At 49.1% G+C, this 1,146,502-nt stretch overlaps 14 protein-coding genes, 4 long non-coding RNA genes and 1 other non-coding gene across 46 annotated transcripts in view; 8 read left to right on the top strand and 11 right to left on the bottom strand.

The window, feature by feature from the left end:
• The first annotated feature begins 37,083 nt into the window (after positions 1–37,083).
• UNC5B (unc-5 netrin receptor B) lies at positions 37,084–125,047 on the top strand. Of its 4 annotated transcripts, XM_049697278.1 has the most exons (18): positions 37,267–37,894; positions 102,431–102,655; positions 107,085–107,228; positions 107,694–107,797; positions 109,107–109,287; positions 110,023–110,190; positions 110,968–111,132; positions 111,344–111,376; positions 113,328–113,522; positions 113,867–114,256; positions 114,886–114,973; positions 115,858–116,026; positions 116,140–116,373; positions 118,450–118,599; positions 119,161–119,325; positions 120,376–120,557; positions 121,432–123,483; positions 123,531–125,047. In XM_049697278.1, the coding sequence occupies exons 1-17, from the start codon at positions 37,816–37,818 to the stop codon at positions 121,595–121,597; spliced, it is 2,838 nt and encodes a 945-aa protein (XP_049553235.1). In that variant the 5' UTR covers positions 37,267–37,815; the 3' UTR covers positions 121,598–123,483; positions 123,531–125,047. The 4 variants fall into 4 exon arrangements, with proteins under 4 accessions (XP_004273210.1, XP_049553236.1, XP_033290059.1 ...); XM_004273162.4 differs by having other exon boundaries at positions 37,084–37,894; positions 121,432–125,047; XM_033434168.2 differs by having other exon boundaries at positions 37,253–37,894; positions 113,867–114,109; positions 121,432–125,047.
• A 15,577-nt stretch (positions 125,048–140,624) lies between these two features.
• SLC29A3 (solute carrier family 29 member 3) lies at positions 140,625–182,369 on the top strand. Of its 3 annotated transcripts, XM_033434166.2 has the most exons (6): positions 140,647–140,726; positions 143,894–144,192; positions 164,361–164,443; positions 171,400–171,626; positions 175,831–175,993; positions 179,987–182,369. In XM_033434166.2, coding segments are annotated over exons 1-6 (1,425 nt in total). In that variant the 5' UTR covers positions 140,647–140,725; the 3' UTR covers positions 180,639–182,369. The 3 variants fall into 3 exon arrangements, with proteins under 3 accessions (XP_049553262.1, XP_033290057.1, XP_033290058.1); XM_049697305.1 differs by lacking the exon at positions 164,361–164,443 and having other exon boundaries at positions 140,625–140,691; XM_033434167.2 differs by lacking the exon at positions 164,361–164,443 and having other exon boundaries at positions 140,653–140,726.
• Positions 182,370–182,509: 140 nt separating this feature from the next.
• LOC125960983 (cadherin-23-like) lies at positions 182,510–542,755 on the top strand. Its single transcript, XM_049696875.1, has 28 exons — positions 182,510–195,881; positions 198,002–198,184; positions 248,329–248,400; positions 254,766–254,843; positions 314,177–314,319; positions 315,005–315,052; positions 315,158–315,250; positions 367,258–367,452; positions 371,074–371,202; positions 379,758–379,836; positions 416,982–417,094; positions 418,800–418,988; positions 444,107–444,256; positions 444,746–444,904; positions 481,407–481,471; positions 511,453–511,690; positions 513,090–513,195; positions 514,785–514,912; positions 519,324–519,396; positions 521,295–521,411; positions 525,525–525,637; positions 527,056–527,163; positions 533,373–533,562; positions 533,846–533,991; positions 536,393–536,612; positions 538,359–538,511; positions 540,559–540,672; positions 542,451–542,755. The coding sequence occupies exons 3-28, from the start codon at positions 248,334–248,336 to the stop codon at positions 542,753–542,755; spliced, it is 3,519 nt and encodes a 1,172-aa protein (XP_049552832.1). The 5' UTR covers positions 182,510–195,881; positions 198,002–198,184; positions 248,329–248,333.
• On the bottom strand, positions 323,768–330,306 carry LOC117202562 (uncharacterized). Its single transcript, XR_004485019.2, has 3 exons — positions 329,989–330,306; positions 329,595–329,682; positions 323,768–324,636 (listed from the first exon to the last, which is right to left on the bottom strand). It is a non-coding gene; the product is annotated as an uncharacterized LOC117202562 (long non-coding RNA).
• C14H10orf105 (chromosome 14 C10orf105 homolog) lies at positions 541,779–551,732 on the bottom strand. 4 transcript variants are annotated; one of them, XM_049697327.1, is made up of 3 exons: positions 548,958–549,654; positions 547,312–548,425; positions 541,779–546,195 (listed from the first exon to the last, which is right to left on the bottom strand). In XM_049697327.1, exon 3 carries the CDS (start codon positions 546,188–546,190, stop codon positions 545,819–545,821), a length of 372 nt encoding a protein of 123 aa, XP_049553284.1. In that variant the 5' UTR covers positions 546,191–546,195; positions 547,312–548,425; positions 548,958–549,654; the 3' UTR covers positions 541,779–545,818. The 4 variants fall into 4 exon arrangements, with proteins under 4 accessions (XP_049553284.1, XP_049553283.1, XP_049553285.1 ...); XM_049697326.1 differs by having other exon boundaries at positions 547,159–548,425; XM_049697328.1 differs by lacking the exons at positions 547,312–548,425; positions 548,958–549,654 and adding an exon at positions 551,633–551,732.
• A 40-nt stretch (positions 551,733–551,772) lies between these two features.
• Positions 551,773–750,291, top strand: LOC101273634 (cadherin-23). The gene is made up of 42 exons (XM_049697264.1): positions 551,773–552,075; positions 553,042–553,190; positions 557,435–557,570; positions 559,107–559,495; positions 560,336–560,437; positions 564,594–564,743; positions 566,069–566,197; positions 567,142–567,270; positions 568,415–568,642; positions 605,660–605,881; positions 606,174–606,293; positions 606,954–607,134; positions 612,387–612,520; positions 613,071–613,280; positions 613,832–613,939; positions 615,335–615,437; positions 616,723–616,848; positions 617,560–617,763; positions 619,272–619,730; positions 623,234–623,350; positions 624,590–624,814; positions 625,358–625,527; positions 625,751–625,888; positions 626,881–627,000; positions 628,558–628,735; positions 628,885–629,096; positions 631,093–631,284; positions 631,455–631,568; positions 632,315–632,444; positions 632,546–632,797; positions 632,877–633,038; positions 634,346–634,602; positions 634,951–635,048; positions 635,468–635,588; positions 635,671–635,750; positions 635,896–635,936; positions 636,086–636,146; positions 636,629–636,758; positions 636,944–637,066; positions 637,498–637,602; positions 638,456–639,700; positions 750,279–750,291. The coding sequence occupies exons 1-41, from the start codon at positions 551,814–551,816 to the stop codon at positions 638,780–638,782; spliced, it is 6,894 nt and encodes a 2,297-aa protein (XP_049553221.1). The 5' UTR covers positions 551,773–551,813; the 3' UTR covers positions 638,783–639,700; positions 750,279–750,291.
• Positions 576,772–601,970, bottom strand: VSIR (V-set immunoregulatory receptor). Its single transcript, XM_004273160.4, has 7 exons — positions 601,556–601,970; positions 590,408–590,833; positions 589,616–589,672; positions 583,191–583,298; positions 579,709–579,736; positions 578,229–578,425; positions 576,772–578,046 (listed from the first exon to the last, which is right to left on the bottom strand). The coding sequence occupies exons 1-7, from the start codon at positions 601,635–601,637 to the stop codon at positions 578,009–578,011; spliced, it is 936 nt and encodes a 311-aa protein (XP_004273208.1). The 5' UTR covers positions 601,638–601,970; the 3' UTR covers positions 576,772–578,008.
• PSAP (prosaposin) lies at positions 639,750–673,938 on the bottom strand. 2 transcript variants are annotated; one of them, XM_033434164.2, is made up of 14 exons: positions 673,781–673,938; positions 654,484–654,617; positions 652,582–652,656; positions 651,870–651,995; positions 650,720–650,920; positions 650,164–650,307; positions 648,797–648,853; positions 644,901–645,029; positions 643,360–643,455; positions 642,845–643,031; positions 642,602–642,759; positions 642,175–642,255; positions 641,778–641,885; positions 639,750–640,837 (listed from the first exon to the last, which is right to left on the bottom strand). In XM_033434164.2, the coding sequence occupies exons 1-14, from the start codon at positions 673,818–673,820 to the stop codon at positions 640,802–640,804; spliced, it is 1,572 nt and encodes a 523-aa protein (XP_033290055.1). In that variant the 5' UTR covers positions 673,821–673,938; the 3' UTR covers positions 639,750–640,801. The 2 variants fall into 2 exon arrangements, with proteins under 2 accessions (XP_033290055.1, XP_004273201.1); XM_004273153.4 differs by having other exon boundaries at positions 644,901–645,032; positions 673,781–673,937.
• On the bottom strand, positions 720,102–727,540 carry LOC117202561 (uncharacterized). The gene is made up of 2 exons (XR_007471435.1): positions 727,433–727,540; positions 720,102–726,216 (listed from the first exon to the last, which is right to left on the bottom strand). It is a non-coding gene; the product is annotated as an uncharacterized LOC117202561 (long non-coding RNA).
• On the top strand, positions 726,579–767,919 carry CHST3 (carbohydrate sulfotransferase 3). 3 transcript variants are annotated; one of them, XM_033434157.2, is made up of 3 exons: positions 726,579–727,212; positions 760,114–760,335; positions 761,717–767,919. In XM_033434157.2, the coding sequence occupies exons 2-3, from the start codon at positions 760,178–760,180 to the stop codon at positions 762,996–762,998; spliced, it is 1,440 nt and encodes a 479-aa protein (XP_033290048.1). In that variant the 5' UTR covers positions 726,579–727,212; positions 760,114–760,177; the 3' UTR covers positions 762,999–767,919. The 3 variants fall into 3 exon arrangements, with proteins under 3 accessions (XP_033290048.1, XP_033290049.1, XP_004273199.1); XM_033434158.2 differs by lacking the exon at positions 726,579–727,212 and adding an exon at positions 727,734–731,341 and having other exon boundaries at positions 760,081–760,335; XM_004273151.3 differs by lacking the exon at positions 726,579–727,212 and adding an exon at positions 727,734–731,341.
• A 41,534-nt stretch (positions 767,920–809,453) lies between these two features.
• SPOCK2 (SPARC (osteonectin), cwcv and kazal like domains proteoglycan 2) lies at positions 809,454–835,322 on the bottom strand. Its single transcript, XM_004273149.3, has 11 exons — positions 834,276–835,322; positions 821,960–821,968; positions 821,530–821,575; positions 821,157–821,271; positions 819,547–819,661; positions 817,795–817,909; positions 817,293–817,412; positions 816,576–816,794; positions 815,040–815,102; positions 813,429–813,566; positions 809,454–813,333 (listed from the first exon to the last, which is right to left on the bottom strand). Exons 1-11 carry the CDS (start codon positions 834,462–834,464, stop codon positions 813,191–813,193), a joined length of 1,272 nt encoding a protein of 423 aa, XP_004273197.1. The 5' UTR covers positions 834,465–835,322; the 3' UTR covers positions 809,454–813,190.
• A 6,710-nt stretch (positions 835,323–842,032) lies between these two features.
• Positions 842,033–940,632, bottom strand: ASCC1 (activating signal cointegrator 1 complex subunit 1). The gene is made up of 11 exons (XM_033434153.2): positions 940,448–940,632; positions 938,246–938,390; positions 936,940–937,039; positions 932,942–933,039; positions 927,581–927,759; positions 892,810–892,946; positions 885,801–885,920; positions 874,334–874,458; positions 868,543–868,628; positions 843,249–843,407; positions 842,033–842,172 (listed from the first exon to the last, which is right to left on the bottom strand). Exons 2-10 carry the CDS (start codon positions 938,355–938,357, stop codon positions 843,291–843,293), a joined length of 1,074 nt encoding a protein of 357 aa, XP_033290044.1. The 5' UTR covers positions 938,358–938,390; positions 940,448–940,632; the 3' UTR covers positions 842,033–842,172; positions 843,249–843,290.
• TRNAE-CUC (transfer RNA glutamic acid (anticodon CUC)) lies at positions 872,200–872,272 on the bottom strand. Its single transcript has one exon. It is a non-coding gene; the product is annotated as a tRNA-Glu (tRNA).
• ANAPC16 (anaphase promoting complex subunit 16) lies at positions 940,019–951,302 on the top strand. The gene is made up of 4 exons (XM_004273147.4): positions 940,019–940,149; positions 943,236–943,404; positions 948,828–948,902; positions 949,632–951,302. Exons 2-4 carry the CDS (start codon positions 943,263–943,265, stop codon positions 949,745–949,747), a joined length of 333 nt encoding a protein of 110 aa, XP_004273195.1. The 5' UTR covers positions 940,019–940,149; positions 943,236–943,262; the 3' UTR covers positions 949,748–951,302.
• On the bottom strand, positions 945,547–1,018,195 carry LOC125961112 (uncharacterized). Its single transcript, XR_007471429.1, has 9 exons — positions 1,013,842–1,018,195; positions 1,007,236–1,007,329; positions 1,004,170–1,004,359; positions 1,003,211–1,003,475; positions 982,312–982,434; positions 973,524–973,553; positions 961,885–961,988; positions 959,932–960,106; positions 945,547–946,206 (listed from the first exon to the last, which is right to left on the bottom strand). It is a non-coding gene; the product is annotated as an uncharacterized LOC125961112 (long non-coding RNA).
• Positions 976,378–978,269, top strand: DDIT4 (DNA damage inducible transcript 4). 2 transcript variants are annotated; one of them, XM_004273146.4, is made up of 3 exons: positions 976,378–976,538; positions 976,663–976,918; positions 977,191–978,269. In XM_004273146.4, exons 2-3 carry the CDS (start codon positions 976,723–976,725, stop codon positions 977,682–977,684), a joined length of 690 nt encoding a protein of 229 aa, XP_004273194.1. In that variant the 5' UTR covers positions 976,378–976,538; positions 976,663–976,722; the 3' UTR covers positions 977,685–978,269. The 2 variants fall into 2 exon arrangements, with proteins under 2 accessions (XP_004273194.1, XP_033290047.1); XM_033434156.2 differs by lacking the exon at positions 976,378–976,538 and having other exon boundaries at positions 976,545–976,918.
• A 3,097-nt stretch (positions 1,018,196–1,021,292) lies between the features above and the next one.
• Positions 1,021,293–1,041,414, bottom strand: DNAJB12 (DnaJ heat shock protein family (Hsp40) member B12). 13 transcript variants are annotated; one of them, XM_012534210.3, is made up of 9 exons: positions 1,041,023–1,041,414; positions 1,032,983–1,033,163; positions 1,031,629–1,031,774; positions 1,029,245–1,029,430; positions 1,029,046–1,029,125; positions 1,026,756–1,026,865; positions 1,025,094–1,025,266; positions 1,024,339–1,024,436; positions 1,021,293–1,023,162 (listed from the first exon to the last, which is right to left on the bottom strand). In XM_012534210.3, the coding sequence occupies exons 1-9, from the start codon at positions 1,041,153–1,041,155 to the stop codon at positions 1,023,133–1,023,135; spliced, it is 1,137 nt and encodes a 378-aa protein (XP_012389664.1). In that variant the 5' UTR covers positions 1,041,156–1,041,414; the 3' UTR covers positions 1,021,293–1,023,132. The 13 variants fall into 13 exon arrangements, 8 of the variants coding, with proteins under 8 accessions (XP_012389664.1, XP_033290037.1, XP_049553266.1 ...); XM_033434146.2 differs by having other exon boundaries at positions 1,021,293–1,022,043; positions 1,041,023–1,041,234; XM_049697309.1 differs by having other exon boundaries at positions 1,021,293–1,022,043; positions 1,024,292–1,024,436; positions 1,041,023–1,041,233.
• LOC117202559 (uncharacterized) lies at positions 1,041,225–1,057,289 on the top strand. 2 transcript variants are annotated; one of them, XR_004485007.2, is made up of 3 exons: positions 1,041,225–1,043,074; positions 1,047,891–1,048,055; positions 1,054,194–1,057,289. It is a non-coding gene; the product is annotated as an uncharacterized LOC117202559 (long non-coding RNA). The 2 variants fall into 2 exon arrangements; XR_007471436.1 differs by lacking the exon at positions 1,041,225–1,043,074 and having other exon boundaries at positions 1,047,014–1,048,055.
• Positions 1,051,151–1,146,502, bottom strand: part of MICU1 (mitochondrial calcium uptake 1) — a 200,544-nt gene continuing 105,192 nt past the window's right edge. For 2 of the 3 annotated variants that reach the window (XM_004273143.4, XM_033434145.2), the window contains 6 exons: positions 1,132,601–1,132,683; positions 1,126,874–1,127,071; positions 1,100,719–1,100,856; positions 1,088,762–1,088,870; positions 1,057,972–1,058,061; positions 1,051,151–1,052,138 (listed from right to left, as the gene is read on the bottom strand). In XM_004273143.4, coding sequence (XP_004273191.1) covers positions 1,051,978–1,052,138; positions 1,057,972–1,058,061; positions 1,088,762–1,088,870; positions 1,100,719–1,100,856; positions 1,126,874–1,127,071; positions 1,132,601–1,132,683 — 779 coding nt within the window. In that variant the 3' untranslated portion in view covers positions 1,051,151–1,051,977. The remainder of the gene's footprint in view (positions 1,052,139–1,057,971; positions 1,058,062–1,088,761; positions 1,088,871–1,100,718; positions 1,100,857–1,126,873; positions 1,127,072–1,132,600; positions 1,132,684–1,146,502) is intronic. The other variant, XM_049697304.1, reaches the window with a different exon arrangement.

Below are 1,146,502 nucleotides of genomic sequence, written 5' to 3' on the forward strand. Positions count from 1 at the left end.
CTATAAACATTGGGGCACATATATCATTTTGAATTTGTGCTTTTGTTGTTTTTTTCCCCATCGGATATATAACCAGGAGTGGGATTGCTGGACCATATGGTAGTTCTATTTTCAGTTTTTTGAGGAACCTCCATACTGTTTTCCACAGTGGCTGCACCAGTTTACATTCCCACCAGCAGTGCACAAGGGTAACTTTTTCTCCACACCCTCTCCAGCATTCGTTATTTGTGTCCTTTTCGATGATAGCCATTTTGACAGGCATGAGGTGATATGTCATTGTAGTGTTTTAAAAAGAGCAATTTAAATAACCAGAGTCCTTCAGAGTGATTCATTTGACTCCCAGGCCCACTCAGCCTCGGGCCCTGAGACTCAGCCAGCAGGGCCCCTCCCCAGGCAGGCAGCCAGCCCCAGGGCAGCCCAGCTGCCTGTCCTGCCTGACTCTAGCTCCTGGTCTGGGTGAGTCATTTGAGCCCTAGCTCCAGGGACTGGCTGTCTCCAGATAAAAGCCTGGTCCCCAGGATGGGCTCACGGTGACTGTACAGCCAGGGAGCAAGCCAGCAGCCCCACCAGAAGTGCCCTCTCCCGTAAGGCCTCAGTCTCCTCCAGCCCTCCCCAACCCTACTGTTTCCCCACTGTCAATCCTACTGCTGAAGGTCTGGGAACCACAGTCTCACCTCAGATTTCTTTTTTCTTCTCTTTTCCTTTTCTTTTTTAAAAATTGTGCTTTTAAACCAGTATGTCCCATCGAACAACCTAGTAGCATGCAGTGCAGGTCACCTTATTTTAAAGACCACCATGTTCCTCTCCCCAACCAAGATACCAGAGAAATGGAAGAGTAATTAAGAAGTTTGGCTCCTCTTCCTATTTTCTTTTATACACAAATGCTTACTGAGTCCCTAATGTGAGCCAGGTGCCAAGTGCTTCCACATATGCCACTGGCCTGAATTCTCACAACAGTCCTCCCAAGGGTTGGGGAGGAGCTGGGCAGGGGGAGGAAACCCCGGCTCTGAGAGTCGCAGAGCTGGCAGATCCAGGATGCCAGTCCAGATTGACTACCCCCAGAGCTGTGCTCTTCCCGTGCAGTCTGACAGCTCTGCCACTATTAGGGCTAAGCTGCACGCTGGCCTCAACATCCCCCTCTGGACAATGGGTATGGTGTGCTCTGCTCTGTCCCACTCCAGGCAACATGGGGAGCCACATGACAGAAACCTCAAACTACGTGGGGGCAGAAAAATGTGGTGAGAGATTGAGATTTGCAACTGGACACACTTAGGTTTGAGTTAGGGTTCTCACATTCACTATCTTTCACTGTGTGACCTTGGGTAAATTGCTTACCTTCTCTGGGCCACACGGTTTTTTGCTTTTTTTTTTTTTAATCTCTCCTAAATGGGGATCATGCTACCTCACAGGGTTGTTGTGAGGCTTTGGCACGATAGTGAAATAAGTTCAGCAGGGAGAGGGCCCACCCCTGTTGTTAGTGTTATCAGCAGCGATTTGCCAGAGACAGAATTCAGCTGTAGAGAGGTTGGCTTACACCCTACTTGGAGGGCCTAATTCCCAAAGACCAAAGAGGCCCCATACCCAAGTGGTCTTACCTGTAAGGGACTTCCAAAGAGTGATCCAAGGGCTGTGGCCTGCAGACCCTGGTGAAGCCTGGGGGTGTGTGGTGTCACCCCCTCCTCTAGTCCTGGGGGCACCCCCAAGCCCTTTCCTCCCCCACCCCACACTGCCGGTCCTGTGACATCTGCTTAAAGGCAAGCCTCTAGACTCTGGCCACCCCACCTGGAAGTTTGGAACATTTCCACACTAGCCTTAGAGCTGGAAGGGCCTCATCAACCATCCAGCCTGGCATTCTTTTATACAGAGGGGAGACAAGGCTCAGAGAAGAAAAGTCATGCAATCCACGCAAGAGGTGGGGCCAGACCCAGGCTCCCTGACTCCCAGTCTCCCAGTCCGAAGCTCCTTCAGTTGCTCTGAACTGGCTGGAATTATTCTTTTGGTAGAAAAACACAGAGAATGCAACCAGTTTGTAGCCCAAACTAGTAGCTGGGACTAGATTTGGTCCACTCATGAATTTACTTTGCCGGTACCCCTCCTTTCAAATTTTCAACTCACATTTAAAACTCAGGAGATTTTTCATGAAAATCCATATTCCCACTCTTCCTTGATAGGTAAGTGAACATGGTAACCCATGAGCCCACGCGGCATTGTCTGCTGTTGCCAAGTAGTAGACACCTATTTTAGACAGGACGTGCATCTCCAATTCTCCAGAGTCCCCGCCACTCCCTACAGCCTCACACCCAGCCAGCTGCATGCACTGTACATGACCTGCCTGTCCCCTCCAGGAAACACTCTGAGGGCAGGGTCTGTGTATTTCTGTCTCACCCCGTTCCTATCCAGTCCCTGAAGTGTCTGGACCAGGTGCTGCCTCCATGGCAATAATGACCACTTGAGGCATTCATCCCCTCAGTCTTGGCTTGGAAAGAGCTTTCCCAGATTTCCAAGGTGATATCATACCTGCTTCCCAAACCACTGTGAAGTGTGATGGGGAGAAGTGGGGAGAGAGGGTATTAGCAGCCTTATTTTACAGGTGAGAAAAGTGATTAGCAAGTGAGATTGTGGGATTAGAACTAAATAAACTGGTAGCTGCCCATAGGGGTGGGCTGTGGGGTGCTTCCTGCCTATTTGAGTATTAGAACTGAGAGGTAGGTCCTGCCTGGGATGAATGGAGGGGTGGGAGGCTGAGGCCTGGACTGACCACAGGACTTAGAACAGGCAGCTCTGGGAGGTGGACAGAGCTGGCCTCCCAACCTGACACCCCCTTTCCTCTCCTCCTTGGCCAGCCCGGCTCTTCTCATGAGCCCCTGGGGGTCCTGTTGGGGGAGGAACAGTGAGCAGCCTGAGGGCCAGGACCCAGCCCTGCGTACATTAGGAGAAACACAATTGTGCAGAGAGCTGTAGAACATTATTGCCTGTGCATTATTGATAGTTATCGTAGCCTGCAAGCCATAAATTATTGACAGGACCGAGAGCATGGAGAGGGGCGGGGGCTGTGGCCTGGGCCAAGGGGAGAGGGCTGGGTGTGCAGGATGCAGGGACCAGGGAGAGGTGCAGCGGATTTGGGCAGGAGGACGCAAGTGGGAAGAAGGGTACACCTATGCTCACCCGCAGGCAGGAGAGTGATACCAGTGTTTCTTTCTCTCGCTCCTCAATCTTTCCTTGAGATCCCCTTCCAAGGGCCATCATTTCTTCCCTCCTGCCCCTTCCTCCTCCTGCCCTCTGACCCAGAAGAGGACCTGGTGGACTGGTTGACATTCAAAAGAGCCGTCAAGGACAACTCAAGTGCTGAACACCCAAGTGCTGGGGACACTGTCCCGAGACAGGGCAAGCTAGGGGACGGACATTTGGGTGGGGTGGACCCAGCAGTCCTGGGTAAGTTTGAGAAAACTGTCAGCCATCCAAGTGGAGGTGGGGAGGATGTTTGTTATCCAGACAATGGCTAACACTTGGTGGGCGCACTCTGTGTGCCAAGAACTTCAGGCATGTTCACATTGTCCTCACAGCAGTGCAAGGGGAGAACTAGAGGGCAGCTAAGGCACTTGTCCAAGGTCACACAGCTAGTTTCATGGCAGAACCAGGATTCAAGCCCAGGTAGTTAGGCCCCAAACCTGGGCTCTTACCCATCACACTGGGTATGAGAGTGCCTGTCCCTGAATGGGGAGATTAGGAGGGGTTTTATTTGCTTTTTGCATTTATCTCTCTTTTCCAAATTTTCTACAATGAATATGCATTGCTTTTGTAATCAGAAAAAAACACACACAATAAATTACTTTTGTAATAGCATTTCTCCTCCTCCCAGGTCCCTAGATGCCTCTAACCTATCCCCCCCTTATCAGCCCCAGAGCCATCCTCCAAGCTGGAGGGAGCAGGAGTGAGCAGACGGCTGACCCCACACATACATCCTCCTGCAGGTGCTGCCCCCGCCATCTATCTCGTCTGCGTCCAGAGCTGTGACCACAGGCACTGGTGTGGGGCTCCCTCCAGCCTCTATGCTCAGCCTGGAGGCTTCTCCTTTGGCCCCTCAGGGGCTGGGGGTCAACGGCAAACCACCCCCACCGCAGCTCTATCTGCCCATAGCAGCTGGGCGGGCAGCTGGGCCGAGGGCCAGGCCAGCAGTGTGAAAGGGACCCTTCGTAAGCCATTTCCAGCCCTGCCTGTGCCCCCCGGAACACTGTCTCCACCTCTTGATAGCAGGTTCCCCTGGACTAATTAGGCTCCTAGGCTGGGCTTGCAGGGACACTGCTTTACTTTCATCCTCACGGCTTCAGGTAAGAGCTTCTCCAATGCCTCACCACTGCTGGCTCTCCCCTGCAAAGCCTGGGTGGGTCCAGGAGGGAGTCAGAGCCCATGATATGGGCAGAGTCTCAGGAGGAAGGCTGGGACGGCCGCCATTCTGCACATCCTGCCTGCCCACCTCCCCAGCAGTGCGCAGAAGGCGCTGCACCATCCACACCCCCACTCAGGTCCCCAGCGCCCCTGGGACTTACAATATCCATTCACAGGGCTGGTGGCAGGGAAACCAAGTACAGCCAAGAGATGCCCATTCCTGTTTTGCGAGGTCAGTTGGCCTAGGTGGTCTTAAAGCATTGGTTGTTTTTTTAATTTATGTTATTGGAGTATAGTTGATTTACGATGGTGTGTTTTTGTTTTGTTTTGTTTTTTGCGGTACGCGGGCCTCTCACTGCTGCGGCCTCTCCCGTTGCGGAGCACCGGCTCCGGACGCGCAAGCTCAGCGGCCATGGTTCACGGGCCCAGCCGCTCCGTGGCATGCGGGATCCTCCCGGATCGGGGCACGAACCCGCGTCCCCTGCATCGGCAGGCGGACTCTCAACCACTGCGCCACCAGGGAAGCCCCTACAATGGTGTTTTTAAAATAAATTTATTTATTTAATTTATTTATTTGGCTGCTTTGGGTCTTCGTTGCGGTGTGTGGGCTTCTCACTGTGGTGACTTCTCTTGTTGCAGAGCATGGGCTCTAGGCACACAGGCTCAGGAGTTGTGGCACATGGGCTCAGTAGTTGTGGCACACGGGCTCAGTAGTTGTGGCACATGGGCTTAGTTGCTCCGCAGCATGTGGGATCTTCCCAAACCAGGGCTCGAACCCATGTCCCCTGCAATGGCAGGCAAATTTTTAACCACTGTGCCACCAGGGAAGCCCCTACAATGTTGTGTTAATTTCTACTGTATAGCAAAATGATTCCGTTATACATATATATATTCTTTTTTTTTTTTTTTTTTTGTGGTACGCGGGTCTCTCACTGTTGTGGCCTCTCCTGTTGTGGAGCACAGACTCCAGATGCACAGGCCCAACGGCCATGGCTCATGGGCCCAGCCGCTCCACGGCATGTGGGATCTTCCCAGACTGGGGCACGAACCCATGTCCCCTGTATCAGCAGGTGGACTCTCAACCACTGCGCCACCAGGGAAGCCCTACATTCTTTTTCATATTCTTTTCCATTACGGTTTATCACAGAATATTGAATATGGTTCCCTGTGCTATACAGTGGGACCTTGTTTTTTTATCCATTCTATGTATAATAGTTTGCATCTGCTAATCCCAAACTCCCAGTCCTTCCCTCCCCCACCTCCCCTTCCCCTTGGCAACCGGAAGTCTGTTCTCTCTGTCTGTAAGTCTGTTTCTGTTTCATAAATAAGTTCATTTGTGTCATATTTTAGATTCCACATATAAGTAATATCATATGGTATTTGTCTTTCTCTTTCTGACTTACTTAGTATGATAATCTCTAGGTCCATCCATGTTGCTACAAATGGCATTATTTCATTCTTTTCTGTGGCTGAGTAGTATTCCATGGTATATATGTACCACATCTTCTTTATCCATTCCTTTGTTGATGGACGTTTAGGTTGCTTCCATGTCTTGGCTATAGTGAATAGCCCTGCTATGAACATTGGGATGCATGTCTTTTCAAATTATGGTTTTGTCTGAATATATGCCCTGGAGTGGGATTGCAGGATGATATGGCAACTCTATTTTTAGTTTTTTAAGGAACCTCCATACTGTTCTCCACAGTGGCTGCACCAATTTACATTCCCACCAACAGTGTAGGAGGGTTCCCTTTTCTCCACACCCTCTCCAGCATTTGTTATTTGTAGACTTTTAAAAAATTTTTATTTTATATTATAGTTGATTTACAATGTTGTGTTAGTTTCAGGTGTACAGCAAAGTGATTTATCGATACCTATACATAAATCCATTCTTTTTCAGATTATTTTTCCCATATAGGTTATTACAGAATATTGAGTAGAGTTCCCTGTGCTACACAGTAGGTTGCTGTTGACCATTTATTTCATATACAGTGGTGTGTATCTGTCAATCCCAAACTCCCAGTTTATCCCTCCCCCCCACACACACATTTTTCCTTGGGTAACCATAAGTTTGTTTTCAAAGTCTGTGAGTCTGTTTCTATTTTGTAAATAAGTTCATTTTATCATTTTTTTTTAGATTCCACATATAAGTGATATCATATGATATTTGTCTTTCTCTGCCTGACTTACTTCACCTAGTATGGTAATTTCTAGGTCCATCCATGTTGTTGTAAATGGCATTATTTCATTCTTTTTTATGGCTGAGTAATTCTCCCTTGTATATATGTACCACATCTTCTTTATCCATTCATCTGTCGATAGACATCTAGGTTGCTTCCATGTCTTGGCTATTGTAAATAGTGCTGCTATGTAGATTGGGGTGCATGTATCTTTTCAAATTATGGTTTTTTCCAAATATATACCCAGGAGTGGGATTGCTGGATCATATGGTACTTTTATTTTTAGTTCTTTAAGGAGTCTCCATGCTGTTCTCCATAATGGTTGTACGAATTTACATTCCCACCAGCACTGTAGTAGGGTTCCCTTTTCTCTACACCCTCTCCAGCATTTACTGTTTGTAGACTTTTTGATGTTGGCCATTCTGACCTGTGTGAAGTGATACCTCATTGTAGTTTTGATTTGCATTTCTCTGATAATTAGTGATGTTGAACATCTTTTCATGTGCTTTTTGGCCATCTATATGTCTTCTTTGGAGAAGCGTTTCTTATGTACACACACACACACACACACACACACACACACACACACACCTGAAAACAACTCTGTTGATGGACGGACAACTGGCCGACCAAATTATGATGCATCCATTCTACAAAACACCACGTAAACATTGAAAAGAGTGATGGAGATCTTTGTACGTTGACCTCCAATAACATCACTGTGACCATGTTAAGGGGAAAGGAAGTTGCACCCCAGTATAAAGCATATACCCATTTTTGTTTTTAAAATAGTTACTTTAATCATGCTGATATAAACTGACACATCGTATAATCTTAGGACTTAATTGAGACACGTACCCGGAGACTGTTAACAGAGGTTAGGAGGCTGGTTGTCTGCAGTGACTGGATAAGGGCAGCCAGGAGGTAACGAACACATCTTGTTTTACATAGTCCAAAAATAGAAGTGATAATATATGGGTTATTTTTTCCTACCATGATAGATACAACTTTAAAAAGAACTAAGCATGTTGGGCCCATTCAAGCCTCCAGATTCTAGCAAAAACTAGCAATCCTGTGGCTGTAGAATAAGTACCCCAGTGTTCCTGCGTCAGAGCAGGGTCCCTCTCCAGGGTCAGGCATACCCTTGGTAACTGATGGCCAGCAGTCACCATGGCCAAGTGACTCTGGGCTTCTTTGCAGAACTGGCCTTGGCTCTGGGAAGATCCAATGGTTTATTCAACCATTACGTCAGGCACTTCCTATGTGCCCAGCTCCCTCCCTGGATCCTTCTATCATATTTCCACCCTGTGCCCTAAAGGATCCAGCTGACAAGAGGGACCTCTGACCTAATCATAGGGAACTAAGTCTGTGTGTTCTTTCAACTCATCAAGGCCCTGAGATGTGCCAGGCATTACGCTAGGTGCCTCCACTTCCCTATCTTGACATGGTTGTGTAACTATTGTCTGGGAAGAAGGATGGGGCAGAGAAGAGAACAGCCAGGGATGGGGTAGACCTTCCAGTTTGGAAATGCATATGTAACAAAACGACTGATTTTGTAAACCAACTGTAGAAAGTTAGATTCGAAGAAATCTTGGCTGGCAGGTGCCATTCGAGACAGAGGGCGAGTATAAGTGCTTCCTTGAAAGGGTTGGAGACCCCAACCCATAGAATGTTTGGAGCTTGCAGGACACCATCCAAGCTTATCAGCCAGAATGGGGCAAAAGGTCTCCCAAGGGGAAGAAACTAAGGGGCAGAGAGAGTTGGTCCTTTTTTGGATGGGTGTTGACAGGGGAAGAGCTGGTGGTGATATGGGGGCCCATATGATGTAAGGGGGCCTCAGATGCCCTCTGGATTGAACGTGACATCTACAGGAATAGGGCCAGGGGATGGCTGAGCAAAGCCTTGGGTGTTAATGGGGGCAGCCGCAGGTTCGTGCTGGATTTGGTGAGCCCACCCTGCTGTCCCCTCAGAGGTCACTGTCTGCAAAGAAGGAGGAGATCCCATTGGGCAGAGGGAAAAACTGAGGATCAGAGAGCCCGGGGGCCCACTTAGAATCAAGACAGGGGCTGCCCTGGGGTAACTACCTCTCCCTCTCTGGGTGAGCCTCAGTGTTCCCTGTGACCCCCTTCCCCAACATGAACTGTCCCTCTCCCTGTTCCCGAGTTCAGCCTTCTGAAGAAAGGGAGCAAGGCGGTGTGGGCCCTCTCCCTCCCACAGGCAAGGCCTGGAAAGTCTCAGAGAAGGGAGTCAGTGAGGGCACAGAGCATCCGGGCTGTAGCCACCTCCCTGCAGGCCTGGGCCAGCTCCAGGAGGATGAGGGAGAACAGGCGTGGGAAGAGAGCTGGGAAAGGGGAAGGGCAAGTCTCCGTCCCAGCTCTGCTGCCAGCTTTCCACAGGGTGACAGACGGCCCTCACAGGCTACGGGAATAGGAAAGGACAGGCCACAGTGAGAGTCAGGGTGAGGGTGCTCATCCCTGACACCCCCTGCAGGTGGGTGTGGACAAGGTGGAGTCTGGGGAAGGGGTGGGGCTTAGAGGTGTGCACAGGAGGAGAGGACCCCTGTGTGAAGGACAGAAAGGCGGGTAACCAGGTGTGTTCAGGAGAGGCTGGAGGGAAGGGGAGCATGAGCGTGAGGCTGGGGGAAAATTCAAGAGGTAGCCTGTATCTCTGCTGTCCAGTGTGGTAGCCACTGGCCACCAGTGCCTGCTGAGCACTTGAAGTGTGGCTGGAGTGACTAAGAAAGTGAAATTTCAGTTTTGCTTTTTAAATTTTAATTCATTTAAAAAGTTTTAATTTTAATTCATTTAAATTTAAAATTTTAATTTTAAAACTGGTACTTGAGGGACTTTCCTGGCTGTCCAGTGGTTAAGACTCTGAGCTTCCACTGCAGGGTGCACGGGTTTGATCCCTGGTCAGGGAACTAAGATCCCACATGCCGCATGGTGCGGCCAAAAAAAAAAAACCCCAAAAAACTGATACTTGGTTCACCTACTGGAAAACTTTAGTATGTTTAGAACAAAATGGATACTTTTCTGCTGTAAATTTTATGAAATGTAAATACTGATAAGTATTTCTTTATATATTTATTTATTTATTTTGGCTGCGTTGGGTCTTCGTTGCTGTGCACGGGCTTTCTCTAGTTGTGGCGAGCGGGGGCTACTCTTCACTGTGGTGCGCGGGCTTCTCATTGCAGTGGCTTCTCTAGTTGCGGAGGACGGGCTCTAGGCATGCGGGCTTCAGTAGTTGTGGCTCACAGGCTCTAGAGCACAGGCTCAGTAGTTGTGGCGCTCTGGCTTATTTGCTCCGTGGCATGTGGGATCTTCCCAGACCAGGGATCGAACCCATGTCCCCTGCATTGGCAGGTGGATCCTTAATCCCTCTGCTACCAGGGAGGTCCTGATCGAGTGTTTCTGATGAAAATCTAGCACCCAAATTAGAGGAGCTTTAAGCATCAAATACACACCAGATTTTGAAGACTTAGTATTTTTAAAAAAAGAATGTAATAACTATTAATAAATTTTATATTGATTACAGGGTTACATATTGAAATATTTGGGGCATATTCAGTTAAATATAGTATATCAAAATTAATTCCACTTTTTTTTTTTTTTACTTTTTTAATGTAGCCACTAGAAAATTTTTAATTACATATGTGACTTGAGTTATATTTCAACTAGACAGAGCTGAAGGTCTTGAATCCTGGCCTAAATTTAGCTTTAGAATATGCATTATCCATTAGGTGGCTCAGGTGGCCCTGGGAAGCCTTCCTTGCTGCCCAAGAGTGAGCAGGGCCCCTCTGTGTGCTTCCAGTGCACCCGTGTTCATCTTAACATAAAAAAATCACCATGATTCTAAGGCTTTATAAGTGTATTTTATTCAAGATGCACCAACCCTGAGCTGTCAGCAGGCACGGGCCCAGAGTGTCCTGAATTCAGCCAGGCGTGAAAAGCAGGCATCACCAACCCCTCCTGCCTCCCTGCCCACAGCCTAATGGCAGAACAGACAGGCCCAGGGCAGGCATTGTCAGCCCAGGCCTCTGCAGGCTTCCTGTGTCTGGGTGCTGGCAGAGGGCTCCCAGAGGGAGCACATCGTGACACACGTCAGACCTGTCAGCTCTATGATCCCCGTTGCTGCCTTGCATTATCTGGGCTTGGGCCACCAGCAAGCAGGGCCCTCCTCGGCTCCCAGGTCTGTCAGAAACTCCCTAGCGGGAAGGGAGAGGAGGCTAGGGCCATCTCCTCCCCAGGCCAAGGGAGGAACCAGATCAGCTGGCCTGGCCTGTTACTTTTCTCTCTCTCCTTAGTTTCTCTGGAACTTTTTCATAGGGCAGGTTTCACCCAGTCCTTGAAATCACCTTTGACCTGGTATTCGTCATAGGGAGAGAATTTGAGGCCAAGATTCTGGCCAAGGCAGTTTCTAGGGGCTGCTGTGCTAGACTGGAATTGCTGTGCTGCCTGGGGAGGGTCACTTTGCTTCTCTGTGCTTGTTTGCCCAAGTGGGAAGACTCTCCTGAAATTCCCTCTGATGTCCCACTCCTGACATCCACCAAACCTTTCTGGAGGGAAAGAAAGCTAGGATGAGTCCGGTGTGTGCAGGCATGCAGAGATAGGAGATCCAGTCACAGACCCAATACCTGAAAAGAAGTGGCTGCCCCTATGGAGAACTGGGTTTGCAAGTCAGGTTGTTAAGTGAAGGCTGCAAACATCGTGCTTCCCATTTCTCTTTAAAGACTCCTCTCTCTCTGAACATTTAGAACACCTGCCTCTCTATACAGGAATAGGCCCATTTTGTTCATTTATTCAGTCAACAAACATCAGTCTAATATCTCTTATGAAAAATGCCTGGCACAATGCCAAGAGCCCACTAAAATGTAGTAGTATTATTATAATCATCTTCCTCTTCTTCTTCTATGCCAGGTGCTGAGCATGCTTTTCCCCGTAGACGGTGTTCTTCCCGGGGGACTATCACCTACTGAATATTCCCTCCCTGGACCAAACCATCCCAGGGATGATGCAGATGATGGCTGTACAATCTCATGAAGGGGTCATCCACTGCCTCCTCCATCTTTCCAAAATCTCTACCCACTCATTACCCTGGTTTCCAAACTGTTTTCTTTTAGTACTTAAACCCTTTCTTTAAACAGACCCCAATGTGTAAACCAGCTACACTGAAGGAGGTGGGGTGGGGTTGTAGACTACTCCTACTCAGCCTCCCCTCCCTCCCAATCCCACTCTGTGGCAGCCTCTTAGATACCTATGCAGAACTCTGGCACTCCCTGGAACACAGATTAAAAATCACCAAGGTGGAGAAAAGACTGGGAGTCAGAAGAATTGGGCAATATAGCACAGGTGATTGTCTTGCCATGTGACTTCAGGCAAGTTACTACCCTCTCTGGGCTTCAGGTCCATTTTAGCTGAAAGAGAAGGGTGGGATGGGTGAGTCTGAAAAGATGGCCACAACCCTACGTGGGGAGAAGGGGGAGGGTTACCATGAGCATAGGTGAGGCAGTGCCTCACCCATCCTGAAACAGGCAACCTGGAAGCAGCCACATCTCTTCAGGTGGCAGTCCCCCTCTGCAGTGAGTCATTGCACACCAGGAAGGTTTTGAGATCCTGCAAAGACATGGCCCCAAAATATGTCACCTCTAGCCTTTCACAATGTCTAAAATTCCACCATTAGCACTGCATCCCTTTGTATCGCCAGTACTTTATGTTCCACTCAGGTGGTGTGAAAATACAGGGAGCTATGTGTGAGAGACAGAAACAGCTCATCAGATAAGACCTTGGGGAAAATGAGCTGGCCTCTGGCAGAGTTGGGCTTGGGATGACAGTCAAGGAGGTCAGCCCAAGAACCAAAGATCAACTTCACAAACGCCATCATTTTCACTAGCAGATACTCGGGCAGACAATCTTGAGATTTTAACCATCCTCAGGACCAACCCAGCTCAGCCAAGCTTCCCTGCAGACTCATCTCCCACCCAGCCCCATTCTTGCCTCCCAACCCAGCCACCATGCCGTGCTGATTTAACTCCATCAGCAGCCACTGTCTGAGCACCCAGTGTGTGCCAGGCAATGTTCTCTGTGCCAGGGATTCAGCCGTGAGAGGACAGACCAGGCCCTGCCCTCAGACGAAGACACACAGTAAACAAAACAGTCCCCAGCAGATTGTGCAAGTGGTATGATCTGGTTTATGCTTTAAAGGATCACTGGCTGCTGGATGGAGAAGGGATTTTTAAGGAGACAGGAATGGAGCCATTTGCCCAGGAAGCTGGAAAAGGACCTCATAACCATCTTGTCCAACTGGGGAAACTGGGACCCAGAGCGGGAAGTGGCAGCAGTGTGGTGTAGTGAAGCCAATCTAGGCTGACTGGTCTCATCGTAAACCCCAGCCTTGACATTATTGTGGAGTTCCTCAGCCTCTCTGAGCCTCACCTCCCACATCTGGTAGTGCGGCCCCCATCCTGCCTCGTAAGGACCTATGAGTGAGGATAAGATGACTTGTGCAAAGAGCCCAGAGCATAGTAGGTGCTCAGTAAACAGTCATTATTATTGCCATCATCATCAGAGTGACCTGCCCCAGGTCACACAGGAAGCAAGCAGACAAGCCAAGACTGGACCCCAGGCAGTGCAAAGAGGAAGGCCTTGGAGTGACCGCTGAGCCTGATTCCCGACATTCCCCTCTTGAGCCGGCTTTTTCCCAGTGACTGTGAGCTTCAGTGTCTTCATAAAGCACAGGGCTGGAAGCAAATTTCTTGTGGGGGCAGGGCTGCAAGAATCCCAAGGGACCTCATGTTGCAGAGTCCAGGAGCACAGGAGGGACTCAAGACTTGTTTGCCTCCCTGTGGGTGCAGATCCCCCCTTTGGAGAGTGGGGGCAGAGGTGGTTTCTGGAAGGCGAGAGCAGGATGGAACTGGGGGAGCAGGGGCAAAAGGAGGAGGGTCGGGGGAACCAGTAGCTCCTTCTCTGGGTGGGGCAGGGGCAGTGGCAGCTCCAGAGCCCCAACTAGGAGGGATTCAGGGAAGAAACTCAGATACTGAGGGAGCACAGAGAGGGGCATAGGGGACACAATTCGCTGTATATTAGGGTCAATAAAGTAACACTTTCTAGGGCTTCCCTGGTGGCGTAGTGGTTGAGAGTCCGCCTGCCGATGCAGGGGACACGGGTTTGTGCCCCCGTCCGGGAAGATCCCACATGCCGCGGAGCGGCTGGGCCCGTGAGCCATGGCTGCTGAGCCTGCGCGTCCAGAGCCTGTGCTCTGCAGCAGGAGAGGCCACAACAGTGAGAGGCCCGCGTACTGCAAAAAAAAAAAAAAAAAAAAAAAAAAGTAACACTTTCTAAAGGGGCTTGTCTAGTTTCCTAGGGCTGCAGCAACAAAGTGCCACAAACTGGATGGCTTAAAACAGTATACATTTATTATCTCACAGTTCTGGACGCTCGAGGTCTGAAATGAGGTGTCAGCAGGGCTGTGCTCCCTCTGAGATTGGGCAGAATCCCTCCTCGCCGCTTCTTAGCTTCCTGGTCGGCAGTCCTTGGAGCTTCTTGGCTTGCAACTGCACCGCTCCAATCCTCCGTCTTCACGTGGCCTTCTCCCTGAGTGTCTTCATATCACCTTCCTTCTGTGCGCGTCTCTGTCCAAATGTCCCTTTCTTGTAAGGACACCAGTCATACTGGATTAGGGCCCACCCATATCAAGCAATATTATTTTGGGTGATGGCTTGAGGAAGGACAGATAGCATCATGAGGGGACTAAAACCCCTACCAGGCCCTTTTTGTTGTTGCCGCTGGTAAGAGACAGAGCTAAAGTAGCCCCTCCAGGAGAGGTGAGTGCTCTGACCTCAGACTGGAATAACTAACGCTGAAAAGGAGGGACTGGGTGTCAGGCACTGTACTAACACCACATAGCTCATCTCATTTCCTCCTCCCAGTCACCCCATGAGGGCTCTTTCCTAGGAAGGAATCATGCCCATTTCCCAGGTAGGAAACTGAGGTTGAGACAAGCGAGGGGTCGTTTTCAAACGCACACAACTGTCAAGGACAGGAGCTCCAATCCCAGTCCAAGCAGTCTGTCTCCACTGCCTTTGGGTTTCACCAGGAAGCTACGTTGCCTCTAAGAGAGAGAATCACATGGTGCTATGCCTTCCTCTAGCCGTTGAATTCCAAGGTCCTGTCAGAATGAAATCCAAAGGTAAACCAAAAGGCCATCTGAAACTGCAGCCAAACCCTTTCCCAGCTCAGTAGCAAGACTGAAAAGCTGCTCACTGCACTTGAGGTTGCGGATAGAGCTAATCATAGGTGACCTGATCTAATTAAAGCTGAAGCCCAACACCAGTCAACTCAACCCAGGAAGAATCTTATTGATCTGCTCCTCACCACAGACAGACGAAAGTGTTTATACTCCCTGTGAAAGACATAAGCAAAGAAAGCAAAATTACATCTCAGTCCTCATATTTTTTCTAGATAGTATTCATTAAAAAAATTTTATACATATGAGGAAGTAAGAAAATATGCAGCGGTGTGCTGGAGCTAGCTCTGCTCATGAGAACCAAATGTGCACATCTTTTTATAAGTCTGTGTTCGGTTATGCTATTGGTCTGTTGGTAACTTGAACTCAGCTTGAGTGGGAATATTCACACAATGGAAATTGGCAAACACTACAAATCAGGGCCGCTGCTGCTGCTGCTGCTTTTTCTTTCCCTTTCCCCTCTCCTCTTCTTCCTCCTCTTCCTCCTTCTTCAGAGAGCTGGTTGTTAAACATTTATAACATATCACTGCAAATATGACCCATAACCAAGGAAAAAACGGTCACTAGAAGCAGATCCATAGATGACCTAGTTATTAGCATAAGCAGAATGGGATGTTAAAAAGAACTGTTATAGATGAACCAGTTTGCAAGGCAGAAATAGAGACACAGATGTAGAGAACAAACGTATGGACACCAAGGGGGGAAAGCGGGGCGTGGGGGGTGTTGTTGTGATGAATTGGGAGATTGGGATTGACATGTATACACTAATATGTATAAAATAGATAACTAATAAGAACCTGCTGTATAGCACAGGGAACTCTACTTCACTTTGCTGTACAGTAGAAACTAACACAACATTGTAAAACAACTATACCCCATTAAAAAAATATTAGAGGCTATGTACAGGAAAAGATGTGCATAACGGGTGAATAGATGGAGTATTTCAGGAAAGAAATAGTAACTCTAAAACTAAACAAATAATAGAAAAGAAAAAATATTATATGAAATAAAGAATTCACTTATGGACTTAGACATTGCAAAACAAGGGGTAAGTGAAACTTGAAGCTAGGTCAAGACAATTTTCCAAACAAGAGCAGAGAAATAAAATTAATATAAAAATAATTAATGGAGCATCAGTGACCTGTGGGATAATATTAAGCTGTCTGACATGTATTTGGAGTCCCAGAAGGAAAGGATAGATAATGGGCCAAAAAAATTTTTTTAAGAACTAATGATTAAATGATGAGAAATATTAACTCACAGGTCCAAGATGCTCAATGAATCCTAAGCAGAATAAGCAAACAAACAAAACAAAAAAACAAGCAAAAAAACTCACACAACCTAGACATATCATAGTCAAATTGATGAAAGTTAAAAATGAAAAGTACAGTAATTTTATAACATGTCTACAAATTCTTTGATACCCTTCCCTTCAAGAGGTTATACCTAATTTCTCGCCCCTTGAGTGTAAGCTGGACTTAGTGCCTCCCTTCTAACAAAGAATATGGCAGAAAGGATAGTGTGTCTGTCAAGACTAGGTCATAAGAGGTGGTGCTCACTCTTGGATCACTCACCCTGGGGGAAGTCAGATGCCATGCTCTGAGGACCAGAGCATGACCCTTGGAGAGGTCCACATGTTTAGGAACTGGGGCCTCCTGCCAACAAGCAGCAAGGAACCGGCTCCTGATGGTGCCATGTGAGTGAAGCATCCTGGAAGTATAGCCTATGATCTCAGTCAAACCTTTAAATGACTGTAACTATAGCCTTGACTGCAATCTCATGAAAGATCTGAAGCAAAAAAACATGAAGTTGCTCCCAAATTCCTGGCCCACAGAAATTATGAAATAATTAATGTTCAGTGTTGTAAAACACTAAGTTTTAGGGTAATTTGTTACATAGCAATAAATAACTAATGCAAAAAGAAAATCTTAAAGCAGATAGAGAAAAATGACACAGTATATTCAGAGGAACAGTAAGAACATTGACTTCTAAAAAGAAACAATGAAAGCTAGAGGATAATGGAAGAAGATTTTTACCATGGTTGAAAAGAAAAGCTTGTCAACCTATAAGCCTCTATTCAGCAAAAATAATCCTCAAAAATTACAACAAAATAATGCATTTTTCAGATAAATAAAATCTTAAAGAATTTATAGTCATTATATGCACATTAAAGAAATAATAAGGATACTCTTCAGGTTAATGGAAATAATGGTAGAAGGAAAGGCATTTGTATAAGAAATACATCTATAAAAAGAAAGTTGTGAATAAATATAAAATACTCGTTTTCTTTTTTTAATTAAAGAAATTAAGTCTGTAAATTCTATAAATTTATAAATTCATAAATTCTTTCTTAAGAGAGAATTGTAAATTCTGCTCTTAGGATGAAGTAACAGGGGTTGCATATACCCTCCCATGTGAAATAACAATAAAAAAGACAAAATACATGAAACATGGCTTTCAAGACACTGGACATGAAAATAATGAAAGACAGTGATTCTTGAAATATGGGAAACAAATGAGGTATACCCAATGATTTCCCCCAGCTTACTGCATTGAAAAAATTTCTAGGCTACAGTGCAAGGAAGGGGATTTCAGGCAGAGCCTGGAAGATACCCTAAGTTGAGGACACAGAGCTGAGAGTCCAGGGAGATTGACTCATCTAGAATTCACAAGACAGAGCACTAAAAAGGAGAAGATGGTACAGAGAAAGAATTCCAGAGATCTGCAGAGATTGCCCCTTGAGTATTCAGTAGAGTACTGATCAGAAAATTCATTTGAGGAAACTACCTGAGGCCAGGGTTGGAACCAACCAACATGATTTGAAGGAACAGTGCCTAAATTTCACACAGGGCTGAGATCAGCAAAAAGACAAGTGTGCTCACTGTCACCACTCTAATTCAACATAGTATTGGAAGTCCTAACCAGAGCAATAAGGAAGAAAGGGAGAAAGAGAGAGAAAGAGAGAAAGAAAGGGCATCCAAATCAGAAAGGAAGAAATAAAATTGTCTTTGTTTGCAGATAAATATGATCTTATATACAGAAAATCCTAAAGACTCCACCAAAAAAACTGTTAAAAGTAAACAATGAATTCAGTAAAACTGCAGGTTATAAAATCAACATACAGAAAACAGTTGCATTTCTATACACAATGAAATATCTGAAAAAGAACTAAAGAAAACAATCCCATTCAAAATAGCACCAAAATCAATAAAATACTTAGGAATAAACTTAACCATGGAGTTAAAATCTGTACACTGGAAACTACAAGACTTTGATGAAAGAAATTTAACAAGACACAAACAAATGGAAAGCTTTCCCGTGTTCATGGTTTGGAAGAATTAATATTGTTAAAATGCACATCTATATATTTAATGCAATCCCTATCAAAATTCCAATAACATTTTTTCATAGAAATAAGGAAGAGCAATCTAAAATTTGTATGAAATCACAAAAGACCCCAAATAGCCAAAGCAATCCCGAGAAAGAACAAAGCTGGAGGCATCACATTTCCTGATTTCAAAGAACACTACAAACCTCTAGCAATCAAAACAGTATAGGACAGACATAAAAATAGACACATAGACCAATGGAACAGAATCCCAGAGACCAGAAATAAATCCTCACATATATGGTAAACTAATATCTGAAAAGGGAACCAAGGATACTCAATGGGGAAAGGACAGTCTCTTCAATAAATGGTGTTGGGAAAACTAGATAACTGCATGCCGAAGAATAAAATTAGACCTCTATTTATACCACTCACAAAAATTAACTCAAAATGAATTAAGACTTATACATAAGAACCCAAACTGTAAAACTCCTAGAAGGAAACACAGGGGAAGAGCTCCTCGACATTGGTCTTGGCAATGATTTTTATGATATGAGACCAAAAGCACAAGCAACAAAAGCAAAAATTAGTAAGTGAGACTACATTAAATACATCAAACTAAAAAGCTTCTGCACAGCAAAAGAAACAATCAAGAAAATGAAAAGGCAACCTATGAAATGGGAGAAAATATTTGCAAATCATATATCTGACAAGGCGTTAATATCCAAAATTTTAAAAGAACTCATACCACTCAATAGCAAAAAAAAAAAAAAGCCAATTTTAAAATGGGCAGAGGAACTGAATAGACAGTTTTCTTTTTTTTTTTTTTTTAATTTATTTATTATTTATTTATATATCTTTGGCCGCTTTGGGTCTTCGTTGCTGCGTGCGGGCTTTCTCTAGTTGCGGCGAGCGGGGGCTACTCTTCGTTGTGGTGAGCGGGCTTCTCATTGCAGTGGCTTCTCTTGCTGCAGAGCACGGGCTCTAGGCGCGTGGGCTTCAGTAGTTGCAGCACTCGGGCTCAGTAGTTGTGGCTCACGGGCTCTAGATAGAGCGCAGGCTCAGTAGTTGTGGCGCACAGGCTTAGCTGCTCCGCGGCATGTGGGATCTTCCTGGACCAGGGCTCAAACCCGTGTCCCCTGCATCGGCAGGCGGATTCTTAACCACTGCGCCACCAGGGAAGTCCTAGACAGTTTTCTAAAGAAGACGTACAAATGGCCAATAGGTACATAAAAAGGTTTTCAGCATCACTAATTACCAAGGAAATGCAAATCAAAATCGCAATGAGCTATCACCCCACACCTGTTAGAATGGCTGTTACCAAAAAGTCAAGTTAACAAGTGCTGGTAATGATGTGGATCAAAGGGAACGCTTGTGCATATGTATAATGTAATATTATTCAGTCTTGAGAAAAAAAAGGAAATCCTGCCATTTGTGACAATGTGGATGAGTCTTAAGGGTATTATGCTAAGTGAAATAAGTCAGACAAAGACAAATATTGTATGACCTCACTTATATGTGGAAATTTAAAAAGCCAAACTCACAGAAACAAAGGAGAGTGGTGGTTGCTAGGGGCTGCAGGGGTGGAGGGAATGGAGAAATGTTGGTCAAAGGGTACAATCTTCCAATTATAAGATGAATAAATTCTGGGGATCCGATGTACAGCATGGTGATTACAGTTAATGATACAGTATTATATAATTGAAAATTGCTAAGTAGCTCTTAAATGTCCTCACTACAAAATGAAATGGTAATTATGTGACACAATGGAGATGGTAATCATTTTGTAATATATAAGCGTATCAAATCAATATGTTGTACACCTTAAACTTATACAATGTCATATGTCAATTATATCTCAATAAAGCTTGGGGGAAAAAACATTATACAGGTTCTAGCCAGTACAATTAGGCAAGAAGAAATAAAAGGCAACCAAATCGGCAAGCAATAAACAAAACTGTTTATTTGCAGACAACATGATGGTCTATGTAAAAAAATCTGATCAATCTGCAAAAAATCTAGAAGATTTAATGAGTTTAGCAAGGTTGCAGGATGTAAGGTCAATATATTTAAAAATCAGTTGTACTTCTATATATTGGCAATGAACAATTGTAAATTGAAATTTTAAAAAATATCACTTATAATAGTATTAAAAAATAGTATAAAAATATAAAATACTCAGAGATAAATCTGATAAAATATGTGAACACCTGAACATTGAAAACTGCAAAATAATGCCAAGAGAAATTAAAGAAAGGCTAATATTGTTAAGATATAAATCCTCCCAAAATTTGTGTGTATATTCAATGCAATTCTAATCAAAATCCCAGCAGGGTTTTTAGTTGAAATTCACAAGCTGATTCTAAAATTTATATGGAAATCCAAAGGAGTTAGAATAGTCAAAACTACTTTGAAAAAGACGAACAAAGTTGAAGAGCTAACACTACCTGATTTCAAGACTTACTATAAAGCTAGGGCAATCAAAACAGTGTGGTATTGATATAAAGCCAGACAAATAGATTAATGGAACAGAATAAAGAATCCAGAAATAAACCCACACATAGATGGATAACTGATATTTTACTAAAGTACAAAGGCAAATCAAGGGACATGAGTTAGTCTATTCAACAAATGCTGCTAGAAAAACTGGATGTCCATATGCAAAAAAAATGGAGTTGGATCCCTACCTTGTACCACGTACAAAAAAGTAACTCAAAGTGAATCATAGACCTAAATGTAAAACCTAAAACTATAAAATTTCTAGAAGAAAACATAGAGAAAATTCTTCATAAAAAAAAAGAGATATTTCTCAGATACACGACCGAAAACAATCCATAAATGAACAAATTGATAAACTGGATTTCATCAAGATGAAAAACTTCCAGTCTTTAAAAGGCACTATTAAGAGACTGAAAAGTCAAGCCACAGACTGGGGGAAAATATTTTTTAAAGTTTATATCTGATAAAGGACTTAATACCCAGAATATCAAATCTCAATAATAAAAGAAATAACCAACTGAAAAATGGACAAAAGACTTAAACAGATGCTTCATCAAAGAAGATGATACAAAAAGTACATGTAAAGATGCTCAACGTCGTTAGTCATTAGGGAAATACAAATTAAAACCACAATGACATATTACTACATACCTATTAGAATGGCTGAAATTCAAAAGACTGACCATGCCAATCGTTGGCAAGAATGTGGAGGACCACCATGCACTACTGGTGGGAATGTAAAATGGTGCAACCACTTTGGAAAACTAACAGTTTGTCGGTATCTTAAAGGTTTAAATATACACCAATGGTATAATCCAGGTATTCTATTCCTAGATATTTACCCAAGAGAAATGAAAGCATATATCCATATGAAGACTTGGACACAAATGTTCATGGCAGTTTTATTTGTAATAGCCCCAAACTGGAAACAACCCAAGTGCCCATCAACCGATGATTGGATAAATAAATTGTGGCAAATCCATACAACATATTCCTACTCAGCAATAAAAAGGAATAAGCTATTGATATACTCAACAACATGGATGAATCTCAAAATAAGTGCGCGGAATGAAAGAAAACAGACAAAAGAAGAGTACATATTGTATGATTCCATGTTTATAAAACTGTAGAAACTTCACACTAACGTGTAGTGGCAGAAAGTAGATCAGTGTTTGCTTGGCAGGGATGGAGAGGACAGGGTGGGGTGGGTGGAAGAGATTACAGAGTCACAAGAGAAAGCTTTTAGGAGTGATGGATATGGTCACAACCTTGATTGTAGTGAAGGTTTTACATATATATCTCCAAAATGAATGTTTTTACATGTTAAATATGTGCAGTTTTAAAAATGAAGTTTATTACATGTCAATTATATTTCAATAAAGCTGTCTAAATTTTTTAAAGTGTATGGTACGGTCCATATGTACAATGAATCTAAGTTCATATTGATTTATTTGATAGATTTGTTTGCCTTTTTTCTTACTGCTCAAATGTAACCATCTTTTTAATTATCAGTTTTGTACTGTAATATGTAAAACAAGTTTTTCTTAACATATAAGAAAAAATTGTTGTTGCTATATTAATATCAGACAGCAGCCTTCAAAACAAAAACTATTACCAGCAATAAAGAGAGAGATTGCATCATGATAAATGGTCAATTCATCAAGAAGACATGATGCTACTAAATGTTTATGTTCTTAATAATGGAGCTTCAAGACACACGAAGCAAATATTCACAAAATTGAAGAAGTAGAGAATCTTCCAACAGTAGTCTTTCAGCATTTGATAGAATAAGTAGATTAAAAATTTTCTAAGGATAGATTGGAACAAAACTATCAATTTGTTAGTCGTTTTCAACTAACAAACTACCTAATTGACATTTGTAGAATATTACAGTTAACAATTACAGAATGCACATTATTTATGTGTATTTATTATTTACAAATGCACACAGCATATTCATCAAGATAGACCATATATGTTCATCCAGAAAACAAATTCTAATAGATTGTAAAGGATTGAAATCATGAAAAGTTTGCTCTGTGCCCACACTTGAGTAAATTAATTATCAATGACAAAAAGGTATCTGGAAAACACAACATATTTGGAAATTAAACAGCACATTTATAAATAATTCATGGGTCAAAGAATAATCCCATAGGAAATTAGACAGTTTTTTTAACTAAATGAAATTGATTTGAGATCCTTTTCTCTTTTCCAGTGCAAGAATTCAGTGTTATAAATTTCCCTCTCACCACTGTTTAAGCTGCATTTCAGAAAATTTGATATATTGTGTTTTCATTATCACCCAATTCTAAGCATTTTTAAAATTTCTTTTGAAACTTCCTGATTGACCCACATATTATGTAATTATTTAATTTCCAAGTGTTAGGAGATTTTCCTGTTTTTTTGGTTTTGTTATTGATTTCCAGTTTGATTCCATTGTGGTCAGAGTACAGACATTTTATGATTTCAATTCTCTTAATTGAGATTAATTTTATAGTCTAGGGTATGGTATATTTTTGTGACTTTTCCGTGAACACTTGAAAGAATGTGTATTTTACTGTTTGGGATAGGTCATTTTATGAATATCAGATCCTATTGGCTGAATGGCATTGCTCTGTCTCTCCATAACCTTGTCGATTTTCTGTCTAATAGTTCCACCAGTTGTTGCAAAAGGGATGTTCAAGTGTCCAACTATAATTGCAGATTTGTCTATTTTTATTTCTCCTTTCAGTTTTATCAGTTTTTGCTTCATATATTTTGAAGTTCTGTTGTTTGGTTCATACACATTTAGGATTTCTATGTTTTCTTGACATTTCGTCTCTTTTATCAATATTTAATGTCCCTCTTTGTCCATGGTAATTTTCTCTACTCTGACGTCTACTTTATCTGGTATTAATATAGCCACTCCTGCTTTCTTAAAATTAGTGTTTGCATGGCATATTCCACCTCACTTTTTACTTTCAATCTACCTGTATTGCTGTATGTGAAATTAGTTTCTTGTATAGTCATTTTTTATCCACTATGCTAATGTCTGTCTTTTAATTGATTTATTTAGATTATTTTTATTTAAAGTAATTATTGATATGGTTTAAGTCTGCCATTTTATTATTTGTTTATTCTGTTTCTCATTCCTTTGTTTCCTTTTTTTTTTTTTGCCTTCTTGGAGGTTACTTGAACAAACTAAATGAAATTAAAAACAAAACATATCAAAATTTATGAAATGCAACTAAAGTGCTACTAAAAAGAAAATACAATTTTATTTTATTATTATTTTTTAACATATTTATTGGAGTATAATTGCTTTACAATGGTGTGTTAGTTTCTGCTTTACAACAAAATGAATCAGTTATATATATACATATGTTCCCATATCTCTTCCCTCTTGCGTCTCCCTCCCTCCCACTCTCCCTATCCAACCCCTCCAGGCGGTCACAAAGCACCGAACTAATCTCCCTGTGCTATGCGGCTGCTTCCCACTAGCTATCTACCTTACGTTTGGTAGTGATTATATGTCCATGCCCCTCTCTCGCTTTGTCACAGCTTACCCTTCCCCCCCCCCATATCCTCAAGTCCGTTCTCTAGTAGGTCTGTGTCTTTATTCCCGTCTTACCGCTAGGTTCTTCATGGCATTTTTTTTCTTAAATTCCATATATATGTGTTAGCATATGGTATTTGTCTTTCTCTTTCTGACTTACTTCACTCTGTATGACAGACTCTAGGTCTATCCACCCCATTACAAATAGCTCAATTTCATTTCTTTTTATGGCTGAGTAATATTGCATTGTATATATGTGCCACATCTTCTTTATCCATTCATCTGATGATGGACACTTAGGTTGTTTCCATCTCCGGGCTATTGTAAATAGAGCTGCAATGAACATTTTGGTACGTGACTCTTTTTGAATTATGTTTTTCTCAGGGTATATGACCAGTAGTGGGATTGCTGGGTCATATGGTAGTTCTATTTGTAGTTTTTTAAGGAACTTCCATACTGTTCTCCACAGTGGCTGTATCAATTTACATTCCCACCAACAGTGCAAGAGGGTTCCCTTTTCTCCACACCCTCTCCAGCATTTATTGTTTCTAGATTTTTTTTTTTTTTTTTTTTTTCGGTACTTGGGCCTCTCACTGTTGTGGCCTCTCCCATTGTGGAGCACGGGCTCCGGACGCGCAGGCTCAGCGGCCATGGTTCACGGGCCCAGCTGCTCCGCGGCATGTGGGATCTTCCCGGACCGGGGCACGAACCTGTGTCCCCTGCATCGGCAGGCGGACTCTCAACCACTGCGCCACCAGGGAAGCCCTAGATTTTTTGATGATGGCCATTCTGACTGGTGTGAGATGATATCTCATTGTAGTTTTGATTTGCATTTCTCTAATGATTAGTGATGTTGAGCATTCTTTCATGTGTTTGTTGGCAGTCTGTATATCTTCTTTGGAGAAATGTCTATTTAGGTCTTCTGCCCATTTTTGGATTGGGTTGTTTGTTTTTTTCTTATTAAGCTGCATGAGCTGCTTATAAATTTTGGAGATTAATCCTTTGTCAGTTGCTTCATTTGCAAATAAGAAAATACAGTTTTAAATGCTTATGTTAGATAGGAATAAAGACTTAACATCAATGATCCAAGCATCTACATTAAGAAGTAAGAAAAAGAAGAGCAAGTTAACTCCATACTAAGTAGAAGGAAAGAATTAATAAAGAGTGGAAAACAATGTAGAAAATGGAGAGATAATAGAAAAATTCATCAAAGATGAATTTGGTTGTTTGAAAGATTGATAAAATTGATAAACCCTTAGCTGGATTAAATAAAAGGAGAGAGAGAGCAAGAGGGAACTCAAATTACCAATATCAGAAGCAAAAGAAGGGCTATTACTATAAGTTCCACAAACATATTAAAACCATATACAAATAAATATCACAACTTAGACAAAATGGATAAATCCCATCAAAGTACAACTTCCCAAAACTGGCCCAAGAAAAAATAGAAAATATTAAAAGCCCTAAGTGTGTTAAAGAATTTATAATTAAAACCTTCCAACAAAGAAAACATTAGTCCCAAGCGACTTCACTTGTAAATTCCATCAAATATGTAAGAAAGAAATAATACCAATTTTACACAAACTCTTTTCAAAACTGGAAAACGAGATAGCATTCCCTACTCATTTTGTGATATCAGCAGAAATCTACATCTAAACCTCACAAAAATATTACAAAAATTAAAGTTATAAACTAATATCCCTCATGAACATCATTGCAAGCATCCTTAACGAAACATTAGCAAATCAAATCCAGAAATATATAAAAAAGATATCATGACTAAGTATTGTTTGTTTCAAGAATAAAGGCTACGGCTTCCCTGGTGGCACAGTGGTTGAGAGTCCGCCTGCCGATGCAGGGTACACAGGTTCGTGCCCCGGTCCGGGAAGATCCCACATGCCGCGGAGCGGCTGGGCCCGTGAGCCATGGCCGCTGAGCCTGCGCGTCCGGAGCCTGTGCTCCGCAACGGGAGAGGCCACAGCAGTGAGAGGCCCGCGTACCGCAAAAAAAAAAGAATAAAGGCTAGTTTCACACTTGAAAATAAATCAACATAATTCACCACATTAAGAGAAAAAGAAGAAAAAAAGTATGATCATCTCCATAGATGCAGAAAAAGCATTTGATGAAATCCAATACCCACTCATGATATTAAAAAAAAAAAAACCCACCTCAGCGAAGTAGGAATAGAAGGGAGTTTCCTCAATATGATAACATAACTATGAAAATCTGACTGTTAACATTATACTTAAGGGTGAAATATGAATGCTTTCCCCCTAAGATCCAGAAAATGGGAAGGTCCATCTCACCACTTCCGTTCAACTTTGTACTGTAGATTTTAGCCAGTATAATAAGGCAAGAGAAATAAATACACTTCATAACAATTGGAAAGGAATGAGTAAAATGTTTTTTATTCATAGATAATATGTTTGTGTATGTATAGAATCCAAAGGAATTGAGAATAAACCAACTAGTACTGAGTGAATTTAGTAAGTCACAAGGTCAGTATACAAAGTCAATGATATTTTTATCCAAACAATTAGAAAATGAGCTAAAAATATTTTAATTGCACAAAAACCTATAAGATGTATAGAAAGACATTTAATAAACATGTACAAAGCCTCTACACTGAAAACTACAAAACAGTGCTGAAAGAAATTAAGAAAATGGAGAGGTATGCCTCTTTGTGGGTTGGAAAAAATATCAAGACATCAGTTCTCCCTAAATTGATCTATATATTTTGTATGGAAATTTAACAAGATGATTCTAAAGGAAATGGAAATGCTAATGATCTAGAAGAGCCAAAATCATATTGAAAAAAATGAACAGGGGTAGAGGGCTTAAAAATTAACTATAAACCTATAGTAATAAAGATGGCGTGGTATTGGGGTAAAGATAGACAAATAGATTAATGAAACAGAATAGAGGATCCAGAAATAGATCTACACTTAACACAGTCCATTGATTTTGATAAAGGGGGCAAAACAATTCAGTGAGAAATGGAAAGTCTTTTCAAAAAGATGGTGCTAGAAAACTGGATAATCATATGGGAAAGAAATGAACCTCTACCTCACATTATACATTTTTAAAAATTGGAGACTAAATAAAAAGGCTAATTACTATAAAACTTCTGGAAGGAAACAGACTGTCTTTATGACAGAAAATGCAGTAACCATAAAAGAAAAAAAGTATAGAAATGTCTTGATCAATGTAAAACATTGGCTCTTTGAAACACGCTTAACAAAATGAAAAAGCAAACTATAGACTGGGAAAAAGTATTCACAACATATGTCTGACAAAGGATGTGTATTGAGAATGTTTACGGAACTCCTACAAATCAATAATAAAAAGACAAACATCTCCATAAAAATTGGGCAATAGGTTTGAACAGATCCTTCATGAAGGAAGATGTACAAATAGTTAATAAGCATATGAAAAAGTGATTAGCACCACTAGTCATCAGGGAAGTGCCAATTACAACTAAACTGAAATACCACTTCACACCCACTGGCTAACACCAAGAAGACAGACATTATCAAATGTTGGTGAGGAACAACTGGAATGCTCATCCTTTGAAGGTAGGAATATAAAATGTTATAATAACTTCGGAAAACAACTTTGGCAGTTTTGTATAAAATTAAACATATACTTACCTGATGATCCAACAGTTTCACTCCTATACATTTCCTGCTGAAAAATGAAAACGTATGTCCACAAAAAAAAAAATTGCTAAAAAATATTTTCAGCAGCTTTATTCATACTAGACTAAAATGGGTAACAATCCAAATGTCCAACATAAGTGAAGGGATAAACAAATTACCCAGTGTTCAAATAATTAATCCTCCCAACAATCTCGGGGAATGAACTTCCACTTTACCACAACAACACAGCACCCTGGAATGAACCTCAGCCATTAAGCTGTGAGAAAGAAGCCAGACACAGAAGACTACGTGTTATTTGATTCCATGTATGAGGCATTCAAGAATAAGCAAAACTAGTCTCTAGTGTTAGAAATCAGACCAGTGGTTGCCCCTGCAGGGTGAGGACTGACTGGGAAGGAACAGGAGGGAATTTTCTAAGATGATGGAACTATTCGAATCTTGATTGGGATCATGGTCACTAGGTGTTTTCCCTTACCAAATGTCATGGAATTTTATGCTTAAGACCTATGCATTTTGCTGTATGTAAATTACACCTCAATCAAATTTTTTTCAAAGAGAGAGAGAAGAGGACGCACTGGGCAGGAACATGGGTGTGCTAGTTCTTTAACTTCCTTTCCTCAAACTTGACCTTCTTCACCATTGGGCTTTCCTGGTTCCAGCAGATGACGCCAACCAGGTGACAGCAGTCTTAAGTCCCGATTTCTGCACATCTTTGGGTGATGATGCTCTGGGTAGCAGCCACTGGAATTTTTAATAGCGCTCTTAATTTGGAACTGAAGTTTCACTTGTTTAAAAATCTCTCACCTGGGCTTCCCTGGTGGCACAGTGGTTAAGAATCCCTGCCAATGCAGGGGACACGGGTTCGAGCCCTGGTCCGGGAAGATCCCACATGCCACAGAGCAGCTAAGCCCGTGTGCCACAACTACTGAGCCTGCGCTCTAGAGCCCGCGAGCCACAACTACTGAGCCTGCATGCCACAGCTACTGAAGCTCGCATGCCTAGAGCCTGTGCTCCACAACAAGGAAGCCACTGCAATGAGAAGCCCGTGCGCCGCAATGAAGAGTAGCCCCCACTCGTCGCACCTAGAAAAAGCCTATGCACAGCAACAAAGACCCAATGCAGACAAAAATAAATAAAATAAATACATTTATTTAAAAAAATCTCTCACCATACAACTTAACCAAACTACTTGAAAGAAAAGGTAAAACTCTCAAGAAACTTAGCCATATTAAGATAGAATATGTATATCTATGTAGGCATTCACACTGACAGCCTCAAGTCCTGCTTAAAAGATGCCAGCATGATAGAATCATCACATATGTACACTAATATGTATAAAGTAGATAACTAATGAGAACCTGCTGTATAGCACAGAGAACTCTACTCAGTGCTCTGTGGTGACCAAAATAGGAAGGAAATCCAAAAAAGAGGGGATATATGTATACACATAGCTGATTTACTTCACTGTACAGCAGAAACTAACACAACATTGTAGAGCAACTATACCCCAATTTAAAAAAATGATAAAGAGACATCAGGAACAGCAGCTCTAGAAGCAAACAATGAAAGCTAAATAGGTCCATCTTCGTAGTTCAGAGTGGAGTCGATTTTACAGCAAAGATGCAGAACAAAGAGAACCGGATGAGTTGATGGCTGATACTGCAAGAAAGACAGAGGATCAGAGGACCTGACAAGGAATGCTCCCGATAAGGAAAGGTTTTCACTACTCTTCCCCTTATACACACCCTCTCCTATGGGGTTTCTTTCCTTTGCTTCTTCCTCCAATTAAGATCTTTCTTGCTGATGCATCCCAGGGGACAGAGTTCACAACTCAAGGACCTCTTCTTCCTCCTGGTCCTGTGGAAAGCTTGTATGCTCAACCTCAAGAATCCTTTTCACTGTAGGGTTTCTTTGGTGTGTATCCTGAAAACAATAGTGAGTTATCTTCAGTGTTGACTTAGGCTTCAAAAGAACCTGCTCCTAAAAGTCCACAACCACAAAAGAAATGCAGGAATTTTGCCTCTCTTCCAAATTAATTTTGAATTCTCTCTCTGTCTTAGTTTAAGGAACTGGTGTAACTAAAGTGGTCATACTTTTGCCCAAAAGAAAGCTTTACAGAATTATAATTATCAAGATAGTGTTTTGTAAATAAAGTTGATTTAAGTATTAATCTCAGTGAGTGAATTATTTACATTATCTTGTAGTCTCTGGATAGTTTAAATATTGTGTTTAATTTGATTAACCATCCTTATTATATGAACATTACTGGAAATGTCACATGAGCAATTCTGAAATTAGACATATTTGGGTTTTTTTTATTTTTTTAATTTTTATTGAAGTATAGTCGATTTACAATGTTGTGTTAATTTCTTCTCTACAGCAAAGTGATTCAGTTATACATATATACACTCTTTTTCATATTCTTTTCCATTATGGTTTATCACAGGATATTGAATATAGTTCCCTATGCTATATATAGTAGGATCTTGTTTATCCATCCTATATATAATAGTTTGCATCTGCTAATCCAAACTCCCAATCCTCCCCTCCCCTAACGCCCTCCCCCTTGGCAACCACAAGTCTGTTCTCTATGTCTATGAGTCTGTTTCTGTTTTGTAGATATGTTCATTAGTGTCGTATTTTAGATTCCACATATAAGTGATATCATGTGGCATTTATCTTTCTCTTGACTTACATCACTTAATATAATAATCTCTAAGTCCATCCATGTTCCTGCAAATGGCATTATTTCATTCTTTTTTATGGCTGCATACTATCCATTGTATATATATATATATTCCACATCTTCTTTATCCATTCATCTGTCAATGGACATTTAAGTTGTTTCCATGTCTTGGCTATTGTGAATAGTGCTGCTATGAACATAAGGGTGCACGTATCTTTTTGAATTATAGTTTTGTCTGGATATATGCCCAGGAGTGGGATTGCTGGATCATATGGCAACTCTGTTTTTAGTTTTTTAAAGGAACCTCCATACTGTTTTCCATAGTGGCTGCACCAATTTACATGGTTACCAACAGTGTAGGAGGGTTCCCTTTTCTCCACACCCTCTCCAGCATTTGTTATTTGTAGACTTTTTGATGATGGCCGTTCTGACTGGTGTGAGGTGATACCTCATTGTAGTTTTGATTTGCATTTCTCTGATAATTAGCAATGTTAAGCACCTTTTCATGTGCCTATTGGCCATCTGTATGTGAAATTAGACATATTTGAAATGGCAAAAGGCATTTCTATATGCCAAGGGCTGTATTCTATAGTTTTAAAACAAATGTGAAGTGCCTTGATGTTTTTATTAGGCAAAGTAACTTGATGTTTACCTGAATACATTTAAATTGGAATGTTTATAACAACAGAGTATGAGAAAGTTTAAAAGGTCCATCTTGCTATTTTATAGTCTCCCTATTAGATTGTCCCCTCTCCTCTTCCTCTTCCCTCTACATCAATAATTTCCCACTGAATTCCAGAGAGGATCTGGAAGAGGCTGGTAGTGTGGACTGGTCATAAGAATGTGGGTTTAAAGCTCAGAGTCAGTACTTACCAGCTGACCTTAGGCATGTCCCTTTCCCTCTCCAAGCCCCAGTTTCCATTTTAATGGGCCCATGATTAACGCCTACCTCCAAGAAAAATGGAAACGAACAAAGGGAAATCACATTGTTATGATTAAAAAAAAAAACAACTACACCCAGGGGATTTGTTGGATGTGCAGGCTCTGGAACAAGGCTGCCTGGGTTTGAACCTGGCCTCTGTCTCACTAAGAGGGAATAATCATAGCATCAATCCCACTGGTTACCACAGACTGAAGGAGCTAATTCATGCAGAGCCCTTGGCACAGTATCTGGCTTGCTGCAATTGCTTTAGTATACGTTAGCTGGCTTTGTTATTTTTCAAGACAGCGACCACTGCTGTAATCACTGGTCAGTGCTGCGGTCACAGCTGTGTGCTGGGAAGTCCATAGGCACCTCTGACTCACCACGTGAGGACCTGGAGCCGCTACCCCCAATCACACCATCCACATTCCTGACCCTAGGCCTTCCTCACAAATGTTCTCTCTGCCTGGAATGCAGTCTTCTTTCATGTTTACAGTTTCCTTCTCACCCCTCCGTCTAGCCCCCAGCGCTTCCCCTTCAGAGCACTAAGTAAGCCCCCTCCACCAATGCAGGCAGGACCAAGCCATGGTGGCCACAGTCTGCAGCCTGTTCCAGCTCTGGCTTCACCTGCCTTTTCTGTGCCCCGTAACCCACAAGCAGAACCTACTGCATAATTTATGGGACCCGGTGTGAAATTATTTTGAACAGGGCTCCTTGTTCAAAAATTATTAAGAACTTTAAGATAGACAAATCCCAACTGAGGGGTATTCTACAAAATACCTGATGAATAATACTCAAAACTGTCGAGATCAAAAAACAAAGAAAGTCTAAGAAACTGTCACAGCCAAGAGAAGCCCTTAGTGTCCTGACTACTATGTGTAATGTGGGATCCTGGAACAGAAAAAGGACATTAGGTAAAAACTAAGGAAATCTAAATGAATTTTAGTTCATAATAATATTTCAATATTGGTCCATTAATTGTAGCAAATCCACCATACTAATGTAAGTTATTAATAATAAGGGAAACTTATATAAGGGGTGAGGAACATATGGGAACTTTCTGTACTATGTAATTTTTTCATAAATCTAAGACAGCTCTAAAATTAAATTTTTTTAAAAAATTAACAACAGCAAAGAATTTTGAGAACACAACAGCAGAGTAAATTGTCCAAGACAGAGCCAGGATTTGAACCCGGATCTGCCTGACCCCAGAGCTTTGGTGAATGACTGCTTACACTGCTTGAATTCCCAGGAGAAGGCCCTCCCCTGGAGGTAAGAGAAAAGATGTGTATGGAATGGGGGAGGAGGTGGAGGGTTGTCACATTATTTAGTAGAGAGGTTAAGAGCCCAATCTTGATGACTCAGGCCACATAGTATGTGATTCCATTTATATGAAATTCCCAGAATAGGCAAATCCGTAGAGACAGAAAGTAGATTTCCTGGTTGCCAGGGGCAGGGGGAGGGGAGGGGAGAATGGGGAGTGACTGCTTAATGGTATGTGGTTTTTTTGGGGGGTGATGAAATGTTATTGAATTAGATAGTAGTGATGGTTGCACAACCATGTGAAGATACTAAAAAACACTACATTGTACACTTTAAAATAGTTAAAGTTGTAAATTTTATGTTATCTCGATTTAAAAAGAAAAAAAGAACAAGCTTGAGATCTATTCTGCCTGGATTTGAATCTCCAGGGTACCCTTTACTAGCAGTATGCGACCTTGGGCAAGCTACCTCTTCTCTGCCTCAGTTCCCTCATCTGGTAAATGGGGTAGTAACAGTAGCCATCTCATAAGGTTGTTGTCAGCAAGGTCCAGGCGTTTGGGGTCCATCCTGGCCTTGATGGGTCAGGGGAGGGATTATGTACTCATCCCCAAACCTTCCCACCCAAGATCTTGCAAACCGAGTGGTCTGAGAGCCCCCTCCCCTGTCAACCTGAAGTGGAGACCCACTCCTGGGAGGCCCCAAGGTGGAAGCCGGAGCGAATCTCCCTTCCAGACCCGCTGCTTTGGGATGCAGGCTGAAGCGGCCGCGGAAGAGGTGTGCGCTGCAGCGCGTCGCCTAGTGGCACCTTCGAGCATACCAGTACCGGCCGCAGGGTGAAGCGCCAGCCAAAGGCTCCAGCCACGCCTGCAGGGCACCCTGACAGCTGCTCCTTATTATAAAATAAGTGGCTTGTACTCAGCCAGATTAGGGCATTCTGTATATTCTTTTCAATCCCGCGAGCTAGTTATTTTTCCCATTTTATAACTGATGGAACTGATGCTTGGAAAGGCTCAGCAGCCAGCCCAAGTTCTCCCAGCAGGTAAGAGCAGCCCCACGTCTGGTTTTCCACCAGCTCAGCTCCAGATTCCAGAACTCTGTCTCCGACGCTCACTTGTGATTTGGGATAAATGAGGGTAGCCCATGGAAGCACTACAGCCCCCGCTAAGTGTCAGATCTAGCTCTGAGACTGATTTCAAAGCTGCTATGTTGCACAAAGGCTGCCCCACTTCCAGCCTCAGGCCCCATAAACCCCCTAGGAAATGGAGGGGAGGTGGGAGGCTCCTTCCAGGGCTCATTTGGCAAGGCTGTAGGCCTTTTAACCAGTAACCCCTCTTTCCCCAGCCTCACTGATGCGTCCACTCAACCAATATTTATGTATGCTTACTATGCGCGGGACAGTCTGAGGTGCTGGATATATCATGGTGAGCAAGAAGGGGGAGGCCTGGCCTCCACGCAGCTCACTGCCTCATCCTCATTCATTCATCTACTTATTTATTTTTAATTAATTTATGTTTTGGCTGTGCAACGCGGCATGTGAGATCTTAGTTCCCTGACCAGGGATGGAACCAACACCCCCTGCATCGGACCACCAGGGAAGTCCCTCATTCTCTTTCTTAACTCACAGCAGAACCTCTTTGCTGTGAGTCTGATGGCACTGGGTTTGGGAACACCCTGGTAAGTCTTAATCCAGCTACTCCAGTGTGTCATCCCAGGGCCAGGGCCTTGCCCATTCTTCACCCATACTGGGGAAAGGTGTGGGCTCAGGGCAGTCTGACTCCCTCTGAAGTCCTTTCCCTGGCCCCAGCTGAGGGCCAGCACTTGGAGATGCCCAGGCTGGGAAGCAGCCACACCCGCAGTGGTTGCTTAGCTGCAGGTGACTGGGGAAGGGGTGTTCCGGACACTGGAACACTGGAACAGCAGGGGATCGGGTGCAGGGGAGTTATGGAAGGACCCTAATGTGGTAAGTCCCCTACCCCGGTAGGGGAGCCCTGGAGGGAAAGCAGGGTCTAGGGCCTCCCATGGGCATATTTCTACGCTGGGGCTTGGGGGAAATGGGACGAGGGCCAGCAGAAGACAGGGAAATGGCCACTCTCCTTTTGCCTACACATCGCCCCTGTCCCCCTTCTCTCCAGTTAGGAATTAAAGTCATGAAACCTGACATTAGGACTAGAAGGGCCTGCCTGGTGCAGTTACTGTCTGAACAGCAAAGTTCTGAGCACTGGAACTTTTTCGAAAAATCTCCAATAACCCACCGTCCTTCTGGTTAAGGGAGAGAATGAGACAGAGAGAGTGAGCGCGCCTGCCCTGTGGTCCCTGCCTGCCGAGGTTCTACTGAGGTCCCTGCTGAGTTATCCAGCATAAAGCCCTTGACCTTGTGCCTGTGCCAGGTGTTGACAGTCAGATTCTGGGCCTCAGATGTGTCCCTATATGTGTTGCCTGGTGAAAGTTAAGCATCTAAGTATCTGTTTGTCTTTAGCGTCATCTGCCCAAGAGTGTATTTGTGCTTTTGGATGTGCGTGCCTGTGTGTGTGTTCATGTCTGTGATGAGGTGTATATGTGTGCTTTTTAAAATCCTGTGTCTTAACTATGTGGGTGTCTCTGCAGTTGGGTGCCCCTGTAATGTTTCTGGGAGGGTCATTTTGCACCTGTATATGTTTGTTGTATGTTTGCTTGTGTGTACCTTTGTAGGTGTGCCTGTAACTGTCTAGGGCTGCGTGTGCATATGTGTGCTTGTACTTCTGTGGCTGGGTGGGGCTGGCTGGGTGTGATGCGCTGTTGACTCCCTCACCCACTGCCCTTGCCTGGGCCAAGCTAAAAATAACCCACTTACCTTTGTCCACGGGGACCTTTCTCAATTGGCCTAAGTTCTTCCCAGGGAGTCCCACTCACCCATATCCACCCTCCTGGTCCTGGGTGCCTGGCCAGGGAGGTCTAAGGAGGTGGATTGACCACATGCACACTCCCCCACATGTTCCAGACCCCAGCCTGTGGGGGGAGTGTGTGTGGAGGGGTTCCTGGGCAGTCCTGCCGTTCTCTCTTCTCTGGGGAAACAGCTGGGGCAGGCCCTTGTTGCTTCTCTACCCCCTCCAGCAACCCTTCCAACCTGCAGTTCTGGCCCCCAAGTCCTTTCTCCTCCAGTCTAGGAAGCGCCCCTGGGGACACTGACCCTATTCCAGCCTACCCACCTACTGACCCCTGGGCCTGGACCAGAGAGAGGCTGGACCTCTCTCTGCCTTCCTTTACCCCTTCCTGAGGCAGCCACTGCCTCTGTATTTGAGGAATGATTCCAGATCCCAGTTCTGGAAAAATCCCAAGTAGTGAACAGATCAGTAGTGAACAGATCAGTGGGGAGGAGGCATTCCTGCTGGCTGCCAGTCATTTCTCACCTGCCAGCCCCAGAAGACGTGTAAGTGTCGAGGATCCCCAGCTCAGAGGGTTTCTTTCCAATCCTCTCTCTCCTGCCCTTTTCACTCACCCACTCATTCACTCAAAGCTGTGTGATCTTGGGCAAATGACTTTACATCTCTGTGCCTCAGTTTCTTCATCCATAAAAGGGGGATACAAATGGTACTTACCTCAGAGAGTTGTGAGGACTAACTGAAGTGATGCATATAAAGTGTTTAAAAGTGCTTAACCCCATGCCTGGCACATACAAGGACCCTGCCAGTGTTAGCTGATCCACCCCTTCTAATGTCACTGGGTTTCAATCTCAAGATATCGCCCACCGCCCAACCTCCACCTGACTCCACATGCCCTTTGGCTCACCCTTGGGTGGTCAGGATTTTCCACCAGGAATCAGATTGGCTGAGAGGGGAGATCTTGGAAAGAGAGATTACTGACATTTGTGCTACAGTTTCTATATATATATTTAAAAATCAGTTCTACATTCCCTTATAAAATTGTTATTATCATTTTTCTCCATTTTGGAGATGATGATGAAGGAAGCATCAGAATGGTTAAGTAACTTGTTCAGGGTCACACAGCAGGTAAGGAGCAGAGCCCAAATTTACGCCCACCCGAGCCAAAAATGGCTTCCCTATGCCCCATTGTCACTTGCGGAGGGTGGGGGTGGGGTGGGGGAGTAACATCCTAGGCCCTGGGTGCTACAGGAGGTTCAGAGGGGTCTAGTCAAACAGTTCTGCCCAAGGTCGTACCCACAAGTAGGGCCAAACAGGATGATCCAAGTCCACATAGCTGTAAGCCCCTGCTTAACACGGACTTGAGTGTTTGAGATTTCCTCATTGAAGGAGCTTTTTTGGTAAAGACCCCCCCCCCCCGCCGCCCCCTGTAGAAGGCGTAGATTCTACGTAGTACAAACCAGGGAGCCAAAAACGACAGAGTCCTGAGTTTAATCAGAGGAGAAAGCTGACACAGCCAAGTCAGAGGAAAGCGCCAAGATACATTTCTTTAGTTTCTGGAAACAAAAATTGGGCAGACTCCGCTTCCAGCTACGATCTAGCGGCCGGGATTTCCAACGCTCCGGGCCCAGAGTTTCGCGCGGACCCCCCCTGAAGGGCCCCCAGCTCCGCCAAAGCCGCGCCCAAGGGGCCGTCGTTACCCCCTAGAAAGGCCCTCCGCCGGCTCCGCCTTTGCCCGCCCAGGCCCCGCCCCGGCCGCGCGCTGTCCTGCTCTGCTCGCGGACTCACTTGGGCGAGCGAGCGGCAGCGCTCGGCCTTGTGGCAGGCGGCGGAGGCCGGCGAGGGCGCCGGAGCCGCGGGTAGCGGCGGGGCGCAGGGAGGCGCGCACGGGGCCTCGGACTGTGCGGCGTTGGCCGCTGCGGGCGCCGCTGAGCGCTCTTACCCTCAGTCGCGCAACTTCGAAGCCAGGACGCGGGAGCCAACGGAGCGCTCGAGCCCCGGAGCCTGAGGAGCGCAGAGAGGGGCACGCCGGAGCCTGGCCGGAGAGCGGGCGCCGGGTACCCATAGCGTTCCGAGCGCCGGGCAGCCCTCTGCGAAGCGTGGCTGCCTCTGCCCCCACGGAGGGCACGGGCTGGCGCGGCCGGGCGCCGGGGAGGACGGCGAGGAGGAGGCGGCGGCGGCGGAGACGGCGGCGGCGAGGCTGGGGCCAGGGAGAGAGCCCTGGGGGAGAGGCGCCCGAGCCGGGCCGCGGGAGCATGTGGGCCCGGAGCGGAGCGCGGGGCGCGCTACTGCTGACACTCCTGCTCTGCTGGGACCTGAGGCTGAGCCAAGCAGGTAGGGAGCGTTCGGGCATGGGGGAGGGGAGCGAGGGGACACTGCCGCCTCACTCTGCTCTGAAGTTGAGGTGGTCTATCGCTCCGTCAGTACGCACAGGGAAAGCGGTAAGGGCGCCCAAGTTAAAAGGTAGATTTCTCTGCCCCAGCAAAGTGGGCGATGGCGCAGCTATCTCGCGGGGCGGGGCGGGGCGGGGGTGTTGCTCAGGCTCTCCAGCTCCCGCCTGGAAGGGAGAGATCGCTTCTTTTCCCTGGAACGGTGTCCAAGTCGGGGTGTGCGCCTCCCGGAGTACCGGCCTCCGGGGGACCCCTGGCTTCGCGCGCGCCTGGCAGCGGCGCCAAAAAACCACAGTCGCTGCACAGGCCAGGTGTGCGCTCGCTTGCTGCTCGCCGGCAACTTCCTAGTCCAGGTCCCGGCTCGCCCAGACTCCAAGCGTGGCACAGACCCGAATCCGCAGATGAGAAGGAGGGAGCGAGAAACCTGGGGAACACGGGGAGCGCGGGTCCGCTCCGCCAGCCAGATGAGGCCAGCTTGTAGGGTTTTGTTATCGAAGGGAATAGGGCTGTCTTGCACGTACAGCTTTCCTCGAGATCTTGGGATCCGCAGGCCTGGAAGAATTTTTTTCTGGGTGTTGGTGTTGTGTGTTGTGGGGAGGAGTACGTAGTGATCCTGACGAGTTTCCTTTTAAATGAGTCACTGACAGTCTCCCCGTCTGGGAAGCCGACAAGGTGCGCTCTCCACGCTTCTACTCCAGACCCAGCAAGATGCCTTAAGGGAGTCGCTGGGCTCCTAAAATAAAGTCCCTATTCCCCCTCTCCCGCCGTGGCTGTGTACACGTCTCGCTGGTCTGTAGCTGGGCCGGGCGTAGCTGACTGGGCTGCGTCTTTCTGGGGAGCGGGTGGACACACGGGAGCCAATCCATCTCTCTCTCTCTCTCTCTCTCTCTCTCTCTCTCCCTCCTCCCTCTCTCCTCTCTCTCTCTCTCTCTCTCTCTCTCTCTCTCTCTCTCTCCTCTCTCTCTCTCTCTCTCTCTCTCTTCTCTCTCTCTCTCTCTCTCTTTTCTCTCTCTCTCTCTCTCTCTCTCTCTCTCTCTCTCTCTCCCCCCCCTCCCTCCCCCCCTCCGTCTCTCTCACTCTCTCCCCCCAGAAACCAAGCACCGGGCTTCCGAGGTTGGGTGGGCGTGGGCCGCATCCTGCATTGACTCCGAAAACTGGTGCACAAAGTGGACAGATGACGCAGCCCTCCCCCCTCTACCTTCCGCTTGGATGTTGACGTCCGCCGCCCTCCTCCCCGCCCTCCGCCCCGAACGTCCCACGCCCGCCTCCCCCACTGATAGTCAGCTATTCCTCACTCTGGAATTACTGATTCCCATGGCCCAGGAGTGAGGGCTTGATTTTAGCGCGTACCCCACTTATTTTTGGCCAGCCTTGTGTTGTAAAGTTACGACACAATCATTTGATCCACGTTAATTATGATTTGGGTAGACTCTGGTATTTAAAGCAGTGTTTTGAAGTTGGAAGGTAATGATGGGGGAGGAAGCAGGCTGCTGAGTGACCAACTTTGTTTTAAAGAGTGCAGTTGGGTGTGGGAGGTGCTGGGTTGGGGTGTTGGTTTCTGGTTTGGGGGTGTATGAGGGGAGGTGATTGGAGGGTTGGGTGAAGTCTCTGTAAATGGCATATGGGCAGGATTGGGTCTTGGGAAGCTGTGTTTGGACCGGCAGGGCAAGGGTATCAGGAATAAATACTGGGGTTACTGAGGGTGGGGAGCTGGGGAGGCAGGAGAAAGACAAGACTGGTTGGCCTAGAGTTCTCCAGAGCTGCAGAGTAGGCTCTGCTGGGGAGGCTGGGGGTGGCCTGCCTTGCCTGCTTAACAAAGCCTCTGGCCTCCACCTTCCCCAGAAGAAACGCCAGGCCCAAGGCTTTGATGGATTTGAGCACGATTGGTGCCCAGCCAGAAATGGGTGGCTAATACCGGGCTTTGATTTCTCACTAGCGAGCAGAACTGGCCTTGGAATTGTGCTCATTACTTAGCGCAGCAGGGGTTGCCTGTCCACCAGCCTGGAGAGGGGCCAACTGGTGGGGTCAGCCTGCTGCCTTCCCTTTGCCCTCAGAAACCTGCCTTCAGGAGAGAGAACATGCCCCTTCCTCCTACACAGCCCTTGTACTCTAATGCCACAGGCACAGAACATTTTTCAGAATGTTCTTTAGGTCTTCCCAGTGATTCCTCATGAGGTCCACTGCACAGATGGGGAAAATGAAGTCTAGGATGTTGCCTTTCCTCAAATCTTGCCTTCACGTGACCGCAGATTGCAGATTTGTATCCAGGGCTCCTGTCCAATATCGGGCTGATTCAGGCCACTTTGGACTCCTCCTTTTGGTCCCAGCCATGGGAGGGGGAAGCTCCTTCTTGGGCGTGTCCAAGCTCTCCTCAAGGGGCAGGCACCTCTCTCTCCTTTCCCCTACCCCCATTCCCAGTGAATATGGGAATGAGTTCCCTTTCCAGCACTGAGTTTTTTTTTTAAGCCATAAAGTTTGATGGTGGAGAAATCAAACTTGGAACCATAAACCCGAGACTCTTAGAGGATTTCAGCAAGTGACTGGCCAGGAGAGGCCACTTCAAAAGCCCAGGCTGACTTTGGGAATCTCCTCCCACCCCCCCACCCCTCAGCCTTTCCTGGAGCTTTTTTTTTTCCCCCGGTACGAGGGCCTCTCACTGTTGTAGCCTCTCCCGTTGCGGAACACAGGCTCCGGACGTGCAGGCCCAGCGACCATGGCTCACGGGCCCAGCCACTCCGTGGCATGTGGGATCTTCCCGGACCAGGGCACGAACCTGTGTCCCCTGCATCGGCAGGCAGACTCTCAACCACTGCGCCACCAGGGAAGCCCTTTCCTGGAGCTTTTAATGAGCCTTTCCTTGGCCTCTGGCTGGGATGGTTGAGAAGGAACCAAGGTGTCATGATAGCACTTCTTTTTAAGGTGCAATTAAAATTGGAGTTTTCCTAATGTCTCTGCTGTGTGTGTGTGTGTGTGTGTGTGTGTGTGTGTGTGTGTGTGTGTGTATGTATGTGTGGTGGTGGCCTGTCCTTGTCTTCCTCTACTCTGTACCAAATGCCCATTTCACTTAAACAAATGAAAAATGAAGAGCGTCCTACTGGGTTTTCTCATTAAAGTGAAAGTACCACTGCAGGGGAGGAGTTTTGTATGTAATTTCTCTCCCCACCCCACAGACTGGGAATTCCATAGGATCCCAGACAATTCCTGTCTCTTCCAATCCACTTGTTTAACTGCTGAAGCTTTGGGACGGGCCCTGACTTGCCCAGGACTGCACTGGGACTCAAGGATAGAGCTGACATTTGAACTCAGGCCTCATAAACCTCATTCTAGTTGTGGCTCCTTTATTCCACCTGGGCTGCAGACTGGCCGCATGGGTCTGGGATTGAGATTCAGAAATCAAGGCCCAGCTAAGGCAGGCAGCTAATGATGAAGTAGGTTTGGTAGCTGAGTTAGACTGGGACTTGCTGGGGGTTGGTGGAAAGAAATTGGGAGCAGGGACCTGGGAGAGGTGGAACAGGGCTGGACCAAAGATCAAGGGGAGACCCTGAGACCAGGCAAGTGCCCAGGGGTAGCCTTCCAACACTGATCCTCTCAGAAAAAGCCCCCACCTGCCCCAGGTGAGATAAATCACAAGCCAGCCTCAGAGCTCTGTACCTATTTGTATAGTTGGGGGCAAAACAGGTTTTTACTTTTTTATTTTGAAACTTTGGGGGCTCATCTCCTGCACTCACTTTGTTGTTGAGTTTCTCCTGGACTGAGGTACTATGACCTGTTCCTGGCTGCCAGACCACGTCGTCAGGTCTGCCTACCACTTCCCCTTCCCTTTTACCAGCAATGGCTTCTAGGGAGGGTCTGGGCTGCCTGGGGCTTCGAGGATGAGGCTGGAGGGGAGGCGGATCTCTCACATTCCAAGCGCTTGGTTGGTGGTTCTCATTGGCCCATCCTGGAGCCTCCTCCCGGGCCTGCTGGCCAAACATATGGTCATTTGAACCTTATCGCTGGGGTTGGAGTAACAAGGAGGCACCTTGGAGCACCCTGAGGCCTGGAGGAAAGGGAGGAGAGACAGGGGTCCTAGGTTGGAGTTTAGGGGTTGGCTTCGTGGGGCTGGGGCGTAGAGAGAGACTGCTGCCTAGGCAGGCTGGCACCCAGGGGCAGAGAGGAGGAAGCTGGCCGCTGAGGCCAGAGCTGGTGACTCTGGCCTCTTCCTCCTCCTCTTCGTCCTCCCCGGTTTTCTAAACAGCTTCCACAAACGGAATCATTAAAGCTGTGAAGGCAAAATGAAACCAAATAAGTGTGTTCTGTGCTTTTCTGTTTCTTTCCTTTTATTAAAGGAAAATTTAGAATACCGTAATTAGAATAATATGAGGAAGGGCAGTTTCAGAAGGGTGGAGGGAATGTGTGCCCTCCATCCTTTTGATTTGCTTCTGAAGTTGGGCCTGGGCCGCCACCTCCTGCCCCCCTTGGGCCCGCACCCGGCCTGGAGCCCGGGGAGTTTCTCCCCCACCCGACCTAGTGCATTTTGGCAAGCCGGGGCCAGGTGAGACCCCGTCCTCTGTGCCAGCCGCTGCCCCCCACGACCCCGCAGGGCAGGCAAGCCCTGGCGAGGCCCGACCACCAGTACCCCGTGGCGCCCCTTTCTCTCCTAAGCTGCGAGGCTAATGGCAGCGAAAACATTTGCTGAAGTGCTGGCATAAATCAGCTGCCTCCCCGCTCCCCCCACCCTACCCCTTTTGTTTCCTCTTCCTTCTCTCCCAAAGCCCTGGGTTGCTGGAAGCTTCCGAATTTACCCTTGCGGACACAGCAGCCCGGTTAGCATCTCCGCCTGGTGGGCTGATTCAGCGCGCGTACCTGGGGGTTGTGCACACCTTGGCACCGCCCGCTCCCCCTTCCCTTCCTATCCTGAGCCACCCTGATCCCCCTCGGCCCCCTGGCCAGTCCCCTCCACCCTGTCCCCTGCTGAGCTATATCAGTCTTCGGGAGTCCACACCTCTCAAGGCATGGTTGGTTAGGGAGTGAGCTCGCAGCAGAGCCTCCCTCCTTCTCACCTCCCAGAGCAGGCTGCCCCCAGTGCCTCACAACTTCCCCGCCGCTGGGCGGCTCTTTTCTCGAGGAAGACAGGATGTGGGTGTGAGAGCGTGCATGGAGGAGTGAGTGGGGTGAGAATGTGTGTGGAGGAGGTGGGCGGGGCCGGGAGTGTGCAGTGGGAGGTGAGGGTAGGTGTGGTGCTGCATTGGGTGCTGGGCATGGAGGTGAAGTGTGCAGGAGGAATGAGTGTGTGTGCTGAGTTGTGCCTTTTGCATATGGGATGTGTGGTGTAGGTGGCTGTGTGTGTGTTTGGGTGGGGGAGGTATGCAGTGTACATATGGGTGCAGCTGTGGTGTGTTTGTGTGTAAACAGGAATGTGTTGTGTGGGGAGGTGAGTCACCGCCAGGCTTGGGAAGCTCCTCTCTTGTATTCTTAGGGATGCCTGTTTGAGGTGGGACCCAGGTGAGCACGATTTGGTCCATTTGGGCTGAATGCCGGGTTGTGGAGTTGGAAGGGAGGAAGCTGGCTTCCCCCACTGAGGGCAGGTGGGACAGACTGGCCACAGACAAGCCCTAAAGCCAGTCCAGGAGCTTCAGGGCCTACCCCCAGGAGGACAGGGGTCCGAGTCCTGGGGTCTCCTGCAGTCAGCTCCCAGCTTCCCTAGAACAGTGACAGGGCCTGTGGTTTGAAGATCTGCTCTGATCTGGGTCCGGTTCACGCTTCACCCTCCAGGGGCAGTGGGGTGTCCACTGGAATTTGCCAGAGAAGAGGCAAGCAGAGCTTGGGTGAGTGGCATCCCTCATGGAGAGCAACGTGGGCAGGCACGGCTGGGCCTGGGACTCTCGTGGATGCAATTAAGAGGACAGATGCACACACAGACACATACATGAGCCCTGGACTCCTCTGTTCCTCATTTCCATGGTCACAAAGGGCTCCCCTGCTTTCCCAGTTCCCCTGCCTTCCTTAACTCTAGGATAAGGTGTGCTGTTGTGGACCAGAGAGACCTATAGGAAAATCACAGCTCCACCGGTATACATATTGCTTTACAGATTATAAAACCCTCATACGTAAGACCTCAGTTTGTCCTTGTAAGAACCCCACTGGGGAGGTGGGTGCCACTTAGGAAGCCCACCTCAGACCTGGGTCAGAGCCAGAGCAGCCCTGGCCCCAGCCCTCAAGGTGGTCACTGTGTGGGAGGGATGCTGATTTCCACTCCAAAAAATGGTAAATGACATTCCAAGAGCCCCTGTATGTAGCAAATGAGAGCAACGACACTACAGCTGACCTTTGAATAGCTCGGAGTTAGGGGCGCTGACTCCCCAGCAGTTAAAAATCCTCTGTCTGCTATCTCAGCCTCAAAAATAAAGGAATTGATAAGCGACTCACCCAAAGGCAGGAAGCTGAAATGGTTTGGATAGAATCAGGACTCAAACACTAGTTCTTTTGATTCCACATATTGTAATCTCTAATTGAACATAAACTCATCCCCACAATTAACTTAAAGATCTGTAAAATGAAAATACAGCTACTATGTTTATTGAAAAAAATCTGCCTATAAGTGGACCCACACAGTTCAAGCCCGTATTGTTCAAGGGTCAACTGTCTATTCAGGGAAGAGAGCCTTGGGGCTTCCTGGAGGAGGTGATGTGAGCCAGACCTTGACTCTCATTTTTGGGTCTTTCTAAGAGCATTTCTGAAGAGGAGACAAGATGGGGGTGGGGTGAAGAAGGCCCGAGACTTCTCCCACTCTTGAGAAGTTGGCCCTGTCAGCATCTGCAAGGCCTCTATCCTGCGTGGACACCAATCCTTGGTGAGCCAACCTTCGGCCATATTTCCATCCTGCCCTTCCCAGGCCCAACTGAAGGGGTGTGCCTTGGGGGACCCGCCCCTCTCAGCTACCTCTTGCACTGGAGATGAAAAGATTTCTTATTCTTTGATTTGCTCTCTGTGGTTCTTGAAGATGGAGTGCGCCCAGAAAATGCTTTTTAAGAAATGGTAGGGATTATGTTGGGGATGGAAGCATGGGGAGGTATACTTCTTTGCCTCCTGCCAGGCCCCCATCAGAGAACACAGAGTGGGCAAGAAGGGAAGCACAGAGTCCTCAGCCCAGCTACTTCCATGAGCCCGTTGGAGGGGGCAAGCTCACTTCTCGTCACCTCCAGGAAGCCCCAGCCCCTCTGCCTACCCCTTCTCACAGAGGCCCCTCCCCAGGGCCTCAGCTGTGGGTACATGGTATGGCCAACTGGGATTCTGAGGAGTTTAGCATAGCCCCCCAGCATTGCCACTTACTAACTCTGTGGCCTTGGGCAGTTCACGTAACTGTGCTCTGCCTCAGTTTCCTCATCTGTAAAATGGGCATGGTAATAATAATATTGTCCTCAGGGTTATTTGAGGATCACATGACCTGATATATTATAAAGTACAGGGCCTGGCACACAGAGCTCAGGGAGCACTCAGGCAAAGCCTCCTCAGGAGAGAGCCGTGCAATGCCAGAGACGTTCTCCTCCAGGGGAGTGGGGGGAGGAGAAAGCAGGGAGGCTCAGGGCCTGGAGGCCCAGCAGCTCCTGGCCTGCGAGTTAGGGGACTCTGGTTTTTGCTCTTTCTCTGCTGTGTGACCTTAGGCAAGTGGCTTTCCTTCTCTGGGTCCCATCTGTAAATTTGGGATGGGGGAAAGGTGGAAGGATGATCCTTAGGGGCTCTGGGGTTTTTGTCTGGTTCCATGTGAATAGGCCCCAGCAACCAACAAGAGACAGAGGTAACCATGGCCCAGAACCACTGTGTTTACAGAGGCCCCTCCAGAAAGTCAATATATCGACTAGAATGCCCTTGTGAGCATTATGCGGCCCTGGGTCTCTCTCCAAAGCTATAAATCACCCTCTGGGACCTCGGTCCCTTTTTCTTGTTTCATGATCATCTCCTGCCTCACAGACTCAGAGCCCCAGATGCCAAGCAGGGCCCGGGAGGCAGAGAAGGACCCCATCGCCAAAGGCATCCTGGGCATGTGAGCAGAGAGGCACTTGCTGCCCGACCCTGCCACTGCCACAAGGCTCAAGGGGGCCCTCTGGAGGGTGTGGCAGGAACACACTGTCCAGACCTGGCCATCCCATCCACTGTTTCATTTCTCAGGAGTGGAGGGTGGCTGAGCGCGGGGGTGGGGAATGAGGACTCCTGTCACCACATTGGGTGTTGGAACACACCGAGCCCTAAAACTTGGTGCACATGGACATTCATTCAGTCTGAGCATTTGCTGGGCTCTGGGGTCAGGGGTGGGCAAAGTACCTGCCTGACCCTTGAATTGATTTGTGTCTCTTCTTGAGGCATAAGCCACGTGCCAGACCTGTGATGCTGGGGTGCAACAGGAGTGTGTGATGGGGCAACAGAGAGGAGCCCTTCTGAGGACGAGCCAAGATGTGTGTACTGGGAGGGGTCTGGCATGGTGCTTAGAGGGCGGGCTGTGCAGTCAGACTACTTGGGTCCAAATCCTGGCTATTCCAGCATCTGGCTATGTGTCCTAGAGCAAGTTGTCTACCGTCTCTGAGCTTCAGTTTCTTCATTTGTAAAGGGGGAGTGGTAATAGCACCAATCTCATCAGATCCTTGTGGGGATGAATGAGATAATGTATGCAAATGCTTTGCACATTCTAAGTCGCTCAGTAAAACTCACTGTCCTCCTTCTCCTCCTCCTCGTTGTTATTGGTGCCATGTATTGGGTGATAACAACAGGAAATCCTTCAGCTGTTGAGAGAAGCTCCTGTGGGCCTGGGTGGTTGGTCAGGGAAGGCTTCCTGGAGGAGGGGAGGATGGTGCTTGACTGGCTTTGGAAGGATGAGCAGAGCTTGGGTGAACAGAAAGGGCCTTCTTGGTAGGGGGTGTGTATGTGAAGGTGTGGGGCGGGAATGTCTGACACATCCCCCAGGAGACCGATTCTGAATTCAGCCACCTGATCATCTGGTAAAACAAGACTTCTGGAGCCAGGGGTCCCTTCTTAGTCGGAAGAGCCAAGGCTTTGGAATTAAAAGGATTTGACTCTTACTGAGTGCCTGGGCCAGGTGGCTCAACCTCTGTGTACCCCAGCGTCCCCATCTGTGGGGTGGGGATGACCCCGCTGACTTCACTGGATGGTGATGTGATGTGAGATAAACATGCAGTCCTGGCACAGAGTAGGTTCCATTGATTCCCCTTGGCCTCCCTCCTACCTGCCTTTCCCTGCCCCCAGTCTGGCTGCCCCCTTGGCTGGGCCTGGGCCCTGCTTCTCTCCCTGTACCTCTCTGGGCAGGAAAGCAGGGGGACAGAGAGTTCCTGGTGGCAGTTTCCTTGTCGACCAGAGAGCCAGGGAGAGGGGCAAGAAGAAGGAGGCTGCCTTTTCTGGTCCCTGATGCCCACCTGGGCCTGGTGGATATCAGGAGGCATCCCTAGGGTCTGGGAGGAACGTCTTCTGCTGGGATCACCCAGGAGGCTGTAACCCCCAGAGGCCCTGACTGGTCTCTGGAGGCATTACTGGCGTCAGGAGACAGAGCCGAAGGCAAGCAGCTCTGTAATGCAATCAGAGGTGCCCGCCTGCCCACCCATGGAGGATGCAGAGCTTATAAGAAGTTGACCGGGATTCCAGGAATGTTGTTCCTGGCTCCCCTCCTCCATCCCACCTTTGGTCATTCTGTGAAAAAGCAGGACAGAGACTCAGAGACAGAGGGGTGACCTGGGGTGGGGTGGGGTATGTCTTATGGGGCAGGTTCCCACCCTTCTGTTTCCTGTCACCCAAGCCAGGGCCCTGGGGACAAGGAGGCAGGGTCAGCGGGTGGAGACAGGATGGAGTTGAAACAACTGGATGACAGGAGAGCAACTGTGACACTAGGTGCCTAGGGAGCCTGGGTCTGCTCGGTCTGATTTTGCTCACTCGCATGTCCCTGGCACCCAGCACAGTTCCTGGAACACAAAGATGATAAGCACTTGTAGAACAGACGAATGAGGATCCCCGCGAGCCGTCCTCACCCAGGAGCTTGCTGTGACTCACTCCCTGCCACGCTTTGGACTTGCTACTGTAGATGCGCAACCAAAGAATTAGAAGATTCTCGTTGCTTTGCTTACAGCCCCACCCCTCCCCCGCTCTGCCTGCCTCTCTCCCTTCATTCTCTCCTGCTTTCCATCTTTGATCACTTACTATGCACAGGGTATCATGGATGTCAGAGCCAAGTCTTCAGTGGTCAGAGCCCCTAGGTAGCAAAGAATTTACTCACTAAATCCAGTGGAACCACGAAGAATTAATCGAGGACTGCCGTCAAGTGCCCTCTGCCCCTTTGTGTGGAGAAAGCAGACTGGCAGACATTTGCTGGGTTGGTAAACTTTGTACTCACCTGCATGGTGGCCTTCACAAGCCATAGCTGGCTGGTCCAGGCCCTTTAAAGATGTTTGTTTCCTGGGAATTCCCTGGGGGTCCAGTGGTTAGGACTCTGTGCTCTCACTGCTGAGGGCTCTGGTTCGATCCCTGGTTACGGAACTAAAATCCCACAGGCGACACGGCCAAAGAAACAAACACAAACAGACAAACAAAAAAAGATGTTTGTTTCCTATTTGCAGTCTCAAGCCCATTGATCACTCCCCTCCACCTTGTCTTCTAGTGGCTCAAGAGAAAGTCCGTTGCAGGGACACTGGCCCTGGGGCCTGGGAGCAGGTGTGGGCTGAGACAGTACATCTGAAGGTTCATGGGCAGGGTCTGACTGGAGGCCTCAGCCCTCCAGAGCAACTGCCAGCAGCGTCTTGGCAGGAGCTGGTTTTGATACAGGGGAGCAGTTTTGGCTGCAGAGTCTGGCTAAGCCAGGCTCCCCTTGGCACTGCGTCCAGTGTTAACATTCAGGGAGCATCCCTGGGAGATTAAACACCCCCAGGCCCTTAGCCGAGGCAGCAGTAGTCCTGGGCCCATTGCCACGCTCACAGCTGGGCACCCACCGGCCCTTGCCAGGAGCCCCTAACACAGGTTCATCTGGAACTCCTGCCTGGCAGCCCGAGATAGCCGGAGCTGATGGACACAGCAACCCCTGCTGCAAATGTGAGGCCCCACATTTTCCTGCTGGTTCGTCCCACTCTGTACAGACACACACATACAGAAAGAGTCCTAAGCTGAGGAGTGGGAAACCCGGATTCTAATCCTGGCCAGCAGCTAATCTGCTGTGTGGCATTGAGCTAGTCCCTTTCCCTCTCTGGGCTTCAGTGTCCTCATCTGTCCAGTGGAAGAGGGTCTGCCCTAGAATCAGTAAATTGGGTTCAAGTCCTGGCTCCGACACTAGCTGTAATTCCCCTAGCCTGCATCGCCTCACTGTGAAATGAGGGTCCTGATTGGTTGTTGGGGAGATGAAAACGAGATGAGGCATGATCAGTAAAGGTCAGCCCCCTTTTCTTTCTACCTGGGAGGAAATCAATCTGCAAATCGCTGGTTACACCCCTCCTTTCTTTCCAATATTCCCCTCTTGACATAGGGAGTATTAGACATAAAGTTCAGGATGGCCCACAGGGTGACTTGGTGAGCCGCCTGAGGGGAAGCCTGCGTTGTCATAGCATTTGGAAAGAGCACTGGACGAGGAGTCTGGAATCTTCAGCCCTAAGGTCAACTGTGTCCGTACAGAGTGGGATGCACCAGCAGGAAAATGTAGGGCCAGATCTGTCTTTGTGTGACAGGCAAATCACTCACCCTCTCTGAGCCTCAGTTTACCCATCAGCAAAAGGAATAAAAGAAGCTGAATGCTAGGTAGGGCCCAGGGAGAAAATGCCTGGACAGGTGCTTTGGAAACTTCTCCAAACCCCAGGGGCCACTGATCTGAGGTGGAAGGAGGCCGGCACAGCAGGCTCTGTTCCCCCAGGGGCTGTGCAGAGAGCTGTTCGCTGTGGGGCAGGCAGGAGAGGGCCTGCGTTTCCACTTCCCTGGCTGGAACCTCCCGCTGGTGGGTGGGCCCTGGCTTCTCCCCGTGGCCTAGATGGCCATGGCTATTGAGGTAGATGACAAGAGTTTGGGTCGCTTCCCATCCCTCTCTGCTCCACACCCCAGAGTAGGGGAGGCCGGGGTGCCACGTCAGGGAAGGTTAGTGTCAGTGCTGGGTTTGAGGTGTCCAGCCAGCACGCCATCTGCCATGCCCACCAGAAGTTACATAATCCCTCGGCCGGCTGCCTGTTCTTAGAAAACAGGACAGTCAGGACCAGCAGGGAGTGGAGGTTAGGGTTTTCTTCCCTCTGCTTTGTTCCCTCACAGCCCAGCACCTCCCTGGACCCGTCTTCGTTCTCCTGGTTGTTCCCACACTGTCTGGAGCCTGAGACATAAATGCTGGGACCGATCAAGGCTGAGATTGGAAGGGGACGTGGCAGGCCTTGAGGGCTGCTTGCTGCCTGGCCTTGGGGCAGCCACATGGTCGGCAGCCCTCACAGCCCATCACAGGCTACCTCTGCTACCTCGGGCAGGCTGGGCTGAGGAGGGAAGCTCAGGGTTCTGGGAAGTAGGGGCAGGCCCTCCCCCCAGTTCCTACAGAGGTGTTCCCCTTCCAACACCTTATCAAATAATAAGCATTTTTAATATATCCAAATAACAGCTAAATAATGCTGCCTGTGTAGTACTAAGGCCTTTGGAATCACTGAGACCCAAGATACAGCCCTGTCTCTTTTTTTTTTGCGGTACGCGGGCCTCTCACTGTTGTGGCCTCTCCCGTTGCAGAGCACGGGCTCCGGACGCGCAGGCTCAGTGGCCATGGCTCATGGGCCCAGCCGCTCCGCGGCACGTGGGATCTTCCTGGACTGGGGCACGAACCCGCATCGCCTGCATTGGCAGGCGGACTCCCAACCACTGCGCCACTAGGGAAGCCCAACCCTGTCTCTTTTATTTGCTAGCTGTGTGATGTTGGCCAGGCTACTTCACCGTTGTTAATCTCAGTTTCCTCATCTGTGAAATGGGGATGATAAAGCCTGCTTCACATAGGTATCTTGAGGATTGAATCAGACAATGATGCGTACAGAGGACAGAGAAATTGTTCAGTAAATCGTAGCTGTCATCATTGGTATCCAATTCCATCCCCCCTGTTTTTGAAGAAAATAATATATAATGACTAAATCTTATTTATTCTATTTTTTAAATTAATTAATTTATTTTTGGCTGCATTGGGATCTTTGTTGCTGCACGCGGGCTTTCTCTAGTCGCGGCAAGGGGGGGCTACTCTTCGTTGCGGTGTGGGCTTCTCATTGTGGTGGCTTCTCATGCTGCGGAGCACAGGCTCTAGGCACGCGGGCTTCAGTAGTTGTGGCACGTGGGCTCAGTAGTTGTAGTTCATGGGCTCTAGAGCACAGGCTCAGTAGTTATGGCGCACAGGCTTAGTTGTTCCGCGGCACGTGGGATCTTCCCGGACCAGGGCTGAAGCCCATGTCCCCTGCATTAGCAGGCAGATTCTTAACCATTATACCACCAGGGAAGTCCCCTTATTTATTCTAGAAAAGAAAGGTTGGTTCAAAATTAATCTATTAATATTAATAGCGTGTGCCAAATTAATATCATATACCATATTAATGAATCTAAAGAAACAAAATCATATTATATCTATAAATGCTGAAAAAAACCTTGGACAAAATTCAACACCTATTCATGATATAAACATTCAAGGAAATGGGGATTAAGGGAACCTTTTAAGTATAATAAAATACACACGGGCGCACACACACACACACACACACATATATTTATTTATTTATTTATATATATATATATATATATATATATACACATCCTAGTTCTAAAGCCAGTATCTTATTTAATGAGGAAACGCTAAAGACACTTCCATTAAAATCAGTAATAAAGCACGGACGCTCACCATCTCTTTTACCATCCAACACTGTGCTGGAAGTATTATCCAATGTAATTTAACAAGATAGATCAATTAGAGGCACAAGAATGGGTAAAGAAGAAGTAAAACTATCCCTACCAGATATTAAAACATACTATAACGCCTCTATAATTAAAATAATGTGGAGCTGGTGCCTGAATTGGCAGATAGGCCCCTCAAAGAAAAGAGAAAGCCCAGAATTAGACCCAAATGCATGTGGAAATGTGGTATATGCAAGGGTGGTATCCCAGATCACTGGGATAAAGATAGACTTTTAAATAAATGGTGCTGGACATTGCGTCCCTCTCATCTGCTTCTTAGAATACAGCTACCCTTAGTTATAACTTGTTGATTAGCCAATCACAAAAGCGTTGGGAACAAGGTATTGCCCACTCTGTATTCTGCATGATATTAAAATAAATAACACTAGAAAACTCAAAAAAAAAAAAAAAAGGTGCTGGGACAACTGAGTAGCCATTTAGAAAATGATAAACTTTGATCCATATTTCACACCAAACAGAAAAATAAACTTTAAATGGATTAGGGATCTAAATGTAAACAGTCATACCATACAGGTAGTACTAGATGGAAACTCAGGTGAATTTCTCTTTAATTTTGGGACAGGGAAAGGCATTCTAACTGTGGCTCAAAATCCAGGATGATAAAATTAAAAATTGATAAATTTTATTACATAAAATTAAAAAAAAATTTACAGTAGAGCACCCTAAGGAAAGTCAAAGGACAAAATATTTGACAAACTAAGAGAAAATGTTCATAACATATGCTACAGACGAAAGACTAATATCCCTAATACATAATGCAGTCTAAAATATTGAGGGACAGAGGACCCAAAAATCTGATTAAAAAGTGGGAAAAAGACATGAACAGACAATTCACAAAATAAGATGTAACAGTGACCCTCAAACACATGAAAAAAATGTTACAACTCACTCATAATTAGAAAGACGCAAATTAAAACAACTCTGAGATACCACTTCTTACGTACAAGCCTGGAAAAAATTAAAAATTGTGACCACACATTCCATTGGGGAGGCTATGTGAAACAGGCACTTCCAGACACTGCTGGAGGAGATGCAAATTGGTAGAATCCTTTGGAGAACTGATATGGCAATACTTAACAAAACTGCATGTACACTTTATTTTCTGGCCCAACAATCCTACTTCTGGAAATCTACCCTTAAGATATACCTTTATCAGTACAAAAATGCTTATGTGCATGGTGAGTCATTACAGCGTTATTTGTAATGGCAAAATATTTGAAACAACCAACACCCCAGTAGAGGAGCTGAATAAACTATGGTACAACCACCCACTCGAGTACTATGCAGCTCTAAAAAAATGATGCTAGAACTCTTCAAGAACTGATATGGAGAGATTCCTAGGACCTACTGACAAGTAAAAGAAGCAAACCACGAAGTAGTATCTATAGGCTGCAACCTTTCATGTAAGAAAGAAATGGATGTAAGACCAGGCCAGACCCAGACCTCTCTTCTTATTCTTTTTTCATGGCCTCTTGAATACATTCTGCTTCCTCATCAGACGCCCCTTCCCACTCTGCTTATAGATCCAAGCAGTGAGCCCTGTGTGGGGAGACAGATTCTCTGTGCTGCCCCCGAGGAAGATGGAGAGGAGAGGGACAGGACCCCAAGTGCCATCCCTGCCCTGGCTTAAATTGTAACTCCTGGCTTCGTGTGGTCCTACAGCCCTCTGGGCCTTGCTTTCCTCTTCTGTCAAATGGGGGATAATGATTCCTACACCACTGGTCACACAGACAAAAGGTGGGACCAACATCATAATTAGTTCATGTGTGCAAAGGGCGTTGCATGAGTGGAATATGTTATTTATTATTTACTTACAGGCTCTGCACGTTGCTCCTTGGGACTCAGATGGGTCTTGGATCCTCTTTTCCAGTCCCTTGGAACACACACATGCGTGCACACACATATAAACACACACACACACACACTCCATTCTATACAGAACTGTGGAAGATGCTGAGGTGGTTGCTTTATTTGCTGTTTCCTTTACCTGTGAGGTTCCCATCCACATACACTCCGTCTGCCCGCCAGGTGTGTTTCAGGCGCTCTGAGCCCCTGGCCTCCCTCCCGCTCTGGGCCTTCTCTCGTGCCCACATTGGCCAGTTCGAACACATTGTGTCATTTAGGCTTTGTAATGACTCTGGGAGGAAGGTCCTAGCAGAGGAGCAAAATGGGGCTCAGGGAAAGTGAAGTGACCCCCGCCCCCCGCCAGCCTCCCAGCTTTTGGGTCAGAGTCTAGTCTAGGTCTAACCCTAGCCTCTGGACTCCAAATTCAGTGCTCTTTCCAGGAGCCCACTGTGCATCCACTCTCCAGGGCCGGAATCAGGGCTTATCCGCTGTGTGCCTCCCTGGGTGTCCCCGTGAGTGCTAGCTGCTTGGTGATAACTGGTGGAGTGATTGGGTGGTGAGTGAACAGAACTCGGAGCTGCTTTGTAAAGTACAGAATCCCCCACTGATGTGATTCTGGCCTCAATAAAGCACTGTGGATCGTTGGGCAGAACTGGGCTCTTCCCACAGGCTGGTCCCAGCCAGCATGACCAGCCGGCCCCTCTCTCCACGGCCTGTGCCATTTTAGGGATTGGTCCAAGAGGGTGTGTGTTCATGTGGGCGCCTGGGGAGGAGCATTAGCAGCTGCAGGGGGTTGTCTGCAGCCCTCAGGCCCCTGCAGGTCCAGTGGTCTGGGGGGAAGGGGCCGAGCCAGACCTGAGTCTCCACAGAGCAGGAGGGGCCTTGGGCAGGCGGTGGAGGGCATAATTGCCGGAAGGTCAAGCTCCGAGCCCTGAGAACTCTGCTTGCCAGTCAGTAAGTCGTTTATTACACCCTTGACGGCATCCTCCTCTGCCCCACCCTGGGTCCTTGCAGCTTGCAGAAGGAAGGGCAGGGCCAGCTGAGGGTCTGGACTCTTGAGGGAGAGAGGCCACCGGGAGCCTGAAGTAAGCCAACCTCTCCGCCTCCCCATCACAGCCCACTGGACCAGACCGATTGCCCAAGCCCCCAGGGGCCCTGCTCACTGATGAAAAGAGCTGGTTACACAGACGTTCCCAGGTGCTTGGGCATCTCCATCACACTGCCCTGGACTTCCTCTCCAAGGCTCCTTCCAGGGAATTGTAGTGCTTGCCAGGGAGGGTGCAGTCCTTAGAAGGCAGGTAGCGACAAAGCAAGTCCAGAGATGATGTGGGCACCCCCTCCCTCTGCCTCAGAAGCCTGGCAGACCTTATAAAGGGGCACATGAGGGCCCAGCGTCCTCTTTGGTTGAGCAAGAGCTGGTCGTGAGAATCAGCCGCGTGCTGTCTTTGGCTCCCCCACCCACCATGCGTCCAGCTGGTGCCCATCGCTCGCAGGTGTGGAGTACTTCACGCAAAAAGCACCTTCACACGTGAAGCTGAGCTTCTTAGCAACCACAGGACATCGTCCGGGTGAGTGCTTGCACCACCACCACCCCGGCCCCTGCTTACAGCTGGGGGGACAGGGGCAGAGGGAGGGGGTTGACTTACCCACATCATCTCTGGACTTGCTTTGTCGCTGCCGGATTTTCCCCACTTACCGGCCCCTCTCCACTCTTAACGTGGCTGAGAAAGATTAAGAAGATCATCCTTCCAGGGCACCCTGTCTTACCTACAGGTTTTACCCAGGAAACTCAGAGGGAGATTGAGAGGAGCTATTGGGGCTTTAGCTGTGGTTGGTCCGAGAGGGCAGCGGGTACAGCTGTACAGGGAACAGGAGCTCTCCTCGCTCTGTGGCCCTGCTAGGGAAGGTGCTGACGCAGCCCCTGGCCTCGCCCTCCTGTCCACACCACATTCACGGTGGAAATAAGGGCTGAGCAGGAACAAGCAGTGGCCTCGTTCAGTGGTCTGTCCGCAGAGTGACCTGATGACCCAGCGTGCCTCTCCTGGGCAGGGATGTTCCAGAGACAGGCAGCCACCTTCTCTGCCCACCCTGCCCTCCCCTCGACGTCCGTCCTCTGACCCTGAGTGCCTGGGCCACCCGCCCCCTCCCCGGAATATGCCATACCCTTCCCTTGTATGCTCACCAGGGGTGGGCAGCGGGGACCAGCCTTCCACATGGGGAAATTCCAGCTCCCACTAAGTTCCAAATTCCATGGCCTTATCGCGCACCATTTTCTCTGACCTTTGATGGGCTTCCCAGTGTAGGAGGAAGGACCTCCCCACCCTCAGAGAGACAATGGGGGGAGGCCCCACTTTCCCACCACCCAAGCCCCCTGGGTGTATCGTGGCCTTGTACCTGGAACACACAGGTTGTTGATACAGAGAGAAAGAGCAGCAGGGACTTTGGGGGAAGGGTGGACATTGGGCCTGACAGTGACACATGGTGGAGTCGTGGTCCCGTTGAACCCTTTCAGAACGGAGATGCCACACCACAGTAAATCACTGCCTCTTGCTGAGCCTCAGTTTCCCCATGTGTTAACTGAGGAAGCTGGACCAGGGAACTCTGAGGTCCCTGACAGATGTACATTTTCTAAAATCCCTTTATTCCAGCCACCTGTTGAATTTCCTGAGAGCCAGAGAGGGCAATTGTGACACCCCTGGCCTCTCCTCAGCATTTCCTGTGTAGCCAGGACCTGTAAACAGGGGTTTTGATGAGAGTGTGGGTCTGCAGCTGACAGGAGGCTGCAGCTTCCACGTCAGTAAACATGCCTCTGCACGGGGTGCTCTCACCATGGACCTTGGCGTGGCCTGCTCCTTCCTGTATCTGGGTCCCAGCTTGGACGACCCTTGCTCGGAGAGCCCCTCCCCAATCCCCCTGCCTCGTTTAGCTTATTACCGTTGGGAATTATGATTTGTGTATGGACTTACATGCTTGCTGGCTTATCGTCGGTCCCCCCTCTAGCATGTCCACTCCACGAGGACGGGGCCACGTCACTCAGTACTGTACCCCCAGGTCCGGGACAGCGCCCAGCACAGACTGGGCCCTCGATGTCCAGGTGCTCCGTGAACAGATAACCAGGCTTGTACTTAAGAATCTCCTAGAGTTTGTTTTTGGTTTTTTGGTTTTTTTCTAAATTCACGTGCCTGGCCTTTGCCCCTAGCGGCTCTGGTGTAGGAGTCTGCGCATATGAATCTTGGCAGAGCACCCCAGGTGACTCAGAGGCACACCGCTTGTTACAAAGAACAGGGCTTGCTGGTTCCTAGCCTTGGCTGATCCGTGGGACCACCTCTGCCCGGTTCCCGCACAGAGACTCTAACTTCACTGGGCTTAGGGTCTGGCCTGGCCATTGGGAGCTTTCAAAGTGGCTCAAGTGGTTCTGTCGTGCTGCTAATGGAGAGGCCCCAGGATCCAATCATCACCAAGTCCTCTCTGGTCCAAAGGTCTGCCATTCTTGCAAAGCCCTGCAAAGTTAAACCACTGTTTCTTCCAAACCTCCAACGGGGGTCAGCTCCTTGCCCTACCCTTCTGCACAGATAAAGAAAGTGACACCCTGCTTGACCCTCGTAGGTGAGTTGGGAGCGTTTCCCAGGGCCCCATAGCCCCTCTCCAGTGACTTCCCAGGAGCGACTGGTGGCTCTCTGCTCTCTCCAACCTCCTTTTCCCGGCAAGACGGCCGAGCTGTGTTGGAACCTGTCTCCTCCTCTCCCCTGATAGTACACAGTTTTAAATAAGATCTTCATTTACCAGAAGTTCACACCACAGCTTATGTGTTATATGAGAAGCCGCAGTCTTGTGTTGGTGGGGGAAATGCTCTGGGATGCGATCAGGGGGCTGGAGGAGAAGCGACGGCAGAGCGGGTGCAGGAGGAAGGAGGAACCTGGGGAATCCGAGCTGGCGCCTGCCCTGGCCCTGGCAGTGCCATGCTCCTCTGAGCTCTGCATGGTGGCTGGGGGGAGGTGCTACCACTCTGCAAGCTGACCTCACAGCTGCTAGAAGGCTGGGAGCTGGGGGGTGGGGAGGGAATGTGATGTCCACGCCAGCTCTGCCAACTGGTGCCCGCAGTGCTGTTCCGGGTCATTTATGCATCTTCAGTTGGTTAAGCGGGTGCTGTGGCTGTTGACGTGTCAGCTGCCTCCCGCCTTGCCTTGGAGGCTGGGATTAGGAAGGGATTTGGTGGCCGCGGACACACACCTCTCCTCCCCCATGGCCATCCTGCTTCACTTCTTCCCAGCCCAGCCTGTGCAGCATCTAAATCAATAAACAAATTCCAGTTGTACAGCACTTTACCATTTCCAGGTTTTTTTCCATGCAATCCTCCCAGCCACTCTGTGAGGTGGGTGTGATCACCTTGCTTGTACAGAGGAAGAAACTGAGGCCGGGGGTGGGGGGGTTGAGTACCTCGTAAAAGACTCCTGTGGCAAAGCTGGCCTTGTGCCAGGATTCCTCTCCGCTCTACCTGCACCTGGCGGGGGACTGGAGGGCAAGGCGCTGTCCCATCTCGCCATGTGGTCTGTGGTATTTTTACTGCAGGAGTGTTTGTTCTGGGGGCCTGAAAGCCGAGAGATCAGGGATCAGGTACCAGAGTGCCCTGTGACCTTGAGCAAGGCTGCTTCTCCCTCTGGGCCTCAGTTTCCCGAAAGGTGAACCAAAAGAATTGGATTAGATAGTCTTTTGGGAAGGTGCTGCCCTGCAGCTCTTCTTTGCAGGTGTTCAAGTGCCCTGGCAGGGAAGAGATGTGGGGAGAGGGTCCTGCGGTGGCCCCGGCATGGGGTCCGTGGTACAAGGCCAATGTGCTTGTAATAAATATTGAGCTGACAGATGCTAAGCCGCATCCCCAGCCTCTGAATAAATAAAAAGTTGCCCAGAATAACAGCCCGGAAAACGCTGGGGCTCCAGCCAGCTCTTACCTTCGCCCCGCCACTGGCCACGCCTCTGTGCTTCCTCCTCCCATCCCCCTCCCCATCCCCTGTCCATCATTCACTCCAGCTCCAAAGGCGGGTGCTGTCCCAGACTGGCTTTAATTCACAGACTGCCCCCAAACCCACATCCCCCCGCCCCCAGCTGCCACAGCAGCTAATGAGAACCAGGCCCTGCCGATGACAGCTGGGGGACAAGCCAGCCAGGCCCTCACGGGGCTGGGGACGGGTGGGGCACAGGGGAGCATGCCTTTAATGCCCAGTGCCTGCCAGAAGCCTTTCTTTGTGGACACTCCCTGGCATTTTTGGCTTCTACCCTGGGAGATGAACTAGCCGAAATCCACAGGAAGCTGCCCCACTCTCACTGCTCCTGGCTGAGGCCACCAGGAAATTAGGACCAGGGTGCACATAGGCGGCCCCAGGGTGTTCCCAGATACACGGCTCACACTTAGTTTGATGTTTCTCTGATATGTGTATGAGTACGTGTTTCCTGGCCCCCAGCTGCTGGGTCAAGTGTAAAGTCACAGAATGTTAGCGTGAAAGAGACATCTCCCTCCTTTTACAGAGGAGGAAACCGAGGCCCCAGGGTGGGGATTGGGGGGTGAGGACACCTGCCCAGGGTCACATAGCCAGACAAGTGACAGAGCCTGGATTTGAACCCACATCTAGGGCCTGTGCCCTTAACCCCCACTGACATTGCCCTTCTCCAGGGGCCTTCGTTAGGGCCTCACAAAGATGGCGCCTCATCCTTGGGGTTTAGCCCAGCCCCAGAGGAGAGCGTCCAGGCCAGGGGATCGTGGCTCCTTGATCCTGCTTTTGGTTTATGGACCACCCTGGGAAAACATTGCGCCATCAGAAAACCTGCTTTCTGCTTCGTGAGAGGGACCACTGCCCGTGGGGAGCCAATGCCGAGAAGCAGAGCCCCCCGCAGACTTCTTTTGGGCTCCCACGCTGTGTGAGCACCGGCAGGGAAGCCTCCTGGGTGGGGAGCACCAGGCAGAGCACAGCCCCCCTTTGCACGGCCCTTGCTGGTTTGCACAGACGCCTCTGTGGAGGATCCCAGTAGTGCAGTGCAAGAGGCAGCGGGGGTTTTAATCCCCATTCGACACGTGAGAGCGCTGAGGCATGGCCGGTCAGGAACTTGGCCGGAGTCTTGTGGCCCAGCCAGTTTGGGGCCACAGGGTCCGGGGACTCACCTCAACCCACCTCCCTGGTTCTCTTGGGGAGGTTCCAGGGCCAGTCTGAACAAGTAGGGCCTGAGAGCTGGGCTGGAGAGGGGAAGATTTGGTGTCTAGACCCCCTCCTGGGCAAGGCCAGATTCCCTTTGGTTCTCAGGCTCTGCTGGCCCAGAGCAGACCATGCCGGCCCCCTCCCTCCCCAGTGCCCAGGGCGGGTCCGCCCTCCCCCTCCCCGGCTGCAGCTGCAGGGCCTCCTCTGCTGCAGGACTCCTGCCCTGCTGCTGCTGCCTCTGACATTCCGCCCCAGAAGATAAGGATCCTGTCTGGCGCCTGAGTGCTTTTTTTCCTCCTACTTTCCGAATCTGTTCCCTGATTATCTGCAGACAACCCCTCAGTAGGGGGGCCACCTGGGAGGGGGCTCAGAGCACAGAGAAAGGCGTGGGGGAGGGGGACCAGGAGGCATGTAGCCACCCACCTGGGGTCTTGATGGCCATTTACTAAGCCCCCACTGCAGCCTGAGCCCCCAGCTCAGCAAAGAGCTGAGGACTGGTTTCCCTGGGTGGACTGACCCACTTCAGTGGGAAGAAGAGGTATGTGGGCTGGGGGCTGGGATGGGGACAGAGGGTGGGGTCAATTCCGTGGTCAGCGTTCCTCAGCACTGGGCCTGGACAATGCCCAGAGGGAATGTGGTGGAGGCTGCCGCCAGCCAGACGGCCACATCCTGTGGGAGATGCTGGCCCTTCCCAGGCCAGACAGGGGCTGAGGACACTTAGGGACAGGGGAGGGAGGGTGCTGGAGGGCTCCCAGCCTCCAGCTCTTGGGGACTGGTCTCAGAGAACGGCCAGGGCTCGCATGGCCTCCTGGCCTCAGCCTGAAAAGGAGGGGCATCCCCGTCCCCTGGGCCTAGGACTAGGCACCATCAGAGAAGCCCAGCCTTAACAGGCCCGGGCTCCCCCTGGAGTGCATCTGGTCACATTCAGGCAGCGTACAGACAAGGAGACCCGTTCAGAGTGAGAAGGGATCATGCCCACCTCACCCCCCTGGCAGGTCAGATGCTCTTCCGTCTTCCAGGGGTCAGGAGTTTGCATCATGGGCTCCACTTACTGGGAGTTGGGAGTCCACGCCTTACCACCAACATACTGTGTGATCTTGGGCAAGTTTCTTTCCCTCTCTGGGCCTTACATTCTTCAGCTGTACATTGGGCGGTGGGGGGGAGGGCAGCCTGTGTGAATGAGGACACACAGCCTTCCCTCAGTGGGGGTGGGAGGTGACAGCAGAGACCCAAGCCCACAGATACCACCTCTCCAAACCTTGCCAGACCTCCCAGGGTTGTTGTGAAGATTAAATGAGATGTAGGAAGTGATACCCTGGCTTGGAGTCGGCGCTCCATGAATACAAATATGTCCAGCTGTTAGCAGCACAGGCTGGGGACCCCAGGACTGGCAAAGCTGCCGCAGGAGCCTGGGCCATGGGGTGTCAGGAGGCTGAGGGGCCAGCCCTCTCTCTCCATGAGTATTTGCTTGTGCAGGCTTTGGAAAAGGCCCTACACCTTCCCTGCCCCCCAAACTCTGCTCACCGTCCCCTCCCCCACACCCCTGAAACCATTTGGGGGAAGGGAAGCGATGCAAGATCATTTTTTATGGCTTCCTGGCCCCGGAGCCAGAGGGCTGAGGATGGGGTGGTGTGGGCTGGATTCCTCAGCCTCCCCCTCAGAGCCTTCAGCTCGTAAATATGAAGCCGAAGCCGGGGCTGGGAGGAGCTGGCCGTTAAGCTGTCAGCAGAGCGCCCACTTAGAAAGTCGTAAAGTGTTTCTCGGAGCTCCTCGGAGCTGGGCCCAGGGCTCTCCCACCCCACCCGGATGGACAGCGGCCTCCTCTCCCATGTCTGCTGGGCTCCCTCTGCCTGAGCCCCCATTTAAACCCACCAGCCACTCGTGCTTCCTCCCCATTCCCACCACTAGCTGTCCTTGGTTTCTCCTCTGTACAAAGGAAGTATGGGGGGATGGATGGGAGGCTTAGGCTCAGGGGCCCCTGGAGCTCTTTGAAGGCCAGTGGAGATTTCAAGAGGCTGTAGAGGGATCTGCTCCTGTATTTCTCCTCCTGAGAACATTGAAGCCCCCATTATTTCTAATTCCCTTCTCTGTGCCTAGCCTAAGGGGACCCAGAACCTGCCCAAGGAGCTCTCAAAATTGCGGTTAAGGAGAGAGCTCACGTTTTCTGTAGCTCAGAGGAAGAGGGGTCTCCGTGGCTGGCATAGAGGAAGGCTTCCTGGAGGAAGCAGGAATGTAGGGAATGTAGGGGCAAATGGGCTTGCCGGGGGGTGGAGCACCGCTCAGAGCCCAGGGTGGGTATGGAGTGGCAGAGGCCAAGTAGCCAGGACCTGAACTTTGGGGCTGTGAGAGCCATGGAGCTTTGTGGACACATCCCCCGAGGACCCTCTGTCTCTTGGTCACCTAGACTCGTGCTTATGTGGACAGGCTCTGGCAACAGACTAGGTTCAAATGCCACCTTACCCACTCCTTAGCTATGTGTCCTGGCACAAGTTAGCTTATCTGAGACTCATCTTCAACCTCGAAATGGAATTAATAGCAATCCACCCCATAACGTCCATTGTCATAAAATTTAAATGAGAGCATGTGGAGGGGGAATATTGCTCAGTGGTCAGGGGTCTTTGGAGTCTGGTAGCCTGGATCCCAAACTCAGTTCTACCTCTTAACCAACCGTGTGACCCTGGGTAGTTATTTCACCTCTCAAGGCCCCAGTTCTCCCGTCTGTAAAACGGGGGTAAGAGTAGTGAAGATTCCATGTGAGCTGCTACCATGTGCAGCGCGTACACAGTGGCTGGTACAGAGTAGACGTAGGGTCAAGTGTGCGTTGGGAGCCCCTGCCTCCGTCCTCACTCAGCCTGCTGCCTCTGTAGGTTTGGGAAGGGACAGCTTTATTGAGAGCAGGAATGATCTTTACCAGGGCTCCTTAAGTCCTTTTTTATGTCTTAAGAAACATTTAATGCTTACCCTAAGGCAAGTAAAAACAGTAAAACACCAGCCAGTCCATTTTCCTTGTTCATGGAGAGGGAGTTGGGAGAGGAGGGGTGGTAACCTGAGCTGGGAAGGCTGGGGAAGGTGGGGAGAGGCCCCTGTCGGGCAGGTAATTGGGGATGGAGGGGCCTCCTCTGTCTTCCCACAGGGGGGTGGGAGAGACGTGGCTTCCACTGTGTCGCCTCATTAACTTCACCACAAATAGCCCAACTGCCTGTAACTCCCTCAGGCAGAAATCAGGGACGTTCAGAAACTAAATAAATAGGAGTGTGATCATTAAATATAAGACAGGGCTGGTGGCCCCCGCCCCAGGGGGAAAGCTTGCTTCCTGTTGGAAACACCAATCTCCATTTGGAGTCCTGGGAAGGGACTGCTCAGGGAGCCCAGGGGTAGACTGTCCTGGAGGGTTCTGACTGCTACCGAAGGGGGCGGACACCCTCCACACAGGCTTGGTCCCTGCCCAGGGAGCAGGGAGGCAGAACCGTTGGGGGATCACTTCTGCAGAGTTGCTGTTGTCTTCCGGTGACCCCAAGCTTTGCAGCTCCACTCACTCTTGTCCTGAGTCCTCCCCACCTGCCTCGACCTTGCCAGCACGTGAGGCCCCGGCTCCATGCACCTCCCCTCCCCATGGCATCTGCAGTCTCCCACTGGGCCTCCTCCAGCTCAGACTTGGAAACTGAAGCCTGGTAACTTATTTCCCTGCCCTTGAGCCACCCTAGATGGTCGATGGTGGGGGAGAGGGTGGGTTCAGGTTTGAGTGGCCTGTCCTCCAGCCACCCCAAACCCACACTCTCTACTCCTGGGGTGCCTGTGACCCAGAAGATGCTGACTTACCAGCTCCTCTCACCTCGCAGACACCTAGCAGTCTGGGGTTCACACAGCAGCGATGACTTTGGGGGTAGTAGGGTGGGTTTTAGCAGCAGCCTGGGAAGGGGAACCATCTTCCATAATCTAGGGTCAACAGAGACTCCCTCCCCCAGGAAAGCCTAGTCAAGGGGAAGGGGCGCTGAAGTGGCAGCAGGTGTAGGGAATGAATGAGACTGACAGTAGCCATCTCATCAGTGGGGTGGGTGGCCCAAGGGAAGGCAGGCTGTGGGTCCCTATCCTGCCGAGCAGTTAGGAGCTCCCCCCATCCCCCGTGAGTCACCCGGATGCCCGATCACTTCACCTGCACCCCATTTCCTCCCATCACCCCTGTTGCTACCGCCTAGGAGCCTGGAAGGGTCTATTGAGGATCCCAGAGAAGTATCTGGCTCAGGGCTGGTAAATTGTTACTGCTCGGAAGTGTATGCTGTGCCTCTCCTGATGCTAATACTAGTATTTGGTGCTAAGCTGGACTCCACCTCCACCCCACCCCACCCCGTTCTCTGTTCATCAGTGCAAGGGCAGGGCTCCCCAGGTGGGCGGTGGGCAGCAGGCTCCTGGGCCGTGAGTGATAGCGAGTGCCGGAGGGCTCCTGGGTGAGCCTGAAGCCCAGATTTCTCAGGTCGGCTTCACAGGGTTCTCTCCTGTTTCTGCAGGTACACCCTGTACATAGAAACCACCAGCCCTGCCCTATGGGAGCTGCTCGCTCCAAGGGGGAGACTGGCCTCCGGCTCCTGAAGAAATAAATAGGTGTCCTATGTGGGGTGCTTGGAGGTGGGAACGGAGGGGCTCTTGGGGCTTCAGACAGGGCGAGAGGGTGGCATGTTAGATGCTGCCCCTGCTGAGCCTGCCTCCCTGCCCCCACCTCCTCCCCCATGGTCTCTCCTCTTCCCCCAGAAGCTCTGCCCCCCAAAGAGCCCCAGAGCTTGTAAGCCATACTTCTCACATGTCAACCTCTGCTCCTCACCCCGAGTGGCACTGTCACTCTCCTGCCGGCGGCCTGCTCCATTTGGGGATGACTTGAACGGAACAAGCCTAAATCTGCCTCCTCTGGCTTCCACTGGCTGGAAGCGGGCCAGCCACTTGCCACTAAGGAAACAACAATTCCTCTACTGACGTAACCTCCCGAGTCTTAATTTCACCTTCCCCGAGGACCCCAGTAACCTCTGAAAGGAACGAAGGCTCTCAGGGCCTGGGCAGTGCCCACAAGAACCAGTGTCCCAGATGTGGAGGTGACGGTGATGCGTGTGGCCTGCCTCTGCTAGGCTCCAGCGTGGGCACAGGGCCAGCAGGGTTGGCGTGGGCGGCGAGGTTTGGAAGGTCCGGTCTCCATCCGTTGTCCTGCATTCTCTTCCCTCAGGGTCCAGCCTTGCAAGGGGCCCACGCAGTCGCTTCCTGTTAGGGTCACAGCTAAGCACAGGCCAGCAGCAATGATTTCCTCCCTGCCTGGTGGACGCCTGTCTCCTCTCTGACCGAGATAGAGACCCAGCCCCTCCTGTCCCCCCCATCCATCCTCTACTACTCCTCCAGGGGCAGGGGAAAGCAGAAGGTATATGTGATGTTTCTGGCCGCTCTTCTAGCCCGAGGACACCTGTGGCTGAGGAAACTGAAGGAGGTTCCTTTGCCAGCCCTTAGAAGTTAAGAGGAGGCCACTAGCTCCTCGGTAGCAGTCCCCAAGGGCTAAAGAAGACTTTGGCGGGAATTCCTGCCTGGAGGGGAGCTCAGGATGGCCTGCTTCGCTTCTTTTCACTTAACAGCCTGGGAGTCCAGGACTCTATGATGTTTTTGCTTCAGGGCTTGTTGCTTCTAAGAGTCTGTCATCTTGGTAGCTTCCATGTATGGCAGGGACAGCTCTGTGCTCTCTGTTTATTTTGATTCCATTACTCCTGAAAGCCTCCGTAGGTGGAAACCCTATCTCCATCTTCCAGAGAAGCCAAGAACCTAGCTGGGGTCTCACACTCTGGTGGCACACCTGCAGACCCCACGCCCGTAATCGTAGCGCTACCACCGTTGTCTCTGTGATGCCTGGCTGCCTTCTACAGCTCTTAGAGCCTGTATCTTAAGGCTCTGGGGAGAGGTTGCCCAGGCAACCCTGAGAAGCCTAAGGGCTCACAGATGCCCAAGGGGCCCCCTAGACAGACTAATAACCGCATGGGTGCAGCAAGAGCTCCCCACGCATGTCCTCGCCATTGCCTGGGCTCGTTGCAAAGACGTTTGAAGGGTTCCTCAAACACTCCACGTCTGTACTGCAGCTCAGCCCTCTGAAGTCAGAGGACCTGCGTCATGGAACCTGGTGGCTGACCATGTCCAAGGTTAGTGCGGGCCCCAGTGGCCCTGGTCTGCTCAGGGAATGAGCCAGAGGCCACAGTGAGCACGTGAGCCCTAGAGCCAAGAGCTGCCCTTGGGAATGGCCTTGCTGTCCTTCCCCACCCCTGCCGCCCCCTGCTGAGCACTGCACAGGTAGCCCCACATTATCTGGGTAGGCAGAGGTCTGGGAGGAAGGGGAAATGTGCTTATCGGGCATATCTAGCTTTGTCCCTGGGAGCATGGGCTGGACTTGAACAATAACAGTAGTAACTGGGCCCAAGACAGGCCCGTCTTCTTCTTGGCCTGGCACCTCCCCAGGAGATCTCTATCTTTAAATCATAGGCTGTCAGAGCTGGAAGGAGCCTCCCATTACCATTGCCCAAGGCCAGGCCCAGAGCCTCTAAGTGCCGCCCAAGGACACAAGATCATCATGGTGCTCCCGGGCCTGTTACAGTGGGTTAAGGCCAGGTTAATCTTAATAATAAACTTCTAGCCATGAGGCTAATCACAGCCCAAGCCACTGCCCTGTTATCCTGTACATCACCTCCGATGAGGTTACAACCCAGAGAGGATGTGGGGTTGACCTGGAGTCCCAGAGCGAGGAGGTGAGGATTGCCCCAGAGTCCCTGGCACTAGTGAAATGCTCACACATGGCCTAGTGCTCCTAGAGGCTGCAGAGAAGCCCACCTTGTTGATCTGCTCTGCTGAGGCCTCAAGCACTTCTTCCCGGGCTAACTGCAGCCAGCGCCCGCCGGCCTCCATAGAATAGAGTGGGGAGGGGTGGGGTTCAGGGGGCCACTTTGCTTTCAGCCCTCCCTGTCTCCCTTCCTGTGTAGGCTCCCTGACTGCGTGCCAGGCCCTGTGCTTGGTGCTCACACACAAGAGCTCACCTGATCCTGCCGCAGGCGAGATGATCGCCTTTTGTGCTGCTGAGGGAGCAGAGGCTCTGGGTGCCCCACACGACAAGGCCAGAGAGTAGTGAGATCAATGGCGAGGTGCTGTGAGGGCCCCCAGTCTAGTGCAGCCAGAAGAGGAAGCCCGCTGAGGGAGAGGGGACACTGCCCTGGGCTCCTGAGGGGCGGCAGCATCTTCATCTGGTTCCTGCAGCATCCAGTCAGGACTCCCCTCTTCTGCCTGGGGGGCTGGGGGTGAGCGCAGAGGAGCTACTGTCTGCCTGGCCAGCCCTCTGAGAGTGACAGACACCGTGTGTGGGCACCAACCTTCCAGGAGGAGTGCTTTGCAGCTGGGATGTGGTGAGGCCGTTATCTCCTGTGAGACCTGACTTCCCCCCCGGCGGAGGGTGGGAGCTCCAACCTGCAGGCCAAGGGTGCCCACTGACCCCTCATGCCGTGTAGACCCCTGGATCTGAGCTCTTAGGGGCTCCCAGAATCTCACACACGCACACATACACGCATAGGAGGCACCTCGGTGAGGCCTGGGGGAGGGGGAGCGAACCATGTGTGCCACCGCTCTGTCCTGGGCTTGGCCCTGCCAGCAGCAGAGCAGCAGGTGGGATCCTGTCCAGGATGGTAGCACTGCTCCATGTGGCTGTTGAGCGCTGGAATTACAGCTGTGCAACTAAGGAACTGGATTTTTCATTTTAATTAATTCAAGATTCAACAGCCACATGTGGCAACTGTCTTAGGTAGCACAGCTCTGAAGGTCCTGGGACGATGCCATCCATCATGTGTCCAGCACCACAGTAGGCACTCAGCCAGGGCTAGTCCCCTTCCCTGCTCTCCCGAGGGGCTCCTCACAGAGCACCCCTCCAGGCTGCCCGACCTGAATGGCGAAGGCAAGAGGACCAGAGAGTCCAGTGTGGGCTGGAAGGATCTCTGCTTGTCTCAAAGCCTTCTGCAACACAGAGGAAAATAATGACTATGGCAATGTTGATCACACACAGTGGCAACTTATGTGCCTTGTAATAACAATTGTTGAGTGCTAATCAGTTACCTGTCACTGTGTGAAGAGCCTGACATTCATGCTCCTTAACCCTTGCAGCTAAGAGTTGCTCTCCTCAGTTCGTAGTTGAGGACACTGAGGCCCAGAGAGGTGAAGCAACTTGCCCAGGGTCACACAGCTAGTGTGACCAGGATCTGCACCTGGGTGTGTCTGTCTCCAGAGTCCGTGCCCTTTTCACAACTCCATGGTTATTTACTGTCCACCTATTCTGCTGTGGCCAGTATTAGGCCAGGCATCTTTGGAGACACAAAATTGCATAGGCAGGGTCCCCACCTTCCAAGTCTCCTTCATACGTCACTCCCTGAACAGAAATGGTAAAGGGGGCCCCAGTGCCCCATCAGCAGGAGTCTCTGAGCCCCAGCCTTCACAGGGTGCGGCAGGTCTGTCCCTGCAGCCTGGCTTCCCGCCCTGGGACCACTCAGGCACTATGACTACACCCTAAACCTGGATGCTGAGGTTTGAATCATAATCTCTTAAAATGACACCCAGCTCCCGGCAGTTTTCTGGCTCGCAATAAATATCAGCTGGATGGATGTTCTCTAGTGTTCTCTCTCCGGTGAGCCAGGCAGGAGAATAACATCTCTCATTTTTCAGAGGAAACTGAGACCTGGAGGAGCCTCGAGACTCACCCTTGGTCACACCACTGCTCAGGGCAGAGCAGGGTGGCCCCCCATTCTCCTGATGCCTGCTCCAGGGCTCCCTCTGCCTCCCGCAGCTGCTTTTCTAGGATAACCAGGGAGCAGGTGGAAGGAAAACACTCAGCTTGCATACTCAGAGGGGCAAGTCATAAATATAATAGCATCCAAGAAGGGGAGGAGGGGAGGCGGATGCTGAGAGCAAGGATGTCCGCTTCCGAGAACCTGTGTTCTCAGCCCCGCTGTGAGCAAGGGTCCTGGCAGTCACTGGGACTGCCCCGTGTGCGCGTGTGCACGTGCGTGTGTGCGTGCATGTGTGTGCTCCACGTTGGCCGGCAGGCGCGGGGCCTGCTGCCGTGTCAGCATGCGTCTGTGGGTGACCACGGCACACAGACAGTCTCCAGCTCCCTCTGGCCCTCCCCAACCCGCTTCCCTCTTCTCCGGCAGCCAGATGTCTCCCAGATGTTTCTCACTTCCTGCATGGCTCCGGGCAGTGTGTGTGTGTATTTATTTTGGACAGCCCACTAAATAATAACCATTTTAAGAAAAGCTTTCCATAACCCCGTTCCCATGAGGAGTCAGAGTTCAGGAAATAATCCCAACTCTATTCACTATTGTCCCCAGGCTCTCTTCTTTCTGACCTCTACTCCCCCCCACCCTCAGGGACCACTTTTGAAAAGATTTCTTTTTATTCTGCATGACGTGTCCTCTCTCTGTGATGCTGGCTCTCTGGGAAGCTGGGGCTGTGTGTTTTTGAAGAGTGGGGTGAAGCTGGAGCAGAGCAGGGAGCCCATTAGAGCTCTGCTACTCAAAGTGTGGTTCCCGGACCAGCATCCCCTGGGAGCTTGTTAGAAAAGTAAAGTCTCAGCCCTACCCCAGGCCTTCTTCATCAGAGTCTGCATTTCCACAAGGTCTCAGCTGATTCATACCTACTTCAAGTTTTAGAAGTGCTGATCTGGGCCCAGGTCTGCCTCGTTCATGAGGAATGGGGGCTGAGTCTGAGGGTGGAGGGCCCTGCCGTCAGGCCTTCCTTAGCAGAACTGAGGTCGGGTCTGGTGGTACAGACTAAGAGGCTCTGAGCTCCCAGAGGTTGGAGCCTGGGTGGGCCGAAGGAAGAAGCAGCTCAGCGAGCCCCTGGTGGTGGGAGCCAAGGAGGTAGATTCGTCCCCCGAATGTCATCCCAGCCCTGGCAGCCAGGAGGGCAGCAGGCTAAGGGCTGCTCAGGCCTGGCCACACATCATGGTAAAGTGGTTTCCAGCCAGCCCAGCCCTCTGCTTCTTGGGCTCTGTTAGTCCCTGCTCTGTACCCAGGTGACCTGGGCTCTCAGATGGGGTGCCACAGAGTTTGTGTTCTTCTGTCCCTGTGTGACCCGGCTTGTGGTCCTGCCTTCTGTGAAAACAGAGCAAATAAGGTCGGCTCTGCTCGCCTCATGGGGACCTGAGTAGGCTGGGGCTGTGACTTCGCCATAAACTGTCAGACCCGACACCTGCCCCGCGTTTCTGTCTTCCCTCCACTCCTTCTCTCATTGAGGGTTTGCGGAAGGTGTGGCACGCCTGGCTCAGGGTCGACCCAGGAGATGCCCGGAGAGGCCTGAGACCCAGGCTTGGGCTTGACCACCAGCTTAACCAGGGAAATAAGACTCCCACCTTTGGAAGGTTAGGGAAAAATCAGACCCCAGTGCAGGAGACCACCGGCGAGCAGAGGCTGCCTCTGGAGCAAGGATAGAGCTGACAGGAGTTCCTTTGTGTGTAAGGTGGGGAGGGGGGTGCTACAGGCTTGGAGGAGAGAGATTCTGAGGAGAGTGAGGGAACGTGGAGGGGTCCCAGCAAGGTGGAGACCCCAGGGGAAGGGGATCCCAGAGGGCTCCTTCCAGAGAAATGGCTTTGTGGATCTCCAAGGCTGGGAAGGCAAGGTCCTCATGGGGTGGGGGTCAGGATGGTAGAGGAGTCCTCCCTGAGGGAAGCGGGGACCAGACAGGGAATGCCCTTGTGTGCACTCTGAGCTCCTTCACTACAGAAGGTGACCAAGTCACATGTCAGAGTAGGTACACATTAAATAATTCTTCATAAGAAACAGTAGATTTGGGCTTCCCTGGTGGCGCGGTGGTTGAGAGTCCTCCTGCCGATGCAGGGGACGCGGGTTCGTGCCCCAGTCTGGGAAGATCCCACATGCCGCGGAGCGGCTGGGCCCGTGAGGCATGGCTGCTGAGCCTGCGCGTCCAGAGCGTGTGCTCCGCAACAGGAGAGGCCACAACAGTGAGAGGCCTGTGTACCACAAAAAAAAAAAAGAAACAGTAGATGAGTGATTAGGTGAGTGACAGGATGGAGAGAGGGAAGGGAGAGAGAGAGGAAGGAAGGAAGGAAGGGAGGGAGGGAGGAAGGAAGGGAGGAAAGAAGAATATAACCATCCTAGCATACTGCATTTGTCAAAACCCTTTCACATCCACCATGCTTTTGATCCCACTTGCCCTCTGAGGGAGGAAAAGCCACAGTATTTCTCCATAGACAGGATCTGTAAGACCAGGACCCAGACCCAGGGAGCAGCTGACCAGCAGCGGGCAGCCTCCCGTGAAGAGCGCCTCTTTCCTCACGCTCCCCGCAGTGGGGCGGGCTTGGCACCGACGTATCCACACTCCCCTGCCTATTCCCTCTGCGATCAGGGACCCGCCCTGCAGGCTGTCCAGGGGCCGTCCGATCATGCTTGGAGCATGCCGATGCCAGCCTTTCCCCAGGCGCCAACGCAAACCCAGTGAAAACGTCGATGGCCCTGACTGTCCACCAAAGGCATGTCCAGGCCCAGCAGGGCTGTCCAGGAAGCTTGTCACTGAACATTTATTGAGCACCAGCTGTTTGGCGGTGGTTCCTTGAGACAGTAAAGACAGGAAAGGTGTGTTCCTGCTGCAAAGGTGCACACGGTATCTGGAAACGGAGAGGTCTCACAGAGGCGGCAGCAGCTCAGGCTGTGGCGTGAACATCCCGGGCACTTTGGAAAGGCTTCCAGGGCAGGTGCCATTGGAGCTGGGCCTGAGGCAGGGTGCGGGCCCATGGAGAAGGCGCTGTCCCATGTGGCCAGCCTGTCCAGTGATTCCCTACCACCCCGACCAGGTACCGTGCTGGAGAGAAGAAGAGAGGGGGGTGCATTAACAGGTCTGGCTTGTTTCTCTTTCGCCCACTGAGGGCTCCGCTCTTAGACGAGCTGCCTGGTGTTGCCGACGCTGTCAGCTGGGGGCCTCGCCCTCTGTGCGCCTCCTAGACCCGACCTCTGCACTTCTAACCTGATGCTCACTCCCCAGACCAGCGGACCTGTTTCAGGGACCTGAGCCTGGGCCTCTCCTCTGCACCCCTGGCTCCCAGGCCCTGGATAGTGTGAGCAATACCTATATTCCCCTAACTGGAGCCAGTGCAAGGTTGGGAGTTCTGTGCCACAGGGACATGGCAAACCAGGCAGCAGGTTCCATAGACATCAGACAGAGGGCCTGAGGAAAGACATGCTTCCTTTGGTTTGCCCTGGGGTCTGATGCCAGGGGAAGTAAGGCTCTCTAGTGATTTGGGGACCGACTTGTATCTGGGAGACCCCTCTCGAGACCTCAGGGAATGGAAGAGGGGACAGGGAACACCCCACATGCTACTGGCTAGCTATGAGCACCCTCCTTCTATGTGCCTTTATCTTCCTCTGTGAGATGAGGGATGGACTCAGTGGCCCCCGCCCCGAGCCCCTCTTCCAGGGCTGCCTTGCCATGTGTGTGATGTCTCAGGGATAAAGATGCCCTTCACACTGGGGACCTGTCCAAGGGCCCTGGGCCCTTGGACCAGCTCGCATTCTCCTGATGGCAGAGCCTTTGAGAAGCAGAAGACAGGCTCCCCTGGCCACCCTCCCTGGGCAGGCAGCCTTACTTCTTGCCTCAGCAGTGCTTACCCAAGCAGGAATGCCCTGGGAGGCTGCAGCTGGAGGGGAGGAAGGAAGAGAGGGAGGCAGACTGTACAGACGGAGCCCAGGGTGAGGATTCCTGGAGCAGGAGGGCCCCCCTAACCTGGGCTCCACCTGGGGCTGGCGCATCCTCACCCCCAGCCAGGGGGGATGAACCGGTGGAGGCCCACCCTTCCCTTCTTCCCCTGAATTGGCACTTTTTCCTCTGGGTGTTAAACTCAGCTCTTCCTCCCTTTTTCTCCCATTCCTGACTGCCTGTTAAATAATTTAAATATTTGGGCCTAAAGGGCTTCAATTATGCTTTAATTTACATTAGTAATTTATGTATTAGGCAGAATGGATACACAGTGAGTGTAACAGCCCCCAGTAGACTGGCTAGTATCTGCTGTACTCGCTGTTCTTAAGACTCTCATCATTTTCCTTTGCAGCCCAGGGTCTTTGTTTTAAAAGTGGCTCCTGTACATGCACATTTACACAGACCTGTGCACATGTTCCTGTGTGCACACTGACCTCACAGTGAACATGGACGTGCACCCTCTTACACGCACGCACGTGCATTGAGGCAGAGGGCACACACACACGCACACGCACAAGCACACACACAAAGATATAAAACACATGCCTCGTTGACCTACCTTCTCCACTCACACCTGTATATTCTTCCTTATTCCTCCAGGCAGCGGTGTACACATAGGCCTGTATGTGCATCGGTCGGCCAGGTGGTCCCAAACATAGCTCCTTCTGGCAAAGAGGCTGGGGGGCCCCAGATGGTGTTCAGGTGGGCCATTCTGGGTGCTGGTTTTCTGTCCCTCCTTGTGTAGCCCCACACGGGCGCCTGAGTGACCCCAGGGTGGGACGCACACATGAGAACACGATCTCGGCCATGTCTCCAGCCTGCTCACATGCCAAGGGCTGGCACCAGCTCCGAAGGCCTCCTGGGTGTCTGCGGCGTGCTACCCACCTGGCCTTGGCACCAGAGCCTTGCAGCCTGGGCACCAGCAGCCTGAGCTCTTGCTCCAACACAGCCAGGCTGCCAAGGGGAGCCCATTCGGGGTTGCCAGCTCCTGTCTTCCCTCGAGTCCTGGCCCAGTTGCCCCAGCGCCAGCTTGCAAGGGCTGGGGGCTTCCCAGGAAGTGGGGACAGTAGTGACAGAGAGTGATGTTCCGATGTGTGAGCGTGTGTTTCCGAGCTCAGTGGCAGCTGAGATGGGCCCTTAGCCCTGTGGGAAGGCATCTTATAGCTCTGTGCTGAGACCATGCTCTCCAGCAAGGCTCTTAGGATCCAGAGCTGTCCTTGAGGGTGGCTTCCCAGCTGTCATTCCTAACTCCAGGAGAGCCCCCTGGCATGGTTCCTGGCCCCTCCCTCACATCACCCCTCATGCCTCCCCCATGGCCCCCAAAGCACAAGGTGGCTAAGGAGGCAAGCAGCCCAGTGGGCATTGCAGACATATGGTTGCTGGGATAGCCCATCACAGGCAAAAACCAAGGCCACAGGACAGAATACTTAGGCCTCTAGAAAGGTCCCTTGTAGGATGCTGGCCACATATGCCGGTGTCTGGGGCCTTTTGGAGCCCAGATTTCTTGCTTCCCACTCTGGTACCCAGGCTGTGGCCTTGCTGCTTTGGATGGGGTAGGAAAGTGGTTCCTTCGCCAAGCACATGCCCAGGCCCAGGAGAGCCAGGCGGAAAATGTGTGAGCCACAGGTGCCCATCTCCCTGCCCCCTCAGGGGTCTGCCATGGCACAAGTACCTACCACTCCTGAGCAGGGCAGGGCCACTGGGAGCCCGTGGTACACCCCACTGGGTCCAGGCTTCCTGGTTGCTGAAGGCCTTTTACCCTGTGGCGGCCCCAGGCCCTGCTCCTCAGGATGCCTTTAATCAGGGGGCGGTGCCAATGGGGCAGATTTCAGAGCCCCTTTTACCTGGTCTCCAGGGATGACCCTGACCCTCCAGCTCTAGTGCTGGATCCAAACAGGACGCCTCTGCCTTGGTTAGCATGTTCTTGGGTCCTCCTGGGAATCCCTGCCATGGCCCCTCCCCAGCCCCAGCCTCTCTCTCTTCCTTATTTGTCTGGTCTTGCTGGGTGTTTGGGTGCTTCCTCAAGTCCCAGTTTAATTCCTTCCTCTCCCAAGAAGTCTTCCCTGATAACCCCAGCTTCCCCAGGCCTGTATAGCCTGTTTCTCAAAATCTAGGGCAGCAGTGGCAAAAGAAACCCACAAAAAACAAACAAAAAGAAAAAAAACAGTTCATCTTAGGTGGCTGTTTTTAAAGCCCGAGGGTGACCGTGTGGTATGTTATGTTGAGAAGAATTCTAGGGCCACATCATCTGCTGTGGGCACGGGATTGGAATGTGGTAGCACTGATGCCAGGTATTTGCAATCACTGATCCAGGGCAAATCCCAAAGTTTTGTTATTACTCTCTAGTGCTTTCATGAAGGGTATCCCCCTTCTGACTCCCAGCACCCCAATATAGATTATAACTTTTCATGTGAGCAGAATCTGTTTCCCATAGATTCTAACATAAGTCCAGATACATGTAGAAACTGAAGAGGGGAATACTTACATCATTCTAGAGGTGGAAGGAACTCTAGAGACCATCAAGTTCAGGGTTGGCAAATAGGTTTCCTCTTGCCTACCAACTCTGAACAAGCAATAATGATTTCCAGGAGCTGTGTTGGTTCTGAGACTAAGATCAGGCTCCATCAGAAAGAGTGCCACAATTGATTAGTGATGCCTGTCATGGGCTTAGCCACGACAGCAATCATACCGCAGTATTGTTATCTCTGTTTTATTTCAGTCTTCCAAATATATTGATGTGGAAACTAGGACCCAGGGAGAGGTAATCTGTCAGAGGTCATTCCATTGCTTGGTTGAATGATTAGAGAATCCTGGCTCCTGCTAAGGGAGACAAGGTAAGGAAGGCAGGAGCTTTTCCAACACGTGCTCATAAATTTCCACTTGTGCTTACATACTTGCACTCTCTGGAAACACATATACTCACATACACACATACTCCCAAACATATACACATACACACACGTACATAAACCCATACAGACACACACACTCTCTGCCTTCTCACCTGGCAAGCCTCATCCTTTCTCAGCTGGTGAGCGGGACACAGAGACAGCTCAAGGAAGCCTGGACAGATACACCGATGATGTGTCTGTCTAAGGCCGAGCCCTACAGCTGCAGTCTTCATAAGTCTTCATGCAGTTTTTAAACTTTTAAACTTTTACCTTTTCCCCTTTAATATTGTGGGTGGTTGGTGTGGTAGAAACACTCTGTAAATGGCATTTAAAGACAAATTGGATTTTCTCCTGGCAACTGCCCTGGACTTCAGACTCACAGGCCACAGAGCCCTTCCCCATGGGCGAGAGCGATTTTCCATTTGCCCTTCAACGGGAAATGAGAATCCATCATGTGCCGGTACATGGCAAGGGTGGCCTGCACTTTAATAAGTTTGCTTTTAAATACTGTGTCTCCAGATTGTTTCGCTTGTGCCTGCAAAGTGATGGAAGTTGCAGAGTGTACACGGTCCCTACATCAGCTCCATCCCCATCTGAACCCCCTGCCCCACAGTCAGTCCCGAGCAGATAAAGGAATGAATGAACCAAGAAATAACTCCTGTCCTGGGAGAGTCTCACAGCTGCAGAGTGGTACACAGGCAGGGAAGAAATGGGGATTATTTATTTTTCTTTAAGTTTTGCTTTTCTTTTCTGAAAAAATCCACAGGCTGGGGATGTATATTTCAAGCCAGCCATTTCATTTGCTCTCATATTGACCTCACTTTTCTGGCACTTTGCATCTTTAAGTATACCAGGTGTGCCAGTTTTATAAGTAAACAAAGTGAGATGTAATGCTTTTTTTTTTTCCTCCCTTAATAAAAAGGTAACTTGAGATCTGGGTTAAAATAATTATCGTATAACTTACAGTATTTTCCCAGTGTCTGTACTCTCTGTCTTCAGTGGTGTCTGAATCTTGAGTTTCATTTCTCTGGGTCTAGTTCCTTCAGGGTTGTGCATTCACTGTGCTGTGTGACTGTAGGCTGGTCTGTTGCCCTCTCTGGGCCTCAGTTTTTTCATCCATCAGATGGGATGACTTAGGGCCAGGGCAGCAGACATGGTGATAGAGCTACAGAGGTGTAGCTACAGAGATGTAGCTACCAGGCTACAGCAGGCGGCTCCCTTTGTGGCTCTGTATCAGGGCGGGGCAAGGTTTGACCAGCAGGTCAGGGGGCCCAGCATCAGTCCCAGAGTGCTGATAACAGCAGCCTCATGCCTGCAGCCTCACCCACTTCTGGTTACCGAGTGCATTCATGTCTCTCATCCCTTTCTAATCTCACAATCACCCTGTGAAGGTAGGACTTGTATCACGTTGTACGAAAGAGGAAACCAAGGCTGCAAGAGGTTGCTAATAATAAAACCCACTAGCAGTTTTCCAGCTCTTATTATGTGCCAGACACTGTGCTGAGCTTGCATTAAATTGCCTCCATTTAGTCCTCAGAACAAAGCAAGGGGTGGGCGCATCTTTCCCATTTTGCAGTGGAGGAAACAGGCTCAGAGTGGTGAAGGACCTGCCCAAGGCTGGACCCCTTCATGGGGACTTGCCTCAGTAGACAGCACCTGTGGGTGCTAGAGGCATTAAAGTACACCCAGAGCGGGGAGGAAATGGCTGAGAGCTCCGGAGACAACCAGGGCCTGAGTTAGACCCTCGCAATCTATTCTGCCAAGGGAGTAGAGTGCAGGCAGGGAAGGGGGTGGGGGTCAGGGGAGCAGAGAGGGTTTTCCTGGAGAAGTCAAAGGGTGGGAGGAGGGCAGGGCCTGAGCGCCAGGGCCCCAGGGTCCAAGGGCAGCCCACCCTGTCCCTCTTAGCTCTTTGGCTCTTCGAAGCTCAGAGCCCTAACTCCTCCCCCTCCCCCAGCCATCCCCTCATCAACGGTGGGCTCTGGGCCTGTGCCCTCTGCTCCCCACACTTGCTCACTGTAGACCCCAGCCTTAGGGGACCCCCAAAGGCTGAGTACCAGAAAGGCCACACCCCCACCCCAGTACGACCATCCTGGGCACCCCACCGCACAAGGCGCAGGTGCCGGAATAGACAGTTTCATGAGCTTTGGCGTCCTGCCCTCCCCGCAACACTGTGCCCCAGAGATCCTGACGCGAGGAGAAGCAATGGCGGAGCTTCCCAGGAACGAGGGTTTTTTCACCACCTCCTTTTCCATTGCCCAGGAAATACCTGCAGCAGGTGGTCAGGCTCTCAAGGAAGGCCAGGGTGGCAGATGTCGGGAGTGACACTGTTTTGGTCCAGGCTACAGTGGTGGCGGTAGTGGCGGTGGTGGTGGTGGTGGTGGTGGTGTGTGTGCGCACGCGCCCGTGTGCAGCAAGTCCTCTCAATCCCTGGATAGCCAGGGGCTTTGCCTCCCTCTTCCTGGGGCCCTGCCAAGCTCCCTGGCACTTGGTTCAATGCATTTCCAGGGTGTCAGAGCTGTTGCGTTCCCAAGGCTGCCAAGTGGGGGAGGGCCAGGGGAGCTGGGCAGGGCCATATGAGCACTCTCCCTTCCTGGGGACCCATCAGCCTGGGGATGGTCCGGGGGCGGCCCAGGAGGCCAGAGCATTGGCTCAGGGATGTCTTTCAGGAGGTGTTCAGAGAGGACCTGTCCTAGGTAGGGGTCCCTACCTGGGAGGGGGAGGTCCCAGGGACCTCCTGCTTGCTCCATGTGTGTCTTTACTGCCCACCATGCCATGTCAACTTACAGACCTGCAGTGCCATCCCCAGTTCAACATATGGGAGACTGATGCCTAGAGAGGACAGGATTTGCTCAAGGTCACATTGAGTCAGTAGTAGTGTTGGGACTAGACTCCAGGGTTTCTGACTCTTGGTTCAATGCTCTTTCCACTATAGCAGGTGGTTATGCAAATTAATGTAAATCATATGCAAATGTCCATGGCTCTCTGCACCTAGCATGGGGGGTACATTTCCTAGGGGGGCTGATGGGGATCTCCTCCCTTCACAGACTATCAGATTTGATAAGGCCCATGGAGATCATCTTACCCGCCCCAAGGCCTGGGTCCCAGCGGGCTGTGGTGTTGGGGGAGGAGTGTAAGTCGGCTCTGAACTGTGGGTGCCTGGCATTCACCGGCTGTGAGGCTGACAACACCAGGAAACAGCCAGAGGAAGCCTCCAGGATGGGCCCCCAGAGTCTACAAGACGCCGTGGGCTCAGCACAGGGAAGTTTTCTCACGCATCCTGGGAAGGCAGCTCGCTCTCCCCAGACGCCCTGGGTCTCCATCAATAAGCTGGCCTGAATGGAGAGGCCGGGTTGGGGGAGAAGATTTATTTCCTGGCTTTGGAACCAGCCATTCTCCCTGCCCCCCACCTTCTTCCTGGCCAGAGAACAACGGGACATCCCCAGAGAGGCCTTCTTGGGCCGACAGGTGCACAGAGCAGGGTAGATGGCCACTGGCCTCCACAAGCTCCCAGCCCCAAGGCTATTAGGCGTTTGATGAGCCTAGACTGTTCGATCTACTTCCAGAACTGCAGCCTGAAGGTCACTTGCCCTGAGGCTCTTTGAAAGAACACCAGGCTCTGGCCCTCTCCCCAGTACCTCTGGGTCTGAGAAGCATTTGTTTGTTTGTTTATAAAGGCCAAATAATGTTACCGTATCGCCCCAAATAATGGAAAACAAAGATCTGAAAAATAATCAGCCCTTATCCCACCACCCAGACCCAACTACTGCTTACATCTTAGTATGTTTCCTTTTAGGCTCAGGCCCAGGTTTGTTTCATGGTGTAATCCAAGTTAATGCTTCCCTTCACACTGTGGTCTCCTTACTTAACATGGTTACATGGACCTTTCTCTTGCGATTACATAGACTTCATACACAGCACTATTGATACTTGAGAATCATCCACACTCGGGATATACTTTAATTTATTCAACCCATTCCTCCCCCTCTATTTACCCTGGTAAATAACGCCACAGTGAACATCTCCACGCACACAGCTTGGTTGAGCTCCTCGGGAGAGCATCCCAGAAGTAGAATTCTAGGTGAGAAGACATGCCCTCCTTGACACATGTGTCTGTATTGTGGGTTTGGAGCAAAGTTATTCTCAATTCATCCTAAGTCCCGGCAGATATGCATGGGCATGGGAGGTGGTAGCAAGTGTTTCCCAGACAGTGCAGGCTTGCAGACTTCACCAGGTGCCCCTAATTATGGGGGCAGGGAATGTGAATTGGAGACAGAAGGAGCTCAGGGCTCCTGCTTCCAGAGTCCCTAGGGGCCCGCAGGGACCTGTCTCCCGGAGGGGGCCACTCCTTGTTGGTAATTAGCGCCATCCATCTGCAGGGAGATCTGCAGCGAGTGGAAGCCCTTTAAAGCAATTTGCTCTTTTAATATCACCCCTGTGATCTCATTTAATTTTCTCAACCAAACTTTGTTTACTGAGGATGCCAAAGACTCCTGTGCTCTCCTAGCGCAGTCTGAGTTCTCACCCTTTCCAAACGGTGGGTCTGACTCCAGCAGCTCTGCTGAGAATTGTTTTGCCTCTGGCAGTTTGGATTCCAAGCAGAAGAGCTGTCCCTGTCCAGCTTCAAAAGGGAAGAGTATAGTGTAAGAGATGTGGCTTTAAAGGTATGCAGACAGGCCACCATGGCTCCCAATTCTGAGCCCACACAAGGGGAAGGCAAGTGATTATTTACTAGTTATACTCTGTGGCATTTTGTGTATATGTCGGCAGGTCCCAGGTAATCCTCCCATGAACTCTGTCGGGTTGGTGTATGACCACCCCATTTTACAGACCAGGAAACTGAGGCTCTGGGTCACGATGACTTGCCAAGGAAGGTCCCTACCATGTCCCCTTCCTTGAGTGATCACCAGGTGACACTGTAGGGACCTGGGGTGCTGCTATCACAATGTAATACACCAGAGGTTATGGGGTAAGTGGCTGTGTGCCTGCCATACGTTTGTGCCACTGCCCCTCACAGAGCCACTCCGGGCCTGGCCCCAACTCCTCTAGGAAGGGAGACTCAGCTGAGCCAGCAGAGCTTCCAGGCTGTCAGCAACAAGGCTGGGAGAGACAGAGCCACTCCGTGATTTATGGCCACCTCATCCCCCAGTGCCCTACCCAGGCCGTTGTACGTACTGACTAATGGAAGCCCAGCACAGAGGGAAATAATTCTGCCAGGAGCAGGTTCCAGTGACAGGGCAAGCACCATGGCCATGGGGTGAGGACTGGATAGGGAACAGAGGGAACTGAGGCAGAGGCCAGAGACAGAGGCACATTGAAGGCTCTGAGAAAACAGATGGAGCCAGTCAGGGACTCAGGGGTGCAGAGGGTGGTACCGCCTGGCAGCCCAGTCCCTGAACCAGCTTCTCCAGGGCCCCAGTGGGGAGCCGAGAGGCGAGCCAGGAGCCCAAGGTCCCAGGTGCCCACCAGCACACCAATCTGAACATTTGGTAGGGTTTTTTTTTTTCCCTATCTATCTATTTATTTATTTTTGGCTGTGTTGGGTCTTCGTTGCTGCGTGCAGGCTTTCTCTAGTTGCGGTGAGCAGGGCTGCTCTTCTTTGTGGTGCACGGGCTTTTCATTGTGGTGGCTTCTCTTGTTGCGGAGCACAGGCTCTAGCTGTGTGGGCTTCAGTAGTTGTGGCACGTGGGCTCAGTAGTTGTGGCTCGCAGACTCTAGAGTGCAGGCTCAGTAGTTGTGGTGCATGGGCTTAGCTGCTCCGCAGCATGTGGGATCTTCTCGGACCAGGGCTCAAACCCATGTCCCCTGCGTTGGCAGGCAGGTTCTTAACCACTGCACCACCAGGGAAGTCCCATTTGGTAGGTTTTGATATTCACAGAACCTCAGAACTTCTCACCTAACCCCTCAATGACAGATGGGCAAGCAGGGGCCCAGAGAGAGTCAGGGACTTGTCCAAGGTCACACAGCAGTCAATTACTGAGCTGAGACAAGAGCCCAGGTTCCCTGCCTCCTGGGGATGTCACAAGAACACTCCAGCCAGTGTGGAGCCTATTGGGGTGGAAAGGAAGACCACGAAGAAGGCAGAGAGGTTGAGGCAAAGCAGAGAATGTGGAGTTGGTGGTTGGGGGGCAGTGAGGGTCCAGGGAGAAGGAAGGGCACGGGCATTAAGGAGGTCTACTAAGAAGGAGGATTGAGACAGCCCCAGGAGTGGGAGGGGAAGGGGGTGTCTAGTGTCCTCTATCCTGGCAGGGGCAGGTTAAGGAGGGACCCTGGAAGAACACACCGTGATGGAGCCCTCTGTTAATTAGCAGGTGCTCCCTGAGGTTCTCTGCCTAGCACTGAGGGACGAGCAGTGGGAGAGGCACCCGAAGATCTCGCCTTGTTCTTCTCCACTGGCGTCTGCCAGCCGGTGTGCCTGGCCTCACGGTGGGAAGAGAAAAGCCCTGGGGTTGAACCCCAGCTTTGCCACCAACTCAGCCACCAGTTCACCAGGCCCACCATTCACCTCTCTTGAGCCTCTGTTTCCTTATCTGTTGAATGGGATCATTCTGCCCAAAGAGAAAGTGAATCGGGCAATTTGGGCTGAGAGGAAGTCTAAGTGGAGAGGAGGCGCTGGCCTCAGGTCAGGGGTCTAAGGACCCCCGGTGCCCCTTTTGGACCCTTCTCCACTCCGGGCTCACCCAGACCAGTCACATAGGTAGCTAGTGCCTCTGTGATGGGTCCCATCTGTGAAATGGGCAGAATCAGGCCACGTCCCCGGGCTCCCGGCTCCCTGCCAGTCCCTGGCAGGAAGGCATCCCCAGCTGGGCGGTGAGCTCCCGCCTCCTCATGCCCGGTGCTGCACAGAGGGGCCACGTGGGTTTGGAAGGTGTTGCCCCTGGCTGGGGGCCCAGCAGCCACCTGGGGCCTGACAACCAGGGCAGAGGAAACAACCCGCACATGTTGCAGGGCGGAGATGAGGCTTGGTCCCCTCCCTGGAACCAGGGTGGGCTGTTGCCAGGTCACCTGGCCGCCGCGGCTTCCACAGACACCTAGCAAGCCTGCTACACACCAGGCCTGTGCCGAAGCCTCTCACACATGTGACCCGTCGGAGGTAAGTGAGGTCCTGATGCCCACTTTACAGACAAGAAAACAGAGGCCCAGGGACTTGAAGCAACATGTCCAAGAACAGCACTGCTTTACTGGGGAATTGTCATTGTACTAAGTATTCCACACATAGTCCCACTCATTCTTCCCAGTTATCCTCTAGGCTAGGGGCTGATACAGGTGAAGAAACCAAGGCCCGAAGAGGTAAAGCCTCGCGCCTAAAATCCCACAGCTGTTGATGCTGAGTCTCTCCTGGGTGCATGGGGCTCTTTCCACCGAGAGCGAGGGCCTCACCCTCCTGATGCCTCAGCTCCAGCCAGGGCTCCCCGGTTCTGGGTCTAGGCTGGAGGAATCTGTGCATTGCCTCATGCTGGCCTCTGGCTGCCAGCAGGGCCGGGGTGCAGCCCTCGTGGTCTCAACCACTTTTGCTTCTAGAGTGTCCAGAGGCCACCCCACGTCCCTCCAAACCAGCCCTGCGGCCCCTCCAGGATACCTGGCCTCTCACTGAGCTGTGTGGAGGGGGTGGCTTCCCTTGTGCCTTTCCCAGAACCCTCCACTCCCGCCAAGCCAAGAGCAGCGGGATAAGCCATGTACTTGAAGAGTGTCATTTCAGAGGAAGAAGTACTTCCAAAGAGAGGAGGGGACTTGTCCAAGGTCACACGGCTGGGGGCATTCCAGGGAACCTTGCTGGAGTTCCCTCAGAGAAAGGGCAGGAGGAACCAAGGATGGGCTTTGCCCAGCCGGCTACCACCCATGCCCGTCTGCCCCCAGGGTCCCCTGGGTCCCCACCCCAACATTGCCTTTTCTCTTGGGGTTGATGCCCAGCAGAGGATTCACCTAATAGGTAAAGGCTTCTTCCCCAGAGAACTAAGCATCCCCAGCCCGCCTTTGTCCTCCCTGCCCAGGGGCCCTCCAGTCACCGCCCTGTCCAAGAGGCAGCTGGCAGGTAACCAAGAATAGGCTGAACCTCAGGGCAGGCGGCCGCCTGGGGCCACGTGAGCCAGATGTCACCAGATTCACACGAGTGAGCTGGGTTAGAAATGGGCCAGCCTCGCCTCGCGGACAGGGTGGAAGAAGGGGAAGTGTAGTTGTTCATCAGAAAAATCACAATGACTAATCTTAGACTTGGACAGCCCTTTAGAGGTCATAAAACACTTTCACATCTTTAAGAAGAATGCACTGTTCACCCACCTGAATATTAAGAAACTGAGGCCCAGAGAGATGAATTTAGTATATGGGCAGCTCTTCAACCCTAACCAAGTCTGGCATGAGTTTTCTGAGCAGCCCAGCCAGGCCCTGTGCCGATTACTTTCACATTTGTGACTCTGTTTACCTGAACAACAGGCCTGGGAGATTCACATGGGTCTCCCCATTTTATAGAGAAGGAACTCAGGTCACAGAGAAAACCTGTGGGCACAGAGCCTCAGCCACCCCCAAACTCAGCCAGGTCAGTGGGCCTGGGTCCTCTGCCCCACTCCTGCCATTTAGGGGCAGACAGCCCCGGGCAGCTCCAAGGCTGCCCATCTGAGACGTGGGAGAACCCTGTCTGCTGGGGAGAGCGCCTGGTACAACAGTATGGTTTGGGTTTAAGCCAGAGCCTCTAGGAGACAAGCAGACCTTTGTCATTGTCCCTACTGATGGACAGAGGTAGGGGCTCACAGGGTCAGGGGTGGAGTCTCCGGTGCCCAGTCCCTTTCGTGGCCAAGCATAGGGTGGCCACTGCTCCTGCCTCCCGCCTGAGGATGGCTTCTCCAGTTTTGCCAACCGTCTTCAGCACCCTTGTTTCCATGCCTGAGAGCCACACCTCAGCTCAAGCAACCACACATGAGACATCCAGTGTTCCTTTCTAGGGGCCCCACCACGGGGGCAGCGAACAGGGCTGTTCAGGGACCTCCCCTCCCCACAGTCCCAGGGAGGAGGTGGTAGTAGGTGGAGGCTGGAGAGGAAGGCTGGGCCTGGTAGTTCAGAGGCCTCTGACGGCTCCGGGTGTGGCCTGGAATCCCGCTGGCTGGCCTCCCTGGTCCCTAATTAAAGTGTCCTTTTGAAAATGCCCTCCGGTCCAGGCCTGGCACTGCTGGGTGAGGCAGAGGCACCTCCCAGAAAGCTCAGCGGCTCTCACAGCTTCCCTGCAGGGCCTCTGAGCTCAGCACCTTTGGTCATCCTGGTGAGGCTAGGGGTGGGGGATGGGGGGGTCACGAGAAGGTGAGGACCTCAGGGTTGTGCCTGTCCTGTCATGGTCACCGTCCTCCCACACCCACCTCTTTCCAACACCCCTTGCTGAAGGCAGAAGGCCGTCCTTGTTTAAGAGGCTGGAGAGCCTGGATCAAAGGCGCTATTGAAGAGGCTTGTCAGAGTGGGGGACGCCAGGGGCAGAAGATATGGGGGGGAGGAGGGGGAGAGGTAACAAGGAGACTTGAGTCACTACAGGCCAATTGTGGTGAGTGGGCAGCGGGTGGCTGGAGCCAGCTTTTTGGGCTGGGAGGAGAGCCCAGCCAAGGGGGCATGTGGGCAGGTCAGGGCCACGTGGAGAGGTTTCCGCTGCTGCGTCTGGGGCATCTCCACCAGTGAGCAAGCCTGTTCCCCCACAGTCCCTTATGAAAGCCACCTTCTGGTCAGAGCAGCAGATCAGCCAGCTGGGTGAGTACTGCAGGGCCTGGAGGGAGCCTTAAGGGAGTCTTTCCCACACAGGGAGCCCGGAGTTGACAAGGCTGGGCTGAGGATGCAGTGGGAAGTGGCAGGTTGGCATCCACAGAGGATGGGTCATTAAGGAAAGAGTCACCCCATTACTGGGGCAAGTCACCCCAGCTCTCTGGGCTCCATTTTCCCCTCGAGTAACTGAGGGTGAGTGGGAACTAATCAGATCAGGGATGGTGGAATTCTCTTCATTGCTTTGGCTGTGTGGTCCTGGGCTGAGAAGGAATCTGAGGCCCTGTCCAGGCCTGCCATGATTGATGATCAATTAGTGATGTCTGTCACAGCCTTGGGATGGGCCAGTCTGCTGTGTATTTGCCCCTGAACTAGATTTTCTCTATAGCCCTTACATACTAACATCCTGAGATTCTGAGACCAACAAGGTCACCCACATCCTAGCTCTGCCTCTGGATCCTGAGACACCAGTGGAAATCAGAGTCTCTATTTCTCCAACTCTAAAAGGGAGAGGACTCAGCTAGACCTCTCAAATGATGTGCAAAACTCATCATTCTCAGGACTCACTGAGCCCTTCCTTGTGCCCCACCCCATGCCCAGTGCAGTGAGGGGGGCTCAAGATGAAATGTACCTACCCTCTAGAACCTTCTCCCTGTGTGGGCCTGGCTCAAGCCCTGGGTCTGCCTCTTACCGGCTGTGTGATTTGGGGCAAGTTAGTTAAGCACCGAACCTTGGTTAGTAACACAGGGGTGATGTTGGCTGTGCCCGTGAAATACGACTGTGTGGGGAGCCATTAGCCTGGCCTGGCAGAGAGCTCAGCCCCAAGATGGGGCGAGGATGAACACATTGCAAGAGCAGCCTCAGCTGGTTTCTTTGCTCATTCCCAACCTCGGCTTTGGAAGGGCATTTTTGATGAGGGTGGGGCTGGGAGAGGTGCAAGGACAGTTTCAAAGCAACACAGGCCAGACTTCGGGTTCTCCTCGGCTTTCCACTCTTCCGAAACCACAGCTCCAGCCTGAGCTGGCTTCTCTGTCAACTCCCCGGTCCCCCCCTGTAACCAGCCCCATAAAAAGGGAGCGGGGCAGGAGGGAGTCCGGCTGCAGACTTTGTAATTTGGCTTGGGGGCGGCTCCTGTTCGCTTTAACCAGGCGGTAATTACGGCTGGCACCCAACACCCCTCATTACTGGAGCCTGGAAGGAGGACTCTTAATTATAGCATGCTGGGTCCTGGCTGGGGCAGTGGGGGGCCAGGCAGAGCTGGGGGCTGCAAGGCCAGCAAACAGCCCTCGGGGGTGCGGCCACCCTGGGCCGTGGGTGCCTTCCCCAAGGCGCCTCATTTCTCTTGCTTCCAGAGCCTTCCATGGGAAGGGTGGGGCATAGGTCGAATCGGGGCTCCTCCCTCAGGGAGAGGAGGAACCAGAGGAGCCCAGAAGGTTCATTCATTCATGCGAGAAGCGTCTATTGAACATCTGCTGTGTGCCAAGCTGGCACTGGGGGTCAGCAGTGGGCATACACGTGTCATCCAGCCAGGGGTGGTGTCCAGGCAGAAAGTGCCGGTTAGGCCATCGTGCTGCTGAAAACGGCTGAATAGGTCGACTGTTCTGAGCCTTGAGTGCCCCCAGCCACTCCCCCGGGACCCCCGGTCTCCCCTGGCACAGCAGAGCTCCAGGACCCTGCCCCAGGGCCCACACAGGTGGTTAAATGTTGTATCTGCCCCTGGGACTCCAGAATCTGGTGGGGACTTGGCTTTAAATAAGGAAATACACCATGAGTACCTAACTAAGAAAAGGTGCTGAGGGCAATAAGGAAAAGCAATACCGGAGGAAGAGCCAGGGCCCCGGTATAGTTGGGAGGGTGCAGTCAGGGCCGGGCTCCCTGAGGAGGTGACATTCAAGGTGAGACCTGAGGACGGAGGGATTCAGCCAGGTGAGGGGTGTGGGGGAAGGGCAGGTGTCTCCACTGGAGGCCAAGAGAATGGGAGGCCTGCAGTCTGGGGTCTCACTCTCTGAGGTGTCCCCATGCTGGGTGGAAGCTTAGACAGCGGTGGGATTTCTCCTGCACCTGGTGCCAAGAGCACTGGGCTGTGCTTAGGTCGGTCACACCCTCTCTGCGCCTTGGCTTCGCCATCTGTCCACAGGAGGCCCCTTCAGGCCACAAGCCCTCCTTCTCTGTCCCCACCCCTGACGAGCAGCAAGTCCTGTTTCAGCGCCACATTTTGAGATGCGCTGACTATGAAGCTAGGGGCCCTGTAGCCAGGGCGGGGGAAGGAGCCTGGGAGCTCCAGGCTGTCCCCACGAGTTATTAAGAGTCACCCGGAAGCAGACACAAAGGGAATTGTCCTGAGCTGGAGTCAGCCCCTAGCCCCCCGGCCGAGAACAATCGGGGAGGAAAACCTAGGCCATTTGTCCTGCACACAGTGCGGCAGTGACGGCAGCTGGGAAAATGCCGAGTATTTCTCAGCTAAAATTAGCCACCTACTGAACCTTTACATCAAGGGCGCCCTGAAGCCTCCATTGTTTTGAACTGGGGATCCTGGGGGTGGGGGGGATGGGGGCAGGGAGTCTCAGGAGAAACAAGTGACCGTCCCCTCTCCCAGGACCTGGACCAGCCAATGCCAAGCCAACACTCGCACCTCAAGGGTGCCCAATAAGGAGGAGCAAGCAGGGGATAGATGGACAGACACAGAGGGCAGGGGTCAGCCCGCCCAAGGTCACTGAGTGTGGGTGGCTGACACAGCCTCTGGTTCCCTACTGGAGACATTCTCCCTTCACGGGTGACACTGAACAGAACCCTGGGCTAAGCTTAGGGGTTTAGAAGGAAGCACAGGAAACATAAGTAAGAAAATAACTCTTCATCCTTTCCAGAGGAAGCAGCCAGAGCGGGCTTCGCTCTTTGCTCGTGGTAGACAGTTTCTACCACTGGAGTCGCAAACCCGGCTCAGAATCTTCCCTCTGCTGCTCAGCGACTGTGTGACTTGGGCCAGTTACTTATCCCCTGAGCGACTGTAGGTAAACAGTGGAGGTGGATAGACATTGTTGGAAAGATAATATAGATGAAGTAGATAGTAACAATGGTAATAATAAAAAAAAAGTAATGCAGCTTATACTCAATAAGCCCTTTTGATGTGCCAGGCACTGCTCTAAACAACTTGTGTGTATAGTGTGTTTCCTAGAAATATTATTACTCCCGTTTTGCGGATAAAGGAAACTGAGGCCCAGAGAGGCTAAGTAATTTGCAAGAACACAGGTGCAGGTGATGGGTATCATGGTCTTGATTACCACACACCAGGGGCCTGATTCAAGCTAAAGCAAGCGGCACCAATGCTGCCATGTAGTTCCTCTAGTTCCTCTTGAAAGGCCTCCAGCTGAATCATAGAAGTGCTCAGGGAAAGGAGCATTAAGCACCATTATGTGTGCTAAGTGTTTTATATTTCTGTTGGGAGGCACGGGAGTGTCGAGCAGTAGACCAGCGGCAGCACCTGAGAACTTGTTAGACGTGTACGTTCTCAAGCCCCGCCACAGACCTGCTAAGTGGAAACTTCTGGGTGGAGGCAGAGGTTTTACCAAGCCTCCAGCTAATCCCGGGACATGCTGCAGTTTCAGAACCACTGGCATAGAGGTTAATGAGTATGGTCTTCGAGTCAGGGAGATCCAGATTGAAGTGCTGACAACCCTGTTCTGTGACCTTAGGCAAGTTACTTAACCTCTCTGTTTCTCAGTTTCCTTACCTGCAAATTGGGGATCAGAATAAGAGTACCTGCCTCGAAGGTTGTTGGGAGGATTCAGGTAGGCGATGTACTCCTAGAGACCTGCGCAGTGCCTGGGAGTGGGTTGGCCTATAAACAGTAGCTGTGGTTGGCTAAAGGGAAAGATGGGTCTTTGTGGCCAGGGAAGCACGCGAATCCCAGCTGGAGTGCAGCTCCCCATCCAGTGCAACCAAGTAGGACTGAGGGCCCAGTTAGGAAAGGTAACCCCTCTCTCCCAGGCTGAGGAGTTGGGCACGGCTGAGATGGACCTCTCCTCCCCACCTGGCTGGTTCCTGTCTTTTTGCCTTGAGTGTCAACCAAAAAGACACATGAACTATGTGAGGCTGTTTCCTCCCCCACCCTTTCTCAGGGAAAGAGCAAAGGCATCACCAGGGAAAGCAGATTTGAGAATTACAGTCTGGAGACAGGGCAATCCCCAGGCCCTGGGCTCGTGGGGCGGGGAGCCCTCTACTGCAGGTGGTCTTGCAGTTTCCAGGAGTGGGTCCTGGCTCTGGTCCTTGTCACCTGTGTGTTTTTGATGATTCCTTGGAGGCCTCTGGGGAGGTGTGTGCTGCTCTCCATGCCTTTCTCCCGAGGGGGGGCTCCTGAGGCCAGGCAAGGCAGAGTGCAGAGCTGACAGCCCCACCTCCCTTACCCAGCCTCTGGGAGCCCCAGGTTCCTGGCAAGAACCTCTCCCCAAGTGTCCCCAGGTCCCCCGAGATATCCACATGCTTTAGTGTCACGTCACACTTTCACACCTCCGGCCCCAACTCTGTGAGGTGGCCTACAGATGCTGTGCCCATTTGATGGGTCAACAAGCTTGAGGCCCCAGGAAGTGAGCTGGTGGCCAGCCCAGGACTATTCTGCTGTTTTCTTTCCACAGAACCACGCCTCCATCCTTTCTCTTTTCCTCTCTCAGACTTCCTTATCCACCTTGAGACATCCCTGGAAGACAGTGACAAGTTGAGTGCCTGTTATGTCCAGGCTCAGAGACATGGGACCAGTCCCCTGAAGTGGCACAGTGGCAGAGCTGGGGTTGACCCAGGTCCTACTTACTTCTGAGCTGTGCTCTTATTCATGCTTTTTTTCTGGCTCTTTCCTCCCCTCTGCCCTCACTGGGGCCCAGTCACCACCCCCCGAGAGAAGAGCCCTTTCGTGGCGCACACGGCCGTGACCTCACACCCTTCCTCTGGCTCTGAAGGCCGAGGTGAGCAGGCCTAGCCCTGAGCCAAGGAGGCCCAGCAATTACATCAGCAGGTGCAAACAAGCAGCCAGGGGCCGGGCCCGGCATCCCATGGGGCTGGGGGTGGAGCTCCATCCGCCCCACTCAAGTCTGTTTCATTCCCTTCTTCCAGCTTGCATCAGCCTTTTGCAGCTCCGTGTCATCACAGAGTGGGCTGGGCAGCAGCTGGAAGGCCGGGGCAGGGTGGGAATTGGGGAGTGGGGCACCTGGCCGGCACCTCAAACCCGGAGGGAGACCCTGGAGCTGTTGGTCAAGATGTCAGCCAGCGCCCCTGCCAGCCCAGCGAAAGTACGCCTACTGTTTCTCACTGCGAAAAGCAATAATAAAAATTAGCAAATGCACAGGGCAGCCCAGCTGGCAAAACAGTTTCACACTTCTGACCTTGATGTTCCCAGCAACCCTGGAGGATGAAGCAAATCAAAGTGGCCCCATTTCCCAGAAGGGAAGATTGAGGTCCAGGGGGAAGTGGCTTACCTAAGGTCACCTCATGAGCCAGTGGCAGCACCAGTGTGCTTCAGCCTAAGAAATACGAGGGATTTTAGGAGGCTGAAGAATGAGAAATCCCTACAGTCGTCAAGGCAGAAGTAGTCAAAGCCTACTTCCTGGAGGAGGTGGCCTGACTCCTTGATGGAGAAGGAGGGAGCTGCAGACAAAGCTGTAGATTTATTTCTGCACCGATGGTGGCTCAGCAGGCAGAAGGACCATCACATGGCTGTGGGGCTAGGCTGGAAGCAGACTGAGCATGAGTCTGGGAGTCAGGCTGTCTGGGTCCTTAGCCTTGAGTCTTTGTTGGGAGCTTCTTGTTGGTGGAACTGAAGCTTGGTTGTTGCTCTCCAGATCCTGCTATAGGCACGATCAAGGGGAAGCACTCAGGAAATGTTTGATGAATGAATGAAGGAATGGGGGTGAGTCCCTGCCCTGTCTCCCTCAAGGTGCACCTGTGCGGCCACCTGGGCCAGTGCCACCTGTCTCCCCACGTCTCCACCCTGATAGCTCAGCTGCTCACCCAAGCTCAGGGCTAGGGTCTTCCCCACTGTTGGAACCAGAGAGAGGCAAGGGCAAGAGCATTGGTCTGAGTGCCCGGATGCCCACATTCCAGTCCTAGCTTTGCTTCCAACCCTCTGTGTGACCTGAGACCAGTTACCCCCTACCTCTGGTCTGCAGGGTATTCCTGGGAGCCTAGTCTGCAAGGTCTGCCTTCCCTGGGGCCCATGGAGCCTTAGGGCTGGTGCCGGCCTTGTGGAAGAGGCAGCGCTGGGTGTGGAGGAAGGCCAGAGACGGATGTCACCTTCTTCCCTTGCCTCCAGGGCCCCAAGCAGGAACCCAAGTGGGTTCCAGGTTCAGAAAAGTACAAGAGACCCCCAAAGAGCCCCTCTCACCCCCCGCCATTGCCAGGTGCTCTCACGTTTCTCTTTCTCTGTCCTTCTTGCTGTGACTCTCCACCTCTCTGTTCACCTCTCCCAGTTTGTCCCATGCCCCATTTCATAGGTTGACAAAGGCCAGAGTCCGGGCACCCCTCTTCCTTTCTCCCTGTTGTGATTCTCTTTATGCCAATGTGATGCCAAGATACCAGGGGTGCTGCAGCCACTGACTGGCTGTTTGCACGGGAACAAGGCATTGCTCCTCTCTGGCTTCAGGATCCCCCTCTGGAAGTGAAGGGCTTGGACTTAGTTCTAAGGGCCCCGCCGCCCAGGGTCTGAGCCACCTCCTGGTGCCTGCCAGGGGGCCCACACCAGCACTGGGGTGGGGTCTGGCCAGGTGTGGTGACGGGGCTGACGGCAGTTCGCGACGATGGCACAGGTTTTCCACTTTGCAATGTGTTGGCAGCCAGCTCCCCTTTGTGAGGAGGGGTGGCTCAACCGTAGAGCATGACGCTGGGAAGGCAGGGGAAGTTTATGCCTCGGGGCTCTCAAAGAACAGCCCTGACCCTGAACTTTCCAGGGCGGCCTGGGGACACCTCACCTGGAAGGGCAGCGGGGACGTAACCCGTCAGGCAGCCCCTGGGCCAGAGGCTGTACCCATGGGCATTTTGACTTTTCTGGGAGACAGGGATAGGACACCGGCATCTTTCTGCTCTGCGCCCAGATATGCAAAGAGATCCTGATGTCATTGCCTAGCGGCTCCCACACCAGCTCTGCACCCTGCGGCTCCTCCAACAACCCGGAATGCCATGCAGGAGCAGTCAGCCCAGCTGGCGTGTGCCCCTCTGGCGTGTGTGACTGTGAGAGAGGGAGAGGGAGATGCCTGGTGCACTTCACTGTGGTTTAAAAGTCCTCAGTTAACAGCCTTGAAAGAAAGCATAGGATACACAGACTGTGTCTGGCAAGACCCAGTAAGTAACAAAATATGTGCACATCTAAAAAATGTCCAGTGTTAATTCTGGTCACCTGGGGGTGGGAATGGGTGATTTTTATCGTCATCCTCATTTTTTCCTAAATTGTAATCAGAAGAGGTCAAGAAAAAACGTAGTTTCACTAGAAAGAAAAGGAGGATTTTTTTTTTTTTTTTTTTTTTTGCGGTACGTGGGCCTCTCACTGTTGTGGCCTCTCTCGTTGCGGAGCACAGGCTCCAGACGCGCAGGCTCAGCGGCCATGGCTCACGGGCCCAGCCGCTCCGCAGCATGTGGGATCCTCCTGGACCGGGGCACGAACCTGCGTCCCCTGCATCGGCAGGCGGACTCTCAACCACTGCGCCACCAGGGAAGCCCGAAAAGGAGGATTTTTAAAATAAAGTCCTCACTCCCCCTGGAGTCTAGAGGCCAGTTTCTTTTACTGGCTCTGCTGCTCAGGTGCTTTGTGATCTAAGGCTAGCCCACCCCTTCTCTGGTCTCCATCCTAGAGGACAGTAATTAGATGGTCCCTGAGGTTCCATCAGTTGGTGGCATCCTACAGGATGGGGTTTCCAAAGCGACTGGTTCCCATGGCCCAGGTCAGCCCAACCTATGCCCACCTCCTCTGGCTGCTCCCTCCCACCCCCACCTGCCACCCCAGGTGTTTCCAGAGAGGCTGGGCAGCACAGATGGAGAAAGTCTTGTGTCCTCAGTGGGCCCAGCTAAATGAGCAAACAGGATTTCCAGGCTCTCAAGGAGCTTGCCTTCCAGAGAGTAGACCTGTCCAGACAGACATCAAACAATCAAGTACATGGAGATGGTAATTCCAGAGAGAGATGAACACTGTCAAGAAAAACAAACAAACCAGGACAATGTGAAGATAGCATCAAGGATGGTGAATTTACACTGGGTGGTCAGGGAGGGCCTCACGGGGGAGGTGGCACTGGTATTTGAGCTGAGATCTCAGTGACAGAGAGTCAGCCCAGGAATATCAGTAGACGGGCGGGGAGGGGTGTATTTCAGAAGGAGAGAGCAGCGAAGGCCCTGATGTGAGAATAAACCAGGCATGTACAAGGGGAGGAAACACACCTGGGTGGCCTGGAGCCTCTGAAGTCTGGGGGTTCGGTGGTGGCTCGGACTTCATTCCGGGTGAAAATGGAAGCCATTGGAGGGTGTGAGCAGGGGAGTGATTTTTTTGTATTTTACAAGATCGCCCCAGCTGTTGTGAGGAGAGTGCATTTGAGGGGGCAAGAGGGGAAGAAGGGAGCACAGTAAGGGGGTTCTGGGCCGGGCGCCGTGGGCTTGGAGACGGTAGGAGGTGGTGGTGGGCAGTCGCGGAGTAGTTTGAAGCACATCTTGAAGGTTTACCTGGCAGCATCCGGGTTCGTCAGCATCACGGGTTGGATGCAGGGGAGGGAAAGGGGGGTCTCCCCATGTGGGGACCTAAGCTATTGGGTGTTTGGTGGAGTCTGATATTGCAACTCAAGCTCACCCCATCCCAACTCTGGATGGGGGAGAGATGACCAAATAAAATAGCAGGTCCCCCACAGGCCAGAGTCACTGCCATTGCCTTAAAGTTGACATCAGCAGCCCTAAGAAAGGAGCCACTGTCCCAGCCTGGTTGGGGCTCTCTGGGTGTCCAGGGGGGTTGGTTGTGGATTGTGACCTTGAGCAGCGCTTGGGTGGGTCTGCTGGTGTGAGCATGTGTGTCTGAGTGTGACGTCTTAGGGGCTGCACCAGGCTACCAGCGGGCCCTTCCCAGGCTAGGATGAATCTCTGTTGGGCTGGGGCATCCCATACAAGTCCAAGACTTGTCCGGCCCACAGAGGAAGGGGGGCCAAGTGCTGGCATCAGGAAGCTGAGACCCTCTTCCCCTTCAGCAATCTAGCGAACTCTGGAGAGACTTCATTTGTTCATCTGCAAAATGGGCAAAACAATAGCGGCCGCCTGCCGGTCCCTCGGGGCATCATGGGCCAAAGGAGGCCCTGTGCTTTGACGGGAGGAGCTTTGTTTCTTGGTAGCTGAGAGCCTGAGCATGTCTTTTCACTTCTCTGAGCCCCAGGTTCCTCATCTGTGAAGTGGAACGCCTGCTTCACAGGATTTTTATATTGTCTGTGATGTTTATTATCACATTGTGTGCTGGATAAATGGTTATTATCTGGAGGGTGATGGATGAGAGAGTTTTGCGTTCCTTGTGTAAGAGAAGAAGGGGAAGCAGAATGCCCCCTCCTCAGGGCCCAGACCTCCAGGCACAGTGACTAGGACTTGGAAGGGGAACTAAAAGTTGGCCCTAGAGGGACCGAGGCCCAGGCCGAGGGAACCCAGTGGCCAGAGGAAGGGTCTGAAGGGGGGGTCTGGGCCCGTGGGAATATAGCTTCCCCAAGTACCACTGAGAGTCTGCGGATAGACCAATGACCCGGGAGCCGTAGTGTCCTCTCTCTGTTTTGTAAGCAGTGTGGCCCTAGAAAATGGAGCCCGGGCTTCATGCCAGGGCTCTGCACCTGCCCTGGGGCCTTGTCCCCAGCCTCACATCAGATCCTTCACTTGTCCCAAGTCCTTCCGGGGGAAAGATTTCTCAGCGCCAGCCAGACACCCCTTCAGGATGCAGGCTCCTGCCCCAGCTGGCCATCTTGGTGAGGCTGCTTCCTGTGGCCAGCAGAGGAAGTGACGTCATGGGCATGGGCAGGTCTGCAGAGGGTATGGGAAAAGGGCTGTGCAAGGGGCCTCCTTTGTTAGGAAGGAGGCCCCCCAAGCCCACCAGCCCCCATTTGTCATCAGTAACGGCCATTGTAACCACCTCTGAGGGGGCCCCAGCCTGAACTCCACAGCCGCCAGAAGCCAGGGCCAGATGGAAGAAGGGCTTTGTGTCCAGGGAGGGGTCCTTCCATGTGGGGTTTGTGTGTTTTTAAAACATAATAATAAGCGGGCTCCTCTCCCCGCTCTCTCCCCACTCCCCACTGAGCACATCCACCTCACGGTGAATGGAAGAGATTTTCCATGCAGTGGGAGGTCAAGTCTGGCGAGAATTAGCCGGTGTCCAGGGGCTAGACTGTGATTACGGATGATAAATGTGCCCAGCGTGGGGCGTTTCTCTCTCCCTCACCTCCCGCCTGCCCCCCATCCTCCCCTCCCAGGCCTGCTCCTCAGTGTGGCACCGCCTTGCACCAGCCAGCCCTGCTCAGCTACAGATGCCCACCCCCTGCAGTTGAGCCCGGGGTGGGGGGTGTCCCAGGCCTGGCCTTGTCACCCACCTGGGGACAGAAACCAAGGGACAGGGGTATCGAGGCCTTCTCTACTAGACCACTGCAGCCTCTGAGGTCTCTCTGCCCTAGTAGCCAGGGGTGGACCTGGCTGAGATGGGTGGTAGTGAGTTTCCATCCCAGGCATGGGAAAATAACAGAGCCCAAGCTTTTACCCATAGCCACGCCATGCTGTGCTGTCTCCCGCCTCAGCCGTGAACCAGAAATGGGGCTCTGGTCCAGCTCGGCTGTTAGTTTGCTGTGTGGTGTTGCACTGGTCACTTCCCCTCTCTGAGCCGGTAGAACAGGCCTCTGCACTCGACTTGCTGTGCTTCTGGCCTACAGGGGCTCAGGTGTCTATAGGCCGAGGAGGCTGCCAGTGCGGGCTTTCAGGACTCCCCACACACGGCTCAGCCGGAGAAGCTTTGCCCCTCCCTGGGGCATGGGCTCTACCCAGTTAACAGAGCACATTTGCATCTGTTTTCTCAGCTGACCTTCACAACAACACCTCAAAACTGACAGGGCAGTACCTATTAGCCCCTTTTTCATAGATAGGGAAACTGAGGCCCTCTCAAGGTCTCAGTGGCAGAGTGAGGATTTGAGTTTGAACTGGTCTGCTGGCTCTCAGGCCAGCCCATTCCACCATGCGCCAGTCCAGTCTGGACCCAGGCTCAGGGTCACCATAAGGGAAGCACAACCCCTCTGGCCTCCCCTAGCAACCAGTGACAGTCTCCCATCCAGGGATGTCTGAGCACTGTAGTTTTAGTCTCCCCCTCCTCTCAGGGGTAGTTCTGGGAAATATGGTTTCTTTACCTTTGTCCTGAACCCACTTCCTTCATCTCCAAGGCCCCTGGCTTCTGCTTATTCTAGTGGCTTAGATTCTGGTACGTCTTAAATAAGCCCGTGGCCTTGACTTCCACCCCATCAGGACCTCCCACCTGCCAGGTGTGTCTCCACACTAGGCTCTGCCCAGCCCCAGCCCCTGGGAAGGAGCGTGTGGCCTGGCACGGGTCCTGCTGTCGGGTGGCGACCGGGCTCAGACTCCTGGCTCTGTCTTGCAAGCTCCACTCCCGTCCCAGGGGACGGGTACCCTGTCCTGGACCCCATGGGGGACACCAAGAACCATGTGGTGTGCTCCCTGCTTTCTAGAAGCAGCCACCCACAACTGCCAAGGAGCCTTCGAGCTGCCAGAAGCAGGGAGGCGCCAGCAGACCCCCACCCTGATCACCTCCCCTCCCCACATTTTAAGCGGATTGTGAGCAAAATGGAACTTGCCCATGAGGAAGCCAGGTGGTGAGGAGATGCCAAACGGTGTCTTGTGAATATTTGAGAGAAAGGCTAGACGGCCAGGAGGGCATGCCGCAACCTTCAGAGGCTGGGACGCTGTCGTGGGGAAGAGGAAGCACACTGTTTTGTGTAACCTCAGAGGCTGAAATTACAGCGATGGCTGGAGCCTCCGACAGCAAATTTCAGCAGAAAGTAAGGAAAGCTTTTCTGTTAGATCTGTCTAAAGAAGAGCCTGGCTGGGAAAGGCAGTGGTGAGCTCCCTATCCCTGGGGGTATGTGAGTCAAGGTTGGATACGGAGTTGATGGGCGGGGGGATGTCGTACGAGATGGCCCTTGCAGTGACCTTTATCCCTGTGATTCAGTGCATCCAAGTGAGCCCCGCGGACAAGACACCCCATACAGGCAGGAATAGGTAAATGAGAAGCGAGGGTTTGAATGGTGCCCACCAGAGAGACTCTAGTGGTCATTTTCATCCGAGGCCGGGGTGGGTGGGCTGCGGCATGGTTGGCAGAGCCCAACAGTAAATAGTTCCTCCTCCGCCCTCCCAGCCTCCCCCCAACGCTGTGCATTAGGATCCCAGTAGGTGCTGGGTCTTTGCACCAGGAATAACGCTGGCAAGAAAGGTGACCCCACTTTAAGCAAATTCGCTTCGTGCAGAAAAACTTTACCCAACAGCGCCCTGTCCTACATTAACAGATTCCCCATCAGGCATCTTCAAATCTCAAAGTGTGAGAACCATAGTGGGGCTCAAGAGATTGACTCTACCAACTTCCCGATTTGACAGATGGAGGCCCCGAGGCCTGAGAGGAAGGCCACACAGCAGTGCCAGTCCCCAGCTGGGGTGAAAACCCAGGGCTCCTGACTTCAGTGGTTCTCTTCCTATGTTTGACCATCTTTGGTTACATCTGTGCAGGGATGTGTTCTCTTTCATACCTTCATTTTGGATTAGCTAGGCCATTCGTGTATGCAGCTGTAAAGGCAGGATGCATTTTTGCAACTATAGGTTCAAATGAATTCTGCCATTGGAAAACCACACTTTATGTGGGCCATTTTCCCACCAGGGGGAAATTCATATCTGGCCTGGCGGTGGCAAAGACTCCTCCTCCTGGGGGACCTCTTCCTCGGTGTTTTATTCTCCTCTGTGAAGATGGGGCAGTGTGGAGAGCAGTAGTGAAGCCAGGGAGACAGGTGACCGAGGGATACGGCTCCGAGCCTGGCTTCCTCCCGCTGATCAGGTGACCTCAGGCAAGTCCCTTGATGCCCCATGTCTTCATCTGTAACATGGGAAGATAATGCTCACCTTGGGGGTTGTGAGGAGTAAATTAGATGAACTATTTGAAACATCTGGCAAATAATTCCCAGTTCAGAAGTCAGATTCAGGTGTCTACCTGTCTGGAGGCGCTCCCCAGCTCTGCTACATACTAGCTTTATAGCTCTGTATCAGCTACTTAAACTCTCTTGGTCTCAGTTTTCTCATCTGTAGTATGAGGTTAATAATAGTACCTAACTTATAGAGATGTGGTTCCCAAACTGTGTGCCCAGGCACCCTAGAATGCTACAGGGGGTGCTGTGGGATATTTTTAATCTCCATGGAAACACAGCAATACTGGACAGCTGCCAGATACCACAACAACTACTAGCTCAAGATAGCTTACAATTTCAGCGTCACACACACTTCTTTCCTTTAGATGTCCCCATACCTTTGCAAAGCTGGGAATTTGGCATTTGGGAGTACTCTGAGACAAACTGTGAGGGCAGCAATGTCCCCTATGATTCCAAGACATCCCCATTATAAGTCATTGTGGCTATATAGGAATGGAATACAAATATTACCTTTCTTTCAATTTACGTGTATTATTTTTTCCAATGGATACTAAGTTGTTAGGATATACACACACACACCCACAAACACGTAAGCTGGTTGGATCTAACTACTTAATAAACAAAACCACTAGGAATTTCTTTTGGCCGTGGGATAAAATTACTGGGTAAAAATTACCAAGACATTAAAGACCAAAAAAGTTTGGGAACCTCTGTCAAGGATTGCCGCAGGGCTCCGTGAGTTAATATAAAATAACCCTCTGAAGGCCTCTGGCAGAGGGAGCACCCGGGAACCCCCAACTTCATGATTCTTCCTCCTCCAAGCTGGAGAGGGAAGGCTCAGGTGTCCCCCCTCCAGGACACCTGAAGAACCTTCCTCAGCCGCTAAGGCCCAAGCCAGGGCCAAGGAGGAGGGGACATGTCCACTGGTCAGGACAGGGGCCCGACTCAGTCACTACCCAGGCCCTGGCAGCACCTCCCACACACCTTTAATTTGTGTTCACTGAGCACCTACTGTGTGCCGGCCAGCACGTAGTCCATGGTGGTCCCTGTGGGGAGGAATCTCAGATCGGCTCTTGCTGCTGCTTCCTTGTTTCCTGCAGGACGTCTGAGGGATGGGGATGTGGGCAAGCGGGCAGTGGCTGCGTAGAGAGCCACCCAGCACTGTCCTGAATGACAGGGAGGCAGTGATGAGGATGCCCAGCCATCCTCTTGCCAAGACCAGGGCTGAGTCTTCGTGCCAGGGCTGAGAGGAGGGGTGGGGTGGCAGGGTGGGGCACGGGGCCGCCAGACTCAGGCCTGCTGCCCTAATGGATGTCTAATGTTGACTTTCCTCAGTCGAGTCTCCGCCTGCTTTGTAAATGAGCCACATTAGGGTCATGAAACAAAGTCATAAATGCAGCCCGCAGTGCCACAGAGAGCCAAGGCGGCCGTCACCCGGAGGCTGTGTGGTTAGAAGGTAGGGCAAGCCTGCAGCTGCATCCGTGGCTTCCCATATACCTGCTCTCATGGCCACCATCCCCAGAGGGGGGTCCAGTCTCCCTGTTTCACAGATGAGGTACCTGAGGCCAGTCAGGACTGGTTCAGACCCTGGGGTGTCTGAGTCTGAAGCCTGAGCCCTGCCCTACACTCCTGAGGCCTGAGACTGAAGCAGGGATGCTGGTGGCGGGAGGTGGGCCTGGAGTCCTCTTGGCTGCACCCAGCTCTCCCTAGAACCGCCCGCCTGGCGGGAGGGTCACAGTGAGCAGCTCTCAGGCCACCGGGAGACCCATGTCCAGCTCCCTGGGCACTGTGTCATCTCGCCATCAACTGCCCACATTCCCAGACCCTAGGGGCTGCCAGTTTACCTACAGAGAAGGTGTCTCCCTGTCTGGCAGAGGAAAGCAGGTGTTTGGGAGCCCTGGCCTGGCCTCGGGAATCCTCGGTGCTTTTCTTAGTTTAGATGCCCACTAACCAGGTGACCTTGCGTCAGTTTGATGGATTTCAATTTCCCAAGCTTTGAAACACAAAAAACAGTCCTGGCCTTGCTGGCCCTTTGATGAGAGAGCCCCCATAATTGCAGACACCCAGCCAGTGTCAGGGTCTATTAGGAATCTCAGGTATGGGGACACCCACAGTGTTATGGAGCTGCTCCAAAGATAGGCAGTGTGGAGCCCCGGGCAACACTGAAGTCTGGTTTCTTGGGTTCAAACCTTGGTTCTGCCTCTGGCCAGCTGTGTGACCTTGGGCAAGTTGCTTAACTGCTCTGAGCCTCAGCTTCCCCATCAGTAAACTGGGGACCAATATAATATACCTTACAAAGTTGTTGCAAGAATTAGGTAAGTTAACTATGTAAATGGAAACATAGCAGTTAATTCCAGGGAAGCATTAGTTGCTATTTTGATGCAGCAGTTTGTACCTAGGCTCCTCCTAGGCACTCATGCATGTTTATCTCATATGATCCTCAAAAGATCCCAGAGAGAGGAGGAGTGCTCACTTCCCTTCCCTCTTCAGAGACAAAGTAACGAGGTTGGAGTTAAGGGCTCTCCATGGGTCACAGGGAACATGCTGGATTCATCCTTTTTCTTGCTGGCTTCCCCTTGGGTCCCCCAGGTCACACACACATACCCCACCCACAGCCCAGAGCTTGGAGCCAGTGACAGCCCATGCATTTTCTCAGCGCCTCCGACTTAGCAGAAGCTGTGATCCACAAGGAGATGACACTGATAAAGCATGTTAGGCACATTTTGTTCATTCTGCTCTTGAAGAACCATGTGTCCCTTTGGCCCCTCTGCCCAAAGGGGGACTCCCCATACCTGAGATTCCCGTGGCCTCCTGGGGCCCCAGCTCCACTTGCTGGACTGGAGCTCTGGGACAGTGACAGGACTGCGCAGGCTGGCGAGGGGCTGGGCAGACACATGCACCCCTGCAGCTTAATTCGGTATTTCCTCGGGAGCAGTTAGCAGAGGAGGACAAGCCCCCTGCCGCTTGTCCCCAGCCTCCTGATTGTTTGGGGCTTGGCATTGGAAAGTCAATTTTCCTACGTGGATTGTAAACCAGTAGCCTGGCCCAGCCTGGTTTCCCTCCCTCCCCACACTGGTGGTGGCCAGGCCCCTCTCCCTTCCTGTTTGTCTCACCTCCCGAGGTGCTGTTCTTTCCAGGGAGCCGGCCGGTTTCCATCTGGCCCCTTTGCGGGAGGAGATGGCCGCCTGCACAGCCTCACTGCCTTCCCAGCCTCCCGAGTGCCCTCATCCATAGGGCCGAGGGTGTGGATTTGGCTGAAGTGGGAAATGCTAAGGGGGTGGAGCAGAGCCACAGACCAGAGGAAGGGAGGGTCTGGGGGGAGGCTACAGGGAAGGTGGTCTCCCCTGCATGCTGCTGCCTGCCGTGGGCTTCCTGGAGGAGGCAGCACTCTGGGAACAAGCACCAGGGAGCCCAGGCCTGCTGCTGCCACCCCACCTCAGCCCACCCTCGCCCCTGTGGGCCCTGACTTGTCTCCCTGCTTCCATCAGCCTGGCTGGCTGGGGCTGCACAGGGCAGCTGTGGCTTCGGGGCAGAGCCGGCCTGGTTTGAGCTCCAGCCTCAGGCCCATTTCCAGCTCTTCACATACTGTGGCATCGCCGTGGGAAACTGGAGGGAGGCCGGGGAGGGCCGGTGGGGAGAGCTGGAGAGGGGTGTCCTTGCCCTGACGGGTCACCTCACCTCCCTGGGCCACCCTGACTCCTCCATCTGTAAAAAATTAGAATCACACAGCATCACAGGGCTGGGACTGGCTCCAAAACACAGCCTCTTAAAAGCAGGTCACAGTGGGGAAACCGAGGCCACAGGAGTGTCAGACCTCGCCCAGGCCACAGAGGGCGGCCCAGCAGGTCTCCTCCAGCTGCCTAGCCCTCCTCCTCCCCTGGCCTCCTCTCTCTGCCACGGCCCCCAGGGGATGGAGGGGACCCGGGCCTCCCAGCCTGTGGCCTCACGGAGCCCTCCCCCCCTCCATCCTCTGCAGGCACTGATTCTGGCAGCGAGGTGCTCCCAGACTCCTTCCCGTCGGCGCCGGCAGAGCCGCTGCCCCACTTCCTGCGGGAGCCGCAGGACGCCTACATCGTGAAGAACAAGCCGGTGGAGCTGCGCTGCCGTGCCTTCCCCGCCACGCAGATCTACTTCAAGTGCAACGGCGAGTGGGTCAGCCAGAACGACCACGTCACGCAGGAGAGCCTGGACGAGGCCACCGGTGAGCCCACCCCACTTGCCGGGCACCCCCAGGTCACCCCAGGCCCAGACGGTCCTGGGCCTGGCTCCACCCTGGCTCTGTGTGAGACCTCATACAGCCACGGCAACCCCGGGCCTCCCTCTGAGGTTCACCCTGGACCAGTATTTCCCCAAGGCTTGGCCGCTTGCCCTGTCTGACTGGGTGACCAGGTGAAACAGCACCAAATCCCTTGCTGAGAGGGAGCTCCCTTTTCCAGTTACCTTCCATCCTCTGTTTACATCAAAGAGCAGGTCCTGTCGGGGACAAGGTTCTTCCCCGCTCCCCCAGCACCTGCTGTGCTCCCTGTTTAAGGAAGAGGAGCCGGCTCTGTCTTGCAGCCCTGCCCCAACACCCAACCAGAATTCTAGACCATCGCTAGTTTCACAGGTCCTCTGTGTTGGTGAGAAATGATACCGTTTTTGTTCACAATAATGATGCAACGCTTCCTTCATAGAAATCAGTTGGCTTCAGTTTTTTAAAAGGCCTGTAATATTAAGTAAATAATCATAGAGGTGGTGCTAGGATGCAGCCCAAGTCCTGCAGGAGAGGAGAGTGGCAGAAGCGTGGGAAACTAGGAGGAAGCGTGGGATGTGTGCAGGACCCTGGGCACCCCCCACCCCAGGCAGGAGGCAGAGCCTGGGGCTCCTCACATCTCCCAGAGCCCAGCCCCTGTTTACAGTACAGGAGCTTCGGGGGTGGAAATCCTTTCCCCGACTCAGGCCAAGAAGGGGGGCCACCCACTGCGGGTCACCTGCGGACGGCCGGCTTTGGGCAGCCCCAACCAACCCCAGGCTCGGGGTGGCTCCTTTGCCCCAGGGCCTGCCTTGGCTTTGATTTCATTTTTACCATCTCTTCCCTGACCTTTTCTTTCTCCTCCTTTTTCAGCCCTCTCTTCTTTCCTTCTGTCTCTCCTGCTTCTCCCTTCTCATCCCCGTCTCCTTTTGTCTCCTTTTGTGTCTTTTTTCCCTTATGTTTCTCTCTCTCTGCCTCAGTCTCATACTTGTGTCTCTCCCCTGACATACTCTCTTTCACTGTCTCTCCTTCTTTCTTCCTCCTTCAACTTCTATTTTTCTGTGAAAAGCTGACAGATTTCAGAACCACTCAGGCTTAAAATCATACCCCAGAATGTACTTAATGTCATTCAACGCTGTACCCTAAAAATTGGTTAAAATGGTAAGTTGTAGGTTATGTATATTTTACCAAAAATGTTAAAGAATTCCAAGAATTTTAAAAGTTAGAGTTGGAGTCTCATTCTCACTCAAAATCTAAAAATAAAAAAATGATTTTTTAAAAAAATTATTTATTTATTTATTTTTGGCTGCATCGGGTCTTGGATGCAGTGTGCGGGCCCTTCGTTGCCGTGCGCGGGCTTCTCTCTGGTTGTGGTGCACGGGCTTAGTTGCACCGTAGCATGTGGGATCTCAGTTCCCTGACCAGGGATCAAACCTGCGTCCCCTGCATTGCAAGACAGATTCTTAACCACTGGACCACCAGAGAAGTCCCAAGAAAAGGATTTTTTATCTGATTTTTTTTTTTTCTTTTTTTTGGCCACACCGCACAGCTTGTGGGATCTTAGTTCCCCAACCAGGGATTGAACCTGCGCCCTCGGCAGTGAAAGCATGAAGTCCTAACCACTGGACCACCAGGGAATTCTCCAAAAAAGAAACTTTTAAAAGGAAAAAAAGCCCATATCCCAGCTGCCCCCATGCTCTGGCTTTGTGACCCTGAGGAAGTCACTCAACCTCTCTGAGCCCCAGTTTCTCTCGTGGTAAACTGGGATATTAACAGGTCTTGGTGAGGATGGAACAAGGTGGTACCTGTACAGCGTTGAGCACAGTGCCAGGACCCAGCAGGTGCTCAATAAACACCTGTTTCCTCCATCTTCTTTCTGGGTTTTTGTTGGCTTCTTTCCTCTTGAAACCTATTCTTACTTCTCTGTCCCCCTGAGCCCCTCTGGCCCTGCAGAGCAAGGGGACAGTGTATCCTGCTAGGGCCCCTCACAGACTCTGTGATTATTAGTAACAGGGTGGCTCTTACTCCCCTGCTACCAGACACACAAGTCCTGCCAGCCCTAGAAATCAAGACACTGTTGTCCCCATTAGCTACAAAGAATGGACAGTGGTCCAGCAGGCCACACCCTTGGCAGCAGTGTGGCTGGTTCCTCCTTCTCTCCACCCCTAGCCCTCCCTGGCACTCTCTGAAGCCTTGAAAACAGGCTGGGGGCCAAAACAGGTGGGATGAGCCTACCTACTAGCTCATGCCAGGTCAAGGCAGGCAGCCCAACTCTGGGTGTCCTGGTCCAGGCACTGCCTGCCACTGGCCATCATGCTGAGGGGGACACCTAGTCTGGGACCCAAGTCTGGGGGACCAAAGGCCCCTGTCCTCTTTGCCTGCTGGTGACCATTGCCACGGTGTCAAGCCCTGCTGGGTGGTAGTTTATCTGTCCAGCTGTTGGGTGCTCCTGAAACATTCTGGATGGATGACCCCCTAGAGAGGGGCCACTCCTCCAGGCTCCCAGCCTGGTGAATAAAGGCCAGGGCCCCACTCTCCTGCCCCGGGCCACGCAGCATCGCTTGTAGAGCAAGCAGTCCAGGCAGCCACTGGCAGCAGGCAGGGCCCCTGTCCCCCAAGAAGCCTCTTCCCTCCTGGTGTTCCACCCACAGCAAACACCAGCCCCCTCCAATTTAGATCCCTGGCCATCAGGAGGGGTTCCTCACTGTCTGGGCTCCCAGTGCAAGGGCCCCCCTCCCTCAGGATGCAGGAGAGTTAAGGCAGTGATTTCACTGGGAGAGGTCCAGAGAGCTGTCATTCATTACTGGGCAGAGCTCTAACTGGGGCAGGACGCCAGACAGCTGATCTCAGCTCTGCTGGCAACTTGCTCTGGGACTTTGGGCCTGCCACCTACCCTCTCCAAGCCTCAGTTTCTCCAGATGAAAAAGGAAGGGGCTGGATGAGATCCAGATGAGCTGCCAGCTTAGATTTGTGTCCAGCCTGGGCTGGGTGCTGTAATCGCCGTGATTCATTTAGAATTTACCCTGAGTGTTTTACTCTGATGAGGGAACCGAGGCTCAAAGAGGCTACGTAACTTAGCGAAGGTCACACAGTTGGGGAGTGAAGGTAGGGCCAGAATTCAAACCTGTCAAGAAGCAGTCCAGCCCTCCACCTAACCACCATGCCACAGGACTACAATGTGTACACTCAACAGTCCCACCTTTGAGGGGCTTATCAGAACCCACAAGCAACCATGAGAAGATGAGCTCAGATACATGATGGCGAGGGGGAATAGCTTTAGGAATTCCGAGACCAAGGGGGTAGTCAGGGAGGGCTTCCTGGTGGAGGAGGCCTTACAGTTCTCCCACAAGCTTTGGGGAGGAGCTTCGGATGGGTGCCCTCATCCAGGAGGGTTCATCCCTTTCCTGAATGTAGAGGGTTTTGTCAAGGGAGGATTGGCAAAGACTGAGTGATTCCTTCTCTGTGGGCTGGTGGATCCAGTCATTCAGGGAGGCCCTTGGGCCCTAGCAGGGAATCATTGAGAGGTTAGGGGTTCCCAGGAAAAGGGGCCTTCCCTCAACTCCAACCCCACAGGCTCCTGAGCCATGACCAGAGAGAGGCCACATGCTTGCCTCATATTTGTTGAGCCCATTGTCTGTGCCAGGCCCTGGGCCACAGCAGTGAACAGGGCAAAGCACCACCTCATTCTCCTGCAGGAGATACAGTTAACACATGAACACGTCAATAAATAATACAGTTCCAGGTAATGGTCAGTGCCACGAGGGAATCAGGCCTGGTGGGGAATGATAACTGCATAGACCAATGTCCAGTGCAGTGGTGGGAGTGCTGAGCGGTACTTTGACAGCTGGTGGGGGTGGGCCAGCATCAGGGGGCTTCCCTTTGAAGTGAGGCCCAGCCCAAAGCTGACAGTGACTGGGAGTTCACTGGACACAGAAAGGACAGAAGAGAGTTCCAGGCAGGGGGCTGGATGTGCAAAGGCCCTGTGGCTAGAGAGGCCAGGAAAACATGAGGGCCTGGAAGACACCCAGTGAGGCTGCAGTGGGTAGATCGTGCAGGGCCTGGAGGCCACGTGGAAGGTCTGGGTCTTTACACTGGGATGACTGGAGACATAGCAGGGGAATGACATGCCATTTGTGCCTTTTGAAGAGCTATCTGCAGGGTGGAAAGTCGATTGGATGGGGGCAGCGGGCTTGGGTTAGCCACTGAGTTTCCAGGTGAGCTGCAGTGGTGGCTTGGGCCAGGCTCGAGGCAGATGAGATGAGAAAAATGGAAATGTGAGGCACTTGGGAGAGGAGCCCACAGGACTCAGCGGGTTGGAAAGGAGAGATACTATGGTCCCATGTCTGGTGTCTTCTGTCCTCAGACCTGCCCCCTGATGGCGTCTCTCTCCTCCTCCCAGGCCTGCAGGTGCGAGAGGTGCAGATCGAGGTGTTGCGGCAGCAGGTGGAGGAGCTGTTTGGGCTGGAAGATTACTGGTGCCAGTGCGTGGCCTGGAGCTCTGCGGGCACCACCAAGAGTCGCCGGGCCTATGTCCGCATTGCATGTATGCCACCCTGACACCCTCACCCCATTCTCCTGAGCCCTTTCCCCTTCCCTGTGGATCCTGGAGAGAGAATTTCACACACAGACATCAGGGCACAGGGATGCCAGCTCAGAAGGCTCCATGACCCAGAACCTGTGACACCTTTGGCCCCAGGATTTCTAACGGCCCTTTTTTGCCTACTTTTATATAAGGAAGCTGCCAGCTTCCTCACCATCCCCGGCCACCATGTGCATAGGATCCCAGAGTCAGGGAGGGAAGCTTGTTCCCCCGAGTCCACCTGGTGAGGCCCCCATCTTGGAGAAGAAGTTCTCCAGGTAAAGGCCGGGTGTCCCGGTGAACATTCCCTTGGTGTGCACTGCCACCTAGTGGCTAGAATGGGGCCCTTCAGGATCCAGCTCTGCCTGACTGGCCTCCTCCCTGCACCGCCTGACTGTGCCTTGGAACACTTTTCCTTCCTTCTCCCAGACCTGCGCAAGAACTTCGATCAGGAGCCCCTGGGCAAGGAAGTGCCCCTGGACCATGAAGTTCTCCTGCAATGCCGCCCACCAGAGGGGGTGCCTGTGGCTGAGGTGAGTGGGGATATGGGGAACTTTTGGCATGGCAGAGGCCAGCCAGGCATGCTATTTACCACCAGCCACAATGCCTCAGCCTTCCAGAGCCCTCGCGTTTCACAGATGGGGATATCAAGGCTAGAGACAGAGAAGGGAACTGCAACCTCTGTAGAACTCGGCGCATGCCAGACCCCACAGGATGGGGCAGAGCTGGGGCAGGAACCCCCAGGGCTCCTTGGGTTGACCCCAGGCTCAGTCTCCTGCAAGAGAAGTGGCCACATACACCATTTTCCCCCACCCCACCCAGAACCCAAGGCCCCAGCTTTAGTGGATCATGATACGTGCACCTGAGCACAAACTCAGCCCACAAGCTGATCACCCCTTCCTGCACCACATGGCCTGGGCACCCCTGGGTGATGCCCACCTGTCCTCTTACTGCCCTGCTTGTGTTCCAGGCCTGCTTCCTCTCTCCCACTGCCCGCACTCATGGTCCTCTAGTCAGAGCAGGGCATGGGGAAACATCTCAGCTTTGTTGCCAGGGACCTCAGTAGAACAGGACTGGGGAAGATGGAACTCTGGGCTTCCAGCTCAGAACCTTTGCTCTAATCACTTAGCTTCCCCCCAGCCCCGGCCCCCATCTGGAAATGAGCTCAGACAGACACCTTCTGTAATAGCTACCCCTCGTGGCTGCCATATGTGCCAGGCACTCGGCACGCTGGTCCTCGTAGCAACCCTTCAAGGTGGATATTGTCATCCCATCTTATGGCTGGGAACACAGCACTGGGACAGGTGAAGCGGTCACCCAGGGTGACCCAGCTAGTGAGTGGCAGAGCTGGCATCTGCACACCCAGGTCTGTCAGACCAGGGACCATGTTTTTAATCACCTGCCAGGCCTCTCACCCTGGCTCAGGGAGTTGGTTTGCGGAGTTAATGATGAAGACATGTTCTTATTTAGTACCAGTACTTACCGTGAGCCAGGCATGGCCTCCACACTTTCCATATACTGATTCATCTCATCCTCACAGTAGTCCTATGGGTAGTGCTATTAAATATCATGTTACAGTTGATGAAATTGAGGCCAAGTGGAAGTCCCTTCCCAAGGCCACTCAGCTGGTGGGTGGTCATCTTAACCACTGTGTTCCGTAGTGTCCAGCACAGTGCCTGGCCCGTGGAGGCCCTGCCCCCTGTGTCACCACCATGGGTGGACATGGCTAGAACTGCAGTCCTGTTTATGGTCAGGCCTCCCTTCCCCCCAAGAGAGGGCCCACTCCCGGGGGTGCAGGGGATCGGGCCCTGGGCCCTCACAGCTGCAACCGTGCCCCTGCAGGTGGAATGGCTCAAGAACGAGGACGTCATCGACCCCACCCAGGACACCAACTTCCTGCTCACCATCGACCACAACCTCATCATCCGTCAGGCTCGCCTGTCAGATACGGCCAACTACACCTGCGTGGCCAAGAATATCGTGGCCAAGCGCCGCAGCACCACCGCCACCATCATTGTCTACGGTGCGGCCCAGAGTGGGCTGGGTGGGGGTGCGGGGGAGGACACGGCCGAGGGGACCCCGTATAGTCTGGGGCTATACGGCTGACCCTTCCCTACCCGGAAGCCAGCAGGACCTTGGTGAACGGGTGGGGAGGAAGAGGAGGCCCAGAGAGGGGAGGTGCCTTCACAAGGTCACACAGCAAAGCTAGTGGTGAAGTCAGGAGCACTTGCCCCTTCTGAGGCCCTTTGCTTATCCCTGAAGGGGAAAACCCAGTTCTCTGAGAGTCAGGGCTAAGGCAGGGCCCAGTCGGTATCCCCATCCCCGAGCCTGTTGTTCTAGCAGTTAGGGACTACTGCTCAGGCCGGTCATCTGTTCCTTGCTGTCCCCTTGGGTGGGAGGGCCAGAGCCATGGCTGCAATGAGTGTCGTAGAAAGAGCCCTGTACTGGGTTCCAGTTCCAAGCTCCCCATTACTCACGGGGAGACCTTGTGTAAGTGTCAGCCCTCTCTGGACCTTTGTTTGCCATTGTACAATGGGGCGGGGAATAGACAGTGACCTCCTGGGTTGCCTCTGGTGCTGACAGATGCAGCCCAGGTCTGCCCGCTGGTATCTGAGTCCACAGCCCTGGAGGCAGGAGGGGTCCAACTAGGAAGGGCCAGGCCTCAGCAGAGGCGCCTCATCATGGCTGGAGGGTGGGGCTTGGAGGCCCCATGGGGCGAAGAGCCATGCCAACCTGCTGACAACTGCTACCCCTGCAGTGAACGGCGGCTGGTCCAGCTGGGCCGAGTGGTCACCCTGCTCCAACCGCTGTGGCCGCGGCTGGCAGAAGCGCACACGGACCTGCACCAACCCCGCCCCACTCAATGGAGGTGCCTTCTGTGAGGGCCAGGCCTTCCAGAAGACTGCCTGCACCACCGTGTGCCCAGGTGAGGCCACCGGCCAGGTGGCAGTCCACCCATGCCCAGCCCCATGCCAGCCCCAGCCCTGCCTTCTGTGCTCTGGTGTCTGCCAGTCAGAACAGCCCATCTCTCCCCGTTGGGGTGGGTGAGGACAGAAGGTGCTTGTCCCGGGCCCCCCAGCTGGCTCACCAGGCTGGACTGGATGCTACACCCGCTGACCTCCTGTTCTGCCCTGGGCTGCGGGAGACACAGAGGCAGAGGCTCTGAGCTGCAGTCTGAGGGGTGGGCGGTCTGCTCTCCAGGCCGAGGGTTGTCAGCGCCAGCCCCCAGGCCGGGGCCCCAGAGGCTCCTGGGGTCAGAGAGCCTGTGCTCCTGCCCTCGACTGCTAGACACACCTGGCCGCTGACCCTGCAGTCCTCTCTTTCTTCTGTGTTACTCTGTGGCCCTTCGGTTGGTCTGTGTTCTCTCTTTGGTGACATGTTTGTGTGACTGATGTGGTGTTTTTCACCCTGAGTTTGTGCCTCTGTGTGTACACTTGTGCCCTGGGTTGTATCTGCGTCAGTGACCTTATGTGTCTATTTGGGCTGTCTTCGCCCACCTGGTGCTCCCGTCTCTGCGCTGGCATGAGGCGTGGATTTCTCTGGATGGCATGCGTGTGTCTTGGGTTCCTCTTTCCCTGCTGCACTGTGTGTGTGTGTGTGTGTGTGTGTGTGTGTGCGCGCACTGCTGTGTTGTGCACACATAGCCGTGTGTGCATTCTGTGCATGTGTGTGTCCCCATGCACCACGTGCTGTGTCCCCACAGTCGATGGCGCGTGGACAGAGTGGAGCAAGTGGTCGGCCTGTAGCACCGAGTGTGCGCACTGGCGCAGCCGCGAATGCATGGCGCCCCCTCCCCAGAACGGAGGCCGGGACTGCAGCGGGACCCTGCTTGACTCCAAGAATTGCACCGACGGGCTGTGCGTGCAGAGTGAGTCCTTGGAAGGCAGGGCCCAGGGTGGGGGCTCTGGAGCCAGATACGGGCCCCCGGCCCCCACCTCCCAGCCTGCAGTGGAGCAGCCCCTCGGGGCCCCTGCCCACCTGCTACTCTGTCATCTCATCCATGCATCTCCCCGTCACCTCCTCTACCACCCTTTCCCTGCCGTCTGTGTCATTGTCTTTCCCTTTATTTCCCTCAACAGATAAGAAAACTCTAAGTGACCCCAAAAGCCACCGTAAGTCCCATTTCATGGCTGTTCTCTTTCCTCTGGGGGGATCCCTGGTTTTCCTCAGTTGGCTTTTCCAGGGGGTGGGGTGCAGGGCAAGGTGAGGGGCAGGGAGAGCTGAAGGTGCCCACTACCAGCCCTCCACGGGGTTCCCAGCACCTGACGCTGCATGTGGCATGGTCTTCATCACAGTCAGACAGGCAGACCCTCAGCTGACAGAAAGGCCCTAGGATGCCATCCTGACCCCTCCCGTTATAGGAGGAGAAACTGATTCTCAGAGAGAAGGGACATACCCAAGGATCCAGCCAGGATTCGAACCTAAGTATTTGGCCAGAGCTGGTGCTCCGAGCCCCACCCCTTGGTTGTCCTCTGTGGGAGGCCGCCAGCAAGCAGGCCCACACCTGCCCCTCACTGTGCCCCCAGCAGCTGACTGAAGCCTCCTAGGTCCTTGGGATGCCCGCTGCTCTGCGTCAGACCCTAGGGGCTCATCATTCATCCCCCAGGGGCTATGCTCCACTGTGGTAAAGCTGCTTGGGCAGATTGGCGTGTGGTAATTAAACCACAAATTCCAAATAATTCTGGAATTATCAAGTCAGTAATGAGGCCTTCAGTGCAACTCACAGGGGGGCCAGACTGGTGACTGATATTGTAAATCACCAGGCAAGTGACCCCCACGATTAGTGACGATGTCATGAGGCGAAGCCCCCAGAGAGGTGGGAGCCCAGCCCTGGGGACCTTCTCGGGCAGCTCTCCTGGGGAGCCCAAGGATGAGGAGAGATGGGGGTCCAGAAGGTGGTAGAAGCAGGCAAAAATGAGGGCTGAGAGCCCTGCCCTACCTTGCTGAAGCTCAGGTCCCACCAGGAAGGAAAGCGGGCCTTCCTCTCCGAGGGTCCCTGGGGAGGGGAGGGAGTGGACAGGGGCTTCCCGGAGCTCCCAAAGGAAACAAGGGGGAAGGGCAGCCGTCTTGGCTAGGCTGTGCTGTCCAGTGTGGTAGCCACTAGCCACGTGTGGCTTGAAAATTGTATTTATCTTAGCTGAAAATAAATACATTTAAAAACTCATTTCCTCAGTCAAGCCAGCCGCATTTTAGTAGTTTAATAACCACCTGTGGCTAGTGGCTGTCATGGGGGACAGTGCAGACACGGGATGGGCCATCCATCACCATGGAAAGTTCTGTTGGGCAGCCCTGCTTTGGACCCTGCCTCTTGACCCCGACACTTCCTCGCCTAGCTATGTGGAGTTACTTCTAGCTGAGCAGCAGCCTGCCCTGCCCCTCACCCAGAGCTGGACCTCCTCCAGCCCAGCAGCCTGTCTGGGGGCAGGGAGTGTCGACATGGGTTGCCTCCCTGAGCCCCTTCCTTCCCTTCCACCTGCTCCCCTCCTCTCCATCCCATTGCCACGCATCTCATTCCCCTCGTCCTGTTTCCCCTCCATCCCTCCCTCCCCACCCCCGCCCACCTCCTGCCCTCAGCACAAAATGGAAGGTGAGCTCAGAGCGGCTACTTGCAGAGATTTCTGGGAATCAGGGCCTTGGGTCCTATAGAGATTGCTGCAGGCTGCTAGTAAGGCGCTAGGTCTTAATCCCAGCTCTGAGAGGACACTTAGTGGTCCTGTGACTCTGAGCCGCAGGCGCCTTGTCACCTCCTGGGCAGAGAGCAATGAGTTAACTCTCGGGAGCGTTAACTCCAGGAGTCCCTTTGCCTCTCCATGCCACACGGGGAGGGAAGCAGGGCAGGGAGGCAGGGACATTTAGACCATTTTACTTATAGAGACTGATGCTCAGATAGGTTCAAGCCTTGCTTGAGGTCACCAGCCTGTCTGGCAGGGCTCAGATTAGAACCTAGCACAACACCACTCTGTCCCAGGCCCTGCCTCTCCCCGGGGACCAAGGGAATCTCTGGCTCCCTCAGGGCCAGCGCCTCTGCCCCCTGGCCCTCACTCAGCCCTCCTGTCCCCGCAGTTCTGGAGTCCTCGGGGGATGTGGCGCTGTACGCAGGCCTTGTGGTGTCCATCTTCGTGGTGGTGACCGTCCTTGTGGTGGTAGGGGTGGTCGTGTACCGCCGCAACTGCCGGGACTTCGACACCGACATCACCGACTCGTCCGCCGCCCTCACTGGCGGCTTCCACCCAGTCAACTTTAAGACTGCGAGGCCCAGTAAGGACCTGGGAACGCCTGGGGTGGCGGGTGCAGGCAGGGTTCCCAGGGGGTGTGACAGCCAGCCAGACCAGCCAGACCAGAGCAGAGGCTCCTGACTCCCTCAAGAGGTTTTCCTAGAGTTTTCTCTAAAGATCACTGGATGAGTTTGGTTACAGAGATGCAGGAAAGAAGAAGTAACCTAGGTGGTGAGTCCCTAAGCTTCCTACCGCAGGTGGCAATGGAACCTTTCAGAGCTGGACGTTTGGGTAGGATTTTGTAAAGGAAGGCGTCCCAGCAGGTGCAGACAGTGGGACAGGGCCAGCGAGGCACGGCTGGTCTGACTGCAGCCCCCGGCCCTGCAGACAACCCGCAGCTCCTGCACCCATCTGTGCCTCCGGACCTCACTGCCAGTGCGGGCATCTACCGCGGACCCATGTACGCCCTGCAGGACTCGGTCGACAAGATCCCAATGACCAACTCGCCCCTGCTGGACTCCCTGCCCAACCTCAAGATCAAGGTCTACAACTCTAGCACCACCAGCTCTGGGCCAGGCCTGGCAGACGGGGCTGAGCTGCTGGGAGTCCTGCCACCCGGCACGTACCCTGGTGATTTTGCCCGGGATGCCCACTTCCTGCACCTGCGCAGTGCCAGCCTCGGCTCCCAGCAGCTCCTGGGCATGCCCCGTGACCCGGGGAGCAGTGTCAGCGGCACCTTTGGCTGCCTGGGCGGGAGGCTCAGCATCCCTGACACAGGTGGGTCCCTGCTCTGCTCACCCATCAGTCTGGCCTCAGCATGTCCCCTCTAGACAGTCTCAACACTCACCCAGCAGAAGATAGGGCTTCCCTGGTCCCATTTCACAGATTGGGAAAGTGAGGCCCAAGGGGAAGAAGTGATTATAAAATAGAAGACCTGGAGTCCAGGCCTGCCTCTGCCTCACAAGGGCAGGGGAACTCTCTAAACCTCAGTTTCACCATCTGGTGAGTGGGAAAGTATACCCCGATATAGTCAACAAACCTACAGAGTGCTGTTGAAAAGGCAGGGCTGCCCAGCTCAGGTTGCAGAGCCAGCAGTTGACAGTTTCCCAGCATCATACACTGAGCTAGGCTGGGACTGGCACTGCACCTTCAGACTCCAGGTCTTTGCCCCATCGCTACACCCGATCGCAATGCCAGTGGCCCCTGTGCTGCTTGACAGCCCCTCTGCAGTCAGTGACCTGGCCTTTCCCTGCACCCCGTCCCCTCTCCCCACTCCTTGCTGGTGACCACCAGGAGCTCAGATGTCTTTCTCTCCCTGCTCCAAGATGGGGGCCAACCCCCCATCCCCTGTTCTAAGCTCCTGGACTCCCTCCAGCCCCTCCCTACTGACCTCCCTCTCCCCCTAGGGGTCAGCCTGCTGGTGCCCAATGGAGCCATTCCCCAGGGCAAGTTCTACGAGATATACCTCCTCATCAACAAGGCAGAAAACACCCTGTGAGTATAGAGACCCCAGCCCCAGCCCAGCTGCCCCCTCCTCAGCCTCTCTCTCCCTGCTGCTTGCCCACCTTGGGCTCAAATGTCACCATCTCCCCTTCTAAGTCCGATCCTAAGGCCAGAGGTAGTTCTCCAAGGAAGACATTGCTAGATCTTATTATGTTCACATTTAAACCATGCAAAACCAGCACAACAAATCATAAAACTTAAAGCCAGTTGACCAGCTGGCTACAATATGACAAAGGGCTACTATCCTCACTATGTAAAGAGGTTTGGGAGATCAATAAGAAAAACTGAACATCTCAGTACAAAAATGGACAAAGGATATGAACAAGTGATTCACACACTTTCTCTTATACACACACACACACACACACACACACACACACACACACACATACACACATAGCGGCCAATAGGTTATGAGAAAATGTTTGACCTAATTTGTAGTCAAAGAAACAGTTATTCAGACAGCCATAAGATACTGGAAGTTTTTTTGCTTCATCAGCTTGCAAAGCTATTTTCAGATGTCATAATACCTTCATACTGGTGAGAGAATGGGAACACAGCCCTCCCAAGCTGCGTCGGTGGGAGCGTGGATGGGTGCCAGCTTTCCAGAGGGCACTTTAGCAGCACCTATCCACAACATCCCTGGAGTGCAGAACCTTTGAAAATGGGAGCAAAGATCTGGCTATGAGAATATTGCGGAGTAATAGCAAAAATTTAGAAACGATCTCAAGGCCAGTGCCATTCTTCCTTAACCCGTGGCCTCTGGGAGCCCCCAGGGCGCAGTCCTGCCTTCTCCCATCCCAGGAGCTGGGGCAGAGCCCGGAGGCCAGCACCGCTCCCTCACTGCCTCCCTCCTGCCCTCCATCCCACCCCAGCCCGCTTTCAGAAGGGACCCAGACAGTATTGAGCCCTTCGGTGACCTGCGGGCCCACGGGCCTCCTGCTGTGCCGCCCCGTCATCCTCACAGTGCCACACTGCGCTGAAGTCAGTGCCGGTGACTGGATCTTCCAGCTCAAGACCCAGGCCCACCAGGGCCACTGGGAGGTGAGGAGCCAAGGCCGGGGGGCCGGGGGGCCGGGTCCCCTAACCCAACCTGCCTGGACCCCCTCCAGGGCCTTGGCTGGTACAGCCACCTCACCTCCACTGTCACCCTGCAGGAGGTGGTCACCCTGGATGAGGAGACCCTTAACACCCCCTGCTACTGCCAGCTGGAGGCCAGGTCCTGCCACATCCTGTTGGACCAGCTGGGCACCTACGTCTTCACGGGTGAGTCGTACTCTCGCTTGGCAGTCAAGCGGCTCCAGCTGGCCATCTTCGCCCCCGCCCTCTGCACCTCTCTGGAGTACAGCCTCAGGGTCTACTGCCTGGAGGACACGCCCGTAGCACTGAAGGTAAGGCCAGGCCCTGGGTACCCACACGGGCCTGCACGCTGCGGGTACCTCGCCCACAGCCGGCCAGCTGCATGGTACCTTCCAGTATCCCCCTCCCCAGGATCATGGTACCTGCCAGGCACCCTCTGCCACCATCAGCCTCATTCAGTCATTCAGTTGTTCCTCAAACATTGAAATCGCATCAGATCCTCGAGATACAGAGATGAGTTGGGCACAGTTCTGCGCTCACCAAGCTGCGGGCTAGAGGTGGGAGACAGACCAGGGGATCACTGATGCGGGGCTAAGGGAACATCGGCCTAGGAGCGGCTGGCAGGTCCTGGTTGTTGGGGAGGGGGTCTGAGAAGGCTTCACAGCAGGGCTGACCTTAGACCTAAGCTCCAAGGGACAGGTGGGTGTTCCAGGCAGAGAAGGAAGAAGCACATTCCAGGAGACAGAGCAGCTTATGCAGAGGCAGGTGTGTTGTTCTGTGTGCCAAAGCGTGCAGGGGTGTGAGAGGTGGGGCTGGAGAGACAGGCAGGGCTCAGCCTCCCAACAGCCTTAGGGTCATGGCAAGGAATTTGGAACCTATCCAGTGGGCGGGGGCAGAGACCCGGTGGACACCTGTTCATGGGTGCTATTTTGAAAGCTACGCAGTGGGGATGGGTAGACAAGAAGCAGGGAGACCAATTGGGAGGCTGCAGCTGGACCCTGGACAACAGACAGTGACAACAGCTGGAGAGGGGCCTGGAGTCTGTTTAGTCAGTAGAATGGACAGAAACAGTGACTGATGGGAGGAACAGGGGGAGGGGGAGGGGGAGGGGGTGGCGGCTGACAGCCAAGCTCCTAGCGTGTGCAAAAGAACGGACAGTGCCCTTAAGCGAGGGGGGTGCATGGCAGATGAGAAGGGGTTCGGGGCAGGAAGAGAGAGAAGGTGAAGGGACCGGATTTCAGCACCTAGAACCTGATGACGGCAGGTGTTAGTACCACCCTGTCCCTCCAGCCTCTAAGACCCTGTCCATTCTCTGCCCAGCCCTCCCACCAGTTCCCAGGATCTCAGTCTCATCCTGACAAACAGTGGAAGAGCACAGAGCCTTGGCCCTATTTAAACCCCTTTTCCTTCTCCATCCTTCCATCCCCTGCTGCTATGAAGCCTTCTCCTTTCCTGTAGCTCCAGGCCTCCTGCAGCCCACGATCTGTGGGCCTTTCTATCTCCTCTGCCTCTCAGTCTCATGTGACTTGTCTCAGACTCCAAGTTGCCGACTGATGCAACACAGGCTAAAAGGCCTTGTGGGAGAGTGAGTGTCTTCTGCTGGGACCAGGCTGACCTGAACTTGCAGGAGGCCCATCATAGCTAGAGGCTCCTGGGAAATGCTCTTGAAGCGTGGATCCCTTGGTATTAGGGCATTGGCTAACATCTAGTTATAGTCAGAGAATGGATTGGAGATCAAGAGGGAAGTTGCCACATATTGGCTTGATGGCGTTCTTTATTTATTCAATCCCCATCCATCCGTCTGTCCATCCATTCATCCATTCACCCATCCATCCATTCACCCATCTATCCATGCATCCATCCATCCACCCAGCTTTCTGCCCATCTGTCTGTATATTCATTTAGTCCATAATCTGTCTGTCCATCCAGCCATCACTCATCCACGCATCTATCTTTTCTTCCATCTGTTCTGTTTCTATACCCATCCATTTGTATATTCATCTGCACAACATTTTGTCTGTCTGTCTCTGTTGATCTATCCATCCATTTGTCAACCCATCTCTTTATCCATCTACTTAACCATCCATCCATCAGTCCATCTATTCAGTCATCTGTAAATCCATTCATCCATCCACCTGTCCCACCATCTGCCCATTCATCCATCTGTTTTTCCCTCCATCCATTCATTCATGCATCTCTCCACACAGTAAGTCTTCTATGAGCACTTACCAAGTCCCAGCCCTGTGGCTCAGATGGTTCCCTGCCTTCAATGTTACAGCCTAGTTCCCTCTGCCCATGTGTGTCCCCAAGCCCCAAACTTGCAGAAGGAAAGGGCCCTTTGGCCAAATGTGATGGGCTCCCCCTTCTCATTGCTCCCTGGCCCACAGGAGGTGCTGGAGCTGGAGCGGACCCTGGGTGGCTACCTAGTGGAGGAGCCAAAACCCCTGCTGTTTAAGGACAGTTACCATAACCTGCGCCTCTCCCTCCACGACCTGCCCCACGCCCACTGGAGGAGCAAGCTGCTGGCCAAGTACCAGGTGAGGGCTGGGCCGCAGGAGGGGGAGGGATGGAGCTGGGGAGGGGCGCACCTGGGGGGCTTCCCAGAGAAGACCAACTCCCCTCCCTGCCTCCTCCCTCGGTCCTGTAGCCTTGGTCCCCACTCCCACCCCTGTGTCTCTCTTTGTCTCCCTCCCCCTGCCACCCCTGTCACATACTCCCACACACAAATGTCTGTACCCATCATCTTTAAAGAGACCTTACCACCTCTAAGAGCGTTCATGGCTGGCAGATTGTCCAAACTAATCTCTGATGGTCACATCCCTCTGCCCGCGCCCATCTGTATGACACCATTGAGTCCACAAGGCTTCCCAGACCCAGACACATGCACCCACACAGTCACATATTCAGACTCGTGCCTTCTCACCCATATACTCCCTTTCTCAACTGAAGGGCCCTTGCCCAGTTCTTCTTCCTCTGCCCACCCGGATGGAGAGGTCCCAGCCCTCCCTGAGGCTGGCCCCCTTACCTGCCTCCGCCTCCATTCCCCGAGGGCAGGGCAGGCTGGCCTCGCCTCCCTGACCCTGCCCCTCCTCCCCCAGGAGATCCCCTTCTATCACATTTGGAGTGGCAGCCAGAAGGCCCTGCACTGCACCTTCACCCTGGAGAGGCATAGCCTGGCCTCCACGGAGCTCACCTGCAAGATCTGCGTGCGACAGGTGGAGGGAGAGGGCCAGATATTCCAGCTGCACACCACGCTGGCAGAGGTGAGGACCGAAGCGCGGATGCCCCACGGGGCTGGGCGCTGCAGCGTGCAGACCCCAGGCTCCTCCTCATCTGGGGGAAAGGCCACCTCCCACAGAGCTGTGCCCCTCACCTCCCAAGTCTGAGCTGGGACTGGGTCACTCTTTGCTAACAGCTGTGACTTACTGAGTGCCGAGCCTGGGCTTGGCCTGTACCAAAACTCACCAAATCTGTACAACCACCAGGGAGACAGATACGAGGATCCTCACCTGGAGATGAGAAAGAAGGTTTTAGGGAGAGCCGGTATCAGGACCTTGTATCCAGCCAACGCTTGGCCCAGGCCTGTGGCTCTCCACCACTATAATCCGGATTGAGGTTTATAAAACCTAGGCCACCCAGGAACAGTGCGAGGCCCTCCTTGCAGTGCAGTGTAAAGAGCACTGGATATAGTCTAGACCAGCGGTCCCCAACCGTTTTGGCACCAGGGACCAGTTTCATGGAAGACAGGTTTTCCACGGACGGACGGGGGTTGGTGCAGGGGATGGTTAAGGCGGTAACGCGAGCGATAGGGAATGGCCGATGAAGCTTCGCTCGCCCGACCCCGCCACTCACCTCCTGCTGTGCGGCCCAGTTCCTAACAGACTGCGGACCGGCTGGGGACCCCTGGTCTAGACCTGGCTCTACCACTAACATGGCATGTGACCATGGATTAGTCACTTCTCCTTTCCAGACTTCATTTGCGTTTGTGTAAAAGGAGGTCCCCGTGGATTAGGCTGGGGCTGAGGCCCTCGTGGCTTTGTAGTGACGAGGTGGCACCAGCACTGGCCCAGGCAGTGCATTAGCGTGTGCACCCCGAGGGCGGAGACGGGGTGTACAGCCCTGGCCCTGGAGAGCTGACCTTCCAGGGGAGGAGCCCTTTGACTGAGCCGCTGGAGCCTGCCCAGAGGTGGGGGAGCGGCCGGAGCCTCCAAGAGCTCACAGTCCCCAGGCAGGAAGGCTAGAGGGGCAGATGCCCAGTGAGCCGTGCACAGGGGGCCCTCTGCCCCTCTCACCCGTGCCCCCTGCTCTTCCAGACGCCTGCCGGCTCCCTGGACGCCCTCTGCTCCGCCCCCAGCAGTGCAGTCACCACCCAGCTGGGACCCTACGCCTTCAAGATCCCCGTTTCCATCCGCCAGAAGATATGCAACAGCCTGGACGCCCCTAACTCGCGCGGCAATGACTGGCGGTTGTTGGCGCAGAAGCTCTCCATGGACCGGTGAGTGTCGGGACAGCCCGCCCGGCCTGGACCAGAGCCGCCCCCCTCCCTCTGTCCCCATGGGGCAGGTGGGGCAGGCAGCCTGACGGACCAGGAGCGGATCCGCCATTTGCGGTAGACCAGGAGCTCAGGCTTGGGTGTGCTAAGTCTGAGAAGCTGGTTCCTTCAGGAGCGTCGTGCTCGGAGTGCTGGCCCTTGAGAATCAGGTAAAGCCAGGATACCAGCCAAGCGTGATCACCGTCAGCAGTCCTGTGTCCAGGACAGAGCAGGTGTTTTGGAAATGCTTGCTGGGTGACAGAATGCATCCTGGTGTCAGAACTCTTCTGGAGAACTTAAAGTGCTGGATAAATATAATGGCATTTAGTCATCATTATTGTTATGGTACACTTACTGAGAAACCATTTAATACACCTGCGTCGAGCAGGTGCCACGTAGAAGACATCTTACTCAGAATGGGTGGGATCTGTAAGGATGCCAAAGCCTTTGTTCCTGATTTCAGGGCAGTGCATGGGGCGGGTGAGAGCAGGCAGACAACGAATGTGGGATGGAGAGAGAGAATGGAGGGCTAGGTTTGGACAGCCTCCCCTGGGGCCAGTGTCTTTCAGTGATAGTAATAACGATGCTGATGACTGATGATGAGCAGGACAGTTTCCATTTTAGAGATGAGACTGGGGCTCAGAGAGGAGCAGTGACTTGCCCAGGGCCACACAGCCTGCAAGCAGAGGGGCTGGGAATTCAGACCCAGGATTGTGGGAGCCCGGAGCCCACCATCCCGGTGCTCCTGGGATGTACCCTCAGTGCTCCCTCCACCCCAGGCTCCTGGGAGGGGCTGAGCATTTTGGGAGCCCAGTGTCCTTCTCCTTCCCTCCATCAGGTACCTGAACTACTTTGCCACAAAAGCGAGCCCCACGGGTGTGATCCTCGACCTCTGGGAAGCTCTGCAGCAGGACGACGGGGACCTCAACAGCCTGGCGAGTGCCTTGGAGGAGATGGGCAAGAGCGAGATGCTGGTGGCCATGGCCACCGACGGGGACTGCTGAGCTGCCCCAAACCCTCAGGCTGTTAGGGACCAGCAGGCGGCTGGCACAGGCAGACCCAGGGCAACCTCCTGTGGGGCAGTTGGGCCTCCTCTGCTCCCGAGCTCACAGCCAGAATCGCCCTTCCTCCTCCTCCTCCCCTTGCCCCCCCGACCCAGACCACGACCAGCCTTAGGAAATCCATGGACGTTGTTGTTGGGAGGACCCAGCGGTCCTTCTCCACCTCCTGCTGTCTCTCCTGACCTCAGACCGCTGTGCAGGAACCGGGGTGGGGATGGGGCCTCTGGAGGCAGCTAGGGGAGCAAGGAGGTGGCCCTCCCACCCTGTGCCCCAGGGTCTCTGGGGTGCATCTGTTTTAGTTGTGCTCTTCATTTTCTTCCTCAGCTATTGGTTTCTCCCTCCTCCCTAAGCCCCTTTCTCCTTTCACACTGTTTTCCTCTTTGAAGAGTCAAGTACAGTTCAGACAAACTGCTTTCTCCTGTCCACAAGCAAAAAGGAAGAGGAAAGAAAGAAGGAAAGAAAGAAAGCTTCAGACTGCTAGTAAGGCTCAAACAAAGAAGAAAAACACCAAAACCACAAGGGAAAAGAAAACCCAGTTTCTTAGGAAACGCAAATGATTTATTATCCAGATATTTGGATAAGTCCTTTTTAAGAAAAAAAAAGAAAAACAAAATGAAAAAACAACACAAAAAAAATAGAAAACACTTTTCTTGAGTATGGGTGAGTGTGGGCATGCTCGTGGTTCTGGCCAGGAGCGTGTGTGTGTGTGTGTGTGTGTGTGTGTGTGTGTGTGTGAGAATCAGGGAGAGAGAGACTGAATAGGGAACACTTTGCTGCTAATGATTTTATCTTAGACTGAATTCTTACAAGGCCTCAGCTTCCACAGTTCTACAGGGTCAGATGAGGTTTGAGCTGTGGTCCCATGTTTCTTTCTAAAATCTTAAGCAGATGCTGAATCAGTAAAGCCAAGGAGCCCTGAGATCTGGCTTGGGATGGGGTCCTGCCTCCCTCTCACAGCCCCAGGCAGGTGCTCCAAGTCTCATCTGGGCTCCCAGGAATCCAGATGAAGAGGCCCTGGGATGGAAAGTGTGGGCGGGCCAGCCCAGCTGTGAGCCAGGGAGAATTTCCAGTACTGTGGTCTGGTGGCTTCTGGAGAGGGGCCATGGCCCAGAAGCGGGACCCTAACAGAGAGAGAGAAGTCAGGGATGAGAATCCCCCATGGACAGGACACATCTCTCTCCCGCATCCCAGGGTGGGGCCAGCCAGGACACGCCCACCCAGCAGCCTCTGGACCAGGTGGGCTGGAGCAGGTGGGTGTTCTCTTAATGCCCGGGATCTGCCCTTTCCCAAGCTTGGTTACTTCTGTAAAACAGAAGGGGTGGATAAGAGGGCCTCTCCAGCTGCAGAAGCCTGAGCTTCTGGGGTCAGTGTGGCTTTGAGGAACATGTTAGCAGCCGTCCCTGCGGGTGGCGTGGGAGGCTGGGAGGTGGCTGCTCGGCTGTGCTTTACACACTGGCCCGGGGTGGAGGAGGCAGGGTGGAGGGCTATTTTCCCAGCTCTGATCTCCACAGGCACCCCCTGTCACCCTCCCTCCACAGTCTGACAGAGTCTGAAGGAAGCTTTGACAGGCAGCATTCCAGGGTGGAGGGCCTGGCACCCCCTCTCCAGCCTGTTCCAGGATGTTCCAAGGGGCCATCAGGGTCCCTTTTTGGCCATCTGGTGATGGCTGGAACCAGAATCTTGAGCTGGCACAGAGGCCACATCAAAGGCTTCTCCTCCTTGGCACCCGAGCCAAAGCAAGTGCCACCTCTGGGCATTGACCCCAGGGCTTTGCCCCAGCAGGTCCATGAGCATCCTGGCCTTTATGACCCCAGGGCTTGCCCCAGCAGGTCCATGAGCATCCTGGCCTTTATGACCCCAGGGCTTGCCCGAGCAGGTCCATGAGCATCCTGGCCTTTAAAGGTCTGGTCTCCTGGGAGGAAGGCAGGTTTGGGGGCTGTAGTCCCAACCAATGTCCCCAGCCTGGCTTTCCTGCCATGCACCAGGGAGCTTATGGGGATAGTGGGATTCTTACCACCCACCAGCCCCCCGGGCAATGGGTTGGCTGTGGGCAGTCAAGGGCCTGCTGGGTTTGAGAGAGAGGGTTCCTTTTTATCAGGGCTGCTGAAGGGGCCAGGCCTGCATCGGGCTTGGGCCCCTGAGGCTGAGACCATGGCTCTTCATTACCCCAGTGCCTGTGTGGACGTGGCCTCAGACAAAGGCAGTGAGCCTTCCCTGCCAAAGGTGCCTGTCCACTACAGGCTCAGCATCCTGGCTCGCTCCTAGTCTGAACTGTGTGGGCCTGTGTGGTAGCTCGAGGGCAGCCTGGAGTCAGCGTTCAAGCTCCAGCTTTGCCATTAAACCTCTGTGTGACTTCAGGCATATGACTGCCTTCTTGGGGCCTCTGTTCCTTTTTCTACCAAGGCCCCACAGCTGCTGTCTGAGGACTTTGGGGCTCTGATACGTCACTCTAGTCTCCTGATGGGAACGCTAGTGGGTAGAAGTTGACGGTGGTCGGCCATGTCCCGCCTCCGTGCCCCACCCTCAGAAGCGAGCTGCTTCCTCAGTGCCCAGGACGGGAGCTCTTGGTGGGTGAGGCCGGGCCAGCCCCCCAGGTGCCATTTCTAATCGGATTCCCAGAAATTGTGTACCAGGGCCTGGAGCACGGAACCAATTGGCTGAAGCCTCCTGGGAGGGTTCAAGCTGTCCAGCTTTATAAGAAAAGCCTGGAAAGGATTTGCTGGCTCCATCAATCTGCCACGGCTGCTGTGACTACGTCTGCAGACTGCCCGCCTCAGGGTGCGATGGACGTTCCTCCGCTTATTCGAGCCTGAGAGGCAGCCCCACACAGCCGAGTACCTTGAGAACTGCAGATTAAGTGCCACTGCAGGAATGCAGGGCCCTCGCGCGCTGTTGACGTCTCTCTCATCTCTGTGGTGTGTTTGCGCGTGTGTGCGTGTGGCGGGGGGGGCTTTTATCCGCGGGCACATTAGCGTGCCTCTCCGGGAACGTGACCCCACCTGTGTGTACATGTGTGCCCTCCTTGCGTCCAGGCTGGGCCATCTGGAGGTTGGTGTGCCTGGTTTTGCCCTCTCTGAGTCCACAGGGTCAGTCGGTGTATCTTCTATGTGCCTCTCCCTCGGCCTTCCCTCGCAGTGCCCTGGGCTCCAGGGGGATCCTCCCCACTCCTGGAAGATCCAGGACCCTCTGGTCCCTTTTCGCCAGCAACCAGGCAGCTGAGCCAGGTCCCTTAGCAGGCCCTCTGAGGAGAGGTGACCAAGAGCCTGGGTGCAGGGAGCAGCTGTCCTGTGGGCCAGGGGCTGGACCACTCGCCTGGGCCATGGACATGGTTCTATGCTCGGGGCTGCAGGGCTGCAGGGATGGCCCCAATCCCACCTCTGTTTATTCTGTAAACTACAACCTGTAAATAACATTTAGCATTCCTATTGTAACAAAATTAATTTTTATGAAATAAATTATATTTCCTAGTCTAATAAAAAATTCAGGTTGTATTCTGTCTTTTTTCTTTTTTTTTAGATTTTTTTGGTATGGATGGACTTCTTTTTTTTAATGTCTTTATTGAAGTATAATTGCTTTACAATGTTGTGTTAGTTGATGCTGTATAACAAAGAGAATCAGCTATATGTATATATACGTCCCCATTTCTCCTCCCTCTTGTGTCTTCCTCCCTCCCACCCTCCCTATCCCACCCCCCTAGGTGGACACAAAGCACCAAGCTGATCTCCCTGTGCTATGTGGCTGCTTCCCACTAGCTATCTATTTTACATTCGGTAGTGTATATATGTCCACGCCACTCTCTCACTTTGTCCCAGCTTACCTTTCCCCCTCCCTGTGTCCTCAAGTCCATTCTCTACATCTACGTCTTTATTCCTGTCCTGCCCCTAGGTTCTTCATAACCTTTTTTTTTTTTTACATTCCATATATATGTGTTAGCATATGGTATTTGTCTTTCTCTTTCTGACTTACTTCACTCTGTATGACAGTCTCTCGGTCCATCCACCTCACTACAAATAACTCAATTTCGTTTCTTTTTATGGCTGAGTAATATTCCATTGTATATATGTGCCACATCTTCTTTATCCATTCATCTGTTGATGGACACTTAGGTTGCTTCCATGTCCTGGCTATTTTATTTTATTTATTTATTTATTTTTCTGGCTATTTTAAATAGAGCTGCAATGAACATTGTGGTACATTACTCTTTTTTTAAAATAAATTTATTTATTTATTTATTTATTTATTTATTTATTTATTTTTGGCTGCGTTGGGTCTTCATTGCTGTGCACGGGCCCTCTCTGGTTGCGGCAAGCGGGGGCCACTCTTTGCTGCGGTGAGCAGGCTTTTCACTGCGGTGGCCTCTCCTGTTGCAGAGCGCGGGCTCTAGGCACACGGGCCTCAGCAGTTGCAGCACGTGGGCTCAGTAGTTGCAGCTCATGGGCTCCGGAGCACAGGATCAGGAGCTGTGGCGCACGGGCCTAGTTGCTCTGCAGCATGTAGGATCCTCCCGGACCAGGACTCAGACCCGTGTCCTCTGCATTGGGAGGCGGATTCTTAACCACTGCACCACCAGGGAAGTCCCACATGAATCTTTTTGAATTATGGTTTTCTAAGGGTATAAGCCCAGTAGTGGGATTGCTGGGTCTATGGTAGTTCTATTTTTAGTTTTTTAAGGAAACTCCATACTGTTCTCCCTAGTGGCTGTATCAATTTAACTTCCCACCAACAGGGCAAGAGGGTTCCCTTTACTCTACACACTCTCCAGCATTTATTGTTTGTAGATTTTTTGATGATGGCCATTCTGTCCCACGTGAGGTGATACCTCATTGTAGTTTTGATTTGCATTTCTCTAATGATTAGTGATGTTGAACATCCTTTCATGTGTTTGTTGGCAATCTGTATATCTTCTTTGGAGAAATGTCTATTTAGGTCTTCTGCCCATTTCTGGATTGGGTTGTTTGTTTTCTTGATATTAAGCTGCATGAGCTGCTTGTACCTTTTGGAGATTAATCCTTTGTCAGTTGCTTCATTGGCAAATATTTTCTCCCATTCTGAGGGTTGTCTTTTCATCTTATTTATGGTTTCCTTTGATGTACAAAAGCTTTTAAGTTTCATTAGGTCCCATTTGTTTATTTTTGTTTTTATTTCCATTTCTCTAGGAGGTGGGTCAAAAAGGATCTTGCTGTGATGTATGTCATAAAGTGTTCTGCCTGTGTTTTCCTGTAGGAGTCTTATAGTGTCTGGCCTTACATTTAGGTCTTTAATCCATTTTGAGTTTATTTTTGTGGTGTTAGGGAGTGTTCTAATTTCATTCTTTTACATGTAGCTGTCCAGTTTTCCCAGCACCACTTATTGAAGAGGCTGTCTTTTCTCTATTGTATATTCTTGCCTCCTTTATCAAAGATAAGGTGACCATACGTGCATGGGTTTATCTCTGGGCTTTCTGTCCTGTTCCATTAATCTATATTTCTGTTTTTGTGCCAGTACCATACTGTCTTGATTACTGTAGCTTTGTAGTATAGTCTGAATTCAGGGAGCCTGATTCCTCCAGCTCCATTTTTCTTTCTCAAGATTGCTTTAGCTATTCAGGGTCTTTTGTGTTTCCATACAAATTGTGAAATTTTTTGTTCTAGTTCTGTGAAAAATGCCATTGGTAGTTTGATAGGGATTGCATTGAATCTGTAGATTGCTTTGGGTAGTATAGTCATTTTTACAGTGTTGATTCTTCCAATCCAAGAACATGGTATATCTCTCCATCTGTTTGTATCATCTTTAATTTCTTTCAGCAGTGTCTCATAGTTTTCTGCATACAGGTCTTTTTCTCCTTAGGTAGGTTTATTCCTAGGTATTTTATTCTTTTTGTTGCTGTGGTAAACGGGAGTGTTTCCTTAATTTCTCTTTCAGATTTTTCATCATTAGTGTACAGGAATGCAAGAGATTTCTGTGCTTTAATTTTGTATCCTGCAACCTTACCAACTTCATTGATTAGTTCTAGTAGTTTCCTGGTAGCATCTTTAGGATTCTCTACGTATAGTATCATGTCATCTGCAAACAGTGACAGTTTTACTTCTTTTCTGTTTTGGATTCCTTTTATTTCTTTTTCTCTCTGATTGCTGTGGCTAAAACTTCCAAAACTATGTTGAATAATAGTGGTGAGAGTGGGCAACCTTGTTCTTGTTCCTGATCTTAGAGAAAATGGTTACAGTTTTTCACCAGTGAGAATGATGTTGGCTGTGGGTTTGTCATATACGGCCTTTATTATGTTGAGGCAAGTTCCCTCTATGCCTACTTTCTGGAGGGTTTTTGTCATAAATCAGTGTTGAATTTTGTTGAAAGCTTTTTCTGCATCATATGGTTTTTATCCTTCAATTTGTTAATATGGTGTATCACATTGATTGATTTGCGTAATTGAAGAATCTTGCATTCTGGGGATAAACCCCACTTGACCATGGTGTATGATCCTTTTAATGTGCTGTTGGATTCTGTTTGCTAGTATTTTGTTGAGGATTTTTGCATCTATGTTCATCAGTGACATTGGCCTGTAGTTTTATTTTTTTGTGACATCTTTGTCTGGCTTTGGTATCAGGGTGATGGTGGCCTCATAGAATGAATTTGGGAGTGTTCCTCCCTCTGCTATATTTGGAAGAGTTTGAGGAGGATAGGTGTTAGCTCTTCTCTAAATGTTTGATAGAATTCACCTGTGAAGCCATCTGGTCCTGGCCTTTTGTTTGTTGGAAGATTTTTAATCACATTTTCAATTTCAGTGCTTGTGATTTGTCTGTTTATATTTTCTGTTTCTTCCTGGTTCAGTCTTGGAAGGGTGTGCTTTTTTAAGAATTTGTCCATTTCTTCCAGGTTATCCATTTTATTGGCATATAGTTGTTTGTAGTAATCTCTCATGATCCTTTGTATTTCTGCAGTGTCAGTTGTTACTTCTTCTTTTTCATTTCTAATTCTGTTGATTTTGAGTCTTCTCCCTCTTTTGCTTGATGAGTCTGGCTAATGGTTTATCAATTTTGTTTATCTTCTCAAAGAACCAGCTGTTAGTTTCATTGATCTTTGCTGTTGTTTCCATCATTTCTTTTTCATTTATTTCTGATCTGATCTTTATGATTTCTTTCCTTCTGCTAACTTTGGGTTTTTCTTGTTCTTCTTTCTCTAATTGCTTTAGGTGTAAGGTTAGGTTGTTTATTTGAGATACTTCTTGTTTCTTGAAGTAGGATTGTATTGCTATAAACTTCCCTCTTAGAACTGCTTTTGCTGCATCCCATAGGTTTTGGGTTGTCGTGTTTTCATTGTCATTTGTTTCTAGGTGTTTTTTGATTTCCTCTTTGATTTCTTCAGTGATCTCTTGGGTTATTTAGTAGTGTATTGTTTAGCCTCCCTGTGTTTGTATTTTTTACAGATTTTTTCCTGTAATTGATATCTAGTCTCATAGCATGTGATCAGAAAAGATATTTGATACGATTTCAATTTTCTTAAATTTACCAAGACTTGGCTTGTGACCCAAGATGTGGTCTATCATAGAGAATGTTCCATGAGCACTTGAGAAGAAAGTGTATTCTGTTGTTTTTGGATGGAATGTCCTATAAATATCAATTAAGTCCATCTTATTTAATGTATCATTTAAAGCTTGTGTTTCCTTATTTATTTTCATTTTGGATGGTCTGTCCATTGGTGTAAGTGGGGTGTTAAAGTCCCCTACTATGATTGTGTTACTGTCGATTTCCCCTTTTATGGCTGTTAGCCTTTGCCTTATGTATTGAGGTGCTCCTATGTTGGGTGCATAAATATTTACAATTGTTATATCTTCTTCTTGGATTGATCCCTTGATCATTATGTAGTGTCCTTCTTTGTCTCCTGTAATAGTCTTTACTTTAAAGTCTATTTTGTCTGATATGAGAATTGCAACTCCAGCTTTCTTTTGATTTCCATTTGCATGGAATATCTTTTTCCATCCCCTTACTTTCAGTCTATATGTGTCCCTAGGTCTGAAGTGGTCTCTTGTAGACAACATATATATGAGTCTTGTTTTTGTATCCATTCAGCCAGTCTATGTCTTTTGGTGGGAGCATTTAATCCATTTACATTTAAGGTAATTATTGATGTGTATGTTCCTATTACCATTTTCTTAATTGTTTTGGGTTTGTTTTTGTAGGTCTTTTCCTTCTCTTGTGTTTCCTGCCTAGAGAAGTTCCTTTAGCATTTGTTGTAAAGTTTGTTTGGTGTTGCTGAATTCTCTTAACGTTTGCTTGTCTGTAAATGTTTTAATTTCTCTGTCGAATCTGGTTGAGATCCTTGCTGGGTAGAGTAATCTTCGTTGTAGGTTTTTCCCTTTCATCACTTTAAATGTGTCCTGCCTCTCCCTTCTGGCTTGCAGAGTTTCTGCTGAAAGATCAGCTGTTAACCTTATGGGGATGCCCTTGTATGTTATTTGTTGTTTTTCCCTTGCTGTTTTTAATATTTTTTCTTTGTATTTAATTTTTTTTTTTTTTTTTTTGCAGTACGCAGGCCTCTCAGTGTTGTGGCCTCTCCCATTGCGGAGCACAGGCTCCGGACGCGCAGGCTCAGCGGCCATGGCTCATGGGCCCAGCCGCTCCGCGGCATGTGGGATCTTCCCAGACCAGGGCATGAACCCGTGTCCCCTGCATCGGCAGGCGGACTCTCAACCACTGCACCACCAGGGAAGCCCTGTATTTAATTTTTGATAGTTTGATTAATATGTGTTTTGGAGTGTTTCTCTTTGGGTTTATCCTGTATGGGACTCTCTGCGCTTCCTGGACTTGATTGACTATTTCCTTTCCCATTGTGGTTTTGATTTGCATTTCTCTAATGATTAGTGATGTTGAGCATCCTCTCATGTGTTTGTTGGCAATCTGTATATCTTTGGAGAAATGTCCATTTAGTGGTTTGGAAAATTTTTAAAGTCTTTATTGAATTTGTTGCAATATTGCTTCTGTTTTATGTTTTGGCTTTTTGGCCTTGAGGCATGTGGGCTCTTAGCTCCCTGGCCAGGAATTGAACCCGCACCCACTGCATTGGTAGGCGAAGTCTTACCCACTGGACTGCCAGGGAACTCCCATCAGCTGTCTTCTTGAATGTTTTTCTGTCAGCAATTGGGAATGACCTTCCTGCTTTTCTCAAAATTCCACAAGTTAGGGGCCAGGAGGTCATTGCCAGAGCTCTCTGAGCTCCTGGAAATGATCAAGTTCAACTGCCTAATTTTACAGAAGGGAAAACTGGCCCAGAGAGGGATAAGAACTTCCCCATGGTCACACAGCAAGTCAGAGCCCATGCTACCTCTGGATCCCAGTCCCTGCTCCTCAGCCAGTGCTCTCAGTGTGTAAGCATTCATGGGACGTGTTCAGGAGTCGGTCATTTGAGCCTGTCATGGGCTAGGTGATGGGTGGGAGGAACAACAGATGTGAAGCCCTCAGCGTCCCTGTCTGCCTCTGAGAAGTTCAGAAGGGTGTTTCCCAGCTGGGGCTGAGGCTGAGGTCAGTTGAGAGCACTCACCTGAGACATAAGAAAATCATGCCAGCAGAAAGGGAATGATGGGAGGGCTGGGATTGTGTGACTTTAGACCCAAGGCTGTCTTGCATGGTTGGGCTTAATCACTGGACAAGAATGCCATATCTAAGGGGGAGGGTGGTGCTATTCCTACACAGATTGTACGTTTATGTATTTACTATGAGATATTTCCAGCAGATGGCAGTAAAAGGTCTTGTTCTAATAACATCAACACATTGGTTTTAATTTTCCTATAGATGGAAATGTCTTTATTTATTTACTTATTTATTTATTATTTATTTTTGGCTGCATTGGGTCTTCATTGCTGCCCATGGGCTTTCTCTAGTTGCAGTGAGCGGGGGCTACTGTTTGTTGCGGTGTGCGGGCTTCTCCTTGTGGTGGATTCTCTTGTTGCAGAACACGGGCTCTAGGCATGCAGGCTTCAGTAGTTGTAGCACACAGGTTCAGTAGTTGTGGCTCATGAGCTCTAGAGCACAGGCTCAGTAGTTGTGGCACTCGGGCTTAGTTGTTCTACAGCATGTGGGATCTTCCCGGACCAGGGCTCAAACCCATGTCCCTTGCATTGGCAGGTGGATTCTTAACCACTGAGCCACCAGGCAAGTCCTGGAAATGTTTTGAGGGGATTTTTTTTTTCTAATTTGCACAAAGGTGTCATACGGCTGGCAGTGGCCCTGGTCCCCTCTACCCTGTAGACCTCAGGTCTCCCTGTGTGAGTTGAGTCTGGTCCCAGCCTTGTCCAGCATTCATTGCCTGCTCTGTGGGTACATTTTGTGATCTCTAAAGTTTGGGGTAAGAGCACCCTCTGGCTTCTTAGTAGAGAGTCACAGCACATTAAAGGCTCTGAGAAGGCCTGCGTGAAGAAGCTGGTCTCATAATCCAGGGCGTCCCACATGTATTTGGCCATGGGACCCTTTTTTATTTTTAAAATTTTTATTGGAGTATAGTTGATTTACAATGTTGTGTTAGTTTCAGGTGTCCAGCAAAGTGAATCAGTTATACCTATGCATATAGCCACTCTTTTTTAGATTCTTTACCATATAGGCCATTACAGATTATTGAGTAGAATTCCCTGAGCTATACAGTAGGTCCTTATTAGTTATCTATTATGGGATCCTTTTCTAAACTTTTCATGCCCTGAAGGGCCCTGCCAGCTCTGACTTCCAGGGACCTGTGGCTCTAGGGTGTATGCCAAGGATGGCCTGGCTGTCCCACTGTGGGTAGGGAGCACCTGTGGGCTGGGTCCTCTGCAAGTTTATGGCCTAGTGGGGGAGGCGGGAGAGGCAAGGCACATACACATACATGCACACAGACCCACCACTAAGATTGTCATCATTTTCTGGGGACCCAGAGTACCTGGAGCCATCACATTTCATGAGTGTGTGTGTGTGTGTGTGTGTGTGTGTGTGTGTGTGTGTGTCTGTATGTAGGAAAGGAAAGGGGTAATAGCCTGAGGTGGGGCAGCAGCCCAGGGAGGGGGTGGGCAAGGTCAGGTAGAGGGAAGTTATTTCGTACAGGTAGCCCCCATAGGCAGGTAGATTATCTAGGGTACCCCCAGGAGTCAAGGGTACCCATTTAAAACTCCTCACCCTCTGCCCACCACCTAAGCAGGAGGGCCTTGTTTGCCACCTGCTCCTTGGTGGGGTGCAAAGAGTTCCAGCCTGGGAAGCAGGAGACCTGGGCTCTAGTCCTGATGCTGTGGGGGTCACTATCCCTCGCCAAGCCTCAGTTTCCCCATCCATAAAATGGAGGCCTTTGACCTGCTGCTCTGTAAGTTTTCTCTGGCTGCTGTAGTGCTGTAATTTGAGGCTGGGGGTCCTCGTTCTAGGCAGGGGTGTGACAGCCCCACGCATTGGGCCCTCCTCTGTCACTGTCCCAGGGTGGATGATGGAAAACCAGGAGCAGGCAGAAGATGGGCTAGTTCCACCCCTGTGACCGGGTAGCTGCCCAGTGAGATGCCCTAGAGCAGAGCAGTGAGGTGACAAGGCTGCCACACATGCCAGCCAGCCTGGCACAGCCTGCAATCTTCAGGCCACCCTCTGTTGCCCCTGAAGGGTTGCTGGGTGTGGACGGGCCACGGGCTGCCCCTTCCTCCACTAGGGGCCAGAAGGAGAAAAACTCTATTCCAACCCCAGCCAACGCCTTGAGATCAGACTCAGGAAGACCTAATCCACTGCCGTTTAGCAAATTTTCGAAATTTTGCCCATTTTAATTCAAAATGTGATAATGCTTATGGTTTAAAAATTAAAGTACAAAAGAATAGGGGAAAAGTAGATCCTCTTCCGCCTGTCTCACCCCCTCCCCTCCCGCCCTACCCAGTCCCCAGTCCTCCCCCATGGATGCAATTGCTACTTTTCTTATATATCGCCTCAGGAAGATCTATGCATATACAAACATACATTTGTTCATGTAAATATTTAAATAGAATGAGTCTGATTCAGGAGTCTCAAGCCCTTAAGGTATAAACATGAAATAGTTTTATTTTTCCAATAACTGCTCAGATACTCATTTTGTTGACACCATCTTTCCCCACGGATAGCAGCCTCCCTTAATGATGTCTCCATGGAGGTCCCTAACTTTTCTCTCCCTTGCTGTTGTTAAGACAGATTCATTTTTGTTGCTAAGGCTCCACCCATCCATCTTGGAACTCCAACCTCATCTTTAACGAAGGCCCTGCTAGCGCCCTCTACAGGCCACTGGGGGCTGCGCTGCCTGTTCTCCACGCCTCCCCCTTGACCTCCTCTTGCACCCCCATTCACTGCCTCAGCCAACAACTCCCTGCTCCCAACAGCGGGATGCCTTTCGCCCTCCCGACCTCCTCCCTCGTCACGTCATCAGAAAAGCTGCCCTCTAGCAAGCTGTCGCCTGCACCAGGTACAAGCATCTCACACCAAGGCCCTGGCCTTCTCTGAACTGGGGTCTTGGAGAGTTTAAGGACTGTTCTCAACAGGTTGCCGTTTCTAACCATAATCCCTGCCCTGGATCAACATTGCAGGGATAGGAGGCGCTTGAGATTAGGAACCGCCAGGCCCTGATATTTCAAAACACAAACTGGTGGGGCAGGGAGCGGCCCCCATGCTGCTGCCCATCTCACTCGGCACAGTGCCCGTCACTGCTGGGTGCCAGGTCCGGGCAGCACACACTGCTCTCGGAGCCACGGCCTAGGGGGAGACGGGGAAACCAATGGGCAAGGGGACCACGGAAGCTCAGAGAGGCTCCAACTAAGCCTGGGGCCACAAAGACTTTCTGGAACTAAGATGTTTTAGAATGCTGGGGCTGGTTTCCCTCAGACAGTTTTGCAATTACGCGTTTTGTGGAAGATGCTTTTAGGCAAAAGTCAGCAACAATTTTCTTTCATGAAACTTCTTACAAAGAGAAGACGCTGTTGTCCTTTCAGCAGCTGGTGGGCCAGATATGAAGGCTGCTGTCTGCCTGAGGTGCCGAAGTGGCCTCAGGGCCCTATGTGGGTGCGTGTATGAGTGTGAGGGGTGTGTGCTGGTGTCCTCTTAATGACCCTAACCTGGGAGATGGGGGGGGGGGTGCAGGGACAGGGGTGGCACCAGCAAGTCTGCGCTATTCCAGCAGCCCCCGAGGGGCTGGCCCAGCCTAGGCCTCCCTGTGGGGAATTTGAATCTGCCCATTCCAGTTCCTCGGCCTAAGAAGCTTCCTCAAGGAGAGGGTCTGGATAACTGGAAATTCAGTCAATATTTATTGATCTAATCCATAGACCTGCACAGCACAGGGAGTGCAGCGGGAAGTGAAGACCTGGACTCAGCCCTCAAGCCGCTCGGCAGAATAAAAAGTGAATTCTCGCAGTGGGTACACCAGGACCGAGCAGCAGCCAGCCTGAGAGGGACACCAACGGAGCGCGAGGGAGCTCGAGGAAGGGAGGGGTCCCCCCGCTGGCCCGCCTTGAAAGGTGTGGAATCTAGGCAGGTGGAGATGGGGTGGAGTGCTGGATGCAAGGGACCGCCAGGTGGCAGGGATGGCGTGATGACAAGTACGGAGGTGAGAAAGCCCATAGTGGAGCAAAGGGCTCCTGGAGTCAGAGAAGGGGCAGGGTCAGTCTGGGAAGGACAGAGGGGCCGTGCTGACCCACCTGCCACAGGGGCATGGCTCCCCATAAGGCCACCCACTCGAGGTTCACCCACGGATCTGCTCCCTGAGGCCAGGGGTCAAAAAGAAACGTCTGCAGGATCCATGCTGCTCGGTCACGTGAACAAGAGAAGCAGCCTTATTAACACGTCACGAAGAGGTGTGCCCTCTCGGCTGTTTCTTGAAACACAGGCTGTCTCAGCATATACTGCCCACTTTCCACTGTTGTTAGCAGACGGGTCTCAAGGAAACAGGAGGGTAAGTGTTCTGTTAAATGGCCTCTCTCATTTGGCCTCAGCGCAACAGGGAGGTGATAGGGGAAAGTGGCGACTGTGGCTCACCCGAGACCCCACAGCCCACCCAGAAGGGAGGCCCTCACTACTGGCTCAAACGGTGGCTGCCAGGCAGGAGCGAGTACCCAGGGCTGCTCCAAGCTCCTGCTCTTAGAAACCAGAAACCAGGATTAGGATTTGTATGGGAAATCACTCCATTTGTAATTTTGGGCTCAAATTTCTTTAAATACTGGGTAGGCCAAACAAGGCCCACCCAGTCTGTGACCTGCTAGGTAGTGGGAGCTGCGGAGGGGTTTTGAAGCAGAGGAGGGTCAGGCTCAGAACTGCTCTGGTTCAGGGCTCTGCTGCCTAGGACAGGGTCCCGAGCCCCTGGCCCTCTCTGCAGACTGCCAAGAGGCCCCTGTCTGGGCGTTGCTTTCCCCGAGCTGCATCAGAAGGACAGTGGCACCTGCCCCAGCCCCCCTCCTGCATCCCTCCATGGGATGGCAGCCTCGGCTCGTCCTTTTCCCAGAAGCCTCTCCTCTGCCTGATGAAACCCAGGGCAGGGCTAAGCTGCCAGCCCTCAGGTCCCAGCGATTCCCCTATGACCAGGAGCTCAGGGACAGATGCCCTGCACTCACACTGGTAAATGCTGTGATAACCCAAGGGGGTTACACTGGGCAGGGCAGCCCCTGAGAACTGCAGGGGCTCGTTGGGATCCATTTCACAGACTTCTAGGATGGCAGAGGTGGGGGTCCTTGGCCATTATCTAATCCACCCTCACCTGATGCCAGAATTCCCTTCACAATGGCCCACACATGGGCTTGACCAATCTCTGCTTGAATACTTGCAGAGTTAGGGAACTCATCATGTATTAACAGTAATAATAACAGCTGACATTTGAGTGCTTACTTGTTTTCACTATAGGGGCTGATTTTAGGAACCAACAGGAATAAGTCTAAGGCTTCTAGTCCCTGAAAGCTTATCAAATATTTGAAAACAGCTCTCATGGTCCACCCTGGAGCCATTTCTCCCCCATCCACTACTGCAAAGGTCACAGGTTCCAGCTCGTGTCACTAGTAATGTCCCATTTCTTAATCCGGGTGCTGGTGGCATGGATGCATCCATTGTGTAATCATTCATAAACTCTACACTTATGATTTGTACACTAGGCTATATGTAGGTTATACTTGCATCAGAAAACGTCAAACAAGAAAACAAAAGAAACAGTGGAAAGAATGCATTAGGGAGTGTGAGGTTGAAGGTGTAAGAAAGAGAAGGATCGATGGATCCTGAAAGGCTCCCGAGCTGGTGGGAGGGCGGGGGTTGGGATCTGGAGCCGGAGGGGGAGCAGACCCAGGACAGAGAGGGCAACTTTCCTGTTGTAAGTGGAAAGATAGACAGAAAAGCAGGAGCAGATGGGAGCATATTCGGTGCTGAGAAATGAGGAAGGTCCTCCCTGGTGGCTTCTGTTTTCTCTGCCAAGTAGGAGGCAGGAGGCAAGGCCATCTCAGGATGGGGTGTGTCCAGGTGTTTGAGGTGAGTGGAGAAGGAAGGTGGCAACCCTTCCTGCGGAGAGCAGGAACGAAGATGTGTCATGGGACTGCTGGTATCCTGGAAGCCCATCCCAGGTTGGTGACATGAATTTAGAGTGGAGCCACTGGCCTGCTGGGGACTTTGTCCAGCAAGGCTCTTCCGCTCAGGTGTAGGTGGGTTCACCTGGGGTTTGACCGGCAGTGCCACTGGGAGACGAGGGGCATGGGAGTTGAGGGTATTGCCAAGATGTTACCGAAATGATGGACCATGGGATCTAAGCTGGCTCTGGCTGGAAGGAAAATGCCCAATGCAGGGAGGGGAGACAGATGGGGTTGGGGGCTGGAGCCTCCAGGAGGTCCAGAACATTCCCCAGAGGGAGCAGTTGAGCAAAGCAGAGGAGAGGTGGTTTGAGCCAGAGAGGTGGTAAGGACTTGAACCAGTGATGTGGGAGCAGAGAGTTATGGGTCAGCAGTTATGGACGATTCCTTATCTCTCAGGAGCCACGTGCCCTGCTTGGGGGCCCAGGAAACCCTAGAAAGCAGGAAATGCACGGAGCCAGCCCAGCCTGGGAGCATGGCAGTGACGGGGAAAGGCCACGAGATGGCAGCACCAGCCTGATGAAGCCTCAGCCTCCCCCGGTGGCCTTCCTGCTGCGCAGGCTCTTCTTATTGCTTAATCGCCTGCAGGTTTTAAGGCTTTGGGTGAAATGAGGAGTTTATGTGAGCCTTCCCCCGTCCCCACTCCCAACCTCCTTTCATGGAACCCCTGACTGAGTTCTGGAGGCAGAAAGGCGTTGTTTTGAATCTTGGCTCTGTCGCTTATCAGCTGCGTGACTCCAAACAAGGTACTAACCTCTCAGTAGCCCGGGTTCTTCATACGTAAAAAGAGGCTAACCAGAGTACCGACCTCACGGGGTTGTGTGTTAGGCTCAAGGAGATGGTCGCTGGGGGGAGGGGGAGGGCAGCCAGAGCTTTTTGAGAGCAGTTGTTACTAATTGCAGGGCCCCCCTCTGGGCCTCATAGAAGGCTGTTAGGTTGGGATGATCAGACGAGGGAACCCAGACTTGTCTTCCTAGGGATGCCTAAACGGCATCCAAGCCCAGGGCCATCTGGCTCCAGTTCTGTCCACCACACCAGGTGGCATCCCCAGCCAGTCCATAGCATCGCATCCCAGCTCCTTGGGGCCAGGAGCAAGTCCCTTTGTAATAGTGAGATGGCTTCTGTACAGCACCCAGAACTTGCAGGGTATTTCCAAGCCTAGGAGTGACAGGATGCTTTCTCATAGCGCCGAGTTGTAAAGTATCAACCCAGTGGAGAGCACCTTGGATGTTTTGAGTTTTCCTTCCTTCCTTCTCCTTTCTTCCTCCCTCCCTTCTCTTCCCCGGCCCTCCTTCTTCTCCTTCTCCTTCTTCTCCCTCACCTCCTCCTTTCTCTCCCCCCTTCTTTTTCTTCTTCACGTGCATTTCAGAACAATGAGGATGCCCAGTGGCTGTGCAGCAGTGTACTGTTTACAAATATTTCCCTGACATGCTCTGGCAATGCCTGCAAGCAGGCATCAACTCCGCCCACTTGCAATGCCTCTATGCCTCATCCCCACCCCAGACACAGAGGAGAGGGCCCTCCAGGCAGAAAAGTGTTGCTACTCCATTCCTAGGCCTTATCAGAAGAGGCCTCCACAGCCAGCCCACAACAACATCGGGCCAAGGGAGCGGATCCCACCAATCACTGGGGCCTGCCCACTTGCCCAGCCGTTCCCATCCCCTCCCTGGTCCTGGAATCGGTCTGCTCTCAGAGTTGGCTGCAGCTGCAGGGTTTCCTGTATCCTCTGCCCTTGGCTGCCTGTCCCCCCAGGGAGAGCACAAGTTCCTCCAAAGCAAGACCCCAGCCCTTGGCACCTTTGGGTCTTTGCACTGTTTTTACTCTCAACACTTCTGACAACAAATGTGGTGGGTTTCTTTTTTCTGATATACATACCAACAACAAATTGTCCAACTCTCTGGAAACCAGCTAGGTGTCCTACAATTCAATTCAATTCTGACACCAACTCCATGGAGCCTCAGACCCCACAGGTTGAGGGCTCAGTCCCACAAGGTTGCCCCCACTTCAGACTCCAGTCACAAGTATGGGGTACCCAGGGTGCCCAATCTGCTGTCCAACTTGGTGACAAAATTGAGGGTTCCCACACATCCCCTTCACTTTCAATAATTTGCTAGAACGGCCTATAGCACTCAGGAAAACAGTTAACTTACTATCACTGGTTTATTATAAAGGATACAAATGAACAGGGTACCAGGTCCAGAGCTTCTGTCCCCATGCAGTTGGGGTGTGCCACCCTCCCTGCAGGCGGATGTGTTTGCCAACCCAGCAGCTCTCTGAACCCCCATCATTTAGGGGTTTTTCTGGAGGTTCATCATGTAGGAATGATTAATTAACTCATTGGTCATGGGTGATTATGTCATCTCCAGCCCCACTCCCCTCCCTGGAGGGGGGGCGTGGAGCTGAACGTTCCAAGCCTCTAATCCCTGGGTGGGCTCCTCTGGTGCCACCAGCCCTCATCCGGAAGCTATCTGGAGCCCACCAAGCCCACCTCATTAGCATAAATTCAGGTAAGGTTGAAAGGGGCTCATTATGAACAACAAAAGACTCTCCCATCACTCAGCAAATTCTATGGGTTTTAGACAGTCGAGTCCAGAACAAGGGAACAGACCAAATATATATTCCTGATTCTAACACAATATCATGGGACCCCATTGCAGGGCAGGGCACAGAGTAGGTCTGCTTAATGAAGGAAGTACAGTGTTCTGTGAGCCTCACCATGAAACAAGGCTGCCACCTCCCCCGGTCCCGAGAGCAGCCAGCACTGAGCTCACCCCTGTGGGGTCAGGGGCATCTCCGCAGGGGTTTTAGACCCAGACAGAGCTGGTGTTACATCCCAGCTCCATCTGGGGTTCCCACAAGCCCAGATTTCTCAGGTCCCTCCATAATAGGGGCACAAGGCGACGCCGGCCCCTCAGGGCATGTGGATGTCAGGGGCACAGCAGAGAGAGGGTAGGATAAAGGTGGCTGCCTTGGCCTGTAATTTAGACAGGAAGGTCTGGCGGCTGGTGGGAGGGCCTCGTGGGGCCGGGGTGGTCCTGAGGACTGCGTGCTGCCGGCCCAACTACGCCCCTGCCTCAGCCAGACAACGAGCCTCTGGAAGGTGTTGGCACACAGGAGGGTCCCTCAGGCGGCGCGGGGGTGGGGTGCGGGGAACAGCAGGGGATCAGGGAGGAGCGGGTGAGACTGCAGGAGTCTGGGGCAGGTGGAGAGCTTTTCCGGGTTCTGGGGAGCAGGGCTCTGGGAAATGATGGGGTCGGGCTCCACGGTGGAGAAGCAGCTGCGGCAGCACCGAGAGCCGGCTCACGGAGCGCTCGCACGCCCGCCTGCGCAGGGCACCTGGCGGCCCGGCGCCTCACTCTCTCCACCTGTGAAGTGGGGCAGCAGCGCAGGGAGCGCCGGAAGGAGAAAGGTTTGCAAACCGGGAAGCGCCGGCGGTGGTGGGCGGGGCGGCGCCTGGAGGCGGAGTCCGGCCTGCGGCCCAGCAGAGCCGCGAGTCGTCGTAGTGGCCGAGGTAAGCAGAGAGGCGGCGGCGACGCGGCGGCGACAGTAAGTGCGGGCCGGCTGTCGGGCGCGGGTCTGGCCCCCGCCCAGCTCTTCAGGCCCTCGGTCGCCCACTGGGCTCGCGCAGTCGGCGGCCTCCCGCCGCGGCCCTCCTGGGGGGCTCCGCGGGAGCCTCAGGACCCCGGCCTCTGTCTTGGCGCCTCTCGCTGTGGCCCCCTCCCCAGCGTCCCTCCCCTTCCTCTCCGCTCTCTCCTCCTCCCCCTACTTTCCTCTCACTTTGCCTCTTTCTGGGTCTCTATCTTCTTTCTCCCCCAGATTCTCCGCCCTCCTCCCCATGGATTTCCTGAGACTGGACCTCACCGCCTGGATATGGGGGGCCTGGGTGTGGACAGGTCAGCCCAGAGTATCCAGAAGGTGGCTGACTGTCCAAACTGGGAAGCCTGAGGCTGGGGGTGTCCACAACCCCAAGGCAGATTCTGCCATGGCCTGTGGGTGGCCCCGTGAGTTTCCCAGCAGTGCTTTCCCGTAGGTTAGCTTCACCAGCCCCCCTGCCCCCATTTCATAGGTGAGGAAATAGAGACACAGAGGCGAGATTGCCAGAGTCAGTAAGAAACTTCCTGGAAACGAGCACCCAGACCTGGAGGATGGCCTGCAATGACTCCAGGCCCCGCGAGTTTCTGCTGCTTCGTGCAGCGGCTGCCCCTTGCCGCAGGTCACCCAGGACGGGAGCAGTGCTGAGCCCAACCAGCTCCCGCAGGTGCCTGAGGAACACACTCCAGGCCACAGCCAGCCCGCCAGCCGAGGCTCTTCCTTACCTTTCTTTTTAATCCAAAAGGCAGCAGCTCGTTTTCATCAAGAGTAATAAGACTTTGCTCACTCCAGTGCCTTGGCCTGTGACCTGGGCGAGAGGCAATTCCAGGCTCCTTCAGAAGCTTTGTCAAGGCTGAATGGTCCTGGACAAATAGCTACCTGGAGCTGAGAATGGACGCTGGCAGAGTGGCCTGGGTGACCGAGCTGGTGGCCCCTGCACCCACACTTGGAGCTGGAGCATCTGGAAGGAGCCACTTGGCCTTTGTCTGTTGTCCTACGTGGGTCATAATTTTTACATTTTAAACACTAATTTAGAAATGGGGTGTGTGTGTGTGTGTGTGTGCGCGCGCACGCATGTGCATGTGTGGCCACACTGTCTGGTTAGTGCTGAGCTCCCTGTGAGCAAAGCTGGGAAAGGGCTCTGCTCAACCAGGGGAGTTTAAAATAGACTTGCTGACTCGGATGCTCTGGGTATCCGGCATCCTCCTGCCTGCTGCAGGGTATAAGCTGCCCCAGCAGGGGAAAACATCCTGGCTGCCCCCATTCATTCCATTCATTCCAGAGTCCATTCATTCAGCAAACACTGATGAGGGTGCCCTGCAGTGCTGCCTTCACCCTGCTCACAACTCACTGGCCAGGAGCCAGCAGACGAGGGTGCACGTTGCCAGCCACCTGCCTCCCAGGGACGCCATGGAGTCCACATGGGCTCAGACTGCTTGGCTATGTAACCTTACTCTTACTGTGTGACTTTGGGCAAATTGCTCAACCTCTTTGAGGCTCACTCTTCACCTGTGAAATGGGTCTTAGAGTACTACCTACTATACTGGGCTGTGGTCAGCCTCAAGTGCTAGGTACAGACCTTGACATGCATGAGTACTGGATTTAATTTTAACTATCGGGAATTCTTACTGTTTGAATGTGGGACAAATCAAGTGACTTAAGTCCTCATCCTTTGCTTCTGAAAAAAAGGAGACAATAATTTCTGTCCTGCCTAATTCCGGGAAATGTTGTGAGGCTCTCCCGAAATAGTAGCAGAGCCTGATAAGGCTCTGTACCTCTGTGACACAGTGTTCCCATCTCACCTGGCCTGGCTTGATGCTCTGAGTTAAGGCTCAGACGCCTACGTGAGCCGAGATGCATTGATTTGTTTATTGCAGAAGGGACTACAGAGTATCCCATCCTCAGCTTTATGGAAATATTTCCCATTTTTCAAGCTGCTGTCATGGCCTGTGTGCTATATAGGGCATAGAAGCAGGCGTGCTACCTTGCAGCCAGACTCCGCAGCCAGCCGGCCAGGTGACAAGGCGAGGATGGCAGGGAAGATGCTGACGTTTGTCAGCATTGCCAGCCAGTCGCAGTTTACAAAAACCATTGGAAAAAGGCTTCCCTGGGTTTGCAGATGGGGATGGGGAAGGTGAGGCTCAGAGCATGGTGACTTGCCCAAGGCCATCTACACAATTGTTACTGGCAACCTGGAATCTTCGATTTGTCTTAGCTGCTACCACAAATGGGGAGTTGCTGTCTCGTGGTGGGATGTGATGAACAGAGGTGGGGACCCAGGCCGGAGCTGCAGGCTCAGGCTTGGCCATTGGCCTGGTTTGTGACCCGTTCTTTGGACCTCGGTTTCCCCACAAATGAAATGAGAGAGTGGACTATTAGATGTTTCAAACCAGCTTCTGGGGGCAGCGCTAGACACCATGAGGTTGTTTGTTGTTGTTAATATTATTTAATTTGAATGCTTTTATTTATAATCTTATTTTTGAACAGATAATACATTCACAAAGTTCAGAATTCGAGAGGCGCAGAAGAGTATGCAGTGAGGTCCCCACCCTCCCCATCCCTAGCCTCCCACCTCAGAGGCAACCACTGTTTGAAATTTTTTGTGTCCTTCCAGAGGATATACGTACATATGTGTGTATTTTCTCCTTCCCATCTACCCCATCCCTGCTTTTTTGCACCAATAGTACCATATTCTGCACACTTTTCCTGCTCCTTACTTTTCTCACATAAAGTTGAAGAGTTTAGAGAGCACTGTGTGCTCATCAGAGGTCCTAATTCCTTTTGTTATGGCTGCTTAGAAAGTTCGATGCCTTGAGACCAGATTTGCCCTTGCAGATTGATTGCCACAGGCCCCACCATGCCGCATTGCCTTACTCCCAGCTGCCCCACAATTATTTGCTACTCTGTTGCCCTTGTATGGACTGGGTGGGGGGAACCTGAGGTCACTTACAGTGTGACATCTTATCCTTCTCCCTAATCTTTAAACCTGAAGCTCTCGAACCACGCCTTGGTGACCCTGTAGACCTCAGAGTGGGGACATAGTCAGCTCTGTAGGATGGGTGAGTCCCGGCCTCAGCTTCTGATCACCTGCCCCATCTCTGCTTCTCTCTCTGCTCCAACAGTGGCCATCGTCTCAGAGGATGACTTTCATCAAAGCTCCAACTCCACCTACAGAACTGCAAGCAGCTCTCTCCGAGCTGACCAAGAAGCACTGCTTGAGAAGCTGCTGGACCGCCCGCCGCCCGGCCTGCAGAGGCCCAAGGACCGCTTCAGTGGTACCTACATCATCTTCTTCAGCTTGGGCATCGGTGGCCTGCTGCCATGGAACTTCTTCGTCACAGCCCAGGAGTACTGGATATTCAAACTCAGCAACTGTTCCAGCCCAGCCACAGTGGAGGAGTCTAAGGGCTCGGACATCCTGGTAAGGCGTGTTCCTCCTGGGAGGCGGTGAAGGGCGACTTCATTTGGGTGCACCCTTCCAGGGAGGCTTGCAGCGTCCTAAGAGTATGGATGCAAATTGGGAAGCTGTGTGGAGTATAGTACGTAGATGGAATTCACTTCAGCCCTAAAACATGCTCTGTGTTGTATATGAGGCCTCATGCTTCAGGTGGCAGGGGAAGATGGAAATGGATAAGACACAGCCCCAGCCTTCACATTGCTTAGTATTTAACTTGGGGAGGAGATGCAAATGATGATTCTGTGCCGTGTGGTATGGTAACCAAGAATTCAGAGTCCATGCCTCCAGGAGTTTGAAAGAGTGGATATAATAGTGCTAAGTTCAGCTGTGAGTTGCAGAAAATTCCATAAGAGCAGTGGCTACCACAAGATAGAAGGTCATTTTTCTCTCATGTGCAAGTCTGGAGGGGGCCAGCCCAATGCTAGGGTGATGTTCCATGTTTGCAGGAACCTAGTTACTCCACCATGTGTAGCTTCCATGTTCAAGATCACTTCATAGTCTAAAATGGCTGTTGGAATTCTAGCCATTACTTCAAGTAGGAAGAGGAAAAGGACAGTTATAAGAACATAAACACTCTGGGAAGTAAAACACATTGCTTTTGCTCATATCGCATTGGTCAGTCGTGTGACCACAAGCACTGCAAAGGAGGCTGGGAAGTGTAGTCTTTAAGTGTTGTCTTTATCCCGAGAACCATGTACCCAGCCCAGATAGGAGTTTGTGTAGTTATGGAAGATGGGGAATTGAAGACTGGGCGTAAGTAGTCTTGTTATTAGGGGAGAGATCTCTGCAACTTAGAAGAATGGGGAGGAGACATTCCAGGTGGAAGGAAAACTCTGAGCTATGGCAGGTTGGGAGGAAAGTTCAGATGTCTATTAGGAACAGAGAAGCATCTGTTTTTGCTATATGTGGGGTGCATATAAGAGAGAAATAAGGCTTGAGATAATTTCCTGGGCCTTGAAGGCTTTGCTTGGGCCTTGAATGTCAAGGTGAGGAGTCTCAGTTTGGTTGGCAGGTGGCATCAAGCCCTCTCTCTCCACCTGGGGCTGCTCATTTTGTGGGGTGACTTTTCCCATGGGCAGGGAGAGTGTTAAAGAAAAAATTATTCTGCCACTTGTTAAAGTGGTAAGGAAACCTTTACTCAAGACTGTTGCAGTAAGGGAGAGAGATTGGGCTCAGCTCCAAATACTGCAAGGACAAATGGGGATTTATAGCTAAGGAGCAAAGTGAGGGGGTCAGTGGTTGGAACATTACTAAGAGGAATCATCAGGGTAGAGGGATTTTTTTTTTCTCATAAATTAAGGTTTCATTATAATTTGGTTTAGTATAAAAATTGTCACTAACCTTACTTGGAAAGTAGCCATAGCATTTGAGAATTATTTCTTTTTTTAATGTTGAAGTATAGTTAATTTACAATGAAGGGTAGGGGGATTCTTGCTAAAGGCAGGCCCATGACATAGACACCAAGGGTGGGGGATGAAGAACTTGATCAGATCTCGAGGGTGATAAGATATCAAGGGTGGGGGGATTCTCCATAAACTGACTTTGAAGGATTCTTGCTAAGACTGAGCTGGCAGGTGGAGATAGGATGGGGGCTAAGGTCCAGGTTTAGTGGAGAAGAGGGTTCAGTGTGGTTACTCTTTGTCAGGAGCCTCAGTTTACGCAGCTGATCTAGGGCAAGGTCTGCTCTCTCTTGAAAGCTCATGGATGGGGGAAGCAGGGTGCTCTAAAGGCATCCCAGGCTGGGGGTTGCCAGCTGCCCCTCTCCTCCAGGGGTGCCCCAGGGGACAAGAAGAGGATACCCTAGCAGACCCTAGCCATACCCATCAACTGGCCTAGGAGTTGGCTCGCCACCCCTTTTCTGAGAGCACCTTTGAACTCCCTGACCTAACCCCACGGAACTTTCAATGAGTCTGACGCATTGACTGAGGCGTCCCTATCGTCTGTCTGGAAGGGCTCTACCATGGCTATGCAGTGGAATCACCCAGGGAGCTTTTTAAAACTTCCAGTCTGGGCCCTACCCCAGAGATTCTGATTGAATAAGGCCGAGGTGAGGTGTGGACATGGGCATTTTAAGACTTCACACTCCCTCCTCCAGCCCCAGCCCCTTGGTTCTGACACCCTGTGAGGGCCTCTCCCTGTTAACTGAGGAATTCACACATGCCTCCAGAGGCCAGAGCAGTGCGTATAAACTCATTTCTGCAGTGAAGGGCTGTCACGGAACCTAGTATAGTAATTTAGAGCGTCCTACTCAAGGCGTGGTCTTGGGACCAGGCATCACTGGGAGTGTGTTAGTGATGCAGAGTCTCAGGCCCCCAGACCGACTGAGTCAGGAGCTGCCAACACGCCGCCCTGGTGACTGGCAGGCATGGTAGAGTTTGGGCAGCACTGGCTAGGGCAGGGCTTTTGGAAACAGACTGCATGGGTTCAAACCCTGCCTCTGTTCTTAGCTCCCTGGCCTCTCGGTGCTGCCTCACCTTGCAGGCATATAACAGGAGGATGATACACCCACCAACTTCTTAGGGTTGTTGTGAGGGTTAAGTAAACTCATAGGCATGCAAAGCACTTAGAGCAGGGCCTGGCACCACTACTGCGAGTTCTGTATAAACATTATGATCATTATTATCCTTCGAGGAATGGGGCCACACTGTGAGCTGCAGGTGGCCCTGCTGTATTTCCAGACGTCTGGCTTAGCCGGGGTGCTTTATGATCCACTCTCATTTACCAGTGACTCAAGCGTCCCAGCTTTTTGCCAGCCTCCGTAAATCAGCCAGCTCACTTGGGCTTCATCCAGAAGATCCCTGTCTGTCTGGGCCAGCACCCGGCCTTGGGTGGCCCCCAGGGCTACATTCCATGTGCGCCTGTCCTGCCTCCTCTTCTGCCCGCTGCCCTGGCCCCAGCAGCAGGCTGCCCAGGACAGGCGAGGATGTGCGGTCCAGTCCCTGGGAGTGGCCCTCGCCCAGCGGAGGTGTGCCGTGAGTGGCTCTTGCTGCGAGGCAGTCCCTTCCCAGCTGCAGGCACTTAGCATTCCAGGCCCTGCTGCTATGCTTTATTGCCTCTTTCCAAGTGCTGGCAGGTGCAGATGTAGTACCTGCGGCTGCCCGGAGCTCCTTGCTCTTGGCATCGGAGATGAGAGACCTGTCACCCCTCGATTCATGGGCCAGGTTTGGGAAGCAAGCATGCTGGGGTGTTTCTGCATTTTGTGCGCCATTTTTCTTTGCCTACTTCCTCATTCCTGCCACCCGCCTCCCCAGTTCTTTCCCCCTCTCTTCCTGATTTCCCTGCGAGAGGCGGCTGGTCTGTGCTGTCACCTGAGGGCTACTCTGGGGGGAGCGAGCGGGGGAGAGTCAAATGGGTCTGTCTCCAGCCACCACCTGCAGCTCAATTAGCTGTGGGCCTGGATGTTGGTTGTTCTCCGTACTTCCTTTTTATATTTCCCAGGGACGGATACCATTGGGTGGGGAATTTGACTCCGTAGGGGTGTTTGCACAGACCCCCTCCCCGGTTATGTCACTTTCAAGGTCACCCCCCTTCTCAGGATCATTTTCTTCTGCCTGGAACACCCTTGGGGTGGTTTAGAAAGCATTCTCAGGCTCGCCTGCCCCCTTGTCTCTGTTCTCTGGAATAAGAACTTTGAATAAACTCACCACAAGACTGTGGGCCCAGAGCCAAAAAAATGGGAGCATAAAAGAGGAAGAACTGATAGGAAAAGATGGTGCTTTGGGGAGCCGCCTTCTGAGCCTGACTCTGGGCCACCATGCTGGCAAGGGTGCCAAACACACTGTCTCTCATTAACCCTGTTTCTGGGGGGTTTTTTCAGGCAAAAAGCCAGAGGCTCAGAGAGGTTCGATAGCCTGCCCCTAATCACATAGCTAGGAAGGGCTGTAAACAGTTTTACGGAGAATTTAGGTGGATAGATGACTGCAGAATTTGTCCTGCTCGGAGGGTAGTGCAGAGGGGACTGTCCTGGAGACAGAGGCCACCCCACACCCTGATGTGGCCAAACCGTATTATCTTTCTTCCTGTGGAGAGCCTGACCCTGGTCTGGCCTCCTTTTCCCCCCTGGAAGCCCAGGTGCCTTAGCTGTACCCCTGGATTCTGGACCCAGCTTCCAAGCTGTCAGCATCCCTGATCCCTTCCCCACACCACCTCTACCACATCCCCCTGCCCCCCACCCCAGTCCTCCCCTGGCTCTGGGGTTCGTAAACCATCCCTGATCCTGTGGGGGGCCTCCTTGGCCTCTCCTGCAAGCCTGTAGCGCTGCCGCTGGGCCCGGGACTATAAGGCGGACACACACCCCCTTTCTGCCCCAGAGAAGGTGGTGATGACACCTTCTCCCGGTCCTCCCCTGCCACGAGGCCTCCACGGCTCCTGCCCACGCATTCTTCCCATTCGCCTTGGCCTGCCCAGGGCTCCTCTCTGAGGGGGCTGCGGGACATGGCCAGGTCGTGGGTGGGACCCACAGTCCAACTTGGTGTCAGCGGGGCCAGCACCCACGCCTGGCCATCTGTTGCCATCCTGTCCATCCCCTGACCAGAGGCGCTCCAGGGGCTCAGACCAGGGAGTGGGGCAGGAGGTAGGTGTGTCTGTTACTCCTGGGAACCTCCCCTGCCTCCACCCTTCTGAACTACGGGCTCCTCATCTGGGTCCCCAGAGCCTGGCGTACTTCCCCATCAGGTCCTCACCCCACAACTCATGGTATTGAGGACTTATTGTGGGGTAGCAACACTCTCAGCACTTTGCCTGCATTAACTAATTTAACCCCCAGCACCCTGTGAGGTAGGAACTGCTATTATCCATGGTGACAGTACCCTTTTCAAAGGTGAGAATGCCTCCCCCGCCAAACCGTTTGCTCTTTTGGAATAGTGAATACAGTTCTCTTACTCTGTATCCCTGTGCCCCCAGCATAGAGTTGCACATGATAAGTATTTGTTGCTTTAGTTATTATATGGCTGGGGAAGGAAGCCCCATCACCCCAATCCAGGATAGGGAGGGCGTGGCTTTACAAGGGAGCAGAAGATCTGGGGGTCACAGTGGCCACCACCAAAGGAGTTCTGACGTTTCAGGTGGGCTAGCAGAGACACGAAGTGGGCTTCCTGCATAGGGAAGGGATCCAGGTTGATCTGGTTCAGAAGGTCTCTGAGCATCTTCTCATTTATGGCACCTTTGTCCTGGCCCAACCCCTCAGCCCCTCAAAGAAGCAGGATAGCATGACTTGGGAGCTATTCTTACGACTAAGGGCAGACATCCCAATTCAAGGAGAAGGGCTAAAAGCAACCAGGATGAACTAGTTTTGAGAAAGACAGATTATCAGAGGTCTTGGTAACGACCTGTTGATTTTACAAAGTCCCCGCCACACAGCCTGTACCTGCCGCCATTGGACCCACCATCTTACTTCATCTGCAGGATGACCTGGTGAGTTAGGTGCTGTAGCCCCAGTTTTCAGATGGAGAAACTGAGCCTCACAGATCTGGAGACACTGACCCAAGGTCACTGACTAGCAAGTGACAGAACTGGGCTGTGGACCAGTCTGGAGGTCAGCGGAGCCTGTGCTGGTAACCGGCGTACTCTGGCCTCTCCATCTCCCCTAGCGTCCTCCGCTCTGGCTGTACGGTAGAATCACCCGGAGAGTTGTGAAAACCTACCCGCCTGCCCCACCCACCTGATTCTGGTGACATTGAAGGAGGGGCCTGGGCAGAAGCATTCTTAAGCTCTGGGAAGAAGCATTCTTAAGCCTTAAGGTGAGGCTAACATGCAGCCCCATGATCCAAGAGAAAGGTTAGCAGGTGGGGGTGATGAATAGCTGTCCTCTGCCTCTACCAGAGCATCCATTGAATGGGCTTAGGCTACATCATGAGAGACTTAGGTGAGCCCTCTAGAAGGACTTCCTGCAGTGCAAGTGGTCAAAGCTGGCAGTGGAGGGGAGAATGAGAGCAGGCTCTCTACTGCAAGTCTGAGGAATGGTTTTCCTTAACCTGGTCTTCAGAGAGTGTGGGGTGCATTCTGGGACCCTTACAAACGGAGATGGTGATGCCAAAAGCTCAGCCTTTTTTGCACCGGTGCCGAATCAAATCTCAGAGACAGAGTTTTGGGTAATGTAGAAAAGAAGAGCTTTATTGTTTTGCCAGGCAAAGGGGGACACAGCGGGCTCCTGCCCTGAAAAGCTGTGTGTCCCAACCTGGAGGATTTGGTGAGGAGTTTTATAGCAATGATTCAAGGGTGGGGTTGCTGATAAGATCAGGGTGTGTGCAGGGCCTGCAGTCCCCTAATCCGGTCTCAGGTACGCAGGCCTCTCACTGTTGTGGCCTCTCCCGTTGCAGAGCACAGGCTCTGGACGCGCAGGCTCAGCGGCCATGGCCCACGGACCCAGCCGCTCCGTGGCATGTGGGATCCTCCCAGACCGGGGCACGAACCCGTGTCCCCTGCATCGGCAGGCAGACTCTCAACCACTGCGCCACCAGGGAAGCCCTCAGGTAATCTTCTTGATGAGCTTCTCTGGTATGAAGAATGCTGACATATTCCATTTGTTGGGTTTTAATTCTATAAAGAGCTTAAAGACACTGTTATGTGTATCCCTTGAGGGCCCTGCCCCGAGGCTGCACTATTGTTTCTTGGCTGCTCCTCCCTTGTCTTTGCATCCCCTCCCTTCCCTGATTAGCAACTTTTCCAATCTGCCCTTTGGAACTCAGGGAAGGTGTGGAGGCTGGAGTCTGTTCCCTACAAAAAAGGGGGTACAGAAGGGCTTCTGTGCCCAGGAGCCCCATAGGGTCCTGCTCTGTTTGACTGGATGGAGGGTCTGGTGCTCGCTTGACCTAAATGCTTTGGGCTTAATTCCTCAATGTGACTCTGCTGTCCCCTGATGCCTGACAGCCTGGAAAGAGACTTCAGCCCTTCCTCTGGGCACACGCTCAGTGTGAGCTGAGGGGTTCCATAGCCACCTTCCTCTTCCTCCTTGTTTGCCAGCCTCCTGAAAAAGGAGCAGTAGGGCCGACTGGGCACCGAAGTGATGTCCTAGCACCTAGGGTAGCACAGGCCAGAGCAAGTGAAGCCGTGAGAACGGAGGACAGGGAAATGGAGACAGTCCCGGCCTCTGCTCTCCTGGGCTGCTGTCACTGCCAGGACCAGCCAGTACCCTCTCTGTGCTGGATCAGGGAGTGGACTGTGACCTGCTCCTGGAATTTTAAGAGCCCTGCGTAGTTGATTTTGTAAAAGCTCTGTACCTGGGAGGAAGCTGGGTCTGTCTGTCTCGTGGGACTGCAGGGTAGCTGGGAGCAGCCCAGAGGGTGACAGAAAGACTTCCTTCAGCCCCAGCCCTAGCGGTGCCCTCCCCTGCTGTGTGGCTTGGGGCCAGGCTCCGTGGCCCCTGGGTGCTCTGAGCACAGACCCACCATGGGGAGTCCGCAGCATGTACAGAGCGCCCCAGATGTCGCCGGGAGGGAAGCCTGGTATTTACTGCGCATCTCCTACACGGTAGCTGTGGTGTGAGGGATGGGCCGAATCCTCCTAACGTTCACCACCTTGACCAAACCCTCGCCCTGTGCCAGCACTGTACTGAGGGCTCTGATTTGCTTATTAATTCCACGATATTTATTAAGCAACCTACTGTGTGCCAGAAGCTTTCTTTTCCTTATCTCTTTTGCTCCTTACTACAGCCCTCAGGGATAGGTATTATTATACCCATTTTACAGAGAAGGGAACCAAAGCTCAGAAAATACAGGTTATTTGTTCCCAGGCACAGAGTCAGTGACTCAGGCCGGGCCGTCTGAACCCACATCGTCCATGCCCTTAACCCTGGGCTCCATATCAGCCTCTCCAGATGTTTTCAGGCGACACCTTTCATCTGGCAGGACGCACATGTCTGTAATGGAAGCAGCAGTTTCACGAAGCAGCATCTACACTTAAAACAATCTCTGATTGTAGTTTTCAAGGAGGAGCAAGTGATCATCCGTGCTGATCTTATAAATGGCTTATAAGCCAGCCAGGCTGAGGAGGATGGAGAGCTTGCCTTTGGATTTAACCTCGTGTGGGCCCTTGGTGGCCTTGGGGAGCAGCGACATGGGGGTAGGGGCAGAAGCTGGACCCGAGGCCGTGAGGGAGAGGATGGGGGAGGGACTGGAGAGACCGCAAACCTGGGAAATACCTCTAGGAGTTTTGCTTTGCAACTCTTTCCTTCTGGAGGATTGGAGCGGGAGTTACAGGGGATGTGTGGTCAAGAGGGTACGGATTTTCTGGGTTTGTTTTTCTTTTTTTTTTTTTTTTCTTGGCGGTACGCGGGCCTCTCACTGCTGTGGCCTCTCCCGTTGCGGAGCACAGGCTCCGGACGCGCAGGCTCAGCGGCCACGGCTCACGGGCCTAGCCGCTCCGCGGCATGTGGGATCTTCCCGGACCGGGGCACGAACCCGTGTCCCCTGCATCGGCAGGCGGACTCTCAACCACTGTGCCACCAGGGAAGTCCGGTTTGTTGTATTTTTAACACAGGAGAAATAGCAGGTAGTTTGTGTGCTCATGTGAATGGTCCAGTGGAGAGGGGACCGTGGGTGCTGAGGACGAGGAAGAAACATAGCTGAGTGCAGTCTGCGAGCAGACAGGGCCTGGGCTCGGGGCACAGTGGAGGGGGTCCTGGAAAAGCACGCAGATGATTCATCCTGAGGAACAGGAAAGAAGGCAGTAAAAGTGAAAATGAAATAAAATTCTGGTTGTGACCCATTAAGTGGATTTCATATCCTTTATGAACAGGATTGCAACCTGTCATTTGAAAAGCCCTGCTCCACCCATTTGCCTGTCACCTCACATCCAGCCATAAGGATGCATTTTGCCCACAGAGGAGGAAAGTGAAGCAATAAGTGACTTGCTGATGCCACAGGGCTATGAAGACAAGAGTGGGGGCCGTAACCCAGGGGTATCTATGAGTCTGTATCAGGTTTCCTGGGGCACTTGGCAGACACCCAGATTCCCAGACTCCGCTTTGCTGGCTCCTCCTCCCTGGGGTGGGCCTGGGCACTGTTGCCAGGTGCTCCTGACATGGCCAGCTGGCAGGGTAGCAGGTATCCAGGTCTCCTCTGTCCACATGCTGTTCCTTGAGAAGCACCATTCTGGTGTAGATGGATCGTGACGCTCCTGCAGTCCACTCCTAGTGCAACTCAGACCTCTCCGAATGGAAAAGGTGCCTAGATTCCATTTGGCAATCTACTTCTTAAGAGCAGAATTCTGAAGAATAGTGCTAAGTGAGGGAAACACCCTTCCTTACACCATGAAAGCATTTTAAGGCAGGATTTTGCCTGAGCCCTGTCATCCCAGGAAAGGAGAAGTTGGGGGCAGTCTGGGGGTCAGGCAGGTTAGGATGGGGCTATAGGCTTCCTGAGCAGGGCATGGGTGAGTGGCCACCAGGCAGAGAGGGCAGGTCCCTCCTCCCAGCTGCCCAGTGGCCTGGGCTAGCATGGATGGCTGCTCTAAACCATTTTTAAAAATTAGAACCAAAGTGAGTCATTTTTTTTTAATTCCCTTGTCCACCCTCTGATTCTAACTGCAGACCCAGCCAGCATGCTATTCCCAGTAAATACACCTGTGATGGCTTTTTCTTCTGTTTTTAGCTCTTGCTGTGTCCTGCAGAGGGAGAGAAAAAGCCCGACCTGAAACGCTGTCAGTCATGCCTTCAGTGGCCTCGACTTCTCTTTTTATTTTCTCCCTGTGTGCTCAGGGCCCCTGTCCACAGCTGCGCCCTGCTCCCTGGCCCTCCCAGGCTCTCGATCGCTCCCCCTCTGCCTTCGGTTTTACTTCTTCCTGCACACATCCTTAGAATCTAGAGGTGATTTCCTCGACAAATTAGAACGCAGCCTGGGCCTTACGTGCTCGATTGTCTCGAGTACCTGGAGAGCAGAACCAAACTGTAGTCTTGGCCGAGCGCCTTCATTACAGGGCCATCTTCTGGAAGGGATCCGTGATGGCAGCAGCGACCTGGGAGGCCCTCTTGGGAGTCCCATGTGTGTGCACACACACGCACGCACGCATGCATCTGAGGCCTGTAGCAGCCTGTGGTTTCTGCCCACATGAACCCCCAAAGAAAAACAGCCTCCCTGTAGAGGAGAGGGCATGTTGGGTGAGGAAGTGCAGCTGGGTCTGCTCAGGACTGCCTCTTCCTGGTTGTTCTCCTGGGTTTCCTTCTGCAGAGAGCAGCTGGAGCACCGCCAGGCCACCTCATTTTTTTTTGTTTTTGTTTTGGTTTTTTGTCTACCGCTTCCTCTTTAGGCACATGCCACAGGGCCTGGTCCCTGTCCCTAGCCATCAGCCCTGGGTTGCTGATGTGTGTCAGCCCTCAGGGGGCTGCAGAAGCTGAGGGGAGGTGGGGAATTTCCTTGGAAGGCCTCTTCCTCCTTGCCCTGGCCACATGATCAGGCTGCAGAAGAGGAAGGACAGGCTGGCCGAGCGTCAGCAGGGACCGAGCCCTGAATCAGCTCTCACCCCGCAGAGGTTGTGTGTGGACTTACAGGCTCCCTGTTTCTCGGACCTTTCCCTCTACCTGTTTCTGAGCCATCTCCCTGCCTACTAAGGTTCCAGCCTGAGGGTGCGTAGGGGGCACATAAGATGCAGATCCAAGGCCTGCTTGCCCCTCAGGGACCTGGCGAAGGTGGGGTGGAAGGTTGACGGAAGTGATGTTGTCATTTTCCTTGCTCACCCTGCGTGGTGGAAAAACCTGGGGCTCAGGAGAGCTGGATTGTTTCTGACTCTTTGTCAAATTTGCGGGGCAACTTAGGGCTCCATTACCTTGTTTAAGAAACTAGATCGAGGCTGGCAAACTTTTTCTAAAGGGCCAGAGGGTAAATGCTTTAGGTTTTGCGGGCCACAGGATCCCTGTTTAACAGGTGCTCAGCTCTGCCCTTGTAGAGTGAAAGCCACTGTGGATAATTTGTAAACAAAGGGGTGCAGCTATTGTCCAGTATGTACAAAAAAAGAGCGTGGGCAGATTTGTCCCCAGGCCAGCCTTTTGCCAGGACTAGCCGCTCCCTTGTGGTTCTCCCCCTACGAGCGTTGTGAGATCCGTTATAGAGGTGCCTACCTGGCTTAATTTCTCTTCATAACACTTATCGCTGCCTGACATATTGTCTGTTTGTTTATGCATTAGCCCGCTGTCTGCTTGACCAGAGCATCAGTTCCACGAAAGCAGGAACTTGGACTGAATCCCCTGTGAATAGCTATGGGGCTCAATAAGTATGAGCAGAGTGATGAGTTAATCAGTAAGCATTCGCAGAGGGCCAGTCACGTGTCAGGGCTGGACTGCTGGCCGGGAGGGGCACGGGAGGAAGACTGTCGTCCCAGGATTAGACGCCGTGGTCCCATATTCAGGGGGGTGGAATCTCACTGTGGGGTCATTATTTTACCCGCACGCCCAGACTACACCGGAGCAGACTTCCTTCCCTGCCCCTGCCCAGTCGAGTTGCTCAAGCCTGAAACTGAGGCGTTACCTTTGTTTCCCTCTGTCTTTCCACCCCCACCTTCAGCCCATCAGCAAGTCTTGTCAATTCTACCTCTGAAACGTCTCAATCCCTCCAGTTCTCCTCTCCACGGTCTCAGCCTCGCTGGCCCCCAGGGCGCCCCCTTCAGTCGATTCTCCATGGAGGCTGCAGAAGCGGTCTCTTGAAGACAAAACAGAGAAGCTGTCCACTGCGCCAAGTAAGGGGACAGAGGACTGGGTCTGAGCTATGTGACTTTGGGCAAGTACCCGACCTCTCTGAGCCTCAGCGTCCTCCTCTGCAACATAGAGGGAGCAAAGACGTGATGAACACGCGGAATGGCACTGTGTGGTGGGGGCTTGGTGAATGGGTGCTGGTACCACGTTTCTCAGCTGTTCAGAATCCCACATCCAAACTCCAACCCCAGCCTGGACGCCCAGGCCCTGCGCATGCCCCCAGCCTGGTCCCCTCCTCTCTCCCTCACTCCCAGGATTCCGAAATCACCCTGGTTTTTCAGTTGCTTGAACACACTAAGCTCCTTCATGCTGCAGCAGGACCGTGCTCCCCCTCTACCCCCTACAAAGACTCTGGGAAGAATCTCGCCTCCTCCAGGTCCCAGGGGCTCCCAGCGAGCCTTGGCTCCCCTTGGCCTGCGGCAGCACAGCTCCAGTCTCGGCCTCTGCGTTCACTGGGCGCCCTCGCTGTGTGTCTGTCTCTGTGCGCTCTCCTCCTTGTAAGGACACTGGTCCTTGGACTTAGGGCTCACTCTGATCCAGTGTGACGTCGTCTTAACTAATTATATCCGCACAGACCCTATTTCCAAATCAGGTCGCATTTGAGATTCTGTGTTGACGTGAATTTGGGGGGGACACAGTTCAGCCCTTATAGTGGGTGGCATGTGGTGACAGGAGCCTGAGGGCTCAGACCAGGTGGTGGTTATGGGTGGGCTGCAAAGAGGACCCCTTGAAGGAGTCTTTCCCCAGAGCCACCCAGGAGCGGGTAAGGCGTTCACAGTGAGGGCAGAGGCTGCATTTTTAGGGAGTTTGGAGTGAAAGGATGGAGGGGCCTGGTGGCCAAAGACTGTGAAGTCAAAGAGGTTTTTTTCTTAGCCCAAGGGAGACCTGAGTGAGCCTCTTAGGCAGAAGAGTAGGAGGGAGCAGCAGTGAGGGAGAGAGAGAGGAAATGCGGGTGGGGAAGGTGCGGATTCGTGGTGGAGGAAGAGCACCTTCTTGCCCTGGAAAGCTTTACACAGAGGGGAGGGAGGTCAGGGGAGCTCATTCCAGAAAACCTCAGGAACTTTGCTTATCTTCTGGCAGGAGTTCCAAAGGAGGTGTGAAAGAAGATCACAGGCTGAGGAGGGCTTCCAAGCTACTGAAGAGCAAGATTTATAGTGGCCCCGGGGAGTCTGGGCCTGGAGAAGGCCTGAGAGTCCATGCTCAGGCCAAGCATCGGGGCTGATGTTAGAACAGCATGCAAAGGTCTCATGGGGCCTTCTCTCCTTGGAGTGGCTGGGTCATCTTTCCAGGCCTTACCTGTCTGGCTCTGACCCCAGCTTTGCTGTGCCCTTGGGCCCCTGGCTACCCCGTCACACCTCGGTGGATCTGGGCTCCTGTTTCCCTCACCTCTCTGAGCCCTGGAACAGGCATTGCCCCTCCCTGCTCATCCAGGCCCCCAGCCACAAACCCCTTAGTTTTCTGAGGCCGGTGCCCCAAACGGGGCCTCAGAAGCCACAGACAGGACGCCACCTGCACCCCTCGCGGGGACACCGGCCCTCTGCTCACTTCTTGGCCTGCCCAGAAGTGACTGTGACCAGTGCCAGGGTGGAGGCGCTTCCCCTGCAGCATCCCAGGCACAGAACTCAGCTCTGGGCTGTCCGAAGGCAGCAAGTTTGCAATGGCAAAAGCTATTCTTGGCTCCAGCCTGCTCGCTGCTGCTAATTTCATGCTCCTGTGATCCAGGTAACGCTTTGCTGCCTCGAGCTGCCACTCCCCAGGCTTGAGCCGCTTTTTCTCGCCCCGCAGGAGCCCAGCTGCCTCTGCTGTGCTCTTGAGGTGGGGGCCACGCAAAGCTGCCTCTCAGAAGCCGCTGGGCAGCCGGCCCCAAGCTAGGTGGCCGTGACTCGTGACTAATTTGCTGCACTTATTTCAAAGTGCGCAAATGGCATTCGGGGCAGAGGAAGCTTACCCAGGGCCTGCCAGAGATAAACGGGCTCATTTCTGGGCCTCCCTGCCTGAAGAAACCTCCTTCCCTGGACTCTGAGCTCAGAATTAAATTCTTCCAGAAGAGATGCTTAGCACGGAGGCTCTCAGCGTGGAGGAGAGGAAATGCTCCCCGACGTAAAATGCGCCTCACATCTGGCCAGCTGGCTCTGCTGGGTTTTTAGATTGTGTTTGAAGAGCATCTCTCCCCCTTCCTGGTGTTCACAAGCTAGGCTAGAGGGTCACGGACGGAAATGGTTTCTGCCTCTCCACTGCAAGTGGATCAATGCCCTGTGTCGCAGCTACAGGGCTGCTCCACACCGACCTGGCGCCTGGGGGCCACTGGCACCTAGCGCCCCCCGGCGGGCTCTGTCCACACTCTGGGTTTTGATCCCCGCCCCCACCCATCCTGGGGCGTTCTGCTGGGGTTTGCATGGTCAGGAGAGAAGCTGGAAGCCTGCCCAGTGCTTCCCAACTACAATGTCCTCCTTCACATGGCCTGTGCTTATCAGCAGCGTGTCCATCCATTTCGGTGGCTGACAGTAGTGAGGGCTTTTCTCTCAATCTTTATTTTTTTGTGTGTGATTTTTACTGCTACTCCGATCTACAGGCCTGAGGAAATGCACAAGGGAATGGACGGTGGGGTTTAAGGAAAAGAGAGAGTTAACAGGCAGAGGGGAGAACTCAAGCCCCATCATTTCTGGCTGGGGCAGAGGGAAGACGCCACCCTGATGGACCCTTTGATCCCGCGGGCTGGTCCCAGCTCACTGCTGGGAAGGCATGTGGGCTGCCAGTCCCGGCCTCTGGGGCAGCCAGTGACATGCTGTAATCCCAGTGACGGTGTTTGGGTTTGTGTGACTGTGAGGCAGGCGGCCTCAGCTACAGTGGCTCTTACGTTTGTGGAGCGATGATAACGATCTCCCCATCCCACCCCTGCCCTGCATCAGAAAATCCTGCCACCAGCACTCTCCAAGTGTGCAACTCTGTGCAATTCATCCACCTCTGTTAACCTCAAGCTTCTTGTCTGTGAAATGGGAGTAATCCCAGTTCTGACTTGCTCTTACACGCTGAGTTAAGAGCAAATGGACTGGGGTCTGTGCAGGCCACATGTGAGCAGTTTTGTTCAAATGTCAATAACCTGGTACTGTGCAGGGCTTCTGTGTCCATTAGATTACCTGACAAGTGCCAAAGAGGACCTTTGATGTTACCTTTGCCAGACGCCGAGCCCTAGGTAATTGCAGAGTGCAGGGGAGATACTGGAGGGCAGGGGGGTTAGACTAGACATTCAAGGAGCAGAAGTTTCCCTCTTTGTTCCTCAGAGCTGGGCTCGCCTCACATTGAGTTGGAGAATTCCGAATGGTGGGGCCGCGCTCTCTCCTCAGCACCCCGAGGGGCAGGGGCAGGTGCTGGGGCTGCATTCCTGCCTCCCTGCCCTGTGTTTGGATTGAATGGATCACAGGGTGCCTTTCTGTCTCAGTGCAGTAGATTCCTGTGGGTGCTGAGGAAAGCCTCAGGGTGGTCTGTTCTGACAAGTGAGCTGGGGTTAGAGTCCTGAGTGGCAAAGAAGCACCCATCCCTGCCTTTGCATGTGCTCTTCCCGCCTCTTGGAATGCCATTTCTCTCTCCACCAGCAACACCTCCCCGTATCTGTCTGGCAAGCTTCCCCCCATCTTTCAGGCTACAGTCCAAGATGGCCTCCTATGGGAAGCCCCCCCCCCCAACTCCCTCCTTCCCTCCCCTCCCCTCCCTTGTATCCATTGTTCTACAGCTGTAGGATTGCACCAGACTACGTGCTGCCTAAGGGCATCAGGCACCCTTTCCTGTCTATTTTATACGCCAAACCACCAGCATGATGTTGGGCACACAGTGAACAGAGGAGTGGGTAGAACAGGAAGGGATGCTGATCTGGATGGACAGTGGCCACTCAGCCAGGCTGAGGGCTGTGGGATTACCAGCCTCTGGGTCTCCCGCCTCCTGGGGCAGGCAGACCTGCTTGGGGACCTTTCATCATCTCATAAAGTCCTGCCCTGCTACACCCACCCACCTTCCAGCCCTGCCTTCTTCCTGAATCAGATACGGTCTCCCACCTGCAATCATGTCAGGCCCAAACTGACCCCCATGAGCTGTGTAAGCAGGGCTGCCGTGCTGCACAGCTCTGCGGAGCTCCATTCATGTCGCCGTCCACGTGACTGGTCCCCCTGGGGTTGTGCACAGCACAGCCTCCACTGTCACAGGAGGGGGCCCAGTGCCATTGCCCTCCTCCACTCCTCCGAGACCGGAGTCCTTGGTGTCCTTGGGTTTACCTCTGGAGGTAGAGGCTGCAGACTTGTTGCAAGGTGCCTGGTGGGATAAATAACAGCAGAGCCTTCTGAGGGAACTCTCAGGAATCGGTCCCAAGTGGAGGTGAACCATGGTGTGAATTATCCCCAAGCATTGCATGACGTAAAATCAGCCTGTGGGATGGAGACTTCAGATTTCTTCGGAGGGGGCAGCACTGTTACCATTCTGACCGCAATGCGTTTGAACCAGTATTCCGACGTCTTCACACTTCCTTGAGTAAACTGGGAGAAGGTAACCTCAACAGGCCTTGGAAGCAAATGAGACGAACCCAGGAAGTGAGTACCAGCTGCAAGTCTGCAATGTGTGGGATCGAGAATTGAACATAGGGCCTTTGCTGTTGGATGTTTTCAGAAAGGAGCCTGAGGCAGCACCTTACCTGTGATACTCTGTGGGGAGTGCAGTCCTAGGGAAGTAAGAGTGAGGGAAAGGGGAGTGAGGCAGGGATGGAAGAGAGTAGATACAGGCTGTGGTATCACTGCGCTGGCCACAGCTTTGCAGCTAAACACAGCTGCTTGCTCAGGCACACGGGATGCCTCCCGAGGAGCTGCGTGGAGCCGCCGCATTTTAGAACACGTGTGGTGGAGGGGGTGAGGAAGGAAAGACGAGCAACGTGTCTCTAGTCTCCTTCCCATCTCCTCTCAATGGTTGAAGCCTACCTTGTGGGTGGGGCTTTGCCTCCCCCACCCTTCAGAGAGGGTCACCCGGCCCCTCCCAGAGCCACCCAGGGAGCAAGAGCCTCTGCGAGCACAGCCCAAGCAGTACGCAGGCTCAGGGGTCTCTCCTTGGCAGCTGGCCCCCCTGCTGGTGGCGGCAGTGGCTTTATGACCACGTGGGACCAAGTAGCAAGGCAAATGGCCTAAGGGGCGGGTGAGGCGAGCAGATCTGGGGTGGCACGTAAACTAAGTCCAGTTTCTTGAAATCAGTGCATGCTGCTTGCAAAAATGATCCTCATTTTAGCCAAGGATTTGGAGAGGAAGGGCTAGGGGGACTGATGTGGTCGGCAAGCATAACCTTCGTTCCCCTCGTGGGCAGGCACGTCGGTCCTCATGTCTGGCAAGAAGTTGAATAAAATCATGGTCAGCTCTCTCTGCCTTCATCAAGGAACTGAATTTAAATTGCAACAGGAAGGCTGCGATATTCAGAAAAAACCCATTACTAGGAACTCAGCTATCCCAAACCCTCACTAAATAGGAATCTACTGCTGCAGAACAGAATACTACCAACTTAGCAGCTTACAACAACACATGTTTCTTATCTCACAGTATCTGTAGGCCAGGAGTCTGGGTACAGCCTAACCCAGTCTTCTGCTCAGGGTCTCACATGGCTGCAGTAAGGGGTTAGCCAAGGCTGCAGTCTCACTGGAGGCTCAGCTGGAGAAGGATCACTTCCAGGCTTACTTGGGTTGTTGGCAGAACTCAGTTCCTTGTGGTTGTAAGACTGAGAGCTTCAGTTTCTTGCTGGGTATTGGCCAGAAACCACTCTCAGCGACTAGGGGCCACCTGCAGTCATTGCCACGTGGGTTTCCTTAGCCTGGCCCCCTGCCTTCTCCAAGCCATCAAGGGAGGAAAAAAAGAGTCCAGCAAGATGGGTACCACCATCTCATGTAACATAATCCCATCCACATAATTGTGTATACCTGTCACCTTTGCCATGTTCTGTCAGTTAGAAGCAAGTCTAGGCAGGTCCCAGCCACACTCAGCAGAGGGGATGATACAAGGGCATGAACACAGGAGGCTGGGATCATGGGGGCCACCCTAAGAGCCTGCCCACCACACCTCATTTTGCTAGAACTCTGCTTATAAGCAAAAGCAGCAAATAAGTAAAAACCACCACATGTTTGTATCAGGAATTAAGTTTAAAAAAAAAAAAGCTCTGTGGGATGTGCTGAGTCCACCTGTGTCACTAACCACAGCTCCCGTATCTGAACCAGTAGAAAGATGACCCAGGGTCAAGTCCATTCTTCCCCTGCCTCCGCGCCCCACCCTGCCCCCCGACCACGTGCCCTTTGTAAAGCAGAGAAATGGGCTCAATCAACAGAAGGGGGGTCCTAGCCTTACCCAGTTGTCAATATTTAAAAAGCTTTTCCAACATTAAAAGGAACTTCTTCTGCTTAAATATCAACAAACCAGAACATTCAATTACCTAGAAAATCCCCATTCCTAAAATGTTCAAGCAACCTGAGCCTGCTTGAAAAAACAAAGACAGAGCTTCTGCATCCCGCGTGATGACCGTTTATAGAGTTGCCACAAAATGAACAGCCACTGAAGGAAGGCTGTCATGAGGAGCTCAGATTTGGGGCAGTCCTGGCCCCCACCTGCAGCTGTCTCTTCCTTGGAGCCCTTTTCCTTTGCTTCCAGCCACCCATCGCCTGCCTGGCCTCACCTACGCCCAGCCACTATGTCAAGGAGTAATTGACTGAGTGCCTCGGACCAGTCCAGGCTCCACTGAACCCATCAGGCTAGGACAATGCGGTGGCCCCTCAAAGGAGGAAGGCTATTTCTAAGGCTCATGGTTGATGGACCACAGTAGCTGTGATTATCATTTTAATTACAAGGCCATCACAATCTTACATTCAGGGTGTGGATATCAGAGACCACAAAGCACTCTGCAGCCTTAAAAACAGACTGTGGGAACGGTCTGTGCTTCAGACTAGAAGTGGCCCATTACGACATCTTTCTTTCTTGGCCTCCACATTGCAGTCAGACTCTCCCAGAAAGGAAAGATCTTACCCTCCCTTTTAAGGTCTGGCGCAAATCCCACCTCCTCTGGGATCTTTTCCCAAAACCATATTCATTGCCATTCTCTCCAGGACTCAGCCCCCTCGTCCTACTTCCCTACCCAGAACTCCCTTAGAACTCACTGCTCCTACCACTGATTTGACAACAACCCCCACAGAATTCTGACAGCTCTTCCTGCGGTGTTTTGAGACATTAAAAAACCTCACACTCTATCCTACACTCCCAATGGGACACCCCGTTCTTAACAGGGAAGAAGCATGTCTTAAACTCTGCAGAGATCCTACAATTGCCCGAGCTGTTTGCACATTGGCAAGATTTTCGCACACATTGTTCTTGGTACTTGGCACATTTGTACTCAAAATAGTTCCCCAGTTAAGTTCAGTTTTGTAAACTTTCCAGAGTACTCACAGCTCTTTTATTTTTTAGGGTAAAGAATATCATTCGTATAAAGCCCTTGTACTTGCACACGGTATGCTGAATACATGGAAGCTGTTTTCACGGCTTAGAAACCATTGTCACGACTGACCTGGGGTTCACGGTTTGACATAAAAGGACCAAAGCCAAGATGTATCAGCCTTTCCAGTGTTTTGGCTTTTTGTTCGACACGTATATTGAGGGATGAGGTACACTCAGTAAAATCTACCCTAGTGAGTGGACAATTCCCTGAGCTTTGAAAAATGCATAAAGTTGCCACTCAGCTTCTTCAGCTGAAAGTTGCAGCACATTATAATCAGGAATCTTCGTCTTTTCTGTGGTCTCATGCACTCTTTGTCTATAATACTGTTGAGCTACTTCCAGGAAAATGCCCTTTTTCCTCATCTTGGCCAGACTAAGAGCCACTTCCCAAAGTGGCTTTGACCTTGGGTAGCAGCTCTATTGAAGGAGCAAATCCAGAGTCGGAACAGTTTCTCTGCAAGGATCAGGGCCCCATGTATTTCTAACAGGCCTCACTTGGTTGCGAGAATGTGAGAATGGGGATGAGTCATAACAAAACCCATCTGGATATCTCTGAAATCTGACAGTGGGCTAAGACGACTGATAGGATAAAATTTTTCTTTAAACATACATGCATACAAGTCCTGTCTCCATTGCCTCAGACGTGGGTGGAACAGGTAGGATGGGTGGGAGCATGGGCTGCAGAGCGTTAGTGCAGGGACAAAGTCCTACCCTTCCTTATGTCCCCAGCACTTAGCATAGCTCATTGATGGTATCTGTTGTGTGACCGAGTGAGTGGTCTTAGGTTAGAGATGGGGCAAGACCATGCCATCTCGGGGTGGACTTACCCATCACTCGTAGGTGTCTAGACAGTGGGGAGAAGACCCACCAAGAGGGGCCCTGTCCATGCTCTCAGGTGGGGCCCCTCCCCTCCATCCTGAGTGACCTCAGCGGACTCCTCACTTCTGTGATTGCAGAACTACTTTGAGAGCTACCTGGCCGTTGCCTCCACCGTACCCTCCGTGCTGTGCCTCCTGGTGAATTTCCTGCTTGTCAACAGGTAGGCCACTTTCCTCCCTCTCCCAGGCCCCTGACCTTCACCTCCAGCCTCATCCGCTCCCCTTTGGTCCACAGTTGCTTCTCCTGCTGGCTTACATGTGTCCACTAAAGTAGGAAGCAGGCAGTTCAGACTCCTCCATGAAGACTGAGAGTCAGATCGGTTACCTGGGGCCCTGCCTATGGAATGCCCAGTCAGGGAGCCACACGCTGCCACATGGGGTCAGAGCTGACTGTCAACAGCTGCCTGGGCCGCAGGGACACCACAGATGGTGGGTGGGGCCCGGGGAGCAAGGTTTGTGGAGGCTGGTCTTCCAAGCCTTTCTGAGAGCCGTCGAAAGGTAAGAGCCTGGGGACTTCCCTGGTGGTCCAATGGTTAGGACTCTGTGCTTCCAACGCAGGGGCCACGGATTCGATCCCCGGTCTATCAGGGAACTAAGATCCCACATGCCACGTGGAGTGGTCAAAAAAAAAAAAAAAAAAATCAGAGCTAGAAGTTAAGAGGCTGGCACCCCACCACCCTGGCTCTCACTATATGGGAACGGGTCACTCAGTGCTCAGTGCCAAGCTGGTAACAGCAGCTCATGAGTCGGCCGCCTATGGGGGTGGTCAGTGGGCGACTTCTGGCACAGCATTTGTGAAGGGTGGGGTGCACTGTGGAAGAAGGAATGATTTAGGAGATAGCCCGTGGCCCTTTGACCCCACTGGGTGACTGGTACCATCCGTTTTCCATTTAGGTTTACAGGGGTAACAGCCTGAGCTACTTTGCCTGCATTTCCCCTAAGCTATCATTAGCTGGTAAAGGTAGCTACGTTGTGATTCAGAAACTTGGGCATCTCTTGGGCACGGCCTACTGAAGCCTTAGGTCGCTGGTGGCAAGTCTGTTTTACCCAACTCTGCTCAGTTTGTAGTGACTGCCTGGATCTCTGCTTGAACGGGATTCTACGGCAGGTCTGACCTCAGGGCGTGTGCTGTGATTACTGATGTCTGTTCTGAGTCCAGGAGGAGAGCGGGCAGCGCGTGTGCCTCAGGTGTGCTAAGCCTGAATAGACCAGTCTTTCCAAGCATATTGTGTTGTGGGGTTATCCCAATGTTCTGTTGTTGCAGAACAATGATCCCAGAGCATGGTGGCTGAGAACACTACCACCGTCTCTCACGGTCCTGGGAGGCAGCAGGCTCAGCCGGCAGCTCTGGTTGGCCCTCTCTCATGCCGCTGTAGACGCTGGGGCCTCCGCGGGGCACCTCTTTCTCTGTCTGTCTCTGTCCCTCCCCTCGGTCTCTCGCAGGTAGCAGGACTTTTCATGTTGTGGCTGAAGAGCAGGCGCTCCAAGAGAGCAAGGCAGAAGCTGCATGGTTTTGGTAACCTAGTCTCTGCAGTCACATACTGTCCCTTCTGCCCACTCAGTTTTAAGGGACCAGGGACCGTACCTTTCAATGGAAGGAATGTCAAAGAATTTTGCACGCCTCTTAAAACCAAAGTGAAGGCTGGACGAGCAAGAGGGAGGATGGTCTGAGACGGCCTGGGGGCCGAAAGCCAGCTGGCCCCTAACCTGCCTGCTCTTGCCTGTCCCTGGCACACGGGGCTACGGTCAGCGTCCTGGCAGGAGGAACGCAGCCTCCAGAGATCACGCCCAGAAGGAGGCAGGGGATGGAGTTATGAGCAGGGTAGAGCTGGGTCCCTGGCAGTGACTCAGAAGAGAAGGCATGAGGAAAGGAAGGGCATGCAAGAAGAGGACGACAAGGAAGAAGTGATGGAGCCATGGCGGTGGGCAGTCCCTCGGCCTCTCACCGCCCTGTCTCCTTTCCAGGCCCCTATCATGATCCTCTGTCCAAAGTGGAGGTCAGGAGATGTGCGCAGGACCACAGTGCCAGGAAGGGCTGGCCTGAGCTGGCGTCTTACCTGGCACTGCCCCCTCTGTGGTCGTGAGGTCCAGCAGGCCGGAAGCCAGCCGGGACCGGGGATCAGCGGCAGCGGGGAAGGCCCAGCCTCAGGGCCCTGGGCGAATAATCTCTGATCATCGCAGTTAACATTCCCAGCACTCTTAGCCCTCGGAGGCATTATCTCCTTTACTCTGCAGTGGCCAAGAGCAGCACATTTATTCCCCTGTTATACAGATGGGCCAACAGGCTGACAGGTGACCTGCCCAAGGTCATGTGGCCATTAAGAGGTTGGAGGCAGGATTGGAACTGGGACCCTTCTCCCCCCACATCTGTGCCTGGAACCTCTGGGCCCCCTGCTGCCTAGTTCTCCAGCTTCGCGGGGCCCCTCCCTGCAGCCAGAGCCGCATCTCAGGCCTTATAAGTGGGAGCCCATTTCTGCCCTGGCTTCAGGCTACTGGAGGGAAACAGGTGGTGAAGAAGGTCTGGGTCTGTCTGCAGTAGGCACTGCCCTCTCGAGGATGGCTGGGAGCTGGCTCTGAGGGCTCAGTGTTACAGGGCGTCCTCCAGAAGGGTCCTGCCCACGCCAGGGCCTGCCTGTGCCCTTTCCCGGCTCCAGGAGAGGGGTGAGGGCCATGTGGAAAATGCTCCCAGCCTCTGTCTGTTTCTGGACTGTGGGAAGATGGTTTGGAGCTAAGCTGTTTTCTATTTAATGTGCGAGATTGAAATGTCCCCTTTTCTCCCCTCCTGGAGAACCCTGGCTTATCTAAGCGGCTCATCCACAATCGCCAGGTGTTTTATTATGTTAAATCTGTAGCGTCATAAATACTTATGAGGAGGATTTACATTTTGGAGACTTAGGAAGAAATCAGTCCCCTGGGGTCCTGAGCCCTCGTGAGCAAGGGAGGGAAGCTGGCAGCCTGGGTACATCTGGCAGCCCTCTCCAAGAATCTCATATCAGTATGACCTGTCCCAGGGCTGGAGCTGTCACTTCAGACGTCCCCTGTGCCAGAGCAGAGCCACCACGCCTAGGGCAGCACTTGTCTAGACTTTCCCTAAAATCCCAACAGTGTAACCACCCCCCGGGCCGCTGTCCAGGTGGAAGAAGCAGAGAGTAAGGCAGTGTGCCCTGTTAGTGGATGTGGGGTGGACTTGCACGGGCACGTTTTATAAAGCTTTACAAGCATTGACAATAGCCCCAGGCAAGATCCCTGAGGGCTTGGAGCCCCTGCAGGGAAGCTCCCGCTGAGAATGGGTTCTGCAGCTGGCAACTAGCTGGCGAGGAGGAGACCTGTGCAGGTGAGGGATGTGAGGGGGGGTGGGGGGCAGAGGCAGAGCTGGGAGCTGCATTGCTTTTGTGATGCACTTGGTGTTTACCTCCTCCTCTCTCACTCTGCCCTCCTCTCCCTGCCCTGGGGGTGCCTGGGTAAGAAGTCCCCCAGCTCTCTCCTAAGCAACTTTCCTGTTCAGGCAACTACTTAACCTTGTTTTGACAGGCACAGAGAGCTTCTGGGGTGCCAGCAGCATTCCTGGGGGGGACCTTTCCTGCGTTGCATCTGGGAGGAGGTGGTTGGAGACAGAGGCCATTCCCAAGGCTGGCTGGGATCGCTGCTGCTGTTTCCAGCTGTCTCCCTGCCATGCTGAGGGGGTCAAAAAGCAGAGCGTGAAGGGGAGCTTGAGGCCCAGCGTGCACTGCTGGGACCCCTTAGTTATCAATCTGTGCATCCAGCAGGTGTTTACCAGGTGCCTGCCAGGCCCTATGCCAGCCCTGGGGGTGAGAACGAGACGGGGCCCTGTCCCTGTGCTGCTTCTTACGTCTCCTAGTCTGTCCTTCGCCTTCTTCTTGCCCCAAGGAACTGCTAAAACTTTGGGGCATTAGTCCCCAGCCTTTCTCTCCACTTGAATTTTTTCAGATTTAGAAGCATAAACTGGAAGAAACCTGAACTTTTTCTTGTCCCACCTCTTCTTTTTCAAGGAAACTGAGGCCCAGAAAGGTTGAATATTTGCCTGGGGTCACACAGTGAATTGGTGGCAGAGTTGGCAGGGTTTCTGTCTCTGGACTCAGGCTCTGTGCCCCTGTGGCTCTTATCTTTGGGGTGGGTGGGGAAGCTGCAGCTCCTGGGAGAGAGTTGGGCGGGGGAGCGGGGGGCTCTGTGTGACAGGGTTGAGTGTGTAGCATCACCCTGAGCATCAGAGTAAGGCCTGACCACCAGCCTTCAGGGCACCTGGTGTGCATTTAAAATAGATACTCAGGGGCCCCTGGGGTCCAGGTGCTCACCTGACTGCCCACCAGCTCCTGCCCAGGCCAAGTCCCCTGCAGACCCTGGGAAGATGTGTCTTGATGTGGAGTTTCTCAGAAACAGACCCTGGACCAAGGATTCAAGTGAAGGTAGTTTATTTGAGGGGCCACAGTAGGAGAAGGGGGGAGACTGGGAAGGGATGGCAGCCAATAAAGGAAGCCTTATCAAGCCAGCTCCCATAGAAGGTGACCGAGCTTCGGCTGCTCAGAGCTCTGGCAGCCAGTGTGGAACACACCTGAGGGGGTGGGAGCTGGGGTATTTATCCACCCACTTCCCCATCACTGGCTGAAGGCTGTTCTTGGGAGGTGTTAATCAATCACCTGTCACTTGCAACCTGCTTCCTGGTAAGAGGGGAGGGCAGGAGGGCAGGGCACCCATTGCTCAGAGGTGGAGTCTCTATGTCGCTCCCCAACTGGAAACCCTGATGTGCCTCTGCGTGTTGGTTGGCACTCTTGGTAACAAAGGAAAGAGACACAAAAAGGATTTTCTCATTCTTTCCTCAGAAAATTAAAGTCAGAGCTGCCTCCATTCCTGGATCTAGGGGAGTATAAACGTCCTTCTCATCCGCCGGCCCTGAGCTCTGTGTGTGCCTGCTTGGCTTCATCTCAGATGTGGCCTCTCCCCATGCAGCTGGCCAGATAGGGACCAGCAGCCCCCGACACAGTCCTGGCAGAGACCCAGCTTCTCTCTGCCTTTGAGTCCCAGCGATGACTGACTGGCCCTGCCTAGGTCACATGCTAACCCCTAACCCAATCCAGTGGCCAGAGGTATGGGTGGGACACCCTGATCACCCCAGACCAGGTCGTGTGCCCTCATTTGTGGATGGGTTGGTGTGGACAGTTTGACCGTCCACCTCCGCAGGACAACTTGGCATGGAAGGAGTGCTCTTGGTGGGACGGATGCTGGCAGACAAAGCCTGCATGCCCACTCCACGCCCCACTCTGAGGAGCAAGTCTTGGCACTTATCAGTTGGACCAGGCCCTCCGGGGTGGGGCTCCATGTCTGTCTGGTATCCTCTGCTCTCAGTGTCACCTGCAGCCAGAGTCCATTTTAATTCCCTGAGTGTGCTACGCTCTCCCTCACAAGATATGTGCACTCACATCCAGACGTCCCTTACGCTCCAGCTTAGGTATCACCTCCAAAAAACCTATGAGATGCTCAGAGTGGGTGTCGTGCCCCTCAGACGTGCCCAGGATGCCCTATGGCCCTGCTGATGGAGCACTTTGCACACTGGAGCAAAATGCCTGTCCCTCGTCTGTCCTGTGTCCCGGGCATCCAGCCCAGCGCTGGACACACAGTAGTTGGCCAGTGTTATCTGTGGAATGAACACACCAGAGAGGACGCGCCTTAGCAAGACAGCCATGGGCTGGGGCTCAACAGACCTGGGTCCTCATCCCAGCTCCTCACACCACAACCTTGAACTGTCCCTTCACTACCTCGGGCTTCCTTCTGCCCCTGACACAGCCCAGGCAGCACCTGCTCTCCCTTCAGCCAAGGATAGGAAGGAAACTCAAATTCGCCTGGGGCCACAAAAGCGTCTTGAAAAAATCCGTTCTTGCTTTTCATGCTCATCATTTCACACCTCTTTATGTATGTATATATTTTTTTCTACCTTTCATGTCTTTCTTTTTTTATCCAAAAGAAATTTGTATATAACTAATCTGGATTTTCTCCCAGCCGCCACCCACTGGTTAGCAGGAAAATTAACTAAACATCCAATCTGGTTTAAAGCTTAGTCTAATCTGATGATTTAAACAGCCTCTTTAGATGATGTTCTCTCTCCCTGCAATAAAAATGCAGTTTCACAGAGAGCTAGGCTTCCCTGCTTCTCCCTGCAGGACGGTGTCTGGGCAGGTTGGAGGCTGGGAGAGGCGTAAGGCTTACATGCAGGAGTGGGGTTGGATGGGGGTAGCTGGCTCTAGCTTGGCGTCAGCTGAGCTGACAACTGAGACCATCACAGGAGCCTCCTTCTGCCCTGGCCACCTGTTCTGGGCCACCTATATTCCCTTCATTCCCAGGGAGGCAGTAGAGTGTCGTTCTGAGAGCACAGGTGGGAGCAGCTGACTGACCTTGGGCAAGTTGCTTAGCCTCTGTGACCTCGGTTTCCTTATCTGTATATGTGGGGTAGGTAAGAATACCTGTTTTGTGGAGCTGGTGTGAGAATTCAACAAGTTAGCATTTAGAAACCACTTAGAAGAGTACCTAGCACAAATGAAGTACTATCTCAGTGTTGGCTTTGATGACGACAGTGATGGTGATGATTTTCTTCTCTTTTCCCTTCTCTCCCTGCCACTGCTAAGTTTTGGGGGAAGGAATCCCAGTGGGTGGTTGTTCTGTTTAAGCACTAGACAAAGCCAGCGGGAGCTCATCCCCGTGGCAGGAGGAATGGGGGTCTTGCCTCAAGAGCCCTCATCTCCTGTCCTTGAACCTCACAGCAAGATGAAAAGAAGCAGCGTCTGAGAACATTTGCCCTGAGCCGGGTACTGCTGCCTGACTCTATACACTCCCCGCCAGAGATCTTCACAACCACACCTTCAGGTAGATTGATTCTCCTTTCATTTGTACAGATGCAGAAGCTGAAACCAGAATGATAGAGTCACTAATCCAAGTCCACACAGGACTGTGAGCCAGGAAGGCAGGATTCAGACCCAGGCCTCCTGACTGCAGAGTGCACGGTCCCAGCTACTGAGCATACCTGCTTCCCTTAAGAATGTTCACCAACCCCAGCCTGGCATGGGAGGCCCGAGGGGGTCTCTAACCGCTTCTGGTATCCTCGCCTTAGGGTTCCGATTCATGTCCGCGTGCTGGCCTCGCTGACTGTCATGCTGGCCATCTTCGTGGTGATGACCGTGCTGGTGAAGGTGGACACCTCCTCCTGGACTCACAGCTTCTTCGCCGTCACTATCGTCTGCATGGCGATCCTCAGCGGCACCTCCACCATCTTCAATAGCAGCGTCTTCGGCATGACTGGTTCCTTCCCCATGAGGAATTCCCAGGCACTGATATCAGGTGAGAGCTGGGGTCCAGACAGCTGAGCAGGTCAGTCTACTTGGGGGTTATTGGAAGGAGCCAGAGGTGAGCATGTGGTAGCCCTTCCAGAAAAAGAAATGAGTGTTAGTTGTGCTTCCATGATCTATTATTGTGTAACAAAGCACCCGAAAACTTCTTAGTGCCTTAGAACAATAAGGATCATTTCTTTGGCCCGTGTATCTGCAGTTTGGGTAGAAGTTCGCAGGGACAGCTTTCCTCCTCTGCTCCACGTGGCATCAGCCAGGATAGCTCGCCTGGAGCTGGAGGATCCACTTTCAGGATGGTGTGCTCACCCAGCTGGTGTGGTGGTGCTGGCTGTTAGCCGGAAGCTCAGCTGGGGCTGGGGCTGGGGCCAGGGTTTCTCTCCATGTGGTCCTCACCACGGCTGCCTGGGCTTCCCCATAGCATGGCCTCTGGGTTGCAAGAACAAGCATCCCAAGAGGCCCAGGCAGAAGCATTATTTCCTTTTATGACTTAGCCTTGAAAGACATTTGGGGCACTTCCACTATAGCCATAAGCCTACCTGGATTCATGGGGAGAAAACACAGACCCACATATCTCAGTGGGTGAGTATGAAAATCATACTGTAATGGGAGGGGAGACATAGTTGCAGCTCCTTTTGGAAAATACAGTCTGCCTACCAAGTGCGTTTCCTGAACCAGCGTTCCTTTCTTTCCCTGTCTCCTCTCCTCCTTTCCCTTCTCCTGTCCCCTTTCCTTCTCGTTATTTTTCCTTTCCCTTACCTTTTCCCCCTTCTTTTCTCCATCTTTTCTCCCCTCTATCTGTATTTCCTTCCTCTGTAATTTTGTAGAAGACCTACTATGTGCCAGGGATTCAAAGATGAACAAGACTCAGCCTCCCAGGAGCTGATAGCCTAGTAATAAACTTCTCTGTTACCCTGAACTTTGGCATTTTACGGGGCTGCTGACATGACTTGGGCGGACCCCTTTAACTAAAATTTTGATCCTAACCTAAGCCTGTTGCCTAGACCTTAGCAGTTCTGTTCTCTCACCCAAATGTCTCAACAAGATAAAAAGGAGCTGGGTCAGGAAGAATCTGTGCTTTCCCAGGAGACCACCATCCCTTAAAGCAAGATTGGGAGCTCAGCTGCTCTGTTCAGTGTCTCTGCATGTCCATGTTGTGTGAAGGGGTGCAGTAAGCATTTGCCCACTTGAGAAGCATTTTGCGAAGAATCTACTCTGTGCCCATTAATTGATAATGCCAAGTAGTATGTGACAGGGATGACAAATACCTGGACAAGTGTATATCTCCTGTCTGTTCCCACACCAGTGCCAGACATCACTAATCGATCTGTATCTTTCCTCCTAAGCGTCTAAATCCTTCTCAACATAGCACTGGAGACACTTACTGTCAACAGATCAGAGTTCAGATTTGAGCTCAAATCTGTTTGCCATTTTTGAAAGATCAGGCTTCTGGCTGTATCCTCAGAGAAACCCTTGGGCGTAAAGTAAAATAAAAGTGGACCCATCGCTAAGTTTCCTGAGTACAATCAATATGCCCCTAGCAGTGCTTCAAGAAGGGGATGCCTAAGCTGAGGGAAGTGGCCACTGAACACTGGATTTAATCCCTTCAGTCATCCTGGTCTCTTGTCCCCTCATCTCCCTCCATCCTGCTAGAGGATTTTTCAATATAACAACCTTGCTGGCTCTCTCTCCAGGAGCCAGTGACCAAACACACCGATATGTTGGCAAGGCGCCCTTCAGGTTCATCTGGCCACCTGCGAACCTTCCAGAGAAGGAGACTCTCCCGTGCATTTTTAAGAAAGTCCATTTTTGAAAAAGTAGAGAAATCTAGTACTCACACTTCAGTATTAATTACGCTGGGCCCTAAGCCGTTGTCACCACTGTGTGCAGTTCCCAGTGGGCACCCATCACCCTGGAAGATGTGAGGTGTCCCGATCTTCCAGAGGCCTCAGTGCCACTCACCAGCCCCCGTTGTTTTTCGTCCAGAGGAGCCCATCTGTGAATTCTGTGTGTGTTGGCATCTGAGGAACAATTCATTTGTTTTGTACTGGTGTTTTTTTAAGTCCCTCGTTTGCATGTATTTCCATAACTGATGAGATAGAAGTAGGGAGTCATGAAGGATGAGCTCCCGGAGGCCTGGTTTGTTGTTGATGATAATATTATAAATCTCTACAAGTTGGGAAGAGAGAGAGGAAAATCAACAGGCAGCGATGTTAAGATCTCTTCCTCAGGGCAGCTAGGGAATGTCTTATGGAGTTTAACTCCAGTTCTTACAAATCACCCAGGTGGGGATTACCGCTTCTCAGAAGTTGGCACCCTCTTGGCAAAGAGTTTACCCTGTTGTTGCTGTTTTGATGTAGGAAGGACAGAAATAACCAAACACCTAATTGGGAATCTGAGAGGATTTCTATGGCACGTCTCAGTACCAGACCCTGTCCCGCTTTACATGTAATGATCCTCTTAATCTTTGTAACAGCCCTAAGAGGTGGGTTTTAACATCCCCATTTTACAGATAAGGAAACGGAGGCACAGAGAAGTTAAGTGACTTGCTGAAGGTCACACATGTAGAAGCGGTAGAGCCAGGGTTGGACTCGGATGTTTTGATTCTAGAGTCTGTGCTAGAATTGAAACATCGCTATGCTAACTTGCATTTCCTTGCCCTCCTCTCAGATCCCAGCCTCTGGCCCCCCCAGGCTAATAGAACTCATATTGAGGAGGTTGGGGAGAAAAAGAGCCACAGAGGTGTCAGTCAGAGTGTGGGTAAGGCAGCGAGGATGGGCATCGTGGTGGACGAGGGCCCAGCTGTCCCTCTCCCACCTCTGCTCTGTGCAGCAATGGGCAGTGAAGTGGTGCCTGGTCAGACCTGCCAAGTAATGACAAAGCAGCTCGTGCCCACATGGGCCAGTTGGCTGTTTGCAGTCAGTGGCCCTCTTGCCTCCTTGAGACTCAGTATCCTGATCCTCTAACGCAGGCAAATCCATCCGTGCAGCCAGGCAGTCCTGTATTCACAGGCACTTACTGTGTTGATCCTATTGGACGCGTCCATTGTTTTTTCCATTCACTGTTTCCATTTCCATCCCACTGTAGTCTCATGGGAGGGACAGGACAAGTGTGAGTCCCATCTTCCAGGCAAATAAACAGGCTGAGAGGAGTAATGATCTGCTCACATGTGACCATGTATAAGCTCTGACTCGTGGCCAGCACCAGTTGACCACCCACGGTTGTGAGGGTTCAACAGAGAAGTAAGACACATGGCCTGCCTCCCAGAAGTGACTGTGTGATTGTGGTGAAGAAGGGGGCTGACATTTGTAGAAAGCCTGCTGTGTGCTGGGCTCTTTCTAAACATCATCTGATTCAGTCCTTGCTCTGCAAGGCAGGTGTCATTGTCCCCATTTTACAGATGAGCAAACTCTGGTCCCAAGAAGTCATGTTGCCCCCAGGTCACAGCGAGCAAGTGGCAGAGTCAAGGGTCAGATGTACATCTGCTTGGCTCCTGGACCCATGGGTCCCCTCGGCTGGGTTGTGCCGCCTCTTCTGTTAGGCAGCAGAGAAAGATGTGGTGGCACGTGGTCACCTGGGCCACGAGCCGAAGCCCTCGGCAGGAGAGCACATTCCAGGAGAGCACTGGTGGGGCAGTTGGGTGCATGCGAGTGTGTGTATGAGTTTGAGGTAGCATGGTGTGTGAGTATATAGGAGTGTGTTACTGAGTGTGTGTGTGTGTGTGACAGTGCGGTTTGTGACTGTGTGTCGGTGTGTGTGTGTGTGAGAGCTTGTAGCCTATGTGTGTGTATGTGATTGTGTGTGTGTTAGTGAGCGTGCATGCGTGTTCACATGTGTATGGTGCACAGCTGCCGGGGGGTACAAGATAAGCTCCATGAGCTCCTGGGTGACTTTCTAACCGGTAAGGACTCCCCAGATCGGCTGGCCTCGCTCGAGGCAGCGGGGAGCCTGTGCTCGGACAGGCCGGAGCCTCTTCCATGCCCCTTGGAGAAGAGCTGGGCTGGGGATACCCTCGCAGAGTCAGAAAGCTCACGGCTGCAGGACCCTCCGGGTCTGCCAAGGCCTCGCCGTACTGTGAGAACAGCAACATTCTTCTCAGCAGGGACAGCGTGGAGCTGGAGTGGAGCGCAGGCAGGCGCGAGAGGCAGGGAGGACGGGCCCGCCCTGACCATCCGTGGGGGGTCCCACGCTCTCTGCAGGAGGAGCCATGGGGGGCACCCTCAGTGCCGTGGCCTCGCTGGTGGACCTGGCGGGGGCCAGTGACGTGACGGACAGCACCCTGGCCTTCTTCCTGACGGCGGACGTCTTCCTGGCGCTCTGCATCGGGCTCTACCTGCTGCTGCCGCGGCTGGACTACGCCAGGTGAGGCCCGCGCTAGCTCTCTGCGGCATCCTTCTCTCATGTATGCTTATACCTTTATCCTGTCTGCTTGAGTTCTTCTATCCTCTAGCTAGAGCCCATGTTCGTTTCCTGGTTTACTGCCTGTCTCCCCGCTGGAGTGTGACCTCCCCTGAGGGCAGAAATAGAGTGGGTTTTGCTCTCTGCTGTATCCCGTGCCTCGAGCTGTGCCTGGCTCGTAGTTGTTGCTCAGTAAATTGGCTGGGCCGTTGGACATGAGAAGTTGGCTTTGCGTAGCAACCCCAAGCAGCTGAGCCCCGGAGTCTGCGTGTTTTCCGTCAGAGAGGGCAGGTGGCGGAAGTGGGACCTGAGGAAGGACAATGATGAAGAGTAGCTCCTTGGGCTGCGCACCTCCCCTGCTCCTGCTCTGTGCTCAGCCCGGCCTCACGGGGCTTCTTAAAGCTCACACACCCGCTTCTCATGGGGGGCAGCACTGTGACTTATCGTAATTGTGCCCGTTCACACATGAGAAAACCAGGCTCAGAGAGGCTGAATTACTTGCCCGAGTCCCACAGCCCGTCGGCAGCAAAACCTGCACTGGAGCCCAACTCCAAACCTCTGATTCTAACCCCCGGCTCTCGGGGCCTCTCGACCCTGCAGGACCGCTTTCCTCGCCTTAGTCTCTCTCGCTCTCTCTCTCCTTCCTCCTTTTCCTTTTTTGCTTCCTGCTACTCTTTAAAAAATGACCCGTGACTTTTTCTTGCTTTTTATTCTTTTCAATGCATTTTCATAACCATTGTCGTATTTGATATAGGAATGGCAGGAATTATATTCCCCATTATATAGGTGACTAGACGGAGACAGAGAAGGCCAGGTGCTTGGCCTGTGGTCCCACAGCGTGCGAGCCACAGAGCTGGGCGAGAGCGGGGGTCCTGGCTCTGCCGGATCCACGGGAACCGATTTGGTGTGGGGGGCACTGAGCTAAGCAGTCCATTTTTTCCCCTTAGGATATATGACAGCCTTGTGCAGTTTTTACTGTATTTTCCCATTTTACCAATGAGGAAACTGAGGCTTTGGAGAGTTAACAGACATGCCCAGGTTTCTTACCTGGTGAGTCGTAGGTGGGCATTGGAACCTGGAGCCGTTTCCCGGCTGCACCATTGCCACTGCATCCTGCTGCACCCCTGGCTTGTGACGGCGAGGTCCTTCCTCACCACTGACTCCTCCTGTCCCTGTGAGAGTCGCCTCGTTAATCTCCAGAGCCCCCTGCCTTCACCAGAATCCTGAATCTGCCGGGGCAGGTTGCTCTCCCCAGTTAGAGGATTGTTGTAACTTCAGCTGGCCTCCGTGGCCTCAGGAGGATAAAAGGGGACTGAGTGATGACACCATGTACCCCAGGTGGCTACAGACCTGAGTCTGCCCACCCCCTCCCTGCCCCTTCAGGGCTGTCATCAAAAGTTACCCAGCTGTGCTCCACGATGATGCCCCTGTGATTCCTGGGGTCTGTCTGGCTCGCTGTCCCCCCAGCCCCTCATATGCTGCCTGACACCTTGTTGCTGCTGACTAAATTATTTTGAGTCGATGAACAGAAGGCAGGAGGTTCGCACTACTCCTGCTGTTTCCCTGTGTCCTGTTTCAGGGAGCCTCGCGTGGGCTGTTTACACCGGGGTGGCCAACCTTCCTTGTTTGCCTGGGACTGAAGTCCCAGGGGTTCCCAGAACTGGGAGCTTTCAGTGCTAAAACCAGGATAGTCTCGGGCAAACCAGGACAGGTGGTCACCCTAGTTTTCAGTCTCACTTAAGCAAGCCAAAATCCTTTCCAGCTGAGCACGTGAGACAAGAGAACAACCCAGGGCTATGCCAGCCCATGGAAGTTTCTATTTCTTTGCATATTAACACTTGGGTCAAGGCTTCTGGGTTTACAGAAACCCATCTGAGGATGGAGCTTTAGAGCTGTGCTCCCAGGGCTGCTCAAACTAAATCTTACTTAAAAGGGAGCCCATAGGCACTGCACCCAGGAGGGCTGGGCTAGGCTGCCCCATCCCACTCAGGAGGAACTGAGCCTCACGCAGTGGTGGAAGCTGCTGACTGCGGTAGGGTGAGATGGGGCAGTTAGATTTGGACGAACTTATGAAGAAGAACTTTGACCAGAAGAACTTGGTGGGCAGCTGCCTCAGAGCAGACTAAGGCAAGGACTTGATGCTGAGTAGAAGCAGAAGTAAGAATAGTCCTTTCTCTAAATAGTGATTGGGAAACAAGACAAGGTTTAAGACCGAAGTGCTCAGCTCAGCATTACATGGAAAAGTGATTCTGGGGAGGAGTCCTCCCACTGACTCGCTTACGGACAGTATGTAGGCTCTTAGGATGGGAAGGCTGGCAGGGATCTCAGAAACTACAGCTACAGAGCCCCTCCATTTTACAGAGGAGGAAACTGAGGCCCCGAGAGGGGAGTACCTGGCCTGAGGTCACAGTGGGGAGGCAGAAGTAGTGCTGAAACCAGAACCCAGCTATCACCAACCTGCTGTTCTCCCCGGCACCACACCAGTTCTTCTGTTTGAGATATATTAATACAATCAGCCCATGTCTCCTGGTTTTTAGGCACCCAAGGCCCAGAGAGGTTGAGTGACTCAGGAAAGGTCACACAGCAATGCAAAGAGACCCAAGCCTTTTCTACTCTGGTCAGAGTAGCAGAAATTGAAAAAATTGATCATATTCAGTGTTGAGTATATGCGGGAAAAGATACTTTTATAGGCTTATCAGTTCTTTCAACAATTATGTTTTGAAGGGTTATTGTGTGCCCAGAGATTTAGCTGGGAACAGCCAAATGTGTCTTTGCCCCAGAGAGCTGTCATCTACTGAAGGAGACAGATGATAAACCAGTAAACCAACACAATGATTATAAATTGTGGTCAGTTCTTTTTAGAGAAACAGGTGCTCTCATGGAGATTGAAGGGTTAGGTTACTTTAGTTAGGGTAGGTAGGTGGTACAAAGCAGAGATAAATTGGTTCTCCCTATCTGGAGAGCAGTTTATCAATATCTATCAAAATTTTAAAGATACAAACCTTGTGATCCAGCAGTTCTTCTTCTAGAAATTTGCTCTACCGAAATACTAGTATATATGTGCAAGGATTTATGTATAGGGACATTCATTGCACCATTATTTGTAGCAGAGAAAAACTAGAGCTAACCTAAATGTCCAGCATTAGGGGAGCAGTTAAATTGTCTATCCATACAGTGAAATACTCTGCAGCAACAGAGACAGAGCCGTCTGTCCCTGTGTGAAGGGATGGCCAAAAGATACTCTTCTTTAGGCAATTGTGTGTATACATTTATGTATAATGGTTATGCATGTAGACAGTTATATAATGTATTTATATTATGTTAGTTATACTGTTGCAAAAAGTTTTACAATATGTATAGTTTGATCCCACTTTTGCTTAAGAAACATAGCTCTGTGTGTGTGGTGTTTGCATGTGCATGGAACAATATACACCAGACTTTTAATGATCTGTATCTCTAAGGAGTGAGACCAGAGGTGGGAGGTGAGAGTTCTTGTTCTACTGTATCATTCCTCTTATGTATTATTTGGGTTTATTGCATCAAGCATGTGTTACTTTTATAATTTAAGATTTTAAATTACTTTTACATTTGAAGAATAAATGCTACTTTAGCTCCACCTCTCCCCACCCCCAAAATCAAACAAAAATAAGTGAGTGAAGACTGGATCCCAGGCCCACCATGCAGTGGTCAGTGCTGGTTTCCTCTCTCCCTGCTCATGGCACGGCCAGCACCACAGAACAATGGACTGGAGTCCAGCCTTACAGGGAGCTCCAGGACAGGAAGGCTGGGGATTGTGCAGGTCTCCCTCTGGCCACCCCGCAGCACACGTGTCATCTGAGGGCATCCTGGGGCTTAGGCTTTACATGCTGGACCTAAAGACCGTCCCCGGCCTTGTCTCTGAAAATCCCGAGTGACCCTGCTTTCCAGCCCCTCTTACCACTAGCCTCTCTCCTGCAGGTACTATATGAGGCCTGTCTGGCCGGCTGTGTTTTCTGGTGAAGAGCAGCTGCCCCAGGACCCCCCCAATCCTCCTTTGGTGGCCCCTGGATCCAGCGACTCCCAGACACCACCCCTCCGCCCCATCTTGAAGAAGACTGCCGGCCTGGGCTTCTGCATCATCTACCTCCTCTTCATCACCAGCCTCGTCTTCCCCGCCATCCTCAGCAACATTGAGTCCCTCAGCAAGGGCTCGGGCTCGCCGTGGAGCACCAAGTTCTTTGTCCCCCTCACCGCCTTCCTCCTGTACAACTTTGCTGACCTGTGCGGCCGGCAGATCACAGCCTGGATCCAGGTGCCAGGGCCCAGGAGCAAGGTGCTCCCCGGGCTTGTGCTCCTCCGGACCTGTCTCGTCCCCCTCTTTGTGTTCTGCAACTACCAGCCCCGCATCCACCTGCACACGGTGGTCTTCCAGTCTGACGTGTACCCGGTGCTCTTCACCTCTCTGCTGGGGCTCAGCAACGGCTACCTCAGCACCCTGGCTCTCATCTATGGGCCCAAGATCGTGCCCCGGGAGCTGGCCGAGGCCACTGGGGTGGTGATGTCCTTTTACGTGTGCTTGGGCCTGGTGCTTGGCTCAGCGTGCTCTGCCCTGCTCGTGCACCTCATCTAGGAGGGGCGATGGCTAGACCTTGGTGCTGTGCGATGCCTGGGAGCCTCAGCAAGATGGGCAGGAAGTGCCAGGAGGGCCCAGGCGGCGAGCAGGAAGGGCTGGGGTTGGGCTCTGCAGAGCACAGATCACACCCGGGCCTCGTTGCTGCCAGGGAGCTGGGACCAGTGCTGTCGCTGGGACCAGGTAGACATTCCAGATACTTTGACAGATGTCCTGAGACGTTTTGAGGACCAAAGACACCTGAATAAGACACAGTTACAAGTTACACAGAAAGCTCCTGGCCGATGGTTGCTTTCTGCCTGTTGTTATTCCCTCTTGGGGAAGGTGTTGCCAGTGTTCGGCTCTTGAGTTGTTACAGGGTGAGTGCCAAGACCGTCTACAGGCCCTTTGCCTTCTCCCAGCCTTGCTCCTTCCAGCTGATGGCAAGATGCGAGACTCCTTAGCCCTCCCTACCCGGAGGAGGTCCCCCTGGTGTGGCCAGTCCTCAGGCCTAAGACCCAAGCCTGTGCAGACCTCCACTTTCCACCAACCAGACTGGGAACCCCGGGAAGACAGGCCTTCCAGGAGCCCTTCCTTCCCTGGACATGGGCTCCAGAGGGCCTCCCTGCTGTACCCAGGACCAAGCATGTCAGGCCTGGATTTCAAACAGGGATGCTTAAAGTGGTCTATGGCCTGGGTCAGGGCAGGGTTTAGTGTCCATGTTTACAGTATGTCAAGGCCATTGGTTCAAGGGCCTAATAAATACCTGGGTATTTAATGAAAGCCTTATTGGTGGCTGTTTTAGGGTCTTGGCAGGAAACAGCATACTCAAATTGAGTAATTTAAGGATATTTGAAGAGTGGGTGTAGGAACCCTAAGGGGTTATGCATTATATCCCAGAAGTACTGGGCTGGCCAAAAAGTGCTTTCGGGTTTCTCCGTAAGACGTTGGCCAACCCAATAGTAAGGCTGCTCTACCCCAGGCCTGAAGGGAGGGACACGTCCAGCCTGCTGTGACCCACAGGAGGCGTGTTCCCTCCTCCCGTCCATCTCCTCTGCGCCCCTGTGGACTGAGTCACAGCCAAGGAGCAGGCGGAAGATGGAGACTGGACTGGAGGGGCAGAGGGTGTCCAGAGGGGGCCAGTAGCCCCTTCACCTTCCTAGGTTGGTTTATTATGAACATCAGCTGAGCTCTGAAGCTTAGTCAACAGAATTAGGTGTTGCTTTGTCCTGGTTTTTTCTGGACACAGTCGCATATTTTGTAGCTGTTGTTTCAAAAGGCAACCCCTCAGGTTCTGAGGCCTGCACACACTTGTGATTGCCTGACATGAGTAGTAATTTATATTTTTTCAGGTTCCTTGAAGGCTCCCGCAAGGCTGTTCCTTGAGGGAGCAGGCTGACATGGGAATCCGAGAGAGGAAGGAACTAGATCAGACCAGGAGTTTTCTCAAGAGCTGTGCAGGAAGCACAGAGCTTGCCCCGAGAAGCGGCAAAACCCTGAGAGCCGTGAATCAACCGCTCCTGCTCTGAAGCGCGCCGGATCCGCGATGTCCCGTGGACAGCTGATAGAGCTGGAAGCAGCCGGTAATCCACCCAGTGTCAGCAGCTGATGCTCCCCACCGACTCGGCTGGTACACGCTCCCTCTCTTTGGCCAGAGAGTTGAAAAGGACACCCTTGAAAGGTTTTCTGAAACTTGATACTTGGAAAAAAAAATTTATTTTAAAAATAAATTCTCCCCTCCCCTTGCAGGAAGTTGAAATCTCCCCCTTGGTTTTTTTCCACTGACTTCAATGCTGTTGATCACTTGGGGCGTCTGTCTGGGCGGTGAGGTGACGCATCTCAACCTCAGGTATCTTATCAATGGGGAGCATGTCTGTTTTAAGGTACAACAGCGGTTTGAGCTCAGGGGTAGGGACCGCCCTGGAGCTAACAGAGGAGGAGGGCTGGGGGCCTCGCATGCTCTGTTGAAGGGGGGTAGCTTTCCTGTTAGTCAGTTGATTTGGAATCAGCGTGGAGTGAATGGGGAAGAGGGTGGCCAGCGTGATGATGCAGTGTTGAGGGGAGCTGAGGAGATGACGGGCTCGCAGTGCCAGCTGTGCTGCCGCGGCCGCTGCCGGAAGAGGGGCCGGCTGCTTGGCTGGTGGGAGGGTTATCCGGGCTTTTGCCCACTTTTCTTTGTTGCTCACTTTAGTGGGCATTTTGCAAAGGATCATTCCTTCTCAGGAAGGAAGGTAAATAAAAATACATCTCCAAGTAGAGGGGCAGACAGTGGAGTTCAGTCACCCTTGTCGCCCATTTATTGTAATAGCAGCTCATGGGGCTTGTCTGCTCTGGGTCTCAAGTCTCATGTGACCCCAGGAGGCTTGTGGAACTAGCTCACGTGTTTTGGGGCGTGAACAAAACTTGCTAAAGAGAAGGGGATTTTTCAGTGAAAGAGGTGGAGGAGAATCCCTGAGAGGTTGCCTTTGTCTGGTAGTACTCTGATTTAATCCCAAGTGGCAGCTTTTAGTGCATGCCCTTGTGTATTTCCATGCCATACACGTCTTCATTTTCCTCCTTTCATTCAACAAAGACAGCTAGAGGCAGCCAATTGACTCTTTAACTAGTGGGTTCCTACATGCATGGGGACACGAGGAGGCTTGAGCCAGGTGTGGGTATTATTAGCAAAGCCCATTCATTCTGCTGTCTTCAGCCCAGTGCTCCTGAGAACACTCGGGACCCTCTAATCAGCTTTGACGTTATGTGAGAGGGGGTCCTGGCTTCTGAGACCATGGCATGCTTTACTACAGAACTTCAGATAGAAGAGAGAAAGCCAAAAGTCAGTTGAAAAATTTTATTCTACTGGAGGTTAAATTTAAAGCCCATGCTCATCTTTTTTTTTTTAATTGAATTATAGTTGATTTACAATGTGTTAATTACTGCTGTATAGCAAAGTGATTCAGTTATACATATATATATTCATTTTTTATATTCTTTTCTATTATGGTTTATCATAGAATATTGAATATAGTTCTCTGTGCTAGACAGTAGGACCTTGTTGTTTATCCATTCTAGATATAAAAGCTTACATCTGCTCACCCCAACCTCCCACTCCATCCCTCCCCCAACTGCTTCCCCTTGGCAACCACCAGTCTATTCTCAACGTCCATGGTTCTGTTTCTGTTTCATAGATAGGTTCATTTTTTTGTTTGTTTGTTTTTGTTTTTTGCGGTACGTGGGCCTCTCACCATTGCGGCCTCTCCCGTTGCGGAGCACAGGCTCCGGATGCGCAGGCCCAGTGGCCATGGCTCACGGGCTCAGCCGCTCCACGGCACGTGGGATCCTCCCAGACCGGGACACGAACCCGTGTCCCCTGCATCGGAAGGCGGACCCTCAACCACTGCGCCACCAGGGAAGCCCATAGATAGGTTCATTTGTGTCATACTTTAGATTCCACATATAAGTGATATCATATGGTATTTGTCTTTCTCTTTCTGACTTACTTCACTTAGTATGATAATCTCTAGTTGTACCCATGTTGCTACAAATGGCATTATTTTGTGCTTTTTTATGACTGAGTAGTATTCCATTGTATATATGTACAACATCCTCTTTTTTCTTTTTTATAAATCTATTTATTTTTGGCTGAGTTGGGTCTTCGTTGCTGCATGCAGTCTTTCTCTAGTTGGCGGTGAGCGGGGCTACTCTTCGTTGCGGTGCATGGGCTTCTCATTGCAGTGGCCTCTCTTGTTGTGCAGTATGGGCTCTAGGCGTGTGGGCTTCAGTAGTTGTGGCGCATGGGCTCTAGAGCGCAGGCTCAGTAGTTGTGGCGCACGGGCTTAGTTGCTCCGCAGCATGTGGGATCTTCCCAGACCAGGGCTCAAACCCGTGTCCCCTGCACTGGCAGGCGGATTCTTAACCACTGCGCCACCAGGGAAGTCCAGTACCACATCTTCTTTATCCATTCATCTGTCAACGGACATTTAGGTTGTTTCCGTGTCTTAGCTATTGTGAATAGTGCTGCTATGAACATAGTGGTGCATGTATCTTTTTGGATTATAGTTTTGTCTGGATATATGCCCAGGAGTGGGATTGCTGGATCATATGGTAGTTCTATTTTTAGTTTTCTGCGGAACCTCCATATTGTTTCCCACAGTGGCTGCACCAACTTACATTCCCACCAACAGTGTAGGAGGGTTTCTTTTTCTCCACACCCTTTCCAGCATTTGTGACTTGTAGACTTTTTAATGATGGCCATTCTGACTGGTGTGGGTGGTACCTCATTGTAGTTGTGATTTGCATTTCTCTGATAATTAGCCATGTTGAGCATCTTTTCATGTGCCTATTAAGCCCAAGCTCATCTTGACCCTGTGTGCTTTCTGAATGAAAGTATCTAGTTTCTACTTTACCAACATCACTTCCTTGGTGGCAGCTTTGTCAGTCGGTTATGCCTGCGGTCTGAGTCACTGCTGCTCTCCACCCGTTGGCTGGGGTCAGCCCAATTTCCAATCCGGCTTTGACCCAGGCAGAATCCCACAAGGAATTTCAGCCCCACGAGCCGGCGGAGGCAGGGACTAGCCACCTGGCCACAGACCCAGGGTACTGGGCAGCCTTTCCATCAGCTGCTCAGACTCCTGGCCCACTGCTCCCTGTGCCAGATGCTTTATCTGCATTATTCCCCCATCTGTAGCTGAACACAGTGAGGCTCAGAGAGGTTAAGTAACTTACCCAAGATCACTCAGCTACTAAGTGCCCTAGACAAGAAACCTAGGTCTTCCTGAACTCAGAGGTCCTCACCCACCCTGCCCTCATATTCCCATATTGAACCTTCATCTTCTCCTTGGTTCTGTCACCCCTGTTTCTCACTCACGGATTGCTGGAGTGTTCTTCTGAGTAGATACAGTGCCCAGAACCCTGGCCTAGTTGATCTGACTACTGCAGCTGGCCAGACCCCATACTGGACTGGGCCCCCATGGATGCAGACCCTGGGCCACGTCAGGCTCACCACTCTGACCACTCCTTGTCAGGCACGGCATCTTGGGCTGCTTCCAGGCCTGCTCTGTCCAGTCCATTTCAATCCCCAGCCCCTGCCCTCCTGGTCCCATGTCCCCATCTCCCCCATGCCAGCCCCTGGTGCTGAGGTCACCCCAGCGTGACTGCTGCTGATGGACCCACCAGGCACTGGTTGTGTGAGTTATGAAGCCACCCTGAGCCAGTTTCCTCATCTGCAAAGTGGGTGATAAGTCCAGGAGTTGTGACTACCCGCGGTGCCAATGAACTACCCCAGGCAAACCTCATGGCCAGGCAGAGCTGCATCAGCTCACAGCGTTTGTAACAAGGTGACTCGAGGGCACAGTGCAAACCCTCTGCTCCCGCCCAGGAGCTGGCCATGCGGGAGCTAGAAAGGCAGCATCAGCCTGAGAGGACAACCTCAACGTCAGGCTGCTGTGGGCTTGACTCCAAAGGAGAGCAATGATGACGGCCGTGCTCTGTGCCCCACAGGAGTCCAGTCAGCTGACCCTGTGCACCCCACTGAGAACAGTTCCTGCCCTTGACTGCAAGTTAAAGGGAGATCGGGGTCTGCAGCTTGGGATGGGGGAGTCAGTCATAGCTTCTGATGCCCGGCAGAGGCTGGGATTCTGGTTCTGCCGCCTCCTAGCTGGGTCACATTGGCCCAGTCTCGCTGACACCTTCTCACATCTAAAATGAAAAGTCTCTCAAGGCTGTTGGAAGGATTAAATATGCCCCAGTATTGTAGGTCAGAGTACCTAGCATATAGCAGATCCTCAACAAATGTGTTTTCTTCACAGTCTTTGCTGCTGCCTGGACAGTCTGTTGCGATGCCCAACGCCTCCCCCATGGCGGGCACCCTGTACCCAGTGCTCAGTGCCCACCCTTTTTCTGGTCCGCAGGCCCAGCATTTGTCTGGGCTAGCACCTCCAATTCTGATGCCTGCTGTTTGATGCCCAGGCCCCTGCCTGGGTCATGCCTGACCTGGGGCAGGCAGTGTGCACGAGGCAGAAAGCTGGAAATCCAAGACCGCAGACCAAGCTCTGCCCCTCGCTCTGATCTCTGGGCAAAAGCCACTTCACTTTTTTCTAAGCCTCAGCTGGAAAAAATAGACACCCCAACACTTACCCTGCCTTCCTCGTGGACATGTGGCCAGGTACCCAGATGCCCTTTAGAAAGGGCCATCTGGTTGTGTCCAAAATGGTTCCGAGAGTCTGCGCCCTGGAGCCAGGACTGTCTAGGTTTGAGCCCGCACCACTTCCTAGCTGCACGACCACGGGAAAGTTCAACCTGACTCTGTTCTCTCAAAGACAACGGCGGTGATTGTAGTCCCGGCCTCGCGTCTGGTGGTTGTATACACTGGATGGTAACCAGGAATGCGTATAAAACATTTAGAGTTGAGCCTGGTGCATAATCAGTGTTAATCACCTCCTCCTAGAAGGCTGTGTCTTCAGACCTTTCCTGTTTACCTGACGCTACACTGTCAGTACTAACCCACTGCCCTCGTTTCTCTTCCTCACTGGATGCTGGGCTGGCCTCCGCATCCCAGCTCCTGGCCCGTCCCCTGCACCAAGTGCTGCCCATAGTTGGGGCCAATAGTCTGCTTGGAGGAGCTTCCCCAGGAATGTGGCTTTATGGTGCTGCTCACCCAGTGATGTTTTTAATAAGGGAAAAAGAAGAGAAAGGGAAGGGAGGAAGGGAGGAGGAAGGAAGAGAAAGGAGGAGAGGAGGATGGGCTTGGAGTCTGGGGTCTGCTCTAGGCTGCAGGCAGGTTTGGGAATGAGAGTAAGAGGGCATCATTTACGTCTCTTAAGTGCAGAGTTCTGGGGAGATTCCAGCTGTGTCCACTGGCTCTGTCTGGAAAGTACAGATGCTCTTTTCCTTTTCTCGTCGCCTGCTTGTTTCCCCTGCCCACCTTTTTGGTGGAGGCAGCTGGAAAGGCATTTCTCGCCCATGGGATGACACTCTGCTTTGTTATCCCCAGGCGGGGTGTGGTGCCTTTAACCTTGGAAGAGCACTCGTCGGATAAGGTGTTTCTCTGCTGGGCGATGTCACAGACCACGGGTCTAAGGGAGACTCTGTGAGGCACTGGCCTGGCTGAGAGCCTCTGAGCAGGCCTGGCTTCTGTAGCAGGGCAGGGCACGGCCTGCATCACAGTAAAGGAGGTGCTGATTACTGAGCACCCACAATGGCTAGGCTGTGCCATGTATAAGAACCCTGCCAGGTGGGGCTGGCATCCCATTTCACAGAGAGGGAAACTGGGACTCGGAGGGGTTAAGTCGGCGAGAGGCTGAATTGGAATTCAGACCAGGGCGGTGAGGCTCTGAAGCCTGTCTCCTCTCCTCTCCTCTCCGCTGCCTTAGAAGATTGAGAGGGCACTGCCAATTTAAATGGTTTGCAGACCTGAGGAGCCCCGGGCCACATGCTGGGTGGGCGGAATGGGGTTCCAGGAGGCTGGATTAAGCTGTCCAGTGTGAGTGACAACAGGCACCCAGCCTGCCCTCCGTGCCTCTCTGGGATTTGGTGCGGAGTCACTGGTCTTCAGTAACCAAGGCTACAGTCTTCATGGGCGCTTGAACCACGAGCTCACCAAGCTGAAGGCAAGGTTTACAGAGGTGTGATAGAGGCAGGAGCCTCACTGTGTGGACCTGACATGTCAGACGCCTTGCGTGTATCCGCTCCAGGGTACCAAGGAACCAGGGGGCCCATCTTCCCAGACACAGAGCAAAGTGTGACGTCCTGGGATCACCACACCTCCTATCCCTGACTTAAACACACACCCAGAGCTGGGAGGGGCCCTGCGGTCACCGAGTCCACACCCTGCCTCTTGGCAGGGCGATACTTGGGTTGCTCTAGACCGGCTGGCACCAGGCCTGTGCTGCCCTGCAGATTCTTCCAGATGGAGTCCCGGAGCCCCAAGGAGATTGAGCTCTTATTTTGGAAACAGCCTCATGTTCCCAGCACACCTCTCACACACTTCACTCTGGACAGAAGAAGGACATGGGATCTTTTCCCCAGTAGTCTCACCCGACAGCATCCATCCCTGCTGCTCTGGCCCCAGTCCTGCTCTCTGGAGTTTAATGAGGGTGGAACATCTAATGCGCCTGGACTTCTAAGTCCTTCCTACTTCCTTCTAAGACTCTTACCCAGGTCTTGACTGGAGACCTCTGGATGGAATGCGAGGCTCACGGAACCCTGAGATCATATTCGGAAGTTGGCGTGCTTGCCGTGGACCAAGGAGCCATAGCTTCCATCAGTTGTCAAAGGGGCCATGTTCCAAGGCTTCAGAGCCCTGGGTGCCTGGCTACAATGACCTGTCCCATCCGATGGTGTCCCTGTACTGGGCACAGTGCTGAAGGGCAGGACTCTGGAGCCAGGCTGCCTGACTTTGAATCATGACTCTATCTCTTACTGGTGATTTTGGGCAGGTTTCGTAACCTCTCTCAGTTTCCTTATCTATAAAACAGGGTACCTGCCCTCATGGGGTTGTTGTGAAGATTAAATGAGTTAATCCACATAAAGTTCTTCATCTGTGCTAAAGTATTACTTCTCCCCATCACCCTGTGAAGTCAAGTCAAGGGTGATCCTCACCCCTCTTCTGTTGAAGAACAGTGGAGACTGTAACTGAGGAACAGAGCCTCTGCCTGCAAATGCAGCAGGTCCCGCCGGCTAGCCAGTGAGGTCACTGCAGAGAGGAAGTTGGCCTGTGACGCTCTCAGGGGTGGGAGGGCTCCGTTTAGGGAAGCTGGGAAATAAACTGGATCTGCCAACAGTTTCAGTCACAGGACACAGGAGGCTGGAGGGGGCTTTAGGTATGAGTCAGAAGCCACACAGCCGAATGGGCCTGACACCCTGGCCTGTGAGCAGCTCCATGATGGCCTCCTTGAGGCCACCCTATCTAATCTGATTTCCAGAAAAACAAGAGCTACCGTTTATCCAGCACTATGAGGCAAGCATGTTAACACGTGATCTTAATCCATTCAATCCCACTATGAGGAAGTAGTATTATCCCCAATTTATTGGTGCCAAAACTAAGATTCAGACATAGCTGCTAAGTGGCAGAACTGCGATTCAAAGCCAGGTCTGTCTGACTCCAGGACTCCAGCTCCTAAAGATTTTGACAGCAGCAATTCGCATCAGAATCACCAGAGCACTTGAGAGACTGCAGACTGCTGCACCCACCTGCAGGGATTCCCATTTCACAGGTCTGGGGTGGGGCACGAGAAGGCGCATTTTTTAACAAATTCCCAGGCGGTGCTGATGCTGCCGGTCTAGGAACCCCACTTGGAGAACCAAAGGTGCTGGACCACCAGAGACGGATGAGGGGCTGTCAGGAGCTGATGACCTGGCCTGAGCAAAGAGAGAGCAAGGGCTCCGTCTGCTCCCGTTCCAGTCGGGGGCTCAGGACTGGAAGGTCTTTAAAGTGGCAAACGCATTGTGGATGCTCGCACATCGTTCCTTAAGCTGATCACGGATGGGGCAGAGACTGTTTAAGTGCCAAGCTCATCTTCTCCACCAGCCCCCAAGGCTGGCGCCCCGTGGCTTTACTCCTCAGTTGCATCTTTCCCACCTGCTCCCTTCACCATCAGTATTCAGGAGGGAGGAGGGAGTGAGAAAGGGTAGGGCCTGAGGGCTGAGTCAGCCCCTGCCCACTGCTTGGAGTTGCAAGTCCGGGTGGGGGGGGTGCAGGGCCGCCTCCTGCTAGGGGTGCGGTCACGCCTCCTACCTGTTCTCGGGCACCCATTAGCTGCTGAGGTGGTATTAACTGTTTTTCATTTTGCTGAGTCTTTGCTGAGACTCAAAAAGGGAAATGAGCCATTACCAGACAGCAGCCCTTTTTGAAACAGAAACTGAATTGACTGCATTTTCTAATAACATTTTGTGAGCTAAGAACGCAGAAGTCTGGCCTTGCTTTATCAAAGTCGTCTTTCAGAAGTAGTTGTCTCTGGCTCGCCTTCTGCTCACACAGTTCTGTGAGAAGGGGTGGGAAGGGTCATATGCCCAAATGTGCCAGCCTGTTAGTGCCACACCAGCTGGTATTTAATGGCTGATCCATAGCCTCTTGTGAGGATGTCAGGAAATCCCCCTTTCCTTGCTTTTTGCTGCTCCAGACCTTTGGGCTCTGCCCTGACGGGTAAGGACTAACCAGCTCAATTCTTGAAATAGAGAGCCAGTGTGCAGAGCTCACAATCAGGGGACTTTGGGCAAGTCACTAACCTCCCTGAGCCTTAGTGTGCTTACCTGCAAAATGGGGATATTAATCTTGCATATCTCAAAATCCTGATCGGGGCAGAGTGCCCTGTAAACTGCAAAGGGTATACAAGATATTAGCTCTTGTTGTTATTATTAAACTACCTGTAGGTCCATTTGTAACCCCATTCCATGGGGCAAGGAATCTGCAGATCTAAGGGGACATGACAGCCTGGAGGTCACACCTCTTCCCCCTTCTGGACCATCCTCTGGGTACCCAGGATCCCTTGCCTAAATGGGCTCAAACTGCAACCAGGACCTGGGCAGGCTCTTTCCTAGGTCCATCCCCCCAAGGGCAGACTGCTCGAGGAACTTCTAGATTCAAGGGATGGCTGTGTGCAAGTGGTACTGAGTTGGGACATATGGGTTGGGGTAGCCACATTGTGCCTAGGAGACTTCTCCAGGTGTGGGACAGAGCCATCACATTCCAGAGTCAGAGAATTCCAGATTCAAACCTTCTGGGTTGTTATAACAGTGTATGTGTCAAGGTAGGAGGGAGAATATATTGTATTTAAGTTTGCTACCTGATTTATAACTAACGTATTGAGACACATGGTATATGGGCCTCCATTGGTAGTCTTGCCCCGGGCCCACAGATGTTCCTTTTTATTACTAGAAGTTTGAATTCCACTTCCTTTGAGCCAGGTCAACCTCTTATTTTCTTCATTGAGTCTATCCTCCTATTTCCTCTTCTCTGTCTTTCTAAATATTCAAAGCCGTGCCTTATTAGAAATGTAGCCAGGACTAGTAGAAATTCGTCGAGATTCCAGGGGCTCCCTTTCTTCTCTTCCTTAAACCATTTCTCACCCCCTAGAGACACACAGGACAGACCATGGGCAGGAACATGAGTCCCCTCGTCGATGGCTGGCCTCCTTTTTGTCTCCTAAGCAGTATCTAGACAGTGGGTGTCTGTACCACTTCAGGGTATGAAGATAGAGCTCCATGCCGCTGCCACTATGGTAACCCCTAAACCATGGGGACTAGACGATTCTAAAAAAAGCCATGGGCTCCATCCTGGGGGGTGGGGGAGGCCCAAGAAGCCTAGAATTTTGTACAAGGAGCAACTATAGGAAGAGGGGTCCTGCCTGGTCCTCCTGCATCTCCATCCTGGAAGGGTGCAGGTCCTCAGGTGACAGAAGGGGCGAAAGTTGGTTGCTGAGAGGTAGCAGCCGACAACTGCACGCCATGAGTTGAGGCCCCATCAGGTTCCCCTACCTCTTCCTTGGCTTGCTGTTGCTGGTGTCATTATCCACATTTTGCTCCATATAAAACCCTTTCCCAATGTCCCCTTTCCTATTCAGATACCCTTTGGCAATGCAGAGACTCTGATGCGGAAGTAGTTGGTTGCTCTGACAGGAAGAGTTGCTCTTTCCCCCTTGCCCTCTGTGGTCCTGGGAAGATGCAGACAGTAGTCAGACAGCCTTTGGTACACATCAACTTCTGCTGAACGGCTGTTTATCTCACCTGTGCCTGAGATGGCTATATGTAGAGGAGGAAGGGCGAGGGGAGACAAGGCTTGCAGTGGACCCGCTAGGGGCTATCTCCCGCTCCCCACCTGCCCCACAGACCCTGAGAGAATCAGCCCAAATGCTGGCTATTAGACAACTCCAGGACTCCACTGTTTTTCCAAGTGTTGAGAGTGAACTATTGGTACTGTGCTGGGTGAATTTAGGTGCCATCCAGCAGAGCATTCAACAACACAGAATCTCAGCACGGGGAAGTTCTTCCCTTTTCAGTTCTTTCAATCCTAATTATCCATAGGAGGAACTTTCAGTTTAATTTGTGAGTATCTTCAACACCTCGCTAAAACTTGCTCTTCTTCCTTTTTTTTTTGCGGTATGCGGGCCTCTCACTGTTGTGGCCTCTCCCGTTGCGGAGCACAGGCTCCGGACACGCAGGCTCAGCGGCCATGGCTCACGGGCCCAGCCGCTCCACGGCACGTGGGATCCTCCCGCACCGGGGCACGAACCCGTGTCCCCTGCATCGGCAGGCGGGCTCTCAACCACTGCGCCACCAGGGAAGCCCTCTTCTTCCTTTTTAACAAAATGAGATCAGGCCTCAGTTCAAGGTCTTGCCCACTAGAATTGAGAACAATGGTTTGTTTTTATTTGTATTTCTACTTAGAGCTTCGTACCTTCTATTTATGACAGGTGATTATTGGTTTGCTAGTGAAGTAAAGATACACAGTTTGCTTTTTAAAGAAAATTTAAGTAAAGCAGCTGAGTTAACGAGTATCAAATTTAAAAGATACAGGTATTATTTGGATATGGCAAACATCATTCAGTTTTATTATTTTAAAGGCAGGGAAATTGAGACCCAGGCAGGAGTCCCCAGAACCCAGGATGGGTAAGTGTCTCTAACATTTAGGAAGGACACAGACATCTATCTTCCCTGAAAACCATAGACTGTGTTCTGCTTGAAGGTCACAGGCTAGGTAAGGCCCCCTTCTAAGTTCAGGCTCGCATTAACTCCTTTTGTGGGTGGTGTTTTCACTACTTCCATTTTAGCCAATAAAAGTGAGAACTTCTGAAGTTACTGATTGTCCCTTTGAAACTCAGGGCACAAACCTGGCTATTTTTGGAGACAAAGGGCTTCATCCCTGTAGCTAGCAGTGACTGGTAGGGAGGAGAGGAATGAGATAAAAATAGAAGTGGAGAGAAGTGTTAGGTAGAAAGTAAAAGACACAGCAGCTTCAGCATTTTTAAGGACCTGAAACTCTGGAGTGGGGCAGCTACATCTCCCAGACTGTCCCTGTCCTAAGTGGACAAAGCAATATGTCTCTGACAAAGCTCTGGCCAAAGTCACCCTTTCATGCCAATATGACTGTTATTACTTGTTACCATGACTGTGATGATTTGACCACTAACCTTGCTTGAGCACTTATTAGGTGTCTGGCACTTGGCTAAGATGTGACATCCATCCTCACAAGAAGCCTTTAAGTTAAAACCTTGGCCTCTGGAGCTGCACTCTGGGTTGGAAAACTGGCCTCTTGGAGCTGTGTGACTTAAGGCAAATTAAATCTCTCTCTGAGCCTCAATTTCCTCATCTCTCTAAAATAGGCATAGTAATATACCTATCTCTCAGGATCAGAATGGTTCTATAATAGTATGCTTATCAAGGGTAGAAAGTAAGCAGTTATTAACAATGTCACATTATTAATCACTATTGATACTAGCACCAGGAAGACAAAGCTTCTGATAGTCATTCTACCCAAGGTCACAGAGCTGAACCAGGTTGGCTAAATTGGTGGGATAAGTCCAGGAGTGTTTGGGCCTCCGGGCTTCAGGGCCCAGAGCTGGGGTGGCATGGCAGGGGCTACTGGACAGGGGCCCAAGCCGCCCGGTGGGTGCTCCAAGCGGCCTCCAGGACCCAGACCCATTTTCTGAGGCTCGGACTGGCCGGAGACTCAAACTGCTGTTACCTGCCAGGCGGGATGCGGCGGATCCTCAGCCCCACGAGGCCGTCTCGCCTAGCGACAAGTAGGGATGACCGGCCAGCTGCTCTCACCTCGGCTGGGAACCGATCCCATGCCAACCCTTGAAGCACAGGCCCAAGCGCGCCTTCCGGGAGCCGCGGGGCACACCGGGAGCCGGTCCGCGCAGCCAATCCCCGCGCGGGGCGGTGGGGGGGGGGGGGGCAGGCGGCAGTTGCCCGGCAACGGTGGGGGCGCCCAGGCGAGGGCGCGAGGCCTGTAAGGCTGGGCGAGCAAGTGTGGAAGCCGGAGAGGTAGGTGACCTGCAGATCCCAGAGGAGTCTGCTTTTCCAGTCCCCAGTTCCTTCCCTCCTACCTGGACTTGAAGGAAAGAGATTATCAAGACAAATGATAAGAAGCAAGAATAAACCATGGGAACTAATAAAAAGATATTCATATTGATTGATCACGTACTGTGGGCCTGGCTCTTTACCGGGATTATTTCATTTGATCCTCATTTGATCTTGCAGGGAAAGTACGATTCCTGGCCTCATTTTGTAAACGATTAACCGGAGGTTTAGACAGATTAGGCACCTTGCCCAAAGTAACTCAGCTAGAGGGTAGCAAAGCTGGAATTTGAACCGGGTGGTCCTGAACCCAGGTGGTCTGTGTTCTTACTGAGTCAAGCAGTGGACACCCATTTCAATTCAGCAACAGAAGCTGCTATAGGCCTACCTGCAGGGGCCAATCCAGGCTTTCTGGGTCCTGAAGCTTAGACAATTGGGGGGCCCTCTTTAGGAAAAAGAATAACAAATTGCAAATATAAAATCAGGTAGAAAAGAAACTTGTTTAGAATGTAAACAAAACACTGGATAATTTTACAAAAACACCTGACCATGTGAATGTGTTGCTAGGGCCCTACACAAAGGCATCCCTGGCCCTTAGCTCCCACTGAAGTCCTTTATTCAGACGTCAAACTACCTTGCAGGCTTCTCTGCCCTTTCCCCGACTACCCTGCATCCCAGCCACAGGCCCTCCCTTGGCTGGGCCCTGGCAATGGGGTTTAGTAGGGCTTTTCTGGCTGTGGCAGCAAGCTTGGCCTGCCCAGTGAGCAAGCTGAAGTGCTAGAGAGTTAACGCCCTTGGTTGGAAGCAGCCCTCAAACACCGATGGACCCAGAACTGGTAACCGTTGGCAGTCAAGTAGGATCACGCTAAGAAATCTTTTATACCAGTGGTTCTTAGGGTGTGGCCCTGCAGCGCTTAACCTGTTAGAAATGCACACTCTCAGATCCTACCCTACACCTACTGAATCAGAAACTCTGGGTGGTGGGGCCCAGCAGTTGGTGTTTCAACAAGCCCTCCTGGAGAGCCTGATGCACGCTCAAGTTTGAGAGCCACTGTTCTACCACACTGTTTCCCAGAGTTCCCTGTGGCCTGGAGCTCCCGTGTCTACAATGGTAACCTGCTCAATAATACACCTTTTTTTTTGTCTCCTTCCTTTGCTTGTCTCATTTCCTCACTCTTCAACTGGGGCTTCCTAGGATCATCTCCAATAAACTACCTGCACTTGAACCCTTGTCTCAGGTCTGCTTCTAGAGGAACACCAGCGCAGGTGAGAACAGGAGGAGGTGTCACTGCCCAGTGAGGCGGAGGATGGTGGCTGGCACCCACTGGATGGAGGCTGAATGTTCTGCTAAATGCTTTGCTTTCATTGTCTCATTCCCCACCCCACCCCTCCATGAGGAAATTGGGGTCGGAGGATTTAAGTGGCTTTGAACCCAAGGATTTGAACCCAGTTCTGCTTGAGTCCCAACGGTGAGCTCCTTACCCACAAGGGTAGAGGGCCAGCCCACATTATGTTCACCTGTCACTGCTGCTCTTCTCAGGGCAGTCAGGAGTTCAATTTTGTCACGAGACCTGCTACAGTCTCCGACCTTTGGGCACAGCCAGAGTGCCCACCGTGGGACGCTGAGATGATGCGTGCACTGGCCTCACGGAGGGCACAGCTGGAGAGGCTCCCTCACTCCAGTGCTGAGGTCCCTTGGGTCCAAGGCTGGTCCCTACGCCTTCCAGCCCGCTGCTGTGCCCAAGCATGTGCCCTTAACTCAGAGCTGGAGGCTTTTCTGTCACAGATACTGACATCTGGCCAGCTCTGCAGCTGAGGGTCCTACTTGTGGGGGCGGTGGGGAAGGGTGTGTGCAGACCCTTGAACTCTGCATCCTCTGATGTTAGAGGCCCTAGGCCGCTTGGTTCTGCACATTTCCAGGAAACTACAGCTCTCACTCCCATGTCACCTGCCCTAGCCCTCTAGGCTTGTACCCTCAAGAGGAATGGCCTTGCCTTCTCTAGGCCCACAGCACCTGAGGTCCCAGCTGTCTTTCTTGTTAACAGTTTCTCTCCACTCCCTCTACCTGTGATCCAGGAATGATGGCTGTGTTAACAGGTGTGGGGTAGATGGGGTAGATGGGGAGATGCCGATGAGAGCACAGAGTCTTTGGCTCTGCTGCTGACTTTGGGCGAGTCTTTTTTTAACTCCCTTTTTCAGCCTTGTTTTTCTCATCTGTAAAGTGGGGAGCCCACCTCCCCTCCCTCGAGGTTGTTCTAATGACGCTCACAGGAGATAGCAATGCACACATATGACACAGGCATGAGCAGTGTTGGGTGCAGTCTGCACCTGGGGCCTCCTGTTCCTTCCATCACAACGAGGAGGGACCTGGGGGCTGGTCTTGTGTTCTCCAGGACCCTGGTCTGCCAGAAGGCTGCCGGTGATGCCCAAAAGGTAGAGCTCTCCCCAGGACACTGCCAGCCCTCCCTTCAGGGTGGAAGAGACAGAAAGTCTTACCTGGGCAATCACTAGCTTGAGGATGTCTCAATGCCTCACCCTGCCAAAAACAGACACCTGGCTCTCCAGTTGAAATCAGGTCCCTCTATAATAATTTCTCACCACATATTTGATTTTCCTTTGTGGCAGTTATCATGAATTATAATTATTTATCTGCCTATTTTTAGACTTTAAAAAAAATTTATTTTATTTAATTTTTGGCTGCATTGGGTCTTCGTTGCTGCGTGCAGGCTTTCTCTAGTTGCGGTGAGCAAGAGATACTCTTGGTTGCGGTGCACGGGCTTCTCATTGTTGTGGCTTCTCTTGTTGCAGAGCACAGGCTCTAGGTGCACAGGCTTCAGTAGTTGTGGCACACGGGCTCAGTAGTTGTGGCTTGTGGGCTCTAGAGCACAGGCTCAGTAGTTGTGGCACACAGGCTTAGTTGCTCTGCGGCATGTGGGATCTTCCTGGACCAGGGTTCAAACCTGTGTCCCTTGTGTTGGCAGGCGGATTCTTAACCACTGCGCCACCAGGGAAGCCCTAGACTTTTTTTAAAATGGAAAATTGTGAACAATTACGAACGAAAGCGGAATAGTACATAGACCTCATGAACCCATCACCCGGCTTCAACAATTGCCAACTCGGTGCCGGTCTTTTTTTTACCTCTACCCGCACTCACTCCCCCTCCCTGTATTAATCTGAGGCATCATATCATTTCATCTATAAATATTTTGGTAGGTATCTCTGAATGATTAGGGCTCTTTTATGAAATATAACCACAATGCCATTATTACACTTAAAACGATGAGCAACAATTTCTTGCTATGTGATTATTGTTGAATGTTTGTGTCCCTCCACCAGGCTGGGGGCTTCATGAGAGCTTTCTCTCTTGTTCTTGGCTGTATCCATAGTGCCTGAGAGCTAGCAGACTCTTAGTATTTGTCGGATGGATGGATGGATGGATGGATGGACGGACGGGAGAAAGGCAAAGGACGCTGGGGACCCACCTTGTTTTCTGTGGATGCGGCTTCATCCCTTCAACACTGCGGTGTGATCGCTGCCTGGGAGGCCCACAGTCACATACTCCCTCTGACGTGAGCAACACCGTAAAACTCTCAGTTTCTTTCCCTCTCAACCTGCCTTCGGCTTAATCGGGCAGCAAGGCACTAATCCTCTCCTCATGGCTGCAGCCCGCTCCCCCTGTGCAGCTAATTCCACCTTCCGACTTAATTATCATCCTTAGTGCTTTCACTAAGGGGCTTTGCATCTTCAGAGCCCCACTCAGGCATTAGCTGATTACTGTAATCTGCCTGACTCCCAAGGCATCAGCCAGGATGGCACGGGAAGCACAGGGCTTCCTTTATTCTCTTGGAGTCTCAGTTTCCTCATCTGCAAAATTGGGTGAGTGGACCTAACTGGCATTGGTGTGGGGAGTAAGGAAAATGAAGTAAATAAGGTGCCTGTTCCCTGACTCAGAGGCACTCAGGAATGATGATCATTTCCCAGCATAATTCAAGGAATAACTCTCACTGGAGAGCCAAACAGATCTGGATTTGAATCCAGCTTTTGCCGCTTAAAGGGAAAATTTTCTGAGCCTCAATTTTCCCATCCTTACAATGGGGATGATGGTGCCAACCTTTCAGTTTGCTAAAAAGGATGAAAAGACATGATATGTGTCTGTGAGGCACTGGGCAGAGTGCTGGGCACCTAGTAAATGCTAAATAAGTGCTGGTGGTTACTTCTCTTCCCAGAAGGAGGTGGAGGCAGGGGAAGGAGAGGGAGGCTGTGGTGCCCCTGGGCAGGTACGGATCACATCTTTTCTCCTCTGTTCCCTAAGGTGTATAGTCAAAGGAGGATGCCTGTTGCACTCACCATTGTATCCCCAGCCCTTTGCCTAGCTGTGTGCTTAGTAATGAATAAGTGAATGAATTTGGTGAGGTGGGGATGTGAATAGCACATCTGAACAGGACTGGATAGTTTCTAGAGGACTCAAGATCTTTATCACACGACCAGAGAAGGTAAGCAGGCCAAGGATTATACCCACATGTTACAGATGAAGAAACTGAGGCTCAGGGAGATCAACACTGGGTCTGTAAGTGTTAACAGCTGGGGTTAATTCCACGCCAGTGTGGCTCTTTCAGGAAGAGTGTGCCAAGCATTGGCCTCAGGAAGAGTTGGGCCTCTGTCTTAGGTGGAGTTACAGGTCTTTCCAAGATTTTCTAAAGCTGCAGGGATTCTGCCTGCTATGGCTTCTTCCTCCCACTGCGCCTGGTACGGCCTGTATCCCAGTGCACTTGTTTTTTTTTTAATTTTCTGGTTGTCTTCATTAGATAAGTTTTTTCCCTCTTTTTCTTTTTTTAATTGAGACATAATTGACATCCAAGTGCACTTGTTTTTAATTACTGACAGTTTCAGCTTCAGGGCTGCCACAAAGCCCTGAAGGCTACACACTGTGCAACTCCAGGGGATGGATGCCGTTCGCCAGGACAGCAATGAATCACCAAGAGGTAAATCCCACTGTGAAGCCAGAGGTGGCCTTAGGAGGAGGTGGGGGACCCTCCCCGTGTACTGGCTGGACTTTGGTCAGGAACTCTGCTCCAGGAACCAGGGCTTCTGGGAACTCCCTGGTCTGTGCTTGTAGGCAGGGTCAACGTTTGGAGTGTGGACATCCAGGGGCTGATCTCCACCCTTCTTAGAGATAAGGGTAGGAAAGCCCTGGACCCCGAACCCCAGCTTTAAAACTTGAGGTAGTTTAGGAAAGGGAGAAAGACTCAACCCAGTACTGGATATACTATATGACATATATAAGTAATAACTTAATCTTGATAATAAAACTCTTTGAATAGGCATCATCTACCCATTTTACAGATGACTTAACTGGACACATAGAAGTTAATTAACTTGCCCAAAGGGTCACACAGCAAGGAAGTGCAGAGCTGGGATTCAAACTCCAGGCCCCGCTATGTTACCTCTGGTTGTAACCTGCATTTTACAAGGGAGGTAGCTGAGGCCCAAAGAGCGGCAGTGACTTACCCAGGGTCACACAGCCAGCTAGTGACTGAGTAGATACTGAACCCAAGAATCTGGACTCTCAGTCCCAAAACAAGCCCATAAGGGTGCCTGGCCCATCAATTAATATATATATATTTTTTTAATGAATTTATTTATTTAATTTTGGCTGCGTTGGGTCTTCGTTGTTGCACGTGGGGTGGGCTTTCTCTAGTTGCGGGGAGCGGGGGGCTACTCTTTGTTGCCTTGCGTGGGCTTCTCATTACGGTGGCTTCTCTTGTTGCAGAGCACGGGCTCTAGGCGCACAGGCTTCAGTAGTTGTGACTCGTGGGCTCTAGAGCACAGGCTCAGTAGTTGTGGCGCACAGGTTTAGTGCCCCACAGCATGTGGGATCTTCCCAGACCAGGGCTCGAACCCGTGCCCCCTGCATTGGCAGGCGGATTCCTAACCACTGCGCCACCAGGGAAGCCCTCAATTAATATTTTTGATAAAAACAAGTCTAGGGAGAGACCTAGGATGCCTGGGACAGGAATGCTGGGGGATGGGGCGTGTGTGGAGCAGATGGTGAAGGACAAGCACCAAGCTCCCGCGCTTTTGGCTCCGGTCTCTAAAAAGAGAGCCTGTGTTCCCTCCATTTCAGGACTGCGAGAGGGGTCCCGTAGAGTGAGAGGTGCTGCACCAAACTCGGCCTCTAGGTGGCGCCCGTACCGCAGATCTGGATTCCCTTGGAGCGCCGGGCCCTAGGGAACTGGTCTGTCCCTGGGGGCTGGTCTGTCCCCAGAGTTTTCACTACGCCCTGGGCAACAGCTCCCTTTACCCTTCTCCAGGCTACTTCTGTCCTGGCTTTGGCAGTGCAGGGCCCAGACTGGGAGCTCATGCCTCAACTCAGTCCTCACTTACAAGCCCTCTGCAGGGCCCTGGGTGAGAACCTTCAGAGGGACTTGCGGTCATCCAGATGCTTCCGTTCTGCCGGACCTTGGGCAGTTTGCTCAACCTCCTTGAGCCTCACTTTCCTCATCTGTAGAGTGGAAGTGGGTTTTATGGCAAGATATTGAGAGGATCAGGTGGAACATTTTATAAAATGCCCAGCCCCTTGCAGGTGCTCAGCAGATGGGAACTTAAGGATTGTTCCGTGGACGGTGGCTGCCTGCTGTTACTTCTGCCTGGCCGCTATTTCTTCTTTGTCTTTCTCAGCTCGCAATGCCAGTCCATCGTACCACACCTTACCTGTCACCATCAGCCTCTTAACCCGGCCCTTGTGGACCTGGTACCTCCTCGGAGACGATGTAGAATGGCAATTAAGCAGAAAGCTCTGAAGTCTTGCTAGCTGGGTTCACCTCCTTGATTCCAGCACCTCCTGTGTGGCTTCGGTCCAGTTCCTTAGCTTCAGTGCTGCAGCTTCTTGGTGCTCATCCACTACACGTTCCAGGGTCCCTGTAGTTAGGTTGGAGCCATGTGACTAACTAGTTCCCGCTGGAGAAATGGAATCAGGAGTGATGTGCGTGTCACTCTAGGAAAGGTGGTTAAGAGCCTGTGGACCTCCTCCGTCCCTGTCTTGCCCTGTCACGGTGGCCTGTGTTTGGCCACAGGGGTATGTGTTTGTGTTGCAATGCCCCACAGGGATATTGTGTTAGAGTATAGCTCTAAGATGGAAGCGCCCTGAGTCCCCAAGTCACCCTCAGAGGAAAGCCATCCCACCAGCCTTACACGGTATGTGAGCAAGAAGTAACTTTTTATTGCCACTGAGATTTCAGAATTTGTTTGTACTACAACATGGCCCAGTTTAACTTCACTGATACAGCCTTCCTTTGCCTCAGTTTTCTCATCAGTGAAATGGAGACAATAATAGTGCCATTCTCATAGAGTCGTTGTGAGGATTAAGTGAGATTGTGGGTGTAACCCCCTTAAGATGTAAAATTTTCGTTTTTATTACTTCTTAGGAAGGTACGGAAAAGCACGAAATGACTTTAGATTCTCAGAGCAGGAGGAACCCTGGGAGGACCTTGAACTCACTCCTCATGGTTAGATGAGGAGACAGAGGCTCGGGGGAGAAATACCTTGTTCAAGGCAGAACCATTACCATTCAGGCAGAACACGGCAGAGTCAGGGCTGAATCCTGGGTCTTCGGATCTCTGTTTGGAACTCCTCCAGATACACCTTGGTCTCTGCTCTCTGGGCGCTTGTGATTTTATTGGAAACAAGACAGACAGACATAAGACAAAACGATCACTGAAGGTTCCATACGGGAGTTGTCCAGAGAGAGAGGGTCCTGAGGATTAGAGGACTTCCTGGCCGTCCAGGAGGTGGGCAGGGAAGGCTTCTGGGAGATGGCGGGGCTTGGAAAATGGGCTTCAGCAGAGAGCAGGGAGGGCAGTGGGCAATGGCAGGAGAGAGGACAGGGTGAGCCTAGGCCAGGGGATGGGGAGGTCTGAAGAGCAGAGTGAGTGGCCCATAGAACAGATGAGTCAAAGCGTCGTCTGTTTAACCAGTCTCCTGTTGAGGAGACGTAACTCCCCCAAATGCTCCCCTTCCCCCCGTTATAAAGGGTGCTGCACTAATCAGCCTTGTACCCACCTCTGTGTATTTTGCCAGCTGAGGTAGAGGCTATGTCGGGAAGAGAGGTTGGGATGACGCCCAAAGGTATGCTGGGCCTGATTTCTTAGGGTGAGAGGCTTGGGGGCTTTGAATGCCACCCTGATGCTTCCCCTTAATTCTTCATGTCAGGCGACATGAAAATGGGAACAAGCTCTTTTCTGGGGTAGTTTGACTGCAATAGGGTCCAGAGGTGGGAGGCGGGGCCAGCTGCCTCCCTCTTTACAGGACATTGGGTTTTCTGGTGTGTGACTAATGGGGCCGGGGTTGGGGCTCAGACCTTGGGGACGGCAGCTCTTGCTTATTGTCCCCCCAGTCCAGGCTGTGGACGTGCCCAGGGGCGTTGCCTTCTCTCTGCCCCACAGTCTGCAGCCAGGGCGGGTTCTGTGGGTGGCACACAGGGCCCACTTTGGAAGGGCCCAACCCCGTTTGAAGCTCTGTCACCACCCTTCCATGGAATGCATGCTGGCAGATTAACAAGAGAGGCAGCCCCTCTGTGTACCCATGTGGAAAGAGCTCCAGGATATATTTTTAAGAGCAAAAAATCAAGTTATAGAACAATATGTGAAGTGTGACTCTATTTATAAACAACAAATATTTCTTAAAATCACACACACACACATGCAACCTTATTATTCAGTTTTCCCCCCTACTGACTGGTTATCTCCATCCATTTACGATTCTTCTAGGGTTAGCCTAGAGATAGAGCAGGCATCCTTGACTTACTAACGTTTACCACACATCACATTTTCACCCGTGTCCCAGACAATGCAAGGGCCTTAGAACATTCTGATTCCATTTACCCCCTTCCTGACTCATGTGCTATTGTGTATTTTAATTTTCTCTCGTATTTTAAACATTAGTTGTATTGTTTCATACAACCAAGATTCATTTGTATTTATCCATATTTCCCTTTCTGTTGCCCTTCTTTCCTTCCCGAATATCCAAGCTTCCATCTGGGACCACTTTCCTTCTGCCTGGAGCCTCCCCTTTATATTTATTTTTATATTTGAACCATTCATATGGTTCAAAATTCAAAAGAAGAGAGTGTTCTATGATAGATGTCTCTCTCTCCCACCCCTGCCCCCAGCCCCAAACTATATATTTGCATGTGTATATAGAACATTACTTGGAAGGATACACACCAAATTGAGAGGGTTGGCTTGTCTGTGTGGTCTGAAACGTCTGCGAGGATAATGTATTCCTGTCTCCTGTGTGCAAAGGAAAGTCAGGACCCGGGACAGGCAGCCAGGAGACCCAGTCTTTTCTGACTGACAGCGTCTCACTGTGTCTCTCAGTGCGCACAGCCTCTCTGCATTATCTGGGTCCTCTTTTGATCCTTGCCCCAGCCCTTTGGGCCAGGAGGGGCAAGGTTCCCCATTTCCAGGACAGCTAATGCCCATGGCTCCTGGGTACCATTTTATATTCATCAACTCATTCAGTTCTCACAACAACTGTACTAGCATTGTCACCATTTTACAGATGAGCAAACTGAGGCAAAGAGAAGTTCAAGAACTTCTCTGCCACAGAGCCAGGATTCAGACTAAACCCAAACAGCCCAACTCCAGAGCCCAAGCTATTACTAACTCCATTTTACTGATGAGGAAATGGAGGCCCCAGAAGGTTGAGCCATATGCTCTAATTCACACAGTCAGTAGCTGCAGAGCAAGAACTCATATCTGTGGTCTGGGGGTCGATACCCATACCCCACCCCCCAAGACCAGCGGTTTTCCTCTGCACATGAGAATCACCCAGGGAGCTTTCAAAAACATCTATGTGTAGATGTTAGCCCAGACCAGTCAAATCCGAATCTCTGATCCTATGTTTACATCCCCGACCCTCCTCCCAGGAGCTTCTAAAGTGTAGCCAGGGTTGAGAACCGCTTCCCCGGGCCCACAGGTACGCAGGGCTTGGGACCTCACTGCTTGGGTTTAGTTTCATTCAGACTTTGCCCCCAGTGACCTTGGGCAACCTGCTTTTACATTTCTGTTCTGGCTCTGTTTCCTCATCTGTCAGATTGGATCATTACAGTGTCTTGTTCATTGGAGGACTGAGTGAGAAAATCCATGCAAAGCACTTGGAACAGAGTCTGGAAAAAAATCATTTTAAACTGATGGCATTACTATTACTATTATTATTATTACTATCTGTGTAGCTTTGTAGAGAGCCTGCCCGTCTCCCCTCAGGCTCTCCGCCTGTGAAGGCACCTTGAGGTGTGAACTGCCTGGTCTTGAAAGGCGTCCTCTAGCTGCAGGGTGCTCGTGTCAGTGTTAGCTGGCTGGATGTCGAGGCTTTGGCACTCTGAGAAGCCCAGCCCTGCCCATTGTGTGCAGAGGCTGCAGCAAGCACATGCCTGAAGAACCAGGGACCTGCTTCTGTGCGCTGAGTCCAGGCTCTGATTATGGTGTTGATGCTACTCATAGGCAGGACATGCTATGCTGGGCTGTGCGGAGAGAAATCGCCCATGGTGGGGAGTGGCGGACAGGGCTCCAGCTGCCCCAGAGAAAGACAGAGGGCCCTGGGTGGAGGGCCCCTCCGAGAGGCAGGGCGGGGGACCCTGGCAGAGCAGGGGGCCCCGTGCCCACTTCCTACCAGTGCCCAGAGCACATGGTGCCAGTCCATGCCACCAAGTGCCATTCGCACCAATGCATAATTCATGCGCCCATGTGCCAATCTGTGCCAGCTTTAATTAGCTCCTAACTTTTTGTCATTCATTTTGCTGTGAATACCTTATAAATAAATGATGGGAGAGGGGAGCAGGGAGTGGGGCAGGAGCGTGAGGGGAGGAGCCTGGCTCCTTAGGCCTCATGGAGGAGAGAGGAACTTTCTGTAGAGGGGGCTAGCGAAGCCATGCCCGCGGGGGTTCCCTGGGGGCCCCCGACTCTGCAGATGTGTGGCCCCAGCCCACCCTGTTCGCCTTCCAGCCTCGCTCATTCACAAGCTGCATCCAGCCGCCACAGCTGTGCCAAGCTCTGAGGGCCCACAAACTAAACTCAGGAGCACACATGCTTGCTTTATGGTGGCAGGCGCTGCCCCAGGAGAGGGGAGCGGGCAGATGCAGACAGGAAGTAACACAGGGCTCCGCACCAGCTCAGGGCTGGGAATAGAGGGGGAGTAGGAAACGGCCGAAGTGGGAAAGGGATGCTGTTATGGAGGGTGCCCAGAGGAGAGGCATTTATGTGCGCTAAAAATAATAATCGACGCTCACGGGGAGGAGAGACTTGTTTGTGAGTGTTGTTTTATTTTCACAGTTTATAAAGCACTTGAGTGTGTGTTTTTCTCTTTCGACCTGAACGGCAACCTTGGGAGGGATTCAGGGAGGCTGGGGGCTATGCGCCCATTGACTGCTGAGGAAACTGAGGCCCAGACAAGTCGGCTAAGACCCAGGTCCACTGCATTCTATCTCCCGAGCCTTGCATTACACCCCCCTGCCTCGCCTCCATTCCTGGAGAAGAAAGGAGGGGTGGAAAGCTCCCCAGTGGGGCTGGGGTGCCGAGGGGCCGAGGGGGAAGCCAATCCAGTCCCAGGTGGTTTAATAGGATGGACAGATTGAAAAGAGCAGATCTGGATTCCCTCCCCCTCCTTTCCTCCTGTCCTTTCTCATTGAGAGTGCCAGTGGGTCAGCAGATTATTTGGTATTTTAGGGATACAGAGACAGCGAAGGGGAGATGCCCATTCCTCCAAGATGCCGGCCCAGGGCCACTGTGGGACAGTGCAGTCTGTTCCTCTCCATCCTTTAGTTCATCATGCTTTTCAGTATTATCATGCATCATACTGGACATCTTCGCCTCCAAGGCCATCTCCCTCCACCACCAGCTTCATTTGCTCAGTGATCCCCAGGCCCAGGTGTGGCATACCAGGCCCTTCATGGTCCGGCCCTTACCCCTCTCCTGAGACTCCTCTCTCACCTCTCCCAGCACACCTTGGTCCAGCCCTACTGCCCCACTACCTGAGCCTCTAAAGTGTGTGATGCCCCTGTGACTTTGTACACACACAGCCCCCTCTACCACAGATGCCCTTGCTGGCCTTATCTGGCCAGGATCACTCATCTTCCAAGGCTCTGCTTTTGTGGTCCCTCCCCTTGGAAGTCTTCCCCAGTCTCCTTGGTTAGGGTGGACTGTACCCTTCTTGGGGGTCCCTCTGTCACTGCTGAACCTGGTCCTGGCCTCAAGAATGGCAGCGTCTTATGCCTATATCTGTCATTCCAACTGGACTGTAGCTTCTCTGAGGACCAGAATAATGTCATATGCTTCTCTGTGTTCTTAGCACCCAGTCCAGAGCCTGGAACACTATGGACCCTCCAGGAAACCTCGCTAGATGAATGAACAAAGACATGGTCCCCATCTTTGAGGATCCTAAAATCAAATGTGTGTCTGAGCTAAAGATGAACTTGAACCCACTACAGAGATGTGGCCACTTCTGGAAATACCTGGACAAGGTCATTCCAGTATGGAAGGAGCCAGTATATCAATTCTTTCTTTTCCTTCTTTCCTTCCTCCCCTCCCTTCTTTCCTTCCCTCTCTCTTTCTTACCCTTCCTTCCTCCCTCCCTCCCTCCCTCCCTCCCTCCCTCCCTCCCTCCCTCCCTCCCTCCCTTCCTTCCTTCCTTCCTTCCTTCCTTCCTTCCTTCCTTCCTTCCTTCCTTCCTTCCCTTCTTTCTTAAATCTTGGGAAAGGGGGGATGGAGGTACTCTGGCAATGCTGACCCCATGTTGTACTGTAATCCCCTACAACTGACAGGAGAATCCTCATATGGTCCATACCAGGCAGGGTTCTCATGGTTGCCAGCACCAGAAATAAGCTCTGGCTAATTGATTCAGAAAATGACTTTACTAGTTAGATAAGGCGGAGTGCTTGCAGAATCAAACAGAGGCTGCAGGACAGGCCCAGAAAACAGACAGGAACCAAAGGAGGCAGGTGGCCAAGAATGCAGCTGAGAATGAAGCCCAGGTGCTGTCGGTCACGGTGTGGTACTTTCCATAACTTCTAAACTATTTCTAAACTTTGTGATTCTCTTCAAGGTTCAAAGTTGAGAGGGGAGCTTCTGATTGGCTGGCCGGGGCCTTGTGCTCTGCCCTGCGGCCAGGAGGTGAGATGATGGCGGACCTTCCTTTTTAGTTGTTACAGTTAAAGCAGGGCCTGGTCCTTCCTCAGGGGGGAGCTCCCCTCAGCAGGACAGGGGTTTGCATGATGCTGGGCCCTGGGCAGGTAGCATGTCTATGGTTCTTTACGGTTGTCAAAGTGCTCTCACACTGCCCCAGGAGGAAGCCTGGGCAGATGCCATGACCTCAGTTACAGAAATGGAAACCAGAGCTCAGAGAGGCTGAGCGACTTGTCCAAAGCCACATAAAGTGGTAAGAGGTGCCCCAAAGGTCTGGGGGGAGAGGCAAAGGTTTCCTAAGGAAAGGCAGGTGGGGAGAACTCTGAGCTGTTGGTGGACAACCCTGACATAGTTTGAGAGATGGAAACCCCAGCCAGGAAGAACTTGATTTACATGTCTGTCTCCCTCTTGGACTGGGACTGCCTCAAAGACAGGGCTGCCTGGTATTCACAGTTGTGTCCCTAGTGTGCGGTACTGGCTTGTTCCCCTCAGATCCATTCCCTGCTCTCCTCTGCTGTGCTTCGAATCATAGCAGGGCTGACCCCACATCCCACCTGAGTCTGCAGCTTCCGGCTGGGGCTGGCCAAAGGGAGGCACTGGGGGGAGGCCAGAGGGCTGGGGGAAGGGAGAAATCAGGGTATCTCTTCTTCACACTTGACCTTAAGCAGTGTCTCTGGCAGTAGCTGTGTCTCCGGCTCCCACCAGCCAGGTCCACTGTGGTCCCATCTTCCGCTGCGTGACCCTGATCCTGGTGACTCTGCTTCCTCCCTTCATCCCTCCAGCCTGGGGGGCTAGCAAGTTTCTGCTGTTGCTGAACTCTGGGTTACCTCACCATCCCCCATTTGAATTCTCAGCTCTTCCATCACTGTGCAACCAAATTTGCTTTGAATCCCGTCACACTCAGAGCAGTTCTGTGGGCTGGCTGCACTCGGATAGACACCCAGGTTCCTAGCACGGTGTTTGGCACAGAGTGGGCACTTGACAAATGCTTGTGGAATAAAAGTGGCGGCCAATGAGGTTCTGTGAACAGAAGTATGATGCCCACATTGGAGGAGGTGATGGTCTCCCTGAATTCAGTGCTGTTTTGTTCATGTGTAAAATGACTACAGACAGGCTGAGGAGTCACCGTTTAAGACAGAAGGTGGCAAACCAGAAAGAAAGAAGGTTTGGGGATTGGAGAAACTTTGAAAAGCACCTCCTCTAGTACTTTCATTTTGTGAATGAGGAGCAGGAAGCAAAGAGAGGTCGTGTCTACCCAAAACCAGATAGAGAACAGTCTAATATTCAGAACCCAGATCTCCCAACTCCTGGCTCCATCACCCTGTCTTAAACTGTGACCCCCTGAGACCTGTCAGACCGCATCTCCGGCTCTGCCCTTTGTCCTCAAGCCCCAGACTCATGTGTCTAATGGCCTACCTGACATCTGCATTCAGTCATCTCACACTCGACACATCCCGGGGCAGGGGGGTTTTTGCTCCTTTCCCCGTGGTGGTCCTCTTCCCTTTTGCTCCGCATCTCAGGAAACAGCACCCTGTCCATCTACTTCCACAAGCCAGAAACCTGGGGTCTCCTTGACACCACTCTCTGTCTCACCCTATAATCACTTCCTCTCCTAGTCCTGTAGATTTTTACCTCCTGAATATCCCTTCTTTCCACTTCAGCACTACCACCCCAGGCCAGGACTCCGACACCTGGACAGCTGCAGTAGCCCACAGAGATGTGAGCTCCAAGAGGGCGGGGATATGTGCACACACACTTGTGTGTGTGTTTTGTTCACTGATGTGTCCCACGTGTCAAGATTCACAGGGGCTAGCAACTTTTTTGTAAAGGGCCAGATAGTAAATATTTTAGGTTTTGCGGGCTGTGGAGTCTCTCTGCTGCAACTCCTTAACTCTGCAGTTGTACTGTGACAGGAGCCATAGCCTGGTGGGCATGTCTGTGTTCCACTAAAGCTTTCTGTACAAAAATGGGGGGCAAGATGGATTTGGCCTGAAAGCTGCAGTTTGCTGTTCCTGGTTGAGAAGTTCCTGCCACACAGTAGATAAGTAAATATTTCTAATTGAAGAACTATGCTCTTATCATCTATTACCTGCCAATCAATTCCCCATTTTCCCAACTACGAATCAGATCATGACACTTCCACTCCTCCACCTCCATCCCAACCATCTGCTTCAAAGCCTCCACTCTTAGGATAGAGATCAAATCCTGATTAAGGCCAACATGCCCTGCACAGTCTGGCCCTTTCTCCCACTGTGGCTTTGCACTCACCGTCCTCCTCACCCTTCCAGTGCTCCGGCCTCTCTGGCCTTCCTTCACTTCCTTATGTATGCCAGTTCCTTCCTACCACAGGGCCTTTGCACATGCTGTTTCTTCCGCCTAAAATCAACTCTCTCTCCATCGCTTATCCTTCAGATCTCAGCTCAGTGTTACCTCCTCCAGGAAATCTTCCCTGATCCCCTAGGCCAGGTGCCATTAAAACACTCCTTTTCCTAGCATTGATTCTGACTCTAATTTTCCCTGTTTATGTGTTCCATTGACTGTCTGTTTTCCCCATTAGAGGAGCTCTGCAAGGTACAACGACCAAGCCTATTTTTTTTCTCCATCACATCCCCAGAACCTATTTCCATTAGCTAGCACATAGTAGCAGTAATGAATGTATGGTAAAGAACAGGGGCTTTGGAATCAGGCAGATTCTAGATTTGGTACCTGACTCTACCACATGGGTAAACTCACTCACCTCCCTAAAGCCCATTTTATTGTTGTAAAGCCAGGCTAATGACAGGACCTACCAGAAAGGCTATGTTGAGGACAGAATGAACTGAGGCGGGAAGTCTCAGCCCAGAGCCTGGATCTAGGCGGCTGTTGTCAATATGCTGACAGTATGGCAACAGTGACAGATCCAGACATCCCATCACATGAGAAATAGTGAAAAGAATTCAGAATGTTTAGCCCTGGGAAGTAAAGACTAAGGCCAGGGGATGACCCTCTTCAACTATGCGAATATGGACTCTTCCTGACTCCAGCTGTCTGGAAAAGTCAAGAAATCTCCATCCCTACACAGGTGCAGAAAGAAGCTGGGAGACCATTATACAGGTATGCAGCAGAAGGCTCTCCTGCCTGGATGGGGGTGCTCAGGTGACATCAAGGGTCTCTTCCAATCCGGGGTCCTCATTTGTAAGCAACTGGGGGCATTTTGAGCTCGACTGACGGGAGACGGCGCAGATTGGAGAGCATGAGTGGGGTGGGCGAAGGCAGCTAGTTGAGCCAAGCGCAGGTAAGTGGCCCCAAGGGCTAGACGGACAGGCCGCTCAGTGCGGCTCTGGGAGCAGAGAGGGGGCGCTTAAAGCCAACAGATGGCGCAGGCTCACCTAGGCCAGGCGCCCGCTCGCTCGTTCTAGCTTCCCGGGAGCGTTTCCCCGTTCCGCCGGAGACGCGGGGCTGGCGGGAGGCGGGCCAGGCCCCTACCCCTCTTCGGGACAGGGAGGCCCTGCGGAGCACGGCTCCAGCACGCACCTGGGGCCGCTTCCTCCTGCTTCCTCCTTGCCTGATTGGGGGATTCGTCGAGTTGCCACAGCAGCCGGTGCCATGACATCGGCAGAGGGCAGCTTCGCCAGTACTGAAATATACACGCCCTGAGCGCCTGGCCGGGCTTCGCAACGCTTCCGGGGGTCCGAGCGGGGCCAAGGGGGGCGGGTTCAGGGATCCTGGCGCCCATGGTGAAGGAGGGTGGGCGACGAGGCGCGGCCGGGCGGGCGGGGACTGGGCTAGGCGGGAGGTGAGGGAGGGAGCGTCAGGAGGCGGGGTCTGGGTGGCGGGGGCCGAGCAGGGCGGAGGAAGCGAGGGAAAGTTGATCGCGGAGTTGAGCTGCGGAGACGGCTCGGGAGAGAGGGACGCGGGCTGCGGGAGCGATGCTTGGTGAGAAGACGCGTCCGACGGCTACCGGGCGCTGAGCCGGGCGGGGCGGGGCGGGGCGGGGCAGCCCGTCCCTGGGCATGGATCGCAGGGGTGCCGAGCCTCGGGACGATTGGGGTGCGCGTCGCCTGAGCCCGCTGCGCGCCTGAAGTTGCGGCCCGCAAGCGGCCAACAGCGAGCAGACGGCCCAAGGGGACGCCGGAGCGGCCAGCACGCCGCGGATGAGCCTTCGCGCCGGCAGCGAGACGCGGCGGTGGTCAGCACCCGAGCGGGCGGCCTGCGGGGGCCGATCCAGCGCAGAGCAGAGCCCAAGGCGCGGCGCGGCGCCGCTCCGCACACGCACACGGTACCAAGAGCCGCGCATCGCCCCTTCCCTCCCCGCTTCCCTCTCCTTCTCCACGCCGTTCACCCGCCACGCGGTGGGAAAGTTGGAGCCGTGGGGTTGCGACCGCAGGCGCTGAACCACTTGTTCTTGGCGCGGCCATCGCCCGTGGCGGGCGCCCGGGACCTCCTTCCATCCCGGGCCCCTAGCCAGCATTCTGCGTCCCGCTCCGAGCCCGCGGTCGGACGCGCGGCAACTTTGATTCCTGGGAACTCGTATTTCCTCCGCGTTGGCCTTGGGAGGAAAGGCACTCCACTCCCCACCCCGGGTCCTGGACCCGCGAACATTCGAGCGCTTTGCTTTCCGCCCCTCAGAGAGGGTCTGGGTCTAGGGTGGGGAGAATTTCGGGGGCAAAGAGGGCGTTGGGATCCGATCCCCTCTCCTTCTGCGCCCTGGGTCCCCTTTTGGACAGTGGAGACGGGGTGGGGCATACCCCCACCGCGGGCTAGGCATCGGTACTGGAGGGACCTAAAGTCACGTAGCTCTCCCCTCCCCTCGTCGCCTCTCAGTGCCCGCGAGAGACCTCAGAGGACTCCTGCAACCTCCCCACTCCGGTCCGGCTATGGGAAGAGGCGCCCTTCGCGGAGCAGGGAGTCTTGTGCGGCTCGCCCTTTACCTCCCCAATCCCCGTGCAGGCCCGCCACGGGCCATGCTGGTTGTCCCCAGGGACTTGCGCTCAGGGGCGCAGCCCGTGCCTTCCCTGCAGGTCAGCCCGGGACGCGTGCAGAGCCCGTGCGTTCCAAGGTGGTGGCGGCACCAGCCGGCGGGCACTCAGTGCCTTGCTTTCCCGGACCGGACACCCAGAGCGGCTGCCTCCGTGCCTCGGGCGGAGATCCTGTGCCCTAGCCGCCGGCCACCGCCCTACTGCGACTCCAGCCCAGAGCCCTTGCACCGTCAGCGGCCCACTGGGGGCAAATTAGCCTTTCCTGGGTATAGCACGCCTCACCCTCCCCAGTAATTCGGAAAGCAGCGCCTGCTTCTTTTCCATACTTTGCCCTCTCAGACCAGAGCAGGCGTTGACCCTTACCTTTCAGCCACTTAGCAAGTACCCCCACCCCAATGTGGATTTTGAAATAAGCTGGAGACGCCCAGGAGAACTCTTGTGTGTCTGTGTGTGTGTGTGTGTGTGTGTGTGTGTGTGGCGTGTTGGGTGGAGTCTGACTGTTGCATAGGGGAGAATTAGGCTGCATGGGGTGGGGTGGGCTTGAAGAGCTGGCTGGTGCCAGGTGAGAGGTGCTGATGAGTCAGCCCGTGGTGGGGGAGAGTGGACTTGGAGTTAATGTTTGGTTCATGGTGCGAGGGTAGGTGCACTGCAGTCAGCACCTATGAGTGTGGTCAGCACCTCTGAGCCTGGGGAACCAGATGTCACTCTGCTGCAGAGGGGGCTGGGAGAGGCCCCTTAGCTGGGGGAACTGGGATGCTTGGTGGTGTCTGGGGAAGGTGGGAAGGCAGAGTGCCTGAAAGGCAGAGAGGGAGAGTACCCCATGGGCTGGAAAGGTGGCACTACAGAAGTGACTGGTGTGACAGGGAGGCTCTGCTCTGGGTGGTGGAGAGCTAAGAGGGTGTGGGAGGCCCAGAGATGACATCCTGGCCTCATCTGGGCTGGGGCCCCATACACATGTCTCTCTCCGCCTTCCTGACCCCCCAAACAGCTGAGCTTCTCACATCTGCTTACCAAAAGGCTTGATTTGAAGGTTATGATGGTGGATGGTCCTGGTTGCCTCCAACATAGCTCCTCCACCCAGCAAGGGACCTTACCTGCAAATTCACCATTTGAGGTTCATTTTCTCGAGCTTAGTATTTTAAAGGGTGCCTTTCTGAAGTCCTAATTTAAAATGCACATACTTCTGGGAGGTGAAGGTCTAGTAGAGCCTTGCTACCCTGAGTGTGGCCTGTGGACGTGCGGCAGCAGCATCACCTGGGAGCTTGTTAGAAAGACAGTTGCACTCCACTCCTGACCTCTTGAATCAGAATCTATGTTTGACAAGATCCTTGAGTGATTTGTTTTCTCAGTAAAGTTTAAGAAGCCCTGGTCCATAGTACCTTCTCGGGAATGAGCATTTCACAGCCCCTTGGTGCAGAAAGCGTGTCGAAAGGGCAGTGGATAAGAATGTAGGTTTAAGAATGAGACTGGAAGTTCTTTTCCTGGAGATTTATGGTAGGGTTGGGTTCACAGTCCACTGCTGGCTCCTTGTGGGTATTCCCTTCTAATGCCAGGAGGGTATCTGTGTTTTAGGGATCTTTAGACAGATTCAAGTAGCAGCTCAGCTTTCCGTGCAATTGAAACATTACCACGTGTGAGGCATATGGGCAGTAGGAAGTGGGCAGAGGGGGTAGGGTTGTGGAAGCCGGATAAGCTGCTCTGCCTCTAGGAGGCCTGGGGCTGGGTAGATGTTGTCCCTTAAGGGGAAAGAATTAAGTAACTGTCCTCCACTTCATCTGTCCCTCCCAAATGGGTGGAATGACCCACAGATCACACCTCTTCGCGGCCCTCAGGACTTACGCAGAGGGAGCTGCGGAAATGCTAATTTGGGGTAGCCCGCAGAGGAGATGATAACAACCGAGCTCCACTCGTAGCCCTCCTCCACCAGCCCAGGCTGGACATCCCATTTCTGATGCCCTGGTGCCATGGGGGGTCCCTAGCTCCAAGGAGGAAGGATGATGCCAAGGCACCGTGGCAAGGCACGACTCCTGGTCCTATGGAGGAACAATGGTGACCCTGAAGCCATCAGGGCTGGCCTCATAGTGGAGATCTGAAGGACTGCAGAGGAATTTGGATCAGAGCCTTGGTGAGGCCAGTGGTATCACAGGTGAAAAGTCATGGCATGACTCATGCACCCCAGCCCTGCCAGAAGAGGACTGCCCTTCCTCTGCTGGCCTCTTGGCCAGGGGCAGAGCGGCAAGGCGGAGCCGTGGGAGGGCACGGATCAGCATGGCCATGGGCCTAACAGACAGCATGCTCATGTGAAAGATTCCTTCATTGGTGAGTTCAAAAACAACTAGGTCAATAAAAGTCCTACTGTTTCCTAGGACCCTCAGGTTTAAAAAAAAATGCAGTTTTACAATGTAAATGTGGTTTCTTTTTAAGTTAATTTAATTGCCTTTGTTCATTTCTTTTGATTTTGAGCCTTGCTTTGAGTTTTCCTTGGCCCTGGGCAGTCTTGTTTGTCCATTTAATAGGTGAGCAAGGTCATTCATTGAGTTGGACCCTGCCGCATGGGTTATTTCAGGATGGGATTATCTTGCCTCCAGTGGAAAAGAAGTGGGGACGGGATCGGGCCCTTCTGTGGTCTAGCCTCCTGCACCTGTGTGGGTGATACCATCAGGCCTTCACGGACCCTGGCATGGGGGTGGGGTGCCTCTCCAGCTGGGCCTCCCTCCCTGACTGCCCTTCCGTCGCACTTTTCACTACTCTGCAGTGGTCTGGCCCCTCACTAGACAGTGAGCTGCTTCAGCACAAGCTGTATCTTCTTCCTCCTTGTATCCCCAGGGACTGGTGCTTAATCACCGTCCATTGACTAAATGGCTATTACATTGGCATTTGGTGTGCCTATAACCAGTTTCAACTATTCACGTTGGTTCCTTTCAAGACTGGGTAGCTAAAGCCCATCTTCCTGTATTCTGGTGTCTAGGCAAATGCCCTTGGAGTAGAGATCTCAAACTCACATGCCCAGAGGGGCTAGGAAGCTGACCAAAGACTAAAGCAGCGCCAAATATAAGACAATAGGGCGCGGTGGGGACCGCGGAGAACGGCAGAGCACAGGCCCCAAGTAAAAGGCACAGCTGTAGTCAAAACCCACCTATACGGCAGAAGTCAAAATGATGGTTACTCCACGGCGTGATGACTGGGGCTCAAGGGGTGCTTCTGCAGTGCTGGAAATTTCCATACCTCGATCTGCATATCTACAATAGTGGTGAGTGATCATTTATGCAGAAGAGTCAATTCAGAAGAATTAGAGCATTTATGGAGATAAATAAAACCATATTTATTTTGGTTCAATAGGAAAATAGCCTTATTGAATTGCATAAGGCAGAAAATGCATATTCTTACCAACTTTATTGACTAGAAGGGTGTCAGTGAGAAACTTGGCATATTTAAGAAGTAGCCACATGGAGATGGCTTTCTAGCCTTTCACTGTGAAACCTAATCTGGTTCTGTCTCGGGCAGTGGGACAGTGGGACGGGCTGCGGCTGCTGCTCCCTGCTGGGTGTGGATTTGGGTCTCGGCGTTCGTGCTCTTGGGGCTCTGTGTTACCTCGTTAGTGAAAGTCCGTGTGGCTCAGTGTATGGCCGGGAGATCGGGACTCTTAGACATCTGTCCTCAGCCCCTCGGGCCTCAGGCGGTGACACGGAGAGTGACACAGCAGGCTCGGGCTTAGCGTTCGTATTTTTGATCTTTCCTTTGCATGGTCTAAAACCTCACGCAAGAGTCGGTTATTATTATGATCGTAAGCCTGTTCCCTTCATGATTTTTGTGAGGGCTTGGAGGCAGACAGAGCTGGAGTTGAATGCTAGCTCTTGTACTCCTGAGCGCTGAAGCCTTGCCCAGGCCTTAGTTTTCTCAGTGGTTAAATGGGAATAATTTCCAATTATATCGTAGGCTTGCTCTCCGCAGTAATCAGAAGAAAACGCTACAGAAGCCTTTTGTGCAGGGCCTGGCACACGGTACACGTGCAGAATGTAAGAGCTTTTATTATTATCCCTTTAGATTCAGTCACACGTTAGGCATATTGTATTCAAGCAAAGAAGTGAAACCTCCCCTTATTTTGAGAGCTGGACAATCTATAGGTTCATAAATTGAATTCTGCCTAAAGATGTGTGTGTGTGTGTGTGTGTGTGTGTGTGTGGTTGTGGTCTTTCATTTTGCATTACACATTTAAAGAAAAAAACATCATTTTCATAATAAAAATCTAGATATTGACATTGCTGGCTGGAACCGGCAACATTGGGTCTGTGTTCCCAACTGGCAGTGATCCGTTGGGGCTGAGTTGCAGCCGCCCCTTTTATTTATTTGTGTTTTATTTAAAATTTTTTTGATTGAGGATTACATACATACAATAAGGTAAACAGCTGTTAAATGAAAGTGGTGGATTTTTGCATATGTGTGCACGTGTGTAACCCCAGCTGGAGCGGATGCATCCCTGGTGCCTTGGCAGGGCTACCCAGGCCCCCTCCTGCTCCAGAAGTAACCACTATTCTGACTTCGCTCTGACTTGTGTCACACATGTGAGTTTTGCCGGTGAGCTTACAACCTTCAGTTCTCCACAGTCTCCACCGTTCCCTGTCGTCTCACATTTGACCCTGCTTTACTCATTTGCACTGAATCTTGGCCCCTTTAGCCATTTGAGTTTGTGACCCGCCAAGGGCTGGAAGGGTCCTTAGAGACTAGCTGGATGTACCATGTTACAGCTGTGGAAACTGAGACTCACAGTTGGGGAGTGGGCTTATTCCAGACCCTCTCCCTGGGTGAGGTGGGCCTGGGTGGTGGCCAATCAAGGGCAGAGCCTGGCTTCTCCCACCCCAGCAAGAGGCCAGGCAGACCCCCATCTCTTGGAGCCCAGCAGCCCAGGGCCTGACCCTGCAATCAGTCACCCAGAGCCTCCCACAGGCTGATCAGCCTAAGAGGGAGGGAGTCTGTCCTGGAGATGCATCTTCCCCAAGGCAGGCTGTTAGCAGCACTGCCTTCCTCTTTAAAGGCCATGCTCCATTTGGAGAGGACCTGCAATGCCATTTGTGACAAGGGCCCTGTGTACCACCTTGATTGTGTCTGTTTCTGAAAGAAGACTGTAATTTGGGAGCCAGTGAAATCAAGGGAGGGAAGTAGAAGAGAGAGCAAGAGAGAGAGAGGGAGGGAAGAGAGAGAAAACAAAAGGGGTGGCTGGGACCATGTCTGGGTCTTCATTTGTAGCACTGGTCCCGTCCCCAAGAAATGCTGGCTTCCCTGGGACTCAGGTCAGGGTGGGCTGGGTCCCTCCAAGGACCACCCTTTAGCTCTGCCCCTCTTTTCTTCTGCTCTTTGCCAACAGAGCTAAAAGCCTCGTCATCCTGCCCCAGGCTTACCCAGGGCTTCACTCTCCAGCCCTCTGCATCCCTTCTCTGGCTCTGACCTGCCTTTGCCCTAGGAGGAGGCTGATTTTGCCCTTTTCTCCTGGGGCCAAGAGAGCTGATATTATCTCCCGGGAGCAGTGGTGACAGATCTCTAAGCCAGGCCTCTCTCTGCCCCTTCTACAGACGCCTGAAGCTTTGTCTTAGGAGAGGCATGGGTGGACTGCCACAGGAAAACCAGCACATACTGGTTAGTGGGGCAGGAGGTCCTTCCAAACCCATCCTCCTTGTGTTTTAGGGTCCCACATCCACTGCTGGTGAGACCTTTCATTCAGGCATTCAGTCAACCAATACAGAGCATCACCTGTGTACCAGGCTCTGCCTAGTAGGTGGGGATTCATGATGAGTGTCTAGAGAAGTGCTGTCCAGTAGAAATATAATGCAGGCCACAGATGCAAGTCACGTATGTAGATTTAAATTTTCTGGTAGCCACTTTAAAAAACTTAAAAGAAATAGGTGAAATGACTTAAAAAATTTTTTATTATTTTTTTAATACAGCAGGTTCTTATTAGTTATCTATTTTATACATATTAGTGTATGTATGTCAGTCCCAATCTCCCAGTTCATCCCACCAGCCCCCCCACTGCTTTCCCCCCTTGGTGTCCATACGTTTGTTCTCTACAGCTGTGTCTCTATTTCTGCCTTGCAAGCTGGTTCGTCTGTACCACTTTTCTAGATTCCACATATATGTGTTAATATACGATATTCGTTTTTCTGACTTGCTTCACTCTGTATGACAGTCTCTAGGTCCATCCACGTCTCTGCAACTGACCCAATTTCATTCCTTTTTATGGCTGAGTAATATTCCATTGTATATATGTACCACATCTTCTTTATCCATTTGTCTGTCGATGAAGAAATAGGTGAAATGATTTTTGATAATCTGTTTTATTTAACCCATTATATCCAAAATATTATCATTTAACATATAATCAATGTAACAAACTATTAATGAGACATTTACATACTTAAAAAAATTAAGTCTTTGGAATTTGGTGTGTGTTTGGCATTTACAGCACATCTCAATTTGGACTTGGCACATTTCAAGTGTTCGATGGCCACGTGTGGCTGGTGGCTACTGTATTGAACTGGGGGAGACAGATAATAAATACACACTCAAGACAATTACAGATGGTCAGGAATGCTACAGAGGAAACAGAGAGGGTAATTGACATGCTAAAGGTGGACGATAGGGTGGTCTGGGAAGGCCTCTTGGAGGATGGGAAGATGTGGTCCATCTCCATGGACCTGAGCCCTGGCAGGGCTAGGGAGAGGAGTGGAAAGTGGGGAAGGGCCCATGTGTCCACAGGCAGCCCCCCCAGTTACTGAGCATGGGATGAAATATCCCCTTCTCCATAGAAGACCCCAGTGGAGGGGGCCCGGAATGGATAACAGTATTTTAGAAAAGCACCTTATCTGTGGGGTGTGCGTGCGTGCGTGTTTGTGTGTGTGTTTCCCCCATCTTTTCTGCACACTGTCTGTGAGAAGGATAAGGATTAAGTTCATCTTCCTGTTGCTTTTTTTTTTTTTTTTTTTTTTTTTGGTACGTGGGACTCTCACTGTTGTGGCCTCTCCCGTTGCGGAGCACAGGCTCCAGACGCGCAGGCTCAGCGGCCATGGCTCACGGGCCCAGCCGCTCCGCGGCATGTGGGATCCTCCCGGACCAGGGCACGAACCCATGTCCCCGGCATCGGCAGCTGGACTCTCAACCACTGCGCCACCAGGGAAGCCCCGGAAATCCAGATTTTAAAGTACAAAATTTTATTTTAAATGTTAGCAACCAATTGAAGTGAAAACACTGTGAAGCCATGCATTCATCGATCAAATATTTACTGAGCCCCTACTGTGTGCCAAGCACTGTTCTAGGCCTCTGGGGTCAGTCAGTGGCTCCTGTGCTTGTGTAATGTATATTGTCAGGAAAGCCCCTCAGCAAGCTGCATGTGGCCCATGGATGACCAGTTTATGTGTGACCTTTGCCATAGAGTATCAGGGCTGACAATAATAACAGGAAGCATTTATTAAGCACTTACTGTGTGCCAGGCCTTGGGCTTAGCACTCCATATAAAATCCCTCATTTAGTCCTGACAACAACTCTATGAGATAAGGACTTCTGTTACTTGTATTTTAAAGCTGAGAAATCAGGCACAGAGAGGTTAAGCAGTTTACTCAGAGTCACAGAGCTAGCAGGTGGCGCGGTGGGATTTGAGCCAAGGCAGTCTGAGTCCTTAATCCTCACTCTGTTCTTCTCTCAGTACTGCACTTAGAGAAGGCCAGAGCCAGATCCCTGACTAGACAGATAGAAACTGAGTCCAGAAAGGACAACTGACCCCCATTGGGTCTGTGCGGAGACAGTGACAGGGCCGGGCTTTCAATCCAGGCCTGTCAGGTATGTTTATTGCTGTGTGGACTTCACGTGTGATTGATCCTGGGTTGGGGTTGGACATTCAGGTGCCTACAGCTCCCACACGCTTAAGAGCAGGGCTGGGCAATGATTTAACATCCATGGGAGTAAATGAGGGGGGGCAGCTCACGAGCTTAGAGGCTACAGGTCATCTACCCGGATCAGGTTGCCCCATCTGGGAAGGCCATGTACTTCATTGCTCTCTGCACTTGCCCGGACTGGAGACCCCAGCTCTTCCACCTGTAAAACCAGGGGGTCGAATGCAATGACTCCTGTCATTTAATCTCTGCCTCACACCTTTCCCCCTACTATTGACCAGGCTGGCTGGCTAGCTGCCCTCAGTATTTCTGGCCAAGCATTAATCCTAAACTGACCTTGGTCTGGACTCTGGGTCCTTTCCTGAGTGACTGGAGGACCCTGGACTCATCTTGTGGTTTCCTCGTGTTGGTGTACCAGTGTGGTAACCTCACGGTGAGGCAGGGGAATATGTGTGAATGCTGAAGAAAGATGCCCCTGGCCGGCATGTGAAGACTGCAGTGACAGTCCTTGCATTGACTCAAGTGCTTTCATCCTCTGAGCCACAGTTTCCTCATCTGTGAAGTAGAAGGAAAAACCGTTCTGGCCAATCCATTGATTCAGGAGGTAGGGGCTCTCATGAGATATAGGAAAGTGCTTGGCTAAATGAATTGTGATAAATAGACATTGCAGTAAATAAATCAATATTTATGAGTCATCACTATGTATTAATGACTTGAACTATGCAGGATTTACAAGAGATATGCAGATAGATATTTAAATAACATGAACATCTCTAAATCCAACAGCAGTGTCTTTGAATGGCTTGATGGCTTCTGCCCACTCTAGCAACTTGACACCCATCTTTGGGGGAAAGTGTACAAGTCAACAAATCAAGGGACTGCTGTTTTCAGGACACTGTGCAAGGCACACTAAGGTATAGAAAGAGACAAGCCCAAGAACTTTCACGGCTATTCAGAGTACCATACTTGGGCCAGTCAATTTGGGTGTGTGTGTGTGTGTGTATGAGAGAGAGGGCAGTGGGAGAGAGAGAGAGAGAGAGGGAGCACACGAGCCCTGTAGCCGGTCCCCTTTGGGGATTTCAGCATCTCGTGCGTCCCTGACACAGCTAAGGTTTTCCTTCTATGCTCTTCCTCACTGAACCCAAAGCTCTCCCTTCACCTGAGGTGCCGTGTAGAGTGTGAAGTGAAGTGCTGGGGGCTGAGTTAGCACTGGGACGGCTGCATCCTGGGAAGGAGACAGGAAGGCCATGGGGTGTACAGAGTGGGGGTAGACCTACCGGGCTGGCTGACCTGCCAAGCCGAGCCTGAGGGCTGTTGGAAACTGGAGCTCAGGCCGGAATAAGGGAGCCCATGAATAATACAGCGGGAGGGAGGCTGTTAACTAGGTGACCTCGTTGCACCTGCGTGTTTCACAGCTTCCTGGGGAGCTGCTGCGGGGTGGGGGGTGGGGCAGGTGTTGGCGAGGGCAGAGGGGAGAGTGAAAGGCCGCATGGTGACACAGCTCCTTCGTTTTCCTTCCCGCTCTCCTTTCAACTGTCCGGCTCAGAAGTTCTTTGTACTAACAGCTCTATCTCATTCTTTGTACTAACAGCTCTATCTCCTTCTGGCTTTGACCCAGATGGCCTTGACCGTGTGCGCATGCGTGAGCGTGTGCGTGCGCGAGTGTGTGCGTGCGCACATTCACACACAGGTGCGCTGGAGCCGGTAACTGGGATGTTCCTGAGCAAAAGCTGAGCGTGAGGCTGGGCCTTCTCCCGTGCCCTGCCCCCCAGGCCTGATTTCTGGGTCTGTTTGCTAAACTGGGCATCAGGCCTGTCTCTGGCCCCCCGGCGCTGATGTGCTGTGTCATCTTTGCCAAGGTGGCCCCCTCTCTGGGCCACTTCTGGCCGCCACGGACAATGCAGGCTTCTGGGCCAGGACTGTGTGGTGTCCCAAGATTTGGGCCTCTGACGAGGGGAGCACCGTTTGATGTAAGTTAGGGGTAGGTAACCCTGACTTTCTCTTCTAATGCTCTGGGGGTCTGTCATGTTTAGTGTTTGTCACTGGGTCCTGTTTACAGCCACCCAGACTTGGCACAAAGGAGCCGCCCTAGCTCCCATACCTCCCAGTGAAGCAAAGAAAGCCTCTGGGCAGAGATGGGGGCCTTTTTAGGACAGAGCGGAGGGAGATGAGCTTAAATTGCAGCAGGAGAGCAGAAAGGCAGACCCACGGAGAAACTGGTTGAGCAGTGTGTCAGGTGAGCAGCGGAGAAAGGTGAGATGCTGCAGTCCATTCCCAGAGGAGGCTGACTTTACCTGGCTTTACCTTCCAAGGAGCTGTTTCCAGACCCCTGGCCTGGGACTGGGAGGCAGAGGACCCCTGGCCAGTGCCTGGGACAGGACCAGGAGCCCTGGCCTCCACCTCCTCCTTTATCCTGAGTGTTGTCAGCAGGGGCCTGACCCCTGAGGAGGTCCCAGACCCTCCTCCCCAGGTCTGGGAAGGGACTTTTCCCCAAAGCCACACTCTGGCTTTAGCCTGCTTCCTCAGGCTTAGGGAGCCCAGGCCCAGTGCCTGCTACCCTCTTAGAACTGGGCTTTCAAGAGGTTGTACACCTCCATACACACACACCTCTCTGCACAGACTCGTAGACACATTTGCCTGTCTGGACGAGATGGGGAACACCTCCTCCTTGGGCCTGGTCTGGGTGTATGTGGCCAGGGCTACAGGCACCAGGTTTCATCTGTGGGCCTATTCCTCAACAAGGAGAGTATTTCTATCTCTGAGCCAAACTACCCAGGTTCAAATCCTAGCTCTTCCAATGATTAGCTGTGTTACCTTTGGCACTTTAATTAGTCATGCTGTTCTTTAGTTTTCTCATCTAGAAAATCAGGGTAATAATAGTACCTACCTCAAAGTGTTATTGGGAGGATTAAATGAGTTATTGCCTGTAAAATGCTTAGAAGAAGTGCCTGCCATATAGTCAATGCTCAAGAAATGCTGCTATGCTGCTGTTCTCCTCAGCTGTTAGTTATTATGCTGCTGTTCTCCTCAGCTGTTAGTTATTATGCTGCTGTTATTCTCAGCTCCTGCGTTCTGGAGGCTCACAGTCTTGCAGGCTGCCTGAGGGTGCCAGGAGTAACTATTATGCCTGTGATAAAGGCTATGTATCTAGAGGTTCAAAGGAGGTAGGGGTGGGGTCTGGGTTGGTGGGGAGCAGTCTTGGAAGGCTTCATGGAGGAAGAGGCGCCCTTGTTCAGAGGCTATGGCTTCTCTCTGTGCCCACTGGCACTGTGCTCCCATGGTAGAAGGGCAAGAAGAGAGGCAGGGTGGTGCAGTGGTTAGTAGCATTGATGCTGGTCCCAAGTCAACTGGAACTTTTTTAGTCAGCTTTGTAATTGCAGTATAACACATATGGAAAAGTGTACAAGTAATCCATGTACAGCTTGAATTATCACAAAGTGACCACTGCCCTATAACTGCCACCCAAACCAAGAAAAAATAAATTACCAGAAGCCATCTCTCTGTCATTAGTCAAAGGTAACTTCTATCCTGACTCCTAATAGCATGCATTCATTTTGCCTATTTTGAACTTCATAGAAATTCAGTCATACCGTATTTTCTCTTGGCAATGTTTTCTTCTATTCAACTCATTTGTGAGATTCATCACATTTGTTTGTTCTCATTACCGTATAGGTTTCCATTGTGTGAATATACCACAGTTTACCCATACTATTGTTGATGGACAATTGGATTGCTTCTAGTTTTTGGCTATTATGGAAAAGGCTGTTCGTAACATTTGTCATGTGTTTTGTGGTGTACATATATGTGTATGCAATTCGGTTGGGTATATTTGTTCTTTTTACCAATACAAGCTTTATAGTGTAATTACTAGTTTATATATGTAGTCTTGATATCTAGTAGTATAAATTCTCTAGCTGTATTCTTCTTCAACACTTTTGTTTACTTTTGGCTCTTTGCATTTCCATATGAATTTAGAATCAACTTTTGAAATTCCACAAAAACTCTGCTGAGATTTGATCGGGACTGCATCACCAATATGTAGATCAATTTGAGAAAAATTGACATCTTTATAATACTGAGTTTCTGATCCACGAACGAAATATACTCCTCCATTTTCCTAGGTCTTAATAAATTTCTTTCAAGGATGCTTTTTAGTTGTCTGTGTAGAGGTCTTACACTTCTTTCATTAGATTGATTTCTATGTGTTTTATGTTTTCTGGTACAATTGTAAGTGATACTTGAAGGTTTTTATTTTCATTTCTAATTAATTGTTTCTGGCATATAGAAGTACCATTGATTTTTAAAATATTGACCTGTATCCAACAATCTTTGTTAAATCTACTTATTGAATCTGATAGTTTATCTATAGAATCCTTGATTTTTTTCACATGCACAATCATGTATTCAATAAATAATAACGATTTTATATCTTCTTTTCCAGTATTGATATCTTTTTTCTTGTCTTATTGGAATGGCTAGGCCTTCCAGCATAATATTGCATTGAAGTGGTGGTAGTGGGCATCCTTATTTTGATTCTGGTATCGAGAAAGCTTTCAATATTTCATCATTACGTACAGCGTTTGCTGTAGGTTTTTTGTAGATGTCATTGATCATATTAGGGAAATTTTCTTCCATTACTTTTTTCAAAACTATGGGAAAATATACATAACATAAAATTTACCATTTTAGCCACTTTAAGTGTACATTTCATTGGCATTAATAACATTCAGAATGTTGTGCAACCACTACCACTATCCATTTCCAAACTTTTAATCATCTCGAACAGAAACTCTGTAAACTCTATACCCATTGAACAATAACTCCCCATTTTCTCTCCCTCCAGCCCCTGGTAACTTCTATTTTCTGTCTCTATGAATGTGCCTGTTTCTAGGTATCTTGTACAAGTGGAATCATATAATATTTATCATTTTGTGTCTGGCTTATTTCACTTAGCATGTTTTCAGGGTTCATTCATGTTTAGCATGTCTCGGAACTTCATTCCTTTTTAAGGTTGAATAATAATTAAATTACATGCATATACCGTACCTCATTTATCTGTGCATCCATTGATGTCATTTGGATTGCTTCCACTTTCTGGCTATTGTGAATAATGCTGCTAAGAACATCAGTATACAAATATCTGTTTGAGTCCCTGCTCTCAGCTCTTTTGAGTATATATTTAGGAGTGAAATTATCATACGGTAATTCTACATTTAGTTTTTTGAGGAACCGTCGTACTGTTTTCCACAGAAGTTGCTTGATTGTACATGCCCACAAGCAATGCACGAGTTACAATTTTCTCCACATCTTCACCAACGCTTTTTATTTTTGTTACTATTAATATTTTTATAATAGCCATTCTAATGGGTATAAAGTGGTGTCCCATTGTGGTTTTTTTTTTTTTTTTTTTGTGGTATGTGGGCCTCTCACTGTTGTGGCCTTTCCCGTTTGCGGAGCACAGGCTCCGGATGCACAGGCTCAGTGGCCATGGCTCACGGGCCCAGCCACTCCGTGGCATGTGGGATCTTCCCGGACCAGGGCACGAACCGTGTCCCCTGCATCGGCAGGAGGACTCTCAACCACTGCACCACCAGGGAAGCCTCCCATTGTGCTTTGATTTGCATTTCTCTAATGGCTATTGATGAGTATCTTTCCATGTGCTTAATTGGCCATTCGAACATCTTCTATGGAGAAATGTCTGTTCAAGTCCTTTGCAAAGCTATTTTTGAATTGGGTTGCTTATGTTTTTTGTTGTTGAGTTGTAAGCGTTCTTTATATGTCTGGACACTAATCCCTTATCAGAATAGAAATATTTTCTCTCATTCTATAGGTTGCCATTTCATTCTGTTGATAGTGTACTTTGATGTATACAAGTGTTTAATTTTGATGAAATCCAATTTACCTTTTTTATTATTGTTGTTGCCTATGCTTTTGGTGTCATGGCCAAGAAATCATTGCCAATTCCATCTCATGAAGATTTTCCCCTAAGAAGTTTATAGTTTTAGTTCTTACATTTAGGTCTTTGATCCATTTTTAGTTAATTTTTGTATGTAATGTAAGGTAAGAGTCCAACTTTTGCATGTGGATATTCAGTTTTCCCAGGACCATTTGTTGAAAAAGAGTGTCCTTCCTGCATTGAATGATCTTGGCACCCTTGTTGAAAATATTTTAACCATATATGCAGTGGTTTATTTCTGTGCTCTCTGTTCTACTTCATTGGTCTATATTCATGCCCTTACATCAGTATTGCACTTACTGTGATTAATGTAACTTGGTAGCAAATTTTGAAATCAGGAAGTATGAATTCTCCAACTTTGTTATTTTTCAAGATTGTTTTGGTTATTTGGGGTCCCTTGAAATTGCATATAAATCTTAGGATGGGTTTTTCTATTTCTGCAGAAAACACCATTAGCATTTTGATGAGGTTACATTAAATCTGTAGATTGCTTTGGGTAGTATTTTATCTTAACAATATTAAGTATAGTATTTTAACAATATTAAGTCTTCCGATCCATGAACATGGGATGTCTTCCCACTTATTTATGTCTTCTTTAATTTCTTTCAGCAACGTTTTATAGTTTTCAGTGCACAAGTCATTTGCTTCCTTGGTTAAGTTTATTCTTGAGTATTTTATTCTTTTAGATGCTGTTGTAAATGGAACTGTTTTCTTAATTTTGTCTTCAGGTTATTCATTGCTAGTGCATAGAAATGCAACTTATTTGCATGAGTTGATTTTGTATCCTGTAACCTTGCTGAATTTATTTATTGGCTCCAACAATTTTTATTTTTATGATTTTATTTTTTCCAACAATTTTTAAATTGAATCTTTAGAGTTTTCTATATATGATCATATCATCTGTGAGTGAGATAATTTTACTTCTTCCTTTCAAAATTGGAATTGGGAATTTATTGCCCAATGACTCTGGCTAGCACTTTCAATGCTGTTTTGAATGGTAGTGGTAATAGCAGGTATCCTTGTTTTGTTCCAGATCTTAAGAATGTCTTTAGCCAGTGAGTATGATGTTAGCTGTGGGTTTTTCATACATGGCCTCTTTTCTTCTGTTTTGCTAAGAGTTTTTTTTTTTTTATCATAAATGTGTATGGAACTTTATCAAATGTATTTTTGCATCTATTTGAAATGATCATGTACTTTTTCTTCTTTCTCCTGTTAATGTGCTGAATTACATGAATTGATTTTCAAAAGTTAACCAACTTTGCATTCCTGGGATAAATCCAGCTTTGTCTTCATGCATTATTCTTTTCATAATCCCTTGGATGCTATTGGACTAGCTATAACAGCTCTCCCTTGACTATATTTTGCATGTGAATTGTTAATATTCTTTAAAATACTTTTTTCATCTGTGTTCATCAAAGAGATTGACCTATGATTTGCCTTTCTTCTGATATCCTTGTCAGATTATAGTATCAAGTTATGCTGGCCTCATATAAATTAGGAACTGTTCCTTCTTTTTCTGTTTCTCTAGGAGTTTGGATAAGATTTGTATTATGTTTTTCCTTAAATGGTTAGGAAAATTAAATAGAGAAGCCACATGAGCCTATATTTCTTAGTAGGAAGGTTTTTGATAACAATTTCAATATCCCTAGAGAAATAGGACTATTTATATTTCTGTGTTTTGTGTGTCCGTTTTGGTAAGTGGTATTTTTTGAGGACTTTATTTTATATAAATTTTTATATGAATTGATATAAAGATATTCATAATATCTCCTTCATTATTGTCTTGTAGTCTCTATACTTTGTAGAATCTGCAGTGGTACTTTCTATTCATTCATGATACTGGTAATATATGCCTTCTCTCTCATTTTTTTCATTGTCTTGCTGATCACTGGATTTGTTACTTTTGTTAGTCTTTTCAGAGAACCAACTTTTAATTCACTGATTTTTGCTTATTTAATTTTGTTTTCTATTTCATTAAGTTCTGTTTTTGTTAGTAAATTTAAAAATTTCCTTCTACTTTTGCGTTTAATTTACTTCTTGAAACACTTTCTCAAGAAAGATATAGATGATTGTTTTATAGAGTTTCTTCTTTTTTAAAATCTGAATTTAAGGCTATAAAATTTCCTCTAAGCACAAAAGTTGTATGTCAAAAATTTTGATGTTGTATTTTCATTATTTTAAGGCTCAAACTATTTTCTAATTTCTGTTGCACTTTCTTCTTTGATTTACATTTTTTTAGAAGGACATTTGCTTCATTTCCAAACATTTGGAGATTTCCTCATTTTTTTAATGGTTGTTTTTGAGCTTAATCTGCTATGATCAAAGAACATACTCTGAGTGACTCCAATTCCTTGAAATGTTTTGAAAGTTACTTTATGGCCCAGAATGGTGGATTTTGGTAAATTATCCATTGCCTCACAGGAAGAATGTTTATTCTGTAGATGTACACAGTGTTCATTTTGTCAGTGAGGTCAGATATGTAAGTCAGGTTGATTAGATGTTGGTATCCTTACTGATTTTTCTGCTTTTTCTATTTGTTTTTGCGAAAGGTGTGTTGAAGTCTTCCATTATGACTGTAGATTTGTCTATTTCTCTTTCTAGTTTTCCCCAAAAGTCCCCATAGGACAAGGGCACTGGAGGGCCACCTAGATGTAAAAAGCCATTTGAAGTTTTGTGTGGTTTTTAATGCTCCTCCTTTCCCCCCAGTTTTATCATACAGATTTTCAAGCACATAGAAAGGTTGAAAGACCTATACAGTGAACACCATGTACCCCCCACTGTGATCCTACAGTTTACATTTTGTTGCATTTCATTTATCATATATGCATCCATCAAACCCTTTCTTTGGGGCTGTATTTCAAAGTTAGTGGTGTAACATTGGCTCACTTCACCCCTAAACCCTTCATCATGTGTATTATTAAATGGTCAACTTGCCTAATTTTAAAATCAAAAGTGGGGACCTGAAACTTAGTTCAGGCACAAGGACAGCTCTTTAAGAGAAGGTGGGCCAAGTAGGGGAGAAGATGTCACCAGAAGGGTTTTCACCTGGAAGACTTAGGATGGTGATGGTGAGGCCGAGGGTCCCTCGCACCTGCCAGGCTGCAGGGGTGGGGTCTGGCTTGGCCTCTGTTGAATGCTTCGCATCTAGCAGTTCAGGCTTGTGTTCAGGATAGGTCTGTTGAGCGAATGAGTGGGGTGCTTCAAAGGGCAGAAGTTGACTGTGTGATTCTGGAGGCTATAAGCCCAAATAAAGAGTGGAAGTTCCTAGAAGGCAGCTTGGGGTCCATTACAAGAGAAAATTTGTCTTTCTTTCTTTTTCTTTTGTTTCTTTTCTTGTCTTGTCTTGTCTTTATTTATTTTTGGCTGCATTGGGTCTTTCTTGCTGCACACGGGCTTTCTCTAGTTGTGGCCAGCGGGGGCTACTCTTCGTTGAGCTGTGTGGGCTTCTCATTGTGGTGGCTTCTCTTGTTGTGGAACACAGGCTCTAGGTGCGCGGGCTCAGTAGTTGTGGTACGTGGGCTCAGTAGCTGTGGCTCGTGGGCTCTAGAGCACAGGCTCAGTAGTTGTGGTGCATGGGCTTAGTTGCTCCATGGCACGTGGGATCTTCCCGCACCAGGGCTCAGACCTGTGTCCCCTGCATTGGCAGGCGGATTCTTGACCACTGCGCCACCAGGGAAGTCCTCTTTTTCTTTTTTGAAATACCAAATTATCTTTTGTTTCTACAACTTTATTTTCAGGTAGGTCATATAGTGTACATAGAAAATTCAAAAGGCCCCAAATGGAATACAGTGAAGTCTCTCTTTCCTCCCTCTCTCCGCCAGCCACCCAGGTTTCCCTCCCAGAGGCTGTAGGTTTTCTGGTTTCTTGGTGTCCTCTCAAGTAGTCTCTGCACACACGTAATGATGATGATGTTGGTGACACTACTAATAACACTTACTGAGAGCTTATTATATGTGAGCTTGTATTCCAAGTTTTTTTACATACATTACTTCATTTGATCTTCGTAGCAACCCTATGAAGTAGGTACTATTATTACCTCCATTTCAGAGATGCGGGAAACTGAGGCCCAGAGAAGTTGAGCAGCTCAGGAAAGTTCATCCACCCAGGATGTGAATCCAGCCGGTCTGGCTGCTCTCGTGACCTCTTGTTCTATTCCTTTCAGTGTTTCTCGTAACCAACTGCATCGAAAGCTCCCTCCAGTGGCCTGGCAGTGGTGCATTTAACAGTGCACCAGCCTGGGTGAGATGGTGGTGAGCTCCCTGTCCCTGGAGGACATTCAACCAGATGACCCCAAAGGCTTCTCCACAAATAGCCTTGTTAGTTCCCCCCCCCCCAGCTTTAGTTTCTGCTGCTCTGCTGCCTGCAGGGTCAGTCTTCTCTCCTGTCTGTAGGGCTCTCAGGTCTGTATCCTGTTCCCTAGAACCCAAAAGGGGAGCCCTCTGAGCATCTCATAAGGAAGGATGAGGTCTGGGCAGGTGTGGCCGCTCCCTGTTTGCAGGAGGCAGTGCCGAGGCACAGAGTGGGCAGCGGGTGCTACTCAGCCACAAAGCAAGGCTGAGTCCGCCAGGCATGGTCCTCCACACTCCTTTTCAGGTCCATGCCTGTCTCCCTGTGTTTAACCTGGCTTCTGTCCCCCTTCCCACCCCCCACCCCAGGCCTGAGGAGAACCTGTTTGCCTGGAGAGGTGGGTGGGGGCATGTGGGAAAGAGCTGAGTAAAATTCTTCGCTAGGAACAAATCTCATTTTCAAGAAAGTCTTGACAAAATGAGGCATTAAATTACAATATTTTGAAGAGCGTCGTAATTCTATTGCAGACAGCGCTTCATCATGGAATCTGAAAGCTGGGAAAATACAAAACTCATTAGATTAAAATAAACCACCTACTGCTCTAGAGAAAAGCTTATTTATCAATATCAATTTACTTATGATTACTCTGGCCTGCAATTTGTTATTTTTAAGAATTATGATTTGTGTATTGCTCATAGAGATGTGAAATATTTTTTCTTAAATTGAGTGTTTTAAAAAAGATGTCCTTAGTAAAGGTTAGAAAGCGGTTACTGAGGATGAGGAATGGGGGAGGGTCAGGAGATAAATTAAAAGAGGCTGGGGTGGAAGATGGTGAGGAAGTGGGTGTGTGAGGAGCTGAATGGAAGCAGATGTGGACAGAGTGAACCCGAAGCCACCTGAAGCCTTTGGGTCTTTAAAAGAGGGTTTTATTTTTATTCATTAAGAGGAAGGACATCCTAATTTACCAAGCTGTCCAAAAGATGGAATGTATCCTATGTAGGTAGTGAGCTTTCTGTCACTGGAGGCATACAAGCTCAGGTTCAAAGTCTAGAAGGGAGGATGCTGTAGAATATAGCTATTGGACGAAGAGCCAACTGTAGTTCTCTCCAATCCTGGTGTTCAGTGATTCTCTGAATCTCACACACGAGGTCTGGAGGGTAGGACAGTGTGGGGCAGTCTTGCACCATGTAGAAGAGAAAGCACTGGATTGGGGCGGGAGAGTCAAAAACCTCCATCTTGAATTCACTGGCTCCCGTGCTCCTGGCTCCAGGCTAGCCCTTGCTCTGTGGTGCTCTGGAAAGGTCTCTGTTCCCGGAGCCAGAGCCTCCTGGGTTCGAATCCTGCTGTCATTACTTTCTGCTGTGAGATCCCAGTCAAGTTGTGGATTCTCCTTCAGCCCCAGTTTCTTCATCTGCAGGATGGGTCAGTAAGGCCCCCTCAGAGGTAGTGGTAAGGATCTGTGACACTTTATAAGAAGTCTAGCACTTGGTACGCATGCTCACCATGTGTTAATACCCATCCCGCCTCCCTCCTGGGCCTCATTTCCTTATCTGCAAAGTGGACTGTCTGCTGGGAATCTCTGGGTTTCTTCTGGTTCTAGTTTTCTGCCCCAGGTGTTCAGTGTTCCTTGTGTGAGGAAGGAAGGTGGTTGGGGTGAGGGGCAAGCCCCAGCAGCTCCTGGCACCTCAGACCTCCTTCATGGCCTCCTGCACTGATGTGGGTGGTTTTCCTGGTCAAAGGACCTGCTGTCAGTCCCCATGTGCTTGTTCTACCTTGGGAAACTGGATCCCCATTTCATAGATGGGAAAGTGGAGGCCCAGAGAGGAGAGGGGTAGTATGCGCGTCTGCTTCCCCCACAGCCCTGGGTCCCCTAGTCTTAAGACTGCCTTTCCTGGGCAGCTCCATGGGTTGGGGGGAGCAAAGGGGAAAGCCTTCAGAATTTTAGGGTGTGTTTGGCATGAGGCACGCCCACTCTAGTCTCTCTTTGGGAGAAGCAGTTGTGCTCTGGTCCTCTACTTTCTCTCCTTCACTCCCTCCCTCCCTTCCCTTTATTCTTGTATATTTTCAATACCTAATATTGAACACTTCCTATGCTGTGACAACAGAATACCCAAGGTGAATAAGTAAGGGTCCTGATTCTAGGGGATTTCAGAGGCCAGTGAAGGAGACAGATGTATACACACACACAGACACACACACACACACACACACACACACACACACACACAGTACGGCATGCTAGAATGGAGTAGTCTGTCTGTCAGGGGCACAGTAGAGTGGAGGAAGTCGTGCCGAAGCCTAGCTGGTGAAATCAGAGAACACTTCCCGGAGGAGGTGATGGCCAAGCTACCTGTAAAAGGATGAGAGAGAACTTGCTGTGGATTTTGTGCCCCTACAGAGCTGGGGCTCAGTGACAACCAAATGGCTAACCATGCCCTGCAGCTGGGGCTGGGCTTGAAATCACTCCCTGCCCCAGGCTCGGGGCAAGTCCTTTGCCTCCAGAGAAGGAGGGCAAAGCAGGAAGGCCCTCCTTGGCTGGGTCCTGGTGAGAAGCACATCTGGTCAGAGGTTAGCAATGGACAGGCAGAGGGATAGCTAGCCAGCAGCTCTGGCGGGCCGGTCTGGCCTCTGCAGGTGGGTCTGTTTGCTGGGAGTGGGATGGGAAGGCAGGGAGGGCGGTGGCGGGAGGTGACAGCTCTGGGGCTCACCTAAACAGATTCCTAGTTGAGTCAGTTGAACCGAGGTCCAAAGACTTCAGGGTTTTGGGGTCATGCCTCTTAACCCCCCTGAGATTCAGTCTCACCATCTGGGAAAGCGGGTGCCATTGCCACCTGCAAGGCGCTGTGAGAGCCAGGTGACCTATAAGGCAGCAGTAAGCTGGGCAGGCATCACGGGTGGTGCTCTCTGTCTTGTCTGAGACCACATGGCGCTGGCTCCCTGGTGGCTTGCGATCCCCGTGAGGGGCGAGGCGGGGCTGTGATGAGCGTGACGACAGTGACATGCCCTACACCTAATGGGCATTACTACTAGTGTTGTTAGTGTTTTGTGAATTAGGCAGAAGAGACAGGGACTGCGGATGGAGCAGAGCATGAGGGCATTTGAATCGATGGAACGCTCACCATGGGCGAGGCGCGCTTGAGGGCGCTCATTGAATCCTCATAACATCCGCCGAGGAGGTGCTATTCTCTCGGTTTGAACAGAGGGGAAACTGAGGCTGAGCAGGGACTTGAACACAGATGTCTCCCTCCAATCTCCGGAAGCTCCCCGTGTGGAATTGTCCCTTTCTCCCCACCACATAGTGAGATAGCCCGGCGGGACCCTGGTTCCTCACTGAGCTCTTGGTCAAGCATCTAAAACTTCTTCCCCACCAAGGCCCCTCTGGGCTCTTCTTTCTTCCTTCGGGAGCTGCGATAATAGTAAGCATAAAAAGTATCGAACAGCACCTTGCACAATTATGTGGGGAGGAAGCAGCTGTCACAGACAATCTGGGAAAGATTTATCACTTAACTTCCAGAGAAAACTATCGGCTTCCTGTAGAGAGCGAGCCCAGGCCTTATCCCCCTCCTCCCCGTTCCCTGGGGTGGGGACATGCAGCTCCCCCCCTCCCCCCCGCCTACCACCACCACTACCACGGGGATCCCATTGCCCCCACGTGGACCTGGCTGAGAGCGGCTTTCCTGCACCACAGCCACAGGCTGTTCAAGCTGGAAGGGGGCGCATCCGTATCCCTGTCCTGGAATGTTGACTGTGCACCTACTCTGCGCAGGCTTGGGCTGGCTGGGGAGGAGCCCTCAGCATGGTTAGAACAGAAACGAGAACTCGCATGCCTGTGTCAAGTGCTTTAAAGCAGCGTGAGCAGGGATCCCAGACAGAGAATGGGGGGCGGCTTCTGCCTGGGAGGCTGGAAGGGCGTCAAGGGAGACTCCTCAGGGAAGGTGACATTTCAGCCTCTTTCTGACAGGTGAGTCCCCACATGGCCAGGTGGGAGGGAGGGCCGTCGGGCATGGGGACCTGCCCAGGCAAAGGCCTGAGCTGTGACCTCCTAAGTGGCATCTTGCAGGCCAGGATACTGAAGCTTGGAGAGACCCGATGCCTTGCCTGGGGGTTACCACACGATTCACGGCTACCCCGTGATTGAAAATTCCTGTTTGCACCTAAGGAGAAGCAGGAGGAGAGGCTCAGTGCTGAACGGGTGTCCCTGAGAGACTGGAGAGGTCGCAGAGGGGGTCCTGGAGGGGGTGGGGTGGAAGGCAGGCGAGGGAACCAGTCTGGCTAACATCACAGTGGGCGAGAGGGAGAGAGAGAAAGAAAGAATATGAATGGGCTCCCAGTCGTTAAGCCCCGGGCTTGGGGATGAGGCAGAGGCCTTTCCTAGGAGTGTGGCTGGCCGGGAGCCTGCCCTGCCCATCTGCCGGGACAACGCCTGCCCTGGCCTGGGCTCTCGAGCTCCTGTGTGGGTGAGACCGCAGCAGGAAGTGGGCACCTTCGTGCTCTCTCTGTCGCCTTCATGCCCTGCGGTCCCCCGGGGACCTGTGCCAGGAGGCGGCCTAGACTCTGCCGCTGACCCCTTGGCTTGTTCTCAGCGTCCAGCTGATCCTCTCGGTGCTGCTTCCTCGTCTGTGAAATGGCCTAGCATCTGCCTGTCTGGATGTGCAGTCACATTCGCGGAGAGACTTTGCAGAGCTAAAATCAGCAGAGATGTCCTCCTGGAAGCGGCTTAGAGCCGGGGGCTGTGCCTCAGGATGCAGCACGGAACTTGCTGGGTGACGGCTGCCCAGCATTCCAGACTCTTTGGGGCAGGTTTTGGGGTGCAGGGGCCGAGAGTCGAAAGGGCAGAAGGAGAGAATGAGGTGGAGACTTGGAATATATGTGGACCCCTCCATCTGTCTGGTAAGAAAGGGACATACAAAAGGGTGACCTGGCTTCCCTCTCATCCCCAGGTCTTGGGGACGCTAGTGAACCAGCCGGTAGAGATTGAACTTGGTCCCACTCACAGTTCCCTTGAGTGCCTGCCTGGCCAATGAGCAAACGACCTTGACTTGTCTGTGGGTGGGGCGGGGCAGGGCGGGGCTGTGGTCAGCATCTGAGAGGCAGAGAATAGCAGAGTCGGGAAAACGGCGTCCACCTTGCGCGTTACAGAGGCGAGCGGGGACTTTCCAAAGGCTACCCAGCAAGTGGTTGCAGGGACAGGCTCAGGACCTGGGGTCTCCATTTCCATCGCTGGCTCTCAGGCTGAAGGGCTGAAGACAAGGGAGGCAGCCTCTGTGGCAGTCAGTTTCCGTATTTGTAACATGGGCTGCTCCTGGCCCACGCTGGCTCACCACTGGGCATGGACTTCAGGTGTGGCAAGATGGGACTAGGTGAGGCCAAGTGGCCTCCCTGGTTGGGGGTGGGAGGCAGCACCCAGAGAGGCAAGCAGAAGGGTCAGCACCCTGGTTGAACTGGCAGGTTAACTGGCTTAAATCTGATACACCTCAGCTTCTACACTAGCTTGCTTTCTGCCTTTTTAAATTTATTTTTTTATTCTTTAAACAGCTTTATTGAGGTATAATTCACATATGATACTATTTACCCACTTAGAGTGTACAGTTCAGTGGTTATTAGTACATTCACGGAAAAGTGCAACCTTTGCCACAGTCTATTTTGGAACATTTTCATCCTCTTCGAAAGAAACCATACCTTTTACCTATCACCCCCATATCTTTCCATCACGTCAACCCTGAGCAACCACTAATCTATTTGCTGTCTCTATAGATTTGCCTTTTCTGGCTGGACATTTCATATAGATAGACTCATATAACACGTGGTCTTCTTTTGTGACTGGCTTCCTTGTCTTAGCATGTTTTTAAGGTTCATCCATGTTGTATCAGTACTTCATTAATTTTTATGCATGAATAATATCCCGTTGCATGGATACACCACGTTTTGTTTATCCATTTGTCCATTGATGGACATTTGGTTTGACCTTTTTTTTTTTTTTTTTGGTTTGACCTTTTGACTATTAAAAATAATAACGCTCGAACGTTCATATGCAAGTTTCTGTGTGGACATAGGTCTTCATGTCTCTTAGCTGTGTACCTAGAATGGTATTGCTGGGTCTTATGCTAACTGTTTAATAGTTTGAGGAGCAGCCAGACTATTTTAAAGTGGCTGTACCATTTTACCTTCCCATCAGCAATGAAGGAGGGTTCAGTTTCTCCACATCCTCTCGAACGCTGCTATTATCTTTTTGATTATAGCTAAACTAGTGAGTATGAAGGGATATCTCATTATGGTTTTGATTTGCATTTCCCTGATGACCAGTGACATCGAGCATCTTTTCGTTGCCTTATTGGCCATGTCTACATCTTCCTTGGAGAAATGTCTATTCAGATCCTTTGCCCATTTTTAAATTGAGTTATTCATCTTTTTACTGTTGAGTTGTAAGAGTTCTTTATATATTCTAGATAAGTCCCTTGTTAGATGTATGATTTGCAAATATTTTCTCCCATTCTGTGGGTTGTCTTTTCGTTCTCTTGGTAGTGTCCTTTGAAGTATACATATTTTTAATTTTGATGAAAGCCAACTTGTCTGTTTTTTCTTTTGTTGCTTATGCTTTTGGTCTCATATCTAAGAAACCATTGCCTAATCCAAGGTCATGAAGATTTATACCTATTTTTCTTCTAAGAGTTTTAGCTCTTTCGTATAGGTTTTTGATTTTGAGTTAATTTTTGTAGATGGAGTGAGGTAGGGTCCAATGTCATTCTTTTGCATGGGACTATCTAGTTGTCCCAGTACCGTTTGTTGAAAAGACTGCTTTTTCCCAGTTAAATGGACTTGGCATCCTTGTTGAAAATCAGCTGACCGTAGACACATGGTTTTATTTCTGGACTGCCAATTCTATTCCATCGATCTGTATGTCTCTCTCTATGCTGGAACCATGCTGTCTTGACTACTAGTTTTTAAATGGGATATTTGCTACTTTGTTTAGATACTGTTAGTACCCCAACGCAGATAGCTTAGAAAATACAGAAAAACATTAAGGATAAAAAAAAATCACCTGTTATCTCACTGAGGAAGATAAAATAAAGATGCAAATGTGTTGCTAGATGTTTTCCATACAGATATATATATATATAATATATAATTTATTTTTTCCAACATAGTAACACACTATGAATAGTCTTGTAGCTTATGTTTTCTGTTTAACAGTTTGCCATGAACATTTTTCCTTGTCAATAAACGTTCTCTGAAAACATGATTTTCCGTGGCTGCCTCGTAGTCAGCTACATGAAAGTGCCCTAATTTACTCATGTAAACTTCTGTCATTGATTATTGTCTGGCCTGTTTTTACCAGTAGAAACAGTGCTACTGAAAACATCCTCAAAAAAAACCCTCTGTGCCATGCTTCTGACGATGTCCTTAGGGAAATTCTGGTGGGTGGAACTGGAAAAAAACCTGGAGTTTTATTGTGCCAAATGGCCTCCCAGAACTCTGTACCATTCCCACTAGAGGAGATTTTCACAAAAACTGCCACGTGGAATACAGTCTGACTCAAAAGCTGTTTAGGAGTTGTTTATGTACTTTAAATATTAATCCTTTCTCAGATATGTGATTTGCAAGTATCTTCTGCAGGTTTGCCTTTTACTCTGTAGATAGTGTCCTTTGATGTACAAAAGTTTTTCATTTTGATGAAGTCCAATATATCTCTCTTTTCTTGCCTGTGCTTTTGGTGTTATAGCTAAATCCAATGGCATGAAGATTTCCCTCTCTGTTTTTGTCTCTGGTTATATATATTTCATAGTGCTGGTATCAGTCACTCATTGCCTCAGTAAAGCTGCATAACAAACCACTACAACAATCATTTGCTCTCACTCATGTGTCTGTGGGCCGACGGGGGAGGGTCCGCAAATCTAGGCGAGGCGTGACTGAGCTTGATTCTGGGCCCTGTGTGGGTTCAGTCTTCTCACTCTATCTGGGGCATGTTCCTCTCAGCTGAAAGGCAGGAGCTCAAGGGGCAAAAGCCCCTCTGCACAAGGATCATGCTTCTGCTGGTGTGGAGCTTGGCCAGAGCATCCATTGGTCAGAGCAAGTCCCATGGTCAAGCCCAGCATCAAGGGTGGGACAGCACCCTCTGCCTACCATGAGACCCCAGCATGGGTGTAGATGCTCAATCCTATGCAGAGTGAAGGGTTGGGACTAATAATTCGATCACCCACAGTGATGACCGGGGGTGGGAATGAACTTGGCAGGTTTGAGGCTGAGAAATGGCTAGTGTGCCTGAAATACGGTGACGGAAGGGGTAAGGAGGAAAGTACCACTTACGGATGCATGAAAGATCTTTGTTAACTGAATTAATCAAAAGAATGTGTCAATGGAAGTGAATTTCCTGAGATGGGAAAAGCAAGGATGGGAACCTATTCAGAGAAGAAATTGGATCGCTGTTGGTTAAGTTAAATGTTAGAGACACACCAAGAGGAGATGTTAAGTTGGCAGATGGCTGTATGGGGTAAAGTAGACTCTGCTTGCAAGGAGCTGAGGGTCTTCTTGCAGAAGGAGGATGTGTGAAAGTCTAACTAACCCTTGCAGCTGGGATAGCTGTCTCCAAAAATGTATGAAGGACAAGGGGAGCTGAGGATCCCACTGCCGGCAGAGATCCAGGAAAGCTTCATGGAAGAAGTGGCATTAGAGCTGTGCCCTGAAGCGGGGGCTGGACATGCAAGGTGGGGCCAGGTGGTCTTCCAGATGGAGAGAATAGCCTGGTCGAGGCACAGAGGGAGAACACAGAGTGTGGTGACTGACAGTGACCCCTTGAGGGAGAGGGTGCAAATTTCAGCAACGTACCAGAGCTGGGCCAGGGTCTGTTGGCTGTTACCATGCTGGTGAGTCGGGAGATAGGAGAAAGGTGAGCTTGATCAACTCTCTTCTTCCTCCCCACCCTGATGGGACTGGGGATCTGAGGATCAGGAGCCTCAGCTGCCTTTTCTGGAACTCAGAAGTAGAGTGAGTGCCCAGTGCTGGTGACAGTATTGGGAAACTGGCCCTTTCCTAATTGTTGGAGGAAGTGCAACTTCGGGCACCCTCTTTGGAGAGCAGTTTGTCAACAGCTATAAAAATATGAAAATCTCCCACTTCACACGGTGTATAGACATGGGAACAAGGATATTCATTGTGGCTTCATTCGTTAATGCGAAACGTTTAAAACAAACTAAATGTCCATCAGCAGAGGTTAATTATGGTCCCCCTGTATAGAACACTCCACAGCTACTGAAAAGAGCAAGGCAGCTCTGTGTGTACTGATAGAGCCATCTTCAGGATACACTGCCATGAGAAACACCTAGGAGTAGCATAGCATGAATACCACTTGATTTTTTTTTAAGAGGAGGAGAGACCTATATGCTGTATCCTTACGTGTACCTATGGTACTTCAGGAATTCCTGATTGCCTCTGGGCACGTGTGGGCTGGGGTAGAAAGGAGACTCACTTCCTGCGCTACATCCTGCTGTACAATTATTTACCCTGTCTGTGTATGACCTCCAAAAAGGACAGAATAAAATATAGTTCCTACTGAATGATTTTTTAAAAAGTATAGGTTGAGGGGACTCAAGACACCTAGCCTCCTGTGGAGGACGCTGGACCACCTGACACGCCACCGTGGGGGTCTCAGGCTGTGCCCCTCGCAGCCCTGCTTGGCTCACCTCCCCCCGCCGCCACCGGTTCACTCAGTGGGAGCTTTGGGGAGGGACCCAGGGAAGGGCACAAGAATATAATGGCCACAGGGTGGTCTTTTCCCTCCTTCCAAGTAGGGTCCCTGTAAGTGACCTTCCATCCTAGCAGCCTCCCCAGACAGTGGCCTGGATGGTGTGGGCTTTGAAGTGTGGCCATCCGTGGCCCTAACGGTGTGCCTGCAGACGTCTCCTTGCACGCACAAACATCTCTGTGTGTAGTGGTGGTGAATAATCCCCAAATTGTCTTTGGTTTCTGCAGTGTATTTCTGTATTTCTATTCAAAGTTGAGTGCGTCTGATTTTATGGGAATTCATAACAGTTCAAACGAAATCGTGGCACCCTGCTGTGAAAATCTCTCAATCCTGAGAAGCTGAAATGCTCAGGTGTCCCCTCCTGCCCTTTCCCTCCCCCTCTGCTCTGTCCCCCTTCCTGTCCCTTTGCCTGCTGGGATGGAAAGCACTGCCTGTTGGCATGCTGAGTGCACCCTCTGCCCCTGCGTCTCCTGACTGGGCTGCGGGGAGAGGTGGGCGACGGGGAGAGGTGGGCGACGGTGACAGGAGGGCTTGCGCAGGAGCTGAGCCCAGAGTGGGCTGGTTTCCCGGAAGAGGAGAGAGTGCTTTGCTCCGACGAGCATGCTTTCTAGTCTGTCCAGGAAGCCAGGCTGTGATGGGCTGCATCTCGGGTTTGGTGCAAAGGCATTTGATGAAACCCCTGCGGATCGGCAGGGGTTTGAGAGGAACCTGGCTCCCTCCAGCCTGGGGAAAGGGGGGACAGGAAGGAGGGGCCCTCCAAGGTTGGGCCAGGGGCCCCCCTGCTGCAGTTCAGAGCCAGTTTGCAGGTGTGAGAGAGCGGATGAGTACATTAGGGCACTCGTTTTACTTTTAAATTTCAGGACCTCCCCCTGACCCCCGACCCGGGGAGACAAGCGCCCTCAGGAGAGGGCCAAGCTTCAGACCTGGGCCTGGTCTCCAAGGCCTGGGCTTTAGCCACTCAGTTGCTAATGCGTCTCCGTGGGCGGAGCAGGGGGATGTCGTCCCGTGATGGGCCTCATCAGACCTCCTCCCCGCGGTGTGGGAAGGTAGCCTGGCTGGGCTGGCAGGGCAGAGAGGCAGGGCCTCAGAACTGGGACTCACTTCCCGGGAGGGAGTGAACTCCTGTCTCTAGAAGGGTCTGAACAGCTTCAGAGGGGTACGGTTAGCCTGAGGATCCGCCCAGCTCCGAGGGTCTCCTGTGGCCTTCAGACCTAGGACCGCGGGCCTCAGGGAAGTTCAGCAGAGCATAGGAAGGAACTTTCTAATCAGAGTTGTCTGTCTGTTCACAGGCTGCTGGCAACGTTTTGGTAGGGTGGACACTAGCTAGGTCTCTGACTGTTAAAACATTGAGTGTTTATTATAGAAAATGAGGAAAATGAAAATCGTGTGTAGAAGAATATAAAGTCAGCCATAAACTCACCAGATGAAACCACTGTTTCACATAACAGTCCTGTACGTGTGCCCCCCCACACACACACTCACACATGTACACAGCCGTACACAGTCCTCTGAGCGCTTCCTGTGGACATCCCACAACTGAACCAGTCCCCCTTGGCTGTCTGGGCTGTTCTGTTGTCATGAATAACGCAGCAGCGAATGTTCTGTGGCTGTGTCCATGCTCGGCCGTGATGATTTCCTCAGCTAAAGTTCTGGGAGTGGAATCGCTGGGCCACGAGGGTGTACACACCTTCAGGCTCTTCATACAGATTTCAAATATTGACTGATTCTCAGCCAAGTTGCCTCAGCTTGAGGGTGCGGGAGCCCTGGTGATCATGTCCCTCTGGTGGCTTCAGGTGCCGATGACGCCCGCATTCACATCTCTAGCCCCACCTCAGGCCTGAACCCTAGCTGAGGGTATCCTCCTGCCCCATCCAGCATTGCTACTTGGCTGTCAGCAGCCATTCCAAACTCACCGTGCCCCAACCTGAGCTTCAGATCTTGCCCCTCAGCTGGTCCCACCCGCAGCCTTCCCCTGTCCTGGTTAATCGCATCTCCATCCTTCCAGGTGCTTGGGCCAAAACCCTGTGCTCAGTTCTTTCTAGCACAGCTATATCCTCTCCAGCAAGAAACCCTCTCAGCTGTACTCTGAAAATGCCCGGAGTCTGCCAGATCTCACACCCGCTACCCCTACCCTGCCGGAGCCCCTGGCATCTGTGGCTCGCATCACTGCGGTAGCCTCCACAACTGTCTGCCTGTATCTGCCCTTGCCTCCTACTGTGAGTCCTCAACTCCACAGCCAGAGTTCTCCTTTAAACCTTGAGTCACTCTCATCCCTCTTGGCTGTCTGAAGACCACGACTCCCAGTTTACTCATGTCCGTGGTTTACAAGGTGCCCATGGTGGTCCCATTGTTCTCTGCCCTCATCTCTTACAACTCTCCCCACTGTGCACGCCGCTTCAGCCACACTGGCGTCCTCGCCGCTCCTCAGGCATGCTAGCACGTCTTGCCCCAGGGCCTTTGCAAAGGCTGTTGCCTCTGTCCAGAAGGCCTTTCTCCCAGATAACCACACAGCTCATTCTCTTGCCTCCTCATGTGTTGGTTCATACATCACCTTCAGTGGTACTCAGACCTCTTGCCGCGCTCCTTCCTTCCTTCCTTAGCACTTACCATCCCGAACACACTGTAGAACTTGTTCACCGACTCTCTGTGTTGGGCTCGCTTAGGCGTGCCAGCTCCCCACCCCCGCCAGGTCATCAGCCTGTTCTCTTCTCTAGGCCGCTGTCTAGCGCACTGCCTGGCCCACAGCCGGTGATGTCGGGGCAGACATGTGCAATGGGGCCACACCTCTCCGTGTAGCTCATAAGCTCTCTCAGGTGTAGGTGGCGGCTTTGATTTTATTTGGGGAGGAGGTGATTCCTATGTGGCGGTGAGTCCCGGGATGCTGTAAGTGCGCCACCGGCCAGAGCCTCCCCTGCTGGCCCTCAGCCCAGGCCTCCATGAGCAGCAGGTCGTTATGGGCTGATGACAGGACAAGGTGAAGGCCAGTGTGGGCAGGGCTGCTGCCTTGAATCTGGGAAATTCTGTAGTCTGCTCCCTCCAGGGACAAAGGTGTGAACCTCTAGGGGATGGTGCTGGGGAGGCGTGGGGGGTGCGGAGGGAGGACTTGGTCACCGCTGATGGTGCGTGCACTGTCTTATTGGTACTGGTTCCAGGGGCAGTGCCTGTCAGACGTCAGCGTGGAAGGGCAGACTGAACAGGAGCCTGCTCGGCAGCCCTAGTTGTGCCTCTTCTCCTGGCGCACGCACTTGGCCCTGCTGCTGGCTCCTGTATACCGTGGCTGTGGAGCATGTCGTATTCTCACCCAGGTCTGGCTTAACAGCCTCTGAGTAGATGCAGGGTCCTGCCCAGGGCCTTCCCACCAGGCCCTCAGTGTGGGCCTGCCCTGGGGCACATGTCTGAGCTCAGCAAGGGTTGGGGCTGAGGCTGGGAGACCTTGGGCTTGAGCACTTACTGGCTGTGTGACCTTGGGCAAGTTGTTTAACCTCTCCAAGCCCCAGCATGTAGCACACACTACACGCCACGGTGGCTGGCGTGTACTGTGTGCTCAGTAAGTGTTAGCAGTATGCATCCCTGAACTCTGTGCAGCTCACATCTCAGCTCCCCTAGAAGGCTCAGGAGTTCTCTCTTTGCATGGGCCTGGGCAGTGACAGGCACAGTTGCTTTTTGATATCTCACATGCACTACCAGCCTTTCTCATGACCCTGTATCCCTCCCACAGTGCCTGGTTCAGGGCTTGGCATGAAAACGGATGTGGAAATTGGCAGCCTGAGGGCTTTGGGTCCTGGCTTTGGGTATGTTTGAGAGATTTCTGGAAAGCTTCCTGTGAGAATGGGTTTTGGGACAGCCGGCTCTAACCCTGCTTGTACCTCTGGGACTTATACCAGGCCGGACAGGAAGCCCAGCACAGAAGGGTGTGTGTCTATGTTTCCTGGTCCAGTGGGGACAGGTGAGGGTCAGTGGGAGCTCAGGCTGAATCCTGAGGGCGGCACAGCCTTGCATGGTAGAGAAGGCCATGGAGCTCTGCTGGCCAGGAGATGGGAAGGCCTGGAGGCTGGGAGAACAGCTGTTTCACAGGGCGGAGCGAGGTCAGGCAATGCCGGGGGACCGTGCCACTCGCTGCAGCCCCGGCACCTAGGAAATGCCGGCAGGCAAAGGCAGCATGTATCGCAACACCTGACGTGGAGGTTGGGGCCCACGGGCCTCTTCCCATTGCCACTAGCCTCTGTTCTCTCTGGACCTTGCTTTCCTCCTCTTGGCCAGAGGGACCAGAGGAAGAATAAGATCTGGGATCTCCGGGAAAACCCAGTACTAGGATGGACCCACTTGGTCCTGCCCACTCTGCTTCACTCTTTGGAGCCTGTGTCCCCTCGACCTAGTGTCTGTGCCACCTTGCCCCAAGGCAAGGATGGAGAGCCAGGATGGAACAAAGATCGTCCCTGCTGTTGGATGCTCCAGAGGTGGCCTCTGCCAATGCCGTCAAATGAGGGCTGTATTCGGCTGCCCTTGACTGACAGAAGGCGGGCACTGAGGCAGTGTGAGTGCCTCTGAAGGGGAAACAGACATTTAAGGAGAATGGATGGGGACAGTGCGCCCAGCAGCGTCGAGCCTGAGCCAGCTCGTGGAAAGTGAGATGCATCATGCACTCGTGTGTGTTGTGCACACACGCTCACTTTGTGTCACATTCATCCTGTGTCTATTGTGTTGTGTACTGTCCTCCTTGAGGGAGGGGCCACGCCTTCCCCTTTCATAGATTGGGAAAGGGGGTGGGCAGGGTGGGGGTGGACAGCAGCATGGTGTGATGGAAATAGCGTGGGACTCAGGTCCAATCCTAGGTGACCTCTCTGAGCCTTAATTTCCTCATCTGTAAAATGGGGACAAGAATAACCACATTTTAGAGATATTTGGGAAGCTTGAATAAAGTCATACCTGTGAAAATCCCAGGCTTGTGGGAGTTGCCTAGTAAGTGTTCATTTTCTTCCTTCCTTTCTTCCGCTGCAGACTTCCTGCAACACCCAGCAGAACGGTGTGCACTCCCAGCTATTTGTGGACGATCTTCTTAGCAGATGTTGTTTAATTCTCATAACAGCTGGTTTCCAAAGGCAGAGGGCTGGAGATTTTTTATAAAAGACACTCACTCACTATGAGATGTCAGAGTGTCACTTAATTGCTCTGTGCCTCGGTTTCTCCTCTTGTAAATCAGGGATAATGCTTGTGGTGCTGGCTAGCTTCATTGCAACATACGGTAGGCTAACGCAAGATAACAGATGGAAAGTGGTTTGAACAGTTAGAAAAAGGCGTCATGCTCAACCTCACTGGTAGTTAGGGAAATGCAAATTAAAACAACAAGGCCATTCCATTTCTCATGCTTCCAATTGGAAGCCATTTAAAAGAGGGATCACTTCCAGGTGGGCGCAGAGGCCCTCTCATACACTTCTGGATGGAGTGGGAATTGCCACAGTCTTTACAGAAGGTAATATGACAGTGGCGAAGAAAAGTTTACATACGTGCTCTGTGTTGTATTTAATTGGCCCATTAATGCCGCTGTTGGAGAACCAAGATTGAGAGCAAAGTCCCAACACAGTTACATGCAGAGAGATGTCCACGGTGACATTGCCTGTGTGGCAAGAACCTGTAAACACTCACATACCCAACAATAGGGGATGTTTGTCTCCATGATGAAACGTCCATACCATGAACTGTTATCTAGCTCTGAAAATGGAGGAAGTGGATGTGGCAGTGTTGACCTGGAGGGCTGTCTGTGAATTATTATGACATGAGAAAAGTGAGTTTCCTTTGTGTAGAGGGTAACTTCATCATCCTAAGGAGAAACAGCAACCACACCACTCGTACGCCTTTGTAACGTGAACATATCTGCTTGGGTGTGGAGAAGGGCCTCATAGGGTGCACGCCAGGCCCAAGCTGCCCACTCTGGCCATCAGAGAGGTCATGTTTGGCTCACGAAAATGGAATTATTTGCCAACATTTAAAAATTGAATTCATAGTAAAAACCAAACTTCCAGCTTTTCATTGAGAAAAATCAGAAGCTCTGGGCACACTGCACCCACATTCCCTCTTGGCTGAAATACATCAGCAGCTGCTGCCTTTGGACAGAGTGTTGGCCTCCAAATGGCCATCATTCCCACCACTGGGGTCTCCTCATTTGTATGCCCTGCCTGCCCCTGTGATAGGCTGCTGACCTCTGGAAACACAAAGGGGTGGAAATACAGGGATATGATGGGCATTTGTCTTTATTATGTGACAACATCTTAGAATCTTTTATTTCCCACATCACTGTTTCATAGTTGGTAATTAGAACATTTTAAGTACAGTATTCAAGGAAAACACGAGGGCACCGCGGGCCATTGTGTGTGGTGTGGGACAGGATCCATCCTCCACTTGGCACCCGGCTGGGAGGGGGAGTTGGCTCCAGGTCCGGAACCGAGAGATCTGAGCCCTGGGCCCTTTCTGAAGCCCTTGCCCCGAGGTCTTGCAGGGATGTGAAGTCTCTCCACAAAACCCTTTTCTTCAACTCCCTTCTCCTCCCCAAGGCTTTCCTGATCATTTAACGATGAGGGAGGTGGCATGTCAACTTGGGTCCAGATGCTGACCCCACCACTCACTAGTTGGCGGTCTCTGAGCAAATTGTTCAACGGCTCTTGGCCTTCAGACCTCACCTTGTGAACCGGGGAGGATAACGCCTCCCAGGCGAGGTGCACAGTAGGTGCTCCCTGAAGGGGGACGTGTGGACCCTTGGCTAGGCCGTGGGGATGCGGAGGTGAGTGGGCCGTGAGCTGAGACACAGAGGTGAGACAGCGGAAGGCAGGGATCCCCAGCTGAGGAGTGTGGGCCCTTCCCGATGTCACTGCTGGTCTCCAGGGAGACCTGCTCCGGAGCCGCTGCGGGGCGTAAGAAGGAACCAGAGGGCCGTGACCCTGCTGTAATGGGACCGGGCAGGCCACGGCCACGATGGGAGGGAGCAGCCCTCCCGCCGCCCACCCGCTACCCCTGCCCCACTACACTTAGAGATGAGAGCTTGCTTTGCTAAGCCTCTGGCAGCTGGACCCCAGCTCTCTCTAGAGCTTAGCTAGAGACAGAAGTCCGGCGGCAGCTTTCCACAGACTTGCTGGGGGCCCTGGTCAGGTTACCTCCCTTCTCTGTGCCTCTTTGGACACCATGGCCTGGGGGCTGCTTTCATATCCCAGGTTATGAGATGATGCTGCAGATATAAAAACAGGAAAAGACATGTTCATTGGGCACTTCAGCTGGGGGGGGTGGCAGCACCCACCTCCTAACTCTGTCCCCACTAAACCAGGTTCCACCGCCCTCGGGGTATGCTGTCCTGGAGGACAGAGGCAGCAGCCCCTCCCTCTGCCCACTGAGCCCCGCATGTGTCACAAACCTGTCCCTGTGCCCCCTGAGCCCTGCCCACAAGCCGTGCAGTCGGCCTCCACGAGGGCACAGAGGGGACTGTTGCCCATGCCCTCAGCCCAGTCGTGCCACACCACTCTCAGCACTGGACGATGACAGAACCCCAGGGTACAGATGCTCTCTTCTTCCCCATGTGCCCCCCCCTCCGCCCCCCGGTCTGCACCGATTCTCTCTCCTCCCTTCTCAGGCCCAATTCTCCCGGAGCTGCAGGGCTGAGGCAGCGCTGCACAGCCTGCAAGAGCAGGCGCTCCAATAGGATGTTTCTCACCCTCCCCTCCTTTTGTCCCCAGGAGCCATGAGGTGCCACGTCGCTTCCAGCTGCCTCGTGGTCTGGCTGTCTGTGCTGATCTCTGGATGCTGCGGTAAGTTCAGTCCTCCGCCTTCTCTCCCCACAGCGAGCATGGGAGGCCGGGCTGGACGGTGTGTGGTTGGCGTTTGTGCTCTGGGACTCTCAAGACCCTGCCTTGCCGTGTGTGTGACTGGGCACTCACTTCCCTTTCTGGGCCTCAGCTGCTTCTGCAGCCCTCACAGGGCTGAAAATACCAGCCACCTCCAGGGCCTGGGACACATAAGGGAAGGGGAGGAGACTTGAGAAATACTTGAGCTCTAAGGGGAGGCATCTATGGCCGTGAACTGTCCTTCTTCTGGGATGTGGGGACTGGCCCCAGTTCTAGTCCGTTTCACAGTTGTCTTTTGAGCACCTACTGTGTGACACTGTGTGCCCTACTGTGTCCAATTCTGGGGGTATGGAAGAAATGACATTCTCGGGCGCTCAGGGGCTCACCAGGGAGGAAGACACAGATAGGATTGCTCTAAGCAGGGTGGATAAAGTGGTAATAAAGGATGTACAGAGCTCCAGAGAAGCCCATCAGAAGAAAAGATTAATTGAACTTGCGGGCACGGGAGAGACCCAGCCAGAAGGGAGACGTTTCATCTGGGCTCTGAAGACTGAGAAGTCGTTTTAAAGGGGGGAGAGGGAAGAAGGGAATCCTGGAGGAGGGAATAGTTTGAGCGAGGGTGCGGCCGCCAGGAGTCTTCCTTCTCCGCAGGGCGGGCAGCCCTCCTTCCCCCGGCCTTGCAGCAGCCAGGTCAGTGCCAGCTTTAGTGCCCACGGAGGAGGCCAGGAAAGGCCTGGCCATTTGCCTCTCCTGGACACCGGGAGCAAAGCAGCTCTGGTGTGCACGAAGGAAGGCCAGGACAGCAGGCACAGCTGGCTCGGTGTCCCGCGGGACCAGGGTGTCCTCAGGGAAGAGCTATGGGCAGGGCGTGCCTGGCGACACAGGCAAACATACTCCTGAGGGGCGTCAGCTCCTTCTCTCACTCCAGGGAGCCGGGAGCCTCTGGAGGAGACCAGAGCTTCATGCTTGGTGGAGTGCTGCTGGCATCCTGCTGCCCGAGAGTCCCCTGGCTTCCCTGCTGGGAGGGATCTCTGCTGGGATGCCCCTGTGACGGGGAGCTCACTCCCATCCAAGCAGCGCAGCCTCAAAGACTCTCAGGGGCAGAGCCACGAGGGGTCTCAGACCCTCTTTCCACCCCTGGGCCAGCTGCTGCTCCAGGTGTCAAGTTTCTCCTTTGTAAAGCCCCATTCGGGGAGGGCTCAGTGAGGGGCACCCGAGACCCTCAGCTCTGACCCTCTGGGTTTGCTTGTTGGTGTCCTCAGACTCCTCAGGGACTCTGTGACCTTGGACACCCGTGCCCTCCCCCGCTCTCCCCATTAAAAAGAAATATAACAGGTGCTAACAGCTTGGCTGCCTTCGTAGAAGAGGCGCAGTCTCCCCTTGAGCTCTCTAGACACAGGCGGCTCACGCATCCAAATTGCAGCAGCCATTATAACAGTGATGCCGTGCACAGGACACCTCTGGCAGGGAGGCAGGGTGAGAGGGCAGCGAGGGCTCTTTGTCTTCATCTTGAGGCTGGGAAACGGTGGCCAGAGAGGTAGAGCGATTTGCCCAGGCCGCACAGCAGCGAGTGGCAGGGCGTACAAGGCCTCACCTGGTCGCCGCGCTGTGCTCCCTGTCCTGTGCACCTTCCCTGTCATGAGTTGAGGGCGGGGTCTAGGGCTGTGCCCAACATGGACCTCAGCGAGAACCACTGTGCCTTCAGAGGCCTGGGCAGGTGGGGCTGGGCTGGGGTTGGGCCTTCCTGGTTCCAGTCCAGGCTCTGCCACTTTCCAGTGTCCTTCAAGCCCTAAGAGGAATCCCCTGCCCCACCCCACGGTTCTGAGTGAAGGCTGTGCTTCCTGGTCTGGTGGATGCCTTGTCCTTCCCACATCACGTGCCTGGACGGCTCCGCTCCTCCACGTCTGCCCAGCTTTGCTTCCTTCCGGGATCTTTCCCTTCCTCGCCGCGTGTGGAAGGCGTGTCATCCAGCACCGCAGCTCGAATCTGCCTTCTGTGTGAGCCTCCCCCTCTCCCTTCTCCCCTCAGGCCTGTGGTGGTTAAAAGCTTGATTCTTGGGCTTCCCTGGTGGCGCAGTGGTTGAGAGTCCGCCTGCCGATGCAGGGGACGTGGGTTCGTGCCCCAGTCCGGGAAGATCCCACATGCCGCGGAGCGGCTAGGCCCGTGAGCCGTGGCCGCTGAGCCTGTGCGTCCGCAGCCTGTGCCCCGCAATGGGAGAGGCCACAGCAGTGTTGAAATAAATACTTAAAGCTGGTGGACCCGCATCTACTTTGTAGGGAAGGATAGTGTGAGTGGGCCAGGGATGCAGGGAGAAGGCATCCAGGGCAGAACAAACAGTGGGTGCCAAAGCAGGGAATGAGCATGTGTGGGGCGGGGACAGAGGGGCGCATCGTGGGCGCGGGCATCTGGACTCTCGTTCCTTCACAGAAGTCGCCCGTTGTCCCCTCCCCTCGCACGGGCACTCACGTTCCCACTTGGCCGGAGGCCTCAAAGCTCCTGAGGCAGCAGTTTGCCTCTGGAGGACACAGCCTTCATGCCTTAAAAGTGTCTTTTAAGGGAACAGGTGACCTGTGGGCACCCCCCTTTCCCACCCTCCCATCACCCTCCCAGTCCCCACTGGCAGCCCAAGGCCACTGGGCTTCCTAGGGTGGGAGCCTGTCCCCAGATCACGGTCCTGCTTGGTATGTGGCAGGCGACGTACGTCCCCGAGGCTCTGCCCAGCCACCCGTGCGGAGCTCTCAGTGCCTGGTTATTGGCAGGTCCTGTAAAACAAAATTTGAAAACGAACGATGCTGCTGCAGGTGACGTTTTTTCTGGCTGGTTTCCCTCCCATTGCCCCAGCCTGAGCCCATGCCGAATTCCCTGGTCGCCCCTGAGCCTTCTACCCTGGCTCAGCTGCTTTCTGTAAGGGAGCCCAAAGCCCCCAGCAGGGATCCAAAGCCTCCGCCTCTGGCTGAGCAGGCAGCACTGTCATTGATACCAATATTAATAATAGCTACCATTTATCGAGTGCTTGCTGTGTGCGCGAGCATGGCGCTAAGTGCTTTATGTATGTAATCTCATTTAATACTCAACACAGCCAAGAAGTAAGTCCTGTTGTTATCGTTATTTTACACCTGAGTAAACTGAGGCATGGGGAGGTCATATGACTAGAAAGAGGCACAGGGAGACTACAAACAAAGGTGAAGCCCTTGACCACTGGCCTCTGAGCCTTTCTGAGGCTCTTGAGTGTGTGAGGAGCCCCAGGTTCCTCATGTGAGAGGGTGGAAGTGTGTGGGCGAGTGCATATGTGTAGTTGTGGTGGTCAGGGAGGGCTTCCTGGAAGAAGGGACATCTAAGGCAAAACTTGAAGGATAAATAGGAATTTGGCAAGTGAAGGCAAAAGGGCCAGCAGTCCTGGCCAGGAGGGGAGAGAGAGGTTACAGTGCTTGCAGAACCAGAAATGACATCAGCTTGGGTGCCTGAGCAGAGGGGGTGGGGGTGGAGATTCCATTAGTTCTGCCTGCTCCCCACTAGGAGGTCTCCAGCAATGAGGGAAGTACTAGCCTCTGTGTTCTTGAGCCTGGCCCAAGCTCTGAGGGAGCCAGGTCAGCAGAAATGAGGGAGGGGAGGGCTGCAGCCCACCCATGTTCAGGGCCCCTGGAAGACCCAGCAGGAGCTGCTTACGAGTGTGCTGCACGATGTCGGCCCCATGTGAGACTGACCAACCCCCCCATCCCTGGTTGGTAGGGGCAGAGGGGGAAGTGCCCTCGTTTGCCTCCTTCTGGGGTGTCTTCCAATACCAACAACCAGTTCTCCAACTCTCCAGACACCAACTGTGTGTCCAACAATTCCGTTCAATTCTGATGCTGTCTACCCAGAGTTAGAGCCAGATTCCACAGATTTAAGCGTTCAGCTCTGCTCTAGACGCCAGTGGTGAGTCCCAGACCACCTGTACTTCTGACCAACTGGCTATAAATCAGGGCTTCCTACTACCCTTTCTCAGGTTCAGTTAGCTAGAATGACTCACAGAACTCAGGGAAATACTTTACTTACATTTACTGGTTGAATATAAAGGATACAACTCAGGAACAGCCAGATGGAAGAGATGCACAGGGCAAGCTATGGGGGGGTGGGGTCGGGTGGAGCGTCCATGCCTCTCCAGGTGTGCCGTCCTCCCAGCACACGGATGTGTTCACCAGCTTGGGAGCTCATCAAATATTGGAAATCTCCAGCTCCCCTCCCCTCCCTAGAGGTTGGAGGTGGGCTGAAAGTTCCCCGTCTTATCACTTGGTCTTTCCGGTGATCGGCCCCTTCCTGAGGCTCTCTGTAGAGGCCCCACTCTAAGTCTCCTCACCGGGAAAAGGGAGCCCTCCTACCCTGCTGGTGGGAATGTGAATTGGTGCAGCTACTACAAAGAACAGTATGGAGGTTCCTTAAAAAACTAAAAATAGAGTTACCATATGATCCAGCAATCCCACTCCTGGGCATATATCCAGAGAAAACTCTAATTTGAAAAGATACATGCACCCCAGTGTTCATAGCAGCACTGTTTACAATAACCAAGACATGGAAGCAACGTAAATGTCTATCAACATATGAAGGCGTAAAGAAGATGTGGCATGTATACGCAATGGGATACTACTCAGCCATAAAAAAGAATGAAATAATGCCATTTGCAGCTACATGGATGGACCTAGAGATTATCATACTAAGTGAAGTAAGTCAAACAGAGAAAGACAGATACCAATGGTATTGCTTATATGTGGAATCTAAAATATGACACAAATGAACTTATTTACAAAACGGAAACAGACTCATGGACATAGAAAACAAACTTATGGTTACCAAAGGGGAAGGGAGGGGCTGGGGAATTAGGAGTCTGGGATTAGCAGATACAAACTACTATATATAAAATAAACAAGGTCCTACTGTAGAGCACAGGGAGCTATGTTTACTATCTTTTAATAAACTATATATAGTGGAAAAGAATATGAAAAATAATATATTTATATGTATGTATAACCGAATCACTTTGCTGTACACCAGTAATTAACACAATATTATAAATTAACTATACTTCAATAAAAATGTTTTTAAAAATTTAAAGATAAAAAATAAATCACCTCATTGGCATAAACGTGGGTGTGGTCAAGGGGGCTCCTTATGGATATAACAAAAGACACTCCTGTCACTCTGGAAATTGCACGGAGTTTTGAAGCTCTGTGCCGGGAACTGGGGGCAGAGACCAGATATATTTCATATTATACCATACTACTGAAGGCCTCTGGGGGGTTGCTCAGGGGACAGAGGAAGCCAGCCTTGGGGAGGCTTTGTGGGAGGGACTTGTGATATGGGGGACTCTTCATAGATATGAAATGCCTCAGCCCATGACGGTATCACGCTGTCCCCTTCCAGAGCCAGCCCCCAACCCGAGGCTGTCACAGAGTGGTACAGGGTTACCTGCACAGGCTTCCAGGTCTGGGTTCCAGTATGGCCCATGCCACACTTACCAGCTGTGTGACCCTGGGCAAGTTACTAGTTACCCCCTCAAAGCCTCATTTTCCTCAGTAGTAACATGCAGACGTGACAGCACATGTTGGACCATGAGGATTGGTGGAGATGGTGTAAGCGGCTGGTACGGAGGCGGCTTCCATAGATGGCAGCTATTATCATTGTTGTTGTTGTTATTATTGTTGTTATGAATCACATGGCATCAGCTGGCCACTCCTTCACACAACAAATAGCTGCTGAGGGCCTTCTAAGTGCCAAGTCCTGTTCTGGGCACCAGGGTTGCAGCACTTAACACAGCAGACAGCCCTTGTCCTTGCCAAGCTCCCAGTCTATCTACAGCTGGGAGGCCCAGGAGACATACAATGTGAGCCACATGTGTGGTCTTAAATTTTCTAAGAGGCGCATTAGAACAGAAACAGGTGAAACTCATTTTAATAATGTATTTGACTTAATCCAGTAGAGCTACAATCTTATCATTTCCACGTCATCAATATAAAAGACGAATGAGCTATTTCACACCCACTTTTTCGTACAACATCTTCAAAATCCTGTGTGTATTTTACACGTCAGCACATCCTAGCATGGACCAGGTCTCAATAGCCACACGTGGCTCGTGGCCTCGCTGAGCGAACGACCTGACAGCCTTCTGCCTGCCTACTGGCGTTACTCCCCATAGGCCTCGAGGCAGAACAGCGAGCTGCCAAGGTCCTGGAAAGGTGTCTTCAGCACTGGATGCAGGTTCAGTGCCCACTGGAGCCCCTACTCTGTGCCCCTTGCAGAACGCATGGAGCTGGCACGAGGGTACTTGACTGATGCTCTTGTCCTCTAACTTCCAGGCCAGGTGAACCGACTGCCCTTCTTCATCAACCACTTCTTTGAAACATACCTGCTGATCAGCGAGGATACGCCTGTGGGTGAGTTGGCGCAAGGGCTGGTGGGCAGGCTGGGTGGCATGAGGTGGGCTCCTTTCCCACAAGTGAAAGGGATCTTACAGATTGAGCTGATCTTCCCCCTGTTATTGGAAACTCTTCCATGGGGTCCCGGATGGGTGTTTGTGTGGCCTCTGCTTGGTTGCCTCCAGGGATGGGACACTCATTACTTCCTGTGGTGGCCTATTCCAAAAGAGAGTTCTCAGTGTCAAAGAGTTTATCACATTGAGCCCAAGTTGCTTGACTTTCACACTAATTTTGTCCTACAAAATGCCTCGTTCCTCTTCCTTGTGAAAATTTGAAGATGAAAGCTCTCGTAGAGTTTGTTTTGTAGCCTTTTGTACTTTTCCGTGATTACTGAGTTTTCTGCACTGAGTATGCCTGTTTTTTTGTCATTAGAAAAAAAAATTATCTAGGAAGTGATCATGAGCATCCTGGTACCCGCTTCTCACCACCCGCCCCCAGCTTGAGTCACCTCATCACCCAGGCCTATCCTCACAAGCCCCTCCCGAGGGCCTGGCTCCTACATCTGCAGCTGGAGGTCGGCACGCATAGCCCCATGGCCTTAGCTCAGCTCTAGGGACCCTGAAGCTTCTCAGGAAATGGGGTTGAATTGATCAAACCCATCTTGCAGCTGTGCTGACGGGAAGGCACTAGTTCTTGTGAGCATGGAGGAGAACAGCGCCAGGAGGTGCCACTCACCTCCACCAGCACTCCCTCTTGTGTCCTCTCATTCTCGTCCGTGTCATTTTAGAGAAAGTGCTTGTAATCTGGGGCTTCCTACATTTAGGTCTGCCTGCTTCGTGGGTATCAGGGTGGGGCTGTGGGCCAGAAGCAGCGTGCACCAGCAGCCAGCACGGTGCGTCTTTCTGGAGCATCACTTACGCATGAAAATGAAGCAGGATGGCTTGGAGAGGGGAGGGCTGTGAAGATACTTAACTAGTAGGTCATTTCAAGCACTCTTTCATATGTGTAAGACCAAACATAGATGCAAAATTCTTCAAAGAAAATCTCTGCTTGAAGAGGGGAGCCTTAGTGGGCCCCAGACTCTCCCCTGCTGTTTGCAGGGGCGCATGAGAAGCCCCCTGCAGAGGTCTTTCCTTCCACTCTTCCTTCTTGTGTGGGTAGGTGCTGGGCACAGCGGGTATTCTGACTATTGTGGGGATTGGCCCCATGGCCCAGTGACACCGTCTAGGGCTGTGGGGACCCACTGTGTAGAAAGTGGCCACTCTTTTGATGATTAGCAGCCCCATGCATCAGCATCGTGAGGCTGGATTTGGGGACTGGTGTTTGGGCATCTGGGTGTTTGAAGTGTCCAGGAAAGAGGCAGATTGCCTCTCTGGAATGTCCTTCCAGAGGCTTAGCTCACCTTCTGAGGGGTGGAGAGGATGGCCGGCAGTCCCTTGGGGACCCTGCTGAGCCAGTTCCTCCCTTCTGAGTTGGGTCAGGGGGTGGTGTTTGTGGCTGGCTCCTCCGCAGGCCCAGACCTGGTGTGCGGCTGGCGCGGAGGCAGCAGAGAGGTGCCCAGTGCCTGTGGATCCATAAAAGATGAATGTTAGCAGCGTTTATCACCACTAGGGGTTCTGCTCTTTCCAGTTCATTCATCAGTTTATCAGATACAGATGGGGTGCCCCCTGTGCCAGGCCTGGGTGCCGTGGATTCAGAGAGGAACGCGACCGAGGAATGAAGAAGTCAGCGTCGCGGGTGATAGAGGCCAGGTTGGCTGTCTGGTTAAGCCCCAGTTGGGACTGAAGGGGGCCGAGTCGTGCCTCTGGGGGCAGGGCAGAGCAGGAGGAAGCAGGAGGGCTTAGGGGGAGGTGGTGGTGGCTCTTGAGCAGAGTCCTGAACGGGTCCTTCCCATTGCTTCACACACTATTTCCTGTGGCTGATTTTTATAAGCGTCTGTGTGAACGTCATCCTCCTGGAGATTCCTTTGTGGTGGAGGCAGTATATCTGGGACAGGCAGGCCCCTGAGGCAGAGGTGTGGCCAGCCACTCACTGAGCCGGGCTGCTGGCGGGGAGAGGCGAAGGCCCCCTCAGGTGAGCAGCGCCAGCCCCGTCACCCCATCTGTGGCCCTGCGTTGCCCTGCTCCGCCCTGAGTGCCTGTGCTGCAGAGAGGGTGACGGGTTGGGAGGGGTGGCTATTGCTCGGCCAGTGCTGGCGGTGATACACCCTGGGCTGGACGCCCCCAGCGAGCCCTCCAGCAGGCCTTGCTCCAGGTACCTTTGGCTCTGGTTCTTGATTGTCTTTTGCAAACGCAGGCATCAACTGGCCTCCAGGAGTAACTCCCAGGACTCAGCCCCATTATGGCTGTGTTTGGCAGTCACAGAGCGGGGCGGACGGGGAGGTGCATCTGATGCGGTGGGGATTGATCCCTGGCTCTGGGAGGCCGCAGGAATGAGAGAGGGTTCAGTGAGCTGGAAGACAGCTCTGCTCATCTGTCTGGGCAGGGGCCAGTGCTGAGCTGGACCACACCCTCCTGCCCTCCTCCCTTCCCTTTGTATCAGGGTGGGGCAGCACAGCTCTGCCCTGAAAGTCATGAGCCCAGTTTCTGTTCCTTGCTGTGTGGCGTTGGGCACAGTGCCTCCCCTCTCTGGGCCTCTATCTCCCCCTCTCACCAGTGAGAGGGCATTGGAAAGCTGGGCCCAGTGGCCTTGAGCTGGGGCAGTCCTGCTAGCCCAGGGTGTCACATCTCTGGGCCCTCAGATAACACAGCCCTGGAAACCTCCACTGAGTGCTGTCACCTACTTGCCCTGGGCCATTCAGAGGATGCATATGGACTGACGTGGACAAAGCAGGGTGCAGACCTCTGACCAGCAGTGGCCAGGGTGAGGGTAAGGGTGGAAACAGCTTGGCAAGGAGACTGGCCCTTTGCCTGCCATGTGGAATGGGGTGGCCTAGAGACTTGACTTTGAGGCTTGCCTCTCACTAACCCTTTGCTCTCTGAATCTCAGTGCTCCAACCTGTAAAATGGGATGGAATAGTCTCCTTTCTGGATTGTTGGGCTGTATACATACACTATAGTTAACTCCAAAGCTTCCACACCTAGAATGCTTTGTTGTTACACAAAAGAGAACTTATGTGTGTCCCAGGGATGGCTGGTTGGACTGTCCTGCTAGCCACGGGCTTGCAAGGGGGACAGACAAACACATAGGTGAGCTGGGTCCAGTGGGGTGGTTGGTGCCAGTGGCTAGAGCCAGAGACCAAACTAGTCTGAAAATGTCAGCTTACCAGAGGAGTAGGTCAGAGCTGTGGGCAGACCAAACTTCCAGCTCTGGGACAGATTATCCGGCTTCTGCTTGGACCCCCAATGAAGGGGAACTCATGATCTTACCAGGCTGCTCATTTCTGTGCTGTGGGGACAGTTCTGGGAATGAAAACGTCTTCCTAATGTTACTATGAAATCTGTCCCTGCAACTACACCTAACATAACATATGATATACTATATATATATATATTATATTATTATACTAACAATGTTTACTGAGTGCTTGAGGCAGTGTCCTAAGTGTTTTAATTCGTTTTTAAGTTCCTTTTAAGAATGGAAGGTAGAGTTTGATTACAGGCTCTATCAGAATGTAGTTTCTGTGAGTGTGCTCTCCTGGGTTAGAGATTGGGACTTTCATTCACCCCAAACCTTCTGAGCCTTCCCATTTTTCATGCTCTTGCCTCAGTTTCCGACCGCGGGCCAGCGGCCACGTGCTGGGGAGCGCAATGGGAGGGTACGGCCCAGCCATCTGAAATCCCGTGCGGAGGCTGCATGTTCCATCTCTGTCTCCTCCTATCTCAGCTTCCAGTTCCCTCTGCCTGATGTTCTTTTTGTAGACCACCTCCCAGCTGGAAAAGACAGCAGCCAAATTAAGTCATTAAGTAGCTCTGCCTTCCCCTTCCAGGCCCCCCTTGTCCCTGTTCGTCTTCTGCAGACGTGGACTGGCAGCAGAGCCCGGCCTGGGCGGGGCAGAGCAGGAGCACAGTGGAGACGTGATGCCTGGTCAGACTGGTTGGCATAGCCCACACCTCGGCCCTGGCTGTCGGCAGCGAATGGCCTCATGGCACCTTTAGGATGAGGGACAGGGGGCAAGGATGCTGTCTCCGATCGCCCTCCCCAATCCACTCCAAACACTCCACCAATATTGCTCGTGTCGGGACCACCGACCACCTCCCTGTGGCTAAAGCTGACCGTTAATCCTCAGGCCTTGTGGCCTTTCAGCAGTTATCTTTATTTCCTCCGGGACATCACCTCTGGCTGTGCTTTCTCAGTCTCCTTTGCCTGTTCCTCTACTTCTCCAGGGCCTCTTGGCACAGAGGGCCCCGGGGCCCGGCTCCTCTGTCTCTCCTCTATGCTCTCACTCCCGTGCCATGCCTAGTCTGGCAGCTCTGAGTACTACCTGTGTGCTGACAGCCCTGAGGCTTCTACCTTCTGCCTGGGCCTCCGCGCACCAGAGATTCTAGGCTCATATACCACCTCTGCATCCATTTCCACGTGGATGTCTAAAAGGCTCTCAACCTCAGTCTAAAGCCACACTCCCAATCTTCCCTGCAAACTCCTGCTTCCCTGCAGCCTTTCCCATCTCAGTTAGTTGCAACTCCAGCCTTCCAGTTGCTCAGACCAGCAACTTGGGGTCTTCCCTGACTCTTCCCTTCCCCCCCACCTCATATCCAGTTCATCAGGAAATCCTTTTGGCTTGATCTTCAAAATATTTCCAGAATCTTCTCACTTCTCACCGCTTCACCTCCTACCACCAAAGGCCAAGTCTGCATTATCCCAACAGCTTCCCGATGGTCTCTGTGGTCCCCCTGCTCCCTTTGCCCTGCTGCAGGCTTTCTCACCCTCCCAGCCAAGTGGTCGTTTTCAACCTGAGACAGAGCCTGTCACAAGGTCAGCTCAAGTCCCTTCACCCACCTGGAATGAAAACCGTGCTCTTAAATGGCATCGAGGCTGTTTGCAGTCCAGGCCCTGCTACCACTCAGACTTCACCTCCTTCCCCACACCCCCAGCTCGCTCCACTCCAGCCACACCGGTCACCCTGTAGTTCCTCGAGCAGGAAAGGCGAGTTCCTACCTCTTGCTCCTTTTTCCTGGAACGTGGTGAACCTCCGTTGGTCAGTCAAGTCAGTTCACATGCTGCCGCCTCTGTGTGGCCTTCCTGGCTTTCTCCAGGTGGGGTTCAAGGGCTGCTTCCTTTGCTTTCTCCTTCTCTATTAGTCCCAGTCGCAGTGCTGTTATTACTCAGCTGCTCATCTGTCTCCCCTGTTGCCCTGTGAATGCTTCCAGGTGCCTGGGCCATCTCTATGTCCCCTGCCCACCCCCCCACCCCGTGCCTGGCTCATGCCTGGGGCTTGAGGTGCCTTGGGGGAGGAGTGAAGTCTGGAGTTCGTGAGTGCGGGGGGAACCTTCCAGGGCAGGGGCTGGGGCTGACTCCATGCCTGCTCGCCATCCTTCTGGAGTCTCAGGCCAGGCGCCCCCCTCCCCAGGGTGTCAGGAGCGAGGTGTTGGTGATGACAGGGACGGCTGCCCAGGGAGAGCGCCCAGGAGAGCATGTCTCCCGTCACCGCAGCTGCCTGCCCACCCCAGGCTGTAAGTGGCATATTTGCTGCGGACCCTCGGGGCACCGAGCCCTGGCTGGCCTCCAGCGAGGGACACAAGCAGCAGCATGAGACCTGGCTTGGAGGCACCGGGCTGACTTAGGAGTTCTGAGGGGGTGGAGGGCACCTAGTCCGTCTACCTTGGCTGCCACCCCAGTCCTCACTCATCAGGTCCTGGAGGGGGACAGTGTCCCTTGGGGCTGCGTCCCAAGGTCACTCCTCCTATCCCAATTCTAAATACCGCCAGTCCAAAGCCTGCCAAGCGCCTAGAGAAAGGAGTGAGAGCTCTTTATCGTGGCCTGTCACCTACCACTCCTCACCTGCTCACCATCACGGGGACCGCTCAGCACCCCGACACCTCAGCTCTGTCTCGCCGCCACACCCTCACCCGCGCTGTCCCTTCGGCAGGGAGTGCCCTTTCCCCTTCCCTACCTGGTGAATCCCTACTCATCTTTCGAGGTGTAGCTCAGATGTCACCTGCCCTGGGAGGTGCCGTAGCCTCCGCCATCCCGCACCCTCTGTTTGCTTTGAATTCACCTCTATGAAAGCTCTGAGCAAGTCCTATCATGGTTATTTGTGTGTAACTCCCCATCGGCTGTTCATTTTTACTTATTATCTTAATTAATATCAATGTTACAATTAATTATCATTTTGGTATTTATGTGTAATATAAGGTTGTAGAACGATACTATTAGCTAGCGTTTGTTGACTGCCAGCCTCCGACCAGAGCCTCACAGTGAATCCCAGAGAAGTGGCGTCATGTCCACTGTGCAGCCCAGCAAGCTGAGCCTCCTGGCACGTGTCCTCTGCGCCAAGCACAGTGCTTGGTACAAAGTGGGCCTCAACAATCGCTGGTCGGATGAGTAGAGGGATGAAGGAAGAATGAAAGGCTGAGTGGATGTTCAATGTCTTGCCGATTCCCCTCCCCTTGGTCCTGGTCCCTCTGTGTGTCGCCAAGGTGGTTGCTCATGGAGCCGACTTCCCCAGGCAGACCCTCCCAGACCTCCAAAGCGTCTTGAGCCTCAGTTCAGGTGATAATGCCGCACTAATCACCTACATGGCTAAATTAGTCTCGTCAGGAGCCATTAAGGCAGGAGCTCGGCACTCATTAGGATGCATCAGGCCCAGGCAGCGCCTGGCACCACTGCCAGACGGCGCTGATTAATTTCTCTGCAAATTCCATCAATGCCCAGCTGTTTCGTCTGGACCCAGCGAGAGCAATTTTCAGGTGGGCTGACCCGCATCGGCGGTCTCGGTAGATGGAGGAGCTGTGTGCCTGCAAGCACGCAGACAACTCGCCGCAGGGGCAGGCCCCACTGGGCGCAGCGTGGGAGATGCGGGGATGCTGACATGAATGGCGGGGGCGTGGGCAGCACACGCTCAGGGATGGCATGACGTCCAGGCATGAGGCTGTGGAGCAGATATGAAGAGGGGCAGGTTAGAGGGGAATCTGGGAGGGGGTTGGGTCTTTCCTGGACCATTCTCTGTACCTGCTGTCCCCCGGGAGGGGCTATTTATCCTACCCTGTATCCCTCTTCCCTTGTCTCAATAAGGGGAAGAAATCATCTCTCAGGAGAGGATGGAGAACCAGAGGATGAGAATGAGTTTTTCCTTAACCGGAGTGTTCCTTAGGACCGCCACAGGGAAGAGGGGGTCATTGTCCCACAAAGCAGCTCCCTGGCAAGGGCCGGTGGCAAAACTACAGGAATTGAAGGGTTAGAGGGACGTGGATATGAGGAGTCCAGTGGGGGTGGTTCCCAAACATCATCTGGGTGTGTGCTCTGAGCATGGTTTGGGCTTTTCCGCCTGCCACCTGTACAGAGGCAGTGTAGCTCAGTAACTGATAACAACACAGACAAAATTAGAGTGCCTGAGACAATAACAAGTGCTAAGGAGAAATAACCGTCTGTGGTTGAAGTTAAAGTCAGAGGTACACAGTGGTAACAGCCTGTATTCCTCACCTTCACTTTTACCCCCCACCCAAGGATCCTCAGTGGGCCTGCAATGAACAGCTAGGGCCTCCTATAGGACAATTTGATGATCGCTAGTCAAACACTCCCACTTTACAGATGGGGAAACTGAGGCCCAAGTGGGGAGCTTGCACAAGGGCCTCAGAGAGTTACTGTTGGATTCCTGCCCTAACTTCTCACACCATCTGCAAAAGATATTCAAGAGGGCTCTGCCCATGCAGGTATGGGGTTCCTCTGGGCCTAGGGAAGGAGGGGCGTCCTCCTGGATTGGTTGGCTGTGAGCTTGGGACTTGATGTTTACGGAAAGGGCTCCAGGTGCCTCAGAGCTGCCACAATCTGGGGTTGGAGTGCTTAGGGAGGGGAAGTGAGGGTAGCCCAGAGGCTTCCTAAAGCTGTCAGTACTGGGTGAGGTTTTGGAGGTAGGAGGTGATCTAGTATCTGTCCAGGTGATCAGATGCTGGGAGCAGCCGGTCTGGGACCCCGGCTTCCTGGTGACCTCACAGAGCAGGGATTTTACTCTTCCTTCTGGGAGGTGGGGGATGACACAGGACTTCTGGAAGGGCCTGGATGCCTCTGTGCCCTCCTTCCTTTCTGCCTTTCTCCAGGTCAGCATCGGCCCTCAAAGGGGGTTATAGGACAGATTAGTACCCTTTGGGGGGATGCTGGGCTGTAGCCTCTCCAAGAGGCCCCTGCCTGGCACACTTGGGGCCTGTGGCAGCCCCAGCCGTGGACCACTCGATACATGGGTGGGGGTGGGACGGGCGTTTTGGATGCAGCCGTAATATCACTAATGATAACGATGACGTGCCACATGTCGTGCAGGCAGGCATTAATGGGCTGCACTGCACACGTGTGCCAGGCTGCGCCTGGAGGCAGTGTAGGGGCACACACATTAAAGACAACTGGGAAAATGGCAACTATATTTACACACTTACTCTGTGTCTAGGTAAGCTCTTCATACACATGGCTTCACTGAATCCTTGTAGCAGACCGAGAAAGGGGGCTTTATAATCCTCACTTTACAGATGAGAAGGCAGAGGCTCAGAGAGAGTGAGTAATTTGCACAGGGTCACACAGCTTCTATAGGATAGAAATGGGCCCGAGCCCAGTGCTGCCTGACCCCAAAGCCTGTGCAACTTAACCACGACTTTGGGATTCTGTGTGTGGGTCATTGCTTTTAAGGAGCCCCGGTTTGGAGTGGAGAAGAGGATGTATGGTAAATGCCCAGACCACCCCCAGGCAAGTGGGAGGGGTGAGCTCCAGGGCGCTGCTAATGTTCAGGCAAGGAAGGACTTCGTTCTGGGCCTGGCGAGGGGCAGGTTCCTAGCAGAGGCGTCGTTGAGTGACTGGGTTTATACGCAGAAGCCACGGGAACAGCATTTCAGAAGGCCGTGGACCAGGCCCACCAGCAGTGGGGTAAGCAGCTTGTGTTGTGTCTTGGATGGCAGAAATAGGTTGTTGGAGTTAAAAGTAAAAATAATAGTAGTAATCATTTAGTAGTTGTGGTTTACTACTTAGGTTACCTGAGTGATCTCATTGAATCCTTACAGTGATGATGGGAAGTCTGCTCCATCACGGTCCCCACGTTACAGGCTCAGAGAGATCAGTCAAGCTGCCCAAGCTCCCACGGGATTTGAATCCCAGGAATTCAGTCTTCAACATCCACACCCTTACTACCCCACTCCACCACCCCTCGGGATTTTTGAGGGCCTTTCCTCAATCTGTCACCCAGGAAAGGGTCTCAGTGACCAAGGGTGCACACCAGCGAGGAGCTGGATGGAGGGGAGAGTGGCCAGCACAGCTTGGTCTGGGAGCACAGGCCCTGGACTCAGGCAGGAGCCTAGGTCCCAGGACTGACTCTGCTCCCATGCAGCTGTGTGAGCTCGGGCAAGCCGATTTCCCTGTTTGGGCCTTGCTTCCCCAGTTATTCCGAATATGCTGGTGCTTGCTGGACGTACTGTGCAGAGTTGGAAATATTGCTGAGAAATGACTGGGGAAATAGATGAGAGTGTGAGATTAACCAGGTTGCTTGCTCCTGGGCCCACGGCCTTTTCCAGTGATCAGCAGTTAAGGAGGTGGGGGCTTCAGCCAGCTGTGCTGTGGCCAGGCGGCAGGCACCCCCTTTCGTGGGGCTGGGGGGCTGGCAGATGAGCCTGGCTCAGCTGTGTCATTGGGCGAGGATGTGCTGAGCTTGCAGCCAGCCAGGAACACTTGGGCTCTCTGGGAACCAGCCGAAGGTGTGATTTACAAGAGCTGAAAATCCTCCAGCTGGCTGGGGAGACGGTGGCAGGCAGAGCCGACTTTGAACTTGTCATCACTCCCCTCACCCTGACTGTTTACACAGCTCAGGGGACCTGTGAGCCTGACTGTCCAACGACAGCTCAGTCCGGAATAGGAGATCAAGTCTCGGTGTCAGCCCTGGACTTGGGTTTGGACACAGGAAAGTTGTCCTTTGGTGTAAGGATCTCCCTGACAGTCCCCTCATCTGGGTGCCACCCCCTTCCTCCTCTCCCCCATCTGGGCACAGGGCACAAAGCACTGGCAGGGGAGGCACGAGGCCTGGGTTCTAATCCCAGCCGTACCTCTTGTTAACTCCGTAACCACAGGCAAGTCCCTTAGCCTCTCTGAGCCTCTTTTTTCCTCCTCTGGAAATGGGGCTGATCACACTTGCCCAGCTGACTTCACAGGGAGCTTTAAGAAAGAGCTTTGAAAATGGAATTGCCATGTAAATGGCAGACTTTGTTTCTATCGACGTATTTGTCTTGAAGGGCCGCCTCTTCCAAGAAGCCCTGCATTGCATCTTGAACAAGTGTGGACTGTTATCACCGGCTATTTAAATCTCTCTATGCCTCAGTTTCCTTGGTTGGAAAATGGGGGTGATGGTCACACAGTGTATACTCATAGGCTTAAATAAGTTAATTAACTTTGGACATTAAGAAATGTGGTTGGCACTAATATATGCTAACCATTTTTGTTGCCATTGACTAGTGCTTTTTCCAACTAGGAGAGAAGTAGCTTGGGGACAAGAACGATACCCTTAAGTGGCCAAAGCCCACTGTGCCCAACACATAAATATTTGGTGTGGTTTACGTGTTACTCTTCCAAGGGCATTTTCGCGTTGCAGGTGGGAGAGGCCCAGAGGTCCCGGGTCCCACCTCCCAGCCTGACCGGGCATGCACTCGGCACAGCTGTCTGCCAACAGGTAGTGCAGGCATGGGGTGGGCCCTTGCGGCGGTGGGTGCTCCCCGCCTCATCGGCTAGTGAGCACACCTTCCTGCTCATGGGCTGTCTGCCTCCTCCCGGTGCTCCGTCGGTCCCCCTGTGCCCAGCGTTCCCTGCAGTCAGCCTGGCCCTCTTCACATGACGCTGTCCAGGGTCTGAAGACAGAAGCCTGCCCCTGAATGTGCTCTGCTTTACTCTGGAGGTCCCGGCTCCTGTAGTCAGCCGTCAGACTCAGGACAGACTTTCCCACCTGCTCCCTCCCACTCACCCTCCTGTGTGCCACGGGCTGTGTCCAAGGGTTCTGCACGCCTTGCTCCCTGTGAAGGAGGTGGATATTCAGTGCATTTTACAGATGAGGAAACTGAGGCTTAGAGGGATTGCCACCTGCCCAAGGGATTGCCACCTGCCCAAGTCATTAAGTGAGGGAGGGATTGCCACCTGCCCAGGTCATTAAGTGAGCCGGATCCAAGCCCAGGTCTTTCTCCTCCACAACCAGAACTCTACCCTCTTTGCAGGTGAGTGGATCAGGGTAAGCAAAGAGGAGAACCTTCTAGCCCTGGGCTAGAGCACAGGCCTCCCCCACCATCTGTGGTCTCTCTTCAGCTTCCTCACTCTGCCCTCATACTACAGTGGATGGAGGGGATGAGAGCCTCACACTCTGGTCCCCTCTGGCCCCTTCCCTTGAGTGAGGGAGGGGGTCTTCCTTGGCCACCTCTCTGTGTCCCCACATCCTGATATCACGGCGCTGCCCATGGACCCTCCTCTCCTGGGCTCTCGTGGCAGCAGGAGTGTGTGCGGCGGCAGCCTTAGCGCTTCCTAGGATTGATTTGGCCTTTGAAAGGATAATTCAAGATGAATATGCTGGCGTCCAAGTGGAGTGAGACGGAGGGATTATTGAGTGTTGAAGCTGCTTCGCTGCATCAGCTGCTTTATGAGCTCTCCAGAGAGCCCTGTGCCAGGGACAACTCAGCCCTGACGGGCAGGGAGGCAGCGTTTTGGTGAGCAGTGCCGGTGGGGCCCGGGCACCCCACTGGCCCCACCTGGGTGCCAAGAAGCGGCTTCCAGCTTCACTGCAATGCAGGTCATTGTCCCTCCCCCTTTGTTCATCCTGTGCTGCCCCAGGATGTGGGGTGAGGACAGTGGCACCCGCCTGCTGGTTCCGCTGCGGCCTCTGGCTCCAGGCTGCCTGGGACAGTGCAGGTAGAGTGGAGGTGAGTGGACCAGAGCCTGTGGACAAATCTCATTGATTTCTGGCAGACTGTTACCCCTGGGGGCAGCCCAGTCCCATTGCCAGGGACACTGTCTCTGCAGGCTGGCAGATGCCCTGGCAGATCAACACGGATCCGTAGTTGGGGACTCAGTGAACTACTGGGGACGTGCTTGGGGTTAACACACAAGGGCATGAGGTTTGGGGAGCAAAGCTCCCTGTGGGGCCCTTACAGCTCAACTCACCGCCCATCACCCCAGGCGTTTGTCCGGATCAGCCACCCTGGCAGCCCCTCGGTGTTCTAGGGGACCGGCTAGGGTGAAGCCAGGGTATGGACTGGGCTGTGAGCTCTTTGAGGGCAGGGACCGTGTCTTAAAGCTTGTTAGTGGGGTCACTGGAATGTGCAGGAGGCTGGCAATGAGCACCGATGGTCTTCTTCCTCAGTGTCCCCTGTGGAGCCTGACACAGGGAATGATGGCACGTGGGTGGCACTCGTTCTGTGTGTAATGACTTAAGTGTCTATCCCAGCCCAAGAGCACATTCATCCCTGGGCTGTGACACCCTTAGGTTGGGAAAGCCTTTTCTGAGGAAGAGGCGTCCAGGAGAGGAAGTGACAGGAAGACTCGCTGAACACACGAGGAGCAGCTGGGGGACAGGTGGTGGGCGCTTCCCCGCGGCAGGGGTCCAGAGGGATAATTAACAGTTCTTGCTCTGGGGATGGGGCTATTCTGGCAACAGCATTCTGTCTCTTTTAACACAGTCCCTATCTCTTCCTCAGTCCTCCCTCTTCTCTGTGCCCAGTCACAAGATGGGACTCGCAGTGTGATGGCAGCGTCTTGGGACAGAAACGATTTACAGTCCCTGTGTCGGGGTCCCATGCATCTGACCCTCAAGACAGCCCATAGGGCCACTTCTGCCCCTGCTTTATAGATGAGGAAGAGTCTGTGACTTGTCCAAAGTGGAAGGACCCATTAAACGTTAGCACCAAGCTTTGAACTGGATGGTCTGGCCCCCAGCTGGGGCTTATGGCTGCAGTGCCTGGCTCCATCCCCACTCTTTGCCCTTGAGTAAACCGCAGCTCTTCAGACCTCAGCTTCCCCATTTTGTAAGCTGAGGCTATCAGGCTCCTCCCATTTGCATTCTTTCCCTCCCACTAGTAGTTCAAACCCCCCTGAGGGACTTGTTACAACACAGGTTGCTAGCCACACACTCTGAGTTTCTGATTCAGTAGGTCTGGCTTGGGGCCCAACAATTTGCATTTCCAACAGGTTCTTAGGTGATGCTGCAGCAGGTCTGGGGACCACACTTTGCGACCGCTCCCCTCGCTGTGTTGCTTCCCAGCCTCTGGAATTGGCTCTGGAGTCTATTGTGAGTCCTCCGTCATCCAGGCCAGCTCAGGCCCACAGCCCTGGTGGCGGCTGCCCTGTGAGCCTCGTGTTGGGCTCTCTGGACCCGCCTCTTGCCTGCCTGACCGTCTTGCAGGTCCCCTGCCTGAGACACCGCCAGTGTGCTCTACACCTCAGCTGTGGCTCATCAACGGATAACAGATGTGTGAATTAGGAGGGGGTCTGCAGGGGAGGGGAGGCACAGCAGAGCCGAGATGCCCACAATGCTGAGATGCCCTCAGCCCCCGCCTTTTGTGTTTACACAGAGTGGCCGCACAGCAGTGACATAATTACTCCTGAAGGCCTTCATTAAAAGCTCTGGAGCAATTTACAGTCAATTAAGGAGAAAGGAACTGCTTCCTCCTTAGGTGCCCCCCACTACCACCTGCTTGGGTCGGCGTCCTGCCCAAGGAGACGTGGATCTGGTTCAGGGGCAGGGTGTGTTTCAGGGTCTGTGCAGGGAGGGGGGGGGTGGCTTCTGAAGCCAGTGAACCTGCTGTCCTACAGTCTAGCCATCCATCACCAGCTCCTGGCTGAGCGCTCCCAGCATAGTGTGAGAGGCCCTGAGCTGTGGAGGAGGGAGCTCCGAGGCTTGGCTCTGCCTCCACACATGCTGAGGCCTCAGGCAGACCCTTCAGCCCTGGGAACCTCAGTTTTCTCGTCTATAAAATGGGGCTGGTCCCGTGCACTTGGCAGAGCTATTGTGATCGTTGAATGAAATAATGTGGTGAGCACAGGGCCTGGCCCCCACCGGAGCACAGTGGCAGGGATGGTCATTCCTGTCCCACTCGGGGACCTGCCCCTGCTTGCACAGGTGCTTTCAAAAAGCAAAAGGCTGTTCAGATGTTGACAGTCTGAGGTCCCCCTGAGCCTGGCTCAGTTCCTGTCGTCACTCTCTGGACACAGGAAACCAGAAGACGCAGGTGGGGCGTGGACCTGTGGCACCTGCCCTTCTGGGGGAGACCCCTGAACTTAGAAAGCCTCGGATCCAAGGGGCGAACGCTTCTTCTTTTGCCTAAAGACCAACTTAGGAAAATTAAAATGTTTACCGGCTGCATTTCACTCCATCTAAAATAAAAATAGCTTCATCGAGGGCCATGGGTGAAGGCGGGGGAGGAGAATGAATATTTTTACAACTTAGAATACCTACTTTATTGACTAGAAACATGTCAATGTGAAAAGTGGTACTGCTTTTTGGCTCCAAAAATATAAATATATCTGAGTCTATTGGAGAAGTGGCAATAATGAGGCTGCATTCTGAACTTAGACCGCGGGCTGCACTGAGGAGACAGGCTTCCTGGGAGGCCGGGCGATTGTCCCTGCTCCAGCCTGTTGCCCTCATTTGGTGAGATGACATACGGGCTGTGACATAGGATGTATGACCTATGCCCAGCACCAAGCTTGGCACGCCATCAAGCTGCTTAATCCCAGCCTGCGCACACCCGGTCGGCAAGAAGTGTTGTCTTTTCCTTCCCAGTTATTTTCTGTGCAGTTGATGCCATTAGAAGAATAATGAGGGCTGAGGACAGGGTCACCCTCCCTCCTTCCCTCCCTTCCCCATTCCTCAGCCTCTCTTCTGGGCTCTGGGAGAGATGGGTGAGTAGTGGGGAAGGCAGGATGGACAGTGGAGGAGGTCAGTGTTCTCTTACTGGCGGGCTCTTTTGCCAGAGTTTTCTTGTCCATAAATCAGGATGTTGACTCTCTCGTGACAAAGCTTCAGTAGTTGTAAAGTCCCCAGGGTGTCTGAGAGCCAGGCTCCTTGAGGTCAAGGCGTCTTCGTGCTAGAACTGCTCCGTTTCGTTGAAGTTTTTCTGCTGGAGTTCCTCATTTTCTGCCCCTTCGTTTCGGCCGGGGCGGTGTCCTGCCGTCAACAGGTCAAACCCCAAGCCTGCTGGGGTTTCTTACATTGGCCGCTTTCTTATGAGGAAAGTGTAGATGCCGTCCACCCACTACCCTATCTTTGGAGGACTTGTTAGAATATTTAATTTCACCAACACATGTAGTACTTATTCTGTGTCAGTAATTGCTGTAAGGTCCTTTAAATCCTTATAGCAACCCTGTGAGGGAGGGTTACTATCATTTCTATTTTATAGATGGGGAAACTGAGGCAGACAGTTGCAATGACTTGCCCAAGATCATATAGCTGGTAGGTCGGGGGTGGAGCTGGGATTTGAACTTGGGTGGTCCCGCCCTAGCAACTGACCTCTTAACCAGTGTGTTCTGCTACCTCCGAAGAATAGTAATGACAGTAGTAGTAACAGCTGTTATTTATTGAGTACCTACGAGACACTTTGTACACATTATCGCATCAAATCTTTATGAAGACCTGTCAGGTGGGTATTTATGTCTCTCTGTGGCAGATAAGGAAACTGAAGCTTGGAGAAAGCAGTTAAAGCGCCATGCTCCCAGGATTAGTAAACAGTGGAGTCAAGACTGAAACCCGGGGCAGCCTCTTTGTGAATCTCTGACTGCAGGGTTTTAGAAGATTGTCAAATGGTCATTCTCCCAGTCCGTCCTGCCGCATCTCCTGTATGCTCTGGCTCCAGAGAAGAGAATCTTCCAAGACCCACCAGTGATCTGTGATGAGGACTCGTCTCACCCAGAAGCAATTCCACCCAGCCCCACTGTGCCAGAGCCTGGGCAAACGGTTCACCTTCACCCTTCTGGGTGATGTTAAATGAGAAATAGGGGTCAGGGATGGAGGGAGCAGAGGGGGATGCTAGTGCAGGACAGCAGGACCTCTCGTGGACCACTGATTGCTGACCCTGGTCATGTGTCGCATGTGCCCCTCCCTGGCAGCAGCTAGATGTCCTGACTAGTTAAACTGAAAACTAACGATAGGAAAGTAAAGTTGAACACTGCCGAGTTCAGACCTCCTTCTCTCCTGTCCTTCTGACCAAGTGCCATAGAGTTAATAAAAGCTGTCATTTATGGAGGGCCAACTAGGGGCCGAGACTTTATATGCGATATCTCATTCAATCCTCACAACAACCTAGGATGAGGATGGCATACTCATATCTCCATTCCTGTCAGTATGAAATACTTGAAGCACACGGAAAAGTATAACGCTGCATTGTCCGAAACGTAGCAGCCACTTGCCACACGTGGCTATTTAAATGTACATTAATTACAATGAAATAAAAATATAGAACTCAGTTTCTCTTTCACCCTGGCCATGTTTCAAGTGTTCAGTAGTTGCACTGTGGAGTGGCTGCTGTCTGGGACAGCACAGATAATGTTTCCATTTTCCCTGCACATTGGGTTGGACGACGCTGGTACAGAGTATCTTTGTTCTTCAAATGCGCACCTGAACCTCAGCACCCTGCCCATAGCCGCTCAGCTGGGGACAGGTGGCTCCCCGAGAAAACACCTGGGCTCTTCACCAGTGTTCTCCGTGCCTGGCCCTGAGGACAAAGAACCTGCTCTCCAGGTGGCAGCTAGAACGCTTCAGGGACAAAGAGGCAGCGTGACCTACTCGAGGTCGAGAGGCTGGAGTCGATGGACTAATAGAAGCCGGGGGCTCTAAATCATCGAGTGCCACCCAGCTCCCCAGACCCCAGCCGGGCCAGCTCAGAGCCAGGGCCCTGGGGGCCAGAGGCAGCCCTGCTGGTTATGAATTTTTACAGCTGTTTACCTGACATTGTTCCATCCAGGAATGAAATAACTCTCCCCACGGCCGCTATGAATTCTTGGCTTCCCTGGGAAAAAAAGCAGCCCCTGTGATTGGAACACTGTCTGCAGTCCTGTCAGGTAGCCGGCAGTGAATGACAGGTGAGAGAAAGCAAATGGTGAAAGCCATTACCCTCTTACTTCAGTGGACTCGGGGAAATAGTCATAAATTAGTGCTCCGTGCTGAACGAGGGGAGAGGGAAAAACACAGGAAAAAAAAAAAAAAAAAAACTCCTCACTGAGAAAGTCGTGATTTTCCTCCCGAGGGTGGGGGGAATAGGATGTTCAGCTTGTAACGTCTCAGAAGAGCCTGCTCGGCCTCCTGGCCTTGGCCCACTGACGAGACAGAGTACGGGGGCACGTACACGCACACGCACACACACACACACACCCACGGGCTCACACTCCACCTTGGAGGCTGCTCTCTATTATGAAGTCCGAATCTAGGGAAGAGCAGAAGGGCAGCCGGGGGGCCCTTGTGGGGCTGCACGCACTCTGACATTGTTATTACTTAAAGGACGTTGACTCTTTTTCCTTTGTGGGGGGATGGTAGGAGGAGGGGTGAGGAGGGGCTGGCACAAGGCAGAATGGCTGAGCGAGCCCCTTGGGAGACCCGAGAGAGGATCCCCGGGGTCGGGGTTGCTGGGAGCAGCCATCTAATTCCAGAGAGTTAGGCTGACAAGCCTAAGTGTGAAGTCGACTGAGAACACTTTGTGGGCGGATAACGTACACCAGTGGCTCTTAGACTTCAGCGTGCCTCAGAATCCTCTGGAAGCCTTGATAAAACAAACTGCTGGGCCCTGGTCCCAGGGTTTCTGATTCAGCAGGTCTGGGGTAGGGCCGAGAATTTGTATTTCTCACCTGCTTCCAGGTGACGTTGATGCTGCTGGTCTGCGGAGCACACTTGGAGGACCATTGATGCATGCCTTCAACAGAGTCCTTTCATGAGTCCCCGGTACCCTGCCCCACAATGTCTCCCGAGCACCCACCGGGTGCTGGAGCGGCTCAGCAGGTCCAGTGGCCCTGGCCTCCTATGGCTTCCATTGGGGTGGGAGGGTCAGACACTTCTCAGCTGACCATGACCACCCAGGCTGGACATGGGTAGTAATGAGGGGCAAGCTGAGAGGGATGGGGTGAGCACGGGAGAGAGTCACTCCCTAGGGAAATGTCCTGACATTGCAGTCAGACAGACCCCCAGATCTCTGCGGGACATCTCTGTGAATGCCCCTGGTGCACTGGAACCAGGGTCCTCGCTGGTCTTTCCTAAGGATTCAAGGAGCGAATGCGTGTCAGGGGTTCAGTGTGCAGCACAGGCACTTGGATGAACACTGTTGGGTCAGGTCTCCGGCAGGAGGGGGGATGACAGGGGTCTTGGTGGATGCTGGGCAGAGCCTCACCAGGCAGAAATGCAGAGGAAAGGCAAAGACTCAGAGGCAGGGGCTGCTTGGGGCCTGTTGCAGGGCCCAGTGACCTCTCACTGCCCCGTTGCAGGCAAGCTCCACCTGGGCTGTCAGTCGACCGTCAGGCAGCAGTGGCCACTCCTCCTTGGGGCCTCTGGACTTGTTTCCATGTCACCTGTTTCTCATGAAGCACCTTGGGTTCAGCCATTAGTTCTGTATTCATCCTTCCACCTCCCCAGAAGGGCTGCCCTGGACGGATGGACCGTGAGTCCATCATCCTGGTCCCCCTGCTCCCAGCTCAGAGTTGGACCCGATTATTAAGCTCTCTGCTGTATCCTCACATGTGTCACTTATTCTTTACCTTTTTTTGTCTCCTCCTTCTCCTCTGCCACTGCTCCCCTTTCTTCTCCAGATGTCCTTGCCTTCCCCTGGACCTTGTCTCCCTGGCCCCCAGGACCTTTCAGTGGCACCAGGGGAAAGGGGGTCTGTTGTGGTCCAGACAGGTGCTGTGCTGTAAGAACAATGTCCTCCACATCCAGAGGCATTCATCCCGCCCCGCAGACAGGCCAGGCCCAAGGCAGAGGTCTCACTTCCTCCTCCCTCCTCCCTCCTCCCTCCTCCCTCCTCCCTCCTCCCTCCTCCCTCCTCCCTCCTCCCTCCTCCCTCCTCCCTCCTCCCTCCTCCATCCTTTATCCAACAAATGTCATGAGCAGAGCTCTGTCCTTGGCACTAAGGGAGTTTTAAGTTTGTAGTTAATAGTAAAAGGAGTTTTCAGTCTAGTGGGAGCCACTGCCAACCACCTCCATACAAAGATTTAAATAGCCCCAGAGCTCAGTGACCAAGAGGGTCTGTCAGGAGAGTCTATGATGAGGTCCAAAATAAATGGCAGCTACAATGAAGACATCCAGAGAGAGGGCTCATCACTGACACAGAGTAAAAATAACGATCATGATAAGAAACAGTTCTTGAGTACCTACTATGGGATGGCACTCTTCTTTTTTTTTATTTTATTGGAGTATAATTGCTTTACAATGGTGTGTTAGTTTCTGCTTTATAACAAAGTGAATCAGCTATACATATATCCCCATATCTCTTCCCTCTTGCATCTCCCTCCCTCCCACCGTCCCTAAGGATGGCACTCTTCTGAGACATTATGTCTGTTAACCTGTTCATTCTCACAACTCCCCGTGTACAAGCCAGGAGACTGAAGCGCAGTGACATACGCCCCTGTCCACGGTTGCCGAGGCGGGAGGTCGGGCTGGCACATGGTTAGCATTCACTGAGTGTTGTCCTAATGAACGAACAGGGAGGTATTTAGGACAGGTTTCTCCAGGGGGAGGTGGAAGGTCAGCCTTGCTGCCCCTCTCCCTCCAGGGCCACCCAGTCCACCCTGCAGCTAGAGCTATCATTTTAAAGCATAGATCAGCATGACCCTTCTCCGTTTACCACCCTCCCTGGGTTTTCCCTCTAGTTGGACTAAACCGAGACTGCTTCCTTGGCCTGCAGAGCTCTATGGCCTGGCCCCTGCCTTCTTCCGACTTCCTTTCCTATCACCCTCCTCCTGGCTCACTCTGTTCCAGCCACATGACTTGCCTTTGGTCTTTGAATAAGCCAAGCATGTTCCCAACTCAGGGCCTTTGCACTTACTGTTCCCTCTGCCTGAGACACTCTTCCCTGAGTCTTTGCAGATAGTTTGCAAAACTGGGACCTCCTCATCACTCATTTCTCTGGGAGGCCTTTCCTGACCACCCTCTCTAACGTAGCCCAGCCCCTTCTCCAGCCCCTCATTCTCCCATCACCCGGCTTTGTTTACTTCTTAACACTTCACATCTGAAAGTCTCCATTGCTTCTGTGTTTATTGTCTATCTCCTACCCTCCCCACCTACACATCTGGCTCCATGAGAGTGGCGACTTTGTCTTTCAGTGCTGTGTCTGGTGCCTAGCTGAGGGCTTGGCACACAATGAACCTTCAGTAGATATGGAATGAATGAATGAATGAATGAATGAATGTCAGAGTAGATACATCTTTAGGTTGGAGAAGAAAGGACAGCATTTGAGTGGACGGATACTATAAGCAGAGTCAGAGAGTGGTTTTGTGTGCCCAGGGGAGAGTGGGTCAGGTGGTCTGGCTTTAGGGGAGGGCTTGAGGAAGGGAGTCATGGCAGAAAACATGGTATGAAAAGACAGGATCCCAGGCTTCCCTGGTGGCGCAGTGGTTAAGAATCCTCCTGCCAAGGCAGGGGACACGGGTTCAAGCCCTGGTCAGGTAATATCCCACATGCCGTGGAGCAACTAAGCCCATGCACCACGACTACTGAGCCTGTGCTCTAGAGCCCGCAAGCCTCAACTACTGAAGCCCGCGAGCCACAACTACTGAAGCCTGAGAGCCACAGCTACTGAAGCCTGCACGCCTGGAGCCCGTGCTCGGCGACAAGAGAAGCCACCACAGTGAGAAGCACGTGAACCACAACCAAGGGTAGCCCCCGCTCGCTGCAACTAGAGAACGCCCGCATGCAGCAACGAAGACCCAATGCAGCCAAAAATAAATAAAATAAAATTAATTAATAAAAAAAAAAAAAGAAAGAAAAGACAGGATCCCAGGGTGGGGGCCCTGAGGCCGAATCCTCATGACCTGGACTTGAGCCTAGGTGATGGTAAGCCGTAGCCAGTCTCGAGCATGGTAGATGCAGGGTCTTTGAAGCATTGCTCTCATGGGGTCACTCTTCAGTTCAAAAACCTTCAGTGGCTCCCACTTTCCACACATCCATCCCAGGCTCCTTGGTCTACCAGACCAGGCCATCTGTGGTTAGCTTCACTACCCTTCCAGCCAGTGTGGATACTTGACTTCCCTGGAGAGATCTGTGCTGCATTCCCCACACCTTCTCTGGACTGTTGTGTTGCACAACTCCAGGGACGTCGTTTGTGCACTTGGCTGGATGGCATTGCCCTGCACTTTTCAGCTCTGCCTTCTGCCCAGCTCTGTCATCCCTGCCATGTCCCCCTCTGCGAAATCCTCTCTGCTCCACAGCTGGCCATAGTTTCTGTCACCTCTGGCTTCCGGGAACTCTCCATTTGTATGATTCCCACCCCCTCCCTGTTTAAGATGATTTGGGCCCCTCTTACCTGGAACACTGGTTCTGTAGCACACAAGCCTCCCATACAGTCACCCCACACTTCTGTAGGAGCTGGAGGGAGGGTGGGGTGGGGCAGATAACATGCTCACACCCTCCACTGCCCACCTCCCCCAGAACTCCTCCCACACACAGCCTTCACCGGTGTCCCCCTCTGCCTTTAGGACGCTGTCACCCCTCACTCAGGTGCTCAGGACTTGTCTTTCTCCTAGGCTCCTTCTCTGTGGGCCCGAGGATGGCTCAGCAGACCCCTGGCCCCCCCAGCAGCCCCAAAGCAGGGCTCACGTCCCTTCCATCCTAAACCACAGCCCTTTTGGACCCTGAAGCTCCCTCCACCAACTTTCCTTTCTTTTCCATTCAAGTTTCTTTTAAAAAACAAACTTGTCTACAGCAGTACTGAGGTATAATTGACATACGAAAAACGACAACATTTAAAGTGTATAATTGAAAAAAAAAGTGCATAATGGATTCATTTTGAGATATGTGTATACTGTACCCTTGAAACCATTACCACAGTCAGGATACTGAACTTATCCGTCACCCCCGAAAAGTTTTCTTGTGCCCCTTTGTAATCCTTCCTCCTACCCATCCCACCTTCCCTCCCCAGATAACCACTGATCTACTTTCTGTCTCTGTTTTTTCCAGAACTTTATGTAAATGGAATAATACTGTACGAACTCCTTTTGTCTGTCTGCCTTCACTCAGCATAATTATTTTGAGATCCACTTCATATTGTTGCTGTGTAACAGTTCATCCCTCTTCGTTGTTGAGTTGTATTCCAAAGACAGGCCACAATTTCTTTATTCATTCACCTATTGATGGACGTTTGGCTTGTCTCCAGTGTTTGGCCATTCCAAATAGGACTGCCATGAAACTCACGTACTTTGTATGGACATACTCTTTCATTTGTCTTGGGAAAATATCTAGGAGTGGGATTGCTGAGTCCTATGTGTATGTTTAACCTCCTAAGAAACTGCTGGACTGTTTTACAAAGTGGTTGTACCATTTCACATTCCTACTCAGCCGCTCCACTCGCCACACTCGCCAGCGCTTGGCACGGGGGGGGTCTATTTTTTTTTTTAATTATGGAAATTATATATATATATATGGCATAAAATTTACCATTTCAACTATTTTTAAGTGAACAGTTTGGTGGCATTAATTATATTCCCAATGTTGTGCAACCATCACCATTCTTTCCAGAACATTTTCATTGTCCCACACAGAAATTCTGTACCCATTAAGCAATAACTCCATTCTTCCCTCCTCCAAACTCTGGTAACTCGATAATGAGAGGTATTTTTAATTTTAGTCATTCTGGTAGGTGTGTGTGGCGTCTCATTGTGGTTTTAATTTGCATTTCCCTAATGACTAATGATGTTGAGCATCTTTTCATGTGCCCATTTGCCATCCTTATATCTGCTCTGGTGAAGCGGCTAGTCAAATCATTTGACCATTGTTGAAAAGCAAGTTGTTTTCTTGTTATTGAATTTTGAGAGCTCTTTATATATTCTGGATAGGAGTCCTTTATTAGTTGGATGATTTGCCAGTATTTTCACTCAGTCTGTGGCTTGTCCACTCTTTTTAAGCAGTGTCTTTTGAAGAACAAAAGTTTTAAATATATGCAACCAGGCTTCTTGACGGGTGGTCTACACTCACTCACTGGCTCTCTCTTGACCTCGGTCTCCTGTTTACTCCTGACCCTCCTGCCTGGCTCCGGCCCCGACATTGCACTGACACACTTCACACTAAGGCCAGCTGGTGGGGCAGTTTTCGGACCTCACCTCCCAGACTCCCTGCTGTATTTGACCTTGCAGCTCCTGTGACCTGACTCACTGTCCCCTAGGTGCCCTCCTACTCCTTTCCTGCCTCTGTGACTGCTCCTTGGTTTCCTTCTCCCACTGAGCAGTGCTTCCCAGGAAATGCCCTCTGCCCCCTTTACATGCTCCCCATGATGGGATCTCCCCCTCCATTCGTCCCCTGACCACCCCAAGCCAGTTATGCCCAGGTCACTGTCCCCCGCCCAGCCCCCTCCCTAGCTCAGGACACACGGCCCCAGCTGTGCCCTGGCAGGTGCACCAGGAGGGCCAGAGGCACCTGTGCTGTCATGTGCCCCATGCCTTGCTGTTTCCTGCCTTAGTGCCTGGTTTGTACACTTCCTGCTGCCTCAGATGCCCTTCTTCAGTTTCCTTTCCTCTTTCCTTTCCTTCAGCCATCTCACACCATCTCTATTCCAGGAAGCCTTCCTGGAATTCCTTCCTCAGGGGTCTGTCCTCTGGCCTCTCATGGCCTGTGATACGGCCTTGCACCTATCACATTACGTGGAAATGATCTGTTTATGTGTTTATTTCCTTCACTGGGTGGTAATTGCTTTGAGGGCCAATATGACTTCCAATCCGTGTTCATATGCCCTACACCTGCAGGTGTGCCCGGAATGGATTTGGTGCTCAGTAAATGGTGGGTAATGAAATTTCAGGACTAGACCCTGGGTCAGTCCTGAGCTTATTTATCCTCAGATCCATTCTTGGCCTCTTCAGCTCTGCCCTCAATCAGAGGGAGCTGACACTGTAGGCTGCATTTCCTGGGTCCGCGGGCTTCCATCTGGGCTTAGCCCCGGCAGTAGACTGGACAGCGGGAGGAAGGGTGTCCACTGCTTGGGTGCTGGCTCCAGCTCCCACCAGGTGACCATGGCCCCTCGGCTTTGGAAACAGCTCTTCCCCCTTGTCCCTGCCGTGCAGAGCTGGCAGTGGTGGCTTCCTGGTGCTGCTGGTCACTGGGCCATCCCCGCTTGGCCTCTCAACTCCTCCGTCCATCACCTGTGTGACTGATTCCCTGCACTGGATCCCCTCTCTGCTCCACACTGACAGCGCTTCTCTCTTCTTAGTTGGACCCTCTCAGACTGTCAGGAATGTGAGGGCAGGGGCCCCTCTACTGGTACCAAGGACCAGCCTGGGATCATTGGTCCCAGGAAATTACGGTAAATGGCAGGCATGCAGGCCCAGGCCCCAGCTTACTCTGCCCTCAGCCTTTGGCCCTGAAAGTCCTGCCAGGTACTCCACAGCTAAGCGGGGCCTGCGTCCTTGCACTGGCGTCACCGAGGGAGCGGCTGAGCGGTGGGTTGAGCAGGCGGGCAGCTCCAGCCCCTCCCGTGCTCTTGGCCTGGCCCCTTCATCGATTAAGCCTGCTGAGTGGTAAAAGCGGAAGTGGCCCCAGGTGGTGGGGTAATAGAACCTTTAATTGTGTTCAAATGAGATTAACTTCTTATCTGACAGCTTGACATCTTTATTGTAATTAATGCCCGAATAATGCATTGTTATTTTTATAAACTCCATGGTGGCAAACACTTTCCCTTTATTTGGATTAAAACTAGATGTACCTGTTACTTCCCCTCATTACCCCAGGCGGGACTCAGCTGGGGAGCAGGGACTGGGGTGAAGGGAAGCCACATCTGCCTAGTCACCTCCCAAGGGGCATGAGGGACGAGGCCCAGAGCTGGTCACTTGGCAACAACGTAGCCAGGGCCTGGGTGAGCCGAGGCCTCCAGAGTTCCAGTCACTGCCTGAGAAGAAGGGGTGCTTCTGGGTGCCCCCCCTTGCCAGACGGGCAGCATTCTGGGATATAGCGTGTGGATTCTGTCCTGGGCAGTTTCAAGAGCAATAGACCCAAATTGAAATTCAGGTTCTCTGTAGTACCAAATAGATCGAGAAAGAAGTAAAAGGTAAATTAATGTAAACACTCCGGAAGAACTAAGAGCTCCCCCTGCTTATTCATTTGTTCATTTGTAAGTAAGTGTTGATCACCTGCTATGTGCCAGATACAGTGTTAAATGCTGGGTGAGCTATGCTGTAGTGGCCTCCAGGTTCCCTCTTTGGGGGATGGGGTCGAGGGGAGGGGTAGGATATAACAGAGGCCATGAGCATGGCTCTGGAGTCAGACTGCCTGGGTCCAAATCCTGCTACCCATTTATCCCAGGGCAAGTTACTCAACTTCCCTGAGCCTCAGTCTTCCTCTTCTGTAAAATGGAGCTAATGAAAGTATTTACTTCCTGGGATTTGGGGAGCATTAAATACGTGTGAAAACATTTAATACACAGCCTGGAGCACGTAATAGCCAAACAATATTAAAGGTAGTTATGGGTATTATAGGTGCTAGCTGTCACTGGGACTGGTCTGCCCAGGGATCCCACAGTATCTGTGGTGTGGGGTTAGGTCCCTGCAGAAGGACTGCTGGAGGGTCACATGAACCCTAGGAGGGAAGGCTCATGGCCCTGCCCCCAGGGCTGAGAGCTGCTGAGGGACAGTGCCCCAGAGAGCCTTGTGCTGCCTCCCCAGTGACCCGTTGCCCACTCCCAGACACCCTGTCGCCTCCACTTACCCACTCGTTAGCCCTGCTGACAAGGTCGATAATGCTTCCGCCTTGAAGAGCTGGCACCAATGTCTTTATCAAAGCCAATATTAATTTTCACTAATTAGTAACTGCCGCTAATGAGCGTCACAGCTAATTTAGCTCATCCATAACCCGGGAACGGCGCCACTCATGTGCCAGGCTCCGGAGTTCAGGATGCTGGCACCCGCTGCCTCCTCCAGCCCCTCGCCGCAGTGCTGGGGCGCCAGCTGCCAGTACAGCCTGCACTGCCAAGCCGACCCAGCCAGTTCATTCTGCTGATGAGGGCCCAGTGGTCCCCATCTCCAGGGAATCCCCCAGTGGGGCCAATAGACAAGGCCCTCAGGGGTAGATCAGAGTGTGTGCCCACCACCTCCCAGTCTGGGAGGCTTCCTATTAGGAAGGCTCTGGCTCCATTCTAATGCTTCTGCCACCTCCTCCAGGAAGCCTTCAGAGACTACCTCAACCCGTTGAGTCCTTTCTCCACTTGGAGAGCCTTGCCCTCACTGGAGAAACACTGGCAGTGAATTAAGGCTTGTCAATGACAGTGTTTGCCAGATTGCCTTTTCCTGGGAGACAGTAGAGCCTGGTGGTCAGAGCGTGGGCCCCAGATTCTGACAACTAGCAGCCATGAGACCTGTGCCTCAGTTTCCTCTTCAATATTATATTATATATTATATTATTATAATATTATATTATTCAATATTATATTTCCTCTACAATATGATATTATTATGGGAAGAATAACATTACTCCTAGGGTCACTGTGGGGGTGAGATGAACCGTTGCGTTAGCTGCGATCATTGCTCTTAACTTTCCCAGTGTAGTTCAAGGATCCACATGCTTAAATCTTGCCTCTTCTTTATGCATCCTTTTGCCGCTCTCTGTGCCCAGTACCGGGCTTTCCTCAGAGCAAGCAGTGGGGCAAGAGCCCTGGCTGACAGGCTAAGCCCCCAGTGCGGTGCCAGTAGTTGTTGAATGAATGAATGGACTTGGATACATACATCTCCTGTCTGAGCCTTAGTTTCCCCATCTGTAAAATGGGGCCATCAGCCTGGTCAGTCTCTAAGGGCCCTCTCAGCTCTTCTGTTCTGTGATCCTTGGAGGCTCTGGGTGAATATTTGGTGAATGGATAGATGTTGACCTCTGGCCCTCACTAGGAAGACTGGAGCGGTGATTTATTTCCCTTCCAGGCCCCTCAGGCCAGCTCCCATTTCTCAGATGGGGCTCGAGATCAGGGGCTGGTCTGAGCTGTGCAGCCGTGGAGCAGGGCCACTGTGCCTGGGCCAGGCATAACTCTGTCTTCCCCTCACCACCCCCAAGCCATCACTTCCAGGGAGCCAGAGAGGTGCTTTACCTGGCTTGGCTGTCGTGCATACGCAGTGCAATCCCCAGGAGCTGCCCGGGAGCATCCTCTGCCCCTCCGTCCTCCCCTGGCCTCCGTGGCACCTCACAGCCACTATGTGTGAACACATTTGAGGATCATGGCGGGGGAGGGAGGGTGGGAAGGAAGGGAGTGTGGGGGCAATGGGCTCAGACCCTCGTTTGGAGAAATTCCATTCCTGCTTCCTTCCCTCAGATTCCTTCTGTGCAGCCTGAACTCTTGCTTGGGAGGGGGAGGGCCCAGGATGGCGGGTGAGGACATCTTTTTTGCACTTATCACCTCGGAAAAGCGACCTTCAGGCTGAGCCAACTTTGGGGGAAGTGCCTTCAGCTGTGACCAATTTGACTATAAATCTTGGTATTAATGCCTGGTTCCCAAGGTCTGTCATTCTCTATGCCCGCAAGACAAGCGAAAACAGTGCATGGCCCATCTGTCACCTGAGGGGTCCCCAGCTCCTGCTGGCTTTGCCTGGGGAGGGTGGTGGCTGGGGGTAGGGGTACGAAGGGGAGGGGGAAGGTGGGGACCATCTGGCCAGTGCCTGGCGGTGGGGGATGAGCCAGCAGCCTGGAGTGCAGGACCTGAGGGGTAGAGGCTGGAAGCTCAGGGTGATTCCATGTCTGGGTTCCAGAAGCCTGGAGGAGAGCGGGAGGAATGTGTTTGGAGCCTGGTTTAGCATCTCAGATGGTTGAGATGATTTCCGGGCTTACAGACCTATGGTGGTTCGTTTGATGGGAGCTGAGTATAGCTGTATACAGACAGCAGCGCACATGGCAGGTAACTGTGTGAGAGGCTCGGAAGGGGGGAAGATGTGTCCCCAGCTCCAATTTGCTCTTCTGGGTTCTCTGCAGAGATTCGGGGCGGGAACAGACACTTCATGGCCAGATGGAAAACTACTGACCTGGCTGAGGGGACAGAGGTGGTGTTGGGAGGGAACATGGGGCAGCTTAGAGAAGGTTTGTCTGCTAGGCTTCGTCCCCTTTGTGCCTGTTTTAAAATACATATTTTCACTTTCATGAAAATATAACACATAGAAGAGTGAACAGAACCTGAACATACAAGTTAAAGAAATATTATAAAGCAAATACCTGTGTGATGTCACCCCGAGCTGGACCTTTATAGCACCCCCTTCCTGCGCCTGCTTGGCCTGTTCCCTCTTCCTCAGGAGTGGGGACACCCCTTCTTCAGGGATGCTTCAGAGTGAGAACACTCTCTAAAAGAGCCGGGGAAGAGCTTTGACAGAGAGGGGCCCTGGGAATGTCGGGGCTGCTTTACTCTTGACCTTGAATGACAGCCTCCATGCAGCACCCCATTTGGCCAGCCTCTCCCACTTTTCCCTCCACTCTCCCAAGGCCCCCCTCCTACCTCTCTGACCATCCCTTCTTCCCTTCCTCCCTGTTCCTCTTTGAATGTTGGCATTCCTACCTGAGGTATTCCTCAGGCACCTGGAAGGCAGGTCTAAACCAGAATTTGTCTCCTGCCTATCTTCCAAAATTCAGTTAGTGGGACCAGTTGCCCGAGCCAGAAATCTATAAGTCAACCTTCCTGTCCCTAAGCTGATTTACTAAGTAAGTCACTAGGTCTTGCTGTTTTTACTTCTGAAATCTCTCTCACACTGCCTGTCCTTTTCTTTCTATGCTGGGCTCTTGTCATCTCTGCTTAGTGCAGGATTGGTAAATTCCTAGCACTCCGACCACATTTCTCTTACCCTGTGCCCATGCCAGACATCATTAGTCAATCGTTGGACTTTTCCCCTTCTCAACACAGTACCCCAACAGCCACTAGCAATCTATAAGAATTGGTGCATGAGATGAAATTGATTTGCTATCCATGGCCTGGGTTTCATAATAATTTCCCAACTGGTCTCCTTGCTTTCAGTGTCTCCCCACACAAATCTATCTTCTAAACTACTGCCACAAAACCTTTTTATTATTTTTATTGAGGTATAGTTGACTTACAATATTATATTAGTTTCAAATGTACAACATAGCAATTCAAAGTTTTTAAAGTTATTATAAAATATTGGTTATATTCCCTGTGCTGTACAACATATACTTGTAGTTTATTTATTTTGTACATAGTAGTTTGTACCTCTTAATCCCCTACCCTTATCTTGCCCCTTACCCCTTCCCTCTCCCCACTGGTAACCACTAGTTTGTCCTCAGTATCTGTGAGTCTTTTTCTGTTTTGTTATATTCATTCATTTGTTTTGTTTTTTAGAATCCACTTGTAAGTATTAAGATATAGTATTCGTCTTTCTCTGTCTGACTTACTTCACTAAGCATAATATACCCTCCAGATCCGTCCATGTTTTTGCAAATGGCAAAATTTCATTCTTTTTTTGTGACTGACTAGCAGTCCATTGTATATATATACCACATCTTCTTTATCCATTCATCTGTTGATGGGCATTTAGGTTGCTTCCATATCTTGGCTATTGTAAATCAGGCTGCTGTGAACATTGGGGTGCACGTGACTTTTTGAATTAGTGTTTTCATTTTCTTCAGATATATACCCAGAAGTGGAATTGCTGGATCATATGGTTGTTCTATTTTTAGTTTTTTGAGGAACCACCATACTGTTTTCTATAGTGGCTGCACCAATTTACATCTCCACCAACAGTGTACAAAAGTCCCCTTTTCTCCACATCCTCGCCAACATTTGTTATGTATGGTATTTTGGATAATAGCCATCTGACAGGTGTGAGGTGATCTGAGCTCGTTGTGGTTTTAATTTGCATTTCTCTGATGATTAGTGATGTTGAGCATGATTTCATGTTCCTGTTGCCATCTGTATGTATTCTTAAAGTGCCTATTCAGGTCTTTTTTTTTTTTTTGCGGTACGCGGGCCTCTCACTGTTGTGGCCTCTCCCGTTGCAGAGCACAGGCTCCGGATGCGCAGGCTCAGCGGCCATGGCTCACGGGCCCAGCCGCTCCGCGGCATGTGGGATCTTCCGAGACCGGGGCACGAACCCGTGTCCCCTGCATCGGCAGGCGGACTCTCGACAATTGTGCCACCAGGGAAACCCTGCCCATTTTTAATTTGTTTGTTTTTTTTGATATTGAGTTGTATGAGCCATTTATATATTTTGGATATTAACCCCTTATCAGTCATATCGTTTGAAAATATTTTCTCTCATTCAGTAGTTGTCTTTTCATTTCGGTGATGGTTTCCCTTGCTGTGCAAAAGCTTTTAAGTTTAAATAGGTCCCATTTGTTTATTTTTGCTTTAGTTTCTTTTGCCTTAGGAGACAGATCCAAAAAACTATTGCTATGATTTATGTCATAGAGTGTTCTGCCTATATTTTCTTCTAGGAGCTTTATTGTGTTGTGTCTTACATTTAGGTCTTTAATCCATTTTGAGTTTATTTTTGTATATGGTGTGAGAAAATGTTCTAATTTCATTCTTTTACATGTAGCTGTTCAGTACCACTTATTGAAGAGACTGTCTTTCCCGCATTGTATATTCTTGCCTCCTTTGCTGTAGATTAATTGACCATAAGTGTGTGAGTTTATTTCTGGGTTCTCTATTCTGTACCGTTGATCTATGTGTCTCTTTTGGTGCCAGTACCATACTGTTTTGATTATTGTAGCATAGTTGAAATCAGAGAGTGTGATACCTCCAGCTCTGTTCTTCTTTTTCAAGGTTGCTTTGGCTATTCAGGGTCTTTTGTGTTTCCATACACATTCTAGAGTTATTTGTTCTAGTTCTGTGGAAAATGCCATTGGAATTTTGATAGGGATTGAATCAACTCTGTAGATTGCCTTGGGTAGTATGTTCATTTTAATAATATTAATTCTTCCAATCCATGAACACAGCATATCTTTCTATCTGTGTGTGTTGTCTTCAATTTCTTTCTTCAGTGTCTTACAGTTTCTCAAGTACAGGTCTTTTAACTCCATAGTTAGATTTATTCCTAGGTATTTTATTCTTTCTGATGCAATGGTAAATGAGATTATTTTCTTAATTTTTCTTTCTGATAGTTCATTGTTAGTATATAGTAATGCAACAGATTTCTGTATATTAATTTTGTATCCTGCAACTTTACCAAATTCATTGATAATCTCTAGTAGTTTTTGGGTGGCATTGTTAGAATTTTCTACGTATTGTATCATGTCATCTGCAAACAGTGACAATTTTACTTCTTCCTTTCCAATTTGGATTCTTTTTTATTTCTTTTTCTTGTCTAATTGCTGTGGCTAGGACTGCCAATACTATGTTGAATAAAAGTGGTGAAAGTGGGCATCCTTATCTTGTTCCTGATCTTAGAGGAGATGCTTTGAGCTTTTCACCATTGAATATGATGTTAGCTGTGGGGTTACCATATATGGCCTTTATTATGTTGAGGTATGTTCCCTCTATACCCACTTTGTGGAGAGTATACAGCCAGAGTATACTTGTGCATGAGTGTGTGAGTGTGTATCCGTGAGGGCTGGAGAGACACTGGACACACACAGCTGAGATCACGTGCTTATCGGTATCATCTTAGGGGCTTATTAACACAACAGGTTTCCTTCTCATTCACACAATATGCAAATTGGATGATGGGGTACCTGGCCCCCACACGGTGATTCAGTGATGCAGCCGGCTTCGATCTTGTGGCCATGCTGCTGTCTCTGCATGTGGCCTCTATGGTTCTCTACGGCAAGGAAGGAAGGGTGAGGACTCGCCCTGCTCCTCCATGCCTCGGCCAGGAGGTGACACACAACACTGCCTCTTTATCCCGTTGGACAGACCTGACATGTGGCCCCACCCAGGTGCCAGGGAAACGAGGGGATGCACGAGAATGTCGGGGAATAGTAAATACGTGCCTGCCGCAGGTGGCCAAGAGGACACGGGGGTTCATTCGGCAGTGTGTTTGCCCGCGTCTGTGTATTGTCATTGTTCTCTAGTCCTCCCATGTCATTTCTGTGGTAGTGTGTTTGACTGACATTTACAAAATCCTACCGTGTGCCAGACTGTGTGCCGGGTTGAGTGTCTTACTCAGTGATGAGTAAGACATGATGCTGCCCTCCTGGGTCTGACATGTTAGCCAGACCCCCTCCCAGATGAGGTGAGACTGTGACAGTCTCTGCAGGCCTATCTGGGCGGGCAGTTAGGGACAGCGCCCTGGCGAGGGGAGTCTCAGCTGAGGCTTGAGGATCAGCCTGGATGTATCCAGACCAAGAGCAGGAGGGAGGAGGGTGGTCCCAGTGGGGAGAGCAGCAGGAGCAAAGGTACGGGGGCAGGAGGGAGCTTTCGCCCCACCAGGCATGCTAGCAGGAAGCCCAGGCATGCTAGCAGGAAGCCACTGTTGCGTTTGATGAGGGAAAGGTTGGGGTTGGGGTGCTGAGTGGAGACGAGGTGGGAGGAACCGGGATGAGTGCAGGAAGAGCAGGTAGAAGGCAGTCGTGGTCCCCGCTCGCACAGGGAGAAGTACATGGATGGGGGGACATCTGGGCGTTAGGCTCAGCAGCACTTGCTCATGGGCTGGTTGTGGGATGACATGTGAGGGAGGTCGTGCTCTCAGGGCTGGCCTTCCAGTTCTGGCTTTTGGAGCTAGAGAGTTAATGATGCTTTCCAGGGACCCTCCCCCCAAAGGAAGATCGAGGTTCAGTTTTAGCCTTTGGGTATCCAAGTGGGCACGTCAAGATGGCTTCGTGAAAAACTGGGGGCTTACGTGAAACAGGACTATGGCAGGCAGCTGCCCACTGACGGCCACCCTTGGGAGTCAGGAAACAGGGAAGGAAGGGGTGTGTGTTTGGTGGTCAGAAGGCCCCACAGCCCCAGGAAGGGAGCAGGGATTGTGAGAGTGTCTGAATGGTGCCGCTTCTCAGAGCCACAATAGATAAACCAGGATCGCTGGGTCCCTGAGGGCCCGAGGCCAGGCTCTGACCTGCCACGTCCGTCTGCTTGGGTGTAAGTTAGCAAAGAGTTCAGTCAGTACCGGCCTCTGTCTGAAAATGGACAGTTAGGGCTCGGGAGGAAAGCTGTATGAAACTGGAACCTGGGGAATCCCTGGAGAGGGCCAGTAGGAGGGAAGGACTTCTTGGGTTTGCGATGCCATCCTGAGCCGAGCTCCAGAGACCAAGGCTTTCCTTCCTTCTCTGAGCCGAGTCTTGGGAGGTGGCTGTGGCAGGGACTTCTGGGGCAGCCCTGGGTCTGGCTCTGCGTGGGGGTCCTCTTGCCTGCATGGGGTGAACGAGTTCCCATCAGTCCACAGCAGGGTAAGGATGCTCTCCCAGATGGGGAGGAGTTGGATGCTGCGGGCCTGGCCTGCATCTCAACCATTTCAGGGCAGCTTAGTTCTTAAGTGGTGCCAGGAGAGCCTGGACTGCCCTTCCCTGCAAGGGACAGGGGGTCAGGGGCTGGCTCGAGTCCCCACCCCACTACCCACCCTCCCCAGAGGATCGGGAGCTTGATGGAAGCCTTTTGCGATGGGGGCAGCCAAGTCCTGGCTGTCCCGGTTCTGTGCATTCCCCACCCACAAGGCCTCATCCCCAGCAGCTTCCAGGTGGGAGGGGCCCTTCCCTCGCTCTCTCCCTCCCCTCCCCTCCCCTCCCCCCTCCCCATGCATTTCTTTATCTCCTCTAGTATTGAACCTCCAAAGTACAGTTCCCTGACTTCAAGAACCTCAGATCGAGAATCCCTTGTAGGTCTACCTCCTCCCCACCCACCCCTACCCCTACCCCTACCCCAGGAGAGAAACCTCTCTCTCTTCTCTCAATCACAGGACTGCTTTCAAATTGATGCCTGAAGTTTCTGGCCCCTTGGAAAGCTTCTCTCCCCTATGCCAGGGCAGACAACTGAGGCTGGGGAGGTGAACAGACCCCACAGGGAAGGAAGAGGCTGCCCCCTCCACTACAGGAGGACACCTGTGGGAGGGGGCTCCATTGCTTAGGACCACACTGGCCGGGCCACACTGCTGGGCAGGCGGAGGGTCCAGGTATCATGGATACCTGCGCGTGAGTGAGGGCTTAGGCCTTTATAGGAATTAGCTGATTTAATCCTTCCAGCAGGCTGTGTGGTGTGGTGGTTATCACGCCCATTCAACAGGTGAGGACACTGAGGCTTAGAGAGTTTAAGTTGCAGTCGTGGGACTGAGTGAAGCAAAAAGCCCTCTGTTGGTGTATCTGCTCACTTACACATATCGCCTGTGTAAGCTGGTTGTTTATTTCAGATTTCTTCCAGAAGGAACTGGGAGCTTAACAGGAAAAGCCCAGTGTGACTGGAGACTCGCGGGGATAAAATATCACAGTGGATCTGGGGGAAGCCAAGGGATTAGGTGGTTTCAGGTGCCCGAGTTGAGCAGATTACAACATCTGGGGCGTTGGCATTTGGCCCTAAGTGTCCTGACAGTTAAATCCAAAAGGGAGCCGTGCTGAAGTGTTTCCAGGCAACAGAGTATGCGCCCATTAATCTATAGAGGCAGTTCTTCTCCCTGGAAGCAAATCTCAAACAGGAATTGATCATGTGGGTCTTAGTACAAATGACGTTGATGGGTACAGTCAGTCCGTGGTGTCTTCCGCAGAGGTTTTGCAGAAGATCTGAAATGCTGCTCACCTGTCCCGGCGTTGACTGTGGAGGAAGGCGGGGGCCTAACGATAAATCACAACACAGCGGAGGCTCAGATTCCACGTGGGGCTGGGCCGGGCCTTGCTTTCTGTGATGCTCCCTTGATAAGGGCTAGTCCTTGCGACTCAGCCACCCATCTGGTATAACCGTGCACTGCTCAGGCTCTGAAATCACACCTGCCACGGGTGACCTTCAACATGCTTCCTAACTTTTCCAGCATGGGACACGCCAAGCAGAGCAGACACTGACCTGCCGTGGGGCTGGAGCAGGTCCCACAGACCCTCCAGTGGGGACGATTGAGCTTTGGGGGGAGAGGCCAAGGAAGCGGGGTGGCGAGGGTCTGGGGCAGCCTCACTTTCTTAATTGGCATGTGGGGTTTCAATGTTTTAACAACCAGTGTGGCTGTCCGGGAGCATCCCAGCTGGGGCTCAGCCCTGCCTCTCCTTTTGTTCCTTTCTGTGCTCTATCCCCAACCATCCTTCACAGACTCGGGTACCCATCAACTCTCTCCTTCATTCTGTCACCTTTCTCCTGGCCCTCACTCACGTGCAAGCTTGCTTCAATAATTGCAGTCATGGGAAGGAGAACACCCCATCCTTTCCTGGCCTTCTCTGTCCTCAGGGCTTAGCCCTTTATAGGAATTAGCTGATTTAATCCTCCCATCAGGCTGTGTGGTGCAGTGGTTATCACGCCCATTCGACAGGTGAGGACACTGAGGCTTAGAGAGTTTAAGTTGTAGTCGTGGGACTGAGTGAAGCAAAAAGCCCCCTGTTGGTGTATCTGCTCACTTACACATATCGCCTGTATCTCCACGTTCATGCTCTTGCACACACGCACGCACACATGCATGCACACGCCCTCTCAAACGCACATTTTTACATCTTCGCTGCCTGAGCTCCCAGAGGAGGTACTGGCTCTTGTCCTCCAGCCGTCTTGCTCCTGTCGAAGTCCCGGTTCTGGGACCCTCTGGTTCCCCACGCCTCCCACAACCGTGGGGTGCGGCTGTGGTTTCCCTGGGGACTGTGCCTGCAAGTGGGGGCCGAGGGCCGGTGGCACAGCGGTCCCATTACTCACAGGTGGGAGGATGTGAGACAGTCGGGCCGCTCTTAAATGTCTCTCCACATCGTCCTCATTAATAACTGTAATGCCAGCATCACTCGCTCTTAAATAGCCTCATTTATCAGCAAGCAATTTGCTGTGGCGAGGTGGCAGGGACGCAGATAAGCAGACGGGGCCGGGGTGCTGGCAAGACACCTGCCAAGTATCTTCCTCTCTCCTCCTCCATCTCCACGGCAGTGGGCAGGAAACTCAGTGAAAGGACTATTCCGGCCTGGAGAGAGGTTCTCAGGCTCACCTCTTTTTCCAAACACAGAGAACTTGGCCAGCGCGGGGCAGGCGTGGCTACTGGCAACACCCTGTCTTCTCTGGGCCCCAGAGCTTGAATGGCGCTCACAGGGAATCCTCTGTCCTAGAGGCACATGTATATCTGTGCCTGACAGCCCAATCAGCTGAGAGAAGGACTGCGAGTCAGGGGGTCACAGTGGGCCCTGCTGTGCCATCTCCAGGCAGTGACCTTGGGGGTGCCGTTTGACTGCCCAGGGTGTCATCTGTAAACCTTAGCAGTGATGATAGGCATCCTTGTCTTGTTTCTGGCCTTAAAGTATAATGCCTGCTGTAGGTTTTTGGTTTACAGATTCTATAGAGTTGAGGAAGTTCCCTTCTATGCCTAGTTTGCTGGGGTTTTATTACAAATAGGTGTTGATTTTAATCATATGCATGGATAGACTCTCCCTCTGTAAAATGGACACCTTGTAGCCATCGTGGGGATTGAATGAATAATTTACACAAAAATTCTTGTGCACTCTAAAGAGCTATATTACTTAGGAGTGTATCTGGCTGCAAGTTACAGAAAATTGGCTGACAGGGGTATAAACTAATAGGGCTTGTGTTTTCCTTATAAGGAGACCTAAACGTCGGCAGCTGCTGCAGTTGGTCGGCTAGTGGATGAATGACACCATCAGAAACGCAGGCTCTTTCTGTCTTTCACCACCCTTCCTGTGGTGACCTTTTGTCCTCAGGCTGCCACATCTACAGGCATCACCTCTGCCTCTACATTCCAGGAAGGAGCAGGGAAGGAGCCAGAGCCTTTTCCTTTGACATGTCTTTGCCAAGACCTTCCCACTTGCTCCCAGGCAGACCTCCCCTTAGATCTCACTGGCCAGAATCAGCCAGGGAAAGTGAGGCTGTTTGATGGCTTTAGCTCAGTCCTGATTCTGAGGCCAGGAATGGCTCTACCTCTCTGGAGTCAAGGGTACTCCACTGGCTGCGTGAAAAAATTGAAGTTGTGTGGGCAGAGAAGCCTGTGTGGACAGAGAAGGTTGTGTGTATGGAGTGGCCATGGTTTCTGGGCAGGCACACTGGCCTGTTTTCCCTTGGGTGGTGAGGACTGGTTTGGAACCCATTGCTCTAGGCTGATCTCCAGGTGACCCTGCGTCCTGCTTGCCCAGCATGCTTGGATTCTATGACAAAGCCAGGAGTAAGCAGGAGGCATGGTCTGGACTTTTCATGCTGGGATACGTGGACCCAACTGACACACAAAAAGCCACAGATAAATCGGACTTATCTTCCTGGAGTACTGATTTTATTTGACAGTGGAATGGAGAAAGAAAAATTTTGTATTAAAATAAACATGAATATATTACAGAGTAGAATGCAGAATTTATAGATTTTTAAGACGAACCCGCTGGACTCTAAGCTCCTTGAAGACAGGAGCCATGTCTGTCCTGTTCAGTGTTATGTAGGCTCTCAGTACAGCTTTATTGAGGGAATAAATGAGTGAACTAAGATGTAAACAAATAAAATATCAAACAGATTTTGAATAAGTTTCATCTTTGGGGTCTGCTTCTTTAGGCTGTACATCTTCAGGATCTCCTGAGGTACAAGTTCCCTTCTTCTCTGCATCTAGGGATATTTTGGCGTGAAGCACTGAATTAACATATTATTTGTTGGAGACTCCAGGCACTGTGGGACACAGGGGAGAGGGAGGCAGAGAGTGCAGGAATATCACGGAAGGCTTCCTGGAGGAGGTGGGCCTTGAGCTGGAAAAGATGGGATGGGAGGAGGGGAGGAGCAGTGTGCTTTTGTAGCCAGGGACCAGCCTAGAGCAGAGGGTAGGAGGGGAGGGCTGAGATGGGATAAATGGGCAGGGCCTAACTGCAGTAACATGGCTTAAGGTGGTAACACTGTCTACCAAGGTTTCCCCACGTATCGTCTCACACCAGGCCTCCAACAGAGGAGGCCAAGTATCACAGTCCTCATTTTATAGATAAGAAACGGAGGCTCAGGACATAGCCACAGTTACAAAGTCAGTACAGGGGAGGCTGGACTTGAACTTGGCATGGCAAACTCCAGCTTTCTTGCTCTTCGACCATTTCTCATTGCCTTAGGCCACGTTCCCTAGAGACAGACTCTGAGGTGGAGATCTGTATGCTGGAGGCTAACCTGGGTGTGCGGGAGTGAAGGGAGCAGGATTGGGCAGAGGGAGAAGCTGGGCTGTGCTGCAGTTGCAACGGCGGCCTCAGTGGTCCTCAGGGGAGCTCTGGAGCTGGGATGATCCAGACTGAGGCAGGGGGCCAGGCCTTTGTAGCCTCCATCAGTCACTCACAGGGCACAGACTGTAACCTTGGGCAAGCCACATGCTTCCTGCCCTCCCCCTGTTGGTAGAAGCTGCCGCCCTCCCTCACCTCTCCAGGATATAGCTATAACACATTGTTCCCTCTGCCTGGAATGGTCCTCTCCTCCCTCTCACCTACAGAACTCCAGCTCATCCTCCAGGTCCAAGTTCACATGCCATTTCCTTTAGCTCTAATATCTGTTCGAGGTATATAGCAAAGTAAAGAACAGTAGACTCCCACTTGTAAAAAAAAGAGAAATAAAGTATATATATGTATATATCTGTATATATGTATACACACATATTTGCTTGTGAATTCATAATATAAACAGATCTCTGGAAAGATACATAAGAAACTGCAAACAGTAGTTGCTTGCAAGGTAAGGACCGAGTGAGTGGGTGGGGGCTTTTTGTGCCTTATGAATTCTGAGTGATATAAATTAGATCAATTATTTAATAAAAGTAAAATAAATCAAATAATTATTAAAAACACAAAGAAAGAATGGTTAAATCATTTGGGGGGGTAGGGCCTAGCTGCTTACTTTTCTCTAATATGGCCTATCACCACTGTAATTAAATAATTGATGGTATAATCATTTATTTCGAGTCCGTCTCCACCCCCAGATCATAAGCTTGGTGAAGGCCATCTTGTCCACCACAGTCACCCTGTGTGCAGCACACCTAACGAGCAATTGAGGAGATCCAGTCTTACGTCCCCAGGCCGGCTGCTGCTTCTCCTTCACCTGTCTCCTTCCCCCACCCCACGCATAAAAGCAGCCCACTTTCTTTCCATTTTTTGCTTATTAATGCTCTTTATGATCACTTATGCCAGAGGCCAGCCTAGAGGCCCTTTACATAATACATCCATCCTGTGCACGGGGTGGAGAGTCATTGCATACATAATGTGCAGGCATCTGCATTCCCTGGGCCATGGTCCCTGCCCTTGTCTGTACCTTTCTGAGAATCTCAGCTACTGTCCGCTGGGTGCTTACCCCATTCCCTGCAAGGGAGCCAGGGTCAAGCTCTTGAGGGAGTGGGGAGATGGGCCATGGACATGTTACTTCATGTGGCTAAATGCATGCTCTGATAGCATCCAGCACAAGCATCTTCAGGGGTGGGTCAGGGAAGGCTCCTCCCTCCCCCCCCCCCCCCCGCAAGGAGGTATCTGGACCGAAATATGGAGGAGAAGGCGCATACTGGGAGAAAGGAAGTGAAGGGCCTTCCAGACAGAGGAACTTTGGCCTTGCACCTTCTCCTGAGTACAGGATGCTGTGAGTTTGGGTACAGTGCTCAGAGAAAAAGACGGGAACCCTACCACCCAGGAATGAGGGCTACCTGCCAGTCCTGGGCCTCCAGGGCTGCTGCATTTGTCCACAGAGTCTTTTTTTCTCATGCTGCCCAGGCTCCTTTGACATCCCTTACCCTGTTCTTGGTTAATCACTTGTTTCCACCAGCTAACAGTGTACACCAGTGATCTCCTGTCTGCATTTTGTTTCCACACTGGCTTTACCTGGCCCACTCAGGGATCCTTTAAACCTCTGTTTGGTTGCCAACACCTAAACGCTGGGAAATTTTTTATCAAAACATGGATTTCCAGTTTTCGTTGATTGGATCTGGCCACAATCAGATGGCTGCCCCCTTTAGATGGGACACATACGCCCTGCAGTTCAGCACAATCCCCACCTGAACCTCTTCGTTCATCTCTGTTTCCAACCTGACCCCGGGTGACATTGAGCTATGACTTCATTGATTCCTAAAGAGACTAATTAAATAGCCCGAACGTGTTTTTGTTTCACACTTGTTACTGAAAGGTATTTTTGCTTCATAGCGAATTCCAGGTTGGCATTTTCTTCCTCTCAGCGCACTGAAGATATCAATCTATTGACTTAGGCGTCCATTGTCATATTTGAGGAATTAGTTCCAGTTTAAAATGTTGGTCCCTTGTTGGTAGTCTGTATTTCTTCTCTGGCTGCATTTAAGATATTCCGTTTTTCTTTGGTGTTTTGCAGTTTTGCTATGACCTGCCTGGTGTGAATTGCTATGTAAATATTTATCCTGCTTGGGTTTCGCTGGGCATCTTGCATCTATACATTGGAGTCTTTGGTCAATTCTGGAACATAATCTCTTCAGATATTGCTTCTGCCCATTCTTTGCTTCCGGAATCCCAGTTAAATATAGGTTAGACCTTTTAATTTTAGCCTCTTGCTTCTTACCCTCTTGGCTATATTTTCTATCTCTGACTCTCTGTGCTACATTCCGGATAATTTCATCAATTTTATCTTTCAATCCACCACTTCATTTCAGCCATGTCTAATCTTCAGTAAAACTAATGCTTTTGAAATTCTAATGATCATATTTTGATTTCTGGGAGCTCTATTTGATCCCTTCTTTAAATTTGCTTGCTCTGTTCCTATTGGCAAGCCTGTCTTTTGGTTCTTGAAGCATAGTAAACATTTTATATTCTCTGCCTGATAATTCCAATATCTGAAGTGTTTGAGGTCTGATTATGCTGTTTTTTCTTCAGGTTTGCGGTCATGGTGTTTAGTGTGTGTGTGTTCACTTTGACTGCAAGACCCTCATTTGGTTGGCAAGGTGAGGGGAGGGATTGTTTGAGACCTGAGACCTTCAGGTGGGTCACTCCAGAGAGGATTTATATTCGTTTTTAGTAAGCACTGAGGCTCACTACTTGTCTGGGGCCACTTTAAATTAAAATTTTTTGCTTAGGGATTTTTGGACACCCAGACAAGGTGAAATTGGACTGCAAATGCATCTGAGGGCGATCTCGTGGTTATGAATCCTTGAGGGCTGTACACCCCTTTCTATTCATCACCATGATTTCAGAGAGGCATTTTGGTTTCTTTTAAAGACTCCTAGTTTGTGTGGGGTACAGATTTATTTCTAGTCCACCCTTGCACTAAGGGTGTGGTTCTTGGGGTCCCTGCTTTGGTGGGGATGGTTTTCTATTAGACTTCCTACCCTGAATAGGGTATGGTAGACCCTGGGCTTTTTTCTCCTCTTCTTTGAGCCCTGGGGGCTCTGACAATGAAAACTCAGCTTTATCTGGTTCAATAAATGGCCCCGAGGCATCAGGTAGCCCCTCTGGGTTTCTTCCTTCACTTAGTATTTCTGGTCCAGGCTGAGCCTCTGAGAGGGCACTGCTGCGCGCGATGTGGCCTGGCTGCGGCTCACTCGGACACCTTTAGACTTCTCCCCCAGTGCTGTCTTCCATCCGACACCCCTCACTCACCAGCTGCCTGCCCATGCACACCCCAGGAAGCACAGTCACCCTGAGGTCCCCAGTCCAGTAAACAGACTTGCATGGTTTGGGGCACATAGTTGAAGTCCAACAAAATACCACCCCCTAAACTTGACCTGAGCCTCAGCACCTGTTTACCACGTAAGGCCTTTGAACCATAGTGATGGTGGTTAATTTGACTGAGTTACCCTTGAAGGAATCAGGTTTTTTTTTTTAACAACCTAAACTAGGGTCACAATCTATGTCCTTCATTTGTGATGCAGCTAGAAACATCACACTTTGTTCTCTGAGGTTGTCTTGCTATATTCTGTACAATTTGTGGGAGGAAGGGGGTACAGCAAAGTTGAGGCAAAAGAGCGCTTAATCGTGACAGAAGAGAGCAGGGTGTTAGTCCTAACTCCGTCACTGTATAGGTGACCTCGACTAGCCCCCTCCCGGCTGTAGGTCTCAGGGTCCCTGTAAGCAGCCTGAGGGCACTGCATGGTGTCTGAGACTCTGGGCAGCTCTGGTATTCTGTGATTCCCACTAGAGTCAAAGGATCCCTTTCTCCACGGGAGCACGGCAGGTCCAGGGGGGTCGCACTCAGGGGCTCTTGGCCGCACTGTGCACAGCTCCCCACAATGCCACGTCGGCCTCGGGGAGAGGGGTGGGAAGACAGCCAGTGCCTCCTGCATCTGCCTGGTGGGTGGTGGGAGACTGTCGCTGGCATCCTGCCACGCCCTCTGACCTGCTCTGGTGGGGAAGTGGTCCTCTGCCCCCTGGCTGCCCAGCCCCAGGCCCTGTCGCAGTGAAGGACAGAGGTACCTAGAGGAGCTGAAATGCATGTCCTCTGCCTCCCTTTCTAGGCTTCTTGAAGCACCGGCAGTTTTCAGAAATCAGTTTGAGAGGGGAGACTCTGCCAGAGAGAGTGAAAGAGGCCAGGGTCTTGCCCACAAGTTTCCAGAAGTGAATTACACCCCGATGTTCAGAGAATGGGGGCACTGAAAGCCATGGGGGAAGAAGTGTGGGTGCCAGTCTCCGTGCAGTACCTTGGCTAAGTGGCAAGGGGACCCCTCTGCAACCCACCCTCATCTCTTCACTTACTTGTTCCCACCTCTCGTCCACCAGTGATCACCATTTCCACCACGTGGGACCTGAGAGCTTCCAGCTCTGTCCACAGGGGGCGGGGAGGAAGAATCTTGATTCCAATGGGAAGAGGACCTCCGAGGACTCCAGGAGTTTGCCCTCGGCCCAATTAAAAGATAAACATACCCAATTAACGATATCCTCCCACCCAGGCAATCACCAGGCAGGTGGGCCCTGGGAAAGCTGTCTGGCTCATTCTCTCTTTTCTCTGCTCCTCAAACAAAGGCAGCAAGACACTCCTTGGGATGTGCCCAGTAGAAATTGGGGATGGAGTCCTTGGCATGGCTTTTAGCATTACAAGAACCACACTCCTACAAACTCTAGAACCAGATTGCCTAATGTTTATACAGCGATGCACCCCTTCATTCATTGATTGATTCATTCACTCACTCAGTTGCTCAGTAGACACTAACCAAGGGCCTGTCCTGCACCAGGCACTGGACAAGGATCTGGGGATCCGGCAGGGAACAGGGTCACAGTCCCCGCCCTCAGGCCTGCTCACTGTCAGGTGGGAGAGTCAGGCTGGAAGATTAGCCACTCGTTAGGATGCAGAGTGCAAAGTGCTTTGGTTGGGGCCTGCTGTGGGAGAATCAAAGCCTCTATGGGATGTCTGGCATTTATGAAGTGCTTCCTCTTCTGTTGTCTGGCTTGGGCCTTGCCACAGCTTTCTAAGGCAGGAGCAAGGCCAGCGAGGTGGCAAGGTTTGCTTAGATTACACAGATGGGGCCGGGAGTGGGCCTCTGACTCTAGTTCCAGGAGCCCGCACTGTACACCTCTGGACTCATCACTCAGCTGCGCTGAACCGTAGTTTCTTCCCTGTTAAGAGAACGTGTGGCCCCTGGACAGCCCCGTGCCTGGGGGTGTGGTGGTGAGGACCTGGAATGAACGGCCAGGAAAGCGCTTTCTAAGTGTTGGGTGTTGTGCACATATTTAGACTTATTATGATTATTATCTCAGGTGTCAGGCGATCAGAAATTGGCCTGAGTGCAAAGCATCTCACCTGCCACCCAGCTAAGGAGGCCCAGGTTGCCTATTCACGAAGCAGTGATTTATAACCAGGCAGGGAGATGGGCAGTCTGGAGGAGCTGTCTCAGGTTCTGCACTCATGTGTTCCCCTCCGTGACAGAGATTCTGATAGGCTCTTTGGATGAGAACAGCTTACTTGTTTATTTGTTCCTTTACTCATTTGTTCATTTGCTTATCCATCCATGCACCCACCCACCCACCCGAGAAAAGATATGCCTGAAGTAAAGTCAGCCAGAAAACTTCCTGGCCCAATGTATCTCTCCAATCATTATTTCCTGAACCACTGATGTCCTCTGAGATGCTCTTGGAAGAAAGGTTTTCTTGGCCAAATAAATTTGGGGAAAGCTGTATCTTCTCTACCACCTTGTGGAGTTTCACAGTGCACATTAATGTAATAAAGGCTCTGAGAGGTCCTGCAGGAAAGAAACCTATTTAAATTTTTTTAATGCAATGTTCCCTAGACCTTCGCCTCCAAGGAATGCTTTTTCATGGAGTATCCATTAGTGTCCCTCCTCGGGAATTAATGATTCGTGAAATACACTTTGGGAAGCATCCCTTTAAGCACAAAATCTTTTTTTAATTATAATGACTTGCATGGAATATGCATAAGACCTATTTTATATGCACCTGCCTCCTTACATAGGGATGACTCACCATTCAGCACCTCCTCGGCACATCATCGCGCGCATCGCCGCGAATAGCGCTCTGTGATGATGCATCGTCACTGACCCGAGCTAGAGAAGGGACTTAGAGTATTTTAAGTTTTCACTTTTCAGAGAGTTTTGATCTTTCCCTTTTGTGCGCAGCAGAAGTTGTTGACAATTGCTTCTTCTTATTGTTCACGTACCTGCTTGAGATGTCTATAAATTGAAAAAGCAAAGAACCAGGCTGATGCTAATTGTATGGAAAGTAAGGGCAAACAGGCTCTAGTGGGGACCTGACCATAACTCTCTTTTTCATAATGCGCTTGAAGTTTGGTGCATGGATTTTGTACCATGACTTTTAGCTGCTCAAAGACCTTTGGGGCTAATTTCCTGCTTTTCATCTATGTTCTGGATAAGTGAATACGTGGGATGTGACTCTTGGGTATATGGAGTGTTACTAAATCCCCAGTAGAGGACAGGCCCCTGTGAATCATTTGGGGCCAGTACTGAATAAGAGCACTGTTTTCAAGGTCAGCTGGTCCCGGATTTGAATTCTGACTCCACCTCTTTTTGGCTGTGTGATCTTGGGCAAGTTGCTAAACCTCTCTGAGACCCAGTCTCCTCATTTGAGTGGGGGAATACCTTTCTCACAGGTTTCTGGTAGGTATTAAAAGAGATTGAGCCTGTGAAGTGCTTAACAGAGTGCCCATCAGACAGTAGGTGCTCAATGAATGGTATCTAGTGGCAAGGCCGGAACTAGGGTGAGACAAGCCAGGTGCCCAGGGCACAAAAACTGGGGGGTTGGGCTTCCCTGGTGGCGCAGTGGTTGAGAGTCCGCCTGCCGATGCAGGGGACACGGGTTCGTGCCCTGGTCCGGGAAGATCCCACGTGCCGCGGAGCGGCTGGGCCCGTGAGCCATGGCCGCTGAGCCTGCGCGTCCGGAGGCTGTGCTCCGCAACGGGAGAGGCCACAACAGTGAGAGGCCTGTGTACCGCAAAAAAAAAAAAAAAAAACAAAAAAAAAACTGGGGGGTTGCTCTGAGACTTGTGCAAGTGCAGGGTCAGCACTGAGAGGGAGTGCCACCTTAAATTTTGCATCCCGCCTGCTCTCTCGTCTCATGCCCTTGCTAAGTGGGATGCTGTCACCCCACAGTTGTTCTCAGAGACCGAGGACCTGGGAGGCCTCCGACTAGATGAATCGACCCATGCTCACCTAGAGAACGAGCCCACCACCTGTAACGGCTTCCCCCACCTTAGGCGGCAGGTGAGCCTGCTAAAAGGACTGGCCCCAGATGAATAAAGGCATACCTGTGGAGAGATGGGACGGGGGATAAGACGAGTGGGCAAGCTTGCTCACCTGGACCCTCCAAGGTCAGGAACCACCACGGTGCGCCCCCCACCAGCCCCTGAGTAGGGGCAGGGCCTCTGCCAGCTGGGCTGGACCCCACCTCCCTGGCAAAACTTTGAAAAACACAAACAGTGGCAAGAGCAGCATTTGCATAAATCTCATTAGAAAAAGTGCAAGTTTCATAAATCTTGTGATAAATTAGTGCGTTATCATTCTCAAAGTGATGTATTAATTTTAGGGCAAAATGAATGGTGCTGTGATCATTGTGGGTAATTATGAGTCTCCTCAAAGAGGAAGTGATTTCTGGAGGGACTTGTCTGGCCTCCTTCTCAGTGGGAGGCGGGAGGGGGAGCAGGGGGGAGGGGAAAGGTGTCTTTCTCACCTGCTTTTCTACTTGCACCTTAGTTCCTTAGTCTCCTTTCCTGCTATTTGGAGGTGAAAAGAAGCAGCCCCTTGGGTTTGGGGGCCCAGGAAGGTATGAGATTCTGAAGCCAGGCCCTAAGGTCCAAATTCCCTTTGAAAAGAATTTTAATTGACTAGGACCCAAGCCCATGGAAGTTCTAACCCTGTGGTTCTCAAAGTTGTGGTTCCAGACCAGCAGCCTTAGCATCTCCTAGGAGCTTGTTAGAAATGAAGATTCTGAACCAGGAACTCTGGCAGGGGCCTGTGAATCTGCATTTTAAACAAGTCCTCCTGACGATGCTGATGAGGTGGGAGGGAACCTGTACTCTAACGCGGTGATTATCTGTTGGCTGCACACTGGAATCACTTGGGGGAATTAGAGCAGAATACTGATGTCTGGGCCCTGGACTAGACCAATTAATTAAAACAGAACCCTTAGGGAGTAGGGCTGGGGCATCCTTATTTTTAGAAGCTCCCTAGGTGATGCTAATATGAAATCAGGTTGGGGTTCCCTGCTTTAAAACCATGTATTTACTTCTTTTTTTTTTTAATATTGGGACTTGGAAAAATTTGAACATGGGAAGGGGCAACCGAGCAAATAATGTTTTTCTTTCCCTGCCCGCCCTGTGCAATTGGCCTGAGCGGAACGTGTCTGGGGGCACTGCTGTAGCTGGGGACCCACACGTCTGAGGCTGTAGAGTCCCATGGAGGAAAGTCATCAGGAATGGCTCCAACTTCGCCAAGTGGAAACACCACCCAGATCAGTCATTCCCAATCTTGCTGGCACGTTAGAACCGCCTGGGGATTTAGAACTTTCCAAAGCCTGGCTGTACCCCAGCCCGATTAATCACAGCCTTGGGATGTGGGACAGAGGCACAGGGATTGTTTGAAAGCTCCAGGTGACTCCAGGGTGCTGACAACCACTGACCTGGAGGTTTTCCTACATCGTAGTTTCCTGGATTAGTCCTGGAGATTGAAGGAATCTCAGGGATCATCTAGACCTTCGTTATCAACCTTGGCTGCCCTTTGGAATCATCTGGGGTTTTTTGTTTGTTGAGAATTCTGATGCTTGAGTCCCTTCCCCCAAAACTCTGATGCACTTAGTCTGGGGGGTACAGCTTAGCATCTGGAGTTGCAAAAATGCCACAGGTGATTCTGGCATGTAGCCTGGCCTAAGACCCGCTGGACTGAAATACCCCATCGTTTGCAGGAGAGGGAAGGGACACCCTGGAGATGCAGCCTGTTAGCAGAGCCTGGCCTCGCTGTGGCGGCTCTCACCGGGGGGCTGTGCTGATGGGTGACAGTGGCATGGCTCACTCCGAGCTAGGGAAATGTGAGTGTTGACAGGGTGCGTGAGAGGCAGGAAGGAAGCACCGGGTCCCTCTGAGCAGGAAGGAACCAGCACGTGCCTGCAAGTGTTTGGATAATCTCTTCTAAGCCTTCAAGGGCTGGCAGTGCTCTGTTTATTTTAATGATAATGTCAAGTTCAATTTGCCATTATTTTTCCACATTTCCTTTTGTAAAGTTAATTGAACAGTTCAATGAATTGAAAAGTTTCAGGAGAAGGGAAAAAAATACCCACCCCACTATTATCACTGTGATTAAATCTGGTAACTACCACTTGGCCTTCCCGCCCCCGTAGGCCAGGGAGCTGCAGCAAGGACTCAGGAAGGTCAAACGGAATATTCCGGAGCCCCTTTATTCATGGCTGTTTCATGCTCAGGCTGCTGTTCTTGAGCAGAAAAGAATATCCGGTCTACCCTGGACCCGGCTGTCAGCCCTGACGAGTCAGGCTCTTCGCAGCGTGTTTCAACCAGATTGGAAAGCCTTGCTAGCTGGGGCTGGGTCCTCTATGCCCTTCTGTCCTCCACAGTGCCTAGGACACAGTGTGGCAAACAGAATCACAAAATTGTAGATATTTTAGCTGGACAGGACCTTAATGTGGTGCAGTGGAAAGCATACTGGGGAGCCCAGGACCCACCTGAGTCTCAGCTCTGCCACCTGTAGCTACCAGCTGGGTGACCACGGACGTGTCACTGAGCTGCGCAGCCCCGCCCTCTTTGGCTTGTTGGCCTCATCAAGAATGTGAACTTGTGGCACGTGTACGGCTACCCCTTCCCCTACTCACGTCACGTGTCTCTAATGGGTCACGGCATCCTTTGCTCCTGAACGGAAGTTCAGCCTCGAAATCCTTCACCACACTGCCCACGAAACCATGACCTGGGGACCAGCCTGGCACCTGAGCTGAGACCCACTTGCCAAGTTGGATTCGATTTTCCCCAAGGACCTCTGTGCTTTGGCCATTGATGTCAGCCCCCTCATAGTGTCAGTGGGGAAAGGGAGGCTCAGAGAGGTGAATGACTTTCCCACAGTCACACACGAAGTCGTGGCTGAACGCCATCCGGTGCCAGCCTTGTTCTAAGCCCCACTGCTTCTGTCTTAATAAAGGGACTTCACACTGAAGCTGCCTTCCTCTTGACACTTCTTCTGTGTCCTTTGATCCTATGCCCCGAGTGCCCCCACTTGCCAAGTGCTCATCCTCGGGGTCACGGCCCATGAACCAGGGGGAAGGGTAGGAACACAGTTCTTCCTCCATGCAGGCTGTGACTAGACTCCAAACCCATGCTCACGCTTCCCAAATGTGCCTGTGAAAGGCCAGGAAAAGCATGTGGCATAAGAGGTATGTACGTAGGTCTGTTTTGTTCACTGCTGTATCACCAGTGCCTAGAGCAGTGCCCAGGACAGGGCAGGTGCTCAGGCAATGCTTGCCGAGTGAATGAATGAAGGACTATAATTGCTGCATGGGGATTAGAAGGGTCACCGAACAATCCTAGCTCTGCCTTGTGTGAGCTGTGTGACTTTAGGCAAGTAGCAACCTCTCTGTGACTCATAAGCTTATAGGGGCTTAGAGCACGTTGGTGTCTGCTGCCGGGCGAGGCAGCCCTTGGCGTTGATGGCTCTATCGCGGTTGCGCCAGAAGCAGAACAGCTCTGGGATTCTGAGACTCAGGCCCAGGTCCCTCAAATATTTAATGTCTGGTCTTTGCTCTTGTGCTTTATTACTTTAAAATAACAGCAACGCGTAGCTCCTGTCCTTCCCCGCCACCAAAGCCTCTGAGCTTATATCACTCTGCACTGTTTAATGTCTCTCTCTGTTCTGCTGAATTAGCCTGTCCCCTTAGCCATCAGACACCTGTGTGCCCAGATGAGCCAGCTGCCCCTTCTCCGACTCTCAGGAAGACCTCGCCATCTTCCTGGCTGGTGATAAGTGGGCTGTGGAAAGCCAGGGTAATGGAGGGGCGGGCCCATAGTCTGTGCCTCAAGGGTGCTCACTTTCAGGCCAGCCAAGTAACCCAGGAGTCCAGAGCAGCCTAAAACATGGAGGGGGCCTGGGGGTCTCCCTGGAGCATGGAGACGGAAGCCTCAGATTGGGGCTTAGTAAAAGGCTTTTTGATAAAACTGTGATGGCGGTGGAGGGAACGTGAATTGAGTCAGACAGACTTGGGTTCAAATCCTTGTTCTGCTGCCTCCCAGCCATGTGATCTTGGGTAGGTTATTTTACCCCTTTGAGCCTCAGTTTTCTCGTCTGTGTAGTGGGCATGCTAACCTCTCTGGGGCCATAGTGAGAAATCGATGACAGAGAATGAATGAAAACCATTGAGTTCTAACTGAATGCTAGTTTCTTTCCCCCAAGCACTTCATGCCATCTACGCTGAGTGGACGGAGCTGTAGGAGAGAGAGGATATGAAGAGGGCCTGCGGGCTCTGGAGACAGAGACAGTTCCTTTATCCGGACAAGGGTGTTCTGATGAACGTGAGGGTGTCGGCCAGTGCAGGGCAGGCTTGGAGAGAGGGGGCCGCCGCACAACTCACTGCGGCGTACGTGGGGCCCAGGATCACAAAATAACCCCCAAACAAAGTTGGCTGCCCTGAGGTCAGACCAAGCTCAGGACCCCAGGACATGAGAGGGAAGGAGCCTGACTGAAGGCAGGAGAGCGGGGAGGGGAAACCTAAGACAAATGAGATTATCCCCAGGAATCAAGGCACTTAACTGGCCTGTCTGATCCCAGAGGGGAAACAAATGAGATTGCAGGCTCCAAGGCCAGCCCAGGCTCTACGGGGCTCATCTCAGGGGAGAGGGGGAAGGCAGCAGCCCCTGGCTCCAGCAGAGACCAAGTCCGGAGCAGCTAGGTCCCTCCGGACCACGGGTTGGGGGTGAGGGGGTTTCCTCCCTGAAGGGGGTGGGGCTTGTGCAGGAGGCCCAGGGCCATGGGGCGGGGTGAGTGGTTATTCTCAGAAAGATCTGGGAACAACCCACGGCCTGTAATCTGGGGTTGGGGGCCTACCGTCTGCTACTCCTTGCTCAGCCACTCAGCCATACACAGCTCTGTCTCAAGTAGCTGTCTCCCAGCCAGGACCCCTGCTCCTCGGCTTTTTTTTGGTTCTCATTCCGCTGTAATTAGTCCTTGTTTCTGAGCTCACCTGTAGACTCTAAGTCTGATTCTCTCCCTCCTAACTGCCCTGAGCCTGATAAGAGCAGACTGCTAGATCCTTGGCCCCTGGTTGGGAAGGGACAGTAGATCACGGCTGATGTGAAGTCCTTTTAGGTCACAGATTGCAAAACGTTTGCTCTCACATGCCTTTGAGGATTGATTAGTAGTGGCTGTATGGAACCCAGTGTTGTGAAGGATTCTGAAGTTGAATATAGACTCAACAGGAAAGGGAGCTGTGATTGATTAGTAATGTTTGCTTGAGTAAGGGAACGAATGGACCAGCTCCTCGGTCCCAAGAGATGAGTGATAGTTAATCACGGAGGGGTGGGAAGATTTGCCAAGCGTGTCCAGAACGTCAGCCTCTACCTTCAAGGGGTGATGCCCGCTCCCTGCTGTGCAGAGGTACAGACAACAAATCAGGGAGATATTTATGACAGAGGTAGCATTTGAGGCATGCATGTAAGGGTGACCAGGATTTGAGAGGCAGTGAGAGGAGGAAGGGACTTGCAGGCTGCAGGAGCAGCAGCAGCACAGGTATAGGAACAGGTAAGGCCCCAGTACGATTGAGCCCAGAGGGTGTGGTGGAAACGTGACCGTGACCGGCCAGGGGGTTAAGGACAGGTTGGGAGGAGCATTGGCCATTCAGTAAGGAATTTTGTTTTAATTCTGTGCGGACTGTGGGAGGTGTCTAAGTAGGGTGTGGCACAATCAAAGGTTTGCCTTAAGGAGATGATACTGTAAGGAGGAAGCACGGTCTACTCTCCTTACCCTTTATTCATTCTGTAGCACCCTCCCTGGGTTTGGGGAACATAGCTTTCATCCTTCCCCAATCCAAAACATAAAAATGAGATAAAAGGCCGTGCAGCCTGCCACTGCCTTTCCTGAGTTTCTGGCCCACCGCTGGTCTAGGAGGTAAAGACTCTCAGCTCCCCAGGAGTGCATGACATGCCAATCCCAGGCCTCATCCATCAGGGCAAATAACAATAATAACGGTAACAGCCATCTCAGCAATCAGCATGGGCCCAGCAAGGCTGCACAGGAAGCTAGGATTGTCCACCCCTTGCCTGGAAGACGGATGTGGCCTGCTGCTGAGGAGCTGAGGCCACTGTGGTGGATGTGTCACCAGCCCTGTGCCTCCCAGGGAGGGGCATTCGAAACCTGCTGAGCAGATCCCCACTCCCACCGGGGCCCCTGGCCTCCAGGACAGGGTTCACTGCCCGAGGATGGGGTACTTGGGCCCTAGGATAGGGTACACTGCCAGGGATGGGGTACATGGCCCCCAAGATGGGGTACACTGCCCAGAATGGGGTACTCGACCCCATGATGGAGTACATGGCCCCAGGATGGGGTACCTAGCTGCCAGGAAAGAGTACTTGGCCCCAAGAATAATGTGCATTGCCCCGGATGACCCCCAGGGTAGAGGTCATGGCCTTGGGATGGGGTACAGGGCTGTTCCTGAGAGAAAGGACCACGAGCCAGTGCCCCAGTATGATTCCACCTGCATCCAAACCCAGGTGCTTCTGGTCTGAACATTGGTAGGTTTTGATTACCTGTGCTTTTTCCTGTCCATAGTGTACATAATTAAGAGTTAACTTGCTATACTCTCTCCTCTTGTCGTGGCTCAGAGATCTTCATGACTTTGGGGGGGGCTATCTTCTCCCGACAACCCTAGGCAGTTGGCAGCATTCATTTCTTTACCCAACGACTATTTACTGAGTGCCTCCAGGATGCCAGCCCATGTTAGGCTTAGGGATACATCAGGGAACACGACAGGCCAGGCTGCTGCCCCCGTGGAGCTAACACGAGTGTGTTTGTGTGGCAGATAGGGGGTTGGGGCAGGCGGTCAGCAATTCAAGTGAGTAAACGAGATCATTTCAGAGGAGGGAGGGGCTGGGAAGGCAGTGACTTGGGGTGTGAGGACACAGTGACGAGACATCTCTTTAGACAGACTCTACCTGTATGATGGAGTATTTGAGGAAAGTCTCTCCGAGAAGGTAGCTCATGGCCTGAGAGGTGAATAATGAGTAGCATGTAGTGACCTAGGGCTGGAATATTCCTGGCAGAAGACACAACCAGGGCAAAGGCCCTGAGGCAGCCACAGAGTGTTCAGGATCAGAAAGAAGACCATGGCAGAGGGGGGTGAGCCCGGGGACCCCTTTGTGAGACGCAGTGGGAGGCTTATCTCAGGTCAGGTCACTGGGGCCTTAGATGTGATCTGGTTTAAGTTTTGTTTTTTAAATCTTTAAATTGTGGTAAAATACACATAACCTAAAATTTACCATCTTAACCATTTTTAAGTATAGAGAGTGTTAAGTACATTCACACTCTTGTGCAGCCAATACCCGGAATTCTTTTCATCCTGTAGAACTAATACTGAACCCATTAAACAACAACTCCCAGCCCTCCCTCTCCACAGCCCCTGGCAGCCTCCCTTCTACATTCTGTCTCTATGAATTTGACCCCTCTCGGGACATCACGTAAGTGACATAATACCAGTGTTTGTCTTTCTGTAACTGGCTTATCAGCATACACTTAGCACAGTGTCCTCAGGTTTCATCCATGTTGTAGCATGTGTCAGAATTTCCTTCCTTTTTAAGGCTAAATAATTTCCATTGGCTGTAGATGCCACATTCTTGTTTATTCATTTTTCCATCAATGGACACTTGAGTTGCTTCCACCTTTTGGCCATTGTGACTAATGCTGCTATGAACATAGGTGTACAGTGATTTAAGTTCTTTAAAGTTCCACTTCCCACCCATGAGGTCAGGCTGGGCCCTGAGCTGGGTTGGGTTGGCACAGGGTGGAGGGGCCAGCCTCTCTGGGTTACCCGTCCGCTGTGGGTGGGGGAGGCCAAGAGCAGAGAGTCCTCCGGCAGCACTAACTGAGCTGAGAGCCCTACGACCGAGCCTTTAAATCATCCTGGGTCCAGAGGAGCTTTTCTCTGCATCTAAAATGTGAGCCGTAAGCCAGGCTGACTTACAGGCAGTACCCACTGGTCCAGTTTGTTTATGGCCAGCATCCTTTCTGATTGGTTGGTGCCTGTACTGTGGCCACTGTTAACTATTTGAATATCACCCTGCTATAAACCAGTCTCAGGCTGTGTGTCAGAGTCTCTTGCGGGGAGAATGGGAGCTGCTGTTTAAACGTTTAAACTCTGGGGTGCCCCCCAGCCGATCGAGGCAGCAGGGCTTGGGAATCTGTATTATAACAAGCACACTGGGTGATTCTGATGCCATAGTCTTAGGAGGTCTTACGAAGCAGAAGCAGGCCTTGTGATGAAGATTCAAGTGCAAATTGTGTATGGGGAGGAGATTCCAGGAAACACAGGTCGGAGACTGAGGACATGAGACTGGGAAAGAAAGGAAGCCATAAAGCTGCTTCATTAACCAAGTCACCTCAGTGGGCAAGTGGAGATGAGTCCCATAGGGGACCTCCAAGAGCCAGTGTGGAACACAGCCCGTGAGTTACCCCCCTGAGAGGTGAGGGAGCTGGGGCATTTATCTACCAACCCTTTATCTGCCATCTTCCATCTCTCATTCATTGAATGCTGCTACCAGGGGCATTAGTCCCCTGGCACTATTGGCGTGTCCTGTGTATGGGTAGAGCAGTCTCTGATGGCCAGAACCCTTCAGGCCTGGCAGCTGGAGGTCGGGCTGGTGTGTGTGACAATGGTATGTGCTAAGGCGTAGCGGGCAGGGTACCAATAGCATCGGCTATGGAGGGCTGCCGAGCTCCCATCTCTCTACCATACAGGGAGTGCTCAGCCCTGTGAAACATTGATTATCCTTCTTACCACTGAAAAGAACTCCAGGCCTCATTCATTGTTGGCAGAAATTTAAATGGTGTGATTACTATGAAAAACAATTTGGTGGTTCCTCATACAGTTTAGCAAACATAGAGTTTCTGTATGACCCAGCAATTCCACTCCTAGGTATATACGCCCCCTCCCCCAAATTGAAAACAGGTGTCCAAACAAAAACTTGTCCACAGGTATTCATAGCATCATTATTCACAATAGCCAAAAGGGGGAAACAACCCAAATGTCCATCAGCTGATGATATGGGTAAATAAAATATAGCATACCCGTACAATGGAATACTACTCAGTCATAAAAAGGAATTAAATACTAATACATGTTACAAGTGGATGATCCTTGAAAACATTATGCTGAGTAAAAAAAAAAGCTAGCACTTATCATATGATTCTGTTTATATGAAATGTCCAGAACAGGAAAATTTGTAGAGATAGACAGTGGATTAGCAGCTGCCAGGGGCTGAGGAAAGAGGGAATGGGGAGGAATGCTCATGGGTGTGGGTTTCCTTCTGGGGTGATGAAAGTGTTCTGGAAACAGATAGTGGTGACGCTTACAACACACTGTGAATGTACCACATGCCACTGAATTGATGAAAATGATACATTTTACGTTATATATATTTTCCCACAATTAAAAAAAATTAAAAAGAGCTCTAGGTATTGCACAGCCTGAGTTGCAGGGTATACTGTTTCCCAGGTGGGAAACAAACCCAGAGTGTGGTGTATGTACCCCAGGATCCCACAGCCGGGGTGGTTCTCCTGAGGGGCTGCTTCTGGGGACACTGGGCAGAGGTTGGGCCCCACAGCTTGGCTTGATTCCTGTCTGAATGGTGCACACAGAGGTTGCTTGAAGCCTCCCTGATGGGGAAATGAGCTGCTTGTCCTGGAGAAGCCAAAGCCAGGCCCAGCTTCTACAGCGGACAGTTGGGTGGGGGGCGGGGGGGGGTGGTGGTATGTGCCCAGTGGGAAAATTGCGGGGCGTCTTGTCTTAAATATAAGATTAAATTGGCACCTTTAATTAGTACACTTAGAAAAGGTCACTAGCAATTACCTGGGACACAAAGAAGGCATGAGCAGGCAAGAGCCCGTGAGGAAGCTGAAAAGGACCATTTTGAGCAGCACATAATTGAGGGGAAAATGGATAAAAGTCCAGGAAATTACAGGGTGGGTGACAGCAGCTGATGGCCCCATCCCTGTCCTGCCCAGCGCTCCCCTTCTTGGGAGAGCCTGAACATCGAGCCTGAGAGAGCCGTTTGGGATACTGGACCAAGTTGTATGACCTTGGCTGGAGGGTCGGTGTGGCCCTTCCGGAATCCCATCGGCCAGCTGGGAGCTTGGCCCCATATTCTCCACCTGGGCTGGGCCCTGAAGGAGGTTGGCAGGTGAGGTTTCCAGTCCAAGGGGCCGCCGTGGACTCATTGCTCTACTGGGGACAAGCAGGGCCCCCACGGGCCTCAGTTTCCTCATGTGCAATCTCCCCAAGCCTTGGGAAGTAGCTCAGTGTTCCTCAGACTTTGCCACTAAAGGACCCCTGAGGGTATCAGAAAGGAACTGTGTGTCCCCGACGGAGGCTGGAAATTCTTTCACAGTTTTAGGTTGTGTCTTTAAAAATGAATTGAGGGCTTCCCTGGTGGCGCAGTGGTTGAGAGTCCGCCTGCTGATACAGGGGACACGGGTTCGTGCCCCGGTCCGGGAAGATCCCACATGCCGCGGAGCGGCTGGGGCCGTGAGCCATGGCCGCTGAGCCTGCGCGTCCGGAGCCTGTGCTCCGCAACGGGAGAGGCCACAACAGTGAGAGGCCCGCATACTGCAAAAAAAAAAGAATATTATATTGTACCCCCATTATATTCCCATTTGTTTTAGAATAAAATAGTTGCATGTCACTGAGCGACACAGATGCTTTGAGAAGATGTGCTTGGTTTATCTATGACTTCACGTACCTCCTCCTTCCTCATCTAGGAAAGAGCACTGTACTGGGAGTCTCGAAACTTGTGTTTGAGTCCTGACGCTGTTGCTCACCATTGTACCTTGGGCAAATTACTAAATGCCTTCAGTTTCTCCATCTTTAAAATGGGAAGGTTGGGCTCCCCAAAAGGTCTCTGTTCCATGACTTCAGTCCTCCTTCTCCTGCTTCTCACCTCGTCTCATCACCATGGATGCTGCCATGTCCTACTCTGCTGTGTGACCTTGGAGAGGCTACTTTGCCTTTCTGAGCCTCAACTTCCTAATCTGTATAATGGGTAGAATAATGACTACCAAACAGAGTTGCTGAGAGGATTTAATGAGAGAACCCATGTGAATGGGCTAGCACCATGTCTGGCATATCATAAGAGCCTAATGATTGCCCAGTATCTTCCTTTCCTATGTGTTGGGCTTCCACTTAGGGCCTGATAGGGTCATGTCCATGCAAGTCCTAAATCTTGAGTTCACATATCAAGTGTTGAGATTTGTAAGGTTGTGGAAACAAATGTGGGCACTGGGCCAGAATGCCTGGGCTTTGAAGTCCAGCTCTGCCCTTTGCTAATTGTGTGGGCATGGTAAATTACTTAATCACTTTGTTACCTTAGCTCCCCACAAGTGGGGAGAATAACAGGAAGGAATGAATTAGGGAGTACACAGAAATCCTTTAGCCCAGTGTCTGAAATGTGGTTAGTGCTCCAAAATGTTAGCTCTTGTCACGTTAGAATTGTCTTTTAAAAGTTGACTTAGAAAAGCTCATCGAGGGCTTCCCTGGTGGTGCAGTGGTTGAGAGTCCGCCTGCCGATGCAGGGGACACGGGTTTGTGCCCCGGTCTGGGAAGATCCCATATGCTGCGGAGCGGCTGGGCCCGTGAGCCATGGCCGCTAGGCCTGCGCATCCGGAGCCTGTGCTCTGCAACGGGAGAGGCCACAACAGTGAGAGGCCCGCGTACCGCAAAAAAATAAATAAATAAATAAAAGAAAAGCTCATCGACATTCTCTTCTAGATAAAATTCCCAGAGTTTAGAATCCTTCCTTCCTTAGCTATTAACAGACCATCAGAGCTATTCAGTAAATATGAGAGTCAGTATGTGGGAAAGAAAGGGTGTCTGTCTCATTTTATAGGGTAAATTGAGGCTTTAAAAGAAGTGATTTGCCAAAGGCCGTGGTTCTAACCTAACTACTCCTTGAGAATCAGATGGAGACCGTAGACCCTCTCTGCAGAAAATGACACACTGTACACTCAGAACATTTTGCACAGTTCCTGGCAGTTTAAGGACCTCTTGAAGCTAAGGTGACCGGCTGATCCGGTTGTCTGGGATGTCCTGGTTTTAGCACATATCCTGGGAAATGCCTCAGTCCTAGACAAAGCAGGATGGTTGATCGCCCGACCTGAAGCCTACCTTGTGAGGGATGCTGTGAACCCCAGGAGAAGATGACCTACTCTAGGACTTCTTAGGCAGGGCTGTAGGCCAGGCATCCTGATGCCCAGGGTGGTCTCTGGCCAGGGCTTTGTTTCTTGGTGAAGGCAATACCATAGTCCTCTGATGGAGGACAGGAGCTAGACTTTGTCACCCAGCTCTAGACTGGAGTTCCCTGAGGGTGCTCCAAATCTTCCTAACCTCTGTGTACCCTAGTGGTTACCATAAGGCCAGCACCTAATCACTGTTGAATGAATGCCAGGTTTTGTAAAATTTTCTGAATTAGAAAATATTGCTTTGTACTTTTTGTGAGATTTAAATACATTGAATGTACCACAGGTTTGTTTGTTTTTAAATCTATCTGCCTAAAAAAAAAAAATCTATCTGACTGTTCATGGACACGTTTTTGTTTTTTTTTTTGGTTTCCAGTTTTAGGCTATTATGACTAAAGCTTCCATGAACATTATTGTACCAGGAAAAAAAAAAAAGAAAATACTGATTCCATTTGCAAAAGACAGAAATCCAACTCAACTTACTTAGGCAAAACCAAAAAAAAAAAGAAAAAAAAAGGGGGGGGTGTGATTTATTAGCTCATACAGCTGAGCAGTCCAGAGGATGGAGCTAATTGCTAATTTCAGGTATCGTTGGCTGCAGACCCTCAAACCGTCAGGAATCTCTCTCCATGTACCATTTGGCTCTGTTTTCCTCCTTGTTGGCCTCAACCTCAGGCAGGCGCTTCCTCTGGTGCCAAAGATGGCTGCCAGAAGGACCAATTTAGCAGCCCCAGTAGAAGGAGAGCGACTCCTTCCCAGTTCCCGCAGACTTCCAGCAGAAGTCCTGGGGTTGGCTTTGATTGGCTAGTTTGGGTCACATGCTCATCCCTGAACCAATCACTGTGACCAGGGAGATGGAGTGCTCTGAGTGGCTAGGGCTAAGTACTGTGCCCATCTTGGAATGTAAGAATTGAAGGGTTGGGAGCTTGCACTCATCTGAGCCACTTGGAGGACTCCTCTAAATTAAGAAAAGAGGACAGGCAGAAGTCACAGAACGTGGTGAATGACAGTTCCCTATTACACACTGTGACAAGTGACCAGGATGGAGGCAGGGAGCCCGGAACAGAGCCAGAGATGCACAGGGGTCTGCGGTAGTCAGTGACCTGCTGGTGGTCTGTTGGGCGGCTGCTGCCCACAGGGACTCAGCCACCTGAGTAAGGTGCTGAAGAATGGATTAACCTCCCGTCTTTGCCCTCTGCTCTCTCCTGCGGGTACTGCAGGTTCCTCTGTGACCCAGTTGCTGGCCCGAGACATGGACAACGACCCCCTGGTGTTCGGCGTGGTTGGGGAGGAGGCCTCCCGCATCTTTGCCGTGGAGCCTGACACGGGCGTGGTGTGGCTCCGGCAGCCGCTGGACAGAGAGGTATGACCTGCCGTGACCTCTGCCCCTGGCCTTCCCTAGGGAGGCAGAAGCACACATTGGGGGGGGATGGCTCGTCGTCTTCTGACCCTGAAGCAGCATCTTCCTGCCTGAATGGTGTCCCTCTTCCAAGGCCAGTGCTGATGTCTGGACTTGGGGTTAGAATAGGGTGGTTTGGGGTGTCTCCAAGTAAGGGGCGACACTGGATAGGCAAAAGGGACAGTGACCTCGGGTTCATCCCCTGTAGAGCAGCGGCTCCACGGAGTGTGCACATCTACACCCCCCAACAGATGTTCCCCCAAAGGACGTTTTCCCGAGACACAGGTAGCCCTTAGCACGTTAAGGGAAGAGTTTGAACAAAACCCCAATCCCTGCTTTCTCCTCACTTTGAAGTGGCCCCAGAGGTGACTCGCTCAAGATCACACAGCCATTTAGAGACAGAGCCCAGATTAGAGCGAGATTCCTGACTCCTAATCTACTGCTCCTTTGTGGGAAGGGTCCATATTCTGAACCTACTTCCCCAACCCGAAGGCACTGCTTATTCCTTAGGGAAGCCTTCAGTTATCCAGTCCCAGACCAGCTCCTGGGGCAATGCTGGCGGGTCTCCAGCACCAAGTAGGGCTCCGGACGCAGGGCCTCAGCTCCCCTCTCTAACTCTGACCTCCTCCCTCCCTCCGTTTTCTTTCAGACCAAGTCGGAGTTCACGGTGGAGTTCTCTGTCAGCGACCACCAGGGGGTGAGTGTCCCCTAAGGCCCCTGCTTCCCCGGGAGGCGGGGTTCCTGAGCCTTGGGTAGAAAGAGGCTGGAGGCTGCTGCTAGCTCCCCACTCTTGTCTTGCCAGGTGATCACGCGGAAGGTGAACATCCAGGTCGGGGACGTGAATGACAACGCACCCACATTTCATAATCAGCCCTACAGTGTCCGCATCCCTGAGGTAGGGGCCCCCAGGGTCACACTTGAGGGACGTTGCGGGCCTGCTGCTCTGGGGCCACCGGCGAGGAGGCTGATGCTGGAAAAAGGGCATTTCCAGCTCCTCTCCTGCCCACACCTCAGCCCAGCACCAGCTCTGGTCAGGTTGGTGACTGAGCCAGCGCCTCTGAGGGGGCCTGTCTGCTGGCTGCGGGAGCCTTGTGCCTGAGAGAGGGCCTGCCTTGGATGAGCCCTCCCAACTCCAGCCGGAGTCAGGGACAGGACAGAGGTTGGGAGGGGCAGGTTGCACGTTTTTTCCATTTACAGCCAGTGCGGGCCTTGGGCAGGTACGTTGGCAGGCCTAACCCCAGGCCTCCCAGCTTTGGCTAGAGCAGGTCCCCCAGGATGCAAAGTGCATGCAGTGCCTGGGAGGGGCTTTCTTTCTTGAACCCTGCGCTGTCTTGCTGGCCTTCGGCTGCTTTGGGTTGTCTGTGTAACTCAGTGTATTTGCATGAGTGCGTGTGGGTAAAACCACGCCATTGCTCGTAACTGAGAAGTGCACATCATTGCATTACAAACAGTTCCTTAATAAGCTGGCTGCTGGCTCCCGATGGCCCCAGCGCTCTCATTGCTTACTGTCCCTCTCCCCGGTGGCCGATGGCAGTCTTCTGGCCTGACAGCGATTCAAAGACCTTGAAGGTGGAGGGTAAAGAGCTTCTAACTGGGTGTCCCTCAGGCCTGCCCTCGGGGCTCTGGGTTGGGTGGCAGCAGTAAAGGTTTGGGATGGGAATGATGGGAGATGGAATCCACTGGGGAGAGGCAGCCTCGCACCATGGCATTGGAGTGCTAGCCCCTTTATGTTATAGGTCATTGGATCAGGAAACTGAAAGAGGTTTAGAAAATATCTATTCAGTTTATAGATGAGAAAAGTGAGGCTCAGTGTGGGAGAGTGACTTGCCCAAGGTCACACAGCTTTGACTTTGAGCCTCCTGACTCCCAGGGCAGCTTCAGATTCCTCAGGGATGAAGAAACCTGATCTCATGCCTCTAAGTTCCGGTTGCTGGCCCTCCTTACTCAGCTGTGAGCCAAGGGTCCTGTGCTTGTGCCAGACAGAGTGAAGTAGGACAGATGTGCAGGTGGGACACACCAGAGGTACTCATGCCCTTCCCCTGATGGGGTGGGACATAGGGAGAGAGAGCCTGCAGTCCCAAGCATGGGGACACGGTGCCCTGAGCTGTGGCCGGTGTGCCCAGGACTGCAGCTTGGCTCCGGGCCCCGGCTCATTTGGAAGTCTCTCTAATTTAATGGTCTCTACGTGCCAGCCTGCACTCTAGTCCTGGGCTCAGAAACCAAGGGCACAGCTCGGAGTTAATGAGCCTTGCACCCATTGCTCAGCTGCCATCCTGGCAGGCATGGCTGCCCTCTGCCTTCCCTCACGGGGGGCAGCAGACAGCAGCAATAGCAAGGGGATGAGGGGTCACATCCCTGCTTCCCAGCCCTTGGGCCAGGGCCAGCCTTTTCCTCTCTCCCTTGCCAGGAGAAGATGTGACCTCTAATACCACCCTGTTGGAATCCCCCAGCATTCTCCAAAGGCCTCTGCCTCCGAGGAGAGAGCCTCTTCAGTCATTCATTCATTTAACAAATATTTATTGAGCGTCTGCTGTGGGCTTGGGGCTGTGCCAGGCTCTCACTGCACAGAGACCTGGGAGGCCAGAGGAATATATAATGAGGGGAGCCAGAACCAGAGGCCAGAGACCCCAGGCCTAGCCCCTGCTCTGCTCCCAGATTGCTGGGTCCATTTGGGCATGTCACTTAACCTCTCTGGGCCATGGTCCTCCGTATCTAATAAAAGCGGAGGACAGGTGGGATAAAATGGCCTGCCTCCTGCCCATCTGATGCGGAGAGGGTAGGCCAAGGGGGCCGGCTGGAAGGACACACAGTCCTTGGAAGAAGGCCTGTGTGGTTTACTCGCTTGCATGTAAACCTCCCTATCGGGTCACTTAGGTGGCCTGATACTCGATGCCCTGCTCAGGGCTGCTCCGTGTGGCCAGCGGGGATGTGGTGTCAGCTGGGTGGAGGCCTGGCCCCTCCTGACCCGAGGTGGCTTGGCACTGACCAGCCCTGGCCTGGGGTGGTCACCTGAGCTAGAGCTTAGCTGCCTGGCTCAAGCCCCAGCTGGAGTACCAGGGAAGAGTCTGCTGGTCCTGGCCCAGAATTCAGGCAGGGGTCTCCTGCTTACATTGAAGTCACCCTGGAAACCCCAGGCCCTTGCCCTTGAGAAGCCCGATTCAGTGAAAGAGGCCCTATGGATGTGAATAGGATGAGAATGCAAACCAGAGAGACAGGGGTCACTGCAGACCCTGTGAGGCATCAGTCTTGAGGGGGTGCCAGAGTGATCAGAGAAATCTCAACAGGCTTCCAGGAGGAGGTGGGTTTCCAGGAGAAGCTCGCCAAGGTGAGCAGCGGAGCTCCTGTGTTGTATGGTGGGAAGAGGGAGACTGGAGGTCAAGACATCTGGGTTCTAGTCCTGATTGTGCCAGCAACTGGCTGGGTGAGACTTCAGACCTGTCACTGCCCCTCTGCTGCCTTCAACTCCAACAGCTGTCAAACTGGGGAGGTGGGCCCAGGCCCCTTCCAGGACTGACATGCCGTGATCTGAGGAGGCATCCCAGCAGGAGTGGCTCCTTTCTTATCCTCCAGTGCTTCATTATTCCTTGAGGGCTGACAAAGACCTCCAGTGGCTGCCTCCATGCACTCAGCTCCTCTTTTGGTCATCCTAGCCACCTGCACACCATCCCTAACCTTCCCAACTTCCACTCCCCCCAGCCCTAGGGGCCCTGATAATGTTTGGGTCTGTTGTGTCCAAAACCCAGGGATAGGCGTGGGGAACAAGTTACAGGGAGGTAAATCTAGGTCTACATATGGAAGAACTTTCTAATGAGACCCACCCCACAATCTACTCCCCTGTCCTGCTGAGGATGTACTGAGCTCGCCATCCCTGAAGTTATACAAGCAGAAACAGGAGAACCCCGTGTTTCAGAAGCCATCTAGTACTGAATGCCGGGGAGGTGATGAATCGGAGGCTCCCAAACATACGCCATCAGAGTGTCCTGGGGGACTGTTGGGAGGCATATTCCCGGGCCCCTGCAATTCTTCTTTTTTTTAAAATTAATTTATTTATTTGGCTGCGTTGGGTCTTCGTTGCTGCGTGCAGGCTTTCTCTAGATGCGGCGAGTGGAGGCTACTCTTAGTTGCGGTGCCCGGGCTTCTCATTGTGGTGGCTTCTCTTGTTGTGGAGCACGGGCTCTAGGCACACGGGCTCAGTAGTTGTGGCACACGGGCTCTAGAGCGCAGGCTCAGTAGTTGTGGTTCACGGCTTAGTTGCTCCGCGGCATGTAGGACCTTCCTGGAGCAGGACTCAAACCTGTGTCCCCTGCATTGGCAGGCGGATTCTTAACCACTGCGCCACCAGGGAAGTCCGCCCCTGCAATTCTGAATCAGTAGTTGGGGAACGGTTGGCCCAGGAAGCTGCATTTTTAACTCCATGGCGACAGCAAACCCTGGAGGATAATATCTGTGGCCCTCCCCATCAGAGGGTTTCTGAGAGGTGCTGGGGTAGCCCATCTCTGAGGGGAACTTTCAGCCTGTCAACAACTGCCTAGAGACATCACCCATGGGGACCCACATCCTCAGGCCTGGAATAGGAGCAGATGGGAGGCGGGTCAAGACCAGGCACTGCCCCTTTCCTGGGAGAAGCTCACCCGCCCCCTGCCCACCCAGCCCTGCCCCCTCTCCCTCTGAAAGCCCCTGCCTAAGCCGGACAGGTGTGTTTTGGTTTGTTTGTTCTTGGTGCCCCTCCTGCCCACCCCTCTCCCCTCACTAAGCTGTTCTACATGTAATTATCCATTTTATCAGGGTGAAAGGCCCTGCAATTCACTTGTCGAAGCCCTAACGAGGCAGAGGCAGCGTGGATGCTTTCAAGTCCGTAAAGAAAAGGGAAATCCTGCTAGAATTGGCAACTTAATTCACCAAGCCAGCCTTGACAGACCTCATTAAGCCCCTGTGTATTCATTTCAGGCTAATGGCTGTCATGCTGACTGCTGTTTGATTTGCTGTAATAGACTTTTACGGCGTTCCAATTTGCTCAGACGTGTTTGCCTGTGTCTGTGCCCAGCGACGCTGCTCCAGCACCTCTGTTAGGGGTGCGTGCCCACCTCGCTGACCTTCAGCGTCCCTCCAGCTGTGCCCGGGGGAGGTGACCCTCGGGCCTGGGTGTTTGGGCAGGAGGATAAAAAGCAGCAGCAAGGACAGCGAGCTTTGGGCTTGTAGCAATGAAGATATGCATATGCGCAAAGCAATAGGGCTGCCTATTTCTACATTCTTGAGGTTGTGGGGGGGGTGTGTGTGTGTGCGCGCGCGCGCGCACACTTATTTAAGTAATGTCTTCTCTATGTCCTAGTGTTTCCACTGTCTTTCATTTGTCCTCATGACAACTCTGTAAGTCAAGGGCAAGTTATTCTTCCCATTTTCAAGACGAGAGAAATTGAGGCCAATACAAGGTGACTGCTTTCCCTAAGTCCCCTGGCATCAGATATGCTTGCAACTAGAGCCAAGTCTTTCCCTGTCTCATTTTTCAGCATCTTTGCTTGGGTCTTTTTGCAACTTTGCCATGACCTGCTGTGGTTTGCCAAATGTTGCCCAGGGAGACGAGCTGGGGACTCTGGGCTCCGAGCACAGGCTTCCTCCCATCCAAGGCTGGATGCTGTCACACAGCCCCATGCACAGGCTCTGGGGGTTCAGGGGAGAAGCTTCACTCAGAGCCCACTGCCCACTGTCTGCAGTGAGGACCATCCTCAATGGTCAGGACCCAGCCATGGTCATAGCGATGCCCCTTCCGTGTGACCTGCAGGGTTAGCGTGTGCCCAGAGGTAGCCTCCAAGACTTCAGCCCCCAAATGCGCGTGCAACACATTTTCGTGAGAAGTCAGAGACCCACACATGGGTAAATGCCAGGCTGCTCAGCCTGCCTGCAGGGAAGAGTCAACATCTTTCTGCCACCTCCTCCTTGGTCTTGGGTGCCCGGGAGGGAGTAAATGGAGTCCCACAAAACCCAGGCCCAGAGAGCTCAGCCTAGCCACACAGTCTGAAGCTCCTTGCTCCCTCCTCCACCCTGTGGAGTGAAACCCAGGGCCCCCCATCCCCCGAGATCCCTGTGGCAGCTCCTTCCATGCCCATGGGGCGTGGCCAGGGCTGTGGGCACCCCCGCCCCCAGCACGAGGAAAGAGGACAGTGTGGCAACAGGAGATGGAAGGAGCCCAGATGTGATTGAAATTATTTTGTCTGAATGGTAATAATGTTTTTAATTACGTCGGTTTCCTCACCGATTCTCACTGGGAGTCTTTGGGGGCCCATGTAATTCCATTGCAATGACTGCAGGACCCTCTGCCATGAATACGAAGCAGGGGACCGTGTGTGGAGCCCAGCTCGTGTGCGTTAGGGATTCTCTGGCACGTGCCGGGATACCTTTTATTGTGCCCCTCGCCCTTTAAATAAAGAACCCCTAAATGGAAGGAGATGATAGCTGCCTGCTGGAGATGTTCCTACAGCATTGCTGGGCTGTCAGCCTCGTGTGCCAGAGTCCATCTGGCGTCTTTCATCTCCCTTTCTCTTTACTGTTCTCCTCTCCCGCGTGGTGGGGCCCTGTTGGAGGAAGGGTGTAAAACTCCTGCCTGCACCCCTTTTCCTCCAGGCAGTGAGGTTTCCTTAGACCTTGGGTGGGAGAACAGGTTTAGGAAACAGAGGGTTGAAGAAGGTCCCTTGTTCATCCAGGAGCAGCCGTGGCTTCACTGCATCGTGAGAACCTGAGCCCCATCTGTGACACAGGGACCCTGGTCCCTACTGCAACGCTGTGGTGGAGGCAGGCACACATGGGCTCTCGCTCCACACTGGGAGGCCATGAACAAGGGGTTTAGCCTCCCGGAGCCTCTGTTTCTTCATCTATAAAGTAGGGATACGTTGAGGTTGTTGTGAGAGTTCAGTGAGAGCATGCATACGAAGCAGCACATCCACAGGGTAGCTGCTCGGCATTCCTGTTGTTCTGGAAAGTTCCCAGAGAACTTCAGGAAAGTTGCTTGGAAGGCCAAGGAGCTCGACAGGTGGGCTCCATTGCTGTGTACTGATTGGTTGATATTGGGGGTGTTAGTGGACAAAAAACTTACAGTCCAGCGAGAGACAGGAGACATGAGGAAAACATGAAACTAAGATGTGACAAGGAAACAATGGAAACAGAGTCACCTAGAAATAACTAGTAATAGGCAGAGAGCATTTCACATAGACTCCTTGAAACCAGCACCAGAAGGACCGTCGAGGTGACCCCATCCCACCACACATTCTGTAGAGATCAACAAAGCCAGAGAGGGTCAAAGATTTGCCCAAGGTCACCTGGTAAATCAGGGGCAAACCACCGAAGACCTAACGTAACCAGCGAAGATGCTCAGGGAGACGGTTTCCAGACCCGTGGTGAGACTGAGTGCACCCCTGGGTGGAGGCGTAGCGCTGTTCTCAGAGGTGGATGTCCAGAGCTGGGCTGGGGGCCCAGCAGGTGCTGCCTCCCAGACTCCCATAGCACCCCACACCCCAGGAGCCGTGGCCTGGCAGTCTGCCTTCTCGATGAAGAGCCCGCTTGAGGGTGTGGACCGACCACACGCGGTCCTGCCTTTCCTCTTCTTGGAAATTGCTCTGTGATTTTTGTCTCAGCCCCTCTACTTACCGTAACAAGTTCGGATATTGTCAAAATGCGGACAGGCCTGGCAGCCCCCCATAACACGGAGGGCCCACACAGTAAGCTTGTTGTGATGTGTTCTCAGGCTGCCCGACCCACCTTGTTTTCTACCAGAAAATGAGAGAAAGAGGGAGAGAGGTCTTGGGTGATGGAATTATTATAATTTCTCTGATTCCTTAGCAGCCTTTAATTACTTTGCAACTTTGTGGTGCTGGCTGGAAGCCGGGAGGAGCTGAGTTCTCCCTCTTTATAATAACCTTAAGTAGAAGCCTCCTGTCCGTCTATTAAAAAGCCCGCTCTTCTCTCCAGATGTGATAATGCGCCTGAGAGATTTCACCCGGGCGTGATCGCTAGGTGCAATGCAATCGACCCCGCTCGCTGTCTTCACCATCCACAGGCCAGCCCACCTCCCCAGCGTGGGGTACTGCCAGCCACAAAGAGCCGAATGCCTGGTCACGTCCTTGTCTGGAGGGTCACAGGCTCAGGCTGTCCCCTCTTGCAGTCCTGCCCGGGAGAGAGGGAAGGGGCTTGGAGGCCTTTTCCACTGACCCTTCCCCTCTCGGTATCTCCCAGTGTGAGCCCAGCTGTGCCTCCCACCATTCCTAGCACAAACCCTGCATTGAAATCCATCCATTTGCAGGAGGCTTTACTCTCCCAGCTTTCTTGTCCTCTCCGTCCTGGATCCTCACTACAGGGTAGTCGCTTTCCTGCCGCCCTGCCTTTGTTCATGTTGTGCCCTCCCCTGAGACGCTCTCACCCAAACCCACTGCACCGTCTTCCTTCCTACCATTTAGCCAGACCCTAATCTTCCTTCCTCAGAGCAAGCCGGTGGGGGAGGGCGGGGGAGGTTGGTCCTCCCTGTCACCGTTTACAGATAAGCAAGCCAAGTGTTAGAGGAGTTGGAAGACTTGCCCGGGTTATTCCGTTTGGAGGTGGCCATGGGGATCATACTTAGGCCCTTAGCTTGGTCTTCTCCACTGGACTTGAAGGCACAGGCCTCTCTTAGTCCCTGCCCTTGGAATTGCTCCTACACCCATTCCGTCCATCCTGGCTTCTAAACCCCACTCTTGGGCCAACCCTCTGCCTCCTAACCTTGGCCTGGCCTTTCCTTCCTGGGGTGGCCCCAGGCCCCCTCATGGGCAAGAGAGGCCAACCAGTCCCAGGTCTGGGTGCTGAGTCTTCCTCGGGCGGGCTCAGCCAGTGGGCAGCCCCTCCTGTCTTGTCACCTGTCCGTGCAGCACAGCAAGTTAAAGTGGGGAGAGCTGTAGCCTGGAGGGGACAGGAACCCCACCACCTGTGGCTGGGTGAGTCACTTCCCCCTTCCAGGGCTCAATTTTCCCCTCTGTTAAATGGGACTGTTAGTCCTGAGCCTGTCCACTCCATAGTGGGGGTCAAGGTCAGGACGGACAGGAAGGCCCTGAACTTAAAGCCTCATGCAAGTAGGACAGATTAACCCCTGGGGTATTTTCTCCGATGGCCCTGCAGGCTTCATGAGTTTTCTTTTCTTTTCTTTTCTTTTCTTTTTTCTTCTTCTCTTCTCTTCTCTTTTCTTCCCTCCCTCCCTTCCTTCCTTTCTTTTCTTCCTTTTTTTTTGAGTCTACCTATTACCTAAGCATACATATAGAGACATGAACAATCGTAAGTGTTCATAAGTTTGAGTTAATTGTGAAGTGAACATATTTGTGTTACCACATCTGGATCAAGAAACAGAACCTCTCCAGCTCCTAGAAGCCCCCTTGCGACTTTTCCAGTCCTTCCTCCTCCCTCCAGAAAGTAAGCACTGTCCTGACTTCTAACCCCATGGATTACTTTTGTGCATTTTCATTTTATAGTATACATTCTATTGGGTTTTTATCATCACCTAAGACCCGGGGTAGAGGCAGCCAGCTTCGTCTCGGAAGTCACTTCCCACAGTTGTTAGGTTAATAGTTTGAATCTTGGTCTCACAACTTATATCTGTGAGTCCATAGGAAACTTCCTGTCTCTGATTAAATGGGTGTGGTGCTGATGCAGGGTTGCCACTGTGCAGGTGACATGAGATGATGCATGTGCGGGGCTCAGCCTACAGCCCGCACACGGCAAGGCTGGAAGGACTATCACCTGTGGGCATCACCTTTAGGCAGCCCCTCCCTAGTCAGGGGTCATCTCTGCAGGTGGATATGGAGCTGCCTGAGTGCTGGGACAGGAGGCTGCACGGGAAACTAAATGGAGTGGTTGAAACTTGGGTTGAGAGGAAGGGGAAGGGAAAAAAGGATGTGGGCCCCTTCCCTCATACAGCCTCCTTCGATCCTCTTAGAAGTCTTTCACCTGTAAGAAGGGTGTACTTGTCCTCATATTATAGCTGGAGAAATGGGCCCGGAGAGGTTAAGTGACTTGCCCAAGGCTACACAGCTAGTCCCAGATGCTGTCTTCTCTGTAACTGCCCCCCAGAGTGAGTCCAAATGCATTTTACCCCCAGCGTATCCACCTGGGGTTTGGGGTTATTGTAAGCCTGCCGGCTTCTGAGAGGGCAGTCTTGGGTCTGGAGAAGGTGGACAGGGGGAGGTGTTTGGTTGAAGTGATCTTTATTGAGTTCCGGCACCTTCAGGCTTCCACAAAGCTGCAGCTCCTACCAGCAACCCCGTCTCAGGCCTGCATGAGAAAACACAAAAATCTTTAAAGGCTTCTTAGCAGCTTGAAGTGATTGTTGTTGTATTTTTCCCTTCTCTATTCAGGGCTGGGGCAGGGCCAGGGCAACGGGAGAGGAATAATAAATCTCCCAAAGCATTGTCTTTCTTCCCACCTCCCCAAACCATCAGATTCCCCAAACTCAGGGGCCACGAGACCTTTTAAAAAAACAACAAAAAACCCACCCAACACAGCCCAAAAGATGGAGATGGAGGGAAATGCAACAGCAGCTATTGGGGTGGAAAGCCATAAATGGTGTGGAAGTAATGCCTAAAGTGTGCTGGCGATTACAGACATTTCCACGGAGCCACGCTCGAGCTGCACGGGTCGGTGACAGCAGCCGTGGGGAAATAAATAAATAAGTGAGCAAGCCTGGGAGATCCCATTAACTGTTGCTGTGCAGGAGGGAGGTTTGGGGCAGGTCACTGGTGAGAAAGGAAGGAAGGTAGACAGGCTCATGCATTCATTCTCCCATCCGTCCATTCATTCAATTGTACTGAGTCCCTGTGATGTGCAAGGGATGTCACTAAAACCTTTCCGTGGTGTTCTGAGGATGGTGACCAGAATCCCACCAGGCTGGCAGGGTCTGGCACCAGCCCCTTCTTCACCTCCCCTTGGCTCTGTGCCTTCTTGTGCCTTTACCTTCTTTCTGGTGCCCGAGGGCATTGTGCCACAGGGCCTTTGCACGGCTGTTCCCTCCCCGCTTTTCATGAACCATTCCTGGTGCGCTCTGTTCCCAAGGCCTGATGCTGAAGGCAGCTCAGAAGTGCTGGCGAGTCCCCCACCGAGGCCTTCGGAGAAGGGTTGAGCCTGGTCTCACCCGGGTTGCAGGCAGCAATGGGCAATGAGGGCACCTCAGTCAGGGATGTTGGAGGAAAGGGCGTCATTTAATGGGACTGGGGTGTGGTAGGTAGAAGAGTGGCCCAAAGATGTCCACATCCTAATCACAGGAACCTGGGACTATGTTACCTCACGTGGCAAAAGGGATTTTGCAGGTGTGATGCAGTTATGGGCCTCCATGGGGAGATAGCTGGCTGATCTGTGTGGTCCCACTGTAATCACAAGGGTCCTTATAAGACGGAGGTAGAAGAATCAGAGGAGATGTGACCATGGAATCAGAGGTCAGAGAGAGAGATCTGAAGTTGTTATGCTGCTGGTCTGACCAAGGAAGAAGAGGCCATTAGCCAAGGAATGAGTGTGGCCTCTAGAAGCGGGAAAGGGCATGGAAACAGATTCTCCCCTGGAGCCTCCAGAAGAAACACAGGCCTGTTAACCACTTGATTTTAGTCCAGTAAGACCCATTTTGGACTTCGGGCCCCCAGAACTGTAAGATGATAAACTTGTATTGTTTTAAGCCACTAAGTGGGACTTTGTTTCAGCAGAGATAGGAGACAGATACAGGTGCTTTGAAGGCAGAGTAGCAGGGCACGCATTCTGCAGCACACCCCTCCAAAACCCCCAAACTCTACTTCACTTGCTCCTTTGGGGCCTTCAGGCAGGAGGATATGTGTACCCAGAGGTGGGTTGTCTGGACGTAGGTGTGAGGTTGCTGGTCATTAGGGATGATCCATGAGGGCCAGCCATGGGGCAGGGGCACCCAGAGCTGGGGAGGGCCCCTGGCTGGGAAGAAGCCTTGTAGAAACCAGGCGGGGTGAGGTGGGAGAGCCTAAGAGCCCATTCTGTGGGGATAGAGAAAGGGAGAGCTCGCAGATGAGGGTGTGGAGCGCTGTGTTGAGAAGTGCTGCGTCCAAGAACTGGCTGTCACGCTCCTGGGACCCCAGGAAGACCTCCCCATTGCCCAGAGGAGGGCTTAGCAGGTGCTTGCGTGCTGGAGACCCTCCTGGAGAGCTTGACCTCTTGGCATCAATGAGCCCAGAGACAGAGATAGAGGAGTTTCTTCTTGGCTCACTACCAGAGCAGTACTGGGATGCGGAAGTGTTGGTCCCATGCCCCTGACCCCACCCTCATTCATTTATTCACTCATTCATCAAACTTGCTGGATGCCAAGTCCATGCTGGGCCCTGGGGACACAAGAGGAGTGAGATATTGCTCCCTGGCCTCCAGGAGATCCCGGCTGGGTCCTGCTCACCCACAGTGGCACCTTTAAAGCAGGGTTGGAGGCCAGTGCTTGAGGACTCAGGCAGCCACCACCCCAAGCTTGGCCCCCTCTGGATGGCTGACGGGTGGAATAGGGCAGTCACCTGTCCCAGCTTTAGTGCTACGGGAAAGCTGGGCCCCACTGCCCACCCCCCGCCCCCGCTGCCCCCCTCCTAACTCCCAAGTCCCTTGTGGCATGTGGCATGAATGGAGATCAAGCATGTCTCCCTCCAGGCAGCAGAATTGGACACACGAACTCTAAATGAGCTTGGCAAATTGGTTCTCTCAGCTCTGTCCTTCCCCTCCACCACCCAGCCCTGCAGAAGCCTGGGTCACCTGTGGGAGTTCTCAGTCTGGGCTGGGGAGGGAGGGAGCAGGGACTGGCTTGGGTCTGAGGCCAGGAGAGGCTTCCCCTGCATCTGGGCACCCCATCTTCTTCCTTATATCTGAGGTGAGTGTAAACCCCACAAGATAGAAAAGGCCTTTCTGGCTTCAGGGGCATTACTGAGGAAGGGATGGGGCACTGGACAGGCCTGGCATGGGCTCAGTGACCTTGCCTTCCTCCCACCTCCTGTTCCAGCTTCTGTTTATAACACTTGTCTGATGTGTGGGTTCTCCTGGTCCCAAGTCCCAGGATTCATGAACTGATTAAAGATGGGATCTGTATCTTATAATTCCTTGAACCCATAAGGGCCAGGGGTACTGGGCGTGAGGAAGGCACTGAATAACAACAGTAATAACAATAACGGGGACTGTACATGCATTCACTTGGTACTTTGTATCACCCATCTGTGCTGTAGGTATTGGGATTATCCCCACTTTTTTTTTTTTTTTTTTTTTTTTGCGGTACGCGGACCTCTCACTGTTGTGGCCTCTCCCGTTGCGGAGCACAGGCTCCGGACGCGCAGGCTCAGCGGCCATGGCTCACGGGCCCAGCCGCTCCGCAGCATGTGGGATCTTCCCGGACCAGGGCACAAACCCGTGTCCCCTGCATCGGCAGGCGGACTCTCAACCACTGCGCCACCAGGGAAGCCCTATCCCCACTTTTAAGGTGGGGAATCTGAGGCTCAGAGAGGTTAAGTCAGTTGCTGATCTGGGATGTGAACACAGCTGGTTCACCTCCAGGTTCCCCACCCCATGCTGTGCTGCCTCTGTTGACAGTGGGTCGGGAGGTGGGGCCGTGGAGGTGTTCGTGGCATGCGTGCCCAGATTCTCAGAGGACCCAGCAGGCGGCGGACCACTGTGAGAGGGGTGCTAGGCTCCTGGGCATGCCCTCCGGGCTGAGGCTCCTGGCAGCCCTCTCAAGGTCTCCCCCCGTCCTCCTCTGTCCAGACGGTGCCCAGTGCCATGGCCAGCATGGGCTAGCAAGAGGGTGGGTTGCCGCTCCCAGTCCTAGAGAGCCCAGCTGGGCAGCGTGTTCCTGGAGAGATACCTTCCCACCCCTGCACCAGGACACGCATGCGTGCACACACCTCAGGCATGACGTCCGCCCTGCCTCCTTCTGTCCCGTGTGTCTCCCTCACGGGTCAGCGCCCCGGAGCGGTAAATCACGAGCCAATTGGCCACAGCCAGCGGGAGGCCAGGAGGACACAGGGAGGGGCTGCTGCCATCAAAGCCATTAGCACCGAGCTGGCCAGGCAGACGAAAGCACAGCTGGGTGGGAGAGGGTGGGCCAGGCCTCTTCCTCTGGGCACTGCTCTGGAGCCCTCCAACGTGTGACATGGGGTGGGGCACGAGCATGGAGCATGTGTGCTCAGGAGCTCACTGAGTGTGCAGGATTCACGGTATAGACCCTTGGTTATTGCCTCCCCTGTGAAAACGGTCTTCAGATGGGGGCAGTCACATCATACTAAGGGAGTGGAGATAAGCTCCTTCCTGCCTAGATTCATTGGACTGGAGCAGACCTCACCCCCACTCCACAGCCCTCACCTCCCATGGCAGCAGTGTATCTTAAAGGGACACCAGACTGAGATTCTTCCTCATGTCTTTGGGCCTCTCCTTCCATCTCCTCGGGCCTCAGTTTACCCATCTATGCAGTGTGGTTAATACCCTTAGCTCTAGCTAACTTCCTAACTAGTCAGCCTTGTTGTTAAGACACAGATGAGCCAATGGGTATGAAATGACATGAAGACTAGACCCCAGCTCCCCCGGTTGTGGCCCAGTTGAATTATGCCATCACGCTGTGGCACTCGGAGGGGTCTGGGTGGCATTCCTGCCCCTAGAAGGAGAAAGTAGAATGAGTGTTGTGGCAGCGGAGACCTGGGGCACTGGTCTGGGGCACGTCACTCCCTGCTGCCTCCCTGGACACGGGTCTCGGTGTTCTCTCCCCAGGGCCGAGCGTTGTTCAGGCCTAGTAGTTGATGAGCAGTGGCAGGGCCTGTGTTGTCAGTAAACTGAGGCCCTGGACCTCTCTGTGCAGCCGGTGCCTTGGGATGTGTCCCTTCCCATAGTCTCCCCTGGGGGGCTGTTAGGTTGGCAGGCCCGTCCCTTCTGCATGGCTGGCCTTGCATCCGGCCTGTGGCAGACACGGCTTTTTTGTTTTTGGTTAAAAAACCTCATCGGAGCGTTATGATATTGGAATGTGAAGGGTAATTGAGCTGAAAGCTATTCTCTTCCTGCAACCGGCGCGTCAGGAGTGATTGAGGCACGCGGGCCTGCACACCAGCCTTGAGATCCTGGTGAAAGGCCTGTGCAGAGATCGGGGGGGAGATGCATGGAGTGGAGCCAGGCCCCCCAGAACCCTGGTTCCCAACCCCAGGGGTCCAGGCCTGCCCTGAAATGTGCCCCCCTGGGACTCTGAGCTGCCGGGCTGGGCCTCCACCTACCTGGAACAGATATCCGAGGTCCCCGGTGTGCTGGTACTACGTGGAGGGGCCCTGGTGACAGGTCTTGAGGAGGGTGCTGGGCACTGGACTGAAACAAGCAGAACAGGTTGGTGCCTGCGTCCTCTGCCCCCTCCTCCCTGCTTTGTCTTCTCCTGCCCCTACTCTGCAGAGGGTCCCTTTCTCTGCTTTCTGCATCTCTCTCTCTCTCTCTCTCTCTCTCCCTCTCCCCCTCTCCCTCTCCCTCCCTCCCTCCCTCCCTCCCTCCCTCTCTCTCTCTCTCTGTCTCTCTCTCTCTCTCTGTCTCTCTCTCTCTCTCTCTCTCTCTGCCCTATCTCTGCCAGTGTTTGGACAACCCCAGTGTTTTCTAAGCCATTTTACTGCACAGTTGAATCACCTGAGGATCTTGTTGAAATGCAGATCCTGATTCAGGAGGTCTGGGATGGGGCCTGAGATTGTGTTTCCACCGAGCTCCCATGGGATGCCAGTGCTGCTGGTCCCCGACCTCACTTTGAGGAGGAAAGTTCTAGGAAGCAGCCAGGCCCAAGCAAGAGTGACCCAGATTCTCAATGTAGGGTTCAGATATAAGGAGACTCCCGGGGGGGCTGCAGGGCTGCCCTCTGTGGTTGTGCAGGTGGTGCACTGAGCAAGCCGGAGAGTGCTGGGAAAGGCAGCCCAGGGCTGCTCATGAAGCCGCGTACCTGGAGCTGCTGGCGTTGCCTGGGGAAGGAAGCCCGTTTTCCTTGGTACAGGAGGCCAGTACAGGCTGTGTTCTCGCAGGGCAGGTCCACTCCGAAGGGCCATCTTTTTCTAATTTTGCACACAGGCATCAAACAGCCTTGCCCCCAAACTCCAGGCTGTCACTCTGTGCCTGCTTCTGCATCCCCTTGTTCCTCCTCCCTCACACTGCCCAATCTCACAGCTTCTCCTGCAGAGTATGGAAGTCCGGGGAGAAGGGAACTAGAGTGTATCATGCTTATATGTCAAGACCCAGATTCTCCCTTCAGTCACTCCAGCCCCACCTGGGTGCAGAGAGTGGGCTTGGGGCTTGCTGAGCCCCAGAAGCCTAGGAAACAGGCCCTTTCCTGCCTCTTGCCCCCTTCGCTGCCCACAGAGTTCAGCTGGAAGGGTTAGGCTAGGACAGCCCCTCTCTCCCAGGCGGGGAGAGGGACCAGATCTGCTGCAGAGAGGGCTTATCCCTGAGGAAAGATACTCAGTCCCCCCACCAAACCCGGCCTACACACCCCACCCCAGCACACACACACACACACACACACACACACACACACACACACACACACAACAAACGCGGTCTCTCTGCCTGGCCCGTTATTAATTGCCATGAAGGCTGAGCGGAACGGGTCCCATAAATATGAGCTCTGGCAGCGCCAAGGAGCCGGGGCTTGTGCTGGGGCCCTGCAGCTTATCTCTCTCAGCCAGGCTTTCCCTGCACAGGACGCCACTGGCATCTAACGAGCCCTCCTGTGTGCCAGGCCCGGCGAGGGCAGACAGGCCCAGCCCTTCCCGGCTCCGCCCTGCTAGCTCCCAGCTGAGTTCAGGCTTTCCTCTTACCCTGCTGATGCCCGCAGCCGGGGTGGAGGGGAGGCACAGCCAGAGCACAGGCCTCTGCGGCAGGCTGCCACGCCCCCTGGGCCTGAAGCCCCCTCCCCTTTCTGCTTCAGACCTCACTGCCCTCACGCCTCAGCGCCGCGGTGCCAAGGACTGCATTGGATGGCCTCGTCATTCTTCCTGCCTGCTTGGCGTGGTATCAGCGGGCAGGTGTGCAACGCAGGGTCCCTGGTGTTCTTGCAGTCGGGTCACCTCTTCTCTTTCTCCCTCTTTCCCAAGCACCTACCATCCTGACAGCCTGTCATCTCACACGCCCCGCCCCCGACTTTGCATCCACAGCCCCTGTGACCATCACAAGAGGAAAGAGTCTGAATGCTTATTTTTACCACCTCTCTGTCCCACCAATAAGTAGAGTAAAATACACAGTTAATGCTTACCGGACAGCTAATGCTTATCAAACACGTCCTGTGCGCCAGAAACTGTGTTCAGCACTTTCTAGGCATCGTTGCATTCTTAGACCACTTTGGAGAAAGGTGTGTTCACTCTCCCCATTATGCAGATGAGGAAGCAGAGGCCCAGAGGTGTTAAGTGACTACCCAAGGTCACACAGCTTGCTAGCAGACACCACAACAGGCACGACAAATAGAGTACGTCTATTTGGACACTCTCCTGTGACATGGAGCTCCCAGCTCCTTGGGGTCATCCAGGACAAGTTCAGACATGTCTAAATTGTTAGAAGATTCTTCCTATGTTGAGCTGGAATGTGCTGGCCTGCCACTTGCGCTGCATCTATCCAGGTTGGCTGGCTGGGATTAGGGTGAGTCTGTGATAGTGTAGCCATGGGAGGCTGCCATGGGGTTGAACCCACCACCTTGGCCCCATTAGCACCAGCATGTAAGGACTTGTAAGGAACAAGGGGGGCCTCAGAGTAATCCTTTCTTCCCAGGACTCCCCCAGCTGTGGACCCCAGGGCTTCATCCCCTCTAGCTTTGGGCTGGGGCAAATAGTACTCCCAAACCCCTGGAGGTAATAAGTCCAGTGAACCCATTCAGGATTCTGAACCCCCTTGGTTGGGGGTTCCCAGACTCCATTGGCACTCACATACTTCCAGAATTACTCTGTTTCTTCCATTCGAAGATGCCCATTTGCCCCTTGTTTTGAAATATATGAAGTTGAAATTCATCTGAGTTAGTCACCTACAGTCTTCGCCTGCACAAATGGTGACCACACTCACCTCGCCAGAGGTGACTGCTCACAGCTCCTCAGCCCTGCTCCATAAGAAATAGCTCAGGGCCCTGTCCTTGGGAATGTGGGCATGGATCACCCCTCCCGTCCCTAGGGGCAAGCCACTTTGAGCTGGGTTAGGGACCTGAGGACCAGGGAGCCTCCAAAGGCCATCAGTGCCCTGACCCTTCTAGCCATAGACAACACCCACACTTGGCAGTTCCTGTGCAGGCCGGAAGTGCCGACATTTGTAAGCTCCCATACTTGGTCTGCTTCAGTGTTAGTGTGGTCCCTCAGCACTGGCCCCTTCGGACCAAGATGTTCCTCTGAGTGTTCAGGTCAGAACCAAAGATGGGAATAGCAGTATTAATTTTTACATTCTGCTCCCAAGTTGAGTTTTATAAGAAGTTGAAGAGTTTTGGACTGGACTGAATATTTTTCCCTCTTGTTCAGAAGACATTTAGTCCTCAGGGAAACTGCTCGTCAGCCCTCCCGAAAAGGGGGAGTCCCTCCGAGGCCCCTGATATCCACAGCAAAAGGCAGAAACAGCTGCTTGGGAGCTGGGGTTGAGACCTCTCCGGGGGCCCGGGTAGCTTGAGGCATCAGGACCTTCTGGAGGGAAGCCAGTTGGCCCCCTCCCTCCCCCACCCCAGCCCTCCCCAGAAGTCCTCAGGCAGGAAGGCTCTAATTGATGAACTAGTCCCTCTGTAGCTGTCACCCGTCTTCAGTTCATTACGACCCCATCTGCCTCTCACTGAGGCTGCTCTGCCAGCCTCCCGGCTGTAGCTGGGGGAGAAAGCACACACAAGAGCAGCTGGGCCTTGGAGAGGCCAATCAGGGTAATGGCAGGTCCTTCTTCAGGGCAACTGAGTGTTGGGACAGGGCTGGTGGAGGAAGTGGAACTCTAGGAAGCAGGTTAACCCTTAGCCTTCTGAATCCGGAGGCTGGGGCCACAGCCAGCACCTCCTTCCACCCCCCAGGGGGCCCTCCCTGAAGTCCACCTGGACGACTCTGAGCTAGACTGAGACTCAGACAGCCTGGCCTTTCGGATCCCCACCCTTGAGCTTGCCTGACGCTAAGCCCTGGAGCTTTCAGATGAACAGTATTCAGCTTGACCCCGGCAACTGTTTTTAGTTGTCAGTGTGCGCCCAGCACTAGAGCTAGCGCCGTGGGGCATGGCAGCCCCCTGCTGTTCCGGCATCTCCTGGCTGGGCTCCACCTCCCAGTGGAGCATGGGTCTCTGGTACTGCCTGACTCAGACGGCACTCGGGGAGTGTGCAAATGAATGAGTGGGCCGAGACGCAGCATGACGGGCTCCAGAAACGCAAGCCCCCCTCATTCTAGCCCTGTCTCTGCCACTGGTCAGGAGACTTGGAGTGTCATTTCCTATTGAACTTCGGCTTCTTCACTGGCACAATAAGGATGTGACTACCTCCCTGCCCACCTCACAGGGTTAGCCCTGCCATGCTGTATTTAGCCTTCCATTTTATGTGTAATAAATTCAACAAATACTTATTGGCTCCTAGGAGGTGGAAGACACACAAACGCCCCACAGCCCTGGACTCTGGGAACTTCTAGCGAGGGAGACACACAGAAACCCACATAACTGTGAGCTGAGGTTGGCTGGACGGGACACATGCAAACAGCTGCTGGAGGTGGAGGTTGAATGGCGCTTGGTGGGGGAGGCAGCCTTTGCCCCTGCTGAATGGGCTGAGAAGGAGGGAAGGGCAGCCCAGGCGGGGGAAGCGGGTGTCAGCACGAGGAAAGGTGTGGAGTCGGCCAAGGGCCAGTTATGCTTGGGAAGCAGTAAGAAGAAGTCCTGGAACAGGCCCGTGGACGTAAGGTAAAAACTTAGGTTGATTAGAGCCTGGATATAAAGGACCCCAGATACCCCAGTCAGTAGTTTGGATTTTTTCCTCTTAGGCAGTGGAGAGGGGTAGAGGGCTTTGGGGCCAGGGAAGGATGCAGTCATGGCTGAGCTTATGGAAAGGGTCTCTGGCGACTGCAGAAAGGATGGATGATGGTGGCAGAGTGAGGTGTGCAAATATTCTCTGCCCCCCAATTACCACCACAGACTGTCTAAATCTGTAACTCCCCGTTCTAGAAAAGGCATCTTGTCCCACTTCTCATTTCCCTGCATTATTTTTTCCTGAGGTTTCAGAAAGCATCTCCTTTGAGGCTCCCACCGTCCCCCACCCCTATTCCTGGCCAGGCTCTGGATTTTAACCATTCTATTTTCTTTACCGATTTTATGATAAACAGCCCAATGTTTTCCGATGCCTTTCCTAAGTGTGTCAGGCCGTCCCTCCAGGCACTGATGCGTCCCTTCACTCCGAGGTGCCCAATCTCATCCCCACCTGGATATGTGATTGTCCCCGCATCCCACTGGTTCCTTCCAAGTGGCCGGCACATCTCCAGCCCCCCCCACCCAGATCTGTAAGATTTGGGGGCGAGTGTCCATCATCTCAGGCTGAATCTGGGTCACGCTGGCTCATAAACTAGCCCATGGAACAGGCCCTCTCAACTCAACCTAAGGACATCTGTCCTGATTTTTTACATTTTTTCCACATCTGGAAGGGCTGACTGCCCCTACCAACCACTAAATTACCATCAGTCTGCCTAGCACAACTCCCCATTGTCCTGGAATCCCCCAGTCCCGCTCACCAGCTGCTCTACCCCAATTCAGTCTTGTGTTGCTGATATAGAAATAAGTTTATTTAAACCTCTCTGAGCTGGGGGCTTTCTTGAATTGTCTCCTATTCCTAGCGTTCAGAAGAATCTCGCCAGCCTGACAAGCATGCCCATCTCCATTGCCCCCAACATGTTGCCACCACCGCCATGCACATCAGAGCCAACAGTTAAACTCATAGGATGGTCAGACCAGGTTACCTGAAACGTTAGACTCGGTGGTCTTTTAAGGGTCTTTCCCCTGCCCTGCTTCCAGGTCCATTGGCTCTGTTCTGAGGGTGGTGATCACTACCTATACTGGACGCCAAGGGTAGGGCAGGTCTAGACACTGCCATGGGCTACTTGGCTTGGGACCAAGGAGTGAGGCTTGGGGATCTATAGGATTCCTTTTGCTCTAAACTCCAGGATCCTGGAGGCTCCCCGATAGCTTGGACTGGCAGAGGGAAGAGGTCCTTTCAGCCGAGAAAGCCAGTAATTCCTGGCCTGGTGCCTGAAGAGCCCCCATCGTCCGCTCCCTGCGCGGGCGGCCAGGAGACGGCCCCTCGGGGCTCGACTCACTCTGCTGCCGGCCTGCGTCCTCTGAGGCTCTTCAGGGAAGCATGGCTGCCCGCCCGCTCCAAGCCCAATCTTTCCATCCAGGCTGCTCGTTGCACTATTTATGGCTTGGAGATGGTGGTTCATGGAGCAGGAGAAAGACAGCAGTGGAACCGAAGGAAGGGCAGGCTGGCTGGGGGCGGGGTGGATGGGGCTCATAACCTCTGGTTAAGCCCAAAGACATTGTGTAAATTATGGCCCGTGTCTTCCTTCATCCCCATTTTGCATTCTTGATCAGATCATCGCTTTCTGCTGGGAGAGGGCTGAGGGCTGATCTGCCCCCACCCCCACCCCCCCACGGGGCCCAGTCCCCTCCGGCCTCCTGGGTCTTGTTCCAGGGAGCAAGGAGTCTTCACAGCCACAGGCGCCAAGAGTCTGCTCATTTTTCAAGTTGATCCTGACTCACAAACATGTTGGGCTTCATGGCATCAGAGAAGGCTTTGCTCCACATTCCGGTAGCCCTAGAAAACTGCCACGAGTTGAGGCCATTCAGTGGGTCATAAGGAACAGGAAGAAAGCTTTGCTGATGAGAAGATGCCCATCATAATGGGCCTTTACTGAGCGGAGCTGTGTGGGGAAGGATTTGACCTGCGTCTGCCCAGTAGCAGGGTTTCGAGTGTTCCTCATGCCCAGTGGCATTTGCCCTGGGGCTGGCTAGCTGGAGGAGACTGAGCCCTGAGGTGACACCCACCCACCACCTCCACAGAGGCAGGGACTTGGTTAATCAGGCCGGCGCATAGCTGGGGCCCACTTCCACCCTTGTGCGCTGGCAATGTAATGATTTATGCCAGGCAAGTGACGTCACATCTCCACTTCGTTATCATCCAGAAGTGCCCACCAGGCAGGTCTCTGCATGTGGCATGAGTTTGGACACCAAGGAAAGTGCCTGAAATTGACATGGACATTGTCAACCCAAGACGGTCAGGGAAACTGCCGAGGAAAGGCCGCATTCTCTCAGCTGAAGTTCTGAGTCTGCGCGTCGCGTCGAGGGATTAGCTGCCCTGGGCTGCACCCTGGCTGGGTGTCAGAGGGCAAGCAGGAGGGCAGGTCCCTTCGGCCTTGGTGTGGTCCCTGCCCTCAGGCAGCCCGCATTCCCATCACAGGATGGAGAACCTAAAACAAAAGGAGTTCATGGGGACAGGGAGACTGGGCGGAAGGGTTACTCTGTGGGGTGCAGGCTGTGGGTGCCGACGGGGAGACAGAGTGGGGAGACCTTTGAGGGCCTGTGGGGACAGAAGGGCTTCTGTGGAAGGAGGACTTAAGGCCCCTTGGACATGGAGTGACGAAGGGGGCACATTCCAGGAAGAGGGCGGGGGAGCAGAGGTGGGGAGAGCGTGGTGTAATTGGGGCTGGTGAGGATGGGGCTGGCGGGATTGAATCACAGAAGACATTAAGGGAAGAGGAAGGGATGGGCTGGAACAGATGGGAAGGAACAGACCCCAAGGGCTTTGAAAGGCGTGGAGAGCGTTTGCTTTCCATACAGTGGAAATAGTGAGCCTCTAAAGGTTTTGGAGTGATGGCATGACTCTATGAGAGCGGGAGGAAGACTGTCGTGAAACAGGAAATGAGCGGGCAGGGCTGTGCATTTGGAGCTTGAGTCTGCGGTGGGACTGGAGACTCACTTGTGGACGGGGCAGAGTTGCAGACAGTGGGTCATGGAAATCCATCACCCATAATCAATCTGTACCCCTTCTGTTCCATCCAGACCCGAAAGGGGTCAGTGGGGTCAGCTGGGGCAAGTGATGTGACAGGAGGAAAGGTCTCCAGGAGAGAATGTCACCATGAGGCAAAGAGGCTGGGAGCCCCTGTGTCTGAGGTGGTGGAAGGGACCCATCACATCAGAGATCAGTGGTGTGATTGGGGAGCGGGGAGACCATCAAACTCAAAGGGTGAGCATCTCAGCCACACTCCTCATAGCACAGGAGGCCCCTGGTGTCCTCGAAGGAGGACAGTCTGGCCTATACAGTGAGACAAGAGTCAGGACAATTTGGATATTTATTTGCAAGGCTGCTCTTGAAGGTTGCATGTTCCTCTGACAGCTGTATTTGACAGAACCACTGCAGGAGCCAGTATGGACCACCCAATAGCTCCCGCCCTCCAGCCCCAGCCTCCCAGCTTCCATGGGTCCACAGCTGAGGGCCTGGGCATGGGAGCAAGAAGCAAGTGGCCACCCTTTGGAGCGGTCAACCCGGACTCCCCAGGCAGAAAAGCAGCTCAGATCTCTAACTGAACAAGGTGGGGAGATAATGGAGTTTCCCCAGAACCATCGGCTATGTTTCAGAGCAAAATCATAGTGAGAAAGCCGTTAGTAATAATAAACACAGCCCAGAGGATCTGTCAGGGGCCTGATAGAGGACGCAGGGAGAGGGGGAGTCATCCCATTTGCATTTTTGTTAGCTAGCAGAATGTCACCAACACCCCCCTTTCCTCCCCCCAAAAGAAGTCGAGATTCACAAAAGCACATTAATCTGAAGGATTTTTCTCCAGTGTCGTGATGCCAAGGACAATGCAGCCAGTAATAACTTTGCCTCTTCCAAGTGTCTCTTTATATTTCCTTAAGAACTGAGTGTTATCAAGGTAATTTTCACATCCCATCCCTTCTTCCTTTGCATACCCCGAGGAGCCCGATAACGGATGACCTCTGTGTGTGTGTGTCTCTCCTGGCTTGTCTCTGCTTCTTGCCCATCCCATCAGTCTGGCTTTCAGTCTCCCCCAGCCCACCCCCCCCAAAAGATCCAGGGTCTCAGCCATTGATCCAGTTTCATCCCAGGGCCCCAGACTGACAGTGTCCATGGCCACATAAGGAGTCCTTATCGTGGGCCAGCGTCGTGTTGATTGATTTCAAACATCATTTCCTCCTCTTGACTCCTTTGAGATGACGGTGTTATTACCTTATTTCACAAACGAAGAGACTGAAACCAAGGAGAACAAATCAGCTACTCAGATTCACTCGGCTGCTGTAAAGCAGAACTGGAATTTTCCCACCTCCATCTTGGAAAAGTACCGTTGACCCTAAAACAACGCAGGGATTAGGGGCGCCGGCCCTCCCCGCAGTCAAAATTCTGAATATAACTTAGAGTCAGCCCTCCATATCCACGCATGCTCGTGGGTTCATCCAACCTCCGATCGTATAGTTTTGTAGTATTTACTAGTGAAAAAAATCCCCATTCAAGTGGACCCAAGCAGGCCAAACCCATGTTGTTCAAGGGTCAGCTGTGCCCAATAAGTGGGTTGGTTCATTTCTCCTGCCGCTCTCTTGGGTGTAATCCAGCAGCCCCCAGCCTTGTCCATATTGCTGTGTCCTTCTTACAGATAGGAGTAACTGAGACTGACAGGCAGGGCTGACTTATTCGAAAGCAGGCAGGGGAAGAGAGAGACAAGCCTGTCTTCCCCCTGCCAGCACCGTCCCACAAGGTCTCCAGTGGTCCCACTGCTCAGGGAGGAGCAGCTGAGAAAGTAGTGAGTGAATTTTCAAACACACTAAGGGTTACCCCGAAGCCAGGAGCTTCCCACAGCCTCAGCATATATCAGTAACCTGCCACCAGGTCCCCCACGGAGCGTGGCAATGAGGGAACATGTCGGTCTGATGCCTAGTTGTCCTGGCGCCTCCCAGAATTCTGGGGCCTATCTGGCCTACCCCTCACTTGACGTTTGGGGAAACTGAGCTCCAGAAAAGAGAAGACGCTTGTTCTTCGGCACATGACTGGCAGAGCCATTGCCTCCCCCGCACCAAAACCATTTCTCTTCCTGATCTGCCGTCATGTCCAACATAGTTCTTTCCTGTTCCTCAGATTAATCTGATTTAGCAAAACAGAAGAGAGGCAAGTGCATTAGGACCGTCTGATGCTGAGGTGAATATATCCGGGCAAATGACAGGCGGCTACGAGAACTGCCTTCTCGGGGGGATGTGGCACGTGATACACTCCCAGGGGTTAGCAATTCATCATGACTGTTTGTATTCTCTCTTCTTCAAACGAGCACACTTGGGTTGTGAAAGTGTACCAGGTGCCTCATTCTAGTAAGTCCTCACCAAAACCTTGTGAGTTTGCCCGGGCAGGAGTTCTTATCTCTGTAGTACAGACGAGGAAACTGAGGCTGGAGGCGGTGATTTGCTGAGTTCACATGGTAAAGGGAAAGGATCCGAAATTGGGAGACAACGTAGGAGTCAGAGAGCGAGAGCCCCGGGCTCTATCACCGCTGTCCTCACTTGATTTCCACCCTAGGAGACTGTTTCTGCCTGTCTCCTGGGCACCTAGACAGTTTCCGGTACCCCCCACCACCAAGTCCAGACATGAGCCCCAGAAGAGCGGTGGGGAGGCTCTCCTCACCCCGTGTCCCCCTGTTTCTGTCTTCCCAGCTGGTGACCGCTCCCTCCGGAGGGCAGCAGCCTGGACCCATCCTCCCCACACCCCCTGGTCCCCTCCCATGGGCACCCCAGCCAGGAACCCAGAGTGAGCACCTTGACGGGTGGTGCTCCCCAGGCTGGGACCGACTCCCCTCGTGCCTCTCCCACCTGCAGCCAGGCGCTTCACGGCTCCCGGCTCCTTCGGGCAGGGCATCAACTCCTCAGAATAAATTTCAGATACCCCGGCTCAGAGCTCAGAACCAGGGGAGGGCCGCTCTCCCCGGCTCTCTCCCTTCCTTTGCCTTTCTCTTTCTCCGATGTCTTTCGTTCCCTGCTGGTGGCTTTGTTTGTTAGACCTATGTCAAGCCTGATGAACTAAATGATGCAAGGCTGGAGATATAACAGCTCCTTTTATCTGTCATTTCAAAACCCAATTTGTTCCTGCTGTCTCCTGAGGGCTGCACTATAAACCCAGCCTCTCTCCCTCAAGAACTTGCATATTCAAGGCCCCTCTGCTAAGCCAGCTCTCTCCTTCCCTTCTTTCCCCTCTCCTTTCTCCTCTCTCTCCCCGTCCCCGTGTCTCTCTTGGTCTCTCTCTCTCTCTCTTTCTGTCTCTTTCCCCCTTTTGTCCCTTGCTCTGACTCTTTGGTCTCTGTCCCTCTGTCTCCCTGTCTCTGTTTCTTTCTCTCTTTCTCCCTCTGCAGCTCACCCCCCACCCCTCTTCCCTTTTCTGTCTCGTCGGGGACAGGCTGCCTGTGTTTCCCTTCATCCTGTTAAGCAGCAGAAAAGCAGGGCTGTGCTTGCTGGGGGCGCGGCTGGCAGGGAGCAGGTTGGCTTCAACCCTTTGTCTGCTGCCTGGTCCTGGCTGGGGAGTCAGGGCCTCTCTTTTAACTGGAACCCCTGGGGTTCTGGGAAGGGGGCCCATCCCTCCCCCAAAGCAGACCAGGACTTTCTGGTCCTTAGCGCTGTGGAGCACCCATCCCACCCTCTTGGATGTTAAGTGATCAGATGGGCTGAGCTTCCCCCTGGCTTCTCACCTCCAAAGTCGTGGGTGCAGGGGGCTGAGGCTCCCTCACCACCCAGCAGTTCACGGCTCTCCTGGGTCTGCACTGGGGACCCCTTAACCAGCCCTGAATCAGCCCAGACCCTGGAACAGGAAGCAGCCCCTTCCCTACACTCACTTGGCAAGTTCAGCGTGCCTGGTCCGTGCATGTGCTGAGCAGCCGGGGACGCTACGGGCAGTGCCTGTGTGGGCCAGTGACTTGACGGCGGTCCAGAATGTCCTGCCCACCCCGGCCTCCCAGGCCCAGAGCTACAGACCCCCGGGGACTGACAGAGGAGTGGGCACTGCTCTGATTCCCCTGCACAACCACACACATGCTGTTGGGATGACTTGATAGGGTCTCCCTACCCTAAGAGGAGCCCCCGAGTATTCCCCCAAGAGATCAGGCAGCAGGGATGACCTCAGTTCACCCTTCCCTGCCCACTTTGAACAGACAAAGGAGAGGAAGGACCTGAGATGGGCCAGAGAAGACCCTTTCAGGAAGGCACGCCGCCTCCTACCTTCTGCAAGCTGTGCCTACTGGGGTTCCAGCTCAGGAATCCCCAGCAGCCCGGCTCGGTGCTCACCTCAAGTTCCCAGGTGCCTTCTAACTGCTTGGGCCTCACTGGGGCTGGGGGTCACAGGGCCCGACAGGGAGGACCTGCCCAGGATGACACAGCAGATCAGGCCAGTGCACACCTGGGATGGGTGGTCTCCCTCATGTACCCCGCTGTTTCCACCTCAACATCTGGCGCCTGGGGCCTCAGGTTCCTCCCAGGGCTGCCCAGCCCAACGCCGTCCCCCTGGTGGTCCGCAGGAGGAGAAGGACAGGGCCCCTCCTTGGCCAAGTCCGGCCAGAGCTCTGTTGCTCCTGCACACAATTCTCATGCAGCTGATGGTCCCCTTGGAAACAGACAGTCATCAGGCTCTCATGGATCTTTCAAACCCCCTTTTCTCCCTAATAAACCCTTCTCTGGGGCGGTATTGATTCCTAGCTGCCGGCAGCCTCTTGGTATGCCGAGGCCCAGTCTGGGGCGGATAAATCGCTGTGCTGTCATTTTCATGCAGCAATTACCTGCTCTGATTCCTCTCCTCCCGGGCCCCCCGCACGAGCCACATGGCCACCCGCTTATTGACAATACACTCAAGGCCAGGCCAGCCAAGCAGGGAGTCCGTGGACCTGTGAGCCACAGAGAGTCAGCAGGAGAGGAAACTTTAGGAAGGCAGGCCTGGGGCCCGGCTCTGGGCTGGAGGACAGGTGGGAGGCAGGTCCCCAGAGCTGCAGCTCCTGGGAGCAAACCTCTGCACCCCAGACACGGAGGAGGGTGTACCCCTGGGAATGTGCACCCCTGGGAATGTGCACGTGGTGTGGCCCAGCATTTCAGGAGACTCTCATGTACCTGTGAACACATTGCCCCCAGCAAGAGTTGCTTCGCCCAGCTTCCTTCCTGAGCTTTTCCAGCCCTGGTTACTTGGGGGCTTTGGAGCCCAGACCCAGCTCAGCCTTTTATTGGGTTGGCCAAAAAGTTCATTCGGGTTTTTCCATAACATCTTAGGGAAAACCCGAATACATCAGGACTCAGGAAACATGTTCTTGTAAAGGACCTGTTGGTAAATATTTCAGGCTTTGTAGACCACACGGTCTCAACTTTGGTGTAGCACAAAAGCAGCCACAGACAACATATAAATGAATGAGCGCGGCTGTGGATGCCGAAATGTGAACTTCAGGTCGTTTTCACACGTCATGAACTATTGTTCTTGTTTGACTTTTTCCCAAGTACTTATTTTTTTTAATTTTTAAAAAAATTGTATTGGAGTGTAGGCGATGTACAATGTTGTGTTACTTTCTGCTGTACAGCAAAGTGAACCAGTTTTACGTGTGCATATAGCCACTCTTTTTTAGATTCTTTTTCCGTACAGGCCATTACAGAGGATGGAGAAGAGTTCCCTGTGCTCTACAGTAGGTCCTTATTAGTTATCTATTTTGTATATAGTAGTGTGTATCTGTAAATCCCAACCTCCCAATTTATCCCTCTCCCCACTTTCCCCCCGGTAACCATAAGTTTGTTTTCTGCATCTGTGAATCTATTTCTGTTTTGTAAATAAGTTCATTTTTACTTTTTTTTTTAGATTCCACATATAAGCGATATCATATGATACTTCGCTTTCTCTGTCTGACTTACTTCACTTAGTATGATAAGCTCTGGGTCCATCCATCCATGTTGCTGCAAATGGCATTATTTCATTCTTCTTTGTGGTGGAGTAATATTCGATTGTATATACCAAATACTTAAAAACGTAAAAACCATTCTTAGTTGGTGAGCTGTACAAAAACAGGCAGCGAGCCAGATTTGGTCCATAGGTCACAGTTTACTGACCCCTGATTTAGATCTAAAAAGGGCTGTAACGATCTTTCACTCACTACTCCTCCTCTCCCCATTTTCCGATGAGGAAACCAAGGCTCTGAGAAGGATCTTGGCCATGTGAAGGAGGAGGGCCCCCTTGAGGGATCTCTCAGTGTACGAAGACCCTCTTGGGAGCTTCCATGTAGTTCTCTTGGGGATAGAGAGGTGGACTCAGTGATTCACAGGGGGTAATCTGGGCACCACGGCCTGGGGTTGGGCCTCAGCTCCATCAACTCCATGCGACCTTGGGCAAGTTATTTCATTTCTGCAGAGCCTCAGTTTCCCCATATGGAAAATGAGGAAGCATGGGAGAGAGGATGAAATAGTCCCAGGGATCTTCCAGCTCTGATAATGATTCATTTGGGGCTGTGATTTCCCACCCTCGTTGCTCTGTCTTTGGGATCAGGAGGCCCCACTTCCTACAGCAGGACTCAGCCGGGCCTCCCTACCTGCCCAGTGGGTGTCAGCTCTCTGGGGCCCCCTCTGCCCACCAAGTCTTGTCCCTCGAGCAGCTTTGCTCTGGGCTTTGCAGGGAGGCTGAGCTCAGCAGGCGCCCCCCTGGGCAGGAGGCCAAGGAGATAAGGCCCGCCAAGGCCTGGCCACGGACACCTGGCGTGAAATTGAAAAGCGCCAGACTCCTGCCTCCACAGCTCAGTGCCTGATTGAGAGAGGGCTGGGATGGTGAATGAAACCGAACCTCCCCGGCCTGCCCGCTGGGCTGGGCTTCAAGCTGCCACACTTCAGTTCCTCACCCCTCCTCCAAGCAAAAGTGCAGGAAGAGCAGGTTCTTGTACTTCCGGCTTCTTTGAGGATGCTGGTGGCTCTGAGCAGAGAGCCCCTTTTCGGGGTAGGGGGCTTGGAGGGGCCTGCGTGGGGTTTTAGTGGGCCTTGTGAACTCTTGGTTTTGGAGGGAAAGGGGGAGTCTTGGGAAGGGGGTTTGGGGGAGTGTGTAGACTTTGCCCTGTGGAATTACGCCCATCCAGAACCTCTCAGGACAGCCTAATGCACAGACTCCTAGAATGTTCCTCCCGCAGTCCCATTCAACAGGTCAGGGCACTGAGGCCCAGAGAGCTAAGCACCTGGCACTGGGTGCCCAGGGAGTCAGGCGGAGGCCCAGGCCCTGACTCCAGGGACAGGGCTCTCACCTCTTCAGGCCAGAACTTGTCACCCTCGGGGCCTCCTCCCTAGCAGAACTCTCATCCAAAGAGCCCTGGAAGAAATGTAGCTATGGCAGACTTGAGGTCGGGGCCAGGGGCCAGCTCCTTATTCCTTCTTCTTGCTGTCAGAGTGCCAACAGGGTAGCACAGATGTTGGCGCTGATCTCTCCCGGGTCCAGCACCAGGGGGACTGGGCTTCTGCGTGCTGTCCCTGCCAGGTGATTACATGCCAGGTGATTTCCTGTAGAAACACCCAGTTCCTCTCGGATGATTCAGGTTATAACGGTGTGAGCAAACAGCGGGGAAAACCACCATCTTTTTTCCGATCAGTAACCTGAATCTTACCAAATCCTTGCACTTTTCTGGACCACTCTAGCAGGGGAAAAGCTTCTCTCATCTCATTTGACAGATGGAAAATTGGGGGCCCAGAGGGATACTCTGATTACCCTCAGGCCCTAAGCAGTTTAGGGGCTGAGGTGGAACTGGACCTCCCAGCATCCTATTCCCAGCCACCACCCCCCGCCCACCCGTGCTGTGGGGAAGGAGGGTCCAGGGCTGCTGGGAGCTGCTACTTCCAAGTGACTCAGTCCTTCCAAAGTTGCTGAGTACCGAGGGCAGAGAGAAGACTGGTGGATGCGATCCTCGGGCTTCTTAGAGGGCTGAGAAGGCGAAAACGGCGAGAAGAAGCAAATTGGAGGCAAGGGCAGGCTGCCTCTTCTGTCCCTATAACCCTGTCCTGCTTTAAAGGGCAAGTTTTATCCTTATGGGGTGGGGGTGGGGTGAGGAGGCAGGTCTCAGCTTTTAATCAAAGTTGCATTAGATTAAGCCTTTATTATTCACCTGGCTTTATTATAGCTATTTTTACTCTAAGGTTAGAAGTTAATTTTCCTTGTTTTTACTGAACTCTGGTCTGCGTGGCTGCCAGAGGCCCAGGCAGGATGGATGAGCACAGAGGAAAAAAGGGAGGTGGGGGGATAAATCACATCGAATAAACTCACTTCATCCAGCAGACCAAGCCAATAGAAGGAAAACCACTTTAATATCAGGGGAAGGTTCCAGAGGTGGGAGCAGGCTGGTGAAATCAGGCCCAATCAGCCCAAACAGAAGGAGTTCCAATCCCCGCCCCCCCGCCCCACCCCACCCCGCGCCACCAAGGGGAGGGCAGAGTGGAGAGGCTGGGGGATGGGGCAGGCTGGGGGCTGGCCAGTGGGCAATCAGGGCCCTGGGAGCAGAGCCCGCCCCATGTCCCTGGCAGGGGGGTTAACCGGTTAGTGACCAGATGAGGGAGAGGAGCGGCACACCCACTCCAGGCCCAGGGGCGTGGGCACACCGCCCTGGGGAGCACTGCCCCAGCCCCGAACCCCCCTCCCACCTTCCGGCGTGAAGTCGGGGTCACCAGTGCCTCAGACGAGCCCACAAGGCAGAGGACGTTGGGCACAGCTGCCTGGGGGAAGAAGGTGGTGCTTCTTTTTCTTACTGTCTCCACCTACACAGGGAGTCATATCACTTTAAGCTGACTTCTCAGCCAGCCTGTCAATGATGTTCCAATTTCTTCATAGTTTGGGAGTCATTTCAAGGCTAGATTGAGAGATTAGTGGGGGGCCCGCGGCTGGGGTCCGGTGCCCATTTGTGACTGGTGCACTGTGGGGCCTGAGGTCAGCCTGGGGCCTGGGTCAAGGCTACTTCCTCTCGCCATAGCAGTGGAAGAGAACGAGCCACATCTGCCCTGTAAGTTACTGTCGCGGAGGACACTCGCGGCCACTAAACAGTGGTGCTTTAGCCCCAAAGCACCAGATGCAGTAGTTTGAGAGAGACAGCACTTGTAGGCCAGCCTTTCCTGGCAACTGATCGTTTAATCTCTCTAGTTCCTGCCAGAAGGAGGGATGAGGGCTGCACAGCGAGGTGGCATGGAAGAGGCCTGGGTGCTCCCGGGCTGTATTCTCATATCCCGAGAGGAAACAGCTGCCGGAGGGGGAAGGAGGAGTGACTGGGCGGGGAGGATGGGGCGGCTGTCCCTGACTGAGAGGTCAGGGCTGGAGAGGAGCCCGCTAGGCTGCTCTCATCTACCTGGTGTTTCAATAGACGCACCTCGAGGCGGTTCCCATCTTCCGCTCTCAGTGCGCAGGCGACGCATCTCCTGGCTGCGGGCTGCAGGCGGGCGATTTCTGTTCGCGCCGCAGGGGGCCCTGGCTCTTATTCTCTAAGAATCGTTACACTTTTAGCCCAGTAAGAGTTAGATACCACGTACCATCTTCCTATTCATTCATTCATTTGTTCAAGAAATAGTTCGTGAGGGCCTATTGTGTGTCAGGCCCTGTTCTCAGAGCTGGGGACTCAGCTGAACAAAATTGACAAAGTCCCTGCTGTTGTCGGTTTCATCTAGTGGGGGAGACAAACGAACAGCACATAAGTCTATGTCTGTTGGTGATAAAGTCCCTGAAGAAAAATAAAGCAGGCAAGGGGCTAGAGCAGGATTCATGGCCAGGGAAGGCGTCTCCAAGGACATTGGGGCAGAGACCTTGAGGGAGTGAAGCACATGCTCTCTTGGGGATGGCAACTCTCCAGACAGAGGGCAAAGTGATTGCAGAGGCCACCTCCCACCCCACAGTGAGGGCAATGCCAGGAGGGCATCCGGGAGGTACGGACACCGAAGGAAGCAACAGGGCCAACGCTGGGTGAGCTCAAAAGTGGAGGGGTTTGGAGTCATGTATAACAAGAGTGTCCGAGCTGGCCTGTCTTACGTTTCCCCTCTGACCTGCTGGCCTCAGGCTCCAGGCAGGGAAGTCCCAGTACTTCAACTTATATCCCGTCTCGGTGTCTTATCTCAAATCCATCCCCACCTCTTTTTCATCACTGCCCACGGCCTTCTCACAAATGCCTCTTCTCCATGTTTATGTCAGCCACCTGTCTCAGTCCAAAGTGTCTCCCCCTCTATCTTTAGAGCTTGGGGAGACACAAATGGAAGAAATGGAGGGATTTGTTCACGTGGAAAATACATTTTGAATGGCTGCCACGTACCAGGCAAAGGGGTACAGAGGTACTGGGGGTACTGTGGTAAGCAAGGCAGTCATGGGGTTTCAATGTTATGCAAGCACTTTTAATGCAGTGCAATAAATGCTGTGATGGTAGCAGTACAGGGACGGGGCTCTAGGAGCCCGTAGGATGGGCACCCAACCCAAGTTCAGGAGTTAGGGAGGGCCTCCTGGAGGAGGTGATAACCAAGTTGAGACTGAAAATGCATAGGAGTTTGCCAATGTGTCCCCTGCACCTCGAACACTGCTTGATACATGTTAGGTGCTCAGTAATTATTTGTTGAATGAATGAGTGAATGAGGAGGAAGAATGTTCCAGGCAGGAGAGCAGCATGAGTAAAGTCCAGCAGGTACCAGATCCAGGCGGTGGCGGTGGAGCTGGGAGCCAGAACTCAAGCTCAGCATCTGCCCATCTGCGGCTGATGCCCTCAGACTTCCTAGACAGCGTGCCGCACGAGGGTACTTGCAGTGTCACTTCACCACCCAGCAGAGTCTGAACATAGGAGCCCCTCGGTCCTTATTTGTTGAATGCGTGGAAGGGAGAAAGTTTGGAGCTGGTGTTTCCCAGCCATCTCACTAGATAGGAGAATGGGGAGAGTGCCCAGAGAGGCGTGCCCAAGATGGCATTCATTCCACAAATATTTATTCAGTACCAGCTACACACTGGGCCCTGGGGGCACAACAGTGAGTGGAACCAGATGTGGCCCCTGCCCTCAAAGGGCTTACCATCTAGTCGGGGGACAGATGGTAATCGACGGGTCACATAATTACCAAGTGAGACTGGAGTCCCCAGGAAAAGCCCAGGGGGCTCTGAGCAAATAGAGCCAAAGAACTGACCCAGACTGGGGGGTGAGGGGGTCAGAGAATGTTCTGGAGGGAATGGGACTTGGTTGAGATATGAAGACTGAGTAGGCATTCCCTGGGGGTGAAGATGAGAATAGATGGTGGATGGACACCACGGGCTAAGGCTCAGAGGCACGAGGCACCTAGTTTATTTGAGGAGGTGAAAAAGGGCTAGAGTGGCTGGAGCATGGACAGAAGGAGGTCAGCAGAGGGAAGCAGAGCTGGAGAGCTGGGCAGGGCCAGGCCTTCCAGGGCCATGGAAGGGATTCTCTGATATTTATCTTAAGGTCAGCAGGAGGCCACTGGGGAGTTATTGGAGCACAGGGTTGTGGCACGCAATCAGATGTGTGTTTCTAGGCGAGTCCGCATTGCAGGGGCCCAGTTAGGAGGCCACGGCGGTGGTCCAGGTGAGAGCTGGCGGTAGGCAGGGAGGGAGAGCAGCAGGCTGATGTTTGAGAGAAGAAATTGCAAGGAGGACTCTGGTTTCTGGCTTAGCACCTGGTTGCAGTGGGAACGTATAGCCGTCACAGAGCCAGGGATGCAGTTTCCAGGGGAGACTGAGAGTTTGCTCTTGAACGCGTGGCATCTGAAAGTGTCTTGGTGACATCGTGTGGAGGTGTCAAGTGAGCAGTGGCTTGTTGAGAACGCAGAGGGGCTTCCATGGAGGCTGGGGGTCCCTTGGCTGCTGAAGCCAGGGTTAAGGAGCAGCTCGGCCTCTTTGAACCCTGCCAGTAACAGGAGCCAGAAGAGAGGCCCAGTGGGGCGGGGGCGGTCGGAGGCTGGCCATGCGCTCCAGCCTGCCTGCAGCCCGTCAACTGCATGGTGACGGAGTGTTCTTCTTGGCACCACAGTAGATCTGGGCTCAGCAGTTGGCTCTAAGTGCTTTTTGCCCTGACGCTTGGAGACGAGCAGTGTGGGCAGCAGGGGTGGCAGAGGGAGCCCAGGAGACGGGAGGCACAGCCCGTTGGGGCCTGCTGCTTGCCTGAATAAATACATGTTTACCCAACAGCTACACACGTGCCTCACATCACACACTCATCCTGGCGCGGGTGGGGGTGTTACGGGGCAGGAAGAGGAGGGTGTGTCTGTGTGTGGGGTGGTGACGGCCTGTGGGTTTGTGCGCTAAAGTCCAGAGGCCTCGGAGGACAGGAATATTTCAAAGTCCAGGTGGGATGGACAAAGCCTGAAGACATCTCCCTTCTATTTCTTCCTTCATTTAGCAAAGATCTTGGTCAGAAGTACCAACTCTTCTCCAAGTGGGAGTACTGGAAAACAGGGGAGGCAGAATCTGGGACAGGCATTGAGGGGGGCGGGGAAGAGGCAATATAGAGCCCCTGACTTAGGGAACCAGAGGGAGATATAATAAGTATGTGCAACCTCCTTGCAGATTTCTGGGGGTGTGTCAAGTCTGGCCAAGGAGCATACTATGTATTTGCTCACAGAGACACAAGGAAGAAGGAAGTAGTGCAATCCCCAGGATAGTACTTAGTGGTTGTCATTTCATCTTTTAGGGGGAACAAGGGAACTACTTTTATAAAATGAAGACTTCATTTTTTTTAATATAGCTTTTAATCTAAAGGAATTTTTTAAATAAATTTTTTTATTTATTTATTTTTGGCTGTGTTGGGTCTTCGTTTCTGTGCGAGGGCTTTCTCTAGTTGCGGCAAGCGGGGGCCACTCTTCATCGCGGTGCGCGGGCCTCTCACTGTCACGGCCTCTCTTGAGCACAGGCTCCAGACGCTCAGGCTCAGTAGTTGTGGCTCACGGGCCCAGTTGCCCCGTGGCATGTGGGATCTTCCCAGACCAGGTCTCGAACCCGTGTCCCCTTCATTGGCAGGCGGATTCTCAACCACTGCGCCACCAGGGAAGCCCAAGACTTCATTTAAGATCAGTGTTGAACTGCCCCTTATTAGATTGCAAGGCCTACATCTGTTGGATGTAGCCTAAGCTCAGACAAAGTCCTGTGAGAGTTCTCCTTGAGAAACCAGCTCTGAGCCTGGCTAGGCCGCCTCTTCGCTGGCTGGAGGGAAGTGACAGCCTGCCTGCAATCACCATAATTGATAGCTTGTGAGGCAGAGACAGTAAATAATTGTTCCACAAGTTTCAAGAGCTGGCATAATTAGTACAGTTAACAATCTTGTGTGATTAATTGGTGCATTCAGTACCAGTGTGAATGGGGGAGAATATGGGCGGGAGAGGGGGCTGGAGCCCCCCAAACACCCAGCCATGGGCTACAGCCCACTGCTCGTCAGCCAGGATCTGGCCTCTGAAACAGCATCCGATAGTCAAGTGACATTAACCTCTGAGGACTAGGACTCCAGGGGCCAGGGCAGAGGGCAGGTCATAGAGCAGGGGCCCGCAGAGTTTGGCCACATTAGCAAAGACTCAAGGGAGGAAAGAATTGGATTTGACTTCCATGTTGTTTCACGTTAGCCGAAGGTCAGAAAGCTGTTGTACGTGGAGATAAGGCTGGCCTATTGGTTCGTATAGGTGGGGAGGAAGCAGCTGCTTCACGGAGCTCCAGACTCCCTGGCTTAGAGGGATCCCGGGAGGCCATGTAACCAGTCTCTTGGCCACTGAGCTGAACTGCTCTTGGGCACCCCTGTCGGAGGAGACTGGATCGTATTTTAAAATTCTCCAGGGAAAGCTGTTCTAAAAGACGGATAGCACACAACCTTCAAATCATGTGCCAACTCCAATCCATTGATAGACTCTGCTTAGAGCACTGGGTTGGGAATCCTGCGGCCAAGTCTGGGGAAGAGCTCTGTGATCGTTTGGCACTGTCTGCCCTGAGTGCAGAGGGGAGGAGAGGCAGCCTGAGTGCCAGCAATTGGCAGATCAAAACCTGCCGGATTCACCCAGGCTGGTCTGACACTTTCTTCCAGTGTGGTTTCCTGGGGCCTCACTTATTGCCTTTTAGAAGCAAAAGTGGTCTTCATCTTAACTTCAGGGAGCTGAGAGGCTGTGAGAGACAACCAGGGTGACAGATGTAGACCCAGCTTGTTGGGGACCTCTTTCTCACTCCTGGAAGATCTGGGAGATAACAACATGAAGCACTGAGCAGAGGGGTGGAGAGTCGGGACCAACCTGCTGGGTTCATCCAGGCTATACCTTGCCTCCATCTGGACGCTAACCCATCCCAGGCAGGTGGCAGCTGCCCTCTTTCCCTGGAAAGAGCTGGTGTGCTGGGAGCTTTGCAGTAAGGCAGAGCTGAGTCCCGAGCTTGGCCCCTCCTCGCTCTCTAAACCTATTTCCTGCCCTTTACAATGGGATAAAGCCTCCAAGACCATGGTGAGCACTGAAGAGGAGAAAGTGGATAAAATCCCCAGCACAGTGCTGGTCAATGAACACCTGAACTCTCTGCCTGAAACATTAATACCAGTCGGACCAGGCAAACCTCTGGAGAGCAAATAGTGGCCATAGCTGCACCCCTTCAACCCTCGTTAAGCCAAGCTCCCCCTCTTGCTGTTGCTCCTTCCCCCACCAACCCATCCTCAGGGCCAGGGAGCGCACACGGGGTGCACTGGATTTGGGGGCCCACCGCAATCACACTCCTGACATGGGGGTCCTGAGCCTGGGGGAGGACTCTGGGGAGAGAAAGTGGAATTCTCTGGGGGTTGAGGTGGGGGAAAAAGGGAGGAAAAGCAGATGCAGCAAAGTCTAGAAGAGGTTTCCCTTTCCACTACCGGAGAGCCAGCCACCCCCCGGCTGCCTCCCCCACCAAAAGGCAAAGGCACATTCACGGCAGCAAACATACACACATATTTGCAGTACAAACGAGCGGCAAACCTAATGATTCGTGATCATTATTTGAAGGGTCCCACTGTTACAGATTTATTTGTCATTTCTTGTAATAACACCGATGGTAATGAATTCATTTGTATTAATGTGAGTGTCACGCGGACTTCCGTCGAAATTCTGCATTAATTAATGTACCATTAAAACAAAGTGTCGCCCAATTAATATCAAACGGAGGTAAGGCTGCCAGGGTCCTCATCATCTGGGTTTCATTTGTAATTCATGGTATTAGCACCCCGCTTAATGAAAGTCATCTGCAATTCCTACCCATGGTCTCTCCTACTTCCTAGGGGAAGGCCAATGCGCCCTCAGAGCCACCTGCACTGGGCACCCTGGGGCCAGGAGGAGGACGGCTGGGGAGGAGTCTGTTTCTTGGTAGAAATTGGACTCCACGCTCTTAATTCCAGGTGGGGCTTGGGGAGAGCCTTGGAACTTCCTGACCGGGTTGGTCATTGACTTGAACCAGCCAGGACATGTGTGGAGGCGCCGTCTCTGGGTTCTGTTAGGGAAAGGGAGGCTGGTTTGCTTTTTGGTCAAGTCTGGTCTTAACAGATGAGGCCATGCTGTCCTAGGACTGCCTTCGAGCAGGATGCATCTGGGATTCTGGGTCTCCATCTTGTCTCGAGGTCAGTCTGGTGGTCTTTGTGTGCCAAGATTTTGGCTGTCCCCAAGGCCAGTGGCAGAGTCCATGGCCCTTGGTCTACCATGCACAGTAGACCGAAGAGTTGGACTTTCCCCCCTGTTCCTCCGACAATACCCTCGGAGGAGCCCTCTCCCCAGAGCAGTAGCAACAGATGCTCCACCCCACCCCAGCCTTTAGAAACCTCAGGACCCCTGTCATGGGAACGTTCTCAAGGACAACATAGCAGGGAACTGCCCCCCTCCCCAGGCGTGTTCCTTGGATGAGTGGATCTCCCTGGGTCACCCCCACCAAAGCAGAGAATGGGAGGCTGCCATTACCTGGTAATAACGAGGTTTGTCACACTGCTGGGAGCTGCTGCCACCATTACTGTGCGCCAGGCACTGGGCTAAGTGTTTCATAATCATTACTTCATACCCATTTTCTAGATGAGGAAGCTGAGGCTCCAGGAGTTTCACTACTTGCCCAAGGTCACATGGAAGTGAAAGAGGGGGCAGGACAGGCATCTGGGATGGTTGCACTGATGTCTTAGTATCTTCCCGCCCTTTCGGGACCATTTGAGAGCTAGTGAGACAGAGCCGCAGGGGTGCAAGGCCCCTGGCTTCCTGACCCCTGGTGCCCTTTGTTCTTTCCAGAATGTCCTTCCTCAGCTTGTCACCCACTCTCAGGGGCTGTGCTCTGCAGTCCTAGCACAGGGCAAACACTTACCACCAGCGGTGGGGCATTTTAACCTGTGTTCTGTCCACATGAGCGTGTTATGTATCTCAATAGAGGGCAACACCCTGAAAAGAAGGAAAGGGAGAGAGAAATGCCTTTATCAATCTTTGATTCAGTACATGCTGCCTTTATATCTTCTGAAGACAGTCTGAAGCAAAGGGGCTGGCTTTGTAGCAAGGGAGCCTTGGATTAGATTTCAGGAAGGACTTAACAGTCATACCCTTGTAGAGCAGGAAGGGAATGTGGAGATAATGTGCTTCAACTCCCTCATTTGACAGATGAAGACTTGAAGGCCAAAGAGGCTTGTAACTTGTCCAGGGTCCCACGGAGACCACATTGATTCCAGGTCTTCTGTCCCCCAGCCCAGAGCTCCTTGTACCTGAAGGATAAGAAAGATGGATGTTCAGGGAATCACCTCCCGTCCTTGCCAGGACAAGGGAGGGGGAGGTCAGGGAGTAAGCACTGAGGTGGGTGTCTGCCACCACTGACTACCTATGTGACCTCAGTCAGGTCCCCTCCACTCTTTGGGTCTCAGCTTTCTCATCTCTAGAATAGGGCGACTGGGTAAGGCGGGGCTTCTCCCCCCAGGCTGTACATGAGAATTCCTCTGGGAATTTAAAAGCACAGAGGCTGGGGTGAGCCCTGCCGTTGATATTGTTTAAAAGCTCCCCAGGTTTTCTAATACACAGCCAAGGAGCGAACCACTGGACGAGGTGATTTCTAAAGTCCTTCGTCGCCATGATATTCCCAGTCTCTCTCCACTTATTGAAGATTAAACCATTTCCCAAGATCCCGCGGCCCCAGTGAGTTCCTGCAGCTGTGCTCTCCCTGCCTGGGTCCTGGTCCCACCAAGCCCCCTCTCTCCAGCCTTCACCATCCCTCAGCTCCCCTGCAGCCTGGTTTGCAGCCTCCCCCAGCCTGTCTGCCTTTAAGCCCCCAGGCACCAAGTGACAGGTTCCACTTATCACATCACACCACCTACTGCTGAAGGGCCGGCAGCAGTAGCCATGGGTATCAGAGAGGCAAAACCCACACCAGGACTTGACCACTACTCCTGCCTGCCCCGGCCTTTGCTGCCCTCTTCACCTGGCCCTTCAGAATGCACACCCAGCTGGGGACAAAGGGGCACACCGATGGGTGGAGCCCAAGGGGCAGGGGGCGGGGAGAGATGAGCAGGAGAAGTTGCCTTGCTTGAGCTGTCTTCTTATTCAGAATCCATTTGTTAGCCTCAGCTTCCGTAGATGTAAGGCCACCCTAAGGAGATTTGCATATTCATTTTGTTTACCATGATTCATCATCATGCAGGGGAACGAATTTGGGGCTGGGAGATGGAGATGGACCCTCATTTGTGAGCCATGGAGCTGTGCACAAGAGAGCTCAGGGCAGCACTGGAGGCCCCGCACACCCAGAGTGGACTCCATTAGGACAGAGATGGGGGTGCGTGCCACAGGGAGAGCCTCCCAACCCTGCCTCTCATCTGGGGCTTTTATCTCTGCTGAGAGCAGAGCAAGGACCTCAGCCTTCAGAGGCATCCCCTCCCCTTCCAGGCCTTCCCACCAGAAGTAACGTTTACAAAGCACTTTACAGTTTATAGACCCTTACACCTGCCCCACGAGATAATAACATTATGATAGAGCCTAAGGTTTGTTGAGCATGTGTTATGCACTAAGCACTTATTGTGTGTTATCTCCCATAAGCCTTATAAGAGTCCCATGGGACAGGTTTTCTCATTATGCCCATCTATAACTATAAGGAAACTGAGGCTCAGAGAGGTTGCCTAACTTCCCTAAAGTCACACAGCAAATAAAGGGTGGAGCTGGGACTCATATAGAACGTTCCCTTTCACTCTTGCTTCCTCAAAGCCTCCCTTTATCGTGTCTCTTTTCTTCCCCACAAATAACCACTTGTAATTGCTCATAACCGTTTTTTTTGTTGGAAAGATAAAGAGTGTGAGTGTGGGCAACGCAGTCTTGTACTGTGTTGCTCCATAAACGTGTTTGGGATCGATGAATGAAAGAACGTGGCAGCTCCTGATAACTGACGCCTCCCCTTCCAGCACCTTCCTGGTGACGCCTGGCTCCTGTAAAGTCCTGAGCCTGGAACCTCTAGATGGCCTAAGGCATTCTGTAGCAACCCCTTTAAACATCATTAGTAGGCCCTGGCACTTAGCCAGAATGAGAGGATCCCAATTTCTCAAGGTCATCTTGGCCATCCCCCTGCTTTCTGGACCTGGTACCCTTTGCTCACTGAGCACTGAGCACAGCATAGCGCGGTGGTTAAGAGCTTGGGCCCTGGTGCAGCCTGCCTGAGTGCAAATCCCAGGGTTCCTGCTCAGTACACGTGGCCTTGGACATCCAGAGAATGGGGATAGTAATTCTGTCTGCTTCACAAGCTGCCAGGAGGATTATACAAGAGAGATAATGCATGGAAAGTGCTGAAAACAGGGCCTGACACACAGGAAGTCCTCAGTCCCCTAGATCCCTGGAGCGCCTTTTCTTTTTTAAAAAAATATCCTAAGGAACTCCATGCATCTATCAGTTGCCACTTTCCAGAATCTACTAAGTCTCAAGACCAGCCACGTCATGCCTCCGCCAAACCCTGTTTCTGTCCTGGACTCAGCCCCCTAGGCTCAGGGACAGAGTCCTGGAACCCAGATGACCCTGGTTCTGGACTCCAGGGTAGCTTTTTAGAGAGGACTCTTCTATAGGTTACATCATAGCTTTCCCTAATTTTTTATCTTAGAATTTTCTGCTTCTGCAGAAGGTTGTAAAGATTTTGTTTTGGGCTTTGATTTTTCAGAATGACTTATTTTATCTCCCTCGCAGCTCTGTGTGGAAGGTAGTGCAGGGACTGCTGTACCCATTTCCTGGATGGGAAGACTGAGGCGTCAAATGTTTGCATTGATGTCCTGTAGCAACAGAGAAGGAAGTCACACGGATCGTTGTTGGAAAGCCAGAACGTGACCCAGAGTTTGAGGACAGTTGTTTCTGTTTTTTTTTTCCCCAATCAGGCCAATGTGCATGGGGGGTAATCGTCACTGAATGGATCCTTTCCTGCCTCCAGAAGCTGGTTTCCAAGTCCCTTGTGGGGGAGGGAGCAGGGGAGGCTCCCAGGAGTCTGTCCGACTACCTTCTCAGTTTGGGGAAGGGTGGGAGGGTAAAAGTGAACCGCTGAGGTCTGGATTCTGGCCCCCACTGCCGTTACTCCTCCCATGCCATAGAGAGGGAGGTGGGAGCCCAGCCCTGAGGAAGGGGGTGGTACCGCCGCCGTTGAAAGCAGCATGCCATGGGGACTGGAGCTGGCGTGGGCCTGGGGGCCGCCTCGCCAGCGCGGCCCTTCCTGTCCCCTTCTTCAGCCAGCTGCTGGGCTGCTCTGCCAGCTGTGCCCCATCCAGGAGGCACCATGCCTGGTGCTGCAGCACGTCCCTCCCTCAGCTCCTGCAGGTCACAGGTGAGAGGGGTAGAGGTTGGCTGCAGGGGGGCAGGTGCAGGGACAGCCCTGGAGTGTGGGAGCTAAAGGGAAGTGGCACGTGGGGCGGGGGTGGATCTCGAAACCCTTCTGTTACTCATTCTGCAGGAAGGTCGCTGGGCTGGGGTAGGGGTGCTGCTGTGTGTGTCGGGGGGTTGAGAAAAATTACCTGGATCTCCTTATCTCTGAATTAGAAGGTGGCTGGGGCCATTTCACACTTGGATATCCTACCTGGCTTTGAAAACCAAACTTCTGAGAAGAAGGAAGGAGGTCCCAGATGTCCCTCTGCTGAGGCTTCTCCTAGTCTTGCACACCCAGCACCTTTGTAAAGCAGAGCCTGGGAGAGTGGGCAGGAGAGGGTGTCTCAACCTGAGCCTGGGCACGTGTGCCTAGAAAGCCCAGGCAGCCAGGCCTCTTCCGGAAAGGGAGGGAGCATCAGTTCCCTATGCTGGGTGGTGACATCTGCTGTCTAGGGGAGCTATCAGCAGGAATGCCTGTGGAGAGGGCACAGGTTCCTCGAGCAAAGGTAGACCAGCGCTCTGGGGGGCTGCTGTGTAGACCAGTCTGACTAAAGCAGAGGTTCTCAATGGGGCAAAAATGAAAGATGAGTTTGGAAAGGGAAGCTTTGATCAGACTGTGGTGACGTTCAAGGCCCAGGAGGAGCTTTTGCCTTGGACAGAAAAGAGGAGCTGGTGATAGTGTTTGAGGAGGAAAATGAGATCGGGGGGGTGGATCAGTGCTTTAGGGCAGTGACTTTCCAGGATTAGTTACGGGAGCAGGGACGAAAGAGGGGAGGCCACTGCAGTGGTTCAGCCATAGGGAGATTTTTTTCAATTTTTATATTAATTTTATCAGCCATATATGCATGAGCTTAAAAGTCAAATAGTGAAGCTAGTCTTATAATAAAAATAGCAGTGCCCTGCCTCATCCTTTCCCATTCCTGATTCCCATCCTGAGATAACCTCGTTCAATTTCTGTTAGTTACCTTCTTATTTCCAAATTGCATGCTTATAAATTTTTCAGTTTTAGATACTATCTATCGACTTTCAGCTGTGAAGGATGAGAATTGCACTTTCGCACCACCCTCTACCTCATCTTTGCTGCACACACACATACACACACACCACTCTTAATATGCTCCACCCATCCTCCCAACATAATTGTATCCTTCCTCTTAGCTCAAACAGCATTTAGTGTATACAGCATTATAATTACATAAATATTATTCACAGCAGAGCCACATAGTGTACAGTACTGTCATTATATTTCCTCTGTAATTATATTTCCTCTTTTGTTTTCTCTAGAATTAATAACTACCTCTTTTTCGTTTGCTTGCTTAGTGTTCTATGAACCTATCATTTTTTTCATCCCTAAATATTCTGACATAATTGAATACCTCTTCTCAATGTATTACAAGAATATTGATTTTTTAATTCAGTTTGTATTTTTCTTGGCAACATTCTCCCTGGAGCGTTCATCCTCCTGCTTCAATCTGGACTGACTGTGCTCTGGCTTGCTTGCTATTCTGGAAGCTGAATGGCTAAAGAGACCTGATGTAGGTTAGGCCTGGGGGAGGAGAGGGCATTCACCCTAAGAATATCTAATGTATTAGGTCCAGGTACATGGGTTCCCTGTTATCCTCTATCTTGGTTTATGCCCTCGTTTTGGTGGCGTACACCCTTCAGTAATTTCCTGAAAAAGAATTCATGGGATTTTTTTTTTTTACTTTGAAAAATGTGTTTATTCTACAGTCATATTTGTTGATAGTTTGGCTGGGTATAGAACACTAGAATGAAAATAGTCTTCTTCATAATGTGAAGTCATTTTTCCTTTGTGTTCTGGCTGTTAAGAACTTTGATGCCATTTTGATTCTTGATACTTTGAGTGTGGCCTTTTGTTTTCTCTCTGAAAGTGTCTAGGATTTTTTTTAATACTCAGTGTTTTGAAACTTCATCATTTTATGCTTCAGTGTGGAGCTGTCTTCTGAACACATAGTGTGGTCTCCTTCCATTTGGAAGCATGTCCTTCAGATCTGGGAGTTTTCTTATGTTACTTCTTGGATAATTTCCTCCCCTTCTTCTGCTCTGTTTCCTCTCTCTGGAACCCCTATTAATTAGGTGTTGAATCTTCTGAACTACACTAATTTTCTTCTCCCCCATTTTCCATCTCTTTGAGTTTTGTCCTACTTTTAGAGAAATTTCTTTATCTTCCAACTCTTCTGTTGACTTTTTACTTTCAACTAGCTCTTTCTTCCTCTTGAAAGATTATTTCAAAGATGCTGTCTTGTGTTGTCTGTCTAAGCTTGCTAAAGCTACTTATTGTTGTTACTCCTTTTTACTGTTTTCCTCTCTGTTTTTCACATTAGAGGCTCTTCTCAAATGTATACTTGACCTTTAGTTGTCTGTTCATATTTAAGAGTGAGTTCACATTTACCTGCCTGGAAGCTTGCTGTGTGTATTAGGACAGGGTAGGGAGGGGCGCTGCTTATTAACCAGTGGGCTTCACTATGGGATGATTAGGTGAGGACCTGGATTTTTTTTGTAGGAATTCCAACGTGTTAATACTTGTGTTTTCTCTTAGGTCAACTTTCCCTATCTCCTGCCTGGCTGTCAGTCTCCAGGAGGCTAAATGGCTAAAGAGGCCTGATTGGAGATGGGAGTGGAGGGGAGATGCAGCTTTTCACTTAACCTCCCTGTTTTCAGCTGCCTCGTCCAGCTCCCAGTCAGAGTCCAGAGCCCAACTAACTCAGCCCCTCCAGAAAGCAAACCTCCTATCTTCTGCAAGAGTTGGGGAAGGCATCTGGGAGTCTTACCACTCTTCTTAAAGATTTGTAGCCAGTCTTCCTGTTTCGAGCATCACCTTAAGTCTCCAGTTCCTGAGCTTTTCCAAGATTCTGAGGTGCTGGCCTAAGTTTTGGCTTTTCCATCTCTCCTAAGGCAGGTTCCAGTTCCATCTGTTTCCAGGATTCTGTTGGCACCTCTCATCTGTTGTCACCTCCTCTCCTATTCTTTTTGCCCTTATGGATTTATGCATTTTTAGTTTCCATATTGTCATTTTGGTGAGGGGGTTGGGACAAAACCAGAAATCAATGGAGGTGTTTAATCTGCCATGTTTAACAGGAAGTCCCGATTCTGTTAAAACATTTATTGAATGCCTTCTATGTGCAAGTGACAGTGCTAGGACTTCGGAGGTGGCCAAGGTAAATCACAAAGAGAAGGGGAAGGATTTGAGGAATGTTGAAGGAAGAACTGCCAGGCCCTGGTGATTGATGAGGAGTCAAAGTCAGGAGAGAAGGGCACGTCCAGGATCACTCCAGCAGGCGAAGAGACTGGCGGAACTTGGGAAGTCAGGATGGGCGTTAGGTAAGCACTTTGATGGAGGTCTTCCTGGGATTCAGAACAGGCGGTCCACAGCCAGAGGCTGAGAAGGAGCAGGGCCTTCTCAAATGTATACTTGACCCTGGAGGGTCTATTCCCAGCTTGGCCCTCGAGGGTCTATTCCCAGCTCGGAGCCACCGAGGCGCCCTCACCTTGTCGGAACTCCATCTGTCAGGAATTTATTACTAATGCATTTTATAACAGGCTTTATAATAAGATATTAAAGACTGTGGCAGCATCTAGCAAGCATTCCATAAATATTAATAACGCCTTTAGAGGTGGCACCTATGGTGGAAACGGTTGGGCTTGTTCCGAGGTTTGTTCCAGGGTTGAGAATAAATCTAACGGGCGGGGAAGGAGGGTGCACCGCGAAGATGAGAGAGTATGGCGTGCTGTTTTCTTTTTCCCATCTTCCTTTCTCTTGCTGCTTTGAATTTTTATAATACTTCTTTTCCTTTGTTCACAACTTTTCCTCCGTAATGTGTCTTTTGCTCCCTTAAGTTTTCCTCTCCTTTCTCCCCAACTTTCTTCCCTCTTTTTCTCTCACAAACTCTCTCCCTCCCATGCCCATTTCCCTTTGGCCCCCAGTTCAGCCCCTTTCATCACCCCATCCTATTTTTCTTTGACCCCCTGTGGTCTTCCTGCCGCCTTTCGCCTGGTCTCCTTTCCCCTTGCTTTACACTCTCTCCATCTCTGTTTCCCCTGTCCTGCGCTCTGCCTCTCTGTCTGGCCCTCTTCCTGCCTCGCTGCCCGTGCGCCCCCCACCTGTTCCAGTGAGCGCCCTGAGCCACCTCTATAGAAGCCCGGAGTGTAACGTGACTCACACTGCGTTTGAGAAGTGAGCTATTTTTCATTATTATTAACGAACAAGATCTCTTGCACGGTAGAACTTTGCCAGAGTCTATTCCCTTGTCACCCCAAGAGCAGCAAAAAGATTTATTTGTCTCTGAATTGCGCAGGGTGGCCCATTTACAGCAGGTCCATCAGAAGTGATGTGGAGCTTAAATGTGAGCTGGAAGAGGCAGGGGCCTGCCCTGTATGCGACCTGCGTGGAGTGGGCCCCTCGCTGAGAGGGACAGCCCAGCAGGGGCAAGGGATTTGCAGGGGATGATGCCTAAACACACTCCCCGGACCCCAGGCAGCGTGGGCAGGGCATCTGGGGAGATTTCCCTTGAAATGACTCAGAAGCTGTGAGGGAGAGGATGGGGTTGGACAGGGGATGCAGTGGAAGAAGGGGCTCTGGAAGCAGTTGGGACAGAGAAGTGCGCTAAGAGGCCTGTTTTAGGAACAGGAGTAATCACGCCCCGTGGGGCCTTTCCTCCCAAGACCAGCTGCTCCTTTCCAGCAACAAGGTGGAACCAGAGTTGCCCTAGAATGGGGCTGCACGCCCCCCCCCCGCAGCCGAAATGGGCCTTTTGGCCCTGCCTGCACAGCCCAGGCCCACCTGGCTATGGTTCTGTAGACCCTGAACTCCAAGGCCAGACACCGTAGGGGGTAGGGGGCGCCTTCCCCCTGGTCTCCTGTCTCCAGGCAGGCAGAAACTGGCTCTCTGGGGCACCCTCCTCCAGGCCTGTCCTGGCTAATTGTGTCAAGCCCACACCCCTGCCACCCCACATGCATGCTGATCATTTCAATGGCCTGGATGGATTTGCATGTTAAAAGGAGTGTCTGGGGACACTTAGAAAGAAGAGGGAGCCGGCATTCCTTCACCCAGGCTGCAGGCCACTTTCTTTTTCTTTTTTTTTTTTTTTACATCTTTATTGGAGCATAATTGCTTTACAATGGTGTGTTAGTTTCTGCTGTATAACAAAGTGAGTCAGCTATACATATACATATGTTCCCATAGCTCCTCCCTCTTGCGTCTCCCTCCCACCCTCCCTATCCCACCCCTCCAGGCGGTCACAAAGCACCGAGCTGATCTGCCTGTGCTATGCGGCTGCTTCCCACTAGCTATCTACCTTACGTTTGGTAGTGTATATATGTCCATGCCTCTCTCTCCCTTTGTCACAGCTCACCCCTCCCCCTCCCCATATCCTCAAGTCCATTCTCTAGTAGGTCTGTGTCTTTATTCCTGTCTTACCCCTAGGTTCTTCATGACATTTTTTTCTTCTCCCCATATTACCTCCTGTGCCTTCAACAGTCAGCAGTACTGGCCATGAGCTTTGCTTTCTGTGGCCCAGCTGTGGGCCCTTTTTAAAGGGGCCAAATCCCAGCAGGCGAGGGGCAGGGTTAGCCTGCGGCAGAGCCGTGGGGTGAGGAGGAATTGCCCGCGGCTGGATGTGTTCTGGGGGTGCCAGTGGGGGAAGGAGCCAAGACCCATGCAGGGCAGAGTGAGCAAGTGGTACCAACAGGAAGGACAGCATGGACTGTGTCTCAGCACCACAGCCAGGGACAGGAAGGGAGGGCCAGACAGGGGCTGTGAAGGCCAGGGCCAGGGAGGCCCGCAGAGACCCTTGTCTCTGCTTTTCTTCTTCACCGTGCTCCATTCTCACTGCAGATGGGCTTCCTCTGCCACCCTGTAACTGTGGCTTCTGTGTGACTTCCGGCCTGTCATGGTGCCCACTCTACCCCAACCAGGTAGCAAGAATCTTTTTTTCAGTTCCCCACAGAAAACTGATTGAGTTTCCAAGGCCCCATCTGATTGGCCCGCTTGAGTCAGGTGGTTACCCCTGGACCAATCACATGTGGCCTGGGCCTGAAGCCACTTGGTACAAACATGAACACCTAGGTCCATCCCTTTGAGCAGAGCTGTGGGTATAAAGAGCATCTCTACTCGGAAGGCGGGTGGGCAGGGAGGCAGTGGTTGGTGTCTCCAGGTGAGGTGAGAAAAGCACTTATATATGAGTCAGAGCACCCAGTTTCCAGTCACAGCTCTGCCATTAACCACCTGTGAGATGGAGAGCATGGAAACGCATCCCCTCACTTTTCCCATCTATGAAATGGGAGACTAGGCTGGCTAATCTCCAAGGTTCCTTCCAGCTTCTACATTCAAGCCATCCCTGAGGGGTGTGTGGTCAGGCCTGGCCTTCGTGCTCAGGAGCTTCCTTGGCCTCCAAGCACCCCTCCCACCCCTGCCTCAGATCCCACCCCTCCCAGCTCTTTGCCAGGCCTATTTAAAACCATTTCTAAGTTATGCAGAAATTGAATAGGTTTTCACTGCAGGGCATGAAACATAATCCAAGAAGGTCGGACACAGGACCATCCCTTATTTTCCCCCTTTTCCTGTCTTCTTGGACCTTGCTCTTAAATCCTCTGATCACAGCCTTCACCCTGGACCATTCGGTATGGATGGGTGAAATACCCTCTCCTCCCTGAGGCAGGGGGCTGGAGAGCTGATGTTCTCGCAGGAGCCGTCCCTCTCCTCTGGGCACTAGCTCCACGTGGCGTGTACTCTGAAGTGCTGTCTCGCTGCCTCACAGGGGGCTGGTCACTCTGAAATCGAAACACGTCCATCCCTCTCGTGGCAGGAACTACAGGCTTCGACGGCATGCTTTGTTCTGGAGCTGGGGGCTGATGTCGGCACTCCTGCGATGTGCATGTTGGACCTAGAGATGGGGGCGGGGGGAAGAGAGAGAGCTGTAGGTTAGCTGAGAACCTCATAAAGACCTCCTCGAGACCAGTGCCGCCGTGGTGGCATGTTGGGGTGGAGGCTGGCTTCGCTGAGCCCAGCACCTGAGGAGTACAGTTTCCGGGGTTTTGCACGTGGCGGCTCGGGGTAGGTCCTTGCAGAGTACCTGGGTCCATCAGGGTCCCCCAGGAAACAGTTCATCTCGGATAGTTTCGATAAAGGCATTTCGGTGAAGAGACAACTTCCAGAGGGGGCGCAGGCCTAGGGGGACATGAAGGGACGTTGAGGCACCAGAGACTAGCAGCGATGGGAAGCTCTTTCTACTCCTAGGGCTGGAGGGGCAAGGGGAGGGGCTGGAGCGCACTGAAAACTGGGGCCAGGGAGGAGAGGCTGCTGGGTTGGAGCTAGAGGGATTGGGGAAGTGATGCCCCAAACTCTTTCTCCTCCTGTCTCCTCCCCAAACTCTGAGCTCCTACCAGCCCCTCCCGTTGGCAGAAGCCAGCCTGCAAGGGAGCCTAGGAATGCAGTCCACTGAGGCCGCCCCGGGTGGGGGAGGCGGGGCGGGGTGGTGTCATGGCAGAGCAGGGTACTCGGTAGATCTGGGGATTGCAGACAGGGAATGCCCAGTGCAGTAGCATTAATAGTCATCGTGTTTCTTTATGCCTCCCTGCCCTACCCTTGAAGGCGTTCTTGTCTGCCATCCTCTAGAAGGCATTCAGGCAATAAAATTACAACTGCCATCTTCTAAGCACTTATTATGTGCTGGGAAGTTTACACTCATGAGCTCGAGTACTCTTCACATTAACCCTATGAGATATTATTAACTTCGATTTACAGAGAGGGGACTAAGGATCAGAGAGATTAAGTAACTAGCCCAAAGACACACAGTGAGGCTCGGGTTTCCACAGAGGTCTTTCTATCCCTGAAATCCTAGCACTTGTCCAGTCTACCCCCTTGTATACTTGATGCTCTTTTGGAGGGAGAGAGAGCATCTGTTTTCCAAGCCACTGAGGTGGGTAGGGCAGACCTAGCAAAGGCAGAGCAGGTTCAGGAACTCAGAAGTGTAAGGGAGCCTGCTGGGTTGGAGAAGTACAAATAGCTCTACCTGCCAGGAAATAGTAAGCTGATGAGAAAAGAAACTACACGTGATCTTAGCCAAAAGGCCAGGATGCGGCGCCTGCCAGGAACTGAAGTGCGGAGGGGGAGAAAGCGCAGGACCGCGGGGGCCCGTGTCCCGTGCAGAAGGGCACTGGGGCATCGTGGATGGTATGGAGGAGAGGGTCCTTGCCCATCTGCCCCTGTCCTTACTGCTGGTTGGAGAAGGACAGGATCTGAGCCTGTCCGTTCAGGCTGACACTTGCCTGACGGGGGAGGGGCAGCACACTCAGAGAGAAACAATGGCAACGTCATGACATTGTCCTCTGGAGGCCCTTTCCAGACTGACTAGGGGCCTTACAGAGAACACCCGTGCTTCCAGCAGCCAGTCCTGGGGAAGGGCTGACAGTGTACCCGAGAGTGGTCCTCAAAGAGAGAAGCTTCTCAAGGTAGTGCCAGGGCCCAGGTCATGGCCAGCAGCAGGGAGAGGGGGCAGTAGTATGAATGCCCTCCTTGGAAGGAGCCCTGCAGGTGTCAGAAGGGACCCAGTCATTTGTCCCAGTGTAAAAAGATCCCAGAGGACTAGGAATGTTGTCTCTGCCCTCAGGGAACTTTCAGTCCGATCCCTCACTCCTGGCTGGGGGGTACCACCCATGCTGGCAGGTGACCTCAGCACCGTGCAGAAGAGTTAGGGAAAGAACCGCCATCGAGGTTTAGAGACGTGTTTAGAATAGAGCTTAAGAGCATAGGCTTAGCATTAACTGCACCTGAATTCAAGGCCTTCTCTGCCACTGCCTAGCTGTGTGACTTGGGTGAGTTACCTAACCTCTCTGAGCCTCAACTTCCTTTTCAAAAGTGGGATAATAGCAACCACCTAGAAATCTGCTTGTTACAGAGCTGACAGGTACAGCCTACTGCACAGACATGGCACATAACAGTCAGTCAGTCAGTCACCGGGAGCAAGGATTGTTTCTTCCTTTCTGTCTCTGGGCAAAGCCTCGTTAAGTTGCCTGTCTTCAGATGTGTCCAGAGCTCACTAAGTTAGGAATAAATTTACTCAGGCAGAATTTTGCAGTCATGACTTACATGCCAGGCATTGTGGTGGGCGCGGCGGTGATGAGAGCTGACAGTTGGGCAGAGGATGCGAATACGCAGATACTTAGAATACAAAGTGCTAAATGCTGTCATAGGGATTCGTTCATGTCTTCATAAAGGGTATTTACTGGACACCTGCCATGTGCCAGGCACCGTGCTGGGCAAGGCAGATAGAACCCTAAGGCTTCCATGGAGCACATGTGCTATGATGGAGACAGGCACTGGCCGGGGAATTACAGAAGAATTCTGGGTGATGAACCATTCCAGGGTGCTGTGGGACTCTGAGTATAAATAGTGGCAGGGGTTGGGGGCGTGCTAGGGGCTGACCTGGCTTAAGGGTCTGGAAGGCCTCCATGAAGAAGTTACATTTAACCAGAAACCCCAAGTCAGAAAGGGGCAGGGGTCTGTCTATACACAGTGTATAGCAGAGGGAATCATGGAAGGATCCCAGGAGGTGGTGATGTTTGAGCAGGCTTTGTGGGCCTCTCTGGTTACAGGCTGCCATGGCCCAGGCATGGCAGGTGGATGCCCCAACCATGGGCAAACCAGGTAATCTCTGTGAGCCAGGCAAAGTCCCCAGACTCTCTGCCACATCCCCATATCACTTATCTCCCCGCTCCCTGCCCTTGAAACCTCCAATACGCAGACTCCTGGCTGCCCTCCAGAGCAGCCCGTGCCTGGGGCTTGGGCAGCCAAGGGGCACCTGACAGTGAAAGCAAAACCGCCAAGAAACAGGGGGTTGGGGACCAAAAGACCCTCACCCTCCAGGACGAGCAGATCGTCTTTGGAACTGGTGCTGTTACAGCCACCAGGAGGCCATCAAAAAAAGGAAAAAAAAAATAGATGGTGCATTTTAAATTCCTCTGAACCCTCTTAGAATAAAAATGATAAAGCCGCAGGTCTGGCTGGCTGGAGGGCCATGGTTAATGGGCTTTGGGGGAATAGTCACTGATGGAGGCAGCTGCTCCGAGCTCCTGCTCACCCTTTTATTTGCTTTTTTTCACCCCCAGGACACGCCAGTGGGGACGCCCATCTTCATCGTGAATGCCACAGACCCCGACCTGGGTGCAGGCGGCAGCGTCCTCTTCTCCTTTCAGCCCCCCTCCCCATTCTTTGCCATCGACAGTGCACGTGGCATTGTCACAGTGATCCAGGAGCTGGACTACGAGACCACGCAGGCCTACCAGCTCACCGTCAATGCCACGGTGAGTCCCGGCACCGGGGGCCCAGACAACCAGATGTCAGCCTTTTCCCACCCTCAAAGGGAGCACAGAACGTCAGCCTCGTTCCCTGCTAGTCAAGGCTCATAATGGTGATGCTGGTGATCAACAACAGCTGATGTTGCTGAGGGTCCGTGCTATGTCCCTGGTGCTGTGCAGAGCACTCAAATGGATTGTCTCCATTAAACCTCACAACAGCCCTATGTCATAAAAGTTAAAGGACCCATTTTACAGATGAGGAAATCGAGGCACAGGAGCAATTCCGTGACTTGCCCGCAATCACCCAGCAGCTGGACTCCAGCGCCTGCACTGGTAACCCCGTGGGGCATTCCTAGTGCAGGGTGTCCTCTCACTCTGTGGGACACAGGACAGAGGTGTCAATCCAGCTGTGTCCTGACACCACCCAACACGCAGGGGCCAGAGGGTCCAAGCAAACTAGCCACTGCTCTAGAGTGGCGATTCTTACACAGAAGAGAGCACCCGTCTGCACCAAGCGCCGTGCTGAGTCCTGGGAATTCCAGGATGAGTTAGTCAGGAGAGGGCGGTGGGAGAGCAATAACTATCCCATTTTATAGCTGACACTGTTGAGACTCACAAGCTGATAAGTAGTGGGCAGCAGGAACCCAAACCCGGGTGGTCTGACCCCCTAGTCCACTACCCCCATGGTCAGGAGTCTCTGAGTTTCCAGAACATCACTGCTGCTTGGACACTGTTGCCAGCTGTTCTCAAGGGCCTGGGGGCCAGGCAGGCCACACCCTCAGTAGGGTTCCTCCCCTGCACGCCCCTCTTCCCTGCTCCTGGAGCCTTCAGCCGGCAGCAGGGTGAGCCGGCCTGCTGTCCCTTAGATTTCTGTTTACAAAGCTCAGGTCAACAGTGAAACAAATCACAGGAGTCCCTCTTGACCCTCCAGGACCCATCAGCCTGGCACACAGCATCCACCACCTGGCCCCATGTCACTGCGAGGGGGCTTCCAGTAGCGCTGGGGGCTCCACTTGCAGTGACATGGGGCCAGAGCCCAGGGGAAGACACACTGGATTGGGTCCAGGGTCCAGTTTGAAAGATGGCGTTCCCTCAGGATTGGACAAGATCCAGAGAGGCCCCCCAAACCAGGAAATGCAAACTTTTCCTTTGTACCTGGTCCAGCAGCCCCTGGGGAGGCCACTGCTGATGACACCCACATTCCTTCCTTCTCCCCTGCTTAAGTGGTAGTTGCCTGGGAGGACGTGTGTGCTGCTATTCGGAAAACTGACTTCTGGGACCAAGGGCGCTTGCAAGACCAGAATCCACTTTTTGGACACGCCTGTGCCCTCCCGCAGTGCCTTGCACACCCGCTTGGGGTGGTGATCCTCCCGCCACTCTCCATTTGCACACACCTGGGCCCAGAAATGCACAGACACTTGCTATCTTTCTCACTATGAACTCGTCCCTGTGGGATATTTTCCGTCTACCATAAAAATGGCTTTGGGCCAGTGGGGAAGAGAGCAGAGCTGGGCACAGGCACGAATCTGGGTGGCCAGGCCTGTGAAGAGGCCTAGCCTCAAGCTGGGATGGTGAATGCAGTTAAATTGCCATTAATCTTCCAGAGATCAGGCCTTGAAGCCGCGGGAGAGGAGGGGCCCTAGAGCTCCCTTGGGTCATGATGGCTCCCCCACCTGATGCACAAGCCCCTCTCAGGGCTGACGCTGTGCCTTGGCCTCTGGGCACTTCCTCAAGGAGATTCTCCTGTGTGGCGTTGCAGGGAGCAGTGTGGGTCCCCAGCCACTACTGGGTGGGTAGCAGGTGGGGAAATGTGGGACTCCCCTGGGACCAAGCTGCTGAGAGCTGTAGGTGCCAGAGTGACAGCTGGAAGCCTGGCCAGGTGCCTGCTCGGCCACCTGTGCCCACTGCCATCCCCTTTCCCCAGCCGTGGAGTCCAGGGTGGGCTGGACGGGCGCATCCGTGGCAGGAGCAGGGCTGCAGCCACAGGTGTGGGACAGGAAGGGCAGGTGCCACGCTGGACAAAGCCAGCAGCCCACAGAAGCCTGGTAATGGCAAATCAGAACCACTGGCGTCCCGGCCCCAGAGTTCAAACGACTTCCTGCCAGGCTTCACCCTCTGGTCCTATCTGCCTAGTGGTCATTCCAGGGCCTAGCTGAGAGCTCTCACCATGGTGGTCCCCAAGCCTGGACTGTGAGCCCCATCATCTTGGAGGCTGGGAGGCTGTCTCCCCTGTGGTCCGAGGGGCCCAGCTCCCCCTGCCTCCAGACTCTCCCCTCCCTTGCTGCACCCACGACCCATCCCCAAAGCCCCTCCATCCTCTCCCCGGCTGCCCCTGAGGACTCGTAGGCCAGCCAGCCCTTCCTTCTCCTCGAAGGCTCAGCAGCTGTGTCTCTGGAGGGCCGGAGCAGGCACTAGGCTTGCTGTAACATGGGGAACGCCTTGTATCATTCACTTCACCCCAGACAGACCAAGGGAGATCTAACCCAAGGACGGTCCCTCCTCAAACCCCAAACCAGAGAATTTACAAGGCCTAGAGTCCATAGAGGTCGTTCCGGGTGTCCCTTCATCTCACAGAAGAGGAAGTTGAGACTCCAAAAGGGGAGAGAACTTATTCGAGGTGACCCAGCAAGTTAGCACCTGGGCTGATATTAGGGCCCCAGATCCAGACAGAGCAAGTTTTTATGTCAAAAGGACCTGAGTTTGAGTCCTGGCTATACACTTACCAGATGTGTGACTTGGGGCAAGTTACTTAACCTCTCTGAGTCTCTGTTAAATCTGCATAATGGGCACATAATACCTACAAAAGCAAGTGAAGTGTATAGTACAGAGCCTGGTATATAATCTCTTCAGCATGTAGTTTCTGCTCTTGCTGGCTATCGTGATTCAGTAGCAGCAGCTATTTAAGCAGTTTATCACGTTTAGGGGAATAGAAGATGGGTTTGGGGTTTCCTTTCTTGGTGAGCTTTCACAGGACCACATTTCCAGCTAGGAGGGTTTAAACATTGCCTGCCTGGCCACATGGCCTGCATGACCTCTCAGGATTCCTTCCCAGAGTCCCACAAATGTCACAGGCCCTGGAGCGCCCCCTACTGGTTCTAAAGGGAAAGTTGCTTGACCAGTAAACCCAGCGTGTAGAGCAGGGACACAGGTTCCGGAGTAGCCCCCTCTGTGGTCAAAGGGCCTTTCTTCTGAGGAACCCCCATCCTAGTCAATTCCCTTGCTGCCCTTGGATGAGAGGGGGCAGGAAGTGGGCATGGAGGGGGCAGGGGCCCCTGACTGAATCCAGAGAAGGAGCTAAGGGCAGCGCCATCCCTTTACCCCAAGGGCAGTCAGGCCTAGGCTGGGCGGGGGGCCAGAGATGTGGCTCTACCCCAGGCCTGCTTTGTGACAGTGGATAAGCCGCCTTCCACTAGGCCTTGGGGACCCTGTTTGTGTTTTCCTGCACAGGTCAGAGATCACTGAAGGTTCTTAGAGTTCCTGAGCTCCGTGTGCTAATGCCCTTCCCTGGGGGAGTGTGGGAATACATGTGCACACGTGTTTGTGCACGTGGGTGTCGTGTGTGTGTCCATGTGTGTGCATGCCCACAACATCACTTAACCTAAGGCTGTGTATTCTTTGTTCTCTAAGGATCAAGACAAGACCAGGCCTCTGTCCACCCTGGCCAACTTGGCCATCATCATCACAGACGTCCAGGACATGGACCCCATCTTCATCAACCTGCCTTACAGCACCAACGTCTATGAGCATTCTCCTCTGGTAAGACCCTCCCCGGCCCTTGTGAGACTTCCCTCTGCACCTCTGGTAGGGATGGGGGCCCTGTTTGGTGGGATGGGCTCCTTGGCGTTTCCTACTCCCCCAAAGCCCTATGCATGGCAGTGATGGGTGTCCCAGCACAGTGAAAACCCAATCCCCTCTTATACCACACCCCACCTCCTCGTTCTCTCACTTCATCCCTGGAGGGCTCTGAGTGGCAAAGAGCAAAGACTGGCTAGTGCAAGTGAAGGGCAGCAGTTCAGAAGGATTCACAGGAGATGACGGGGATGCCCGTGGAAAATCCAGCCTGGGCTGGAGAGCAAATGTGGACTCAGCCAGGCTCCCCAAAACATCAGTGGGGCTCAGCCATGCCCCCCACGTGTCAGTCAGTCAATCTGCCTCTCTCAGCCAGCCATCACTGCCCAAGGTGGCGGCCACCTGCCATCCGCCCCGCAGGCCTTCTTAGGCTTGGCTCTTCCTGAGAACTCACAGCTCCGGCTGCCCCTTCTGACTGCCCAGACTTCGGGTTTCCCAGGGCCACGTGTTCAAGAGAGGCACCTGATTGGCCGTGGTCTGATTTTTTTTTTTTGGCTGCGTTGGATCTTCGTTGCTGCATGCGAGCTTTCTCTAGTTGCAGCGAGCAGGGGCTACTCTTCGTTGTGGTGTGTGGGCTTCTCATTGCAGTGGTTTCTCTTGTTGTGGAGCACGGGCTCTAAGCGCGTGGGCTTCAGTAGTTGTGGTGCACGGGCTTAGTTGCTCCGTGGCATATGGGATCTTCCCGGACCAGGGCTCGAACCCATGTCCCCTGCATTGGCAGGGGGATTCTTAACCACTGCGCCACCAGGGAAGCCTGGCCATGGTGTGATTTTGTGCCATGTCACAAGGTCAGAGGTCACCAGCCAGCCTGTAGATTGGCTGCCCGTGGGCCATGTTTCCACCATGGTTGTCAGCCGTGACTGGGGGTCTTAGAGACAAAGCATGCCGCTGCCCCCGGGCAGGGGCTGTGGGTGGGCAACTTTGCTCAACTGTGGGCCAGGCAGGCAGTACTAGGCACCCCTTTTCTGGTAGCCATCCCTGCTTTCGTACAGACTAGAACAGAACACCCGCTGTGGGCTGATGAATTGGAAAAAGGTGGCTCCTCGGGCAAACACAACCCCTGGACATGCAGCTCGGGGAACAGCTCTGTGGAAAGAAAACTGTGCCCCTCCTCCTGGGAACTAAACGTGCTTAGAGGAAAGACGCAGCTTTGAGAGCCAAGGGGGGCACACACCTGAACGTGTGGCTGTTCAGCGCCCCACACGCATGTCTGCACAGGCTCTCAGAGTTGGGTACAAGTGAGAGGCAGGCTCCCCCGACCGGAGTGCAGGCCATGCTCCTGGACCACCACAGACCAGGAAGCCTGCCCCCCAAGTTTGGGACCACGGTCTGTCCCGACCATTGGCCTCCTCCAAGCACCATACTGCAGGCTCCAGGTGTGAGGGGGTATCCACTTCTTGGGGCCGCTTGTGGGCTGGAGGGTCTGACGAACAAGTTGGCCTCCTGTTGCAGGTGTCTGAAGCTGCTTCGAGGGCAGAGGGAGACATCTGAATGTCCCCACCCCAGCCGTCTCTTTCTTGGTGGTCCATGGACAGCAGGAGCTTGGGCTTTCAAGACTGTGGGCTGCCTCCCCCAAAACCTCTTTGCTAATAAGCACTCATATTCTCCTCCCTGACCTTTCAGACGAGGTGGGCGCTTGCATCTGCCCCCAGCCCCTGGCCGTCCCTTCTTAGTGCTCAATGCTCCTGCACGGCTCACTCACCCTCGGCTCCTTTGCTGGACCGCGAGAGTAGCGCGGCAAGAATGGGGTCTGCTGTGAGCATAGCGCACCGTGGGTGCTCAGGAAGTGTTTTTGGAATGAGTGAATAAATGAAGGAACGAACGAACGAACGAACAAACAAATGCCCTGGTCAGACCAGCCCTCTCGCTACCCTGTCATCCTCATCACCCTTTGTGCCTGCTCTGGTCACCAACCCCAAGTCCACCCCTCTGTTGGTTCCCAGCTCACTGACGACCTTTCTTGGAATTTTTTCCTGGCTTCCTCCTCACTGGCCCAGGCATAGACATCCCTCTCCCCTCAGCTCTGCTGGAGTTCACCCTCCTTACGCTGCATGACTTCCCACTGGATTGTAGCCACACCTGTAACGTTCACCGACGTGTAAGTGGGTTACTTTGGGGCTCCTGGTCACCAAGGTGGCTGAGTCTTTGGGACCTGTGGGAACCTCCCACAGGCCTCCCAGGGCATCGTGCTCAGGGCTGAATGCAGGCAATATGGGCAAAGCCAGCTTGTCGATTGAAGTGAGGACATGATGGTGGCTGGGCAGCCAGGGGTCTCGGAGCAGGTCGCTGTACTGCCATGTACTTGCTTGGCCAAATCACACGACTTCCAGACCTCTTCCTCTTCGGGGAACCGGGGCTACAGCTGTCTCAATTGTGCCCCCCTAGCCTGGGGGTTTTAGAGATCGAAGCACCCCGCAGTGCCGGCATTAACAGACGTTAGAACACCGCGGTTACGTGTTGGGATTGGGCTGGGGGTCCCAGCCTCAGCCTCATTTCAGTGTCTCGGTGCTCAGCAAGAGGGGTGTTGGTGTGAGTAGCGTCCGAGATCTTCAGTTTGTCTTGTCTCTCCTGGCATCCCTGTATCGTAGCAGAGTAATACTAAATGTAGCTGTTACTACAGGTGTTCCTTCCAGATCTGCAGATTTCTGAGTTCGTCCAGCCATCCATTCCATTTTTCATTCTTTTACTCATCCTCTAGATGTTCATTAAGCCCCTGCTGTGTGCAGGGGCCTGTGCTAAGCCACACTTTCCCGATGATTCCACGGGCCCCTGCTAGGATGACTCCTCAGAACAGGCAAACGGGGCCCTTTCTCCCCTTGTCTCCTGCGCTCCTTATGCTCGGTTTCTTGACATCTGACATGGTTCTTCCTCAGGATGAGGGACCTTGATATCTCTTTGCCTGGCCAGGGTTGACCCTTTGGCCCCGCAAGGCCACTAAAGCCAATGTCTGGGGGGCTCCCAGGGAGCAGGTCTGAGTCCTGCCTTTGGGTCATGACCAGGCATGGGCAAGCCAGACAAGGAAGTAAGTTGGGAGATTCGGACTCTCCCAGCGCCCACAGAATCGCCTCCGTGTCCACACACCTCTGGCCTCCCTGCCTCCAGTCTTGAAAGTTCACGGCGTCCCTTGCACAGCTTCCCATACACCCTAAGCCTGATTTTTCCAGGCTTCTAATCCGTTTCCGTGCCTTGATCTGGGCCCTCCATGTCCCTTTACAGTGTGGAGCACTGATTTAACGCAGCACTTTCCCGGCCAGGCCAGGGTAGAGGAGCTCCATGGCCTGATCAGTCCCCCAGGCCGGAGGACCCAGGAGTCCCCCTTCCCCGGCCCTGCCTCTGCTGGCCCAGCGCCTCCATCCGGACCCTCGCCCACTCTCACTCACTCCCCCTTTTTATCTGCAGCTCCCAGCATGTTACGCCTCCCTCTATCAGTGTATCAGGTCAGCATGCCTCATCTAAAGTGTATATATTACCTAATAAAATCCTTCTTATTTGGGATTATTGCATCAAATTTTAATTTCCTCACTCGAGCAACAGCATGTCGGCCTGCCCGTCAGTGAAGGACCGATAGAAGGTGAAAAGAGCGGATAAACTGCACAAATTACTGCCAGCCGATGCCTATCAGCCCTTTGACTGGAATTGACTGGAATTAAGGACTGAGAAATAGGATTTTCTGCCTCAGAATCTGCTGTGGCAGCTCCTGTCGGAAGTCTCTTCCGGCCCCATCGGCTGCCTCCCCCCAAGGGCACCTCCCACTCCCGAAGCAAACTGCATGTCATCCTTTCAAGTCCTTAATCCTGTCATGGAAATGGGGGAGGGGCATGGTGCTGGCCGGCAGAGAAAGAGGTAGACAGGCCCCCTGAGGCTCCAGCTTCAGCCACTCTCCTGGCCAGCTTCTTTGGAAGGAGGCAGCCACAGAAGGGAGAGTCATGTTCCTTCTAGAGCAGTCCCAGCTCGTCTCAGCTCTGCCCCGACTTCCCTACTGGTACCCAAGCCTCAGAGGCTGGGGCTGCCTGGCACCCTCACTCACCCCCTCACCACACCTTGAGCCGCAGTCTCCCCACATGTACCCTCACTGTGAGAGGTTGTGAGAAAAAAGTGAAGGAACCTATGCGGGAGCCCAGCACAGTGCTTGGCACACAGTAGGTGCTCAACTAATGCTAGCTCTCCCTGTGAGCTCCTAGCTCTTCTCTCTGTAGAATTCCCAGAAAACGTCTTCCCTCCAGGGTGGGGATTATTAACCTGGGGTCGTGCGGGGCCTGCATTTTGCTGGAATTGTTTGGAACGTCACATGCATGCATAGTCTGGGAAGAGGCCTCTTAGCTTTCATCAGATGCTCACGGCGGTTCCAGGCTCCAGTGAATAGTGACAGTCACTTTTATAGCATTTTCTGTGCACCCAGTGCTGTTTCAAGTGCTTTACATGTATCCCTTGCTGAGGTGTGGGACTGTTGTAATACCCACTTTATAGATGGGGAAAACCCAAACGGTGAGAAGTTAAGTAACTCACGCAAAGGATTCAGATCCAGACAGGCTGACCAGAGTCACACCCTTAACCCCCTTGCTGTACTGATCTTCCCGCAATAAGGAGTTGGGACCCTGCATGCCTGTGCACCTTTAGCCTCTCGCGGGAGGGGCTGGGGCCGGAGGTGGGGGCCTCATTTCCCAGGAAGCCTCCTGCTTGCAGTGTGGGTTCCTATGAAGGGATGAAGCCCTGTGGCCAGGTGGGCCCCAACTCTAGCCCTTCTGCGCCCACCTACCTGCTCTCCTGGCCATACCCTGATGCACCCCAAGCTGCGGTACCTCTCTGGAGAGCCAGCCAAGCAGAGTGCACCCCTGTAGAGGGGCCCAGGCCCGCGACAGGCACTTCTCCATCCTCTCATCTTTGGAAATAGTTTCAGTATATTGAAAATATAATCACTGAGACTGAAACAAGAGCCGTGGGTTCCCAGGAGCCCCTAGTCCTCCCTGTTAATTCCTTCTCATAACATTTCCAGTCTTTGTGGCTGCACTTGTATTAAAAGCTCAGGGTTTTATTAAAAATGGATTTATTTATCCAAAAAGATGAAAACCCAAACTTTGTCAGGAGCCTTTTAGAGCTCCCTTCGTGGACGCTCAGGTGTGGCTCTTCCTGGGGAGAGCCAGCCTCCTTGCCGTCTGGTCCTGGCTCTCCCACTGGGCCATCTGAGCCCTGGCCCCCCAGGAGGACTCCAGGCTGCCAAGGGCAGGGCTACCCATGGGGAGATTCTCACAGGGCTCTGAGGGCTGAGGGCTCCTTGACCACCACCTCCCCTCTTTGCACAGGCCAGCGCTGGCCCCCTTCCCGTCCTCCCGAGGCTCACTGACCACTCCAGGCCCTGGTTGTACGTCTGCAAGCATGCAGCTGCCCATTGAGGTTTATTGTTTAGCGACTGTCTGGAATGGTGCTTTGGTAGGCACTGGGCCCAGCTGACCTGGCAGGCCAGCCCCTGCCCTCAGCAGGCCAGGGGCAGCCAGGGGACCCTCATGCTGGAACACACGTGAGGCTCAGATTGGATGGGGCTGTAAAAGAGGGAGCCGACCCTGTGTTGAGAAAGCCCTTCCTGGCAGCTGGAGCCTCAGACCAGAGTCCTGGACTCTCAGGCCTGGGGACAAATCCAGGCCTCTCTTGTGTAAGGAGTGACACCAGGAAAGGCAGACCCCCAAAAGACGCCCCCTGGAGTGATGGGGGGAGCCGTTTGTGTAGACCCTTCAGATCTAATGCAGTGCTTCCCAGATGACCTCCCACGTACCCCTGGGCCTGAGGCTGTTAAGATGTTACACAAAAAGAATCTGTCTTCAGCTCAGAAAACGGGGGAGAACAAAGGGTAACAGATTTCTTTACCGCTTTACTACTTCTGGGAGCCTTTACCACATTAAAGCCCATCGTGCATCTCCAAGGGAGGGACAGGGAATGTATGTTTTCCCATATTTGGCATGAATTAATACATGTAAAGTGCTTACACTAGTGCGTGGTACATAGCCACAACTTTCATAAATGACAGTTATCATTACTATAACGACCTGTTACAGAAGCAGCATCTCCTGGCAGGCAAGAGCATTTTGGAGCCAAAGTACCTGACCTTGAATCCTGGCTTCACCATTCCCTCTTCGCGGTGGGACCTTGGAAAGGCCACTTAACTCGTGGTGCTCAGTTTCCTCATCTGTAAAATAGGGCCGTCTCCCAGGGTAGTTGAGAGGGTGAAATGAGTTAATACATAAAAGGCGTTCGCAGCAGCGCCAGGCACATAGTGAGTGCTGGAGAAGGGCCCCTGCCGCCGCAGGTGCTTCACACTCTCTCACACAGCTCAGGTCCTCAGAACCCACTTCGAGAGATGCGTCTTTAATAGCATCTTTCTCTGACTTTGTAACAGTCTGTTTCCTCCATGGGATCTAGCTAGAGCTCCTGGGCGGGGGGGAAGAGCGGGGAGTGCAAAGGAAGGAGCCAGACCTGCTTTCTGTGTGGCCTCCGCCTCTGCGCTGTGTCCATTTCTCTGCTGGAGACGTTTCCCCTGCAACATTCTCACCTTCCCTCAGCCAAACCTGGGGGCGTTCAGGATTGCCGCACACCTGGGCTCAGGAGAGGCTGGAGTGACAGCTGTGCAGGGGAAGCACTGCCCCAGGAGGGTGAGGTGGCAGATGCCCCTCCTGTGTCCTGGAGAGGCTGGAGTGACAGCTGTGCAGGGGAAGCACTGCCCCAGGAGGGTGAGGTGGCAGATGCCCCTCCTGTGTCCAGGAGGAGTCGGAGGCACCTTGCCCCCAGGGCACTCCCTCCAGGTCAGAGGCCTGCATGTCAGGAACTAGCCTCTTTCCACAGGAGAAGGTGCTCAGGTGGGGGTGGAGGGTGCAGCCTGCAGGCTTCAGTCTCCAGCTGATGACCAGTGAATATGTGAGAGGCACAAATGCCATAAGAGACGTTCATTAGATATGCAAATGCCAGGGTTGATATCTCCCTAGGGGTTGGGGACAAGGCTGTCCTGCTCTCCATCAGTCAGGGGAACTGCAGCCTGGGCCAGAATCTCAGGCAGGCATGGCTGGTGTGATAGGGCCTGGAGAGCAAAGTGAACATTGCCCTGGGTGAGGGGCGACTCAGCAAGTGGTGGTGGTGGCGAAGTTAGGATCCAATCATTTGTACGTTCATTTATTCAATCACTTGGCCAATCAATTGATACTTGAGTGTGCCCATTATATGCCAGCATCTCTTCCTAGTGAGTCGTAGGCCTCCAAACCCCTGCCGGTGTTGTGTCTTTTTTTTTTTTTTTAATTAATTAATTAATTAATTTTTGGCTGCGTTGGGTCTTCGTTGCTGTGCACGGTCTTTCTCTAGTTGTGGCGAGCGGAGGCTACTCTTCTTTGTGGTGCACGGGCTTCTCATTGCAGTGGCTTTTGTTGCAGAGCATGGGCTCTAGGCACGTGGGCTTCAGTAGTTGTGGCGCACAAGCTTAGTTGCTCTGCGGCATGTGGGATCTTCCTGGACCAGGGCTCAAACCCGTGTCCCCTGCATTGGCAGGCAGATTATTAACCACTGCGCCACTAGGGAAGCCCCCTGGTGTTGTGTCTTTTGCCTGGAGCACCTTCCTATTTGTTTTCTCTCTCTGGCAAACTCCTACTCACTCTTCATGACCCATCCTAAATGTCACCATCTGTACAACCCTTTCCTCCAGGTGGACTGGTACATTCTGGGGTACATTTATGCATCTAAGCAACTTCATGTCTGTATAGCAGTGTCTGTGCATATTGTGTGCTCCCCAAAAGCAGGGGTCCCTGAATCCCCATGTGGGAGTCCCAGCCCCTAGCCCCTTCTCCCCCATTGCTGCAGGGAGAATGAATGGGGTGTGGGGCAGAGCCATGTGAGGCAGGAGCTGCTGGTTGTAGTGCTGGATGGGGCATGGTTCAGAGGACCATGGTGACCTCCATGGTTGTCACGGTCATCCCTGGAGATACTCATTTTCAGGATTTATGATGCTTTCATTCACAGAGTAGTTGATTCATGATCTTCTCCTTTACTCAGGCCTTACTGAAAACTGAGTTGTTGTTATTCATATTAAGGTGGGGAAAAACAGACCAGAGGGGTGCAGCAAACTTCCTGAGGTCACACAGCATTGATGTGTGTTCAAGATAGAGACCAGACCTCTTGTCCCCCTGCTGGATGCTCCTCCATCAGCTCTTCTTCCCTGGGTGGTTTATCCGAATGAGGGGAGTTGGAGAGGGGAAGGGGAAGCAAGAGAATCAGCAACATTGGGCCTCTCCAGTGGACATGGAGGTGTTTGCCCGGGGACCTCAGCATATGTCCCAGGGATGATGGCCTGTGTACTCGGTACCTACTTCCTAGGCCGGCCAGGAAGCCCCCATGGGGAGGGAAGCTGTGGGTGCCGGGACAGCTACAAAGAAGAACAGCAGCCTGGACGCTGGGCAACCAAACTCAAGTCCTTTCTCTTTCCCACCCAGGGCACGACAGTGCGTGTTATCACCGCCATCGACCAGGATAAAGGACGTCCCCGGGGGATTGGCTACACCATCATCTCAGGTAAGGCCCGGGCTGCCCTGGTCCCCCACCCCGACTCAAGAAGAACTGCATTAGGAGTGTCAGGCTCTGCAGGACAGTGGAGAGATCTATGGCCATGTGGGACAGTGGCACGAAGGGACCTGCCCCCAGGGACAACCTTGGCCAAAGGACCCAGGCAGGGAACTGACCGGCTAAAGGAGGGAGGAGCAGGGGAGGGGAAAAGGAGCTTGGAACAGAGGCTTAGGTGCCTGGGGCTGCTGGGTGGTGGTGGAGGAAAGCAGGAGTGTGCGCCGCTGTCCGAGGTCTCAGGCTTCTGGGCACTTTGGGGCTCTGAGCCCAGGTCGTTGGTGACTCTTACCAGTGCTCTGGGATTTTCTTTGTTTTTCTTTACTCACTTGATGAAAAGATGGCAGCTGTTACATCACTTTAGAACTAATACAGCTGCAACTTCGGCTGATTTCACGCTCCTTTTACATTTCTGACTGTTAGAAAGTCATGTCTCGTCTGGAATGTTGCAGGGAGGCACATGAGCCCTCCTTCCCCACCCAATCCCTTGGTTGAGCAGAATAGTGACTGAATGCAAAGAGGGTTCTGGTTGATGGGACCCCCACCCCACGTCCCCACCCAAAGACTGACAAAGCAGCAGCTCCTTGGCTGTCTTGGGACTGGGTGGCTTTGGAGCAAGGCGGCTGGTGAGGTCCAGGAGAAACTGCTCACTCACTCACACACTCCAGACCTGTCCCTGTTCTCCCGCCCACACCCACACCCCACACGTGGCCTCCCTGCCCAGCCCGCTGGTGAGTGAACAGTCAGCCTGGTGCATCTGGGCAGGCCAGACTGATGGCCAGGAGGATGGCAGGCCACCAGGCCAGTGTCCACGCCATTGCCCCTCCCTACCACACTGCCAAGAATAGAGAGTGGCATTTTGGGCGCATTTTCTCCCTGAAGCTCAAAAGGCACCAATGTGTGTAGTGATCAAGAACATGGATGGTGTCTCCTGAGCATCCTGCCTGGGGTGGCTCTCCATACCTCAGTTTCTCATCCATAAAATGGGAGCAATTAGAGTATCTACCTTAGGTGGTTCAAAAGTCAGAAGACTCACTATATGTCAAGAGCTTAATTAATTATGTAAAGTACTTTATAAGTGTTAGCTGTTATTATTATTTCTGCTAGCAACTAATAATACCTTCCGGATGTTGAGGGTTAGCTGGTGTGAGGGAGACCCCTCACATCCTTGGAATGCACGAAATCAGGGCATTATGGGCTTCCTGTGACCTGCAGCTTCTAGCATAACTGTTATTGTGCTTCTAAGCCCAGGGGACCCCAGGACCCAGAGCGAATGTCAGACCAGCTCATGTGGTCAGTAACAGCAGTGTGGGTTTGGGCCTCTGCTCCCCACACCCCATTTCCTCCCCATTCTGATGCCCAGGACAGGACTCAACAAGAATTAAGCCCAATATGTACTTGTAGAATGAATGAATGAGCATCACTCTAGGGTAACGGGTATTCAAATTCCAGTATGCCCAAGAATCAGCTGGGGCTCCTACCAAAAATGCAGAGTCCTTGGCATGCGTGAAGATCCTCGTTCTGTAGCACTGCGGTGCAACCCAGGAAAGGTCCTTTCTCCCAGTGCTCCAGAGGTAGGTGGTCCTTAGGCCAGGATATGGAAAAGGAGGTCCTAGGAAGGAAGCCATTCTGTAGGAAGGCAGAGTCCTCCGGGGAATTAGGGGCCCTCTCCTGGTGAGCAGAGGAGATGGGAGGCCCACGCTGATACTGGTATCCTTCATGAGTTTGTCAAATTGGGAAGCAAAGCAAGTGCCTCCCAGTGACAGGGGGCTTGTGCTGGAGCTCTGAGGGAACACCGGTGAGCCCCAAGGGTGTTGGAGTTGGGGGCCAGGTGGCAGCATGGGCGGGATACCTGGCTGGGTAAGGGATTGTCTCCTCATCTCATTGGCTCTGGGCTGCTTCCAGACATACTCCTAGGTGGGGGTGGGGAGCAGGGAGCCAGGGCCTGGCCTGAGGTCATGGACAGACTGGAAATAATGCCTGCAGTGACACTGGGAGGCCATCCTCCAGGGCATTGGTCCATTTCAGGTCCGTGCTGGGTGCCAGGCCACCAGCCCCAGACCCTCAGGTCGTCTCTAACCTTCAGAGATGGCCCCGGTCACCCCTTTCCTCTGGAGCAGGAGGCTGCAGGGCAGAGCTGCTTTGGTATCTGGGCTGGGCTCTGAAGCTTAGAGTCTGGGGGCAGTTGCCTGAGGCAGCATCCTGTGAGATTTCCAGAGGCACGCTCTCCTGGACCAGGTTCCCAAGTGCAAACAACAGGACGAGGAGGGAGACCCAGGATGTGAAACGACAGGTAGGGGATGTGTGTGAAGGTGGGGGCAGGAGGCAGAAAGTTCTGGAAGACCTGGAACACTTAGCATAGTTTTATAGGATTCCCGTTGCCAGCACAGATGTGCCTTCAGGGCTTTTAGAAAGGATGACAGATGGGCTTTCTCTTACCTGCCAACTTTGATTGATTGGTAATGGCTGCCCGAAGAGGACCAGGAAGCCAAGCAGGCTCAGTGCGGTAATCAGTTGGTAGAGTCTGCCATGGGTGTGGAAATGGAGGGGGCAGCACTGTGGCAAATGTCTGCCATCCTCGGTGAGGTAGCACTTGGATCACATTCGCAGGGTGGCCACGATGGTCTTCATTGTCATGGGTATTTGTCGCCACCCGAGCGCACCCAAATCCTTTTCAGACAGCTTGAGGAAAGGGCAGTCCTCTTTCTTCCCTTGCCATCCTGAGCACCTGGCTCCCCTGCCTGCCCTTCTCCCCAGGCCTGGGCCGGTGTGGACTCCCTGTGAGCCAGCCTCAGCCCAAACCCAAGCAGGCAGGCAGGCAGGAGGGCACAGTCCCCAGGGGGACAGGTGGACAGAGGCTAGGATTTGGCCTCTTCTCTACTTCCCCCAGCCGGCCAGCGTAGACACTGCTGCAAAGAACATTGTCTACCGAGGGCCTGGCCTCACACACCTGCCTCTCCAAGGGTGTTAAGTCGCAGCCCTCTCCCAGGTGGCTTGGCCGCTGCCTGTTTGGCTTGAAGGAAGAAGAAGGGATGCCCTCCCGGGCCCCTTCATGCTGACTGCCCCACGCTGGCCCTGAGTGCCCAGTGTGGGAGCCTGCTCCAGCCCAGGTGCTCTGGAACCATTGTCATTAGAAAGAAAGAACTGAGGGCCTCAGGGTCTCCTGGAGCTGGGTGCGAGTCCTGAGGGCACCGCGGGTGACCTCCAGAGCCTGGGCAGGTGGTCTGCCTCGGACACAGGCCTGAGCCCGCAGGGATCCATGGCACAAGGTTAACCTGCCCAGCTCCCTGAGGCCCCGTCCCCTCCGGGCTGTTTACCGTCCCTGCAGCCGGGGGGATTTATGTCCGCACACCAGTGCTTTCCCCATTACTAATGACCCCTCTGTTTTGCCAAGAACAAAGAGGCCTTCAGAGGTAAGTTATGGCTCCATTACCATCAATTTTTTCTCAGCCTCTTGTGGCCAAACTGTGACCAAAGAAGGACAAGGTTTTTGCCCAGAGAGGACCTGGCACGGGCCCCGTCGCTCCCTCAGCCCGTGCCTGCCCTGCCGCTCACCAAGGGCATCACTTCCTCCAGGGCCTGACCTCTGGAGCTCTGCGGGCTCCTGTCCCCAGTGGCCAGCCCAGCCTGTGGTCTGAGCAGACACCCTCCTCTACCAGATGGAGGTAGTCCTGCTTCAAGGGGCAGCTGCCCTGCAGAGCTCTGGACTTGGAGTCCAGAATTGTCGGTGTGAGGCCCAGCACCCCCACCTGCCGCAGGGTGTCCAGCAAGGCGTTTGGCCCTCTTAACCCCATAATCCTCATTCATGGAATGGAGATAATAACTCCCGTGGCAGATGAGATGATGCCAGAGAGACTCTAAAGGGCCATAAAATATTAAACATTATTGTCAAAGAAAGATCAGGACCAGGGGTCCTTGGGACTCCCAGTCACTCACTTTCTCCTTAATTCATTTAAGTATAGAGAAGTACGTGGTTGAGAGTGCAGGCTTTAGGGCCGTGTCCAGGGTGGTGATTGCTAGCTGTGCTGGCCAATACAGTTGCCCGTGTGGCCCTGGAGCACTTGAAATGTGGCCAGTCTGATTTGAGCTGTGCTGTAAAGATAACACACAGGATTTTGAAGACTTAGAATGAAAACCAGGTTGTAAAATATCTCAGTAATGTCTTACATTGATGACATGTTGAAATGGTATATTCAATGTACTGGGTTAAAGATACCATACTGTTAAAATTAACTTTACCTATTTATTTTTTCATTTAATGTGGCTACTAGAAAATGTCAAATAGCACATGTGGCTCACATTCTATTTCAATGAGCAGCTCTATTGCAGAGGTAGACTGCCTTGGCTTGCCTTCTACCACCGACCAGCTATGTAACCTTCCGAGCGTCAGTTTTCCAGTCTGTAGAGTGGAGGTAATAATAACCCACGTCTCACAGGGACGCTATGAGGACTCAGTGAGCTCAGACGCGGAAGCACTTAGCAGAGCACCTGAATCTGTAGCAAGTGCTCAACAAATGGGGACTCTTAATATCCACCCACAGTGGATTGAGGGCCTTCTCTGTGCGAATGTCCTGAGAGCTGGTGGGGCCCGAATCACTGTCTCAGCCTCAGGAACCTGCAGGCAGTCAGGGGGACAGGCTGCAATGCCTTGGTGGAACACTGTGGAGACCAGCAGGGGCCGTGCTGATAATTGTTAACATGGAACAATGGCTCCTTGGGGGGTCCACTAGTCCGTTCTTTCTCCTTTTGTGTATATTCAAAACTATCAGTCATGAAAAGTGAGAAAGAATCCGTGGGAGGGGGGAGCCTCCCCAGCCGTCACTGGGAGGGGAGGCTCAACGAGGAGAGGTCATCTAAGCCAGCCCCGACTGATGAGCAGGAACCAGCCGGGAAGTGTGGAGGGAGGGTCTGTTGCAGGCAGAGGAACAGCAGAGTACCAAGATCCCAGAGCAGGAGAGCGTGCAGCCCGGTCTTGGCGCTGCAGTAATTGAGCGTGGCTGAGCTCAGCACGTGAGGGAGGCCGTGGGGGAGGAGGCCACAGGGGGAGGCAGGGCCAGCCACGCAGGGTGTGGAATGCCCAGCCCAGGAGAAAGCCAGGCCCTGGTCCTGAGGGCAGTGGGGAGCCAGGTCAGCAGGGGAGGGACGTGGTCGGGGTTGCCTTGTGAGAAGCTCACAGTGGGTTGGAGGAGGGCAGGTGGAAGCAAGCAGGTCAACGGGGAGGCATTTTCATTTTCCATAAACACCGGACTGATAAATTCTGTCATTTCACTCTCTCCTTCCTGTAATTGACACTAAACAAACCCTTCTCCGGTACCTGAAGGCCCTCACCACCCTGGGGTGTAAGGATTTGGTGAAGGAGCCCAAGCTAGCACTTTCCACCACTTTCTGCATTACAGCGCCATCTCAGCCCAGACACCACTTTCCAGGCTGAAGAGGCTTAACCTCTCTCATCATCCCTTTCCCTATCTGAGCCCTGCTTCCCCGGGCCTCCCGCAGTTCTGCAATATCCCCCAGGGTGAGGGGAGGGGAACCCCATTTGTTGGGTACCTGCTGTGAGCCAGGCACTGGCTGGACCCGTTTATCCCTCACAATAGTGTATGAGGGAGACATCATTACTCCACTTTATAGGCACGTAGAGCAAGGCTCAGGGACTTTTATAGACTGACCAAGGGTCACAGCTACAAAGCAGAAGAGCAGGGATTTGAACCCAGGTCTCTTGGGTTCCAGAATGTAGCCAGTTTGCATGATGACACTGGTTCTCCAAGTGTTGGCTCCGGATCAGCTTCACCTGGGAACTATATTAGTAATGAAAAGGTTTTGACCCCACCCTAAACCTGAATTAGAAACTCCAGAGGTGGGGCCCAGGTGACGCTGCTGTGGTTGGTCTGGGGACCACCCGTTGAGAAGCTCTGGTCTAGAAGAGCACGTGTCATCAACAAGATATATCACCCCCAAGGGGGCAAAAATGTATTCTGAGAGGTAAAAAATATCTTACTTCTTTTATGTATAAGGCACAGATATACATATGTTATATCTGTGGTATTAAAATTTCATGCAGCTTGGGGGAGCAGTTAGGAAAAATGTTTCAAATGGCTAGGGAGGTTGGAGGGACATGCAACACAGGTTGAGAAATGCTGGCCTAGAAGGAAGAATAGGTGCGCAGTATCAGGGCTGAAAGCCCTCAGTCCCAGCTTGAAAGGCAGTGGCCTCACCACTGGGTCACACTGGCGGACTTGCCCAGGTTGATTAGTGAAGGACAAAGCTCTCACTCGCCCCTCGCTGGATTTCACTTTCAATGCTACCAAGTGAGGCAGTTCCTTGAAAATACATTGAGCTCTTTGAAATGAAAGCTGTGTGTGTGTGTGTGTGTGTGTGTAGAGAGAGAGAGAGAGAGAGAGACAGAGGAAGAATAAGCAGTCAGACTTGCCCAAGCCCACACCCCCACACATGCCAATAACTAAATCGGGCCCCTGGCCAGGGCCTAGTGGGGGACAGCTATCACAGGAGACCATCATTTGAATCACTTCAAAGCCCTTGTGATTAAGCTGCTTGGCATGTTTCTCCCCCCAAGAAGTAAAAACTCAGGAAAAGCAGATCTGCTTTGGAAGTCTGAATTGCACACCAAAGCCCCTGGCTTAGAGTACACAGTGGGTGCCTGGAAGCCCCAGAAACCTCAGGGCATCTGGCCAGGCACAGTGGGGAACGGATGGAGCCAAGAGGGAGCCAGGGAGGAGTCAGGGCAGATCAGACAAGTGGTGGGGCCAGTTGGTGGAGGGCATACAAGGCAAAAGATATGGGTGCTTGAGCATGGCTGGGGGTGGGAGGGTCATCAGAAGACTTATCTCATAGGAGTTCTGGATGATCGGAACAGGAAGCACTGGAATGAGGGTGATCTGCTAACAGGTTACTGCATCAGTATAGGGGAGGACTGGGGGTTGTTGTGAAGATGTACAGGAGGGAAGTCAGCAAGGTGATATAGTGAAAATATGGTGCAGGAAAAGGGGGAGACAAAGAATCTTCTAACCTCTAAGGGGTTCCTGGTGGTAGCCTAGGCAGAAAGGAACATATTCATAAGGAAAGCTGATCTGCTTATACCTATGACTGCCACACTAGACCCGTGTCAGCACGTGTACCAGATCTCCCCCATCCCATACCAAGGCAGACATCACTAATTGATCACGGCACACTTTCCGACTGAGCCTGAATGGGCCTCCAAGCCTCCATCAGCCACTGGTAGTTGACAGGCGTTCTCTTGAGAGCTGGAATGAATTTGCCATCCAAGGTTTATCCAGTTTGCATCCCATGGCTCTCTTCTTTCAACAATATTTAGGGACAGTGCCTCTGACTTTTTAAAAATTTGATTAAACATGTATTATTTCCAGTTCTCTCCCACCACATACCAAAACAACAACAATAGGTCACACTAACACTAAACTCCTCCTGATGAACCACGGGAGAGCCCGCACTTCATTCTCCCTGATCCTTCTCCCTCCGCTCTTCAGGGGTACACTTCTTCTTCGCTCCTGCTACCCACACTCTTCTGTGCCCCACCTTTGTGATAAACCTGAGTCTTTGTTCTTCTCTCCTTTACGGAGGCCCTGCACGCTCTTTGTCAGCAGCTGTGCCTTGCCCCTTGCTTCCTTCCCATGAATCAAATTGGTCAGTGGACTTTGAAGAGGTTTCACCGCCATGGTCTGAGACCCTCCCTTTCTGCTTCTCCTCTTTCCCACACCCTCCTCATGGGCAGGAGTCTCTGAGCCTTGCTCGGGACACTATAGAGCCTCCTGTGGGCCCCACGTACTGTGCGAGCACGCCCAGGACCTCCCACTTAGGCCCAAGCAGCACCTCGATTCCGCCTCCACAGCTGGGCAGGGGATGGCCCTCCACTCAGCTCAGAACCCACTTCTCTCCAGGCCTGGAGTCTGGCAGACCAGTCGTGGCTGGAGGCTGCTTTCGGGGGCTGGGGCTCATTCTACTTCACGCCTAGTGGTTGCTTTGGTGGGAGGTTCTAGTCTGGTTTCCCCAGGTCAACAGGTATTTGTCTTTTTAAAACTTTGGCTCATTTCTAGTTTTTCCTCATCTCTAAATAACTGCTTTTTATTGAACTGCTAGGGGCTTGAGATCCTTGGAGGGTTGTGAAATTAGCCGGCGTTTGTTTTGCGTTCTCTTTCTTTATCTTGGCCCACTTCAGGCACACAGAACTGCTTTAGACATCGTCCTTGGCCTACGGTCAGCACTGGTCCACTTTGGTTTCATTATTAATTTTTAATAATATTGTGGACACCCCTGAACCCACCAACCAACCCAAGAGCTAAACCATCGTGCATACCACACATACCTGTGTTCCTCCTCCAGTCCATCCCCTGCCTCCCCGTCCCATAGCTGTCTCTTTCAATCTTGCATTTTTTCATTCCTCTGCTTTTAAAAATTATTTTGTCACATTGCATATTGCTTGCCTTTAGTTGTCTTTGAACTTTATTTAAAAAGTATCACACACAGTCTCCTGGGACTTGTGTTTTCTTTTCAATATGATATATCCAAGATCCATCTGTATTTTTTTTTGATGTAGATATTATTTGTTCATTTTCATTACTCTGTATTACTTCATCATGGGAAACTATCACAGGTCATCCATTTTCTTGTCGAATGGTGTATACACTGATTTTTGCTATTACAAGCCATGCTGCTCTAACATCTTGTATCTCTCTCTCTCTGAACTTGTGGGAGAGTTTGCCTTGGGCTACATACATCCTCTCTCACCCTCACCCTAACCCCAGAAGGCGGCTGGCCAGAGCCATTTTACAGATAAGGAAACTAGACCCACAGAGCTCACGGGACGTGCTTAGGGTCCCACAGCACATAAGTGGGGGACGCAGGATTCAAACCCAGACCTTCATGCTTCCAAAACCCACATTCTTTTTGCTATCTTTTACTATTCTGCCTGGGAAACCAAGTGATTCACGTCAACCCGCTGGTCTGCGGGCCGGACTGGAATCCTAGGATTCATTCATTCATTCATTCATTCAGTTAACCAGTGGATATTAATTGAGTGCCTACTGTGTGCCAGGCTCCATGCCAGACCCCGGGGACCAACCGTGAAGGGAAAGTCGCTGTCACTGTGCCCACAGAGCTCACATTCTAGTGAGGAAGAGATAACTAAATATCATCAAAGGCAGTGTCTCCTGGCCATGTTAAGTATTGGGAAGGAAATACCAGCATGAGGAGCAGGTAACTGGGGCGAGGGGCCACTTAGGAAGCGGGGGTCAGGAAGGCTGGACAAGGGGGACGTCAGCCGCCTACCTCAGCCTCCCCAGGCTGTGGGCTTGGGAGGGGATCTCGTCCTCCCACCTCAGAAAAGCTCTCAAATATCTCTGGGAAGCTTTGAACCTGCAATGAGCCCCTCTAAGCAGCTCAGATTCCCAGCTCCCTTTTTCATCTGACTCCCCGGATGACTGCTCAGCTTTCAAGGCAGCCCCCAGCCGGGGCTAATCTGAAATAAAAGTTTTTATTTATCTAGCTTGATACCTGGTGCAAGGTTAAATCATACAAGAGAAAAAGCAATAAAAGAGAAAGATTAAGTGTAAGGCGCCGTCTTAGGCATGCCCTTTTGCAATATGGTTACAAAGATATTAAGCCTGAAGTCAGCCACAGCCTCACACTGCTGTTCCCTCGCCTCTCTGGGCTCTGCGCAGCCAAAACAGGAAGGAGGAGAAGAGAATGGGGCGGGGGCCACAGGAGGGAGACACCCTGGGGTGCCCTGCAGAGAGGGTGAGTGAAGCAGATGGAGTTCTAGTGGCTCAGCCCATCAGCCACCTCCCGCCCCTACGCGGCTCTGATTCATGACTTCCTGGCGGAACAAAAATGTTGACATCTGCACCTACGTTCCCCTCGGCATCTCCATGTCATCAGCATTTATTGTGTGCCTGCTGTGGGCCAGGCACCCTGCAGAGAGAGTGGGAGAACTCTTAGTAACAGGCCCTTCTCATAGCCAGCCTGACTCAGGTCTCAGCTGACCTGGAGCAGGTTACTTCTACTGTCTGCACCTCAGTCTCCTCATCTGTACAATGGGAATGTTAATAGGGTTTATCCAAAACATTATCGGCTAGTTGATGATAAGCGCATGCAAAAGATACTAGGGTTCCTCAGCACGCAGGTGGTAATGGAGTCCCTAGAAAGGCAAATGTCACTGGCTCTTGCCTCTCCTCTCTGCCTGCGAAAACCTAAGACTACAGCTCTTGGTAAGATCCCCAAGCATTGCAGGGGCCCCTATGGGCAGGGAGGGAGGCGGTTCCCATGTGCTGTCTAACTGACCTGGTCTTTTGCCCCTGATCCCTTGTGGGTGTCCCTTACACAAAGCCAAGAGGGTAACTCACCTGGGCCGCTGCTGTGAACACCCTCCGTAGCCGCTGGAATGGCCCCGCATGCCCCGGACACTCCATGACCCTGGAGCCAAAGTGGATCGTGGGCAGAGACGGGGGCTGCTCCTCTCCCCTACCTGCAGCTGCACTCGGGCCCCACAGCATCCCTGCTGGGCCCCTCTGTACTCCATGACTCCCCACCATATAAACAGCTCCTCCCACTCCAGCCTTCAGTTCTTGTCTTGGTGGGACCCAGACAGAGCCATGAGGATACCGTGACAGCCTCCGCACCCCCATCTCTCCTACAGAACCCATGTTTTAAAGCAATTAAAATATGAAAGGAAAGGGAAGGGACCTTTCTTTTAGCCCACATATCAGACACTGTGCAGGCCCACCCACGAGTTCACCAGACGGGTCCAGTATTGGCCCCAGGGAGAACCCAGCTGCACAAGTAATTCATCATACAGGCCTGAAGCATGGCATGTATAACAAATATTCCAGGAGGTCAGGAAAGGGTTTGTCTTTGGGAAAGGCTGTCCTTGAGGGATGATTTAGAGAGACCATAAGGAAGGGGGCATCACCAGTCACAGGGCAGGGTGTGAACACACATTCAGGGGACCTCCTATCCAGCCCTAACACCCTCTTCCAACATGAGACTCACATTGGGAGAGCTTTGAATGCCAGAGTAAGGGGTCACAATAACACAATAATAGTAGCAAACACTTTGTGGATGCCTAGGACTAGATCTAAATGCTTCTCCTGCATCAACTGTTTAAATTCTCCTACTAACCCCATGAGGTAGGTACTATTGTTGTCAGCCCATTTTGCAGATGAAGAAACTGAGGCCCAGCTGCCCAAAGTCACATGGCTGGCGGGAGGAAGAGCAGGTTGGCTCCAGAGCCCACACTCCTCCAGTGCCCCTGGCCCCCCCTCCCCTTCCCCCTGCCCTGAGCACCTGATGGGACTGCCGGGCTCTGGGAGTCACTGGATCTACCTGTGGGTTTGGCTGTTCTTCCTGGGCCCCTGCAGCCCTCCCTCTGCCTCTCTGTCAGGTGCTCCTCCTGAGTCAATTAACTGGCTGCCCCATTCAAATATTTGACCAATATCCTGGAAACAGAGATTTCAGGGCAGATATTTTCAGACATTGATTGAAGTGAACAAACATTCTGACACAGAAGGAATTTATTGCTCACATTTTCCTTCTGCTGGGCTGTGCTCCATTCCAGCGCCTTCAGAAGACATCTGTCTTGTGGGGGGCAGTGGGGTGGAGTCAGGCTGCCTCTGTTTACTAGCTCACTGCCCCTCCCGCCCCCTCCTGCTGCCAGTGCATGAAGATGCCCCACTCTGAAGGACCACATCAGTGAAAGCAGAAGCTGAAGGGCACTTCACAACAATGTCCAGCATAGCAAGGGTTATTTTAAAGGACCCAGTGACTGATTTTTCTTCTTAATCATGGTCGGAGTCTTAAATGTCCGGAGAGCCATTTAGTTGGGACTTAGGGAGCACTTTGGAAAGGACGACTTGAGGTCCTGGGATGCTGTCGGTCCTTTAGAAGTTTGTAGGGACAGAAGAGTTACCGCTTCCTGACTCAGCAGATGCTTAGTGAGGAGGTCTTGGTGAGCCAGCCTCCCTTCTTGGTGGTCTTGAGGAGACAGGATCTAGAATGGAAATTGGAAATGGAAAACCATTCTGTGAGAAGCTTAAGGATTTGCTGGGGAGGTAAACGTATGAAAAGTTGCTTGTCCATCCTAACAGCATTTGCTGAGGGCCTCATGCTTGTCAGCTAGTCCTCTGGGAGATCAGAGAAGGCTGAGAGCGTTGGGAGTGGGGGCTGGGGCTGGGGCGAGGGCAGCAGCTTCACCCCAACTGACTGCTGATTCCCCAGAGAGATGATTTTAAGTGACACACGGGTGGGGCGTGAAATAGCATCGCATCACACAGTGAGAGGGCTATTCCCTTCTCAATTCTCTTTTAGAATTTCTATTGCTGTCAGCGTTGTCCAGCAGGAAGTCCAGTTGGGTACTCACATCTTTAACACCTCTCTACCCCTTGGCTTGTCCCCCTATTTAACAAAAGGAGAGCAGGCTGGAGCCTTCAGATGCCAAGCTGATGCAGCTGAAATCTCACCACATACGCTCATTTTCTCTATTTTACAATGACTATTTATGGCCAATGAACTGGTTCTCCATTTGTGAGATGCTTAGATAGATTCTTTTAGAATGATTCTTTAAGGGAGAAAAGGAATCAAATGAAAGAAAAATAGAAAATAATAATAATAGGAGTTGCATACACATATGGAAAAAGTTGGGAGGGTGGCATCCAAATGACTGAAGATTGGGCAGTCCTGACATCGGAGTAACTTGACCTGAACCTTTCCTTATCTGTACAATGGGAAGGACGATGGAGCTCCCGGGGTTTCTGAGAGTTGTATCAGTACATGTAAAGTGCTCAGAACAGCACCCAATGCCAGGCAAGAACTCAGGAAACACCAGCCCTCTATTGGATAGAATCGTGTAAATGATACCACCTTGGAAATGGGGGAGGACTAGAGCCCACAAGGCAGTATTATTGAGACTGAAGGATGGGTGGGTTAGGTGGGGAGGAGGGCATGCCAAGCAGGTGGGACCAACTGGAGCAAAGCCTTTGAGGAAGGACTGACTATTCATGAGATGTCTGAAGGGCAGCAGACAAGCCCACTGGGCTGTAGAGGAGGAAGGCGGAAGGTGATTTGAATGGTCTTACGGGTCAAGCTATGGAGTATTGGCTGTTCCTTTTAGGGCACCTGTGGTTCCAAGAATTCAAGTATGCTTAGGAAGCTCAGAGAAAGGGGCCTGCTGTGAGGCTGTGGGGTTCCTATAGGAATCCGGGGCAGACCCTCCTTGGAGTCAGGCCTTCCAGGATGAGGACCTGGGACAGAGCCTGAGCCCTCTCTCCTTTCTTACAGCATTTATGTTTGTTTCCTATGGCTTCAGTAACAAACTAGCACAAACTTGAGGGCTTAAAACAACAGAGATGTTTTCTCTTATGATTCTGGAGGCCAGAGTCCAAAGTGATTTAGTTCCACACGGCTAAAGTCAAGGTGTCAGCCAGGCTGGTTCCTTCTGGAGGTTCCAGGGGAGAATCCACCCCTTGCCTCCTCCAGCGGCTGGTGGCTGCCAGCATTCATTGGCTCGTGGCTGGAACACTCCAACCTCTTTTTCCCTGGCCACATTGCCTTCTCCTCTTCTGCAGTCAGATCTCCCTCTGCTTCCCTCTTTAAGGACATGTGTGATTATTTGTAGGGTCCAGCCGATCATCTCCCCGTATCAAGATGCTTAACTGAATCACGTTTGTTAACTTCCCTTTCGTTACACCAGGTAACATTCAGAGGTTCCAGGGATTAGGACCTGGCTGTCTGATGGCCATTATTTAGCCTACCACAGCATCTTTTCCCTCTCTGAAAATTTGCCCCGCTCATGTCCCTCTTCTCCAATGGCTCCCTCGTGACCTTCCAGGATGGGTCCATGCATCTACCTAGTCCATGATGGCTATATTGACCTCTCTGCATCATGGCTACTCTTGAAGTGTCCTTTTGGCTTCTGCCTCAGCTGTCAACCATCTCCATATTCTAGTTTTCCAGTTCCAAATTTCCTAGAGGGGGTCAGATTGGCCAGCTCATCATCGCAAGCAGCGTCCACAAGCCATAGGGACCTGGCAGCCTGAGATGGTGTCATCCGGGAAGCTGGTACAGAAGCGGGCAGCAGGGCAATGAATGGGATGAGCCCCAAATCCATCTAGTACATTTTAAAAGATAGACGATAGCCCAGTGGGACAGAATAGAGCTCTTAGAACTTTTCCCATAGAAATATGGGAACTTTATATATGATGAAGGTGGTACCACAAATCAATGAAGAAAAGATGACTTGTATAGTCGCTGGTGTTGGGAAAACTAGCTCACCCTATGGAGAAAAATAAAGCGAGATCCCTACCATGCACTGTATACCAAGGTAGACTCCAGATGGATTAAAGACTTCAATGTGAAAGGTGAAATATAAAGCTCATAAAAGGAAACGTGGGGGTATATCTTTGTGACCTTGTAGTTGGAAAGGACTTCTTAACACCCAGGAGCACATGCCATAAATGAAAAATTGATCATCAAAGGATTTCCAGTTCCACTGAAATATATAGACAAAGTTAACAACAGATGACATGTGTGGAACAGATTCTTGCAACAATTAAAACCAACAAGGGACTAATATTTAGAATATATAAGGAATTCCTGCAAATCAATAGGAAAACGTTGGTAAAGTCAATAGAAAAATAAGCAAAGTATATTCACAGAATGGGACACCCCGAAGATTAGTGGATATACGGATAGGTACCAAAACTGTCTAGAAATCAGAGAAATGCAGATGGCAGTTACAATGACCAACTTCTTCATACTCACATGGGCACACGGGCCAGGTCCTCCCTCTGCCTGTTTTTGTATGATCTACAAGCTAAGAATGGATTTTAAAGAAGAGTATTTTTGCAGTTGATTCGATGGTAGTTGCACTATCTTTGAACTCCATTTAAGTAAAGTATTATCCTTTGCCCCAAAATTCCACTCTTCTTACTAGTAGACCAGTGTTACAAAAAATTGTGCTCAATTATTGTTATACTTCAAATTTCATCAAAAATTTTGTGGAAATTTGTTTTCTCTCTTGATAAGTACCAACATAATGTCCTCAATTTTTCCTCTTGACCTGCAAGGTCTAAAATATTTACTATGGCCTTTCACAGAAAAGGTTTGCCAACCCCTACACTAAAGAATACTCTGTATCAGTATGGAGGTTCCTTAAAAAACTAAAAATAAAACTACCGTATGATCCAGCAATCCCACTACTGGGCATATACCCTGAGAAAACCATAATTCAAAAAGAGTCATGTACCACAATGTTCATTGCAGCTCTATTTACAATAGTCAGGACATGGAAGCAGCCTAAGTGTCCATCGACAGATGAATGGATAAAGAAGATGTGGCACACATATACAATGGAATATCACACAGCCATAAAAAGAAGTGACTGAGTTATTTGTAGTGAGGTGGATGGACCTAGAGTCTGTCATGCAGAGTGAAGTAAGTCAGAAAGAGAAAAAAAATACCATATGCTAACACATATATGTGGAATCTGAAAAAAAAAATGGTTCTGAAGAACCTAGGGGCAGGACAGGAATAAAGACGCAGATGTAGAGAATGGACTTGAGGACATGGGGAGGGGGAAGGGTAAGCTGGGACGAAGTGAGAGAGTGGCACGGACATATATACACTACCAAACGTAAAATAGATAGCTAGTGGGAAGCAGCCACATAGCACAGGGAGGTCAGCTCGGTACTTTGTGACCACCTAGAGGGGTGGGATAGGGAGGGTGGGAGGGAGACACAAGAGGGAGGGGATATGGGGTTATATATATACATATAGCTGATTCACTTTGTTATACAGAAGAAACTAACACACCATTGTAAAGCAATTATACTCCAATGAAGATGTTAAAAAAAAACAAAAACTCTGTATCAGTTAGAAGCCAGATACTATTAGACGAAATCACCATTTTTGTAGGTCAAAATGGTCGAATGTCATCAGTTTCATAGGGTTCAACTTAATAGATGTACAGACAGCAAACTATTGTAGATAAATCTTTAAAACCTAGTATTGAGTGATAAAAGAAATAGAATGGAATAGCATAATACCATGTCTGTAAATTAAAAAAAAAAAAACGATAGCCACAGTAGATATTTAACAATAATACAAGCACATACAGAGACATTTAGCAAAGCACTGGATTGGTACTTCTTTGGGAGAAGAGAAGGAGTAGGATGGGAGGTAAAGGGGAAAACCCACCCAACTAATAATAACATTTACTAACATTTATTTGGTAATCACCACGTGCCTGGCACTGCTTTAAGCAGCTCGTATATGAACTCATTTACTCCTCACAGCACCCCGATGATAAAGGTACTATCACTGTTGCCACTTTACTGATGGGGAAACTAAGCTCAGAGAGGTTAAGTAACTTGCCCAAGGCCACTGAGCTTGTAAACATCAGAGCCAGGATTTGGACCCAAGCAGTTTGGACTCCAGTTTTGGAGATCAAATCTGGAGTCCAATAAGATGGATATAGTTCAGAAGGATGTGGATGGACCCAACAGATCTGAAGAAGCAAACTCCCCTTTTACCTAAACCCTACACCCATTCCATGCCCAGGAAATCTCTGCTGTTTCTTTCTCATCTTGCTTCTCTGGGACTCAAAGCACCTACCTCACACACTGGCCATCCTAAAGGCACAGTGGCCAAGGAGTTAGGAGGTATGGACCCTGTCCCTAAACTGACTCAACCTGGAGTTATGGGATGGGCCACCCACAGGACAAAATGACCAACTGGCTGCTCCCTGAGAAGTGGCTTCGGCATTTGTATGCTGAGGTAGCAGCTAAGAGCTTTGGATCTGATAGATCTGAGTTCAAATTCTAACTCCAAGTTCAACTGCCTGTGGGACCACAACAAATCACTTCTGTAAATTGACGTTCAAACCCCTGCCTAAAAGAGAAGGCAGTGCTTACTTAGCACAATGACTGGCACATAGTAAATGCTCAGTAAATTACTACTGTTCACAAGTTCATTCACATCACCTAGAAGAAGTGACTGCTTTTCACTGCACCTTCTTGAAAGAAGGGTACTTGGGAAGAGCAGAGAGGTGCCTGTGTCATCCCATTTACCTGATTAGTCTGCCTGTTCCACTGTTATCCATCTTTCTGTACTCCGCCCCTCCTTCAAACCTTATCTTCCCACTCACCGCCTCTGGAAGCCTTCCCTGACCACCCAACTTGCCCCGTCTGCTGAGCTGATGAGAGCAGGTTGGTCACTCCCTTTCCTTTTCTCATGGGAGGTTCATGCTCACCAACCAGCTCAGCTTCCATTTGCTCTCTGATCCGCTGTCCCCCACCCTGTGCCCAGGACCGTGTCCCCTCTGGCCTGTGGCTGCCTGGTTGGCTCGGGGTCCACAAGCATCTGCCTTCTTATCTTCATTCTCTTCCTCCCCATCATGGTGATCATGGAATCCCCTGGAATCCACATGTCCACCAGGCCCCTAGGACATGAGCCTCTGAACCCTGGAGGCCTGCTTGGGCCCCATCCACATTTCCCTGGGAACCTAGGAAGCAGCCATCCTTTCCTAAGGGGCTCATGTGTGCCTGAGCAGCTGCCAGGGGCCTTCACCTAAGTAATCCATCCTCAAGATGACACTGCAAGGGAGTGATGGCCTTCCCACTTCACCCCATGAGACCATGGAAGCCGACCGGGTGTGGCCTGCCTGGGATTGCCCAAGTCACATGTGGCATGGCCACCCTTATCTCACATCCAGGACCTTTCTGTCACACCCCAGCCACCTTCACCCAGAGGTGACCATCTAACATCCATGTTTCTACCATGAAATCCATCCCCTTCCTTATTTTTCCAGGGAGCCAAAGGCTATACCAACCGCCTTTCCTCCGTGGCCCTTGTGACCCAGAACAGCTAATTGGGGCTTGGCCTGGCCCTGGGCAGCCTCTCTGTGATTAGCACTGGTGTTCCTTGGCTCCAGGAGTGATGCCTTCTGCTTGGCTCCACTTGGGAGAGGAGGGAGGTTCGCACACAGTGTGGGCTCAGCAGGGAGAAGGGACCGGCCTGGGGGGAGAGCAGAAGACAGAAAGCCGTTGTGCCCGCACTCCTCTTGCAGCGTAATGAGGATATCAGTGGAATCCCTCCCAAGGATGTCATGCCAGGCCCTCTACAGAGGTTGTATCTTATGCTGACAACAAGCTCTATCAGTGTCCCCATTTCACAGAGGAGGAAACAGACTCAGAAAGGTTATGTAACATTTAAGGTCATGCTAGACCAAGAAATGGCAGGTCTATGTGAGTCTGAAGTCCATGTGCTTTCCACGGGCCACAGTGCCCCACTGGGTCTTCATGAGAACCCTGTCATGTACAGACCTTGCCTATGCTGTTCCCATTTTATGGGTGGGTAAACTGAGACCGAGAGAGTTCAAGAAACTCAAGGTCATATGGTCGGAGAAGTGGTAGACACTGAACTGGCTCCTGGTCCAGTCCTTATTCTGTCTACTGTACATAGAACTTTCCCATCCATGCTGGGAAGCCCCCCAATTCTGGGCAGTAGGAGTGTAACTAGGAGAGGAGAGGAGATAGTGTTGCCCTGGGCTGACATGAGAAACAGGTGGGAGGGGAGGCTGGGTTGTTGGAGGTCAAGAAGGCCCAAGCTGCAGAAAGTCTTGGAAGCAGGTTGACTTGGTGTGTTGGGCAGGAGGGAGCGGTGTAGGGTCTTCCAGAAGGAGTGAAGTGCTGACCTGGTATCTTAAAGTGCCCCACTTGTGCAGCCCGCCCCGTGGCCTGCCCCTCAGCCCAGGGCCCCCCACCCCCGCCCCACCTGCCACCGCCCAAGGCTCCCTCCCTCACAGGTTGGGGACATTCGGCCGCTCAGATCAGGTCTTTGTTTGAAGGACAGGTAATTAATCCCACAATGTAATCCCAGAACACCCTGGCAGATTTATGGAGATCACCTCTGTCCCAGGAACTCTGCCTTATCATCTTTCATTTCCCAGGCAAGGCGAGTGACTTGTTATATCACAGGATTCATGCCAATAGGAATTTCACTTAGGGGTGCTCTCCAGGTGGAGGGAGATTGATAACGCGGGCCGGGGGCAAGAGCCTGTGGCGGTGCTGGGGTCAGGGAGGGAGGGGAGCAGAACAGGCACTATTGTGCCTTCACCTGTCCCCTTGTCGGTCTCTATCTTTCTCCCAACATCAGGGGCCCAGTTTCATGGGGCTCACCTGTCACAGGGACCCAGATACCACCCAGTCCAACCCTCCCAAGTCACAGATGAGAAAACCAAGGCCAGAGCAGCGAGGGAGGGACCTGATTCCCAGGCTCGCTCTTTCAGCTACTCTGCCCTAGCTCTCCCCACATGCCCTGCCCTAAACCTGCCCCAGGTGCAGGAAAATGTCACTCCATCACCGGGGGGAGCTCCTCAAAACCCCCACGATGGACCTTGGAGCCTGCCTCCCTAGGGCGCTTTTATTGAGGAAGGGAGCAGAGGTTGGCAGTCCTGGCAGCTCACCCCCCACGCAAAGAAGGGTCAGTAGAGCAAGGGACCTGGTCCTGGAGGTCAGGGTAGTCGCTTCTGGTCTATCGGCTCTGCCTCTAGCTTGCTGGACAGTGTGAAGGTCCTTGTCCCTTTTTGTAACACAAAGAGTTGGGGCTCATTTGATTATTCAGAAATATTTATCCAACCCCTCTCATGTATCAGCTCTGGGAACACAGCCACGAGCAAGAGAGATGAAGCTGTTGCCCTCACAGATCTTATAGTTTAGTGAGAAAGACAGAAAATAAACAAACAGATGAATAAACAGAAAATAAACAAACAGATGAATGCACAAGATCAGTTTAGAGAGTGACAAGGGCTTACAAGAAAATAAAACAGGGGATGGAGGTATGATGGAGAATGAGCTGCGGCCACTTAGCTGGGATGGTGCCCTTTTTGCTACGGTGACATTTGAGAGGGGCCTGAGCAACAGTGGGGGAGACAGCCACGTGGAGCTATGCCGGAAGTGAGCTCCAGGCAGAGGAAACAGCATGTGCAAAGGCCCCGAGACAACAATACGCTGTGTACATTTAAGAAACAGGAAACTGAAAAAAGAGGTTGGATGAGGCTTCAGTGTAGTGGAGAGTAGAGGATTAGGAGAAACAAGTGCGGTCAGAGCGCTGGACAGGGACTGATCATTCAGGGGCTTGCAGACCAGGCCGAGGAGTTGGGGTTATTCCATTTGCACTGGGAAGACACTGCAGTGGAGTAAGTTGATCTGCATTTGGCTTTTGAAAGATGGGCTGGCTGGAGAATGGGCTAGAGAGGGGGCAAGAGGAGAAGCAGGGAGGCCAGCTGGAAGCCCACTGGGGTGGCCAGGTGAAAGATCATCTGGAGGGCTCGTCATGCGAACCATCTTGGCTGCGTCCGTCTGTCTGTCCAGCCGCTCGCAACTCTTCCACACCACCCCAGCTTCTTTGGCAGCCCTTCTCCCTCGGGAGGGCCTGGTCATTGTTCTGAGCCCCCCGGGCCTCGCCTGCTCTTCCCTACGCCAGCTCATCCCTCCTGCATCTTCCCACAACTCTCTAGACAAAGCTCTCTCAGGGGCCGGCCTCAGAGCCGCTCTGCCCACACCCCCCACTGCATCCATGCTCCCCCACCCCACCCTCAGAGCAGGTGGGCAGGCTGCAGGCACCCCAGAAGGGAAGGGAGGACCTTGTCACCGCCCAGAGAGGGGGGGACAGTGTGGCAGCATGCAGGACTGCCCTCGCCAACTTGGCAGCCCCTTGTCGACAGGAACCAAGCCTGGTGGGGCTGGCTCCTTCCAGACACTCACACCCAGCTCTCGGTAGTTAAAGCCATTAAGTTATCTTCGGACAGGGGAGCTGCAGGCTGGGGCTGCCACAGCTGGCATTGCCGGGAGGGAGAGTGGGCGCATCTGGGCAGAGGTTGGAGGGGGCCGAAGGTCAAAGACTGCCCTCCGTCTGGCCTGGGATGAAGGGTGTTTGGGCTCTGAGGCTCTGCTTGGTGCCAGGGGCAATGTCAGGAGCTTCCTTCACAAACAAGGGTTTACTTCCTCTTTTCCATGGGCCCTGAGAGTCTCAAGCTTGCAAAACATCCCCCAAAGATGCCATCTGTCTTCAGCTGGATCCTCTGCTTCCCCTCCCCGCCCCGCAGAAGTATCCATTCACAGAGCTTGGAGTGGGGGTACCATAGGGTACCCATCCCTTCAGCTGTGCTGGGAGCATCCCAGAGAAACTGCCCTCCTGCCAAGGAAGCAGGAGTCTGTAGCCCAGGCTAGCCCCTCTAATCAAGAAGGACCCCAGGCCATGCATCCTGAGGGTGGCCCAGTGGGAAGTACCCTGAACTCTGACCTGTAGCCTTTCTATTTCAAAAAAGTGATCAAAGGCCTCGCACAGATTTTGGGGGCTGATCGTCCTCCCTGGCCAGAAAGGCAAGGAAATCGCTCTTTTTCCTGTTTCTCGCTTGCTCAGCAGAAGTTCCTGCCTGTCTGAGCCAAGGGAACGGAAATGTCTCGGGACGCCCCTCCCTGTCTGGCTGGGCTCACTCATCAAGCATTCTGAACATCCACTTGGTGTGGCGCAAGGGACCAGGGCCTGGAGACATGATGAGACATCTGGGGCCGATGCTCACGCTGGGAGGATGCGGGCATTCTGGAATCCAGGCTGCCAGGAGGATGAAATGGTCACCCACCCCACTCACCCCACGCACCACACACGCACACACACACACACGCCCCAGTCCAGGACCCCTGGCCTTCATCAGAGAAGCAGGGCCAGGATCACTGGCAAATGTGAAATATTAAATATTTAGAAAAGTACAGAAACGGACATAACACGCCTCCATACATTCACCACCCAGATAACATTTGTTGACATTTTACCGTATTTACTTCTGATCTTTTTTTCTTCTTTTTGTTCTTAAGAAATGGAACATGACAGGTATTGTTAAAAGGACCTTTTCTTTCATTTTCAGTGATCTCAGAGGCTGGGTCTCTGAGGAGCAAGGGTTAACACCTCTAACCCTAACATCAACCTCAGAAATGGCCCCCAACTTGCAAATGGCCTGTCTTGGGTGACATTAAGGAATCATCGGAATTCCTCTTTTCCATGGGCCCTGAGAATTAGTATGTGAAATTTTGGAATTAGTATGTGGAATCATTTGTTTCATGTGATAGTGACATGTCTGTCCACATTGAAGTCCTTATCAGAGACATACACAGTATTTAAGAATGAACTGGAATTGGCTCTAATAACTCCAGTGCCGGGGGGAGGGGTGAGTTTAAAAGAAGGAAAATTGGCAAAATGTTGATAATTGTTGACTCTGGGTGATGGGTACACAGGGCTTCGTTGTGCTCTTCTCTCTGCATTGTTTATCTTTGAAATTTTCCATAGTAGAAAGTTTTTTTTGTTTTTTTAAGTATGGTCCCAAAACTGCTAAGGAACCCACCCTGGTCTGGGATCCACATCTGTGTCCCGGACGGGTGCCCAGACTTGAGCCAGACTTGAGGTTGACCCGTCTGGTGCCAGCTCTGCCTCTAACTTGCTGTGTGATGTTAGCCAAGTTACTCACCATCTCTGACCCTCAGTTCCGCAGGGGGAGAAGAAGTTTGAACCTGGTGGGCTCTAAGCATCTTCCATCTCTGACACTGGACACATCTACCTTTCATGCTCAGAGAGCCCACCGGAGGGCAGTGGGTTTCCCATACCACTCCTCAAGAGAGCCTTTGCGAAAAGGATTCCGTAGCCAAATAAGTTGGAAAGACGCCGCATCACAGCATCCTTGTCCTGGCACGTTACAAGCCACGTTAGCCCGTTAAAGGCTCTAACAAGTCCTGCAGCGAAGATGCCTGTTCAGCATTTCCCAAATGTATTTGACCACAGAACTTTTAAAAAGTTGGCCTTTCCTATACCCCAGGCATCAGAGTTCCCGGGGACACCCTCTGGGAAACCCCAACCTTCCAGTTTTCACAATGGGGGCTCCTGCCCTGAAGGATGAATTTGCCATTTTTTCATGATGATTTTGACTTATATTCAGCAGAACACAATATTTGTTTTCCACATTGTCAAGTGGGTTTTGTACTTAAGTAAATCTGTAGTTTTCCCCCCTGCCCCCCTCATCATTCCCTGATCAGAAACATCTGCTTTGATGTCACATTCTGAGTCACTGACCAGATGCTGGAAAACCTTCCGACATCAGGAAACTGGGCCTGGCACCATCTGGAGCTTTCCTGGTGGGGCCTTCTAGAAGCAGTGATTCTAGGGAGGAGTAGGAGAGAAAACACAGGCTTTGCCATCAAATGCTGTAGGTTCAAATTTCAGCTCAACCACTTACCAGCCATGTGACTTGGGACAAATTTTTTCTACCTCTCACCTCAGTTTAGTAATCGACGAGGATTAAGCTGCAAAGGATGTGTCGAGGGCTGAGTTTCCTTCCTTCTCCAAAAGAATTTATAATAACTAACATTTACTGAGCACTTACTGTGTGCTGAACTAAATAGATGCATTACCTGCTTTCATCTTCCCATCAGCTCCATGAGACAACTACTACCCCTCCCCTTTAACAGCCAAGGAAACTAAAACCCAGAGAGGGTAGGTAACTTGCCCACAGTCACACAGCTTATGAGGAATGATGCTGAGATTTTAGCCCTGGTCCTAGGCACTACAACATCTGTCCTTTTCAAAAAGATCTGACCCAGATGAAAAAATATTGATCCTCTGAACACCTTACCTTACCTGCCTGGTCAGCGCTTATTGGTCTTCGGGTAACCCAGATGGTATGTCAGGCCGTGCATCCTTGGTTAAGCGCTCATAGACAACCGTGGACTCCTAAAACTGAAAGAGTCCGTGGGGACTTCCAGGTTCCCTGAATCCCCAAGCCCCCAACCCCATCCCTCAGGGCCCCTTTTGGGGGTCATGGAGGTGCCGAGTGTGCTGGACTCCAGCATAGCGCCCCCATCTGCTTCAGCCAGGGCAGCTAGCTCTGGTTTGGGTTGTTTTATATACTGGGATTCTGGGGAAGATTTTGTCTGATTAAAGGATTGCTGCTAAAACAAAGAAATTTGAAAACCGCTGCCATGGAAAAGCCCCCTCTTTTTTAAACAGGAGAGGACCCTGAGGCCCAGAGAGGTAAAGTAACTTGCCCGAGATCACCAGCTATCCTCCTGAACCCAGGCAGACCTCCCTCCTCTCTTCAGGACTCAGGGACCAGATTGAGGGGGGCTTCTCAGCCCTCAGGGAGCCCCTCAAGGTCAGTTGTCTGGGCCGCTTCTGCCAGTTGGTAGCCAGTTTCTATGAAGATAACTGTGTCTGAGGCTGGCTCCCTGAACCTCGTCCGACCACATCTATTTCTGGGCCGCGGAGCCCTGACGGAGCACAATTTGATTCATAAATTACCCAGCTCAAGGTGTGTGTGATGGGCTCTCCTTCCCAGATTTGAAAGTCATTCACTCCGGAACTTGCGGCACTTGGGGCTGAAGGAGGGGCAGCTGTGGGATCAGCATTCAGGGAAGGAAAGTGGCAGGGGAGCTGAGGGGACGTGGGGACTCAGGGAACATTGCTCTGTGCCAGCTCCGTGCTTGTCGTCTCATTGAATCCTCCCAGCCACCACAGGAGGTACCTCCTATTATTATCATCCCTATTTGGCAGGTGAGGAAACTGAGGCTCATAGAGGTGAGGTCACTTGCCCAAAGTCACATGGCTGGAAGTAGCAGAGCTAGGATTCGAACTCAGGGCTCTCCGATGCTGACATTTTTCCCAGTCACAATGATGGCAAGACAAGGAACTGAACAAGCAGCATTTAGAGGAAGAGGTTAGACCCTGGGAAATAGGATTGGAAGGGAAGGTTCAGGAGTGCCGAACCTCCTCTTCCACCAAGTTCAGTGTGCAGCGACAGCTGGCGTTGCACCCCACCCTGCCCCTCTTCGCCAGTCTTTCTTGTCTAACATCATTCAATTCCAGGCACTGCTTAGTTCCACCCGCCCCAGCCACCAGGTTCACTATCCTTGACACATACCCAGCATAGGCTCAGCACTTTACAGTTTGTAAAGCATTTTCTGGTCCCTTATCCCACTGAACCTCCAAACAGCCAAGTGAATAGGACAGGTATTCTCACCCCCCAAGGAGGAAACTGAGGCTCAGAGAGGACCACAAGCCCACAAGCGTGCATCTAGTCAGGTCCTTTATGAGTTCTTCTGTCAGCTTCTTTATATATATGCTTTGTCCTTCCCCCAGGGGTGGCCAGTCTTCCCCCTTAGATGGTGGGTTCCCTGGGGGCATTATCCATCACCCGCCCCCACCCCGTGCCTCACTAGAGAGGCCTTATAGTGTGGTAGGTGGTCTCTGGTGCCCCACTCCCCAAGAAGCCCCGTCCCCTGGGCCTGCCTTTCCCACGTCTCAGTGCTGGATCCGTGCAGGGGTGCTGGAGGTGGGGGTGATGGCCTCAGCAAGATGACAGCACGTACCCGCCTTCGTGCTTCCTTCTCCTTGGGCATCTGATCACTGTCCTCTTTGTTTTCTTAAGAAAACGCTCCTCCTTCCCCCCTCGCACTCCCGCTTTGGGACAAGGCCTTTCAGATCATCGAATATCAAACGCTTCTTATGCGCAGGCTGAGATGGCTTCATCAGAGCCTGTAAATCTCCCAGAGCCCTGACACTCTCTTGAACGCCAAGCCTCAGGTGAATTATGCGGGCCAGTCCGGGGACCCAGTGCACCTCAGCGCCCACTCTTGCCCCAAGGAGGGGCTCCTGCTGAGGCTGGGCATGGGTGTTCTGGGCCCACCTGCCCGGGGTCCTGGAGGTAACCAGCCTCCAGTCAAGTGAGCAAGTCGGCCTTTTTTCCCTTCTCCTCACCTTGTTCTTCTCCTGGCCAGTCTCTGGCCCCCAGAGCCAAGGGAGCACCAGCCCCACCCAGGAGAAACCACGGCAGCTAGGAGGACCATTTGAGACCCAAAAGACCCAGGCTCTAATGCCAGCCTGGTCACTAGGTACCCAGGTGTTCTTGGACACGTCACTTCCCTGACGGAGCCTCAGTTAACTCCTCTGATAGCAGTGCTGGCCTTGCAGGGTGTCTTGAGAATTCAGTGAGCTCAGAATTGCTCTGCCAATGGGCAGAAGCATGCATCGTCCCTGTCTCTTGGGGGCAGCCTGGTGTGTGAACTAAGCTTCCAGGCTCTGGAGTCAGGCAGACGTGAATCCTGGTTCTGCCACTTACTGGTAGTGTGACTTTAGGCAAATCACTTAATTTCTCTGTGCCTTGATTTTCTCACCTGTAAAATGGGAATAACGATGATGATGATGTTGATGCCACCTGGCATGTGGAGTTGCCATGACGAGTAATTGACCAATACACGGGAAGTGCTCAGAACCCACAGTAAGTGGCCCTGGTTATTGCTCCTTTACTCACTGCCATCACCCAGTCCATGCTCTCATCACCAACAGGGCTTCCTGCCTCCAGGGCCTCCCCACGGCTGTGGACAAAAATCCAAACTACTTCCCCAGCATTCAAGGGTCCTACCTCCTGGCATCAGCCACTCCTGACACCACTTCGTGTGAACTCCGCTTGTCCCATGGCTCCCCACTTTGGAATTGATTGTCCCCTCCAGCCCTTTGCTCAGAATGCCCTCCCCCTCTCCATACTGACCCAAATCCAGCCCTCTAAGGCCTGGCGGAGGATCCCCTGCCCCAGGCGCCGTGAGCTTCCTCACCTAGATCGATGCCACCCGGGTGCAGAGACCTTATCTTTTGCTATTCAGACTCTCCAGTACCTTGCAAACTCCTCTTTGAGTAAATCCCTTCCTTCATCCGGCTGAGGTAGCAGTGACCATGGTGGGAAAGGTCCCCGTCCTCAGGGAGATTAAATTCAGCAAATTATTGTCAGTCATGGTGGTAACCCAGGTAGAGAAAGAATTACTCATTAAAGTGAATCCGTTTCCGACTCAGCCCACATCTAGCACCAACTTAGAACACGTAGACACACGTCATCAAATGTTGGGGGGTTTTGGGTGGTAAATATACATAACATAAAATTTACCACTTTAAAGTGGCATCACATATACTCACAATGTCGTACACCCATCACCACTGTCGAGTTCTAGAACTTTGGGGATTACTCTTTAAGGTATTTATATTAATTCTTTTTACAAGTATAATTCACATAAATCAAAAAGGAAACATTGGGGCTTCCCTGGTGGTGCAGTGGTTGAGAGTCCGCCTGCCGATGCAGGGGACACGGGTTCGTGTCCCGGTCTGGGAAGATCCCACATGCCCGGAGTGGCTGGGCCCGCGAGCCATGGCCGCTGAGCCTGCACGTCCGGAGCCTGTGCTCTGCAATGGGAGCGGCCACAACAGTGAGAGGCCCACGTACCGCAAAAAAAAAAAAGGAAACATTGAAATGGCTCTAGAACAATGGTTCTCAACCAGGAATGATTTTGGCCCCCTCAACCCTCACTGCAGGGAACATTTGGCAATGGTCTGAAGATTTATTGGTTGTCACATCTGGGAGAAGGGGTGCTACTGGTTTCTAGTGGCTAGAGGGTAAGGATGCTGCTAACCACCCCACAATGCATGGAGCAGTCTCCCACGGGAAAGAATTATCCAGCCCAAATGTCATGGGAAGCTGAGGTTGAGAAACACTGCTCTCACATCACTACTCAGAGATCTTTTTTTTTCTTTTTTTTTGCGGTACGCGGTCCTCTCACTGTTGTGGCCTCTCCCGTTGCAGAGCAAGGCTCTGGACGCGCAGGCTCAGTAGTCATGGCTCACGGGCCCAGCCGCTCCGAGGCATGTGGGATCTTCCCGGACCGGGGCCCGAACCCGTGTCCCCTGCATTGGCAGGCAGACTCTCAACCACTGCACCACCAGGGAAGCCCCAGAGGTCATTTTTGTTAACATTTTGTCAACATTTCATTCCTTTTTCTATATATATATATTTTTTAAGCAACAACAAAAAATGTGTCTTACAAAACTATGCTATTTTATGACTCCTTTGGGGGGAAAATGTCAAACATGTATCTTTCAAGTCACAAACTTCTCCTTGCAGCATTATTTTTAGTGGATGACCGAATTTCATATCATAACGTAATTAATCCCTATTGAGGTTGTTCCCAGTTTTCCTCAGTAAGCAGCACCACGGTGAAAATCCTGGGAGCTGCACCTGTGGGCACATCCATGCTTATTCCCTTTGGAGAAATTTGCCTGGTTACAGAGTAAAGGTTTTTCAGGAAATCAGGAGATTCTGATAGCAGCCCTGGCCCCTGGCAATGTCTTGCTGATCCCCATTGAAGTGTCGTCAGAGGACCAGGGGCCGCCTCTCCCTATAGGTGGGGCGCTGGATGCTGCTGTAGGTGAGGGGGCCTGGCTTGACCCTTAGCAACCCTAGCATAATACGCTTTACTATCCTTGGCTACTCAGGTTAATGTTTCATAACTTGGACGCAGATTAGTCAGAGTCCAGTCTGTGGTCTTATTACGAGAGGTGATCATTTATTGGTGTACTTGAGCTTAATGAAAACTGTCGTTCTGGTGAAACGCCTATAAGACAAGCAGACTGCAATTCCCACCTGCTTGACGGGGGCTCAAAGATCGTCTTTCCAGGACTGGTCGGCAATAACTGTAATTAACAAGATGCACTCAGCTCAAACAAACGTGTCACTGTGGTAGGGTGGGTGTGATAGTCCCAGTTGGAATTGCTAATTGGCTGCCTCTTCCTCATAGCCCTGGTGCAGTTATGGTCTCTGTGATGTGTGACATTATAAGTCACCCTGGTGCCATTCTGTCCTGTAACCTTGTACGCTAGCCTCAGAATGGTGCCCTGACACCCGTGCTGCAGCCCGTGCATCGGTCCAAAGCCTTCGTGGAGCACCTACTGTGTATCAGCAGGGGCACTGGGAGAAACCGCTCCCTGCACTCCCAGGGCTTATATTCCAGTGTGGGGGGACAGACAATAAGCAAACACATTAACAGATGAAAAGAGATGTTCAGAAAGTAGAAGTGGTTTGAAGGAAATAAAACAGGATAAGGGAGAAGAGAGTGATGAGGGTGAGAGTAGGATGGTGGGGTGACTAGAGAGGGCTCCTTTGAGGCCCCCTCAAAGGTCGCCACCACCTTTGAGCTGAGACCTGAATGCAGACAAGGCAACCACAGAGATCTGCAGGGTGAGCATTCCAGGCAGCTTCAGGGAAAGCTTTGGAGAGGGGCTAGGCCTAATCTGCCCCCTCCCTGATGGTCCTTAGGAGGGGCGGCAAGCTCTCAGCCTGCATCTCCTTCTCTGAGAGAAAGCCAAGGTAACCCACACCGCTGGTTGCCATATGTTGGTCTCAGAGCTGTTCAATGCAGCCCAGCCCAGGTGCCACCCGGGACTTGGCCCCCTTTGTCAGCAGACAGCTAAGTAACAATTTTTAATTCATAAGATATCTTGCCCAAAGCCCATATCTCAGGCTGACTCCCAATTTTCATTATGCAGTGATACAGTCTGTACCAGTCAGAATTATGTGGCTCCACTGGACAGTGATGGGACTGCAGCCCAGCTTGTCCCACTGGCCCGGGCGGCATACACGGCACACACGTTGCTGTTTAACAACCACCCCTGGGAGGGGGCAGGGGGAATCCAGGGGCCTCTGGGTAGGACAGGAGCTCTTTAGCTTAGTGAGAGCTGAGTTTAACTCCTTGTTACACCCCTTGCTCTGCCCTAGGACCAGTTATTCTCTGTGCCTTAGTTTTTTCATCTGGAAAATGGGGATAATTGTACCTATCTCATGGGAGCTTTGTGAAAATTGAAATGTATTGGGCTGGCCAAAAAGTTCACTCACGTTTTTTGTAACATCCTATATAAATATACAAAAAAAACACCTTTGCACAGCACCAGGCACAATGCATGTTGGATATTGTGGGGAGGGCCCCTCCTGACTCATTCTGGATAAGATGGGCCATAGTTGGGGCTAACCTGGTCCAACTCTCGTATTCAGAAAACAGGCATGGCAGGGAAAGAAGGGATGGGAACCAAGACAGGCACCACTGTAGGCGCTTTACATACATGATCACGCCTGATCCTCACACAGTCCCGTGAGGTGGGAGCTGTTATCCACACTTTACAGATGAGGGGTTTGGCTCAAAGGAATTCAGTTTGCAGGAGGTCTCACAGCTGGTAACTGGCAGATCTGTTGTTGGTGCTTAGGTCTTTTTTGCATCCTTCGAGTTCATGCACAGTAGGCAGTCTTCACTAGGGTGCTGATGTAACAGACTCCAGGCAGAGACTACGGCTGAAAGAGGGAGCACCAGGGGGAAGGGGGTACATATCCCAGTTCTGCTCACTTCTCTGGGGAGGATCCCTGGCCCTGGCCCTGGGGAGGGCCGGGTAAGCGAGTCAGAGGCCAGGTGAGGGATCGGGGTCCCACTAGTCCTCTCATCCATTCAGCAACTAGCATTTGAGTGGAACGTTACTTGGGCCCAGAAGACCAACTAGATCATGAGCTCCTCATAAGCATGGCTTTTTTTTCTTCTTTTCTCAACCCCATGGCCCAGCATGGCCAGACCCAGAGTATGCCCGCACCTAGTGTGTGCTCATTGACCCTTCCTAACCCTACGGGGGGCCAAGAACCTTCAGGCCATCCAACAGGTAGGGAATGAGCATTGTTCTGGGTAGCATGGGGACGGACGCATGACACCCTAGCCCTTACCCTTGAGGCGACGCTGGGTCTCTGGATGTGAGAACCAGGGAGGTCCCACAGCACAGGGCTGTTCTGAGGGTGCCAGCCCAGCCCTGGGGCTCAGTGGAGTGAGAGAGGCCGCAACCTCCAGGACTGGCTTCCTGAGGCTGGTGACATTGGTAATGGACCCTAAGAACAGACAGGACCAAGGTGGGAGCCATTGGTTTTCCTTTAACTTGGGGGCAGCAAGAGTGGGTTGCTGTCAGCCCAGCGGAGCAGACAAAGCAATTGAAAGTCATCAGGCTGTGTTCCCACACGCACCATCAGCCACTCACTAAACTGCTTTTCGCCCAGACGCAGCTCTGCCATGGGTCAAGATGCTGCCGGGTGAGATAACAAGGGGACAAGGTGTGGGAATGATGAGATTTGGCAGGGGCCGGGAGGAGGGGCGCCTGGGGAAGGAGAGAGCCTGCTAGCCTTGAAGGAAGGAGGAGGTGGGAGGGTGAGCCCTCAAGGCCCAAAGAGAGCCACCCGCCTTGTCTCCGAGTCTGACCCTCTACCCTCACCTTCACACCCTCCAATCTAGTTTCCCTCTCCCTCTGCCTTTGACCATCTATGAAACAGAAGCCCTTTGCTTGACTCTGCTGCGCCCTCTAGCCGCCACTCGGCCTCTCTCCCTGTTTATTACACCAAACTCCCAGCAGCAGCGCCTGTACTAACAGTCCCCAGGGCCCCCCTCAGCCACTGTATCTCACAGTCTGACCTCCAGGGGCATCTGAAGATCCAAATGGGGGACCTTAGCCACATCTTCCTTATCCTGAGCCTCTCTCGGCACTGTTTGACCCTGTCAACCATCTCTCAGAACTTCCCCTTCTCCCGCCTCTGGGCACCTGGCTCTATACTGGTTTCCCATCTGCCTCTCTGACCACTGCCTTTCTTTCTTTTCTCTTTTTTTTTGCGGCACGCGGGCCTCTCACTGTTGTGGCCTCTCCCTTTGCAGAGCACAGGCTCCGGACGTGCAGGCTCAGCGGCCACGGCTCACGGGCCCAGCCGCTCCGTGGCATGTGGGATCTTCCCGGACCGGGGCACGAACCCATGTCCCCTGCATCGGCAGGCGGACTCTCAACCACTGCGCCACCAGGGAAGCCCAGCCGCTGCTTTTCTATCTACATTTTCCTGTGCATCCTCACTGGAGCCATAGGTCTGCCCTAAAGGCCGGCTTGCCAGTGCCTTATCTATGTCACCACCTTTGTGCTGACAGCTCCTGTCTTCCCACTCGAGTCCCCATCCACCCCTCCCCTCCAGCTCTTGGAGGACATCGCCACGTGGACGTTCTGCTGCTACATAAAACTCTATCATTTTATGAGGAATTTACCTAGAACTTTTCAGAACGTAGAGAGTTTTTAACTGGGACCCCCTCTTGAGAAAAAAGCAAATTATTTGCCACCTCATTCTATGAAGGATGACAGTCTCTTATTTGTCTCGCCCTATTCCTTGTCCCTTAGCACCGGGCCAGGTACAGAGTGGGTGCAAACCTGTGTGTAGGGCAAACACCTGCAGGGAGAAAAAGAGAGGCGTAAATCTCACTCCAGGCCAGCCACTCACCAGCTGTGTGACCTTGAACAAGTTACTTAACTTCTCTGAGCCTGCTTCCTCACATGTAACACAGGGTGTCTTCTTCTAAAGTTATTGTGAAGACTGAGTAATATAATTGTGCAAACATCTTAGCTCAGTGCCTGGCACAGGGAAAAGTGTTCAACAAACTGTAGCTACTATTTTTTTAATAAACAGGGGAAGAGGGCTGTGACTTCCCTTCAGCAGCCTTCTGTGCTATTGCCGACTTCATTCACATCTTCTCAACCTCCCTCTTGCAAATATGAAGAGGTCTCGATGCCTGAAGCTCCTGGCGGATGTGGCTGTCCCATAAGAGAACCAGCAGAGCTAGGAATGACCTGCTTCTTCCCTTGTGTGAACGCTTTAAGTCACCAGTTCCCAGAAGTCTTAGGGTGCTCAAGGTGCAGCCTCACTCCCTGCAAGGACCCCTCCCCTGCCAGGTACATCCCCTAGGACAGCACCTGTCGACCCAGGGAAAGCAGCTGCCCTTCTGCTCAGCAGTGGGGGCTGAACAGGTGAAAGGCATCCCCCAGTGAGGCACCCCCAGTCCCCTGGTCCCCATGGGACTTGGATAAAGAGTGTCTGGGAGACCAGAGGGCTGACAGGGTGGTATCAGTTTCCAGGATAGCGGAGAAACTCATGTGTATGGTTTCCAAGCCCACGGCCCCCCGGGGGAGGGCGGATGGTGGGAGAGGGGTGATAAAGGAGGGAAGCAAGGAAGTGGTGACCCACCCCGAGGCCGGAACCCTGGGTGCAATGCCCTGTGGACCTGAGGGTTTTGTTCTCAGCCTTGGCCTCAGGGCTGCCACCTTGTACATCTGGGCCCTTGGTTGTGAGGCTCTCCTGGCAAGAGGATGGGTTGGCTTAGTGCTCCCGCTGGGCGAAAGCTCTAGGTACAGGCTCCTGGGGTGGGGGTGGGTGGAGGAGACGGTCCATGGTGCTGTCTTGGTGCAGGACAGGCGGCCAACATTTATTGAGAGGTTCCTATGTGCCAGACACTGTATTAACTCATTTAATCCTCACAGCAACACTCTGGGGTGGGTACTATTATTACTCCCATTTTATCGACGAGGAAACTGAGGCCCAGATAATGCAACTTGACCAAGCTGACCCAGCTAGCTAGTAGCCGAGCCATGATTGGAACTCAGGGCATAACTGCTTCTCTGTTCCACGTTGCTTTCCTTCAGGGGCCTTAGCTTAGCAAGTTCTTATACACTCAATAGTGTGATTTTATTCTGAATGAAGATCTTCCGTGTGAGGCTGAAGACATGAACCTTGCCTGCTTTTCTCTGCTGATTCTCTAGCATTTTGCACAAAGTAGGTGCTTGATATGAACTGGAATGAATGAGTGATCTGATCAGTCAACCGGTCTTTGAATGAGACCTGCCCTGCTTGGGGCACAGGGCTCACCTCCTAATCCCTGCCCAAGCCAGCATCCCGGTGAGTGCTCGTGTTGCCGTGGTGACAGCAGGAATATCAGAGGCAGTGACTCACTTAGATGGCCTTGTCAGCTCCCTGGGTGTAACCCTTTCTGACTGTTGGTCTTGGCAGTTAGTCACTCGTACTTTGCAGGAGGCTGAGAGGTGAACTCTCCACACAGATGTGTGAAAAAGAATGTGTTTGTGTGTGTGTGTGTGTGTGTGTGTGTGCGTGCGCGTGCACGTGTGTGTGTGTTGGGGGGAGGGTCCTTGAGTTTGAATTTGTACCAGTTGAGGGGTATTTGCCTACAGGTTGGTTGGAGAAGGTGCCGAGCCTGGGAGAGGGGTATTTTATGTGCTGGGGACAGACTCGGAGTTGGGGATGGGCAATGTGGCCATGAGTAGGGCAAAGGTGCTGAGTGCGGGACCCAACTGAGTTTGCCAGGGGTGATAACCTTATTTTCCCAACTGAAAACCACAGCACATCGTTCGACAAAAGGCTTCTGGTTTGCGAATGATTTATAGGAAAAAACTGGCAAAGATAAAAGTTGAATCACATGTAAACATCGATAGCTTCCTTTATTGGGAAGAATAAATTTATATGAAACTCTGGAATGATGGGATGCCGGACAGGGGCGCTGAGGAGGCGGGGCCCATGCCTGTGTGTGTGGTGGGGAAGAGGGTGTGAGAGGCAAGCGGCTGGAGGTCTTGCCTCAGGGCAGCCCTGCAGCTCAGCATTTAGGGGCCCCGAGGACCCAGCCCCTAAAGCACCCTGCGCTGTCCATGCTTCAGCCATCTCAGCACTGATCACCCTGTCACGGGAATACCTGGTTGAGGGCGACATCCTGCACCAGAAGGTGTCCCAGGTACACTGTAGGAGCTCAATAATTGTTTGCTGCGTGGATTAGCTAATGATGAGCGGATGAAAGCACATGTCCTCTTGTTTCCCCAGCAGCAGAATTCCTAGCTAAAAAAACTCCTATATATTCATGCATGTATATGCCTCCTTGCGACTCTTTCCTCCCCACTCACAAGGGCAGCTGTACAAAAGCCCGCAGGAGGGTACCCAGGCCGCAGGACACAGGCTTAGGCAAGGTGGAGGCTGGAGTGACGTCCCCTCCCTGGCCTGGCCCAGGTCAGCGTCTCCAAAGCCCACACTCTGAGAGTGACGTGAGACCCGGCCGGGCTCTGCTGTCAGCGGCCATGTCTCCCCTGCGTCAGAGAAGCTCTGCAGTGGGCTGGGAGTGGGCCACCTTGCCGGCCAGCACAGAGGGGCTGAGAACGGCCCCTGCCTCAGAGTCTAAAGCTAGAGAAGGACGTTGTCTCCCCTCTACTTTTGCCCTAGTTAATCCAAGAGAGGACATGAGCCTGTGTGCGGATCCCTTTAGAGCCGGGGAAGGGGCGGAGCAGGGAGATACAGCAGCTTCCATGGGCGATCCTGGTGTCCACCTTGTGTGTTGGAGGCTTGGATGTTAGTTCCCACCTATGGAATCCGTGTCCATCCACCCGCTTCCCCAATCCCGCCTGTCTTCCAGGGTCCAGCTCAAACAACATTTATCAAGTACTTATTTTGTGCCGGGAACTGTTCGAAGCCTGTACATGTGTATATATTTTTTCTCATTCATTTAATTCTCATAACCCTATGAGATAGATCCATTATTATCCTCATTTCACAAATGAAGAGACCAGGATGCAAAGTGGTTAGATAAGTTGCCCAAGGTCACACAGCTAGACAGTGGTGTAAGGAATTAATGTCACCTCCTCCATGAAGCTTTACTTCTTTGAGCCTTCCTGTGTGTGAACAGCCTCTCCCTGCTGTGAACTGAGATGCTGATTCTTGTGGGTGTCAGAGCTCCCTTACGAGGCTGTAAGTGCTTCAGCGTCAGAAATCCTGGCAGGGTGACCTCTGCGTCCCCCACAGCGCCAAGCACAGGGCCTGGCCATAGGACAACCCGTCCAGGGGACCGCTGAATATGTGAATGAATGGCAGTGAGCGAGCGAGTGTTTGAAGGGACCAACACACTGGTTAATGCGGAGGAGAGGGGAGTGGAATTGAGGGTTTCCCAGTGAACTCACATCCTGATGAGAAGGGCACAAGGGCAAGTATGGGGGCCCAGGTGGGCCGGAACCAACCATCCTTCAGGAACATGCTTGCCACTGTGTCCCCAGCATTGTCCAGGTACCTTGAGGAACGGTCATGAAAGCCCCCCATCTTTTAGGCTGGGTGAAATGAGCACATTAACACAGAGGAAGCAACTGGAGAGCAAACAGAGCAGGAACTACCTCCTGTAGGGCCGGAGGGGTAAGTGAGAGAGCTTAGGACCATCTTCCCGGAGCAGGAGGAGGAGGGGCTGGCCCTGGGTGGGAGGAAGACAGGAGGCAGGAATGGATCTGGGGAACCTGCGGAAGCCACTGTGAGGGCCAGGTACCTGTGGGGCAGCATAAGACAAAGCTGGTGGGTGAGAGAGGGGTGGGGTGCATTTGAGGCAGTGCCATGTGTGTGTGATTTTTGCCAGTACTTTAAATACATAGTTTAAATTTTAATAAATACTTAAATACTTCTAAAATTGAATTTTGTTTTTAACTTCTATTTATCATAAAAGGAAACTTTATATCACCGCCATATAGAAAAGTAGAGTAAAGTAGAATAGACTAGAAAGAACAGAATAGAATAGGAAATGACCGTAAAAATAAGCACAAGGGGAACAAAACAAGGCTACTGCCGTAGTCCACTGTGGCTGCCGTAACAAAATACCACAGACCAGGTGGGTTATACACGGTAGAAATTTATTTCTCGCAGTTCTGGAGGCTGGAAGTCCGAGATCAGGGTGTCAGCACGGTTGGGTGACGGCCCTCCTCCTGGTTCGGGTGGTGCCTTTTTGCTGAATCCTCATATGGTGGAAGGGGCAAGGGAGCTCTGCGGGGTCTCTTTTATAAGAGAAGAATCCCGTTCAGGACGGGTTCACCCTCATGACCTAAGCCCAAAAGCCCCACCTGCTAATGCCATCACCTTTGGAGGTTAGGATTTCACCATATGAATTCTGGGGCGGCACAAATATTCAGACATAGCAGTCACTGAGTCCTCACTGGGTACTGCTCCCTTTGAAAGGCTCTGAGCCTGAAGGCTGCTCTCTCTCTGTTATGAAGGAAAAGAAGCAAGTGTTAGACAGGCTGTTAAAGACATATAAGCACCAAACCAAGCCTTTCTCCTTGCCTCAGTCAGAGAGCCTTGAGGAAGACTGAACGGGCATAATGTTCTCATCCTGTGATTCGGGGCCATCTGCTGCCTGGGCTATGTGCTCCTTTGTACCCCAGAGTTCTCTGCACTACTCCTGGAACCAGCACTCATTTTAAGTTACCGATTAATCCTTAATGTCCAGAGAGGAGCCCTGGCCCCAGGCCCCCTGTCCACCTGCCCGGGGCCCCAGTCACACCCTGAATTCTCCCTCTTGCAGGAAATACCAACAGCATCTTTGCCCTGGATTACATCAGTGGGGCGCTGACCTTGAACGGCGTGCTGGACCGGGAGAACCCCCTGTACAGCCATGGCTTCATCCTGACTGTGAAGGTGAGAGTGGGTGCTGGGCACCTCCATCATGGGTAGAGGGGATGCCCACGCTGTGGGGCCAGCCTCCAGCGGTGCCCAGGCGGAGGGTCCAGGAGGCGGGTCACTTCTGTTCCCTTACCCTGCACTGATTCCCGGGGCTTGTGCCCAGGGCCCCCGTCAGGAAGGGCCAACGCTTTTCACATGTGGGCCTTGTCAGGGGCCCTCTGCTGGGCATTTCTCAGCCCTTATCAACAACTGCAGAGGATTGCAACTTTCATCCCCATTTCAGGGGTGAGGAGGCACAAGTCATCCTCTCTATTATCCCATGCTTTCAAGTTCTAATACAGCCAACTCAGATTCTTAGGTTTACCTCATTTCTGGGGTTTTTCTCCCATTTCTAATTCTTGTGGCTTCCCTGGGGCTATTACCTGGTTAAGAAACAGCAATGCAGCGGGCAGGGGGCAGAGCTGTGGTGGTCCCCACCCCGGAAAGTGTGATGGAGCCATGGACCCCTGCCCCCTGCAGCCCCTTGCCACTCATGATTGGTTTTCATTAAAATCAATAACTTGCTAAAAAAAAAATCAATAACTTGCTGAGGCATTCCCTGGGAAACCCGTTTAGGGTACAGACGCTGCCTGGGCCACAGGGGTCCTCCCCAGCCCCAGCCTTCGATTGAGAGGAGGGGGTGGTGCAAAGACTGAGGAGAGGGCCTCTGGGAAGGAGGCCCTTCCATTGGTATGGGAAGGATGGTGCAGCCTGGCCCTTCGTTGCTCTCCTTGACCTTGAGAAGGCCTGTGACAGCGATGGATTGATTAGCCCTGACTCGCCCACTGCCTCTGTCCTCTCTACCCAGATGTGCACATGTGGGCCAGCGGGGGAGGGCAAGCTAACACGGCCTTTCCCCCATCCGGAGCCAAGCCCGAGGCCCCCTCCCAGCCTCCCCTTCTGTCTCTGCTCCCTTCCTACGGAGGCAGGCAGCTCCAATGGAGAGAGCTGCTCCCTAGTCCCAGCCCCAACTCACTGTGCAACCCTGAGTTCAGCTTTTCCATCTTTATATAAAATATAAGGATGAGTTCCCACACCTGGCTGTGAATGCAAATCCCCCGGGGAACTGGTAAAAGATACCTAGTCCTGGGCCTCTTGCCCAGAGATCCTGGTTCAAAAGGTTGGGGTGGGACTGCGAATGGGTATTTTGCGGCCCAAGGACTCTGGCCCAGAGACTGGGTGCCCAGGTGTCTGAGTCCATCTATTTCTGAGTCCAACCCAGACCTTCACGGTGCCTAGCACAGTGTTCAGTCCGTAGCAGATGCTGAATTAATTCTTGATTATCTGCTAGCACAAACGTTCTTGGCCTCAGTTTCATCATTTGCCAAATGAATGAAGACTCTCCCTTTGCCCCTAGATGAACCCCTAAATCTATCTCGTCTTCCCCACCCCACCTCATCCCCTTGGTTCTAGAATCCCACTGCCTGCGTTTGGTACTTTGTCTGTGTGTCCTTGTACAAGTTACTTAACCTCTCTGAGCTTCAGTTTCCCCATTGGTAATGGAGATCAGTAAAACGGGGATGCTAATGATAGAATCTTCCACCTGGGATTATGGTGAGGATCAGATGGGATAATTCACATAAAGCGCAGTGCCCAGCATTGAGAAAGCCCTGGTAAATGATGACTTTTATTGTGACTATGGCCACCTTCATCCCTGGGGTGTTTATTCCTCTATCTGCAGGGCACAGAGCTGAATGATGACCGCACCCCATCTGATGCCACAGTGACCACAACCTTCAACATCCTGGTGATTGACATCAATGACAATGCCCCAGAGTTCAACAGCTCCGAGTACAGCGTGGCCATCACTGAGCTGGCACAGGTCGGCTTTGCCCTCCCCCTCTTTATCCAGGTGGTGGACAAGGACGAGGTGAGTCCCAGAACGCATGGCCGTCCAGCCCAGCACCCGGCCCGGGCTGTGCAACCCTGGAAGGGATGCCAGGGGTCACTGGGCTCCCAGGTCCCCATCTATAACATAGAAACAAACATTGCTGCAGCCTCCCCTGCTACGTTCTGAGGATAAATAAGGCTGCAAAAATTAGTAGTCTCTAAACTTTTGGACCAACCCCCCTACACCCTGTAGAAAATGTTTGCGCACACACCTCCAGTGTATAGTTCTATGTTTAGAAATGTATATACATGATCATCATACTAGCCTAGTAGGTACATTTTAAAACATACACACAAAAAATAGAAAATTTAAAAGGTAGAGGCTCTTGTATCAATGGTGACTTTGGAAAAGTCTTATTGCTGCTTTTGGGGTAATACTGACCCTGCCTTTTCCTTGCAAGGAGTGTAAGTGCCTTCCAGAGGATCCCAGGCCATAAAGAGACTCCAGAGGGTCCAGGACACCTGCATCCCCTTGCCCAAGGGCCAGCCAATCTTAAGAGGGATGGACATGGGCCACGAGTGGGAGATAGCTCAAGAGGGACAGGAGGGAGGAGGCTCCGGCAGGGCTGCAGCTCCCGTGAGCCTAGCTATGCCCTGTGTCACTAGGCCAAGGACCGGGCCTGGATGGGGCAGCTTCCATCCCTTCAGGACCCTCTCAGCCTGCCTCCAACCCGCCCCTCCCCTCGCCCTACCTCCCTTGCCCGTCAGCAGTCACAGCCTTAATAGGATTTCTATTTATTACCGCTGCTTCCCTGGCCCACTCTGCTCAGGAATTCCATTAGGTTTTCCCGCCCGGGGTGTTCTCTGCAATTACTCCTCACACGTGGCTGTACTGGCCTTGCTCCAGGCCCGGTTCCTCTTCACTTCCTGGCCCCTCTCCTGTCTCCTGTCAGCTTCTCTCAACTGGACACAGTCCCCCCAAGGACTCAGGTTCACAAGGGCAAGTTGGCCTCTGTGTGTGTGTGTGTGTGTGTGTGTGTGTGTGTGTGTGTGTGTACGTGCACAGTCACATTTCTGTTCATGTGTGTACACATATGTGCGTGCACACATGCCTCCATCTCCTGCTAAGTCTTTCCATACCTATCTGTCTGAGATAATTGAAGTATGCACTGAGCATCTACTGGGTTTTTTTAATTTATTTTTTATTTATTTATTTTTTTGGCTGCGTTGGGTCTTTGTTGCTGCGTGAGGGCTTTCTCTAGTTGTGGCGAGCGGGGGCTACTCTTCGTTGTGGTGCGTGGGCTTCTCATTGCGGTGGCTTCTCTTGTTGTGGAGCACGGGCTCTAGGCGTGCGGGCTTCAGTAGTTGTGGCACGTGGGCTCAGTTGTGGCTCACGGGGTTTAGGCGCGTGGGCTTCAGTAGTTGTGGCGCACAGGTTTAGTTGCTCCGCAGCATGTGGGATCTTCCCGGACCAGGGATCGAACCCGTGTCCCCTGCATTGGCAGGTGGATTCTTAACCACTGTGCCACCAGGGAAGTCTGCATCTGCTGTTTACAAGCAGCTATATCTGGCCACTTCAGGGAGTCCAGGAAGTGGAATCCATGGTCCCTGCCCCATGGGGCCAAATGTGTTTATGCAAATGTAATATGTAATTTTAAAACATATACAATAAGGTAGAAAGTTTAAAAGGTGGAGACAAACAAATATAAAAACAGATTCTAACATTTTCTCACATCCCAGTGGATCATCTTGTATCCCCTGGGAGTGCAGGTCCCCCTTTGGAGACGGCTGTGTGAATGAGAACCTCAGAAGAAAATCCCATTCTAGGTTTCAGGCTGATAATAATGCCCAAGGGAAGAGAGACACTAGAAGCAGCGTGGGTCCAGGGTCCGGTGACTATAGGCAGTGGGGCTCCAGAGCTCAGCTGAGGAAGGGGGAAGTAGGGGCTCGGAGGATCGGGAAAGACTCTATGGTGAGAGGGGGACTAGGGCTGAGCCTTGGGGTATAAATCAGATGGTGAAAGGGTCCTCAGGAGGGGTGGTGGGGGCCAGGCTGTGGCCCACAGGGAGGACCGGAGGGAGAAACCTGTAAGTACATGGAGGGAACAGGCAGTAACCCGTGCAACTGATCAGGGATTGTGCAGTGGGCTGCTGGCAAGGTGGGCTGGGACATAGGCCTCGGGGGGCCTTGAATGCCGAGCCAAGGGATCAGCCGAGGCCTGTGTTCAAGGCCAGCCTTGCCATTTATTAGCTCTGTGACCTTGGGTGAGTCACTGGCCCTTTCTAAGCCTCACTTTGCTCATCTGTGTAAAACAGGAATAAAAAGACAATGTATAAGTCAGTTTCTATTGCAGGAGCAAGTTAACCCTGAAAGAGCAGTTTATCTCTCACTGGGACTACTTGTCCGGCAAGGGTGGGCAGGGAGACCCTCCTCTGTGTGGTCACGCAGGTACACACTCTGCAGGATCGTGGTTGCTGCAGGAAGCAGGGGGCAGCTAAAGGCTTAAGCACCAGCTCTTCTACGCTTCATCCCAGAAGTGTGACGTCTACTCAGGGCCCATCAGCCAGAACTAGTTAGGTGCCCCCACCTCACTGCCTGAAGGCTGGGGAATGTGGGGAAGCAGTTAAATAGTTGTCTCTGCCACAAAGGGTATCAACAAGGTGTGTGGAGAGGAGGAGATCCGATGATACGCGTATAGGACTTAGCATGGTGCCGGCCACACACAGATGTTAACCAGATGGTCCAGGGACATCACCACCGGCAGGGCCAGAGCTCCCAGGGCCCTGCCACTTGTTGAGGGATCTCAAGGTGACTCGGACCTCTTGGGTTTTACCTCAGGCTCCCTTTTGCGGGAAGCCTGTCGGAAGCATCTGCAGGAATGCTGAGGGACGTCTGGATGCAGCCCGCCCTAGTGACCCCTCCCCCCTCAGACACGGCCATCAGCACGCCCACTGTGAACAGGATGCCCAACACCACCAGGGACCACTCTGTTGCTTTCCCCTGGGGTTTGGCCAGTGTCTCTGACGGTAGAGGACTGGCCTCCTTCCCACAGGGTCCCACTTCTCCAGGGCACAGTGAGGTGCAGAGAGAGGAGGAGAGGCAGCCCAGACTATCCCACCCTAAGGTCACCTGGACCATCTTCCTGTCTCCCCATAGGGCAGCACCCAAACCACCCCAGATGTGGTCCTGGGCTGGTTCCTAAATAAGAGAGAGAGAGAGAAATTGCTTTCTCAGTTGCCCTGTTCTTTTGCATCTCCCATCTCTTCTCCACTCTCCAAAACTCTGGAGGGCTTCAGATCTGGCCAGGGAAATGCTCCCAAAGCCTAGTCTTGGGTGCTAACGGCCAGGCCCCAGGTTCCCAAGGTGGACTGTTCAGCCACATCACCGACAGGAACAAAAGACAGCAGCCACAGGCACTTGCAGCGCTGCCCAAGTGTCCAATGTCTGGGAAGAATCAGAGAACCTCAAAGGGGAATCAAGAGCTGTTGGAAAAGACTTTTTTTAATTGTCATTTTTCCGACTTCTCTTTCTGAGGGGAGGCTCCATCTGCTGGGATTTGTGTCTCTGGATTTGCTAGGCGTGGCAGGAAAATGTTTATGGAGCAGATTTGGAGGAGGGAAGGGCGCGTGAGGAGAGGTCAGATCCCTTTGCTGTAGATTCTCTAGAACATGTGATTCTCCCTTGCACCCATCATGAGTGTGATTTTGCGGTTATTGGTGTGGTGGTCTCAAGAGTATCCGTCTTCCCATTAGGCCGAATGACCCACAGGTAGGAGCAGGTCAGCTTCTGCTCACCCGTGTAACCCAGTGCCTCATACTCTGCCTGGCACTTGGGGGGCACGCAGAAGTTCATTTTGGTTGAGTTAAAAACATGATTAAATGATAAAAGAAGCAATGAGGTGGCCCAGGGCTTTAGCCAAACTGGATCATCAGTCAGTACCCTTATGCTGAAGCCTAAATCCTGCTGAGTTTGTGTAGGAAGGTGACCTCAAAGGTCCGCTGTGGGGCAGTAGAGGGTGCTGATGGAAAACAGGAAGGGAAGGAAGAAGCAGTTTAACCTCTCAGTCAGCCCTTTGTGGCAGTCTTTCCTAACAAGGATGCTAATCTAATTCACAAAGCCTAGATAATGCCTGCCATCCCTTCCACATCCAAGATTCTACTCAGCCTCTCACTGAACCTCAGGGTCTGCCAGACCCTTCAAGACAGCAAATGTGCTTGAAAGAGGCCCTTTCTCTGTCCCAAGGACGGCATCCCTATTGTCAAGTCTCGCTGAGTAATCTATTCCCCTTTGCCGGGCTACAGAAAACTTACAGAAGCCAGAGGAGAAAGGGACAGGGTGGGCTGAAACCAGCAACCACCCATTTGTACCGTGTGACAGTTGAGATGCAAATAGATGGTTGTAATGCAAACCACACCAAAAGAATCTCAAGGCAAAGGCCCCAGGAGTCAGCCTTGGTATGGGAGCTCATCTCCGAGTTTCAAATGAAAGGCCTCGGCAGCCTCATTCCCCCAGCTCGCCTGCTGGGCGTTCTCTTGTCTCCTCCTCGCTGCTGTTCTCGGAAGCCACAGGGAGTAGCTACGCACTCACCCACTTGGATCCCTACCATATCCTTACCCACTCCCTTGCCCTCAACATGACCTTTGCATTTTCCCCAGTTTGGTCAACTTTTCCTCTCCTGATCTTGCCTGCAGCCCTCCTCCGTCTTACCTACGGCTGCGCCAGCCACAGGCTGTCGTGTTTTCCCGTCTGCACTGATCGGGAGGGTTGGCAGTCTCTGTTCAGTTGTCCTAAAAAGCCATTCTTCTACTTAGTTGCGAGTCCTGCCTCCTGCCTCCGAAGGGCTGGGGGCCAGAGGCGGGGAGTGTGGAAGCCCATCCGCGCCTCTGGCTGCTTTCCAAATTCCAGCAAAGGGGATTGTTGTTAAATGCTGTTTCTGTACGATGCGCGACCCCGCCCAGCTGACTGGGCTAAAAACGGACAGTTCCTCTCACGTGCTCATCAGGGGAAATGCTATCCGTGTTATATCCTACCTTTATTCTCAGGAGTTGGGAGCATTTGATCCACTTTACTTCTGACCCACAGCTTCTCAGAACAGATTGGCTGCTGTCCTTGAGAATATGTTTGCAGAGGAGAAGGGTCGGAGTGGAGAGTGGGGTGCCAGTATCCCCCCAGAGAGGCCTCTGCTGCCCGGTTCTGCCCTATTCTGGGAATTGCAGTCATTACAGAATGGCCTTCAGATGTCATTAATTTGCGGGCTGCCCGCTGCCCCCTGGCCTTTGTGAGGGACGATATTGAAATGTACACAGGTGGGGGGTGATGCATTCATTCACTCAACAAACGTTATGGTGCCAGGCCTGCCAGCCACGGGGAGGTGTTCTTCTGTGACTGTGAGCCCCAGCGGGAGCCAGCTGATGTGTTCTGAGTCATCTTTTTTTAGGAGCCCCCTGAGGGCTGCGTTAAAAATGGGCTGTCGGGGGCCATGGGTGGAAGCAGGGAAACGCAGCAACGTCTCCTGTACAGAAAACCCTCCCACCTCCCTTGACCACCTGTTCCAGCCGGCAGGTGCTTCCTAGCATCTGACTTGAGGCTCTCCTGCCCTATAGCCAATTTCCTCTTAAGGTGTTTGCAAGAAGCCAGAGAACGCCAGGCCCCTTACAATGAGACCAAAAAGTCCGCTAGAAACCGCCTTCAGAACGCTTCTCAGGACCCTGAGTGGCTGTCTTCAGCCTTTGTGACTGAGGCTCTCCCGTGTTCAAATGGACCCAGGGTTTTGAACTCTGACTATAGCACTCTGCTACCAGACCTGTCCGGAGCTCCCGGAGAAGATGGTGCTGGAGCGAGCAGGGAAGCCCAGTCCCACCCCTCACTCACAGAGGGATTCCAGGCAAGTCATGTCCCCACTCTGTGCCTCAGTGGCCACCGCTGGGAAACCATGGGTTGGAGCAGTCAGCCTGAAGCCTATAAATCCTAACACTCTTTTTGTCCAAAAGGACCTAGGTGGGAAGGGGGAGGGCACCGCCTGAAGCTTCCCTAACCCTAACGCTAACCAACCCCCGACATTGGCCCATCCTCCCCCCACCCCGAACTTGCTTCAGCCACTTCTGCTCCCCTCTTTGGGCAGAGGGGCCTGGCACTGCTGTGGGCCTCATGCCCTGCCCCCAGCCTCTCCCTGCTTTTTTATTGGATACCACCTGGGGCAGCCTGGCCCTTCATGGGTTAGGAAGAAAGAGCCAACTAGAGTGGTTACAGATAAGGGCTTTGAAGCCAGACTGCCTGGGTTCAAATCCTGGCGCTGCCACTTTTGTCCTGTGTAACCTTAGGGGACTCATTTATCCTCTCTGATCCAGTTTTATTATCTGCAAAATGGAGGCAGTAATAATGTTTAGCTCATAGAGCTATTATGAGGATTAAATGGGTCAATATGTGTATTTAGAACAGTGCCTGGCCCATAAAAAGCACTCTTTAAATCCTAACAATTCTTATTCCCAGCCCTGGAAGATATGTGTATTATTGTGTCCTTTCTAGGGAAAACGAAGTTGAGGTTCAGAGAGGTTAAGGGACTTCCCCAAGGTCACACAGCCGGTGGGTCTCAGAGCTTGGCTTTAAACACTCCTGTGCCTCTTGCTCATCTCTCTACTTACAGCCATGACTCCCCATTCTCAGAGGTTTGGTCCCACCAAGCAGGTGGGTCTCCCACCTCCAGCATGGCTGGTGGGAAGGCGAGGGGGAGGTGAGGCATTGGGGGCGGCTGCACCACAGAGGTGAGTGGGAACACATCTGGCAGGAGCTAATTCCTATTTCAGGCAGGAGATGACACTATTCATTTGTTTGAGGGGCATTGGGAAAAAAACCAAACAAATGGAGTTACCCACCTCCCCAAGGAGAAAACATCACCAAACAGATAAGTAAAAGAAAGCAAATGACAGGGAGAAAAGGCCATATTCCAGAATATTGGTTTTATTTGTAGGCATGAGGGGGCAGTGAGAAGGGGAGATTGCTCTCATTCTCCTGTTAATCTTGGCTTTATTTTTATCCATCACCCTCATTTTCCATTCCACATGTGTTCCAGGCCTGTCAGGGAGCCCAGCCCGCAACCTTGTATTTATTTAAATGCATTTTCGCATTTGTTCCTGTTAGTCAGTCTGTCCAGCCTGCGGTTCCTCTGGCCCTCCTCCCCACACAGCCCTGCAAGGTTGTGGGGCGGGCCCCATGGGCCCCTCCCAGGCATCCTTTTAGTCCAGGGGTTCTTAATCCAGGATGGGAGCCCACTGACTCGCCAAGGCATCCTTGACCCTGAATGGAGAAAAATCTGCATCTTTATTTTTGCTAACCTCTACCTGAACTTTTGCACTCCCTTTAATTATGAAATAGAAAGAAACCACAGCGGCCTTAGTAGTACCTGTGACTCTGAGCCCAAGAGAAATCTCAGATATTTTCATATCGCATTACAGGTGTCACAGGGATCTCAAAATATCATTTACACTCTTCACTACTTTGAAATTATGGTGTATATTAGACCTGCTGCCGAATCTCATTGTTTTATGCATTAAGAAGCACATAATTCTACTCTAACACCCTTTTTAAATGCTTTGATAACTGTATTTCAAGATAATTAATTGACATTGTGGTCCCGTGTGTTTTATTTTATGCAATTAAAATGTTATTCTCTTAAGGGGGTCTGTGGGGGTTACTAGACTGTAACTAGGGTCCATGGCACGAAAAAGAGGGAAGACTCCTCCTTAATCCCTGTCCTCACTAACTGACCCCCTTCAGCCAGACTCCCTCCTTGGGCTTTTGCTGTAAGGCTGACCTTCCAGTGGTTCTCAGAGTTGCCATCCTGAGCTGCACATCCATTTGGGGTGAGGTGGGGTGAGAACAGAGAGGCCACTTTCTCCATGTCAGACATTCAGCTGAGGGTCCATTTTCCGGCTCTGGACCCTCCAGGCCACTGTTCAACTGGGCCCCATAAATCCACCTACCAACATCTACTTTGCAGTAGAGGCACAGGAAATATACATCCCTGGCACCCTAGGGAGTGATCCCAGCTGCCCTAAACTCTCCCTACCTGCTGATGTGACCCAACACATAGACCTCTGCTTTCCTATTTTCCAAAGCAATTTGAACTAGAAACCAAAGTCTAGAAGCAGTGACGAGAGATGAGGGAGAGAGGGGAGGGCAGGCTGCCAGCATCGGTGGAGGCAGATGTAGGTTTCTACTCCCTGTGGATGTGCGATTATCCAATCATCCAGGCCCTTCTTTCCCCTCCATTAGGGAGATAACTGGGATCTGGCTGGAAATGACCCACCTCCCACTGAATCCCCCGCGGGGTATGAGGGAAGTAGCTGGAATGCCTCCAGCATCCTGTACCTCTCGCCCAGCTTGTGATTTCATCACTGAAGTAAAGCAGAGAGGAGGTAGAGGACGAGGGGTCTGGCCCAGGGAACTACCAAGGCACGGCACATTGCCTAAGCCCTCTCCCCCCAGCCAGGTGCCCATCCTGGCTACTCCTATTTCTGAAAGGTTTTCTGGTGGTTCTGTTGCAAAGCAGGGGTTAAGCGTCCACCCAAAGCACAGTCAGCATAGCCGGGACCTGCGATCCGTGGTGCCTGGGTGAGCACCGCTCTGCGCATTTGCTCCCCGCCTCTGCCCTGGCTGTGGGCAGGGGTCTGTCTGCGAGACCTCTGCCGTGTCACAGCTTCAATACATATTTTAGGGTTCCTCCCTCAAGATTTAGGCTCACCAGGAAAATATCTTTTGACTTCAAAGCAAAGCCGCTCTGGAAAGAAAGCCAGGGGGAGCAGGGCAGCCCCATCGGTGCTTTTTCCCATTAATTTCTCCCCAGTTGCCTTGGCTAAGGATTTTTCCGTGCGTGGCTGCATCCCGCGGTGTGATTCCTCCCAGCATGCTAAGCTCCAGCCTCCCTGAGGAGCAGAGGGTGTCCTCGACATGATTCAGACCCCTCCCAATTCAGTCTCACCGTAAATCTACTTAGCATGCTTCTTACGCCAGGCCCCGTAGCCCTGGCGGGGGTGTGAAGCAGGCAGGGCCTGTTTGGCAGCTGTAGTGCCAGCACCCATACCTCACCCCTCCCCACCCAAGTACCCACGGCTCTAGAGTCCCCTCCAGCGGCTGGAGGTCATCTTCCATGTTGGATCTGGGGGATTGCTCCCCTTTTACCCAGCTCCCTTCCCCACACCCACCACCTCCCATTGGCACGGATGGGAAGTACCGGCAATCATTTTATCCCCCTAAAAGCAGCGTCTGGTCTTCCTGGAGACCCCCACCCGGATCATAAACAGAACTAACAAACTTCATGCTCTCTCCGTCGCCTCTTGGTTGGGTCATGCCCACTCTGGTGCCCCTTCACCACGGGCCCTGGTGAGCCCAGCCTCACCCTAGAACGTGGTTTCTAACTCCCACACTCCCCCACCTGCCCCATTTGCCACCCGCTGTCACGGCCCCAACAGCAACTGGTGGTGTGTCTTGTTCATCCCCGTCTTGAAGGGTAGGGATAAGCAGAGCTCAGCTAGGAGCTGTGCCTGTGTATCCCACCCCGTCACCGTGACCATGGGCTGTGAGACATCCTCATCAGCAAGGCACAGGGAGTGCAGAGCCCTGTGGAGCAGCCTTGGGGAGGGCCGGCCACCGAGGAGGCCGGGGAGCATCCTCCCCTGCTTTCCTGGGCTCCTGCTGCCTCTGTCCCCTGAGCGGGGAGAATGGTGCAGGGATGGGCCGGGAGGCGGGTAGGAGGCTTTCGATGCAAGGCAAGGTTTCATGGCTGTGTTGTCATTCTGTCCATGAAGGCCTAGGGCAGATGTTTCCTCCTTCCTCTCCAGACCTTCTCCATTGAATTTGAAAAAGGAATTGGGAGTGAGAGAAGTTTTCGAGATCAGTGTTGTCATATGTTTACATCCCAAGTTGGAAGGATGTTTCGGTGCAGAGAAGAGTGTATTTCCCTCTCCTTTGTCCTGACAAGGGCCCTGAGCCTAGTGTCAACAGGCAGAAGGTACCTCTGCTCTTCTCACTTGAGCACAACGAATTTAGACAGGAACCTTCCACGTGAGGTCACAGAGCAGGGCCAGCGATACACAGCGAGCAGCTAGTGAAGCACGCAGGGGAGCAGGCCGGGGGCCAGAGGAAAGAGATGCCCTAGAGGGACTCTTGCATTGAGTGGGAGGCGGGAATCAGTCGTTCGTTCATTTATTCAGCAGGTATTTGTTGAGCACCTACTGCGTGCCACATGCTCTTCTAGGCACTGTTCGTAAGTGAACACACAGGCGAAGTCCAGCCCTCGGGCAGTGTATGTGCCAGCAGTGGAAGGCTGAAGAAACAAATCGATGTATATTATGTCCAGTGGTGATGAGAGCCATGGAGAAAATATAAAGCAGAGTGAGGGGCCTAAGGGAGTGCTTGGGAGGGGAAGGGGTTAGAGGAAGTCTCTCCAATAAGATGACGTATGAGGAGAGACCTCAGTGAAGTGGCGGGTGAGCTGTGTGGCTACTTGGAGGAAGAGCATTCCAGGCAGAGGGAGCAGCCGGCCTGGTGGCTCTGAGGCAGGAGTGTGCCTGCACGTCGAGGAAGCCACGAGGAGGCCCGTGGGCTGGGGGAGGGCAGACAGGCCTGGCTGTTTCTGAGGCTCTGCTTTCGGAGGCAGGAAGATGATCGTGAGCAGGGAACAAGGCACTTGATCGGACCAAAGTTTCAAAAGGACCGTCTCTGGAAACAACCCAAATGCCCACCACCTGATGAGTAGATAAACAAATGTGCTGTCTCCGTACAGTGGAATATTATTCAGCTGTTACAGTGATGAAGCTCTGATCCATGGCGCAACACAGGTGAACCTAGAAAGCAGGATGCAGGTGGAAGAAGCCAGACGCACACAGCCACACAGTGGGGGATTCCATTTACACGAAGTGTCCCGAACAGGCGACCCACAGAGGCAGAAGGCGCATTGGTGGTCGCAGGGGCTGGAGGGAACGGCCATGAGGAGGGACTGCTCGTGGTACAGGATTTCCTTTGGGGATGATAAAACTGTTTTAGAACTAGATACAGGTGGTGGTTGTACAACGTGGGGAATACGCTCAAAACCACTGAATCGTACGCATTAAGATGGCTAACATGGGCTTCCCTGGTGGCGCAGTGGTTGAGAGTCCGCTTGCCGATGCAGGGGACATGGGTTCGTGCCCCGGTCTGGGAGGATCCCACATGCCGCGGAGTGGCTGGGCCCATGAGCCATGGCCGCTGAGCCTGTGCGTCTGGAGCCTGTGCTCCGCAACGGGAGAGGCCCGCGTACTGCAAAAAAGAAAAAAAAAAAAAAAAGATGGCTAAAATGATGAATTTTATCTCAATTAAAAAACTTTAAGGATGCACTGGCTGCCTGGATCCATAGACAATGCAGGGCAGGACCATTCCTAGGAGGCGAGGGCAGTAAGTGGGCAGACAGGTGTGTGCAGGGGTGGGGAGTGGTCACCTCCTGGGCGTGTTTTGAAGGGAGAGGATTTGCTGGGGTGATGGGGGTCCTTGAGAATGACTGCACGAGCTGTTTGACTTGAGCAGTTAGGAAACTGGAGTTCTTACTTCCTGAGATAGTGAAGCAGTAGCTTTGGTGAGGGGAAGGTGGAATCCGTGGCTTAGCTTTCAACATGTTAGGTTTGACGTGCTCGTTAGACATTCAAGTGGAAATGCCGGGAAGACAGAGGGGGTGTGCTGGTAAACGCCCAGCAAGCGGCTCTGGGGTTGGAGGACCCGAACATGTAGCACTTGGTGATCTCTCTGGTGTACATACTCCTACCATGGCCTATCTCGAGCTACCAGCATGACGTCAGCTGGCTCTCCGAGATCCTAGAAATCCGACAGGAGCCTCTCGAGCCAAGGAGGCTCCAGCCACACTGTGTGGGTCCAGGCTGGAGGGGAAAATGGGAGCGTTGCCAGCGTCTGGGTTGTAGTTAAAGCCGTGGGTCTAACCAGGCTCACCCAAGGAAAGGGGTGTGGGTAAGAGCAGAGAGCAGGGCTGGGGGCTGAGGGCACCTCAGCGTTCATGTTAGGGAAGATGAGGACGAACCAGCAAAGACACTGAGAAGGAGCGACCCCTGAGGGAGGAGGAAGGCCAAGAGGCAGCACTGAAGGCCAGGAGAACGATTGAGACAGTGGTGGGGAGACAGGAGGCAGCCGCCTGAACATCTATCAGTAGTCCCCAATTAGCATACATATCTGTATTTACTTTTCTGTTCTCCGCATAAGGACTCTTAATTACCCTCATTAGGGAAGGTCCAAATCCACTGACATTTACTGAGCAGGTCCACCAGGCTTTTTTCTGTTTGTTTTTTTAAATCCACTTAACCCTCTTCTCCCGCCCACCTTCAAAGCCCTCCCTAGTACACCGGCTTGGCCCTGCCCTTAGAGGGATACAGGACTTTCCTTCCCTAGCTCTGCAGTCCACGCAGATATGCTAACTCATCCTATAGGAACTGGACTGTGCTTAAATAAGCAGGCCACAGGTGAAGTGAGAATCGAATGGATCTGAAAGGCATTCTGCTGAGTGAGAGCAGCCAGTCTCAAAGGCGACAGACGTCCTGTGTGATTCTATGACATTCTCAAAAGACAAAAGTCTAGTGACAAAGAACCCATCAGTGGTTACTAGGGGTTAGGGGTAAGAGAGGGGTGACCGGAAAGGGATAGCACAAGGGAGTTTGGGGTGGGGGTGGACCTGTTCTGCATCCTGTTTGTGATGGGAGAATGCAAAGCTATATATTCTAAGATGCATAGAACTGTATACCCCAAAATGTCAATTTCACTGCATGTTAATTATAAAATTTCTAAAAATTTATATTATTGAAGACCTTTCCACCCACATCCCCCCCAAAAAAGATGACGTGAAAGGTACCAGCATAAATAGCACCACTGATGGACTTTTATGCTCAGATAGCACCATCCTTCTCTCCACTGTCATTTAATTCAACAAATATGTAATACCACCCCCCTGTAAGGGAGAAGGGTAGGCTCCAGGGCCATGAATGCCACCATGAGTTTGAACCTAATTCAGCAGGCGGTCAGGAGCCATCATCGACAGTTCTTGAGTATGAGTGATACCCTCAGAGAAGTGCTTTAGGTTCATTAATCCGGACAGAAGGAGAAAGAGGACAGGGTGATGGCAGAGAGCGCAAATGGGCAAGGGCTGGATGTGGGCTCCGTGAAAAAGATGAGGGTTGGAGTGAGGCTAGGGTTTGGAATCCCAGAGGTGGAAGTGGCAGAAGCTCAAAAGGGCAGGCGAGGGCTTCCCTGGTGGTGCAGTGGTTGAGATCCGCCTGCCGTTGCAGGGGACACGGGTTCGTGCCCCGGTCCGGGAAGATCCCACATGCCGCGGAGCGGCTGGGCCCGTGAGCCGTGGCCGCTGAGCCTGCGCGTCCGGAGCCTGTGCTCCGCAATGGGAGAGACCACGACAGTGAGAGGCCCGCGTACCGCAAAAAAAAAAAAAAAAAAAAGGGCAGGCGTGGGAAGCAGCTAGATGGAGGAAAAGACGGCAGCTGGCACCACTCTGCTGGGCGTGGCCAGGCTCCTGGTTTCATCATTCTCTCAACTTAGTTCTTCATCTGAGTGCCCTCCACCACCCTTGCCTGTTCTGTCTCCGAGTCTCTCTCTGTTTATCTTTGTCAGCTTTTCTTTGAATCAGATCATCCGTCTCTTGCCCCCCTTCCCACTGTCTCTGTCTTCTGATTTTTTCTCACACCCACACATTCACAGATACATACCTGCAGCTCATTCACTCATGCCTGTATTGCTTTGTCTGTTTAACCACAGTTACTATGTGGCCAGTACCTGTGTGCCTGGGAAGGCATGGCATGGGTCATGTAGGCAGGGCTCTTTGCAAACCTGGGCAGCTGTGCCCGGGTTTGACTTCAGGATGCCCAAGGGCAGCTGAGTGACACTGTCATCAGGCATGGTCACCCATCTGCCTGGAGCCCAGTGCCCTGTCCCAGCCTAGGACCCTTTCCTGAGGGCATTTGTGGTGCCTTTGTTCTCAGGGAAGGGGCCCCAAGTCTGGGCAGCTGCACCCAGCAGAGGGCTAGGAGCAGGAAGGAGATGAAATCACCCACTGCCCTCTGGCTCCCAGGACACCCAGGGTCATGGCCTCTAAATTGTCTTCAGTTCTACCTGGCCCCCCTCCGCCAAGCCTCTTGAGGCAATGGGATCCCTCTCCACCCGTCCCTGCCACCCAGAGGCATGGGGAAGGTGGACTCGCTCTTGGAGAGGCAGAGGAATATAAAGTAGTGTGATTAGCGCAGGCAGGCAGAGTCCCCCTCCTGATTTCCATAAGGCGTGTAGATTTCTTTGCCTTGCCACATTTCTCTCTCTGTGGGAACAGGGAGATAGTTTTAGCACGGTAAATGGACAGAGCCAGGCGGCTGCTCAGTGCAAGGCCCACTCCCAGCTCTGCACCCTGCCCCTCCCTGCCCCGAGGCCAAGGCCCCTAGAGGGCCCAGCCAGGAAGCAGAGGCTGGACACCCCCTCCACCAGCCCAGCCAGGCTCCCCGTCCTCCTGCTGTGGCCCTGCCCCTCAGGGCTTGTGATCCTCTGCAGAAGGGACCCCCGGAGGGAGGGGCAGGAAGATTCTGGCCTTGGGGCAGACTGGGATGCACACCCTTTCTTCCTGCATTTTGGCCTCTCCTCCCTGCAGCTCTGAGTACACTTACACTTTCGCCCACTGCCCCAACCCCAGCCAAAACTCGGGTGCAGAGTTTACCAGTGGAGTGAGAAAGGGGATTGAAGCCAGGTGTGAGGGTGACGTCCAAGTTGGCGGATTCTGACCAGAATGGCAGACTTTAATGTTAGAAAAGTGGCCGCCCGTGCTGGAGGCCGGGCCACAAGGAAGAAATCCTTAAGCTTTCCACTTCGGACAGGTGCCTTCTAACAGGGCCCCATGCAGGAGAGAGGGAGGAAAGGATGAGGCGGCCATGGCCTGGCTCCCGTGGGATCTTGTGGGGTGGAGCATATGGTTCCGGAATTAAGAGCTCGGGCCTCATGAATCTCACATGGTCCCTCTGCCCTTTGCTCGCGGAGGTACCAGTCCAGTACCTCTGGCCTGGGCAGCAGTCTCTGCATGTGTGGGCCTGGAAAGGTCCCTTTGAGCCCTGGGCTTTCCACATAAAGCTTGCCCTTCAGCCACACCCACGGGCACTATTAAGGGGAGCCTAGCCCTCCCGACAGGTACCCCCTGAAGCCACTTTGTTTCAGTAAGTACCCACTGGGCTGATTGCTCAGGTCCCTAGGAGTCCAGGGTAGCCTAAAGATTTGGAGGAAATGGCTATTCGCTTGGGGCATAGAAATGAGGCCAGAGCGACTGGTTCCATCTCTAGGGGTGGGTACAGTTAGCTTTGCTGTATCTAGTGGACATAGGTGGCACCTGTGACCCCCAGACGGAACCCACCCAGAGCCATGGTCACCAAGGCTGAGCAAAAGCTGCTAGTCCGCTGTGCACCCTCCTCATTGGTAAGGACCAGCTCCTGTGTGTGAGCTGCTTGGGGGTTGGAGCCTCCGAAGTCAGCTCAGACTTTGGGGAGCACCTATGGGACACAGGGGCTGGTGTGGTTGGAACTAGATGCTTAGACTCCTTGTTTTCCACCCCCAGCGCATGACCTCCACACCTGGACAGTGGTGCCAGCCGGCCCCTGCTGGGCTCTCAGACTCTCATCGTAGAGTTGGGGACCTATTATCCTAATATGCCTGAGATTGCCAAGGTTTTAGCACTTTAAGCCCACATCTCAGGAACCCTCTCAGTCTCAGGCAAACGGGGACAGCTGGTCAACCAGGGGCAGTGCCCATCATCAACGATGCAGGCTTGAAAGGGGGCCCACTCCAAGGCTCTGAACCAGACAGGCCTGGAACACAGAAGAGAAAGAGACAGCAGAGCTGAGCTACCCCCGCTCGACATGGGCTTTGCTGGGTCCCTGGAGTTGGGACTCAGCAACCAGGGACAGAAGGGGTGGGGAGAGGGGCAAGGAAAGAAACAAGCTGACAGGTGTAGCTGGGTGAGATCCCCATAGTGCACTAGGGTAATGGGCTGCAAATTAAGAAAACAATTTGAAAGCACCTGTCCCTCATTTACCTTAATGCATGTACCCAATGCACATTGTAATTCATTTCCCAGAAGAGCTGGGGTTGGCTGCAGGGCTGACAGACCGGATCCCTCTGGAGGGAGAGAGGAAGGGAGGGAGAGAGGGAGAGAAGGAGAGAGGGAGGGAGGGAGGTGTGCACGTGCAGGTGAGGAGCACCTGCCCACCTCTGGATCTCTTCTGTAGATGAATAATACACACGTCTGCTAGTGATGGAACTGACAGCTCTCTAGTATTCTTTCTCTAAAGTGCCAGGTGCCAATAGGATTGAATTAGATTTCACAGGGGTTTTTGCAATACATGGAATTCACCAACAAATTACTCTTAAAGAGGGAAAATCAATTATTTGGAGCAGAGATAAGCTGAAGGCAAGGCAGCCTCGGATTGATCCTGTCTGTGCAGGCGTGTGTGGAAGTGTGTGGAATTCAACAGATAACCTGGGGAGAGGAGGGCCAGGTCTGCCGGAGAGAGGGTTGGAGGAGGGGGAAGCAGAGGAAGGGCGATGGGGGGAGGAGGAGGAGGGAGAGAGGAAGAGTTGGAGGTCGAAGGTAAAGGAGGGAGAAAATGAAAAGGGAAAGGGGAGAGGGGAGGGGGAAGAAAACAGGGAGAAGAGGGATAAAAGCAAAAGGAGAAGAGAGAAAAGATGGAGAGGGAGGGAAGGGGAGAGAGAGAAGGATCAGAGAAGGCTTGGAGAGAGGAGTGGACAGAGCAAGTGCGAAAAGCAGTTTGAAAGAGCACAGCAGGTGTTAACGGGCCCTTAGAGAATCACCCAGTCCGAGCTTCCCATTTTGCAGATCAGGGAACTGAGGCCCAGAGAGATAAAAGGTCCTGCCCCAGAGAGGAATGGCAGATCCAGAGAAAACCTCAGATCCCTGGTTCCTGACCTCAGGCTCACACTGTTCAAGGATCTAAACCACAGAGGAGCTTGGGAAGGGGGTGTAGGTGGACGGAGAGCCTGAAATGAGGGCTGTCCTTCACCTGCTGCATCCTGGGAACCCTCCCAGGCCCAGGCCAACTGGGACAGTCGGTCAACCAGGGGCAGTGCCCACCATCTCTGATTCAGGCCTGAGAGTTGGCCCACTCCCAGGGTGGAGAAGCTGAGGCTCTGAGCCAGGCAAGCCTGGGATGCAGAAGAAGACACAGCAGAGCTGAGCTACCACCATGTGACATGGGCTTTGCTGGGTCTCTGGAGTTGGTACGCCATGCCCAGTAACTGGAGGGGGTGGGAGGAACACAAGGAGACAGAAGGTGGCCGTTCACCCAGAAATTATTGGGGACGTGCCGGCATCAGCTCTCCCAGACTCTGAAGCTTGGCAGGTCCCTGGGGACTGAGGTGGAGTCAGGGGATGGAGGCAATGACAGTGCAGGGCTTCTCCCCATTGTCCCCTGGACTCCGACTTCACAGTGGGCAGCCTGCGCAGTGGGTGTGGGACAGCTGCCCTGGGCAGGCAGGTGGGGCCAGAGCAACTTGGTGCCCCCCCTTAAGTGTGGGGCTGGGGAAAGAAGCAGCAAGTTTTGAAGTGAAGGGGTGAGGAGAGGCCGGCCCCCTGCCAGGTTCACTTGGGCATGTCTGACTGGAGTTAGTTAAGTGAAAGGATGGACAAAGGAGTGATGAAGAATACATCTTCCGTGGACTTTTGATCTTCTGCCATTCAGTAGCATGGATTAGACCAACAGGGCACAGTGGAAGAGGGAGGGAGGCCTAGGGCCCCCTGCCCAGGATGGGGGGTCCCCTCACCCCTGCACACATCCAAGCCTTTGTCCTTCTCTGCCTGCCCCTCTCATTCCCGGCCAAGCCAAGGTCTAGAAATCAGCCCCTCCCCAGGGGTACCTCTCTCCCTCCCTTCCCTTGCAGAACAGTAACCGCTCTCCTTTACTGAGCATCTGCTCCATCCCAAGCACTTTACTAATATTTCGCTGCTCTCCCACAACAGCCCTATCAGGTAGGCTTCATTCTTCCCATTTTGCAGGTGAGGAAGTTGAGGTTCAAGGAGATAAAACTGCAAAAATCACACAGCTGGAGGGGTAGCACCCGCAGCTGGACCCAGGGCTAACTCCAAAGCCTGTGCTTTTAGCCGCCGCTGAAGCTTAGGGCCTCACACCTTGGAATCACTGGTCAGAGGGCTCGCCCCCGGCTGGCCTGAATTTTGGACAGGGCTTCTGCGCGGGTGGCACTGACTCTGTGGGCCCATCTCCGCATTCCAGGTCCCCAGCCCCATTCCCACCTTGAGCTAAGGGTGTCCCACCAGCCCACAGAGCTCTCTGGGTACCTCTGGGGGTCCCTGGGCCTTCTTCGTCTTGGTTCACAACACTGCAGAGTCCCTAGTCCCCTCTACATGCACGTGACCCTGGTCCTTCCTCGTCTATTGAAAGGAATTAAGGTCCCCTCCAGGGCACATCGTGGTTCATAGGGTGGGGTGAGGGTCCCCTAGCATTTGGGTACAAAGGAAAAACACACACAAGGCTCCTGCCATCAGGGAGCCTCCTGTCTTGGGCAAGAAAACATAACCCACAAGTCAGGCACCAAAACCTGGTGAAGCAGAGACAACACTGCTGCTTAGTCCTGTGGGGTGTGCTTTATTCTCCCCACTTCACAGAGGAAGACATTGAGGCTCCAGCAGTGGAGGTGCGTTGCCCAAGGCCACACAGCTAGGAAGCAGCAGAGCCTGTTTCCCAGCCCTGAACCCCATCCTCTCCGCTGTATTACACCACTGGGTCACCAACCCGCCCGCTACCCTGACCAACAGTGGAGGGAGATGAGCGTCTCTAAGGGGCAAACTGGTGCCACCTCAGCAGGGAGGTGCCTCAGGGTGGGGAGAACCAGGCAGGAGTCAGCAGGATGAGGAAAGCACCTGCAGGTCTCACATCCAGGGAAGGAGTCTGGGGGCTGCGTCAGGCCTTCCTCCCTTTGGGGACCAGGTCACCTGCAGAGGGAAGTACCAGTGGCCCGAGGCCACAGGGGATGACTGGGGGAAGCCACATCCAGCGAGAAGTCAGGTGCAGGCTCTGAGAGCACCCAGGACACCTCCAAGCCTAATGGCCTGACAGGGTGGAATCTGCTCCCCAAGGGGAGGGAAGGGCCCTGCACATGGCAGCTGTTAACCAGTGTGAACGCCACCCGGGACCCTGCCAGCGTTGTTGTGAGCGCTCAGTGAGCTAACAGTTGTAGAGGACCCAGCACATAATAACCTCTCAGTACATAGTTGAAAAACAACACTGGGTCAATCACGGAGCCAATATTGGCTGTGGGAGATGCAAAGATGCTAGGCGGGAACGTCCTTGCCGGGCAAGGTCTGCTCTGACCGCCCTCAAGGCCACCCCTCCACTTCCAGGAGTGGGAGGGGAGCTTTGGGGAGTCGAGGCTGGGGAGGCAGCCCCTGCTGGCAGCGGCCTATGCCTTGGGCTGGGGACTGGTGTGCTGCCCTCCACGGGGTAGGGGACGGTGGTGCCAAGACTTCAGTCACCAGGAGCAAAGCGTAGCTCGCTGCACGGGGCGGGAAGAGTGAGGAGTGATTTCATGCGTCCCTCCCCTCCAATAAATAAAGAAAGCCAAACTGTCGCAGCCCCACGGGCAGCCAGCCGGCACCCAGCCCGGTGCGGGGAGGGGCCGGCGCTGCAGCTCGGCTCTGGGACCCGCGGCTGCCGGCTATCAACATTCTCATCGCCTCTCCTGGCTGGAAGAGAATTTAATCCACTGGGCTCCTCTCCACACACACTGGGATCCTTTTGATGTTCCTCTTTATCTCCTTTCCCAACAAAATTGCCCCTCGACAGCTCCAAGAGGGCCTCTTGCCTCTCCCCCCTCCCCCCTCCCTCCCCGCCCCACTAAGCAGCGCGCACTCAGCTCCCCACCCCCGAACGGGCTGCAAGGGGCAAGGGCGTGGAGGACACAGGACCCAGAGGAGCAGGGCCGCACCCTCCTACAGCCCGGGCTCCCCTGCCCTCCACCTGGCTCCCTGATCTTGGCAGAGGCGCGCTTTGCCCCTTGGGCCTCGCTCCTGGCATTTAGCGAAGGTAGGAAGGGTCTTCCAGTGTCATCTGTTGCCAGTTCTTTGCACACATGAGGAGCAGCGTTCTGTAGAGGGGGCGACACGCAGGAGGCCAGGAGAGAGGTGATGAAGAGTTTGGACTCTGTAGGAGTCAGTACTGACCCGAGTTTGAATCCTTCACTGGCAGCTATGCATCTTGAACAAGTTACCCTCTCTGGCCTCAGTTTCCTTCTCTGCAAAAAGGGTGGACTGATGCTGACGTCACTGGGATGTGAACATTTTGGTTAAGGTATGAAGCACACGGTAGAGGCTTGGTAAATGGAAGCTGCTGTTTTAGAAGGCTCTGCGCTGAGGGCTGCAGTTAATAGGGGTTTTGCACCAACTTAATGAACTGGGTAATAATCCCACACACACATCCCCAGGGATTAACAGTCACAAGCCAAGTCCCAGCGGGAATTAGCCCTCTGGGCAGGTTCTGAAAGGGGCAGGCTGAGCATTTGAGGGAATTTAGCCGGAGGTGGCTCTGGGGTCTCAGGACAGCCATATGCGGGGTCCTGACAGCTACAGTGTCGAGCCTAGTGAACTTCCAGTCCCTGGCGGCAGATCAGCGAGAAGGGAGCTGACCTCACTCGTTGAGACCCAGAGATCTCATATGAAGGGGCCAGGAGGCCCTGGGGTGGAGAGGAGGTCGGAAGCGCAGTGCTCCGGCTTGGCCAGGCGCTCATCCTGCATCTGCACTGAGCTAGCACCACCTTCCCAGGCGTCCCCTCAGTCCCTCTGCCTGCGTACTCCCTCACCCCCAGCCTCAGTCCCTCTGCCTGCGTACTCCCTCACCCCCAGCCTCAGTCCCTCTGCCTGCATACTCCCTCACCCCCAGCCTTGCTCGGTCCCGGTGATTCTCCAACTTCAGCGTGCATCAGAACACCTGGAGGACTTGTTAAAACAGTGCTGAGCCCCACCCCCAGGGTTTCTGATATGGTAAACCTGAGTGTGACCGCCAAACCTGCATTTCTAACAAGTTCCTAGGTGATTGTGATGCTACCGTTCCTGTAGAACACTCAGAGAACCACTGCTGTCCCTGAGTAGTTCTCATCCTTGGGTGCACGTTAGAACGAGTAACCTGAAGAGCGTTATAAAATCCTGATGTCTCGTCTCCTCCTGCCCAAGTCTAATTTCCTTGGTCTGGGGTGCAGCCTAGGCATGGGGGTGTTTTAAAGCGCCCCAGGTGGGTTGTTTTTTTAATTAATTAGTTTATTTATTCTTGGATGCATTGGGTCTTCGTTGCTGCACGCGGGCTTTCTCTAGTTGTGGCGAGCAGGGGCTATTTTTCGTTGTGATGCACAGGCTTCTCATTGCTGCAGCTTATTTTGTTGGGGAGCACAGGCTCTAGGCGCGTGGGCTTGGTTGCTCTGCGACATGTGGCCCCTAGGGCTCGAACCCATGTCCCCTGCATTGGCAGGCAGACTCTCAACCACTGCGCCACCAGGGAAGCCCCACCTTCCTTTTTTAACCCCAGTGTTCCCGTGCTCCAGAGCCTAGAGTGGCTCGCTACTGCTCACGGAAGCAATGTCATGCTGGAGCCCTGCAGATGGCGCCTGCAGAGGAACTCCAGGAGAGCTGCAAAGCCTCCCGATACCCCAACAACCTCCCCGGCTTCTGTACATGGACCCTTTGTAATCAGCTCACTTGTCTGCCTCATCATCAATTATTCTTCTCCACTGCGTGCCTTGCTTAGGCCAGTGGTTCTCAAATGGTGGTCTCAGACCAGCAGCGGTATCCGCATCACCTGGAACTTGTTAGAAATGCAAATTCACAGGTCCACCCCCGATCTACTGAATCAGATACTCCTGGGGGAGGACGGCAATTGGTAGTTTACCAAGCCTCCAGGTGATTCTGATACACGCTAAGGCCGAGAGCTTCGTGTTTAAAGCCACTTCCTCCACCTGGAGTGCATTTTGCCTTCCTTCATTTGTAAAACAACCCCTCTTGGGGCAGCCTCCTCTGCTGGCGTCCTCTTAGATTCGGCCTTGGAGTGCTCAGTGATGCCGTCTTGGTTTGCTCAGCTCACTCATATTGCTGGGTGGAACTTCAGTACATTCCCCCCGTGCCCTGGAGCTGCAGTTGGGGGACGCCCACATCAGGCCCTGACTCTGTTTCCCTCAGTGTGGAGGGCACCCCAGCCTGGGAGCTGGGCCTGGGCTCTTATCCTCACTCTGCCGCCAACCTCTGTGAATTCCATTTCCTCTGGAGGGGTTTCCAAGCTCCCGTATTCCTTCATCTCCACCGTGTGGCCCATGGGAAGAGGATGGAACAGAGTAACGGGTGAGGAAAATCTGCTGAAGGCCCTTCGCATCTGAGCACCTCCCGTGTGCCTGCTCTGATGTGGCTTTGCACTACCTCAGGGGCTCCCAACAGCAACTACAGAAGCTTATTCTCTGGTTTTTCTGACCTGTGTCTGGCAAAGAGTAGGCATCCAGTGAATGTTTGCTGTGTGATTGTTGTTCGTATCGTCAGCTATCTGAACAATTGTGAGACAAGTTTCCGGACATAGTTTTAAGTGGAAAATATCCAACACAGCAGTGTGTAGAGCGTGCTACTGTTTGTGTCGAAGAGGGGAGGCGTAGATACGCAATGCTCTTACATGCATGGATTTTCTGGGGAAAGAGATCCGGGGATTGGGGTATGGTTGTCTCCGGGGAAGGCTCTCAAAGGGTAGGGAGGGGCAACAGGGAAAGGGAGTCGGTTGTGTGCCCTTTACACTTTTGAATGAACTATGTGAAGACTTTCCGAGTCTGTTTATCGCGTCGTTAACATTTTCTATGTTAAGAAAATTAAAACATAGCAATGCTTGGGGTCGTTTCCTGCAGGGGTTCTGTCCAGGCTCCTGGGAGTAGGACAGAGGGACGTGGCCCCTCCTCTCCCAGCCTTTGACCGTCCCCACCTCCCTCTGGGTGAGGACAGAGGGAGCTCAGGGATACAGGAACCCCTGCCCGCCTCACTTTGTGCCCCTGTACCTCTTCTGTGTCCCTCACCCTCCTCGGGATGTGGGGCTGCACAGACCTCCCCACACCCCAGCACGTGTGTGCACACCCCACACACACCCACCCCTCCTCGGCACCCCAGAGGATATGGCCCAGCAGATGTAGAGGGGACTGTTCCTCTGGAGCTGGGTGTGCTCCTGGGGTCCAGCTCGGCCCCTTTCTGTTACTCTGACCTCGGTTCTCACCATTTTCTCTCTGGTTCCTTCTTCCTCCTTCCCGGCTCCTTCTCTGTCTCCATACCCTTTGACTGACCGACTTCCCCTGATAGAACCTGGTAAGTGAGCCTGGGAAGGGCTGGGGCTGGGAGGCAGGGGGGCACTGTGGGGAGGGAGCTTCAGTGGGGGGGCCTGCTCCACCTGCTGTGGGCACAGCTCAGACGGCCAACCTCAGACGGTGGAGGGGCCAAGGTCCAGGGGAGGGAGAGGTGTCGGTGTCAGCGGCTCAGGGCCGTCACAGGCTGCCGGCTTTGGCTATTACTGCCCCTTCGGGCATTTAATTGGTCCTCTCGGTCTGATGGATGGATCCCACGCCAGGGAGACTTGGAAACTCCACAGCCCAACAGGGCCGGAAGAGCCTTGCCTGCACCATTTGCGGGGTCCCCTCTGGGCTGGGGGCCCTGGAGGACCCGCTGCTTGCCTGTATCCCAAAATTGGCAGTGCCCTTATTTTGCCAATTTGTAGTTGTAAGTAGAAAAACCTCCAGAGACCGAGGGTGAGATGCATTTATTTCACAAATGTATCTGAGCACCTAAGGGGCAGCTGCAAGGGCATCGGAATCTTGTGAATCTCAGGCTTCGCTGAGGGTGTCCTTTGAGCCTTGCCGGGACCACCCCTCTCTGATGGTGTAAAGGCTTCCAGGTTGCCTGGCTGCCCCTCTCTCAGCAGGAATGGGCTCTGGGAGGAAGCCCCTCAACATCCCTGGGCAACCACGAAGAGAGGCGTGCCTCCCTGCCAGCCCCTGGTTCCACAGGAACACGTGCCCAGAGGGGCTGTACCGGGGTCTGGGCTGAGGGAGGGTCATGCGGGCCAAGCAGGAGGACGTGTCCTCCTGGCGCTGAGAGCCCAGGTCTGTAACCCACTGAGCATCTCAGCAAGGCTCGGGAGAGGCTCTCGACTGGTTAGTTCCAAATCACAGGCCGCCCACCTAGGTTGGAGGGGGCTAGTCTGCGGGTAATTTCCCCCCATGCAGGAGGTCGAATCACTTTCAGGGCAGACCAGTCTCCAGGTAGCTCCCACCTTCAGCAGCAGCTCCTCCTCGTCTGGAGACTTGGGTAGCATGCAGAGAGAGATCACACGTTTTGTGTGAGGACAAGCCAGGTGGCATCTGAGGGCCCCGTGAGCTGTGGCCCTGATTGGAATATCAGAAACACCTGACCTAGAGTGAGGCCTCCCCACCTGAAACCATGGCCTCGGGCTGCTGGGCTGTAGGAGAACCAGTGAAGGTCCTGGTGTCTCTGCACTCTCTGGGATTCCGTGTCCTCCCAGCCACCACGGCTGGTCACAGAGAGGGGCACATGGGGGTTCACTTTGCCACTCAGCCGTCTGCGTGGTTCCCACGCCCCGTGTAGGCAAGGCAGTGTCCCCCTGACTGACGTGGTCCAGAGGGGTGACGGAGGAGAAGCAGCGTCCTGCTCTGGCCCTCATGCCCTACCCTGTCCAAGCCAACCGTGGATCTTATTTGCTTGTCTCCCCTCCCTGCTGACCCTCTTTCCTGCGTCTCCCTGCCGGGGCTTGCAGCTGGCAAACGCCTCTCCAGTTGGGGCCACTGGGGCAGAGGAAGGGAGCAGGAGATGGAAAATGAACCAAACCCTCTGCAAGGGACATTGTGGGCATCTGATGGGGTGATGCAGGCAGAAAGAATTAGGGGAGACTTCCAGAAGGCCTGGACATGGGCAGAAGGGTCAGGGAGCCAGGCCAGGATCCCCCAGGGGAGGCCAGGCCACTTTGGAGTGGGGGGTAGACGAGCCCTGCTTCAGCCCCGGCGCCCGCTCTGACTGGTTTCTTCTCCATTTTGATCCAGGGCCTGAACAGCATGTTCGAGGTGTACCTGGTGGGGAACAACTCTCACCACTTCATCATCTCCCCCACCTCCGTCCAAGGGAAGGCGGACATTCGCATCCGGGTGGCCATCCCCCTGGACTATGAGACTGTGGACCGTTACGACTTCGACGTAAGGCCTGCTCACCCTCTCCTTGGCCGGGTGCAGGATTTCAGGGGAGGGAGGGGGGTGGCACCGTCCCCTTAAATGCCCCCTTCCACCTCTTCCCATTCTTCCCTCGTGGATATGACCCAGAGAAGCCCACTGAGCTATGGCAGGGGCTAGGCTGGGCCTCCTCTTTTCCAGGAGGACGAGGAAATGTCCAAGAATTGAGTGGAATTTCATTAGGTACCATCAGGGCCTCAGAAGCCCATCAGGAGCCTCTACTGCCCAGCATCAGCCAGCACGGCCCCCGTTAGCCCCTTCCTCCCCAGCAGATTCTGTGGCCAGCCTAACCCTATGAGTACTGATGGAGGGATTCACAGTAGCCTACATCTGGGATGGGCAATGACTCAGACTGGTGCTCTGGGTTGCAATGGGCAGAGGCCCCGGGGGGACTTATGGGAACGAGGGCTCCAGGAGCATGTGAGAGCTCACCTGGTCCCTGCTCTACGCATCCAGCTCTTTGCCAATGAGAGTGTGCCTGACCACGTGGGCTATGCCAAGGTGAAGATCACCCTCATCAACGAGAATGACAACCGGCCCATCTTCAGCCAGCCACTGTACAACGTCAGCCTATACGAGAATGTCACCGTGGGGACCTCTGTGCTGACAGTCCTGGTGAGTCCCCGCTGTCCTGCAGGGCAGCTGAGCTCTGGGGTGGACCATCAGGAGGCTTCCAGAGGGATCCAGGGAGTCTGAGCCGTCAGGGAACGGGGTGCCCCAAGCCCTCAGAGGCTGTGATGTTAGTATACTGGGGCATCTGGACTCTTCATGATGGGCTTCCTTGGCCAGGGCAGCACTGTGGAGAAGGGACCAACCTGGGGAAGAATGAGGTTGGGCCCAGGATACTTTGGTTTTCTGCCTTGTCCCTGAGAGATACTGAGCCTGGATGGGCCAGGAGCCCTGGACCTGCCCTCTAATGGGGACAAGTGCCAGCCATCTCTCAGGAAGGTGATCCTCTCTCTCTGAGCACAGACGCCGGGGAAGAAGGGGCTCCTTGAAGATACATGGACATCGCCAGCTGTCTTTGGCTGGGACTTTGACAGGGGACTCCTGCCAGTGTCCATTTGTATCCGTTAGTACTCGTGGTCACAAGGGACAGAAACCCTTAAGTGGCTCAAGCAAAAAAGGATTGGCTCATGTAACTCAAAAGTGTAAGTGATTTCAGGCATGGCTGTATCCAGGCACTCAGCTGAGCAGGAATCTGACTTCAGCACTGGGCTCTGCTTTTTTGTATTGGCAGAGAGGGACACCAGCACCCTTAGGCTCACTTCTCACCAATTTATCAGCCCCAGTGGGGGAAAACTATTCTTTTTCAATAGTTCCAGCAAAAGTCCCAGAGCTGATTCTCATTGACCCAGCTTTTTGGGTCACCCTGGAACCAATCATCATAATTCTGATATACCAGAGATGGGTCATACTCCCCTAGTGGAACGGGGCGTTGGGTCAACTCCATTCAAATTATATGGGCTGAAAATGGGACAGGATATTCTATAGCGGCTTCTAGTATCAGAACAAAGAGGGTTGCTGAGCAGACCAAAGTGGTAGATGTGTGCTACACAAGCTCAGGGGCTTGCCCATAGTAGGTGCTCAATAAACGTTATGGAGTTTACCTCGCTGCTGCCCCTCCCTGCCCACTGAGGCCCCCAGAGTCCTTCCACTTCTTGTTCTATTCTCACTCCAAGCACAGATTGCCCGCCGATCTCAGGCCCCTACTCCGCAGTGCGTTTACTCTACAGAAAGATGGTATGAAACTGTTTTGAGCCCCCAGGCCCTTCGCATCTGACAGTTATTAATATTTCAAACAGATGTTTGGGTAGGCAGGCCGTCAGATGTAAACAGTAAGTCTGCTGCGGCTGTTTTCCTCCCACCTGCTTCCCCAGCCCATGGCTCTGCCAGCTTTCACCAAGTTGCTCATTGCAATCAGTCACCTGGTGCCTGAGGCCCCTTGGGCCCTCCTGCAGCCTCTAGGGGCCCAGCCAGAGAGCAAGTGCCGGAGGTTCTGGCCTCTGGACCCAAAGAGAACCTCTTCGGCCCCCCAGCCACCTTCCACTGTCAGGATGGAGGACACCCAAGCAGCCTGTCCCCCACAGGGCCCGGAGCCACGTGGCAAAGAATTCGGATGTTAAGCCCAGGCTTGGCGGGTGGCTGGCGATTCCTTCGTGTCGTTCTTGCTGGGGATGGAGGGTCTCACTTTGCAGTCCCCAGTTCCGGTGGCCCTGGCAAGGGTTGAGGGGAGCCTAGGGTGTAGGGTGTGTGTGGGGGTGAAGTGTGGAATGTCACACCTCTTGGTTGATGGCCGGCTGCAGGTGCCAAGGATGATGTGTGAAGCCCAGTCCCATCTGGGGTTGGCGCTGGAGAGTAGCTTCTCGAGCTGGGTTTCCTCAAGCACTGGAGCAGTTCCTGGGCCTGCATGGACCCCGGCCCGCTGCCTATGACCCCTTTTCCAGTCCCTCTCCCAATGTTTAGCAGATGTGTTCAGCCTCCTCTGTGGCTACCTGAGGGTCTCTGTCCAGGGCTGGCTCATCTGGGCAGCCTCTAGTTCCTCAGTGTGTCTGTCCACTCAGTGTGTCTAGTTCCTCAATTGTGTCTGCACAGTTGTGGAATTGTGCAGCTCTGAAGGGGCTGTTTGACCCAGTGATAAGCTCTAGCAGCAGGGCTGTGTGTCTGAAGGAGCTCAGGTCCTGAAGTGAAACAGTGGGCCCTGCATCTCTGCCTTCTGTGTGTGCTGGTCTAACTGTATTACCTCTAAGAATCTTCATTTCCCATCCGCGGAATGGGCATGAGTTCCCCCCACCACTCCCGCCGCCACCAAGGCTGTTAGGTGTGAATGACAGATGTGAAAGCATCCCCTGGTGACCCCCACTCACCGTCATCTCCCAGTCTCCCCAAGGTACTTCCAGAGCTCCTAGCAGGGGGCAAGTTTCACAGCCACACCTGCCACACCCACTGCCCTGGCCTCTCCCACTGCCCTGGCCTCTCCCACGCTGCCCTTCTCCACTCAGACCCAGGGTTAGCCCAGTCTCTCTACCTCCTTTGCTCCAGGAGGGGCTGAAATTATAGCTATCTGCTCAGGGACTGTGAAATTCCTTCTCCCTGACCTTTTGTGGGATGTTATTAAAATGTTTCATGGGCAGTTGTGTCAGAAAAAATAATTATGAAGAAAAGGAAAATGTTTCAGTTTGCACTGAAGGCCAGGGCAGAGGCTGCTGCAAGGGGCCTCCCCACCCCACGCCATGGCAGGGCCCCATTTCTCTGCCTCATCACCTGTCCTGGGGGAAGGCAGCAGTTCACCAGGGAGCTGGGAAAGCCGGAACAGGAGGGGGCCGTCGCCTGCAACCTGGGCATCCCAGCTGGGATGGCATCCCTTCTCACCTCCCTGCTCCCCAGACCTTCCTCAGCCCGGGTTTTGAGGCCCTTACAGCCCCCAGTTATAGACAAATGAGTTTCCACTGGTGGAGGGGAAAGAGTGGGGATGTGGCGGTCAAAGACTTGACCTTGAGCCCCAACTCTGAAGGGTGACCGCATAGGGGAGGGGTGCGTAGGGGCACATTTACCCGCGTATGTTTGCTTGTGGTGTGTGTGTGTTTGCATGCACGCACACAGGCATGTCCTTGTGTCTGTGCCTTTATGTGTGTGTGCAACTACATGCACTCAGATACGCGTATATAACACGTGCGCATGTGTGTGCGTGTGCAGGTTCCTGTATGATGCTGGTGGCTCCCCATCCTCTAGGTTGTATGGTTTCTTTCCCTCTCATATCCCCAGGCTGCTCTGATTCTCCTTCCAATCCTGCCTCCTGACCTGATAATAGGGGTTGGGTGGGAAGGCTGTGGGGTAACTTCCTAGGATTCTGCTGGGCTTCGGGCCACCCTGTAGCCTGGCCAATGGCTACCTGGGGCCTGGTGGGGTTTGTGGGTGCTGCTGGACAGTAGGAGAGCAATCTGAACGTTCAACAAATGTTTTTTTGAACACCCACCACTGTGTCGGGCACATGGCCCTGAGGATACAATGGTGATGTGAGTCTTGCCCTCATGAAGTTTATAGTCTCTTGGGAAAGCCTGATGTTAGTACTAAGAAGTGAATCTTTACATTAAGCGTTACTTGCTGTGATGGAGAGATCAGGGAGCTATGAAAACCGGTAACAGGGCATCTGACCTTGACTGGGGTCAGGGAAGCCTTCCCTGAGGAAGTGGCGATTGAGTAGGCATTAACAGGTAAGCGAATGGAGAGAAGCACATTGGAGAAAGAGGGAATAGCATGTGCAAAGGCCCTGTGACTGGAATGCAGTGGTGGGGGTGTGATGTGCAAGGAGGCGGCGGGGGTTGGGGGTGGGTTCAACTGTCTCTCCTGAATTGCGTCCACCCCAAACATAACCACTGGACTGCTGTTCTGATAGTGGAGAAGTCTTGTATCAGCCCATCCACATTCTCTTACCTATTCCATCCTGGTGGCCCATGGCCAGCATTGGGGCAACAGCTGGCAGAAGCTGTTCCTGGGATGTGCAAGGAGCCAGCCTGGCCTCCTGCAGTATGGAGCTTGTGTCCCCAGATTTATTAGCTCCATGTCCCCTGGGCAGTGAGAGAGGGACACAGGAGTAACAGCCAGGAGGGCAGGTCTTCCCACACTCCAAGAGGCCTTCCCTCCCTGCTCCAGGGGCGTGGGGCACAGCAAGGATGGGCAGGAGATGGAGTGCCGGCCAAGACAGGATTCTTCCCCAGGCAGGAATCAAAGGAAGCAGGAGAGGTACACAAGAGCCCTGATGGGGCAGGTGCAGGGCCCAGGACCAGCTCAGTTTGCTCAGCCCAGGGATGGGCTGCCTCAACTCCAGGCAGACAGAGTGGCCTGTGGGGGCTGAAAGGCATGGCTCCTCCCTCCCCTCCGTGCCCCTCTTCCCAGCTAGTCCTTGGGAGGCTGGTACCATCTTGGGCAGGGCCCTGAATCCTGTTCTGTTGTGGACCGGTCACTCTTCCGGGACTTGGTTTTCTTCCCATCACGTGAGGAAAATAGTGCCTGCCCAGCCTGCATTGGCTGGGCTGTTGGGAGGCTCCAGTGCGGTGATGTGGATGTAAATAGGTTACGGGATTACAGACCTAAGCTGTGGTCCTTATTATCTTCAGCCTTAAAGGGCCCCATCTGGCTGCCCTTCAGCCTGTGTGTAAGCCCAGCTCTGCGAGGTGGGCCTCTTTCCTCCTCTGTTACCTGGGGAGGTACCCTGACGGGATCCTACCTGGGAGGGTTGACGTGAGAGTTCAGTGGAATGGTTGGTTGAAGGCACTCGGTGCCGAGCCTGGCCGGGAACACTCAGAAAATGTCAGCAAGTCATGCCAGCCTCCAGCCTGAGCTTTGATGTAGCCAGGACTCGCTCGGAGTCGTGTAAGCTGAGCATGTCCCTGAGCCTCTGGGGCCCCATCGTCCTCATTATAAAGCTAGGTGGTTGGGCCGATGCTGCTTCAGCGCCTTCTGGCTCCATGCGGCTTAATTCCAGTGCACTCTGCCCAAGAGGAAAAGTTGATTTTTGCTGTTTAGTTTCACTCCTGGCAACACAAACATGCTTCCTGTCCTTTGAGGGTCTAGAGCTCCCTTGCCTGCCCTGCCCGCCCTCTCCCAGTCCCTGTCTGGAAGTTTGGTGAAGGTTCCAAGGTGGTCACTTCCCTGCTCCTGGAGCTCATCAGCTGTTCCTGGTCGTCCAGCCTGGCCTCCCTCCCCAGGGGCATCAACAGAGGCAGCCGTGCTCCTGCTGGCCCCCTTCACTCCCTCCTCCCCTGCCCGCTGACACCAAAGGCAAAGGTGTGTGTGATGTCACTGCCCCAGGCTGACCCTGGTGAAGGCCATCCTCAGTCCTGGAAGAACTGAAATGCAGCGTGCCTCTTCCATCAGCTGTCAGGCTGCGGGGCCTCTTCCCCAGCCCTGAGAGCCTGCAGGCTCAGGGCACACCACCCACCCCCCTCCCCTCCGTGTTGCTGAATCCAAGGAATTTAACACGGACCTCACCCCGGTGCTGGGAACTCGATGGCCCAGCCAGGTGGTCTGGGAAGGCCAGTCCCCTGCCTCGGCCTCAGGTGGTGCTCCCTGGTCCCTCTGGCCCCTTGCAGAAGGACTTGCTGGTGGGTGGACACCTTGCAGCTGCTTCAGCACCTGCAGGAGGGACCTTTAGGAACAAAGCTTTAAAACCAGGGAGACTCAGGTTGAAATTCTGCCCCTACCCTTGCTGTCTCTGTGACCCTGGACAGATGCCTGGCTGTGTCTGATCCTAAGTCCCCAAGGTTTGCTGTGGGGATGATAGTAATTATATCTATCCCATGATTAAAAGATGTATTTTAGACCGCTTACGCCCAGAAAGCGCTGGGTGACCGACAGCTGTGCTCGCTAGTGCTGTTGTTGTTTTTCTTCTCCACCATCATATCTGGGGATCAGTGGAGCTTCAGAGAACACTGGCTCTTAAACCTAGGTCTCTGGGTACTCAGGCCCCAGCGTCAAGAAGCAGAAGAGAGAGGTTAAATGAGGATGCGGCCGGAGGGCTAAGTCTCAGAGGAGGCAGGCAGCAGGTGCGACAGGAGGACTGGCTTCATGCATGTGCGGCCTGGGCATTTGCGTGGGAAGTAGGAGAGCCTCACTCTGGGTTTGATGCTCTACTGTCGCCGTCTTGAGATTCTTAATTTTTGAACAAGGGGCGCTGCATGTTCATTTTGCACTGGAAAATTATGCAAATTATGTAGCCCATCCTGGCTATAGGAGCTCCGTAATTCTGTGCCCAAAGGAGCTCTGTGGTTGTCTGTTGTTTTCGTCTATTCCCACATTCCATCGGCACTGGCTCAGTAATCGCTTGCCTTGTGCCACGCTCCAAGCAAGGGCCCACCGAGCTTGTTTCGGTTCCAAACGCTGCGTGAGAAACCATCCCACACTTAGCGGCATAAAGCAACAACCATTTTGTTATGTTCGTGGATCAGGTGGGTCAGGAGTATGGAAAAGGGCCCAGCAGGGGAGCCCTTCTCTGCTCCAAGTCTGGGGGTGACTCTAGCCACTGGTGGCTCCTCCCTCTGTCTGGCGCCTGGGCTGCTCTGGCTGAAGGACTGGCTCAGCCCGACACTGTTCTGAGCCCCTGCTTGTGGCCTCTCCACATGGTACAGGCATCTCAGGCATGGCTTGTAGAGAGAGCTCCTCAGAGGAAGCCTCTGGGAAATGGGTGTCCCAAGAGAACCAGGCAGAAGCTGTGTGGCCTTTTGTGATCTAGCCTAGAGGTCACGCTGCATTTCCACTGAGTGCTATCGGTTACAGTGAGTCACCGAGGCAGGTTCACGTTTAAGAAGAGGGGCTATAGACCTTCCCCAGCTCTCAATGCTCCTTTCCTGAGATGCCGCACATGAGCGTGGCGCCGGGAGACAGCGGATTCCTGCTCCTCCTGGGTGTTGTGCAAACATAAGCAGAAGAACAGAAGGGGGGAACCCTTCAAACCCCGTTATCAGCCTGGAAGTGTTCTCTGCCAGTAGTGGGAGGAGGGGAGAGAAAAGAGTAATCCCAGGCGCTCCCTGACCAGTAAAGCTCCAGCGCCCTAGGCCTGGATTGGCAGTCAAGGTCCCCACACCCTGGCCCTGAGCCGCTTTCCAGCCGTCTGCCCGCTACACCTCTCACACCCCTTCTCTCCTGCCTGACCAGAGTCCCCGGCTTCCCTGCACACCCTCTGCGCTTCCTCACACTCCTCCCCCACCTAGCTCTCCCTCCCTCCCGTCTGAGACCATCAAAAGCCTGCTGACCCTCAGAGCCAGCCCAGTTGGCAGCCTCCCCATAAGAAGCCATCTCCCTCTGGTAACGGGCACGTGCCCACCTCCCCCGAGGCCCTCCCCCTCCTCTCCAGCGCCCCTGCGTGCCTGCACCTCGCTTTCCCTGGCTGCTCTCACCACTCCTGTTGGGGCAGCAGGGCTCATGTCCTCTTCTCCCCACTCCACAGAGAACCTCCTGAAGGCAGGTTCTCTCTGTCTGGGTGCCCCCATCCCTGGGCTGTGTGGCACAGAGGAGGTTTCACTCCTGTGGTCTGAAGTGTCTAGGACATCTTCCTTGAAGGAGGGATAGAGGCAGAGGTCTCATGGGGAAACTGAGGCATGGAAAGGGTAAATTATACACCCAAGTTCACCCAGAGAGTCAAGGGCAGAGATGTTTGTCTGGATCCAAAGCCTCGTACCCCCATGTTTCACTGTGTGAGCCAGGCTCCCCAGCACCCGCTCTGGCGATGGGCACAGGGGGAAGGCTGCTGGACAGGGAGCCCCGAGGCCTGGGCTCTAGATCACTGACTCGCTCTGTGACCCTGTGCCAGTCTCATTCCATCTCTGGACCTTGGCTTCCTGCTCAGTCCAAGGAGAGGGTAAGCTGGATGCCCTCTGATTATCCTTCCTAGGTCAGGGGAGGTCTGGGGATGCAGACCCCAGGCCAGGAACAAAGGCAAGCGTCCGGAAGGTGCAGTGGCCACCAGATTCCAGGATCCCTGCGGCCTCCTAGCCCTGGTCAGGGCATGTGATTACAAGGCCAAGGCTGAGATGTGCCCAGGCTTCAGCCTGCCTCTGCAGACAGGTGTGCAGGAGCTGACCTTGCTTCCTTGGCTGCTGCTGGCAGGGCCGGGTGCCCCGTGAGGCCCTGTGTCTCCCCTACAGGAGCCTCCCCTCTGCCCCTCCCAGGACTCTGCACCCTCTGGGGGAAGGGGGCTCCCAGATGCAACCACCATACTCCTTCATTCTGTGACTGTTTATCGAGGGCTTGGAATGATGGCAGTGAACAAGACAGACAAACATCCGTGTATGTACCAGGGGTGGAGACAGATATAAGGAATAAGGAAATACAGAGCATGTCAGAGGGGGATGCATGCCTTGGGGGAAAGTATAGCTGGGGGCAGTAAGGGAGGAGTGCTGGGGGTGGCATTGTTACTGTCTTCTACTAGGTGGTCAAGGAAGGCGGGCCTCTCACAGAAGGTGACCTTAGACAGAGCCCTGAAGGGAGGCAGGGGAGTCTGTGTTGGGGATTCTGCAAAGAGCTGCCCCAGGCTGAGGGAGCTGCAGGTGAGAGGCTTCAGACAAGAGCCTGGTGGTGGGTGGATATGCAGAGAGGAAGAGGGAAGACCAGAGGAGGTCAGGACGTGACTGTGCTGAAGGGGAGCCAGATGGATCACGGAGGATGCTGTGTGGAGAGTAGGCCAGCGGGAGGGGCCGAGGATGCCCAGGTGGAAGCGGGGCGACCAGGTGAGAGACGATGGCCCCAACCACCCAGGTGACAGTGGAGGTGGGGAGAGCTCTCCTAGCCTGTGCTCAGGTCTGAACAGCGGCTCCACCATTCTCCTCCCCAGACCCAGCAAGGCACACCCATCTTCATCCCCACCTGACTGCCAGGTGTGCCCTGTACCTTCACAAACACTGAGGTGTGTGGACAGCCCCGGGTTGGAGTTCTGCCTCAGCTTCTCACCAGCAGGTTGGCTTTGGGCAGGTTATTCGCTGTCTCTGAATTTCGGTTTCCTCCTGTATAAAATGGGCAGAGTGATTCCATCTCAGCAATGCTGTAGGGTGATGCGTGGAAAGACAGTGGTCTGGAGCCTGCGCACAGCAGATGCTCTGGTTGCGGTCCCAGCCCCTGCTGCAGGCCAAGTGTCCAGTGTTATCCGTGCTGCTCTGCAACAGTGTCCTCTCCCTGTTTCTGATAGTATTGCTTCAGCTCGATTCTGTCACTGTGTAAAGCTGGTGACAGAAATTGCCAACGTGAATTATTAGCAAGTTTAGGAGATAATAGCACCCAATGGGCAGGCCCCATCCAGACACTTTAGCAAAACCCAACCGAGGTGGGCAGGTCAACACAGGAAAGAGTGGAAGCAGGGCTCCTGGCAACTGGGTCCCCTCAGCTGTTCTTCCCCTTCCTCCTGCCCCCCTACCTCTGCTGTCTTTCCCCACCCTCTCCTGACACCCCTCACCACAGGCATCTTAATTGATCTCATTGTTCTCCAATCCCTGGAGACCTGAGACTCCAGCTGTGCTTAAACAGAACAAAATCTCTTCCAATTTCCCCACCGTTTAAAAGAAAATTGAATTCTTTATCTGCAGCCTGGGGAAGGGAAGAGAGAGGCTAGAGACACACACTCGCGCGCACATGCGCGCGCACAGGCGCGCGCACACACAGCACACGTAAATAGTAGTCACCCTAGCCCTGCTCCCAAGCTGGCCTGGAAGGCCTTTGTGGACACACCGTCCCCCATTTGGGGGGGTGTCTCGGCTGTACTTCTGGGCCCCTTTAATCTGCTCTTTGGTTCATCTCGTCAGAGGGGCCAGGCACTGGGAGGAAGCTGAGCTGGTTGATGGTGATTGACCGGTCAAGTTCCTCTGTCTGTCAGGCCTCAGTGCTCCTCGGATGTGTTTATCTCTTTAATCTAAATATCAATCCATAAAACCAAAATGGGATGGAATTAGAGGTAGGACAGGTGCTAAGGAGAAAGAGGGAGAACAGAGCTGCCCACTGCCACCCTGGGCTTCTGGAAGGACCTCGGCAGGGCCTGTGGGTCGGAGGCCGCAGGGGGCCGCCTGAGACTGGCTAGAGCCTGGGTCAGGATGGAGAGCGGGGCTCCCCCAGCTCTGCCCCTGAAGTGGATTGTCCCAGACTTTGTCACGGTCCAACAGTTTCCCTCCATTTAGTCGCTCGACTACTGGATTTTTGGCAAATTGATCTAAACCCTCGTTTCCTGTCAAGCCTTTGATGCCTCCCTCACTGGCGCCTCCAGAATCCCCCATCCTCGACAGGAGCGGATCTGTCTGCTACTGACCTTTGCCCCTTTGCAAAAAAAGACCGGAAGGATGCTGTTGTTTATCATCATAGGCCTGGTGAGCGGGTGATGTGAGCTTAGTAAATGGCAGGTACTTTACAGAATGTTACTTACCTCTTCTGTACCCATGGTGCAGAAGAAAGAAACAGAGGCCCAGAGTGGTAAGTAACCTGTCTGGGGCCAGCCAACAGCGAGTGACCAAGCCAGGATTCCAACCTGGGTCTGCCTGATTCCAAAGCCCCTGGGTCCCCCTCCCGTTTGCCGGTCACCACCAGGCACCCATTCCCACGCTGGGCTCCAGCCTATTGTTGGAATCAGCTGTCTCCAGGGTCCAGGGAGATGGGCCCAGCGCTGGCCTCAGAGGCCGGAGTCACCCCGTCACTGGGTGACCTTGAGCAGGTGCCCGGCTCCCAGGCCCTGGTGTCCTCTTCTGTAAAATGAAGGGATCGTGCTGGCTTCCCTCTAAGGCCCCCTGTGCCAACAACGTGTGACCACCGGCCCCCGACAGCCCCTCCTGCCCTGAGAGCTGTGACTCCCTGCCCTCTGCGCCTGTTGGAGTCCCCCTTCAGTAGGGCTGCTGCTGATTGCTCCTCTCAGGCAGTCGCTCAGAGGACATGAGAGGGAAGAAAATATACCCCCGGGTGAGGGGACAGTGGGTAGCTGTAAGCGTGGCCAGGGCCAGAATGAGTTCATCAGTGCAGTAAAGCCAATGGCTGTACAAAGTCCACCTGTGCCTTGTGCCAGGAGGGTCAGGAGCCCTGGGATCAGCCGACAGGGGTGGGGCCCAGGCCTGAGAGCTTGTCCTGGGAGCAGGTGGGAGAAAGGCTGAGGGAGCAGGGAGAGGGACCCGCAGAGGTTTAGGGAGAAGTTGAGCAGGGCCTGTGGGTTTGGGGTGGCTTAATCTTGCTGCATAATTCTTGTCAGAGGGGATGACACCTGTGGTTCCTGTCACCTTGTTTCCCTACTGGCTCAAAGTCCCGTATGCCCATTGGTTTGGTTAGTATTTTTCAAACTTTTTCTTACCATGGTCCGTAATAAAAACCACATTTAACTTCATGACCCAGAATACACACTCAAACACACACATCCACGTGTAGAACAAAACAGTACTTCCCTACTAAGTGTGATAATACACCCTAGTTGTATTTTATTCTGCTAAGTTTCATTTTTTTATGAGAACCTTGAAGATCTACTATCTCAGCAACTTTCAAATATACAATAAATTATCATTAACTATAGTCACCATGCTGTACGTTACATCCCCAGGACTTATTTTATAATAAGTTTGTACCATTTGATCTCCTTCACTCATTTCGCCCACCCCCACCCCTGCCTTTGGCAACCAACAATTTGTTCTCTGTAGCTATGAGCTCAGTTTTGGTGGTGGTGTTTGTTTAAATTCTATATATAAGTAAGAGCATATGATATTTGTCTTTCTCTGTCTGACTTGTTCCACTCAGCATAATGCCCTCAAGGATGTCCATCTATGTTGTCACAAATGGCAAGGTTTCCTTTTTTATGGCTGAGTAATATTCCATTGTATGTATGTGTACTGCATCTTCTTTATGCATTCTCCATCAATGAACACTTAGGTTGTTTCCATATCTGGGCTATTGTGTAAAAAAAAAAAAAAAAAAAAAAAAAAGTGTTGCCATCAACATGGGAGTTCAGATGTCTTTTCAAGTTAGTGTTTTCATTTTCTTCAGATAAATATCCAGAAATGGAATTGCTGGATCATATGGTAGCTCTATTTTTAATTTTTGAGGAATCTCTATACTGTCTTCCACAGTGGCTGCACCAATTTTCATACCCACCAACAGTGCACGAGGGTTCTCTATCCACATTCTCATCAACACTTGTTATTTGTTATCTTTCTGATAATAGCCATTCTAATAGGTATGAGGTGATATCTCATTGTGGTTTTGATTTTCATTTCCCTCATGATTAGTAACGTTGAACACCTTTTCAAGTACCGGTTGGCCATCTGTACATCATCATTGGAAAAATTCCTATTCAGATCCTCTGCTCTTTTTTAAAATATTTATTTATTTATTTATTTGGTTGTACCAGATCTTAGTTGTGGCTCACCTGCTCCTTAGTTGCGGGCAGGTGAGCTCCTTAGTTGTGGCATGCGTGTGGGATCTAGTTCCCTGACCAGGGAGCGAACCCAGGCCCCCTGCATTGGGAGCGTGGAATCTTAACCACTGTGCCACCAGGGAAGTCCCCCTCTGCCCATTTTTTAATCAGATTGGGTTTTTGCTAGTGAGTTGTATGTGTTCTATAGACATGGATATGAACCACTTATCAGATATGTGATTTGCAAATATGTTCCCCCATTCAGTAGGTTATCTTTTCGTCTTGTTAGTTTCTTTGAAGTTTGGAAGCTTTTTAGTTTGATGTACTCCATCTGTTTATTTTTTAATTTGTTGCTTTCCCTTTAAATGTCAAATCCAAAAAAATCATCACCAAGACTGATGTCAAAGAGCTTCCCGCCTGAGGGCTTCCCTGGTGGCGCAGTGGTTGAGAGTCCACCGCTGATGGCGGGTTCGTGCCCCGGTCTGGGAAGATCCCACATGCCGCAGAGCGGCTGGGCCTGTGAGCCATGGCCCTGAGCCTTCGCGTCCGGAGCCTGTGCTCCGCAATGGGAGAGGCCACAACAGTGAGAGGCCTGCGTACTGCAAAAAATAAATAATTAATTAAAAAAGAGCTTCCCACCTATGTTTTCTTATGGCTTGAGGTCTTATAAGTCTCTCATCCATTTTGAGTTCATTTTTTTAAATTTTATTATAGTTGATTTACAATGTTGTGTTAGTTTCAGGTGTACAGCAAAGTGATTGTTATACATATATTCATTCTTTTTCAGATTCCATTCTCATATAGGTTATCACAGAATATTGAGTAGAGTTCCCTGTGCTATACAGTAGGTCCTTGTTGGTTATCTACCTTATATATAGTAGTGTGTATATGTTAATCCTAAACTCCTGATTTATCCCTCCCTGCCACATTTCCCCTTTGGTAACCATAAGTTTGTTTTCGATATCTGAAAGTCTGTTTCAGTTTTGTGAATAAGTTCATTTGCATCATTTTTAAAATGAGATTCCACATATAAGCGTTATCATGTGATATTTCCTTTCTGTGTGTGACTTACTTCACTTAGTATGATAATCTCTAGGTCCATCCATGTTTCCACATATGGCATTATTTTGTTCTTTTTTATGGCTGAGTAATATTCCATTGTATATATGTACCACATCTTCTTTAACCATTCCGCTGTTGATGGATATTTAGGTTGCTTCCATGTCTTGGCTATTGTAAATAGTGCTGCAATGAACATTGGTGTGCATGTATCCTTTTGAACTATGGTTTTCTCCAGATGTATGCCCAAGAATGGGATTGATGGATCATATGATAGTTCTATTTTTAGCTTTTAAAGGAATCCCCATACTGTTCTCCATAGTGGTTGTACCAATTTACATTCCCACCAATAGTGTAGGAGGGTGCCCTTTTCTCCACACCCACTCCAGCATTTGTTTGTAGACTTTTTGATGATGGCCATTCTCACTGTTGTGAGGTGATATGTCCCTGTAGTTTTGATTTACAGTTCTCTGATAATTAGTGATGTTGAGCACCTTTTCATGTGCTTTTTGGCCATCTGTATGTCTTCTTTGGAGAAATGTCTATATAGATCTTCTGCCCGTTTTTTGATTGGGTTGTTTGTTTTTTTGATATAGAGCTGTGTCAGCTGTTTGTATATTTTGGAGATTAATCCTTTGTCAGTCGCTTCATTTGCAATTATTTTCTCCCACTCTGTGGATTGTCTTTTCATTTTGTTTATGGTTTCATGTGCTGTGCAGAAGCTTTTAAGTTTAACTAGGTCCCATTTGTTTATTTTTGTTTTTATTTTTATTACTCTAAGAGGTGGATCAAAGAAGATATCGCTGCAATTTATGTCAAAGAATGTTCTGCCTATGTTTTCCTCTAAGGGTTTTATAGTGTCCAGCCTTACATTTAGGTCTTTGATCCATTTTGAGTTTATTTTTGTATATGGTATTAGGGAATGTTTTAATTTCATTCTTTTACATGTAGCTTTCCAGTTTTCCCAGCACTGCTTACTGAAGATACTGTGTTTTCTCCATTGTGTTGTCTAGCTTCCTTTGTCATAGATTAATTGACCATAGGTGCGTGGGTTTATTTCTGGGCTTTGTATCCTTTTCTGTTTATCTATATTTCTGTCGTTGCGCCAGTACCATACTGTTTTGATGACTGTAGCTTTGTAGTATAGTCTGAAGTCAGGGAGCCTGATTCCTCTAGCTCCGTTTTTTCTTTCTCAGGATTGCTTTGGTTATTCGGGGTCTTTTGTGTCTCCATACAGAATTTTAAAATGTTTGATCTAGTTCTGTGAAAAAAAATGCCATTGGTAATTTGATACGGATTGCACTGAGTCTGTAGATTGCCTTGGGTAGTATAATCATTTTGAAAATATTGATTCTTCCAATCCAAGAATGTGGTATATCTTTCTATCCGTTTGTGTCATCTTCAGTTTCTTTCATCAGCATTCTATAGTTTTTCAGAGTATAGGTCTTTTGTCTTCTTAGGTAGGTTTATTCCTAGGTATTTTATTCTTTTTGATGCCATGGGAAAAGGGATTGTTTCCTTAATTTCTCTTTCTGATCTTTCATTGGTAGTGTATAGGAATGCAGGAGATTTCCGTGTATTAATTTTGTATCCTGGAAATTTACTGAATTCATTGATGAGTTCTAGTGGTTTTCTGGTAACATCTTTAGGATTTTCTATGTATAGTATCATGTCATCTGCAAACAGTGGCCCTTCTTTTCCAATTTAGATTCTTTTTGTTTCTTCTCTGATTGCCATGGACTTCCAAAACTATGTTGAATAAAAGTGGCAACAGTGGACAACCTTGTCTTCTTCCTGATCTTAGAGGGAATGCTTTCAGCTTTTCACTGTTGAGAATGTTAGCTGTGGGTTTGTCATATATGGCCTTTATTATGTTGGGGTTTTTGGGTTTTTGGTTTTTTTTTTGCTTTTTCTGCATTTATTGATATGATCATGTATTAAGAGAATAAAAGGAAAAATTAACTTAGTTAATTTTTTAATGTTAAGTCAAACCTGCATACCTGGGGTAAAACCTAGTATGTGATGTATTGTTGAATTTGATTTGCTATTATTTTATTAAGAATTTTGGAGTTTATATTCATGAAGGATATTGGTCTATAATCTTTTTTATGGTAATGTCTTTCTCGGGTTTTGGTATTACATTTATCCTTGTCTCATAAAACGAGTTTATTAGTAATCCCTTCGGTATGTTTTAAAAAGTTTGCATGAGATGGGTCTTATTTCTTCTTGGATATTCTGATGGGATTCACTGGGGTTACCATCTGGGCCTGGAATTTTCTTTGGGGGAAGCTTTAGATTCATTTTCCTTAATAGATATAGGTGTATTCAGATTTTTTTGTTATTTTTCATGTGAATTTTGGTAACTTTCGGGGGGGGATTTGTCCTTTCATCTCAGTTGTTGAAATTTTTAGCATAAAGTTGTTCATAGCATTCTTTTTATTATCCTCTAATGTCTGTGGGGTCTGTGTTGATAATCTCTTTTTCATTCCTCCTTTTGGGGTTTTCTCTTTTTCCTTGATTAGATAGAAGTTTGTCATTTTTGTTTATAAGTTCAAAGAATCAACTTTTGTCTTTGTTAATTTTCTCTATTATTTATTTTCTATTTTACTGACTTTCCTCTTATTATAATTTATTTCTTTTTTACTTTGTTTTTTTAGTTTCTTAAGATGGAATCTTAGGTCATTGATTTTAGATTTTTCTTCTAATATAAGTATTTAAAGTGCTGGATTTTCATCTAAGCATTCATAAGTTGTATCAAGAAAAACTGATATTCAGTACATTCTTTGTCATTTAGTTTAAAATTTTTTCATTTTATTCTTTATTGAAGTATAGGTGAATTACAATATTGTGTTAATTACTGCTGTACAAAGTGACTCAGTTATACATATAGATATATTCATTTTTCATATTCTTTTCCATTATGGTTTATCACAGGATATTGAATACAGTTCCCTGTGTTATACAATAGGACCTTGTTGTTTATCCATTCTGTATATACCAGTATGCATCTGCTAATCCCAAGCTCCCAATCCAACCGTCTCCCATCCCCCTCCCCCTCGGCAACCACCAGTCTATTCTCTATTCTGTTTCTGTTTCATAGATAGGTTCATTTGTGTCATCTTTCAGATTCCACATAAAAATGATATCTTATGTATTTGTCTTTCTCTTTCTGACTTGCTTCGCTTAGTATGATACTCTCTAGTTGCATCCGTGTTGCTGCAAATGGCATTATTTCATTTTTTATGGCTGAGTAATATTCCATTGTATATATGTACCACATCTTCTTTATCCATTCATCTGTCAGTGGGCATTTAGGTTGTTTCCATGTCTTGGCTATTGTGAACAGTGCTGCTATGAACATAGGGGTGCATGTATCTTTTTGAAGTACAGGTTTGTCTGGATATAAGTATGGCCTTTATTGTATTAAGGTAAGTTCCCTCTATGCCCACTTTCTGGAGAGTTTTTTTTTTATCATAAATGGGTGTTAAATTTTATCAAAAGCTTTTTCTGCATCTACTGAGATGATCGTGTGGTTTTTATTCTTCAGTTTGTTAATGTGATGTATCATACTGATTGATTTGAGTATACTGAAGAATCCTTGCATGCCTGGGATAAATCCCAGTTGATCATGGTGTATGATCCTTTTAGTGTACTGTTGGATTAGGTTTGCTAGTATTTCGTTGAGTTTTTTCTGTGTCTATGTTCATCAGTGATATTGGCCTGTAATTTTCTTTTTTCATGATATCTTTGTCTGGTTTTGGTATCAGGGTGATGGTGGCCTCATAGAATGAACTTGGGAGTGTTCCTTCCTCTGCAGTTTTTTGGAAGAGTTTAAGAAGGCCAGGTGTTAACTCTATGTTTGATAGAATTCGCCTGTGAAGTCATCTGGTCCTGGATTTTTGTTTGTTGGAAGTTTTTAAATCACAGTTTCAATTTCATTCCTTGTGATTGGTCTGTTCATATTTTCTATTTCTTCCTGGTTCAGTCTTGGAAGGTTGTAGCTTTCTAAGAATTTGCCCATTTCTTCTAGGTTTTCCATTTCATTGGCATATAGTGGCCTGCAGTAGTCTTTTATGATCCTTTGTACTTCTGTGGTGTCCATTGTAACTTCTCCTTTTCTCATTTCAAATTTTATTGATTTGAGCCCTCTCTTTTTTTTCTTGATGAGTCTGGCTAAATGTTTATCAATTTTGTTTATCTATTCAAAGAAACTTTTGAATAGCTTTTAGTTTCATTGATCTTTTCTATTGTTTTCTTTATCTCTATTTCATTTATTTCTGCTCTGATCTTTATGATTTCTTTCCTTCTACTAACTTTGGGTTTTCATTGTTCTTCTTTCTCCAGTTGCTTTAGCTGTAAGGTTAGGTTGTTTATTTGAGATCTGTCTTGTTTCCTGAGGTAAGATTGTCTTGCTACAAACTTCCCTCTTAGAACTGCTTTTGCTGTGTCCCAAGGTTTTGGATCATCGTGTTTTCGTTGTCAGTTGTCTCTAGGTATTTTTTGATTTCCTCTTTGAGTCCTTCAGTGATCCATTGGTTGTTTAGTAACTTATTGTTTAGCCTCCATGTGTTGGTGTTTTTTATAGTTTTTTTTTTTTTTTTGTAGTTTATTTCTAATCTCATAGCATTGTGGTCTGAAAGGATGCTTGATATGATTTCAGTTTTCTTAAATTTACCAAGGCTTGATTTGTGGCCCAAGATGTGATCTATCCTGGAGAATGTTCCATGTGCACTTGAGAAGAAAGTGTATTCTGCTGCTTTGGGATAGAATCTTCTATAAATATCAGTTAAGGCCATCTGGTCTAATGTGTCATTTAAGGCCTGTGTTTCCTTATTGATTTTCTGTCTGGATGATCTGTCCATTGATGAAAGTGGGATGTTAAAGTCCCCCATTTTTATTGTGTTACTACTGATTTCTCCTTTTATGGCTGTTAGCATTTGCCTTATATATTGAGGTGCTCCTATGTTGGGTACATATATATTTCCAATTGTTATGTCTTCTTCTTGGATTGATCCCTCAATCATTATGTAGTGCCCTTCTTTGTCTCTTGTAATAGTCTTTATTTTAAAGTCTATTTTGTCTGATGTGAATATTGCTCCTCCAGCTTTCTTTTGATTTCCATTTGCATGGTATACCTTTTTCCATTCGCTCACTTTCAGTCTGTATGTGTCCCTAGATCTAAAGTGGGTCTCTGGTAGACAGCATGTATCCGGGTCTTGTTTTTGTATCCATTCAGCCAGTCTATGTCTTCTGGTTGGAACATTTTATTTAAGGTAATTATTGATATATATGTTCTTATTGCCATTTTGTTAACTGTTTGGGATTTTTTTTCTTTCTTTGGTGCGGTACGCGGGCCTCTCACTGTTGTGGTCTCTCCCGTTGCGGAGCACAGGCTCTGGGTGCGCAGGCTCAGCGGCCAGGGCTCACGGGCCCAGCCATTCCGTGGCATGTGGGTTCCTCCCAGACCAGGGCACAAACCCGCGTCCCCTGCATCGGCAGGCGGACTCTCAACCACCGCGCCACCAGGGAAGCCCCCTGGATTTGTTTTTGAAGGTCTTTTTTTTCCCTTCCTCTTTTGTTCTTTTGTGATTTGATGTGTATCTTTAGTGTTGTTTAGATTGGTTTTTCTTTTGTGTGTGTGTAGATTTTTGGGGGGGATTGTAGATTTTTGGTTTGTGGTTCCCATGAGGTTTTGATATAACAGTCTATATATGTACAAGATTGTTTCAAGGTGCTGGTCTCTTAATTTACAGTGCATTTCCAATATCCTGTATTTGTACTCTCCTTTTCTCACAGTTGCTGGTTTTGATATCATATTTGTATGTGTGTGATTTCTTACCTTTGCATTATACTTGCCTTTACCAGTGAGATTTCCCATTCATAATTTTCTTGATTCTAGTTGTGGCCTTTTCTTTTGCACCTAGAAAAGTTCCTTTAACACTGAGGGGACAGTGTCCTTGTCCCCTCAGTGAATCAGAGCTGACCCCCATTTCCCCAAGAGACTCTCCAAGGTTCATAGGTAGAACTAGCCCAGGCTCCTATAGAGTCACTGCTTTGTGCTGGGTCCCAGTGTATGTGAAACCTTGTGTGAGCCCTCCAAGAGTGGAGTGTCTTTTTACCCCAGTCCTGTGGAGCTCCTGCACTCAAGCCCAGCTGGCCTTCAAAGCCAAATGCTCTGGGGAATTCCCTGGCAGTCCAGTCGTTAGGACTCGGCACTCTCACTGCCAGGGCCCTGGGTTTGATCCCTGGTCATGGAATTAAGATCCTGCAAACCATACAGCACAGCACCCCCCCCCCCAAAAAAAAAGCCAAATGCTCTGGGGATTCCTCCTCCTGATGCCAGACCCTCAGGCAGGACTTTAACTCTTGTGGGAGAACCTCTGTGATATAATTATTCTCCAGTTTGTGGGTTGCCCACCTGGGCAGTATGGGATTTGATTGTCACAAAAGTGCCCCTCCTGCCGTCTCATTGTGACTTTGTCTTTGAATGTAAAATATCTTTTTTGTTAGGTTCGAGTCTTTTTTGTTGATGGTTGTTCAGCAGTTAGTTGTGATTTTGATGTTTTCATGAGAGGAGGTGAGCTCAAGTCCTTCTACTCTGCCACCTTTTTCAGAATTGAGGGGCTGCTTTTAGTTTTGATGCTCGCTGTCTCTTTCCTCAGTGTGTGTTGGCCGTTATCCCTTTGATATGGGGTGTGCAGGTGCAGTGGTCCCTGGACACTCCTGGGACAGTGGGGCAGCCCTTGGCACCTGCTCATGGGTCTCCTAGGGGTGGCTGCTCTCTGCGCACTCCCAGGATAGCAGTGCAGCGCTTGGTGCCTGCTTGCAGGTCTCATACCGGTGGCCCGTGCCCACTTCTGGAACCCAGAATAGAAGCAACAACTCACGCACACCCCCCAGAGGTCCTGTAGGTGGTGTCCTGTTGCCTGGGAATACTCACAGGGAAAGAAACTCTTACAGTCGTCCTGCCCCTCTCCTCATGCACCCTCCCAATAATGGCACCTCTCTGGTGGGCCCTGGCTTCTTCCAAGTACCCCCTTAGTTGCCACAGTCCAGCCTCTTAAGGCTGTCTTGGTGAAGCCAACGCCAGCCCTCTCCCTGGGTCTGACCTCTGAAGCCTGCACTTCAGCACCCAGCCCCCACCTACACCGACAGATGAGCGTCTGAGGCTGGGGAGTACAGGGCGGCAAGTTACAGTGCAGGTTACTCTCTGTTTTGCCTTCTGCAAACTGGTCGCTGTGCTCTCCTCCTAGGCTCCGAAGTTCCCCTCTATCCAGGCTGATCTACCTGCTGATGCAGGGACTCTCCAGGGTGCAGGAACCTTTCCTCCTTCACAGCTCTCTGCCTGGGGCACAAGCCCTGTCACCGATTCCTTTCTGTTTCTTTTTCCTCTTATCCTACTTGGTTACATGGAGGTTTTCTTACCCTTTCAGAAGTCTGAGGTCTTCTGCTGTCATTCAGTAGATGTTCTGTGTGAATCGTTCCACTTGTAGATGTGTGTTTTCTTTTTTTACATCTTTATTGGAGTATAATTGCTTTACAATGGTGTGTTAGTTTCTGCTTTATAACAAAGTGAATCAGTTATACATATACATATGTTCCCATATCTCTTTCCTCTTGCATCTCCCTCCCTCCCACCCTCCCTATCCCACCCCTCCAGGCGGTCACAAAGCACCGAGCTGATCTCCCTGTGCTATGCACCAAACGTAAGGTAGATAGCTAGTGGGAAGCTATGTTTGGTAGTGTATATATGTCTATGCCTCTCTCTTGCTTTGTCACCCTGAGAAAACCATAATTCAAAAAGAGTCATGTACCAAAATGTTCATTGCAGCTCTATTTACAATAGCCCGGAGATGGAAACAACCTAAGTGTCCATCATCGGATGAATGGATAAAGAAGATGTGGCACATATATACAATGGAATATTACTCAGCCATAAAAAGAAATGAAATTGAGCTATTTGTAATGAGGTGGATAGACCGAGAGTCTGTCATACAGAGTGAAGTAAGTCAGAAAGAGAAAGACAAATACCGTATGCTAACACATATATATGGGATTTAAGAAAAAAAATGCCATGTAGATGTGTTTTTAATGTTTCTGCGGGAGAAGGTGAGCTCCCCATCCTACTCCTCCACCATCTTGATCCCTATCCCCATTTTGAGTTAATTTTGTGTATGGTATAAGATAGTGGTCCAGTTTCATTCTTTTTCACATGGCTGTCCAGTTTTCCCAGCACAATTTACTGAAGAGATTGTCCTTTCCCATTTGTATAGTCTTAGCTCCTTGTCATGAATTAATTGACCATATATACGTGGGTTTATTTCTGGGCTCTTTATTTTGTTCCATCGATATGTGTCTGTTTTTATGCCAGTACCGTACTGTTTCGATTCCTATAGTTTTGTAGTTTGAAATCGGGGAACATGATGCCTCCAGCTTTGTTCTTCTTTCTCAAGGTTGCTTTGGCTATTGGGGGTTTGTTGTGGTTCCACACAAATTTTAGGATTGTCTGCTGTGTTTCTGTGAAAAATTCCATTGGAGTTTTTTTTTTTTTTTTTGCGGTACGCGGGCCTCTCACTATTGTGGCCTCTCCCTTTGCGGAGCACAGGCTCCGGATGCGCAGGCTCAGCGGCCATGGCTCACAGGCCCAGCCACTCCGCGGCATATGGGATCTTCCCAGACCGGGGCACGAACCCGTGTCCCCTGCATCGGCAGGCGGACTCTCAACCACTGCGCCACCAGGGAAACCCTCCATTGGAATTTTGATAGGGATTGCATTGAATCTGTAGATTGCTTTGGGCAGTATGGAAATTTTAACAATATTAATTTTTCAGTGCATGACCATGGAATATCTTTCCATTTATTTGTGTCGTTTTCAGTTTCTTTCATCAATGTCTTACAGTTTTCACCCTAGTATTTTCTGTTTCATTCTACTAGATTTCTTTTTTATTTTTTCAATGATAGTCATGACCCACTAAGTTGATTTTATGACCAGTTAATGTATGGTAACCTAAGAAGGAAACTTCTCCCCTAATGTAATGATGATGATAATGATATCTCATGTTTCTCAAGTGCTCACTACAGGGGGCAGAGTGGTAAAGATCCCAGCCTCCAGACTTACACGATCCAGGTTTATTCTGATTCACCCATTTCTGAGCCCTATGACTTTGAATAGGTTACTTGTATCGGCAATGACTCAATACAGCTACCACTAACACAAACCCCCCAAATCTTTTCTTAAACAAAATCAAAGTGCATTTCTCTCACATTTAAAAGCTGTTTAGAGGTAAGCAGCCTTGGTTGCTTCTTTCAGTTTCTCTCCTTCACCATTCCTAGAGTATGGCGTTCATCTCCATGATCCAAAATGGTTGCTAGAGCTCCAGCCTTCACATCCAGATTCCAAGCTGCAGAATGGAGAAAATGAGGCCAAGCACTCTCATTTCCTTTTAAGGAGACTTCCAAAGGAAATGCCTTGCAAACTTCTGCTTTCATCTCGTTGGCCAGAACTTAGTTGTGTGGCTGTGCTTAGCTGCAAAGGAAGGTGGGAAATGTAGTATTTTAGCCAGGTAGTGTTCTACCCCCTAAAAAGCATGGTTTCTGTTCAGCTGAGAAAGGGAGTATAGATGTTTAAGTCTCTGCCAAATAACCTGTGTGTGCCTCAGTTTCCTCTCTTGGAAAACGGTGATCATGATAGCTCCATATGCATTTGTTGTGGGGATTCAAGGGGATAATGTAAAGGACTTGGCAAAGCACCTAATGTGGAGTAGGTGCTAAACAAATAACAGGCACTAGTATTGAGTGCCTGGTGCCAAACTGACCCCCTTCTGTGTGTTATCTCATCGAATCCCCATGACAGCCCGGTGAGGTAGAAATTAGTGTCCTTATCTTATAGATGAGAGCCCTGAGATTCAGAGTACTTAGCTGCTTGCCAAAGGTCACACCTGTGGAGGGGGCAGAGCGGAGGCGTGAACCCTTGTCTCTAGGATACCAACGTCCTTCCCCTTCACCATGAGGCAACACAGCCTCCTCATGAAGACTGAAACCCTCCCTGAGACTCCCCTGGTGAAACTATGGGACCAAGAGGTATGACAGGTTGGAAACTGAACTTGACTGACTGACGTCCAAGCTGAACCCAAGGCCCAGAACCCCCTCTGTCTGCCCAGCCACCTGTAGGGGGTACCCCCTGCCCAAAGGAGAAACAGGACCAGGACACACACACACACACACCAAAAAAAAAGCCCTTTAGGCTCCCATTGTAACAAGACCTGCAACCTTCAGGTCAGAAGGTCAGGGACTTCAAGTTGCTGAAGGACCCTGGGCAAACCCCTTTCCTCCATGAACCTCAGTTTCTCTATGGAGAGAAGGCTGCTGGACCCTCTCCCTATTCTGGGACATTTTTAGAACAACGTGGCTAGAATGTTTTGAACTCCTTGGGAAGCAAGTCTTTATAAATGAGATATGCTGCTCTCCTGTCAGGGCATTTCTCAGTCTGAGTTAGAACATTCTAAATACCGGAGGCGGGATGGGCAGAGGAGTGAGTGAATCCAAATGTCTGTGGACAGAGGCTGCTTCTCGGGCGTGAATGCTCCCAGCACGCCCTCGCCAGCCTGCGCTGATACACAAAATCTGATTGTCTCACCGTCAAGCCCTGGGCTGGACTGGCCCATGTGAGTGAGGGCCTGGGGCTGTAGCCCTCTGCTGGTCTCAGGATCACGGGTGATTTATAGTTCCTTTGTCTGACTTTGACCTTAATTTCTTCTGTCATTGTGGGGCTGTAAAATTCTTTAGGGACCTGCAGGCGGAGTGATGGAGATGTCAGGCGGGCAACTGTGTGGGTATTTAATCTATCAGATGTGTGGCTTGCCATTTAGGGAGACAACAGGAGGATGTGGAATCAATATGGTTCATTAGTGAGCTGCGCGTGATGGCCCAATCGGAGCCCGCCAATGGCAGCAGGCACGGGGGCCGTGTCACCCGGCTCCAAGTCACCTTGAGTGAGGATGTGTCCTGGCACATGGGTGGGGACCAGTCCCCACCCAGGTACCTCTCCTCACCTTTCCACTAGACCTGGAGCTGCCTGTTGCACCCCATGGGGGCAGGGAAGAAGAGGGAGGGGGTCAGACTCCAGGCAAGGATACAGTGGTGAGGTCCAGCAGTGGGGGGAGGTGTTCCCAGCCATGGTTTGGCTACATGGTTTGGCTGATTGGACTGTCTTTTCTTCCTCCTTCCATCTCCTCTGCACACAAGGCCCCACTTAACTGAGGCTCGGCCGCAGTGTCTGTCCCCACATCTCTCTGGCACCCTCCCTTCTCATCCTCTACCACATAATCCCAGCCTGATAACTGGCCCCAGAGAGGCCTCAAGACCCTTCTGACTGTGAACATCTCGTTCACCCCCAGCCACCCTCCTGCATCCCCGGGAAAATGGCTTTCTGCATCCCACTCTTCTTTGTTTGATGGTCAGATGTGATTTTTCTTTTTTTTAAAGGCACTCAGTTGAGTCTTCCTCAATCCAATGGCATAAAAGAAGGGGCAGCATTGTAGAAGGGCTAGGAGCGGGATTTTTTTCCTCTTTGATTTGTGTGTGCGAGTGTCAGACAGACGAGGGTTCGAGTCCCAGCTCTGCCGGTGACCAACTGCAGGACCCTGAGCCCGCTAACAGCCATCCCTGAGCCACTGGCCACTCTGAGTGCCTTGAGGGCTGGGAACATACTGCCAGGCTCACCGTTGCGTGTCCAGTGTCCAGCCTGAGGCTTGTGTCTAAGGTCTGGCTCTCCAGAAGCAGACCCTGAGACAAGGACTCAAGGACCGGAAGTTTACTTGGGAGGTGACCCCAGGAAACTCAGGTGGGAGCGGGAGGTGAGACGAGGTCACTCAAGGGGGCGCCATGAAGCCGGCTACCACGGGGGCTTCTGGAGTTCTGTCCGCTGGGAAATCAACGGGAGGGCTGTGTCTGAGCTATCCAAGCTCAGGGCGAGGAGGCTGGGGTATTGGTCCATCGACTCCTAGCCCCCATTGAGTGGGGACAGCTTCTGGGGATGTGGACACCCCATCATTCCAACTGCTCCTTTGAGAAGGAAGCTCACAGGCCAAGAGAGGCATGGACGCTTCCACTAAAGCAGCCCCTGGTGTGTGGAGGTGGGCACAGGGGGGCGTGTGTGGCACCAGTAGCTTCTGCCCCAGCCGGGAACTTTGCACACTCATAAGACAAAGGTAGTATTAGTACTTATCTCATGGAGTGGGAGTGGAAATGAAATGTGCTAATACATGTAGATTTCTTGGAATAAATCCTGGGACCCAGTAAGGACTAAACAAGAGTGAGCTGTGTTACTCGTTTTGCAGTCATATCAGCTGGAGTTGCTTATCTGTAAAATGGGGCTGTGACCCCATCTTGCTGGTTGCTTGCAGGATTAGGGACAAATCGTGTCACGTTTCTCACACAGTGCCAGGCCAGGCCCATAGCTTGACACTCAGCAAGGCAGTGGTTGCACTTATCCCCCTGCCTCCGGGGGACCCCATGCTCGTCCTGCAAGCCGGTCTGGGGACCACCAGGCAGTGCCAGGCATGGGACGCAGGCAGCTGCGGCCACCTCGACAGCCCTTGACATCCCGTAATTGCTTTCCCGTGACAACTCCTTTAAGCACAGAGCCGCTGGCCAGAGCAATTTGCTCCCCATCAATTTTTATTTCCAGATTTTAAAATAAGATAGAAATAAAGAAGGGGGTGGAGGAGCCCAAGAACAACACTGTATCTGCAATAACAAGCAAGCCGGGGACCCCACACCTTGAGTGCACCTGTCAGCCCAATTCTCATCCCTCCCCGGCCACAGAAGGGCACGTTAATAGGCGGGGCTCAGGTCAGGCCCCCATTGGAGCACCCTCTCCGGTAGGGCTCAGTGCCACTTCTCCTCCCCCTCCACCCGGCCAGCTGCTGGCACAGCCCAGGCGGGAGGGCCAGGCTGAGAGAGGGCTCAGCAGGAGCATGTCTGCGGAGGACTGGAAACAGTGAGTGGCTAGAATCAGGGGTGGAAAGACAAGTACTGGCTCCACTTAGACAGCGGCTCCTATGTGCCAGGCACTGGTCTAAAGCACGTTGCTTCAGTACCTTCTAAAATCCCCACTCCAACTCCATGAGACAGGTACTATTATTAGCCCCATTTTACAGATGAGGAAACTGAGGGTTAGAGTGGATGTTACTGTAGTTGTTGGCAGATGGGCCGGGAGAGGAGGTCAGGGGCCAAAGAGGCTGGCCCACATCAGGCCTCAGGGGCATGGCAAGCAGTTTGGGCTTTGTCTTCAATGCCCTGGGAGCCTTCTAAGCTGGAGAATGGTGTCTCGTGTGGTCAGACATCCCCTCTGGCCCTGGTGGAGGATGGGCTGCTAGCACCAGAGGAGGAGCGGGCAGATGGGTCAGGAGGCTGAGCCACATAGGCCGTGAAGCCCAGTGTCTTCCTCAAAGTCCCACAGCTGGATGGTTGGGCAGAAGCTGGACCAGCACCCAGATCTCACGCTCCCATTTTGAAGGGATTTTCATGACCCTACACAGAGCCACACATCCTTTTGAGGCCCTTGGTGCCTGGTCTTGTACTGTGCCTCCCAGGGAGAAGCAGGTTTCTAACCCTCCAGGGGCAGAGAGCCCAACAGACATAGCAGAGAGACTTTACTCACATCCCACTGCTTGCTGACTCCCATAGGGAAGGTGGGGCTGAGAGATCCTGAGGCCTTCTCTGCACTCAGTACTATGACAGATGAGTGATGCGGCATGGGCATGTGTGATGGAGTGGTGGCCATCCACCCCAGGTCCACGATGGAACGTGAGGGAGCCCCACCACCCACCGAGTCCCCACCCTTTCCTAACTGCCCTCCCACTCAGCGACTCACCTGACCGTGTGCTCTGAGTCTCTGTCCCCAGCCTCCCCAGTAGCACCCTTTTGTCCTAAGGCCTTCTGCACACTCAGAAGGCCGAGAGCAGGACCAAGGGCTTTCCAGAATGCACCTTTCTTCCTATGACCCGCAGCCTCCCCGGGATCTCTCCTGTACCCTCTGCTTCACTCCCTGGTCCCACTGCACGCCTGGAGCACTCCTCTTCTTATCCCTACACGAAGTCCAATGGGAGACATTTCCTTACAGATGCTATCATTTCTTCTCCCAGGAGTGTGACATCCCCCCTGACCAGGGGTCCCCAGGAAGGTGCTCAGAGCAGCAGCTTCCAACCAAACCTTGTTTTACCCACCCAGCACTCGCCATGCCCTCACCCATCAGCCCTGGCTTCCTACTCAGATTAGATAGCTTCCTTCTGAGACGACGAGGGAAACTGACACACCGAGCATTTGCCCGGAAGTGTGGGGCAGTCCAGATGATACTTCCTGGCCATTGGCTTCTACCTCACATCCTAGAGAGAAGCTGAAATACTCGTCCACAGCATGGGAGGGAGTGTGGGAACAGGGGAGAAGACCGGGCTCCATGGGCCTAATCAGGCCAAGTGGAGGTCACCCCAGCCTCTGGGCTACCAGGTTCCTCCAGAGGAGTACCTCCTGCCTCCCACCAGCCTCCCCAGAGCTTGCAAGAGGGCAGTTAATCTCACATAGTTTAAAGAGTTATTCAGAGGAGCTCAGTGAATGATGAATGTGGAAATCACTACCAGTGAAGCACTGGGGCTCCGTGGAGCTGTTTAAAAATGCATTCTCCCATGTAAATTTCTGCTCCATCAATCCTTATGACATGTCAAACATTGCTATTGTTTCCTGAACAAATTGTACCGTGTGCCCTTCTCTGCAGATTTGTGCACGGGAGCAGAACTGCTTGCCAGTGCCCGCTGTCTGCCACGTTTGCTTGGGACCCAGGGCTGCTGGGAAGGCAGCTGGGTCCGCCTTGCTTCAGAGCAGAAGCCCCGTGCGGGGCATCCGGGCGAGCGTGCGTGACGGGGGTGGGGACGCCGGTGGGGAGTGACTGAGTGCGTGCCTGCCAGCTGCCGGCCTGCAGGGAGAGGTGCACAGGTGGCTGGGGAAGGGGCGTGGAGGGGCCCCCGGGGCTGAGGCTCAGGTGGGCGTGGGGGCTGCTTGAGACTGAGGGTGGGTGCAGATGTGCATGAGTTTCTGCGTGTGAGTACGTAGCAGGTTGGGGTCCACCTGAGACAGAGGAAAAGAGAGAAGGTTTTTGTGAGAGTATGTGAGGGTGGGGGTGGGACAGGGAGGTATTGGGGGCTGCCTGAGACACAGAGAGGAAGAGAGAGAGAGTGAGAGAGAGGGTGTGTGTGTGTGTGTGTGTGTGAGAGAGAGAAGAGAGAGAGAAGTAGGTAGGGAAGTGAGGGGGCACAGGTAGACAAAAGAAGACACAGGGCAGGACTTTCTAGCTATAAAGAAGGGTACAGGGTGTTTAGAAACCTGAGAGAGGAGGGCATCTGGCCCAGGGAGGGGATCAGGGAGCCAGAGTGCAGCAGCGGCATCCGACGAGCAGCAGTTGGAGGCAGACCCAGCAGGAGGCCAGAGCAGGTGGGGGTCAGGTCAGGGCATAAGGCCCAACGTCAGCAGATGGGCGTCTGCAAGGCCATGACGAGGGACAACAGGGAGGTGCAGGGATCCATGGGGATGGTGTGTCGGCAAGGCAGATAGCCTGTAAGGGAGGCCCCTGGTTCAGGGCAAATGAATGGAAGACAGTGAGAGATGGCCACTGTTCATTGTCAGAACAGGCTGGGTCAGAAGGGGGCTCTTGGGAGGAGCAAAGAGACAAGAGGACCTGATCGCTGTTGAAATGGTGGATTCCTGGGAGTGGGCATGAGATGTTGTGATGAGCATCAGAGGGCAGGGAGCTGGGCTGAGCATAGAGCCCTGGCATCCAAGTTGAAGGAAGAGCTATATCCACAGGGTGCTGGGTGAAGAGCCCTGCAAGGGTCAGAAGGGTGCCCACAGCCAGCCAGCCGGCCCCGGCCTTTAGCAGGTGACAGCCTCCCCCAGTCTAGGCCCTGAGCCACCTGCACACACCATAACCAAGCTTGGGTGGGATGGTATTGGGGGGAACCTTTGAGGATGAAGGATCTTGGCTAAGGGCCTGCGTCCTGGGAAATGACATCCAGCGACCCCTGCATCCTTTGCTTACGAGCACAAGCAGAATCGCTGGAGCCCACCCGCTCAAGGCAGAGGCTGGGGGCAGAGCCTGTGACAAGAAGGAAAAGACTGCCTGTTGGGGCCTCATCTACGGGGTGAGTACAGTGACCTGGTAGGAGCACCCTGGATCCCATGGCTGAGCTCTCAAACTGCAGGAGGACGCCCCTCCTCCAGCCCCACCAATGGGGGAGGGGAGTGTTTGAGAGCACCTGCCTTGCAGTTGGCTGTATTGGGTTCATGTCCTGGTACCGTGGCTGTTTGACCTTGGGCAAGTTGATTGACCTTTCTGAGCCTCCGTTCCCTCCATCTGTAAAATAGAAATAATACTGGTGCTTCCCAGAGGGAAGGACTTCCCGAAAGTCCTTCCCATAGGACTTTTGGGAAGATAGAGTGAACTAAAGCATGAGAAATGCTGGGCACAGTGCCTGACACTGTGAGTAAGTGCTCAAAGGGAAATGGCAGGGGGTCATTTGAGCCCCTCCCACCCTGTATAACCAGGGGAAAGTCGGACGTTTCTGACATGAGCCTGGCTGGTCTGGGGATGTGGCTATTCCTCCACTGCAGGCTCACCTTGTCTTAACCTTTGGAATTTTCCCCCCCGCCATGTGTATTTATTTTTTTCTTTTTTGTCAGCAGAAGAAAATTACACTTTTGCCGGCATTGTCCATCACAGAAATAAGCACTCGCGGATGCAATTATAAAGGCCCAAATGAGGGAATTAGTTTTGCTGGTAATGCCAGTGTTGAGAATCAGAGGAGATGCCTTATAAATCAGGCGCTGGGCAGCAGCCAGTCCCGGCGGCACCCTCTCCCATGAGCTGACCGCGGGGACAGATGCTGACCCGCCGGCTGGTCTTCCTGGGCTGCAGACGCTTCCACTGGGGGAGACAGAGACGTTCTGAGCCGCCTCCGGGCCTCAGGGAGAGCGGTTCTCACCAGGACCTCCCAGGCTTCTCGGTGTCCAGCCAGTGACTGTCCTGTAGACCCAGATACACTGTGCCAAAGATCTTCTCCAGGGCTAGTCAACCTAAGATAGCAACCCAGTCACCTGCTAGCCCATTTTTCTGCTGTGTTTCCCCACAGTTCTTACCACTGTCTGAAATTGTTATTTAGCTATTTCTCTCCTCCATTATTGTCTGTCTCCCCTTCTGATTATAAGTCACATTCCAGCAAGGGCATTGTCATGCTGATGGCTGTGGCTTCAGAGCCAGGCACAGTAGCTGACACATTGGAAAAGCTCAGAAAGTATTTACTGAGCACGTGACTGAGCGCGAGTCTGATCATCATCTTGGTGAAGGTTCTTTCTGTGGTGTGCCAGGCGCCCCCCATCTGCTCCTCCACGCCCACGCTGCCCTTCTCACCTGCTCTGCACCTGCCTGCAGGCTGACCGTGAGGGCTGTTCAGTGAGTGTTCCCCCCGCCCCCCATCCCACCTGCCTCTACCTGAGCTTGGGAGACTTACTGGAGATGCTTTATAAACCCCAGCCCTGCCTCCTGGGCAACCTAAGGAGCCCCACTCTGGCTGCTCACAGCCCACCAAGGTGTTTGCTGATGGGAGCACTAGCCCCCCAGAAGGAAGGTCATGCTGGCCCTCAGTGTCTGGCAATGGAAATCCCAGATTTTACTAAATTTGGCGAAGATTTTGAGCCCTGTGCCAAGCACAACACAGTATACAAAAATAAGTTAGGTACAGACTTGTCCGTCAAGGGGGGAGGCAACGGGGCATACGCAAGCAGGTTTCAGGGACAGCAGACTGCTGAGTATTCTAAAACAGGTCCAGCCAGGGGCTCTCAGGTCAAGAACAGGAAGCAGCCAGGGAGCTCCCTAAGGGAGGGGGCATTTGGAGGGGTGGGCAGCAGTTACGGAATGAAGGGATGATGCAACCAGGCAATGAGGGGACAGTTTGGGTGCATCAGGGAGAGATGGGTACAAAATCGCCAAGGCCAGCCAGGCTCTGAAGAGCCTTGACGACAGGCGCCGGTCTGAAGTTAATTCAGCAGCAGTGGGGAGCCATTGAAGGTCTTTGAGCAGAGGAAGATCGTTGTAGCCATTGGTTTTGACTTCTTACACCTGGGCATCTTATGAGAGTCACGGCAAGTGGCAAAATGTGCTAGTGTGTACCTGTGGGTGAGATTCTAGCCCAGGTGGAGTAGTAACAGGGACACAGAGGCATCAGAGAGGGGGCCAGCAGCAGCGAGATCCCGGAAGTGACCCTGCACGGAGACAGAACGTCCCAGACCGTGGCAGGAGGAAGGGTGTTCATGGCCTGAGGAGGACATTTGTTCTCTCTGCACAGGTCACTTCTCAAACCCTCCTTCCTAAAGTGGGCCCGAGGGTCACTCTGTCTGGCACGTGATTCATCTGTTGATTTGTCAGTTGCTTAGGAGCAAAGCAGGTCCTGGGAAGGAGGTTGTTGTGAAAAGTGCTGTAACAAGCAGAGTGGGGCTGGAACAGAGACCTGCCTGGGTGGGACAGGTTGCAGGGTGGGTAGTGGAGCAGGCCCCGGCAGCGCCCCCTACTGGGCTGGCCAGCACGGCCAAGCGGCTCCTAGGCCTCCACAGGACGCTGCTCCGAGGGCGTGTGTCACAAGCTGCTAAACGGTTTTCAACACAGGGATCTGGAGGCCAGCTCTGGCTCTTACCAGCTGTGAAATCTTGGGAGAGTTCCTTATCATCCTGCCTCTGATACCTTGTTTGTTAAAGACAGGGAGGAGAGGGTTCTAACAGAACTTGCCACGTATGCGTGTGGTCAAAATGAAACAGTATACGTACCTGTGTGGTGTGGATGTGGACGCAGGTGTACCTGTAGATGACGGATATAGGAGCTTTCCTGAGCCACCCTGATGTTCAGGCCCCGTGTCCCACCCTGGCCTCGGGGATCCGCAGCCTCCTGGGGTGGGAAACACATCAGCCCACAGCTCCAGCTCCACAGAGCGGTCACAGCTGGGAATACCTCCAGCAGGGTGGAGCCCTAACCCAACCTTGGGGAGCCAGGAGGACAGGAGTGGGTGAGCCAGGTGGGAGAGGAAGGAGGCGATCCGGCAGAGGGCGCAGCGTGAGCAGAGCCGGTCAGGCCCGGGAGCCGCACATGGTCCAGCCTGCACGTGGTCGGAGATGAGGCCGGCGCTGGCAGCAGAGGCCCAAGTACAGGGCTGAGAATGCATGTAAAGGAGGAGGGCCTTCAGCAGGGCCGCCTAGTGGGCAGATTTGCTGCCTTCTCTGGGCGCAGGGCCCTATGAGGCCCCGCAGCAGCCTGGCGCTGGCCGGAGCACCCTGACCAGGCCCTTTGTGTTGGTGCCGCTCCCACCCTGGCAGGCGCACAGCCTGCCATATTATTCTGCTTCGAGCACGTGAAAAATGAAAGTTCTCCCTCTCCTCTTCACCAGGCATACATATTTCATACGGTCGTTAGACGGTGGCACTAAAGGACTCACAAATCTTCCCCGGTTAGCATCGGCGGCCTGGGCGGGCAGCAAGAGGTCCCCGGGGAGAGGGGTCACCGTGGGAACCATGGCTGTGCTCAGTCCACTCGGGGAGGGAGTGGGGACTCAGCGGGGGTGGTAGAGGCCAGCATCTGCCTGGAGAGAGAAGACAGTTCTGTCTTGTTCCCAGGGGCTCGTCACCTAACTTCCCCTGAGCCTCAGGGTGAAGAGGACTGGACAGGGGGACCTCGGGGGTCCTTCCCACCCTAACAGTCCGAGTGCAATTCCATAGGGCACATAGACGTGGAGGGCTTGTCCCCAGGGTCCCGATGCGACCTTCAGGGGCAGGGAACCCCCCTTGTGGCTTGGCGCAGCCCACTCTGCTGACCCCTCTGCCCCTCCTAGCCTCTCCCCTCCTTTTCCCTCGCTCCTTCTTTTCGCCCCTCCCTTTCCCTTAGAATCCGCTCTCCTCGCTTTTGCCCCCATCTCTCCACCACCCCCTTCTTACTAGAATTGGTTCCTTCATTTTCCAAGCATTTGTGAAGCACCTGCCACGTGTCAGGCACTGTCCAGGCTGGGAGGTGAGCCTGGCAGATGCGGCCCTACCCTCTTTGCTTCCCCAAACCCTTTCCTTTGACAAATGAGGATGCCGAGGCCCCAGGAGGTTGCTGTCTGGTCACACGGTGACCTGGGCTGCTGACTCTGACCTGGAGCTAGGGTCTTTACATTACACTCACCCCTCACCAAGGGGCTTGATGGCATCTGGTCAGCTGCTCCCCAGACTGAGCTGCAGTTATTATAATCTAGTAATACCATGTGTGGTGGTGATCATTTCTTGGTGGAATGAAAGGGGACTTATGGGTGCCTCCCCGCCTTCTCTGGTCCCTGAAAGGGGAGGAGAGAGGTGGGCTCATTATGAGAAGTTTTGGTCTCCTCTGCCCTGGAATAACCATTCCTTCTGAGAACAAGTTCTCTTCTTGGTTCAGAAGCAAGAACACGTTGAGGCGAAGGATGTGACTAGCCGGCACTGGGTTCAAATCCTAACTCTGCCGCTCTTTTAGCTGTGAAGCCTTGGGTGAGCTGTTCACTCTCTCTGTGCCTCAGTTTCCCCATCTGTAAATCGGGGGTGGTAGTAATAATAGCACCTACGTCATAGGGTCATTATGAAGATACAATACGTGATAAGTGTGAGGAGTCGATAAATGCAGGTGTCGGGAGGAGTGGCTCAGGGCACGGGGGAGGGTCTGCCCTGGAATCGGTCCTGGGTTAGAGGGTGGGTTACGTAGCTCGGCGTTTACCTTTCCATTTATTATACACGCGTCCCCCGACAACCTGTGATGCTCTTGGAGCCTGGCCAGGGTGGTGAGAAGACAGAGGTCCACACACAGTCTGCTGAACACAGTGGGGACTGAATGGAACAGTGTGTACAAGAGCCCGTCCTTAAAAGCAGGCTGCCACAGCCCCTGGAATTGGCTTCCTTCTGGATAGTTTTCTGGATAACAGATCTTAACCCTTTGGGTATAAACACTTTTTTTCATTTAAATCATTTGCAATATATCATTTACTTCTCTGCCTTCCTGAATTCAAAATACTGGACTGAAATTGGCGTTTTCTTGAAATTCGGGTTTATCGTAAAGAACACAGAATGGAATAGATTTCACAGAATCCAAGAACTTTAAAAGGAACCTCAAAAAATACCTAGTACCAAGGTATTGAGCAGGGGGAAATAGGGAGAGGCTGATCAACGGGTACAAACTTTGTTATAAGATGAATAAGGTCTGAGGATCTAATGTATAACATGGTGACTATAGTTGATAACACTGTACCGTACCATTGAAATTTGCTGAGACAGTAGAACTTAAGTGTTCTCACCAGACAAGTAACAAAAGAGTAAATCTGTGAGGTGATGGGTGGTTAATTAACTCAATAGTGGGAATCCTTTCCATTGTCAAGTATACCTCAATATAATATATTATCATAATAATTTTATTGTATAATAAAGTTATAACATAATTTGTCAATTATACCTCAAAGCTAAAAAATAAACAAAAGTAGGTATTGAAACATATTTTTAGCAGCAGAACCTTTATCCAGTTGTGATCTTAGAGAAGCCCTGAGTGTCAAACACCCCAAGGTCAGCCCAAGGCCTTTCCCTCCAGGCTCTGGTGGCAGGTAGCAGTTTGCCCAGCTCTCGGGCATGGCCTGGGAGGGAGCAGAGGTCACAGTGCCTGGCACAGAGTACATGCTTACTGAGTAACTATTGAATGAATGCATGAATGGTGTCACTTAGTCTGCACTGTGGACTGTAACCATGCCAGTGACAATGCAGAAGCCCAGAGGTTCCAGCCGCAAAAGCCAAGCCTCTACTATAACTACCATTGTCCTGGACAAGGGAGGGGTTGGAGAGGGGCCCCACGTAGGTGGCCTAGAGGAAGGAACCCTGGGATGGGAGTAGGGATCGCAGGCTCTGCCCCACTCTGCTTGAACCTGCTCATGACCTAGAGGTGACAGGGTTACACCAGACCTCACTGCGGTCTGGCCCTCAGTTTTGTGATCTGCGTGATGGGTAGAAATGTGTGCCTTCCTCATCATGTTGTGACAGTTGTGAGGATAAAATGAGGTCTTAATAAACCCGGATGGCCTTTGACAGTGTAAAATATATGATCGAGTGCAGGCTGGCAGTGGCCACCATCGTTGCCATCATCATCAGGCATGAGGCAGGCCACTCTCGCTCCAGTCTCTTTTGACTGTAGGTGATAGAAAGCCAACTTGGACCAGCCTGGATAAAAGAGATCTTGTTGAACTCACAAACCAAACCGAGGTGGGAAGGGATGTCAGATTCAGGACTCCAGAACTACCAAGATCAGCCCCTGTCTTCATCGTCCCTACACATCTAGCAGCTCCCACTTCACATCGTCCCAGCTTCACTGCCCCCAGAGGAAAGCTTTTATCCACAGCAACAATAAGAAGAATCCCAGGAAAGGATTCTAATAGGCCCCTGCTGAGGTCAGGGACCACTCTCAGCCTAGTCCCTGAGGACACGGGACTAGGTCCCACTTGGACCACTTGTTCAAGCAGAGAGGGATGCCAAAAGATGGGTGGGGGTGGGCAGCAGACTGTTTCCAGCAGAAGAGGTTGCCAACCAGACGATAGTCTGCTTGGTACACGCAGTGGATTATTCCCCGGGTTAAAGAAGGGGGAACACTAGAAATCCACCCAAGAGGCCTCCCCTACCGGGTACCACATCTGACTTGGAGGCTTTGGGGACTGGAGGAGAGTCGCCGGAGGAGGCCACCAGATGGTTGAACCCACCCCCACTTTTGTTTGAGATATTTTGTAAACCTACAAGTTGTGACCCCAAGCCACAGGTCTAGGGTCTCTCCGCCAAGCCCTCTGAGCATCTACAGAGAATGTCTGACATGAGTCCAGGAAGGGTGATTTCGCAAAGTTGGAGATTTAGGTAGAAGACTGATCCTCCGGAACTGTGTGCTCCAGTATTAATTTAAATCGCCGTTTGTGACTGGTGAAAACCTTATTGAACAGCGTGGCTCTAGATAATTCGGCCTGGGCCTGAGGAGCTGTGTGGGGGGAAGCATGGGTTCGCTGTGGACATTTCCTGCTGAGATCGGGAGCCTCGGCTGGTTCTGGCAGTAATGACTTCTTTTTCTTACCTTTGCAGGCAACAGACGATGACGTGGGCACCTTCGGGGAAGTCAACTACTTCTTCAGCGATAACGCGGATCGGTGAGCCCCTGCCCCTGGCCTTCCGAGGTGGCCCTCTGCCACTCAGCAGGCCCAGGACACTTCTTGGTGCCCAGGAAAAGTGCTGTGCCCCTGTGGCTAGGGAACTGGACTGTGAGTCAGAACTCAGGGGCACTGCTGCTCGTTTGGCCCAGATTGTGGTACAGTATTGCTCAAGTCCCCTAAACTCTGGGGCATAGTTTCTCTGACCCTCAAAAGATAGCTTTTAGTTTGGGGAATGAAGAAGCTTTTTTTTTTTTTTTTTTTTTTTTTTTAACCTTGCCTAATGTCTTTATTTTACAGAGGGGACATTTAAGCCAAGGGAGGAAAATAACCATTTTTACAAACTTTTCCGTGTCCTTTTGTTCTGTTGTTGAAAAATGAAAATCAAATGACAGTAGATTTTCCCTTTTGCTTTAGTTTCTAAAAATATCAGAATGAAATTGTCCACACATAGTTCTTTTTTTTTTTTAGCTCTTCAATACTTTGTTTTAATTTAATTTTTATTTTATATTGGAGTATAGTTGACTTACAATGTTGTGTTAGTTTCAGATATATAGCAAAGTGATTTAGTTATACAAATATATGTATCATTCTTTGTCAGATTCTTTTCCCATATAGGTTATTACAGAATATTGAGTAGAGTTCCCTGTGCTATGCAGTAGGTCCTTGTTGATTATCTATTTTATATATACTGGTATATATCTGTTAATCCCAAACTCCTAATTTATCCCTCCCCCATCACCTTTCCCCTTTGGTAACCATGAGTATGTTTTTGAAGTCTGTGAGTCTGTTTTTATTTTGTAAATAAGTTCATTTGTATCATTTTTTAGATTCCACATATAAGTGATATCATATGATATTTGTCTTTCTGTCTGACTTCACTTAGTATGATAATCTCTAGGTCCATCCATGTTGCCACAAATGGCATTACTGCATTCTTGTTTATGGCTGAGGAGTATTCCACTGTGTATATGCACCATACCGTCTTTATCCATTCTTCTGTCGATGGCTATTTAGGTTGCTTCCATGTCTTGGCCATTGCAAATAATTCTGCAATGAACACAGGGGTGCATGTATCTTTTTGAATTACGGTTTTCTTCGGATAGATGGCCAGGAGTAGGATTGCTGGATCATATGGTAGCTCTATTTTTAGTTTTTTAAGGATCCCCCATTCTGTTCTCCATAGTGGCTGCATCAATTTACATTCCCACCAGCACTGTAGTAGGGTTCCCTTTTCTCCACACCCTCCCCAGCATTTATTGTTTGTAGGCTTTTTGATGGCCATTCTAACTGGTGTGAGGTGATACCTGATTGTAGTTTTGTTTCTTCGTTTTTTAAATTTATTTATTTATTTTATTTTTGGCTGCATTGGGTCTTCGTTGCTGCATGCGGGCTTTTTCTAGTTGCGGCGAGTGGGGGTTACTCTTCACTGCAGTATGTGGGCTTCTCATTGTGGTGGCCTCTCTTGTTGGGGAGCATGGGCTCTAGGCACGCGAGCTTCAGTAGTTGTGACATATGGGCCCAGTAGTTGTGGCTTGCAGGCTCAGTAGTTGTGGCTCACGGGCCTAGCTGCTCCACAGCATGTGGGATCTTCCCAGACCAGGGCTCGAACCTGTGTCCCCTGCATTGGCAGGCAAATTCTTAACCTCTGCACCACCAGGGAAGTCCCCTGATTGTAGTTTTGATTTGCATTTCTCTAATAATTAGAGACGTTGAGCACCTTTTCAAGTGATTTTTGGCCATCTGTATTTCTTCTTTGGAGAAATGTCTGTCTGATATTCTGCCCATTTTTGATTGGGTTGTTTGGGGAGGTTTTTTTTGTTTTGTTTTTTTAATATAGAGCTGCATGAGCTGTCTGTATATTTGGAAGGTGGCTTCATTTACAAATATTTTCTCCCATTCTGTGGGTTGCGTTTTTATTTTGTTTATGGTTTCCTTTGCTGTGCAAAAGTTCTTTAATTAGGTCGCATTTGCTTATTTTTGTTTTTTGTTTTTATTTTCATTGCTCTAGGAGGTGGATCAAAAAGGATATTGCTGTAATTTATGTCAAAGAGTGTTCTTCCTATGTTTTCCTCTAAGAGTTTTATAGTGTCTGACCTTACATTTAGGTCTTTGACCCATGTTGAATTTATCTTTGTGTATGGTGTTAGGAAGTGTTCTAATTTCATTCTTTTACATGTAGCTGTCCAGTTTTCCCAGCACCATTTGTTGAAGAGACTGTCTTTTCTCCATTGTATATTCTTGCATCCTTTGTCATAGATTAATTGACCTTAGGTGCGTGGGTTTATTTCTGGGTTTTATATCCTGTTCCATCGATCTGTATTTCTGTTTTTGTGCCAGAACCATACTATTTTGATGACTGTAACTTTGTAGTATAGTCTGAAGTCAGGGAGCCTGATTCCTCCAGCTTCGGTTTTCTTTCTCAGGATTGCCTTGGCTATTCGGGGTCTTTTGTGTTTCCATACAAATTTTTAAATTTTTGTTGTTGTTCTGTGACAAATGTCTTTGGTAGTTTGATAGGGATTGCATTGAATCTATAGATTGCCATGGGTAGTATAGGCATTTTGATAATATTGATCCTTCTAGTCCAAGAACATGGTGGATCTTTCCATCAGTTTCTGTCATCTTCGATTTCTTTCATCAGTGTCTGTATAGTTTTCAGAGTACAGGTCTTTTTTCTCCTTAGGGAGGTTTATTCCTAGGTATTTTCTTCTTTTTGATGCAATGGTAAGTGGTATTTTTTCTTTAATTTCTCTATCTGAACTTCTGTTGTATAGGAACTTTAGTGTATAGGAATACAACAGATTTCTGTGCATTAATTTTGTATCCTGCAACTTTACCAAATTCACTGATGAGCTCTAGTAGTTTTCTGGTAGCATCTTCAGGATTTTCTATGTAGAGTATCATGTCATCTGCAAACAGTGACAGTTTTACTTCTCCTTTTCCAATTTGGATTCCATTTATTTCTTTTTCTTCTCTGATTACCATGGCTAAGACTTCCAAAACTATGTTGAGTAAAAGTGGTGAGAGTGGGCGTCCTTGTCTTGTTCCTGATCTTAGAGGAAACGCTTTCAGCTTTTCACTGAGAGAATGTTGTTAGCTGTGGGTTTGTCATATATGGTCTTCATTATGTTGAGGTAAGTTCCCTCTATGCCCATTTTCTGGAGAGGTTTTTTTTGCGGTACGCGGGCCTCTCACTGCTGTGGCCTCTTCCATTGTGGAGTACAGGCTCCGGGCGCACAGGCTCAGCGGCCATGGCTCACGGGCCCAGCCATTCCACGGCACGTGGGATCTTCTCGGACCAGGGCACACACCCGTGTCCCCTGCGTCGACAGGTGGACTCTCAACCACTGTGCCACCAGGGAAGCCCTCTGGAGAGGTTTTTTTTCGTATTTATTTTATTATTTATTTATTTATTTTGGCTGCACTGGGTCTTAGTTGTGGCACATGGGATCTTCATTGCAGCATGTGGGATCTTTGTTGCAGCATGTGGGATCTTTTTAGTTGCAGCAGTGGGACCTTCTTAGTTGTGGAATGCAGACTTCATAGTTGCAGCATGCAGACTCTTAGCTGCGGCATGCAAACTCTTAATTGAGGCATGAGTGTGAGATCTAGTTCCCTGACCAGGGATTGAACCCCAGTCCCCTACATTGGGAGCACAGTGTCTTACCCACTGGACCACCAGGGAAGTCCCTGGAGAGTTTTTATCATAAATGGGTGTTGACTTTTATCAAAAGGTTTTTCTGCATCTATTGAGATGATCATATGGTTTTTATTCTTCAATTTCTTAATGTGGTGTATCACACTGATTGATTTGTGGATATTGAAAAATCCTTGCATCCCTGGGATAACTCCCACTTGATCATGGTATATGATCCTTTTAATGTATTGTTGGATTCGGTTCACTAGTATTCTGTTGAGGATTTCTGTGTCTATGTTCATCAGTGATGTTGGCCTATAATTTTCTTTTTCTGTGGTATCTTTGTCTGGTTTTGGTGTCAGGCTGATGGTAGGCTTATACAAGGAGCTTGGGAGTGCTCCTTCCTCTGCAGTTTTTGGAAGAGTTTCAGAATGATAGGTGTTAACTCTTCTCTAAATGTTTGATAGAATTCTCCTGTGAAGCCTGATCCTAGACTTTTCTTTGTTGGATTTTTTTTAAATTTATTTATTTTCTTAATGTTTTTGGCTGTGTTAGGCCTTAATTGTGGCACGTGGGATCTTTCATTGAGGCACGGGGTTTTCATTGCAGTACGCAGGCTTCTCTCTAGTTGTGGTGCATGGGCTTCTCTCTAGTTGTGGCATGCAGGCTTCTCTCTAGTTGTGATGTGCAGGTTTTCTCTCTCTAGTTGTGGCATGTGGGCTCCAGGGCATGTGGGCTCTGTAGCTGTGGCGTGCAGGCTCCAGAGCGCATGGGCTCTGTAGTTTGCAGCACGCAGACTCTCTCACTGAGTTGCACAAGCTCAGTGTTTGTGGCATGCAGGCTTAGTTGCCCCGTGGTATGTGGGACCTTAGTTCCCCGACCAGGGATCAAACCTGTGTCCCCTGCATTGGAAGGCAGATTCTTTACCACTGGACCACCAGGGAAGTCCCTTGTTGGATGTTTTAAATCACAGTTTCAATTCCAATACTTGTGATTGGTTTGTTCATATTTTCTGTTTCTTCCTAGTTCAGTCTTGAGAAGATTATACCTTTCTAAGAATTTGTCCATTTCTTCTAGCTTGTCCATCTTATTGCCATATAGTTGCCTGTAGTAGTCTCTTATGATCCTTTGTATTTCTGTGGTGTCCCTTGTAACTGCCCTTCTTCATTTCAAATTTTATTTTTTTCAGCCCTCTCTTTTTTTCTTGATGAGTCTGGCTAAAGGTTTATCAATTTTGTTTATCTTTTCAAAGAACCAGCTTTTAGTTTCATCGATCTTTTCTATTGTTTCCTTCATGGCTATTTCATTTATTTCTGGTCTGATCTTTATGATTTCTATTAACTTTGGGTTTTGTTTGTTCTTCTTTCTCTAGTTGCTTTAGTTATAAGGCTAGGTTATTCATTTGAGATTTTTCTTTTTTCCTGAGGTGAGATTGTATTGCTCCAAACTTCCCTCTTAGAACTGCTTTTGCTGCATCCCATAGGTTTTGGATCATTGTGTTTTTGTTGTCATTAGTCTGTAGGTATTGTTTTATTCCCTCTTTGATTTCTTCAGTGATCCACTGGTTGATTGGTAACATATTGTTTAGCCTCCATGTGTTTGTGTTCTTTTTACAGATTTTTATCTTGTAGCTGATTTCTAATCTCATACCATTGTGGTCAGAAAAGATGCTTGATGTGATTTCAGTTTTCTTAAATTTACCAAGGCTTGATTTGTGGCCCAAGATGTGATCTATCCTGGAGAATGTTCCATATGCACTTGAGAAGAATGTGTATTCTGGTGCTTTGGGATGGAATGTTCTATAAATATCAATTAAGTCCATCTGGTCTAATGTGTCATTTAAGACCTGTTTCCTTATTGATCTTCTGTCTGGATGATCTGTCCATTGATGAAAGTGGGGTGTTATAGTCTCCCACTATTACTGTGTTACCGTAGATTTCTGCTTTTATGGCTGTTAGTGTTTGCCATATATATTTGGTGCTCCTATGTTGGGTGCATATATACTTACAATTGTTATATATTCTTCTTGGATTGATCCCTTGAACATTATGTAGTATCCTTCTTTGTCTCTTGTTGTAACAGTCTTTATTTTAAAGTCTATTTTGTCTGATGTGAATATTGTTCCTCCAGCTTTCTTCTGATTTCCATTTGCATGGAATACCTTTCTCCATCCCCTCACTGTCAGTCTGTATGTGTCCCTAGGTCTGAAGTGGATCTCTTGTACACAGCATATATCCGGGTCTTGTTTTTGTATCCATTCAGCCAGTCTGTGTCTTTTGGTTGGAGCATTTAATCCATTTATATTTAAGGTAATTATTTATAAGTATGTTCTTATTGCCATTTTGTTAACTGTTCTGGATTTGCTTCTGTAGGTCTTTTTTCTTCCCTTCCTCTTTTGTTCTCTTGTGATTTCATGACAGTCTTTATTGTTGTGTTTAGATTGTTTTCTTTTGTGTGTGTGTATCTATTGTAGATTTTTGGTTTGCAGTTCCCATGAGGTTTTGATATAGCAGTCTACATATATACAAGATTATTTCAAGTTACTGCTCACTTAATTTTCAGTGCATTTCCAATATGCTGCCTCTGTACTCTCCTCTTCTCATGAATGCTGGTTTTGATATCATATTTGTGTGTGGATGATTTCCTACCTTTCCTGTATGTTTGCTTTTACCGGAGAGCTTCCCCATTCAGAATTTTCTTTTTTCTAGTTGTGGCCTTTTCTTTTCTGTCTAGAGAAGTTCCTTTAGTATTTCTTGTAAAGCTGGTTTTGTGATGCTGAATTCTTAGCTTTTGCTTGTTTGTAAAGGTTTTGATCTCTCCACTGAATCTGAATGAGAACCTTGCTGAGTAGAGTATTCTTGGTTGTAGTTATTCCCTTTCATCACATTAAATATATCATGCCACTCGCTTCTGGCCTGCAGAGTTTATGCTGAAAAATCATGATAACCTTATGGGAGTTCCCTTGCATGTTATTTGTTGCTTTTCTCTTGTTGCTTTTAATATATTTTCTTTGTCTTTAATTTTTGTCAGTTTGATTACTATGTGTCTTGGTGTGTTCCTCCTTGGATTTATCCTGTATGGGACTCTGCATATCCTGGACTTGAGTGAATATTTCCTTTCCCATGTTAGGGAAGTTTTCAGGTATTATCTCTTCAAATATTTTCTCAGGCCCTTTTCTCTCTCATCTCCTTCTGGGATCCCTATAATGTGAATGTTGGTGCATTCAATGTTGTACCACGGGTCTCTGAGACTGCTTATTTCTTTTCATTCTTTTTCTTTTATTCTGTTGCATAGTGGTGATTTCCACCACTCTGTCTTCCAGCTCATTTATTGCTCTTCTGCCTCATTTGTTCTGCTATTGATTCTTCCTAGTGTATTTTTCATTTCAGTTATTCTATTGTACATATCTGCTTGTTCTTTTTTTTAATTTATTTTTGGCTGTGTTGGGTCTTCGTTTCTGTGCGAGGGCTTTCTCTAGTTGCGGCAACCGGGGGCCACTCTTCATTGCGGTGCGCGGGCCTCTCACTATCGTGGCCTCTCGTTGCGGAGCACAGGCTCCAGACGCGCAGGCTCAGTAGTTGTGGCTCACAGGCCCAGTTGCTCTGCAGCATGTGGGATCTTCCCAGACCAGGGCTCGAACCCATGTCCCCTGCATTGGCAGGCAGATTCTCAACCACTGCGCCACCAGGGAAGCCCTCTGCTTGTTCTTTAAATGTTCTAGCTCTTTGTTAAACATTTCTTGTATCTTCTGAGTCTGTGCCTCCATTCTTCTTCCGAGATCTTTGATATCTTTACTATCATTACTCTGAATTTTTTTTCAAGAAGATTGCCTATCTCCACTTCACTTAGTTGGTCTTCCAAAGTTTTATCTTGTTCCTCCATCTGGAATATGTTCCTCTGCCATCTCATTTTGTTTAACTTTCTGTGTTTGTGGCCTCCATTCCTCAGGTTGTAAGATTGTAGCTCCTCTAGCTGCTGGTGTCTGCCCCCTGATAGGTAAGCTTGGTCCAGGGGCTTGTGCAGGCTTCCTAGTGGAAGTGGCTGGTGCCTGCCCACTAGCTGGTGGAGCTGGATCTTGTCCCTCTGGTGGGCAGGGCCATGCCAAGGGGTGTGTTTAGCAGGCAGCTGTAGGATCAGGATGACTTTAGGCAGCCTGTCTGCTGATGGGTGTGGCTGTGTTCCCACACTATTGGTTGTTTGGCCTGAGGTGTCCCAGCACTGGAGCCTACAGGGTGTTGGGTGGGCCCAGGTCTTGATGCCAAAATGGTGATTTCCGGCAGAGCTCACACCAGTGAATATTCACTGAGGTTTCTATCCCCAGTGTCCTTTCCCACACAGTGAGCCACAGACAACCTCCACCTCCCCAGGAGGCCCTACAAGACCCTCAAGTACGTCTGCCTCAGGCTCCTGTGGAGTCACTGCTTTGCCCTGGTTCCCAGTACATGTGAAACCTTGTGTGTGCCCTCCAAGAATGGAGTCTCTGTTTCCCCCAGTCCTGTGGAACTCCTGCACTCAAGCCCCACTGGCCTTCAAAGCCAAATGCTCCGGGGGCTCCTCCTCTGGATGCCAGACCTCCAGGCTGAGAAGCCTGAAAGCAGGGCTCAGAACTCTCACTCCTGTGGGAGAATCTGTGTGATATAATTATTTTCCCATTTGTGGGTCACCCACCGACGGGTATGGGATTTGATTATATCATGAAAGCGCCCCTCCTACCATTTTGTTGTGAGTTCTACTTTGGATGTAGAATGCCTTTTTTGGTAGGTTTGGGTCTTTTGTTGATGGTTGTTCAGCAGTTTGGTACTTTCATGAGACAGGGTGAGCTTGAGTCCTTCCACTCTGCTATCTTCAGGAATGAGGAAACTGAAACGCTAAGGACAGCACACCAGCAGCAGCAGCAACAGTGGCTGTACTTATGAAGCCCTCACTTTGTATCAAGCTCTTTGTCAACTGCTTTACCCATGTTATCTGATGTAATCCTCACAACTAAATGCTGGAGAACTCAGTGCTAAGTACACTTATCATCCCCGCTTAGAGTCTGTGTTACTTGCCCAAAGTCACACAACTGGTAAACGCCAAGGCCAGGCCTCAGCATGTGGTCTTCACCACCTGGATACACAGCCTCCAGCAGGAAGGGGCTCTCAACCTGCCATAGCCATTAGGTGGGTTGGTGTGCTCACTGCCTGACCTGTGCCAGCTTTGCCATGTCACCCACCAAGGTTCTAGGCCATCTCTTTCCCTTGTCTTCAGTTAAACTGAGCCAAGTGGAAGCCCTCTCATTTTCAACGTGATCAAAGCCAGGTTGAATTCAGAGGGCATGTCTGTTCCTGAAAACAAAGTGTCTGATGCATCTGGAAGCCCAACAGGATGAGTAAGACGGTGTCTGTCAGCTTGGATTACCGGTCCCAAATCTGTGTAAATGACCAGGAAGAGACAGAGACTGTTAGGTGTACCTAGCAATTCTCAGCCACTCTCCAGCTGGGAGGAGGGAACCAACAACAGGACCAATTCACAGAACACCCCTGTCCCTCGGGACACCCGTGTTCATGTGGCCTTGTCCTGATCCTCTTGGATTTTTCTCATCCCTTCCCATCTACTGGGGTGGGGACTTTCCTGGTCTCAGAGCCAGAACCTTCCAGGCTCAGTGGCTGGCAGCTGTGGAACAGCTCAGAGCACACAAACGTCAACTGACAGCTCAGACGAGGTTCCCAAGAAAGATGTTCATGGAGGGATGGTGTCACTGGACCTTACTCCTCCCCCAGAGACATTTGGCAGCCTCTTACTCAAGGTTCAGCCCCTTGAGTGGAAGACACGCTCCCAAGAAAGGACGAGTCACCCCTCCCATTGCTGACTGCCCATTTAAAGCTTTTGATGCAAAATCATCTGGATGGAAGAATTTCTTTTTTTTAAATTGCCCCAATGCGCTTTACTTTTTATTGAGATATAATTACATATAACATTATATTAGTTTCAGGTGTACAACATAGTGATTCAATATTTGTATCAATATATGTGGCAAAACGATCACCACAATAAGTCTAGTTAACATCCATCACCATTCATAGTTACAAAAATTTTTTTCCTGTGATAAGAACTTTTAAAATCTATTCCTTTAGCAACTTTCAAATATGCAGTACTGTATTATTAAAGATAGTCACCATGCTGTATACTACACCCACATGACACTTATTTTAGAGCTGTAAGTTTGTCCTTTTTTTTTTTAACATCTTTATTGGAGTATAATTTCTTTACAGTAGCATGTTTCTGCTTTATAACAAAGTGAATCAGCTATAGCTATACATATATATATATATATATATATATATATATTTATCTCTCCCCATATCTCCTCCCTCTTGCATATCCCTCCCACCCTCCCTATTCCACCCCTCTAGGTGGTCACAAAGCACTGAGCTGATCTCCCTGTGCTATGTGGCTGCTTCCCACTAGCTATCTGTTTTACATTTGGTAGTGTATATATGTCAATGCAACTCTCTCACTTCATCCCAGCTTACTCTTCCCCCTCCCCATGTCCTCAAGTCCATTCTCTACATCTGCATCTTTATTCCTGTCCTGCCCCTAGGTTCTTCAGAACCTTTTTTTTTTTTAGATTCCATATATGTGTGTTAGCATATGGTATTTATTTTTCTCTTCCTGACTTACTTCACTCTGTATGACAGTCTCTAAGTCCATCCACCTCACTATAAATAACTCAATTTCATTTCTTTTTATGGCTGAGTAATATTTCATTGTATATATGTGCCATATCTTCTTTATCCATTCATCTGTCGATGGACATTTAGGTTGCTTCCATGTCCTGGCTATTGTAAATAGAGCTGCAATGAACATTGTGGTACATGACTCTTTTTGAATTATGGTTTTCTCAGGGTATATGCCCAGTAGTGGGATTGCTGGGTCATATGGTAATTCTATTTTTAGTTTTTTAGGGAACCTCCATACTGTTCTCCATTGTGGCTGTATAAATTTACATTCCCACTAACACTGCAAGAGGGTTCCCTTTTCTCCACACCCTCTCCAGCATTTATTGTTTGTAGATTTTTTGTTGATGGCCATTCTGACTGGTGTGAGGTGATACCCCATTGTAGTTTTGATTTGCATTTCTCTAATGATTAGTGATGTTGAGCATCCTTTCATGTGTTTGTTGGCAATCTGTATATCTTCTTTGGAGAAATGTCTATTTAGGTCTTCTGCCCATTTTTGGATTGGGTTGTTTTTTTGATACTGAGCTGCATGAGCTGCTTGTAAATTTTGGAGATTAATCTTTTGTCAGTTGCTTCATTGGCAAATATTTTCTCCCATTCTGAGGGCTGTCTTTTCATCTTGTTTATGGTTTCCTTTACTGTGCAAAAGGTTTTAAGTTTCATTAGGTCCCATTTGTTTATTTTTGTTTTTATTTCCATTTCTCTAGGAGGTGTGTCAAAAAGGATCTTGCTGTGATTTGGAGTGTTCTGCCTATGTTTTCCTCTAAGAGTTTTATAGTATCTGGACTTACATTAAGGTCTTTAATCCATTTTGAGTTTATTTTTGTGTATGGTGTTAGAGAGTGTTCTCATTTCATTCTTTTACATGTAGCTGTCCAGTTTTCCCAGCACCACTTTTTGAAGAGGCTGTCTTTTTCCATTGTATATTCTTGCCTCCTTTATCAAAAATAAGGTGACCATATGTGCGTGGGTTTATCTCTGGGCTTTCTATCCTGTTCCGTTGATCTATATTTCTGTTTTTGTGCCAGTACCATACTGTCTTGATTACTGTAGCTTTGTAGTATAGTCTGAAGTCAGGGAGCCTGATTCCTCCAGCTCTGTTTTCCTTTCTCAAGATGGCTTTGGCTATTCGGGGTCCTTTGTGTTTCCATACAAATTGTGAAATTTTTAGTTCTAGTTCTGTGAAAAATGCCATTGGTAGTTTGATAGCGATTACATTGAATCTGTAGATTGCTTTGGGTAGAATAGTCATTTTCACAATGTTGATTCTTCCAACCCAAGAACATGATCTATCTCTCCTCTGTTTGTATCATCATTAATTTCTTTCATCAGTGTCTTATAGTTTTCTGCATACAAGTCTTTTGTCTCCTTATGTAGGTTTATTCCTAGGTATTTTATTCTTTTTGTTGCAATGGTATATGGGAGTGTTTCCTTAATTTCTCTTTCAGATTTTTCATCGTTAGTGTCTAGGAATGCAAGAGATTTATGTGCACTGATTTTCTATCCTGCTACTTTACCAAATTCATTGATTAGTTCTAGTAGTTTTCTCATAGCATCTTTAGGATTCTCTATGTATAGTATCATGTCATCTGTGAATAATGACAGTTTTACTTCTTCTTTTCTGATCTGGATTCCTTTTATTGCTTTTTCTTCTCTGATTGCTGTGGCTAAAACTTCCAAAACTATGTTGAATAATAGTGGTGAGAGTGGGCAACCTTGTCTTGTTCCTGATCTTAGTGGAAATGGTTTCAGTTTTTCACCATTGAGAACGATGTTGGCTGTGAGTTTGTCATATATGGCCTTTATTATGTTGAGGTAAGTTCCCTCTATGCCTACTTTCTGGAGGGTTTTTATCATAAATGGGTGTTGAATTTTGTCAAAAGCTTTTTCTGCATCTATTGAGATGATCATATGGTTTTTCTCCTTCAGTTTTTTAATATAGTTTATCACATTGATTGATTTGTGTATATTGAAGAACCCTTGCATTCCTGGGATAAACCCCACTTGGTCATGGTGTAGGATCCTTTTAATGTGCTGTTGAATTCTGTTTGCTAGTATTTTGCTGAGGATTTTTGCATCTATGTTCATCGGTGATATTGGCCTATGGTTTTCTTTCTTTGTGACATCTTTGTCTGGTTTTGATATCAGGATGATGGTGGCCTCATAGAGTGATTTTGGGAGTGTTCCTCCCTCTGTTATATTTTGGAAGAGTTTGAGAAGGATAGGTGTCAGCTCTTCTCTAAATGTTTGATAGAATTCGCCTGTGAAGCCATCTGGTCCTGGGCTTTTGTTTGTGGGAAGATTTTTAATCACAGTTTCAATTTCAGTGCTTGTGATCGTTCTGGTTATATTTTCTATTTCTTCCTATTTCGGTCTCGGAAGGTTATGCTTTTCTAAGAAATTGTCCACTTCTTCCAGGTTGTCCATTTTATTGGCATATAGTTGCTTGTAGAGTTTGTCCTTTTTAACCCCTTTCACCCATATTTCCCATCCACCTTCCACACCCTGCCTCTAGCAACCACCAATGTTCTCTGTATTTATGAACTCTGTTTTTGTTTGTTTGTTTGTTTTAGATTCCACATATAAGTAAGATCAGATTGTATTTTTCTTTCTCTGTCTGATTTATTTCACTTAGCATAATACCCTCAGGAGATCCATTCATATTGTCACAAATGGCAGGATTTCCTTCTTTTTATGGCTGAATAATATTCCATTGTGTGTGTGTGATGTGTACACACACACCCCACATTTTCTTTATCCATTCATTCTTTGATGGACATTTACATTGTTTCCACACCTTGACTATTATATATAATGCTGCAGTGAACATGGGGGTACAGATACCTTTTCAAGTTTTTGTTTTCTTCAGATAAATGCCCAGAGGTGGAGTTGCTGGATGATATGGTAGCTCTATTTTTAGTTTTTTGAGGAACCTCCATACTCTTTACCACAGTGGCTGCTCCAATTTACTGATACATTCCCACCAACAGTGCGCAAGCATTTCCTTTCTTCACATTCTTGCCAACGCTTGTTACTTCTTGGTTTTTGATGATAACAATTCTGACAGGTGTGAGGTGATATCTCACTGTGGTTTTGCTTTGCAATTCCCTGGGGATTAGTGATGTTGAGCATCTTTTTGTATGCCTGTTGGCCATCTGGATGTCCCCTTTAGAAAAATGACTATTCAGAGTCTCTGCCCATTTTTAAAATTGTTTTTTGTTTTATTTTGTCTTTTGTTTTTTGGGGTTTTTTGTTTCTTTTTTTTTTGGCTATTGAGTTATATGAGATCTTTACGTGCATATTTTGGATATGAACCCCTTATCTGATACATGATTTGCAAAAATATTCTCCTATTCCGTAGGCTGTCTTTTGATTTTGTTGATGGCTTCCTTCGCTGTTCACAAGCTTTTTAGTTTAATGTAGTCCCACTTCTTTGTTTTTTATTTTGTTGCCTTTGCTTTTGGTGTCAAGTCCAAGAAGTCATCATTAAGAGTGATGGCAAGAAGATTACTGCCTAGCTCTCCTTCTAGTTTTGTGGTTTCAGGTCTTACATTAAAGTTTTTAATCCATTTGCAATTGATTTTTGTATATGATATAAAATAGTGGCCCAGTTTAATTCTTTTGGTGTTTTTTTTCTTTTTTTTTTTAATTTTTATTTTATACTGGAGTGTAGTTGATTTACAATGTTCTATTAGTTTCAGGTGTACAGCACAGTGATTTAGTTATACAAATACATATATCCATTCTTTGTCAGATTCTTTTCCCATATAGGTTATTACAGAATATTTAGTAGAGTTCCCTGTGCTATAGAGTAGGTCCTTGTTGATTATCTATTTTATATGTAGTAGTGTGTATATGTCAGTCCCACACTCCCAAATTATCCCTCCTCTCCCACAGCCTTTCCCCTTTGGAAATAGGAAAGTTTGTTTTCTATGTCTCTGAGCCTCTTTCTGTTTTGGAAATAAGTTCATTTGGGTCATTCTTTTTTAGATTCTGCATATAAGTGATATCATATGGTATCTGTCTTCCTCTGTTTGACTTACTGCATTTAGGATGATAATCTCTAGGTCCATTCATGTTGCTGCAAATGGCATAATTTCGTTCGTTCTTATGGCTGAGTAATATTCCACTGTATATATGTACCACACCTTCTTTACCCATTCAGCTGTCAGAGGACATTTAGGTTTCTTCCCTTTCTTGGCTATCATAAATAGTGCTGCAGTGAACATTGGGGTGCATGTATCTTTTCGAATTATGGGTTTCTCCACATATATACCCAGGAGTAGGATTGCTGGATCATATGGTAGCTCTATTTTTATTTTTTCAAAGAACCTCCATGTATTTCTCCATAGTGGTTGTACAAATTTGCATTCCCACCAGCAGTGTAGGAGCATTCCCTTTTCTCCATGCCCTCTCCAGCATTTATTGTTTTTAGACTTTTTGATGATGGCCATTCTGATGGGGGTGAGGTTTTACCTCATTGTAGTTTTGATTTCCATTTCTCTAATAATTAGCAGTGTTGAGCATCTTTTCATGTGCCTTTTGGCCATCTGTATGTCTTCTTTGGAGAAATGTCTGTTTAATCTGCTCATTTTTTGATTGAGTTGTCTGGTTGTTTGCTTGTTTGTTTTTGGATATTGAGCTGCATGAGCTGTTTGTAGATTTTGGAGATTAATCCCTTGTCAGTTGCATCATTTGCAAATATTTTCTCCCATTCAGTGGGTTGTCTTTTCATTTTGTTTATGGTTTCTTTTGCTGTGCCAAAGTTTTTTTTTGTTTTGTTTTGTTTTTTTTTGTGGTACGTGGGCCTCTCACCGCTATGGCCTCTCCCGTTCGGAGCGCAGGCCCCGGACGCGCAGGCTCAGCGGCCATGGCCCACGGGCCCAGCCGCTTCGCGGCATGCGGGATCCTCCCAGACCGGGGCACGAACCCGTGTCCCCTGCATCGGCAGGTGGACTCTCAACCACTGCGCCACCAGGGAAGCCCTGTGCCAAAGTTTTGAGTTTAATTATGTCGCATTTGTTTATTTTTGTTTTTATTTCCATTACTCTAGGAGATGGATTGAAAAAGAAATTGCTGCGATTTATGTCAAAGAGTGTTCTGCCTGTGTTTTCAAGAGGTTTATAGTATCTGTCCTTACACTTGGGTCTTTAATCCATTTAGAGTTTATTTTTGTGTATGGTGTTAAAGGATGTTTTAATTTCATGCTTTTGCACATAGTTTTCCAGTTTCCCCAGCACCATTTGTTGAAGAGACTGTCTTTTCTCCATTGTATATTTTTGCATCCTTTGTCATAGTTTAATTGACCTTAGGTGTGTGGGTTTATTTCTGGGCTTTATACCTTGTTTCATTGATCTGTATTTGTTTTTGTGCCAGTAGCATACTGTTTAGATAACTTCAGCTTTGTAGTATAGTCCAAAGTCAGGGAGCCTGATTCTTCCAGCTCCATTTTTCTTTCTCAGCATTGTTTTGGCTATTAAGGGTCTTTTGTGTTTCCATGCAAATTAAAAATTTTTTTGTTCTAGACCTGTGAAAAAATGCCATTGGTAATTTGATAGGGATTGCACTGAATCTGTAGATTGCCTTGGATATTATAGTCATTTTGAAAATATTGATTCTTCCAAACCAAGAATATGGTATACCTTTCCATCTGTTTGTGTCATCTTTGATTTCTTTCATCAGTGTCTTATAGTTTTCAGAGTACAGGTCTTTGCCTCCTTAGGTGGGTTTATTCCTAAGTATTTTATTCATTTTGATGTGATGGTAAATGGGATTGTTTCTTTAATTTCTCTTCTGATCTTTCATTGTTAGTGTATAGGAATGTAAGAGATTTCTGTGTATTAATTTTGTATCCTGCAACTTTACCAAATTCATTGATGAGCTCTGGTAGTTTTCTGGTAGCATTTTTAGGATTTTCTATGTATAATGTCATCTGCAAACAGTGATGGTTTTACTTCTCCTTTCCCAATTTGGATTCCTTTATTTCTTTTTGTTCTCTGCTGTGGCCAGGAGTTCCAAAACTATGTTGAATAAAACTGGTGAGAGTGGACATCTTGTCTTGTTCCTGATCTTAGAGGAAATGCTTTCAGCTTTTCACCGTTGAGAATGATGTTAACTGTGGCTTGTCATATATGGCCTTTATTATGTTTCCTCTATTCCCACTATCTGGAGAGTTTCTATAATAAACGGGTATTGAATTTGGTCAAAAGCTTTTTCTGCATCTATTGAGATGATCATAAGGTTTTTATTCTTCAGTTTGTTGATGTGGTGTATCACACTGAATGATTTGCAGTTATTGAAAAGTCCTTTCATCCATGAGATAAATCCCACTTGATTATGGTGAATGATCCTTTTAATGTATTGTCAGATTTGTTTTGCTAGTATTTTGCTGAGAATTTTTGCATTTATGTTCATTGGTGATATTGGCCTGTAATTTTCTTTCTTTTTTTTTTTTTGTGGTATCTTTGTCTGGTCTTGGTATCAGGGTGATGGTGGCCTTGTAGAAAGAGTTTGGGAATGTTCCTCCCTCTGCTATATTTTGGAAGAGTTTGAGAAGGATAGGTGTTAGCTCTTCTCTAAATGTTTGATAGAATTTGCCTGTGAAGCCATGTGGCCCTGGACTTTTGTTTGTTAGAAGTTTTTAAATCACAGGTTCAATTTCAGTACTTGTGACTGGTCTGTTCATATTTTCTATTTCTTCCTGGTTCAGTCTTGGGAGATTGTACCTTTCTAAGCATTTGTCCACTTCTTCTAGGTTGTCCATTTTATTGACATATAGTTGCTTATAGTAGTCTCTTATTATCCTTTGTATTTCTGAAGTCTGTTGTAACTTCTTTTTTATTACTAATTTTATTGATTTGAGCCTCTCTCTTTTTATCTTGACGAGTCTGGCTAAAGGTTTATCAATTTCGTTTATCTTTTCAAAGAACCGGCTTTTAGTTTCATTGATCTTTTCTATTGTTTTCTTTGTCTCTATTTCACTTATTTCTGCTCTCATCTTTATGATTTCTTTTCTTCTACTGACTTTGGGTTTTATTTGTTCTTCTTTCTCTAGTTGCTTTAGCTGTAGGGTTAGGTTGTTTATTTGAGATTTTTCTTGTTTCCTGAGGTAAGATTTTATTGCTACAAACTTCACACTTAGAACTGCTTTTGCTGTGTCCCATAGGTTTTGGATCATTGTGTTCTTTTGTCATTTGTCTGTAGGTATTTCTTTATTTCCTCTTCGATTTCTTCAGTGATCCATTGGTTGTTTGGTAATATATTGTTTGGCCTCCACGTGTTTATGTTTTTTACAGGTTTTTTTCTTGTAATTGATTTCTAATGTCATAACATTGTGGTCTGAAAAGAGGCTTGATATGATTTCAATTTCCTTAAATTTACCAAGCCTTGTTTCATGGACCAGCATGTGACGTATCCTGAGAATGTTCCATGTGCACTTGAGAAGACTGTGTATTCTACTGCTTTTGGATGGAATGTTCTATAAATGTCAAATAAGTCTGTCTGGTCTAATGTGTCATTTAAGGCCTGTGGTTCCTTATTGATGTTCTGTCTGGATCTGTCCATTGATGTAAGTGGGGTGTTAAAGTCCCCTACTATTGTTATGTTACTGTCACTTTCTCCACGTGTGGCTGTTAGCATTTGCCTTATATATTGAGGTCCTCCTATGTTGGGTGCATATATATTTACAATTGTTATGTCTTCTTCTCAGTCTTATCCCTTGATCATTATGTAGTGTCCTTTTTTGTCTCTTTTAAGTCTTTATTTTAAAGTCTATTTTGTCTGATATGAGTATTGCTACTCCAGCTTTCTTTTGATTTCTATTTGCATGGGATACCTTTTACCATCCCCTCACCGTCAGTCTGTATGTGTCCCTAGATCTGAAGTGGATCTCTTATACGCAGCATATATCTGGGTCTTGTTTTTGTATCCATTCAGCCAGTCTGTGTCTTTTGGTTGGAGCATTTAATCTATTTACATTTAAGGTAATTATCAATAAGTATATTCTTATTGCCACTTTGTTAACTCTTTTGGATTTGTTTCTGTGGATTTCTTTTTGTTCCTTTCCTCATTTGTTCTCTTGTGATTTGACAATTATCTTTAGTTTCATGTTTGGATTGCTTTCTTTTGTGTGTGTGTTTGTGTGTGTGTGTGTGTGTGTGTATCTATTGTAGACTTTTGGTTTGCAATTCCCATGAGGTTTTGATATAGCAGTCTATATATAAATGAGTTGCTGGTCTCTTAATTTCAAATGCATTTCCAGCATCCTGCATCTGTAGTCTCCTCTTCTCACGAATGCTGGTTTTGATACATATTTGTGTGTGGATGATTTCTTACCTTTACTGTATGCTTGCCTTTACCAGTGAGCTTTCACATTCATAATTTTCTTGTTTCTAGTTGTGGCCTTTTCTTTTCTGCCTAAAGAAGTTCCCCTAGTATTTGTTGTAAAGCTGGTCTGGTGGTGCTGAATTCTCTTAGTTTTATTTTTTTTGCGGTACGCGGGCCTCTCACTGTTGTGGCCTCTTCCGTTGCGGTGCGCAGGCTCAGCGGCCTTGGCTCACGGGCCCAGCCGCTCCACGGCATGTGGGATCTTCCCGGACCGGGGCATGAACCCGTGTCCTCTGCATCGGCAGGCGGACTCTCAACCACTGCGCCACCAGGGAAGCCCTTTTAGTTTTTACTTATCTGTAAAGATTTTGATTTATCCATCAAATCTATTTTTTTTAAGATTTTTTTTATATGGACCATTTTTAAAGTCTTTATTGGATTTGTTACAAAATTGCTTCTGCTGTTTGTTTTGGTTCTTTGGCCCCGAGGCATGTGGGATCTTAGCTCCCTGACCAGAGATTGAACCTGCAACCCCTGCACTGGAAGGCAAAGTCTTAACCACTGGACCACCAGGGAAGTCCCTCCCCATCTAATCTTAATGAGAGCCTTGCTGTGTAGGGTATTCTTGGTTGTAGGTTCTTCCCTTTCATCACTTTAAATATATCATGCCACTCCTTTCTGGCCTGCAGAGTTGCTGCTGAGCAATCAGCTGATAAACTTATGGGAGTTCCCTTGTGTGTTATTTGTTGCTTTTCTCTTGTTACTTTTAATATTTTTTCTTTGTCTTTAGTTTTTGTCATTTTGATTACTCTGTGTCTTGGCATGTTCTTCCTTGGGTTTATCCTGCCAGGGACTCTCCATGCTTCCTGGACTCAGGTGCCTATTTCCTTCCCCATGTTAGAGAAGTTTGCAGCTTTTATCTATTCACATATTTTCTCAGGTCCTTTCTCTCTCTTCTTCTTCTCTGGGACCCCTATAATGCAAACGTTGGTGCATTTAATGTTGTCCCAGAGGTCTCTTAGACTGTCTTCATTTCTTTTCATTCTTTTTTCTTTATTCTGTTCTGTGGCAGTGATTTCCACCATTCTGTCTTCCAGGTCACTTATCAGTTTTCTGCCTCCGTTACTCTGCTATTGATTCCTTCTAGTGTATTTTTCATTTCATTTATTGTATTCATCTCTGTTTGTTTGTTGTGTAGTTCTTCTAGGTCTTTGTTAAATATTTCTTGTGTCTTTTTGATCTGTGCCGCCATTCTTTTTCTAAGATCTTGGAACGTCTTTACTATCATTTCTCTGAATTCTTTTTTGAGTAGATTGCCTATCTCCTCTTCACTTAGTTGTTCTTCTGGGGTTTTGTGTTTTTCCTTCTGGAAACATATTCCTCTGCTGTCTTATTTTGTCTAACTTGCTATGATTACGGTTTCCGTCCCGCAGGCTGCGGTGTTGTAGTTCTTCTTGCTTCTGCTTTCTGCACCCTGGTGGATGAGGCATTCTGAGAGGCTTGTGCAGGTTTCCTGGTGGGAGCTACTGGTTCCTGCCCACTGGCAGGTGGAGCTGGATCTTGTCCCTCTGATGGGCAGAGCTTTGTCAGCGGTTGTGTTTAGCACGCAGTTTTGTGGTCAGGAAGACTTTCAGGAGCCTGTCTGTTGATGGGTAAGGCTGTTTTCCCTCCTTGTTTGTTTTTTGGTCTGAGGCATCCCAGCACTGGAGCCTGTAGGCTGTTGGTTGGGGCCAGGTCTTTGTGAGAAAATGGCCACCTCCAGGAGGGCTTATGCCAATAAATACTCACCAGAACTGTGGCTTCCCGTGTCTTTGTCCATGCAGTAAGCCACAACTGCCCCCACATTTGCAGTAGACGTGCCAATACCAGCAAGTAGGTGTGGTCCAGGCTCTTATGAGGTCACTGCTTTTTTCCTGGGTCCTGGTGTGCACAGGACCTTGTGTGCGCACTCCACAAGTGGAGTTTCTGTTTCCCCCAGTCCTTTGGAATTTCTGTGATCAAACCCTGCTGGTCTTCAAAGCCAGATTCTCTGGGGGCTCCCCGTCCCATTGCCAGACCCCCAGGCTGGGAACCCTGATGTGGGGCTCAGAACTTTCACTCCTGTGGGAGAATTTCTGTGATATAATTATTTTCCATTTTATGGGCTGCCCACCCAGTGGGTATGGGATTTGATTTTTTCATGATTGCACCCCTCATATCATCTCGTTATGGTTTCTTGTTTGTTTCTGGATGTAGGATATCTTTTTTGGTAGGTTCCAGCATTTTTTTTGTTGATGGGTATTCAGTAGTTAGTTGTGATTTTGGTCTTTTCATAAGAAGAGGTCAGGTCACATCCTTCTACTCTGCCATCTTGTCTCCCAACAAGAACATTTTTTTTCCTTTCCTTTGTGCTTCATCTAGTTTCACTTGCTCATAGGGTACCACAGACAGAGGCCTCCACCCAGCACTTCAGGCCAGAATTCCTCTGATCTATGTGTTTGCTTTTATGCCACTACCATACTGTTTTGATTCCTATAAATTTGTGATATAGTTTGAAATCAGGGAGCATGATGCTTTATTCTTCTTTCTCAAGATTAGTTTGGCTACTGGGGGTCTGTTATGGCTCCACACAAATTTTAGGATTGTTTGTTCTATTTCTGTGAAAAATACCGTTGGAATTTTGATAGAGACTGCACTGAATCTGCAGATTGCTTTAGGTAGTATGGAAATTTTAGCAATATTAATTCTTCCAATCCATGAACATGGAATATCTTTCCATTTATTGGTCTTTTTCAATTTCTTTTATCAATGTCATGTTCTTCAGTGTGCAAGTCTTTCACCTCCTTGGTTAAATTTATTCCTAGGTAGTATTTTATTGTTTTTTGATGCAACTGTAAATGGGATTTTTTTCTTAATTTTTCTTTCTGATAGTTCATTCTTAGTGTGTAAAAATGAAACAGATTTTTGTATATTGATTTTGTATACTGCAACTTTACCAAATTCCTTTTATTCTAACAGTTTTTTTGGTGGAGTCTTGGGGTTTCTTTATATAATATCATGTCATCTGCAAGTAGTGACAATTTTACTTCTTTTCAGATTTGAATGGCTTTTTTTTCTTGCTTAATTGTTCTAGCTAGGACTTCCAGTACTACATTGAATAAAAGTGGTGAGAGTGGGCATCATTATCTTGTTCTGATCTTAGAGATAAAGCTTTCAAATTTTCAGCATTGAGTATAATGCTAGCTTTGGGCTTGTCACATATGGCTTTTATTATCCTGAGGTACTTTCCCTCTATACCCAGTTTGTGGAGAATTGTTATCATAAATGGATATTGAAATTTGTCACATGCTTATTCTGTATTTATTGAAATGATCATATGATATTACCTATCACTGTGTTAATGTAGTGTGTCACACTGATTTGCAGATGTTGAACCATCTTTGCATCCCTGGAATAAATCCCACTTGATCATGATATATGATCCTCTTAATGTTCTGTTGAGTTTGGTTTGCTAATATTTTGTGAAGTTTTTACATCTTTGTCCATCAGGGATATTGGCCTGTAATTTTCTTTTCTTGTGTTGTCCTTGTCTGGTTTTGGTATCAGGGTAATGCTGGAATCATAAAATGAGTTTGGAAGTACTCCTTACTCTTCGGTTTTTGGGAAGAGTTTGAGAAGGATTGGAATTGATTGTTCTTTAAATTTTTGATAGAATTCACCAGTGAAGCCACCTGGTCTTGGACTTTTGTTTGGGGGAGATTTTTTTTTAACATATTTATTGGAGTATAATTGCTTTACAATGGTGTGTTAGTTTCTGCTTTATAACAAAGTGAATCAGTTAGACATATACATATATCCCCGTATCTCTTCCCCCTTGCGTCTCCCTCCCTCCCACCCTCCCTATCCCACCCCTCTCGGTGGTCACAAAGCACCAAGCTGATATCCCTGTGCTATGTGGCTGCTTCCCACTAGCTATCTATTTTACATTTGGTAGTGTATATATGTCCATACCACTCTCTCACTTTGTCCCAGCTTACCCTTCCCCCTCCCCATATCCTCAAGTCCATTCTCTAGTAGGTCTGTGTCTTTATTCCCGTCTTGCACCTAGGTTCTTCATGACCATTTATTTTTTAATTTTTAGATTCCATATATATGTGTTAGAATACGGTATTTGTTTTTCTCTTTCTGTCTTACTTCACTGTGAATGACAGACTCTAGGTCCATCCACCTCACTACAAATAACTCAATTTCGTTTCTTTTTATGGCTGAGTAATATTCCATTGTATATATGTGCCACATCTTCTTTATCCATTCATCTGTCGATTGACACTAGGTTGCTTACATGTCCTGGCTATTGTAAACAGAGCTGCAGTGAATATTGTGGTACATGACTCTTTTAGAATTATGGTTTTCTCAGGGTATATGCCCAGTAGTGGGATTGCTGGGTCATATGATATTTCTATTTTTAGTTTTTTAGGGAACCTTCATACTGTTCTCCATAGTGGCTCTATCAATTTACATTCCCACTAACACTGCAAGAGGGTTCCCTTTTCTCCACACCCTCTCCAGCATTTATTGCTTATAGATTTTTTTGATGATGGCCATTCTGGCCGGTGTGAGATGATATCTCATTGTAGTTTTGATTTGCACTTCTCTAATGATTAATGATGTTGAGCGTCCTTTCATGTGTTTGTTGGCAATCTGTATATCTTCTTTGGAGAAATGTCTGTTTAGGTCTTCTGCCCATTTGTGGATTGGGTTGTTTGTTTTTTTGATATTGAGCTGCATGTAAATTTTGGAGATTAATCTTTTGTCAGTTGCTTCATTTGCAAATATTTTCTCCCATTCTGAGGGCTGTCTTTTTGTCTTGTTTATGGTTTCCTTTGCTGTGCAAAAGCTTTTAAGTTTCATTAGGTCCCATTTGTTTATTTTTGTTTTTATTTCCATTTCTCTAGGAGGTGTGTCAAAAAGGATCTTGCTGTGATTTATGTCATGGAGTGTTCTTCCTATGTTTTCCTCTAAGAGTTTTATAGTGTCTGGCCTTACATTTAGGTCTTTAATCCATTTTGAGTTTACTTTTGTGTATGGTGTTAGGGAGTGTTCTAATTTCATTCTTTTACATGTAGCTGTCCAGTTTTCCCAGCACCACTTATTGAAGAGGCTGTCTTTTCTCCACTGTATATTCTTGCCTCCTTTATCAAAGATAAGGTGACCATATGTGCATGGGTTTATCTCTGGGCTTTCTAACCTTTTCCATTGATCTATCTTTCTGGTTTTGTGCCAGTACCATACTGTCTTGATTACTGTAGCTTTGTAGTATAGTCTGAAGTCAGGGAGCCTGATTCCTCCAGCTCCGTTTCTCTTTGTCAAGATTGCTTTGGTTATTCGGGTCTTTTGTATTTCCATACAAATTGTGAAATTTTTAGTTCTAGTTCTGTGAAAAATGCCATTGGTAATTTGGTAGGTATTGCATTGTATCTGTAGATTGCTTTGGGTAGCATAGTCATTTTCACAATGTTGATTGTTCCAGTCCAAGAACATGGTATATCTCTCCATCTATTTGTATCATCTTTAATTTCTTTCACCAGTGTCTTATAGTTTTCTGCATACAAGTCTTTTGTCTCCTTAGGTAGGTTTATTCTTAGGTATTTTATTCTTTTTGTTGCAATGGTAAATGGGAGTGGTTACTTAATTTCACTTTCATATTTTTCATCATTAGTGTATAGGAATGCAAGAGATTTCTGTGCATTAATTTTGTATCCTGCTACTTTACCAAATTCATTGATTAGTTCTAGTAGTTTTCTCGTAGCATCTTTAGGATTCTCTATGTATAGTATCATGTCATCTGCAAACAGTGACAGCTTTACTTCTTCTTTTCCAATTTGGATTCCTTTTATTTCTTTTTCTTCTCTGATTGCTGTGGCTAAAACTTCCAAAACTATGTTGAATAATAGTGGTGAGAGTGAGCAACCTTGTCTTGTTCCTGATTTTAGTGGAAATGGTTTCAGTTTTTCACCATTGAGAATGATGTTGGCTGTGGGTTTGTCATATATGGCCTTTATTATGTTGATGTAAGTTCCCTCTATGCCTACTTTCTGGAGGGTTTTTATCATAAATGGGTGTTGAATTTTGTCAAAAGCTTTCTCTGCATCTATAGAGATGATCATATGGTTTTTCTTCTTCAGTTTGTTAATATGGTGTATCACATTGATTGATTTGTGTATATTGAAGAATCCTTGCATTCCTGGGATAAACTCCACTTGATCATGGTGTATGATCCTTTAATGTGCTGTTGAATTCTGTTTGCTAGTATTTTGTTGAGGATTTTTGCATCATTGTTCATCGGTGATATTGGCCTACAGTGTTCTTTCTTTGTGGCATCTTTGTCTGGTTTTGGTATCAGGGTGATGGTGGCCTCATAGAATGAGTTTGGGGGTGTTCCTCCCTCTGCTATATTTTGGAAGAATTTGAGAAGGATAGGTGTTAGCTCTTCTCGAAATGTTTGATGGAATTCGCCTGTGAAGCCCTCTGGTCCTGGGCTTTTGTTTGTTGGAAGATTTTAAATCACAGTTTCAATTTCAGTGCTTGTGATTGGTCTGTTCATATTTTCTATTTCTTCCTGGTTCAGTCTCGTAAGGTTGTGCATTTCTAAGCATTTGTCCATTTCTTCCATGTTGTCCATTTTATTGTCATAGAGTTGCTTGTAGTAATCTCTCATGATCGTTTGTATTTCTGCAGTGTCAGTTGTTACTTCTCCTTTTTCATTTCTAATTCTATTGATTTGAGTCTTCTCCCTTTTTTTCTTAATCAGTCTGGCTAAGTGTTTTATCAATATTATTTATCTTCTCAAAGAACCAGCTTTTAGTTTTATTGATCTTTGCTATCATTTCCTTCATTTCTTTTTCATTTATTTCTGATCTGATATTTATGATTGCTTTCCTTTTGCTAACTTTGCAGTTTTGTTGTTCTTCTTTCTCTAATTGCTTTAGGTGTAAGGTTAGGTTGTTTATTTGAGATTTTTCTTGTTTCTTAAGGTAGGATTGTATTGCTATAAACTTCCCTCTTAGAACTGCTTTTGCTTCATCCTGTAGGTTTTGGGTCATTGTGTTTTCATTGTCATTTGTTTCTCTGGGTTTTTTTGATTTCCTCTTTGATTTCTTCAGTAATCTTTTGGTTATGAAGTAGTGTATTGTTTAGCATCCCTGTGTTTGTATTTTTTACAGAATTTTTCCTGTAATTGATATCTAGTCTCACAGCGTTGTTGTCAGAAAAGATACTTGATATGATTTCAGTTTTCTTAAATTTACCAAGACTTGATTTGTGACCCAAGATATGATCTGTCCTGGAGAATGTTCCATGAGCACTTGAGAAGAAAGTGTATTCTGTTGTTTTTGAATGGAATGTCCTATAAATATCAATTAAGTCCATCTTGTTTAATGTATCATTTAAAGCTTGTGTTTCCTTATTTATTTTCATTTTGGATGGTCTGTCCATTGGTGAAAGTGGGGTGTTAAAGTCCCCTACTGTGACTGTGTTACTGTCGATTTCCCCTTTTGTGGCTCTTAGTATTTGCCTTATGTATTGAGGTGCTCCTATGTTGGGTGCATAAATATTTATAGTTGTTATATCTTCGTTTGTTTGATCCCTTGATCATTATGTAGTGTCCTTTTTTGTCTCTTGTAATAGTCTTTGTTTTAAAGTCTATATTGTCTGATATGAGAATTACTACTCCAGCTTTCCTCTGATTTCCATTTGCATGGAATATCTTTTTCCATCCCCTCACTTTCAGTCTGTATGTGTCCCTAGGTCTGAAGTGGGTCTCTTGTAGCCAGCATATATATGGGTCTTGTTTTTGTATCCATTCAGCCAGTCTATGTCTTTTGGTTGGAGCATTTAATCCATTTACGTTTAAGGTAATTATTGATATGTATGTTCCTATTACCATTTTCTTAATTGTTTTGCATTTGTTATTGTAGGTCTTTTCCTTCTCTTGTGTTTCCTGCCTAGAGAAGTTCCTTTAGCATTTGTTGTAAAACTGGTTTGGTGGTGCTGAATTCTCTTAGCTTTTGCTCCGTCAAATGTGAATGAGATCCTTGCTGGGTAGAGTAATCTTGGTTGTAGGTTTTTCCCCTTCATCACTTTATATATGTCCTGCCACTCTCTTCTGGCTTGCAGAGTTTCTGCTGAAAGATCAGCTGTTAACCTTATGGGGATTCCCTTGTATGTTATTTGTTGTTTTTCCCTTGCTGCTTTTAATACTTTTTCTCTGTATTTAATTTTTGATAATTTGATTAATATGTGTCTTGGTGCATTTCTCCTTGGATTTATCCTGTATGGAACTCTCTGTGCTTCCTGGACTTGATTAACTATTTCCTTTCCCATATTAGGGAAGTTTTCCACTATAATCTCTTCCAATATTTTCTCAGTCCCTTTTTTTTCTTTTCTTCTTCTGGGACCCCTATAATTCAAATGTTGATGCGTTTAATGGTGTCCCAGAGTTCTCTGAGACTGTCCTCAATTCTTTTCATTCTTTTTTCTTTATTCTGCTCTGCAGTAGTTATTTCCACTATTTTATATTCCAGGTCACTTATCTGTTCTTCTGCTTCAGTTATTCTGCTATTGATCCCTTTTGGCGAATATTTAATTTCATTTTTTGTGTTGTTCATCATTGTTTGCTCTTTAGTTCTTCTAGGTCCTTGTTAAACGTTTCTTGTATTTTCTCCATTCTGTTTCCAAGATTTGGCATCATCTTTACTGTCATTATTCTGAATTATTTTTCAGGTAGACTGCCTATCTTCTCTTCATTTGTTTGGTCTGGTGGGTTTTTCCCTTGCTCCTTCATCTGCTGTGTGTTTCTCTGTCTTCTCATTTTGCTTAACTTACTGTGTTAGGGGTCTCCTTTTCACAGACTGCAAGTTCGTAGTTCCCATTGTTTTTGATGTCTGCCCCCAGTGGCTAAGGTTGGTTCAGTGGGTGGTGTAGGCTTCCTGGTGGAGGGGACTAGTGCCTGTGTTCTGGTGGATGAGGTTGGATCTTGTCTTTCTGGTGGGCAGGTCCACGTCTGGTGGTGTGTTTTCGGGTGTCTGTGGCCTTATTATGGTTTTAGGCATCCTCCCTGCTAATGGGTGGGGTTGTGTTCCTGTCTTGCTAGTTGTTTGGCATGGGGTGTCCAACACTGGAGCTTGCTGGTCATTGAGTGGAGCTGGGTCTTGGCGTTAAGATGGAGGTCTCTGGGGGGTTTTCGCCGTTTGATATTACGTGGAGCTGGGAGGTCTCTTGTGGACCAATGTCCTGAACTTGGCTCTCCCACCTTAGAGGTGCAGCCCTGACGCCTGGCTGGAGCACCAAGAGCCTGTCATCCACACGGCTCAGAATAAAAGGGAGAAAAGAAAGAAAGAAAGAAGATAAAATAAAATTAAATTAAAAAGTTATTAAAAATAAAAAGTAATTATTAAAAAAAAATTTAAGTAATAAAAAAGAGAGCAACCAAACCAGAAAACAAATCCACCAATGATAAATAACAAGTGCTAAAAACTATACTAAAACAAACAAACAAACAAACAAACAGAAAACCAGACAGACTGAACCCTAGGTCAAATGGTAAAAGCAAAGCTATACAGACAAAAATCACACGCAGAAGCATACACATACACACTCACAAACTGAGAAAAAGGGGAAAAAAACATATATATATCGTTGCTTCCAAAGTCCACCTCCTCAATTTGGGATGATTCGTTGTCTATTCAGGTATTCCACAGATGCAGGGTACATAAAGTTGATTGTGGAGATTTAATCCACTGCTCCTGAGGCTGCTGGGAGAGATTTCCCTTTCTCTTCTTTGTTCGCACAGCTCCCGGGGTTCAGCTTTGGATTTGGACCCGCCTCTGCGTGTAGGCCACCTGAGGGCGTCTGTTCCCGCCCAGACAGGACGGGGTTAAAGGAGCCGCTGATGGGGGCTCTGGCTCACTCAGGCCGGTGGGAGGGAGGGGCACGGAGGGCGGGGCGGGCCTGCGGCGGCAGAGGCCGGCGTGACGTTGCACCAGCCTGAGGCGCGCTGTGTGTTCTCCCGGAGAAGTTGTCCCTGGATCCCGGGACCCTAGCAGTGGCGGGTTGCACAGGCTCCCCAGAATGGGGTGTGGATAGTGACCTGTGCTCGCACACAGGCTTCTTGGTGGCGGCAGCAGCTGCCTTAGCGTCTCATGCCCGTCTCTGTGGTCCGCGCTTTTGGCCGCGGCTCGCGCCCGTCTCTGGAGCTCCTTTAAGCAGCGCTCTTAATCCCCTCTCCTCGCGCACCACGAAACAAAGAGGCAAGAAAAAGTCTCTTGCCTCTTCGGCAGCTCCAGACCTTTTCCCGGGACAGTCGGCCCTGATCCTCTGTGCGGGAATCTCTCCGCTTTCCCCTCCGCACCCGTGTTGCTGTGCTCTCCTCCGCGGCTCCGATGCTTCCCCCTCCGCTACCCGCAGTCACCACCCGCGAAGGGGCTTCCTAGTGTGTGGAAACCTTTCCTCCTTCACAGCTCCCTCCCACTGGTGCAGGTCCCGTCCCTATCCTTTTGTCTCTGTTTATTCTTTTTTCTTTTGCCCTACCCAGGTACGTGGGGAGTTTCTTGCCTTTTGGGAGGTCTGAGGTCTTCTGCCAGCGTTCAGTAGGTGCTCTGTAGGAGTTATAGATGTATTTCTGGTGTATCTGTGGGGAGGAAGGTGATCTCTGCGTCTTACTCTTCTGCCATCTTGAAGCTCCTCCTGGGGGAGATTTTTGATTACTGGTTCAATCCCCTTACTAGTAATCAGTGTGTTCAGGTTTTATATTTCTTCATGATTCAGTCTTGGCAGGTTGTATGTTTCCAGGAATTTATTCGTTTTGTCTAGATTGTTCAATTTGTTGGCATATAATTTTTCTTAATAGTCACTAATGATCCTTTGTATGTCTGTGGTATCAGTTTTAAGAATTTCTGGCCATCACAGTTCTTCAACATCTAAATGTCTCCAGTAGGCAGAAACTCTTGTTCACAGCAAGAAGAGGGTCATTCTGCCTGTCTCCTCTTTGATTAACTCAACATACTCCTGCCCTTTCAGTACCTGACCACCACGCCACCCCTCATGTGGCACTGATCCCTGCCCACCACATCCTGCCCCACCTCCTGTTAAACTTAGCTGTTCTTCTTTAGGGAAAATGAAAGAGAAGGCAGATTTCAGACTTCATTAATTTCTCTCTGTTTAGCACCTTGGACAAGGACAGGCTGGTAAATGCAGGCCCTTTTCTGCAAGCTGCTTGAAACCAAGGTGTCCTTTCCCTTCCTCCTTCCTACCTGGCATAGGTTCTCTCTGGACAAGGACACGGGACTCATCATGCTGATTGCCAGGCTGGACTATGAACTCATCCAGCGCTTCACCTTGACAGTCATCGCCCGGGACGGGGGTGGCGAGGAAACCACAGGCCGGGTCAGGATCAACGTGTTGGACGTCAACGACAACGTGCCCACCTTCCAAAAGGACAGCTATGTGGGTGCCCTGAGAGAGAATGAGCCTTCCGTCACACAGCTGGTGCGGCTCCGGGTAAGATGCCGGGCTGCCCTTTGATCTGTCTGTTTACCTTGTCCTCCTCTCTCTGGTTTCCCCTTGACCGCCTGCTCAGGAAGCCACTGCAAGAAGTACTAAGTGCCCGTCCACAAAGAATTCTGCTCAGATCGGGGGTCACGATCTGTGTCAGGCCACCTCTGAGTGGTACTTCAGGTCCCTGGTTACTGAGTGAGGCTAGTGTGTGTCTCCATTCACCCCCCATCTCCCTTGGTGAGTTCTGAGCAGGTCCCTGCGTAAGGCCCCCCATCCAAGCCCTTTAATGACTGCTTAGAATCAGGTACTGCTGCAGCTGGAAGATACCAAAAACCATGGGCACAACCCAGTTCATGGAAGGGGAAACAGGAGGGGAGCGGCAGACGCCATGAATTAGTAGAGGAGAGAGCCAGGACTAGAACTTGGGACTCTATGCTCCAAGCATCCTCCTGCAATGAGTCCCCACTGCGTGTTGGTGACCTCTGACCAGAAACTTCTTAATGTCCTCGTGCCCCTTCCCCACTCTGCCGACCCAGAATGACAGGACCCAGAGCCTCCATTTAGAACTTATTTCTGAAGGAGGCAGGGATGAAGGCGAGGTGGAGGTGGGCACGGGGGATACACAGAAGACAGGACCACGTGCCCTCTGAACGTAGCCCTGGCTCCCTGGTGGACCCTGCCCTCCCTCACCGCCCGTGTCCTCTTACATGCAGAGTGGAGGGAGGCCCCTGGCGGCTCTCTAGGGTCAAAGACATCTGGAAAGAGCTAACTAATGCAGCCACCGCAGAGACAGTCAAGAGAAAGGAGGATCCCTGACCCAATTCCAAGTGCCACCTTCCCTTCTTGCATTCATGCAACGTGCATTTATTAGATGACCTACTGTGTTCCAAACACTGCTGGATTCCAGGTATCAGCTTCAGTCAGGAAGCAAAGTTCCCGCTTCCATGGAGCTGACAGGCAGGCAGAACGAGGAAGACAGAAATAAAACAAGAAGCTCCAATTAGGAGGGGGGACGAATGGGGTGCCCAGCACAGGGCCCTAACCCAGTCCAGAGGTCAGGGAAGGCCTCTGTGCATGAGGTGTTCCAGCTGGTACTGAGGGTGTAGGAGATGGCCGTGCCAGGTATGGTGGCGACCCTTTTCATCCTCTGGGTAAGGCTTGGCCTTCCTCTGTTCCTCCAGGCCTTCAGCCTGCCCTCTAGATTCCCCAGGATACCTCCACACCCCAACATGAGGTGTGTCTGCTGGGAGCCAGAGAGTAGCCTCCAGCTGAGGGACAAGGGGGGCCTGGATTACCCAGAAAAGGGGGCTCAGGGAGGGGCCAGCCCTCCCCTCCCACCTGCCCTCTTCTGGCCCCAGGGTCACTGAAAGCTCAAGGGCCCTGTCCGCCCTCTTCCTTCCAGGCAACGGATGAAGACTCTCCTCCCAACAACCAGATCACCTACAGCATAGTCAACGCCTCCGCCTTCGGCAGCTACTTCGACATCCGCGTGTATGAGGGCTATGCCGGTACGCGTGGGGCAGGGCTGAGGGCCCAGCCTGGGAGGAGGGTTGGCAGGTGGGGGCGGGGTTGCACATCACACCTGTCTCAGGAGGGAGCCCTTCTGTCTCCCAGACACCCTGGACCACATGGGAAGCTGCCCCACGGCTCCCGTCGTCTGGAGCAGCACGCGGTATGGGGTCACCATTTCACAGGCTCAAGGTCTGTGTCTCAGTTCAGCCAGATCTTCCTTTGAGTCTTAGACCTGTGGCCAGTCAGGCATCTGAAGTTACCACAGTGTGTGGGGTTCCTGTTCAGAAGGGCTGCCTGGCCAGATCTGTGGCGGGGGACGAGGGGGAGGGGAGCCGGGTAGAGGCTTCTTAGCCAAGTTTCCCCATCCTTTGGGCATGCTGTGGCCACTTCCCAGATCTTCCGGGCTGTGGCCTTTCCCTGCTTGGCCAGGCACCGTTCCATACTCTGGACCTTGCCCTGCCTGCCGCGCTGTGAGTCCAGGAAGGGCGTAGCAGCAACAACCTGAACCTTCAAGATCCCAAGAGACCACCTGGTCTTTTTGTTGAAGCAACTGGGGCCCAGAGACGGGGCGTGACTTGCCCAAAGTCACACAGCAAAGCTGTCCAGGGAGGCCCTGGGATCTGGCTCTTGGGGGCTTTTCAGCACCTGCCTCCCCACCAGAATCCAACCTCCTTGAACTTCTTGACCCTCTCACCCCTTACAGGGGTCACTTTGAAGCGTCTCTTCCTTCTGCTGGGGAAGCCCTTCCTCCCTGTCCCTCTGCCCTGCTTCCCTTTAACCCCTGGCTTGCTTTAGGGCCCATCTGGACACCCTCTCCTCTGCGAAGCCGCCCTAATGCTTGGAGATGGTCTAGGTGTCCCCAAGGCACAGCAGATGTGCACTGGGTGACTCTGAGTGCAGTGCTCACGCCTCCTCCCACCCCACATCTGTGTCAGAGAAATGCTCTTGGAGAAGCTGCGGTCCTGGGCCTGGGTGCTACAGCCCGATGGTCTCTGTAAAATCTGTGTCCCCCCTTTTAAAAACGTAACAGTCCCATGCCTCTGCCCACCCTCACACCTCACCACCTTCTCAGCTAGAGGAACCCTCCTTGGGTTTTCTATTACTAAGGCAACAATTTTGTTTCTGTTTTCCAAATAGAAAGTGGTGATTTAATATTGTGGTAATGCCTTTGCAGACTACCCGTGCCCCCCACTCCCAAGCCAATACATCTTCCCTCCCAAATTGAGAATCAATGGCCGAGCATGAGAGATACTCATGGTGAGAGTCCAGGCATGTGCAGCGTGCCTTTGGGGAAGACACTGAACCTCTCTGAGCCTGGTTTCCTCATCTGTAAAGTGGGGCTTACGTTACCACCCAAATAGTTACCACCTGCTGGACTACACGCTATGCCTGGCACAGATCAGGCAGTCAGTAAACCTAAGTCAGGACCATGGGGCTCCGGGAGTTCAGAGGCAGGAGGGGAAAACAAGGCAGAGCTGGCTCGGGCTGAGCCAGCCACACCCTCTCTGCCCAAAGGGGAGCCGTGGCTGGATGGACATGTAAAGTCTGCTCACAGAGGGCCTGGGGCCCTACCCTGTCATTTCAGTGATCAGCGTGAACCGCCCCCTGGATTATGAACAGATACCCAACGGGCTGATTTATCTGACGGTCATGGCCAAGGATGCTGGCAACCCGCCTCTGAACAGCACCGTCCCTGTCACCATCGAGGTGTTTGTAAGTACCCAGGGGTGCACTGGCCTTGCCCTTCCAGGATATGGGGTGCTGAGTGCTTCCCAGAGTATTGGGGCCCTGTCAGATCCCGCTGTCCCCACAGCTCAGAGAGTTACTCAGCAGACTGTCCCAAAGGCTGTCCGCTAGCAAACTGCCTCACAGCTCAGCCATGGAAGGCACAGGGCCCTGGGACCCAAGAAGAGCCCAGTGGTCCTGCTCTAACTTCATTCAGGGACCTCAGGACACCCTCTGAGGGGGAACAGGAGCTGGGACTCAAGCAGGGAGGAAATGTCATTGATTCCTTCATTTATAGCCATATTCGGTGAAGTTCAAGGGAATTGCTGGAAGGTCATCTTCTCGGTCTCTCTCTCTGGTCCCCTCTTTCTTCTTCACTTCCTTTTTCCATTCCTGTGAAGATCTAAAAGAGCCTGAAACCAAACCACAGCTTGTCTGACATGAATAGCAAGCACACCTTAGTGCTTTCCGTGTCTGAAATTATGTCGCTGAATCCAGCTCCACACTGGTTCACTGACCCCATGCAGCTCCCCCAGCAATCCCGGGGAAGCAGATCACGGTCTGACAGTAGCCCTGCCGCCCCGCAAGACACCCACCCCCAACTCATAAAGGCTGCTGCCTGCGGAGAGGGTGAACACGTGTTGACGGAAGAGTTAGTGCATTACTGGCTCCAGAAGGATTCGATCAGATTGCCAGCTTAGGAAACACTCAGCGAAATCTTGCCCAGAGCAGGTTGATGAAGGACCTTCCTGTCCCAGCTGGCTTCGGTAACAGCCTCTGGTGCTGCCTTACTTCTGGCTTTAATGAGTCTCATCCTTTCAACCCAAGTCCAAGGCTCCAGGGCCAGCTCTGGACGGGGACCCCACTTGCTTACGGAATAGGACAGGGCAGTGATGGAAAAGTCGAGGGTGATTCCTGCAGGGAGCCCTGCAGCTTGGGCATGTGGGAGCAGCATTTCGGGGTAGGAGAGGACGGAGAGTCTCTGCAGAACCAGGTCCAGTAATGGAAAGTCAGAGTCTGGGACCCTAGATCTAGCACTTCAGGCTCCAGGGAGTGGCCAGGAGGAGATCCACAGAAGCCCAAACGCATGCCTGCCTTTAACCTGCAACGTCCCACCTTGAAATGCCGAGGGTGATAGCACAGAAGCAGAGTACGCTCCCTGCTAATCCTGGACGAGTCCTGGTATTCGTCCCCACGTGGCCCCAACCCTGACCACAGCCCCCAGACCCCCCCAACCCTGGCCACACTTATAACCCTGACCGACGCCCCCCCCATCCCCCATCACTTTCAACCAGAATCTTGCTCTACTCAAGCAAGCAGTGAATTCCTCCTGTGTGCGCGGTGCAGTAGAAGGTCCTGGGGGGATATGAAGGCGACTGTGAATCCTGCTCCCCCCACAAAGGGACACTGTGAATAGAGGGAGGAGCACAGCTTGGGAGGCGTATGGCTTTGAAACCCAGCTCTGCCACCCTGTAGCCATGTGACCTGTGGTTCTTGTCCTGTCTGAGCCTCAGTGTCCTGATCTACAGAATGGGGACACTCATGATGCTGCCTCATGACATTGGGAAGATTAACTGAGATCCTGCAGGTGGTACCTGGCTCCGGTAAGGTGGGCCGTCGTCACAGCTGATAGGACAGGTGCGCGTACGAGCGGCAGCATGCGTGCGCCAGGCTCTCTGGTGCAAGGGGAATTCCAGACAACTCCGCTGGGCAGAGAAGGACCCTCTCTAGGCTTTAGGGAAATGGAAGTGAAAGAGGATGAGAGTAGGGGAGGTTTGGGGAAATGAGTTGACGTGTTCCACGCCACCCAGAGATGGGCAGGCAGAATGGACCAAACGGAAGTTAAAACGTCTCTAGCTCCATACTGTGCCAACTGCTTTCATGTTACACAGTCCTTCTCAATCCCACTCAGCAGATGAGGCTCAGGGAGGGAACATAAGGTGGTACAAGGTCACCAGTGCCTTCCTCACTTTCTGGCTAGTAAGTGGCATTTGAATTTACTTCCCATCCTAATAAGCTAGGATTTGAATCCTGACCTGTGCGACTCCTAGGTTCACGTTCTTTCCACCACAGCCGAAGGCTTGGAGGCTTGGATATCCCAGTCTTCATGTGACTGGGACCAGTGTGCGTCAAAGTTCACATGGATTCCCTGGGCATCTTCTTAAAATGCAAATTCTTATTTGGTGCGTCTGGGGAAAGAGCTGAAGCTCTGCGTTTCTAACGTGCTCCCAGGAGACGCTGATACTTCTGGTCAGGGGACCACACTTAGAGTAGCAAGGCCTTCAAAGATCCGGCCTCGTGGTATCTTGAAACCCAGGGACTGCCCCGAACCCCAGCCCACGTCCCAACCTGTGGTCACTTAAGGAAGGGACCCGGGGAGGGCCTCTTTCTCTTTTTGCCTCAACCCGTCACATGTAGCCAGAGCAGGAGGTGGATGGCCCAGGGACAGAACTAACCTTTTATCCGCTGGGAATAAGAGTGATGAGCAGCCTCCGCCTCCCCCACTGATACCAGGGAGCGGGGGCTCCACGTGCAGAGGCAGGTGGGGGCAGGAGTCCACCTCGCTCCCCCTCAGCAAAAGCCAGCAGGTGCCCTGGCCTGGAGCCACCTCAGCCCCACAGAAGGGGCGCCGTTTTCAGATTTCCTCAGAGCTGTCATGCGGGTCAGCAGGAGCCCCGCGCTGCCCTTGCAGGTCTGCCCTTGCCCGTGGCAGCAGGGTGGATCTGGCAACAAAGCGCCCCCTTGATTGTGAGTGAGCATCACCTCTCGAGCAGCGTTTTGGGATGGTGTAGTCGCTTGTGTCTAAGGACCACACCTGAAAAGGCCAGCGGAGCCAGGTGATTCCTTTTCATCCACTGCTTGTTGGTTTTTAATAAAGAAGTGAAACTCGGTTTGTAGATTTCCCATTAGGGGACAATAAGCTTCTGTAGAGGGAGCCACTGAATTAGAACTAATAGTGAATGCAGCGCCAGGGTCCAGGGAAATATCACCGCTGATAAGTTTCTGCCTCATGCTCTGTCACTGACATTCTCCGCGCCGTTCCGTGCAGCCAAGCAGAAGGCTTAAATAGATACATACGTGTATATTTAAGGCACTTGTGCCCACACCAGGGATGCCCAGGCGTGCTGCTGGGGCATCAGACATGGGCTGGGGCCTCACGCTGCCAGTTCTCTGAGGCTGGAGAGAGGGACAGGTCAGCGGGAACCAGTGTTTGGTCCAGAGCCAGGGACCAGATGAGAGAAGAAGAGCGTCCCTCCACCCACAGTCCCGGCACGATGGGATTCTCTAAAGTCCCACGGGGTGGGCAACCAGACACCAGGCCACCTCCTTCTTCTTTAAATTTTGTTTAAATTCGTTTTACTGAAGTATAGTTGATTTACAAGGTTGCGGTCAGGCCGCCTCCCTCTTCATACGTGCTCAGACAGAAGTGAGTGACTCGCTACAGGAACCTTCCTCTCAGGGAGCTCCCAGTGCTTGGGGGAGGGAGGCCCTGGGAGCCTGCATGGCTGAGAACTGAAGCCTACAGGCTCCCCCGGGAGCTGCGACCCAGTCTGACCTCTGAGCTCCGTGCTGGGCTTTTGGGGAAAGGGGAGGAGGTGCTGAGTCAGGTGGGCCAGCGAGGCTTCCTCCAAGAGGGGAGCAGGGAGGAACTCTTGTGGAGTGACGGCAAAAACAGTTGGTGAGGACGAGAGTCGTAAAGGGTAGGAAAGTCTCCTGATTGTGGAGCAGCTGCAGGTGCAGGCGGAGGCTGTGTCCCGGGCCCACCCTGCTGGCTCGGCCCGTAGACCCAGCGGCATCCCCTGGCCACTTGTGAGGGCTGGGCCAGAGGAGGGATTGCTCTAGAACCACAGCTGGTTGTGGTGGGCTGAGTTTGCCCAGGTGGGTGGAGGAGCTGTTGTTCTTGTGTGTGTGCAGCAGGGTCTAGAATTCAGGCTCTGGGAGCCACCTGCCCCTGCCTGCCACTGCATACTTCAGGACTGAGGTACTCCTTTCTCCCTTCGTTTCTAGAAGGCAGAAGGTAGGAGGGTTCCTAGAACCTTCCACTGTCACCTTGGCGGAGCCGGATGGGAAGGTCCGAGTGTGGGTGCAAGAAATGGAGGGAGCTCGGAGTTCAGCCGAGAGACCGGCAGGGAGAACGGGGGGAGCTGGGAGTCCCAGCTGCTGTCTTCATTCTCCATCTCTCCGGCCATCACTGTCCCTTCCTGACCCCACATGTTTCCCCAAAGCCTATCCTGCCACCTTGAACTGTAGCCCAGCTAGGGGGCCACCTGGCCACCCTGTGACACCCCACCTGGCTCTGGTTATACATTGAGGCCAGAGCTCCTCCGTGCCAGCCTGCGGTGCCGACCAGCCCCGAATGCCTCCCTGGCTCCTGCAACGTGTCTCTCTTCTGTTCCAGGATGAGAACGACAATCCTCCAACCTTCAGCAAGCCTGCCTACTTTGTCTCCGTGGTGGAGAACATCATGGCAGGTATGGCCTGGGCTGGGGAGGCACGAAGGCGGGAGGCCAGCAGGCATGGCACCGACGGCATGAAAACCTGACCTTGCACACGATCGCCAGAGGCCCGTGCCCTCCTTGTGTTTCCCAATGACAGGTGGAACCTCTGGAGATGTCCAGTTGTCTGCCGGCCCACAGTTCTTTACAGAGCACCTACTGTGTGCAGTTGCTCGGCTAGGCACTTGGTCCCTGCTCCCCTGCAGCTAGTTTTCCTGCAGGGAAGAGAATAATGACCAATGATTAATTCAGCAACCTTGGTTAAACAAGAGTATGCAGAGAGTCCTGAGTTTACGGGGCTATGAGGCCGGTCCCAGGGCCCATAGTGGCCAAAGGGGTCACCTTGGAGGATGGCATGTGTTCCTAGGTGAGGATGAGAATGGGAGGCTCCTCCCTGGGCTGTCTCAAGTGCCAGGGCCCAGCTTGCAGACCCAGGGCCACCAGCTCCACACTCAGGTTCCAGGGGACCTGCTGTGTCCTCAGGGCAGGCCGGAAGCTTCACCCTTACACCCAGAGTGGACGTTCTGTGGGGGAAACTCTCATATCAGGAATTGCTGCAGCAGCTGGAGGAATCAGGGGCGGTGAAATCAGAGGTAACCTTCCCTGGCATCACAGGACCTTCTAAAGAGAACCTTCAGGTACCTTCCTGGTATCTGATGATTTGCTGGGCAGGTGCCAGACTGTGCCCAGCCCACCTTTACCCATCCCAGTCTCAGGCATCCCCTGGAGAATATCACTCTGAAGCAGCCCCCTGCACTCGCCATCACCCCCAGAGCCTCTGACAAGGAGAGACCTTCATCATGGCATTTAATCCTCTTCCAAGCTGAGCATGCTGGGATACAGGAGTGTGTGAGGGCAAAGGTACCTGTCCTGCTCAGGACAGGACTGAGAGTCAGATCAGAGGCCCCACGGCTACCTGGAGAGGCCCAGAATGACCTGACTGTCCACAGCTCCCTGCCTGGCCCCTCACGCCCCCTGGGACTATCGATTCATCAGCATAATAGTAACCATGGTCTGCAGTTCAGTGGGAGCTACCGCGGGCCAGGCCTGTGCCCCGCATGTTTCATCCTTTGGGATCCTTGCCATCAACCCCACAAGCTGGGCTTTATAGTTAGACCCATTTAACAGAGGAAGAAGCTAAGGCTCAGACAGGCTAAGTCAGTTGCCAGAGGTGCTACCAGACTCCAGCCTGGCTGTGGTGAGTCTAGAAGGCCACACACTGACCCTCCTCGCCACCCTGCCAGAGCTGGCAGCTGGGTGGCAGGCGGGGGCTGAGTGCCCTGGCAGGCACAGCTACAAGACACGCTGCCCTCAGAGTCTGGCCAGGCAGCTGGCAAGGCTGGCCCCCTGACCCAGGATTTCACAGAGATGGAAATGAAGGTGAGGGCCTTAACCGGACATGAAGGAGAAAATAAAAACCCTGATAAATTCTCCTTGTGATCAAGATAAAATAAGACCAAAACTGAATACAGTAAATGTAGAGTAATTTAATATGGAGCTTCATTTCTTTTTGAGTCAAAGTCAAAGCTGGGCCATCTGAGCATGTTTAATATGGTGACCAGGCAGGGAGGGATGGGGTGGGGCAGTGGCGCACTCTCTGAGGCCGGGCCAGGACTGAGCCGGGGACGGAGGTGGAGGACTGGATCCATCCCAGGCTCCACCCACTCCCATGGAGCCTCGTCCCCGCACAGCCCAGGAACCTGGGCCATGGGAACAGGCGGTTGAGCCCACTGTCATCCCTGGGTCTCCCCAGCGGCAGGCTTCCTACCTCCTGAGGGCTCCTCCCCCTTGGGCCTGTGCTCCCGTCCTGCCCCCGGAGCCCGGGGCTGTGAGCCCACGGTGAGCAGCACCCCACTCCTTTTGTCTCCCGGAAGGAGCCACGGTGCTGTTCCTGAACGCCACGGACCTGGACCGCTCCCGGGAGTATGGTCAGGAGTCCATCATCTACTCCTTGGAGGGCTCCTTCCAGTTTCGGATCAGCACACGCTCAGGTGAGCCCCCTGTGGCCCTCGTCCTCTGCACCTCAGGCTGACGCTCCGTCCTCAGCCTGGGGACCGGCCTCTGGGCCAGCGTCTCCTCCCTTTCACAGGAGGCCCGTGTTTCTGAGCAAGTCGGCTTTGAGCACCTGGTTTTATCCCTGAGATACGCATTTGTGTGAGATTACTGAGCTTACCCCCCACACAGCAACATTCATCCATTCACCAGAGAATGTCTTTCAGTGATGAAGAGCCCTGTCATGTTTAAAATGTGTTCCATTTTACCAGTATCTGGCTAACCCACTGCTCTTCAGGGACACCTTTCTGCAAGCCTAAGTGTCTCCCTCCTCACCTGCAGACCTCATTCTTGAATCCTGGCTCCTCTTCCTAACATGGTGTGTGCCTCAGTTCCCCACCTACAGAGGATGCGCAGATCAGGGCTGTTGTGTGAATTCAGTGAGTCATTATAGAGAACTCAGGGTAGACTCTGGCACGTAGTAAGTGCTAACAAAGTTAGGTTATTATCATTATTTTCTTTGGTCTTTTCACCCTGGGGACCCCATCCCCAGCTCCCTGCTCAGCCCATGTAACTCTCCTTTCTTTCTCATTTCTCCATATGCCTCCCTCTAGCTTTCTCTCCTCCTTGAGGCAGGGAGGGAAGAGGCGCAGAAGAAAGCAATAAGAGAACCCAGCCTTCTAAAAGAAGCTGGGAAGGAATGGGAGGCCCCCGATATTCATTCGTACCTTCATTCAGATATCAGTGGGGGCCTGTTCCCCTCCAGGTGCTATGCTGGGGAACAGCATGGAATAAGACATGGTGCCACCCTCACGGGGTTCCAAGTCAGCTTAGTGGGCATGCAAGGCTCCCCACTTCCAAGTACCCACTTGCGTATTGGGTAAGGGAACTTGTAGATGCCAAACAGGCAAACCCTGAAACCTCAGTGGCTTAGCACAATAGAAATGCTAACTTACACAGCAGTCCAGTGCTGTGTTCAGGGGACAGTCTTCCACATGATGATTCTGGGACCCAGGCCCCTTCCATGTTGTGACTCCAAGGTCACTGCAGGAAGGAAAAGGGAATATGGGGTCTTGTGCAAGGAGATGTTTATGGGTCAGGCCTGGAGGTAATATACATCACTTGTGCCCACATCCTGTTGGCCAGAACCAAGCAATGGCCCCACCTAGATGCAAGGAAGGCTTGGGGAACATCATAGTCCCTGGCCTGGCAGCCCCTCCCCAGCAATCATTCTGGCCTGGGAGGGGAGCAGGAATCTTTGACGAACACTGGCCATCCCTGCCACAGGTGATCGGTGGCCCAGCAGGGCATCGAGTCTTCCTGTTATTCATGCCTCCCTGCTCAAAGTCTGCCTGCAATCTCTCTCTCATCCCCCTTTCCTGGAAGCTTGGGGAGCAGGTGGCTGGTCCTGACGTGTACAAAGACTGAACACACCCAGGGCTATCCTGAGCCTCCCTTTCCACCTCTGACAAAACAGGTGCCTCCCTCCCTGCTCTCAGGAGCCTCCACCCTCAGCAAGCCAACGTTTCTAGGGAGCTCAGAGGAATAGCGTTAACGAATATTAACTGCGTGCTCAGCACTGTTCTAAGTGCTCTGACCAGCATCACCGCCGCTCTGAGGCAGGTACTAGCCTCACAGCATCCCCATTTTCCATACAAGGAAACTGAAGCATAGGAGAGGTTAAAGTCACTTGACTGAGGACTCGCAGAGCCTGAACTTCCAACTCCAGAGCCCACACTTTCAACGCTCCATTCTATAAAGCTGTGGAGAGCCGCGTGCCACCCCCAGATACAGTGGCGGGCACACTGACCTTTCAGCACCTACCCAGCCTTCCCAGCCAGGGACTCCATCTCCACCCCGGGGCCTTTAATAATGATATGGACATTTTCTTGCTGCCTTAACACGGCTCCTTCAGCTCCAAAGGTGTAAGCGTTTTCCTCTGAGCACCTTGGTCAAATTAGCCAGGCCTGCTCCACAAAGGTGGCCTTAATTAGATCTAATTTCCCAGACAGGAGGAGCCATCTATCATGCCAACAAGTTCATGTTTAAAACTTTTTAGAGCTTAATTTCTTTTTTTTTTTTTTTTTTTGCGGTACGCGGGCCTCTCACTGTTGTGGCCTCTCCCGTTGCGGGGCACAGGCTCTGGATGCGCAGGCTCAGCGGCCATGGCTCACGGGCCCAGCCACTCCGCGGCATGCGGGATCTTCCCGGACCGGGGCACGAACCCGTGTCCCCTGCATCGGCAGGCGGACTCTCAACTACTGCGCCACCAGGGAAGCCCTTAGAGCTTAATTTCTTCCTCACGCTGCCAATTAACTGACACCACCCCAGCAAGGAGCGTGGCTCTGTGGGCAGACCTTTGTCAGGCTTTTGTTCCTGGCTTTAGCACCACCCCCAGCTCCCTTCTCAACCCTGCACAGGCCAGAGACAGGCCAGCATGGCAGGAAGGGAAATTTGAGAGTGAAAGAGTCCTAGGGACCACTGGCCCCACTCCCTTATTTTATGGTAGAATAAATCAAGCACAAAGAATTTAAGTAACCTGCCCCAGGTCACACAGCTCAGGCAAGGGGGATAGCACACAGGCCCTGCCCTTGCAGAGCCCTCACTGTCCTTTGGAAGGAAATGAGCATTTTCTGAGTGTTGGGAACTTCACCTAGAGTTATTTAATCCTTCCAAAGCTCTTACTTGAAAGCATACTAATCTCTCTTTTACACGTGAGAAAACTGAGGCTCAAAGAAATTAAGTGACTTTTCCAAGGCCAAGCATCTGGAAAGGGCCATAATCAGAATTCAGATGTGGGCTTCACTGTCCTCGAAGCATCGGCTCTTTCCCGTGGCCCACGTGCGATGGTAGATGACCTGGCTACTGTACTGCACTGAAGCTGGCTTGTGCTGGCTCACACCTGCTCACGAGAGCCAACTGTATACATCTCTTCCCAACTCCAGGTTCAATGCCATCAAGTGGGCAGCTTAAAATGGGCCCTGGGGGCTTCCCTGGTGGCGCAGTGGTTGAGAGTCCGCCTGCCGATGCAGGGGACACGGGTTCGTGCCCCGGTCCGGGAAGATCCCACATGCCGCAGAGCGGCTGGGCCCGTGAGCCATGGCCGCTGAGCCTGCACGTCCGGAGCCTGTGCTCCGCAATGGGAGAGGCCACAACAGTGAGAGGCCCACGTACCGCAAAAAAAAAAAAAAAGGCCCTGGTGGGAATATTTATAACTATGGAATTCAGCAAATACCATTTTTTTTCCTTTGGGGAGCCAGTTGTCAAACATTTACCGTCACACCACTGCCAGATGACTTCCACACTTTAATTACACCAAAATACAAAGAAAAGCCCAAAACAGGCTGACAGAGATTAAGGTCTATTTTAAATGTTTATATTTAATAGAATAACTTGTTTATACACTAAAGAAAATTCAAGGCATTATAATTATGTCACGTACAAGGTAATTAAGGCAATTATTTTATAACTTAAATCTCAGTGCGCTGTAGGTTGAGCTATCTAGAATGAGCCGCAAGTTGGAACATGCGTGAAGCACTTGGTGTGTTTCAGTCCTGTTGCTGTATTTCTGTGACCATGTGAATAAATAGTGCCAGGTGCCGCTCTAAGCTTTAGAACTAAATTAGGTGAATTAATCCCATAACAGCCCTATGAGGTAGGCCCTAGTATTGTTCCTTTTTAACCAGATGAGGAAACTGAAGCACAGGGAATTTAAGTAATTAGTTCCAGTTGATAAAGCCAGTGAGGTAATGTCAGCAGTCTAAGTGAGAGGTCCTTTGTGAGTGAGCTTGAGGCCAAATGTCCCTCCTGCCCTGTTCTCCAGCCCCTAACTCCATAATCAACCTAGGTTTTCCCACATCTGAAAATACCTCCTCCCCACGGGGTTATACTGCCCAGCTCTGGGATTCGGGTTCCCAAGGCGTGGGTGCTATGCCCTCTCTCCTGTGAGCACCATCTCACCACCCCCCATGCACACCTGTACATTCACACATGTGCAGCGAGGTCACTGGATCTTGCAAGCGTCTCTCTTTTGCACACTTGCTCTTTCCCTCCTTCCCCAATCCCTCCCTGGCCCACCCAAACCCTCTCTCACGCACCCCTCTCTCCTGCAGGTGAAATTACCACCACCACCCTGCTGGACCGTGAAACCAAGTCTGAGTACATCCTCATCGTACGGGCAGTGGACGGGGGCGTGGGCCACAACCAGAAAACCGGCATCGCCACTGTGAGTGCCTGGCCCTCCCCTGCCCCCAGCTCCCCACTCGCCAGCCAGGCTGCTGCCCCCAGCTCATCTTCAGCTTGCACCACTTAGGCCCCTGGGTGCTTGTGTCCTGAGGCAGTGTGAGGCCTTGTGGGAGTGGAGGGAGGGTAGCAGGTACCAATTCATTGTCAGCCAAGGTCAGCCCTGGGGCCTCCACAGCTATGGGAAGAAAGACATTCCCAGGAATTCCCTGGCGGTCCAGTAGTTAGGACGCCGTGCTTCCACTGCAGGGGGCATGGGTTTGATCCCTGGTGAGGAAAGATCCTGCAAGCCACACAGTGCGGCCAAAAAAAAAAAAAAAAAAAAAGGCATTCCCACCTGGGACATGGGGGCATTCCGGAGGAGCAAATACTCCCTCTCCTGCCTCCAAAGACCAGCCGGGAAGAAGGCACGAGCCCCATAGTTCCCTCCCTGCCTTGGCACCTGCCAAGAAGCTGGAACAGGTGTTCCTCTCAGAAGAGTGGCTCAGAGCAGGAAGCAGGGCCCTGGAGGGTTTCCGGGAGCCTGTTACCACCCCGTCCCTACATTTGCAGCCTAGGTTTGCAAGAGGTGATGAGAAATGATGCCTAGGTTTCCCTGCCATGAGCAAGTAGGACCCAGGAAGGCCCAGAGCCCCATCCAAGGCCTTGGTGCCTCTGAGAGTAGGAAGCTAGAGGAAAGCCATTTGAGGATCCTGACTGAGCTCTTAGCTGCAGAAGAGGGTGGGGGAGTGAGACACTCCCTCTGTGGGAGAGCAAACAGGAAGAGTAGCTGACAGGTCCCTTCCTTACCCTCATTTGCTCTCCACCTGGAGCCCTCTCCTGACCTCTCCTTTAGTCCTCATCCCCCCCACAGCAGCTACCCGCATCCTGACCCAGCCAGAGGAGCTGGGGTTGCTATCACTCGGCCAGGCACTTGGCTGAAAAATCCCCAGGGCCCTATTCCATCATGGGAGGCCCCTGCTAATAAGATTCCGAGCTCTATAAATAATTTACCTGGGTGGCAGGTGAGCAGGGAAATTGCTTGGCTTGTAGCTGAGACTGACGGGAGAAGCTCTAGGGATTCTATCAGGTTCCCCACCCCAAACCTCCCGCATGCTGTCGGTCACCTTCAGCCAAGACTAGGGGTGGACAGAACAAGCCCCAAGTCACAGGAACGATTTCAGGGGTCATCTCATCCATTCCTCTGCCTCCTAATGGGACAGCACCTAAACCCTCTGAAGGGTCGTGGCTCCCTCCTGTCCTTGAAAGCCCAGGCCCTGCTCCGAGGCCCCCAAAGCGGGTGGACCTGGTGGAGTTAATGCCAAGGTGCCCCATAGGCATCTGAGTGTGTCCCCCAGCGTGGGCACTGTCCTCGCACAACTCAGCTAGGCGCGTCCCACAGCGCCCCTTGTGGCTTTGCAGGTGAACATCACCCTCCTGGACATCAACGACAACCCCCCCAGATGGAAGGACGCTCCCTACTACATCAACCTGGTGGAGATGACCCCTCCAGACTCTGACGTGACCACAGTAAGTGGCGGTGGGAGGCAGAGCAGCTAGGCGGCCCTTCGCGGGGTGTCTGCCATTCCCACGTGAGCCCTAAGGACCTGCCGGTGTGGTGCTGATGGACTTAATGTTTCCCTCGGAGCCAGCTCTAGGAGCAGAGTTCCAGAAGCTCTCTTGCATGGTGAAAGGCAGTCAGAGGTTGGGGGAAAGCCCTCACACAGTCCTCAGTGACAGCGGACTCCAGGCTTTGTCAAAAGGAGCACAGGCAGCCCAAGGACAGTGCCAGAGGAGCTAGGGCTGGTTCAGCTCATAGCCACCCTTAGGACTGAGACCCTAGGACTCCGGCCACCCCCTCAGGAGAGCCCCCAACCTCCCGTCCCCCTCTCAGATCGCGCAAGCTTCAGCTCTGCCCTCAGAGCCTTCCTTCACCACTTCCATCACTGCAGCCGTCGGCCTGGGTCAGCTGGCCCAGGGCTGCCCCAGCAAGGGGTTCAGAGTTCAGGGACTTTCTGGCACGGGATGTTCCAGGTTTTCACAGGCTTCTGTGTGTGCTGCGTGCAGGGAATTGACTCAGGGTAGGGGAGGGGAGACACAGCCAAAAACCTCAGGGCGTCCAGAAGGGAGAGCAGAGTCCTGAGGAAGCTGAGCAAAGACCCCACTCGATCCGCTCTGCTCTGGGATTCACATTTGTGAGGCTTTCTTTTCGCCCTCATATTGTGCCCCATTTGGCCTCATTCAGGGAGGCTTCTCCCCAGATGTCCGGCCCCACAGACACCAGCCAGCCCTGTGATAGACATGAACCTGACAGATTACAGCAGCCCTGCTGGGACATGCCAGATGCTGTGCGTGTGTGGTCCCACGTGGCAGATGGATTCCTTGCTTCCGCTGTATGATGGAGAAAATGGAGAGTTAGCGTTTGAGGGGTTTGCCCAAGGTCGCAGAGCTAGTAAGATAGTAAGAGATAGTGTCAGGACTGAAACCCAGGTCCCACCTGGCCTTTATCCCTCTGTTGGCTCAGCGGTGCTCTGACAGGTGGCCCAGGTCCCGAAAAACTGGAGAACTCAGGTGGGATGAGAGAAGAGATGGTAACTTTCATATCCAGCTCTCCAGGAAGGCTGCCCCACACTGAGTGCAAGTAACCGTGGGGTGGTGATGCCTAGCCTCCCTGCCCCACACCACATCAACCACAGCCGGTAGTGACAAGGTCCACCTGGTCTAGATGGGAGAGGATGTCAACGTGGAAGGAAGGACAGAGAGAGAGAGAGAGAGAGAGAGAGATGGCCATCACGTCTGTCCTGTCTTCCTTTGTACAAGTTCAAAATCCGAATGACTCTCGACTCGTGGGCGGGTCCCCCTTGCAAGGATTCCTGTAGGGTGGCCGGGGGTGGGGGGGGGGTGGGGGCGGGGTAGGGATCTGGAATCTGTGTTTTCTCAAAGCCCCAGACTGGGAGAGTCCTTCCAGCTCAGAGCCAGATTTGGCAACCACTCCCCTAGGCCCTTTCCTCTGTGCTCCCTAGGCTACAGATCCGATGGGCGCTCTCTGCTGCCACCTCATGTACACTAGGGGTCTAGACTAGGACAACCCCAGGCAGAGACCCCAAGAGCTGGGGCAGAATATTCACCTGTGAACATCTGTCTGGTCAACTCTTACCTTTGCTTTACGTGACTGAGAAATTCCTCCCAGAGGGAACTGAGGAGAGAATGTGGCTGCGTGGAACAGCAACCAGGGGTGCCATTATTAGAGAGTCCACCTGCCAGGCAAAAAGTAGTTCGGCCCGGCTGGGACTGCACTTGGCCTTGGGCAGTTCCCAGATCAGGTCCCCGGTAGCCTTCTCCGGGTCGCCAGCCTTTCCTCACATCCTCTGAGCCATGAGCAGGTAAGGACGGTGGGCCAGGGGCCTGCTGCCCAGTGCCCCCTCACTCTCCAGGAAACCTCCACAAACCTTCAGTGAGCTCCTACTATGGGCCAGACCCTGTGCTTGGCAGAAGTACAGGAAGCAGCAAGTTTCCTCTCTGCCTTCAGGGAGCTTGGTGTCACTCCTAGGCTCAAACCCACCACTGGTTCCCACCTTAACCCTGTGTAAAAGCCAGAGTCCTTACTGGACCCACCCGGCCCACAGGATCTGCCCCACCTTAACTCTGGGGAGATGGACATGTGTGTCCACCCCTCAGTGTAGAGTGGACATGGCCATTCCTCCCCCAGCTTGGGGCAGCCACAGGGATGGGGGACTTCAGCTTTTCAGTGACTCACGGTAGTGTTTGAGCCCTGAAAAAAAAAATGTTAATGACTCAGAATTTCAAAAAGAAAAGCGCAGAATCAGAATTAAAGCTTCTTATATTAAACATCTGCCAAACATGTTGTGACAACCTTAGAAATGACGCCATTTAATGTGCGTAAAAATTTCATTGCATGTGAGGACAAATTGTGGGTTTGATTTTCTGGAATTCCCAGTTATGTGTGATGATTGCTAGGATGGCAGAAATGAAGCCCACATTAACTGAGCTTGTCATAGCAAAATAATTTCAAAAGGAATAGTCATAAAAATTCTTTCAGATTTTATAGCCGTGAAATGTATGTACGCATATATACATGGGTACATTGTAATACCTCTGAGGGGGCCCCCTGGGGCCTTCTAAGGCCTCACAACGGCCCTGGGTGATGTAGGGGTTGTGGCTGAGGTGTGAGAAAAGTGGGCTTCAGGCAGGGAACAGCTAACCCAGAGGTGACATCAAGGGGGAGGTGATATTTGAACAGAAACCGGCCTACCTGCTGACTCATCTCCCACCCCCCTTCTCAGAGCCACCGTGCGCGCGCGCGCGCACACACACGCGCGCGCGCACACACACACACGCACGCACACACACACACACACACACACACACACACACACACACACACACACACACACACACACACACACACACACACACACACACACACACACACACACACACACACACGCCTTTCAGTTTCCTAAACCCGCTGAACTCTTTCCCACCTTGGAGCCTCTGCGCAAGCTCTTCCTGCCCCCGCAGGGTGCCCTTCTTCCTCTACTCCCCACCCCTGCTCTTCCCATGGCTGGCTCATTCTCCTCCATCTGCCCCAGCTCAAAATGCCACCTCTCTACACTCCGTTTCTTTCAGAGCTGGCCACACAATCCGTGTTTATCTGTTAGTTAGGTTGCTTGCTTATTAAGAGGCAGTATAGCTCAGTGATTAAGTGGGCGCCTCTGGTACTAAAATGTCTGGGCTCTAATTCCAGCCATACTACTTACCAGCTGTGTGACCTTGGGCAAGTTACTTAACCTCTCTGTGCTCCCACCTTCTCAAGTAGAAAACGGGGATAAAGTCTTCACTTGGTAGAGTTGTAGTCATACTTAATGAGCCAAAATACACAAAGTACCCCGGCACACGCGAGTGGTCAGCAAATGACAGCTGTTGTCGCCATCAGCTGCCCCCGCTGCTGGAATCACATCTGTCTTGTTCACTGTTGAGCCCCAGTGCCTAGCACAGTGCCAGGCACATTGTAAGCGCTCAGTATTTGTGAATGAGAGCTGTTGATGAACTTGTTCGCCTTTCATCCCCACCCTACCTGGCTCTCCACTCCACCAGGTGGGGTCGAGTCTTCCTTGTCAGAGGGAGACTAGGGTGTGTGACCAAGGGCCCCTCTAGAGGGAGCCCTGGCCACTGCCCCTGGTGTCTGAAGTGCAGCGTGGTTCCAGTGATTTTTTTTCAGAGCTGTGTGCAGACGATCGTGTGCCATGTTCGTGTGCACCGGGAGCTGACCAGGGAGGTGTCTGTGTGCACGTGTGCACCGCAGGCGTCCAACCCGCACGGGCGTGAGCTTGCAGAGTGGCCGTTCTCTATTTGCAAGTGAGATTTTGGCCCAACTCTCCCTCCCCGCTCCTGCAGCCTCCTTCCAGGACCTGGCTGATAGGCATTGATTTAGAGCCTTTCAGAGCCCTCCAGCAAAAGAAAGGAGAGGGGAGAGGGAGAGAATTATTCCCCGTCAGGCCAGGAGAAAAATGACGAGCATGAAATGGGAAATAATGAGGGGAAAGTGGTGAGATTCTATACGATCGCCCAGCAGGGAGCTTGCAGGAGGGGTCCCAGCCCACTGCCTTCTCCTGTGCCCCCATGCCATGACCAGGGAGTGGGCCAAGGGGCCAAGAGTCAGTGCCCACCCCCAACCATGGTCACTTGAAGCAGCTGCCCAAGGTACCCCCACCCCAGCACTCAGGGGTAGTGGAAGGTATCTCAGCACATTCAGCAACAGGCTGCTGCCCTGGAACGGGTGGTTTAACTGCTCTGTACCTCAGTTTCCCTATCCAGAAAAATGGGAATAAAAACTATCTCCCTCCTCTAACTTGAGAGGAGCATTGTAGAAACACAGGGCTTGCTGGTCTCCTCTGTCCCTCAGTGGGATGACTTTGCCTGGCTGAAATGATACCAGGAGAGCCTTGTCCCCTGCTGTCGATACAGGGGTGATTGGGTCCCCATTATAGAGGCGGGGAAACTGAGCACCATGCCCACAGCACAGTGAGGGCTGCTCAGGCCTGGAAGGCTGGGGCCTCCCCCATCCCCATTGGCACAGCAAGGCTGGGAAGGGAGGAGATGGGCTGAGCAGCTGGGGTGGGACTAGAGCCATGTCCCACTCTCTGAAGCAGAAGAGGGGCCCAGAGTGGCTCGGAGTTCAGCGCCAACATTGGCCTCTCTCCCTGACCTCCCTGGGGCCCAGGGGCAGATGGGCACCCTCAGCAGGCCAGCCCATCTGTCTGTTCTTGTCTAATGGCCCCTGAGACACCGCGGGCTGAGGATTAAGCCAGAGGAGGGACAGATTCTGCTGCCAAAGCACAAAAGGCCCCACATCAAGTAAGATGAAGGAGCTGACACGGCCAGGCTGTCATCGCCATGTGTTCTGGAGTTAAGAATGACACCGTCCTGATGCGGCCCCTGGGACTGCGGTCACCACCCGCCATTGATCTTGTCCACCTCTGGTGCCGCAGTGGCCCCTGCAGCCAGGGTTGGGGGTGAGCGGAGGGGTGGGTGCCACTGCTGTCCGGGGTGGGAACTGAGTCAGCTCCGAGGCTGGTGTTGTCTGACACTGAGGCTGGCCCATGCCTCTCTGAGCTCTGCTTTCCCCTTGTGGGAGGTGGATGGTAGAGAAGGTCCTACAGAGCAGGGATTGGTGGGCATGAGGACCTGGGAGAGCATGGACTGCAGGGTCTGTTGCTCTGGATTAGGTCAGCAGTGAGGCTGATCCCTTCATGGGGAGGGGCTGGAAAGTTAAAGGGGCCAGAGTGTCTGGGGCCCCTGTCCTGAGACCCTCCCCCTTCTCGAGGATGGCGTTCCCCTTCAGGGAAACTCAGGCCTCTCCCTCCTCCAGCCTCCCCTACCCCCAGCCCCATGACTGGCCCACCCTCCAGACCAGGGGACTTATCCATGGCTCCCTTCCCATGCCCTGTCATCCTTGGTGTCCCAAGAGGCCCAGTTCTTTTCAAATTGCCTCACAATCTACAGCTCCAAAGGAAAGAAGAGAGGGTTTGATGAGGAGGAACCCAGTTCTCAAAATCTGTGGTTTCAAAGCCTTTCAAAAGATCAGCCAAGGATTTGGACTCCCCAACGCTTCCCAGCCCCCACCCTGAAGAGTTCCGTGGTCATGAGCTACAGGGACTCCTCCCCCAAAAGCTCCATGAACGTGTTACCCCACATGTCTGAAAAGGAAGGATGCTGGTGGTGTTTCCTGCCAGAGGGACCTAGAGCCGCTTCCTGGCTGGGAGACTTTGGGAGACTCACTGTGCCTCATCTGTGAAATGGGCTTAATTATAGGTGTCCTCCTCGTAAGGCTGTTGACACAGCAGGTGGAGAAGGCCTGGTGTCTATGAGGTTCGGGGAGCCTCCTATATGCTATCAGGTGCTAAGTGTGGCTTTTACAGATCAGAAGCCGAGGCTTGAGTGGGGAAGGGGACTTACCTAAAGTCAGAACAGCGGATGGAGAAGCCAGGAAGCCCAGGACTTCCAGTGCTTGTTCATCTTCTGAACCTCCTTCCTCCCCACCCCCAGAGATCCCCCTGCTGAAGCCAGGAGGGAGACCCACCTCCCAAGTTTGAGCGAGGATACCTCCTGCTCCCGGGCCCGGTGTGTGAGCTCAGACAACCCGGGCGGGCAGCCCGGGCCACAGAGACCCCCTCCCTGGCCTGGACTCAGTGGAGGGGTCGGTTCCTCCCGGGCAGGTGGTGGCCATTGACCCAGACCTGGGGGAGAACGGCACTCTGGTGTACAGCATCCAGCCACCCAACAAGTTCTACCACATCAGCAGCAGCACAGGCAAGATCCGCACCACGCACATCATGCTGGACCGGGAGAACCCCGACCCCCACGAGGCGGAGCTGATGCGCAAGATCATCGTCTCCGTCACAGACTGTACGTGCCCCTCCCGCCCGGGCTGGGGACTTCCCCCCGTGGCATGTCCTCTGGGCATCCTGGGACCTACCCAGGAGGGCTGTGTCTTGATGACTAAGAGTGGAGTGACACCCACTTCCCAGTTGTGACCCAGCCCTCGCAGAGGGCAGAGGGAGCTGGGGGTGCAAGGCCCAGGCTGCTTCGTGAAGGGGCCCCTGGGATGGAGGGCCACTGAATCGCCTTTCTCCACCCCCCTTCTTCTCCTGCACCCCTCTTTCCCTCTCCTGTCCCCGGCCCCCCCTAGGTGGCACACCCCCTCTGAGCGCCACCAGCAGTGCCACGGTGTTTGTGAACCTCTTGGACCTCAATGACAATGACCCCACCTTTCAGAACCTGCCTTTTGTGGCCGAGGTGCTTGAAGGCACCCCTGCGGGGGTCTCCGTCTACCAGGTGAGTTTCCCTTTCCTGGCCCGGGAGCCTGCTCTCTGTCATCTCCCTCACCAGCCAGCCAGCAAGGGAGCAGTGGGTGCTGTGTGCCCAGCCTTGTGAGGGACACTTGGCAGGGGCGGGACAGGGGAGGCCAGCCCGAGACCATCAGACGGGACACACTCCACACCAGACTTGGAGAGCCAGTGCTCTGAGGGATGGAAGTGGAAGGCTTCCTGGAGGAGGAGGGGCTTGAGCTGGGTCTGGAAAGGAAAGCACCACGGAAGATGGTTAGAGGCAGAGGGAGGGAGGGGGACGAAGACTAGAATTCTAGGAAGCCAAATCAGTTTCTCAGGGCCCGATTGTGGAGGGCTGGCCCAAGACCCTCAGCACTTCATGCCTATAGGTGGTTCTAGAACACGAAGAAGGTCAGACGAGTGTAGCCCAGGCATCCTGGCTCCATGGGCAGCCCCCTCTCTCCTGTGCTCTCCTGTAAACCCCAAGGCAGTGCCACACAGTGGGTGGATTCCCCCACTTTTCAGGAGACTTACAGAGACTTTCCCAAGTCCCTGTAGCCGAGAAGGGGTAGGGCCTGATCTTGAACCTGGGTCCTCTGCCTCCTGCTTCATCACCCTTCTGGTCGGGGAGGCCCTGAAGGTCCAGGTTGAGGGGAGGTGATGCCCTCACAGGGGCTATTTAGAAACACTGGAAAGCCCTCAAAGTTGAGATGGGCTTTGGAGTACGATCAAGATGGGTGTGGGTCCCAACTCCACCACCTGTGTGCTGGGTGACTTGGAGCACACTATTTAACCTCTCTGGGCCTCAATTTTCTCACCTGTGAAATGGGGATCAGAAGAGTACCTGGCTGGCTGTGCTGTGGGGATTCGATCAGACACCTGTGTAAGCCACCTGGCGCTTGGATTGCAGGAGATACGCAATAGCCGATGTGCTCGTGATTTATGTGTCTATCGTGAGGGTTTATACCCTAGAGACAGCGGGAGCCCATGGCACAGGGTTAGCCTGATCCCATTTGCTAAGGATGCCGGGATGGTTAACCTTGGCCATGCCCTGCAGGCCCACTGTGCTTCAGTTTCTTCGTCTGTAAAAGGAGATTAAGGATCCAGGGAGCATTCACTCTCTCCAACAGAACATTCTCCCCAAACCCCCAGCAGGGGGAGCTGTGATCCAGGGAACAGCAGCCAGTCCCTGAGAAGTCCCCCAAATAGGAGGGAGGTTGGCGAGAGAGCCGATGAGCCCCGAGACCTGGTTCTCCAGGGCTCAGAGACAGCAGAGGAAGGAAATGCCCACCAGCACAGCTTCTGAGTTCACAGAGGAACTGTCTCAGAGTCATGAGAAGATGATGGGAGGAGCTGGGAGCATTTAACTGGGAAACTGTCTTCAGATACAGAAAGAGGGCTCTGACCCAAGCTCAGCGGTTCCCCAGGTGCCCTCTACAACCTCAACCAATAATGATTTCTGCTGAATGTGCAGAAGAACTTTCCCCAGGGATTAGAGCTGTGTGCAGACAAATTGCAAGTAGTGAGCCCCCCGTCATGGAAAGCATTCAAGCTGAGTCTGGATACCCTCTTATCCAACTTGTTGGATGTAAATTAGACCAGATGACTTTGACATTGTCTTTCAATCCTGAGAGTCTTGGCTTGATCCAAAGCTCTTATTTTAACTATTATTGTACATTTTTTCTCAAATGTCTTGAATCGTCTTCTGTAAAACTTTCAACATATCAGGGTCTTGAGTCAGGAGCTCTCATCAGGACTAGAGGTGCAAATGGGAACAGTGTAGGGATTGGAAGGAGGTTTGCCTACACATGGCCTCGAATGGCCTGTTTAAAATAATAATCAAATCCTCAAGTGACTTTTAAAAACAAGTTCTTGATATCATCTTATTTTTGTTGTCTTACAAATGAAAACAAAGCAGGGAAGGGAGTCCTTTTGGTCAAACGTTCTGTGTAGTTGAGCTCCATGTAGTTGAAGGGGTCTGAGCTGTTAACAGCTGCTCCTAGCCAGCAGCACGAGGGCCGGGGGTGAGGGAGACGGCCGAGTTTGGAGGGTCCCGAGCCAGCTGGGGTGAGCCTGGGAGGGCTTCCTAATGAGGAGAGCAGGGTTTTGAAGAGGGGACGGCTGTGGACCTGGACTCTTGTTCTGAAAAGCCCCTTTCCCGCGCCACCCCACTCCCGGCCGCACTTGTTACATCTGGATACCTTTCAGCTCTGACGTGCTGCCCCCTTAAAGAGCATCTGGGAGGCTGCGCTGGGGACAGTGGCCTGGCCTGAGGCTCTGGGTTGTGGTGGGGGCAGGTGTGTCTGCTGGAGCCAGGCGTGGGTCAGCGGGAAGGAGGGAGTACTTCTCAGGGGATGAGCGTCAGTGCTGGTGTCCTCACCCCTCACGCGGCCCCTCCTCTCCCTCAGGTGGTGGCCATCGACCTGGACGAGGGCCTGAACGGGCTGGTGTCCTACCGCATGCCTGTGGGCATGCCCCGCATGGACTTCCTCATCAACAGCAGCAGCGGCGTGGTGGTCACCACCGCCGAGCTGGACCGCGAGCGCATCGCTGAGTACCAGCTGCGCGTGGTGGCCAGCGACGCGGGCGCACCCCCCAAGACCTCCACCAGCACGCTAACCATCCGAGGTGAGGGGGCAGGGGTGCCTCCTGCTGCACTGAGCACATGGCACGGGCCCTGGGGCAGTGGCAGGCGGCTGGGAGCCCACGCTCACCACTGCTGTACCCTGTCCAGGCGGCACAGGCTACCTTGCCGATGGGCGCCCTCTTCAGCTGGAGCCATTCGACACAGCAGAGCCCTCTCTGTCTCCACTAAGTCAGAAATGCCGGCAGGGCCTTCTTCCCACCTGGTCACTGCCTTCAGGGTCCCAGAGCCCAAGGGCAGTGACCTGGACCCACTGCTAAGGTCCCCCTTTTTGATACTGGCAGCAGCAGAGAGGGCTTGCTCAGGGGGTGGCGTCCTCGGATTCACGAGCAGGCAGGGGAGGTTCAAAACCCTTTGTCCTCGTCTTTGGAGGGACAGACTTTCTATTTGGAGATGTAAAGGGAAGCCTCCCGTCCCGTGTGTGGGGAATGCCTGGAATCGCGGTGGAAGGGCGTCACCCCCGGAAGAGGGCAGCTGGGATTCCCAGGCTCCCTAGGATTCCTCATCTTCCTGGGGCCCTCTCGGTAATTCCCACCGTCTCCACCCTCTATCAGGGCGGGGCCAGGCCAAGGAGGGTTGACTATTGCTCATCTACTCTGGCTGTATCTTTAATTCTTAAGACAAAACTGGGACGTGGACATGAGCTGTTGACAGAGGGCCAGGAGTAACCCCAGGGAAGCAAGTTCAGAGTGTAATGGGCAGGATGTGGCCTGTTCTCTAGGACAGGCCTGGTCCCATCCTGGGTCCTGCCAGCCTCCGTGGGATGGGGGTTGGGTGGTGGTTGGCTCGGCACAAACATTCACCCTCCTTAAGCACGACCCAAGATGATGAAGACTAGAGAGCCAAGTGTTCTCTCTCTGCTGGTCCAAGGCTTGTGGGCTCCTGGTGCCAGTGTGAGGACCCACATCTGTGCCCGTGATTGGCAGGGCAGGTGTCCAGTCCTCTCAGAGAGGACCCCAGCTTTTTTTCCCAACGCTCAGCAGAAGCCGTGTCATCAGATGAGCCTATCGTTTCTCCTGACGTTATCACAGAGAGGAGCCGGAGTGGCGCGGGGCTCATTTCACTGAAGGTCATCCCAAGCTCCATCTGCCCGAGGAATGGGGGCCTGGCATGCAGAGCTGAAAACACAGATCTATAAGGGAGATTAGACTTTTTTGGCTGGGCTGTGTGGGACGCGGAAGGAAGGCTAGCTTTCAAAGCCAGCTACTTTCCCTGGGACAAACTGGGGACGGGCTTCCCCAGACCCCCACCCCACCACTCCCTCACCGTGTGACTTTGGACAAGTCATTCAGTTGCTCTGAGCTTCCTCGCCTATATAGTGTGTCTAATGACGGCTGCCTTGTGAGGATGATGTGAGGGGCCCGTGTGGTCCTGTAGAGGCAGCACTTAGCATCGCTTGGCACCTGGGGAGAGCTGAGAAATGGTGAGCGCAGTCATCGTCATCATAACTTATCGTCGTCGTTGTTAGGCGTGTATTGGAAAGAGGCTGTGGGGTCTGGACAGCATGAGCAGCAGCAAGTCCCCAGGGGAACGGGAGCTGTGGGAGGGTGTGGATCTCTGGTCAGCTCTGTCCCGGCCCCAGCGGCCATGGGGGCCCTCAGCTCATGACCCGCAGGTGTCGACTCCTAGGAAATGTGCTTGCATTGGTCTGTGGCACGAGCCACTGCCTTTGGAGTTGGTTGTTTAGAGCAGAAGCCAGGCCTAGCCCTGACCACCGACTCTGCCCACAGTGCTGGATGTGAATGACGAGACACCCACCTTCCACCCTGCCACATACAACGTCTCCATGTCCGAGGATGTGCCGCGGGACTTCCGGGTGGTCTGGCTGAACTGCACCGACAACGACGTGGGCCTCAACGCTGAGCTCAGCTACTTCATCACAGGTCCGGCCCTGCCTCTACCCCCTCCCGGATGAGCAGCCAGCCGGGAGAGGGGAAGGGGCCTGAGTCAGCCATCAGGGTTTTGCTGCTGCTGGGGTCTCCCTGAGGATTTGCCCTTGACTTCTCCTCAGGGTTTTGCTCCTGGGTCCCTGTGATCTGGTTCTCTGGGGGCCTCCTGAACCTGTAGGGGGACGGGGATGGGGGGGTGGACTTCCTGAAGTTTATTCTAGAGGGTGGTGGAGCCAGTGACTCCTGGGGAGGAGCCCTGCCCCCCACGCCACCCCATATCAGGGTGACAAAGCAGTGACTAGAGGAATGTGGCCTTTTCCTTCCTTGGGGACCTTTTACCCATGAGGAGAATTTGCATCTGTTTAGAGGCAGATGGCTTAGACATCCCTGAGTGAAATGGTTTTCGCTTAAAAGTGTCAAGTGGCTACCACTTAGAGACCTGTGGAGAAATACTATGAGGCCATGTCTGGCTCAACAGTAGAAGGGGAGCCATGATCGATTAGTGATGTCTGCCACGACAGTAGGCTTGGTAGGTGGTGGCAGTCATGCCACGTATTAGTCATTCCTGGATTAGAACAGTCTACCAGCATTCTTCAGTCCAGGACAGACATGAGAGGTGCTGGAATGCATGGCAGGGAGCAGGGCAGTTCTTTCACATTCCTCAGCCCTCCCTCGGCCATTTTACTGGCTCAATCTTCCCTCTGTCCATGGCCTACCTGCAGCCACATTACATACACACTCATATACACACATGCCGTGCACACAACAGCCTCCCTGATGCCTCTCCTCCGGAGCAAGGAATCCCAGACTACGGCCCGTCCACAGTTGCAGCCCAGGTGAACTCCCAGGCCTCTGCCTCCCTTTCCAGATCCTTTCCCTCCTTCCCCTCCCTAAAGGAGCCCCACACCCTCAGGCCAGCTCCTTACAGGCCGGTCCTCAAGACTGCTCTGGAAAAGGCTGTTATCAAGACCCCCACATGGCACCAGCCATGGTTTGGCCACCAGCGCTACTTGCGTCCTAGTTCCTTCCCTGTGCCTTGGAGTCAGATTGTGTCCCTTGTAGATGGTGCTTCAGGCACTGGGGAGCAGATACTGGAGGCTCGGGGAACGGGAGCAAACCATGTGAGGACAAGGGAACACCTGGCGGCAGCCCCCAGGATGACTTCCCAGTGCCTCAAAGTGGCCAGTTTCTGCTGACCTGAGAGCCCTCCCAGCCCTAGGTTTCTCAGATTTTAATTCTGCACATTCCGCCCAACGCTGTGCTGTGTCCTGAGCCAAGCTAGCCCAAGCCCAATGCAGTGGCGCCCTCTGCTGCCCAGAATGCCACACTGCCTCCCAGCTGGCAGGGGAAGGGTCTCCACACTGTTCCGATGGAGTCCTTTCCTGGCTTGTGTCTGCCTCAGGGAGGAGGCCCTCACCCTTCCCACCTGTCCCAGAACTCAGGAGGACTGTCTGAGGCATGTCTCCTGTCCACCTGCTTCTACTCTTTACCCTGTGGAGCCTCCAGGAGTCCCCACTCAGAGGGCCCAAGAACGCTCGGCTGACTCCAAAGTCCTTGGCCGCATATAAAAGCCCCAGCCCAGGTTAACTGCTCAGACACTTCTACCAGACAGGCAGGTGGCAGAGTGGAGAAGGACTCAGACTCGGGAATCAGACTGCTGAGTTGGGAGTCCTACACCCCGAATAGGTGACTGTACCCTGTAACCTCACTAAAGGACTGTTTTCCTTCTCTGCAAAGTAGTGATAGTGCAAACGAGAGGAAATGCTCCACGAAGTGGCTGGTACACAGTAGGTGCTCAATGAATGTTAGACCCTTATGATTTTCAGGCATTTGACAGTTCACCTAAGCCCACATAGGCCACGCCCTCAATCAGAGTCCCCCAGGACCCCCTTCCCTGGCAAAGCTGAGTGGAAAGCACAGCCTTTCACCCCCGGACCACCCCTGGAGTGTCCTGGCTCAGAAGCAGAGCTGGGTGCCACTGCCCTTTCCCTGGCCGGGAGCTCTGTTTCCTGACCAGAGCTTCATTCTCTCTTGCCCACAGGTGGAAACGTGGATGGGAAGTTCAGCGTTGGCTACCGCGACGCCGTCGTGAGAACGGTGGTGAACCTGGACCGGGAGACCACAGCCTCATACACGCTCGTCCTGGAGGCCATCGGTAGGCACCAGTGGGTTCACGTGGGGTGGCCTTCCAGGAGCCAGGCCTTGAGCCAAAGGCTCTGCCCTGATGCCACTGGAGAAAGGGCAACCAGACCCTCAGTATACTACTGTGCCCTTGCGGGCCGTGAGGCTCGGCACATGGCGCTACATGCCAAGGTGGTGTGGCAGGGGCTGTGTGGGAGCCATACGGGAGAGCAGCATGTAGAGAAGTCACTGCAAAACCAGCAGGACAAAGCAGAAAGGGAAGAAGGTGTGGCCCAAGGGTAGCAAGCACAGAGGGTGGTGGAAACATGGGGAGGGGGGTGATCAAAGCAGGCTTCTCGGAGGAAGTGGCCTCTACAAGTGCCCTTCAATTAATTAGGACTCTTGGCGGCAAATTTTAAAATAAACTGACTTCAACAGTGTAGGCTCACAAAACCAGTCCACGGGGAGATGGAGCTTCAACTGGCTTTGGGGCTCAGGTGATGCCACCAGGCCTCAGTCTCTCTGCATTGGCTGGCTCTGCCCCCTGCGTGTTGGCTCCTTCCTCTGGCTCACGTGGTGACAAATCCTTGCTGCAGCCCCAGCCTTAATCTGGTTCAAGTGCAGCGGCAGCATTCCTCCCTAGGGTGACCATCCTTGCCTGGTCATGCGGCAACTGGGCACAAGCTCCCTCTCCCAGGGAAGATGATCCAACAGCTGCCCCTGGGGCTGAGCCCTGGGAGGGTCCTGCAAGGAACCGAAGGGGCAGAGCCCCTGGATACCTTAGGCTTAGAAATCAAGCAGAGCCACCATCCCTGAATGCAGGGATCCAATCCATCCTGTAGGTGGGTTTGACTCAACTCATGTTTCATAAGAAATGACAATTCATCGTGAATGTTTAAAAATCAGGAGATTTTATTTAAAAGCTCAGACGTTTGATTTCTCCTGAGAGATCAGAAGATCTAGTGTCACTGGGCCCCCTCCTGCCTGTCCAGTGTGGACCGCAGCAGAGGACAGCTGCCCCTTGAGGCAGGCATGCCCAGGTGTGGGGTCTTGCCTTCCTGGCCCTGACGGCAGTCAGGTTTGGCATCTCAGGACCTGTATCTGGTTCTTAGGGCTGCTGTAACAAAGTACCACAGCCTCGGTGGCTTAAAGAACAAATTTATTCCCTCACGGCTCTGGAGGCCGGAAGTTCAAAAGTAGTTGTCCACAGGGTTGCATTCCCTCCAGAGGCTCCAGGAGAGAATCCTTGCCTCTTCCGGTTTCTGGTGGCTCTAAGGGTTCCTTGCACGTGGCTGCAGAACTCCAGTCTCTGCCTCCAACGTCACATGGCCTTCTCCTCTCTGTGTCAAATCCCACCTGCCTTTCCCTCATAAGGACCCTTGGCATGGGGTTTATGGCCCACCCAGAAAATCCAGGATACCGGATACCTCATCTCAAGATCCTTAACTTAATTACATCTTCAAAGACCCTTCTTCCCAATAAGGTTACACGTACAGGTTCCCAGGGATTTGCCATGGCTGTATCTTTTGGGGGCCACCATTCAACCCACCTCATGCCTCGGTTACCTCCTTTGTAAAATGGGGGTGATGATAAGAGCGCCCGCTTGGCAGGCTTGCTGTGAGGATTGAATGAGTTAGAATAGCGTCTGGAACGTATTAGATACGGTCAGTGTTGTTCCTAATCTAAAGAGAAAAAGAGCCCCCCCCTTGCAAAGGCCAGAGCAGGTGGGGGAACAGGGCATACCTGCGGCTGGTGCCCGGGAACGTGCCCCTCAGGCAGCTGCTAACACCCATCCTCTTTCACCTCCCACAGACAATGGCCCCGTGGGCAAGCGGCGCACAGGCACGGCTACCGTGTTTGTCACCGTCCTGGATGTGAATGACAACCGGCCCATCTTTCTGCAGAGCAGCTATGAAGCCAGCGTCCCCGAGGACATCCCTGAGGGCCACAGCATCGTGCAGGCAGGTGGCGGCCGGGGCACAGGCAGGGCCACGCGCTCAGTGGCCTCGCAGCAGAGCGGGATGGAAATAGGAGAGGGTCCAGCTGCTGCTCCAAAAGTAGCCGGCGCTGTGGCCAAGGGGGGGCCCAGGCTCCCTTCTCCCTCCTGGGGAGAGTAGGCCCCGAGGTTATGTAGCCCAAGATGGGCCCTTGCTCCCTGCAAAACAGAAGGAGGGCCTCGGCCCTCCTCTCCTCCCTCCCTCCCCCACAGTCCTCTCCCATCCCCCACTGCACCCAGAAAGGCCTTTCAGAGCAGGGGGAGCTAGAGGTGTCACGTTTTCCCAGAAAGGAGTGAGGAGAGAAAGCCAGGGCCCAGTGAGGCCCGGAACAGAGCTGCTTTCACAGGGCTTTTGGCTGAAGCTCCCCTCTTGGGAAATAAACCGGCACAAAAAGAAAGGGCTCCTTTGCCCGGGGAGCAGGAGCGACAGCCTTGGGCCTCGAGGGAGGAAGGGGGGGACCTGGAAAGGAGGCTGGGTGCCCTCCCCAGCCCTCCCTGGAGGCCTCAGTTGCTGCATGGGGAGGGAGGCCGGGCATGAATCACCCTCTTCACCAGCTGAGCGCAGGGTTTCCCATTGGAGGCTGAGCCCAACAGAGCGAATCTGGGCCTGCCCGCTGGGCCGGGCTCCGGGGCTTAGGAGGGGCAGGAGAGCAGGAAGCTGGGAGTGTGCCCCCTCCCTGCATCAGGGCCGGGCGTGGGGCAGGAGGGGCGCCGGGGGCAGGGTGCTGACTTCCAGAGGTGCTGAGAGAGAGTCCAGGAAGCCACGGGGGGTTGCTGGACTCTGGGGGCTGGTTCTAGAAAAGGGGTCTGAGCCTCAGCTCCTAGGGGCTTAGAGACACCCCACAAGCACCAAGCTGTGGGGCCCCGCCTCTCCCCTAGCCTAAAACCTAACACCCGCCTCCCCCAGCTCACACAGGTCTCCCAGGACCAACCTGGGGACACAGCTGGAGGTCTGGCAGCCTTTGAGAGCCCCTCCTCCTCCCCAGCTTTTCGTCCTTCAGGTCGGGGGTAGCCTTGCTGCCCACCCCGGTGACACCACGTGCTAGGCAGAGCACGCTGGCCAGCGGGGGTCGGGGGACCGGCTGCAGGCAGAGTTCAGCCTGGGATGCCTCAGGGAGAGCTGGTGGGAGGCAAAGCAGGGAGGCGTCACTAATCTGGAAGGGAGGGGGACACAGCGCTGCAGGAGGGGGCCTGTGCACTTTCTAAACCCCAAGAATTGGTTTCTATTTATACAAACTACTCAGACTGAAATCCTAGAGCTCTGTGAGTAATATAAGGCAGGCCTGATTCTTCCCGTTTCTCAGGGAGAAATTCAGGCACTGGTGATTTCTCCAAGGCCCCCCTGGAAGTAAGTTTCTGGCCAAGGCGGGCTCGCTCTTTGATGTGATGTCAGGCTGACCCAAAAGGAAGGTACACTGGGCCTGTCCAAGAGGGCCTGCTTGGACAGAGAGCTTCTCCGTAGAGGCATCAGAAGGAAGAAGGGGATGCCCCCCGGGACTAGACGGGGCCACCCTTCACTCAGTCAACAGAGGCCCCATACTTCTGAGCCCAGAGCTGGTGAGGCAGAGAGTGAGGGGTTGGATGCGGTCTCGCTCTCTGGGAGCTCCCAGGCTTGTGGGAAGGCGGAGACATGGGGATGACCCACACTGCCAAGAGCAACTGTCCCTGCCCTCCCTTGGTTTCAGGTAGGAGGTGGTTTCAGGTGTAGAGCAAAGAGGGCTTCACAGAGGGCGTGCCAGGTAAGCCGTAGCCAGGGGAGGACAGGTATTTCAGTTTACCTGGAGTCTTGGGTCAAGAAGAGGCTAGAAGGATCATTCACTGCCAGCTCCCAGTGGGCAGCAAACACCGGACGAAGGAGCTCTGGCTTGACCTGGCAGTAGGGAGCCAGTGAAGGTTTTGGAGCCGGGGATGACAAAATCGGAGCTCACCCTGTGAGGAGACTCGGCTGGCTGTGCTATGGGGCGTAGCACGGCGCGGTGGAGCAGTCCGTGGTGGGGTACCAGGTGGCCCTGGCCAGATGACTCTCTGGGGCAGAAGATGGGCAGTTCAGACCCCTCTGCCCACCCTCCAAATTTGGGACCCAACCAAAGTGTTTAACCCCAGCATTGTGACGAGAGGCTGAAGGTTTGGGATTCTGAGAAGCCCACCTTGGTGTGGGATTACTTTGACAGTAGCCAGTCAGTGAAGCAGTGGCCAAAAATACAGATATCACACGTTATGTGGTCCGAGCCTGAGGGCCCACAGCTGTCCTGGAGAGAGCTGGACCCTTCCCCTCGAAGGAAGGCCGCCTCCTTCCCTGGGTGACGCATGGAGCCGCTATGTTGTGTCCTCAGAGCCCAGATAGCAACACCTCCAGCTGCTGGCAGTGCCTCCTCCCACTCTGACACAGGACCAGTCCTGGCCTGTGCAAGGAGCTTCTTAACTCATTCTCAGCGCGTTCCTCATCCATCTTAGCAGAGGCGCACGGGGGCCGGGTGGGGGGGGGGCACGCCAAGATGACAGCCGAGATTGTGATTGGCTGGGTGGTGTTGAGCTCCTCCTGCTTGCCCCTCCTCCCAGCAGGGACCCAGCATCTGATCCACCCAAGGGTGCTGGCTGCTCCCGTGTATCACAGGCAAATGCTGGCAGGCCCAGGAAGTCCGAGGAGAAGACTCCCTGGGTTCCGCTTTGCCTTGGGCACTGAGTTGGCACAGAGGGCAGGACACTCCCTTATCCCCAGCAGGGGCTGAGTATTTCACTTGGCTGGAGGGAACCTTTGGCCATTCAGCAACTCGCACTGGAATCTGAGCTGGGTTTTGGCACCTGGAGGGCGGGCAGGGCTTCTGTTGGGAAGCAGGGGCGCTGCTTCCTGGAGACGGTTGGTGCCTGGTGGTCAGAGAGGGGCCCTGGGGGCCCCAGGTTTGTACCGTTCAGAGCCTTGGGCCAAGGGTCCCCATGGCTGCAGGCGCTCAGCTTGGTCCAGGAGTCTTCCAGCAGGCAGCAGCTAGAGTGTCTGCAGGAAGGAAGGTGTTCTTGCAGGGGCCGTCTCTGGGAAAGGCCACGGGCCTGGGCACACAGGGAACCCGTGGGGGTGAGCGCGTGGCCCATGTTGTTTGGGCCACTGTCCTCTTGCAGCCTGTGGTGCCGGTTTCCGTCTGAGGCAGGAGGGCCTGCAGATGGACCCTGGAGTGGGGGGACACTCTTGTCACATCTTTGTAGATTCTATGGAGTCACAGTCGTCGTGGTCCTCTCTGCCCGTCAGGGGGCGCCTTGGGGCAGGCCAGCCACGGCGGAAGCTGTGCAGGGAGCGGCGCAGCGAGCCCAGGCGCTTCCAGAGCCGGAGCTGGGGCTCACTGGGGCTCCCCGGGTGGTGCGGCATGCACTCGCAGGCCCAGCGGCGCCTCGGCTCCAGCGCAGCGGGCTTGCAGAGGGTCATGAACAGCAGACAGGTGGCCAGCAGGAGGAAGATGCAGGCCAGGGCAATGAGCACGGGGATGGGGTCAACTGCCACTGAGAGCCTCCCCGGAGTGACAGGAGCTGTGAGGAAGGCGAGGGGGCTGGGGCCCTCTGTGCTCATGGCTCCTGCAACAAGAATGGGACAGAAACAAATCAGGTGGACTTGGGACTGGAGAGGGAGGGGAACTTTGATGGACTCTAGACACAACTAACCTAGCTGCAGATAGCATTACGGTCATTTTACAAGTTAGAACAATGAGGCTGGGAGAGGTAACAGGTCTAAGGTCACACACTGGGAAAGTGATGGAGCTGGACGTGAACTCATGGAGGAGGCACGAGGGTAGTGCCTTCCGGCATTTTAAAGTCAATTTTCATGAATTACAATAGTCTTAGACTGAAAACTTGGGATCTAAGACCAACTCCATTACTAACGTGCTCTGTGACCAGGAACGATTCATCAATCATAGGAGGTTGCAGCAGGCAAGGACCCTAGCAGTTATCTAATGCCAAGACTGCAAACTGGGGACGCACCAGTGTGTTTTGTTGGGTTCTTGCAGTGTTTTTATAAATTTAAATTAATTGTGAATATTTTTTAAAAACAAAAGGAAACCAAGATATTTCACATAAATATCTGAACGTCTGGCTTCTTCTCTTGAAATTTCAGAATTTCAACACTGGCAACATGGGGCCAGGCACCCAGTGGCCGCAGCTGAGCCGTAGCTGCCCCGTTTAGACAGGGTGCTGGCCCCCAGCCCATCGCACTCCCTGCCCTCAGGCCCCCTGCACACCTGTGTCACCTGCCTGGCCCTGGGGGAATTCCTATTGGTGCTTCCTGAGGAAGACCAACCTGCTCCCTTGACAAGTGAGGAAACTGAGGCCCAAATAAGGGACTGCCAAGGTCACACTGTGAGCCAGTGGGCAAGCAAGACCAGGACCAGGTTTCCTGACTCCTGGCCCAGTGGCCTTGCCACCCCGTTGGCTCCCAACTCTCTCCCAGGACTCCCTGAGCAGCTCTGAGAACAGGTGGGGAAGAACCCACAGAGAGCAACTGAGTTGACAAGATGGGGCTCGAAACCCTGACATAGTCACCTGTTATCACTTAGGATCATCCCCCTAGAGGGAGGACGGCAGGTGGTCCTTGTAGCTGGAAAGTCAAGCTGAGCTTCTGGCTGCAAATTAAAATGCTTACAGAGCGCAGATGGTAGATAACATGTGACCAGCGGGACAGGTGGGCAGGCCTACCTGGAGAGCTGAGGCCGAGGGGCCTCGGCCAGGCTGATGGAATGCCGGAAGGCAAGCCCCTGTGGTCCCCTTCCAGGTTCCCGAGAGAAACCAGAAATCTGGACTTTTTAGGCAAACGTTCCTGATGTTTAAATATTGGCAACTAATTCAAATCTGGTTGAGAGAGGGGGGAAAAAAGACACTGCAAAGGACAGACAAACTTGATTTTTTAAAAAATCGAAATGAATTTTCAAATATTGAAAATACTACAACAGGCCAAACAAAATGCATAAGGAGGCTACATCCAGCTTCCAGGCCAGCGTTTGTGATCTGTGATTTCTACAAACACAGGACAGGAAATCCAAAAGGGGGGTCTAATAAGAAATAATCATCTATTTCTCTTTGACCTTGGAGACTTTCATGAGCCTGATGGGTAACAGATTTCCCTCCTTTTCCCAACTTGCAGCTTATGCTAACTCAGTCAAGGTCTAGCGCCAACACCAGACAGAAGGAAGGGCTTTAGGTCGTGCCCTGCCGAGGCTCTGCATGTGGGCTGCAGAGTCCAAATCAGCAGGCAGAGGGGAGTGGAGAGGGGCGGCCCAGCCCCACGCTCCCCAGGCACCCACCAGCAGCCACAGGACCTAACTCCCGGCTGCCTGTACACAGCCTCCTCCCGCCTGCAGCCTCCCCTGTGCCCGGCGACTGAGGGCATCCAGTGCACCCCCCACCCCCCACCCAGTTCCCACCACACTCCTTCCAGCATTTCCAGACAGGACATGACCCCTCCCAGCTCCCAGATGGAAACTCTCATGCCCAGCTAGCTGCCCAGGGCCTCTGCCTCTCAGGCATCAGGCCTAGGGAGTGCTCTGGCCAGGCCATACGTGGGGTGGCCCTTCCTTGAATCTGAGCAGGGAAGAAGGACGGGGTGTGCCCACCACCGTGTCCCAGGAGGAGAAAACTGCCCGTCCGTCTGTCCTATCCAGGGCAGTGCTTGGCTGGGAGTAAGAAAAGGGCATTCGGAAGTGGGAAAAGTCTCAATCCTACTAGTCCTAATGTTATTTCAAGGCCTTCCCATGGATCTGGAGACCCTATCAGGCCAGCAAAGCAGGTCCAGGCTTCAGTCCTTGGGGCAGCGCTTTAAAAAAAGATAAGTGACGCTATAATTAGCATTTGAGTATTTTCCTTCAAAGCAAGAGGTTCCAAAGTGCTTGAAAACATCAAGCCATCCCCCCGGGACGCACAGCAAAGCCAGCTGCAGGCCCCCTTGATACCCTCTCTGAGCAGCCAGCAGGGACCCGTTGTTCTGGGGAAAGGCGACCTCCATCAGACCAAGGCTTGGAATGATTTTGAGAGCAGCTGAAGCCTCCCCCTGCCTGTTGGAGTCCGAGGCATGCCGGCAGGCCTTGCTCTGGACATATCTCTGCAAGCTTAGTCTAGAACCTTCTTTCTTCATTCAGAGCTCCATAGAGCAGGGCACGCTGTGAGCAGAGGGGACTGATGTCAGCACGACTTTCTATATAGCCTCGGACTAACCACTGCTCCTACTGGGCCTTTCCGCTCTCCAGAAGAGTGGAGGGATTCCCCAGGTCGGAGCACGCCCTCACATTCTCCCTAAAGTACCCCAGGAAGGGTGCAGCCCCACTTTCCGGCAGCCCCCCAGCACTGACCTCAGAGCCAGCCCTCCGCAGTCCCCAGCCGGGCGAAGAGTTCTCAGCTGTCCAAGGGAGACCCCAGGAGCTCCGGGCACCACTGTGACCCAACCTGCCCTAGGCTCTGCCTTGCCCTGTGCCCCTCAGCCAGCCAGGCAGAGTGGCCTTCGCCCCTCACTCTCCAGTTAGACCTGGCTTTGTCTGGGAGAGCCTGGGCCCTGCCTTGAGGGAGGGGACAGCCAGGAGGGTAGGGATGGCAACTGGGCTGGGAGAGGGGAGCGTTGCAGAGGAGTTGGGAGCTCCCGAGCCTTCCCACGGCCTCACTCCAGCCTGTCTCCTTGGAGCCCTCTGGAGGGGCGGAGGCACTGGGGAGATGCAAGGGGAGGGTTTCCCTGCCTCTGCACCCACAGCTCTCACCTTCCCGTTGGATGTTTGAATAGTATGGTCAGGGGCAGCCAGAGGCTTGCTATTCAGTGCCTGCCAGCCTTCAGGTTACCAGGGAGAGGGGCTACAAGGCACACGGCGGGAGGGGAACAGGCAGAGAGATGGGCCCTGATAATCCCCAGGCCCCCCTCCCCTCAGCTTCCCAGCAAAGCACCCTCCCTTTGAGGGCGTCTGGCTGCAGAAGTGAGGGAGAGAGGCATTTTCAAAGGTCAGAGAGATAACAGGGCAGAAAGCACAGGATTGAGAGACAGCCAGGGCTGTGCTGCTTGTAGTTTGGGTGGGCCCTTGGAGACCCTCCAGGTGGTGGCCGCACACACACACACACCTCCACCTCCACCTCCACCTCCCCCTCCCCTCCCCTCCCCTCCCCTCCCCCTCCCCCTCCCCCTCCCCTCCCCTCCCCCTCCCCTCCCCCTCCCCCTCCCCTCCCCTCCCCTCCCCTCCCCCTCCCCTCCCCCTCCTCTCCCCCTCCTCTCCCCTCCCCCTCCTCTCCTCTCCCCTCCCCCTCCTCTCCCCTCCCCTCCCCCTCCCCCTCCCCCTCCCCCAGCCTCCTTTCTTCCTGGAAGCCAGCACTTCCCTGGCAACCAGCTGCCTGCTTAGGAGCCTAAGTCTTAAGCAGCTTTCCCATCAAGGACCCCCAAGCTCCCAGAAATATAACATGGAGGTAGGGAGTTGTGGCTCTGCCCAAGGCCTGAGCCTGGGCTCCACCTGCTTGTTTGGAGCCTCAGTTTTTGGCATTTAGCTCTTCCCTCCTGCCCTTAGCCCTTGACAACAAAAGAAGTATCCTCTGCATAGCCCCAAATGGATAGGATTGTCAAAGTCCATTAGACGAGTGAGGGGTCATCTCATCCATCCCCCTGTCTCTCGGATAATGAAACTGAGATCTAAAGAGGTGTGGCCTGGCCAGGGTCACCCAGCAAGTTAGTGGTAGGATTTGGTGCTTTCCCTGAAAAGAGTGGGCAGGCGTGGGCACCAGGCATCTGGTGCTGTGAGCTGCATCAGCCTAAGGATGTTCCCACTGCCCAGAGCTCCCGCTGGGATTCCTGCATCTTACACCTCGCCCTTCAGTGAATCTCATCTTCCTTCACCTTCTCTTCCCAAGCTGACTGCACACCTCATCTATGGCCTTCATTCTTCTTAGATGGTAGGAGGCAACACTCCCAGGGTGGTGCAGGCTGCCAGGGGAAGTCCCAGCACGGATGGAAGACACCCAAGGACATCCACTGGACAGCTTGGCCCTCTCCCCTGTCCTGAGCCCTTCCAGATCCGGACTGTTGAAGTGCCCCACTACATCCCTCCACCTATTAGCTCTTAAGACTTCTCATGGGAGAGAAGAAGAACTCCACAGCAAGGGGCAACCCAGCCATACCACCTCCAGTATAAATCAAGAGGGCCTCCCAGGAAAAGGTGGCCTATCTCATAATGTCCAGCCTTCAACATCTATCTCTGCACCAGGCATCAGACCAGATGCTTTGCAGAGATTATTTCTAATCTTCCCATCAACCCCGCAAGGTTGGTTATCATTGTACCTACTGAGGCTCAGTGGGGTTACGTATCTATGGCCACATAGCCAGTAAGTGACAAAGTCAGGATTCACGCCTGGGTCTTCCTGACCCAGACCCTCTGTTCCTTTCACACCAACAGACTTCCCCTTCTCCCCACCATCAACACACTTTTCAAAATCCTTAGACGCACAGCACAGGGTTGAAGTGATTGGCAGAGACAAGAGGGCAGATCCAGAAGAAGTGGGAGGGTCCCAGGCATTACAAAGCAAGTCACACGTACTGTGGCCCCATGGGAGCCTGCCCAGCCAGGCAGGCTCGGGCCTCTCTCTGTATCACTTTGCAGGGGAGTTCTCTGCTCCTTTCCGGTATGTGGCAGGTAGAGGAGGTGTTCAGCTCGCAGTTTGACAGGACACACCTCAGGGCCAGCTGTGACTGCCAACAGCCTCAAGGCCAGACTCCTTGTCAAAAGGGCTAAGGACCGGGCATTCTCAGAGTGAGAACAGCGTACCCCAAGTCCCCCTGGAGATAGTCCATAAGCCTGAGGTACAGCCAAGCAAGCTGGGTGGGCTGGAATGCACTGGAATGATCCTGGTGTGAATGGACATGGAACCTTTGGGAGGTGGGATTTCTGGGTCTCCCCAGTGTGGCTGTTATAGTATACAGTGCCTGGCTGGGAGCCAGTGTGACTAGAATAGCTTCAGACCAAGGAAGTGTGGGCAAGGAGCAGTCATGCAATCCACCTACCCCAGGTGAGGCTCCTGGAATCTCAAAAGGCTGAAGGAGGGAACTGTGGAGGGCTGAGCTAGTCAAGCCTGGATCCAGAGAGCTGCAGTGCTGTCACCCACCTTCTCCTCCGTGCTCCCCGAGAACCTGGAGGAGGGTCAGGGAACAGAGCTGGCAGGTGCCTCGCCATGGACAGGGCAGCATGGGCCCATCGACAGGTTTCCTAGTGGGGGATGAGAAAGATGTGTCGCTCTCCTCTCCCACACCCCCAGCCTCGTGGGAAACCATGGGTTTAGGCAGGACGGGCTGGGAGTGGTGTGAGGGAGAGGGAGGGACTCCAGAAACAGCTTCTCTGCCTGTGAGTGGAATTCAAGGAGTAACCACGTGTCTCATTCTCCCTCAGCTAACAGCCACGGATGCGGACGAGGGCGAGTTTGGGCGTGTATGGTACCGCATCCTTCACGGTGAGTGGGCTGACCTAGGATGGCGGGGAGGGGGGCAGGCCCTCCTGCCTGGCGGGTAGCAGAACTTCTCTAGGCTGCCAAGGGTTTGGGAGGTGCAGCCAGAGAGGCCCCAAGTGCTGTACACACAGGGCGGGCAGGTCAGAGGGAGGAACCAGGGATGTTCTACAGTCATCTGCGCCAAGTTTGTTGTATTTTAAGTGAGGATGCATTCGATTGCTATGCTCCCCAAGTTCCTCATGTCCCATGGTGGGATACCACCCTGACAGAGGGGGCCTTGGGGAACAAGGCAGCCCCTGGCAGTGAGCTCCCAAGAGACTGAGCCTCATTGGCCCAACATGTATCCTATGCCCATCCCTGAACCAATCACTACGGCCTTGGACACTAGGACAGCCCCCCAGTGAGCTCCCCAGAATGAGTCTCACTAGACCAACTGGAATCATGGGACCATGCCTGAACCAATCCCTATGGCCAGAGACTAAAATGTGCTGATCTGCTCACTTCTGCCGTCGGGTGAAATCACCCCTATGCAAAGCACACGGACTGAGAGTGGAGGTGGGTGGATCCCAAAGGAATAGCAGCGTCCACAAGATGAGGAAATGGGAGCTTCCCCACTAAACCCCCAACAGAGAATTAGATTTGGGTTCCTTTCTTTGTAATGCCTCAGAGTCCTCTGAAATATTGAATCTACTGACACCGCTGGGTATGGGAGTCTCAGGGGACATGCACGCCTTCCATAGGGGTCACAGAGTGAGCTTCTGCCCCGTCCCTCAAATCCTGCTAGGCCAGGGCAGCATCAGGCAGAGGCTTCTTTGCCACTTCAGGCTTCAGCCAAGCTCCTAAGACCTCGGGGCAGGGTCTGCATTCTGTGGGTCTGGGCTCCCCAGCTTCTCTCCCACCACCACCACGATCCCACAAGCATCCTACTCCGGGGCAGAGCCCATGCTTATCATCTATCCCTCCGCGCAGGTAACCATGGCAACAACTTCTGGATCCATGTCAGCAGTGGGCTTCTCATGCGAGGGCCGCGGCCCCTGGACCGGGAGCGGAACTCGTCCCACGTTCTTATAGTGGAGGCCTACAACCACGACCTGGGCCCCATGCGGAGCTCCGTCAGGGTGAGGCGGGGGCACTCGGGCTGGGCGGGTGGGTGGTGGGGATGCACACGGGGACAGCTCTCGGTGAAGCCCTGCGCCCTGTTCAGCGCCGACCTCAGGGCTGGGCAAGGCCTCAGGTGGGCCAGAGCTGGCCACCAGGTGGAACCCGGTGGGGGCAGGGCCACCCCTAGTTTAGGTGCCACATGACGCCTGGAGCTCAGGTACGGTGGGGGAGCCTGGGATCCTGGACGTGTCCTTTTGCTCTAAGCCTCAGTTTCTTCAGGTGTAGAAAGGGATCAGTGATACTGGTGTCCATCCTAAGGGATGAGGTGTCCTTACTATACTAACCCTCTGCATCCACACGACTCCTTAGGGTGGGCCAAGGAAATCTCACGTACGTGATCTTGGAGCTGTAGCTGTTGCCAACTTCATTTTACAAAGGAGGAGACTGAGGCACAGAAAAGTCACTCGTGATAGAACCAGGACTTGAGCCCAGGTCTTTGAGTCCAAGTTCGGTGTTCTTTCCATTGGAAGTGTCCCCCAGATATTCCAGTCAGCGCTCCCAACTGCCCCATCAGATATATTCGTTTCTGCCCACCCTCACTCACCTCGGGCCTCTCCACTATGGAGCTAAAATCAAATCGACCTTAATCTTCCCGAATGGTCAAAAATACGCACCCAGATATTCCGCTGGCTGGGCTGGTTGATGTACTCTCCTGCCCTGTAACAAGGGGATGACTGAGATGAACGAGATAACCTTCAAGTCACCCCCATCCTGCCCCCACTGCACACTCAGCAGCTCACAGCCCCTTCCCCTTAACCAGATGGAAAGTGAGTCAGACCCTAGAGGTGAAGAGTAGGAGGAAGATGGGAAAAGACGGGGTGGGGAGCGAGCAGGGACTTTCACCCAGAACTGAGTGGGGCTGAATCAGCTCCTCTTATCGCCCCATCTCTGCCCCACTGTTTCCCTCAGGCTGGAAACAGTGAACAGAAGCCTGCCTCGGGTCACCATCACGAAGGAGGTGCTGGGGAGCGGGTGACTCAGCCTTGGCCCGTCTTCTGATGTTGCCCCCGCAGCTCTGCCCCAGGAGGAGACGGGAAGGGAAACCTGGGTCCTTTTAGGCTGCCCCTCTAAGTGAGATCTTCCCAGATGGAGACGGCTGAGGGGGTCAGATCCCCCGGGTATTTATACCTTGGGACTGCTTGATTCCAGGGCCCTGGTGACTGAGGGTGAGACAGTTACCCGAATGTGCACCAGGGCAGCTCCACACAGCCACGCTCACCTGCATGACTGCGAGATATTAAATCAGCACGTGAATTACTTATTGAACTCATTTAAGCCTCATAAAAACCCCATGAGGTAGGCACTGTTATTATACCCATTTTACACATGAGGAGACTGAGGCAAGGAGGGCTTCGCCAATGTGTTTAGAGTCCCATGGCAGTAAGGGTAGACAGAGCCAGCCTTCACACCCAGGCAGTCAGCTCAGGGCTGTTCTCTTAACCACGGTACTACGCTGCCTCACGGAAGGTTCCAGACCACAGAGGCCATTGCTGCCTTATCCCCAAAGAGTCATTTTTAAGGTGGGAATTTGGTCGCTGGCCCTAGGGCCAGGACTTGATGGCCCTTACGGTAGCCAGCTCCCACACCCCTGAGCCCCGGGAAAGCTGGGGACCCTCCTGAAGACAGTATAGGGACTCCCTGGACTCATTTTCCTAGCAGCAGCAGACCTGGCTTGTAGGGACAATCCATATTCTCCTGTTCCTGCTTCAGAGACCAGGACAGCACAGATGAGGGGCCAGGGAGTGTGAAGCGAAACGGTCCTCGTAGAGACCGGGGCCTCACGCGCACACCGCGCAGGTGCACACGCACACACATCTCCTGCCTCGTCCCCTTTGCGTGGCACAGCGTTGGACGGAGAGTGGGGCTGGGAACCCAGGGAGCCCGGCAGCTCAGTCGCTGAGCCTTGCTGCTCAGCAAGAACTTGGCAGACCTGGCTGTTTCCTGTACATCTGTGTCTCTCAGGTTTGCAAACCACACAGCATTTTACCTCCTGTCTCTGCTGCTAAAAACAAGGCTGAGACCGGTTAGAGGACAGTGGCATGCAGCCAGTCTCATGGAGGGCCACACCCAGGCTCCATGCCACCTCCCTCTGTTTATTGCGCTGTCAGACTAGCTCTGTGTTTTCCCCTCCACCCTTGGAGTCAAGGCCATTTGGACAAGCAGACTTGGGAAGGGGAAGGTTCACAGTTTCAAAAGATGGATGGGCAGCTTCTGCTTCTGTTTACGGCAGAAGAGTTCCTGAAGTTCATCCATGCAAATCCCCCCCACACCCACCCGCCCCACCCAGGATCTCCCCAGCCAAGTTCTTGGTGAAGCCAGACTTAGAAGGTTCTGGCTTGTGAGCAGCTGTGCTCTGAAGTAGGCACGCTAGTTTGCATAGTGGGTTCTGGGTGTCTGGACATGAAAATTCGATGACATAGCAGGGCTACACGGGCCCCAAGAGCAGGGAAGTAGAGAAACCTTAACCCCCATAAACTTCTCCTCCCCACTGGCTCTGCCACCCCACTCACCTCACAGTTCTCCACTGGTCAGGGCACCATTTCTACTTATACCAACAGAAGCCCCTTCCCTTCTGTCCAGCTAATTGCCAGCTAACCCTGGAAGAGAAGCTGGGGCTGATCTGAGAGGCAGTGATCAGATCAGAAACCAAATATGTGCGCTCTCAGACGAGGCCTCGCGCCACCATCAGTGCTGGTGACCACACCTGTGAAATCCACGCCACATGTCACTGCCCCTACCCCATTGACTCCCCACCCGCTCTGCTGACCAGTTCCTGCTGGCCCTGGCTCTTCTAGACTGGAAGTAGGGTATCTCTCCTGTTTCGGGGCCAGCTCATCCCCAGGATATAGCGAAGAGTGGTAAGGTTGCTAGACCTGGAAGCAGGAGAAGCCCCACTCTCTTTCCAGCTCTCGGTGACCATGAGGCCTCGGGCAAGTCCCCCCATCTTTGGGCCTCTGTTCCCTCATCTGGGAAAAGAGGCAGGAGCCCTGGGCCTCCTTGAGTGCCACCACTCTCTGGTCTCTGCCTATAACTCCCCTCCCCACCACACTGATCCTTCTAGACATAGCCCTGGTCCTGCCCATACCTGGACCAGACCCTCCCATGCTCCTGTGTGTGGGGGGGGGGATGGAGGTGCACAGAAAGAAGGGTGGGGTGCTGATCTCTAGCTATAACATCTCTCTCCATAAACATCTTTTGAACTGTTTTTTGTTGTTGTTATGTAAGACATACATGTTCATTAAAGAGAAATTAGAAAATGTAAATAAGCGGTGATGAAAATTATGCATAATTCTACAATTCAGACATAGCCACTGTCTTGGGCAGGGTCTGCAGAAGCAAATCCTGAGACAAGGATTGGTGTGAAAGTGATGAGTGGGAAGTATAGGAAGTGTTCCCAGGAAAAGCCGGAAGGGGCTTGGGACCAGGAAGGAGAGGCAGCCGGCAAAGTGGAACACAGGAAACTGTGACTCAGTCCCACAGGGAGCTCTGGAGAGAGTCATCTCAGCTGCCCCGTCAGACAGTGGCTAAGGGCTGCCTTAGCCAGTGTGGGACGTAATTCCCAGGCACCTCCGGCTCTCTGGGTGTCTCTGGCTCCGGCAGCAGCGGGGGCTGGGGTTAGTCCCCAACAAAGAACCACAGTTCTGGCCGCTGGCAGTGAGAGCACCAGAGAAAGCACAGGAGAATCTAGAGTAGTCTGAGCACCAACGTCCTCTGCTACCACCATACTTAACGTTTTCATTTCTGTTCTCCCAGATGTATCTTGATAGTTGAATGGGGTCCCTTTAAACTTTCAGGCGCTTTTGCAAGACCCTGGCTCATTTTGTCTTCATAACCATCCTAGGAGTGGGACAGGGCGTGAACTGTTAAATTGATGTTACCCGTTTCATAGCTGAGAAATTGGACGGCCCAAGTTTCACTAGTTAGCCACAGGTTCCCACAGGATTTGCAGCAGAGCCAAGAGCAAGACAAAGTTTGTTCTCTAACATGACATTTAAGCACCTGCCATGCGCCAGGTACTGTGCAGGGTGGGGGAACATGGTGACCAACCGGACAGCCCTAGGCCCTCCGTAGGGAGCTCACAGCTGGCCCAGGAGAGCAGTGACCAGACACGCAGGTTCGGGTGGGCGCAGCCCTGGGCTTGCCCAACCCCAACCCCACCCCCACCCCCCCCGACCTTTCATCCCTGGCCCGGCTCGTGCAGGTGATAGTGTACGTGGAGGATGTCAACGACGAGGCCCCAGTGTTCACGCAGCAGCAGTACAGCCGCCTGGAGCTTCGCGAGACGGCGGGCATCGGCACGTCGGTCATCGTCGTCCGAGCCACGGACCGAGACACTGGTGAGGCTGGCAGGAGGAAGCCGGGGAGTCCATTCCCCAGAGTGACCCGCCCCAGCTCATGCCTCCCTCTCCCGTGGGGCCTGTCATCCCCAGGATGCCTCGGCTCCCCCACTGAGTGGCTCCCAGGTGGGGAGGGGCTCATGGGACAGTCTTGGTGGCATCCCCACCAGATTCCCAGTCCCAGGAGGATGGGAGTCATGGGGAGTTGCCCTGATTTCTGGGCAGAGAGAGGAGAGGTCACAAGCTTGGGAAGTCCGGATTTGTCGTCCCAGAACCTGGCAGCTCCTGGCTAACCTTTGGCTAAGGGCTAGGCAGGGCTGGGGGGGATAAAGGACTTGTCCAAAAGCTGGCTGAGGCCTGCTCCTCCAGCCAGCGCAGCCCAGGGCCTGGCACACACACATTTCACAAGAGGCAGCGTCCTGTTCTACAGGGCTGTGGCCATCCCTGAAGGCAGCCCGGACCTCGCCGAAGGCCCTGAGCCCTAGAGGTGGCTACCGTTAGCAGCACAAAATGAAGGAGAAAGATGACCAGGTCACTGTGGGCCTCTTCACAGGGCCTGGCTGTCTGGGCCTGTGCCGCAGGCCAGGGATACAGCCAGAGAAAACCTCCTTCCTGTGCTTCTCATTTCCCAGCTCCTGCCCTTCTTTCATGTCAGCTGCTCTGGTGGCCCCCAACCCAGCCCCTGTCAGCACCCCCAGCTCACCTGGAGCACGGGATGGAGTAGAGGGAGAAATAGGCCTGAAAACTCCCAAGCGACTGTGCTCCCTTAATAAATGGCACCTTTATACAGTTCCGATCACGTACGTGGCTGGAGGCTAATGGTTCAAGACATTTTCTGGGTCAGAGAAACTAGTGAAAGCTATGGGTCCCTTCCCAGAAAGAATGCATGCCCAGAGTTTTGCAAATAATTTCAAGGAAGTCTGGGATTTCCTGAGTGATTTTATAATCATTCTCTTTGAAGTACGCGGACTTCAGCTAAGGAATCCCAACTGTAGCTCCTGGTTGAAGCGTGTATTCCAAGGCACAGGAATTGGGGGTGGAGGGAGTGGGGAGAACAGAGAAAGGTGACCCTGGCACTGGAACCCTTTGGCTATAGGGACCAAATGAAGGCTTAGCCACTTCTGAGGAGGCTGCCCTGGTCGAACGCTTTCTAAATCAAAGCCTCCACTACAAGGGATCCCTAATTTCCCCACCCTCTCCTTGTGCAGATACCCAAGGGAGGTGCTCGAGCTTGAATTTTACGGCTCCAGGAGCAGAACCAACCCGCTCTGGCATATCTCTCATCTCAAGGCCAGGCCCCAGAGGGCGTCACCAGTGTGTGCTGGGCCTTGCCGTCCTTAACCTTGACCCCGTCCTTGACAGTTTCTCTTGGGATGATCGGACCCAGAGGCGAGGGGTGGTGCACGCCGGGTAGGGGAGCCAAGGCCTCTCACCCTGTTCCTCTGGGACAGCAGTGGGTGTGCTGGGGTAGCTTGTAAAGCCACAAGGCAGCCCACCCCCACCCGGGACTGCATAGCCTCTTGTGCCCTCCTGTAGGGGATGGTGGCCTGGTGAAGTACCGCATCCTGTCCGGCGCGGAGGGGAAGTTCGAGATTGATGAGAGCACGGGGCTTATCATCACCGTGGATTACCTGGACTACGAGACCAAGACCAGCTACCTGATGAACGTGTCCGCCACCGACCAGGCACCGCCCTTCAACCAGGGCTTCTGCACCGTCTACATCACTCTGCTCAACGAGCTGGACGAAGCCGTGCAATTCGCCAATGCCTCCTACGAGGTTGCCATCTTGGAGAACCTGGCACTGGGCACCGAGATCGTGCGGGTCCAGGCCTACTCCATTGACAACATCAACCAGATCACCTACCGCTTTGATGCCTACACCAGCGCCCAGGCCAAAGCCCTCTTCAAGATAGATTCCATCACGGTGAGGGATGGCACAGCAAGGGTTCTCTCTGAGGGCAGGAAGCTCAATTCCTGTAAAGCTAACCAGCGTTCATTGAGCTCCTTCTCTATGCCCAGCACTCTTCTTTGTCATAAACATCCCCGTAATACATCCCTTTAATATGCGGGGTTAAGGTAAAGTTTATACACAGGCAACCTGCTGTCTTCTTGTTACTAGATAACGAAAGCTGTGCGAGTCATGGTGTTTCCCTTTGTACCGTGGCTCAGATACAAATTTCATGCCTCACTGCAGTAGCTAGTAGTCTTCGTTAGGTGTCTGGTGCAGCGATGTCATATCTACTGCCTGGATCTTACTCCTCCATCTTTGCGTTAGTGTGTTTTCTCTCAGAATCTCTTCTTTGAAAATAAGCACAGTAATAATTGCTACAATGTGCCACACCTTGTTCCGGGGCATGCTGGGGACACAGAGATGAACAAGACCCTTTGCAGCCCTCAGAGAGCTCTCAGGCTAGGAGTAGAAGTGGGAATAATCAGGATGCAGATCAGAGCATCACGAGGGAAGAGATGAAAGGATCTACAATAGAGGTGTAATGGAGCGCCTTCGGGGCCCAAATAAAGAGAGCGATCGTACCTGGCTGGGGAAGCGGGAAGCCTGCATGGAAGAGGTAATATCCGATTGGGATTGAGAGAGAAGTAGGATTTCAGCGGACAGAGCTTCACGGAGAAGTTATGCCAGCAGAGGGAGTAATGTGAAGGTGGGAAAGTGGACAGAATGTCCCGGGTTGGCAAGGAGTCTAGTTTGGCCAGGGCGCAGGACTGCTTGGGATACGATGTCACTGCCCATCTGACCCCCTCCCTGCAGGGTGTGATCACCGTCAAGGGCCTGGTGGACCGGGAGAAAAGCGACTTCTACACCTTGACGGTGGTGGCAGACGACGGCAGCCCCAAGGTGGACTCCACCGTGGTGAGTGGATCCCCGGCCGAGGTCCCCACGGGTACAGCCTGTCACCGCTCCAAGTTCCCCCAAACTGACATCTTCACCAGCCACCCAGCATGCAGGCAGGCAGTGGGTGAGGGTTTAGGTAGCCCAGGAACGGCACTGCGGCCGGCCATGCCACACCTTCCCGGGCAGCCTGGGCAGGGCTGAGACCTCAGGTGGGGGGAGGGGTGGCATCCTCCACAGGCCACTGCTTGGAGTGGGGCTGGAAGAGCTGGGACTGCTAACCGTCTGCATCTTTGCCTTTTCTCTCCCTTGACCACCTCCTGCCGCCTCTGCCTACAGAAGGTGAGTAGCCCATGGACGGGTGCCCTCCCCTGTGGGTTGTCTGTGGCCAGTGCTGGCTTGGGCGCTGTGTGGCACTGGGCCTTCCTGCCTCTCCTGGGGGAGAGGGCACATGGACAGGACTGCAGCTGGTCCCTGCTCAGACCCCTCCCAAACTCCCCCACCCATCCACTCTCACACCTGAGCCCAGGCCCCTCCCGAGCACGAACTCCACGTCCAGCTCTGTCCACTCTGCCCTCCTTGTCCTGTCTAGCCCCCCCCAAGTGGGTCCTGGGGTGGGCACTGCACTAATAAGGAGTATGTGGAACACACAATGGAGGGAACACTGAGGCCTCATCCCAGCTCTACTCCTCAGCGGCTGTGTGACAAGGCTAATTGCTCAACCTCTCTGTGCTTCCTTTCCTCGGGTCTAAAGTGGGTATCATACCAACTGCCCTGCCTTCCTCAGAGGATGTGACGGAGCTGGCCGATAGGAAGCCTTTGTAAACTAGGAGGGGTGATGGGAGCGGGGTCTGTAAGGGGGCCCCCTTCCCTCTCTCGGGGTCAGTGTTAGGAGTATGTTACAGTAGTCGTGTGAAGTGGGGCGCCAGGGCCAGGGGAGTGTGGGCAAGGGCAGCAGTGGGCATATGGTGTGAGTCACTGCCCTTGAGGGCTCTAAGTAAAGGCACAGAGACCTTGTGAACTTCGGGGAGGTTGACTGCTGAGGTCAGAGGTGCAGACAAGACTCCTAGAAGGGTAGAGAAGTGGTGACCTCAGGCTGGGGGTGGATATGAAGGTGGGCCCCAGGGGCGGGTCATGGGGTGGAATCCTGCGGTGATAATGAGAACATTTAACCATCGATTCGGCTTGGGCCCCAGCCAGGCAGGTCTGAAGCCATCTGTAGACCACATGGGTGTCCAGCTCATCGTCAGCCTTGGTTACAGCCACGTTTTCACCCCTGCTGAGTCCTTTCACCTTAGCCTAAAAGGATAGACCAACCCGGTGTCCAGGCTAAGAGCCAAATGCAGCTGCTTGGCATCCTGTGCCCCATGGCTCCCTCAAGGTGCCGGCTCCAGTGGCCCTGGTTGTGGCTTGGCCGTACGCAAAAGGCCCCTCCATCCACGGGGCGAGCCTGGGGTGAGCGAGGCGGCGAGCAGCAGTGAGCCCCCACAGCTGCCCTCGACCCCCCCAGGTCCCGGAGGGCAGCCAGTGAGCAGGGCCCTCCGGTGGTAGGTGGTGGGCACGTGCCCTGTGTCCCACAGCTCGTGGCGAGGCTCCTGGTCTTCCCCACCAGAGGGTCTAAGGCTCAGGGGGTTAAGTGGAGCCCTCTCGCAAGCCTCGACAGCCTCGTCCATAAGATGGGCCCAGTCTCCCCTCGCCCCTGTCATGCGGAGTCGGGGCTTGAGGCCAGGTAGAGCCTGGTGAGCAGTAGGGCCGTCCCTCCCGAGGCTGCCGAAGCCCCCCGTGGACCAGGCAGCCACTTCCTGTGCTGGGACTGGCGAGGGCGTTTCAGAACACACTCCTCCGTGGGCCCCTGTATTGCCACAGTCCCTTCACCCTCTTCCAGGAAGCAGGACCCACCCCCCTTTGTTCTGCCCTGGCTTCCTCTCAGAGGCTCCCAGGGGCCACTGCCCCAGATACACCAGCCCTGTCAGTCCCAAACTTGTTGGAGGTGCCAGGGTGGAGGCAAGCTGAGGGGCCTTTTAAAGGCACCACCATTTCCTCTGCGAGGCCGGAACCCCCAAACCACAGCTCACCTACACCTGATTCCTCCTCAGCGCCAGCAGCCCCCATGGCCCTGAGAGGGGTGGGGAGGCAGCAGAAGGGGCAGGCTGGGCGCGGGCGGCTGGGGGGTTACTCAGAGCCATAGGAGCTCTGAGTAACACCCCCGGGCTTTTGAGGGATCAGGGAGGGAGATTTGGGCCCTGAGACCCTGGGTGGGGACAAAGGCCCATAGCTCATTCCCGTAGATCTTGGTACCTGCCTTCCTAACGCACTCACTGATGCAGACTCCCCACTGTTGGGAATACCTCATCAGAGCAGCAAATGTGGAGGGAGCACCTACTGTGTGCCAGGCTCTGGGTTGGGCTCAGGGTACATACAGTGGGAAACCAAAATCAGACGTGGCTTCTGCCTGCACAGGCATAAGATAGAGTAGGGGAAAGACACTGATCAAACTACCACACCAATAAATATATGCCACGAGAGAGTGGATAACAAGGCGTCGGGGAAATCAAGGAGGGCTTCCCGGAGGAAGTGACTCAAGCTGAGCTCCTCAGAAAGCATAGGAGTTTACACAGTAGAGAAGGAAGAGCATTTCAGGCAGAGGGAACAGCAGGTGCAGAGGCCCTGTGGTGGGAGGAAGCATGCGGAGTCCCAACAAGGCCTTGACCAGAGTGAGAGAGTTTGGGAGGGATCAGATTGCGGGGGGCTTGTTTGTTTTCTTCCTGAGAACAGGGTGGTAGACATTATTATGCCCATTTCACCGGTGAGCAGACTGGGGCTCCGGGACTCCACAGAACTCCCTGACCAAAATTTATGATGGGTGGGCAGCGTCTTGGCAGGTGAGATCCTGCCTGTCTGCCAGGCCAGAAGCAGGACAAGGACCACATTTGTTGGCTCATTTATTCCTTCCAGCCTCCTGATTCTGTAGGTGTTCTCGTTCCTACTTTCATCTGAGGAAATGGAAAATCAGAGAGGTTGAATAACTTTTGCCAAATCACACAGCTAGTAAGTGGTAAAGCTGGTCCTGCTGTGAAGCCTGGGTTTGTTGCCTACAGTTCTGACAGCTGCCTGAAATATGCAAGCGTGGCTAGAACTGAGAAGGGGATAGTCCTGATTAGGAAGGAGGGGGGATGAAGTGGAATCTTCTCTGAGTCGTGGTGAGGTTCCACAGGCTCCCCATGGAGTCCTGTGCACACCAGGAGGCAGGTAGGCCTGGGAGCCCCGGAGCCCCAGGCCTGGGGAAGGAGAGGATGGGATCTGGCCTGGAGCAGGGTGGTGGGAGAAGGCCTGGCTTGGGATTGCTAGAACCTGAGCCTCCTCCCCTCCCCCCACACTGCAATCCCCTCATCAGTGAACCCGAGGGGTACCTACGACTCTGGCTGTGTGGCCCATGGCCATCCATGGGCTGGAAGCTGCACCCCCAGCCAGGCCTTCTCTCCAGGCTTGCTATTCAAACCCTGCAGGAGAAGCCTGAGCTGCAGACACAAAACAATGTGTTCTTTGCGTGCAACTTGCATGTTCCCTGTTTTTATCTGGTAGTTGGAAATTCCCCTCTCTTCCCCATCTGCCCTCTCCCCACTGGGACCACCAAGCCACCTTGTGACCCCTCTCCTGCTCCTGAGCCCTGTTTCCTTTCCTCTAATCTAAAGGTGAAAGTGAAGAGGCCTTTGGGCAGTATCTGGTTGCCAGATGTGTTTTAGCTGGCCCACAAAAAAAATTTTTTTTACTATCACCACCTAATTCCACATAAAAATCTGGATTCCTAGTTCCTTTTGAAAAACAGGAAGCTCTGCCCGTGCCAGGCTGACACACCCTCACGGATCTGGAGCCGAGTAGCCTCCGTTTCCTTTAGCCAGGGCCCGTGCCTTCCGGTTCTCCAAGGCCCCGCCACCTCTGAGTCCCCCCGCCAGGCCCCAGCACTTGAGTGTGTGCAGCCCTCCCCCACCAGACTTCCAGAAGAAATGCGCTCAGGGCCTCCGTGTAAAGTCAGGGTTGGCCTAGGCAGGCTCTGAAAGCTTGCTGACCTTCTGGAACTGATTGGAGGTCCGGTCCCCACTGGGCCCACAGCGGGACCCTGTGTTTGGGGTCAGGGAGGGGAAGAAGGTGGGAGGTCTCTGGCCATGTTCACACGCAGGTCTACATCACTGTGCTGGACGAGAATGACAACAGCCCCCGGTTCGACGTCACGTCCGACTCGGCCGTCAGTGTGCCCGAGGACTGCCCCGTGGGCCAGCGCGTGGCCATTGTCAAGGCCCGGGACCCCGACGCCGGCAGCAACGGGCAGGTGGGCACCAAGTGAGATAGTCCAGATCTGCCCTGTCAGTAGGGGCTCCCACAGCCCCTCAGCCGGAGGGGACCTCCAAAGCCATCCCCTCCCTGAGCAGGAAGCAGAGTCATCCAGGCTCTGCCGGGCCCTGAGCAGGTCCGCCCTGCCCTCACCGCAGTCCATGGTCCAGGGAAGGAGACAGAGCTGTGCAAGCTGTCAGCCCTGCCTGTGTCCAGGGAACACGAGGCCCAAGGCTGGCCTCGGCTCAGTCCCCGTGGCAAGCTGAGCACAGAGGGGGTTTAATTTCCCCAGTGACTCCTTGGTCACCTCATCCATGAACCACACAGCATCTCACCCCTGTGTGCCAGCCCTGGGCCGGCCCTCCCCACGAGGACCCAGGGCCCCAAGAGATCACACTCCTCCCCCTGCTTCTCAGGGCCCCCTCCCTGTCCCCTGGCAAGAAGTGCTCCCCACCACGGCAGGTTTGGGCACCCCCTGAGCACAAGGAAGAGGGGTGACAGAGCACACCAGTCTTCACACCACTTTGATCTGTCCTACAAATTGAGGTGTATTTCAGGAGGTTTCCACTGGTTTTTATTTATTTATTTATTTATTTGCGGTACGCGGGCCTCTCACTGCTGTGGCCTCTCCCGTTGCGGAGCACAGGCTCCGGACGCGCAGGCTCAGCGGCCATGGCTCACGGGCCCAGCCGCTCCGCGGCACGCAGGACCCTCCCAGACTGGGGCACGAACCCCCGTCCCCCACCTCGGCAGGCGGCCTCTCAACCACTGCACCACCAGGGAAGCCCTCCACTGGTTTTTAAATGCTTGCACACCTCTAGGGGACCAAGAGATGCTGGCTCTGGAGATGGAAGCCTATGGGTTCAAATCCTTGTTCTCTTGGGCCCTTGCAAGCTGTGTGACCTTGCCAGTGACTTCTTGTTCCTGAGCCTCCTCTCTGAGCTGAAGAGAACAGCTCCCTTTGACAGGGTCGCTGTGAGAGCCGAACAGAGCCCGTGTGACACCAGGGCTGCGCCTGCTCCCCGCAGGGGGGCTCAGTGCTTCCCCGCCCTGGGAAATCTCATGTGGGACTCGCACCTGGCCCCAGGCCAGCATGCTTGCATCCCCCCCACCCCTAGCCTGTCATAGGCCCTGCGCCCGCTCTGTGGACCTGCCACCCTCATTTTGAAGGATGTAAGCACTTCTGAATAAAACACATTCTTCTCACTCTCCCAGGCTGAGCAGAGGGCTCAGGTGGGCGGGAGGGTGCTCCCTGGCCTGGCCAGCTGCTGGTCCTCCCCGCTTCGTCACCCCTCGCCCCTCATCCTCTCTCTTCCCTTACAGGTGGTCTTCTCCCTGGCCTCTGGCAACATTGCTGGGGCCTTTGAGATCATCACCACCAACGACTCCATTGGCGAAGTGTTTGTGGCCAGACCCCTGGACAGAGAAGAGCTGGACCACTACATCCTCAAGGTGAGCGCCAACTGCCTTCCATCCCAAGAGAGCTGAGCCCATCAGCACGCCCTGGCTTTCAGCTTCCTGCTGTCACCAAGTGCCGTGGGCAGGCAGAACCCCTTAGGACCAAGAGCGTGAGTGAGGCTGACCTGGAAAGGGCATCCTGGAAGGGGTTTCTGGACCCAGAGCAGGAAACAGCAGAGGTGTCTGTGCCTGCTGCCAGAGCCGGGAGAGAAAGCCTGGCAGCTGATAGAGCGACTCCTCCACAGACACAGTGTGACCTTGGGCAGGTTGTTTACTCTGTCTGGGCCTCAGTTTCCCCTCTTGTGCAATGGGCAGAAAAACCTGGCTTCCTCTGCTGAGGTGAGGAATAACGAAGACCACCACTGTTGCTGAATTGCTGAGGCTACCGTGTTTCCTGAGGGGTCTCTGGGGACCCCAGGGCCATGCTTCTGCAGGCGTCTGAGCTCTAGAACACTTTCTACAGGCCTCCAGGAAACATCAGGGCTCCTAGGGACAGGCTCAGTCTATGGTTAGGACTCCAGCTCATTGCCCAAAAGATTATTTGAGACTGTTCCTCTATTGGCCAGAGACCAGGTCTGAGTGCATGGAACAGAGGCCTTGAAGCCAAAGGCAGGAGCCCTGGGTCTGGTTGCAGGCCCTGGGTCTGGTTGCAGGCCCAGGGTCACAGTCAGCAGCAGGATGGGGAGGTAAAGACCGTGCACATCAGAGTCAGATTGCAAAGGACGGTTACCAAACAGACAAGTATTGGGCAACGGTTGTTTGCAGCATGGAGCAGAAGGTGAAAGCCTTGGGGAGACCCCAGGGGGCAGGGGGCAGGGATGGGCCAGCAAGTCTCTCTGGCCTCTCAGTCCCCCCCACACCCACTGAACAGGCAGCCCATTTGGACTCCATATTGCTGATCCTTTTAGCCCTGACTCCAGTCATCCCCCTCCTCGCAGGTTGTGGCATCCGACCGTGGCACCCCTCCACGGAAGAAGGACCACATCCTGCAGGTGACCATCCTGGATGTCAATGACAACCCCCCGGTGATCGAGAGCCCCTTTGGATACAATGTCAGCGTCAACGAGGTGAGGGTGGCTCTGGTGCCCATATAGCTGGACGTCTGGAGTGGACAGTGGGTGTGAGCCGACCGTGAAGCACCTGTTTAAATATCTGCCTGGGGACTTCCCTGGCGGTCCAGTGGTTAAGACGCCATGCTTCCACTGCAGGGGGCGCAGGTTCAATCCCTGGTTGGGGAACTAAGATCCCACGTGGTGTGGCCAAAAGAAAAGAAAAAAAACAACGCATAATTATCTGCCTGATCCATGGTTTGTCGGATCACAGAGATGGGGTCGTGGCTTACTCATTCATGATTCTATCCCTAACACCTAGGCCAGGTCCTGGAATGTGGTAACTTTTTGTGGTTTGGATGGAAAGGAGAGGGGAAGAAGAAAGTGGCCTTTCACCATCAACAGGAAACTGAGGTTTACCCTGGGAGAGCTGCTTTTAAATAAAACAGCTCATTTTTTAACAATGGTATTGGAATATAGTTGATTTGCAATGTTGTGTTAGTTTCAGGTGTACAGCAAAGTGATTCAGTTATACATGTATTCATTCTTTTTCAGTTTCTTATACAGGTTATCACAGAATATTGAGACCCTGTGCTATACAGTAGGTCCTCGTTGATTATCTAGCTTATATATAGTAGTGTGTACATGTTAATCCCAAGTTCCTGATTTATCCGTTACCCCACATTTCCCCTTTGGCAACCATAAGTTTGTTTCCAGTATCTGTAAAAACAGCCCATTTATTACTCATAGTAAGATTGAGTCATGTCAGGAGAATTTTTGCCCAGGCACTGCTGGGTATCATGCCCGGTTGGACATTCATGAAGGCCTCCCTCAATTCAGACCCTGGCTCTCCCACTGACTGGCTGTGTGATTTGCACACATTCCTTCCTGGCACCTCAGTTTTCTCATCTGTGAATGGAGTTGACCTAATCTGTAGCATTATGGAGAGGATTTGATGAGTTCACTCAGGCCCCCGGCATGTAGCAGATACCCACAGAATGTTCGGCACCGTCATCTTTATCTTCCTCCTCGTTGCCCCAGGGTAGTCAGAGCAGAACTTTCTAGAGGTCCAGGTGCAGCCCTTGGGCTCTCAGGAACAGGAGCTAGACTTTGCCCCAAAGGCCTTGAATCTGGAATGACCGCTTTCCTGCTCTCCCCCCAGAATGTGGGCGGGGGTACCGCTGTGGTCCAGGTGAGAGCCACTGACCGTGACATCGGGATCAACAGCGTCCTGTCCTACTACATCACTGGGGGCAATGAGGACATGACCTTCCGCATGGACCGCATCAGTGGCGAGATTGCCACGCGGCCTGCACCACCCGACCGTGAGCGCCAGAGCTTCTACCACCTGGTGGTCACCGTGGAGGACGAGGGCACCCCTACCCTGTCGGTGAGTGATGGGGGCTGGCCTCGGGGAGAGAAGGGTGGGGAAGGGGCAGCTCCGCCTTCTGTGTGACAGGGACGAGATGGGTGGGAGTGGAATGCCATGCGCCGATGAGTCCTCCACAACTCCTTTATCGCGTCTTGAGTCCATCAGTCTACAAGTATTTATGGAGGGCCAGTGTGTGCCAAGCTAGGGTGTCGGTTCACCCACCTCTGCAGCCGCTCAGCCTCTATTTAGCCGTGTTTGCTTGCCCAGTGCAGCTCTATGGGATGGTACAGATTGAGCCTGAACCTCAGGGCCTGGCCAGCCCCCACTCCGCCTGCCAAGCTGTGCCGTGTACCTGTGGGGCCTCTGTGCCAAATGGGAAAAGGTGCCCTCTGGCCTCTTCCCCTGCATCACGTTGGTGTGACACGCTGTGGCAACACATCAGGGTCAGAAAGCGCTGACGTCCGTGGTCCAGTCTGATGCGTGAATGGGTAGGGCCACTGCCCAAGGCAATGTGCAGGGTCCACAAAGTTGCAGAAGGAGGCGGGGCCTGCAGGGCTGGATGGTGATGCCGCTGTGTGGGGTGATGGGCTGGGGGATGACGATGTCTACTGTAAGCTGGCTTCGTGATTGTGAGCAAGTCAGAACCTCTCTGAATACTGGTTTTGTCATCTGTGAAAGAGAGATAATATCTCCTGCATAGGTGGTGTTTGGGGAATTGAGTTAGCTCTTGTGTGTGGAAGCACTTGGTAAACCTCTAGGAAGAGGAGTGTATCAGCTACCTATCGCCACAATAACCCTGCATTATAAACCAAACAGAGAGGCATAAAACAACCATTGACTTAGCTCCAATTCTGCAGGCTGGCAATTGAGACCTGGCTTAGCGGGATGGTTCTTCTGCTGTCAGCTGGGCTCCCACATGTGTGCATGGGCAGCTGTGTGTCGGTTGGATGGCTGTTCTTTTGGGGGTTGGCTGCCCATCAGTTGGGATAACAGGGCAACTGGGCCACCTGTCTGTCCCCTTTCAGAAGGCTGGTCAGTGCTGGTTCTCATGGAGCCAGAAAAGGTCCGGGGGAAAGAGCAGAGCATGCAAGGCCTCTCAAGGCCCAGGCTTGGAACTGGAACAGGGTTATTTCTGCCACATTCTGTTTGCCAAAGCAAGTCACAAGGCCAGTCCAGGTTCAAAATATGGGGAGATAAACTCTCTCTTTTGAAGGAATGAACTGCAAAGTCACATTGCAAAGAGTATAGATACAGGGAGGTGTAAGGATTGGGGACATTTGTATAATCTGTCTACCCTAGGGACCCTGATTGTAAATGAGGCCTCAGCTCTATCCTTCTGCCCCCAAAAGGTGACTCTCTTGGACCCGGTCCTCTCCTTTGGCAGTGGCACTGTGGACTGTGGGATCAGAGCAGGCCTGGGTGGGGCTTTTTATCTGGAGTGGCTCTGGGGAGGATGGTGGAATTGGGTCAATCCCAGAAAACCACATTCTGAAAAGCCCAGGATAATACTAATCACTTCAGCCAGTCATACCCAGTGGGCCAAACGGAGACACAATTACAGGGCACATGTAACTAACTGAGAGGAGGACAGGTAGGGGTATCGTTTATTGTGGCGACATGGAGGGACTCAGTTTTGATATAACCCCTCCCTGCCTGCACCTAGCTTCAGAGTGAATCATCTTCTTGGTCATCTCTCCAATAGCATTTACAGATGTGTTTGACTACAAGTAACAGAAACTTAACTATGGATTCGTAAATAAATGAGAATGCATTTTTCTCGCATAACAACAATCCCAGAGAGAATTACAAACGTTGATTTCATGCTCAGTGATGTCAGAGCTAATGTTTCTTGGCCTTTCCTTCATGGTTGCAAGATGGCTGCTATAGCTCCAGCCATCATGTCAGAGTTCAAGGCAGGAAATGACAAAAAATAATAAAGAGCTATGCAAGCCACCTCTGCCCTTTGGCTAATTACTTGGGGGCCACATATAACACTGCCTCAAATAAAAGCAGGGCTCTGTTAGTGAAGAAGAGGTGGGCAACTCATAGCATCCGCCATGCTGCTCTTTTTCATCCTGACCTAGGCCAGTGAACACACCACTCTTACCCCCACTCCCCACCCTCCTCTATAACACATAGTCCTAGAGTTTTCCAGGGACGCAGATGGTGAGACCCATAATATTCTAAGACCCTGAGTTCGGGAGGCAACATCTGGTTTCCTTTTGTTCCCCAGAAGAAATGAGAATTAGAGAAATGTGAAATCCCCCTAGCCACATTTAGCCACCCCGAATGGTGGGCCACTCCCCAAGCAGTCCCTGCAGAATTTGGGACTAGTCCCCATGGCCAGAAGTTTCATCTGTTGACCAAACTCTCCTTAGAGATCCACCCTAGCCTGGTGGAGACCTGTGAACACTGCCTTCTCACACGCGGGCCGCTGACATTCTGGCCCTCCTTGAAGCAGGTCTTGGCCTGTTCCAGCTCCCTGGTAAGAGTGTGGGAAGTTGGGTGGTAAGAAATGCAGTCTCCCTTTGTCTACCTTCCTCATCTTGGTCATCACCGACTCTGCTCCAAGAAAACAACTTCAGGATGACCAAGATCAGGAATTGGGTATATGTATATGTGTGTATATGGTTCCTGGGCTGTACTATAATAATACAGACAAACAGCATCAGGTACCAGCTGGAAAAACATTTAAAGGAGAAAACTTTTAAGTCAAAAAGTATCCATCCTTGGGCTTCCCTGGTGGCGCAGTGGTTAAGAGTCCGCCTGCTGAGGCAGGGGACGCGGGTTCGTGCCCCGGTCCAGGAGGATCCCACGTGCCGCGGAGCGGCTGGGCCCGTGAGCCATGGCCGCCGAGCCTGCGCGTCCGGAGCCTGTGCTCCGCAATGGGAGAGGCCACAACAGTGAGAGGCCCGCGTACAGCAAAAAAAAAAAAAAAAAAAGTATCCATCCTTTCCATTTTTTTTCTGCTTCTTCATGATGGGAAAAGATCACTTTTATTTGATTTTTGTTGGTGACACCACAGTGAAGAACTACAGGGACCACAGGGGCATTGTTGAGAACTTAGCACTGGACCATATTTGTTCATTTATTCATTTATTCATTCAGCCAGTGTTCCCTGAATACCCTCTATGTGCCAGGCCCCAGAGATACAGAGGTGAAGGCAGTGCGGGTCCTGCCACGATGAAGTGCAGCTGAGTAAAGGAGGCCATGAGGACATCCCTGTGCAGGGCCAAGGTGCAGCTGGGGCACTGAGAAGGCCTCGGGGAAGACTTCCCGGGGCAGGTGATACCTGGGCTGTCTTGTCAGTCAGTCACAGTTAGCACAGCAAAGGGGGAAATCATATCCTGGAACTGGGCATCGACCTGAGCAAAGGCCTAAGAGCAAGTGATAATCCGGGGTGGGTCCAGGGAGCTGCAGGTAGTCTAGACCCGTGGCAGCATCCAGCGCCCAGAGCAGGGCTCTGTATCTACATATCCTCACCACATTCTGTCTGTGGCAGGCCCCAGGGGCCAGTCCCAATACTTTCCCAAGTGCCCCCTCCACTCCCTCCTGGCCCCGCTAGGCCAGGGCCCTACAGCCAGTGCCCCTCCATGATTGGCGTTTGTCTCCGAGGAGTGCTGGACCCTTGAAGGTTTGCTGCCACTGGCCAGGCTGTTACTTCTGGGCAGTGAACACTCTGGGGTCATGAGTGCCCCCAAGCCAGAGGGGACCAGAGGAGGGACCTTGTCTGCTACTGGGCAGATTTCACTGGCTGAGTGTTGAGGAGGTAGGATCACTCCAGCGTCTTCTAGACCAGCCAGAGACCTGAGAAGCCTCAGACCAGCCATCTCGAGGTTCCAAGAAAGGTCACCGTGGTTTAATAGGGGTGCATACGTCTGTCCAGAGACGTCACACGCCGTCCTCTTGTTCCCACCTACAAGTACCTGCCTGGTTCAAGCAAGCCCTCACTGGCACAGGACCAGCCTTCCTGTTGGACAAGGGCAAGTAAGAGTTATTCATTCATTCATTCTTTCATTCATTCATTCAACACCAAGTATGTGCCAGGCCTGTGCTAGAGGCCAGGAAGTCAGAAATGAGTTGGACACAGATCTGTCCTCAAGGAGCCTACAGTTAGTGGGGGAAGTGGACACATAACAGAGAGTTGACACTCTAGGATGTGATGGAATGCTAGGAGGTCAGAGCCAGGAGCTAGGGAAGGTTCTAGACAAGGCATTTGCATCCCTGTCTTAAAGGATGGGGCTTTCTAAGCAGGGGGGTGGGATTCGGCTACAAAGTCTCCCTAAAACCAAGAGAAATCCTATATCCGAGGCCTCCCATCTCTTCTTTTCTCCCTAGGGTCCCCTCCCCCACAGTTTCCTGAGAGCAGAACATTCCTGCAAGTAGCCCAGGCCATCCCCACCCAGCTCTCAGCCCCGTATCACCCAGAGCTCAGAACAGCTGTGCTGCAAGGGGCATCCGGGCCAGCCTAGGCCTGTCACACAATGGTGTGCGCCCAGCAGGGGAAGTCGTAATACAGCCTCGGCCCTCTGCCTCGCTCCAGGCCACAGACAGGGAGGGCAGGCTTGGGGGAGGGGTCCAAGTGGCCGTCAGGAGACCCCTGCAAGAGGAAGGGCTGGGCCCAGGGAGGAAGGACGGAAGGCAACTGGGAGGTCAGGAGCTGAGCCCCAGGCACAGAGGTACCTTGGCAGGGGGATGGGGAGACAGAGGTTCCCGAGGGGGGCCTCCCTGCCTTGCGAATCACAGCCAGAGGTTAGCAATCCCAGATAACCAGCCCTGGCTTCTCAGGCTGGTGGGGGCCTACAGAAGACACCTGTCCAGGCAAAAAGACAGAAAATCTCCCACCAGCCGCTTCTGGTACAAGAGCCGCCGGCAACAGCCCCACGAAAGTCTGTGCGCAGGGGGTGCTGCTCTTGGCAGCTCACCTCATATTTTTAGAGCCGAGGCTCCTCTGTTGATTAAACTCGGACCCTGCTGCTGTTTGTGAAGCCCGCTTCCCCTGGCTCAAGCTCAGGAAACCCCAGCCCGGCCCCTTCCCTGTGCTGCACACCAAGTAAGCCGGCCTTCTCTGGCCCAGCAATGCCTAAATTCAGACCCTTCCTGTAGCCCTGCTTCTTGAGAGTGTTCTGCAGCTGCTCAAATGCTACACATGCAACTGGTTCAGTTCCTCCAAGAGACCCTGGGGCTCTGCAGATAGATGAGTTTCTCCCTTCCCCATTCCCCTCCCGCAAGCAAGTGGGGTGCACGGGCCGCCATGCCCACCAGGAGTCCTGTGGTTTCAGGGCTGCCAGGCAGGAAGGGGAGTGAAAAGACTGATGTGGAAGGAGTAGAGCCATGGGCTTGTGGGCACAGGTTCATCCCCCAGGGCCCGGTATGTACTGTGAGCAAGTCCAAGTCCTGGCCTGTGATGCCACTCGCTTCAGTGCAGAGGAAGGAGCACAGACCTGGGAAGCAGGAGACCCAGGCTTCAGTCCCAGTTCCGCATTCAGTTGTGACAAGACACAAACCTTTTGGAACCTCAGTTTCCCTATGCATTAAATGGGACAATAAAACCTTCCAGGGTTTTCCAGGGGAGGGGTGGGGAGGAGTAGGAACCAAAGAAGTAATAACACCTGGTAAAGCGTTTTGGAAAGCACAGTATTATCACAGAAGAGGCAAAGATATGGAACATGTACTGCCCTTGCCTATCCTGTGCCCAAGGCATGCATTGCTAGCGGATGTCAGCACTTTCTCATTAAACTATATTGATACTTCAGAATCCCTCTTAACATATATTCCAGGAAGCCATACCAAGAGATCAGAATTGCAAAACAAAATGAAACCCATGCCCGTTGGCCTGCAAAAGCTCAGGGCATCATTGCTGTTGAGGAGACAGCCCAGACGAAGCTGCTGGGAACTCGAGCTAGCCGAAAGGCAGAGGTGACCCTGCCGATCGTGCGTGATCCAGAGGACAGAACCCTGGCATCCTGGTTCAGCCCCTCACCCAGTGGCTGTGTTTCAGTCCTCAGCTCTACAACCAGGTCCAAAGGGCAGGCTGTTATTGGATCCCTACCATAGAACTCACAGAATAGTTAGGGAGCCACAGCGTCCGTGCAGGAGAGGTGAGCATGCAAAGCGGGTACAGTGAATGCCCAGTGAAGGGGCTAGATGGTCAGTGCTCTCAGTGGGCTGGACAGGTGGTGATCAGGGCTGTGAGTGTCAGGTTCTCAAGAGGACTTTGCACCTAGCCTCCTGGCTGCCAGGCCCAGTTCCTCTTTCTGCCATTGTTATTCCCTCTGAGTTCCCTGAGCAAATCTTAGCCTGGCCCCCAGCACAGTTAGGCCAGCCCTGGAGAGCTCTAGCTGTCACCCAGGAAGGCCTCTTCAAGGAGGCAGGGCCGCAGAGCCCCAGCTGGGGTGGAGAGTGATAAGACCTCTGCAACCCCCAGCCCCACCTCGTCTTCCCAGTTCCCTCACCACAGAGCACTCCGTGAAGAAGGCGACGCATTAGCCCCTCTATCCCAGGCTGCCGCGTGTAGGAGGGAGCTCTGGCCAGGCAGGAGCCAGGGTATCCCCAGGGCGGTCTTTACGACAAGTGGCCCGGGGGTTCCTGCACACCTACCCCAGTCCATCACCACAGACCCCCAGGCAGGGCCAGCCTGATCCAACAGCAGCATATCCAGTGGCCTCTGCAGTATGTTTTCAGAGAGGGTCAATTCCATCCCCTTAGCTTATCACTTGACGGAAATAAAGGCTGGAGATCTTTATTAAATGTGATCAGGAGATAGGTTACAGGTCCCAGAATTCCTGATACATCTCTTAACAATGACTTAGTGCCTAACAATGACTTAGTGCCTAAAAGCACAAATTTCTCTCCCACGGCCTCAGGCAGTGCCATGATCCGTGAGCTTCCTGCCTCAGTTGCACCCTGCCCAGAAGGCCCAGGGCTCCTCCCAGCCCCCTTGGAGGCAGGCACCGTGTTCTCGCTCCCCTATTCCGTGCCATGCACCCCAGCCCACAGGCACTGAGCCTGTAGGAACCGGCCACCAGAGCTGGCATCTCCAGAGGCGCCACCACCCTAGGGCGAGCACAGAGAGATACCCTAGTGCCCTGCCCCTCCCCACAGCATCAGGGAGGGTGCCTTTAGGGTTGCTAGGGGCAGGGCGTGTTGTCATGGATGAAGATGGAGCCTGGAGCTCAGAGTAAATTTCACTGAAAACAGGAAACCACGAAGCGATACGTTCACTAGTAAAGGGTCCAGAGAAGGAGAACTCGAGGCCATGCAGGAGGAAGCTGGGGAGGAAGTGTGGTGTCTTTCTGCTGCGGGGCCTCCGCCCTCCTCCACACAGAGCAGCTGGCCCTAGGGTCTGGCAGCCAGTTTCTTAGAAGTTGTCTCTGCCTTGAGGTCAGAAGCTGAGGTTTGGGCCAGGCCAGCCTCCCCGCTGGGCAGGAGCATTCTTTCTGCGCTGGGGCGTGAGGAATCTGGTCCATGGGCTTGTCCTTCAACCCTAGGGGTAGCCTGGCCCTGCCTCTAGCAGGTATCAGCCTACCCATCCCTGCTCCCTGGGCCCCCACAAGCTGTGAGAATAGCGCCCTCTTTCTGCGGCAGCTGGCACTAAGAGTCCACAGCAGCAGATGAAACCGAGGGGTAGATCCCCAGGGACAAAGCAGGAGCCAGGGTTTGGCATTCCGGCCACTGGAGGAGTCAGTGCAGAGTCTCGAGGCCCGAGGCCCGCGCCCACCTTCTCCTCAAGGCCCCTGGGCACAGCTAGAGGCCCACGTTGACCTACGGTCTTGGGCCTGAGAAGGGAGATTTAGGAGGCAACCAAGGGGCTCCCTGGCTTCAACTGCAGGCCCGGGGCTCACTGCTGCTGGAGAGCCTCGAGCTGTTCCCTTCTCCCACCCCAACTCCCATCCCCAACCAGGCCAGGCGGGCTTCTCCCTGCCTGCTGGGCCCTTAACCCTGGCCTGAAGCCCTGGCTCTCAGCACCCAGGCCTGGCTCAGCAGAGCCAGCGTAGGCTGCTGGCAGATGAATGCCCAGTTGAAATGACGCCCTCCACAGTGCAGTGCCCGGGGCTCCTGTCCAGCTCAAACTTTCTCCTCCCCTTCTCAGGCCCCACCACCCATTTTCACCCCACAGTGTACAGAGACCCCTCCCCACACCTCTCCATGCTCTAAAACTCTTTAATCGAAATTCCACAAAGGATTCCCCTCATATACGTGTGTAAAAACAAACTTGGGTCATGCCCTGAAGCAGGAGATGGAGCAGAGGGTCCAGAGCAGAGCGGGCATAAGACTTTCTAGGGACACGCCCGCTCCTGCCACCCGAAAGGATCACACTGCAGTGAAGGCTCAGCACAGATTGACTGGAACAGAGGACCAAAGACTGGGCGGTGGGGGAAGAGGGCTCCCTGGGCCTCAGGCACCTCGGAAGCAGGGTAGGGATTTAAACCCAGCTCTTATGATCCACCCACAGGTTTTGCACTGTTGCACAAGTAGTTTTGAATAGCACCCCAAGAGTGTCAGAGGTTGAGCAGTACATTATGTGGTCACCATCTCTCTCGACCGCAGGGGGCAGGCGGTGGAGCCCTCTCCTCTCACCTTCCCAGCAGGCCCCAGGCTCTCCCCTCCACTCCCATCTGTGGTGGGTGGTGCAACCTCTGGCCTGGTTCCCATTGCCCAAGATGCCAGCTGGCTCACAGTGGCCACCGTGCCGCAGCGTATACTTCCTGTTTTGGGGCTTCTGGCCAATGAATCCTGGGGACCAGAGTGCAGGCAGTGGGAGCCCCAGATTTGTGTAACCTGCTGACGGCTCCTCAGAGTTGGCTGCTAGAAGGCAGCTGGGGAAGGCTCCCATGGCCCAGGGTCATGCAGGCCCAGCCCCAGAGCCTCATGGTTACAAAGAGGTTTGACAGACGAGCGGTCTCAGGAGAGATGGGGGAGCTGGGTCCACCACAGTGCGGAGGAGTCTCTCCACATCTTGTCCTATCTTGTCCCTCATGCCTGGAGGGTGGCACTGGGGAGTCTGCCCAGTGCCCATCTCTGCTGTCAGGTCCCAAGGCTTAGGTCCCGGGAGAGAGGCTGCCACACAGCTGGCAGTTCTGGGGCTTCTAAGATGGAGGTCAGGTGGCATCAGTAGCTGGTGAATTTCAGGTCTCTGCGGTGGGATCCCAGCACCCCACCATCCTTGAGACAGGGGCTGAGCGATCCAACATCTTCTCCCTTCTGCCACGTAGCATCCAGGGAGGCTGAGGGTCTGGCCATCAGGGGTATTTCAAAGAGTCTGAGCTTAGAGCAGGAGGAAAGAAACCAGGGCCAAGGCCGAGGGACCACTTAGAGGGCCAGCCCTAGCTCAGATGCACCTGCCCCAGGCCCAGCCACAACTGCCCACTGCCCCCAGCTGGTCTAGATGGCCTCAGAGTTTGGAGAGTCAGGGACAGGGTCTGCAAAGGAAAGGAGAAGCAGAGTGAAGTGGGGGTTCCTCTGTCCTTCATCCCCCCAACCCCACACCCTGAGGCTGTGAGGACTCCCCAGGGAGGGCAGGGAGTGAGGCTGATGGCCTGCACGCCATGGAGAGGTCATGACCTTGCGGGCCATAGAGCCGTGAGGGAAGAGAAGCACTTACCTAGGGAGGGGAAGAAGACATCCCCGGGGCCTGGTGGAGACAGAGGAGTGTTGGGCTCAGAGAGCAGATGCCGCCCAGACTCAGAAGGCTGCCTCCGGGCCATGTACGTCAGGGGTTGCCTGGGCTTGGTCTCTGGCATCCCATGGGAAGGTGGAGAGGTTTCAAAGCCGGGGTTTTCGATTCCTTGAGTGTTGTTGCTAGAGAATCAGAATTGAAGGTCATCCGTGCTGCCTGGGGCTAGGCCTCTGCCCTCCCGCCTGCCTGCCTTCTCTGCTCCCTTCCCCTCACCTGCCTTCCCACCCCAGGCGTCAGCAGCCTCTCCTAGCAGGAAGGGAGGATCCAGGGCCAGAGAGAAAAGGCCATGGGCTGCCCTCACCACCTGCCCTGAGCTGAGGGCATCTGACCCCAGCTCCACCCTGTGGTCTGACCATCTGCCCCAGGCCCAGGAAGGAAGCCCAGGGTCAGAGGCGCCTCCGGAATCTGGGGACAAGTCTCTCTTTGGTCAGTAGAGTTAATGGCATTAGCACTGAATGTCCCCACAGCTTGTCTTGAGCTGAAGGGAGGCGTTCTTCCTGCTTGGGAGTGGGACAACCTCTGAGGACCCCTCCAACTCTGAGATTCTAGCAGGACTTCCTGTGACCCGTCTTGAATATCATCCCTTTCAAACATCAGGGAGGAGCTCTGAATTTAGTGTTTGCATGTACTGGGGCCAAATTTCTAAATGTGGCTCATTCCCAAGCACGCCCTCCGTGCCAGGCTCCATGCCAGCTTCCTGCCCAGAGTGCACCAACACACATTCCCTTTCTACTCTATCCCCAACCTGCCGCCTCCATCTGAGCCCGGTCAGCCTCTGCCCTTGTAGCCTGACAGCCTTCTCCTTGGAGTGCCCTGCAGGGAGGGGCTGCAACTCCAGATGTGCTGGCCTCCTTTGCATGTTTCAGTGTCTGCCTGGGCTCAGCTGCTTCCTCCCCTCCCCCACCCTGGCCTGGCTGACCACTGAGGCCCGAAGGTGGGTGCGTAGTTCATCCAAGCATCCTGGAGCTCAGACTGCTGGGTGAGGGGTGGCAGGGAAAACAGCCAATCAGCACAGATGTGTAGGCCTCAGTGGCAGGTGGCAAATGCTCTTCTAACCAGCTGTGCCAGGCAGCTAAACAGGGGCCCTGCTGCCCAGAAATATCTCCTTCCTGACAGCTGGCCCAGAGCACAGAGAGGACCAGGGAGGCCACACCTGTGTTCTCAGCCCTGTCGTGGTATAAGCAGTGACCGGAGAGGAGAGGGGAAGAGATCCTGGTGAGGGTGGCAGAATCAGTCTGTCCTGGCTAAAAGATCCCCCTCCCCCTTAACTGCTGCAGCAGGAGTTTGGGTGTGGATGCTGCCCTTCAGAGATGACAGCCCAGGGAAGAGACACGGCCTGCCAAACTCTGAATCGGGGTGGCACAGCTGCTAGAAGTGTTCTCAGGAAGGTTTCCATGGGCCTTACCTGTCCATCCGCACCAGCTCCTGGGCACCTAGGGACAAACAGACAGAGAAGCTAGTCACAAAGGGAAGGCTTCCCTAGACAGCATCCCTGCCCTCACTGGCAGATGTCCCTCAGGGAACGGGAGCAATCCTGGACAGGGCCGTGCTCAGCCCTGGATCCCACTTCTGTTCACTCAGGAAGCCCATATGGCAGGCAGTGCTCTGCATGTCTACCCAGCAGGTGAGGCCCCAGTGAGCGGCCCCTTTTGACCAGTGATAAATGAAATTTGGGCTGCATTTTACAAGTGTCTGGGACAACATTTGTTGCCAGGAAACGAAAGGCAGCCAGTGATTTCTCCCATGTCTTCACTTGGTGATGTTAGACATTCATGAGCAACCCAAGGCCTGGCTCCTGAACTTGCCGTTTCCTGTTTGGCCATTTGTCACGTTCTGGTCGTCAGCCATGATTTACTGGGCAGGAGTGTCGGAAGGTCAGCTCCTAATTAGAGTTCCTGGTCCTCTCTGTCCCGCCCTCTGCATTGCCTCATAGGGTGGCTTTCAAGGCAACATCTCTTAGAGGAAACTCAGGGGGCCTGAGACCCTCTCACTTCTCAGCCATGCTACTACTTTCTACTCTGCAGCCAAGCTGCTGCCACCCTGCCCCGCTGTGCGGGTTCCCCACCCCCCAAACTAGCCACCAACCAGATGCAGTGACCCCAACTTCCCTCTTTCTTGCAGCTCCCCACGTACTCCCACAGATCTTTCTCGTCTTTTACGGGCTTTGCTGCTGATTACGATGGGGAAACAAGCGGTAGGGGAGGGGCACAACAACACCACCCACGGGAAGTTGCACACAAGTTCCTGAAATCTCTGAGGTATCAGAATCATGGCTCCTTGTTTACCGAGTGACTGCGTGGGGCTTCGTGCAGGTTTCTGCGTCCCCTCAGCTCATCCTCTCCTCTGCCCTGGGGACACCGAGGCCCTGATACTAGAGAGGTTGCAACACCCATTGGCCTCCGCAGCACGCTGCCTTCCTCAGTGCTCCCAACCCTTTCTCTTTCTTTTTTCCTGAGTTTGGCTCATTCCCAAGCATACTTTCTGTTCCAGGATCTGTGCCAGGCTCCGTGCCATCATCCTGCCCAAAGTGCACCACACACGCTCCCGTCCACTCTGTCTCCGACCTGCCTCCCCGCTGCCCCGCTCTGGGCCACTCGGCCTCTGCCCTGTGGCCACACTCCTGGCATGTCCCAGGTGACTTCTGTTGCCATAATTCCAACAGCTGCTTCTCCAGAGTCTAGATCAAGAAGAATGACCTGAATCTCCACTCCCTCTCCATTTCGCACCTGGTTTCTCTAGCATCGTCCCCTCTGGCATCTCTTGTGTCTGTCTCTAAGCCTTCGACCATGCAAGTCATTTTTTTTTCTTTGTGGAGAGGACAGAGGACTGGCCTCAAAAATACTTTTTTTTTTTTTTTTTTTGCGGTACGTGGGCCTCTCACTGTTGTGGCCTCTCTCGTTGCGGAGCACAGGCTCCGGACGCACAGGCTCAGCGGCCATGGCTCACGGGCCCAGCCGCTCCGTGGCATGTGGGATCTTCCCGGACCGGGGCACGAACCCGTGTGCCCTGCATCAGCAGACTCTCAACAACTGCGCCACCAGGGAAGCCCTCAAAAATACTTTTATTAGGAGATAAATGATTGATACCTTCCTGTTACTGCATATATTAAACCTGGGGAATGGTGCTATGAAGTGGCTTCCCATCACAGAAATGGGGCTCGTTTAGAGTTTCAGAAGACGTGCTCAACAGCCCTAGCCAGCCCACCGCACCCCCTTGAGCCTTCTTTCAGTGCAGTTCTTCAGCACCCAGATCATCTGTCCCTTCCTCTGCGAAGCCCTCAGTCTGCAAGTGTCCCAGTGCGTGGAATAGGAAATACTGGGGGCTGACCCCGGCTCCCCGTGTCCTCAGGACACCCCACAGTGTTCTGGCCTGGGGATGTCCCCTCTCTGTTTTTCCTTCCTCCAGCCTGGGACAGGGGCAGAGCCTTGGCCAACCCCCTGGGGCCCTGTAAGGAAGGCTGTGAGGCGCCAGAACAGGGTCAGCAGTGCACCTCCTCCACCCAACGCCGTCCTCTGCCAGGAATTTGTTTCCCAGTTCCCGTTCCCTGATGGAGACAGCCCTGTGGTCTGGAGTAAGGGGGACAGAAAGCACCTCTTTTGCTGGGAGCCAAGCCTAGCTGAGCGTGGCCCCCTCCTCGTCCCCTTCCCACCTCCGTGGAAGTGCTCCACAGACGAGCAGGAGCTGAGGGCAGCTCTGCAGTGATTTCTCTCCCTGGTTGACCCCCGGGGTTCCTCTTTCTACTCCAACCCCTTTACCCTCCCCCACCCCGGCCCCAACCCCAGGGTATCTGTGTAAATAGACTGTGGTGGATTTCATGAGAGGAATAAGGGCGTCCTGAGAGGAAGGGAGAGGTGGCCACAGCCTCTGAGTGACCCAGTGACAGAGGGACAGAGGGGTGTCAAGTCGTTACAGTCCAGCCGAAGGCAATCAGATGTAAGCCAGAGCCTTCCTGCAGAGGACAAGAGGGGAAGAGGTGGGGGAGGCGAAGCGAGGGCCCACACCCTCCTGCTCTTGGAAGACTGAGACAGGACGAGGCTCATGGGTGGAGTCAGAGGAAGGGCAAGGTGCACTGTCACCCAAAGAGACGGGTGAAAAGGTATTTGTGGTCACAACTTGAAACCTGGCTCCACCACGTACTCGCTGTGTGGTTCCTTAAGGGAGTTACTGAACGGCTCTGTGTCTCAGTTTGCTCAGCTGTAACATGGGGCCAATGGTAGGAGCAAACTCTTAGAGGGGTTATGAGGAATATGTGAGAGAACGTGTATAGCAAGCTTGGCGTGGTCCCTGGCACAGCAGTCCTACTGGTTAGGGGTCGTCTGCTATGACGCGCATGCTGACGAGTGTTTTTATTATGTGGCGGGACTATATTCCCTGAAAAGCGTGAGGTGAAAAGCTCTGAGTCTGAGTCTTAGCTCTTCTGCTTGCTAAGTTATATAACATTGGGTTAGTTATTTAACCCTGCTGATCTTAGGTTTCTCACCTGTAAAACGAAAGAGCTGAATCAAGTTATCTCTAAGCTCCCTCGCAGTTCTGATAATCCAAAGGTCATTTTGTCCCAACAATTGCTACCAAGACGAGCCTACCCATACATTAAAGCAGGGCCCCAAACAGTCTCCAGGCGGTAGCACTTTTATAAGCCAATTTCAGCTACTCCGTATGATTATTCATTCATTCAACAGTTATTCATTGAGCGCCAAGGGGCTAGTGGATCCTCTCCTCTCTCCACCATTGAGCCCAACTCCTTGCAAGACCTGTAGCAGCTCCTGTCTCTTGAAGAGCAGAATTGTGCCTGCCTTTAGCCTTTGCTAATCCCCGTGGCTGAGGGGTGGGGGGGCTGGGGCAGGTCACTCACACACCCACCTAGCCCAGGCGGGCAGGGATACTCACGGCGGTTGGAGGCCACCTGCCTTTGCTTGTAGACCAGGAGCAGGATGAGGGGGAGGCAGAGGATGCCCACGATGCAGGCGCTCGTAGCCAGGGCAGCAGCTGTGATGCCTGAAAGGACAGAGGCGGCCAAGGTGAGGCCCCGTTCCCACTGCACCTCCTGAGGGGAAACTGAGGCCCAGAGAGGGAAGGCCTGGCAACAGGGGGACCCACCTTTACCCACGCCCCACAGACAGACCCTCACTGACTTGCAGAGGCACGGAAGGTCTGGGGACCCCGGGGGGGGCCAGAGCACCAGAAAGCAGGCCAGGCGCTTACAGCTGAGGCGGCTCAAGCGGGGAAAGAGAAGGGTCCTCATCCCAGCCCACGGGGAACAGCTCGACCACGGGTGACAGGCTGTTCCCTGAAAAGGGAGAGCAGGCCCTTCACAGACCTCACGCCACAGAGTTCAAGGCGAGAAGGAGCTCGAGACATGAAAAACTTTTGCAAATAGATAGTGGTGATAATTGCACAACACTGAGAGCATAATTAATGTCACTGAATCAAACACTTAAAAGTGGTTAAAATGGGGCTTCCCTGGTGGCTCAGTGGTTGAGAGTCCGCCTGCCGATGCAGGGGACACGGGTTCGTGCCCCGGTCTGGGAAGATCCCACATGCCGCGGAGCGGCTGGGCCCGTGAGCCATGGCTGCTGAGCCTGCGCGTCTGGAGCCTGTGCTCCGCAACGGGAGAGGCCACAACAGTGAGAGGCCCGCATACCGCAAAAAAAAAAAAGGTTAAAATGGCAAATTTTATATATGTTTTATCTCAATGAAAAATAAATGAATAAAAAGCCCTATTTATCCCCAGAGAGACTCCTTGGCTCCAGGATGGGGCCTCTGAACTGATCTCACATGTACAATTCACGGGGAAAACTCTTGGGGCAGGAACTAGGGATATGTGAATCCTTGTCCAACATTTAAATTCTTTTTAAACTTTTGAAATTACACACAAAAACATTTACAAGTTAAAAAAAATTCAAAAGTTTCTTCCTCCCCCTCTACCCAGGTCCCCTCCAAAGACATCATCACTGTCAGCAGTTTTTTTGTGTTTAGTCTAGATACATTCCCCGCATGTAGAGCGTACGTGGGATCACAGGACAACTGCTTTTCCCACTTAGCACGGCTTAGACACCTCTCTGTATCGGCACAGAGATCTACCTCATTCTGCCTAGGGCTTTACCACGTGGTTCACCCAAAATTTATTGGAACAGTCCCCTACTGGTGCGTAGGTAAGTTTCTTCCATTTTCAACATAACTAATAAAGTAGCAATGAACTTCTTGTGTAGACATCTTTGCTCACTTGGGCAAGTACATCCGTACATAAAACCCTAGTAGTGAAAGTGCTGAGCCAAAGAGTAAGTGTATTTTCTTTGAGGCTATTGCTAAATTGCCCTCTAAAACAAACTCGCACTGCTTCACGACCCCATCAACAGCATGGGAGGTTTGGTTTATTTCAGTCCCTCTGCTGACTCCAGGAGTTTGGCTGGGAAAAGACGTGCCCTCAGAACCACAACCAGTGTAAATGCATTTCCTTCCCAATTTCAGCCCTTCCCTCTGACAGAAAAGCCACGGGCTGGGATACCTCGTCACAGCGTCAGCTTGGCTTCAGGGAGCTTTGGGGAGGTGAACGGGCTCAATGTTGCCTTTGCACTACTTATTTGGGAATAAAGGCTGTTTTTATCTCATTGTATTGCTGAACAACCTGACGGTGTAAACAAGCTTTCAGGGAGTTTGTTCAGACCTCAGAAGAGAACAAGCTGTTTTCAGGCGCTTTAGAAGTACCCGCTGGTACAAGAACAGTCGCTGTGCTGTTACAAAGCAAGTTCGACTCCACATTAAAGCAGGTTCCCCACAGATCTTAGCGAGGCTGCACTTTGAGAGTATTGAAAGTTAAATGTTCTATAATTCAGACATTTGAGTATCTCTAAACCCTATCACAGGACCTTATTGTGGGCACTGAGAAACCGGCTGCACAGCGCTCTTTTCTGGTCGTCAAAGCAGGTCTCTTCCAGACTGGTACTAGGCAGCATTTGGTGTAGTCAGTCAGTGATCACTGAGTCCAGCTCCCTGTTGGCTGTGAGTGGCTTGGCCCAGCCTCTACCTGACTCCTGTCCCCAAGCAAAGACTCCCTCTCTTCGGCCCCTCTAGGGGATCAGGGCTTGGTTTACTTACAGCCTGGCCTGGGAGTTGAGGCTAGGGCCAGGGGGCAGGGTTTGGGGAGAGTTCTGAGGGCCTGTTGCCCTCCGACACCGTGGGCTCCTCTACAGAGCACAGCCTCTCCCCAGCCCTCCCGCTACGTGTGGTCAGTACCTGGGGGTGAGGTTGGGGGCTCCTGCTCTGTAGCCATCCAGAGCCAGACTCATGCTTAGAAGGTGATCAGGCACCGGCAGAGGCACCTGCCTGGCGAGCAGCAAGCAGTGTGCCAGGCCCTTACACAGCGGGGTGGGATGGGAGGGGCCCAGCGAGTCTTTGTCCAGGGCCTGCCAGTAGTACCCCGAGGGTGTTTATGGAGGAAGGGGGAGTTCAGTAGAGCTGCCCGGTTCCAGGGACGGGCCTGGATGAAAGCAAACCATACCTCCTGCTGTGTTGAGGGGGGGAGGTTGCTTCTTAGGGAGATGGGCTGCCCAGCCCCCTTCCGAAGGTTCAGTGAAAAACCACAGCCCCCAGCAACTCGGGGCTCCTGGGCTCCTTGGGTACCACCTTCCTCAGCCCCACTCCTCTCATCACCTCCCCTGCCACCTGAAGCTGCTGTGAGCATTCAGAGGATTTCATAGACCAACTACCCTCCTCCTCCCCAGAGATAACGCTAGGAGGCTGGGGCTGCAGTCAGAGCAGGGAAACTCAAAGAGCTGCTTGGCTGAAGCATCATTAACTGATCAGGTACCAAGGCTGGCTGGCGGGCACCTGTCTTACAGCAGGGACTGGGATCTTTCCAAAGGCAAGTGGCAGTGGAGGGCAGTGTCCAGCGGTCAGCCCTGCGGCCTACGAAGCACATGGGTCACCAGGCAAATGTTTCGAACTGTTGGAAAACAGGATATGTGTCCACTGTCTGCTGCCATCTACTCGCCATCCTGCCTTGGCACAGGGGAATGGATGAGATGACGGGAAGCCAGGCCTAGAATTCCACATTAGAAGTAATAGTAGCCAACACATACACAGCACTTACTCCGTGCCAGGCACGGTTCTAAGCGCTTTCTTTACACAGAGGACCTCATTTTAGCCTCATAACAACCTGGAAAGTATGATTGTAACTGTCATCTCCATTTTACAAATGAGAAAACTAAGGCACAGGGAGGTCAAGCAACTGGGCTGATTTCAGGATCTGTGCTCTTACCCACTTTCCCACACTGCCTCTCACTAGAATGGACTCAGGTTGCAACTATGGCCGACACAGTACTTAATTTTTATTTAATTGGTTGCCAACATTTTAAAATTCAGGGAGTTCATGTAAATTCTGGACTTCTGACTTTGCTTGAAAATTCAGTGGCTCTGGCAACCCTGGGCCCCCTTCCTGGCATGTGGCGGTTGGAACTGCAAGTACAGACTGGCAGCTGGGTGCTCACCACAGTCTCTACACCTCCCTACTGTCCTACCCACCAGCTCCTGGGCCCTGCGGGCATTTAGTTTTTGAGCCCTGACTCAGCACCTTAGATAACACAGGGGGCCTCCCTGTTAGTTGGAAAGGGACACAGTTGCTCACGTTGTTCAGTGGACACACGATACCTGGAGAACTGAAGTACTGTCCGAAGCCCGCACACCCCACCCAAAAGCATAGCCGGGTTTCTCTTCATCTGAGACCACTTCTGCCTTAGCGCCAAAACTCCACCACAGCTGTAGTCTGCAGACCTCCAGAACCAAGGGCCTGGAAGGGGATCGAAAGGGGACTCCAGAGATCATTGACGCTATCCCCCTGCCCTTGATGCCGAGACAGAAGCAAACATGTCCCTTTGGCCTTTAGCCAATTCCCTGTAGACAGTAGTTCAGGGAAGCAGGGAGCAGAGTGGGGCTGCACATCCCGCAAACTGGAGAGGAGGAAAATGTCAAACCCTGAGAGCAGAGGTGCCCAGCAAAGGAAGCCTGACCCTTAACAGTCAAGTTCAAGGTTCTGCCTCACTCTTGGGCGCTCCTCAGCCAGACTCCTGGGATTTCCCAGGTGACTCCTGTTCCCTTAATTCCAGCAGCTGCTTCTCTAGGGTCTAGATCAAGAAAAACGACCCAGATCTGCACTCCCTCTCCATTTCAGATCTGCACTCCCTCTCCATTTCACGCCTGGCTTCTCTAGCACCATCCCCTCTGGCATCTCTTGTCTCTGTCTCCAAGACTTAACTCATACAGCTAATTTTCAGGAAACGAGTGTTGACAGAGGGGAAGGCCCCAGTGCTCAGGCAGGGTTTGCACACTGAGAATCAGGCACTCTGGCTTCTCCTCTTGGCTCTGGGAGACTGGGAACAAGTCCCTTCACCCGTGTGAACCCTGGTTTCTCCATCTGTGAAATGGCGGCTGTGGCGGAGGTGTTTCTGCGGGAGCAGAAGTGGGACTAGGGGGTTGCTCAGAGTGGAAGGGGCGATGGGGAAGTAAACACTCAGGAACCCCACCACGTGAGGCTCACCCTGCCCTGTGCACAGCACACGTGTGCGCACACAGTCATGAGGCTGCTGCATGGGAAGGGAGGGGCTGCTCGGGGTGGGGGGCCGCCTTTCCACCCTCCCCAGGGAGCTGCCAGTGGAGGAAGTGAGGAGGGGCAGCGGCTTGGTACCGAGGCCACACACGAGCTCTGCGGTGTGCAGGAAGAGGGGCTTGTTCTTGGTTCCGTGTGGGTCTAACTCAGACCCAACTGTGCGTTCTAATTTTGTTCCTGGCTGGTCCATTTGTTGCTTCCAAAAAAATGAGTAGTTCGAATAGAAAGTCACCACAGCCTTTGAGTGGGGGCTTGGCCAGGGCCGTAGCTGAGCTGTTCCCATTCCTGGCTTCAGTTTTGGTGTATGTCCTCCTGGAGGGCAGGGAGGAGGCCTGCACTTTTGTGTCTCCAGGGCCTAGGCCGGGGCTAGTCCACACTGGATGCCTGATAAATACTAACAGAGAGAAGGCTGAGGAAGCCAAGACCCCTCCTCTCAGAAGAGGGGGGTGTCCCTAAGATGTCCCCCCTTTGCCTGCTGTCTCCAAGCTGCTGGGCATTCTCGCCTGGCCTCCTAGTGCCCAGGCACCTCTTTTTTTTTTTTTTTTTTTTTAATTTATTTATTTTTGGCTGCATTGGGTCTTCGTTGCTGTGTGCGGGCTTTCTCTACTTGTGGTGAGCGGGGGCTACTCTTCGTTGCAGTGCGTGGGCTTATTGCGGTGGCTTCTCTTGTTGGAAAGCATGGGCCCTAGGCATGCAGGCTTCAGTAGTTGTGGCTCGTGGGCTCTAGAGCTCAGGCTCAGTAGTTGTGGCGCACGGGCTTAGTTGCTCCGCGGCACGTGAGATCTTCCTGGACCAGGGATCGAACCCGTGTCCCCTGCATTGGCAGGTTGATTCTTAACCACTGCGCCACCAGGGAAGCCCCGGGCACCTCTTGAAGCAGTGCCCCCATCCCCTGTAGGGCACCTCTGGGCAAATACCAGGGGGCTGACTGACACCCACCACACTGTGTCCAGTCTCCTACCCCGACGTGGGAAAAAGGTGACGTGAGCACAGTCTTAGCTGCACTTCCCTTGTCATCTGTGTGAATTGAGGCAGTTATGTCACCTCTCTGGGCCTCCATTTCCATGGAGGTAAAGTGAAGGTAAAGTGGTAAAGTAAGTAGGTAAAGTGAAGTTGGTGACACCTATTTCACAGGGTTCTTATAAGAAGCCACTGAGATACCAGTACTTGGAAGGACTTAGCACAGTCCTGGCACATAGTAGGAGCTCTAGAAAAGGTAGTTCTGTTCCCCTTCCTGAGCCTCTCCTTCCTACCTCCCCACAGAGAACAAGGAGATTTTAAATAGTTGAGTCCAAGCCAGGAGGACCCCCACCACAGCGCTCCAACCTTTGCCTGTGGCAGAGGGCTAGTGTGCAGGAGCCGTGCCCACTGAAAATAAGCTCGGCAGCCTGTGGCACCCAGTACCTGTCGCGAGGTCACTTGGCCAAAGGTCACTGCCAGGGCACAGCCCCACTCAGAGAGTCAGGAGCTGGGACTCCAGGAGCCACCTTCCTCAGGCTTTGGGCCTTGGAAGGGACATGGGCTTCTGGGGGCTGCAGCCCAGTGGCTCAGGTGAAGGAGGAAACAAAAGGGAGAGGCAGCAGCAAAGGAGGAGGAATGGGGGTTCCGTGGGCTTGGGGTGATGAGGTCAGAGTTCAGAATGAGGTCTGGGTCCAGGATGAGGACAGAGGAGAACAGAGAACCCAGAAGAGCCAAGAAGGTGGTTCCTTACTTTCACTCTCCTTGGAGGAGGGCGGGTACACAGTGCACTTGGATGGTGCTTCTTCGCCTGTGGGAGCAGAGAAAAGAGTCATTAGGTGGGTGTCAGACCCAGGAGACCAGGAAGACTTGTCCAGGCTGGCATGCCCCCCCCCATCACAGGTACTCAGGCTAGTGTCCCCTTGGCAACATTGGCCCAGCTGTGCGCACACACACACACACGCACACACACACACACACGCACACGCACACACACACGCACACACACATGCACACACGGAGGCATATTTTCACTGCACAGCCAGGCATGCCCTGCCCATTGTCATGACACATGACACCCTCAGGGGCATGTCGATACCTGCCCATACGCACACGTCTATCTACTCTACCACCCCTTGCCTTCTCACCTAGACACACACACACACACACACACACGTACACACGTACACACGTACACTCTCTCCTGACACCCCAGGTGTGAGCCGTGGAACTGTGGTGAGCAGTCACACTCCCAGCCCAAGTGCATACACCCCCTCCCGTTAAAAAGTCCCACTGTCATAAACAGAGCCACGTACGCCCTTCCGTCCATCACACCCAGCTACCCAGAGAGACACGCACACAGCTCCACACACCGTGCCACCCCTGTAGTGCCAGCACCGCCCATACAGAATCACACAGCCTCCAGCACAGTGTCGCACCATCAGATGCACAGCGCCACCCCACAGCCACGCTGTCCTCCTCTCTGCTCCCCCTCCCAGGCAAGCACAGGCACCATCCCCAGCTGTCCCACAGAGGCAGCCCTCACCTCTCTGCACCTGCAGCTCCATAGCTCCGTAGAGCCGCTGCTCCGAGTGGCGGTGCCTGATCTCCACCACCAGGCAGCAGTAGAGGCCGCCGTCCAGCAGGGTCAGGTTGCGCATGGTGATGGTGAAGTTGCCGTGGTGGTCAGAGGCTGACTCCAGCCCATGGCGCTGGGCCAGATCCTGGCTGGAGTTGGCCTGGTGGCCGCCGTGGTGCAGGTGAAGGTCCTGGAACGTGAGGTTGCGGATGGGCCGGCGCTCCGAGCAGGCCTGCACCTCACCTCGTGAGCTGCGGTACCAGGTCTTGTAGAAGGTCACGTCGTGCCCTTTGGCCAGGGGGCCCAAGAGTCTGCAGGTGAGAGTGACGTTCTGTCCCTCGGGACACACATACAGGGAATACGGCGTGGCGACCTTGAATGCTGCCACCAGACCTGCTCAGAGAGACGAGAGCCTGTCACCCGAGAGCCTGTCACCCGCCTGAGCCGGCGCCACTCCCAGTGCCCCCAGAGTAGGGAAGAACCTTGGTCTGGGGCTTCAAAGATGCAGGTTCCCCAGCCACAAGCTCCAGGCAAGTCAGCTGACCTCCCCAAGCCTCAGCTTCTTCTTTAGTTCATCAACCCGGCTCCGCCCCAGGCTGTGTGGCAGGAGCCACAGGAGCTTCTCCAGGTGTAGCTGGGTGAGGCATAGGAGAGACTCCAGGCAGGCAGCAGACTGGACCCGGCCAGCACGTGTCCCTCTCCCGGGGGGCACATGTGCTCCAGCCCCGGCTCCCATCCCCCTACTGCAGGCACCACGGCTCTGCCCACACCTGGCCCCTGGCACTTCCAGCTTCCGTGCCCGGTGCCGTCGGGTGGGAAGCAGGGTGAGGAGAGGAAGGCTGTCTGGGAAAAGCAGCGCTTGGCCCTTGACTGCCCCTCTGGGGGCCAGCGGCTCCCGGGGCTGGCCTTGCCTTCGCGTTTCCTCCTCCGTGAGCCCTAGCAGAGCGTCTACCTGCGTGAGGCCTGTGCCAGGTGCTGCATCTCACCTGGAGGGGCTTATGGCCTAGCTGGGTAGACAAGTCCTGCCTCTTGACAAGATAACCCCATAGGCTAAAGGGCAAACCCATACCAGCCTTCAGGGAACTTGGAGAAAAGAGGACACGACCTTCCTGGGGGTGGTCAGGAGACTTCTTACAGGAAGGAGGGTCTTTGGGGTAGACGGACAGAGAGGATTCCAGCAAGTGGAAGGTGGTAGGGAAGCAGGAAAACCCAAGGTGTCTAAGGGTCAAGGACAGGCAACGCAGAAAAGGTCGTCTCATCCAGGCACCCGCCTGCCACCCAGTCTTCTCAGAAATATTTTCTAGTTCATCTTGTTTTCAATAAGCAAATGAAGCCGTGCCCCGGTCCTCTTTACCCTACCCCAGCCTCCCAGCATTTAACCAGGTTCGCCCCCCAAAGCACTGGCCCTTCAAAACAGAAAATTCTGTCTAGCTATGAGCCTCAGTTCCCTCATGTGTGCAGTGAGGAAAATATTAGCTACAAGAGGCTTGTGAGAGGACAGGATGACGAAAAGAGGAGAACGCGAGATGTGAGCTCTCATGCCCCCTGCAGACATAGGAGGGATAGCTATAGTTATTAGACATTAGTGATATTTTGATTTTAATTGGCTAAAATCAGGGGCTGTTGTGGGCAGACAGGGAAGGAGGACCCTGTAAATGTGTACAGGATCAAAATGGATATGTCTTTTCCATGGCCGTTGCCTGAACCCAAGATAACAACACGACTTCTTCCTCCAGATGCCCCTTCCCTATTTTACAGCCCATCCCCCTCTCCCCTCACCTGGCAGAGCTGAAAGCCTGGCCCAGTCGGGAGAAAGGCAGCCTGGTGTCGCTTTGGAATTAGCCCACCCTGCATTGGAGTCCAACAGCTGAGAGTTACATAGACCCTGAGCCTCAGACCCCTCACTGTAGAACATAGAAGTGAAACAGCTACCTGCCGGAGTTGAGGCGGAATTACAGATAATTTACGTGAAATGCTCTGAAGGTTGGTGCTTGATACCTGGGAAAGATAGGTCTCTAACTCACTTCTGCAATTCAAGAGACGTTAGGACATTAAGAGTGAAAAACATTCTGCACGATAGAATGGAGAAGCCAGATTGAGATTCTCTCCCACTAAGGTGTGAATGACTGGTAACAGCTGTGGTCCAACCTTGGCCTGCCTGCATATTTAAAGCACAGTGTGAGGAGGCAGCAAAGCCACGGCCCCAAAGAATATGTCTGCAAGGGTGGAGTTTTAAGCCCCAGAAGGTAAACAGGACAGACACACACCAGAGCCTCCCACTTACAGCACCCACATGTGAGAGGGAGCCGTGTCTGGGAGCCCCAGATTTTTGGAAAGTCATTGCCAAGGTAAGCAGGGATTTCAGAACTTCTTTAGCGAGATGCTGATCTCCCTTTCCAGCAGAAATATAGAAGCCCAGAAAGGGAAAGTGGTTTGCCTGACGTTCCAGAGGGTATAAACTCAGAACCTAGAGCATGGGGGCTTCAGGTAAAGCAGGATCTAGTTAGAACTAGAAGAAGGAATAGCATGGACATGTCTAACAACCCAGTAAGGCAGGTGTTCTTTTCCTTCCTGTTTCACCAATAAGGAAACAGAGGCACAGAGGTGTTAAGTAACTCACCGAAGTTCACGTAGCAAATAAGTACTAGAGTCAAAATTAAACTTAGGCACTTAGACTCTGTACTGAAAGAAAAAATTGCAGGAACTGGCAGCCCACCGGCCATACTCAGCCTTCAAACATATGTTATTTGACCCTTAAAGTATTTTACTCTTTTTTTTTTTTTTTTTTTTGAGATCGCCAAAATTTAAAGACCGGGAATTTGATATGAAAATTCTGACTTGTAGCTTCTCTTTGAGAGTCAGTAACTTAACGCTAAAGCAGCTCTCCTATGAGGCAGCCACCCGCTGGATCTGAGCAGCAGCCTCCGTTTAGACGGGACACTGGTGTTCTAGCTGCTGCGGTCCCTCCTACTTACTCCCTAACTTCCCACCTGGCCCGCCTCATTCCCTCACCATAAATGTCCCGTGGGCATCTGAGTTTCTGATCCATGAGTATGGCTTCTTGGTGTAACCAGGGAGGGAATCTACTCCCCAAGCCCACTGTTCTACAGTTGAAACCCTCAGGCTCAGAGAGGAAATGATCCACCCAAGGTCCCCGGTGGAAGCCTGACTGCCAGATTTTGGTTGTGCCAGTAAATGGAAGTGGGGAGTAGCTACAGAAAGGATCCTCTAAGGGAGAATAAAAACCCACCCAGAGAGTGGACCCTGGATTATTTCTGCCCTCTACTCCCCCTTTCCCCAGCAGGCCACAGGGCAGCTCCCAGCAGCATCTCTCCCAGCTGGTAACTGGTTTCCCCTTTTCCCAACATTATCTTCAGCCCCAGAACTATCGCCAAGGGTGAGAGCCGAATCCACATCCAGCAGCATTTGCAGGAGCACACACACCTTGGGGGCCACGGGGAAGCTGGCTCAGTAGAGGCCAGGGCCGCAGGTCTGGGGTGGACAGAGGCAGACGCAAGAAGTGGAGCACAGAGCTGAGCAGGGCGGGCAATGCTGAGTGGACAGAGGTGTGGATGGGTTGGGGCCAAGATGTGGCAAGACTGAGGCTAGCTTGTGGGCGGGGTAGGTGTGGGCAGGACGGGAGCAAGCAGCAGGGCCTCCAGTGGGGCACCAGCCCAGGGCCTCCAGCAGGACGTCAGGCCCAGAGCCCCCTGAGTCCAAGCAGTGGTGTTAATGACTGCAGAATTGCCCAGGAAGCAGTGGAGAGGGGATTTTCAGCCCGAGGAGCGATTTCGTTGAAGACCCACAGGGGGGACACACAGAACTGGGGTTCAGAGACAGAGTTGGGGAGGGGGCATTGCTCAATCCCTTACACCCCGCACGCCCCAGAGGGACCTCTTCCCCTTTTAGAAAAAGGAGAGGCTACCCTGGGCTTTAGGTTTGGGCGTGGGTGAGAGGATTCAGTTTGAGCAAAAGGGCCAGATAGGAGTGGGCCGGACATCTACAGGTTTTGTCCTGGGGGGAGAGAAAACATCTTGTTTGTGGTGTCTGAGACTGCAGCCAGGATAAGGCCCACGGGCAGCCTGTCCTTAGGAGGCACGGCGTTAGGGAGAACAGCGCACATGCCCCATGCCTCCCGTGACTGCGCATGCGCACGTGTTATCGGGGGCTAGAAATAGCCCAGCTGGAAGTATAATTATTTGGCGGGAGGATGTTGCTTATTGTCAGGGGCAGATCCTTCTGGACACCTGGGGCATTGTCGGAGACTGGGGAGGAAGGCCCCTGGCTCCAGGGTGGCCGAGATCATGTGGGACAGGAAAAGGCCCCCAGCCCCGGGCTGAGCCTGTGCCCATGTGGGAACCATCCATCATTGTGCTGTTCTTGGGGCCCTGCATCCCCCCCACCCAGCCCCCACCTGCTGCTGGGTAAGATGGTAGAAACACCTGGAGGAAGAATGCTGTGATCCTGGGAAATGTGAGGTCTCAGGATTCAAACTCTGGCCTGGGCAGGCAGATCCCTGGGCCCCAAACCCCACTTAGCCCTGCCCTTACTGTGTGCCTTTGGGCAGGTTCCATCCTTCTCTTCCATCCTTCTCTGGGCCTCCCTTTCTTCCTCCTATCTGGAGAGACTCCCCACATTCCTAAGCCCCTTCCAGCTCTGAAACCCCGTGGCAGGTGAGAAAGTCTGTCTTAGGGCAGAGGAAGGAGGCAAGAATGGGCTACAAAGGTGATCACGGGCATTTATGAGCCCCTCTTACATGTTAGGACTTGCTGAGCACTTTATACTCGTTTAAGTCTCATGACGCCCCTGATGTAGGTCTCATTATCCCCACTTTAAAGATGAGGAAATCAAATCAGAAGTCAAGCGATTTGCCCAAGGCCACACAGCCCTACGTGGCTGCACTGAGACCCACACCTTGGACAAGCCAGCACTACAGGCAGCAAGAGCCCTCCACCCCTCCAGCGGGGGGGGGGGGGCTGACACCTCATCCTCCAGCTACTTAGCGAGTAAACTGACCTCCAGTTGACGTCTGTGCTCTCCACGCAGCCAGCCTTGCTCTGCCTCAGACCCAAACCGAAAACATCATTCTTTCATTCCACAAATATTTACTAAGGTCCCAACATGAGCCAGGCCCAAGGCAGAGAGGCCGTGGGGGTGCAGAGTTCCCTAAGGGACTTCCGCTCAGAATTTAGCCCTGCTTCTGCCACTTTCTAGCAGTGGGACCCTCAGCCGCAGAGGGGCTCAGCCTCTTGTGAAAGCTCCCATGTAGGGGAAAGGAGTCCTTGTTCAGCTTCATCTCAGGATGCTAGTTTTTTGTGACCTCTTTCCGCCCATAAGCTCTCACCTTGTGAAACCCTGTGGGTGTGCATGGGATGGGTGTGTGTGGGTGTAGACAGGCCTGTGTATTTACCCTGACCCGGCATGAGCTTACTCCACAGTCGCCAAGGCAACGCCCCAGCCTTTGGAGGTGGGTCCCTGGCTTGATTAGTCGGGCCTAGGAGGCCCCACCCAAAGAGCTGGACTCTGTCCAGCTGCTAGGGGCTGTAAGCAAACAGTTACTGATGGCCTGCTATTGCTGGCCCTGTGCTAGATGCAGAAGGCCAGGCCCTCGCCCTCAGAGGGGGCCCCAGACCGACATGGACCTCGTCTCCAGCTCCCTGCCAGACCCTGTCCTCCAGGACAGTCCATGGAGGGTATAAGGAAAGGCTAGGCTCTGTCTTTATCAAGATGGAGAGCACAGAGGGCAAGAGGCAAGGACCAATCAGGACTGGTCCTGATTCCAGTGCTAAGCTCCAGGAAGTACCTCCGGGACAAAGGGCTGAGGGTCCGGAGCCGGCAGGTCCGTCCATGGGGCTCCGTGGCCAGTGAGGACAAAGGGCATCTCAGATGTGTTTATTGATACCTGCTCCTGCAGGAAGTGTCCATTCACATTGGACCAAGGAGTCTGGGAAGGGGAAGCCAGGCTCTATCGGAGGAAGCGGCACTTCCAGCACATTGGGAAAGCATCAGTGCATCTGGGGCTGGAGGCTGTTGGCCAGCACACCTCCCCAGGGAGGGCCTGGGCGGTTGGCCAGAGCCGCACCAGTGGATGTGTCTCTGGATGGCTCGTTCCTCAGCTCTCCCAGGCCCTCCCTGAGGACATTGTATGTAGCCCAGACTACCAGCTCCAGCCAGCTACCCTCAAGATCCTGTGCTGTGAAGACTTCCTAAGGTTCAGATTCAAATCTCTTTGTGCCCCACCCTCAGTGCAGGAGGCTCGGTGGTAATGGTATAGTAGCAGGCTCTTAACTCCGTGCCAGGCCTCATTCTAATCACTTTTATATGGAGTTGCTTATTGAATCCTCCCTCCCTATAAGGTAGGTACTGTATCGTCTCCACTTTACAGATCAGGAAACTGAAGCACAGAGAGGTTAAGTAACTTGTACAGAGTCTCATGAATAGCAAGTGGTGGTGCCAGGATTTGAACCCAGGTCGTCTCGCTCCAGAGGTCTGGGGTGTAGAAGTAGCCAGGGATTGACCAGAGGCCCCACCTCCTTCTTGCAGATGGACAGGCTGCCCTGGCCAGTGAGGCTGCAGGCTCCCTTTCCCACTCTCTCCGTAGTTGTTGGGACAGCCTGTTGGCCCCAGCATGAGGAGAGGACCCAGCTAGAGCCACCATATTTATTTGGGGAAGGCAACGGGGGCTGGGAGAATTTGGGCCTGGAAGAAGCCCAGAAAGGCCTTCTGACCCTGTCCTGACCTCTTAGGATGAGCACTGTCATCTCTCCCTTCTTCCAGGAGAGCTGAACTGTCCCCTGCCCCCAGCCGCCACTCCTCACAGTGGTGAGTTTTCTTTTTCAATGGAGAGGAGCTGACGGCATCTACAGCACAGGTAGTTTTACTTTCAGTTTTATGGCATTAAATAACACTGAATCACATAGAGAGAAGGTTATTCCCTTTTCGATTCTCTTTCAGTCCTGATTACATCAAAGAGAAAGTCCCAGTTTGATGCCAGTGTGTCTTCAAAACATCTCTATTATGTGCTAAGCTCTTCTTTTTTTTTTTCTTTTTCCTGCAAGGTACAGCAGGCTTGGAGCCTTCCCCAGGCTATAGTTTCCAACTAGAATTTACCTTATTTGGTTTTCCTATTATGTACTTTTATGATTTTGTTCTATTTATGGCAAGTGACACTGGCTTTCCATTTATGGCAGTGATACAAAGTTTCCTTTTAAAATCTATTTACTTAAGTCAAAGAATGAGTAGATTTAAAGAGGGTACATATGATGATGGGCAGACACTGGAGAAATCCCCAAAGCGGTGAACAAATGGACTGAAGGTCAGGAAACACCATCATGGGATTACCCTTCCGAAGTGAGTGGTCAGCGTTGCCGAGACCCAGTTACCTAGCCTTCCCAGGGCTCAGATAAAGGCGGCGTGTGTGTTTGTGGTCCCACAGTAAGTGAACAGCAGAGACAGGGCTTGACCCCCGGTCCCCATGGGAAGTAAGATCCTATGTAGAAAGGCTGAGGGACTAGGCTGGCTCGGTCAGGAGCAGAGCAACTTCATTACTGAGTTACTGATGGACACAGTGGTGGCCGTTGTCTTTCTCTCTGGGGGTGGTCAGCCAAGGTAAACAGGCTGAATGTTAAGCTCAGTGGCAAGAAAGACCCCAATAAGACAAGGAAACCCTGAGCCCGGCTTGCCTTGAAGTGGCAAAGTCCCCATCTCTGGAGAACTTTAAGAGGAGAATGTACGGGCACCTCCATGGGCATTACAGACTGTAAGTGTGTAGAGGTGCTACAGAGGGCTGGGCCCAGCACTTCAGACCTCCAGGATGCTAGAGAGTCCTGTCCCAGTGAAACCGGTCAATGCCTTCCCATGCTCTGGGCGCTCTACCGGACCCTGCAGGAAGCAAGGAGCTAAGATGGTAAACCAATGGCGTGTGGCCTCCAAAAGCCAAGAGGCAGAATAATACTACACAGCCAGAGTTCACCAGGCGCCAGGCGCTATGTTATGCCAGGCTCTGTGTCACGTGTGCACCGAATATTCACAGCAGCCCTCTGAGGGAGGTGCTGTCGTCATCCCTATGGGAGAGATGATAGAACTCGCTCACGGATGCTGAGTAACTTGTGCAAAGTGACAGAGCAGTAAAGGACCATCTTGGGATTTGAACGGAGCTCTGATTGACTCCCCAAGCCAGACTGTTAAGTGACAGGGTTGAACGGGAAGCCCTGGCATGCAGGGCACACAACTCCAGGTCCCTTCCATTCTCACACAGGGTGGCATCAGGAAGGCCTTGGTCATGCCTGCGCTGCTGCTAAGGGGATCCAAGGGTCCATCAGAAGCTTCACAGCAGCTCCCTGGTGAGGCCAGACTGCTCCTGGATGAACGGTTGGCTTAAAACCTGGCACCTCAAACTCAGTCTTTGGGGCTTGGTCAGTGCTGGTGAGGGGTCCCAGCCAGTATACCCGATGGGCACGAAGGACCCCTTTCTTCCTCTCTTCTTTCCCTCTGTCTGCTTGGGCCTAGGACCCATGTGTGTGTGCATATAGGGAGGTGGCCTTCCAGCGGTGTACCACCCACCTGGGCCACCCTCTCCTACGGAGGTCAGGCCCCAGAGGGAACCTTTGCCCTACTTGGGGGAAAGAGAGAGCAACCAGCCCAGCTCAGCAAGGGGCTCCCCAGTATCGCTGCGTACCCCTGACATTGGGTAGAGGCTCCCTTATGCCCGTGGGCTGGCCTCAAGCCTGCTTCTCTCCACCTCAGGGCCTCTGGGCAGCAGACTGTGGATTTCCTAAGAGCCGATCATTGCTGTGTCAGAGGCTTGCACCATTGGGTTACTCAACAAGGCCCTGCAACCCTGCTTACCATACAGGGGAAGAAGGGCTCTCACCTCCCCAGCCCCAGTGCACCTCCATGGGCTAGTCCCAGAGTTTGGGACTCTTGGGTCAGCCTGTGAGAACATGGCAGGGACAATAACTTCCACAGGTCCTGGGAAGGTCAATAGGGGAAGAAGAGGCTCTGCCACCCTTGGGGTCTGCTGGGTCCTGGCTCCCTAGGTGCCTCCCTCCACCCATTTCAACCTGGGTCAGGCCCAGGAAAGGGGTATCTGCAACTTTTCCTAGGCTGCTGTGCGCCATTATCACCATCACCATTCTCCATGGTGCTGGCCCAGCCCCAAGAGCTAGAGAACAAACAGGTCTGCACTAGCCGCCTCCATCTCACCTTCCCACAGCATCAAGGCTTTGACAGTGAGCAATCCTGCCCAGGGCCACCCGGCACCTCAGCAGGCCGGTGAGCAGGTCTTTCCAACTCAGACACCCTCCGGACCATGCCTGCAACCAGGCCTCCCCATCTCTTATCCCCCTTCTTGCACACTGTACTGCGTAGCAGCAGGAATATTCATTAGCACGCCCATATTACAGTTAGGAATACTGAGTCCCAGAGTAGTTCACAACTAAGAGAATTCTCCTGACTCACACCCTAACCATCTCCTTGAGCTGGGCCCAGGGAGAGATGGAGCACCAAGCTGCTGAAGTAGCCAAGGCCTCTGGGGGTGGAGCCTCCTGGCTGAAGAGACAATATGGAGTGAGGGGCTCTGAGCCTCTCTGCTACTGGCTCTGTGAAAGCTGGCTCTCTATGCCCTAGTTCTCTGGAACTCAGTTTCCCGAACTGGGGCTGCTGAACAGAGAGCAGCTCAGCCAGAGGAGGACAGGGTAGGGGTAAGAAAACGGAAGGGCCTCTTGGGGTCACTTGGAAAGGAGGGGGCAGGGCAGGCGGTCTGTAGTGGGTGGGATGCTGGCCGGTCCTGCCTGCCACCATCCACTGCTCCTTTGGGAAGCCCTGTCTGCCATGAGCCATGGCCTTGGTGCCGAGACTGCTCCCCCACCTGCTTTGGCTCTTCCTGGGGAGCATCCAGTTCAGGGCTTAGGCATCTCTGTCTGTGGGGTGTGGGCTCCCTCCTCTTTATAGGAGGCCCAGGCCAGCCTCCCAGCGCTGAGATACCATGCTGCCTGCAGGCTCCCCAGTTTCTGAGGCGTTTCCCAGGTTCTCTCAGAACCCTCCTCTTGCTCTTACCCTGTCTTCCCCTTCCTCCTCTTCTGACTCACCCACTGGGTCCCTTGCCAAGCTCCCCACCTCCCTCCTGCCTCCCTCTGACTCCCTGCTGACTCACACTTTCCCTGAGCCTTCCCAGGGAAAAAGTTTAAAGTTTAGTTCCATAGGCTGCCTGCCGGCCCCCTCTTCCCTCAAGATCCAGCTGCTTCAGTCCTGGACAGGCAAGAAGCAGGGGCCAGGCTGTGGGTCCCGGGCCCTTTGCCCCCCACTCAAGGAGCCCCTGTGTCCTGACCAGGATACCACCTAGAGTCGTGACAGTCTGGACTTTGGAAGGGGAAAGTGACACCTCCCTGTATATGGCTTCTGTGTTTGAGCTGAGGAAACTGAGGCCCGAAAGATGCTGTAAGTTATCCAAGGACCTAGAAGGGGCTCACAGCCAAGCTGGGCAATGTCCCATATTCTCCCCAGTGCAGGCCCTACACCAGTCCCTGGGCTGCAGATTTGCTACGATGCTGGGAATCAGCTGACCACTCAGCTCTCAGCCATCAGACCCTCAGGATAAGGACCAGAGGGCGCCCATGTCCAGCTGTGGACCAGTGCCTGCACTGACGAGGGCCCACCAAGGCTCAACCAGGAGTGTCACCAGGGTACGGGACACTGGCTGAGAGTATGCAACCTCGGCGCCTCGTGAGACCCTGGGGTCCTGGGGTGGTGCAGGGAGATGCCACAGGTGTCAAAAGCCAGTGGCATCCACTAGAACACACTGGGCTGTCTCCACCGTGTTTATCTCCTGTGCTGCAGAAGGTACTCGTGCCTGGGCTCTCTGGGTCGGGAAGGGCTGGACAGGCAGCTGCTTGGGCAACTGTCGGCATACACGCGTGCCCACCACCCAGCCAGGGCACTTGGCAGAGAGCTGCCGCCCCTGCCAAGCCGTCCTAGCGGCCTCCCTGCCGCGGGCTGGGGTCACGGCAGGCTGAAGGGGGCTCCCAGGGCGCCCCCATCCGACCTGGGACACCCCCACCCTGCCCCGCTGTGCTCTCCCGTTGCTCCTCCCTAGCACCCAGGCTCCGCGGACCTTACCTCGGGAGGCAGCCAGGAAGAAGGCGAGGAGCACAGGCCCCCGGCGCCAGCTGCCAGCCTCCGGGACTGGGGGGACGCCCATGTCGCCGTCGGGCAGAGCTGCGTCTGGCGCAGCCGGGCCGGAGCGGAGCCCGGGGGCGCGCAGGGGGCACTCCTGGTTCGCAGGGAGCGGACGGGACGCGGCCGGCGGGGAAACCTCCGCGCGAGTGAGCGCAGAGCAAGTGAGCGCGGCCGGCAGCCCGAGAGCCGCCTGCTCCCAGGGGCCCACAGCGCCCCCGGGCGGCCAAGGCTGAAGCGCTGCCTCTCCAAGGGCCCCCGCGGGAGGGGCTTCCCGCTGACTCGCACCCGGCTGGCCTTGTAGGTGGGGGAGCCAGTCAGTATGCCAAGAGTCAGCGCCACTTGATCGCCCGTTTGAAGCCTTTTCTTCTCTCCCCCATTACTCTTTGCAGAGGATTAGTATTGTTGTAAAGCCTGAGAAGTACATCTGCGTCTAACTTAGCGCGATATTATCATCATCATCATAGATTGTATCAGCCCTCACCCACCAGCAGAGGCTTGTACCTGACGTCCTCCAGCCCAGCCCGGGTCCTGGCACTCCCAGTAGTGGAATGACTGACTGAATGAATGAATGAATAGATGGACGGATGGATGACATGTAACTTTTGTAAAGAGCTAGGTGAGTGAGTTGAGGCAGGCTTGACTGTAGATTCCAGAGCCTGCAACACCCCTGTGCACATGCACACACGTGTGGCAGGTGCAGGAGTACCCAGCAGGCTTGGCACACCCCTACACTAGGACACACACACGTGTGTGTGTGTGTAACACCAGGTAGTGTGTCCCACAGGAAATCATCAGTACTCCTCTCACCACAGGCCCCAGCCTCTCTTACTCCCTGCACCCTAGATGTCTGCAGGATGCTCTCACACACACACACACACACTCTAGTCCTCTGCTCTTGCACCCCACCCAGCACTGGCACTGCTGGCAATATCTCTCTCCTCTTTCAAGTCCTGGTCTCAGAGAGAAGGGGCTCCGTGGGGCAGCACTATTAGAGCCCCCCACTCTCAGCCCCTGCAGCCTGGACGATGGTTAAACCCACTTCCAGGAGTCTGGGGAAGTAGGAAATATCAGTACCACCACCCCCATTGGTGAGGCTGGAATCCAGCCCTCTCCTGTAGGGCGGCACTCGTGTGCTCTTGCTGGCCGAAGGGGCTCAGCAGGATGCAATGCTGGGCTCCTTGCCAGTGGTAAGTGCTCAGAGCTGTATATATATTTTTTTAACATCTTTATTGGGGTATAATTGCTTTACAATGGTGTGTTAGTTTCTACTTTATAACAAAGTGAATCAGTTATACATATACATATGTTCCCATATCTCTTCCCTCTTGCATCTCCCTCCCACCCCTCCAGGCGGTCACAAAGCACCAGGCTGATGTCCCTGTGCTATGCGGCTGCTTCCCACTAGCTATCTACCTTACGTTTGGTAGTGTATATACGTCCATGCCTCTCTCTCGCTTTGTCACAGCTCACCATTCCCCCTCTCCATATCCTCAAGTCCGTTCTCCAGTAGATCTAGTCTGTCATACAGAGTGAAGTAAGTCAGAAAGAGAAAGACAAATACCGTATGCTAACACATATATATGGAATTTAAGAAAAAAAAATGTCATGAAGAACCTAGGGGTAAGACAGGAATAAAGACACAGACCTACTGGAGATCAGAGCTGTGTGCAGAGCCACAAGATGAACGCGGTGGCCTTCCTTGACAGTCATCTTTACTCAAATATTTGGGGCCTCTACCACCATTTTTAGTGGAAACTAATGCAAACACGTTATGGAAAAGATTGCAAAATTTATATGAGCTTTCAAAGATAACAGGAGGGATTTCACAGGTATTTCATTCTTGAGACAAAGGCTTCAGGCTCTTCCCCAACTCAGTGCAGGTTCCCTCTCCACTCCGGGGGGAAAGTTTGAGCAATGTAAAGCTAATGCATTTTCCCTCTCTGTGTGATTGTCATTTTTATGAAGAGTCATTGAGACTCTAAGACCCAGAGGAATACCTCCCTGATGGAGGAGGGATTCAGACTGATGATGGCAGACCAGATCCTCGGAATGTCTGAGCCAGAAGGGATGTTAAAGAAAAGTCAAGTCCCTTACTAACAGACAGAAAAGGTCCAGAAAGGACCTCTGTGACATGTCCAAGGTTACAGAGCCCCATCTCAAGGCTGTCAGGCCTACCTGCTTTGGAAACAGTTCCAGCAACCACCTAACATGCCCCGCCCCCCACCCTCCCCCTGCCAAGATCTAGAGCTGCAGCTCAGGGCACTCATACCCTCCGCAGGGGCAGTGACAGTCTTCTGTCCATCTGTCCATCCTTCCACGGGTGGTTCCAGAGCCAGCCAGACCCCAGAAAAGGTGCACACAAGTTGTCTACATCCAGCTTTTTGCATCACCTGCTTTCTGTTCCCTGCCCTTGGCAACGGCCTGGTCACATCCTCTCTACCCAGATGTTTTTGAAGTTGTTATAACCTGATTATATTAGTCACTAATTACAGTTTGTATCAGTCAGGGTCCTGGCAGGAAACAGAGGCACACTCAGAAAGGGCTCAACTGAAGAAAGTTTAATGGAGGGACTGTTTACAGAGGGCTGGTGAAGCACCCGTAGACTAAAAACTGCAGGAAGCCATTACCACCCACGGGTGCAGAAGGACAAGAAGAGGGCGTGACTGGAGCCCAGTGAGGGCCAGAGGCGTGAAAGAGGGGCCACCCAGCAGGAGAAACACAGCCTCCGGCAGAACTGCAGTGAGGAAAGGAGGGAGTGAGGGAGAAATGCCCCCCCCACCTCTCCTCCTGTCTTCTGCCGGGAGCTCGCATTGGCCAAACCATCTGGAAGCCAGATGGCAAGGGAGCCCAGGTGAGGCCGTCCACAGAGGACCTCCTCCCAGGTGGAGAAGCAGAGAAGAGAGGAGGGCAGCCGAGGGACACAGAATACCAGCACATGGCTAATTTCTTCCTTCCATTTATCTCCTCTGCCTGGGAAGTGCCACATCAACCATTTCTCAATGGTTCTTGAGTGCTGCTTGCTGAGTTTCGATTGGCTGAATATTACCTGTGGTCTGATTGGACCAAGCATCAGCCAAAAATGGCCAATCACAGGAGAATATGGAGTGAAATTGTCCTTGCAGTGAAGTCATGCGCTATGAGCTTTATTTTTCACAGCTCAACAAATTCTGCACGCGTAGTAGCCCCAAACCCCATGTCCTTCCTCTCAAAAATGCTGAAAATAGGCATTGCTTCCAGTTACATGGACAATGGGTGAAGTTTAAACGGGTGGGCTGAGTACATCACATTCTTGCTTTTTGTGATCTGGAAGGAGGCCCAGGGTCAGTAAGGCCCTGGCCCAGTCAAAGCTATGGGCTGGAGAACGAAACTGGGCCATTTGTAGAGACGTGGATGGATCTAGAGACTGTCGTACAGAATGAAGTAAGTCAGAAGGAGAAAAAAATATATCGTATATTAACGCATATATGTGGAACCTAGAAAAATGGTACAGATGCAGGACAGAAATAGAGACACAGATGTAGAGAACAAACATATGGACACCAAGGGGGGAAAGTCGCGGAGGGTGGTGGTGTGATGAATTGGGAGATTGGGATTGACATATATATACTAATATGTATAAAATGGATGACTAATAAGAACCTGCTGTATAAAAAATAAATAAAATTTTTTAAAAAGCTATGGGCTGGAGGCAGTTACTGGAGTTCATCTCATATGCCAATTGTAATCACTAGAGCAACGTGCTAACCAGGATCCTGAGGTTGCGTCCGGCCTCAGCAGTGCCGTGATCGGTTAGTGATGTCATGGACGATAAGAGTGGTGGTGCGAGTGCCATCCTGGACCTAAGCAGTTGCCTAGCTTGGCTTTTGACAGAGCCTCTGGGACTTCCTCTGTCAGCCTGGGACTTCCGTCGCTCTCATCCTTCCCCCTTTCCCTCACCATGTTGGATCACGCTGAGTAAGTGCAGCCTAGGAATGCATCCAGCTGGCTCCACCTCAAACCCTCTAGCCAGCGGACCAAGGAACCTGATCGTGCTCTTCTCCATAGGCCACCACCCACGTGTATGTGACCATCGTGGACGAGAACGATAACGCGCCCACGTTCCAGCAGCCCCACTACGAGATCTTACTGGATGAGGGCCCGGACACAATCAATGCCAGCCTCGTCACCGTCCAGGCACTAGACCCGGATGAGGGGCCCAACGGCACAGTTACCTATGCCATCGTCGCCGGCAACATCATCGACACCTTTCACATCGACAGGCATACGGTCAGTGGCTGGTGGCGGGGTCCAGGAAGAGGGTCAGCTGGCCAAAGGGATTGGAGGGGAGCTCAGTGACATCATGGGGGTGGGAGCAGAGCAAAGATGGAGTCCGGGAGGAAACTGGGGGGGCAGCCAGTACGGGAGGATGAAAAGGTTGGGTGGGGCCTGGTTTAGAGGACAACAGGGACTCCCTGTCATGGCCAGGATGTTAGGGCCAACCTCCCTCCTGGGGTGGTCAGAGGATGCCCCAGACCCACCATCTATTGATCCACCCTCGTCCCCTCTACTTATCCTGCAGGGAGTCATCTATGCTGCCAAGGAGCTGGACTACGAGATCAGCCATGGCCGCTACACCCTGATCGTCACCGCCACGGACCAGTGTCCCATCTTGTCCCATCGCCTCACCTCTACCACCACGGTGGGTGGGTGGGTAGGCAGATGGGACAGAGCCCCAACTTGGGGGTGAGGTAGGACAGGTCACAGAAAGGTCCTGTGGGGAAGCGGGGTTTCCAGGAGAAACGCCTAAATCCACGAGCCCTGTCCTGGTCTCAGCAACTCACCCAAACTTGCAGTGTGACTTTGAGGAGGTTACTGAACCTCTCTGTGTGGCTGCAGCTATCAGATAGATGATGACACCTGCCTTCCTCCCCTTCACGGGAAGGGCACAAACTCCAGTCAGACCGACAGGGGTTCCTGTCCCTGATCTTCTACTTCCTAACTGTGTGACTCTGGGCAAGTCACTTAACCTCCCTGAGCTTCACTTTCCTCCTCTGTAAAGGGGGGATAATAAAAAACTGTTTCAGGGTGTGGGAGGAGCAAATGAAACCAGAAAAACGATGACCATAGTACAGCAATAAACAGAAGTTCATAGCATTATTATTAATAATATTATTATGCCCATAGAGAGACTTTGACAATAACAATAGCTTATCCACATGAATAGCTTAAAAAGCCCTCCCACATCCGTTAACCAGTATGATTCTTCCATCATCCTATGAGGCAGGATTATCAGATCCAGTTTACAGATGAACAGGGCTGGCAGGGGTGCGGTCCTGACTAAGTTCGCTCATCATCTCAGGTGCTTGTGAACGTGAATGACATCAACGACAATGTGCCCACCTTCCCCAGAGACTACGAGGGACCATTTGATGTCACCGAGGGCCAACCAGGACCCAGAGTGTGGACCTTCCTGGCCCATGACCGGGACTCGGGCCCCAATGGGCAGGTGGAGTACAGCATCGTGGACGGAGACCCTCTGGGTGAGTGGGGCCTGAGCTGGGTGATGGGGGTGGCATGACCCAGCGGGCCTCTCCCCGACCCCACTCAGGAGCAGGATGAAAAAGGAGGTCTCAAGGCAATTAGCCCCACCATTGTGCGATGGGGCCTCAGTTTCCCCACCCATAAGATGATGAAAGTAATCTTCTCCCAGGAATATGGTGAGAACACTCTGAAATCTGGGAGCAGAGGCTGGTAGCCTTGGAAGGTCACAGACTCCTTTGAGAATCTGATAGAAAACACCCCTGTGTCATACCCAGAGAAAAGGCTCCAGGCAAGAGGAAAGACGAGCATCCTTGCCCCAGACCTTCAGGACCCCCCAAATGCACACATGCAGGGAGCACCCAGATTTTTCTGCACATCTCATCATCCCTTAATAGCCTTCACAACTAGCCCGACTGTTCTCCTCAGTTGAAGAGCAGGGCTTGCCTGGCCAGAGCAATTTCTCAGGATAGTTTTTACTCACTTTTGTAGAGTAGGAATCCCAAACTCAAGGCCTGCTGGGGCCATGCAGGGAGCACACATGGGAGAAAAGGTCTGGGCAAGAGAAGAGGGAGTGGTGGGGGCTGCAGCAGCCACAGCTCCGCTCTTGCCGATTGTGGTCAGGTTGAAATGCAGGCCCCGGGGTTGGGGTGGGGGAGCCCTTCCCATTTTTAAAAGAAATGCTGGAAATCCAAATCTTTGTGAAACATCCTGATTTTTAATTGAGCACTCAATAAGTATGTATTGAGCATTTGCTGACCACATTCCAGGCGCTGAGGATACAGAATGGTAAAAAACAGATACAAATCCCTGCCCTTATAGAACATATGTTCCAGTTGGAAGATACAGGCCATGAACATAACTGGTTAAGCAGACGACTTAGTCTATTGGGAGGTGCTAAGCGCTACGGAGAAATATAAAGCCAGGAGATGGGGAATGCCAGGGTGAAGGCTGCAGTTTTAGAAAGACTGCTCAAGGAAGACCTGTGCAAGGAGGTGACATTTGAGCAAAGACCTGAAGGAGGTGAGGAATGGGTCATGTGGACATCCAGGGGAGAGCATGACAGACAGAGGGAGCAGCAAGTGCAAAGGCCCTGAGGTTGGAGTGTGCCTGGCTTGTTCACAGAGGAGCAAAGCGGCCCAGTGGCTGGCATGAAGCCAGGCAAGGGGAAGAGTAAGAAGAGATGAGATCAGGGAGGTAATAGAGACAGATGTTGGGTCTTGTAGGCCATTATGAGGACTTGGCTTTTTCTCCGAGTAACATGGGAACCATAGGAGGGCTTTGAGCACAGGAGGGATGTGATTTGACTTAGATTTCAACAGGAGCACTCCATTTCCTGAGCTCAGACCAGACCATAGAGGTTAGGGAATGGCTGGTAGGAGCCTGTTGCAGTCACTGGGGCTAGAGATGGTGTAGCTGGGACCAGGGAAGCGGCGCTGGAGATCGTGGGAGTTCTGGTATATTTCATAGACGGCCAATAGGACATGCTGACTGATTGGATGTGAGATGTAACCTAAAGTCAAGGATGACACCAAGGTTTTGGCCTGAGCAGCCATGCTCTTAGCAGATGGGAAGACTGCAGCAGGAGCAGGAAAGGTGGGGCGATGGGGAGGAGGGTGAGGTTAGGTTTGAGATGTCAGATAGGCCTTGGATATACAAGCCAGGAGTTCAGGAGAGAGGTCTGCAGTGGAGAGTTGTATTTGGGAGCAGTCACCCCAGAGATATTTAAAGGCATGAGATGAGAGGAGTGCACTGACACAGCAGGCAGAGGAGAGGTTATAGAACCTGGGTTGAATTTTCAATTAAGAGGCTACAAACACAAACCCACTTCTGTAGGGCCAGACTTGGAGCCCCTGCTGTCCAGAGCTTGCGGTGGGCCACTCTGTTCTGACATGTCACCCTTTCATGTCCTGAAAGTCCTTTCCCTGGCCAAGCACTGTGCCTTCCTACTCTGCCTTCAGGAGAGCACGGGCCTTTCTCCTGTGCTCTTGTCACACACACGCCCAGCGGTTGTATCATGTCATGGGAGCCCTGCTCCTGTTCGGTAGGATGCCAAAGTCTGCTTGACAGGTGGCTGCTGGGTGGGCAGCTGAGCCCCTCCCAGGAAGGGACCCTCTCTGCACCCGCCTCCAGGGTGCGGGGCTCACACTCATGCCCAGCAGACTGCAGACTGCTCCCTGCCACGGGCCTTTGCTGTCCTGAGCAGAACCTGCCAGGTTAAGTGCACACAGGATCGGGGCCAGCCTAGGGACTTGCGGCCTCATAGGGGCAGGCAGAGAGGCAGGCCCCTGGGGCAGTGAGAGGGGTCAGGAGTTTCCCCAGGCTGACCCGGCCTGGGGCTCCCTCCCCCTGGAAAGGAAGAGGAGACATTCACAGCCCAAAGATAACTTGGGGATCACCAAGAACTGCCCCCACTCCAGAGGAGATAAGCAGAGGCTGGGCGGGGTGAGGTGGGTGACCTAGTGCTGTGCTGCAGCGGCTCGCACAGGTCGCGACATCCACTCCCCACCTCTCTCCTCACCTCCGGGTTCCCTGACACCATGTTGGTAATTTGAAAAACTGACAAACACTATAAATCAGGGCTGTTTTCCTGGAAAGCCAGTTGGGCAACACCACGGGTGAAAGGATGTACTCCAAGCCACCCGGCTTCAAGGTCACCTTCCCACCACTGCAGCCTGAACCTGGAGGGGGCTCCTGCTGGTGGGAAGACATCAGGGCTGCCTGGGCTCTTATAAGCCCCACTAAGCTGCGAGGAGGCACATGGTCAAAGAGCAGTTGGGAGGACTTCCCTGGTGGCGCAGTGGTTAGGAATCCGCCTGCCAATGCAGGGGACACGGGTTCAAGCCCCGGTCCGGGAAGATCCCACACGCTGCAGAGCGGCTAGGCCTGTGAGCCACAACTACTGAGCCTGTGCTCTAGAGCTCACGTGCCACAACTACTGAAGCCTGCGCTCCTAGAGCCCGTGCTGCACAACAAGAGAGGCCACTGCAATGAGAAGCCCGCGCACCGCAACGAAGAGTAGCTCCCGCTCAACACAACTAGAGAAAGCCCGCGCACAGCAGTGAAGACCCAACACGGCCCAAAAAAAAAAAAAAAAAAAGAACGGTTGCGAAACAGGCCATGTCACTTGCACCTCTCCCCCCTCTATCCTGGCCTTCTCAGAACCTCCAGCGGCCCTTTCTGGTCAGGTCCACTCATTGGACCCCTTTCTTACATCCTCATCTTCCGTGTAAGCCCCCAGCTCCTTCACAGGGCTGCCTGGGCTCCCTTTCAGGATGCCCCTAATGATACAAAGAGCTGCCGTGGGTCCAGCGTACACGAGGTGAACTGGGGCTTGTCCAGCACCAGCACAACCCTGCTGTGGTACCTCTTTATTAGCCCATTTTTCAAATGAGAACATCAAGGCGAGATTTAATCACATGCCCAAGGGCACATAGAGCGAAGTCAGCATTGCAGACCGGGATATGACTGATGGGAAGCCTCTGCTTTTGACCCTCTATCTCCAGAAGGAGTGGAGTGTTGGGGGGTTCAGGCCCCGGGGCAAGCTGCTGAGGAGGGCATTTTGCTGTCTGGGGGCCTTTGACCTGCCTACCTCCCCCACTGAGCTGACCTTGTGGGGGTCTAGCCTGGGCCCAGCCCCCAGCACCTCAGGCCTGCTCAGGCAGGCTGCCTTCGGAACCTCTTCCCTTCCATCAATGGGGTGGTTCGCTTTGGAGAGAAGGCAGCTGGCCATCTGCTTGCACGTGGCCAGGGGCTGAGACAGGGCTGGGAAACCCCTAGAAAGGGAATCCCCTGTTCTTTGGAGACCTTGGATTACCAGCTTCAGGAAATCCTGCTTCAAGTGGCTTCCGCCCCTCTAAGCAGGGTGTAGCCCATAGGACTGCTGGGAGCGGAAGGGCTGGTGGGAAATCCCAGCTGCAGGTGGGCCGCGGAGGGGCTGTTTCGGTAAATCAGAGCCGTAGGAGCTGGAGGCAGGGAGTTGTGAGGAAGGTAGAAGCAGGCAGAGAAAATTGTTGGGGAGCTCGGGCCTCTGTCCTTGCTGCACCCTTGCGTGCTGTGTGTCTCTGAGCGAGTCATTGCCCCACTCTAAGCCTTTTCCCCCAGATGCCAAAAGGGAAAGTGAAGGAAGTGACTTTCTCACTGTTCCCAGTTCCTGGGGGAGCGCAGAGAGGTGACCCCCTCTTCCTCACACTCTCCCCTCCTCCCTCGTTCATACTCCCTCACTTTCCTCAGCCCCCTGAGCACTCCTGTCCAACTGGGACCCCACTGGCGCCCCTGTCATCCTGCCCCTCTGCTCTTCTCCTCCACCCCTACCTGTTCTTACCCCTCCCACCCTGGTCAGCTCTGAGTGGTAAGTCCCATGGATGTAGTGAGCTGAGATGCAGAGCCCTAGGTTCGAGTCTGGGTTCTATTGTTTACTTGCTATGGGGGCTCTAACAAGTCATCACCCTTCTCTCCCGTTTCGTTTTCCAAAGGACACAGGATGGTCTCTGAGGTCTCTTCCAGTTCAGAGCCTGAGAATCTGAGGTTCTTGCTCTAGACATCCTCAGACATCTGGCCCCTCAGCCGGGCCAAGACATGGATTGAAGCCAAAGGGCCAGCTGAGGGTCCTCAGCAACCTCAAAGAAAGGAAATCAGGTCCACCTAGGCGCCAAGGGATGGCCATAGGCCTGGGAGAACCCTGGCTGCGCTCCACGTGGCTCCATTCAGGGCTGAATGGAGGGCAGTCGGGGGCTTCCCTGTCCCTAATCCCTCCCGCTCCGTCCTGCCCCGGTGCCTCACCACTAGCAAGGAGTCCCTTTGGGGTTAGCTTTGCCCTTCCCCAATATGCTGTTTTACAAGATGTGGTATCTGGAAAGGATCACACCTGACAAAGCTTCCGACACCTTCGTTAATTGATTTCAGATCAGTAGTGGTGACAAAGAGGGTGCTTGTGTAGAAAGGGAGCCCTCACTTTTTCGACATAACCGTCCTACCCAAGGTGGGTCCCTGGCCTGCATCTCAGGCCCAGCAGGGCATGAGTGGGCCCCTGCCCGCTTGTACCCCTAGGAGTTATCTGTTCTCCTGCCTCCTGCACTTCCCAGCCCTTGGCAGGTCCCACGAGGGTCTGAAGCCGGGGGTGCTGGAGGGCCCACGCCCCAGCTGCCCCTGACCCTGGTGAGTAAGGCTCAGTAGAGGAAGCAGGGGAAGGCCTGGGCTCTCCACCACTCTTGGCCATTCTCAGCTGACCCTGGCTCCTCCTGGGTGACACCAGGGGAGTTTCTGATCTCTCCCGTGGAAGGGGTGCTGCGGGTCCGGAAGGATGTGGAGCTGGACCGGGAGACCATTGCCTTCTACAACCTGACCATCTGTGCTCGAGACAGGGGGGTTCCCCCGCTCAGCTCCACGGTGAGTCTGGGGGCCCCATTCCACCGGCTTCACCTCCCTGCCCCCTGAACTCTCCGTAGAGACTCCTATAAACGCTGCCACCTTCGTGCCCATAGCAACCTCAGCTGCTCTGGAGCCAGTGCAGGCCCTCAGGGCCCCTACCAGACCTGCAAGTGCCTCGTGAGGCTCACCCGTGGAGGCTGGACCTGGCACCTGGCAGCCTCCCTGGGGAGGCTGTGCTGTCAGCCAGGCCTCTGCACCTGTCACTCTGCCATTTCCAGCCTGCCTCTGCCTCTATTTTTCCTCCTTCCCTCTTATCCTCGTTTTCATCCTCTTGCCTTTTTTGTTATCATTTTCTTGGGCTTCCTCTTTCTTGCCCACGATGAGCTGCACCTTTCCTTCCTCCGTTACCACCGCTTTGCTGTCCCGCTCCACCTGCCTCCTTGCCTCTTCCTCGGCCGCCACGTCCACCATCCCGTTCTCTGCCTCCCCTCTCTCCTCCATCTCCCCCGCGCCCCCTTTTCTCCTGGTCCTTCTCCTTCACTTCCTCCTCTTCCCTGACGTGCCCCAGATGCTGGTGGGGATCCGGGTGCTGGACATCAACGACAACGACCCCGTGCTGCTGAACCTACCCATGAACATCACCATCAGCGAGAACATCCCCGTCTCCAGCTTCGTCACCCGTATCCTGGCCAGCGACGCTGACAGCGGGTGCAACGCCCTCCTCACCTTCAACATCACCGCGGGCAACCGAGAGCGGGCCTTCTCCATCAACGCCACGGTAGGGCTCGGTCTGACCCCAGGGAAGCCCCCAGGATTTTTCCTAAAAAACAGGACCCTGCCCCAGGGGCTTTTCTACTCTGCTGTCTGGGCTTCTGTTGGTTCCACTTCCTCCTCAAGTCTCTACCCTCCACTGGGATGTGGGGTCTCTGTGGGAAGCATGGAATCTAGGATTCCTAGGTGAGCCACTTCTGGGGACCCTGTCACCCCAAGGCTTGTGTGCAGGGATGGGACCAGAGCTTCGGTACCACTTGGTTTGTACCAAGATGCACAAGAAGTCCTCGCTCGACCTCTTGGAGTGTTACCGGCTGCTGTCACCGTGGGGTCCTCAGAGGGACCGTCCCTTTCAGGCAGCAAGACCCGGGCATTGGTGGGTCACTCTTGCTCTGGCAAGGCCCCGCTGATCCATTTTGGTCCTTCTAGACCGTATCTTTGGTGATTTAGGGAGATCATTCACGGCCATTCCTACAGGCGGAGCAGTTGGGCCTCCGTGGGCCAGAGCCCAAAGTAGGGGACAGGTCATTGCTCAGCTCACCAGCCTCTACATCCCAGACAGGGATCGTCACTGTGAACCGGCCCCTGGACCGCGAGCGGATCCCGGAATACAAGCTGACCATTTCCGTGAAGGACAACCCGGAGAATCCGCGCATAGCCAGGAGGGTAAGGCTGGAGGGCGCAGTGGGGAGCAGGGCCGGTGCTGGATGCACCCAGGCGGCACGGCCCGCGGGTTAGAGGCACAGGTTTTGGAGTAAGCGAGGGCTGGGTTCAAATCCCACTTCCGCCTGTCAGTGGGTGTGTGGCTTTGGCAAGTTGTTGTCTCCCAGCCTCCACTTTCTCTTCTGCCAAATGGAGACATACCTACCCCAGAATCGTGGAGAGGACTTGAAGGAGCCAATGTCTGTCAAGTCCTCGGCACAGTGCCTGGCATGTGGCAAACGCTCAGTAAATACCAGCTATCGTCTCTTCTCCCCAAACCACAGATACTTGGGCACACACGACAGCAGTGTCAGGGGTGGCAGTCGGGGGGACACACGTACACAAGCACGTACTCTGGGGTTCTGAAAGGGTTGCGTTTTCCAGGTGGCTTTTCCCTCAAAAGCCAAAAGGTTGGCTCTCTTTACTAAGAGGAAGTGGGTATTGCAAAGCAAACAGTCCATTTGGGGGTAGGAATCAGCCCTCTTCCCAGCCCATGAGATGAGCCTAGGTCTGGCTCATCTCAGCTCTGCTTCTGACTAGTTGTATGGCTCAGCCCTTTCCGGGCCTCAGTTTCTGCATCTGTACAGGCCGAGGAGACTTCGGGCTGGAGGTGCAGGCCGCTCACGTCTCTCATCCCGTGCTCCTTGCCTTCCTTCCTTCTCTCACGTCCTCCTTCTCTTCTCTCCCTCTGTCACTCCCCCGCCTCTGCCTGTCCTTTAGGAGGGCCTGGGTCATCCTGGAAAGCAGCAGCATTGGGTGGTGGGAACCCGGAAGCTTGGAGGCTGGTTGCCACTCTGCTGCTAACTTACCACGCGGCAGTGAATAGTCAGCCCCGCTCTGGGCCTTGGGTCCCCCACCTCTGCAATGGAGAAGCATCCGGGGCACTGGGAGGGTCTAAGAGATAGGATAACTGTGGTTTTTGAAAGGGATGAAGTGCAGCACTGAGTGGAAGTTTGGATGAACTCTGACCAGGGCACCAGGCCAGCCAGGAGGGTCTGGAAGCTAAGACTCATCTTCCTGGCTACAGTCCTTCCTTACCACGAGATGGAGCATGATTGAGTACCGTCCACCTCCCTTCCCCTGTGAACTTCACAACATCTCTGTGAGGGACTTAAGATCCCCATTTGTCAGATTGGAAAACTGGGGCTCAGATAGAGGGAAAGGTTTGCCCAAGACCACCCTGTGAGCTACTAGCAGAGCAGAGGCTTGAACCACAGGTCTCCGGACCCGTGGCGGGGGCTTTTCTATCATCTACCTCTCTGCTTTGACCCCCGCCCTCCTTCCAAGTCCTTCTCCCACTAGAGCGCTTTGCTAGAACGTGGCCCACAACCTGTCCCCCCGCCGTCATGCCTCCCACAGGATTTTGACTTTCTGCTGATCTTTCTTGCGGATGAGAATGACAACCACCCCATCTTTACTGAGAGCACCTACCTGGCGGAGGTGATGGAGAATTCTCCTGCTGGTAGGTGCTGGGCCCACCTGGGGACTCCTGCTGCTTCCAGGCACCCCCTGGGCCCCAGATGCCTGAGGACCTCCCTTGTGCCTGGTGGAGGCCCAGCTGAGGCCTGGCTGAACACAGACCTGGCAAGTGCAGAAGGGTGTGGAGGGGAGAAAGAGGCACAGCTCCGAAGGGCTGGTGGGCCAGGGCTGCCAGGCCTCTTAGGGGCCACCAAAGAGGCCACAGGTCAGGTTGGTTGTGGTCATTGGTCTCCAAGGCTGTCTGAGAACAGCCCCACTGCCCCTCCTCGAGGGGAGTTAAGGTGTAAGGACTACCCAGGAGGGGAATAAGCCTACTCCTCCCTGCTCCGTCCACTCCAGGAGCATAGGGCCCCCTAGAGGCTTCTGAAAGCTCAGGGAGCATCTGTAATCACAGGTGGGGGGCCGGGGCCCCTCGTAGGTCAGTGTGGCCCTTTCCCCACACGCATGCGCTGACCAGCCTCACCTCCCTTCCAAGGGACAGAATCTCCTCTTCACTGTCTCCCCAGGGGAGTCCCCTCACTCCTCCTCCAGCCTCCCCCGTAGCTTGGATTCTAAGTCGGAAAGGGATGAGCTGAGATACTCCTTGTCTCTGGCTGGGTGTCTCCGCTGAAGGAATTTGAAACTGCCTATGTATGTGCTCACATGTGTGCCAGTGCACGTCCACATAAGGCATACACACACAGGCACATGGGTGCCCGCACAGTGCACTCCGTGTGCAAATATGCCCACCTGCAGAGGCAGACAAGTGCACAACCTGGGGACTCCCAGGCCTGCAGGTGCTACAGTGTGAGTGCTCGTGGCCGTGTGAACATGGAGTCCTGCACACACACGTGGGTTCCTAGCCGTGTATAGTCGGACAGCTGTTAGAGCATTGTGGACACACATGCATGGACAGACTGGGCTGGGGGTGCATACCTAGCCAGGGCCCCCACGTAGTGAGGGGACATCAGGGAGCCCCCAGACCCTCCCTCGGAGTGGCCAGCCTCAAAGGCTGCTGGGAAGGCAGGCGTGCTCCGGGCGGGCCGGAGGGGCTTGTTCACCACTGTTGTGTTTTCTCCCCAGCAGGGCTTTGAGGCCGCTCCCCAGGCGTCTGCGTCAGTCTGCCAAGGCTGCCGCAGCCCGGCCCAGGGTCTCCCACCCTGTCCACTTCACCTCCCTCCCTCCCTCTCATCCATCGTCAGCCATGGCTCACCGGGACTGGGAGGGGAGGGGGAGAGGCGGGCGGGGGGCCGGGTCGGCCCTGCAGTGACCCATCTCCCCCGGCCCAGGGACCCCGCTGACGGTGCTCAATGGGCCCATCCTGGCCCTGGACGCAGACCTGGATGTCTACGCCGTGGTGACCTACCAGCTGCTGGGTGCCCAGAGCGGGCTCTTTGATATTGACAACAGCACCGGTGAGGCCTCTGCGCCACCCCAGCTCTCCCGTCCTGGCTCTGGGTACTCCTGCTAGGGTGACCCCACTGCTAGATCTAGGGTCTCCATAGAGACCCCATTCCTCACAATCCCCATCTTACAGCTGGGTTAGGCCACCTGGGGGCCGGGTAGGAGGAACCAGGAAGACACTTGGGGTCAACAGAAGGGACCTGCTGGTGCATAAGCTCTCAGGCTCGGCAGAGAGCATCCCCAAACCCACTCCCCCATCTCCCCTTCCCCAGCCCGGAGAATGGGGCTCCTCGTCTGCCAGAGGAAGCCAACGGTCTGTCCTCAAACCAGACCCAAAGCTCCCCAGACAGAGACTGTGTTACATCAGTCTGGTCCTGGCCGATTGAGTAACAGGTGACAAGGAGGGATATACTAGCACCTCTCTCAACAGAGCTGGTCAATCCTCCAGCCTGGGTCATTCATCCCAGGCGGGATTCGGGAGAATTGCAGAGGGCACCTGCGGAAGGGACAGGCACAGAACACTGGCACCTACGGGACCTCCCTAAACAATGGTTGTTGAGCCTTTGGGGAAGAAAGTCATTGGGTTGCCTTTTCTGCTCCTCTTTCACATCGGTCCCCATCAAGCCTTATCTTTCTCTGTCCCCTCCCTGTTGGTTCTCACCCGGTCTCCCACTGCATCTCTTTTCCTTTGTATCTCCCCGGCTGGTGGCGCTGGGTGCCAGGCGTGGTGACAGTGAGGTCAGGTGTCACCATTGACCGGGAGGCCTTCTCACCTCCCGTCCTGGAGCTACTGCTGCTGGCTGAGGACATCGGGCTGCTCAACGGCACAGCCGACCTGATTGTCACCATCCTGGATGACAATGACAACTGGCCCACCTTTAGCCCTGCCGCCCTCACCGTCCACCTGCTGGAGAACTGCCCACCAGGTACGCAGGGGCAGGCCCCAGGCCCCAGCCCCCAGGCAGGAGCTGGCTGGTGGTCTGTGGGGATTGGAGGCAGAAGTCACGTCCAGCGGGGAGAAGGATGGGCAGCAGGGTGGGTGGAGAGGGAGTCAGGAGATCCAAGTGCCCCTCACCTCCCTTCTCGGACCCACAGCGTCTTGTCTGCAAAATGAGATTATTAAGGTATGTTCCGTCCATGTTACTGGATGGAAGAACTGACTGTTTTAAAATCAAAATAGGATTAACATGATTCCCATCAAAATCAAACATGATTGGGGAGATAAATTTGATTCTAATGGTCATCTGGAAGAAAAAGGACATTTTGAAAAATAAGTATAATAAAGCCAGATTTGTCTTACCAGATATTTATAACATATTACCAAACTACAGTATTTAAAACCACGTGATATGAACACAAGACTCTGGGGCAAAGTAGGCCAGCAACAGATACCGGTAAATTATAAGGAATGTAATATGCGATAAAGGAAACAATGAAACCAATAGTGAAAACTATTTCGTGTGCAAAACATCTCTTCTTATTTAGTCTAGATTCTCACCCCATATCAGACACCAAAAAGAAACCCAAAGACATCCTAAAGGAACTGTAAAAGAGTATAAAACGTTAAAAATTAAAAGACACTTCGGGTGAATATTTATCTGATTTCGGGATAAGAAGGTTCTAAACATATAAGAAACAGAAGAACGTCAAAAAGGAAAAATACTAAATTTTGGTGCATATGAATTTTAAACTTCTTTACATCATTTAATTATAACCAGTATCGAAAGGCAAACAACAAACTGAAAAAAAAAAGGTATTTGTCACAAGTTATCATAATTATACAATTTATATAAATGGACAAAAATGGGCAAAGGACAAAGGCCAACACTTTGCAGAAGAGAAGATGCAACTAATCATTAAATTATTAAAAACTGTTCGGTCTCACAAATAATCAAAGAATGCAAAATAAAATAGGATACTATTTTCCTAGAAAATTGCAAACATGCAAAAGGCATAAAAGATAGATGCTTATTTACAAAAATCAAAATAGACTCACAGATTTTGAAATCAAATTTGTGGTTACCAAAGGGGAAAGCGGGGGTGGGGAGGGATAAATGAGGAGTTTGGGATTAACAGATGCACACCACTATGTAAAATAGACAAACAACAAGGACCTATATTCAATATCCTGTAATAACCTATGATATGAAAGAATCTGAAAAAGAATATATATACGTCTACATATCTTGAAATATATATCTGAATCACTTTGCTGTACACCTGAAACTAACACAACATTGTAAATCAACTATACTTCAATTAAAAATAAATTTAAAAATAAAGTAGGCTTTATATATAACAATAAAAACAAAGGTAGATGCTGGCAAGGCTACGGTGGGAAGAGGCCCTTGTGAACCACCAAGAAAAGTATCTCGGTATGGTGTTTTTAGAAGAAGCCACTGTGCTCAGCTGCTCCCCATTCCCACCCCCACAGGATTCTCAGTCCTTCAGGTCACAGCCACAGATGAGGACAGTGGCCTCAATGCGGAGCTCATCTACCGAGTAGAAGCTGGGGCTCAGGACCGCTTCACCATCCACCCAGCGACTGGTGTCATACGTGTCGGCAATGTCACCATTGACAGGGAGGAGCAGGAATCCTATAGGCTGACAGTGGTGGCCACCGACCGGGGCACCATCCCTCTCTCGGGCACAGCCATCATCACTGTCCTTATCGATGACATCAATGACTCCCGCCCTGAGTTCCTCAACCCCATCCAGACAGTGAGCGTGCTGGAGTCAGCTGAGCCAGGCACGGTCATTGCCAACGTCACCGCCATCGACCGTGACCTCAACCCTAAGCTGACGTACCACATCATCAGCATCGTGGCCAAGGATGACACTGACCGCCTGGTGCCCGACCAGGAGGACGCCTTTGCCGTGAATATCAACACAGGTACAAGGGCCTGCTCCCCTCCAGCCTTCCTCCTGACTCCCTGCCCCAGCCTCCTGGCTCTCTGCTTTCTCCCTTACCCTCCTTCTATCGGTTCTCTTGCTCTGTTCCTCCCTTTCCCTCAGCTGCTCCTTCCTCCTCTCGTTTCCCCACTATTGACAGGACATCCTTCCCCCTCTCTGCCGTCTCTCCCCTGGCTCCTTCCCTCTCTGCCTTCTCTTCTTCCTTCTCCCTTGACCAGCTCCCTCTCTGATTCTCTTACTCTACTAGTATTATACGAGAGTGCCCATGTCACCGCACTCTTGACAGCATTAGATATTACACAGTTTTCGTGTTTGTAATTTCATAGGTAAATGGCATCTTGTTTTAATATGCATTTCTTTAATAACCGGGTGGTTGAACACTTTCTTCATATATATCTGGGCCATTTAAGTTGTCTCTAAGTTTCATATATATGTATGTAATACAGAAAAATATATATGATATATATACACACATACATATATCTATATTACATATGTGTGTATACCCTTAATGATTTTCTTACACTATCACAAAGTAAAGCAAACTGTGGCTTATCTTTCATGACTTACGCAGCTTATTATAATTTTGATGGTTTTACCATTTTTCCAAAAGTTCAGTGTTTTTGCTCCTTTGGGGAGTTAAGGCGGGGACATGGGACAAACTTACAGGTGTCCTTCTTGGAAGGCCCAGAGGAGTGACAGAAAAACTAACATGGCTATGAAAAAAGGCTAAAAATCATTGTTATTCAGAGAAATGCATGGTGAAACATCAGTGAGATATTGGTTTTCCGTATGTGATTAGCAGACATTAGGATGCGGGACAGTATTGAGTATTGGTGACAATGTGGGGACATCCTATGCTGCTGTAGGACTTTTGACTAATTTCACATCTAGACGGCAATCCAACACAAAGTACACTCATACCCCATGACCCAGCAATTCTGTTCCTGGGTATACGTGACAAGGAAACACTCAGGTCGATAATGGGACTATCTGAGGATGTTCACTGCAGTGTTACTGGTGACAGGAACTTGGAGGCAACCAAGGCATCCTTCCCTGGGATGTTGGAGAGTAAAACGTGGTGGGTGCACATCATGGGATACCAGGAAGCTGTTAGGAGCAACAGATGAGACGCACACAGAGAAACATGGGTAGACCTTAAAAACAAGTGCTTACGGAAAAGAATAAGAAATAGAATGGGTTATATATACCAGAATCCCATTGCATAAATGTAAAATACATACACAAAAACAATACATGATTTTCGGGAACACCTTCAAATAAAAAATACACTTTAATACGTTGCCCAAGGGGAGAGGAGTATGAGAATAAAAGGGAATAGATACATACATAAAACAAGAACAGTGCCCGTGACCATAGTGTGCAGTGAACCAGAGAGTATGATTAACTCAGTATGCCTCTGAGGAAAAAGGAAAAAGGAAGACAGGAAAACCATGAGCCACTAGGAGGAATTAGGTAGCTTAGTCATGTGTCAGGTTAGCAAAATTCCTGCTGCAGTGGTTTCTCAGGACCATGGAGAGCTACTCCATGACCCAGCCCAACTTTATTCTGTACTGTTGCCCATTTTTTTCTGTCCTCCCTCCCTCCGACTGACTCTGTTCTCTTCTGTTTTCCTTTCCAGTGTCTTCTCTGCCCCTCTTCCTCATGCTCTCCCCCTCCCTTGCTCACCTCTCTCTCCTTTCTTCCTGCCAGAGCCTCAGCCCTCTGAGTGTGCCTCTCCAACTGGGTTCCCACTTGCTCCGCTGGCTTCCTGCCCCTCTGCCTCTTGCCGTCCACCCCATCCCTCCCAAACCTCCAGCCCTGGTCAGCTCTGAGCCCTTCCATCCCCCACGCCCTACTCTGCTCCCTCCCCTCTGCACCCTGAACTAACTGACGTTGACCCTCTTCTCTCTTCCTCACGGCTGGCAGGCCCACAGGTTTGAGCTCTGATTCTCTGTCACCTCCCACCTCATCTCTTCTCTGCTTCACCCCATCGCCTTCCTCCATACTCACCGCACCCCTACCACCCTTCCCACCCCGTGGGGCCTGGGCCAAGGCCGTGGCTCAGCCTTTGCAGACTGAATGCAGCCACCCTCTCCCCATCCTCGCTCCCCAGCCTCGGGGGACGGGGAGCGAGAGTAGGAAGAGGAGGAGGAGGAGGAGGAGGAGGCGGCGGCCCAGGGTAAGTGACTGCCCCCTGGCTGGGGCCCCGAGGAGGACAGGAGCTCAGCAGAGGGATCTGCCAGGGGGACAGGAATCCCAGACACCCCAACGCCTGAGAGGGAGCTAGGAAAAGAGAGAGAGAGGAGGTTTCACCCTAGGATGAGGCCAATGGGAAGAAGAGCCACCAGGCCCTCAAACTGGCAGGAAGAAGAGAGGTCCCAACAGAGCCAGGCTGAGATGGGCAAAACTCGTTCTGTCCAGTTCAAACCCAAGCCTCTGGAGGACAGGCAGGGGCTTGGGGAGGCATTGGGTAGGAGAGAAGGAAACAGCTCCTTGCTAGTACTGCTGTAGGGCGGTGCTCCTTTCACGGTGCCCCAGGCAGCCCAGCCGCGTCATGTCCCACGTAATCAAGACAAAGGGGTGGGCCTTACTGTCTAGGCTGTGCCACCACTGTCCCCTCCAGGGAACCCCCTCAGGGCTTCTTAGCTGCCTTGACCTTCCTTTATGCTTGATCTCCCTAGAATACAAGCATTTTTTAATCTTGATAAAATACATATAAAATTTACCATCATAACCATTTTTAACCATAAGTTCAATGGTTGTGGAATACAAGCATCTTTTTTTTTTTGGCCACGAAGCGTGGAGTCCTAACCACTGGACAGCCAGGGAATTCCAACAAGCGGGGTTTTTTTGTTTGTTTGTTTGTTTGTTTGTTTGTTTGTGGTATGCGGGCCTCTCACTGTCGTGGCCTCTCCCATTTCGGAGCACAGGCTCCAGACGCGCGCAGGCTCAGTGGCCATGGCTCATGGGCCCAGCCGCTCCGCGGCATGTGGGATCTTCCCGGGCCAGGGCCCGAACCCGTGTGCCCTGCATCGGCAGGCGGACTCTCAACCACTGCGCCACCAGGGAAGCCCCCAACAGGCATTTTTTAAACAAGCAATTACATAGCACTTTTTCTAAGTGCCAAGCACTGTTCTAAGCCCTTTACAAATGTAAATTCAGTTAATTGTTATAATCCTCCAAATAGCCCTCTGTGGTAGGTACTGTAATTATCCTCATCTTACAAATGAGGAAACAGAGGTGTAGAGAGGTTAAATAATTGCCCGGCTAGTAAGCGGTGAGTGAGGGGCAGAGTGACGTGCCCCCAGCTTGCAGACGGCTGTGGTGTCATCCCAGCCAAAGATGAGACCAGCAAGTCCTGGGTCCTTTGGGGATCATTGCCCTTGGTGGGGATTGGGAGGGTTGGCCAGGAGCACCCCTGGGAGGCCCAGATTTTAGGGGGTTCCCCTTGGGCTGAACCTGACCTGGTCTGGTCTACAGGGTCTGTAATGGTGAAATCCCCCCTGAACCGGGAACTGGTTGCCACCTATGAGGTCACTCTCTCAGTGATTGACAATGCCAGCGACCTACCAGAGCTCTCCGTCAGTGTGCCAAATGGTAAGGCTCCCCACAGGCATCTCCCACATGAGCCCGTAGAGAGACAGGCCCAGGACCGGCACAGGCCTGGCCCCAGGGGGGGAGCAGCGGGACCCAGCTATGGGGCTGCCAGTCGTCAGGCCGCGGGGGGGAGGGGAGGTGGCAGCTACAGTGAGGCTGAGGGAGGCCCTGGGTCCCAGCTGTCAGGCAGAGCTCAGCAGTGGGGGATCCAGAAGCCCAGAATTGTGTGTGATCTTGAACTCCAAAGGCTCAGAGTAGGGAGAAGGCTTGGTAGAGGCTGGAAGGGGACTGAGAAAAGGATGGGTTGACAGAGACTTAGGTTGGAATCCCATTGTCAGAACTGGGAAGCAGGTTGTGGTTGGATGTGAGATAGGAACTTCAGGTCTGAAAAGAAGCCACCTGGTCAGGCCAGAGGAAGCAAAGAGCAAGGAAAGGTGAATTGAGGCCACAGACACCACCCTGGCACCACGGCAGAGAAGAGAGGGGCACGCATGCTGCCTTCTGCAGCTGGGCACAGGCCACCCCGCCTGCAGCCTGAGCCCGGACGGGCTGCTTAGAGGCACTGGATTTTGTGTGGGCCAAGCAGGGAGTGGGGAGGAGGGTGTAGGGTTGGGGTGGCCTCACGTGGACTCTGCCATGAGACAAGGACAGCTGCTGGGGTGGGGAGATAGGCCTGGCAGATACTGGCTTATCTTTACAGCCCAGAGGCCCAAGTTTTCAGGAAGGAAGGGCAGACCTGGTCTTCTCCTGTGGGTTGGCCAAAAAGTTCATTCAGGCTTTTCCATGGCATCTTACAGAAAAACCCGAACGAACTTTTTGGCCAACCCAATACTTGTCCCAGGCTCAGAGAGGCAAAGGGCCCAGGCTGGTTATATAGAGGGAACAACTCAGAGAGGAAACAAAAGGCTGAATCATGAAAAGGGTCTTAAAGATCATCTTAGTCCCGTCTCATGGGACAGGTTAGGAAACTGAGGCACAGCGAAGGCCAGGGGTTCCACCAGGGTTACCCAGCCAGTTGGCAGAACCCGAGCCCCTTTCCCAATGGAAGAGTGAGTGACCACACCGGAGGCGAGGGTCACGTGCCATGCCACCACCTGAGGCTTGGGGCAAGCTTTAGGGAGCCCCAGGAGGACTGTGAGATGCTGCCATCCCCTCTGGGTTTGGTTGAGACTTAGGAAGGCCTGGCCCAGCCACACTGGGGCCCATTCATGCCACCCTCACCCCCTGCCTCCACCCCAGCCAAGCTGACGGTCAACATCCTGGACGTCAACGATAACACGCCCCAATTCAAGCCCTTCGGGATCACCTACTACACGGAGAGGGTCCTGGAGGGGGCCACCCCAGGCACCACGCTCATCGCCGTGGCAGCCGTGGACCCCGACAAGGGCCTCAATGGGCTGATCACCTACAGCCTGCTGGACCTGATACCCCCGGGCTATGTCCAGCTGGAAGACTCCTCAGCAGGTAGGTGGGAAATCCGCCAGAGGAGGGTTGGGGAACGTGTCTGTGCCTGCTTAGCCCCCGAGAGGGACCATGGCTCGCTTCTCACCCTCCAGTTGGGGCCCCTCAGCGGGCTAGGCCAGATCCAGTACGGCTAACATTCTAGTCACTCCCAGATGCCCGAACTACAGGCAAGGACAGAGTGCCTAGCTCTGGGTCGGCATGGAAGCCCCTTTCGGTGTCTGCTGGAAACCCGGAATACTCCATCACCCTCTCTACCATCCAACCTCCACAGTTAGTATCACTCAGGGGGCAAGAAGCCCAAGAGGGAATTGTCCCAGGGGAGGTCCTCAGCGTGTTAGTGTACATGCCTTTGACTTGTGAATAGGAGAACAGCTGGATGCCAGTGATTCTCGGCCCTCTGGCCTGGGCAGTGCTGCCTGGCTACCCTCCTCCTTCAAGGGACCACACTCATCCCTCAGAGCCCCAGATCCCTCTCTTCATACTTCAGAGAGCTTCCACGAGTGAGGAGTGGCCAAAAGGGCAGTGGGTGTCTCTGTGCCTCAGGCAAGGTCATTGCCAATCGGACGGTGGACTATGAGGAAGTGCACTGGCTCAACTTTACCGTGAGGGCCTCAGACAATGGGTCCCCACCCCGGGCAGCTGAGATTCCTGTCTACCTGGAGATTGTGGACATCAATGACAACAACCCCATCTTTGACCAACTCTCCTACCAGGTGGGTGGCCAGGCCAACAAATTGGGTCTGGGACCTGTATCCGTTCCTTGGCACCTTTGGGCATCTCCCACTCCCACCCTGCCAGCCTTTAAGTCCTGTGGGAATGACCACCCATGAGTAGCTTGATGCCCTGGGTTGTCTGCATCAGTGAGTTTCTCGGGCAAGGGCTGAGACTCTAGGACTGACCATGGCCCATGCTTTCTCCCTGCCCACTGGGCTCCAGGGAGCCATCTTTGAGGATGCTCCTGTGGGCACAGTCATCCTGAGAGTCACTGCTACTGATGCCGACTCAGGCAACTTCGCCCTCATTGAGTACAGCCTTGTGGACGGCGAGGGCAAGTTTGCTATCAACCCCGACACAGTGAGTGGGCAACGGAGGGCCTGGGTTTGGGGAGTGGGAAGTGGGAAGGGCCCAGGGTCACAGGCTGAGAAGCCACCAAAAGTATTACAGTCATCCCCCTGTTTCTGGGTCCTGCCACCTGGACATCTATAGCCTCAGAGGTCTTTCAGCCAAGTTGGCAAGCCCTGTTCTCAGAGTCCCAGACATCCTGTAGACTGCGGCCTTTCTGTCCCAGGAGACATGGGAGGAAGTGGCCAAAGTCTTTTGGAACTAGCCCCTTGTGGGACAAAAACTGAGATGTGTCTGCACCAGACCGGAAGACTTGATTCAAGTCCATGCGACTGCTTTTTGAAACTGTCAAAAATAGGAAGCTCTGCGGAAAGTGGGCGCAGTATTTGAGCACCTACTGTATACATGGCCCTATCCTCAGTGCTGGGAGAGGGAAGAAGCACCCATGGACATAGCCCCCATGCTCCCATGGGTCTCAGACTTGTAGGAATGCAGAAGTTCAAGAGAAAAATGGGTGATGATTTTAAATGTCGGCAAATTGGTTCAAAGTTGCTCTTGCAGTACAGCGAGAGAGCCCTGTGGCCTGGGGGTGGCTGGCCAGGCAGGGCCTTCCCCAGCTGTGGGGCTGGAGCTGGACTTTCCCTCCCACCGCCTGCCCACATCCCCCTGCACTCTGCCCTTTCAGCAGGGTTTCTCTCCTTCCTCTTGGTGTGAACAATAAAACACACTCCTGGCCTGGCACCATGAACAGTGAATACTTATGGAGTACTACTTTGTACCTGGCCAGGTAGTGAGCTCCAGCCTGGGCCATTCATCCCATCTCCAGGTGAACTGGGGTAGTAAGGACAAGAAGAACCACTAGAATGAGAGCTGCACGGGGCACAGGGGCTGTGGTCTCTTCAGTGCTATATCTCCAGAGCCCAGAACAGTGACTGCACATAGCAGATGCTCAATAAATACCTGTTGAATTGATGAAGGACCTGACTCCACCCTCCCCCTACTAGGGTGACATCTATGTTCTGTCCTCTCTGGACCGGGAGAAGAAGGCTCACTACATCCTGACTGCCTTGGCCAAAGATAACCCTGGAGATGTAGCCAGCAACCGTCGAGAAAATTCGGTGCAGGTGAGGGACCCTTGCGTGGAGCAGAGACACTAAGGACTGCCATTGTGGAGGCAGTAGGCAAAGCCTTTAGAGCATGGCTGCTGCAGGGCAGGAACAGAACCACCCTGGCCCCTCAAGAGGTGCGGTGGCAGGAAGGAGAGGCAAGAGCTTAGCTGGGGGTTCACGATGGCTGTGGCTCAGGGAGACGGGGCCTCTGTAGGAGAAACTTCTTGTGTCAGACCCCTGCTAAGGCAGCTAAACATACCTGGGTGTAACCCAAATAAAGGCTGGGGCTCCACATGGCCCAGTGTCTCCATGCTGTCCCATTGAAAGAAACACAGTCCAGCAACCAAACATAATTATAAAGCATTTATCTTTATGTCTCTTAACATTAATGAGGAACTTTGGTCTTCAGAACAGTGAGAGAATAAATTCCTTATTTTAGGCCAAAAAAAAAAAAAGAACATTAATGAGGGATCAAATTCACAACCCCATTTCCATTCTGGGTCTACTGTCCACACAGTTGCTCTGGGGAGGCCAGCATCCCACCTTTAGGCTCTGTCCCCATTTCCATCCAGAGTCCCACACCTCAAGACTTTGCTTTCTCTTTCTTTCTCCCCCTTCTTTCTGCCCTTTCCAGTCCTGTCTTTCTGTATTCAGTTCTTCCAATTCTCAGCAATAACCTAACCATCCAAAGAAAAGTCTCCTGAAGGGTGGGGAGGTGAGAAGCTGGGTGGGCAAAGAAGAATTCTCTTTGGCAGGTAGGCAACCGAGCTGGGAGCGCTCGCACATACCTGCATTCTGTCCTGTCACAGAGGCACGTGCTATATTGGGAAGAGCACAGTATTTGTAGTCAGAAGCCTGAGGTTCCACTAGCTGAGTACACTGCATTTGTCATGTAACCTCTCTGAGCCTCGGTTGTCAAAGCTGCAGGGAGTGGAGGGCAGGGGCAGTGATGATGATGCCTCCCTCCCAGCCTGGCGGTGAGTCCAGGAGATGCGAGGTGGGAAAGCGCTTTGTGCCCTGAAAGGGGTTCTTAAAATCATGGCTGTGAAGGGCTCTGTTACGGATGCAGTCAGGCAGGGCCACAGCAGCCAGGGAGAAAGGGCCTCCTGGTGTATCCACAGGACCTGCCCTGGGCTCTGGGGTCAGCAGACAGAGCCCAGTCCCAGGCCAGACACAAATCCCAGTCAAGAGGGGCGTCCAGAAAGTAGAGTCAGATATATGGGGCCACTGTGGGAAGGAACAGAGGACAGAGTAGGAGCTATGTGGGGAGGAGTCCCCGCTTCAGGACCCAGACACAGATGACCTGTTAACCACGGTACGAGTTGCTGAGCATTTACTCAGGCCAGGGACTGCGCATAGACCATCACGGACAAGCCTCACAAGCCCCTGAGAGAGAAAATCCTATTGTCCCCAACGTACACCTAAGGAAACTGAGGGTCAGGGGGTTAAATCAATAGTTTGGGGTCAGACTAAACAGTGGGCACTGTCCACCTCGGCTTAATCCTGTGTGACCGGGTCACCGGAAGCAGCCCCCAATGTGCTCCTGACCTTTGAGCTCACCCTCCCCTCCAGGTGGTAATCCAGGTGTTGGACATCAATGACTGCCGGCCACAGTTCTCCAAGCCCCAGTTCAGCACGAGCGTGTATGAGAATGAGCCAGCGGGCACCTCCGTCATCACCATGATGGCCACCGACCAGGATGAGGGCTCCAACGCGGAGCTGGTCTACTCCCTCGAGGGCCCGGGCGTGGGTACGTAGCCTGCTCCCCACCAAGGATGCCTTAGGGGGTGGGGGGGCAGGCTGCCTTCCTGCAGCCCCAGGCCAGGCGTAATAGGAGGAAGGATGGGAAGGAGGTCTCAGTTGGAGCCATGCCCTGCTCTCCTGCCCCCCACCTGCCAGAGGCCTTCCACGTGGACATAGACTCGGGCCTGGTGACCACAAAGCGGCCACTGAAGTCCTACGAGAGGTTCAACCTGACCGTGGTGGCCACGGATGGCGGACAGCCCCCACTCTGGGGCACCGCCATGCTCCTGGTGGAGGTCATCGACGTCAACGACAACCGCCCCGTCTTCGTGCGCCCACCCAATGGCACCATCCTCCACATCAAAGAGGTACCGCTGACCCCCGGGGCCTCCTGCTACCTACACCCCCTTCCAGTATTCAGCCCGCTTCTCCATCCTGCAGTCATCCTGCAGCCTGAGAGGGTAAAGGGGCCCCCACTGCAAAAGCAGGGAAACTGAGGCCAGAGTAGGGAACGGGCCAGCTCAGTGCCACACAGGGCAGTATTGAACAGTCGTTAGTAAGAAGGGCTGGGCCAGCAAAGGCTCTTGGATTCACATCAGACTCTATCGCTTACCAGCCAAATGACCTTGAGCAAGTGACTTCTCTGAGTCTGTTTTTTCATCTGCAAAGTGGGACTTACAATAGTAGATGCCCCATCTCTTGCTCCTAAATGTCTGCAAGAAGGACAGTCTCCCCGCAAGTCACTTCCCCTACACTTGTCTCAAAATAAACACATAGCCCCTTCCGTCTGTCTGTTGTTCCTGCTGATACCAGTGTGGAGACAGCCTGGGACTTGAGGATGTGCATCAAAATAAGAAACAAGGGGAAGTGGCTGAGCTTCTGACTACCTCCAATTCTTCTTTCATGCCCTGCTCTCAGTTGTCTTGTAAAGATGGGGAAGTACTCCTTTGACTCCTGCCCTTCCCCTCCTTCCTCTCAGCACCCAAGCCCAAAATGCTCCTTGGTAGAATACTTGGGGTGTCTCCCACTTGTTCTTTGCTCCCCAAACTTCAGCATGTCTCCACATCTCAGAATGTCAGTGTTAAGTCCTTGCTGTCACTCTATCTCCTCTTTGAGGTCCCACAAGAGAAATTTCTCCCAGGGCTGAGCTCTAGGAAACTCTATGCTTTTACCTTGTGATTTGCCCTTTCCTGTGTCTACTGCAATGATACAGTGGCCCTCTTTGCTTTGCCCACTAGGGAGCTCATAGTGGTCAGCCCACCGTGAATGGTGTTGCAGGGACTTAGCACACACGCCTTATCTCCCATCCCTCAGTTTCCATCTTCCTGCCAACCATGGTTTTTCTTTACCCTGATTTTTTTTTAACTTACTTACTCTTATTGTTGTGTATACATTCTCGTAAGCTGCCTCAAATCTTTTTTTGTAGCGTGAGGCAGGGTATCAATAATAATCTAGTTCTTTTGCACGCCAAAGCCCCCCCTTTTACTAAGTTTTTTCCCTTCAAGGGGTCCCTATTTTGAAAGATTCATGTCTCCCAAACAACCAGCATTTGTTAAGGAATTATGTCTGTCATCCCACTTTCCGTCAATTAGACGTGACTGCCATTTGGAGTTTCTGATTGTCGTGATCAATGAGGTAAACAGTGAAACCATGCTGAGCTGATCATTTTTGAACTAAAAGCAAAGAAACTTGTTTTTTTCTTGTGCCCTTGGCAGCCTTTTCTTGGGTCAATGTCTGACGTAAATTGGGTTTTTTGATATCTCAGACTTAACTCGAACTCGGGAGGCTGAGGCACAGAGAAGTGAAGTGACATGTCTAGGTCACGTGGTGATTTAGTAACAGATTAGCAGGCACGTGTCCAGTCTCTAGCCACCATGTCACACCATGTCACCCTACCTGCATGCCCCCCATTTTCAGGTACCCCATTGGGTGGATGGTGTTGTTTGGGGATACCTAGAACTTCTGTGATTGGGGTAGAAGAGAGCAAGACAGACCTGGGAACAGAGGGTGGCTGTGGCCTCAGCTTTGGGATTCCCCTTCTGTCTTCTAAACCTCAGCATGCGGTGGGATCGGAGGGATGGGATAGCCCCCGGGAGGGTGTCGCCCTGAGAGAGTCTGCGGCATGGTGGATCCCAGGCTGGACTTTCAGTGGGCAGGCCTTAGCTGGGGGTGGGGTGAAGGGATGTTCTAGCAGATGCTCAGACTCCAGGAGAGTCCAGCCAAGCAGACAGGCGTTTCCTAAGGATGCTGAAAGGTGGCGAGGACATTCTGCTAGGGGAGGAGAAAGAACAAGAGCTCCATCGGGTCTGGGAGCTGGGATTCTCTCAAGATGCCCCAGGAGCCTCCCTCCTGTGCCCCCTGCAGGAGATCCCACTGCGCTCCAACGTGTACGAGGTCTATGCCACAGACGAGGACGAGGGCCTCAATGGGGCCGTGCGCTACAGCTTCCTGAAGACAACAGGCAACCGGGACTGGGAGTACTTCACCATCGACCCAGTCAGTGGGCTCATCCAGACCGCGCAGCGCCTGGACAGAGAGAAGCAGGCAGTGTACAGTGTAAGGGGGTGGGGCATGGCATGAGGGGCGGGGCCAAAGAAGAGACTGCTCTGGGCACAGGACCACAATGTCCCCACCTAGAATGTCTGCGAGGGTAGTGACCTGTCCTCTGGGGATGCCTGCCTGGGGCCCTTCGTCTCTTCCTCTGACTGCACTTCTCCGCCCCCCAGCTCATCCTGGTGGCCAGCGACTTGGGCCAGCCGGTGCCTTATGAGACTATGCAGCCACTGCTGGTGGCCCTGGAGGACATCGATGACAACGAACCCCTCTTCGTGAGGCCTCCGGTGAGCTCACCCATCCCCTGCACTGGTCACCCACACAGGGACTCACCTGCCTGCAAGCACACACTTTCCTGTGCACACTGTGCCGTAGACACACGTGGTTACACGTGGAAACTGCACAGCACTTCACAGAATATTTATTGAGCAGCTACTAGGTCAAGGCATTATCCAGCAGTCAAAAAAGCAGACAAAAAAAAAAAAAAAAGCCAAAAAAGCTGACAAAAATGCCTGACTCGTGGAGCTGATGTTCCCATGTTTGTATACGCGCTCACACAAGAAGCCTGAAAATCAGTTCTGCTTTAGCGAGCTGGGGCTGAACCTCTTCATGTAGACTCAGACTCTCTAACTTGGTTTTTTCTTCTTGTGTGCACCTAGGATGTAATGTTCCCTGGAGACCGTGTGCGTGCGTGCGTGCGTGTGTGTGTGAGAGAGACAGAGAGAGAGAGCACGCTCAAGCTCATGCCCTCCTCATTCAAACATCCATCTAAGTGCTGGGAGACTTCAGAGAATGTGCCAAACCCAGCCCTGCCCTCATGGCGGATGTCACGGGTGACACTCCCTGAGGGCAGAGCTGGAGTGTCTCCAGCCCAGCCCTTGCTCCCTTGAGGTTACAGCAATTTCTCTCGCCCCACAAGGCCTGGGCAAAAAATTCCCTCAGCACCCACAAAAACACTGCCTAGGGCCCTCTGGCAGGAGCCAGGAGCTCAGGCCTTCCCTTGGCCTCCCATGACCTCCCTCTCCCCCTGCAGAAAGGCAGCCCCCAGTACCAGTTGATGACAGTTCCCGAGCACTCACCACGTGGCACCCTCGTGGGCAACGTGACAGGCGCTGTGGACGCAGACGAGGGCCCCAACGCCATCGTGTACTACTTCATCGCAGGTGAGGCCTGACGGGGCTAGTGCCTACCTACCCTGGGGCTGGAGATGACCCAAATATGCCCCCGCCCTGCCCCTCACGCTGTGCCATGGTCCCCCCCTCAGCCGGCGACGAAGAGAAGAACTTCCAGCTGCAGCCCGACGGGCGTCTGCTGGTGCTGCGGGACCTGGACAGGGAGCGCGAAGCTGTCTTCTCCTTCATCGTCAAGGCCTCAAGCAATCGCAGCTGGACGCCTCCCCGTGGGCACTCCCTAGCCCTGGACCTGGTCACTGACCTCACCCTGCAGGAAGTGCGTGTCGTGCTGGAGGACATCAACGACCAGCCACCACGCTTCACCAAGGCTGAGTACACTGCAGGTGCAGGGACCAGAGCCTGGGCCTGGGGTGTGGGATGGCCTCTGCTCTGCCGCTTACACCCGCTTGCCCGTTCCTGCAGGAGTGGCCACCGACGCTAAAATGGGCTCAGAGTTGATCCAAGTGCTGGCCCTGGATGCAGATATTGGCAACAACAGCCTCGTCTTCTACAGCATCCTGGCCATCCACTACTTCCGGGCCTTTGCCAATGACTCTGAGGATGTGGGCCAGGTCTTCACGATGGGTAGGGGCTCCAGCCACTTCATGGACTATCGTCTGGAGGAGATATGGTCTGTAGGATTACCCCAGGGTATAGGTGGCCGGCCAGCCAACCAGCTGTGTCAGTCCTTCCATTCGCCCACCCATCCATCCATTCATCCATCCTTCAGCCAGCCAGCCAGCCATTATCTGTTAATCCTTTTATTCATCCACCTATCTTTCGATCTATTCTCTAATCCACCTATCCATCTCTACATCTACCCACCCACTTTCTTCTCTTCTTCTTCCCATCTCCTCATCCATCCACCCACCCACCTATTCATCTATCTGTCCACCCGTCCATCCATCCTCTCATTCATCCATCTGCCCACCCATCTACACATTTGTCCGTCCGTCCGTCCATCCATCCTCCCATTCTCCTTTCCATATATCCACCCATCTTTCCATTTGTGCACCTCACCCTCGCCTGCATCAGGCATTGCGCTAGGTAGGCACTGGGGAGCCAGAATTCTCCGCAGGTGTACAAAGCACACTTGCACGTAGAAGTATGCATGTTTGCTTGTGAATCTGCCTGTGTGGATAGCTGAGCGTCTCTTTGTTAGGTTCTAGAAGGTGTTCTAGAAGGTGTCCCAGTGGGTGTCACATTACCATACCTCCAGCTCCAGCCCCTTCCCTGCTCTTCTCTGCCCACAGCAATCAATCCAGCCTCCTTGGCCTGGCTTTCAAAGCTCCCCAGGTCTTCCTCCTAATCCCTCTTTCTGGTTTCACAGCCCCTTACTACCCTTGAGTGCACTGCGCCCACCCAGGCTGACCTGCTCACCATGGCTTCAGCCTGCTCCACACCGTCCTCCCGTGGCCTTCACCTCCTGGAATACCACTCTGACCTCCAACTCTGCCTTCAGATATGCTCCCGCTAGCCACCCTTTGTAGTCTAGTTCATGAGCTGCCACCCCCAGTCACACGACTAGACACCATCCCTTTGTCCTCTGAGTTCGCACTGCTCTTAACCTTAATAAGCATAGAGAGGCTTGCTAAAGGTCACAAAGCTAGAAAGTGGCAGCTTTTGAACCCAGGTCTACTGCCTTTTAAGAGCAGACCATGCTGTACCACTGCTGGTCATCTCTCAGCTGTGGCTGTGGAATTACGAAGCACACGTGTATGTGTAAGAGACAGAGAGGTGATACTGAGGGAACTCAGAAGTGTTCTGTAGCATCCCAGCATGGGACAGCAGAGTCCCAAACTTGTCCAAGTTGTGTTTTAATATGCAGCACGTTTAAATTAAAACTTAGAATTCTCCAGAAAAAGTGCACCACCCCCGGGCTTTCCCTACAGGGAGTGTGGATGGCATCCTGCGCACCTTCGATCTCTTCATGGCCTACAGCCCTGGCTACTTTGTAGTGGACATTGTGGCCCGAGACCTGGCAGGTCACAATGACACAGCCATCATTGGCATCTACATCCTGAGGGATGACCAGCGGGTCAAGATCGTCATTAATGAGATCCCCGACCGTGTGCGTGGCTTCGAGGAGGAGTTCATCTGCCTGCTCTCCAACATCACTGGTGCCATTGTCAACACCGATGACGTGCAGGTACCCCATGGAACCCACCTTGGGTCTAGGGGCAGTGGAGGGAGAAGGGGGACCAGGCCACAGGGACAGGGCATTGCAGAGAGGTCAGGGGTATGAAGGGGATCAGTCATTTCCTAGATGCATGGCCTTGGGAAAGTCCTTCCGGGTCTCTGGGTCTCAGTTTCCTCATCTGTAAAATGGGAGCTAATAGTAGTGCCTGGTTCAGTGACTGGCATCGAGCTTGGCCCCTGGTGAGCATCCAGTAGGGATGGGTTTACTGGCAGGGTAGGGCAGGAGAGGCTGTTAGAAGAGGCGCCCATCCCATCCCTCGCTCCTGCCACACACCCCATGATGCCCCTTCTCGCCTAGTTCCACGTGGACACGAAGGGTCGGGTGAATTTCGCACAGACAGAGCTGCTTATCCACGTGGTGAACCGCGAAACCAACCGTATCCTGGACGTGGACCGGTGGGTGGGCGTCTGTGCTCAGCCTGTCTTTCGGTCTGCCTCCCTGCCCTGGAAGTCGGAGAGGGGACCCACTAAGGAGGCACGGATGACGCCATCAGGCCTGCTGTATGGGGGCTCTACCCCAGACGTGGGCAGGGCGGGTGGAGAGAACACCATCTGGGTGTATGAGCAGAGCTCCACCCCCCTGAGCCTTACTCTCCGCATGTGTGAAACGGGAGTATTACAGCAACTGTGAGCAGCAGACAGGAGCTTGTGTGAAGGGATGGTGAACCCTGTAAGATACAGAGCTATCCGAGCTGGGTGCGCCTTAATCCTGCAAGGCTTGGTCGGGGGTGAATGTGGGGGCAGCCTGGCCTGAGTGGGACGGGCTCTTGGGGAACGGCCGAGGATGGGAGCTGAGGCCCCTGCCCCTCACCCAGGGTGATCCAGATGATCGATGAAAACAAGGAGCAGCTGAGGAATCTATTCCGGAACTACAACGTCCTAGACGTGCAGCCCGCCATCTCTATCCAGCTGCCCGAAGACATGTCCGCCCTGCAGGTACCCCTGGTGACACCGCCCCCACCATCCCCTTGTTGCCCCGGGTGCTCTCAGCCACTCATGCTTGGCCCTGCTGCCCTAGATGGCGACCATCGTCCTGGCCCTTCTCCTCTTCCTGGCTGCCATGCTCTTCATCCTCATGAACTGGTACTACAGGACCGTGTGAGTGACCCCTACGTGCCCTGCCTTTTGAGACAGGCTGACCAGCCCCGCTGCTGGGACAGTCGGGGAGGCAGGCAGGGCCATCAGGCCCTGAGACGCCAGCCCAGCCGCAGCCTCCCTCACCGGCCCCTCTGCTTCTTTCCAGACACAAGAGGAAGCTCAAAGCCATCGTGGCTGGCTCGGCAGGTCAGAGGGCTGTGATGGGTGGGGAGGTGGGAGGGCAGGAGGGGCCCCTGAGGGCCTAGGGTGACAGCCCGGGCCCCATAGGGCTGGCTCAGGCCCAGCTCCCCAGCCGGGTCTACCCCTCCCCCCACACCCCAACCCTTCTCCTGCAGGGAATCGCGGCTTCGTTGACATCATGGACATGCCCAACACCAACAAGTTTTCCTTTGACGGGTGAGTGAGAAGTGGTGTCCCTGAACCCGGCCGGGTGCACTCTGGGGAGACCCACCCAGGACCCAGCTGCGGTGAAGTCCCCGCTGCCTCCCAAGCACTGAGGGCATCATGGACTGGCTGAAACCTGGGGTGTGGGCGCCCCCTGCTGGGCCAGGTACCCCTCTCTCCCCACCGAGTTGGGCTCCCCACCCTGACTGGGTCCCAAGGGCCAGGGGGCGTAGGCTTTGGGCATCGGATACAGGGTGAGGACTCTGCACCAAAGCTGATCCAGATGGACACGTTGTCCTGGTTCTAGCAGGATCCTGAGGCGGGAGGACGCACCCACGGGTACCACAGGCAAGGGCCCTGCCTCTCACGGCCCTGAAGGCCCAGTCCTGTGAAAAGCACAACTACGGCCTGGGAAACGGTGGGGGGGTTAGGGGCGAGGCTTCAAGGGCATCTGTCCACTCGAGCCTGGAGTCAACCCCACTCCCCACCTGCAGGGCCAACCCCGTGTGGCTGGATCCTTTCTGCCGGAACCTGGAGCTGGCTGCCCAGGCAGAGCACGAGGATGACCTGCCAGAGAACCTGAGTGAGATCGCCGACCTGTGGAGCAGCCCCACCCGCACCCACGTGAGCCCAGGCCTGGGCCGGGGCAGGGATGGGGTGGACAGTCAGGAGGGACAGGTGGCGGTAGCGTACGCTCTGCCATCGCTGGCCAAGGAGCTGGCTGGCTGGGGGGGAACCGGTCCACTGCCCTGCACGTGTGCGTGCGCGGTCTACCTCAGCTCCAGCTAACGCGCCCCCTCTCTCCCCAGGGAACTTTTGGGCGTGAACCAGCAGCAGTCAAGCCTGATGATGACCGGTACCTGCGGGCGGCCATCCAGGAGTATGACAACATTGCCAAGCTGGGCCAGATCATTCGGGAGGGGCCCATCAAGGTGAGCCCTCCTCGCAGCTCCTGCACCCAGACCCGTGGCTGAGCTCGGACTTGCTCCAGAGGATGCAGGGAGTGGGGAGGATCCTGGGAAACAGCTTTCTCCACCTCTAGGGACTCAGCTAGACCTGCCCTCCACGGGGGCAAGAACACCAAGGCAGAGAGGGGCCAGGGCCCCGGGCTGATAAGGAGCTGCTTCAGCCTGCAGTGTCCTGGAGGCCGGGACTCTGAGATACAAGCCCACCACGTGGGCTCTGTCTGGCCGCCGCCACCAGGCTCTGCTCTCAGTCCTCTACCCTAGGATCAGACGCCTGTACATCCTACACTCCCAGAGTGCCTTCCGTCACCCCCACCCGAGTTAGTTATGGGAGTGAGTGATGGGCGGCGCAGGCAGGGGAGGGCCTTGGTTGGGGGTTAACACTTTCCCTCCCCCAGGGCTCGCTGCTGAAGGTGGTCCTGGAGGATTACCTGCGGCTCAAAAAGCTCTTTGCACAGCGGATGGTGCAAAAAGCCTCCTCCTGCCACTCCTCCATCTCCGAGGTAGCGGGTGGGCCGGGAGCTGTGTGCTGTGCCCCAGCCCTGGGGGTGCGCGCTCTCTCTCTCTCGTTCATCCTCCTCGGAGTCTCTGGGGATCAGCAGCTAGGGCCCAAGACTGCACTGGGTGGGGGTTCAGAGAGTCAGACAGCGGGCTCTGCTTCTGCTATCTGGGCTCCACAGTGGGCTTCCCCAGGGGTGGGTGGGTGTTGAGGCAGTGTTTCTTAGACTTCAGGAGCCCCAAGAAGATACCTTTGAGAGGTGATATCATTTTAAGAAATTGGCTGTAGGGTCAAATAGATATACATATTTATTTGCCTGCAGTGATATGTCAACACTTTAGAAAGTCAGACTTTAGCTAAAAACCCAGATTTCCAGCTGGGCCAATATTCTCAACTGGAGTAGCTAAAACTGAACAGCTCCACACAGGACAAAAGTGCCATTTGTGAGTCTCTGCTCTACCTTATTAATCCCCTCCAGCTTCAACTGTGGACACTTTCCAGCTGGCCACAGTTAGGAGCTGATCCTGCTTAAGGCCAACGTGGTAACAAATCCAGATGCCACAACCGCAGTCACAGGGTCTTTATAGATCAAAGTGAATACAGGAGATCTGAAAGATTCTCATAGGAAGCCCATGCTCCGGAGAACACATCTGTAGCACCAGAAGTATCCATGGCTCCCCTCTGTACCCAGTTTGAGAAACACTGCCACAGGCCGCACAGGCCTGCTGCGGCACGAGCCCAGGGGTCCTCGTGTGCAGCAGGGAGGCAACAGGCCCATAGCAGGTGGGACTCGGGGCCATCCACCTGCTCAGGGCCTGGCCCTGCCCTGAACATGTGCGGGTCCCGGCCTCTTGCAGCTGATCCAGACTGAGCTGGAAGAGGAGCCAGGGGAGCGCAGCCCCGGCCAGGGCAGCCTGCGCTTCTGCCACAAGCCACCTACGGAGCTCAGAGGGCCAGACGGGATCCACGTGATGCACAGCAGCACGGGCACGCTGCTGGCTACCGACCTCAACAGCCTGCCCGAGGACGACCAGAAGGGCCTGGGCCGCTCGCTGGAGACGCTGACCGCCGCCGAAGCCAGCGCCTTCGAGCGCAACGCCCGCACGGAGTCCGCCAAATCCACGCCCCGGCACAAGCTTCGCGACGTGATCGTGGAGAGCCCCCTGGAGATCACAGAGCTATGACTAGATGGGGGGAGCCCGACGGGTATGAGCAGCCCAACCCCACCCCCTCCCGGGGCGAGAGCAGGGGCAGGACCTCCGGGCGGGGGAGGGCCCTCCCCAGGCAGCTCTGGGCGCGCAGCCTTGGGCCGGCCCAGAAGCAGGGCCCACGTCAGCTGCTCAGATTCCACTTTTGCCAGACGCTCATTCGGCATCTGATCTCTACCTTCATAAAATGTTATTTTTTTAAGAAAACCAAACAGAAATGGTGAGTATCTAAGAACGAGGTAAGGAGGGTCACCAAGAGGCCAAGCCGGCCCTCTTCCCCTCCCACCCCGCCTCACGGCACAGGCGTCCAGCACCGGGGAGGGAAGCCCAGAGCAGGCATACCCTGCCTGGCCTTGACTCTCTGACCCCAGTTCAAGTCCCAGTGCATTTCTGCCACATCCCTGGCCGGACATCCAGGTGGGGGCAGTGAGTAATCCCTGCTTCCCCACATAGACATGGTCATTGTCAGCCAATGGCATTCTCCCATTTCACTGGCTTTCCAAACGTGCCGGGCTCATAAAACGACTGATGTTCCCTTGGGTTTTGAATATAGTGTTCGTGTGTATTCCTTTTTTAAATTAAGTTATTCCCTCCATATTCTCCCCGTGGTTTTGTTCAACTGATACGCACTGAACGTTTCTGGAATGGTCTGAATTTAAAAAAAAAAAAGTCACAAGGAACCGGCAATTCACTCTGGCTCTGGTAAACCACCCGTGGGGCTGGGCCGGCGGGTTGCAGGGGTAAGGACAGGGCAGCTCTGGACCCACCTTTGGGGGCACGCCCCTGCCCACTGCTGGCACCAGGTGTGTCAGGGAGGACCCGATGGCATTTTCTTTCTCTGGCCAAACGGGGCCATAGGACTGCTGGGCACTTACAGGTTCACGGCCTCGGAGCGTTATCAGCAGCCACTCTTCTGGCTGAGGTGTCACAGAAACACTCGGCCTCTGGTTGACAGACTTTATTGTTAAATCACAGAAATTTTAGTGCAAAACAAAATCGGTAAGTTCATTTAGTAGCAACTGCGCATCTTGCCGTCTCCTGGCAACTGCAAGTGGAGGAGAGGATGCAGCCAACTGGAGAGAAGGCAGGGCGACGGCTGAGGCCCCAGGCCAGCAGCCCCTCTACCTGGAAGCCAGACGCTTAGGAGCTTGTCTGTCATCCACATTTATTCGCAGGTCGGAAAGACCATCTACGGGGGGGGGGGGGGGGGGGTCAGAGGGGAGGGGGCTGTACCGCCCAGAGCAACGGCGGCGCTGAGCAGCAGGGTGGACACAAGAGCAGGCATGACGCAGTCACCACTGTCCACACGCACAAAAGCAGGCCCCCAGGACCTCCACAAAGAGCTAGCAGGTTACATTCATGCAGGTTTTTTCCCCTCCCACCCCAAACCACAGAACTCCAAACACAGCATCAACCGGGAAAGACGAATCAAAGGCTGACCCAACGGTAGCAAGCCCGGCCCCACCAGGTCTCCTGAGCGGCTGCTTCCAGCAGCTCTATTACCGTGAGGACCACATTGTTTGTTTGTTTAAAAAGCCTAATAATTATTCTGAGCCTCTCATCTTTCATATAAAACTGCCTCTGTCTGGCAGTCAGCAGGCCCACGAGGAGGGAAGGTCCCTCCTTAGAGCAGGCCTCCGGAGCCCTCAGCACCCAAGGCCCATCCAGGAGGACGGACAACCTCAGTCAAGAGGCTCTGGCTCATGCCCACAGCCAGAGCCCCGTCTCCTCCGGGTAACCACCATGCAGGGACAGACTCAAGAGACCTCCAGTGTACGGTATGTCGGCATCCATGTAGCAGGGAGGAAAGGGACACTGAAGCAGCTACGCCAGCAGCCTGCTGACAGCAATGCTAAGATGAGGGCGAGAAGAAAGGGACTGAGGGAGAGGGATCCTATCATTTTTATAACAACAAAGCCAACAGATCTGTGTGTTCGTTCCCCCAGACACAAGCAGGAAAAGATGCTGCAGTTTCTCTAAGACAGACCGTGCCTTCTAGTTCCACACGTGACGCTTGCAATGCTCGACAGCCTGACAGGAGAGAGGAAACAGTTTAGTCTGCAGGTGACAAACGCTATCCCTGGCCCATTAGTGCATCAGCCGGCATGGCACGAGATGCTAATAAAGGCCCGAGTCCAGAGCAGTGGATGAACAGCACCCCTGCAGGTAGGACCCAGGACCCCCTTCCTCTGGTTACACACCTGAGCCCCTGCCTCGAGGCCCCCAAGGCAGAACTCCTCACCCAAGAGTCAGAGGTATACATCAGCTCAGGCCAGCTCAGAAACGGGCCCGGGTACCCAGGAGAGCGACAGAAATGCACTCCACCACTGACGGTGCTACGGGGGGAGGGTGCGGGGGCGAGGGGCTCGGCAGGGTGGGCCTCACCCTCCTCCCTGCAGCGGCCCTGACGCCGGCTTACCGGTCATGAAGAACCCCCACGAGGAAGTTGCACAAAAAGGAACATTAAGTAACAGAGGCTGAGCCGAAACGTCCCCACCCAGGAAAGCAGCATGGGTCACCCCGTAGTGGCTGCCCAGCCAGGAGCCACTCCCAGGCCGTTCAAGAAGAGCTCCGCTGGGCCCTGGGTGAAGATTCAGGCCGGGCGCCAGCCAGGGCAAGCGTGACCCAAGAGGCGAGGCCTCCTGCAAGAATCCGATGGGCTTTGTGCAATCCCTCGGGTGACCTCGTGCATATCTGACCCTGTCACCAGGGGGCTGAAGGTGGAAGCAAAGAACACTGCAGAACATCCACTGCCACCGCTCCCTCCTCAGAGACGACAATGCAGTGAGCCCGGCTTTTGTGGGTGCCCATAAGTAAGCCTAACTGCCCCCTGGGCCTCAGTCCCCCACCCCCACCCAGCTCCCCACCAAAGACAGGGTACAGCTGATTGCCAAGGAGCCTGTTAGAGCACGTTCTCCCTCGAGCTGCCTGCCTGGCGGGGGTCCTGGGGAGCAGTTGCTGAGCTACTCACGTTGCACAGGGCTGCCGACTCCATGTTCTGGCACCAGTAGCTCGGGCCCCAGACACACTTCTCAGTTCCCAAAAGAGGCTTACGGGCTGGGGGACAGACTCCAATTTTCTATGAGGTCAAAGGAAGGGGGAAGAATTAGGTCTGCCCAGCTAATCCTTTTTCAAAACTGAGATGATTATCAGCTTCTAGAAGCAGCTAGAATCAGAGCTCTAATAAGCACTTTCCAGAAAAGGCAGGGTTGCTGAGTCGAGTGGTGGGGCCTGGATGCCTGGTTCTCCCACACACCATCCCCAGACTCTGGCCCCGGCCCCAAACCTCAGAGGAACCCTTCCAGGGTCCATGCAGCACCTCCCAGGTCACACTGCCCAGGAACCCATACCGGCCCAACGCCGCTTACCAGGCACACAAAGGAAGGGTCCAGCACGTCCACCAGGATCTCTATGAGCACGGGCTCGTACTCCGTCACAAACTGATCACACTGTTAGGGAAACAGCAATGTGGGTCTAGGTGGGCCCAGGCAGAGTGTGGGGCGCTGGCCATGCTCTTCTACCAGAATTCCTGGCCTTGCCAGCCCAGTGGGCCCAGGGCCTCCCTGCCTGCCCGGGTGACACACCTACCCCCACCTGCTCATGTTCTTTCCCCCCTAGCGGCTCAGCTTGAGCCAACAGAGCACCTTTAAGAAAATCTCAGCGGACTCCACGCCAGAGGCAGAAATGGCTGCTTCTCCCTCAAAGCTTCAACAGCAGCACACGCAGTGAGCTACCCAGCTCCTGCATGCCCCAAGCAGGCTCTGACATTCTGGCCGAAAGCAGCCCACAGCGTACCTGCTTCTGGTACGGGTCAGGCAAGAGGCTGCAGCCTTTCTCGAAGGCAGCAAGGATCTGCTCCTTCGTGCTGTTCTTCTCCAGGTTGTGCTCCAAATAGGCCACCAGCTTCTTACACACCTCACAGAAGCCACCGTCCTTCCGCGGCATCACGTGCGCTATGCGAGAGCGCACAGGCTCAGTGCCGGCAAGGCCCTCCCTAACCCGAGGGGGGCCGGCCAGCCTCGCGCGCACGGGGCTCACCGGTCAGCGCAGGCAGCCCCCGGCTGGAGCAGAGATGAAGCATACTGCACACCAGCTCAGGGCTCGCCTCCTGCAGGAGGATCGACAGGATGGAGCTGCCGTAAGTGTCCACCACCTCCTGGCACTCCTCGGATAAGGACGAGGGCAGCTTCGAGCACACGCTGTCCAAAGCATGAATTATTTCTTCCTGAAACACAAGAAGAGAGGCTCATGTGAGAAGATGGGAGGCTGCGTGGGGTGGGAGAGACTCTGAAAATGCTGATGTGACCAGGGAGCCAACAGCAAGGTGCTGTTTTCTCCCTCAAAGGCTAGACCTACAGAGCAGGGCAAAGAGGCTGCCTCCGGCCCCAGCCCAGAGGGATCCGCTGCTGGGAAGTGGTGGTTCCGACTCCCGGGCTGGTGTCCCATACCCACAAGGGCCAAACCCAGCTCTCGGGCTGGGTCCTCCCACCACGCCATTCTGGCTCCAGGGCCAGGAGCGCTTGCGATGGCAGCATTTCCCGAAATCCCCGTACCTCGGTCCTGTTGTTGTCAATCAGCTTGACCACCTCCTTCACCACGTACTCGCACACCTCACAGTAAATATCAGCCTTCGCCGGGACCGGATCCTTCTGTTGAAAGGGCAGAAGAATACTAACACTGAGGGCCTCGCCTCACTCCTCGGTCCTGCTCCTCTAAAGGAGTGGGGCAGAGGCCAGGACGGGCTAGCGTCACACAAAGGCCACTTCCTGCTGCATTCAGAATGGGGTGTGGCTTCCTCCCAGTGTCCAAGCCCCAGTCCCTGCTGCTCCTAGATGGTGGGAAACCTGTCCCTTTCCCCAATCCTCTACCACCCCCCCAAAACCAGGAACAGAAGCAGTGAAACTGTCCCCCAACCCCAAAGAGCTGTCCATTCAATGTCCGTTTGCTTGCAATCACCTCATCATTCAGCATTCATTCTGGGGAGGCGAATGGGGGAGCAGGAACAGAGAGAGGATTCACTATGAGTCTACTGTTTAGAAGACAGCGTTTTAAACATGTTTCAGGTCTGCTCTTGCGTTTCAAGTCTCAGCGCCTGAGATTGCTTTTCCAGAGCCTACCTTTGATAAAACAATACTGTTGAACATAATTTTCTGTGACAGTGGCAACATTCTCTGGCCGTACCACGCAATACAGCAGCCGCTAGCCACATGAGTCTACTACTAAGCACCTGAAACGTGGCTAGTGTAACCAAGCAACTGAATTTTTCTTTTTTTTTTAAATGTAAGTATCACATGTGGCTAGAGTACAAGCTATAACTCTCCATCTTCTCCAGCCACTAACTCAGTCAGCAAGGTGGGCCAGGGCCTCTGAGCATCTCGACTGGACAGGAGGGGCGGCGGCAGCGCTTCCGACTCTGCCAGACACAACCCTTGTGTGGTCCACACGGTACACGTGCCGAGAGAAGACAACAGGAGGAGACGAGACAGCTAAAGGTCAAGTGACACTGACATGGAAAGTTCTGGAACAAGAAGTGCACACACGTGCCATGTGATAAGACATCACATGGCTGGGTGCCTGTTCTGGAAACATCCAACAGCCACAGCATGGGGAAGGAGGTGGGCGAGGCCACAGAAAGCACATCGGAAAGGTTTGGTCGGAGCCGGGCACTGAAAAATGATTTCGAATGGTGTGCTAAAAACGTAGACTTGATCCCATGAGCACTAGGGTTTATAACCAAGGAGATAAATGTACGAGGGTAGGGGGCGCTGCATCAATTTAGGGGATACTGTAAACTAATGGTCTCAAACTCAAATACCTTTAAAAGCCAAGCAGGGAGGGCTTCCCTGGTGGCGCAGTGGTTGAGAGTCTGCCTGCTGATGCAGGGGACACGGGTCCGTGCCCCGGTCCGGGAGGATCCCACATGCCGTGGAGCGGCTGGGCCCGTGAGCCATGGCCGCTGAGCCTGCGCATCCGGAGCCTGTGCTCCACAACGGGAGAGGCCACAAAAAGCCAAGCAGGGAGCCAAGAGTGTGTGCCTTGTAGGGTGTGACAATGTGGAGTGGCGGGGCATCACAAAACCAACGGCAGCAGGTACCTTTATGGGCTCCACCAGCTCCAGGGCAGGGATGACGTTCTCCGAGACCACCTTGGCAGGCACCAGAGTCTTCATGGGCATCTCCTTCACCTCGTCACAGAACCCAACCAGCCCACAAATCTCCTTGGGCTGCTAAAAAGAGCACAGAAGCAGCAGTGAGAGGCAGGCCCAAACCCACCACCCCCTGTCCCACGCTCTACACACAAAGTCGGGGTGCTGGAGGAACATCCTAGACCCAGTGTCAAAGCTGACTGCCCCCCAGACAAAGAGCCCACATTAAATCTACAGGGGCTTGTGCAAACGCAGATGCACCAGTTCCACATGGGGAAGGAGGTCATGCAAAGCTCTGAAGAGTGATCAGACAGAACTACTATCCGCTCCAGCCGCGGAGCACCCAGGGAAGCAAAACTCCTGGCACCTTTCAAGGGCAATCGAATCAACTCCAAGGACACCTGGTCTGTTTTTCAGCTGAGCTGGCTCGCCCGCAGGAGGAGGAAGTAATAAGCTACATGTTCTTTCTAGAGGAAGAACTACGATGCCCATAAACTAACAGAAAGCCAAATGTGTTAGAAATAAAACCATACCGGATCTTTCAGTAGCAGGACCCTTTAAAATTATACATTAAGGGGAAATACTGGCTTTTTAAAAAGCCACATTCTACGTTCACAATTGCACACACACACACACACACACACACACACACACACACACACACACACACACACACACACACACACACACACACACACACACACACACACACACACACACACACACACACACACACACACACACACACGAAAACCCAGTCTCCCCATGTCATGAATCTTTTCAAGTCACAAGGTCTCCAGATCCCCTTTCCCCTCCAGATACCAAACCACAGAAGAACTAGATAGTTTGGACAACATCTTGACCATTTCACTACGACAATGGCCAAGAGCAAGTGAAGTATACACACTTGGTATACTTTGTAAACAAATGCAACTAGCCCTGGCCTGATGGCATTTGCTCCCACTGGCAAATCATAAAGCAGCGGGAACAGGATTGCTAAGACGGGCTCTGTTAAGGGGAAAGAGTAGCTCATGGCTATGGTTCATCTTGTTTTAACACGCGGAAGGCTCTAAAATTAAATAAGGCTGGAGAATTCTGAAAAGTATATCCTAGAAGTATCCTATCTCTGGCAGGCTTTAAGAACGGGCAAAAATCAGAAAGGGGTTGAAGATATAGCAAAAGCTTTTTAGAAAAAGGACAAAGATGAGGAGGTGTGGCTGCTTTGTCTCAGATCAGCTTTGCCGCACTAACTCCTTGAGGAGGCCTAGGTGAAAATTCAGATATTTCAACCGAAGTCCTCTCCTCTTAGACTTCACAATACCTTTGAAAATCTTTAATTCTAAAAACGGATGCCAGTACTCAAAGGAGGGCAGTGCTCAGTACAACCCCGAAAGGGCACTAGCTCGGTAAGTCTAGTCTGGGGGCTCGGTCCCCACGTGTTGCCCCCAGTGGCCTGGCTCCTGAGTTGTCTCGTGTGGCTCCAGAACCCAAAGGACCCCGTCACCCAGAGGGGCAGAAGCCATCGAGAGACTGTTTCCAGTTCTCTGGAGCCAACAGACAGGGGGACAGTCTGCTGGCTATCTGCAAAGGACTTGCTCATGCAGCAGAAGCATCTCTGGGGCGATGAAAAACACGACCAATGACATGCAACGCTCTCCTGAATCATGACAGAAACAAGGTGTCCCACTGAAGCTGGGCCTGCACTGAAGGAAGCTGAGGCCACCGATGGTTCCCCACCACACTGGCGGCCTGCACGTGGCTGGCTGGGCGCTGACTCCAACCAGAGTGCAAGGCTCTGCGGGCCTCATCTGCTGGGCCCCCCTAAGGGGAAGTGAGGCCCCTGGCCCCTCCCAGTGCTGAACCACACGGGAGAGATGCGGAAGCTCCCTTGCCAGCCAAGTTATTAACACGGAGAGGGAGCCTGCCTTTCCCAATCTTTCCTTGTTATCTGTCAGAGCTGACGATGCCGTACAAAAAAAGATGAGCAAAATTAACAACAAGCAGCAGCAGACCCACTACTACAAGCAAATTCCCAGCACATACCTGATCCTGCTGCTGAACAAAAAAACAGGAAATCGGAGATGAAAAAAATAAGAGAAAGGAAAGGACACAACAGTTAAGAAAAAATTAAAACAACAATAATCAAGCAGTTAACCAGGTATAAGGATGTCTGTCACCAGAAGTTTAGGTGAAATGCCCTTCCGGTCACCTATCAGCAACCTACCTTGTTCCTACTATTGCATGCACGTGGGGACCCTGAAAGCTACTCTCTCCTTCAAGGGTCAGACCACACTGCCCCCAGAAGCCTGTTGGTGCACCATCCCCATGCCCCTAACACGCCACGGCAAAACACTGAGCAGCAGGTCCCCAGAAAACACGTTAGGAGGGGCTTTCCTTGCTCAGAAGCCAAGCCCACCACGCCTGCAAGGCCCTCACCTCAGACTGGGGATGAGCGGCCGGGAACAAGACACAGGGCTGCTCAAATCGGGGGCGTGTGTCCGAATATCTAATACACCCGGAGGGGTCAGGGATCCCCAGCCCAGGTCTCAGGGCAATCTGCCCCCAGGTGGCCGAATGCGAGCCTGGAAGGCTGGTTGGACAATGCAGGCATACCTCACTTTACTGAGCTTCACAGATTTTACAAATTGAAGGTCTGTCGCAACCCTGCTTCAAGCAAGTCTACTGGCCCCCATTGTTCCAATAAATAGCATTTCCTCACTGCATGTTTCTGCGTCACATTTTGGTAATTCTCACAATATTTCAACTTTTTACTGCTATGACTCACTGAAGGCTTAGATGATGGTTAATGGTTTTTAGCAATGGAGTATTTTTTAATTAAGGTATGTACGTTGTTTCTTTAGACCTAATGCTACTGCACACGTAACAGACCACGGTGTGGTATACACATAACTTTTATATGACTGGGAAGCCAAAAAATTCGTTTGACTCACTTTATTGTGATATTCACTGTACTGCAGTGGTCTGAAACCAAACCTGCAGTATCTTTGAGGTAAGCCTGTGTTATTAAAAGCCCTGCCCTTTGACTCAGCAATTCCAGTCTTAGTTACCTATCTTAAGGGAAAAAACAGGAATGCGCATGTGTATCTACTTGTCCCTGAGGAGAACAAACTCAAGGACTGTAGGCCAGTCTCAACATAGTTAGGAAGTCAGCATGACAGAGAAAAAAAGGACAACTCGCCCCTCACCCACTGCAGATCAGATCTCAGGGGGCCAGTGCATCTTCCCCATGTAAGGATGCCTTCAGACCTCCCTGCCCTGTACAGTTTGCTGCGTGGATCGAGCTGGCTTCACTGTGCTTTCTGGATATTTTCTACCTCTAATAATGAAGGAATGCCCCTACCCCCTGGATGCATGAGAAGCAAGTGCAGGAGTTACGGGCTCCAGCAGCAGCTACAGCTAACACTGCTGCAGAGTGCAGGACCAGCTCTGGGAGGCGGATGCTCCCGCCTCAGAACTCAGGCTGGAAGACAGCAATCCTCAGGCCTGGCCTAGCTACAGAGCAGACTATTCCCAAGGGTCCCAGAATGAAAGCCAGATGCTAGAAATCTGATGGCCAGCTCACATACGCACCGGCAAACCAACCACCAGGAAGCCAGCAGGGCAGTCCCGGGGGTCAGGCTACTTCAGCCTTTCCCCTACCTGGGGAAGGCAAGGGGGAGGTACTGAGTTGCAGGTGGACAGTCTGCTGGTCAAAGAGGGCTCATTCTGGCCCAATTCAGTACTTAAAGGTAAAAGGGAAACTAAACCATATAGTTTTCAAAATCCTAGAAATCACAGTTTGAGACAAAGAAAAATGCTAACAAGGAGCTTCCCCTGCCACCTACCATATGCATCACCATTTGGATAGCAATTTCCGAATACTGGTTGATATAGTTCTTGCACTGGGGAGAGAGAAACAGACTGTTAGCGAAACTCACTGCTACAACAACACACCAAAACCCCACCCTTTCCAACAGTGTCAATAGGTGAGAATCAAGCAAGTTTCCAAGAGTGGAATCATCAATGCCTGCTCTGGGCAAGTCTCAATAAGATAAAAAATGGCAATCTGGTTACTCCATACCTTACAGGAAAACACGTGTGCAAAAGTGTTTTGAAAATGTTTTCCAAAGGCCCTTAGAGATGAGGTCCTCCAATCTCCTTTTATGGCCCATACTTTCCCCGAGGTCACACGGCAACTACTCAGTGGCAATTTAGAGTGAGTGTGGCTACAAGATACACTATGATGGATCAGAGATTACTTTTCAAATCCGTTCACACATTCTTGGACAGGATTATAAAGTTTAAATCCAGTATAATCCAGTTAAGTTATAATGATTTTCATAAAAATCTAGGTATTTCCTGCAGACCCTATCTGGTCATGACTGGGGAGCCTCTATACGTGAGAAAACAGGGTGATATGACAGCTCTCAGAGAGGTTAACCTGGGGAAGCCAACTGACACAGCGAATATACCAAGATACTTCAATGAGGCTAAAAGATTCACAGGTTTTAAAGAAAGTTAACAGAAAGGAACCCTTAGCTCCCAGAGCGGACTTCTTACAGCTGGCCTCCCCACGTCCAGCCTTGCAGAGGTTCATTAGTGGTCGGGTACTAAATGGCATTTTGGTTTTAGACATCAATCTCATGAGTGTGGGTAATGGGAACACGGTCCAAGACATAAACCCCCCACGGGGCTAACGAAGAGTTTCTGAGCCTGGAGGACCAACATTCACCAAAGTAAGGAAGGCATCCCGGGTGAGCCTCTTACAAGCCAGGCGCGTGGCTTCCCCTGGGCAACCACCCTGCTGGCGGCGGGGACAGCACACCTAGAATTACGAATAGACAACAGTCAGGCCTTAGAACCAGAACAGGGTTCTAAGTGGTTCTACTGTTGTTTCTTAAAGTTGTGGTGACTGCGAGGAAAAAAAAAAAAAATCTTCACAAAAGTGGTCTCCTTCTCCTTCCACTATTTTGTCCCACGAGTTCTGTTACATATCCAAACTCAATTAACCAACCAGGTATTTAAGTACCCACCACATATCTGGCTGCTTTCTGGGAACTGGGAATTGTCTGAACATCTCTTCTTCAAAGCCCTCAGGCTGGAACTTGAAATGGCGCCCCAGGAAGTGAACTTTTCTTGCCTCCCCCACTGCTGTCTCCACAGCCCAGCTCCCTGGCCCAGAACGTCCTCCGATGCCTGAGGTAAGGCTCACCATGTCGGCCATGCCAGGCCCCAGGCGGTCGCACTCCTCCCTGGCGTGGTCCACCAAGGCCTCGACAAAGCTGGAGTTGGTCCTCACAGCAGTCTGCACGTCAGTCACCATCTGAATGCAGTCCTGGCAAACGTCCCCATCAGCCTAGAGACACAGGGGCAGTTGGTCTGTAAACACTGCATATTCCTAAAAACAGCTAAGAGTGTTCAGATTCCGACATGCTCGTAACTGCAGCACCAGGGGTGAGTCCCTGAACTGTTCCTAATGTGTTTTTACAGGCTCTAAAGGGACTGACAGGTTTAAAATCAAGTGAGCATTGATTATAGTAAAGCTTAACAGGAAGGGGGAACCATCTCTGCGTCTGTTAGATATCCCGGTTCTTCAGAACCTCCATGCACAACCATCTGAACGGTGGGTTGTGGAACTGCAGAATCAAGTAAAGGAATAAGGCCCCAGTATGAGAGCTGTACGCACACGCCGCCCCCTTTCGTGTCACAGCTCAAACCCAACCAAAGACAGGGCACGGGGCCCTGGGCGGCCAGGCCCACTGCCTCACCTTGTGCTGGGGCTTGCTGTGGGGCCCGTCCTGAGGGTAGAGGAGGAGGGGCACGTTGGCCATGAAGGGAGCCACCACCTCAGCCATATCCAGGTCCGGGATCTGATTGGACTTGAGCTGGTTCTGGTGATTCAGCTCTGCCAGGTGCTTCTGAAGAGACTCACAGAGGTTGAGAGCGGAGCACACCTCCCCGGGATGGCTCTGGGGGGAAAGAGGCACAAGTGGAAATCCTCTCCCCAGAAGGAAACAGGCCACCTGGCGCCTTCGAATTCTCCCTTTCCTCATCTCCTGGCATGACTCACGTGCGCACGCCCAGCTAACAGGCGCATCTCAAACCAAACCGCCCGACCTGCTTGGCCAGCCCCACGGCTCCATTATGACAAATGGTTCCACTCCCGGGGGTGCCAGCCACCGACATGGAAGACATGCCTAACTCCTCCCCTCCACCAGCAAGTCCAGTCCGTTTATCCACTAAGACCACGTGCAGCTGTCCGCCTCCACTGTCCCCATCAGATCTCACACCTGACCGTCCTGCCAGCTCTTGCAACTCCCAATTGGTGGGACCCAGACCAGACCAACCCCTTTGAAAAGGGGTCATCTCACCTCTCCCCGTGAAACCCTCCAAGACCTCCCCACTGCACCGACAATCCTGAAACAGCCTGAAAGGTCTTGCGTGATGTGACCCCTGCTTTCCTCACCAAAACCTTGGTCCCATCTCAGGACACTCCTGCCCCACTGGAGGTTTTTAGGGTCCTTCCAAATTCCACAAACCTGGCTCCTTGTTCCTTGCTGAAAACCCAACCTCTGGCACATGGTTTATGGATAACAGATACTTACTGAATGAAAGTCAAGCATCCTTGTAGCTGACATGAGTTATCAAGTCAGCACCTATAACTGTTATACCAGTTTACATTCCTTCATTAATTCTATGAGTTCCCATTTCCCATACCCTCCCCAACCCTTGAACGTTACAAGCAGAGTGGTCTGCATTGCCAAAGCCATTCTGGACGAAAACTGTACAAAAGATCTGGTGACGAAATCTCAGTCTATGAACGGACTTTCCGTTTTAGTCACTGTAATCTGGTCTGGAACCTCCCCCGGGCCCCAGAGGTGCCTTGAAGGAAGAGTCTATCTACTCTCCATCACGTACCATTTGTCCTTTAATCATGTCCAGGATGACCGGGAGGTAGGAGTCGACGATCTCCTTGCAGGAGGCAGACATGTTCGGCTTGGGCAGCCAGTCGCAGGTCCTCTCCAAGTACACGAGGATCTCTTGCTAGAGAGGACAGAGGCAAGGGTCGGACCAGGATGGACTCCTTCTCCACAAACGGGCTGAAAGCAAGAGGCCCTCCACAACTCCAGAAACGTGAAGGCTAGAAACAGTGGCCCTCGGGGAAGAGGACCTGGGAGAGGGCTAGTGTGGAGCCGTGGCCCTGCCAGGTCAGGGAGGCAAAAAGCAGGTGCGAGCAGTATTCAGAACGAAGATCCTCTGACCTGCGGTCTCACTGGCACAGGGAATTCTGAGCAGAAGTCACCAAAAATGGACCTAAAGGTTAACGGCATATGATACAAAGTCCCGATCAACCTCGGGCATTTGACGCCTAGCCCAGGAGTCAGCAAACTAGGGCCCGCGGCCCGTTTTTGTACAGCCTGTGGGTAAGAATGGTTCTTACATTTTTAAAGGATGGGGGTGGGGGACGTTACATGACAGAAGCAGTCTGTGGCCCACAGGACAGTTATTTCCGACCTGAGCCTAGACCATTCCTCGCTGGACGCCCTCAGTCACGGCTCTGTACGGAACCGATGCACGTGGCCACACGGCCACCGCTCACACGCAGTCACACACCCTGGTGGTGGCTCACCTCAGTGGCGTTGTCTTTCAACATGTCACCGGCTGCAGTGATGACGTCTTTGCATATGTCGCAGGGAAGGGATTTCTAAGAGGAAGGAACACGAGGGAGAGAGATCTGTATTCGTAGGACATAACTCACACCGCACACAGCTGAAAACTGCCATGGCCGTTTTCCTGTTTCATCTAACCATGGCCATCTCTGACACACTGGCACATCCCGGTCCCCCAACCTAGGTGAGAAGCACTGGACACCACAGGGGAGGCTTAGATGTGGCTGATCACGCTACGCTGTGCTTCTGCAGGATAGAAACCCTTCTCCTGTACCCTCTACACCCCTCAGCGCCTTGCTCAGTGCACACGGTACAGGCTACATTTCGCATTCATGCTCACAACAGCTCTGTGAAGAAACTGAGGCTCAAAAGTCAGCTGGAACTCAGGGCAGCAGAAATCAGAGAAAATCGGTAACGTGACGGAACATCACAGAGTAAGAGGGTGCGGGCAGTGAAACAAGGCCCAGTCAGACCTCTGCGCACTCCCACCAGCACTGCTGCCGGCGCTCTGTCTGCCTTCCACCTCCTGGGCAGTGCTGTGTGCCAGTGAAGGCCGCACGTCACCATTGCAGAGCTCAGAGACATGACGCGAGTCTTCTAGACAAGACTGGCATCCCTACATGGCCCAGGACCACGGAAATTCTAGCCAGTCCTCAAAGCTCTTGGGGCGCTCCCTTCTTTATGTCAACCAATTTTCAACCCATGAAGAAGGAACTAACACATCTGGGTGAGATTAAGGAACACCTGTGAATTTAGCTGCATTTAGAGAAACCGCCTTGAACCTTCGGACCTAATCAGGCTAATACGGTGCATGCGGCCACTCAGGTTACATGTGCCTTTTTTTCAGTATCGTGAACTTATGATATCGTGAATTTGTGCATGATGCCCGAGAGGTTCCGGTATCCACAAGACTGTCCTGTCAAGAGAGAAAGATCTAAACTGCCCCCGTGATATATTAAATTTCAAAAGAGGAAGCAGTATTAAAAACAAGATCAGAAGCAAATTAGAAACCAAATCTGAAAGTAATTTTGGCCACAGAGAGTGGTTTAAGACAGTGAATTCAGAAAACTAAAAGAGCAGTGTTACTGAATTAATTCTTCTTCTCTTACTGAAGGAGTACTAGTGGCCAGCGACAAGTTTTAGACCTCAAGCTCCACACAATCAAACCTGCCTTGTACCACAGGCTGAAGCACATCCCAGAGCAAACAAACAGCACTTCCTGTAGTCCCCTGGCCCAGCCAGCAGAGCTCGGGCGTCTCCTGAGGACTCAGGTTGCGTGGAGTGTGCACTTGAGGTCTGTCATCTTAAGAGTATTCCCCATATTAATGTGCTATATTTATCACTGTTTAGATGAAAAATCAGTGGCATCTTTTCCAGTCTGGCTATAGTTGGAAATAAAATTTTAGATAGCTACCAAGCTCTAGGGTCTGAATCAGTGATCTGCCTGTTTAAAAGACAAAAAATACCAAAAAAGGGGAGAAAGGATTTCAAAAGCTTAGCATCTACTTCGAGTGAGTGACCAAGGACAGAGCTGTACCCGTGTGCCCTGTCCTGGGAATGGGAGCTGCACCTGCGGTCCCTTATGTGGGGTAGAGAGGTGGGAGCTGCATCTGGAGGGCAGCATGGGGCACGCGGTGGAGGACAGGCAGGACCTCCCCCTATCTGTGCCACCAGGACACTGGGCGGCCTTGGGGGAATGGAGCCTCCCCGCTCCAGCCCACCACTCCTCCGCATGGGTACCCCCACCCACGAACAGGTCTCAGGTTCACCAGGAAGAACAAACAAAAGGAAGCAGGAGAGAGCGCTCCGTAAAGGGCAGCAGTTACAGAGGACACAGAGGCCCAGCCGTCGGAGGCACTCACCACGGCCGGCTTGTTCCAGACGGTCTGCAGGCAGTGCTGCACGGCCCCGCAGTCAGACGCCGTCTTCACGTTCTGGCACCACACGGCCGAGCCTCGGGTACATTCTCTCAGGCCCAGGACGGGGCTGGCAAGAGCTGCAAGCAGAATCAGTGTGAGGATGCGGCCCATTCCCACGTACCAGGCCCACCTCACTTGCTTCCCCAGCATCAGGGGCCTTGGCATTTTGCGGGACACTAGGCTGGCCCTCACCAGCTGTATGAGACACGAGCCACAGAGCCAAGGAGCTGCGTTGTCACATCACATGTCACAGGGCTGAGAGGGACTAATCTACCTGGTTCACTGTTTTCCTCTCACACTATTTTTAAACAGTATCAGACAGATCAGTCCTTTTAATCTTTACCATCTTAAATTTCCATGAAGTAATGAAAAAAATCACAAGAGGAAAGACTGGCAGGTTTAAAAATAGAAGATTTTAACTTCTGTAGAAATGAAAAATGGCCAAAGTTAAAAAAATTGTAATGAGGGCTTCCCTGGTGGTGCAGTGGTAGAGAGTCCGCCTGCCGATGCAGGGGACACGGGTTCGTGCCCCGGTCCGGGAAGATCCCACATGCAGCGGAGCGGCTGGGCCCATGAGCCATGGCCGCTAAGCCTGAGCGTCCGGAGCCTGTGCTCCACAGCGGGCGGGGCCGCAACAGTGAGAAGCCCACGTACAGAAAAAAAAAAAAAAAAAAATTGTAATGAGAACACAAAGAGTCATATCCTCATTACATAAAACAATGGCTTTTAATGTTGTTCTAGTAGAAGAGACCTTTTATAATCAACTGGGTGAGTTTCTGCACATAAACAAGTTTGCTAGCAAAAAAACAAAACTACATAGCCTGGATATCACAAAGTGTAGGTATGTCCATTCGAAACCAATTGCACACACAGAGTTTCATCTATGGTGTAACAAGGAAAGGACTCAGGCAGAAGTCACAACCACAGAAATGGGATTAGGGAAAAAAAAAAAAACAGAAGAAAGGTTCAAGTCACCTGGAACCAAAGAAATGCAGGTTAAAGCAAGAAGGTACCATATTTTTAAAGTTAAAATAATAGCCAACGGAAAACAAAAACAAAATACCTTACCACCAAATAGTGATAAATTTGTGGAAAAAGATGCATTCTTATAAGGCTGACAGCAGTGTGACTAGTAAGTACTTCTCAAAATATATTAATATATTTCAAGAACTGAGGGGAAAAAAATCCCTCTTCAAAAATCCACTTCTAATAAAACATTTTAGGGAAATCCAGTAATTCAAGAGGTAAAATACAATATGCCTAAGTGTGTGTATATATATATATATATATATATATATATATAAAGTCAAATTCACGACATTAAAAAAAAGGCAGATGTAACCTGAATGGTCAAAACTAGAGGGAAAAAACTAGTAATATTCTCACCAAAATATTATGCAGGGGCTTCCCTGGTGGCTCAGTGATTAAGAATCTGCCTGTCAATGCAGGGGACACGGGTTCGATCCCTAGTCTGGGAAGATCCCACATGCCATGGAGGATTTAAGCCCGTGTGCCACAACTACTGAGCCCGCACTCTAGAGCCCACAAGCCACAACTACTGAGCCTGTGTGCTGCAACTACTGAAACCCATGCCCCTAGAGCCCATGCTCCGCAGCAAGAGAAGCCACCGCAGTGAGAAGCGCGTGCACTGCAACGAAGGGTAGCCCCCGCTCACCGCAACTAGAGGAAAGCCCATGCGCAGCAACGAGAACCAACACAGCCAAAACTAAATAAATAAATAAATTTATAAAAAAAAAATATTATGCAGTTGCTAAATATACTTATAAAAATGATGTACGTCAAACAGAAAAATATTCAAGAATATGAAATTGGGGTTGTACAAAAATCAGAAAATAAAACAGGATGGTTGGCTAAATTACTTTTTTAAATTCCCCATGTCATGTTGCTTGTGTGTAATTTTAAAGAATATTTTATAAACTGCCCTGAGAGAACTATGGTATTCCTTGATTCTGGAACTAAAAACTGGGAAGAAAACTCTCACATTCACACCTCACTAGGAAGCAACAGATTACACCGGGCCACATGCAGACGTATGACTGCACAGCAGCTATCACAGGAGGGTTGAAGTAACTTCTACTGTAAACAGAAAACATTTGGCTTGGGTCTGAGAAGAAAACCCCACAGCCACGTAGAAACAGATTTAGAACCGCAGGAGTCATGCTGCATGTTGCTTCACCTTGTAAACCAAGAGAGGACACAGTAATTCTATAGACATCTCTCTCTCGCTCTCGCTCGCGCTCTCGCTCGCGCTCTCGCTCGCGCTCGCTCTCGCTCGCTCTCGCTCTCGCTCGCTCTCGCTCTCGCTCGCTCTCGCTCTCGCTCGCTCTCGCTCTCGCTCGCTCTCGCTCTCGCTCTCGCTCGCTCTCTCGCTCGCTCTCGCTCGCTCTCGCTCTCTCGCTCTCTCTCGCTCTCTCGCTCTCTCTCGCTCTCACTCACACACACACACACATATCATGGGCTACAACACATGGAGGGCGGCGCAGTGGTTGAGAGTCCGCCTGCCGATGCAGGGGACACGGGTTCGTACCCCGGTCCGGGAAGATCCCACCTGCCGCGGAGTGGCTGGGCCTGTGAGCCATGGCCGCTGAGCCTGCGCATCCGGAGCCTGTGCTCCGCAACGGGAGAGGCCACAACAGTGAGAGGCCCGTGTACCGCAAAAAAAAAAAAAAAAAAAAAAAAAAAACTAGAAGGAAGGAAAGGAAATACTGTTATTACTTTACTAGCTATTCAAGACTAGCTATAGTTCGACAAACTGTTCATGCAGACACGGAGTCACAGGTCCCCAGAAAGCTCAAGCCAGATGATCTGCGCCCCTTCAGACACCACCAAATGAATTCTTAATCTGCCCAGATTACAGCCTTCTCTGCCCTTTGGGGAGCAAAAAAAAATCACAACCCACAACCAGTTCATGAACTCAAAAGAACTGGCCACATTCCAAAAGCTGTTGGTTTGATCTGGTCTCTGTGGGTAAACATGTGCCCGATTCAAAACAGTACCACACTCCCCAGATGGTTAACCATAACACAGCCAAGCTAGGCTGCGGCCTTCAGCCGTAGGTCCCGGGAGGTCAGAGGGGAGCAGGAGTCCCGTCACGAGGGTAAGGGCTCTGAGGAGTGAGGGGGTCACAGAGCCAGCCCCAGACCTGGCAGCTCCCACCAGCGCTTCCCACGCTCCTCTCAGGCACTGGCCTCCCAGTTCCCCTGAACAGTACCCACTAAGTACATCGCCTGCTTCTACATCTGAATTAGGAGCTCGAATTATGAACACGAGGCTACAAAATGAGTCTCTAGGCAAAGGAACATACAGAGATACACAGTGACGCCGGAAGGATGGACCTCGGCAGATAAAAGCAGGGCTCCCTGCACAAGGCCTGACCACCACTCTCCATCCTTACAAATACTCAGTCTAGGGATTTTCTCCAAACTTCCAGCCAGGAACCGGCTTTAACTGACCAAAATCTATCAGGTTTCCCCGAACACAATGCACTATCACAGGCCCAAGCTGCAAGAATACTTTGTAACTTGTTTACTCCCCCTAGGAACTTGAAATAGTAATCACCTGCTATAAAGACTTGTTACTTGTTTTGGCCAGGCTATTCTGGACTAAAAAAGTAGCCCCTTCTATCTGAGATTGGTCCAGCTACTGCAGAACCCAAGGTCATTTCCCAGTCCTAACAGTCGCTGAATGGTAACAAGCCCCCACCTCAGAACTAGAGGTAAAATGTATGCCTGGTGGCCAATCTGGCAGACCTGAGAGGTCACCCAATCCAAGCCTAAAACGGACTGCAGGGACACTAAGAAATGAAAACTGAAGTCCCAGCTCCCAGAAACTCAGTTCTCACCAAGACCTCCCCATTTACCTCCAAACTAAAGCCAAATTTATAAAGGTGCACGTTATTAAAATGGTCTGTGGTGCGATTTCCTAAGATGACCCGAAACAACTGCGTGTCCTCAGGGTTGGTAATGAGGCTGAAACAAGCCTGGTGATGCCAAGTGCGTGACCTGCTGAGAGGTTCAGGGGCTTATTTCAGGAGCCGGTCTCCCGAGAGGGAATCAAACAGTGGGTCAGAACACGTTTGGAACATAGATCCCTTCCTCAGAAAACGTACTAATACACAACACCCTCACACCACTTCAGGGGGTTCTCAACACCTGTCCAGGGACTCCAGCTGGGGACTGAAAGCTCTCGGGGTAAGCATGTTTTTTCTCCACAGAAGTGGGAAAACAACTAAGATGAAGACGCAATTATCAACTCCATTGACCGCGACAAGCAGTGCTTTCAGGTGGGAGGGACAGACACAGGAATAATGGTGCTGTGTTAGCAGAAACACGGAGCTGCAAGGAGAATGCCCAACTGTTCCGGGGAGCCAGAGGTGGCTTCTTCAAAATGAAAATTGAACTGGCACCTGAAAGAGGGCAGCTGAAAGACTGGTGGGGCGGGGCGGGTGGAGGGGGATTCCTGAACATTCTGAGGGAGAGCAGTGATCTTTGCTGAAGGGAAAGAACACTTTTGTCTTTTCAGGAGCGGGGCTCCAGCAGACCTCAGGCCCACTGGGAAAGGCCCCACCAGGCACTCATCCCTTGTGATGAGTGTCGCCCACGGTCCATGCTGTGGGCGACAGCTCATGTTAGTGTCACCCAGTTGTGATGTGGCAGAAACGAGGGGGAGGTGGGGAGATCCAGATGATGGGCACCTAAATGGAGTGGAAGGCTCATCCCAAAAAGGCTGAGCAGGGAGCAGGGACAGCAAGGGCTGAAGACGACGGCTGGGAAAATGAAACTCTCCGGGTTAAATTTAAATGTGAAGTCTGTTGGGCTGAAAGAAAAAGCAGGGCAGCAAAAGCCAACAGCACAAGGACAGAGGTGGGGCTCAGACGCTGCGGCGTGAGTGGACACAGGCAGGCAGAGCACACCTGCGCACCCTGCTTCCCGTGGGACAGTGACAAGCGCAGGTCGGAAGGCAAGGCCCTTAGGAGACTGCAGGTGTTTAGCTGGGAGAGAGAAGGTTTCCGGGATAAGCACAGTTATCTTCACAGGTGAAGGACACCTTCCACCTCTGACATGGGGGTGGATCTTCTCTGGGTGGTGGCTTCAGATCCCAGACCTCAGAGCGGTGGGTAGAGGTGAAGGGAAGCAGACCACAGCTCAAGGTAAGGAACATACTTAACACCCACAGGCTATAAAAGGGGAATCACACACTTCCCTGGTGGTCCAGTGGTTAAGACCCCACGTTCCCACTGCAGGGGACGCGGGGTTTGATCCCTGGTAGGAAATTAGGGTCCCACATGCCACACGGCACAGCCAGAAGGAAGAAAAAAATAAAGGAAACCTGTGAGAGATTAAGCAGGTTCTAACTAATAAGTGCAGAGTCTCAACTGGAAGTCAGAGTTCTCACTCTGAAGCCTGAACTGTCCTCTAACCATTAAACTGATGCTTAAAAAAAAAAAAAAAAAAAAAAAAGGGAATGAGTTGGCTTGTTATGTGATGACCTCTACAAGAGTGGGAGCAACCAAGCAGAAACGAAATGCCCAACCTAGACGGATTCTGTGTCAGAGGGATCCTGAGTGGTGAGCGGGGCTAGAAGACCTCTAGGGGCTACAAAAGTCTTCACTGTTACAATAATGAGGCAAATGACATTTTCAGTATTCACACATAACCAATATTAAAATTACCCTAACCTACGTTCTTATGAGTTATTTCTCAAAACATCTTCCCAGCAAAGCTTTCATCTCTATTTTCATCTTCCCACACTGCCCCCAAAAACCAACTTCCTTCCCTGAGGCAACAGGCTGAACTCTAAGACAGTTCTTAGAATGTCTGCCCGACACCCTGGAGATTTCTGATTAAATTTGTCCTATTAAGAAGGATCACTGCTCAGGGTAAGGCGAGCACTACACTTCTTAGTTCAAGGGCCTGGCATTCGAGCCCTCAGTGACAAATGCTGGCGGGCTGGAGTCAGAGAAATGATCACTTCAGAGACACTAAAACCCCACAACCAAGTTTCATTTTATGAGGACAGGGTTTCAGGTTTGTTTTTTGTTTTTTTAAGACTTCAGTGGTTATTTCCTTAGGAAAGGGGTGGGGGCTCTGTTCCCTTCTTACTCCTAGGCTTAGAAGAAAATAAGCAGATGTGCTCTAAACCACTCCACATGTAGGTCACTTATCAAAGACAGGCTGTAGTGGAATTTTACTGTCTTGAGAACAGCTGCCATGAGCTGGATCCGTCATGGGCTTGGTGGCCGCCCTAGACTCTGACCAAAAATCCTCAGTGAGCCTGGGAGGGAGGGAAGGAGGGAGAGCTCACCACAGCCGTGTGTGTTTTAGCTGCTCTTACGATGACTTCTTAAGTGAGAAGGGGCTAAACCCCAAGTTTAGAGCGAGGCTTCTAAGGCAACTTACCCACCATCTAACAAGTTAAATGTTTTTCAAACACGGTATACTGAAAAGAAAATAAGATCTGCCTGCAAGTTCTGTCCAAATGACCCTAAACAAATCGCCATCCTTCTCAGCTTGTTTTCCATCTGTAAAATGAGGATGAAGCCATTGATCACTGGATTGTTTTGAGAAAAGAGACGACGTAACTATGCACTTTCAACGGCCAGAGTATTAGTCTCTCAACCATCATCTCTCTCTCTGGTATCTTAATTTACCCACATTATCTTGACTCCCCTACCAGACTGCCTCTGAAATCAGACAGTGAAGGTTCAGATCATGGCTCTACCACTTCTAGTCATGTGACCTTCAGACTTTGGTCTTCCAATCTGCAAAATGGGCCTATTACTAGTACCTACTCCAAGGGATTTGTAAAAATTAACCGACTGTAAAACACAGGGCAGTGCTGGCATGCTACAGAAGTCCAATGAGCACTATTACTATTATTATCCACAGTAGCAACTGGAAGACCTTTTTCACATCTACTATCTTGCCCAGAACAGGTGTTCCACAAATAGCTGAATCAAGGATGTTCTATGCTTTCTCTACATTTAATCAGGTCATTAACTGGCAGCTCAAAGACCTAGAGAGCTGTTTCCCAGCAACCTCAGAAGTTGTTGGTTGCTAAATTCAAGACCCAGAAATCACCAGGAGAGTGAAGCACAGGCCCCACTGTAATGAGCCCAGGAGTCGATCCTGTGTAGCTAGGAGCTAAACAAGAAGCCCTGCGTGGGCAAAAATGAGAGGCGCCCAGCGAAGCACCAGTACCACCACCAGTGAAAAGCTTTCAGTAATTCACGTCATTGGAGCTACAGGCTGATTGGCCCTCCAATCCCAAGAAAGTTGCCACTGTTGAAAATATTTTTGGAACCCACTTTTTAGAAAAGCCCCCTCAAAAACCTCTCCTTCTCTGGAAGGGCACAGAGGCAGTATGGCAACATGATCACTGCCCTGAGTGTTGGGGGTAGACAGACCTGACGAAATTCCTGCTGTGCTGTCTACTAAAGCCAAGCCTCAGACAACTTACTAACGCCACAATTATCTGCAAAATATGGAAAATAAGAGTGCCCTTGGGGCTTCCCTGGTGGCTCAGTGGTTGAGAATCCGCCTGCCAACGCAGGGGACACGGGTTCAAGCCCTGGTCTGGGAAGATCCCACATGCCGCGGAGCAACTAAGCCCATGGGCCATGGCTACTGAGCCTGGCTCACTACTGAGCTCGTGAGCCACAGCTACTGAAGCCCACGCACCTAGAGCCCATGGTCCGCAACAAGAGAAGCCGCTGCAATGAGAAGCCCGTGCACCGCAACGAAGAGTAGCCCCCGCTCAACACTAGAGAAAGCCCACGCAGCAACGAAGACCCAACGCAGCCATAAATTAATTAATTAATTAATTAATTAACTTCCTTTAAAAAAAAGAGTGCCCTCTTCTCGGGAATTCTGTGAAGATTAAGAAGGCACAGAAAGCACTGAGAGTGCCTGGTACTTATGAAGCTCAGTTAATTGTACACTGGCTTGTTAATGGTGGACTCGAGGGAAAGGATGACAAAGGGAGGTGTTCACATTCTAATTTTTGTCTACTAGCATAAATTAATTTTTTCTCATGTTACTTTTAAAATCAGAAAAAATAGTTAAACCTTACAACCTGCTTTAGGGAACAATTATCGCCCAGTGTGGCACAGACCACAAGTTGCTCCCTATATCTATTCTCCACCCCTTTCAAAGGAACAGAACCACAAATTCTTAGCTACACACATGGCTGCCAAAATTTAAAACCACATTTCCCAGTCCCCCTTGTAGCAGGGTCTGGCCATGAAACCACATTCTGGCTGATGGGATGTTAGTAGACATTATTGCACTTTTAAAGACAAGTGATGGCTGGAACTTTGGCAGCCATGATGGGCCATGAACAAAGGGCCTAGACCTCAATGATGCAGAGCACTGAGCTAGAAGAGCCTGGGTCTCCGAATTCTTTTGGAAGTAGAACCACTATGCTAGCCCTAGACTGCCTGGCTCCTGAACTCGCTATGATAGATGGGAACAGTTCAATCATAATTAAGGCACCATTATTCTAGGTCTCTGTTGTCTGCAGTCAAACCTAAGCCTAACTATAATACCAGCTTAATCATCTACCTCACTCACCAAAATCGTCTCCAAATGACAAGTCTTTACTAAGGCCTACCTCCACTGCGATATTTAAAAGTCCATGTACACCATATAATTAACAAAGATTTTCAAAAACCACCTCAGAATGAAAGGGATAATCATTCCTAGAATGTGTGTTTTATGCCCTATTTGTTAAAACAATCAGTCTTATTATTTTAGCCATATAAAATCTTTTTTATTCCTTTTAAATATTTCAGTTAACATATGCTAAATACCGTTCGAGTCTAATTATCAAAAAAAAAAAGGGGGTAACAGAAAATGCAAGCAGCCTCCCAGTCTCAACAATCAGAGTACACATTCCACAGGGCAGTGGATCTGCTGCCTGGGTAATGCATTGCCATGGCAACAAGCCGGTTGCTAGGAAACCAAGAGAGAGGAACCCCAGGCGAGGCAGTATCTACCTCAGGTCCCCCGCATTCAGACATTTCTCAGGAGAATTTGTGCACTTAGATTCCCTAAGAGCAGGAGATAACACAATGCACTCAACACTGACTACTCGATGAAACAGCTGGTGTCACAAATACCTTCGATGACAAAGAGCACTTGTCCCTTCTTTAGAGGATCTTGCTTTTGGAAAACATTCTGCAGAGCAGAATAAAAATACTGCCCATTTAATCATTCTGAATGGCATACGCTTAGAGGCAGCCTGCCTTGATCTGGAGGAAGTAAGGTCCAAATAGTCCTCTTATCACAGAAGGAATCTGTGGCAATAAAGCTTTCAAGCTGCTAGGCTGACATCCCATCACCTCTGGCTCAGATAAGCTATTATTTCTGTTACTTAAGACAAAGGTTCTTTCTTCCCTGCTTCTCCTCTCGCACTGCCCCCTTGCTTTTTAATTTTCCTCACAAGCCAGATCATTCTAGGACAAGAAATCAATCCACATGAAGAAAGCAACAGAATCCTCAGGTACACTGCCTTGTGTGATAACACACACTGAGGGGCAAGGCTGTGTGATCTTCTTAGATTGTAAAAGAATGATTCAATTTGGCATAATTGATTTTGGGAAGAGAAATTCCTATCTAGTTCATTCAAGAGCACTCCCGGGCTTCCCTGGTGGCGTAGTGGTTGAGAGTGCGCCTGCCGATGCAGGGGACACGGGTTCGTGCCCCACTCCGGGAAGATCCCACATGCTGCGGAGTGGCTGGGCCCATGTGCCATGGCCACTGAGCCTGCGCGTCCGGAGCCTGTGCTCTGCAACGGGAGAGGCCACAACAGTGAGAGGCCCACGTATAGCAAAAAAAAAATATATATATATATAATAATAATAATAACAGGCTTGTAAGGCAACTGTAATCCAATAAAAATTAATTTTAGGGCTTCCCTGGTGGCGCAGTGGTTGAGAGTCCGCCTGCCGATGCAGGGGACACAGGTTCGTGCCCCGGTCTGGGAAGATCCCACATGCCGCGGAGCAGCTGGGCCCGTGGGCCATGGCCGCTGAGCCTGCGCGTCCGGAGCCTGTGGTCCGCAACGGGAGAGGCCACAACAGTGAGAGGCCCGTGTACCGCAAAAAAAAAAAAAAAAAATTAATTTAAAAAAAAATAATTTTAAAAAATTTAAAAATAATAACAGGCTTTTTTTCCTGATTACCAAACCACGTATGTTCACTGCCTACAATTAAGAAAATTCAGGAAAGCACAAAGACGGAAGGAAAAGTCATACTCAGAGGGGCCCAGAAGGAGCTGTGACCAGCACCCACCCTCATGGGCCCTCTTCCACCCCTACCTGGAGTCACAGCCTTGAGGAAGTTCACTGCCAGTCAGAGCCCTCAGCTGCCTGGTCACATGCTCTGGTAGGAAGCCCAACCACAAGCTCATCCCTCCATAGAACCACCTGGGTGGCTGAGAAGGCCTGGGGTCATATGCTTAGCCACAGGTATGGGACCAAAGTCTCCAAACCAAATGTCATCACTTTCAGAAAATGAGTGACAATCAAAACTCCCTTCCTCCTTGGTTCCTGGCCTCAGGCCATGAGCAAAGGCCACAGTGGAGCCCTGCAGTACAGGGCTGAGACCCTGACCCTGAGGTACCAACACCAGTTAAGATAGAATTTTCAGGGCTTCCGTGGTGGCGCAGTGGTTGAGAGTCCACCTGCCGATACAGGGGACACGGGTTTGTACCCCGGTCCGGGAAGATCCCACATGCCACGGAACGGCTGGGCCTGTGAGCCATGGCTGCTGAGCCTGCACGTCCGGAGCCTGTGCTCCGCAACGGTAGAGGCCACAACAGGGAGAGGCCCGCGTACTGCAAAAAAAAAAAAAACAAAAGAATCCGCCTGCCAATGCAGGGGACACAGGTTTGATCTGTGGTCCGGGAAGATCCCACATGCCGTGGAGCAACTAAGCCCGTGTGCCACAGCTACTGAGCCTGCGCTCTAGAGCCCGCGTGCCACAGCTACTGAGCCCGCATGCCACAACTACGCAAGCCCGTGTGCCTAGAGACCGTGCTCCGCAACAAGAGAAGCCACTGCAATGAGAAGCCCGCGCACTGCAACGAAGAGTAGCCCCCACTTGCCGCAACTAGAGAAAGTCTGCACGAAGACCCAAAAATAAAATAAATATATATTTAAAGAAAGAGCACTCTAGTCCTAACACACACTGTAAATCAGCTATACTCCAATAAAAAATATTAATTAAAAAAAGAAAAAAGGAGCACTCCAGTCCAATATAAACTCCTGTCAGCAAAGCTCTTCTTCCAAAGTGTCAACCTATCAGGTGATGATCAGACATAAACTTAAATCACCTTAGATAATATTACTCGACAACTGGACCATGAAGAAGCCCCTGACAGAAATGCCCAAGGTCCAGCCAGGTGAATGGGTACAGGCAGAGGTCAAAGGCACATCTGTATGGTTCTACACTTGGCCCAGGGTACAGCCCAGAAATCAATTCAGCCAGCCAGCCAGCCAGAAGCCGGCCCAGGCTCTATCCCATCCCTGCTAACCGGCTGGGTGGTCTCTGCACCCTTGAAGAAGACAATAATATGCATAAAAAAAAAAAAAAGATTTCATGCAAACCCACTAATAAGGAAATTCAGTGTTCTGGGCTCATCGCACATGACTGTTTATTAAGTAAAAAGTTTCAGATACATGCAAGTGTGTCTACTATAAATGTCACTTTTGAGTACTTAATACTTAAAAGGAATACCACCTTCATTGGAAATGCTGAAATCTAAAATTCAGACCACAGCATGGATTAGGGCAGGATATTAGAATGTCCCCAGCATTCTGATTTAGTTGCTCTCACCTGAGAGGGCTGCTATGAGGATAAAATGTTAAGCAAAAAGCACTCAGAACAGTGCTGGGCACACAATGAACTCTCAGGGAGTGTCACCTACTATGATGTCTGTAGATCCTGCAAATCAGCTACACTGGTAGTTCACACTCAAAGCGTGGCCCACAGAACACTGAGGGTCTCAGAGATTCTTTTAGGGGATCCATGAAGTCAAAATTCTCATAATAGTAATATGAAGATGTTAGCTGCCCTTTTCACTCATTCACTCAAAAATGAACAGTGGAATTTTTCTGGAAGCATATGACATGTGACAGTGCAAAAGACTGAATGCAGAGGCAGCTGAAAATCCAGCCAGGTGTTAAAAACATTGCAAAAATGTAAAATAAGTTGTTCTTCTCACTAAATAGGTTTATGTTTAGGAAAACAGCTATTTTTCATTATAATCACAATACGTTAACATGTAACGGATTTATTTTTTTTAAGGATTATTTTTAAAATTTTGTCAGCTTCATTTATAAGATGGTAAATATCACAGATATAACCCAGATTAACAAAAGCTCTTCGGGGTCTCTCAATGACTCAGGAGTATACAGGGATCCTGAGACCAAAAAGTTTGAGAACCACTGGGTTAAACATTTAAGAACAACTAAGTTCTGGAACTAAAAAGAGGGGAAACAACTCCTCAGATTATAGCTGGTTCCCTTTTCAGATTTACCTCAAATCAGGGCCACCAGGGGCATCTTAGTTATGTTAGGGTCCTGTGTCCCTAACCCCTACATAAAATCCTCTCCAAAAGGCTCGGGGTGGGGGTGGGGGGGATTGGCTCTAACCTGGACACGAACTATTATTAAAAGCCAACACTTCACTTGAGTCCAAAGTCACTCTTGATTTGCAAACTCCTAAACACAATTTCGTAAAATTCGTTTCAGTTAATAAAAGAAAATGCTTTGTTTAATCGTGATAAAGATCTGGCACTACCAGCATTTAAGTTTCATGCACACTGACCCACCAGCAGTTACTGAGCTTAAGTCCTCTTGCTACAGCTCACACCACGGTTCAGCAGGACTGAGCACCTATTACAGGCCAAACACTGTTGTACGTGCTGCAGATCCAGTCAGTGACCACGACAACAAATAAAAACACATCATATGGGGCTTCCCTGGTGGCGCAGTGGTTGAGAGTCCACCTGCCGACGCAGCGGACGCGGGTTCGTGCCCCGGTCCGGGAAGATCCCACATGCCACAGAGCGGCGGGGCCCGTGAGCCATGGCCGCTGAGCCTGCGCGTCCGGAGCCTGTGCTCCGCAACGGGAGAGGCCGCAACAGTGAGAGGCCCGCGTACCGCAAAAAAAAAAAAAAAAAAAAACACATCATATGATGCCCGGCAGTGCCAAGTGCTACGAAGAAAAATGAAGCCAAGGAAGAGCAAGACATGGACATTTCAGACAGAGCAGGGCGCAACTCTGGTAAGGCAACACCTGGGCAGAGAGTAAACTACATGATTACCTGGAAAGGAAGATGACCCAAATAGGTAGAACACAAAATGGGCAACAGTAAGTAAGCAGCCCTGACCTGATGGGAGAGGAAGAACTCTGAACAGCAGCCGAGGGCCAGATGACATGACCTTGCAGAATAAACTTTAGGTTTTACTCCTAGTGAGACAGAAAGAGCCACATGACCCTCTGGCATCAGTGCCTGCACATGGAGACAGCATTCCAGCACAGCTGTTAAAGGAGTTGGTGTTTTTTTTACTATAATAAGTGACGCCACTAAGACTGGCCAAAAGAACCTTCTATAACATCTCCTTCAATCTTATTTACGTAGTTTCCTGTCATGTAAAGAATTTCTTTTCAAAAGCAGTATCTATCCAAATGTGGCCAGAATTTAATTTTAAAATTTGGAAGTGTCATTAGAATCCATCTCACTTTTTCTGTGACACAGATGTCCATCAACAGGTTTAACTAAATTGACACATCCATACAATAAAATACTCTGCAGCTATTTTTTTTAACAGCTGGGAGGTAGAAGGTGATTAAGAAGATAGGACAACTTAAGTGCAATGTGGTACTCTGGATCCACTCCTGGAACAGAAACAAGAGATTACTAGGAAAATTGGTAAAATCCAAATATAGTATGCAGTCTAGTTAACAGTAAGGTTTATTTCTTACTTTTGACAAATGTACAGCGGTTATATAAGATGTTAACAGTAAGGGAAGTTTGGGTGCAGGGTATATAGAAACTCACTGTACTCGCTTGGCAACTTGCCTGTAAATCTAAGATTATTCCAAAATTTATGTTTTTTTAGAAAGGCAGTAGTATAGATCTATCTGTATTAGCATGAAATAACCTCTAAAGATACAAATAAAAGGAGAAATGCAAATGAAAACCACCTCACCCTTTTATCATGGCAAAATTTCAAGTTTGACATCACATGTTAATACTGCAACTAAAAACCGCATATTCTGTGGGAACAGAAATTCCTAAAATCATTTTAGAGAGTAATTCAGCAATTTCTAATTAAGGTGAAAACAGATATACTCCACAACTCAGCAATTCTGTTCCTAGGTATATCCTCTAAGGAAATGTCTGTTCATGTGCACCAGAGTATTTATAGAAGCAGTTTGTAACAGAACAATAAAACAACTGGAAATAATCTAAATGTCTATCAACAGAATGGAGAATAAGTATGATATAAATGTAATACTGTACTGTAGTGAAAATGAATGAAACAGATCTAAACATTTTCAAAATGAATGAACCTCACTAGCAAAATAAAAAAAAAATTACTAACCCAAGAATATATATTATTCATAAAATGTTTAAAATATCCAAAACAGGACTTCCCTGGTGGTCTAGTGGTTAAGACTGTCGCTTCCACCGCAGGGGGCCGAGGTTCAACCCCTGGTCGGGGAAGTTCCGCATGCCACGCAGTGCGGCCAAAAAGGTTAAAAAAAAAAAAAATCCAGAACAATATACTACACATACCGCTGAAGATTACACATATATGTATGAAAGTATAAAGACAGACCTGCAGGGGGATGATAAACACCAAGGCCAGGAAGGTGGTTATCTGTGGAAGGCAGCGGGTTGTTCTACATCTTAACTAGAGTGTTATATACATGGGTGTTCATTATCAGTACTCTTCCACTTTTCTGGATGTCTAGAATGTTCCACAATTTTAAAAAAGAGCAAGGAACGAAACAGTGTAATATGTGTTTGTGTTAAAAAGAAAAACAGAAGGGGAAATCATACACACAGCCACCTATAGGTAGCTCCGGAAGGCTCCTAAAGGAGCTGGTACCAGGCTGCCTCTGGGAAAGGCCCAGGGGACAGTGGTGGGAGGGAAACATACTTTTTACTCTATGCACTATTACACCGATGGAACTTGTTTACTGTGTGCAGTTATTATCTGAACAGTTCACCGCCATTGAGGGATGGGGAAACCAGACTGGGGCGGGGAGTGGAGAACAGACTTACCCCAGGTACCATGGTTAGGGACAACCAGCCCAGAATCTGAGTAGTCAGTTTACCAGGAACCAGCCCTGATGTGCTGGGCTGTTCTGTTAAAAACTGATGTATAAACCAAGAGTTTGGCTGCCTAGCCAAATTCTTTCCCACCTCCCTCCTAATGGCTGACTACCTACCCTAGTTTGTTTTCTGATCTGGTAATTATGTCCAACATAACATATTTACAAGTCAATTTAATTTTGTTTGTTGTTAAATTTACAACATCCCATGAAATGAAAGAAGGCAGGAGACATCACAAAATCAAGGGCAGAGACTGACTTTGTCCTTGTGCTGGTGGGACAAGGACATTAACAAACACAGTATTGTTTTTTTGTGGTTTAACAACAAACCCTATAGTACTTATTTACCTATGCCTTGTCATACAGTAAGTTATTAAAGCATCACATTATTAATCCCATTGTACAGATGAGGAAGCACAGTTGAAGAAAATTGCCCAAGGTCAGTCAATGATGTGATAAAGTTAAACTTCTATTCTACAGTATCATCTCACTCCCATCATAAAGAATTATAAATTCCGCAAGAAAACATGGAATTTTGACAGGTTATTTTTCAGTGCATAGACCATTACCCAAGGCCATAATTCAGGTTATTTTCTGGAACTTCACGGAACAAAAGTAAAGCAATGAGTGCTTTCGCCAACAGTCAAACTGTTCATCCCAATCACTGTATATACCATCAGTTTTAAAATGATTTAAAAAAAAAACAAAAAACAAAACAGGCAGGGCAGGAAAATCCAGACCCTCCTTCCAGGAGGCAGAAGCAAATAACTGGTGGCGGAAGCAAGGCTTAGAGGACCTAGAATGCCCATGCTAGAAGACTGCTTCCAGAAGCTGCAGTGCACACTTGCCCAAGTGGCATGGCCTTGGCCCTGAGAGCTTTCCGTGCCTTATTAGGTACTTTCCCCAGCCAGCAACACCCTGTCGCCCTTCCTCATCCCCATTCAGTTAAGCCACAGCCCAGCCATTCCAGCTTCAGAGCCCAAGAAAATGGAGGAGCAAGTTCTCCTTCCCCATCTAGAAAAATCCTGACCACCTGATCTAATACGCTTCGACTGTCGTAGGAGGTATTGGATACACCTTGTTAAATGCAATTAAACCACTTACCAAATCCTTGTTATTTTCAGAGTAAAGTTGATTATTGACTAAAAATTGATAAACAGGGGAATTATCCAAATTCCTGGCAGGTGAGAACTGGAGTTGTTGACGTTCAGCAGGCTGTGCTATACGTTCATGTCTTGCATCTTAATAAAAATAAGCTATCAAATGAGTATATATATTTGTACATAACACATTCTAGCATCCCTAGAGAGCTACCTGCCTCAGTGGCGGGTAAACACTATTCAGCTGGTTAGCCTCTACACAGGTGGCAGTAACAGGGGCAGCTAAGTTTCAGGGAAGAGGTACCATATCCCAGGCACCAAGCCACTTGTTTTATACTGACCACCTCATTAACACTGGGCCTGCCTTTTTCCACTAGAGGAATCCCCCAACAGTATGTCCTTACTATATGATCCCATTTATAAAAAGCTCAAAAACAGTAATGAGGTTCTTACATTTACAGTGCTAGAAGCTAACAAAGCGGTTTCCTTTGGGGCAAGTTAGAGAGGGTGAGTGGATGGGGAGGCACAGGGGCTTCTGGATGCTCCTCCTTTACCTTGGGGGCTGCTTACAGTGGGCTCGTTCACTCTGCAGGAATACCTCAATCTGTACACTTAACAGGTGCATGTTTTCTGTATGTAAATTACAGCCCCATAAGTTTGTAAAGTTAAGCGCTTGGTGTTGATGGAAGGATAAAGAGCAAGCACTGTCAGAAGTCCTGGTTCTGATTCTGACTTCCCCTGTAAATGGCCTACGATTTGGGGGAGTCATTTCTGGGGGGGCCTCAGTGTCTTCACTCCTAAGAGGTTGGGGGAGATACTCTCCAATTCTCTCAGTACACCATCACTACCATTTCTTTTCCAGGTGGAGAAAAAGGAGGGGCAACTGGATGAGTAGGAAAATAACTCAAGAGCAAAAGTCTCTACCACCAGGACATCATTAAAACACAAAGCATAGAGCCTCTCCAGATTCAGGATGACACTCTCTGGCTCCACACTGGAACAGCAAGTTCTAAGCTCTCAGGGAGCAGATGACGGCTGCCGTCACTAGACACCTTCATTAACAAGCTCACTATCAATATTAAAAATTTTAGGAATACATTTCCAAAAAGCTACACTGGGGCCAGAGCTGTCAAAGGCAAGCAGGCATTCATACATTGTGTTCAGAGCATGACCTTGGCATAATCCTAAAGGCTGGGCAGCAAGATTAGAACAAGGCCATTATTACACACTCGTATTTACCCAAGAGTTCAGGGAAAAGGGTATCTAGTTTAACTTAACAGTCTGGTTAGCCATACTCCCATATATACCAGAGGATTTTACATTTCCAAACAATTTAGTCCTTTTTGTGTGGGTTGATTCAGAACTCTTAAGGGTCTCGTGAGGAGTGATTCACTGCCAGTAAGAACAGTTTGATACTGAAAAACAAAAAACTCGTTTTCAATCAGTATAGAAAATTTAGAGACTAGCATTAGTTTATCATACTGACTATGGAATAAAAGCAGTATCAACCCCAGCAAGAAAGTTTCTTTGGTGACTATAAAACCAAAAATCTTTCTTTACAAGGTGATTGCCTTTCATAATCCACAAGTAAAGCAAGTTTAGGAGCTTGGTTTAAGGTTAAGACACATTCGTGGAAGTTGCTGAAAGCTAACATGAGAAAAACACCTTAAATCTATCTCACCTATAAATATCTTATTTGATTCCCATCAACTCTGTCATCCATTACATTACTGTCTATTAAAATTTGGATTGCTGCATGAGTTAGAATGGAAGCTAGCCCTTAGATTACAGTTAACTAGAAACAGAAACTGAGGACGGGCCTGAAGATCAGGTTTATTGCCCTCAGTGGGCTATTATCTGAAAACATCCAGATTTGGGATCCTCTGTGTATTTAAATTAAAATCTGGCTCCAAGTCAATCAACCTCACTCCTTTCCCTTTACCATGATGATTTAGATGAGGTTAATGAAGGAGGGTTGGTCTCGATAACATGGGAAGGGCACGGGACCCCTTCTAATTCCAGGAAAGCAGTACAGCTGGTTCCCAAGCATTGGCTACATAACCTGCGATGATTTTAACAACCGTCAGTACTATTTCAGGACCACAACTTCTCAGGTACTTAGATTTTCCCCAAAATAAAGGCCACTGCCAAAACCTGCCAATGGCCATGCAAGATGAAATGAGGGCTCCATTGCAAACTCATCAGGACCACAAAAACCCCGTATCATCTTCAAGATGTAGGATCAAGAATAAATATATACGCAAAGATAAACATCAATACAGAAGATATACTTAGGTGCTTTCTGCAACTTCAATACTCTTAAAAACTGGGGCAAGTGAGGCCAAGGGCCAAAGTCTATCCAGAAGTTGGGGCTCCAGTCCATCTCCATGACGTGCGTCCAGCACAAGCACGACACAGCTGCAGGAGGGGTCACCCTACAGGCCCACCCGGAGAGCTGGACCGGCAGCTTAAGGGAGCCCCAGTCCGCCAACTCAGGCCGTGAGGGAGACGCTACTTCCCCGGCCCCGCCCGCCTCGCACACAAGCCCGACCCCAGCCCCTAGGCAGCCAGGCTCCCAACCGCCTCCCGCCTCCAGCAGCCCCTCCGCCGCCCAGCAGGTACCCGGCTCTGCGCAGGCGCCTGCGCAGTGCGCGCCCCCCACTAATCCCTATGGGGAGAAAAGGGGCGAGGCCCGGTACAACCCGCTCCGGGACTAGCGGGCTGCGTCCTGCGGGGTCCCCTTCCCCAGATTGGGGGTCCCAGGGCTTACCAGCGCCCAGGAGGCTGGCCAGAACCAAGAAGGAGTACATGACGCCTCCTGACTCCGGAGTCTGCAATGCAGAGCGTCAGCTGATCCTCAGCGAATATAAACGTGCCCCGCCCCAAAGCCGCCCACCGCGCAGGCGCAAGCTCTGGCCCGGTCGGGCGGCCCGAATTCTCCCCGCAGCCTGACTCAGCGCCGCACAGGGCGCCTGCGCAAAAGGAAGGCTGGGAGGTGGGAGGAGTGTGGAGGACGAAAGGATTGAAGGAGCATGGGAGGAGGATAAGGAGACGGAAGGGAATGGGGAGGTCATCAAAGAATACATAAATGAAGAAGTCAACCTCACCTTTTTTCTATGAAGTACCATTTTCTATTATTAGTACCATTTTTCAGTTGAGAATCCGTACTCAAAAAGGTTATCTACTTTTTCTAAGCTCTCACAGTCAAAACTCAAACTCACCACTTGACCCACGCTGTCTCTTAAATGACGTTCATAGTATTTTCGTGGCTGGGCCAGCGTGTAACTTCATTCTGGGTCCTGACTTTTCCTCTTAGCATTTCATATCCACAATCCCTTCTCCCCATGACTCACAGACAGGTTTTTCAATGTTAGATATGTAGGGTTTCAGAACAAGTCTCTGAGATGTGGTACTTTAGCATGTGGATTCTTTTGGCTGTGGGCTCAAGAGGAATTACTGCCTCTCCCTTAACTACCTAGAAGAATTTAAATGGGGGAGTTTTCCCAGAAAAGGTGTTATTACCAGGAACAAATTTTATCTAAGTGACCCCATCTATACGGCAGAGCAGACACCTAATTACAGAAAAATCTGCTCCTCTTATCTGCCTGTGGATGACCCTCCTGTCCTTGGAAGCCCCAGGCCCCTATCCCATTTCTTAGCTCAGCATGGTGTATACACCTCATTTTACCTCTCTGTCTCTGACCCTCTCGTGTTTGTGGGGTTCCCGCACATATGAAATTAAATTTTATTTTCTCCTGTTAATCTGTGTTACATCATTTTAATTGTTTGACCAACCAAAAAGAACCAAAGAAGGGAAGGGAAATTTTCCCCTTCCCAAAATATGCAAACACTCCCAAGGCCCTCTCACGGTTTGTCCCAGAGTTGGAGGGAGTGGAGGAAAGGGATTGAGAAGCAAGATGGGGGAGGATAGAAAGTGTCTGAGCCATTGGAGAAGGAAACAGAGAGTGAAGCCTGAATTTGAGAATCAGGCTAAAAATCAGCCAGGGGCCTTTATGGAGAAGGAAGCTGCCCACCCTGTCTAGCCCTCAATCCTCATCTAACTCCAGAATAAGAAAGGCCTGGGTGGCCCACAAAACCACTTGCCTTCTACCTGTGGTTGACCCTCTGGTCCTGAGCAGAGGGATGACCCCAACCTCGCTGTCCTCCAAGGGCCAAGTACCTACAAGCCGAAGGGAAGGAAAGGAAGGAAACCTCAGACTTTTAGGGCAGGCCCTTAAAGGTCATTTAGTCCCATTCCATCATTGTACCAATTGGGAAATTGAGGCCTGGAATGGGAGGGACATTTATCCAAGGTTACACCTGACCAGGGAGGGGCAAACCCAGGGTCCCATCTGTCTGTGACAATCTATAATGCTCCCTGAGGAACAGCCCACAGACAGAGGTCTCAGCACCTTTGGCTCAGCTCCTCCACCACCACCCACACAGCGAGGTTTACTTCCCACTGGGGAGCTGGATGGGGAAGTGTGCACCGCAGCGGGTGATGTGAAAGAGCTGAGTAAAGTTGGGACAAGATTTGGTCTAAACTGGATGCCTCACTGGTTGGCCTCAATGGCAAGACGGAGGCTGCATGGCTGCCCCATCTGCAGGCTTCCTAAGTCCAGGCACAGCATGGGGCAGATTACCCCAACAGCCAGATAAATGCAAGGGAGGTGGGGTTCTAGGACACAGCCTGGTTCCCAGCTCCTAGCCGATGAAGGAGGCAAAGCATCCCACGCAGAGGTTACAAGACCCCAAGCCAAAAGGAAACTTGGAGCCCTTCAGATCACAGGCTCTCACTTGGCCGGAGTAACTGAGCTCTCAGAGCTACTTAATGACAGAGCCTGAACCCACCACGACTCTTTTTAATACCCTCCCCCGCAACTAGAGGGATATGTCCGTGTTTTTGAGATGAACTTTTGTTGCCTTTTATTTGCACACCTGGAACACAAGAGTAATATGTTCCTTCATCCACCCCCTTCCCTGTAAGGACAGAATTTTAATAAAGAAGATAGAAGCAGTAAGTGGGTTATTATAATTTTTTACCAAGTCAGTAGATGCTTCAATCCTCTTTAAATACCTTCCTAACCATCTGTGTGTAGGCAACAAGAGCTATGAATCTATTTGGACCCTTTGACCCTATAATACCATTCCTAGCTATATACCTCCCCAAAGACATAATCCAGAGCTAAGAAGTACTTTATCCAAAGTGTTCACAGAATAGCCCTTTGTAACAGTAGAAACTGGAAAGATTTCAAATGCTGAACAATGATGGGCTAGTTAAGGAAATGGGCCGGGACAAAACAACGTTACTTGAAGCAGCTTTGAAGCATGAGGCAGAAGCAGCAAGGTGCCCTTCTCTCTCAGAAGTGGCAGGATTTTCAGAAGAGGAACAAAGAATTGGAAGTGAGAAGAGTCTTCTGATTTGGGGTTTACCCGTCATTGCATTATTTCACTCACTGGAATGTCCACGTTTTACTTCATACTTCTTAAAGAAAAAATTATAGGAAAATGTTTTAAAGATAAGAAAATCCCCTTCTTTTCCTCCCTACTATGAGCTCAAGTTTTCAGGGAACTGCAAAGATATTTTTCCTTGGAAATGTGATCCATACTGGAGACCCTGGCGGGGTTCTTGATGACTTTCCAGTTCTGGGTCCCAGCTCCTCACGAGGCCCCACTTCTAGTGCCTGAGATCTTGTGAGACTCCCATCTGTCAGATGAATAATTCCCCTTCTGGCCCCAGAAAGCTTCCATCTGTTACTGCTTCTATTGTGCAACTGAAAGAGCACTGGGCCAAGACAGCTGATAGAACAGAGGCCTCCACTGTGAAGGCCCAGCCCACATGCCTGGCCCCAAAGCTCCACTCTGGCTCCCCCAACAGCCACCCTGGTCCCACCCTGGAAGCACCCCCTCCCCCCATAACACACCCACACTGCGTCTCAGAGAAGGAAGCTCAGGTTCCTCTCCCGCCAGCATCTCCCTCATCAAGACCTCCAGCCTCCAGTCTCTCCTGTCTGCATTTTCCTTTCTGCCTAGTCTGGACCCTCAGGCAACCACTCTAGTAAGCCCCTCCCAAAGACCACTCTCCCCATCAAACTTTAGTCACTCACCTGCCAATTTCTGGCCTCTGCTGTCTTTTCGTCTCTTCCCAGCAGCCCTGGGCTGCTGGAGAAATCAACCATCCCAGCTAGGCTCACAAAGCCCTCTGTGTTACTTGGGACATATTTGGCCCTCCCAGGTGGCCGAGTCTCCTATTGTCTCCTAATATGCTTCGCCTCTTTTCCCTTGATCTTGATAATTAGTAATCAAACCCCCTATTTCTGGCTGCGTACATGGCCACCCAGAAAAAAGACTACATTTCACAACCTGCCTTGCAGCCATAGGACTTCATTCTGGCCAATGAAATAAAAGAACAAGTGCCCATTTTGTGACTTTAAGGTACTGCTCTTAAAAGGAAGAGACACAGCCAGTGCAAATATTTAACAAATGGTACTGCCAGGACACTGACCATAGTGTTGGGGGAATGTCCTGGAAGGTCCCAACTGAGCCAAGTTGTTGTCTTGGAGGGGTGGGTGGTCCCAGGGGATGAGTAAGCAGGGGGATGGGCACCAGGGAGTCAGCAGCTATTTACCAGCAGGTGGTACAGAAGTAGTTCAATAATTTTACTGCTGAACAACACTACTGATTTGTACCAGCTAAACGTCATCTAAGGCTGCAAACTCTTTTCTTCTTTATGCTGGATTGCAGACATAATGGCAGGAGCTCAAGCATCCATTCTGGGCCATGAGGTAGGAGCCTTGTTAAGAATGACAAAGCAACAAGATAAGAACCTGGATCTCTGATGGTTTTATTTGCCCTATATTGTCCACCTCCAGACTATTTATGTAAACACAGCCATATCTTGTTTAAGTTTTCATTATCTTGAGTTTTTGTTACTTTCCAGACCTTGTCAACAATGCTCAAGCCCTGACCTCATCTCTGTCTTCTTCATGCTCATTTCCTATTTTACCTCTTCCCTTCCATCTCTGAGGAGGAAATGCCTTTTCTTCTCTTTATGTGGCCAAACTGTAGCTGCTAAACCCTCCTGTGCTTTTGTTGATCAGCTCTTGTGACCTCTAGGTCTTTTTATTTTTATTATTCTTTTTATTTTTAGTATGTTTTTTCCTTTTTTTATTCTTTTTATTTTAAATATGTTTTTTCCTTTTTTAAAAATTAGAGTATAGTTGATTTACAATATTATATTAGTTTTAGGTGTGTCCATTCTTTTTGTTTGTTCCCCATGCCTTACCAGTTGTTAAATATTTTTATTATCATCCCTCTAGCACTTTGCTCCATCCATTGTCCTTTCCTTTTTCATATCTTCAGTCTCCCCCCTCACCGCTGACTCTTCCCCCTCAGATTATAAATACACACAAGGCTCTCCTATCCTAAAAGAAATCTTCTCACCCCTGACTTTCACTTCAGCTACTTTCTCGTACCTTCCCTTCACTGCCCTGCTCCTTGAAACAGTCACCTACACTCACCATATTTACTACTCTCCCTCCAGACTAACCCTAGTCCAGCCCACAGCTCCACTGAATGACTTTTTGAAAGTAAATAGTAAATTCCTACTTGGAACGTCCACCAGCACCTTCTCATTCCCTTTAGCCTCTGATACTGTTGGTCTGCTCCTCCTTCCTACAACTCTCCCACTTGGTATCCATGACACAGCACCACTCTGCAGGATGCTGGACATCCAGCACAGAAGTCCCCATGCCCACTTCCTCACCCATGATAGACATCACTACTAGAACGTGACTTCAAAGCCTCCTCACTCAGTACTCCAGCTGCTAGGACCAACTGATCAAAGTTGGCTCTTGGATTGACACATATTTGCCACCGGTCAAGTGGTGAGGTTCTCTGGGAAACATGCTCTGAGACTGAGATGTGTGGGCAGAAGTTTTTAGCTCATGCTCGCAGGATCACACCTCTGAGGCAGTGAGGGCAGCAAGATAGGGCAGAGCGGGAAATTAAACTGCAGTAAAGTTGCCACTGAGGCCTCAGCCCACCCCAGGCTGCAGGGATGGCCCTGCCAAACTGTCCTCAGTTGAGGCAACATAATAGCGCCCCAGGGGAGGGGCATAACCTTGGGCCAAGGGCTTCCTTTGGCTGAGGGCAATTCCTGAACAGGGGCTAGTATGGACTGAACGTTTGTATCCTGCTCCAAAATTCATACATTGAAGCTTAATCCCCCCGTGACTATATTTGGAGGTGGGGCCCCCTAAGGAAGTAATTAAGGGTGGACCCCTGATCTCATAGGATTCATGTCCTTATAAAAAGAGACACCAGAGAGCTTGCTCTCTCCCTGCACCCCGTCCCCCAGCCCCAACTGCACACACCCAGGAAAGGCCATGTGAGGACATATCAAGAAGGCAGCCATCTGCAAGCCAGGAAGAGAGCCCTCACTAAAAGGCAAATCAGCAGAAACCTTGATCTTAGACTTCCAGCCTCCAGAACTGTGAGAAAATAAATACCCTAGTCTATGGTATTTTACTATGGCAGCCCAAGCTGACCAGGACAAGTGCACAGCTGTGAGACCTCAGCAGGCTGCCCTCCAGGCAGCAGGGAAATGAGTTGTTAAAAAACAGAATTCAGCTGAGTCCATTTTTAAGCTCTTATTGGCTCTACTCAACAATTCACGGGGGCTTCGCTGGCAGTCAGGTGGTTAAGACTCTGTGCTTCCAATGCAGGGGGTGCGGGTTCGATCCCTGGTTGGGGAACTAGGATTCCACATGCCACACAGCCAAAAACAAACAATTCAGAAACCAGGCAGCATCCAATCTGACGGACAGAACAGAGCTCTGAGGAGCTATACAAAATGAAACACTTTTATGGACAGAAGGGAGAAGGAACAAAAAAACTAGGCCAAGACAAGCAGCTTGGTCATGGCAAGCTCACTTCCCTTTAAGGGATGTCATGGGTCAGACAGATGTCAGATGTCAGCCAGATAACCTAATTAATACTGATTGCTGACTAGGTAATTCTTTTTTTTTTTTAAATTTATTTATTTTTTTATTTGGCGTTGGGTCTTCATTGCTGCGTGCAAGCTTTCTCTAGTTGCGGCGAGCGGGGACTACTCTTCATTGCGGTACGCAGCCTTCTCATTGCGGTGGCTTCTCTCGTTGAGAAGCATGGGCTCTAGGCACGCGGGCTTCAGTAGTTGTGGCACGCAGGCTCAGTAGTTGTGGCTCACGGGCTTAGTTGCTCCGCAGCACATGGGATCTTCCCAGACCGGGGCTCGAACCCGTGTCCCCTGCATTGACAGGCAGATTCTTAACCACTGTGCCAACAGGGAAGTCCTGACTAGGTAATTCCTGAAAGACTGGTTTAAGAATCCATTTCTGGGAGAGCCAACACTATAATTCTCAGTTTGGAGCCATGGGACTTAACATAGGTGACTCCATTTGGGACCTACTGTCCTGTGTTTAACAGTTCCTTGGTCTTCACAGGGAGATCTGGGGGTGCACAGCACCACTCTAACACCTCTGCTCTGAGTTGTCCTCCTTCTTCTCTGACATTTCTTCTCAGAACACAAGGCCTTGGCCCTAACCCAACGCTGCAATCTGTTCCCTTGAACTCCCAGCCTTACCCCTCCATCTCATGGTCCCAGCCACTCTGCCCCACACCCTCTATGGTTGCCTGAATAACCTGTGTGTTTTCACATCTGTGTGCCCTGTAAATACCCACCTCCCCACCTCAACTTCCCTTTTCTACCTCTTTCCCTGGTGAACTTTTATTCAACCTTCAAAACCCAGTTAAAATGATACTCCCAGAGGGAAGACTTTTCAATGTTTTAGGAGATGGTCAAGGCTCCCTCTTGTCCCTACTGTACTTTACTCACTGCTCAAGTAGCTGTCTGGTTATTTTCAGCAATACTTTTATTGAGCACCTAGTATTATATATGCCAAATCCTGTGCCAAAGGCTGTGGACACTGAATTGAAAGACACAGGCTAATAGAAAAGCCACACATGAGGCCTGATGTTATCTCACCCCCTCCATGGAAGCCAGAGTTGCCCCACCAGCTCCACGGCTCCCTTGGGGCTCCTGGTGCACAGGTCCCAGTTGGTACCTTGGGCCCGGCCACGTTCTGGGCTGGGGACGACAAGCACAGTTTCAGGCAGCCCGTCTATTCTGGAAGCTGGCCACCCCCACGATGTGGCCTGGCCCCAGAGCTCTGCTCCCAGGTGTAGTCACAGTGGACTGTGCTTGGCTGAGCCAATCAGGTGCTCTGTGGGGAGCTGGCCCCGGGGGCTGCTAAGAGCTCGTGTTGGTGAGTCAGCTGTGGGCAACGGAGCCCAGGGGAAACAGCTGAGTCACTGTGAGGAAGTCGGCCCCTTTTGAGAATCTGAAAGTCTGCCAAAAAGTGCTCAGACACAACATTCTGCACTGGTTTCAGGAGATTCTCAGACCTCCGCTGTCCATCTGTGAATGTCAGAATGAGAACTGCAGTAAACCCAAAGAGGGGAAGGGACAGAACACATCACAAGGCCAGTAGGGAACAGAACTGGGACCGGTCCTCCTGGTTTAGCAGTTTAATCTCTGTCCCAAGCACCTGCCCTTTCCCTCCTGGGAAGCCTCCCTGCTCCCTCCCTCCAGCCTCAGGCAAGTTTCTCTTCCTCTGACTTCTAGAGCACCCTCAAGCCCTTGCTCTGGGCCGAGCTTGGAGGGTGAACAATAACAAAGATGAGATTAGACTGAATAGTTAGTTCCAGAGCCTGAAAGGAAAGCAAGAACTGGGCTCTAATCACATTGACTACATTAGCATATCTTTAACAAATGAAGCTTCCTAATGAACTTGAAATTTAGAGGAGGTGGAAGAGAAGAATCAGAAAGGCAAACTGGCATTATCCAACAGCAACAACAATCACAACCACAGCTGGCATTAACTGATTGCCTGTTATATGCCAGGCTCCCTCCTGATCACTCTACATACATGGGCTCAAATCTTTAAGTCAAGGATTTTGCCCATTTTACAGAGAGAGAAACTGAGTCTCGGGAGGCTGACTTACCTAGGATATCCCTGATCCTGGCAAAACAGGATTCAAGCCCAAGACAGTTTGGGGCCGAGGCCTATGCCACACAGCCTTCATTGAGAATGCCCAGAATTGCCCAGGGGTGACACGGCTGGGACACTTACCTTAGTGCCCGAGGCATGGGGGCCATCAGGGCCTGATGCCAACATACAACCACCTTTCCATGTTCAGGTTCCACAAGCCCAGAACAGGCTCTGTAACTTGCCTGACGGTCCTGATAGCGGTGGGAAAATGCTGCTTGTCTGGGCAGATAATTCTGTTCAGGTGAGGGGGCTATTCCTTGCAGTAAAGACTGTTGGTCTAGCTTTTGTACTGAACTTGTGAGTTTGTTTGTGAGCCTCGTTAACTCTGGGCCCTGAAAACATTAAACTTCTCACTGGGCAGGGTGGACTAAGACCCCTGGACCGCAGTCATTTCATCCAAATTGTTACACCCTATAAAACCAACTGAAAAAAGCTGAGCCCACAGAAGGGATCATTGTGACCCTGGGAAGCAGAAGCCTGTTTCAAGGTCAGACTTTCCCATTCAGCCCCAAATTCAACTAATGCGTGTTCCTGGCCAGCCCTGGGCCAGACACCAGGTATACAAGGGCAGAGATGTCTTCCTGTCCTCAGGAGGTGGTAGTCTGGGTGGGGATGCAGATGGGTGAACACCCCCTTTTCCGAGAGGAGACCATGGCTGCCGATTTCTGAGGCATCTCTTCTCCCCTCCTCTCCATGGGGGATTAGGAAGGTGTGCCCCTCATGACCCAAATCCTTTGACCAGGAGACCCATGCAGCACCTGACTCCTTCGTAGGCTCTCCTAGGGCACAACAGGGTCAGCTCTGGTGAAGTTCACGTGTATATCCAGACACGCAAGATGGAGGCTGCCCCCTCCCCCCCGCCGCCACTTCACAAACCTACACTGAAGTCAGCCTTACTTACTTACTTACAGGAAACACCTGTCAAGGAAACTTACCACACACCAATCACAATCCTCCAATTCAGCTTAGCTAGCTCACCTGACCCTAGAAAACAGGCCCCACCAGCCTTATTATAAGGAAATCTCTGACCTCCTAGCCAATCTCGTCCTGTTCCCAAATTGCCTCTTCTAATGCTCTATAAAACCCTCTTGTCTCAAATCCCTCAGGAAGAGTGCTCCCCTGCTCGTGAAGTAGTGTCCCCCTAATGCATGGATCGTTTTTCCCTTGAATAAAGGACATCAAACATGACTAAATTGTTTTTGTTCTGTCGTTTGACAGTTCTCAACAGACCCCTGTCCCTAGCCTTCGAGTGGCCTCCAGCCCCTCCCTGCAGCTGGGAGCATCACCCAGGAAGAGGGCAGGCTTGCCCTTCAAAACCCTGTCACACAAAACTAGAGAAACAGTAAAAAGATAAGTTGTGGCCTGGGGTGGGGAAGTGGTGAGGGGATGAATAGGTGGAACACAGGGGATTTGAAACTATTCTGTGTAACTGAAATGGTGGATACATGACATTATGCATCTGTCAAAACTGTAACACCAGGAGTGGACCCTGATGTAAAGTATGGACTTTAGTTAATAATAGTGCATCAATATTGGTTCATTAATTGTAACAAATGTACAACAAGGCAAGATGGTTGTAATAGGGGAAACTGGGGAGGGGAAAGAAGGAGCATTTGAGAACTCTGTTAGTTGTCCAATTTTCTGTAAACCTACAACTGCTCTAAAAAATAAAGTCTATTAATTTAAAACAAAACACAACAGACAAACAAAAACACCCTGCCACAGAGACCAGGCCTTAAAAGCCCTCCCAGATTCTGCCTGATTTGCTCCAGAGGTAAATTAAAGGGTCGTGACCCTGCAGACCCACTGGGACCTCCGGTGGTTCTTATAGAGCAACGCTGAAATATGTAATGATATAAAGTAGAAAGTCAAAGCACAGAAAAGTTGTTTAATATGCTCAATCTGTGTTTAAAAAAAACATTTGTACATATTTTATCATATTTGCAAAGAATATTTCTGGAAGAATTTAGGGCAGGTGGAAGGGAAACTTCATACCAAACGGCCTTTAGAATTCATTTAGAAACCATGTGAAGGCATTACCTACCCACTTAAAAAAAGTAAAGATGATTAAAACTATTTTAAAAAGAAATGACCAATATCATTAACTATTAGAAAAGAGGCTCAACATCATTAGTCATGAAGGAAGTGGAAATCAAAACCACAACGAGGGGCTTCCCTGGTGGCGCAGTGGTTGAGAGTCCGCCTGCTGATGCAGGGGTTCGTGCCCCAGTCTGGGAAGATCCCACATGCCGCGGAGCGGCTGGGCCCGTGAGCCGTGGCCGCTGAGCCTGCGCGTCCGGAGCCTGTGCTCCGCAACGGAAGAGGCCACAACAGTGAGAGGTCCGCGTACCGCCAAAAAAAAAAAAAGATAGAATTTTCAGTCCCTCAAAGAACTCCCTAGGCCAAAATTTTCTTTCTTAAGAAAGAGAAACTGAGACCCAGAAACAAGAAATTCCTCCAAGGTCACCCAGAGAAAAGCAAGAGTTGGGGCTAATCCCAGGTTTCCAGACTCCCCGGACAATGCTTTTTCTACACTTTTGGCCTTTTTGCCCTAGAAATAATCTGCTAAATACATCAATTTGGAAGTTCATTTAATCTCTAAGGCATAGGAACCCTGCCCGAGGAAAGAGGAGGACTGGTTATCAAACTTGATTCTGGAAGCGACAGGGACTAGGCCTCTACAGGGCTGAGAAAGACGTGAGCTGCCCTCGTCCTTGGCCAGGAGCAGCTGGTAAGAAAAGGCTTAATTTGCAGGAGGTCAGAGCCCACAGGCGTGTTGGGGGCTGGGTGCCCCATGAGTCAGTGGATCCGGCATTCCTCCCTCAATTTCCCTGTAGGTGTGGGTGGGTCCCACAGCCTACAGTGGAAGCACCATCTAATCTGTCATCCTGACTAGGATACTTTTCAGAGTCATCTGGTCACACCACCCACCTAGCATCCTGAGCTTCAAGGTGGGTTAGAGGGTCAATCAACACAGGGGTTAAGGACCCACTGGGCATGGTGTTCCACACCTGATGGGAAATAGAAGCTGAAGTTCCTGTCCTGCCAAACCTTAGTCCCAAGAGGTAGTAGCACACAGCCTGGGAAAGTAGAACTGAAAGCATCAAGGCTGAAAGGGCCCTTTGAGAGCTCTAGACTGGTCTAGTTTATTGCCCTTATTGTAGGACAGGGAAACCAGCAGCTTGGCGAGGCCAACGGCCTGGCTCAAGGTCACTCCCCAGGAGACCAGGACACCTTTTACCGGCAGGCAGGCTCTGCACATAGTAGGGCTTTAGGTACCTAGTAGGTCTAAACTCTCCCCATTAGAACCTCCAAGCTGCACTTTCAGAGGTCAGCCTGGCACACAGCGGAGTCTCAAGAGGGGAAACTCAGGCCAGAGGTGTTACTGTGAGGGGGAAACAGGTTGTGCAGGGCTGGGCCAGGGCTCCTGGTGCCTATTGGAAAATCTGTCCTTTCTGCCTCTCCTCTGATCTATGAATTGGGCCATTCAGATCATAATGAACAACGGTACTAATTAAGGAAATGCCCCTGAGGGGAGAGCTTGGGCTGAGAAAGCTCAAACTGCCAAGACAAGAGCCCAGCTAGGTTCCTGAGTCACTGACCCTCAAAGCCATGAGTCTCGGAGGACTTCCCCGGTGGCACAGTGGTTAAGAATCCGCCTGCCAGTGCAGGGGACATGGGTTCGAGCCCTGGTTCGGGAAGATCCCACATGCCACGGAGCAACTAAGCCCGTGCGCCACAACTCCTGAGCCTGCGCTGTAGAGCACGAGAGGCACAACTACTGAGCCCGCGCACCACAACTACTGAAGCTCGCACACCTAGAGCCAGTGCTCTGCAACAAGAGAAGCTACCACAATGAGAAGCCCGTGCACCGCAACAAAGAGTAGCCCCCACTCACCACAACTAGAGAAACACTGCGTGCAGCGACGAAGACCCAACACAGCCAAAAATAAAATAAATTTTTAAAAGGTTAAAAAATAAACAAAACCTTGAATCTCTGGGACCCTAATCCCCGGGAGGCACAAAGCAAGGTGAGCTTGAGGCTGAGTCTGGAGTCTCCCAGGAGCCTGGCACACTGGACCTCCCAAAGCCTGTCCCCTCACCAGCTCACCTTTACACTCCCTGAGAGTCAGACAAGGCCCGCCTAACTTTTCCTATGTGACAAATAAGCCCTAGAGAAATTAAGTGACTTGTCAAGCTGCATAGTGGCGGGATTAGGCTTTAAGTTCCTTTGCTTTTAATACTAGGCCCAGGATCAGTCACCTTTCCAAAGAAGTGTGGCAGGCTCCAGAACACGGGGGCAGCCAAATATTTCCTGAACAAAACCACCTCTCACCACCTTCACTGCTACCAGCCTAGGCCAGACCACTTCCCACCTCACAGGGTAGCCTCTGGGGGTCTCCTGTTTCCCTCCCTTGTCCCCCTGTTCTCCATCCTCTGTGCCAGGAATGTGGGTGTGGTGAATCAATGCAGATTTGACAAAACTCTCCCTTAAAGCCATCCGTGCCCACGGATGTCCCTGGGATACACAAGATGTCAGCACAGCTGAGGTCCACCCGTCTAGCTTTCCCATGTCCCTGTTCCTGGGTGTCATCCTCCCACTCCACACAGGAGAGGCACACCTCCAACCCCAGTCCTCTGTGGGACACCCCCACGACAAGCTCCTGGAACCCAGTGAAGGGGCAGTTTGAGAGGGAACCGTGGCAGGCCCAGGCCCCAGAAGGAGCACACCAGTGAGGGCAGGTCCCAACAAGGCTCCACTTCCTGCCATCTCCCAGCAGTCGGAGCTTGGGAAAAAAAAAGGTTGTCATGAGGATGCATGCTTATTTGAATTTAAAAGTGAAGTCAGGGGGCTTCCCTGGTGGCGCAGTTGTTGAGAGTCCGCCTGCCGATGCAGGGGACGCGGGTTCGTGCCCCGGTCCGGGAAGACCCCACATGCCGCGGAGCGGCTGGGCCCGTGAGCCATGGCCGCTGGGCCTGCGCATCCGGAGCCTGTGCTCCACAACGGGAGAGGCCACAAAAGTGAGAGGCCCGCGTACCGCAAAAAAATAAAAAATAAATAAAAAGTGAAGTCAGATGTGTTCTGACAAAAAGCAGATCTGCTCGGCTGACTGTGGTGACAGACATTCCTCTTAAATCAAAGGAACTAAAGCTGTAGCCCCAAGTTTGGGTGAAAAAAATATTTTTAAAATATTGACAACATACAGCAAGCCACAAAATGCATCATTTGCAAGTTTAAATTTATGATTAAAAAGACTTCAGGGCTTCCCTGGTGGCGCAGTGGTTGAGAGTCCGCCTGCCGATGCAGGGGACACAGGTTCGTGCCCCGGTCCGGGAAGATCCCACATGCCGCGGAGTGGCTGGGCCCGTGAGCCACAGCCGCTGAGCCTGCGCGTCCGGTGCCTGTGCTCTGCAGCGGGAGAGGCCACAACCGTGAGAGGCCCACGTACCGCAAAAAAAAAAAAAAAAGAAAAGAAAAAAGACTTCAAATGTATTTTAAAGGGTGCTTCTGGAGAAAATGTGTGAAGATCATTGTCTTTTTAAAGCTAGCTTTCCTTTTTATTTTTTTTGTGGTACGCGGGCCTCTCACTGTTGTGGCCTCTCCCGTTGCGGAGCACAGGCTCCAGACGTGCAGGCTCAGTGGCCATGGCTCACGGGCCCAGCTGCTCTGCGGCATGTGGGATCCTCCCGGACCGGGGCACAAACCCGCGTCACCTGCATCGGCAGGCGGACTCTCAACCACTGCGCCACCAGAGAAGCCCAAAGCTAGCTTCTCAAATGTCATTTTTACTTTCTCAGAAATGTCCCCTGTGGCCTTTTGTGGCTGTTCCTCCTCAAATGCACCCAGTTCCTTCCCACCTGGGGGCTGTGGCCCTTTGTTCTTCCCTCTCCTAGAACATTCCTCCCCCAGATATTCATTCTCGTGCCTGCTCCCTGACCACCTGCAACCAAAGTAGTCTCCACCCTCACCCGACCTGTCACCCTGTTGCTGTTTTCCTCTTGGCATCATCCTTTCCAGCAGTATGTTTACTTACTGTCCAGGGTACTTGAATGTAAGTGTTAGGAAGGAGAGTTAATCTTGCTGTATCTCCAGCCACTAGGTCAGGGCCTGGCACATAGTAAGTGCTCTGGAAACATGCTCCAGAGCATTCTCCAGATGAAGTGGGGACAGTTTGGTTCCAGTGTGGGCCACAGATAATCATTGCAGTTGGCCCTCCCTATCTGTAGTTTTCAAATCCACAGATTCAACAAACTGAGGATCAAATGTTAAAAAAAAAAAAATTCTAGAAAGTTCCAAAAAGCAAAACTTGAATTTGCTGCACACCAGCAACTATATACATAGCATTTATATTGTATTAGGTATTATAAGTAGAGATGATTTAGAATATACGGGAGGATGCGCATAGGTTATCTGCAAACACAGTTGACCCTTGAACAAGGAGGGGGTTAGGGGCACCAACCTTCTGCACAGTTGAAAATCTGCATGTAACTTTTAGTCGGCCCTCCAGTTATGCAGTTCCTCCGTATCTGTGTTTCCACTTCCGAGGAGTCAACCAACCCTGGATCATATAGTCCTGCAGTATTTATTATTGAAAAAATCTGCGTATAAGTGGACTCATGCAGTTCAAAGCCGGGTTGCTCAAGGGTCAACTGTACCACGCCACCTAATGTAAGGGAGGTGAGCATCCTCATGTCCTGGTGCCCATGTGGGTCCTGGAACCAATCCCCTGTGGCTACCGAGGAGGGATGATTGTATTTGAGGAATGACTGAGTGAATAAATGAAGGAGCAGAGGAATATGGATGTGAGTGCCTGCACTGTTCCCAGGCTGACAAAATCCGCTCCGTCCTTTCTGTTCCAGCTCCAGCATTATCCAATTTGCTGCAATCTTCCACAGTTCCTTAGGGGAGCACATCCCCCATGATGCATGGAATGACCTCCAGGGGTCCGCTGATAACACAGTATTGCCAGCTTGGGCAGCAGATAAGTGTTATCAGGTCCTGAGAGGCCTTGGGGTGGTTGACTCCCTGAGAAGCCCGATGGCCTCAGCCCAGTGAAGTTCTGGAAGGGGACTCAGGCATGGGACCTGAGGCCAGAAGGAGGCCAATCCCTGCCCGGGGCTGTGCTTCAGTCTGCAACAACCCTCATTGTTCTCTCACTATCTCTAGGCCACTTTATCTGGGTTTAGGGACACGGGACTCACGGGGAGACAAGACAGGCCTTCTCCCTGGGCAAGGGATCAGCTGATGGGGATGCAGACAGTCATTTCCTCTACCACCCTGGCTGAGCTCGGGTACTGGGTACTGAGAGGAGGGTACAGCGGAGCCCTGTCCCCAAGAGATTCTGAAGGGGGCCATCGAGGCCCCATGCAGATGAGAAATGGAATAGTTCCTGCCATGTCAGTAAACAAAGGATGTCAGTCATCAGCAGTTGCAGCCCTCCAACGCGAGCCAGTGAGCCCTGAGGAAACTCAGGATGTGAAAACACAGGCTACCGGCCCCAGATAGCTGAGGTGCATGTCGAAGGAACGATTTCAGTGAGCCCACACTCTTGCATCTTCCCATACATAGAAAAGCGCTATATTCCTTAACTTGAGGTATTTGGTTTTCTTTAATTAACAATAATCTTTTGATGTCCCGGCCACCTGCCCTTGCGGAATGTCTGTATAGCCTGGCTCCCCATCCCCTTTCCTCAGAACAGTTCTCTCAGGGTTACTTAGGATGCTGCCTCCCAGGCTTGAAATCCTAAAAGTTTCCACCGAATAAAACATAACTCTCAACTTTTAGGTTGTGAATAATATTTCCAGCCCACACAGATCAAGAGATGACGTTCCTCCACATTCTCCCATCTCTAGGGACCTCCTAAATCTCAGATATCACTGTCATCTTCATTGTCACCTCCACTGCCACCACAGATGGCTTTATATAGGCTATCCCTTCAGATGGTTTTTCACAAAGACCATACAGCCTAAATGGGTCATCTTTTCTTTTAAACAAACATTAGGTGACAGAATTTTTTTTATAAATTTATTTATTTATACTTTATTTTTGGCTGTGTTGGGTCTTCGCTTCTGTGCGAGGGCTTTCTCCAGTTGCGGCGAGCGGGGGCCCCTCTTCATCGCGGTGCGCGGGCCTCTCACTGTCACGGCCTCTCCCGTTGCGGAGCACAGGCTCCAGACGCGCAGGCTCAGTAGTTGTGGCTCATGGGCTTAGTTGCTCCACGGCATGTGGGATCTTCCCAGACCAGGGCTCGAACCCGTGTCCCCTGCATTGGCAGGCAGATTCTTAACCACTGCACCACCAGGGAAGCCCTAGGTAACAGAATTTTACGAGTCATAATCCACATTCACAGCATAGTCTTCCCTGCAGATTATATGCTTATGAAAAACAGGAAGAATCTATGAGAACAGGGCCTGGGCCCACCGTGATGGTCACTGAATATCCAGGGTCCAGAAGTGTCTGGCACGAGGTGCTCAACACCTTTTGTTCAATAAATGAGTCTTGGAGAAGTTAAAAAGATTTGCCTGGCCAGAAAGTGGCAGAGATGGGATTTGAACCCAGGTCTCCAGGCTGATTTGGTTCCTAGTCTCCAGCTGGGCCCACCATATTTCATACCACTTGCAGCGTCTCTATACTGGTTTGCAAGAAAGGAGAAAACAGTGGGACTTCCCTGGTGGCACAGTGGTTAAGAATCCACCTGCCAATGCAGGGGACACGGGTTCGAGCCCTGGTCCAGGAAGATCCCACATGCTGCAGAGCCACTAAGCCTGTGCGCCACAACTACTGAGCCTGCGCTCTAGAGCCCATGAGCCACAACTACTGGGCCCTCGTGCCACAACTACTGAAGCCCGCGCGCCTAGAGCCCATGCTCTGCAGCAACAGAAGCCACTGCAATGAGAAGCCCACGCACCGCAACGAAGAGTAGCCCCCGCTCGACACAACTAGAGAAAGACCGCGCACAGCATCGAAGACCCAGCGCGGCCAAATAATAATAATAATAATAATATTAAATTAATTTTTAAAAAAAAGAAAGAAAGAAAGGGGAAAACAGAACTGTCAGTGAGCCAACAAGCCCCTGCTCTCTCACCTGGGAGAGGATGACCTTGGGCAGAAGCACTAAGGAAAGGAAGATAGGGCACCTTCCTCTCAGTATGAAGTAATTGCTGTGGGGCGGGGAAGGCACCAGGACACGCCCCTTACAAAGCAAGAGAGAATTCCCAGCCAGATCCCTGGAGGACACGTGGGGAGGTTTGGTCCTGTCCCAGAGAAGAAAGAGAAGAATACTCTCCAACTCCGCCTGACCTCTGGAAAGCAAGGACAGGTACTTTAGCTTTCAAGCCAGGTGGGAAGGAAGGGAGGAAATAAAGAGGAAAACGGAGGCCCAGGGAGGTCAAGTGATTTTCCTCCAGTCACACAGTTGGTCATAGGGCCAGCCATGATTTCAAAACCTACCGCCCCCTGCTGTGTCCACTAAACCACGGGGAGGGAGGACAGGAGTGGGGAAAACTGAGTCCCTTTGTAGGGAGAAGATTCAGAAAAGGAACTGGGCTTCCTAGGAAATGAAATGGAAAATTACCTCCTTAGGGTGGGCTGCTACAGGGCTGGGGTAGCGGAGACAGTCTCCTCCCCTTCATAGACAACTTGGCAAGAAGTACCAGGGACTTAAAAGTGTTCTTTCCATTTAGCCCAGGAGTGCAGCTACTGGGAATGGATCTTAAAGCCCAAGTGCAAGAAAGCGCTATGTACAAAGATGCTTAAACAGCATTAGTCATAATAGTAGCAGGTTGGACATGATCCAAATATCTGACGATAAGAAAATTATTAAGAAAATTGAGACAGTCATAGAATATCACACAGCCAATTACAGTGTTGTTTGAGAGGGATTTTTCGTGGTGGGGGGAAATGCTTACATTAACATGTAGGTGGGACTTCCCTGGTGGCGGAGTGGTTAAGAATCCAAGGGGCAGGTGGGATCTAGTTCCCCGACCAGGGATTGAACCCGCGCCCCCTGCAGTGGAAGCACGGAGTCTTAACTACTGGAGCACTGGGGAAGTCCTGGAACTTGCTTTCTTCCATGTAATATAATGTATTCATTTCTCCATGTGAATGTAGATTGGTCTCATTTTTTTTTTTTTTTGGATGGCTGCTTAATGCTCCACTGTGAGATGCAGCAAAAGTTCCAGTTCTGCACTATGGAAAACAGTATGACGGTTCCTCAGAAAACTAAAAATAGAATTACCATATGATCCAGCAATCCCACTCCTGGACATATATCCAGACAAATCTATAATTCAAAAAGATACATGCAGGGACTTCCTTGGTGGTGCAGTGGTTAAGAATCTGCCTGCCAATGCAGGGGACACGGGTTCAAGCCCTGGTCCGGGAAGATCCCACATGCCACGGAGCAACTAAGCCCGTGCGCCACAACTACTGAGCCTGCGCTCTAGAGCCCGCGAGCCACAACTACTGAGCCCGTGCGCTGCAACTACTGAAGCCCAAGTACCTAGAGCCTGTGCTCCGCAACAAGAGAAGCCACCGCAATGAGAAGCCCGCACACCACAACGAGGAGTAGCCCCCAGTCGCCACAACTAGAGAAAGCCCACACGCAGCAACGAAGACCCAACGTAGACAAAAATAAACAAATAAATTAATTTTTTAAAAAAAGATACATGCAACCCTATATTCATAGCAGCACTATTCACAATAGCCAAGACATGGAAACAATCTAAATCTCCCTCGACAGAGGAATGGATAAAGAAGATGTGGTACATATATACAATGGAATACTACTCAGCCATAAAAAAGAATGTAATAATGCCATTTGCGGCAACATGGATGCAACTAGAGATTATCATACCAAGTGAAGTAAGTCAGAAAGAGAAAGACAAATACCATATGATATCATTTATATGTGGAATCTAATATATGACACAAATAAGCCTATCTACGAAACAGAAACAGACTCACAGACTATTACATATAGAACGGATAAACAACAGGGATCTACTGCATAGCACAGGGAACCATATTCAATATCCTGAGATAAACCATAATGGAAAAGAATATAAAAAAGAATGTATAGGGGCTTCCCTGGTGGTACAGTGGGTAGGACTCCACGCTCCCAATGCAGGGGGCCCAGGTTCGATCCCTGGTCGGGGAATTGGATCCTGCATGCATGTGGCAACTAAGAATTTGCATGCAGCAACTAAAAGTTCACATGCCGCAACGAAGATCCTGTGTGCCGCACCTAAGACCCAGCACAGCCAAAATAAATAAATATTTTTAGAAAAAGAATGTACATATGTATAACTGAATCACTTTGCCATACAACAGAATTTAATGCAACACTGTAAATCAACTACACTTCAATTAAAAAAAAAAGTTCCGGCTCTGGTCCAGTTTTTCTCCTAACCTGCTGTGAGGGTTCTGCATCCTCCTTAGAGGTGAGGTCATCAGCTTTCAAAATCTTAATGCAAACTCCCCATCCCCCCAGCCCATGATAACACAATGCTTCTCAATCCTGACTGTACTCTAGAGAAATCTGATAACTTTTTTTTGGTTGAGAACTTTTTAAAAATACACACATTCCCAGTGACCACCGTAGAGATCCTGATTCAATGTTTTAAAAACCTTCCTGGTGGCTCCTGTATGCAGACAGGGTTGAAGACACACATTAAAGCAAGGGCTGCTCCAGCTAAAATGAGGCAGAGCCACAAACCCCACTCAATCCCCTTCTCAACCATCCTTGAGGCTGCTCCCGGGACCATGCAGACTTCAAGAATCTGTGGAGAGTCACTGATGCAGCAACACCGTAAGTGTAGCATGGAATACTATGCCGCAGAAATAAGGTAGCCTGCATGTACCAACTGGGAAAATTTCCCACAATGCATTGATGTTGACTGAAAGAAAAATGCACGACATAAGAGTTGTGGGTTTCAGGGTTTTTTGTTTTTTTGGCCGCGCCACACAGCATGTGGCATCTCAGTTCCCCAACCAGGGTTCGAAGCTGCACCCCCTGCATTGGAAGCACATTAGCCACTAAGTGGACCGCCAGGGAAGTCCCTGTGGGTTTCAGTTTTATTCAGAGACCCTGCTGGAGACTATGGCCCGAGAAACAGCCTCTCAGAATCTCTGAGGGGACTGCTCTGAAGAGGTAGTGGGAGAAGCCAGTATATATATGATTTCAGTGAGAGAATAATAAGTGCAGCCAAGCATAAAGGTTACTCTTCTATGTATGGGAAGATTCAAGAATCTGAAATTTAATCTGAAAAAATGTAATGATTTTTTTTCCTGAGATATCACTAACTAAGGGGAGGCTGTTTTTCCAAAGCACAGAGCACCTCATCCTGTTTTTCATCCTGAATTCCTTCCAGGGGTACTGTACCTCGGCGACTGCGGTGATTAATGACTTGATGCTTGTAGAACTGGATGGTGGGCAATATTCTTGTTTTATAGTAAGAAAGGCTATTTACTGAACAGCATGTATTATATATGACCCTTATGCTTTAAAAAAGTCTACATAGGGCTTCCCTGGTGGCGCAGTGGTTGAGAGTCCGCCTGCCGATGCAGGGGACACGGGTTCGTGCCCAGGTCCGGGAAGATCCCACATGCTGCGGAGGGGCTGGGCCCGTGAGCCATGGCCGCTGAGCCTGCACGTCTGGAGCCTGTGCTCCGCAACGGGAGAGGCCACGACAGTGAGAGGCCCGCATACCGCAAAAAAAAAAAAAGTCTACATATATGTAATATACAAAATTGTCTGTATGTTTGCACATGCATGCAAAATCTTTGATATACACCATACCTGCAGAATCCTTATCCCAATGTGTAGTGATGCAGTATTTGTTCTCCCATTTATTTGTCAACCTCCCTTCCCTAGACAGTAAGCTCTTAGGAGGCAGGAACCATGTCTATTCACCAGTGGCTCTCTAGAGCCCAGACCATTCCCTGGAACATGGTGGGTCCTCAGAAAAATATTTGTTAAAGGCCGATAGAGAAAGAGAGAGGAAAAGAAAGAAAAATCGAGAGAGAAAGAAAAACTTGTTGAAAGACAGGAAGACGAAAGAAAAGTTAGGAAGGAAGGGAGGGACGGAGGGGGAGAAAGAGATGGAGAGAGGGAGAGAGGGAGGGAGGGAGGGAGGGAGAAAATTAGGACTGGAATTTTACTTCTACAACTTTAATTGGTTGAATACCTTTTAAATGTTTTCATTGTAAAATAAAACACAGATACAGAAAATCCTATGGTTCCAATACATGGCTTAACCAATTACTACAAGGTTAATGCCACCGAGATCAAGAAAAAGAAGGTGGCCAGCCCGCCCGCAAACCCCTCCACGCGCCCATCCCCAAGCACCACCCCTCCCTCCTCCAGGAGCAGTAACCACTATCCTGACTTTTATAGGGCACAGTGATTGCACTTTAACCTCAAGTCGGCCGTCGGGGTGGGGGTGGGGTGGGGGTTTAAAGGCTCCTCCGGCGTCAGGGCTCAGTTCCCTCTGCAGAAACCCCTCCGACCCAGCAGCTTGTGCAAGACCCCCCTGACTCCACGGATCCATGTGGCGGGTTCCGCAACGCTCATCCGCTTTCGAAATACAATTTTATGCAACCCTAGCGGACAGAGCTTCAGGTCTACGGTGAAAGAGAAGCGAAAGAGGATCAAACATCACGCGCTGAGTGATTTCAGGTTCAGAGCGGTTCATCAGGAAGGCCGCGGGGTTGCGCACCGCGCGGAGGGGAGGCCCCGGACCAGTGGGGCGGGCGGTGAAGCGGCCGGTACGCCGCCCCCGCCTGCAGACCTGGCGCGGGGCTGAGCGGGTCCGCACTTGCCAAGCCGAGGCGCTCGGGCGGCCTAGCAGCATCCCCGTACCTACCTGCAGGCATCCGTCCATCCACACAGCGGCGCAAACCGGTCGTGGAGGGACGCGCGGAAAGCGCTGCGAGTGGGCCCTTGGAGTTGGGGCGGGGGGTCCAACTAGGAAGGGAGTCAATTGGAGGACTCAGTTTTCCTAATGCTTACTGATTAATTTTAAGAACACACACTCCCCCCCTCCGGTCCGTCCTTTGGGCTCAACCACCTCCTCCAAGAAGCTGCCTTTCTCTCCCAGCTCATCAGGAATTCTCTGTCCTCCGTGCTTCTCCTGCCGGAGCTGGTATCGGCCCTGCTAGGCTTCCACTGCCTGTGGACTCTTGGGCAAGTGGCCCCTGTCCTTGTGCCGCAGCCTCCTGGTCTGTCAAGTGAGGACAGGGTGGGTGCGAGGCGGGTAGCGGTGAAGTGCGGAGCACGCCGGGCGCACTGGCATCGCCCTCCACCTGAGAGAGGAAAGAGTCCGGACGCCTGAATCCCACCTCCACCCCACTTTCCCTTGGCTCAGGCCCTGCCACCGACCTGCTGGTTTACCCTTTCATAGGCTCTCATTTCCTGAGCTCTAAAATGGAGTCGGAGAAGCTCAGGAATTGCGTATTATCATGTAAACAATGATGATGAGGCCTGTGCAGCAGCTCTGACCACATTTGAAGGAAGCATCTTTGCTTCCCAGCCCCAGCTTCCCCTCTGCTCTGTGCCCCATCTCCTGCCTCCCTGTCAACCCCCCTCCTCCTCAACCTCTCCTGGCCCCCATCCAGCCCTCCTATCGGAAAACATCTCCAAGCACAGTCCCCGTGGTGTGGATGACCAGGGGGGATTTCCACTTCAGGGAGGAAGTCAGTCCCTAAGCAGGAGCTCCAGACAGGTGGCCACTGAGTCCGTCCCCTGAAGCATGTGTTTGACCTGCACAGTCTTTTTTTTTTTAATTTATTTTATTTATTTATTTTTGGCTGCGTTGTGTCCTCGTTGCTGTGCGTGGCATTTCTCTAGTTGTGGCAAGCAGGGACTACTCTTCATTGCGGTGTGCGGGCTTCTCTTGTTGTGGAGCACGGACTCTAGGCGTGCAGGCTTCAGTAGTTGTGACATGCGGGCTTAGTAGTTGTGGCTCGCGGGCTCTAGAGCGCAGGCTCAGTAGTTGTGGCACATGGGCTTAGTTGCTCCGTGGCATGTGGGATCTTACCGGACCAGGGCTCAAACCCGTGTCCCCTGCATTGGCGGGCGGATTCTTAACCACTGTACCACCAGGGAAGCCCTGACCTGCACAGTCTTGAAGGAATTATGTTTGGTTTGTAAACATAATTTCATTTAGTTGCCAACAATCAAGATAAAGAGATTCCATGTCGAATTGGGGCCAATTTCCCGTAGGGTCACAGTCACTCAGATGAGCCCTTTGACGCGTCCACACCTAGCCCCACTGAGCTCCTCTGGGCCTTTGAAACCAAGATTTCTGCTTGAAGCTAAAGAAATGCATAGCAGTGGAGCATTGGTGAGCACAGCAGAGGAAGGATTTTGGAGTCAGGAACTCTCATCTTCTACAGATGAGAAATTCTATGAAGGCAAAGGCTGGCCTTGCCCCAGGAAATGTCACACTGGACTCTAGGCCTCAGTTTTTCCATCTGTACTATGGTCGAGCAGGCTAGATAAAGCGTCCCTGCGGACCCAGCACTCTAGACATTTTAGGACCTATGCACTTCACGTGTGACAGCTTCTTGTTCTGTCCTCGCTTGGAGGCGGCTGCTCCTCTTTCTTCACGCTGGCCAGGAGCCAAGCGTGGGAACACTGAGCCTCGTCCCTCCGTGGGAGGGGGCCTGTGTTCTGACATCTGTAAAACGAAGAATGTTGCCCGCCAGCCAGCCATCAGCCGCTGCAGCCACTGACCTGCAGTACACCCTGAAAGGAATTCAGGGCAAAGAGCAGGAGGAACTCGGTGCTCATCCTGACAGACCTGGCCCTCAGGTAGTTAGATACCTTCAGGAGAAAACTGTGAACCCAGTTAATTGCATCGTCCCATACTTAGAAAAGCACTAAAACCATTAACTAAGACAGCTGTTCCTCACCAAGAGCAGTCACCTTCTAGAAGGGGTATGCTAGACTGCACACGCCCCTTCATCAAAATCACGTGTAAAAAAAAAAAAATCACGTGTATACTCGCCTCCCCCCTCACGCTCGGAACAGTTCTCAGAGCTCTCTGAGAGACTCTCTCCCGGGTTATAATCCTCAGGTTGACACAGATAAAATTTTCCACGTCTTTCTCAGATGACTGTGGGTCACTGTTTGTTGACAGTACCCAAGGAGGCACGTTTGGTTGCCGCAGTGATGTGGGAGGGGCGCCACTGGCATTTGGGGCAGAGGCTGAGGACGCCGGTCCTGCAGTGCTCACGGCTGTCCCTCGGGACAGAAAAATTGTGCGTGTCCTCTCCTGATTCTCATAGGTCCCTTCAGATATTTAAGTCAGTGACAAAACCAGACTCCATTTCACACTTAAACACAAGAGAGTTTGCATGTTTTAAAACACACTCTGAGAATGCAAATTAATGGAAAACTACAGTTTGTTTTGTATGAAACTCTACCAAGAGTTTTAGCCATTTCAGAAAATCACAGCTCTGACAGCCGCATCTCTCGCGGGATGCAAGTCCCCAAAACAGTATCTGTAAGGCCCTCCTCATTTGCAGCCAGGCACGTGTGACACTCTAATGTGCTGTGAGCGTCTGGCCACCTTGTGTCACCTTGTGCCTGCTGATGGAATTGTCAGCGGACGTGTACCTATTGAGATGCACATAGGCTGGTCATGACTTTCGTTTTCCTTTAAATATTAGGATGTTCTACTGTTTTTTAAAAATTATATGTGTAGGCAAGTTTTATTATCTGTTGATGATTTTCCAGTGAGGCCCATGGACCCCCGGAGTTCCTGAGACGCTTTCAGAGCAGTACTAATGTCACCATGATGACATCTGATGATGAAAAAGCCACAGTGGGTGAAACTGCTGGCACCCCAGCAGGAAGCAAGAAAGTAGCCCTAAACCGGGCTGCGTCCTACATAGACACACACTCACAGTGACAAAATAGGCCAGTGTCACTTAAGAGCACCCTTGATGAAGCAGCAAAAATAATAAGTTTCATGGACTCTCAGCCCTTGAGTATATGACCTTTAATATTCTGTGTGATGAGATTGGCAGGTACATGGCTGTGGAGGAAAAGCACTCGTGAGCTTGTTAGAGTTGGAGCTGACTTGCCTCTGTGTCCATGGGACGGCATTTTTACTTGAAAGAACAACCAACAGACACGCTGTGGGTATCCAGACTTGGCTCTTTGGCAGTTTTCCAGAAATGAGCGAAGGGAGCCTGTCATTTCAAGGGAAATGAGTTGACCACGTTTGTCACCAACGATGAAGTTTGAGCTTTCAAGCAGAAATCAGAATTTTGGAAAACCCGTATCCACCACTATGAGCTTGACAGTTTCCCAATATTTAAAAATTATACTGATGAGAGGAGTGGTGACGTTAACAAATGCTATTTTTTACATTGTTCAATGACCCGTGTCATCTTTTGGAAGGTCTGAACTATTCAGTCAGCAGAAATTTTCCAAATGACCAATGCAGGGTACACCTGGGTAAAAGACCCACCTAGAGCACAAAATAGACCCAAACATTAAAGTAAGAGAGTATGGGGACTTCCCTGGTGGTCCAGTGGGTAAGACTCCATGCTTCCGATGTAGGGGGCCCGGGTTCGATCCCTGGTCGGGGAACTAGATTCCACGTGCATGCCGCAACTAAGACCCAGCGCAGCCAAAATAAATAAATAAATATTTTTTAAAAAATTAATAAAGTAAGAGTGTATGAAATGTTCATTGGTATGGTTTCAGATTCCACACTGTACTAACCTTTAGGAAACTACCACTTGTTGAATTCTGTGTCGCATCCAAGAAGAAAATCCACAAATTATCTGCAAAGGCTCTAAAACCCTCCTCTCTTTTCCAGCTAAATACTATGTGAGGCTAGATTTTCTTCAATCAGAACAACATATCACACCTCACACCTGTCAGAATGGCTATCAACAAAAAGACCACACATAACAAACACTGGCAAAGATACGGAGGGAAAAAAAAAGATATGGAGAAAAGGAATGCTTATACACGGTTGGTGAGAATGTAAATGGTGCAGCCACTATGGAAGACAGGATGGAGTTTCCTCAAAAAGCTAAAAAGAACTACCCTATGATCCAGCAATTCCATTCCTGGGTATAGACTCAGAGAAAATGAAAACACTAATTCAAAAAGATACATGCTTCCCATGTTCATAGCAGCACTATTTACAATAGCCAAGACATGGAAGCAAACTAAGTGTCTATTAACAGATAAATGAATGGAGAAGATGTGAGATAGATAGATAGATAGGTAATGGAATATTACTCAGCCATAAAGAAGAATGAAAATTTGCCACTTGCAACAACATGGATGGACCTGGAGAGTATTAGGTTAAGTGAAATAAGTCATCATTTATATATGGAATCTAGAAAACAAAACAAACGAATGCATATTAACAAGACAGAAATAGATTCACAGATACAGAGAACACTAGTGGTTACCAGTGGGGAGAGAGAGGAAGGGGCAAGATAGGGGTAGGGGATTAAGAGATACAGACTACTATGTATAAAATGACTAAGCAACAAGGATATATTGTACAGCACAGGAAATACAGCCAATATTTCTGTAACTTTAAATGGAGTAAAAATTTTGAATCACTATATTGTATACCGGAAACTAATATAATATTGTAAATCAACTTTACTTCAATAAAAAAATTTTTTTAAACGTATCACAACAGACTTAATACCAAGGCAGATATGAGGATCTAACAGTCTATTAAGACAATCATTAAAGGGACTTCTCTGCTGATCCAGTGGCTAAGACTCTGAGCTAGCAATGCAGGGGGCCCAGGTTCGATCCCTGGTCAGGGAACTAGATCCCACATGCATGCTGCAACTAAAGATCCCACACGCGGCAGCAAAGATCCCGCCTTCTGCAACGAAGACCAGGTGCAGCCAAATTAATTAATTAATTAATTTTTAAAAAGACAATCATTAAAGAGATTTGCAAAAGTGTGGAACAATGCCACTACACTGAGTACTGCTAACTTACGCATCTAATTTGAAAATAGGAGCATTTCAAAAGAAAGTTTTTCTTTGAGAAAGGATGTATTGGGCTACCACTTCACACCCACTAGGATGGCTATAATAAAAATGACAGGACTTCCCTGGTGGCACAGTGGTTAAGAATCCGCCTCCCATTGCAGGTGACACGGGTTCGAGCCCTGGTCCGGGAAGATCCCACATGCCGTGGAGCAACTAAGCCCGTGCGCCACAACTACTGAGCCTGTGCTCTAGAGCCCGAGAGCCACAACTACTGAAGCCCATGCGCCACATCTACTGAAACCCATGTGCCTAGAGCCTGTGCTCCACAACAAGAGAAGCCACCACAATGAGAAGCCTGCGCACCACAACGAAGAGTAGCCCTGCTGGCTGCAACTAGAGAAAGCCTTCGTGTAGCAACGAAGACCAAATGCAGCCAAATAAAAATAAATTAATTAATAAAAAAAAATGACAGAAAAAAAGAGATAAATAAAACAAAACAAAACAAAAAATAGTAACAAGTGCTGGCAAGGATATGGAGAAATTGGAACTCTCTTACACTGTGGTTAGGAATGTAAAACGGTGCAGTGGCAATGGAAAAAAAGCCTGGCAGTTACTTGAATTGTTAAACATAGAGTTAAGCAATTCCACTCTTTTTTTTTTTTTTTTGTATGTGGGCCTCTCACTGTTGTGACCTCTCCCGTTGCGGAGCACAGGCTCCGGACGCGCAGGCTCAGCGGCCATGGCTCACGGGCCTAGCCGCTCCGCGGCATGTGGGATCTTCCCGGACCGGGGCACGAACCCGTGTCCCCTGCATCGGCAGGCGGACTCTCAACCACTGCACCACCAGGGAAGCCCAGCAATTCCACTCTTAAGTATATATACCCAAGAGAAATAAAGATATACATCCAATATAAAAATATGTACACAAATGTTCATAGCAGCATTATTCTCAATAGACAAAAGTAGAATCTGCCCAAATACCCATCAGCTCATGAACGCATAAACAAAATATGGTAATTCCACACGATGGAATATGATTTTGCAATAAAAAGGAATAAAGTACCAGTTCATACTGCAGCCTGGATGAACCTTGAGAACACTGTGATAAATAACAGAAGCCAATCACAAAAGACCATATATTGTATGATTCCATTTATGTAAAATGTCCAGAACAGATAAATCTGTAGATAGAAAGCAGATTAGTGGTTTCCTAGGGCTGGGGGCTGGGGGTGGGAATTGAGGGGCAACAGCTAATGGAGGGCAATTTCTTTCTGCAGTCATGAAATGTTCTAAAATTAGATTGTGGTGATGGTTGCACAACTCTGTGAATATACTAAAAAATACTGAATCGTACACTTTGAATGGGTGAAGTGTACAACATAAGAATTATAATTCAAGGAGTGTCCAAGATGGTGGAGTAGGAAGACCCTGAGCTCACCTCCTCCGATGGGTTCACTAAAACTACAACTTTTTTTTTTTTTTTTTGCGGTACGCGGGCCTTTCACTGTTGTGGCCTCTCCCGTTGCGGAGCACAGGCTCCGGATGCGCAGGCTCAGTGGCCATGGCTCACGGGCCCAGCCACTCCGTGGCATGTGGGATCCTCCTGTACCGGGGCACGAACCCACGTCCCCTGCATCGGCAGGCGGACTCTCAACCACTGCGCCACCAGGGAAGCCCTAAATCTACAACTTTTTACCAGGCAACTACCTAAGAAAGAGACTGAAGACTAGCAGAAAAGATTTTCCACAACTAAAGATACAAACGAAGAACCACGATGAGATAGGAGGGATAGAGACACAGTACAGGCAAGACCCAAATCCCAGGGTAGGTGATCACAGACAAGAGGATAATCACAATTGCAGAGGTTCTCCCCAAGGAGGAAGGGGTCTGAGACCCACATCAGGGTCCTCAGACCTGGGATACTGCACTTGGAAGACAAGTCCCCAGGATGTCTGGCTTTGAAGGCCAGCAGGGTGTGGGTACTGAAGAGCCAGAGGGCAGTAGGAAACAGAGACTCTGCTCTTTTTTGTTTTTTTAATAAATTTATTTATTTTATTTATTTATTTTTGGCTGCATTGGGTCTTTGTTGCTGCGTGCAGGCTTTCTCTAGTTGCGGTGAGCAGGGGCTACTCTTCGTTGCGGTGCATGGGTTTCTCATTGTGGTGGCTTCTCTTGTTGCAGAGCACAGGCTCTAGGCATGCGGGCTTCAGAAGTTGTAGCACGTGGGCTCAGTAGTTGTGGCTCGAGGGCTCTAGAACACAGGCTTAGTAGTTGTGGCGCACAGGCTTAACTATTCTGTGAAATGTGGGACCTTCCCAGACCAGGGCTCGAACCTGTGTCCCCTGCACTGGCAGGCGGATTCTTAACCACTGCGCCACCAGGGAAGCCCAGAGACTCTGCTCTTAAAGGCACATGCAAGGGACTTCCCTGGAGGTCCAGTGGTTAAGACTCCGTGCTTCCACTGCAGGGGGCGCAGGTTCAATCCTTGGTGCCCAGTCTAAAACTAAGATCCCGTATGTGGCACAGCTAAAAAAAAAAAAAAGCACATGGAAAATCTCACCTGCTGTGGTTTCAGCCCACAGGCAGTAATGTGAAAGGAGGCTGGATCAGACCACTTGCTAATCCTGGCAACTAGGGATGTAGACACTGGCAAAAGCCATTTTTGAGTGCTCCTTCTACCTCAAGGACACTGTGCTGACAAGTGCCATTTTGGAATCCTCCCACTAGGCTATTAGTGCCAGGAGCTTACCCACCCACAAGCAGGCCAGCACCAGCCCCTGGAGCCCCAGGCCATACGGCCAGCCACACAGTGACAAATGCCCACCTACAAACAGGGCCTCAATACAAGGGCCTTGCAGCTGCTGGGCTAGGGGACAGCACCACCTACCACATTTACACAACCACTATTTTAAAAGATAGATGCACCCCTATGTTCATTGCAGCATTATTCCCAATAACACAGATATGGAAGAAACCTGAGTGTCAATCCATAGATGTATAGATAAAGAAGATGTGGTATATATACACAATTCAATATGACTCAATTACAAAAAACCAGGGTATCTTGCCATTTGCAACCTCATGGATGGATCTAGAGTGTATAATGCTAAGTAAAATGAGATAGAAAAAGAAGCATAACATCTAATTTCACTCAAATATGGAATCTAAAAAAAATTCACAAATGAACATAAACAACCAAAACAGAATCATACATACAGAGAAAAAAACGGGTGATTGGGCTTCCCTGGTGGCGCAGTGGTTGAGGGTCCGCCTGCCGACGCAGGGGACGCGGGTTCGTGCCCCGGTCCGGGAAGATCCCACATGCCGCGGAGCGGCTGGGCCCATGAGCCATGGCCGCTGAGCCTGCGTGTCCGGAGCCTGTGCTCCGCAACAGGAGAGGCCACAACAGTGAGAGGCCCGCGTACCGTAAAAAAAAAAAAAAGGCAAAAAACTGGTGATTGCCACGGGGCGGGGATTGGGGGTGGGGAGTGAGGAGAACACCTGCGGGAGATTAAAAGGTATAACTGCTAGTTATAAAATCAATAGGTCATGGGATGTAATGTACAGCACAGGGAATAGAGGAAATGTACTGTAATAACCGTGTATGGTGACAGATGGGAACTAGACTACAACTAGTGATCATTTTGCAATGTATAAAATCATTATATTATACATCTGAAACTCAATAATATTGTAAGTCGATTATACTTCAGTTAAAAACCAAAAATTCTAGGGGGACTTCCCTGGTGGTCCAGATGCTAAAGACTCCATGCTCATACGGCAAGGGGGCACAAGTTCGATGCCTGGTCAGGAACTAAGATGCCACAGGATGTGGCAACGAAATTTTTTAAAAAATTAATAAAAAATTATACCTCAATTCTGTTTTTTTTTTTTCAATCAACCTTTATAAACTTGGGGTTTTACAGGGGAAGCTTATCTGGTGGCCTAGTGTGCAGAACCCTGACCCCTGGTGGCCATGGCTAGCATAGCATCGGGGAGGCAAGGAAACCGGCGCTTGCTATCCTGGAAATGACCACAAGATGGCAGAAGAGCGCAACGTTCGCTGCACTAACCCCTGGGAAACTGCTCCCAATCTTCTGAAGCCCCACACCCAGCCAGATGCCCAAGGAACTGGGACAGGGGGCCAGGAAGAGCCAGGCTGGTGCAAAAGTGACCTTATACCGCTGTCCACAGGAATGATGCCCGAAGTGCCCCCATTAGGAGGCTAAGCTATCTTCTCTGGCTGCCACCGCAGCCCTAGGGAGGGGCCCCCCAGACCCACCAAACTCAGATAGGGCTCAGGAGGATGCAGACTTGGGCAGCAGGGACCCGCAAGTTATTGGATGCCAACTCTGACCACCACTGAACCTGACTCGCGGAGAACTTGACAGATATAAAATTTTTAGTCCCTCTAAACAGTGCTAATGGAATAAAACAAAAGACTATAAGTCCTATAAACAGACCTCAAAATATTACCTCAAGATTTTTTTCTTTAATCATACCCCAAAGATCAGACAAAAGTGAAATAACTAGCACTAGAATTTTAAATCCCCTTTTTTGCCAGATTGTCTCTCTGAACAAGTCATCCAGCAGGGCTGAAGTGACCATCAGCTGCTACAGGGCTGGGGAGCAGAGGCCACACTGGGGGCAGACCCTCTGGCAGGGACTCAGGGCGAAGGGAGTGGCTTCCTGGCAGCCTGTCTGCCTGCAGATCTACGTGCAGAAGGGAGTGTGGCTCTGCCACCAGTGTCCTGATAAGGCTACGTCTGTTGTTGCCCCAGTTCTCCAAGGGGAGATCCCACCCTTCACCACCTGCCCTTGGCCATGGAATATTTTTATCCATCCCAGTCATCAGTTAGCCTGGCAGCCCTGTCATTTGGGAGCCTGGCCACCTCTGTACTATAATTCCCCAGCAGACACTTAGACCTCAGAATGGCCCCTTCCACTCACACTTTGGTGATGCTCTGTGGCCAGAAGTCTCTTTTGCAGATTAGGGTCAGGACTTGGTGCTGTGGAGTCACAACTGGGGCAGGGCGGAGGTTGGGCCTCTGGATTTTCTACACCCACCTCTTCTCCACCATTAAATTGGGCTTGGACATCTTGGAAGTAGGAGTGTGCCTTCTCTTCTCACAGGTGAAGGACCAGTGCTGAGTGTGGGGCTGGATGGAGCCGCACAGGGTCGCTCAGGCGCAGAAGAACCTCTGGTAACACGCTTGCGCACTCCTCCCTGCCTGGGGCATGTTTGCTCGCAAAGGGGCTGCTTTTCCGGCAGGCCTGGCCTGGCAGCCAGGATGCGGCTGCTCTCCTGCCTGAAAGATGACTCCAGGGCCCCTTTGGGCCCCTTTATATGCCTGTCATGTTATTTCACTAAAATTTAACTTCCATCATGCCCCTCCGCTGACTCCTCAGGAAGAAGGAACCCAGGATGTTATTGAGGACTTACAGAGCACCCAACACTGTTGAGGTTGTTTTATTTTGGGTTTTTTGGGGCAGATTTACACTTATTTAATGAGTATCAATACATCAATATACACAGAAACCTTAATGAAAAAGAAAAAAAGGAAATAAAATCAGAAACTGGACGGACTCATTTGCTACACTGTCTTTCCCCAACACACATCACTGATAGCGAGTCTTTGGTTAAAAAATATGCCTTTTTTTCTGGCATCATTTACTCTGGACAGTAAAGGTTTTTGTGATGTTACGGGATCCCACAACATTCTTGGGAGGTAGGCATGCTTCAGTCCAGGTTACGGATGAGGAAACTGGGGCTCAGATGTGGGCTAGGAGCTTTACCCAGGCCAGAGCTCCTTCTCTGAACACATTATTTAGAGTAGTTTCCCCTGGGAGAATCCTTCTCTGTGCTTTGCCCTGCATTATATTTTTTCAAAGCACTAACCTCTACCTGGTATGCCTAAATGGATATCATACCACACTCCATGGCGTTCCATTATATTATTTGATTGTTCGTGGCCTGTGTCTCTCCTGCACCGTAAGCCCCTTGAAAATAGGGAGCTAGGTGGCTTTGATCACAGCCACACACACCTGAATCCCCACACCTAGAATGGGAAGGGCCCACCGGGGCGCTCAACAAGTTTTGTTGAATAAATTCAAGGGTGAAAGCCTAGATTCAGACCCAGATCTGCCTGATTCCAAAACAGGTGCTTTTTCCAACCCACCGTCCTGCCAAAGAAACCGAGGCTCATCGAGATTATGTATTAGTTGAAGCCAGCTAGAGGCTGAGTTCAGGATTTGAACCAGGTCCTCCAGTCCCAAGCTCTCCTGGTAGAGTCCCTAGGAGGAGGGGCTACAAAAGTGTTTGCTAACCACCTCTGTTCCTTCCTCCCACCTCCTGCCTGGAAAGTTTCAAGCAAAGGGATTTGAAGGGTTGGAAGGTACCTGTGGTGCTCCTGAGTGTGGCAGCAGAGGCCATTCGAAGTGCTCCAGCGGGATGGGAGTTACTAATCTGGCTGCCCCCTGTATAAACCCCTTCCCTCCACAGCCAAGGAGGCATATGCTTGGGCAGCTTAGACCCAAGGCAGATATCCTATTGCCAGGCCTCTAATAAGAGTCAGATGGTCCTTTGTGCTCTTCAGCTGACCCCCCACCCCCATGGGCATTCTCATCACCATGGAAACTGGGCCCCTTGGCTTCCTTCTGAAGGCATCTTTGGACAGCATCCCATCAGCCCACAAGCCCCCACTGCCTAAGCTGGCCCTGGAGAGAGACTCCAAGTGGGCTGAGGCCTCCAGGGCTTTAGGGCTGACCTGCTGACCCAGTTTCTGACCAAGATCCCCAAAAAGGAGAGAAGGCCAGGCATCGGCTCATTCGGCAGCGATGTGTGGGTGGCTGGACACTGTGCTCAAGGCTGGGAAACGGAGGACAGCGGAGCTTCTGATCCAGAACACATGGGGCCTGACGACCAAGGGATGTTCCCTCCTCTGTATCTCTCACATAACGACAGTGGTAACAAGCACTACCACACTCTGTGCCAGGTACTATGCTAAGCGCTTATGCTGCAGTGTGCTATTGGCCCATCTTACAGATGAGGAAACTGAGGCTCAGAAAGGTCACACAGCCAGCAGGTAGCAGAACTGATTGCCTTGCTCTGGAATGCTTAATGCACGTCTGTCTTGTCACCAGCACGCAAGCTCCCCAGCAAGAAGAGTGCACCAGTTTTACCTCTGTCTCCCTAGCACTGAGCATAGGGTTGGACGCGTAATGGTAAATATTTGTTCAATAAACTAATGGGTAATTATAAATTGCTCTTCTTTTCTCCCTACTCTTGACTTCTCCCCAACCTTGACTTCTCTCCAACTTGACTTCTCCCCAACCGGTTTTTTTTTTTCATTTATTTTGGCTGCACCAGGTCTTCGTTGTGGCATGCGGGATCTACGTTGCAGCACGTAGACTCTTAGTTGTGGCATGCATGTGGGATCTAGTTCCCCGACCAGGGATTGAACCCGGGCCCCCCCCCACTGGGAGCACAGAGTCTTACCCACCGGATCACCAGGGAAGTCCCTCCCCAATCATTTTTAAACATTTTTTTCTTCCAGCTTTATTGACATAGAGTTGACATACAGCACTGTATAAGTTTAGGGTGTACAGCTTAATGGTTTGATTTACCTACATCATGAAGTGATTATCACAAGTTTAGGGGACATCCATCATCTCATATAGATAAAAATTAAAGAAAGAAAAAATAACTTTTTTCTTATGCTGAGAACTGTTAGGGTTTACTCTTAACAACTTTCATATATCATATACAGCAGTGTTAATTATATTTATCATGTTGTCCATGACATCCCTTCTTCTCTGATAATTAAGCCTAGTTTCCCTCGCACCTCAAAAGGCTTTGGAATCCGTAGGCCCACTAAGGGTGGAGGTGTAGGGCCACTGCCTCCAAGATGCAGCTGAGTATAAGGGATAAGAATGCAGTCATTAGAGCCAGACTGTGTGGGTCTGAATCCTGGTTCTGCTGTTGACTACTTGGGTGACCTCTGTGAGCATCAGTTTTCTCACCTGTAAAATGGGGATAATGATGGTGGTGTGATGTTAATGAGGATGGGGTGTGAGATACCTCTCAGGCACACTTCAGGTGCTCTTGGCCTCTTCTGTTATTCATTCTACCACTGAGGTGGCAACTAGCTCTGCAGGGACCGTGACCAGCTTCGCTGCGGTGTAACCTGACAGCGCCTGGCCTCATGTCCATGCTGCACACCTCCGGCCTCTTGTCCTGGGGCTTCTCTGAGGCCACTGAAGCATGGGATGCCAAGGGCTCTGCTTGGTGTCCACTCCTGCATAACTCTGTGTGTGTGTGTGTGTGTGTGTGTGTGTGTGTGTGTGTGTGTGTGTAGCCCCTTGGGGTGGACATTGGCCAATGGGAGACAGGAGCTGGTGGATAAATTCTTCCTCCTATTCCCCCTGGTCCAACTGTCCTGAGGTGCATTTTATATGCCTTCTTGAAGGGTACCCCCACCCCGGGGATAGAGCATTCATTCAAGCGCACCTAGAGGCAGCCAGGTGGGTCACACACCTTGGCTTCAACTCTGCCTCCTCCCGTGCTTCACTCCCGTCCCTCCCACCCACCTGCCCCCTAGGGTCACTCTTCCTAACAAAGCAGTAGGCATCAGCTCTTAGCCTCAGGCTTTGCTTTCTAGGAATCCAGGCAAGACAACAGTTATCTCCCTCTAAGGGTGTTGGAGGACGGAGGGAAGAAACATGGCCCACCGAACTGAGAAGGAAGACATCTTCGGACGGAAAAATGAGGCCGGCAGCTGCATCTAACCAATGGATCCGTTTATTACAAGATAACTTACTCTCAGGGTGGGATCGGGCAGACAATGACCTGGAAGCTTTCGAGGCTGCGCTCCGCACTGCCGAGGGGCCATTCAGACAATTTTAGAGTTAGCCTAGGGTATGGGGATACCTGCTTGGAAACAGGACGTGCATTGCTAAGTCAAGATTTGTGAATGGGTAACTAGTCTCTTGGGTGCAGGGAATAGGCAGTCAAGGTCTTCATCATTGTTTGGGGACTAACAGAGCACAGAGGTCACCTGGTCCACAGGATTATTAAACAACATCTATTAACTACAAAGCCCTTGAAGTGATTTAGTGCACAGTACAGTCCGGGGTAGCGTCAGTGGAAGGACAGGAGAAACCGAACAGGCCCAAGACAGCGTCAGTTATGCTCACAGCCATACGAAGGGTTTGTGCAAAGATGAAATTTGCTCATTAATGTCAAGGGCTTGGATCAGGGTCTGGCATCAGTGGGCTAACCCTTCTCCCTCTTCCCCCACATCCAATCAGTCAGGAGGCCCTCTCACTCCATCTCCTAAACAAACCTTGACGAGGTCCACCACCTCCATCCCCACTGACACCACCTGTCCAGGCCACCCCCAGCTCCTCGCCTGGACGCTCCGCTGCCAAACCCTCCTTTACTCTGCATCCACAGTGACCTTCCTAAGGAACAAATCTAGTTGTGCCGCTCTTCTGCTTGAAACCCTGCCATTTCTCGCCATTACTCCTTAAAGAAGGCGCAAGGTCCCAACTATAATTCAGGAAGATACACGCACCCCAGTGCTCATAGCAGCGCTATTCCCCACAGCCAAGACATGGAAACAACCCAAATGTCCATCGACAGAGGGATGGATAAAGAAGATGCGGTATATGTATACAGTGGAATATTACTCAGCCATAAACAAGAATGCAGTAATGCCATTTGCAGCAACATGGAAGCCACTAGAGATTAGCATACTAAGTATGAAGTAAATCAGAGAAAATCGAACACCATGTGATATCACTTATGTGTGGAATCTAAAATATGATACAAATGGGGCTTCCCTGGTGGCGCAGTGGTTGAGAGTCCGCCTGCTGATGCAGGGGACACGGGTTCGTGCCCCGGTCCAGGAGGATCCCACATGCCGTGGAGCGGCTGGGCCCGTGAGCCATGGCCGCTGGGCCTGCGCGTCCGGAGCCTGTGCTCCGCAACAGGAGAGGCCATGGAGGTGAGAGGCCTGCGTACCGCAAAAAAAAAAAAAAAAAAAAAAAAAAAGATACAAATGAACTTATTTACAAAACAGAAACAGACTCACAGACATAGAAGACAAACTTATGGTTACCAAAGGGGAAAACAGGGGTTGGGGGGAGGGATAAATGAGGAGTATGGGATTAACAGATACACACTACTATAAATAAAATAGACAAGCAATAAGGATTTAGTGTATAGCACAGGGAACTATATTCAATACCTTGTAATGAACTATAATGGGAAGAATATGAAAAAGAATATATATATATATATATCTGAATCACTTGGCTGTACACCAGAATCTAACACAACATTATAAATCAACTATACTTCAACTAAAAAAAAAAAAAGAATGTGCAAACTTTGTAGTGTAGGGATACCCTCCAGGCTCCTCCCTGAACACGCCCACCCCACCTGGGCTCCCAGCAGGTTTCCCTTCCCTTCAGCTCTTCCCTCACTTGGTCTCTCTGCCGGAAGGGTCTCTGTGTGTCCTGTTCCCCTCTTCACCTGGCTGATATCAAGTACTGGCAGAAATAGGGAGACTTTTGTTGAACTTTTTATTGAAGAAATTTTCAAAGATGTACAAAATAGAATGACTAGTATAATGAACGATCTTCATCAATTACCGATACTCCACCCCCGACCCCTTCCTCCTCTTCAGATTATTTGGAAGGAAATCCCACATATCACGCCTATCATGTCATCTGTTACTATTGATATTCCACTATGTAACTCTATAAGAACTCTTCTTTACAAAAATAGTACCACAATACTATTATCACATCTATACAATTTAACAATAGTTCCTTAAACCATCAACTACGCCATCAGAGTTTACATTTCACCAATTAGTTTATAAAATTTTTAGGAAGACAGTTTGTTTGAATCAGGATCCAAATGAAGTCCATACATTTTGTTTGATTCATATGCCTTTAGGTTGCTTTATTTTCTTTAATTTCTTTTCTTTCTTTTTTTTTTTTTGTGGTACGCGGGCCTCTCACTGTTGTGGCCTCTCCCATTGCGGAGCACAGGCTCCGGATGCGCAGGCTCAGTGGCCATGGCTCACGGGCCCAGCCGCTCCACGGCATGTGGGATCTTCCCGGACCTGGACACGAACCCGCGTCCCCTGCATTGGCAGGCAGACTCTCAACCACTGCACCACCAGGGAAGCCCTCTTTAATTTCTTTTAATTTATGTTTCCTATCCACCTCTTATTTTTCTCTTTGCAATTTTCACTTGGATGTTATTGAAAAATTTGTGTCTTTCATCTGCAGAACTTCCCACAATCTGGATTGTGTCAGTCTTGAGGGTACCATTTTAACAACGTTCCTTTGTCCCTTGTATTTCCTTGAATTGGTGGTTAGATTATAGGCTTGACTGGGTCCAAGTTCATTTCTACTCCTCTTCCCCTCCTCCTCTTCTGCTTCTTTTTCTGGACAATTCCATTTAATAGGTGATATTTTATTCTTCCATCAGGGGATGCACAATGTCTGATGATCTCCCTTTTTGTGATACTAGCAGCCACAGATGATCAGTGCCTGGATCCTTTAACTCATTAGGGATGTAAAATGGTGATATTCAGTTCTATGATTCCTTACTTGATTGTTAGCTGGGACATTTCGCAAGATTTAATGTAAAGGATTCGCCAGTCTTTTTGGCTTTTTGAAGTCTGGATTACCCAGAAAGGGCTCAAGGGAACAATATTTCTTGGGTTCTTCCACGTTCGTAACAGTTTGGCTTTTATACTTGAAGGTCAGTTTCACTCGGTATAAAATCCTTTGTTCACATTTCCTGAAATACGTCAGTATATTGTCTTGTGACATAAATCATTGCTGTTGAAAAGTCAGATGACAACTTGTTTTTCTTTCCTTTATAAGTGATTTGCAGATGTAGAGAACAAATGTATGGACACCAAGGGAGGAAAGTGGCGAGGGGGGTGGTGGTGGTGTGATGAACTGGGGGATTGGGATTGACATGTATACATTAATATGTATGAAATGGATAACTAATAAGAACCTGATGCATAAAAAAATAAATTCAAAAAAAAAGTGATTTGTCTTTTTGCTTTTATTCTATTTTTTTTTTTTTTCCTTTAAAGCCCAACAGTTTTCCTAGACATAAGTCTCAGGGTTGACTCACCCAGGTATACAGATGCTTCTTCCAGATGAAGTTTCAGGCCATGCTCTCTGTAAGGAACATCTCCTTGAATTATAGTTTTTAGTACTTTTTCTGTTCCACTGTTTTGTTTTTCTTCAGGGTTCTTCATGGATTCCTATTACATGTATGTTCACTCTTCCTTTTCTATATTTTCTCTGTTCTATCACTCTCGAATCTTTTTATCTCGCTTTTCAAATGCCTTCTCTTCTATCTTAGTTTTCTTTGAAAATATTCTCTATTATGGTTATTCTCTCTTCTGTTCCTTTTCATTTCATCTTCATTTCTGAAATGGTTTCTTGTTCTATATAGTTATTTTCTGACTTTATCATCATTCTTTTCAAAACTTTCTTCTTTTTTCCCTAATCACCTGACTTCTGAGCTCATCCAATTTTGATTTATATAGTTTCATAATTTCTATCATTTAAAATTTTTCTCTAATTTTTTTGGAAATGTTTTCATCTCCTTTGTGGACATGTTTTCCTGGCATGCTTTTATTATTTGTAGGAATGTTATTTTGCAACTCATTCTCCTTTTTCTCATAATTTTACACAGGATTCAACCTTGATGCTTTTCTGATGCTCCTTTTTAAAGTAAAGTGAATTTTCCAGTATTTTTAGGGGACATCAGGTGAGTAAGGATAGTTTTCTAACTTCATAGGTCTTGAGCTCCTCATTCTGTTGAGTTTACAAAGTGATTGTTCTAATTACTATTGCTGCATAACAAATCACCCCAAATTTAGCGTATAAAACCACAACCATTTTATTGTGTTCACAGCTTCTGTGGCCCAGACATTCAGAGAGAATACGGTCAGGATGGCATGTCTCTACATCGTAATGCCTGGTGTCGCAGCTGGAAGACTGAGTGGAGATGACTTGAAAGTGCTGGGGCCATCTGACAGCTCATTCACTCATATGTCTGGTGCTGGATGCTGGCTGTCTGCTAGAACACCTAGCTGTGATCTCTTCATGTGGCTTGTTGGGCTTCCTCACAGCATGGTGGTTGATTTCCATGAGTGAACATTTTAAGAAAGAAGGTGGACATACATGGTATTTGGACAGTCTTGAAAGCCACATGGCCTCTACTTCCACAGTACTCTCTGTGTCAAGACAGTCACAAAGTTCCAGCCAGGTACATAGGTCCCACAATTAAAGGGACAAAAGTCAAGGCCACATTGTAAGAAGGGCATGTGGGGGACTTCCCTGGTGGTGCAGTGGTTAAGACTCCGCGCTCCCAATGCAGGGGACCTGGGTTCGATCCCTGATCAGGGAACTAGATCCCACATGCATGCCACAACTAAGGAGCCTGCATGCCACAACTAAGGAGCTCACGAGCCACAACTAAGGAGCCCACCTGCCACAACTAAGACCCAGTACAACCAAATAAATAAATAAATATTAAAAAAAGGGGGGTTTTCCTTGTGGCACAGTGGTTAAGAATCCGCCTGCCAACAGGTTCAAGCCCTGGTCCAGGAAGATCTCACATGCCATGGAGCAACTAAGCCCATGCGCCACAACTACTGAGCCCACATGCCGCAACTACTGAAGCCCGCGCTCCTAGAGCCCATGCTCTGCAACAAGAGAAGCCACTGCAATGAGAAGCCTGTGTGCACCGCAACGAAGAGCAGGCCCTGCTCGCCGCAACTAGAGAAAGCCCGCACGCAGCAATGAAGACCCAATGCAGCCAAAGATAAATTAATTTAAAAGAAAAAATAAGGCCATGTGGGATGAGGACGTAATTTTTGCAGCCATCTTCAGAAAATAAAATCTGCCTCAGTGATTTATATATATGTTTGTGTGTATGTATAATATATATGTATGTACACACACACATGACTTTGTACTTCTTGAGATGCCTTGATCCTCCATCCTCCAACCCCACGTTTGCCTGGAGCTTTTCTTTCTTTGTCCCTAGTGTGCCTGTCCTGATTAGTTTGTAGTCTACTCTCCAAGTCCCAGTGCGGGACTTTGTCATTAAAAAGAGCTCCAGTCTATTAGTTTCAGGAGTGTATAGGGGAAGCAAAAGTGAGTTTATGGGACCCAGATGGCTCTAGCACTGTTAGACCTCACTGTACAGTGGTTCCCTGGCACTTATCTACAAATTGGGTACTGCAGAAGTATTTTCTAGTTTTAGCTGCTTTTGAATTGGCCTGCCATGCTTTTGAGTAGAAGTTGGTGATTTGGGAATTTAACTGTTCTCAGGACCATCAGAAGCCCAGATGTCTTCCTTCTGCTTTCTCCTACACAGAAACCAGTATCACATGAGTCTAGTAACTACGGTTTGTCCCCACTCAATTGGTATTTTGAGCTTGTGGGTTTAATTTGTCACCCAGTTTTGTTGTAGAAATTGTCTGTGGCTCTTCTGATGTTTTTATTCTAGTTAGGTTTTTTTGGGGGGGGTGGGGGGCCATATTAGTCTGTTAGGTCTGTCATAACAAAATACCACAGGCCGGGTGGCTCAAACAACAGAAATTTATTTTCTCACAGTTTGGGAGGCTAAGTCCAAGATCAAGGTGCTGTCAGTGTTGGTTTCTGGTGAGACCTTTCTTCTCGGCTTATAGACAGCCACCTTCTCACTGTGTCCTCACATGGGCTTTCCTCTGTGAGCACGTGGAGAGAGGGAATGAGATCCCTGGTGTCTCTTCCTCTTCTAAAGACAACCATCCTGTCAGATTAGACCCCTTATGAACTCAATGACCTTTAATTATATACTTTAAGGCCCTATCTCCAAATACAGTCACTTTGGGGGTTAGAGCTTCAACATACGGATTTTGGGAGGACAGTGTTCAGTCCATAACAGGGGGAACTTGGGGAGAGGCTAGAACTACATTCTGCCATCTTCCCAGAATGAGAGAGGCTTTGGCTGTAGCCCGTACAGGCCAGTGACCCAGGAGAGGGAGTGGAGTGGAGGAGCGTGGGGAGTGCTCTGGAGGTGAAGGGAAGATGACATCCAGCACTTGACAAAGGCCTTCCGTGGCTGGGGTCCTGCCTACGTCTGCCTCTCATCAACTCCTGACGCGTGCTGCCCTCCCCAGCATGCTCCAAGGACAGCAGGCAGCTTCTCGAGTTCCTGGCTTACACCGTCCTGCTCCTGGTCCCCTTGCCTTCGCACCCACAGTTGTGACTGCCCGTAAAGCCCTTCCTCGCTTCCCTGCCGCTTCTCTCCAGTTCAGTCAAGAGCCGCTATTTATTTTATCCTTTAGCATTTACCTTGGGCGTCTCCTCTCTAGAAAATCTTCTTAGCTGTCTAGCTGGCTGCAGGGACCCACCATCTCCATGCTCCCAAGCCGTGCGTTCATGCACACACACGTACACACCACACACATGCACACGCACGCACAGTCCCATGCCACCCACAGATGCCTCCTCACTGCACGTCCCTCAATTGTGTCTTTACGAGCACCTCCACCACTAGACGGTGAGCCCCCTGAGGGCAAGGCCTGTGTCTTGTCACCTGCAGCACACTGGATCCCTGCTCTCAATTCACTCCCCTCATCACAGAATTCTCTATCTATGCCATCACCGTGACTTCATGGTGGGTAAAAGAGACCTCTGCACCTTCACACCTTTAGGTTGGGCATGGGATTTGTTCTGGCCAATGACGTTGCAGAGGCTTTGGTTTGGTGGTTTGGTTTGTCTCTTGTATTCCTGTGATCTCCCTCGAGAAGCACATGCTTCAGGATAGCCACTGGTCCATGTAGAATGTGGGGACGTGAAGAGTAGACCTGAACCCAACCCAAAGGCTGGACCCAAGCCCAGCCAACCTGTGGCCTGAAACAGAAATCCCTGCTGACCCCCGACCTACCTAGGAATGAGGAAAATAAATACTTGTCATTGGGAGCCACTGAGATTTGCAGGATGTTTGTTTTGCAGACTTATTGCAGCAATAGCTGACAAAGACAACATGCATCCTACTGTTCCCAGGCCCAGCACAATCCTGGGCCAAAAAATGTTTGTTGAATAAAGAAGCGAATCCAGGGACTTCCCTGGTGGCGCAGTGGCTGAGAATCCGCCTGCCAATGCAGGGGACACGGGTTCAAGCTCTGGTCCGGGAAGATCCCAAATGCCACAGAGCAACTAAGCCCATGTGCCACAACTACTGAAGCCCACACACCTAAAGCCCGTGCTCCACAACAAGAGACGCCACCGCAATGAGAGCCCACGCACCGTAATGAAGAGCAGCCCCCGCTCACCGCAACTAGAGAAAGCCCACGCGCAGCAACAAAGACCCAACGCAGCCAAAAATTTAAAAATCAAATTAAAAAAAAAAGACTTAAAAAATAAAATAAAAAAGAAGCAAATACATCCTTTGATCCAATACCTTTGCAGTATGCGTCAGTTCAAGTCACCGCACCTTCTGAGACCTCTGCTACCTCTTCTTTGCAAAGGGGATAATAATGGTTTCTTTGTAGGGCTGCTGTCAGGTGTCAATGAAATAATGTAGGTAAAGCTCCTGGCACTTTGTGCCCCAAAAGTGCCATTTTTCTTCCTCCCTCTTCACTCCCTGACATCTTTAAGTGAGCTCTCAGGTTACAATGATGGGGGCCCAGGAAGCTGAGTGGGGAGAGGGAAGAGCTTACTCTAGGGTCTTGGGCCTCGGGCCCTTTAACTCCAGCTGGGGAAGCCTCTTTATATTCTTCCCCTTCCCCTCTTCCTTTGCCCCCAGGATTTTTCCCTGAGTCACTGCCAACTAGCTCTTCCTGGCCCGGAGAAGGGGATTTGCCCCAGATCCTAAGAACGGCTCAACAATTCCTTGGCAGCATGCGGCTGGGCTGCCTTAGGTCAGGCAGCTTACACTTCCTCTCTCTTCTCGGAAGGTAGCCGCTATGTAAGAGGCCTGACTACTCTGAAACCACCATGCTGTGAGGGAGCCCAAGCTAGCCACGTGGGGAGAGAGAGGCCATGTTGAGAAGCACGGACGTGCCACACATGGGAGTGAAGCCTCTTGGACTTTCCAGCCCAGGCCACCCCAGTTACCAGCTAAGCACCACAGGGTGAGTGACCTCGGTTGATGCCACGTAGAGCAGAGGAGCCTTCCAGACGAATCCAGTCAACCCACAAGACCGTGAGAAATAACACTTTGGTTGTTTTGAGTCATTAAGTTTTGAGGTGGTTTGTTACACCACAGATAAGTTCATAAATAAACGAAACTCTTTCTCTATAATATGTTATATCTAATATGTATAATATATATTATTATTTGCACCAATGAACCATTTGAGAGGAAGTGGCAGAAATCATGATCCTAAGTATTTCTGTGTGTATCTCTAATGAACCAAGTATCATCTTACAGAACAGTACAGTTAGCAAACTCGAGAAATTTAATCTTGACACAATATTATTATTCATTCTGTCCCTATTCATATCGGGTCAATTATCAAAATAATGTCTTTCATAGTGATTTTTTTTTTTCGGTTCCAGAATCCAGTTCAGGATTACACATGACATTCAGTGGTTGTATTACTTGTAAGTCATTGCATAACAAGTCACCCCAAAACTTAGTGGCTTAAAGCAGCAACCTTTATCATCTCACAGTTTCTGTGGGTCAAGAATCTGGATGCGGCCTCGCTGGGCTCCTTGGCTCAAGGCTGCAGTCGAGATGTGTCAGCCAGGGCTGCAGTGATCTCAAGGTTCAACTGGGGCAGAATCTGCTTCCAGGCTCATTCAGGAATTGCTGGCAGATTCAGTGACATCAGGGCCAAAGGCCTCGGTTCCTTGAAACACGGGCCTCTCCATAGGGTAGATCACAATCTGAAAATTTGCTTCATCAGACCAAGCACGCTGAGATGAACCAGAGAGGGAATGCTAGCAAGACAGAAGTCACAGTCTTTTGTAATCTAAACACAGACTTTTGGGTTCTCAGAAGTGACATTCCATCACCTTTGCTGTACTCTATTATTAGAAGCAAGTCACCAACACGGAAGCAACCTAAGTGTCCATCAACAGATGAATGGATAAAGAAGATATGATATATTTATACAACGTAATATTACTCAGCCATAAAAAAGCATTAAGTATTGCCATTTGCAGTAACATGGCTGGACCTAGAGATTATCATACTAAGTGAAGTAAGTCAGACGGAAAAAGACAAACGTTATATGATATCACTTATATGTGGAATCTACAAAATAACACAAATGAACTTATTGACAAAACAGAAACAGTAAACAAACTTATGGTTACAAAAGGGGAAAGGCATGGGGGAGGGATAAGTTAGGAGCATGGAATTAACAGATATATACCACTATATATAAAATAGATAAACAACAAGGATTTACTATATAGCACAGGGAACTATATTCAGTATCTTGTAATAACCTATAATGGAAAAGAGTCTGAAAAAAAATAACTGAATCACTTTGCTGTATACCTGAAACTAATACAATATTGTAAATCAACTATACTTCAATAAAAAAAAAAAAGAAGCAGCAAGTCACCAGGTCCAGGCACACTCAAGGAGAGGTGATGACATCAAAGAGGGGGTGTAATTGGGGACCATCTTAGAAGCATGCCTGCCACAGTGCTCATGCCTCTTTAATCTCTTCCAACCCGGAATGGTTTCTTAGCCTCTTCCTTTGTCTTTCGTGTCATTTGACATTTTAAATATTACAGGCTAACTGTTTTGTAGATGTCCCTCAGTTTGGGTTTGTTTGATGTTTCCTCATGATTAGACTGAGGTGAATTTTTTCTTTTTTTGGCAGGAATAATTCATACATTGTGTCCATCCCAGCACATCACGACAGGAGGCACGTGATGTCAGTGTGTCCCATCGTTTGTGACCTCAGCTTGTGTCAATGTCGATAAAAAAATTAGTCAATAGTCAATCCAAGAAAGAAATGGAAAATTTTAATTGAGCCAACCTGGGGATTATAATCTGGGAGACAGTCCTTCAGACAGCTCTGAGAACTGTTCCAAAGAGGTAAGCGGGGAGGCTAGTATATATGTGAGTTTGGTGAAGGGGTACATGCAACCAAGCACACATCTCAGTAGAAAGTTACTATTATTCAGATGAACAGATATCTTAGTTAATGGCTTTCGTGCTTTTCTAAGTCTGGGAAAATGCAAGAAGCTGAGTTCATAAAATTTTTCCCGAAAATATCCAATTATCTGAGGGCCGGTTCTGTCAGTTTTCCTAGAGCACAAAGTGCTTCATCCTGATCCCTGAACCCATTTCAAGGTGTATGTAAGTCAGCGAATGCAGTGGCTAACAACTTGATTCTCATAGAACTGGATGGTGGGCAACATTCTTTGTATCACAATCCCCTTCCTTTCAGCCTTAATTTCGACCAAGGTTTGGGAGGCATTTCGTGACCGATTTGTCCCGCGGCCTCAGGAATGCTCATTCTCAGGTCAGGAGAAGATTTTGTTGATAGGCCACTCGACACGCTATTATAGGACTAGGCCCTGTTAACAGTAGCCAAAAGCCTCTAGATCCCCTGTCTTACTAGTCTGTTATGGTCCAGAAAATGGTACCCTCTTCTTTCTTCCCATATCTAGAGTTACAGTATTACAATCATTGATCTTAGAGGACTATATATTTGCTCAACTGTTTCAAGTTGCCTAGACATCATTTTTTTTTTAAATAAATGTATTTACTTATTCATTTATTTAATTTTTGGCTGCATTGGGTCTTCGCTGCTGCACGCGGGTTTTCTCTAGTTTCTGAGAGCGGGGGCTACTCTTCGTTGCGGTGCGCGGGCTTCTCATTGCGGTGGCTTCTCTTGTTTCAGAGCACGGGCTCTAGGCGCGTGGGCTTCAGTAGCTGTGGCACACAGGCTTCAGTAGTTGTGGCTTGCGGGCTCTAGAGTGTAGGCTCAGTAGTTGTGGCGCACGGGCTTAGTTGCTCCGCGGCATGTGGGATCTTCCCAGACCAGGGCTTGAACCCGTATCCCCTGCATTGGCAGGCGGATTCTTAACCACTGCGCCACCAGGGAAGCCCCCATCATCATTATTTTTATCAGAGGCTGTCACGTATGTGGTAATGAGAGAATAATAATCTTGTAAAATAGGCAGAATAGAAGTAATACAGCTAGTAACATTAATAAGGTCATAAGTAAGTATTCAAGCTAAGAACTTCCATTAGATGCAGCCCAGTATCTCCCCAGGTTGTCTGACCAGTCTGTTATGCACCAATCGATATCTTTAATGGAAATGTTATATTGGCTTTGTATATAAAGTTCACCAAAGATATCTGCACAGACAAAGGGAGTGGTGGGTCATCGTGACCCTTTACAAGATTGAGAAAGGAATGGTGTCATCTAAGGAGTTACATGGCTGGTGTCAGAAGGAGAAAAATTTATCTTTCTGATTGAGCAGGTATTTCTGCCATTGGGGAGGGTCTAGTTAACACATAATGGAGATGCACAAAGGTGCTAGAGGGGAGAGAGGAGGCCAAAGGACAGAGAAAGTTTTCTGTTTAAATTTTTCTTGTCTTGCCTTTAAAGTGTGAATTTTTATTTCATCACTTGGATCACTTGGTTAAAATGGTGCTCAGGCTCCCACATTCTTAACCATCTTGCAATTCTGCCTCTGGCCTGGAAAGTTCTTTCAATTTTTTCTTCCAAAAAAAAAAAAACCAAAAACCTGAGACCAATTCTCTTAGCAGAGCAACTGTGGGAAGAGGTAGAGCCTGGAAACTATTTTAGGATGAAAATTCTCAATGTCCTGGATCGGACCCTTACTCTCTACCTCTCATTTGCACCCAAGATACCCTCACCGAAGGCCCACGTAGTGGCTGGCATGCTTGAGGAGAGAATACCCTTTTACACCTATGTTTCTTTCAATTGCTGGTCCCTTTACTTAGAAAGCCATGGCTCACTGCTACCTTCTTTCCTATCTGCAGAACTTCAGCTCATCTCTTAAGCCCAGGCCTGGGGTCTTCAGCTCCAGGAATAAGGCTGCCGCACTGCACAGTCCCAGGGGCCAACAGTCACATCACATTCCACATGCCTGGTGCCCCTGGAGTTGTGCAAGCCTGTGGTCTTGCTCTGGAGACACCTATCCCCATCCCCAGCCCTAGCCTCACCTCACACAGCACACTGATTCACTAGTGCTTGTTCAGACATAGGTCTGTCTTCTCTAATCAGAAGGTGAGACTAGGCTTGTTTACCTCTATGGGCCCCCATATCCAATATGTGTTCAACAAGCATTGGGTGAACACAGGAATTCCTCAGTGACTACTCAGGTGCACCCTCCCCACCTCTGACCAACATCAGTAGCACAGAGTCTCATTCTCTACAATCTGGTGGTGACACGGTCTAAGTTTCCACCTTTGTATCCCCTGAGGGGCATCACAAAGTTCTGGCGATAAAATTCCAGATTCCGTATGTCCCGCAGGAAGGCCTCCCTTGTAAGACCAACAGGTGCAGTTAAAGGTAGCTTCTTGACAGATTTGTGAGACTGAAATGGAGGCCCTCCCTTCTAAGAAGAGCGGATAGGGTCTGGAGAAACCCATGTGTCAAGATACCGACTCTAAAAACAAGTTGGAGAGCCTGCAGACTGACTCCGGGGCAGAGGCCGGGCCCCTGTGATGTGAGGCGAGAGCAACCAGGGTGGCTGCAGCTGCAGAGGGAGGGGTTCCGGGAACTTACCCAGGAAGTGAGCTGGGGTCTCAATTCTCACCAAATCCCTGGTCCCCTATTGCAGGTCGCTGTTAAGAACAGAAGGGAAGCACCCAGTTGGGTTTTTCTGCTGTAAGAGATACCAAGGTCTCATCTCACAGCCTTCAGTACCTTGCCCAGGCCCCCTCTAGCTGGCAGCTGGTTGACGCTTTGGACGCTCTGGTCCTCGGTAATGAACAGGTCCTCTGACTTCTTGCACCTGTGAGGACCTGCTCGTGGGTCATTCTCAATCCTCTTTGGATTTCTCATCTACAGATGTTGAGAATGACAGGTGCCAAGTGCAGATGTTGAGGGTTTTGATTTTTTGTTTGTGTTCCAATTCCAAGTCCCTTCCCACGCTAGCCTTGTACCCCAGAGGTGGCTCTGCCCAGCAGGACACTGCACCAGGCGCGGGAGGTATCACGCTTGGTCAGATAGGACCATAGGGCACTGGTCAGATAGGACCATAGGGCTTGGTCAGATAGGACCATAGGCAACAATACTTATTCATTTAACCAAAGTGACAATAAAAGATTTCAAAAGCAAATACAGAACATTTTAAATTACTTAAAAGCTTGGAAAGAAACTTACAATCTGTTATCAAAAGCAGCTCAACAGTCCAAAAAAACTTTGTTCTCTTCATAGACAGAGAAAACCCAGGTTTTACACCATCTTACCTTTAATATTAAAATTCATTTACTCAATTAAACTCATTCTAATCTTCGTTAGTCCTGACTACACATAGAATTCCTTTCTAAAGACCTTTCCCTCTTGCAAAGCTTCCACAACTTTCTATACCCATATTAATTTGTCCCATATTTTCTTTCCCATTTAGAAATAACCAGTTTTAGGACCAAATTACTTTCTCTCTCTTAAAAAAATGAATTTCCATTTCTTATACCTTCTTTTCCTTGCATACAAAGGTGTTTTCTTATTAAATTTTAGTTTTAATTAAATATATTAATTAGAATTCTCAACTCTTGAAAACCTAAATTTCTAGTGAAAACTAAGAAATAAGCAACTATGAACTGTTTTTTACATTAGCACTCTGTAGATTAGCAAACTTGTAAAATATTCAATAAACTTCCATCATTTAATTTAGCAAAACTCTAAAGTTTCAAGTTACCAAATATCTGAAGAAACTACTTTTAAGTAGACAGTCATAAAACATAATTATTCTTAAAGAGTTCTCCTTTAAAAAAAAAAACTTATCTCATTTACATTTAATTTACTTTAAAAAATTTCATCGGGCTTCCCTGGTGGTGCAGTGGTTGAGAGTCTGCCTGCCGATGCAGGGGACACGGGTTCGTGCCCCGGTCCGGGAAGATCCCACATGCCGCGGAGCAGCTGGGCCTGTGAGCCATGGCCGCTGGGCCTGCGTGTCTGGAACCTGTGCTCCACAACGGGAGAGGCCGCAGCAGTGAGAGGCCCGTGTAGCGCAAAAAAAAAAAAAAAAAAAAAATTTCATCATACCAAGTTATTTTTCTTGCTGACAAATTCTGCAACAGATATAATAAGATCTTATTTAACCTCCAGTAAACCTAGGTACAATAAAAATATCATACTTAATGTTGATGGCTCCAAGGACATGTCTGATGAAACCAGCAAAAATGAACTTTAATGCCCAAAGTTAATTTAATACTGAATATTTCCCAGTTCACATAAACCTGAAATTTCTTTGGTTTAGTTTCTTGTATATTCCTTTTTAATAATTTTTTTAAATTAATTTATTTATTTTTGACTGCGTTGGGCCTTCGCTGCTGTGCGGGCTTTCTCTAGTTGCAGCAAGTGGGGGCTACTCTTTGTTGCAGTGCACGGGCTTCTCATCGTGGTGGCTTCTCTTGTTGCAGAGCACAGGCTCTAGTTGCATGGGCTTCAGTAGTTATGGCTTGTGGGCTCTAGAGCACAGGCTCAGTAGTTGTGGCACACGTTCTTAGATGCTCTACAGCATGTGGGATCTTCCCGGACAAGGGCTCGAACCCATGTCCCCCGCATTGGCAGGCGGATTCTTAACCACTGAGCCACCAGGGAAGTCGCAAGAAATTAATTTTGTTAATAAGGTCTGGAAGTTGAGACATATCATATGTATAATGTACACACAGACATATAGGCAGATACAACTAGAGACCTCATAGCTTCATTTTAACTTAGTCATGAATCAGGTATTACAATATAAAACTCACTAGTTTATAAATAACAGTTGGAATAAGTTAAGTTTAAAAAGGCCTCTTCCCTCCACCCCCCCCATTTTTCCTCTCAGTCTCAGGAATTGGAGATGCCTAGATAAGACAGGAGTTCCTGAGAGCCCTGGTAGAACATTTACAGCTCAAGGTACAGGGAGAGAAAAGCAAGCTCCTCCTAGAACCTGCTCTCTTAGGGTCAGAATTCTGAAAAGATGTTTTATCAAGCTGGCAAAACTAGTTATGGATTATCAAATGAGCCTAATCTTGGGCATTTTTCTCCAGAGTCTAAAGAATACTGTGGTTACACAGTGTTACCAAAAAAAAAAAGAAAAAATCATCTTTTTGGCTTTAGTCATGGTACCAGAACAAAAGGTGGTCCAATTTTGTAGGATGCATCCTAAAGGGCTATTTTTAGGAACTGAACTTTTGTTTAATGTTTAATGTCCACCAAGTAAAATAGTGTACCTTCTTTAGCACAAATACACACGCACAAACACACACACACACACACAGATAAAAGACAAACCAATTCCAAAAGGCTAACTTTGATACACTAGCATAAAAGCCTACACACAAAGAATTTCATGTCATTTTCCTTCCCTTTTACAAAAACAGTTCCAGTTGATGGTCTCTTCATGGTGGACAAAATTGTTATTGAACCGAACTCGGGTCTGCTTGCCAAACAAGCAGCATAGCCAATATACTACAGCAGGTTGTGGTGAAGTAAAGTACAGGGTTTATTTGCAAGGCACCCATCAAGGAAGTGGGAGACACGCCTCAGATCCGCTCCACTTGCTCTTTGAGTGAGGGGGTTTTATAAAGGGGAAGAACAAAGAGGCTGGGATTAATCATCTTGGGACATTTCCGTGACATTTTTTAACCTCTCTTTAAACTGAAGTATAGTTAATTTATAATATTGTGTTAGTTTCAGGTATACAGCAAAGTGATTCAGTTATACATATATATGTGTATATATATGTACATACACATATATATTCTTTTTCAGATTCTTTTCCATTATAGGTTATTACAAGATATTGACTAGAGTTCTTATATTGTGCTTTCTGTGACATTCAGGTTCCGGGACTCAGGATGTCTCTGGTTTAGGATTCTCTGGCCAGGTGGTCCAGGCCTCAGGGGGTCTGTTAACGTATCTTGCCCTGGAGAAACAACCTGAGTTTATACATTAATGATATCTGTAATAGCAACTTTAGTACATTAACAGTGTAATTCACACCAGCAACCTTAGTACATTAACCATGTTCTCAACAGCAGCAATTTTGGTCAACTGACTCTGGTTGACTAGTGTTCAGTTAGCACAGGATTGAAGTCAGAGGGGACAAGAAAGGGAATAAAGTTTTGGATAGACACATTAATCATAAACTCCTAAGGGAACTCAGGTTTTAGAAAGACTCCGTTTCAATAGGATGGGAGGCCGGAAGGACTTGAGGGGCTCTGGCACAGTGAAGGCACGGGGATCTCCAGGCCACCTCCCTTCCAACCCTCCCTCGCCCCTCCCAACCCAGGAGGGGAGCTCTTCTCAGCGTCTCTGAAAGCGGGTAGGAATCCCAGTGGCTTCAAGAGAGTCCCAGGGGACAGGCGGGCGGAGGCGCAGCGCTGGGAACAAAGGCCCACAGAGGGGTCCTGCAGCGCGCAGCTCCCCAGGGGCTGGGGCGACGGCGGCCCGCTCCCCCTCAGCTCCTCCCTCTCCTTCCCTGCTTCCACCCGGAGGCCCGTCGCGCAGCCCGAGCTGCGGCAACTTCGCCAGCGGTTCCCAAGTTGCCGGGGGCGCAGGGGTGGGAGCTGGGTGGGGTGAGGGAGAAAAGGAGGAGGAGGAGGGCTCCCCGGGCGCCTTGGACGCAGTTCAGGAATCCGCCGCCACTGCCGGCCGCTCGCGGACTCGGGCCGAACGGGGAAGGCGCCAGGCAGGACCGCTCGCTCGCTGCGCAGGACGGCGCCCTCCTGGCGCCGCTTCCCGCCCACCGTGCGAACCCGCGGGGCCGAGCCTCCTTCCCTCCCCGCCGCCGTCCCCGGCCGAAGCCGCTTCTGCCTGGTCCTGCCAAGAGGAGGGCAAAGTTGCGGGCGGATGCTGCCCGCGCCGGACCCCTGCCTCGGAAAGTCGGATCCGCCCCCGCTGGAGGAGGCTCGGTGGCGGGGTAAGTAGGGCACCGGCATCCCGGAACCGCCTCTGGGCCCGGGAGATGGCCCAGCGGTGCGCACCCCACCATCCCCGATCGGGCGCGCGCGCCAAACTTTGGAGGGAGAGGGGGCGAAACCGAAGGTGGGAGAGGGAGTTCTCGGAGCGGGGAAAGCTCAGCGCAGGCACCCACACCTCCAGACCCACTGCACCCAGATTCACAACTGCCACATACGCACAGCTCATCACCCATCGAGCCACAGACACACGCACACGCTTCAGACCGAACCGTGCAATTCCGGAAGTGCGGGCGTTCGGATCTTTAGACCAAGCATATCCTCCAGCCTCAAATAAATCCACTGTCTTTGTCTGCTGCCCCTGCAGCCCCACAGTGAGGTGTCCCCAAAGCGAGACGGGCAGGAGAGGGGCTGCCTTGTCTTTGAAAAGTCGTGGCCGGGACCTCGAGGCTGAGAAGTGGGGAGGGGAAATCAGACATTTCAGTCAGCTCTCCGGGTTCATCAGGAGCGAGTTTGGCGTGGAAACTCGGTGTCTGGGTGATGTGTCTGGGTGTGCGCAGCCCTTCCGGAGGCGAGGCCGGGAGAAAGGAGGGAGTGACTCATAAACTCAGACCAGGCGTGTTAGGGTCTGTGAGCAGAGTAGAAAAGGCTGGCAGGCGGTGCTGCCCTGGACAGCTGGGTGGTGGCAGTGACAGGGCCTGCGAGGGAAGCACAGACCCTTCCCCCTAGCGGATGTGCTTCCTCAGAGAGACTTCCAGGGGGGGTGGGCTGAGGAGATTCCAGCCCTGGGTGTGTATATGTAAAACGTGGTAGGGGATGTTTAACACTCCAAGGTCATGGAGAAAGCAGGGCAGTCCTGAAGCCATATTTATTTTCATTGCACCTGAAGTTGTGTCTGTTTTCGGATGCCCTTGGTGTCCGGGGCTCCAGGATGTTTCAAAGGTTGTCCTGGACCTAGTACAGTGCCTAGCATTGTTGGTACTCGATAAACAGTTGTTTGATGAATGATGACACCAATAATTCATATATGTTAAGGACACTCTATGAGCCAAGCCAGGTGGCCTCGGCTAGGTTGGAATTGGTCTATCTGCAGAGAAGGGGGCCCTGAGTGGTTCCAGGGAGCCCTGCCTGATCTGTTTAGCCCAAGCAGCAGGTTCTGTTGTGCGCTGTGGGCTGGCATTGGGGACTTGAGTCTTAGCATTGGCCTCTGCTTCCCTAAGAGGGGCAGTAAGAAAGTCTCCATTTTTGCATCTGGCTAAGCTGGGAGTGTCGTGGAGTGTTCTTCCTGGCTCCTACTGGCCTGGAAGGAGATGGGTCTCATGAAGGGTCTAGGAGCTGTGTCCTCCAGCAGTGGCTTGGCTCTGTGGTGGCAGCAGGTAGAGGGGCAATCACAGTCCCTGTACTGAGTATTGGGTGGGTTCCTCTGCACCAGCTGGCATGAGCTTCCCAGAGGAGTGGAAACATCTCGTGTTCCTGGAACTGGGATTGCAAGCAGTCCTGAGAATGATTCCCTACCTTCATGGAATTGGGAACATGCCAGGATGTGGTGCAACTTGGCCATGTAATCACAAAGAAATGTGTCATTCCCCCACCCCACCCCTGGCCCTTTGTGACTAGGTTTGGTGTGCATGTGAAGCTTCTAAGTGGTCTGAATCCTGAAATTAGCAAAGTGTGTAGGCAGCACCCAGGATTGTGGCCCCAGATGAGCGCGAGAGTGATCTGGGCTTGGCCACCCCCAATTTCAGGTGGAACACTGCAGCCAATCCCTTCCCAATATCACCTTTCCACCTTATTTATGTCTTCTGTGAATCAAGAGCTCTACGTTATCTCATCAAGACCTCATATCCCTATGAAGTTAGCGTTTTGTCACCATTTTACAGATTAGGAGACTGAGGTTCAGAAAGGTTAAGTAATTTTTGGGGGGTCACACAGCTGGTGAGGGACAAAGCCAGGATTTGAAACTGGACAGTCTGACTCTGGAACCCATGCTGTTTCCACCATGCCCAGCTGTCTCTAAGGTCCCTAACTGGTTCTCCATAGCAACAAGGAAGCAACGCTGATGCACTTACTGGGTCCTGGGGCCCCTGACTACAGTCCTCTTTTTACACACACTCTGCCTAGCCTGGGTTACACCATGGGTCATGGAAATCGAAGGCTGGGTGGCACCAGGCTGCTAGAGCCTTCCGTGTGGATTTGGAGTCAGGAAACGATGGGGGTTTGGGAGTGACTGCAGGGAGATGTTGGAGTAATTCCGGCGAGAGCAGATTCACTGCTTATGTGAGAAATGGGGACAAAGCTACCACTCGTGACTATACAAGTCGCAGGTTTGGGTTTGGAAGGAATTGCCAGGTAAACGTCCTCACATGGGTGACTATGTTCCTTTCCCTTTCGGCCCTTGCCAGGGGAGACATCTATCACACAGGGAAATCAGCCCTCACCTGAATATGAAGGGGCGTGTCACGGCTGTCCTTCCCACCACCCACCACATGCCCAGGAGAGCTAGACTCCGTGGTGGTGTCTGGTCCTCAGGAGGGATGGATGGGGAGAGCTGGGGCAACCAGGGGCTGCGATAACCACATGACTCACCGGGTCCCCAGCTTATGCTTTCTCACACAGGCCCCACAGAGGGACAGTGGTTCTCATTCCCGATTTGCTGATGAGGAAATGAGGCTCAGAGAGGTGCAGTGGCAGCCCAAGGTCACAAAGCTAAGGAGGAAGTGCAAGCCATGCTGCCTTCAGGACTCCCTGCAGGCACTTAGGGGCAGCTGTGTTTTCTGCCTGGTTGGTATTCTATCTCCCCAGCCCCAAGGCTGAGAGGGGGTTACCCCCGTTGGGGCAGAATCCTCACAGCTCTGCCCACCCGCATCTCTACCCCCAGATCCTCTGGTACAGGTGTTCACGGCATGGGGAAAGCTGGCAACCTTAAACAAGGAGCAGAAGATAAGCACTGCCCAGCTGGCCCTGCCCACCTTCCACAGCGAGCCCACCTGGGTGAGTGCCGGAGCGTGCGCAGTGCTGACCTGCAAAGATACGGGCGCCCTCTCCCCGCTTCACTGTGGTGTGGACTCGCTGTCCAGGATGGCAGTTAGGAGACTGGGTGTGGGGAGAAGCTGCCCCATCCGAGGGGCGGGGGCTATTAATCTTTGTACCCCTGGCTCTGTCCTAGTGCGTGACACGCGGAGGTACTTAGGAACATTGTCAGATGATGGGTGAACACCAGGGAGGGGCTGTGAGTGCCTCTGCTGGGAAGTGGTAAAGCGGGGAGCCAAGGGAATCTGCCGTGAGGAAACACTCAGAGAGGCCTCTGCCCTTCATGAAGTCACGCAGGAGGAAAGGAAAACAGCTCTCCTTTTCATTCCTTAAACAGAAATGCTTGTCCCCTTTGCTTAAACAGGTGGAAGAACACTGCTTGTCCTGCCCTGAGCATGTAGATTCCACGTCTGGGTGTGGGGTGGCCTCTGGCAGGCTGGACAGTTTGTTCTGTGCTTGAAGGTCTCAGCCTACGTCTTCATCAACCTAAATCAGGCTGGTTCTCCTGCAGATCCCCCCCTCTGCAAACTTGGAAGGAGGGGCATGCAGGCCACGGGAGCCCCTGACCACCAGTAACTTAAGGTCTCTAGCAGCCCATCACTCCCTCTCTATGCCTCTACCCTCCCCCCATGCCTCCCCTTACCCCCCTGCCCCACAGAGATGGCTGTGTGCTGGGTTGTTTCAGACTCTGGGAAATTTATCACTGGGATTCCAGAGGGCTCTCTGAAAAGGATTTGGAGGAAAAGCGTGTAAAATAAATAAGCCAATTCCCAGCTCAGCCTCTCCTGAATGCCACAAGTAAACAGCTAGCCTGGGAAACTCTGTTTTGGCCTCTGTGCTCACACCTGGCTCACCGGCTGCCTTACCCGCTCCCTCCTTCCTGCATCCTCCCCATCCAGCCCCTCCTCCTTGACTCAGGGAGCCTCAAAAGTCGGGGAACACACCCAACGCCACACACCCAACGCCGGCTGTCCGGGACACTGGGAAGCTGGCATACTGGTGGCTGGGGACAAGAGGAGAATGTGGGAGAAGAGACAGCTAGGGGTTGCAGCACAGCCCTGCTCCATCTGAGGAAGTCTCCCTGCCTCGGCCCTGCTCGAGGTGAGTTTGACTTTGTTGATGGAGAATGTTGGGGCTTTTTCCAATTTTGTGGCATCTGAGGAAGCTTTACATCTTAAACATCAGTTTAGAGCGGATGGGCCAAAGCTAATTTTCTCCAGAGTGGGCTCCCATGTGAAGAAACCCTAAAACCCTAAAAACCCCATTTACGGTGTAGGGCTAACCGGACTAATGTCAGGGGTCTTTGCTTTTGACCGGAGTCCTATGAGCTTAGGCCCTACCAGTTTAGGGCTCTGGTGGTGAGTTCACTGTTGTAAGTTTCTTTGTGGAGTATGAAGTAAACTCGTGATAACTTAATAACTTCATTTAATTCAGTTGACCCACTCTAAAACCCAGCACCCAGTGAGAAGGGGAGAACCAGGGTGCTAGGGTGGGGGTATTTCCCTGGTGGGATTGGCAGCTGAGGGCTCCACTCAGTCCCAGGGAGGGGCCTGGGGGCCTTTCCATTGATGTGCCTATGCCAAGCTGGGTCAGCAAACTGAAACCCCTGGGATCTGGGGAACAGGCACCCCCCTGAGGCTCTGGGTCCCGCCTCCACGCAGGAGCCCCTTTGGCCTGTTGCTGTCAGGCTTCCAAGAGAGAATTTGAGGGGTAAGCCCCATGGCTTGCAGTCTTGTTTGGAAAGAGGCTGCACACCCACATACAGATTAGCACACATCATCATGGGCCAAAATACACACACACACACACACACACACACACACACACAGATACATAAGCACAGGGATGCACTCATCCCAAAAGGCAAATTATGTAATAGTAAAGAGTACATGTTCTAAAGCCAGAATGCCTACCGTACTGCTTAGTAACTGTGTGACCTTGGGCAAATTACTTAACCTCTCTGGGCCTTACTTTCCTAATCAGTAAGAGGGGGATGGTAATGGGTTATAAGTAATGGGGCTATAAGTGAATTTGTATCTGTGAGGAGTTTAGAAATGTGCCTGTACGTAGCTAGGTGTTCTAACTATTGTTCACCACATATTCTATGCCCCAGATATTCAGGCCCAAGGGCACAATACTTCCCAGAGGGGTGCTCACAAACTTGTCAGCGAATAGGATCAATCACTTTGCACTTTCTGAGTCCTGATTCTCAGGATGTGTGGCATTCTCTGTACTAGACTCGAATTAGAATTTATTAGAAACATCATTTCGTCTTCCCTTAAGAAGCTCATTATTTTATAAATTTATTTATTTATTTACAGCTGAGTTGGGTCTTTGTTGCGGTGTGCGGGCTTCTCGTTGCAGTGGCTTCTCTTGTTGCGGAGCACGGGCTCTAGGCATGTGGGCTTCAGTAGTTGTGGCTCGCGGGCTCTAGAGCACAGGCTCAGTAGTTGTGGTGCACGGGCTTAGTTGTTCCGCAGCATGTGGGGTCTTCCTGGACCAGGGCTCGAACCTGTGTCCCCTGCATTGGCAGGCAGATTCTTAACCACTGCGCCACCAGGGAAGCTCAGAAGCTCATTATCTTAAAACAATGTGGGCACTAACTCCCCCCAGAGAAGGGTATGATTCCTTTAGCAGCATCAGTTTTCAAACTAGTTTCCTTGGAGCCCCAGAGTTCAACGAGGACCCCTCAGAGGTCTGATGGGAGGGAGGATCCAGGCCTCTCCCCCCATTTATCTTTTTTTAAAAAATATTTATTTATTTTTGGCTGCATCGGGTCTTAGTTGTGGCACGTGGGCTCCTCATTGCAGTGTGCAGGCTTCTCTCTACTTGTGGCATGTGGGCTCAGTAGTTGTGGCACACGGGCTTAGTTGCCCCACGGCATGTGGGTCTTAGTTCCCCGACCAGGGATCGAACCCGCGTCCCCTGCATTGGAAGGTGGATTCTTAACCACCGGACCATGAGGGAAGTCGCCCATTTATCTTTTCTACATATTGGGTTTCCTAGGAAAGTTCTGGTTCATAAGAAGGCTCCATAGCTTAGACGGTTGAAAGACCCCCTCCACCGTCTGACCCGCTTCCCATCCTGTGTGCGTCTGTCCGAGCACGCTGTGCGATGCCCGTGCCTATGTGGGCCCATGCAGCTACCTGAATGTTGGCCCCAGGCCTCTCCCATTCTCTTCCCCGCTTCCCTCCTCTCCCCTCCTCTCCAGCTGCCTCACCGTCTGCAGGATTCTGGAAAGTGCTAACATGTCTGAGCCAAGATAGGGCTATCTGAGGAAGTATTCTGAAAACAAACTGGGCCACCATCCTGGCTGAGACTGCAGTGATTTTTAGCAAAGAATTCACAACTTCCGAGGTGGGCAGCCGGGGCTGTGGTCCCTGGCTGTCCTCTGGAGGATGCCTGGGGCCTGTCTCTGCAGGGTTAGGACAGACACGCCTGAAGAGGCCCAAGATTGCAAACCTAGAACCAGGAAGGGGAAGTCATCCTCACCGGATGAAGAACTGGAACCGCCCACCCCATCCCCCCGTGACCTCAGGGGTATGGAACCCTGTCCTCTTCTTATTCTGAGAGATGCTACTTTCCTTTTAGTTTTCCTCCTCCTTTTCCATCTGGTGCAGGTGGCTCGGGGCTGGGGACACAGGAAATATTAGCACTAACAGCTTAGCAAGCACAGCCCTGTGCTTAATTAGTGCCTTCTTGGCCTGCACTCACCGAGTTCTCACAGGATGCTCTCAGGATAGGTACCGTTGTGCTCACTGTTGTACAGACGGGCAGACAGAACCAGACAGATGGGATAAGTTGCTGGCACCCCACTGCTGATGAGCGCAGAGCTGGGTCTGAGGCCTGCAGCCTGGCTTCAGAGTCAGTGCTCTTGACCCTGGGTGTGTCCGTCTTGCTGGGGCCACAGCCGGAGAGGTGGAATGGCTCACAGGACAGTCATTTCGTAACTGTGGCCAGGGCATGCTGCTGGTGTCTGACTGGGCAGTGCTGGGGAGGCTGGCCTCACGGGTGCTGCAAGCCAAGTCTGAGCCTCGGCCTTCCCCAAGGCTCATTGGGCAGGGCACTGCCCTCATACAACAGCCTCTTTTGCAAGGCCGGCCATCTGCTGATTGCTGCTTCCCCTTGGCAATGGCAGCTCTCAGAAAGTGACGCCGATGGCAGCAGAAGGGATTAAATTATTGGCAAGAGGAAGAACTGGCAGATTGGGGACCTCTGTCTCCCCGAAGGCCATTCCGGCAAGACAGAAACCTTACCGTGGAGTAAGCGCCGAGCTGCTCGAGATGCCGAATGGCTTCCTTCTTTTTTTTGAAATAAAGTTATTTATTTTTGGCTGCGTTGGGTCTTCGTTGCTGCGCTGGACTTTCTCTAGTTGCCATGAGCGGGGGCTACTCTTTGTTGTGGTGCCCGGGCTTCTCACTGCAGTGGCTTCTCTTGTTGCGGAGCAGGGGCTCTAGGCGTGCAAGGCTTCAGTAGTTGCAGCACGTGGCCTCAGGAGTTGTGGCTTGCAGGCTCAGTAGTTGTGGTACACAGGCTTAGTTGCCCCGCGGCGTGTGGGATCTTCCCGGACCAGGGCTCGAATCCGTGTCCCCTGCATCGGCAGGCAGATTCTTAACCACTGCTCCACGAGGGACGTCCCCGAATGGCTTCCTTGGGCCCTGTGATCTCCCGGTGAATATCATCCCCAGCCTCTTCTTTCACCAGCCCTTGTCACGTACTTGGTGTTCCAGGTTCCAAACTGACCTCTTTCCTGATGCACGTGTCCTGCTCTCTGTAGCCTTTCCAGCTGCCCAGAACGCTCTCTCCTTCCTTCTTTTCTCATGGTCAGCTCCCTTCATCCTCAGGCCTCAGCTTGGATGTCTCCTTCTAGAAGCCTCGGTCAGCGGCCCTCCCTATGGCTGCCTGCACGTCCCCGTCCTCACACTTTGCCCTGCTGTGTTGCCCTGGCTGCTTTCATGGTCTGTGGTCTCCACCAGGTAGTGAGCTCTGCGAGCAGGACAGAGTCTGCCTTGTTCCCCTTGTGTCTCCAGTGCTTAGCACAGCCCCAGGCATGCGCTGAGTACCCATGCCTGACTGTGGGACCATGAGTGATGGGTGTGAAACTTGGCCGCAGGAGGAAGGAGGCACTGGACGGTGCCCAGGCTCCCATGATTGGATGCCTAGGGAATGTTCAGTGTCTGGGCAGAAGTGGTGGGAGTCATGGTGTGTGGAAGGGGGCAGCTGATGTGGACCAGAGGCCCTATGTGGGACAGGGAGGGAATGGGAGAGTGAGACCCTGGGCAGATGGCCTCTTGCAGTTACTACCCTGTGGGCACTGGGCTGGGATCCCAAGGATGGGCCTGAAACGCTCCAAGAGGCCTCTTTGAGTTAGGTGGCCTGGTGGATGGATGCACTATGGGCCTCACTACTCAACCCCACCAGCAAGCGGTTCTCAGTCCTGTCCCCTTTCTGGACGGACATTCATTCATCCTCTCCGGGCTTCAAAGCTGACCCCCAAGCAATGGAGGCCCCCCATGGCTGAGTCCTTTCCCCTAAGCAGAGAGAAGGAAGCCCAGCTGGCAGGCTGCCTCCCAGGGTTGGTTCCAGTTGCAGCCTTTGAGCTGTCCTCACAGAAGTAGTAGGGCCCTGCGTGCTGGGTTCCCATCCACACCACCCAGGTAGCACACATTAGGTGCTCTGGCCAGGGCACCGCCTGTCTGGGTGCCTGCTCATGCCTGAAACCATGCCAGGTTGGCTGGGGATAGCAGAAGGTGCCTCTAGGCAAGAAGAGGAGAGGACACCTAGGCACAAATAACCATCTTTGAGTCCAACTGTGATGAGCCCACAAAGGTGGACATGAGGGAGGACTTGGGAAAGGCTTCATGGAGGAGGTGGGGGTTCCAGTGCAAGAAGGGAACCTGGGCAAAAGCACAGGCATGGGAAAGTTCAGATTGAATGCAAAGGTTGGTGAGGAGTCCAGTTGGGCTGAACTTCAATTTGTAGGATGCACAAAGAAGAGATGAGGCAGGATGGAGTTGTGGTTACATGTGTAAGCTCTAGAGCCAGGCTGCCTGCATGAGGACCCTCAATCCCCACTTATTGGCTGTGTGACCATGGCCAAGTTGCTTAACGTCTCTGTGCCTGTTTTCTCATCTGTAAAATGGAGATACTAATAGTACCCATCACGTGGGGGTGACAGGAGAATAAAATGTGTTTCTGTACAAGTGTTTAGAGCAGTACGTGGCACACAGCATCAAGAAGAGTGAGCTATTATCCTTATTTTTTTTTTAAAGCAGCTAGAAAAGTAAATTGAGGTCAGATCATAGAGGCCTTTGGATGTCATACTTTCTGTTTGCTAAACACTTGCTGTGTGCCAAGTACTTTACAGACCTTCTCACTGAGCCCCATACAACCTAGCAAAATTGTTAGCAAAGTCTCCATTTTATAGATAAGGAAACAGGCTCAGAGAGGCAGAGTAGCCTGCCCAGGGTCACTCAGCCAGGTGGAGGCAGAGGTAGTAATGAAACCCAAGTCTGTCTGGCACTTAGCTCTTTCTTCAACGTGGAGATTTAGAGAGACGTGACAGAGGCAGCATGGGGACATCCCCTGGGCTGGAGTCGCAGCCAGGGGCAGAGCATGGATGCTGTAGCCATGGGTCCCTAGGCTGGGAGAGTGGGAGGTGACAGGGGAAGGAGAGATGCAGGCAAGCCTGGAACGCAAGGAGATGAGGAGGCCCCAAGGCCACAGCACACAGCTCACCATTCAGAGCTCAGGGACAAGCCATTGAGTCATTTTGGGAAAACATGACATCACTGAGTCTTGCTGTCTGCTGCCCACCTGCCAGTCCTCGTGCCCAAAGTCCTGCAAGGGGACCCTCACACCCAGGTAGCAGGGCCAGGTCAGCTCCCTGGCTTTCTGCCCTGAGTTCTCCCCAACCTCTGTAGCCCCATCTTCCCACTGCTCCCCTCCCTGCCTGCGGCCTCCACACCGCCCCCACTCATAAACCCGAATGAGGCAGGAGCTTCTGGAAGTGATGATGAGCATGAACAGCTTCCAAAAGGGCCTCCATGCCAGGCCTGTGACTGGAATTCCTGGTGGGAAGGGGACAGCTGTGTCGAGTTTTTAGAGCTGTTCTTCCCTTAAGAATGGTGCCTGCAGGACTTCCCTGGTGGCGCAGTGGTTAAGAATCTGCCTGCCAATGCGTGGGACACGGGTTCGGGCGCTGGTCCGGGAGGATCCCACGTGCCGCAGAGAGGCTGGGCCCATGCGCCGCAACTGCTGAGCCTGCGCTCTGGAGCCCGCGAGCCACGACTACTGAGCCCACGAGATGCAGTACTGAAGCCCACACGCCTAGAGCCTGTACTCCGCAATGGGAGAGGCCACTGCCGTGAGGAGCACACACACCGCGGCGGAGAGTGGCCCCCACTTGCCACAACTGTAGAGGACCCATGCGCGGCACCGAAGACCCAACGCAGCCAAAAATAAGTAAATAAATAAATTTATAAAATAAAATTAAAAAAAAGAATGGTGCCTGCTATTCCATTGGAATCACTTCTTAAAAGTAAAGCCTGGTTGAGCTGTGTGCTCATGCTATGCCAGATCCCAGCAGCCTCCGCCTTCCTAGAAGGTACAGTTGAGTATCTGAGAGCTCTTTATGTACTAGGTATCCTCAGGCTGGGTGATTTATTTGTGTCAATCTGATTGCATGAGGTAGCCCCATTTTATAGATGCCATTGCTGAGGCCCAGAGAGGTTAGGTGACTTGTCCAAGGTCACATAGCCAGAATTCACTCGGCTGTCCAACTCCAGATGTGCCTATGCTCTTAGCCACTCCAGCCTCAAATAAAGCCATCAGAGAATACAGGACGTGGGCTGTACCGAACCTATGCCTGCCAAATTGTGTGGTGCAGACAGGAAGTACTGGAGAATTTTCATCTCAGAGTGTGGGTTACGCCCCAGAGCTTGTTGGAGGCTGTGGAGACATTTAGGAGGTGACAGAGAGCTCCAGCTTCTTTGGCCTAGCAAACCCTGCTGACGTGGCCATCTGGGGTGAGACTCTCCCCTCTGGAAGGAGCACCGGGGCTCAGGGGGTGCCTGTCCTGGTTTTAAAGGCCAAACCTGGAAAAGGAGTATGAGTCAAGCAAGGGGCCAAGTGCCAGCTTCCTCAGCCCAGTCTGCGGGTACAGGATGCCAGGCTGCTGCAGCTGCTGCTGCCACTCACAGCTCCCTCCCAGACCGCAGGAGGGGCTGGTGGCCAGCCCACTCACTCTCACCACGACCTAGCAAGGGAGGCACGGTTATCCCCATTTAACAGGTGAGGACGTTGAGGCTTAGAGAGGTTTTCTGGTGCACCGGAACTCCCTTGGCCGGAAAAGAGAGGAACTGAGACTCTTTAAGTCTTCTTTCTGCCAGGAGGCAGACAGAAGGAGGGAGGGGTTAGCCTGCCCTCTGACACTGAGCCGCGCAGGCTGGCTGTTCTCAGGCCTGCATTTCTGATTCATCTGCAATCACCAGGTCCTGATGTTGCAAGGCGAATAACCTCTGGAGTGAGAAAAGCTCTGATTTCCCTTGAGCTATGAGTCACCATTTCTCTGGGAGCACTTTTGAAGCCATAGAGCTCCTCCCCAGGCTTCGAGGGGCAGTTCCTTCTCTGCCCAAGTGCCAGCCCCACACTGGCCCTGGCAGAGCCTGTCTATGGAAGGGCCAGGAAACAAAGGGCCTCCACGAGAGGCCTGGCCTTGGTGATTACCCAGCATGTGACACCCTGCCTTGCTCTCCACAGACAGGTGCCAGATTCCCAGAGATCTGTGGGGTCTGCAGCCTTCAGGGATCCCTTGTCCCCTTTAATGCCCAAGGCCCATGTGGTCAGCACAAGTACACCTGCCCTCTCCAAAGATGTCTGGGAATCCCCCAGGATTCCCCAGTGTACAGGGCGGCTCCTCCAGACACCCCTCCCCCCACAGGAGGGAGGGGACCGAAGCGTTACTCCCTCCTTGTCAGTCTCAGGCCTGATCACCATGGTAATAATTTCTGGAGAGTTGTCACTTTTCTCACAGAGAAAGTAGACTGTTACGTTCGACTGTAGGGGCAGTTCTGCTTCGCACTGCCCCCAGATTTTCCTTCTGCGATAAGATTTTGGCTTTGCCTCTGCTTAAATTCAAAAGCGTGTTCAAATGACTTTTCCGAAATGAGAGTCTCACCTCAGAAGAACTTTGCCTCTACCTCTACAGGTAGAAAACTGATACCTGCTTTTATTTTATTTTCATTAAATTTTATAAAATAAGTAATCCATGCCCATGGTATAAAATTGGAAAGGTACAAAAGGATATGTGGTGAAATCTCTTTCCCACGCCTGACCCAGACACCCAGGTCTTTCCACGAAGGCAACCGGCAATATTAGTTTCTTGTGTGTAAGCTGCTTTTAAATTATCTAGTTTTAAAACAAATCATACTCCACTGGGCTTCCAGTTCCACCACCGTTTTTGAGGCACAACTGAAAAACTGCAGCTCAGGAAGTAGTAGGGGCCGCCCGCAGAGTGCAGCTCTGCCTAAGACTGTCCCTTACAAGCGGTGCTGGCTGCCCACATCCCTCAGGGGTCACCTTGGGTTCACCCACCCCACGTCCCTTATCCCCCGCAGCTCCAGGCAGCTAGCCCCTGGCTGTCCCCAGCTTCCAAGTGTGGCTCCTTCAGGCTCCACGTGAAACCGGTGCTCCCCACTGCCCCTTCTCCATTTTGCCCTCTAGTCTGGCTGGGCAGGGGCCTGCAACGGGGGCCTGTGGGGTCAGGGCCTGGTGACGGTGATGTGACCAGACTCTGCTGCCTCTTGGCTGCACTGAATGTTCAGAGTCCCCTAGGGGCTCACACAGGTAAGGTCCACTCCTATCCTGAGTGTGACCAGAGGCCTCCCTGCTCCCCTCCCCTTCTCCCCTCCTTTCCTCTTCCCTCCTTTCCTCTCCCTTCCTCCCTGCTCCTCCCCTCCTTTCTTCTTCCCCAGCATATTTATCAGGTGCTGTACAGCAAACATTAACCCTAACATAAAGCGGAAAGTGATAAGAATGGCGCAAGGTGGAGAAGAATGCTGCTAGGAGAGCCCTGTCCTTGAGACTGGCCTTCAGCAGACCCTGCCCTTCACGTCCTGGCCTTGTACCTCCTGCTGGGTGACCTTGGGCAAGTCACTTAACTTTTTGGTTTTTTTTAATAAATTTATTTATTTATTTATTTTTGGCTGTGTTGGGTCTTCGTTGCGGTGTGAGGGCTTCTCATTGGGGTGGCTTCTCTTGTTGCGGAGCACAGGCTCTAGGTGCGTGGGCTTCAGTAGTTGCGACACACAGGCTCAGTAGTTATGGCTCACAGGCTCTAGAGTGCAGGCTCAGTAGTGGCGGACCAGGGCTCGAACCCGTGTCCCCTGCATTGGCAGGCGGATTCTTAAGCACTGCGCCACCAGGGAAGCCCCACTTAGCTTCTTTGTACCTCCCTTTCAAATCTGATTAAGGAAGGAGAGGGTGGCAGTAAGGATCCAGAGGGCTGGTGGGAGAACCTGGAGCTGCCAAAGGGCTTTCTAAGAGGGTGACAGATGTGGGGTAGGGGGGGGACAGTGCTCTTCCTCTAAGGGAATCATTATGAATGTGGGGGAGGGCTCTGGGGACACGTGGGGTCTGGGCTCAGACTTAGGGCATGAATGGGGGAGGGGTGGCCCTTTGGGCAGCACTATCCTGTCTTGGCAAATGGCTTCCCTTTTCCACACAGCGATGGACTTTCCTCGGCTTTGTATTTTTTAAGTAGTGGCTTTATTTTATTTTTTAATTTTATTTTTTAAATATTTAGTTATTTAATTGTACCAGGTCTTAGTTGCGGCTTATGAGCTCCTTAGTTGCGGCATGCATGTGGGATCTAGTTCCCTGACCAGGGATCAAACCCCGGCCCCCCGCATTGGGAGCGCAGAGTTTAGCCACTGTGCCACCAGGGAGTCCCTAAGTAATGGCTTTATTTTTGTAATAATGATAGATGTTTAACATACAAAATTCAAGTAAAATGGATGAATACTGAGAAGAAAGCAACAAATCACCCCTCAACCCTACATCCAGATGTAACTGGTTAGCTACCTGGTCCACATACTTCTCTAGGCATATATATAAAGAAAGGGGGGCAGTGGAGGGACAGAAAGTTTTATAAACATGGGGGAAATGCACAATTTAATTTAGCTTTAGGCCAGTGTTGTAAAGAGGCTGTCTGCCCCCAAAGCTGCCCCTCTCATCTGTTCAATAACCTACATGAGGGCCTGGTGTGGGGCAAGGGAACGTTTATGCCAGGATCTTTTTTTTTTTTTTCATTTTCACCAAGAACTTTATTGAACAATTTTGTTCCACTACCTTCTGCCATTTTTCAGGCAACTTCATGATTCTGTCTTCCGAAAATTTTTTATCTTTTTGAACAAACAACTGTTCCAGGTGCCTTTTACAGTCTTCCAGGGAATTGAAATTTTTTCCATTAAGAGAATTTTGTAAAGACCAAAATAAATGGAAATCCGAAGGTGCAATGTCTGGTAAATATGGAGGATGAATCAGAACTTCCCAGCCAAGATGTAACAGTTTTTGCCTGGTCATCAGAGAAACATGCGGTCTTGCGTTATCCTGACGGAAGATTATGCATTTTCTGTTGACTAATTCTGGACGATTTTTGTCACGTGCCTCTTTCAGTTGGTCTAATTGGGAGCAGTACTTGTTGGAATTAATCGTTTGGTTTTCCGGAAGGAGCTCATAATAGAGGACTCCCTTCCAATCCTACCATATACACAACATCCCTTCTGTGGATGAAGACCAGCCTTTGGTGTGGTTGGTGGTGGTTTATTTCGCTTGCCCCACTCTCTCTTCCATTCCACACTGTTGTACAGTATCCACTTTCCATTGCCCGTCACAATTTGTTTTAAAAACACGTTTTCATTATGTTTCAGTAGAGAATCGCATGCGGAAATATGGTCAAGGAGGTTTTTTTCGCTTAACTTATGTGGAACCCAAACATCAAAGCGATTCACATAACTAAGCTGGTGCAAATGATTTTCAAGGCTTGGTTTGGATATTTTGAGTCTGTCGGCTGTCTCCTGCGTGGTATAACATTGATTTTTCTCAATTATTGTTTCAATTTGATCGCTATCAACTTCAACTGGTCTACCCAACCGTGAAGCCTCATCCAGCGAGAAATCTCCAGCGCAAAACTAAAAAAAACACTTTTGACACGTTCCGTCAGTCACAGCACCTTCTCCACACACTGCACAAATCTTTTTGTTCATGCCAGGACCTTTAAAACCTCTTTAAATTCAGACAAATTACAAAAAGGGAGCCGGTTGAATCACAGATCTTCCTTGACTTTTGATGAGGTTACAGCCTGATAAACCCATCATAAATTGAAAATGCATTTAATACAGCTAATCTACCAAACATCATAGCTTAGCCTAGCCTACCTTAAACGTGCTCAGAACACTTACATTAGCCTACAGTTGGGCAAAATCATCTCACACAAAGCCTATTTTATAATAGAGTGTTGAACCTCTCATGTAATTTATTGAATACTGAAAGTTTATAACAGAACGGTTGTGTGGGCATAGAATGGTTGTGTTATCAGTTGTTTACCCTCGTGACCGTGACTGGGTGACTGACTAGGAGCCCCAGCTGATCGTACGGCATATCACTAGCCCCAATTCATGTACGGTTGCTACTGAATGTATGTCGCTTTTGCACCATCTTAAAAGTCAACCATCTTAAGCCGGGGACCTTCTGTAGTACACTCTGGCTGTAGAACAGTGGCTTTCAATCTTTTGGACCAAAGCCTCAGACAGAGACACACACACATCACTGAAACGAAAGTCGTATGACACCCGTGCATGTCCTTATTACGCATCCTTAATACACTCTGATATTTTCTGTCTATACAGTTCTGTTCTTTAAAAAAATAAAAGCTTGTCCAACCTACCAAATTGATTGCACAACTGAAATTTGAAACGTATGGCTCTAGAACAGTGATTTTCAAACTTGAGCGTGCATCAGAATCACTTGCAGCGCTTGTTAAGACAGCTTGCCATGCCCACCCCGAGAGATTCTGATTGAGGAGGTCTGGGGAGGGGCCTGAGAATGTGCATTCTGTCAAGTTCCCAGGTGCTTCTGGCCCACTTTGAGATCCCACCCTCCTAGAATATGTTTTTCTTGTTTTTTTGTTTTGCGGTACGCGGGCCTCTCACTGCTGTGGCCTCTCCCACCGCAGAGCACAGGCTCCGGACGCGCAGGCTCAGCGGCCATGGCTCACGGGCCCAGTCGCTCCGCGGCATGTGGGACCTTCCCGGACCAGGGCACGAACCCGTGTCCCCTGCATCGGCAGGCGGACTCTCAACCACCGCGCCACCAGGGAAGCCCCTAGAATATGTTTTAAGACAATGTACTCCCTTGGCAGAGACTACCAGAGGGTTTTCTGTATTCAACAGATAATGATTGCTGATGGCTAGCACAAGCATTGCAGGTCTCTGGCAGTTTTGAGGATGCTGATCGGGCACTGTCTTTGGGATCTTCAACACCACACTCCTGAAATCCAGCTCACTATTAATACCAAGTGCTGAAGAAAGGTCCTGCTAAGCAAAAGGACATTTATGCCCAACCCTGGTTGAATTGCCTGCCTCTTAATACCAAGCCCACAGAACATAAAACGCCCCCAGCCCTTTTGAAAACACTGTTCTACAGGCAACGAAAGGTGCCATTTACCGTGTGGATTGCACCTTTCTGTTTTTTTAAACAGAAGAAGGGAGGTGAAGTGTGAGCACCCCATGGAGAAAGCTGTCCCCTGGCTCTGGTTGGGGTCTGGTGGATTTCACTGTCCCCGGATTGCCAGCTTTAATGGGAAACTCTTCCTGGCCTGAGTGCCCACATCAGCACCCGAGCTTTCCAGCCTGCTAACTTCTGAAACTGGCCTATAGTTCCAAGCTGCCTCTGTTCCTCCAACCCCTAATCCTTCCCCTTCCCCTTCCCCTTCGTAGCCTTGGGGCCCTGCCCCAGCCCTGCAGTTTTCCAGAAGCCAGCCCTCAGCTGGGAGCAGCTTCGTGAGGGAGAGAAGTGTTAAATGGGCACAGAGCCCTTCTGTTCCATTAACAATGGCCCGTTGATGACTGGATCCTGCCCGGTTGGCCCCCTTGACTGGACTTCGGAGAGGAGGAAAGACTCCAGCCCCCCAGGCAGCTACTTCTGGGTGTGAGGTTGATTCAGAGGCCAAGGCCTCTGTCTGCCCACAGAACCTCATTCTTCAGGCCCTGATGCAGCAGTGAGAAGCCCTCTCACCCCTCCCATCCCATCCCAGGGGTAGTTTGGGGCCCCAGGAGTGATTCACTTCAGTCTAATTCAACAAGCATCTATTGACCAGCTCCTGGGCACTGAGGCTCAGTGCTAAGTAGCTGTGGGAATAAGAATAACTGCTGACATGAATTCAGTGCTTATTATAGTCAGCCCCACCCTGGCTACCCAACAGAGTCACTAGGGAGCTTATAAAAATTGCAAAGCATAGACACTTCCCCCACCCCCACATTTTCAGGAGTGAATCCCGGGCACTATTTTGTAAAAGCTCTCAAAGTGCTTCTCATGCCCAGCTGAGATTAAGCACCACCAGTCTCCTACTGGCTAAACACTACGCTGAGCATTTAACTTGCAGCATCCGGTTTCATGGGGTACGTGCTTGTGGGAGGCTGAGTAATTCCTCCCCCCCACAAGATCTCCACATATGAATCCCCACATCTGTGGACATGTTACGTCACATGGTAAAAGGGACTTTGCAGTGTGATTAAGGATTTTGAGATAGGGAGCTTATCCTGGATTATCCAAGTGGGCCCAGTGTAATCATCAGGGTCCTTATAATAGGGAGATTTGACTACAGAAGAGGCGGTCTGAGTAATACATTAAGAAAGACTCAACCAGCCATTGCTGGCTTTGAAGATGGAGGAAGGGGCCATGAGCCATGGAAAGCAGGCAGCCTCTAGAAGCTGGAAAAGGCAAGGAAGAAGGTTCTCCCAGAGACTCCAGAAGGAATGCAGGCCTGCTGACACGTTGATTTTAGGCCAGTGAAACTGACCTTGGACTTGACATTCAGAACTGGAAGATAATAAATATGTGCTGTTTTAAGCTACAAAGTTTGTGGTAGTGTGTTAATACAGGGCTATTACTAACCGTATTTTATAGACGAGGCACAGAAATATGAGGCACTCACTTGGGGTCACACAGCTAGTGGATGGCAGAGCTGGAACAGAAGGAACTCAGGTGCATCTGACCCCTTAATCTGTGCTCTCTCCACCTTACTGCACTGCCGCTACTTTGCAGCCAAACAGACATGAATTCAAATCCCAGTTCTGCCATGTTCTTTGTGTCCTTTGCTAGTGATGGGTACATCTGGCCGGGGGGGAGGCTGCATGGGGGAACATGTGACAACCAATTGGAATGCTAGGGTGGGCCAGGTTGTTTCCAGGTGGAGCACCATGTGGAAGAGTTTGGACTTGATTCTGAAGGAATGGAGCCCACAGGGTGCCAGCCTATTCTTCCCTCTGCATTTCATGATGCTGCCTCAGACTTTCAGGCCCACTCAGTCTCTGGGATCTGGCCCTACTGCAGCAACCCAGCTCCCGTGCAGAACTGCAGGGTTGGGGCCAGGAGCAGCATTCTACTCACTGTCACCTGCAGCCAGTGACAACTGCTTGTCTGGGGTGACGAGTAAGCTCCCATTTCACGGAAGGCCAGCAATGGCCCAGTGCCTCCAAAGCACATCTCTTCGAAGGCTCTCCTGCAGCCCTGCATTTGGGGCCATGCATGTCTTAGAGAAGGAATGTGAGATATAAAGAGGTCCAGAGAGTTGTTCAGAGTCACACAAGTTGGTACAGGTCCTGGCCAAGACTCTGATCTGCCCACTGCTGTACAGCTCCTGCCTTTTGGCTAAATCTGCCCGCTCAGCACTACAGCATAGTGGTTGAGTCCGTGGACTATGGAGACAGACTTCCTGGGTTCCAATCCCACCTGATAACTGAGGGCAAGTTGTTTGGCCACCGCTTGCGTTAACAGGGGGTGGTGATTATTATCTATAAGGTACTGTGGTACCTTTCTCACAGGGTTGTCCTGAGGACTAAATGTATTTATGTGTGTGAAGTGCTTGGAACAGTGCCTGGTTCATTAGAAGTGTTAACTTCTGTTATGATTCAGCTCCCTGAGGGCACAGACTCTTTTCCTCCCTCTATTCCCAATGGCTCTTCCCATGCTTTGCACAGAGCAAATACTCAGCAAATGAATTTACTGGTTGAATGTGAGCTTTTATTAGCCAGAGGCTCACTAGGTACTTTCCCAAATATATGCAATTTTCAAAAATTCCACCTTAGTTATTCAAACCCTTCTCTTCCTCCTTCTTGCCTGGGAGCTGCAGAATTGCCTGCAGCAAGCCTGAAGCTTGCTCTGCCCAGGGGTAGGTCCCATGAGCAGTTCAGAGATAACCAGGCATCCCCAGGTATCACCAACCCTTGAGTGCAAGGTAACTGGCACAGTTAGCATGGCTGCCCAGATCTCCTCAGTTCAAGGCCATGCCTGACCCACCTGCTCAGGCCTCCTCTGGGTCTCTGAGCCCTGTGGCAGCACAGCCCGAGCACCTAGTCCCGAGTGGCGTCCTAGCTCCTCTCCTATCTGAAGCTCACACCAGGCCTTCCAGCTGATGAGAGGGTCAGATGTCGTGTCATCCCCTCCAGAGTCCTATCCCCGTCTTTCTTCTTCCCCTACTGTGAGGATGGGCTTCCTCATCGTTTTACTTCCTCAGAAAGCCCCCAAGCTTGTCCTTGCACATGAATAGACTCCAGGAGGGTGGCCAGTCCATGGTGTTCCAAAAAGCCAAACTCGGAATTCCAGATTGGACTCAACTCCTTCACTCCTGCCCCAGGAAGGCCATTTCTGCTCAATCTTGTCACCCACCTCTAGCTCCATTTTCCAAAGACCTCTTTAAAACCTGCCTACTGTTGTGGTGGCTGGTTTTCTTTTCTTTTTTTCTATTTAATTACACTTTTTTTGGTTTTGAGATAATTACAGATACATGTGCAGTTTTAAGAAATAATACAGAGAACCCATTATGCGGTTTCCCCCAGTGGTGCAAAACTCTCGTGCAATATCACAATCAGGATACTGATGCTGATATAGGCAAGATTCAGAACATTTCCATCACCACAAGGACCCCTCATGTTGCTGTACTATAGTTATGCCCACTTCCCTTCTGCCCTCACCATTCTTTAACTCCTGGCAATACTAATCTGTTCTGCTATCTTATAATTTTGTCATTTCAGGAATGTTATATAAATGGAATCATGCAGTATGTCACCTTTTGAAATTGGCGTTGTTCACTCAATACCTCACAAGTTCATTCAAGTTGTTGTATCTGTAGTGCATGCCTTTTTATTGCTGGGCAGTATGCCACGGTATAAGGGAGCTGGTTTTAAATGGACCACTCAAACATAGGCCTAAAAGCTTCCCAAGCACCGTATCCCAAGTAAAACAAGAATACTGGCATGTTCACCCGGCATCCACGCCTGGTCAACAAGAGATCAGCAACACGCCTGTCAGTATGGCCTTGCTGCTGAGCTAGGGTGCACACCGCCAGCAGCTCCCCTGGCTGAGATGCCCTGAGGTGGCGCTCTCTAAGGAAGCTGGGTGCTCTCTAAGTCACGGCTCTCAATCTTCGATCACCTAGGGAGCTTTAAACAATTGATACCCAAGCCATACCCAGACCAATTCAATCATAATCTCTGGGTGTGGGACCCGGGCCTCAGCAATTTCTGAAACTCCAGATGATTCTCACATGCTGTCAGGGTCGAAAAGCAGTGCTCAAGCAGATTCAGCAAATGCACAACAGCGTGCTACCCCTCTAGCCGCAGTAGACGTCACCAAGCAGTCACCACACTCTTTTCCTGCGGAGAGCGACCTTTTCAAACACGCTTCAGGCAGCCACTTCCAATTGATCGGCCTTGGCCCAGGAATCAAAATGACTTGCCCTCCCAGCTGAGAAGGCTGAAACTGTTTGGCAACCGCCATATCCAGGTGTGTCTAGGCCTGGGACCTGATGCATTAGGTGAGCGGCCCTCCAAATCATGCCAGAAAGGAGTGTCCTTGGCCCATAGTAATAGCAGCAGCAAAGCCACAGCAGGCAAGGATTTTCTGGGCTGGTTCCATAGGAAAAGGCAAAGTGAATCAGCCAGTGTCCTTCCCCTGCGGCAGCCTGCAGCCCAGCTGGGAGAGAGATGTGCGTGCAGGGTGTAAACCAACAGTGCCATCAGCATAGACAGGGTCTGGCTCACACTGGTCCAGACCTGTAATGATGACCAGCCTGTGTGCAGTCCTCCTTATTTTCAGAGCCTCACACAAGCTTACCTGATGCTCACGACAACCCTGTGGGGCTGACCCAGGCTCAGAGCAGTTAAATACCTTGCTTAAAATCACCAGAGAGGGCTTCCCTGGTGGCGCAGTGGTTAAGAATCTGCCTGCCAATGCAGGGGACATGGGTTCGAGCCCTGGTCCGCGAAAATCCCACATGCCGCAGAGCGACTAAGCCCGTGCACTACAACCAACTACTGAGCCTGCGCTGTAGAGCCCGCGAGCCACAACTACTGAGCCCACGTGCCACAACTACTGAAGCCTGTGCTCCGCAACGAAGAGCAGTCCCCGCTCACCACAACTAGAGAAAGCCCACGCGCAACGAAGACCCAACGCAGCTATAAATTAATTAATTTTAAAAATCACTAGAGAATAAATGGGAGAGCTGGCACCCAAACCAAGTCTGATTGCAAGTCCCCCCTGTCTAGTCCTCAGAGCAGTTAGACATTGACAGCCTGGACCTCTCTCCCCACCTTCAGACTCCGGCTGTCCTCTCCAAGGGCTGGGTATAGATGGACTCCTTCGTGGCCATTGATCAGCCCAGACAATAGCAGTAGTTGGTGTGGGCTAAGACCCAGGCTGCTCCCCTCTCTCCTACCGCTAACTCCCCTACAGATCTGGCGCCTGGATGGTGGGCAGAACTCCCTAGTGAAAAAGAGAAGAGTCACAAGGAATAAAGCCCCTGCCTACTGTTAACAGGAAGGATTAAATGGGGGCTTGAGGCAACTGTGGGACTGCGGACCACCCTGGACAATCCAAATTCTGTATCCTCTGCATTGAAGACAGTAGGATTGGAAAAAAAACCAGGGAGCAAAAGAAATTCTCCTCTCCATCTGTCCCTTACATGAACATTCTCCGGTGCAGAAAGTCTCCTTAGGAATGTCAGTCAGTGGGAGAAAGCAGGAAGGGGACCCTGGGCTTATGCACTGAGAGTTTTTCTCTTCCCAGTAATCTCAGAAATCCTGTCATGGTGGCTCAGCACCACAAAGGCTAATTTTGTACTTGCATCACCTCTGATGCAGGTGGGGTGACTCTCCAAGCAGCGGCTCAGGATCTGGGCTGCTTCTACACTGTATTAAGCTAGTTGGAACATGTGGCCTCCAGTCTTGTCACAGCAAGAGAAGAGAGGACCTGGGGAATGTGTGGGATCATTTTACAGGACTTGAAGTGGCTTATATCACTTTAACCTACATCCCCACAGGTCAGAACCTGGTCACTGGCCCAACCTAACTGCAGGAGGGGCTGGGGAAGGTAGACAGCATGTGGGTACCCGGTGAGCACCAAGTTTCTGCCAGTTGTTTCCCTAGAATTTCACCCACACAATATATTATGGAACATTTGGTTCTTCAATCCAGTTTGGGAAAAGGTGGCACCACGCATCATTTTGATTTGCCCGTATATGCTTTCTTTAGGCAACTGGCCTCAACCTTTTTCTGCTGTAATACCCATGGCAGGTTATGTTCACACTCAAGACGCACTCCAATGGACTTGCCCAAATTTTCCCCAAATCCAAAAAACACTTTGTAGGAAAGCCCTAAGACTTCTAAAATTTTTGGCTCTTATTCATAAAAACATACAAAGGCATGTGAGTGACAATATAAAATTAGCCGTGTGAAGATCTCTGCCAGCTGTGGTGTGGAAGGGATCAGCAGCCATTCTGTGCAGTGTCCTAGGCTCTCTGTAACGCTGCCTCCACTCTCATTCATGAAAGCACAAGCCAAGCGAGGGAGAAAGGTAGAATTATAAGAACCTTGCAACCATTGCAGTTCTTTTCAAAAGGATTTTTTTTTTTTTGCAAATTTTGATGCTTTAACTATTCTTAGTGACCTCACCATTAATTGTAATCTGTGGTGTTTTGTTCAGTAAAGGCCTTTATGTGTTAAATGAAAGGCTTGGAGGATGGATGTACAAGGCACATGTGCTTGAATGGAAGGTTTATGTAGGAGGAGACTTGGAATTTGGCTGGCATTGAGGGGTGATGTCAGACAGCAGAATGGTAAACTAAAGGAGGGTGAGGAATTTTGTTTGGTAGCCAGTAAGGATCCTGTAAAGTTGGAGGGGCAAACCGGTTTTATCTCACATGCCAGCTCTAATGGATTGGCACTGCACTGAGAAGTCTTATGAGGCTACATCTAGTCTCAGCTGAAAAGAGGACAATGATTGATTAGTGATGTCTGCCCCAGGCATAGGACTGCTGAGTTGAATGTGTACCATTTATTTGACATCCCTGTGCTGAAGGTTATTGAGTGGGCTAAGCTATGAGAGTCAGGGTGATAAAGTTTGGCAGGGCCATCACTAACCTGGGAGGCAGGAGACCTATGTAGTAGTTCAAGTTTTGTCACCATCCAGTTATGCCTTGGTCAAGCACTTCCCTTCTCTGAACCTGAATTGCTATAGATGAAAAAAGAGGAAGCGTGGATAAGAAAATTTCCAAGTCCTTTCCAATCCTGACGTTCTGCAGTTTTAGGGCAAAAGCCATGTTTTTCATGATTGGTGGGGTAGTGTATAGGATAAATTTCTCTTGGACCTTTCCGAAAGAAATGCACACTTGCACAGTTGAAGGCAAGTACAGCTAGAGTTGGGAAGCCGAGCTGCTTTGTGTAAGGCTGCTGGCCTGAGTCCCTGCTGACAGCATGATTTTGTCCTGGGGGCAAAATCCACTGGCATTCAACTTGACCTCAGCCTGACAGATCTGAGGCCTGATGCCTCTGTTCACCACAGCCAGAGTGGAGCTGGCTACTCCGCAGGGCTCCATTGTACCCCATGGCTTCTGTCATTCTGCAGCCACACTCCTGTCAGCGCACTCAGCACTTCCTGGAGATGGGGGGCCGTATGGAATTTGTGAGCAGCTCTGGCCTATAGGGAAGCTGGGGAGAGAGCATCCTTAAGCGTTCTGCCTATGGTGTTTCTGGGTCTCTCTTCGGCTGCTCTGCTGCTTCAGGGCTACAGGTGACTGCAGTGCTCAGGACAGGGAAAGTCAGCAAGTTTATCCCCAGATGAGACTGAGAGAGGATGAGATGCCCAGAGCCAAATGCTATCCATAAATGAGCAGATGTTGGCTCTGCCTGAGGGGTGTCTCTAGCTGTGGTCAGATCAGGTTATCACTGTTTCCTACACCCTGGTATTTTTAGGGGACTGAGACCCCCACCCCACTGCAACCATTCCAGTACTTGCCACTAGTCACAAGCCACAGAGTCTGCTGCATCTGTAAAGACAGGGTGAGTGGTTCCTTAGTAGGACCATTTATCACAACTTGGGCTTGGATTAAGCATTTCACCAGCATCTTACTGAATTCCTCACGACCACTGAGTATACAGTAGATGCTGTTAAGTGTCCCATTTATAAATAATGAAACCACTCAAGTATAAGTTCCTTTCCTAAGGTCACAGGGCTTCAAAGTCAATATGTAAAAGCAAAGAAGTCAAGACAGTCACTGTATAATTTGTTCAGGCTTTTCCAAGATGTCTGTCTGTGTCTCTATGTCTGTCTCTCTGTCTCTGTCTCTTTCCCTCTCTCTCTCTCTATATATAAAATCAATGGCATGTTAGTCATCTTCCTCACTAACATGGGGGAAGAGAAACTACAAGAAACTCAGCCAATTCTTAAACACAGTTATGAATCCATTCATTCACCTCACAAACATTATGAGCCCTGCCACGTGCCAGGCGCTGTGGGTGCAGCAGAGAACAGGAATGCTGTCCAAGGAAGGAACCAGGGATCCTCCTGGAGTCCTCTGTTGCCCTCCTTCACCCTGCCTATTGTTTATGAATTCTTTTTTTTTTTTACTGTGGAAAATAGACATACCATAAAATGTACTATTTTAACATTTTTTTTTTTTTTTTTTTTTTTTTTTTTGCTGTACGCAGGCCTCTCACTGTTGTGGCCTCTCCCGTTGCGGAGCACAGCCTCCGGATGCGCAGGCTCAGCGGCCATGGCTCACGGGCCCAGCCGCTCTGCGGCATGTGGGATCTTCCCAGACTGGGGCACGAACCCGTGTCCTCTGCATCAGCAGGCGGACTCTCAACCACTGCGCCACCAGGGAAGCCCCTATTTTAACCATTTTTAAGTGCACAGTTCAGTGGCATTAAGTGCATTCATGTTGTGCCACCTTCACCACTATCCACCTCCAGAACTTTTTCATTTTCCCAAACTGACACTGTGCCCTCATTAAACACCAGCTCCCCATTTCCCCTCCCCCCAGGGCCAGGCAACCACCCTTCTCCTTTCTGTCTCTACGAATTGCGCTCCTCTAGGTACCTCATGTACGTTGAATCATACGGGATTTGTCCTTTTGTGTTTGGCTTATTTCACTTCATAAGCATACTGTCCTCAAGGCTCATCCACGCTATGCAAGTCACATGCACCACGCGGGTTTCCTTAAGGTTTCACATGTCTGTCCTTCCTCTTGTCCACTCTGTCCCTGCTTGCTCAGGCCGCCTCCTCTCTCCTGGACCAGTGCAGAAGGGACAGCCTGCTCTCCCGGCCTCCAGTCCTTCCTTCTTCCAATGCATTTTCCACGCCGCTTTCAAAGTAATCTTACATTTCTCTTTTTAAGCTTCAGATGAGATTTTAAAGCTTATTCATTAAAGTGGTACATGTGCATGGTTGTCAAAAATTCAAATCCAAAAGGGTAGAAAGTGAAAAGAATCATCACTTAATGCTCCATTTTTGTAGCTGCGCATCAGCGTTTTTAACCCCTGCCTGGCTTGCTTTCATTGTGCCAATGCACTGCAGTTACTTAGCCAGCCCTGTCTGCTGAGACACTCAAGTCGCTTCTCACACGTTGGACTTCCAGAGCTGGGTGCACATCCTTGGCCACGAATCTCAGCCCACGTCCAGGTCGGTTCCAAAGAAGCCAACAGACTCCTCACCAGGCTGCCTGGCTGCATGGCTAGGGGCCTCCTGGATACCAGCCTCTGCTGCAGCTCCTGACTGGGCAAGGGCTGGAAAGCCCAGAGCAGTGGGTCGGCTCCGAAGTGGCCCAGGGCCTAGGGTTCAGCGTGAGAGGCACGGGAGGTACCTGTGCGGACAGGGAGGCTGGGACTGTTTTCGGGGCCCGTATCCGTGCAGCCATCAGCGTTCTGCACAGGATGTGCTTCTCACACAGCTGAGCAGGCCCTGGGGGTAGAGAGCGTGCTGCCCCATACCCCCGCACAGCCAAATGGGGCCGAGGGGCAGCGGGGTCTGTCCCGGCCAGGGCTGGCTCCCTCCGAGTCTGTGGAGGCCCCACCCCCACCAGGCTGGCCTCAGCCCCTTGGTCCACCTCGTGGCTCTGGCCCACAGCTTCTCACGAGTTCTTGGATGCCCACTGCCACTCAGGTGACACATACCCCCACCTTTGGAGCACGTACTCTGGCTCTATCTTGGCTGAGGTTGGACATGTGCCCAAAAGGAAGTTTTAGATGGTTTGTTCTTGGGAGAGGAAGCTGGAGCCCTGGGATGTGAGGGACCTGGGGAGGAATGATAGCCCCAGGCTGCGCAGGGGAGCATCCGTCAGCCAGGCCTCCATCCACTTCCTCCTTCTCTCATTCCTTCGCTCACTGGTTCGTCCAACGGCTCCTGGCCATTTACTCTCTTGTCAGATGCTAAGCTCGACAGCCCAAGCCATCTCTGGGCATCCCTTTGTGAAACAGAACCTTGCCTGGACAGGCCCCTGGATGGATTCCTGCATCCCCCAAGCAGAGGTCACCTATGAGCACGTGCGCTCCTGCCCTCCGTCTCCACTCTAGGGGATCCAGAGACAACTCACAGAAAGCCCCCCGAGGTCTCCCTTCCCGGGTGTCTGGCGACACGGCATGGTTGCGGCAGCCTCCCGGCCCCCGAGGGCTGCCGCTCATGAGTTAGTTCAGAATTTTCCCACGATGGGCTTCACTGCTCGCATCTCTGCCCAGGAGCCTCGTCCATCTCAGCTCCTGGCCTCCCTCGGCTCAGGCGGCTGCCCCTCCTGCCCAGTGCAAAGGCTGTGAGCAGGGCCTGCCACAGCTGAGGCCCCAGTCCCCACTGTGCTCTTGGCCGCGAGCAAGACAAGGGAGGGGAGTGGAGCTTTGCTGCCTGATGCAACGTCTGGCAGGGCCCATCCCTTATCAGAGCGCCATTCACAGCAGACTCTGGGACCCCACCTCCCCCCACGGGAGGCAGCGGCGGGCCCAGGGCCTGCCTGGGAGCCATCCAAGTAGAAAGCTGTTCTCTTGTGAAGGCCCCTTGCCAGGTCACGAGGGAGGCCTGAGCAGAAAGGCCTCCGAGGGGAGAGCCGGGTAGGGGAGCTGGTGCCTAGAGTTTCGGGCCTCAGATCACAGCCTGCTTTTTTTCCAGTGCGCTCCCTCACTGAGATTGCCTGGGATGCCTTCGCTGGTTTCTGCCCTCCCTACTGTTAGCACATAGCTGGAGAGACTTGGAACTGAAAGCCACAAGGCCTAGTTTCTTTATCCTAAAAAAGGCATCCCGGATTGATATAATTCAAGAGACTGATGTATGTGAAGCCCCAAGCGCCAAGGTTTGCCCATAGTACACACTCGTAGCACACACATGTAGTATATACGTGTAGTACCCGCTCAGCCCACGCTTGTAGTACACACTCAGGACATATAATCAGCGCATACCCGCAGCACAGGTCACAGTGCGCACATATGCTTCACTCAGGGAACAATGGCTTTTTCTTCTTCCTCTTTGTATTTTCCATCAACTTAGAATGATTAAGCATCTCACAGTGGGCTAAGTGCTTTGGAAAAGGCATCCATCTATTCATTCTACGAAAATTATGAGACACCTACTGTGCCTGGTGCACATAGAGCAGGGCACTGGGCATACAAGGATGAAGCAGACAGAGAGCTCTCCCCTCAGAGAGCTCACACTCCAGTGACTGAAATAGGCAGCAAACAAGTACACTTCCATCCTGGAAGGAAGTAAAGCAGGGTGCAGAGAGGGAACATGATAGGGAGAGGGGAGATGGTCAACTTTAGGTCAGTGGTCAGGGAAGGACTCCGGAGGAGGGGACATTTGAGCTGAGTACTGAGTATAACTGGGCCCAGGACGGCTGCCCCACTCCCCACTGCATCCAGGCAGAGCTGGGCTGGCACCTGCCCCTGGTGCCCTGGAAATATGACCTCCACTGGCATCCCAGCAGGGACGTGCCACCTTTTCCTTTGGCTGTCACAATTTCCTTTTGCTGGTGTTGGGGGGGCAGGAAGGTATCAAGTACTCCCCTGGGAGATGGCATCCATCAAGTAAAGGAAGAGATTTTTCATTCTTCCCATGAGCTAAGCAAGGGGGGCACCACGGGTTTGGGGAGGGAGGTAGTTTTGTCCAGTGTCACAGATATCACAGACACACTTCTTGCAAAGGGCCTCCTGCAGGCCAGGTTCTACCTGAGTGACCCCCATCCCAGCCCTGTCCTCGTCCCTCATGACCCGTGACCTCCTGGCATCTGTGACCCTCTGCTACCCCCGGGTCTAAACCTCTCTCGCCTGCCTGCCCACTTGCCTGCTGGCCTGCCAAAGCTAACCCTAGGGGTAGCCTGCCTGGGCAGGGCAAAGGAGCCAACAGCCTGCCTGCGGTTTCATTTGGAGGGAGTTTTCACCCTTGCGTCTTCCTTTTAGGGCAATGTCGTGAAGGTTCTCAGGAATCTGGTATTATTTGGGGGGTGAGGGGGCTGGGACAGCGACTCGAAAATAGAAACAGTGCCCGGAAGGGAGGGGAGGAGAAGGTTCAGGATCTTTGTCATCAAGGCAGCCAAAGTTGTAAATCTTACCAAAGATGTTAGACCCAAAAGAGAGAAGACAGTGAACGCAACTCCCCCTGGGCCACACCTGCCTTTTCTCCCTCTCCCATGTACCAGATACTGCTCCTCACAGCAACCACCCTTTCCATGCTACCAGTGAAGAAAGTGAGGCCCAGAGAGGTTAAGTCACTTATACAATGCTACACAGCATGGTAGACATGCAGAAAGGACAAGAGCCCAGGACTTTTGGTCCTAGCTCCTTCTGCTTCCATCACATCATCAGATCCAGGCAACTCTCAGCTGAGAGCCGAGAGAGAAGAAAGCCAGGATTTCAACCCTTTGTGCTCTGCAGACTCAGTACTGGGGCTCACCCTCCCAGCAGGATAGGTGGCCTCGCATCCCACCACAGGCTAAACTGGGTGCATGGGGAACATGGCCCTGCCCGGCATTCTGCAAACGAATGCTGACAGCCTTCCAGGCACCAGCTTCAACGGGTTGACTCACCAGTGATTTGCTGGGCAGCTGATATATGGTGGATGCCATTCTAGACGCTGGTCCTGACTTCAGAGAACTTGCAGTCTGGGAATGGGAGAAAGACAGACCATCAGCTGGAAAGCCCAACCACATGTGCTATGGCGGGGGTGGGGGGGTGTCACTGTGGAACATCAAGAGGCTGGAATGACGTCGATCTGAGAGGGGTGATCAGGCTGCCGCTGGAGGAACCTTGGGCAAATAAATTAATCTCTCTCAACCTCAGTTTCCTCATCTGTAAAATGGGCTGGTCGCTACCTAATAGGGCTTTTGTGAAATGAGGAAATGCAAATCAAGTGCTTAGCTTGACACCAGGCATAGAGTAGTAACTTTATAAATTTCAATAAATTTCATCTACCCATATCCTTCTAGTTGACTCTTTCAACCAGAGTGTAAGCCCCATGAGGGCATGGGCTGGGTCTGCTTGTTCACTGCTGTATTGCCAGTGCCTAGAATGGCACATAGGAGGTGCTCAGAAAATATCTGCTTAATGAGTGCATAGGAAATGGCCCAGAAGAATTAGGAAGAGGCAAAAATATTCAGTTGCCCTTGAAATGGGCTTGCGGCCCTCTTCCCTCCTGGCTCCCCTCCAACTACCCACACTCACAAAGCACCCCAGCATTCTGCCAGGGAGAGCTGCCCACTGCCGCACCACCACTCCGCCCTGCACAGCTGAGGAGCTCCACTCCAGCTGCCAGGGTACACATCTGTCTTCTCACAAGCCTCACTGCTTTCTCCAGAGGGTAGATTTTCTGGCTGTCCCTAAAGCCACTTCCATTGTGTGATGAAGGTGCAGCCCTGGGACCCTCCTTTCTGCCCTCCCACTCCCCCATGTCATCAGCTTGGAAGAAATTCATTATTCCCAGAAAGAAGGATGGTCCTGGATGTCCTGCACAAGGTCACAATAAGATTTTTCCAAACTTGGAGCAGACTGTCTCCCATGGATGAGGGTCCTTGTGGAGAAAGGGATAGACTTTTGGAAGAGGGGGTTGTGCTGGAATCTTGCGGCTTGTGGTATGGGACAGTGTGTGTGTGTGTGTGTGTGTGTGTGATGGTGAGGACGAGTGAAAGAAATGGTGATTCAGCCTCCATTGGGCAATGGTGTTTTTACTCCAGCTTTAAAAAATATATACACTTTCCGCTAAGAGTCATTTATTCCTTTAACCATTCTGTCATTTAGCAGCCATGCATGAGTGTCTCCTGTGTGCCTGGCCCAGTGCTAAGGGATAATGAGGGAGCCAGACAAACTCCCCGCCCTCCCCAAAGGGATGATCAGCACTGAACAAGTCATTACAAGTGGGCCTGCTTTATGACAAAGTCTCAGGTGCTTAAAGAGAGTCTTTGTACTGTGGCGGGGCGGAGGAGGCCCTAACCTATCCCGGGGAAGCTGCCCCACGAAGCTGAGACCCGAAGGCCGAGGCCATGTGAAGGATTTTGTTAGAATTCACATGCTATGGTGGAAAACCTTTAGTTAATTTTTAAAAATTTATACATCCGGGACTTCCCTGGTAGCACAATGGTTAAGAATCTGCCTGCCAATGCAGGGGACACGGGCTCAATCCCTGGTCCGGGAAGATCCCACATGCTGCGGAGCAACTAAGCCCATGTGCCACAACTACTGAGCCTGCGCTCTAGAACCCGCGAGCCACAACTACTGAAGCCCACGCACCTAGAGCCCATGCTCCGCAACAAGAGAAGCCGCTGCAATGAGAAGCCCATGCACCACAACGAAGAGTAGCCCCCGCTCATCGCAACTAGAGAAAGCCCGCATGCAGCAACGAAGACCCAACGCAGCCAGAAAAAAACAAAAACAAAAATTATACATCTGCATGGTAAAATTTCTAATAGTGCACAATGTTACACAGCAAACACTAAGACTCATCCCACCCTTCTCTCCTGACCTACCCGTCCCTTTGTTACAGGCCTTGTGTATGCCTGTGGTCACAGTCCACTTTTCTCTCCCTTAATTTTTTTTTTTTCAAATGGGATCATACTACATCAGAGGTTCTCAACCTGGGATGATTTTGTACCTCCCCCCTGCCCAGAGGACATTAGACAACGTCTGGAGATATTTTTGATTGTCACCTCTGAGCAAAGGGGATTCTACTGTTATCTAATGAGTAGAGGCCAAGGATGCTGTTAAACATCCTACAATGCACAGGACAATCCCCACAACAAAGAATGATCTGATCTAAAATGTTATTAGTGCTGACATAAAAAAGAACGAAATAATGCCATTTGCAGCAACATGGATGGACCTAGATTGTCATACTGAGTGAAGTAAGTCAGAGAAAGACAAATATCATATGAAATTGATTATATGTGGAATATCGAAAAAAGGCACAAATGAACTTATTTACAAAACAGAAATAGAGTCACAGATGTAGAAAACAAACTTATGGTTACCAAGGGGGAAAGCGGGGGCATAAATTGGGAGATTGGGATTGACATATACACACTACTATATATAAAGTAGATAACTAATAAGGACATACTGTATAGCACAGGGAACTCTGTAATGACCTATATGGAAAAAGAATCTTAAAAAGAGGGGATATATGTATACGTATAACTGATTCACTCTGCTGTACAGCAGAAACTAACAACATTGTAAATCAACTACACTCCAATAAAATTTTTTTAAAAGCCAATAGTGCTGACGCTAAGAAACCCTAGCCTATATAAACACACTATGTCTGCAGCTTGCTTATGTATAATATATACACATTATTTATATATAAAATTATAACATATTGGGTTGGCCAAAAAGTTCGTTTGGGTTTTTCTGTAACATCTTACGGAAAATCCTGAGCGAACTTTCTGGCCAACCCAATATATAGTAGATTATTCACGTCAGCATTAGTAGATCCACCTCATTATTCTTCGTGGCTGCATAATAATCCACTGCTTGCTCCAGCATATTTTATTTAGATGTTTTCACTCTTTGGCTATTGCAAACATGTTTACTGAAAGGAGTATTCTTTTCATACACTTGCCTTTCAGTCATGTGTGAAGTCAAAGCATAAACTGCTGGAAGTGACATGGACGAATCAGAAGGTTCATTGGTATTTTGAATGACCTCATTTCAAGTCTCTGGGGCATAGTCCATTGGGAGAGTGGGTCTGGGGTTCTGACAAAACAGGGCTGTGGTCCCCAAAAGTCTGGTGGAAAAGCTCCTGTTTGTTCTCATCTACAGACAAGGGTGTCCTGACCGCTCATCTCTCCACAGGACCAGGTGTCCCCCACCTGAACAACGAGCCAGGTCCTGAGTGATGTCCCCAAGCTGAGTGCCCATGGCCCTACCCTTCCCCATGGAGAAAGGACTCACTCTGCCCCAGGACTGCCGACACTTTCTGCACAGCCTGAGAATGAGGAGCAAATATGCCCTTTTCCTTGCTTTTGTGGTGGTGGTTTTTGTCTTCATTGAAAAGGAAAATAAAATCATATCAAGGTGAGGGATGCAAGCCCAAGTCTTCCCTGTCAAGGTGGGGTGGGTGGGGGCAGAGAGGTAGCTTGTAGGGCTGTCTGTGGACCTACAAAGGCAATCCCTCAACCAGTAATCATCAGACCTCTCCTGTGCCCAGGCAGTAGGTCATGCCCATGTCCTCATGACCGCACAGCTGTGAGACTTGGGCTCCAGACTCAGGCAGTCTGAGTTGGAATCCTGATTCTGGCACTTTTTTTTTGGCCGCAGCGCACGTCTTTCAGGATCTTAGTCCCCCCACCAGGGATTGAACCCATGACCCCTGCAGTGGAAGTATGGAGTCCTAACTACTGGACCGCCAGGGAATTCCCCTGATTCTGGCCCTTTCTAGCTGTGACAGCTTAGACAAATTATTTCACTTTTCTGTCTTAAGTCTCTCTTCTGTAAAATGTGACTAATAATGGGGCCTGCCTTGTTGTAAAGATTAAATAAGAAAATGTAAAAGTGTTTAGCCCTGTGCCTGACACACAGTTGGTGTCCTGTACTTGCTGGCTGTGGTTATTATTAATTAACTTCCTGGCCTAGGATGATGCCTCACATTAACAGCATATCTCCTATACCAATCTGAAGTCATGGATGAGGGTGAGGCAGGGTCCTGGTACAGATACTGTGGTGGGCAGGGCTGCCATGTTCAGCTGCCCAGGTTGTGCACTGTTCAACTCCAGGGGTGTGCACTCACAACAGCTACGCTGGGAATGCTGCCCCCTAGAGTTGGCAGTGTACCGCTGTGTGCAGTGGCCCTGCTAGTGGGCCTGCAAGACATAGAAAGATTTCACAGACCTTCTCTCCCAAGCACAACCCCTGCAAGAAAGCATCAACCAGGATGGGTAGGTTAGGAATAGGGCTATGTAGTAGGCACTATGTCAGTGCCCTGCCTGGGTTCCTTAGCATGGACTGCTCCAGTTTGTGCCTACTGGGTCCTATTGCAAGATCCTGCAACTCTCCACCTGAGGGCATTCTCTCCACCTGCACACTGGCAAGCCACAAGTCCTGGGGAGTAAATGCCTCTGGGAGCAGCCCTCAGTCAAGGCCAACTGGGAGCTTCACACCCCTTGGGTAGAGAATCCTGAGGTGTGTTCTATCTACACCTTCTCCTGGGGTTCCTCCGGCAGAGCGATTTGGCCACAGGGGTAGCCTGCTCACCCTTATGGACTTCCTTTCCTCCCTGCCTCACTTCCCTACCCCTCTACCCGTTCTTCCTGTGATCAAGTCCCAAATAAACTACTTACACTCAAATCCTTGCCTCAGAGTCGGCTTCTGGGTGATTATCCTGGGATGCTCCTCAGGGTGGCACAGGGGATGGAGTCCCCAGTCAGTCATTGACCCCGGTATCCCTCTGTTCTCACAGGGTCTCGGACAAACTGAAGCAGATCCCCCAATCCCCGGCAGATGCCAATAGCACCGACCCAGCCCTAGTCTTGGCCGAGAACGCATCCCTCCTGTCCCTGAGTGAGCTGGATTCGGCCTTCACGCAGCTGCAGAGCCGCCTGCGAAACCTCAGTCTGCAGCTAGGCGTGGCGCCGGCAGAGGAGGCTGAGGAGGAGACCACAGAGTGGGAGCAGGAGTCCCGCCCACCTGCCGAGGCCCCGCCCCGGCGCCACTTGCTCCTCATGGCCACCACGCGCACGGGCTCCTCGTTTGTGGGCGAGTTCTTCAATCAGCAGGGCAACATCTTCTACCTCTTCGAGCCGCTGTGGCACATCGAGCGCACGGTGTCTTTCGAGCAGGGCGGCGCCAACGCCGCAGGCTCGGCCCTGGTATACCGCGACGTGCTCAAGCAGCTCTTCCTGTGCGACCTGTACCTCCTGGAGCATTTCATCATCCCGGCACCCGAGGACCACCTGACCCAGTTCGTGTTCCGCCGGGGCTCCAGCCGCTCCCTCTGCGAGGACCCCGTCTGCACGCCCCTCGTCAAGAAGGTATTCGAGAAGTACCCCTGCAAGAACCGCCGCTGCGGCCTCCTCAACATGACGCTGGCCTCCGAGGCCTGCCGCCGCAAGGAGCACATGGCAATCAAGGCCGTCCGCATACGGCAGCTGGAGTTCCTGCAGCCGCTGGCCGAGGACCCCCGTCTGGACCTCCGCGTCATCCAGCTGGTGCGCGACCCCCGCGCTGTGCTAGCCTCCCGCATGGTGGCCTTCGCCGACAAGTACGAGACCTGGAAGAACTGGCTGGCCAAGGGACAGGACCAGCTGAGGGAGGAGGAGGTGCTGCGGCTGAAGGGCAACTGTGAGAGCATCCGCCTGTCCGCTGAGCTGGGCCTGAGGCAGCCGGCCTGGCTGCGGGGCCGTTACATGCTGGTGCGCTACGAGGACGTGGCCCTCAGGCCGCTGCAGAAGGCCCAGGAGATGTACCGCTTTGCAGGCATTCCCCTGACCCCGCAGGTGGAGGACTGGATCCAGAAGAACACCCAGGCGGCGCACGACGGCATCTACTCCACGCAGAAGAACTCCTCGGAGCAGTTTGAGAAGTGGCGCTTCAGCATGCCCTTCAAGCTAGCGCAGGTGGTACAGGCTGCCTGCGGCCCTGCCATGCGCCTCTTTGGCTACAAGCCTGTGCAGGACGCCGCCTCGCTCTCCAACCGCTCCGTCAGCCTGCTGGAGGAGCGCGGCACCTTCTGGGTCACGTAGGGGACCCGGGGCGTCGAGCACCCCTCCTGGTGAAAGCCCCGCCTTGCCTGCCTCACCCAGGCCAGCTGGGAGACTGCCGCGCCGCCGCGGGGGTGGGCAGGAAGACGTGCAGGGCGTAGGTGGCGCCTGCGCTGTAGAAGTAGGCCCTCAGCCCGCTCGCTTCCCGCCCTAGCTGTGGGCCTGGAGCTTCCCGCTGAGAACAGGACAGTGGCCAGTCCTTTTGAGGGCTGCAAACCCAGACCTAAGGGGCTGTGGTGTCCTGAGCAGGCCCAGGCAGGCCCGAGCCTATTGACAAGCCTTTCTCGCCTCTCTCTCCCTCTCTCTCTCCCTGTCTCTCTCTCTGTCTCTCTCTCTCTCTCTCTCTCTCTCTCTCTCTCTCTCTCTCACACACACACACACACACACACACACACACACACACACACACACACACACACACACACACACACACAGAGAGAAATATACATGAAACACACATAGGTGCCTGTAGACCCTGTGGGTCAGAGTCCACAAATATTTAACCACCAGAAGGGGTTTCAGACACTGACTAGCCACAGTCAGACCCCCTGCTGTACTCAGTGTCAACCTTTCAGTTTCCGAATTTCTCCATAATCCAGTGTGGCATCTGGGTGGGTCCCTGGGGAGAGGTGAAATCAGCTCTATATAGAGCTACAAAACAAACATACACATATAAAGACAAATACCTACACTCACACCACACAGAGAGGCAGAAGAACATAAAAACACAAACACACACACAGAAAAAATCTTCCCCGTTGCCTTATGCTTTGTCTGTATCACACACCTAAAGAAAAGCCTCTGCTTACCTTTTAGAGTTATTCGGGGAGGGGGGAATGATATACGGTCATGGGCCATGACCCTGTTCCCCATCCAAGCTTGAGGCTGAACGGTGGATGCAGAACTGCCAAGTCCACGGCCTCTGCCCACCTTAGATTCTCGTGGCTACCTCCCCTGACCCATTCGTGTCCTTGCTGCTAGCAGGCAGCACGGTTTGAAATGGCATGGCTGACCCTCGTGTGATTGCAGCCCGAAGGCCCTGTCCTAGCTCAATTGGCTCCCCGAGAGCAGGTCCATATTTGAAAGCGGCCTCAAGCCTGACTGGCAGGAGCATCAGTGGTCCCTGGAGGCAAAAGGCAGCTCATGAGTCCTGTCATTTCCGGCCAGGCCGCTGTGGGGCAAGGCGCAGAAGGAAATACAGAGTGCTCCTAAGGGAGAAGTCACATCAGGATACCCCGTCCCCCGAGAAGACAGGGACAGAGGTCAGCCACATGGTTGGTCGTCATGGTTATGTGGTTAGTGTCTGGAATTCCTCATTTAGGGCTCTGGGAAGAGTATTGCTCAATGTGGGATGGGGTGCATGTTTTATTTTTTTTTAAGTTATTTATGGTTTGGTCTCTTGTGGCTGTGTTTTCAGGTTTGTTTCTACAGGAGTGCTGCTTGGAAGCATTGTGGGCTTGAGGGGCTGAGGGGGGCCAGGAAGACCAGTGGGGAGCACTTTGGCTCCTGCTGGAGGAAGAGGAGGAGGAGCCTTCCCCCAGAAGAACCAGAGCCAAGGTGGCCACATGGCAGCCCACAGCGCCCCACGGGCTTTTTTGTTTGATCCAACGTGGAACAAATGTCAGAAACCAGTGGCGTTCTTTGCTGAGTGTCCAGAGACAGCATAAATTAGCAATCCTCACCCCCTCCCCAAGAAGAGGCCAGATTTGAACATCTCTCCCAGGTCCTAACATATTTCCTGGGGCGTCAGGGTCCTATGACCAAGCAGATGTCCCCAGAGTGGAAGCGTTTCCCCATTCCCACCCCAAACTAGGGGGCAACACTCAGTACCACCTCAGAACTTGCAGGAAGCATCAGCAGTTCACTAAGGGCTATTTCTGATTTCCTGGACAACCTCTGTATCAGATCCGTCTCATTGTCAAGCCCAGAGGGCTGAGTTTTGTTTTGAGTGTTATGGGGAGCAGGGAAATACAGGATCTGGGTCCAGCTAGTGTTGCCATAGGGAAGGGGGGGGTGTCCTGGCAGGAAGCCAGCCTTTGAAAAGGTGAGGACAGTGGCCATCTTGTGGGATCCATTACAGTCAGTGCGTTTGAGCTGCTGGGTCTCCATCACCATGGATTCAGCCAATCGAGGAAGTCTCTAGGTTTTCTGTTCCAAGAATAAATTGTGCTGGGAAATGGCTCTAATTTGGGGTCCAAAGGGACTCCAGCTCTGAAAACTTGATCCTGGGGCAGAGTGGGGCCAGGATGATTCTGGCAGGCCCAGAAGTACTGGCCATTCTTCCCCAGCCCTTGCCCTGCTCCCTCCACTGTTCCCCACCTGGGGGTGGTGGGAGGCAGGCACCTCTATCCAAGGCCCTTTCTGGTTCCTGGGGCCCTCCTAGTGTGGACTGCAGACTTCTTCCTTCTTCCCTTACTGTGCCTCTGGGGCCAAGGCCTCCACCCCTGAGCTCTGAGGACTATGCCGAGAATGGACCTTTGGGACTTCTCAGGACATTATCAATTTGTACACTGCAGATTGACTTAATTTATTTATTTTGTGAAAAAGAAGAGACAGAAAATATTTTATTTTTTGCAGGGACTCAAAGCTGTACCCAAATCAAAAAAGACGATAATAATAGAAACCATTCACTTCATACATACAAGGACACTCCAAGACGATTCAGAATACACGAGAGGACAAAACTGGGAGCGTGGGAGTCACGATGGCCGCAGGGTATTTTTTTAGCTCGGTTTCCTCTTGTTGATTTGAAGATATGACAGTAAGGCCCTTTCTGCTATATTACCTTTGTCCAGGTATCTGAAATAGGACACACCTCAAGAGAGTGTTGCCTTGGGCTTAGCAATGCTCTGGGAACCCTTGGGGTTTAGGGAGGAGAGGGAGGGATGACTACTGACTCCTACACTCCATGGGACCTGGTTGGAGTAACGTGTGAGGGGTTTTCAGCAGGGAGCTGGGCTAGGGGAGGTGGTCCAGCTGGGAGCTAGTGCCTCCTCTTCCAGCGAGGCCAGCCCTGGTTTCTCTGCTCCCTCTGGCCCCCCATGAGCCTTCACCTCCACAGCACCCACCTGCCTGGAGACAGAGGGAGTGTTGAGGCCTCACCTCTGCCCACCGCCAGCTTCCGGGGAACAAGAGGCTCATTCAGCAATGAGCGTTTATTCGTTTTTCTTTTTCTTCATGAAGACCTCTTTAGCCCAGCCTATAAAAATAGTTCAGAAGGTTCCAGGCCTTGGTGAGACACGGCAGTGTCCAACACCCTCAGGCTGTCGCCACTGCTGCCCATTCCTGGCTTCTCCTCTGGGCCTTGTTTATAAACCTTGGAGTGGATGAGGACATGGGGGGAAGGGTCTTTGGGAGCAGCATTTTGCGGGGGCAGGATTCCTGAGTCCCATGAAGAGGGAAAAAGAAGAAGCAGATCTCTGTAGCATGGCCCTTGCAGGTTATCACCAACTTATTATTAAGTTTGAGAGACATAAGCAAATTCTAGCCCTCTGTCCCTTTATGTGATGCACTCACTTGAAAATAAGTAACCAAATGAACAGGGGAAAAAAATGTTTGCCTGCCAGCACCCTCAGCCTGGGAGCTATGCCAGAGGCTGGTCTAATGGGGCAGCTGCTAACCAAACCCTTAAGAGCAGAGGACCCAACCGACCCATTACAAGAACATCTTTCCCTTCCACCTCTGCTTTCTGAACAAGCTCCAGGAGGTCCCTGTCCCAGAAGATGTATGCTTGGCCTAGAGAGCAGACAGGAGATGTAAGCATCAGATGGTCTGGTCCTGACCCTGAAGGTCTCTTCCAGCCCTGGTTCTGTGTTAATTGACTATGAGGCCTATCCCTTCAGAGGCCCTGGATTATGAAGGACAGGGGCAGAAGACTGGATGGCTGTGTCCCCAAGGCAGTCCTCTCCCACTCCCATCCCCAAAGGCTGAAAGCAAAGGTGGGTCTCAGAGGGGTGGGTTCCTGAGGCAGGGAGAGTGGGGTGGGGGAACAGATGCCTGCAGAGGATGCTCCTTCTTTAAACTTGTGCAGTCTGACGAGCTCCAAGACGTGGATCTTGTTAGTCTGCACAAATTTAAAGAAGGAGCGTCCTCTGAGTTCCAAAGTTAATGAGTTTGCCTGTGAAGATTCCTAGCACATGGTCCAGCTAGAAGGTAGGGAGGCGGCCCAGGGTTTCCTGAATGTAGCCACATGGCCTTTCAACTGCCCATGGTTTCAGAAGAGTGGAAGCTGCTCTTTACCTCAAAAGGATGAAGCAGAGTTGGCAGCTCAGATGTCTTAAGAACTTCAAGATCCTAGGGTCTTGTGACCTTTGTCATTCCATACTGTGCATGGGGGACTAGTTAGTTATGTGTTTCCAAGATTACATGGTACCATCCTCAGGGCCTAGCTCATACTGTAGACCAGGTATTTTATTTGTATTTATTTGTCAAATAAAATGGCCTATGTTCCTTGCTTCTTCTGTCATTGGGCTTGAACTGGTCACCCCCTAAAGTCTCCCTTTCATCTGTACTTTCTAGGCCAAGTCTGCCTGGCTCCCCTGCTCCCTCCTGGTTCCTGCAAACTCTTTTTGCCAAGAATTTTGGCCCCCTGTCATGTTTCATGGGCGCATAGTACAGGATACCCCTTCATGGCCATACGTGGCCATGGTATGTACATATGTGTCCACACGTGTGTATGTGTAGCATGTAGCTCAGCCTGCTTGGCCATGTTGCTCCCAGCCCCCTTGCCGTCAATGTCCCAGATGTTCTTGTGGCTACAATCTCCTGGAAACACAGGGGCTGCCTTCAGAAAGCTGGTGGCCACCACCAGTCAGGATCTTCTCTGCAGAACAGAATGTGAACCCATCACCTGATGGCTTACTTGATTTATTTAATTAAAAATGAAAACGCGCAATGAGCAGAATCTGAAATGTCTCTGCCCTCTTTTTTGCGTTTATTCTCAGCAGCAACTGGGTTGTAAAAATTTAACAGGAAAATTTGTACGTCAATTATATCTCAATAAAGCTGGAGTGGGGAGGGGAATAGGAAAAAAAAAAAGTAACAGGGAAAAAAATTAGCAGCAGTAGGAAAGGGGTAACTTCCAGCATGAAGCAGGTCAGAAAAACTGCCTACTCTTCAGGGGTGAAAGGCACAAGGGAAGCACGGATAAGTGCAGAGGGTGTGATGAATATTCTTTTACCAGAATGGCAGAGCTGGTGATAACTGTTTGGAGTTGGCTACAAGGATGAGGTCTGAGAGAGAAATACCTCATCATTGTTGGGAAGGTACAAGAACATTAGCTAAAGGTCAGGGGACCTGGGGACAAGTCCCAGCCTTGCCACTCTCTGGCCCTGTGACCTTGGGCAAGTCACTTCCCTTAATCTGTACCCCAGTTTCCGTTAGAATGAAAGGTGTAATTAGTAGTTGATAACCATTGTTCCAAAAAAGCCCCTTTAGGGATGGATTGAAGTCAGCTGAAAGGGCAGGCAATGCTCTCACTCGGAGCAACTGTGCGTTCATTCACTTCACATGTTGAAAGAGTACTTAAGATTTCATTTGGCCTTCAACAAAATCTCAAAAATCACCTGAGATTGCCAAGAACCCTTTCAACTAAGAAATTTAATGCAATTACATTGCTGTATCAGTCATATCAACTTAGTGCAAATTAAATTTCCACGCTTTTGTTTCCTAACAGCCACCTGGAGGGAATGGGCATTTCCTCAGGGAAAAGGGCGAGGGTTCCTTTTGGAACACAGGAAGACAAAGCTGGTGGAGCTTTGTGGGTTTGGGGACAGACGGGAAGTAGGAACTGCAGCAGCCATGAGGAGGCAGAGAAGAGCTGAGCACTGGGGACAACGGTCCCTGGAGTGAAGGGGTGACAGAGTGAAGCATGATATGAGGAAATGAGACCTTTTCCCCAAAACTCAAACCTGTATCTCTGTCATTCCACCCAGGCCAGGTCTTGGAAGCTCAAACCATTTCCCTCCCAACCCTTAAAATATAGGAGTCAGCACAATGACATCCCGACCTGGGTGGAACCTCGGCCACCCCATCCCCAGCCAGGTGCCATTGCTGTGTCCAATCTGCTGGGGACTGGATATATTTAGTTTAATTTCTAGGCTGTGTTTCCTACCACAAATGGCCACCTGGAGAATCAAATTGCCCTAATCATAGAGCAGAGACTAGCGACGTCCCCACGCACTGGCCCCCTCAGCCACCAGCCTAGGCTGAGCCTCCTTTCACTCCCAGACCTCTTAGGGTTCCTGAATCTTCCTGCACTACACCCCAAGTTATCCACCCTGGAAAGAAGCCGAACACCCCATGGGGTCTCGGAGGGGCAGTCAGCTGGCTCCATCCCTGCAGGCAGTTTGATCACCAGCAGAGAGAGGCCTTGGACTTGTGCCACTTGCTCACGGAGCCCTGCCAGGCCCCGCACTGCCAGGTCCTAGAGTCTGTAGCAGTGCCCCAAGTGTTTTTGGAGGAACTGTTGTCACCTAACCTCCCTTAAGAAGTCATAGTGCACATTAGTGCATTAAAGGCTCTTAGAAGCCCTGCTTTCCTCTGTCTGACCCAGCTTACAAGGATTCACTCATAACAAATTTTATGGGTGGAATTCTTTTACCATGAAAACTTTTTTTGTTTGCCGAACAAGATTTTCAAGACTTTGGCATTCTATAGAACAATGTGTACCTACCAGATACCTGCAAGTGTAAGACTAAAAGCCATGGTAAGCAGACAATAAGGTGGTAGGTGAAGTGGCTGGGGAGAAAAAGCCCAGGGTTTCAGGGCCCCATCCCACTTTCACATCATTCTCACTGAGCTGCAGGCCAGGGGCAAGAGTCAGCCTGTGTGGGGAGTAGCAGCCTCAGGGTCACTATGGGTCAGAGTTCACAGCTCCAAGGCATCCATGCAGCTGTCATAAAACCTCCCAGTCGCTTGAAACCCTTCGTGTCCTCAAATCAACCCACACCTGCAGGGCCTCTGTGGCATTACCCAAAAGATGTGTTGACCCCCACAGAGAGTGGAGACCCTGGAGAACCAGGCCAGGCATAAACACCACAGGACACTATTGATCTGAGAAACTAGAGCTTGGGGTCATTCTTAAAGGAGTCATTTCTGAAACAGCCGGACAAAGGTTACCAACAGTAAATGGGTTCCCTGGAGATGTAATCCCCTAGTAGCTAGTAAACCCCTTGCTAAATGCTGCTGTGCAGTTTATTAGAAGAGCAAGCAAGTAGTAAAGACTCAGCAGGAGGGGCTTCCTCAAGAAAATCAGAATAAGAGAAGGAGGGAAGGAAGGAAGGAAGGAAGGGAGGAAGGAAGGAAGGAAGGAAGGGAGGGAGGGAGGGACGGAGGGAGGGACGGAGGGAGGGAGGGGGGAACAGAGAGTGACAGCTAGGAGGGGACATTCTCATGAGATGCAGGGGAAGAATAAAGCCAAGCTGCTGGAAAGAGCACCCATGAGAATAGCCAAAGCCATGATGCCGAAGCATTTAAGGGATGTCAGGGTCAGGCCAGGCCCAGGTACACACATAGCCCTGCACAGCACTGGCCATGGACCAAATCTACCCTGTGGATGTGTGGTCCATGCATGGTCTGCTTTTCTTTTTAACAACTGGCCACCACTTTAAAATTAAGGGATTTTATATAAAAACCAGATTTCTGCTTCCTCTTGAAAACTGGGTCACTTGGTTTGAATTACACCACAAGCTGATGCTGAGACAAAGATTTGAGAGCAAATGGTTTATGTGGGAGCTGCAGACAGCCTGGCAGGGGAGGAGGGGAAGAGGGGAGGAGACAGCCAGCCAAGGGTGCAGGGTTGAGCCAGCTGCCACCTTGGACAACTGGAGCTGAACGCCTCCAGGAAGTGCATAAAGCTTGAACCTTGGAATGATCTGAGATGAGGGGTGAGGTGAGGGAGCCCAAGAGTATTCCTACATCAAAGACCTGTCAGTCCCCACCTCCCAGAGCAATGGAAATAAAAACAAAAATAAACAAATGGGACCTAATGAAACTTAAAAGCTTTTGCACAGCAAAGGAAACCATAAACAAGACCAAAAGATAACCGTCAGAATGGGAGAAAATATTTGCAAACGCATCCACGGACAAAGGATTAATCTCCAAAATATATAAACAGCTCATGCAGCTCAATATCAAAAAAACAAACAACCCAATCCAAAAATGGGCAGGAGACCTAAACAGACATTTCTCCAAAGACGACATACAGATGGCCAAGAAGCACATGAAGAGCTGCTCAACATCACTAATCATTAAAGAAATGCAAATCAAAACTACAATGAGGTATCACCTCACACCAGTTAGAATGGGCATCATTAGAAACTCTACAAACAACAAATGCTGGAGAGGGTGTGGAGGAAAGGGAACCCTCTTGCACTGTTGGTGGGAATGTAAATTGACACAGCCACTATGGAGACCAGTATGGAGGTTCCTTAAAAAACTAAAAATAGAATTATCATATGACCCAGCATACTACAGGGCATATACCCAGAAAAAAAAAACATAATTCAAAAAGACACATGCACCCCAATGTTCATTGCAGCACTATTTACAATAGCCAGGTCATGGAAGCAACCTAAATGCCCATCGACAGACAAATGGATAAAGAAAATGTGGCACATATATACAATGGAATATTGCTCAGCCATAAAAAGGAACAAAACTGGGTCATTTGTAGAGACGTGGATGGACCTAGAGACTGTCATACAGAGTGAAGTAAGTCAGAAAGAGAAAAACAAATATTGTATATTAATGCATATATGTGGAATCTAGAAAAATGATACAGATGAACTGGTTTGCAGGGCAGAAATAGAGACACAGATGTAGAGAACAAATGTATGGACACCAAGGGGGGAAGCAGGGGGCGGGGTGGTGGTGGTGGGATGAATTAGGAGATTGGGATTGACATATATACAGTAATATGTATAAAATAGATAACTAGGGCTTCCCTGGTGGCGCAGTGGTTGAGAGTCCGCCTGCCAATGCAGGGAACATGGGTTCGTGCCCCGGTCCGGGAGGATCCCACATGCTGTGGAGCGGCTGGGCCTGTGAGCCATGGCCGCTGGGCCTGTGCGTCCGGAGCCTGTGCTCCGCAACGGGAGAGGCCACAACAGTGAGAGGCCCGCGTACCGCAAAAAAAAAAAAAAAGATAACTAATAAGAACCTACTGTATAAAAAGTAAATAAATAAAATTAAATTTTAAAAAGTTGTTCATATTTATACTTAAAAAAAGAATTATACATTATATTGGTAAAAATCTCAGAGTTGTTAAATTATCAGGATCTAGAAAATGCCAAGTATATATTAAAATTTACCTATGCCAGTAAAAAAAAAAAGAAAAAGAAGACCTGTCAGTCTTTGGCTGAAGGTTGTTCCTCGGAAGTATTAATTCCCCAGCACTTGCCCTGCTGGCAGAACAACATTCCAGAATTCTGAAAAAAGATGTCAGGCCCAGAGAGGAAGGAAGATACAAGTGGTTGAAAGTTTCCAGATCACAGCGCAAATTTCCAGTGAAAGGTGTGAGATAGAAGCGGGGCCTGACAGCACCTGCTCCCTGGGGTGGTAGGTCACCTGGGGCTCTCATCCCAGCAGGAACAGCGGGCCTCAGTTGGGAGAAGGGCGCGGCCCAGTCTCCCTCTGGTCTCTCCAATACTAGGCAGCATTTATCACGGCATCTGCATTGATGTTTTACTTCCAACAGAGACATCCTCTCTGTCAATCCATGTCCCTCCAAAGTGAGAAAGCAACAGGTTAAGAGGGCCACAGCTGTGACTCCATTCATTAGGACAGCACCCCAGGCCCTGGAGTGTTTGAGTTTTCAAACCACAGCTTAAAGTCCTGGTGGAATGCTGGGGTCTGGGCTGGCTTTCCCGACAATGCTCACCAGGGGACCCTTAATGCTTAGACCTCAGGAATAACATGGTTAGTCTGGAAACCATGGGCTCTGCCTAGGCCTGCCTGGTCAGAACACCATGGAACTCAACCTTCCCTTCACCATCTCTTACCACACCCTCCTGGATTTCTCCTGCCCACCCCTACCCCAAAACAGCTGCTGCCCACCTGTGCGAGAGGACAGAATAAGCAGTGAGGAGTAGCACAGGTTCTTTTCCCACCTGGAGGGTGGACAGAGCCAGCCGGCATCCAGTCCATACCAGAGCTACCCTCCCTTGAAAGTTCTCAACTTCTTTCTGCTCTGAGGCACATAGTAGACGATGCTCACCTGTGGGGCCCAACACATCCCTTGGGTGCGCTGTTGTGAAGATCAGCATGGCAATCTCCAGCGCCTGAGTTCAAATGCCACCCATTCTTGCCCACCTAGGAAAGTTCAACAGGGTGACCAAGGAGAGTGTGTAAAAAGACCAGGAGGATGAAGAGAACTTGAAGAGTTTGGGGACCGAGAAACAGTTTGCTCTGGCTGAGGTGATGAGACAAGAGGCTGGAGAGGAAAGCTAGGACCTGAGCGTGCAGGAGCCTCTAAGTCATGATAAGAGATTGGACTTGATCCCAAGAGCTATAGGGAACCGTGAAAGGTAGAATGAAGCAGCGTGGCCTGGCCTGATCAATTATGTCCCATTTTACAGATGAGAAGAGAGAGGCACAGAGAGCTGACATGACCGGTAGTGTCAGGATATGAATCCACATCCCTCCTCCTTGAAGACCCTTCTGTCCCATCTTTTGCCTCAAGTCTCCCACTTCGATCTGTTGAGACCCCAAAGGCCACGAAAAGGCTGTGGAGGACCAGAATGAAAGGCTTTCCTTTGAGATCATACAGAACAAGTCTGACCCCTCCCCTATGTGCCAGCTTTTCAAAGTCAGCCTGAGTCTGCTCTTCTCCAGCAAGGTGTCCTAGCTGTGTGACCTTGGACCAGTGAATTGCCGTCTCTGAGCCTTGGACTGCTCATGTATACAATGGGGATAATATCAATGTGAAGGACAGGGATGCATGTAGTGTGTCTGGTTCATGGTAAGCCCTGAATAAACAGTGGCTGCTATTACTTGAAGATAGAGGCCCTTCACCCTATTCACCCTCTTCTGGATGCCTCTCAGTTAATCAACGAATCAACAAGTATTTTGAAGGCTATAGGGAAGCCTAAATAGAGCATACAGTGGAACCTGGGCCAAATAGAATAGGTCCCTCAGCATCTGCCCCAGGCAGTCAAGCTGCCCCCTGCAGGACAAATCCTGAAAACCAGTGCTGAGATTCCAGCGACAGACCTTGAGATGGCTCACAGAGCAACGGGCAACTCCCAGAGTCTGGGTGAGTGAGTAGGACTAATCTTCTCTTTCCTTTTGGAAGCTTTCATTAATTCCACTTCTGTGTTTCAGCAGTCTCTTTCCTCTGACTTGATCTTGATTTCTTTAAGCAGTTTCCTTTCCAGGAAAAAAAAATGCCCTCTGCCTTCTGTCTGTATGAGAGAAGAGACTGATTCTTGAGAACCAAGAAGATCTGAGTTTAAATCAATTCATTCAAAACATTGTCCAATGGGCAGCACTTCTCCCCCCTTCCCTGGCCCTGGAGGGGTCTGGCTGGCCCGAATGGAGGTGTGTTCACACTTGGTCTGCAGCCTACCGCTTCCTGAAGCAGGCAGGTCTCACTTGGCTGGGAGCAGAGCAACAGCTGAGAAGACATGTGTCAAGACATCACCTTGGAGGGACTTCCCTGGTGACGCAGTGGAGAAGACTCTGTGCTCCCAGTGCAGGGGGCCCGGGTTCGATCCCTGGTCGGGGAGAGGAATTGGATCCCACATGCATGCGGCAACTAGGAGTTCATGTGCCACAACTAAGGAGCCCGTGTGCCACAGCTGGGGAGCTGGCAAGCTGCAACTACGGAGCCCTGGAGCTGCAACTAAGGAGCCCACCTGCCGCAACTAAGAAGCCCATGTGCTGCAACTAAGGAGCGGTGAGCCACAACAAAGGAGCCCAAGAGCAGCGGCTAGAGGGCCCGCCTGCTGCAGCTGAGACCCAGCACAACCAAATAAATAAATAAATATATATATATATATTTTTAAAGACTTCCCTTGGAAGTAGAAATCCAAGGACCCCATTACAGGGACATGCTCCCAACAGCTTACTTCTAGATGTTGTGCCCTTCAAGTTCTCTTTCATGGGTGGTTAAGCCTCAGTGAAAGGCTTCATATTGTCTCCCACTATGCCTGACACAGCACAAGTGGTGGCTGAATAAATGAATGAACGAATGAATGGTAAGGAAGTTTAAGAGGCACTTGGAATAAACAATTTTTTTTTCAATTGTAGTAAAATACACATGACATAAAATTTACTGTTAGTGACATTTACTGTTGGTGACATTTAGGACCTCCATAATAAGCAACAATCACCACTATCTAGTTCTAGAACATTTTCATCACCCTAAAAGGGTACCCTCATATGCCCTGCAACCACAAATCTGCTTTCTGTCTCTATGGATGTGTCTGTTCTGGACATTTCATATAAATGGAATCATACAATATGTGACCTCTTGTGTCTGGCTCCTTTCACTTAGCATGATGTTTTCAGAATTCATCCATGCTGTAGGATGTATTCGAATTTCATTCCTTTTTAAGACTGAATTATAGTCCATTGTATGGATATACCACACTTTGCTCATCAACTCATTAGTTGATGGACACTTGGGTTGTTTCCATCTTTTGGCAGCACTTTCATTTAATGAACATTTCTTGAGCTCCTACTATGACCCTGGCACCGTCCTGGGGACTTGCTCATCATCTATTATTGAATCCTCAGTACTGCTCTCAACTGGGTGGAAATTATTTCTCCATTTCAAATATAAAAGAACTGAGGCTCGACAAGGTTTAAGGAACTTGCTGAGATAGAAAGTAGCAGAAACAGTTCAGCCCATCAAACACTGGCTGGCAGAGCAACTAAGCTCGTGCGCCACAACTACTGAGCCTGCGCTCTAGAGTCCATGAGCCACAACTATTGAGCCCGTGCACTGCAACTACTGAAGCCTGCATGCTCTAGGGCCCACGTGCTGCAACTACTGAGCCCATGTGCTGCAACTACTGAAGCCTGCACACTTAGAGCCAGTGATCAGCAACAAGAAAAGCCACTGCAGTGAGAAGCCCGTGCACTGCAACGAAGAGTAGCCCCCCTGGCCAAAAGCCCTGTGCAGCAACAAAGACCCAAGGCAGCCAAAAACAAAACAAACAAACAAACAAAAAAAAATGCCGGCTGTGTGCCCGCAGTATGCAGCCCCCCTGCCAGGCTGCAGGGCACAGAAGTGAAGAGCACAGTCCCTGTCTGCGCAATAAAAGACATCCCATGTCAGACTTGCCAGGCAGACTCAGTATCACTTACTTCTATACCCTCCATTTCATTGGAAACTCAGCAACAATTCCAGTATGGCTTAATTTGTAATCATCTGTACCAATAATTTCCCAATCAGGGAAAAATAAAACCCACCATCAGACCCCATGTCTGTGTCAGTCCCTCCCTGTATATGACTGATGGGACTGTCCAATTTGAAGTGGTTTGGGCCTCACTGGTTCAAGTGTAAGTCACCAGCTCCTTTGTGCCCTTTACAATGAGACAACACTCAGTCCATTTCTGTAGCAAGAGCTGCCTGAGCTTTATCAGTCTCCTCAAGAGGCCCAGGACCTCCACTCACTCAAAATACCTCTCTCAAAACCCTCCAGATACTCACAATTGATCAATAATCATAATGATGATGATTGATTGAGCATGTACTATGTGCTAGGTACATGCCCAGTACCTTCTATGCATTATCTCCTTGGATGATCCTCCCAACCCTGCGAAATGGGTGATTGATTTGATAATTTTACTGATTATCCCCCATGTTATTGATGAGGAAACTAAGCCTTGGAGAGGTAGACCCTGGGTGGACCAGGTTGCAAACCCAGGTCTTTCTGCTCCAGAGCTTGACCTCAGAACAGCTGTGCCACACCACTGTGAGGACATCTGAGTGCTCAGAGCCTGTGATACCCTCATCCCTCTCCCTGGTGACAGAATAAATAAAAGGCAGGTAATTGTCAGCCCAGTTGTCAATCCTGAAGATGTTGTCTGCCTCTGTGAACAGTGCTCATGGGATCCTGGCCAAGAAAGAGGCAGCGGGACCAGAGACTCTCTTTAGAATTTGGCTTTCAATGCCAGCAGGGCAGAGCTAAGGCAGGGAAACGTCACACGTGGAGCTGCCCTCCAGATACAAGGCCACAGTAAACATAGGCATAAAGCTCAAATTCAGCAGACAGCCAAGCAATGCAAACCAAAACAAAAATGACCTCTTAAATTGACAACAATTTTTTTTTGGCCTCACCATGCAGCACTGGGGATCTTAGTTCCCCGAGCAGGGATCGAAACTGTGCCCCCTGCAGTGGAAGCGCAAAGTCCTAACCACTGGACTGCCAGGGAATTCCCAGCAAGAGTTTTTTAAAATAGTAAAACCCAGTGCTGGTGAAGGCGTAGATAAACATCCATTCACCTGCTGGGAGGAAAGTTTGATAATATGCATCAAACACCTTAACATTTTTCATAACCTTTCATCCAGCAAATCTAGTACAGAAATTTATTCTAAGGAATTAACTGTGGCTGAATGCTAAGATTTAATGTTTTAAAACATTAAATGTTGTTTATAATAGTGAAAAACCAAAAAAAAAAAAAAACCCTTAAGTGTTGAATAATAAGGAATTGGTCAAACAAATTATAGTTACACATATGAAGGGAAACTCGGCAGCTATTAAAATAATCATGCAGAAGACCTTTTATGACAGTTAAAGATGTTCAGGATATATTAGATAATAAAAGAGGGCTATAAAACTCCATTTATATAAAATATTCTTTATAATGTGAATATATTTGCACAGAGAAATTAACCAAACTGTTGACAGTAAATTACTTATCTAAATTTTAAACAACTTTTTAAACCAACATGTATTCCTTGCATTCATCACATAGTGTTTAAGAGTGTAACCTCTCTGGGGCTTCCCTGGTGGCGCAGTGGTTGAGAGTCCGCCTGTCGATGCAGGGGGCACGGGTTCGTGCCCCGGTCTGGGAGGATCCCGCATGCCGCGGAGCGGCTGGGCCCGTGAGCCATGGCCGCTGGGCCTGTGCATCCGGAGCCTGTGCTCCGCAACGGGAGAGGCCACAACAGTGAGAGGCCCGCGTATCGAAAAAAAAAAGAGTGTAACCTCTGGAGTCAGGCTGCCTGAGTTCAAATCTCAACTCCATCCCTGATTCATGGAGACCTCTCTTGAAACCTTTCAGTTTTCAAGTACAAATGGGGGTAATAACAACACCAAAGCACCTGCTCAGGGGGTGTTGGGAGGCTCTAAATGAGAAGATAATGTGTGATGTTCCCAGTCCAACGCCTCACGGTAATTTATCATCACCATTGCTATGATTACTATGACTAATTATGGTTATGATTACTAATACAACTTGTGCAATTAGAAGGGAGAAAAGCCTGAGCGTTTGCCCGCGTCCTCGCCCACCTCAGAAAGCCATGCCTGCCAGCTGCCCCCCACAGGGCTGGCACTCGCTGTCGACTTCCTGCGAGGCTTTCAGCTCACACTTGCCAGGACTCCCGTGTTCCGTCCGCCTCACCCCTGTCCACAAAGAGGAAGAAACAGCCCAGCAAACACTGGTCTGCTGGCCCCAGAGTGAGACGTGGAAGTTTACAAAAATGTATAAGCAAATGTTTGGTTTGGGAGGAGAGAAGGAGCACAGGCTGCACCGAGAAAGGAGACTTTTCAGAAGGCCCTGGAGGAGACTGCTCTTCACCACTGGGCCTCCTTCTTTCCCCTGTTTGTTTCTTCACTTCATCCTGACCAGCTCATTTTCTCTGAAGCATCTGGCCCCAATATGGGGCTGATTTGAATAAATCCAAGACATCTCCCTTAGCCCAGCAAACTTGGAAGAAGCCAAGGAGAAACCCCACAGTGTTGTAAGCAGAAGCCCTGAGAGGCAAAGACAGACAGGAAAGAGGAGGGTGGTTAAAAAGTAAGTGAGGACCAGGGTGCGCCTGGGGCAAGGTGTGTACATGGGGCTGATGTGTCCAGAGATCGAGAGGGATGAGCCAGAGAGAGATGAGCCCCTTGAGCCAACAGCACCCTCTGGCAAGCATCCACCTGCCCTTGGTTTCCCTCCTCTCCTGTGGCCCCTCACTAGGCAGGAGCTAGCTCATATGGGTCACAGATTTCGCCAGATGTGGGAGAACCAGATCGAGGGACATGTTGTGGTTGCTCCCCTACACAGACACACACAGATACACACACATGCACACACACAGATACACACACACACACACACACACACACACACGCCCACACCTCCTTCCAGGCTGGGAAAGCAGAGGGTATGGAGTTCCAGCCAGACCCCATCCTCCAGTTGCTTTAACCCAGACACATTCTTCATTCCCTTCTGCTTGAAAATACCAATACACCCGTAAAAATTCTAAATTCTAGTGACCCCAAGACAAAGCAGAGTAACTGTTGCTGGGTGAAGCGTCAGGAACGGCAGACAAGAACATTAGATTGAATATGAAAAAAAGAAGTGAATGAAAACAACAAAAAAAGCTGTGATTCCTAGAAATTCCCACTCCACCCACTTCCCACAACTATTCTGTTACTCCAAAATGAGAAATTAATTCCTCCAGGATTAGGGTTGTGAAGAATGTGCCAAAACCCAAGAAAAAGGCTTTATGTTTGCAGGGTGTGAACTGGGCTTAGCTGAACTCACTAAGATGCAGCTAAGGGAGTCTGGGCTCCACTTCTTTACATTTCAGTAGAGTCTCAAAATACAGTTTGTCAAGGATGCCCTGAGCAGGTTTGGGGCCGGCCTCCTCTCTTACTGGTGTTGGTAATAGAGCAGAGTGGGCAGCAGTATTAATTGTGAAGATAATTTTTGTCTTGTTCTCACTTATGTACGTAGAAGATGTTCAAAGAATGGGAAGGTCACTGTCCCCTTTCCCCTTTCCCCTTATAGGGAGTAGAGCCTGGCTGCTCTCATCCTGAACTCTGAACCTCAGCAGGGAGAAGATAAGCCACCATTGAAGAGGCCGTGAAACTCAACCCTCACCCATTCACTACTTATTTTAAAAACACAGAACTTCCTAACCTAACCCAGTAGTTTTCAACTCTGGATATGCATTAAAACCACCAGCTGGTGCTCAGACTTTCCTGTGCATCAGCATCTCCTGGAGGACTTGTTAAAACACAGATTTCTGGGCCTCACCCCAGAGTCTCTGATTCAGCTGGACAGGGATGGCACCTGAGAACTTGCCTTTTAACCAGTGCCCTGGCGCTGCCAGTCCCCAGTCCACACTTTGAGAGCCACTGCCGCTCCCTGTCCTCCAAGACTGACTCAGTTGGTTTGGAGTGGGGTCTGGACATCCGCTACCTAAAGGGGCTGAAAACGAGCAGGACCCTGTAGGGCTCCTGGGTACAAAAGTCTTTCTGTGTCCCCTCATTTCTTTCTTTTTTTTTTTTTTTTGCGGTATGCAGGCCTCTCACTGTTGTGGCCTCTCCCGTTGCGGAGCACAGGCTCCAGATGCGCAGGCTCAGCGGCCATGGCTCACGGGCCCAGCCGCTCCGCGGCATGTGGGATCTTCCCAGACCGCGGCACAAACCCGTGTCCCCTGCATTAGCAGGCGGACTCTCAACGACTGCGCCACCAGGGAAGCCCCCCCTTGTTTCTTGATTACAGGAAATAGGCTTTGTTCAGCCTCCATGACCTTCCCTGAGTTCCAACAGGCAGGTTCAAACAGTCACTAATTAGGGAAGGGAGGGGGATTTGGAGACAAGGGAGGAAAAGTCAAGAAAAAATAGTGCAGCCTTGGGGCAGAGTCCTGGTTCCTCCTCAAGGGACACACATAACAATATCTTTGAGCTGTTTTGCAGATACTGAAACCCCCACCAGGTGGGAGAAGTTAACTGTATGCTGCCCAAGAGCACGGAGACCCCGAACTGTTGGAACCAGAAGGTTGATGATGCTTCCCACTTACCTCACCATCAACCAGTCAGAAGAATGTCCACGAGCTGATCATGCCCTCCTCTTTGAACCATTGCTATAAAACTCCTCACTACCCACTCCAGGTCGGGACACACAGTTTTGAGAGCATTAGTCCTCTGTGGCCCCCTTTGCCTGGCAAAGCAATAAAGCTATTCTTTTCTACTTCACCCCAAATTCTGTCTCCGAGATTTAATTTAGAGGCTGGATACGGCATCAGGGCCCAGGGGACCCTGGGAGAACCACTGCTAACACCACAAGGGCCAATTAAGGTGAGATCAACTACAAGAGCACATTGTAAAAATCAGTGCAAATAGCCAGTTAACAGTTAAGGACCTACTAGAATCCAGCTGTTCTCAATCATGGCCTTATCTAACTTCGATTCCTTTTTTACATCAAAGAGAAATCTTGACATCGCTCTCGGACTTGGCATGTCTGCAACTTCGCAGAGGCCATTTCTGCATGTCGCTGCTCTGCTTCTGGTTCTGCCTGAGCTTTGGGGCATCAGCACTTTGTCACAGCTCCCAGCTCTCCGTTTGCAGGTTCGTTGGTGTCTTAACGTTCTCCCTCTTACCTTTGTTCAAGAGAAACGTTCCCTCTCCATGCACATGGCACAGAGAGCCCCTATGGCATGGCTTCCTTATGACCCAGCTCAGGGAAAACTGACTTACCTTGATCCATGGAAAAGCCAAGGTCCGCTGAGCTCAAGACCTTGGCCGGCTCTGGGAAGGGCAGTCTGCCTAGCAGCACACAGCTGATGAGCTGATCCTTGGTCTGCACGGGCATAAATCCCCCTCCGAGGCCTGGCAGCAAGGGAAGGTTGGGCCTCCAGCCCCCGCTGTGGGAAGATTTACAAAACAAAGAGCAGATGCTTTGAGTAATCACTTCATCACAGGATGAGGCCCAATGCATTTACATCAGGAAGGGAAGGGTCAGTGGATGCTGGCCAAGTCCTGCTCAGAGGAACCTCAGAGAGACAGGCAGGTACACACGTTGACCAGGCAGCCATAATGAGGAGCAGAGAGAGGAGAATGAACACACTTCACTTCCCCTGGGCCATGCACTTACAAGTAGCGCCTTACTTAATCCCTGCAACAACTCCACAGTAGATGCTGTCATTGCTTCTCTTTTGAAGATAAGGAAACAGAGGCTCAGCGAGGTCACACATCCTGCTCCCAGTCACACAGGTGGTATGAGAGCTAACATTTATTGAGTCCTTACTATATGCCAGGCACTGCTTCAGTTGTTTACACATATTGACCCATTTAATCCTCACAACAATCCTAGAGGTAGTGTATTAGTCTACATAGGCTAGGTTTTGCTGTGGTAAAAAACAGTCCCCAAGGTCTCAGGGCCTAACGTAACAAAGGTTTATTTCTTATCTACATGAAGTCGGCTGTGGGTCCACGAACCTCTCCGGGGCACCTTTCGTTCATGCAGTGACCCAGCAAGTCAGGTAGCTTTGATCTTGTCACTCAGTCTACTGAACAGGAGGTGTTGGTGCTGAGGCAGAGGAAAAGACAACTCTAGGGTCTTGGGCTGGCTCTTCTGTTCTTTTCCCCAGAAGTGACTCATGTCACTTCAGCCCACAGACCACTGGCCAGTGCTAATCACATGGCACCTACCCAATTGCAGTGCGGGTGGGGAATACAGGGGAACAAATAGAATGTTTGGCGACTATCACTATCTCTGCCACAGTAGGTACTATTATTTCTTTTACCTTTGTTTTTTTTGGCCGTGCCCCACAGCATGTGGGATCTTAGTTCCCCAACCAGGGATTGAACCCGCGCCCCCTGCATGGGAAGCGTGGAGTCTTAACCGCTGGACCAAACCACCAGGGAAGTCTCTTTATCATTTTCCTAATTGAATGAAAGATTCTTTAAATTCTGTAGTGCTTTACAATTTTCAAAAGTTTCATGCATGTGATTTCATATAATCCCATAATAACGCTTTTATTTTCCCTTACCCCTCCCAGTAGGTAATATTATTATCCTCACTTTACAAACAAGAAAACTGAGACTGAGAGGTGAGGTGACATGCTGTATTAGTTTGCTAGGGCTGCCATAGCAAAGTACCACAGACTGGGTGGCTTAAACAACAGAAATTTATTGTCTCAGAGCTCTGGAGGCTAGAAGTCTGAGATCAAGGTGTCAGCAGGGTTGGTTCCTTCTGTGGGGCGTGAGGGAGAATCTGTTCCATGCCTCTATCCTAGTTCCCAGTAGTTTGCTGGCATCTTTGGTGTTTCTTGGCTTGAAGAAGCATCACCCCAATCTCTGCCTTCATCTTCACCTGGTGTTCTTGTGTAGGTCTGCCTCCAAGTTTTCCCTTTTTATAAGGACATCGGTCATATTGGATTAGGGGCCCACCCTACTCCAATATGACCTGATTTTGACTCACTTCATCTGCAACAATCCTATTTCCAAATAAGGTCACATTCCGAGGCACTGAGAGTTAGGAGTTCAACATATGAATTTTGGAGGACACAATTCAACCCATAATTCTTGCTCAAGGTCACACAGAGCCAATAAGGTGAATAGCTTGTACCCCAGTCTGTCTGACAATTTTAACTCTCCATCCAAGGTGATAATTACTTCCTCTGAAATGGGAGGTCTATAAAACATTTGGAGCCATGTTGATGATGAGAATTAATCATGTTATTCTTGTCAGTCTCTGAAAGCAGGGATCATACCTTATAAAACCACTCTTACACTTGCCCTTAAGAAACATGAAACCCATTTAAACAAGGATTCTTTTAAATAAAATCTTCAAAGATGATGTTGGAAACCTCCAAGAAATTAAAATCCCTCTCCCTCCCTACTGTCTCCACTCAAATGGGATGCAGTGTTCTCCTTAGAACACACAGCTGTGGGGCTCTCGTCTCTCGTGGTCCCACCCATAGGCCTGGTCTAGAAGGAAGACAGCTCTGCCTTTCCCATCTTTACTAACCAGAATGGTGACCTGGTCCCAACGTCCACCTGGGAGGTGTGATAGCTGAACTACTGCCCCATTTAGGGTCTGATATTAAACAAGCTGGACATGGGAAAGGGTGTGTGTGCTTGTATGCTAATTCACATACCGTCCTACCTTCTACCCCAGGTTCCTACCCCTTACTCCTCCCAGCCCCACTGGACCCAGATCCCATCTTTATTTTCTTAAGTCTTCATCTCCGCCCATTGCCTTCCCCAAAGAGTCTCCTGTTGGATTGGTGCAGAATTATGCTCAGCCCAGATAGGAAGAAAACAATCCAAAGGTTTTAGAGTCTGGGTGTCAATGGTCATGCATGTCATTTCATAACACCTTCCACCTGCGACAGCACAGCACACCTGGTGGAGATGCCCAGTGCTCAAGGCCATGCCCAGCAATGGGCTGAGCATCTCATCCAAACTCGCAGAGGCCCTGAGATACCTCTGTGGAAGATGAAGGAGCCTGTCACTAGCTAGAGTGGTCAGGACAGATTTTAGTCAGTGATATAACCACTGCAGTAGGGAGAAGAGTCCAGTGTGAAATATACTCAACTGGGACTTGCACAGAGGTGACTGGGCCTTTTAAAGGGAGAATGAGAGAATGCGGGGGTGGTGCGCAGGGGCTCAGGAAAGTCAGGGAAGTGAAGAATTACAAACAAACAGGAAGGAGGTGTCGGTCCACAGGAAACCCCTCAGGATTGGCATACTGGCCTTATGGAGGTTATGCCCCTCCCGCGGAGTCTGGGAGGTGGGCCCCCTCTTCAGGTGACGGCTGGAACAGTCAGTTCTTTTGGCAGCCTTGAGTTTTCCCACTCAGGCACTTTAAGAGGGGCCAGCATCATCCTAGGGATGTGGCCCCGGGCTGTTAGAAACTATGTTAGCGTCTGTTCAGGTCTTTATAGGCCAAAGTGGAGGCCTAGTCCAGAAGGAAGCTCCGAGGAGCCTGGCTGGGGTTGGGTCAAGGAGAGAATCCCTGTCACTTCCACCATTCTCTGTGTTTCTTCTATGAAAGCAGGTCAGCATTCCACTCAAGGCCACATACCTGGTGAATGGTCAAGCCATGCCTGGCCTCCCGAGTTCCTCGCCATGTCTCTCTGGCTTCTGGCTTACTGTTTCTCTCCCTGGGTCTGTCCACTCACATCACCCCCACCCCACCTCCACTCACTGTTCAGGGCTCCGCCAGGAGGATAACGTATCTGTGAGGGTCAGGCTGCCAGGAAAGAGGCGAGTGAGTGGCCTGAGCAAGTTATCCACCCTCAGGCCGGGGTCCTCACCCTTCCAATGGAGGATTATAGTGCATCCTTAAAGGGGGTTGGGCTAGAGAAATGGAAATAAAAACAAAAATAAACAAATGGGACCTAATGAAACTGAAAAGCTTTTGCACAGCAAAGGAAACCATAAACAAGACGAAAAGACAACCCTCAGAATGGGAGAAAATATTTGCAAATGAAGCAACTGACAAAGGATTAATCTCCAAAATTTACAAGCAGCTCATGCAGCTCAATATCAAAAAAACAAATAACCCAATCCAAAAATGGGCAGACCTAAATAGACATTTCTCCAAAGAAGATATACAGATTGCCAAAAAACACATGAAAGAATGATCAACATCATTAATCATTAGAGAAATGCAAATCAAAACTACAAGGAGATATCATCTCACATCAGTCAGAATGGCCATCATCAAAAAATCTACAAACAATAAATGCTGGAGAGGGTGTGGAGAAAAGGGAACCCTCTTGCGCTATTGGTAGGAATGTAAATTGATACAGCCACTATGGAGAACAGTATGGAGGTTCCTTAAAAAACTAAAAATAGAACTACCATACGATCCAGCAATCCCACTACTGGGCAAATACCCTGAGAAAACCATAATTCAAAATGAGTCATGTATCAAAATATTCATTGCAGCTCTATTTACAATAGCCAGGAGATGGAAGCAACCTAAGTGTCCATCATCGGGTGAATGGATAAAAATGTGGCACATACATACAATGGAATATTACTCAGCCATAAAAAGAAACGAAATTGCGTTATTTGTAGTAAGGTAGATGGACCTAGAGTCTGTCATACAGAGTGAAGTCAGAAAGAGAAAAACAAATACCATATGCTAACACATATACATGGAATCTTAAAAACAAAAATGGTCATGAAGAACCTAGGGGCAAGACGGGAATAAAGTTGCAGACCTACTAGAGAATGGACTTGAGGATATGGGGAGGGGGAAGGGTAAGCTGAGACAAAGTGAGAGAGTGGCATGGACATATATACACTACCAAACGTAAAATAGATAGCTAGTAGGAAGCAGCCGCATAGCACAGGGAGATCAGCTCGGTGCTTTGTGACCACCTAGAGGGCTGAGATAGGGAGGGTGGGAAGGAGGGAGACGCAAGAGGGAAGAGATATGGGGACATATGTGTGTGTATAATTGATTCACTTTGTTATAAAGCAGAAACTAACACACCATTGTAAAGCAATTATACTACAATAAAGATCTTTTAAAAAAAAAATAATGGGGCTTCCCTGGTGGCGCAGTGGTTGAGAGTCTGCCTGCTGATTCAGGGGACGCGGGTTCGTGCCCCGGTCCTGGAAGATCCCACATGCCGCGGAGCGGCTGGGCCCGTGAGCCATGGCCGCTGAGCCTGCGCGTCCGGAGCCTGTGCTCCACAACGGGAGAGGCCACAACAGTGAGAGGCCCGCGTACCGCAAAAAATAAATTAATTAAAAAATAATAATAATAAGTAAATTTTTTAAAAAGGGGGTTGGGGAGGCCAGAGACCCCGTTCAGAAGCTAATGATAACGGTAGACATTATTCAACAGTTATGAATACTTATGAAGGCCAGGCACTTCACCTGATTTTTTTTACCAAAAGGCCAGTAAAAATGCTTAGAGTCCTCTGCCACCAAGATGTGTGGGCCACTTAGGTTGAGTCAAGTCAGCCATCTTGGCCAGAGGATGAAGGGGGCAGACAGGAGGGCTCCTTCTCAGCTCTCAGACCCTGCTGGTCTCCTTGGGTCTCTGCCCCATGAAGAGAGGTCAGTGTGAAGCTGTGGTAGCTCTGGGGACTTCCCTGGTGGCACAGTGGTTAAGAATCCGCCCACCAATGTAGGGGACACAGATTCGAGCCCTGGTCTGTGAAGATCCCACGTGCCACGGGGCAACTAAGCCCATGAGCCACGACTACTGAGCCTGTGCTCTAGAGCCCACGAGCCACAACTACTGAGCCCGCGTGCCTAGAGCCCGTGCTCCGCAACAAGAGAAGCCACGACGATGAGAAGCCTGCGCACCGCAACGAAGAGTAGCCCCCGCTCACCGCAACTAGAGAAAGCCCACGCTCAGCAACGAAGACCCAATGCAGCCAAAAATAAATAAGTAAATAAATAGTTATCTAAAAAAAATAAAAAAAGGAAGAAGAAGAAGGTAGCTCTGACGTCCCCTGAGCTGGACTCTAGTCCAGGCTTACCGTTCGTTAGCTGGGCACCCTGGCCTTGTTAGTCTCGTTTTTCTCATCTGTAATAACTCTTAGAGTTAAGTGAATGCTGTGAGGTTTAATGAGATAAGACAGACAAAGAGCTTAGGAGAGAACTTGGCATGTAGAAAGCCTCAAAAATGTTAGATGACACTTATGGCAGGGACAAACTTCAAAATCACATCTCCTCTGGGAGATGGGGAGGGTGGACATTGGTGACTAAATGCCACCCCTCAACCCGGTTCTGTAGAGCCCCAGGCCAGGGCCTCAGGGCAGGTGGATCTCCAAGCCCCAGGGAGCTCCAGTGTGGAACCTCCTTCCGGGCCGCACTGCCAGCCTCCTCCAGTCCCTGGACACCCTGCCCTGCTCTGAGGCAGGAGGCCGCTCACACACACGCCTGCCCAGGGCAGCCTCCACCATGTGACCAGAGGGAGGCTGGGGGTGTGGGTGGAGGGCAAGGCTGGGAACCTTGAAGACAAAGAAAGAGCCCTTTGCTGTGGTTACTGAAAAGAAAAGAAATTCTCCTGTTCAAACCCAGCCCCTGCAGACAGCCCCACCCTCAGACTCTGGGCCCGTCCAGGTCCCTCCTGGGCTCTTGGGACCCCTGTCCTGAGGGATGAGCCTCCCCTGAGCTCCTCGTCTCCCCTCAGGGCACTTCCCATCCCAGCACTGGTTCCCTAGTTGTTAGCAGCAGAAGCCTGCCTCCCACGGTGATATCTCACAGGCGCCTGATTAAAAACAACAAGATAAACCCCAAACTAAAAGCACGGCTGTTATGCTTGAAGCCCTGTCCTCCGATACAGTTTTTAATAATAATAACAATAATAGCTATCATTGTGCTTTGCTGGGAGGACATTCGACTAAATTCAACGCTCACAATAACCTCAGGGGTAGGTATTATTGTTATCCCCATTAAACATATGGGAAAACTGAGTCACGGAGTTAAGCCACTTGCTCAAGGTGATATAGATCAGAGCGAGGACTGCATAAAGGCCCCCAGCAGCCCCCTCCTGACTGCGGAGGCTCTCTCTGCCTTCTCCATTCTCAGGGACACATGTGGCCATCCTAGTGCCCATCCCTCGCCGAAGAGTCTCTGCTCTCAGGGGTGGGCACAGAGAACCTTATGGCCTAAGCACCTGCCTCTGGCCACCTTCCCGTGTTTACCCTGAGGCTGCCATCCTGACAAAACTTCCTTGTCCTGTCCCAGGAGGTGGCAGGTTTTTAAGGACATGGGTTTAGTACTGGGCTGTTTATCATCAGGACTGGGTTTCCTCTCTTGGAGGTGGAGAAGTTGCAGTCAAAAAATGTGTGGAGAGTGATGTTAAGCTCGCCACCTCTTCCTCTGCTCCCTGCCTGGGAAACACGGTTCTACCTGACAGTGTGCCATGTACATACACAGTACACTCACTCACACACACACACACACACACATACCTGCAAACGCACGCACGCACACGTGCACACGTACATAGCCTTCCAGGAAGCAGGGGAAAGCAAAAAGGGTCTTTCTTAAGTCTTTGAATGGGCTCATGGGATTCCTGCACATCTGAAGTCATTTACAAATTGTGGCGTGTGTGTACACTTGTGCGTATGAAGTGCAGGCGTATGCAAGACATAATTTGCAGGTCCCAGTGCAGAATGAAAATGTGGTACCCATTGTTCAAAAAGTATTAAGAATTTCATGATGGCAACAGCGAAACATTAAACCAAGCGCAGGCCCCTTCTGAGCACAGTCTGAGTGTGACCGTACAGGCTGCACACCCAGGAAGGCGGATCCACTCACAAGAGTGGGTTGTATGTTTATACTGCAGGCACTTCTCTAATTAGAAGGCTCAGGGCTTTCGTTAGAATCTCAAAGGGGTCCATGACTCTCTAAAGGTTAAGAACCATTTGGTAGCAGAAGGCTGGTGTTAGAGGCCTGGGTTTGAGTCCCAGGCACATGGTTTAGCTGTGGGGCCTGGACCAAGTTCCTTAACCTCTCTGAGCTATTTTCTCATCTGTAAAATAAGGGTTATAATAAAGCCTGCCTCACAGGGTTAGTGTGACAATAGTAAAACTGAGCAGGACCCTGTGGGGCTCCTGGGCAAGGAAGCCTTTCGGGGTTCCCCATTCCTTGTTTGTAGGGAACAGATTCCAGCCTCCACGACCTTCCCTGAGTTCCAAAGGGCAGATTCTTGAATAGTTGCTAATCAGGGAAGGGAGGGGATGAAAAGACAGGGGAGGGGCAGCCAAGAAACAATAGCGCAGCCCTGGGGCAGGGCCCTGGCCTCAAGGGATATACACAATAATTATCTTCTGAGCTCTTTACAGAACTAAAACCCCCAACAATTGGAAGGTGTTAGCATTCTTTATTCCAGGAAAGACCAGGTTGAAGGAACCAGAGAAGCTCATCAAAAGATTACCTGAGACCAGATTAGAAGAGGGCAGGCCCTGCATACCCCCTAATCCTTATCAGCAACCCCACCCTTGAACAATTACTATAAAACTCGTCACCAAATCCTCCCGGGATGGGACACATAGTAGTCTTTGAGGGGCACAAGCCCACTGTGTCCCCCTTTGCCTGGCAAAACAATAAAGCTATTCTTTTCTATTTCACCCAAAACTCTGTCTCCGAGATTATTCGAGATTCGATTCAGCACCGGTGCACAGAGGCCGAGATTTCAGCATCAATAGGGGCCCTGAGATAAACAGCTTAGCACAGAGCCTGTCACATTAGCTCCCAGGAAGTAGTCGTTAATGAACTGAGTTCATTCTGTTTTGCTTGTTACATTTACATCCTTTTGCCAGCTTGATCACAGCAAGCTATGCCTTCCGTGGATGTCCTCAGCAGGCCCAGCACAGATCCTGGCAGGGGCTCTTGGGAACACGAGCTGGTGTTTCTGAAGACTGGCTTGGTGTCTTGGCTGGTCTCTCCCCCAGACCTTGCCCTGCTGGCTGACCTGACTGATTTGGTCTGCAATGCCTGGGCCACAAGGATATGTGACAGGTAGCAGCAACCTAGGGGGCCCTAGGGCTGGTGGATGATTTCTAGGTTGAGCTTGAGAGGACTGGGCCCCTCAAGAGGACCTCATAGCTTTTAAGTCCAGTGTCACACTTGACAGAGCCTCTCTCTAAACTGGGGCACCCAGGAGACGGTTCTTAGGAAACCTGGGGCCCAGTGGCCCTTGGCGGCCCGTATTTCCCCTCTGGTACCCACATGGTGGCTCCTCGGGGCCCTCTGTGCTGCTTCAGCAATTATCTCCACTGGGCCTGCCAGCATCACAGGGAGAAGAGCCACTGTGGCCCTGTCACCCCTTCCCTCCTTTCCTCCAGCCTGGTGCCACGGCCCACACCCCACCCCAACTCGTTTCAGGGTGGAGACTCCTAGAAGAGAGGAAAAGGGAGAATCGGGGCTGAGACCATCACACCACCCCCAGCGTGATCAGAGGGAAGTCTGCAGCCCCTCAGGGTCTCCATGGCCATATTTGTAACATGCAGGGGGAGCACCTTCATGTCTGCCCTGGGGAAGCCCTCACCCATACACCCAGGAAGGTGTTTCAATATGTACAATGTGTATCTTTGTACAGAAGGAAACTCAGGATGAGAAAACACAGGCTACCAGCCCCAGATAGCTGTAGTGCATGTCAAAGGAATGATTTCAGTGAGCCCACACTCTTGCATCTTCCTATACATAGAAAAGTACTAAACTCCTTAACTTGAGATATCTTGTTTTCTTTTATTAACAGTAATCTTTTGATGTTCCAACTACCTGGTCTTTTGCTGCGAAAACTCCTGGCTCCCCGCCTTGCCCCTTCTGAACAGTTTTCTCACGGTTATCTGAGATGCTGTCTCATGGGCTTGAAGTCCTCAGAAAATCTGCCAAATAAAACATAACTCTCGGCTTTTAGGTTGTGCGTTTTTTTTTTTCAGTCGACACAGTCATATTAGCAACGTTATCCAGCAGTTTTTAAAAGCTAAGTGGGATGACACAGAAAGGTGTCCAGGATGTATTTTTGAGAGAAAAATGAAAATTGCAAGATAATATATACAGTGTAAGTCATTTCTGTAAATATAAACTATACATTCTCTAAACATATCTATGCAGAGGGAAAGGTCTGGAAAGATGTATTTCAAGTTGATCATAGAGGCTGCCTCTGAGAAGGGAGGTGCTGAAGGGGTGGTCAAAAAGACCTAAAGTCCACCCTTCTGGAGCCCTTGCCACAGGTCCTGCAAGCGTGTCCCAGACCCTGCTGGGATGGAATTCCTAACCCCAGGGCCAAGGCCATGCTGCACTGCTGGCATCTTGGGTGGAAATTCTGATTGGCTCGTGAATAACCAGCCTCCCATCCACTGATAGCAAAATTGTTCCAAACATCATTTATTAACTCCCCACCAAGGGCCAGGCATCTCACCCTCCCACAACAGAGTGGGTATTAGAGTCAGGCAGGGACTGCCAAGAACAAGAACGGTGGCAGGTCTGAGACTTTTCCTCTGCTTGTAAGCCAGCAGTCAGCCTGCCAGTGCCATGAATGTTGGCAGACTTCTGGGACAGAGACAACAGACTTATTAGGTAAAACAGGTGACACAAGCTCCATGTTTGCCTTGGTTCCCTTTGCTCCCTTGTCTCACGGGCCAAGTGGGAGACGGGCGTGAGGAAACACGGTGCCCATAGGGGGTTTGTGTCTGGGCCGAGGAATCCTGAGATTAGGAAATCCCCAATCTTATAAAGTGGCTTCTAGCAAACCTGCCCAATCTTTGCCTTGGAGGGAGACATTGTTTTTATTCTCCAGGAAAGCAAACAAATCTGCCCTCTACCCAAGGGAGACACTACATCTGCCAAGGCTGTTTGCTAGACAAACACCCTTGAAAAGATAGTCCGGAGCAAAAGGTGTCACGGGACTCCAGAAATTCCAGAGGCCCTCTGGAGAACTGTCTCCAGAACTAACACTGGCAGCCTGAGATGAGGCACTGAGATGTTGAGTTCCTTCCCCAGGGTCACACAGCTAGGACACAGCAGAGCTGGGGTTACACCAGGTAATCTGACTCCAGCGCCCTTGCTTTTTCCTCCCTGCCTTCAAAATGGGCTGCTGGGCCAGCCTGGTAACCAAAGAAACACAGACGACACTGCTTCAGAGGGAAAATCCACTCTGAGTTCCCAACGACGACCTACAGAACTGCAGGAACAGAGCCTGTCTGTGGCTTTGGGACCAAGCACTGCCCACACGTTCCTGACCTGACTCCCCCGTGGGGATGAGAAAAGAAAATTCCTCTCCAGCTGCCCCTGGGTGATGTCAGAGAGGAGCTGGAAATAAGGAATGAGTTTCTGGAGACCGGATAAATGCTCTTTTCTTTTGCAGAAGGAAAATAATCTCACACCATTCCATATTGACTTAAACATGAAATTTATTTATGGAGTAGAAAGACTTGGTGTTGGCTTTCAGCGCCCAACCAGGAAATGGTCTGGGCTTGTTTTTGTCTCCTCCAGCACCATGTCCCCCGGTGACCTAATCTGATTTTTCAGACTTGAAGGCTGGATCCTGTTCCCTGGTTCTCAGGCCTCCCCTGACCCACCTTCTCGTCTCTGGAGCCATTCCTCCCTGCCTGGAGGAGGCGCAGAGAGGGGCCAAGTCTGTCATTGAGGTTCCTCTATTGCTTACTCTCCTCATCTGTAAAATGGGGACATACGTCTGCCTCACATCTCCCTCATCAATAAAAAGCAATTAATAGTAATAATAACAGTAATAGCAATAGTTTCTAATTTGGTGAGTTGCTGATACATGCATCTATGAGGTAATAGGATTCTTCTTTACAGATAGGGAGACTGGGATCAGGGATGCTGGCAAAATTGGCCACTGTCACACAGTCACCCTTAAAGAAATGTCCGCCTCCTGTCACTTTGCCCCTCTCGAACTCCTCCTTGCCACCGAGGAAGACACATCTCCAACATCTGCTCCTCTGAGCTCAGTCTGAAGTTGCACAAGGTTTATATACCCAGAGGCTTGGGCAGGGCTGAGGCTGGGATCTTGTCCTACAGAGAGCAAGTCCCCTTCCCCAGGAGCTGCTCTATATGAGGCCCTTTAACGTTGTTTAACCTCATGGCAGCCCTGAGAGAAAAAGCTTTATCTCCATTTGCAGGTGGGCAAACTGAGGTTCTGAGAGTATTACATGGCCAGACCATATGGCTGGTGGGGAGCAGGACAAAGGTCCCACTCTGTAGGCCTGGCTTCTTATCCCCACACCGCAAAGCCTCTGAACAAGCAGGTTGTGATATGGCCTCAGTTTCCCCTTCTGCAGCATAGGGACAAGACCCGGCTTCTCGCCATCTGAGATCCTGAGGGGTTTCTATGTTGCCTTCAGATGAACTCTGTGCTATTCATTTGGAAAGACACAGAGCGGATCCGTGACATGCCGAAAGTCACCCGGTGAGCCACAGCAGGGCCAGCCAAGGTCTGAGCCCTCTGCCTCAAAGCCAATGCTCAGTTCCCCACACCTCACTGGCCAGGCCTCTGCAGGGAGCGGGTAGGTGGGCTGAGGCCCTGTCTCAGGGAGGGAGCTGAGGAAGCAGTCCCAGGTAAATCCCAAACAAGCTCCCACGACAGGAAATTACAGGGTAAGGTGGTTAGTGGCGAGGCCTGGGTGGGGCTGGAGGACGGAAAAAGAGGGAAGAGCAGGCCTGATGCCCACACTTTCCTCCCCGGGTGTGGGGGCGGCTGGCAGCTGTGAGGACAGACACCTGCAGCCAGGTATATCTGGGGGCACCCACCTCAGGAAAATTCCACCAGCTGAGGCTGGCAGGCACGGGGTGGGGATGACCCAGGGGATGCCCCTCCCCACCTTCCCCGCAGGCAGGGTGATGAGCTATTGTCCTGCTAATTAAAAAATTTCGCTTGCCTTGCGGTTCCATAAGAATTAGGTCATTAGTCACTGCAGCTGCTAACCTTCAACACACCCAGGCGTTCAGGACGGAGATCAGGATGAGGCACTCTGTGCTCCAGGAAAACTGAGAGAACAGGCCTTCAGACAGGTAGGCATTTTCAGGCAAAATTTTTTATGAACCCGGATTCTTGCAACTTCCCATACTGTACTTAGAAAAGCACTAAAAGCACTAACTGAGGCCCTCGTGACCTGCCCCTCGTGACCAGCAGCAACTTCTACTGAGATATGTGCTTGGCTGCAAGCACCCGCTTCATCAAAATCACATCTATGGGGCTTCCCTGGTGGCGCAGTGGTTGAGAGTCCGCCTGCTGATGCAGGGGACGTGGGTTCATGCCCCAGTCCGGGAAGATCCCACATGCCATGGAGCAGCTGGGCCTGTGAGCCACGGTCACTGAGCCTGCGTGTCCGGAGCCTGTGCTCCGCAATGGGAGAGGCCACAACAGTGAGAGGCCCACACACCGCAGAAGGAAAAAAAAAAAAATCACATCTATGCTGACCTCCTGCTCTCCCTTTCAGAGCAGTTCCTCAGGGCTCTCTAAGAGGCTGTCTCCTGGCCTACAGTCCTCAGAAAGTTCCCCAATAAAACTGAAACTCGCAGCTCTCACGTTGTGCATACTTAGTTCTGCCTGGGACTCTTTCTGCCCCTCACCCGTCAGGTCTCAGTTTAAACTCTCCTTCTGCCTCCCTGACCTGCGTGAGTGGAGCAGCCCCCTCCTCAGGCCCACCTGCTGGGTGTTGGTGCCCAGTGACTGTTGGTTATCTGCTTTATTTCAGATTCATCGTCCTGGACCACCACCTGTGAGCCCCTCAGAGTCTCGGCCTTGCCTGGTTCTGCTTCACCGCTGCCGCCTAGCGCCCAGCGCCCAGCTCGGGCTGACGCGCAGCACGTGCTTGGTCCCTATGAACAGGGCCCAGGATGCGCCTGCCCATTTAATTGCATAACAGGAGGGTGAGGGACTTGTCCTATGGTTCCAAGAAGCAGCAGAGAAGCAAAGCAGAGGACCTCTAAGGGGAATTGGGGCCCAGGATTTAAGAGAGCCCATCTGAGGCTAGACACCTCTCCCCAGAGCCCTCAGAGCCGGGTGAACTGACCCCACCCCAGCAGTCCCCACCCTCGCTTAGTCATAGAGTGTGGAGGATGGTCCCTTGTGGGGAAAAAATTCTGGTGACAAATAGCTCTTTCCACCTGGCCCCATGGTGGGAAGGTGGCTCACCCTGTCACCACCCCCAGCCCAGTGTTGGGGGGACTCTCAGAATTCTGCATGGAAACTTGAGGGTTCCTGCAAGCACGGGGGGCTGCCATCTGGTGACCCAGAAGCATAGACGGGGTTCTCAGGAGAGTTTTCCCTGTGTCCCCAAGAGTTTGGGATACTGGAAAGCAGAGAAGTGGGTTTGTGAAGGCAGGAGCTGAAGGATGTATAAATTAGAGGTAGGGCCTTGTCCAACATGAAAATGCGGGGCCCTTGTTCCAAGCTTACTAAGCAAGGTTAACATCAACAGTGGTAAGTCATGTTGACCACACACTTTGATATGACGTGACGAGAAGGGCACTTTACTGCTGTGGGATCCCCCCACTCTCTGCGGGACCGCCTCCCCAGAGGCAACTATGGAGCAGGAATTGAGAAGAGGAAAGCCAGTGGCCAATACAAATTTGAAAAGACGCTCAGCCTCATGAGAGTTCAGGAAAATGCAAATTAAAGCCACACTGAAATCTTATTTTTCACCTGCGAATAGTCAAGAATTTCAAACATCAAACAGCAACAGCCAGGGACACTGAGGGTGCCTGGGACAGGCAGCTGTGCTCTCTGTGAACACGCTGCAACACCCTTTTGGAAAATAATCTGACATTTTCTTCTGAGACACAAAATACACTCACTTTAGCCCAGCAGCCCCCCAAACTGACAAGTTTCCTAGAGGAACAAAAGCACCCACCAAAAGGATTTATAAAAAGGAGTGGTTTTCTGATATAGTTTGAAATAGTGGGGGGGGGGGAACCCTAAGTATCTGAAGAGCCATTTCTCTACAAGAGAAATTATTGAATGAACATGGTAGATTCTTGCCATTGCATATTATGCATCTGTTGGAAAAAAAAAAGGATTAGGCACAGCTCCATTGTCTGAAGGGCTGTGCACATCCTGCTAAATTTAGAAAGCATGTTGCAGAGTTGGGACACTATGGGAACTGTAGGCGAGACGATTCAATGTGTAAAACTGTCCCACACATTACAGGACGTTCAGCATCCCTCATCCCCTCATGGTCATGCCAACTCTGCCCTCTCATTGTCAAAAAAAGAACAGCAGAAAAGCCTTAACATATTTCCAAATATTCCATGCTAAAAACCAGTGATGGTGAGGCCTGGGGTGAGGTTTTTGGTTTTGTTTTTAATGAACATTAGCAAGACCCTAGCTGTATAGAAGTTTCCTCCTGCTTGGCTGTTGCGGGAATGCGGAAGGGGGAGGGAGAAGATCCCTATGCCTGGTTCCATTTCTGTATGGATTCACCAGGCAACACAGGTCACTCTTGTAATTACCAAAATTACCAAGGAGAAAAACCTTTTAAAAGAAAAATAATGAAAGAATAACAAGAGCAAAAGTAAAATGGAAGGAAGGGAGGGAGGGAGGCTGCTCTAGAGACCAAAGCCCCCGCCCCCTAGCACTACATACACTACATATAGCCCCTGCCCCCGCCGGTGCAGCATCATCAGGGTGCGGACAGGGAACATTGCCGTCATCCTAGTTCTACAAGGACCAAGCCATTAGCCACTGCAGCTACCGCATTGGCGGCACACCCTGAGGGGAATTCAGGATGGAGAAAACCAGGAAACATTCTGTGCTTTGGATACTGGCCCTAGATAGTTAAGATGCATATCTAGGCAACCAATTCAATGAACCCAGATTCTTGCATCATCCCATGCATAGTAGAGAGCTAAAATAATTAACTGGAGATGTCTGTTCTTTGTGAACTTTTGACGTTCGACCACAGTTTTTTCCTGGCTCCTCCTTTATCTCTTTGGAGCAGTTCCTCAGAGCTAGCAGAGGCTGTCTCTCACGCTATAGTCCTCAGTAAGACCCCTGAATAAAACTGAATTTGTAACTTTCAGGTTGTGCATTCTTTCTCCAGTAGACAGGGGTGACCTGGTGGCAGCACCTGCCGGCCACCTCCCTGGCCACATAGCTCTGGCAACCTCCCTCGGGTCCAGCAGCCGTCCTCCGCTCGCCACAAAGGCCCCTTTCTCTGCTGGCTGTTTTCCTTGGGCCCTGCCCACCTCCATGGGCAGCCTCTGGCCACTGCTGGTGGCACCAGGACAGGTCCTTGCCCGCCGCTGAAGACTTGCTTTATGGACACCCAGGCCCTTGGAAGGCAGCTGTTTCCACCTTCCTGCCACATTCCCCCAACCCCAGCTCCAGGAGGGAACACGCCGCTCCCGTTCTTCGTCATCCCACGACATAAATCATTGCTCCCTGGGTAGGCAGCGAGGCCAGGTCCCCCACAGCCCACATCACAGGCTGCACCCCAAGGCCACAGCAGGGGGCAGTTCCAACTCGTGTATTTCTCATTTTTAAAACACCGTATGTATTTAAACGTGCCCTGTCTTGTTCCAAAAATATAAAACAGCCACAAGGACACACAAGATGCAACCAGCATAAACTAAGACCAGAAGATGCTCATAATAATCTTGTGACAGAGATTTTTGGTATAGTTTAAAACATGAAAACCTTAGAAGCCACTTAACGTCCAACCATAGGAGACTAGTTAAATAAATTACAATAGAGCTGCACAATTGAATATTATGCAGTCATAAAAATTGAATTTATAGCTAGATAACCTAACTTATTTATAAATAGTTTATTTATAGAACCTAATGCTAAATTTGTAAGTCTATATGCCTCATGAGCTTCTTGAAATGACTGTGGCTCCCAGGAAATTAAAAGCCACTACCCTATAGAGGGGCATGTAATGCCATGACTAGATATTTATGTTGTATATAAAATGTATGCGTTACAAAGTCCCCCGCTATCTAGCCTGAGGGTGCAGGACAACTTTGATGTGGGGCTGAGGGGTCTGCCAGTACAAATGGTCTATCCATTTGGGGACAGACCCAAAGGGGAATGGCTTGCAGCCCCTCTACTGGCCCCATTCAGGAAAGGAGTCGACTCATTCCATCACAGAGGGGTAGGGTGAGATGGGGTCAGAAACTCTCTCTGTTCACGTCTTAGGAGGACAGTCAGCGACACATCCCAAAGAGTCAGCCACTAATGGTGGACTTTCTGGCACAAGCAGCAGAATGTTTGCAGGTGACTGAAATCAGAGCACACAGAAATCTATTCACTCCACCCAAGGCTAGGAGGTTCTTACTACCTATCCCCAGGAGAAAATCCCCAGAACACATTTTAGATTGCTCTGTTTATCTATTGCTGAGCAACAAATCAGCCTAAAACTTAGTGGCCCAAAGCAACAACAACCGTTTTATTATCTCTCATGGTTACTGTGGGCCAGGAAATCAAGGATGGGCTCAGTTGGGTAGCTCTGGCTCAGGATCTCATGAGGTTGTAGTCAGATGGAGGCTGGTGTTGGAACAGCACGGGACTGAGCTGGCTGGGGGATGACCAAGCACCTCTCTCTCTCTTCATGTAGTCTCAGAGCCTTTCCATGTGACTGCTTCATGTGTGATAGCTGGGCTTCCTAACAGCACAGTGGTTATCACACAGAGCCATCACCAATATCCCAGGTGGGCAGGACAACCTGAGGCAGATGGAAGCCCTATGACCTTTGATCCCTGTATATTTGCCATCGACACCGTTAGTCTATCTATCTTCTATCTACACAAAAGTCAGCCATTTCATGCCTCAGCTGACCCACACACACTTTGAGCTGTGATGGCACAGGGGTACTGTCAGCCAAGAAATGGACTTGGGCAGGGGCCATCTTTTTCTGAGTTTTAGACAATTATTTGAATATACTTTTGAGTTTTACCCATGATGTTTGATCATGGGTAAATGATCAAAACAGAAAACAGAAAAGTGAACTCGTTGATGGAAATGATGAAAAAGATACGGGCTCCAACCCCAGGCCAGTTAAGGCTGAGATGGAGTCAAGAGGGGCTCCACTGGCCTGAGTTGGACGGTGATCAATCTTGAGCGAGTTGGCTATGAGTTCTCTTATGAAGAAAAAGAACAAAAGCAAAGGAACAAAATAGAAGAATGTATACTACTAAAGTATTTTGGATGAAATGACACAGTGTCTGGGATTTGCTTTGATATGCTCCAACAAACAAACAAAAAGTACAAGGTGGGGGCAAGATTGGTCATGAGTTGCTAATTGTTGAAGCATGGAGGTTCATTATTCCATTCCTTCCATTTTTGTGAATGTTTATCATTTCCGTAATAAAAAATAAATATAAATTTATATTACATATTAAAAATACAACATTAAGCATCACATCTAAAAGCTAAACTGTGATTAGGTGTAATTAAACTCCTGGAAATGTCCCCTCCCAACTACTGTACACTAATGATTTTTGTTTTATTTTTGGCCACAGCATGCGGGATCTTAGTTCCTGGACTAGGGATTGAACCCGCGCCCTCTGCAGTGGTAGCACAGAGTCTTAACCCCTGGACTGCCAGGGAAGTCCTGATTTTTCACAAGGATTATCAGGGTCATATTTATATAGAAGTCAGTAACCATCTGTACTGATGTACTTAATTCCATTGCGCAAACTGCAGAATCTTCCTTGCAAGAGAAGGGTATCATATATGTGCAACCACAACAAAAGTAATCTCAATCCCTGAATTCAGAGCTCTTGAAGCAATGACGGAGCGTTAATTAACAGAGATAGCAGGTGTTGGCAGCGGGAGCAGGAATATCCTGTATGGTTTGAATTTCCTTTTGCTGTGTGTATGTGTCCATTTTTAAAGCTTACTTGATTTATTTAGAATAAGAAAAAGCTGTTGAATAGGTACTATTGGCTGTTCCTTTCTTTTTCCTATGGTATTATCTTTACTACTTTTGAACTCATTTTGTCTGCCAAGGGAGTAGGTATCACTAGCAAACAAGAGATAACAGGCATCGGGCTTCCCTGGTGGCGCAGTGGTTAAGAATCCGCCTGCCACGGGTTTGAGCCCTGGTCCGGGAAGATCTCACATGCTGCGGAGCAGCTAAGCCCGTGCGCCACAACTACTGAACCTGAGCTCTAGAGCCCGTGAGCCACAACTACTGAAGCCCACGAGCCACAACTACTGAAGCCCGCGCGCCTAAAGCCCGTGCTCCACAACAAGAGAAGCCACCACAATGAGAAGCCTGTGCACCACAACAAAGAGTAGCCCCTGCTCTCAGCAACTAGAGGAAAACCCACGTGCAGCAGCGAAGACCCAACACAGCCAAAAATTAAATAAATGAATAAAATAAAATAAATTTAAAAAAAAGAGATAACAGGCATCAAAGATAAAGAGAGAATGATGCAAAAGTTTTAAATGGAATAAACTCTGGTCATCAGCTTAATCCCACTTCTCTACTTTGCCCCCACTCACCACCTCTGACTTGAAAAAAACCGGTTGTTCCATTTCAGCCCTAGGACGGCTCCCAGGCCTGCCCAATGCAATGACCAGCGCGCCATCTGGTGGCTTCTGGAAGAAGTGCATAGGCCGTGTTCTTTTCTGAGCTCACGAGCAAAGCTGTAGTTTCTACTGGGGGTCATAAACTGATGCTCCACAGGGCAAACCTGACATACAGATGTACTGTCTATAAATGTACAGCTGTATGGATCGCAATGCTTTTACAGGTTTTTAATATGTTGCCAACATTAAAAAAATCCAGATGTGGGACTTCCCTGGTGGTCCAGCGGTAAAGAATCCACCTTAAAATGCAGGGGACCGGGTTAGATCCCTGGTCAGGGAACTAAGATCCCACGTGCCGCAGGGCAACTAAGCCCACGCACCACAACTACTGAGCTCGGACGCCTCAACTAGAGAGCCTGTGTGCTGCAAACTACAGAGCCCACACGCCCTGGAGCCTGAGCCTCACAACTAGAGAGAGAAAACCCACACGCCACAGCCAGAGAGAAGCCCAAAGGCCACAGTGAAACATCCCGCATGCCTCAGCGAAGATCCCGCGTGCTGCAACTAAGACCTGACGTGGTCAAAATTACATAAATAATAAATCTTAAAAAAAAAAATCCAGATGTTTTACATACAAAGTCTGATCTCTGGCTTCTTTTGAAAACCGGATCTGAGGATGCCTGGGGCTGAGGCCTGTGCTCTCCAGTTATCTGTCTGGCCTCTACTATGGCCACTTTGGTTTCTGTTAGTTTGTCCTACACAGAATCCCTGTAGTGTGTTGAACAGTGTCTCCCAAATATACATGTCCACCCGGAACCTCAGAATGTGATCCTATTTGAAAAGTAGGGTCTTTGTGGATCCAGTGAGTTAAGGATCTTGAGATCATCCTAAATCCAATGACTGATGTCTTTATAAGAAGAGGAGAGGGGGAATTCCCTGGTAGTCCAGTGGTTAGGACTCCGTGCTTTCACTGCTGAGGACGCAGGTTCAATCCCTGGTCTGGGAACTAAGATCCCGCAAGCCACACAGCACCACCAAAACGAACAACAAAAAAACAGGAGAGGACACAGAGACCATCATGTGGAAACAGAGACATTGGAATGATGTATCTACAAGCCCAGGAGCACCAAGGATCGCTGGCAAACACCAGAAGCTAGGAGAGAGGCATGGAATGGATTCTCCCTCACAGCCCCCAGAAGTAACAACCCCACTGACACATTAAGTTTGGATTTTTGGCCTCCAGAACTGTGGGAGAATAAATTTCTGTTGCTTAAAACTACGGTTTGTGGTAATTTGTTACAGCAGCCCTGGGAGCCTGCTGACAGTTCCCAAGAGGTCCTCACCTATTTATAACATCCCCCAAACAGGCCTCTGCTCTAAAGCCTACGGGGACGGGGAACTTACTACCTCCCACCTGTGTGATGGACTAATTGTTGGAAAGTCTTTCTGCTAAACCAATACATAATACAAACAACATAAGATCAGGTTAGAGTCTATAAAGAGTGAGGGAAACCAAGGCCTAAGAAGAAAGAAATCCCTGCTGGTTATGGGCTCAGGGGTTTCATGGAGGAGGCAGCACTTGAACTGGGCCTTAAAGGATGGATATGATCAAAACAAGCAGAAACAGGTGTGGTGGCGGCCATGTTCCAGATGACAGAGCAGTGGATGGCCCAGAGGTAGGAAAGAGTGGGCCATGTACAGATCCATAGATTCATTCGCTCATTCGTTCATTCCCTTCTAGGAATATTTATTCTCTGAGCAATGAGTAGTGAGCTTAGTTGGAAGGGAAGCGTGTGGCTGGGTGGCGTCAGTAGGTTGGAATTAACAGTGAAGCGTCTAAATCTTTAAAAGTCCTGGTCTCCCAAGAGAGCTAAGTAAAATATGTGACATTTATCCACATCCCTGGGTTATTTTCTTCAGGCGAAACTACTCTGTTCACCGCTTGTATAGAGGACTGCTGGTTTGTATCTTTCCAGGAAGTTTCCCTGTGTCCCTTCCCCCAATCACAGCCCATGTTCTGGCCAAAAGGGTGGTTACGTGATCCAGGCTGGCCACCCACAGCACCCCACTCACCTGGCAGCAGCGATGGGTCCGGTCAGAGTCTTTCCCTGCCACTGATGCGTAGACTCTGGGAGCAAGCAGCTCTCTCTTTGCTGGAGCAGCAACTTCTATGCCACGTGGAGAACGCCCATCAGAGATTGAGGCCAACAGGTGAAAAGAAACAGTAAAGTGTTGATGAAAGATGGGCAGCACCTGGGAGAGCCCTGGGGGCACTCACCTCACAGTCGCTCTCCTGGAGGCCCTGGTTCCTAGACTTTTTCCTTCACTTCCAAGAGCTGCCCTACTATCCTCCCCCTTCATGAGGGCCGGTAAATTCCTTCTCTGCCTAGGCCAGTGCGTGTTGAGTTTGTTGCTTGCACTGAAGGGTCCTGGGTGATATGGTCCTGTTTCCACACTCTCCCACCCCCACTGGCCAAGCAGCCAACGAGAGCAAAGGAGGATGGTTCCCATCCAGGCCAGCAGCGCCCCCTCCAGTTGAGAGAGGTCACCCCATGCACTTTCTGGTGAGCATGTGAGCACTTGGTGCTGTTAGGGTGACATTGAAAAAGCACAGGGCTGTGACTCCAAGTAAAATCGAAGTAAATTGCAAACAACATAATGAATGAAAGCTTCTCTGTCTGTGATGTCTCTACCCCAAAAGACACCAATTTCCATCCTTAGAGAGTCATTCCTTTGGGCTAGGGCTCCTTTTGAAATATAAGCTGGGAGAGTAGCTCAGGAGGCAGTAAGTCGGCCAATTTGCCAAAAAATTTATACACCTGAATGCACCAAATTCACTAAATTTAAAAAATTATAAAAACTTGTTTATTTTAACTAAATATAAAAACTGGTTTCTTTTAACTAAATCTAATTTTCAGCACTTCATATAAAATGTTGACATTTTGGTTTCCCACATAAAATTACTGGGACACTTTAGCTTGGCAGCAATTTGCAGAAAGTTTCTACAGGAAAGTGTAAAATTGTTTACACACCTGAAGAGAAGTGAATCTCTAATGATAAACAGCACCAGGAGTGATGATTTTTTTTTTTTTTTTTTTGCAGTACGCAGGCCTCTCACTGCTGTGGCCTCTCCCGTTGCGGAGCGCAGGCTCCGGACGCGCAGGCTCAGCGGCCATGGCTCACGGGCCCAGCTGCTCCGCGGCATGTGGGATCTTCCCGGATCTTCCAGCAGGCGGACTCTCAACCACTGAGCCACCAGGGAAGCCTGATATTTTAAAGGGGGATGTCAGGCTGACCTGGGACAAGATAATTCATCTAGTCACTCATTTATTTAACATATACATCCTGGTTACCTGTCCTGTGCCAGGCTCAGGACTCAAGGATACACATGTGACAAGACATGATCCATGCCCTCAAGGAACTCCAGCAGGGGAAAACCCAGGGAATCAAGGAGATGCAGCTCAGTGGTCTTAGGACAGAATATAGGCCTACACAAGGCCAATGAGGAACAGAAGTAGCTTGGTCCTCTTTGCCTGAGGAGGTGAGAAGGAGACATGACGTTTGAGTTGGGTTTTGAAGGATGTGTAGGAGTTCACCAGGTAAAGAAGAAGAATGGAGAAAATTTTCAGGCAGGAAGTACAGACTAAACTAAGGCTCTGAGGCACTGAAGGTGGAGAGGAAGATGAAGATGAGGAGGAACAAAAGGAGTGTGGTGGCCAAATCACCAGGCTTCTACAAAGCCAGTCAAAAGGAATTTGACTTTCACTCTGTGGGTAATAGGGAACCACTGAAGGTATTATGTAGAGGAAGCAAATCACCCTGTCTCCATGGCAGCTGTGACCAAGATGGACCAACAGTGCTAGAAAGGAGGGGGCTAGAAGACAGGGTAGAGGCTGCTGCAGTTGTCCAAGCAATAGATGAACAGGGCTAAGTTAGAATTTATTCATTCAACAGATATTTACTGATCACCACCTGTCTAGAGACAGGCGCTAGCTCAGGTGATCACTGCTGGGGATTCAGCAGTGGGTAGAAGCTGGGCGATAGAAGGGGAGGCAGAGGAAGATCATTCCAGCTGGAGGAAAGATCTACCTCTTTCTGTGGTCAGGGCAAAAGAGTTTGAGACCATCAGAATTCAGATATAGATTTGGCTCTTGTATCAGACTAAAAATAACAATGATTTAGACAAAATAGCACCTACGTTTCTCTCCACTGGCTGGAACAGTGACTCCGGGGTGAGTGGGGCCCAGGCTCCTTCCCTTGGTTACGTCACCTCAAGATGGAGCTGCTGTATCTGTGTTCCTGGAAGTGGGAAGGGACAGAAGGAGTTGGGGGGGAGGCATGCCATGCTTCTCCTGAAGGCCACCACCAGGAAGTGGCATCTGTCACTTCTACTCTCATCCAACTTTCCAGCAGGGAGTCACCTGACCATGTGGAGCTGCAAGGGAGGCTGGGAGGTGTGGCCTTTGTCTGGGCAGCCAGATGCCCAGCTAGAAATAGCGGGTTCTGTTGCTATACAAGGGGAGAGTGGACGTAGGGTCATCCTGCAGCCTCTGACCCCGCCTGTGTTTGAGGAACTGCTAGGGATCCCATGGGCTTTGGGATCTGTTGCCTGGGCATAGGCCCTGCAGGCTACATGCCAGGCCCTCCACCCCTGGGGGCCGGGGAGGCCTCCTCCCATCCTACTCCATACCCCATGTCATCTCTCTGGATACCAATGGCCCCCAGAGCTCCCCACACTCTTTGGATTCTGTGAGGAGTGAAGAAGACGGCCCACGTGGCTGTTCCCACGGCACTGGGCCTGGTGCAGAGGAAGCCCTCTGTGAAGGAAGCCATCTGCATCCATGTTTCCTTCCACCTAACTTAGCATGTTTCCGCTCTCCTCCTAACTTAGTCCAGCTAACTGTCACAGCCCCCAGGAGTCCCCAATACCCAACGGTCTACGGATACCCTTCCTCACTCACTCAGCCTCGTGCCCTTTGCCTCCTGTGCCTCAGCCTCAGCATCTATAAAGGGGGACTAGTGAGAAGACTTGGCACAGACAGTTGTGTGACGGTGTCCTCATCCATAAGATGATGAGGGCTGTTGTAAGGCTTAGATGAAATCATGCACGAGAAAACTCTGGCCGGGCTGGGCCTGAGATCACCATCTGCCCCGGCCACGGGCTGGGGAACTGTGTTAGCCACGTGACCTCCTCGGCCACCTCACTCTCAGGTGGCAGTGTGCACAGGCTGAAGGGGAGAGTGCTTGCCTTTCCCTTCCTGTTCCCCCAACTGTAGGAAACACCCTGCTCCAAAGTGTAGCCCCAGCCTTACCCACCTCCAAATGTCACCAGCAGAAGAACTCAGTCCTTTGAGCCTTCAGAAAGATGGCTGCCACGGCTCACAGCCCTTCTCCAGCGTTCTTTTTAAAGAGTAGTTAATTTTGCTTTGCAAATGTGTGAGCCCTTGGGGTTAATTAGAGGAAGTGTGGAGTGTGAGAGGGAGAGCAAGAAAATTTTGAGCCGGTCAGGATTCCTGCCTCTTCATGCTGGCACAAAATTACAAAACTGGGCAGTCTAGCCCAAGCCCTTCATCTCACAGCTGGGGAAACTAAGGCTTGTGGAGAGGTGCTGACCCAAGTTTAGAGACAGGACCAGGTGAATCCCAGGTGTCCTCATTTCTTCCGTGCTCTTCCCCGGCACTCAAGCTCCCATCCACGTTCGCCCATGATTTATTTCCGAAGATGTGGGATCTCTGCATTATTTACTGTCTCACTGTGGGAATCACAGAGCAGTGGCAGCAGAACGTGGAGGCTGACACTGCAGTCGGCCAGGCTGGGGTGACATCGCGGCCACAGGAGCGAACCAATGTCACTCCCCTGGAGGCTTAGTTGTTTCCTGTATAAATGGGGGTGGGTGGGTAACAATACTAGTCTCTTGGGTTTGTTGGGAAGATTAAACAACATACTGTAAAAAGCATGTAGGACGCTGATGGGAATATAGAGACATTTGTGTTTTCCTCCTTTCCCTCACCTTTGTTGCTCAAAAATAATTAAAAAAATTTTTTTTAAGTTAGTGGGGTTTTTGTTGCTGTTGTTTTGTGTTATTTTGTTTTGTCTTATTTTGTTCTTGGGCAAACCCACCCCCTCTCCGAACCCACCCCCCACAAAAGGTGTGAGACCAGCCAAAGGCACGGGGCCCACAGGGCAGGTGTGGGGAGGCTGGTTCTGTAGGGGTTTACGTGTGTTTTTGTTTGTAGATCTGTTCTCAGGTCCTGGCTGTTCACCTAAGAGCAGTCAATATACAGTCCTTGTCTCCAGGAGGCTAAATCCCGAGGAAGAACGAGGCGCCAGAACAAGCTGGCTCCCACAGTACGGGGGGGGCGGGGAGGACCAAGGCTGAGGGGTCACATCCAGGAGGAGCAGTGGCAGGAGGCGTCCCAGGCAGCTCACTTACTGCCGTCAGCACTTGGGCCTGTCCTGGGCGATGCTCTTTGTCGATGGCCCTGGAACCCCAGGTGGCCGGGATATGGTGACAATGGATGAATTGTTCCAGTAGCCTGGGCCCTGACTGGCCTCTAACTCCCCATGGCTGGAACAAATGCTGATCATGAAGCGCAAACGCCAATATTTCCCTGCGCGCTGAGGATACTCATGCAGAGGCTTCCCAAGGGGGGGATGCAGGCGCCCTCAGCAGACTGCAGGCTCCTCGATGATCCAGTACCCAGGCCTGGCTTGGTGACTGATAAGATGTTAGATGAATAAAATGGAAGCCCTCCTGTCAGGGGACCACTGGACCTCCTGGCTCCTGCCCTTGAACTGGCCTGCAGGCCTCACACTGTCCCCACCCAGAGATGAGGGCCCAGTCCTGGCTCCTCACAGGTGTATTCCTGCCCTGGCCTCTTGCACATCCTGCCCTCACCTAAGGGACACTCCCTGCTTCTATCTGCTTAACCTGGATGCACACATCTGGCTGCACGTCAGCAGCACCTAGTGATGGCCCCAACCCAGAACAATGAAGTCAGAATCTCTGTGGGTGGGGCCTGGGGGCCTGGACTCCCCCAGGTGATTCTGATGTGTGGCCAGAGTTGAGCCACTAGATGATTCTTACCCACGTAGGGGGCCTAGCTGAAGTCTCATTCCTCCAGGAAGCCTTCCTGACTTACCCCTGTGCAGGTGATCATCCTCCTCTGAGGACCTGTGGGCCATGCAAGGAGCAGTCACTGGGCACTGATGGCAGCCTGCTTTGTGTGGGATGGTAATTAGGAAGCAGAATTCAGGCTTTGCCCCACACTAGCTGCATATCCTTGGTCAAGTTACCAAACCTGAGACTCAGTTTCCTCATCGGCAAAATGGGCATTAATAATAGTGCCTACCTCATGGGCTGGCATAAGATGCTTTCCACTGACCAATCCAACCTCAAGGACCCCACACCTCCCCCATGGCTCCTCTATTTCCAAAACCACAGGTTCCCACAAGCCCAGAGAGTGCACCAGTTTCTAGGGATCTCCATCTGCATCTCCAACCTACTTTCTCCTGCATCCTGTGTGCTGGGAGAAGCTCCTGGGCAAGTCACATCCATCCTCACACTTCCTCCACGAAGACTCCTGAGCCTCCAAGTCTGACCTTGCAGGTGACAGTGAGAAACATCAAAGGGAAGAAAACCAGGCCGCACAGCCTCCCATCACCTAGGAGGTAGCTACCCTACCTTAGTATCCATTCTAGCCAGACGGGCAGAGTCTGCCCTGGCTCTGAGCCGGCACGGGAGGCATAACTAGACATTTATGCAGGGTTTTCACTGTTGAGAAAGCACTTCTTCGTGATCCTTGTGAGACGACTTCTTCTCCTCATCTGCAGATAACTTGACCAAGGTCACGGTTAGCAAGTTCTAGGACTAGAGTTGAGAGTATCAAGAAATTGGAAACAATAGAAATATCCAAAAATAGGGAAATGGTTAAATTCATTAGAGTACACCCATATTGTGGAATACTCTGCAACTATTAAAGTCATGTCGGGGTGGGGGAGAGGGATAAATTAGGAGTTTGGGATTAAGATATATATACTACTATATATAAAATAGATAAGTAACAAGGATCTACTGTGTAGCACAGGCAACAATACTCAGTATCTTGTAATAACCTATAATGGAAGAGAATCTATATATATAACTGAATCACTTTGCTGTACACCTGAAACACAACATTGTAAATCAACTATATTTAATACAATTTTTTTTAAGTCATGTCTTCAAATAATTTTAATGACATAGAGAAAGGTTCATAATAGGCTGAATAAAAAAAGCAGGACACAGAGTTTGATCTCTGTTTTGTGATACAGATGTATTTATTGGCCTATCTACAAATAGACATTGCATATATATTTGCAATAATACCAAAAATGTTTCTAAGTTGCTTCTGGTCCTCCCCTCAGTAAATCAGGCCTCTCCTCGCAGCCCCACCCTCTTGGAGGTCTAACATATGAAGGTGAATAAGGGAAGCGTGCTGACCACAAGCCTGAATCCTGGGACCTTGTTTTGTGAAAAATGACACCAAGGGGGAGAATAATCAGAGTAGTGCCAGTAGGTGGTGTTTATAAAGTTTTTATTTTCCGTTTTCTTAAAAATAACATTTGATTTCCTTTATGCATGTGTGGAGTGTACTTGTTTCCTTAGGCTGAGTTAATAGGCAGATAAAGACAACACGAGGCGGGGTCCCCAAGTGGAGGCGGGGGGCAGGGGTGAATGTGAGGGGAGGGGGGGCACAGGGGAGAGGAAGAGGGTGGGGTGACCCATGGGACGCTTGAGTGCCCATCAATGCACAGACACAGTCTAACACTTTGTTTTTCGATTTTTTTTTTTAAGACATCTAAAATTACTGAGAGATACGATTTCAGCACTTAAATATACAGACGGAAATCCAAGCACTTGGAACACAATTCTTAACTCTAAGCTCAGTTATTGCACGTAACACAGTTTAAGGAGGCTTCAGGCTATAAAGCAATTTGCTCTGCTTGGGACTTCCTCGGATGTCTCGAGTCTCCTTTGGCACCCCCGGTGTCTCTTCCCTTTGACCCCTGCCAGCCCACAGCCTCACGATGATGCCGGGGGTCAGTGGATTAGCCACCCATTCTCCCCAAGGGCTGCGGGGGAGGCTTTGGTGAAATGGAGGGTTCCCATGTTGATCCCAATGGACCCCCACCCACTCAGGTGAAGCTGAAAGCAGATGGAGCTCATGAGAGGTGAGTGGGTGGCCTGCCCACTAAAACCAGGCAGGCTGGTATGAGGACAGAAGTGTGACCATTGGCCACATGTGGCCACAGCCCCAGGGGGACAACGGGGGGCAGTCACACCCCCTCACACACTCATCAGCTTCACCTCCCTCCTCCTTCTTCCTGAGCTCCCACACCTCCTTTCCCATCGCCCTGAACCCTCTCTGAGTGGTCTCTCAAGGCACATTTGTTCCCTCCAACTCCAACCTGCCCCATCTTAGACGTGCCCGTCTCTCCCAGCACTAGTGGGTAAGGAGGCCTGGGGTGGCCAAGGGCAGCTCCAGGGCCAGGCAAGAAACTTCTCTGAAAATGTGGTCGAGCTCTTTCCAACACAGCCCGAATCCCGCTGCCTGCCTAAGCCAGGGGAGTGGGGACAGGACAGAGAGAGGACACCGAGACGAGGGACATGGGAGGGGCCAGGTGGCAGACAGCTTGGTCAAGGGCACACATCCAAGGAGCTGAGGAAGGACCACCCTGCAACCTTGCTCACAAGGAAACCTGCACCTTGTCTGACAAGAAGTGACTTGGAGGCCTTCAGCCCACTGGGCACAAGCTGCTTGGTCTAACTTTGCAGGGGGTGGGTGTCTCGGTCCCAGAGAGTGGGGTGAAAAGCAGCGTAGGGGCTTCAGAGACAGGGCAATGCTGGACCCCTGAGTCCCACCAGGGTCTACTTCAGCGCCTTTTGCTTTCTCTCTACAACATATTTACAAGGTCACAAAAACGTGCACAACCAGAAGACCCAGAGAGGGCATGCGCCCCCAGGAGGGGAGGGCAACAGTAAGAGGAGAGGGGCACTCCTCCCTCTCTGCCCCCTCCCCACCCCAGAACGCCCCAGCATCCTCAACAGCCACGTCCAGGAGACGGTTCCAGAAGTCTGAGCCAGGGCAGAGGGAAGAGACAGACAGACTCCAATCCTAGCGAGAGCAGGAAGTTTCAAGTAGCTCTGAGAGGAGCTGTGCTCAGACAGCAGAGGGCTGACGTGAACCGGAATTTCCCTGAACTGAGCCGGGGACCAGAGGAAGGACTGGGACGACAGGAAAGGGAGAGGGGGAGACAGGCGAGGCGGATCTGGAACAGCGCAACACCTCAACAATCAGAACTGTGCTGTGGAATGAGAAGTGGTTCATGGGGCTAACTGGAGTTTCATTATTTCCCCCTAGGGAGGGCTTGTAAGATGTGGATTCCAGGGTGGAAGTAAAGAATCCGGGGAGCCAGGCTGGGAGGCTTGCCCAGGGAACCTTACGACGACGTGGACCCCACACCCTGCCACCACCCAGCACACAGGGCGCTCCTCCTCATCTCCTCATGTGCCAGGCCCCCAGGGATGGTCCCTAGGCTTGTGCGCGCACGCGCGCGCACACACACACACACACACACAAACACACACACTGCACTCACACTGCACTCACACACACACACTGCACTCACCACACACCAAAGGGCATCAGAGGCCCAAATCCAGGCAAGAAATTCTTCACCAAAGGTGTTAAAAAATTTGCTTCAACAGGGAGAACTGGATAGAGTAAGGGAAAAAAAAAACAAAACTTGGGGCACTTTCTCATCCATGCTGGCTGCCACACGGTAAGGAGATTTGGGGGAACAGTGAAGCATGGCCTCAGATTCTGGTTGCCCGGACCTGTCCCCTCTGACTTTTCACAACCCTGAACACCTCAGAGCTTGAAAGGCCCTCCACTACAGCAGCCCTAGGGGACCCTCGAAGGGGATGGAGGGCAAGCCTGGGGGCTGAGAGGAGTGGGGCTGGAAATGGCCCAGGGGTGCCTCTCTCTTGAGGAGAGATGGGGAAACATCCTGGTCTCTGAGGGCAGAAGTGTGCAGCTTTCCACTGCTCCTCCTTCACAGGGTCTCAGGGACAATGCTTTCTGTTGGTCTGGATGGGAGGGGAGCAATTATTAAGGGGTCAGGGAGGACGTGGGTGCATACACACACCCCTGGGCAAGACCCAGGCTCTTCACCTGCGGCCTGATCCTCAGGTTCCTGGAGTGGGGGACCCCAGCAATGGAGACAGGGGAAGGTGTGGTCCTCCCTCAGGGCTAGGGGGAGCTCACCTGCATAACCACCACCCACTGCCCCTACAGAACAGCCCAGACCAGGCCCCTACCTGAGAGCCACAGAAAGGGGCCCAAGCTGTTCCAGGGCCTGGCATTCAGGGGTGCCCCAACTCCACTCCTAAGAGCTCTACCTGGATCTGCAAAGGCATACGCTCCCTGTCAAGCTGGCCCCTTCTCCTCCTCACATGGTCCACCCCTCCCCTCCCCAGCAGCTTGCCAAGGCCTTTTCCTCCCCCACCTCTCAGCTTCTGCCCCCAGCTCTTTCTCTGCCACCTCTGGTCACACTGGCTTGGGTTAGGAGGAGAGTCCAGCAAAGGGAAAGTGCTCACTGAGGCGGGTGTCCCAGCCCCTCTCATCTGAGTCTGGTGGGCGTGTCACAGCCAAACTGGCCAGCAGACAGCTCCCTGCCCTCCCTCCCCTCTGCCCCCAGGGATGGTCCCTAGGCCTCATCCCACAGGCCAGGGCTTGACTCCAGAAGGGAAAGAGAGAGGGGCAGGGGCAGGAGGAGGGAGGACTGATTGAGGAGAGGGTAGCAAATCAGGACAAGGAATCCCAGGGTGTCAGGGTGGGCCTGGATGGGGCTGGGGGACTGGCAAGGGGGCATCTCATTTTATCAGTTTTGACCTTGCAGTGTGTGTATGTGTGTATTTTAAAACTAAAATGGAAAGAAAACAACTACAAGGAGGCCGAAGGGGCCTTTGGGTGACTCACTCTACCAGTAGCAGTGTGGACCAAGGACACGTTTTTCAGTGCATGCCACACACACACACACACACACACACACACATATTCACACATCCCGGCCATACATGCCACACACGTGCCATGCACACTTGCACATCGGGTCCTCCCCGTTGGAGCCAGGGTAGCTTCAGACTGTTATTTTCTGGATCCGTTCGCCATCTGCCTGCTCTGTCCAGGCCTCTGCTGGCCTGTCTCCCCGGCCGTCAGCACCCTGGCCTGCCCCAGCGCCCCGCGGGCCATCTACCAGATGTAGCCTCCATCATCCGCCTCGCCAGCCTCGCCCTCCTCTTCCGCCTCCTCGCCTGCTTCCTCTGTCTCCTTCTCCTCCTCGTCCTCCCAGCCGACACCGCTCCCAAAGTCCCCTGAGAAGCCCACGATGTCGTCTGTGAGGGGAACAAGCCAAGGGGCAGGTTAGCATCCTGCTAGCAGGAAACCTTGCCACACCGAGCTGGGCCTCTGGCGGCTGTCCGGTCCTTACCGCAGTCAGGGCTCCCGTGCGTGCGGGTGCCCGTCAGCTCCAGGCCCAGCTGGTCCACACACCAGCAGTCGCCGCTGCTCTGGTCGCACTGCATCTTCCGGTAGTAGCCATCCTCGTCACAGCTCGGGATGAAGATTCCTGAATGGGGCACGCCCCGCAGGGTCAGAACAGGGGCCTCGGGGTGTGGGCTCTTCCCAGAGGTGGCCCTGGGACCTTGGGTTCACAGGGGCCCAGACCCCACCAGATCCCAGCCAGTGCAGGTACCGACCACCCAACAAGCTCAGACGTCCAGGGTTGGATGCCAGCATTTATTCCAGCTTGACTGACCAGAAACAAGAAAACCTGCCTTTCTAAACCACCTGCTCAGCCCCTACAATGGCTCCCATCTGCCTCCACAGTTCCCAAGTCCTGCAGGATGGCCAGTGTGACCTCGTTGTGCCAGACGCCCTCCATCCTACAGCCGCTCCTCTGCCTGGCTGTCTCCTGCCGGCAACACCAGCTTCTCCTCCCAGCCCTCTGATTCTGACCTGCCCTCAGGCTGCTCCTCTGTTCACTTAACAGACACCGGCTGACATCCCCACTCTGGGGCCCCAGTGATAGACTCTGCCCACTTAGTAGGGGTGAGATAACATAGAAGTGTTAACACCAGGCACCCCAGGACATGTGCCCTAAGGCCCAGGGCAGGGGAATGCAGACCAGAGAGGATTGCTTCCACCAGGAGGAAGATCCTGGCTTCCTGGCAGAAGTGGCACTAGTGCCTGCCCCCAAAGGCCACTGGGTTCTCAGTCAATAGGGCTTTGCAGGGAGGTTCCAGTGTTTGGTTTCATATGTGCCGGTCTCACTACCCAGTTAAAGGCCAAGCTGCACCCAGGAGCTATAAGGCCCCATGGGATCTGCCCCTCGGACCTCTGTCCCCTCAACCACCACGCTCAGCCACACGGGTCCTTTCTGTGTCCCAAGAACGTTTTCCTGCCCTCAGCACTGCTCCTGGCTACCTCGTTCTCATCCCTCAGGTCTCCTCTTGAACACCAGCTCCCCAGAGAGGCCTTCGCTGACCCCAGGCTGACTTCTGTCCACTGTGCTCTCCCTCAGCACCTCAGCTACATACAGGAGCCACAACCGGTCGCTCTGTCTTTCTGGTGTGTCACCTTGTGGGTTGTGTTTCCCCAAGTAGCCCGTGTGCTTTATGAGGCCAGGGACCACTACTGTCTTGCCCATCAGTTCTGACCTAGGCTGGGTTTGCTGTTGTCTCTCCAGGGCTGGCACTCAAATGTTTGCCGAGAACACGAGCATCTGCTATGGGCTTTGCACACACCCTGGCTGAAGTGAATTGAACAGAGAGTTCTAGGAACCTTGTGTATCCCTACCTCCAGTCCTGGCAGGAATGGGCACAAAATTAGTGCTTAAAACACACTTATTGAGGGGCTGGTTGGGAGACCTTTCCCCACCACGAGGATAAAGACAGGAGGGGGTTTCCCTCTCCTGTCTTCCTAAGCCAGGGCCTCCTCTGAACTCTGCATCTTCCATGATACCCAGTGGCTAGAGCCTCTGGGCCTCAGAGGGACCCCGGGGCACCTGACTCCTCCTCTGAGCCGAGCCCAGCCCCCTCACCTGGCTTCTTCTTGGCAGCCTCCTGGATCTGGATACGCTCCAGCTCTGCCAGGCAGGGGGGCTCTGCAGGGAGAGAATCAGCCTCTGATGGGGGCTGTCCCATGGTGCTGATGGGACTCACTGAGCCCCCTCAAGGCTTAGAAACCCAGTCAGAGGGCTCTGCGAGATGAAAATACCCAGGCTCTGACATAGGGCTGCCCCACAGTGGGATGCACTGATCCTTCTAAGGTCTCCAAAACTGGCACAGGGGCTCTGCCAGATAAGAACACCCAGGCTCCAACTGGGAGAGGCTGTTCCATGGCTGTGGGATGTGCTGAGGCCCCCCAAGAAGCCCAGGGGTATCTCTGAGGGTTTTGGCCACTAATGGGATGGGGAAACAGGATTCAGAAGAGGAGGTGAATGCACAGATTCCCCAGGGTGAGAGGGCCCGGGGGCAACATAAGACTGGAGGGAACATTAGATGGAAGCCTGAAGATAACTGGCAGCCAAATCTAACTTGTCTGTGACCTTGAGAAGTCCCCTAGCCCTTCCCAGCGGGGGCCTGGCTGTCTGTAAAATGAGAGCAGCTCCCAGCCTCCTGCCCAAGAAGGCTACTATACAGAATGGACAGCACGAGCTCCAAAGGCCTGGGAAGTAAAAGTGCTGGAGCTGTGCAGAGAGAGCAGGAAGGCTGGGCAGTTACGGGCAGTAAAACTGGTCAAAATACCCCACACTGGCAGAGGGATTTGTGATTTACATGGTGCTCTGCACCCAGATTTTCTCACTTCATCTTCACAACAGTCTCTGAGGTATCGTTATCTCCCCATTCGGACGAAGAAACTGAACTCGGAAAGATTCACTTGCCTGCCCAGCGTCCCACACCAGCTATGGCGGAACCCTAGAGGAAGCCCCAGCCTCGGGCCACAGTTGCTGTATACTCCCATCACACAACCACAGTGGGGACCAGGCCAAACACCAGGGGCAGAGCACAGGCTGCCCCACCTCTGGCTGGTCAGCTGAGCCCTCGGAACCTCAGTTTAACCATCGATGATGGTTATTCACTTGGCCTAGATGATCTCTAAGCACACGTCCTGCCCTGGCTCAGGATACATATCTCTAGGCTAATGATCACGCATAATCACACATTTGGGGCGAGTACTGTGAGATGGGCCTAAAGGTGGAATCACTGAGAAGCCAACCCAGCTTCAGCTTCAGGAACCCTGAGCCCCTTCCAAGCCCTCTGAGGGGCCCTAGAAATTTTACATGTGTAGTTTTTAATACTCTTCCTTAAAGCAGGCCTCCGAAAGTGCATAAGCTTCAGGACCCACAAAATCCACCTTGGAGCCTGCCGAGGAAGGGAGTTCAAGTGCTGGCTTCCCTGGGCTCCAAGAGATGAGGTGCTGAGAGAGTGCAGGAAGTGGGGGAGCAGGAAAAGTTCTGGGCATGGGGAGGTAGCCAAGAGGGAGCCACCCCGACTCCCAAAGACAGCCTGGAGCAAGGGGCAGAGCCTGCACAGCAGGGCCGGGGGCCTGGGGCCCTGGGAGGGGCCACACTCACTCTCCCTCCAGAAGCAGAAGCACCACTCGGCGGTAGAAACATGGCCATCCTTGTAGGTGTCGCAGGAGTTGAAGAAGGGGCGGATGCAGACCTCGTACTTGTCCAGGTTGACGGCAGCCAGCTCCGTCTGGTCCAGGAAGAGGTCGGCACTGGTGTCCAGCTTGGAGAACATCCAGCCAATGGAGTCCTTGCAGCTGGCCCCCAGGCTCTTGTCCAGCCCTGGGGAGAAGGCCACGGTTCAGACCTGCTCAAGGTAAATCGCTCCATCCATCTGTCCGTCCATCCCTCCACCTCTCTGTCAGCCCCAGCCCTCTGTTCAGGGTCAGGACAGCTCAGAATCCAACCATGGTGTTGAGAAATTCAAGAGTGGCTGAAGGCCCATCCCTCGGCCTCTGCATAGGACTGCACCCAAACCAGTCAAAACCCTGTTTCGAAAGCCCTTCAGGGAAAATAATTCCTTACCTTCCCTTGGCTACCCATCTCAGGCTTTAGCTTCCTTCCACTCATTTTAAGGACTTCCTCCTGTTAGCTACCCCAAATCCCTCCTGTCTGATCAAGCCTCCCTCCCCTTGTTCTGAGGTTTAGGTTCTTTTAGGGGCTCAGGGTCTGGCAGGAAGGAGCAAAAGTAGGTGCTCCCCAGTGCAGCCAGGTGGCCCAGTGTACCCCCATCCCCCCATCTCCCACCCTCCTCCCCTGCAGAGCAACCAGCTCCTGTACCACTGGCCGGGTGGGCCCCACTGCTGGCTGAGCCGTTCTGCTTGGAGTTCTCATGAAGGAGCTGGAACCAGTCCCGCAGCCGATCCCCCAAGTCAGCCAGGTCCTGGCCCGTGCAGGTCTCTGCAGAACAGGGAGAAGGGGGTGGAGGGTGAAGGTGGGGTGAAGCAGCAAGCAGCAAGCATGGTCTCAGCTGGGGGTGCTGCCCTACAGGCCTGGAGGCTGGGCAGTGGGATGCCAGAGGGAAGGGGAGTTAGAAATCAGAGGCTCTCTCTCCTCCTCTCCCACCTTCCTCCTCCGCCTCACTCCCTAGCACTAAAAACACCCAGCGCAGTCTCCCTGGGATGAGGCCGTGGCCCTCCTGCTCCGTGTAAACCAGACCTCCAGACCCACAGGTCCCTCAGGCCTGTCCCTGTCTTTGCTACTTCTCCTGAAGGAGGCGTCCCGGGGCCCTGGCAGGAGCCGCCTCCCACCCCTAGCCTGGCTGCGGCCCAGCACTCATTACCTGGTTTGCCATCTGTGGAGGAGGTGGCGGCCTGCTCCGTGGGGCAGGGGCAGGGGCCCTCGCATCTCACCGTCAGCTGCTTGCTGCTCAGGCATGCCTGCTGCTCCAGCTTACACTGCACAAAAAGAAAGGTCGGGCTGGGTGACGGGGGCACTGCTAGGGGCACCCTCCAGCCAACCATGGCAGCCACATCTGCCTTCCTCCTTGGAGATGGGAGGGACAGACCCACGAACAGCCTGGAGCGGCCCTCCTAATCCCCCTGGAGGCCACAGGTGTACAGTGGTCAGGGGCAGCAGGCCCAGGAAGCGGGGGGACTCAAAGGCTCCCAGGAGCCCCACTCCGCACCAGCCTGCCTCTCTGCACAGTTGTCCTTCCCAGGAAACCCCCATCCCCTCACCCCCACTCACCCACCCCTCCTCGCCCTCTTGGCCTCTCCTCTTCCCCCCCACAGTCCCTTGGCTCCTAGGTAACTGGCTGTGGGCCCCTCCCTCATGGCCTTCCCACAGTCACCTCCGTGGGCTCTCTTGATAACAAACAGCTACTGGCTACTGAACATCTGCTAATTCCCTGGCCTTTACAGTTTCCAGAGGGGTTCATCCATTCCTCGCCCTTCAAGTGTTTTCCCCTGGTCGTGTCTGTTTTCTCCCCATGGGATGACCGCTCATGGAAGCGGGTCCTCGTAGCATTTTACAACGTGACCTCACCTGGCCCCCGACAGTTCTGTGAGGGAGGAATTGTGTTTCTCGTACTCAGCAGAGAACACGGAAGCTCAGAGAAGCCCAGTGACTCAGCCAAGGCCACGGGGCTGGGCTGGAAGCCAGACCTCCCGATGACCTCCACCTCCCCACAGGGCAGCACTGGGACCCTCAAACCACAGCCTCCTGCCCAAACCCCGCTTTGCCCTCAGGTGGTGTGACTCAGCGCTCTCCTCCTCTCTCTACCAGCTCCGCCTACGTCCTCTGTACCCCTCCTCCATGCAGCTTCTGCCCCTTTGCTTATTCTCTCTCTCTCTGCCTTATTCTCCCTGGGTGACCTCATCCCCTCCCCAGCGTCAATCATCACCCACAACGGGTGACTCTTAAATCTGCATCTCACCCCAAAAGGGTTCCTAAGCCCCAGAACCCAACTCCAGCTAACAGTCCATGCCCTCCAGACACCAAGCAACTCCTCACAGCTAGCAGAAGCATTCACAATTAGCACCCGCATTTCTAGGGTACTTTAAAGTTTATAAAATGCTCTCACAAATACTGTCTCATTTAACCCTCACAAAAATCCCATCAAGTTGGAATTCGTTCACCCAACCACCGTTCCCTCCCACATTGTCATCTCACGGAGGATTACTTCCTCCTGCCCCAGAATGCCTGGTGCTTGCTGGTGAACCATCCTGTCCACGTGGATATCCACCCATGGGAAGATTTCAACCCCCAGCACCTAGACGACGGAGCTCCTTCCTTCCATTGCCCTCCATACTTTCATGAGGCCCTTTCCTCACTTACTCTCACTTGTAGTTACCGGTCTCCTCCAGGCCCCAGCCCCCACCTGCACCTGCCCGAGGTCAGGGGCAGGGTCTGGCTCAGACTCCCGGGCTTGGTGCCCCTGCTGTGGTCGGCCACGCTGAATGCGCTGACAAGTGCATCCGGACCCACAGCAGTACTGGGAGCCCCACAGAAGGCCCAGCTGAGCTGTCCTCTCTGCTCCCTGCGGACTCCAGAGCACCCCACCCCCACCCCTCCTGGGGCCAGAGCTCCTCACCACTGAGCTGTAAGTGTGGCCATCAGAGCCGCAGACGGAGGCGAGGTGGGCCATGTGACAGGGCTTACACATGGTGTCTTTGTTTCCATGGAGTTTCAGGGCAGGCTGCTTGATCCTACAGGAGGAGCGGAATGGGAGGGCACAGGGGTGGAAGCAAAAATGAGAGACGGACAGGGCAAGGGAGGGTTCAGGAGACTGGTTCCAAAAAGAAGTTGCTCTTGGTGATCTATAGTAGATGCAGCTGCCTCCCTGCCCCTGCCCACCTCCCATCACCCCCAGCCAGACCCTCTTCTGGCTCATAAAGGTGGAACAAACAGGGCAGGGTATAGACCCCCAGCTTCCCCTTTCCAGCAGGGCCCTCAGGTTGCAACTCCAGGCCCAAGTGTAAGATGTAAAAGGGACTCACACTTGCGTAGGGGTAAGACCAAATCAAAGGTTGCAAACTGATGGCCCATGGGTCACATCTGGCCTGTAGGATCATTTTGTTTGACCACCAAGGGTTTTTGTTTTTAATTGGGTTATTCATGAACATTTGCAAAATGGAAGAGTTCACATAAAAAAACCTGGATTTCTGGCCTAGTTAAAATGGAAGATATGGGAGTCCTGGTCCTGCATTTCCACAAGGCCTGGGCTCACCAGAGTGGTCTGTCACCAAGCTCTCTTCATGCATTTACATTACCTGCCAGGCCCCTACAGGCATCTAAGATTGCAACCCCAAGTCTCTGGTCTCTGATTCTATGATTAAAGAGAAAGGGGAGGGAAATGGGACCTTCTCCAGGGGGTCTTGGAGTCAGGCAGGGTCTTGTCCTTGGGCTGGAGCTAAGGCCTCAAATGCCCCTCACTCCTTCCCTCCTCTAAAAGCCTCAGAAGCTACAACCTTAAATATTTCACGAAGTGGCTCCATGTCAGAGCTGGAAGGAACCTCAAACTATCTGGGCCAACCTATTTGTCTTACGGATATGGACACCGAGGCCCAGAGAGGAAATGTGCTTTTCCCTGGGTCCCACAGTTTGGTGTCTGATCTCATACAGTGTGGTGGTTTTGAAATATGTCCACAGATTCTTTGACACTCCTCCCTTCAAAACATGGAACCTAATTCCCCTCCCCTAGAGTGTGGCAGTACTTAAGACTCGCTCTTAACAAATAGAGGTGGCAGAAGTAACAATGTGTGACTTCTAAGACTAGGTCATAAATGTGGCTTCCTCCTTGCTCTCTCCCTTGAATGACTTGCCTTACAGGAAGCCAGCTGCCATGTTGAGAGGACACTCAAGCAGCCCTACGGAGAGGTCCCCTTGACTAGGGCCAACAGCCAAGTGAGTGAGCTTGGAAGTGGATCCTCCAGCCTGAGTGCAGCCTTCAGATGATGCAGCCTCAGCCAGCATCTTGACTGTAACCTCCTGACAGTCCCTAAGCCAGAACCATCCAATAGAACCACATCTGATTCCTGACAGAAACTGTGTGAGATAACACACATTTGTTGTTTTAAGCCACTAAGCTTTGGAGTACTTTGTTCCGAAGCAAAAGATAACTGATCCTCTCCTATGTATTAGTTAAGCCCTTGCTCTTTAAGCAAACCCCCTCCAGGCCTCCCACCTCCCCAAGGCCCTCACCTGTGCTCCAGCTTCTTGCGGCTGATGCACATTGCCCGCTGGTAGCCCTGGGCAATGCACACTTTGTGACGGCTGCACTTCACCTTCTGGCAGGGGTCCTTGGTGGTATCCAGGGCTGCAGGGACACAGAGTTAGGACACAGGTCACCTGGGACTCAGTGTTAGAGAGCCCAGGAGCCCCCAGCCCCACTTCTGAGCTGGGAAGCCCCTCTCTCTATCAGCCCTTGAAAACCAGAGCTCCTCGGCTTGGAAATTCCATCCCCATTTGGTCCGGCTCCCCAAGGAGCGTCCAAAGCCATGATCAGGACTTGCCCTCTGGTCTCAAGTCCTCATGGGTGTCAGTCACCTTCCCCAATGTGGGAGGGGCATGTTACCTTCATCTCCTTGCTGACTGTCCTCCCAGCTCCTGATGTAGTCGTCCTAGGGAAGGACAGAGTGGGTGAAGGAGAAGGGAAGGGCTAAGATTTACATCCTAGAGCCGAAGTTCAACTCCAGGGCCAACAGAGGAGAAGGCTGGGCCACTGCTTCCGCATGCCAACTGCCACCATCCTCGTGGTTTCCCAGAGGACCCCTGTCCACCCAGGCCCTGCCAGCTGCCTCCCCCAGACCTCTATCCCCCTAAACCCATGTCCAGAATCTCTTCCAGCCTCTCCTCTATTCCCCTATCTCCTTATTCCACACCCCCCATCCCACACTGGATGACGCAGGGGAGGAGAAATTGGGGTAAGTGTGCAAGCGAGAAGAGAAGAGAGTGGGGTGTGTAGCTGCAGATACATATGCAGTGGAGCCCCAGGCAGTACTCACCTCTACCTCCTGGGGATCAGCAAGCAGCAGCAGGCCACGGGAACCGGAGCAGGAGGAGAGAGGGAGAGACGAGGATTTTAGTGTGAGGCCTACCCTCAGACCATGTGGTCAGGGCTCCCCAGGCCTCATCACGTGACGGTGGATGCTGGGCAATGGTCTTTGATTGCTACCATCCTCTGACCTCTATGGCCTCCAACTGGAGAACAGTACTCCTATGTCTTTACAAAAGAGAGCTTGAGGCCGGAGCCCGCTCAGGGCTGGCCTCAGGAGCAGTAGAGGTGAGGCCCATGGCTTTAAAAGGGTGAGGCCCCATCCCTCTACTTCAGGCCCTGAAGCTGGTCCCAAAGGAACCAGCCCTCACCCCACCATCAGGACAGATGTCTGAGGGGCCCATACTGCCTGGGAAGTGATTCTCATGCCTATGCCCTGGCTGTTCCAGAACACCCTCTCTCCTTCTACCAGGGTCCCTCCCTTCCTAGGCAGTCCCCTCCCCTGACACCTGTTTTTCAGTCAAGGTCTGACTTGCGTGCAGAACTCAGATGGTGCATTGAGAGAAAGGGGGACCACGGCCCCTCCAAACAGCTTCCTCAGTTACCATCGCCCAGCTGCAAATCCTCAGACTCAGAAGATCCTGAAAAGGCCCTCTGAGGTCATCTGTCCCAGCCCCTTCTATGTGCAGGAGAGGCCGGGAAGTCCAGAGACAAGAAATGACCTGACCCAAGTCCCACCGTCTCAGAACCCAGGTCACCCAATGCCCAGCACAGACCTCTCTTCTGGATACCGCACACTGTCGGGCACCCGGGGCAGATGGGAGCTCTCTCCTCACCCTCCTCCGGCTGCAAGTCCCTCCCCTGGGCCTGTGGACCCCGCAGTGGCCAGAGGCAGAGCAGCTCCCACCCAGCCTAGCTCACTGGCATAAAACCCCAGCTCCTCTGGTTTCCCCACTTTCTCCTGTGCGGTGGAGGCAGCAGCTGAAAACCAATAAACAGCTCCCAAGGTGCTCCCAGTAGCAGCTCTGCCAGGCAGGCGGGAGAGGGCTTCTCTGGACTGGAGGCTGGCAGTGCCAAGGAGCCAGCTGCCGGCCTCCTCTGCATGGGGCTCCAGGTGCTGGAGGACAAGGGGCAGGAGAAGCCACGTGTAGCTGCCTCCTCGTCGTGAGTCCCACCCAAGGATCAAAACTATGCAAGGATGAGGCCACACTGTGGGGTAGGGGTGGGAAGGGACCAGACTCCTGCCAGGCCTGGGGAAGAGGGCATGGGGGTCCTGCACCAGAGGGCACCCACAAGGCCTTGAAAGCCCAAGGGCTCTGAGGCCTCTGATGTGTCCCCTGGAAGTTGACAAGCATCAGGAACAGGCAGGGGCAAGAGCCCTTATCAACACAGCCTCCTGGGCAAAGGCCAGAGAGGGGCCATGCCGATCAAGCAGTTGGCATCAGACCCAGGTAGAGCACGCTGGGGTCAGGTGCAAACCTGAGTGTGTGCTTCTGCACACGCACACGTGTGTGCATTCATTTGGGTCTTCACACGTGCACACTCATGGGCGTGTGTCCCAAAGCACCTGTGTGTGCAGGCATGCGTGTCGTCTGTGAGCATCTGTATCCACGCACACACGTGAAGCAACAGTGTGTGCTGGGTGTTCGTAGGAAAGAAGGACACTTCAAGACAGTTCACCCAATGCCAGTTGGTTTTTATCTAGAAACTAAGTAACAACCCACATATGTGTCCAAGCAGCCAAGTGTCCTGCAGTCCTTGGACCCAGGAGCAGCAGGAGGAAAGCCACAGGAGGGGCTTCTGGAGAACCTGGCCTGGGCGACCCCCTGGACACTGAACAGATCAGCCCAGGCTCCTGGCTCAGGCACCCACCCAATTCCACAGGACGTGGCTGGAACCCTCTTGAGCCCCTGGGCAAGCTTCTAAGAAGACCGCCAGGCAGCCGACAGGGAACTGCGGCATAATTTCCCTTTATGCCAGGGCCAAAGGAACCTAGCCCAGACCCAGCCCTTCTTCTCCAGGAACTCATCAGGGTGGAGGGGTCCCTCCCCTGGTGTCCACTCACCACAGATGGGAAATGAGGCTGAACATGGCCAAGTGGTTTAGGCCAGGGTTACAAGTTGGGGCAAAAGTAGGGACTGGCCTTCATGGAGTTGGGGTCTTGCCATCTGCTCCATCATCCTCTGGAAGGGGAGTGGGCATGAGGTTGTGAAGAGGACAGGGGAAGTGGCTTGTGTGAGTCACCTGCTTTCAACCAACAAGGTCTGTGTGCCCCGGAACCCACCCACACCTGAACTGGAGCAGGGAGGGGTGTTAGCCGAGGGCCTTGACGCCTGCTCATTCTCTCCCTCACTCTGGACCTAACCTAACGCCTTAACCTCCAACCAGGCTGTGAGCAGAAGCCTTTGGGACTCAGAACAAAGAAGGTTCTCAATGGTCAATACCAAGAATTTCTGATTAGAAATCCAGGGGGGAGTGGGCTGGGGGAAGAGAGAGTTCAAAGAAAGGGCTATTTCACCATCCAGCTGCTTTGTGAGAGCCCTGGTGGGGAGCCATCTCCACCCACCCCAACCCAAGTGAGGCTAAGACTCCCCCTGATTCAGGATACAGGGATTGAGCCCCTTTTGTATACAAGGGTTGCCCTGGATTCTAGCTAAGCTCCTTGTCTCCGCTGTGGTGGATGAGGTTGGGGGAGGCTGAAGTGGTTCTGGATCCCAGGACCCTCAGTTCCAGAAGAATGGGAGCAGCCAGCCAAAGAGGGGGATGAGGGGGAAAGAGGGCCCTGGAGTCCCACAGAAGCCCATGTTCCCTTACCAGCGTACCTCGGGCAAGCACCTCGGCCTGGAGGAGCTCAGCACCTAACTCCTGGACCGCTCAGAGATTAAAGGAGATGGTATCTGAAGGGTGCCTGGTGTCCACAAAATACTCAACAAATAAAAGCTGTTATAGCAGAAGAGACCAGAGACTTCAGGTGGAAAAAATGGTGGAGGGACAGGAAATGGGCAGGGAGAGGCCACATGAGGGGCCCCTGCAAATGGAGAAGAGAGTGGCCACCACTGGGAGAGCAAGAGACCAGTGGGGTGTGAGGAGAGCTGCCCCCAAGGGGTCTCAGTGAGAGGAGCAAGTCCTGTCCACTCCACCTCCTGCTCTCTCTCCAGCCTGCCTTCCCCTCACCATGCCCACTGGTCCCACCCTAGCAACCCCAGCCTCACTTACTGCAGGGTCTCCTCTGGGCTCTCCCTGACCCCGCCCATCTTCCACACCCCTGCAGCCACAGGGATCTGTCTAGAAGATAATTCTGATCATGTTTCTCCCACCTTAAAACCCTTCGCTAAATATATAGCTTGCTATTATTTTGAAAAAAAAATGTTTAAAGATGATTAGGTAAAAAGCATTCATATCAAAATGTTAACAGTGGTTTCCTCTGGGGGAAAGGAGTAGAGAATCTGGGCATCTTTCTGCCTTTTTCCAAGTTTCTAAAATTTCTACAATGAACATGTATTACTTTTGTAATGAAGGGGGAAAAAAACCACAATAAATATTACATTTAAAAACCCTCACAGGGTTCCCTGTCACCTACAGAAGAAAGTCCATCTTCTCTGAGTCTCTTCCTGTCCCCATGTCCTTCCAGTGGATGTATCACTCTGGCCAGGCCTCGGCACAGCCTTCTTCCCCCTCTGGAATGTATGTTTGCATCCAGCCCCTGAACTTCTATTTATCTTTCAAAACCTGGCTTTCACACTTCATCTTCCCTAACCTCGCCCCGTATCTAGTTTTCCTTCAGGTGGACTGCACCTAGTAGAAGTTATTATTGCTCTGGTTACACCAAGCAATGCCATTGCTTCTGCCCTATTTAGGTGGCCAGTTCCTCGAGGGCAGAGACCATATAAAGTTCACCTTTCTATGCCCAGCACCTAGCAATAGTAAAAATACACCAATAATAGCTAACATCTTTTGAGCAATTACTGTGTGGCAGGCATTGTGCTATGCACTTTGCACTCATTGGCTCATTTTACTCTTCATGAGAATTTAAGAGAAAATCACTATTATCATCCTATTTCTCAGGTGATAAAAATTGAGGCTTGGAGAGGTTAAGTGACTTATACAGGATCACACATCAACAGCACAGCAGAAGAGTATTGGTACCCCCAGAACTGGGATTCCAGAATCTGTGCCCCTAACCAGGACCCTGTATTGCTCCATAAATTTTCGCAGATAAAGAAAGTCCCAGGCCAAGACTGGACCCAGGAGGCCCAATCCCAGCCCATGGGTGGTTTCTCCCACCACACCAGCTCTGCTCCAACCCCTAGGCAGGGAGTCTTGTAAGCAGAGTGGAGAGACTGGCGGTGGTGGGGGAAGACACCTGGGGGCCCCCCTTCTCCACGCATTTCCAGAACCCTCTTCACCCGCCCCTGGTTCGGCTGGTTTGGAGCTAACCCATCTCCTGCTTTGATCTCAGCAGCTCAGCCCGGTTGCCATGGAGACAGGGCCCACTGTGCCAAGCTGGGGGAGAAACGGCAGTGAGTGCGCAAGCCTAGTCGGGCTTAGGGGGCACATGCTGGGTGTTTCCAAGTGCTGTTTACTTCCTGTCATTTTAATTAGCACCCAAATCACCCGCTCACTTCACAGCTTGAATTAACCCAATCTCCCCCAGCCTCTCCATCTGGTGGGGAGGATGGGACACAGCAGTGAATCAAGCAGAAGAAGAGCAGCGCCCCAGGGCTAAAAACCACCTGGGCAAATCTCCACCTGCCTCTTTGCAGCACACTGTGATGGAGAGACTGACACCCCCCACCCTCGCCCTGGCGTGGAATCAGGGCACTGGGTACTGGCCTGGCCTGGCCTCTGACTGCCAACAAGACTGTGGCCTAGAGAGCCTTGCCCTCACTGGAGCCCCTTCCCTTGCCTATAAAGTAAGGGTGACTCCCTTGCCTTCCTCTCTGAGCTGTGGAGGGACCCAGTGCGATAACAGCTATGAGAGCACTTTGTAAACTGTGAAGCTCTATACTTGCAAAACTCACGAAACAGGAGCACTGAAGCTGGGTTCTTCCGCACATACGGTGGGAGTCTGGGGGACAAGGTGGACAAGAGGCACTTCTGGGTCTCACAGTCACAAGGAGCCTCAAACGCAGACTTCTGACCTCTCCAATTGAGGCGCTACAGCCAGAGGCACACTGACAGGACCGAAAGATGTGCATCATGAGACTTTAAAGAAACCATAACTTCTGTAACCCTATTATGGCACTTCTTCATTTCTTAATAGATCGAGAACCTCTAAAAATGGAAGTGGGCCAGGCCTCTCTCAACCTCTGAAAGGCCCCGTAGCCGGCATTATTTTGGCCTCATTCCTCAGGCGAGGGAACCTCTGATGCAACCCAGTCCACTGAGAAGGCCCAGGAGTGGGGAACTTGTAGCTGGGGGCTCCTCCTACCTCTCCCTGCAAAGAGCGGGGGAGCACAGAGGGAGGGACCCAGAAAGGAACAAGCAGGGGTGAAGTTGGGCCCGCCTGGCTCCTTCTCAGCTGAGGCCTGACACCCCTGTCACAGGCCCAGGTGGAAGGCATCTTGAGGAGGCGGCACCCTCCACATGGAGGAGGCTGGGAGGGGGGCAGTCATTAAATATTTGCCCCTCTCTCAGAGGGAGCGGCAGAGGCTGTTAGGCCTGGACAAACAGACGGAGTCAGGCATCTGGCAGACTCCCCGCCTCCCACCTCCTCTCTGCTCGGAGGAATTTCCTTGGAGGACAAAAATGTGCTTATCACTGCCAGCATGCCAGGAGCTCCACCTGGCCTCAGGTATGCCCGCGCTGACCCCCCCATCCCCACACTCCGCGGGGCCTGAGCTCTCCACAGTTTCAGGGGCATCTCGGCCCCAGTCCTTGGGTTTCTGGTTCAGGCAGTGGCCCCAGGGGTCCATAGAGGGCAGAGAACAAGAGAGAGGTATAGGGGAGGGTGGGCCTGGAGTTCTGTTCTGAGCTGCCTCAGGACCTCTGTTTCCTTTCTGGAACATGAGTGGGGGGCAGGATTTAAATCCCAGGGATCTCTGAGGAGGGCCAGACACTGGAGCTGAGGAAACACAGACATGGGGTTGTGAAAGAGCACATGGGCTTGGATGTGCTCGGTTCCTTTATCTGTAAAACGTGGAGGCTCAGCGCTCAGTGCTTAATGCTGCTGAGGCTCCGCAGTTCTGCCCCCCCTCTCCTAAGCTGAGAACTTTGAGAAGAGGGGAAAAGGAGCCTTAACAAGTTCAGACTCTTCCACGTCCTCTAACCTGTGCAAGGGAGCAAGGGATCAGGGAAGGAGCCAGCAGCTTGCGTCCAAGCAGGAGTAAGACACTGGCCCGGCCTGGCTTGTCCTTCCTGCTGTGTGCAGCCTTGACCTCTTCTCAGATGTCAGAGAAGGGGCAGGATGCCCTGCCTCAGGGAACCTGGTCTCCACCTGAGGAAGCCCTGTGCTCACCCACCCACAGGTCTGATGGGTGGGTCACCTGCTCAGTGGGTCCATTGAGGTGGGGGGAAATTTTGAGCCCCCTACTTCCCAGGAGAAAGGGGAAGGCTGGCTGCAGCCAGGTCCAGGCCCACAGACACAGGGGAGAACAGGGAGGCCTGCGGGATAATGTTCCTTCACGGCAGCACGTACTCCCTTATCCTACAAATGAATCATTGGAGTCAGGGTGCCGGGGTTCTAGTTGTGACTATCCCAACCTTTCAGGGTCCAGAAAGAGGAAGAGCTCACCCCAAATAGTCAGCGTGGCTCAGCCCCAGCTCTCCCTTTGCCCTCTACCACCTGAATCCACAGTGCTGCTCCCTGGGGAAAAGAGGGAGGGGCTCAGAGGACAGGTTAGTTGAGACCCTTCCTGCCTTTCCTATTCCACGGTGCATATACTTATACTGAGCACATACTGTGTGCACAAAAACCCCATGCAATGCTCTGAGGACGGGGTGGTAAGGTCACAAAGCAGTCTATCCCCAAACCCTACCCTCAGGGACTTACCTTGGGAGGAATGTGATAAACACCAGCAGGAGGACTCTTGAGATACAAGCCCACAGCATAAGTGATGATGCAAAGCAGCGCCAGCATGTGCCAAATGTGTGTATGACCAATAAATGCTGCAGCAACCCCAAGGAAGGGGCTACACATACAACTGAACACTGGCTGAGCCCTCAGGGGGTCAGAGGCTGCGACATTTCAAGAATCCCATCACCCTACAGCTTGCAGCTGGGCCTGGGTCTGCCCGCCAAGGTTAGACACATTTTCCCTGTCTATAGCCCTAAGAAGACCCACATTACACTTACAAGGGAACCTACACAGCGGCAGTATGGCCATCCTCAGCCTGGTGTTTGCCCCAGGATGCCATTAGGCCTCATTTCTCAGGTTTCTTGGTCTCTGGTTAATACATGCTCAACCCTGACTTGGTCACAGATACCTCCTCAGGAGCAAAAAGAAAATCCTTTTCCTAAACCCAAAGTCCTGCTGCTCAGCTTGTGGCAAGGGGGCAGTTGGGGGGGGGATGTGTGCAGGTGGAGGGCTGTGGACGGGCTCTAGCCTCATCTCCCGGAGTCACAGAATGACAAGGGCTGCCCATTACACCAAGGGAAAAATCAAGGGCCAGAAACTGGAAGTGGCTCCCCCAGGGAGGAAGACAAGCTGAGCACCCTCCCAGGGCCCTTGGGGCTCAGGGTAGGATAGAGCTCGTCCACTCCTCCGGACAGCCCGCTGACCTTCTGGAGAATGGAGGGGGTGGTGTTGGCTGGCCATCCTCTGCAGACTGCCTGGAAGTTGAGAGGAGACTCAGACGGCCTCTCTAGGCAAAGAGTGCTCTTCTCTCCCTCTCTTCCCAAGGCCTGGAGCCCCACTGGGTATTCAAGAGTCTCTCACTGCACTACACTGCTCTGGGCGACGCCAGCCCCTCCAGCGTGGGAGAGGATTTGAACCCAAAGTGGAGGTGGAGGAGGAGGAGGCCAGGGCAGGACCCAGCCTCCCATCCCCAAATCCCAATGATGGAATCCATCCTGACCCAGTTTGGGGTTCTTCTCACACACCCACACTTATCCACGAACACCTGTGCAGCTCATTCCCACACTTGCACTGGTTCAGCAGTATGGGGTGGGGAGAGGGGAGGGGTGGTAACAAGGGAGGCCCTTTGTGGCTGAAACTTGCTACTGGCCTACTTGGTGTTCATAAAAACATGAGAATCCCAAGTAGCCAGCAGGCGACGTTTCCCTGGGCCAGACCCCAGGTTCATGGTGAAGCCACAGGCCTAGAGGAGGTGCTCACATCTGCAGTGAATGAGTGAATTAGTAAACATACATCGGTGTCATTCTCATGGAGCCAGAGGCATGGTGTGGGCTAGCCCCAGAAACACTGATCCATCTGGTGGTTTTTCTATGGGGTTGGAGTTTCTTTCTATATTGCCTGAAATGGATGCCCCCCAGCCCTCTGACAAGATGTCTTCATGTTCACGTGTCCATTTCAGTCTCCTAGACTGAAACTGAAGTTCAGAGAGGTTATGTGACATACCTGGCATAATGTTGCCAGGCAGTGGCAGAATCAGAACCTGAACCCAGGCCTCATGCCTCTCCTGGGTAGAGAGCTGCTCTGGAGGGTCGCTAGGCCAGGCTGGTGGCAGGCTGCCAAAGACACTGAGAGCCTTGGCCCCCCGCTTCCTAGGAGGTGCTGCTCCTGCCCAGACATCATTGAGCCCATAGGGCACAAGCCAGGGTAGACTCTTCTTTTCCATGTCCACTAAGGGTTAGGCTTAGAGTTCTCTAAAAAGCAAAGTTGAGTTAGAGGACCTGGGTTCAAATCCCAGCTCTGCTGCTTACTCGCTATTTGACTGTGGATAAGTTACTCAGCTTCTCTGTGCCTCTGTGTCCTATATAGGGTGGAATATAAAGTAATGGTAACTATCTCACAGGTTGTTGGAGGGCACAAGAGGCCACAGGGATAAAGTGCTGACTGCAGGGACTGGCAGATATAAGCACCCCCTGCAACCAGTGATTCAACACGTGCTAACTGCGTGCCTCCGGGGTGCCCAGCACTGTGCTGGATCCTCATAAATATCATTAAAATGTAATGGAAGTGTGGTACAAAGCAGAGAAGAGCCAAGAAGAAAAAGAACGGTCAGTGCTGTCCAGCCAGCTCTTGGAAGCTGCCAGGAAGAATGCTGTGTAATGGGCCTGTCTCCTCTCAAGTGTCCATCTCTATCTACCAGGCTCTGGATGTTCTGTTCCAAAGACTGCGGTAAAATCCACCCACTTCTGCAGGGAGTGAATTCGGAGATAGTAGCACTAGGGAGCAGGACTCCGAAAAGCCCAGGCCTGCACAGAGCAGGGCACAGCTAGATCCCCATCTCCTCTGACTTGAAATTCCCTCCTCTCGGTAGCAGGGCAGAGACCTCTCCTGACACATGTGAGAGCCCCGCGCCCACTGGAGGGGAGGATTACTCTGCCAGTAAATCCTTCACAACACCCCACACCCCTAATAATCCTAGTGCTCAGAGGAAGAATGCTAAGCTGAACTCCCCACTAACCAGCTCAGACCAATTCCACACTGGAGCAACGGCCCGCGCTTTCCTTCTCTCCTTCCTTCTCCTGACCACTCCGACATGATTCCCTCAATCTCCCCTCTCAATTCAGTCCAACCATTAAATGGAGACATTTCCCTCACCCACACTATCGACTCCTTGATCCTATTGCCCAAGAATATTCCATTCCCCCTGCTTGCCTGCCTCCCTTCCACTGAGGCAGAGTGGGGGCCCTGCACCATTTTGTGACTGATTATCAACAAGGTTCAGGGTCCATCTGGCAATGCCTCAGAGGTTCAAAAGAAACTCCTACCTCTCTTCTGAGAAGCAAAGGAGCATATTTTCAAGAAAGCTTGCCTGATGAAATGTACATCAAGCCGATGCTACTGTGCCCAACTAGAGGGCCTTCAGTCCTTAGGGTGGGAAGTGGGGCCTCTGCTAACAGGGGAAGAATGAGAACTGTCTGCAGTCCTGGCAGAGCCCCTGTGCATGGTCTGTGCACTGCACAACTCCAGGGGGCACCATTCACACCATGGCACCCCTAGAGTTATGCAATGCAGTGGCTCTGAGCTAGCAGCCTCCTGCATTTCTGCAGAAGCTGCCAAAGGATCCATATAGCCAGGTCCTCCTGCCCACCCTTCCTTGTCCTCCTTCTCTCCCTGACCCCATTCTCCTATAGCCAGGGCTACCTTAATGGGGTTTTAGAGGAAATCTACCCTATAAATGCCTGAGGCCACGCAAACCAACACATGCTTTGAAGTTTTCCATGAATCCTATGGGGGCAGGTCGTGCAGAATTTCATTCTGGTGGCTTTTTTCTGATGAGCATGGGAGGAAGGGGGAAGTGATTGGCATCAGTACAGGGAGACAGGTGGGCAGCCCTGTGCCAGGGGTCATGCAGTCAGTCATCTATCCTCACCCACAGAGTTGGCTATTGGAAGTCAGTGGAAGGGAGGTGGGTAGGAAGCTTTTATTTTAAAACCTGTACTGATCTGATTAAGCATTTCTTTTCCCTCTGACCTTCACTAGGCCCATTATGGAAGATCAAACTGCCAACGAGTCAGAGGGAGGCCTGGACAAGTGACACATGGATTCAGGATGGGCCAGCCTGCTGCCACGCTCTCGATGCTGTGGCCGGGCTGCTTCCCAGGCAGCGGCAGGAGACTGCAGCTAATCTATGCTGGGCCTGCAGGGGATGTGGAAAAGGTCTTGCTGGAGCTCCAGGCTCCTGTCACTGGACCAGCCGTGGGGTGGGGCAAACCGCCCACTCGGGCCCAGGCCACTCAGCCCTGAGGACCAGGCAGCATGAGAGTCCTGATGAATTACAACCTACCAGTTTGACTTTGGAGATAAACAGTCACTTGTTTCAGGGTAACAAAAAGATGCATATTTCTGCCTGTTTCCATCATGTGGCTGGAAATCATATGAAGCATGTGTGTTTTAAACACATTGCTAAGGAACTTCTGGATGCACACAATTTAAGATGAGAAAGGTCACGGTGTGGCCTGTGTTATACTAGGTGGGTCTGATGAGAGAATCTGGGGAATGAGGAGCAAGAATTGGGGTCGTAGGAGAGGTTTTCTGGGGACAGGGTGTTGGAAAGCACCAGATCGCGGGGTACCATCGTTCCTCTCCTCCGGAGCATCCGGGCACATCCAGCACCTCACACCCCCACCCGGACCCTTCTCTGGGCCCCAGCCACGCCCTCTGCCCTCCCCTCCTCACTCCTACTTCCCCTTCTGCGAACATGGCAGCCTTCAGTTTCCCCTGATCTACAGGTGCCCGTAAACAAAGTGCTGCAGCGACGCCCGCTCCTCCGCAGCCGCCTCCCCACCCCCTACCCGGCAAAGTCCGGCACAAGGTTAAGCCTGGGTTCCATCGGGCGTCCCCGAAGGGCTCCCATACCCAGCTACTGGGCTCTCCCCTCTGCTTTTCAAGTCCACTGGGCTAGGGAGTCTTCCCTCCAGGTTGGAGCTCCCCAACTTCTGGGCCGCGCTCCCCCGTGAAAGGTTGGTCCTGGAAAACCAGCCTCCATTAGTGCTCGCGTCCCTCAGCATGGGGACCCCAGACCTGGCTCTGGGGGCCACCCAGAGGTGGCCTCCGGTATTTTCACTGCCTTCACCAGCCCCCCCATCACGGACACGCCTTTCACCATCTCGCCTTAGGAGGATTGCTAAGAGCGCCCCCCGACCCCAACTCAAAGCGCCAACCAAGGGCCCTGTCCCCTTCTGTCTCTCCTTTACCCAAAGCCCAAGATGGGAATAGAAGGCAAGCGCAAGACGATGCTACTGTCCCTGCCGGCCCCACCCAGACCAGCCCCTTCTGCAGTGGCCCGTATGTGGAACCTGCATCATCCACCCAGGGGGACACCTGGGGATGGCTCACCAAAAAAAAAGAGGAGCAGGTCGGAAGCCCAGGCAAAGCCAGGGTGTCCGCCCCTCCCTCCCTACTCCCCTCCACCCCCTTCCCCCCGCCCCACTGCAACCCGCACCCCTCTCCGCACCCAGCCTGAAGGGGAGACCTCGTCGCTTACGCACGCCCCCAGAGTAACTCCTCGCTCTGGGAGGGTGTGGGACTGGGGGTCCCAAGCCCGCCAGCTCCTGGGCTGGGGAGCACATGAGGAGGGGTCTCAGGAGCCCGGTGGGTGCTCGTTGTTTACTCTTGGTGCAATTAACCGGCTAGGCTGCGGGAGCCTGTGGCTGCGACATGCAGCCGCCACTCCCAGCCCCAGGGTCTCTGCTCCAAAGCTCCCTCCCCAAACCCCCAGCCCCAGCCCTCAGCCCTCTCAGCCCCGCAGACTCACGTCTCGGAAGCGGTTCCAGTGCTTGATCTTGCCGCTGTACTGCGAGATGGACGACAGCCATTGCTCGTCCTCCATGAAATTGCCGGGGGTCTCGCCCTCCTTGAGCCTTTTGGCGTCGCCTTCGGCCAGGGCAGCTACTGTGAGGAGCAGCAGCGGCAGCGCCAGCCGCCCGCAGTCCGGAGCGCGCATCGTGGTCTGAATTCGACCTGAGGTGAGGGAGTGGGGGTCTTGACTTCTGCAGTATTTTAATGTCCTTCTTCCCACCCCACAGTTGGGGGAGCAAACGCCGTCGTCTTCCTCAGCCCTCCTCCTGCGGTCTGACTCCGGTGACAGACGGATAGTGGGTCGCAGCTGAAATGTGACCTGGTTAGGAGATGCACTTGTCTGAAAAAAAACCCAGCGCCGGACGTAGAGAGGAAGAGAGAATCAGAGAGGCTGCGCCAGCAGGGGCCGTGTCTGTAACTGTAGCATCAGCATCACGTTTGACATCATCATACCTGGTTTAAAAAAAAAAAAAAAAAAGGAGGGGGTAGATTTCAAAGGGAAGCGCTAGATCAGAGCGCCAAACGCCAGCCATCCGCTGCCGCCGCAGAGCCCAGCCCAGCCCAGCCCAGCACTTAGGGAGTTGCAAACCAAGGAATCTAGACCCGGAGATGTCCCTGCTGTCTCTCCAAGGCTGAAGAGCAAGAAGGGTGCCGGGTCTCCTCAGGGAAGATGGGAGTGAGGAAAAGACGAAACTCTCTGGTTACAAAGCCAGGCTCAGGTGTCTAAAAGGGAATTTGGCCACAGACACTCTTTCTCTCCCCTTGCCTCCCACCCAGAGGGGCCTGAGCCACAGCCCTGACAGCTGGCTTCCTGCGAGTTATGGCTCTACAGTAATGGGTGGCTTCGTTAAGACAAAAGCCATATAACAACTGGCTGCCTGAGAACTATTGCCCAGCCCCACATGCTCTTTTCAAGGCAAGGCCTGAGCACTGAATAGCTGGTAAAACAGAGGCAGATGTCCTCCTCCCCAAGCAACTGTTTAAGGGCTGTCACCCTTTTTGTTAGCTCTTCTTAGGGCAACCCTAAAAGGCAAATGTCTGGCTATTTCATCTGCCTTGAGGTAAATTTGAAAAAGGCACATTTGCTATGGTTTTGACTTCAGTTGATTTTAATAAGCCACTGGGGAAAGGGGTGTGGGGAGGCTGGGTTTGTTTGAGGTGTTTAACTTTTTGTTAAAATTGTGATCCTTATCATTGCCTTTAGAAATGTGTTGACATACACATTTCTGGGCACAGTCCCAGGATCAGAGCAGAAATGGGGTGAGGTTTACATCACAAATAAATTGAAGAGGAAACAGATAATCTGACAGGACAAAACATATTAAACTTTTGGGACCCAAGCCCTAGATTGTGTTTTTATTTAAAAAAACAAACAAAAAACTTGGCTGCTGTGATGTTAAAAAAAAAAAAAATCAAAGGCAATGAATAACATGATCTTAATCAGTAGGAAAGAAACACAGGTTGAAAGGTTCATAGTCACCCTGAGTCTGGCTTGCCTGGGAATTCTGAATGCATCAATGGCTTGGGTTGGGGTCCCTTGGGAAAACAGAAAACAACAACTCCCTTTCCATGTTTTCTTTTTCTGTGCAGTTGGATTTAGAGGTGGTGCTGCAATGAGGCCCTGGCCATTGATGTCTACATCTCACAGTAAATAAAGCAGGCTTGCCTTGCCCAGTTGTACACAGCCGCAGTGTACAATGGAAGAGCAATCTGTTGTCATATAGACTGGGGATGGAATCCCTCTTACTAGCTGGGTTCTTGGGCAAAATACTTAATCTATCTTCTATCTATAAATTAATGATACCACCCATCTCAGAAAATTGCTGTGAAACCCATGCAAAATTACATACTAAGTGCCTGGGCATAGTGAACATTTTTGAAATGTTAGGTGGTCTTCCCTCAGGTTGGGAAGAGGTGGCTATGATGTCCCATAGTTCTGAATATGTACTAACATTTGCCAGCTTTTTCCATTTCAATCCTCGTCTTTTAGCAAACCTAATTACATGTCTCCAAGACATTGAGGAGGTAGATCCTAGATGTCATAGCTCTCCCATTCTAATACTATCTTATGAAGTCCCTGGTCTTCTGAAATTACTACAGTTGCCCAATAAAGAGTCTGGAAAGGCACTAACAAGATGCCCATCAATAAGACAATAGCTCTTTCCAGACCCCTGAAGGTCAAAATGTTTCCCACACTCCTCCAATGGGACCTGCCTTCTGTAGCACCTTCAAGCTGGGTCAATATTAGTCCTGGGCTTAAAGCAAATCAACAACAGTCCAGGACTGTTAGTTAATCCAATAGTAAAGCTATTTAGGAGGGAAAATCCAAATTTCCAGATGAGGGAGAAAAGAGCTGTAGAAAATGGACAATAACTATTGTTTATAAAGAAGAAAAGGTTTTCCTAAATTTTGAGGGACTTACTGGCAGGTCAGCCTTGAAAGGGGCCCCAAAGCTGCTGGGTGTATCTGATAAATGGTACATATGTTTCATGCTTTTCTTCTGTTTGTATTTAATATTTAGCAATACAAAATGGAGGAAGGAACCTCAGTTTCCAAATAAGAAACTTAAATTTAACCACATCTTTAAAACCATTTAATCTCATTTCTAGATGACCTCACAAACATAAAAAGACAAACATACAAAGATGTTCAATCCAGAATTATTTATAATAGCCAAACCTGGAAACCAAATCAAGGTCCATTAGTTAGGGATCAACTAGTTAAATTATAATACATACAACAGGCTATGGTACAGACATTAAAAATAATGTAGATCTGTATCTACTGACAACTAATGTGATCCACTACATATTACTGGGTAAGACAAGCTCTTTATAGAAAACCATGCATCACTTGATCCCATTTGGAAGGAAGTGACAGTATAGTGCAGCAGTTCTCAAACTTTCTGGTCTCAGGAGTCCTGTACACTGAAAGATTACTGAGGACCCCAAAGAACTTTTGTTTTTGTTTATGTGAGATATACAGTATAGACACTGATATACTGTACTTGAAAATAAAACTAAGCCTGCCTCTCAATTTTTCTGTGAACCTAAAACTGCTCTAAAAAAATCTTTCAAAAAAAACTTAATTAAAAAAGTGTATTTAAAAATAACAATACCAAACCCATATTAACAAAATAACATATTTTATGAAAAAAATTATATTCCCCACCCCCACACACACCAAATTAATAAGAGTAGTCGTATTGTTACTGTTTTACACTTTGGCAAATCTCTTTAATGTCTGGCTCAAAAGAAGAAAGGTAGATTACCTTCTGCATTATAGCAAGTGTATTAGTTTATTAGGGCTGCCATAACAAAATACCACAGACTAGGTGGCTTAAACAACAGCATTTATTTTCTCAATAAATTCTGGAGGCTAGAAGTCCAAGATTAAAGTGTTGGCAGACTTGGGAATTCCCTGGTGTTCAGTGGTTAAGACTCCCTGCTTTCACTGCCGAGGGCCTGGGTTCAATCCCTGGTCGGGAAACTAAGATCCCACAAGCAGCAAAGCACGGCCAAAAAAAAAAGAAAAAAAAAGGTGTTGGTAGACTTGGTTTCTCCTGTCTCTTCCTGGCTTGCAGATGGCTGCCTTCTTGCTGTCATACATGGTCTTTCCTCTGTGCATGCACATATCTGATGTTTTTCTTTCTTTCTTTTTTGGTTGTCAAATGATCCTTTATTGAAATATTTTCCTTTGCTGTCCTTAACTAGCTGGGCATTCCACTGCACCACTGTTGATGTCATCCATGATGTCATGAGGGTGGCAGCCATCAACATTGCAGTCCACCAACTGGGCAGTCCCTGGGATCTCTTTAATGGTTCCAGACAGTTCTTGAGCTAAAAATAAGTGCCACAACTGTTGGGCAATGTTGACAATCTCATCAAAAATTGTATGTCCACTGTGCTTAATGTTCTGCTTCTTTCTGTCTCTTGGCCATTCCTTGAAGGCTTTGATGATCAGGGCAGAGGCAGAAGGAACTTCCTCAGTCTGGCCCTGTCTGTTCTGAATTGGTCAGTTTCACTGACATTCTCGGACCCTTCCAATCACCAGTTACTAGGCAATATCATCAACCAAACTTTTTTGGAGACAGACCCAGGGAGATGATCTCGGTAGTCAGGGGTCCGATGTTTCTTTGTGTGTCCAAATTTCCTCTAGTTATAAGGACATCAGTCAGAGTGGCTTAGGGCCCACCCTAACAGCCTCAGCCTCATTTTAACTTAATCACCTCTTTAAAGGCCTTATCTCCAAACAGTCACATTCTGAGGTACTAGGGGGTGACTGCTTCAACATATGAATTCTCAGGGGACACAATTCAGCCCATAATAGTAGCTATAATGGGAAGTAGCTAGTAAAAGCACAGCAGAAGTACTGAGAGCAAACTGAGTTTCTCTCTAAAAACATGTATCTATAACCTAAGCCTACCAACTTACAAAATTCTAGAAAACACAAAAATATACAAACATATATTCTATTAACCATCAGTGTGATGATGTTACCATATCATATAGCCTTTGGAAAACTCCACTGTATACTCAGGAGAGAATCAGAGTGAAAAAGTCTAATTATGCCTTAATATTTTTATGAAAATAGTAGGACATTCCCACCCCTCCAAAGGATCTCAGGGACTCTGAGGGGTACAAAGACCACATTTTAAGAACCACAGATACAAACACTATGACCTCAGGCAAATTTCTTAACCTTGTTAAGCCTCAGTTTCTAAAATGAGGTTAATGATAACACCAACTTAAGTGGGCTTGTAAAGATTTAATGAATAAATACACATTATTCACAAATAAATGACAAATGTGAACATTCTGCTAATATTAGCTGTTATCATTTGTGAAAAATTACTTAGCAACATGATTCATGTGCTTAAATGCATAGGAAGTAGTAACCTCTGGATGAGGAAATTTATTTTTTAAACAAATATTTAAATTGAAGCATAACAGTGGAAAAAGCATAAGACAAAGTAGATAGCTTGATGATTTTTCACACAGTAATCTTATTTTACCTTTGTTTGAGAGATCATTTTATTAATAACAACAAAAAAGTTATTGATAAACAACCACAACAGCAGCCCCTTTTCTCACCTATAGCATCCTTGGGTTTTGCTATCCATCTCCCTGTAAGCATCAAGACAGAATCTGAGAGGTGTTCCTTAACTCAATACCCCTCTGGTACCATCAGGTTCTCTTTGGCACAAGGAAAAGCGCACAGTGCAAGAGCAAACCTGAACCAAGCTTTGTGTCATTATGAAGCTGGATTCTCATCCGTGTCCAATTTAGTAAACTCTGAAGTTCACTTAAAAAATAACCATTATAGGACTTCCCTGGTGGTCCAGTGGTTAAGAATCCGCCAATGCAGAGGACACAGGTTCAAACCCTGGTCCGGGAAGATCACACATGACATTGGGCAACTAAGCACATGCACCACAACTACTGAGCGTGCATTCTAGAGCCCACGAGCCGCAACTACTGAGCCCACACCCCACAACTACTGAAGCCTGCGCACCGCAACTACTGAGCCAACGCATTGCAACTACTGAAGCCCACATGCTCTGGGGCCCGTATGCCACAACTACTGAGTCGCGTGCTGCAACTACTGAAGCCTGCACGCCTAGAGCCCGTGCTCCACAACAAAGAGAAGCCACCGCAATGAGAAGCCCGTGCACTGCAACAAAGAGTAGCTCCCACTCACCGCAACTAGAGAAAATCGCACGTGCAGCAATGAAGACCCAACGCAGCCAAAAATAAGTAAATAACCATTATAAGAAACATTTGTCATGTTTCTACCAAGGGTATAGAGTTCATTTGGGGGTAACTCATTGTGCCCCTTCAAAAAAACACCAATATTATTCTCCATAACAAAGTTCCTTATATAATAACACATATCTTGTGTAATAATCATGGTGAGAGATTTTTTTTCCCCTTCTCCTCTTAGAGGAGTTGAGGGTGAATTTAGTGTCTCAAAAACCAACTGGAGTGATGTTAGGTGCAATTTAACTCTATTTCAGTGCAGAATGAACTGCAAAGTGGTAATACTAAGGGAGACTGGATTATAAGCACAGAAGTAAATCCTCCATCCTTGACCCCATTACAGTTTGGTGAAAGGGGACCTGAAATCTTGAAAAATTCTTTTAGCTCCATCAAAAATTATTTGCTCTCTAACACTGTTGCTCTTCTCTAAAAGTTCTACATCAAGACTACCTGCTACTCCCCCTTCTACAACAGTAGTTTAAAGTGTACTTTCTTTAGAGCTACATTGTCTCAAAAATTTGTCTATTGGCTTCTAGAAAGAAAACTTAAAACATAAAATTTTTTTCCAATTCTACCAATACCTACAAACTTACAAAACAAACAAAAATACATAAGCACACACTCTATTAACCATTAGAGTGATGATGTCACCATATCACATAGCTGCTGGAAAACTCCACTTTACAAGTATGAGAGAATGAGAGTGAAAAAGACAAACAACTTGTGAAAAATTACTTGTGAAAAATTACAGTATGATAAGTCCTTAAATGCATAGTTACCTCTAAATACTAAATAATAAAATTTCTAATTCTGTTAAGAATTTAGCATTTGATATATAAAGTTACATTTTCCAAAGACAAAAATTTTTTCCTAAAAACGTTAAGTCATACCTCTGATACTCAAAAGAAGACCTCTTTACTTCCTGGTCAAGGTTGCCCAACGGCAGCTGTCAGAAAGAAATCAGTAAGGCAGAAGCGGGACCAAGAAGAGGTGAGGGCACTGAATTTCAGTCAACTCTGCTATTCAGTACTACCTCTGGGAGCGCTCATTCCCATATGTCATTTAACAATCAGAGGTGAGTGAGGTAAAAGCTCAACTTAAATAAAAAAATGAATATTACCAGTAGAAAGCTTTTTTGGGAAAAAGCAACCCTTTTTTTGTGTGGGGGGGTGGGGAAAAGCAGGCACCAATACGTAACACCAATACGTAAATATGCTATGCTATTGAATAAGTGATGGCAGCAATGTATCCCAATACACACTGACTAAGGGGGTCAAACTGAAACTATATAATACTACTAAAAGAAAAACACAGTTACTTTAGAAATTCATTTATTCACAAATGATCTGTGCAGTCACACTGATAGATCTCTGAGTGTTATACACAGCCCTTACCATGTCGTGGCCTTATTAACACACGGGATTCAGAATCATACTTCTCAAATAGAAAGTAAGAATCAAGATTAAGACTAAGGAATGAAGGAAAAAGAGAGGCCATGGAGGGAGAAAGGCTGTGAGGGGGTAGAGATGAGAGGTAACAACAGTGAGGCTGGAGCTCCCCAGCAGAGAGTGTGGCAGGACTGATGGGTGGGGCAAACCTGTGCTGGGAGCTCCCTTCCTTTGCTGGTCTGCAGCAAGGAAGGAGTGAGTGCCTTCTGTGGCTGACACTCTCCCAGGGAACTCTGCATAGTCCTGATGGTATCACCATTGCTTTGATTGCTGCTGCCCTGAGAAGTAAACAGAAAAGAGCTACAATACTGCAGCTCCATCAGTGGCATGGGAAGGCAAGGGTTAGGGTAGGGTGAAGGAACAGGAATCTAAGAAATATAAAAGGTACCAACTTCAAAAGAAAAAGGACAGATCAAAGTAAAAGGTAAAAACTTTACCAGTTATTTTGCTAAAGTTTAAATTCTAAGTAGTAAAGGAATTGAAAGCAGGGTCTCAGATATTTGTACACCCATGTTCATAGGGCATTATTCACAACAGCCAAGAAGTGGAAGGAACCCAAGTGTCCATCGATGGAAGACTGGATGAACAAAATGTGGTTCAGTCGGCCCTCCATATCCATGGGTTCCACATCCGTGGAGTCAACCAACTGCAGACCAAAAATATTGAGAAAAAAAATTACAGAAAGTTACAGAAAGGAAAACTTGAATTTACTGTGTGCCAGCAAATATTTACATGGCATTTACATTGTGTTTGGTATTATAAATAACTTAGAAATGATTTAAAGTATACAGGAGGGTGTGCATAGGTTATATGCAAATATTATGCCATTTTATATAAGGGACTTGAGAATCCACAGATACCAAGGGAGGTACTGAAACCAAGGGAAACCGAGGGATGAGTGTATATACATCGGATGGAATATTACTCAGCCTTAACAAGGAAGTCAGTCCTGACACATGCTACAAAATGGATGAACCTTGAGGACATTATGCTAAGTAGAATAAGCCAGTCACAAAAAGACAAATACTGTATGATTCCACTTATATGAGGTATCTCAAGTAGTCAAATCCATAGAAAGAGAAAGTAGAATGGTGGTTGCCAGGGGCCTGCGGGGGTGGGGGGCAAGAAGAGTTGCTTAAATGGGTACAGAGTTTCAGATTTGCAAGACAAAGAAGTTCTAGAGATATTTCACAACAATATGAATATACCTAACACTACCAAACTGTATATTTGAAAATGGCTTAAGATGGTAAATTTTAGGTTATGTGTTTTTTACCACAATAAAAAACAAATTCTGGGTATTGATTAAAAGGGGGAGAGAAAAAATACAAACCTTTTACAATCTGTAGATATTATCTAGGTGGAGAGATTAATAAGATCACACACCTGTAATTCTCTTTTAAAGTATTAATATAAGTTTAAATGGTTGAGGCAAAATCAGTAGGTATATAAGAAATAATGCAAATCTGAGCTCCACAGGGCTTCAGAGGTACATTTTCAGAGAAGAGCTTTGGAAAGAGAGGTAGACCCTGTGAAAGATGAACAAGCTAAGGGTTACAGGCGTATGTTCTCCCTGTGCTCACAACCATCTCGCTGACAGTGCGATGACTGTGGACCACCATTAGACACCATGGTATCCTTGGGGAATCACCCAGGAAAGTTATCACCCAAATTTCCACATCCCTCCTTGGCAATTAAAATGATGATACTTTCCCTCAGCACCTTGTGAGGATGTTTAATTTCCAGTGTTTCCCAAGATCCACCTCAGGAGAAGTCAATTTGTCCACAAGAGGCATAGTTTCCAAAGCTGTCTACTGTGAACCTCTGAGAGATGTGAATTGAATTGAGCTTTAAGGTACCAAAGCAGAAGTTCTCAAATAGCTGAAAAGGAAGAATAAAAACTCAGAGTGAATATCCAAAGAAAATCATAGATGAAAACATTAAACATCAGATTCTCTTGTAAAAACACCACAACAATCCCGACAAACCTCCTGTGCTTTCTTTTCAGTATTTATTCTGAAAAATGATCCTGGAGAGGAGGGATAGGAGCGGGAGTGAGAAAAGAAGAGCAGCTCTTCGTTGATTAATTGAAAAGCCTCCTCTGACAAAATGCACTAGAGAAAGAGGTCTGAGAAGTCAACTCCAAAATGTATCTATTGAGCAGATATGACCAGGAACTTGTAACAAACATCCTAGGGCCATACCCTGATCCATAGGGCCTAACAAAGCTGCTTCTATGACTTTCTGTCACTGACCATGCAGGATGTTAGTTTTGTTACAGACAGGATAAAATTTGATATAATATATTCCCCCACCTCGTCAACAACATTTATTAGAAACACTGACTAAAATAAACAGAAGATAAGGTTCCTGCCCTACAAATAATTCTGATAACCCAGCGAGGAGTACAGAACACTTTCACACACAAAACAGCCAGAAAAACACTTCTATTGAATGATATAGCAAATACAAATGATAATATTTATCAAAAGCCTTTCATTAGACTTTGGATTCAAGCCAGCGTCCTAAAGTAAATGCTCTTTACTACAATTCTTTATTTAAAAAGCTTTCAACTTTGTCAGAGGGAGGGATGAGCCACACTCTGAGAAAGACCTGCTTTTGTGATCAGCACATTTACAAGGCAGAATGCAAAATGACATCAGAATTTATTCGAGGAAAATTAAGCCACACTGCTTAGATAATGAGTGTCAAAGAGTAAAGGGCTGACCTTCTTCTGTTAGGATGGAAGAGTTGCTCTTTCTTAAAATGTCAGCACAATCCTGAGAAAGCCTTTCAGTACATGAACCAACAATGCTTGAGTAGAACCTAAAAGTGAGACCTTTGCACATTAGCAAGTGACTGTCTTGTCTCTTCACTTATTTTTATGGTATCTCTATAGCCATGGACTTCAGCCACTGTCACCTTTCCTCTTCCTGCAATTAATGGCCTAGCAAAATGCCCGGGGTTCATTTAAAGTCTAACTTTATAAAGCCCAGTAAATACTGATTCTTCAACATGACATCAACTTGACCCCAAAGATCTGTTTAGAGGTTGTGTGTCGCATTGTCTTGTCTTTCAGAAAGGTGATCAGCTCTTGCCTGCATTGATTTACACAATTAACTTCTCTTCCTGGCTTCAGCAGCCTGTTCAAACCATATCCACCCTTTTGTGTAAAGAAATACAGCCCGAAATGTTTATCGGCTAATCCCTTTGCTGAACGTTAATTTGAAGTGAAAGCCATGCCAACAAGACTGACAGATTTACAGCTTTACAAACTGAAGCCTTCTAGGTACAAAGAAGACATAACCAAAGGGGCAATAAAAGACAAGGCAAAACTAAAAGGGAACTCATAATACTTTCAACAAGTTAGTTTTTAGGGATTAGCAGTCCATGGTTCTTCTCTTTGTACCTATGCTTCCAAGTGATGGAGACACCACAGCTAGGAGTTGGAAAGTACTTACCTCTGACTTCACTTTGCTTTTTAAATACTTATAACCTCCAGACGGCATGATTTGCCAGGGAGATTTCTCATGCTTTAGGTTTGAAGCAAAGAGTATAAATATGGTGATAATGAAGTTAGCTGGGATGTGATTTCAATGCAGTAATTACACAAATTAAGAGAAGACTGAACACAAATTCCCATGCTCCTCTAAGACAAGAGCAGCAGGTGGAAAGACTGAAGTCAGTCTAAACTTACGACAGGCACGTGGGAGCCGGGTGGCTGTGGACAGACAACACCACCCATGGTACAAGATCATAATGGGTAAAGACTCAATAAGATGAACAAGTCAAAGTACCTTCCTTGTAAACTGTAAAGCACTCCTGAAAACTAAATAGTTCCTATGATGTTTACAACATCTTTCTACTCTTCTTAACCGGTCCTTATTCTACCTTCATAGGCTGCCATCTTCTTCCGTACCTTTTGATAACATCATAATCAAATGGATTTCTTATCCAAAGTCCCTAGTGCAAGGCCAAGCTTCATTTTAGCCTTTCCTGTCCCCATGTTCTTGTTCTCTCTCTATGTTTATGATGATTTAGTAACAATTTTTCATAGTTATTTTATTGTTTAGTCATTGTTTTATCTTTAGTCTTAAGCTTCTCTTTTAGTTCTGCCAATTATTTCTGGTGACTTGTTAAAATATAAGCTCTACAGAAGAAAGATCTTCTATGTTCTTCAAAGCTGAATCCCACTATATGCTGTAACTGTATCTATGCATATGATCAATAAGCATTTGTTGGATAAAATGACAATATATCGAATGTTGGAGATGTCTGTGTACTTTGTGTAGGAAAAGAGAAAACTATAACATGGCCTTGTTTAGATGGATATAAAAATCTCATTTATAGATCACCACCTAGGAATCCTTGAACAAGACTTACCCAATGGTATTACCTCTAATGTAACCTCAACTGTAACTACTTGTGAAGAAAGAATTTATAGTTATTAGTAATGGAAATTTCACATATTCCTTTAAATTTCTATGTGTTTCTTATTTGCCAAAGCCTAGCTTAGCTCAAATTTCTGATCTAGAATGTCACTGAGCACCTGATATTATGCATTTTCATGTAAAGAGGCATATGATGTGGTGTTGTCTCCCAGGCAACTGCCATCTGGTTAGGGAGGATGGGGTATGTGTCAGAAGAGAGGCATGTTGATGACACGGGTGTGTTCACCTTGTGAAAAGTTACTGTATTATGTACTCAATTAAAGTTTACCTAAAACAATATAGGTGGCAAAGGTTAAGTGTGGGAGGAGAGGTAAAGGCAATTAATAAATGCAGCGGGAGGTAAGAAAACAATGGATGTAGAGGGCTGGGGCATCTAGAAAAGCCATCTGGAAGAGTCAGAAACTGAGCTGGGCCTTGTAGCAAGTCTAAGACTTAGTGAAGAGGAGGAGGGAGGGCAGCATGAAGGCGGAAATGGGTATATGGAGGGTCAAGTAGGCCAGGTTAGATGTAATGGAGGGTTCCTAAAAAGAAGCAGTGAAAAGACTAAGGCTAGAGACATAAGGAGGGAAAATCAGATTAAGGGGGGCCCTGAGGGTCAGGTTCAGAAGTTAGACTTCATTCTAGACGGTGGGGAACCACTGAAGGCTTCTGAGTAAGCTGGTGGCCCAAGATGAAAACCAAGGGAAATTAATCTGGGTGTGGCATATTGATTGTGCTGACTGGAGAAAGGAACAAGAGAAGAAAGAAAAGGAGACCAGGGTAGCAGTTAAACTGTGAGATACTGAGTGTCTATTGACTAAAAATAGTAGTAGTGGGCCTGGAAAGATTGGAGCAGATGTTAATACTATGAATGAAACACAGAACAGACTCCGTGATTTTCTGGATGAGAGGAAGGAGATACAAAAAGAAGATGAGAAAAGTCATGGATGACAGGGTAAAGGGATATGTGAGGGTACCACTGATAGCGACAGAACATTTCTGAGTGGGAGCTATTTTATGGGGAAAACCAAAAAAAATTCAGATCTGTTTACACACTCATTCTGTGTCTTTAGCTGTGTGTCTCAAGCCCTTCTCCAACCAAGGGTTTGCCTGGTATGCTCTGAGAATATATATTAAAGACATGAAATCCGTAGCACAGTTAAGTGGAAGCACATCACCATAAACAGTTTACAACGGTCTACTTTTTTAATTGAGTAGTAGTTCTCTATGTATTAGGGAAATGAACTCTGTGTGATGAACTGCAAATATATTTTCCCCCAATTTGTCATCTGTCTTTTGACTTTACTTATGGTGATTTTTACCATGTCAATTTAAATTTTTATAAACTCAAAAATATCATAACAGATTTTTTTTCCCTCCCGCTCCCCCTCATAACAGATTTTTAAAACAAAGTTACCTAATGCCAATATTGTTATATATTAAAAAAATCAAGGTGAACAACAAATATATATGTTGACAACAACACTAATGAAGTAAAGATCATAAGAGCTAAAGTTTACTGAGCAAGCATGCATGCCAGGCATTATACTTCGGGCTCTATGTGATCATCTGACTGCCTCCTCACAACCCCAAGAAGCAGATACTATTATTAACCCCCATTTTAGGGTTGAAGCTGAAATTTAAAAGGCTAAAGTAACTTGCCCAAGAACACACAGCAAGTAAACAGTGGAAAATTGACATTCATAAAGCTGGAAAAGAAAAAGAAAAGGAAATTAAGAGTCAAACCCAGAACTTATATACAAAACAGAAACAGACCCACAGACATAGAAAACAAATTTATGATTATCAAAGGGGAAAGGTGGGGGAGGGATAAATTAGGAGTTTGGGATTAACATATATACACTATTATACACAAAATAGATAGCCAACAAGGACCTACTGTATAGCACAGGGAACTACACTCGATATTATGTGATAACCTACATGAGAAAAGAATCTGAAAAAAAAAAGATACATATGTATGTATAACTGCATCACTTTACTGTACATCTGAAACTAACACAACACTGTACATCAACTCTACTTCAATTATAAAAAGAAAAAAAGATTCAAACCCAGATAGCCTAACTCTGAAGTCTGAACTCTTTAACCTCTGTACTCTACAGCCTCTCCTTGTGGGTGATGCCCCTTAAAACCTGGCCCTGCTAAACCACAGAGATTAAGCTTGACTCACAAAACTCTCAAAGACTGAAATGAACATATTTTTTCCTTGTTATTCCTACTTTCATTGTCACTTCTTATCCTGGACCTCGTTTAAGAATCAGATGGCTGTAGTTCAGTTAGAAGAATTTTAATTGAATTCTGGATGAAAATAAGCACAAATCAACTAAATGGCTCCATTTAATTAGGTACCTGAATGGAGAAGAGGAAAAAGCTTAAACTACATGTTTAAAAAAAGAAACTTGGTTGTTCTTTATAGGCTAAAGTAGTTCAAGAAGAGCAAAGTGGTCTATTGTTTAGAAAATAAAAGACCTAACAGGAAAAATTTAAATTAAAAAAGAACCATGGCAAGGTATTTAAATCATATTGAGTTTTTTCCCCTCACTGTTGTTTTATAACAATTCCTTGGGGATTTTGAAACCTAAACCTTTTTCTTTCTGAAAACATTTCTCTCTGATGCACACACAGAGCCCTGTTGTGTTGGAAGCCAGCATTTTTTTAAAGCCTGTCATAAAGGAACAAAACAATGAACAGCTGCACAAAACTACAAATATTTGATAAGGAAACAAACATAGAACTTAAGACTGCCAATATTTGTGATATCACTTGTAAGTAATAAGTACTGATTTGGACAATTTAAGAAAATTTAAAACCCAAGTTAAGTGTTAAGTATGACATTTGAAAACTGTTAAGCATACAGTTGCTATCCTTTATTGACTACTCACAGTTATCTTCAGAAAATTAAACAAAGTTTTCCTATTACCAAGAGACAAATGTGGACCACCAAGATGAAAGGTTTTTAGTCAAAACCAAAGCTTCCCTGACAGAATCTTGAGACAAAGATCTAACCATCCTGCTGTCCCTTGCTCACATGATCTGTGAAGCCTACCATTTTTAGTTTGTACATGTTTGTTTCCTAGGGAGAACACAGAAGAAATTATTGATTTCTGGTAGTGTAGTGGTATACACTGAAAGAAAACAAAAAGCAAGATTTAAGGGCTAACTGTGGTCATTTTCCCTTGCATTCATTTCAGACCTTCTACTCCTTCCTCTCAGGCTCTATGAAACAACCATAAAAGACCAGAAATAATTCCACATGTGACTAGGCTGCAAAGATGAGCCTCAAAATCTCAGCGAGAGTTGGGGAGGAGAGTAAAGAGGAACCTCCTAATATCTGTGACCTCAAGCTACAAAACTGAATGAATGGCCAATCCTCAACAGCATAATGACAGACATGTTGGGGATCCCTGTCCATAGGGCTTCCCAAATGAGGCTCGCTCTCCTTCTTCAATCTTAGACAAAGTAGTGGTCACTCTCTTCAAAGATCTCTCCTTTAAGAAAATCTATTTCTTGTGCTGGGTGGCCTCAGTGAACTATTTGGTATCTGATTTGACTTCAAAAAGAGGAAATTCAGTTTTGAAGTCTAAAATGAAGATTCGAAATATGTAAGTCCTGGCAAAAGAAATGAAAGCAAAAATGAACGAATGGGATTCTAATTAAATTTAAGAGCTTTTGCACAGCAAAGGAAACCAGTGACAAAATGAAAAGACAACCTAATGAATGGGAGAAAATATTTGCAAATGATATGGCTGACAAGGGGTTAATAGCCATAATATACAAACAGCTCATACAATTCAATAACAAAAAAAAAACCAATTAAAAAATGGGCAGAAGACCTGAACAGACATTTTCCCAAAGACATACAGATGGCTAAAAGGCACATGAAAAGATGTTCAACAACGTTAATTATCAGGCAAATGCAAATCAAAACAACAATGAGATAACACCTCACACTTGTCAGAATGGCCATCATCAAAAAGTCTATAAATAACAAATGTTGGTGAGGATGTGGAGAAAAGGGAACCCCCCTACAAGGGACCCCCCTCTACAAGGGAACCCCCCTGTAAACTGGTGCAGCCACTATGGAAAACAGTATGGAGGTTCCTTATAAAACTAAAATAGAGTTACCATATGATCCAGCCATTCCACTCCTGGGTATATATCCCCCCCAAATTTAAAAACACTAATTCAGAAATATACATGTACCTTAATGTTCACAGCAGCACTATTACATCATAGCCAAGATACGGAAGCAAACTCAGTATCTATCAGCAGATGAATGAATAAAGAATGTGGTATATACATATATTTGTGTGTGTGTGTGTGTATATACAGGACTATTACTGTGCCATAAAAAAGAATGAAATTCTGTTATTTGCAACAATGTGGATGGACCAAGAGAGTATTGTGCTTAGTTAAATAAGTCAGACAGAAAAAGACAAATACTATATGCTATCACTTATATGTAAAATCTAAAAAATAAAAGAAATGAATGCATATAGCAAAACAGAAAGAGACTCACAGATATAGAAAACAAACTAGTGGACACCACTGAGGAGAGGGAAGTGGGGAGGGGCAAGATAGGGGTATGAGATTAAGAGACACAAAATACTATGTATAAAATAGATAAGCAAGAAGGATATATTGTACAGCATAGGGAATTACAGCCATTACTTTGAAATAACTTTTTTTTTTTTTTTGGCCGCACCATGTGGCATGCGGGATCTTAGTTCCCCCACCAGAGATCAAACCCATACACCCTGCAGTGTAAGCACAGAGTCTCAACCACTGGGCCACCAGGGAAGTCCTAAAATAACTTTAAATGGAGCATACTCTATAAAAATACTGAATCACTCTGCTGTACACCTGAAACTAATATAATATTGTAAATCAACTGTACAGTTTTTTTTTTAAATTTATTTATTTTTGGCTGCGTTGGGTCTTCATTGCCGTGCGCAGGCTTTCTCTAGTTGCAGTGAGCAGGGGCTACTCTTCATTGCGGTGCACGGGCTTCTCATTGCGGTGGCTTCTCTTCTTGCAGAGCACGGGCTTCAGTAGTTGTGGCTCGCGGGCTCTAGAGCGCAGGCTCAGTAGCTGTGGCGCACGCGCTTAGTTGCTCCGTGGCATGTTGGATCCACCCGGACCAGGGATTGAACCCATGTCCCCTGCATCGGTAGGCAGATTCTTAACCACTGCACCACCAGGGAGGTCCTTATACAATTTTTAAAAAATGTTAAGTCCTATGAAATTTATAGTCATTCCTGGTATGTGCAAGTTAAACTAACCCTTAGTACGTAATCTGGTACAAATGAAAATAAGTACTGATGTTCAATTAATGCAAGGATTTAGAAGGATGCAGCGGGTCCTGTTTCTCCCCCAAGAAGGGATGATTTCTATTGTTTTCATGTATGGCAATTAGACTTCTGAAACCTAAAGTAAACAGGAATGGCAAACGCACGCTACTTTGAAGTTTTCCCAGTGTTTTTCTTCTATAATCTGTTTTACCAACTTCTATTTCTCACAATTACCCCCTGTTTACAGATAAAAGTAACAGTAGTAACACTATTTTGTACTTAATAATAATGCTCCCCCACCTACCTCCCTACCAGGGATGGTATGAGGATGAATGGAAGACAGTCTGACAAGCACTTTGAGCTCTTTGGAAGGCACTCCCACAGAAAGCCTTGCTGAGGCTACATAACACCTTTCATCTAAGGATCTAAAAAGTATCTCACAAAGCCCAGATCATTAACCCTTCAAAAAAATCACTGTGACATAAACCTGAGCTCAGCATTATTATCCCCATTTAAAAGATAAGAAACAGAGACAGGCTAGGACCACTAACATTGTGATATAAATTTAAGAGTTCCTGGGACCAGGCCTAGAACACAGGCCAGTAGAAGGCCATTTTCACATGGCAGTGTGCATTTGTCTCACAATCTGAATAACAAATCTGTACCAAAGAATGCCAAGTGGGGAAGAAGTCCCCTCCTTGGGCTATGCATACGCAATCAGACAGCAAAGGAAGCGTCCACTTGGTTTTGTGGCCAAGAAAGACAAGTAATGTGAAAAAACTATAATCACAGCCCTTGGAAGATTCTAATTGAAAAACAACAAAACAAATAATGGTATATTTCAGAAGCATTCTTCACAAAATTGTACCTCCAGGTACAAAAATGATAAGACTTTAGGTAGTAAACAGAAAGATATGGACAACAGCCTAAAAATATAATAGGCTTGAAAACTATCACAGCTCTTCATACGTCATATTGCCAATGTCACTTAGAATTAGGATCACAAGTAAGTTTTATCTTTTCCCACAGGTAAGTTTTGTTGGTTAAAATTCCCCAAACCTAAAAAAATGATTCTGAGTTTCTGCCAAGGTACCAGGCAATTCAAATTCTCAAGCCTTCCCGTACCTTGCATTTTTCTTCTGGCTACGTGCAAGATTACTCTTGAAGAGAGCAAATATGAGAGATGTGAAGAGACAAGAAGGAAAATGGTGATCTAACACATCAGGTCAAAAACACCTTCCATCTACTTGAAAACTATTTATACAGGCTGCACTCACATTGATTCTTTCTAAATTGTCACAAAAGAACACAATGGAGCCTATTCACACTAAGGTAAGCCATGTCACTCTACGTATACACAAACATACCCAACTTCACCTGGAAACCAAAGGTAGAAACTTCTTTTCTATTGAAGAGAGAGATCAAAACAGTTCTTAGGGCAAACTAGACTTCAATGCTTTCCTATCAATAACCACATAGCTACTCTCTCCCTCAATTTTTCCACCTTTAAACAGGGACAATACCTTACAAGGATATTCTGCAGTTACAGGAAGATAAATTATCAGATGGAATTTTGAGCTCTATTATTGTCACTCACTAACTATAACATCCAATGCATCATTACAGGACAAAAAGCAGCTTCCTTAAAAGAAAAGGTCTAGAAGGAACTCTGATAGCTTACAGTCTCTGCAGTCATCAACTGGTTTCACAGGGCTATATTTTTAAAGAATGGAATAGAAACATCTACTTCAGAATAAAAGACAATGTGATTGTTAGGTGGTTACTATCCTAGAGTCATCTCCAAATACAGCCCTAACTCCGCCTGAGATACCACATCTAATCTGAAACCTCAAACTGCAGTGATCAGTGGTGAGAGAGCCAATAATGATACCTAATATAATAGCCAATAAAAATAGGACATAATGTACTTCCAAAAGGCCGGGGGCACCTCAGATCAAGGGAGCAAGTCAAGGCCAGTCTGTGGGAGGAGTAATTCTTATCATCAATTACCTCTAAAAGGAAAGAGCAAGAAGAATGTAATCAGTGGATCAGCTATGATTTTTCAACCTATCAGCACACCACTCCTGCTTTGGGCATCTCCATTAAAACAGTACCAAAAAGCTTGCATGTCACCAGAGCCCAAGTCTCCCTACTGACTGCAGTGGCATAGGAACATTATCAAGCTGCTCACACAGAATGGGAACGTGAACTTCCCTCTTTGATTCTGCTCTCCCAAACCACCTGCCTCTCTCAGCTGCAGAGAGCACAAGGAATGTTATAGGCCTGACCTGAAGAGGCGCCAGGCAGAAGCCAAACAGCCAGGGAATGAAGGCTTTAACACCTCCTTCAAATAATTACGCAGGGTTGCACTTTTGGATGTTTGCCCTGAGCCTCACTGCTGACGTGAGGATTATCAAGTTTAAGACTCTGCTGGTACGGCCAAATGACCTATTAGAGAGTGAATTAAAACTGCTATATACAAACAGGATGCCAGGCAGTTCTGCTGAGCACCTCAATACTCAAAATGCCAAAGGACTTCCCCTCCCTGCAGAGTCTTTCAGTTTTAAAAAGTAGCAATAAAAAAATGTGGGTGGAAGTAGGAGACAGGAGAGAAGAGGCTGTGCTGACATGGCTGAAGAACCCAGACCTCATCTCAGCACACAGCAGCACGCTCTGCTGGTTTCCACAGCAGCAGGTAGAATTAGCATCAGAGATGGGCTGCTGGGAGTTGAATTTGCTGCAAAATTTCTTCCAGAAAAAGCCCTGCCTTCAGGCATGGATATTACTGCTTCACCAGGGAAAAACTGCCCCAGGTGGCTGCTGGCTAGCAGGGTCTCTTCAATGCCCTAAGCCTGTGACCACCAACCCTAGGGGCAGATGCCCTTTCAGGACTAATCTAGATAATGTTTCTGCAGATAAATTCTTTCCCTCAGAAGGAGGCTGCTTAATGCTCATTCAAATCTGTTACCACTCTTACTTTCAGCTTGGTCATCTTCCCTCAGGGATTACTCATAATTGTCCCTCAAACAATAGCAACAGGAGGTAAGTGTTTGATCTTTGTATTATATATGAGAAAGGAAGTGCAAGTCAGCAAAAAGGAGCAGAGATGATTTCTGCTCAGCCTGGGGGTCTCTAGGCAAATGGCTTTAGGGAGGCAGGGCACAAAGAGGCTGACTAGTGTGCCAAGTGACAATTCAGAAAAAGAACAGTGAGAAAAGAGGAAAGGTCATCAGGTGCAGCCACCTCCACTCCAACTTTTCTAACAGGAGAACAGCAACAAGAAAAGTTCAAGAGCAAATCAGATGTCCCTTGGCAACATCAGGCACCGGCAAGAGCATATATACATATAAATAAGAGCTGTCCAAAAAATAGCTGTTTGAAATGCCTCCTTGTAAGGTGAGAGAGAGGTTGCCACATGTTATCTTAGATTTTCAACTAAGTCACCTCATCTTATTAGACAACGAGACGTGAAATATTTATTTTGTCCTCTGTCAGGACCATAGGAAACCTGCCTTCAGTAGCACCACTGGAACATTATCTATTATGACACACACTTACTTACTTGCCTGTAATCCAGTCCAGATGACCTCCTTCCCCTCTGCAAAGGTGTGGGCTAAATGTCAGACAAAAGGCCCTGGAAGAGGGATAGGGTTATCATCCCCACACACACCACAGGAGTTGCAAGACCTCTACAATTTAACAAACTGGTATCAATGTTTTAACCTACAACTGAGAGCACAAGCTTTGAACTGGAATTCTGGTTTACCTACATCTTGCTTTTCTACTTTTATTTTGTAATAATAATGTTCATCTATGAGCATTAGTTCTAAAACTGTTTCACCATTGAGATATGGGAAAGAGGACATGATTTCTTAAGAAATTGTCACAGCTTCATCACGTGGTGAAGTTCACTCTCACTGCTTTTCTCTTTCCACAATGTCCTCTAACATTTGGAATAACACTTAGACATTGCTGGCACCAAGCCACCTAATCTAATATGGTTTCATTTGGTCTGGTCTCTAAACAACAGGCTGTCTCAAAGAAGACAGTGCCCTGTCACCATCTCTAGGTGCAGATTTATATTTGGTTACTGGTGTGTTTACACTGTAGCTAAAAAACCACAATGGAATATATACATACAATGGAATATTATTCAGTCTTAAAAAGAAAGTAAATCCTGATACATGCTACAATGTGTATGAAACTTGGAAACATTATGTAACTGAAATAAGCCAGAATCAAGGTAAATACTGTATAATTCCACTTATATGTGGTACCTATAGAGCCAAATTCATAGAGACAGAAAGTAGAATTATGGTTGCCAAGGGCGGAGGGGAGGGGAGAATGAAGAGTTACTGTTTAATGGGTACACAGTTTCAACTTGGGATGGTGAAAAAGTTCTGGAGATGGACGGTGGTGATGGTTATACAACAATGTGAACATGCTTATTAATGACACTGAATTATACACTTAAAGTGGTTAAAATGGTAAATCTATGTTACGTATATTTTACCACAACTTAAAAAAAAAAAATAGACCGAAGTGAACCATAATCCAACTCCCTTCACTTGTGAACTACACCCAAAATGATATACTAGACCCCTACAAATGAATATATAAAAGAAATAAATATTCCCCACAATAGTAACAGGCATCTTGTCGAAAGAGTTCATAGGAATGGGATCAGAGGGACCAAACAATCGAATATTTATCCCCATCCCCCACAAATGCACCAAGCACATAGCTTAGTGTTTTATCTTCAGCAGGTATTCAATAAAATACTTTTCATCCTGATAAAAACCAGAAATGATTTTAAGAAAAGTAATTTTAATCTCATAATTCTTTTTTACTCTTATTGTCTTTGCCTATTTCTTGTCTTTGTGTTAGGTTAGACTTTCCAAACCCATCATTCCCTGCCTGAGCAAAGACAAGGCATGAAGTATCCCAGTACCACTGCAAAGATGAATAACCAATAAACATAAATTCAAAAGAGAGTGAAGGGAGAAAAAAAAAACATCTTGTATGAACAGAGCAACAGACCAGGGAGGGTGCATCTTTCTAGAACAGATGTTGGCTCTGTCAAAAATCAGCCAACTGCTCATTTTCCAGTTTCATTTTAACGATGGTTGTGCCTCACTGACAGTCATACCTTTAGTTGCTCTCATCAGTGTTTTAAGATTTCACTTTCCAGGCAAAGTGACACATAAAACAAATTCAGAGGATAAGTTTTGGTGAAATACTGCTTGGATGTGAATCTTCCCCCTGCCCCCAACCCAATAATCTAAAACAAGATAGTACCAAACCAAACTGAAGCATTTCAAACTGCACTTTTCCTTATATATCTGATGCTCTAAGAAACTGCTCAATCAATCACCTGTCAGAAGTCTTTCAGATTTTTAACATATAATATGTTATTTCTACTACTAGCAAAATATGAAAAGCCCCTAATGATTTCCTGCATCTCCCATTTGCTCAAGTTTTGTTTTGTAATCATCAAGAATGGAGGCAGACTGTGAAAGTGGAAAAGGGGGAAAATGTAGTGGACTGCCTTCTGTTTTCATAGAAAACCTTACAATACTTGTTATTTCTTTAAACCATGCATATGTATAACTTTTGTTTTTAAAAGAATGTAAGTTTCCTGATGGCAGGGACCATGAGAGTCTTGTTCTATTAAAATCCCCAGTGCTCCCCCTGAAGCAGCTGTTCAAAAAGTATCTGTTGGGGGCTTCCCTGGTGGCGCAGTGATTGAGAGTCCGCCTGCCGATGCAGGGGACACGGGTTCGTGCCCCGGTCCAGGAAGATCCCACATGCCGTGGAGCGGCTGGGCCCGTGAGCCATGGCGTCCAGAGCCTGTGCGCCGCAACGGGAGAGGCCACAACAGTGAGAGGCCCGCGTACCGGAAAAAAAAAAGAAGTATTTGTTGGGGCTTCCCTGGTGGTGTAGTGGTTGGGAGTCTGCCTGCCGATGCAGGGGACGCGGGTTCGTGCCCCGGTCTGGGAGGATCCCATGTGCCGCGGAGCGGCTGGGCCCGTGAGCCATGGCTGATGAGCCTGCGCGTCCGGAGCCTGTGCTCCTCAGTGGGAGAGGCCACAGCAGTGAGAGGCCCGCGCAGCGCAAAAAAAAAGTATTTGTTATTCAAGTAACTGAAGTCACCGTTCTTGAAGCTCTAAATGGCTCCTCATAAGGCACAGCATTAAGATCACAATGCTTGTGATGCCTCCAGGGACTGCAGGCAGGGTCTGGTCCCTGAAACACTCCTCTCCCTGACTCTTCCTCTAGTGCCTCTTTCAGGTGCTCACATGCACATTGTTCCTTCCTGCCTCAGGAAATTTGCACATGCTGTTCCTTCTACCTAAAACAGCTCTTCACCACCATCACCTAGTTCTCTCCCATAAGTCGGTAGACTTCAGCTCAAATGTCACTTCCTCCAGGAGATCCTCCCTGTCTCCTGTCCCCCTCTCTTCACCAGCCTGATGGGGCCACGGTAGGCCTATCCCAGTATCCCCAAGGACCTTGTAGGTTATGTTAAGGCATTTACTCTTCTATCTAGAAAAGAACAGGGAGCCACCGAAGTGTTGCCAGCCAGGAAAGATAATATCCAATAAGCTGGTAGGTCTGGGGTTCAGAGAATTATGAACAGCAGCAAGCAGCTTACTTGGGACACAGATGACCTTTGCTCAACAAACAGTGGCCTCATCCTACCTCCCCAGGATACCTCCAGTAATGCCCTATGGTAGTGTTTTCCAGAATGGGGCATGACTATCACTGGGGGCTCTAGGGATAATTTTATTGGCATATAACTAAATATTTTTCAAAGATTAACGTATTTATTTCAATGGGGATTCAAAAATAAAACTTGCATTCTAAAACCATGGGAAAAAAAAAAAAGAATGTAGACAGAGCCATATTTTATCACTAACAGAGCAAAGCAAGAGTGGCCGTATTTTGGCAAGATGTCTTGTCACAGGTTCCTTTCTAAATGCCACATTTTTCTGCTACTCATGCTCATTTTATTTATTTTTAAATTTATTTATTTTATTTATCTTTGGCTGCATTGGGTCTTCGCTGCTCCGCACAGGCTTTCTCTAGTTGCGGCGAGCAGGGGCTACTCTTCGTTGCGGTGCATAGGCTTCTCATTGCTACAGCTTCTCTTGTTGCAGAGCACGGGCTCCAGGCACGTGGGCTTCAGTAGTTGTGGCTCGTGGGCTCTAGAGCGCAGGCTCAGTAGTTGTGGTGCACAGGCTTAGCTGCTCCACGGCATGTGGGATCTTCCAGGACCAGGGCTTGAACCCGTGTCCCCTGCACTGGCAGGCGGATTCTTAACCACTGCACCACCAGGGAAGCCTTATTCATGCTAATTTTAAAATTAACACAGGTTTACTTACAAGTTCACTGGTCTTTAGTTTTCATTCAATACTTTTTATTAATACATTCGGTAATAAGGCATAAATGAAAATGCAAAATAAATCACTGTTCATGTTTAAAGTTAATTAGTGCACACCACAGAGAAACAAAATTATTTTTGGATGTATTTTGAAATAAAAGGAATTTAAATGTAAATTCAAGCTCATTATTATTCCTATCAGCTGAACCTTGCTGATGTGAAGTAATAAAGTTGCAGTCAAATTTAACTGAAAAATGAACTTCACTTATTAATGGAGGATTGTGAGTATGCGTTACAGGTATATTTGACTTGGGGCTCTCTTTTCTTGAATTTAGTAAACTAATTCTTAAAAAGAAACATTTGCTAGAAAAGAGTTAAGTAAATGAAAATTCAATAGGACTGACTGCTGTTAACTAAATATTTATGACATAAATAATATATCTTAAAGGTCTATTAAATACAAGCATCATATCTAATCATAAAGCAGAAAGGGCACTGGGTGAAATTAAAAAGTGAACTAAACACTAACCTTTAAGACAGTGGTCAGCAAACTTTTTCCATAAAGGGTCAGGTAGTCATATGTTGTTCGTCACAACTACTTAACTTTGGCACTGTGGCACAAAAGCAATCAGTGCATAAACAAATGAGGACAACTGTGTTCCAATAAAATTTTATTTAGAGACCCTGATATTTGAATTGCATATAATTTTTACATGTCATAAATTATTCTTCTTTTAATTTTTTTCAACCATTAAAAAAATATAAACACCATTCATAGTTTGAGGGCCATACAACAAAACAGGGGACAGGCCAAATTTGGTCCTTAGACCATAGCTTACAGGACCCTGCTCTGAGAGTTACAATTTCAAGTAAGGGGCAAAAAATATCCCCTTTGTCAATCAAAATCTTTTTCTTTTCTTCTGCCAAAGGAAGATTCTATAGAAATTTATAGATTTCTGATTTCTACAGAAAAAAGTTCTAGTTAGCCAATCCAGAAAAAGCTTCCTGAATGCTTGCCAGGCACAAAAGACATTGCTAAGCGCTGAGAGGCACGTGAATGGTGTCTGCACAAAGTAAGGAGAGGAGGGTAGGCACTGAGAGGTGAAAGCATGCCATAGACTGGGATGGTCCTTACCATTATGGAGGAGGTAACACCTGTACTGGACTTTGAAGAATGAGTAGGATTTGGATAGAACAAGATTGCAGTAAAAGAAAAACAGAGAGATAAGGACAAAACTTTAGGAAGTAGTCATACAAGGCAGTGAATTAAAAAAAAAAAAAAAAGTAGAACCAGAAAAAGGAAAAAACTGCCACTAAAGCCAAGAGAAGAGAACATTTGAAAGAGAAAAGGGCTTAAAACTCTCAATGTGGTTACTGGGAAAAAATTAAAGTAGGTTAAGGCACTGGACAAAAGGGGGCTACTGGTGCCTTTTCACAGTGCGGTTTCAGTGTAATGACAGAGCTGACAGATAGGTTTCATGGAATTAAATGGAATAGTTTGAAAAGGATGTTGGTGGGAAGAATGGCTTTAAAGAGAAATGGACTCTATTTTCTTAAATAAAACAAAACAAAAAACATTCTAGTGAAAGATGCAGCTACCTTATTAGTAGCTTGCTCAATATGAAACATCCTAATCAGGAAGTTGTTCCTTACCTAAAATTCTTATACCCCTTGAAATCAAATGGGCCAAATTTTGTAGTAAGATCAGGAATTAACAGAAGTTACATCTATCCTAAATGCTGGAACAAAACATAGGCATGACTTCAACAAACTTTTCTGGAAGATGGTTATTAAAAAAAAAAAACCCACAACCATAACAAATGGTTAGTGTCCTATTCCCCTCCCAAGAGCATGTCTGTCTTTCCATCTTCTTTTATTTTTTATAATTTTTTACAATGATGTAGTTTCAGTCTTTCAGAAAAGTTACAAAAATAGTAAAGAGAATTCCTGGATACCTTTTTCCCTTCTTTCTTTTTTTTTTATAACCTACTTTAAGAAAAGCATTCTTTCACTGATTTCCTGGGTTTTGTTCTTTGTAATGTGGATACTGCCAACAAACTCTAGACATTCATTTTTAAAAGTGCTGGGGCCTTTTTAAAGTAGTTTAGTTCACGTTGTCCATGATTCACTCACAAGCTGTAGGAAAGAAAAGTGCAATATAGGCTCACTTAACAAAACTGTTTGGAATTCATTTGGCTTCTTTAATCTGTAGGTTGATGTCTTTCATTAGCTCTGGCCCATTCTCTCTTTCCTCTCCTTCTGGGACTCCAATTAAATGTATATTAGATCTTGTCACTCTATCCTGTATGTCTCTTTTTCTCTCATCTGTAATTTTTACCTTCCCCCTCTGCCCATGCAACATGTTGGATAATTTCTTGTGACAATTTCCACTTCACTACTTCCCTCTGCAGCTCTATCTAATTTGCTAACTTGCTGCTAAACCCCATCCATTGAGCTCTTAAGTTCAGTTATTGCATTTTTACAGTTCTAGCATTTCTACTTGGTTCTTTTCAGAACTGCTACATCACTTTTTCTTTGCAATAGTTCCCAATTACCTGATAAAAAAGTTGTTTTAGCCTAAGTCTGATAATTCTAGTATTTCATGTCTTTATGAGTTCTGGATGTCTGTTTGCTTATGGTGAGTGGTTTCCTCATATGCCTAGTTATCTTTGTGTATTGGCTGTTTTGGGGGCAAAAGTTCCTTGGAAGAATATTTTTAGGCAGAGGGTGATAGAACTTTCTTCCAGAAAGGATTTTTCTTTACTATTGCCAAGTACCTGGGAACACTACCAGTCCAGAGGCTCTTTCATCCAAGTTCAAGACTCCAAGGTCTGTTTTCTCCTTTTAGAACCCTAACAGTTAATTTTTGCACTGCCTGAGGATCCTCTTTGTCAGATTTTCCCCTCATATTTTCTATCTCTCCACTTTGCCAGAGATTTCCTTAGCTTTATCTTCCAATCCTTAATTAATATATACATATGTGAGTATATATGTTATTTCTATGAACTCTCTTCTCACAGAAGCCTTTTCCACAACATCTTGCTTTTATTTTCCAAGTGAAATTCTCTAGAAAGTTGTACATTTGCTCCTCTAACAAGCTGCCTATTTTACATGATTGTCAAGAATGATGTGATTGCTTCCAATGCTGTGGATAAAAGCTCTTACAAAATATTAGTATGCCCAAGTGAAGTTAATAAATGTCAACAGTGTATAAGCATAAATAGCTTAAATAGAAAGTGACACCTGCTTAGTGATTTTACTTAAATTAAAATTTCAGGAATTCCCTGGCAGTCCAGTGGTTGGGACTCGGCACTTTCACTGCCGGGGCCCAGGTTCGATCCCCTGATCGGGGAACTAAGATCCCGCAAGCCGTGCAGTGTGGCCAAAAAAAAAAAAAAATTCAAGTCATAGAAATATCAGGTAGTAAAAATGACACCATAGCTACGGTGGTAATGAGACATAGCAACTTTTTTCTACATTCAATTTGCTGTTATTCATAGTGATATAATAGTGCAATGGAACATTTAGTGATAGATTTTCAAGGAAAGGCTTTCTGCGAAAGGTGAGTTTTGAAAAAAAAAATTCTAAAGAAGAGCCATGTGACTAAGAAGTAATTTTCAAGAACAGTATGTAACGTGGCTTAATACTGAATTGGATAATAAAAAACACAATATTTTCGTCCTTAGAAATAATATACTTTCTAAATGCTAGTCTTCCTCTGTAGTCATTAATATCTTTTAAAAAAAAATTACTACCGAGTTCTCAATCTAATCTCTCTTCCCTTGAAAAAATAAATTCATCTTTTCAATATTCTTCTAATACTCTGAAACAAGTAATCATTGAAAACAAGCCTCTTCACTAAGAGTATTTAAGAACTTAATTGTGCCTTTGTTACCTTAGGACAAATAGACCACAGAGTTGGCCAGGGAAGGACATGTGAGGCACATTCTGCTTTTTGACCTTGGTAGTAGTTACAGTGTTCACTTTATGATTATTTGTTTAAAAGTACATATATGTTTTATGAACTTTTACCAAAGAGAATAAATAGTATGTATTTTTAAACAGCTTCCTTTATAGAAACTTCTCTAAGTAAAGAAAACTAAATAAAGCTCTCATTTAAATGCATTCATTCTAACTGTCCTTTTAAAGAACTTTAAGAGGCAGCAATGGAGCAAAGCAAAAATGAATGAAATACTTGAGTTACTCTCATTTACATCTTTCAAGAAAAGTCTCAATGTACCTAGCTAGATTTAAAACATATTTTCAGATAAAGTACTATTAAATATTAATATAGTTAAATACTGCCAATTCCCTCTTTCTCTAAATTTAAATATTCTTATATATATAAAAAAATTCATCTCTTTTTTTACTTGCTTTATATGTTCCAGGATTTTTTTTTTAGCATCTTTATTGGAGTATAATTGCTTTACAATGTTGTGTTAATTTCTACTGTATAACAAAGTGAATCAGCTATGCATATACATATATCCCCATATTCCCTCCCTCTTGCGTCTCCCCCCCACCCTCCTTATCCCACCCCTCTAGGTGGTCACAAAGCACCGAGATGATCTCCCAGTGCTATGCGACTGCGTTCCACTAGCTATCTATTTTACATTTGGTAGTGTATGTATGTCCATGCCACTCTCTCACTTCGTCCAGCTTACCCTTCCCCCACCCCGTGTCCTCAAGTCCATTCTCTATGTGTGCGTCTTTATTCCTGTCCTGCCCCTAGGTTCTTCAGAACCTTTTTTTTTTTTAGATTCCATATATATGTGTTAGCATACAGTATTTGTTTTTCTCTTTCTGACTTACTTCACTCTGTATGACAGACTCTAGGTCCATCCACCTCACTACAAATAACTCAATTTCGTTTTTTTTTTTTTTTTTTTTTTTTTTTCAGTATGCGGGGCCTCTCACTGTTGTGGCTTCTCCCGTTGCGGAGCACAGGCTCCGGACGCGCAGGCTCAGCGGCCATGGCTCACGGGCCCAGCCGCTCCGCGGCATGTGGGATCTTCCCGGACCGGGGCACGAACCCGTGTCGCCTGCATCCGCAGGCGGATTCGCAACCACTGCGCCACCAGGGAAGCCCTCGTTTGTTTTTTATGGCTGAGTAATATTCCATTGTATATATGTGCCACATCTTCTTTAACCATTCATCTGTCGATGGACACTTAGGTTGCTTCCATGTCCGGACTATTGTAAATAGAGCTGCAATGAACATTGTGGTACATGACTCTTTTTGAATTATGGTTTTCTCGGGGTATATGCCCAGTAGTGGGATTGCTGGGTCATATGGTAGTTCTATTTTTAGTTTTTTAAGGAAACTCCATACTGCTCTCCATAGTGGCTGTATAAATGTACATTCCCACCAACAGTGCAAGAGAGTTCCCTTTTCTCCACACCCTCTCCAGCATTTATTGCTCGTAGATTTTTGATGATGGCCATTGTGACTGGTGTGAGGTGATACCTCATTTTAGTTTTGATTTGCATTTCTCTAATGATTAGTGATGTTGAGCATCCTTTCATGTGTTTGTTGGCAATCTGTATATCTTCTTTGGAGAAATGTCTATTTAGGTCTTCTGCCCATCTTTGGATTGGATTGTTTGTTTTTTTGATATTGAGCTGTAAGAGCTGCTTATAAATTTTAGAGATTAATCCTTTGTCAGTTGGTTCATTTGCAAATATTTTCTCCCATTCTGAGGGTTGTCTTTTCATCTTGTTTATGGTTTCCTTTGCTGTGCAAAAGCTTTTAAGTTTCATTATGTCCCATTTGTTTATTTTTATTTCCATTTCTCTAGGAGTTGGGTCAAAAAGGATCTTGCTGTGATTTATGTCAAAGAGTGTTCTTCCTATGTTTTCCTCTAAGAGTTTTATAGTTTCTGGCCTTACATTTAGGTCTTTAATCCATTTTGAGTTTATTTTTGTGTATGGTGTTAGGGAGTGTTCTAATTTCATTCTTCTACATGAAGCTGTCCAGTCTTCCCAGCATCACTTTGTTCCAGGATTTTTAAGTATCTAAAGAAATGGCACTTTCACAGTGTCCTTTGATTTTGGACCTACAGTACTGGCTATTCCTTCCCAAATATATTATTGTGCCTTTATTTGTACCAAATCATCTCTGGTGAGTACAACCTAGGGCTCTAATGTCTCCTCTTCACTTTGCAGTTAGAAGCTATGCTTTTAAATAGTTACTACTGTACCCCTATTCAATCTGCTGAGAGCACAGTCTTGGAATACTGATTCGATTGCATAAGACCATTTCATAAGTCCCCCAAACAGACTGCCATTAAGACCACTTCTCTCTCCAGAAACTGGCAGTTAATGACCATTCTACTTTTAGCTAGCGAGGGAGCAGTTATTTCCTGCATTACATCTTTAGATCAGCATGATTTCTCCATTTACAAGTTTATCACTGCATTATAGACAAACAAACTACATCTTTGCTCCTATCTGTTAGATGAGAAATGGAAACCCTCTGACAGGACACTATCCTATTAATTTGGCCTAGGTCTTCTTCACTTGTATATCCTCCTTTCAGAGCTATCTGCCAGTCTTCCATAAAAAAATGCTACTACTAAATATATTCCTTTTCTGGTTTGAAAAACACGCGGAATGATTCTTTAGTTGTCAGTTCTTCTTTCAAAGTCTTTCTTAGGGTAAGAAAATTCTTATTTTAACTAGGGATAACCAGATACTAGTCTATAATAGCTGCAACAACTCTCAAAAGAGCTATACAAAAGAAAAATGTGGCTTCTACCTCCAAGAGTCGGAGTTTTCTTTTCTTATTAAGGCATCCGAAACACATAATACTACACCAAGCCAAAAGGACCAATTCTCTTCATGGAGTAGAATAGCAATTGGCTGTTACTCATTAAATTCTTACAGCAATGAGCAATGACTTGCATTCTCGTTTTGTTTCTCTTTGAATAGCAGATGAAGTTGATTTTTTTCCAAGGCTGCTTCCCATCACCAGCATTCCTGATCCTTGACCTATGTAGCTGTTAATATGTTGTACACATATGCTTGGGATCCTTAGCAATCAATGCAGTTACCCTTTCTGTTTATTCCAAGTCAGTTCCTATCTTGTTAATGAAAGTGATTTTTTTCCCTTTCTAAACATAATAATTATATCTGGTACAAAAACTATGTATAATCCATCAGTTTTTTAAATCTTTTTTTTTTTTTGCAAGGGATTCAGGGGCCATGGGTTCTAATGTTCTAGTTGAGAAAGACTTGTCTTGTAATTCCAAAAAGTGGGCTGCTATAGCTACTTCATAAATACAGTTATTACTGCTTGTGTGTTTGGGGGCTAGTTGTTGGATGCCACATTTTATCTTTATTCTCAAAGAAAAGTTAATTCCTTTGATTAAATGTAAGTGAAAGATTATATTTTCTGGAACTAATGATTAAAAAGTAATATACTGGGGGGACTTCCCTGGTGGCGCAGTGGTTAAGAATCTACCTGCCAATGCAGGGGACATGGGTTTGAGCCCTGGTCCGGGAAGATCCCACATGCTGCAGAGCAACTAAGCCTGTGTGCCACGACTACTGAGGCTGTGCTCTAGAGCCCACATGTCACAACTACTGAAGCCCACACGCCTAGAGCCCGTGCTGCACAACAAGAGAGGCCACTGCAATGAGAAGCCCGTGCACCAGAATGAAACCCAATGCAGCCAAAAATAAATAAGTAAGTTTACAAAAAAAAAGTAATATATTGGAAATTCTATCAAAAGATACTTTGTTACAACTACCTGTGCTCAAAGGTACTTCCCCTCCATTTCATAATTTGCCCCCATCATTTTATATGGTAATTACCTATTAACCAACTGTATCTCTCAAAGACAGGAAGCTCCTGGAAGGTAAGGACTGTATCATAATGACTTTTATCTATAGGGCACATAGTCTGACAGATGGTATACAGTCAATAAGTATCTGTTGGTGTTAGTATTATATTCAACTCAAAAGTCTAATTCTTAATTAGCCAGTTTTAGACTAACTGGCACACCCATTGCCTCAACATTTATGTCTAGTCAGATATTTTCACAATTCAGATAGGCCCAGTTTCAAATATCTACTGATTTCTACCTAAACACTGAGCATCTTTATGGAAGAGAGTAGAGACATTGCTAACTTGTGAGCTTTGAATCTCTTTGTTCTGATTCAGACTCTGCTACTATCTAGCATTAACCTTTGGCAAAACATTTTAACCATATTGGATCTCACACCCTTAGAGAGTAAAATGAGGAACTGGATTAAATAGTTTCCAAGTACCTAGCTGGGCCCAGCTCTAAAATTCCAATTAGGCCTTAACAGTAAGGGTACAACTACTATAGCAAGCTTTCGTCAACACTAGAGGGAGCTACAGCCGTGTCATCACTGGGGTGGGTTAGGAAGATTTCCAAGCCAAGCATCTTTAAATGGAAAACTGACTTTCCAGAATGAGAGAAATTAAATATTCAATGAGAGATCCATACTGTTCATACAGCAACTTCTCAGGCTCCCTGCTGTTACCTCCCTCTTACAGATGTTAAAGCACCTCACACTCCACTTGCATCAACATACCTTTTGGGCTTTAATTCTAATTTCAAAGGAACCAAGTTGGCTTGAGTCATTCCAACAGATTTCTTTCCCCATCCGTCTAGTTTTTTTCTTAATCAAATTAACAATAACAAAAAAGTAAAGTAATTAATGCTATTATTTAAAAAGCCCCAGGAAATGAGCTAGAGGAGGAGAAAGATTCATACAATGAAGCTGTGGCCTGGGAAAATAAGTAAACTGCAACTGAATTCATTAGCAGCTTGCCACTCAAACCAAATCTACAATAGCTACTTTGAAGACAAGAAAATTACTCAAAGAGAGAAAAGGTATCAAGTAAAAGAAGGAATCAACAAAGCCCTGCAAAGCCCCTTCCCCACAAGGCAGGAATGCCTGCCTAAGTGAACGCTGTCATTGCTCTGTTAGGCTCTGCAGTGAGGAGCTTGCAGCTGCTGAAGTGATGTCATTAATTATACGCAATGAGGTCATATTAGGCATTTGGCAACAAAACTGTCAAGTGATAAGATAAGGGAATGGAGGAAGGAAGGAAAAAGGAAAAACATTTTTAAAGCTAGAGCTTATTCTGAAGTTATTATATACATACTCTCCCTCCCAGCTCCAAAAAACACCCATGGCCTTGAAAATGTATGACCTACATCATTATAGAACAAGTAAAATGAAGAATCAAAAACCTCTCCTTTGGTATCAACTTATGTTTCTCTTTGCACAGAGGCACAATGGTATGTTAACCTGATAGAGAGAGCATAAACTGTGGATGTTACAGAATGTGGTCTGTGGTAGAAAGATAAATGCAATCCTAAAGAACCCCTTTTATTTGAATTTCATAGGTTAATTTAACGCTCAGAAGCAAATCCTCAACAGTCAGAAATGGACCACCGAGCTTTTAGTACATGGGCTGTTCCTGAGTAAAAATAGATTATACAGGAACTTTGGAGAGCGACTTTGTGGGTGAAGAGAAAAATCTACTAGAACAAGACAAACTATTCTTTTTCACTTAAAAAAATGCACACTCAGTCCTCCAGAGGTAAAATACAGAGCAAGACTCACAAGGTTAAAATCACCTTATTCCTATGGATCCAAATAGTCACTATACTTGTTTCTTAAATCATCAGTTTCAAGTACTCTAAGAGATACCAACAGCCTTTTAACAAGTCAAAAAAGATTTCTCTTTTAGGACAATGAAAAACAATTTTAACAGTCCTTTCAATCAATAATCCTCATGGGAAATATGAGAAAAATATACTTTACTGTTAAAAGGAGAACCACTTATTGTCCTCCCTTATTTTAGGACACATGCCAAAGGTTTCCAATTCACTCTGCTTCATACTGACCTTCAAAATGTTTCGGCCATCAAATGATTCTCTTTCCTTGAAGGCATATTTGCCATCTGTTGTGTAGAGGTTGTACCTGCCTTCAGCTGTAAATATTCCAAAGACAATGTTAGAAGAGAAGCCTGGGTTATGTATCTGTTTTCTCTTGGACTTCTACAGGGACAACTAGCAAGATCTTCATGTACTACCTGGAAAGTGACATAATATGGAGGGAAATACATCAGGCTATGAGTCAAGAGACCCAGCATCTAGTCTCAGCTCTGTCATCAACTGATATATATTTATTCATTGAACAATGTCCAAGTACTCACTGTATATAAACTACATAACTAACCATATTCTTAGGCAGTTTATGTCTCCTCTATGGACCTCAGTTCCTCATTTACAAAGTTAGAGGTTAAGACAAGGTGATTTCCAAAGGTTCCTTGTAGTCTAAAACCCCGAGATTTTATATAAGCTGCGTGCATTTCTAAATACATAAAAATATACAGAAGTTCACACATTAACTAGTCAAAAATGCTGGCAACTATGCTTTGGGTTGATTTAAGGACTTCCCCCTGAATGAGAAAAACCTCTTCAGTTGCAATCAAAGGTATCCTGACATTCTACACAGAAATTTGCAAATCTATGACCTTAGCCTCATCAAAGCTGTATTCTAACTCCTTGCATTAATTTAGCTTGCTTATCCCAAAAGATGTCCTTCAAATGCAGCAGAAAAAAGGATATCAAAGGAAAGGGATAACTGGCAAGTAAAAGCAAAACAATGTATTCTATAGCCTTTTCAAGAGAAAAACACAAGACAGAGAAGAATCCAGGGTATATAAAATTCAAAGCATCTTCAAAAATTATTTATCAGAATATTTTCTGAAATATCAACCCTTTCCTGCCCATCAACAGACACTCAAAAATATTTGTATTTCTACTTTTGAGTATATTCTTTTATTGTATGGAGATTCTTTGATTGTATGGAGATTACCATGTCAGAACTGATAAAATACATCCAAAGTGCTAACTCCATGAACATAATATATTTTAGCTAGCCCACTGGAATTATACCTGGGTAACTACAGGACTATTTTTCTAATGAGAACTATTCTCTTAATCCAAGATCCCAATCCCATGCATATTTCACAACTTAAAAATAGGTTCCTTGTTAAAAGGAGATGTGAAAATTTAAAGTAAATTCATACTAAGTAAATGTCAATAAAAAAGCAGTAATGAAATCTGAAGATTAAAATGTTTAATGACAGGTGCAAAATCTATAAGTAGCACTAGCCATAAGGGGAATGTAAATCAAAGTCACAATGAGACACCACTTCACACCCCAAATGATGGCAATAATAAAAAAGTAATAACAAGTGCAGATAAAGATGTAGAGGAATTGAGACCCTCATATACTGTCGTCCCCCCTTATTCATGGTTTTGCTTTCCATGGTTTCAGTTACCCATGGTCAACCGAGGTCCAAAAATATTAAATGGAAAATTCCAGAAATAAACAATTCCTAAGTTTTGAATTGTGCACCATTTTGAGTAGCGGGATCTGTCCCACCCAGAAAGTGTCATCTCTTTGTCCAGCGTATCTCACCCTCTCTGTTATCAGATTGACTGTCAAGGTATTGCAGTGCTTGTATTCAAGTCACCCTTATTTTACTTAATAATGGCCCCAAAGGCAAGAATAATGATGCCAGCAATTCGGATATGCCAAAGAAAAGCCATAAAGTGCTTCCTTTCAGTGAAATGGTGAAAGTTCTTGACTTAATAAGCAAAGAAAAAGATCATATGCTGAGGTTTGCTAATATCTACATTAAGAACAAATCTTCTATCCGCGAAATTAGGAAGAAGGAAAAAGAGATTTGTACTAGCTTTGCTGTCACACCTCAAAAACTGCAAAAGTTACGGTCACAGTGCATGGTAAGTGCTTAGTGAAAATGGAAAAGGCACTAAATTTGTACAATAAAAAATTTTGAGAGAGACAGACAGCACTCACATACTTTTAATTACAGTATATCGTTTAATTCTTCTATTTTATTATTAGTTGTTAATCTCTTACTGCACCTAATTTATAAATTAAACTTTATCATAGGTATGTATGCATAGGAAAAATACAGAATGTGGTATGTAGTTTCAGGCATCCACTGGGGATCTTGGAACGTATCTCCCGCGGATAAGGGGGAACTACTGTACTGCTTGTGGGAATGTAAAATGGTGCAGCCACTCTGGAAAACAGTCTGGCAGTTCCTCAAAAAGTTAAACATACTGATATCATGATGCAGCAATTTCACACTTAAGTATATACCTAATAGGAATGAAAACATATGCCCACACAAAAACACATACATAAATGTTCACAGCAGCATTATTCATAATAGCCAAAAAGTGGAAACAACAGAAATGTCCATCAGCTGATGAATGGATAAATAAAATGTGTTATGTCCATACAATGGATTATTATTTGGTAATAAAAAGGAATGACATTTGATACATGCTATAACATGGATGAACCTTATAAACATTATGCTAAGTGAAAGAAGTCAGTCACAGAAGATCACACATTGCATGATTCTATTTATATGAAATATGCAAAAAAGGCAAATTCATTGGACAAAAATTAGACTGGTGGTGCCTAAGGACTGAAGAGTAAGGGAAAAATGGGGAGTCACTGCCAATAATTATGGAGTTTCTTTTTGGGGTGATGAAAATATTCTAAAATTTACTGTGGTAACGGTTACATTACTCATTATACTTTAAATAGGTGAATTATATGGTATATGAATTACATCTCACTAAAGCTGTTATATTTAAAATATATGTCAACAGGAAAGGATAACTAGACTGTGAACACAGAACATTTTCTTTCATGAAGCTCTGGTGCCAACCGAATATACATCTGGATCCACACAATTTAAAAGATACAGATTCCTATATAATTCAACTCTTTTATGTTAAGAGGTTAGTTAATAATGGGGTATGGTATAGTTGTAAGAGCTCTGAACTAAGATTTAAGGACTAGGACAGATGCAGAATGTATTACTGATAGTATCACATGTCTAATAAAATACTGCACTGTCCAAAACAGTAGCCACTAGCCACATGTGATTATTTAAATTTCTTTTTTTTTGGCCATGCCATGCTGCATACAGTATCTTAGTTCCCTGACCACTGGACCTCCAGGGAAGTACTTATTTAAATTTAAATTAATTAAAAGTTCACTTTCTCAGTCTCACTAGCCAGCCATCTTCAAGTACTCAATAACCACATGTGGATAGTGGCTACCATACTGAATTTCACAGATATGGAATATTTCTATCATCATATAAAGTCCTATTGGATGGTGCTAGATACAATGTAACTTCTGAACCAATGAATTAGAGCAGGAGTCCCCAAACTCTTTGGCACCAGGGACTGGTTTCATGGAAGACAATTTTTCCACAGACCAGGGTGGAGGGAATGGTTTAGGCAGTAATGAGACCAATGGGGAGCGGCAGATGAAGCTTCCCTTGCTTGCCCGCCACTCACCTCCTGCTTTGCGCCCTGGGGGTTGGGGACCCCTGAATTAGAGTGTACCTTATTTTTAATTAATTAATTAATTAACTTGGCTGTGCCGGGTCTTAGTTGCAGCACACAGGATCTTAGTTGCGGCATACATGAAGGATCTAGTTCCCTGACCAGGGATCGAACCCGGGCCCCCTGCATTGAGAGCACAGAGTCTTAACCGCTGGACCACCAGGGAAGTCCCTAGAGCGTACGTTAGAGTTCTGAACCTCTGTCTTCACGTGATGATGTTAAAATGTACACCACCTCAGGGGATCTAACAGTGTTTTCCAAGATTAAAACTGACTGACTGGGGCTCCCCTGGTGGCGCAGTGGTTAAGAATCCACCTGCCAATGCAGGGGACACGGGTTCAAGTCCTGGTCCGGGAACACCCCACATGCTGTGGAGCAACTAAGCCCGTGTGCCACAACCACTGAGCCCGCGTGCCACGACTACTGAAGCCCGTGTGCCTAGAGCCCGTGCACTGCAACGAAGAGTAGCCCCCGCTCGGCACAACTAGAGAAAGCCTGCGCGTAGCAACAAAGACCCAACGCAGCCAAAAATAAATTAATTAAAATAAATAAATTTTAAAAACTGTCCAGAACAAAATAAATACCACAAACTCCTTTAAATGTTCCCATTAGATAACTTACATTATAATTTATATCAAATATTCCATAAAAAAATTTTTTTCTGGAATTCCAAATGGTCTTCTGCAATACCACTATCCAAATGGAAGAAATATATTCCATCAGAACAAGAATAAGTAGAGAGCTTCGGATTCTACTAACTACCCAGAGTCCATAGGCTTTGACTGAGTCATTTGAATGTTTTTTGATCTCAGTGCTCTGAAAGGTAAAACACTGATTTATTTAGAAAAGTCTTAAAGAAAATACAATGTAGCATCATAAAACAGTTAACACTAGAACTAAGAATTGGATTAGCTACATATCTCTTAGTCCAACAATGGCGCTAACCAAACCAAACAACTTATAGTTGAGTTCTCTGGTATATATCTGAAGAAATGAAAAGATGTACTTTGGTAAAAAGGGACACAAAAACTGTCCTAAACTATAAATCTATAAATAGTTCATGGGTTCTGATGGAGTCCTGATGTAGTCCTCTTCCAACGTAGACTTTCTAAAACCAAGGTCAGGGTCCTAACAAATATAATAAAACCTGAATATGGAGTTTTGGTGCTGGTATATTTTAAACAACAGGGCTTTGAAGAAGCAGCTGCACATAACTTGAATTTGCAGCTCCTGATCAGATAGATGCTGAATGTGTGCTAGACAGCTTTGACTTGGTGGGTGAGGATGGGAAGAAAAATAATCCTTATTAAAATGTAGATTATTATCTCAAATAAAGGGTTAAAACAGGCATTTTTATATGAAGGTTTAGATTCATGAGGGAAAAAAACATTACTCTAACACAAGGTTTTTCAACCTTGGTGCTACTGACATTTTGGGCTGAATAATTCTTTGTTATGAGGGGTTGTCCTGTGCATTGCAGAGGGTTAAGCAGAACCCCTGACCTCTACCCATTAGATGCCAGTAGCAACTCACTCCCAGCCCCCTAACTGTGACAACCAAAAATGTCTTCAGACAATCCAAATGTCCTCTGGGGGTAAAACTGCCTCTAGTTTAGAATCACTGCTCTAACATTTACCTTTACTAGTTAATCTTCTTTCTTGTTTTATAAAAAAAAGAAAAAGCTGCCATGTATTTCATGGGACATACCTACACTAAAACAATTATTCATTTTCCACCTGAAATTTACTTGGGCATCCTGTATGTTTATTTGCTATATCTGGCAACCCTATGTGCGACAGAAATAAAAGATTTGGAATGCTACAGTCCCATGCTAGATATGTCCCTGCCCCCTTCCACTGCGCTCATCAAAACAAGCTAATGGATCTAAAACAGAAGATGTAGCAGAGATTCTTTTTTTTTTTTTTTTTTTTTGCGGTACGCGGACCTCTCACTGTTGTGGCCTCTCCCTCTCCCGTTGCGGAGCACAGGCTCCAGACGCGCAGGCTCAGAGGCCCTGGCTCACGGGCCTAGCTGCTACGCGGCATGTGGGATCTTCCCGGACCGGGGCATGAACCCGTGTCCCCTGCATCGGCAGGCGGACTCTCAACCACTGCGCCACCAGGGAAGCCCAGCAGAGATTCTTTGATAGCCCATTCTCTTCAAACCCCAGGGACATCATTAGGCCTTGTTGATCACAAACTGTGCTGTGGTTCTATGAAGCACTTACCATTGGGGTCTTTCCTGAATAGAGTATTCATGACTGTAGCATGGAGTTTCACACTATTCCACTCTTTCACTATTAGTCCAGATGCCTGAAAACGTTCCAGTACTCGATCAACCAATTCCTGCAGCCTGGAGAAATTGAAGAAAGAAGTACAGAAATCTCAGTAAACTCCTGAACCCTGATTACTAATTCACATTTATGAAGCATCTACTCTGAGCCAGTCACCGTACAAGGCCCTCAAAAGAAGAGGAAGTAAATAAGGCTGCAGTCCCCACCATCATGAAGCACACAGCTTTGTGTGGACAAGACACCTGGAAACAACTGCACAACATCATGGTGAGTGTAAGGGAGTGATCAACTATACTTGGAGGGGCCAGGTTTTCACAGGAGGTTTAAGCATGGCCTTGAAGGAAGATGGAAGTTTATGATCTTGGAAATCTTACACAAGAAGCCAGGCTCAGCAGAGAGCTGTCTAAAAGAAAGTGCTTTATTGGTTCATCCAGTCACAGAACCAAAAGCTAGTTGATGTGTTTCGGCCAGGATCAAATGAGGTCTGGCATGACTCTCAGACATTTGCTCATTGGGAAGGAGCATGCACTGTGAAAATCCCAGCAGCCCTGGCCACTACATCAGTGTTCACTAAGGCAGAAGTGTAGTACCAATGAAGACAACTATAGGAAAATCCACAGGCCACATAACTGATGTCTCCAAATGGACTCCAGCTGGCTCTAAGCACTAACGGTTCTGCAGCGGGTGAGTTCTATCTTGATGATGGCTGTTCATTCCAATACCTCCACCAGAAACAATTCTTGCACAGGAAGTTTTCACTCTGTTCAGGTGTTTTGATCAACAGCTTAAAGAACTCTCTTTAACATTTCTTGTAAGGCTGGTCTAGTGGCAATGAACTCCTTCAGTTTTTGTTTGTCTGAAAAACTCTTTATCTCCCCTTCAATTCTGAAGAACTTTGCCAGTTGCGCCACTGAGAGGGGGTCATTATCCCATCGAGGATGTGGTGGAGCAGATCTTGGCCCTAGGCCTCAGAAAGCAGCCATCTTCTGTGACCACTCACTCATCTGATGGTGAAGTTCAGCCTGTGGCTTTTACACAGTGTGACCAGATGTCCAACCTGAGCCTGCAGTTCTCACTGAACATGGGTGCTGATGTGGAGGTCTGCATCAAATGACAGAGCAGTGCACCTGATGAGCGCAGGGAGCAGCCTGTTCCTTTCAACCTTTCCCTTGGCTTTTTTTGAGATTTGTGCTGCATGCTAATTGACTTCCCCACCTCAAAATCTTTCATTCGTTGCCAGTGTACTAATGAACAATAGATTTCACATTTTTTAAGATTTTACATTTTAGATGTACATACTAGTAATACTCTTTGTGCCACATACCATTTCTTTTCCCAGATGCAAGTGGCCCTGAGAAATCTGTAGAGTTTGTGAATCTTCCACTGCTTCTTGGGCCATGGCTTGCGGTAAAACACTGTAGCCCAGTGAGCAGCTTCTCCTTGAGCAGGCCTGGATGGGTCTGTTTTATGTGAGATGTGCGCCAAACCCACCTTGCGTGGCCCATTTGTGGGAGTTTTCCTGAGGCCACAGGGCAGTCTCTCTGGTTGCAGCAGCTGAGTTGCTCAATGCCTGTCTCCACACGGAAAGAACAGCCTCTGGTACCCCTACCCCCCAGTTATCTTTCACCCATTTAGACATGGTCAAAACAACCCTTTTCCGCTTGCACTCATACGCTGCAGCAAGAGGGAGTTATCTTCCCCTAGAGATTGAGTGAGAAGCACAAAGGATTCTTTTCCCTTTCATGTTTTTCAGGCTCCAAAGTTCCAAATTAATCTTCTTATAATTCTAACTTCTCTATCTTAATTGTTTTTATTTTGTCTACTAACCAAAGAATATTTAAACATGAGTAAGCTATAATTTTTTTATTTTTTGGCCACATGGCATGTGGGATCTTCATTCCCAGACCAGGGATCGATCCCGTGCCCCCTGTAGTGGAAGCATGGAGTCTTCACCACTGGACCGCCAGGGAAGTACCAAGTAAGCTATAATTAATAATAATAAAATAAATACCCATACCCTCACCATTGACCTCCAGAAACAGAACACAGGGCTGGGACTATAATGATCAGACCATGGGAAGCCACGGAAGTCTTTTAAAAGGGAATGATGTGGTCAGCTACCCATTCATTTGTGAAGCTGACTCTGTGGCACAGTGGAAAATGCTTTAGAAGGGGAAAGAGACCAGCGGTACTGAGGTCAGTTATATGGTACTAATAGTACTAATAGTAGAAATAATAACAAACACGATGTGTCACACACTATTCTAAGCACTTTGTACCTGTTAAATCATTTAATCTTCACGATAAATTATTATCCCTACCTTACCAATGAGGAAACTGAGGCACAGAGAAGTTATAAAACTTGACTAAAGTCACACAACTAATAAGTGATAGATCCAAAATGAGAACCCATGCAGTCTGGCTTCAGAGGACAAATTTTAAGGACCATGCTATAAAGTAGAAAGGGATGAAGATCTAAACTATGACAGGGGCAGTGAGAACCGAGACAAGGGAATGGATTCAAAAGAGCTTGTGAGAGAGAAGTTGGGGCCCTCAGATACGACAGTGTTATAGCAGAGGAAGCAGCTGAGAGCTACTCCCACGAGTTCACCTTAAATGAGCAGATGGGTCACTGACCAAGGTGGGGAGTGGTGGAGAGGGTTAATAGTGTGTATACTTTTTCATGTGTGGCACCGGATTTCAAGTGCGACATGTCCAGGAGACAGATGGAAATAACAAGCCTGAAGCTCAAGAGAAAAATCTGGGCAAAAGACACAGATCTGGGAGTTATCAGTGCAAAAAAAGTAGTTAAAAGCATGGGACAGATGCAGTCACAGGGTGAGGGGGAATCAGAGCAAGCAAGAAGAGAGCTAAGGACGGAGCCTTTATGGGACACTCGTATGTAAGGGGCAGAGAAGGAACCAGTAAGGACAATCGATAAGGATGAGGAACAAGAAAAGGAAAACTTCAGGAAGGCTGAAAAGAGAATTACAAGGGGTGTGAAAAGAGGAATAATCAGTATAGTACAATGCTATAAAAAGTAAAGTATGAAAAGGAGCAAAAAATGCTTACTTATTTCTTACAGTCAGAACATTATTAGAGATCTTTGCCAGAGCAGTTTCGCTGGCACACTGGCGAAGGAAGCCTTATTGCAGAGGACCAAGGGAGAGGCCAGACAGACGGGAAGGGGATACATGCACATAAACTCAAGAAACTTGCAAGGAAGGGAAGAAACTAATTGCCTCGGTAATTAGATATAGAATTGAAGGCAGGTTGTTTGTGTTTATTTTCAAGGAAGAGAAAGAGTTGAAAATGCTTACTGACAACAAGAAACTATCCAGCAGAGAAGGAAGATGAAACCTTAGGAAACAGAGGGGATCAACAGAACAAGATCTCAAAGGAGACAGGAAGGGCTGGTGTGGGAATGGGAATCATACAAAAGATGAGCAGAACACGTCCCTGCTCTTGAGCAGCTTACATTCTGGTGGAAGGAGACAGATAACAAACAAATATACATATACAACATCAGGTGGTGCTAAGCACCATGAAGAAAACAAAATGGAAGAGAGGGAGGAGAAAGGGATTGAGGGTAAGTGTACTATTTTAGACATGGTGATCAGGTAAGGCTTCCCTGATAAAGTGACACTTGAGCAGAGACCTAAGGGAACAGCATTCCAGAGAAAGGGAACAGCAAATACAGTCATCTGAGGCAGCCTGCTTGTGGCATGACGGAGGAACAGTAAGAAGCCAGTGTATGGAATGAAACTGTGGGGAGAGGTGATGAGGTGGGAGAGGAAGGAGGACCAGGTCACAGGGGCTTACATAAGGTTCTTAGGCCCCTGTAATAACTTTGTCTTCTACTGAGTGAGGTGGCGAGCTTCTGGAGGGTTTTCAGCAGAAGAATGACACGATCCAACTGACATTTTAAAAGGAAAACTCTGGCTGCCGTGTGGAGGACACACAGTGGTAGAGGCAAGAACGGAAGCAGGAAGGCAGCTGAGAGGCTGTCGCAACACCCCAGCTGGTGGGCGTGGCAGCAGTGGAGGTGGTGAGGAGGGCGGTGGCTTTGCTAATATACTGCAGTCAGGAGTTGAAAGTGATTCTAAAAGAATTTTTGTCCTGAACAACTGAAAGAGTGAATATCAAAGAATACACTGCACTCCAGGTTCATGAAAAATTCTGTGGAGAGGGAAGAGCAGCAATGAAGTGGAGGCAGGCTGAAGCCAGATTGTGAAGCTTCCTGTGTGTCAGGCAGGGCTGTAGTCTTATTTGGTAGACCTAGGAAAGCAAGACGGGGTTGTAAGAAGCAAGATATGCAGGGGAAAACTAAAGCCTTGGAAGCCAGTTAAGAGAGATGCTGTGCTTCCTTGCATAGTTATCTTAATTTTTTTTCTGATTACAAAAATAATACATGTTTGTTATAGAAAAAATGGAAAATGCAGAAAACGACAAAAAGGAAAACAACCTTACCATCCATAGATAAGCACTTAATTTTGGGTTAAATAATTTTTAAGTCTTTTACTACAGATAGATAAACATCAATTTTAAAAAGACAGAATATTGGGCTTCCCTGGTGGTGCAGTGGTTGAGAGTCCACCTGCTAATGCAGGGGACACGGGTGCATGCCCCGGTCCGAGAAGATCCCATATGCTGCGGAGTGGCTGGGCCCGTGAGCCATGGCCGCTGAGCCTGCGCGTCTGGAGCCTGTGCTCTGCAACGGGAGAGGCCACAACAGTGAGAGGCCCGCGTACCGCAAAAAAAAAAAAAAAAAAAAGACAATATTTTTCTAAAACCTGCTTATTTCACTTAATATACCCTGAATATTTTCCCATGACATAAAATATTTTTCTCAAGTATTTAACCGAGCAATGAGAAGGGCTAACCAATAAGATATTAGTAAGGATGGAGAAAGAGGACTGATTCAAGAAAACGACTTTGTTCCTACATTCCTAAGGGGAAAATAAAATACATTCACAATGCACGTAACTCTGATTTTGCAGTTTAACTTACTTAATTGTGCATGTGGATCTCCAAGCCAAGACCTACACTATTGGGTCTAAAGTTTCTGATTAACACCATCTCATAAAGTTTAAAATATTTTAAAATATTACAACATAACTTAGGTCTAAACATAACCAAGCACTGCAAAATGCACCTCAATTTCAAATCACAATAGAATGATGCCTCTCTCCTATCAAAGAAAAAGAAGTGCAGACTTCCCTGGTGGCGCAGTGGTTAAGAATCCGCCTGCCAATGCAGGGGACACGGGTTCGATCCCTGGTCCGGGAAGATCCCACATGCTGCAGAGCAACTAAGCCCGTGAGCCACAACTACTGAGCCTGCACTCTAGAGCCCATGAGCCACAACTACTGAAGCCCGTGCACCTAGAGCCCATGCTCTGCAACAAGAGAAGCCACGGCAATGAGAAGCCCGCGCACCACAACAAAGAGTGGCCCCTGCTCGCTGCAACTAGAGAAAGCCCGCACACAGCAACAAAGACCCAACACAGCCAAAAATAAATAAATAAGTAAATAAATAAAAAATAAAAGTAAGAAAAAGAAGTGGACAGGGAGCTCAGCTGTAGAGAAACGGAGCATGTAATACTACAGGAAGGAAATTAAATTGACTAAATGAAAGAGTCCAGTTTCCAGCTTTGTCTTTCTGGCAAATTAAGATTTCTCCCTCAGAACTCTGAAGAGATTAAAGTCCTTTAAAATGTTCTAGTCTAACCTGCTCACTTTACACAAAAGGAAACGAAGCACAGACAGGCTGAGTTGCTCAGTCAGGGCAGAGGGATGGGAATCTAAGTCTCCTGGCAGCCAGTTCTGCTCTGCTATCAATTTATTGTGCACTTCCACGAAGCCAGCTCTTCATGTTATTCACCGCCTTACCCTGGCACCCAAGTTAATACCTAACTGACATATCATCAGTGCTCAGTGAATAGCTGTTGCAGGTATGTATGCATGAATTCATAAATGACAAATCTTTGGGGTTCTATTAAGACAACTTAAGGGTGCTTAGAAACAGTCACTAAATTTCAGGCTGCTGTCATGGATACTACATCTGACAATATGTCAGTATATTTCTAACATTATAGTCTTTGAATTCTTACTTCACTGATCCTTCCCCGGTTGACTATGAATGAGTCACAAAGCTTCTCTATACCTTTGCATCCTCATAAGTGAATTAAAAATAATATAGGGTTGCTATGAGAAAAATAATAAATTACTCTTAAGCAGCTTTATCATTTAGATAGTGCTTTGTGTTTGAAAACAGAAGCCAATTATTAATGCCTTGAATCTGAGCTCTTAGTTTAAAGGCCTGTAAGTGCTACAAAGCTCAAGCATTCCAGAGCCATCTTTATGGATGTGGAGTTGTACTGCAGAATGATCACTGACTCCCTAGAAAGTGCAAATTCCAGATTTTTGATTTTTTTTCCCCAAATTTAATTCAGCTCTATCCAATTAACATTTCTTGAGTTCTTACTGTATACAGGCACCATGCTAGTCACTAAAAGAATTAAAAACTAAGCAAACATAGCTCTTGTCATTAAGAAGCTTACAATCTATTAAAATAACTATAAAGAGGACTTTGGTAATGACACAAGGAATACAAGGTGCTTTGGTAATTTAAATGTGGAAGACGTTACAGCTGGGTTGAGACCAGAATAGGTTACCAAGAGGATGGGCTTAGGACAGGAAGCTAACTGTACTCAATTCATCTTTGTAAATCAGCTGAAAAAATAAATGACTTAAGTAAACAAACATTCACTGAACATCAACTATGAGTCATGAATTATAAAAGCCACTGGATACACAATGCTGAATAAGAAACTCCCTGCCCCCAAGAATCTTAAAGTCTACTTGAGAAAAAAGAAGGAAAGATAGCAAGAAGGAATGAGCACTTGGACAAAAAGAGATGAGGAGTAACATGAAAGAAATTTTAGTCACAAGAAACAACATTAACAAAGACACAAAGGATCATCAAGCAGTGAAGCGGGCTAGGGCTTGGGGCAAGTCCAAGATAAGTGGAAGATCAAGTTGAAATATTGTTGGTTTCATCCTGGAAGATACTGACTGCTAGACTGAGGAATACGAACTAATTCAAAGGATGATGTGAAATGATGGGAGATTTTTAAGCAAGGGGAAGTCCTACTGTATATAAGCTATGGCTTAGAAAGGCTGATGTAGGAGTAGATCATAGGATCTATAGACACTGACATAAAAGTAATGTCTAGGTTATGTTTTATGAAAAGAACAAACTATAGAACAATATGAATAATGTGATCCAGTTTGTATAAAACAATACGCACGGACAGTGACTCTCAGCAGTATTTGCTCTGCTTACAATCTATTGGGGAGGAACACAGGGAGAGTCAGAGCAGGGGGAAAGGGAGCCATTTAATTTTCACTTTACCCATCTGGAAGGCTTTAATTTTATGAGAGAAAACAATATATAAAGAAGCAGCTCAGCTATGAAAGGAAGAAGGCTAACTGGAAGATGGTGCAGTGATGTTGAGCTGCACAGTTGTAGACTCTAACTACATCTCTCTCATCTTCCTTTCACCAAACTTCTCAAAAGAGTGGTCTGTCTCCAATTATTCTTAATCTCCTCTTTTTTTTTTTTTTGCTGTACTTGGGCCTCTCACTGTTGTGGCCTCTCCCGTTGCGGAGCACAAGCTCCGGATGCGCAGGCTCAGCGGCCATGGCTCACGGGCCCAGCCGCTCCGCGGCATGTGGGATCTTCCCGGACCGGGGCACGAACCCATGTCCCCTGCATCGGCAGGCGGACTCTCAACCACTGCACCACCAGGGAAGCCCCTTAATCTCCTCTTTTTGCCCCACTATGAGCATAGGCTTTACAGTCAAACACAGCTAGGTCAAACCATAATTCTACCACTTACATGTACATACTGATTACTACTGACCTTCATGTGACAAAGTATATCAAGTGTATCTGAAAAACTGTAACACGTGCCTGCTTTACGAACATTGTTTTTATTTTTAAAAAATCTTACAGATAAGCTAAAAGAAAAAAAATTACTTATTATCCAAAAATAACCACTGATAAGATGATTATATATTCAGACTAACTGGTTTATATCTCTCTTGCTCTCTCTTCCCACTTTTGAGGGGAAAAAAGTAAACGTATATTTACAAATTGTTCTGTAATCTGTTTTTATCACATAATACTCTATATAGTAAATAAGACAAAACCCCTGCCTCCAAGAATCTTAGAGTCTATTTGAGAAAAAGAAGGATAACAAGAAGGAAAGACAGCATTTGGACACGAAAAAGTTATTTCACTTTTGTTCTTTAAAGATTTTTTTCTGGGTAAACAATTCCAGCTTGACAGTTATTTTCTCTAGAAAACAGTCCGCTGTCTTTTGGCTTCTGTTGTTGATATTGAGAAGTCCATTGTCTAGATAACTGTCAATCCTTTGTAGGTGACTTCTTTTAAATTCTTTATCTTCAGTGTTCTGCACTTCCATCCTGATTTATCTTGATACGGATTTCTTTTTATTTATTCTGCTTGTATTTATTCTTTTTTCTCTTATCTTTGCTACTGCCTCAATCCAAGCCCCTCTAATCTCTTCACATGGACATCTCATGTGACCCTACCTCTCCTTCATTATGTCTCATCCATATGTGGAATTTGCTAGGCTTTTTCCTGCCACAGGGCTTTTGCTCTGCATTTTTTTTTGCCTAGAATTTCCCACCACCCCTTTGCCTGAAAAATCCCACTCCTCCAGACCTCAATTCAGTATCAATTCCTCCAAGAGGCTTTCCTTACCCTGCCCTCCCACAGTCTAAACTGCCATATTTTCTGTCTTTAAAAGAGCACCATTTTCCCCCTGCTTCACCTTTATCACACTTTGCAATGATATATTTACGTGTTGTTAACATCTGTTTTCTCCATTAGTCTGTAAATTACATGGGGGCAATAACTGTGTCTGGCTTTACTGACCATTCTTGCTTTTTTTTCCTTTGGCCCTGCGGAGAGGCATGTGGAATCTTAGTTCCCCAACCAGGGATCGAACCCGAGCCCCCTGCAGTAGAAGCGCAGAGTCTTAACCACTGGACCACCTTTACTGACCATTCTATATTCACAGCTAGCACAGTGTCTGGCACACAGTGGGCATTTAATAAAGTTTTGTTGAATAAACAAATGACCAATGAAAATCAACATTCCTTTTACATGGCATATAACACTGCCTCTAGATCTGTACTTAGTATTTATTCCCTTTTCCTAGCATGCTACTCCCTCAGCCTGCAAACTCCTTATTCAGTAAAGAAACCTGCTTTCTGAAGCCTTCCTTTACAAAATTTGCCCACACATGGGCAGAGTTTTGCTGCTCATTTATGTACCACTAGAATCTCAATCACAGTCCTCAACCTAGTGTATTCTAGTTACCAACATCTGCCTCCTCCATAAGAAAGAAGCCCTAGGGTCTACTGCATCTCACATCCTGGGCATTTGAAAAATGCCTGAGGGAAAAGGGGACTGGAAATGCCCTGCAGGGTGGAATAATTGATGGTGTCAGGTCTTTGAGGAGATAAGAAGGAATGGGGTCCCAGAATAAGTGAAGGGATTAGCCTCATCAGAGTTAATGTATGCAATTCTTCAGAAAGAGAGTGAAATTGAGTGGGGTGGGTGTGATGAAAACAGGTAGACTGTGAGGGAAAAAGGAAGGAAGTTGACTTGGCTTCATGTTCTCAGTATAATGTGAGGAAGCTATTCTTCTAAAGTGGCAAGGGTGGAGGCCTGTGACAGTAAGAAACAGAACAGAATAGCCACTGTGTTCAATGCTTAAGTCTTAGCAACAGCTGACTACTAAGTAATTTGAATGCAAATTCCCTACACAGTCAGGTTTTACAAAATCCAAGGATCTATCAATAAGTGTAGCTACACTGTCCCAGCTCTGTTTCCAGAGGAAAAATTTGATCTAAGTGGTTCCATTTTTTAAAGGTCAGGCACTTCACAGTCAAGCATTTTAAGGGAATCTTTCATCTAAAATATATGAAATCATACAAAGAAAGTTGACTGTGTTTTTATTATAACATGGCCTCTCCTCCATGCCTCTGCATTGAGCAGTGTCTCTTCACATAAAGAAACACAAATGACTGAATGTGCCTTAAAAATTGGGCCATGTCTTACTCATTTCTGTATCAATTTACATGGTCTTTCAAAATACCTTGCACAAAGGAGGCATTCAAATAGTTTTAATATTGAATTAAACAAGAGGTGTATAAGTCCCTTAGACACTGCGATTTGGGGAGGGGACTTTACAAAACTTGGTTTTTTGTTTGTTTGTTTTTTAGGCTGCACCAAATGGCTTGCAGGATCTTAGTTCCTCGACCAGGGATTGAACCTGGGCCCATGGCAGTGAAAGTGCAGAGTCCTAACCACTGGACCACCAGGGAATTTCCAGTAATGATATTAAGACACTTTTTTTCTCCAGTTTTATTGAGATATAATTGACATACATCACACACACAAAAACTGATTCTATATCTTTTTTTTCCTCCCTTACACTCAAAATTCACTTCCACTGGAATTGATAGAAGATAACTGAGATCATCAATTCAAATTGAGATAAGAGAAACCTTCCAAGAGATCCTCTAGGAAAGCAAATCAATTTGGGGGCCTGCCCAGAGACACAGATTTTCCCTAGAGGGTTTTTTGTTCAGTGTGAGTTCTGTTCTACCCTGCCCTAATGAAAAGACCACACAAAAACAAACTTCCAATTCAAGTTGCGCTCCTCTGCTCACCAAAGGCCTTGCACAGACTAATAAATGGTACTAATATTGCAAAGGGCTCTGGATGCCTAGGCGAGCCTCAAAAATAGCCTGGGTTGCAGACTGAGAATTCCAAGTAGGGATCGAGGTGTGGTAATAACAAAAATTAAAAATAGCAAACATTTTTAATGTATGTTTTGATGATGTCAGTATGTGCCAAGCACTGATCTAAGCATTTTATGTATATTAATTTAATTCTAATAATCCTATGAAGTTTGTACAGTTATGATCCCTATTCTGCCCTGGTATTCACTAGATCTGCATTATGTCACTTTTGAAACTGCCATCCTAATATGCCATCCTTCCTGCCTCCTATTATCCTGGAAAACATGAAGGAGGCACTGAGTTCCATAAAAACTAGATTGCTACTATCAATATCTACCATCCAAGTAATTCAATAATTATCAAACTAAAAGTCTGATACTTTTTCCTACAACAAATTCCTCTTGCAAGATATTAACTTACTATTTCAGAAAAAGAAAGAATTTACACACTCCTTACAATAATAAGACCTCAAAGAAAAGGAATCAAAACTACCTGAACTTCCAGGGATTCTTCTAGGCACCTCACAATTAAAACAAAGAAGTATTCCAGAAACATACCTGTTGGAGCCATCTTTCATATGGACTTTGGCGTAAAGAACATCCACCATGCCAGGATCATCATTCATGTATTCTATCCCCGCCATCTCTACTTCCAGGGGTTTGCCCCCAGAAATGTCACTGCAAAGGAAAACACATTAGATTTTTTATAACTGTTTAAGTTAAGAGGGCTATTATATTTTGAAACATGGTTAATATACATAGTCAAATATTACAAAAATGAAGTTGTTGAGGGTTTTTTTTAACTAACATGATTTAACCGTCCTTCTAATTTCAAAATAGATACATGTTTAATGAACACAAACTAGAACCACAAGTATTTCCAAAGTCACACTATATTTATCCCAATACCAGTTTATTAGCATGTCTAAGAAATGTCTCAGAAAAGGCCAAGTGATGACAGTTCTGATTGATGAAGACATTTATTACATTGCCCATCTCTCCAGTTTTACCTTATTATTTCTACAAATTGCAGACAGTATTTCACTCATATAACAACAGTGAAGGTGCAAACTGGTATCACATCTCTAAGAGCAATTTGGCAATACTTATAAAAAGCCTTCAAGAATAGAAAAACTTTGCCCAAGCAATTCAATTTCTAGGAGCCAAACCCAAGGAAATAATTATAAATTCAGGTACATATCCAACCACAGCCAATAAAGGAAAGTTCTTTCAGAAGAATTCCAACTGATAGATGTAGAGGTAATGATGGAATTAGAATATCACCATTTTGCAACTCCTGATGAAATATTTAATCAATTCCATTATTCGTGCAAAAGATGGGGATAAAAAATTTAATATATATACATATTTATATGCTTGTACATACATAAAATCTCTGAAAGGATATAATACAAAGAAACTGCTAAAATCTGTTGCCTTCAGAGAGGAGATCAGGGTGCTTGGTGGGATAACAGTAGGCAGGAAACTCTTCACTGCATATCCTTTGTACTTTAAAATTTTTGAACCATGTAAATGTATTATTCATTAAAAAGTTAAAATAAAAAAATATATGCAAAAGAAGCCAAACGCAGAAGTGTATATACTGAATGATTCTATTTATATGACATTAGAGAATAAGTACATTTAATCTGTGGTAACAGAAATCAGAACAGCAGTTACTTTTGGGAGAAGTGAATTTACTGGAAAAGAGCATGAAGGAATTTCCTAGGGTGATGGCAATGTTCTACATTTTGATTTGGGTGAAGTTACATGGGTGTACACATTTATCAAAATTCATCAACTACACTTAACATCTGTGCATTTTACTGTAAGTAAATTACACCTCAAAGGAAAAAAATACATATATGCAAACCAAAAAGCGTGGGAGTACATGCCCCAAAATGTTAATAGTAATTATCTTCAGGTAATATTACAAGTCATATCTTGTTTATCTGCAATTTTTTTTTTTGGACGCACTGCTCGCCTTGCGGGATCTTAGTTCCCCGACAAGGGACCGAAACTGTGCTCTTGGCGGTGAAAGCGTGGAGTCCTAATGATTGGACAGCCAGGGAATTCCTGTTTATCTGCAATTTTTAGCTTTTCTAAAGTTAACATGTATTTCTTTTATGTTAAGTAAAACCCACCATCCTGCTTTCTTCCCAGGCCCCTTAAACAGACTTATGCTTCAACTAGCAAAGGCTTTGCTGTGACAACATGAAACCCAGCTAAAAATCAGCTCACCAAACAGCCTTCTCCAAGCCCCATGAGGCCAGGGACCCTATCCATCTTTTCTACTCCTATATCCCCAGCACCTGGGACGGTGCCTTATATAAAGTGGGTACTCCATAAATCTCTGATAAACATTGATGGATGTACCACTATAAAGGGAGAAGATGTCCTGAACAATTTTGAGAATGTGGACACACGCCTATATTGTCATTGAATAAAATGTGGTACTGGCTCAAAGACAACAGACTGTTAGGATTAATCAAAAAATAATTCCAAATAAGGCAAAACAAAAAAGTTTTCTTGATATTTAATTGAGGCCCACGGAGATCCTTTTATAGCCTAGGAATCCTAATGGTAAAAGATTCCCTTAAGGGCTTCCCTGGTGGCGCACTGGTTGAGAGTCCACCTGCCAATACAGGGGACACGGGTTCATGCCCCGGTCTGGGAAGATCCCATTTGCCGCGGAGCGGCTGGGCCCGTGAGCCATGGCTGCTGAGCCTGCGCGTCCGGAGCCTGTGCTCCGCAACGGGAGAGGCCACAACAGTAAGAGGCCCGCGTACTGCAAAAAAAAAAAAAAAAGATTCCCTTAAAACACCAAGGCCGTTATTATTGCACAAGACCAGAATTTTTTAAGAAACTAAATAACTCAACTATTTTAGACAGGTACTTTAATGAGAAAAATTATGACCCTGATCATAAGTATCCCTACAACCACCTCCAATAAGTGGGATATTCCAAAACACAAGTCAAGCTCTGAATTATTATCTGATTGAAGTCTTTAGCTTCAATCAACAATACAAACTTCCCTGGTGGAGCAGCGGTTAAGAATCTGCCTGCCAATACAGGTGACATGGGCTCGAGCCGTTCCAGGAAGATCTCACATGCCGCGGAGCAACTAAGCCCATGTGCCACAACTACTGAGCCCATGTGCCACAACTACTGAAGCCCATGCGCCTAGAGTCTGTGCTCTGCAACAAGAGAAGCCACCGCAATGAGAAGCCCGTGGACCGCAACCAAAAACAGCCCCCGTGTGCCGCAACTAAAGAAAGCCTGCGCGCAGCAACGAAGACCCAATGCAGAAATAAATAAATAAATAGATAGATAGATAGCCAGCCAATACAGTGTATCTCCATTTCTAGTTATAGTCAAAGAATTCAATATGAAAGACTGCCATTAAATCCTATCAAAGGGCAGTCAACAAAACTTTTGGGAAAAAAAAATTTAATACTAAATGTACATTCTTCTATGTTTTTTCAGCTCTAACCTTGCATAGTTAGATCACCAGAAAGCACCATACTGGTTTAGTTTCCCACTAAAATGTTTTTACTGGGTTATATTTAATGTTACACTCTCAATTTCCAGGGGTCAATACAAGAAAGAGCAACGTGAACAATGTTTTTATATCTTCTGCCAAACTCCTGTTGAAGACACAGCTCATCATCACCTGGGTTCTTTATGTTAAGATTTATACAACTTTTTCTTGGGTTGAGAACCAGAAAAGGATTCTCTCCTGAAAAATTATGTTCCTTTTTATCAGATAAGAATTATAATAATTGGTGTTCTCCTTTCTGGAATTTAGTTCAAGTATATATATATATATGTATATGTGTGTGTGTGTGTGTGTGTGTGTGTGTGTGTGTGTGTGTGTGCGCGCGTGTGTGTGTTTAGGCCACACTGCACGGCTTGTGGGATCTTAGTTCCCCCACCAGGGATCAAACCTAGGGCCCTGGCAGTGAAAGCGCCAAGTCCTAACCACTGGACTGCCAAGAATTCCCATAGTTCAAGTATACTGATGCTTGAAAACACCACTAAATGTTAAAGTTCTAGTACAATTATTATCTCACCTCGGTTTTTAGACAGAATTTTCTTCCCATTCCATCTTTATGGTTTCTAATCTGTCTGACTTTAACATTTCTTTTGTATATATGTCCTCACTCTAAACTACCTCAAACCACTGGAATTAGATGCGGCACCAAAAACAAAACCATGAACAGATTCAAAGTCTGCCTTACAAGTAGAAACAAACTCTTTCAACCTATCCCTAGGATTTATCAAGAGGGAGAATTAAAGAGCGGGAGAGAATCCAATGGTTTGCTTGATAAATGCTCTTTGTCTTGGTGACCAAACTATTCCACCTTGGATACCACTGAGCACACTCTTCAATGGAGAGACATATGAGGCAATAATTAGGGACATTTGTCCGTGGGTATTTTTCCTCTTCTCCTCTCCTCATTCTTGTCCCTTTTTAACTTCTTATTTGGTTTTACTTCAGGCCTACTGGGAACACTTAGGTATGAGTAAAGTGTTACGGGAGCTAAAGAAGAGCCGCACATTTGTCAGACTATATACTCAGAGACATGGCACTGTTTGTGTTCGACATATCACAAAGAAAAGTCACAAGGGACACATTTAGTGCTTCAGCACTACTGAACATCGTGAATAATTCATTTGAAATCTACACAGCTACGTGAGCCTTTAGCCTAAGAATTGAAATGAAAGTTCTATTTCTGGTCAGGTGACATACTTTAAACTCAAATACCACCCCCAAATTTAAAACGAACATTCAACTACCCATTTCTTTAAAATATCTATGTATCACCACAATTTTAATTAAACGCCAATATAGCCACATTTAATACCTCAATTTAAAAAGCCATTAAATTAAGCTACAGCATGTTATATAGTAGACTATTCATTTCCAATGTTTTCCACCTTTATATTTTAATTTGCGATCTTTACATCATAAAAGGTTCAGGTTAGAAATGCAATTATTTATTGACATTTTTTTTCTAAGCATACCAAGTACAAAGACTGAGATCGAAGATCAAGAATAAGGAAGAAGGGGTGGGATAGGGAGGGTGGGAGGGAGAGGGAAGAGATATGGGAACATATGTATATGTATAACTGATTCACTTTGTTATAAAGCAGAAACTAACACACCATTGTAAAGCAATTATACTCCAATAAAGATGTAAAAAAGAAAAGAAGGAATAAGAAGGAAAAAGAAGTTAGGCGATACATTTTACACCAGGGCTTTATTGTAAGTATCCTTTTTTTTTTTTTTTTTTAGGAGACTTTTCTTCCTTTTAGGAAAACAGGGCACTTCTGGACAATACAAACAACCAATTCTGATTCTCACCCCTCTAGCCAATCAGGTAGATTAATTTTGCACTATATACTTTTAAAACAAGTGTGTATAACAGAGGGAAGGTGAGAGAAGAAGGCTGGGGAGGCCTGCTTTACTTGCTGGTTTTAAACCTTTCCAGCTTTTTGAAAAGAGCAACTTAAAAAAATTTTTGCCTGCATTGCAGATTTTTGGCAGGGTAACGTGTCCTATTTCAAAAGCTTTGCTGAATTTGAAAAACTACAATTACTGTTTTCATCCTGTCATGTCAAAAATTCTTAGGAACTATTAAGGCTGCTCTTCATTCCCTATGCACACCAACTCTGACACGCTTAAAGGGTTCAGATTTGGCATTTAGTCACAAAAGACACCAAGAGACATAAAAGGGAGGAACTCAACTAAATCCTCGCATAGCTCAGGATAAGGCTTCAGTGATTAAAATCCTGTGACCTGATTTTCATAAGGTAAAAAACCAAATACCTCTCTGAACAAATATTTTATCCGCCTTTAATTTTTCTGTTAGCAGGATTATCCTAATGGCAGCCAAAAAATGCAGCTGCTTTCAGTTTTGTTTAGCAAAAAGTAATCTGGGAAGTTAAAGTATCAGAAGTGATTTTTAAACAAGGTAAAATTGCTCTGCTTTGTAAGGTAAAGCATACAATTTTATTTTATGCAAGGAAAACTGTAAATATCTAATTACAAACACCAAATTATTTTGAATTTTAGGTCAGATAGAGAGAAAATAGTTGCCCATCACTATGCAAAGAACAAGACAAAGAAGTATTCTTTGCTGTTTGAAATTCAGAAAGAACAGGCAGCTGCAAACATGATCAGCTTATGATTTTGCTCAAGAAAAATATTTTGTCTTCAAAACAATTAATGGAAAAAAGAAAACTGGTCCACAAATAAGTCTATGTATTACAGTTTCATATACAACATAACTTGAGAAAAAATTTAAATCCTTTTACCTTGTTTTACCCAATGAACCAGGTAACCCACTTCTACAAGGCCATGTCAGAATAGTATATTTTACAATTGAATAAAAATAAAACTATTCAAGTCAGTTAATTTTCAAGTTTCTCTTGGTTTGCTTCAATCTTAAGTAAAAGGAACAAAGGAAGGGGGGCTCAGAAGATATGATCCTTTGAAACAGAGCTGTTAGGTCAGATGTATATGCAAATTAAAATCTTACAGTAAAAAGAATAACAACTCTGCCGTCAGAACAGCAATGTTTTCCCTGAGCCAAAACCGACTGCTTGGACAGTTTTTGGTATCCTTACTGACTCAAACAAAACTACCTTTATTAAAGAAAAGAAAATTAAAGACTGCATTTCTGAAATACAGTGAAGACTCTCCTATGGAATCATGTTATAATGTTTGAGTTACTATGGTAAGCACAATAACGGCCCTCCAAAGATGCCCATGTTCTACTCTTTGGAATTTGTAAATATACTACCTTACATGGCAAAGAAGGTTTTGCAGATGTGATTAAGGCTAAAGAGTTTAAGGTGGGGAGATTACTCTGGATTATCTGGGTGGGCTCAATTAAATCACACACATCCTTAAAAGCAGAGAACCTGTCCCTGCTGTGGCCAGAGAGAGAGATGTAACAGATTGAGGGTCAAACAGATGCAACATCGTTAGTTTTGAAGATGGAGGAAGGAGGCTACTAGCCAAGTACTGTGGGTGGCCTCTAAATCAGGACTTTAAAGACAAGGAAATAGATTCTTCCCTAGAGCCTCCAAAAAGGAACACAACCCCGCCAGTAACTTGATTTTAGCCCAGTGAAACCCCTATCAGACTTCTGCCCCACAGAACTGTAAGATTATAAATTTGTCTTGTTTTAAGCCACCAAGGTTGTAGTAATGTGTTACAGCAGCACAGAAAACTAATACAGTAGCCTACACTCTTCTATAGATAATGAAGAGAATTTCCTTTTTGAGAAAAGAATGGGATGTCCTTGTTAAAGAACAAAATTTGCCAACTGAACTGGTAAAATTTAAGGTAGAGCCTTTCCACACAAATCTGTAAATATATGCTTTAAATCCATTTTAAACCTTTTAGAGGATAATCCAATGTTAAGTGTTACAAATGGGTGAGTCAACAAATTTTGTTCCCATGTCACCCAGCTCCCTAGTCCAAAAACAAGTCTGTGATACCAGAAAGAAGCCAGTACAGGGTGACCACCCTTCCCCACTCCTGTGGATTACTCACTCAATGAATTCCTCTTTACACTGCTGTAGCATCTCACATGTCTGCTGGATCTCTTGCTCACTCAAAAGCACCAACATCCCAATAGTTAGGTGAAGCTTCTTAGGATTCTGGAAAATGGTGCTATCAACCCCGTGATCCTATTATCAAAGGGAGAAAAAAACAAGAAACTCAGCCCATACAAAAGTACATGGCAGGAACTGTGAGGCCAAATGGCCCGAGGCAGGGGAATGCAATCAGACTCACAGGTTGAAACTGACCTGGAGACTTTCCGGACCACCCAGTTCCAGGAAATGACCTGGGGACTTTCCACCCAGCCCAGCCTTCCCGCCTTTCAAGGGGCGGAACTAACGGTCCCCCACAATACCCGAAAAGACCACCAAATAAGGAATACCCTGCGCCCTCCTGGATTCACCACACCCCTTTCCCTTCTTCCCCTATAAATTCTGCCCAAACCCTCGCCCAGGCGCGACTTCTCTGGCCCCTTTCTCTCGGACCAGTGAACCTCGCCCGGGAGCGTTCCCAAATAAAGCTTGTTTAAGCTCTCCCCCGTTTCTTGGTGCCGTTCCTTACAGGAACAGAATTGAGTGCAGAGAAATAAACCCACACATCCATGACCAACTGATTTTCAACCAGGCTGCCAGGACAATTTAATGGAGAAAGAAGAGTCTCTTCAACAAATGATTTTGGGACAACTGAATATCTACATGCAAGAGAATGATGTGAACCCATACCATATACTATATACAAAACCTATGTCAAAATGGATCAATGATATAAGAGTTAAAACCATAAAATCATAAAATTCTTAGAAGAAAAAGAGAGGAAAATCTCGATGACCTTGGATTTGGCAATGGATTCTTAGATATGACACCAATAGTATGGTAACAAAAGAAAAATCAGATTAGACTTCAAACTTTAAAACTTTTGTGTATCAAAGGACTACCAAGAAAGTGAAAAAGATACCATCACAACACTGTTAATCAACTATACTCCGATAGAAAGTAAAAAGTTAAAACAAAAAATAAAGTGAAAAAGACAACCTACAGAATGGGAGAAATATTTGCAAACCATACATCTGACAAGGGTCATATTGTATCCATAATATATAAAGAGCATGTACAAAGCTCAACAACTAAAAGATAGCTCGATTTAAAGAAAGAAAAAGGGACTTCTCTGGTGGCGCAGTGGTTAAGAATCCACCTGCCAATGCAGGGGACACGGGTTCGAGCCCTGGTCCGGGAAGATCCCACATGCCACAGAGCAACTAAGCCCATGCGCCACAACTACTGGGCCTGTGCTCTAGAGCCCGCGAGCCACAACTACTGAGCCCACATGCCGCAACTACTGAAGCCTGCACACCTAGAGCCTGAGCTCCGAAACAAGAGAAGCTACCACAATGAGAAGCCCACGCACCACAACGAAGAGAAGACCCCGCTCAACACAACTAGAGAAAGCTTGCATGCAGCAACATAGACCCATCAACGAAGACCCAACGCAGCCAAAAATTAATTAATTAATTAATTATTTTTAAAAGAGAAAAAGGAAAAGGACTTGAGTAGGTATTTCTCCAAAGAAGAAATACAAATGGCCAACAGGCACATGACGATGTTCAACTTCTTCAGTCATTAAGAGAAATGCAAATCAAAGCCACGATGAGGTACCATTTCACACCGATCAGGCTGCCTATAATCAAAAAAGTGGAAAACAAGTGCTGGCAAGGATGTGCTTCATGGGTATGGGATTCCCCTTTGGGGTGATGAAAACATGTGGAATGACAGAGAGTTGGTACTTACACAACACTGCTAATGCACAAAAGGCCACTGAATCATTCATTTTAAAATGGTTAATTTTATGTTAGGTGAATTTCACTTCAAGAAATATTTTTTAAAAAAATGAACTGGTAGCCTGATAAAATGTTATGCCCAGGAAAAACAGAATGCTACCTAATTACAGGTTCTAAGAATAGCTTTTGTTCCTCATCAGCTTTATTAGTTCCAGAGCAACTGGGCCTCTTATGGGCTTCCCCAAAGATAATATACTCTTTATAAAAAAGTTTCTATCTTAGCAGACACTGCAGTATTTTCAGGTAAAATATTTTGTGTAAGAACAAACTGCCCCAGGCTTCCCTGGTGGCGCAGTGGTTGAGAATCCACCTGCCAATGCAGGGGACACGGGTTCAAGCCCTGGTCCAGGAAGATCCCACATGCCACGGAGCAACTAAGCCCGTGCACCACAACTACTTAGCCTGCCCTCTAGAGCCCGCACGCCTAGAACCTGTGCTCCGCAATGAGAAGCCACCACAATGAGAAGCCAGAGCACCTCAACGAAGAGTAGCCCCCTCTCGCCACAACTAGGCAAAGCCCACGTGCAGCAATGCAGAAAGACAGAGATAGAGAGAGAAAAAGAGAAAGAGAAAGAAAGACAGAAAGAGAGAGAGAAAGAAAGAAACTTATTAAAAAAAGAATAAACTGTCCCAAGCAAAGGTGAGTGAAAAATGAATTTGGAGAGATATCCAGACACTGGAGTAGCCACATCAAATATGGTCATCCTTTTCTAGCATAATCATTCCCTGCACTTTAAAACTTCTGTCTCCCCCACTTTTAAACTGACAAGAAATTCACTTAGCACACAATTAACCATTTTAATTTTTTTTTTTTTTTGCGATACGCGGGCCTCTCACTGTTGTGGCCTCTCCCATTGCAGAGCACACAGGCTCCGGACGCGCAGGCTCAGCAGCCATGCCTCACGGGCCCAGCCGCTCCGCGGCATGTGGGATCTTCCCGGACCGGGGCACGAACCCGCGTCCCCTGCATCGGCAGGCGGACTCTCAATCACTGCGCCACCAGAGAAGCCCCACAATTAACCATTTTAGAGTGTACAAAATTTAATGGTATTTAGTGTATTCACAATTTTGTAAAACCACCATCTCTCTTTAGTTTGAAAACTTTTTCAGCACCCCATAAAAACACTTCATACTTATTAAATAATCACTCCCTATTTCCCATTGCTCATCCCCTGGTAACCTCTAGTTTGCTTTCTGTCTCTTTGGATTTGCCTATAATGGATATGGCAAATAAAAGGAATCATACCATATATGACCTTTGTGTCTAGCTTCTTTCACTTAGCATGTTTTCAAACTTCATTCAAGTTGCAGCATATATCTGTACTTCATCCTTTTTCATGGCTCAATAATATTCCACTGTATGCATATAACACAGTTTGTTTACCCATTTATCCCTTAATGGTCATTTGGATTGATTCCATCTTTTGGCTATTATTAATAATGCAGCTTTAAAAAACATCTGTGTCAACATCCATGTTGACATATGTTTTCAACTCTTTTGGATATATACTAAGGCGTGGAATTGCTGGGTCCTATGATGACTCTATGTTTAACTTACTGAGGAACCACCAAACTTTTCCACAGGAACTGAACCATTTTACATTCCAAGCAGCAATGTACGAGGGTTCCTATTTCTCTACACTTTCACCAACACTTAATATTTTCCTTTTTTAAATTTTACTATAGTCATCCTAGTAGGTGTAAAGTGGTATCACATTGTGGTTTTGATTTGCTTCTCACTATTGACCAATGATGCTGAACATCTTTTCATGTCCCTGTTGGACATTTGTACATCCCCTTTGGAGAAATGTCTATTTAAATCCTTTGCCCATTTTCTGTCTTTTTATTGTTGAGTTATAAGGATTCTTTATATATTCTGATAGTAGTCCCATATCAGATCATGAATCCCTTTTGAAGATAAATAGGTCTCAAATTTCATTAAACTCATTTTGCAAATGAAGACAAGAAAAAAAAAGTTGTGAATCTTATCCTCCAACAGGAGCAAAGCAGGAATTCTTCTATCTCTGAATTACAAGTTCTTACCCCATAATCTGATCCCTGGACTAATAAACCACCCCAAAAGCAGAAAAATGTATTTATCAAATGCAGATAGCTTATATCCTGCTCTTGGTTTGCCTAAGACTGCCTGATTTTTGCCTTGGCAAGAGGAATTAATAGATTATTCATTTTCTAAGTGTTAATGGAGCTTGAGCTATTTTTACATCTGATGAAGAGTTTTATAATTCTACACATCAACCCAAACTGCCTCATTTAATGAAAGTGATTTTAAGGAACAATCAACTTTAAATGTGTCAAGGAAGGCTAAGTGCAATACTTATCATCCCAGCTGCTGTAACCCATGGCGGAATCTGTCACTTTAGAAAGGCATGCAGAGACCCACAAATGATTCCAATATGCACAACCCCACCCCAAACTACAGTTGAGAATTGCTCCCCTAATAATAAGAGCTAATATTTCTTGAGGCTTACTCTGCCCCAGGCATTTCTTATGAACTTTATATACACAAACACCCTACGAGCAAAGTATTGGGCTGGCCAAAAAGTTTTTCCGTAAGATCTTACGGAAAAAACCAAATGAACTTTTTGGCCAACCCAATAGCATTTTCCCCATTTTACAGATGAGGAAACTGAGGCACAGAGAAATAAAGCCACTTTCCCAAAGTAACACTGTTAGGAGGGGATGAAGTTAAATTTCAAACCCAGGTAGTCAGGCCCCAAAGCCTACACTTTTGATCAATATTACTCTGCCTCTCTAGTAATAGTTGCCCAAAGGACTCTGGAACAATGAGGCCATCACCCAGAGGCAAGGCATTATACATTTCAACAAAACTCACACAATAGTCTGATCACCAGACTAGTCCTGAAAATAAGGCAAATATCATAATTCCATGAAAAGTAGTTTTAATCCTTGTCTTTTCTGAGATACGAGCATCAAAAGCATAAGCATAACCCATAAAGAAGAAAAAAAGGATTAACTGAACTTGATCAAAGTTAAAAACTTGTGCTTCAAAAGATACATTAGGAAAGTGAGAAGACAAGCCACAGAGAAAAAATTATTTGGGAGAAAAATATTTGCAAATCATATATCTGATAAATATAAACATTTAAAAATTTTTTTAAATTCAATAATAAAATGATACGCAATCCAATTCAAAAATGAGCAGAGTATCTGAATAGACATTTCACCAAAGAAGATATACTAATGGCTAATAAACATATGAAAAGGTGTTGAACATCATTAGTCTTTTAGGAAATGCAAATCAACACCAAAATGAGACATCACTTCATGCTCACTAGAATGACTGTAATCAAAAAGACAGACAATAACAAGCACTGGTGAGGATATGGAGAAACTGAACTGCTGAGTACATTGCTGGGAGGAATGGAAAATGGTGCAGCCCCTCTGGAAAACAGTTTGGCAGTTCCTCAAAAAGTTAAACGTGAATTTTCAGTACAACCCAGACGTTTCATTCCTAGGACTCTACTCAAGAGAAATGAAGATGTAGGTCCACATAAAAACTTGTAAGTGAATGTCACAGCAGTATTATTTATAAGAACCGAAAAGTGGAAGTAATCCAAATATCTATCAACTGGTGAAGGGATAAACAAAATTTAGTACAGTCATACAACGAAATACTACTAGGCAACATACACATGTAATAATATGAATAAACTACAAAAACAATAACTAAGTAAAAGAAGCCAGATGCAAAAACTACATATTATACGATTCCATTTATGTGAAATATTCAGAAGAGGCAGATCTGTAGAGACTGAAAGCCAGATGGTTGCCTGGGGTTAGGGCTGGGACTGCAAATAGGCATAAGGGACATTTCTGGAGTGACAGGAATGTTCTAGAAATACAATTAGATCATGGTTATGATTGCACAACTCCGTAAATTTACTAAAAATGATTGAACTGTACACTTGAAATGCGTGGGTTTTTTGGTATGTAAACTGTACCTCAATAAAGCTGTTAAATATAAAAATGTGTATGCCGGGCTTCCCTGGTGGCGCGGTGGTTGAGAGTCCGCCTGCCGATGCAGGGGATGCGGGTTCGAGCCCCGGTCCAGGAAGATCCCACATGCCGCAGAGTGGCTGGGCCCGTGAGTCATGGCCGCTGAGCCTGCACGTCCGGAGCCTGTGCTCCGCAACAGGAGAGGCCACAACAATGAGAGGCCCACGTACCGCAAAAAAAAAAAAAAAAAAAAATCTGTATGCCTTTTCTTTTTAAGAGCATCTTAGCAATCCTGAAACAAGTTTTCACCTATAACTCAACCTGCTGAGAGCTATCCTCATGGAATAGTTTACTCGACCTCTGATCAACTCTTATTTGACCTTTTGTATTTGATGACTTCCCAAAGGTCTTTCAACATATAATGTTAAAAACACCATGTACACACAGAAATCTTTGTGGATGGCAAAGCTGTTATCTCAAACCACTGAGGCAAATATGATTTTTGTTAATAAATGATACTGGGGCAACTGGACAGCCATTTGGAAAAAGAATAAAATTATATTCATTCATTACACCACACACAAGAATAAACTCCAAATTAAAGACTGAAACGTAAAAAAACAAACTATACAAGAAAACAAAATGGGTAAATTCCTCTTTAACCTGGATGTAGAAAAAGGCTGTCAAACTAAGACTAGAAATCCAGATGCAATAAGACCAATAAATTTGATTACTTAAAAAGAGAAAACTTTTACATGGCAAAAAATATAAGCAAAGTTAAAAGACAATACACTAGAAGAAAATACTTGCAACATATATCACAGATAAAGGGTTAATATCTCTAATATAAAAAGAACTTTTAAAAATCAAAGGAAAATGACTAAAAATGCTACTGAGCAATAGACAAAAGACATAAAGAGACACTTCACAAAAATAAAAATGACTCAAACATGGGAAGAGGTACATGGTTATTACATTAAAAAAATTCCAATTCTCAGGAAATATATATTGAGGTGTGAGGGGTAAAGGGTCATGACATATGCAGTGCACTTTAAAGTAGTTCAGAAAGGATGAAAAAAGAGAAAGAGAGAATGATAAAACAAAGTAAAATATTAACAAGTGAATCTGAGTAGAGTACTATCCTTAGTCTTATAACTTTTCTGTGAGTTTAAAATTATTAGTATCCTACTGTTACTATAACAAATTACCACAAACTTAGTGGTTTAAACCAACATAAATTTATTATCTTACTATCTAGAAAAAAGAAGCTCTAGAACTTTTCTTCCCTTACCTTTTTCTTTGGGAGCCTACCACTTCAGTCAACTTGAGTTCCCTGGCCACAAAAATAGTAAATACTTGGAAACAAAACAGAGAGAACACAAAAGAGCAAGGAAAGGAACACATGGGATACCTAAAGGCAACATAAACTGAAGTCTTTGGGGGAATTGTGAGTCATAAGAGTTCAGACAGGCTTTAACTGTATTGTAGATTATATAATGCATATGAAACCCTACTGGACAGTCTTTTAATAAATGGAGAAACACCCTAAATTTTACCCTGCCTAGGAATGCCATCTACCAAGAAAAGCTTTTCTCTTACTGAACTATCTAAATTTAATGTGGAACCAAACAATCTTCAAGGCAATGGCATAGATCTCTAGAGCCACTATTTTTCTTTGCTTGGAATATATCATATTTCTACCCGCAAGCTTCTTCACTGTAATGAATACAGGCCAACAACAAATTCTTTTCTCCAGGGGTTTAATTACACTGGGCCCTGCTCCAAGTTCACCATTACTCGGAGCCAGAACTATTTTACTTTGTTAGGTTGGCCACCCAGGCTGGCGCCTGAAAATCCTAACGGTGGTGACCTTCCACCCAGCAAGCAGAAGCAAAGGGTGAAGTAACAAGAATCCCTAGGGTGGTTCTATCTAGATTGGGGGGTTGGGTTCTTTATGGCTAAGTCATATCTATGAGTCTCAGTTTCTTTATTTGTTAAATAAGACCTCATCTAAGGAAAAAATGCATGCAAAAGCTACCTCCACAGAAAGCTTATGTGCAGGCCTAAGCCCCAGTTCAGAGTTCAAAGTCGAGTTCTAACTCAGCAATCCTAGGTGCAAGACCTTAACCCTCTCATTCAAACTGCAGCTCCATGATTTATCAGCAGTCACCACATGATCACAGTGCCTTCACTGATTTCACTTTTAATCCAGCTCTCGGGATCCACGGGGGCAGAACTGCTGGCAGTGCTATCAGAATGAACAATTAACAAGGAATAGTGAAATCTAAAAATGTCATGCTTGGGGAAAAGGCCAGTAGAGAGAAGTATGGATTAGCCCACTTTTTTTTCCTTAAAGCCCCAGTAAGAACTCAAACCATTCTGTCCACACAGTTGGGATATAACATAGGTACATCTGCCAGAGCTATCAGCTGGCAGAAGTGAAGCCTCTCTTCAGACTCAGATCCCAAAGGTCATGCTCCATTACATGAGAGTTAAGAAAAGAATGCCTATGAATCTGATCCAAATGTGTAGCACCCAGAACATATATAATGTACAGCACTTGGCCTTGACAGTACGTGCTGAGAGCCAGAAACAAAAAAAATAATCCTCAAATTATATTCACAGATATCATCTTCCAGGAATTCCAGGCATAACAAAGGGTTGGGATTTAGCTACAAAAGGCTTCTAATCTGGAATACAGAGCTTAGGGTTCTAATTCCAACTCTGCTATAAACCAGCTATGATCAGGCAAACCATCTCACTTCTTTAGACCTTGGTTTCCTTCTCTGTAAGATGAGGGAGATGGCCCAGTTTACCTCTAACTCAAAGGTCCTATAGATTTTTTACATGCTCTCACGAAACCTATAAATAAGTACGAAACAGGTATTTGTGAGGGGTCTACCAATTCACTTCCTGATATTCTATGCAAAGAAAGAGAGGAAATAAGTACGGAAGTCTTCCCCTATGCTCATTATATTTTCTTTCTTTTTATGGCCAAATCCCAGACAATCACTCCTGGGTGGGTGATATATACCTACCTCATTCACATAGAAAAGTTATTCATATAAGACTGGTGAAAAGAGCATTTGGCTTTGCAACCAGATAGGCCTGGTTTCAAATTCTATTTCTGCTACCTATCCATAGTATTACTTGAGGTGAGTTACTCACTGCTCTGAAACTCAGTTTCATCATCTCTAAAACACACATTTCCTTCTCAGGGTTGTTCTGAGGCCTCTGGCACATAGTAGTATGGAATAAATACAGGCTTTCCCCCTTCTTGCTTTTTATATGACTAGGCTACACTCTAAACAAATGCCATCTTTACTCTTCCTTTTAAAGCACCCTCAAGAGCTAATTAGGCTCTGCTGAGTCATCTCTATCCTTTAAGACTGTTCACAAATGCTGACTTTGATTTGAGAGTCTCTGTATGTTATTAATCAAATAATTGTTATGCTGAATAAGCTTCAGAAAACAGGGTTTTGACTCTTCTATCTTATAAATTCTATCCAGACATACTTACGGGAAAGTGGAGAGGTTCTTAAAAACAAAGGACAAATATTCAAGGATCAGCTTTTACAGTGACCAGAAAAAATGAATGTTCTCACGCATGGTCTAAATATCCTTACCCACCTGAAAAGGAGCAAAAAGCATCTCCCCTTAACTAAAGGATACAACTCTCTTATGTTGATAAGCACAATGAATAGTTAAACATACTTTTCTAAAAACTTAACTATTCCTCTATAAGTTACTTGTAAGCACTAGCTGGCAATCCATCTACCAACCTACATTTATTCCCAAAGACAGACAATGATCACTTAAACATTAGTGATGAGTTAATGGTACACCTCCTATTCAAGTCAGATCCTCCACTCCTTCTTGATGCTACACTTACCCTCATCTCCTATACAGTAATCCGTGCTATTATTACAAGAGCAAACACAATACCAACTATGCACCATGCTCTGCTCTAAACACCTTAAATTTATTAACTCATTTACTCTTCACATCAACACTAAAGGTAGGCACCATTATTATCCCCACTTTAGAGAGATCTCTAAAATATCTCTGGAACATATCCTCTCCTGAATATGCCACAGGCCTTTGTCTTTTTTTTTTTAATTTATTTTTGGCTGCACTGGGTCTTTGTTGCTGTGCACGGGCTTTCTCTAGTTGTGGCGAGCGGGGGTTACTCTTTGTTGCAGTGCACGGGCTTCTCACTGAGGTGGCTTCTCTTGCCGCGGAGCATGGGCTCTAGGAGCGCAGGCTTCAGTAGCTACAGCATGTGGTCTCAGTAGTTGTGGCTCGCGGGCTCTAGAAGCACAGGCTCAGTAGTTGTGGCACATGGGCTTAGTTGCTCCGTGGCATGTGGGATCTTCCTGGACCAGAGATCGAACCCATGTCCCCTGCACTGGCAGGCAGATTCTTAACCACTGCACCACCAGGGAAGCCCTTAGTCTTTTTTTTAATAGACGGTATCAATAGTCTCTAACTGGTAGATGCCTCTCGTACCCCACTCCTTAACTCTCGATCCATCCTCCACACTGCCTTCAGAGGCAACTACAATGCTAAGTTAATCACATTAGTCCCTACTTAAAATCTTTGCCGGTTCCTGACTATAAAATACATTCAAAATCCTTAATCCACACATGACCTTTCACAACCTGGATACCATTCACCTTTCCACTCTTGACTCCTACCTCTTCCCTACCCTACTCACTTTCCAGGTTGCAGTCTTAACAAACTCCTAACTCTTCCCTGAACACAGCAGACTAGAACACCTCCATACCTTGCAAGTGCCAGTTCCTCTGCCCAGAATGCTCATCCCCCTTTGCCAGAACTCTTGTTCTTCTTTCAAGACTCAATTCAAGTGTCACCTCCCTTAATAAGCCTTTTCCAACCACTGGAGAATCTCTCCTCTGTGAACCCACTGCACTCCCTCTAATAGCACTTAACTCACAGTACTCTATTTCTATAAGAACACTGTTCCCCCCAGTAGAGTATGGGATCCATAGGGTAGAGTCCATTGTTAGCACAAAATATATAGCCTGGACAATGGTAGACATTTAAAAAATAGTGAATGAATGAATAAAAGATAAACACTTATTCAGAACAATCATCTCCATCCAAATGGTACACTATATGAATCTTGTAACATCTCCTTTTCTTACCTTCTCACCTAACATTAGAACTCAGGAGTTCACAACTTTTATTACAACCAAAGACAACTACAGGCACACCTTGTTTAATTGTGCTTCACTTTACTGTGCTTCGCAGATATTATGTTTTTTACAAATTGAAGTTTTGTGGCAACTCTGAGTGGAGCAAGTCTATTGCTGCCATTTTTCCAACAGCATTATTTTTAATTAAGGTATATACATTTTTTAGACATAATACTATTGCACACTTAATAGACTATAGTAAAGTGTAAACGTAACTTTCATATGCACTGGGAAACCAAAAAATTCATATGTCTCACTTTATTGCAGTGGTCTGGAACCAAATGCGCAATATCTCCAAGGTATGCCTGTATCCGTCTTCATTCTAAATTAGTTCACAAGACAATTACACATGAAATTACACATGAAAAATTACACATGAAAAATCCTAAATTATTAGGATCCTAAAAATCCTAAAAATTACACATGAAAAATCCTAAATTATCCACTAAATCTTTTATATATAAATTTTCTTCTTCAGTGAATAATACTAAATGGAAAAAACTAATCCTAACTTGGGGAGAGGGGATGGACCCCAAATCCATTAGCCATTTCTGCCCAGTGTCAGCCTTCACACCACAGTATGAGCAGAATGATGTAGTTTTTGTTCTATAACCTGTTCAGGTTCTCCAGGCAGCCTGAGAAATCCCCTGTTGCTTCAGACAGATCTACAAAGCCTTCAGAATGCTCCACCAAACACAGTTTTGAATTACTATTTTTCATTACTGATGTGCTTTTCTACTGGACCCTGCTGTGAGATAAATTGGAATTATATTAGCATTACTAGCTATAGATAGATTGAGAGATATACAGGGTTTTAACATACTTCTTGAACTTACAGACAGTGAGACATCTTTGAATCTTAATGCAAGAGAGGAAAGAGTGAAAAAATAAGGTGCAGTTCATCTGCAGATCACATAGATGAAAAACACCTTGCTGGTGTCTGTGAGCAGCTAAATCCTACATTAAATACTCAGGCTTAGGGAGCTGAAGCACAAGGATGATGATGATGATGTCTGTAGTCAAACATTTCTTATATAATTGATCAGCACAAAGAAAAGTGATTTCAGGAAATGTTATTCTAAAAGGTAAATCCAGGGTTCCCTTAGAGAGTCAAGGATGAGGTCAAGGACAAGCACGCTACCAAATAAAGAGAGAAAAGGGGCCCACTATTTTAAGGGAAGAAAAGAGTTCAAGGAAGGGTGAGGGAAGGATAGGATGAGAGCCGGGAGTAGAAAAGTCAGCTGTATCAAAAATGTGACTCTCACAACAATGTTTTAAAATGAACATTAATGCTACAGTAGGCAGAATTCTAAGAATGACCCTCAAAGACCCTTAACCTCATATAATCCCCTCTCCTTTGACTGTGGGTGGAACCTGTGAATGTGATATCACGGCTGTGATTATACTCAGTTATACGGCACAGCTGACCTTAATCAGGCAGATTATCCCAGTAAGCCTGACCTATACACATGAGCTCTTTAAAAAGCAGAGTTTTCTCTGGCTGGTGGCAAAGTCAGAGACTCAAAGCACAAGCAGGATTTGACAGAAGTGAGAAGGGCCCCATGTCAAGGAAACAGGGACTTCAGACCTACAGCCACAAGGAACTGAATTCTGCCAACAATGTGAATGAACTTGGAAGCGGATTCTCCTCCAGGGCCTCCAGATAAGAGACCGGTCTGGCCAATACCTTGATTTTGGCCTTGTGAGACCCAAAGCAGAGAACCCTCTCGAGGCCACCAGGTCTTCTAATCTACAGAGCTACTACAATACTGTGAGATGATAAATGCGTGTTGTTTTAAGCTGCTAAGATTGTGGTAATTTATTACACAGCAACAGAAAACTAATATAGAGTAGGGTATAAATGTAATCTAATAAATTCCTTTTCCAATATTACTTTTCACCTCAGAGATCCCAAAAGGACTTCTTTTATTTGACATAAGCTGCAAAGGACGATGAATTTACCTTCTCAAAGAAAGAAAAAAAATTAATATTATTAATGAATTTTTAAAAGATAAAGAATCTCACCTCCTTCAGTCCTAATACAGGAGTGAAGATGGATATCCCTAATGAACGAAAGTCCTTCTTAAATAATATCATATCCACATGATATCTTTTAACTATTAGGGAACAGAATATGATTTGGAGTTGAAACACGCAAGCACAACTGGGAAGGCTCTGCTGCTGTTTTTTGAATGCTCAAATACTGTACAAATTACTACCTAATTCTACTCAAGGCTAGTCCCAAGGAAAATACCTGCTGAAAGATTGGTACAAGTGGTTAACAGACAAGCAACCATCAAAAGATCTTCAATTTAAACAGTTATTTTTTGGTAGGGTTGTTTTTTGGGGGTTTTTTTGGGCCATGCCATGCAGCATGTGGGATCCTAGTTCCTCAATCAGGCATTGAAACTGTGCCCCCTGCACTGGCAGTGCCGAGTCTTAACCAGGAAAGTCCCTAAACAGTCTGGTTTTTTTTTTTCTGTTCAAATAATTTCCCACAGTGACTCCCAGGACTAATTTCAGCTATTTGTTCTATTGGATTGTATAAATTACAGCCATTACTAGGTCCTACACAACTTTGTATCATCTATCTGACTTAGCATGGTGGCAACCACTAGCTGTGGTACCCTGTCGTACCTTGGGAAAATTATCCTCTCTAAACTTCACTTTCTTAATCAGTAAAATGGAAAATCAGTATCTACCTCATAGGGATGGACAGAAGATTAAACAAAATAAGCATAGGAGGCATTTAGAACACTGTCTAGCACAACACAACAGCTATTTTTTATCAGATCAAGGTCAATTAAGTAAATAAAAATAATGGTAAACTCAGCCTTGTTTACAATATTACAAATTATTATAAGAAAACATGTATGGATAGCAGCATTATTCATAAAAGCCCAAAAGTAGAAACAACCCAAACATTCATCAAGTGATGAATGCATAAACAAAATGTGGTAGAGCCATACAATGGAATATTACTTGGCCATAAAAAGAAAACGAAGTAGCGTTACATGATAAAACATGGATAAACCTTAAAAACATTGTAAGTGAAAGATGCCCAGAGACAAAAGGCCACATGTTGTATGATTCCATTTTATGGAATATTCAGAATAGGCAAATTAACAGAGACAGAAAGTAGATTAGTGGTTGTTAGGGGCTGGGAAAAGGGGGCAATAGGAACTGACAGCTTAATGAGTATGAGCTATCTTTTACGGGGTGATGGAAATATTCTAGAATCAGATGGTGGCAATGGTTGCATAATGTAGTGAATACACTAAAAACCACCGAACTGTGCACCTATGTTATATGAATTATATCCTAATTTTAAAATGTATGTCTCCTTTTGCCCATGAAGAATTAACTCCTACAGGACTTACCTCCTGCCATCAATAACTAGAAAACTAGGGCTTCCCTGGTGGCACAGTGGTTGAGAGTCTGCCTGCCAATGGAGGGGACACGGGTTCGTGCCCTAGTCCAGGAAGATCCCACATGCCGCGGAGCGGCTTGGCCCATGAGCCATGGCCGCTGAGCCTGTGCGTCTGGAGCCTGTGCTCTGCAACGGGAGAGGCCACAACAGTGAGAGGCCCACGTACCGCAAAGAAAAAAAAAACACTAGAAAACTAGATAAAACACATAAAACAAATGTTTTCAGACACTGGATAACAGATGGTGCTAGACAGACTGAGCCCCATCTTGGCTTTCTGAATGGAGACAATTTCCACATAGGGGCACAGAGTGGGGAACCCAAACAGAGCCCAATGATCCCAATGAACTGAGGGGACAATTCAATTCAATTCTGGAATTTGGTGATGCAAAGGCAAATAAAATTTGTAGGACCAAGCACTGAAGAGGAGGAAGCCAAAAAAAAAGGACTCCAGAAATCAGCATAAAACTCTCTTTGAGACTTTGGCTGAAGGACAATCTGCACATGCACAGGGTGAAATCCACAAGACCAGATGAAAAACAACTACTGGGGAGCTGTAAGCCTAACAATACCCAAAGCTCAAACAGCATGCTAACATTCAAGTTCCCACCAGCCAGAGTAGAGACACCACGCTTGAATACACAGAGCACTGAATAGAGATTCCAGTAGGGACACACCTTAGGAGTGAAGCTAAACTAGCCCTAGAGAAAGGAATACTCCAGATCTGCCCTTAAAATGTTTAAATACAAGCTTTGGAACGATTATGCTGATCCACAAGTAGCTATTTTCCAGAACCAAGGTTCAGACTCTCTAAAGAGAAAAAACAAGATTTGCTCTCAACGGAGTAAATTCACAATGTTCACCACCCAATAAAAATTTAACAGATACACAAGAAGCAGAAAAATGTGACCCCATAAGCAGGTAAAAAATCCATCAATAGAGGGCAGACAGCAGAAGCAAGAAGAACTACAATCCTGCAGCCTGTGGAACAAAAACCACATTCACAAAAAGATAGACAAGACAAAAAGGCAGAGGGCTATGTACCAGATGAAGGAACAAGATAAATCCCCAGAAAAACAACTAAATGAAGTGGAGATAGGCAACCTTCCAGAAAAAGAATTCAGAATAATGATAGTGAAGATGATCCAGGACCTCTGAAAAAGAATGGAGGCAAAGATCGAGAAGATGCAAGAAATGTTTAACAAAGACCTAGAGGAATTAAAGAACAAACAAACAGAGATGAACAATACAATATCTGAAATGAAAACTACACTAGAAGGAATCAATAGCAGAATAACTGAGGCAGAAGAATGGATAAGTGACCTGGAAGACAGAATGGTGGAATTCACTGCTGTGGAACAGACTAAAGAAAAAAGAATGAAAAGAAATGAAGACAGCCTAAGAGACCTCTGGAACAACATTAAATGCAACAACATTCGCATTATAAGGGTCCCAGAAGGAGAAGAGAAAGAGAAAGGACCAGAGAAAATATTTGAAGGATTATAGTCGAAAACTTCCTGGACTTGGGAGATGAAATAGCCACCCAAGTCCAGGAAGCACAGCAAGTCCCATACAGGATAAACCCAAGAAGAAGCACAACGAGACACATAGTAATCAAATTGGAAAAAATTAAAGACAAAGAAAAATTATTGAAAGCAGCAAGGGAAAAATGACAAATAACATACAAGGGAACTCCCATAAGGTTAACAGCTGATTTCTCAGCAGAAACTCTACAAGCCAGAAGGGAGTGGCATGATATACTTAAAGTGATGAAAGGGAAGAACCTACAACCAAGATTACTCTACCCAGCAAGGATCTCATTCAGATTCGATGGAGAAATCAAAAGCTTCACAGACAAGCAAAAGCTAAGAGAATTCAGCACCACCAAACCAGCTCTACAACAAATGCTAAAGGAACTTCTCTAAGTGGGAAACACAAGAGAAGAAAAGGACCTACAAAAACAAACCCAAAACAATTAAGAAAATGGTCATAGGAACATACATATCGATAATTACCTTAAACGTGAATGGATTAAATGCTCCAACCAAAAGACACAAGCTTGCTGAATGGATATAAAAACAAGACCCATATATATGCTGTCTACAAGAGACCCACTTCAGACCTAGGGACACATACCAACTGAAAGTGAGGGGATGGAAAAAGATATTCCATGCAAATGGAAATCAAAAGAAAGCTGGAGCAGCAATACTCATATCAGATAAAATAGACTTTAAAATAAAGAATGTTACAAGAGACAAGGAAGGATACTACATAATGATCAAGGGATCAATCCAAGAAGAAGATATAACAATTATAAATATGTATGCACCCAACATAGGAGCACCTCAATACATAAGGCAACTGCTGACAGCTCTAAAAGAGAAAATCGACAGTAACACAATAATAGTGGGGGACTTTAACACCTCACTTACACCAATGGACAGATCATCCAAAATGAAAACAAATAAGGAAACAGAAGCTTTAAATGACACAATAGACCAGATAGATTTAATTGATATTTATAAGACATTCCATCCCCAAACAACAGATTACACTTTCTTCTCAAGTGCACACAGAACATTCTCAGGATAGATCACATCTTGGGTCACAAATCAAGCCTCAGTAAATTTAAGAAAAGTGAAATCATATCAATCATCTTTTCTGACCACAGCGCTATGAGATTAGAAATGAATTACAGGGAAAAAAACGTAAAAAACACAAACACATGGAAGCTAAACAATAAGTTACTAAATAACCAAGAGATCACTGAAGAAATCAAAGAGGAAATCAGAAAAACCTAGAGACAAATGATAATGAAAACACGATGATCCAAAATCTTCGGGATGCAGCAAAAGCAGTTCTAAGAGGGAAGTTTATAGCTATACAAGCCTACCTCAAGAAACAAGACAAATCTCAAATAAACAATCTAACCTTACACCTAAAGGAACTAGAGAAAGAAGAACAAACAAAACCCAAAGTTAGCAGAAGGAAAGAAATCATAAAGATCAAATCAGAAATAAATGAAATAGAAACAAAACAATAGGAAAGGTCAATAAAACTAAAATCTGGTTCTTTGAGAAGATAAACAAAATTGATAAACCATTAGCCAGACTCATCAAGAAAAAGAGGGAGAGGACTCAAATCAATAAAATTAGAAAGGAAAAAGGAGAAGTTATAACAGAAACCGCAGAAATACAAAGCATCCTAAGAGACTACTACAAGCAACTCTATGCCAATAAAATGGACAAAGTGAAAGAAATGGACAAATTCTTAGAAAGGTATAAACTTCCAAGACTGAACCAGGAAGAAATAGAAAATATGAACAGACCAATCACAAGTAATGAAATTGAAACTGTTATTAAAAATCTTCCAACAAACATAAGGCCAGGACCAGATGGCTTCACAGGTGAATTCTATCAAACGTTTAGAGAAGAGCTAACACCCATCCTTCTCAAACTCTTCCAAAAAATTGCAGAGGCAGGAACACTCCCAAACTCATTCTATGAGACCACCATCACCCTGATACCAAAACCAGACAAAGATACTACAAAAAAAGAAAATTACAGACCAATATCACTGATGAATATAGACGCAAAAGTCCTCAACAAAATACTAGCAAACAGAATCCAACAACACATTAAAAGGATCATACACCATGATCAAGTGGGATTTATCCCAGGGATGCAAGGATTCTTCAATATATGCAAATCAATCAATGTGATACACCATATTAACAAATTGAAGAATAAAAATCATATGATCATCTCATTAGATGCAGAAAAAGCTTCTGACAAAATTCAATACCCATTTATGATAAAGACTCTCCAGAAAGTGGGCATAGAGGGAAACTACCTCAACATAATAAAGGCCATAGAAGACAAACCCACAGCAAACATCATTCTCAATGGTGAAAAACTGAAAGCATTTCCTCTAAGATCAGGAACAAGACAAGGATATCCACTCTCACCACTATTATTCAACATAGTTTTGGAAGTCCTAGCCACAGCAATCAGAGAAGAAAAAGAAATAAAAGGAATACAAATTGGAAAAGAAGAAGTAAAACTGTCACTGTTTGCAGATGACATGATACTATACGTAGAGAATCCTATAAATGCCACCAGAAAACTACTAGAGCTAATCAATGAATCTGATAAAGTTGCAGGATACAAAATTAATGCACAGAAATCTCTTGCATTCCTATACACTAATGATGAAAAGTCTGAAAGAGAAATCAACACTCCCATTTACCATTGCAACAAAAAGAATAAAATACCTAGGAATAAACCTACCTAGGGAGACAAAAGACCTGTACACAGAAAACTATAAGACAATGATGAAAGAAATTAAAGATGATACCAACAGATGGAGAGATATACTATGTTCTTGGATTGGAAGAATCAGTATTGTGAAAATGACTATACTACCCAAAGCAATCTACAAATTCAACACAATCCCTATCAAATTACCAATGGCAATTTTTATGGAACTAGAACAAAAAATCTTAAAATCTGTATGGAGACACAAAAGATCCCGAATAGCCAAAGCAATCTTGAGGGAAAAAAATGGAGCTGGAGGAATCAGACTCCCTGACTTCAGACTATACTACAAAGCTACAGTAATCAAGACAATATGGTACTGGTACAAAAACAGAAACAAAGATCAATGGAACAAGATAGAACGCCCAGAGATAAACCCACGCACATATGGTCAACTAATCTATGACAAAGGAGGCAAGAATATACAATGGAGAAAAGACAGTCTCTTCAATAAGTGGTGCTGGGAAAACTGGACAGCTACATGTAAAAGAATGAAATTAGAACACTCCCTAACACCATACACAAAAATAAACTCAAAATTGATTAGAGACCTAAATGTAAGACTGGACACTATAAAACTCTTAGAGGAAAACATAGAAAGAACACTCTTTGACATAAATCACAGCAAGATCCTTTTTGATCCACCTCCTAGAGTAATGGAAATAAAAACAAAAATAAACAAATGGGACCTAATGAAACTTAAAAGCTTTTGCACAGCAAAGGAAAGCATAAACAAGACAAAAAGACAACCCTCAGAATGGTACAAAATATTTGCAAATGAATCAATGGACAAAGGATTAATCTCCAAAATATATAAACAGCTCATGCAGCTCAATATTAAAGAAACAAAAAACCCAATCCAAAAATGGGCAGAAGACCTAAATAGACATTTCTCCAAAGAAGACATACAAATGGCCAAGAAGCACATGAAAAGCTGCTCAACATCACTAATTATTATAGAAATGCAAATCAAAACTACAATGAGGTATCACCTCACACCAGTTAGAATGGGCATCATCAGAAAATCTACAAACAACAAATGCCGGAGAGGGTGTGGAGAAAAGGGAACCCTCTTGCACTGTTGGTGGGAATGTAAATTGATATAGCCACTAATGGAGAACAGTATGGAGGTTCCTTAAAAAACTAAAAATAGAATTACCATATGATACAGCAATCCCACTTTTGGGCATATACCCAGAGAAAACCATAATTCAAAAAGACACATGCACCCCAATGTTCACTACAGCACTATTTACAATAGCCAGGTCATAGAAGCAACCTAAATGCCCAGCGACAGACGAGTGGATAAAGAAGATGCAGTAAATATATACAATGGAATATTTCTCAGCCATAAAAAGGAACAAAACTGAGCCATTTGTTGAGATGTGGATGGATCTAGAGACTGTCATACAGAGTAAAGTAAGTCAGAAAGAGAAAAACAAATATCGTACATTAATGCATGTATGTGGAACCTAGAAAAATGGTACAGATGAACCAGTTTGCAGGGCAGAAGTTGAGACACAGATGTAGAGAACAAACGTATGGACACCAAGGGGGGAAAGCCGCGGGGGAGGTGGGGATGGTGGTGTGCTAAACTGGGCGATTGGGATTGACATGTGTACACTGATGTGTATAAAATTGATGACTAATAAGAACCTTCTGTATAAAAAAATATATAAAATAAAATTCAAAAAAAAAAACTAATACTAAACTTTCTTTGGGTTATTTGTATGGAAATATGTTAATATAAATGTTTCACACATTACATGGCAAAAAATAATCCATCAACAGATATAGATCTAGAATGCTATAATATTATACTAATGGATTAGCAGATAATGACTTTAAATAGCTATTATTTATAAGCTTAACTATTTTAAGGAAAACGTGAGGATACTGAAGAGGAAAAAGGACCATATCAAAAAGAAACAAATGGAACTTCAAGAGATTAAAAAAATAAGTGCAAAAATGAAAATTCCATTTGATGGGATTAACAACAGATTAGACGCTTCAGAAAAAAACAGTGAATTTGAAAACAGCCACAGAAACTATCCAAACTGAAGCAGAGTGAGGAAAAAAAAAGTCTGGAAAGCAAATGAACAGAGCTTCAGTAATCTGTACACCAACATCAATTAGTCTAATACAGGTGAAATTAGAGTTACAGAGACGAGGAAAAGGGAAGAAAAAAGATATTTGAGAAAATAATGCCTTAAAATTATACAAACTTGGAGCAACATTAGCAAGATGGCACACTAAGAAGATCCAGGCCCTTATTCCCCGACAGAAACAGCAAATAAACAATAACATACAGACCAAAGCAGCTTTGGGAAAACTCCAGAAACCAATTAAAAATCAGCAACAACCAAGCAAATGCCTAACCAAAGGAAAGCTGCACTCAAAATGGTAGGAAATTTCATCTATCCTTTGCCCTACACCCCTTCCCTAGGACATTACAACAGGTCAGAAGGAAGCCACACAACTCCTGCTCCTCCATCAGGGCAGAAGGAAGAGTGAAAGTTGTTTGCAATGTTCTGGCTTGTTAGGAGGCTGCCTGAGGAACTGGTTTCTGTCTTGCCTAACTTGGAGTGCAGTTTGAAACAGTGGTATAATCTGGTTATCAGGTTGGAGGCCACTATAAGAAATGTTAATTACCTGCAGAGGGAGAGAAGGAACTACAGGAGACAGCAGATCTTCAGGTGCCTGGGGACAAGAGATTACAGGCAGAGGAATACAAGAGAACAACTAAAGCTCTAAGAGGAAGCACTGGGGTGAGACCTTAGAGAAATTAAGGCATTTAAAAGCAGCCGTGTGTGTGTGTGTGTGTGTGTGTGTGTGTGTGTGTGTGTGTGTGTGTGTGTACACACACACACACACAGGAGAACTGGAACAAAAGCACAAATACAGGCCAAGGAAGATGTATCCCCAGAAAAGGTTTGAGAGGACCCTGAAATAAACCTGAGACAATTTAAGCACCAAAATAATTAAGCACAACAGTAAATTATAAGCCCTTGAGAAAAAAATATAATTTATGAAATCACACGAATAACAAATAAATTTAAAAGTAAGGGGAGGTGCTTCCCTGGTGGCACAGTGGTTAAGGATCCACCTGCCAATGCAGAGGACATAGGTTAGAGCCCTAGTCCAGGAAGATCCCACATGCCACGGAGCAACTAAGCCCGTGTGCCGCGACTACTGAGCCTGTGCTCTAGAGCCCGTGCTCTGTAACAAGAGAAGCCACTTCAATGAGAAGAAGCCTGTGAACCGCAAGGAACAGTAGCCCCTGCTCGCTGCAACTAGAGAAAGACCATGCGCAGCAACAAAGACCCAACGCAGCCAAAAATAAAATAAATAAATTTATAAAAAATAAAAAGAGATTTTTTAAAAAAAAAATAAAAGTAAGGGGAGAAGGAAGGTCCCCTGCTTACAATAGAATGTAGAAAGCTGAATACTAAATGTAGAGCAAGCGCTAGAAACATTTTGCAACCATCATGGTAAAGATCAGATAAGGAGCTTCCCTAGTGGCACAGTGGCTGAGAATCCGCCTGCCAATGCAGGAGACACAGGTTCGAGCCCTGGTCCAGGAAGATCCCACATGCCGCAGAGCAGCTAAGCCCATGTGCCACAACTACTGAGCCTGCACTCTAGAGCCTGCGAGGCACCACTACTGAGCCTGCGTGCCACAACTACTGAAGTCCATGAGCCTAGAGCCCATGCTCCACAACAAGAGAAGTCACTGCAATGAGAAGCCCGTGCACCACAACGAAGAGTTGCCCCCGCTCACCGCAACTAGAGAAAAGCCCACGTGCAGCAACGAAGACCCAATGCAGCCAAAAATAAATAAATTAATTAATTAACGAATTAATTTTAAAAAATCAGGTAAGAATCACCAGTGGATGCTAAGCCTGGGGAATTTTTTTTTTTTTAATTCCAGAGGTTCCAAAAAGCAAAACTTGTATTTGCCACATACTGGCAACTATTTTCATAGCATTTGCACTGTACTAGATATTATAAGTAAGCTAGAGATGATTTAAAGTATACAAGAGGGGCTTCCCTGGTGGCGCAGTGGTTGAGAGTCCGCCTGCCAATGCAGGGGACACGGGTTCGAGCCCTGGTCTGGGAAGATCCCACATGCCACGAAGCAACTAGGCCCGTGAGCCACAACTACTAAGCCTGCGCGTCTGGAGCCTGTGCTCCGCAACAAGAGAGGCCACGATAGTGAGAGGCCCGTGCACCGCGATGAAGAGTGGCCTCCGCTTGCCACAACTAGAGAAAGCCCTCGCACAGAAACGAAGACCCAACACAGCCAAAAATAAATAAATAAATAAATAAATGTATACAAGAGGATGTGCGTAGGTTATATGCAAATACTATGCCATTTTATATGTGACTTGACCATCTGTGGATTTTGGTATCCACAGGGGATCCTGGAACCACCACCTACAGATACCAAGACACAACTATATTTGCATGTTCTTAGAGTATCTCCCTGCAGGCTGCTTATTAGTTGCAAGGAAGATATAAAATACTGTTATTATACTTAGAAGCAATTTGGGCAATATCTTGACTAGATGTAACATCACGTACGAAAAACAGATGAATGCTGTATGTCCCCAGGTGTGATATCCTCAGAAGGACACAACATCACCTATGCAGTACTCTAACTGAGAAAACATAATATCAACTTAAACATGAGGACACATAAGACAAATGCAAAAAAGAATGCTCTGTTGTTTAAAAAAGGTTGGAAGGGATGCATTCTTCAAATATGTCAATAACAGAAAAGTCAGAACGGCTATGAAATATTCCACATAAAAGAGGTTAAAGGGGGCTTCTCTGGTGGCGCAGTGGTTGAGAGTCCGCCTGCCGATGCAGGGGACACGGGTTCATGCCCCGGTCCGGGAAGATCCCACATGCCGCGGAGCGGCTGGGCCCGTGAGCCATGGCCACTGAGCCTGCGCATCCAGAGCCTGTGCTCCGCAACAGGAGAGGCCACAACAGTGAGAGGCCCGCGTACCACAAAAAAAAAAAAAAGAGGTTAAAGGGACATAAAAATTAAATGCAATTCCTGACCTTACCCTGTAACTTGTATTGGAAATATTATAAAGGACATTATTAGATAATACAGCACTACTGCATATGAGTATTCCTCATATTATTTTTTTATACTTTTTATAAATTTGAAAACATTTCCAATAAAAAAGGTAGCCAAACATATTACACACAGAAGAACAAAGAATTACAATAGATTTCTTATCAGAAACTGTACAAGCCATAAGACAACAGAATAATGTCTTTATGGTGTTGAAAGAAAAAACTATCAACTTAGAATCCTATAACCAGTTAAAATTATCTTTCAAAAAAGAAGATGAATTAAAGATTTTTTTCAGATAAAAGCTGAGAGAAACTGTATCCAGCATCAGCAAACTTGAACTGTAAGAAATCTTACAGAAAGCTGTTTATATATAGAAGCAAGATTAATGACAATTAAAGAAGGGACAGGAGGGAGGAAATAGATGATACATTGTGAGGTTCTTAAATTGTATGTAAAGTGGTGTAATATTATTTGAAGGTGATGGATTAAATACATATTGTAAACCTAACAGCATTTACTTAAAAAATAAAACAAACAGGTGTAGCTAAGAAGCCAACAGCGTCAAAAAAATGAAATTTCAAAAAACCCTAAATCTAAAAAATGATAGGAAAAAACAAAGGAAAGATAGGACAAAAAATATCACAAAATAGTAGATTTAAACCCACCTATATCTATAGTTACATTAAAAGTAAACAATCTAGTCATTCCAGTTAAAAGGAAGAGTTGACAGACCAGATTTTTTAAAATTCAACTATATGCTGTCTTTAAGAAACGTATTTAGAATACAAAGATAAAAATATGCTAAAAGAATAAAAATATATATATAATGAAAAATACTAATCAAAAGAAAGCTGGAATGGCTACATTAATATCTAAAAAACTAGACCTCAGAACAAGAAATCTTGTCAAGGATAAAGAGGGATGTTTCATAACTATAAAGGAACTGATTTTCCAAGAAGATATGAAAAAAAATGACAGAACTGAAAGGAGGAATAGATGAACTGAAAGGAGGAATAGATGAATCCACAATTACAGTTGGAGATTTCAACAGTCCTCTCTCAGTAATTAACAGAACAAGTAGACAGAAAATCAATATGGATATAGATGACAATGATCACTAACACTCAGACAGCACATATAACATTTATAGATCAACCAAAAAACATCAGAATGTACATCCTTTTAAATGTACAGAGAACATTTAGCAAGGTAGATAATATTCTGTAACAGAAAACAGGTACAAATTCATTTAAAAGAATTGGAATCATACAGAATATGTTATCTGACCAAGAGAATTAAGTTAGAAATCAGTAATGGAAAGATATCTGTAACAGTAACAAAAAAAATCCCCAAAAGGAGAAAACTAAACAACAAACTTCTAAATAACATGGGTGAAATAAGAAATCACAAGACTTAAAACCACATATGAATCGACAATTATCTCAAAAATGTTTTCTTAAAATACCTAAAACACTAAAATACTAAGAAAGGTCTCAAATCAATGATTTAAGTTTCTACATTAAGAAGCCAAAAAACCAAGAGCAAATTAAACCCAAAGCTAAGCAGAAGAAATGCAACAAAAAAGATAAAAGCAGAAATCAATGAAACAGAAATGGACAAACAATAGAGAAAAATCAATGGAACAAAAAGCTTTTTTTTTTTTTAAAGACCAATACAATTGATAAACCTCTAGCCAGACAGATCAGGAATAAGAGAGTAGACACAAATTACCAATATCATCAATGAAAGAGGGAATATCACTTCAGGGCTTACAGACATGTAAAGGATAATAAAATATTATAACACCTTTATTCTAATAAAATTCAAAAACTTTAGATGAAATGGACAAATTCAAAGATACAAACTACAAAAACACACTCAAGAAGTAAATAACCTGGATAGTTCTAACGACTAAATAAATTTAATTCAAAATTTAATTTAAAAACTTCTCAGAAAACTAAAGATCTAGATGGCTTCACTGGTGAATTCCATTAAACATTTAAGAAAAAATGATACCTACACAAACTTACACAAACTCAGAAAATAAGAAGGGAACCCTTCCCAACTCACTTTACTCATTTGGTATTGAATCATATGGTCAGTATTACCCTGATATCAAAACCAGATGAAGACTAAGAAAATGATATAAATGAACTTATTTACAAAACAGAAATAGACTCAGACATAGAAAACATACATGTTTACCAGAGGGGATAGCAAGGGGTGGGGGGAGTGTGTGTGATAAATTAGCAGTTTGGGATTAACATATACACACTACTATGTATGAAATAAACAACAAGGACCTACTGTATAGTACAGGGAACTATATTCAATGTCTCGTAATAACCAATAATGGAAAAGAATCTGAAAAAGCATACACACATAACTGTACACCTTGAATCACTCTGCTGTACACCTGAAGCTAACACACACACACACACACACGAAAAAAAAAGATGAAGACATCACAAGAAAACTAAAACCAATACTTTTCATGAACACAGATATAAAACTCCTTAATAATTAAGTTCTAGTAAATCAAATCCAACAATATATAAAAATGATAATACATCAAGACCAAGTGAGGGACTTCCCTGGTGGTCCAGTGGTTAAGAATCTGCCTTCCAATGCAGGGGAAGTGGGTTTGATCCCTCATCAGGGAACTAAGGCCCTCATGTTGCAACTACTGAGCCCTCGCACCAACTAGAAAGAAGCCTGAGTGCCACAACTGCGCACCGCAATGAAAGATCCCACGTGCTGCAACTAAGACCCGAAGCAGCCGAAAATAAATAAATATATTTTTTAAAAAAGACCAAGTGAGGTTATCTAAGGAGCAAGATTAGTTTTAACATTACAAAATCAATTATGTAATAAAGCATATTTACACTATGAAGGAAAAATATATAAATCTCATAAATATTAAAGAAAGATTAACAGGGCTTCCCTGGTGGCGCAGTGGTTGGGAGTCCGCCTGCCGATGCAGGGGACACGGGTTCGCGCCCCGGTCCGGGAAAATCCCACATGCCGCAGAACGGCTGGGCCCGTGAGCCATGGCCATTGGGCTTGCGTGTCCGGAGCCTGTGCTCCACAATGGGAGAGGCCACAGCAGTGAGAGGCCCACGTACCGCAAAAACAAACAAAAAAATATTAACAAAGTTTAATACCCAGTTGCAATTTTTTTTAATTCCCAGCAAACTAGGAACAGAATGGAATTTCCTCAACCAGCTAAAGGGCATCGGTAAAAATCCCACAGCTTACATTAAACTTAATGATAAAAGATTGAATACTTTCCCCCTACGATGATCAAGAACAAAGGAAAGAATGTCCCCTCTCACCACTTCTATTCAACACTATATTGGAGGTCCTAGCCATACTAAGTGAAGTAAGTCAGAAAGAGAAAGACAAATATCATATGGTATCACTTACATACGGAATCTAAAATGTGATACAAATTAACTTATTTATAAAACAAACTCACAGACACAGAAAACAAATTTATGATTACCAAAGGGAAAAGGTGATTGGGGAGAAATAAATTAGGAGTTTGGGATTAGCATATACAAACTACTATATACAAAATAAACAAAAAGGTCCTACTGTATAGCACAGGGAACTATATTCAATATCCTGTAATAAACCATAATGGAAAAGAATATGAAAAAGAATATGTATATGTATATATAAATGAATCACTTTGCTGTACACCAGAAACTAACAAAACGTTGTAAATCAACAATACTTCAATTAAAAAAAATAAAAAAGACACCACCAAATGCTGGCAAGAATGTGGAACAACCTAAACTCTCATATATCATTTGTGGTAGGAAGAGGCACCACCACGCTGGGAATAGTTCTAAGTTTTCTATAAAACTAAACATATATCTGCACTTGATCCAACAATTATACTCCTAAGTACTTGCCCAAGAGGAATAAAAACATATACTTAACACAAAGATTTTTGTACAAATGATTAAAATAGCTTCATTTATAAGAGCCAAAGACTAGAAACCACCCAAATAGTTGAATGGATAAACAAATTTTGGTACATTCATGCAAAGGAATATACTTAGCAATAAAAAGAAATGAACTACTGTAACACACACCAACATGAATGATGCTCAAAAATGTTACGCTGAACAAAAAAAAAGCCACACAAAACACTATATACTGGGGACTTCCCTGGTGGTCCAGTGGTTAAGACTCTGTGCTTCCAATGCAAGGCGCGTGGGTTTGATCCCTGGTTGGGGAACTAAGATACTACATGCTGCACAGTGCGACCAAAGAATTAAAAAAAAAAAAGACTATATACTGCATAATTCCATTTATATGAAATTCTAACAAAGGGAAATCCAGTAGTAACTGACAGCAGATAAGTGGTTGCCTGGAATCACTAGTAGGAGATGAGATAGCAGGAAGCGGAAGTGGCTGCAAAGAGGTAGTGTAAGGGAATTTTTGGGGTGATGGAAATGTTCTACATCTTGTTTTTGATGGTTGTTGTACTGCTGTACATGTCTGTCAAAATTCATCAAAGTATACTCTTAAAATGGGTGCATTATGTTGTTTGTAAGTGGTAACTCAAAAAGGCAGATTTTTAAAATAAAATGGAAAAAACTATCAAAAATTTTTAAGTTTACATTCCCTTAACCCATGTATTCCAGTTCTAAGAAATTATCCCAAAATGTACCTCAAAGAAACCATCAGCCAAGAACACAAAGATGCATTTACAAAAATGTTCTTTATAGCATTATTTAATAGAAATAATTTCTTTCAATGGTCCATCAATAGGGTATTAATTAAATAAGTTAGGGTACATGCATAGACTAGGATACTTCATAGCAATTAGAAGCAGCAATTAGATTTACTTATATTGACCTGAAACATGTTGTTAAATCGAAAAAATAGGGAGGTTCCTAGTGGCTTAGTGGTTAGGATTCCAGGCTCTCACTGCTGGGGCCCGGGTTCAGTCTCTGGTCAGGGAACTGAGATCCCACAAGCTGCATGGCGTGGCCCAAAAAAAAAAAAAAAAAAAAATCAAAAAGGTAGTTACAAAACAGTGTGTGTAACTTAATTTTAATAAATGTATATAATACATACATATGTAAATTCAAAAACGTATGAGCCAACTTTATACCAAGAGATGTCATCTTTTTCTTATATGTAAGAGAATGTTGAGACCACTCCTATTTTAGAGATGAAGAAACTCTCATCAGAGATGTCAAATGAGTGTCAGAGAAATCAAAACAAGACTGAGGGCCACATAGTCGTTCAGGAAACAACTGCTATCTCAATGAACAGGCATACATTCTTCAAAGTTTCTACAAAGGAACTCTGCTAAGTTGGAAAAATAAAAGCAGAGTACCAGGGACTTCCCTGGTGGCGAAGTGGTTGAGAATCCGCCTGCCAATGCAGGGGACATGGGTTCGAGCCCTCGCCCGGGGAAGATCCCACATGCCCTGGAGCAACTAAGCCCATGCACCACAGCTACTGAGCCTGCGCTCTACAGCCTTCTAACCACAACTACTGAGCCTGCGTGCTACAACTACTGAAGCCCATGTGCCTAGACCCCATGCTCCGCAACAAGAGAAGCACCGCAATGAGAAACCCATGCACTGCAACAAAGAGTAGCCCCGCTTGCCGCAACTAGAGAAAGCCTGCGTACAGCAACAAAGACCCAATGCAGCCAAAAATAAATAATAAATAAATTTATATTAAAAAAAAAGCAGAGTACCAGTGGAAAACGCCTACATGGTTTTACAGTCATCTGTCGTTCTAACATCAGAATGAAATTCAGTAAAAACCTTCTTCCATATAGTAAGTAGACAGGGCTTCCCTGGTGGCCCAGTGGTTGAGAGTCTGCCTGCCGATGCGGGGGACACGGGTTCGTGCCCCGGTCCGGGAGGATCCCATCTGCCGCGGAGCGGCTGGGCCAGTGAGCCATGGCCGCTGAGTCTGCGCGTCCAGAGCCTGTGCTCCGCAACGGGAGAGGCCACAACAGTGAGAGGCCCGCGAACCGCAAATAAATAAATAAATAAATAAGTAGATAATGGTCCCTTATTAACTCTTTTATGCTGTGCTTACTTCCCTGCTGTTAGCAGGACTTGATTTAAAAGCAGGAAGGCATACCCTAAGAAAACCGTAATTCAAAAAGAGTCATGTACCAAAATGTTCATTGCAGGTCTGTTTACAATAGCCAGGACATGGAAGCAACCTAAGTGTCCATCATCAGATGAATGGATAAAGAAGATGTGGCACATATATAGAATGGAATATTACTCAGCCATAAAAAGAAACGAAATTGAGATATTTGTAGTGAGGTGGATGGACCCAGAGTCTGTCATATAGAGTGAAGTTAAGTCAGAAAGAGAAAAACAAATACCGTATGCTAACATACATATGGAACCTAAGAAAAAAAAAAAGGTCATAAAGAACCTAGGGATAAGACAGGAATAAAGACACAGACCTACTAGACCTACTAGACCTACGGGGAGGGGGAACGGTAAGCTGTGACAAAGTGAGAGAGTGGCATGGACATATATACACTACCAAACGTAAAATAGCTAGCTAGTGGGAAGCAGCCGCATAGCACAAGGAGATCAGCTCGGTGCTCTGTGACCACCTAGAGGGGTGGGATAGGGAGGGTGGGAGGGAGGGAGATGCAAGAGGGAAGAGATATGGGGAAATATGTATATGTATAACTGATTCACTTTGTTATAAAGCAGAAACTAACACACCACTGTAAAGCAATTATACTCCAATAAAGATGTTAAAAAAATAAATAAATAAAAAATAAAATAAAATAAAAGCAGGAAGAAGACAATGTCAGTATGGAGTCTCCCTGAAAGCAGGAAGGAAGTACTTTGGACTGATTAAGGCCAGCATGACATTCATAGTGGCCAATCTCATTCCAGCTGAGTTAAAGTAATCATTGCAATATTTGCTCCCTGTCAGCCCTTGTCAGGATCCAAAAGAAAACTGAGAAACTGTTCACACATATACACACACACACAGAAAGAAAAAGGCTAATTTATTATAATCTGCTTGTCAAATATCAAGTATTTGTAATACTCCAAAAAATAAATAATCACTGACCTTCAGTAAGTGGTATTTACAAGGCAAAACAACTCCAAAACTTACCAGCACCACCCCCACAAAATTTACCAGACCATACTGAAACTTCCGCTTTTTTTTTTTGAAACACCTTTATTGGAGTATAATTGCTTTACATTGTTGTTACTTGCTACTGTATAACAAAGTGAATCAGCTATATGTATACATATATCCTCATGTCCCCTCCCTCTTGCGTCTCCCTCCCACCCTCCCTAATGCACCCCTCTAGGTGGTCACAAAGCACCGAGCTGATCTCCCTGTGCTATGAGGCTGCTTCCCACTAGCTATCTATTTTACATTTGGTAGTGTATATATGTCCATGCCACTCTCTCACTTCGTCCCAGCTTACCCTTCCCCCACCCCGTGTTCTCAAGTCCATTCTCTACATCTGTGTCTTTATAACTTCAGCGTTCTTGATCTTCTCCTACCCGACCCTCCACTCCCACTGAGAATGAAATCATCTTGCTATGAAATGTTAAGAGGAAAAAAGATACTGATGGTTTACTAATGACAATTAGTAATATTCTGATGGTTTACTAATCATATATATGTATGCATACACATATATATAGTATTTGTGTATTGAACTTATAAATGTACCTTTGTTCAAGCACATAAATGCCAAAGAAGTCATCTAAAAATAGATTATACAATTCTATACTGTCTACTCACATTTGCCCAGTCTGAATCTTCTCACCATCATAGCCTCCTTCTTAAATAATTAAGTTGACCAACTGTCACCCCCTGTCCCATAAAAGTACTTGGATTCTAATACTTCTATATCTGCATACCTATATCTCACTATATTCTAAAACCTAAGACCCAGATTGAGCAATGTGGACAGGAGAAACAGGAGAAGGGAAAAAGAGAAGGAAGAAAGGATTTTGTAAAAATTTTCACCAAAAACATTTTCACTGACCTTGCCCACAGCTATCAAATATAGCACTCACCTACTCTGAATACTCCAAGTAATACTAACAATTTTAACCTAACCAGCCGTAAAAATATCAGGAGTAGCAGTCACCACTTATTAAATGCTTATTCTGTATCAAGCACCATGCTGAGTACTATATGTTATCTCATTTAATCCTTCCTACAACTCTCCAAAGCAGGCTGTAAAAATTTGGAGAGGTTCACTTGCTCAAGTCTACACAGATAGAGGAATCCAGAATCAGATGTATGTCCATCTGTCTCAAGAACCAAAATAAATAAATAAATAAATACTAACCACACTTCTATTTTATTCTACATGCTTTTATTCCTCTCTTTATTACAAGATTAAGAAAACAGAGCATGGGGCTTCCCTGGTGGCGCAGTGGTTAAAAATCTGCCTGCCAATGCAGGGAACACAGGTTTGAGCCCTGGCCTGGGAATATCCCACATGCCGCAGAGCAACTAAGCCTGTGTCACACAACTACTGAGCCTGTGCTCTAGAGCCCGTGAGCCACAACTACTGAGGCTGCATGCCACAACTACTGACGCCCGGGAGCCTAGAGCCCGTGCTCCACAACAAGAGAAGCCTGCGCACCGCAAGGAAGAGTAGCCCCCGCTCGCAGCAACTAGAGAAAGCCCGCGTGCAGCAACGAAGACCCAATGCAGCCAAAAATAAAAATAAATAAAATAAGTAAATTTTATTTTATTTTTTTTTTTTTTTTTTTAAATAAGTAAATTTTAAATAAATAAATAAAAAGAAAGCACAGCATGGACATCCATATGCAAAAAAATGAACCCCGACCTAAACTTTACAACTTACACAAAAATTAACTAGGTCACAGATCTAAATATAAAAAAGCAAAACCATGAAAATTCTAAGGGAAACCATTTGTGACTTGGGGTTAGGCAAAAAGTTCTTATATATGACATCAAAAGTTCAATCCATAAAAGAAAAGTTAATAAATTGGACTTCATCAAAATTTAAAACTTTTGCTCTGCAAAAGTCACTGATAAGAGAATGAAGAGATAAGCTACAGACTGGGGAAAATATCTGGAAATCACATATCCTTGAAAGGACTTGTATCCAGAATATATATAAAAGAACTCTCAAAACTCAACAGTAAGAAAACAGTTTTAAGTTGTGTAAAAGATAAGAATACCTCACCAAAGCAGATAAAAGAATGGCAAAAAGGCACATTAAAAAAGATGTTCAGGGCTTCCCTGGTGGCACAGTGGTTGAGAATCCGCCTGCTAACGCAGGGGACACGGGTTCGAGCCCTGGTCTGGGAGGATCCCACATGCCGCAGACCAACTGGGCCCGTGAGCCACAACTACGGAGGCTGCAAGTCCGGAGCCTGTGCTCCACAACAAGAGACCGCGACAGTGAGAGGCCCATGCACCGCGATGAAGAGGGGCCCCCGTTCACTGCAACTGGAGAAAGCCCTTGTACAGAAACGAAGACCCAACACAGCCAAAAATAAATAAATACATTTTAAAAAAAATATTCAACATCATTAGCCATTAGAGAAATACAAATTAAAACCACAATAAGAGGGACTTCCCTGGTTGCAGAGTGGTTAAGAATCCGCCTGCTGGGCTTCCCTGGTGGCGCAGTGGTTGAAAGTCCGCCTGCCGATGCAGGGGACACGGGTTCGTGGCCCAGTAAAAAAAAAAAAAAAGCATCTGCCTGCCAATGCAAGGGACACGGGTTTGATCCCTGGTCCGAGAAGATCCCACATGCCACGGAGCAACTAAGCCCATGCACCACAACTACCGAGCCTGCGTTCTAGAGCCCACGAGCCTCAACTAGTGAGCCCAAGTGCTGCAACTAGTGAAGCCCGCACACCTAGAGCCTGTGCTCTGCAACAAGAGAAGCCACCACAATGAGAAGCCTGCACACTGCAATGAAGAGTAGCCCCTGCTTGCCGCAACTAGAGAAAGCCCACACACAGCAACGAAGACCCAATGCAGCCCAAAAAAAAAAAAAAAAACCACAATAACATATCACTACACACTTATTAGAATGGCTAAAATGAAAATGCCAACACCACCAAATGCTGGCAAGGGTGCAGAACAATTGGAATTGTCTTATGCTGTTGATGGGAATGCACAGTACAGGCACTCTGAGAAACAGTTTGGTAGTTTCTTATGAAGTTAAACATATACCTACCATATATCCCAGCAATCCCACTCCTGGATATTTACTTTAAAGAAATGAAAACTATGTTCACATAAAAACCTGTACACAGATGTTTATAGTAGTTCTATTCATAACTGCCAAAAACTGGAAACAAATTAATGAGAGGGGACTAACTAGTGAAACATACCACAACTCGGATGAACCTGAAAGCCAAAACCAATCTCAAAAGGTTACATACTGTATGATTCCACTTATATGACATTCTCAGGAAGACAACACTATAGTAACCAAGAAGAGATCAGTGATTGACAAAGTATGGGGTGAGGAAGAGGTGACTGTAAGAGACAACATGAGGAAGTTTTTGGGGGGAGTAGAGCTATTCTGTATCCTGATTGTGGTAGGTGGCTACAGAAATCTATACATGCGTTAAAATGCATAAAAATACACCCACAAAGTGCAGAATAGTGTGGATATTAGGATGATCCCTTTGTGTCTTCAACATCCTTTAAAGGATATTTCTGTAACATAGAAACTTATGTGCTTATATGTCTATATATTTTTTGCAGTTCAGAATTAAAAGAAACCGTTAGAAATGGTTCCCTTTTTCAGTGGGAGAAGAGGCTTGTATCTTTCTACTGTTTGAATTATGAGTCATTTTTGTACTCTTCTATATATTTTTTTCTTTAACTTTTTGTTTTGTTCTGTTTGCTGCTTACCATGGAGCACTTCTCCAGTACTTCCTCCTGGAACTTCAGAAATCGCTCCTGAACCTCAGCTTCATTGAGGAAAAAGGCAAGGAAGTGAGTGAAGGGCTGCTTTCTTCTAAAAGTGAGCAAAAGAACATCAATCCGAGTTCGGGCTGAAATTACACCACTTCGATGCTGGCCAGTGATTACTGTAAGCAAAAAAAAAAAGGCAAATATTAAAATGCTCAAGGACCATCAAATGGTTGTAAAATAGGTGACCTCTTGAAACTGTCAGCTCTGGAGAATAAAATTGTCATGAATGTGTACATAATTCTGAACAGGGGACAGTACCAAGGGTAAGAAAGCTGTTAATGAATTCAGTCTAAGCAGAATGAGGTTTAAAAACAGAATAACCTCAAGGCCATCTGATGAAGTAGAGAAATGAGTTCAAAAGCTACAAGCAATCCCTCATACCTTGCTGGTATGAATGTAAAATGGTACAGTTGCTATGGAAAAGTTTGGCAGTTCTTTGAAAAGGTACACAGAAAAATACCATGTGACCCAGGAATTCACTCCTAGATAGAAACTCAAAGGAAGTAAAAACAGGTGTTCAAAGAAAAAACCTGTACAGGGACTTCCCTGGTGGCACAGCAGTTAAGAATCCATCTGCCAATGCAGGGGACACAGGTTCGAGCCCTGGTTCAGGAAGATCCCACATGCCACAGAGCAACTAAGCCTGTGCACCACAACTAATAAGCCTGTGCTCTAGAGCCCTCGAACCACAACTACTGAGCCTGCATGCCACAACTACTGAAGCCCGTGTGCCTAGAGACCATGCTCTTCAACAAGAGAAGCCACTGAAATGAGAAGCCCACACACCTCAATGAAGAGTAGCCCCCACTCGCTGCAACTAGAGAAAGCCTGTGCACAGCAACGAAGACACAATGCAGCCAAAAATAAATAAATAAATAAAATTTTAAAACCTGTACAAATGTTCACAGCAGTTCTGTTCACGAGAGCCAAAAGGTGGAAAAACACAAATGTCCATTAACCAATAAGCAAATAAATAAAATGTGGTATTTCCATACACTGAAATACTACTCAGCCAAAAAAAAGGAGTGAAGTATTGATACATGCAAAAACATGGATCAATCCTGAAAACATTGTGCTAAGTTAAAGATGCCAGACACAAAGGCCACGTATTGTATGTTTCCACATATAGTAAATACCTAAACAGACAAATTCAGAGAGTCAGAAAGCAGATCAGTGGTAGCCAAGAGCTGGGGAGCAGTGAGGAATGGGGAGTGATTGCTTAATGGGTATGGGGTTTTCTTTTTGGGTGATAAAATGTTCTGGAACTAGACAGTGGTGAAGGTTGCACAACACTGTAAATATACTAAATGCCACTGAATTCAACACTTTAAAGTGGTCTAAATGGTAAATTTTACGTTGTGTATATTCTACCATTTAAAAAAAGAACAATGTATCACACAGAAATTAAAATAACAATAAAAAGTTAAGAACAAAAAGAGTGGAGCTTTCTGTCATGTAAATTTTACCTCAATTTTTAAAAATACTGTGGCAGAATTTTTAGTGATTCACTATAGTAAAAGAGCAGAAGAGAGTCTACTACAGTCTATACAATCCTACCCTAACTGTATGAAAATATAAGGTTAAAGTAAAAGCTTTATCTATATCTGTATTGTATGTATGAATATCAAATTTCCACGCCTTGGTATAATTTGGTCTTCTTTGGTCTGGGCTGTCTTTACACATATATAAATGAAAATAGGGGAAAAAGCCACTGTCTGCAAAGAAAAAAAATCATTTAGGGATTACACAACCTCTGTTTAAGCAGAGATTAAACTTCTAGGTTCCAGAACTGGCAGTGCTTGGTCCAAAACAGAAACTAAGGAAAGGTGCACAAGATAGGAACAATGAACAAAACTGGCATTTTAACAGACTATTTATTAAAGAGGAAAGGACAGACTTCTGAACATAAAATATTGAAGTATTAACTCTAATAATAGCAAAATGTGCTATGTACTTTCAAGACCACAAAGCTTGTTCCTTCCAAGCAACTGCAGAAGTGAGGACAAACAAATAGAATTATTTCTTTAATACTTCCCATTAAAGCACTTGAAACTTTCTAAAGAACAACCTATCTATTTCTTAATAAGAATGAAATTATCATACCCATTTCGTTGTAGAGAAACAAGATGGAAATTTCTAAGAAAAGAAGTAAACTATGAATGAATTAATTAACAGAAAGCCTAAAAACTGTTTGCCTAAGTAAAAAATTGACATAAGTAATAACCAAAAAATGTAAGAAGCTGAGATATGATATTTTCTAATGACATCATTGATATTTTCAAATAGGATCCTTTGAGAATCCAAAAGACTCAGATGCCCAGTGAAGGGAAGTATCCTAGCAGGCATTCAAATAATGTGCTATAGAAATACTGACAAAGGAGGATTCAATGGTAAACTGGGACAAAATTAAGGGAAAGTAGAAATTATAATTATTTCTGCAAGAGACAAAATATGGTGAGAAAATAAAAGGAAAAGGGATGGAGGAGATGGAAGCTTAAAATTCATGTTTATGTTTTATTTCTGTAAAAATTTAGTACAACATGCTAAATCTATTATTTTCCATTACGAAGGTGGTTCAGTAGAGAATAAGACTAATAAGACATTTTCATTTTTTAACATAGAAAACTGAAAAGGGCACTTCAAAGGTGCTCAGGCTGATTTCCAGAAAAAGATTCAAAGTTGAGCAATTACTAAAAAGCAAATATGATGAGGTTAGAAATATTCTAAAATATTAGAATATTATGTCTGAGAGGACCAGAATTTACATGGCATGGGTCTAAAGACTACAATAAGGGATACAGAGAAAGAAAACTATTAAAGGCATTGATGTGAAACTTTAAAAAAACCAATTGCCTAACTACAATGACAACAACACTTTAAAAGCATCTTCTTACATCCCATTGCCTGAGACTTCAAAACAGACTAGACCAGATCCTTATCTAGAGGACAAATTAAAACCTACTAGATCATTTTCTTCTCTAGTTTCTCTAATTTAGGAGAGGCAAAAGAAAATAACTAATTACAGCATATACCACACCAATGCACCGGCAGTCGTGATTTCACATCACAACCCAATTTACTGTAAGCGATAAATTTGATTTTTCTATATACTTTACTTCCCTACAAGACCAATAACCAGTTTATCCTCTTCTTTTTCAGTTAAATTAGTTCCACTAAATTCTTACTTTTAATGATTAGACACACTTATTTTTCACACTTAAATATTTGTGCTTTCTAAGTCAAAATGGAATCTTAACAAACTGTCTAACCTTTTCTGAATAAGTTTTGGAATGACTCCAGTATCTTAAAATGGCTAAGGTCTCTACATTTATAGCATGTTATAATTTTTACCAAAATAAAAATTATTATTCATCTGTTGCTATATGCATAGAAAAAATGCAGAACAGATTCAACTATTAACAGCAATTATGGCTGAGGTTCATAACACAAGAGACTTCCCTTTATACTTTATACATAATTTCTACAAGTTTTTGTTTTTGAAAGCATGTATTAATTTTTAAATCAGGAAATAAAAAGAAATAAGCTTTAATGCAATTAATAAAATTACTTCAATATTTGTAACTTGAACTTTAACACTTAAGGTAAGACCCAAGTTTTTCGTTTTTTTTTTTTTTTTTTTTTTTTGCGGTACGCAGGCCGCTCACTGTTGTGGCCTCTCCCGTTGTGGAGCGCAGGCTCCGCGGCCATGGCTCACGGGCCCAGTGGCTCCGCGGCATGTGGGATCTTCCCGGACCGGGGCACAAACCCGTGGCCCCTGCATCGGCAGGCGGACTCTCAACCACTGTGCCACCGGGGAAGCCCAAGACCCAAGTTTTTTTAACTGTAATTCTAAATATTTATTTCAGTGAGAGTCCTTCAAAAATGTCATTAGGGACTTCCCTGGTGGCACAGTGGTTAAGAATCCACCTGCCAATGCAGGGGACACAGGTTCGAGCCCTGGTCCGGGAAGATCCCACATGCCGCGAAGCAACTAAGCCCGTGTGCCACAACTACCGAGCCTGTGCTCTAGAGTCCGTGAACCACAACTACTGAGCCCATGTGCCACAACTACTGAAGCCCGCGTGCCTAGAGCCCGTGCTCCACAACAAGAGAAGCCACTGCAATGAGAAGCCCGCGCACTGCAACGAAGAGTAGCCCCTGCTGCTCACCGCAACCAGAGAAAAGCCCGCATGCAGCAACGAAGACCCAACACAGCCAAAAATTAATTAATTAATTAATTTAAAAAAAAATGTCATTAAAGTCCTAAAGCTAAAGTTTGCTGAAGTTACCAAGGGGCTGGGGAAAATTCTAGCACTTCATTGTCCAAAACAGGAGCCCACACGCAGCTAGTTAAATTAAAAGTTAAATGAATTAGAATGAAGCAGTATTTAAAATTCAGTTCCTCAGTCACACTAGCCACATTTCAAGTAATCACAGTCCTGTGTGGCTAGTAGCTCCTGCACTGGACAGTGCAGATACCCAACATGTTCACGATTACAGAAAGTTCTCCTGGACAGCACTGCTCTAAAGTCAACTGCTACTTATCTGCCACAGTGATTATTCTTACACAGCACAAAATGAAAAGAGTACTTATTTTTTTCTCCTAAAACTTAATACAACCCATGAGTGATTATGGAAAATGGATTATTGGAGGCTGCTGCACTTATTCGACATTGAAGAAGTCCTACTGCTTTAGGATGAGTTCTTTAAAATTCTGTCCCTCCAGTGCCTCTCACTCAAAGCCACTTTACAACACAAGCCTATGCCCTTGGTCCACATTGTTGCTTTAGTACAGACACTTTCTGACGTAATTTCTATTGCTAAACTACTCTTCCTCACCTGACCAGTTATTTGAATCAGGTTGTTGTTTTAATTATTATTCTTACTATTTCCTTCCTAGTCTACAAAGCAAGATAAAAACAAGAGAACAATATGGAAAGGTCTGAACTTTATTTCAAATTTGCTGATCCCACTGGTTTTCTCTAATTCTAACTTGAAATAATTCACAACTTCATTTCAAGCTACTGAAGCATGAAAGAAATTTCCTCGTCCACAACAAAATCTGGAAGCTTTATTCCATCAGTGCGTGGTGAAGTATAAAATTAAGGCCCAGGTACTTAATCAAGTTAAGGTTGTATGACTACATCTTTCTTCATTTGGGAGACTGACACTGATATAAAAAGGCCAATAGCTACAGAACCACATAAAGAATATAGTCACCAAACACCTCAGTTGGGTCACATTATTCCATACACACACACAAGTGATTCCAAATATAACATATATATTGGGTCTCACCAATTTCTCCTTCTTGTCCAGGCTTAGGAATGCTTACGGAAGTTTTGGTCTCCACTTCTAGTTTCTTCCTAGTGTCGCCCCTCTTTCCAACTATATGCCTATAATATAAAGAAAATTAATTAACGTAAATCAAAATGTTCCAAGAATAAAGAACTCCATCATGTTTAAATCATACGTGGCCAGAGACACTCCCTCATAGAAAAGTGCTTCAGTAAAAACTCAGTATCTGTAGGGGAAATTACAAATCATACAGCTTTATAGAACATACTACATTACACTCATTGGCAAAATGATATCCTACAGCCAATTCAACCACATAGAAAGAATAACTATGCTCAATGCCTGCTTGCGTCTCAAAACTATATTCAGAGACTTCCCTGGTGGTGCAGTGGTTAAGAATCCGCCTGCCAATGCAGGGGACACGGGTTCGAGCCCTGGTCCAGGAAGATCCCACATGCCGCGGAGCAACCAAGCCTGTGCGCCACAACTACTGAGCCTGGGCTCTAGAGCCCGCGAGCCACAACTACTGAAGCCCACGCGCCACAACTACTGAAGCCCACGTGCCTAGAGCCCATGCTCCACAACAAGAGAAGCCACCACAACGAAAAGTAGCCCCCACTCACCACAAGTAGAGAAAGCCCGCGGGCACCAACAAAGACCTAACACAGCCAAAAATAAATAAATAAATAAATAAATAACTATATTCAAAATCTGGGTCTGCAGTTCAGTGAAAGGAAAGCTGGCACAGTCTCACAGGGCACTTGACTGGGTCTACAGTTTGAAGGGGGAAAACCTCGTTCTCTTAGAGAGCAAATTAACTACATTATGAGTTCATCCTAAGGGAATTATCCTTGATTAATTAAATAAAGGTAAAGAGCTTAGCAAAGAGCAGGGTTCACCAGTCAGGACAGATTCAAGCACAGAGAGTAAAGAGGTAATCCTCAGGTTGAATTCAAACACATAGGCATGTTTTGTTCGGGAGAGTTCACCTAAAAATTGGGAAATTTTACCTAAAAATATAGATTTCTAAGTTCTTTTGAAAAATTGGGAGATCTGACTACTCATGGCAAAAACAGGCTGGAACATGAGCGCGTTACTAAAAATGGAATATGAGCTCATCACAAACCCTGTCCCTCCCTACTGTCTTTCACTGACTGCACCTCAATCATCTGCTGGCTCATTTGCATTACTTGCCTGGGCCTCCCAGCATAAATAATTCTGACAATCCAAGGTTATCTTCTGAAACCCACAGTAATTAGATGTGTTAAAGCAAATGAGACTGCCGGATCCCAGGAGAAAAGTTTCAGAGTCTATAAAGCACTAAGAGACCATCACAGGACCATAAAGTTAAGAGATAAAACTTCCTCATCAACAGTATTTCAGCTTCTATGATTTCAATTACAGTATCCAACAGCATGGGTGACTATGTCTAAAACTCTGCATTTGTTTTTTACATGGGGATAACCAAGCCCGGTTATTTCCATTAAGGTCTACTGTAGTAAGCCAGATTTTTATAAAACAAGATGTTTAGAAGAGGACGAGAACTCCACAGTTTCAATGTGGTTTTTCTCTGTGTTGGGCTAGGGACTGTGCAGCACCAACTCCATCAGGCCCTTGCCTTTCCAGGCCTTATCAACAAGGGGAGCTTTCAACCAGGCTCCTGTTTGTTAGCACGTGGCTAGTGGACAAACTTACCCTAAGTAGTTGGCTCAAAGTGTTATTAATAGTCCAGGCACCTTAGGGAAGTGATTGAGGTTAAAGACGCTTTAGAATCAAACCTTGGGCAAGTCATTTAACCACTCTAAACCTATTTCCTCACTTATAAAAATGGAGTGAATAATACCTAAGTAACATAAGGTTGTTTTAAGGATTAAATGTGATCATATATAAAAGGGCTTCCTAGTGACTGACACATAGCTCAGTACAGCCCATGCCATCCTCATTAAGCCCATGACAGCATCCTTACAGTTAAGAGTACCAGACCCAAAAGAGGTTTACATGGAAAGTCTAAAACACTCACTAAAATAAAAGATATGCAGTGAAAGGGTGACTCCTTTATTGAATATGCAAGTGGAAATTCCTGCCAGATCAAGTGGTTCTCAATCTTGGCTACACACTGGAATCACCTGGGGGGCTACAAAAACTAATGATGCCTGGGTTCAGCTCCCAGAGATTTGGACTCAACTGGTCTGGGGTGCACCTAGGTATCAGGAATTTTTAAAGCTCCCCAGGAGCTTTAAATGTGCACCTGAAGTTGAGAACCACAGTATTAGATCCAGTCCGTGGACACGTGTATCACCATTAGGCTTTGATTATAAATTACTTTGGTTAAGTAATCTCTTCCTTGATCCAAATAACCTTACATAAATGATTCATAAGAAGAAATCTTCCTTGTATGACAATTGTTTCTCAATAAGACAGGAAAGGAGGAAGGGAGGAAGGAGTCTTCCTAGTAAATACTGTCTATTAATTAGGATTTAGCAGAACCAATACCTAATCTAAATTGCAAGTCATCTGGAACAAAATGAGTACTTAGAATATATAGAATTCAAAAGGTCATCAAGTTAGAATCAGATATTTAAGGAATCTTTACACACCTTAGCAGTAGCAAATATATACATTAAGGAAGACATGTTGCATTGATTTTATCAGGAACCTGAGCCACAACTTTCTAAAATCATGTTTCTTAGAAGAAAATGTCACCAGAACCTGAGAGAAAAGTGAGCTGTCAGGATTAACATCTGGTTTCGCATTCAGCCACATTCCATAAGAATTTCATCCTTAATAGGTGTTTCAGAAGATTCTCAAGGTTGACAAAAATGAAACTACTAGCCTCTTGGAGCTTAAAGGTATATGATTCCATATTTGTAGATCTCCTCTCATAGAGGATCAAGGACAGACTTTATTCATCTGGTACAACACAGAAAAAAAATCTATGACTTCCCAGACCAGCCTATCTCCAGAGGCACAAGCCCAAAAGAAGCCAGTCAGCCACATAAGCTAACCGTATTAGTGGTTAATAAGAGACAGAATGTGGTCCATCACGCACGCAAGCAAGCAAGCACAGACTGAAGGGATGGCAAAGCTTCCAAGCAATTTACATATAACGATAACTCTGGAAAAAGCACATCAGTATTTGACAAGCATTGGAGAATAACAGGACACATTCCTACCTTCAAGAAGCTTCCCATCTAGTGGGAAAAATATCAAGTAGCACACAAATAAATATAAACATAAGACTGAGAAATGCTACAAAGGAAAAGTAGAGGGTGTTATGAAAACGTATAGTAGGGAAATCAATGTGGCGGTGGGGATGTCGGTGTCAAAGCAAGCTTCCCTAAGGAAGGAGAATAAAACTAGCTAAGGAACAGGAGAGATTGAAAGGCAAAGGGAACAGCATATGCCAAGGCTCAAAGGCAGGAAGGAACACGGCACATGTGAAAAACTGAAGAAAACCAGTTAAGCTTAAGTGCGAAGCCAGGGAAACAGTGGTGTGAACTGAGACTGAAAAATCAAGGCTGGCTAACTCATGTTCAAGATTTTGGCCACTGCTCTAATGGAAGAGAATTCCATCTTCAGAGGAAGGATGTTAATGGATTTCAAGCAAAGGTAGTAAAATAATCAGGTTTGCCTTTTAAAAAGATCATTCCGCCCTCAATGTGAAGAACTGATTGGAAGAGAGAGCAAGAATCAGTGTGGAGAGACCAGTAAGTAGGCTACTTGAAGTAATTCACAAACAAGGCAGCAGGGTGGCTGTAAAGAAAGAGATAAGTAGATTCAAAAGATATTTAAGAAGCAAAATCAACAGGACTTGGTGACATATGTGAAATGATGAAACTGATCTACAATCAGTCCTTAGAAATTCTAGGACATTAAACACTAAACCATTTTACCACTAGTAATCAAGCATTGCAATAAGTGTGGAAAAGAGAAGAATCTACTTCCTGCTATGTTTCCTAGAAATGCCTTCCCATGAAGCTGCCGGGGGCCTCACTCACTTGTAGAGCAGGCTGGGGGCCTTCAGAGTACACCGGAAACCTTGCGGGGTCTGCACCACCTCATAGCCTTCACAGGACTCTTCTGCACACTCCACGAGACCTGTAGAGAAATGGTAACATCTCGCTCAGAGCTGCTGCTCTATGGACAACAGTCTGCTTTCTCACCAGCTGTCCAACCACTCTCAAGGTTTAAAAAAAGCAATACACACACAAAAAAACCAGTCATACACTTTACACTACAGAACACTGCTCTGATATTCCTTCTGACCTGCTCTTAGAAGAAAAATAAAGAATAAAAAATACATGACTATTTTAAATCTTCCAATCTTGGAACCGTGGAAAAGGAGTATTTACATATCACTATTTAACTGTTTTCTCCCAGAAAGCTAAGAAAGTAAAATTTTTTGTACTGTTTTTTCTTTTGGAGATGTGTTTCATGTAACATAAAACTCATCCTCTTAAAATGTACAACTCAGTGGTTTTTAGTATTAAAACACAAAATCACTTCAGTGAATGAGGTAGGAGTGATACTGGAGAACTTACTCCATACAGCCAAGACAAAGATAAAGGAGGAGGGTGAAATAAAGGAGCTCAAGGCCCCAAGGCAAAAGGGAAACAGCGGGGAGGACCAAGGGGAAGACTATTCCCCAAGGTTTAGGGCCTAATGGAAAAGCTTACAAACCGAAAGGAAAAGGAAGCAGAGAACCTGAAAGGCCCTATTTGTGCATTAAACCCAAGTCCAAGTTAATCAGCCTGAAAATATTGCCCATCTCAACGGTTTAGTTTACTTCTTAAAAATTATCCCTATTTTAAGTAGTAATAATGTTGGTTGTGTATTTGAAACTGCCTGTATATGACTGCAAAGAAGAAAAGAAAAATTACAACACAACAGTAATAATAACAACAGCTAACACTGGGCACATGTTCATTTATTTCAATAATTTATAGAAATTACTTCATAGCTTTACAGATAAAAGAACTTCATTTGCCACAGATTATTAATGGTTAATATTAAGTTAACTAAAATTACCCCATATTACATTTAAGCCTCTGCACAAAGATGAGACACAACCTGATGTATGAAGTGAGAACACCTCATCAAACTCACTCATCTGTCCCCTCAGACGTCAACACAAAGGAGCTATAAGAGGAGCTTATAAGAGAGCTTTAAGCTCTATAAGAGGCTATAAGAGGCCAAACATCTCAAATTTCAGTGCTCACACAGAAATACACTGAAACAAAGAATTGCTTCTACAATACGGAGAACATTTTACTTCTAATCTGACCAAAGATCAACCAGGATTACCTTGATAACAGTCATCATCTTCGTCTTCATGTTGATAAGTCTGCTCTTGGATGGGATTCTTCCTGTAAACCCGTCCACCAATTCTTATAAGCTGTGGACGCAGAACTTCCATGATACTTTCTCCAAACAACAGTCCTGTGGAATATTGAAAAATAAACCATCACCTTACCTTTTGTTTTAATCATAAAACCCTACCTCTATTATGTGGATCTTTAAGCCTAAAAGGACATAATTGGGCATCAGTTCACAGTACATCCTAAGCAAATGCAGCATTGTTTCCACTAGATTTCCCCTATCTAGAAGCTGTTTTAAATCAATTGCTGCATTTTCCACTACTACTCCACTCCTGGCACACTCTAGACAGTAATTTGTAAGCTATTCAGCATTCCCCCAAAAAATGATTAAAAGATACTGAGCCCATCCATGACTTTGAAAGAGAAACTATAGATCTCTTCATTACTTTAACCTAAAGAGAGTAAAATGCAACCTTCTGTGCTTATCTAAACATTTGCAAAGTGTCCTACCCTCACTACTTAGCACGACCTTTAAGAGAATTAGGGATATTTAAAACACTTATCCTCAAGGGGAGGACATAAAAACCCCTAAATTCTTTTAGAGGTGCTAGAAATATATACCCAACAATTAGATCCAGTTGCCTATCAAAACAAAGTTAAAATATGACTTAACCAACATGGTTCTCTAAACCAACACATTGCTGAGGGGAGGAATCCGATTTCCGTAGGTAACTGCTCAAAAACTATACATCACTCACAGAGAAGCCAAGTTTCCAGTCACCATTTAATGAATCAGTAATTTAGGAAACAAAGGTTCCTTACGGGTTAGCTGTGGTTATGTTTAACCAGTGTTTCTACCACGTATGTTAGATGGTCTTGAAGTTCAAAATAAAAGAGTTCCCCCCAAAAAAATAAATCTTTACTAAATACACTAATGCTCAATCCAATCTCAGCAAGTAAGTCACTTTAATTGGTAATCTGCTTACAGAACCAAGAGATTTCGTGTTGTGAAAAATAACAATATAAAAGGTAAACAGACTTGAATGTCGGAAGAGGGGGCATAATTAGCAATAGTTTAAAGACATTATACCCTAGTGCCCAATTTCCCAGGACCTCTCACACACAAAAAAAACCTCTCCACAAAAACAGACTTTAGGGCTTCCAGGGCTTCCCTGGTGGCGCAGTGTTTGAGAGTCCGCCTGCCGATGCAGGGGACGCGGGTTCGTGCCCCGGTCCGGGAGGATCCCGCATGCCGCGGAGCGGCTGGGCCCGTGAGCCATGGCCGCTGGGCCTGCGCGTCCGGAGCCTGTGCTCCGCAGCGGGAGAGGCCGCAGCGGTGAGAGGCCCGCGTACAGCAAAACAAACAAACAAAAAAAAACCAAACTTTAATGTTAAGGTCGGGCCTCAGACTGAGCTTTGGGGGGAAACAGGGTTGTCTCAGAGACAGGAAACCCTTTATCTGCCTTTCCTCTACGGCCCTGGGCTACGAGACTGCTCATTAGGAATGACGGGAAAATAACCAATTTCACCCTGCTTCGCGGTGGTTTGGAAAGAGAAAGAGAGACGAAAGCAGAAGGCCTGCAATGTCGTGGGGGGAGATGAAACCCTGAATCATAAATGCGAGCAAAATAAAACGAGTACGTCAAAGCGAGCGAAGAGAAACTGGCTCCACTGCGGTAGGAAAACCTCCGTAGGCACAGCAAGCGAAAGACCCGGAAGGCCTCTTCGAGAACGCGTTCCCAGAGCCTCTCCGCCCCGACCACGCCCACCATTGCACGGGCACGCGCACGCCGCGGCCTCGAGCACGCCGCCGCTCTCGTCGCAGTAAACGCGGCCGCTCCGGTTGGCCTTGGGGGCGGGGCTGTAGAGGAACTTGCCAAAGCCGCAGAGGTAAGTGGTCGAGGGCTCAGGGACCCTCGGGAGCTTGGTGGAAAGGGAGTTGATCCCTGGGATCCTACCTGCAGGGACTAGTAAAATGGAGAAAGTAGGTGGAGAAACAGGAGCCTGCCGCAGAGGGCGTGTAAGAGGAAATTTCCTCAGGCCGCACCAGACTAGTGCGCATGCGGACCGAAGGTTGGCGCGTGCGCAGTGGGGCGGCGCCGATGTCGGCCCCTGGGGACCGGAGTCGGGGGGTAAACCGCTGGCATTCTGACCCCTCCGCTCTTCTGCCCCTTTCTTTCCAACCGACCTGTTTTTAGCTGCAGCATCTTTTTGAATGGTAATCCAGCTCTTTGGAATGACTTCTTGATGATGGAGTTTAATGATTGCTTGTAATAATTTGCCATTGTACCAGGGTACTTCCTTCAGCGTCTTTTTGATACGGAGACTTTTTCAAAAGGAAGGATTCTTTTTAAGAACATAAGCTTGTATCTGCTAGGAAGGAAAGTAGTTTATGAATACGAGGTCATCCCTATCATACATGAAGTAAATGTGTTGATCATTTTATCACTGTGAACACAACCATGCTGTGTCTCCCCAAATAGCATTGCTCTCCTATAAGAATCTCTACTGCCAATAGTTCTGACTTCCTTGATAGGGTCAAATACTTCATCATCAGTATTTAAACATTCAAAAAAATTTTACTGAGCACCTACCTTAGGCTTGGCAGCCTAATGGGAGAAACAGTTGTGTAAATAGATCCGCAGAATAAGGAAGAAAAAGAAAACGGTAATGGACCAACCCTCATGACACCAAGCTTCTCTATCTCCTGCATAACCTTTGCTGAGCTGCTAGCTCTGTGTTCTGTTATTTGTTCATCATTCATTCAGGAAACATTGATCCAGGTTCTGTGCTAGGCTTTGAGGGTAGAAAGACAACTCTTTCCCCTTTTCCTAAGAAAGGGGTTCTTCCTAAGATCTTGAACCTTAAAGTGAAAGTGTGGAGTGCATTTTCCCTCTTCCTGAGCAGGCCCTTTCTCCTCTAGGATTCATTTGACATTGATACTCTATGTCAAATAGAAAGAATTAGGACTTTTCCCATGAGTAAGTGTGTTGAAACATAAGTATGAAAAACTGGGATCTGCAGAGGAAAAAAAAGATTCAGGAGTAAATATCCATCAGTGATTTTGGATAGCTAATATTAACTATTTACTGTCCCTATAACTGTTCCAAATGCTTTAGTTATATTAACCTTCCTGACACCTCTGGTGTAGGTACTATCATTATCCCCATTTTAGAGATGAGGCAACTGAGAAGCAGAGAGGTTAAGTGATTTGTCCAAAGTCATACAGCAAGTTAAGTAAAAAAACCAGGACATGAACCTAGGCCAAGAGGCTTCAGAGTCTGAGCCCTTAACCAGTATGCTATTTTACCTCTCACATGGCACATGACGTGCCAATAAAGCCATTGCTTAAAAAATGGCACGGCAGATAAGCTTAAAGTCCCTACACCTCAGTTTTGTTTTGTCATCTGTAAAATGGGGGAATCGGATTAGATGACCTTTAAGGAATCTTGTGATTCCTGTGAAATGTTTAACTCATTTAGCAAACATTTATTTAAATCAGCAGCTACTTAGTATAGGCCAAGCATAATGTTTGGTTCTGGTGATCAGAATGCCTGCCTTCATAGAGAAGTTACAAACTAGTGTTTATTGTTGGTTTCACTTTAACTCCTGTTACCACCTGCTGGTAGCATGCAAAATTTAACCTAAATCTTTAAAGCTAGAAATTACTTAGGTGTATCTTTCCACCTCAGCAGAAAACTGCTTATTTATGTTAAAGTTAGTGCTAATTCTGCACTCCACTTTTCAACCCTGGCTGTTTTGTGTATTTTTTTTTTATATCTTCTAATTCCTGTACCTTTTTTTTTAAATAAATTTATTTATTTTATTTTTGGCTGTGCTGGGTCTTCGTTGCTGCACGCAGGCTTTCTCTAGTCACGTTGAGTGGGCTTCTCACCACGGTGGCTTCTCTTGTTGCGGAGCATGGACTCTAGGCACGTGGGCTCAGTAGCTGTGGCTCAAGGGCTCTAGAGTGCAGGCTCAGTAGTTGTGGCACATGGGCTTACTTACTCCATGGCATGTGGTATCTTCCAGGACCAGGGTTCAAACACATGTCCCCTGCATTGGAAGGTGGATTCTTAACCACTGTGCCACCAGGGAAGCCCTGTTTTTTGTATTGAATGATAGTAGTTCTGAGTTTGCAGGAAGACTACAGTATTCTTTTTAGAAAACATAAACTTTTTAGAATCTTTTGTAAATGTGTAGTATAAGCTTCTGTTTTGAACTTTTTTAAGGAGTTGTGTATTCGGTACAGATTTTTCTCATTTACATTTTGACTTTTTGATTTTTTGATGTGACATAATATCAAACACTCACCATTCCTCTAATTCCTAATAGGCCTTGAATTCTAAGATCATTCCTGAACTATTAATATTTTGTTCCAGTTTTGGGCCGCCACCAAGTGATCAATTTGGGTATTACATTTGAATGAAAAAGTGGGGTTTTTTTGTTTTTTAGGTTTTTTTTAAATGAAAGGGCCAATATGTATTTCCTAACCAATTCCCCTTCCTTGGGAACAGAACACACTGTTATTCTGGAATTTTATTTGGAAAATTTTATAAGTGAATTTCTTGGTGTGGTTGGGTCAGGATGTGTCCAAGACAAACTATCCTATGAGGCATGGTTGTTTTGTCCTCATATAATTCATTTCCTCAGTTAAATTGCTACCTTGGCACTGCCGTATCACCACTTCATAACCCATAAATCACCCACAGTCAATCCCAAGTGACATAAACAGTTGGCTAATGGTAGGAAGTAGTGTTTTGAGTAGAAAAACTAAGAATAAACATATTTTCACTTAAAATCCTGAGTGACATTTTGGCCTGAGGCATCAGTAAAAGATCGTGGAGTACAGAGGGTAGAAAAAATTGGAGCTAATTCTTGACTAAACTGTATGCTGGCTTTTATGGCAGCTAGAATGAAATGTTGTCAATCTCACTTCCATAAACTTGCCAATTGCTGTTTTTCTTTCTCTGTAGTGAAGTGAGAATTCTACTAGAGAGGAGATGGCTGCCTCTTCATCATCCTCCTCAGCTGGTGGGGTCAGTGGAAGTTCTGTCACTGGATCTGGTTTCAGTGTCTCAGACCTTGCCCCACCACGGAAAGCCCTTTTCACCTACCCCAAAGGAGCTGGAGAGATGTTAGAAGGTGATCTCATGCTGCTTTTTGCTGAATAATTGGATTCAGACCTGCTATGAATATTAATTGTAAAGAAGCTATTAAGTGGATTAGAGATAAGTTTGCCCTGATTTCAGCTCCACATTTCATTTCTTGTCCCCATTTCAAAATAATATCTTTAAAACATAAATCTTTCTCTAAAATCAGAATTTTGGAGCTGAAAAAGACTTTGGAAATCAAGGAGGTCATCTAGTTATTTAGACCCAGAAAAGATAAAGTAATTTGACCATGTGAAAGGACAAAATCAGCACTGGAACCAGGAATTCTGTTGACCTCCTGCTCCAGTGTGCTTTATCTTGGCACCAGTCTGCTTCCCTATGGTTGGTAGGTTTGATATATTTTTTTCTAATATAATTCATCGACAGATAGATTAAGAGATCCTGAGAGGAAATAAAAACCAATTTACTACTCTTGTATGTGAAGATGACTCTCCTGGCCCTGGCCCAGGCCCATTGCAGGGCAGTGCTGTGTGGTTTTTCTAGCACTGGAGCTGGATTTGCATCAAATCATCCCCCATCTTATTCAGCACACATTTGCAGACTGGCTGGCCAAGATCGGGGCACAGGCTGTAAGCATGAAACAGCATTGGTTCCTAGAATTTATCAGATTCATGTCATTTTAGGATCTGGACCAATAAATTCTTAATAGGGAGCATAAAAATCACCAGAAGAGCTTATTTAAAGTATACCTTTCTTGGGCTTCCCTGGTGGCGCAGTGGTTGAGACTCTGCCTGCCAATGCAGGGGACACGGGTTCGAGCCCTGGCCTGGGAAGATCCCACATGCCGCGGAGCAGCTAGGCCCATGAGCCACAACTACTGAGCCTGCGCTCCGCAACAAGAGAGGCCGCGATAGTGAGTGGCCCCCGCGGGCTTCCATGTTGGTGCAGTGGTTGAGAGTCCGCCTGCCGATGCAGGGCCGCTGGGCCTGCGCGTCCGGAGCCTGTGCTCCGCAACGGGAGAGGCCCCAACAGTGAGAGGCCCGCGTACCACAAAAAAAAAAAAAAGAGTGGCCCCCGCTCGCCACAACTAGAGAAAGCCCTCGCACAGAAACGAAGACCCAGCACAGTCAAAAATAAATAAATAAAATACTGAATACATAACTACTTTAAAAAATAATAATAATAATAAAAAATAAAGTGTACCTTTCTGGCTCACCTTAGAGATTCCAAATCAGTGTAGGTTACAGCACAGGAATCTCCATTTTGACCAACATCCAGGGGATTCTCATGAAAATGGTCCTTAACTGTTAAACTATTCATCATACCTTTTGAAAAAAATTAGCAAAGAACCTATCGAGGATTCAAAACCTACTTGATTCTAGCACATCTGTGCTTAATTATATATTGATCTTTTTTGCTTTAAATATTGCAAATTTCAGTAAGTATATTTAAAAATCTGGAAATGTCTTGAGAAAGGTACAAACTGTAGTTAAGAGTCGGCTTTTTGGGGTAATCTTTATTCATTTATATCAGGTATAATAAAAAGCAGAGGTTTGGATTAAGCCAGGACAAACAGAAGAATCATTTGTGACAGGAAAACTTGGGAAGACTGGAACCATAAGGCTTTTTAGAATTGGTTCAAGTCATGATTAGTAGACAACTGAATACTCAAGCTAGCATCACTGAGTCTGGAGGTAGCGAATATTTGGTGCCTTGTTTACCATATTTGGCGCTAAAAATAAATTATGACTTCAGTTATATGCAGCAGAGACCTGGTATTAAGGACGCTTCCCACAAAACAAACCAGAAGTTGGAGGAACTTAAATTGCTTAATGAGTTTTGTAGCAGCAGAAGAGGAATCATCATTTAACAATGGACCCTAAGATTGAAGTCATTTAAATTCTAGCTACAGGAGGAATTTAATACAGGAGGTACCTCCTTGGTCTCAAAGCTATCAGCATTCTTGGTCAGTGTACACCAGATTACTTGGAAACACTAAAGAAGAAAGGCTTCTAAAATTACTCTAAATGTTGATATTCTAACAAGTTATAGTTCTATCCACTTCTATTCCATCCCATTATGCTTCATGGGGGACTGTGTTGCCTTTCTATTGTAGAATGAATTTAAATTAAGTTTAAATTCACAGTGCACAGTTTTGATTCTCTTCCTCGGGTTTAAAGTTTCCCCTACATTTTAAAGCTGCTTACATTTAAGGACAGACTATGAAAACTTAGAGATGGTAGTCCTTGAACTATCCTGGTCAAATGAAGAATGTTAAATTGAAAAGAGTACCCTTAAATGTGAGTTAATAAGGATGCTAGTTTGGAAGCATCATCTACCATGTTTATAGGTGATACTATTATGCAAGTAATCTAACACACATGAACCTGACCATTTTTCTTACGGTAGTTTAATCGAATACAGGTAAAGCGTGTTTTGTTGGGCTTCGCAGAAACTGTGTTTTTTTTTTTTTTTTTACAAATTGAAGATTTGTGGCAACCTTGCTTTGAACAAGTCTGTTGGCGCCATTTTTTCAACAGCACTTCGTGTCTCTGTGTCACATTTTGGTAATTCTCACAATATTTCAAACCCCCCATCAACAGAAAGATTACAATTCACTGAAGGCTCAATGATGGTTAGCATTTTTTAGCAATAAAGTATTTTTTAATTAAGGTACATACATTGTTTTTTTAGACATAATGCTATTGCACACTTAATAGACTACAGTATGGTATAAACATAACTTTTCTATGCAAGGGGAAACCAAAAAATTAGTGTGACTTGCCTTATTGCAGTTGTCTGGAACCGAGCCCACAATATCTCTGAGATATGCCTGTATGAAAATAGAGAAGGAATAGTTGCCTCTTCAGAGTAAGGAACAAAAGCAATTAGGAATCAAGGTTGAATGCTGTCTATAATCTTAACAGGTTAATCTGATCTTGCGCCCTCCTAAGTCTAGGATAATAAACCCAAATAACCTTGTGAATTAACTTTTTTGTGTACCTGCTCTCTGATAACAGACATCTCACATAAGCAATATACTGTACAGGACTTTTCAGCATTCCCCTGCCCTTGGCTAGGATTGTCCTCACCCAGTTATTAGTAAGCAAATTAGAGACTGCCTTCCAGCCCAAAAGTGGCTGAATTTTAGTAACATTGTAGGCCACTGAAGCATAAATTATCTGCCATTGTCTATTTTCCTGCTGTGAGGTAATATTCTTTTAAATGAATTTGTTAGCATCCTATTTATTGGAGTTGGCAATGGTGTTAGATTTGGACAATTTACTGAACTTTTCACCATTTATAACCTTTACTTGTCCCTTAAGAGGAAAGCTGATGTATTGCTACTTGGTGTGTTACAAAGGGTTTGATTACAATTTCTAAATGGAAGACAGATTGCGCCAGGCTGACTCCTCTGGAGAAATTCCAGGCTTTAGATTGGTACAGATATCACATCTAATAGGATGTGGCTAAGAAGCAGTAGACTTTGTGGTTAACACAGAGCTGCAAATCAGCAAAAGTGTGTTCCGCAGACATATAGAGTGGAAAAGTGATATGCAGGTGCCTTTTTGAAAGATTAGCTTACATCCTTTTGCTTTGAAGTTCATTACCAAGGGAAATATGCAAATGTTATAATTTAAGCATTTATCCTAATAACACCTGTGATTAAATGTAAGTGGGAGGTAGCACTTGCAAGAGCTTCCAAACAAATCTTGGCCTGGTCCTAACAGCCAGAATCCCCGCTGCCTTGTGTGAGATCCTAAAGTTCAGGATCAAACCACCTGAGAAGTGAGCTCTAATTCTCTATGCTTTGCTCTTCCTAAAATAAAACAAATTATAATTTGATCCTTTAAGCAAGGGTATGAATGCTGGCATATTTACACAAAAGAGGCATAATAAGTTGCATCATTAGTGTCAAATGTTCACACAGTCCCTCTTCCCACAGTGGGATTCATAAGTTATTTTCTGGCCATTGCCCTTATCTAAAAAACTCAGTAATATCATTAGCTTACCTAGATCTTTAAACTGGACAGCCAGTATAATATTTAGTTAATTGAAAATAAAAAATGTTTTGCTCAATTTAGATGATATGCTCACAAATGACTTACATTCAGCCAGAAGAATGGGGGTGGGAGGAGGGATTAGGATCATATCCCATGTAGCACAGTATTTAGAAAAGAGGTTGGGTTTAAGGAATAACACTCTCCCCAAAGTCTACATCACTATATGAAAGAAACTATATTTTGAAATATTATTCAATATGTATATATCAATGCATAATATATTTCCATACATATGTATGGAAATAATTATATTATTTTTGCATCAGTTTTGAAGATAATATTAGAAGCCCTCTTGGTTGTATATTCAAGCTATTTGGATACAGTATCTATAGTTTTTCTTATTTTTTTTTACCATGAGCTTCTGAAATAAGGTCTGCCTTGTGTGAAACTCAGCATGAAGCTAGGATGTGTTAGTCCTATCTCCTTGTCACTTAATACCTGGCTGACGCACCAACCCATGATTGATGAGTGAGTGCGTGACACCCAGTAGTGCTGGCATGAACTACCGCCTAAAAAAAGACAGCTATGTCCCCTCCTTCCATTTGTTTTAGGATTTTTGCAATAAGATCTCTTCACCGAATGGTTTCAGCTACCCCTTTAAAAGTCACATTTTCCTACATGAGTTCTTTGCCTTTGGGGGTATGTTTTGCTGTATCAGCCCTTGCCTGACAAGGAAAAACATGAACTAGCTTATGTTTCACGGTCATCTTTCAAGTACTGGGGTGACTGAGTTAGCTACCTTCTTGTAGCCAGTTCTTGGCACCAGTACAATGCTAGGTTCTGAAGTTGTACCATACCCTTATGGCCATGCAAATTGCAGTGTTTTGATTCAGCTGGAAAATCAAGGTTACAGTTGGCGTTTACAGAATGAAGCTTCCCAGCAGTGTTTTGTGATGGCCATAGTGATGTAATTTGAAATATAAAATATCAACAATAGCTATTTTTCCTCAGCTTTACTTTTTAGAATGAAAACGGTTAAGAGTTTTGGTGTACCTTTGTATTTTGAAAGCATGGGAGCCACATGGCCAAATGTGTCAGCTGTCAGTGTTTGCTTGACATACACAATAGGAGAACATTAAGAAATTGTCAGGTTAGGATGGGGGAAATGTTGACCAGGACATCAAACTGGGGTTTCTTGTTTTTGTTTTTTTAACACTATTTTTAAACTCTTTTAACAAGTGGAGGGACTATTTTAATATTCTAGGTATAGAAGAAGTAGCTTTTCAACAGTGTTAATTCTAAGTGAAACAGAAGCCCTCTTTGTAAACACTAAAAACTAGACCCCGATTGTGAAAGCAGGGAAAAGAATGGACATGTTTACTAGGTTTATCAGGCACCATTAGATTAAAATGGATAGAGCAGATTAAAACTTTGCCTCTTCTCTTTGTAGATGGCTCTGAGAGATTCCTCTGTGAATCCGTTTTCAGCTATCAAGTGGCATCTACGCTTAAACAGGTGAAACATGGTAAGCACATGAGTGTTGTGTACTTAACTATGAGAATAAATTTATGGGGGGTGGGAGAGGGGGACTTAGAAAGGTCAGAGTGCTCTGTAACAAAAACTCAGCAAGGCTATTTAAGTGGACTTTCCAAATTACCTGCAGACAAGAACATTCTACGGTCTTAATCCAGACATAATGTCCACATTGAGGCTTAAAGTTGAAGTCAAAGGGGTTAGTTTTCTAGGGGAGTTAATGCTTCCTACTCCGCTTGTATTGTTTTTTCCTCTCCTTTCTGAAACCTTCTTTTACTGTTGTCCTCCATTGGTTACCATCATTATCTGCATCTTTGGGTATTTATGTAAGTAATACCTCTTGGTCTAACTGGACTCTTAAGATCCTGGTAGCACCTTTTCTATTCCATCATCCCTCACCAGGTCTTCATTTATGCATCAGGGAACTCTGTTCACCCACCAGACCAGACCATTTCTCCATAGAGAGCATAATGTTGGGGGTGGGGGAAGCTGCAATTGCCTGTAACCCTAGGTTTTTAGTATACAAATCACAGATTTAGTACACAAATGGAATGGAGGATAAGTACTACTTTTTTTCCCTTTTTTTTTAAGATTAAGTCTTCTGACCAACATAGGGTAAGACCCCATTACTAGAATCTTGAGGGGGAAATCCTTTTAGAAATTATTTCTAAATCAGCCATCATGTTGGTGGTTGATATATCATCTCCTTGATTCTTTACAGATCAGCAAGTTGCTCGGATGGAAAAACTAGCTGGTCTGGTAGAAGAGCTGGAGGCAGATGAGTGGCGATTTAAACCCATCGAGCAGCTGCTGGGGTTCACACCCTCTTCAAGTTGACCTTGCCTGGACAGTCACCTCTGGGGCACAGCAAGTGCAGGTGCAGTGAGGAAATTTTCTTACAGCTTACATAGCCATCCAGAGATTCACAGCTCCATCACTGAATTGTTAATTCACATCCATACTTGGTTTCTCTGTATCTAACCACAAGCAACAAATACTTAAATGTGTGATCTTACAAGGAAATTTTTTGTTTATTTGTTTAAAAAAGTATTGAGAATCAGATTTAGGCAACTGGCATCACAGAACCAGGAGGTCTGGGTTTAAGAGAGATTAATAAAACTTCACAAGCCAGGACACATGCCAGAATTGGCCAACAGAATGGCATCCCTCCTGTCAATTCATGCAATTCCTAGAATCCTCACCAGTCAAGTCCGAGGTCAGGATCTGGAGCTATAAAATACAGCATTTCTTTTTTTTTTTTTTTTTTTTTTTTTTTTGCAGTATGCGGGCCTCTCATCACTGTTGTGGCCGCTCCCCTTGCGCCAGACGCGCAGGCTCAGCGGCCATGGCTCACGGGCCCAGCCGTTCCGCAGCATGTGGGATCTTCCCAGACCGGGGCACGAACCCGTGTCCCCTGCATCAGCAGGCGGACTCCCAACCACTGCGCCACCAGGGAAGCCAAAAAAATACAGCATTTCTGACCTAAAACCGTTCTTTTTGCAGATGAATGTGATTTCAACTCAGGACCTGTCCAAATTAGGAATTTTTTAATGTTTGGGATTTTTTTTCTATTTTTAGACATCTAATTCTATAGATTCTATCTTTTTCTAACCTCTAGGCATGCCAAATGCTGGCAAAAAGAATTGCTATTTTTTTTTTTTTTTTTTTTTTTTTGCGGTACGCGAGCCTCTCCCGTTGTGGAGCACAGGCTCTGGACGCGCAGGCCCAAGCGTCCATGGCTCACGGGCCCAGCCGCTCCACGGCATATGGGATCCTCCCGGACTGGGGCACAAACCCACGTCCCCTGCATTAGCAGGCAGACTCTTAACCACTGCACCACCAGGGAAGCCCAAAGAATTGCTTTTTGAATGTTGAAGTTCTGGTAAAAATAAAGCAGTGAGCAAAATCCTTTTAAACACAGAAATCCTGAGTTCATCTTGTTGGTGGGCTCAGGCAATTCTGTAGCAAATAAATCCTTTGAAAGAGCTCCAGATTGGTTTCTTTATCCTTTCAAAGCCTCAGGGATTTGGGATAGGGGAAAGAGGTCAAATTACTTTTTATAAGAAGGGAATGTAAAAACCATTTCTCCTAAGTAAATGGTAGATTTGCTTTCTCTCAGGGATATTTGTCTTTTTCGAAGTATATGAATTTATCATCAATATCTGAGTAAGTTTTTAACCATGAAAAGGAAAAACCTGGAAAGCTAAGAGGTGTCTTTTGTTTTCCCTCATGGGACCCCAGGGTCCACACTGCACAGTTAGGAGAATCATTTATTAAATTGTATGCAAATTTTGCCTCAGACAGCATTTGCCTTTCTCCTCATTAATAACTTGTACCTGACCTGCTTAGAGTTGGTTAATTATGAATAAATAAGATTCCAGTAGCAATTGGCCTTAATCTCAGGAGTTCAGAATGTTTTAACACATAGTATATAACAGGCAGGTGGTGACCTCATTGCGTCGAAAAGGAATCTGAGCACAGGGAAGTTAAAGACCTGCTCGTGGCCACGTAGCCCAGACAGAAGAAAATCTTGGCACTTGGAATAGATTGCAGTTGATTGACAATTCAGCCCACTAACCTTGTCTCTGAAGCACATCAGAACACAAATATTACCAGTCCTCAAACTCACCTATTTCCATATTAATACTTCTTAACCTAAACTAGTTCCATATTTGAAAGCCATTGAGTTTCCTAACATTGTCCTTTTTGGCATCAACCATCTTTATGATTACCAAAGGAAAAATTTTAAATATGTAGTCTGCAATAAACCTTTAAATTATATTTTCAGTGACAGTTCAGAAGCAATCAGTAACTTTCTCTCATTTGATTTATGTAACTGTACAGCACAGACACTGTATTACCTCATCGTTACCCTTTGGTATTTGAACTTACAGAATTTTTTTCTCGGGCTTCCCTGGTGGCGCGGTGGTTAAGAATCCGCCTGCCAATGCAGGGGACACGGGTTCAAGCCCTGGTCCGGGAAGATCCCACATGCCGTGGAGCAACTAAGCCCGTGTGCCACAACTACTGAGCCCACGCACCACATCTACTGAAGCCTGTGCACTCTAGAGCCCGTGCTCTGCAACAAGAGAAGCTACCACAGTGAGAAGCCCGCACACCACAATGAAGAGCAGCCCCTGCTCGCGGCAACTAGAGAAAGCCCACGCACAGCAACGAAGACCCAACACAGCCAAAACTAATAAACAAAAATAATAAAATAAATAAATAAATACATTTATATTGTTTAGGGATTTTATAGCTTCATAGCTTTCCTTAATTTCTCCCAGATATACAATTACATTAGCATAGTTCATGAAAAAAAAAAGAATTGTTTTCTAAGTTGGACATTTCCTTTTATGACCTTAGAAATTGAAGAGATCCTAGAGTTGAGCAGAAATACTTTCTGAAGCACCTTTCCCAGTGAAGATTCAGCTTCTACTTGAGTGCTGCCAGGAATGAGACCCTCACTATTTGAGGATGGCCCCTCCCTCTCTGCACCTTTCTGTTGGTCATTATGTCTCATCCACAACTCCTATTGCCATGTTTTGGGCTTGAAAATGGACCTGTTGTTGCTCATCTTTCATCCCCTCTGCACTCATTATGTGCCAGCCACTCACAGGCATTAATCATAATCCTTTCAGTAATGCTGTAAGATGTGTAACACCCCCTAATACAGAAGAGGAACTTGAAGCACAAAGCAGGCATTACTACATGCTAAGGCTGCATAGCTAAGTAAATGGCCAAGTCTGGATTTGAACTCAAAGTCTGCCAGACTCCAAAGCTAAGATTATTTTAGTTGAATCATGTGGCATCCCATTGAGCCCAACCCAAGGCCTCGTACAAAGGAAAATCCTAAAACCTTCTTTTTTCTTTTTAATGATAAAATGAATTAACTACCTGGAGGAAATAAGCCTTGTCACTACCCTCCCTTCTTCCAGTGCTTGTTGATAAAGAGTCTTAAGTACAATGAAGGCCTCTTTCTTTAAGAACTGATAGGAATTAGGGGCTTCCCTGGTGGCACAGAACCCACCTGCCAATGCAGGGGACACGGGTTCGAGCCCTGGTCCAGGAAGATCCCACATGCTGCAGAGCAACTAAGCCCGTGTGCCACAACTACTGAGCCTGCCCTCTAGAGCCCGCGCGCCACAACTACTGAAGCCCGCGCACCTAGAGCCCGTGCTCTGCAACAGGAGAAGCCACTGCAATGAGAAGCCTGCACACCGCAACAAAGAGTAGCCCCCGCTCACCGCAACTAGAGAAAGCCCGCATGCAGCAACGAAGACAAAACACAGCCAAAAATAAAAATAAATAAATTTATTTTAAAAAAAAAACAGATAGGAATTAGCTATATGTTAGTATCTACCTAACCTTTTAAGATTCAGTATGATGAAATGTAGTTAGATGCTTAAGGGGTACCTACCCAAGTGAGCAAGGAGGAAGGCAAGAGGGCAGATGGCAGCTAACAACCAGGACTGCACAGACAGCCATCCTAAGAGAGCAGATGGTAACGGTGCCTCAGTGCACAAAACACTTTGCAGCTTCTAAAGCATTTTCATATATGTCGTGTCTTTAGTCCCTCATCAACGCTGTGAGATAAATGAGGCAGGTAGTTTACAGTTGAAGAAACCAGTACAGAGAAGGTAAGGTACCAAGATTATTATCCAAATTATAGTTAATAATATAGGCCTTTCAAATCTTTGTCTCTGTGCCTTCTAGTTCATCATATACTAGAAAATCTGAAGGCAGAACTTGCTGTTAATAAAGAATTGTTCATGTCGGTTTGATACATAATTCCATATAAGTGTTTTGTCTCATGGTAATGATACATAAATAGTAAACTTAAATAAAGCTGGTTTGGGGACTTCCCTGGTTGGTCCAGTGGTTAAGACTCCACGCTCCCAATGTAGGGGCCCCGGGTTCGATCCCTGGTCAGGGAACTAGATCCTGCATGCTGCAACTACAGATCCCGCATGCCGCAACTAAGACCCAGCACAGCCAAATAAATAAATAAATATTTTTTAAAAAATAAATAAATCTGGCTTTACTTTTATGTAGTCAAAAATCTTACTTTCTGACTTTATCCAGGATCAGCATTAAAGTCCTCAGTTTTCACTGATAAGCTTTAATGTGTTAGTTATCAGTGCCATCGCATGGCTGATACTGACCTGGAATGACAGTGGTCTGGAACTCTAAATCACGTTCCTGACTCTGGGACCTCTCTGCTCTGTCCATTTGCTTGCAGCCTGTGGCTTCCCTTCCCCCAAATGGTTGGGAGGCTTTGAATCTCTTGTTCCCCATCAGAACACCAGACACTGAAGTGGTAGAAACTTTGGACCTTAAGGCCAAACCAAAGGTAGAAGAAAGGAGATAGGACCAGGGGATGCCTATCATCCACAACAAAGAGGAGGAACCTGCCCAAGGATGTGGTTCCCTTTCAGGCAAACCCAAGAGATACTACACTTGGAGGAGAAGGCCATTCTGCCTCTCCCTCTCCTTTTGCCAAAGCACCTAACTTTGCCTAAAATACCTTGCCTGGCCTCCTTGTAATTGCCCAAAGTTCCAACCAAGACAGATCCTTTCCACAAAAGAGAAAAGGCTTAACTGACAGATACATGGGAAAGTTTTGGGTTGCAGGCAGAGTACAGATGATACCAGATCTTCTCCTGTTTCCCAGAGCTGAGTTTGGGATGGAGATGGCACCAAGGGTGGAGAAGAGTGGGAGAAGGAGGCGGGAGCAGGATGCTTCGCCACCAGCCTGCCTTGTTAATTTGCATCTGGTCAAAGAGGGAGTCTGAGAATTTTAGAGCTGAATAGAACAGACCTTAGAGATCATCTAGTTCATCCCCCTGGTTAACAAATAGGACGTTGGGACCCTGTCTGTGTCATTCATTGCTGTATATTCAGTACCTAGAACACTACCTGGCACATAGTAGGTGTGCTACAGGTATTTACTGAGTGAATGAATTTGTTGCATGTTTACCCTGTTTTAGAAGCTGTGCTAGCTACTTACAGTGCAGCATCCAGAGTGGAGAAAAGCCTAACGTAATTGAGATAGGTGGTGGGCAGAGCCAAGACAATAAGCCAGAGCTCAGCCTAGAGTTCTCTATAATGCTCTACTGACAAGTGGAAGCTGTGGAACAAACGGAAACTGTGTCCAAAACAGCCATGGTAGGAGCCTGGGCAAATGATGCTGGTGGCCCGCTGCCCTTCTCATAGGCTCCTGCACATGGGCCCAATGGTAGTCCCACATGTCAGCATCCATGAGCTGGTCTCCACCTCTCCAGATACTTTAATTTCTGCAGCCTGTCAAGTCGCCCTAGAGAAGCTGTTTATCCAGAATCCGCTTACTTCATTTTTATAATACAAGCTCTTTAGGGAAGGTAATGAAACAATATAGTTTGTTACCAGCAACAACAGAGAGGATGTTTCTTTCCAAACGTCTTTTACTCATTTCACAGACATTTCTTGAGCACTTACTATGTGTTTAGCATCTGCTAATGCTGAGGATATGCTGTCAAACAAAACACAGTCATCAGCCTCAAGTTTATAAATATATTAAGAAAGAGAAAAGAGCAATTTTCAGTGTAAAAAACTGTCTGATAACAGAAAGCAGAAATGCTGTAAAATCAGAGACAGCTAATGCAGCTGAGCAGGGGTCAGAGAAGACTTCCTAGGAGGATGGTGTTTAGGCTGAGACCTGAAGAACAAGTAGGTGGGGTGGGAAGGAAAGACTTTCTAGATGGAAGGAACAAAATATGCAAAGGCTCAAGAGTGAGGAAGGACATCGTGCTTCTGTGGGGCTGCAGGTGCTTTGTTATGGCTAATTCATAGAGTATAAGGACAAGATGATAGATTTTATCTGAGAGTTACTCAAGAAGTAGCATATATGGGACTTGGTGACTGGTCAAACTTGGAGAACTCAGGGAGGACACCCGGGTTTCTTGTGTCAGTAGCTGACGGACTGGATTCTATTCACTGAGACAGGAGTACAGGGAGAGAGGCAGGCTCAAGGAGATGGCCAGCAGGCAGGTGACTCTATGGTCTACATATAGTTCAGGAGAGTGAGCTGGGCTAGAGTTAGATTTGGAACTCACCCACCTAGAGACATGCAACCAAAGGTGGGCATGGATGGTATTGCCCAGGGAGAGAGCCCACAGAGTAAGAAGAGAATTGGAACCCTGGCATCTAAGGCAGCGGTCCCCAACCTTTTTGGCACCAAGGACCGGTTTCGTGGAAGACAGTTTTTCCACGGATGGTGGGGGGCGATGGTTCAGGCGGTAATGCGAGTGACAGGGAGCAGCAGATGAAGCTTCGCTTGTTCGCCCGCCGCTCATCTCCTGCTGTTGTCCTAACAGGCCACGGACCGGTACGGTGGCCCAGGGGTTGGGGACCCCTGATCTAAGGGACAGGAAGAGGAGGGGGAGGAGCCCAGGAAAGCAACTGGCAGGAAGTAACCAGAGACAGCCAGAAAATGAGGAATGTGGTATCAGGGAAACCAGGAGAAAGGATGTTTTAAGAAGGAGGCTGCTGGACTTCCCTGGTGGCGCAGTAGTTAAGAATCTGCCTGCCAGTGCAAGGGACACGGGTTCGGGCCCGGGTCCAGGAAGATCCCACATGCCGTGGAGCAGCTAAGCCCGTACGCCACAACCACTAAGCCTGCGCTCTGGAGCCCGGGAGCCACAACTACTGAAGCCCGCGCGCCTAGAGCTTGTGCTCCACAACAGGAGAGGCCACTGCAACAAGCGGCCTATGTATGCACCGCAGCAAGGAATGGCCCCCACTTGCTGCAACTGGAGAAGGCCCGCGTGCAGCAACGAGGACCTGATGCGGCCATAAATAAATAAATAAACAAATAAGTAAATAAATAAATAAAATTATTAAAAAAAAAAAAAAAGAAGAAGGAGCCTGCTGCAAATACCAGTATCTGGTATAGCCAAGCAATGAGCTGACAGGGGTGGAGAAGGCCTTGGGATTTTACCTAGGAACTTGTTGGAGACCTTGTCTCAAGAGCAGCCACCTTTGTGGTACAGCGGGGGCAGAGCCAGACTGCTGTGGCTGGGAGGGTGAGTGGAAGGTGAAAATACGGGGCCAAATCTAGGCAACATCTTTAAGAAGTTCAGTGGGAAGCAGAGGCAAAAATGGGGGACAGAGAGGGTGATGGTTAAAGGAGGACGCATAGTCAAGACGTTTGTTCTGGGGATAGGTCAAAGAGAAAGAGGGCATGATTGATGGTGTAAGGTCCCTGAGGAAGTGGAAGGGATGGGAGCCAGAGCCCAGCTGGAGTGATTACCCTTAGAGAGAGGGAGGGTAAAAGGATAGTGCTGATGCGGGAAAATGTGTAGGTGAGGTGGCAGGAAGGTAAGGGAGTTCCCATCAGATGGCTTCTATGTTCTCTGTGATGGAGGAGGCAAATTGGTGTATGGCCTGCGGCAGGAGCAGGACAAAGCAGGAGCAGTGGGCTTGGGAATGGTCCCTGTGAAGAATGGGAGGGAGCTGACCAGGGTCAGAGGATTGCCAAGCACATTCAGGGGCCATTTCCAGTCTGAGTCCCTGAATTTGCAGTGGCACCAATTGTTGGGGAAGTATACCAGCAACTCCGGGCAGCCTGGCAGTAGGAATGGAAAAAATGAATAGTTGGTGGTTACAGTCTTACACGGTAAGGGCAAGGGGGTAAGCAAATTGTTGGTCTAGGGCTAGCAAGGGAAGGAAGTGAAAACAAGAAGAGTTTACAAGAGAGAAATTATTAGAAGGGTCAGACATTTCTTGAGGGCCTACTATGTCTCTGGTAATATGTAGTCAATAGAAGTACAAAGATGGAGCAATAGTTCCCAAACCTAGCTGTGCCTCAGAACCAAGCTTAATAAAAATACTCCCTGGCTTCATTCCTGGGGTCCAGTAGGTCTATGGCTGGGGGTCTCGTGTGACCCTCCTGCAGCCAGTTTTGGAAACCACTTGGACCAATGAAAAAGCAGACAAGTAAACACATATGGAATCTATACAGCACCATAACTCCATGACTCTGGTCTATATGGGGTGCTGTGGAAGCCAAGAAGTCTTGGAGGTGGGAAAGAAGGGGAGATAACAAGGAAACTTTCCTAGAGAAGGTGAGCCTGGGCCTGAACATGCCTGTTCAATTGGGGTTAGAGGGGAATAAGCCAGAGAACCATTCCAAGTACAGGGAACAGCACGTGCATAGGCAGGGCCGCATTCATGGAACTCCAAGTCATTTGGTGTGGCTGGAGCTGAGCATGTAAACAGGGGAGGGGTGCGACCTCTCAGAAGAAGGAAGCAAGAACCAGATTGTTTTGAGCCTCATTCACCGTGCTCTACTTTCCATCAAAAGAGCATTTCTCTGACACGGACAGTGTACACCTGAGAAAAAGGCCAACAATCCTGACTTTTACAATAAGTAACTTAGGAAGCAGGCTCCTCAAGACCTGGAAGGGTTAGACCCTTAGGCTGGTATAACGCATCAGAGGTGATCTTTACAGACCACTAGGCAGTACTGTTCACAGTATTTTTGCTCTGGCTGGAAAGTAAATATTTACAGATTTGTATTTATTTACTTATTTTTAGGGAAAGGCAGATGTTCTAAGCTCAGAATTATTGAAGGAGCCTCCCTTCTGGGCTCTGAGCCAAACCAGGATAAGAGGCAGCTTGAAGGGATCAAATATAAAGTATATGGACATTGCGGAGAGATGTTTTTCCCCCCAAATGGTTTTTCCTCCTTCCTTCCCTGGCCCCGAAGGCCTGAAGTAAAATCCCACACCCTCTCTCCCCCTCCTTGTTCTCAGAAGTCTCCAGGCATATATTTGAAGATAAACCACACAAGCATGGGCATTTCATCTGTTTAGCAAACCCAAAGGTCATGTTTGCGGGCTGTTGAAGTCAGACTCTACCCACGTAACTTTCTGCAGTCTCCAAAATATAGTAAATCTGGAATCTTCTGTGAAGTCAGGGCAACTTAGCTCTCCAACATAGTGCCTCGAGGACAACCTAGGACTTTCTATCCTGGACCAGTGTCACTGCCCAGAGAAGACTCAAGGCTCATTCTGTGATCCTGCTTCAATGCTCAAGGCTACAGTGCTTTTTGAAAGCACTCCTGATCATGAAAAGGAAAATCAGACTCTCAGCCAGCCTGAGATTGCAGCTGGAGGACCAGGTGCTATGGTCTCCAGAGACCTATGGACTTAGGAGCCAGGAAGAAAGCAGGACATCATCCCCATGCCATCTCTCAGTACAGTGGAGTATTCATTCCGAGAGCTAGAAAAGAAGCAGAAGGGGGGATGGAGGACCAGGGAGGAGGGCTGCGCCTTGTTGTCTGGGAGCATAAGCTCTGGCTGCGCCTGTAGTTAAGCCTTATCCACTATGCTGCAGCCAAGAGGCATCCTTATTAGGCAAATAGAAAAGCAGGGCCTTAACCTCAGAGTTCTGCAGCTCTTCATGACCCCGGGGATCACTGAGTCCAAGGACAGAGAAACCATCTCCCATTCTGAGCCTCTGCAGTCTCTTTTGAGTCCTGCTGGCTTTGTGGCCAAAATGAACTTTCCATGAAAAAGAGTTAGGCTCCTGGAAGGTGCCAATTTAATACTCTTCAATTTAAAGGCTGCCAAGGGGGATGAGAAAGGCTTCAGTAATGAAGGCATGAGTGACCATGAGGGCCTGGGCTCAGCACCCACACCTCTCATTTTGGCGCAATAGCTCTCAGGGTAGGTACAAGTCATACCCAGGCACTGGGGACTCATCATGGTTAATATATACTGAAGAGTAACTATATGTGGGGCATTGTGCTAAGTACTTCACACACATGGTGTCATTTACTCACTGGGAGAGGGCAACAGAAAGGCCATGTGGGGCAGAAGAAACCACCAAGGAATGGCAGGAAAGAATCCCATAGACTAAGAGCTGAAGGGCCTTAGCAACTGTATTCATTTGAGCTAGGGCTGCCATAAGAGCCTACTAGGGCGGCCATAACAAAGTACACAGACTGAGCAGCTTAAACAGAAACTTAATAGTCTCACAGTTCTGAGGTCTAGAAGTCCAAGATCAAGATGCCACCGTGGTTGGTTCCTGCTGGAGGCTGTGCAGGAAGGGATCTGTTCCAGGCCTCTCTCCTTGGCTTGTAGATGACCATCTTCTCCCAATGTCTCTTTACATCATCATCACTCTATGCATGTGTCTGTGTCCAAATTTCCCCTTTTTATAAAGATACCAGTGATATTAGATTAGGGTTCACCCTACTGAAGCTCACTTTAACTCAACTACCTCTATTGAGTTCTATCCCCAAATAAGATCACATTCTAAGGTACCGAAGTTAAGACTTCAACATGTAAATTTTGAGGAGGGACACAATTCCACCTGTAACAGCAATGATGTCTAACCAAATCCTCTACTTTTATAAATGAGGGTATTGAAGCCTTGAGTAGGAAAGTGACTTGCACAGGGTCACACAGCAAATTGGAAAAACTAAGACTAGAACCCAGGTCTTTGGGGGCTGCAAGTTTTGTGCAGATTTCCCTGGAGTAGCCGCACTGCCAGCTTTGGGAAGCTCCTTCTCCAAGAAAGGAATCCCTGAGCTTGGATAAGTATGGGAAGCACCCAGTCGAATCTCTTTATAGGCATGGGGTGAGGACACACTAAAACTCTCTTACAAACCAATATTTGGGAAAACACTCTGAAATGCCAGAGTGGAAGGAGCCCTATTAAAAGAGCTTAATATAAGCACTGGGGTTTATTTTCAATGGCCAGGCCCTTCATTAAGGAGGCAGATATGTGGTGTGGTATAAAAGAAGAGCTTTGCTCCTTACTTGTAGCCCCCAGTAGCGCAGGGAGCCAGAGTATGGCTGGGTGCTGGCTGCTCACAGACTCTCCCTGACTGTCCACTCTCTCCGGGCTCGTCTCTGCCTCAAGGCTGGCATCTGGCCATTCTGCAATCAGTTGTGAGAACTCACTAAGAAAACTCTTTTGAAAGTCTCACGCAACGTTAAGGAGCAACATGGGTCTAAGAGCCTTGCTCTCGCAGCTTCAAAAACGAGGAGGCAAAAATTGAGATTGAATATAGTATGGAAGTGTGGGTGACACCAAACCGCAGATGAGTTGATAGGCTGCGGGGAAGGAAGTGAAAAGTTCACCTTGTCCTTCCCTGTAATGGAGGGCTGTTGGTTTTGCAGAGGTTTGCTTTTTAAAAATTTTTTCATTCAATAAAAATAGCTCGGTGGGACAACATATTATAGCATTCGTGGAAATAAAAACTAGGAACCACATCATAGGATGTTCTGCTCCAAACTTGGCCCTGGTTCCCCAGGCAGCTCCCAGTTCCTTTTGATTTATGCAGCAGCCGTGGAGGCCCTCACCCCGTCCCAGGTGGGGCCTGGACTTAAGGGAGGAAGGGAGGAGATGGTCCAGAGGCATCAGCTGTTTCCCTGCACATGAGCCAAGACCCTCGCCTCAGCTAGAAACTCAGCTTTGTCCCCTGTGTCTGCCTTCCGCACTGTGAAAAGTTTCCATCACAAAGGGTTGATTCAGGAAACCAAGGTTAGAGGCAAACGGTCTTATTTGAAAATGGTGAAGGCCAGCCAGGCTTTGGGCTTCCTGCATTGATTGCTCTCCTGGGGCCTGGGACCAACCCACCAGGGTGGGGCAGGCAGCTCTGCAGGTTACAGGATGTGAAAGTGGGGACTGAGGTTAGGAAAAAGAATAAAAGGCTAGGACCAGAACACACCCAGCAGAAGGCCATGTGCAGTTCTCCTCTTCAGGGTTTCCTGTGGGTACACTGAGAACATTGTGTTCTGGCTGTGAACTTACCCGGCTGAGCCGGCTCCAGACTCCGCCCCTGGGTCCTAGTGCTGCCTCTCGCTATCCTCGGCCTTAGGTCACCTGCACCGCGTAAAGCCCACTGAAGGACCCCAGGAGGCCACTTCCACTGTGCCCTCCCTACTGGGTGAGCCTCCAGTGACCAGACTGTGAGCACTTACCTTCCCATTCATCCTGAAGCATCTTCGACTTGCTTGGCACTGTCACATAATAGCATCTCATGTTCCTCATGACAAAACCTCCTTCAGATGACAAAACTGAGGCTCTGGGAAATTGGGAGGAACAACCAAGATCAGTAATTCAAGGTTTTTGGACCCAGATCTCCTGACACTTTAGGGGTAACTATTTAAAGACCAGCACTTCAAACCCTTGAAATGAATGTAAGCCTTTACCTTCAAAGTTTCTCTCCAGATGAATTTGACAGTAGGGTGATTTCTTAACGAATTCTCCAAAACAGCTAAAAGCTCTGGCGTGTGGTGTAGAGCTGACCAGAGGAAACTGGAGAGCCCAGTGCTCTGTCTGCCCTGTGCCTCAGCTCCCTGGACCTGCCACCAGACGCCTATGTGCAGCCCCACACTAGGCCTGGATTGTTCTGGGCCTGGGTAGGGTCCTGAAACTCAGAGGCAGATGCTGGGCTCCAGCCCAAGTAGCCAAGGATCAATGGGCCAGGAGAGAGGGAAAGGGACTCAGGAAGGGGGTTGAACTCTCTGGTTAGAAGAGATTTTTTTCCGTTTTTAAACTGGCTTCTGGATCATCAATTCCTCTACTAGGCGGTGAGTCTCTTTTTCCAAGTCATCTTTGTACCCTGTGGGTATGCTTGTCCTTGATAAACGGTTGTTGAACGACCTGAGTGGAAGTCACTCACCGGAAGGCCCTGCCTGTAGCCATGGATCACAGTCTTTCCCAACTGCACATTGAGCACCTACTGTGTACTAAGTTAACAATGATTGATAAAGGGCACACAATTGCTAAAAACAAATGTACAAACAAAGGAGAGGCAGCCATGGCGTCTACCCCTCCTAGAGATCACAGTCTAGTGGAAAGAAAGGCATTCAATAAGCAAGAACAATCCCAAGGGTCCAGGGTTATCCTAGGTGGAGTCCAGAGTGCTGTGGGTGAGCACAGAGCAGGGAGACCTAAGAACATTGGGGGCCCAGGAAAGTTCTCAAGGGAGAGCTCTTCAAACTGAGACCCAAAGGGCAGTTAGGAATTAGCCAGACAGAGGAGCCTGGGAAAGGGAGCTTCAAGCAAAGGTAACAGTGCTTGTGAAGACCTGGAATTTAGAGATCAGATGGCTCATTGATAGAACTGAGAATAGTCTTCTATGTCTACTGAACACCACCAGTGGGAAATCTAGTTCTCACTCCAGGGGAGAACCCAGGCATTGTTATTGTCCATAAAAAAGGAATCCTACTACTTCTCTGTGGCCTTCCCCTAGGCCCTAGACTCCAAACCAGAGAAATCCTAAAAGCTGACTGGGATATATCTTGAGGCAGGAAGGCCATGACTGTGGCCAGAAGGGGCAGGTACTAGTCCAGGCACTGGGACCCTGGACTGAGATACTGGGCAAGTCACTTCCGACCTCCCTCTGGATCTCAATTTCAGGCTTTATGTATTCTCAGTAGTTAGCCTGACAGTTAGACCTTCCTGAATTAATGAATGACTGCAGTTTCCATCTGGAAAAAGACTTCTTCCAGTGCTAAGATTCTGGGTTTGGAACTCACAGTCAGTCATTCCCAGGATTCTTTTGGCAACAGAAGTGCCATGACAGGAAGGAGGACAGTGCCCAGCACACCCACAGCAAATGTTTGTTGAATGAATGACTGCTCTCCCTGAAGTCACTCTAAAAGCTTTGATGGATCCTTGCTTCTCTCAACAGCTGCTCTGATCTCCATCACTCCTAACCCTGTGCAGTCATTATCACCCACCTACTTCATAGGCAGACATCAGATTTCGTTGTGAAAATAAACCCTAGATCTTGCCTTTAGTGCTCCATCCTAGGGGAAGAAGATGGAAGATGACTGCAGGAAGCTGAGAGGCAGTGTAAGGAAGAAAGAGAAAGGCCTAAGATGGTCAGAGTCTGAAAATCAGTGCACATTCTCACGTAACACTCCCTGTCTTAGAAACTCCCAAACTTGCCAAGAGCTCTGCCCCCTCCGGTGAACAGCTAGAACTCACCAGGGCTTGCTGGAAGAGCTCTGGAAATGGACAAGCGCTCCCTGAGCCACCACATTCCCTACTTGCCCTGAATCAGGCGCTATGGTGAGGGCAAGAGTTCCCAGCTGGGCACACCCTGAAATGCATTTTCCCTCTTCTGTGGGTTTCCAGGCTAGCCCGCAGAAGCCTGATTCATCCACAACCGCAGTGAAACATAGAATTAATTCTGGCTATACCCTGGGTGAGGTAGGCCATTATGGCAACCAAACCACTACTTACAGCATTATTTTGTTGGGAAAATGTGTTCTGAGCTCCAAGCAACCAAATTATAAGTGGGACATAGGCACACCCAGTTTCAAACCCCAGTTTTAACACTTCCTAACCATGTGGTCCTGGGCAAGGCACCATCCTCCCCAGCCTTAGTTTCCTGCTTTGTAAAAGAATACCTCCTTTAGGAGGTTGGAGTGCTGACTGAATAGACCCCCACGAAAGTGCCCCATGGCCCTGGGCAGACGTCTCGCTCCTGCCTTTCACAGGAACTTTTGGAGGGAGACCTGGAGATATGACTCCAAACACAGTGCCTCTGAGGAGGGTTTACCCAGCTTGCATGGTGGCAGCATTACCACTGGACTCAGCCTCAGAGCAAGTGTTTCTGAGATAAATGAGCTGCTGTCTTAGAAATCACAGAACATCCTTCATCTTTGACCTTCTCCAGGCTTGTATTGGCTTCTCTGAGCCAAGAAACTTCTCCTGCCCCAACTCAGCTCCCTCTCTCCCAATCTCTCCATGAACAGCATTGTTCTGGTTTCCTTTGCTCCTGATCCTAGTCAGGGGCTTCGCCTCCAGAAGGGGCCAGAAGCCCTGGCCTTTCACCCAAGCCTGGAAGTGAGCCCACAAGAACAAGCAGGAGGAGGGCAGAGACCCAGGCGGCACCGCCGGGCCCTGCGAAAGGCACACTCCCCCTGCCGCCTTTGGCTTTGGCCCCTCCTTGCTCTGTTTGTTTCCAAGCTGCAGCCGGAACGGTCTGTACCCAAAGGATGGTGAAACAGCCAAGGAATCCGTAGGGTCCTAAAGGTCGACCTCCTTCCTTTCCTTGCCCTTGTTCCCAAAAGTTAAGGTTTCCTGGTCTTGGGCTCCTTGTCCCCTACCCAGGGTCACAGGCACTGTGGAGGTCCGTCATCTTGAATGAGCCTCCCCTACACTGCCCTGTGCTTCCCACATTCCATTTCCACAGCCATCCTCACTTCTCCCCATTTGGAACCACAGAGCCTTCCCAGACCCTTCCCCCATCTGTCCAGGAGCTGCAGTACTTCTCACTGGGTCTCCACTGCTGCAGCCCCACCCCACCTCTTTATCCAACCCCCAACCCCACCCGCAATCCTGCAATAGCCAAAACACAAAAAGAGCTCATGGTAAAAATCCGATTTCCAGGGCTTCCCTGGTGGCGCAGTGGTTGAGAATCCGCCTGCCAATGCAGGGGACACGGGTCCGAGCCCTGGTCCGGGAAAATCCCACATGTCGCGGAGCAACTAAGCCCGTGCGCCACAACTACTGAGCCTGTACTCTGGAGCCCGCGAGCCACAACTACCGAGCTCGAGTGCTGCAACTACTGAAGCCCGCATGCCTAGAGCCCGTGCTCCACAGTAAGAGAAGCCACCGCAATGAGAAGCCCACGCACCATGACGAAGAGTAGCCCCCACTCGCCACAATTAGAGAAAGCCCATGCATAGCAACGAAGACCCGACACAGCCAAATAATAATAATAATAAATAAATAAAATTTATTTTTTAAAAATATCCTATTTCCAGTGTTTCTACAAAGCAAAATAAAGGTAACCTTACTTTTTAACCTGAAAAAAAAAACAAACGATATAACGTGAAAAACTAAAAGCCTCTCCCACCCCTCCATCCCTCAGAGATAACCTCTGGGGGCAGTTTTTCCAGTATCCTTCTAGATGTTTTCTCTGCACATGTAAGTGTGTGTCTGCAGGGGAATGTCCTCTGTTTTTCTTTCAAAATGAGATTAGAGGTTACAAATTGTTCTGCAACTTGTTCTTTTTGCCCAACAACGTATCGGGCATTTTTCCAAAACTGACGTCACTCTTTTTAACACCCACATAATACTCCATGATTTGGATGTACTATAGTTTATTTAACTGTTATCCTGCCACAGACACTCAAGGTGTTTTTTTTTTTTTTTCAGTTTTCTCCCATCACTATCTAACTGGTTCCTGGCCTCAGGTCTCAAACCTCTGATCTGCCTCCCACACCACTGCTTGATTGCAACACCAAGTCTGACTATCATTCCCAGCTCAGCTGTTTTCCTTGCATTAGGGTTATTCACAAGGTGTCTTATCTCCCCTCCTAGGTCTTAAGCTCAGGACAGGGTGTTTGCCTTGGAGGTCCTGACACGGAACACTAGGCCTGTCAACTCCGCAGTTTTTGAGCCAATCTCAGTGCTGCCCTGGGGAAGTAGAAGGAGGTTCTCAGGCCACATGGATACTCATTTTCTTTTTCATATATATGTGTTGGGAACTCTGGGGACCTGGCTTTGTGCAGGGCACTGGAGCTCCGGGATGAAACAGATACAGACCTTGGCAAGCTTACAGTTTAATGGGAAAGACAGGCATTGTACATCCACACAGATAAATACATGGATAATTACATATGGGATGAGTACTTTGAAAGGAAACAACAGAGGAGAAGGGATGGGGCCACCAGGAGAGAGGGCCAGTGAAGCCAGCAGACCATGGGATCTGGTTCCCATTCCAGGCCACTTCCCCTTTAATCTTCTCATCTGACAAGAAGGGAAATACCTCTTTCAGTTTTAACTTTCTGTGATAATAATACACACTATCAGAGTTCAGGGCAAGTAGAGTTCCCCACTGCCTGATAGGGGTCAAGGGAGACTTCTCACTGACATCACATTGGCCTTGAGTCACAGGCAAGCTCTACTGCCATTCGATTCCGGGCCGAATACTTGTTGAGCATATACCATATGTATCTAACATATAGAGGTTAGGGGTGTGTGTGTGTTGGGGGTAGTTGTGGTGGTGAGTGTTTAAAGATTTAAAATAGGTGACCTCTGAAGGAGTTTACAAATTGATGGAGCATCAGACCCAGGATAGGATAATTTCAATATACATCAAGTGAGAGGAGAGCGACACATCCACAGCTCTGGGAACTGAGCACTGGCTTCAAAGGCAAGCAGTTCTGGACTGGACTCCCTGGCCCTGCACTCCCCGGCCAGGGGACATGGAGCTTCCCAAGTGTGCTCAAAAGGGGCTCCTGGAGGGCCCTGAGCTGAGACAAGCTTGGAGTGTGAGTCAGAAGGAGCTAGAAGGGCATCTGGGAAAATTAATCTGTGTGAAGATGGGAGCAAGCTGGAAGGGAAGACACTTGAGACCACAGAGGAAAAGCATCCCACGGGGCACAGGGCACCTGGGCGAAGTCAATTACACCAGCCTGGAAAGAAAAATCCAAGCCAAAAAGAGCATTTTAAGGAGGGCAAGCAGCCCCCATTCTCCTCCCCAGGGGCCAAGGATTTCATGCCCTAGAGAGGGCACCAGATGGGAGGAGACAGAAATCTGCTGTCACCTCTGCCAGTCTCACCTCCATATCTATGTGTCTGTTTCTCTTTGGAGTGATTAAAAATACTGTAAATTATATGCTTACACTTTGTTGATGTTCTCTTTATGATCCACTGTACATGGCTGTATATATTTTGCACATCTACATACATATTACTGTGCAAAGTTGTATACACAAAGCCAGGCATACTGTACTTTATGGAAAATTTAAGAGCGTTTCAGAGGTAATTAGAACCATCTGTGATTTTCCCTCCTGGCTTTGGGAGGGAGGTGCAGCAAGAGATAGTCAAGGGCCAGCCCTGGGGGTTTGTGAGGCCAAGGTAAGGAGCCAGACTTGCTCTAAAGGCAGTGGGGAGCTATTAAAAGGTTTGAGAGGGAGGCCTTAGTGAAGCTGAACAAAAGTAAAATAGAAAGTTCCAGGCTCTCCTTGTTTCTACTTAAGATAACAGAGTTACTTCCACAATCAAAGCAGGAAATCCCAAACCAGTTCTGTCCACAATTCATCTCTGCCTCAGTTTCTCCATCTGTGAAGGGAAGCCCCACCTGCCATAGTGTGGGGCTGCAGGACCACAGGTCAACTTTGGCAAACAATGAGGCCCATTTAGGCTGGCCTGGGCAAAACCCAGGCACATTGTTGCCAAATCTGAATGTCATTCCTGGCCTCCAAGGCTAACAAGCTCTGGACGTGGTGCATCCAGGTTCGGATCCCATTCCTTGGGGAAAGAACTTGGTGAAGCTTCTGCAGGCCTATTGATGTCCTTCTTCCCTGGGCCAGAGACTCTTAAAACTTCCTGGGAGAATGAGGCAACACGCCTCATTGTGCAGCCCTCAGCAAATGCAGCAGCTGCACCGAGTGCTAAAGAAAAGCTCCCATAATAACTATGTGTGATAATAAAAAGATAAAGAGGCAAATAGGTATGTAGGTCAGCTCAAAAATAGCCACCCATCCATTTGGCCCGGGTAACCATTTGTGCCAAGTAGGTCTAAAGGGTTTTCTTCCTTCCCCTCCCAAGCTGATATTCCCTGCTTTTTTATAAGGCTGCCTTAAATAAAAGTCCCCGGGGGCTGCCCGGGCAGTTCTGACCTGCAGCCCTATAGGAGCAGGCACTGCTCCCTGCACTCCCTCCACCAAACAAATCCTGGGGTCAGAGGGCACAAGGGCTCTGCCTCTCTGACGTGGGTTCTTGGGCCTAAGTCAGGGTGTAGGGTGGTGACTCACAGACACTCCCCCGCCCACCCCCATAAGGTTCTGCGTGCACCCAGGAGGCCTCCCCCACCCCAACAGAGACGGCTTTGTTAGCGGACCCGGCCCGAGGAGAGTTACTGCCTCAGGGTTGTGAGGGCCTCCTCAGCCTCTCCTCCCTCCCCTTCTCCCCGCTCTTCTGCCCTCCCCAGAAAGGCGCCAGCCGCTCGCCCTGCCCCCCACCCAGCAGCCCAACGACTAAAGCGCTGAGCTCAGCATCTCCCCAGCCTGGCGGCTTTCCTCTCGGACGGTGGGAGGAGTCTTCTTCCTCCCCGGAGTGGGCGGGGTCAATGCTAGCCCCGCCCTCCTCCCCTGTCTCACTTTCCCTCCTTCCCCCCCACCTCGTCCCCAAGACGCACGTTCTCCAAGTCACGTCCCCGCTCGTCCCAACACACACCAGGGGGTCCGTGGAGACAGACCCCCACCTCCCCAGTCAGCTGCTCAGCATCTGTCACCTCCCCTGCCCGGCTCCCCTGAAGGCGTACCTCGGCCGAGGGTGGGGGGCGGGAGGGGAGAGGAAAGGGAGCAGGGGGTCTTCCCTTCCCCCATCCCGGCTGGCCCCACTGCAGACCAGCCACAGCGAGGAAGTCAATTCAGCTCTTGTGTGCTCCTCTTCCCAGAGCAGAAGCTAGAAATCTAGATTTTTTTGTGTTTCTCTGCGTGTGATTTTTAAATACAAAAAGATTCAGCCGTAGCTTCTGGATTCCTACGCCAAAGTCTGTCCTTTGTGGGTTACAAACGTTACAGCTGGGGGCGGGGAGAGGCTCCTCTTTTGGCTCACCACTTCCCACATGGGCCCTCCTGAGCTCTCAGGGAGGATACCTGGAGGGAGGATGTGACAGAATCAGTGTCACTTCTGGGCTTGCGGTTGTCTAGCTGAAGGGGACCCCATGGCGACAGTGAGCTTTGCCATTGAGTCAGCACTGCTGGGCCCTGCTGAATTCTGCATGGGGAGGAAGAGCCTCATCAGATAAGATAAAGAGCCTAACCAGCAGAGAAAGTTTTCTGTCAATAGCTCCATATCGACTCCAGGTGTTCACTCCACCTGTCCTACACCACCGCTCCCCAACGTGTACTGCCCCCCTCCCCAGCCATACAGTCCCTTTGGCTCTCAACTAAGTGTCAGGGGCTTGGAATCAAGGAAATCAGCCTAGATCTAGAGTCACGGCTCCAGCCTGCTGACTGGCTATGTGACCTTAGGCAAGTCCCTGCACCTATCCGAACCTGTTTTCTTACCTGTACAATGGCACTGATGAGGCCTGTCTCATCTACGCTATGCAAATGCAAGCCTGGATTCAGGCTGTCCCTACTGTAGCAGCTTCTGATCATCCTTGTCATCCCTCCACCCCCGCCCCACCCCCACCTTGATGAACAAAGCTCATCCTGACCCTGCCTGCCCCGCTTTGATATATGGCAATTGGAAACCCTCAAAAAGCGAGAACACTGAAAGGGCTGGAACTGGGACGTCTGTTTCTACCTTCTCTGGCAGGCCTCCTCCAGATGGTCCACCACCCTATGGGCCGCCCTCCACCCCGGGAGTTTTAGAAAAGGAGCTCCATAGAACTGAAATCTTTTTTTCTTTGTTATGATCTTTGTGGAGTTGAATAGGCCCTTGAGATTCTCTAGTTCTGGGTTTTCAAAACTGGGGTATGAAAATCCCAACAGTGTCTGAAGCCACAGGATAAACGCAGTGTAGCTTTTTTGTTAAAAAGGGTTTTTGGGGGGGCAGGGAAGATTAAGTAATTGAAGTATTGTCATTTTAAAGTTTGCTACCGAAATTACAAATTCCCATACACGGATAAAATATAAAATAGAATGCAAGATTGCATTATTTGTAATAAAAATAATAAAATAAAATAATAATTTGTAATGAAAATACTGGATTTCAAAGACACATTACGCTTCCTAGGCGCTGCTTCAGGCCACAGCTCGGAATCCTATTCATCTTTAGCAGCCAAATAGCCAAATAGCCTGAACTCAGGTCAGCTGACTCCTGTCCCCTCACAGGGCCTGGGCTTGCCTCGGAAAGCCAGTTAGCCTAGGCTTTGGGTACTAACTGGAGAGGGGTGTTACCTCAGCCTCCCTCCACTTCACTGTTTTCTTCCCTCATAAGAGTTCAGAAGCTAGGATGGAAGAGGGATTCTGAGAAGCTGGCCAAAAGCTGACCCCGCAGATGGGATTCCTTCCTGAGAGGCAGTCCAGTGTGTTAGTGAGAAAAGAGAGACAGTGCCCTGGAATCTGGATCCCTAGGACAACTCTGGCTGCGGGGGGAGAAGTGGAGGTCTGGCAGGCCGTCGTGCGTTTCACCACTGCAGGGGTAACCTGAGCTCCGGCAGGATACTCAGGCTACCCTCCTAGCTCCACCTCTGTCATGGTGGTTTAACAAGCCAGCCCTTGGTGGGGTTCCTTCTGCCCTTTGCCCTGTCCCCAGAGGAAATGACTTCTTGTGAAACCTAGGAGCCCATTAGAACTGGCTGGCTGTGAGCGCACCATTACCACATGTGGGCCTAGTCTCCACAGCTGTGTGCCATCTCACCTGCCCCGAACCCACCCCCAACCCACAGAGAGGCTGGGAAGCCAAGCCAGCGTTCCTTCCAAGGCCTACCTTTCTTCCTGACAGGTCAGTCTGCAGACGTCCCCACTAAAGATAAGCATCAGGACCGCCCAGAGAGCTTTGTACAAAAGGGACCCATCCAGACCTACCAAATCAGAATGGGGATTGGCGAGGTGGGTGTCAAGCTCCACAGGAGATTCTAATTACCAATCAGGCTAGAAAGCCGCTAGTTGATGGTAGGATTACAGGACACTCACTCTGGGCCTCAATTTGCTTTTCTGTAGAATGGCATTATATTCATTCCTTCGGGTGTAAGTAGATAATATAATTCAAAAGCTTCTTTGAAAGGCTGCACAATACAATGTATTGTTAGTATATCCATTTCAAAAAGTAGCTTCACTTGCAAAAAGATTCCCCTCTGAATTTTTAACTCTCCCTCCAATATCACAGTCAAAATCCTGTTAAAGCCCTCAGCCGTCAACAGCTTTTCACAGCCTTCCTAGTAAACCAGGTGCACTTATAATCTTGCTATTCTGACCAAGTTGTTGTTTTTCAAGTAAAAAAGCCACAGGAGTCCTGGGAACACTTTTGCTGGCTTCATTGTCCCCACGTGCCACCACCACTCCACCCTCTCCCCACCACCCGGGCGCCTCCTGCCACCTCCACTCCCCTCAATGACATGTTTCCAAAGGGCTGTGGAGGCAACCCAAGCAGAGCCGCGCAGGCGTGCTGGCTGGCCTTCAGGGGTTCCCATCCTGAATTCTGGGGTTCCCAGAAGCACACCCCCACCCCAAGATCTGGTTTAACTCCCCACACCCAACTGGGGCAACTTGCCAGACTGAGGTCCTGGGAACCGGTGCACAGGACAGAAACCGCCAGAACAGGGAGGGGCAGGTGGCCTGGAGTGTGTGCTCACTGACTTGAAATTGCAGGCTGCTGTGAGTCCTACGGGAAGAGAGCAGAGCCTGAGAAGGGGCAGAGCTTCTGCACAGGCATGGCTCTGGCCACAGAGACTGGGACATGGGGCATGGTTACCAACTTCAGAAGCCTGAGTCACTGGGGACATGACACTAGCCCACTCCTGCTGGGAGTTCAGCCATCTCCCCATCAGGGTCGTCTTGATACAGATTCCATGTTGCACACTGTGTCTATGTTAGGAGTGCTTTCCCCAGAAGACACATGTAAATGCAGACTCGAATGGTAATGGTGCTATCTGGAGTTGTGCAAAGGGGCAACCCTACTCCCACCAACAAGGGAATATAAACTTCAAAAGTATTTTGAATCCAAAAAAAAAAAAGTATTTTGAGGAGAGTGACCGCTTGGTGAGTTCAGGGTCTCCTTTGGGATGATAAAGATGTTTTGGAATAGATAGAGGTGGTGGTTGTACAACACTGTGGATGTACTAAATGCCACTGACTTGTTCACTTTAAAAAGTTTAATTTTACATGTGAATTTCATCTCAATAAAAAAAAATTTGAGTATTTTAAGGCACTTGAAGGGAAAGTACTAATTGCTTTAAAAGATTTCCCACAAGTCAGCCCTCTGCACAATGAACCTCTATCCCCAACTTCCTGGGGTTGCCGACTATACCCAAACTGGAAGAATTAGGTTGCCTTAGAAGCCCACTTCCTGACCTGAGCTGAGGAAGAAGGGAAATATTCAGATACATCCAACACTCTTAGCACTTGTGAGAAAGGGGGTAGAAAGGTAGCATGGAGTTCTTCTGAAGGCTCACCCCAAAGGCCACCCAGATCCTGAGAATCCAGGTGTAGGTCTGCAGTTCTGGGAAAATCCACCTTCTTGCTTTATCCATTCATTCATTTATTCATCCAAGGAATATTCACTGAGACTCTACTATGTGCTAGCCACTGGAAGTTAAGAAGAATAGAACTGGACTTCCCTGCTGGTGCAGTGGTTAAGAATCCGCCTGCCAATGCAGGGGACACGGGTTCCAGCCCTGGTCCAGGAAGATCCCACATGCCGCGGAGCAACTAAGCCAGTGCGCCACAGCTACTGAGCCTGCACTCTAGAGCCTGTGAGCCACAACTACTGAGCCCACGTGCCCCCGTGCCACAACTAATGAAGCCCGTGCGCCTAGAGCCCGTGCTCCGCAACAAGAGAAGCCACTGCAATGAGAAGCGCACCACAAAGAGTAGCCCCCTGCTCACCACAACTAGAGAAAGCCTGCGTGCAGCAACAAAGACCCAATGCAGCCAAAAATAAATAAATTTTAAAAAAAAAGAAGAGTAGAACTCACCCTCAGGAAGCTCATGGTCCGGTGAGAAGACTAAAGGGGAAACAGTTATTAACAGAGATGTGCATGGGGTGTGAGGATGACCTGAGGGGGGGCACCTAAGGCATGGTGTATTGGGTTGGGCACTGGGGAAGGCTTCCTGCAGGAAGGGATGCCACAGCTGGGTCTCCAGGGCTGCTGGCAGGAGCATGTCCAGGCAAGCCTGACCTGCAGCCAGCCTAAGCCTGAGGGGGAGAGAAGCAAATGCAGGGTTCATAGGATCTTTGAAGGATTTGAAGAGGCCTGGCTCAGAGGCTAGGAGATGGAGCTGCCCACTCCTTGCAAGTACCACTTTTGGGACCCCCCCCCATCCCATCTTCAATGCAGAGAGAGGTGTGTGAGATGGTAACCATGTCTTTCCAGCCCCAGCCATGTGGAAGGGATCCTGCCCTTCACCTCACAGGATGAACCAAGACCCTCCACCCTAGCTCCTCGGAGGGGCTAACAGTTAGGAAACTCCCCTTCTAGATCCAAAGGTACTCCTGACAGACAATGGTATGGGGCTTTGCCCCCCTCCTTCATAGGGGTGAATAGTTTCAGTCGGGAAGCCACTTAGCCCCCCACCCTCATCCCCCTGCAGCCAGGCCTCCTAGCAGGTGGTTGTTTACCCTATAGCCCACTCTCTCCTCTGGGAAAAACCTCCAGGGTTAAGACTGCCTGTCCTTTTCTGAAAATGATGAGACAACAACATTAATGGATTTCTTTTGAGAAGAAACAAAATTACCCAGTGGCCATGAACATAGCCCTTCCCCATTATAAAAAGCTGTTTTATTAACAGAATGAGACAGTGAATGAAAAAAGCTGCTTAGCACGCTTCTTCCGTGATGGCTACTTATTGAATGAATGAATGATTCCTAGTAAACTGACCTTTCCAAAATGGCACGGATTCTTTTGCTTCTGAAACCTCTATTTAAAAACCTCTATTTTTCTTAGATTAGTGTTCCACATTTTTCTGAATTTTTTTTTCATGCGGGGTCGGCGGAGAGAGAGAGAAGAAAAACACCCTAAGTCTATATCCTGCTGTCTCAGATGTCCCCAGCCCAGTCAGCCTGGGAGGAGAGAATGGTCTTGATGGATTAATTCCCTGATCTTCAGTCCGGACAGAAAGACACACCCATACAGGTCACCCCAACTCTTTCCTTCCCACCTCAGTAAAGGGTGATTTCAAGAGGATGTCATCTACCCTCAGTCCTCCAAGCACTTCACCTAATTGCCAAGACCTGGTGTCTTTAAGGTTCCCAGCAAGTGACTAGAGCTTGGAGGATAGGAAGAAAGGGCCAGTGTTCAGGCCTTGAAAGCACCAGCAGCTAACAGACTATTCTATTCTGCAGCAGTCTTTAAGATATCTCCCAATCTGAGTCGTCTAATTTATTTTTTATCCATAAATTTGTCTGCAGAGATGGTTCTCCCATCTGGAAAAAGGGGATGGGGTGCAGGGCTTGATTCTGGTCGTTCACAGTTCTAAGTCTTGGTTTGCCCAGAAGGCCCACGGGCCAGCCTCTTTCTTTCTTTTTTTTTTTTTTTTTATATTTTTTTTCTCTTTCTTTTTTTTAATGGGAGGGGGTGTGGATGGCAGCGGCCGGACTCTTCCGGCGGCAAGTGTCTTCTGTCACGCGCAAGTCTGCCCCGAGGAGACGCCCGCCAGTCTGATCTGGTTAGGCTCTGGCCCTCCCAGGGACGGGAGCGGCTGATGTAAGTTTGGTTCTCTCTTCCATCAGGATCCTGTGACCCAGATTGATATATCTTTAAATAAATAAAGGTCGAATCCGTCCGATCCCCTTCCCACCTTCAGCAATCTCTGTCAGTCTTCGAGCACCGCCGTCGGGTCACATTTTCTGTGGCCCCTCCTGAATGACGAAACAGGGGATAGCGATTTCACTCCGGGGCTTTTCCGGAGATCTAGGTCTTCGGTCCTGATGCAACTCTCTGGCTCTTTTACACAAAGCGTTTTGGCGAAGAGGGGCGCTAGGACCCGGCGGACGCCCGGGGCCTCTCGGCCGCAGCGGGCGGGGGAGGCACAGCCGCACCTCTGTCCGTCCTTAGGGCCGGCGGGTGGGTCAGTGTGTCCCTCTGATATGGCTCCCAGCTCCAGCACCAAGCGCTAGGAACCGGGGCCCATCAATAGTCTTTTAACCACGTTTCCCAAAGCCCCTCCTTGGAGGCAGCTGGAGGCTGGGAGCGGACCCCACCCCCCCAATTAATCCATCCCCTGGGGCTGTAGAGTAACAAGCGGGCGGGCAGGTGGGGCCGCCAGGAAGAGGGAGCACGGTGCCCGGAGCTGCCCAGTCTTTGGACCCCACCCCCATAACCCGACCCTTCGTAAGGAAGGGTTAGCGTGGGGTACGTGCGCGAGGGCCGGTGGATTAACGTCTGCTCCCCGCGCCGCCGTCCCACTGGCATCCACTTGTGCGCCCAATTGTGCCCAGAGCTCGCAGGCTCTCAGATGCTGGGGGCAACCGTCTTCCCTGCTTGTTGCCCCCCTCAAGTTCCCCTGCCTCTTCCCCCGCGCGGCCGCGGCCTACCCCCTCCCCCAGCAATACGACCCTATAATAAACAAGTCTTTCCTAGATCCTCCCCTGCCGCGACCGCCCTCGGGGACCTTGGCAGCTGCAGCCGCCGCGGATCCCTTTCCAGAAAGGGGGCGTGGCCGAGGCTCGCGGGTTTGGCCGGGTGCTTTCTGGGGCCCAAGGGGGGCGGGGCCAGGCGGCTGTCACCGGGCAGGAGAGAACGTTGCGAACGTGCGCCCAGAGCCCATTGGTCGAGGTGGGCCACACTCCCGGGTCTGGATTGGGCCGCGGCGCGGAAGGGGTGTGGCCTCTCCCCACTAGTCCTTATAGGTCTCTCTGCGCTGGTACTAGGGACCGCGGCAGGCCGAGAGGGAGGTACGGGTGGGGAGAAGGGACAGGTCCGGGCAGAGCTCGGGGGTTGGCACCAGTTCGCGCACGCACTTGTCCCAGTTCTAGCTGACCGCAGTAGCTGGTGAGTGTCCCTTCTCTGTGTGCTGGTCGCTGCCCGGAGAGGCCTCAGCCGTGGGGATCCTAGCGCTCTCAGTCTGGAGCAGCCCCCAGACTGACGCCGGGCCCGCGCCGCTCTTGTCTTACAGCGTCTTCTGCGCTCCAGTACCCTGAGCTCATCTGCAAACGTCCTGGCGTCCGTCCTCACCATGCCTAGCCTTTGGGATCGCTTCTCGTCGTCCTCTTCGTCCTCGTCCTTGTCCCGAAGTCCCACCCCAGATCAGCCGCCACGCTCAGCCTGGGGGTCGGCGGCCCGAGAAGAGGCACTCGGCCGCTGCGCGAGCCTGGAGAGCTCGGACTGCGAGTCCCTGGACAGCAGCAACAGTGGCTTTGGGCCGGAGGAAGGTAAGCCGTGGGCGGGAGCCGGACGCGAATAGAGGGGCCGGGGAGGTGAGAAAGCACCGCGCTGGAAGGAGTCAAAGCCACTTTGGCTTCCTATCCCATCAGAATCCGGATTGTGGAAGGAGGCGGGCAGAGGAGGGGCATTGAAGTATAGGGTACGAGAGTGGGGCGGAAACTGAGGCATAGAGTGGGAAGGAGTGCTGCTTTCTTAGCGAAACAGCACCTCCCCGTTCAGAGCTGTTCTAACTGCCTCCCCTACGTGCTTTCCCTTGCAGACTCTTCTTACCTGGATGGGGTGTCCCTGCCCGACTTCGAGCTGCTCAGCGATCCCGAGGATGAGCACCTGTGTGCCAACCTGATGCAGCTGCTGCAGGAGAGCCTGGCCCAGGCACGGCTGGGCTCGCGGCGCCCTGCACGCCTGCTGATGCCCAGCCAGCTGGTGAGCCAGGTGGGCAAAGAACTACTGCGCCTGGCCTACAGCGAGCCGTGCGGGCTGCGGGGGGCGCTGCTAGACGTCTGCGTAGAGCAGGGCAAGAGCTGCCACAGCGTGGGTCAACTGGCTCTCGACCCCAGCCTTGTGCCCACCTTCCAGCTGACCCTCGTGCTGCGCCTGGACTCACGCCTCTGGCCCAAGATCCAGGGGTTGTTTAGCTCCGCCAACTCTCCCTTCGTCCCCGGCTTCAGCCAGTCCCTGACGCTGAGCACAGGCTTCCGAGTAATCAAAAAGAAGCTGTACAGCTCAGAGCAGCTGCTCATTGAGGAGTGTTGAACTTGGGTCTGGGGGGCCGATACTGACCCCATGACAGAGACAGTTGAACTTTTGGGGTGGACATTGGCAGGCAGAAGCTGAGGGACTGCTGCCTGTCGTTAGAAAACTGACAACAGCCACCTGTGGGGAGGAAGGTCAAGGTGAGGGGAACACGGTGTTTCCCTAGGAAGCTCACTGAGGTGTGGACAGGTGGCTCCCACTTGGGCTCACACGCTGCCCCTCAGTACTGTAGCATGAAACAAAGGCTTAGGGGCCAACCAGGCTTCTGGCTGGATGTGTATGTAGCATGTACCTTATTATTTTTATTGTTACTGACAGTTAAGACAACAGTGGTGTGACAGAGCCATGAGAGCAGCTGGGCTGCACTGGCATCTGCAAGGGATGTGTGCTCACGGTAGCTGGCTCTGGTGGGGGGGGGTCATCGAGGTGGTTTGTGTGTATCATGGTCTGAAGGGACCAAATGTTTGTTCTTTGTTGTTTTTGTATCTTTTTTTTTTTTTGATTGGAGCTTCACTACTGACCTGTTCTAGGCAGCTATCTTACAGACGCATGAATGTAAGAGGAGAAAGGGGTGGGTGTTGGGATCACTTGGGGATCTTTGACACTTGAAGAAAAAATACACCTGGGAGCTGCGTGTGGCCCATCCCCGGATGTGTAGTGAAGGGTTGAACTGTGAGGGGATGGGGCTGATTGGGGTGGGGGCTGGAACCCCTCCCCCAGAGGAGTACCATCTGGGTCTTCCATCTAGAACTGTTTACATGAAGATACTCGCTGTTCATGAATACACTTGATGTTCAAGTATTAAGACCTATGCAATATTTTTTACTTTTCTAATAAAAAAAATCATGTTTGTTAAAACGGTTGCCTCTCATCAGTGCCATGAAATAAAAGGGAGGGGGATGGGTGCTGGAAAAGGTGGGTTTCATCACACTCTGGTGCAGCTGTGTGTTTCTCTGTCCCTTTCTGGGGCTGCCTGCCAGCTTGGTCATGGAGGTATGTAGACTGAGTGCCATCTGTGTCAAAAACGCAGGCTCCCTTGGCTCTGCTGGCTGAGGCTACCAAGGGAAAGCACTGGAAAGCCCTGGAAGATAGGGAGTGAGTCAGACCTCTCAGAGCCACAGTCTCAGTAGAAAGAGCTCACCTGGCTGCCCTGGGTTAGAAGGGCCTGGTACAAAGGACTCCTGAGCCCAAGGTCCTTCCAGGCACTTAAAGGACGGCAAGAGGCTTTTTTCCTTGTGAAAAAAGGCACAGTTCTATTTGTTCTGCAGTGAAAATCACACATTTTATCTCTGGATATGAAAAGGCTAGGGAGCAGGAGCATTAAGAAACGGAGTTTGAAAAAGACTTAACTTGGTTCAAGCCTCTGACTAGACACAAAACCTAGGGCTCGGAGAGGGGCATGACCTCCAGGCAGGAGCAAAACACACAACATATGTAGGAGGTGTGGTGAGGGCTTCAAGAGCCCGGAGACTACAGGCCTGTCTTCATGAATGTTCTCGGTGACCTGGACTCATCGCACTCTCTGGGCCCCAATTTCATTATCGGTGAAATTGGGATGGGGCCAGATGAAGGCCAAGGCCCTTCCCACTCCTCCCTCCCAGTGACTCTCGGCCAGTCCTCCCACACCAGCCTCTGGAGAGTTGTTATCTCCCTTGTTTCTCTTCCTGGTCTCAGACAGGCCTTGTTTGCCCAACTGTAAAACAGTAGTTCTTCTACTTGATTGTATACTCAAATCTCTTGGGGCCTGAATTAAACACATATCTCCCTGCCTTGGAGGAGATTCTGACCACATGTGTCCGGGGCAGGGCCCCAGGAATCTGCATTTTCATCCAGGATCCTGACACAGGGTCTTGAACTTTGGGATGGTTTAGAAGACTCGCATCTCTTTGGTAGAGATGACTTGTTCCCCAAAATGAATGAACCGTTTAGAACTAGATTTGAAAATGGTGGTAACAAGGAATAGGGTGCCCAGAGTAGTTTTAAGAGCCCTTACTTCTTAGCACATCCTCCTAATAGCTACCCTGGGAGGGGTGGGTAGGGCGGGGGTTAGTGAAGTTTTACAGATTAGTAAACAGAGGCCCAAGCCCTTGAATGATGGTCTTCTTCTGACCATGGCTGACCTTGCCCGCTCTCAGCCCCTCAGGGTGGAGGTGAGGGTGAAGCAGGCTCAGCACTTGGGTGGTACCTGGGGGCAGTTTCCCAGGAATTGAGATCAGGGCCAATGCTCATGGCTGTGCTTCCCTGACCCCCAAAGAGGAAAACAAAAAGCCGTGTCTGGCTCCAGAACAGAGAGTCTCATTGGTGTTTGGAGGCAAGAGCTAGATGGGGAGGTAAGCATTAACCCTCTCCTAGACCGGGAAGCAGCAGGCACCCTCAGCTCCTTCTCTTAATAATTTTTCTTTGTCTTTAATTTTTGTCAATTTGATTCCTATGTGTCTGGGTGTGTTTCCCCTTGGGTTTATCCTGCCTGGGACTCTCTGTGCTTTCTGGACTTGGGTGGCTATTTCCTTTCCCATGTTAGGGAAGTTTTTGACTATAATGTCTTCAAACATTTTCTCAGGTCCTTTCTCTCTCTCTCCTCCTTCTGGGACCCCTATAATGCGAATGTTGGTGCATTTAATGTTGTCCCAGAGGTCTCTTAGGCTGTCTTCATTTCTTTTCATTCTTTTTTCTTTATTCTGTCCCACGGCAGTGAATTCCACCATTCTGTCTTCCAGGTCACTTATCCGTTCTTCTGCCTCAGTTATTCTGCTATTGATTCCTTCTAGTGTAGTTTTCATTTCAGTTATTGTATTGTTCATCTCTGTCTGTTTGTTCTTTAATTCTTCTAGGTCTTTGTTAAACATTTCTTGCATCTTCTCGATCCTCCATTCTTTTTCCGAGGTCCTGGATCATCTTCACTATCATTATTCTGAATTCTTTTTCTGGAAGGTTGCCTATCTCCACTTCATTTAGTTGTTTTTCTGGTGTTTTATCTTGTTCCTTCAACTGGGGCATTGTCCTCTGCCTTTTCATTTTGTCTATTTTTCTGTGATTGTGGTTTTCGTTCCATGGGCTGCAGAACTGTAGTTTTTCTTGCTTCTGCTCCTAAGTTCCTTCTCTTGGATGGTCAGATCGAGGCTGGAGGAAAACTTGGGCTCCCACGAAGTCTCAGCTAAGATGCCCTTTTCTGAGGCCAGACTGCCTTTCCTCATCCTCACAGGGCTTGAAAATACCCCCAAATAGGACAGAAAGACCTAGAAAATCCCCCCAAATAGGACAGAAAGAGCCCCAGGTTAGGGCTCTTAGGTCTCCTAAGATGTGGCAGGGAGCTTTGTCCTAGGTATTGGGCTTTTGAAGAGAAGATGGAACAGGCTCCCTTGTTGCTAAGACTGAAAGTTAATAAAGCATATGAGACTTCCACATAAAATCCAATTTTGGAAAATGCTTTCAGAAATCGTTCTATTTAGCCTATAAAATTTGTATTGATTCCCTCCCTTTGTATAGGATTCCCTCCCTCCCTTAGTTCTATTTCCCACCCCAACAGAATACTACTGGAGAACCTACCATAGCTCCCTATTATCAGATTCCACTGCCTGCCTTTGAAGACCTTTGGTATCAGGCCCTATTCACCCTACCCAGGCTGACAGCCTCTACCACTCTCTACCACTCCCCTGGCCTGCCCCCTCCTCTAGCCCCAGACTCTGCTTATTCCAGTACCCTCCACCAGGGATGTGATCCCCCTCTTTTGCCTGAAAACCTTCCCTTCCTTTAAGGCCCAGAGCAAGTTCCAGCCCTTTTATGACTCCCCTCTCCCTCGCCCAGCCTCATCCTTCACAATTGCAGTGTAGAAAATTCAGCAGTTTTCCAATCTCATTGTATGCACTTGTTTGGTATCCCACTCCTGGGTTCCCTTCAAGCCTGGCTGTCAGACTGCTTGATCATCTCCCTCTCCCTGGGCTCAGACAACACAAGATTCCCCCACCAGCCTCAGACTCTAGGCTAAGGAGAGAGGAGGGCAGGGTACAAACACTTCATTGTTTTACTCTGCCTGCCACCTAGTTTAGAGGAATATAGAGGTCCTAGAACGGAAGTGGTATCTTAATGCGTAAGACCACCATGCAGTAGAGTTAGTGAAATCTGGATTCAAATCCCGGCTCAGACATTTCTCAGCCGATAACCTTGAGCAAGTCACCTTCAGTTTCTCTTCTGTAAAATGGGGATAATAGTGAGGAAATGATGTATTCAATATATAAAGGTATAACTGGAGTTCACCACTGGCAGAGGAAGCCAGTGGCTGGGCAAGAGATGGGGGGCCTGGGCTGCGGTGGAACAGGCACCCTGTGATAGGGACCACCTTTGACTGCCTCACCTCTGGTCCGCCTTTCCTCTAACGTTCAAAAGTCATCATCTTGACAACAGTCACGTCAATATGTAACCTTAATAAATTCTGGTAAAAAACATCACTGTGAGCTAATGTGCTCAGACTGCTTCACTTCTAAGTGGTATTTTTCTAAGCCCAGTGTATATTAAGCACCCTAGATAAGGTTCCTTTAAGTCGACCTCATGTTTCAGAAGGAAATTTGAAGGCTCAGAGTGGCTCAGTGAGCAGGGCTGCAGGGCTAAGATGGGAAGTGTGGTCTCCTACCTCCTGGGCCTTTCACTCAATCCACTGAGCTCTCCTGGTTCCTCAGTTAAGGTGTCCTGGTCAGCCTCACCCTGCTTTCACTGCTGGAGGTGGCCAATGCTGCTGGGGCAGCCCAGTGGAAGGCTGCGAAAACATGAGGAACAGAAACCAGTCCTAAGTAATAGATTATTACAGGACTCTGTAATTATCCTGAAAAGGGGGCTCTTTATGAAGGAATCACAAATTAGAAAACAGTCCATTAAACCCAGACACGTCCACGCATGGGCCCAGCTGGGGAGTCTCCATCTCAGTCCCAACAATGGGCAGCTGCATGGAAACATCTGTGGCCATGTGGTACTGATGGCTCTGAGGGCAGACACTGATAGACTGTCACTTGATTACTGCATTCATTCATTCAACCTATATATAATTAAATGGGTCCATGGAGCTGCTAGAGAAAGCCAAAGTAAGTGGGAACCCATAAGAAGCTGATGTCAAAATCAAAATTCTCTCTCTTTCTCTTTCACACATGCTCCCACATAATCACACACATACATTTACAAGCAAAACTGTGGGGCATAAGAAAAAAGAGGAAATGGGCACACATTCAATTTTCCCTATCCCTAACTTCCCAGGGAAAAAAAAATCTAACAGTATAGAAGGATTTTTAAAATTTTATTTTATTTCGTTTTGGCTGCATCGGGTCTTAGTTGCAGCACGCAGGATCTTCGTTGAGGCATGTGGGATCTTTCGTTGTGGTGTGTGGGCTCCTCTCTAGTTGTGATGTGCAGGTTTTCTCTTCTCTAGTTGTGGCACACAGGCTCCAGGGCACCTGGGCTCTGTAGTTGTGGTGCGCGGGTTCCAGAGTGCGTGGGCTCTGTAGTTTGCGGCTGGTGGGCTGTAGTTGAGGTGCACAAGCTCAGTAGTTGTGGCACGTGGGCTTAGTTGCCCGACAGCACGTGGGATCTTAGTTCCTCGAACCTATGTCCTCTGCATTCGAAGGCGGATTCTTTACCACTGGACCACCAGGGAAGTCCCAATACAGAAGGATTAAAAGTATATAAGATAAAACTAATTAAACTGTATACTTCAAATGGTGAATTTTATTGAATGTAAATTATATCGTAATACCAGAATTTTTTTAAAGTATATATATACAAAAATTTAAGTGGATCACAGTCCTAAATGGAAGAACTAAACTATAAAAACTCTTAGAAGAAAATATAGGAGTAAATATTCATGATCTTGGATTAGGCAATGATTTCTTAGATATGACACCAAAAATACAAGTTTAAAAGAAGATCAACAAGTTGGACTTTATAAAATTTTAAAACATTTGTGCTCCAAAGGACATAATCAAGAAAGTAAGAAGACAGCTCACAGCCTGGGAGAAAATATTTTGCAAATCATATATAAGATAAGTGATTTTCACCTAGCATACATAAAGAACTCTTGCAACTTAATTAAAAAATGAGCAAAAGATTTGAATAGACATTTCTTCGAAGAAGATATACAGGGACTTCCCTGGTGGCAGAGTGGTTAAGAATCTGCCTGCCAATGCAGGGGACAGGGGTTCGATCCCTGGTCTGGGAAGATCCCACATGCCTCTGAACAACTAAGCCTGTGAGCCACAACTACTGAGCCCACACACCACAACTACTGAAGCCCACGCACCCTACAGCCCATGCTCTGCAACAAGAGAAGCCACCGCAATAAGAAGCCCATGCACCGCAAGGAGGAGTAGCCCCGGCTCACCACAACTAGAGAAAGCCCACTCGCAGTGATGAAGACCCAATGCAGCAAAAACAAAAACAAACAAACAAAAAAAACTTGTGAAAAAAAAAATTTTTTAAAGATATACGAACGCCCTATAAGCATTTATGAAAAGATGTTTAACATTACTGGTCAGTAGGGAAATGTAAATCAGCGCTACAGTGGGATACCATTTCATACTACCAGAGTGGCTATAATCAAAGAGGTGAATAAGAACAAGTATTGGCAAGGATGTGGAAAAACTGGCACCCTCATACATTGCTGGAGGGATTGTAAAATGGTAGAGCCATTTTGGAAAATGGTTTGGTAGTTCCTCATAATGTTAAACATGCAGTTACCATATGACCCAGCAATTCCACTTCTCAGTATATACCCAAGAGAAATGAAAACATATGTCCACACAAAAACTTATATATTAATTTTCATAGCAGCATTATTCATAATATCGAAGTGGAAACAACCCAAATGTCCATCAACAGATGAATGGATAAACAAAACATGATATACCCATATAACAGAATATTATTTGTCAATAAAAAGAAATGAAGTAATAATCCATGCTACCACATTTGATGGGCCTCAAAAACGTATGCTAATTGAAAGAAGCAAATCACAAAAGACCACATATTGTATGATTCCATGGATATGAAATGTCCAGAATAAGCAAATCATAGAAATAGAAAGATTAGTTGCTTAGGCCTGGGGGACTGGGAGGAGTTGGGGGTGAATGCTAATAGGTATAGAGTTTCTTTTTGGGGTGATGATAATATTCTAAATTAGTATATTCACAGAGTTGCAGAACTCTGTGAATATACTAAAAACCATTAATATAATAACTGTTACATAATTAGTAATATAATAATTAATATAATAAAATTAATATAATAGGTGAAATTTATGGTATGTAAATTATATCAATAAAACTGTTTTTTAAGTACATGTTTTTCAAATCCATAGAATTGAACACCTAATAAAAGGGCACATTTTACTGTATGCAAATTATACCTCAATTAAAAAAATTTTAACACACATGAAAAAGTACATAAAATGAGCTCTAGAAGTTTTAAAACATAAATTATAGCTCCATAATTAGGGTCCCATTTAGTGTAAATATGGTAAATTTTTCACTAAGTAAAGGAAAGCAAAGAGAAGCCATGAGCCTTTTGGTTCAAATTTTATATATTGTCTGTCTCTGCTAACAGAATGTCAGCCTACATTTTTTGTGTGCCTAGAACAGTGCCTGGCTCATAGAAAATTCTCAATGCACATGTATGGAAGAAAAGAAAGACAGAAAGGATCATGACATCTCAAATCCACCATCTCCTGGAGAGGCCCATTGGAGCCACTTCCAAACACTTTTTTTTAAAATTGTGATAAAATACACATAACATAAAATTTACCATCTTAACCATTTTTAAGTGTACAGTTCAGTAGTGTTAAATATATTCACATTGCTGTGAAACCAAGCTCCAGAACGTTTTCATCTTGCAAAATGGAAATTTTATACCCATTAAATAACAATATCCCATCCCCCCCTGCCACCCAGCCCCTGGCAATCACCATTCCACTTTGTGTCTCTATGAATTTGATGTCTCTAGATACAACACATAAGTGGAATCATACAGTATTTGTCTTACTGTGCCTGGCTTACTTCACTCAATACAAGGTCTTCAAGGTTCAATTATATTGTAGCAAATGTCAGAATTTCCTTCCTTTTTAAAGCTGAATAACATTCCACCGTATGGATATACCACATTTTGCTTTACCTTTCATCCATCAACGGACATTTGGGTTGCTTCCATCTTTTGGCTATTGTGAATGATGCTGCTATGAACATGGGTGTACAAATCTCTTTGAGACCCTGCTTTCACTTTTTTGGGGGATATACTCAGAAGTGGAATTGCTGGATCATATGATAATTCTAGTTCTAACTTTTTGAGGAACCACTATACTGTTTTCTATACAATTTGCACCAGTTTAAATTCCCACCAACAGTGCACAATACTTCTAAGCACTTTTATGCCTCTCCACATCTCAGCCCACGTCCAAATTACCCCAACAGTCAAGCCCACTGCACCCACGCCTACAGGTAGTAAGGTGTAAAGAGCCAAATGAGGGCGATGAATCTGCAGTATCCTATATGTTCTAGGAATTTGGAGACAGAGTGAGGACAGGTTCCCAGAGGAGGAAGGATGAGAGTTCAGCCCTGAGCATGTGAAGGCAGCTTTTCTCATTCTCTCACCTAGGCCTCCCCCCAGCCCACATTCCCATTCCCTCGGAGGGGAGGGGAGGGGAGGGGGTAATCTGAGGGCTGGTGACGGAATAGTAGAGCTGATTTGGGCTGGCACATCTCAGAGGACAGGAGAGGGGCTTGGGTTCCCAGGAGAGAAGGGCTGAGGACTGGAGAACCTGCCCCAGTGGCCCCTAACCAATTCTCAGCCTCCAAAAATTTTGACTTTTGCTATCACTGACTGAGCAAATATATTACAAACCTGTGACTTCAGTAACAATGTTAAGTGAATACATATTTTACTCACCAAAATTGCATCTACGGACATTTAAAAAGCAGCAGGACAAATGTGAGCCAGATGTGCTGTGCACACAGTGTACAGACGACACCGGGCAATCCTCCTTGGAACCTGCCAGCCCCCGGTGATAACTTCAAACCCTCTTTTAAGTCCCCCCAGAAGTTGGCAGCTGGAAGAATGGGAACTGCACACTCCACCAAGGGGCTAGAGGAAGGGCAGACCTAGGGCTTACATTTATCTCTACATCTTTAACTCACTTCACATATCAGCATTCCTATGAAGGAGGTACTGTTATTATTATTCCCATTTTACAGATGAGGAAACCAAGGAACATGGAGCAATGGAATGAGCTTCAACGGGAGAGGAGAGACCCGCAGTCTAGCATGATTTTGCCATTGACCTTGTTCCTTTATCTTTGAACTGAGGGGGTGGGACTGGATGACATCAAGAGCGATTCTTTACAGCAGAGCTCAGCTGCCAGCTGCTGTCTCTCCCCAGCCCCACCCTGTCACTGTTCCCTGGGTTCAAGCCTGGGGTGGGTTGGGGGCGGGGGCAGGAGGAAGAACAGAGGCCGCCCTGCAGGGCACTGGGCAAATGCTTGACTGCTTTCTGGGGCAAGTCCAAGTCTGGAAGGAGAACGTTAAGAAGAAATTTCCATGGCCCTTTCCTCAGCCAGGGATTTTCCACTCTGCCCAGGCAGACATGCCTCTCCCAGGACCTGGCAATCCACAGGTGTTAATGAACGGCTCAGCTGAGTGCTAGGAAGTGTGTAAGACCGGATTCTGGTTCCAGCCCTAGGAAAAGGGGCAAGTCTGTGGGGAAGGCATGACTGCCCCAGAAAGATGAAGAGGCAAGATGGGAACTGGGACGTTGTAAAACAAAGTGTTCAGTCTTAGAAGAATCCCAGAGAGAGACCAGTGGGGACAGGAACCATCAGGGGAAACTTCCTAGAAGAGGGGACCTGAGCTGGAGGGCCAGAGGAGGGAGGAGGTTTTCCGGGGCAGACAGGAGAGAGGAGAGCAGATGAGATGGGGAATAACGTTGGACCAGCTTTACAAAGGTTGCCATGAACACAGGGATAGTGCAGTGGCCAGGAGAGAGTTGGATGAGAGAAGTGGAAAGTTTGGTGAAGCAGATGGTGCAATACAGGAGACAGATTGCAGTCACAGGGGCTTCGCAGTGGCCTTTGCACTAGCTGTTCCCTCTGCCGGAAACACCCTTCCCTCACAGCGTCACGTGGTGGTTCCACGTCGGTCATGCTCCACAGGGGAACCTTCCCTCGCCACTCCTGCTACAGCAGCCTCTAGCAACATCTCCGTGCTTCATTTTCTCCCGAGCACTCACTACCTGCACATTCCCTGTTTCTTTCAGCAGCCACCTCCCTCCTGGAGGATGGGAGTTCCACGAGGGCAGAGGCTGTGATCTGGCTTGTTCTTCATCGACTCCTCAGAGCCAGGCACATAGCAGCCCTCCATAAATATTGTTGAGTTTAATTGAACTGCAACTGGGTGCTATGATAAATGGAAGCCTATAATAATATTGTCGTTTTTTTCCTGAGCACTACTATATGCCAGGTACTGTGCTAAGCGCTTTACAAACATTATCTCATTTATTCCTCTGAACAATTCTGTGAGGGAGGTACTACTATTATCTCTCTCTTAAAGGTGAGGAAATTGAGGTCCAGAGAGACTGGTTACGTTGCTCAAAGATACACAGAACCAAAATTTGAACCCACACGTTTACCCTCTCGACTAGCACTATCTGATAGAAATAAGAGCCACATAAGTAATTGAAAATGTTCCTAAACATTTTCTACGTTACAAAATAATTAGGCAAAAGTAATTTTAATAATAGTTTAAACATTTAATAATATTTAAAAATTTAATCTGATATATTAAAATACTATCATTTCAACACATAATCAATATAAAAATATTAATGAGATATGTTTACATTTTATTTTACTAAGTCTTCAAGATCTGGTGGCTAGTTTACATGTAAAACACTTGCTAACTTTTTCTCAGAAAACGATCTGTATTTAGAGTTCCTAAAATTTGCAGTTGAAAAAGTAGATCCTCACATTCAAGTTGTTCCAAACATACTTGTGTTTTCTAAGCACTGCATGGAGTAGCACTTTTTAAGCTTAAATGTAAACTGGTTAAAATTAAATAACATGATAACTCAGTTCCTTGGCTGCACTAGTCACATTTCAAGTGCCCAACAGCCACTCATGACTAGTGGCCACTGTGGGCTGTGCAGCCTCATCTGGTGTGAAGGCAGGTTGGGTGCGAGAGGCCCGGGGGAGGGATTTGGAGCAGACTGGGGAGTGGCTGTGGAAGGGAAAGGGTGGAGAGCTGAGGTGGCAGACCTGGGCCCACCTAAAAATGAGGCGGGATGACCAGTCACGAATCCCACCAAGTAGCACATGTCTGGCCCACTCACAAGAGGATCCCCTCCCATGGGCGCTATGTGGGTCTGGGCTTCTGCCCACCAAGAAAGTGATGGCCCTAAGACCCCTGGGTGGAGCAAACGGTGGCTCCTCTCAAAGCTTCTATCCCTTCCAGCACCACTATTGAAGGGGTCCTAGTGGGGGTGCCTGGATCTGGGCAGGCTCAAGCTGGGGATGGAATGATCTCCCTCTGCCCTCCCAGACCTGTGGGCAGCTGGAGGGCGTGGTCAGGAGTGTGGCCCTGGCTAAACAACTCTGGAGTCAAGTACACCTGAGTTCCAAACCCAGCTCAGCCAATTCTTTGCAGTGTGACCTCAGACAAGTCAAGTCCCCTCTCTGAGCTCTGGCTTCCACATCTAGAAAATGAAGACCAATAATGAAATGCTTGAGACTCTGATGATACCTACAGACTGCCCAGCTCATAGTAAGTGGTCAATTAACAACAGCTAGTCTTCCTAGATAATGTCCTTTTCCTGTTAAAAACAAGAAAGTAGACTGGAGAATGTTCGCGATCACTGGAAAGGAAACAGTCCAAAGTGAGCTGTAGACGGAGTGAGTTAATCTGGGTGTGTGAGGTCTCCCTCTTCAGGGCTCCCGCACTTCCCCTCTGTGACACAGACCTGGTGAACTGCTGGGAGCGGGGAGGGGGATATGCCACTCCCACAGGCCCTGGGTGCTGAAGCATGACGTAAGAATGGCCAAGAGCCACCTTCCAGAAATGGGGAGGGTGAGTCAAACTGAATCAGGTGAGGTCACCCTGGGTCCCTGCAGTTACTCAGAGTGACCCTGGTACATGTCTGGCAGGAGTGATGGGTGAACTGGGCTCCAGGAAAGCAGGTGGGGCAGGAAACCACCCAAGACAAGGAAACTGAAGGATGGAAACTCCTGGCAGGCAGAGCATGGCCTGAGAGGCAGCAGGCAGAGGCCGAAAGTGGCCTTGGTATGGGTATTTCTGAGGGTGAGGCAGCTCCAACTCCCTCTCCCAGTCAGCACCCCACTTGAGCCAGGAATACTGGTCCTGGAGCCCAGCCTTCCCCAGTTCAACTCTCCAGCCCCCAAACCTTTGCTCTGCTGGGTCCTCCCAAGTGCGGGAGCTGAGACAGCCCTGAGCCGGCCTCTGTGGTCTCTCTTGGCTCTTCACCTTGTCCTGCCAACATTTTCAACATTTCCTCCCTTGTCTGTCCCCCGCTACTGGGACTGGTGCCCCTGGAGGTAGGACAAGTGTGTCTTGCTCACTGCTATATGTCCCAGGCACAGCTCAGACCCCACTGAGTGCTTAGGAGATACTTGCTGGGGCAATAGACTCAAGACCTTGGTGGGTTCTCATCGCATTTCTAACGCTCGTTATGTGGCTGGGGGTCAGCCTCTCCGAGCCCTGTCTCCACATCTGTAAAGTAGGAAACATAATCCCCACGAAGAGCCTGGGAGAACCAGGTCAGAAAGTGGGGAGGATGAAGCGTCCAGCCAGCTCTAGGAAGTTTCTGATGGGTCACACTTCAGACACAGCTGTGAGCAAGTCACCCTACAGAAGAGGAAACTGAGGCACAAGGAAGCCACGCTAAAAGCCTGCCCTCCCTGCCCCACCCGCACCCCCATCCCCAGCCCTGGTTTCTCCCTCTGGGATCTCTGGTTAGATCACTCTCATTCAATTTCCCTGGGAGTTTCAATCCAGAGGTCCTGAAGCGTGCCATCCGGTCCCTGCTTTGGGAGATGGCCTTTCCCCATCATCTTCCTGTATGGGATGGGGCCTGGCTCCTGGCGGTAGGGAGGGTGCCAGAGACAGCACACATGGCTGCCTCTGGTGCTGGGTGCTGGGGTCACAAAGCCTGGGCTGTGTGTGTGCGTGTTCATCACTCCAAAAATATTCACTGGATCCTCACTACACCCCAAGACGGAGGCAATTCAGCCTAATGGTGAGATGCTGGGACCCTTCCTAAGTTTCAGTCTCCTACCTGAAAAAGAGGGCTCTGAGCATGACGCACGTCCAGTACTCAGCACAGGGCCCAGCTCATCATTAACACTTAAGATATAGCAAGTGTTTTTGTTTGTTTGTTTTTTAGACTGTCAGCCCTGTGACTGCACGAGGGACACTTGTTTTGGCCATTCTTACCCACAGCCTCTACCTTTAGTAGATGCCCAGGTAGGTGAATGAATGAGTGGAAGGAAGGAGAGAAGGAAGCGATGGAGGGAGGAGGAGGGGGAGAAGAGAGGAAGGAGAAGCTCCGTTCTGGGCTCTCCCAGTTTCCGTGCCCACTGCACCCTCCCTCTCCCACCCAGGAGCTGCCTCAAGGCTCCTATCACTGTGTGCTGCTGCATGTGGTCTAGGGAGGAGAGTTGAGCTGAGATGGGAGTGCTGGGTCTAAACCCTGTTGCCAGCTGACTGAACTTAGCCTCCTCAGTGTTCTCCTCTGTAAAATGAGGATGATCGTACCAACTACCTCACTGAATTGTAGGAAGGTCCAAAAGATGTCTGTGAATACACTGAATACGTTTGTACACTGAAGAGTGTTAGGGATTAACCTGGTGGAGTGATAGGCAGTGTGGGCTCTGGAACCAGACTTCCTACATTCAAATTCCTGCTCCACTGATTGCAAACCTTGGGCAAGATGCTTAACCTCTCTGGGCCTCAGTTTCCTTATCTGTAAAACAAGGAAAATTACGGTACTCACTTCAGAGTTGTGAGATTTAAATGAGATAATGTATGAGAAGCTCTTAGATCACTGGAGAGCGCATGGCAGGCACTCAATAAATGGTGGCCATGATAACAAAGCCTGCTCTCAGGAAGGATTCTGTGAATTATTTCTCACTAAAGTGTGAATGAGTAACAAGACTATGCCCCCTCTCTCAGAGGAATTTGAATCTTAACAGGAATTAAAGGAGTGAAATCCCATCTAATGATAGAATTTTTAAAAGTAAAGGAGGGGGCTTCCCTGGTGGCGCAGTGGTTAAGAATCCGCCTGCCAATGCAGGGGACACGGGTTCGAGCCCTGGTCTGGGAAGATCCCACATGCTGCGGAGCAACTAAGCCCGTGCGCCACAACTACTGAGCCTGCGCTCCAGAGCCTGTGAGCCACAACTCCTGAAGTCCGGGTGCCTAGAGCCCGTGCTCTGCAACAAGAGAAGCCACTGCAGTGAGAAGCCCACACACCGCAACGAAGAGTAGCCCCCGCTCACCGCAACTAGAGAAAGCCCGCGCGTAGCAACAAAGACCCAACACAGCCAAAAATAAATAAATAAAATAAATACATTAAAAAAAAAAAGTAAAGGAGGAATATAGTGGGTAGACAAGGGCCTTCCTAGGGTCCCTCACAAGCACGGTTGCTGCCTGCTGCACAAATACTGCCAGGTCCCAGAGGAGGACCACACACAGGGGAAGGGAGAACACAGTCTCAGTCCCCAAGGAACCTCCCCTCTGCTTGGAGAAACAGGAAGCAACTAGACCCCAGGACAGTGCATAACTTCAGCTAAATATGGAGTGCCTTTGGCAGCATGGTGGGCAACAGCCCAGGCCCAGCTATCAGAAAGGCTCCAGGAACCCTCTCGGGAACAACAGGAGCCAGGGCCAGAGGTGGGGATGGGCACCAGATGCGATGAGGACTGACCTGGGACCAGTGAGGAAGGGGCGGGGAGCCTCATCTTCCACATCTATGTTTTCTCTACTAGGACCTTAGTACCAGGCTGGCACCTGTAGTAGAAGGGCCATGCGTTCTGGAGTCAGACTGCCAGGGCTCAGTCCAGGCTCTACCTCTTTTCAACTGTGTGACATTTTGACCTCAGCGTGGAGGACACAGGTAGAGTTAGAAGCTGGCATCCATCTCCCATCTCTTCCGGTTCTTCTTTGGAGAAACATTCCTCCCGTCTTCCTTTTCAGCTCATTGGAACAGGTGAGGCTGCAGTCATGGGGCCTGTGACCAGACCCACCAATCAGCAATAAATCTTCCTGGGCAGGGCCTTTTATGTGTGGTCATGTGACCACCAACTGTCTAATTAGAGTAAATCCTGGGACCTGTGTCGCAATTGCTAAGAAGAGACCCTTTTCTACTGACCTGGAATTTGGGATGTTATGAACCTGGAGCCCCCGAAGACCACTCATGGCAGAGTGGAAGGATTCAGTGTTTATGACGTTTTTGAGCCTCCTTCAGTTTCCCAGAGCCAGTAAATTCTCTTCTTGGCATAAACCCGTTTGAGTCAGGCTTTCTGTCATTTGCATCAGAAAGAGTCTGAAATTTCCATGGTGAACTTTCTTAACCTCTCTATAAATTTCATTTTCCTCATCTACAAAAAGGGGATGATGGTAATAGCATTTCTCAGGAGAAAGGAAGGGTTGTTCTAGGATGATTAAAAGAATTGGTCAGGGTCCAACACTTCACATAGAGCCTGACATATGTTAGACATTCAAAAAGCATCAACTTTTAGGAGCTCTGTAAGTGTTTGTTAATGAATCTGGCCCCAGGAGGTGAACTGCAAGGGCATCTGGGAAAAAGCCTCTTCCTGTAACTCTGAGGGGTCCCAGGAATCTCTGGGGGTGGTGGTGGTGTGGGGGGCACTCTGCAGGGAGGACTGCCTTGTCCATGCAGATCACAGGTACCACCAAGAAAGACTCTAGTGGGGGTCATGATTAATTTTCCTAGCCCTCACGATCTAATCAAGCCCATTTTACAGGTGAAGGATGTGAGGCTCAGAGATCATGTCCAATCCAATGCTAAATCCAGCGCCCCTCTACTGGCTCAGTCCCTCCCTTGGAGCACGTCAGTGTGGTCCCATGGTGGGGCGAGGTCTCAATCCCAGCTAGGCTAAATTAAGTGGGTCCGTTGTTGTTAAATGAGGGCTTCCATTAGCAATTCTAGACAGTTTTGAAAGGGCAAAAAGGAGTTATAAACACTCTCTCCCTTCCTCCCTGAGGGCGGCTCTATCTTTAACCCGCAGTCTCCTGCACAGGGAACTTTCTGGAGAAGGCTCCAGGCGGTTTACCCCCCAGAGAGAGCCTGACGGCAGTTTTGCTAGAGGAAACCACGCAAGCCTCAAGGCTTGGCACTACCCTTCCTTCCGGACAGGCCAGGATGCCTGGAGGTGGGGGTGGGAACGGCACCTCCTACTTCCCTCCCGATAACCGCCAACCCCCGCCGGATCTTTCTCACGTCTGGGAATTGAGCTCACCTTGGGCTTTTCCCACGTAGCCTCCTTGAGCCTCAGTTTCCTCACCTGTAAAACGGCACCCACCTATTTCAGGGTCGTTTTGAGGGCATAACGGAGGGAAAAGTCCCAGGGTGTTCAGCGCAAGGATCGGCAAAAAGTCATGAGTGTTCGAACCTCGCCCCAAACAGAGAGAGGGAGGCACCTGTGTGCTGGCGAGGACAGAGAGGATTCGAACCCGGGTCTTTTGTGACTCCAAGCCGACCTTTACCTCCAGTAACGTCTGCCTCTTTTACTAGTGAGATCCTCCCCACCCCCTTCCCTAATACTTTTCCTCCTCAGCCTCCCCCCACTCCCCGCCTCCACCTGACAGCCCTTGGGGACCTCCCAGCCGCAGCCCCAAGGAGCCAGACCTCCCGGGCCTGAACTGCTGGTAAGAAAAACTGTTTCCTCCCCGGTCCATTCACCCAGCTCCATGTCTAGCCAGCCCCGCCAGAGGAAAAGGCCAGCGAGATGCTCCCCACCTCCACCCGCGACCGACTCCTGGACACAGCTCCACTGTAGCCAGGATGTCCATGAGAAGTGGGATCATGTGCCCGTGGGTCTTCCTGCCGGATGGGAAGCGAAACCTGTCACCCCCTCTAATGCCCCAGTGGGGTCTCACCCAGTCTGCCTCGGGTTGGTGCCTTCCGATGCGGAGGCGGGATCTCAACCTCCGTGGCCAATGAAAAGGCTCACGGGGGTGCTTTTAGTTGTCACGGCAACAGGGAACTGTATCTTGCTACCCCCATCCGGCGGAGCCCACTCTTCCAGGGACCAGCCAGGTCACAGTCTGCGGCCCCAGTCCTACCTTAGGTTGGGGGGGGCGGGTGTCAAAGTAGAGGGCCAGTTAGGGCCCAAACCCTTCACAAATGCTGACCGTGTAGGTGAGCCCCACGTGAACAGCACTGCTAAGAGAAGGCTGCCTGCAGAAGGAACACTACGTACGAGTAGCGTTCTGTTAGAAGGGACAAGGACACCCAATGTACTGTATTGGAGCGGCCGGAGCACTGCAGGGGCAGGGCACAGGGCAGGGCAAATTTAGGTAGAAATGAGTGGAGTAGGTGCTTAGCACGCAGTTTAAGGCTTCCAAGCCGAGACTCACCCAGGACAGGGTGGGGGACCAAGATGAGCAGCCACAGCCGAACTGTGGGTCTCACAGACCTTCAGGCAGGAAGAGAGAACCAAGGGTCACCGAGGCCACTACCTTGCCTCTGGGCGGCTTGCACTCCATCTTCAGTACAGTTACGTCCAGCCTTGGGCACTCATTAACCTCGTCCTCTACCCAGGAAAGAGAAAGGTGACCAGGTTCATTGTCCCCATTTTACAGATGAGAAAACTGATGCCTGCCTGGTAAAGTATCTCACCCTTGGGCCCTAGGGCCCGGCGTTGGGTCCAAGCAGGGCTCTCCAGGCCTTTAATTCCCTGGCGTGGTAGCTTGTCCAAGGAAGCCCCATGCCACTGTTCTGATGCTGTCCACCCTTGCTGATGATACAGGGATGCTGGGGCCACCTGAGCTCCATATTTAACAAGGCAGGTGAAATAGCACAGAGAACCCCGCCCCTGCCTCTGATGGCTCTGGGGGTGGGGGGTGCATTAAGTGCCTCCTTGGTCACTCTGAGAGTGAATGCAGCATCACTCCACACTCCCCTTCTCAAGAAGCCCACAGTCTAGCATGTAAATTGGTGAAGCCACCAGGGAAAATAGTACGGAGGTTCCTTAAAAAACTAAAAACAGGGCTTCCCTGGTGGTGCAGTGGTTAAGAATCCGCCTGCCAATGCAGGGGACACGGGTTCGAGCCCTGGCCCGGGAAGATCCCTCATGCCGCGGAGCAACTAAGTCTGTGCGCCACAACTACTGAGCCTGCGCTCTAGAGCCTGTGAGCCACAACTACTGAAGCCCGTGAGCCACAACTACTGAAGCCCGCGAGCCACAACTACTGAAGCCTGCGTGGCTAGAGCCCATGCTCCGCAACAAGAGAGGCCACCGCAATGAGAAGCCCGTGCACTGCAACGAAGAGTAGCCCCACTAGTCACAACTAGAGAAAGCCCGCACGCAGCAACGAACCCAACGCAGCCAAAAATAAATAAACAAAATAAGTAAATTTTAAAAAAGATCCTAAAAATAGAGTTACCATATGATCCAGCAGTCCCACTCCTGGACATATATCTGGAGAAAACTCTAATTTGAAAAGACACATGCACCCTAATGTTCACTGCAGCACTATTTACAATAGCCAAGACAAGGAAGCAACCTAAATGTCCATTGACAGATGAATGGATAAAGATGTGGTATATAGACACAATGGAATACTGCTCAGCCATTAAAAAGAATGAAATAATGCCATTTGCAGCAACATGGATGGACCTAGAGATTATCATACTAAGTGAAGTAAATCAGAAAGAGAAAGACAAATACCATATGATATCACTTATATGTGGAATCTAAAAAAAAAGATACAAGTGAACTTATTTACAAAACAAAAACAGACTCACAGACATAGAACTAACAAGCTTACAGTTACCAAAGGGGAAAGGGTGGGGAGGGATAAATTAGGAGTTTGGGATTAGCAGATACAAACTACTATATATAAAATAGATAAACAACAAGATCCTACTGTATAGCACAGGGAACTGTATTTAATATCCTGTAATAAACCATAATGGAAAAGAATATGTATATGTATGAATAACTGAATCACTTTGTTGTATACCAGAAACTAACACAACATTGTAAATCAACTATACTTCAATTAATACGAAAAAGAGGAAGAAGAAGCAGCCCACAGTCAAACAGAGAGACAGACCTTCAAGGACCGCACAAGTGTGAATAAATGCTGCAGGGACAACCTGGACAGAACACAGAGGCCTCACAAGAGAAGGGGTGCCTGAGCCTGCCCAGCAAAGCCAGGGGAGACCTCACAGAGGAGGCAGCCTTTCAGAGGTCACAAGACACGTAGGCCTTTGCCAGGCAGATGAGCAAGGGAAGGGAGTCCCAGGAAGAAGGAACAACATCTCCAAAGACCTAGAGGCCTGGGCGAGCCTGATGCATGGGGAAACCGCAAGTCAGGAGGACTGCGACAGGACCTAGGCTGTGGAGTGAATGCCCAGGACAGGACTGTGTGCCCTGCAGTTGGCTGTTTCAATACCCTTCTGAACCAGCAGGTACCCACATTTGTTTTTCTCCAAATGGTAGAGTCATAGACCCTCCAGAACCACTTCTGAAAATCCCACTTTGAGAAACACTGGATTAGAAGCTAACCACTGTCAACTACGGCTATACGCCAACAACGTGGATGAAATTCATGGTATCAGGTTGAGAGAAAGAGGCCAGGGACCAAAGAGTCATTCTATATGACCCACTTATATCAAGTTCAAAGGAGTCAGGATAGTGGTTACCTCTGGGGAGTGTGGAAGGTCTTAAGGAGGGTGTCCAGGGGACAGTAATAATATTGTGTTTCTTGATCTGAGTGTTGGTTTCACAGATGTGTTCTCTTTGTGAAAATTCATCCAGCTCTATACTTCAGCTTTGTATATTTTTCTGCACGTAGCTTCTACTTTAAAAAGAAAAAAGACTGCTTTCCATAAACATCAATGCAAAGGTAGATACCAAAATTTTGTGCTCACATAATCGGCTGTAAGCAAGGCATCCAGATGATATAGAATATGTTTATATTGATTTTTTTTAGATTATTCCAAAATGAAAACACAAACATTTTATTGTCTCATAGAGAGCTCTCAAGCTCCAGAGAACCCATCCATATACACACCCCCGGGGCCTGAAAAACCCCAGCTCAAGAGGAAGCATTACAATGCTCAGTCCTGGGCCTGGGAGATGGAAGATAAATGAGGGGCCTGGAGCCTCTTCCCGGGGGCAAAGGGAGGTGGTGTCCTCTTCCAATAGAATGTCTGGTGCTGGGAGGCTGAGGACCCCCAGGCAGAGGGGACTGTTTCCTCCAAAACCTCTGAAATGGCTGTGAGAGGCGGGTCTCCCTGGCTTGGCTATGAGCCCCCGGAAGGCAGGGGCTTCTTTCACTCTGTGTCCCTGGTGCCCAGACAGGGACCTGGCACACAGCAGGTCTCAGAGGACCTTTTTTGCCAGGGCATCTTTGCCGAACCCCACGTTGAGCGTGGAAGAGGGGGATCCATTGGGGAAGTTGTGGTTTCCAGTCACTGGCTGAGTTCCACACTGCAGGCTTGCAAACCATGGATGGGCAATGTTGCAGGAGGGATTCAAGGGTGGGGTTTGAGTTGTCCAATTCCCCCTGGAGGGGACAGCTGGATGCAGACAGGGCACTGAGCCTTGGCGACCATGAATATGGGCAGGAAATCCTAACCCTGCCTGCCCACCAGCCTTGCTGGAGTTGGTAACAGCCCAGCTCTGGGGGAGACAGACTGTTCCAGAACCCAGAAAGGGCTGCATCTGTGGGCAGGATGCTCAACATCCGCTCAACAGGTGTCTCCTCCTGTCCTCTGGGACATCCCTTCTCAGCCCTCCCCAGACTCAGCAACTCTTGCCCACTCTCAAGAACCAGCCTCCTTTCCCCGCTTTGCTGTCTCCCCTCAGCCAGCATTTCTTACACCACCTTTATGATTTCTGCCCTAACCTTGTGCTACCCAGAGTATTATTTACTTAATAGTTTTTCTTTAAAACAATGTTCAGTTGTTGTTATTGTCATTGTTGTTGTTTTAACTTGCCCTTGTTCTAAGCAATAATATTTGTGAAATCCTGGATTTGATGTGTCAGTTTCATTTTTTTCTAACACACATTAAATTTTAATTTAAAATACTTGTTTTTGTATCACCTAAAATTACCCTGTGTACCACCACAGTGGAAATGATTTTGTACAATGGTTCAGCCAGGATGGGTGGTTATTATTATAAATAATAATTATAGCCTCATGTTAGCAGCAAGTTGTATGCCTCTTCCATGCATCTGCATTTGCAGTCTCATTCAGTCTCTAAGTTCCTGCACTATGGACGTCATTGGCCCCATTTTACAGGTGAGGAAACTGAAGCTCAAAGAGTAGTAGTGGGCTTCCCTGGTGGCACAGTGGTTGAGAATCTGCTAATGCAGGGGACACAGGTTCGAGCCCTGGTCTGGGAAGATCCCACATGCCGCGGAACAACTAGGTCCGTGAGCCACAACTACTGAGCCTGCGCGTCTGGAGCCTGTGCTCTGCAACAAGAGAGGCCACAACTGTGGGAGGCCCGCGCACCGCAATGAAGAGTGGCCCCCGCTTGCCACAAGTAGAGAAAGCCCTCACACAGATACGAAGACCCAACACAGCCAAAAATAAAAAATAAATTAATTAAAAGAAGGCTCAACATTAAAAAAAAAAAAAAAAAAAGAGTAGTAGTGACTTGCTTAGGGTCACACAGCCAGTTAGGATTTTGGTCCTGATTCAAGGGTCTAGTGGCTCCTGACCTGGAGAAGGCAGGGAAGCAAGAGGCATTTTTCTGTCTCCAACCAGACCCACAAGAGCCACAGGATGGCAACTCATGGAGTAGAGAGTTTGGATTAGACATGATGAAGGACTTCCTGGCTAGAAATGTTTAGACACGAGAATGACTGAGCAAGGAAGGGTCTGGAATGCCCAACTTCCCAACTCCTCAAAACAAGGCTTGCCCAGCTGGGATCATGCCAGTGCTGCCTAGAGGCAGGAGGATGGACTGAATGACCTCTCCAGGCCTCATCCAGGCCCAGAGATTGGGTGCATGTTTCCCCAAAGCATCTATTAAACAAGGAAAGGCATGTGGAGGCTCCCACTTAAAGGAACTGGGAACACCTTGTCTTGGCCCTGCCTTGTGAGGGAGTGTCAGCAACAGCAGGTCAGGGTGGCAGGGCATTAGCTCGCCCCCTTCCCTTCCCACTGCTCTGGCAGCTCCCAGAACACATCTCCAAGGCTGGGAGTTGAAGGCCTGGCTGTTCTCAGAACCACCGGGGCTGCTTGGCCACCTGAGCCAGGGAACCCGCACTTCTTCAATCCTCTCTAGGGGATCCTTTTCAAAACTCCCTGATCTGAAAAGTTAGACACATACTAACTTAAGGTGTTGCCTCTCCAGGGGATGAATTGTATTATTTATTTTTGAAAGTCATAGTATTTATTTCTCAAAACAAAGAGGGTATTATTGTCCTTTCTTTTTTAAAAAAAAATTATTTATTTTATTTTTGGCTGCACTGGGTCCATCGCTGCACACAGGCTTTTCTCTAGCTGTGGTGCATGGACTTCTCATTGCAGTGGCTTCTCTTGTTGCGGAGCACGGGCTCTAGGGGTGTGGCCTTCAGTAGTTGTGGCACGTGGGCTCAGTAGTTGTGGCTCGCAGGCTCTAGAGCGCAGGCTCAGTAGTTGTGGCACACAGGTTTAGTTGCTCTGCAGCATGTGGGATCCTCCCGGAACAGGGATAGAACCCGTGTCCTCTGCATTGGCAGGCAGATTCTTAACCACTGAGCCACCAGAGAATCCCTATCTTCCTTTCTAATCAAATAGTATATGCCCAGTTGTTTAAAAATAGCAAATAATATAGAAAAAGTATAAAAATGAAGGTAAAATTACCCAAATTTCTTTTTTTTTTAATGACATGGGTTCATTTTTAAAAAATATTTATTTATTTAGCTATGCCAGGTCTTAGTTGTGGCATGCGGGCTTCTTAGTTGCGGCATGCATGTGGGATCTAGTTCCCCGACCAGGGATCGAACCCAGGCCCCCTGCATCAGGAGTGCGGAGTCTTACACACTGGACCACCAGGGAAGTCCCAAAATTACCCAAATTTCTATCATCTAGAAAACAGTGCTGTTGACAGTTTAGAGCACATCCTTCCAAAATTTTTTTTTCATGGTACAATACACATAACATAAAATTTATCATTTTAACCATTTTAAAGTACACACGAATCATAGTTTTATAAGGTCTCCTGAATATCGGACTAATAGTGCAACTTCAGAAACCTCCATGGGCCAGTGGGGAAGATGTTTTGGGGTAAGGGCCCTTCTGACATTGTTCAAATGGAAACATAGATGCAGCCAGCCACTGTGTTTGGTAAGGTTGGTCCTGTTAGGAAATTAAAGCCAAGAGTAACTCCATTTGGGTGTACAGAGGAAAGCAGGTCTGCCTCTTAACAGGGCCGCATGAGGAGAACTGAGGGACATGGTTTTGCTGAACTTCTACAAGAGAACAGCCTGAGACAAGGAGGGCGAATGCGTCTGTGATTAGCCACCAGGAGCCTCAGTCTAAGTTGTTTCTCTCTGCCCTGGCCTCTGGGGTGATCAGGAGCTGGGAACTTTGGAGGACAAGAAGGGCCAGGACATGGCAGCAGGTCGGGTACAGATAACCGACCCTGGGGAATAAGAGGCCCTTGGCAGGAAGGCGGCAGCCAGCAGACCAGGGAAGGGCAGCGTCAGCCTCCTCCACTAGCATGGCCAGGCCAAAGCTTCCTTCCTCCAGCCCTGCGGAGGGCAGGGGGCGGTGGGGGAGCCTCCAGTTCCCAAACAACGATTTCAGAGTGTGGTTGGGACGCTTTCAATCATGGAACCCCAGGCATTGATTTAGCAGATGCCATGTGTTGGCTTCAGAAGATCCCTGAACTTGAGGAGCTGAAACTACCTGGGCAGGGCTACCCCCTCACCCCTGTGTGTTAACTGCACCCCCTTCCAGATCAGGAGTGCTGGCTGTCTTTGTTGATATCCCACCACATTTACTGTGCGTCCTCACTCAGCCTTTCACACCCTCATTCCTGTTTTTTCCCTCTGTGCATCCCAACTGAGCTGTAAGATTCCTGAGGGCAGCTACTGGGGCTTCAGGGGTTTTCATAGCCTCCTGTTTTTGCCCAGTTCAGTGCCCCGCACAGAGCACAGGTTTAGGCGACATCCACATGGTGAGGCCTGTGTGAGAGGCCCTGGCAACAAGAGCAGTTGGGGTTCTGAAAGAGGCCGTTCTAAGGCCCTCCGGATGGTTTGGAAGGCATCCAGGAGGAGGTGAAGAATACCTAGGGTCTTGGAGGTAGCATACAGTTCAGCTAATGGAGACAGAGCAAGCAGAGGGGCATTCTGATGGGAGGACCTGCCAGGGCAGTGATGGGGTTGGGGCCAAGCCCCGGGAAGTCTCTCATGCAGTGACTCCCAGGCTGAGATGCCCTTGCTTACAGGCCTACACCTGTGTCTGCCAGGAGGCGAGGGTGAGATGCAGGGGCTCCAGTTACAGTCATGACCCGGGATGGTCTCGGGGGTGCCCCTTCTTCCAAGAAGCTGACTTTTGAGGAATTTGCCTAGCCACAGAAATCGTGGTGTGTTTACACTGGCCTCAGCTGTTGATTAAACCTCCATCGGTGCCACTACCAACCCAGGAAGAACGCTCTCTTCCTCACAGTGTGTCCCCCGCTCCTGTTTTTCATGTTTATGGGCATCAGGTGGTTTGCAGAGGGATCCACACCCAGACTGCGCACCCAATGAGGTCAACCGACAAAACGACAGCCGCCACCCTGAGGCCCCTCGTTCGGGGAGCTGCAGGCTTGGGTCACCATCACCCCGGGCACACCCCCTCCCCCCCGCCTTTACCCACCCCCAGTGCTTCTCTTCTGTCCCTGCTCCAGCCTCGCGCCTGCCCAAACTGTTGTTTATCAACACAGACCAGAACATTCCGCTGCCAGCAGAAACACACATGGCGATGGCGCTGCCATCCCACACCCTGCTGTCAACACACTCCCACGCGCTGTTGGCTGCTGTCAAAGCTGCGCTCACACACACATTCTCACCCCCTCCTGCCAACACAGCTGTTCCCCGCTGCTTGGAATCAGGCCCTCTGTCTCGCATATGTGTTCTCTGTGGGTTTTTCTCATGTGTACTCATAGCAGAGGCTCACACTTGTGGACCAGGCCAGCACACACTCTGCCCTCTGACCTGGGCTGTCAATCTCATCACTTGCAGCTGTGTGACCTTGGGCAATGGACTTAACCTCGCTGGACATCAGACACCTCATCTGTAGAATGGGGATAATAATTACCTTAAAGGCCTTTTCCCATAGGCTCAGGGGGTTGGGCGAGAGCACAGGCAACCAGGAAGTGCTCAGTCACTGGGAGCTCTGATGGCGGTGATGACGAGCGCTGTGTATCCTCGCTGGAATCTGGCCACTGGTTTTCCTTTCCCACGTCCGGCTGCTGGCCTCACCTTATGTTCACACCTTCCCGGCCATGTGACCTTGAGTGAGGCACATCACCTGTCCACTTCTCATGTCCTCGCTGGTGAAACGGGTTTAACAACTGCCTGGCCTGCCGTGAGGGGCACGGGGAACAGGTTACCATCGTGCTTTGGAAGCCCATCAGTGTGGTCACAGCTGCAGGGTGTTGTGGAAGAAAGGCATTTGAACGGGGCGACAGCCAAACTTGGGCTTTTTAGCCACTTTCCACCTCCTCTCATCTCCTCGGTCAACCCTTAAGCTGGAGTCAGTGTTTCCACTGGGGCTCTGTGGTGGGGCTGCAGTCCACCCAAGAGGCTGCCGGGGGGGCCTCGCTAAGCCGCCCCCCTCCCCCTCCCCTCCCCTCCCCCACTCCTTCCATCAGGCACAGCTGCTCTTCCCAGCAGGCCCAGTCTGCCGCGCTGAGCCCTCCAGCTTACTCATCTTCTCCTGCTCTCTCGCTTGCCCCCGGAGGCTGAGGGCCCCCGGCCCTCTCCCTGTGTTCCCTACCACCCTGTTGTCTTCTCCAGGACCCTTTCTGTCTTGTCTCTTCAACCTTGTCTTTCCTTCTCCTTGGCCAGCGAACCTGCTCTAGCCTTTTCTATTGTGGGAAACAGAGAGGTGGTTTTTTTAGAGGGATATAGAAAACAAATGTGATTAGAGAACCGAGGCGGACCTGGGCTGAGCAGGTGGGTGTGCGTTACAGAGAAGCAGCCTCTGCAGCGGGTGAAGCAGTAAGTCAGGCCCTGTGGGTGAGCTGGGCTTCGCCCCACGCTGTAGCAACGTACCTTCCTGCCCCTTGATGGAAACAGGTGAAACTGCTGGAGGGCAGATCCTGGCCTGGTTCATGCTCAGAGGTTATGGCTTCTCCTTTTGACTCTGAGAGAGTCCCAAGCTCCGGCTGCCACTGGGAGGCCACTGGAGATCTGTTGGCTCGGGGGAACCATGGTAACGGGGCTGCCTCTATCCTTCGGGGCACTGCACAAATGGAAACCCACATACCACATGTCTAGCTATCCAAAATGTACAAGTCAAACTAAGAAGCTGTCAAATAAAATGTTTTATTTTCCTACCTCCATATATAAACCTTCAGAATGACCTGGAAAGTCAAGTTGGAATTCAGAATTCTTGGACTCTTCAGAGTCCCTCCCCAAGAACACAGGGACATGAGAGAGCTGGGTTGGTGTGTGACAGCGTGTGCAATGGGGGCTCTAGGGCAGTTGGCTGATTTGGCATAAACATAAACTATGTTTCAATCTGATCAGTACCTTATGCTTTTAATTTCCTCCTAGGCTAGTGCAGCCAAAAGAGCTAAAAGGCAGTATGCACAGTGGTCATGAGCTTCATTCAAATCCCAGGGCTGTCAAAATCAAGCACTTAATCTTTTTGAGGTTCGATTTCCCCATCTGTAAAATGGGACTAATGATACCTCCCTGATAAAGTTATTGTGATTATCAAGAGTGATAATCCTTGTAAAGCCCTTAGCATGGGGCTTCCCTGGTGGCGCAGTGGTTGAGAGTCCGCCTGCCGATGCAGGGGACATGGGTTCGTGCCCTGGTCCAGGAAGATCCCACATGCCATGGAGCGGCTGGGCCCATGAGCCATGGCCACTGAGCCTGCGCATCTGGAGCCTGTGCTCCGCAATGGGAGAGGCCGCAACAGTGAGAGGCCCGTGTACCGCAAAAAAAAAAAAAAAAAAAAGCCCTTAGCACGGTCCTGGAACACAATAATTGCTCAATAAGCTGTGAGCTATTATTACTATTATAATTTCTCCACACGGGCAATGATAGCATCAGAGCAGGAAGTCACCTGCCTGCCTCTTCACTGCACACATGATGAAACAGGTCACTCAGCTAAGCAGAAGCTGATATGGAACTTGGGCTTCCAACTTTCCCACAGTCTTGGGTTTTTCCCTAGCTAAAAACGAAAAATGGCGGCCCAATAATGTGAATCCCCTTCATTCACTAAACTGCACACTTTTAAAATGGTTAATACAGCAAATTTTATGACGTGTTCATTTTACCACTGCGTTGGTTGGTTAGGGCTGCCATAACAGCCTACCACAAATTACCACAAACTGGGTGGCCAATTACAGAAATGTATTGTCTCACAGTTCTGGAGGCTAGAAGTCTAAAGGTATCGATAGCGTTGATTCCCCCTGAAGGCTGTGAAGAAGAATCTATTCCGTGCCTTGCTCCTAGCTTCTGATGGTTTGCTGGCAATCTTTGGCTTCCCTTGGCTTGTAGAAGCAGCACTCCAATCTCTGCCTTTATCTTCACATGGTGTTCTTCCTGTGTATATGTGGCTCTCTCCGTGTGCCCAAATTTCCCCTTTTTATAAGGACACCAGTCAGATTGGATAGAGTCCACCCTATTGACCTCATCTCAACTAAAGACATCTGCAATTACCCTATTCTTGAATAAGGTCACCTTCTGAGGTACTAAGGGTTAAGACTTCAACACAGGAGTTTTGTGGGGGACACAGTTCAGCCCACGACAACCACGATGAGAAAGTGCGGCTACCTTGTACTCAATACCAGATTATAGGCAGGGGAAAAACACCTTTGGTGACATATCAGGGCTATGCTCATAGTGAGTCTTCAAGATGTGTTTCTTGAGGGACTTCCCTGGTGGCGTACTGGATAAGATTCCGCACTCCCAGTGCAGGAAGCCCCGGGGTCCATCCCCGGTCAGGGAACTAGATCCCACATGCATGCCGCAGCTAGGAGCCCGTGTGCCACAACTAACACCCAGTGCAACCAAATAGATAAAAAAAAAAAAAAAAAAAATGATGTGTTTCTTGACTTGTGTTACATCTGATGCCAATAAGCTAAAAGGGCTGGACTCTCCCATTTTCCAAAATGAGTCCTCCTCTGGCCATGAACTAAAAGGATTTTTAACGACCAGTACTGTTTCCAGACAAGTACTTAATAAACTCTTTAAAAATAATTGGTTCTCTTTGGTTGGCTCAACTCTGCAATCCTGGACACCATCTTGTTTTTACTACTTCTATCCTCAGAGAGGAGGTGAAATTCAGCTAGAGCAGGCTGAATTCTGTATTGTCTTGTTTTGCATGTGAATAGCTTATTTTATTTAAATGTTTCCCTTTTTTTACGGAGAAGTTCTTCAAACAAATAGAAAAGTTGCAGAGCACAATAAACACCTACATACCCTCCACCTAGATGCAATGATTGTTAACCCTTTTGCCACATTTGCTTTATCTGTATCACGTTTTTTTGGTGAACCACTTGAAAAGAAGTTGCTGGCATCATGATGTTTCAGCTCCAAATATTTCAGCATGAGTTTCCTAGGAATAAGCTGTTCTATATAATCACACGGTGATTCTCAAACCTGAGAAAACCAGTCGTTCCACAATATCATCTCATACCCAGTCGGTACTCTAATTTGACCAGGCTGATTTTTCAAAACTTCTGAATCTAATGAATTCCAAATCTGTGAGGCTTAGGGTCTTGACAGTATGACCTGTGTAAGGGGAAATTTTGGAGCTGAAAATTAAACTAACATCTAGAATCCTTCAGGCCCCACACATTCATGTTTCTTTTTCTCGTTTCCTTTGGCTAGCAAGCTAGCTCTATGAAAGCTCCAATGCATGCTTGGGGTGGGGGCACTCCTGGAATTCCTTCTATTCTAAGACAGTGGCCTTTTGAGGAGTACCTGCAGGAAGACCTGTTTGGTCTGGGGACCTGCTACACTTGCCTGGGACCTCCCTGGGGGGAGTCGCCAAAGGGAGCTGGGTGGGGAGGGTAGCGCGACCCGACCTTGACCGGGGTGGAGACTCCCAGACTGAGCACCACCTCCTCCACTGCTGGCCAGGTGCCAGGGTGGCGTGCTTACCAGTGCTGCCATTGTCACAGGCTCTTTCTGGGGAGTTCCAGATGGCGGCCCAGAGGGTCATCCTGGCCTCCCAAAAGGCTGCCGCAAAGCAACACTGAAAGAAGAAAAAGAGGAAAATTCTTCAGTGAACTTCCCTGAGCTTGGGGGGGCACGGTCTTCTTTCTTTCACTTCTCTGCAAATCCAGGGCTCAGGATTAAGCCTTCAGTTTTAAAGCCTGCTTCATAACTAGGAACAGCATTAATCCATAGAACCGTGCAAATAAAAAGGGGGGTCAACAAAGATGGAGGGTGTGGGGGGAATATCTGGTTTGTGATTCAGAACTGCCTTCTCCTCCAGCCCCCAGGCTTGCTCCAGCTTGCCTGCAAGTTCCAGCCAATGTATTTCTGGATGGGATGGGAGCCAGGGGTCAGATAAAGTTCCAACATATTTTGCAGCAGGCCTGACACTTTGCCCAGTGCTCTGGGCCCATGAAAGCTGCCAGGATGGTGTGTTGGGAAAGCTAGGCCAGATGGAGCTGGTTTAAATGGGTTTGAGGGAGCAGGCAGACGACTAACTGGACAACTCAGCAACACCCAGCACGGTAACAACACCGAACCAACGTGGCTGCCTGGGCCACTGAAGGGCCTGCACGCTGTTCCCAGTAAGTCACAAGCAGCCACCACGCTAATCCCCACCCCTGCCCGCCGCATCTCTGGGACCAAGATCTGTACTTCCATCTTGTTATCTTTAGTAAAACAAGTAAACGCTTAACACAAAGCACCTGACATGCATTATCTAATTTAATCCTCACAACAGCTCAGTAAAGTAGGTACTGTTATTACCCCAGACAGACAGATAATAGCAAACACATGTAGATAACAGCTACACCTACGTGTATGGGGCCCACTTCTAAACACTTGCCACGTGTTACCTAGTTTACTAGGGAAACCGAGGCACAGGGGGGCAAAGCCAGTCGTCCAGGGTCACACGGCTGGCTGGAAGGTGTGGACCTGAAACCGCTGGAAACTAGGTGACTCCAGATGGAGGGTCCACCTTCACCACCCCGTGATTTTCCAGGTGGGGAACCTTTTCTGAGACAGGCAGGGGAAGAGAGACTGGGTTGAGATGCAAAACAAAGTGAAGGCGAAGGTCTGCACTCTTTTCCGCTTCCTGACAAGCATAATGAGAGGCACCCGTGGGAACAGAAACTCAGACATCTGACCCTGAGCCCTTTGCCACTCTTCCTTCCTCTCCCCTGGCCCAGTTGGTCTGAACTGTGTTGTTCCAGGCCTCGTGGGAGCCGCTGTGGGACAGACAGGGACAAGTGGGCAGGCTGCAGAAGGGCTTTTGCTCTCATCAAGCTGTATCTGATGCTTCTCGACTCCGAGGCACCCGGCGGGCAGTGAGAAGCTGCCCTGTGCACCTCCCACAGCCGAGGCTGACCGTCCCAAATCTGGAACTGAGCCGGCCAGGCCCCCCTGCATGAAGGCCAGGCTTCCCGCCACATTTTGGCTCTTCTGATAGCCCAAGGCCACCTGCAGTGATGTCACCTGGCAGGTCACGATGGGCTGCCTATTGTCAGTCCTGCTATGGCCATTGTCCTCACCAGCTCTGATTTCACCTGCCCGTGTGGACAAACTCATGCACGCAGAGGAGCTGCTGTCCCCTGTCCCAGCTGCCCGCACACACTCATGGCCTCTGGACTGAATGCTGAGGAAGAGGCGTCAGGCCTTGCTTTGGAGCACCTGGCTGCGTGCTCCGAGGCAGCCCCTCCAACACAAAGGAAGGATCAGAGAGGACTCTCAGAGGAGATGATGTCTAAGCAAGGTTCTAGATACATAATGAACTGTGACAATGTCTATATCCTGCTCCTCAGGGGTACTTAGGTTGATGTGTGCCATCTTGACATTTTCTTATGTTTACAGACATATCTATGCCTTTATCTATATACATGCTCTGACTCCTTTAATTAGAAAGGGACTGACTTCCTTTCTTCACTTCTCAAGGCATCAGGAACACTCTTCCACGTGGGTATATATTGATCTAATGGCTGCATAGTATCCACCATATGGCTGTACCATCATTTGCAACAGCAGTCCCCTACTGATGGACATTTAGGCTGTTCTCAGTGTTTTTGCTAATCAATCATCCACCCTTTCTTCCTTTCCATAAATATTTATTAATCTCTTACTATGTGCCAGGCACCTTGATCAGTGCTGGGTATATGGAGATGAAGAAAATGGATGTGGTGGACTTCCCCAGTGGTGCAGTGGTTAAGAATCTGCCTGCCAATGCAGGGGACACGGGTTCGAGCCCTGGTCCGGGAAGATCCCACATGCCGTGGGGCAACTAAGCCCATGTGCCACAACTACTGAGCCTGTGCTCTAGAGCCCACGTGCCACAACTACTGAGCCCACACGCCACATCCACTGAAGCCCCTGCACTCTAGAGCCTGTGCTCCACAACAAGAGAGCCACTGCAGTGAGAAGCCTGCGCACCACAACAAAGAGTAGCCCCCCTCGCCGCAACTAGAGAAAGCCCGCACGCAGCAACGAAGACCCAAGGCAACCAAAAGTAAATAAATTAATAAATTTTAAAAAATAAAAAAGAAAGAAAATGGACGTGGTCTCTCCCTCACAGACCTTTCAGCCCAGTGGAGAGATAAACTTCTAATCCCAAGACGCGGTAAGAGCTAAGGAGGGAAGAAACAGGTAGCTCTAGAGGGAATAACAGGGCCCCTGCTTCACTGGGCACTTGAGAAAGACCTCTCTGGGGTGGGTACATTTCAACGGAGATCTATATTAGAAGGAGCCAGTCATTTGAGGAGTGTAGGGAAGAGCATTCTGGGTGGAGGGAACAATGTGAGAAAGGGCAGAGCTGTATGTGTGTGTGGTATGTTTGGGGAAGTCTGAGATTCCTCCTAAGGCTACAGTGCAGGGGTGTAGTTGCGGTGAGGCTAGATAGGCTGGGTGAATTCATGAGAGAAAGACTTGAATACCAAGCCAACGAATTTGGACTTGATTCTCTAAGCAACAGAGCCACTCATGTCACTGAGTCTAGACACAGAATACTGAGGGCTCCTGCCTAGAAAGACCCAGGAGAATATTAATGTTCGAGAGGAAATCTCTGCTTCAAATGGAAGGTTCCTTTTCCTGCTTGCTACGAGTTCAAAGCCTGTCCTGAGCTTTAGGGCCAGGCATGTTACCTTATTGCTGAGTCCCCCTGAGAAATGTGGTCCAGAGAGATCAAGGGATTTGCCCAAGTGAAACAGCAAACCCATGCCAAAGGCAGAACCTAAGGCCCCAATTGCCTTCGGCTCCAGCCCTAAACCCCACCCTCTCTCACCTGTGCATTCTTTCTGGCAGCCACTCAAAAGCAGGAGGAGGATGAGAAAATGCATTTTAAAGAGAATTTGTGGAGCGCCCACGGGTGTCAAGCACTGTGCCTGGCCTGGGAGGTACAGGGCAGTAAGGCCAGCCTGGAGAATACTCACAGCCCCAGAGACCTGCATGAGTTCCCCATCATCTTCAATCTAGAAATTCTCCCTGCGCCACCCCCTCCCGCCCCGAAAAGTTGTTGAAAAATCACGCGTAACAAAGTGGCCAGGAGTTTCCTGCCTTGCTAAACTGGCTTACTCAATTTCCCTCATTTGTCCGCTCGGACCAGACGGAGCAAAGGGCAGCCATCAAAGGTGTCTGGGACGAAGCGCCGGCACCTGCCCGGTGAATGGGCCGCTGGGGCTGGCGGTGGTCTGGGCCGGTGGACGGGGAGGGACTGGGCCGGTGGACGGGGAGGGACAAGACCGGGGTCAGCCCGGTGCGCTGGGTGTGCAGTGTGCGCCACGTGCGGGAGGGCGCGAGCTGCAGCGGCCTGATGAGGCAATCGCCGGCAACGTGCGGCTGGGCCCGTGCGGGGCGGGGGCTGGGGCGGAGGGGAGGGCGCTGGCGGGAGCCGCCGGCAGCACCTAACCCCCTCCCGGCTCCCTGCTCTCTCAGCCACCTGTGCTGGGCTCCAGGGGGTGGGGGGAGCCGCGCTGGAAGCTCTCTACGCCGCGTTCTGAGCGCACGCGTGGGCATGCGCGGGCGCACGGCCCGGGCAGGCTTGCTCGAATTCCCCCTGCCTCCCGGAAGCCCTGGCTCATTATCCCCGGGCTGTTGGTATTCTCCTCCGCGCTGGTCCCTCCACCGCCGCACTACGCTGACAGACACACGAGTTCCTGGTGCCAACCCGCCCACACGCCTGGGCAGCTCCACGTGGGCGCCGCACGCGCGGGGGCCCATCTGCCCCACTGGATTTGGAGAGCTATTCTAACTCAGCCCCTAGACTTGTCCTATGCTTGTTGGAACAAGCGCTGTGTTTTGGGGGAAGTTGCTTAACTTCTCTGAGCTTCAGATAAGTCATCTGTCGAATGGGGCTGATGATAGTACAACCTCACTGCATTGTGGTAGGAATTAAATAAGACAGTGTCTATAAAGTGTTAAGCCGGAGCGATCATCAGGACTCATCCAATAAAGGATAACCATGATGATTTTTTTTTTTTTTTTTTTTTTGCGGTACGTGGGCCTCTCACTGTTGTGGCCTCTCCCGTTGCGGAGCACAGGCTCCGGACGCGCAGGCTCAGCGGCCATGGCCCACGGGCCCAGCCGCGGAGTGGGATCTTCCCGGACCGGGGCACGAACCCATGTCCCCTGCATCGGCAGGCGGACTCCCAACCACTGCGCCACCAGGGAAGCCCCATGATGATTTTTATAGAGGAGAAAACTGAGCTACACGCCCCAGCTGAGCTCAGGGAGTCTGTAACGGGCAAGACTGGGCTTCTGGGTTTGTTTTTTTTTGCTTTCCTGTATCATGTTCATCTTTTCTGCCACATCACCCCGCCTCTCCTCACCCAGGGCCTACAACACAAATCTCTTGATATCTGTGCCTACTACACTGCATTAAAAACTCTTTTTTGAGTATGTGGCACCTCAGGCCCTGCCAGCTACACCTGTAGCCTCCCAGCCTGGACTGTGGCCAGCTCTGGCCCCTGACTCATTGCAGTAAGTCACTTCCTGCCTCAGTCTCTCCATCTGTACTGTCTGGATAAGAGGCCTCCTCTCTCCAGTCTCCTGGAACCAGCAGAGGATGACTCAGACAAGGGTGGGGAAAGCCCACAGACACAGAAAAAGGCTCTTACTGGAGCCAGGGGCCACTGACTGATGCAAGGTTTGGGTTTTACGTGCAGTACAGAGAGTGGGAACAGAGATGGTTTGGGGAAGGTATAAAGAGCCTGGGAAAAAAAAAAAAAAAGAGCCTGGGAGAGCAGAGGAATTCCTGCCCCTCCCAGACATCAGACAGCTGGGGTTCCGGGACAGAGCCTCAGCCTAGGAGTTCGAGGGGAGAGCACTAGGTCTAGACTCTGCCACCCCCAGCTCTGTGACCACCAAAGGTTCATGATCCCTTTGATCTGTCTGCCCTTTCTGTCAAGTGGGAGTCGTGGCATTTCCCTCGCTGGGCTACTGTAAGGAGTAAAAGTGGTAACCCCGAGAGAGGGCAGAGTACACTCTGTGTTTCTAGGTGAGGGCTCAGGGTGAGGAAGGTAAGACGGAAGAAGGCAGCCCCCAAAGGCTTGGCATAGTCTAGTCACCCCAGGCTAGTGTCCAAGGGCCCCCTCCCCCAAAAGTCAGAGATCAGTGTACCTTCAGCCAACTCCAGACATAGCAGACCCCCACTTACACCCCATGAGGCACAAGAAATTTGGACTCAGAGTGGGTCCAGGGAATTCCCTGGCGGTCCAGCGGTTAGGACTCCACACTCTCACTGCCGAGGGCCTCGGTTCATTTCCTGGTCGGGAACTAAGATCCCACAAGCCACAGCCAAAAAAAAAAAAAAAGAGTGGGTCCAAACCTGGTCTCTACCATTTGCTACCTGTATGATGTGGATGGAACAAGTTACTCACTGTCTTTGGGCCTCCACTTTCCACACATAAAATGGGGACAGTAATGCCTGCTGTATGAGGCTGTTGTGAGGATAAGAGATAATGAGGTAAATATGAAGTGTTCATAACAGTGGCCATTGCTATTGTTGTAAAATGCAGGTTTTTTACCTCACTGCTCCTCACCTTAAACTATCGCAGCTGGAATATTATCATCTTGGGTCTTTGGGTTAGAAATGTGTACTGAAATCTGTAGTGTTTTATTAAGTTGATAGCCTCATGCCATGAGCTTTAATGGAAAGAGGTCTGTTTGCTGGGGGACTTTATAGACAATACTGTATTTGACATGTGACGGAGGCCTTATATGACATTCATTATACACATGAGAAAACCGAGGCAGGGAGAGGTCAAATAACTTGTCTCAGGTCACATGGCTAGAAAATGGCAGGGCCAGGATTTAAACCTGACTCCAGATTGTCCCACCACACAGGGCCCTCCCTACCTGTTGTGTTTCTGCTCTGTGTGTTGTCCTGCCCCTTCCTGAGTGGGCCTCTTAAGGTGTCCCCAAGGCCAGGGACAGTCATGATTATTCCTTCCTTGTCTCCCAGGGTGTGGCTCAAGCACGCAGTGGGTCCTCAGTCTATGCTGCTGACCAGAGAAGTTGAGTCCCGCTTAGCTAGGGACGAGTCCTCTTAGGAGGGAAGTGACTCACATGGGCCAGCTGTGTCTGTGTGGCTCCGAGTGCGTCTCTGTCTCCGAGTGCGTCTCTGTTGTGTGGGTGGGGGTGTGGCATGAACGTGGTCCTGTGGGGATGATGTGGAGGGAAACCCAGGCTGGTGATCCAGTCGCTGCTGTCTCTGCCAGCCCCAGCCAGGGCCAAGCCTGCCGAGTCACAGAGCCCCCGGCCCTTCCCAGGCCCTGTCTGCTTGAGGCCTCTCTTCTCCTCAAGCTCCTATGCCATCCCGACACTCCTTGTGTCTCAGCCTTTCAGATGCTTCCTCCACACCTCAGCGCCCTAGCTGAGCCTGGGAAGGGGTGGGGGGCGGGGGTCTCAGGGCCATCTTCCTCCTCGGCCCAGTGCAGGCATCTGGCTGGGGCCACAGCTGGTGTCAGCTCCTCCCCCCAGCCCCAGGAGAAGCTCTTTGGGTATGTCTAAGGCTGGGCCCTGCTATTTTTAGATAACATCCCCTCCCTCCCCCTCCCAGCCTCATACCAGCTGGGGGAGGAAATGACTCACCTCAAGCCTAGACAGGTAGAGGCTGCCTCAGTGAGCCCCAGGCAGGCCCTGCCTGGCTCTAGCTCTAGGACTGCCCCACCTGGGGTCACCCCAGAGTGGCCTGCCCCCCAGCCTGAGGATAAAGCTGGGTTGGGATCAAGGCCCAGGATCCCACCAGGCTTTTCGTGGGCTCCCTCTGCTATTCATCTCACAGGGCCTGGGGCAGGACACCTCCAGCAGGTTGTGGACCCTCTGCTCACCTTAGCAGACTCTGGGTCTGTGCTAGGCCCTAGCCCAGTCTGAGGGGGCCAGACAGTTTGAGTGGACTGACCATGGTCCCACTCATTAGCCTCAGTGGAGACCAGGGGTATAGAATGAAGAAAGACCCCACTCAGTAGGGGACGGGGAAGGCACGAAGACCCTGGGTGTGTGTGTGCTGAGTAGGGTGCCCAGTTGTCCCAGCTTGCCCGGGTCTGAGGAATTTCCTGGGACTTTCAGTGCCAAGCAGGAGAATTCTGGGTAAGCCGAGACTGTTGGTTGCCCTGGCACTGAGTATGGTCTGTATCCTGGGGAAAGGGCAGGTGTTGGGAGCTTGTTTGGATGTCCTGGCCTAGTCTCACCCAGTCATGGCTGGAGGACCAAGTTCCTGGCCTGAGCCCTCTCTGCAGTCAGGGGATGGTGAACAGAAGTCCACCTCCAAGGGGAGGGACTGGGCCTGGGCTGTGCGAAAGGCTGGGAGCTCTGCACAGGCTGAGAGACCTGGGCAGCACCTTGGTCAGGGTGCCTCTCCTTGCTAAAGCCAACGAGGGGAAGGTTGGGCCAGTCAGCACAGGGCTGAGGGCAAGGGTGAGCAGAGCCAGTGTTGGGGGAGGAGGGGTGCTGGGGAAAGACACTGGGAAGAGCAGGAAGTAATGACAAGAGCACAGGTTTGGCACTGGGGAGGCTCAGGTTCCGGGCCCACTTACCGCTAGGCGCCTCCGTCAACTGTAAAATCGGGGAGAGGGGCACCTGTCTGCCTGCCCCAGCTACTTGCAGTAAGGACTCTGAGAGAATGCCTGGGGCAGTGGGTGGCAGGCTGGAAAGTTGGGGCTGGGGTAGTTGGTTAGTTGGAGAGGCCTTGCTGGGGCTGACAGCCCGCAGAGCTCTCAGCTGGTCGGGGAAGTGGGCCTTTGCCCTCCTCTCCAGCCCAGATCAGCATCTGGTCAACACGGCTCCTGGACCTGAGGCCTCACCTCAGGGGTCATATTAAAGGAGCTGTGGCTGAAGCCCAGACCTTGATGGGGGGACCCCGCTTTGCCATTGTCCTCGTCATCCTCGGGGTCTTGGCTCTTTTCCACAGACCAGGAGTGAGTGGCCTAGGCAGCAGCTCTGACACAACTGGGCTGGGCAGCCTGAGGCTAACCACTTCTCTTTTCTGGGCCTCAGTTTCCTCACTGGTGAAACTGTGGGGTTAGATGAGGTCTCTGGTTTTTCAATATTTATTTTTGTAGTAGAACCTCTTCTCCAATCAAAGGTCCAACTGGACTAAACGTTTGTTTTTCAGTGGGTGACTGAAACACGAGCAGGGCTGCTGGCCCCCTCTCACCTTCACCCTCGCACCCCCGGGGGCCCAAGGGCTCAGGGGGACACAGTATGAGACTCTCCTTTGGGGTGCCTGCCATTTCTAACACTTTTATTATTTGTGCCTCGATGGCAAAGGTGTCCTTGTTTCCCTCTCTAGGTAGCCCAGAATTAGACCCCAAGCCCAGCACTTGGCACCGTCTACTAAATCCTCTAACTCCTGGTTCCTGCTGACACTGAGGTCTGTTTCAGCCTTTGTTACAGAGTTCATTGGGCCCACAGGCCCCTGGTCCTGTCTCAGGGAAGTTACAGGACCAAAACCTACGCCACAGCTAACCTTGTGGGGCACTTCTGGGCTTGTGAAGGACTTCCATGACCTCATCTCATGTGCCCCCGACAGCCTGCAGGAGAGGCCTGAGAATCCCATGGGACACGGATCTTGGGAAATTGTCTCAAGATCCCCCTACCTGGGGTGCAGAGCTGGGCACGTAGCCAGGAAGCCAGGTCCTTCCCTGGAGCCACAGTCTGGGCACCTGGCCAAGGCCCAGGCTTTCCCTAGCTTATCCCCGGGATGCTGGCACCTGCAGGCACCAATGACAGAAAGAGGAGGTAGGAATGTATGAGGAAGGCAGGAAAGAGGGAAAACTTTCGTCCTCATCCTGGGGGTCTGGGGCAGTCATTCCTCCCAGCTTACCGAACAGTTAGGGTTACCCCCACTCCACCCATCACCTTCCCTGCTGAAGTCAGAGAGGGGCGAGGAGAGGAGGGAGGGCAGGAGGAGGAGGGGTCGCCAGGACCGCAGAAGCTGGGACTGCACAAACGGGTACGGGAGGATGCCAGAGGCCAGGCAGCTGACCCGGGGTCACCCAAGGCCCCTGGGGAGGCCCCCGCCAACGCTGACATTAGCAGTGCCCTGGAGGGACGTGCAGTCCTCACGCTGTCTTCTCTGGCTCTCACGACAGCAGGCATGGGGAGGGGCCAGAGCGGAGTCAACAGTTCCTCGAATTGTGTTACCGCCGCCGCGGCCTGCCAGCTCCTGAGCTAATAATACAAACAGATGTGGGTCACACAGCTCCATCCCACGGCCTGAATCCCGCCCCCATGCGTGAACCCCAGGCTCAAGTCCTGGGGCCCCGGGGTGAGGCCCTGTTTGTACAAAGCCCACCCCAGTCAGGCTAACAGCCCATAGGTCCCACAGGTGACAGAGGCTGACATTAAGGACTCAACAGGTGAGGTCTGTGCAATGATGCTAATTGTAACAAAAAATTTTAAATGATACAAATGAAATACAATACAAATGTCCTTTACAGCTGAGCCTTGAAACCTGATCTCTGGACTCTGTGCCCAGTGCTTCAGTGCTGAGAAGGGAGCAGAAGGAGACTGAGGCCCCTTGCAGTCCCAAGAGAAATGGCCCCAAGAACCGTCCCCCCCCCCCACCATGCTGTGTGAGCCTGGGGCTCACAGCCTGAATGCCATGGAAACAGTTGCTACCCGTGTGGCACTGCGGGAGGCTGTCTGACACACAGGGCCCAGGATGCCATCCTCAGCACCCGGGGCCCTGGGTTGGTGACCAGCAGGCAGCAAAGCCTGCCAGCGGTGACCCTGAGGCCTGTGGCCAGGGCAGCACTGGGGCAGCCCAGGGACAGAACTGGGTCTGTGTCCAGGCGTGGGTGGTGCCAACTGACACCAGCCTGAGCACTGGAGAACACATCCTCTTCCACCCATTAGGGGTGGGGAACACTTTGGACAGCCATCAGAGGTCCCCTCGAGGATGAGCACTGTTTATGATTCTCATACTAGCCCCTGGTACAGCCATCCCCCCTCAGGGAGAGGAGAAGTGGTGGGCATTTTCAGCAGGACTCTGCTTCCCCCATGAGGCGGGGAAAAGGGAGAGGCCTCCCTCAGTGCTTATCTCACAGGAGCCTGGTTCACATATGCTATCCGTCCAGCTGGATGCTCGTCCTCATTGGAGCCTGTCAAGTTTGACAGAAGTGTCCCTGGTCCTGCATGTGGGTTTATGGCTACAAAGCTACCTACAGGGTGACGCTGGGCAGGGTATGCAAGGTGGAGAAAGCTGCAGAGGGACAGCCACAAGTGGCCGTCAGAAAGGTGTCTCAGTGCTGGGGGGTGCCCCTTTCTTCCTCAGCGGTGTTCATGGAGGCCCCACTGTGTCCAGGCCCCAGGACTGCAGCGCTGAACAAGTGGACAGGCCCCAGACAGGCCCTTGCCTCTTCAGGCTGTGAAGCCTTCTTCCAAGAACTGCACGAGCACCTTCAGTGAGAGGGCAGGGCAGGCCTCCCAGAGGACAGTGGCGGAGCCACAGGGAGGCTCCGGGCAGAAGGAGCTGCGTTGGGCAGCGAGGTCAGAGTGTGAGGGCCTGCAGGTCACCTGGAGACAGGAAAAGGACCTCACTCTATCCTTCCGGCCTCCACTTCCCTTATCTGTAAAGAGATCGTCAGCATCCTCCTGCACTACTTGGGTGCCTGTCTCTTGGGCCCCTTCACTGTGTCCATCAGAAAAATGGTGACAGCCCATCCAGTTAAGGTAGTGGGAGTGCTGACCAGAGTCCCTGAAGGCCCTAAGCCTGACCTCTTGGCCTTACGAGTACCAGCTCCACTGGAGAAGTGTACCCCGTCCTCCCCAAGGAAAACTCCAGCCCGAGTCAGAGCTACAGAAGGCAGTCAGGCCCTCCCTGGGACTTTGTTTAGACTAAATTAATGAAGGGAAAGGGGAGAATGGGGTAGACAGGGTGTGGCAGTCAGACTCCCCACTCTTCTCCCAAGCAAAGCCCCAACTCCTGGGCTCTGGGAGGGCTGTTTGGCCATGGGGGTCCTAGAGATGCCCCTCGCACCCCTTGTCCTGTCTGGGCCCTGGACCTTTATTTCCTGCCCAAACAGCTGTGGGGCTATTGGAAGTAACAGGAAGCCTGGGCTCTGTTCCTGGTGAAACATCCCTCCATGAGGGTCAGGGGGGACAGGGGTGACAGTGTGAATGCCAAAGCCTAGCCCTCCAGCTTTGCCAACCTCTGTCCCCACTCCCCTGCCCGCCTCCCGCATGGCTGGCCTTACAGGGCTGTCTCTGAGGGCAGGGCCCAGCACCAAGAAAGGCTCAGACACGCTTGCTGAATGCTGAATAGAGTGGACAGGGGACAGCCAGGATTCGGGAGGCTCAGGGTCTCTTGTTCATTCATTCCCAGTGAAGTTCTTTCTCTGCCCAAGGCCACTGGGTGTACCTTGTGAGGTGACAATTATAGATTGGGGACCTGGCATACGCATTGTTCCCTGAATGCGGTCCCTCCTGTACTTACCCAGCTTCAGGACTTTGCCCACACTGTCCCCTCTAGCCAGAGGACTCACCCCACCCGAGGCTCTGCCCACACTCTCACCTCCTTCACAGATGCCAGTTTCTTTACCGAGAGTCCCCAGCCAGAGCTGCTCGCACCTCCATGCTCCCAGGTTTGTTGCCGTCACAGTCCTCTGCCCACTGGGGTCTGCTGAACGCTGGTTCACCTACCCGGCCGGTAGTTCCTCCAGGGCAGCCCGAGTCTCAGCCGCCTTTGTGGTTTCGGTGTCTGGAGTGGGATTTGACACCCAGTTAGTGCTCAGTTAATCTTTGACTGAGAATGAATAACAACACTTAAATAGATCTTCCTATGTACCGGACTATTTTTTTTAAGTGTGTATATGTGATAACTTTTACTCCTCAAAATAACCCAGTGAAGTAGGTGGTTTTATTACCTGCAATTTGAAGATGAGGCCACTGAGACAGAGGGAGCTTAAGTGACACACCCAAGACCACCCAGCTAGTCCGTGGATCAGCCCAGGAGGCAGCTGGGCTGTGGGGTCCACACTGACACCCAACTGATCCACCACACTGCCTCTGGGGTGTGACTCCAGCTCAGGGAAGCCGCCCTGCATAGCAGGGTGGACGCCTTTATCATTGCCTGGAGAGAGAGTGCATGGCTCATAAGGGCAGCCCGGCCCCAGCTCCAGCCCCTCAGATTAAGTCCATTTCCTTAGTGTGGTCTTTCCCCCCTTTCCCACCCTTCTGAACTCAGGACTCCTGCCACTCTACTTGGCATGAGTGAGTTTGATCCCCTCGAGGACAGCAAATGTTTTCAGAATGATTGCTCTGCCACATAGACCCCAAAGATATGCACAGCTTCATGGAGACCCTTGGGCATCACCTTCCCTATCCCAGACCTCAGTTTCCTGCTCTGGGAAATGGGCAGACTTGCTCAAATCACATGGTGTGACCTTTGGTAAGGATTCTGAGCTGCTCCAGAGCCGACACCGTGTCAAGTCTATTTACCCGAATCTGTCTGTGCGCCTGCCCTCAACAACCAGGTGACCCTGCCCAGGGAACTCGGGGCAGGGATGAGGTTACAGTCAGGCTGGGGTGTGTGTTCCTTGCCCCTTGGAGCAGTTCCTTTCTCGAGACCTGGGGGCAGCCTGGGACAAGGAGATAAGCTGGCTGATCCCAGGAGCCTGGATGGACTAGGCGCTTGTTTTGCCACCTGACAGTGGGTGGGGACGCTTGTCAAAGGCTCTTTTTTGCAGCAAACAGTCGACGGCGTCTGTCCCACCCCTTTTGGCTCACGGAGCCACACAGCCGAGGGCAGGGGGTTCGGGTGGGTTAATGGGGGCGGCTGGCAACGCCCCTGCCAAGTGCAGCCAACAAGTGGCAGCTCGCAGACCAGGCTGGGCAGGCTGCAGTGACCCGGGTGGGGGCAGCCAATGAGCTCCCGGGCTGCAGTGGCACCACCGGGCAGCCTGCCTGTCTTTGGTTGGAGCAGCAGCAGGAGGGGCCTGGGGCCACCAGTCAGGGCTGCTGTGCCCTGTCTCTGGGAGGCCCGGGCAGATCTGCTGCTCCATTCACGTAAAGCCCTACTTGGGCTGCCATATTTCAAGCTTCTCCAGCCCTCTGGGGGAGGAGGGTGGCTGGGAAGGCTGTGCAGCCAGAGACGGAAAGAAACTTGGAGAACTTTTCCCTTGCCCTGGGCCAGGGTGGGCTCGAGCTCCGGGCTGGGGAGAAGGGAAATCTGCTGGGCTCACAGCAGGCCTGATGGAATCAGAGGGATGGAAGGGAGGGAGCAGGACCAAGGGGAGGCAGGGGCTGTGATCGTGGCCCGGGCTGCCCACCCTGGACTGGCGTCAGGCACCCCAGGGCCCTGGCCTAATTGAGCCTCTTACCCTTTGCGGGGATGGAGTCAGCCCTGGAACAACACTTGTGACTGAAGCGGCTGTCAGCTGGGGCGAGGGGACATTCAGGCTTGCCACCAAAACTCCCGGTGGTATGGGCTGGAGTCAGCAGCAACAGGTGCTTATGCCCTGCTCCCCACGCAGCTCAACCCCCTTGCTCAACACAGACCCACCAAGGCCAAACAATCACATAATAAACATATATTTATATACAATTTCAGAATTCTATTTCAAGAAATACAGCTTCTCAGTGGATCCATTAGGATCTATGTTCTTATTGCACATGGCTCAGCCCGTCTAGGGACATCTACTGAGACCAGAGGGTTGGGGTGGTGGGAGCCGAGCACCAGGGCCACCACGGGCAGGGCGCTCTCACCCACATCCAGTTCTGAGCATCTCTTTGGGCGGGGGCGGGGGGGGGGGCCGGGCGGGGAAGGGCGCTTCATCACAGGGCAGGACCTTGTTTAAAAACCGTATTTGACATTTCTCCTCAACCAAGCTCCTTTTCCCAGCAAGAATCCTATTTGTTGGGGGACTTTTATAAAAAGAGCGAAGAAAAGCTCTGGGAGGGTAGTGATCCCCTCCTGGCTGGCAGCTTGGGGTAGTAAGGCTTTGGAGGATGGCAGGCTCAATGACACACCCACCACCAGAGGAAAATTTGGGAAAAACGGTAATTCCAAAAGGCCCAGTATAAACTGTGGGAATAAATAAAACCTCCCTCCCTTGCCCTGGCAGCAACTGCTGTTTGGAGAAAAATCCTCATTTGAGGGTGACCATAAGAAAACCCTTCTGGTTCAGGTGCATCCTTTATCCAACGTGCAAGAGAAGGCCGGGTGGCATCATGTCCACGGAGGGTAGAGACAGAGGCGCCCACGGTCATGGACTTTCTTCAGGAGTCGGCTTCTGCCCCAGCGTCCTGGGCCCCACGTGGTTGACTCTGGGAGGAAAAGCCTTCTGGAGTCCTTGGTACATGGCTTAGGAAAAACCAGTAGCAACAATGGGGCTGTGCCCTGGGGCACCTATAAGGCAAAACTCACATAGGGACTAAGCGGGGAGGTGGTCAGGCAGAACCTGGCTCCCCTCTCCAACACTGCTGCTCTCAGTGGCAGTGGGGGCAGGGGGGTCCCGGGCACCAGGACAAAACAAAGCGCCCACCTGAGCTGGCCAAACTTGCGGTGGGTGGTCTCATCCCCACAGGCCATCTGGGGCCTCTACCATGACTCAATACTGACCTGGCATCTGGCCCCAGGAGTCCTTTCTTCCCCCGCAGCCTGCTCCCCTCCAGTTTAACCATACAGCTGGCAACCTTCCAAGTTCTCTGTAGATTTATGCTATCATGATTACTGCTGCCATCAAAAACAGGCTGGGGTTGAGGGGAACGTTAAAAGCTGTGGCCCAACTTTCCTCATGCTGTCAGCTACGGCTAATGTCTAGCCTTTGAAGGACCAGGCTGCCTTCCCCAAACAGGCTTTGTTTTCTAAAACAGGGAAGAAATCAACTCAACAACCAAATCCCTGCATAGTTTAAAAAGTAGACTATATCTCTATATATCTCTATATCTTTATATGTGTTATTTACATATAAATAGATACATACATATACACGCATCTATAAATTACATTCTACAGAGTTCTCTTTCCTCCTCCTCTCTATCCTTGGCCAACACCTCTGATTACCTCCACTGAGGTGACTGGTGGTAGCTCCTGGGAGGGGGGAAGAAAGGCAGTTGGGTGCCCCCTCCCCAGCCCTTCCTACAGACATTTGCTGCAAGTTTTACATTCTACTTTCGTTGTCATGGTTTCTGTATCCTAGGAGAGAGCCGATGAGAAGCCTGAGCTTCTGCCAGCCCTGGGAGGAAGGGAAGCAGCCCCATGTCAGGTTTTCCTGTCTGTCCTAACAGCTTTCTGCAGTTACTGGGTGAGAGAGAGGGCAGTTGTGCAGCGTCCGGCCTCCAATTCCATTTTAATTTTTTTTCTTTTTTTGTCTTTCCTTAAATATACAGTTCGTCACCTTGGCTCAGTGCATGTCACCACAAATTCTCCAGGGATTTCATAGTCTGGGGAGGAGAGTGGTAACAGTTAGCTTGGCAGTTACGTGCCCCAGAGCCTCCAGCTCAGCCCACACTAACAAGCCAACTCCTCGGCCCTGTCCGGCGCCGCCCACCTCAGCCCCTGCCCCGTCGCCCTCCTGCAGCCTGTTTCTCTCTCCCAGAGGCACCAGCAAACGGCCTCTAAGCAGAGTCTGTAGCTGGATCCCTGCTGAGGGGACACAGGCAGAGGAGGGGGTGGGCAAGCGGACCAACACAAAAAAGAACCATTAGCGGCTCTGCCCACACTCCTCTGGACTTGGTCCAAGCTGTCCCCTCTGGCAAATGCTGGGAACAGAGCCTGCTATCCACACACAGGGGTAAAGGAGGCGGGGAGCCTGCGACCAGCACCTTTTTTCCCCACTCATTCTGTGCTAAGGGTTCTCTGTTCCTTCGACCCTGAACTCATGACCTTCTGTTCCCTTCTTCTGACCACAGGTGAGAGGCCTGGGCGGGCCGGATGCCTGCGGCTTCCAGGTGCAGTGGCGTTAAGAGTGCCTCTGACCCCACCAGACAAGGACCAGTCTGGGGGCACGCGCCCCTCCTGCTCCCAGCCTGTCGGCTCCCCCCCGGGGGCGCTGTCTGGCTGCCCAACCACCTTGTTCCATTTCCTCCTGCCTGGAAGGACAGGGGAAGAGGAAGGGCTCTCGGCCCACCCGTTCCCACGTGGTTCATCCTGGTGTCAGCAGGGGAGTGTCGGGGGGGCTTTCGGGGGCCCAGTAATACTCGGCAGCCTAAATCCCAGGGCACAGATAATAGTCTGCTGCACTTGGGAAAGGGCCATGGGGGACTGGATGGCTGAAGTAGACCAAGGAGGCATGAGTGGCCCTCAGCAGCAGCCTTGGGCACCCCACAGCTCCAGAGTCAGCAAGCAGGGTAGGGTGCTGTGGAGGAGCACTGAAGGGCACTAAAACTGCAGTTTCCCAGCACACCCCAGAGCTGTCCCAACTCTGCAGGCTGGAGGCCAGGCTGGGGACAGGGAAACCGTGCCACGATCACAGGCTCCCTCCCTCCCTCCTCCCACCCTCCTCTGCCTCATGACCAAGGCCAGAGCTGCCAGGAGTTGCAGGGCAGAGGAGGCCCTGGCTCATACTTGGACCTCGGTGGCAGGCGGGCCCAGGACTATCCATGCAGGGAGGCCTGCACCTCTGACAGTCGGTTACAGCTCGGGGTGCCCATCTTCTGTGCTTTGTGGTACATGTCTGCGTCGCCAAAGTAGCGGGCCCGGTACAGCAAGCCTTCCTCTGCAAAGCAATGTGGCAGGGTTAGGGCAACCTCTAAGGCTGCTACGATGCCTGCTTGGCCTTTTCGGGAGGGGAAAGGTAGTTACAGGCCCAGGAGCTGGGGCAGAGCTGGCTTCCCTTAGGGTAGACCCTGGAGAAGGAAATATGGTCCCACCTTGGGAGCAGAATAGAGGCCCCTTTCTACAGAGTATAGGTGAGGCCAGCCAAAGAGAGAACCTGTTATTCTGGTGAGACGGCCCCAGGGTCCCATGGATAGATCCAGATGCCCAATCGGTGGGTGGGGAGGAGAAATGTTCCAATCTCTCTCTACATACTTACCTGCGGCAGCCAAACAACAGGCTGATTGCAGTGATTTACCGGAAGCTGGAGGACATCTCCAGGTGGCTCCTGGCTCCCAGCCCCAGGGAAACACAGGGGTGGAGGCCGGTTCTTGGCTAGGACATGGCTGGCGCAGGGCAGTGCCAGGTGCTGCGCCCACAGATCACTGGGGGAGCAGGGCTTTTTCCTTCCCTGCTCTCAAGCTTTGTGCCCCCAAACACACACACACACACACACACACACACACACACACTCTCTCTCTCTCTCTCTCTCTCACACACACATACACACACTCTCTCTCTCTCTCTCTCACGCACGCACACACACACACACACTCACTTTGCTGCTTCTCCTTCCAACAGTTGTTTCGGAGATTGGCAATATAATCGTCTTCCACATTCCGTTCAACCATTTTGAGGCTGGAGCCTGTGTACTCCTCAGAGAACGTGTCTGCCACGTAGTAAACGACGTTCAGGTGGTCAGTGACTCGCCTGTGGACGTGGCCCACCGACCTGTCCAGAAACAGACCAGGCACAAAGTGGGCTTGGGTCCCCAGGCCCAGGGCAGCTCTAGGGATGAGTGGGGCTCCCAACAGGAGGCGCCACACAGGCCACAGGAGCAGCTGCTTCCTTCCCAAACTAGAGCAGGAACTCCACGCTACCCAAATGAGGGTGTGGAGAAAAGGCAGGGGGTCCCTCCCGTATGAGCGGCACAGACTATGGCAAGGCCTTCCTCAGGCTCTCTGCTTACCACACCGCTGCTGGGGCTTCTGTGGAGAAGCCCCTCTCTGGGAGGGCCTGGTCAGGGAAGGAGGGAACCCGGAGCGAACACAGGCTCCACCTCTAACGAGCTGTGTGACCTGAGCTCCCTGTGCCTCCATTCCCTCATTCATCCCCTAAGCCAATCGTTGCTAAGGGCCTGCCTGTGTATCCAGGAGCTCCCAGTATAGAGTGAAGAGTCTTAGGAACAAAATGACAGGAAGGATTCCAAGGAGTTGTATCCTTCCATCTCTTGGATTCTATCTTCCAGCTCCAACTGCAGGCTCTGCAGGCTCAGGGAAGAGCCTCAACATGCAGACAGGAGTTAGTGCTCTGGTGAGAACAGCCCCTGTCTGCCCATTCTTGCCTCTCAGCTCTCGGGCTGCAGAGAAAAAGGCTGGCATCAGGCCACAGAGCGCCTGTGCCTGCTGGTGTGGGTCCAGTGGACCGACTCTGCTCCCTGCTGGCTGAGAGGGATCCTGCCAGGCTCCCAGGCAGAGCCAGGCCACTAGATGGGAGCAGAGGGCTTCCAGCAATAGAAGCTGAGCACCAGCTCTGTATCAGATCCTGGGCCAGGTGCTGGAAATAAATGAGGGGAGCTGACGCTTTAAAAGGGCAAATAACTTGCCCAAGTTCACTATCGGTGGTTGAGACCATATAGTCATTCAACAAATGTTGTCAAGCATTTCTAATGAGCCTGGCACTTTATGTGTATTACTCATTTATTTTTCATAAGCAGGTAGATGTTATTATTCTTCCCATTTTATAAATGGGGAAACCAGGGCTCAGAGAAGTTATGTAACTACTCCAGGGTCACACAGCTGCTTAGTTAGTAGAGGAGCTGGGATTCAAAGCCACCCTTGCTCTGACTCTAGAGCCCCTGTTCTTCCCATGGCCCCAGGGCCCCCAACCAGAATGGAAGAGAAGCGGTTCTTATTTCAAGGCTTGCAGGTAAGATCGGGAGAGTGTCATGCAGCCTGTGAAATCATATGCAAACCAGGTGTATGTGCAGTGTTCTAGGGAAAAGATCTGCAGGTTTCATTGCATTTTCTTAGGGGACTATGATCCTTACAAGATCAAGAACCTCAGCTTAACAGGGAAAGTCTGGATTCTAATCATCTTTCTGCATTTTGATCAAGAACCTGCAGGACGAGGATGGGAAGGAAGGCCCCTGATGGGGGCTGAGACTCAAAGGCCCCTGTCTACCCACCATCCCGGCCTCACCCCAGCTGCAGGTACTCACGGTCTCAGGCTGAGGCTGTAGGGTGGACTGGAAACCATGAGCTGGCTGAGAGCTGACACGAGGATCAGGATGAGGATGGGCATCAGCTGGACAAACACCCCCAGCCCACCCTGGAGGGAAGAGCCAACGGTCACCCAAGCTGGACCTGGGTGGGGGGCAACGCTGGCGGCAAACGCCTCCAGCTCCCCCAGCACAATGGAGTCCAGGTGGTGGCAGCCAGCTGCCATGCAGATAGGCCATGACGCCGCTCCCTCCCTTTCCCTCCCACGGGTCCCCAAAATACAGAAACTCCTCTACCTGCCAGTTTCCCCAGATAAAAACAAAGCAGCAACTGGGGTTAAATGCTGGGGTGGGAGGTGGGTACACGTATTTACTTGTGAGAGAATACCAAAAAAAAAAGCGAACAAAAGTGTCTGCCTCCAGGGCTTCCCTGGTGGCGCAGTGGTTGAGAGTCTGCCTGCCGATGCAGGGGACACGGTTCGTGCCCCGGTCCGGGAAGATCCCACATACTGCGGAGCGGCTGGGCCCGTGAGCCATGGCCGCTGAGCCTGCGCTTCCGGAGCCTGTGCTCCGCAACGGGAGAGGCCACAACACTGAAAGGCTCGCGTACCGCAAAAAAAACAAAAAACAAAAAACAAACAAACAAAAAAAGTGTCTGCCTCCAGACACTTGGGAGGCAGGGCTGGAGGGAGACCTTCCCTTTATACACCCTTCTGAATTCTGAACCATATGACTATATTACCAATTTAAAAACTGCCAGTTAAGAAATTATAAATAAAAAAATTTGTTCACTGTGTGATAATCTGTGATTTAAAAAACTCTTCTGTGTGTTAAATACACACAAAATAAAAGTTTAAAACATGGATAAAAACAGAAGGCCACGTTATCAGAGCAAAAGAGAATCCCTCTGCCTGGCATAATTTTAAATATTCTGCAACTGTCCACAGTATTTTAATCTTAGCTAACTGCTTTAATTTTAGTCAGCCAGCTGGTCTTATAATCTGTGGCATTCAAAATATGTTTGATGCACTGTCTTGTTATAGTTTTGTATACATTTTTTCTAATAAATTTTATTTATTTATTTATTGGCTGCGTTGGGTCTTCGTTGCTGGGCACAGGCTTTTCCTAGTTGTGGCGAGCAGGGGCTACTCTTTGCTGTTATTTATTTATTTATTTATTTATTGGCTGCATTGGGTCTTTGTTGCTGGGCACGGGCTTTTTCTAGTTGTGGCGAGCAGGGGCTACTCTTTGTTGCGGTGCATAGGCTTCTCATTGCGGTGGCTTCTCTTGTTGCGGAGCACGGGCTCTAGGTGCGTGGGCTTCAGTAGTTGTGGCACACGGGCTCAGTAGTTGTGGCTCGCGGGCTCTAGAGCACAGGCTCAGTAATTGTGGCGCACGGGCTTAGTTGCCTTGTGGCATGTGGGATCTTCCTGGACCAGAGATTGAACCCGTGTCCCCTGCACTGGCAGGCAGACTCTTAACCACTGTACCACCAGGGAAGTCCCTGTATACATTTTTAAAGAGTGCTGAAAAGAAGCAAGAAGAGCCAGCCCTATGTTGTCATGCTTTCAATTCTATCATTAAGTTTAACTTTCCGTTGCTTGGAAAATGTCACTTAGAACTTAACCAAATTGACCGGGACTTCCCTCGTGGTGCAGTGGTTAAGAATACGCCGTCAATGCAGGGAACATGGGTTCACACCCTGGTCCCGGAAGATCCCACATGCCGCAGAGCAGCTAAGCCCGTGCACCACAGCCACTGAGCCTGCGCTCTAGAGCTGGTGTGCCACAACTACTGAAGCCCCCGTACCTAGGGCCCGTGCTCTGCAACAAGAGAAGCCACCGCAATGAGAAGCCCGCACGCCGCAACGAAGAGTAGCCCCCGCTCGCAGCAACTAGAGAAAGCCTGTGCACAGCAACAAAGACCCAATGCAGCCAAAAATGAATAAAATTAAATCTTAAAAAAAGGAAAAAACCCCAAAAGAACAAATGGACCTCACAAAGGCCATTCACACTGGAACCTGCCTGCAGGTAGAGAAATTTCTGCATTACGTTCCCCAGCAGAGGCCATGAAACCCCCACTCTGGCCGTGGGTGCTGGGCAGTATGGTTCCCTCTGGTGTCCCTCAGCAGGATGGCACGGGGGGGCCAAGATGGCTTCCTGGCTTAAGTTCTGGGGGCACTGCTGCCGCAGAGTGTCAGCGAGGGGTATCACTCCCCAGCCCAGGGCCCATCCCCTCGGGTGTCACCGGGCACCCTCCCCATCCCCTCCCCAGCGCTCTCCTCACTCACATCACCCTGGTTCTCCCTGCGGTCCTGCCTTTGATGGTACGTGTAGCGCATGCGGCCGTTGCTATAGACATGGACGTTACCTGGAGGGTCAGAGGGACTGAGTCAGGAGTGGGGCTGCTGGGAACGGGAGAGGCTGGCATCCAGTCTCCCACCATCACCACCAGGGAGGCCTGGCTGTGGGGACAGCGGGGGGACTTACTAGATGGGAAGCCACCTCCAAAGAACATGTTGAAGAGGTCTTCAGGGGAGATGTCAGCTTCAAAGCCGCGGTGGAAGTCCCCGTGCCCATGGCCGTGCCGGGCTGCCTGGCTCTTGTCATCGCCGAACTGGTCATACTGCTTCCTTTTCTCTGGGTTGCTAAGTACTGCGTATGCTGTGCCAATGGCTAGAAAGGAGGTAGAAAGGTCAGGCCCGAGGATGCTGGGGGTGCGGCTGGAGGCGCCCGTGGCAGCCAAGCACTCACTTCCTTCAGGTACTCAAGTGCTGCTCTAGGAAGCAGGAGTCCTAGGGGCCAGCGGGAAGTCTGGCTGTTGAGCAAGAGGGGGCGGGTGGGGGACATGCAGGAATACCTCTACGTGAATGCGGGCAGCCTGGGCCGGGTGGAGGATTAATGCTCAGGCTCCTTGCTCTCCACCTCGCGATGATGGTCCGATTTTTTCTACACGCCAGGCCCTTTATGGGCATTATCTTTCTTACTCCTAACAGCCCATCTCCATTTTACCAATGAGAAAACTGAGGCTCAGAGAGGTGTAGTGTCAGCTCACGCAGGTCTGATGCTGCAGAGCCAGGAATCAAACCCAGGTGTGTCTTGCTTCAAGTCGGCTCTCTGACTTTATGAAAACCACCAAAATGCCCCCACCTCATCACTCTCTCTTGGGGTGTCCAGTGGGATGGGGCACCCCCTTTCTGGAGGGTATGTAATCTTGAAGTCATAGCACGACATGAGGGCTGCACAAACATGTGGTGTGCTGCTGTAAACTGGAGAGCAGCAGGAACTCCCAGGAGGGGCCACGTCCCCCGGCTCACCACTGTTGGCGGTGTGGCAGGGCGAGCCCTGTCTTCCCTGGGGTCCAGGTCCCAGCTGCTCTTCCTTGGCCCAGCCCAGGGGCCTCCCCATTAGAGCCCCCGAGGTGGGAGGCCTGTGCCCCGAAGGCCCCAGCTCCGAGCCCTCCTTCGTCTCTTGCTCCTTCGCCAGCGGCCCACTCTCTCAAAGGAGGAGGTCAAAGCTGCATCTCTTCACAACCTGCAACCCCTGAGAATAAGGAGAATGTTCCTCCTCTTCCCATTGTGACAGGCCCCGAGGCCAGGTGTGGTCTCTCAGTGCCTGTAGTGCAGGGCTGCAGGCAGAGGTCAGGGCTGGAGAAACATTAACCACAGCTACCCTGCCTCCCCAGTCCCATTCTCCTTCTTCCCCTGGGGCTGGCGGACCAGCAGTGGGGGAAGATGCCTGCAGACTGCCTCACTGGGGACCAACCCCAAGCAGCCTGCAATGGAGCACCTGGGGCAGCGCTGTGAGACGGCACGCTGGGTCTTGGGGTCTGCTCTGCCACAGACTCCCCATCTGGCTGTGGTCCCAGCCCCCGTACTGCACAGCACCCTGCTTGGGCCAGACAGGGCTAGTCACCACGCCATCGCCCAGAGGGAGTGAGCCTAAGATCCTGAAGGTCCCACGGAGGACAAGGTGGGTGTGAGAGAAGAGATGTCTGTGGAACTGCAGCGCCCAGCAACTCAGTGCTGGCACAGAGCCCGCACATGTGCCTGATTTGTTCAGTGAAAATATAAATGATTAAAGGGCAGCTTATCATTTCAGCCAGAACTGAAGCACCCACCCCAGAACCAACAGGCCCTGAGGCCAGAGAGACTTTCACGTCCCCCCAGGGCAGGCCCTAGGCTGTGTGTGGTGTGAGAGGGAGGGTGTGTGTGTGTAAAGAGGCCGGGGTGGGTTGGCCATGGCTGCTGGTGCTGAGGAGGCCACCAAGCTCTGACTCAGGGCCACCTAGTTTCTCAGCACAGGGAAACTATTACCAAGATCCCAGGATGAGGACGTGAACACGGGTGAGTCAGGAGGCCTGCTTCTGCCCCTCAATCACCATGTGACCTTGGAGAAGACACCTGGCCTCTCTCGCCTCAGCTCCCGGCTTGTAACACCCGGGGATTGAGGGGCAACGAGAGGGAGGAGCGGCGCCATCTCTGCTCTGACAGACCATGTGGCTGGAGGCGGCTACTAGGACCTTCTTCCCAGGAAGCAGCTCCTGAGCTGGGAGGACCTGAGCCACTTCCCAAGGCCATTTCCTGGAAAAGCCCCTTCTCCCTCCCTCCCTCCCTCCCTCCCTCCCTCCTTTCCTCCCTCCCTCCCTCCTTCCCTCCCTCCCTCCCTCCTTCCCTCCCTCACCCCTTTCCTCCCTCCCTCCCTCCTTCCCTCCCTCCCTCCCTCCTTCCCTCCTTCCCTCCCTCCCCCCCTCCTTCCCTCCCTCCCTCCCTCCCTCCTCCCCCCTCCCTTCCCCCCCCTCCCTCCTTCCCTACCTCCCTCCCAAGGACAGGTGATCAGAACACCCAAACACTAGGGAACCAGGGCCGGCTCACCTTTGAAAGCTTCAGTGGCGCCAGGCGCGCGGTTCTTGTCAGGGTGGAACTTGAGGGCCAGTCTGCGGTAGGCCTTCTTCAGGTCCTCATCTGAGGCCCCTCTGCTCACCCCCAGGATCTCGTAGTAATCTTTACATTGCTTGACCCTAGAGAAGGGAGTGGAGCTTGGTGGGGGACCTCTACGTGGAGAAACACGTAGGGGAGGTGTGGCGGGCGAGGAAAGAGCAGTGTGGGTGCACAGCTCTGAGCAGGCTTGGGGACCAGCAGGACAGGCCCAGTAGAGACAGCAAGAATACACTCAGGATTTAAGAGGGGACAGTCGCTGTTTTTGCCAGGCCAGGAACCATTTCCCTGAGCTAACAGCACCCTCACTGCAGGCAACCACAGGACTGTCAGTGTCCGTCCATCAGGGGCTTCTGCCCAAGGGCAGGTGTGTGCCAGGCTCTGCCAGCTCTACTCTCCTGGCTATCCGAGTCTGAGGGGGTAACAGAGAGGCCAGACACGGTAGGTGTCTGTTCACCCCATCTCAGGGCCCTGAAGAGACGCTGTTTCTCTTCCACTAATTCTTATTCCTGGGCTCCCTGGAGAACCCCTGACTCTTGGCCCACAATCAGTTTCTATTGCTTATAACCCATGGGCTTGTCTGGTCAAAATCCTGTCTGGTCAGAAAGATGTAAAATTGGCAAATGCTTTTATGGCAAACTATAGTCACGCTGGGTCACACAGAGGCTGAACCCCAGGCCTGAAGCCTGCCAATGTCTTCAGTAGCAGCCAGGACCATGTGGGAATGACTGAAGAGGGATTCCCGAGGCTGGCTGGTAGGGAGGCCTCAGGAGAAATGGGAGGAGTAGCTACGCCTGAGAAGCCTTGGCTGGACCGTCTCAGCCTGGTATTGAGCTGCTCTGCGCAGGGTCGGCCCAAGCCTCGGAGGGATAACCGTCTCCTGTCTCCACTCTACCCAACACAGACTCTGATCTGAAAGGGCCTTTGTTGGGGGCAGGAGTGTGGGTTGTGGGAGTATCTGGAGGGGAGACCAGGCCTCATCTCTGACAAACAGGGCTGTGTAACGAGGCCCAAGACCTGCTGGCCAGTGGCAGAGGAAGCCGGCAGCGTCAGCATTTCCAGCCTCTGCTGTGGGTTGTCTTGGCGGGAGGAACAGTGGAGCCCTGACGACGGCACTCCAGAGCCTTGTGGGAAACAAGGAGAGGGTCTGGTGAGCTCGGCTTCTTGAACCGCCTCCAGCCTTAAGACCCTCCGAGGTGAAGTGGATGACAGGCTGCAGGAAGCCTTCTCTAGAGTTGAAAATGTCCCAACACACCAGGCTCTGGCCCCTGCCTGCCGCCCAGCCCTCTACCTTTTCACGGCCGCTACTTGTTCGGCAGTGTAGCCTTTGGTGCTCTCTCCTCCTCCGGCTTCACCGTTGGCCGAGGGGGTGCCGGCCCCACCTGCTTTCCTATGGATCGCCTGGGTTGCCTCTGTGGGTTGTGGTTGGTCGCTGGCCGACTGTGGTTTCTGGTTGAGGGACTCGATCAGTGCTGTGCAAAAGCAAGGAAACTATTCAGGGCTCCTCCTCCAGCAAGGCCATGTGCAATGGCTGAGGGACTGCCTGGCCCTGGGAGATCCCGGGACCCCCACATCCCACCCAGTCTTTTTCCCAACGAAGCTCGCTCCTTCCCTGACTTGGGCCTGTGGAGGGCTAACAGGATAGTTGCCTGCTCTCTTAGGATCCACAGTTCTTAGGGTATAGATCTTTTTTTTTTTTTGCGGTACGCGGGCCTCTCACCGTTGTGGCCTCTCCCGTTGTGGAGCACAGGCTCCGGACGTGCAGGATCAGCGGCCATGGCTCACGGGCCCAGCTGCTCCGTGGTATGTGGGATCTTCCTGGACCGGGGCACGAACCCGTGTCCCCTGCATCAGCAGGCAGACTCTCAACCACCAGGGAAGCCCGGGTATAGATCATTTTTAAACTCAGCATAAAAATAAACCATTAACGCTTTAGGTTTTTAAAATCCCAAAGTAATGTGTTTAATAGCCACCTTCCATTGAGTGAGAAGATGGGCAAAGTACTCTGTAATGGGGATTCCACTTAGCAGGACCATCTGAGTCAGCTGGGATTGGTCGGAAGGCTTCCTGGAGAAGGCTTCCTCTCCCTTAGCCATGGAGAGGAATGGGGGGGCAGTGATTCTGCCCCAGAGGGCCAGGGGTGGTGTGAGACTCAGGACTAACATCTGCTGTGCTCACTGCTTGCTATTGCTCACCTTTTCCAAATGGCTGGCCACATCAAATGTCCTACTTCAATGTTCATAGTCTATACAGGGCCTTAGCTGTCATCCTCAGAGAGGGTCACAGTTATTCAAACCCAAGTCCTTGGTGCCTGCTGACTCAATGAGGAAAGGCCTATATCTCTGGCAGGAGTCCCCTGTGCCCATTTATTACAGGTACAAAACCAGCTCTGAGCCCCCTAGTCATGCCTAGGGTACAGCGCCCTGGGAAACCAGGCATCTGGACCACTGCAGGGACCCAGGACACCTCTGGGCAGAGGAAGGATGGCAGCACAGTCTGGATGGTCATCAGCTTCCTTCTCAAATGTGCCAGGTGCTTGTGGGGCTCCAGGCACCGTGCTGGGTGTCAGACACTCTCTACTGTGACGCATGTGGGTCTCACCCAAAGCCTGGAGCAGGGCTCGCTGAGAGCAGAGCACTGGGGCTCAAGTGGACCACTGTGTCCTGAGCCACCGCTGTAAATTCACGTGTCCTCACTGAGTCAGCAGCTGGGAAATCCCAATACAGAGGCTGACAGGTGAGCCTGCCCTGCATGATGGGGTGGAGAGGCCCCTGTAGCAAAGCCTGAGAAGGCACTCAGAGAGGAGAGAGTGATGAGTGCTCACTGAGTCAGCAGGCCTGGACACGGTGCTCTGCATGTATTCACCCATTTAATCTTTTTTTTTTTTTTTTTTTTGCAGTACACGGGCCTCTCACTGTTGTGGCCTCTCCCGTTGCGAAGCACAGGTTCCGGACGTGCGGGCTCAGCGGTCATGGGTCAGCAGTCATGGCTCATGGGCCCAGCCGCTCCGCAGCATGTGGGATCTTCCCAGACTGCGGCACGAACCCGTGTCCCCTGCATCGGCAGGCGGACTCTCAACCACTGCACCACCAGGGAAGCCCACACCCATTTAATCTTGATAGTGACTTTAGAGCTGGGTATTATTACTGCCATCCCTGTTGTAAGGGAGGAGCTGCGTTTGATCACCTTGCCTGTGGCTATACAAGATGAGTAGCAGCACTTAAATTCCAGGATGTCCAGCTCCTGAAACGATGCTCTTGACTACGTTGCTATCCCAGAACACACGAGCCTGGCAGGGGGAGCCCCTTCCAGCACAGCTGTTCCAAGAGAGAAGTTCATTCACAAAGACCCAGGTTTCAAATCTCAGCTCAGCCACTTCCTAACACTGACCCTGGCTGATCTGTGAAATTGCTCTGAGTCTCGCTTTCCTCACAGTAGATAAGGATGAAATGAGATGTGTATAAGCACCTGGCACAAAGACTGACATAGAGTAAAAGTTCGAAATGAGGGGCTGATAATACTGTGACCTGGGCTGATGAACTGGCTGGCCAGGGAGGTGAGGGGACCCAAGGTGTGGGCGCTGGGGAGCTGCAAGTCTTAGGAAGGCGAAGTCTCAGCACCCAGCTGGCTTTGGACCCAGTTGTAACCGTGAGACGTCAGGCCGTCCCAGGCTCCAGGTCTATGCCAGGCACCAAGGAAATGGCAAAGGAAGAAACCAACAGGTAAAGCGATGCTGATCAAGATGGCACTGAGGGAGGAGCTGGTTTGCTGGTTTCCTAGGGCTTTTAAAGAAGCTGTTTATTTCGATTTCTCTGGAAGCCCCAGTGGTCCAGGCTGATGCCCTAAGGACAACGTGACCAGCCATTCCGTTGCTGTAGATGCACAGGAGCAGCAGCCAGGAGATGGGATGGACTCTCTCCAGTACCTTTCAGGGAAGAGTCTGGAAGCTTTTTAGGCAGTTACACGGAATCAGCCCCTCTAATTTCCCTACACTGCAGAAAGAGAGCCCAAAGGGGAATGGATGTGCTCTGGGTCACACAGAACGTTCCTATTTGAGGTGGCAGTTCAAGATTTCTGGTTGTCGACAATTGTCTCTCTTGTGGCCTGGACATCCCCTCTGCTAGGCCCCGAATGTGACCGCCTCATCCTGTCTCACTGTTACATCCTTCATGGCACAGTGGCTGACAGGCAAAGTAACAAAAGAGTAGGAGACAGAATAGCTTAATGTGGCGATAGAGTTAGACAGACATGACTGGGTTCAAATCCTGACTCTGCCGCTTCCCAGTAAAGCTGGCAGACATTTAAAAAGAAGGGAAAAAAAAAAAAAAAAAAAAGAAGGGAAATTGGTGGAAGAGACCAAAGCTGGGGTGGGAGCAGTAGCAGCTCAGGTAGATGTGAGAGCATTTCTACGGCCAAAGCTACTAGGGGAGGCCCCTCCTCAAACCCAGACTGGAGAGTCAGACTGCCCGCTTCAAACCTGGCCTGCCACTTGCTATCAGAGTCACCTTGGACAAGTTAACTTAGCTTCTCCATGTAAAACTATCTTCCTCAAGAAACTTGCAAGAGTAAATCAGTAAATGAGTGAATGCTTACAAAGAACTGAGCACAATGCCCAACAAACACTGTGTCATCTGTTACTGTGACTTCATCTCCAGGTGTCTCCATGTACCTGCAGTGCCCAAGCTAAGTGAGGAGAGGGAGGCTGGATTAGGGAAAGAGCCTGGGAGTGGGGCTGGACAGTCTGGGGCCTTTGCTAATTAGCCACATGGCCTTGTCAAGTTATCTAATTCTTCAGTGAAGACACAGTCCCTGCCCTCACAGAGTTGTTCAGGGGGGTTAGTAAGATTCTATGAAATAAGGTAAATGGAAGGACTGATCGCACAATGGGGGGTGCGCTCAGTCCTTCGACAGACAGCCCCACCCTGGACCTTGCCAGCCCTGGTACATCCCTCATTCCTGGACCCTGAATGCCAAACTCTCTCAGCTACCAATCCTCCCTTCTCCCGTGCGCTGGCCTTCCTGACTTAGCCTGGACCCCAGAGCCAGCCATTGCATAGAACCTTGGGCAGCCTTTGGCATGGACCTGGAGTCTGGGACGGCCTGACATCTCACGGTTACAACTAGGTCCAAAGCCTGCTGAGTGCTGAGACTTTACCTTCCGAAGCCCTGAGTTCCCCAGTGCCCCACCTTGGGATCCCTTACCTCCCTGGCCAGCCTGCTCCCATGGCTGGCCAGTTCATCAGCCCAGATCACAGTATTACCAGCTACTCATTCTGAACTGTGTCAGTCTCTGTGCCAGGTGCTTCCACTGAATCTGAGGCAGCCGAGCTGTCCTCCATGGCTAACCCTCACTTTGTACGCTGGGGAAACTGAGGTCTGCAGATGTTCTCATCAGCTCCCTGGAAAACACAGTGCCTTCCATCATTGCCTGCAGTGAAGCCAAGGGCTACCAGGCTGCAGGGGCTGGATAGAAACTCTCAGAAAGGGACAGACTGGCCTCCTGCCCTGTGACTTCCCAGCTCAGGGCCCTGCTACACCTGTCCAGCCCTCGGTGCCTCCCCACCCCACCTCCTGTGGCAGAGTTTCAAGTCCCCTCACATCCTTTCACTGTGAGGTCCCCTGACCCTTTGAGGTTTCTCTGAGCCTCCTCTCACCCCAGCCCTCCACCTGTCCTTCCACTTCTCCAAGACCAATCTTCCCCCATGCTATTGCCCCTCTCCCCTTCATTTCTCGACCTGCCCTTTTCCCACGTGGCCTCTGCAGCAACTGACAGTGCTGCTCACAGCCTCCCTGACACATGGCTCCGTGGCTCCCTGGCCACTGCCCTCTCCTGGGACTGCCTCTTCCTGCTGTTGCTCTAGCTCACTCTCCTGCTTCCTCTGTCTCTGCCTATTGCCTAAGGGCAGATGTGGCAATGGTTGTGCCTGCAGCAGCCTCTGCTACACGCTTCACACTTTCCCACAGTGACCTCAGCCAGGCACAACTCCAATGAGCTCCATCCAGCTGATGACAGCAGACTTTCACCTGGAATCGGGAGCCCTCTCCTGAGCTCCAAGCTGACAGCTTCTTTGGAACATCCCACAGGCACCTTGCACTCTGCCCATCTCTTCCCACCCATGTTCTTCAGCCTTGGTTTCTTCCTGGTCACACAGGCTTGAATTCTGAGTCCCTATTTCTCCTCAGCATCCTTCTCTCACAGAAGGCTCGGTACTTTTCCTCCAGTGACTTTATCCTGATCCATGCTGCCTTATCTCAGGCCCTCGTAACTCCTAACCCACACAAGGCAAGTGTCTCCCAACAGGTTTCTGCCTTGAGTCTCTCTTCCCACTCATTAACCCTTTATGCTGTTCTCTATTTTTTTTTAAAATAAATTTATTTATTTGTTTGTTTTTTATTTTTGGCTGTTGGGTCTTTGTTGCTTTGTGTGGGCTTTTCTAGTTGTGGTGAGCAGGGGCTACTCTTTGTTGCAGTAGGCGGGCGTCTCATTGTCATGGCTTCTCTTGCTGCGGAGCACGTGCTCTAGGCACACGGGCTTCAGTAGTTGTGGCACGCAGGCTCAGGAGTTGTGGCTTGCGGGTTCTAGAGCACAGGCTCAGTAGTTGTGGTGCACGGCTTAGCTGCTCTGTGGCATGTGGGATTTTCCCGGAGCAGGGCTCGAACACGTGTCCCCTGCGTTGGCAGGCAGATTCTTAACCACTGCGCCACCAGGGAAGCCCCTATGCTGTTCTCTTTTTAAGAACAGTACCCTTATCTTCCTCCTGCTATCAAAAACTTCAGTAGTTTTTCCATTAACTACAGAAAAAAGTGAAAATATCCTGGCATGGCAGGAAAGAATTCCCACCATCTGGCTCCATCCTATTTTCCAACCATAGTCATCTCTGCACTCAAATTACTACCGCCACAGCCTCCACATCTTGTTAAACTCAATCCCTTCCCCCACACCTCTTACAACTTGCAGCCTCCATGTCTTTTTCCCCCGTATGCCCTTCTCAAGTCTCCTACCTTCCTCCAAAGTGCAGTTCAAATGCGGCCTCCCATCCTACTCCCTGAAGCCTTCCCTTGCTGTGATCTACAATTATTTTACGTCCCCGTCATGATACTGCTTATAGTGTATCCTCCACACCGCCCCCGGCCCCCATACTCCCCTCCACCTCAGCAGACTGAACTCATGGAGGGAAGGGACCGGATTTTTCACATCCATCTTTAAGTTCTCAGCATCTAACACTGTGCTTAATTTTTGTTTAATCACAGCTCTTGTTTTATGGTTTGCAATATTACGTTTTCTGTAACTCTGTCTCCTTCACTAAATTGGAAACTCCTTAAGGTGAACAATCACGTCTTACCAATCTTGTTATTACCACTTAGCAACAAGCAGAGACTTTACAAATGAAAGAAAAGAAAGAAGTCTTTGCATTAAATGCATATCCGGAATGAGTTCAAACTTTAAACATCAAGTGTAGACAACTACCTAATATTTTTTAACCAAGCTTTCCCCATCTCAAGCCCAAATTACCCCCACATCCTTGTCAGCTCAGTGCAGGGCTGCAGATGGCACAAGGTGAAGTTCACAGAGAATCACGAGCCATATACTCTTTTTAGAATAACATGAATATGACAAATATGCAGCAGGTCGCTCTTCTGCCTGAGCAAATTCCAGTACTTGTGCCCCAGGAAGGACACCCATCCAAGCACCTGAACTGGACGAGGGGGCTTGCTGACAGAAGAGCTCCACAGGCCATGTTGTTACCATCCTTTCTTGGCTGCCTGTTTCTGAACCCTTGAAGTATCAGAGTCAGAACGTTGAGAGCTGGAAGCCCCCCCTGCCCCATATAGAGGGCTCCCCTTTTACAGAGTGTGATTTCACAGAAAAGTTCCTTGAGCAGGTTACCTCAGGAGTCCTGGAAAATACAGACTGAAACTCTCTCTAAGGCAAACAGGCCAAAGATCAACCCGCAGAATCAGGAGGGAGAAAAATTCAGGCATTCCAGGCTGCCTCTTCCACCACTATTACCCTTTCTCAATTGCATAACGCAGGTAAGAAGGGTTGGAAGGCTGACTGCTGCTGTTCAGTTTCACTTCATTCCTTTACTAAACATGCAGAGAGTCACAGAACTTTCCAATTTCTAGCTGTGTAATCCGGGTAAGTCCCTGGCCTCTGAGGTATTTCCTCATCTATAGAACAAAGATAATGATCTTTGCTCTGCCTCCCTGATAGGGCAGGCTCAAGAGAGAAAATGCACTGAAAGAGCTCTCTAAACTGAAAAGCACTATGGGTATGATTGTTATTCACATTATCTGTGCCAACCCTCTAATTTTCCAGTTGAGGAAACCCAAGCTCAGAAAGATCACATGGTAGCAGTTAGGATGAGAACCCGGGTCTTCTGAGTACCTGCTACACGCCACTTTACTAAGTGGTTATTGCAGGCGCAAACTCTGTATGTTTAATGGACAACTTCTTTCTCCCCTCCAGCGTGTATGAAGAAAAACTCCAAAGAAGACTTAGGTTAAAGAAAAAAAGGGTTCCTGGGTAGAGGAAGGTGATCAGTAGTAGAGACAACCTCACTATTCCCTCTCTGGTTTGGAAACAGTCTAGGGCCGCTTAGCAGCCTGTGGCTGTCCAGCCGTCCGTATGGCCGGCCATTGATGGACTCTTGGGGGCGAGGGTGGGTGGGGGAGGGTAAGGCCATCGCTCTGAGTCTCGCAAGCGGGAGAACAGTCTCCAGGAGGGAGTGAAGAGCCCGGTCTCAGGACAGACGCTCCAAGGTGGTGTGTGGAATGTGAAAAAGGCAGGCTCTAGTTTGGGGAGGGTGGTCCCTGGCCCTCGCCCGGAGACGTGCGAGGGAGTGAAGATATGGAGATGCCTTTTCAGGCCGTCCGAAGGTCGGAAGTCCTCTTTCCCTCTATAGAACTCATTCTCTCCTTCAGAGGAGTTATCTTTATTTTCCTGAACTATAATATTTCTCAGGCCGGCAACTGGCCTTGGGCCACCGAAAGGCCCCTTGGGAAAAGTAGTTTCGGTTTCTCTTCCACGTAAGTTCCTTTCGCCCCGTCTGCCAGCGCCTCTCATTCTTGGGAACTCCAAATCTCAGAGCGTTCTGCAAGCACCTGGAAATCTGAAGTCGCTGTCGCCCCTGTCATCAGGTGTCCGGCATCCCGGAGAGGCGTGGGAGCCAAAGACTACACCTCCCGGCGGCCACCGCGCGTCTCAGTGCGCAGGCGTAGCCGCGCCTCGCCACCCCTCCCCCTCCTCCAACTGCTCCTGTCGGTCCGTTCCCGTATTCCCCCCATCAGTTCTAATGTCCCCTCCGTGTCTCCGGCACCTCACACTCACCGCGAACTCGCGGCGTCGGGTACAGCCGCTGCGCCTTCTCCAGGAAGCGGAGCGCCCGGTCAGGCTGGTTGCTCTGGATGGCCTTGAGGGCGATGCTAATACAGCGCTCGGCTTCATCCTTGTTGGATTCCATGGCGGAACCAGAGCGCGGAACCAGGGAGGGGGAGGCCGGGAGAGCGAAAGGCTGAGCCAGCACCCGGCGCGTCGCGGGGCAGGCGGTCGCAGGGTGATGACATAAACCCTCCGCCCCGCCTTTTCCGAGATTTGAGCGAGGGCGGAGGCGCTACCGTATGTCTTCTAAGAGGGGGACGTCAAAGTGAGGCGCTAAGGGTGCAAGACCACATTCCTGGAGTCCAAGGGGGCATATTCGGAGGTCTTAAAGTTTTGTATGCTTGCGCGTTCTTGGTAGTAACTCTGTGCGTTTGAGACGAATGTCTCTTATTTATTCATTCAACAGATATTTATTGAGTACCCACTATTTGCCTGGCTAGGTATGCCGTAGGTGAACAAAACAAAGCCCCTGCCCTCATGGAGCTTACATTCTAGTGTGTGTAGTGGGGTGGGGAGACGTCCAATAAAGAGAGATATCCAAACAGTGATTGGCGCTTCCCTGGTGGCGCAGCGGTTGAGAGTCCGCCTGCCGATGCAAGGAACACGGCTTCATGGCCCGGTCCAGGAAAATCCCACATGCCATGGAGCGGCTAGGCCCGTGAGCCACGGCCGCTGAGCCTGCGCGTCCGGAGCCTGTGCTCTGCAACGGGAGAGGCTGCAACAGTGAGAAGCCCGCGTAACGCAAAAAAAAAAAAAAAAAAAAAAAAAAATTAATAAATGCTATGAAGAGAAAAAGAAAAGATAAAGAAATAAAGGGACTGAGAGTGGATGGTGCTATTTTAAACAGCCTGATAGGAGAAATCTTCTCTCAGAAGCTGTCATTTTAATAGAAATCTGAATTCAGGAGAGAGAGAGAGAGAAAGCAGGTATTCCAGATGTGACTACCTGGAAGAAAGGTGGTCCAGGCAGAAGGAAGAGCAAATAGAAGGGCTCTGAAAGGGAAATTTTCTTGGTGAGTTATTACAGATCAACAGGAGCATGTAGGATTCCACTGTAGAGTGGAATCCAGTTCTGTCAGGCTTTTATGCCTACCGATCAATCCAGTGAAAGCAGTCTTATCAACGTTACCAGTGACCCACTTCGGCAAATCCATCAGTCATTTCTCTCTCTTTAAAAAAAAACAACTTATTTTTGGCTGCGCTGGGTCTTAGTTGCGGCATGCTGGATCTTTAGTTGCAGCATGTGGGATCTAGTTCCCTGACCAGGGATCAAACCCTCTGCATTGGGAGTGAGGAGTCTTAACAACTGGACCACCAGGGAAGTCCCCATCAGTCATTTTTCAGTCCTTATATGGCCTTCCCAGCGAGATTTGATAAGAGTTTTACTACAGGTGAAAGTTCGGGGGCTACTACTATAATCCTGGTGAGAATTAATAGTAATTTGGATAAAGGTGATGGTGGAGGTGGCAAGAAGTAGTCAAATTCTGGATATATTTTGAAGACAATCAAAATGATTTTGCCGATGGATTGGATGTGGGATGTGAGAGAAAGAAAGGAGTCAAGGATGATTCCAAGATTTTGCCCTGAGTAAGTGGAAGAACAGTTTCCATTTACCGAAGCTGGGGGAAGATTGTGAGAGGAGCAGTTTGGTAGGAGGAATATTAAATGTCTGATTTAGGGTGTGTTAAGTTCGTGATGCCTTTTGGAGTCAAGTGGAGATGTAGAGTAGGAATTTGTATGTAAGTAGGGTGTAAGGAAGAGGATGGGCCTGGAAATATAATTTTGGAAATTATCACTATATATAAATGACATTTAAATCTTCGAGGCTAGGTGGACAAAGAAATATAAATAGTATTTAAAGCCGTGGGACTAAATGCCCCAAGGAAGCAAGTGTAGGTAGGGAAGAGGAGAGGTCTGGTTACTGAGCCCTTTGCCAGTTTCATATTTAGAGGTCTGGAACAGGAGCATCCAGGAAGGGGGAATGAAGAAGCAGCTCGGCAAGGTAAGAAAATTACTTTCACTTAACAAATGTTTCAAGTGGGAGGGAGGGGCCAAACTCTGGTAAACCCTGTGGGAGGACAAGCACTTGTGAGGACTGAGAAATGACCAGTGGATTTTACAAGGTGGAGGTCGGTGGTGACCTTGACAGGACTGCTCTCAGCGGATGATAAGCAGTGAGAGCCTGACAGGAAGGAATTTCAGAGAGTGAGTGTAAGGAAGAAATGGATGGGGAATGTGAGGAAGACTGTGGGGAAGTTTTTGTTTTTTAAGATGGGATATATTATAGCATTCTGTGATAGGAATTATTTAATTGGGTGAGAAATTTTGGTAAAAGGAAAGAGAGGAGACAATTATAGGGACAGAGGAGGTGGCATACCGGGCATGGTGATGGCATGGCTTTAGATAGTGGCATGGACAACTCATTGATTTTCAGGAGTGTGGCTAGGTATACTGTGGGCCAGCTGGCAGATCTGGAAGTGGGAACACAAGGAAGTTCTTTTCAGATAGCTTTTATTTGCTCAGTGTAGTAAGAAGCAAGGTCATGGCCTCCTTGGCTACAGGTTCACCCTTGGAAATTTCTTCACATCCAACCTTTCTTTCCATTCCCACTGTTCTCTTCCCAATGAAAACTCCAAGCTGGGCTGTAAAGAGTATCCTGGTGTGAAGAAATCAGCGTCTCCTTAATAAGACAGCCCTACGCTTAGAGAAAGTTAAGGTCTCCACAAATTGATCGGTCCTTCATATGTGTTAAAGGATAAACACTGGGGCACCTTTCAAATAGCCTCTCTGAGGTTTGTTGACCGGGACTGCTAGGTAGTCCCCTCTCTTGCTAAGTATCTCTTCCATCTCCTGAGTGTCACGAGGCACCCCCCTTGTCAGGCTGGCAACAGGCACATCACTTTGTGAGAAGGGTGCTCCTGTGTAAAAGGCCTGTAATTTGTTGTGTTAAGGAACTGGACTGTGATTGCTCAGCTACTGGCTTGTAAGCCCTCCTCTCCTTTCCCACAAGGTGTATCAATTTTGAGTCCATAGTCCATAATTTGGCTTGGTCGGCAGGGTCTGGAGAGGCGGCGGAGTGTGTGCGTGCGTGGTAGGACCTCTTCCTGCCTCGTTTCACAGAACTGTTTCAATTCAGAAAGGCTGTGTTGTTTCAGAAGGGATTATAAATTCAGCCTGAATGCTGGTCTAACCAGCTTCTTCCATGTTATCACTCCCTACCTTTCTTAAAGATCTCAAACCGGGTGTCCTTTTTGTCCAGAGGCAATTTGACTTTCTGTGGTTCCTTCTCCGTCCAAAGGCCAGGAAGAGAGTCACATTCCTGCTCAGTTCATGTTAAACATTATGGCCCTTGGTCTATAGATGTTGTTTGAAAATGGAACTGGTATGCCAGGGGTGACCTGAAGTTACAGTTTCTCCTCGATAGTTCTTGAAATCAAGATGTCATGATGTTGATCTAAGGAAAAAATTAGAAATTTCTATCCTGACTAGCTGGAATCATGGCATGGGTGGGAGGATGAGGCCTAAAAAGAGAGATAACATCCTTAATTGCCTTCATAGAAATCCAGGTGAAGTCACTGGGAAAATGATTCTCCCAATGAATCTCAGCTTCTCCTCATTTTGCTCCTAGAGCTGAAAAAAACCTTGTGCTGTATTAGGTGACCACCAGCCTCCAGATTCCTCTCCTCCAGGGACACTAAGAATTCAGTCTGACCTTAACATGCTTTAAATCTCCTATGGTCCCCTCCCCATCACTCTTAAGATACATTTCACCCCCTTCTCCCACCCCCCATCCATCTGCCTGTCCTCCTTAATTATCTTTTACACCTGTCCAAATCTAACTAGTTCTTCAGGGCTCAGCTTAAACTCTATATCTCCTCTGTGGAGAGATGGAATAAATTTAACAGATGTCTACACTGAAAGCCAGGCACTGTGCAGAGTTTTAGGGATTCAGGGATGCACCGAGAATAAAGGACAGGACCCGACATCAGGGAGCTTTCAGTCTAGTAGGGGAGATATTAAAAGAATTAGAAGACAGTGTGGTAAGTACAACAGTGGGATTGAGTGTAAGCTTGAAGAGGCTCAGAAGAGGGAGCTGTTACTTGTGTGTGTAGAATTGGAAAGGTTTCCTGGGGGAGATGACATCTGAGCCTGGGTCTGAGGCTGAGAAAGGGCCAACTCCTCCAAGAGCTCTCCCTGCGTGAATTCCCATAGCACTTCGCTTGGCTCCTCCATGGACACCCACCTTCACCGCTCTGCACAGTTGGCGCCCTTTGCTTGTGAGTCTGTTTACATCCTGTCTCCAGCTAAACCAGGATGGAGATCTTGCCCTTATGCTCCCCACAGTCTGAGCACAAGGCCTGACACCGAATAGGGGCTCAATACATATTTGTTAAATGAATAGAATAAATGAATCCCAGAGACAGGTTTTTCTCTCCCCAAACACTTTATCCAGAGTTTTCCTGAGCTAGCCAGAGGGATAAATTCCTTCCTAAGGCTCCAGGAAGAATTACCAAGTCAGTGGAATGTCCCCCACTTCCTGTCCTTTGCTCTTTTGCTTGCTGACTCCGCAGTGTCCCCTGCTGCCTCCAAATGCCTATCCACCAAGGCCTTCCTTTCAGAGAGCTCCAGGCTCCAAAATCTCTCTCCAAAAAAACGACCCTTACTGATTAAACTATGGAACACAATGGAATACAGCTGTGGGAATGGTTGGGCATGAGGCTTTCCAATGTATACTTTTTTAATGTAAGTTTGATTTTGGAAACATGTGAATGTTCACCTATTTAAAAAAAAAAAGAGAGACAAACCTAAACCTCACATTGAAGATGATGAAAATTCACCCAAGAGTGTGAATGACTGATAGGTAATTGAATTTTCAATTTTAGCTTCAATAAATTATTTGTTGAATGAACACATGAAGATGTCTCCATAGCATCTCTGGATCTCCACTTCAGTCCCTTGCTCCCTATTTCTCCCTAAAGAGGGAGGAGACCTCACATCTAGGGAGGGCCAGAAGCTGGAGGATAAGGGCACAGGGCACTTGAAGTCCTTTCTCCCAAACATGTCTGTTTCAGGGACATCCCAAGTATGGGTTCTTTGATTCAAATTCCTTTCTCTTTGATGGTCTCTATTCCCGGCTTCTCTTGGGGAAGAGATGGAGCTGGTATTAGGACACTGATTCAGACCTCATGGGTTCATGGTTGGCCTTGAAATTGGGAGAACCCAGGTTTTTAGGAGATTCCCTAGACCTCTTTCCTGGGTCCAGACTCATATCTACCTACCTACTAGGTATTTCTACTGGAATATCTCTCAGGCACCATATCAAAAAACTGCCTCATCATTCTCCACCCAAACCTGGTTCTCTCAGCCTCCCTACCCCCGAAAAGCACTCTCACACACCCAGTTACCCAAACAAATTTAGGTTTCATGCTGAATTCTTTCCTCTCCCTTACCATCCTCCAATTTATATGCCCCACGCTTACCCCTCAGGCGTGATCTGAACATCTTCCAAATCTCCAAATCTGTTAGCACCTCTCCAACTCTGCAGCCATTCCCCTAATCCAGGCTTCCAGCATCTGTTAACTGGATTATTATAGCAGTCTCCAACCTGGATCCCACTCCAATCCATCTGTAGCCTTGCAGGCAAAGTCATCATTCCAAAATGCAAAGCTCATTATGTCATTTTCCTGCTTAAAACCCTTCAGTGGCTCCCAAGTGGCATTAAGATAGAAGTCCAAACTCCTTATTGGAGCTTACCGGACCCTATAGAACCTGGTCCTATTTTCTTTTTTTCTCCCTTATATAAAGCCATCTGGGTTTGGTACTTTTTGTTGTAAGCAGATTTTTAACTACTGATCCAATTTACTATAGCTATTGAATATTTTGTTTATAAATTTAAAAAATTATTTATTTTTATTTTTTGGCTGTGTTGGGTCTTCGTTGCTGCGTGCGGGCTTTCTTTAGTTGCGGTGAGCGGGGGCTACTGTTCGTTGCGGTGTGCGGGCTTCTCACTGCGGTGGCTTCTCTTTGTTGTGCAGCACGGGTTCTAGGCGTGCGGGTTTCAATACTTGTGGGACTCGGGCTCTGTAGTTGTGGCTTATGGGCTCTAGAGCGCAGGCTCAGTAGTTGTGGTGCATGGGCTTAGTTGCTCCGTAGCATGTGGGATCCTCCCGGCTCGAACCCGTGTCCCCTGCATTGGCAGGCGGATTTTTAACCACTGCACCACCAGGGAAGTCCCTTTTTCCAACTTTTTGAGGCAGATGCTTAGCTTATTAACTGTCAGCCCATCTTCTGTAAATAAGTATGGAAGTTAAGATGTTTCTAAGTTTCCCTTTAGCTGTGTCCCACAAGTTTTCATATCTAGTATTTTCATTATCATATTCAGTTCCAAGCATTTAAAAATTTCCATCATGATTTTTTCTACAACCTATTAGTTATCTATAAGTGTGTTTCAAAATGCCCAACGGTACTTTTTGTCATCTTTTTTTGTGAATGACTGCCATCTTAATTCATCCTTGGGTAACAAAATCATTCCCCAATCTGTACTTACTGGATACACCCTAGAACTTCCGTTCCCAGAAACATGCTTTTTGGCCTTTGGACCTTTGTACATTCCGTACCTGCTGCCCGGACACTCCTCCTTCCCCCTTTGTTAACTCCTACTTAACCCTCAGGTCTCAGTATTTTTAATACAAAAAAAATTCTCTGCAAGCCTGCCTTGAACTTCCAAATCTGGATTAGATAGCCTTCTGCTTTTCTAAGTGCTCTCACACAGCTTGTACTTAACCTTTTTGCTTCTTTTCTGTTTTTCTCACTTTTAGATTCCTCCTGCAAACTCCTTGAAGACCTTGCTCAGTGCCTGGCCCACAGTAGGTGATCAGTAAAGAGTTGTAGAATGAATGGTGACTCTTACCCTGTCACTTGCTGGTAAAAATTCCCATTTTGGAGCCACAGAGAACAATACACAGCTGCTTCCCTCCCCTCAGGTATCGTCATATCCATTGTGTCTCTCTTTGTGGTTATGGTTTATCTCTGGTTGTTCATCTCCCTCCACCCCATGCCACCCAGGTCCCTGGGAGGCCTATTCTCTGGAGCAGGACTGGGGCTAGGCTGGACTCCAGCAGCTGCCCCTCCCCTGCCAGTGACTCCTGGCGCTAAGCCTTCTTGCCAGCAGGTGGCACCTAAAGCCTGAAAGCTGAACTACTCTGTTCCACGTTCCTTTTCTGAGCTGCTTGTTGGGACACATAACCTGGCTTGGGCTGTGCTTGGGCTTGGAGAGGATGCTCTGGCCTGGGAACCTGACTCTGGGCTCCCCTGCTGCTGTCCTTTCTTCCTTGTCTAGCAGCAGTCACTGTCTGGCCTTTTCCTTTGTCTTAAGAGTCCTATTCAGTGCCTGTGCTCCAACCAGACATAAAACTAGGTGGGGCACTAAAAACTATGAAAATGATGATTTTTGTATATCATGTATGTTCTTATGCTCTTTCCTTAGTAACTCTCTCTCCACATTCTCCCTGCTTGTCCTCTTAGATCATCTAGGAAGCCCAGCTGAGCCCATCAAGGAAGCCTAGCAGCCTGGCTCCCCTCTTAGTTTCATTTCCTCTCCAAAGCTTAGAGGCTAGAACTGGGGAGTTATTTATTTTTTTAAGAAGTAAGAGAACAATAACAAAAGTAGACAACAGCTGTGGGTGTGTAGGAGTGTTACTGACTTGGGTCCTTGGACTCTTTAACCAACAGAAATTGATTAAGAGGCCAGATGAGGAATTCAGGCAAGGTTTTACTGGGACTTGTGCTGCAGCACGAGGGAGCGACAAGTAGTAACAGGTGCCCTTGCTCGCTCTCCGTGGAAGGCAGGCTGGTTCCTTCAGTGGGGTGAGGACGGAGGCAGATCTGCAGATGGGGCCGGAGGAGTGGCTTAGGTGTTCTGCCTACCCTCTTGGTGGTGCCGTGTGCAGGGATCATGCACAGAACCCTGTTTTTGCTCCCAGTACCTAAGTGGCAGTCGGTTTGTGGCCTTTTATCTTATTGCTCATAATTGCCTGGATTGCGGCATGCATGCAGTTATTTTTAATTCCATTAGTTTCTTTGTACTCTGTTGCTGTGGAGATGTGTGTCCAGGTGCAAGCACTGCAGTAAAGGCCCCAGGTCCCAGCCTGTCTCAGGAGGAATTTATTGAGGCACTGCTAGTATCACTTTTACCTCGCCCGAGAAATATTTTAAAATTTGCTTTTGGTGGTGGACTCTTTCTTTGATTATGTCACTGCTTTGGGTCTGAACTTTGTGGGTGACAATCTCACAAAAATTACGTCAAGTTACAGCAGCATCGTTATGGGTGGGCAGGAGATCCTTGGGAGGCAAAGGAGGGGCCATTAATCTTGTCTGGAAGAGGATTAAGGAAGGGACAGTTTGATCTGAATCTTGAAGGCAGAAGGGAAGGTTATTCTGTCTAGGTATTAGAAACAATGGGAATAAAAAGAGAAGCACATTATCAGCCTTCTGTATTCCCAAATGCTCCCAGCCTTACCCCCAAACTCTGCCTACTAAAGTCCCCTCAGCCTGCTCACATGCTTCCTTGGTGAAAGCACCAAATCCTAGCCACTAGATGACCAGGGAGCTCACATGCTTCCTTGGTCAAGGACTTCCTTGGGGCATCCTGGCCTCTTCTGGGTGACTTAGCTTGTACCTTTCACCTAAACATTTGCCCTGTTGTGCCAAAGTGTGGCCGTCCTGTCTTCTTGAGCACCTGGACCGCCTCTGCTTTCTCCGGCTCTCCTAGGAGCTAATGGAGTTCAGTTGGAATTCCACGTACTTGTCACAGGTGCTCTTGACCCTGGGTTTCAAGATGTTGCAGGTGAGATCCTTATCCTTTCCTGCTATGCTTTGGCTTTCAGCTTCAGTGAACCCAGGCCAGTTGGCAGGTCTCTCCTGGTGAGGGAGTGAATGCCCCACAGCAGCTGTGAAAGGGACTTCTCTTTCAGGCTGGAGAAACGAGGATTGGGGAAAAGAGTGATTTGGGGATTATGGGACAAATTTAAGACAAAGCTCACATTTTGCTGATGCCTCAGCCCTGGGGCAATGAGCAAGGCAAAGGCGACACTTGGGTGCCAGGAATACGTGCCACAAGAAAGGAAACAGTGGAAGATAGATGAGGTGCATGAGTGGGAAGCTCCTTTGAGAGATAATCTAGTCTGCTCCCAGAAAGGATGTTAGAAGTGAGGTTATTAAATTGCTCTGGAGAAAATGCTGGGGTTAGTACTGTCCTTGTGGAGCCACAGGTGCAGACCTATGTCTCTGCTCTTCTCTGCCTGATAAACACTCCCTACCAACTTCTAGCCCTTGCAGGAAGCACTGGGTTTTTGGTGTGGTGGTGCTATTACATTGGATGCGAGACCCTGTCGTGCCAAGGAGCACTACCTGGAGGTTCTGGAGGTTGTAGGAATTCTGGAGAAGAGCTGAAGGAGAGGTTTCTGGACCTGGAAGAAACCTCTAAGCCCATTAAGCTCAACCCTGTCATTTTATAGTTGAGAAAACATGGGAAATTGCTTGTTTGCTCAAGGTCACACTGAGTTAGTGGCAGAGTTGAATCCACATAAAACACTGGTTGCTATGGTTCATTTCTTTTTTCTTTTTCTTGGCAGTGCTGCGCGGCTTCTGGGATTTTAGTTCCCCGACCAGGGACTGAACCCGGGCCCTCAGCGGTGAGAAGGCAGAGTCCTAACCACTGGACTGCCAGGGAATTCCCGGTTGCTATGGTTCTTAACACTTAGGTCCACCATACCACATGATGTCTCATATCCCCCACCACCCTGTCTTGGTTCCTTCTCGTGGGGCATGAGTAATCAAGGACTACATTGGACCTGGTAGCCTTGGTCCAGGATGAAATGCTATCCAAACCTTGCTGGAAAATGCCACCACTAACCTCCAAATGCCCGTTTTGTTTATGCTTAAAGTGCCTTCTCAACAGGAAGGACCAGGCTCTGGTGGAAAGAAAACAGGTCTGCTGCTAGGATCTCAAAGCCAGTGGAGAAGTGAAATGAAAAGGGCCCCAGAGGACCCTAAAATAAAGGAGACAAGAGCCTTTGGCGGTGATTGGTGGGGCTTTACTGCAAACCGTTTTAATTAAAGTGCTATTTTACAAGTGTTTAAGACAGGGCAGACAGGCTCTGAGCCAGGACTCAGCTTCAGAGGCACACGCCTGGAGGGGAAATGGCACTCGCAAGGGCCATGAGCTTAATCACCGCCGCTCATTTAATAAGCACAGTCGTGCTGGAGTCTTCTTAGGGAGCCTGAGAGGAAAAGAAGGGAGTGGAGAGAGCCATGCAGCAGCTACTTTAAATTCCTAATCTTGCTCCATTCCCACTGTGCACACTGCCTCAGAGCCACCCCGGGGACTGACAAAGATCCTTCCTCTGGCCCAGGCTTCCCACCAGCTCAGGGTGCCTGGGTCATCCTCGTTATCATTCATCACTGATTTCCTTTTTCTGCCAGAGGTTTTCCCAATTTGTAGCTTAAAAAACACCAGCAGGAGGAGAAGCAAGGAATGTTCTTGTTAATATAAATCCACACCAAGATGACTCAAGAAATGGGTGTTTCCCAGGGTTGGCAGGTACATGGATGGGTCCCGCATTCTTTGTCTGTACGGTGCTTGAATGGGTAGTACTGTCGAACGTGCCAAAGGTCTGCGCTTTTAGGACCTGCTCATGTTTTTGAGGACCTCTAGGGAGAATCACTGGTTTAGAACCAGGGCCTATCAGAACACTGGGAGAGGGGAAACTTGATGAGTCCTGAGATCATTCCCAGGAGGAGGGGAGCACTACTTCCGGAAGCAGCAGCGGGGAGGACTGTGCCAAGGCTCTGCCCAAGGGGCCAGGGTGCTTGGCCTGGAGGCGCGGCTCCTCGTGCAGTTCTGGGTTACTGTTTGGGCAAAGCGAAGCCCCAGGCAGTTTCCTGTGCACATTTCCACATGGCCTGCATGAGGCGGGTGAAGCCCATGTCTTTGGGCTTCTCCAGGCCTCTCATCAGCCGTTGCTTCATGATAGAAACAAATTCCTTATTGCTCAGCTCTCCGTTGCCTAGAAGAAGAGGCAAACACAACAGGGATAAGTGACAGCCTTGGAACAAAGATAATGAGACAATTCCATTGCTCACATCATGTAGGTCCCAAAGCCTAGCGCTCTCTCACAGCCAAACTCAATTGGTTAAAAATGAACTGGTTTGTACTGTCCTTGATGTTTCCAATTGCAACTCAGTGATAGTTCCGTGTAGTGTGACAGAAGTTGAATGAGAATATATATGTCAGGTACTGTGCTAGGTGTTGAGAATAAAGAGATAAAAATGACTTTGTCCCTTGAAATACCATCAGGTTATAGGAGAGACAAGTACATTATTTCAATAGTATAGTATGGTAAATGCCATAATGGGGTAAACAGAGGATGCTATGGGGGCACAGAGGAAGACTATCTAACCCAGGCTGAGGAGGGTGCAAGTACAGGTCAGTAAAGGCTTCCTGGAGGTGACTCCTAAGTTGAATCCCAAAGGATGTGCAGGAAGTGGCCAAGCAGAGGGGAGTGAGATGGGGGAGGCATTCCAGTAGTGGTAGTAGCATAAGCAAAGGCACCTGTAGGAAGCAGCACAGCTGTTAGAGAACTACAAGGAGTTAGGTATTGCTGGACACACAAAGATAGGGGTATGGCCAGTAAACCAAAGAGGAAGGCAGGAGACAGGTCCTCAAGGATCTTGTATCCTTATGAAAGGGTTTGCACTTTATCTTCAGGGCAGGAAAGGACTGGGAGAGGGGAGTAAGATGTAGTTAGATTTCCATTTTGGGTAGATTTCTCTAGCTGGATGATGGTGATAGACTGGAGTGGCACAGATGGAGTGAGTATGGGAGCCAGTTAGGAGGCTGCTGCAATAGTCCAGGTAAGACATGATGAGGCTTTTCATGGTGAAAACTAAAATCAAAATCTGGCTTTGGGTTAAGCCCATTTTCTCATGGCTTCTCATTTGACCCTCTTCAGTGGCAGACTCTCAGGTCTAGAGGAGAACCTGGAGAGCATCTGGTCTGACCCAAGGTCACTTCTCAAGCCACATGGAATAGTAACCACTCCAAAAGTAGAGGACAGTTACCATTTGACTAGATGCTCAGGAGTAAATGTCTGCTGATTAAAAGAATCGCAGCCATTACTGGTGGTGACAGGAAGCTAGCAAACAGACCTCTACTAATGATCAGTCTGGGAAGAAAGTGGTAAGAGGGAATAATTGGTTTACTTCTGTATAGAGTACCTGAAAATCTAAACGGGCCCATGTTTGCTGTCTGAAAAGAGCATGGGCAGCCTCAGGGATACCTCAGAGCAAGATTAAAACAAACAAAAAACGGGTAAAGCTAACCTATGGCACTAGAAGTTAGGGAAGTGGCCGCCCTCGCGGGTATAAGTGACCGGAGGGCAGCAGCACCAGGCAGCTCTGCGGTCCTGGTGATGTGCTGCTTCAGGATGATGCATGGGTGTGTTCAGTTTTTAAAAATTTATCAAGCTCCACACTTATGGTATTTGCATTTTTTTGTATGTATATTATAATTTAACTTAAAAAGTAGCCTGGCTGGGCTGAAAGTTAATCAGTAATATGGCTTATTAAGAATGCAATTAAAAGAACAAAAAGGTCTAAATAGGATTCTTAATATTTTGTATAAAAAGAAGCTTAAGATGAAAAAACCTGAAGTTATTTTTATTTATTTATTTTTTGGTGGTGGGGCTTGCAGGATCTTAGCTCCCCGACGGAGGATCAAACCTGTACCCTCGGGCAGTAAAAGCGCAGAGTCCTAACAACTGGACCACCAGGGAATTCCCCAAACCTGAGGTTATTTCATTCAAACTACTCTGGGATTTGCTTCTTGCTTCCCTAAAGCCAGGGCTGACCAGTCTGAACGGCCTTTGTTACCTGTGAATTGGATATATGACTGAATGTCATTTGTGTGCATGTGTGATCTGTGACTGCAACTCTAAATTCTGTGACAAACAAGTCTGTTTGAAAATTGGAATTCTCTATCCCCTGGCATTTTGACCTAACATCTTGCACTGGTAGAAATGACAATGGCTTTCGAATTTAATATCTACTTCCCTTTTCTGTAGATTAAGAAAATGAACCCCGGGCTTTCCTGGTGGGTTCGAGCCCTGGCCCGGGAAGATCCCACATGCCACGGAGCAACTAAGCCAGTGAGCCACAACTACTGAATCCCATGTGCCACAACTACTGAAGCCCATGCACCTAGAGCCCATGCTCTGCAACAAGAGAAACCACCACAATTAGAAGACTGTGCACAGCAATGAAGAGTAGCCCCCACTCTCCGCAACTAGAGAAAGCCCGTGAGCAGCAGAAAACCCAATGCAGCCGAAAAAAAAAATTAAAAAAAGTAAAAAAAAACAAAAACAAAAAAACCCCAAAACAAACAAACAAAAAGAAAATAAACCCCATTTACCACCAAAAGCAAAGGTAACAAAAGCAAAAATAAACAAGTGGAATTATATCAAACTAAAAAGCTTCTGCACAGCAAAGGAAACCATCAACAAAATGAAAAGGCAATCTACTAGACAGGAGAAGATATCTGCAAATCATATACTGATAAGGGGTTAAAATGCAAAATATACAGAGAACTCATGCAACTCAACAGCAAAAAACCAAACAACCTGATTTAAAAATGTGCAGAGGACCTGAACAGATGCTTCCCAAAGAAGACATACAAATGGCCAATAGACACGTGAAAAGATGCTCAACATCACTAATCATCAGGGAAATGCAAATCAAAGCCACAATGAGATACCACCTCACACCTGTCAGAATGGCTGTTAACAACAACAACAACAAATAACAAGTGTTGGCCAGGATGTGGAGAAAAGGGAACCCTGTGTACTGTTGGAGAGAATGTAAAGTGGTGCAGCCACTATGGGAAACAGTATGGAAGTTCCTCAAAAAATTAAAAATAAAACTACTATATGATCCAAATTCCACTTCTGGGTATTTATCTGAAAGAAACAAAAACACTAACTTGAAAAGATATATGCACCCCTATGTTCACTGCAGCATTATTTATAAGAGCTAAGACACAGAAACAACCTAAGTGTCCATGGACAGATGAATGGATGAAGAAAATGTGATATGTGTGTGTGTGTATATATATTGTGTGTACGATGGAATATTATTCAGCCATAAAAAGAAGGAAACTTTGCCATTTTTGACAACATGGATGGACCTTGAGGCCATTATGCTGACATAAATCAGAGAAAGACAAATACTGTATGATCTCAGTTATATGTGGAATCTAAAACGAACAAACAAAAATAATTGAGTTCATAGATATATAGAACAGATTAGAGGTTGCTAGAGGTGGGGGATGGAGGTGGATGAATTCTGGTGCAAGGCTTCAAAAGGTACAAACTTCCAGTTATAAGTAAGTCACGGGGATATAATGTACAGCATGAAGACTATATTTAAAAACACTGTATTGCATATTTGCAAGTTGCAAAGAGAGTAGATCTTAAAAATTCTCATTATAAGAAAAAAAATTTGTAACATGTATGGTGACTAGACTTATTATGGTGATCATTTTGCAATATACACAAATATTGAATCATTATGTTGTACACCTGAAACTAATATGTTATATGTCAATTATATGTCAATTAAAAAATTAGGTCCCAGAGATAAAATGATTTTTTAAAGGTAATAGAAGTAGCTATTGATAGAGCCTCCTTCTAAAAGGCTGGAAAATCAAACATTTCCCAGGACTTCCCAGGAGAAGAGGGGAACTGTGATGCTGGTTGCCATTACTCCCATATTCACTTCACAAACCAGCTCTTGGATACTGGCTTCAAAAATTATAAAAATGTTCTTTGGAAAAAAACTCAAACTACCTAAAAGTGATTAGAGTAAAAACAAAACCTGGGGAGAGTTACTCTCTCTGCAGCAGTGCTGTCCATTAGAACTCTCTGCGATGAGGGAAACGTTTTTATCTGTGCTATTTTCAATACAGGAGCCACCAGCCACGTGTGATACTGGAAGAAGTGAGTTTTAAATTGTATTCAATTTTAATTAATTTAAATTTAAATAACCACATGTAACTGTGGTATCATATTGGACAGGGCAGCTCTAGAGAATAATCACCCTTCCCTGTGGATGAGGACTCTCCTTGTCCTTGCTCTGGGGCTTCCTTTCACTCAGACCTCGGTTGTGGGTTCAGGGGGGAGATTTAAATAACTCAAGTTCAACTTAAAAAGTTAATGAGGACTTCCCTGGTGGTGCAGTGGTTGGGAACCCACCTTCCAATGTAGGGGACGTGGGTTCGATCTCTGGTCAGGGAACTAGATCCCACATGCATGCCACAGCTAAGAGTTTGCACGCCACAACTAAGTAACCCACCTGCCGCAACTAAGACCTGGCACAACTAAAAATAAAAAACAAACAAAAAGTTAATGAACACCTGTTATGTGCAAAGTACTGTCTGAGGTCCTATTTGCAGGGGAGGGGGGATCCAAAGGTGGATAGGACTTGTAACTACCCATAAAAAGCTCACAATTTGGTAGGGACATTAAGTCACATACACAGAGATGGAGTGTAACATGCAGCAATGCGGACAAATTGAACCAAGTTAAGGAATAAAAAAAACAGAGTGATTCATTATGCTGGGATTAAAAGGGAAGGTTTCACACATGCAGGAGCTTTTGATCTGTTCTTGAATTCTGTGAGCCCAGCTTCCTGGAAGAAGATGAACAGTGAATCCTGGCTGTGAGACAGGGAATGGAGGTCATATAGTACAGAGGGGGGCAGTGCACTTTTGGTTCAAATCCTGGATTTGCTATCTAATACTACCTTTGTGATCCTGGGAAAACTCCTTTACCTCTCTGAGTTGCAGCTTCCTTATCTGTAAAATGTGGTTAATAACTACTCCTGTGTCAGAGGATTAAATGAGCAGCTTGCACAGTGTATCCAGCTCATAGTAAGCAATGAAAAAACTGTGAGATAACTAATAAGGACCTACTGTATAGCACAGGGGACTCTACTCAGTACTCTATAATGGTCTATATGAGAGAAGAATCTAAAAAAGGGTGGACAGATGTGTATGTATAACTGATTCACTTTGCTGCATGCCTGAAACTAATACAACATTGTAAATCAACTATACTCCAATAAAAATAAAGTAAAAATAAATAAATTTAAGGCAAAAAAAAAAAGAGAGAGAAAAAACTGTGAGCCTCCATTGTTAATATTATCATCATTGTATCAGCCAACATAGCTGAGAAATAAGGCCAGAGCAGAACCAGGATCTCTTAAATGGGCTAAATAAACTGCAGAGTGCTCACAGACACAACAGACCTTGGTGTGCAGCTGGAATGCTATGATGGGTTGTAAATGACTGAAATGTGCCCTGGGTGGTGGAGTGACCAGTACCATCTTCTTCCTAGAGACATTCAAATATTCAAGTGCTCCTATCTACTAAGCAGTAAGCTGGGTCTAATTTTTTTTTTTTTGGCCGTGTCACACGGCATGCGGGATCTTGGTTCCCCAACCAGGAATCGAACCCGTGCCCCCTGCAGTGGAAGCGGGGAGTCCTAAACACTGGAGCACCAGGGAATTCCCTTGTTTTTATTTTTAGGATCCTTAGGGTCATAAATGAATTTAGGCCTACAGGCAAATTAGAATTATAAGAAGAAATGGAGAACACAAACCAGGACCAGGGGTGATATTTCTCAGTGTCATGAGTCTGAGGGTTGAGCTACTGATGTGGGAAATGGGGAAGTTGAAGCAGTCTAGGCTGGTACCCTGGAGCTGGCTGCAAGGCTCCATCATAAAAGTGTCTACTTCAAGGGCAGTAAGGCTTGGTTTTTCCGCCGGACTCCAGAGGGCCCCACTCACCATCACAGTCAAAGAGCGCAAACACCACATCACACACGTGATCTGAGAGTTCCACTTTAGCCACTGTCCTGGCCACCTGCTGCATGGTTACTGAAAGAAGAAAGATGTTGAGTTAGCACAGCAGAGGGACTTTCATTTTGCTTTCTCTGAATGGAAGGATAAAACTATTCAGTCACAATAAAAAATTTTCAAGTGTATTTACATCACATTTAAGAAAATGATAATTCAGTTTTTAATCCATAACCCCCTTTCCTTTTCACTTCAGATTCCATTTTCTTTCTACTGCTTTCCACAATTTAGGAGGTATATATAATTAAGTAAGAATGCCTGATACTAAATTTATAGAGAAAGTAGATTGGAGGTTATAAGGGGCTGGGGAGTTAGTGGTTAATCGGTACAGATTTTCTGTTTGGGGTGATGGAAAAGTTTTGGAAATAGTGGTGATGGTTGTACAACACTGTGAATGTAATTAATGCCACTGACTTACATACTTAAAAATGGTTTAAATGGCAACTTTTGCTATATATATTTTACCACAATAAAAATTTAAAAAGTGAAAATCCACATAATATTTAAGGATGGAATTCTAAGTCTTCAGCATGCAGTGGTGGCTTTTCCAATAAATTATTACCAGAAGAGTGCCTTGAAAAAAAAATAAAGAATGCCTGATAGTCTCCGTCTTGGCATTTCCCTCCCACTGGAAAGAACACAATAACAAAAAGTCAAGGAAATAATGAGGCAGAGAAAGGATGGGGAAGTGGGGAACAAGGAGACTTGTCTGAGTGCACTGAGGCTTCACCCACCCGTTACTGACTGACAGTGGAGAATCTGCATGGCTGAGCTCCTGCCCTTCCTCCCAACAGGTTTTCCATCAGCCACTTTGTCTTTCCCAACTGTGCCGCTTGGGAGAAGCAGTGGCCCATCTCACTAGATCAATACAGTCTCTTTTTTTTTTTCTTTTTCCAGATCTCATCAGAAAATCTCTTCTCTCTTGCCATTTTTTCTTTCTCTGACATTTACTGTTAAACACTAGCAATCACGTGAGAACTGGGTTCTCACAAAAAACAAGCCAGGAGGGACTAGGCAATTTCCCCTGCCTTCTCTGCCATTTATCCTCAAGCCTGATCCAGCTACATCTATAAATTATGTTATTGCTTATAGACACACTCTTTTTTTTTTTATTTTTTTATTTTTTTATTTTTATTTTATTTTTTTTTAGACACACTCTTAAGTGAGGTAAAACTCAGAGGAAAGAAAAAGATGAATTTCTATTTATGAACCAACCAGCAATGAAGTGTTCATATCTATAAACCTCAGATTAGATTCTTCTAGAAACAATGTGAACTTAAACTAAAGGCAGTGTGCCTTCTCTGCTTATTTCATTCCTACAATTTCAGTTATTTCTTGTCATTTTTTTTCTGCATTTGCTCTTTCACTTCACCTCTATAGCCTCCATTATATTCACCACAGGGCCCCTGAGGTCAGCTGATACAAATGCCAGAACAATGCAGAGGAGCAAGGAGACGCAGTAGAAAAACTGCTTGCAAGTCACAAGACCTGAGCTCTAGTCCTGGCTCCATCAACTTGCTGTGGCGGAGCCAGAACAATGCAGAGGAGCAAGGAGACACAGTAGAAAAACTGCTTGCAAGTCACAAGACCTGAGCTCTAGTCCTGGCTCCATCAACTTGCTGTGGTGGAGTCACCTGATCTCTTTAGGTATAATATTCTCATATTCAAATGACGGGATGCCACAGGATAGCTGCTGAGGTGGCTTAGTAGTGCAAGGAATGGTTTACTGGCGTTTTCTAGAATCTGAGGGTGAGGGATAGGGGTGGAGGTACACAGAAACAGCTGAAGATCTTGTGTGGCGAAGGGCAGAAGAAAGGTATAAAGACCACAAGCTGGGCTGTACCTTAGTGTCCACAGCCTCTGGCTGGAGGGGGACTAGGCTGCTCACGAGAGCGGGAAGAGTCAGATTCCTCCTCCTGCAGCTTTAGGTTACTGCTCATACCGCCCCTCTTCCCGGGATGCGAGAGTGAAAGAGGAATCAACATCCCCTGGAACTAAAAGACTTAAGCAGAATATATTATTGTGTGGATGTTCACAAGATGTGGTTAAGTGCCGATGGGGGAGATGGGGCCTCTACTAGACTGTAGAAATTCTAGGGTTTAGAAACTTAGCCTCGTAGGTCTAGACACTTGATTCTCTCAGTCGGCTCAGGAAGAACTGATTCCTGCTAACTAAATGGCCCGGGGAAAGAGGAGAAACCAGAAGGCCAATTTACAATGAAAATAGTAACTGTTAAGAGAACTAAACTGATGACAGCTGGCCATTATACTTCTCAGTAGGAAAATCTACTAAGGAAACTCAGTTCACCACAGAAGATTGCTCAGTGAAAAGAGAATCAGATCAGAAAACACTGGATGCTCTCAAACTGTGATCATTTACTGAATTACCCTTTGCGGCCACAGAAATGTGTCCTGAGAAGTGGCTCAAAACCTGTTCTATGTAGGTAAACATGAATGCTTCATGTTAACCATTCCTTTCTCTGCCAATGTTTGTTAACATGCCTTTTTCACACCAATACCACACCTGTTATAACTGATAACTACCCTCTTTTTCTCTTTCCCAGTTCCATTTTCTCAGGGCAGAGTGCCTATTGCCAATTCTTTTTTTAAAATTGGAGTATAGTTGCTTTACAATGTTGTGTTAGTTTCTACTGTACAGCAAAGTGAATCAGCTACACATATACATATATCCCCTCTTTTTTGGATTTCCTTCCCATTTAGATCACCACAGAGCACTGAGTAGAGTTCCCTGTGCTATATAGTAGTGCTAATTCTTCTTGATGCTCCAAGTGCCTATCCTTTTCCCCATGAAGATAGACTCTTTCCTCTAAATAAACCATTAACTAAATAATATCCAAGAATGTCAGTGAGAGCTCTTGGCTTTTTTTTTTTTTTTAGTGGAAAGCTCATTAAAGTGGTACTAAGTGGTTGTAGAACAGGGACTTCTGGAAGCCACTGTCAGGAATCCCTCATTACAAATACCATCTCTTGACAGAACAGTTACAGAATATGTTCCATCACACATGGAGAGGGCTCTGATGCCATCTGTACTACAGGAGCTAAGTTATTCAAACCACTGGGATGTTACCAGCCAGCAAAGAGCCTGGCTGGGGTGCCCTTTCACAGTTCAAGATCCTCAGATAAGCCCCCAGGGTGTGAATCAGAGCAGTAGAGGAAACAAACATTAAACTGGCTGGTGAGCTGTACAGCCAAGAGCACTTGGGACAAGTAGGATGACAGCAGATTACAAGCCAAGTGCTTGACAGCTGGTCCTGAGAGTTGGCTCATTCAGATTTGCTTCCACATCTCTGAACCACAAAGCCATAATTAAGTCACAGCAAGGAGAACAATCCCTCACCCCCTCTGCCCCAGATCTCAACTTCCCCATGCAGACCAGTTGTTGGTACTGGAATTTGGGCCTCCCATATTTCATGATGCTAATTGATTGATGGTTGGGGTTCTAATCTGAAAGATGTCTCTATGGAGCATGAAGTCACCCTGGAGAAGCCTACGTTTCCAAGGCCTATCTATTCCTTTGGTACAAATCTGGTCCAGCTGCCTGAACAATAGATGGACATGAGATTGGGTGATTTCTACTAGATTGGGGTGGGAAGGAATTTGCAGAAGCGTGCTGAATTGGCACTCAAAAATGTGTTAACCATCTGGCTTTTTGAAAAGTCCAGGCAGAATCTGAATTGTGCCAGGACCCCCAATTTACTCTCTGGCACAGTCCATGACTGGACAATTCAGCCTCAGACAGAAACACATACTGAGTTTGTGTGACTATAATGTCAGAAGCTATATTACATAAAAGTATTCACAACAGTAGTTGAACAGAGGAAAGGAGAGTTCTGGAGGGATAAGAGCCCAAACATCCACTTGGAATCAGAATCTTAGAACTGGAAGAGACCTCAGACGAAAGGTAAAATGCAGAGAATTTGAATAACTTGCTCAGGGTCACAAAGCTAACTAGTAGCACAGCTGGGTCTAGAATCAGGGTCTTCTGACTTCCAGCCAATGCTCTTTTCCCTATACACACTGGATCCACTCGATCCCTTATATGGACAACGGATCCTCCCATGAATCTGTCACTCTGGTTTTTTTTTTTTTTTTTTTTGGCCGAACCTCATGGCTTGCATGATCTTAGTTCCCCGACACCCTTGGCAGTGAAAGCACGGAGTCTTAATCACTGGACTGCCAGGGAATTCCCATGAATCTGTCACTCTAAACAAGAGAAAGAGCTCAGATGAAAGAAAAGCCAAGTTGGGGATTACTCCTTGCTAGTGGGCAGGGACGAATAACTGAGTAACAACTAGGGGTTGTGAAGAGCCAGCATTATAGTTTGACCACAGATCTGATTGCCCTATACATTAGCATTCCCTTGGAATGCATACTGACAATTTTAAGAACTTAAAGAAGTTTATGAAAATGCAACCCAGTGAAAAGCATATAAAACAAAGGTGGCCCTGGGAGCTTATATATCTCTGATGCATAGATAGATCTATGGACAGTGTGACCCAGTTAGGAACTGCCTGTCTCTTCCTAATGCAAAGATGTTTGGAAAGGTGATATGCCACGTTGGGTTGGCAGTCTCTAGCTGTGCAGCCATGTGATTATTCCTGTCTTCCTGGACTGCAGTGGAGAAAATCAAAAGCTGGCTGGTGACTGCCAAGGTTAAGTAAGGGAAGACATTTCTGCTTCAGCTTTGGAAGAGCTTATGATGCAGAGGTCCTAGTTTCTTAAATCCATACCTAGATGGCTTCGGGGAAGGCGGGGACGGGGGAAGGATTTTCCTTTAAAAAGCACCTGTCCTTTCTTGGAAGTATCTTCTTCCAAGATACTTTGGCTAATACAACATACACATTTCAGCCCAACTGAGGGGGTGTGGGTGGGGAGGAAAGGACAATATTTAGGATGACAAGCAATTTAAGGAGCCAAGAGCAATGCAGTATACTAATAATGAAAAATATAACAATTCTGTGTTCTGCACGGTGCTTCTAAGCTGCAGGCAGGTTGACCCCCTCTGTGTGCTCAGGCAGTCCACCGTCAGAGGTGATGCTGGTGATCCTGGCTCTTAAATACTGGTATACGCCACAGAGAAAACCTGTGGTCAGGTTTTCTGAATCTCAGAGCATCATCCCAGATGACTGCTTCAATGGGCTTACATGATTAATCTAGTAAAACTGATTTACAGTAAGGTTTATTGCCATTGTCCAGTATTGTATCTGGCGTCATTAACGCTCAACACATTTTGTCCACAAAGGGCAAGCATTTCTATCAGTACCATTAGGCAGTGGTTTCAGGTGCCATGCTCAGAGGGCAATCACAGTTCAGTGGGGGAAACTATACAAACCATTAAGATGGAGAAGTACATAGGAGAACTATCAGACATTAACGGACACATATGGGTCACAGTGGAATAGACTGTACTTCGTTGGAGGTACATTTTGGATCCTAATTCTAAAGGATTAAAGAGACATACTGCTCCAGAGTTGGCAGGTACAATAGTAGGTGATGGGGGGTGGGGGTCTGAGTAAAGTACTGAAAGCAGGAAAGGATGCTAATGCCTGATTAGAGAGCTAGAACAGAGGTGCAGGTGGGGATGAGATTTTGCAGGGGGCCAGTCAAGTCTCCTTGCAGGGAAACCTTTATAACACAGCCAGGTCTTATTCGGAGACCAATTTACCATATTAACTTGCTTTTCCCTCTTTGACTCTTTAAATTTTCATTATTTTTTATTTTAAAAAGTTATTTTTCATTAGATAATACATTCAGCTGTTTCAAATTCAAATGGTACAAAAGGGCTGAAATCTCCTTCCCAAACTTATACCTCCGCCCCCTATTTGTCCAGAGGCAACCAATATCTCCAGTTTCCCCAGAAATATTTTATAGATATAAAATCAAATATTTATTCTTCACTTTTTCCCACAACATGGTGGTATATTAAATGGTTTTGCTTGACTCATTTAACAATATATCTAAGAAATAATTCCATTCCAATACATAAACAGTTCTTTTTTTTAACAGCTGCACAGTATTCCACCAAGAGGATGTATCATTATTTAGATAACCACTTCCTCATATTACTCGAACCTCAGTCTTGAGGAGGAAGTGCCTTTTATCCCCCCTTTACAAAATGACTTCTTTGGTGGCCTATGGGTGGGCTGTGGGTTGTCAGCTTCAACAGAGTCTGAATCTCTGATGGCTAAAGTTGAAAGCAACTGAGATATTTAAGTTCAGTTTGCTGAAATTATGCCAAAAGGCTAAATACTCTTCACCTTAACAAGTGTCTTATAAAACCTTCAGAGGCTTCTAAGGGTAGTAACCCCTTAAGCCCCCCAAAAGCAGCACATGCGTTAAAAAGTAATCTCTATACTTCCCCAGTTGGTATAATTCCTTTCTGATCCTTTTCATAGTAGGGTGTAATGTTGGCTGATGTTCCCACTTATCTATTTAAGAGGATGTTTTGGCAGTTTATCCTACCCTCACTCTCCTGTCTCCCCCAGTGGTAATCATGAATCCCTAAAGCAGCTCCCTTCCTCCTTGGGGTACTTATATATAATTTTACTAAATCACAACATATTCAAAGCAACATAGTTAAGCCAGAATCAATCTTTAGAATTGCTAAGTAACTTTAAATTAGGGGAAAAAAATCAGGTCTCTGCAGAGAAAGTGCCTCATGAAGCAAATATTTCTTTCAGAATTTGAGCTTCCCTGCCTACATCATGAATAATTGTGTTTAAAAAATTGATGACTTTGTCTTAAATGAATGAAATCCTGGCCAACACTCTTCTTCACACATAAATGTTTTTACAAAATGCAATAACAAACTGAAGCATAGGGGCTTGCCTCCACAAACTTTAAAAGAATTTATAAAATAGGAGCTTTTTTCCCATAACCTCTTCCCCACACGTCTTTATGACATTCCCATTTCCTGCCTTCGTTCTATGGCTGTCTGGGGATGCCCTCCCGTACATTTTTGCTGTGAACTTTTCCCTATTTCTGCCTTCCCATAAAAGCACTGAGTCCCCAATAGAATCCTCTAGGTCCTTCTCATGGCAGTGGATCCCACGTACTAAAGAGAACAGTGGTATGGAAGTGAGTGAACCTGAATCTCTGGTCTCAGTTTTGCATCGCACTAGCTGTGATTTGAGCAAGTCATTTTCCTTCAAGTGTAAACAAACAGGTTAAAAGAATAAAGCAAGGGTTTAAGTAAAATGATTTCTAAGCTCTTTTCTAGCCCTAAAATTTTATGACTGCCATTCTTAACGTCTTTTTAGATAACATGGCTTAGATCAGTTAAAATGTCCATATCTTCAGAAGTCCTCAAAGAATAGAATGGTGGTAATTTCTGGTATGGTGGGTAGAATTCTGAGATGGTTCTCAACATCCCCACACCCTGTAAAATCTCCTCTCTTTGAATGTGGGCAGGACCTGTGAATAGGATGTGATACCACTCTTGTGATTAGGTTACTTTATATGGAAAAGGTAATGGGATAGTCACTCCCATGATTACAGTTATATAAGAACCCATCTCAGCACACTGGGGAAAGAGATTCTCCTGCTGGCTTTGAAGAAGTGAGCTGCCATATTGTAAGAGGGCCTGTGAGAGGGCCGCATGGCAAGGAACTGCAGCAGTCTGCTGCGAGTGACAGCCAGCAAGAAAAAGGGACATCAGTCCTACAACCAAAAGGAAATGAATTCTGCCAAGAACCCAGGTGAGCTTGGAAGAGGACTATGAACTCCAGATGAGAAAGCAGTCCTACCAATGTCTTGATTTCTGCCTTGTTAAGACTCTGAGCAGAGAACCCAGTTATGCTATGCTCAGACCCTGACTTATAGAAACTATAAGTCAGGGGATAAATAGGTGGTATTTTAAGCTGCAAATTTGTAGTAATTTGTTATAAGCAAGAAAGTTAAGTAGGGAAGGTATTTATGGTTGGGAATGTCCTTTTGACGTTCCTCAAATCATACTTTATATACAGCTACACTCATTCTAGGTATATTTTATGGAGCTGTCACTTTTCTGCAACTACTATACCAAGCTCCATAAACTAGCTCTTATAGAGGCACTAGCCAAGATCTAATTAAGTTTTAAATTTCTTAACAAGAAAACAAATTAAAACCGCCACGCTTCTCTTGGGAATTCAACAGCCTTGCTCTGATTTCAAATGTATCTGATAATTATAAGTTAGTTCATTTTCACACAGATTTGGATATTTAGGCTATAACATGTCCCTTAAAACATTACAACAGTCAATAAAAAGCTGATTATTTATAGAATTTCAAATCTGGAAGAATGCTTGGAGATAATTAGTATAACTCTAACTTGAGGTCAGAGAAATTGTGACTTGCCCATGTGTCAAGGAAATTAATGACATGGGAAGGTGTCATACTCCTATCATTCTCCCCCTCACCCTAGGTTTTTATTAGAGCTTTAGCATCCTTTTCAGGATCTGACCATGTTTAGAATTAATTCACTCATTTATTCAACATTAATTAAATATCTACTGCATAAATATACATAATTCTTCTAGGCTCAGAGTAGGACACAAAGATGTGGAAAACATTGTTCTCGTCCTCAGGAGTTTACAGTCCAGTAGAAAATTCCCCCTTGAATGCTGTGGATACTAGAGATATTAATACTGCTTAGATATTCCTAGGAACAGAGAAGTTAAATAATGATAATGCCTTCTGAAAGCAATGATCCCAAGAATTTTTGGATGAATGATGAAACTTAGGAGAAACTAAAAGCTCCAATTTTCCTATTTAAAAAATACAAAACAAAACCACTTATAACTTCTAAACTAATACGAATCTCAAAAAGTACTGAAAAAAGCAGTAGATACTACTTTCTAAGAGAACAAAATTAAGCCTCATCAGGTTCTAGGATTATTATTTTTTTAAATAACTTTTTGGGACTCCTCTGGTGGCAGGGGACATGGGTTCGATCCCTGGTCTGGGAGGATCCCACATGCCGCAAAGCAACTAAGCCCGTGTGCCACAACTACTGAGCCTGCGCACTAGAGCCCGCAAGCCACAACTACTGAGCCTGTGTGCCACACTACTGAAGCCTGTGTGCCTAGAGCCCATGCTCTGCAAGAAGAGAAGCCACTGCAATGAGAAGCCCGCGCACCACAAAGAAAAGTAGCCCCCGCTTGCCGCAACTAAAGCCCGCGCGCAGCAATGAAGACCCAAAGCAGCCAAAATAATAATAATAAAAAATTAATTAATTAACTAAAAAAATAAGATAAACAGGCAGAGGAAAGTCAGTACCTTGGGGCTGAAAACAGAGCAGGCGGCTGTGTATAGTCATAATTTCAATCTAGTATAGTAATTTAGGGTTATCTCATTTAATTTTCACAATAGCCCTGAGGCAAGTAGCCTTTATCACCGTTCTACAGATCAGGAAACTGAGGTTTTGAGAGTTTCAGTGATTTGTTCAAAGTCCAAAGCTAGTGAGTAATAGGGACTCAAAATCAGGTTTGAGTTTAAACCCAAAATTTATGCTTACAAATGTCTTGCATATATTTAGCTCTCAATAAATGCTAGATGTTAGAATCGTCTCTAAAAGTATAACAAAGTATTGCTACACCAGTGAGTAGAGGTGATGAGGAACAGCTGGATCGTTAAAAGCTGAGAAGTCCATCCACATCTGTATATCCTATAATTTGATGTTCAGAAACTGACAGCTTAGTATATACATATGTCTTTTCTGTTCTGTGGTATCCTTTAAAGGGATACTAACTTTCCTTGCTACATGACCTTATTTAAGTAACTTTAGGCTTTTGTGTATTGGTTTCTTCACCAAAAAGTAATATAGGGCTTCCCTGGTGGCACAGTGGTTGAGAGTCCGCCTGCCGATGCAGGGGACACGGGTTTGTGCCCCGGTCCGGGAAGATCCCACATGCTGCGGAGCGGCTGGGCCCGTGAGCCATGGCCGCTGAGCCTGCGCGTCTGGAGCCTGTGCTCCGCAACGGGAGAGGCCACAACAGTGAGAGGCCCGCGTACCACAAAAAAAAAAAAAAAAAAAAAAAAAAGTAATATGGTCAGAAAAGTGAAGAACACAGATGTGTCTACTAAGATGTTCCTGTGTGGGATAAGAAGCTAGATTAGACAACTCCAAGAGTCTGTGTCACTGTAGGGTATGCATTACAGACGTCAGAGCATGTCTGAGTGGGAGAACCTTGTCCTGAACAGAAGAGACAATTGTAGGGGGAAAATGTCATATTTCATCTTCAAGAGAAGGACACTAACTCCAAAACATCATAGTTTACCAAAAGGACTTTATTCTCACCCAAGAATGGTCAACTCTTAGCCAAAGGGAACTGGGAGGAAATAGCCTAGAGCCTGTCTTCCCTAAGCTATTGAGAACCACAGTTCAAAATGGTGAACCTGCATTGTCTCCTCCTGGATTGTGTTTCAGCAATGATTTTCAAATTCCAGCAGCATTTTGGGATATACTGAGAGACAACATGATGGTGTGGAAAGAACACAGACTGGGATCAGAGAGACCTGAGCTTGAATTCTAGCTCTACTTAGCAGGGTAACCAAGAGTAAGCTGTTTCATTTTATATTTCCTTATTCATAAAATGGGGGATAATACTACCTAACTTTCAGTAAAAATACTTGGGATTGCAGAGACTATCCTGTAGGGGATATGCCACAGGTTTTACTATTTATTTTCTTGGCTTGTCAGGTAATAAGGTAAACTGTATGTATAGGACAACTATAAAGAATTAAGGACAACCATGTCATAAATTATGATTTTCAGTTTAAGTGGGCTTGTGCTGGGGCATGAGTACTAAAGGCCATGGCCTATATCTGTGTGATTATTTCCTGTATTATAGTTCAAAGTACACAGGGGACACAACTGAACCTACAAGTTTCCCAAATCTCTAATATCCTAAGGTGCTTATAATGGGGCTTTACCATACCTAGAAACCTTTTATTCTCTTGGCAGAAATAAGAATACTCTAAGTCATACAGGCCATAGCTCATTCTAGAGCTCCAACTCAAATAATTTCTAACTCTTCCATCATAGGATGCCATGGGGAAGGACCCATGTTCAATTTTCCATTACCTTCTTCAGCAGACTAGGTAAATCATTCAGACAGCCCTTGAGAGGTTATATATCTAATTTTATGCCCAGTATGTATATGAATAAGCAATAGAACCAATTCCTCTTAAGTGCTAAACAAAAGAGATGACCTATATTAGAAAGGTACTATAGTTCATGCAGAAAGGTTCTTTCTCCAAATGGTCAAAATTCAACAAAGACATGTCATTCTTGCCTGAGAGTTGTCATTCTCACATGAACCACGTAGAACTAAAGAAACAGCCACAATGAAATTTGGCATTTTCACTCTGAGGGATTACATCACGCTGGAATGTAAATCTGCAGTTGCCACCTGCCTGGGTTCTCCAACTGTTCTGAGGAACATTAGCTCTATAAGTTGTTAAAGATATTCTGAGGCAAGTCAAGTTTGGGAACTATATCACTCTCTTGGAGATTAATAATGCACATTAGCATATTAAAAAGTTGGCAGGAGTAGTGCTGCAGGAAGAAATTCTGTATAACCTGGCATTTTCCAAACTTATTTGAACCATGGAACACTTTTTTTGGGTTTTGTTTTAAACCCACAAAACCATTAACATATTGCAGTATATAATGTCCTTCACGATGCCGTTTCAGAAATTCTGTACTAAATTATGTCTAAAGACAGGTTTGCAAGCTCTAAAGTAGCCAAGGAAGAGAGAGTGCCAGGGCTTCTAAAAGGTGCCAATTTCTGAAGGTCCTAACCTTTTGGGAAAAAATGAAGACAGCTGAGACAGAGCAGCAGGCAGACAAAAGTACTCCTGTGCCAACCCCTGCCTCACTCTTTCCCCACCCCTCATAGGGGTCAGAGGCCCTCATTAGCACCTATCACAACAACGTGAACAGTTTGTATCCTTTTCTTTCTCCCCTAATAGACTATGAGCTTCTTGAGAGTAGAACCCTGTGCCCAGCATAGCGCCTATGCTGCTAGCTGAATGAATGGATGAACCACACTAAATCTGGTTATATCATCAACCTCATAATGGAAGCAGCAGCCATTTATTAAACATTCACTGCATGATAGGCACAAGGTTAAGTGCTTTGTGTAGATTTATCCTCAGAACAATCCTATGAGGTGGATATTATTATCCTCATTCTAAAAACATAGAAACCAAATTCAGAAATTGCCCAAAGCTACTCAGCTAGTCAATGATGGAGCCAAGATTCAAATCCAGTATTCTTAACTATTACACTTTTCTTCCTCTCTTCTAAGATTCATCTCAGCAGTGAAATTCCATGATTCAGTGGAAGGAGAATTGGTATAGAACTCAAACGAATGGAAAAATCACTAGTATGACTATTAGGATCAGGAATGTTTAAAAGCAAAGGGGAGAGTGCAAGGAGAGCCTGCAAAAGACAGGCACATCTGGCAGAGCAAAGGAAGTGAACACAGGCACATCTGGCAGAGGGAAGGAACTTGGAACGGTAGCCAAGCACAGGCTAGTCTTTGCATGCACCCTGCAGTACATCACTTAACATTGCGGATATCATGACCCCCTTAAGCTCGGATGAAGGTGAAATGTATGTTAAGTCTAAAAGATAGGGGTTGTAGTACACAGTGAATTCATGACATGAATTTGTTCTCTGGGTCTACTGTCAAAGGTGAGGGGTTATTGGCTTGAGATCCTATGTCTTTTTCACATCTATCAAGATGTTCATTCACTCATTCATTTATTGAGCAAATATTTATAGGGTGTCTACTATATCCCAGATATTGTCCTAGGCACAGGGAATATATCCAGGAACAAGACAGATAAGCATTCTAGTAAACAGAGACAGATAATAAATGCACACATAAATACACAAGAAAATATCAGGTAGTGATAAAGCCTATGATACAGGCTGATGGAGTTACCAGGAAAGTGATTTATATGAGACCTGAGTTACAAGGAGCCAAATACACAGAGATCCTGGGAAAGAGCACTTGAGGTGAAGGAACAGCCCGAACAAAGGCTTTTGGGTGGGAATGAACTTGATATATCTAGAATATAAAAGAACATGTGGAATGGAGTGAACTGGTAAGAAAGTGATATTTGATGTACTCAAAGAGTATATAAGAGCCATGCCATATGGAGCCCTGTAAGCCTAGGTAAAGAGATCAGGACTAGAGTAGGCTAGGTGGAGAAACAGAGTCAGATTCAGGATGTTCTGGAAGCAGGGACACAGATTTATTGAAGAAATAAATATGGGGATGAATGAGTACAGAATCAAGGATAATGCTTACTTTTGTTTGTTCGAGCTCCTGGACAGATGAGGCATAATTCAGTTAATAAGTATTTATTGAGGGCCTATCTATGTACAAAATATCACAGTTAGTAGTCTCTGCTCTACCTGATAAGTCATATTTGTGAAAATTCAAGCCCATGTCTATAATTTATGGATAGGAATTGATGACAGTAGTGAAGGCAGAAGATTTTAGGTTAATGCCTATTTTTTAAAAAACTATAAAAGCTACAGACAATATAGTTAGTTTTTTTATAATTTATATTGAGTAGTCAGGGAAGGCCTCTTTGAAGAAATAGAAGTTAGCCATGCAAAGAGTATAATTAGGTTTAAAAAAATGAGTTTTTTTTTTTTTGCAGTACGCAGGCTTCTCACTGTTGTGGCCTCTCCCATTGCGGAGCACAGGCTCCGGATGCGCAGACTCAGCGGCCAAGGCTCACGGGCCCAGCCGCTCCACGGCATGTGGGATCTTCCCGGACTGGGGCACGAACCCGTGTCCCCTGCATCGGCAGGAGGACTCTCAACCACTGCGCCACCAGGGAAGCCCAAAAATGAGTTTTTAAACAGACAATACAAATATTCTCACGGTAAATTAACCTCATATACTTTTTTGCTTCTATTTTTGCCTAACTTTGTGGACTATGTATGAGTGATATTTAGGTCTTGGTTGCTATAGTGCATTGAATGGTGGCCACCCCAAGAGATATGTCCTACATCTTAGCCTCTAGAACTTGTGAATATGACTTTGTTTGGAAGAAGGGGATTTGCAGATGTAATTAAGGATCTTGAGATGATACCAGGTGGGCCCTAAATCCAATGACAAGTGTCCTTACAAGAGATATAAAAAGGATAGACACACAGATATACAGAAGAGAGAAGGAAGGGGAAGACCACGTGAAGACAGAAGTAGTGATTGGTAATATGCAGCCACAAGCCAAGGAGTGACTAAGCCACCAGAAGCTGGAAGAGGCAAGGGAAGATTCTTCCCTAGAGCCTTCAGAGGGAGTGTGGCCCTGCAAACATCTTGATTTCAGATTTGTGGGCTTCAGAACTGTGAAATAACTTTCTGTTGTTTTAGATCACCATGTTTGTGGTAATTTGTTACAGCAGCCCTGGGAAATGAATACACTTGGCTTCTTCCTCTTACTTAGTATGAATCTAGGGCAGTTTCCCCTAGATATCTATCTTTTACACTCAGGGACTCCAAAGTTACACAGATAAAACAATCTAAGAAGTCAAAATAAATGCCAAATATCATCTATCTCAAAACCAAACATATTTTTGGATATCAGATAAGACTGTATAATTTGTACCACTGCCTCTGTTAACAAGGATAATGAGGCATGAACTCTATGGAGAGACTAAACATCCCAGGAAATGGTTTGAAGTCATTTGAAAGAAACACTTTATCTTTTTTTTCTTTAACCACTAGGTTGCACTTTCCTTTGCTACCATTACCCTGAATCATTCTATTTTGTACATCCTATAATTTTAACACAGACAGTGATTCATCCTATATAATTGTTCTTTAAAGTGAATCTATTGTCTTTAGTTGGACTTTTCAAAAAAAGGTATGTAAATATAAATAGGAGCTTATTAATTTTATTTTAATAATGAGTGATGACTTCAAATCTTACATCTTTGGATTTGCAGATGCTGTCAAATCTGTTTTGTGAAACAAAGCAATACAACCAAAGCTATTCTGGAGAAACGACCCTGTGGTATTACACATACACATACATAACCTCCATGATTTCATTAATTTTTTCCAAAGGCTTCTACAAAGGTCAGAGGAGGTATTATTTTAAACAAACAAAAATAAATATGTAAACAAGCAAGGAGACAAATGCTGTTTTAAAAAGTTATGTGGATCAAGAAAATGAAATAAAAGGCATCCAGGATGGAAAGGAAGAAGTAAAATGATCTCTGTTTGCACATAGCATGATCTTATATTAGAAAATCTTAAGAAATCCATCAGAAAGTGTTGAATAAGCAAGACTGTGCTTATAAAACCTGAGTCAGTGCTTTGGAGAGATTTAAAAATCACAAATCACAGTACCCAATGGTGAAATAAAAACATTGTCAGATAAAAACATTGTCAGATAAACCAAAAACTAAGAGAATTAACTGCCAGCAGATTCGTACCATAAATGATAAGGGAAGTTCTTCAAACTGATGGAAGTGATACCAGATAAAATTTTAGATATTCAGAAATAAATGAAAAACACTCAAAATGGTAAGTATGAATAAATGGTAAATGTGGCTAAGTATAAAAATTATTTTTTTCTGTTAATTTACTGAAAAATATAATTGTTGAAAACAAACATGCTAACATTATATGATAGGGATTATAACATATATAGAGGAAATACAAAATGACAACTATGGCATAAAGGATGGAATGATGGGAAATGGAACTGTACGAATGCAAGGTTCTTACATTTCACTTGAAGTGGTACAATATTAACTTTAAGTAAACCATGAAAAGTTATAATTTCTAGAGAAACCACTAAAATATAAAATGCAAAAAAGTATAGCTAAAAGGCCACTAGACCCAACTCTATGTCTAGAAGAGATATACCTTGAAGACACAGATAGGTTTAACATAAAAGAATAGACATACCATGCAAACAATAACTACCCAAAGAGCTGGAGTAATTAAATCAATACCAGACAAAATAGAATTCAAGAAAAGGCATATTACTAAACATAAAGGGGGAATATTTCATAATGATAAAATGGCCAGTTCATCAAGAAAAGACAATAATCATAATTATTAAGTATGTATGCACTTAATACCAGAGCTCAAAATTAATGAAGCAAAGACTGACATCATTTAAAGGGAAAAACCGATGAGATTGGTTCAAGATAGTAGAGTAGAAGGACATGTGCTCAGTCCCTCTTGTGAGAGCACCGGAATCACAATTAACTGCTGAACGATCATCAACAGGAAGACACTGGAACTCACCAAAAAAGATACCCCACATCCAAAGACAAGGGAGAAGCCTCAATGTGACAGTAGGAGGGGCGCAATCACAAGAAACTCAAATCCCATAACCCCTGGGTGGGTGACTCACAAACTGGAGAGTACTTATACCACAGAAGTTCACCCACTGGAGTGAAGGTTCTGAGCCCCACGTCAGGCTTCCCAACCAGGGGGTCCAGCGATGGGAGGAGGAATTCCTAGAGTATCAGACTTTGAAGGCTAGTGGGATTTGATTGCAGGACACCGACAGGGCTAGGGGAAACAGAGACTCCACTCTTGGAGGGCACACACAAAGTACTGTGCACATCAGGACCCAGGGGAAGGAGCAGTGACCCCATAGGAGACTGAACTAGACCTACCTGCTAGTGTTGAAGGGTCTCCTGCAGAGGCGGCGGGTGGCTGTGGCTCACTGCAGGGACAAGGACACTGGCAGCAGAAGTTCTGGGAAGTACTCCTTGGCATGAGCCCTCCCAGAGTCTGCCATTAGCCCCACCAAAGAGCGGGGTAGGCTCCAGTGCTGTGTTGCCTCAGGTCAGACAACCAAAAGGGAGGGAACCCAGCCCCATCCATCAGCAGACAAGCGGATTAAAGTTTTACTGAGCTCTGCACACCAGAGCAACACCCAGCTCTACCCGCCACCAGTCTCTCCATCAGGAAGGTTGCACAAGCCTCTTAGATAGCCTCATCCACCAGAGGGCAGACAGCAGAAGCAAGAAGAACTACAATTCTGAAGCCTGTGGAATGAAAACCACATTCACAGAAAGATAAACAAGATGAAAAGGCAGAGGACTATGTACTAGATGAAGGAACAAGATAAAACCCCAGAAAAACAACTAAATGAAGTGGAGATAGGCAATCTTCCAGAAAAAGAATTCAGAATAATGATAGTGAAGATGATCCAGGACCTTGGAAAAAGAACAGAGGGAAAGATCGAGAAGATGCAAGAAATGTTTAAAGACCTAGAAGAATTAAAAAACAAACACCTAGAAGAGTTAAAGAACAAACAAACAGAGACGAATGATACAATAACTGAAATGAATATACTAGAAAGAATCTATAGCAGAATAACTTAGGCAGAAGAATGGATAAGTGACGTGGAAGACAGAATGGTGAAATTCACTGCCATGGAACAGAATAAAGAAAAAAGAATGGAAAGAAATGAAGACAGCCTAAGAGACCTCTGGGACAACATTAAATGCACCAACATTTGCATTATAGGCATCCCAGAAGAAGAAGAGAGAAAGGACCTAAGAAATTATTTGAAGAGATTATAGTCGAAAACTTCCCTAACATGGGAAAGGAAACAGCCACTCAAGTCCAGGAAGTGCAGAGAGTCCCAGGCAGGATAAACCCAAGGAGAAACACACCAAGACAGAAAGTAATCAAATTGACAAAAATTAAAGACAAAGAAAAATTATTAAAAGCAACAAGGGAAAAACGACCAGTAACATATAAGGGAACTCCCATAAGGTTAACAGCTGATTTCTCATCAGAAACTCTACAAGCCAGAAGGGAGTGGCACGATATATTTAAAGTGATGAATTGGAAGAACCTACAACCAAGATTACTCTACCTGGCAAGGATCTCACTCAGATTCGACAAAGAAATCAAAAGCCTTACAGATAAGCAAAAGCTAAGAGAATTCAGCACCACCAAACCAATTCTACAACAAATGCAAAAGGAACTTCTCTAAGTGGGAAACACAAGAGAAGAAAAGAACCTACAAAAACAAACCCAAAACAAATAAGAAAATGGTCATAGGAACATACATATTGATAATTACCTTAAATGTAAATGGATTAAATGCTCCAACCAAAAGACACAGGCTTGCTGAATGGATACAAAAACAAGACCCAGGGCTTCCCTGGTGGCACAGTGGTTGAGAGTCTGCCTGCCAATGCAGGGGACACAGGTTTCAGCCCTGGTCTGGGAAGATCCCACATGCCACGGATCAAGTAGGCCCATGAGCCACAACTACTGAGCCTGCACGTCTGGAGCCTGTGCTCTGCAACAAGAGAGGCTGCAATAGTGAGAGGCCCGTGCACCGCGATGAAGAGTGGCCCCTGCTTGCCGCAACTAGACAAAGCCCTCGCACAGAAACGAAGACCCAACACAGCCAAAAATAAATAATGAATTAATTAATTAAAAAAACCCAAAAACACAAGACCCATATATATGCTGTCTACAAGAGACCCACTTCAGACCTAGGGACACATACCGACTGAAATTGAGGGGATGGAAAAAGATATTCCATGCAAATGGAAATCAAAAGAAAGCTGGAGTAGCAATAATCATATCAGATAAAATAGACTTTAAAATAAAGAATGTTACAAGAGACAAGGAAGGACACTACATAATGATCAAGGGATCAATCCAAGAAGATATAACAATTATAAATATATATGCAACCAACATAGGAACACCTCAATACATAAGGCAAATGCTAACAGCTATAAAAGAGGAAATAGACAGTAACACAATAATAGTGGGGGACTTTAACACCTCACTTACACCAATGGATAGATCATCCAGAAAGAAAAGCAATAAGGAAACACAAGCTTTAAATGACACAATAGACCAGACAGATTTAATTGATATTTATAGGACATTCCATCCAAAAACAGCAGATTACACTTTCTTCTCAAGTGCACATGGAACATTCTCCAGGATAGGTCACATCTTGGGTCACACATCAAGCCTTGGTAAATGTAAGAAAACTGAAATCATATCAAGCACCTTTTACAACCACAATGCTATGAGATTAGAAATCAGTTACAGGGAAAGAAACGTAAAAAATACAAACACATGGAGGCTAAACAATATGTTACTAAATAACGAAGAGATCACTGAAGAAATCAAAGAGGACATCAAAAAATACCTAGAGACAAATGACAATGAAAACACGACAATCTAAAACCTATGGGATGCAGCAAAAGCAGTTCTAAGAGTGAAGTTTATATCAATACAATCCTACCTCAAGAAGTAAGAAAAATCTCAAACAATCTAACCTTACACCTAAAGGAACTAGAAAAAGAAGAACAAACAAAACCCAAAGTTAGGAGAAGGAAAGAAATCATAAACATTAGAGCAGAAATAAATGAAACAGAAACAAAGAAAACAATAGCAAAGATCAATAAAACTAAATACTGGTTCTTTGAGAAGATAAACAAAATTGATAAACCTTTAGCAAGACTCATCAAGAAAAAGAAGGAGAGGACTCAATAAAATTAGAAATGAAAAAGGAGACGTTACAATGAACACCGCAGAAATACAAAGCATCCTAAGAGACTACTACAAGCAACTCTATGCCACTAAAACGGACAAAGTGAAAGAAATAGACAAATTCTTAGAAAGGTATAACCTTCCAAGACTGAATCAGGAAGAAATAGAAAATATGAACAGACCAATCTCAAGCAATGAAATTGAAACTGTGATTAAAAATCTTCCAACAAACAAAAGTCCAGGACCAGATGGCTTCACAGGTGAATTCTATCAAACATTTAGGGAAGAGCTAACACCCATCCTTCTCAAACTCTTCCAAAAAATTGCAGAGGGAGGAACACTCCCAAACACATTCTACGAGGCCACCATCACCCTGATATCAAAACCAGACAGAGATACTACAAAAAAAGAAAATTACAGACCAATATCACTGATGAATATAGATGCAAAAATCCTCAACAAAATACTAGCAAACAGAATCCAACAACACATTAAAAGGATCATACACCATGATCAAGTGGGATTTATCCCAGGGATGCAAGGATTCTTCAATATACGCAAATCAATCAATGTGATACACCATATTAGCAAATTGAAGAATAAAAACCATATGATCATCTCAATAGATGCAGAAATAGCTTTCGACAAAATTAAATACCCATTTATGATAAAAACTCTCCAGAAAGTGGGCAGAGAGGGAACCTACTTCAACATAATAAAGGTCATATATGACAAAATCACAGCAAACATCATTCTCAATGGTAAAAAACTGAAAGCATTTCCCCTAAGATCAGGAACAAGACAAGGCTGTCCACTCTTGCCACTATTATTCAACATAGTTTTGGAAGTCCTAGCCAAAGCAATCAGAGAAGAAAAAGAAATAAAAGGAATACAAGGTGGAAAAGAAGAAGTAAAGCTGTCACTGTTTGCAGATGACATGATACTATACATAGAGAATTCTAAAGATGCCACCAGAAAACTACTAGAGCTAATCAATGAATTTGTAAAGTTGCAGGATACAAAATTAATGCACAGAAATCTCTTGCATTCCTATACACTAACAATGAAAGATCAGAAAGAGAAATTAAGGAAACAATCCCATTCACCATTGCAACAAAAAGAATAAAATACCTAGGAATAAACCTACCTAAGGAGGTAAAAGGCCTGTACTCAGAAAACTGTAAGACACTGTTGAAAGATATCAAAGATGACACAAACAGATGGAGAGATATACCATGTTCTTGGATTGGAAGAATCAATATTGTGAAAATGACTATACTACCCAAAGCAATCTACAGATTCAATGCAATCCCTGTCAAATTACCAGTGGCATTTTTTACGGAACTAGAACAAAAATTCTTAAAATTTGTATGGAGACACAAAGGACCCCGAATAGCCAAAGCACTCTTGAGGGGAAAAAAACAGAGCTGAAGGAATCAGACTCCTTCACTTCAGACTACAGGGCTATAGTAATCAAGACAATATGGTACTGGCAGAAAAACAGAAATATAGATCAATGGAACACGATAGAAAGCCCAGAGATAAACCCAGCACCTATGGTCAACTAATCTATGACAAAGGAGGCAATGATATACAATGGAGAAAAGACAGTCTCTTCAATAAGTGGTGCTGGGAAAACTGGACAGCTACATGTAAAAGAATGAAATTAGAACACTCCCTAACACCATACACAAAAATAAACTCAAAATGGATTAGAGACCTAAATGTAAGCCCAGACACTATAAAACTCTTAGAGGAAAACATAGGAAGAACACTCTTTAACATAAATCACAGCAAGATCTTTTTTGATCCATCTTCTAAAGTAATGGAAGTAAAAGCCAAAGTAAACAAATGGGACCTAATGAAACTTAAAAGCTTTTGCACAGCAAAGGCAACTATAAATAGGACAAAAAGACAACCCTCAGAATGGGGAAAATATTTTCAAACGAATCAATGGACAAAGGATTAATCTCCAGCATATATAAACAGCTTATGCAGCTGAATATCAAAAAAACAACCCAATCAAAAAATGGGCAGAAGACCTAAATAGACACCTCTCCAAAGAAGACATACAGATGGCCAAGAAGCACATGAAAAGCTGCTCAACATCACTAATTATTAGAAAAATGCAAATCAAAACTACAATGAGGTATCACCTCACACTGGTTAGAATGGGCATCATCAGAAAATCTACAAACAACAAATGCTGGAGAGGGTGTGGAGAAAAGGGAACCCTCTTGCACTGTTGGTGGGAATGTAAATTGATATAGCCACTATGGAGAACAGTATGGAGGTTCCTTAAAATACTAAAACTAGAATTACCATATGACCCAGAAATCCCACTACTGGGCATATACCCAGAGAAAACCATAATTCAAAAAGACACATGCACCCCAATGTTCATTGCAGCACTACTGACTATAGCCAGGTCACGAAAGCAACCTAAATGCCCATTGACAGACAAATAGATAAAAAAGATTTGGTACATATATACAATGGAATATTACGCAGCCATGAAAAGGAACGAAAGTGGGTCATTTGTAGAGACATGGATGGACCTATGGACTGTTATACAGAGTGAAGGAAGTCAGAAAGAGAAAAACAAAATCATATATTAATGTATATATATGGAATCTAGAAAAGTGGTACAGATGAACCGGTTTGCAAGGCAGAAATAGAGACACAGATGTAGAGAACAAACGTATGGACACCAAGCGGGGGAAAGTGGCAGGGGTGGTGGTGGTGGTGGGATGAATTGGGAGATTGGGATTGACATATATACACTAATATGTATAAAATAGATAACTAATAAGAAACTGCTGTATAAAAAATAAAATAAAATAAAATGCAATATGAGATCCTTGATTAAATCATGGAGATATGAAAAAAGAAATAAAGGGAAAAACAGACAAATTCACACATCATGCTTGGAGATTTTTCTTTTTTTTTTGCAGTATGTGGGCCTCTCACTGTTGTGGCCTCTCCCATCGCGGAGCACAGGCTCTGTACGTGCAGGCTCAGCGGCCATGGCTCACGGGCCTAGCTGCTCTGCAGCATGTGGGATCTTCCTGCGGACATGAATCCGTGTCCCCTGCATCGGCAGGCGGACTCTCAACCACTGCGCCACCACGGAGGCCCCATACTTGGGAGATTTTCACATTCCATTCTCACTAACTGATAGAACAACTAGCCAAAATTTCAGTAAGGACATCTAAGATCTGAACACTATCAACCACCCTGACCTAACTGACATTTTTATAACACTATATTCAAAAGCGTAGAACGCACATTCTTTTCAAATGTATATGAAACATTTATCAAAAAACTGACGATATGCTGGGCCATAAAACAAGTCTCAATCCATTTTAATGAACTGAAATTTTATGGAGTGTGTTGTCTGACCACAATGGAATTAAATTAGAAATTAAAAACAAGAGTGTCTCTAGAAAAAACAAAATATTTGGAAATTAAAAAACATATCTTTAAATAACATGAGTCACCAAAGATCATGGGGAAAATCAGAAAATATTTCAAATAGAATGATGGTGAAAATACAACGTATCAAAATATAGATAAAGTGATATTTAGAACAAAATATATAGCCTCAAAAGCTTATCTTAGGTCTTCCCTGGTGGTGCAGTGGTTAAGAATCCGCCTGTCAATGCAGGGGACACAGGTTCGAGCCCTGGTCGGGGAAGATCCCACATGCTGTGGAGCAACTAAGCCCATGTGCCACAACTACTGAGCCTGCGCTCTAGAGCCCAAGAACCACAACTACTGAAGCCTGTGCACCTAGAGCCCGTGCTCTGCAAGAAGAGAAGCCAACACAATGGGAAGCCCGTGCACTGCAAAGAAGAGTAGCCCCTGCTCACCACAACTAGAGAAAGCTCACTTGCAGAAACAAAGACCCAACACAGACAAAAAAAAAAAAAAAAAAAAAAAAAAGCTTATCTTAGAAAAGGTAGGTAAAGTTCCATGTTAAGAAGCTAAAAAGAGAAAAGTAATGTATACTGAAAATAAGTAGAAGGAAGGAAATAATAAAGATATGAGCAGAAATCAATGCAATACAAAAAACCAGAGAGAAAATTAACAAAGTCAAAAATTGGTCCTTTGAAAAACTTAACAAAATTGCTAACCCCCGAGGTAGATTAAATAAGAAAAAAAAAAAAAAGAGGGAGAGAGAGAAGACATAATTCATCAATGTTAGGAGTAAAAGGTAAGATTTCAGATTTTATAGAATCCATAGATATTAAAAGGATAATGATGGAATATTATGAACAGCTTTATGTCAATAAATTAAATAACAGACAAAATGGTCAAATTCCTAAAAAAAAGACAACGTATTAAAATTCACTCGATAAAACACAAACTCTGAATACCTATGTATTTATTTAAAAAATTAAATTATTAAAATGTTCCCACAAAGAAAACTGCAGGCCCAGATAGTTTCATTGGTGTATTCTATCAAACAATTCAAAATGAAAGAACAGTGATCTTTCACAGACTCTTACTGAAAATAAAGACGAAAAAATTCCCCAACTCATTTTATGAGGACAGTATACTCTGATTACAACATCTGAAAAGACATTACAGAAAAGAAAATTACAGACCAATATTCCTCAGTATTTTACAAAATGCTAGAAATAAATTTAGCGATATACAAAAAGACTAATACATCATTAGCAAGTAGGGTTTATTTCAGGACAATAAAGGATAATCAATGCAACTACCATATTAAGAAAATAAAGGAGAAAAGCCATATAATAATTCCTATGTATATATATAGAAAAAGTTTTGTCAAAATTCAATATTGATGACAAAAACTTTTTTTTAAATTAGGAAGAGAAAGGAATTTCCTTAATCTGATAATGGGCATCTATGAACAGTCTAATCTAATATCTAACTTAATGGTGAAATACTGAATGCTTTCCCCCTAAAATCAGAAAGAGGCCAAGGATACCCACTCTCAGCACTTGTATTCAACACTGTATTGGTGGTTGAAGCAAGTGCAATAAGGCAAGAAAAAACGGCATAAATATAAAAAAGAAGAGGTGAAACTCTCTTCGCAGATGACATGATTGCTTACATATAAAAACCTAAGGAATCCGCAAAATACCTAGAAGAATGAGCAAATTTAGCAAGACCACAGAATACAAGATCAATATACAAAAATCAATTGTATTTTATAATAGCAAACAATTGGAAAATGAAATAAAAATTCAATTTTTAATAGCATTAAAACCATAAAATACTTGGGCATAAATTTTAAAAAATATGTGTAAGACCTGTGTATTTAAAACTACAAACCACTGATGATAGAAATAAAATAAGACCTAAAAAAATGGAGAGAGATAATATGTTCATGAACTGGAGGACTCTATCACTAAGATGTCAATTCTCCCCAGATTAATCTATTTATTCAATGTTATTGTAATCACAATCCTACCTCTTTTTTCTTTTTTTTTACATCTTTATTAGAGTATAATTCCTTTACAATGGTGTGTTAGTTTCTGCTCTATAACAAAGTGAATCAGTTATACATATACATATGTTCCCATATCTCTTCCTTCTTGCATCTCCCTCCCTCCCACCCTCCCTATCCCACCCCTCCAGGCGGTCACAAAGCACCGAGCTGATCTCCCTGTGCTATGAGGCTGCTTCCCACTAGCTATCTACCTTACATTTGGTAGTGTATATATGTCCATGCCACTCTCTCGCTTTGTCACAGCTTACCCTTCCCCCTCCCCATATCCTCAAGTCCATTCTCTAGTAGGTCTGTGTCTTTATTCCTGTCTTACCCCTAGGTTCTTCATGACATTTTTCCCCCTTAAATTCCATATATATGTGTTAGCATACGGTATTTGTCTCTCTCTTTCTGACTTGCTTCACTCTGTATGACAGACTCTAGGTCTATCCACCTCATTACAAATAGCTCAATTTCGTTTCTTTTTATGGCTGAGTAATATTCCATTGTATATATGTGCCACATCTTCTTTATCCATTCATCTGATGATGGACACTTAGGTTGTTTCCATCTCCAGGCTATTGTAAATAGAGCTGCAATGAAGATTTTGGTACATGACTCTTTTTGAATTATGGTTTTCTCAGGGTAAATGCCCAGTGGGATTGCTGGGTCATATGGTAGTTCTATTTGTAGTTTTTTAAGGAACCTCCGTACTGTTCTCTATAGTGGCTGTACCAATTCACATTCCCACCAGCAGTGCAAGAGTGTTCCCTTTTCTCCACACCCTCTCCAGCATTTATTGTTTGTAGATTTTTTGATGATGGCCATTCTGACCAGTGTGAGATGATATCTCATTGTAGTTTTGATTTGCATTTCTCTAATGATTAATGATGTTGAACATTCTTTCATGTGTTTGTTGGCAGTCTGTATATCTTCTTTGGAGAAATGTCTATTTAGGTCTTCTGCCCATTTTTGGATTGGGTTGTTTGTTTTTTTGTTATTGAGCTGCATGAGCTGCTTATAAATTTTGGAGATTAATCCTTTGTCAGTTGCTTCATTTGCAAATATTTTCTCCCATTCTGAGGGTTGTCTTTTGGTCTTATTTATGGTTTCCTTTGCTGTGCAAAAGCTTTGAAGTTTCATTAGGTCCCATTTGTTTATTTTTGTTTTTATTTCCATTTCTCTAGGAGGTGGGTCAAAAAGGATCTTGCTGTGATTTATGTCATAGAATGTTCTGCCTATGTTTTCTTCTAAGAGTTTGATAGTTTCTAGCCTTATATTTAAGTCTTTAATCCATTTTGAGTTTATTTTTGTATATGGTGTTAGGGAGTGATCTAATCTCATACTTTTACATGTACCTGTCCAGTTTTCCCAGCACCACTTACTGAAGAGGCTGTCCTTTCTCCACTGTACATTCCTGCCTCTTTTATCAAAGATAAGGTGACCATATGTGCGTGGGTATATCTCTGGGCTTTCTATCCTGTTCCATTGATCTATCTTTCTGTTTTTGTGCCAGTACTATACTGTCTTGATTACTGTAGTTTTGTAGTATAGACATTTCTCCAAAGAAGATATACAGACTGCCAACAAACACATGAAAGAATGCTCAACATCATTAATCATTAGAGAAATGAAAATCAAAACTACAATGAGATATCATCTCACACCGGTCAGAATGGCCATCATCAAAAAATCTACAAACAATAAATGCTGGAGAGGGTGTGGAGAAAAGGGAACACTCTTGCACTGCTGGTGGGAATGTGAATTGGTACAGCCACTATGGAGAACAGTACGGAGGTTCCTTAAAAAACTACAAATAGAACTACCATATGACCCAGCAATCCCACTATTGGGCATATACCCTGAGAAAACCATAATTCAAAAAGAGTCATGTACCAAAATCTTCATTGCAGCTCTATTTACAATAGCCAGGATATGGAAACAACCTAAGTGTCCATCATCAGATGAATGGATAAAGAAGATGTGGCACATATATACAATGGAATATTACTCAGCCATAAAAAGAAACGAAATTGAGTTATTTGTAGTGAGGTGGATAGACCTAGAGTCTGTCATACAGAGTGAAGTAAGTCAGAAAGAGAAAGACAAATACCGTATGCTAACAGATATACATGGAATCTAAGAAAAAAAAATGTCATGAAGAACCTAGGGGTAAGACAGGAATAAAGACACAGACCTACTAGAGAATGGACCTGACGATATAGGGAGGGGGAAGGGTAAGCTGTGACAAAGTGAGAGAGTGGCATGGACATATATACACTACCAAATGTAAAATAGATAGCTAGTGGGAAGCAGCTGCATAGCACAGGGAGATCAACTTGGTGCTTTGTGACCACTTAGAGGGGTGGGATAGGGAGGGTGGGAGGGAGGGAGATGCAAGAGGGAAGAGATATGGGAACATATGTATATGTATAACTGATTCACTTTGTTATAGAGCAGAAACTAACACACCATTGTAAAGCAATTATACTCCAATAAAGATGTAAAAAAAATTGGATAATAATAACACTTAACTTTCAGTATTATTAGAATTAAAAGAAATGGTTAAGCACTGAAAAAAAAATGGGAGAAAATATTTGCAAATGAAGCAACTGACAAAGGATTAATCTCCAAAATTTATAAGCAGCTCATTCAGCTCAATATCAAAAAAAGAAAAAATCCAATCCAAAGATGGGCAGAAGACCTAAACAGACATTTCTCCAAAGAAGATATACAGATTGCCAACAAACACATGAAAGGATGCTCAACATCACTAATCATTAGAGAAATGCAAATCAAAACTACCATGAGGTATCACCTCACACCAGTCAGAATGGCCATCGTCAAAAAATCTACAAACAATAAATGCTGGAGAGAGTGTGGAGAAAAGGGAACCCTCTTGCACTGTTGGTGGGAATGTAAATTGATACAGCCACTATGGAGAACAGTATGGAGTTTCCTTAAAAAACTAAAAATAGAACTACCATATGACTAAGCAATCCCACTACTGGGCATATACCCTGAGAAAACCATAATTCAAAGAGTCATGTACTACAATGTTCATTGCAGCTCTATTTACAATAGCCAGGACATGGAAGCAACCTAAGTGTCCATCGACAGATGAGTAGATAAAGAAGATGTGGCACATATATACAATGGAATATTACTCAGCCATAAAAAGAAACGAAATTGAGTTATTTGTAGTGAGGTGGATGGAACTAGAGTCTGTCATACAGAGTGAAGTAAGTCAGAAAGAGACAAACAAATACTGTATGCTAACACATATATATGGAATCTAAAAAAAAAAAGATTCTGAAGAACCTAGGGGCGGGACAGGAATAAAGACGCAGACATAGACAAAGGACTTGAGGACACGGGGAGGGGGAACGGTAAGCTGGGATGAAGTGAGAGAGTGGCGTGGACATATATACACTACCAAATGTAAAATAGATAGCTAGTGAAAAGCAGTCACATAGCACTGGGAGATCAGCTCGGTGCTTTGGGACCACCTAGAGGGGTGGGATAGGGAGGGTGGGAGGGAGACACAAGAGGGAGGAGATATGGGGATATATGTATATGTATAGCTAATTCACTTTGTTATAAAGCAGAAACTAACACACCATTGTAAAGCAATTATACTCCAATAAAGATGTAAAAAAAAAAAAAGACCCCATTAAGAAAATGAATAGGCAAGCCACAGACTAGGAAGCTGTTCACAAAATATATATCTGATATAGGACTTATATTAGAATATATCAAGAAATTCCACAATTCAATAAGACAAGCAAACTTATAAAAATGGGTAAAAGATTTGAACAGACACTTCACCAAAGAAGATATCTGAATGATGAGAACACAAAAAGTTGCTCAATAGCAGAGGTCATCAGGGAAGTACAAATGAATAACACAATGAGGGGACTTCCCTGGTGGTCCAGTGGTTAAGAATCTGCCTTCCAATGCAGGGGACATGGGTTCGATCCCTGGTTGGGGAACTAAGGTCCCATACGCCACAGTGCAACTAAGCCCATGCGCTGCAACTACTGAGCATGCAAGCCACAACTAGAGAGCCTGAGTGCTGCAACTCCAGAGCTCACGTGCTCTGGAGCCCTCGTGCCACAACTACAGAGCCCACGCACTCTGGAGCCTGTGCGCCACAACCAGAGAGTCTTCGCGCTGCAAATACTGAGCCTGCGTGCTGCAACTACTGAGCCTGGGTGCCACAACTAGAGAGAGAAGCCCGCACACCTTAATGAAGAGCCCGCGTGCTGCAACAATAGTTCCTGCATGCCACAACGAAGATCCCACGTGCTGCAACAAAGACCCAACACAGCCAAAAATAAAACACAAAAAAAAATATTAAAAAAAACCAAACAAACATGAGATACCTTTATATACATTCCAGAATCACAAGAATTAAAAAAGACTGATACCACCAACTGTTGACAAGAATGTGGAACCACTTGAACCGCTGTACATTTTTAGTGGGAGTATAAAAAAGATACACTATGAAAAAGGGTCTGAAAGTTTTTTTTATAAACGAAATACCTTTCTCTGGACACAGCAATTTACTCCTAGGTATTTATCCAAGAAAAATGAAAATACATGTCCTCAAAAAGACTAACATAAGAATGTTCATAGTGGCTTGATTCAAGATAGTCAATAACTAGAAACAGCCAAGGAGTCCAACAGAAGAGTGGATAAACAAATTGTGGTGTATTCATACAATGGATTACTATTCATAAAAAAGGAACAAACTACTGTACATGCAACAACATGGGTGGATCTCAAGCACACGCTGAGAGAAACTTTAGAAAGAGTGTACATTGTATAATTCCATTTGTGTGAAGTTCTAGAACAGACAAAATTAATCTATGGTGGAAAAACACACAGAATTAAGATTGCCTCATGATAACCAGGGCAGAAATTGACTGTGAAAGGGCACAAGGGAACTGTAAAAATCTACTGAACTTCAATTAATATTCATGCTGAAGTATTCGGGAGTGAAGTACTTATGTCTCTAACTTAACTTTGAATGCGTCAAAAATTAAGAGAGATTGATAATCAGAAGGATGAATATATGCATAGATATTCTATCAGGAAAATATAGCAAAATATTCATTGAGGTGGATATATGGATGTTCTCTGAATAATTATTTCAACTGTTATGTATGTTTGAAATTTTTCATAATAAAATATTGGGGAAAAAACTGTTTTCAATTCCTCTGCTCTCTCACATTGACTGTACAAACTGGAACTGAATTTGTATGAAGTAAGCCAATAGGGGGTGCTATTTTCAGAATCATGATTTTATCTTTTAAAGAAAAACACAAAAACTTTAACATGAAAAACAAAACAAACCATTCCTTCTCAACAAAGAATGAATTACAATGAACAGCAACTTTAGCTTCACATTATATATGTCATAAGTCTGGCTCTAAAGAGAGAATTTCTGAATTTCATTCACTGTGCCTCAGCTTAGATGCCTGTTTCCAAGACTAATCATTTAAAGATGGGAATCTGCCTTGACTATATAGCCTTTAGCACAAGACAATATATTTGCTGAATTTGGCCTCCCAGGGTGAAATGCAGGGCTCATACAGTGTCAACAAAACAAATCAAAAAACAATGTCAAGAAAAATTCATGTATTACTGTTAAGGACGGGTAGTCACCTAATAGATTACAGATTCAGTGTTTATAGTGTCAAGAAAAAAATTTTGGGTTTCATTACCTTTATCAAGAGATGCCCCAGCCATATGGTAAAAGCTCAATGCAGTGTCTACATCATTAATGTTCTTTAAGAAAGTAAAGAAGTTCTCCACTTCCTGAAATGTCAGACCCTGAAAGAAGAAAGACAGTTAAGAAAGGCAGGAACCTGTACAAAAAGCAGCATAAAAATGCAGAAAACTAGGCAGTTATTCATGTATAAATCAGAAATTTATGCTATGTCTAGAACAGAGACTCAACAAATTAGTCAAGGAATGTCAAATTTGTACACAACAGGGGAACAAAACTCTGGTATTTTACCCTGAGAAATGTACGTTGGCTAATTGCTTTCCCCTCATATGTAAAATCTGACATGAAGCTGTTTAAAGTTATGGCTGGATATCTTTAAAGAAAATATTTCTAACTATACCCTCCAATTAGTCACAATATCTGTTGTGACACTTCCTAAATGAGCTGTAGCCACTTGATCTGTTATACATCGTAACAAGTAAGACCCATCAGGACTTCCATTTTAATAATCTACTCATAGGCCAGTCAAGCTTTTTGAGGCTTAAGCTAATTGAAGAACCACCAAAGCCAGTAATATACATGGGAACGGTTTCAGCATTTAGCAGAACCCAAGCAACTGGGAAAGTTGTTCATTATCTCAATTTAAAAGCTACTAATGAAGCAATCTGCCATGTAACTTTAATCTGATGAAAGTCTGTGAATGAGGAAATTCTTTTCAGAAGCTGGTCAAAGATTTGCTGATCTTTGATGCTACTTTCTATGATGGCTCAAGAGAGTAGTTGGATAAACAGGGATTAGAGGGAGGAAGATTTGTCCTATATGCCTGTTTCCCATTTCTCACACATCATGCTGTGATGGAAATGAATACAATCTCTAAGAAATGAGTAACACTGGGGAAACACTGAGGTTAACGCCTTCTAATGAAGCATCAGGTCCTTTTACGGACTGCAGATGTTGACGGGCTTCTACTCAGTACTGATCCTCTTCCGATCTCCATTTCCCCAAACTACAGAGCCCAGGAATCCACATAGGTAACTCAGTAAAAAGGAAACCTTAATATAGACAATCTATAGCACTTTCCTGGTACTCTCCAAACTGGCCAATGGTATCTTTCTCATTTCATCAATCAAACTAAAAGCTAAAATACTGTGTGTATGATTATGTCACATGATCGTTTTAGTTTTTCTCCTTAGAATCACAGAACTTAAAATTTTTTTAATTGTGGAATATGATGATCATATAGAAAGGCGCATAAAACAAACTGTTGTAAAATGAACACCCATAAGATCTCGATTCAGGTCAAGAAACAGACAATTATCAGCATCCCAGAAATCTCCCTCTCTTCCCCAACGTGACTCTTCCCAGTTATGAGCCTCTTCTCCTCCCAGTGATAACTACTGCGACTTTTAGAATATTCATTTCCTTGCTTTTCATAAAAAATAGCTTTACTATCTATTTATGCATCCTTAGACATATGTTTAAGGAGTTTAAGTATGTCTGTTTAATTTTATAAATGGAACCATGCAATATGTATTCTATTATATATGGATTCTCTCTTTAAGATTTTTCAATGTTTTTGTGTATATCTGTAGTTCATTCATTTTTATTGCTGTAAGTATTCCATCGTGTGACTATACTATTTGGGCTATTTCCAGTTTTTGGCAATTACGAACGGTTGTCCATCTGTATTTAAGCATTCATTCAAACATTTATGGAGCAACTACTATATACCAAGCTCCATAACTTCTGGCAGTGAAAAAGGCCTATATTAAATAATTCTGCCCCAACTTGAGGTCATTCTCTTAAGGTCATTCTCAGAGGTAGGGTTCATTCCTTGTACAAATGCCATAGTATGCTATCTAATGTAAGCACTAGGCTAGAAACAACATTATAAGAGGGAAGAATTCCACTGGAACAGAAGCACAGGTTTTACAATATCACCTGCTTGTGGATGGATACACTAATACCATTTTCTCTTCCTCTCCATCTAAAGATGTGCAGAGGTGGGAACAACCCAAGTGTCCACTGATATATGAATGGATAAACAGAATGTGGTGTATACATATAATGGAATAGTATTCAGCCTTTAAAAGGAAAGACATTCTGATACATGCTACAACAAGGATGAACCTTGAAGACATTATGCCAAGGGAAATAATCCAGCCACAGAAGGACAAATGCTGTATGATTCCACTTATACGAGGTACCTAGAGCAGTTAAATTCATAGAGACAGAGAGTAGAATGTGGTTTCTAGGGGTGGGCGGCAGGGGATAATGGGGAATTATTGTTTAATGGGTATGGAGTTTCAGTTTGGGAAGATGAAAAAAGTTCTGGGGATGAATGGTGGTGGTGTTCTTTGCACAGCAGTGTATACTTACTGCTACTAAACCATTTAAAAATGGTTAAAATGGTAAATTTTGTTATGTATATTTTACCACAATTTAAAAAAAGACACGCTAAAGCTTTTCTACTTCTTTTTATTAGGATGTGAATTTCCACAGGCGAGGTAAGGATAGGGGTCTGAGTTTATGAAAGGGTTTTTAAGGCTAAAAGGTTGACATAAAATTCCTAAAACAGAAAGGGCATGGTAAAGGAATTGCATCCTACTCTGATAAACAACCTCTGATGTATGTTAGTTAATTTATTGTGAAACATCAAATGCTCAAGACCACAGTGCTTATGTTGAGAATTATTTGAGAACAGATATAAGAATCTGAACTGAGTGGTTATTCATTTGATGATTTAGAAAAACAGTGGAATACAACTCATACTATGCCATTATTAAATAAAAATGTGTAACATTTTGCCTTTTATTACATAGATATAATAAAAAATATTTATCGAGCACTATGCCAGGAACAGTGAGGAAAATAAAATTACATTGGACATGGGCCTCCTTAAAGAAAAGATGATGCCATTCACGAAATTCTTATTTCTTGGTAATTACCTTAGTAAAAAATCCAGAGGTCTATTAGAATAAAGCTAGAATAAGACTATAGCATGAGGTTCGTGGATAGAAAGTGCAAAGATAGTCTTTTTGCAAGTTGAGTTGCTCAGACTTAGAAGGCTACAGTTTAAGCACAATCTATTGTCAGGTGACTTGAACTGCAGACATAGTAGTGAAAAGGAAATATCCTTCTCTGAGGCTTGGCATTAAAGGGATTTTTTTTTTTTTGACATACTATGGCGAAGTGGAAGAAGCAGGAGTTATTTTATTCTGTGACTAACTGTTCAACAAACCAGTTATCTATCTATCTTTGGAAAGAAGAACATATTTAAGACTGGGCTCTAAATAACTAAAAAAAGAAGATAAAATTAACAGTACTTTGACAATAGAAGTATTTCTTTATGTCGTTTAAAAATGAATTTAACATTAGAGAAGTTGTTAAACAAGCAAATAGAATTGCCTTTCAAAACTAAAAGCAACTGATAGAATGTTTAGGAGAAAACAGAAAATCTTCATGACCTTGGGTAAGGCAAAGAGTTTTTAGATATGACACCAAATGCACAATCCATAAAAGAAAAAAAATTGATAAATTAGATTTCATCAAGATTAAAAACTTTTGTGCTTTAAAATACTGAGAAAATAGACAAATCACAGACTGGGAGAAAATATTTAAAAATCATATATCTGATAAAGGATTTGTATCCAGAATTATATAAAGAACTCTTACAACTCAATGAGATCATAACAATAAACCAATTAAAAAAAAGATTTGAATAGACATCTTCCAAACAAGATATATGAATGGCTAGTAAGTACATGAAACAATGCTCCGGATCATCATTCATTAGGGAAATGCAAATTAAAATCACAATGAGATACCACTACATACTTATTATTGGGTTGGCCAAAAAGTGCCTTTGGTTTTCAAGTGAAAATAAAAGACCCATTTTTCATTTTCACCACAAACTTTATTGCACAACATATTCACCATTTTGTTCCACTACCTTCTGCCATTTCTCAGGCAACTTCGTAATTCCATCTGCCCAAAACTTTTTTTTTTGGTCTGCATTCAGTCTTCATTGCTGTGCGTGGGCTTTCTCTAGTTGCGGCGAGTGGGGGCTACTCTTCGTCGCGGTGCGCGGGCTTCTCATTGCAGTGGCTTCTCTTGTTGCGGAGCATGGGCTCTAGATGCGTGGGCTTCAGTAGTTGCAGCACACTGGCTCAAGAGCGCATGGGCTTCAGTAGTTTTGGCATGCGGGCTCAGTAGTTGTGGCTCGCGGGCTCTAGAGCGCAGGTTCAGTAGTTGTGGAGCCCAGGCTTAGTTGCTCTGTGTCATCTTCCCGGACCAGGGATCGAACCCGTGTCCCCTGCATTGGCAGGCGGATTCTTAACCACTGCACCACCAAGGAAGTCCCTTCCCAAAACTTTTTATCTTTTTGAGCAAAGAACTGTTCCAGGTGCCTTTTATAGTCTTCCACGGAATTGAAATTTTTTCCATTAAGATCTGAATAAATGGAAATCCGAAGGTGCAATGTCTGGTGAATACGGCAGATGAACTGGAACTTCCCAGCCAAACTGTAACAGTTTTTGCCTGGTCATCAAAGGAACATGTCGTCTTGAGTTATCCTGATGGAAGATTATGTGTTTTCTGTTGACTAATTCTGGATGCTTTTCATCGAGTGCTGCTTTCAGTTGTTCTAATTGGGAGCAGCACTTGTTGTAATTAATCGTTTGCTTTTCCGGAAGGAGCTCATAATAGAGGACTCCCTTCTAATCCCACCATATATACACATCACCTTCTTTGGATGAAGACCGGCCTTTGGTGTGGTTGGTGGTGGTTCATTTAGCTTACCCCATGATCTCTTCCGTTCCACATTATTGTACAGTACCCACTTTTTTTTTTTTCTTTTCTTTTTTGCGGTACGCAGGCCTCTCACTGTTGTGGCCTATCCTGTTGCGGAGCACAGGCTCCGGATGCGCAGGCTCAGCAGCCACGACTCACGGGACTAGCTGCTCCGCGGCATGTGGGATCTTCCCAGACCGGGGCACGAACCCGTGTCCCTTGCATCGGCAGGCGGACTCTCAACCACTGCGCCACCAGGGAAGCCCTACAGTATCCACTTTTCATCGCCCATCACAATTTGTTTTAAAACAGAATGTTTTTATGTTTAAGTAGAGAATCACACGTGGAAATACGGTCAAGGTTTTTTTCGCTGAACTTTATGGAACCCAAACATCAAAGTGATTAATATAACAAGCTAGTGCAAATGACTACATTATTATATGAATGCATTTATATGAAATTTCCAGAAAAGGCAAATCTATAGAGACAGAGGAAGATTTATGGTCGTGTAAGGCTATGGCAGAAATGGGGATTGACTGCAAACTAGCATGAGGGATCTTTTTGGGGTGATTGAGATCTTCTAAAACTAGATTGCAATGATGATTGCCTAACTCTATAAATTTACTAAAAATAATTGATGGGTAAATTGGTGAATTGTACACTTAAAATAATTTATATATACTTTATGATATATAGATTATACCTCAATAAAACTGTTAAAAAATAAAAAGCAGTTATAGTAGAATGAGAAGAGGGGGAAGGAAAATTTGGCTTCCTCTGGAGTCAGCTCTAAAGCCAGATATCTAGTGCTGACAGGCCATAGGTAGTACAAACACATTGTAACGGTGATTTCTTGCCTTGTCTTTTAATTGGTCATAGCAAATCCATCTGCCAAGAATCAATCTAATTGCCTGAGCTCTCTCTGTGGCCCATTAAAAAAATAAGTCTCCTTCCTTCTTCCTTCTATGCTATGTTTCTCACCAATCTAATCTCTCATCTGCTCCATTTTCTGCTTAGTTTTTAAAAACATTTAAATTATTTTTACACCAGGTAATATATGGATATGGTACAAAATGTTACACAGCACCAAGTAATTCTTCCTTTCCCTTGTCACCCAGTCTCCCTCCCTACATGTGGTCACTGTCACCAATTTCTTGGGTACCTTTTCAGAGATGTTTCTGTACTTGTCTTGCTCCAATAAAGCATTTCCCCATTGCAAAGTGCAGACTTTTCTTCAACTGGTTGGTGTCTGGCAGCAGGGGGAAATTACACCATTTCCATTACTTACATTTCTATAAGAACCTAATAGTCCTGAAACATCACTTTCTTCATATGTTCATTCCTCCTGCTGACAAAATATCAGTGACATCCACTGTCAACTGGAAAGACCACAAACTTCTTAGCCTAGTATACAAGGTCCTCTACAATCTGATTCCATAATTTACCTTTCTAGCTATCTCACTAAGAACCTATAGGTTAGAGTATAGCAACACTGTTTTTCTTGTTTCCTCTAAACCTTTCTGCTTATTCAAATCATGGAGAATAAACAGTGACAATAAACAGGTTCATTAGTAGGAAGATTATGGATTCTGGAATGAGACAGTCCTGGCTTTGAATCCTAGTGCCACCTCTTAAGACACTGTGTGAACTCAGACAAATAACTAAGGCTCAGAAAAAGTATTTTTCACCTCAAAAATGGGGATTCTATCCACCAAGTAGGATGTGATAATTAGGGAGAAGATAAGTAAAATGCCTAGTACATAAAAAGTACTCAGTAAATAGTAGGGCAAAGTCCTTAGTAAGCTGGCAGGCTCATTACTACAGAGCCAGCGGCAGTGAATTTACTCAGTTATGCTCTGAAATACACTCTCTTCTCTGGTATGAGTAGGGCCTTGAGGGATAGAATAGGGAAAAGGTTGAGGTATATGAAAATAATTGTGTGTGGGGAAAACGAAAAATAAAACAGGGGAAAAAATCCATAAAATTAAATCTCTTAATAGTAATTCACAGTTTAGTACTCCTTTGGGGGAAGTAAAGGTTTCAAAGCTAATCAGTAAAACAAAGCAAATCAGTAGAGTTCTAATCTTTTTTTAGTTTAAGGGTCACACCTCGGGTGCTATACATAGTGGCTTTGGTGGGCACCCAATAATTGAGTTAGAGTTTTTCAAGGGCTCTGCTAGCAATGTTTCTAGAATCTGATATCCTCTGAAGACCACAATGTGGTTCACCTCTCAAATATCTGTGAGAATATGTGAACAGAGGAGCCCACATGAATATTATCCACAGAAAACATGAAAAGTTAATAATCTAATAGTTTTATTAAAATTGTTTTTTTAAGTACTAACTCTACTTAATGGCTAGTAGCAAGATTAATAAATAATGCTATACACAAAGACTGCTGAGGATAGGGCTGTAAGAGGAATCACATAGCAAAAGCAAATACCTTTATAACCTCTGTTTGTCAAAATCCTACTCTGCCTTTCAGGCAAAGTTCAAATTGTACCTCCTCCAAGGTATAAGAATTCTGACTTAGTCTCTTCAGCTGGTTCTAATCTTTCTCATTGGTGCTCCCAAAAGATCTCATTATCTTTATTAGGGTACTTAATATACATTCATCAATGCATTTGACAAACATTTGCCTATGCAACATCGTATAGAGGATGGCAAAGATGAGTAAGACAGTGCTCTCAAGAGGCTCAAAGTTGAGTGAGTTGTCTTGTGCCATAATTGTTTATTATCTGTCTCCCTCCACTTGAGGGCAGAGACTTGGTTTTGCTCATTCCTGTGTTCCCAATATTTAGAAGAGTGCCTGGCACATGGTGGATGCTCAATAAATACTGAATATGAAATTATATAGTTCTTTGCATACATCTATTTTTTACTAAACTATTACAGATAGGTGATGGTTTTATCTTTCACCTTTCTCACAGCACCTGGCTTTGTGTCTTGAACATAGCAATGTCTGCCACTGAACTGTAATTTTCAATTCATCCTTGAGTGGATTTGCTAAATTATTAAAGTTTGCAGTTTCTGCACTCTTTTTTTTTTTTTTTTTTTTTTTGCGGTAAGCAGGCCTCTCACTGCCGTGGCCTCTCCCGTTGCGGAGCACAGGCTCCAGACGCACAGGCTCAGCAGCCATGGCTCACGGGCCCAGCCGCTCCACGGCATGTGGGATCTTCCCAGACCGGGGCACGAATCCGTGTCCCCTGCATCGGCAGGCGGACTCTCAACCACTGTGCCACCGGGGAAGACCAGTTTCTGCACTCTTAACCATAGAGAACGACCACTGTGAATTATACTTATGAAGTCTCAGAAAACTCTGTCTTTCTTTTAATGAGGAGAAGAAGGTAATTTGGAGGATGGAAAGTAAAAGAAAAGTTAAAGTTGAGTCAGATTTGACCTAGAAGAAAAAGTCACAGAAAAAAAAGATACTGAGGGGAATGGGGACAATCTGATAGAGGATAGGGACTAAACTTTAAAACAAAGCAAAAACAAAACATGTTTCTCAGAAAGCAAAAAAAGAAAGAAAGAGAAGAAAAATCTGTCTTTGTTAAGTAAGAAACATGGCAGTTACCCAGAGCATGAATAGAGTAATTTTTCCAGGCATGGCAGGTTCCCCAATTCTTCCAGCTATTACTCAGGAACAAAACTAGAGATGCTGATGGAGCAAGCCTAACTGCACATTAGAACCACCTGGGGAGACTTTTAAGAACTATTGATGCCTGGACTCACCCACTGAGCTTCTTATGTAGTTACTTTGAAGAGGGTCCCAGCACCACTTTTGTGAAAAATTCACCAAGCGAGCCTACTGGGAGACCAGGTCTAAAGCACCGCTTTACAGCAAGAGTATGGTTAGGAGAAATAGAATTTTGCTAGAGAAGGGACAAGATCTGTAATAGGAAGCCCTGGATTTTATTAGTCCAGACTCTGGGTGGATCATTAATTTCTCTTTCTCTCTGTCTCTATATTTTCAAAGGTGAAATGAGATCTAACAAAGCTGTTAGAAACACAAAAAAGAAAAATGGCTGTGAAGCACTGCATAGTAATAAAGTAATACACAAATATTTATTTAATGCCACCACTAGGACCTTCAATCTTTTAGGTCTGGTTTCATATTTTGTACAGAACCCCACACAGAAAATGATTAACATGTGCCAAATGAAAACACATTTTCATGTTAACAAATCCAAAGTGGAACAAAAGAAGCAATTAGGAAGCAGACAGTGATCCCCCTATAATGGGAAATGGTCCCAGAGAGATGGGCTGGTAACCTTAGGAGCAAAGGCCCGTCATTAACTCTCATTTTAGTTAACTGCTATATTCACAAACTATTTAATCAACACGAGAGTACAGTCAATCTCAATCTCCCTGCTAAGGCAGGCTAGAAATTCTGGGCCAGAAATAATTTAGCACCCCAGATTTACATCATCTGACAAAATCTGTCCTTTCATTTCAGGGCTCTTTTGCAAGGTCTTCAGGTCTTAAATTAACTCCTGCCAAAGCTAAAATACTTTACTCCTTTAAGGGAGATGTCTCCAACACCCAATTTATTGCTTTTAAATATAAATTCACAACAAAACATGAATTAGCCTATCATGATAGATAATTATTTTAAGGTCAAATCAATGTCTGGACTAAACTTTAAAAATAGGTCTGGTCAAAAGAAAGGAGTGTTCCCCATAAAATCCACCTGTATTTGCAATTAATTTTCTGAATTACAATTTCCAACAGATATGAGCTGGGTACTAGGTAGTGTAGGAGTTCTCTCTGGGAGAAAAGCATTGTCCTCTGTCACTTTCTGTTAATGACTCTTCCTCCATAGCCAAGGGAACACCTTGGGCAGGACTGAACTCAGAGAAGCTGACACTTTTTCTCAGAATCCAGCCTGTTCTCAGTTGCAGTCCACAGCCTGTTCAGAGGTCCGTTTAGCTTTTCAACATCCAAGACAAGGAGGAAAAAGTCTAGCTGATAAGAATTGTTTTCCACCAACTTGGGGCGATGCTATTCATGCAAGATTTCATGCACGAAGACTAATAACTAAGAAAACTGAGACAAGCACTAGCAATCCTATTTCTTATTTTCAGTTACTGAGTCTTTAAAGCTTAGAGTCTGCATCTAGGATAAGGCTCTTCAATTCATGAGGCCAGGAATGTTAAGTGATTTGTCTAATGTCCACAGAAATCTCTGAGGCAGGACTTGAACTCATCTTCTAGCTCCATGTCTACCACACCACGCTACCTTGGCAATCCCTCATGGAACATGTTTAGTGCCAGGTCAGTTTCCCAGTCATGGCCAAATGGTAACTGTTGTCAGGTGGAAAGGGTATTGAATTGAGAATGAGATCTGGGTTCTAGCCCTTGCATTGCTGTGTGTGTGTGTGTGTGTGTGTGTGTGTGTGTGTGTGTGTGTGTGAGATCTTTAAGAGATCTGGCCTCTTTACTAGTTTCTGGTTCAGTTTGTTCATCCCACCCCCTGGAAAACCCCACATGCTGACTCAATTCTACCATCTGCCTCTTCCTGTACGAGGTACAGCTCTGAAGGGTGTCACAGAGCAGAGCTGACAAGTGTCATCACAAATCCATGGTCTCTAATCTCAATGCTGCTCAAAAAAGGCCCAATCATCTCCTGAAATCTCTAATAATCTTATTCTCAATCTTTTTGCTTCTACGCTTGCTCCTTTCCAACTGCTCTTCATAAAGCAACTAGAGTCCTCTCTTTAAACATACACACAACCATGCCATTTCACTGATCACAACCCTTTAATAGCTTCTCTTTGCACTATGAATAGAATCCCAACTTGTTCCACACCTACAAGGGCCTGCATGTTCTTGCCCCCCATCTCCCTCTCAGACCTCATCTTAGACCATTATCCTCTTTGTTAGTATGCTCCAACCAAAATAGTCCCCTTTTAGTTCCTCATACATGCCAGATTCATCTTTCCTCCTTGTTATGGACTGAATGTTTGTGTCCCCCCCACCCCCAAACTCACACACTGAAGCCTTAACCCCCACTGTGGCTATATTAGGAGATGGGGTCTCTAAGAAAATAATTAAGGTTAAATGAGGTCACAAGGCTGGGGCCCTGATCCTATAGGATTAGTGTCCTTACAAGAAGACACATTAGAGAGCATGCTTTCTCTCTCTGCACAAACACTAAGATCATGTGAGGACATAGCAAGAAGGTGGCTGTCTATAGGACAGGAAGAGAGCCCTCATTAGAAACCCAGTTTGCTGGCACATTGATCATGGACTTCTAGCCTCCAGAACTGTGAGAAAAGAAATTCCTGTTGTTTAAGCCACCCAATCTGTAGTATTTTGTTATAGCAACCTAAGCAGAGTAATACACTGCCTCAGAGTTTTAAACATATGCTATTTCTTCTTTCTGGAGCTTCCTCTCCATTCTTCCTCTTTCCTTCTTTTCTACTTCCTTACTTGTTGTTCTAATATGCCTTCCAATTGGACCACTGTAATAAAACAGCTCTCCCAAAGATCACCATTTTACCAAAACCAATGGGTATTTATCATCTCATTTTACTGGACCCTTTCGGTTCCATATGACACTGTAGACCCCTTAGTTCATGAACACTCTTCTTCCTTGGCTTTGATTTCACTACTTCCTCTAGGTATTTCTCTAACCATTTCCTCAAGATTTCATTCTGGAGCTCCTTAAATGTTTCTTTTCTACTTGATCTTGCCCTTGGCTCATAGTTCTTTTCTGTTTAATATCCTCCTTGGGCAACTTCATCCATTCTTGTGGTTTTAATTCCAATAGTGTGTTGATGATTCCCAAATCTATCTCAGTCCTCTAAAGTAGATTTGAATATCCAGTTGGCTGCTAACCATCTCTGCTTGGATAGTCCACAGGCATCTTGAACTCAAGATATCTAAAAGTGAACACTTTATCTCCCTCTGTAAACCAGCCTGTCTCTTTAAATTCGCAATCTCAGTTCATGGTGCCACCCGTGGTCTGAACAAAAAACATGGGGTCATTTGGGGCTCTCCCCTCTCCCTCACTCACTGCTCTTTTTTTTTTTTTTCAGGTACCAGAGATAAATTGAAATCAGTCATAATTAGTCATTATTTCACTCTCATTATGTTAGTGCCTTTGCAATAACAATATGCTCCCATGGTTCCTCTTCTTCCTCTAGGCAAAGATACCTACCTTTCCCTCTTTGAAGTGCTTCTTGAGCTGCTTCTGCATGGCAGTCAACTTCTTGGACTGTACCCCACTGTAGGCCAGCAGCATGCCACCAAATTGCCTCTCGGTGATTCTCCCATCCACAGGGTCATGGCGTTCAAACTGGGAAGGGAACAGAAACAGTGTTCATGGGGTCAAATGGAAAGTACTTTGACATGGAATGTGGAATGATCAACTGTGTTGGATGGCAGAGAATAGGTGATGGCTGGGACCATATTTTGAACTATAATTCTCACCAAGATTTAAAAAAATCAGTCAGAAACAAGATTTTTGTTCTTTTTTTTTTTTAAATGTATCTATTTTATTTATTTATTTTTGGCTGTGTTGGGTCTTCATTGACGTGCGTGGGCTTTCTCTAGTTGCAGCGAGTGGGGACTACTCTTCTGTTGAGGTACACAGGCTTCTCATTGCAGTGGCTTCTCTTGCTGCGGAGCATGGGCTCTAGGTGCGTGGGCTTCAGTAGTTGTGGCACGTGGGCTCAGTAGTTGTGGCTTGCAGGCTCTAGAGCACAGGCTCAGTAGCTGTGGTGCGTGGGCTTAGTTGCTCTGTGGCATGTGGGATCTTCCCAGGCCAAGGCTTGAACCCTTGTCCCTTGCTTGGCAGGCGGATTCTTAACCACCGCGCCACCAGGGAAGTCCAAAGGATTTGTGTTCTTATTCCAGTTCTGCCACTAAGTTACCCAACTACTCTAAGCCTCAATTTCCTCATGGATAAAAAGAGCTGCTATAGGGACTTCCCTGGTGGCGCAGTGGTTGGGAGTCCGCCTGCCGTTGCAGGGTACACAGGTTCGTGCCTCGGTCCGGGAAGATCCCACGTGCCGTGGAGCGGCTGGGCCCGTGAGCCATGGTCGCTGGGCCTGTGCGTCCGGAGCCTGTGCTCCGCAACGGGAGAGGCCACAACAGTGAGAGGCCTGCGTACCGCAAAAAAAAAAAAAAAAAAAAAAAAAGGAGCTGCTATAACATCTTATATACCTTCTAGATGAGGAGCTTCCTTCTGGGAATAAAAACAATGTTAAAACTCCATTCAAATTCATGAGTAATAGTATTAGTAATAAGTGCTCTCTGGATCATCCATGTCCCTGCTACTCAGAGAAAACTTAAAAGCTAATTATTACAAATTTGATCAAGTATACATATGTAAAAGTCATATCAGTTCCTTGATCTGTACTTAATATTGTTATACATTCAGACCTCTAAGCATTTCAAAGAAGAGTAGTGTCTTCAGATTTCCCCCAAAATGGTAATCAAATGCTAGAACAACAACAGAGCTTGAAAAAAATGTATAGAGCGTAGGATGCCTCAATTAGACATGCATACTTATCATAAAGCTACTAAAAAATCATGAAGTGTATTTAAACATGCAGATGGAGAGGTTAAGTATAAAGGACCTCTAGCTAATCTAAGTAATATCAGAAAACTAAGATTTTCATTTAAAAATGGAGAGAAGGGGCTTCCCTGGTGGCAGAGTGGTTAAGAATCCGCCTGCCAATGCAGGGGACACAGGTTCGAGCCCTGGTCAGGGAAGATCCCACATGCCGCAAAGCAACTAAGTCTGTGCGCCACAACTACTAAGCCTGCACTCTAGAGCCCGCGAGTCACAACTCCTGAAGCCCGGATGCCTAGAGCCTGTGCTCTGCAACAAGAGAAGCCACCGCAATGAGAAGCCCATGCACCGCAACGAAGGTAGCCCCAGCTCACTGCAACTAGAGGAAGCCTGTGCGCAGCAACAAAGACCCAACACAGCCAAAAATAAATAAATAAAATAAATTTAAAAATAAATAAAATAAAATAAAATAAAAATGGAGAGAAGAAAGTTATCTCAATGCCAGCTGCAGTGTTAATGATACTTATAAATGCATAAATAATAAAATGGCTAAAGACAGGCCCAGAAACCAATTAGAAAGCAAAATGATTTCAAGACGGTAAAATTTCCCCATGGTTTTATTGGAAAATATCAGTTACCAGGAAACTTTCAGATTCCTATGTGGCAGGGCATAATCCTCTTCTCCTAAGAGGGTTATATAATAGACATAAGACATGGCCAAGTAAGGTCATGTCAACAAACATTTCCTGAATGTCTACTAGTTATTTAGCAGTGTGTTAGTCATTGTGGAGTATGGGAAAGGAGAAGATTCAGTTTCTGTCCTTAGGAACTTCACCATCTAGTAACAAGATAAGATTTACACATAAGACACAAAATAAGGAAATACGTAAAGAATGAAATTCTCTCTCAATTTTTTTTTTTTTTGGCTGCACCACGCAGCATGCAGAATCTTAATTCCCCAACCAGGGATCAAACCCATGGCCCCTTTCGTGGAAGTGCAGAGTCCTAACCACTGCACCTGCAGGGAATTCCCCTCTCTGTTTTTATTTCCTCGGTTAGCTTGGTAAGTTGATATACACCTTAGTTTGTCTCCTCACCGGTCAGACTTATGTCAGTGAGCAAGACACAGAATTACATTTTAACAACAGCAATCACTTACTGAAAATGTACTACAAGCCAGGTACTTCACCCATATATTCTTTCATTTAATCACTGTAACAACCTCGTGGAGTAGGTATTATGAGCTCCATTTTACAGATGAGAAAACTGAGCGAACATGAAGTTAGAGCTAAGAGTCAAACGCGGCTCTATCTGGATCCAAAGACTGTATCTCAATATCATACTATTTCCTCCTTTTAAGCAGTAGTACATATTCATCCTATAGGATAGCATTATGTTGTTTTGGATAAACTTATAAAGCAATGGGATTTAATCATATTTGAGTGAGAAGCAAAACTACTTCCAAAGAAATCAACATCATCAATATTAAGTGAAAGCCTCATTTGTAACTCAGCCACTCAGTATTTCATGTTTGTCATACCATCACTTTTACAGAGCTGATTAATTTTTGACAGTACCAAAAGTTTTCAGGATTTAAGTTTGATTTATGATTCAGTTTACCATCCTGAAACAAAATGGAGGACTGATAAAATTTTTACAAATGGGAGTACTATCTGCAGTGTTTAAATCAGATTTGCAGTGAAATGTGATACCCCGGCCAAAGTTGGGCTTCTTCAAAGCAAGCGAAGCAAAGCTATGGTCCTAGGCTTCAACAATTTAGGGTGCTCACTTTACCTTTATCTGGGAGATTTCACAGCTGTGGAGAAATCCCATACATTTGAACTAGATGAGTTAAGCTGCATCCTACAAGATAGATTCAAGGTTGCAATGTCTCTTTTCATAGTGTTGGCAGCAGCAGCAGTGTGCTCAAGGTTTATGAAAGACTGCATTCATCTGCTCTCCACAGGTGCATAAAACCTCACCTCTGCTATGTTTCAAAGGCAGTAAAGAATTTCCAGTGGACATCCCCAAGTAACAATTCCAGTGCTCAAATCAGCATTTTTACTCATGTTCTTTGAAAACACAGACTTATCTTTTTCTATCATTATTATTATTAATATTTTGATGTGGTTGGAACCTGAAACGGCTTAAAAACTATAAAACTCAGCTCCATGTAGTATAGCCCACTTCAAAGTTTACTACCTCCTCTGTAATTTGATTTGGGGCAACAATGAAGACCTACTAGGCTAGGGAGCTTTAATAGTCGTTTCTCAAGGACCTGCATTAGGGCTAAATTTTCAAGGGCAATAGCTTGACATCATGTGGCACCATATGAATGTAATTCTCAAGGTCATGAGAGGGTCTTTGGGGAAAGACATAGGTTATTGCAAAATTATCACAGTGTAGAAAGTTCCTAATTGTATATCTGGAGGCAATTCATATGATTGGCTTGTATTTTATTTACCAAATATTGCTTGAGCATCTTAAGTTCCACTTCAATGACAATTAAGAAATTCCATTCTATTTGATCCTGTGGCACAGAATGTGTGTGTTCCAGGACACCATCCACAATTTTCATTGCTCCTTCAGACTATACTACAAAGCTACAGTAATCCAAACAGCATACTGGCATGAAAACAGACGTAAAGCTGAATGGAACAAAATAGAGAAGCCAGAAATAAACCCACACACCTGTGGTTAACTAATCTATGACAAAGGGGGTGGGAACATACAATAGAGAAAAGACCATCTCTTCAATAAGTGGTGCTGGGAAAACTAGACACATGGAGAACAAAGAGACTAGAACATTCCCTCATACCATACATAAAAATAAACTCAAGATGGTTTAAAGACCTAAACATAAGACCTGAAACCATAAAACTCCCAGAAAAAAACACAGTTTAACATAAATTGTAACAATATTTTCTGGGATCAGTCTCCTAAGGCCAAAGGGGGAAAAAAAAAACAAAAACCAAAATCCAAAGGACCTAATTAAACTTAAAGTATTTGTAAATGATGAGACCAACAAGGGATTAATATCCAAAATGTACAAACAGTCCACACAAGTCAATATCAAAAAAACCCCAAACAACCCAATCAGAAAATGGTCAGAATACCTGAATAGACATTTTTCCAAAGAAAACATACAGATGGCTAACAGGCACATGAAAAGATGCTCAACACCACTAATTATAAGAGAATTGCACAAATTGAAACCACAATGAGGTATCACTTCCCACTTGTCGGATTGGCTATCATCAAAACATTTACAAATAAGTGGTGGAGAAGGTGTGGAGAAAAGGGAACCCTCCTCCTTTACTGTTGGTGCAAATGTAAATTGGTGCAGCCACTAAGGAAACAGCATGGACGTTCCTTAAAAAACTAAAAATAGAAGTACCATATAACCCATCAATTCCACTCCTGCATATATATCTGGAAAAAATGAAAATGCTAATTCAAAAGATACATGCAACCCAATGTTCATACCAGCACTATTTACAATAACCAAGACATGGAAGCAACTCATGTGCCCATCAATAGATGACTGGATTAAGAAGATGTAGTACATATATGCAATGGAATACTACTCAGCCATAAAAATAAGAATGAAATATAGTCATTTGCAGCAATGTGGGTAGACCTAGAGAACATTATATTTAGTGAAATAAGTCAGAGAAAGACAAATACTGTATGATATCACTTATATGTGGAATCTAAAAATGATACAAATGAATATATATACAGAACAGACACAGACTCAAAGATATAGAAAACAAACTTATGGTTACCAAAGGGGAGAGGAAAGGAGGGAGGGACAAATTAGGAGTATGGGCTTAACAGATACAAACTACTATGTATAAAATAGATAAACAATAAGGATATACTGTATAGGACAGGGAATTATACCCATCATCTCGTAGTAACCTATAATGGAGTATAACCTGTAAAAATACTGAATCACTGTGCTGTACACCTGAAAAGAACACAATATTGTAAATTGACTATACTTCAATAAAATTAAAAAAAAAGAAATTCCATTCTTTTGGATCCTGTGGCACAGAACAGGTGCATTCCAGCACACCACTCACCATTTGCATTGTTTCTCTGAGTCTAGGAAGAGAAATGAACAACTTAGCATTTTCTCTTCTGTGCCACTGCCACTTTCTCAAATGGATGTAAGCTGTTGGCTCCCTGTTGTTTCCCCAGGGGGCTGCAGAGCAGGCAAAGAGGGGCCAGAGAAGAGGAGCCGAAAGACTGTCTGTAAGATTTTTCCTGGCTTCTTGTTCCCACCCTTGCCCCTTGTTGAGAGAAAGAACAGCTTTTTGGAAGGACAGATGGTCTATATATCCATTAGCATCTAGAGATGAAATGATTTAAGGAAGAAGGGAAGTCAGGAAGGGAAGAAAACATGTATTATAAACAAAGGCCAAAATAAGATTAGAAAAATAGTAAAAGGAAAAAGAAATCAGTATCTGCAACTGGGTCTTGATTTATTAAAGTCTTTTGAAGTTAATATATTTCAACAAATGTAAACGTCAACCTTATTCTCTTTCACAAAATTATGTTTCAGGAGACTCTGTCTATCCCTCAGAGTAAACCCTGCCCTTTTACAAGTATTTCAGAATGATAATTTTATTCATAGGCTTTTTCTAGCTTCTGAACTGTACAATTCAAGTAATGCATAGTAATCTCAAGCCACTGAGCTGAATATATCTGTTTTTCAATCTGACAGTATTTGGCTTTTGAGATCTGAACCATGTCACTGCTGCTACTACCAGGAGTCTCAGAAAAACTGTCTGTTTTGCCATCAGGAGGAAAAATGATTACAGGCAAAGTTCTCTACTGCAAACCACCCAGTGAGCATAACATACATTTCACAGTTTGAATATGAAATCTGTTTCTACAATTGGCAATGGACATCAGAGAGCCCCAGGTCAAACTGCCTGGAGCCTGAATTTTCTTGATCTTTAAATATAAGATACATCTTCACTGTCAACCCTAATATGATTGTCTTTTGGCTAAGGAAGAAGGCCTACAATTTGGAATGAAGGCAACATGGTTCAGTGCCCTGAGCAAGGACCAAAACAATCCATTAGCATCTGGGACCATGAGGTTATAGATTACCAAACTAAGCTGCTTGACTCTTCTGCTTCAAATCCAAGGATTCTTTCCATTTAAAATGGTATTTAAGGGACTTCCCTGGTGGCACAGTGGTTAAGAATCTGCCTGCCAATGCAGGGGATACAGGTTTGATCCCTGGTCTGGGAAGATCCCACACGCTGCGGAGCAACTAAGCCCATGTGCCACAACTACTGAGCCTGCACTCTACAGCCCGTGAGCTACAACAACTGAGCTCGCATGCCCCAACTACTAAGCCCACGGGCCGCAACTACTGAAGACTGCGTGGCTAGAGCCCATGCTCCACAAACGAGAAGCCACCGCAATGAGAAGCCCGCACAACACAACAAAGAGTAGCCCCTGCTTGCCGCAACTAGAGAAAGCCCGCGCGCAGCAATGAAGACCCAGTGCAGCCAAAATAATATAATAAATTAATTAATTAATAAAAAATTAAGATAAACAGGCAGAGGAGAGTCAGTGCCTTGGGGTTGAAAACAGAGCAGGCAGCTGTGTATAGTCATAATTTCAATCTAGTACAGTAATATAGGATTATCTCATTTAATTAAGAAAGTTCATGCTGGAGAGCAAATCAAGTGACTAAAAGACATGAGTACAAATCACACAGACCAGAAAAGGATTAACTTTCCAGTCTGATGGTAAAAATTAGGAAGATAACAAGACTGATGTATGAACTTAATACAGGTTAATAAAAATCAGGGTATATTTGACTAAGGGTGTTGGAGAAAAATATTTTAAATCTGGAACAAAGGGATTCAAGGTTTGATAAGTTTGGGTTTCATTCCATACAAGGTAATATATTTAAATGACTAAGAATACAGGCTTTAGAATCAGCAAGGCCTGGGTCTGAATTTCAGCTTGAACCCACACTTGCTGCTGTGACTTACTCCCTCTAAGGCTTCTAAATCTTCCCACTAAAAAATGGAGATAATATTCACAACCTCAAAGTGCTGTAAGGATTAAATGGGATAATGTATGTAAAGAAATTAGTACAGAGTTTGGCGCATAGTTAGAATTCCAATAAATGTAGCAATTAATATTCTTATCACCATGATATCACTTCTCAGGAAAGTGCCTCAATTGATTATTCTGTTCTCAGTAGGTATTAATTAAATTCAACGTACTAGGTCTCACTTTTCTTTTCATAATTGCTTTTGGCCAGTCTCCGTTTACAGAATATTACTTTCATATTTGAAGAGCAGAAAAAGTGAATGCAACAAATTTTGTTATTCACAACAGAATAATTTCAAGATTAAACTACTTAGAGGTGGCTGAAGCAGAACAACTTAAGTCCTGTAATCTGGCCATATATTACTAGACAGAAAACTTCCATAAAGGAGGTGCTCAATAAATATGTAGCCAGTGAACAGAGACAGAACACCAGAAAATTAATTCACAGCACTCTGTCCTACTGTTGAGAGGATTTCCTATCTGAGGCAAGGATTACCTCTCCATTTCTCCCTTAATACCTACTTCCATGATATAGATTTCTGTAAGAATACGCTCAAGAATGTCATTTTTTTTTTTTTTTTTTTGGCCTCACCTGAGGCTTGTGGGATCTCAGTTTCCCAACCAGGGACTGAACCCGGGCCACAGCAGTGAAAGCCCGGAATCCTAACCACTAGGCCACCAGGGAACTCCCGAGAATGTCATTAAATATGGCTAATCAGTAACATATTTGAGTGCTTACTAACTTGCCAGGTGCTGTCCTAGGAACTTACCTGATGTAATCCTCACAATGTTATATAACAGGTATTATTATTGTTGTTGTTTTATTTTATAGACATGGACACAAAAGCAGAGAGAAGTTAAATAACTTGCTCACACAGTTAATCTGGGGAGAAACTTCTCTCTGGTCTCAATCAAAACAGTTGATTTGTTTTCTTATCTTAAAGGCACCAACAATCATGTTTCCTTTTTTATCCTGGTTACTAAAAGCTTAGAGTCAAGTTTGTGGCCCCCCTCTAATAAAAACAGGAATTTATGACATATTTTTCATAATAACCTTATTCCTGGCTTTCTCTCAACCTTCTTCCACCTCTTTTTTTTTTTAAGATTTATTTATTATTTATTTATTTATTTTATTTATCTTTGGCTGCATCGGGTCTTAGTTCTGGCACGCGGGATCTTCGTTGAGGCATGTGGGAGCTTTTGTTGTGACGCCTGGGCTCTTTGTTCCTGTGCACCAGATTCTCTCTAGTTGTGACACACAGGCTCCAGGGTGCATGGGCTCTGTAGTTTGCGGCACGCAGCCTCTCTAGTTGAGTTGCGCTAGCTCAGTAGTTGTGGCACATGGGCTAAGTTGCCCTGTGGCATGTGGGATCTTAGTTACCTGAACAGGGATTGAACCCACGTCCCTTGCATTGTAAGGTGGATTCTTTACCACTGGACCACCAGGGAAGTCCCAACCTTCTTCCATCTTTTAACTTTCATTTCTCAGCAAGTTTTATTTTACTTTTGTCTCACTGAATATATTCTTTAAGCCTTTCTTAAATCATTTTTGAACAAAGCAGGATATAAAAAATAGTGTTGGACATCTAGGTTTTTTCAATTTTTGGTTATAATAAATATCACCACTGGGATAAACTTTTTCTGTATTTATTTTTTCATCATTATTTTGGGGTTGATCTCTAGAAATGAATTATGAAATAAAAATCTATAGGCTCTGACAATATTTTATTATGAAGTATTTGATATATACAAAATAATATATATAATAGACAAGTCATGAAGCATAATAAAAAAAACACTCATGAACCTATCACTAATCTGAGAGAGGAAGAATTAGAACGAACAGTTGAAGCTCATCCCTCTGCCTCCCCTAAGAGGTAACCACCACTGGACTTCTTTCTTTATTGTCTTGTTATTTTTGTTTAGTTTAAAACACGTTTGTGTCCCTAAACAATATTATTTATTTCTTCTTGCTTTTGAACTTTTTTTTTTTTTTTTTGCGGGACGCGGGCCTCTCACTGTTGTGGCCTCTCCCGTTGCGGAACACAGGCTCCGGACGCGCAGGCTCAGCGGCCATGGCTCACGGGCACAGCCGCTCCGCGGCAAGTGGGATCCTCCCAGACCGGGGCACGAACCCGTGTCCCCTGCATCGGCAGGCGGACTCTCAACCACTGCGCCACCAGGGAAGCCCATTGCTTTTGAACTTTATAAAATGGTATCATGCTGGATGTACTCTTCTGAGATTTGCTTTTTTCAATCAACATAGTTCTAGAATTCATCCATGTTGCTACATTTAAGCATGCTTCTTTCATTTTTACTCTACTATAGATTTCTAGTATTTGAAAATACCACTATTTATCAGTTTTCCTATAGATGGACATCTGAGTTATTGTCAGTCTTTTGCTATTAGGAACAATGCTATTATGAATATTCTTATACCAGTGTCCTGGTGAAACAGTAACAAGAGTTCCAAGTCTAGGGTATATATCTAGAAGTGGAACTGCTGGCTTATCAAGGTAATATCTAATTATTTTCCGAAAGACTCACACCAATACTTTTATCAGCCATGTATAAGAGCTCCCATTGCTTCACACCTTCACCAGTACTTGGTATTGTCGGACTTTTAATTTTTTGCCAATCTAGTGTGTGTAAAAATGGTAGGTATAGGGCTTCCCTGGTGGCGCAGTGGTTAAGAATCCATCTGCTAGTGCAGGGGACACGGGTTCAAGCCCGCGAGCCACAACTACTGAAGCCCACACGCCTAGAGTCCGTGCTCTGCAACAAGAGAAGCCACCGCAATGAGAAGCCCGCACCTGCAATGAAGAGTAGCCCCCACTTGCCACAACTAGAGAAAGCCCACGCAGCAACAAAGACCCAACACAGCCAAAACTAAATAAATAAATAAATGTATTAAAATAAAAAAAAAAGAATAACTTGGAGATATCTTCAAGTTATGTTTCAAAAAAAAATGGTAGGTATAAACTCTTTAATGCTTTTGACATATATTGCCTAATTAATCTCCAGAAAGATGTATCAATTTATAATCTTAATAGTATATTAGAACACCCTTGACAACATCAAGTATAATTTTTAAAAATCTTTGCTAGAGTAAAAATGGTAACCCATTTTAATTAGTATTTCTTTGATTACTAGTGAGGCTGACCGTTTTTCAAACATGTGTACTGCTCATTTCTATTTCTTCCGCTGAATTTTTTATGTTCCTTGCCTATTCACTTACAGAAGTGCTGATATCTGTCTCATTAATTTATAAGATTAAAAATATTTACCCTTAATTAATACAGTATAAATTTTTTTACCCAGTTTGCCCATCTTTTAATTTTAAGTCCGTTTTATGTACACAAGTTTTAAATCTTTATTGTGGTGAAACGCATGGATCTTTCTCTCTGCAACTTGTTTCACTGGTTTATATCTAGCAACTCTTTCCTTGTTAGATAAGAGGCTAATTAAGTATTGACTTATCATTTCTTCATTTTAAAAAAAGGAAACATAACCTAAAATATTAAAACATATTCCTCAGTGTCAATCAATGAAAATGATTAAATCCTCAGAACAAAAGCTAAGTTTGTTTTAAAAAGTCCTCCAGATACTGAGTGAAGTAAGTCAGACAGAGAAAGACAAATATCATATGATATTGCTTATATGTGGAATCTAAAGAAATGGTACAAATGAACTTATTTACAAAACAGAAATAGAGTCACAGATGTAGAAAACAAACCAATGGTTAACAAGGGGGAAGGGGGGGAAAAGATAAATTCGGAGATTGGGATTGGCATATACATACTACTATATATAAAATAGATAACTAATAAGAACTTACTGTATAGCACAGGGAACTCTACTCAATACTCTCTGATGACCTATATGGGAAAATAATCTAAAAAGGATTGGATATATGTATATGTATAACTAATTCACTTTGCTGTACAGCAGAAATTAACACAACATTGTAAATCAACTGTACTCCAATAAAAATTAATTAAAAAAATAAAACCAACTGGGAATCTTAAAAAAACCCCAATAAATAAATAAATTAAATTAAATTAAATAAAAAATAAAATCCTCCAGTCTGCTGACTTTTTTTTAAACTAGTCTTAATGTTTGGGAATTTAGACTAAAATGGGGTCATTTAAGCCTAACTTAACCAGATTCTCCTTATTGAGGGAATAAGCTCAAGGAAATTCACTCCAGTTAACTTCCTTTTTTTGTTTAATGTATATAATCAGCTACGGAGTGATGGAGAAAGCAAGAAAAAAATAGTTCAGTTCCAAAGAAAAGAAGGCCTGAAAGGACTTAGTTAGAAAAATTCCTCAGGTTGTTAAAGAATAATCCATTCTCTATCATTCGTAATAGCAAATACTTATATAGCACTTATTATGTGCCAGATCCTGTTCTAAGTGCTTTCTATACACTATTTCACACAGCATTTTGAATTATACAAAATTTGTGTGCTTATTTTTTCCTAAGATATGACCTTGATCAATATGAACAAGCCCCAAATTCTGGCAAAGTTAACAGCTATTTAATATTCCAATCAAGCCATGAAGTTAGTGTTTCCACATGGAATCGCTATATCACGTTAGTCTCAAACTATTTTTTTCTCTGAGATAACTCTTTCAGCAAGCAGTAGATCTTACCATATCCAATTTCTGCTTTTAACAACCATTTTATTCTAAATCACAGCAACATGAACAAAACCTTAGTCTTGGCACTATATATTCCTTTGAGATTTGAGGCCCAACGTTATTCAGAGTTCAAGGCCATTCTTCTTTTCATGAGATCACAAGAGTTTTGGAAAACAGAAAGACTATCTATTGGAAAAAAATATAAAAGCTCCAATTTTAGGAGATAAGAACCAAGGACTAATCCTGGTAGGAGAGCAAAGTGCTATTTTTTCTCATTTGAGTGTCAGTTTGTTTTCCTCTGACTTCATTATTTCTGCAGATAGCTCTCTGGGATCTACTGTCTAGCTGAAAATACAACATATTTCCATACTGCTTTTGTCCGAGCATTGCTGACAGTACGTCAGCACTCAGAAAAAAGTTGGAGGTTTAGCGTGTTCATTACTTGACACCTAATGACCACTAGAGAAGGCCTGATGTGCTGATTTTACCTATAGGTGTAGTGAACTGGAAGGCACGAGCCAGTGTGAAAAGCTGTTAAAAAATAATGATGACAATTAAGACATACAGTTTACTCTGGGCTTGGTGTATTCATAGTTGATCACTTCCTCATCACAGTGAATGACTGAATAAAGAAAAATAAAAGCCTCAACAAAATATTAGCAAACCCAATCCAGCAATATATGAGGGATTAAATACTGTGACCAAGTGAAATATATCCCATAAATGAAAGGATAGTTTAACAACTGAAAGTCAATTAAGGTAAGACATATCAATAAAATAAAGGTCAAAAACTACATGATCAAAAAAAAAAATGGGGAGAGAAGCAAACAATTCTTGCTACGATTTTTCATATGAGAATACGGGTAATTTCTCCCACTTCCATAATGGGAGAAAAACTCTCTAAGTCAGCAGACAGCAATTACTGGCAAATGATCAGAATATCAAAACTTGCCTAATAGAGGCAAGGAGGATATACATTTTTAGTGGGCCCCAGTGAAAGAGCAGGGAAGGGCGCAGAGCACAGCTTCTAAAAGAATGACAGCCGTTGAGGATATGACAAAGACTGGTTAGAACTGGTTAGGTCTAAGATGGCAGAAGATTTGACTTCCAGTGGACCTTAAATTTCATTATACGCTCATTGTAATATGTTAGCATGTTAAGTGACACACCCACCAGCACCATGACAGTTCCAAGGCTGACCATAAAAGGCCAAAAAGTGGGCAGTGGCCCAATTCCTGGAAATCTCTGTCCCTTCCTCAAAAAATACACTAGAAGGAATCAATAGCAGAATAACTGAGGCAGAAGAACGGATAAGTGACCTGGAAGACAGAATGGTGGAATTCACTGCCATGGAACAGAATAAAGAAAAAAGAATGAAAAGAAATGAAGACAGCCTAAGAGACCTCTGGGACAACATTAAATGCAACAACATTCGCATTACAGGCGTCCCAGAAGGAGGAGAGAGAGAAAGGACCCGAGAAAATATTTGAAGAGATTAGAGTCAAAAACTTCCCTAACATGGGAAAGGATGTAGCCAACCAAGTCCAGGAAGTACAGAGAGTCCCATATAGGATAAACCCAAGAAGAAACACGCCGAGACACACAGTAATCAAACTGGCAAAAATTAAAGACGAAGAAATATTACTAAAAGCAGCAAGGGAAAAATGACAAATAACATACAAGGGAACTCCCATAAGGTTAACAGCTGATTTCTCAGCAGAAACTCTACAAGCCAGAAGGGAGTGGCATGATATACTTAAAGTGATGAAAGGGAAGAACCTACAACCAAGATTACTCTACCCAGCAAGGATCTCATTCAGACTTGATGGAGAAATTAAAACCTTTACAGACAAGCAAAAGCTGACAGAGTTCACTACCAGCAAACCAGCTTTACAACAAATGCTAAAGGATCTTCTATAGTCAAGAAACACATGAGAAGGAAAAGACCTACAATAACAAACCCAAAACAATTAAGAAAATGGTCATAGGAACATACATATCGATAATTACCTTAAATGTAAATGGATTGAATGCTCCCACCAAAAGACACAGACTGGCTGAATGGATACAAAAACAAGACCCATATATATGCTGTCTACAAGAGACCCACTTCAGACCTAGGGACACATACCAACTGAAAGTGAGGGGATGGAAAAAGATATTCCATGAAAATGGAAATCAAAAGAAAGCTGGAGCAGCAATACTCATATCAGATAAAATAGACTTTAAAATAAAGAATGTTACAAGAGACAAGGAAGGACACTACATAATGATCAAGGGATCAATCCAAGAAGAAGATATAACATTGTAAATATTTATGCACCCAACATAGGAGCACCTCAATACATAAGACAAATACAGCCACAAAAGGGGAAATCAACAGTAACACATTCATAGTAGGGGACTTTAACACCCCACTTTCACCAATGGACAGATCATCCAAAATGAAAATAAATAAGGAAACACAAGCTTTAAAGGATACATTAAAAAAGATGGACTTAATTGATATTTATAGGACATTCCATCCAAAAACAACAGAATACACATTTTTCTCAAGTGCTCATGGAACATTCTCCAGGATAGATCATATCTTGGGTCACAAATCAAGCCTTTGTAAATTTAAGAAAATTGAAATTGTATCAAGTATCTTCTCTGACCACAATGCTATGAGACTAGATATCAATTACAGGAAAAGGTCTGTAAAAAATGCAAACACATGGAGGCTAAACAATACACTACTTAATAACGAAGTGATCACTGAACAAATCAAAGAGGAAGTCAAAAAATACCTAGAGGGCTTCCCTGGTGGCGCAGTGGTTAAGAGTCTGCCTGCCGATGCAGGGGACATGGGTTCGTGCCCCGGTCCGGGAAGATCCCACATGCCGCGGAGCGGCTAGGCCCGTGAGCCATGGCCGCTGAGCCTGTGCGCCCGGAGCCTGTGCTCCGCAACGGGAGAGGCCACAACAGTGAGAGGCCCAGTTACCGCAAAAAAAAAAAAAAAAAAAACCTAGAAAGAAATGACAATGCAGACACGACGACCCAAAACCTATGGGATGTAGCAAAATCAATTCTAAGAGGGAAGTTTATAGCAATACAATCCTACCTTAAGAAACAGAAAACATCTCGAATAAACAACCTAACCTTGCACCTAAAGCAATTAGAGAAAGAAGAACAAAAAAAAACCCCAAGGTTAGCAGAAGGAAAGAAATCATAAAGATCAGATCAGAAATAAATGAAAAAGAAATGAAGGAAATGATAGCAAAGATCAATAAAACTAAAAGCTGGTTCCTTGAGAAGATAAACAAAATTAATAAACCATTAGCCAGACTCATCAAGAAAAAAAGGGAGAAGACTCAAATCAATAGAATTAGAAATGAAAAAGGAGAAGTAACAACTGACACTGCAGAAATACAAAAAGATCATGAGAGATTACTACAAGCAACTCTATGGCAATAAAATGGACAACCTGGAAGAAATGGACAAATTCTTAGAAATGCACAACCTGCCAAGACTGAATCAGGAAGAAATAGAAAATATGAACAGACCAATCACAAGCACTGAAATTGAAACTGTGATTAAAAATCTTCTAACAAACAAAAGCCCAGGACCAGATGGCTTCACAGGCAAATTCTATCAAACATTTTGAGAAGAGCTAACACCTATCCTTCTCAAACTCTTCTAAAATATAGCAGAGGGAGGAACACTCCCAAACTCATTCTACCAAAACCAGGCAAGGATGTCACAAAGAAAGAAAACTACAGGCCAATATCACTGATGAACATAGATGCAAAAATCCTCAACAAAATACTAGCAAACAGAAGCCAACAACACATTAAGAGGATCATACACCATGATCAAGTGGGGTTTATTCCAGGAATGCAAGGATTCTTCAATATACTCAAATCAATCAATGTGATACACCATATTAACAAATTGAAGGAGAAAAACCATATGGTCATCTCAATAGATGCAGAGAAAGCTTTTGACAAAATTCAACACTCATTTATCATAAAAACCCTCCAGAAAGTAGGCATAGAGGGAACTTTTCTCAACATAATAAAGGCCATATATGACAAACCCACAGCCAACATTGTCCTCAATCGTGAAAAACTGAAAGCATTTCCTCTAAGATCAGGAACAACACAAGGTTGCCCATTCTCACCACTCTTATTCAACGTAGTTTTGGAAGTTTTAGCCACAGCAATCAGAGAAGAAAAGGAAATAAAAGGAATCCAAATAGGAAAAGAAGAAGTAAAATTGTCACTGTTTGCAGATGACATGATAGTATACATAGAGAATCCTAAAGATGCTACCAGAAAACTACTAGAGCTAATCAATGAATTTGGTGAAGTAGCAGGATACAAAATTAATGCACATTCCTATACACTAATGATGAAAAATCTGAAAGTGAAATTAAGAAAACACTCCCAGGGCTACCCTGGTGGCGCAGTGGTTGAGAGTCCGCCTGCCGATGCAGGGGACATGGGTTCGTGTCCCGGTCTAGGAAGATCCCACATGCCGCGGAGCAGCTAGGCCCATGAGTCATGGCCACTGAGCCTGCGCATCCGGAGCCTGTGTTCCACAATGGGAGAGGCCACAGTGAGAGGCCTGCGTACCGCAAAAAAAAAAAAAAAAAAAGAAAAAAGAAAACACTCCCATTTACCATTGCAACAAAAAGAATAAAATATCTAGGAATAAACCTACCTAAGGAGACAAAAGACCTGTATGCAGAAAATTATAAGACACTGATGAAAGAAATTAAAGGTGATACAAATAGATGGAGAGATATACCGTGTTCTTGGATTGGAAGAATCAACATTGTGAAAATGACTCTACTACCCAAAGCAATCTACAGATTCAATGCAATCCCTATCAAACTACCACTGGCATTTTTCACAGAACTAGAACAAAAAATTTCACAATTTGTATGGAAACACAAAAGACCCTGAATAGCCAAAACAATCTTGAGAACAAAAAACAGAGCTGGAGGAATCAGGCTCCCTGACTTCAGACTATACTACAAAGCTACAGTAATCAAGACAGTATGGTACTGGCACAAAAACAGAAATATAGATCAATGGAACAGGATAGCAAGCCCAGAGATAAACACACGTACATATGGTCACCTTATCTTTGATAAAGGAGGCAGCAATGCACAGTGTAGAAAGGACAGCCTCTTCAATAAGTGGTGCTGGGAAAACTGGACAGCTACATGTAAAAGTATGAGATTAGAACACTCCCTAACACCATACATAAAAATAAGCTCAAAATGGATTAAAGACCTAAATGTAAGGCCAGAAACTATCAAACTCTTACAGGAAAACATAGGCAGAACACTCTATGACATAAATCACAGCAAGATCCTTTTTGACCCACCTCCTAGAGAAATGGAAATAAAAACAAAAATAAACAAATGAGACCTAATGAAACTTCAAAGCTTTTGCACAGCAAAGGAAACCATAAAAAAGACAACCCTCAGAATGGGAGAAAATATTTGCAAATGAAGCAACTGACAAAGGATTAATCTCCAAAATTTACAAGCAGCTCATGCAGCTCAATAACAAAAAAACTAACAACCCAATCCAAAAATGGGCAGAAGACCTAAATAGACATTTCTCCAAAGATGATATACAGATTGCCAATAAACACATGAAAGAATGCTCAACATCATTAATCATTAGAGAAATGCAAATCAAAACTACCACGAGATATCATCTCACACTGGTCAGAATGGCCATCATCAAAAAATCTACAAACAATAAATGCTGGAGAGGGTGTGGAGAAAAGGGAACACTCTTGCACTGCTGGTGGGAATGTGAATTGGTAAAGCCACTACGGAGAACAGTATGGAGGTTCCTTAAAAAACTAAAAATAGAACTACCATATGATCCAGCATTCCCACTACTGGGCATATACCCCGAGAGACCATAATTCAAAAAGAGTCATGTACCACAATGTTCATTGCAGCTCTATTTACAATAGCTAGGACATGGAAGCAACCTAAGTGTCCATTGACAGATGAATGGAAAAAGAAGATGTGGCACATATATACAATGGAATATTACTCAGCCATAAAAAGAAACGAAATTGAGTTATTTGTAGAGGTGGATGGACCTAGAGACTGTCACACAGAGTGAAATGTAAGTCAGAAAGAGACAAACAAATACTGTAGGCTAACACATATATATGGAATCTAAAAAAAAAAATGGTTCTGAAGAACCTAGGGGCGGGACAGGAATAAAGACACAGACATAGAGAATGGATTTGAGGACATAGGGAGGGGGAAGGGTAAGCTGGGACAAAGTGAGAGAGTGGCATGGACATATATACACTACCAAATGTAAAACAGATAGCTAGTGGGAAGCAGCTGCATAGCACAGGGAGATCAGCTCAGTGCTTTCTGACTACCTAGAGGGGTGGGATAGGGAGGATGGGAGGGAGACTCAAGAGGGAGGAGGTATGGTGATATATGTATATGTATAGCTGATTCATTTTGCTATAAAGCAGAAACTAACACACCATTGTAAAGCAATTATACTCCAATAAAGATGTAAAAAAAAAGGAGTCCAAAATGTAATATATATTTGTATGTATATATGTATAACTGAATCACTTTTCTGTATACTTGAAAGTAACAGCATTGTAAATTAACTATATTTCAATTAAAAAAAAAAAGAGCAGACTCTAGAGGCAGACTGCCTAGAATCCAATCTCAGCTCCTCCTTTATTATGTGAGAGACCCTGGGCAAGTTACTTAACTTCTTTGTGCCTTAGTTTTCTCATTTGTTAAATGTGGATAATTATAATACCAACCTCACAGTGTTGTGAAGATTACAGGAAATAATGTACATACAGCACTTAGAGTAGTGCTTGGCTTATGGTGAACGCTCAAAAGATGTTGGCTAGTATTTTTATTAGGAATATGTACTCAAATTATTGTTAAAATGCTTGGTACTGCTAGAGGTCTACACCCACAGACTGTTGTGGCTAGAAGAGTAGGCACAGATTATACATTCACAATCATCTTCTTTCATACTACTTTTCATTTTACTGTATCACATTCAACTATATTGTAAATTAAATATTCTGCTGTAAGACTAAAAAAATTTTCACTGTATTCTGAATTCTAAAGCGTTGACCTATGAACTTTTGATATGCTGGTACACAGCTCATTCATAAATTGAGAAGCATTTGTTTTCTACTAAAAAATGGTTGGTAAGACTATTTGAGTGACAGACTGAGGAAAAATTTCCCTCAGAGAAAGATCTGATTTTCATGATTTATTTATAAGCCCCTTTTTTCTTGTGGCCAGTTTAAAATTAACTTAGAATGTAAATTAGAGATATGTGACGACAGGAAAATCCTGGTGATTGCCAAGTATGATAAAAGGTATGACTAACATATTGACTTTGGAATTGCAACACTATCTGCAAATAAAAAAACAGTGTTAATCTCTAAGAGTTTTCTACACTTTAATGATCAATCTGAAAGGTCAGATTCAGAAGTACTAATTAATGCCTTTTAAAAATCACGCCTAGATCATGTATTTTAAGCAACAAAGTGTCACTCAACTTTTCCCTTCATTGTCCAAAAAATATGAAACAAAAAAGCACTGTTTTGTATAGTTTTTACAGAGTAATTGTCAAGGTTACATTTACAACCTCAAAGGAGCTTTATATCACCACGGACATTCTACCATGTATAGTATTTCCAGTCTGATTCTACCTATAAGCCACAAATGATAGCAAACTTGAGCTACAGGGTGTAAAGGGAATTGCAAGTTAAATGAGTTTGGTTTTGGGTGTTACATATCTTCTTCTAATGAGAAGATGATATGTAACTCACCCTGAGAGCTAACTTGGTTTCATCAGGGCAAGACTTTGAACCTACCTGACAATGTGGTACAGAGAGAAGACAGAATTTAAAAAGTATTGACATCAAGTCATGGGTGACTGATTTATAAGGAATTATTGAGGGCAATTAAATTTTTATTCTATTATTTTATATATTTCTATTTTTTAAAAAATATTTAATTAATTAATTTATTTAGGCTGTGCCGGGTCTTAGTTGAGGCATGTGGGATCTTCACTGCAGCATTCGGGATCTTTAGTTGTGGCATGTGGAATTCTTAGGTGTGGCATGCAGATTCCTTAGTTGTGGCATGCAAACTCTTAGTTGTGGCATGCATGCGGGATCTAGTTCCCCGACCAGGGATTGAACATGGGCCCCCTGCATTGGGAGCACAGAGTCTTACCCACTGGACCACCAGGGAAGTCCCTATATTTCTATTTTTTAAAGTGATGATTATTTCCTAAAAAGTCCCTTGGTGTCCTAGGCAAAGAAAGACTAGGTTTAAAACAAGGTTATTAAGATAATAATAAAGGTTTTTTTTTAAACCTTTAAACATGTACTTGGCTCCTTAAAGTTATAAATCCCTAAAAAAGACAAGTACTCTTTAATAACCCTTTTAATGACTTTTGGAAAATTCAAGCTGAAAACATCTAAGGATGGAATAAGAAACTATAGATTTATTACTATCCACATTCTGCTTTGTAGAGGCAAAAGTGGAAGAATAAAACTAAAAGAAACCCAATGAACATATCACATATTGTTTCTTAGATTTAATTAAATCAAAGTCAACTCTCATCTTTAAGTTTACATAATAAGTGTCAGTTTCCCAGGGGAAAAAAACCCCAAAACAGGATGCTAAGATAAAAAGAAATCTGCTCTGCCAAGAGTGTTCTAGTTCCAGAAAGTGTTTGGTTTAGTGTTTGGTTGAAAGCATTCTGGTCTCATTTCCCACAATCTTTCAGCCAAGAAAAGAGCTGAAGTTTGTCTTTCAATATGGCCCTCTGTATCGGGACAAGAAAGATTTAATTCTACTTTAGTACTTTAAAGAGACGAGTACAAAGATGTCAGCCTGATGATCTAAAGGGTAGGTGATTCTGGAATTCCTTAATATTGAGTTCCTAAATATTTAAATTAAATTAACCCTCATTTTTTTGCTCTACTCTTATTGGCAGATGGGAATAATTAGCATAGTTCTTTATGTTTCCCTGTTATCTTTCTTTCTGACTGAACAAATCTAGTTAACTTCAATATTTTTTTTCTTGAAGACTGGGAATGTAAGACAGTTACTGTTACCCTTTGAACTATATCTAATTTACCTTCAGATTATTGATACTTATTCCATCATAAAATGTGATAATCTTGTTGGTTATGCAATAAGCATGCGAGCCCCCAAAACTAATAAAAAAGATCATGCTACAGATTGGAATTCCATTAGATGATACTGTTTCAGTTTCCTTGTTGCGTATTCTGGAGTTGGTTTCTTCCTTCTTGTATAAATTAGTTTTTGCTTTTCTTTGACATAATGACAGCTCCTTTTTCTCCTCCCCCCAAATTAAAATTAATCATAATCTTTCAAAGAGTTCTGTATTACCTTTCATTTTTGACTGACATCCTACTTGCTGTAGTCCTCAAGAAATCAATGAATATATTAACTGAAATTAGACTTGGCACCTGTCTCCAAGGAACTCAGCTAAATAGCTCTTGGGAGACTTAGATGGAATTTTTAATAACTTCAAAAGGGATTTTTTAAAAAACTGTGCATTCTTCTTTTGACATTAAGCCATTACGATTTATTAAAATGCATGTATATGTGGCTCTTATATGCATGTGAAAATTTAAGTATTTAATTAAATAGTTCATAATTTTATTCCAAGTCATTATAACTCCTTTTCCCAACAGCCTTAAACACAAAGGTATTTCACTATTGACTTATCTTTTCTTATAAAACTGTGCATTCTTAAGTCACTCTTTCAAACCCATGCTTTTTTTTTTTTTTTTTTGCGATATGCAGGCCTCTCACTGTTGTGGCCTCTCCCGCTGCAGAGCACAGGCTCCAGACGCGCAGGCTCAGCGGCCATGGCTCACGGGCCTAGTCGCCCCGCGGCATGTGGGATCTTCCCGGACCGGGGCACGACCCCGTGTCCCCTTGCATCGGCAGGCGGACTCCCAACCACTGCGCCACCAGGGAAGCCCAAACCCATGCTTTTTGAGTTCCCAAATAAAGACATAAGGGTAGAATAAAACAAATATGACCAGAGATAAGAGCATTAGAACACTCTAAAAAAATCTAACAAGTTAATGATTGTTATGAAAAGAAACTAAACGGCTAGTTTAGGTAGTATCTTATCAACACAAAAGAACAGTGTATTTCTTCTCAGCCAGAACATTCAACTTGAAGGGCAAAGGAACTGGAAAAACATGGTGCTGAAGAAGGGAGACTATAAATATTCAAGACTTTTTGTTTGTTTGTTTCTAAATTTCAGAACGTTTTGTTTTTCTTTAGAGCTCTAAATAAGTCAGGTACAGAAACCTCATCTCAGACTAAAAGTAGTAACAATCAGATGATGAATAGAAAAGAGTTTAGTCTGAAAGAGTGAGTTGGAATCCTGGTTGTACCATTTAATAGCTCTGCAACTTTTATCTTTTCAAATTTCAGTTTCTACCTCTGTAACACCGGTATAATACCGCCAAACCCAATAGGGTTGGCGAGAACTAAAATAAAGAAGGCATGTAATATCCGTACAATGCCTGGCTCATAGCCCAATAGGGCTGGCGAGAACTAAAATAAAGAAGGCATGTAATATCTGTACAATGCCTGGCTCATAGTAGGCATTTGATAAATTTTCATGGACTTTTTCCCCTTCCCTAACCACTGTGGAAATTAAAATTGACAGATAAATAGTGTTCTCTTCACTCTCAAAGCTATTGTGGTGAGAAAAAGACAGAAATAACCAAATGGAGCTATAAGTCTCCTCGATCTAAAATTTTAAAGTAGATAAGTAAGCAGTGAAATAAAACTGGTAAGAGATAAATAGAAAGAATAATGGAACTATAAAACCCATATGAAAGCTAAGATACTGTTAATCATTCCTATTTTCCTCTTGGCTGTGATGATATTATATTTCATATTCAGTGAGGGGATAAATTACCCAAACTTCGAAAAGTAAAATTAAAAGTGTTTCACAAAAACAAAAACTGCTTCTATTTTCTAGATGTTTTATCAGAAAAATATTTCAAAATGAAAGTAAGGCCTTTCAGTCATTCATCTGAGATGACCTGTTTACGTGTCTATTACATGCCAACTGTCATACTAAAGGGCAGAGGGTATACAAAAGAAGGTGAAAGAATCTGTTAAAGGCATAGTACATGCCAAGTGTTTCAGGCATGCACCACTGTGTTAGTTCACTAGGGGTGCCATAATAAAACACTACCAACTGGGTGACAAATAGCAGAAATTTATTTTTTCACAGTCCTGGAGGCTGGAAGTCCAAGAACAAGGTGTAGGCAGTGTCGGTTTCCTCTGAGGCCTCTCTCCTTGGCTTGCAGTTGGCTACCCTCTTGCTGTCTCTTCACATGGTTGTCCCTCTGTGTACATACACCCCTGGTGTCTGTGTCTCTTTGTGTGTCCAAATTTCCTCTCCTTATAAGGCTACCAGTAAGACTGGATTAGGGCTCACCCTAATAGCCTCATGTTAACTTAATCACATCTTTAAAGGCCCTATCTCCAGACTGGGGGTTGAGATTCAACATAGCAATTCTGGGGGAAGACACAATTCAGCCTGTAAGAAACATCATCTCACTTAATCATCACCACGTTGTATAAATGAGGATATAGGCTTTGAGAGAATAAATAACTCATCGAATGTCAGATAGCCAGTAAGTGGAAGAAGGAAAATTTTAACCAAGGTCTCGTTATGAGTACACCAAAGCCTTTGCTCTTCCTGCTATTCACACCTCCTCAAAGAATTACACATCAACTTGGGAAGACATAGTACTGACTGATGAAACTTTAAATATGGGGCTTACTGATAAGGAGGCACTTATTCACTGAACTTGTGTATTATATGGAAAGAAGGGACTCAGGATTAATAAACGTTTATATAATAAATAGAATATTTATTACATTTTAGGCTGGGTTCTTTCACAAAAGAGTCTATTGGTTCCCTTACAGGAGGAATTGCTGATTGTCAAACAGAACAGTGTTGGTATGTCTTGGCCCAAAGCCTACAGAAGATCCAAGTCAATGTCAAATACAAGAGTGTTTTCTAGAATAAATATCTTAGATATACTCTTTTAGATCTCTTTTCTTCTACATTTGGGTGTAGGTTATGTGCAGGTATACATGTATGAAATCCCTAATCTGCTTTATAACATTCTACATTTATCGTTTAGAGTTTGTTAAAAGTACCATTCTAGCTTGTGCTTTATTCTCTAACTACATTTGATGGATGTATACTATATGTTAAACTGTAATTACATAATTAATAAGTTAAATAATTTACACTCCTAGATTATGTTATAAGGCTTCCAAAGAAGACCATTACAGGTATGCATACTAAGGCATAGGTCTAGAATCCTGGTACATACCAACTCTTACACAAAAACTGTTGGACTCCTCAAAGCCGGAAGTGAAACTCCCATGTGAAAGATGTCCTCCTTACACTACCAGGAAAGAAACAAAGAGAGGCAACTGTGGACGAGTAACTAAAATATATGGGGGACTAAAGGAAGATAAGAATTATTTTAACAAGATCTGTTTGTACAAATTACTCTCGACTTTGACTCCCCTTTTCTGGTGATAAGAATGCAAACTTCCCAAGCTAAGTTGCCTCTCTTTGTTCAACTTAGTATATAAACAATTAGGCCTAGCCACTCCTTTGGGTCTTCATTTTCCTATGGGGATTCTCATGTATGTGTAAAAATCTGTATACTTTTCTCTTGTTAATCTGTCTGATGTCAATTTAAGACTCAGGCCCAGGTGGAGACCCTAGGAGGGTAGAGGTAAAGTTTTGTGCCCCCTGCACTATATATATAACAAATATATAGTACTTACCATGTATTATAAGGGCTACAAGAGCCTCCTGAAGGAGGCTGAATTGTGGAAAACCATTATTTTGAGGTAAGTTCCTTGAATATTAATTATACCATTTCCAAAAAAAACAGTACAAAAGCACATTCCAAAGTTAGATCTGATTTTTAGTATGATTTATTCTTCTGCTTCTCTCCTAGAGAATGAATATTAAACAGTGTTCTTATCAGTAATGGGAATTCAGTTGTGATTTTTCAAACTGTCTCAACTGAGGGAAGTGGGTGGAAGAGGTGGGAGTAGTATATTAGAATCTCCAGGGAAAAAATGGGAGAGCAGATAGAGAAGTAATATTCAGAGTTTAAAAACAAAGCAGTGCTTTTCTCCAATACTTTTATGTGTTTTTAGTCATAGGATTTAATGTTTTGAAATTTCAAGTAACATTAAGGCAGGGCATATGTTAACCAAAAACAGAGGTTGAGGAACACCAGCATAAGGGAATTTTTAATAATCAGAAGAAATCAGAGACTTCATTTTTTTGTCTCCAGACTAAAGTGCATATAGAAGGCATTTAATGAACGTTTTGAACTGAACAGACTCGGTAGCCAATTAACCCCCAATTACTTACTTAATTCAACAAGTACACGCATAGAAAAAGGTAATGCTCTTACAGAGTTGTGTCCAGGAACTGAACACCATGATGGTCTAAACTTTAAGTGGAAAAGTAAATCCCCAAACCCAGTATGACACCTTTGTAACTCTGAGCACATATATTTTTATTTCTGACATTTTGTGTTTCCAGCTGTTACTACCTTTGTAAACTTTCATAGAAAGAGTTCCTTATTATCCCCCTCTCCTTACCCCTTTGGTGCCTTCTACACAATAAACATACATGCTCAGGTTGAGAACTGCTCTGACCCCTGAACTTCTTTTTCCTCAAGTTGAGTATCCAAAGACAACTAAGATTTTCAATTTGACTTTTTTGGCTTTCAGTCCCAGAACAAACTTATTGTAAGACATATTATTTCCTACCTGCTGTCCGGCTGTAGATCACTGATAAGGCTCAAACTAATCAGTTCTCATGGTTGGAGGCAGATTGAAAGAATACTTATAGTACAGGCCCCTCCCAACCCAGCAGCTCTACATGCATACATGATGGACAGTGCCCTGAAGTCCAAGGAATACCTACTTCCAGCTTCAGAACATCGTGCTGAAGTTTACGCTGAAATTCAAGGAAGTTTTTGATTGTCAGCTTCCCCTTGAGATCAGCTCCAAAAAAGTAGGTTGTGAGGGCTGAACACAAGCCAGACTTGAGGGTGTTACCAGTTGTAGAACGATCTCTGTGACGCATTCCCATGCTGGTTTGGGAGCGAATGATGCTCTGAACCTAAAGGAGAAGCAAACCCCCGTCCAGAAAAACATTACAAGGTGGAAAATATGGAAAAGTAAGAATAGTAACTGACTATCGACTGCTTACTGTTTGCCTACACTGTGCTACAATGCTCTCTTTTAATGCTCACAACAGTCCTATGAGATAAGCCCCATGATTACTCTCATTTTACAGATGAGGAATTTGAGGTACACTGCTAAATAACTTGCTTGAGGTCAAGTAGCTAGCAAATAATTGAACTGGTATTCTAACACACATGCTTGACACCTTTATAATTGGGATGCCTTTTAAAATCTCTCTTTAGAAAAAAGTATGCATTTGTTTTAGGTTCAAAACCTCACACACAACATTAAAATAATCATCAACCTCACAGTAATACCTTCCATATCTCAGGAGACTTTCAAAAATTTCACACTTCTCACTACTGACTCTCCAGTTGTGATGAGAGGCGGTATAGCTATAGGCAAATACTTGATATCACACAGATATTGAGATAACACATTTATTAGAATCATAATGTGAAACATAAAGTTGGTATGAAGTAATTCTCCAAGAGAAGATGGAGAATTAATCTTTGAGAAGTTTTAAATGACCTTCTGAAAACAAACAACCCAATCCAAAAATGGGCAGAAGACCTAAATAGACATTTCTCCAAAGAAGATATACAGATTGCCAGCAAACACATGGATGGATGCTCAATATCACTAATCATTAGAGAAATGCAAATCTAAACTACAATGAGGTATCATCTCACACCAGCCAGAATGGCCATCATCAAAAAATCTACAAACAATAAATGCTGGAGAGGGTGTGGAGAAAAGGGAACCCTCTTGCACTATTGGTGGGAATGTAAATTGATACAGCCACTATGGAGAACAGTACAGAGGTTCCTTAAAAAACTAAAAATAGAACTACCACACGACCCAGCAATCCCACTACTGGGTATATACCCTGAGAGACCATAATTCAAAAAGAGTCATGTACCGCAATGTTCACTGCAGCTCTATTTACAATAGCCAGGACATGGAAGCAACCTAAGTGCCCACTGACAGATGAATGGATAAAGAAGATGTGGCACATATATACAATGGAATATTACTCAGCCATAAAAAGAAATGAAACTGAGTTATTTGTAGTGAGGTGGATGGACCTAGAGTCTGTCATACAGAGTGAAGTGTAAGTCAGAAAGAGAAAAACAAATACTGTATGCTAATACATATATATGGAATCTAAAAAAAAAAAAATGTTTCTGAAGAACCTAGGGGCGGGACAGGAATAAAGACGCAGACATAGAGAATGGATTTGAGGACACGGGGAGGGGGAAGGGTAAGCTGGGACGAAGTGAGATAGTGGCATGGACATATATACACTACCAAATGTAAAACAGATAGCTAGTGGGAAGCAGCCACATACCATAGGGAGATCAGCTCAGTGATTTGTGACCACCTAGAGGGGTGGGATAGGGAGGGTAGGAGGGAGACTCAAGAGGGAGGAGATATGGTGATATATGTATATGTATAGCTGATTCACCTTGTTATAAAGCAGAAACTAACACACCATTGTAAAGCAATTATACTCCAATAAAGATGTTTAAAAAAATACAAAAAAAAAAATGAGCTTTTGAGAAAGAATAATTTGGGGGACTAGCAACCATGGCTTGACTATATAAAATGAGCTTTTTGAGGCAAGTCTATGATTGATATAGCATTTTTTTCACAAGTTCCTGCAATCTTTTCTACCTCTTCACAAGCTAAAATAACAACTATTCAGAATAATTAAAATTGTGATATGTAAGAACAGATTATAAAGGTATATTATATAAATAAATAATATATATAGCCTTGTGGATGATGATTTTTAAATTGCCAAATTAGAAAAGCATAATACTTTAAAACTTAAGATTTGTAACAATGGATTTCCATGGTTAAATGTCTTTTATTTGTTTTATTTATTACCTATGACCATAAAAACACTTATTTAACACAATTTAAAAGTCTCTGGCTCAAAAAGGTAAAAGTAGTATAATGGAAAGACACAAGATGGGGAATCAGGACACACGGGGTCTAATTCTGTTGCTCTGCAGTGAAAGCACAATTTATGCAGTTCATTTAACTTCTTTGGGCCTTAGTTTTCTCATTGGAAAAGTTCACGGTTTTGTCTCTAAGTCTCCTTATAACTCTAGGTTAATATCATAAATGCTTCTGATTATGATTTTTTTCTGGGTTCATGTTTTATCATGTAAATAAGATTTCTTGACATTTGTTTTTCATGCACACGGAGACTTGAAAGATAGGTATACAATGGATTTTAAAATTATTTAAGTTGAAGTTTTTTAGACATTAAATTGAAATACAGGATAATCAGTACAGTGCTGCTTCTATTTGAAGGCAATACACAATTCATTTTCTCTGCCTGGGTATGAGAACTGAAGAATTTTCCAATAGCAGTGAACCAGTATTGAGCATCAACGTCAAGACCTGTCATGATTTAAATTTTGTCTGTGCTATAATATTGCAGCTTATACCCTTCCTATGGTGGAAATGTGTATGTTAGCTTCAAAAGTGTGGTGCCGAAGAGTGTATGTGGAAATTTCATTCCCTTTCTTCTGTCTCACAACTCATACTTTCATACTAAAAAATCATTTCTGTCACAGCCTCGGGTGAATGTAGCCCAAACAGTTATGAGATTTCTTAAAAAATATCTTTTGCTAGGTTAGTTCTGTTTTATGATCTGCTATGAAATGGGTTAAAGAAAAGGATCTGGGGGCTTCCCTGGTGGCACAGTGATTAAGAATCTGCCTGCGAATGCTGGGGACATGGGTTCAAGCCCTGGTCTGGGAAGATCCCACCTGCCGTGGAGCAACTAAGCCCGTGAGCCACAACTACTGAGCCCACATGCCACAACTACTGAAGCCCGTGCGCCTAGAGCCTGTGCTCTGCAACAAGAGAAGCCACCGCAATGAGAAGCCCGTGCACCGCAAATGAAGAGTAGCCCCTGCTCACGCAACTAGAGAAAGCCCACGTGCATCAATGAAGACCCAGTTCAGCCAAAAATAAAATAAATAAATAAATAAATTTATAAAAAAAGAAAAGAAAGGTCAGAGAAAACCTACACTATTTACAGTCGTGTAATGTTTTTTAGTAATTTATGTTTATGCACGATCAAAGTGATTTTTGAAAAAGATGAATAGAAGAGTAATATTAGGTATTAGCTTGCTTCACACCACATTGACTTTGAAGATACACAATGATGAAATGTGTGTGTCCTCATACTGGTTCTGTTTTACTTTTTTTGTAAGCTTGACAAATTTACCGTCAAGAAAATACCTATTTAGCTGGAAATCAAAGTTTGAATGTTTTAAAGCTTAGTGCACTTTCAACTTAAAGAATTATTATATTGCCCAAAAATGTAGAACGTAGAACAATGAAGCAGAGAAACTTCTAATGAGAACTATTCACTCCTGAACCACCTCATAATTATTTTTGTTTCTCTAAAGAGTTTTTACATCAAAATTCCTTGTGATCAATATTACAAGTTCCATCCGTTTAACAAGGCCAGTTATCAAGGGATCATATTAGATGAAATTAATACTCCCTTCTCTGTCAAGTGTGCAGAATGGTGGAGTGACTGCTCCAAGTCATTCAGCATTTCAACAGCAATGCCAAAAATGTTGGTGAGGATGTGGAGAAAAGGGAATCCTCAGGCACTAGTGGGAATGTAAATTGGCATAGCCAGTATGGAAAACAGCATGAAGATTCCTCAAAACATTAAGACTAGAACTACCATATGATCCAGCAATTCCACTTCTGAGTATTTATCCAAAGGAAACCAATCACTATGTGCCCCCACCACATTCATTGCAGCATTATTCACAATAGCCAGGACATGGAAACAACCTAAGTGTCCACTGGCAGATGAATGGATAAAGAAAATATGATACACACACACACACACACACACACACACACACACACAGGAATGTTATTCAGACATAAAAAAGGAAGTAAATCCTGCCATTTGTGATTAACATGGATGAACGTTGAGGGCATTATGCTGGATGAAATAAGTCAGAGAGAGAAAGGCAAATACTATATGATCTCACTTATATGTGGAATCCAAAAAAAGCTGAACTCACAGGCACAGAGAACAGATTGTTGGTTGCCAGAAGCAGGGGATGGAGGGTGGGCAAAATGAGTGAAGGTGGTCTAAACTTCCACTTATAAGATAAATAAGCCTTGGGGATATAAGCATGGAGACTATAGCTAACAAAACTAAATTGTATATTTGAAAGCTGCTAAGAGAGGAGATCTTAAAAGTTCTCATCACAAGAAAAAAAACTACGTGTGGTGATGGATATTAACTAAATTTATTGTGGTAATCATTTCAAAGTATATACATAGGTCAAATTATTATGTCATACACCTAAAACAATGTTATATGTTAACTATATCTCAATAAAAATAAAACAGTTCTGTGTAAAATAAAATTAAAAATACCAAAATAAGTTCTATTTATAATCATTTGAGGCCGCCTGGTAACACCAGTGAAGTCAGAATTATGAAAAGTGAAGGTATTAAACGGACATAGCTTGCAAATTTGAATAAATATCTGTAGGTATTTTGAAATATTTGTCTCTGTGCATTTCTTTTTTAAACATACACTATTCCTGATACTTTCTCCCACTTCCTTTTTGCCTCTTTACTCATTGTGAATACAAAAATGTTATCTCCCACATATATATTTTTTTCTGTTTTGAAACCACTTCTACCAAACATAATAATTATACCTGGAGAGACACCATGGCCCTCCAAGAACAGAAGTTTGATGGAAATGTAATCTCTTCCTAGGATTCAGAAGAAACTATATACTTTTTTTTTTTTTTTTTGCGGTACGTGGGCCTCTCACTGTTGTGGCCTCTCCCGCTGTGGAGCACAGGCTCCGGACGCGCAGGCTCAGCGGCCATGGCTCACGGGCCCAGCCGCTCCGCGGCATGTGGGATGTTCCCGGACCGGGGCACGAACCCGTGTCCCCTGCATCGGCAGGCGGACTCCCAACCACTGCGCCACCAGGGAAGCCCCAGAAACTATATACTTTTATGGCTGGAACCTGCTACAGTAAAAGGCATCGTACCATTTTTCCTTCTCTTACAGAAATCCTTTCAGAACATGTCATTCATCCTTGTATTCTGGAACTGCCTAGCACAAAGGAGCTATTTAATAAATGTTGATTGAATATATGATTGAATAACCATAACTTAGCCTCTCAGCATTAGAGTCTAATTCATGTTGGGGAATCAGAGCAATGTTGACTTTAATAATATGCTCAAATAATTCCTTACATTTAGAGTAAAAACAAACAAAAAAACCTCACCTATTAAAAGTGGAGATAATTCTGAAAAATGATACATTTGGTACTTCAAAAATTGGATAGCATCAGAATATACTGACCAAGACCACAGTAACTCCAAGGCACATGAAAATGTGTTAAATATTAATGTATTCAAAGGAAATTTCCAGGAAAACTTGCCTGTTCAAACTCCTCCATGTCTACTTCTCCATCTCCATTCAAGTCAAACATCTTGAAGGCAATTTCAAAATTTCTCTGAGGAGCTGCAGGTTAGGAAGGAAGGAAGGACAGGAGGGAGGTAGGAAGAAAAAAGAAAAATATTTAGAAGGTATTGACCAAAAATAATCATTCCTTTAAGAAAAAAAGATAGTTAAACATTAAAATGTAATATCAAGTCACAGAATGCCACCATATGTATCTTAATCAGCCTTTTAGCAATAGTCCTTAAAACCAAAAGAGAATTTTACCATGGCCAGTAAAGATAGCACTTGTCTATCTTTGTGTTTCAACACTCTCTTTTTAAATACTTCAGCTTTGCTTTCTTAGAAACCATCCTCTTAACTGAATAATATTAACGTTGTTCTGTTACTTAAATATAGTGTTATTTATCTGGGCATGAAAGTCTATTTGGGGTGAGATATACTGCTGCAAAGTAAGAAGCTAAAACTCTAAGTCTTTGTCTTGCCTTTTTAAAACAAGCTAGCTTTCTACTTTGTTTTTTCTAGTCTCTCCACTGTAAGTACAACCAGGAGTTCAGTGGATATCATTCTGCCAACAGGTTATTATCTACACCGCTCTACTCAATGTCACTATAGCTCTGTGGTAAGGCAGAAAAGCACAATGTCAGCTACCCAGCCCCCTATTTTAACCATGTCAGCTGGGTACACAAATTACTAAGCAAAGTACACTTAAATGTTTAAAAAACAAAATGAAAAGTGCAAAGCTTGAGAAGACAGTATATTTTTTTCCCCTTAAGTGAATGATGAAAGTGTTTCAAGACTTCTTTAATGTTCCTAGGTTAATCAAAATAAAATTAATATATTTGTGCATTAGGATAAAATATAAATAGAACAGCCCTCCTTCCTTACCAATGCTAAACGTTCTACTAAAGAAAATAGCGACTTCCCTGGCAGTCCAGTGGTTAGGACTCGGCACTGTCACTGCAGGGGCCTGGGTTTGATCCCTGGTTGGGGAACTAAGATGCCACAGGCCATGTCGCGTGGCCAAAAAAAAAAAGAAGAAAACTAAGTCGTTTACCTCCTTCCTTTGGTGCTTCAAATTTATACAGCTATGGAGAATAAACCAAAATAAAATTTCCTATATATCCTAATACTACTGAATTAAATTTTCAGTTAATTATCACTTTTAGTAAAAAAAATAACAATTAAAGATTATATGTAGACAAAAGAGTAAAAAAGGGCTTAGTGTATTATGCATTGTTACAGATAGTCCATATTCCCATCATGCTCATGAATTTGTCAGTATCAACACTTTCTAGGCTTAAATTCCATTTTCAGCTAGCTAGCCAACTAAGTGGGTAAGTTCCTGGTTTTTAGTTGCCTGGGTGAATCATGTGCTTGTCAGTTTCCAATTGCCTGTTTCACTTGATAATGGCTTCCAACAGGTTTGCTCTTCTTAGGCCACCAGTATGATTGCTGAGAAGGATGCAGTGGGGGGGATTAGATTTTCGTATATTTATTGTCACTTCTCAAATTATTCCTACCTGTCTGGATGCTATCGTTTATTGAAGAGTTACTATGTACCAAGCATTGGGCTGAATAATTCTAAGCTGTTATCTGATTTTGTATTCTCAATACTGAAAATATTATTTCTTTCTTAATTTTTTCAACAGAGTAGGAAATTGGGGCTCAAAGTCACTAAATGACTAGCTCAAAATCACACAGCTAATAGGCAGCAGAACTGGTAAGTGAATATAGGTCAACACTGACTCCAAAGCCCATAATTTTTTCACTATGTTCCACAGCCTCCAATATGAAGACAGTGGTACTTAAAATAATAAACCAATACTCTTTATCCTGGTATGTTTTGACTTAGAAACAAAACAACCAAACATGACTCACTGGTTACATCAGTCTCTGCAATAGCTCAGAGTTTCAAGTGGTCCATCTAAAGGATTTACCTGATATCAAAGAAACGTTGTATGTGAGGAGCTCAGTAGTTTAAGCTTGGTTGCACTCATAGGCATAGACAACATCAGATTCTCTGATAGACTTGTCACATATTTTTTAAAATTCTAAATATGAATTTCTTTAAACATGAGTGCCTCCCTGTTCTCCCCTATTGTCTCAAACTTGGCCCACTGCACTCACATACATTATTTGCCTAATGCTTACAGATTCTTGAAATCGTAAGAACTGCAGACAATATGAGGTCACTGAAAGTTTTAAGTGGAGGAGTGCCACAATCACACAGGCATTCAGAAAGAACTTCTCTGGCTACAGTGTGAAGGATGAGTTGGAAAACAAGAAGCAGCCTCAGAGAAGATCATAAAAGCTCTTGTAAATGGTGCAAATGTGAACTGAGGTGATGGCGGTGGTCATGGAGAGAAGGAAACGTATCTGAAATAACTTGAGGCAGAAAGTATATAACTTAATGATTAATTAGCTGTGATGAGTTAAGAGTAAAAAAGGCAGACAGCATGACTGGCTTAGGCTACCAGGTAGCCTGTATATCACTAATCAAGAGATAAAAGGAATGGAAAAGGTTTGAGAAAAAAAATGAATTCAGATAGGACCTGCTGAATTCAAGGAGTCCATAGCATAATATTCAGATGAAAATGTTCAGGAGATAGGTGGAAATATGGGTCTAAAGCTTAGAAGAGAGAGGTTAAAGCTGGGAATCATTAGCATGAATATGTTAGCCGCAAAGACCTGAAATGAAGTTGTCCATGGAGAACTGAAGGTTGAGGAGAAGGGTAAAGAAAGGGTAGAATGAGCTGGAAACCAATACTTAAGGTGAAAGGAAAAAGAAAGGAAGCAGTGACAGAGGAGGCGGTATCACAACATCAAGGGAAATGTGGTCCAAATGAATAGAAATAGGGAAAGATCTGGCCAGAAGCAGTCGAAGTGCTGCTACTCCTGAATTAAAGCAGCATTCTCATTCCCTATCTCCACTGATTACAGAGGGGACACAGAGTTCTCAAAATTTTAGCTTTATCATGATCTGTTATTCCTACTGTCCTGTGAGTTCTGTGATGGCATATGCCCAGTCATTTATATGACTGAATGAGTTATTATAGCAAATCATACTTATATGTTCTCCTACAACTAAGGTTAAATTCACTTTACCAAACAAAGCACATCCTATACTGCTTGAGGTTTCTTTATCTTTTTATCCTGGCTTACTCCCAGGATATCTGCTTTATGTGGAGCGACTCAGAGTGTTTATTAAAGAATATGTGCTGACACTCTCAGGCTGAGTTCCTGTGCCCTGGTCACTGATATGGCAAGTCAGGGCAGCAGCTGTGCACACTCTCATTTAGGCCTTAGCAGTCTATCAGGCAAGGTCCTTCAAGGAGTAGTTCTCTCAGTCTATTCAATTTTCGTCTGCTGATCACGTCAAAGCACTTAAGTAAAAAACCAGCTTGCTTTAAGTGAAACATGCTACACAGGAATATGCTGCTAGGCAATTTTCTCATACTCTCCTGTCTCCCTTTAAATGTAGGCTTTGGGGTAATTTTTAAATCTAGCTGCTCTGGAAAGCTAAAGGTGTCTTGAGTTTACATTAATTCACAACCTATTTCCATAGAAAGGTATAGAGAGAGGAATTCTTTTGAATTCCAGGCTGCTTGTAGAGTGACAGTGAAGCTCTGCTCTGCCCGCTCCTTGTGTTAATGGCTTAATCTACTTTCTGCGCATCAATTTCTAAAACAATTATACATTGGAACTGATCAAAACAATGGAATTCTATACAAAGTTCATCACTATACATCCTTTACTCATAATTCCGTGATAGTCTTTGCTATAAGTAAATGGATATACATTAGATCTGTTCTAGTTAAGAATAAAACATTTTTACATTATTCTATCACTGACAATAATGACAACAGCAATAACAACTCTTGACTTGCTCAAAGCACAGTAGATTTTTCTACGTTGTTTTAGTAATAAGAAAAAAAAAATGTTTTTCTATGTGTGGTAAGTCAAATAGTCAGATAGCAACAACACTACCTGTCTCAAGATTTTCATGACTTTCACTTATTTTTCTTTAATAGAAATGCAAATGACTTGGGCTCTAATTCTGGCTTTTCCACAACATAATGAGTCACTATGCCTTAAATTCTCTTTTGGTAGTACTGACGGAATGAACAACAACAACAAAAATGGACAGGTTATAACATAAACAAGTTTCTTATTTTTTTTGTTTTTTAAATAAATAAATTTATTTATTTATTTATTTTTGGCTGTGTTGGGTCTTCGTTTCTGTGCGAGGGCTTTCTCTAGTTGCGGCAAGCAGGGGCCACTCTTCATCGCGGTGCGCGGGCCTCTCGTTTTGGAGCACAGGCTCCAGACGCGCAGGCTCAGTAGTTGTGGCTCATGGGCCCAGTTACTCTGCGGCATGTGGGATCTTCCCAGACCAGGGTTCAAACCCATGTACCCTGCACTGGCAGGCAGATTCTCAACCACTGCACCATCAGGGAAGCCCAGTTTCTTATTTTCTGTTGGTTTGATTCTCCTACCACAAAATTCCCACCTCTACCATTCCTGTTTTAAAATGATGCCTAGGACAAATGAGGTAATTAATATGCAATATCAGAGAACTCTGTGTTAGAAAAAAAATTCATATAATATGACACACCTCTCTTCAATGATGAACCTGCCTACTGAATTTATAAGGATGATCACACAGCCTCTGATTATTTCTGAGAGGGAGGTCACCACTTCTGCGGTGTAACCATTGTTGGCCATATTAATTGAACTTTTTTCCTCATGCAGAGCCCAGATCTAATTCTTTGTAGCTCTTACAAATTGTCCTAATTTAATTTTCTAGAGAAATAAAAAAATATAACCGCTTCTTCATATATGCTGGCCCTCTGAATACATAAAAGCATAGTGTCATGTCTTTACTAAAGGTTTCTCAGAACTTGTTTCCAGAACTTCAACATCCTAATAGCCCCCTCTGGGGTACTTGAGAGGGCCAATGCCTCCCATAAATGCAGTATTCTAAATATAGTTAATTCTGGAATGACTTATCCTTTCTAATAACAATAGGACTTCTTCTTTGCAGACTAATATATTAACATTTTTCTTATATAAGGGCTTAGTGTCTTGTTTTCTCACATTAGGCTTGGGAAAAGGAGAAGAAAAACCTGCAAGATTAGGTTTCAAAAAAACTGCCCCTCTCTCAGTTCTTCTGAATTCTTCAAGGTATGATGCCTAGGTGCAGCCTGGAAGAATCTTTCTGCCCTTTTTACACAGAGTGGAGAAAAAAAGTTCCTATGGTATGATGCATTGTAGTTGTACTATAGCATTTCCTTGGGATGATTTAGCTTCTAAAGAAGGGTGCTACATTAAATGAAAATGTCCTAAGAATTTTTTAAAAACATACTTAAGCAACAGCAGATCAATTTTCTTTTCAATGACCTAATTGCCTTCTAAGTCTGATTTGACTTCTGTTAATAAAGTATTTTACAGTTACTTTGATAATCTATTAGTCTCTTCAGCATTTTCTAATATTAGGTTTCATGATAAGAGCCAGTCTAACATTATACCTAGTAAAAGGACTGCAGATATTTGAAAAACAGAAGACTTACAGAATGATAAAACCTAAGGACAAAGTCAAGGAATATTTCCTTTTATAAAGCTATGTATCTTATTTAATTTTTATACACAGTTAACTTTGTAAAAAGGTGTATTTATGTGAAGCAAGGCATAGCATAAACAATATCAGTGGCTCAAAAATTTAACAATTACACTTTCTGCATCAACTCAGAAGTCCCACAGTCAGGCTTGCCCTCATCATTGTCTTGTAGAATTATCTACTGACCAAAATATCCACTATTAATCATGCCATCTGAAGTCAATGGTGATGATGAGAATAACTATGGCATTTTGCTCTGAAATCAGGCAAATGATTATTCTTGAAATGCAAGATCTGAAATGACAAATAAAAAAAAATCCACATCTACTATAATTGGTTATAGAAGACACTGTGTTATGATATACAGTTAAACCAAGGTTTTCGCTGTTGGTTGTGCTAGAATTACAATTTAAAACACTGTAGGGACTTCCCTGGTGGTCCAGTGGCTAAGACTCCATGCTCCCAATGCAGGGGGCCGGGGTTCGATCCCTGGTTGGGGAACTAGATCCCACGTGCTGCAACCAAGAGTTCGCATGCCACAACTAAAGATTCTGTATGCTGCAACTAAAAGATCCCACATGCCACAACGAAGATCCCGTGTACTGCAACTAAGACCTGGCACAGCCAAATAAATAAATAAATATTTTTTAAAAAACACGGTAATAACTTTTTGACTATACTAACAAATTTTAATTAATAACCATTTAGTGATTGAATATGCCCAAACATGGGTAAGTTATTTAGACTGTTTCCTGAATATGTTTTCTGTGGCTGTGCAGCTGTATGCTCCCATTAAATTGAAATACAGGGGGCCCAAACTATATAAAATAGTAAACATTCTACCACTTAAAATACCTAGTTTTTCCCATCATGTGCAATTTGAAATGATAAAATGATATGACATTTTTATTGCTAACTTTTAGAATATAATATCCAGAAATTTTCCTTAGTGGGGAAAAAAGAAAGACAATAAAGTGATCTGAAATAGCTGAAGTTCATGGTGTGTAAATGTAACAATCTAGCTTTTCTTCTTGGGCTTGCTCTTTTAAGACAGGAAAAAAAACCCCTCCCCTAGTGAAATGACAAACGCCATGGATAAAGAAAAAGAGACCCCAACTATACAGGAAGAAAAAAAAAGTTATCATAAAGAAGAAAATATTGGGTTGTATCATAATTCTCAACAACATGAACACCACAGAGCAAGTTCTATAGAATCTTGAGGGAAAACAAATTTTATTTATTCATTTATTTGTTTATAAAATTTATTTATTTGGCTGCACCAGATCTTAGTTGCAGCACATGGGATCTTTATTTGTGGCACCAGGGAATTGTTTTCCCGGGAAAACAATTTTCATTTAAGAATTACATACAAGTCAACTCATCATTTACCTATATTAGCAACAGAAGACAGTCTCAGACAGGCAAGGACTTTGAAACTATATAATCCACAGATTCTTCCTAACAAAATTCCACAAAAAACAGTAACAAAAGTCTTAAGCAAGGATTGGTAAACTATGATCTGCTGGCTAGCCATTTGATTATGTATTGTCCATGGCTGCTTTTGAGGTACAAGGGCAGAAATGAGTAGCTGTGACAGAGACCTTATGGCCAGCAAGCCTAAAATAATTATCTTGTCCTTTAAGTTTGCCAACCCCTGGTTGAGGAAATTCTTCAGCCAGCAATGACAAAAAAATCTATCAAAATAAAGAAATAAAGACGGGGAAGGTGAGATCAATTCAGAAATGAGCAGTAAATTAAGTGAGCAATAAAATCAGTAGAACAGAGTTAAGCTTAAATAATGGTTATTGATAAAATAATCATGGCATGTCGACTTATTAAATGTTTATTATGTATCAGGCACTTTATATGAATTATTTAATCCTCCCAACCACTCTGTGACATTGTACTATTATACCCATCCTCTGTTAAAAAAGAGGAAACTGGGACTCCCCTGGAGGTCCAGTGGGTAAGACTCCACGCTCTCAGTGCAGGAGACCTGGGTTTGAACCCTGGTCAGGGAACTAGATCCTGCATGCGTGCTGCAACTAAGAAGTCTGCATGCCGCAACTAAAGATCCCACCTGCCGCAACTAAGCCTAAATAAACAAATATTTTTTTTAAAAAATAGAGACTATTCTTAAAAAAAAAAGAGGAAACTAAGGTATTGGGTGTCCAGAGTCAAAGAGCCAGGATTCAAATGCAGACAGTCTACTAGAGTATGCACCACTCTTAGCCATTATATGAGAATGGCTATAGAATAATGAAGTGTAAGATTATTAAAAATGTAAAAACTGTGTGGAGAGAAGAAAGTGAAAGGAAGATAAACTTCTTGACTTCCAATAGAAGACATCAAAACAAATAGATGATTCTGTCCTACATAAAAAAGCTACATACTGGGACTTCCCTGGTGGTCCAGTGGGTAAGACTCCATGCTCCCAATGCAGGGGGCCCGGAACTATCAGAGAACTGGTGGGGGAACTAGATCCACATGCCACAACTAAAAGATCCTGCATGCCAAAACTAAAAGATCCTGCATGCCGCAACGAAGATCTTGCATGCGGCAAACAAGACCCAGTGCAGCTAAAAAAAAAAAAAAAAAAAAAAAAGCCACGTCTCCCCGCAACCCCCACATATACATACACATATACACATTTAAATTAACTCAGATTACCACGAATAGGAGAGCATTAAAATTACTTGGGAGAAAAACCCAATGAATAAAGCAAAAGCTTAACAGAAAAAAAAAAATGGAAAGAAAGCACAGAAAACAAGACATAAGGTGATAGATGTAAGAACAAATAAATCACAACAAAGTTAAATGAACTAAACTCCTCTATTAGAACACATGCTCTCAGACTGGGTCTGTTATTTATAAGAAATATACTGAAAACAAAATAACATAGAAAGATAAAAAATAAGAGGAAATACAAGAAAACAAAACAGTAAGAAAGCAGAGGTGGTAATATTAATGAGACAGAAATTAACTAAGAGCAGAAGGATTAAGAACAAACACCATTTTTATATTACTCATAACTACCATCCATAATGAAAATCTATTATATATTTTTATGTACAGGACAACATCACAGCAAAATATATAACAAAATATTAGTTAGATGTAAAGAATAAATTACAAAAATTACTGTAATATCTAAGCCTTTGACATATTTTGTAGAAAACTTAATGAGGTTATGGACACTTTATATAATACAAACCACAAGTTCAATTTAACAGATATATATTGAACACTGCTTTCTGGTAAACAGAGACTGCATATATTTTTTAAATCTTCAAGGGAAATTTAGAAAGACATTAGATATTAGTCGACATACACACACACACACACACACACACAACACACACACACAACAAACACAAGTAAAAGAAGAAATTGCAAATGTAGAATTTTTACAACTATAATGCAATAAAACTAGGTCACAGGAATAAAGCCACTTTGATCATCAGGCTAGATGCTGAAAAAGCATTTTGACAAAATTTTAGGTCTTCCTAATCTTTTTCCTGAGAAATAGAGGGAGGAGGAACTTATTCAATATGGAAAAGAATATTTATCTGACACCAAGATTCACAATATACTTAACTGAAAAATGCCAAGGACATTTATTTTAATATAATAAACAAAGTGGGGATGCTCACTATTACGGATATTATTTTGAAAAAGCAAATATATAATGAGATAAAATAAGGCACACGTTAGAAAAAACAATTATCATTATTTGAAGATTATATAAATATAAATGTCTTCCTAAAAACTCCAAGAAAATGAACGAAAAACTTTCAGAACTACTAATAACAGTAACGTGAAGTTATAAGATAAATATATAATAGATATATTTATATCTGGGATAGGTGGAGTATATAAATATGACTGGAAAGTCCTGTTTCTAAGCCTCTTGGGGGTTGTGGGGGGAGAACTCATGAAACCAATGATTGGTTGGAACAATTCTGGAAGTTGAAGAATGTTGACTTCTTTTGATTTTACCTGCTTTTAGTTATTGACTAAATGGTGTGTGTATAGGGAGGGGCAAATAATGGGAAGACAAGAGAACGACTTTTAGGGGGATAATACTCATTTACACATAGAACTTAACATGTATTTTTTTCCTTGTGGTTTTACTGAGATATAATTGGCATTCAGCACTGTACAAGTTGAAAGCATTATAGCATAATGATCTGACTTACATATATCATGAAATGATTACCACAAAAGTTTAGTGAATATCCATCATCTCATATAGATATAAAATAAAGAAAAAGAAAAAATATTTTTTCCGGGCTTCCCTGTTGGCGCAGTGGTTGAGAGTCCGCCTGTTGATGCAGGGGACACGGGTTCGTGCCCGGGTCCGGGAAGATCCCACATGCCGCGGAGCGGCTGGGCCCGTGAGCCATGGCCGCTGAGCCTGCGCGTCCGGAGCCTGTGCTCCGCAACGGGAGAGGCCACAACAGTGAGAGGCCCGCGTACCGCAAAATAAATAAATAAATAAATATTTTTTTTTCCTTGTGATGAGAACTCTTAGGATTTACTCTCTTAGCAATTTTCATAAAAAACATATAGCCGTGTTAATTATATTAATCATGTTGAATATCACATCCCTAGTACTTATCTTATAACTGGAAGTTTGTACCTTTTGACTACCTTCATCCAATTCCCCCTTCCTGCCACACCCAGCCTCTTGTAACCACAGATCTGACCTATTTCATGTGGTCTTTCTGAGTTCATTTGTTTGTTTGGGATTCTTGTTTGTTTGTTTGTTTTTGAAGTATAATTGACTTACAACATTATGTTAGCTCCTGTTACACAACACAATAATTCAATATTTCTGTACATTACAAAATGATCATCATAATAAGTCTAGTTACCATCCATCACCATACAAAGATATTACAATATTATTGACTATATTCCCCATGGTGTACATTTTATTCCCATGACTCATTTATTTTATAACTGGAAGTGTGTACCTTTTAATCTCCCTCACCTATTTCACTCAACCCACAACCCCTCCCCTCTGACAACCACCTGATGTTCTCTGTATCTATGACTCTGTTTCTGTTTTGCTATGTTTATTTATTTTGTTTTTTATGTTTATTTATTTTTATGTTTATTTATTTTGTTTTCCTTGAGAGGGATGGTGGTGGCGAGAGCACATAGGATCTTGAAGGCCACTGTAATGACTTTGGCTTTTACTTCGAGATTAAAATCCAAGAGAGAATGGAAGCCTTGGGGGATTTTGAGCAGAGGGATGATGTGATTTTATGGCGGGATTCTGGATTATTTCAAAGTAGAGCTGATAGAATCTGCTGACAGATGAAATGCAAATATTCAGGCTATTTTAAAAAACACACACGTACTCGACACACACACACACACACACTTTTTCTTTTCCCAAAATGGAATCGCGCAATATGTATGTTCTGACTCATCAGTATATCGTGAACAGTTTTCTATGCTAATAAATCTCTGCATTACATATATGAAGTGCTGTATTAAATTTCATTGCATAGATTTTATTGTAATTTGTTCAGCCAGCTGTTTGATATTTGAGTTCTTCCCAATTTATTTTTTGACCATCAATATCATTATACATGTGATCATTTTATTAGTCTAAACTTGTAGAATTGCAATTCCTGGGCCAAAGTGTAAGCACTTAATGAAAGTGTTTGGGAAACACTGCCAAGATTCTAAAAAAGCATGTTAATATTTTATACTTTCACCAACAGTATACTGTCAATTAAATTTAAGTGTCATTCCAATAGTTAATTCTGATGCACAAAGAGCTTTGGGTACACTATGGATTTGGTAGTCAAATGAGAGGAGGAACAACTAATCGCCCCTTCAAAAGAGGTAAACAATACTAATCTTTATCCTAGTTTCTTGGAGTCCTTTAGACCTTTGAGAGTGATCTCAGTTTGGAAAGACTTCATCACCCCATGTAGTTTTGAGGACTAAGCCCAAGTCTAAGCTAGTTTAACTGTAGGGCAGATCAGGTGGTAAAGCTGCCTGAGATGCAAGGTAGAGCCACGATGCCTACACTTTGTATAGTTCCTAGACAAACCCATAACCTTTGATTTACAGGTCTATAGTCAGCCACAGGGTAGCCAGGACCCCATGAATATGGGGTAGGAGGAAGGGAATTAAGTTGCTATTCCTAGCAGCACTAATTGGAAGGATTTGGTTGGAAGACCCATGTTTCTACTTTAACAGATTTTGACCATAAGGAAAAAACACTGAGAAATTTAACATATATTCTTAGAACAGACTTAAAATTCATATTGACTTAGTCTTGCTTTTATTTGAAAATCCTAAGACAATGAAAGAAACCACAAAAGACGTTACTATGAGCTTACCACCAGCAATAGCTACAGAGAGCTCTTTATTCTTTATTGTGTCTCCGTGTGATTTATTTATTTAATGTCAACTGGCAAGGTTTTCTAAATAATATGAAACGCTACCTGTCAAAAACCTGAGTTTAAAAACTTCATAAGATTGTGAAATGTTTCTGAATTCCTTCAACAAGGTTTTAGCTGTATAGACACTTATTCCTTCGAACTACTGCTCTTCTTCCATTTACATCTTTTCTAGAAAATACATTTCAGCCCTGATTCTAAAATATTTTATATCTATATATAAAATTTATATGCTTATATATCTATCTATATATCTCTAAATAAAATTTTACACCTGAAGAAAAGAAATAGCTAATGTTCATAGTTCACAGTACATAACCTGTCTTTGAGTTATACCTCAGCCTTACTTACTGGATGACCTTCAGAGAGCTGCCAGAAACAGTCCTTCATTTAAATTGCTCTTCCTTAACACTGTTATTTGACAGTTGTGCTACAGGAAGAGTATTCAATGTCAGAGATGTCAAAAAGCTTTGATTCCCCAAGAGTTCCTGGGAGATAAATTCTAAAAGGCATGCCAGTGTTTTAGCCTTGTATTAAGGTCACGTTCTTTCGAAATATATTTTCTTCAAATGCATGTTACTATTTTTATGCCCAAGTTACATATGCCTGTGTGATAGATTCCCCACCCCTATCTTCAGAGATCTAAAAAAAAAAAAATCATCTGCTTGACATTCATTTCATTCTATGTGGTTTCATTCCACTCCATGTGCTTAATAACAGCCACACTTATGCCAAGATACAACTTAATGAATACATGCTTACAATTAGCTGCTTTAAAAAAGAGACTGGATATTTGATACTTAATTTATGCTCATTTTGAAGGACCCTCTTTACATGTGACTTAGTTTGGTGTTCACCCAAAAAACTATTTTACTTTTCAGTTTAGTGTCCAAATAGAAAAAAATTTTCTATTCTAATTAATTTTCTAGCTTTCATCATGTATATATAGATAGAGAATAGCTATAATTTTAAAAGTTTTCAATACTAGGCAGGATGCTAAGGGTACTTGGAGCAATATAAAATTTTAGTATGTATACTAAAGTAACTACTCAGAAAAATTCTTAGATACTTAGCCAACAAATATACATGGAGTACTTATTATGTGCCAGATACTGGGCTGGATGCCTTCTCCAGAAGGGATAGTGATTAGGTAAACCATTCCATGACAACCACTATTTCTTTCCCTGGTTTCCTTTTTACACCTTCAAATTCTTCAGCATAACAAATAAGCATTTTCTAAAGCTATTCCAGGAACAGGTAAGCAACACATCATTAAGCCTAAGCATAACCAAATACTATTAAGTTGTGGGTTTTTGGGAAAAGTCAGACATATAGAATGGACAGATACATTTGATTCCAGTCCAGCTTCTAAGAGGCAAACAATGCAAAAAAGTGGGACTCATAGACCACAGCAAAGATTTTTACACATCATCAATTACTGAGGGCTGAATTCCTACAGAGCCACCCCAATCATAAACAAAACAAGGCATGGTAGAGGCTGAGGAGGATAGGACAGATGTTAGGTGAGTTATAAGAAGGGAAGTTTCTATAATCTGTTCTTGGGAAATGAAGGGAAGACTCTGGCAGGAAGGTAAACTGAGGTCCATTTGACACTGTAATGTATGGAGATGGATGGGTGGCTGGGTCCCCTTTCTACCTAGAAGAGACCCAAAGAAGCCACATCCCAAATATCCTTTCATTCAAATATTTTTGGAATGACTAGTATTAGTAAGATACAGCGTTAGGTACTTTGGAGATACAAAGCCATATGGCATAGTTCCTACTTCAAGATATTATTTAGTGATAACACAGATACTGTCTAAACTTGCATCAATTA

Source organism: Orcinus orca, chromosome 14 (assembly GCF_937001465.1).
Source record: "Orcinus orca chromosome 14, mOrcOrc1.1, whole genome shotgun sequence".
Lineage (NCBI taxonomy): Eukaryota > Metazoa > Chordata > Mammalia > Artiodactyla > Delphinidae > Orcinus > Orcinus orca.

What these genes read in the sequence shown, in the direction of transcription:
- LOC101273634 (XM_049697264.1), top strand. Translation starts at nt 551,814, where the DNA reads ATGGGCCCATCGACAGGTTTCCTAGTGGGGGATGAGAAAGATGTGTCG. An exon ending in ATGGTACCGCATCCTTCACG is followed by an intron (nt 552,076 to 553,041) that starts GTGAGTGGGCTG and finishes CCCTCCGCGCAG; the next exon opens with GTAACCATGGCAACAACTTC. An exon ending in TTGACCAACTCTCCTACCAG is followed by an intron (nt 625,528 to 625,750) that starts GTGGGTGGCCAG and finishes ACTGGGCTCCAG; the next exon opens with GGAGCCATCTTTGAGGATGC.
- SPOCK2 (XM_004273149.3), bottom strand. Translation starts at nt 834,464, where the DNA reads ATGCGCGCTCCGGACTGCGGGCGGCTGGCGCTGCCGCTGCTGCTCCTC. An exon ending in CGCAAGAAGCTGGAGCACAG is followed by an intron (nt 819,662 to 821,156) that starts GTGAGGGCCTTG and finishes CTCCTCCTGTAG; the next exon opens with GATCAAGCAGCCTGCCCTGA. An exon ending in GCCACACTTACAGCTCAGTG is followed by an intron (nt 817,910 to 819,546) that starts GTGAGGAGCTCT and finishes CTTTTTGTGCAG; the next exon opens with TGTAAGCTGGAGCAGCAGGC.
- VSIR (XM_004273160.4), bottom strand. Translation starts at nt 601,637, where the DNA reads ATGGGCGTCCCCCCAGTCCCGGAGGCTGGCAGCTGGCGCCGGGGGCCT. An exon ending in GGAGCTGCAGGTGCAGAGAG is followed by an intron (nt 589,673 to 590,407) that starts GTGAGGGCTGCC and finishes CTGCTCCCACAG; the next exon opens with GCGAAGAAGCACCATCCAAG. An exon ending in GAGCTGGTGCGGATGGACAG is followed by an intron (nt 578,426 to 579,708) that starts GTAAGGCCCATG and finishes CTGATTCTCTAG; the next exon opens with CAACAACACTCAAGGAATCG.
- C14H10orf105 (XM_049697328.1), bottom strand. Translation starts at nt 546,190, where the DNA reads ATGAGCACAGAGGGCCCCAGCCCCCTCGCCTTCCTCACAGCTCCTGTC.
- PSAP (XM_004273153.4), bottom strand. Translation starts at nt 673,820, where the DNA reads ATGTACTCCTTCTTGGTTCTGGCCAGCCTCCTGGGCGCTG. An exon ending in TCTGGAACAAGCCGGCCGTG is followed by an intron (nt 652,657 to 654,483) that starts GTGAGTGCCTCC and finishes CCTTCCTCTTAG; the next exon opens with AAATCCCTTCCCTGCGACAT. An exon ending in AGCTGGTGGAGCCCATAAAG is followed by an intron (nt 643,456 to 644,900) that starts GTACCTGCTGCC and finishes CCCTTTCAACAG; the next exon opens with AAGGATCCGGTCCCGGCGAA.
- LOC125960983 (XM_049696875.1), top strand. Translation starts at nt 248,334, where the DNA reads ATGAGGTGCCACGTCGCTTCCAGCTGCCTCGTGGTCTGGCTGTCTGTG. An exon ending in CTGTCAGCGACCACCAGGGG is followed by an intron (nt 315,053 to 315,157) that starts GTGAGTGTCCCC and finishes TTGTCTTGCCAG; the next exon opens with GTGATCACGCGGAAGGTGAA. An exon ending in GGTGGAGAACATCATGGCAG is followed by an intron (nt 519,397 to 521,294) that starts GTATGGCCTGGG and finishes GTCTCCCGGAAG; the next exon opens with GAGCCACGGTGCTGTTCCTG.
- ASCC1 (XM_033434153.2), bottom strand. Translation starts at nt 938,357, where the DNA reads ATGGAAGTTCTGCGTCCACAGCTTATAAGAATTGGTGGACGGGTTTAC. An exon ending in GCCCCCAGCCTGCTCTACAA is followed by an intron (nt 933,040 to 936,939) that starts GTGAGTGAGGCC and finishes TTTATATTATAG; the next exon opens with GCATATAGTTGGAAAGAGGG. An exon ending in TACTGGAGAAGTGCTCCATG is followed by an intron (nt 892,947 to 927,580) that starts GTAAGCAGCAAA and finishes CTTTGATAATAG; the next exon opens with GATCACGGGGTTGATAGCAC.
- DDIT4 (XM_004273146.4), top strand. Translation starts at nt 976,723, where the DNA reads ATGCCTAGCCTTTGGGATCGCTTCTCGTCGTCCTCTTCGTCCTCGTCC. An exon ending in TGGCTTTGGGCCGGAGGAAG is followed by an intron (nt 976,919 to 977,190) that starts GTAAGCCGTGGG and finishes TTTCCCTTGCAG; the next exon opens with ACTCTTCTTACCTGGATGGG.
- ANAPC16 (XM_004273147.4), top strand. Translation starts at nt 943,263, where the DNA reads ATGGCTGCCTCTTCATCATCCTCCTCAGCTGGTGGGGTCAGTGGAAGT. An exon ending in AGCTGGAGAGATGTTAGAAG is followed by an intron (nt 943,405 to 948,827) that starts GTGATCTCATGC and finishes TTCTCTTTGTAG; the next exon opens with ATGGCTCTGAGAGATTCCTC. An exon ending in GCTTAAACAGGTGAAACATG is followed by an intron (nt 948,903 to 949,631) that starts GTAAGCACATGA and finishes GATTCTTTACAG; the next exon opens with ATCAGCAAGTTGCTCGGATG.
- UNC5B (XM_004273162.4), top strand. Translation starts at nt 37,816, where the DNA reads ATGTGGGCCCGGAGCGGAGCGCGGGGCGCGCTACTGCTGACACTCCTG. An exon ending in CTTTAAGACTGCGAGGCCCA is followed by an intron (nt 113,523 to 113,866) that starts GTAAGGACCTGG and finishes CCGGCCCTGCAG; the next exon opens with ACAACCCGCAGCTCCTGCAC. An exon ending in TGCACACCACGCTGGCAGAG is followed by an intron (nt 119,326 to 120,375) that starts GTGAGGACCGAA and finishes CTGCTCTTCCAG; the next exon opens with ACGCCTGCCGGCTCCCTGGA.
- DNAJB12 (XM_033434146.2), bottom strand. Translation starts at nt 1,041,155, where the DNA reads ATGGAATCCAACAAGGATGAAGCCGAGCGCTGTATTAGCATCGCCCTC. An exon ending in TGGAGGTGGCTTCCCATCTA is followed by an intron (nt 1,029,126 to 1,029,244) that starts GTAAGTCCCCCC and finishes CTGACCCTCCAG; the next exon opens with GTAACGTCCATGTCTATAGC. An exon ending in TACAGCCTCAGCCTGAGACC is followed by an intron (nt 1,025,267 to 1,026,755) that starts GTGAGTACCTGC and finishes GTTTCTGGACAG; the next exon opens with GTCGGTGGGCCACGTCCACA.
- SLC29A3 (XM_033434166.2), top strand. An exon ending in CTAAGGGCTCGGACATCCTG is followed by an intron (nt 144,193 to 164,360) that starts GTAAGGCGTGTT and finishes CTGTGATTGCAG; the next exon opens with AACTACTTTGAGAGCTACCT. An exon ending in AATTTCCTGCTTGTCAACAG is followed by an intron (nt 164,444 to 171,399) that starts GTAGGCCACTTT and finishes TCCTCGCCTTAG; the next exon opens with GGTTCCGATTCATGTCCGCG.
- CHST3 (XM_033434157.2), top strand. Translation starts at nt 760,178, where the DNA reads ATGGCCCTACCCTTCCCCATGGAGAAAGGACTCACTCTGCCCCAGGAC. An exon ending in GAAAATAAAATCATATCAAG is followed by an intron (nt 760,336 to 761,716) that starts GTGAGGGATGCA and finishes CTGTTCTCACAG; the next exon opens with GGTCTCGGACAAACTGAAGC.